Source organism: Pantherophis guttatus, chromosome 1 (genome assembly GCF_059756535.1).
Source record: "Pantherophis guttatus breed Tessera chromosome 1, ASM5975653v1, whole genome shotgun sequence".
Lineage (NCBI taxonomy): Eukaryota > Metazoa > Chordata > Lepidosauria > Squamata > Colubridae > Pantherophis > Pantherophis guttatus.
In genome coordinates, this window is record NC_142063.1 from 203,931,064 (window position 1) to 205,084,496 (window position 1,153,433).

At 38.5% G+C, this 1,153,433-nt stretch overlaps 14 protein-coding genes and 3 long non-coding RNA genes across 28 annotated transcripts; 9 read left to right on the plus strand and 8 right to left on the minus strand.

Moving 5' to 3' along the window:
* The first annotated feature begins 16,768 nt into the window (after positions 1 to 16,768).
* Positions 16,769 to 53,532, plus strand: ATP7B (ATPase copper transporting beta). The gene is made up of 21 exons (XM_034432208.3): positions 16,769 to 17,160; positions 19,666 to 20,887; positions 22,118 to 22,360; positions 22,776 to 22,939; positions 24,583 to 24,744; positions 27,872 to 27,948; positions 28,966 to 29,140; positions 29,293 to 29,526; positions 32,877 to 32,968; positions 35,806 to 35,933; positions 36,941 to 37,095; positions 38,629 to 38,763; positions 39,939 to 40,133; positions 40,947 to 41,132; positions 43,318 to 43,510; positions 45,452 to 45,598; positions 47,873 to 48,015; positions 49,220 to 49,423; positions 49,518 to 49,635; positions 50,726 to 50,828; positions 52,558 to 53,532. Exons 1-21 carry the CDS (start codon positions 16,933 to 16,935, stop codon positions 52,811 to 52,813), a joined length of 4,560 nt encoding a protein of 1,519 aa, XP_034288099.2. The 5' UTR covers positions 16,769 to 16,932; the 3' UTR covers positions 52,814 to 53,532.
* Positions 53,533 to 60,239: 6,707 nt separating this feature from the next.
* WDFY2 (WD repeat and FYVE domain containing 2) lies at positions 60,240 to 109,019 on the minus strand. The gene is made up of 12 exons (XM_034432207.3): positions 108,427 to 109,019; positions 85,603 to 85,670; positions 78,007 to 78,080; positions 71,883 to 71,937; positions 68,911 to 69,061; positions 67,446 to 67,558; positions 65,992 to 66,118; positions 64,769 to 64,874; positions 62,920 to 63,021; positions 61,722 to 61,852; positions 61,307 to 61,415; positions 60,240 to 61,222 (listed from the first exon to the last, which is right to left on the minus strand). The coding sequence occupies exons 1-12, from the start codon at positions 108,762 to 108,764 to the stop codon at positions 61,193 to 61,195; spliced, it is 1,404 nt and encodes a 467-aa protein (XP_034288098.2). The 5' UTR covers positions 108,765 to 109,019; the 3' UTR covers positions 60,240 to 61,192.
* LOC148116736 (uncharacterized) lies at positions 108,726 to 118,190 on the plus strand. Its single transcript, XR_015732438.1, has 2 exons — positions 108,726 to 108,960; positions 117,883 to 118,190. It is a non-coding gene; the product is annotated as an uncharacterized LOC148116736 (long non-coding RNA).
* SERPINE3 (serpin family E member 3) lies at positions 110,430 to 125,490 on the minus strand. The gene is made up of 8 exons (XM_034432550.2): positions 125,220 to 125,490; positions 123,349 to 123,582; positions 122,055 to 122,246; positions 120,136 to 120,334; positions 119,218 to 119,318; positions 117,911 to 117,997; positions 115,933 to 116,016; positions 110,430 to 112,512 (listed from the first exon to the last, which is right to left on the minus strand). The coding sequence occupies exons 1-8, from the start codon at positions 125,476 to 125,478 to the stop codon at positions 112,469 to 112,471; spliced, it is 1,200 nt and encodes a 399-aa protein (XP_034288441.2). The 5' UTR covers positions 125,479 to 125,490; the 3' UTR covers positions 110,430 to 112,468.
* An 8,864-nt stretch (positions 125,491 to 134,354) lies between these two features.
* Positions 134,355 to 140,122, plus strand: C1H13orf42 (chromosome 1 C13orf42 homolog). The gene is made up of 3 exons (XM_034431993.2): positions 134,355 to 135,067; positions 136,865 to 137,009; positions 139,191 to 140,122. Exons 1-3 carry the CDS (start codon positions 134,654 to 134,656, stop codon positions 139,433 to 139,435), a joined length of 804 nt encoding a protein of 267 aa, XP_034287884.2. The 5' UTR covers positions 134,355 to 134,653; the 3' UTR covers positions 139,436 to 140,122.
* A 3,449-nt stretch (positions 140,123 to 143,571) lies between these two features.
* Positions 143,572 to 163,375, plus strand: LOC117674506 (guanylate cyclase soluble subunit beta-2-like). Its single transcript, XM_060689066.2, has 15 exons — positions 143,572 to 143,640; positions 145,562 to 145,635; positions 146,441 to 146,535; positions 148,178 to 148,338; positions 149,292 to 149,388; positions 151,075 to 151,274; positions 151,411 to 151,504; positions 153,479 to 153,582; positions 154,211 to 154,427; positions 155,900 to 156,220; positions 157,350 to 157,498; positions 159,111 to 159,257; positions 160,157 to 160,311; positions 160,515 to 160,675; positions 163,161 to 163,375. The coding sequence occupies exons 1-15, from the start codon at positions 143,572 to 143,574 to the stop codon at positions 163,277 to 163,279; spliced, it is 2,163 nt and encodes a 720-aa protein (XP_060545049.1). The 3' UTR covers positions 163,280 to 163,375.
* A 2,606-nt stretch (positions 163,376 to 165,981) lies between these two features.
* Positions 165,982 to 182,220, minus strand: RNASEH2B (ribonuclease H2 subunit B). Its single transcript, XM_034432206.2, has 11 exons — positions 181,990 to 182,220; positions 179,938 to 180,009; positions 179,274 to 179,381; positions 177,650 to 177,726; positions 177,242 to 177,359; positions 175,565 to 175,629; positions 174,410 to 174,515; positions 174,042 to 174,123; positions 172,792 to 172,834; positions 167,957 to 168,037; positions 165,982 to 166,392 (listed from the first exon to the last, which is right to left on the minus strand). The coding sequence occupies exons 1-11, from the start codon at positions 182,075 to 182,077 to the stop codon at positions 166,285 to 166,287; spliced, it is 948 nt and encodes a 315-aa protein (XP_034288097.2). The 5' UTR covers positions 182,078 to 182,220; the 3' UTR covers positions 165,982 to 166,284.
* A 3,798-nt stretch (positions 182,221 to 186,018) lies between these two features.
* On the plus strand, positions 186,019 to 191,798 carry SF3B6 (splicing factor 3b subunit 6). Its single transcript, XM_087886909.1, has 4 exons — positions 186,019 to 186,275; positions 188,175 to 188,293; positions 189,078 to 189,216; positions 190,638 to 191,798. Exons 1-4 carry the CDS (start codon positions 186,246 to 186,248, stop codon positions 190,725 to 190,727), a joined length of 378 nt encoding a protein of 125 aa, XP_087743035.1. The 5' UTR covers positions 186,019 to 186,245; the 3' UTR covers positions 190,728 to 191,798.
* A 1,696-nt stretch (positions 191,799 to 193,494) lies between these two features.
* FKBP1B (FKBP prolyl isomerase 1B) lies at positions 193,495 to 221,824 on the minus strand. The gene is made up of 4 exons (XM_034432205.3): positions 221,666 to 221,824; positions 217,379 to 217,426; positions 196,558 to 196,670; positions 193,495 to 194,120 (listed from the first exon to the last, which is right to left on the minus strand). The coding sequence occupies exons 1-4, from the start codon at positions 221,700 to 221,702 to the stop codon at positions 193,992 to 193,994; spliced, it is 327 nt and encodes a 108-aa protein (XP_034288096.1). The 5' UTR covers positions 221,703 to 221,824; the 3' UTR covers positions 193,495 to 193,991.
* A 2,073-nt stretch (positions 221,825 to 223,897) lies between these two features.
* Positions 223,898 to 234,057, plus strand: LOC117674146 (WD repeat and coiled-coil-containing protein-like). Its single transcript, XM_034431992.2, has 3 exons — positions 223,898 to 226,887; positions 231,482 to 231,602; positions 233,789 to 234,057. The coding sequence occupies exons 1-3, from the start codon at positions 224,968 to 224,970 to the stop codon at positions 233,932 to 233,934; spliced, it is 2,187 nt and encodes a 728-aa protein (XP_034287883.2). The 5' UTR covers positions 223,898 to 224,967; the 3' UTR covers positions 233,935 to 234,057.
* A 4,505-nt stretch (positions 234,058 to 238,562) lies between these two features.
* On the minus strand, positions 238,563 to 242,737 carry LOC148116737 (uncharacterized). Its single transcript, XR_015732442.1, has 2 exons — positions 242,302 to 242,737; positions 238,563 to 241,742 (listed from the first exon to the last, which is right to left on the minus strand). It is a non-coding gene; the product is annotated as an uncharacterized LOC148116737 (long non-coding RNA).
* On the plus strand, positions 242,668 to 251,138 carry LOC117674287 (WD repeat and coiled-coil-containing protein-like). 2 transcript variants are annotated; one of them, XM_034432203.3, is made up of 4 exons: positions 242,668 to 243,077; positions 245,026 to 246,941; positions 247,875 to 247,992; positions 250,778 to 251,138. In XM_034432203.3, the coding sequence occupies exons 2-4, from the start codon at positions 245,049 to 245,051 to the stop codon at positions 251,059 to 251,061; spliced, it is 2,295 nt and encodes a 764-aa protein (XP_034288094.2). In that variant the 5' UTR covers positions 242,668 to 243,077; positions 245,026 to 245,048; the 3' UTR covers positions 251,062 to 251,138. The 2 variants fall into 2 exon arrangements, with proteins under 2 accessions (XP_034288094.2, XP_034288095.2); XM_034432204.3 differs by having other exon boundaries at positions 243,068 to 243,219.
* Positions 251,139 to 255,206: 4,068 nt separating this feature from the next.
* Positions 255,207 to 290,468, minus strand: MFSD2B (MFSD2 lysolipid transporter B, sphingolipid). Its single transcript, XM_034432202.3, has 14 exons — positions 289,938 to 290,468; positions 282,319 to 282,444; positions 280,351 to 280,475; positions 272,919 to 273,042; positions 271,525 to 271,603; positions 269,904 to 270,052; positions 266,932 to 267,022; positions 266,709 to 266,830; positions 265,892 to 265,975; positions 265,456 to 265,536; positions 263,884 to 263,993; positions 262,873 to 263,016; positions 260,997 to 261,173; positions 255,207 to 259,439 (listed from the first exon to the last, which is right to left on the minus strand). Exons 1-14 carry the CDS (start codon positions 290,070 to 290,072, stop codon positions 259,385 to 259,387), a joined length of 1,602 nt encoding a protein of 533 aa, XP_034288093.2. The 5' UTR covers positions 290,073 to 290,468; the 3' UTR covers positions 255,207 to 259,384.
* A 5,722-nt stretch (positions 290,469 to 296,190) lies between these two features.
* UBXN2A (UBX domain protein 2A) lies at positions 296,191 to 324,517 on the minus strand. Of its 2 annotated transcripts, XM_087882338.1 has the most exons (8): positions 324,333 to 324,517; positions 323,098 to 323,317; positions 308,410 to 308,460; positions 304,906 to 305,023; positions 303,970 to 304,079; positions 302,764 to 302,901; positions 299,571 to 299,729; positions 296,191 to 297,218 (listed from the first exon to the last, which is right to left on the minus strand). In XM_087882338.1, the coding sequence occupies exons 3-8, from the start codon at positions 308,448 to 308,450 to the stop codon at positions 297,023 to 297,025; spliced, it is 762 nt and encodes a 253-aa protein (XP_087738464.1). In that variant the 5' UTR covers positions 308,451 to 308,460; positions 323,098 to 323,317; positions 324,333 to 324,517; the 3' UTR covers positions 296,191 to 297,022. The 2 variants fall into 2 exon arrangements, with proteins under 2 accessions (XP_087738464.1, XP_087738463.1); XM_087882337.1 differs by lacking the exons at positions 323,098 to 323,317; positions 324,333 to 324,517 and adding an exon at positions 314,147 to 314,477.
* A 46-nt stretch (positions 324,518 to 324,563) lies between these two features.
* On the plus strand, positions 324,564 to 398,445 carry ATAD2B (ATPase family AAA domain containing 2B). 4 transcript variants are annotated; one of them, XM_034432198.3, is made up of 28 exons: positions 324,564 to 325,238; positions 335,965 to 336,119; positions 339,222 to 339,268; positions 339,815 to 339,968; positions 340,887 to 340,989; positions 342,117 to 342,225; positions 342,796 to 342,912; positions 345,090 to 345,165; positions 345,998 to 346,096; positions 347,283 to 347,394; positions 347,650 to 347,765; positions 349,392 to 349,566; positions 351,179 to 351,267; positions 353,189 to 353,348; positions 354,056 to 354,146; positions 362,211 to 362,522; positions 365,767 to 365,899; positions 369,436 to 369,622; positions 371,208 to 371,393; positions 372,933 to 373,068; positions 375,319 to 375,515; positions 380,404 to 380,563; positions 381,267 to 381,389; positions 386,067 to 386,204; positions 389,684 to 390,367; positions 391,277 to 391,377; positions 393,636 to 393,764; positions 395,171 to 398,445. In XM_034432198.3, the coding sequence occupies exons 1-28, from the start codon at positions 325,044 to 325,046 to the stop codon at positions 395,210 to 395,212; spliced, it is 4,326 nt and encodes a 1,441-aa protein (XP_034288089.1). In that variant the 5' UTR covers positions 324,564 to 325,043; the 3' UTR covers positions 395,213 to 398,445. The 4 variants fall into 4 exon arrangements, with proteins under 4 accessions (XP_034288089.1, XP_034288090.1, XP_034288091.1 ...); XM_034432199.3 differs by having other exon boundaries at positions 375,319 to 375,500; XM_034432200.3 differs by lacking the exons at positions 324,564 to 325,238; positions 335,965 to 336,119; positions 339,222 to 339,268; positions 339,815 to 339,968; positions 340,887 to 340,989 and adding an exon at positions 341,600 to 341,737.
* A 6,466-nt stretch (positions 398,446 to 404,911) lies between these two features.
* On the plus strand, positions 404,912 to 410,194 carry LOC117674145 (uncharacterized). Its single transcript, XR_004593710.3, has 5 exons — positions 404,912 to 405,012; positions 405,101 to 405,358; positions 405,474 to 405,558; positions 406,150 to 406,225; positions 406,976 to 410,194. It is a non-coding gene; the product is annotated as an uncharacterized LOC117674145 (long non-coding RNA).
* An 8,083-nt stretch (positions 410,195 to 418,277) lies between these two features.
* Positions 418,278 to 844,314, minus strand: KLHL29 (kelch like family member 29). 7 transcript variants are annotated; one of them, XM_060689303.2, is made up of 16 exons: positions 843,824 to 844,299; positions 768,505 to 768,610; positions 758,477 to 758,648; positions 757,620 to 757,743; positions 697,612 to 697,925; positions 576,272 to 576,413; positions 574,956 to 575,498; positions 512,156 to 512,294; positions 494,959 to 495,158; positions 490,444 to 490,703; positions 463,193 to 463,391; positions 458,778 to 458,960; positions 457,154 to 457,334; positions 449,410 to 449,603; positions 434,873 to 435,017; positions 418,278 to 421,014 (listed from the first exon to the last, which is right to left on the minus strand). In XM_060689303.2, the coding sequence occupies exons 5-16, from the start codon at positions 697,873 to 697,875 to the stop codon at positions 420,831 to 420,833; spliced, it is 2,634 nt and encodes an 877-aa protein (XP_060545286.1). In that variant the 5' UTR covers positions 697,876 to 697,925; positions 757,620 to 757,743; positions 758,477 to 758,648; positions 768,505 to 768,610; positions 843,824 to 844,299; the 3' UTR covers positions 418,278 to 420,830. The 7 variants fall into 7 exon arrangements, with proteins under 7 accessions (XP_060545286.1, XP_087738466.1, XP_060545287.1 ...); XM_087882340.1 differs by lacking the exon at positions 843,824 to 844,299 and adding an exon at positions 770,681 to 770,784; XM_060689304.2 differs by lacking the exon at positions 757,620 to 757,743 and having other exon boundaries at positions 843,824 to 844,274.
* Positions 844,315 to 1,153,433: the final 309,119 nt, after the last annotated feature.

Consider the following 1,153,433-nt stretch of genomic DNA (forward strand, 5'->3'; position numbering starts at 1 on the left):
TGCAGCCTACGAAGCTTATGTCTTTGAACAAGACGTGTTAGTCAGGAAAGCTGTTATCAGATCCCTAAATTTTGACTACCGTAAACTGCCCCGTCTCTCTCCTCCTACAAAATACCCTATGGGAGTCCCAAAAAGTAGCCAGAGATAAACCAAGCTAAAATTTGGAGGTGGGAAGCGGCTCCTGAAGAAATTTTCAGTGAGGCATGAAAAAAGAGCAGCTAATGTCTGGGTAAATCATATTAATCTGTAAAACAATCTTAAATTCTTACAGCCGCTTGGAGGGGGGAAAAAACCCCTAACAATTTAAAAAGGAAATCTGTTTAATACGAATGAATTCAAATTTCCACTTGCAGATAGTTTTCTTAAAATGTTATTAGCAAATATAGTTTTATTGATCGATTATAATCATGCAGCTAAACTATAGTTAAAACTGGAGTATTATTTTATAAACACCCCACTGGTTTTATATAGGCTTATAGGAGCTACAAAATGAATTCATGTCTATTGAAGTCCACAAGGTGTTGCTCTTTGATGCTTTTCTAAAGTATACTCTCTTAAAACTTGCAATGCATTAAACTTACATTGGTGAGTTTTCTGTAATGTTATTTTAATTAATTATTTGTAGTTATGATATAGTTAGTAATTATTTCAGTTGATTTTTTTTCCCACACACTAAGGAACTTGACGTGACTTTAGATGAGAATATGGTGAAAATATAATTTGTGGTACTATTAACATTGCTAAAGAGTATTTCATTATTGCAGAGAAGAATCGCACTAATTTTGTCTAAAGTCTCCACAGGCTGATTTTGAAATAATTATTTTTTAAAATATTGTTTAAAGGAAATTATGTTTTCTGTTTCTTCAAAATCCAGGCATATTATGGAAAAATTGATATGAAAAGTGTATCATAATTCTCAATATGATTATTTCCACCATGTGCAATTTTGATTTTTAAAATTTTATGCCATTTGTAATTTATGCTCTGGTTATTACAAAAACACTTCTTCAGGTGTGCCAATGATTATGAATATCAATAAGTATGAAAATATGCTTGCCGGAAAATTGGGTGACTAGGACAGACAAAGAGGGGGGAAAAACATTCACATTTTATGGAATATATTAGGTTTTGCTGTTAAAAAGGGAAGTCAAGATAAAATGTTTTTTAAAATCACAAGTGAAAGAAACACAATATTCAAAGATGCTGTTTGCTGATTTAATATGTAACCTTAGTGTGCAAAAAAAGAATACGCTACTCAGTAATTTCGGAATATGATTTTGCCTATCCAATTTTCATTTTCAGTCATAGCTTTGCCATCAGAGGAATTTTCTTCCACCATTTTGTTTACCTATAGAATAATACATAAATTAAAAATAGACCAAAAATATTTATTTATAGGATTGTCCAATGCATGGCTTTTTCAACAGGTTTGAGAAATGCCTGCTTCAAGGATCTCAGAAGTGTTTTTTTCCAAAAGGTAATGACTATATTTTTTCTTGAGGAAGAATCTTTTTCTTTTAAGATGTTTCACTTCTCATCCAGAATAGATGAGGCTTCTTGGATGAAAAGCAAAATGTTGTCTTCTTCAAGGAAAAAAACATTTCTTCCTCAAGAAAAGACATAGTCTAGTTGCCTTTTGGGAAACACCCCCACCTCACACACACACCTTTGAGACAGCCATGACCTGGATGACTGAGCATCTCCATAGACAACTCTTTCAAGCACTTTGAAATCTCAAAGTAGACAGCAAGATTTAACAAAGACAAAGACTTTCTGGGAATCTATAGTCATGCAAACATAGGGGTAAGAATAACCTGGGTTTTTTTTTTCCCTAAGAGGAAAAACCGAGTGCAACAATTCCTTTTGGACTCTCCTAATTTTAATCGTTTTCTTGGCTAGAATTTTAACCTCTACTTGTCTTTCATTTTATATTTTATATAAAACAAAGGACTTCCAATTATTTTTCAATGCATGAACATTTTTAAAAATTGTATTGTTATGAAAAAGAGATGCTTCCATTTATTAGGATACTTTTTTCCAGCTACAGTTATCTTAGCTTCAGTTTGTTGAATGATTTAGAATACAGTATAAGGCATTTCTTTGCAATTTGTTCTTCCTCCTATAACAGTGGGTCTCAACCATCCTAATGCCGCGACCCTTTAATACAGTTCCTCATGTTGTGGTGACCCCCAACCATAAAATTATTCCATTGACCATTGAAAATATGTGTTTTCGGATGGTCTTAGGCGACCCCTGTGAAAGGGTCATTCGACCCCCAAAGGGGTCCCGACCCACAGGTTGAGAACCACTGTCCTATAATGTAAAGGTAGGCCTAAACTAAATGCTTACAGATTAGCTTCAGAGTAATACTAGATTTTCAAAATGGCCAATCAAGATGACAGCATTTGTAATTCATTTCTTCTAGAGTCAGAATGGATTTTCCAGATAGAGCAGTTAGATTATTCTTGTAGGAAAGTTAAAAATTTCTTTCCTTTAAGATATGTAGTAATTTATGTTTACCTTTTTGCTCAGTGAGCATTCAGGATTATTGAAAATAATTTGGGTGTTTAAATACAACTAATATTAAAGCCAGTCAACAATTAAGAGCCTGGAAAAAGAGACCCATTTTTATAGTTGTTTCGATGCTGAACAAAAAAGTAATTCAGTAATGCAGAATTGGAGAGATTGTGCCCAATAGCTTGGGAGCAGTGCAGAAGGCCTTCCTTGCTTGCTTTTGAGAGCAATATTTTTACCTGCAAATCTAGGATCATTTGTCTATGATCATAAAAGGAAGACACAGTTCCTTCCATCAAACGGCCCTAAGTCATTCAGGCTGTATAAGTTATTACTGCAGACTTCAGTACAGGCTATGGTAAAAATGAGATTATTTGGGCAAAAGTGGCATTTTTTAAAAAAATATTGGGAGAGGGTAAATAAATGGAGGGTGAACTGTTGTTGCCATTACTTCAAAATAATCAAGACAGAGTTCTTATACTGAAGGTTATTTCTCTTAGTTATTAGTGTTTCTCCAGGAAGGGAGAAACATACATCTCATTTACTCAAAGGACTAGTTTGTTGTAAAGAGTTAAATCTTATAACAAACACTGTGTGAGCAAATAATATGGACAGAAATTGTGTCCATCCAGAGGTCTAGAAAACTATCCTTATTTACAGAACAATGGTTTAATTTTTCACAGAGGTCACCAGTGTTTTTTTTTTAGTATATATTTTCCTATGTCAGCTTCTTGTCTCCAATCTCTTAAATTGATTTTAATGCACTTAAACGCTTTACTTTTGCAAGCAGTCTTGCTAAATTTTACCCGCACTAACAGGTAATAGTCAAACTCTGCCATATTCAGTTTCACGGTAATAGGGCAAACATAAAATTCTGAGAGGCTGTGAGAAATAATACCTGACATTTCATAGAAAGATTGAATGACTAGCTTTACACATCCATGATTTGCTCTATGCGTACTGTTCAAAAGGTCACTGTGGCTAGGTTCATAAGTGATGCTAAGCTATGGATGAGGTTTATAAACCACAGTTGAATTTACAGAAAGTACTCAGACAAAACTGAACAAACCATGTTATAAATTATAATGCTGCAGGCACACCAATCATCAGCTAGTGACATTGTAATGGAGCAGAACTTCACAAAGCAGTTGCTGCAATGTAATTGAAGAGAAAAGGTTGCTAAAGAGGACACTTCAAAGAGAAGGTCACTTGTGCTCTTTCTTAAAAGTTTCCTTCATATAGCCATCAGATGAATTGCAATCTTATATATCCTAAGCTAGGATCAATTTTTAATGAGGTTTTATTTAATAGGTCTCATGTCAAGATTAGTTTCTCTCATTTGCCAAGCATTAAAGGACATTACTGAGTGAAGCACAGAAGGATAAACTACTGTAGTCTGTTTGCTTCAGATTTGCACCTCCTCTCAAATATGTTCTCCTCTATATATATGGAGTGCATTTTTATAGTGTAATATAGTGAATAGATGTATAAATCAATCCAAACAAGCAGTTTTGGTTTATTGCCTCTGTTACAAGCTAACTCTTGTTACCAAGAAGTAATTTTGGTTTTATCACTTGGCTGATAAGAGAAGGAACAAGTCAACATCCTTTTATTTGAGTGACTTAACTAAACAAATATTTTTTGCTTTGTTGGGCAGTTTTGGTAATTGGGAGCAACTAAGAAACTAGGGAATAGACTAGTGATGTTCATAATAAAGAAAAAATTATAACACGTTTATCATTCCATTTATTTATAGTGCTCTTCTTGATATAAGAAAGACAAGTTTTAAAGTTGCAATTGTGAGTTCCTATAAAGTGAATTCATTATAATTTGTTACACTTTCAGTCATCTCTTTGATTTCCATCTGAAGGCATAAAAACTGGACTTTAACATGAAAATCCTCCCTGTTTATTAGTATACAGTATATGTTTGTGCTGATTCTTGGCTACTGCAGAGCTTTTAGTAGCAGTAGTAATTATCCCAGAATTCAACAAATCATAATTCACTATATTTTTCCCTTGAATGAATTGTAGTCCCAAGGAAAATGATCGATCTTTCATTTAAATTCAGGAAATGCTGTTGCTTTAAATGTACAACATGTGGCTGCCTCTCTGCACAAGAAGCCTTTGATTTTAAAAAATGAAAGGGCCATAGACAAAGGACAACTTATGAAACCAAAAGCTGGCACAAACAGGTGTAAAAGTTCAAAGAGGTTCCCCCCCCCCATTTCTCTATGGTGATATACGCCATCATCAGCCAGCATTGCTCCTCTGGATTCTATGTCGAACAAATGGGTCAATCTTTGTGCAAAAGAATTAATGGACACATCAAAACACAAAACAAGGACAAAGTAACATCAGTGTGTTTCAGTTTCTGTGATCACCCCATAACAGACCTCAAGATCAAAGTTTTGGAAAAGTGGGCGTTCAACAGCACTGTTGGGTGAGAAACCCTGTACAGCAAAGATTTTGAGGAAATCCCAGAAAGCCTCATCAAACACAATGGGTTTTTAACGAATTGCAATTGGTAATTAATAATTACTTGTAACCTGTAATTACAAGTACAGGTAGCCCTTGATTTATAACCACAATTAAACCCAAAATTTCTGTTGGTAAGTGAGACAGTTAAGTGAATGTTGTCCCATTTTATGACTTTTCTTGCCAGTTGTTAAATGAATCACTGCAGTTAAATTAGTAACACGGTTGTTAAATGAATCTGGCTTCCCCATTGACTTGTCAGTAGTTCACACAAGGTGATCGCATGACCCCGGGACACTGCAACCATCATAAATATGAGCTAGTTGCCAAGCATCTGAATTTTGATCATGTGACCATGGGGATGCCACAGCAGTCATAAGTGTCACTTCTTTCAGTGCTGTTGTAACCTTGAACAGTCACTAAATGAACTGTTTTAAGTCAAGGACTACCTGTAGTCTGCATCCGTGTAACCAACCTGCCTTTCCTTTTGATACTCAGAAAAGATGCTACTAATCTCCTAATTTTAGCCATCACAGACTTAACAAAGCTGTCATAGACTGAGGCTCAGAATTCATGTTTTGACACCTGTAATGTTTACTTTTTTATTTTCTGAATCTGAATAGGATCACTATCAGTTTCAGTTTATTTTCCTGGACTTCTGAAAACTGAAGGGTCGTTTGTATTTGTGATAAGTTTCTCTATCCTTTCATCCATTAGTTTATATCTTGATTTAGCATTTTATGTAACATTGTGTAGTTTATCTTTTAGCTGAATTATTTTATGTTATAATTTAAAAAGAAATAATTATCATTTGAGGGATATGGACAGTTAAGTGTGAAAAATAAATAAGGTTTATTCAAGTTTTCAGGAAAAGGGACATCTGCAAATAATAATTAAAAATCCCTTTTCCAATCTTTCAGATATTTCAAAACAATTACTGGATAAAACATATGCAGGCAATTTCCTGCAATAAACTTGTTAAATTCCAAATTAGATTAATAAAGCACAAGTCCCTTCATATGATCAGCATGTGGCTTTTAATTCCTGACTGCTTTTGCTTTTCTCATGGTATGCATTGTAGCAGTACTAACAATGGTGGAATGCTTAGCTTCCAGAATGCATTCAAATATTTTGAACAGAAGACATTTTAAATTAGAGACATACACAGTAAGTAGCAATATTGATAGTCAGATTTCTTGTACCACACATTGAATGTGTGTGTTTCACTGAATAAGCTGTGTCATCTATAATTGGTTGATGACGTAATTCTGTATAGGTTTTTGGCAATACATATCATTGAGTTTAGCCAGAATAAACCTGTTCAGGATCAAATTGCAATACTTGGTTAAAAGAAATAGGGACATTTCAGGATTGTTGCAAAGTAGAAAATTATTTGAAGACTAAATCTGTTCTTGTACTTCTAAAGAAAGAGTAATATGAAGCCACAGAAATTGATATTTTATGATTTTAGTAATTTCCATTTATATTTTATAAGTGCATTGTACTATTTCCTTTAAAAAAACAAACTTTTTTGTTTTAATATCCATGGTTTCTTGTAATTCTAGAAAAAAAAAGGAGTGAAGAAAAGTTTCTTGAACAGTTGTCCTTTCCTCTAGAAGATTAGAATAAAAGAATATAATTGTATGAGAATAAGTTAACAGTGGTTTAATAATGATTAATTAATAAAGTACTGTTGCTTAATAAAATATAATAATCCATGTACTATGATTTACAATCAAAATAGATATGTCCCTCAAAAGCTACTAAGGCAGAAATATTTATATTGGTAATTAATATAAAATATGAACCTAATATTGTTCTTCAATGATGCTAGAATTTTGTGAACTATACTCATTCTGTTGTATTGGCCAATCCTCAATTCGCTCCCTGTTTTAAAATCACAGGCACATCAACATTTTGTGATAGCTATCAAGTATCAATTTGGATTCATGTGTATGTACTGTAGAATGTTTCATTCCTCTGAAGGAGTATATAAATCCTTTATGTAGGCCTGTTGGATTCAGCATTCTTTGATGTGCATTGTCCTAAATTTGTAGACATAATCTTAGATTTATATGATTTTAATTCTTGCCCATTGCTTTGTCCTCATTCTCCAGACAATTATGTTATATTTTAGTTCTTTTCCTGGACAAGTTAGAATATAAAACAGTGAACTTTTGAATATGCATCTGGGCTAAAAATACAGTTTACAATATATACAATATACAATACAATCAAGGGTGAAATGCTCCCGGTTCGGACCAGCTCGGGCGAGTAGGTAGCGATGGCGGCGGGCAGTTCGGAGAACCGGTAGCAAAAATCCCTGCCCCCGCCCCCCATGCCCAGCTGAGCCGCGCGATCATCAGAGCCTTTTTTTTCTTTTAAATGGCTCTGACCAGCCAAGCTCTGAGGATCCCAGCTGAGTTGCCTGCTAATCAGGCAACTCAGCTTGGATCGCTAGAGCCATGTAAAAGAAAAAAAAACTTTTTTTCTTTTAAATGGCTCTGCCTGCTAATCGGTAGCAAAAATCCCTCCCCTTCCCCCCCTCATCTTGCTTTCTTTAGCTGCTGGTCGCAACGCCTTGATGTAATCCCTGTAATCGATTGCATCAGCAAGCAACTGAATCTCCCGGCCTGCAATCAAGCAGGCAGGGAGTTGTGGACTTCAACTCCCAGAATTCCTCAGCCAGCAAAGCAAAGCTGGCTGAGGAATTCTGGGAGTTGAAGTCTACAAGTCTTAAAGTTGCCAAAGTTGGAGACCCCTGTTCAATTGGGTAAGTTTTTTTCCCCTTTGGGAGCTTTAAAAAAATAGTTAATTGGTTTTTTTTTTAGTTGTTCTTTTTTTAGACCTAGCCATTTAAAGTTTAGGAAGTTTTAAATTTAGCTGCTTTTATATAAAAATAAAAATAAATAAAAATAAAATAATATTTGTGCAGCTTTCTGAGATTTAGTGTGTTTCTGTAGTGTTTCACTCTAACTATACAATCACACAAGATCTCACAAAGCTGTATGTGGAATTTTGTGTGTGTAAAGTGTGAAAGTTGGTTTTTTGGGCTTTTTGTGGCTGTGTGAGATTCCTGCTTATTGCAGGGGCCATTTTGGGTCTAGCACAGCTGCTTTTACATTGTGGGTGAGCCAGTTGTGTTGTGTTGTGTTTTGTGTGTGTGTGTAAAGTGTGAAAGTTGGTTTTTTGGGCTTTTTGTGGCTGTGTGAGGTTCCTGCTTGTTGCAGGGGCCATTTTGGGTCTAGCACAGCTGCTTTTATATTGTGGGTGAGCCAGTTGTGTTGTGTTGTGTTTTGTAGATTAAAAAAGGGCAAAGAAGTGACATTGACTTGGCCACGCCCACCTGACCAACAAGCCACGCCCTCCCAGTCACCTTATCACCAAGCCACGCCCACTAATTAAGCCATGCCCACAGAACCGGTAGCAAAAAATTTTAGATTTCACCCCCGAATACAATACAATAGTATACAAAAGGCATGTGTTCTCTATATGTTGCTAAACTGTAATTTTTTTCTTGGTTTTTGATCATGTGATGGGGACTGATAGAGGTTGTAATCCAACATTATCAAGTCCAAACGGTGGTAAGAAAACAGATGATCTAAGTGTTTTGGATTACAGTATTCATTCTCAATGCTTTTACCAGGTGGGAGTTATGAGTACAAGACACAAAATATGAAGGGTTACATATTTTACAATCTTGTCTTAAAACTGAGAGAATCATAGTGAAATCCATGATTTATGCATTAATGTATGAAGCTTAGCTTAGAGTGACATGTAAACACCGGTTACTGTGTTCTAACAAGCATTGTGGTTCTTTCCAGAAGAATGGACAACTCCAAGGGATGCATCTGTTGAAATTATTTTCTCACTGCTTAGGCAATAAGAACCATCATTTCTCTAAACCAACAAATAAGTAATACTTTAATCTAAAATAAGATGATTCCTTCTCCTATTGAAATAAGATTAGCAGCCAGTTTGATCTAAGGCACTAGGCTAGAAATCAAGAGAGCATGAGTTCTACTCCTACCTTAGGCATGGTTGACTTGGGCCAGTCACTCTCTCTCAGCCTAACCCATTTCACTCGTAGGGAAGAGGCATCCTGTTTTTAGAGAATAAGCTGCTTTAATACATAAGCACATCTGATCTACATCTTTTCCCTTTCTTCAGTTTTATTTTAGAGACTGAAGTTCGAATTACATTCCTTTTGTTTAGTGCCTTTTAAGAAGCTTTTGTTGTGAGAGGATTCAAAAGATTCTGAAAAGGGGGCGTATTTGCTCCTCCAAGATCAGGCTACCTGTTTTCATGCTACAGTTTGTAAGAACATTTTCTGTGATTATGTGGAAAAACCCTTCCTTTAAACTGAGATATGAATTAGAGGGGAGACATCAAAACCAGGGGAAGGTCTTCTTCATTCGACCTGAGGATGATCTCATGCAAATCCTTTTCTGAGAAGAAACTAAGATTTATTTTTTTTATTATTTTTTTTATTTATTTGTCAAACATGTATAAGATAATGGATATAAGAATAAACATGATTATGAATACAGGAAATGGATATGAATAAATGGACACAGTAGGACAGGGACGGTAGGTACGTTGTTGCGCTTATATATGCCCCTTACAGAACTCTTAGGAATGGGGTGAGGTCAACAGTAGACAGTATAAGGTTAAAGTTTTGGGGGTTTGGGGAGTTAGGGACACTAGGAAGGATGGGCTGAAGAAGCTTCTTGGATGAGAAGCGAAACATCTTCAAAGAAAAACCAGAAAGTTCAGTTGCCTCTTGAAAAAGCACCTTTGGGACTAGGGAAGGATGTTATCACAAAACTGTTAGATAAGTATGCTGGGGGTGAGGATAGAGATATTTGACAACCTTGGATTGAGCTATGTAGCATTTGAGGTGAGTTTGTTGATGTTTAATGAAGTAGGAGTTCAGCATCCACAACCAATATGGCAAATGATGAAGCATGCTGGGAAATATAGTGCAGTGACATTGGCAGGTCCACAGGTTCCCTGGTTCTACGTTGTGTGCCTGCATTGACCTTTACTTTATGAATATGCAAATAACTGCAAACATAACAGTGCATCATGCCAATATGCTGTAGTTTTATTTCAAAAGAAATCAAAGCTGCTCCAAGAAGCTGCTTACTGATTGGAGAATTGGGAACAATACTTTAAATAGTTAAGAATCTCCTGAAAAGTTATCTCACGGCTCTCCTAAGAAAGTATAATGAAACCTCGCTGAAGTTGTGGCATGGAGAAAGGAAGCTTGTTTTGGTAAAATTTTAGGGAGCTTGATGCCTGGCAGTAGTGTTTTAGTTGGCATATGCAAATTCATAAGAATTTACTGAAAGCAAACTGTCAGATGTAAATGCCTTATTCCCTAATGTGTAAATAATGTATATATGGGATATCAGGGGTTAACTTATTCTTTGACTCTTAATGTATTCATAATTCACCACTCCCACTCTTGGCTCCACCCTTTGTATATATAAGGAGCCACCTTCACCATTTTCTTTGCTTCTATCTGTGAATATTCAGTGAATATAGAATGCCTATTATAATTAAAGAGAAATATATTTAAACCTCTAACTCTCATTATTATTATTGAGTCTGATCCTAAAAATATTGCAACAAACTGGTAGCAGAGGATGGTTAATTGACTCAATAAATACCTAAAAATGTCTAAGAAAGATAGGCCCAACACCAGGGCCTACAGCAAAGAAATAGAAACTGAACAAGAAATAATCAACGAATCCACAAACGCGATTTCGAGAGAATCCGAAGAATACACCACTGAAGAAGAAGAATTAATAAATGAAAATGATGGCCAGGAGGAAATCGAAATAGAAAATAACGAACTCAGGTCAGAGATACTGAAGTTATTAAAAAGCCAGAAGAATGATGAAAGCCTCATCGCGAACCTCCAAGAAATGCTGAAGAACAGCGGAGCAGCGAGAGAGAAAAACATCGCTAAAGAGAAACCCAAAGACCAAAAAACTGTGAGTGATATGACTACAGAGAAAGTCGTTATGAAAAAGAAAAAATGTGATCCCGCGCGAAATTTTGAATGGCAGCCATCTTGGTTTCAACAAGCCTCCAAAGTGAGCGAAGCAGAGCCAATCAAAATGCTCAGTTCAAAATTTCTGGCGCGGAAAACGTTATCAGACAACGAAAGTGAAAAGGAGGATTCAAACTCTTCGGAAGAGCCAGAATCAGAAAATGAAGACGACTTAACGAAATCCCAAGTAAAGTCAGCAATGAAGACGCTTTTTGCTGCATTTGGGCCAAAATTAAAAATTTCCAAAGCGCCAACGAAGAAGCAAGCGAACAAGCCGATACTTCAAGACCTGCACGCTCCCATCCTGACTTCGAGAACGACGACGCCCGAGCCCAGAGAGCCATGTCGATTCCGCCCTACACCGCAGACCGAAGCAAGTGCCAACGCACCCAAAAGAAAGAGAAGAACAGTCGCCGCCATCAGAACTCCTAAGACCGAGCCAGAGACCGACTCGTCTGAAGAGGAGCGGAGCGAGCGAGCTACAATGGAGAGAACCTTCCACGACGACGTCAAAGAAGAAATGAACAACGCGCATGTGCGAAACTACGTAGACGGTCCGGAAAGACTTGAACTGGCCAGAGAACCGCGCAGACTCGTTGCGAGCATCCCCATGCCGTTTTGCAATTTCCTACACTTGCGAGACCACGGACTACCTCAGGTTGTAAGTAATGGACAAAATAATGTGGGTAACTTACCCAGTGACTTCCCAAAACTTAGGGTTGATGGCATTAATTTACAAAAATGGTATCAACAGCTCCAGGTTGTCTTTATGAAAGAAAATTTACTATTTTTTATCACTAGTCCCCCAAGAAGACCTTGGACTTTAAAAATAGATTGTTTACACCATAAGGCATTTTTCTTAATAATATCTAGCGTGTCTCCTGCAATGTATCATAGCATCAAACCAAATCTAACTGTTTCAGAAATAATTCAATGCATGTTTAATTTGTTTCACAGCGATAGTGTAGCTACCACCACAAGAATGTCTAAGGACTTCTTTTCTTCCAGAGTAAAACCAGGGGTTTCCATAAGTGAGCATTTAATATCTTTAAACAAAATAAGAGCTGAGCTGCATTTGAGGGGGGAAGTGATTTCAGATCAAACAATGAAAAGTGTTATTATCAACTCACTTGATTCATCATGGGATAGTTTTATGTCACACTTAGACACCATCAATCTAGGATATTTATCAATAGAAAGTCTGTCTAACAAATTGATAGCAGAAGACAATTCAAGAAAAAATCGTTATAGCAATCACACAGAACACAAATCTTTTAGGAAGGTAGCTTTCCAAGAAAAATATAATGAAACTTTTAAATGCCACAATTGTGGGTCCAGGGAACACAATAGAAGAGATTGTCCCAAAATTTCAAAGGAAAGACATAGGTCAGAATATAGGAATAAATACAATTATAGACAGTCTTCCACAGATAGACATAAATATAGAAGCCCACCAAATTACAGAGAAAGTAGAGGGGGCAGAGAAAATTCAAAAGAGAGAAAATCTGGTTCACTGAATGGACTAAATAAACAAGACAGCACTAAAACGCAACAAAATGAGAACAATAATTGGCTTATTGATTCTGGGGCAACTAATCACACCACTAATAACAAAAATATATTGTCTTCATTTACAGAAGATAAGTTTGTAATAAAGGTAGCTAATCAAGAAAAAGTTCAAGTATTAGGCAGAGGGAATGTGACCTTGCCTGGTCTAGGAAAAATAGAGGGGGTATTGTTAATACCAGAAATACCTCATAACATACTAAGTGCCATAAAACTAAGCAGAGATTCTGACATCAATATAGTTTTCTCAAAGGGAAAAGCAACTTTAGAGAAGAATAAAACAAATGTAGGCACTGTGATGATTAAAGGAGGCCTACCCTATCTGATAACAAAAGAAAGATGGTTACATAACATTGATTCAAATATGGAAGATTGTATTGAGGCAGATGATGAAAATATTAGTAACAGTGACAATGATGAATGTAAAATATCTCATGATCACACAGATACACACAATGAGAAGAAACCAAAAATAGGTAAACCAATTCATGACGAGTGTGCTCATATCTTACATAGGAAGTTAGGACATGCAAGTTTTCCTGTAGTACAAAAAATGACTGAACACGCAGAAGGTGTCAAAATAAAAAATTGTGAAAATTATTTGGAATGCTCAGTATGTAAATCTACTAAATTAAAAACTAGTCCCAGGCCAAAAAAATCCACCAGATCAACTAACAAAATTTTTGACTTAGTACACATGGACTTAGTTGGCCCATTAACTCCATCAATCACTTATAGAAAACGTTACTTCCTAACAATAGTAGACGATTACAGTCGCTATGGTTTTGTTTACACATTAAAACACAAGGATGAAACCTTTCAAAAATTTAAGGAATTTTACAAACGCATAGAAACACAACATAATATCAGAATAAAACAAATTATGACAGATAGGGGATGTGAATTCATGTCTAAAGAATTCTCCCAATGGTTAAAGGATAGAGGAATGCTACATTACACGTCTAGTCCATTTTCTGCGTTCCAGAACGGGATTGCAGAGAGAAAGAATTCCACATTACAAACCATGATTAGATGCACATTAGAGGATGCTGGTTTAGGCAAACAATTTTGGTCAGAAGCCCTACATTATTCAAATTACACTCAAAATAGAACCTGGTCCAGTATTGTGAATAAGACACCATATGAGGTGATGTATAATAGGAAACCAAAATTAGCACACATGCACATATTTGGGGTCACTGCAGACGTACACATACCCAAACAGTTGAGAAGAAAGGGAGAAAACGTATCCAGAAGACTAAGATTTATGGGATATGAAACTGGCACCAAAGGGTACAGATTCATTGATAATAATAATAAATTTATAGTTTCCAGAACAGCTGTGTTCCATGAACAGGCCAACTGGTCTAAATTACATCTTAATGAAATATTTCCAAATAAATGCAAAGATACCAAATCTCGTGAGGAAGGGACAATAGAAAATCAAAATGTCAACAAAAATAAAAACAAAACCAAAACATGGACAAATAGTCAACACAAAATAAAGACAGACACATTAACAAAAAAGGAAGCAAGATATTTGCATGACTACCATAGCAAACCAGAAAGAGCTATTAGGAACAACAGAAATCAAATACCAAATAAATACAGAGATTACATAATGCATATGGATGGTGAACAAATAACACCTAATACATATGAGGAAGTATTAAAACTACCTCGTGAAGAAAAGGAAAAATGGGAACTAGCTATGAAAAAAGAGATGGAAAGTTTGCAAGGATTAAATGTATTCACACCTGCGATTGCACCTAAAGATAAAACAATTATTGGTACCAGGTGGATTTATAAAATTAAGAACCTAGAAGGAGGCAATACCTTATACAAAGCTAGATTGGTTGCACAAGGTTATGCACAAAAATATCCGGAGGACTATACTGACACATACTCTCCCACAGTAAGAACAGAGAGTGTTAAAACAGCTCTAGTAGTAGCATCCGCACTCAATCTTGATGTATTTCAATATGACATACAGACTGCGTACCTACACGCAAAACTAGATAAGGAAATATATGTAAGAGCACCTCACAGTCAATACACTAATAAAAATGAAATTTGGCTATTGAACAAGAGTTTATACGGATTAAAGCAATCTGGCAAAAGATGGTACGATTGCTTGGTAAAAGTACTTAAGACCATGGATTTCAACGCTACCACTGCTGATAACTGTTTCTTTGTCAAAAAGAGTGATGATCACATTGAATTTGTATTGATTTATGTAGATGATATTTTATATATAGGAAAACACAAAGAGAGAAGAGAAATCTTTGTAAACAAGTTAAATGAACATTTCTCGTTGAAATCTCTAGGTAAAGTAAACAAATACCTTGGTGTACAAATTAACAAAACTAGAAGGGGATTCAAACTTACTCAGAAAGATAAGATTATTGAACTTCTAAACAAATGCAATTTAAACAGTGCCAAACCCTGTGACACTCCTATGCAAACTGATTTCCTTAGAAATACTGATGAATCTTCCCCTGAATTCAGGGATAATACATTTTATAGATCAGTCATAGGTTCACTTCTTTATATATCTAATTGGACCAGGCCAGATATTGCATTACCACTCAATTTATTATCAAGGCACGTTAGCAAACCAACAATGTATCACTGGGAAGCTGTCAAAAGAATTTTAAGATATCTGAAAAGTACATTAGACTTTTGCCTAGTATTAGAACCTAGTGATAATAAAGAACCAAGACTTACATGTTACGCAGATGCGGATTGGGCTGGAGATATATCATGCAGAAAAAGTACTTCTGGTTATATTTTTCTGTTAAATGACTGTCCAGTTTACTGGTACACTGGTAAACAAGAACTGGTAGCCACTTCAACCACAGAAGCGGAATATGTTTGTTTATCCAAAGCTGCAAATAACCTTGTATGGTTTAATGATTTAATTTCAGATGTTTGGAAAAAACCTGCTTTGCCTTTTGTTATGCATGAAGACAATAAAGCGGCCATTGAAATATCTAGATCCGATGCCATTGGACAAAGATCCAGGCATATAGATATAAAATTTAAGCATGTGAGACAATTGTCTCAAGATGGATTTATCAAAGCAGTGCATTGTGATACCTCTGAACAATTAGCTGACATATTGATGAAGCCTTTACCTTCTAAACAGCACAAATACTTAACTTCCAAATTGTATGTCTTATATTGTCCTGAATCTGAATGTAATTGGTGTTGTATAGCGAACCGGCATTTAGAGGGGGATTTGTCAGATGTAAATGCCTTATTCCCTAATGTGTAAATAATGTATATATGGGATATCAGGGGTTAACTTATTCTTTGACTCTTAATGTATTCATAATTCACCACTCCCACTCTTGGCTCCACCCTTTGTATATATAAGGAGCCACCTTCACCATTTTCTTTGCTTCTATCTGTGAATATTCAGTGAATATAGAATGCCTATTATAATTAAAGAGAAATATATTTAAACCTCTAACTCTCATTATTATTATTGAGTCTGATCCTAAAAATATTGCAACACAAACAACAATTGAATTTTGAAAAAATAGCAAACTTGATTTGCTTCATTTAGTAAACAATGGTGAAAAGGAATTTTATATGGAGAATAAACTGCCACCGATTCATGATCTGAGACTCACAGACTTCAGAAGTCATATCAGTGAGATAGGAGTAACTTGCAGCAGCAAAGAAAAGTTAGATAAAATTTACTCAGACCCTTTTTATTAGGTAAATATAATTCAAAAAATACCTTTGCTTGATATTTTCATTCCTCCTGCATTTGTTAGTAGGAATGATCATTTTTCATCACACAGCTCGCATTTTCTGTCTGTCGCACAGCAAAACTTTGATAAATATTGTACCCTTTTCATGTTTAAAAACTGATCTCTTTCAATCTGGGTTCCCAGTGTTTTGAACATGCTTTTGATTGAAGATGAAAGAAAGTTTGGCTGGAAGAGTTAATTATACATGGGATTGCCTCACCCAGGCCATATTTGACAAGCTTGTGAAAGGCAGTCTTGGCTGAGGACACTGGAGAGCTGTGTACAAAGATTAATCGTATTAAATGCCATTTTTCAATGAGTATGAGGCAGACAATGGGTGGGAAAAAATTAAACCCTATTTGTAACCATGCGCAGTGGAGTCATAATCTATGGATAGGGGAGAAGGCTAAAGGTTCATGCAGTGATCTGACCATCCAGAGAGTAGGGAGGGCAGGGGAGGAGGAATTCTTGCAATACTAAATGAAGCAACCAAAACTTTTTCATTTGGTGGTCAGTACCATGAGGAGGTAGAAAAGCAAAGGAAAAAAGAAGAATGTCTCTGAGAGCAAGCCAGTCCTCAGTGGCAACTCTGAACCACAAAAACATTAATCTGGTTAATTTTGACAAAAGGCAGTCTTCTAAAAATATGTGTATGTTACAAGATAAGGAATGTTGCAGGCAAGGAGCTCTTGTGAGAACTACCGGTAATGATGCATTTCCAAAAGAGAAAAACGCTTCCTCCAGGGACTTTCCAGGAACACTGGACAGCAGTGACAGACAGGTCAGTGTACAAGAGGCTGGAGGGATTCAGATTAACCTATCTGGACCTATGCTGTGGTTTGAGCTGTGTGTTTGGAGTGGGGTTTTTTTGTGGGAAATTCAGGCTGAAGTACAATGTCTGTGCCCTTGAGGGAAGCCACATGGAGTAACTTGGTGGAGTTACGAGTTGTGGTATGAATGTAAACTGTGTTCATACAGAGAGAATGCAGCGGCTTCTCTTGAAACATTCAGTTTAGTAGCAGTTTCTGTAATCTTATGGTTGTGTAACATTATAATGTGTGCCAGTAGCATCTCTTTTTCTCTCCAGAATTAAAAAAAAAACACATTCCTTTTTTATTGGCAGAGAAAACATTTCCGCAACTGCATCAGCCAGTGGTTTGGCTATTACAGGGTATCAAATCTTAGGCTGCATGTAAGGTTTTCATAATAGTAATTGATTGGAAAGAAAGACAAACTGTAATTACAGATAAGCTCATTATTGGATATTGAAACTAGCAATAATTCTCAGTTCAATAAACCGCAGCAGTGTAAGCAGCTGTAGATATGTAGGTTAATGTTAGAGTTTTCTTAAAAGCCTTGGATCATACACAATACTCAACTGTACCTAGTTTTATCACTTTACACTTAGGTTTAGTTCTTTCCTATCACTTGTTTTAAACAAAATAATTTGAAACATCCTGATAATAAAAAAAAAGTCAGTTGACAAAATAAATTGGTGTTTTGCTTGTTGGTCTTGTTAGAAAACTTTTTTGTTGTGACAGATTTCAAGAGGTCTAAGGCAGAATACAAGTAGTCCTTCATTTATGACCATTGCTAAGTGAGGCATTTGTTAAGTGAGTTTTGTCCTTTCTTGTCATAGTTGTTAAGTGAAACATTGCAGTGGTTAAATTAATAATATGGTTGTTAACTGAATCTGGCTTTCCCGTTGACTTTGCTTGTAAGAAGGTTGCAAAAGGTGATCGCATGGCCCTGGGACACTGCAACTTTCACAAATATGAGTCAGTTGCCAAACTTCTGAATTTTGCTCGCGTGATCATAGAGATACTGCAGTGGTCGTAAGAACATGAAAAACAGTCATAAGTCACTTTTTCTGTGGCATTGTAACTTAAATGGTCACTAAATGAACTGTTGTAAGTTGAGGTCTATCCGTAGTTATTGGATCTCTCCACTTCACCCCATTTTACTCATAGTATCCTGGGTCAATGTGGCTTTTTTTTTTTTAATTCTTAAGTTTGGGTTTTTTCCTTAAATGGTTGGCTCACTAAACAGGAAAATATGGGTAAGCCTAATATAATGAAACTGTGCTGAAGACTGAAGATTTTGAGTAGCAGTTTTTCAGCTAGTAGAAGCTCAGGATTTTGTACTGTGTTTAGATTAGAGGCAGGGGTCATTCCGTTTTGGGCAAACTGGTAGTGATAAAAACTACCAGTTCGGTCGAACTGGTACTTAAAAAAAGCTACCTGTTCCTCTGAACTGGTATTTCTGACAATCAGCTGTGCCGCGCGGTTTAGCTTTGCTAGAAAGCAGGAAATCCTGCTTTCTAGTGAAGCTAAATAGCATGGCACAGCTGATCCCCCCCCCGCTGTTTTACTTACCTTCCCAAGCCTCCTTTTGGCGTGTAGTGTGCATGCGCACATGCACGCAGTGCATGTTTGCACTGCACATGCATGCCGTGTGGATTTGGCACGCTCAGTGCATGAGCTCATGCAGCGCGCATGCACAGCCAGCGAACCGGTAGCAAACCGGTTCAGATTTCACCACTGATTAGAAGTATAGAGCATACTTTGAAGTATGGTGGCTGTCTAATTTAATGTGGCACTCCAATTTTATAAGAGTTGAGTCCTGGTCATTGAAGGGTTGAGTGTATTTTAGCATGTTTGGTAAATTTATGTTTTATTAATCATGGTTTATGCTTTAGCACAATTTATAAACCAGGCAAGTGAGGCTTAGGTAAGAAACAAAACTGTAGCTCAGTGCAAGACATGAACCCGGTATCAAGTTTGGACTGCAGCTTTAACGCTGAAATACTTCACTAAAGACATGCATTCAACATATAAATATGAATTTTAAGCACAGCTATATTTAAATATAGTGTATATATATTTTTACAAAACACAGATTGAAGCGTCTTGTTACTGCCTGCTAAAAGTTAGTTCCAAAAGTCCTTCCTCCCGCTCCCAAGTATTATTGGGACATGTGTAAATAAAACAATCAGAAAATTGTATTTTGATCTCAGTGTCCCCTGCTCTTGCTAAGGGACACTTCTCTTGCTTGACTTTTGGAAGAAAATACGTGATCTCTCAATTAAACAATTCTTTGTGAGCACAGAAGTATTTTGTTTTTAAAGACTACGCATAGCACATTCATAACTGTTTGCTTTAGAAATGTCTAAAGATAGTATTCCTAACAAATAAGTAGCAAGCTTACACAAAAAGGCTGTTATTACCTCATCTCATATATTAAAACAGCAGAATTAATGTTTGGTTTAAATTTTCTTTCACTTCAGGCTGTGCCTCAGCATCTTTCACCTGGCCACATATCAGCCTTGGCAATGAAACAGAAGCTTGCTTTTACCAACCTCAGCTTTGAGGAAGATTCGGGTAATTCACCTTGTCTTCATTCTCAAATAAACACAACTACCATTGATCTTTCGGGTATCACATGCCAAGAATGCATCCAATCCATAGAGGACAACATTTCCAAGTTATCAGGAATTGTGAATGTCAAGGGATCTCTTGAACAAAGCCAAGTAACCGTAAAATATTTGGGACTGGAAATAAGCTCTCAGCAAATCTGCCAGGAAATTAAAAAACTGGGATTTGACAACAACGTTGTAGAGGCAACCCAGGCTTCAGGCCAATGGTCCAGTGAAGCTGTTATTAAGGTGAAAATAGAAGGCATGACCTGTCAGTCTTGTGCCCATACTATTGAAGAAAATATTGGGAAATTACATGGGGTGAAGAAAATCAAGGTGGCCCTCAACAACCAAGAAGCTATCGTTGTTTACCATCCCCTTATTATTAAGCCCGAAGAACTAAAGAATAGCATAGACGGCCTGGGATATGAATGCACCATAAAGCATAAGCAAGCCCCATTGGAACTAGGTTTCATTGATGTTGAACGCTTACAGCAGATAAATGTAAAAATGTCCAGTGAACATAATGGTGATGGAAATACTGGGGACAACATTGGATCCGGTACATGCGTAGCAGTACTAGAAATCGAAGGAATGCATGACAGATCTTGTGCCAACAATATGGAAGGCTTGATTTCAGAGATGACTGGAGTACAGGGTACTAAGGTATCCCTGGAAGAAAAAAAGATTACTGTGTGGTTCAACCAAAAGCTCATCACTCCACCTTCATTGCAGCAAGCCATCCAAGCCATTACCCCTGGTAGCTTTAATCTAGTTTTTTCCTGTGGAAAGGAAGGCCAAAATGGACTAAGGATCTCAAATGCTGCCTCTTCTGTACCTTCTTTCGGTCACCTTTCCCAAGTACAGGGGGCAAATGGATGCAGTACAGCTCTCCTTAGAATTGATGGAATGACCTGCAATTCTTGTGCAAATTCTATTGAAGGCTCCATATCCCAAAAGAAAGGGGTAATGCACATCTCTGTATCTTTAACTGAAGGTACTGCAGCTGTGTCTTACAATTCTGTTACGACCAACTCTGAAGAGATACGAGCTGCTGTAGAAGACATGGGATTTGATGCTTTTGTCCTAACAGGTATTTATGATACAGCTTTTTCTGCTATTGAATCAAGATGCATGAAAACTCTTGTGCTAACTGATGAATTTTAAATTCCCAAACATGCTTCTGATTGGGTTAAAATTCAGAACACAAATTTATAAGCCCCGGCCTAGGGTTAGAGGCTAAGTATTTAATACTAAAATACCAGGTGTCTTGAACCCCATATATTTATTTAGAAACTGTGGCTATAGCTTTCCATTAATATGGAAACACATGAGTTCTATCCATTAAATTTGTCTCTCTTTTAGTTGCAGGGTTAGATCTGTACTTGAAAGTCAAAAAGGATGCTTGGATAAACTGTAAATAAATAGAAACTAATTCTCAGTTCCTTCAGACATAGTTAGAAGCTAATTTTTATGCTTACTGTTTTTAAGCCCATCAGACTTAGATGTCCTGTGTAGGAAGCCAAAAACTATGTCCAGCACAGACTTCCTTTGATATATCCATAAACTCAATAGAGTTATTTCAGAATAATAATATTCTGGGCTGCTGATGGAATATCCATCATGTGCAGGATAAGATCATTGTAACTTGTTTGTCTTTTAACATAACAAAATGTTTGGGGGAAAAAAATTTAGATCAGACTTTACTCCTGGTGACTTCATGGACTCTAACTCTAACCCTGAGTTTTCCTTTTCCCTAGCATTGGGTTAGCCATTATCTTTTTAAGAACAATTTTCTAGTTTACCCTACAATCCTAATATTCTCAGATAGTCTTCCATCAAAATATTAAGTAGGTCTGACTGGCATAAGCATTTCACAATTTGTTTTGCCAGAGATCACAGGTCTTTTAAGAATCTTATGTTTTGGAAAAGGAAGGAAGAAGCTTTCAAGAAAAGGAAAAAGGAGGGTGTCAGAGACAATGGATGTTCTTCTTCTCAGCTGGCTTGCTCTGTCCTAAAAGCCCCCAATCAATTATCATTGACAGAATGTGGTCTTCAGCACAAAAAGAATGCCAGTCCATGCTTTAAATAGTTCAAATCTCTCAGATGTGTTTCCATATTGTTCATGTTTTGAAAATTAAAATCCATCTGGGATTGGCATTCCAATACATATTTGTTTATAATTTTTCACTTAACTTCAGAAATATAGTACTGCTAGGAAGGAAGGCAATGCTTCCAAAAGCAAACTAAAATACTTTTGGGATAATGATTAACTAATGTTTCTTCTGCTCCACGTATTCATGCAATATTGATCTTATTTTAGATACAGTAATTGGAAAACCTACTGACGGAGGTATAGAGCTGAGTGAGATGACCTCTGTTACCTTCAAAAACAAAGTCCCAGAACTGTCATCTGAAGATGTATTTTTGCCAAAAAAGAAGTTGTGCACTAATTTTCCAGAATTGTCCAGCAAAAGAGACACTAAAAAATGTTTCCTGCTTGTAACAGGCATGACTTGTGCATCGTGTGTTTCAAGCATCGAGAAGAATTTACAAAAAGAAAATGGTAAAATAGTATGGCACATTTTTCTTTATCTTATTTGGGTTCTCCTTTGAAACAGTGGCTTTCACCCATTGCTGATTATTTAGCTTGCTAAATAACTATAGGGGCGACCTTAGCATCTTATTGTTATGTGAATAACTCTATTGGAATGAACCTAACCTCAAGTGTTAAGTACTTAACAATGACATGAATACAACTTTGATTTGGTGTTAGACATGCCTTGTAAATATATCTGCTTAGAAGGGAATACAATAGATTTGAGAAAGATCTACTTTCTCATCAGGCTACCTAAAATGGTAACTGGATCAGGTAATAAAGATTACACTTTAAGGCTGGACTGAGTGCTACCACTGTGTTTAAGCTGTTGGGTATGACATGGGAAAGAATTTATTTGTCTGATGCAGCTTTGTATTTACAGGAATAGTCTCTGTGCTTGTTGCCTTGATGGCAGGGAAAGTGGAGGTAATATATAAGCCAGATAAAATTCAACCTCTTGAAATAATCCAGTTGATTGAGAAATTGGGTTTTGAAGCTTCAGTTTTACAAGATTATACTGACACAGACGGGACCATAGATCTTAAGGTGAGCATCATGACACAAAGTCTTAGAAGCTTCATATTGATCCCAAACATAAGCATAAGAGCCTTGGTAGTACAGGGGTTTAAGGCACCCTGTTATTAAGCTGGTTATTAAGACCAGCTGCCTGCAATTACTGCAGGGTTCGAATCTCACCAAGGCTCAAGGTTGACTCAGCCTTCCATCCTTTCTAAGGTAGGTAAATTGAGGACCCAGTTGTGGGGGCAATAAGCTGACTTTGTATAAATATACAAAAGGATGAAGGCTATTGCTGAACACATTGTAAGCCGCCCTGAGTCTTCGGAGAAGGGCGGCATATAAATCAAATTAAAAAAAAAACAGAAAAATACAGATATGAATATTAAACAAGGAATAGATTGTCCTTCTTTTAGGTTCATGCGTATGATTTTTGAAACATTTTAGATTCCAGCAGCAAATTTTAAATGCAATTAGCTTTGCAATTAAAGTCATATTTTTATACACCAGGAGTGAAATGCTCCCGGTTTGGACCAGATCGCCCGATCCAGTAGCGATGGCAGTGGGTGGTTCGGAAAACCAGTAGCAGATATCCCTGCGCCCTCGTCCATGCCCAGCTGAGCCTCCCTATCATCAAAGGCTGTTTTTTTTAACTTTTAAAAGCATTTTTTCTATAATCTCTTCGGCCGAAAAAATGCTTTTAAAAGTAAAAAAAAAAGCCTCTGATGATCGCGCGGCTCAGCTGGGCTCGTCAGAGGCTTTTAAAAGCATTTTTTCTACCTCTTCAGCCGAAGAGGTTGTAGAAAAAAATGCCTTTAAAAGCCTCTGACGAGCCCAGCTGAGTTGCCTGATCGTCAGAGGCTTTTAAAAGCATTTTTTTCTGCAACCTCTTCAGCCAAAGAGGTTGTAGAAAAAAAAATGCTTTTAAGAGCCTCTGACGATCCCAGCTGACTAGCTTGATTGTCAGAGGCTTTTAAAAGCATTTTTTTTTACATTTTCGGCCAAAGAGGTTGTAGAAAATGCTTTTAAAAGTTTTTTAAAAAAAGTTAGCCATGCCCACCCAGTCACATTACCCCCCCCCACCAGGCCACGCCCACAGAAGGTAGTAACAAATTTTACATTTCACCACTGTTATACACCCATGGTATAACAGTGTTTGTACTTTTAATTTTGTTTGAATCTAAAGTTCTAAAACATAATGCCAATTGGATAGATTTGTATACATACATACAATTCTACATTTATTCCAGCTACTTCTGACAAATGTGAGCATCTGAGATGTTCCCAGGAAAAATGATTGACCAATGTACTTACTTTGCAATGTAAGAATTGTTGCAAAGTTGCTTATGAAAGGCAAATATATATAGTTGAGAATCCCCAATATATTGCCAGCCCATCTCCCAGCTAGCATGTGATGAGATTTAGCATATAACGCTAGATTAGGGAAAGCTGGTTTATCCTTGGGATTCTCATTGGCTGTATTTCCCTTTCATTTTCTGTCTTCTATAGATGCCCTTTTGATTTGGAACTTCAGGAGGTTGTGTAAAGTACCATACTGATGAAACTTAGTGTATTTTTTAAAAACATGGGCAATATAAATACAATGGAGCAATGGTTGATCTAACAGCCCAAAGCAAATTCTTGTGCCGACAACTAACTGAAATTTTGCTTAGATCCTAGGGATGACTTGTAGTTCATGTGTTCATAGCATTGAATCCAAGCTTACTGAAACCCATGGAATTCTCTATGCATCTGTAGTCCTAGCCACTTCAAAAGCCCGTGTTCGTTATGATCCAGAAGTGATTGGTCCCCGAGAGATTATAAAAATTGTTCAGGTAAGCTATTAAAGTGAACATTTCTAAGAGCCATGATGGTAATTAATTAATATTAATTAATTAATATTAACATTATATTTAATCTTCCCCAGTTCAGGCACACTCCAAATTTTTATGCTCAGAGTACGCAATCCAGTATAGCCATTGTTGAGAATTCTGGAAGTTGCCGTCTTTAAACATTTTATTATCTTATAGAATAAAATACAAAAGCAAATAGGAAAATAACAGTGAGGAGGAGAAGGGAAAAGAAAAGTGAGGGTGGTGGGAGAAAAGAAAAAAAAACGTTGACTCCCTCTGTATGCAGTAGAATAAAGCATTAACATCAAAACTCAACTTTTTACTTTTCCATAATAATATAAACTAGCCATTTCTATAACGAGAATTCAGGAAGTTGAAGTCCACGCTTCTGGAATGTTCAGAGGAGACTGCTGCAATAGCTACGCAGTTCCCAGGCCTGGGAAGAGGTGATAAATCTCAACTGGATTGCATAGATCAGGGGTGTCAAACTTGATTTCATTGAGGACTGCATCAGGGTTGTGTTTGACCTCGGGGGGCCAGGATGGGTGGGCCAGGGTGGGCGTGGGCAGCTCGATGTCACTGGTATTGGGGGCACCTGTGGTAGCCTGAGGACTCTGCCAGTGAAAACGGGCTCCTGAGCTCCATTTCCTCCTACAACCCTCTGCCAGCAAAAATGGAGCTCGGCATGTGACCCCCCCCAACTCCATTTTCCCTGGCAGAGGCTCCGTGGGCCAGTCCTTCACTGTTTCCAGGGCAGCCCCCGGGCCAGATCTAAGCACCCGCTGGCCACACCGGCCCCCGGGCCTTGAGTTTGACACCCCTGGCCTAGATGAATGATTGATATTAGAAGACCACTGGCAACTTTTCTGCTATTTTGCCCTTTTTAGTAAGTTGCAAATCAATAAGATAGTTTTTGCTAACCTGACATCTCCCAGATATACAGATGCTCGTCACCTAAGGAGCTGTGACTGGTCTCCAGAGGCCTGGAAAGGTAGTAAATCTCAACTGGATTGCCTAAATCAGGGGTGAGGAATGATGGTCCCTTTATGACTTGTGGACTTCAACTCCAAGAATTCCTGAGCCAGCCATGCTGGTTCAGGAATTCTGAGAGTTGAAGTCCACAAGTCATAAAGGGGCCATATTTGCCCACCCCTGGCCTAGATGAATGATTGATATCAGAAGACCATTGGCAACTTTTCTGCTGTTTTGCATTTTTTAGAAAGTTACAAATCAGTATGGTAATCTTCCCTAACCCAGCATCTACCAGATACACAGATAGTCATCACCCAAGAGCCACTCATTAGCAACTGTTCAATATTATGATGGTGCTGAATGAAGGACTTTACAACCTGCAGCCTACACTTACAGCTGTTGCAGGGCCCCCACAGTCACACAATTGCGATCTGGACATTTGGCCACCCATTTGCACTTACAGCAGGTTGCCAGACTCCCCACAGTCATGTGAACACCATGTGGTATCTTCCCTTCTGGCTTTTCCAGATAATCACCGTTGGAAAGACTCCTTCATCTGGTCTCCTTGAGAGCACAAAAACGCTGTCTGATGGGCTGATTTTGCCTGAGCAGGCTGGAGTTTCTTTGGCAAGCAGCATTTTTGCTCTCAGGGAGGCTGGGTGAAAAAGTCCCTTCACAAATGGACTTTTTCACCTAGCCCAGGGGTGTCAAACTCGTTTTCATTGAGGGCTGCATGTGTTTGACCTTGGGGCAAGTGGGTGTGGCCAGGGTGGGCATGGCCAACTCAACATCACCCGTGTCGGGGATGCCTGTGGAGGCCTGAGCACTCTGCCAGTGAAAAATGGAGCTCAAGAGGGCAGCTTCCCTGAGCACCGTTTTCACTGGCAGAGGCACCACGGGTTGGTCCTTCACTGTTTCCAGGGCGCCCTGCGGGCCAGAGTTAATTACCCCGTGGGACAGATCCAGCCCATGGACCTTGAGTTTGACACCCCTGACCTAGCCTCATGGAGAGCAAAAGTGCTCTCAAATTACAGTGCTGGGCTAGAGCAAAGAAGGTCAAATCTTGGTGATCTGAGCTCCAATCCAGTACTGCAGTTTCTCTCCTGCCTAATGGAGAAACTCCACCCTGAGCGGGATAAAATTAGTCCGTCAGGCAGTCTTTTACTCTCAAAGAGATCGACTGAGGAAGTCCATTGGTAGAGCAAGGAAGGTCAGATCTTCGTCATCTGAGCTTCTTTTCTCCAGCCCAGTGCTGCAATTCCTTTCTACACATGGAGCGGGGAGCTGTCTGCCCTCCTTTGACAGGCGGTTCTTTCACTCTGTCTGCTTAACAACCTGCATGGTCATTTAATGTTGCAACAGGGAGAGGCAGGATTGTTGTCATTGAGCAAGGCAGTCACATGGGCACTGACTTACAACCTATATTCAGGGCTCAATTGTGGTCATAAATTGAGAACTACCTTATTGGGCTACAGTTTCCAAATTCCTAATCAGCAAACCTGTAATATTTGGACATTGAGTGGTATTCACCATGAGCAAACATTAAGGCTTACCCCTAAATATAGAAGAGTCTTCTCCCTTACTCATTTCAACGTCTTGCCCTCAGCATTGCTGGACGGACGATTTAAGAGGCTCCCGATAAGTGAACGGTTATGCCCCTGTGGTAGAGCTGAGGTTGAAACTATGAAGCATATTCTTTTATACTGCCCTATGTATAACGCAGGCAGGACTAAATTACTGTCTCTTTTAGAAACAGATCTCTCTGGACCCAATGCTAGTAATTTGACCTTATATTGTTTAGGGGATGGCTCCTCACACATTACTTTTCAGGTTTCAATTTTTTTTTTAAGAGTTGTAACTATTAGAGGAGAATGATATAATTCCTCTCAGCCAAGGCTTCTGGTAGCCAACTGTTTATGATGTTACTTTCCCCATGTTCTTTTGTAATTATATTTGTATTTTGGTCTGTGACCGCAAATAAAAGTTTTATTATTAAGGCTTACCTTTTTTTTTAAACCTCTCATTACAAAATCAGCTCTGGTAATTGATAAAGTACCGTTTATTAGCATAACATAATAATCTAATAATGGTTTGTATTTGTTTTTGTAATGGTATTTCTTTGCTTTTTGTTATAAAGGGAATTGGTTTCCAAGCATCTTTGGCTAAAAGAGATCCAAAAGATCATAACTTGGATCATAAACAGGAGATCCAACAGTGAGTATATCTGCCAACCAAAGAATATTTAATAAACAAATGTTCCAGGGATATTCCTCTCCAATTAGATATCCGTACATTGAAAAAACAGCTTTTCTTCTCCCTGAAGTCTTTGAAATGTTACAGATTGAGGAATTCTTTGTTGCCAACTCTCTGATGGAATTGTGGGGAGGAGAAATGGGGACATATTTCTCATTTTTCATGAATAACTTCTAAACTAATTGTTTCTGATCTGATTGGCCAACTACACACTATGCCTTTTACTAGAGTCTTAATTTCCTTTGTTTCATACTTCTCTGCATGTATGGGCTATCATAGCTGAGTTGCAAAAACCCCAGGTGACATTTTGCTAATGGTCATCCAGATTGCTGCAAGCCAAATGTTGTAGTTCTGCACACATACGTAGGTGCCGCAATAAAATATAGGAGCACACAAATCTATGTTCAGGGCTGATTTCAGTGGTGGGTTCCTCCCGGTTTGGCCTGGTTCTCCTGAGCTGGTAGCGGTGACAATATGACGTCACCGAACCAGTTCTGCCCCCCCACCCCCTCTCCCAGCATTATTCTTATCTTTTATTTCACCCCACCCCAAATCTATTGCTGCCTCCTGAGTCCCAGCTGATGGCTAGAGAGAAAAAAACTGTTTAAACTCTTGCCATGGGGCTTCAAAGGACCGCCCTACAGCTGATTAGTGTTAAAAGAAAACAAATGAGTAGATCAGTGCCTGCAAAAATAAATGGGTAGACCAGTACAGCTCTGCAAGCAGTTAAAAGCCTGGTAGACCAGTACCTCTGCTAAATCCTAAATAATTGTCACATGACCATCAAGCCACACCCACAAAATAAGCCACGCCCACAGAACCGGTAGGAAAAAAATTTAGAACCCACCCCTGGCTGATTTGTATCAAATCTGATGATAATGAGATCTGTAGGAGGTAAACGTGGTATAAGTTGCTTTTGTCAATCAAGTTGTGAGGGAAGCTTCACCTCCTAACAGTGTGGATTCTCTGCCATTGCAGATGGAAGAAATCATTCTTATGCAGCCTGGTGTTTGGTATTCCGGTTTTGGTCTTAATGGTTTATATGTTATTACCCATTGAGGAACATCATGGATCAATGGTGTTGGAGCAAAACCTGATTCCTGGACTGTCTATTCTAAACCTTCTCTTCTTTGTACTTTGTACTTTGGTTCAGGTATGGAGGTTCTTTAAATACTCTGTTATTAATATCTCCCTTTATGTAGTTATCTATACATCTTTAAAAAGTTCTGTTGACACACGTAAACAGGACATGATGGAAAGCTAATTGCTCCTCTCTCTCTCGCTTTCTCACTTATTTCCTTCCAGTTCCTGGGTGGATGGAACTTCTATGTCCAAGCCTACAAGTCATTAAAGCATAAAATGGCCAACATGGATGTCCTGATAGTATTAGCTACATCAACTGCTTATGTATATTCATGTACCATTTTGATAGTTGCAGTTACTGAAAAGGCTGAACAGAGTCCGATCACATTTTTTGACACCCCACCAATGCTGTTTGTATTCATAGCTCTCGGAAGATGGCTGGAACACATAGCAAAGGTTGGTATTTCTCGAGGGCTAAAGGCCAGATTTACTTAGCAACCACATGATTTCCTTAATGACAGCAGTGATCTCCTTAACAATATTGGTTAAAATGGTGGTAAAATCAGGTCTGATCATGTGATGACTTGCTAAATGACCACATTGTCAATGTTCATATATCTTTAGATATGAGACATATTTGCTAGTGGATAATGTATTGTATACCATACAGAATAGAATATAGAATTTTTTATTGGCCAAGTGTGATTGGACACACAAGGAATTTGTCTTTGGTGCATATGCTCTCAGCGTACATAAAAGAAAAGATACATTCATTAAGAATCATAAGGTATAACACTTAATGATAGTCATAGGGTACAAATAAGCAATCAGGAAACAATATCAATATAAATCGTAAGGATACAAGCAACAAAGTTACAGTCATACAGTCATAAGTGGAAGGAGATGGGTGGTGGGAATGATGAGAAGATTAATAGTAGTGCAGACGTAGTAAATAGTTTGATGGTGTTGAGGGAATTATTTGTTTAACAGAGTATATATATATATATACATATATAGGTCTTTGGTTATTCGGGTTTTCTCCCGCGTAAAATTGGAGACTTCCAATTTTATGCGGGAGAAAACCCGAATAACCAAAGACCTACATACAAACCCGCGAAAACCTCAGAAAACAAATATACATATATATATAGACTGCTTAAAAAAATAAAAGGAACACAAGCAGAAGACATCCGAGATCTGAATGAATGAAATAGCCTTATTAAATACTTTGTTCTTTACATACAGTAGTTTATACACTGCTCAAACAACTAAAGGGAACACAAAACTACTGTATATAACGAACAAAGTATTTAATAAGGCTATTTCATTCATTCAGATCTCGGATGTCTTCTGCTTGTGTTCCCTTTATTTTTTTGAGCAGTATATATATACATATACATATACATATACATATACATATACATATACATATACATATACATATACATATACATATACATATACACATACTCATATACATATATATACATACAAGGTTGCAAACATGCCACAATTTCCATCTCTGAAAGTAATGCCTGCTCAGTGTTGAATATGGCTGGACAATGATTTAATGCTTTAACTTTAATTCTTTTAATTTCTACCATACTTTTTATTTTATTCTTTAAGGATTGAACGTAATCTTTTTAGTGCTGGCCTTTTGACTGCAACAAATGAAATAAATGAATAAAACAAATTAATAAAATGGACCCCGTCCATTTCTGCCATTAGCGTATCCCCTACAACTTCCCCTATAAATCTCAAACAAACGTGGCTGCCCATCATTTTATACAGGTTCTTAGAAACTTACACCATGTCCTTAAAATATTCAGCTTAGCGTACAATTTTTAAAATGACAGTAGAACAAAAATATTCAGAAGATTTATGCAAAAGCAATCAGAGGTGGAAATATGCAAGCCAGTATAATTGACAAAGATAAACAGGATAGATCAGTGGTTCTCTACCTTTTCTTTATCACAAATCCTTTTTAAATACCTTTTGTGGCCACGGACCATGGCCATGGACCCCCAAAACGTAACTCAAGATTTAAATCATAACATTTTTTCAAGCCTTCCCGGACCCCCTGTGACGACATCGCAGCCTCCCAGTGGTCCACAGATCACAGGCTGAGAACCATTGGGATAGATCACTCTTTGCAGTTTATTCAAATTATATCATTTAATATAAAGGACAAGTGAGCTTCTCTAGGACAAACTTTCTACCAGCAACCTCCACTAGCAAGAATTTCCTTGCCTTAGTAGCCTCCTGCTGCATCTTAGTTTTGAAAAGAAAGTGGCATTCAGAGCATCAGATTTTGTTCGCCTAATCTTTCAGTTACTCAGAGTAGTATTGATCTGTGTCAGTATGTTGAGCAACTGAATTGGATTTAATCTTCCACTGTTCCATGAAGTTCATTTATTATCTTGACTGGCTGGACCATTTCAGTTCAAGATACTTCTTGTGATGCAAGGATAAGATGATATAATATGTGAATTCCATATGAAGATCTCTGGAATAGTAGTAAAAAAAAATATAGTTGTTTCAGTGTATTTATCAAGTGCATTAGCATAGTATGGTGAAAAGATTCAATTGTTCTCTTTTCTTAATTTTTTCCCAAGGCATATTTTGATTGTATACAAAAATGTAAACTTGGTGAAGTGATTTAATTCCTTTGGGACTGCATAGAAATAAATAATTCTCACGTACTCCATTATACTATAGAAGAAAAGTAGCAGTAGTTATAAAGGGTGAGAGAGATGGGCGGTTACCATATGAGAGAAGGGGAAAAAAGAGCAAACAAATCAAATTCTGAATCAGGCATCTAGTCAAGAAATAGCAGTGAAAGATTTGCCAGAAAAAGGAGTTTCCCAGAGATGCTGATTGTTTAATTATTTCAAAACACAATGGTCTTTTGGCTTGCATTCTCTAAAATGGCAATGCTTCCGCACAGTGCATAACTAGTGGAATGGAATTCTAGCATCTAGGCCAGTGATGGCAAACCTTTTCAGCACCGAGGGCACGCCCCTGAAGAGGAGCTGCCCAGAACGCATGTGTGCACCTGAAAATCAACTTCTTGTTGATTTTCATGCGTGCCGGCCAACTAGTCTTCCGGATTTCTAGCATGCATGCGCATGCAACGCTCAGCTGGCCAGTGCGCATGATCACACACAGGAAAACGGCCCATTCCTCTTCCAGTTTCCGGCACTGCTGCACTCACGAAGGCCAGCTGATCATCGTGCGCGCATCCTCGGAAGAGGAACGGGCAATGCCGCACTTGCCAGGTGATATGGCTCCACGTGCCAGTTCGGGCATGTGTGCTATAGGTTTGCCATCACAGATCTAGGCCAGTGGTGGTATTCAGCGGTTTTATCCGGTTCGGGCAAACCGGGAGCAGTGGCTGCAGGAGGCTCTGCCCACCCGCCAGGACATCATCACGTCCCGTTTTTGATGCTCTGTGCATGTGCGGAAGGCTCTGCGCATGCGCAGAGGTGGCACGTGCGCTCACATTTGTGAACCGGTAGCGAAAATACCACCCCTGATCTAGGCCCTCTCTTTAGGATAGCTATCATTCCTCTCTGCTCTTGTGTTAATAACAGTGGAGTGTATATCAATACTTAGAATACAGCATTACTCTGCTCTTCAATTAGTAACAGTGGAGTGTATATCAATATTTAGAATACAGCATTACTCTGCTCTTCAATTAGTAGGTGGAGTGTATATCAATATTTAGAATACATCATGTAAAATTAAACTGGAAGCAGCACAAGTATATTGTGAAGGCTACCTACATATATCTGCCTCTATTTCAGAGTAAAACATCAGAAGCGCTTGCTAAATTAATTTCTCTTCAAGCTACAGAAGCTGTTGTAGTGACACTTGGACCTGACAGTTGCATAATCAGGTACGCTGTTGGTACAAATGTTTCGCTTTTTTATGCAGCAATATTTTCAGTTCTTTTGGTAACTTTGAAAAGTATTATGGAAGTATTATGGAAGCCATTATGGATGGCTGTAAATGCATTGTAGTGGATGAAACATAGTTCTTCTGACCCATCTGTTAGAAACTGCTATATGTAGGTTAAATAGCTAAGTGGAATTGTTCCTGAAAAACTCTCCTTTGAAATTAATGATCCCTTCACCATCCAATAACAAGAACAAGTCTAAAACAAGTTTTTTCCGCCTTGGGATTCTCTCAGTGGTGTGGCTTGGTGGGCGTGGTTTGGTGGGCGTGACAGGGGAAGGATACTGCAAAATCTCCATTCCCTCTCCACTCCTGGGGGAAGGATATTGCAAAATCTCCATTCCCACCACACTCATGGGGGAAGGATATTGCAAAATCTCCATTCCCACCCCACTCTGGGACCAGCCAGAAGTGGTATTTGCCGGTTCTCCGAACTACTCAAAATTTCCGCTACCGGTTCTCCAGAATCTGTCAGAACTTCCTGGATTCCACCCTTGGATTCTCTCCCTAACCACTACAATTAGCATGGAAACAGGTAGTCCTCAAGTCACTATCACAACTGAGCCCACAATATGGGTTGTGAGTTATTGCAGTCATTAAGCACCCACTGGTGTGTGGGCCTTCAATTCTTCCCACCACTCCTGGAAGGCTTGTTCTGGCTGAGGGATGGTCTTGCGACGTTTCTGAGGCTCTTTTTAACCTTTGCTAGCTTTCTACAATAGCTACACCCTGCATTCAGCTATACAGAAGGGTTAGGGTTAGGGTCAGCAGCTATATAGAAAGGGAAGGTAAGCAGAGTGTGCAGTTGAGTAGCGAGAAGCCCCAACCTCCTGAGACAGTGGCCTAGCTGGCAGTGGCCTCTTGCTCACAGTGGGTTTCTACGTGCCAGTGGTCCTAGCTAGCTGAGGCTTCCTGGCCTAATGGGCACACTGTGAAGAGTCTGAATTTTTGTGTGCTAGGGGGCGCTGCAATAATTTGTTACCCACCCCAAAGTTAGAATTTTTGGAGAGGATCATATGTCCCTTTGCCCAGCGCCATAGTATTTTTCAATGGTCACTGAACGAATGGTCATAAATCGAAAACTGCTTGTATAGTAAGGCAGTCTTTTTCAAAGCTGGCATCTTTAACATGCGTGAACTGGGGATAACTGGCTGGAGAATTCTGAAAGTTGAAGTCTACACATCTTAAAACTGCCAGGTTTGAAAAACACTGCAACTTGAAAACAACAGTTACTGGATTTTGACAAGCAACAAAATCTGACTTGGGGTAAAAAATCTTATTTAATGGGCCAAATATTAATACTTTTATTTTCTAATGTGATATATGAAAATTTTAGATGCTTAGAAGGATTTTTTCATTGGTCATATTTAATATCTTTCCTACAAACATTCAGCATTACCATGTAAATCTGAATAGCTCGGCCTTTGTATAGCTGGACATATAAAATAAGTGAAGTACATTCTTTATTTACTCTTTGTTTTTTCCAAGAAGGCCATCTTGTTTTTATTTAACTGTTATTACAAGGAATATGTTTACTATAATAAATATGTTAATCTTAGCACTCAAAAGATCTAACAAAGTCTGCATTGTATATATCAGACTGAAAACATTTAAATTCAATTTTGAATAATTTCCCCTTACATTTTTGAAGTAGATATATATATGACTGAATTTTTAAGAAGTATATGTCTGGTGTTATGCTTGTTTTTTCTTTTATATTTCTTCTAACTCATTGCTGAGAGTTAATTTTGATGGAAGTGGAATGTAGATGTAGTTATTCTACATAAAATTTAAATAAATGATTGTTTTTAATTTTATTCTGTCTTTTTTTTTATTGAAAAGTTTTATAGGAAATGCAAACATTTTCTCCTCCCCACCCTTCCCTCACCCATCCCCCTTCAGCCTTCCCCCCACCCCCCTCCCTTGACTTCCCAGAACAAGCACAGGGTATAGAATCCACAAACATAAAACCAAAATATGCTAACAAATTGTTGACTTCAGATTCTTTCTAGGTCTTTAACTCCTTATAACTTAAAACACTATAAACATAAACTAAAAGTTAAAAATGTTTCACTCATAAACTATATGAATCTTCTTAGTCTGATACTTGTTTTGAATATAGTCAATCCATCTTCTCCATTCTGTTATGTATCTTTCGTTTGAATGGTCTTTAAGATATGCTGAAATTTTAGCCATCTCTGCCAAATGCACGACTTTTAGTGTCCATTAATTTTATTCTGTCTTGAAAAGTCAGTTGACCGAAGATAAGTAAATACCTGCTTTGCAATGCCGCACATTACTTGAGTAAGATGTAGATTAAATATCTTTGGACAATAAATGCGGTACATGGACAGAAAGAGTTCAGATTTCACAGAATATTGAAATCTATTGATTTATTAGATTAGCTACCTTCCCTCCAAGAGCTCAAGTGAATATATAGCATTTCTTCTCTAGGTTTCCCTCCAATAGCTCAATGAGGTAGGTTGGGCTGAAAGAGTGACTAGCCCAAAGTCACCCAGTGAGTTTCTGAAGTAGAAAGTAGAGATGAAGCTGATATCCTTGGCCTTAGTTCAATAATACAATCTTCTGGCATATGCAATCATATACATAAAAATAGTTTTAGAATATTAAAACAACTTATGTATCATATGTGGCTTTTTTATATTTATCTTTGTATATTTAACTTTATTAAGATAGCATAATTTATTTTGTCTGAAAAAAGCAAGATCTGGAAAAAAGAAGTTGCATTGAATTTTAACCGTGAGCTTTATCTTACAGAGAAGAGCAAATTCCTGCAGAATTAGTTCAGCGAGGAGATATTGTAAAGGTGGTCCCTGGTGGGAAATTTCCAGTTGATGGAAAAGTGATCGAAGGCAGCTCTATGGCTGATGAGTCTCTTATAACAGGTAATTCCTTACTTTAAAAAAATAAATAATTTACCTTTCCAAAGAGTTGCTGTTACGCAAGAAGCTCAGGGGGTGGGGAGAGATGAAATATATCAGGGCTAGGTAGCATTTAAATCGGTAACATCTAGCTGACATTGATTGATTAGAAGGCTAAACTGGGTAAGTTCACTTTAGTTAGTACTACAATGGGGGAAGCATGTTGGAAGTTGAAGGGTTTAGGATAGAGTCGGAAATAAAAAAAAGGTCTCAGAAGACAAAAAGGTGAACTACTTCTGTTCTACTCTGTTCCAAAAAAACCTATATGGATGTGCTAAAGGACTTACCACAATTTGAAGGCAGTTTTACCTCTGAACCTCAAGCTGGACTTCTATCTGTGTTGCCTCAGCCCACATATGGTGGCCCAAATCTTATTTGGAATCCCAGTAGTAGTGGTGCCTGAAGAGAACCAAAATAAGGAAGGTGATCCCTTTAGCCCCAGATAGATAATTTTGGATCTTAATAATTGGATGAAATCACAAAGTGATCTCCATTAGCAAACATTTCCCCCTCCTCTCCTGCTCTGTCCCCATACCTTTTGGTCCAGTAATCTTGACTCTATGTCCATTCCTTGGAATTCAAATTTTTTCTCCTAATAAATTGCAGAAACACTTCAATAAAATGGTTTCGGAAAGAAAACAAGAACTAATCAGTTTCTGAATAAAGGGTTTTGCTGCTTGAGTGACTTAAGTTTTGAGAATGAGATGCAAGGTTGCCATGGGGAAGGAAATAGCGCAGAAAGAGAACAAAGAGTTATTGTTGGCTGACTAGGATTCAGTTTCACCAAAGAGCAGTCGCAGTTCATCAGCCCCTTGATCTTGTTACTTTGCACTGAGGTGTGGCTTTCTTCAAAATTGAGGGTATATCTTAATGCACCTCTATTTTTTTTTTTTTTTTTTTTTTGGTAACTGCCGCTATGTATGTGAAATGCTATTAAAACATATTGGTGGATTAACTTATTATATTTATAGGAGAAGCCATGCCAGTCACTAAAAAACCTGGCAGCGTGGTTATTGCGGGTTCTCTCAATGCACATGGCTCTGTGCTTGTAAATGCAACTCATGTTGGCTCTGATACCACCCTGGCACAAATTGTGAAACTAGTTGAGGAAGCTCAGATGTCAAAGGTAAAACAAACAGTGTTGGGAGGTGGGGGGCATTGGGATCAGTGGTGAAATCTAAAATTTGTTACTACCGGTTCTGTGGGCGTGGCTTGGTGGGGGGGTAATGTGACTGGGTGGGCGTGGCCAATTTTTTTTTTCTTTTAAAACCATTTTTTCTACAACCTCTTCGGCAAAGAGGTTGTAAAAAAATGCTTTCAAAAGGCTCTGATGATCCCAGCTGAGTTGCCTGATCGGCAGAGGCTTTTTTTCTTTTAAAAGCCTCTGCCGATCAGGCAATTCAGCTGGGATCATCAGCTGACGATCTCTTTGACGATCCCAGCTGAGCCGCACGATCATCAGAGGCTTTTTTTTTTTACTTTTAAAAGCATTTTTTTGGCCGAAGAGGTTGTAGAAAAAATGCTTTTAAAAATTAAAAGAAAAAGCCTCTGATGATTGTGCGGCTCATCTGGGTATGGGGGGGGCAGGGATTTTTGCTACCGGTTCTCCGAACCACCTGCCTCCATCACTACCAGATCGGGCGATCCGGTCCGAACCGGGAGCATTTCACCCCTGATTGGGATTCATATGTTCACCTGGGTGTTCAAATGACTGAAAATACTCCAGAACTGTAGTGTATAAAACTAAAACCCACTCTCCTAAAATATTTCTCAAAGGTCTTTCCCCATCTTTCCCCATCTGAGGTCTTCTGAATCCCAGCTTTGGCCAGCCTTTGGAGGTCACCTGATTCAGGAAGATAGTTCTAAATCTAATCCACTGAGTTGGCCTACTTGGTTTATTTTCTGTGCTCCGTTTCACAATACATCCTTAAACTAGCTGTGTTCAATTGCATTAGATCAAATGGCTGCTTACATGGTTTTCTCCAATCTAATTCAATGGATTAGTTGGTCCTGTTGGATGAAGGAACCAGTAAGGAAAGCATGGGCCAAGAGGTGGGAAACTTTTATGAACTGTAGTGGTGCAGTGATTAGAATGCAGTACTGCAGGTTATTTCTGCTGATTGTTGGCTGCCAGAAGTTCAGCGGTTCGATCCTGACCGGCTCAAGATTGACTCAGCCTTCCATCCTTCTGAGGTCGGTAAAATGAGAACCCAGATTACTGGGGGCAATATGCTGACTCTAAACTGCTTAGAGGGAGCTGTAAAGCACTGAAGCAGTATATAAGTCTAAGTGCTATTGCTATTGCTATTACTGCAGAAAGATCACGTGTAATTGCAGCGGTTAGGCCAGGGACCTTGTCATCGCAGAACTATTGGTTGAAACACCTTCTGTAGATTCCTTTTGTCCTTAGAGTCCTGAATATGCTTTGTTAGAAGTAAATCCTCTTGTTTCAATAGCAAGCTAAAACCATTTCATAATACTTTCAAGAGACAAATTAATTTACTAATGGCATTTTAATCAGAAGTGAGGGATATGGAGGGAAATCTGTATTTCTCTCAATCAGATGTATTTGTAAAATACTTAATTTGATAAGTTTATGTATGTATTTTTTTTAATATTGTGCATTCATAAGGACTTTTTTTTTCTTCCTGATTTGCAGGCACCCATCCAGCAACTAGCTGACAGATTTAGTGGTTATTTTGTTCCATTTATCATAATAATTTCAACAGCAACCCTGATAACATGGATTGTAATTGGATTTATACAGTTTGATGTTGTACTGAAATATTTTACTGTAAGTATTGTTTATTTAATTATTGTAATTACTTATATCCTGCTATTCCAGACAGTTTTTAAAGTGAGTTCAACGTACATTAATAAGAATTGCAAGTGAACAATAGCAACTCATAACTTTTCAGGGAGACCTCCTACAGGTAGGAGACTATAAAAGATATAAATAAATTGAGAATACCCAAGAAGAATTAGGTAGCAAGGAAGTACTCAGAGATTTGTACACTTGTGTGTGTATATGTAGATACCTGTATCTTTTTTTTTTTTTTTGCAATTATTTAAAAGTATTTTTGTAAACATTGACACATACATTTAAGATTCTGGGAAGCCCAATTCAGTGATTCTAGATTCAGTATGACATTCAGGATCCAGACATCTGTCACATTTATCTATTAAATCTGAAAAGACTATTTTTATATGCTGGTTTCCAGTACAGTTTCTTTAGGTCTCTGGGAATCAAAAAGAGAAGAAAGACAAATGGGTTTCTCAAGATATTAGCTATCTCATTTGAGAATGAAATGCAGAACAATTCACTTGAACTTTTTTTTTACTTCTACCCATTTGTCATAGCATCTCAGTGTCAGGACACACATTTGTTCTTTTTCTCTTACATTAATATAGCGAGCAAATATTACTATGTGAATTAATCTGATCAATAGACAAATATCATTTGGGCAAAAGCTGAAGTTTTTATTCTACTGTTACTTTATACAGTTACAGAGCCTTGTTTAATTTGGGTTGCCAACGAGAACAGCAGTCATGACATTAAACAGGATGAGGAAATCTTTGGAACTTTGTCATCTTACAGTGTTTTAGGTTTTTAATATTTTTAATCTTCAAATACCCCAAATGCTGCTTAAAAGAACAACTGATAAATAGGATAATTAAAGACTGGAGCAAAGTGGAAATGATCAGATTTAACTACTGGAGAAGAAAATGTATTCTGACTAGGCAATTAAATACAATTGATAGATAGAATATTTTAATATGGAGGAGCTGCTTTGAAAGCAGCTTCAACTTAAATTGGTAGAGGGACTAAATTTTCGCACATAGTGATTTCTCTCCAAAAATACAGCACAAAGATATATGAGAGCATATTTGTGCGTAATGATGCTAATATAAAAGATCGCCAATAACTAGATATCTCTTGCAAATAAATATTTCTTTCTTTCTTTCTAGCATCACAGCAAACACAACTCAAAAGCCGAAATTATCCTACGGTTTGCCTTTCAGACTTCCATCACAGTGCTGTGCATTGCATGTCCTTGTTCTTTGGGCCTGGCTACTCCAACTGCTGTGATGGTGGGCACTGGAGTTGCTGCTCAGAATGGTATTCTAATCAAAGGTGGGAAGCCCCTGGAAATGGCACACAAGGTTAATATTATTATTGCTAATTTATGACTATTAGTCCTAAACTGGAAGCAATTTATTATAACTTGTGCCACTATCTTTTTTTTTAAAATAAACCAGAAAGCAGGCTTACTGTGTGTTCCTTTGCATACCTACTGATTAGCCACTAAAATGGTTTCATTTTGCTATCTTAATATGCAGCTTAATTGAAATGTTCAGAATTCAAGTCTTACATAGGGAATAGTTCCAGTTTTTGGTCTTCAGAGAGAGAAATATTTATTCTGCTCCTGTCCTCGACATTTGGTTTAGCGCTCAAGGACCAAAACATGAAATTTTGTCAGACTTAAATGCAAAGATTGATTTGCATTTAAGACATTAGCAGATCTGTCAGATAATATTACTAATGGCCCTAACAAAGTCGGATACTTCTTCGAGGAAGGTTGGGACAAACCGTTCCTGTCTGTGGCCAAGAAAACCCCATGGATATGTCCATGAGTCAAGTTTGACTTGAAAGAGACTTTACCTAACAAAACATGACAAATTGAGAATTTGCTTAATAAATTGCTCAGCATTGAAGGAGGGACAGTAACTTAAGATTTTGGAACTAGGTCAATTTGTGTGCTTCAAAAAAATTAGATTAATTATAATTAATTAAGATGGCACGTTTGCCATCCATAAAAACAGGCACCTTTCCCAAGAAAAAAACAGGGCACTATCCTGCCAAAGCCTCGGACTATTTTTCTTATAATATGCCCTATCCTATGAGCAAGCCTATCCTCTCTGTTACAAAGGAACTATACTCTGGATGCTTCAAATTAGCAGTATGATTTCTTCCAGGTGAAGACAGTGATGTTTGATAAAACCGGTACCCTGACTTACGGTGTTCCCAGAGTCATGCGCGTTCTCTTGCTAGGAGACACAGAAGCTACCCTGCCTCTGAAGAAGTTCCTTGCTCTTGTTGGTACTGCCGAAGCCAGCAGTGAGCATCCTTTAGGAATGGCGGTCACTCAGTATTGCAAAGAGGTGTGTTCTTTTCGCTGACGTTCAGTCCTGCTTCGGGTAGAAATTTCTGTCTTGGCATAGAACAAGCTCTAAAATGGTTTAATTGTTAAATCTTATTTATTTATTTATTTTATTCAATTTGTATACCGCCCTTCTCCTAGTGGACTCAGGGCGGTGCACAGCCAGAACTAAAACACATGCCAATACAAAATTTAAAATTATTAAAAGAATTACATAACTAGCCCAATTTAAAACAATTCGAATTAAAACCCAATGACAATTTAAAAGCTAAAAAACTAAAAAAGACTAAAAAAGGGGGGGGGGATTCACGCCAGCCCTGCTTGATGGGAAAAAAAACTTTTCAGGGCACGGCGAAAGACCCGGAGATCCAATATCCTTCGTATCTCCGGGGGCAAATCGTTCCAGAGGGCAGGAGCTGCCACAGAGAAGGCCCTCCCCCTGGGGGTCGCCAGCCGACATTGCCTGGCTGACGGCACCCTAAGGAGTCCCTCTCTGTGGGAGCGTACTGGTCGGTGGGAGGCTATCGGCGGCAGAAGGCGGTCCCGCAAATCTTATATAAATCTTATATAAAACATCCTAAGTAGCCTTAAGTGTCTTCAATGAGGCAAAAGAAACCACACTGAGGTCTTAATAGTGACAATTAAGCCTTGGTGGCACAGTGGTTAGAGTGCAGTACTGCAGGCTACTTCTGCTGATCACTAGCTGCCAGCAGTTTGGCAGATCGAATCTCACCAGGCTCAAGGTTGACTCAGCCTTCCATCCTTCCGAGGTTAGTAAAATGAGGAGCCAGATTGTTGGGGGCAATACAGGGGTGAAATGCTCCCAGTTCGGACCAGATCGCCTGATCCGGTAGCGATGGCGGCGAGTGGTTTGGAGAACCAGTAGCAAAAATCCTTGCCCCCCCCCATGCCCAGATGAGCCGCGCGATCATCAGGGGCTTTTTTTTTTTACTTTTAAAAGCATTTTTTCTACAACCTCTTCGGCCGAAGAGGTTGTAGAAAAAATGCTTTTAAAAATTAAAAAAAAATGTTGGCCATGCCTACCCACTCACATTACCTCCCACCAAGCCACGCCCACAGAACCCGTAGTAACAAATTTTACATTTCACCACTGGGGCAATAGGTTGACTCTGTAAACTGCTTAGAGAGGACTGGAAAGCACTGTGAAGTGGTATATAAATCTAAGTGCTACAGTGCTAAGTGTTATAATATCAGAAAATTGAACCCTCTCAGTTTAAAGAACAGGGAGTTAGGATGTGAGATGGTTCTCCCCAGCTCTTTTGGGAAAATGGTAGTTTTTTCCCTAGGATCGGTTTCTTCAGAGTCAGTACCACTTCTTGAGGAAACTCCCTTCTTATTGCCAGATTATCGTGGCCTCCACCTTTTTCAGATTTGTTCTTAAGCATCACTCCTGAGCTGAGCAGAGCCAGGAACATGTGCTGCACGGGGAACTCCTTGGATATGAACTCCCTCCCAATTCTTGTTTGGTTGGCTCAAGATAGTAGTCTGAAACAATAGGGGCTTCAGTATTTGAAGGGACAAAGCTGCCAAACTTGATCTAAAATGAAGAGATGAAAGCTCTCTAAAAAAGACAGAACCAGAGTTCCCAGTATCCCTTGCTATTAGCTATTCTGGCTGGATTACCAGGTGTTGCAATTCAGTAACCTCGTAAGGGCCATAATTTCCTAGTACTGTCAAACAGACCTAAGCAACTCAAATATCCCCCAAAGCTATAGCTACTTTTCTTTTTTAAAAAAGAGAAGGGCTACTTTGCTTTGAGGGAATTCATGACATTTAAGCCAAGTTCAAAATACCTGTGAGAAACTTTTCATTTTGAATTGTAAAATATTCTTCAAGCCAGTTGATAGTACTGATTTGATTTAAAATAGAGATAGTATAGTGAGATGCATAATTTGAATTTAATTTTGTACACGGTTTTTCAAGTTTAAATTTGAGGAATTTCACTATGAAACAAATTAAATCAACATAGTATTCAGTCTACACAACCCTACATTAATATAGAAGACAATGTGAAGCAAATTAACTTGAGGCACTTTATACATTCACATCATCACCATTTCAGAAAAGCTTTTGAAAACTGCTTATAGTTTTAAGTGTTTCTATTTATGCATGAAAATGAAGCATTTTGCTGCTTCAAAGTGAGGTTTAAAATACATATTTTGCAGGAACTTGGCACAGAGATCCTTGGATGCTGTAAAGATTTTCAGACAGTTCCTGGATGTGGAATAAGCTGTAATGTTAGCAGCACTGAAACCTTATTGGGTGATGAGATTGAGCAGGATATGACCAGTCTCAGCGCTCATATTGATGGCTTTGATAAAGCTGTTCAAGATCAGACTCCACTCCCCAAAGCAAGAGGTAAGCAAGGTGCTATTTATAAATGGAGAAGGTTTGCTTAAGGAATTACCTAAGTTACAGTAGGTCCAACCAGCTCATTGAAGATGTTAAAAAGGGGCCTGGATAGCTCTGCAGACAAGGCACTGTAATTTAACACCAGCTGTCTGCAATTAAAGTAAGTTCGAATCTTGCCAGGCTCAAGGTTGACTCAGCCTTCTATCCTTTCTAAGGTAGGTAAATTGAGGACCCAGTTTGTGGGGACAATAAGCTGACTTTGTATAAAATATACAAAAGTATGAAGGCTATTGCTTAACACACTGTAAGCCGCCCTGAGTCTCCGGAGAAGGGCGGCATATAAATCAAATTAAAAAAAACAACAACAAACCTTTCAAATGCTCTACCAGTCAAAGGGTATTGTGCCATCTTTCCTTCCCGATTTCATCTTTTCTGGTAAGGAGAAATATGGAAGGGGTGGGAAAACAGGTCAAGATTAGATATTATTTCTTAGGGTTTTTTTAAAAAATGAAGACGACTTCATAAAAGCCTCCAAAGGATTTTTTTTTAAAAAAAAACATGGACAGTAGAGTGTTCTGATTAGTTTAGAAGCTTCAAATTTAGCAAGCAACAGGCCACTGGCAAAAAGAAGACCAAAAGGAACACTAATTTAGATTTAGTAAATCACCTACTGTATTTTTCGGAGTATAAGACACACCGGAGTATAAGATGCACCTTAGTTTTTGGGGAGGAAAATAAGAAAAAAGCTGGCTTGGCCTCCCGGAATACCCCCAATCAACTCTTTCCAGAGGTGAATTTTAGCAACAGGTTCCTTGGTTGTGAGCTCTGTGCCTTGCTTTTTTTGCTTTTTTTCCTGCCTCTGAAAGCCTCCGAAACAGAGCTTCAGAAAAAAAGCCTCTGAAACTCTGTTCGGGGGCTTCTTTTCTGAAGCTCTGTTTGGGGGCTTCTTTTCTGAAGCTTCGTTTCTGATGCTTTTTTCAGCCGCTGAAACCTCCGTTTGAGAAGCTGGGCGGGGCTACATTCAGAGTATAAGACGCACCCAGATTTTCACCCTCTTTTTTGGGGTAAAAAGTGCGTCTTATACTCCGAAAAATACGGTAATTGATAATAGATGGCGTTTAGAAATTTTTTTTTTTTAAAAAAACTTAGGGTTCATTGTATTCATCCTAAACCTTTCTAAGGTCTATAGGAAACAGCTTTTTCAAAAAGGTTGGAGTAATTTAAACAACCCATAAAACAGAAGGAGAAATAAATGGATGAATATTCCTAAATGAAATATCTCCAACTTCTTCAAATTGAGACCTGGGCAATATAACCAAGTCTGAAGAGTGGTTGCAATTTCACGTTCTTGCCCCAAGTACAGAAAAATATCAAACTGTCCTGTTTGAAGAAAGCAAAACTCCATCAAATCGCCCATTTGTTTGTTAGGCAAGGTAGACGCCCAGGATTGTACAATGATTATCTTAATGCCAGTGTATTTGTAATGTTCAAAGTGAAAGAAGTTTGTCTTAGCCTGGCCTGAATTGTCTGATTATATGTACTCCATTCTGCAGCACAGTTCCCTTTTGACTTGCAGTCAAAAGTCCTTTCTTCCCTCTGGAATTCAGTTTTTCTTAGTTCCTAGTTCCTCATAGTGCCTTTTAAAAAGATATTTGTTTTCTGGTCTCTTTCCTATCTAATTTTAATCATTGCCAAGCAGTAAAGGGATCTTATACAAATCTAGTTCCAGAACATTGTACTTCTCATAACATCCTGAAAGTTTTGAAGAATGTTCTGAATTGGCTTACCAAGATGTAAATTGATATATTTTATCATACTTATCAAGTTATATAGATTGATACCTATTAAGCAAACAGGTTGGAATATAAGTTATTAAGAAAGTGTTCCCTGTAACTTATAAAAGTCTTCCTTTAAATTCTCACAATTCTGCATTTTTATATCTGACAGATACTGCTGTCTCTCATACGTATTCAGTGTTGATTGGGAATCGGGAATGGATGAGACGGAATGGTTTGCATATCTCCAGTGATGTTCATGAGGCCATGAGAGACCATGAAATGAAAGGACAGACAGCAATTCTGATGGCCATAAATGGTAAGCTAACCAATCTGGATTAGAGGAAGATATGTCTTGACTTCTGAAAAATGTGAAAAGCCATGCTACTGAAATATTGTTCAGTTCTGTAGCTACAAATTCAAATTAAAAAGCCATTGTATTTTAACCCCTTTCCTTGTGCTAGTGCCCTCCAGATACATTGAATGTTAGCTTTCCCAATTCCTTCTGCTAACATCACCACTGGGTATGCCTGATGGAGAATTACAGGACATAAAAAACCAGCACCTCCGGAGGACACTAGGATAGGGAAGGTTACAGTATGGAGTACCGCATACCGGCAGTCCACACTAAATGACCATTTGTTCAGTGATGATATGAAATTACAATAGTGCTGAACAAAGGGACTTATGACCTGTGCTCAAAGTTATGGCTATTGCAACACCCCCGCGATCACATGACTGCAATCTATGCACTTCGCACTTATGATGGTTTGTCAAGCATCCCGCAATATGATGGATTGTCAAGCACCCCGCAATCATTGCCATGTGGAATCTTCCATGCCAGCTTCCCCAGAAAGTCAACTGGGGAAGCTGGCAAAGGAAAGTCACAAGGTGCTGCTGCCTGGCTGGTTCCTGGGGAATGATTGAAAAAGGTCCGTTCTGAAGACCTTTTTCAGCCAGCCTCTTTAAGAGTGAAAGACCTGCTTAACAAAAGGACTCTGCCCTGCATGGAGCCGAATCAATCGGTCAGGCAACTTTTTTGCTCTCAAAGGGGCTGGCTGAGGAATCGTTCTGCACACAGAATGGGAAAAACACCTATGCTGGGCCAGCTAAACAAAGCTTGAATCCCAAAGACCCAAGCTGTTTCTTGGGTCCTTCCCCTACCCAGGGAAGGAACAGTGAAAGAACTACCTGCCTTTCTTTGACAGGCAGTTCTTTCAGTCTCTGTGTGGAACAGAACTCCTTCCCTGTCTATGGAGATTCTCAATCTTCCAGGTCATGGTTGTCCCAAAGATGCTTTTTCCAAAAGGCAACTGGACTTGCTTGTTGTTGTTTTTTCCTTTGAAAATGTTTCGCTTGTCATTCAAGAAGCTTCTTCAGTTGTAACTGAAGAAGCTTCTTGGATGAGAAGTGAAACATTTTCAAAGGAAAAAAACAGCAAATAAGTCCAGTTGCCTTTTGGAAAAAAAACACCTTTGGATCAGTGGTGGGATTCAAACTTTTTTTACTACCGGTTCTGTGGGTGTGGCTTGGTGGGTGTGGCATGGCTTGGTGGGTGTGGCATGGCTTGGTGGGTAAAATCTCCATTCCCACCCCACTCCAGGGGAAGGATACTATAAAATCTCCATTCCCTCCCCACTCCAGGGGAAGGTTACTGCAAAATCCCCATTTCTTCCCGATCAGCTGGGTCTCGGGAAGCAGAGAATAGATGGGGGTGGGGCCAGTCAGAAGTTGTATTTACCGGTTTTCCGATCTAGTCAAAATTTCCACTACTGGCTCTCCAGAACTGGTCAGAACCTGCTGAATACCACCTCTGCTTTGGATGACTCCTTCCCTTGGATCTTTCCAAGCTCTGTTCAGCCTGCCCACAGAAATTGTTTTTTTCTGCACACAGAATGAGAGAGCTACCTGGAAACATTGATTCTCAGAGCCTTTAGAGTTTTCTCCTCCGGAATCCTCTTTCATTAGCATCCTTCTCTTCTCCAGAGGAGAAAACACTACAGACTCTGAGCCTCAGTGTTCTGAAGGTCTGAGGCTCGGAGTCTTTCAGAATACCAGCTTCGCTAACAACTTCCTCTCCAAAGGAGAAAATGCTAACAATTGACATTGTTCTCATGATGGTTCAGAAGCCCCTTTTCCAAATTGCACAATTTGCAGGAGTCTTCCAAACCATTGCGAGAATGGGGCCCATCTGCAGGATGGAGCATGGCAACAGAAACATAAGTGCACCCTGGTGTAGTGGGGCAGGAGAGGGTCCTTGCACTGGTGGTCCTAGCCAGCTGACACTGCCCAGCCATGGCAGGTTTCCATATACCAATGGATATTGGGCCTTCCCGGGCCTCTCCATCCTGAGATATCCTTGTGTAGTTGCTTAACGACCTATGTGGTCACTTAGCAACTGCAACAAGAAGAGCTTAGATTGCAGTCGTTGAGCAAGGCCATCATTTGGGCACCTTGCTTAATAATAATAAAAAATTACAACCAAAATTCCAAGCTTGATGGTGATTTCAAGTCAAGGACTATTTATAGCTTCCCAGAGAAGCCATAGCACACAGATCTCATAAATGTAAGTAAAGATATGGGTTTTTTGTAGGTGCACTTTGTGGCATGATGGCAATAGCAGATACAGTCAAGCCAGAGGCAGCCTTAGCAATGCACATATTGCAGAATATGGGAGTGGATGTGGTGCTTATTACAGGAGACAATAGGAAAACAGCCAAAGCAATTGCAACTCAGGTACGGTTCCTTGTCGAAAAGGTATGCAAGAGAATTATTAACCTTTCTTGGGCTCATTGAATGGGTGCTGAATTGGAAGGTAACCATTCCTTTCATATTTCTTGGAGGTTCTTACAACATACAAAACTGAATTACATTCTACAAAATTGATAGAGTGTGACATCAAAATTGGATTCTACCAATTTTAACAGGCTGAACGGTTCATTGAAAAGAAACAAGTAATACTGGCTTGAGTTAGAATAAAATTGAGAGGGCATACAATGCCATCATTAAAAATACACAATAATTCTTTATCCTACTGTTCCTCAAGATAAGTCAGGAATATAACATGACATGTTCCCTCCCAATCTTTTGCCAAAAGGTTCCGTGAGACATGGTAGAAACTGACTCTTTAAGGTTTGTTACTTCATGATTTAAATCCAACAATCCTTATTCTAGCCTATCAATCTAAGCTAAGGACATGCAACCTGGTATTCTCAAGAAGTTTTAGAGTTTGCTTCCCATCATTTCTAGATAGCACCGCAATGGTAAGTTTATCAGGATTCTAATTCAAAAAATTTGTGAGGGCCCAGATTGAGAATTCCAAGTTCAAATAAAAGGTTCTATCAGTAATCTTCCAAGCAAACAGACAGAGAAGCCTAGAAGCTAAGTATAAACTCTTTGTGTAAATGGCAGCTCTGGGATGGGGCATTTCCTTCATACCTAAAGTTACCAGATTTCTAAAAAGAACACAACAATCCAGTACTGTACAGTATCTAAATCTTAATACTGAATTGTGCTTAGCATCTTCGTTTTAAGATGTGAATGATTCTTTATGGAACTTTCTGTGCATGTGATAATATTTTTTATAGCAAAGTATAAAAATTGCCTCTTACAGATCTATATCTTTTATAGTGCTTTATTTCTGCCTTTCCTCATCCACCAAAGCCTTTGAGAAACTAATATTAATGTCTTTCCTATTTCTGAAAAAGAGATTGAATATTTGGAAGTAGTCATATTGGCTTTATGCCAGCAGTGGGTTTAGGGATGGTACACTGCTGAATGTCAATTCTTGCCTTCACATTTCTCTATTTTTGAAAACAGATGCCAGACTAGATGGTTTAGAAGAGCACTAGACCTGTTTTAATGTATTTTTCTTCCAAGAGATTCTCTATTTTATAAAAGTACATAGATTCAAACAACTTATGTGTATTTCTGTATCTAGGTTGGGATCAGAAAAGTATTTGCTGAGGTTCTTCCATCTCACAAAGTAGCCAAAGTCCAGGAGCTCCAAACCTCTGGAAGAAAAGTTGCCATGGTTGGAGATGGGGTCAATGACTCACCAGCGCTGGCCCAGGCTGATGTCGGCATTGCCATTGGGACGGGCACAGATGTCGCCATTGAAGCAGCAGATGTTGTGCTGATTCATGTGAGCTTTCAAAATGTAAAGTGATGATGGGGGGGAGATTCTTAGGATTTTTTGAGACGTTAGAACAACCCCCCCCCTTTTTTTTTTGGTACAGAGTAATTTGCTCGATGTAGTTGCAAGTATCCATCTATCCAGGAAGACAATGAAGAGAATCCGAGTAAACCTAATCCTGGCTTTAATATACAATCTCATTGGCATACCTATAGCAGCAGGTAAATTATTCATACTATGATTCTCAATGGGTTGGTGGAAGGTGGAAAACTTCACAATGGGATTGTTTTTCCTGTTCTTTTAAGAGCTGCCTTGTAACGTTATGTCTATAATCAATTATTTGAAAGCAGAGGAAGGAGACAGAAAAATGTAAGTGAGGGAAACCTGCGTCACAAGAGACTTTTGATTTTGCTGAGTGCTTAAAAAGGAAAATGCACTGTGGTGAAAAAGCTTTTGGCTTACCAGTAATTAATAATATACCCTTCAGCAGCCTCACTGTGGTGCTGCCTAAGCAGTTGGATTTTAATGTCAAAAATATTCTAATTTACTTAGCTTTTGCTGATCCTGTTTGATGATGATGACTAGGACTTTGTGGAAGTGGAAGTCCAATGCCTCAGGAAGACAACAAATTGGCTGATGTGAAGTCCTTCTACTAATGGAATGCCAGTTGTGAGCTCCAGTTGTACTGAACTGACGTTATTCTGAGCATGAAAAATAGAAAGCAAACAATAAACTTGTGGGAGAAGAAATACACATATACCAAAAGTAATTTGGTTTTGTAGTAAACTCCTCAGCTTTGAGCAGGCAGGTGATAAGAAAATGATTTAAGACTAAATTCTGCATTCTTAAGAGTTGCTTGCATATAACTTTACAAGGTAGTCCTCGACTTATATCCACAATTGAGCCCAATATTTCTGTTGTTAAGTGAAACATTTCTGAAATGAATTTTGCCCCGTTTTATGACCTTCCTTGCCACGGTTGTTACGTGAATCACTGCAGTGGATAAGTTGGTAACAGGGTTGTTAAGTGAATCTGGCTTCCCCATTGACTTTGCTTATCAGAAAGTCGCCAAAGGTGATCACATGACCTTGGGACGGTGCAACAGTCATAAGTATGAACCAGTTGCCAAGCATCTGAATTTTGATCACATGACCATGGGGATGCTGCAAAGGTTGTAAGTGTGAAAAACGGTCATAAGTCACTTTTTTCAATGCCGTTGAAACTTTGAACAGTCATTAAATGAACCGTTGTAAGTCGAGGGCTACATGTATTTAGCCAATATTCTAAACCTTACCTATTTTTTTGTGTCAGGAGTATTTATGCCTTTAGGACTTGTGCTACAGCCATGGATGGGGTCAGCTGCAATGGCTGCATCTTCGGTATCAGTATTGCTCTCTTCCCTGCAGCTAAAATGGTAGGTCATCTCCCAGTCCCATATTAATATGCTCTGCCCAGAGTCACCATATAGAATGGTAGTATCCTTTTCCTAAAACTTTAAATCTAGGCTATTGGTAGTAAACAAGGCGGGTGATATCCAGTGGTGGGTTTCAAAATTTTTTACTACTGGTTCTGTGGATGTGGCTTGGTGGCCATGGCATGGCTTGGTGGGCATGGCTTGGTGGGCATGGCAGGGGAAGGATACTGTAAAATCTCCATTCCCACCCCACTCCAGGGGAAGGTTACTGCAAAATCCCCATTTCCTCCTTATCAGCTGGAACTCGGGAGACAGAGAATAAATGGGGGCAGGGCCAGTCAGAAGTGGTATTTACCGGTTCTTTGAACTACTCAAAATTTCCGCTACTGGTTCTCCAGAACTGGTCAGAACCTGCTGAAACCCACCTCTGGTGATACCTTCCTTCTAGCTCTGCCCAGCATCATGCTGGAACTTTCTAAATAAGTTTGCTTGAAGAGGACTGACAACTTCTAAACATGGTCCACAGCTGTAGTGGCTAGTCTGGTTCTAAGAAGCAAAATACTGAGCAAATGCCTTCAACTACAGGTAGTTTTCAACTTATAACTACAATCAGAGCCAGAATTTCGATCATGTCATGTTGGCCGTAAGTCGAGGTATCCACTTGACCAGACTACATTTTGCAACTGTTTTTTTTTATGCAGTTGTTAAGTGAATCATGCAGTCGTACGTCTAAATTCATTCTCTGGAATGGGCACTTTTGGCCACAAACCAGCAAAAAAATCCCAGAAACTGATAAAAAAAACTTGCGGTCACACACGATTGCGGGACATGATTGCAATCAGTTTTAAATTTGAACCGGTTGCCAAGTGCCTGAAATGTGCTTATGTGATCATGGGGTGGGGGTGGGGGCAACATTTTATGATAAAGAAGTGCTTTGTGAACTGTAATGCACCCTTCCAAGGCCATCTTAATTCCAAATGCTCATTAAACGACTGGTCGTAAGTTGAGAACTAATTTTTCCACTTGACATGTTGGTACAAAATAGGATGATATTGTTGATAATGCGGATGGCGGCTACTGCATCCACTTTACTTCATGTTTTTCACAAATTAAGTGGTCAGCAATCCAAAATCAAGACATGGATTAATTAACACATCAAGAGCTCTTCTGGCTAGACAAACTTGGTCCTTATATTTTCTTCAATTCAACACTCCCATTTCTTAATAGATTCATGATTCACAGATTACAGGAAGTCCTTGACATACAACTACAATTGACCCCAAAATTTATGTTGTTAAGTGAGATCTTTATTAGGTGAGTTTTGGCCCATTTTACAACCTATCTTGCCACAGTTATTGAGTGAATCACTGCAGTTGTTAAGTTAGTAACCCGGTTGTTAAGTGAATCTGGCTTCCCCATTGACCTTGCTGGTCAGAAAGTCACAAAAGGTGATCACATGACCTTGGGACACAGCAATGGTCATAAACATGAACCAGTTGCCAAGCATCTAAATTTTGATCATGTGATCATGGGGATGCTGCAACAGTCGTTGAGTGTGGGAAACAGTCATAAGTTACTTTTTTCAGTGCCATTGTAACTTTGCACGGTCACGAAATGAACTATTGTAAGTCGAGGACTCCCTGTTCTAATATTTGCTAGACAGATGTCATATTCAACTCTGTGCTTCTATTGGATACATATTTGTTTTTTATTTGTTCTATTTCCATAGTTACAAGAAAACAGTCCTGGAAAAATATGAAGCTGAGGCCCAAGGCTGTATGAAGCCACTGACTCCTTCTCAAATTAGTGTCCATATTGGGATGGATGATCGAAGACAGAAACCTCCCAAATTAGCCACCTGGGACAATATCAGTCAAGTATCTCTTTGTTCCCTGACTTCAGACATAGAATCAGGAGACTTGGAAGATGGAGCAGACAAATGGTCACTACTCACCAACAGTCAGGATGAAGACCAATATATTTAAAGGATATAAAATATGATACTGAGCAGCAGGGTTCAAGGATGGGACTAAGAGAGGCTTAAGGTTCTGTTTCTGGAGCATCTAGAGAAGTGTATTTGGGGTGCACTGTGGTGCATGTTCCCATCTGAATGGAGGAGTGTACCTTCATTTGATCCCAGTGGCTCCTGGATTAGGATATGGGCTAATTATAATATGTGTATCAAAGAACAGAGCAATGCTTGCATTTCACTACCAAATGCTGCCATGTTTAGATCAAGTAATACAGGGAATCCGGCCTGTGGGGTGCTTAGATCTGGCCCATGGGGATGTTGTGGAAACAGTGAAGGACCGGCCTGTGGTGCTTCTGCCAGCCGAGCTCCATTTTCAGCTGTGATGGCCTCCTGCAACCCTCTGCTAGTGAAAACGTAGTTTAGGAGGGCCAAGCTCCATTTTCATTGGCAAAGCACTTGGGCCGCCACAGGCACCCCCCACACGAGTGATGTCGAGTTGGCCACGCCCACCCTGGCCACCACCACCCTGCCACCCCAAGGTCAAACACAACCCTGATGCAGCCCTCAACGAAATTGAGTTTGACAGCCCTGAAGTAATATCAGAAAAACCATATTCTCATAAGATTGTTGAAATGAATGACCAGGCTGGTTGTACTTCAGAGTAGGGCGTGGAGGAGAAGTAAGCATACTTTTTAGGGTATGCTGTATTTTCATTTTTTGCAGTCTGTTTTACTGCTTCATCTTAAAGAAGGCAAAGTAAAAGAGAAACCTTCAGGCTTGTTCATATCACGTGCATTTTATAATATTGGATCAAGCAGCGTATGGAAAGCTGTTCTATGTATTTTGTTTCCTCTTAATGATGCTGAATCTCAAGTTCTATAAAAAGGCAAATGTTTCTTAAGCTTCAGAAGGCAATAAAAGTAGAGTACTGTTAGGCATGGCAGTTCCCTAAACATTCTAATAAGAATTTATATTTATCTTTTTTTAATATTGGAATTAGAGCAGTGCCTCAAATGTTGAAAAATAGACTTGGAAGTGTTTTTTTTAAAAAAATCATAATTAACCAAATTGCAGTAAATAAATCCATTCTTTTTCCTATGTGAAATTTTTAAAAAACCATCTTTATATACATTGTTCGAAAATAATTATTTACAATCTCTAATTTCTTTTATAATTTCGTCCAATATTTATTGCATTTCATGCAGTATAGTTATTGTGGATATATATAACTGCAGCAACTTACCTTAAAAAATAAATCCACATTTGCCATTTATTTATGAAATCTACACACTTTAATTCCAATTACCATCAGAAGTAAGAGAGGGAAGGGAAAAATATGTGTAATGAACCTGGCACTCAGTCAAGATGCATCAAAAATCTTCATAAAATCATGAAAGCTTTTGTATATGCTGGGAATGTTGAAACTTGGAATGCAGGTGTGAAATGCTACCGGTTCAGGGCGGTTCGCTAGAACCAGTAGTAAAAAATGCTACTGGTTCGCCAAACTTGTTGGCTTGGCCTAATTTCTTCCCCTTTTAAATATGTAAATTTTAATCTGTTTTTAAATTATTGGGGTGTTTTAATCTGTCTGGGCCAAAATGATTTAATTTGATTTTATCTGGTTTTTAAATTTTTTGTATTTATGTATTTTATTGTTGGCTGTTCACCGCCCTGAGTCCTTCGGGAGTAGGGCAGTATACAAATCAAATAAACCTAAACCTAAACCTAAACCTAAACTGGTAGCAAAAAATGTAAAAAAAAAAAAGTTCCGATGATCACGCGTTGCTCAGCTGATTGTCGGAACTTTATTTTTTACTTTTTAGGCATTTTTTTACTACCGGTTCGGGTGAATAGGTAGTAAAAAATGCTTTAAAAATGTAAAAAAAAAAAAAGGCTCCAATGATCACAGCTGTGCCACGCAATTGTCGGAACCTTTTTTTTACTTTTTTAAAGCATTTTTTACTACCTATTCACCAGAGCCGGTAGTAAAAAATGCTTTAAAAATTTTTTTTAAAAGGTTCCCACAATCGCGCACCACAGCTGATCACCCTCCCGCACTGTTCTACTTGCCTTCCCAAGCCTCCTTTTGGCATGTGTGCACTGGGCATGCGCGCCTGCAGCGTGCATTTGGTGCACGGTGCGCATGTGCAGCCAGCGAACCGGTAGTAAACCAGTTCAGATTTCATCACTGTTGGAATGTACAAAGGGGCAAGCAGTTGAAATCATTGCTTCACCATGAAAATCTGTGCTGTATTTAATCAGTTGGAATTTATCTCAAAATTGCCAAATAAAGTTGCCCGGTGTGTAAGACTCGGTGATGGCGAATTGTGGAATTTTATATTCCTGAAATGGAATATTTAATTCCAGTGATTCCATCATCAAGGAATCTCCATAAACAAGGAATAGAGATCTATGCTTCCATGGATGATTCTTTCCCAGCAGCATAAGGGGATCATTGCAAAAAAGAATGAGAGCCCCCTGAAATTGCAGCTCTTTGTACTATTGTAGTTCATCAGTTGCTTCATTTCGTCTATTGCATTGTAGCTTACCGAAGAAATTTCAAAATTAGCCTGAAAATAACATTTGCATTCCTCTGTGAAATTCTCATTCAAATTTTGTTTGAGAATGGCTACTCCAGACAAAGCTACTTGTAGCTGCAATCCTGCACTTGTGGACAGCTCAAATTCATTATCCATGAAGAAATAGTCATGAGAACATTCTCAGCCCCCTATGAAGTGGCCTGGATAATATGCAGGCGAATACTAGAAAAAGAAATGTGTTACATTTGCATCTTCCCTAAGGAGTTTCTCTAGCTTTGAAAAACTGAATAAATATTCAAGGAAGCCTCTGAGAAGTATCTGATGTAACTTTTCCTAGTAGAAACAAAGAAAATAACGAAAATAAACGTTGGGTTAGTTAATTGCTAAAGCCGTGTTCAAACATCTCTCAGGATTGTGACATATCTTCAAACCAAAGCAAATAGGTGCTTTTAGAAGAAGTTTGTTTCCCCCTGCTGGTTTGTTTCTTTAAATATGTTATAATTTAATGTTGGCTGGGACTTGTTTACTGGAGGCAGGGATAACATCGGTTTCTATATTCAACAAGAAGTGTAACTTGGAAGCAGGCAAACTGCAGCTTTCCAGATATTGTCTGTTAACACTCTCTATAGTACAGCTCAAGAGTCTGGGAAGCGGGAAGTGAAGTTCTCTATCATCTGGCAACTGCTATAGACTTTGTGGACATTACCCTTTGCAGAATTACAATCTCCTGGTATGAGTGCTTTGTGTGACTACTTCCATAAAAATTCTACCACAAAAAAGTACCCCATAACAATAACTATTCCACAAGAATTGAGACACATCGATGAAAACATTATGAAAGCAATGTACAGAGCATATTTTTTTTAAAAGCACCTTTTTTGTCTGCCATTGGGCCTCACAAGGCCTTCCCCCCCCAAGGCACCCCATGCTCCACTTCCTACGCCTTGGGGTCCCTCCCCCACTTAGCCACAAAAGGGAGCTAAAGCCAGGCAGCACATGCTACCAGCGTGTGGGAGAGCTATGAGAACATGTAGGCTGAGGCCTTCACATCCAGTCACCCATGCACCTGCAGGACTCCACCTGCTCCTCAGTCAGCTCGAGGGCCCAGCAGCACCTAACTGTTTTTTTGTTTTTCAGAGAGGTGCCAGATGCTGTGATGAAATGTGGTGCAAGGCTCAGCTTTCCTACAGAGGCTGCCTCATGGCAAACTTATTCTGCAAGGAAGCACTATTATTGCAAACCTGTTGAGGGGTGCTCTCTTTTTTTAAAGAGGCTGGATGGGAAGATAGTCTCAGACTACAGACTGCTCCCCCTCCTACAAAATATATTGGCTTTAGTATAGTCCACTTTTTAGAAAGAGTAGTAGGTTCTTGAAATGTAGATATAAAATGTAGATATATGATTATTTGTGATCTAGCCTGCAACTCCTATATTTAGTTTAATTAGATCATAGCCACACATGTAAACCTTGGCCAAAAGGCACAGAAGCTACTAACAGAAATGTATTATAAAGCAGCCAATACTTTGACGAACTGCTTTTATCTGCACTTCAGTGAATTTTTTTTCTTCTGTATTGCTTTTTTTTTTTTATTAAACTGCTAGCTTTTTGGATTCCACTAGTATGAGGCAATCATTTTCCAGATCACTCCTGCCTGAGGATGACAATGACAGTGACAAAACTTCCACGGTGGCAGAATAGTCACAAAGTTTACCTTCATTTCATGCTTTTTCCATCTTTCCCTTTCTTTGGTTCATCCCAGGCAGGATGTTTTCATTCCACCTGCAGAATTTCATCCTATCTTTCCATTAACCTCAATATGACTGTGATGAACTCTGGGGGATTTCTCCCCCACATTTTTCAAATGTTTCTGACTAGTCATACAGTGATGGCTTTTCTTTTCTTTTACCCTTCATGTTTCTGTTGCAATTCCAAGTAACAATACGCTGCAGAGGAAGATTTTTTTTCTTCTGCTGCTCAATTGTGTCCAAATCTCAGAGACTTCCTGGACAAGTCCCTATATTTTTCTAGGCAAGGTTTTTCTAAATTGGTTTGCCATTGCCTCCTTCCTAGAGCTGAAAGAAAGTGACTGGCATAAGGTCACCCAGTTAGCTTTGGGTCTACGGCAGGACTAGAATTCAAGATTGCTCAGTTTCTAGCCTGAAAACTTAACCACTAGAGTAAATTGGTTCTCTCAGATGAAGATTAAGTATAAAATCAGAGGTATGAAACTATTGGAACAGTTGTATAGAATACATAGGCTCTATAGCAAAGTTCTACTATTACATTCAATGTGCTCTGATTTACACATTTGACTGATCAATAATGCGGTTTATAGGTAATCTTCAAGTTACAACCATAATGGAGTCTGCCTCTTAACAGTTGAGCCACCAAAAAACAACAACCCTTAAGCAAGATTGCAGCTAAGGAAAAGTAGTGTATAATGCATATAATTGATTTTAATATTATTTTTTTCATTATTATATATGTGCAGGGATATCTCTAAATTGACTTTTTATTGTAAACTATAGTACTTTTTATTGTAAATTATACTACATATTGTTCTGCCCCAGCTCCGGATTTCCGAGGATATTTGCACACACCAACGGTCCTTATCAAATTTATTAAGTAGCAAGAATAAACAAGACCGGCAAAGGTTGGCAACCAGCCCAGAAAGCAAGATATGATAAACCAAAATACTGATTATAAATACGAGTTGTTTCCAGCAAAAAAGCACTAGCTGCGTGCGATTTAAATAGGCTAAGGGAGTGGCCAATTATCCTCAAGCCCTACTCTCGAGTAGACCTCCTCCTCCTAAGTAGCCACTCCTGCCTTTTGGCAGCCCTGCGTGCTTGAGCATTGAGGAGAGGCTCCTCCACTTCGCTCTCTCCACTTGAAGGAGCCTCTGGAGGTTCTGAAGGCCCTGACTGAGTCTCTGCCTCTGGCACCACATCCTCTTCAGCCTCCTCGCTGTCTGACGCGAGCACTGGCTGCGCAGGCTGCTGGCGTGACACCACACCGGCCTCCTCTTTGTCGGGATCAGCCACAATCCGTGCAGGCCGCTGGCGGGCCACAACACATATAGACTACATATGTACGGTATATATGTAGTCTATAATACTTCTATTCATCTCCATGGCTGCTTCTATTTCGTCATCAGCATGTTCTTTATACAGGTGTTGGCTATTTAAAAGTCCTGGGCACATTATAATTTTCTGAGGATGAGGTAGTCTTATTAATCTGCCAGTAGTATCTATCACCTGAGAAATCTCACGGTACTATTTGCAGCAATAAACTCAACATACTCATGAATTGATCAATCACTTCCCAAATACGAGACACACTATATGATTAAACTGACAGCACCCCTTTCATGAGAAAAAGGCATTTTGACATCTCTTGACACTTCCCAAAATTCCATTAAAAGTCAAGAGTTTTTAAAAAGTATGTTGAGATTTTTAAACAGCCTGGCCATCTGTCAGGGATGTGCTTAGCAGATTCTTGGACAGTGGGTTGAACTAGATGATCTCCACAATCTGTTGCTGCCCTCATATCCTAGTACTATAATCCATTGCTTGAACTATGCACTTTAGAAGCAGAAGGCAAAGCAGTACAACATAAATTATTCAGACTTCTGAGTGGAACAATGTCCTGCCTGAGTGGAACAATATCGTTTTCCTGCCCCTCTATATCAGAGGCTTCAGTGTTTTGGTTTCAGTTGCACAATTGTGAGTCAGCCACTTACATTGGCATAGTCATATTTGGTTTTGTATTCAGAGTGCAGTCTCGAAATGTAAGTCATAACATGGATATTCTCCGTTGGAAATACATATGGCTTACAATGTAAAGCAGCAGTCCCTATTTTTTCCAGCTTGGCAGACCAGTGAGGGGGAGAGAAGGGATGGTTCTGTGTGACTTTGCACTTGCCACTCACACAAATGAACCTTCACACGTATTCTGAATGGGTCGCGACCTGGTAGTGGGCCATGGCCTAGGGGGTTGGTCACCGCTGATGTAAAAAGACTACTATCTTCTTAAGCAGAAGCCCCGGGGCTCCAAAATCCTCTCCCTATCCGGCTTCCCATAGTTATTATTTATATCTGACAGTATAAAATGTAAGTGCTTGATGGGCTGTCTGCTAAAAGAAAGCAAGGTTATGGCATACACTTGGAAGAAAACCAGGAAGCCTGCAATTGTGAAGTCCGTCTGGAAATAACAAAGAATGCTTATTCACAGGGAATAAGCACGTGTAAAGCTTGTAATAATTCTGGGGGGTTAGAAAGCTGATAAGTAACAAAGTAACAAAGAGTTAGATATCTTGCAAACTTCCTAGAAGTTAGGAATAGAGATGGCCTGGACCAAAAGGATGTGTATAACTCCTGAAGCATTTATTAGGCAAAGCTTAGGAATAGGAATGGCTAGAGACCAATAAAATAATTGTTAGAGCATTACTAAAATGTTTATTAGATGATATTTCTTATATATCCTGCCTTATGCTTTAGTGAAAATGTATAAAGCTTTCTTAATTCTATTGTTCAAGGTCCCTGGGCATTTTGTTCAGGACCCCTTTTTTTGGAGCGCTTCAATAAAAAGAAATGAAACCTGCACCTCTTGTCTGGTTTTCTTCATCGGCCTTGGCACGAGGCTCAGACTCAAATTGCGGACAACAGCTAGGCACCATAGGTGCTGAAAAGTGAATGAAAAAGAGTGTTGTCTCTGATGTATGAGAGGACATCTTCTTAATGTTTGCAAGTGTAGCACCTGCATGTAAATAGAAATGCCTGTTTTCTTTAGCAAAGGAAAAGCAACAAATGTCAGGCATCAGTCTTTACATTAGCTGAATATAGGACTGTCTATTCGCTTAGTTGAGAGACATTTAAAGCATAATAAAAAGTAAAATGTTTTTAATTCATGTTTTTTATTTTTTTTGAAAAATTTGCCCAAGAATGCAAAATGTGAAGTTTCACTATATTAATTTGAGAGTTACACTGAAAATTAAAAATTACAATTATCAGCATTTTTAAAAAATATACATCCTTCCAGAGAAGTGACAAGAAAGGGACAATTCGTTTCAAACCATACTTAGTAAAGCACAATTTCAGCAGACTCCCCAGAGGAAATTTCAGAAGTGATCCAACTCACACGGAGGGCCCTTTTAATTACTGCCAACTATAAAACCACTTGAGGTTGGTGTTTTTGGTTTTTTTTAGTCAAAACTGGATTGTGTACTTACTGGCTATGTCCAGGACTAGAAAGTTTTGGTTGGCTATTTTGATGATGCAATAAACTAAACATTCCAGTTGGTTTTGGAAGAAGACTGACTTCGCCTATTTTCTCTGCACGCCCACTCCCAAATTCATAGTACCATTTTCTAGAATATAAATGCAAAAGAGCTGGTTGACCTGAACTTTTGTATTTCATAATGAAAGTGAAAATGAAACAAAAAATAGGAATACTTGGTTTTCCCTTTTGTCTCTTAAGAACAATTTTACCAATCTAATATTGCAGGCAACTGGTCACATTTGCAAAGATCCACCACCTCAGCAGCATATCAACACAAAACACAAATAATGTTACACACAGAAACTTCCAGATGAGTTCCAAATGGCTCAATGAAGCCAGACAAGAGAAGTCTTTTAAGGTTTGTTTATAAAAAAAAAAAAATCTGCATTTTGTGAAGTAGATCATTTGGTGCAAAGTCTTCACCTTGAATTTGGTAGGTTACTTGAAAAAATGCATCCAGAAATATTAGTTCTCTCGTTTATCAGTCAATACATAACTTGCTTCATTTTCTGTAACAGAATTAAGAATCTCTTCTTCATTAATACTGTGTTGCTCCCATTTCAGCACCGCATCAGGATACTACTGGTGTCATATCCCACAACTGTTCAAAAGGAGAAAAAAGAATAAAATTATTAAAACAATCCAGAATCAATGTAGATTCGGTTGGGATAAGTTGCATTCTCACCTTCATAACTTTATCTGTTCCAGAAGTCAGCAACCAACCCCGTGTTGCATCAAAGTGTACATGGGCAATGTTGTGTTTGCTGTCATGGAAAGTAGCTGTAGGAGCACGTCTAAAGGAAGCACATAACAGGACAAAATGAAAATATAGGAATTGGAAGATCACAATATCATATCTAGATGCTAAAAACAAGTAAATTAAATCTTAATTCAGACCCTGCGGCCTCCAGCAGTTGCTAAACTATGATTTCTTCTAGCCACCATAACCATGATGAATTATTTGGGGAAATATCATTCAGCAACATAAAAATTTATCATCTCTGATTTAGATCTAGAAAAAACTTCAAAACTGACATTTCGTTTATCTCCAGAAACTTGCATAAATTTCCCAAGCAACTGGAAGGGGGTAAGTTACTTACTCCTCATCTGTTATTGATTCATAACAAGTATCACAGATTCTCACTTCAAATTCAAATCCCATCACAGGTATGGAAGAGCGCTTCGAACTGCATTTACCACACACTGCTTTTCCACACTTTCGACAATGATGCTGAAATTTAAAAGCACATAAGATTCATTGTGAAAGAACTGAACTGAAAGAACTATCTCATCAAAACATATCCCTCCCTGTCCCCAAAGCTCTGCTATGCCACGTTAAAAAAAATTAGAAACTATATTAGTATATAATAAAATAATAATAATAATAATAATAATAATATTTTATTATTGCATATTATTGCAATAACATTGCAGCGGAACTGCATAAAACTGTGCTACTCAGAACATCGTACATCATAAGAAGGTACTTGGTTGATATCTAGGATGCAACCAATATCAACCATTAGCACCAGTCAATGGTATTTGTGATGCATTTTTGAATGTTCAGTTGTTGAGTTTCATGTTTAATGAATAAAGTATATAATAATATGGTAATCACACTAATGTGAAATGATTTTTTTTAAATGTTCCATTGTTTCCATGAAATGTTGCTGTGAATCTTCAATAATTTTTTGCTGAGTCACACAAATTAATTTCCTTTGATACCCACTAACTTTTGGAATTTTAACAAAAAGATATAAATGAGTTTCAGAAATGAGAATCAAGGTTAGGAAGGACCTGCAATAAAATATAGCATTGATTACTTGGGAAAATCTCACTTTTATTTTTCCCCTACTCACTAAACATGTTGAACCAGTCAGTATCTCAGCTGTAGCCTCCAACTCCTATAAACTCTTCAGTTTAACCACCAACCCTATTTCCTGTTTTTTTTCCCCTCTCTAAGACACCCAATATCTTATGGTTACTAAGGCATAAAATATGTTATCTTTGAACATGTAACTGTATAAAATATTTTTGAACTACATTTCAGCAAAGTGAAACATCAGAATACTTCCAATGAAATTTGAATACTTGAAACATGTCAAATTCAAATGTTTTGTTGACTTCTAGAATGCAGGGTTTTTCCAAATTGACAAGCTCCTTCTTTTGCACCAGTAGTGTAGTTTTGGTTCCATAAACACCCACCTTCCTGAAATGTTTACTGTTGGCACACAGGACTTTGTATGAAAAAGAACAGGAGATAATCTTCAACCTCTCAAAAGGCAGCATGACACATACCTGTCTAAGGCCTATTTTCTTGCTATCCCACATTTGTTTGAAGTTCCAGAAGAAAGGCTGGTCACATTTCTGGCAAGAGTCACTATCCAACCATTCTGGTGTCTAAAAAAAGAAGAAGGGAGGAGGGAATCCTTAAACTCAGTTGTGTACTGACTATAAATAGATACCAAGTCTATACACTTAAGGAAATATGCTGCTCCTCTTTTCGCTGGGATTGGCATAGTGAATTATTTTGAAATTCTACCTGAGGCTGACAATCTTCCTTTGTTGCATATGAATATATGTTCCTTGAGCAATTTAATTCTTCCTTAATAAAATCTTAAGTATAAATTGCAGTAATTTCCTCTGTAGGAATACAGCAAAATCTCTATCATTTAGAAGAGGGGATATGTGCTACTCTTAAATATCTGTTAGATATAAATATATATCATTCATGTCAATTTACAGCATTTATTTTAGCATGTAATCATGAAAATATGCCTAACTTTGTAAACTGCATCATTTGTATGCTTACAAATGTATGCATTTGAGGTAAATACACAGAAATACCAAATTAAGTGAATCATCCAGATGACTTTGAGTATAGTGGAATTAGTATATCATTATTTTGAGGGGATACACAAACATGAATTTTGTCTATTGCATTTGAAGTTTGGCAAACGAGGCTTGTTAAATTAAGGTTTTACTGTATGGATTTTCTCAAATATCAAACTAAAGATATCAAAATATCAAACTGCCTGCATTAAAAACTTTAAACCAGCTTCTAAGAGAAACAAATATGTGTATCCAGCACCATACTGAATTATATTCAATATATGTAGAGAAATAGTTCCAATGATATGTGTACTTATGTGTGAGAGAGAATGCATTGGATATATGTTACTCCTAACAGCAATGGCCCTACAAAGCACCAAAGGTTGGGATGGAGAATCATTCATTCATTGGATAGCAATAGTATTTAGGCTTATATACCCCTTCACAATGCTTTAACATCCCTTTCTAAGCAGTTTACAGAGTCAGCATATTGCCCCCAACAATCCGGGTCCTCATTTTACTGACCTCGGAAAGATGGACGCAGTGATGGGTTGCTCACGATTTGGTTCAGTTCTATAGAACCGGTAGTAAAACTGGCGGGAGGCTCTGCCTACCCGCCACATCATCATCATAGGTGATCTACGCATGTGCAGAAACTTCTGTGCATGCGCAGAAGTGTGCGCGCATGAGCAAAATGAGTGTGTGTGCCCTCTCCCACTGTGAACCGGTAAAGGTAAGTAGAACCCATCCCTGGATGGAAGGCTGAGTCAACCTTGAGCCTGGTGAGATTTGAGCTGCCAAATTGCAGGCAGCCGGTAGGCAGCAGAAATAGCCTGCAGTACTGCATTCTAACCACTGTGCCACCGTGGCTCCAATACATGGACTCCCAAGCATTCCACCTGTAACCCTCACAAATCTGAGATTGTACCCCCAACATTTGCTGGTAGAACTGCCCAATACAGGAGATATTCTCCTTTCTCTCAAATTAAGAGTGGAAATCTTTTCCATTATTACCCTTAAACTCCCCAGCCTTGTAAAACAGCCTCCCAAATTTTGGTCCCATTTAATAAAGTTTTCCAAACAGGAATGGAAGCAGATGTCTTCCAGCAGCATTTTTAGTTTGACCTTCCAAATTAAGTCCCTGACCTAGGCTGAGGGGACAGTAGTGAAGCAGCCCCCAACAGAAAACACAATGTTATTATATTGAGTTTTCAGGCAGTCACCTCTGGCTTAAATGGCTTTTTGATGCATCTTTTGAAGATTATATAAGCGATAACTTCCCTGATCAGAGAAAGAGGAAGAACTGACTGGATACCTCTTGCCTCTCAACATCCATATTCCAGACAACGATCCTGCCATCTGCCCCACAAGAGATGAGCTGCCGAGTGTGATGGGAATAAGAGAGGGACTGAACTTTATCACTACAGGGCACATAGAGTAAAATAAAAACAATATTAGGAATCATTTATGAATAGGATCAGTAAATGGAACATGCCAACTTTCCTCCATCTCTCTTGTCTGTTACACATATAAAATCTGAAATCTCCCTCCATGTCCTGCCTTTATGCACAGCAAAATTGAGAGCAATATCATATGGTGTGCCATTTATTTGGGAGAGTGTTACAATTTCAGCACACTGCTCCATAATCTGATTATTTCTGTAACAAATAATGATCTCTACGTTTCTTTGAGACAGGAAAGACAGATGTCAGGATCTTTTTTTTTTTTTTTTGGTGGTTTAATAGAACCCCGAGATTCAACAATTAGAACCGGGTGTTTGAGAGAGATTCCAATTGTGTAATTTAGACTTTAAAAACTAAACTGGTCAAACAATAAGGAACTGTTCCACTCCAGACATTTGTACGTAAATCCCGCTATACTTCAATTTATACTTTATTATTATTATACTTTAATAATCTTATGTAACTGAACTATCAACTGTTATACATCCATTTTAAAAATTAGCCATAATCTGAAGATAGTATGACCTCAAGTGGTGTCTGCCTCTAAATTCTATTTCACTAATAAAAGATAATGGAATTATTTCAGTGAAATGCCTGGCTTAACTTTCAAAATAAATGTATGTGTCATATTTGCATATTAGCTTTCTTATGAATCCCTGAAGATATTATTGTATTTTCATGATTAATATATTTTTTCAGATAACAGGCCCTATTGAGAGACTTCAGTGTTTTTCGATGTCAACAATAATTAAATGTCCAAAATGTCATGAAATCTCTCATAGAAAGCTGATACTTTGAGGCATCCTAGGCATTGTAGTAGTTCAGAGTTTGAGACAAGCCCAAATGGCCTTCAGTTTATTTTGGCTCGTTTGTGTTAATATGAAACAAGATTATTTCATTTTCATTTGCTAGAAACGTATTGGGGAATGAATCTCATTCATTCTGAAAAATTTCAGCTTAATCGCAGTTCTGAATGAAATACTTCTCCTTGAGTGTAAGCGACCAAAAGCACATTTTGGGACTGGGATAATAAGAGCAAGACTATAGAAAGAAGCACCTGGTGCTCATTTTGTACCTGTGTCCTTGGAGTTCGATGGCTGTTCCTTTTCTTCCTCCAATGTCCCACATAATGATGGAATGATCAGAACTGCCTGAAAATAAAACACGCTGCACAGGGTCCCAACACAGGGCACTGATTCCACCTGAAAAGATGAGGATGGGGGGAAAAAAGAAAAGAAAAGAAGCATGAAGGTTTGTATTACCCTAACTACATATAATAGCACTATTATTGAGGACCGTAACTAAAGATCTGCTATTTTCTATAAGGCATTAGAACCTGGGCAGACAATACAGACAACCACACTAGTTGGACTAAGGCAGAAAAAGCCCACGGAACCTCAGTGACTTGAGATGGTTACTCCTCCTGGCTCAGCCTACCTCAAAGGGTTGCTGTTGAGCATTAGGCCCATTAATTGACTGTCAATGAATGGAGTGGGTTTCACTCTACCTTCTGGGCAGCTACCATTAGCATGAGGAAAAATATTCATAGTTCTGGCTGCTGGATGTTGATATCTGCCATTCCCTAGCCTGCTAGGGAATACCTGAAGAGAAACATATCTTCTGTCAAACAAAATGGCCCAGCTACTGCTACATTCCAATGCTTCTCCCTGAAATTTCAATCTCGTTTCCCTCTGAGTAGCCACTACCTTTGAGACCACACACTCCAGGTAGCATCTGTTCACCTAACAGCTAGCAGAGAGGGTATGCTAGGAGATCTCATTGGCTAGCAGGCGGGTGGAAGCCCTCCCTCCCCCCCCCCCCAAGAAATGAGCCTTTTCTGTAATGGATCCTTCTGGGATATGTATATTGCATATGTTGTTGCTATGGGTTATGTTGTTCACTGTCCTTTTTTCCTTTGATACACTATTTCTGTCCCATAAAAAGAAGACTGGAGAGACAGATAGCTTTTAGAAGTCTGGTTCAATCAATTCTAGAGATCATTGGAAATCTGGCTCTGTGGCTGCAGATTAACCCATTCTACATTAATTCTCAGCCATTGTCTTTCCTAGCCACTGCTCCTTCTCTCCCACTACTCATGCTTACAGGCACTCAGCTTCCCCTAACCTTCCTAAAATTTGTTTCATATTCGAAATATCTGGTTGTGAGGCAAATTCTGTAGAAAGCCCTCCAGCAGTATGAGAAAAACTATCTCAAGTAATGCAACAAAAAATACTCCTGGGGCTGAAAGTGCTAAGATATTTTAAGTAACCACAAAATGTAGACAACTCAGATTAAAATTTAAATTTTTTCCACAGAACTTTGAACCTCAGGATTACAACCATACATCCGTCCGTCCGTCTGTTCACCCATCCATGTCTGTCTGTCTGCCTGCCTGCCTGTCTGTCTGTCTCTATCTCTCTATCTAATTTAGGTACTGCCCTTCTCATTCTCAGAGTGACTCTTCCTTGTAGAGTATTTAATCTGTGTTTATGCTGATCACAGAAAAGTCAGAGTGGTTTAACATCATACCTGTATGTCCTCTGAAAGTTGTTATGAGGCTGCTATTTTCTTGTTCTAGTTTAAGGATGGTCACTTGCCCAGAATGATCACCAATAAAAACATTCCGGGTCTCCACATCAAATCTGGAATGGAGGGGTTCAGGAAACCGACAACACTACAAGAGTCTCTCCCCACTTTTCAATGCTTGTATGAACCAAACGTTTTTCTCCCACAGCCATCCTCAAACAAACTGTTTACTCTCAGGGCTGCTAACAAGAAGCAGCACCTTAACCTAATGTCTCCCCTCTCAATATAGTAGAAGATAACAACACAAAAACATTGCTTTTATCATTGAAACTAAATGTTTTGTCCTGTATCTTTACAAGGTAAGAACTGCTCCTCAAGGGGACCAGCGAAGGTCTCTCAGCTCAGAGGAGGAGAACTGTGCTCTAGATTTACATTTATTCCGATATTACGGTATTCATGTTCTGTGGAACAAACAAGTTCCTACTCTAACTATAATACAGGTAGTTCTCGACTTACAGTCATTCATTTAGTGAAGTTAAAACGGAACTGAAAAAATGATGTGTAAGTCCATTTTTCACATTTACAACCGTTGCAGCATCACTATGGTCAAAATTGGGACACTGGACAACTGGCTCATATTTATGATGGTCGCAATGCCTCAGGATCATGTGATCACCTTTTGCAACCTTCTGACAAGCAAGGTTGATGGGGGAGCCAGCTTCACTTACAAAGGTGTTACTAACTTAACAACTGCAGTGATTCATTTAACAACTCCGACAAGAAAGGTTGTAAAATGAGGCATAACTCACTTAACAACTGTCTTACTTAGCAATGGAAATTTTGGCCTCAGTTGTGATTGTAAGTTGAGGACTACCAGTTTGTTAAGCAAATCAGATTCAAATCCATTTCCTTGTGAAATCCAAGAGCAACAATGATTCATCTCACTCTCCTCAGCAAACAATTCTTTGACATGGATGGTGCTCTCTCTGCAGATGTCAGTTTGGTAGAACTCATCTGCTACAGATATAGGAGTTATTCTCCCGCTGCTCTTACTTTCCTTTCATTCCGGTTGAATAATGAGAAAAGCCACCTTGATTTCATATGTACTGGTGTATAGATAAAATTCAACCACACCTTCCAAGGCATGACCTAAATACACGAGTACATCAAACTTGGAAATATTTAGGTATTGTTTCATTTATTCAAATCCACCCTTGTCTGTTCTGCAAACAGATGACACATTTCCAATCAGCAACTGTTGCATTTTTAGTTCCTAAAACATTCAGTATTTCCAAATACCGCAGAGGAACCAATACAAGATATTTATGAGCTGTTAGGTCAGCATAAATAAGCAGTGTATCAGAAGGAATAAAAAGCATATTTACACATTCAATGCTTTTTGTTATGAAATGGCAGGTTGAAAACACCTTAAAATCATATGTAATGCCGCTATTCCTGGAAAGGATACTGTAATCCGCAAGCGCCTGCACTAATCCGGTAACTGCCAAGCCGTTGGCCACTTTCAGAGCAATGCCAAGTAAAGTATTTATCCTGCCCAATGCTCAGGAGCCACTCCATTTCCAAAACAAAAAGGACCATCATCACTCTGCTCTGATGAGCTGGAAGAGGAAGAATAAGATGGTTAATATCATACACGAGAGCTTTGCTATCCAAGAAATATATTACTTCCAAATCATATTTGTGTTAAAGTTTATTGTGATCCTGAAGTAGCCTTCTTCCATTTCTGCTATTGTCCCGTATTCCTTCAAGTTGCCCAAATGACCTCAAAGGAATGCAAATATTATGGAGCTGCAGCATCAAGGTGTGTTATATGCCTAGAACAGCAGGAAAGAAGTGATATGAATGAAGAAATGGTGTCGAAAAGCAACATGATGGGCCCTGAAAACCAGCCACCGCTAAATGGAGCTGCTTTGACAACAGCAAACTGAGATTTAATTTAAAGAGCAGTGAGGGACAACAGGAGTTAATCTTGCTCTCAGATATCAACATTAATAGTGTAACTATCATTCTGAATATTAGCTTTCTTCAAAATGTATTGAGCTATAACTTCCAAATTCCTTACCAGCATAGCAAAAAGAGTGACCAAAAATTCTGGGAATTTTAAACACATAACGCAGTTGGTTAACACTGATCTATACTAATGATAGAATAGATGCATATGCTGTCATACCTATGTTTTTTAATTTTTTTTTTCTTCTGTTCAATCATGTCTTAATTCTTGGAAACTGTCTGAACAAGTCCCTGCAATTTTCTTGGCAAGGTTTTTCTAAAGTGGTTTGCCATTGCCTCCTTCCTAGCGCTGAGAGAAACTGACTAGCTAAAGGTCACACAACTGGTTTTGTGCCTAAGGTGGGACTAGAACTCACCCTCCCCCAGTTTCTAGCCTGATGCCTTAATCCAGGGGTGTCAAACTTACGTCGTCATGTTGTCGTCACGTGATGTATCAGAACTTTCCCCCTTTTGCTAAACCAGGCATGGGCGTGGCCAGCAAGTGATGCATCTGGCCCGCAGGCCGCGAGTTTGACACCCCTGCCTTAATCACAACAAATTGGCTCTCATGTCTTTAATAAAGAACTCTAAATTATATAAGTTTCTTGATGTAAGTGCTCAGTTGCCTGAACCGCAAGGTGGGTGGTAAATAAATTTGATAGATCAAATAGATAGCAGGTAGATAAAAATAAGTAACTTCAAATGTGGAAGTGCGTCATTTTATTCTGGCTCAATCACATGGAGGTAAATTTTCATTTACACTTTCCAAACCGAGAAGCAAATTTACAGTTTTAATTTAAAGTCATTTATTTGTTTGTTTGTTTGTTTGTTTGTTTGTTTGTTTGCTTATAACATTTATAGGCTACCCATCTTACCTCAAGGTAGCTCTGGGCAATTTTCATGTTATCTGATTATTACAAGCAGCATCCAATTAATGAATCCAAACAATGAATTATCCTTGTATCTCATCCCCTTGGCATAACAAGCAAATGTTGGGTTTTCTATGAATTGCTCCATTTAAAAAGGCCATCTATTTGCATTTCCTAATCTCATGTCTAATTAAAGTGATGAAATCACTACAAGATAAATAGAATTTACAGAGCAGACCAGAGCCCAGCTTCAATCTTCCCAACTGGATGCTTCCTATGTATAGATTACACTTCCCATAGGCACAATTCAGCCATACTGAAGATTATGGGATCTGTAATCCAACACCAAAGAACAGCAGCACCAGACTGAAGAAATCTGTTCTATCAGTGAACCAACGAAAGCTATTTTAAAAAGGGGAAATTATTATCCTGTATGGGTAGGTGTTTTTTGACAGAAAAAAATTACCTTCAGCAGGTTCTACTGTTATACAGTATTACTGACAGCTCTTTGATCAGACTGCAGTATTAGTTCCAGCAGAAGCCTTCATGGTGAACTGCCTTTATTGGATTTGAGCAATAAAATCCTAATAAAACAAAGACCACAAACCATGCTGCCTAAGGAGTTGTAGTCCAAATATCTAGAGGGCTGCACAAAATCCCTTGCTTTCTTTTCATATGACATTTAAAACGAATGCTTTTGAAGGCCCAGACCTAAAAGAAGTATTCATTAAGAGAAAATCCGGTCATTATTAAATAATCACCACTTACAGATTTAGCAAACTACTTTTTTAATTATTCACTCTTTGAATTCTTAAACCACACATTTTCTTCGCATTGATAAACTTCTCAGAATATCTCTGCTCCCTCTCTTTGTTCCATTATTTCCAGACACAAAGACTTGAAAAACATCTTTAGACCAGGAAATGTAGAAGGTATGGTATTCTGGAATCAGTGTAAGTAGTATAAGTGGCTACACTTGGAACCATGCACTGTACATTAAATTGATTTCTTCTAATAGCAATTTATTCATGTTATTGACTGAGACTAAAGGCTGAAATGTATATGAGATGTGAAAAAACACCCAATCATTCAAAGGTGTTGAGCTGCAAAGAAGAAAAAATGAAGACACGCCAACCCTCCCCTCTTCAATTGACCACAACTTGTTTTAAAGTCATAAAGAGGTTTCGCTTGCCATTCCAAACAAATGCAAGAAGTTGAAGATCTGGTAGTCCTGTCATGAATTTAACATAGATTCTTGAAAAAAAATAATTTGGAAAGGTGATATTGTTTCAAACTTTTCTCACAATAGTAGCAAAAGTATGGTATAATTCATAGCCTTGGAACTTAATAATGGAGATAATGCAAACAATTATGTTTGCAGGTAGCAACTTTAATTAAAAAATCAAAAACCACCCTAAAATATGCATTATGCCAGAAAACAGCCAGAACTATTTAAAAAAACCAGTCTACAATATTGATTGCTTTTGTAGGCTGTGAAATAAGGACAAATAAATCTGGAGGGGTTTTTTTTTCCTCTTAAAATACCAACTGCATCTCTTACCCTGGTAACTTTTAACTGCTGTCATCTTGTTGTAATCTTCTGATAAAATAAATTCCTGGAAAATAACAGAGTAGCCACTTTAGAATGTATTAAATATCTAGTTTGCAATGTAACATTTCTTGTTAAAATCCAAGAATTTATCATTTTGTGCCAATCGTTTTGGATCTTATTCCCTTTAAATTCCGGTGAAAGAGACATGTTCTTCACCTCTGATTCATTTGGCTTGTCTGAAAATTCTGAAGGCATCTCAGGTCAGAATGAGACAAATATGACCTTTTCAACCGTAACCTTCCCACCCCACAAAATCAGGTATCTGTGAAAAATGTAAACACAGCTTGGAAATCCCGGTTTTCCTGTATAACATCTACATAGCAAAGTTGTTCTTCTCAGAAAAGAAACAAAATCTAGAGATATTTTTAAGGTGTGTGTGGCAAACATAAGATTCGGCCTAGGATTCTCGAAATGTGTTTGAACTACGATTCCCAAAATGCTGATAGCAAATGCTAGGATTTCTAATATGCCCAGAGAGCACCAGATTGGGGATGATTGACTCATAGAGGGGCTTCACATTTATTTATTTATTTATTTATATCCCACCTTTAATACTAAGTCCCAATTTTGGCAGGACTAGAACTCACACTCTCCTGGTGAGTGCCTAGTTTTAACCACTAGACCAAATTGTCATTAAGGTGGAATGTGATTTGCTAGTTTTGTCTTAGGATGTTATGGAAACCCACCTGCTTGTGATATATTTGATAAACTATTAATTAAAGAAACTGAAGCTTCCTGCAACTTCAAGGAAATGATGCTGCTCTTTCTGCCTAGTATATGCTTAGACAAGAGTACTGGCAGATGGTAGTGATCTGTTTATACCCAATTATCTCTACCAGTAGTGGATAATCAGCAATTGCTAATCTACTATCTTATCCACTCAGACTGGAGAAGGCTTTCCTGTGTCATACTGAGAGAAGCATTTCATAGGCACAATTGATAATGATTCATTTAAATCAGATTCTCCATAGTTACTTAATTATAGGACTTTTGCTAAAAAAAGAAGCAGATGGAAAGTTGTACGATGAAAAGTTGAAACTAGTCAAGACAAACCTTAGAGAAAATAAAAACAAGAGCTAGTAGGCAATGACAGGATAGTGATTAAGCTGCTACCATTGCTAGAAATTGTTCCAATTTTTTAGAAGTACAGTGGCACCGCGGTATTCGACCGCTTCAAAACTTGTCGAATTAGGTACTCGATGCATTTTGATGCAAAAATGTTGTCCTGTTACTTGTAGCTTCTTTAGTCTTTGGCAGCTGCAAAAGGAAGAGGGGGATGGTTGCAGAGGGCGACAGGAAGACAGCCATGCTGGGAAGGTCACTGACATAGGAAAAAGGGCAGACAGAAAGTTTTTCCCAGCCAAAACAAAGGATAATGTCGTTTGTTTGGCACTCATAGTTTTTAGTACCCGTCATGCTTCCCGGATCACTTAATGTCAAGTACCGAGATACCACTGTATACAGAGAAAGGGATGATGTTTACAGTTATGTAGAGTTTATTCATCATCATAGGGTGACAAGAAAGAAGTCAAATGTAAAGGAAGATAACATGGAGCAATAGAAGAAATTTAGCAAAATTAAAAACCAGCGACTTTTACTTAAAAGAATGTTAATGAGGCAATATAATGCCATGCTCAGAGAGCACCAAGGACCCCACAGTTCAACTCAAAGCTACAAATATACTTTTCTATTAGGACAATTATTATTGCTGCATTTTGACAGTGCTAATGAACTCATCATCAAAACCGTTTTACTGGAGTGGAAAAAAAAATGGAAGTCAAGACCACAGATGGCCAATTTTGTTATTTGGATACTATTATTAGCTCGTGCATTGCTTTGTATTGTATATATTCTTATTGTATTTTAATGACATGTACTGTATATATGGATTGTATGTTTTTTGTTGTCTGTATTTATTGTATGTATACAGGTGTATTCCTGCCCCACCTAGCAGTTTGAAAACATGCAAATGTGAGTAGACAAAATAGGTACCACTTTAGTGGGAAGGTAACAGCATTCTGTGTTTTGGCACATAGCCAGGCTGGCCATATAACCACAGAAAATGTCTTCAGACAATGCTGGCTTCCTCGGCCAAAAAACGGAGATGAACACCTCCACTTGGAATTGAACATGACTGACAGGGAAATCTTTAGTTTTTGTATTGCTTTTTGAAACTCAGTTAATACCCCCACTCAGCTTAACTTACAGCAGTCTAAAATACACATTATTCTGCTACATATGAGGAATGAAGCTTCTTCAAGAGGGGAGATATATATCCAGCTTGGATAAGTAGAATACAGGTAGTCCTCAAATTATGACTACAATTGAGCCCAAAATTTCTGTTGCTAAGTGAGACAGTTGTTAAGTGAATTTTGCCCCATTTTACCATCCCTCTTGCCACACTAGTTAAGTGAATCACAATAGTTGTTAAGTTAGTAATAGTAACACTTAACAACTACAGATTCTCAAGAACAATGGCTTCTCCATTGACTTTGCTTGTCAGAAGGTTACAAGGGATGATCACCTAACCCCAGGACACTGCAACCGTCATAAATATGAGTCAGTTGTCAAGCATCTGAACTTTGTTTTCATGACCATGGGGATGCTGCAATGGTCATAAATGTGAAAAATGGTCATAAGTCACTTTTTCCTGTACCATTGTAACTTCAAACAGGCACTAAATTAACTGTTGTAAGTCGAGGACTATCTGTAATTAATAAGAATATTGTTTAAAAATGTTTACATGTGTGGTACTTCTCTTCAAGGAAAAAAAAGAACAAAAATTAATCTATCAGACAAGTCCCTTGCTTTAAAGGACAGGGGAAGAGGCAACGTGATCAGGATTTTCCAGAGTTCAAAGCTTTACACAGAAATGCCTCTTACAAAGCAGCCAGATTGAACCTCAAGATGACAAATTGATGTTATTCTTTCAAGAAATGCTGGTACAAGCATCTGCTAAGACAAACTGACAAATGTGGTACAGGAATCAATTGTTTCAAACATTCTGAGGATGCATAAATGGTTCCCTGAAAAATAAGTTGCAGCAAGCTCAGGGAGGAGAAAAAGGGACTCTGAAAATGTCCCTGTTGCTTCCCACCCTGCCAAACCTTCTAAAAATATTAGCATATTTGAGTTGCCTCTCCTGAGGGGACAGGAAACAGAAAAGAAACTCAGCACATTGCAGCACATTTGCAAGTGGAAAGCAGGCAGCCTTCCACAGATTTGCTTAATAAAAGGGGGAATAGGGAACAAAAAGAAAATTGCACAATGTTGCTGTCACAGAATTTAAGTTTACACAAGAGCCTGGAAAAAACAGCACAGGCATGAAACGAACTTAGCTGTTGCCTAAGGATCCAGTCAACATTCCTTTGTAGTCTTATGTGCTGCCCATTTCTCCACATGTGCAAATAAACTACTAATATCCTACCGATTTGATCTTCTTTCTGTTTTGGAGAAATTACTACATACATACATATTATACATACATACATACTTATACACACATAAAATTTTCATCAAAGCTTTGTCATCAAGGCCTCCTTAAAAATAGAACTACCTCTTTTTCTCCTAGCTTCTTTAATCTTGTACTGTTATACTTTAAAAGGTAAATGGTTATTTTAGAATGGTTTCTTCTAATTATTATTCAACTTTTTCTATTTTGAATTCTTGTGTTGACATCCTGTAATATTGTTTTCTTCTGATTCAATCTGCCAATGACTTTACCCAAAATATTTGGTCACTGAAGCACGGTTTATAGGTAGTACTCAACTTACAACCATTTGTTTAGCAACCATTCTAACTTACAATGGCATTCAAAAAAAAATGACTTTATTCGTACTTACAACAGTCACAGCAGCCCCAGGTCAAGGGGTCAAAATTTGGGCTCCTGGCAACCAGCATGCATTTACCATAGTTGCCATGTCATGGGGTCATGTGGTCACCATTTGTGACTTTCCCAGGCAGCTTCTAACAAGCAAAGTCAATGGGGGAATCCAGATTTACTTCACAACTACATGATTCATTTAATGACTGCAGTAATGTGCTTAACAAAAATGTCAAGAAAAGGTTGTAAAATTGGGTGTGATTCACTTAACAACCATCTTGCTCAGCAATAGAAATTCTGGTCCCAATTGTGGTCGCAAATCAAAGATTATCTATATAGTCTTCATATGCCATTTTGTCAAAATCTAGGGAACTGGTTTGGACAAAACTCAGCAGCACTTTTTCATGCAGCTGTTGATAAAAATAGGATCGCTAACATGATCGCCACCTTCCGATTGCCAACATCGCCAACATCTTGTGCCATCCGACGGATATGGCACAAAAAGAAGAAGAAGAATGCCATTTTGGCTATGGTGTTAATAATAACTTTGTTTACTTTGTAATTGCTTAGTCATCAATTGTGCAACACTTGGTGATTCTAATTGCCTGGGTCTTTAGTCATTTTCCTGTACTGTTTTCTGTCCCAGTTGTACTTAAAAGCCTCAAAGCAGCTGACTCAACTGCAACTCCCAACAAGCATGGCCAAAGTGAGGGATCTGAGGAGTGATTCTTGGGTTCTAGTTCCTCCAACCTAATTCACTAGCCAACTATTCCACTCCAAGAAAGGAGGAAATAACATGAAGTGAGAACATGGAATCGTTCCAGCTCAGCTGAAGAATTAGCTGACTTTTGGACTTGTTTTTTGTTATGCTATTTATACTGTAAGGAAAAAGCATAAGAACTTGTAACTTTAAGAAAAGCCAATAATCTGATAGTTGATTTTGCTTGGTTTTTTCCCCTCACCCTAAGCCCTATGTTTTGCAACCTGATAAATTTTCTTTAAAAAAAACATACTTCCAACATAGCAATCAGCCTGAAATTCTTCACATAATTGTGTAAATCTAATTGGACATAAAGAGGTTTACTTCTAACATACATAGAATTGCACCTTTAATACAATTTTACCACTAGTTTACCATTAGTTGAGGGAAGAATGTTTCAGAAACATGAATTGAAAGGATCAAGCATAGAGATGTTTGGCTGCCAACCGAGTGTAATCTATGAAAGTTAATCTTTTGTATTATTTTTAAACTGTTTTTACAGGATGCTGCTTTTACATTTTGCAGCAGTTTTGTTGCCTACTTAATGGCCCTTTTAACAGCATTTTTAATTATGCGTTGTTCTGTCTGATTGCTCTAAAAATTCTGTGTATGAAAAGGAGAAGCAGAAACCCTAGTGTTTCCCCGAAAATAAGATCATCTTATATTTTTTTGAACCCTGAAATAAGTGCTTGGCATTATTTTGGGGGAGGTCTTATTATTTTGGGGTGCATGGAGCAAGACGGGGCTCCTCTTGCCATCTTACCTGATTTCTAGCTCTGTCTCCCTATCCCTAACCAAAGGAAATGGCGGGGACCGGCTGCGCATGTGTTTTAATATTTTGGGGGAGGGCTTATTTTTTGGGGGGGGCTTATTTTAGCGCATGCACTCAAAAGCCCGATTGGGCTTATTATCAGGGGATGTCTAAAAGACGGTATTAATAATTTCGTTAATGGCTGCATTCCTTCCACAATGACAGATATACAGTATCTCACCAAGACCTTACATTTAAATCACCAATATAGCATTATACAAGTGTGCAGTAATATTCCAGAGTTTGAGAACATGATCATAATTGCCAAAGATGCAGAAGGGTGAAATCCAAGCACCCTTGTTTATCCTGTCTCAAGAGAAATGAATTCAGGTAATAATCTACATAGTAATCTATACAACATATGTCTGCCTCAGCTCAGTACTACCTACATTTAAGAGACGGGAATCTATGGCCTTCAAATGCACTACAATTCCCAGTATCCCTTACCATTACCTGGTTAGGACAGCTGGGAACTGAAATCCAGCCATTTCTCAAAACCTGAAGGTCTTTTACAAGCTTATTTGTGTATAACAAAAGGGTAAACCAGAAACCTTTGCATGCAACCCATGTGGTCTAGTGTGGGGTTATAATCCCTATCCAAAACCATAATTCAATTGAGTTTTGCAACTCCAGGAATTCAAATCTTAATCAGAATTATATCTTAATTATAAGTACTTACTGAGATTGTACCATTGTCAAGACCAACAGATAATCTTCTTGTTTCGGGGTTAACAAACATGCAGGAACATGGAGCTGGAAAATAAAAGCAATGTTGTGACACTGAACTCCCTTATTTCATTGCTTATGAACAGATAAGGTTCCTCTTGCCCATTTTATTCCAGTTCAAAATGGGTGGAAGGGAAGAAGCAGGGCAAGCAATCTAGTATGCACTACATGTTGCTTTTAAATAGATTTAAAACATTCACCAACAAAGATTTTATATGCTTTTTATTCCATCCCTGAGATCCATACCAAAAAAAACTAAACATGTGGCACAGGAATAAGCTGTGTGAGATGAGCAATAGTTGGGTTTTGTGGACTGGCTGAGAAGGAGTGCTTTCCTCATAAAATACGTTAATCTAGTTACTTGCCCATATGATTCCTGAAGGACTCGCTAGGTGGACAAAATGCCAAGTTTAAAATCTGGCTGACTGTGTGAGCAACCATAATGATTTATTAAAGTTGTAAACCACCTGACTCTCAGAGACTCTAGGGAGCTCACGACAATCCAATAAAATGCAATACAATCAATAAAACATAAAATGTAATGATGATTGGCTAGCCTTTTTAGTGCTGTTGCTAGGACACCTTTCCATGTAGTCTCCAGAAGTCAAGTTTGACTCAAAGGAGACTTTTAAATGTTTTAAATTATAATTAAATGTTGACATTTTATCATACACAAAAAGGCCCTAAAGGGAGCAGGGTAATCAATGCTTTGCAGAATATGCTGAGCCCACCTCAAACATAGATATGCCAGGAAATGTTTTGGGAGAGGGCTCAGAGCTTAAAAGGATAAAATGGGTTTCATATGCTAGGTTTAGGCTACTTGTTTCCTCCCCAAAAGAAAACAAAAAGTTTTCAAATTCCCCCGCCGTACACACTCACTCTGAGATAGGATGTAGAGGTAGTTCCAGTGGTGGGTTCCTCTTGGTTCCGCCGAGCCGATAGCGGTGACGATATGACATCACTGAACTGGTTCTGCCCCACCCCCACCCCGTGTTATTCTTACCTTTTATTTGGCCCCACCCCCAATCTATTGCTGCCTCCTGAGTCCCAGCTGATCAGCTAGAAGGAAAAAAAACTTTTAAACTCTTGCCGCAGGGCTTCAAAGGGCCGCCCTACAGCTGATCAGTGTTAAAAGGCAGTGTGGTGGTAGACCGGTGCCTCCAAAAACAAATGAGTAGACCGGTGCCTGCAAAAATAAATGGGTAGACCAGTGCCTCCAAAAACAAATGAGTAGACCGGTGCCTCCAAAAACAAATGAGTAGACCGGTGCCTCCAAAAACAAATGAGTAGACCGGTGCCTCCAAAAACAAATGAGTAGACCGGTGCCTGCAAAAATAAATGGGTAGACCAGTGCCTCCAAAAACAAATGAGTAGACTGGTATAGTTCTCCAAGCAGTTAAAAGCTTGGTAGACCAGTACCTCTGTTAAATCCTAAATAATTGTCACATGACCATCAAGCCATGCCCACAAAATAAGCCACGCCCACAGAACCGGTAAAAATTTTTAGAACCCACCCCTGGGTAGTTCTCACTTAACAACCACAAATGGAGCAACTCTGTTGCTAAGCAATGCAATCAATAAGCAAAACATTACGTGACAGTGCCTGACTTCCACAACTCCCACTATGGTCATTAAAGTCGCTTTACGTGATCACAATTCACAATTTTATTGCCAGCTTCTTCACTGACGGCTTGTTAGAAGTTGGCAGCAAAGTACACACAAATGGTAATATCATGACTGCAGGACATTTTCACGGTTGTAAATACCGGGCAATTGTGAAGTGCCTGAATTTCGATTACGACCACAAGTTCAACAACTGGTGATAAAAATTACTTGTTAACACCATTATAATTTCAAATGGTCATTAAACAGGCAATCATTAAGTAAGGACTACCTGAATTGCTAGGCTGCATTTTCCATACTAATGCTTAGATATATTTCATGCCACATAAACTCACTGGAAACCAGGAAATCTCCACTTCACATTTGTATTACAGATAGTCCTCGACTTACAACAGTTCATTTAGTGACCATTCAAAGTTACAACGTTGCCGAAAAAATGTGAGTTCTGACCATTTTTCACAGTTACGACTGCTGCAGGATCCCCATAATCATGTGATCAAAATTCAGATGCATGGCATAATTTCTGACAAAATTTTACAACAATTATACACTATAATGTGGGGAAATGGATTCTTCAGAAACAGGTTCATTTAACTAGAACAACAAAAATCACTTCCAGCTCACATACAATATAAAGATAAATTAACTTTGAATATAATATAACTTGCTGTAGATTTCCTGCATTCATCCTCAGAGAGAGTGGACTGCCATGTCATGCAATGTGTGGGTGATTTTTTTTCTTGGATGTTGACCTAGGACAGCTGTCTTCTTTTTCTAAACAATTTTCTGTCATTAAATTGTGTAGGAGCATTAAGATATATCTGGAGATGGTGGACTGGCACTGCTTAATTTAGACATTTCCAAGAATTAAGAACACAGTTTTAGTTCTGTAAGAATCCATAGGGAGAAAATGGTGTAATTTTTTTTCATTAAGTTCTTAGAGATTCTTAATTTTTCATATGGTGGGTAATATTTTATAAACCTTCTCTAGCCAGAAACATGAAATTATAAAACTAATATGGCATTTTCTGTACCAGATTATTTCTTATGAGGTTTGCCATACAACACAACCTCTTTGACAGCATAATACTGAGTCTTGCTAGGTAAGCTGGTAGGTTCTTGAAAATACACCGTTTATTTTACTGGCATAATACAGGTGGTCCTCAACCTATGACTACAACTGAGCCCAAAATTTCTGTTGCTAAGTGAAACATTTGTTAATGAGTTTTGCCCCATTTTTCGATCTTTCTTGCCACAGTTGTTAAGTGAATCACTGCAGTTGATAAGTTAGTAACCTGGTTGTTAAGTGAATCTGGCTTCCCCATTGACTTTACTTGTCAGAAAAGGGGATCACATGCCCTTGAGACCCAGCAACGGTCATAAATATGAACCAACTGCCAAGCATCTGAATTTTGATCACATGATTATGGGGATCCTGCAGCAGTCGTAACTGTGAAAAATGGTCAGAACTCACATTTTTTCCCTTGCACACTTTCCCCAACCCATGCTCCACTCCCAAACACCTTCTCTGACCCTTATTGAAGCCATTTTTTTTCTTCCTACGGTAGTGTTTCCCACAAGTGCATGGTCTACTTTTTTGGGAGTTTTAATCCATTGGTCACAACATAAATGATCCTACTGGCTTGTTACCAGTAAGGAAGGTAAGTAGATTTCACTCCTGCTTTAAAGTGATGTTATGGCAGAGATTTCCTTCTTAACCACTGCTTATAATTAACAACACTACTAAGCTGTGCTGAGAAACAGAAGGCAGCTTAGTTTAAGTTCTAAAAGAAACATAATTCAGAAACAAAGATTGCCTCAAAATTCATCCGCACCCACAGAGGTGATGTAGCCCTCTGCACCTTGAAAAACGTTTAGTGGCCCTTAGTTACCAAACAGTTGTCCATACTGGGACTTAAGTAATAAAACCCTTCATTCAGTCTGGATGAAAAGAGACAACAAAGCAGCTGTCATGGTTCATAAAAGAGTTAGAAATTTCATACTGTCTAAACAGCACTCAACTAACTTATTACTTTGCTGCCAGTTTAGCATTCATGGAAATTGTTTACCCCATGTTAGCCTAGCAGCATCCAAATGTTTTATGCATCCTGAGTTGCTCACAATAGTTGACAAGGGTAAAGAAGTGAGCAATATTTTAGTTGTTCAGACTATATTTCTGTAATAATTTTTGGAGTCATAAAAAGTTGTAAATAAGATACCACGAATTACCAGTATGAATACGTTATATGAATGTAGACAAAATAAGCAAATAGTGAAGTTAGTGAAAAACAATTTTTTTTAAATTTAATCAACAGTCTTTGCATTAGCAACATTATGTGGAAAAAAGCTGTTTCTCTTTTCCACACAAAACAAAATCTGTTTTCTCTCATAGGATGGAAACGTTTTTAATTTAAAAACTGGAATTTGTATTTTTTTTTTTTAAAAAAAAGAGGGAATTCACAACTTTTTTTCCTCTGTCCATCCAAACAAGTACAGGTAGTCCTCAACTTACAACAATTCATTTAGTTATTGTTCAAAGTTACAACGGTATTGAAAAAAGTGACTGATGACCGTTTTTCACACTTAAGACCAATCCAGTACCGTCTCCCCCAAGGATCATGTAATCGAATTTTGGATGCTTGGCAACTGATTCATATTGCAGTGTCCTGGAGTCATATGATCACTTTTTGGGAACTTCTGACAATCAAAGTCAATGGGGAAGCCAGATTCACTTAACAACCATGTTCCTAACTTAAAAACTGCAGTGATTCACTTAACAAATGTGGTAAAAAAGATCGTAAAATGGGGCAAAATTTACTTAACAGCATTTATGATTATATTTTGCTACTAGTATCTGCCTTAGCAATGGAAATTTTGGACTCAATTGTGGTCATAAGTTGAGGACCACCTGTGCTAAACGAGAAAAGAACTAGTACAATCTAACCCTGCTTAGATACTGACTCAAACAAGATCCTATGTCTTCAAGCTCTTACTATTCTATGTAGCACTGCAATTTGGGACAGGCGGAGTTCAGAGATCAGCCACGTTTTTTATTTCTCTCTCCTCCCATTTTATTCCTTCCAACATAAGGAAAGTTTGGAAAGAAATTATGTAAAGGGGGCCAGGAATCTGACTGCCTGTGTGTCAGCAAAATAACATTCCAGAAACCGAATAACATGGGACCAAATTTGCTGTGGGAGGAGGAGCTGGCAAAAGAAAACTGAAGTTTGAAAATGGACCAGAACTGGTTGAGAGCTGCAGAGAAAAAATTCCAGAAAGTAATTCTCCCCATGCCTCAGCAATCCAAAAAGATGCTCCATGCTGTGCTCTCTTCCTGGTTACATGACCCAGAACACAGGATATGCAGCCTGCTCTATGCTTCCCAAGGCACACAAAAACAAACAATGCAACCTAAGAGGAGAGTTGAAGCACACACCTGCAGAAGACAATTCCCATGCCCCCTTGAGCTCCACCTGATGAAGAGTCTGGAAATTCGTCTGAACCCATGCCTTTTACTTTTGCCCACCTGATGATATGTTCTTGAAACTCAAGGCCTTGCAATATTTTGGAAATTTGCCATTAATCTAATAGAGCTCTTGCCTTTATGAATGTTGATTTTTTTCCCTCGAGTCCAACGTGCCTATTCTTTTTGTGACAATGTTTTAAGAAAAACCCACATTTCTTCCAACAAGACCAAACGTCAGCAACAATACTTGGGTTATTAACCATCAAATATTTTGCTGGATAGATAGGGCAGGTGGGTGGTTTAAATGTTGAAGACATTTAATGGGCAATTTCAGAAAATAAATACACACAGTGAGGCCTATAATGTCAGATTCTCCAGAGGTTCCTAGCACAACAGTGTGAGAAAGTGAGAAATGCAGATATAGAGAACAAAGATTAGATTGTACAAAGACATGTGATATTGCCATGCTGTCAGCTTTTCAGAATTAAATCTATTAACTGTCCATCGACTGTTATCCTGGGGAGAAACTCTGTCTTCACGAAAAAGACTTGAGAGTTATACCGTATATGTTTTATTATTGTTAACAGATTTAAAAAGAAACATACACAGTTTAGGCCACCTTACAACTATATTTTTAGCAGTGTCAAAAGCATTTTATGCTTTGCGCAGGATGGTACTCACTTGACCTTGTTACAAATCCTGTTAGATTTGTATTGGGATGACTCCTCCAGACTCGTCCCCTCCTTACCCAAAAAAGAATTTGTATGCCAACTAGTAACCTAGAATGAAACGGTTTGATGTAATGGTTAAAACACCAAGCTAGAAACTGGAAGACTATGAGTTCTTAGCCACAAAACCAGCTTGGTAAAATTGGGCCAGTCACTTTTTCTCAGCCCTAGGAAGAAGGCTATTGGCCAACCACTTCTGAAAAACCTTGCCAAGAAAATTGCAGAGATGTGGAATGAAATACACAAACTATCTTTTAGCTGGACAAAAAGGATATCGGATAAAATTCAGATAGAGCTTGTATATCAGAGGTGAGAGTAAGAGGGAAGGAATGTTGTGGCTTCCAAGCACCACCTACTCATAACCACAAGAACATGCAGGGACTGATTGTGAAGCTGGTATACTTTAACTCTTAGGCCCGAAAGTTGTCAACCGTAAGTGCAACAGAAAACAAACCTTTTCAGATTCTTCAATCCAAATCAAAACAGCCCGAGGGGAAACAAAACAGACCTATACTAAACCTCAAAGCATAACAGAGGAACAAGAGCCATAGAACAAACCACACAAAGCCAGGAAAGGAAACATGGTGTCCAGAAAACCTCACCACTAAGCTCAGAGCTTGAAATGGTTCCCAGAGTTATTTGTGACTACTGGGCTCTATCATAGGGTTACCTGAAGGTGGCATAGTTATCGTTTTATAATGGAAGATTAGGTCCAAGTCAAGCAAATGAATATGCTCGTGTCTGTCAACAAGTGAATTGTAACAAAGGTTTCTAAGGCCAGGAATTCTCACAATCTGTTCTAATGCTTTGTATCTTTTTCTGACAGCTGCTGAGATACAATACAAACTCAGAAGTGAATATAGGCAAAACATAAATCCAACAAATATATAAAAACATTTCAGGTAATTTCATAACAACAAGTAACAGCTATGGATGTTTTAGAATTTAGATCAATTTGACTGGGGTTTTTTTGGTCACCAGAAATTAAAATTATCAAAGATATCTAGCAATACATATATTTTGACATAATTTTTAGCTATGCACTGTTTGATTATTTCCATGCCAGATTAATTAAACTGAAAGCCATCTCCAGATCAGAAATATTCCACCTGTTTTTGGATTTCTAATAGTTTCAAGGTATCGGATTCTATGTAGGCTGTTCTTATTTCCAATTTTAAACAAGAAAAAGAACAGCAATCAAATTTTCAGCTAAATCTAAATATATTCAGAGCTATTTATGCAACCTTTTCCACATGCTATATTCCTCATTTATGTAAATCAATATTGCCTGTAAAGCCACATGACTGAATTTACAAACTGCTTTCATTCAGTCTCTTGGCTTCGTGCATTACCTACCTATAAAATCAATTATGCTCCTTTTCCAGAAAGCTCTAATAAGAAATGCCAGTTTAAACTGGTTTCATCTTTTGCAGAAGCCTGTTAGTATCCGCATCTGCACCATTATGTTTGAGAGATACGTTTCACGCTTTTGAGGTACAGTTAAGGCCTGCCATACAATTTAACAGAACCCACCACTTATTAATTTATTCTCCTATTAATATTTTATTTCAATGTTTTTAGAATATCGGAAAGGAGCAAACTGAAAATTTGTGTCACTGAAAATCCAAATGTTAAGCACTATTTAACTGTAAATTCCTAACATTTAAATGCAGAACAAGGCAGAGAGAAAAAATAAAGGGGAAAATAATATATTATATCACAAAATACTTACATGGCATTGTATGGTAGATGCTTGGCCAGTATTGACCATTATCTCTCTTCATCCAGACCCGAACCGATCTACAAAGGAAAAGAATAGGACATTTTCAAATATTTCCCTATAATGGAAAGCATCTCAGAAAGAAAATGTTCTAACTTTGAGAAGTTAATTATCAAGGCTTCTGAAGGAATGAAATGAGAATTGATCCCCTTGTACCTTCTACAGGTAGTCCTCGACTTATGGTCACAATTAAGCCTAAAATGTATGTTGCTAAGTGAGAAATTTGTTAAGTTAGTTTTGCCCCATTTTGCAACTTTTCTTGCCACATTTATTACCTGAACCACTGCAGTTGTTAAATGAATAACATGGATGTTACTGACTTTGCTTGTCAAAAGGTTGTTAAAAGGTGATCACATGATCCCAGGGCACGGCAACCATCATAAATGTGAATCAGTTATCAAGCATTCAAATATAAATCACATGACATGGGGATGTTGCAATGGTCATAAGTGTGAAAAATAATATGTCATTTTTTTCGATGCAGTCGTAACTTCAAACGGACACTAAGCTAACTGTTTGTAAATCAAGGACTACCTGTACTAAAGCAGAAACTGCAGCTATGACTTAGACCTAGCACTCAGTTGAAGCATCAGATTGATCCTATATTTTTTCCCTCATTTTGTTTTTTGAACTAATGACGTTTTTCCTGATCATTCTTGTTATCATATAGTCAGTTATTTTCAGTCAGCCAATAAAAACAAACACACCCTAATTTTAATGTTGCATAAATATGGAAGGCTTTTTTTTTATCCCTATGCGCGATAAGAGTTGAAAGAAAATATTTTATTAGAATACGAAGAACAGAGGAAGCATTAAAAAAAAGACACTTGGCAAGCACAGGGAATACTTCTGCCCTTAATACTACTGATATGCTGTTTGTGTCAATATTACGTACTTTCAAACTAAAGCTTGTGCATTGTCAATGCTTCAAAATGATGTAATATAACCTATTTTACAAAGGTTCTATTTGCCCACCCCAGATATACCTACATACCTGACTCTTCCATCACAAAAACTCATAAAAAATGTTTTGCAGATCCAAATGACTAAATTTCAGAAAGCAGACATGGCTTACCTGGCTTTGGCTTGGCATACCTAATTGTATTCTAATTGTAATGTAATTGTAATGTTCATCCCTGCAGCATTCATGATTATATTTTCCCACTAGTGACTTGTGGCATCTTTTAAGGCGCGTAAAAATAATTATGAGGACAGGCACTTCAGAGATGGTTGTATGGTACAATGAAAGCACAATAAACCACTAGTAGTGAAATGGCCTAAACAAACCATTACAGGAAGAAATGTTATTAAATTTTAGATCCTAGCAACCTAAGGGCTATTATGTGAATATTCGCAATAGTTCTTGGCATAATTATTAATCAATTTTCTTGACAAAGGACAGAGGGAAAGATCTAATATTTCATTAAAATTTAGCAAACGCTAATAATAAAAAACCATTAATTCTTCCAAAGCCATTTACATGAAGGATTCTGGGCTACAAATATCAGGTCATCTCCAGAATAGTCAGTATTAGTAGCCACAGTCACTTCCAGTGACATGGGTAGGCATATACATTTGATAGATGCAGAGATGGGCTTCACATAATTTAACAACTGGTTCGCCCAGAATCGAAAATGTGAGCGTGCACGCACCTGCACACTGTGTCAAAAACCCGGCAATTGCATAAGACAGGATAGTACCAGGGTGGGTTGGCGGCAGTGGTGGGTTGCCCCCGGTTCGGACCAGTTCGCAAGAACTGGTAGTAAAACCGGCGGAAGGCCACACCCACCGCCCCGGATGTCATCATCGGCGATCCCGTTACGAACCAGTAGTAAAGGTAAGTAGAACCCACCCCTGGTTAGCAGACCCAGCCGCTGGTCATAACTATCAGTTCACCCGAATTGGTCCGAACCAACTGAATCCCACCCCTGGAAAATGGGGGGAAGAGATGCAACATAAAAAAAAGAAGAAAGAATGGTGACAAACTATTGTTTGTCTACCACTCTCCAAGATCTTTCTTTGCAGGCCTTCTATTCTTATCTTCCTTTGTTTTCCTGCTCCTTTACCTTTTTTCTTTTGCATATCTATCAACGGCAAGCCATTGGGAAAAGATATATCCTAAGAATTATATTTAGTGTTCAGTATTAGCTTCTTTGCCTACGGTTGAATAAAACAAACAAGCAGCTACTGGCTTCAGGGGGAGAAAAACAAAATAGGGGATTACAAACCAGAAAAACCAGTTTGGGGAAAATGCATATTATGCTCAGGGAGAAACTTTACTTAATGCTTGAGTACACACATCTCCAAAAACACATCCCTGTAAAATTGTTCTGAAGGAACGAGCTAGGGTCAAAAAATGATGCAGAAAGACAGCAGCCTGTGCATATTTCTTACCTGCATGCTGACTTTTGAATGTTAATCAGCATATTTTGCAATAATTGCCATCTCTAATTTGTTGATGTCAAGACTGACTCGCACTTTCACCTATATTCCACTTTGCTCACAGCTTGACAAAGAAAAGGGAAGGGGTTGGAATGGAACGCAAGGAGGGGGGGAATGGCATCCAAACATCATCGGTTCCCGTGAGACATTGCTCCCATCTCAAGGACACCCAGAGCAAATGTCACAGCGTGGCTAGCTGGTTCCCATAACAAAATGAACAGAAGAGATTGGTGGACATAATGGACTGTGGGATAAGGGGGAATGAACTATGCTTGCTTTTGCGCGGGAAGCCCAGAGCTGCTTTCGCTTCTTCTGTGCCAATGTGGTTTATTCAGTAAAGTTTTATACTCTTGGTAAAATAATGTACCAGGAGTTTTGTGGATTCGCCAACTAGACAGTTGACATTTAGGTTTATTGCAGTTTTCTTCAAATTGATGCCCCCTAGATGTGTGGGAAAGTAACTCCCAGATTCCCAGCCTGCTGAAAGCAATAGGTCAGCAGCCCCCAACCTTTGCGGCCTGGCGGCCTGGCTGGGTGAGGTGAAGGGGGAGCCAGTCTGTGTGAGTGGCAAGCTGGTACATGAGTTGAGCTGTGTGCATGGCCCGATTCCAAATTCCCACGGTGCAGGAGTGGGCCTCGGCCCAGGGGTTGAGAAGTCCTGCAATAGGTTGTCCCTTGCAGTATCACGATATGCCAGTCTGTCAATTTTACTTATGTACTTATTACAGTTATTTATATATTACTTTCAGGATTACATATCTGTTAAGCAATATCATCAATAATATTTCAATAAATAATATTTTTAAAAATAAAACAACTTCTGGAATCCTTCAGCTCGGAAAACAAGTAGATGTATGAAACAAAAGATGGTCTAAGATTGTAGAATATGTTAGCCTTATATACCTTTCAGATACTGTATATGGGGACCACAAAACCCAGAATTCTTAGCCAACTTCACTAGGAATTCTAGGAACAAAACATAACAGAGAAGTCTGTTTGGAGAAGCCTTATAATTCATATTAAGGAAAGAATCAATTACTTATAGATACAAAATAACACCCCAGCTGAAATTATGAACCAGAAATTTAATAAATTAAAAAAATAACCTTTGTAGCATCATCCCTCAGATGTGACTTCATTAAATGTAACTGAGTACAACACATATAGGATATTTGATATTATTTCTCTCCTTTTCAAGTTGGCATATCTTTTCCTTTCCACTCTCATGGCCCAGTTTTCCTATTTCGGTACATGCTACAACTTTTCACTATCAGATTAAGTCTTCACTTCAGGAAAATGATATATTTGTCTTCTATCTGATCTTTTGGTCTTATGTTTGCGTTTCCTCTTGAAAATACCCTGTTGTTGCTTAGGCTACTGGACTGGTATGTCTTTTTAACCCCATGATTTTTGCATTCTTTCAAAAATTATGTTGAAAGCACTGTAATAAAATACAAAATTAAAAATCTGTAATTAGTACTTAATTTAAACTTAATCAACAAATTAACCATTCCATTTTGTTAAGTTTGTGGTTCACAATATATAAGCCATAGTGCAAACACAAAAAAATTGGAAAACTGATAACTGCGAAACTGTATCAACACTTTCAAACAACCATCTAAGTAAAGAAAGGTAGCGAAAAAAAGTTTCTGGGGTTTTTCATCCAAAAAGAATGGCCAGATTGTTAATTGATGAACTAACAAGCTATTGTGGGATTTTTTTTCTAGCAACAATTACTGGTCTACACAATTATTTCTTAAATGTTTTATATTTTATTGCTCTGCATATTTATTTATTTATTTGCCAAGGACTATGTCGATTGACACATGCCTTCTTCTACAAGCAAATAATTGTGGGTGGGCCTTGCCTCTTCCCTTTTCACATATCTGCTCAAATGAAGGATGGAAAGAGTATATGAATCCTGACAAGCTGGAAAAAACAGACACTGAGTAAATGAGGGTATTGCCCCTTCCTGAAAGGAAGCAAGGAACTGCCACAAAGAAAGCAAGTATTGTATACAAAATCGAATTGCCTGACAAATGCTCCTTTTTTTAATGGAAAAGATGTTGCCATTGTCAGAAAAGGCTTTGGTTATTATTCTTTTATGTTTTGAAAAGCCACATTTTTCTCTTCTTTTCTACATTTGCTTCAACTAAAGGCATCTCAAGTGATAAAGACAGAAGCAGTACAACTTTTTAAAGTCTAAGTTGGTAGGCGCTAACACACTTCACACAGATTTCCCTAATGTGTCCAGATCTATATAGTAACTATTCAGAGAAACTAAGAAAGGCAGAACACCAATTCTTTAATGAAGCAGCCACAATGAAGCTCACACAGGGCACAATACAGCATTCTTTCTCTGACACTCCCATGGCCTGATTCCCAGAACTAGTAGACTAAAAAGGACGTGAAGACTGAAAGAAGGTGGTAATGCTCCATAGAGGGTAGGTCTTTGGAATATTGAACTTTATGTATTTCCCCAAAACCAAATGATATAAAAGAATTGGCGACTTCTAGGGAGGTCTGAAAGATGGATTTATGGATGAAAAATTTCTGATGTATTGACACCGCCCAAAATCAAGAGGGGACTGTAAGTACTTCAAAAGTCTAGCAAATCTGGATAATTAGAGAATTTGAGAGGAATTTCCTGGCCTTAGATTTCATAGGATGAAAACATTAGGAAATCCCCCCAAAAGATGGGGAGATCCTAAGGAACAGCAAATAATCTTTTTCTTTTTAATCCAGAACATAAGCATTTATTGTTTTCTTAGATTTATATCCACAGTTTTTGTCAAGGAGATCAAGGTAAACTACATAGAGCTTCCTCCTCCTATTTTCATCACCCAGCAACAATGCAAAATAGGTTGGACTGAAAAAGTGGTTGATCCAGTAAGTTTCCATGAGGATGGACTCTAATACACTTATCTTCATTAAAAAAAAAAACATTTTAAGTAGACCTGTCATGGAATCATGAACCACTTATCCTTCCCTCTACCACAACCAACAAACTCCTCAATTAAAACTATTTCATGTAACTTAGCAATAGAAGAAATCAAAGAGATCAATATGTTTTACTTCTGCAGCCCAATCTAGAACTGCTGCAGAAGCAAATTATCTTCTACAAGATCAGGCCTAATGGATTCCTGAGAAACACAAATTAAGCGGCTTATTTTAACTTTATGTACAATAGGCAGCATTTCAACCATGCAATTTAGAACCTTCCATCATTGACTATTTTCTAATGAGTATCCAAGCAGCAGCAGGACTTAGCAAGCCCAAACTTGCATAAATCCAAACAAGGAAAGAATGAACAATGAGAGATATAAACAAGGAACAGGTGACAGCACAGAAACGCATTCAAATTTAGCAGGCTAAGAACAAGACAAGGTGCCAATAAGCACGCAGCCTGTAGGTTTGTTTCAAAAGTTCCCTACAAAAATACAATTCATTTGAACTAGAGAAATGGCAAAACGTATGGGACAGGAACTATAAATAAACAACGGCAACTTCTTATAAAGAAAACTTATATAAAATGTTTTATAGATGGCATTTACCACCTGCTGAGTTAGCTAAAATGTTTAAAAATATGTCTAGCAAATGTTGGAAATCTAACCAAAAGATGGGCACATTCTATCTATCCATTCTATGGACTTGTAATAAAGCAAAAAAAAAAAATTTGGGCAAAGATATATAGGTGGCTAGAAAAGATGATAGGGAAACATGTAGATTTTAAACTGAACTGTTTTTATTAGGTATAATATCAGAAAAAAATTGATAAGAAAAAGTATGTATTTAATATTACATACATTTTAACAGCAGCAAGGATTATATTCGCACAATACTGGAAAATGAAGATACACTGCGAGATGAACAGATAGTGAAGAAGATATTAGATTGTGCAGAAATGGACAGATTGACATTGAAAATCAAACAGAAAGAAGATACAGATTATTATCAAACATGGAATCTATTTTACCAGTGGCTGGAAAAAAGAGGTGGAGATTAAGTGTAAATTTATAATGTTAAGCAATAATTATCCAGATAACATGATGTTTATTAAGCACTAAGAAATGTATTTAATAGAAAACCAATTAAAAAAAAATTAAAAAAGAATACAATTCGTTTTACCACAAAAGCTATCTGTCCCTTCCCTGCTAGTTGGCAGTGTGAGTGGGAAGCAGTGCAGAAGAGAGATGGAGACCATTCCATCACCTTGTGTCCCTAAATATCTATCCTGCTTACTTCATCTTTACCCTTCAATATGTCTCCAATAGATTATGTCTGAAGAAATGCAGCCCTTGAGCAAGCAGATGCCTATTTTTATGGCTGAAAGGTACAAAGTCTGTACAGGCAGTCCTCACTTAATGACACAATTTAAGGACACTTAAGGATCACAATTTTTGTTGCTGAGCAAAGCAGCTGTTTGGAAAAGCATCAGGTGACCCTGCTTAGCAACACAGTTTTGGGATACCTGGTTGCGATTGTTAGTTGTGGACTGTGCCATCGTTAGGCGAGTCCTCATGTTTCTCCTGCTCCTCTACCTTGGCTGGGCCCAGCAAGCTTCCTTCCTCAGACAAGGCTGCCCTGCCGTCTTGCCTTCACTTCAACCCACCCATTTCCCCACCATCTCCAGCCTTTCGGCCACCCTGCCCTTTGCCTCCAACATCTAGCCCTTGCTGCCCCCAGTCGACCTTTGCCATTTTCTTCTACCACTGCTGGCCAGGAATCCAGGTGTGGGCAAGGGGGCAGCCCTGGGATATGCGAGGTGAGCATGGCAAGGAGATTGTTGGGCCCAGCTGAGGAGAAGACCGCAAGATGGAGCCAGCAGTTCATATAGGATAGAGGAATTGTGTGGTCCTTGCCTAATGACCACTTTGCTTAGAGATGGAAATTAATCCCAATTACCATAATTAAGCACTGCGGCCACCACTTTCATCCAAGGAGATGCCACCTACACCACTACTTTGCCTCCAACGCAGACTCCATCCCACTGCCTCCTCCCTGGCTGGGCTAAGCGAGCTCCCTTCAGCAGACAAGGCTACACTGCCCTGCCACGAGGGCTATGCTCTCACCCAGTGGTGGGATTCAAAATTCTTTACTACTGGTTCTGTGGCTTGTGGGAGTGGCAGGGGAAGGATACTGTAAAACCTCCATTCCCTCCCCACTCCAGGGGAAGGTTACTGCAAAATCCCCATTTCCTCCCAATCAGCTGGGACTTGGGAGACAGGGAATAGATGGGGGCGGGGCCAGTCAGAGGTAGTATTTACCGGTTCTCTGAACTACTCAAAATTTCCGCTACCGGTTCTCCAGAACTGGTCAAACCTGCTGAATGCCACCTCTGCCCTTACTTGATCCTGGGCCAGCAGGAAGAAGAAGAGGGTGAAGGCCAGATGGGGATGGCAGGGGGGTTGAAGGCAGCAGTGGCAGAGTGCAAGGCAGCCAAAAAAGCAGAGGCCAGGGCAGGAGGGGAGAGACAGATGGATGGCAGGAATTGAAGCTCATGCTAGGGCTGTAAATATGGGCAGCTTGCTAAGCACCCAAATTTTGATCATGTGCCTGTGGGGACACTGCAGTAGTTATAACTTTGAGGACCCGGCCTAACTACCATTTGTTCAGCATTGTCATATCTTCAAAGAAGCACTGCACAAATGATCAGTGAGGTACAGCTAAGTGAGGACTACCTATAAATATTATTGGATCTTTGTTTTGAAGCAAAACGTATTGCTACCTTCAGTGAAGAAAGTAACCCTATAATAGTTACAGGTAAAGCATGCCAAATAATTTCCTTGGTAATATTTTGCATCAGCAAAGTGACAGCTTTTGATTTAAGCTTCAGCTAATTAGCTTTAGGGATCACATTCCTTAAATTGTGGATTCTACAACAATATTTTGAATATTCATATGACAGAGCACGCAGGTATGGATTTTCTTTTGTTTATGCCTTCTTCTCTCAATCAGATCAATAAAGAGGCTGTAAAAGCTGAAATAAGTCTCATGAACACAATTCTTTCCTGGGGAATAATAGTCTGACAACCTGGCTAGACAGGCTGATTACAAAAAAGAAATGTAAGGGGCTAAATTGATTTTCATGGCCACTCAGTGCCATCTTCCAACAGCATGTTGAACCTTTTGTCCATATCTAGAATTCAACACAAGCTAAGTATCTTAGCATTAAATTGGGAAGGTCTGTGAATATGTAACTTCTTGGTATAAAAGAAACTTATTTTATATTTCTGTTTGTCAGTCATCCACACATGGGGGGGGATGCTACACCACCTCTGAATATATAAGGAAAGCAACTGACATTCAGCAAACAAAAGAAATGTGGCCATGACAGAAGCATTTCTCAAACTAATGCAGTCAACATTTGTACTTTTCTAATTTTACAATGCAGTTTTGTAATTAATGAAAACTAAACAAAAGTGAACAGAAGCCCTTCTATTTGAAGAAAAAAAAAACCATAGGCAGAAAATGCAAACATTAGAAGAAACACAAATGTAGGCACCAATAGGCACAACATTTCAGAAAGAGGAAGGAAGGGATCAGTTAGGAGATATCAAATTTGACCAATTTGAGCCTGCTAGATAACAATCTTTGGGTTTTTTTTTTTACATTATCAGCAGATTCTGTAGCTTTACACTTTATATGTAGCTATCAATATACTGTAGCCAGGTTTCAATCTTCAAAATGGAATTGCAAGGTCAAAGAAGCAACATTAAATCCTGTAACTGTCATTTCTTTCTCGCTGCCCAGGATATAATAAAAGCCTTCTTCCATAACCACTGACTACTAATGAGGGAGATCTCTCTCTTACATTGAGGGAGAAAAATCAGCTTCACTTCATGCAGACAGTTGGAAGTAACAAGAATTGGTACAGTATGCTATTTCCAAACTTGACAAAGAGACCAACCCTTCCAAAGTCCGAGATCAGTCATGAACCTTTGAATGCCTCACCTGGACAACAATGCTTCATACAGTCACAATGAATGCTCTCATTCTAAGGAGGAGAAAATGGTTACAGCAACTTCATGGCTCTAACAGTTGCGGGCATCATGCACGATTTAGAGCAGGGATGGCAAATCTCTGACATACACATCAAAGGTGACACACCACAATGGTTTGGGTGACACACTTGCACTCACCAACATCCAACATCAACTATTCTAGAAAGCATGACCTGTTCTCACACAATTTGGGGAACGGAGAGAGGCAGTCTTTTTGAGTGGCAGCAGTGGTACAAGGAGCAAAGGCCTGGAACTCCATTTCAGGCCCAGCCTCAGTGCTGCCACCAAATGCCACAGTTCTGGGTGGCCTAGATGTGGGGAGAGATAAGGAATTGTTTCTCTTTTGTTTGTGTGTGTGAGAGTGAGAGAGAGAGAGAGAGAGAGACACACACACAGAGAGAGAGACAGAGAAGCAGACTCAAGTTAGGCATTTTCTGAATATTTGACACACTGAGCCCAAAAGCTTCGCCATCACTGATTTAGAGTAAAAAATCAGGGTATAGATGAAAGAACAGAACCTACCCGTCATATATTTTTCCCATTGTCTTTTACACATGCTAATATTTTCCTCTTTTCATTTCTGCTGTTAGGGTCAGTGGATTCACAGTTGTACAGCAACTAATAAACTACAAGGATAAACTACATAGCTAGACAGATGTTACAGCTATTTTAAAAACTATTTAATAAAACAGCAGCACCGCCATTTCCCGCAAATATTAGTTAATTCCTATTCAAGAAGTACCTTGAAGTTCTCTCCGCGTATGAACATAAATAACCATATACCTCCAATATGATTTACAATGTATGTCACTTCTTTCTTTTTTACATTATAGATTTCTGTGGACATCATTTTTAGCATCTAATTTACTTGTTTAGATGACCAACAAACCCTTCAAAACTTGCTGGTGCCATTAATCTTCTCCTAAAAGACACAACATTCATTGTTATTTGCAATCCTAAGCATTCAGGAAACGAATGACATAATCTGGCATGTGGCTCAGCTGCAAAAATTCAAAAGGAAGCAAATTATAGTTTCGTTGCTGTTTTCTAATGATGAGGAATGGTATATTGACAGATCAGAAGTGAGCAAACATATCTTTGATCAGGAACAACTAGACATACATAAAACTCCTGGAATCCAGTGGCGTTATCACATCTTAGAATGCGGAATTTTCCTAGTAATCAGTGAATTAGCAAAGGCACCTTATTTATAGATCTTTCCATAAAGTAAACGTAAAGGTTCCCCTTGCACATATGTGCTAGTTGTTCCCGACTCTAGGGAACGGTGTTCATCTCCGTTTCAAAGCCGAAGAGTCAGCGCTGTCCGAAGATGTCTCCGAGGTCATATGGCCGGCATGACTAAACGCCAAAGGTGCACGGAACGCTGTTACCTTCCCACCAAAGGTGGTCCCTATTTTTCTACTTGCATTTTTTACGTGCTTTCGAACTGCTAAGTTGGCAGAAGGTGGGACAAGTAACAGGAGCTCACCCCGTTACATGGCACTAGGGATTCGAACCGCTGAACTGCTGACCTTTCGATCAACAAGCTCAGCGCATTAGCCACTGCATCCCTCCTAGACCTTTTCATAGAAGGTGCAAAAGAAGGACATGTATTATCTCTGCTATCTTTGACTTGGGAAAGTCAAAGAAATTGTTAGTAATCAACCTGACAGTATACGGTACCTTTTTTATTTTTTTCAGCATTTTTCAGAGAATAAAATGCCAAATATTAAACAATCCAAATTACAATTCAAGTATGCTTTATATTTCAACATTAAGCTTCTCTCTGAAATCCAAGCAACATAAACCCAGGGAAGGTTAAATCAAGCAATGGTTTCCAAATGACTGAATATGAAAAAAGGGGGATTTAGTGGAATTTCATAAAAGATTTTGAGGGCAAAAATAGCTTTCCATCAATAATATGCCCCAGTTTTTAAATCAAGGATCACACTTTGCTTTTGAGAGAATGCCAGGTTCCTGATTTCAAAATGATAAAATAAAAATCTGGGAAGAACTGTTTAAAGAATTAGATATAAATTAATTATTTCCCAGATTTAATGTAATACAATTCTTTCTCAAACAAGTTAACAGAATGAATTACTCCTCTTTTTTCCTATAAAAATTGCAATTTGGTTTTCTACAGGTATAATCTTCCCCTGCCAATCACAATTGGAACTCCATCACTAAACAATATAGTCATAAAAGGAAAAATCACCTTACCGCATCCGATTTACAACAGCAAATTCATGAATTCTTGCTGCAGTCATTAAGTGAATCACCGTGGGTCATTAAGTGCCAGGTCATGGGATTTGTGACTTCCTGCCAGTTTCCCCATTGATATTGCTCATTAAAGGTGATCATGTGACCATAGAAAGCTGTAACCATTGTAAATGCAGGTTCACGGCAAAAGTGTCTGAATCACAATCACAGGACTGTGGGGATGCTGAAATGGGTGCAACTTTGAGGACCAGTCATAAGTCTCTTTATTCAGTACCATTATAACTTTGAACGGTGCTGAATGAGTGGTCAAAAGTGAAGACTACCTATAGTGGCACTTTCTGATTGGTGTTAAAGAAGCGTGAGAATTGCTGTGGTGCTCAGCTTTATTCTGTGCAAAATATCTTCACCCTAGGACCCTTCCCACAAGCCTCTGAAGTGCATCAAATATTCAACACGCAACCCTCCCTTCCCAAGAAACGATTCAAGTAATACAAACAAACGTTAGCACTTATTTTAGCCTTGACAAAGTGGAAGTAGAAAACTAACTTGAACACTGATGCAACAGATACGTTTTGACAAACTGAGGTACAGTATGTAACCTATTTTGGCATTTTGAGATAACTCATTTGATGGCTGAATAGTCTGAGAGAGTTACCTTGCCAGCAGTTATTTACCTGATATATTGTTATGTGAGACTAGTCAAATAAAATTCTCACCAGCCTGTCAGTAGATCAGGACAACTATCAGAGCGGCGTGAGTAGGAAAGGAAAGTTTCAGACAGTGATAGAGATTAATTTTGCATGATGCAAGATTGGGGAGGGAACAGGTCTCACTAACTTTAAACATGACCAGGTCAAAAGGAACAAAAGAAAAACTTCATGTGCAGTTCTAGGATTAATGTTTCTACAAATATACACTCACATTGTTATTCTATGGCTCCTACCCAATTGTTCAGAATAGAATTCAAACACTGTTCCTAGAAAAGATAATCATTCAGAAAAACAAGCAACATGGTCCTGGTCATTCCAGAAAGTCCTGTGTAACCTGAAACAAACGGAGCCTAAACTCAGGGTGCACACCAAAGCACTGAGGGAAGCAGTGGAGCCTAATCTTGCCCAGGGACAAGATTAAAAAAAAAAAAAAGCATCCCAGAGTTGCGACGAAGGAAAGAATTAGGAGCAGGAAGGGAAAAGTCTAGCTCAGGGCTGCCAAACTCCTGGCCCATGGGCCAGATGCGTCATGCGCTGGCCATGCCCATGCCTGATTTTGTTGTGGTCCGCCAGCAGCCTGTGGAGCTGGCAGCAGAGTCGGATAGTGAGGAGGCTGAGGAAGAACATGGGCCAGTCCTGGAGGCTGGGGAAGGCCTGGATGAAGGCTCTGCATTGGAGACAGAGAGGGCGCTGGCCATCCCCCAGCCTCTGGAGGACTCCGGAGCCTCCAGAGGCTGACAGCAGAGAGGCAGAGGAACAGGAGGAGCCTGTTCCTAGTGCATGCATGAGAAGAGCTGGCAAGAGCAGCTAAAGCAAAAAGGACGACTCGGGAGTAAGGCCAAGAGATGATGGGCCCCTTCCATAAGGCTTAAAAAACCAGCAATGGCTCTTGGGCTCTTTGTCAGAAAACAACGTTGATAGATTTGTTTCTTGTCTTGCTGCATTTATTTCTTGTCGGTGTCTTCTGCTCCTGAACTTTTGCCAAGAAAAGCCTTTGGCAGGTTGCCTAATTAGACCAAGGTTGGTGATAAGGCTTAAGAATTGTGTTATGAAGAATTTGTTTTGAATTAGTTTGGACTACGCTGAGAATGAGTTAATTCTCAGCTGTTGTAATAAAGTCTGTTTCGAACTGATCGTGTCTCATAATACCTACTTGGGCCTGGGTCACAACAGGTTTAGCGAAGGGGGAAAAGTCCCAATATGTCACGTGACACTGCCATGATGACGTGAGTTTGACACGCCTGGTCTAGCTCAATTACTCTGATTTTATTTAACCTTCTCAAAGAGATTTTTTCGTTTTCTGCTCACTTAGCCCAATAAAGAGACTTTTAGCAACTGAAGGAATGTTTTTACATCATTTATTTTTAGTTCTGTGGTGTATTTCAAAACAATGGTTCCTACCCTAATCTGTACAGGTAGTTCTCAATTTACAACAGCAATTGTGGCTGGAATTTTTATTACTAAGTGATGCAATCATAAAGCACAACTGCAATGTTTAGTGATGGCAATCCATGAAGTCCTGGTTGCTGTTGTTAACTGAATCCCACAGTTGTTAGGTGAGACAACGTGTTGCTGACTTCCCACAACCAAAGTCAATTGGGGTAGCCTCAGAAAATTGTAAATGGAAGAAGGAAGGAGCAAGAGGGAAAGTGAAGGTGTGAGGGAGGATTAGGGAGGGTGCAAGGGATGGACTAAGAAGTGCCATGGAGGTCAGGGACCATGCACAAAGGATTGTGCAAAGGGTTGTGCGAAAGGTGCCACACAGGCTGGGAAAGGTGCATGAGGGTGATTTGGGGAGACGGTGAGAATGCACGGGAGGCATGTTGAAAGTCAGGGAAGGTAAGGGTACAATGGGTTGTGTGTCAGATACCGCATGGACTGGGGAGGGTGCAAAGTGGTGTGCGAGCGGCCAGTGACAGCATAGAGGGGCTGGGCAAGGGTGCACTGGTAGGGGAGACTAACCATAACTTGCAACCTTCCCTGCCTGCTTCCCCATTGACTTTCTAATGAAGCTGCAGAGAAGGTTGCAAATGGCAATCATGTGGGTCTTATTAGGGTGCTTGGTAATCAGTCATAAATGCAAATGGGTTGTCATATACCCAGATCACGATCATGTGACTAAAGGAACCCTGAGATGGTCGGAACTCTGAGGACAGTTGTAAACACTATTGGTTCAGCAGCATCATTCATAACTTCAAATGTTTCCTGAATGAATGGTCATCAGTCTACTTGCAGTCTGGGGATGATAACCATAATCCACCTCTCTCTCTGTCTCTTTCTGTCTCTTTCTCTCTCCCTCCCTCCCTCCTTCCCTCCCCCCCATTTCTCTCAGGCACCCATCTAAGGAAGGTTGCTGTAGGACAGAACTACCATTAATAAAACCAAAGTTATTGTTCTGCCCCAGCTCCAGATTTCCGAGGATATTGACACACACCAACGGTCCTTATCAAATTTATTAAGTAGCAAGAATAAACAAGACCGGCAAAAGTTGGCAACCAGCCCAGAAAACAAGATACGATAAACCAAAATACTCTGATAATAAATACGAGTTGTTTCCAGCAAGAAAGCACTAGCTGCGTGTGACTTACATAGGCTAAGGGAGTGGCCAATTATCCTCAAGCCCTACTCTCGAGTAGACCTCCTCCTCCTGAGTAGCCACTCCTGCCTTTTATTTATTTATTTATTTATTAATTTAATTTGTATACCGCCCTTCTCCCAGAAGGGACTCAGGGCGGTGAACAGCCAAAATTAAAAAACATACAAATGCAAAAGTTAAGATAATTAAAAGAATTAAATCATTGGCTACCCAAATTTAAAACCCCAAATCCATAAAATTTAAAATCCCAATTAAAAACCATTTAGGCTAGGCCGGCTTGATGAAATAAAAACGTCTTCAGGGCTTTACGGAAGGTCCGGAGGTCCGGGATCAATCGTATTCCAGGAGGCAGCTCATTCCACAGGGCGGGTGCCCCCACAGAGAAGGCTCGCCCCCTGGGGGCCGCCAGCCGACATTGCCTGACCGACGGCACCCCGAGGAGGCCCTCTCTGTGAGAGCGTATTGGCCGGTGGGAGGTTATCGGTAGCAGCAGGCGGTCTCGCAAATACCCTGGCCCTAAGCCATGGAGCGCTTTAAAGATGAGAACCAACACCTTAAAGCGCACCCGGAAGACCACCGGGAGCCAATGCAGCTCGCGCAGGAGAGGTGTTACGTGGGAGCGCCACGTCGCTCCCATAATCACCCGCGCAGCCGCATTCTGCACCAGCTGGAGCCTCCGGGTGCTCCTCAGGGGGAGCCCCATGTAGAGAGCGTTACAGTAGTCCAGGCGTGACGTAACCAAGGCATGAGTGACTGTGCACAAGGAGTCCCGATCCAGAAAGGGGCGCAACTGGCGTATCAGGCGAACCTGATAAAAAGCCCCCCTGGCCACGGCCGTCATATGCTCTTCTAAAGACAGCCGTGTGTCCAGGAGGACGCCCAAGTTGCGAGCCCCCTCTGTGGGGGTCAGTGACTCGCCCCCAATAGCCAGCGATGGCACCAGCTGGCTATACCGGGACGCCGGCATCCACAGCCACTCGGTCTTGGAAGGGTTGAGCCGAAGCCTGTTCCTCCCCATCCAGACCCGCACGGCCTCCAGACACTGGGACATCACTTCGAGGGCATCATTGGGGTGGTCTGGGGTGGAAATGTACAGCTGAGTGTCATCAGCGTACAGATGGCATCGCACCCCAAAACCACGGATGATCTCACCCAGCGGCTTCACATAAATGTTGAACAGGAGCGGCGAGAGGACCGACCCTTGCGGCACCCCGCAAGCAAGGCGCCTCGAAGTCGACCTCTGCCCCCCTGCCAACACAGACTGCGACCGGTCAGAGAGATAGGAGGAGAACCACCGCAACACGGTGCCTCCCACCCCCAATCCCTCCAGCCGGCGCAGCATGATACCATGGTCGATGGTATCAAAAGCCGCTGAGAGGTCTAACAGGACCAGAACAGAGGAACAACCCCTGTCCCGAGCCCTCCAGAGATCATCCACCATTTTGGCAGCCCTGCGTGCTTGAGCATTGAGGAGAGGCTCCTCCACTTCGCTCTCTCCACTTGAAGGAACCTCTGGAGGTTCTGAAGGCCCTGGCTGAGTCTCTGCCTCTGGCACCACATCCTCTTCAGCCTCCTCGCTGTCCGACGTGAGGGCTGGCTGCGCAGGCTGCAGGCGTGACACCACACCAGCCTCCCCTTCGTTGGGATCAGCCACGATCCGCGCAGGCCGCTGGCAGGCCATAACAGTTATTGAAATAATGTGACTGAAATCAAAGTGCTTCTCATTCTACATATTACTCAGGATAGAAGTCCCGTTTTTTTCAATGTAGCTATTCTGAGTGACCCAAAACCTGTCCAAGGGAGAATAATTGGCTGGGAGAAAAATTGTCATTTGCAGTAACTCATTCGTAGAAATGCACTCAAGAACATTCACTGCAGCATCAAACTCCAGGCAACTGAGCATTCTTTTTAAATTCCAGCTCAGATTCATGCCTAACCTATTCACTTGTCACATGAAAGTCAAAATAAATGAGAGCCATAATGCAGCAAAGAAAAAGCATGCCATCTCATCCATCTGTACTGTGAATCCAGAGGGCAGGGAAAAAAATCTTAACAGAAGATGTTATATCTGGAGATTAAGCTCAAGGCAGAATTGGACTGCCTTTTTTCATTATTGAAAGAAATGAAGGTATTCACCAACTATAATTATGGATGATGCCTGGTTCAATAAGCAATAAACGTTATTTGTATTATACTTCAAGATAATTACTTGGGAAGTGCTATAAATGGAATTAAATACATAACTAAATGTTAATTGCTCTCTGCTCCCAGTCACCAAAGCCTGCTCATACTCAATACCCTCCTGATGTTTTAATTACTTCTCCCCAAAGTGGAAGATCTAGAACCCTTCCTGCATTTTCCGTACTTTTTAAAATTCTATTTTAGACTCAAAAATCGACCTTTAGTTGTTCACTAAGCACAAAAACATCAAGCATTGTATACTATGTAACTCTGGAGAAAATGTGGGAACAATCAACTCTTGTTATTGAAAATACCAAATATTTTATGCATTTATTTTGACTCATAATAGCAATATTGTCAACGCATGCACTCTGTTCAAAATATTTTCAGAATGGAAGAAGCAGCCTCTAAGAATAGGTCTGATCTCTATTGTTCCAGGAGGTAGTGGGGAACATTAAGAAGCAGATTTTGACTAAACAGAGAAAGAATAAAGGTAGACAGAATATTCTATTGTCAAACTTGGTTTACAAGTGGCAACATTACTAAAATAAAAGAATTGGCAGTGAGGAGGGAAGAGGGATTCCAGCAAATTAGAATTCAGGCTAAGAAGGTGTGTGTATATATATATATATACACACACACATTTGCTATATATATATGTTTGCTTGTTTACTTCCACAATGACTGCAAAATCCAAAATGTGGCATAGGAAAGATGATCATTCTGGAGAAGAAAAGGAGCGCCAGCAGACTGGTGCTTGCAGTGGAATAGGGCAGGTTATTTTGAGATCCTTGATTCAATAAATTATGAGTGCCTTTATTTCAGTGCAATGACTGCTTTCTTTCTGTCAGGTTGATTTGGGACACGCTTGCCCAACAGCCCAGTCACAGGTGCATTTGACTAAACTATACCTAACAATTTATTTAAAAAAATTAAATCCGTGTACATTTCTCAATCAAAATGATAGGAAATCTTCTTTGCAAGGAAAGAAAATACAAGTATGAGTGCTTCACACCAGGGCTCATCCTGCATAATTAGCTTTTTATATTATCAGTTTTATTAAAAGTTCTAAAAAGAAGTTAAAACTAATACAGACCAAAGAAAGAAAAGAAAGGAAAAAAGAAGACAGAAACGCAAAAAGATATAAATAGAAGCTTCTGATTTCCTTTGCAGCAAATACAAGTATGATTAAAAAATTATATATAGTTACAACCCACCCTTTTTTCTATTATCTAACGTTTTTTTAATTATCAAAACCTCAAATCAAAAGCATTTTTTCTGTTTTGTGCAAAAAAAAAAAATCTATAAGGGACTTCATGTCAGCAATAAACATAGATGCTGTCTTTTCTCTAATCAAACAAGTCAGTTTAGCCTTCTCTGCTAGTTCCATCATCTTTACCAACCATTCTTCCATTGTGGGTTGTGCCAAACCCTTCCACTATTAAGCTTATAATAATCTTGCTGCGGTTGTCATGTATAAAAACTAGCTTCTATGACTTTTTTCCAACTGTCTATCCATTAATCACAAAAGGAAACACTTTGGTTTCAATTGTACATTGGTCTTTAAAATATTCTGAATAGCATACGTACTGTATGTGCATCCAACATTTTCTGACTTTATTATGCATCCTCCAAACATGATAAAATGTCCTTTCTTCCAGCATAAATTCATACGTACTTTTATACATTTTAGACCTCCATAATTATTTTCTTAGTGGTTCAGAACATCAGGTCAAACAGAAAACAAAATCCTCAGCTAAGAACAGCTAAGAAAAGCAACTTCCCATTTACATCCTGCATACGTTTGACTTTCAAGCTCTAATTAGCTGAGCAAGAAATATTTTTCCAAGGAAGATGCTTCAAAATCACATGACTCTTACATGGCCAAGGCTCCTCATGTTCCACCGCTTGGTTATTAAACAGATAGGCACACCCAGTGGCAAATTCAGACTTGATTTTCACAGGGTAGAAGGAGGAGACCTCAGGAGTTGGCACCACATTGTTACTTAGCCAACGGAGAACAAAACTTTGGATTAACTGGACGAATGCTGTAGCAAAAGAGAGACAGGAGACAGCATATTCTCCATGATGGGATTTCCTGCAATCATAAAAATTCTGGCTAGAAAATGAAGCCTTAAGCTTCTGAGCTTGGTTGTTTTCCCGTAGATGTTTTCATTTCACCAACCAGCGCGCTCACATAGGGCAGCCCTCCTCGGGGTGCCGTCGACCAAGCAATGTCGGCTGATGGCGCCCAGGACGAGGGCGTTCTCGGTGAGCGCGCCGACCCTCTGGAATACCCTACCCACCGAGCTCCAAACAGCTCCCAACCTCCGCTCCTTCCGCAAGGACCTAAAGACGTGGCTTTTTAAACAACTCATCTGATCTGTGGGGTGTTTTTAATTGGTTTTAATATGGGTTTTAAATTGTGGGATTTTAATTATGCTAAATTAATTATATTTTTAGTTCTTTGGTTTTTAACCTTTTGTGAACTGCCCCGAGTCCTTCAGGAGAAGGGCAGCATATAAATTTAACTAAATAACTAAATAAATAAATAAATTAGTGCATTGATGACATTACCTAGTTTGGTAATGAAACATCTGCTAAAAGCAACAAGCACTACACTCAGAAAGCACCAAGGACTCCACAGTTCAACCCTGAGCTACACATTTTCTCTTCTAAAATGAATCCTGGAAACTATTGCAACAGCTGAACGCATGAGGAGGATGGAGCTTCAGAAAAAAAGAACAAAAAGAGAGACCACAGCTGGTTACACAATCAGAATTCAAAGACTATACTTTCAGGCCCTAGCAGTGATCAAGTATTATGTGTAACCCTAAACAATATAATAATTCTCAGGGGAATCACATTGATTGTGATGATTAACTTTTTTTTTAACTTGATTGAGTTGTTTTGTTGTTTCCTGGTTTAAATACTTCTTCCCCAAGACCCTAGCAAGAAGGACAGCCATAAAAATTGTTTAAATAAACAAGTGAACTCACCTACTACAAAATCTGCATTGACTACAGGCAACAGGAAAGAATATAGATAGTCCTCAATTTACAACCATTCATTTAGTGACCATTTTGAAGTTACAATGACTTATGTTGAAGTTACGATGAAAAGTGACTTATGCCCATTTTCACACTTACAACCACTGTAGCATTCCCATGGTCATGTAATCAAAATCCAGATGCTTGGCAACTGGTTCAAATTTATGACAATTGCAGTGTCCCAAAGTCATGTGAACTTCTTTTGAGACCTTCTTAGAAGCAAAGTCAATAGGGAAGCCAGATTCACTTAACAACTATGTTACTAATTTAACTGCAGTGATTCACTTAACAACTGTCACACTTAGCAACATAAATTTTGGGCTTAATTGTGGTAGTAAGATAAGCACTAACTATAGATGTGTATATATGTGTATGTGAGTATATATATATATATATTAAAAATCCCATTTTCGGCCTCCATGCATCCCCTTTTTGGCCTGTTTCAGGTGGCAGGGACCGCTGCCACTGCCACCTATCCCTGCAGCCTAGAACGGGCCAAAAATTGGACATGCGGAGGCCGAAAATGGGGTGCACGAAGGCGGCGAGAGGTGGCAGCAGCGATGGGCAGCGATGGGCGGTGGCAATCCCTGCAGCCTGGAACAACTGATAGGCGGTATTCCAGGAGGTTGATCCAACCGCCAATCAGCTGCTTGTGCTAAATCAGGCTGTGCTGAAGCTGACCAGGCTATTTGCTGTAAGGAGGTAAATTGCTGGGAGGCAGAGGCCGAAGGGTGGGGGCCGGTGGGTGGGCGGGGCTTCAGCAACATTCGCTGTATAAGACACATAGACATTTCCACCCACTTTTTTGGGGGGGGGGTGTCTTATACACCAAAAAATACGGTAATATATATATATGCATACATAGGAAAAAAATTAGGAGGTTGAAATAACAATCAGCAGGCCCTTTATGGTGAGTCCCCTCCAAATCTGGCATTCTACCTTCTCTGATGGGGCTGGGAAACCTGTGATCCTCTTGCTATTACTTAGTACAGCCCTCATCTTTGGCCATACAGACCAGAGCAGCCAAGAGTTTAATTCAGGGGCATCTGTAAAAACCCCTCCTTAATTTGCCCACACACATTCTGACCTCACATTGGGAAAAAACAATGGGGTGAAACAATGACAAGCAAATCGTGTTGGTTCTCTCCCTTAAATCCCTCCTTTTCCCCCCAAACTGCTTTTTTCCTTTTTTCCAGTAGCAGCACCAAGCTTTCCTTACTGTTTTCTGCCACTGCTCTCTAAAAGAGTCGCATACTGTAGGAGAATCCTGCCAATTATGCACTGCAGCATTGCCAGCTGACAATCCTAAAGAGGCAATGCAGGTGAAACCAAGAAAGCCTCAGAGCAATTGTCAGCTGTAAAGTATACTAACTGGAGGCAACAAGTTTCCAACAACTCTTTGAGGGAGATGGATGCTTCAAAAATGTGATAGAAAGATAGGTAGGTAGGTAGGTAGACAGACAAGGTAGATAGGTAGCTGGCAGGCAGACACAGATAAGGTAGGTAGATAGATAAGATAGGTAGGTAGGTAGACAGAGACAGATTAGGTAGGTGGCTGGCAGGCAGGCAGACAAGATAGGTAGGTAAGACAGGTAGGTGGCAGACAGACAGGTAAGATAGGTAGGTGGCAGACAGACAGGTAAGATAGGTAGGTGGCAGACAGACAGACAGACAAGGTGGGTAGGTAGACAGACAGACAGAGAAGGTAGATCGGTGACAGACAGACAAGGTAGACAAACAGATAAGATAGGTAGGTAAGTGGGTAGACAGAGACAGATTAGGTAGGTGGCTGGCAGGCAGGCAGACAAGGTAGGTAGGTTAGATAGGTAGGTGGCTGGCAGGCAGGCAGGCAGACAAGGTAGGTAGACAGACAGACAAAGTAGATCGGTGGCAAGCAGACAGACAGACAAGGTAGACGAACAGATAAGGTAGGTGGGTAGGTAATTTCAGGTATAGAAATGCTTTGGAGAACAAGATAGTTGCCAGGTTAACACAACACAGCCGCTTGGCTTAGAGTTACAGCCTAGTACAGTACTTCCAGCCCCCTAAGCTTTGCTTTGGGATCCGAAGACCTAGGAAAGAAAGGGATCCCGCTCATTTGGGATCTCACCAGCCTCTTGATACCGCGATCTGCCGCTCACTCCATTTCCCCACCAAGTCAATCCCTCCTTCCCAACCTTCCTTTAACAGCCGAGTTGCCAGACTCGGGCAGACGGATCCAGACGGCTTCGCCTCTTCAGCCAGCGACGGCGATGCAGCTGGCACAGGCTGCCTCGTCCCCAAGCTCCTTTCGCGCAGAGCTCCGGAGCCCTCGCCCGCACTGCCGGGATGCGGAGCGCTGTTTCGTCCAGGAGCCGCGCCAGCTCGGTACTCGGTCTTTTTGCACAGAGAGACCGGCGGCTCCAGGTAGCCGAGGGTGGACTGCTTTCTCCCGATTAAAGCGCCCACCTTGCAGAGGCTGATGGAGCCGCAAACGTCGGAGAGGCACAGCCCGTCCCGGGCAAGAGGTGCGGCTCAGCCTTCCCTTCCCTTTTTTATTGCCGGGACCACGCAACGCGCCCGACCCTCCTCACCTGTCCTCCGAGACGCTGATGAGCCCCTCTTCCTTGGGCACGATGGCCGCCATGGTCACCGCGTCTTGCGAGCCCTCCACTTGGCCGAGCAACAGGGGCCGCCGAGTGAGCGGCACGGACGGCGAAGGCTGAGCAGCCATGAAGAGCGCGCGGACGGAGCCACTCCACCGCCACCAGGAGCTCCGCACGCCCTGTCTGCACGCCCTACCCTCTTTTTTTTTTTTTTCTTTTCTGCCCGCGCTTGCGCATTGGGAGGAGAGTGGCAACCCCCAAAAGGCTACGGTCGCAACGGCTTTCTCGGACGACTTCCGGCTCTCCAAAGGAGCCACTTGACTCATCTTGTGCGCCCGATCGGAAAGCGGGACGGTGGAGTGGGATGTAAAAGACTCAAGCGGGAAGGGAAAAAAGCCCCGCCTTAGCTTAGCTACGAGCTGACTTTCATTGCGGTTATTAGAAAAATATCCGTCTCGAGTGCGAAGAATTTTCTTCTCGCGGATTTTCTCTCGCGGGTTCGACCAGCAGAAAATGCGACAGGTAGAAGAGAGATCAAGGACGAGACAGATTTCACCGAATGGTATAGAATAGATAACAATAGAATGAATGAGCTGGAAGGAAGGGACCTTGGAGGTCTTCTAGTCCAGCCCTCTGCTCAAGCAGGAGAACCTATGATATTTCAGATAAGTGACTGTCCAGTCTCTTCTTAAAAACCTCCAGTGATGAAGCACCCACAACTTCTAATGGCAAATTGTTCCACTGATTAATTGTCCTTAGTGTTAGGAAGTTCCTCCTTAATTCCAGGTTGCTTCTCTCCTTGATTAGTTTCCAACCATTGTTTCTTGTCCTGCCCTCTGGTGCTTTGGAGAATAATTTGACCCCCTCTTCTTTGTGGCAGCCCCTGAGATACTGGAATACTGCTTTCATGTCACTCCTAATTCTTCTTTTCTTTAGACTAGCCAAACCCAAATCCTGCAGCTGTTCTTCATATGTTTTAGTCTCCCAGGCCTTTGATCATCTTAGTTGCTCTTCTATGAACTTTTTCCAGAGTCTCAGCTCTGCATGCAAGTTGGGAGAGCAGGGCAGGCTGTAATGGGGTGGAAAAAGGAATAGCCTAGTATGCCCAGGTGTTGCACACAATGGACTTGGCCCAACTATCTCAAATCCACTAGAGTGCAAGGAGTTGAAATTTATTTTGAATAAAACATAAAGATGACAAATGTTCCTATATCTAAAATAATGCTTCCTTCTGGCCCAGTTACATACATGCATAATCATCATATGGAGTAAAAGGTGGATATTTTGATAGGAAGGAAGGAAGGCTGATGTTCTGTTAATGACAGTGGTGAAGATTATTAACTAATGGCTCAGATCAGTCTCCTTGGAATACAGCATTATCTCCATCCAATCCAGTATTCAGAGTTTGACTGGGAACATCACAGACATTGATATTTGGGAAAAAGCTATTTTTTTGTCTGCTATATGTCAGCAAATATCATTACAATATCAGGTACTATTGTAATATATAATACCATTATAATATTATAGTCCTATTACAATATCAATGTCTGGACAGACATTTTATCGTATAAAGTAAATTGAGGTACTGTACATCATGAACCTTGTTGTTAATATGAATCTATAATAGTTTGCAGGATTAATAATGTTAATTTAAATGATGTTCTTGTATTCTTCCCACCTTTGGAGCAGTCCAGTCAAAACCAGAAGTAAGAGCTTCTGGATAAGCTGCTAAAGATGCCGCTTGTGAAGATATGATCTGGGCTTCTTCATTCAGTTGTTCAGTTGTGTTTTACTGGTTCACCTACTGGTGATCCAAAAGGAAGGTCAGAAACCCCTTTTGGCTGATGGCTTGGCTGGATTCCTTCAACCATCAGCAAAACCATTAAGAGGGCATATAGTTATTTTTAAAAAGCCGCTGCAATTTAGCAAGCAAGCATGCCAATTCTGAGCAATGAAGACATCACCAAAAGAACACTGATATCAGACAAGTTCTTAAATATTTTATTCAGAAGTTGTTCTATTGAGTTCAATGGATCCTCCCCCCCAAATAATAAACAGCATCAAAATTATTACAAACTCACATTGGCTCAATCAAGGTAACTCAAAAATAAGTCTATAATGCACTATCATCAAAATCTGTTTTAATAGTAGATTTTATCTGGAAATATCAGCAATGACAACCCAAATGATATAAATATTGGAGAGTAACCTTTAGTTAGGAGTATGAAACTTTTTTTTCAAATAGACATCAGCATTGCCCTTTCAGCAAATACTGGCAGCCCCACTCCACAAGGCCCACACAGGCCCACAAAAGAGTTCTGAATGAAAAGCGATCAAGATGGCTTTCTTTAGAAAACCTCTACAAATCTATCCATAGCATTAGTTTTCAGCCATAATTCCAAGTAGACCAAATCCTAACCCTAACTCTAGATTCATTTTCATTGTCAATGAGATTTTTCCAATATGTTTTAAAGAGCTCAACAAATAACTCTGAAAGAAAAACTGTCACCAACTCTTTCCTAAGAAAATTACTAAGAATATATCCCTACCAATAGTTTTGGCCATGACTCCAAGTAGAACTAACCCTAGCCCCAGATTCATTTTCATTGTCAATGGGATTTTTCCCATATGTTTTACTATGGTCCAGAAACAACTCCGAATGAAAAGCTGCCACCATTTCTTTCTTTAGAAAACTGCTAAGAATATATCCCTACCAATAGTTTTGGCCATGACTCCAAGTAGACCTAACCTTAACTCTAACCCTAACCCTAACCCTAACCCTAACCCTATCTTTCATTTTCATGGGCAACAGGATTTCCAAATGTGTTTTACTGTGGTCCACAAAGAAGTCCGAATGAAAAGCTAACGATGTCACTTTCCTTACAAAACCACTAAGAATCTATCCCTAGCATTAGTTTTTGGCCACGAGTCTAAGTAGACCTAAGCCTAACCTAACCCTAGATTAATTTCATTGGCAATGGGAGTTTCCCATTTGTTTTACTGGGGTTGAGAAATAACTCTGGAGGAAAAACTGTCAGCATGGTTTTCCTTAGAAAAATCTCTCAGCCTCTATTCTTAGCATTCATTTTTGGCTATGAAAATGGGTAGATTCAGACCAAACCAAATTTTTCCTGAATATACACATTTAGTTTAAAATAATCAAATGTAACACTTACTTCAAATGCTTTGTCCTACTAGCACAATAGAATTACAATGTGTTAGTGACTTGGAAAATTCTGTGTACTATATCCACATTTTAGGGATGCAGACTTTAGAGATATCATATACCCAGCATTGGTTTCTTCAACTCTATGCCTTCTGGATCTGTTGAATTTTTCCTGCTTTGAAATACAATCTTAAAATAGTAAAAGCTGTTTTTTCCCCAGTGGTTCTTCCCCAGTATTGTGTCCCCAAATGCAGAGTAGCTGGAATGATATGTATGTGTCACATGAAGAAGACACCTGGCTGAGAAGTAGTGGCTTAGTGAAAGAAGGAAAGGCCGAGCCATTACTATATCTGGTGCCTATGCTTTCTAGTTCTTTCCCACTGTTACCATTCTTTTTAATATGCTTGAATTAAAGTTGGTAGCATCATAGGTCATCATTTCCTTATTTTCATGGTTACTGAAGCTACGCACCCCCTCCCCTCAAAAAACAATTATGATTTATTGTTCCCATAATTTCCTTTGGATATTCCAAGATGAAATGTGAATGATGTGGTGGCCTAGAGGTGGAGCTGTCGCCTCAAAATTAGGAGGTTGTGCGTTGGATTCTAGGTAGCGGTAGAAAATTTCTCTCTGTGTGCGCAATCGGTCATTGTCTGCTGCAAACTCTGCATAGGTGTCAGGAAGGGCATCCAGTCAGTAAATGCTTGAGCTCTGTTCAGTCACCCTGACTCCACTCGGATGCAAGGGATTACAGGTTCATTAAAAGAAAAAAAATCCAAGATCAAACGTGCTTCTTAGATATGTATAGTATTGCCTCAGTGGCTTTGGAAAAGTAGACAGGTAGATGGATTAATTTTAAGTTTACAGTGTAGGATTTGTAAGTCTTCCTATGAACAGAATTGAACCTGTAAAAGAAAAAAGATTCAGTTCAGCCTCAGTTACACATATTGCTTATAGCAGTGGTCCCCAACTTTTCTGGCTCTGCGGACTGGCAACGACAGTGGCAGCAGGAGGGGAGAGGGGATGGTCTTGCACACATGCAGGCCACTTGTGCAAATGGAGCTTCGCTGCCAGTTCCCAATGGGCTGTGGACAAGTACTGGGCTGTGGACTGGGGGTTGGGGACCCCTGGTTTATAGCAAAGTAAGAACTTCAATGGATTTTTTTCTTTTATAGTCTTTGCTAACTGGCTGACTTGGTTAGGTAACATAGCCCCAACATCTGTGGAAGACAGCAAGTTGAGAAAGGCTTATTTGATTAAACAGAATGATTTTATGTAAGCCGTTAGGACAGAGTTTCTCAATCTTAGCAATTGCCTGGAGAATTCCAGGAGTCCATGCATCTTAAAAGTTGCCATGGTTGAGAAACAGGAAATAAGGGAGCCACATTCACCACAGTTGGAAGTTAGTAATATTGGAAGTAGAAAAATAAGATGTCTACAACTTTAATGAGAGAATGCTATTATTTTTTTTATAACACGGCTAATAGAAAGGAACCACGAAGCCAGGAAAGAAAGAAAGAAAGAAAGAAAGAGAGAGAGAGGGAGAGGGAGAGAGAGAGGAAGGAAGGAAGGAAGGAAGGAAGGAAGGAAGGAATAGAACAGGGCACTTCAAAAATGAAATGAAATCTAAAAATATCTCAGGTGTGTTACCCCAAGCACTAAGATACTTTATCTGGCTTTGAATACAGTAACCATTTGTTCTGGAGCATAAGATATACAGCTTTGGATAATTGTGGCTAAAAGCAATGTTCTGAATGTGAACATTTTTTATGAGAAACTTGTTATGTAACAGAAAGCAACCTGCAGATTCTATTTGTGGCCTACCACTCTATTGATTTTAAAAGAGTCAATTGAACTTTCTGGAGATAAACATTAATGCTTAGCAGTGTAATACTGTTATATTTATAATACAATGTCACAGATCAAAGCTGTGGGTTTTATTACACGTATATTATTTGTATATGCTAAGTGTATATGCAATTCGCTAACATGCCATTTCAACTGTGGAAGGAGAGAAAGATAATATGGCCATTTGAAGTTACTTTTACTTGAGGGCTGTTTGGACTTTGTTTTTAAAGCAGGGATGTACTTGCGAGGATGTAAATAACTTCTACAATCACCTTGCTCACAGTTACAGTACCTCAAAAAGCCAAGTGCTAGGAGGGAGGAGCAGCCAGTTGCCCTGCATAGCAACCGCCACGTTCCCTGCCTCCCAGCGCTACCTGCTCCACACGGCGCCCTCTCTGCCCACCAGGTCCATGGGAAGGCAGAGGCCCACCCCTCGGCAGGTGAATTGACTGCCAGGATGCGTGGCTAACTGTCCTACATGGCGAATCAGCCATGGAAATTTGTCTCATGGCGAATCACCTGGGGTGAGGTGGTGCGGGAGGAATAGAGGGGGAGGAGTGGCAAGGGAGGGATGCCCACGGTGGATTGGCTAGGATGGGTTAGGCCAATTGTCTCTTTCCACCTCACACACTCCTGCTTAAACTTAAGTCTTAAGCTGATCAGAGATGAAAGTTTTCACAACCACACAGTTACAAAGAGTGGTAAAAATCAGCAGTATATTTCCTTCTTGCAGATCGCTTCCCTCTGCTTGTGGTCAATGGGGAAAATGGGAGTCATGTTGCAAAGCGAGTTCTGATATTTTTAAACACAAGTGTTAGAATGGAACAGTCAGAATTCACAATTACTAAAATAAAAAAGAGGTCATAAAAATACCCTGAAGAAAAAAATGCAATGTGAAGGAAGAAATGTCAGAAAAATATGTGCCATATAAATGAGCCAGATATCATAATAACAAAGACAAACTCATTTTGTTTGGCTTTAGTCTTTGGTGTAGTGGTACTTTCAACACTTTGATGCAGTGGTACTTTTAAGACTGGTCCTTTCGTTCATTCCTGAGTAGTAAAGCTTCACTGAGAAGACAATGACAGATACCTTTCTGATGGTATCAAACAATTCTAATTAAGCACTTTACTTAATTAGAAGGCAATGCAGGAGAGACTATTGTAGCAGAAAGTGTAGCCCTTGATATATATTTCCTTTCTTAACTGAATCATGTCAGTGCCATTTTAAGAAAATAACATCTATGAATTCATTCTCAGCAGAATGAATGAGGCGAAAATGTTTGGATGCCCATAGGTTAAATTTGAAAAAAATGGAATTCAGATAAGCATGCTAAAAAAACCCGAAGGACCACTAAATAAGCTGTAAAGAAAACAACAGAAAACTGTGTCATTGTCATCCCTTAGTGGTCATTTGGATTTTTGCCACCCAGATTGGTTAGCGTAATGTATCAATTGCTTTGAAATTGTATTACTGTATTTTTCGGACTATAAGACGCACTGGAGTATAAGATGCAGCTTAGTTTTTGGGGAGAAAAATAGGGAAAAAAATCTGCCTACCAGGTATTCATCTGGCTAGTGTCCTTAGTCTGGTCACCTTCAGCACATTAGTTTGCTAGTTTTGAGCGCATGCACGCACTTTTTATCCCCTGCTTGGGGATAAAAAAAACAGCTTCTAAAGCACAGCTGATCTTTGGAGAGAGAAGCACTGAGAAAAGCAGGCAAAACACGGTGATGCTTCATTTGCTAGCGCCTTGTTAGGGCTGAAAAAAAAGCTTCGAAAAAGCTACATTCGGAGTATAAGATGCACCCCAATTTTCAGCCTCTTTGGGGGCGGGGGGAAGTGTGTGTCTTATACTCCAAAAAATACGGTAGTCTAAATCAGAGGTGTCCAACCTTGGCAACTTTAAGACCTGTGGACTTCAACACTCATGCTGGAGTTGACGTCACAGGTCTTAAAGTTGCTAAGGTTGGATACCCCTGGTTTAGATGCTGCTTTTCTAAAGTTTTGGGACCCATCAGATCCCCAGTGGGATCCAGGAAGAGAGCTGTTTCTCACAAATGAAGGCAGATTTGTGAGACAGGGCTGTTTCTGTCATGGGACCCGTTCTCTGCAATATCATCTCTCTGCAGCTCAAACTCACTCTGACCCTACTAACTTTTTCAAAGGCCTTCACCATTAAGCCTGAACCCTGGAAGTGCATTTGATGGTTGTATTGATTGGAGGTAAGGTGACTGTTGGTGTTGATGCTCAGCTGCTATTTTATTTATAATTTTGCTGACTGTTTTTGTTTTTGTTTTAATTGTTAGTTGCCAGAGCCAAATATTTAAGACGAGCCCATATAAAGTTAACAAATACATTTAAAAAATAGAGAACTTTGCTTAACGAAATGTCAAACTACTAGCATATAAAAAAAAAGCAGCAATATTTTGCTATCATAATAATGTTTTCTTATGGCTAAAATAATCCATGTTTACCTGTTCTGGCTTGCCTTAGAATGAAATTAAAAGGTCTGTCCGCTTTGAAGACAGGAGCTCTGGATCTTTTTAACAACACCATAGCTGTGATGTAAAACAATTGGTGAATATCGGGCTTTATTTACATTTGTTCAATTTCAAATATCTCACAGAAAGTAAAACTAAATACAGGTAGTCCTCAACTTACGACCACAATTGAGCCCAAAATTTATGTTGCTAATTGAGACATTTGTTAAGTGAGTTTTACCCTATTTTACAACCTTCCTTGCCACAGTGAAGTGAATCATTGCAATTGTTAAGTTAGTAACACGATTATTAAGTGAGTTTGGTTTACCGATTAACTTTGCTTGTCAGAGGTTGCAAAAGATGATCACGTGATCCCAAGACACTGAATTTTGATCACGTGACCATGGGGATGCTACAACAGTCATAAGTGTGAAAAACAGTCGTAAGTCACTTTTTTCAGTGCCATTGTAACAATGAACAGTCACTAAATGAACTGTTGTAAGTCAAGGACTACCAGTACTAGAGAATTAAAATATCTAAGTCCTAATGACAGTAAGAAGTTAGATCAGTAACAGAATTTTGCAATCCAAGACATTCTTATTTGTTTTTCTAGGCCAGTCCTACATCACCTTGCCTCCGATTCCATCCATCACTTCTTACAGCATATGCTAAATGGTTGGATTAGTTTGAGAGATTCCCCCCCCATCACCGATTTTGTCTTATCTGGTCTTCCGACAAACTCTATTTTCCCATACCCTTCTGATGGGGGTTGAGAAACTCATGTGTGTGAATGGCCATATCCTAGATATATATATTATGAGGAATAATTCTGAAACACAAATAGTGTTTAGAACTATAAGATACAATATAGCACTACACCTTGTAAAGTCTGTCCATATCCATTTGTTAAATTAGTTTTAATTGAAGTCTGTCCACCTGCATTGTTCCTTTTTATAATCATAATGATACAAAGTCACACCAGTCAATGTGAATTGCCCCCTCCGTAATCTTTAGAAGATCACACTGTAGGATGGAATAATAGTAGTTTGTACAATCTTTTTCTCTTCTCCCTGTAGCCTTCTGACTTTCCTGCTTTTTGGCTTCAAAGCATTGTTGCAACCCTATCAACAAAGGAGTTGAACTGGAAGCAAGAGTAGATGCTAGAAAGTGCATTGCACAACTAGCCAAGAACTGTTTTGCTAGCATTTAAATCTCTGTTAGAGACCCAATAAATATTATTGCTGGTCCTTTTTGGTTCAAATGCCAATAGTATATAATATATAATGAGGCCAGAATAAGTGCTACCTGTGAGCTCCCAATCTATTTGATTGGAATTTACTGCAGCCCATTTCTGAACGATTTGAAATTATTAGGCGCTGCTGCCTGGTTTCCCCCATCTTGCTTCCCTCCAGAGTATAACTTTTTGAAATCCACAAGTTTGACCCTGCTGACTAGGAATTCTTTTCTTGTTACTCTTGGAATTGTTATAATTATGTGTATATTGTTTCTCACTGTAGAAAGTTTGAAGTGTACATCATAGCACTTATTCAAACAGCATTATAAAATTTAAGCAGATAAAACAAAAACAGTTAATGCCTAGGGAAAGTCAATATGAAAAATATGTTAAGAGGTCCCAAACTTGTCAATGATAAACTTTGATGTAGCACAGTGGAATTTTATAGATATGAAAGTTTGCTTCCTGTTTGCTGCCAAGCAGCAAACTGCAAGCCATGATATAACATGGAAAACAAGATCTGTTTCCAATTTCATAGGTACATGCATGGTTGATAATAACATTGGATGGGGCACCAGGTTGGGTTAAGCCGTTTTAAAACTTCCCGTGGGCAAATGGATTACCCCAAGGAGCTGTATTTGTTGGATTATAAAATAATTATTTATGTTAAAAGTACTGTTTAATTAATAAACCATTTGCTTGTTTTCTAGATTCATGCATTAATTCTCTCTGGCTTACCTGTAATGCCAGAGGCTTTTGTGCCATCTTCTGTCACTTCAATCTTTGCTTTGTGGACAACTTCCGAGATATAAAGACCTCCTTGTTCTAACAAACCAAAGCAGTTATTATTTGCCAGCGCAAAACCAAAACAACTTATTTAAGGAAGAAACTGCTCAAGAAAGATTTCTGTCACAGAGACACTAGAAGACAACTATCAGAGAGCTCAGTCAAAATGTACAAAGACAGATGGGTGTTGTTTGACAGATTGACAAAATGAAATAAAGGCCTGCGGAAAAGAGAGAGTTTCTTCCAGAAATTATAAAGTTAATGCCATCTATAAATTTAGTAAGTATCCCCCGTGAAGTGGAACCCATCCATTAATGAATACATGAATTGCAATGAGAACTGAGTCAACAGTTTTGGGAGTATCCTTACAAAAAAAAAAATCCTTATCCAAAATAACTTTATTTATTTTACTTATTCTTTCTCCCTATATTAAAGTTCTACATAGGCTTTTCAACTGAGGGTTTTTCATTTTTACACCAATATTGTGGCTTTTGAATGAGCTGCGTGGTGGCCTAGAGGTGAAGACACTTGCCTCACACTTGGCAGACTTAAATTCAATCCTAGGCAGTGACAGATGTTTCTCTATTAGGGCGTTTCTCTATTAGGGCGCAAAGAGAACATATCTGCTGTGAACTTTGTGTAGGCATTAGGAAGGGCATCTGGCCAGTAAATGCTCAGCTCCATCCCAAATCCCAATTAAAAGGGATTACAGGGTTGTAAAGACATACAAGTAAAGACACACACAAAATGTAGCTTTTCAATGCACTTCTAGGATAAGTTAGCCGTGATAAATGAAGTGATTTGTAAGCTTCATGGCAAAACATTTTAGGTGACAGAGGCTCAAATAAAGCATTGTGCGAAATAGAGTACAAGGTACATTCTTGTTCCAGAAATAATCCATGCCCACCTGTGATTAGAAAAATTGTTTTGTAGACCCAAAACTCCAATTAGAAGATCTTTTGTGATGAATCACTGCCACAGAACAGAATCTATAATTTGAGTCCTTAGTTTAACATAATGCATATAGCTCCTAAGATCTTCCAAAAGTTTCCAATGAATTGTAATTTTCAACATCACAGAAGAGGGAAAACTTTAAATATATAGGAGATTGTTGTATTATTTTATTTTATTTTTAATTAAAATTAGTTGCCTTTTCCTTTCTTTATTCTGATCCTGCACATTTTTTTTACACTGTGGCTCCTAAGCCCTCAAAGTTGCATATGGCATTTGACCTGAAAAAGTTGTATAGGCAAGCTTACCTGAAATACCCTTAAAATTGGCTTCAGTCTGCTCAAACATGTCTGTAATTCCTAATGCAGGTAAAATCATCTTTAAATCCAAGTGGTTTTGAATTTTGAACCTGGAAAGGTGATAGAGGAACACTATAAATATACTATGTTGTTTTCAGTGCAATTCCTCTATGGGCAAGGTGACATACGGCCTCTCCCGGGCTTAGTGAACTTCACCTCCCAGCAGCCTACTTAGCATGTCTAAGAATGAGATATGATGGGAATTGCAATGGAGCAACGTTTCAAGAGCACATAGTCCATCCTGAATATTGCATCACTGGTGGGATTCAATTTTTTTTTACTACTGGTTCTGTGGGTGTGGCTTGGTGGGCGTGGCTTGGCTTGGTGGGTGTGGCAGGGGAAGGATACTGTAAAATCTCCATTCCCACCCCACCCCAGGGGAAGGTTACTGCAAAATCCCCATTTCCTCCCGATCAGCTGGGACTCGGGAGGCAGAGAATAGATGGGGGTGGGGCCAATCAGAGGTGGTATTTACCAGTTCTCCGAACTACTCAAAATTTCCGCTACCGGTTCTCCAGAACTGGTCAGAACCTGCTGAATACCATCTCTGTATTGCATATTTACAAGAATATGTAGTGTTATTCTGGATATGTTATTCTGTTTCTAGGGCTTAAAGCATGCCTTTGTTTTTGTAATTATTTCTGTGTAGTTTTTCCAAGGTCTTATCCCTGGATTTCCACACTTAAGATTTTAGGCAGCACAGATCCAGATGATATGGCTTTGTCCTCTCCTCTTTCCTACCATGTTTCATATCCATAGCCATGGCATTTTGTCTACAGTCATGTTTGTGCCTGTTACACATACACACACAGCAAACACGAGCAGAGATCCAAATGTTGAAGCAACTGGATGTACGTTGTTGTTTACCTAGGGAGAAAGATATCCATTGCTGTTCTTCTCAATGTGCTGGACCACAGAGAGAAGGTTTGAGCCGAGAGGTAAGTCTCAATCCTGGCTAGAGAGGCTCTCCTGTTGGATGGAAGCACCATAAACACGCTAACCTTCTCCTCCAGATAAGGTATTTCAACCACAGTGATCTGATCCAGAGAGCCCACTAGGAATTCACCTGCAAGTCAAAAAACAAACAAACAGTGGTATACTATTAACAAACATACCAGGATTTTCAGTAATTTCAGAAAGACCTTCTAAAGAGTGATATTTCAACAGTAGAACACTATTCAACAAGGGTTTATGAGCTATATGTGTTTAGTTCTGAGCATTCTGAAAAAAGCCATTTTTATTCAGATTTTTGATTAATAATTACGGTACAGCAAGATAACTAAACAGACTGAAAGCCTTCCCCCCCCAAATATTTCTTGTCACTGACCATTATTTGCATATTTATTGGATTTTAAAATAATGCTTCATACATTGGAAGTATTCAGAAATAATCTGAAAAAATATTTCACATTTTGTATTTATGGACATATGCCAAACAGAAATGCACTGGGTGGTATTCTTAAAAAGCATCGAGTACATTTAATCAGATGGCACTTTTTACGCTAGCAGTAAAATACTGCTGTATTGTACCAGTAAAAATCCTCAGAGTCCTATACATTTAGTAGAAATATTTCCTCTATTGCATATATGGAAACTGAATTGAAAGAGAGTTGTATCAAAGGTGGCCAATTGAATTCACAATAGAAATAAAGCTGGAATCAAGAACTTTCTACTTTGCAGCACAATTTCTTAGTCACTATATTACACTAATTTAGGTTTAGTGTAATAAATGTCACATTTACAGTATGAATGTATTAAGTAAGACCACCATTCAAAAGCAAATCTGGGCTAAGCAGGATTTTGGATATATTTCCACCACTACACAAAATTTAAGGTCAGGATGAAAATCAGAACACACATCAAACTTATAATTTCCACCATAAACTATTTGTTCTCCTGCATTGTTCTACAAGTCTGTGGAACATTCTGTCTTGGAAACTATAATGGGAGCTCATTGTATCATTATTTAGATCAATTTTTTTCAAACTCAGAAACTTTAAGCTGTGTGGACTTCATCTTCCAGAGTTCCCCAGCCAACATGCTGAAGTCCACACATCTTAAAGTTGTTATAGTTGAGAAACATTGGTTTCAGTAATCTGTAAAAATATAACTGTTTCACCAAGATTTTAATAGTTAACTGGATTTATCACCTATTTAATATTTTTGCATTGTGTTTTAAAATGTCATTAGTCAAACCTGAGTGCCTGGATGAGCAGAATGTGGGAAGCAATTATCAGCTTTTAACAAAAAAGATGTTAAATGGCAACTGGCAAGAGAAAACTGGAAGTGACACAAAAAGGGCTGACGAGAAGGCTGTGGGCTTCTTTGAAAAGGGAAAACACTGTGCTACTCTCCATTTTTTCTTACATGACATTTTAACAGTTTAGGACTGTTTGACTAGCTGCACTTGACATGGGATAGTTGCTATGCGCCCCTCCACAAGTGCAGAAAATTCAGACATTAGAGTGATTTCTTTTACTGCATATTCTCTGAAGCTTCTTGTTTACTTGTCTTTATGTTAGTTTGATTTTTTTTTAACTTGCATTCTTTCAGGAGTTTGAAGCAGTGAACACAATGCTCCCTCTCCCATTATTCCATGCAACAACATGGACTGAGAGAGAGTGACTCAAAATCACCCAGTTAGCTTGTTGGGCTGTGGGTGGACTTGAACCTGATTCTTCCTGATTCCTTAATACCATGCTGGTTCTCTTTTTCTTCCAGCTTCTTTCTCTCTGTCATGAGGGAAACTCGTCTGTATAGAAAAAGCCCATCCCTGTTATCCTTACCATAATTGACTTCCGCTCTGAGATACATGGTAGGCACTTTCAAGGTGATGCCATCTGGAGTGGTAAAGAACAAAGCTTGAGTGTGTGTGAAAGTGAACTTCCTTTGCCACGTGCTTCTGAAGTTCATGGTGCTTACCACGGCTATCTGGTTAAGGGGAGACGCAATTGTGTCCAAGGACAGGGAGCTTGCTTCTGTAATGGGCAGAGAACAAAAGAGTGAAATCTTGCCAACAGAGATGAATGTAACACATTTATTCTCTGTTTGAAATGTTAACTCAGAAACAACAACAACTTTGTGTGCTTTTAGGACTTAACAAAGAAGGATTTGATGGCAAATTAATGACCTCTTAATTGCAATTTGGGGGGAAAAAACCCTTACTAGGATGCACTGGACTGCTAGTACTGTAAGTGTAAACTGCCTTTGGAAAATCTAGCCGAACCAAGCAAAGCCACAAACATGTCAGGTAGCAAAAAAAGAATCTAATCTTTATCTTGATGTTTGGAGAGCTGTCATACTCCTGATTCTTCTATGTTCAATTCTCCAAACAGAAGGTTAGGCAAAAAAATAGGTTTATATAGGATGCTCTGTCTCATAATTTTCTCCAGGTGTTTTTAGCTGAAAATTTAGCAGGGACCAAACCTGGAGTGCTGTGTATATATACTCTTATCACTGATTTAGTTTTTGGAAGCAATCTCTGTGATCAGGTCCAGGACATAAGTGATATTGACCCTGAAGAAATTTACAACAAATAGGGGACAATTTTCTTGTTCTTCAATCATAAATGGAGTACTTTACTGGAAATTAGGGCTGATCAGTGTCATTTGTACTCCTGCATGCCGGTCTGAGGCTGAAACAATTCTATGATAATCTACCTTCTGTGCCATATACTTTACTTTAGGCTGCACTGTTCTCATCGAAACCTTGTTTGCCTTCAAACACTGCCTTGCCTGTGAACTTCAGTTACCAGGAGAATTATATGAACCCAGGCTGCAGAGAAGATTACACTTTTGCTTGCAAGATTTATGGCTCTCAAATTTTGAGTTTCTTGGTTCAGGTCGGAGACAGCCAGAGTGTACCAATAAAATATTTCAATGCCTTTCTGTCCTAAGGTTCGTGCCAGTCTTTCCTAGCCTCAGCAGGTTGCAGCCCAGAGAGGTCATGGGAGAAAGTTGGCGAGTACACTCAAATGTCACTTGCCTACACATTTGCTACTCTGTGCTTGAGTGTCTCAAAAAAGCTGGTGCAAACCATGTGCATTGCAAAGGGACAACAAAGAGGTTACTAAATGCTTACCTCCTGTATTCTGGGTAATCCATTCCCTAATTCGTGCTTCGGTCCTGTTAGGATCGCTGAAGTTTGTTTGCTGCACTGTGTTATTTCCCCACCATGCAGTCTGCTGAATGAATTGAGGTGAAAGCTGCATCCCAGCTTGAACAAAGAGGGTACATGCCAAGTGCACCATAGTACTTTGGTTGGAATTAATTCCTCCTTTGTAGGCTGTGTGCAAGAAATTCTGGATGTTCTCATCTAAGAACAAGAAATGTCCTTGTATTATGGTAGTCAAGGGGGAGAAATAATAATGATACAAAATCACACCACTCAATGAGAATTGCCCCCTCTATGATCTCCGGAAGGTCATACTGTAGGAGGGAATAATAGTGGCTTATACAGTGTTCCTCATCTCCCTGTAGCTTCTAACATCCCTGCTTTTTTGCCCCAAAGCATTGTAGCAATCCTGCCAATGAAGGAGTTGAACTGGAACCAAGAGTAGATGCTAGAAACGTTCACTGCACAACTAGCCAAAAACGGTTTTGCTAGCATTTAGATGACTCTGTTAGAGAGCCAATAAATACTATTTCTGGTCTTGTCTTCTGCCCCCAGTTTTGTACCCAATGGTTACATGGGATATCTGCTCCTTCAACAATCTTCTTCTGGTTCTTCTCTCTAAAGTGCACTCCCAAAATTTGCCCCAGAACAAATGGGGAAGAGGTGGGGAACATAAGTGGAGGTGAAGAAGAGAGGATTAAATCTATTCCCCTACCATTCTTCATCCCCTTTGCGCTTGGACACACTTGATCGATCAGTTGTCAACCAGTCCATCTCTGAATATTTGTCTGAGTCTTTGAAGCTTCCATGACTAAGAAGTTATAAAGAATAAGAAGATGCAGATTTGCTTGTTATTTTCTATATTTGCTTTGAGGAGGAAATATTTAAGGGGGAAATGCTTGTATTTGCTTTGAGAAAACCAGCATTTATTGTCAGTCACATTGAATTGACTTTGAAACCAAATTCATATCGGAAATCATAAGCTTTTGGAAACACTCTCAAAGCTGCTAATTAACCATCAACTTTGTCATTTCTTTCCTCTTTAACAGTAGGTTGAGGTAAACCATTAGAACAACAGTTAAGAGCTTAGTGTTTTTGTGGCTCAAAGCAAACATTTGTGCTGTCTGCATTTCAAAAGGAGCTATATCTTTAAAACTACCCTGACTTTCTATTTATTTCTCAACCTCATTAGTTGTAAAGCAATTGCATTTAAAAGTACATCGGTGCACATGCCAAGTCTCTTTTTATTTGTGATCCTATGTAATAATTCCATGTCCACATAGCTAGTGCTATTCTGGGTGCAAGAGACCAGTGACTTTCTGCAGTCTACTAGCTTTAAATGATCCTCTCCAGTTGTTGGAAGTTCTTGGGTAAGTTTCTGAAGTGGTGTAAGGTTTCCTGCCTAAGCAGGGGGTTGGACTAGAAGACCTCCAAGGTCCCTTCCAACTCTGTTATTCTATTCTATTCTATTCTATTCTATTCTATTCTATTCTATTCTATTCTATTCTATTCTATTCTATTCTATTCTTTCCCATCAAACCTTTAAATGGCACATTTCTACACGGAAAACTCTTTTTCATGATTTAATGAAGGGGGGGGAATCTGTAGCATGACAAAAGCAGAATGTTTAAAAAGTAATACTTTGGTACTGGCTGATTTTGAATGGACAAGATGTTACAAAAAACAAAGTCATAAAAACTACCATAGTCATAAGTTCAAAGGCCACTCAGTTTTGGTTTACATGATTTTGGCAGTGGAGAAAAATGAAAATTCTCGGATGGACTTTATAATGACATGCAGTGTTCCTTAAATACTTAATGTCTCAGAAGATTCCTCACCACGAAAGCTGTATCCCAAAGCATGTTCCAGTTGTCCAAAGGTTTTTCCACGAGCACCAAATTGCAGAAGTCCCAAAGAAAAAGAAATGCTTGCTGGTGAGATGACAAGATTTGTTCTGTTATTACGCTCTGCTAGCTTTTGGTAAAGAGTGAAGGCAAACTCTGTTTCCAACTTTTTCAGATCATTATAGTTCTCACAGCTTCCAATATTCAGAACACAAAATAACAGAAGAAAGGAGGTGATGGAAAGAGACAGCATGAAGGCAGAAGTCTGGACTACCAAGGTAGCCTTTCCTGCAACAAGCAACAGGAATAACCCATTTTAGAGATAATGACAACTGGACTTTATTCTTATATAATGTTTAGAATACTGGACTACATTCTAATGTTTTAAATTCCTCATGACCCTGTTAGGGGAACTACCTGTATGAGAGGTGTGTTGCAGACCAGGTGGACACTTTCACCATATACATTGGCAAGATAATAACTGTGGATTTATTTGGAGATTTGTGTCCAAATTTTGCATGGGCTGCATTTTTCCTTTTCCCTCCTCATCCCCTCTTCCTTTATCATCATTTTTTTTTAAACTTGCAAGCCTGAGACCAGGGACTGTCTCATTTATACTACTCTATAAATCTGTCTGAAAGACTTTAAATAAAATAATTGATTATAGACATTTATTAATAATAACAATTTAGAAAATAAATGAAAAGTGATATTGATGACTAGTCCTTGGTAAGCACGTGATAAAATAGACCGGTCTTTACAATGTATAAAAAATTTTTAGCAAAAGAAAACCCAGATAAGTTTTTTTAAGCTATGTTTGCTATATGTACCTCAAATATTAATGTGTATTATTAAATATTTTAGGTCAAAAGCAAAGCATACTATCAAAGCATAGTATCCAAAAGTAATACATTTACATTTGTTTCAGCATTTTCCACTAGTGCCTACCACTATCTATGCATTTCCTCCAGAAAAAAATCATGGAATTCTATGATTTTATGACACAAAACTCCTACGGTTTACTTACTGTCAGATAGAGTTGAGTGCATTGCTGGGTCCTTCTGTTGTACTTAAGTTAAACCTATGTCTGTTGTAGGTGTAACCTCTTCTCCACAATATATAACCAGATGGGGTCTTAGTCATAAGACCCCTGCTGCAAAAGACACCCAATGACTGTGGACTCTGTTGGCGATGTCTGTACCACCCCAACCAAATTCCTGTAGGCTCTGTAGGGAGCCAGGCAAAGAGGTACAGCAAATCCCAGCGAGGTACTGAGGGAGCCAACAAGCACCATTCAAGTCTCAGGAGGCGTGTGACCTGCTTCAGCTCAGAAAGGTATCACCTGCCAGCATCCCTTCCATCCCTCCCCCAAATTTTATACATTCCACAGATTTGCTAATGGAAGCGGAAAGGGTGGCAGGTGTGTGTACCAGGCACAGTGTTGATCTTAACCCAGACAGTGTGAGGGATTAAGGAGGAGAAGAAGGCCTGACCATGCTGGACAAAATTAATTCCATGAGTCCTTACTCCAACCAAACCTTTTGTCATACTAATTAAGGAACGCCGAAAAGAGACCAATTTGATCGGATGATTCTCCTGCTGTTCTTTAATTACAACTCTCTTTAAGAAGAGGAAAGAAAGAAAGGACTTGAAAAAATATGTATGAAATTGTAACTAAGTTGTATTTTTTAAAAAATGAAACAATTGTGGATGGCTGACAAGGTATTCCAGTACACTGACAATCTTGGAGATTAACAATACAGAGAAGAACTGGAAGAATGAAGGAACCCAGGTTTTTTTTTTTCCCTCTACCCAACTTTTAAGAAATGTCCCATGGCTTTGTCTGAAGTCAAATAATGTAGTAATATTGTTCTAACTACCCCATTTTAGAATTTGGTCACTTTTTGGCAAAAGAGCACTGTGGTAACATTCAAGTTCAGCAGAACATTCAGATGGCACCTGAAGAGAATATCGTAAATAAATAAGTTGCATGAAGAAGCTTGTTGTCTGACACCTAGGACCTAGTATTTGTTTATTTGTTTGTTTATGAAACCTGGCTTAAAACCTTAGACTTTTAAAAGTGGGAAGCTGGATAATTAAAATAAGAAGCACTACAAATAGCAGTTAATAGCACAAAAATGCTGTTGCTGTTCAGATGGAAATCAAATACCCAAATCTATGCATTAGCTATAAGGTTGGAAAAAAAAGAAAGTCTAATGAACTGAACCAGCCTCTCCCAACTAATACCCAGTATTCTTGTGATTTTAAAGCACAAGAATCATAAAATCAGCTCTTTGGTTTTCTTGGAGGTCAGTGGCAAAGGAAATGAACACAAATTTGGACCAGAAAAACTAAAACAAAAAACACCCCTGTCTTCTTGTGAGTAAGGAATGATACATCACAGGCCTACTCTCTTACATTTTTCTAAGCATCATGTAATCTTGTGAAAGTTTTGTTTTCATTGTTGTTAGTTGTTGGGGTTTCTTCCCCTTTTGTTGTAGTTTGTAAAAAAAAAGTGCAAATGACACATAATTGAACACTTCTTTTACAAAAAAAATCATAAAATGAAATCAATCCATCAATAAAATTTAGATGGTCAGGTTTTGGATTTCTGTCTGAAATATACAGTATTTGTGTGGATTGATGTAAATTACAAGGGGGAAATGGTCAAATGTTAGTAAAAGAATGTTTAACTAAATACTTTTTCAAGATTTTTTTCATCTGATGCTATTTTCCACAATTTCCATTGACCAACAAGAAGCATTTTTGTTCACTTCCAAAGAAGAAATTGTGAATTCAGGATAGCATAGCTTAAAGGGGAGTTGATGATTCCTGGGAATGAAGACCACTTCATTGTAATTCCTCTCCAAACAAGGAAGGTTTAGTGACTTGATTTAAGGGTGCCTTGATATCAAGCGGGCAGTGGATTTAGAGCTCTGGGAAACAAGGAAATAGCCATCATCATGCTCAAACCATGGTCACTGCCTTTAAGGACACCAAGTTCACATGCTTCCTTTTCTAGTTACCTTTGGAAATTGCTTTTTAACTGATTTTAGGTATTAAAAGACTTTAAATCAACAAGTCTGAAAACATTGGGGGAGTTTAGTTCAATTCTTAGCAAAAGTTTTAAATACAAGGTTTTTTTTTTAAAAAAAATAATAAACAGCAAAAGGGTAATTTGAATTTTGATCTTGGAAAGTTAAAAATGGACTAAGAGTCCAGATGATTGAAAATAAGAGTTTGGAATTAATTGTAAGAATCCTTCCTATGGGGAAAGTTTTGAATTGAAAAAAATGTGATAGGATGAGACTTTGAAAGTTGAGACTTTGACACTAGAGGGAACAGAAAAAACTAAAAAGTATAATTAAAACAGAACCTTTTAACCCTTACTAATATAGAATGAAGCAAAATATTTTAAAAGTGGACATATAGAAGGATTTTTGAATGGTGGACTCAGAAATTAAGAGTGTCTGCTTCTATAATTAGACTGTACATTGAAAGATGTTATGGGACAGAAACAAATAGTCAAAGCTGACACGCTTGAGATTGATCTGAAAGTGGATTTTAAAATGACAGGCTACAAGAATGATATCTTAAAAAAGATGCTACCCTGAACATACAAAAGAAACCAGCTGATATTTAACAATTAAAAATTTATATAGAAATAATCCAAGAGAGTGACCTAGATAATTTCCCCATATTGGATTTCAAAAGAGGATTGTTAAAACTTTGAAGAATTTTACAAGATAAGACAAAGAAAAAATGAAAAGAAATAAAGTTCCAGAACATTATTTGAAGGGACTAATGATCAAGATAGGTAAAAGTAAGAGTAAAAGTAATACAATTTGTTGTATTTTAAGAGAAGGGATAAATTACTAAAATTGTTTATACATGTGACGAAGAGGGAAGTCATTGCCTTATAAATTTCCTTTCTTTAGTATATTTTTTCTTTTCTATTTTTCTTTCTATTTTTTATTATGTGCACCAATTTTTATCCCTTTTTATAGTTTTGATTGATTTTTATCTTTGCACTTGTAATTTTCAATGAAATTAATATTTTAAAACTCTACAATTTCCTTTTTGGTTGTTGTAGTTCTTAATAATCTTATAGACATGATATAATCTTAAATAGTTACCCAACACTGGTCTCATTGTATGCCTTCCAAAACAATAGAAATATAAGCTGGACTACCGTAGTTGGTATTGGTAACAATATTAAAAAACTCATTGATCTGAAAGGGATCTTAGAAGTAATCTACTCCAATTTTCTGCTTTGCAGGAGCCATAGAGCATCTCTGGCAGATGGATCATCTAGCTTTTGTCTGAAGTAGTTCAGTGAAAGAGAAATCACCATGTCACATGGCAGCCTACACTACAGGCTGACAGTCAGGAAGTTGCTTCTGATATCTAACTTGTTTCTCTATAGTCTGCTCTTTGTACTATGTGAAAACTAGGCTACAGAATGGATTGTGCCAGGTGACTCCAGATCAGAAAGCGGAAGTGACCAGTGAGAGAAAACCAATGCATGCACTGAAGGTGAGCAGCAGTTTGGGGGCACAGTTGCTTCCTATTTAAAATGAAAGCATTTTTCCCTCAAATGTGAGAACAATATTCTATTAAAAGTTATAATTATAATTCTAGTTTCACTGGAATGGAATGGAATGGAATGGAATGGGACTGAATTGAGCTTCTGTCCTAGCTCCTTAATTTTTGGAGTAGGGTATAGCTTGCATCAAAAACTAGACGTTCCTTTCAATCCCTGAAAAGTTGTATACCCAAAGGATTCCATGCAACGGAGACTACATTTTACAACTGTCCTGTAGTTTCTTAGATTTATATGCCACTTTCTTCCAGGAGCCTCAACTTTCTTGATAAATAGGTTTGTCTGAGACATTACGATTGGTCTGAAGTCACCCATTGAGCATTAAGGACTGAATAAGCCTTGTATTAGGTTTTTCCCCCTAATCCCTTGTTAATACATTACACCCAGAGACTAGTCATCCTTCAGTCTAATTCTGAGCTCACCAAACAGAAAATTCTTCAGGAGCAGCCTGGCTCTGGGACAGCTATAGCACCAAGTTATAATTAGCAATGGTTGCTCTACATAACTAGAGTGATTAAGTTCAGTGGTACCAAATGACTTCACAATTTCCCCTTAATTCTTTTGCTTACACAAAGGTCATCCATTTTCTGGTAGCTTTTAACATTATGCAAGGAGACATTTAAAAGTACTTAGTACTTTCTGACCCCTAACGCCCTATTTACACACAGAGAGGCAGTCAGCTTGAATTAATCCTGTTCTAATTAAAGCACAGGCTTCTGATGTCTGCTCACTGTAGCACAGAGAACCACCAGGTACACAGAGGTAAATTGAGCTGGATTAATTGTGGATGTGTGTGATTCCCAGAGAGAAGTCAGCTTTCGTGAATTTCTGGGGCACTTGGTCCAACATGGAATTTGTATGCAACCTAACTATGGAATGCCTGTCTACAGGCTTTTGCATGTGTCTGCTCTCCAGTATCTACTTTTGACAAGAGAAAACTCAGAAGGAACGGAGAATACAATCCTATTGCGTTTCATCACATCTGAGAAATCCCTATATCACTTACTCCAGGAGTGTCAAACTCAAGGCCTACAGGCCAGATCTGGCCTGTGGAGTGCTTAGATCTGGCCCTAACTATGGGGCCACCCTTGAAACAGCAGGTGGCTGTTTCCCACAGTGCCTCTGCCAGCAAAAATGGAGCTCAGGAGGGCTGTGTGTGGCCCTCCCGTGCTCTGTTTTCGCTGGCAGAGGATTGGAGGAGGCCGTCGCAGCCAAAAACAGAGCTCAGGAGCCCATTTTCACTGGCAGAGTGCTCGGTCCACCACAAGCGCCCCTGACATGAGTGATGTCAAACTGGGCATGCCCACCCCAGCCACACCCACCCCAGGCCCCAAGGTCAAACACAACCCTGATGTGGCCCTCAATGAAATCGAGTTTGACACCCATGGCTTAGACCAATACATGTATAGACACTTGGATTTGTTTTTCTTTTTTCAAACACATTGCCCATCTACTAATATGCAAATATGCACTTACATATGAGCTATAATCATCTGGGATTTATTTATACAAAGCGAACAACAACAGTACTCAGAATCTATGAGTTGCTAATCTAATAGCTTTACAATAAAACTGCAGTTGAAGTAATGCCAGGGAGCCTGGTGGCGCCGCAAACTAATAGCCTGTTATTAACATCCAGCTGCCTGCAATTACTGCAGGTTCGAATCTCCCCAGGCTCAAGGTTGACTCAGCCTTCCATCCTTTCTAAGGTAGGTAAATTGAGGACCAGTTTGTGGGGGCAATAAGCTGACTTTGTATAAATATACAAAAGTATGAAGGCTATTGCTTAACGCATTGTAAGCCGCCCTGAGTCTCCGGAGAAGGGCGGCATATAAATCAAATTTAAAATAAATAAATAAATGTCAGTTCCTGAACTTTCAACACTGAAAGTGGAAAAAAGTAAAATATTCAAACTAATAATTTGGAATTTTTTAAAAAAACCACTAAACCACACAACCAAGATCTTACATCTCTTTCTAAGCCTGTGTATTAATAATGGATGCGTCATGTAAATCTACCCTTTGCTAAAATGTCTTTAAAACACCACGAGATGGCGCCAGCTGTGCTTTCAGAACAGTCAGAACTCAAAGCAAAGGGAATCAGAATTTTCCCAGATACAGTGTGCACCAATTTTATTCTGGCTTTTGTATGGATGTCTCAAAACTCCAAGCAACACATGGAGAGGACAAGTTGAAATGATGTGGCTTTTGATCTTCCTGCAACAGCCTCAACAGTAAAGCAGATTATGATACTGTATTGTGGTGATGGTGTTTTCTGGATAGATCAGCGTTTCTCAAATTTGATAACTTTAAGATATATGGACTTAACACCTAAGATTTCCCAGGCAGCATTCTGGCTAGAGAACTCTGGGAGCTGAAGTCCACACATCTTAAAATGGTTATGTTTGAGGAACAGTAGGATAGATTCTTGGTAAGCAATCTTGCAGGTTGTTACCTCTTTCCCACTGCTCTTCTCTTCTTTGCCCTCATCCTCTAGGCTGCAGTTCAGATGGGTTTTGAAGGCAGATGATGGAAGGATCAGTACCACATCTTTCCAGGTTGGACATAAGAACTGTATCATTCAACCACTCACCAGGGTATTTGCAGGTGGACAATAGCGTAGAGTAGCAAGACTGAGTGATGGGGAGATGGATAAGATAATGCAACCAACCAGTTTTAAGTGTTAGATTCAAAGACTACTACCGCCTACTACCATCAACAGCCTCCCACCAACCAGTACGCTCCCACAGAGAGGGGCTCCTCCAGGTGCCGTCGGCCAAACAATGTCGGCTGTCGGCCCCTAGGGGGAGAGCCTTCTCTGTGGGGGCACCGACGATCTGGAATGAGCTCCCCCCAGAGATACGGAGGATTCCGGATCTGCGCACCTTCCGCCGCGAGTTGAAGACGCTTTTATTTCATCAAGCTGGCCTCGCCTAAACCTTCTCCCTTTTAAGTGTAAATTTTAAATTTTTAATGTATTTTAAAATATGGGTATCTTAAATTATGGGTACTAATTCAGCCAAATTTATTTAATTCATTTTATTCGATTTTAAATTTTGTATATCTATGTGTTTTATTCCATGGCTGTGCACCGCCCTGAGTCCTTCGGGAGTAGGGCGGTATAGAAATTCAATAAAATAAAATAAAAATAAATAAAATAAAGACAGCAAGTATTCTAATTATATTTCAGGGTTTTTTTAAATATTAAAAGAAGTCTTCTGAAAATTGAATCAGAATCCTAGGGCCTTCACATAGTTTTCTTGATAATTGAACCTAGTGGTTTGCTGCTGCCTTCCTCTGGGAGGCATTTTATTATTCCGACTTCCTAATCTACACTGCTGTCCTGTTGGTCTCCCATCCTTACCCATTTGCAATTTTCTCTGACGGCTTCACCAGAAAGACAATGTGGAAGCTGGCAGGCAAGGCTGCAAGCTGCTGCTACCTGCCAAGAGGATCTCTTGTCACTGGGGGCTGGCTGAGAGAGGTGCCTACTGAGAAGAGCTGAACTCCATAGGTGGGGTCGAGAAATGGAGCTCTAATCACAAAGATCCAAGCTCCATTCCTGCAGCATGCTGGAGCAGCTCCTTTCTGTGCATGAAGGAGAGCTGAGCTAAGCAGGCAGCTCTTTCCCTCTGTCTGCTTAGTGGCCTGGGAGATTGCTTCATAACCACAGCCGGAAATGCCTGGATTGTGGCTGTTGAGCAAAGCAGTTACGTGGGGATCTTCACTCAATGATCAAGATTCTGGTGCCAGCTGTAGCAGTGGTGGAATTCAATTTTTTTTACTACCGGTTCTGTGGCTTGGTGGGCGTGGTGTGGCTTGGTGGGCGTGGCTTGGTGGGCATGGCAGGGGAAGGATACTGCAAAATCTCCATTCCCACCCCACTGTGGGGCCAGTCAGAGGTGTTATTTACCGGTTCTCCAAACTACTCAAAATTTCTGCTACCAGTTCTCCAGAACCTGTCAGAACCTGCTGAATTTCACCCCTGAGCTGTAGTCATAAATTGAGGATTACTTGTGGAAGGGGAGAAAGACTTAGCAACTTCTGTTGTTTCATTAGCCCTCCCCAAACAATGCAGCTCCATATGTGCTTAACCAAAGCTCCCAGGGAACTCCCAGGAGTGAGTTCTTGGACCTTGGGTTTAGGGTGGGCATCTGAATATTCAGCCCCCCCCAAGAAAACAAAATACATTAAATCTATCACGTACAGCACTAAATTAACTGTACCTATAGTCATCAACAATAACCATCTTAGATTATTAGATGTGTTTTATTTGAAGGCCAGTCTTCCATGCTCAGTGTAATGGATCTTAGCCTGCTTTATTCTCAACACTCGTGTGTTATCAGATAGCGGTAACCATGCTTCGGTTGCCATAGCAGAGAAAACAAAATCCCTTCTAGCTGCCAGCTTCTGCAGGATATTATCTAATATTGATTAGAAATGCACCGGATGCTGATGTGTTAAGTATCTTTTATGTAGCCTTTTGACATACTCAGAAGTGCTAAATATTTTTCATTATAAATGTAGACTATTTCAGCACCATGGTCAGCACAAAGAAACAAATAAGAGCTGCTGCAACCTTTCGGTGAACCGAAGTTGCAGGCTGCATAAAGATAAGACTGATGACATTGCATTCCTTCATCTTTGGCAAAGTTTGGAAAAGAAATGAAGAGATGGGCCAAAAGAAGTCTGAAGCAGAAGAAACCCTGATCCAATTCATAATCAACACACACAACCTTTTTCTGTGTTGGCAAGAAATGTCCATTAGAAGACACACTGGAGTGAGACTGAATGTTAGATGGAATAGTTGAAGAAGGAACTACGCTATGTTCAGGAAAATACACTCCATATTTCATCCCAACTCCAGTAGGAGTAGTTTATCTGATGGGATCCCAGTTTATGATGGCTCTGCGGTTCGTTTGATCCGTAGCACCTCTATGTATGCTCTCAGAGATGAGGATCATACACTCATCGAACCTCTGAAAAAAAGCAAAAGTACCACCAGCCTTAATTCAGTTGCCTGCCTTCAGCTGAAAGAAGAAAAGGCATGGATGTACTCAAAGACACAAGACTGTTTGCAATATTTACAAGATTTGTTAGCTCTGAGGAAAAAATACCTTGCGGGGGTCAAGGATTTGAAAGCCTTGGGCAGAGTGCCTGAAATTTCCCCTTTGCCTGCAAAATCTTCAGCAACAACCACAAAAACCCAAGCTCCTCCTCCACCCAAACTGACTTCTAAGGTAGGATATGTTATTCCCTTGTTTACATAGAATATGTTACAACCACTCCCTTTGGAGAAGTGAAATAAGAACGAAATAAACTTGCATGGGAAGATGTGAGGAGATGAGCTATGTGTTTGGGAATGTGGTGAGCTTATGTTTTGTAATAACCTTTAGTGTCAGACTCCATATAGTCTGCCAGATGAACACAGCCTGTTCACATATAATATTCAGAGTAAGGATATTTACTTTTCAGGTTTTGTGCATTCTCACCAATCATAAACAAGTTTAAAAGCTACCACTGATTGGGATAGAATTGCTTCTCTCGCCAGAAAAATAAAGCAATTAAAAAAAACACATACACACAAACTAAAGTATTAGCAGTTTGAAAATGAAGATCTCCTGGGGGCTAAATCCATGACTGGAGGGGTTCTAATTTCAAGAAACTGAAGCTCAAGTTTCAGCTTTTGGGAAGGAACAACAAGAGAGGTTTGTTTCCTTTTGACAAATGTTTATGTCATTCTCTTGTAATAAACAATGGGTTGACACTTTTTCTGCACACATTTGTCTTCTATCCCAAAGGTGCTTTTTCAAGAGGCAACTGGACTTTCTGGTTTTTCTTTGAAGACGTTTCGCTTCTCATCCGAGAAGCTTCTTCAGCTCTGACTGGATGGTGGGGAATGGAAGTCAGAGCTGAAGAAGCTTCTTGGATGGGAAGCGAAACGTCTTCAAAGGAAAACAAGAAACTCCAGTTGCCTCTTGAAAAAGCACCTTTGGGACAACCATATCCTGGATGACTGAGAATCTCCATAGACATTTGTCTTCTACCCATAAAACATGTCTGTTTATGGCCATGCTAACTGCTCACAGAAATCACTCAGTTTTCACTTCCAAAAAAATAAATACTATAAATTAATGTATTGTTTACTGTGTTGGATAGCCCACCACTTTTGTTACGTTAATACAAATGACAATTTAAACTGCTAGCAAAAGTGGGGGGGTGTATCACTCTGAAGATGTTACTGGTCATTCAGCAATTCTCTCCGTATCTGTATTACAACTTTACTAGCATCCTTTCCCCGTAACAAAGATGCTAAGATTTTAATTTCTGTCAATAAGAGAGATACCTTGATATCAAGTGACATTAGAATTCTTTAAAGGTTCAGATGAGAGAGCTAATGAATAGACTTTTTGTGACACAGTATAAAAAAAATTTAGGGATAGGCAACCTTTTATTTTTTTGCAGATATTCTGAAGATTAGTTTTCCTCAATCCTTGCTTTGCTAAATGTGGCTCATGGAATAGAATTTCAAAATACCAAAAGGCCTACAGTACTTCAGTAAAAAGAAAATCAAGATTCAACATTACTTTGATAAAATTTGGCTTCCTGGAGTTTCTTCTGAATATTTTTTAGCTAACTGCTTTTTTTCATTTGCTTGCTTTTTCCTGCTAATTATAAGTTGAGATCAGCCTTGATCCAAAAGACTCATAAGGCCAATAATGATTGCATCAAGAATAATTCTATATTATTATTTGGAATACACACACACACACCTGGAAAATGATATTTTTTTGAATATCTACTTATATATGCACACATCCAGAGACATATAACATTAAAGATAATCCACATATATTACAAAAAGCAACATAATAGATAATTTAAATGGACCTTAAGATAAATTAACCAAAACAAAAAATTAGCATCTTATTGGTTTGTTTTCTGAAAGGTCGACATTTTGTATCCTTGAAAGTTGGAGGGAGGGTTCCAATTATAATGCTTGTTTATTCTAATTAAACCATTGTCACACCATCCAGATCCCAGCGGACAGAAATGGCTCACAACTCAGTTCAGATGTGACTGAAGCAATCGCTTATTTTGACTCAATTATTGCAAAACTGGAGGCAGAAAGATTTCACAAAGTTGTGAGGGATCATCCACATGTTGATGTAGATTTTGATAGTAAGTACATATTTATGTATCTATATATATATAAATTGTATTAATAACATTTCTAATAAATAAATAAATTATTTATTTAAATTATTTAATAAATAAATTTATTAAATAATTTATTTATTTAATAAATAAATAATTATTAATAAATAAACTAATAAAATCTCACCAGGCTCAAGGTTGACTCAGCCTTCCATCCTTCCGAGGTGGGTAAAATGAGGACCCAGATTGTTGGGGGCAATAGGCTGACTCTGTAAACCACTTAGAGAGGGCTGTAAAGCACTATGAAGTGGTATATGCTATTGCTATTGCTATTTGAATAAATGCGGAATAGCATCCATCAGATTTGAATTTTCAAAATGTTAAATAACCATAGTAGCTCTCATCCACTAATATCTTGCCTGCTAGTAATAGTTTGGGAGTTGTCTTCAGGGGCAGCCTCATATAAATCTTGTTAAAAGGTAAAGGTAAAGGTTCCCTTGCACATATGTGCTAGTCATTCCTGACTCTAGGGGGCGGTGCTCATTTCCGTTTCAAAGCCGAAAAGCCAGCATTCTCCAAAGACGTCTCCGTGCTCATGTGGCCAGCATGACTAAATGCCAAAGGTGCACGGAATGCTTTTACCTTCCCACCAAAGGTGGTCCCTATTTTTCTACTTCCATTTTTATGTGCTTTTGAACTGCTAGGTTGGCAGAAGCTGGGACAAGTAATGGGAGCTCACCCCATTACACGGCACTAGGGATTCGAACTGCTGAACTGCAGACCTTTTGATCAACAAGCTCAGCGTCTTAGCCACTGAGCTTAAATGCATAGTGATGAGAATGCTTCCAGGCCTACTCAGACCAAAAAAGGCCTCAACTGGTGCATCAACCTAGATTCATATAAAACACAACACATAGTTGTAAGAGTAAATAATAGATACATTAAAGTTTCCCCCAAATGTAGTATACTTATATTTCAGCTGGGAACTGAACAAAGTTCCATCTCTGCTGTTCTTCCAAACAAAAACATCCAAGGATGGGTTTTCCATTCCTTTGCTTGGAAGATTGAGGGATAATATACTGATTGAGTTAATAAATAATTAGTATCACTTGTCTGTTACCTATTGATTTTGCAGTACTTGGCTATTTTTGGAATACTGTATCTTTTCCTCTTCTTCTTCCCTGCAACCCTGTTCCAGATTTGTGGTTTTTGAATGCCTAAGGAATTTTAGGATAACTTTCTGTATCCAGTCAGGTGCATAGAGGAGAATAATTAAATGGGTGCTGTCCCATTCCAGCACTTTAATGCTGAGCAAAAGCAGACTACTCCATTTGAAATAACCCATTAAAAAATTAGAATATGGTCTATCCAAGGTCTAGGCCTGCCTGTGTGGTCCTTTGTTTCTTTCAGTCCACAGGGCTTCAGATTTATTTATCTGTGGCTTCTTGTCTCTTCATCCCTCATAAAACCACTTCATGAGTTATTCCCCATCTAATTTCCCCATATTCCATAATATCAAATACAGTATTGGTACTGTATACTGTATGTTTGTCACATACCAATTTAAATAATCAGTTAAAATGTTTGATACCAATCATTATTAGTATCAAAAATTATATCTCTTTGGGTGAATTCAGCTAGAAATTCAGCTAGAAATTAATAGTGAAAATAGAGTTATATCAGGTGACTAGATTATATAACTATCCCAGAAAATAGTTTCATAAAGTATCTATAATACTATGGATTTGGGAGCTGCAAATGTTTTAAAGATGGAAATGGGTTGTTGTTGTTGTGGTGGGTTTTTTTTTTTTTTTGCCTCACTGCGGTTTGGCATATTCATTTCTACTCTTACTTTGACATCTTTACAAACAGCTGTTCAATCCTATTAAAGCTACATTTCAGTGACCCAATCTTCTAGTGCTTTGGGGGACTTAAAAGTTAGAGCATAGTGAAGGAGTTGGATCCTGTGACCTAGTTAGCCTATCCCTAGTTCAGAAATATGGAAAGCAGTTTTCTCTTGAGCCAGATGATTGGTCCATCTAGCCTTGTTTTATTAGCAGCAGCTTTCTTAAAACTCTTGCCAAGAAATACTGGAGGCTGAACTTGGAGCCTTCTGTGTGCAGAACCTAAGCGGTCTCTACATATTTTGTACCCTCACCCTTGTTGTAAAGTTACATTTATATTAAGTTTGGTTCCATATTTCAGTTGTTTCTAGTTCAAGAGAACACAGCTTACATTCCAACTGGATCCTTCGTGCCCCTCGGAGATATTCCCAAGATACCAGCCAAGTAGAAGCGATTTCAAGCCAATCCAAAGGAAAAGGCCAAGGAGGAACATTCAGCTCCAGAAAGAAACTGCAGAGATATCCAATGTATCTACCTAAAGCTGTAGAGGGAGCATTTAATACAATGAAATTTAAACCCAAAATGTGCCTCAAAGAACAGCACTGATCTGAAAATCCTTACTGTGCATACGCAGACCCGGGAGTCTTGCTTCAGAAGCAGGTGGTTAGGATATTTTTATGCAATAAATTAGCAGTAGCAATTATTTGATGTGTACAGCTGACAAGACTTGACTTTATATTCTGCCTACTCTGAGGCCCCTTTGTAGTTGTGTGGACGGAACACACTTATGTAAAGGCCTTACAAATGTATTCAAACAAGTTAGTAAACTTAGCTAGGTTAAACCTGATGGAATAGCAGGTTATTCAGTCTGTTTGATTAATTTATAATTCAGTGTATTGTGTGAACAGGCAGAAAATATGTTCATTCGGTAACTAGGTAAGCTGCAACGTTATGCACACTGAAAATTATCTCATCCAATTCTTCTTCCCTCTCCATAGTATATCTAATATTGATTATCCATACCATATAGAAAATGTTAGCATGAATGCCATGATCACCCAGGGACATTTTGTGTTACTCTGTGACAGGTTAGATTATAAAACAAATCCATGTCATGCAACTTTGGTGAATATTGTTTCTACATTAATTTTTAAAATTGTTCTTTGTTTGCTATGCTGGACTCAGGTTAACACTGCAATCTAGGAATGTGCATCCAGAATTTATGTTTCTAATGAAAAAGAAACAATTGTGGTTCTTCTAAATAATATAAAGCCTGAATATTTTAATTTTCAACAATTGCCCTCATTTATAATCTCAAGGAGAATACCTAAAAGCCACAGCATTCATTATTTATACAACAGGTGGAGGTCAAGAAACAGAAAGCAAAGAACATGACTCTTGTACCCAACGACCACGTTTAAAATACTTAGAGGCCACATTTTTCATCTCCCTCAGAAGGCAATATGTGGAGTGAAAAACACACAGTGAGCTTGGCTATTGCCAAAACTGTTGAGTTTCAGGGTGGGGGAGTATTTAGCAGATTTCTAAAACTGCTCACTTACCAAATGATTATCTTAATTTACAGGGTAAATTAAACCAGGGGTGAAATCCAGCAGGTTCTGATAGGTTCTGGAGAACTGGTAGCGGAAATTTTGAGTAGTTCTGAGAACCAGCAAATACCACCTCTGGCTGGCCCCAGAGTGGGGTGGGAATGGATATTTTGCAATATCCTTTCCCTTCAGTGGGGAGGGAATGGGGATTTTGCAGTATCCTTCCCCTGGAGTGGGTTGGAAATGGAGATTTTGCAGTATCCTTCCCCTGCTACACCCACCTAGCCACACCATGCCCACCAAGCCACGCCCATAGAACCGGTAGTAAAAAAATTTGGATTTCACCACTGGTAAAAAGCAATAAAAACATGCATTGCAATAAAAAGCTGACCAGGCTGAGGGGGAACATCAGTCCTAAACACTACACATACCCAATGATTACTTGGTAATCCCACCGTAGTCCAGAGTTGTGGGAAGAACCAGGTCTTAAGCATGTTCCTAAAAGGCAGCAGGATTGGTGATGAAGGATATTGGAAGACTTTCTCTACCTTTGTGCTCGATGCCTGCTGCCACTCTGAACCTTTAGTTCTCTACTCTTCTTCTTTTTTCTTTCCTCCTATTATTAAAATAGCACTGGCATTTTATTATAGGATTTTCTTTAACTATGAAAAGAGCTTAAATGTATTACAGTCAAGGTTCTACCCAAAAAAAAAAAAAAAAACCACCCCGCCAATATGCTGGATTTGGAGGCCCATATTCCTGCGTTCTACGCAGACTTCATTTGCTCCTGGGAATCTGATGTCCCCACTACATTAAGATATAAAAAAACAATAAACAGGCCAGTATCCAATCAAAGGGCTGTAGAATTTTTTTCCTTGCCTACCTGCTGCTCTTTTTAAAATGGAAGTAGATTTAAAAATTAATTGATGATGTGAGTAACTACTGATGCCCAGTAGTTAGAAATTTCTAATCTACTGGTAAGTGGATTATGGCTGTAGCCAAGTAGAATTGTACTTGATTCAGAGGTGGGTTTCAGCAGGTTCTGACCAGGTCTGGAGAACCGGTAGTAAAAATTCTGACTGACCCCGCCCCCATCTATTCTCTGCCTCCAGAGTCCCAGCTGATCGGGAGGGAATGGGGATTTTGCAGTATCCTTCCCCTGGAATGGGAGGGAATGGAGATTTTACAGTATCCTTCCCCTGCCATGCCCACCAAGCCACGCCCACCAAGCCATGCCACACCCACCAAGTCACACCCACAGAACTGGTAGTAAAAATTTTTGAATCCCACCACTTGGTTTGTTAGTTTGTTTTTTATTTTGAAAAAATTGTGCTAAGGTTAAATTTCATGCTCTTATAAATGATCAGGTCAGGAAAACTGCAGTTGTTGAGTGATACAATCACACGTGCACACACACGCCAACAACACTATTAATATTAAGATCCGCATTGTTCCCCAGTGTTTTGGAGAAGCTATACCCAGATGTCCCATTTGCTGTAGGAACAAAGCTTTATATAGATTTCCCCAAAGGTGATCGATAATTTGATTTCAAAGGGGGAAAAAGATGACCTGAGAGAGATTTAAAGGGCCATAATTTTCACCTCCTCGAAAGAAAACAAACTAGAAATAAACAATTAGGTATAGCAAAGGATGGAGAGCTCTCCATTTATTATTTTCTCTCCTTCAAATTCTCGATCCTGCAAATTAACACTCATGAACCTTGCAACAATTTGCTTTGTGCCATCAAGTTCAAGATGCCAAGCTGCTGAACAATTCTGGAAATTTCCAAAGCTATTGCAAGTACTCTTACAAAATGTTTGGGGATTTTATATCCACATAATCTCTCCAAAGACAGACAGAATCAGCATCGGCACCAAGATACCAAAATGTTCCCTATCACCTCTCTGACTTGCTCCCCATTCCTGCAAGAGGTCCCCTACTGCTTCTGCTTAACTTTTCCCTTTCTCTGAACTGGTGAGTATCATTCTAAAACACCAGCCTGCAACCATCCAGCTGATCTGTTCCATGTAGGGTCCAGATGTAGGGCTAAGTCTATCTATTGGAAATGATGATTATACTGGAAACTGATGTTTTGCTTTGCATAGCATACCAGCTTATTGGGGAGAGGGGAGGAGGTTTGTAGCTTGGCAGGTAGTAAGGAGGACCATAACTTCAAGTCTTCAACTTATCTCAAAGCCTGGGGCAGGGAATGTCTGAAGAGATAGGAAATCTGATGGTAGTTATGAAGGTGCACCCTAGAATTTGCTGAGATCTCTAGAATAGAATAGAGTTGGAAGGGACCTTGGAGGTCTTCTAGTCCAGCCCTCTGTTCAACCAGGAGATCCTATAGTACCATTTCAGACAAGTGGCTGTCCAGTCTCTTCCAAATAATAATATAGAACCTCCAGTGATGAGGCACCCACAACTTCTGAAAGCAAAGCTGTTCTACTGGTTAATTGTTCTCACTGTTAGGAAGTTTCTCCTTAATTCCAGGTTGCTTCACTCCTTGATTAGTTTAGTTAGTTCAGTTTAGTTTATTATATTTGTATACCGCCCTTCTCCCGAGGGACTCAGGGCGGTGAACAGCCATGGTAAAAACAATGTACAACAAAAATTAAAAGCTTATTAAAATAATTCAATCATTTGGCCAAATTTAAAACATCCAACTAAGATCATTTTAAAACCCCTATCAAAACCCAATTTAAAAAACCTTTATCCTGTCAGTCCAGCTTGCTGGAATAATAGGGTCTTCAGAGCGCGACGGAAGGCACGGAGGTCAGGGATCCTTTGTATGTCTGGGGGCAGTTCATTCCATAGGGCCGGGGCCCCCACAGAGAAGGCTCTCCCCCGGGGGTCGCCAGCCTACACTGTTTGGCTGACGGCACCCTGAGGAGGCCCTCTCTGTGGGAGCGTATTGGTCAGTGGGAGGCAATTAGTTTCCATCCATTGTTTCGATATGGAAAAAAAGCACTAAAAAAATTGTTCTTTCGGCCTGCCATTTCATGAAAGAGAACATGCAAGGGAAAGTAGGAAATGACAAAGGAAAAAGGTTAATGGAAGGGAAAAAATAGGATTGGCAGATCATCATCAGAGACCCAGAGGTCAGAACTATGATTGCGCTATGTCCTCAGATATGATGAAGAATGCCACATCACCAAAATACCAGTCCAGTTGGCTTCAGTGTGAAAAACTATGGTGTTCTTTGCTGCAGCAGACTCTCTGAGACTGAACTATAGGGAGCCCGAGAGGAAGACCGCGAGGGTGAATGAGCAGAAAGGAAAGCTTAAGTTGACTCTGAAAAAAGTTAAAATGTGCATGCTGATTCTACAACAACAGACACAACCTTTTATCGATTAGTATTTCTTGCACAATTCCACTCTGTTATTAATGTTAATGTTAATGTTAATTTTATTTATATACCGCCCTTCTCCCGAAGGACTCGGGGCGGTGTACAGCCAATTTAAAAACATAAATATACAGACATCATCATTAAAAGTAATTAAAATCAATTAAACAGTTTCGGCCAAAATTTAAAACCCCAAGTTAAAACTCCAATTTAAAAACCACTTAAATAGACAGCCCCACCTGTCGGAACAGTAGAGTCTTGAGGGCACAGCGAAAAACCCGGAGGTCAGAGATTGTACGTATTTCCGGGGGCAGTTCATTCCAAAGGGCAGGAGCTCCCACTGAGAAGGCTCTCCTCCTGGGTGTCGCCAGCCGGCATAATTTGGCCGACAGCCAAAGAGTCCCTCTCTGTGGGAGCGAACTGGTCGGTGGGAGGCTATTGGTGGCAGAAGGCAGTCCCGTAAATACCCTGGTCCTATACCATGGAGTGCTTTAAAGGTGGTGACCAACGCCTTGAATTGTACCCGGAAGACCACTGGGAGCCAGTGCAGCTTGTGCAGGAGGGGTGTTACATGGGCGCAACGAGTTGCGCCCATAACCACCTGTGCGGCCGCATTCTGGACCAGTTGGAGCCTCTGAGTGCTCTTCAAGGGGAGCCCCATGTAGAGAACATTACAGTAGTCCAGCCGGGAGGTGACAAGGGTGTGAGTGACCGTGCGTAGGGCGTCCCGGTCTAGAAAGGGACGCAACTGGCGGATCAGGCGAACCTGATAAAAAGCCCCCCTGGCCACGGCCGTCATGTGCTCTTCTAAAGATAGCTGTGCATCCAGGAGGACACCCAGATTGCGAGCCCTCTCTGTGGGGGGCAAAGATTCACCCCCAATAGTCAGCGATGGCACCAGCTGACTATACCGGGATGCCGGAAGCCACAGCCACTCGGTCTTGGAAGGGTTGAGTCTGAGCCTGTTTCTCCCCATCCAGACCCACACGGCCTCCAGGCAGCGGGACATCACATCAAGGGCATCATTGGGGTGGTCTGGGGTGCAGATGTACAACTGAGTGTCATCAGTGTAATGGAACATTAGGAACTGTTCTGTGATTTCTGTGCTGAATTACCGTAACAAGAACAGCAAAGTAAACATATTTTGTTTTCAAAATATGCTTCAATACTCCAGGGGATTCAATTAGTTCAGTTTCCCCAACCATGGCCATTCAGAGTCTCTACTGAAATTTAACAGGTAGACGTCAACACAGCCTTCCCTATGGACCCTCCTATCTACATTCACCCAGTATTTAAATGCTGGGTCTCCAAGCTTTTAGAAAGAGTAAGTCACCTGCACCAAGAAGACCAGTCCTGCCTACTATGACATAAAGGTGCCATGGTAAGTTTTCTTAATTTATAAAATAAGCAATTGGGGGGGAGGATGGGATGGCCAGAAAGAAGCTCTTTCTCACATAATATTAATACTCACCATAAAATAACACAACTTAGTGGAAAGTATGCATATGCAATGCAGGGGTGAAATCCAGCAGGTTCTGACAGTTTCTGGAGAACCGGTAGCGGAAATTTTGAGTAGTTCAGAGAACCAGCAAATACCACCTCTGGATGGCCCCAGAATGGGGGTGGAAATGGAAGTTTTGCAATATCCTTCCCCCAGGAGTGGGGAGGGAATGGGGATTTTGCAGTATCCTTTCCCTGCCACTCCCACCAAGCAACGCCCACAGAACCGGTAGTAAAAAAATTTGGATTTTACCACTGATGCAATGTTATATTTACATAGGACATTCACGAGAATTTCTCTGCCCCTTCCTTTTCGTTCTCTCTCTCTTTCTCTAGTATGGATTTATCAACTCCTGCCTGAAGTCCCTTCTGGTAGAGAAATTTGGTGAAGAAACATGGGAAAAGCTCAAGTAAATATTCATAACCTCACAGCATTACCACTGATAAAGCAAGACCATGGAACCAAGGAGAGACTTGTATTCCAGAGGATGGGTTGGGTACATTCAGGACAAGAGTCTGTGCTTCAGGTTAAGAGCAGGATATAATCTACGAACATTTCTGCCACAATCCATTTATTATTTATTGCTACAAGTCTCTTTGATATCTAAGCTGATTTTGTGATTGCCCCACTAGATTCCGAAACCTAGCAGGGCATAGCAATGCTTTTGGTTAAAGGATTTAACTTTAAAAAAGATTTTCAGACATCTCCACCCAGTTAACTGAGTACAAGTAGTCCCTGACTTACAACCATGATTGAGCCCAAAATGTTGGTTAAGTGAGTTTTCCCCATTTTACAACCTTTCTTACCACAGTTGTTGAATCACTACAGTTGTTAAGTTAGTAACACGGTTGTTAAGTGAATCTGGCTTCCCCATTGACTTTGCTTGTCAGAAGGTCGCAAAAGGGGATCACATGACCTTGGGACACAGCAACGGTCGTAAGTATGAACCAGTTGTCAAGCATCTGAATTTTGAACACATGATCATGGGGCTGCTGCAAAGGTTGTAAGTGTGAAAAATGGTCATAAGTCACTTTTTTCAGTGCCGTAAGGTTCAGTAAATGAACTGTTGTAAGTTGAGGACTGCCTGTAAACTATTTTGAGCCAGTTGAGTCTTGCACTCTAAATGTTTGTAAAATGTGTTGTTTCACCCAAATATGGTAAATTGTGTTCTGTAATTCATTTCATATTAGAATTTTTCTTTGGTATTGTCGCAGAACTCGGGTTGGAACTGAGGACACCTTTATGACATATACAGTGTATGACGATTCTCTGACTGTGAAATTGCTCAAAGAAGCCTGCAACATGCTAAGTACTGAGATAATTACATTTTTTAATTTGCTGTTTGCCAAGAGGTAGTATTATTCCCACTTACGAATGTGATAAGAAGAATTCTGAAACGATCATCATTTTAAGGCTGTATTAAGCAATACTCTAGTCAATCATCCCAAATAAATGTATACTTATCTACTCTTTCACACCTTCCTACAATTATCTCTTAAAAACTGTAATAACGATTGAACTAGAATTAAAGTATTTTAACCCTGCTTTATTTTGTACATTAGCACATTTGTAATCATTTGTCTAACAGCTCTAGTAACATAGCAAATTAGTTTTGTGTCTTTTAGATTTCATGTAATGCTTTATTTTATTTCTACAGTTTAATTCATTTTATTCTAATTGCCTGATATAGTTCCGGTGATTGACCATAACAAAGATATTTATTTCCTTTCTTAACAGATTTTAGTAATTATTTTCATTTTTTAAAACATCCTTTTTCATTTTGTATTGTAGCTACATTTTAAAATATTTTCTCTTCTAAGTTATTCATTTTGAGTTGATTTCTTTTCCTCCAGCATATTTCTATTCCGTCGTGGCATGGTTTTAAACCTCAAGAGTCCTGCAGTCCAATCCTTTGTTTCCACAAAATTAATTGACTGAGTTCAATGCTATTAAACAAATTAATTTAAAGGAATTTAAATGACTGCAGTCTGTGCTGCTCTCATATCACGCTAAACTGTAATGTGGTTTCGTCCTTTTCATATTAGTAACATATGAGAAAAGGGCTAGTGAATAAATTATGATTTTTTTTCAAGTACTATATTACAATTTGAAACTATGGGTTGTTCTTGGTTTACTGATTGCAGCATTTGTTTGTCATGTGGATTAACATGATATGATTTCTGAATTATTATTTTTTTTGTGCCCAGCTGACGGGCACAATTGTCTTAATAGAGCTGTCTATCAATTGACAGCTAATTGTCTATCAATTGTCTTAACAGAACTGTCTCCTAGACTACATAAAATTTCAATGCAACTATTAAATTCAAAGATGATTTGATCAAACTGAATTTCTGAAATCATTCCAAGACTCAGTGGACATTGTGCATGGATGCACATATATTTTGCTTAACAGATACTTTTTACCAGCGGAGAGGGTAAAAAACATGTTACTCCCTGGTTAAAACCAGGAAGTAACAATGACCGGGTGGGTGGGTGGAGTCTAGCACCGCCATCACTACTGGTTCTCCGAACCACCGCCGCCCTCCCTACCAGTTCAGCCGAACCGCTCTGAAGCGGGACCATTTCACCCCTGCTTTTTGCATTATGTGACTTCTCTCTTTGAATCAAATTAACAGTTGCTGAAGATTTTAACTTCTTTTTAGATCCATTATCTGACAGGAATAAGGCTTCAAAAAACTCTAGTCTCTAGTCAATTCTTATGAGCCCTTGAATCAAATTGCAGATGTGAATCACTTCTTAAACTAGTCAGCACCTATGTTGCAGATTATTTTCATGGATGGAGAAACGAAGTCTTGCAGTTGTGGCAGCATCAAGGAAGGTATCATGGAAAGAGAAGGCAAATCATGTTCATGAGAAAAGGCACATACTTTCTGCTGTGCCCAGGTATACATGCCATTATCCCCGAATCTGCTTTTTTTTTCCCCATGCAGAAATGCCAGAGGAGGCAGTGTTAAAGCTTTTTGGGCAACACTTTTTTAATTTCTGCAAAGCATCAGGATATGATAAAATGCTACGGACACTAGGAGGAAATTTGATGGAGTTTATTGAGAATCTTGACTCCTTACATAGCTACCTTGCTTTGTCCTACCAGGTACATTTTCTTCTGGGGAGACACAACTGAAACAGCTTAATGTTTGTGTGTGTGTGTGTGTGTGTGAGTGAGAGAGAGAGAGAGAGAGAGAGAGAGAGAGAGAGAGAGAGAGAGAGAGAGAGAGAGAGTGCATATACATATTTTTGTATTTTGTTATTACAGAATAGTTTCAAACTGTTGCAGAACGAGTATAGATAGACAGTTTTGTGATAACAAACAAGTGACTAACATCTTCCCCATTAAACCAAAACTCAGGTAGAAGCTCAAAGGTGGGCCATGCATGTTTTCCAGGAATTTGGAGAGTTATAATCAGAGGAAGGCTGAGCTATTGCTTTTCATTATAATTGTAATGTATGGAACCATACTGAAATGAAGCAATTGTAGCCAAGGGATAGAAGAGTCATTTACATGAAAAATGTTTTTTTCCTGCCTTTGAATGATTTTAAAGTAAAAATTAATTACCTCTCAATATATGCCATGGCCATTTTTCACTCTGACAAATATTTTACATCACTAATGTGCTTCAGCAGTGGGCGTGTTTAAGAAAAAGGATGAGAGAATGAACACAAGGAGAGAGTTCTTGCATCCAACTCATTGTGAAAGAAAAATTGGAATAAAATTGCATATAATCTGAACAGGTGCAAAGAGTTATGAATCAGAGTTTGATTCTGTTATTCAAACATGAGACCTTCTCCAATGTTTCCAATACTATGAACAAGTCTCAGAATACAAATTGGCAAGCTCTGATTGACCAACACAATAAGGAAGAAATGCAAATTTTGCAATTTGCATTCCTTCCTTATCTATTGCTCTATGCCGGCCTTTTGATTATATATTGAATGGAAGGCCAATTGTGCAACAAAGATAAAAATTGCATTTATAATGCTGGTGGGTATTAGAATAGAGTCTTGGCAGTTTTGCAAGAAAATAAAACAGGTTTTTGTCTTGCCTAGGAAATGAATGCACCATCATTTCGAGTGGAAAGGAAAGATGGCATAATGCTCCTCCACTATTATTCAGACAGGAAAGGCTTGTGTCACATTGTCCCAGGTACAAAGGCACCAGTTTCACAATGGAATGTATATTATACAATACTCAAACTGAGTGGCAACTTTTCCATATCAAGCATTGGAATTGACTACTTGGGCCAGGGTGGGTGAGTTGGATGAAGTGGTGGTATTCAAAATTTTTTATTCACGGTTCTGTGTGGATGGCTTGGTGGGCGTGGCTAGGTGGGCGTGGCAGGGGAAGGATACTGTAAAATCTCCATTTCCTCCCTACTCCAAGGGAAGGTTACTGCAAAATCCCCATTTCCTCCCGATCAGCTGGGACTTGGGAGGCAGAGAATAAATGAGGGAAGAGCCAGTCAGAGGTGGTATTTACCAGTTCTCTGAACTACTCAAAATTTCTGCTACCGGTTCTCTAGAACTGGTCAGAACCTGCTGAAACCCACCTCTGGTTGCATGAGATTTCTTTACTTAGCTCAATAACCACTGTGACTTTGACATAACTGTTCCACTCCTCCTCCTCTATTCCAAGTTTGTATTAAAAGCCCCCCAATTTGTGCCATCGATTTTAAAAACAGTTTAGAATATAATTTGGTGCAAATAATATCATTAATAATTATTCATTCCAATAGATACTTTTTAGAGGCTGATGCCGTCTTAGGTAGTACAATTAAAATGAAGTAACAAAAGCAAAATATCTGCCCAGCTGGTGCTTAGACCAGAGAAAGGAGCACTTTAGAAAGTTTGAGATGACCTTGACTTGCATAGAAGAAAGCTTCTGAGATACTTAAGAAGGGGGAGGTCTTGGAATCAGTTGGACCACAAAGCCATCATCAAAGACCAGAACAGATTGGGATGGAAGTTATAACTTCCACCAGATTGGAGAAAGATAATTATTAAACAATAGTCTGGCCCAGGAATCTCCAAATCTTTGGACCAATGTACACATATGGAAGAAGTAGGGAGAATTTCAGCCAGCTTCTGCTTCACTTCTTTTTTTATCCTTTCTTTTTATTAAACAGGAAGGCATGCTTCCTAACAAAGCACTTGAGTCAAGTCATCTAGTATTTTTATTTTCCAATAAGGTCTTTGGATAAGGCAAAGGGCTGTATGTATTCTAGTTTACAGTTTGTTAGCTTCTCATTTATAATTATAATAATTGGGAGGGGAGTCAAATGCAAGTACCAAAGAAAGTGTTCAGATGCAGACTGGGATGTATAGATATTTACAGAGCAAAACTGAAATCAGATTAAGTCACCTCAGCCAGTTGTCTGATCAGCAACCTTGGTGCTGGGTCTAAGAAAAAAGCTCTCAAATGTTTAGTCTGGCTTTTTAAAAATATGTGTTATAATTAAAACTATTATTATGGTATATGCTGAGTTTCCAGTTTTGTGGAAATCTATCTTATCCTGCTAGAAATTCTCCCTGTATCCTAAGAAAAAATTATATAAAGAAGAAAGTTTTCCCATTTCTTTCTTCTGTTTTGCACTTAACTGCAAAGCTTGTTAAGAGGTTGGAATAATGTTCTTGAGCAATGAAGAACTTTGGAAGAACAGTGATGGGGGAGAAAATTGCTCCGAACTTGAAAAGTTTTTAAAAGCTATGTGTGGCTGTTATTGAAAGAAGGGGATAAGAATCTTGCTTTTCATTCAGTTCCTCATGAGCTGAGGCACTTTGGATGGGATCTACATATTGCCCTAAAATAGGTTGTTCCTTTTTTCTTATGTAGGAATTATTGAAGCTGTAGCCAGAGATTTCTTTGACTGTGAAGTGTCCCTGGAAATCCTTGAACAAAATATAGAAGAGGAGCGCACTGGGAAGAAGGAGCATGTGGTGTTTTTTATTTTACAAACAAATGAAATAGTGAAGCACAACATCAAGGAACAAGCAATTTCTGTGTGTGAAGATGGGTCTCAGGAGGACAAAGAGGTGATGTTTCTGTAGAAAGAGCAGCGGAGTTGATACAGAGCGGAGGAAATAGGACATCTCTAAATTATGGGCTGTGTGCTCACATATCATACGAAGCTTCTTTTAGAGATGACTTAATGTATCGTTTTCTTTTCAGCAACAAGATGCGGTTTTTCAAAAAGGAAGGGGGAAAATTGCTGAACGGGAGGTCTCCTGTGATGTTTTGAGACATACAGCCAATTCTAGAGCGGGTAAGTTAGTAAATAAGTGATGGGAAAATCTGGATCTCAAGAATACAAGCAAAAGTCTTTAAGCTTACTGAATATATGGAGCATTATAGAAAGAGATCTGATGAGATCATGTGGCTGATTAACAGGACAAGAGTAGTAGGCATACTTTTCGGTAGAACATGTCCTCAGTTTTTATTGTACTATATATAATTACTTGATTTGCTCTATGTAACCACAAATGTCTCCATAAAATTGACACTGGTAAAAGGTTGAGTTTTTAACATCATACAAAGGGCTACCCTGTCTGGGATCCTTGTCAGGTCTGCCACATGATTTTAAATACTTGGGAATCTGAATATACAGGAATATCACCATTCATTTTTTTTAAAAAAACGTTATTCTATTTCTGAAGATGTCCAAAATAATATAGTGCATTTCTGTAGAAAACTCAGCTGTTTTCTAGCAGGTCTAGCTCCAGTTCATGTATGCTTGCTTTTATCTTCCTCCATGTAACTAAAATAATAATGATCCAAGTAAAGGGAGGTTAGGAATCATAGGAACTACTGGTCTCAGTCTACTTCAAGTGAAAATTATCAAATTTGGAGTAATAATTAAGGAATTTCTGTTTAAATGGTTGAGAAAAATACCAATTCAAAGAATTAACCTTCCATGTGAGAGAGAGCACCAGTGGTGGGTTGCTCCCGGTTCAGTCCGGTTCTATAAAACCGGTAGTAAAACCTGTGGGAGGCTCCGCCCACCCACCATGATGTCATCATGGGTGATCTGCCCATTGTGAACCGGTAGTAAAAGTAAGTAGAACCCAGTGCCCTGGGGAGCACCATTGGTGCTCCATTTTGTAAAATAGAGATCTTGCACTGCACCAACTGTTCTGTCCCTGTCCCACACACGCACCCCCACAAACGGCCCGGAGTTAATAAGCCACACAACAAAATCTTTGAAGATAAAGCTGGCAGCAACCCAGTGGCTAGCTGCCAATTCAGACTTTACTCACACAAAACAAAGATTAGACTGCAAGCATTCCGATAAAGCAGGCAAAGTTTCCGCAATACAAGGATTAGTCCAAATGCAGTCCGACAAGGCAGGCAGAAGTCCAGTAACACAGAGATCATGGATTATTTCTAGTTTTTGCTTGTCACAAACTGAACCGGCCACCACACCCACATTTATACCCTGTGGGGTGTGGTCCAGTGACTCAACTAATCTCTGGCACGCCTTCCCCTCTGCTGTGCACGCTTCTCCCTGTGCCTCTGCCGAGGGTCCAGCCAGCACTTATCTCCTTCGTCGCTGTCCACCTGTGACTGCGGGGATGTGCTTGGCTCTGGGCCTATCTTTTGGCCTTCGGTATCCTCCGGAGGCATTGCCAGAGAGGAGGGTCCTGGAGAGGGAGGCCTTGCCAACTCCTCTCCCTCACTCTCAGAGTCTGCATCTGCCGATAGCCCAGGCTCAGGCAACAGAGCCACAACACCAACCTCAGTGCAGTTCTTCGACAAAATGATGGTATTATTTCACTTCATCACTGAAGAGAAAGATAAATGAATATAAAGTGGAAATTAATCCAGAAATTGTCCACCAGACCATCCCAAACTGATGTCTTCTGTTAGTCATGCTGGCCCGGGGGGGGGGGGGGGGGGAATTCAAATTTTTTTACTACCGGTTCTGTGGGTGTGGCTTGGTGGGTGTGGCATGGCTAGTGGGCGTGGCTTGGTGGGCGTGGCAGGGGAAGGATACTGTAAAATCTCCATTCCCTCTCCACTCCAGGGGAAGGTTACTGCCAAATCCCCATTTCCTCCCGATCATCTGGGACTTCGGAGGCAGAGAATAGATGGGGGCGGGGGCAGTCAGAATTTTTACTACCGGTTCTCCGAACTACTCAAAATTTCCGCTACCGGTTCTCCAGAACTGGTCAGTACCTGCTGAATACCACCTCTGGGTCATGTGGAAGAAGCCATTAAAAAATCTGTTTCTTTTCTACAGGAAACCTTTTACATACCTTTGAACCATTGTTCCCTGAGTGGCTTTGGCTGGATGAGAGAACCTTCTGCCATGCATTTCCTTTCCACCTCGTGTTCGATGAAACAGTAAGGAAACTTTGGGATGGATTCTTTGGACTTAACCATTCAGCTAGAGGTGGGGCTGGTATGGGCATGCTAAGTCATTTCTATTAGATCAACACTTGCTGCAACAATACATAAATAATTAAAGTTAGTAAAAATATGTAAAGTCAAAGCAGGGCAGTCATGCAGGCGAGGATTAGATTAGAAAAAAATCACTAACATGGCCTGCAGGGTGAGACAGTGATATGGAGATGTTACTAGAGGCACTGTTTGGGAGCAAGGCTTTTTTTTTTAAAGATAAAATAGATATCGTAAGAGTCAAAGGCTTTATGTATCGCTTTATTTACTATTTCCTTTTATCAGAAAAGTGATAACGCATATAGTTATTTTCACTGCTTTGCTAATCCAGCATTATAGAAGATGCCTACAACCATTAAAAAGAAAGCTGGGATTGTGTGCAAATGGAAAGTTAGTAAGTGCTGTGTGGGTCCCCCCTCAGTCCAGTCTTAAACCCGGTTTTACTGTGATATGAAAAACATATTTCAAGTGGCTCCACTTTAATTCTGAAGTAATGTTTTGTTACCTGTTTTTCTGAAGAGGGTTTAAAAAGTCATTTTTAATTATTGAAATTACCTTTGGGTTCTCTCCTCAGCTGAAAATCAAACAGGCCGGTGTAAACATTCAGAAATTTGTACCCGGATTGCAAATAAATGGAACCAGATTAGATGAATATTTTTCTATTATTCATCCCCAAGTCACGTTTGCTATTTCCAGCATGAAAAAGTTTATCAACAGTCAGTTTGTTCTCAAGATAAGGAGAGAAATTATGCCCAATTCATTGAAGAAACGGCCTGCGCTGAAGCTCAGAGGTACAAACTTTCTGTGAACTTCTGAAATTTAAGAAAAATTAAGCATTTAAGAAAAATAGAAGGAGGAATAACATTACCATAATGCATTTTCTAATAGAGTCAGGTAGCACAGTAATGGATTAAGTTAACTTTTCAGTGATACATATATCACTGAAAGGTTAACTTAATATATAACAAAGGCCTACCTATATTTCCTTTTGGGACAAGCAATGTTATGCTGAATGCACAAAAAAAAGTAAGAAATAATAAAGAAGTGAAAGCCGTTGGATTAGCAAAGAAAAGAAAACATGGCTGAAAGTAATTAATATTACTCACATTCATTGTAACCCCCATATCTTTCTATGTTTACAAAGCAAACTGGCTTCCATCATGTCCATACCCAACATAGCAGACTTTTGTTCTTGACACATGTAAATTTTGAGGATCCCATCCTATCATGACCTTTCTCAGATTTTCCTTTACTCTTGATCTAGTCACGCTTCCCTCATAATTTATTTTATAGTTTGATTCAATTATTTTATATGAACAAACCACCTTAGTGTACTTAACAGAATAATAGAGTTGGAAGGGACCTTGGGGGTCATGTATGTTCCAACCCCCTGCTCAGGCAGAAAACCCTATACCGTTTCAGACAAATGGTTGTCCAACTTCATCTTAAAAACTTCCAGTGTTGGAGCATTCACAATTTCTGGAGGCAAGTTGTTCCACTGGTTAATTGTTCTGTCAGGAAATTTCTCCTTAGTTCTAGGTTGCTTCTCTCCTTGATTAGTTTCCATCCATTGCTTCTTGCCCTGCCTTCGGGTGCTTTGGAGAATAGCTTGACTCCCTCTTCTTTGTGGCAACCCATGAGATATTGGAATACTGCTATCAGGACGCTTAGTCCTTCTTTTCATTAAACTAATTCCTTCATGTTGATCATTCACTTCAGTATCCAATCCACATTCATTTACCATCTTCTTATTCTTGATCTTGTCCCTACTTTTTCTTTTACATATAAAATTCTTAACAGTCCCTGTAACAGAACTTGCAAAAAAAGTCAGCTGAGTCCCTTTCATTTTCTACCTAAATTGGGAAGGAATAATGCTGTCCTAATCCAGATGTTTACCACCAAATTCTGATAGCACAATTTTAGGGGAATTTTGGAGATACCAAATATGAAAAGACTTAAAGATTACAATAACTTGCAAGAAATTGCCCATCTTTATGTTACTGTACTATGTGATCTTGATCAGTCAGTTGCCTTTAACTCTTTCAAGACCTTACAAAGGAATGAAAGATTCTAGATCCTAAATTCTAAACCCAAAATAAAAGAGGGTATTGAAGCATTTGCAAAACCTGTGAAATCTAGACATTAGGCCCACAGAATCTATAATCTTCACATTCAGTTTACTGACAGTTATCTAGAGAAGATTCCAATAATTCATAGATTAAGCCTAATGGAAAGCATTGTATAATGTATTTATTGGGAAAAGGACAAATGATCTGGATGGATTGCAACCGTAGCATGATCTACTTGTGCTCACCAAAGCTCCGCAGTTTAGATGAGTTAGAAGAACAAGAGATGCATCTTTCTGACATCGCCCAACATGACCCAACAAGAGACCTCATCCTTTTCAACCAGCAGCGGCTGGCAGAGATAGAGCTATCGAACCAACTAGAGAGAAAAAAGGAAGAGCTCAGGATTCTCTCTAAGAACCTAGAAATAGAGAAGAAGAAATCAGAAACTTTACTCTATGCCATGTTACCAAAACATGTTGCTAATCAGCTGAAGGAAGGCAAAAAGGTCGAAGCAGGTATGGCAATTTTATTACATTTGATTATCAAGTAGAAAATGGCATGTCGTAAAACAGGAAGGGTAAGGAATTCAATTGAATATCTGGAAACACTCCCTTCAAAGCTAAGATTCTGTGTGTTTGGACTTGGTTTGCATAGAGGTCTGGTTTCCTGGGAACCAAATGAAATCAGGACATATATTTAGCACACAGGTATTTCCTATAATGTTTCCTTTTCTGATAAGTACAAAAGTAAATTATGTGCAGTCTCATAATTTTAATAAAAATGATAAAGACCACTGGTTTGACATGCACCTTTTGCTGCTTCAAAAGGGTGGACATGTAAGCCACTACTTTTTCAAAATCACTCATCTGTTCTCTAGGGTTTTGCATGCTATTACTTACATTTTTAGGTGAATTGTGAGTGTTTCTAAACTTTCTTGTAACCTTGATTTTAGAAGATATAAAATTCAGCCTCATGTATGTTCTGAAATGATACAAGAATTTGTTTCTTTGTCCATCCACTTATTTCAATAAAACCTAACATCTAATCCAATGGAGTTTATCAATATACATACCTTAATAATATATTAATGAAGTGAGAGGTCACATATGCTGCGATTTGTTTTCCAGCTTTTAGTAGGATTCAGACAAGTGGCAATAATAGTTAAAGGCAGTGGTGAAATCCATTTTTTTTTACTACCAGTTCTGTGGTCGTGCCTTGGTGGGCATGGTGTAGCTTGGTGGGTGTGGCTTGTGAGTGTGGCTTGGTGGGTGTGGCAGGAGAAAGATACTGCAAAATCTCCATTCCCACCCCACTCCAGGCGAAGGGTACTGCAAAATCACTATTCCTTCCCCACTCCTGGGGGAAGAATATTGCAAAATCTCATTCCCACCCATTCTGGAGCCAGCCAGAGGTGGTATTTGCCAGTTCTCCGAACTACTCAAAATTTCCCCTAACGGTTCTCCAAACTGCTCAAAATATCTGCTACCGGTTCTCCAGAACCTGCTGGATTTCACCCCTGGTTAAAGGTCATTTTCCATTAAGCATTTTGGCTTGAGTATTTTATCCTTGCCATATTAAAAACCAAAAACAGAGAAACTGTTGCTTCTGAAAACTATTCTTTTTTATTATTATTTGTTTCCCCAGGAGATTTTAGCTGCTGCACAATACTTTTCAGTGATGTAGTGACTTTCACAAACATCTGTTCTGTCTGTGAACCTATTCAGATCGTGAACATGCTTAATTTAATGTATTCCAAGTTTGATCGACTGACTAACATCCATGGAGTTTATAAAGTAAGTGTGGCTGATGTTTATAACATTTGCTGCTGTCTTTTGTAGCCCAAGGGCATATGGTGTCTAGGTGGATAATTTTAGAATGGCAGCAATAAGAGAGAATGAATCCTGAAAACCATCAGCTTCCTAGACCAACTTCTAGACTAGATATTGCTTAGTATAATTTAGCAATTTTCTGGCTTGCAACCATTCTCCTCCTTTTTTCCTTCCTGCAAAGAGATTGATCTGCTCTCACAGCCATCCCCAACTTGGTACCCCGAAATACATTTGGATTGGAACTCCCAAAATTTCCAGCAATTGTCCATACCAGCTGTTTAATGAGATATTTTTTAGTTTGAATTGAACTAGTTGATTTCAACAAATGTTGGCAACAGTTTTTTAATTGGCTATTAAAACAGTCTTGGTGGCTCAGTGGTTAGAATGCAGAATAGCAGACTAACTCTGCCCACAGCCTGGAATTCGATCTTAACTGGCTCAAGGTTGACTCAGCCTTTCATTCTTCTGACGTTGGTAAAATGAGGATCCAGATTGTTGGGAGCAATATGCTGACACTGTTAACCGCTTAGGGCTGTGAAGCACTGTGAAGTGATATATAAGTCTAAGTGCTCTTGCTCTTGCTATTAATGTAATTGCAATTGCACGTCTCTGGAGAGTAACAGATTGGGAAAGACATGGATAACTACAGTATATAATGTATTTTTATTAATTAGCCAGGGCAATCCAATGTCTTTACCACTGTTTGCTTAGCGGTAAATGAGATACGCTTTTGTAGCTGCATCAGTCAGCATTTTGGCACTTGGTTCAGAAACTCAAATCCTTTGTCATATTTTTAATGTACTTGAGTTTTTATAGTTAATTTCTCATCAACAATCTATTTAGCACTAACTGTACAATCTCAGTAATCCACTTACTGAATATTATATTTTTGTATCAATTTTCCCCGTGTTTTCCATTCTTTCACTTGTTCATTTGTCCTTTTTTCTTTTAGAAATTATTATTAATAAATGAAAGATTTATTTTTTTTTAAAAAAAGAAAGCATTGCAGTAAGTGATTCCAAGGAAAATGAAAGAAATAAGAGTAAACTGCCTAGATTAGCCCCACGGTGAGATAGGCAGCAAAGAAATTTGACAAATAAAATAAATAAATAAGGAGATATGCTTGCTATGTTCATTTACAGAACTTTTGGAAGTTTAGTTCCCATTAGCTCCAGTGGTGGGCTTCAAAATTTTTACTACCGGTTCTGTGGGTGTGGCTTGGTGGGCATGGCTTGGTGGGCGTGGCAGGGTAAGGATACTGTAAAATCCCCATTTCTTCCCAAATCCAGGGGAAGGATACTGCAAAATCCCTATTTCTTCCTGATCAGCTGGGACTTCGGAGGCAGAGAATAGATGGGGGTGGGGCCAGTCAGAATTTTTACTACCGGTTCTTCGAACTACTCAAAATTTCCGCTACCAGTTCTCCAGAACTAGTCAGAACCTGCTGAAACCCACCTCTGATTAGTTCCAACTAGCAGTGGAATGTAAGAGTTGCAGACATCAGCATCAGCATGCAAGGCTATACAAATGGTTGGTGGGTTTCCATGCGTACATTACTATGCATCTTGCTTTATAGGTGGAAACCATTGGTGATGCCTACATGGTTGTAGGAGGAGTTCCAGTCCCAATTGCCAGTCATGGTGAAAGGGTGGCTAATTTTGCCCTTGGCATGAGAATTGCTGCAAGAGAAGTTATGAACCCTATTACCACTAGACCTATACAGGTAATTCACAGTTTAAAAACTTAAACATAAGAAAGAAATCAAGCCATCTCACTTGCAGCAGAGAGAGAGAATTAAAACAGTATGATTAGCAGGGGCCAATTATTGTTTTCTTCCTCCTTTCCCCTAATGGTCTCCCTTCATCTGCTAAATGTTGATGTATATCATATAAGGAATAACATATACGGAATAAACCTCTGGATTTGTTTCTTTCATTCCTCAGTTCCTCTTTTCTTCTACAGGCATTTTTTAAATCAGGAGCCTGCTGAGTGGGGATTTTATTTTTATTTTTTCTAAATTTGAACAGAAACTACTCCCAATAAATAAATAAATAACTGCCAAACTAACGTCTGTTAAACCAACTAAAATCACTAAATATGAGCAAGTCAAGCTTTTCATTTCCTCAAAAATATTTAAAATATTTATTTGAAATATTTCTGTGGTGTTTTTAATGATAAACTCCTTCTAAGATGGCTAAGATACATAAAAAAAGAAAAGAAAACATTAATAAAGCCCCAAATTATAAACAATTTGTAACAAAACTTAAAACACAAAATGAATCCCAGTTCCAAATGAGGGCCCAGGTGGAACAATTACAAAGGAAAGATTGTTTATATAAATGGGTCTCAGGCATGTACTTCATGATAAATGATAAGAAACACCCCAAAAAATAATTAAAAGTTATCATTTGCGGTTTTTCCAGAACCCAAACTGGCGGCCTGCGGGCCGGATGCATCACACACAGGCCACACCTACCCCAGTTTCGTGAAGGGGAAAAACATCACGATACATCACATGATAGCAATGTGACACCGCGAGTTTGACATCCATGTACTAAGAGAATATATTTCCACAAGAACCTCTTCCACTATGTGGTTTTCATATTGTGTTTCTCTCAACAGATTAGAATTGGGATACACACCGGACCAGTGCTAGCTGGTGTAGTTGGGGAAAAAATGCCCAGATACTGTTTATTCGGTGATACCGTCAATACGGCTTCCAGGATGGAAAGCCATGGATTGCCAGACAAAATCCATATCAGCTCCACAACATTCAAGTAAGTAAGGGCTTGCAATGAAATACCAAATCTATCAGACGGGAACTTGACTGTGCCAGGATTAAATCTCATAATCTGCTTTGCATATTGTGCTAAGCCATAATATGGTTTGTTTGCATATAATTTTGTTCGGTGCTAGCCAGCTATGGCCAGTTAGCAATAAGTCATGAACTCTACATGTTGTTGTTTCTTGGATTGCACAGAGCACTTCCTCCTCAAGTGTTTGAGACAGCAGAAAGGGGAACCATAGAGGTGAAAGGCAAAGGGAAAATGACAACCTATTTTCTGAAACAAAATCTCAGTGCTACTGAGGATGAAATAATGGGACGGGTTGAAGAGACTTTTAGGAATGTTCATAGCAATGGTATGTAATATACTCTCTCTGTGTGTGTGTGCGCATGCGTGCGTGCGTGCGTGCATGGGTGTGTGGGTGTGAGTCAGGGATGGGTTCTACTTACCTCTGCTACCGGTTCGCAACGGGAGCGTGTGTGCAGAAGCTTTTGCGCATGTGCAGATCATTCATGATGACGTCCGGGCGGATGGGCGGAGCCTCCCACCGCCATTACTACCGGTTTGCAAGAACTGGACTGAACCAGGAGCAACCCACCACTGGTGTGAGTACAGGTAGTCTTCAACTTACAACAGTTCACTTAGTGATTGTTCAAAGTTACAATGGCACTGAAAAGAATGACTTATGACCATTTTTCATACTTATGACCGTTGCAGCATCCCCATGGTCAACTGATCTACATTTGGATGCTAGGCGACCGACTCCTATTTATGACGGTTGCATTGTCCTGGAGTCATGTGATCACCTTTTGCGACCTTTTTTGACAAGGAAAGTCAACAGAGAAGGCAGATTCACTTAACAACCATGATACTAACTTAACAACTGCAGTGATTCATTTAGCAAATGTGGCAAAAAAAAAAGGCATAAAATGGGGCACAAGTCACCTAACAAATGTCTCACTGAGCAACATAAATTTTGGGCTCAATAGCGGTTGTAAGTTGAGGACTATCTGTAACATACATCAGAGATGTTCTTACTATGAGTGTCTGCCTCAACCTGTTTTAATGTTATTTTAAATTTCAACTGCCAGACTTCTTAGTCAGTATGATTGATAGGAATACTACAGCGGTAGTCCCAAGATAGTTGGAGGATACCAATTTAAGAAAAGTAATTCTTTCACTGTAATTCCAAGGCTCAAGTACCACTGATTTTCTGAAAAGCCAGTCCTGTCTCATAATTCTACAATTGCATGTTAGAAAATTGGAGGCTCATTTACAGTGCACTGTTCTATTTCTTGCCCTGGTAGCCGTTCTGTTTGCTTCTGATGCCAGGCAGTGTCATTACAAATATGTAGCACAGAGATATGAATTAATCCATGGTGGCCCAGTGGTTAGGATGCAATATGGCAGGCTGACTCTGCTGACTGCCAAGAGTTCGATTCTGAATGGCTCAAGGTTGACTCAGCCTTCCATCCTTCTGAGGTCGGTAAAATGAGGACCCAGATGGTTGGGGGCAATAGGCTGACTCTGTAAACCACTTAGAGAGGGCTGTAAAACACTGTGAAGCGGTATACAAGTGCTATTGCTATTCCTAATCCGCATGGCAAACAATTTCCGTAATATTGAAAGTGGGATGAGATTGGCCTTGCTGGAAGGCCTCCATTTATTATATATATTATGTATAATTATTACATCTTTAAAAACTTTATTTCTGGGATCAACTAGATAAAGTAATCCCTCAGACTTGATGGCAGAATTCCCAGCAGCGTTCTTCACTGTTATCTCCGGAAAATGTGTATAGTATGTTCCAGGGGTGAAATCCAGCAAGTTCTGACAGGTTCTGGAGAACTGGTAGCAGAAATTTTGAGTAGTTCAGAGAACTGGCAAATGCCACCTCTGGCTGGCCCCAGAGTGGGGTGGGAATGGAGATTTTGCAGTATCCTTGCTCTAGAGTGGGGTGGGAATGGAGATTTTGCAGTATCCTTCCCCTGCCATGCCTACCATACCACGCCCATCAAGCCACACCACGCCCACCAAGTCACGCCCACAGAACCGGTAGTAAAAAAATTTGGGTTTCACCACTGGTATGCTCAATAGATGCAGATGGGAGGAGCTAGGCAGAGGTCATCTTTGATGATCATATGGTGGTACACTTTGATCATATTCCCTATGATTTTTACATTGTGCAGCTGTCTGGTTTACTCGGGAGCCATTTTAGGCTTGCTGCTGCTTATCATAGTTCCATAGTTTGGAGAAGGAATCACAAAGTTGACTGCATCTAAATGAACCTCCCCTCTCTCAATCTAATTCATCTCATTGGGAGAATGTCAAAATATTGGTGGGAAAGTAGAAACAAGCCATCCAGCAGCACTTAAATCATGGTTATAATAAGCAAATTGAAGATTATTTCTAAGAATTTCTAAGAGCCTATGGAAGTTACAACCATTTCAATTTCAGGAGACTTCCTACTTCTTAAGATCCTATATTCTACAATTAATTATTAAAAAGCAGAGAGAAGCATTCTTTTCTATTAGTATAAAGAATAACATGGATATAACCATTGGGTTGTTTGCATATTTGAGTTTTGTAACTTGATTTTTTTGCTTAGGTGCACACACCTGCAAGTTTGAGAAGAAAGATCTGAACTTGGTCAAGCAGTTACATGAACTTTACTATTATTGTTTATCAAAATAGCAATTATCACCTATGAAAACTGTTAAGGGATTAGCAGGGGGTAATCCATAGAATGGCTAACAAACTGGTTCTGGCCACAGCTCAAATTTTAATGGGAATATTCCAAATTGTTTTTCTCACACCTTTGTTCTCCTTCTGCCCCCCAGGTAACCTATTAGAAGCTGAAAGTTGTCATGGAGAACAATCACAAGAGGAAAAAGAATCATTATTTTCAAAACATCTTGGTGACAATCACACACCTTCAGCATTTTGCATTCTCTTTTAGAAAAGTTCAGCCATTACACTGTGGGCATTCTGTGGGCTCTTATAATTTTCTCATCTTACTCAGAATCCAAACTGATACTTTGGTACTTGACCCCAGATAGACTAGCAAAAATCTAATAAATATTCTAATAAATGCTGGAAATGTAGTCAAAATCCAGGTTTATTTTATCATATGTGGTGGTCTTTGCAAATATGTGAAAACATACTGGATAAACATAACGATGACAATGCAGAAATATTTAAGATACAAATATTAATGAAATCTGAAGCTTTTCTTTTAGGTATGGACAAGCCAATTGAAAAATTTGGGGTGCTATTCCTTCACATGGCAAGGGCTATGAGGATTATACTTGCCAAACACTGGAAAGAAAAAGGGATGCCGACTGTTGAAGAATGGATTTTGAAATTGACTGAATTATCGGAGATGGTGGAATTAACTGCTTTGCTTAGAGATAATGGCTAGACAGCTTTATAAGAGACTGGAAACCATTTGTGGACTTTCTACGCGCTAAATACAATAACAGATGGTTAATAGGAGTTTAAGATTTAGAGTAATGTTTAACTTAATCTGTTGACTTTTTTTCCCTCTTTTTTTACATATATATATTTGTAAAAGGAGCGAATTTACTGCTTTTCTTTTCAGCACCCAGCCAAGGTGGATCCTACATGTTAAATTTATTTGATCAATTTTTCCTTCTTTTTTTGGTACACTATTTTTTCTTTTTTCGTTGTTGCTAGTGTTGGATGTATGCTTTGTTTTGTTTGTTTTGTTTTCTAGTTTACTTTTTAAGATAAACAATACATATTTTTAAAAAGTGGTTTATATAAAGGGAAGCTTCATTTTTCCTGCCTTTGAGCATACATGCAGCTGCAAAAGATGGGAGAAACCAAGAGTCTGCTAATATTACCTTATTCTGTTGCTGGGAGGACTTAACAATGTAGTGGCTGTTGGGAGAGGGAGGTTATACTCTATTGTAAGTAATACAATGAGGAAGGACATCTGGTCTTACTGTTTATCTACTTCAGGGAACAGAAAAGTCTTTCTCTTTGGTGCTCCTCAGAAATTGCAAACTGAATTTCCAATTCTGGGGACAGAATGGAAATTTTGGAAATATATGTAAACGGATTTTGGAAACCCCCTCCTATTTTTGCTCTTCATAAATTAACCAGGGTTGTCATAGAAGACTTCAGAAAACAACACACTATCTGTTTGGTCATAATATAAAGGCCAAAGATAACATTTAAATCATTTCCCATTGTGTTAAAGGACATAGAAACTGGGTTCACGTACCATAGTAAACTATGATTTAACAATGATTTATTGAATCAGCCATAATTAGTTGATTCTATTTAACATTAAGCAAAAGATAAATTCCAATGACATAAATGGCCACATTGAGTGGGTGATCCATAACTTCATGACATCATTGTACATACAAATCATTTTGGTTTGTACCAGTTAACTATCAATAGTTGTGGCTTTAGGAGTCATTTAACTTAGAGGACTTACAGTCACTCCAGTCAAAACTGACCTAGAATACAATTCTTTCTCTTTAGGTTGAAATAAACATAACAAAAGAAAGTATATAAAAAGGCCAGGCAGAAAGTTGCATAACATTAGCTGTTGAGATGTTTGCACTTGGGAGACCGCTTCTGAACTTTGTGCTTGAAGTGGAAAAGAATGAAACTTTGATTTTGGGTTTTACGGAATAGACTGCTAGATCTTTGCAGAAATTGCTGGTTCATATTATTATGAAAAAGCAAAACGTTGTGATTTGATGTTAATGCCTTATTTTACTGCAACAGAGGGAGGTCAGAAGTCAATGTTTTTCTTTTTTCTTTTTTCTTATCCTTCTTCACTTCTTTTCCCCCTTTTCCTCCCCACTGCTTTGATGATAAAGATGAATTTCCATTCTGGAAATGGATACACCAGGTGCTGTCCCGCCAACAGTAATCCTGACCCGCCTGAAGAAAACATAGAACCCTTTTCCCCAGGGAAAAAAACCCAAACCTTCTTTGAATAAGGCAACACTACGCTTTGGGGGTCATTCCACAAAGTACAAGGGAATGCACTCCCTGCCACTCCACAAATCCTTGATTTTACCATCATTGTTAAGCTAGTAATGTGGTCATTAAGCGAATCACCCGGTCGAAAGTCCATATCCAGCTTATCCAATGGGCATTTTGTTGAACAATGTCAAAACATCCCAAAATTTGATCACATGTTCACTTGGGACTGTGAAGACAAAACTGTCAGAAACCAAGTGGATTTGTGTTGTGACTGTGGGACACTGCAACCCATTGTAAATGCAAGCCGGTTGCCAACATCCAAAATGTGAACACATGACCACAGGGGTGATACAGCGGTCATCACTTCAAGGATGGGTGGTAAATATTTTTTTTGTGAGTCCATTGTAACTTTGAATGGTCCTTTACCAACTGGTCATAAGTCAAGGACTGCCTGTACTGAAGACCTTTATATTAACAATTCAGCTTCTCCTTAAAACACTATCTTTAAAACTCTCTTCAGTTTAGAAAAAAATACCTCAAATCATTCATCATTCAAGACGTATGTAAGCAAAGACTCTGATCATCCTGGTCACCAGTGTGGAAAAATAAACAGCCAACAATAATGCCCAGCCAGTTTTTAAAATACAAAGAAGACGCATGTAAGATTTCCCTCAGCCAAAAACCATCAACAACTTAAAAAACAAGAAGTGCAAATAATTTATTCGGAAATTAATGTATGCTTTGCATTATACTGTGACTTTTCAGTAATTATGATATAAAGACAGATTCCTATCTGTAGCAGATGACTGAGCTTAGTTTTCCTAACACAAACACAAAATTAACTTTGATTACATTCATATCAGTATCGTAGATTTCTACTTGTGACAAGTCTTAATAGGGGAAAATAGGAGAAGAAAGAAAGCTATAAGGAGCTTGAGTTTCATAAAAAAAAAAAAATCCAAGATAATTACTAAACTAAATAGCACCCTCTTCCCTTCATTTTGGTGTGGTAGTTTTTGGTCTGAAGAAAGAAGACATTGTTTTCATGCCGCTCTTGTCAACTTTCGCTAAAGCTTTTTGTGCAGCTGACATTTTACTGCTTGCCTGGAAGTAAGAACAAAACATTAGCACAAAGTTTAGGATTCAATTCTTTTCACGTACAGGACTCATAAATGGTAATTGCACAGAATCACTCACACATTTTATTCAGAGGGTCATTATAAAAATCACGCCAATCCCAAAGAATCAACTAAGATTAAAAAAAATTAGTAAATGAGCTGAGAAGCAAATTCATGTAAAAACATCCTTTTTCAGATTACATCGTGAAAAAAATCCAATGCAGGCATGTTCTTCCTAAACCACGTGACCTCCTGAAAAAATTGATATATACATCTTTATCATTGTTGGTATGATTTTGATAATCATGAAACAAAGCCTGACATAAACACCAGAATAAAATTTCTACTTCAATCTTGATTTATCAATTTGTTAGTCAGCACTTAGGGTGACTAAACTGAGTTAAAATACTTATCAGAGGAAATACCTCACCAAGGCAATAGTAAAGATAGACTTGGATAGTTATGAGACCTGAGCAAGATAGCAAGAAGTTTTATATTTAAATTTTATAGCTAAAATTTGAAATTGTATTTCTCTAGCATTCCTAAGAATGAATCTATTTTTGGCCCTCCCAACAAAATATTATTCTAATCCACACAATTTTTAAAAACAGATTTACACTGATACTTCGCGTAAAGCAGACAATATGAATGAGAGGCTACTAACACCAACTATTATGCATATCAAAGCAGCCACATGCATAGGAAACCTGGCTTGTGAGGAATCAATCATTTCTTTGCAACTCTCAGTTCATTGGCTTGGTAAGAGACCAGATTAAGTGGGCAGTCTAACCAGCGCTTTCAGTTTCTGTGCTACTTTTCATGTCCTCTACTGGTACTTTTATGTGACAGCCTGGTTTTATACTAAATCGGTATCACAAGAATATTCCAAGCCCCACTGATCTCTGTGGGAAACATTGTACTGAGCTGCACTTTCCAAAAATAACACTTTTAAGATGCTTGCAGAGCTAAAACCTGGCACAATTAGGAAAAACACTAAATATATTAATGCTATTATTGCAATGTACTGTGCACATCGCACTAAGGTAACATTTACCCTCTGGCAGTGTTCAAATACCACACTGAGTCAAAATCAAGCAAACTACATTATGGCTTTGTGTGATTAGTGAATCCTGTAGAAAAGTAATTCGAACCTCTAGAAACCATTTAAAAATCAGCTCTTTAAAAAGGGTAGTACTTTTAATTCTCTCTTCCTTCTCTCCCCACTCTTCCTAATATTTTATCTAGCTGTTTTGACAGTTAATCTGTTTACACTATTCTGAAATGCAGAATTCTAGTGATGTCTTATAGATTGCACTTGCTTAAATAGCTGCCCTGTCCCCCCCTTTTTAATAGACCATCTTACTATTAGACAAAAGAATAGAATAGAATAGAATAGAATAGAATAGAATAGAATAGAATAGAATAGAATAGAATAGAATAGAATAGAATAAACAGAGTTGGAAGGCACCTTGGAGGTCTTCTAGTCCAACCCCCTACTTAGGCAGGAAACCCTACCTAAATATGAGGCAAGAAAACACAAAAATACATACCTTTTTGTTTTTCAGATCACCAGTATTGAATTTAGTATAATCCTCCTCAGCTTCCACAGGACCATCTGATAGTTTTCTTTTCTGTAATGTTAAAGAGTGATTTGTATCATAAATCATATGTTGGGCTTGTGGATCTCACAGTTATAAATGTCCAGACTTTATGGAATAAACTTAGACATATACCACAGAGAAATAGAAATTATCACTGTATGATTTAATCTTTGATGATTAATTAGTAAATCTAAAGCTGAGGTGTGAATTTTGAAAGTGCTGCTATGCTTCTCACATTTGTCAAAACCCCCAAAATGAGACAGTCATGAAATGACACAATTGGAATTTGGACCGCGTACCACTTTGCCACCTAAAAATACGTATCAGTGTAGCCTAAGGTGACCAGATTTTAACATTGGTAAAGAGGGACATTGTGGGCGTGGCTTATTTTGTGGGCGTGGCTAGCTGGTCACATGACCGGGTGGGCGTGGCTAGCTGGTCACGTGACTGGGTGGGTGTGGCTAGCTGGTCATGTGACCGGGTGGCCATGGCTATGTGTATAGGGTAAGGTGAACAGATTTTAACATTGGTAAGAAGGACACCATTGTGGGCGTGACTTATTGTGTGGGCGTGGCTTGGAGGCCATGTGACTGGGTAGGCGTGGCTAGCTGGTCATGTGACCGGGTGGCCATGGCTATGTGTATAGGGACTACTCAGAGGGCTGAAAAGTCATTTCTGACAGGTCCTCACACTTTTGACTGGTCCTCACACTTATGACCATCCTCACATTTATGCCCATGCAGCATTCTTAACAACCATGTCACTCATTTCACAACTGCTTCTCTTCACCATGATGACAAGATAGGGCAAAAATGTAAAATGTGAGGACAGTCGTAAGTTCGAGGACTGGTCAAAAGTGTGAGGACCAGTCAAAAATAACTTTTTCAGCCCTCTAAGTAGTCCATATGCACAAAAGGACTAACCAGAGGGCTGAAAAAATCATTTCTGACAGGTCCTCGCACTTTTGACTGGTCCTCACACTTATGACCATCCTCACATTTATGCCCATGCAGCATTCTTAACAACCATGTCTATTTATTCATATTTATTCTCTTTTATTCTTTAAAGTTTAACCATTCATTCTTTATCTTAATATCTTTATATTTGTTTGGGATTGGCTTTCTTCCCTTTCATCTTTTTTATTGTACAGCAATCTTTCTCCTCAAACCTACCACCTCTCTCTTTTCTTTCCTTCTTACTTTCTCTTCCCCCCCTCTTCTTCTCCTCCCTACTTCCTCTTCCTTTCTCCTTCTCCTCCTCTCTTCCTCCCCCTCTTACCTTCACTCCTACTCTAATTTCCCTTCCCTTCCTTCATCCCTCTCTATTGCTGTATCCTTTTATGCATATGGACTACTCAGAGGGCTGAAAAAGTTATTTTTGACTGGTCCTCGCACTTTTGACCAGTCCTCGAACTTACGACTGTCCTCACATTTTACATTTTTGCCCTATCTTGTCATCATGGTGAAGAGAAGCAGTTGTGAAATGAGTGACATGGTTGTTAAGAATGCTGCATGGGCATAAATGTGAGGATGGTCATAAGTGTGAGAACCAGTCAAAAGTGTGAGGACCAGTCAAAAATAACTTTTTCAGCCCTCTAAGTAGTCCATATGCACAAAAGGACTAACCAGAGGGCTGAAAAAATCATTTCTGACAGGTCCTCGCACTTTTGACTGGTCCTCACACTTATGACCATCCTCACATTTATGCCCATGCAGCATCCTTAACAACCATGTCACTCATTTCACAACTGCTTCTCTTCACCATGATGACAAGATAGGGCAAAAATGTAAAATGTGAGGACAGTCGTAAGTTCGAGGACTGGTCAAAAGTGCGAGGACCAATCAAAAATAACTTTTTCAGCCTTCTGAGTAGTCCATATGCACAAAAGGACTAACCAGAGGGCTGAAAAAAGTCATTTCTGACAGGTCCTCGCACTTTTGACTGGTCCTCACACTTATGACCATCCTCACATTTATGCCCATGCAGCATCCTTAACAACCATGTCACTCATTTCACAACTGCTTCTCTTCACCATGATGACAAGATAGGGCAAAAATGTAAAATGTGAAGACAGTCGTAAGTTCGAGGACTGGTCAAATGTGCGAGGACCAGTCAAAAATAACTTTTTCAGCCCTCTGAGTAGTCCATATGCATAAAAGGATACAGCAATAGAGAGGGATGAAGGAAGGGAAGGGAAATTAGAGTAGGAGTGAAGGTAAGAGGGGGAGGAAGAGAGGAGCAGAAGGAGAAAGGAAGAGGAAGTAGGGAGGAGAAGAAGAGGGGGGGAAGAGAAAGTAAGAAGGAAAGAAAAGAGAGAGGTGGTAGGTTTGAGGAGAAAGATTGCTGTACAATAAAAAAGATGAAAGGGAAGAAAGCCAATCCCAAACAAATATAAAGATATTAAGATAAAGAATGAATGGTTAAACTTTAAAGAATAAAAGAGAACAAATATGAATAAATAGCAGTAATTAGAAACACACATACAAACATACAATTTATTTTCTTTGAACAGAGTATTTGGCCGGTTCACAAATTTAAACAGTGTTTAGTCACTTCAATTAAATTTACAATTTCTATATTTCCTTTTTGCCATATTTATTCCTCATCTATTTTTTAAAAAAAACCAATATTACCCTTCATCCTCATCTCTAATCTTAATCAAATTCAATTTTTCCCTTCTATTCTATATTATACCCCTTCCCATTGTCATCTATTTTTATATCCATCCTCACATTGTTTAATTATGTAATTATGTAATACAGTTGTTTAATACAAATTCAACATTTTAATATAAATCAATTAGTTATAAAACTATCTTTTTTGTATATTAATCAATATGAACATGAATATTCCTATTATTTCCATGCAATCCAATTTCTTACAAATCAATTAATTATATTTACCAATAATAATAAACCAAATAATTTCCCCCATATATTCCTCTGAACCACAACTTAACCATTTCTGCTTTCAACACAATATACAATTAATAGTATCTCAATTATTACAATTCCCTAGTTAAATACAGCTTTTTTTTCTTTTGTGTTTTAAAATCTTGAACTCTCCTCCTAAATTTCCCATTGTTTGCAGTTTTTCACCTACCTTTTTTGGGGAGGAAAAATAAAAATAAAAATAAATCTCTCTCTGCCTCATTTTGTCACGTTGCACCAAAGATCCTGGTTTCGGTTTCGTTTCTGCAGCTTAGCTAGGGGAAAAAAAAACTCTTTACACTGATTGCCTGTAGGGCGGCCCTTTGAAGCCCCGGGCAAGAGTTTAAACAGTTTTTTTTTCTTCTAGCCATCAGCTGGGGCTCAAGAGGCAGCGGGACTGAGGAGGCAGAATGAAAAATCGGGACTTTTTTGAAACGCCGCGGGATGCGGGACAAATTGCTAAAAAGCGGGACTGTCCCGCCAAAAGCGGGACGTCTGGTCACCTTAGTGTAGCCAGAAAATATACAAAACAGTTTGTCCATGAACCATTTCATGGTTTTCCGTTGCTTTGTTCATGAATTCTATGTTTTAGATCTTCTGTTCCTGGTATGGACAGAAACACCATTGTTCCAGGTGTTCCATTACATTTTAATTTAATGTAATTGAAAATTATCTCTTTAATGCCATCTGATGTTTGTTCAGATTTCTGCATGTTCTGAATTTTATTGTTTCCAATAGCCAAATTATCTAATACGGTTTTGTTTCCACACAATCACAGAATATTTAAATTACTTCAGATTTTTGCTTCTTCTAATCCTTAGCCAATCTAAATAGATTGCCAGAACTTCTGAGTGCAATTTTGGCTTGAGTTCAAAACAAAACACATTCTTCATTTTTTGAACACTCATATTAGTTTAGGGGTCAGCTTGAGTTCTGTGAGATACAATTCTCCTAATTAAGTAATTACTCCTTCCTCAGAAAAAGTTTTTAAAATGACTCAGGTTTTATTTTTGCTTAATTCTCCTAAGGCTTTAGCATTTTCATAATGAGCTCATATGAGATGTCAGGATAAGACTGAACCTACTGTTTAAAGTGTATTTTTACACAACGATGTCCAGCATCTGAAAAGCTCACTGGCCCCTGATGAAGCAGCATAACTAAGTTGATGTTTCCCATTTGCTTGAAAAAGCAAAGTCTTTTTATAACAAAGATAATAAATATTTCAAGAATTATCTTCCACTTCAGTAATGAATTCAAAGTAGTTCTTTTATAGCCAGGATTTTTTTTCAGTTCTGCTGTATGATTAGTGAGCAACATCTAAACCAAGGGTGGAGAAACTATAGGGTTTTCTCAAATATTAAAGGTAAAGGTTCCCCTCGCACATATGTGCTAGTTGTTCCCGACTCTAGGGGGTGGTGTTCATCTCCGTTTCAAAGCCGAAGAGCCTGTGCTGTCCGAAGACATCTCCGTGGTCATGTGGCTGGCATGACTAAACGCCAAAGGTGCATGGAATGCTGTTACCTTCCCACCAAAGGTGGTCCCTATTTTTCTACTTGCATTTTTTACGTGCTTTCGAACTGCTAGGTTGGCAGAAGCTGGGACAAGTAACGGGAGATCACCCCGTTATGCGGCACTAGGGATTTGAACCCCTGAACTGCCGACCTTTCGATCGACAAGCTCAGCGTCTTAGCCACTGAGCCACTGTGCCCCGTTCTCAAATATTACTGGATTATAATTACCGCTGTTTCTGACCAATGGCTATAGAAATGGAGCACAAGGATTTGGAATTCAAGCACCTCTGAATGGCTCAGAGTTGTAAGTTTTGAGACGCGGCCTTTTGTAAGAAGTCCTTACCTTTGATGCTGGCTCTGTGGGAAGATCTGTACCTTGTGGGAGTCTGGAAGCCAGAAAGATCAAGTTAAACTCTAGAGCTATCTGATTACATCAGCAAATTTACTTCACCTAATTATGTGATTATGAAGCCTATTGTGAGTTTTCCACAGAAATTAATTTACAGAATTATAACGCATTCATCAACAATTAAACAAAATGTTAAAGACTGTGAAGTTTCCTTTGAGTCAAGTTCAACTCCTGGTGACTTTATGGACACGTCCTAATGGTCTTTTAACAGTACAGCAATACAGAAATGATTTGTCATTGCCTACTTCCAAGATGTTTTTTCCCCACTATTCCAATCCTGATATTTCCTGACCGTCTTCCATCTTCCAAGTATTAACTAGATTTGACTGAACTAAAGTTTTTTCAAGATCAGCTATGGTCAGCTACCTAACTGGGCAAATATGTTTTTATACACTTACTAACTCATCTTAATGAAAACAAATGTTAAGAGCGTTATTTGAGAACTATTTTTCAGCTATATGGCTATATTTTTCAAAGTCTTCACTGTGTATTTACTGCATCAGTCCTGCACTGAACACTTTAAGCATGTGAACCTTCTCCCAAAGATTAAAATGTAGCAAAGACAAAAAAACATGGATTTACACACAAAAACAAAACTGGGGTGCCCCTTCTTTCCTCTACAACTCCCCTCTGGAATTCTGATAGAATATAGAATTTCCAGGAGGGAGGGGATGCATTCCAGAGGAAAAAGAGGCAGCTCAGTTCAGATATGTTGTGTGAGAGAAAGAGGATGATGACAGCTCCTCCTTAATAGTTCTTAGAGCATATGCTTGATGTAGTTAGTAGAGTGCTTCAGTTCAGCAAGATTCTGTCTACAGGTGTGGAACAATAAATAACTTTGCTTGGAAGAATCACCATGTGTCTTTCCTGGTTTTGGGGCCTGACAGGGATCCTCAGAAATCAGACAAACAAACCCTATGCAAAGCATGGTCTAGTCACAGAAAGATCTCTGCTGCTTTGGGGAATATCCTCACCATTCTATAGAGTCCTGTTTAACCCAGTTGGCTTCACTGAACAGTTGGAAAAGGGGACAAGAAAGGCTGCTGTATGGAGGACGGGCAGGGAAATAGGGCGGGCTCCACTACGCTACTTAAGCACGTTTTTCAAACCAGTATTAGTCATGGAAGCATGTTAGGGAAATGCTTCTTTGAAGCAGTTAGTTTTTTAAAAAATTAAATTCTCACCTTAAATAATTAGCTAATGTTGCACTTAGCTCTTCAGGAATATACTCTGATATTAAGCCATGAGCATAACGAATATAATCTTCTGAAAAATAAATGAAATAGATATTGCATGTTAATTCATCTATCTTATTTAGCAGCCTTGTGTCCCAAATGTGCCAATTCTATTCATTTGTTTTTCTCTTAATCAGCTCCTCCCAGTTGTTGAAAAAACAAACCAAGACACAAATGATTTTGCTAGGGTCCCTTTTTGGCAATGATTAAAAAGGAAAGTAAAACCCAAAAGTACGTTTTATAAATCAAAATCCACGAAGGCAAAAATGGTATATTTTACTTCAAATAGCTTTCTTCAACAAATGTAGTAACCTTACCTTCTGTGCCACTGTTGGCCTGATTGTTGCTGATAAATGTAGCAGCTTGTACTTTTCCACCAACAGGTATGTTATTTTCTTTTAATACTTTCACCAGTTGGTTAACCTAGCAAAAGCCACGAAATAGAACCACCATAATCAAAGTTTGAAGCCAAACGCTGAAATCCATTATATATTTTTCATAGCAAATGCCTCTTTGTCATAGAGATAGGAAGCATAGACACTTATCAAAATGGTATCTGTTCAGGCAATGAGATTTTTTTAAAAGAGTAAGATATTCCTATTTAAGTTGTTCAGCAGAAGACTATGAAGAATTATACTCATAGTACACATTACTGTTAGAATCATTGCATTAAAAAGGCAACCGTAGAACTCAAATAAATAAACACATTTTAGTAAGTGATTAATGCACATTGTTAAGTTGCAATATCGAAATCATTTTCCCCTAATGTAACAAAAATTGTTGCACAGTAATCATACCATGATAGGAAGAATAAAGCTAGCACAATTATGCTAGTATCAGCCATTTCTCTGAAATTACTCTCCTGAAATTGTACAAAAAACTTTTTTTTAAAAAAGTAACAGTTCTGTTACAGGACCCATGCCTGTTTCTTTTTAGACTATTACTAAATTTATTATACTATATTATAGATTAAAAAGTGGATGAATTTATAAATATCTACTGAAACCACCATGGGACATTCTGTCCAATTTAATTCAATCATTGTGTTCTAAAAAGCTTTACTTTTTTTTTTCAGATTTCCTAGAACAGCTAATATTGAAACAACTATAAAACTATGAAACTGATGACATGTGGATCTGAGTCCTTGATATGGCATTTTATAAATATACAATTTAATGCTAAATTAGAATGGTGTGTACTTTTTGAAAAATAAAAATTATGTCCCAAGAAGCAAGATCAGCCCTCAGTCAAGAACTGCAGTCAAATAAAAACCATATAGGAAATGGTTAGCATTTTCTCTACACAATGAGAGAAAATGTCTTAAAATCAATTTTTTTACATCATTGTGTTTTCCAGTCATAACTATTACCTATTTGCTTTACAGTTCAATACAATGTATTACACAATCGATCTATCATTGAAAAAAGAAATGCTATACTTAATATTAAAATGGGTGATAGAGAAAAATATACCTTTTTATTTAGCCATGTCAGTGTTTTCTTCTCACTGTATCTAAAAAATTTCTTACCACCTATTTCTGAGAATAAAGAGAAAGAGAAATAATCAAAATATATTTAGTCTACGCATTAATGGAATTGAGACAAAATACAAATTTATTTCATTATCTGGAGAAAGTTTATCAACATCACTGAATATTATGGAGGTGAATACACACCTTGAATACATACACCTAACTAATACTAAATCCAAACCACAGTCTAGTCAATTTATCTGAGTGTTATCTAAAGCACTTTTCTTTTGTAACTAGTGCCTTTCCACTGTGTTGCATTATAATTCCCAGTATCCTCAGAATAGCTGTGTTAATAAGGGGCAGGAATGAGGAGAGCTGAGGGAACCAGGTTCAGAACATTTCACTACAACTGGTAGCAGCCCTGTAGAGCAGTATTTCTCAACCTTGGCAAAATTAAGATGTGTGGACTTCAACTCCCAGAATTCCTCAACAAGACGTTCTAGCTAGAGAATTCTGGGAGTTGAAGTCTACACACCTCAATGTTGCCAAGTTTGAAAAACACTGCTTTAGAGATTGAGAATCACGCTTTCACAATCTTGCAGGGGCTCTGGCACTGAGTTTGATACCTCTTTTTATTAGATACAGTTGGAGCAAATGCTTAAATATTTGTAGAGGGCATTTCTAGAAATATGAATTTCATGGGCTGGATCTTGCATTTGCCTCCTAAAAATAGATGAGCTCCTTTCATCCATAGAAAGCTTCTCATTTAGTAGAGCACTGGACAGGCAGCAATTTTTGCAGACTGCCTACAAAAGCTACCAGATGCCCAGTGATGAAATCCAAATTTTTTTTATTACCGGTTCTGTGGGTGTGGTGTGGCTTGGTGGGCGTGGCTTGGTGGGCATGGCAAGGGAAGGATACTGCAAAATCCCCACTCCTGGGGGAGGGATATTGCAAAATCTCCATTCCCACCCCACTCTAGGGCCAGCCAAAGGTGGTATTTGCCGGTTCTCTGAATTACTCAAATTTTCGCTGCTGGTTCTCCGAACTATTCAAAATTTCTGCTGCCAGTCCTCCAGAACCTGTCAGAACCTGCTGGATTTCACCCCTGCAGATGCCCTGCCCTATTCCCTAATTCCTATACAGGTAGTCCTCATTTCGCAATAGTTCGCAATTATGACAGTGATGAAAAAGTAACTTTGCAACCTATTTTTGCATTCACATTCGCAAAGCAAAGAAAAGCTGAAGTAAGATTAGTCAGTTTTACTTATTGATCACTTTGCTTAATGACTGAGTTGCTGATCCCAATTGTAGATGCTAAACAAGGACTAAGCCCCCCCCCCCCCCACAGCATAGGAGATGGAGTTATGAATTAGGGTTAGGGGAATTAAGAGAGTATTGGCTCTACCTGACCAGGAAAACTATCCTAAGCAGAACTCTCTCTAGTAGAACTTCAAGTGATAGAAGCCTGGATATAAACTCTAGGTAGGCAACCTCAGCAGTTTCTCTTAGACAGGATCTTTTTGGATTCAGACAGGACACCAGATTTATTCTATCTCATTTCTGTGCTCGTGCATGGATGGTTTGTGGGGGGCCCTAAGAAAGTTGGCTATGTCTACTGGCCTAACCTAAGTTTGCAGGTCTACATTAATTATTAATATGTTTGCTTGTTTTGTACCTTTTTGCTCAGCTATGTGGTGAATTGATTGTGAAGTACTTGTGCACTGTAGCAATTGCATGCTGGAAGAAAACCCTTCATCCACCAAAACCTGATCCAGTGGCTGAAACTTTCCCTGCTGAGGGTGAATCAGAGGAACAATCAGTTTTTAAAAAAATAATAAAACAATTAATTCAAACAATTTTTAACCAAAACATGGTTCCCAGAGTTTAATAGAAGTTTTTTTCCCCCCAAATACGACTATCTTACTACTGAGCCAAATATTCTAATACATAAGAAAGCAGCAGAGCATTAAATATAATTTCACAAATGGTTCTTGAGACATTTAGAAATGATGGATATTTTGGGGGGAGGGGGGCAGAGATACATAATGTAATGTCATTTTTCTGAAACATTTTAGTTGCTTACTTCTTTCTCTGCTTTCATGAGGTAAAAAAGCACAAGAAACAAAGGATCCATTGGTGTAGCAAAAAATAGACGTCCATCTGAAGGTGGAAAAATAAATATTATTCTAAAAGGAACTCTATACACAATCCAGACTGCTTCCATATAAGTTAGGGGCAGGGCCGGATTTTCCTATAGGCTAACTAGGCTTCAGCCTAGGGCCTCAAGATCAAGAGGGCCTACATTCAAATTGTTAGCAAAATTAAAATTACACTTTCACTATAGGTGAAAGGGCCTCATAAGTGGAATAGCCTAGGGCCTCTTTTCATCTAAATCTGGCCCTGGTTAAGGGCAAAAGCTACACTGATTCAGCAGCAAAGTCAAAGACCTACAATCTATTCTTGATAATTTAAATTTAGACTTTAAAGTTTTTAAAAGGCTAAGTACACTATAAATAGGAAAGATGTTGTACATTCAAATTCCAAACATCTGTTGTTTTCCACACATATACAATACAAGATACATAAAGGAGAATAAAAATAAACAGGACTATATGCTATGCTACATCAAATACAGTATTACCTTTCTAAGAACATCATGCAAACCAGGAAAAGATGCAGCTGGTTTAAAGAGTTGTAGGCAAGTTTTATGCCCGTGGCTCAATCAGCTCTGAGCCATTTTTGAAATCAGATTTGAAGTGTCCATAGCACCCTCTCCAAATTTCATAAAAACCTCTACATTTTTGTTAAAATAACTGCTGTATTAGTATTTTCCTTATGGTTCTAAAATTTTTACCTTGCAGGGCAAAACGGGATCTTATGAGAATCAAAGTGAGAAGAAATAAATTGGATATTGTGATTCAGGTAAGTATGGTCTGCTAAAAATTTCTCCAGAATTGCCCTATTTGGGCATAGTAATTTTCCACTTGGTGTTTTAAAAAATTGAGATCATGGATGAATAAGTTGATTTATTCACCCATCCCCCCCAAGACCTGAGTCTAAGTAGAATAGCTTGCCCAATACAGAGTAACAAATAAAGCCTTAATTCTATCTTCTGTCTATCTAACCTCAAGAGAAATGACATTTCAGGAAAAAACCAATATCTCTCTCCCAGGTGCTACCAGAGAAAGTGGATCACTGAAAAATGTCAAGTGTAATCCCATCTCTGACCTCAACATTTTCTCAAAACATGACTGCAATGAAGACATGGAGGAAAAGGGACATCAAAAAAACCCTGGGTTTTTCCTCCCCTACCAGACATAAAGATACACCAGATCCAGAGGTGGATGGTGATACCTTCAAATCACTGCGAAGAGACCATCATAACACTTGATACAAGTCATGATGATTCAATGAAATAAATGCAAATTTATTGAAACATCCCAATTTCTACTTCTGTGAGGGGTGGAAGAAACAAGAAGTTGTAATATGAATAACTTCAAGGTAGAGAAAATATTTTAAGAAGTGCAATTGAGGCTCAAGGACTTGCAAGAGAAGTGGAGAGTCTACGGAACTCCAAGAATGTTACATTAAACTACAACTCCCAGCCTCTCTCATCATTGACAATGCATCCAGAAAGCCAGATTCCCCAGCCTTGCCTTCAAGCATTACGTCAGATAGATCTTTGTCCTGTTCAGCTTTCGACTTACCATATTGAACTTCTTGACTAATAAACCATGACCGGTATTCTTCATGAAAAGCTCTTATTTCAAATATCTGGCATGCATCACTACCAAATAAATAAAGGGCAGCTTGTCCTGTTAAGAAAGAAACCACTATCACATCATGGTTTTGCTGTGCAATATTTTTCCGAGGCTCATCTAACTAAAAAAAAAAAAAACCAATAGTAATTTTACAGAAAAATATTTCAGTATGTATGAGTTGTAAGCAAAAGGAAAGTTAGCAAATGTACAAAAGGCAAAAAAGGAATAGGAGGAAATCAATGATACTATTCCACTGTTAAATAATCAAACAATAATTGAGTATAGTTACCTTAGCATGTCAGTTTTTAAAGTTTCATCTGACAAAGGGAGAATAGTAACCAGTGGTGCGTTGCTCCTAGTTGGGTCTGGTTCTTGTGAACCGGAAGTAATGGTGGTGGGAGGCTCCGCCCACTCACCTCGACATCATCACTGATGATCTGCGCATCCGCAGAAGCGCACACACTCCCGTTACGAACCGGAAGTAAAGGTAAGTAGAAACAACCCCCCCCCAACGATAGTAACAATTATGAGGACAAGATTATTACTACACAGTGGAATAAAACAGATCAGACGGCGTTAAGCAAGTAATATTTTACAGTGTGAGCCTTGCCTGTACTTGGATGTGGCAGCCTTGTAAACAAAGGTCCAGCACTCGGCTTCTTTGGGAGATCTGTTGCAGTTTCTGAAAAAGAGAGAATACTAGAATGTGACACCCATATATAAATTATAACAGCACCTTTAAAACCATGACTGTAAATATAGGTCTGGTCAGTTCTGAGGGAAAGAAATTTTTCTCCCAAGAACCAAAGAAGTCTTCCTTTTGTCTTCTTCAAACTTGAAAAGAGTTTACTGGCTGAACCCTACCTCTTGAAGGCAGCCTTCTTATAAATGAGGCTGGAAGGAAAAGCCCAGACATTGCTTTTCCCAAACCATCAATGTTCATGGGCATGGAAGTAAGATGGCCAAGCCACTTCACTTTATCCTGATGTCATAGTCTGATTCAGAAGACACCTGGATGCCACCAATGCATAAGAGTCTGTTGTGATCTCTCTAAGCTTGGTTGTTTGCAGATATTTTATTACTCAATTAGGTGACATCAGTGCCACCATTTCAGATTAAAAATAAAAGAAATGCAATATTTGGAGCAGGACTGTCTTCAAACATGCTACCCTGTTCCTTCTCTCTTTGTTTCTAAACCAGTGTTATTTTAACTTGGCAACTTTATGATATGTGAACTTCAACTTTCAGAACTACGCAGCCCAGCATGTTCTGGAAATTAAAGTCCACTTGTCTTAAAATTACCAAATTTGGTCTAGACTGATGCTGAAATGAGACCACATGGATTCAGAGCCTGGTTTACTTGGCTAGAACATAAACTTGGGGGGGGAAATTGTGTGAAGCTGGGCGGTCAAGCTTCTTTGATCTACGTATGCTTGTCTAAAAAGCATGGAAGAGATGAATCAAGGGAAGAGGGCACCAATCACTGCTACTTTACGCTTAGAAACCACTTAGTCAGTAGGTAAAATCCCACCAAACAATTGGATGAAACAACTCCCCACCAGCTAAGGAATTCTGGGATTTGAAGCCCAAACCCCTTAGAAGTTAGCAAGTTTGAGAAATACTGTTCTAAACTAAGCAATATCAGGCCTGGATGGGAGACCACAGCATCAACTGGGCAATCAAAACAAAAACATACCATGAGCAAATCTCCCCAGCATTTTAACCAAAATGCCCTATACAAATGCTCCCATCAAGACAGAATCAGAATAGAGCTGGAAGGAACCTTGGAGGTCTTCTAGTCCAGTCTCCTGCTCAGGCAGGAAATCCTGGTTGGCCTATACCAGGGGTCTGCAGCCTTAAACACTCAAAGAGCCATTTGGATCCCTTTCTCACAGAAAAGAAAACACCGGGAGCCACAAAACCCTTCCCGTGCCTGACTATTTCTTGAGCGGCCACAGAACTAGCATATGTAGTTGAATTAAACATTCTGTTTTCTTCTGAAACTTTTCTTGTCTTGGATTTATCCATGGTTGGCCTACCAGGGGTTGAAAAGCTCAATAAATTGTGTGCCGGCGGGTGTCACACATTGGTTGCTGTGACACATATTTTGAGTGACAGGGAGCCACAGCAGAGGGGTGAAAGAGCCACATGCGGCTCCAGAGCCACAAGTTGCTGACCCCTGGCCTATACCATTTCAGACAAGTGACTATCCAGCCTCTTCTTAAAAAGCTCCAGTGAAGATGAAACACCCACAACGTCTGAAGGCAAAGCTGTTCCACTGGTTAATTGTCCTCACTGTTAGGAAGTTTCTCCTCAATTCCAGGTTGCTTCTCTCCTTGATTAGTTTCCATCCATTGCTTCTTGCCCTGCTCTCCTGGGAAGTCCCAGAAATTGAATTAAACTCTGCAGACGGGTTCATTTTACACTGGGCCAGCCAACCTCTTCGGGAGGGCAGGTTCGGTATCTCTAACATCGTTGTGGGGCCGTAGGGAGAGATCGCAAACGAGGAAGGCTAACACCAAAGCCCAGCACCATTCACACAACCACCGACCGGGCAGAAGCTCAATCGCTTGAATGCAGGCTGCAATTAGCCCTCCCCGTGCATGGAAGAAAGCCGCTTCTTTTAACGCTCCAGGATCGGCTGGCTCTGGGGCAACGTTACCTGGGAGAACCACCACCCATTGGCGACTGCTGCCACCGCCGGGCTTTGCTGCTAGAGCCGCTGCCGATTTCCCCTTCCCGCTCGGCATCCCGCTTTCTGCTAGTTGTCGCAGCCTCGCTCCGGTCTTGGCTTAACTAACCACAGACGTATTAAAGTGTAGAGGGGCGAGTGCCGCTTGGCTTGTGAGTCAAGTTTGAAAAATAACCTCACCGCTGCTCGCAAACCAGCCACAGGCAGAGCTGCCTCCCAGCGTGGGAAGCCGAGAGTAGAAGCGGATGCTCTGCGGAGGCGGTGCAACTACCCTGGAACTCTTGTTAGTATCGCAAATATAGTAACAGTAACGCAGTTGGATCGTAATGTTTTCGGCGTGGCTTGGATTCAAAACGAAGGAAAAGAAAGCGAAAAAGAATTTTTATTTTATATTTTATTTTATTGAATTTCTATACCGCCTACTCCCGAAGGACTCAGGGCGGTGAACAGCCATAGAATAAAACATATAGATACAAAATTTAAAATAAACTAAAACGAATTAAATAATTTGGCTGAACAAATTTAAAACCCCAATAATTTAAAACCAAATTTAAAATTTCCATTTAAAAAGGGGAAAGACTTAGGTCAGGCCAGACATGATTTGAAAGCATCTGTAAATACAGGTAGTCCTCGATTTATAACAGTTCATTTAGTGACCATTCGATTTACAATGGCACTGAAAAAAGTGACTGATAACCGTTTTTCAGTTACAACCTTTGCAGCATCCCCATGATCCTCTGATCAAAATTCAGATGCTTGGAACTGTTTCATACTTATGACTGTTGCAGCGTTCCAGGGTCATGTGATCCCTTTTGCAACCTTCCGACAAGCAAAGTCAGTGGGGAAGCCAGATTCACTTAGCAACCGGGTGACTAATTTAACAACCGCAGTGATTCACTTAACAACTATGGCAAGTAAAGACGTAAAATGGGGCAAAACTCGCTTAACCAATTTCTCACTTAGCAACATAAATTTTGGGCTCAATTGTGATCGTAAATCCAGGATTAACTGTACTTAAAAGTGTTGTGTATGAGTATGTGTGCATGTGTGTGCACCACTGCTGCTGTAGCCAATTCTCCAGACCTTTCCTCTTCAGCATTGAAACTTTCTAACATCAGAAAGCGCTGGCCTGCAGGCTGCTGTTTTGCTCACTCTTACCTTTTTGAAATATGATCTCAGAATTATGCCAAGTCAGCCTATCGTAATACAAGGCTTTATTGGGATTCATATTAGCTGGAAAAAGAAACAACTGAAATCAAAAGAACTTGAACATTTTTAAAATCATTTTTTTTATTTGCGAGAAAAGCTGTCCTAGATTTTGCCTATTTTTGCATTTTTATCCTATCTTTGCTCTATGAGTTCAAGGTGGCCCATGTGAAGGGACTTCCTCTTTCTATCTTTAGACCAACAATGTTATGATAGAGACAGTCTGAGCAAAAGTGACTGTCCCAAAGTTATCCATTGAGAACCAGAGACTTGCCATGCAGACACTTTCAGCAAGATGTTATACCTGCAAGACTGAAGAGTATGATATGGAAACATTGAAAGCAGTATTGCTCAAACTTGGCAACTTTTGATATGTGTGGACTTCAGCCTCCCCACTCCCCCAAGTTCTCAAGGCACCATGAGGCATTTTGAAAGCTGGTCCACACATTTTTAAATTGTTGAGTTTGAAAAGCACTGTGACATCCAGATTGTTCTCTATTGTTTTGGCCGCTTTTAGGGAACGAAGGGAAAAAAATAGTAAAGGTTTATCTTATAGTTCTTTGCTGCCATTTTTTGCTAGGAAAAGTAACAGTGGACAGAGAGTTCTGGGAATTGGATTAAGTGAAAGCAGATCATTGGGCAATGTTTTACAATGCATGACCAAAAACAAAACAAAACCCTTTTAAAATTGAGGTACTGGTATCACTGTGCTTTAAGAGCCATAATGCACAATGTCTTTGGATCATAAAAATGATGGACTGTAAGATTTAAAAGTATATTTCTTCAGACCATACACAGGTTATTTATATGAAACATTTTATTCTCATTTTCAGCCATGAATCTTACAGATCAGTAAAAATAAATGAAGAATATATCTACAGTAGCTCTCTTAGATGTTGGCAGACCAGCCACAAGTAGGCATCCCTGCATGATGATTATTTTAGATGAAGGGGTGTACCATACACAAAAGCTGTAACAAAAGCTTCAGTTCTGAACGGAATAAACTTCTTTGATGAGAAGCTAAATGTTTTCAAGGAAAAAAACAAAGTCCAGTTGCTTTTTGAAAACACCTTATGGACAATTCTGTTGCTGCCATCTCATGGCTAAATTATAAGATTTCAGCTCCCAACTATTGCCACTTTAAGGAAGAAATCATGTGAATGTGCAAATTTCCCCCCTCCTTATTGTTGTATGCTGCTATCAAAAGCAAGGATTTGGATGGACCAACTTTGAAACTTATCATGTACAGGATGCATATACATACATGATTCACATACATACCTACATACATAGAACTGCTATTACTGTTACTGTAAGAAGCCTCTTCCAATATCTAGTAAAACACCAGGACTAAATAGGTTCCTTATTAAGTAGAATAAAACATTTATAAAACATTTGGGGCAAAGAATTTGTGAAGTACTATATATGAAGAGATGTTTGATAAGGGAATTTTATCACCGGTATTTAACCAGGCCTATATTACAGTTATACTAAAAGCAGGTAAAGATCATATTTAATGTGCTAATTATAATGTTTCTTTAAAACGGTTGGTTTTGCAATGTCTTATTATTTACCAAGTTTTGGGAGAAATTATTAATTATATAAACATACTTATGCACAAAAGGCAAAATTTTCAAATGATATTTTTTGAACTACATACCTAGTACATGGAAATTGACAACTGAACAAAGTAAATGGATTATCTATGCCTTTACTATAGCCAAAAAAATGATATTGCGCTATTAGAAAAAGGTATGGCTCCTTTCATTCAATGGATTGAAGATCTGATTGTACTTGCTACCTATGAGCAGATTGCCAGTAGTCCTAGACTTCACATGGACAAATATAATGAAATATGGGACTGTATTTATACAAAATACAGTAGGTTAATAAAATATAATTATATAAATTATATACACATATACACGTAGATTGTATATTGAATTTTAATTATTTACAGTTAAAATGATACATTATACCTTTTTCTTTTGATGCATTTTTTCACTTTTTAAAAAAAAGTGTTTTCCCCTCTTTACTTTCACAATGCATGTATCTTTGAGGGGTATCCTCCCCCCCCCCGTTTCTGTCATTATTATAAAAGCAACAAAATAATAAGTAATAATTTAAAAAAGAAGCCACTCCCAATATCAATCAGAATCCACTTTTCCACAAAATAAACCTATTATTCTTGGCCTTGCACTCTGGAACAATGGAACAGGCCTTGACTTTCTTCTTTGAGACAACTTTTCAGGTTATTTAAAGAGCTTCCATATACATTTCTTCAAAGGACTTTATTTCTAATCTATTGATCAACCCTGTAGCCTTTCTTTGAACCCGTTCCCAGTTGTTTCTTTGTACTCTGGTACATTTGATTGAGGTAAGCGAAGAAACGGCTTTTTATTTTTGAGCAGCAATGGATCACATACTGTACTTCTTTTTTATGTATCACAAATCCAGGTAAATAATAAACAAATTCTGCTCCAACTTGGAGAATGAATGCTGGTGGCAAAAAAAGCAGGAATCTTTCCAAGTCATGTAAAAAAAAAAAAACAAATCTCTTCGCACATCCCAGTTTAAGAATATAATTACATCGATTTTGGCCTTCGGTCGCAGGAATCCCTCCCCCCTTCTGACACTGTACTCTAGTGCAGGGGTCTCCAACCTTGGCAATTTTAAGACTTGTCGACTTCAACTCCCAGAATTCCTCAATTTGCTGGCTGAGGAATTCTGGGAGTTGAAGTCCACAGGTCTTAATGTTGCCAAGGTTGGAGACCCCTGCTGTAGTGTCTGTTTAATAGGAACCGGAAATCGTGGTAGCGTGAACGCATATTAGCCATTTGAGGTGGGCGGACGAAGAAAGTGCGACGCACGGAAGTCCGATCTCCTTCCGGTTGAAGTGTAGGACGCGCAGCACAGGGGCTTCGGCGTACCTTCTCTGCGTTCGGCGGTTTCGGCGTCTACCGAGGTCTTTTTTTTTTTTTTTTTTGCGGGTGAGCCCGAAGTATCCGAGGACCGTTGCCATGGCGATGCAAGCGGCGAAACGCGCGAATGTGAGTCGGGCAGGGTGACCATTTTGAACGCCTCCCCCCCACACCTTTCTCCCTTAACTTGCCGTCCCTCTGTTTGCCTTTTGTCGTTTGGGAGAACAAGCCATCTGGGCTAAAATCCCCGTCATCCACAACTGCCTTATGTATGATGGGAATTGTAGTCCCGGCCTTCTCGAGAGCTTCCCCTTTTGAGAAAAGCTTTTTTTTTCTTTTTCTTTTGACGGGATGTGGTCTGAATGGCCCGAATGTCTGACCTGCGCCCCATAACTCCTGCCGTTGTGGCCGGTATTGACTACTAGGGAAATATGGGAACTGAAGTCTGGTCCCTCAGGATTGCTGCATAAGGCAGCAACCAGTAACATCGTAAACACAAAATTAAAATTAGGCGTGCTTTTTAGAATAAGAATAGGAATAGATTAGAATTTTTTATTGGCCAAGTGTGATTGGACACACAAGGAATTTGTCTTTGGTGAATACACTCTCGGTATACATAAAAGAAAAGATACGTTCGTTAAGAATCATAAGGAAAAACACTTAATGATAGTCATAGGGAACAAATAAGCAATCAAATCATATTTGGAAACAGATAGGTTGGGAATAGAGAAACTTGTGGGTCTCCTCAGCTTTAGTTGTACAGCTTGCCATCAACTGGACTCAGGTGAATGTAATACTGTGTTATAAGTTAACCCCGAGTTCAATGTAACACGTAGTTGGCAGCCACAGTTGTAGTTCAGGTATTGACACTTAGAACCAGTTGTTGTGGGTAGAAGAATATAAAGGATTAACTTGCATTGGTATATATTATGTGTATTGAGGTAAACTTTAGGGGCAGTTCCATTGCCATATCATCATCCTATTCACTATCACAAAGTAGAGTGCCCCCGCTTCCAGTTATTCCAGCAGTTTAATTAATTTAAGTGTATATGCTGTTCAGCTCTTGAGTTTTGACAGCTCACAAGGTAATAAACTGTAAAAACATAGTACAAAACAAAGCAGGATCTGGTTGCTCTATTAAAAAAAAAAAAGCGTAGATGTAAACATATCCAATAAAGAACTCTGTCCATTGTAGCCCAAGGCCTAGAAGAACAGCCATATTTCTAAGACTTTCAGGGGGTGGGGGAAAAAGAGAAGACACCATAATAAAGCAGCACACTTCCTGGGTACCAATAGATGCTCTGTTTTAATTGAAGGGACCCAGAGTGCGTCAACTCAGCTGGGCAAAAACCATAGGAGATAGGTGGTCCCTGAAATAATCTGGCCCTGTGCCCTGCAGGGTAATATAGATGATAAGCAGCACCTGGAATAGCACCTAGTATCAGTGATAAACAGTGCAGTTCGCACAACAGAGGTGTCACACGTTTCCACAGAGGCTTGTCCAACACTGCCAGCATCATTGCATCCTGGGCCAGTTGATTCTTTTGAAGGGCAGACTCAGATATATAGCATTGTAGTAATTTTTCTATGAAGTAACTTGGACATGAGTGTCAGAGGAATAGGTGCAGCTCTTCAAACAGCAGTTGTGACTCTTTAAGAGGACTCCCAGCTTGTGCGCTACACACAGTCTCCAGGCACCAGTAAAAGATTTCAATAGTATCACTATTTGACATTTACAGCTCTGGGTTATATCATCTCATGTTTAGGGTTGAGAAGTATAATGGGCATCATAACCTATTTGTAATACTGAACTCCAAACCTGCAGAAAATCTCATCAGATGCTTTATGTATATATTAAACCGGAGGGGAGAGAACAGCAAAGCTTTTAAATCAGTAATATCTTATCAAAGTTGCCTGTTTTTATCTTCTAAAAGACAAATTCTGAGAACTCTGAAAGTAATATAGTGAAAACAAGCAAATGTTTATACGTATGTTTATGTTGCTAAAAGTTATGCTTGTTGTATCTAGATCCGTCTACCACCTGAAGTCAACCGAATTTTGTATATCAGAAATTTACCGTATAAAATCACAGCTGAAGAAATGTATGACATTTTTGGAAAATATGGACCTATTCGACAAATCAGAGTGTAAGTCTGTTGTGTATTTTAATAAATTAAACTTCAAATTAGACTTTATGTAGTTATACAAAACAAGTTTTTTAGTTGGTAAACAAATCATTATCACAGTTTAATAAAATGGTTTCTATAATAGTGTCAGTGTGCAAGAAACCTCTTAAACCTGGTTTAGCTACTTAGAACTCTTTTGATATGTTAGATACTTTCCCTGGCTCTGTAATTAATCTCAATCACCCTAAGCCAAAGCGAACAAATTACATTACAGCTAGTGTGACAAAATATGATGGAAATTATGTGTCTGTGATTTATTGTGTAGCACAGTTGAATGAGTAATAAAATGTATTTAAATCAGAGATGAGCAATCTGCTCAGTTTTAGGATTAAATGTTAGCTTGTGTGTTGCCTAGGGCTGCAGATTGTGAAGTGACCAGAATGGATAATTTCAGTTTATTCTATTGTATACTGCCTCAATCTAGGAATTTTTCCCCGTTAAGGGAGTGGTTTACTAGGACAGAGGGATGCTAGAATATTAAGCTATTTATTTCATCCCTTAATATCTTTAGGCCAATATAAAAAGTTCTGAAAATGTTAGTTCTGTTAATTTGGGAGGAGGGGGGGAACAGAATTTGAGGTTTGCAGATAGGATGCTGTATGAAGCCTAGTGCCTGCCTATTCTTGGCTTATACACATGTAAATTCATATATCAGCTGAAGTGTCAGGAGAATTGTATTGATGACAAATGTCATCCCAAAGATTCAAAATACTGGTTTGCTGACATTAAACTTGTTATTCTACAGAGGAAATACTCCTGAGACGAGAGGAACAGCCTATGTAGTCTATGAAGATATCTTTGATGCCAAAAATGCTTGTGATCATCTGTCAGGATTCAACGTGTGCAACAGATACCTTGTTGTTTTGTACTACAATGCAAACAGGGCAAGTATATTCTTAAAGCATATCAATTTTTTAATTCTGCTGTCTTTTTCCCTTTTGATGAGAATATTATGGGGACCCTTAATTTCCTTTTCAGATATTCTAACCAGGGAGATTTTAGCTGTAGCAAACTGAAGGATCTGGTTAGAGAAGTGAGATGGTGTTTTGTTCATTTTTATATATTCTGTATAAAGAAAAACAGCTCTAGACATAGTTTTCCAATACTAACCACAGATATATTAAAGTGTAGAGCGGCAAGTGCCGCTTGGCTTGTGAGTCAAGTTTGAAAAATTATGTGTATGTGTATGTGTGCACTGCTGCTGCAGTCAATTCTACAGATCTTTCCTCTTCAGCATTGAAACTTTAACATCAAATAGCATTGACCTGCAGGTCGCTCTTTTGCTTACTCTTACCTTTTTGAAATATGATCTCAGAATTATGCCGTCAATCTATCGTAATACAAGGCTTTATTGGGATTCATGTTAGCTGGAAAAAGAAACAACTGAAATCTCTTTAAAAAATGAAAAATCAACCTCCTGTATAAAGGTCCATTTACAGTATATATGCATTATTGCTTTCTTACTATATTTTGATTATTTTTAATTATGGATTATAAATCCTGGATATGGAAGTAGCATTGGGAATAAAAGCCAATGTATGTAGTAATTAGCCTTCTCAGTTTCATATTTCTTTCAGCTTTTGATACTTCATTGCTAAAAGCTGCAGTGAGCTTGTAGCATGGTGTAATAGTCTCAATCAATCTTAAAAACTTTTTAATATTTTGGTGAATGTTAAGGATATTTTTGTAAAACATGACATGTTGCTGACTTGCCGAATGGGGTGGCTGATAATTAAGAGATTTCTATGTCAGGTAGAGAAGGATTTCCTACTCTAAAAACTTAGTTTTATACTAAAGAGAGAAAAGGAACAAATACTTTCTCCTCCTTTCACTAGATCATTCATGCAGTTTTGACTATAGCCCTCCAGAGAGGTTTATAAAAATTAAACGCCTTAAAGAAAACAACTACCAACTTGTTTACTCTATCTAGCTTAACTGTTTGTGGTGTATGAGTGGTCTCAAACTTCCATGTATCGCAAGCATTTCACAAACCTACAAATAGTCATACAAGAGGACTCATAAGGTCTCTCTCTCTTGGAGTACTGGCATAATGGGGGGCTGGGGGGGGCAACTTGAGCAAGATATAACTTAAGGCCAGCATATTATTGTAGCATACCATATCCTACCCTCAATTTCACTTGTTTTCAAGAAGTTCATGTATGAATTGTGTAGTTAAATCACAAACCATTTTGATGGTAAGTAATCTGAATTGCACAAGATTATCTATTCCCAAAGTGAAATTGGTTTAAATGTTTTTTGCATTCATAATATGTTGCTTTTAATATATATCTTTGTCCTGTGACAGGCATTCCAAAAAATGGATACAAAGAAGAAAGAAGAACAGCTCAAGCTTCTGAAGGAGAAATATGGAATAAACACAGATCCACCAAAATAAAACTTTCCCTAAAGAACTGGTTGTTTTGGATTTTTAAAAAACATCAGTGTTTCTGGGCCAAATGTCACCCCCAAATATGGACACCTGGTATATGAAGCAATGATAATTTTAGTTCCTCATTTGATTACATAACCATCTTGCTTATTCTCACCTTTGGAAGGATTACTCACTGGTATATGATGATGATTGGCACTTGGATATTGAAATTAGCTAAGGCATTGGAATAATATTTTTCCACAAGAGACCGTACTAATATAACTTTTTTAGCCATTACAGTCAGTGAGATGTGTAACATATTCTGAGGGCTCAGTCTCATATTTCTTTGTAAAGGAGAAGCATGCATATTTTAAAATATATTTTGGTAATTTACTTCCTAAGTATAGTCCATAATTTGTCTGCTTTGCATAATGTGTTGAAAAAAAACTGATGTACTTTAAACATTGTAACATTTTTCGGGGCTGTAGGAAGAGAAGTGAGGAAGTGAAAAATCCTTGGAAGTTTATCTTGTATGTACTCCTACACAATAATGTCAGTTTAAGGTTGTCATGTCCCAAGTGGTTCAGAACTGTTGTTTGAGAGTTCCATAGCTGACCTGCAGAGACCCACTTCTGTGTCTCTTCTGTTGCAATGTGCTGGACCAAGAATCTGGCAGCATTGAAAAAAATAAACCTTGATGACATTAACTGCTTATATAACAAAGAGAGTTTTGGGTTGTGCAGACATGCAATCTGAATTTTCTTTGCTAAAATGTACAGAAATGTTCAGTTTTGCTATTGGATAGCTTTTGTTTTATAAGTGGGGGATAACACTTGCAATCAGATACAGTAGAGGTTAAATATTTGGTTAAATCTTGTATAATGTCTTTATTTTTTAGAAATAATTTTTTTTTTTAATAAAGTGAGCTTATTGGGTCTTTAAGAGAACAGTTATGTGATTTTCTGACTAAATGATACTACATTTGTTTAAGGTAATATGATTTGCTACATACCCAATTTTGTGCTATTTTGATTTTTGGTTTTTGTAGTGCTCTTTGAATAAATACCCAGGCCCATTTTACTTATGCTCTAAAAAGGCTTTTGTGGCTGTGTGCTGTTTTTTCAGATTTTTTCAAAGTCAAAACTGAAAAGCTTTAGGTTTGAACTTTCTCAAGCTAGAAATCCTCAATGCTGGGTAAGCTGAAATTTTACTTGTCCCACCCTTGAATTATCCTGTGATGAATTGTCCTGTGGTAAGTTGGCCGTGAGGAGTAGTCCCATTCCAGCATTTTGATATCACTGAGAAGTTTGGAAATTCATAGATATGATTCAAATATCTAAATAGTGGTTGTACCTTAGATTGGGTTGTTTGCAATAACACAACATACATCTTGCTCCATACCATGCACTGGTCATAGACATGCTGGATCCAAAATTCTTACAACTTATGAAACCAGACCAGAGGCTTGACCTTTCATTAGTCTGCTTTAAGGATCCTATTTCTGGTCTAGTTTTCTGGGTGAGGTGAAATAATTAGAACGAAATGGGAAGCAACTGTCTGGAGGTATACTGTATAAGATTACTCAAGATTGTTGCAGCTTAGTATCACTGTACAAATAGCTAAAAGATATGGAAGAGTTAACATAGTATAAATGCAGTACATTTCTCACTTGCTTTTGTAGCAACACTTTGTCATCCTTTAATATAAATAATGGAAAAAAATACAGTTCCCTTTAATCTATATAATAGATATAATACAACATATAATACAAAGGTCTATGGCAGGGGTGTCAAACTCGCAGCATCACAATGTCACGTCACGTATCGGAACTTTCCCCCTTTGCTAAACTGGGCGTGACTGTGGCCAGCGCGTGACGCGTCAGGCCCACGGGCCGAGAGTTTGACAGTCCTGGTCTAGGGAGTTAAAACATGTGAATTTTAATATTTGGGTTGTCTTAAAAAGAGTAATGTCCAGATTCTCAGCTTATGTCTAATTTTGACAGCATATGCACAGGTTTATGTTGATATAAATTCTAGGAACCTAAGCTTGAGAAATAAGTCTAAGATTAAAAGTTGAAAGTGGTTTCTACTCCTCATACTTAGGGAGTGGGTAGGTTTGAATACTCAAACTGGGTGGGTTTGAGCTTACATGTATATCAAGACTGAGCAATGACCTATTTTGAATATAGTTGATTAAGTTTTTATGTTCACAACTGTGATTGACCCTTCCACTCTCCCATTTCTACTAGAACTAATACATTACTTGTACTAAGAAGTGCCATGAGGAATCGGTCACCAGACATATATTACACAATTTTGTGCCCACCTCCCTCCTTCACATTCATTTTAAGCTAAACCAAACCATATGTCTCAGTATAATGAATACATCCCAACTTCTATTCAAGAGAAAAGAACCAGTTTATGGGGAAGATTCCAGAAGCAAAAGGTACTATTCTTTCTTCAGGATGCCATCTTTTTTTCTTTGAGGTGTAAATTCCCACTTCAGCAAGTGCTACCTTTAGATTAAGTTCCTTAATCTAAAGAAGAGGACAACTAAACTGGAACTTGGAGCAGATTGCTCTGTAAACCCTTAGATGATCTGGAAATTCTTACCTTTGATATGCAGACTTTGAAGTGTATTGATAGGGAATTTGCATAATTCAAATTAACCTTTTGTATTTATGGACTGCATGATTTTGGTTGGTTAAGATTGATCCATTCAACAACAGAAACAACAGAATAGATCCTTGTATTGGCTCAACGGTAGTTTAAAACGAGAAAGGCAACAGAGATAAAATATCAATATTTTATTTTTCTGGAAAGTTTTCACATGATGTGTTAATTAAACAGCTGCAAGTGGAACAGCTTGAGAAAAAAGTGGCAGCGCAGGTAACTTGGTTTGGCTAATGCCCACTTGTGTACATGGTGTACACTTGTTTTCTGAGCACCGATGTTCCTTTATGGATTATAAGGCAGTAATTGTTCAATAAGTAAAATCTGTATACAGTATAACTTTCAATTATATATATAATTCTAATCACAATTTTGAAGCTTCACGTGCAAAATAAAATGTACAACTTCCATAGCAAAGAAGCAACTAACTGAACAAATACCAATAATCAGTTTTTTTTTTTTAAAAAAGGGAAAGGAAGTAGGGAAAACAACTTCATAAGCATTATTGGCATGACAACTTGAGTGAAGATAGAAATTTCAGTGAGATTTCTTCCATTAAAGAGAATGGGGAAAGAACACTGATTAACAGATTTTTTTCTAATTACTAGTCCAAATTTCATTCTATCCTGAGCAGCTCCACATCAAAAATCAATGTAGCATTTGGTGGGATAACTCCAGGATGGCCTGTTGTTCCATATGCCATATCAGGTGTACAGGTTAGCTTTGCCCTTTGTCCGAGGCTCATCTGGCATTAGATGGTATGAAAAAGAGAGAAGAAAGAGTTTTTAAAAAAGGTTGAGAGCCCAATGTCCCAGGATGTAACAAGTTTTAAAACTGACAATAACAAAGTTCTATACCTCAAATCATGAGATCAAAATGCAATTCATATCACCAAATTTATTTCCTACCATTTTGAACCAAAAAATACTTCAAACTTGTAAGCCAAAAAAATATGTAGGATTCTTAAAGCCTTATTTCCACTGTCCCTAGACCAGAATCTCATGCCTATTCATCCATCAGCCCAACGTTCAGGTTCAAATAATACAGGAATAATATAGCAATTGACAGAATGATAAGAAAGGCTACTCGAGCCCAATAAAAGTATTTTCAAATTCTCAGATGAATGTTCTGCTGGAAGAGGGTAATTGATGCAATAATATACTGCAATAAACACTTGGTAGTCCATCTGAGTCAGTCTGCTCTAGTGGTTAAGGCACCCAGCTAGAAATTGGAAGATAAGTGAGTTCTAGTCCCACTTTAGGCATGAAAGCTGGCTGGGTGATTTTGGGCCAGTTCCACTCTCTGAGCCCAATTCACTTCACAGGGCTGCTGTTGTTGGGAAAATAAAAGGAGGAAGGTATGTTGGATATTTGTTTGTCCCTTGAGTATTTTGTAAAAATAATGCTGGGATACAAAGAAAAATAAACCTGAAGTTTAGGATTAAGCAACAAAGGAAGCAGTCAAAATGAATAGGTTTACGACAGCAGCCTAAGTTAGTTGCAATGTTCCCTTCATCATTTTGATAAAAGTAGTAAGTTTCAGTGGATGCTCCTGTTTGGCTAGGAATTTGAAAAAAAAAAGCCTCACTAAGCAGACAATGGAAAAGCACTGCCATACAGATAGTCCTTGACTTTCAGCCATTTGTTTAGTGACAATTCAAAGTTACAACGACACTGAAGTAGCCAGTTTTCACACTTACAACCACTGCAGCATCCCCATGGTCACCTGATCAATTGGCATGTTTTTGTGACGGTTGCACTGTCCCGAGTCATGTGATCACCATTTGCAATCTTCCCAGACGGCTTCTGAGAAGCAAAGTCAATGGGGGAAACCAGATTCGCTTAACCACTAAAGTGATTCGCTTAACAACGGTGCCAAAAAAGGTGGTAAAATGGAGCAAAACTTAATTAAAAACTGCCTTGTTTAGCAACAGAAATTTTGGGCTCAGTTGTGGTCATAACTCGAGGACTACCTGTATTATGGCCAAAAAAAATTGACCACTTGACAGAAAGGAGATTTTATCTTTGTGAGGCATATTCATTTAAATTTAATTTTGCATACAACAAACCACTAGGTGGAGACAACAGGTAGGTGTTAGAAGCAAACACCTACAGAAGTGACTAAGCAGCTTGCTCTTATATAAATCCTAACAAGATTAAATAGGCCCCTTACTTCCTTGTAGAAGAAGGTATTCTAAGTTTCCTACATAAAGAAAGTGGGAAGCAGGGCAGCCCATATTAGGCCAGAGGTGTCAAAACTCGCGTTGTCACAGTGTCATCATGTGATGTATTGGGACTTTTTCCCCCTTCGCTAAACTGGGCTGGGCTGGGGCCAGCATGTGACACATCCGGCCCATGGACCGTGAGTTTGACAACCCTGTATTAGGTAGAGTAAATACTCAGCTGCTGTCAACTTAGTTAACTTCTCTCAATTAGTACAGAATGCCCTAAATTCATAAGGCGCTTGTAAAACTTTAGGGATGGAAAACTTTAGGGATGCAGAAATGGTGCTGGATGATTCAGTTTCTAAGCTTACGTTTTATTCTCTTCAGAAGTGTTTCATATGAAATTGTGATCCCAAAAGTAGAATCAGGGGTGAAATCAAACAATCATAGGAACAAAAGGACCTGGTGGCTCAACAGACAAAAAGCATTGTGATTAACACCAGCTGTCTGCAATTACTGTAAGTTTGAATCTCACCAGGCTCAAGGTTGACTCAGCCTTCCATCTTTTCTAAGGTAGGTTAAATGAGGACCCAGTTTGTGGGGGCAATAAGCTGACTTTGTATAAATATACAAAAGTATGAAGGCTATTGCTTAATGCATTGTAAGCCGCCCTGAGTCTCCGGAGAAGGGCGGCATATAAATCAAATAAAAAAAAAAAGGAGGAAATTATATAAGAGGAGAACCTGAGCAGAAAACCCAAGGAAAAAAGCAAAAAAATAAAAAATAAAAAAAATGTTAGGGTTATCTAATGCTTATCTGAAGCGTCCTGTTGAGTGCACTGGATTTACTTAAAAGTAAATATGCCTTAGAGCTGTTTGCCTGCCTATACTAATTTTAACATACCAACACACACATTGCAGAGATTCTAAATTCATACCTTTTTTTTCCTCTTTCATTTATGACACTGTTAGCATGATTACTCTGGCTTTTTCTATTCGGAAAACATAAATTCTCTTACCTGTGCAGCTCCTTCTTCAAATCCTTTAATGACCTCTTGTCTACCAACCTTGAACCTGAAAGGCTTGTTTCGATCTCGGGAGGAATCAAATTTCTTTCCATTCTGCAGCATTCCTGTCAAAGCAACATAAACATTTCCTATTCTTGACAGGCTCGAGTTAACAATAGGAAGAGGCAAACCTCAGTCTAAACCAGGGGTCAGCAACCTGCGGCTCTGGAGCCGCATATGGCTCTTTTACTCCTCTGCTGCGGCTCCCTGTCACTCAAAATATGCATCACAACCACCAATGTGTGACACCCGCCGGCACACAATTTATTGAGCTTTTCAACCCCTGGTAGGCCAATCATAGATAAATCCAAGAAAAGAAAAGTTTCAGAAGAAAGTAGAATGTTTAATTCAACTACATATGCTAGTTTTGTGGCCACTCAAGAAATAGTCAGCACAGGAAGAGTTTTGTGGCTCCCAGTGTTTGTTTGTTTTTTTCCTGTGGGAAACGGGTCCAAATGGCTCTTTGAGTGTTTAATGTTGCAGATCCCTGGTCTAAACAAAATGGACAAGTTTATTACAAGGGAGACTGGGTACAGGATACGCTGAAGCCTCAAAGAGAGGGCCAAGCTAAGATTAATAAGGAATTGAGATCCGAAGGCAGTGTTTCTCATCCTTGGAAACTTAAAATTGTATGGACTTCATCTTCCAGAATTCCCCAGTCAGCATTCTGAGAGTTAAGAGTCCATACTACTTCAACTTGCCCAAGAAAACTGGCCCAAGGAATCTTGAAGACTGTAGGTAGGAAAGGCTGGTGGCATCTAAAGTAGAAGCAGCCAGGCCTGCCTACAGATGTAGCCAAAAGTATTGGTATCCCTCCATCTTTCCCCTTATTTACAAGAATATGTCACCTCTATATCAGAATCAAAGTATCTGCTCCATGGATTATGGAAGAAAGAATGGAATGGTGGATGCCATTTATTTGTGTCAGTTGAAAGTTATCTCAGGGCAAATTAGGATTCTTTGGGGAAAAGTGGAAGGGTACCCATTCTTTGGGGCACTGCATCAATGAATATACATCCCAGGTCAGTTAATGCTAGACCACATGTCATGTGCTTTTTGTTTCTTGTTTGATTTAATTTACCCTCCAGTTCTATTCTGTTGCAAGGTATTTCCTTGCAGAATTCTAAATAGGATTGTCATTATACTTCAAGTGCCAGACTGGGAAGGAGCAGCAAATTTCTCACTTTTATGTAACCACCCTCTGCCAGTACTGCTCCCTGATAAGATCCCAGCGTCATCCAGACCGATTGGCAAGCAAAGCAGCTTTAGCAAGGTATCCAGTTACAGATGAACAAGATGATCTTTAACTGTTCAAGGGAAAAGATGACATAAACACAAGCTTAAAAAAAAAAAAGTCTACAACCCCAAGGAAACTCTTCCAAATGGGAACTTGTATATATGTATGTATGTATGTATGTATGTATGTATGTATGTATGTATGTATGTGTGTGTGTGTGTGTGTACATACATACACAACAACTTGTGAAGTAGATTAGGCTCAGGGATGCTGACTGGACACAATCATTGTACAAAAATTGTACAAAAATAAGACTGTGCTGATCAGTTGGCTGGAGTCTTTACCAGGATCTTCAATCGGTCTTTATCCCAGTCCACTATTCCATCTTGTTTGAAGGCTTCCACCACTGTTCTGCTGCCAAAGAAGTTCCCTATCAATAACCTCAACGATTACAGACCAGTGGCACTCACTCCTATCATCGTGAAGTGCTTTGAGAAATTGGCCTGCTGGCACATCATTTCTGGTCTTTCGCATACATTTGATAAACACCAGTTTGCATACAGAAGAAGTAGATCTACAGAGGATGCTATAGCCATCGCTCTTCACATTGCTCTGACTCATTTGGAACAGTGGGGGGGGGGGCTATGCGAGGATGCTTTTTGTAGATTTTAGCTCTGCATTTAACACAACACTTCCACATAGACCAGTATTGAAATTTATGGATCTTGGACTTTCTTATTCAATCTGCCTTTGGATTATGGATTTCCTGTCTGGCCGCTCTCAGAGGGTCAGATTAGGTAATCATCTCTCTTCAGCCCTTATTTTTAACACTGATACACCACAGGGTTGCGTGTTGAGTCCCTTATTCTATACTCTTTATGTGCATGACTGCATTCCCACTCACGCTAGTAATACTATTACTAAATTTGCAGATGTTACAACAGTGGTGGGACTCATCTCCAGGGGCATGAGTCTGCCGATTAAGATGATGTTGCTTTTGTGGTGTGGAGACAATAATTTGGTCCTTAACACCAATAAGACCGAGGAGTTTATAGTGGACTATAGAAGGAATAGATCAGATATCTAGCCCTTGCTTATCAATGGAGACCGAGTGGAGCAGGTGGCCAGTTTTAAGTTTCTGGGTGTTATCATAAAAGAGGACCTGACCTGGGACACTCACATTGCAGCACTGGTCAAAAGGGCCCAGCAGAGATTATACTACCTGAGACTTCTCAGGAAACAATAACTGAATGAAAAACTGCTGGTGACCTTCTACCATGACACCACAGAAAGTATTTTAACTTACTGCACCTGTGTATGGTTTGGCAATTGCACAGTGGCAAATAGGACAGCATTCCAGAGGGTTAACGTCATTGCCCAGAGGATCATTGGTTGCCCTCTCCCTTCTTTGGAAGAGCTTTATAGCTCCCAAAACATTCTTAAAGATCCATCTCATCCTGGGAACTCTTTTTTTGAACTATTACCATCTGGCAGACAGTACAGGATAATAAAAACAAGGACAAATAGGCTGAAAAACAGCTTCTATCCCAAGGCAGTAACTATATTGAATTCTATTATATAGTGCAATATTAATGCAATTTCGGGTTTTCAATTCAATTGTATAGAATGTGAAGGATGTGTGTCTCTGTTTTATTTTTATAGTTATAATGTACACTGAAGATGGCATTTAATTTCATTGTACGAGGTGCAATGACAATAAAGTAAACTAAAAAAAACCCCTCTAAATTTGATTTGTTTGGTTTTGGGTTAGAGTGTATTATGAATAATAGTGCAATAATTAGTTATGGGTCCAAGGCCATCCTGTGAACCAAGTTTATGTGCCTAATGGTTATCCAACATCTTCTTGGAAATTTCCAGTGCTGGAGCATTCACAACTTTTGGAGGCAGGTTTTTCCTCTGGTTAATTGTCTCAACATCTTTTTTACATTGTGGTGACCAAAACTGAATGCAGTATTCCAAGAGTGTCCTTACCAAGACATTATAAAGTGGTATTAACACTCCACGTGATCTTGATTCTATCCCTCTGTTTATGCAACCCAGAACTGTGTTGGCTTTTTTGGCAGCTGCTGCACACATTTGTCTGAAGTGGTATAGGGTTTCCTGCCTAAGCAGGAGGTTGGGCTAGAAGACCTCCAAGGTCCCTTCCAACTCTGTTATTCTATTCTATTCTATTTTCTATTCTATTCTGTTGCAACTTCTTTACTATATCTTCAAATATGTATTTTCCTGAGCCTGCATCGCTACTGTGTCAGTCCAGGAAAAGACACAGTTCCTTTAAAGAGCTACCAGCAGTTACAACAAATATCACCATTCTGGTCCAAAGAACCTGATGGTACCCATTTAGATTTGAACACTTCACATTATAATTCCTGTCCTTCTGTAATATTCTCTAATACAAGTACACTTTATGATTCTTTCATGATGGCAAATCGCTCATGTCCTAACACAGCAAAGTTTCCCAAACCACGCTCCAGTTGGTTTGAGATTATTATTGTGAAATGCAAGGTTTAGTTCTGCAGACATAACAATACTTCTGTAGCGTCAAAAGTTCACCTTCAAATTCATTTGTACATAAACATTCCTCCAGAAGTCTGGAAGATTATCTAAGTGCTTTTTGGCAAAGCTTCAATGAGCCTCAACGTTCTCCTTAGTGAGATATTATTTCCATTCTATTACTCTCCCATAAATCCCGTTTTACCCATGTCTTTCTGGTGGTGAAGTCATAAACATTGGCTTTAGCCAAAACAAGAGGCCTGCAGGTTCTTGGATCTTTTGGAGATATGTATCTATATATGGCTTTTTCATGAAGGATCTCTTTGAAAGGCATCCGTTTCTTTTGAGCAGGGCCTGATGTATCTCTAGAACCCATACAGTGAGACTGTCACTCTCATAAGTCAAAGTCAAAGTTTATAAAATGTATATGCATTTAAACCCGCCCTCATTGTCTAATGAAATAGTCAAAGCCACTGGCCAAGTATCCCTTTAATTCAGTTGACTGACTTTGGGGCCAATTATTTTTTCACACTCGCAAACTGAATGTTGGATGATTTTTCATGCCACATATAAACTGACACCACTATGGTGTTATAATTAATAATAGATGAATGAGTAATGTGATGGCAGAAAACTTATGCAAAATTTGGGGGACTGGGCAGGAGTTGTATATATTTTCCAATATATGTTACTTACTTTTCTTTGTTTTGTTTTCTTGCCTAATGCTATCACAGGGCTCAGCCTTTAAAGGATTATTACAAATAAGAAAACTTTAAAAAAACATCAAAGAGCGGAAATTGCAGGCAGATAAGGAAGAAAGTTAGATTATTTATCACAGAAATATAAAAACGGTTCAGAGAATTGGACACAATGCTACTTTGCATAATACTGCTTCTATGCATGCGCAGATCATCCATTATGACATCCAGGTGGGTGGCGGAGCCTCCCTCCGCTTTTACTACTGGTTCGCAAGAACCGGACAGAACCGGGAGCAACCCACCACTGGTATAGGGCCTTACAAGAAGGTTAAAATGGTTTTTCTCAAGTAAGGGATATGGATACTTATTTTTTCTGAGTCCTTCAGCATAGCCACAGCCCTCTGCTAGGATAAATTCTAATGGATCTTCTAATTCTCACAAAGGATTGAGGGGTAGATGAAGGACTGCAGAGAAAAAGAGACTTCATCCCCTGAAACCTCTGGCTTGTATTTTTATGTTTGATACTTTAGCGTTTATATGTAGCATATCAAAGAATCAAGAGTATATTTAAGCACACTTTAAAGTGCCATGAATAGGCATTGTATGTATGTTCCTTCATTTGCTGGTTCTCTAAAAAGAATATTTAATCTCTTGCCTTCTCTTAAAATGTTTAACTTTTATAGATACCGTTTTATATTTTATCATTTTGGTGTACATTGCCCAGAGTCCGTCTCTGAGGGACATGAGTGGTTCAGAAATGTGAAAAATAAATAAATACATACATACATACATACATAGTTTTTGTAGTCTGAATGTTGATTGCAATATAATCCCATTCATAGCAAAAATACTTCATTGTGGTAGTTAGTCCAACTCATTAGGAAGACACCAAAATATTATAGGCTAACTACAATGTTTTCATTCTACTATTCATATTTTTTTTTTCCAAACTAAACCCAGAACTAGAAGAAATCAACTCTCCAAGGCCATTTTCAGTTAAACAGAAAATAATCATGTTAGAGAGAAGAAAATACTCCAGCTTGGTTGGCAAATACGATAAGAGGCAGGTTGGTCTACATTTTTTAAGAGAGTTGTGAGAGCAGGAACAGCTGAATGCATTCGCTCCTTAGCTCCCCGCAAAATATGATTTAAACAAATTTTCTTTCCAACTGTGTTGGTTAGTGCAGAAAGTGAGTTAGCCTAGGAGAAAATAATCTAAACTGATAGAATGTAGAATGCAAGGCACAAAAATAACACTCTCCTTATTCTTTGTTATACCAAAAATTGACACCCTGTGGGTGAGCAGCACCTCATCCATGATCAAGGAAGCCTTACCGTATTGTTCCTTTCATGCCTTGCAGCCCATCTGAGTTAATTAGGGTTTTCTAATCATGAGAACACAATTTAGATCATTCAACTACATTATGAGGTATTGCTGTACCAAAGATGTGCTGATGCCTCAGGCACCCTCAGGACTTACGGCTTAGTTGAAAAATTAAACGGCCAGCAGATAGTATGAACATCTGCCAAACCCTAATATAGCTGCAGCTGTTTTGAACTATAATCTAAAACGTCATAAAGGCATGCGATATGGACAGTTTTGCCTTTATTCGAAATTTCGAATACATGTTTTATGGATCCAGGGAACTTATTTTCCAACAAGATTTTCATTTCCTTCTAAATCTTGATCAGGCCCCATAAGTGCTGTAAAATATTTTGCAGCTTGTTATTTGGGGAATGTCTAACTCTGCCACTGCTATTAATAGCTCTTGCTACGAGCCTGTCACGATTTTGAAAACCCAATACAGCTTTGGCATCAGAATTGCTCATCATCTCCAACACAGACAGTCACTGAGTGCAATTTTTTTTTTTTGCAAGGCTTGCAAGTTAATTGCCGTTTCCTATGTCCTCCTTAAACCAATGCAGCACGTAGGATCTCAGACGGTGGCAGAGGCATTGACTGCCTGGATACCATTCATTTCAGAGCTGCGAGTCAGCAATCTGGCAGGCTTGGACTGAGTACTGTATCTGCAATGAATATTACTGAGACTCTGACATTTTGATATTGAGATTTAATGGGTTGCTTTCAGATCCGTTTAGCTTTTTCAAACCAAGGAATATTCGGAGCATTTTGTATTCAGAAGTTACTTGTGCTTCATTTGTAGGCTGGTATGTATGGTTCTGTATAGCATAAATTTTTACCACCCCCAGCTTACTTTATTATGATTGTGTATAAATGGATATGCATAAAAGAGAAGCAAAGAAAGAGAAAAAAAATTAAAGGGTGATGTCGGGTGGAAAAGTAATAAGGAAAAATTGAGAGCACTTATTTTATGCAGTATTCCAACCACCAAAGCATTCGTCACAAGAAAAACCAGGAAAGATACATAACCTGTAACATTCTCATTTTTAGTCTAGGTAAACTTGGTCGCTTTCATTAACATTGCTATTAGTCTTTATCTCCTTCTTTGCTTACCAAAGCTTTGGATCAGACCAAAGCTAAAAAACTGCAACCAGAAAGGGGATTGCTAAATAGTCCTTCTAAAACTTTCGCATCAAAATAAAACCTGACAGCAGATTCCTTACTAATCCATTCATTTTTGCTCCAACTTGTATAGATCACTGTCTATGGCATAGAGCATGGATGCAGAACCCTTTTGGCTTGCCTGAGCTACATTGAATGAAAAGGAATTGTCTTGGGCTACATAAAATTTGTTAAACGAGTGTTGTTCCATTTTATGACTTTTCTTGCCATGTTTGTTAAATCAGTAACACGATTGTTAAGTGAATCTGGTTCCCCCAGTGACTTTGCTTGTCAGAAAGTCACAAAAGGGAACACCCTGGGACATTGCAACCGTCATAAATGTGAGTCAGTTGTCAAGCATCCAAATGTAAATCAAGTGACCATGGTGATGCTACAATGGTCGTAAGTGTGAAAAATGGTCATAAGTCACTTTTTTCAGTACCGTTGTAATGTTGGACGGTCACTATTTGAAATGTTGTAGGCTGAGGACTACTTGCAGTTAACACATATAAATCACATAATAATGTTAAAAGTTTGCAATCTTGTGGGGCTGCATGATTAGCTGTTCAGGGCTGCAGGTGGCCTGTGGGCTGGACATGCCTGGCATGGAGTAGGGTCCTCCTTAGGAATGAAGTGAAGATGTTTGTCATGCTGAACTTATTAGATAGTTTTAGCCGAGCCACCATCTCTTAGCTTAACACTCTTCCCTTTCTGCAGTAAACATACTGAAATCCAAGATATTATTCTAAAGCTGTTTTAACTTGTTTCCAACTTTATAATATGTCTATATTTATTATATGTATGTACGGTAATTTGTGGTCATAACTTTTACCTGGTCAAGTGCCCAGAGATCTCTGGTTACTGAATGGCACAGTAAAGAAGTTATTGCATTATATGCAAATGACATATAATTGTTATGTTTGGTTTATTATTGAATTCTACTGGTACTCTTCAGAAATGCCATGCAGGCTTTGTGAAAATGCAACCTTTATTTTTATTCCTGTGGTAATGAGCAGCTGCTACTCAGTTCTTTATCGATCGAATAGATTCCAGGTATGGGGCCAAGTGAGCCACAGGGATTATTTTGAGATTTACTACCCAAGTTAATGTTCTGTATGATATTGCAAAAAACCGAATGACCTGTTGCATATAATAAACTTTGTGCATTAGCCTTTAATTTTTCATAGGCAGGAAATATACTAGTTATTTTTTCCATTTCTCTATAATACTAAAATGTGTATTTACTGACCACATGTTAGACTTTTCTGCCTAATTTTTCTATCTCCAATGAAGTTTCAGATATGTTAATCTATTCCATACTCTACAACTGGCTTTCCCAACATGTTATGTTTCATATCATATATGTTAAACTTAAGGCCCGAAGGCCAGATTCAGCCCATAGGCTGCTTACATCTGGCCTGCGGGGTCGTCCTGGAAACAGCGAAGGACCGGCCCGTGGTGCCTCTGCCGGCAAAAACAGAGCTTGGGAAAGCTGCACGCAGCCCTCAGGGAAGTGGGGGATTGCCCCCGGTTCGGATTGGTTCTTTATAACCAGTAGTAAAACTGGTGGGAGGCTTTGCCCACTGACCCTGATGTCATCAGGAAGCTTCTGCATATGTGCAGAAGTGCACGTGCGTGAGCCCCATTGCAACCGGTTGTAAAGGTAAGTAGAACCCACCCCTGCCTCAGAGGCTGTTTTTGGCTGCGACGGCCTCCTGCAGCCCTCTGCCAGCAAAAACAGAGCTCGTGGGGACTGCACACGGGGCCTCTGAGCTCCTTTTTCACTGGCAAAGGGCTGCAGGAGGCCGTCGTGGCCAAAAACAAAGCCTGGACGGGCCGAGTGATGTTGAGTTGGCCATGCCTACCCTGGCCACACCTATCCTGCCCCCCCTCGAGATCAAACACAACCCTGATGTGGCCCTCAATGAAAGTGAGTTTGCTACCCCTGTTCTATATGTGTTGAAAAGGCTTATTGTACCACTGTTTGCAAACATCTGCCATGGGCCTAAGATTTACTTATTACTTTTCAGGATAACATAAATTATTATCCTATAAATACCTGCTGCTCAGAGTCACCTCGAACTGTGAGATGGTCACCATATAAATTTCATAATAAATAATAGTCAAGTATGCTGCAAGTAGTGAGCTCATGTAGGGATTGATCACCTATGGATGCATCAAAACATTGCTAAAGGAAATATTGAGACCACATATAGAAAATTGCCCTCAAATGGAACTGTCAATGGCAGGAGAAGATTGAAAGCCAGGTTCAAGCATTGGGTAAAAGCCCATATTAACCTTTGATTAGTTACCCATTACTAAATTGGAAGAGGCCATTTAGATTGTCAAAAACTCCCACCCCCCCACTTAGTAGTGCTGGATTCCAAATTCAAGCATTCTTAACAGATGACTGACCAGCATCTGCTTGAACACATGTTCCAATCACAAATTGCTCTTACTATTCAGAAGGCTTTGGATTTTTTTTCTTGAATTTGCCTCACTAACTTAAGTATTTTATGCCTTGTCCTACTTCAGAAACAAAAAAGACTTGATCTTGGCATTCTACATCAGAGGGCCTCAACCTTTTGGTCACCAGGAACTGGTTTCATAGATGCAGGGATCTCCAACCTTGGCAACTTTACAACTTGTGGACTTCAGCTCCCAGAATTCATCAGCCATCGCATGACCCCTGCCATAGAGGAAGGTTTTTCCATGGACATGGTTTCGCATGCTGCCTGCATCCCACGAATAGGGCTTCACTTGTTTGTGCAGACCGTTTGCTGCCATGCTGCAGACAAGTGCCAGTCCACAGACTGGGGGTTGGGGACCCCTGTTCTACATGGCTTCCCATCAGATATTTTAAAAGATTTTCCTATCCTACTTCAGATTTTTTTCTTCTATCATCTACTTAGCTTTTTTCAAAACCCATTCCAGTTTCCCTGAATTGTTACATTTTAATGACAAAAATAAAGTATGACTGATGCCAAATACAATGGAATTATATAGATTGTTGCTGCCTAATATTGTAAATGTTTTTTTAACAAACTTTTGTATCCCTTTTTCACTAGTGACTCATTCCAACATGCTTTTCACAAGTTCCTTGGCTAGGCATCAAATGACATTAGCAGAGTGTCTGAACTTAAGTTTGGCAAACAGGAACTTTCTCTGAAGCTATTTGATTTTCAAAGCCCATTTAAGAGAAGAAATGTGGAGACAAAAAAGAAAAACCCAATTTACATACATGACTTTACCACAGGGAACCTTCTCTAACTTAAACAAGGGAGTTGCCAGTTAAACGTTTGCATATCTGTTACCTGTAGAGATATGCAAATGTTTTGATGCAGAAATGTTCCAAATTCTGAATGTCCTATTAGGTCTTTTCCAAAGATGGAACATTTTGTCTTGAATATTTCTATTGGTCTTGGATACTTGCATACTTCTATTGGTATTGGAGAAAACTCCTGAAAATGCCATGGATAAGCAAGAAAACAAAGAAATGAATCATTAAACAAATCAATCCAGAGTTCTCACTGAGGCACAAATAACAATACTTAATTTATCCTACTTTGTACATGAAGACGTATCTAAAATTGCTCTTACTATTCAGAAGGATTTGGTTGTTTTCTTGAATTTGCCCCACTAAGTTAAGTAGTAGAGAGAAGTTCCGTATTCTATATTCCTGTAGAGAGAAATTCCCTGAGGATGGACTCCAGCATGAGTCCGAAAGCTCGGAAGAGTAAACTTCTGGTCCCAGTGACTGACCCAGATTGGAACTTGCAACATTATCCTGGGACAGTATATTTGCCTTCATTTGTGAAGACCTATCTTTCCGGAGTAGACTCTAATGCTGGGAAAGGTGGAAGGAAACAGAAGATGATGACCAGCAGCAAGGTGGATGGATTCAGTTACAGTGGCAATGGGTATAATGTTGGAAAACCAGGTTAAGGAGAAAATCTATTTATATGGTCACTAAGAGTCAACAACAACTTGATGGCACTTAATTAGTCACTTAATGTATCAGAAAACAAGTAAGTATTGCAAATTGCAAGCATAAGAGCTGTATTTATTGAGTAAGTGTTGAAAACTTATCACCCCATCTCTCAGTAGACTTATAAATATAGAATATTCTCTAATGAACTTTAACACAAAAATACAGACAGAGTCTGATAAGTTCTCACACCACTTATAAAGTCTGGAACAGCTCAGGGAAATAAAGTTGTCAGGACTATCCAAGCCAAATCTTCTCTTTTCCTCCTCTTTCCCAAACCAATCCCCCCCACTTTTTCTAACTGCCCTTTTTCCAGCTCGCTCCTTTATTTTCTCCTGTATAATCAGCACTATCACTTTTGCTTTTGTCCCCTCCCGTTTCTTTTCAAATTCATGCATACGCCCCTTCAACCACCTGTTTTTGCAAGGAAATAAAAGAAAATACCCTTTATTTTTATATCACCTGCAAGAAAAGAGTTATTAGTCACATTCTTAGACAGAAAGCAGAGTTTTAGAAAACAAACTTGTGAGATAGTAACCTCTTAACATACAAACAGCCAACAGTTAAAAGCTGAAGTCCATATCCAACTTTCCCTGCTTTTTTGACAATTATATATTCTCAGAATATGAATATATATATATATATACATACACACACACACAAGAGAGAGAGAGAGAGAGAGAGAGAGAGAGAGAGAGAGAGAGAGAGAGAGAGAGAGAAAGCGCCCCAAAGCAGAGAACTATAGATGTTTCATTCTATCATGTTCCTAAATGGAATTTTACATGACTTATGTACACTTCACAAACTTGCATAAATAAAGTTTCACTGAGGTCAGTATGGCTTATTTTTGAGCTTACATGAGGTTGATGTCTTTACTACAGGTAGTCCTCGGCTTACAACAGTTTGTTTACTGACCATTCAAAATGACAACGGTAATGAAAAAAGTGACTTATGACCGTGCTTCACACTTACAACCTTTGCAGCGTCCCCATGAACACACAATCAAAATTCAGATGCTTGGCAACTAGTTCACATTTATGACTGTTGTTGTTTTCCCATGTGATCACCTTTTGCAACCTTCTGATAAGCAAAGTCAATGGGGAAGCCGGATTCACTTAACAACCATGTGACTAACTTATTGACTGCAGTGATTCGCTCCACAGCTGTGGCAAGAAAGGTGTAAAAATGGGGGCAAAACTCACTTAACAAATGTCTCATTTAATAACAGAAATGTTGGCCTCAATTGTGTTTGTGAGGACTACCTGTATAGGGTATTCTTCCCTTAATAAGAAGAAAACACAACTAAATTAAAACCTTCAAGCCCACTGGAAAATTTGCATTCTGTACAGTAGCATCCCCAATATTTTTTTACAGCGGGAATATTTGGAATGGGGAGAAACTGTTGTGGGTGCTTTTGCAAATGTCTGTCAGCCAGGCCACAATGTAAAAATAAGTAGAAGGTCCCTGCATATACCCTCTGCTCTCCCTTTCACAAGATGTTCCATTATCTCTCTTTATCCTTTTCCTCTTTCTGGGTGGATGAGCAGACTTCTCCATCACCACTAAAAGCCCCGCTGTGCTATCACACCCTCCCTGAGCTGCAGGCAATCATTATTATTATTTTTTGCCTATTGGATCCTGCTGGGTACTGGTGAAAGCAGCTATATAAACCTCTCTGTGTTTAAAATATAGGATTACAAGACTTGTTCTCCACACAGGAAGCATTTGGTGGACGTTACTGCTTATCTTAATTTTGCTCACCCTTGCATTCCCCAGTCTAAGCAAGAGAGTCTAGTTTCCATTGGCAGAGAGCCACACATTAAGGAAAGGTTTAAGAGAACTCTCAGCTGGTGTTCTCTGTCAACAATAGATACCAGCATCGAAAATATTTACAGAAGTAGAGTGAGGCTGAAGGTGGGAAGTCAGTCAAATGCTTAATATAAACCTAAGAATACAATCAGAGGAACTAGTGACCTATGTCGGCTTACCTTGACCTGTGGAGAATGTCTGCACAGGATGCCCTGACACACAGAGAAAACTGTGACTCAGTCCCAGATGCAGACTGCTCTTCTCAGCCTAAGATCTCTTTCTCACATGCCATTCTGCCCAATTCCTCCCCTCACGACAAATAAATTTATAGCAACTTTCTCATGTTGTACATACATTTTTATAAGACTGAGCTTAAAGCTTAAAACATCAAGGTGCAAAATGTGCACCAATGTTGTGTTTCAACAAGAAGCAGCACTAAAGGGAGCCTGTGGCTTGCTAATATCTTATACAGAAACATTTTAATAGCATTAATTGTGATATCTGCCAATTTTCAGTTGTGATGGGGAAAAGATCTGGGCATGCTGCATAAACGCAAAACTGATTGGCTCCAAACTAGAATCGTATTCAAAGATTATCAATGTCATCTTTGGTGCTTCTATGATGGGACAGGCAAACATTTTTTCTAGCGGAGGCAACTCCCCCCCCCCAGTGGTGGGATTCAAAATCTTTTACTACCGGTTCTGTGGGTGTGGCTTGGTGGGCATGGCAGGGGAAGGATACTGTAAAATCTCCATTCCCACCCCACTCCAGGGAAGATTACTGTAAAATCCCCATTTCCCCCCGATCAGCTGGGACTCGGGAGGCAGAGAATAGATGGGGGCAGGGCTAGTCAGAGGTGGTATTTACCGGTTCTCCGAACTACTCAAAATTTCCGCTACCAGTTCTCCAGAACTGGCCAGAACCTACTGAATACCACCTCTGCCCCTCCCTCTATTGTTCAGCCTCTGTAAGAGCCACTGACAGAGCTGGACAACAAAAGAAAATGAAAAAATGAAGCCTAAGCTGAGAATTTTCTTTACATTTTTATTGCCATATTTTTATGAATATGAATTTCACAGAAAATTGGGCTAGAAGCTAAAAGGTTTCCATTATTAGCCATGTCCATATCCCATATTCACAAATCAGAAAAATCTGTCCCTTAAAAAAAAAACAACCTCTGTTCGTAAAAATGAACTTGAGACAGAAAAAAGATAGAATTGATTCTTACTTGTTTTTCTTTTTCTACTTGACACAGTACTAGCAGCTGTTCATATCCAACTGAGAGACCAAACTGATGCATCAAGAGGTCCTTAATCGCAGCAGCAATTATTCACATATTATCACCTCTATGACTTATTTCCAATCACTCATAGATACTTTTCACACTAGACTGTATTTTCACACATTGTCTGATCTCATGGAGAGGAAATAAACATGTGAAGGGACAGGTGCCAGCAATACAGCTACAGTGCTAGTCTCTCTTTCAGAAGTGGTGTTTACCCTATAAACAGCTGCATGGCAAGACCACCGTCAAAAGATGTAAGCTTTCGTCAACGCAGAGATGGGTTGTACATAGTCACTTGACTGCCAATTATTGTGGCCAGCTTATAATTAAAACTCCTTTTAAGTTACAAAGACAAAAAGAAATCCAGACTGGCCTCAAAACAACATACTACCAAAATACAGGTAGTCTTCAACTTACAATCATAATTGAGCCCAAAACGTATGTTGCTAAGTGAGAAATTTGTTAAACAAGTGTTGCCCCATTTTATGACTTTTCTTGCCATGTTTGTTAAATCAGTAACACGATTGTTAAATGAATCTGGTTCCCCCAGTGACTTTGCTTGTCAGAAAGTCACAAAAGGGAACACCCTGGGACATTGCAACCGTCATAAATGTGAGTCAGTTGTCAAGCATCCAAATGTAAATCAAGTGACCATGGTGATGCTACAATGGTCGTAAGTGTGAAAAATGGTCACAAGTCACTTTTTTCAGTACCGTTGTTATGTTGAACGGTCACTATTTGAAATGTTGTAAGTTGAGGACTACCTGCAGTTAACGCATATAAATCACATAATAATGTTAAAAGTTTGCAGTCTTGTGGGGCTGCATGATTAGCTGTTCAGGGCTGCATGTGGCCTGTGGGCTGGACATGCCTGGCATGGAGTAGGGTCCTCCTTAGGAATGAAGTGAAGATGTTTGTCATGCTGAACTTATTAGATAGTTTTAGCCGAGCCACCATCTCTTAGCTTAACACTCTTCCCTTTCTGCAGTAAACATACTGAAATCCAAGATATTATTCTAAAGCTGTTTTAACTTGTTTCCAACTTTATAATATGTCTATATTTATTATATGTATATACAGTAATTTGTGGTCATAACTTTTACCTGGTCAAGTGCCCAGAGATCTCTGGTTACTTTTGTCCCATTTTACGACCTTTTTTGCCATGTTTGTCAGGTGAATCACTGCAGTTTTTGAGTTAGTGACAAGGTTGCTAAGTGAATCTGTCCCCCCCATTGACGTTGCTTGTCAGAACGTTGCAAAAGATGATCACCTGACCCCGGGACACTGCAACCATCATAAACATAAACCATTGTCAAGCATCTGAACGTAAATCACATGACCAAAAGGATTCTGCAACAGTCATAAGTCCCTTGTTCAATGCTGTTCTAACTTTGTACTGTCACTAAGTTAATTGTTGTAAGTTGAAGAGTATCTATACCCCATTTTTGCAGCATTCAAACTTTCCCCTGCCCCAAAGCTTGGGATAATAGACAAATCTCTTCTTGAACGTTATCAGGATGAAAATCATCCAAACATCTGGATGTAAAGATACCAAACAGGGTGGTATTATTTGATATTTGAGACTACATCTCCCACAAACAGTGATCCTATTTTCCTTGTTGGGAATGGAGTGGAATTTATAGTAGATGTTCAAAGTATTTGGGAAAGCACCTAGATATTCAGTCCTTTGATTAAGAATCAGCAGGATTGAACTGCTGTTTCTTGTAGTGATATTAAAGGTATAAGAACACTGGCATGAAAAGCAAAGTAGCTGTTTAATCCACATCCCAGTCTTCATAACACCATTGGGATGCATCCAGTGGTGGGATTCAGCCAGTTCGCACCACTTCGGGAGAACCGGTTGTTAACTTTCTGAGCAGTTTGCCAAACTGGTTGTTGGAAGAAATCATTAGGGCAGAGAACCGATTGTTAAATTACTTGAATCCCACCACTGGATGCATCGCTCAAGTCTCTTTCATTTACAGTGTCTGACATAGGATCCAGGCAAAAAATAGAACTTGGAGATGGTTAAATAACCACAGTTAATAAGAAAAAGCCACAATATTTATAAGCCTTCGCTCAATTTGGTGCTTTCCACCCATGGGTGGGAATTTTTCAGTTAATGATGTCTTCCATTTTCAATCCCCCGTTTTCTATTTTGACCTTTCCTTGGAAAACCAAATTAAGGAAATGTAAATAAAGTTTCCTTAGAGCCAAGCTTGATTCATTCATACAGTTCTCTTGGCAACAATACAGAAGTGGTCTGCCAATGTACTCTTCTCAAATGTTCCCCCAAGTACTAACTAATACCAATCCATCTTAGCTTGTGAGATCGTTTCAGGTTGGTTAAGTGCAGCTATGTATCTGCACTAGAATGAACTAGCTCTACAATGTCCCAACGTGCAGTATTACAAATCCTCCATTTGGAAGCAACCTTATCTGGGCCAAAGACATTCCTTTTTTGGTGATTGGTTCAGATGTATGTATAAAGTCACAGAGCCTCAGGTTCCACCGTTGTTCATTTAAATTGATATATTCTATTATTTGATGTGCATAAAGAGTTCTTGTTCAGAGAATTTTCAGCTAGTTTCATGCAGAAGCAGAAGCAGTTCTTACATCTTGAACACTGCAGATTTTCATGATGGCAAGTCAGAGCAACTGAGGTGTTTTGGAATTCAGCTCTAATTAGTAGAGTGGATCACACTCACTGGCCTTGCCTTTTTTGTTGTTGTTGTATTCTTATCCCACATTTTTACACTTCATAGGCTGAAGGACTAATATCTGCCACAGGAAATAAACTTTTCTTGTGTCTTCTCTATTGCAGAGTGTAGAATTTGGATTATGCTTTAAATGGTATGGGAAGCCAAAACATAGAGAATATGAATTTAACCTGCTTTGTTTTCTAATTTTTGGAAGATGTTGTAATTGAGCAGCAGGAACATAATGGTGGGTATGGAGGTCACAGCATAATCTCATTCCTGCAGGTCTATTACATGGGTTCTAAGCAGGCCTAAAGTTATAAGAATAACGATGCTGTTAGAAATAGTACCTGTGTATTATGTGCTCTTATTATAGTCCATAATCTGTATAAAACTGGTTGTCCGTTTAATTGGGTGAAGCGGTGCATCACACAGAAACAATTTCTGAACCAAGATACCTCAAATGGGCTAAATTACAGAATGCATCAAAAATCTGGGATCCACAACTCCTATGGGATTAAAATTTGGCAAAATTGTGGCCACTACACTACATCATCTATATCAGTGGTGGGTTTCAAATTTTTTTACTACCGGTTCTGTGGGTGTAGTTTGGTGGGAGTGGCATGGTTTGGTGGGCGTGGCCTGGTGGGTGTGGCAGGGGAAGGATACTGTAAAATCTCCATTCCCACCCCACTCCAGGAGGATACTATAAAAACTCCACTCCCTCCCCAATCCAGGGGAAAGATACTGCAAAATCCGTTTCCCCCCGATCAGCTGGGACTTGGGAGGCAGAGAATAGATGGTTCCAAACTGGTTACTACCAGTTCTCCAAACTACTCAAAATTTCCGCTACTGGTTCTCCAGAACTGGTCAGAACCTGCTGAAACCCACCTCTGATCCATATATTTTGTCCATAGTTTCCTTGGACAAAACTTGTCTTTTGGAGGAAAGCTTACATCAGGGGTGTCAAATTGGCGGCCCATGAGCTGGATGCGTCACGCGCAGGCCAGGCCCACCCCAGCTCTGCGAAGGGAAAAAAATGTCACATGACAGCAATGTGATGCCACAAGTTTGACCCCCGTGGTTTACATTAATTTCACAAACTGCCAACCCATAGTAAACTTAAATATACAACAACTCGTTCAGTTCTTATAAAATGCTAGCCATAAATCACAAGTGAATAAATGACAATGACTATGTTTATAGCACTGTTAAAAACAGATATGGAAATCAAACCACTGTTTATATTATAGTCAGTTACTTGTATTACTTGACTTACTATCAAAACTTGTTCACTTTTACAGCTATTTGCAGCATCCCCCAGCACATAACCATGATTTGCAATGTTTTATGCTGGTTTAGAGCAGTGGTGAAATCCAATTTTTTTTTGCTACCGGTTCTGTGGGCGTGGTGTGGCTTGGTGGGCGTGGCAGGGGAAGGATACTGCAAAATCTCCATTCTCACCCCACTCCAGGGGAAGAATACTGCAAAATCTCCATTCCCGTCCCACTCTGGAGCCAGCTGGAGGTGGTATTTGCCGGTTCTCTGAACTACTCAAAATTTCCGCTACCGGTTCTCCAGAACCTGTCAGAACCTGTTGGATTTCATCCCTGGTTTAGAGCATTTACTTCTGGTTTCCAGCATAAAATGCCCATTGGGAAAAATGGATTCATGTAATGATTGCTACATTTGTTTAATGATGTCATTAGTTAGAAGTTGTAACTTCTAATTCAGTCACATGGTGCCTTGACTTACAACTGCAATGACTTATGATTGTAATTCTAGGCTACCTGTATATACTTCTGCTTACTTTGCTTCTGTAGTGTAAGTATCCAATAAAGTGCAGATGGTACTAAAGTTTTGGTCCATTTCATTTTAAATTAAAGCAACAAACACTAATAATTTATCATTCCTGTTATGAAGGAAAATGAAAAATGAAAACAAGAACTACCACCTTAATTATTTACATAGTATGATTACCAATATAAATTATTAGTAATTCAGTTCACAATACTGTAGTCCTCTTTAAGTTTCTCTCATTCTAAAAAACAGAACACTAAAGAAGCAAAATGGCAATTTTATTGACTACATCTGGGACTTTTTCAAAACAACTATTTCTGCAGTCTCAGAAGACGTGTTTTACATAAAACATACAAACTTTCTGCTATTATGAATCACTAAATACCCCCACAACTCTTGGCAATGCATTTTATCCATGATCAGATGCCATTACAATTTTCTGAGAAAAGAAAAATCTCCATCTTTTGAGACATGGTAATGGTGTAGAGAAAAATGAATTATGAACCTTTGTCATATAAATGAACATCCCATCTCAGGTTGCAACAGTTTTAAAAGATGAAGCTTTGCAAAAACAATAAAATTGCAGGGGGGGGGGTGATTTGTAGCTAATCCAGTTTTGGCTGGCTTATCTTTCCTAGGGCACAATTACAATATGTGTGGTGATGCAATTTTCAGTAATGTTACTTCCAGTGCAATTGGCATTACACTGTAATAGATGTCTTCCATCTAGCTAGGAGGACACATATATTTTATTAGATTATATTCCTTTATCAGGCACCTGGTTTCCTTCTGGTATCAAAACGCATACTTACTACAGCCCCCAAGCTTGCTCTGCCTTGAATCAAATGGATTCATGAGCTTCAGTGCACAATGGAAAAATTCAAACATGAGTAAAAAGTGTAGAAAGAATCACAGAAAAACCAAACTACATTTCTGGTACAGAAGGAGGGGGGAGAATATATGAAAAGTATTTTTACTTCCAGAGTGCACAAATATTTGACAATTAGATTACTGTCAGACTTGGAGAAGGATTGCTCACTCTAATTCTGTACCAATTTTTACTTATTGTGTTGATATTCTACGTTTCCCCACATTGATTTTATTTCTATCACATACACAACTGTCTTCCCTAATTTTATCTCCAAAGCAGACCTTCAAGGGAGAGTAACTGGACAAAATTCAGCCACTGAGATTCATGATCAAGTGTAGACTTCTTGATATTTCTAATTCAAGTTTAATAGCCATCACTTTTAGATCCAATTCTACCATGGTTTTAAAGTCACTGTATTTACACCAAAATTACAGCAGCAAGATACCAGATCCAATTTACTTCTGATATGATCACTGTTTGCAAGAACTGATATTATAACAGTCTACTCCCACATATTCATTTCCAGTTGTACACTTAGCTTTGCTACATAAATAAATACTACATATGGCAATTCTTATCAGAAGAGGATAAACAGGACCTGAGCAGTCATATTATGAACCAAGTCACTCTTCCCTCAAGTCACTCAAATTTTCTTCTAGAATTTAGAGTTAGAACATTTCATCATTTTGGAAACACCTGCCTCAAATATTGGGAGTAAATATTTGGTACTATTAGTACAATCTGCTCTGAGATTTTGATGGAGTCTTTACTGGAATAATACTGACTATATTGGAAGGAATTCTTTTGTACTATAACTTCTTAAATCAGTTGTCACATCTGTAAAGGTAAAGAAATCCTTGGATTCTAATGCTCCTTGCTTGATAGTTTTTTAAAGCTTCCATAATTCATTCTGGAATCAAGAGACATTCTACCTCTTCATATCTCAAAGACATTGCCTGGAACACTATTATCCTGCCATCAATGACTGGGGAAGGGCATTAAACTCAAGGATGGGAAAAGTAGCACACTAGCAATAGAACTATTTCTGCTCTTCAAAATATACTAAATTGCTGTTTTCCAATTTACAGCCTCAACCTCTATCTCCATCAAGGTCACTCTTTACAAAGTGGAATGGGTAGGTGACCATACAGCTGAAATCAATATCAATGATCAAGTTCACATAAATTAATAGAATTTATGTTAATCCAAAAATAGGTATTGAATGGATTAGGATGCCACTGATTCATAAGTATAAATGTGGGGTGGGGGGTGGGAGAGGAAGACTATAAAATTTTTTAAAAAGCAGCAATAATAATAAACAAATCACTGTATTCATAATGGATCTTACCCGTGTAATGGACTACACATGTTTGGCCTTTCTTTGGAAAAGTCCTTCCTGTTAAAAATATAAAACATGCTTTAAAAGAAGTTATTAGATATCTCTTTGATAAAAATATACTCTTTTAAAAAGATAAAACAGAATAAACCAATACATAAAACTACATAAGAAAAATATAAAGCAGTTTAATAATTCAGTTTAGTTTTTAACACTAATAGTAAAAGCCAAACAGTCTGTACATGTAATGGAAAGTCACACACTGCAAAATTACACACATAATCAGTGTAATGTCTCTATATTACTCCCTTCATTCAGGTTTTCAAAATTCTATCCCCCTGGGTAAAACCTTCCATATCAACCTGTTGTCATATCTTTTATGGTCTCTAGCAAAATGCATCCCAGGAGGCACCTACATTGTATTAACCACTACAAGGTTTTCTTAAGTCCAACAAACTGAGAACATGCCATGACAATATCCAGTAGTCTCTTCTTGCTGTACTTTGAAAAAGAAAAAAAAATGTAAGTCTTAACCAGTTGTTATAGTCAGATAGACTGGGTTTCTGGGGAACTAAGTTTTCAAGGAAGTCCAGACTACATGGAAATTCAGCCTGATTTTCAGAAACAAAATGCTAATAATTAACATTACCAAAAAAACAAAAAGTGACTACTGAAAAGGAATAGAAGGAATAAATCATTATTACTTGTACCTTTTATTAAAAGTTCAAGGTTTTTTTTGAAGCATGATTTCAGATATAAACCAGTTTGGTTTAGTGCATGGGTGTCAAACTCGCAGTGTTGTCATGTGATGTACCGTGAAGTTTTTCCCCTTTGCGGAACTGGGGTGGGCGCGGCCTGCACGTGACGCATCTGGCCCATAGGCCGCCAGTTTGACACCCCTGGTCTAGTGGATGCATCTGGCCCACGGACCGCCAGTTTGACACCCCTGGTCTAGTGGTTAAGGCACTAGGCTAGAAAGCAGGAGACCCTGAGCTCAATTCCACCCTAGCCAGGAGAGCCAGCTGGGTGACTTTGGGCCATTCACTCTTTCTCAGCCCAGCTTATCTCATAGGGCTGTCATTGTAGGAAACTAGGAGGCGGACGGTCCGGTGGATATGTTTCACCATCTTGAATTATTTGTAAAAATAATAAAGGCAGGATACAAATAAATAAAATGATACTTTTAACACATCCACATCTCCTTATCCCAGGTCTTTAGGAAAGATTCAATAGATGGATAAAAATAATAAATCCAGTCTGAACATCTGGCTGAATGTGCAATGAACCAGAATAATAAACTAGCTTGTATACAGAAATCAACAGTCTTTTTACTAAATGACATTCATTCACAACTAACGTTTCCAGATTAGCAGTTTGATGAAAGGTTTGCAATATAGATCATCATAGACATAGACCAATGTTTTTGACAGATCAACCAGCCACATACGGGGGTAGTCTTATTCTAAGATCCCTGCTACACACCTCAGCAATTATTAAAGAAAGGTTCTTGATTTTATCTGATCAGGATAACAAAAAATCTCAGTTCACATTAATAGCCTATTTCTCACAGTACCAAACTTAATGCCTCTGAAAAGCTAATAATCTTAATTGGAAAACAATAGCTCCCTTTTTTAATTTTCCTAGCAACTAACCATCAGAAATATTCCTCTTCTGAATCAGGAAGTACTAAATATTCATCATGACTAATAGAAATCGAAGAGTCTTGTGAACGCATTATTCCTCCAAATCTAGCCATCATTTCATCTAAATATTAAAGACTGAAAGCTTTGCAAAAACTTTATAGCTAAGGACAAGCATACTGTGGCTATTTTAGGCGCTCACAGGAGTCATTTTTGTGTCATGAGATATGCTAAACAAAAATTTCACATGTAAATTCTGCAAAGATACCACAAGACCACATTTTGCCTATGTGCTATCGACATCAATGTCAAGTCTGCCATCTGGGAAACATATTCTCCTCAACACTGGACTCCAGATGCCATAGGAGAAAATCTGTGCTAGTTTATGATGGCAAAAAATCAGAAGTGAACATTTTCCAAATTAAGAAGGATGGAGGATATTAACAAACACTACCGGTTTTTAACCAATTACAATTGTTAATTGATAAAGAACTTGTAATTTGTTTCACATGTAAGCAACACCTGCTTAACCCAATCCCAATTTAAGATCTGCATCAGTCTAGCCTCTATGCTAGGTTGCTGGCATTGGGTATGTCTAGTTTAATGAAAAGAGCCTTGGTAGTACAGTGGTCTAAAGCACCGTTATTAACACAGCTGCCTGCAATTACTGCAGGTTCGAATCTTACCAGGCTCAAGGTTGACTCAGCCTTCCATCCTTTCTAAGGTAGGTTAAATGAAGACCCAGTTTGTGGGGGCAATAAGCTGACTTTGTATAAATATACAAAAGTATGAAGGCTATTGCTTAATGCATTGTAAGCAGCCCTGAGTCTCCGGAGAAGGGCGGCATATAAATCAAATTAAAAAAAAAAAGAAGGACTAGGGGTGACATGATAGCAGTGTTCCAATATCTCAGGGGTTAAGCCCCAAAAAGATGGGGTCAACCTATTCTCCAAAGCACCTGAAGGCAGGACAAGAAGCAATGGATGGAAACCAATCAAGGAGAGAACCAACCTAGAACTAAGGAGAAATTTCCTGAAAGTTAGAACAATTAATCTGTGGAACAACTTGCCTCCAGAAGTTATGAATGCTCCAACGCTGGAGGTTTTTAAGAAGAGATTGGCAACCATTTGTCAGAAATGGTATTGGGTTTCCTGTCTGAACAGGGGGTTGGACTACAAAACCTCCAGGTCCCTTTCAACTCTCTTATTCTGTTATGCATCTGATGAAATGAGCTTCAGGTCACCACAAGTTTATACTTTTTAATTAAATGGGTTGATTGGAAAAGATGCTATCAGAAATGGCCCCTAATAGCAAGAACTTTGCAAACTAACTTGGGTTTGAATCCCCACTCTTTAATATCCATTAATAATAATTAATAATCTCCTGCTAATTATTGACCACTTCTCCTGATTCTCCCAAAACTGTGCTGCTAAGTGCTGCAGTTGTAATCTTGGCTGCTCTAAGAATAAAAGTCTTCTCCAGGTTGGCACCAAGAAACAGATCTCCTCTGTCTGCTAAATGGTGATAGTCACTATAATTTGCTCTTGTTCCTAAATTACTTCACCATGCTTGGATTTATGCAGCTGTCAGTAAATGCCATTTAAATAAACCCTAATCGCTAGGGGTGTCTGCTCTTGCCAAAAACTGCAAATGACTGACCCCCATAGAGCCCTCTGGATATTTTTCCTTCTTTATGCCGTTCTGGAAAGACACCAGCCTCCGTTTTTCTAAATCAGGAAGTCTCAAGTTTTCCTTGCTTGACAGCATTGTTGCTACTCCTTTTCTCCTGGCAGTTTTTTCCTCACAGATTTTTGCTTCTAGGTTTTCCAATTCTCTTTGGGTTACAGTTCCTAATATCTGGAGGAAAGTCATCCAACTCCTCACCGTTTTTTTTTTTGATCTGAAACTTCCATCAAACACTACCGGAGACATTTTAGGAAACCAGCAACTGATCTGGCAGCACAGATTATGGCAAAGGAAACACAGGTGAGGGACAGAGTCAGTTGGTGGGATTCAGCCAGTTCGCACCATTTCGGGAGAACCGGTTAACTTTCTGAACAGTTTGATGAACTGGTTGTTGGAAGAAATCATTAGGGCAGAGAACCGGTTGTTAAATTACTTGAATGTCACCAACTGGACAGAGTATATAAAAATTCATGAATACACGGGGAGGTGCTACACCATTCAGACAGCTATCCTTAATTGAACATTTTGTTTAGTTTAGTGTCCATCGGAGAAGTCTATTCGCTCTTCCCTTACACTGACTCACCAGGACTGATGTTGGTCCATCCCATCGCCTTTGCCTTGTAGCAAGCACACCCTTCTCGCGGGATAAAAAAAAAAATCTCCAATTCGGCTTCCTGTCCCAAATACTGGATTCCAGTTCTCCTCCGATGTCTTCATTTTTCTTTTTTTTAAACATTCTCTCTCACACACACATACGACATACACACACTTCCCCTACAGATACCACCTTGGTCCCTGCAGCAGTTGCAGAGAAGTGGCGGCGGCTGGAGCGCTAGCGCGCCTCCTCTGCGGCTCCCTCGGGCTACAATTCCACCCCCAACACCACCACCACCACCATTCCTACCTCCGCAGTCTCTTTTCCAACCCCCGAAAGTCACAAAGGGAGGTTAAAAAAAAAAAAAAAGAACCGTACCGTCTCCCGGAGAAATGGTCTCGACTTCCACTCCCATGGCTACAACGCCTTCGAATCCAACAGCAGCTTTCCCGCCCCCCCACACCAGTCCAAGCTCGCTTCTTAAATCAACGCTGTCGTTTTCAGCCCCGGCTCCGCAAGACTCTTCGGCAAACGCATACCCCTCTCACCTGCCCTCTGAGCTGTCCATCAGGATGTCCAGCCAATGAAAAAGATGGGAGGGGGGGGGTGTTCTCGGCTCTCTTAGCCAATCCCCCTACTCCATGGCAGAAGAAAGGCAGGGCTCTCGGAGAGGGAGGGGAGGGAAGCCCCCGGCTTTGCTTCATTGGGCTTGCTCGGCGGCAGCTTGGAGTAAGGGGGTGGGTGCGAGCGGCTAAAAGCACAGCTGAATGGGCAATCTGCTTCCTGCTGGATAGCGGCGATTGCTCCTTTGACGGCGGGATGCTTGCGGGCAGAGCTATTCTCGGGGCCAGCTTTGGTGTGTGTGTGTGTGTGTGTTTTTAACGCACGGCGATTGCATCAATGCGCTGTGCTGAATTCATCCTTGATGGGTGTTGAATGCATCCAGCGGTCAGCGTCAGTGGTATCTAACCACCTACGCAGACAGGCCTAGCCACTTGATAAGTATCTATAGCGGCCTCCGCTCCCCAAGGCTGCAACTGCTGCTCTTGACCTTATGATAAGACTAAAAGTATTCTGATTTCCCCCCCCCTCGCAGCACAACTGCGTCCATGTTCACTGGAATCACACAAACGGGCATCGTCAGAAAAACCAATGGTTCCTTTCAATTTTGGAAATAGCTGAGGTGGAGCTGTGATGTGCTTTGTCCTACCTGAGAAACTGGGGTAACCTAGTTTAAGGACTTTGAAAAAAACTGACTGCTTCGTGGTTAGTTCAGGTAGAGAAGGTTGTGCGCTTTCTTCATTTAGCTTAGATTCTTTCCCCAAGTGCACTTTTTCTACATTTTATTGAAATGGATTCGTTTAATGTCTCCAATGTTCACTTAACAATTGCCATATTCTCTAAATGATCATGATGCAGGGGTGAAATCCAGCAGGTTCTGACAGCTTCTGGAGAACCAGTAACGGAAATTTTGAGTAGTTCGGAGAACCGGCAAATACCACCTCTGGCTGGCCCCAGAGTGGGGTGGGAATGGAGATTTTGCAATATCCTTCCTCCAGGAGTGGGGTGGGAATGGAAATTTTGCAGTATCCTTCCCCTGGAGTGGGGTGGGAATGGAGATTTTGCAGTATTCTTCCTCTGCCACGCCCACCAAGCCACTCCCACAGAACCGGTAGTAAAAAAATTTGGATTTCACCACTGCCATGATGTTCACTTAATGACTGTCACAAAAAATATTTAAAAATCAGGTCCAGTCATGTAAGACTCAACTTATGACCATAACGACTTATAATTCCGGGCTCAGTTATTATTGTAATTGTACGACTATCTGTGTTGTTGGGTGTGTCCATCCAATGATTGCTTGGCATATTTTTAAGGTGATGATTGAGGTATGGCTTTTGTGTTTTGTACAAATTCTCTGCCATTTATAGCTAAAAGTCAAAAGGATTCTGGTAGCATCTTTTTTGGCTAACAGAGTTTAAGGCAATGGCCCTCAACCGTTTGGGCACCAGGGACCGGTTTGGTGGAAAGAGTTTTTTTCCGCAGACCAGAGGGGGCATCATTTCACATGTTGCCTGCATCCCGTGGATGGGGCTTCACTTGTTTGCATGGTCCAGTTTCTGGCATGCTGCAGACTTGTGCCAGTCCACGAACCGGGGGTTGGGGACCCCTGCTTTAAGCCATAAACTTTTGTGAGTTATATCTCATTTCATCAGCTTCATCGAATGGCTTAATTCAGGGGTGGGCTTCAAAAATTTTAGCAAGGGGTTCTCTGCCCGGTTGCTGGGTGGGCGTGGCCATGGTGGACGTGGCCTAGTCGGCCTCCTGCACCATGGCAGGGGGCGTTTTTGTCCTCCCCAGGCTCTGGAGGCTTTCTTTGAACCTCCAGGAGGGCGAAAATGACCTCCCCAGGCTCCGGAGGCCCTCTGGAGGCTGGAAATGGGCCCATTTCTGGCCTTCCCGAACTTCCGATAGGCATGTTTTTCACCCTCATCAAGCCTCCATGCATGCCCTGCACTTAAATGCATCCAAAACAGGCCGCATGGGGACTCCGGGGAGGGGAGGGGTGGGTGGGGCCAGCAAGGAATGGGATTTGGGGGTTCTCTGAACTGCACAGAGTCTTAGCTAGAGGTTCTCCCAAACCCCTGCGAACCCCCAGCAGCCCACCCCTGGCTTAATTGATGTAGGATTCAAATAGATTGGAATGAGACTATAGAGGGGAGGGCAAGACAGGTTGATTATGCAGATGCAGGTTACTAATGAGACAGATTATAAGTACCTTATCAAATAACATCTACAATATAGTATGTTAAAAATTCAGTTTGTGAAAAATGTACCAAGATACCATTTATCCATTTACTTTAATATTACTGTAAACATCTGCTTTTTGTCATATCCAGGATTTCTTACAAAAGCTGTGATTCAGCTTTCAAATGTATTAAACACTGTAAAACCTATTTTCCTGAGCATAGTTGCAGACATCTTTGATCAGAGGTCTATTCCAAAAATAATATGACAGGATTAAGACCTAGATTTTCTTTCTGCAAATGTGAAATAAATATTTTTATATTCTTCTTGTCCAAATTAAAAGGAGCAAAATGAAAAGAGGTTAGATGCAGCAGAAGGAAATGGCAGTATCAGTCAGAATACAGTAATATTTTATTTTGATTTTTGTTTATCATTAATATTACTTGCTTAGAAGTGAACTATTTACAAATGTCACTCTTTGAAGAAATGGTTCCTTTCACTTAGTTTTCCCTTCAAAGAGCAGAAGAATTTGGTTGTTCAGTTCATGCTACAACTAAAATTATTCTCCAACACTCAAAGCTTTCTTCTATTGAGTATAGGAGATATACTTCAGGTATTAAAGTGCTATTTTTAAAGCCCAGTATTTAAAAGTTAAAAATAGTCTTTTAAGGAAATGCAATAGATGAGATCAGTAATTAGTTAAAGCTCATTAGCTTCTCCCAGGAAAAGAACATAGAAAAAGCAGTCTGGAAGTAGATTTATTCTTAGAGTAATAGCAGTAGAATTTCACAGTGAAGTGACCTACAAGCCTAAAAGAAAGGCCATCACTTATCAACATGGAATTGGTCTATAACTAGAAGACTTTGATACATCAAGCTGTTCTGATGAATCTGATGGAACCTCTACTTCACACCAAGCAATAGTAATAGAAGATGTCAAGCATGGAGCTAGGAAAAGCTAAACTTCCTAGAACTGGCCTTAATGCTTTATACCAGGCTATTCATCCAGTATATGGGATTGCATGGACAGATGGCAAGCAGGTTACACTGATACCATTGCGTTTTCATAGCAAAGAATGGAGGTTTGGTGATTCAATTCTTATCGGTCAGTTTGAACATGTCCAGGCACTTTATTGGAATGCATGTTATTCTGCCGACTTGCCAGCTCTGCTTGCTGTTCAGCATAAGAAGCGCGTTAGCATTTGGCAGCTAATCCATAACGTTTTAGAAAAGAATAAGCTGATGGTTTTCCGGACTTGTGAAATTGCTGAGCCGTTCCAGTTGCTTCCTCAAGGCTGTGCGTGGCACCCAAAGAGAGATATTTTGTCAGTATTTACCAAAAGGGATGCTTCTGTTTTATATGCAGTTCGTTTAGACAATTCCAAGGTTAAAGCAGACATTAAAAGCAGGGGACTCATCCACTGTGCTTGTTGGACCAAGGAGGGCAATCGTCTAGTTATTGCTATAAGCAGTTCTCTTCATTCCTATATTTGGGATGAGGCCAAGAAAACACTGAATGCTTGCACTTTTTGCCCAATATTTGATGTTGGAGGCTATATCTGTGCTATTGAAGCTACTTTGGATTTTCAAATTGCTGTGGCTACTGAACTCCCTCCTGATAAGGTGCCTGGTTTAAATGCTGGTATTACATTTGAATTACCGGTAAGTTCTGAAATGGATTTTATGTCTACAGATTCTTCGCAGTCTACTCTGGTGCTTGGGGATGAAGAATACTCAATGGATTCGAGAAGGAAGTCTTTTGATTCGGATAAATCAGTAGCAGTGCATTCTCTTGCTTCATCTTCTTCAGGCCCAGTTGATCTAACCAGTATCCTGGCAAACCACAGGAAACTGGATCGCAGTCGTATACCTTTGAGGAGGAAGGTCAGCCCTTTAGGAAGTGGTCAGTGTTCTTCACAATTGATCTTGGTCACTTATGAAGGAAAGATAACCAGAACTAGAAAAGTCAGCATTCCAGGCATTTTGGTCCCTGATGTAATTGCCTTTGACTTTAGTGCTCAAATGGTCGCAGTAGCTTCTAATACTTGCAATATTGTTTTGGTCTCTTCAGTTACATCATCCTGTGTGCCCAACTTGCAACGGATCCAGCTAGATAGAAATGAACGACCTAAAGGTCTATCCTTTTTGACAGATAAACTTTTACTAGTTTTGGTTGGCAAGCAAAAATTCACCGATCCCACATTTATTCCTCCCTCTAATTCAGACAGATACGTCATCAGATTTCTGATGAAAGAATTAGTACCTGGCAAAGACTCTTCATCAAAATCTGGGACTAGCCAAACTTTGTCATTCACTTTTGAGCCTTCTGTTAGCCTTCCTGAGAAAAGAAAACATTTTAAGAACTTTGCTTCAGAGGATTGTATTGTGGAGCAGGAGCTCTCAAGACCAGTTAATACTTTTATTCAGTCACCCAGTAGAAGGAAACACATGCTGAAAGTGAAAAGTTCTAATTATGAACAAACATCCCCATCCAATGTGTGCATTTTTTATGAAAAAGGAGCCTTGAGAAACTCATCCATTCTAGAAACTTTGGAAGCTGAACCAATTAATCGGTCAATGGCCTTGTTTGGTGCTGAAACACCTACTGGATTTTCCAATACATCGAATTCATCTAAAGTAGCACACAAATCTTTAAATTCTCCTAAAAATAGCATATTGGATAACGATAAAAGAGCAACTGAAATATCCATAAATCTGGAAAGATGCTATAGCAGCTTCAATGACGTACATTTGAGACTCCTTGAATTAATAGAATACACTAAAAATGGAAGGAGATTGTCTCTTGTCTACCCTTCTTCTCAAGAACCACCTTTCATACACATCAAATACCAGGTAATTGTAAAACATTTTCCCTGTAAATTGTTTTTGGCAACTTGCTACCAATTGACAAAGTCTTTAAATTTTTTAGCAGGCTGCACCATTCTGTGCTTGGTTGAAGTATTGTAGAAGGAATAATGGCTATTGTGTTTCATATTTGGCTTTAGATAAGTGAGATTTGCATATTCTTTTCTGCTCGGGTGATTGTCATTAATATATTATATGTCCATTTGATTTTCAATTTGAAGGCATTACCTATTGTAATAAATACGCAAGTATGTGGTTTTTAAAATAATTTTTGGAGAAACAAGTTACTGGATCAATATATGTCAGTAATAGCATACATGCTTCAAAGATTCATTTAAAGATTCAAAGCATTGAGAAATATATTTGCTCATGTAATGAAGAAATTTTAAAAATAAATCCAATGTCAGGTTTTCTTGTCTTCAGAAGAGCATAGGAATTCCTTTCTTTTTACTCACATCTTCATGCAGTAGAAAAATTCCCTATGTATAAAAACATTTTTTCCACTGTAAAGTTTTAATTTTGATTCCTGCTGTTTTAATGTTTCCTAAAACATAAGAGAGTACTGAAGACAAAGCACTACTACCTCCTGTCTGATGTGTTGTTTATTTCAAAATGTAAGAATGCAACATTAACCTTGAGTGTAAAAAAATAAATTCAAGGTTTTAGTATTCCTGCTAGATTCAAAAACACACATTCATATCCCCTACCATCCCCCTTGCTGTTTTCCTTGCAGGAGGAGAAGCTGGAAAAAAAAATCTGAATAATTAACTTTTTCTTTAAAAGGATTTGTGTTGATGCAGGATTATTAACATATTGCATTTCACAGAACATGAAAAGAATGGAAGGAGAGGGTCAGGGGGGTGCACGTTTATGTTGATTAGACTGATTAGAAATATTTATTTATCAAATTGATAGGGCTGCCTACGTCAAATTCCAGTAGGTGTAAAGGAAAAATGGAAATTCAAGATCATTCTTGGTTGTTCCCATGTTCATTCACCATAGAAGTGAAGAACAAATGATGGGGAGGATAGATGATGTCCATAAGCCATCCTACTAGGGAAGAGTTTCTGTGACTGTACACATGATTCCCTACAAATACAGCCATAGGCAATTCATTCCCCCTCCTTCCCCTTTTTCTTTTCCTTTGTACTTAGCTGCCTAAAAGCAGATGTCCTCAAATGCAACCCACAAGACTCCCAAAAGTTGTATCAAAATGTTAATTTTATGTAATAGAAAGTCTTTAAATGCATGCCTGACAGCAATCATGTTGTTAGGCTATGTTGAATTTTGATGCAATATAAATGTAAATTAAATATTTTTTTCTCCAGTTCCCCCAACTCCAACTTTTTGTTTAGTTTTCCTAGCACAGTACTAAAAGACCATACGTGGCCTTTGCATCTGAAAATGTTGCACACTTCTTTGGTTAAAAACAAAATCATTTATATCACAAAGTTGCAAGGAAAAAGCGGTATCATAAACCACTTTGATGACATTCTGTTTTAAGGAGATTTTAGAAGATGAAAATATTTCGGTGATCATAAAATGACACCCCCCCCCCAAAATATCAACAGTGTATTAAAGGAACAGAAAGTGATCTTAATAAACCAAGTTAAACATATACAAGTAGTGGAAGGTAGATGACAGGAAAATAAGTCTGAAGAAGTCAATTGACTAAATCAGGAGACTAGAATGACTAGTTTGTCAAAGTCATATTTAATAACTGCAATCAGGAAAGCAGTTGGGAAGTAGACTAAAAACACGCAAGGTTATGAAAGCCAATGAAGATGAATGTAAAATTGATGTTTTATAGCATATAGCATTTGAAAAACAATATTTGAACAGTTTGAAAAGGTGGAAGGGCAATAATTAAAATAGGAGATAGTGGGTGCATAATTTGAAGCAAAGAGAAAAGGATAACGTTCAGAATAAACAAAAATTTTGAATATATAAAATACAGAATACTGTATTTGTTATCCAAGATGAGAATTGTGTTACTTATTCTACATTCTCTGCTGCTAACAGTTCTGTGGTTTGAAGTCTGATTAATTCTTGATTGTGATTCTATTTAGGGGATGGTAGTATGAAACAGATGGCATTCTGTTTGGTAATGATCTTTTCACTATGATTTATAGCAGTTTGCATCAAAGCAAACAAACCAAGAAGAAAAAAGTCCAGAGGTAAAGTACAACTCCCATTTTTTTTCCAGATGTTGCTGAACTACAACTCCCAAATATTAGCCACCATGAATATATTGGGACATGTTGGGAGTTGTAGTTCCCCAATGGAAACAGATTCTCTTCTCTTAAATGTTCAGTATTTAAATCTGAAGCAAGCAAGGATGCTTTAGATCTGGTGTGGGCATCCTCTGAGTTCTGCCACAACTGCCTTGTGATAGTCTGGATGTCACGCCAGGCCTTTTAATCTGTCTCTCCGTGTCTAGCATTAATTGATTTACATTAATGAATGTAATCACTCACCTTCTATCCTAAAATCCTCTAGTGCTTAGCTAACCCTGAGTGCACATGGTCAGAGATCCAATAATTCCTTGCAGGGGCCAGGCATCCAGTGAATCTTCCATTAGAATTAGAAGGTGTGATTGCTGAGTATCAGCTAGCTCTGAGCAGCTGAAAATCACCAGACTGTTTTTATATTGGAATTAAGCTGTCTGTAAATGGGAAGACTTCACCTTAAAGTCTTAAAGAAGCTACCCACCCACCCCGAGTTATGTGCGATTTGTGGTTCAGGAAAATACACATTTGGGTTAAGGAGCTAGTGACAGCATAGCAAAATAAAGAAAAAGGAAAAATTGGAGATGAATGGTAACTGTTGTGGTTCAAGGAGGACTACATCGCCTCTTTCAATAGAGCTGTTTTTACTTTCTCCCTCAAGGAAGTATTCACTGCTTCCTGAATACTGTGCATCGTCTCCTTTTGGCAGTTTAGACAATCGGAGCAGTGAGGATTGAGCCCCCAAATGGTGAAGCCCTTTCCACAGAAAATTCTGTCACTTTTTAGGAGTTCACAAATTCAAAGGAATGCCAGATGACTTCACAAGTTCCTCTCTCATGAAGCTGTCGAGCAAACAATCATGAGATGTTTTCTTCAGAACATGCCTAGTAAAAAATCTATTGCCCATCACTTTCCAATAGAGAATACCTAATCTTAAAAAACAAATTGGAGAGCACACTGCACGCTCAATCAAGGCAGAGAAATATTGGTGCTTAATGTTTCCTAAAGCACAAGATAGTACTGGAGCCAAAGTACCACCAACTCCAGTCTGATGTGTTGCTTATTTCAAAATGTAAGAATGTAACATCAATCTTGAGTCTAGAAATAAATTCAAGGTTCTAGTATTCGTTAGATTCAAATACACACATGCATATCCCCCACCATCCCTATTGCTGTTTTCCTTGCAGAAGTTGAGTTGAGAAATGTTGCAAATTCCAATTGACATAGTGAATATGATTAAATGTGTGGTATTAAAGAAAATGAAACCCTAGTAAGTACAAAATGGTTTTACTACCTTATAATCTAGGACTGCATTCAGAATGATAGAGTAATAAGAAATAGAATATGTTATAATTATTGCAGTAAAAACAAACCATTGAAAACAATGTAATACTGTGTGATGACTAATCTTAAGGATATGAATATTTATCTATTAGTAATGTCACAACATACCCTCTATACTCACAAGTTATCCCAAATGTAGACTTCACTCTCATTATTCAGAAAAAAAATGATATGGTAATCTAATATGGTAAACATTGAAATAAGAATTGGCTCACATATTGTGCTAAGCCACAAATTGGTTTCACTGGTTCTGACTTAGCATATTGTTTAAACCATGCTCTTCTACAATCACACAAATGAAATTAACTACTGCTGTTTCATTAATCTAACATGAAGAGCAAGTGAATTTTATCCATGATTGGATATAGCTGGCTACATTATATTTGGCTTACTATGTATATATCTCAAGTGGTTTGTTTTCCCTAAAACCCATTTCTTATCCTGCTTCTTGATTTACCTCTTTTTGTGCATGTTTTCTTGCATTCTATCTCCCCTCATTTCAGTTTTATTTCATACCCAGATGTACATTTCATTATAAGTAGTTTCTAGGGGTTGAAGGAAGTGATTATGTACTTTCCCACTATTTCTGTTATAATGCTATAATATTTATGACTAAACTCAGCCAATTATGTTTTGATTGGGTTCAAATATTATGCAGTACTATAATGTAGCTTGGCCCATTTTCGCATGTGAGTTTTCTGAGCCCAGCCATTGTGGTTTGTAAACCATGATTGTGGAGTTTGTGCTATGCCTGAATCCAATTGAGGTTGATTCGAACATTATTATTTATTATTTTTATTCCCTGCCTTCTCAAGACTTTACAAGATATTGGTTCATATTGATTTCATGGGGTTATTTTAAAAATAGACATGTTTGGTTGCTTCCTACATGAAGCAGACTACCTCTTTTGTGTTTCTGAGAATAAGATGAGCAAATTGAATGACTGATTTCAAATATCACCAATATTTTAATAATAGGTTTATTTTTTTTTAATGTATATGTGCCTGAAGAAGCGTTCTTCAAATGGAGCAATAGCTGAAGAAACTCGCAATGTTCTACTATATAATGGCAAAATCCATCTGAATTTAGTCCAGCAACTTTTTGATCTGCATATTGTTGAAATGAAACATGGCAAGTCCTCTTTATTATTTAATTTACCTAATTGTTTTAGTGAAAACCAACTTTTGGGAACCTGACTTACACGGGTTCCCCCCCCCCCATAACTCAGCAGTACAGTGTTAAATTGATCTTCATTCCTGAGCCTAGGCAGGACTGTGAATACTCTATTTATGGATATATTAATGTAAAAAATGGATTGGAAATACGGGCAATTCTCATATATTTGTAGTTCTGTGAAAATGCTGCATATATTAGCAAATTAACAGTTGGGAGCCTGCATGTTGGGCAATTCTGATTGTTTTGCAGCCCCACATGCCAGCAAATAAGCACAACAGTCTGTGAATACAGATTTGGGTGTACAAAAACATTTTTGTCAGTAATCAAATTCACAAATATAGAACCGATGAAAAACAAGGATTGCCTATAAATTGATAGCAAGGTAACACTTTCTCTAATCTACTTAAGCAACTTTACCCCTACTCAAACCATATGATAATTTAGTGTATTTAGACACTGAACCCAATGGTTCATGTATACAATTGCATAACATTGTTATTTTAGTAAATGATTAAATAAATGATGGATTATTGCAATTTGCAAAATCAGTCTCTCTATCTCTCTGATCTCAGACATCTATGCACTGATTAATGATGCCTGATAAAGCTGCCCTCTTATATCACAGCAATTTTATCAAGCTACTAATGTTTAGTCAAATCTAGTCCCATGTTCGTAGTAAAGAGAAAATCTTTGTTATTAAATTACTGGCTGAACACAGATGCTAAGCCATATGTTACTTGCTTTGTTTTGGGTTAGCGTGTAGCCTAAACTCAGCCAAACTATGGTCAAAACAATGATTCACTACAATACATAAATGCAGTTTTAATCTTTAACAAAGTTGATAACAATTGTGCAATAAGCTTTCTTCTTGTTGCTTTTCCTTAAATGTTTTAAAATCATAAGAAATAGTTTTTACTAGGTTTGCGTAAACTTCCCAATTTATCAAAAATGCATACATGAGCAAGAATAGCTCCCTTATGTACAACATAGCACATTAACAAGATAAGAATTTAGAAAATGGTATTAAAAGAAACTTTAAAAATAATTAAAAGAATTATTTTCAGTAATCAAGAAATTCACGTTATGAGTTTACTGTGCCCTCCAACAATTTACTTTTCCCTGAAAACTAAAACAAAGGGGATACACTATAAATATTTAATATTATTTTCAGATATAACCCTCAAATGTTAAAGCTTTCCATTATTCTTTAAAAAAAGTTGTATAGTACAGTAATTAAAATATATTTATAAACTTTTACTTAGTTTGCTATTTTATCTCTGCAACAAGCGATAACTTCATTTTTCTTCATAGAAAAATATATCAATATTATATATGTATGTATGTATGTATCGAGTGAAATGCTCCCGGTTCGGACCGGATCGCCCAATCCGGTAGTGATGGCGGCGAGTGGTTCGGAGAATCGGTAGCAAAAATCCCTGTGCCCCCCACCATGCCCAGCTGAGCCACGTGATCATCAGAGGCTGTTTTTTTAAACTTTTAAAAGCATTTTTTCTACAACCTCTTCGCCCGAAAAAATGCTTTTAAAAATAATTTTAAAAAGCCTCTGATGATCGTGTGGCTCAGCTGGGATCGTCAGAGACTTCTAAAAGCATTTTTTCTGCAACCTCTTTAGCTGAAGAGGTTGTAGAAAAAAAAATGCTTTTAAAAGCTGCTGGCGATCCCAGCTGAGTTGCTTGATCGTCAGAGGCTTCTAAAAGCATTTTTTTCTGCAACCTCTTAAGGTTGTAGGAAAAATGCTTTTAAACGTTAAAAAAAGTTGGCCACGCCCACCCAGTTACATTACCCCCCCACACACACACACCAAGCCATGCCCACAGAACTGGTAGTAACAAATTTTAGATTTCACCCCTGGTATGTATGTATGTATGTATGTATGTATAATATGCAAATATCATATCAGAGCCAGATTATCTTTTTGTAAGTAACAAAGGTGAAAAAATAATTAGCTGTGTTATCTATCTACTTTGGCTTAAAACTGAAACCAGACATGTAATTTTTGTAACAGTATTAGAAAAAACCTATTAAAAGAAGCACAAAGGATTATATACTTAACATTTAGACAAGTGCTTATACATCTAACTCATGCATACATCTTCTGACATTTTTTTCCTCTTCCCTAGGTCCTTCCTGGATAGTTCTTACTGCGGATGGTGAAGGTTTTATTCCAGTAGCTTTTAAATCAAAGCAGGAGATCATCATAAGGGATGGCAAGGATAATTTTGATCCCCAAGAAAGTTACGCGTTCAAAGCAAATTTTTCGTCATAATCACCAAGCATGGTGAGATAGGAAACTAAAAAACATTCTGGAACATAAAAGAACTGAAATGTTAGAATATGATTACCAGGACTTTCAAGTGTATTTTAACTGTAATTTACAAGAGTTGCCTAGCAGTGTGTTTTCCCTTCAGTGGTTTATTGTACTTTAAGTAATCAGGATGGTTCTCAACACTAAGAAGGGAATATTGAATTTAAAATAAAGAATAAAATAAAGAATAACCTTTGAAGCCAATCAGATATTCTGCGCAAAAAATCTGTCAGATGTGTTTATTTAAAGTTAGTACTACCATTAGGGAACTCTGCAGATGAACAAACCATATATAATTGGACTTTAAGTGACTGAGTGGAATACTGTTCCTAAAGTACTTCCACAGATCAAAAAATGGAGGCATTTTTCATACCCCTCTTTTAGTCCCTTTGAAAATCTTTGGGAGGGACATTAAAGGATTTTACAGAATAAGTAAGATAAACTGGGAAGGGATCATATCATTCATAGAGATTTTAAAAAATAAATAAATAAATAAATTGCAGGTGCTAAGAGGCTATTCTTAATTGGACCCTGAGACTTTTTAACTGGATTTTCCTTATTATAGTTCTAACATGATTCAGAGTCCTATCTCTGCTGGGAAAAAGCTTGTATTGGAGGGAATGTCAAGAGCATGTACAGGTCCTGCTATAATATATATTGTATATAAATATCTCAAATGTTTACAATACCCATACATGGGTGCATTAGTACCTATTAATACCTGCACAAATAGTTAACTCAGTTACTCCATCTTTTCCAGATCTTTTCCCATATATCTAAACTCTACTTTTAGGGAAACCATTTGTCCAAATGCTATTTGTATAAACAGTGGCTTAAAAGTTTGTGAAGCCTTTTGAATTTTCAGTGTTTCTGCATAAACATAAACATAACCTAAAATATGATCTGTTCTCCAGATGTTGTAAAATTAGATAAGGAGAATCCAGTTAAATAAATGAGTTCAAAACTTGTTATACTTGTTCATTTGTTTATTGAGGAAAATTATCCCAAATTATTTGTGTATGGCCAATGTATGCAAACCTCTAGGAGTATCAGTTCATCTAAAGAAGCAAAGGCATCTCTTGCATTGGCAAATATCAGTGTTCATGAGGCCACCTTCATGAGAACACTTGAATAGCAATAGTACGCATGGCAGGTATTAGGAGAAAGCCATTACTCTCTAAAACAGGGGTGTCACTCAATTTCATTGTGGGCCACATCAGGGCTAAGTGGGGGTGCATGGCCAGGGTAGGCATAGCCAGCTCGATGTCGTGCAGCCCTGCCGAGTCTGTTTTTGGCTGCGATGGCCTCCTGCCAGCCCTCTGCCAGTGAAAATGGAGTTTGCTCAGTTTTTGCTGGCAGAGGCACCATGGGCCGGTCCTTTGCTGTTTCAAGGGCCGCCCCGCGGGCCTCAAGTTTGACACCCCTGTTCTAAAAGGAACATTGCTATTCCATCTACAGATTGCAAAAAAATCACATGGCTAAGCCAGAATGCTGTTGGAAGAATGTTCTGTAGATGGATGAGACTAAAATAGAACTCTGTGGCTTGAATGAAAAGCATTCTCTTTGTTGAAAGGTAAATACTGCATTCCAATGCAAGAACCATACAGTTGCAAGAAAAAGTATGTGAACCCCTTGGGATTACGTGGAGTTTTGCATGAATTGGTCATAAAATGTGCTCTGAACATCTAAGTCACAACAATAGAAAAACACAGTCTGCTTAAAATAATACTACACAAACATTAGATGTTGCCATGGTTTAATTGAACATAACATGTAAACATGCACAATGCAGGGAGGAAAAAGTATGTGAAACTTTGGACTTAATAACTGGTTGACCCTCCTTTGGCAGCAATAACCTCAACCAAATGTTTCCTGTAGTTGCAGATCAGACCTGCACAACGATCTGGAGTAATTTTGGACCACTCCTCTTCACAAAACTGTTTCAGTGTAGCAATATTTTTGGGATGTCTGGTGTGAATCGCTCTCTTAAGGTCATGCCACAGCATTTCAATCGGGTTGAGGTCAGGACTCTGACTGGGCCACTCCAGAAGGTGTATTCTGTGCTGTTGAAGCCATTTTTTTGTTGAATTACTTGTATGCTTTGGATCATTGTCCTGTTGCGTCACCCATCCTCTGCGGAGCTTCAGTTGGCGGACAGATGGTCGTACGTTTTCCTGCAAAATGTCTTGATAAACTCTGGAATTCATTTTCCCATCAATGACAACAATCCGTCCAGGCCCTGAGGCAGCAAAGCAGCCCCAAACCATGATGCTCCCTCCGCCATGTTTTACAGTGGGGATGAGGTTTTGATGTTGGTGTGTTGTGCCCTTTTTTCTCCACACATAGTGTTGTGTGTTCTTCCCAAACAACTCAATTTTGGTTTCATCTGTCCACAGTATATTTTGCCAGTAGTGCTGTGGAACATCCAGGTGCTCTTTTGCAAACTTAAAACGTGCTGCAATATTTTTTTTGGACAGCAATGGCTTCCTCCGTGGTGTCCTCCCATGTACTCCATTCTTGTTTAATGTTTTCCTTATTATAGATGTGTCAACAAAAATGTTAGCATGTGCCAGAGATTTCTGTAGGTCTTTAGCTGACACTCTAGGATTCTTCTTTACATCATGAAGCATTCTGCGCTGTGCTCTTGCAGTCATTTTTACAGGACGACCACGCCTAGGGAGAGTAGCAACAGTGCTAAACTTTCTCCATTTGTAGACAGTCTGTCTTACCGTGGACACATGAACACCAAGGCTTTTGGAGATACTTTTGTAACCCTTTCCAGCTTCATGCAAGTCAACAATTCTTGATTGTAGGTCTTCTGAGAGCTCTTTTCTGTGAGGCATGGTTCACATCAGACAGTGCTTCTTGAAACCAGTAAACCCAAAAAAGGTGTGTGTTTTTAAAGGGCAGGACAGCTGTCAGCAACACATCCAAATATCATGACACTGATTGGAGTCAAGGTTGGCTCACTCCTGGCTCCAATTAGCTCTTGGAGAAGTCATTAGGCTAGGGGCTCACATACTTTTTCCTCCCTGCACTGTGAATGTTTACATGTTATGTTCAATTAAACCATGGCAACATCTAATGTTTGTGTAGTATTATTTTAAGCAGACTGTGTTTTTCTATTGTTGTGACTTAAATGAAGTTCAGAGCACATTTTATGACCAATTCATGCAAAACTCCACGTAATCCCAAGGGGTTCACATACTTTTTCTTGCAACTGTATAGTGGAGGCAGTATCATGGTTTGAACTTGCTTTGCCCCCTATGGACCAGGACAGCTTGTCATCAATGAAACTATGAATTCTGAATTTTACCAATAAATTTTAAAGGAAAATGTCATTGTATTTGCCTATGAACTGAAGCTCAAGAGAAGGTAGGTCATGCAGCAGGACAATGACCCCAAGCATCATCTAATTCAAAAATGATTAAAAGAAATATTAGTATTTTGGATTGGCCAAAGTTCTGACTTTCCTAAAGAAAATGTTGTGGAAGGACCTGGAGTAGGCAGTTCATGTGAAGAAGTCCACCTAAATCCCCAGTTCACGCTTTCTATAAGGAGGAACGAGCAAAAATTTTTCCAAGTGCATGTGTAGGACTGATCAAATATTATTGGAAAAGTTCAGTTGCAGTTATTGCTTCCCAAAGGGGTGGGGGCACACCAGTTACTTTGAAAGCAAAGACTGATATATTTTTTGCCACAGACAAATATATAGCTTTGGATCATTTTCTCAATACAGTAAATCAATGCAAGTAATGTTTCTGATTCATTTAATTAGATTCTTGTTAATTTTGGACTTGGGTGGAGAACACATCATTTTATTTCATATTTCTTATGAAATATTGAACATTCAAGAGTTCACAAACTTTAAACATCACTGTAGCAAGCTGAGGGATCAATAGCATTAAATTGGTTTTTTGTGGGGGGGAATACAGCTGTCTTCAAATCATAACAGCTTAGTTAACTGAATAAGCATTTATAACACAACAGTTGTTGAGTGACTACACACACAAAGGTTGAGGATAAATGTGGTATCTTTATTGTCTTACATAGTGACATTATATAGCTTGTTACTTTCAAGTTACAGCGTACTTGGCAGCATATCATTGGCTCACAGAATCTTCCAGGTAACTTAAATCATAGGTTAATCATTACTGCTTTGCTTAAGCACTTATAATGTTTGGCTATAATTAAAATCTAACACACATCCCACTTCCTCTCCTCCTGTTCCTCTTATTTACAGAGTTAGGGTCTTATTTTCTAATGCCATTTCCTGGCACCTACGTGCAAGTAACCTTCCTTATCTGAGGTTTGCCATCCAAGATAGGAAAATTCCTGCACATATGCAGACTGCAGACTCCTACAAACAGTTGCCTCTGTTGTACCTTATCACAAAAATAAAGTGTTTCCTGAATCTTGGAGTCTCTGCAATAATAATTTTACTACAAAGCATAATTGTAAAAAATGTCAAACTCTTGACACACCGACAATCTCTAAATATTATGAAATATACATTAATAAAACATTCTATCTTTCCCTATTTTTAAAATTTGCCATTACACAGAACAGTACAAGAAGAAAAAATAGAATAGAATAGAATAGATTTTTTTATTGGCCAAGTGTGATTGGACACACAAGGAATTTGTCTTGGTGCATACGCTCTCGGAGTACAGAAAATAAAAGATACGTTCATCAAGAATCATAAGGTACAACACTTAATGATAGTCATAGGGTACAAATAATCAGGAAACTATCAATATAAATCATAAAGATACAAGCAACAAAATTACAGTCATACAGTCATGTGGAAGGAGTTGGGTGGTAGGAACTATGAGAAGATTAATTAAATAAATAAAAATTAAAAAACATATTATTATTGGTTCAATTTATATGCCGCCCTTTTCCGGAGACTCAGGGTGGCTTACAATGTGTTAAGCAATAGCTTTCATACTTTTGTATATACCTGCTTAGTAGGGCTTTCGCCCCCCCCCCCCCAGCGGTGTTCTTTTTTATACAAAGTCAGCTTATTGCCCCACAAACTGGGTCCTCATTTTACCTACCTCGAAAGGATGGAAGGCTGAGTCAACCTTGAGCCTGGTAAGATTTGAACTTGCAGTAAGTGCAGGCAGCTGGTGTTACTTAACAGTGCTTTAGTCTGCTGCGCCACCAAGGCTCTTAGTATTGCTTGTAGTATTAAAGAAAAGAAACAAGATCAATGACTGCAATAAATAAAATAAAAGGGAGCGATTTGCCCTTTTGAACCACAACCCAATGGCGGTGCTTAAAGACATTTAAGCTTTTATTACTGTTGGAAGATATGATTCACTCTTCTAGAAAAAGGAAAAGAAACTCAAAAAATATTAAAAGAGCAGGAAAATTCCCCTAAAAGAAATAAGGCCCTGCACCCTAGGAAGGTTGACAATCCTTATGCCGTCCTTGCAGAAGCGACACAGAAGAGCTTTCCATACTTTAGAATCAAGACTGTGATTCAAAAGTCTCCTTGCTCACAACAGCTGAATGTGTTGCATTGGCAGTATCACTAGTGGGAGTGCCAGGGCTAGCAGTAAGGAATTCCAGAAATCTGAATAGCCTGGCATGTACCCTAGCCAAAAGTTTAAATTCGACTTCCCATGCCCTGGATGCCCTCAACAGAGAACTGAGACAAGTCAGAGAGGCTACCCTGGAGAACAGAGCAGCCATAGATTTCTTATTACTGAAACATAATTATGGTTGTGAGGAGTTTAGGCAGTGGTGGGATTCTACCGGTTCGGTAGAACCGGTTGTTAAGTAGTTAAGTAGTTAGGAGAACCGGTTGTTAAAAGAAATCTCCTTTTGTTTTTTTCCACTTTACAGGGTTAATCCTGTAAGGATTAATTACAACATTTGGTATTGTTTCCTAGCTTAATCTTTATTACAGAAACTGCCTCTCCACAGTATGCCTAGACTTACTGTCACTTCCGGTTCCGGAGGTTTTCGGAGGCAATTTTTTTGCTTGATTTTCTTAAAGGGGAAGGATTGTTTTAAGCTTTTTACACCGCTGTTGAGAGGAAATACTCCCCTGTTGGAGTTCTTCCAGCCAGGGTGCAATGATCAGCACTTTGAAGAAATAATTGAATAAAGAAGCAGAAGCTTTTAATGACAAGGAACCAAGATGAGTGACATTCAGCAAGGCTTCTTGGCTAGCTAGAAAGATTGACATTCAAATGTGAGTTTACATACGCTTTCTGACTTTTGGTCTAAAACTGGTTTTTGGTGAAGTTTAATTCTGTGCTTGGTGATGTTTAATTCTGTGGTTAGTGATGGATAATTTTCCCTATTCAGCTTTGTTTGGAAGGAAAAATGTTAATCTCTGTTCCTGAAAAGCAGCAGCTTCGGAAATCTGACTAGTTCTGTGTCTATTTGTTCTGGTAATTGGTTTAACAAGCAACAGATATTCTGTTTGCTCCTTTGCTTCATTCTGGAGAGCTTAAATGACTTCTCTGCTAAAGGGTTTCACTTTATGAGCAAGAGTTGGCTGCTGATAGTTATCACTGCATTTTAACTATTTTAATTCCTCAAGGTGCTCTGGCACCCCCCCTGATTTGTAACTCCAGTTTGCAGGTATTTCTAATCTAATGATTGGTATTTAGGGCACCTTTTTGCAAGCAAAGAAGCTTTTTGTATTTTTGTACAGATAATCCTTGATTTACAACAGTTACAATGGCACTCGAAAAAGTGACTTATGACCATTTTTCACACTTATGACCATTGCAGCAAACTGTCATTAGGGCAAAGAAGCGATGCCACATGACCACCTGGCCACGCCCACCCAGTCACATGAAGCACCACAGTTGTGAAATGAGCGACATGGTTGTTAAGAATGCTGCAACGGGTATAAATGATGACCAGTCATAAGTGCGAGGACCAGTCAAAAGTGTGAGGACCTGTCAGAAATCACTTTTTTCAGCCTTCTGGGTAGTCCTTTTGTGCATATGGACTACTCAGAGGGCTGAAAAAGTTATTTTTGACTGGTCCTCGCACTTTTGACCATCCTCGAACTTACGACTGTCCTCTCATTTTACGTTTTTCGCCCTATCTTGTCACCATGGTGAAGAGAAGCAGTTGTGAAATGAGTGACACGGTTGTTAAGAATGCTACAATGGGCATAAATGATGACCAGTCATAAGTGCGAGGACCGGTCAAAAGTGCAAGGACCTGTCAGAAATCACTTTTTTCAGCCCTCTGAGAAGTCCCTATACAAATAGCCATGACCACCCGGTCACATGACCAGCTAGCCAGGCCCACCCAGTCACATGACCTCCAAGCCACACCCATCCAAATAAGCCACACCCGCAGAACCGGTTGTTAAAAAAACTGAATCCCACCGAGTTTAGGGGTATGTCCTGCATAAAAAAATTAATGAAACTTCTGGACTTGTGGAGAAGGACATCCATCAATTGAAGGAGCTGGCCCAAAATATTGGCTATGATCAGTCATTCTTAGATTTTTCTTGGCTTTTCTCATGGTTACCAGACTTCCGTTGGCTAAAAATCCTCATTTCTACTATTGTCACTGTCTGTGTTTTGGGAGCCCTTATGTGTTGTTTCTGTCAATGCATTCCCCCTTGTCTCAGTTGTTTAACAGCTTGTAGTCCTGCCCTGATCCAAATTGACCAGGAATACCAGGTATATCCGGATACCACTCTAGATGATAGGGATAACGGGGAAAACCTCACAGAAAAATAAAAAATAAAAATGAGAGATTGTTGGAAGGTATGATTCACTCTTCTCCTAGAAAAAGGAAAAGAAATTCAAAAAATATTAAAAGAGCAGGAAAATTCCCCTAAAAGAAAATAAGCAGAAACTCAGGCAGAACTTTCAGCCCCCACCTTTGTCAATGGGCCATTAAGAAGCTGAAGCCACCCTAATTTCCACAACAAAGGAAGGACAAAATTACAGGGGCCTGCAACATCCAGACAGGTATGGGACACAGAAAAAAGCAAACACCCCAAAAGGAAAAGAAATCAAGCCAAAGTAATTAGAATTTTAAACACATGAGAAAAGGAGATATTCACTAAAACACAGTAATAACAAACTGATTGATTATAGGGAACGAATAAGGGCTAGGAAAAACAGAAATAGGACTATAAAACAATTACTTATTTGCCAGATCCAGGATGGAAAGAACCCAATCACAAAAAAGCAGGATTTAAACACCATAAAACAATCTCACACACACAAATCAAAGGATTCCCATGCCAAATCAAAAGAATTCCAAAAGACTTTAAAGGGTCACATAGAAAAAAAAAATCAAAAGACCTTTTAGGATATAAAAAGGGGTTTTTCTTACAAGCTCAAACAGGCTAGCCTCGGAAGGCTGTGCTTGTATTTGTTTCTTGCCTGCCTTCCTATAAACAATAAACTAATTAATTCTGCTCTCAAACAGCTGACCTCCAATCATTTCGAAGTAATCTCCCAGCCGGGAGTTTTGAATTCAAGAAGGGAAAGCTCTGCCTTCCAACAACCTAAAAAGGGAAAGGCTTCTTTTGCCTTCCAACATTACTTTCTGACTTTTTGGCCTCAGCCGCAGGAACGCAAAACTGTGGAAAGGCGGCATAGGAATCTCGAGTCCTTCCTCCCAAAAAAAAACAAGGCTCGCATTGTAGCAGCCGCGTAAGCACCAAATCAACCCAACGTTCCAGCCATTTTTTTCCCTGGGGGGGGGGAGGAGGGAGGGAGGAGGCGGCTCCACCACCAAACAGCCTGACCGGAAGCTTGAAGTTTCCTGAGTTGCGTTTCTGTCGCTAGGGGGCGTTTGTTAGCTCACATACGGACCAATAGAGAAATAGAACTCCGGTGACGTCACATCATAGGCAGGCAGGGGATGCGTGCCTATACTATACTATATAGGCTTTAGAACCTCCCTCCCTTTTTAACCTTTTCGGAAAGCCTCCGCCAGCAGCGTCCCTTGTGGCAAGACGGGGTAAGTCCATGTGGTCCTGCCCGGCAATTCCTCCTCCCCAGATCGAGTGGCTGGGATTCCGGCAATAAACGGAGCACCGAGTGGGCGTGAAAAGAGGGTGATGTCCTTACACAGACGGGCAGCCGGATCGCGTGTTTAGAGAGGTAAATTGACGTGGGGATGGAACCACAGGGGCACGAGCGGAGGCGCGGCGTTGGATCCAAAGGAGTGGCGGTCAGAACCGGGAGGCGGCTCAGCAAATGAAGCCGAGGCGCTGCCTGTGGGGAGAATAAAAAAGGCTCAAGGGTGGGAAATGCATTGAGAAATTGCTCTCTAAAACCCCGAATCAGGCTTGTCCGGTCTTTTTTCTTTCGACTTAGCCGGTCTTTAGGTTTCTGATTGGACTACAGTTCCCATCTGCCCCCGCCACTAGTTACGCCGGTTTCCTAACGTGAAGGTTTTTTTTTTTTTATCTCGACAAGCTCTGGGGACCCGGGGTTTTAAAAGGCTGAAATAGGGAGGGACGGATGACCTCCCCATCGTCATCTTGACCACGTAATGGTTCAAAGAGAGCCAATTCCAAATTGCAATCTTTTGTGGGGAAAAATAAGCTGGCCACATCTTGAAAGAGCCAAGCCTGCAAATGATAGACTATATTCAGCTTGATGTCTGTATATTTCCACTGCTTTTTTCCCCCCCATTATAAGTCACTGTTAGTCTGAGGTCTGCTCCGGAATTTTATCCCATTCTCGAAATATGGAGGGGGAGATGTAAGCAGGATTTTTTTTTCTTCCCCATCGAAAATACTTGATTCAATTGGATACAAATAGTCCTCGATTTACAACAATTCATTTAGTCAGTTCAAAGTTACAGCAACATGGAAAAAAGTGACATATGACCATTTTTCAAACTTACCACCGTTGTGGCATCCCCAAGGTCAAGCGATCAAAATTCAGACGCTTGACAACTGATTCATATTTATGAAGTTGCAGTGTCCTGGGGTCATGTGATCAGCTTTTGCTACCTTCTGACAAGCAAAGTCAACGGGGAAGCCAAATTCAGTTAACAGCTGTGATATTAATTTAGCAACTGCAGTGATTCACTTAACAACTGTGGCAAGAAAGGTCGTATAATGGGGCAAAACTCACTTAACAAATGTCTCAGTTAGCAAGAGAAATTTGTGGCTCAATTGTGGTCGTAAGTCAAGGACTACTTGTAGTCACAATTTGATACAAAATAGCCACATGGGTGTCATGGACACCCAGTTCATTTTTAAACAAGGAGAGGGAACATTTGGCTGTCCAGATGCTAAACTGTAAAAATCTCTCAGCATTACCCAAACTGACTGCAGCTGCTGGAAGTTGTACTTCACTAATATCTGAAGGATCACATTTTCCTGTTCCTGAATGAACAAACTCTTTGGGTTAAATTAAAAATTGAAATATTCCTCATAATTGATTAGAACAGAAATATTGTGGGCCAGATAGGGGATCTCCTATATGCTTTCAGTATCCAGAAAATGCTCCTCTGCAATTCAGTAACAAAATAGATTTCTGCAGTTTGATTGTGGCCCAACTGGTTTTATTATGTGGTGATTTCAGGTGACAGTGGGATTAGATTGCTTTTGCTAGGCCTCTTGTTCTCACATCACCCTTACAGTGTTCCATAAGTCAAATGATCATTTTCAGCCATTCTTTTTCCAATATACCAAAATGTCACACCATACAAATCCAGAAGATTGGGAAGCTGAATTCAGATACCCATTGTTGCTTTTTCCTGAATTATAGTCTTTTCCAAATTTATGGGAAGGAAAATGTGTATTTCTTATAAGGTATAGCTTTATATGTGCTGGAGAACTGCTGATCTGCTTTCTTTTCCTATAGTAAAATGTGACTGTCAAATTCACTTGAGACAATTCATTTTCTTAGAACATTGAAAACCTAAGTCAGGTTGAGTACCAATGTATCAATTAAAAGAAGCTCAATAAAAGCTACAATAGAATAATGAAACCGTACTGGACAATTATAAAACTTTCATAGTTTGCCTTCACTTACATGTATGGCAAATTAGCTAGTAATGATAGAATTAAAACAGTATTTGTTTTCTTTACAGATGTATTCCATGAAAACTTAAACATGGAGTTGGGGAAAGGAAAGCTCTTGAGAACTGGCCTTAATGCCTTACACCAGGCCATCCATCCTGTGCATGGGATTGCTTGGACAGATGGAAAGCAAGTGATACTGACTTCTTTATACCAGCGTAATGGAGAACCTAACTTTGGCAACTCAAATGTTGTGGGTCAATTTGAACACGTTCATGGACTCTACTGGGGCCCGTTTTGTGCACCAGATGCTCCTGCACTTCTTGCTATTCAGCATAAAAGACACATTACAATGTGGCAACTCTGTTACAGTGTTTCAGAACAAAACAAGCTGATGGTTTATCAAATCAGTGAAATCAGCGAGCTGTTTCCTATACTTCCTCAGGGTTGTGTGTGGCATCCCCAAAAAGAAATCTTGGCGGTGCTCACTACACGAGAAACTTCGGTGCTCCATTCGGTGCGACTCAATAACTCCAGAATAAAAGCTGATATCAAAGGTACCGGTATCATTCATTGTGCTTGTTGGACTGAGGAAGGCAAACGTCTGGTGATTGGGATAGGTAGCACACTCCATTCCTACATGTGGGATGATGATCAGAAAACTTTAAATGCTTGCTCCTTTTGTCCAATATTTGATGTAGGGGGCTATGTTTGTGCAATTGAACCAACTGTGAGCACACAAGTGGCAGTTGCTACTGAACTGCCACTAGATAAGATCTGCAGCTTAAATGCTGGTGTTTCCTTTGAAATTCCAAGTGAAATTATTGGAAATTCAATACCTTCTCAAAATAACCCATTAGAATCTGATGGTGATACCTCTGTAGGTGATGGAAAAAAGTTAACTGACCAGGAAATGTTTGCATCATCCCCAGTGGATTTGACTCATCTGCCTTCGAGCAAACAGCTATCTGAAAAAAGCCCCCTCATTAATCTAAGATCCAAGGATTACCTAACTGGAAGTGGTCACGATGCGTCACATTTGATTTTGGTGACGTTTGAAAGAAAAGCGACAACCAGCAAAAAAGTCAGCATCCCAGGTATCCTGGTCCCAGATATCCTGGCTTTTGACTCTAAAACACAGACTGTGGTAGTTGCCTCCAATACTTGTAATATAATTTTGACTTATTCCTTATCTTCATCACTCCTGCCTAACACTCAACAAATTCAATTGGAAAAGAATGAGAGGCCAAAGGGATTGTGTTTCTTAACAGAGAAACTGTTACTGATCCTGGTTGGAAAACAAAAATTAATGGATCCTGCTTTTCTTCCATCTTCACGCTCTGATAAGTACATTCTCCGCTTAATAGTCAAAAGGATCACCTCTAGAGAAAGCCATTCTGCACTTTTGGGGCCTACTCAAGTTTGTTTTAGGAACATACCAGTGAAAAGAGAATGTGTTGAAAAGCATTCTTCTGATGCTCATTTTCTGAGAGAAGGATTGCTGCTCCCAGACTGCATGAGCATGCCATCCTCTGGGAAGAAAAAACTGATAGAAGAAATTGCTGATGAGCAATGTCTGCCAACAAGCATTGTGGATTCTGCTGAGAAAAAGATGTCCAAGGATTTGCCTCAAGATTTGACAACTTTGGACGTTGAGCCAATAACTCATTCCTTTGTTCTTCAAGAGCTTGAAAACTCTTCAGGATCGCTAAATATACCAATTTCAAGTACACCAGAAGTTGGATCTCATGAAACCTCTAATTCATATGACAAACAAATGCAGAGTTCTCATGAAGTAAAAAGGAACTTACTGCAAAGTGAAAAAGAAGCTAATTGTATTTCTAAAAATCTAGAAGAACTGTGCTACAGCTTTGCAGAACTTCAGCATCAACTTTTTGAGATAACTGAGCTTCTAAGATCCGGAAAAAAAATTGTTCCGCAGTATCCACCATCTTGTGAACCTTCTTTTGTTAACGTAATTTGCCAGGTAACTTTCAAAAAAATCCAAAAAGAATATGCTGTCACAATTTTAATATAGCCAACTTACTTAAAAACTAGTAATATTAATTCCTTCCTTGTGAGTTTTGCTATAAAATTTCTGAAGAGGAGCGAGCCGTTTACCAAAGTCTAGTTATGTAAAGCTATTTTTAAAGATAGGAGAAGGAAGATTTGGACTCCTTTGGAGGCATCAATATGATTGGGGCCTTTGTAGACTAGAATTGACACTGCAGTGAAATCTAAAAAGTAATTTTCAAGAGGTTAGAAATATTCCAGAAATGCCACTTGAGAGTCAGTAGATTTGGCTAGAGGCACACTTAATTAAGACAAAAAAAAAAAAAAAATCTCCATTAAGTCTCAAGAATCTCCATTAAATTCAAATCTCCATTAAGTCTCAAGAATTGCTGGATGACCATAAGGCAGCTGTCTTCTCTTAGCCTAATTTTCCTTTCATGGGAATTGTGAACATATCTCCTTGAGTGGGCTGGAGAAAGGACCATGAATAAGTGTGTGTGTGTGTTTATGTGTTGTATGAATAAGTATTGTCTTGACATATCAAAATTACATGCATCTATTTCATAGATAATAGTGACTATCAGACATGATTATCAGTACTTTTTACCTATAGAGACAGAGAAAACAAGCATTGAACTGGATTCATTTGTGATATCCTTTGCTCTAGCCATTGATCTGAATATGCCCAAAGTACTACAATATTCAAGGTGAAAATTGTGCAAGTTCAATCTTAGTACCTAGTATCTCTGTGTATGCAGCTCTTACCAGTGGGCATAAAATATGGCACTGAGTAACAAGATGGCATCTGAATGGCATCTATTTCCACACTTTGAAACCTGGGTTCATGAGCATGGGATGAGCTGTTATGAATCATTATGCCTAAAACTCTTAATTCTTAAATTAACAGAAGGAGTCTTCAGGATCTGTTATTTCTGAACAGCATGCTGTTATCCTCTGTGATGGGAAACTCCGGCTGAGCATAATTCAGAAGATTTTCAATGTGGGTGTAGTTGAAATGCAGCACAGTAAGTATGAAAGGTAACCGTGGGAACACTAATAACAAGCCCATGTGCCAGTGCCAAAATATTTGTTCATTTTTATATATAAATGGCATTTCCAAATAGTTACATTTTTTTTACAGTGATTTTTTTTTTTACTGATTGTACTCAGTTCTCTTCAGAAATCACCAGTTCTCTTCAAATCACAACTATAAAAAATGGCTGCATTTATAACATCTCTTTATTATTGAAAGAGGAATGTGATCATGTTTGACTATAACTGAATGGAGAAACAGTTTCACAACGGTTGTTCCATAAAAAAGTGGGGAGGGCTAAAATAGAAGGGGTAGGGCTGGAGTACATAACCATGTCTCTGTTAGAAACTAATAATATCTCGGTATACTTCAAGTCACAAGGAGTAGTAGTTCCACTCTCTGCTAGTAAGCTATATTTGAATACTATAACCATCCATAGGTCCCATATTTTAAGGACATGGACAAAATTAGCAAATCTAGAAGAGGCTAGCCAGAATCGTGAAGAGTCTGGAAATATATAGAATAGCTTCATATTCAGAATAGTCAAAAGAATTGGGAATGTTTAACCTGAGGAAAAAACAAACCTTCAATTGAGTTTGGGTGCTTGGGACAAGATGGAACAAACTCATTTTGGTTTGTCTACAGAGAAGGACTTGAATGAATGACTGGAGATGGCTGGAAAATGATTTAGAGTATAATTAGGAGAAACTTAAATAGGGCTGGATGTGTTATTTATCATGGCTGTGGGAATAAGTGCTTGTGTCCTGCTGAAGGTTTAGTTTGGTCTTATGGTAAAACATACTTGTCATACTATACACATTTTATAATCCTGCTGGTGAAAACTTGATATACTATTCAAAGTGAAAACTGTTTAAGCAAGTCCAATAGAATGCCCACAAATTGCTGTTATTTGTCCAAATCTTTGGATTGTAATGATAAAGTCTCTATTCAATTGAGTTCTGCTGGTGACTTTATGGACTTGTCCAAGGAATTTTTTTTGACAGTAGGACAATAGTAGTTTGCCACTGCCTCTTTCTGGTATGTTTTTTCAACTTTTCTGTCTAGTTTATAGCCCAGGGACTCCTTGGTGGTTCCTATCCAAGTACTACCCACATCTAACTTATTTAATTTTTTTAGATTACAGTAGCCACATTTGCTTAGATGCTATTACATACCTGAGCAAATCCTTTATTTGGTGCTCTAAATTATTTTCACAAACCTTTACTATTACTTCATACTTAGTGATTGAGACATGTATTCTTTTCACATCTCTTAAATTATGGCTGTCTGCCATTTTTTGCGAACACATAAGTCTGTACATCTAAATAAAGGAAATAAACTGGATCTAATTCAGCAACAGCTAATCAGTTCTCAGTAATCTGATGCTTTGTTAATTACAAACAGCTTATAATTAATAGTTATAATTTCATCCATGACCTGGACTTATCTTTGCAATTTTCAGTCTGATACATCGACTTAAATATTATGTTACATATGCAGGCTTGTTTGCTTGTGCCTATAGAGATATTTTGAAAATCTTTCTTAGTGTTGGCCTTATCTGACTAGTTCAAATAAGACACTAAGCAGAAAGATTAAAGGTTCACATGATTGCAATCTTCTCATGATGTCACTCGCAACACAGCTTTACATAACCAATGAAAGAAACTCATAGAAACTGGAACTCTGGCAGCTCTAGGGTTTAGCACCTCTTCCTATCCAGTCGTGTATGTTAGCCTTTGGTGGACATTTGATTAGCAAACCAGAATGTTCATGAACATTTGAGGCATAATTTTAAGCAGGAGAATCTATGTGTCAGCCATGGCAGAAAAACTAGGTTCTTTCCATATATGTTACAGCAGGATTGTTCAGAGCAGATTGTTCAATAGTGATTTCTTCAGTTGTTGAGCAGACTTTCTCTTATGCTGTTTCCCACCTTGAGTGAATTTAGACCTTTATGCCTGCCTGCCATCTTATACACAACTCCAATAATTTTAAGAGTGCAGTTTAAGCCCTATAATAGCACCTCTTGGTTTCTGTGAACTTGATTGACTGTGAATACAGAAATTTAGCTTGACTTGATTATTTCCAGCCAGATAAAAAATCCTGAATAGATAGAATCTAATTTAAAAATAGACAGGTAGTCCTCGACTTCAGGCCACAATTAAGCCCAACATTTTTCTTTATAAGTGAGACGTTAGTTAAGTGAGTTTTGCCTCATTTTATGACCTTTCTTGCCACAATTGTTAAGTGAATCACTGCTGTTAATAACACCATTATTAAGTGAAACTGGCTTCTCCATTGACTTTGCTTGTCAGAAGGCTGCAAAAGGTAAAACACATGACCCCAGGACACTGCAGCCATCATAAATATGAGTCAGTTGCTAAGAGTCTAAATTTTGATCACGACTATGGGGATGCTGCAATGGTTGTGTGAAAAATGTCATAAGTCATTTTTCAGTGGCTATTGTAACTTTGGTCACTAAACAAACGGTTGTAAGTCAAGGACCATCTGTATTCAAAGTTTTTTTTTTCTCAAGACGCATTGTTAACAATTTTCTCTGTAAGCAAAAATGAATCTAAAAATAAGAGAAACCAAACTTGTAGCCAGTATATGTTGTTCCCTAGCTGCTTGGTCTAACATTATTAAACTGGCCTTTGTATAGAGGTAAGCAAGGAAGGCCCATTAACTGCTTAGGTATCTTGCAAATGCAAATGCCAACAGTCACTGCTTCTCTTTGGAATTCTTTAAAATATTGTTTGTGTCTTTGTCTTTTACAGATTTGTCCTGGATTGTTCTTACGGCAGACAGCGAGGGCTTTATTCCATTAACATTTGAATCCCAGCAGGAGATCATTGTAAGGGATGTGAATGGTATATCTAATGACAGCAGTAATGCTTCCTACAAAGCATTAGTTGCGGTCAATTCCACTGAGGCATATAGGAAGCTTTCCTCCCAAAGTCTGGATTTTACAGCCAGCTCCATGGAAGTCTTGAGAGAACAGTCTTCTCCGTGTCTGGTGGATGCCATCCGTTCTTATGAGCAAAACAACAGCTCTTCTTAATCGTGACTGTTTGCAAGTTGATCAACCTAGAAGTGAAATCTTTCATGAAGCATAATTAAAGTTGGGACTCCATTATATATCGTGCTTTCACAAAAGGGTGATATTTTACTGAACTATTGCTCTTGCCTTTGATTCTTTTTTTTACTATTACTTCATGGCTTACTTGCCATTTTGATACATAATTTTAAATTATTCTTGCCTGGTAATGGTGGTAGACCAGCTGTGCAAGGCACCTTAGTCTCTACAAAGCCTATTTGCTAGGCTGACTGAACATATTTCCATTTTTAGATTATTAGCATTTTTTTTTTTTTGCTCTGCTAAACATAAAGTTAAATGTTTGCCAAAGCTGAAAGGGGCTTTTTCTTGAGGAAAGAGGCCTATTTGCCCTTAGCATTTTCTTGGAAGAAGCCTCAGTGGCATGAACAAACTGGGAAAAATGTGTGGATTTCTAGTGATTCTAGAAGTAGAAAGCAAAAACTGAGTTATGTTTATTATTGTATTATAAGACGAACTGTTATAGCTGTAGTTTCTGCATCATTACACTACTTTTAACTTTGTTATTGTACCAGTGCCTGTTACAAATGTATTTGAAAGTTATGAGACCATTTACAAAACTACTAGTGAGTACCAAAGTTCTTTGGATATTTGAAGTCCTACAGTACCTGCAACTAAACTTGTTTAATTTTTACTTAGTTGTGCCCAAGAAACTTTTCCAATATGCATGTAAATTAAATAGCTCTAATTAAAAAAAAAATTAAAAATAACTTAATTCACAATAGTTGAAGGCTGTCAATTAGCAAGTCTGAAATATTGCTCTAAATGCTGAATTATAGTGGATGAGGAAGGGCTGAACTGATCTTCAAAATAAGTCTCACAAATCCAATTTTACACTGGAAATCCTTAGGCATATTGAACAAGGTTATAGCGCTGTTTAGAAAGGAGTGATTTTTTTCATCTTTATCAGTCTGGAAAACAGAGACTGAGCTGTTAGTTATTTTAGGCACAAAAGCTGACCTTGGGCCAGTCACTCACTCAGCCCAATCCACTTCAGAGTGGTGATTGTGGGGAAAGTAGGAAGAAGAAATATTAGCTGTGTTGCTCACATTGAACTTATATGAAAATAATAAATTCAGGTTAAAAAATTATTAAAAAGGATGGGTGGTGCCATATGCCCCTAAACTTTGTATTTTACACCTTTGAAGCAAAAGGGGGCAGTCACACCTATGGCCAGTAGGAATGGTATCTCCCACCCCACCTTGTTCCGAAAAAGACTTTCATGATGACGTTGATGTGGATTTAATTCTGGTTGTACATAATCTGAACCCTAATTTCTATCATTTCATCACTAATATTTGCGTCTATCGTCCTCATTTAATTATAAAAAGGATAACCAAAGCTATTACAACAATTTTCTTTCCTTTTTCGGTCCTCTTCCCTTTTTCGGTCCTTTAAGCCGCTCCATTCAAAGGTCCCTTTCTTAGTATTCCTGCCTAAAGTAAGATTTCATAAATACCTTCAGTGTTTTCTGTCTCAGATAAAATATGTAAAAAACAGCCACTTTCAAATTACTAAACCCAACTCTGCAGTGAGAATTTATTGATTGTTTCTAGTTGAATCTTCAATATACCAAAGCTTTCATTTCAAGGAAAAATACAGAAAACAATAAAGGGAGGAACGATAACTAAAAAGCTACTTCCAGTTTTCTTTACAGCAGTTTTCAAAATCATCCCCTTTCCTGCCTTCAGCATCTTATTCAATTCTTTTTCAACAATCAAATCCAGAAATCACAATTTTACTCTTTTCCATTTTCAGCAGTCTACAAAAAGTTTCCAGACATTTATAAAAGTACTTATTGTTTTTTCCCTGTTTTTTCCCATCTCTGCTAACCCTAGGACAATTTCAACATTAAAAATCTTAAATTCATGAATCACATCATGCTACATTAGTGGCCAAAATTGTGGAAATCTTTTGGGGAAAGTGTATTTTTGAGGTTTGATGGCTAATAAACATCACTTTTTTTTGGGAGTTTCAAGATAATCATATTCCACTGCTGGAATTGCCTGGGAATAGCCCAGAGCTTAACTCAATTGAAAATCTATGGAGCCGACTAAAGAAACTTGTTAATTAGAAGCGACCCATCAATAAAGTCCAGTTAATAGAAGCAATAATTCAATCTTGGTTTCACATTGTAACAGCTGCAGAACTAAAAGACCTCATTCACTCCATGGGAAGACGACGTAAAGCCATAATTCATGCTAAAGGTTACCCAACTAAGTATTAACTGACGTGATAATTTTTGCATATCTCTTTTTTCTACGTTTCACTTTTCTTCTTTATACCGTAACTGCTATTCTAATAGCAAATCCTTCATAAAAGTTATTGAGTTATATTCTTGATTAAATTATCTTTCCATTGATATATAATTTTATGGTAGTACTAAAAAACAGTTGTGTTATTAGCTACTTTTAGAAAATACACTTTTCCCAAAAGGTTTCCACAATTTTGGCCACTACTGTAGTTTTTACGTGTTAATATTGGACCATGCAACGTACAGGTAGTCTTTTACTTAAGACCACCATTGAACCCAAAATTTATGTTGCTAAGCTAGACAGTTGAATTAGTTTTGCCCCATTTTATGACCTTTGTCATCACAGTTGTTAAGGGAATCTTCTGCAGTTGTTAACTTAGTAATGTGACTTTTAAGTAAATCTGGCTTTCTCGTTGTATTTGTTAGAAGGTCGCAAAAGATGATCACATGACCCCAAGACACTGCAACTGTCATAAATATGAATCAGTTGCCAAGTGCCTGAATTTTGATCACATCACTATGGGATGTTGCAACAGTTGTAAGTGTGAAAAAATGGTTGTCACTTTTTTCAATGCCGTTGCAACTTTGAAAGGTCACTAAATGCACTGTTGTAAGTCGAGGACTAGAACTGTTTGAAAAAGGAATTCTTGTAATTGTTTCTCAACCATCTAGCTAGGCATAACCCAAAAATGAAGCACAATGGCAATTTATTTTACAGCAATCATTATTACAATTTACTTATTGTAATAACTCCTGATTTTAAAACACTGGAAGATTGATATGAATGAATGATTCCATCCCTATTAAATTATGACATGTTTAAATGTAAGAAGTAGCACTTCGAATGTTCACACTATTTTGAACAATAGGGAAATCAGCAGTGCTGAGGTGAAAAGTTTGATCACAGTAAATGAGGAACATGAAAGATAGCTCAATGACTGTTCTTTTTTTTTTTTTTTTTAAATTTGATTTATATGCTGCCCTTCTCCGGAGACTCAGGGTGGCTTACAATGCGTTAAGCAATAGCCTTCATACTTTTATATATTTATACAAAGTCAGCTTATTGCCCCCACAAACTGGGTCCTCAATTTACCTACCTTAGAAAGGATGGAAGGCTGAGTCAACCTTGAGCCTGGCGAGATTCGAACTTGCAGTAATTGCAGGCAGCTGAATGTTAATAACAGGCTATTAGTCTGCTGCGCCACCAGGCTCTTGAGTGCAGTGCTGGTTACATTCCAGCAATGGTCCCTTTCCAAAGTCTCTGCAGAGCTGGCTGCCACCAAGGGAAAACATGGAATTTCACACCTTCCCCATAAAATCTCTCACACTGAAGTCGTAAGTACTTTTAAGTTATTATTAGAATGTCATCTTTTTTCTATTCAATCATATCCAATTTTTGGAGACTGGACAAGTCCCTGTTGTTTTCTTGGCAAGATTTTTTCAGAAATGGTTTGCCATTGCCTCCTTCCTAGGGCTGAGAAAAAGGGACTGGTTCAAGGTCATCCAGCTGTCACTTTCTCTCAGCCATAGGAAGAAGGCAACGGCAAAGCACTTCCAAAGAACCTTGCCAAGGAAACTTCAGGGACTTGTCCAGGAAGTGCGGAAGAATTGGATATGATTGAAGGGAAAAATAAATATTAGAATGTCATCTTTGAGGCTGCTTAAATGGATCTACTATTCAAATTCAAGTCTACCTGTGACTCCAACAAGCTTTATGAAAAACATTTAACTTCCCCATAGATATACAGCACGTATTTCACCCATTCCATTCATTTTACAAACCTTCATGATAAAACACACAAATGCGAGAAGCAGATTTTTACAAAGACAAAGGAAATGGGGAAAAGGTAACTTTTTATTTCTCTCAAATGCAATTTCTCAAGTCCCCCAAAAGGACAAATTGGTTCTCCTGACTGTGGAACAAATAAATCAATAAATAGTTTAACTTTTTGTTATTCCGTTCAACATAGGTAAAGCCATTATAAAATGTTCAATTCCATTTTTTATTTAAAATATTGTAAGGATAACAAAATGTCATCACTTCAGGTTTTCCAGTAGTTTGTACATCATTGCAAATTTTGCTGATTGCTGTTAGAATAGTTTCCTACTACATTCTTGGAAGAATTAATAATTTTCTTGGCACTGTCTGTATAGTATAGTATATCTCTTTGTGCATGTGCTTGAATGCATGTATACTTAAAGACACAAACACCCAAAGTATACTGCTTGCTTTGTATCTGTCCTAAGTCCTAGATAAAAGCACCACACAATGTTCCACAGATAAATTGCATAGCAAAACACATAGAAGTCTTAGCAGATTTATTCAATAAGCATTGAGGCAACTATATAACAAACGCTACTTGCAGTCAAACTATTTGTCATACTGTATATTTTGGGGTCGGGGGACTTAACACCACCCATCCAATTATTCAGTGTACTGAAGACCTGCAGTGATTTGGAACTTAGAAATATGCTGCTTATAGATGTAAGCAGTGGTGGGATTCAAATAATTTAACAACCGGTTCTCTGCCCTAATGATTTCTTCCAACAACCAGTTCACCAAACTGCTCAGAAAGTTACACCGGTTCTCCCAAAGTGGTGCGAACTGGCTGAATTCCACCACTGGATGTAAGGTATGACTGGATGGCTACCATGAAATATGATTAGAGATAGTCCTCAGCTTAACCATGCATTAGTGACCTTTGAAGTTACAACAGCTGTGAAAAAAGTTACTTGTGGCCAGTTTTCACACAATGGTTGCAGCATCTTCAGGGTCACATGACCAAAATTTGGGCTGATAGCTGGCATGTATTTCTGACAGTTGCACTGTTCTAGGATCATATGATCACCATTTGTAACCTTCCCAGCTGGCTTCCGACAAGCAAAGTCAATGGGGGAAGCCAAATTCGCTTAATAACCCATGATTCGCTTAACAAGTGCAGTAATTCGCTTAACAATTGTGACAAAAAAAGGTCATAAAATGGGGCAAAACTCACTTAATTGTTTGCTTAGAAACAGAGATTTTGAGCCCATTTGTGGTCATAAGTCAAGGACTATCTTTTTTTGGGGGGGGGGGACTTTCCTTAAAATTTCATACATAGGAGAAATTATTTGCTATTGTTGAATTGCTTTTTTCTCTCTTTTTCCTAATTATTTTTTCTATTTTATTAAATAAAAGGGGAAAAAAAGGGAAAGTAATTCCGAACAACTGTAAAGGACAACATTGCAACAATTATTTAAAAACCCCAAGTATCAAACAAAATTACCCTGGGCCAAGATGCAAAAACTTAGATGACCTCTAGACAATAGCGAAGTGAGAGTTTTCTGAATATCTTTGCTGCCCTCCAGAGGTTACTGAAGATTTGCTGCCAATATATGAAATTTGATCCCATTCACAAAGATTGTGCTTGCCTCCCAGCCAAATAAGACATTAGCTCAGTGTGAGGCTTAGGTACATTAAATCGAAAGGGTCACTGGAATTTGAACCTAAATTTCCGGAATACAACCTTCATGTTGTTCTGTTTTCTTAGCAAGCTTAAGAAAGAAAAAGAGATGGCTGAGGGTTTTGTGAGATCAATTGAACAGAGGGTGGCACAATTGCTATATCATTTATTGTGTTGTTCTTATTCTATCGATTATGCTTAATTCAGCAACTAGGAATAATACTTTACCCATTACTATGATCCTTGCATGTGAATAAATAATAATTTAATTGATTTTAGATCATATTCTACTGAGCTGCATCTCAGCGCCTGTTTATGTGTATTTTAAAAGCAAGTAGACACACAATTTACCAGATATACTTTTTTCCCAAAAGTCTTACTGAAAATTAACGTTAAATCACAATATTGCCCAGCTCTTGCCCAACTTCCAACTCTTTCATAATGTCTACTTAGAAAGCTGAACTACTTTCAAAATAATTAAGCATTAATACATTTCTTCAATCTAGGGGTGATTTTAATCTATGAATTCATGAACAGAAATAAAGATCCGTTTTCAAATATATTTGACTATAGTTTGGGCTATTAGGTGTCAGACTTAGAAAGTTTGCATCAAATTAAAAAAAAAGTCTAACTTTTCCTGCTGGCAGCATTAAAAATATGTCACCATATTTCCCTGTCGCTAGGCACCCAGTGAGGAACCTGTGTTCTGTGAATGAGCTGATTCCAAGCTGAAAGTTCCAAGAACCTAAATTCTATTGGCTGTACTTGTGCAAAACGGCAGTGAATGAAAAGTAATCTTACAATCAGCATGTTCAGACAGCATGGATGATCTGCAATTTGTGTAAACCATGAAATAATGACTTCTGCCTTGTCCATTTGCAACAGAGAGGATTACTGTATAGACCTTTTTAAAAAAATATTCAATAGCATTCCCCTGGAGCACACAAAACTGCCATTGAGCCTCTCAGTGAAAATGCTGTGTAGAAGTACTAACAGTGCAAACTAGTGCCTCCATCAAGGGAACCCATAGCTACTACAATGTTAATTATAATGTCTCTCAAAATGTTCAGTTGATGGAGCACCTCCATATATATGCTTCCACAATTAGTGATGACACTACATGCTCCTATAATATTTATGTAAGCCCCATTTAATGTAATAAAAAGCCCGAAAATCAGACTTTTAGTATTCATGTGTTCTGTTCCTCCAGATTAATCCAAAAGTGGGCTATCTTGAATAATAATATGTTTGAGTTCATCATTTAGTGAACTGCCTCTCATTCTCTGATATGTATTATTGCACTACAGACAAAAGTCCAATGCTGTCATTTTCTTTCTTCTTTTCCCCTCCATTACTGTGAAAGCAATTTCCATTGTGGAAACCTTTTTCCATGGATGCCAACTGTTCACATGATGCAGAATGCTGGGTTTTTTTTTCACAAATGGGAAAAAAAGGCAACAAAATTCTGTACCATTTGTATTCCACAAATGGTTTTGAACTGAAGAAATAATCAACCGAACCTCTGAATCTTGGAATTACTGAATATTCCAGGAATGGTACTGCATTCCATTAATCAAGGAAAGATTTATTCCAAGTTGCATATCTATGCTATTTTATAAGAACATTTTGGGTTATTCAAAACTTGTTGAGTTTAAAGAAGTATCAAAGTCAAGTACTACTGGATTTTATAACTTCTTGATTCACAATCTCACAATAGAAACTTAAGCCAGTTTGATCTACTGCACGTGTGTCAAAGTCGCTGTGTCACGTTGCCGTCACGTGACGTTTCATGATGTTTACCCCATTCGTGGAACTGGGGTGGGTGTGGCCTATGCGTGACGCGTCCAGCCTGCAGGCCGCCAGTTTGATACCCCTGATGTAGTGATTAAAGCACCAGGCTAGAAACTAGGAGAAAGAGTTCTAGTCCTGCCTTGGGCATGAAAGCTGGCTTGGTGACTTTGGGCCAGTCACTTTCTTTCTCTCTCTCTCTCTCTCAGCCCAACCCACTTTACAGGGTTGTTGTGGGGAAAATAAGAGGAGGAAGGAGTATTAGGTATCTTCTCTACCCTGAGTTATTCATAAAATAAGAAAGGTGGGATTTAAAAAATCTGTACAAAAAACAGCAGCAGCAGTAGATTAAATGGCATTGCATTAACAATAAATAGAATTCTGTGATCAACAGAAATTATGGGATTTCCTTTGGTAGGAACCATAAGTTATAATTAGTTGAAATTGCCTCTAACCATTATCTTGGTTAATAGCTTATGGATAGCACTTACAAGACCATGGTTTTTATCTCGTCAGGCAGCTGTTCTCAGTATATAACATGTACTGTACTGTAAATGAAAGGCGACAGCACCACCTATTGCATCTTATAAATTAGCTCGTGCAAGGCTTCATAGCAACCCAGCGTTATAGATGTACAGACTCTCCAAGCCATGCTCCAAAGTGTCATCTTTTTGATCACAGCAGCCTTGGTATATTGGTAGTTAAACACTGGTGGAATAAGACAAATGCCTTCAAGGATGCTGAAGTCGTCCCCTCTGGTTGCATTTTCATTACTATTGGATTTCTATTTTAATTCAATGTTTCCTTCAACAAAGTTTTCAGTGTTCAGATGATTCCTCCTGTTTTATAAGATATGAAAAAAAGAGTTTACATGGTAATTGAAATATGGCATCTGCTGGGCCTGGAACCCATCTTTTAACCATGAGTTTTCCTTTCACAGATGTATATAATGTGAAACATTTGCAGAAAAAGCTTAAAATCTGGCAGGTTAATTGCCACGCGTTTCACTTAATGTACTTCTCTGTGTAAGATGCGAATTGCTGATTGGTACACAATGTGGCTGCTCACTTGATAAAAAGAAACAAAAATTGCCACGTTAAGATACTTTTTCATTAGCCCATTAGCTTCAGAATCCAAGTCAATAAAATGGCCTTTAATTTTAACACCTTGTAAACTCTGGTCAAGTGTATCAGAATTTATTCTCTGTCGTTTGTACATCATCTCTGTGGAAAAGCCATTTTCAGGACAATGTAAAATAGGTGCACTATAAGACCCACCAAAACCAAACTCTATAAGTCTGTAGGAGAGAATACAGGAAATCCTTGACTTACAACAGTTTGTTTAGTGACCGTTCAAAGTTACAACGGCACTGAAAAAAGTGACTTATGACTATTTTTCACTTACGAGCTTTGTAGGATGTAGACCCCATGATCATGTGATCAAAATTCAGATGCTTGGTAAATGGTTCATACTCATGACCCAAGGTCATGTGATCATCTTTTGCAACCTTCTGACAAGCCAAATCAATGGGGAAGCCAGATTCACTTAACAACCAAGCTACAAACTTATCAACTGCAGTGGTTCACTTAACAACTGTGGCAAGAAAGGCTGCATAATGGAGCAAAAAAATGAAGAGTCGCGGTGGTGCAGTGGTTAGAGTGCAGTACTGCAGGCGACTTCTGCTAATCACCAGCTGCTTAGCAGTTTGGCAGTTTGAATCTCACCAGGCTCAAGGTTGACTCAGCCTTCCATCCTTCCGAGGTGGGTAAAATGAGGAGCCAGATTGTTGGGGGCAATATGCTGACTCTATAAACTGCTTAGAGAGGGCTGTGAAGCACTGTGAAGTGGTATATAAGTCTAAGTGCTATTGCCAAGGGCTAAAACTCACTTAACAACTGAAATTTTGGTCTCAATTGTGGTTGTAAGTCGAGGACTACTTGGAATTTCTAGTAAAGGCTAGTGTTTTATTTATTCCAATGATGGAGTAGAAATTTTGCACACACATAATTCCAATTTTAACTTCTGGCTTTTCTGAATGTGAAAATCAGTATTGGATTTAAGAAAGCCTCCAAAATTCAAGAGTTTCAACTTTCAAAGAATTAGCTTTACAATGTGCTTTAATTATCCAATGCAGCAATTTATTTTTGGGTGGATATTTCATTTGCTTTATAAACTTTCTGAATGTATTAGGAATCAGAAGCATACATTTTTGTGTATGAATGCACATGGGTAAATAAATGGGGATATTCTCGACATGGGAAATGTGATGTTCAAATAAAAATATCTTGCATTCTGTAAATGTCAAATATTTTTTTTACTGTAATACAGTTGACTTTTGACAGCTTTCACTGAAGAAAGTTGTAAACCAGGAGAGGCTGATATTAGTACAAACCTACCTTGAATTTTCAAAGGCATATTTCATTTTCTTTTGGCTTTTCTCATTGATTGGGTACAACAGGAGTATGGATAAGCCTAAGAGGATGAGGATGGATGGAATTCCACCAACCAAGATTTTCAGCGTGATGACAACATGGGTGGACTGTGTGCACATCCCTGATTTGTAGCCTACAAATCTATTAAAAAGTCATGTAACTGTTACTATAATTCATTCAAATAATAATAAACAGCTACCCCTCATTCTGTGCCCCCCCCCTTCAATTTGAATGTTTTTCCTGTTTTTTTTCTAAGCTTTGCTGGCTTTCTCCTATCAGCTTCTTTTATGTAAAAAGACCAATTTTTTTAACACTGGTGGCTGACCTTAAAACAATGCCCCTTATACAGTGGTGAAATCCAAATTTGTTTATTACTGGTTCTGTGCACGTGGCTTGGTGGGCGTGGTGTGTGTGGTGTGGCTTGGTGGGCGTGGTAGGGGAAGGATACTGCAAAATCTCTATTCCCACCGCACTTTGGGACCAGGCAGAGGTGGTATCTGCCGGTTCTCCAAATTACTCAAAATTTCTGCTACCGGTTCTCCAGAACCTGTCAGAACCTGCTGGATTTCTCCCCTGCCCTTATATTTATAAAGCAATGTGAGCAATTCATTCATTATGATCAGAACACTATCTTGAGCTCCATTAACACTGGTCAGTTCCTTTAAACCAGATCATTATATATAGTGCCTGCCTGCCATATATAGCTGGCAAACTTGGCAGCTTGGCAAACTTGTTTCACTTAATGGATTACCTGGTTCCACCCTGTGTGCCAGGATAGCTTGCTTATTTATTTTCTACATTTCTCTACCACCTGAAACTTAAATGGATTCTAGGGAGTTTGCAGAGCTTATATATGAAATACAATATAAAACCAATATAATAAATAAAATAATTTGAAACTAGTTGGTGATTAAATTAAACACTAAAATTAAATTAAACACTAATAGAGTTAAATCCATTCAATGGAATACAGCACCAGTGGTTTTAATTAATCCCTGAAAAGTTTCAGTATAGTTAGATTTTCTTCTGCTTCACACTCACCATGAAATTATTCTCAGTTCTGCAGGATAGCTATTTCAGAGAAAACAAACTGCATACTCTACTGTCACCATACTCTGAATGAATGGAGTCTTATAGACTGCTGGTAAACTAAAAACCTGGAAGCTAAAGTAGCTAGTAACACAATTACCTGGATCTAGGAAAGAAATAGGAGTGGAAATAACAATAAATTCTGGACTCCCCCTTTTCTGTTATAGCCAGCACAGTATTTCCCATCGTATCACCCAATGTCAACCAAAACAAGATTTGGTTTGAAAACAGCACAATTAATTTTACCTCGAGTTCAAGCTGGCCCCCAGATTTGATAAAACTTGTAGAATATTCTTTTTAAAAAAAAAAAAAATCTTCCATGAATTGAAAGAAACATAAAAGCGGAATAAAATCTGAGGGACTGGGTATGGGGTGATACGAATCCTTTATTAAACCGAGTTCACATTGAAAATGTATTTATTATATGGCAGCATGTATGGATAACAGAGCAACTGAGATAGCTATAAATTGATTTCATTTTTAAAATAAATAAATAATGTAGTATCTTTATCACACCAAACTGAGAATTTAAGAGATTACCTGCAAGCATAATGACAAGAGCAGGTGTAGGCAGTGCACAACCATCTAGTTGCTAAATTCCTAACATTCCTAGGATACCAGGACAATGGCAAAGAATGCCGGAGTTGTAATTTAAAAATATATGGAGTGCCATAGATTGCCTATCCCTGTGCCTTTTTATTGAATTGAACCAATGCAAGATCCCAAACAAAACAAAACTTAAAACACTCACTGTAAACTGAAGGAAGAAATTCCCATTCCAATACCAGTTGATATCTTTGTGAAAAAGATGAAGGACGAATAGAAGATAGTTTCATGCCCTGGTAAGTGAATGTTCTGCATTCGAAAATGGTCAACTACATCAGGCAGCATGGACCTATAATCAACATTAAAAAGGTGCACATCACAGTTAGGTGTATAGGAATACCACAGGAAGAGTGGCAACTATCTGTGTAACTGCCATTCAAACTTCTGCTAGTTTTTGTTCTAATAATAAATCCCAGTTGTGCAGACCTTTCTTATTTTTGTATCATTCCAGTCCTTGCATATAAAAATAATGTGCAAAAACCAAAACCAGTGATCACGTGACCCCCCCTTAAGAATATGCAAATTGTGCACAATTACTAAACGACATCTTAAAATAAGAACCAACTTTTTTTTTTTTAAATGACTTTAAAAATCATGTGATTCAGAATTTAGTGAGTGGAAGGTAATTGATCTAAAATTACATGCATGTTTTCATAATAGAGCTTTTATATTTTCATATTGCTTTAAAATAATACTTTTATTAAAATACTTTTAATACTTTAAATAATACTTTATACATAGCTAATAAGGAGAGTTTCATATGCTTTGTTGCCTAATCTTATAATTTCCCCCCACTTTAGATATTTGAAGCTGCTATTAAAAAGTCACCAGGATTTTAATAATTTATCCTTCAACTTCTCTTCCACTTGTTTGTCTTAAGATTCTCGACAAGATGTTTGAAAGATCTGATCTCTGATGATACAATCTGAGGCCTCAAGATTTGGATTTTCCATAATCCCAAGAGCTCCCAGCCCTAAAGATGCCGCTATGTATCATTGCACTGAATCAATTCCATCAGTATTAATTTTTAATTAAACTAAATGAAGCATCTTCTGGAGGCAGACCGCAGGGTATCACCCAAAGGTTAAAGTGCTGCTTTTAGCCAAATGCAGCAGATATTCCCTGCATACCCTACCCCTTACGAAGAGACTCTTACCATGGCAGGAGGAAAGACGCTGCAATACTAAGTCCAGATACAATAGCCACAAAGTAGGCGAGAAAGATATTAGGGATAGTCACCAACATGATTACAGAAGGAATCATCAACTAGAATGAATGAATATAAGGAGAAAAATAAATCGTTTCATCCTTAATTGAATGTCTAAGAAAGGGTAATGTCTCAACTGGACAATGATATAAACAGGATTAAGATTACTGTACATATATGACAATGACAATCATTATAGATTGGCAGTGTAGTAAGGCACCACCAACTTGTCTAGATTAATATCATTGGCAATGATTGGTGTCAGTTTGCTAGAATTTCAGACCTGGGACAAAACCAGGGGTGAAATCCAGCAGGTTCTGACAGATTCTAGAGAACCGGTAGCGGAAATTTTGAGTAGTTTGGAGAACTGGCAAATACCACCTCTGGCTGGCCCCAGAGTGGGGTGGGAATGGAGATTTTGCAATATCCTTCCCCCAGGAGTGGAAAGGGAATGGGGATTTTGCAGTATCCTTCCCCTGGAGTGGGGTGGGAATGGAGATTTTGCAGTATCCTTCCCTCTGCCACGCCCACCAAGCCATGCCCACCAAGCCACGGCCACAGAACCAGTAGTACAAAAATTTGGACTTCACCACTGGACAAAACCCTGGATCTTCCTTATGCAAAGCATGTGCTTCAAAGTGCTACAGTAGTGAGTGGTCTTTTTTGCTGCAGAAACCACCCTTTTAATTTTAAGTCTGGTTTTCCTTCTGCTCTGAAGATCATAGAACACTATGTTTCAAAAATGTACATCGAGAGTACGTGTTACTGGCCACGTGCTCTGCAACAGTGCCTTTCAAACTTGGTAACTTTAAGAATGTATGGACTTCAACTCCCAGCATTCCCCAGGCAACTGATTGGAGAATTCTGGGAATTGAACTTCACACATCTTAAAGTTGCCAAGTTTGAAAAATACTGTTAGGGAGCATTTGGCTGTACTGTTTATCCATCTATTTCAGATCCACCATAAATAGAAAATCTGTAGGACAAGAGGTGTCATTCCTAGAGACAGTGTCCCTTTAACTTTCAGCTACATAATCTGGAGTCTGTTGGTCTGAACAGAATATAAACCATAACAGGAAGATATTCTTAATCTACAGAACAAGGACCAGGAGACTTAGCTACAATTAAGTCATCAAGTCATCTCAAAGGGAGGTCAGATTTCAAAAAAGGGTTTACAAATAGCTAAAAAGGCAAGGCCTAGATAGAAAAGGCTATTGATCAAATAATTATATTTCAAGTTCTTTGATTATTAGGACTATGCACTGCCGTAAATTCATTTTTAAAAGGGTGTTTCAAAGTGCTTAGGAGCACAAGCTCAACACTTCTAGAAGTCTTTAAAGCTGTCACATCTTTACCTGGCATATCTTAGCTGCCCTCTGCTGTTGCCACATGATCATGGAAAAAGGCATGGCTGCCTTAAAGAGTTACAGACAGGTGCTCCATTCATGCCTCTGTATGCTCTGAAGCACCTTTCTGGAATCTGAAATGCTGTGCAGCCATAACTATTACCAGCCTACTTACCGATATTCCACATGCTGCTTTTTTTTTGCCAAAATGCTTCAGAAATCTTTGCCAGAACGGAACGCTCACTGTAGCTGACACCTATACATTACAACAGGAAAAAATGCCAGAAAAGAGAAAAAATATGTTTATGGCTTCCAAGAGAATTAAGTGTACAATTTGAAGATTGCAGTACCATATAAATATCAATAGCTACACATCACAACAAGGGAGCGGAAGCTTGGACTCTGATGGACTCAGAAGAGATAACCATGAGTTTAAAAAAGTGACCAGAGAGACAGAAACCAATATGTTTCCTTTTATTATATTGTGCCAAGGTTAGGCATAAATGGAGAAAGGCCTTCAGTCATGAAAACTTGATTTTCATATAGGTATGGACCACAGAAATATGATAAGAAGAGACACACAAAAAGCTTAGCTTTGTCTGCACACTTACCAAGATAATCAGCACTAAATTCTGAAAGTGACTGCGAAGATCAGCTGCGTAAGTACAAAAGAGAACGAAATTTCCTTGTTCAATCTAGAACAAGAGAAAAGAAAAGAGTGTTAGTAGTTGGGTGGCATATACATTTAATAAATTATCATTAAAAGAAAAGAGAACTATATTATGAAGGTAGACATGATTCAAATGTGGAGGATGGATAAATATAGTGATACAATTCATACATCCGAGGTGGGTAAAATGAGGATCCAGATTGTTACGGGCAATATGCTGACTCTATGAACCACTTACAGAGGGCTGTAAAGCACTGTGAAGCAGTATATAAGTCTAAGTGCTATTGCTATTGCTATTTCATAGTTCATATGATTACATAGTTATTGGCTTTTTCATCATTTAAAAATGACTATATTCCATTCTTATAAACGATAAATATGATATGCTTTTATATAAAAGCATATTAAAAACCTCTGGGCATGCATGCTTTTTGTGCCATAAGTTGTATCTTTTCTTTTCATATGAAGGAGGTTAGTAACTGTGACACCACTGGATCACGCCCACTGACTTTCAACTTAAAAATCTATACATTTTTGATAAACAATAAAAATGCCACGATAGCCAAAATCAGTAAAATCTCTGAATGCCCCCCAAGAAGACATTAGGCTGATTTTTAGGGAAAATAGGATTGCTCTTTAGGGAAAATAAGATCACATACAGTACATATGATTAAGTTCTTACGATGCAGCAGCATAGATTCTTCAATGCAATTTATGACAAACCAAGTTGACGCAAACGCTAGGTAGATAAGAATTACCTGAACTGCTGTTAAAATCAGTAGAAATGCTGCTGTAAATATCAAATATGGTTGATGCTTCATGGCATGCTTTTGTCCTTTAAAGAAAGGAACTTTTTTGTCTGGCATTAAGGTGTATGGATCTATAATGGGTGGAATATATACAATGTTGTTTATATGAGATTGTAGATTAAATGAAGAAAATAGACACCCAGAAATATTAATAAGCTTTAGATATGCTCACCAACTTTTTCTTCCACTCCAAAGAATAGGGAAAAGATGCCAACAAGGTAAATGCCTCCTATTAGCCCAGCTGCAATCATGTAGACTTTTTTCTTTAGAAGACAGAAAATTTCAATCAAATGATACAAGCAAGAAATAAACAATAAAAAAACAAATAATGGCCTAAACAAAATAGAGCTCTAATGACAAGCAACTCTCTAAGTAAAGTGATTAGTTTGTTGGTAGATGGGAGAAATGAAGAATTATCAGTCTTGTCTGTGTTCAGGGGAATCCCTCTTTAGTTGTCTGCATGATCTTATTCTTAGGGCAGTACCTCCCTCTGTCTTCTGTAAATCTGTTGGACTAGATGCAATCCCTGCTGAACTAAAGCTGTCAGAGATAAAGTTTTAATATCTAAATTAACATCTACAATGTAACCAAGGGTGAAATTTACTTATCTTCCCTACTGGTTCGCTAATGTGCTCGCATACACCATCTGTGCATGCACAAAGCCTTCTGCGCATGTGCAGAGGCTTAAAACATTGTAAAAAAGCGACATCATGATGTCCATGCGGATGGGTAGAACCTCCTGCAGCCGCCGGAGGGGTGAAATCTGAACCAGTTTGCTGTGCGTCAAACGTGCGCTGCGTGCGCATGTATAGTGCGTGCCATGTATAGTGCGTGCCAAACACACGCTGTGTGCACATGCGCAGCATGCGCCAAAAGGAGGCTTGGGAAGGTAAGTAGGACAGCAAGGGGGAGGATCAGCTGTGTCGCGCGATTTAGCTTCGCTAGAAAGCAGGATTCCCTGTTTTCTAGCAAAACTAAACCGTGCGGCACAGCTGATTGTTGGAAATACTGGTTCGCAGGAACCCGTAGCTTTTTTAAACTACCGGTTCGACTAAACTAGTAGCTAACTACCGGTTCAACTGAACCGGTAGCTTTTTTTAATTACCGGTTTGCCCGAACCGGTAGTTTTTATGACTACCGGTTTTCCCAAACCGGAGCAAACCGGTAGCATTTCACACCTGAATGTAACTATATATTAGAATGTGAGTAGAAGAGCCAAAATAGTTGCATTAGAAATAGCAATAGCACTTAGGCTTATATATCGCTTCACAGTGCTTTACAGCCCTCTCTAAGCGGTTTACAGTGTCAGCATATTGCCCTCAACAATTTGGGTCCTCATTTTACCAACCTTGGGAGGATGGAAGGCTGAGTCAACTTTGAGCTGGTGAGAATTGAACTGCTGACAGTCAGCAGAATTAGCCTGCAATACTGTATTCTAACCACTGCGCCACCACGGCTTTTGGACACTACAAAATACAAAACATGCATTCACTGAAAGAACACTGAAAAATGTGGGTATACTTGTTTTTCTTTGGAAAATTGCAAACTAAATGCTCCAAGAGCTGACTTGTATCATACAAACATGTCTTGTCAAAATCCTTTCATTGCTGTGTTCCCATGACATTGCCTTTATCTTATCCACAGCCTGTGAGTGACACAGGCTTAAGTTATTCTTGGTGCACTAGAGTTGTAATAGCATTTTCCTTCTTATTCCAATAGAGAACTAGAAGTGAAACGGTTTTTTTTCTTCCATTCAATTGTTTCCAATTCTTGGAGACAAGACTGCAATTTTCTTGGCAAAGTTTTTCAAATGTAGTTGTCACTGTCTCCTTTCTAGGGCTAAGAGAAAGTGACTGGGCCAAGGTCATCCATCTGGCTTTTTGCCTAAAGCAGGACTAGAACTCACAATCCCCTGATTTCTAGCTTTGATATATTGCACCAAAGCGGCTCTTGGAAGATTGAGGGAAGTGATTAAACAGATTACTGAATATCCTTGGAGAAATAAGAGATATTACTGAAGGTAGGCCAAGAAAGAAGCATTTGTCCATTTAATCACCAGGAACCTAGCTAACAATTATTAATGTTTTTGTTTCATTCAGCCTTAGCTCTGCCTGAAATAAGAAGCAAATATATTCTATCCTTGACTAATAGACAGAGTGCGGATTCCTTAATTGCACTGAAAGCCAGGGTAGTTTATTTTCAGCAAGTGAGAATCAAATGCTTGTATTTGGAAGCTAAATGAAAAATTACTCATAAAATTACTAGAAATTAGTACTGGTGGCACAGTGGTTAGAAAGCAGTACTGCATGATAACTGCCAACAGCAGGAATTTAATCCTGACCAGCTCAAGGTTGACTCAGCCTTCCATCCTTCTGGGGTTGGTAAAATGAGGACCCAGATTGTTGGGGGCAATATGCTAACTCTGTAAACTGCTTAGAGACGGCTGTAAAGCATTATGAAGTGGTATGTAAGTAAATGCTATTGCTAATTACTGAAATTACTAGAATTAACTTTGGTTAGAAATTAACTGAAGGATTTACAGAACTAAATGATAACTGATTTTGGTGACATTGCCGCGCTCACTGAGGTGAACTGCCCATAGCCAAATGGGGGGTGGGGGAGGGGGGGAGACCAGTGGCAGGGTAGGAGTGCTGGTGGAGGGCTAGCTGAGAATGAACGCCCACGATAGGTTGACTACAATGGGGGGCCAGAGTGAAATCGGCACGGCAATGTCCCTGTGATTCCTTGTCCCATTCCTCATACAATTAATTCACATGTATAACTTTGCAATGTTACCCAATGTTACCCATAATGTTACCCATTTATGCTTTTCCATTATGTGAATTAAGTGATATCAGGCATACATCTGGATTTTGCACATATAGGATCATCTCTCATCTCTACACTAAGCCTTGTGTCTTGCCACCTTTTGACAAGTCCTCATGATCTCCAAATCACAGTGAAGACATAAAGTTATTAGACATAAACTGAAATAAGAAACATTTCTTGGTAAGTTCCCCTAAATTCAAATGAGATTTGCTTTGCAAAAATATTATTAAGAGGCGGGTCTATTATATTAAATTTGACGTCCTCATTCTAGTGTAATGTAGCACTATAAAAACATTACAAAATTTTTTGACTTACTCCATAAGACACATCTAGGACTTCAGAGCTGTTTTGTTGCAGCCCTATAGTTTCATTCTGGATACAGTGACTAGAAGTGTGAGCACCAGCAACTATTTGACCGTGTAGCGTAGCTCCAATCAGCGTTCCAAGAACTTCAAATACCATTCCTAGGGAAGAAAACAAGCCACTTCTACAAATCTGGGTTGTTTAATGAATGCTGAACCACAGGCACAGATAGAGTTCTCCACAGGGCATTCAAAATCTGCAAAATGGTGGGTGCAGCTTCAGGAGCAAAAAACCCCATAACTTTTGTAAATGCAGCACATCTTGCAGATTTTGACATACACATCCCTCTAGCCAGCTTTCAACAGTAAAACAGTGATTTATATGTATACTGCAGTGAATATCAAATTGTACTATAATAAGAGGGGGGAGCCATTGTAACATGCAGTCAGAGATTCAAGAAATAATATGTGCAAGGAAATTTTTAAAAAGTGGGATTACTTAAAGACCAATGGTTTATTACAAAGCTATCTCTTCCAGCATAACGCACAGACCCCAGAGAACAAATGGAAATCTACATATCATAAAGTGTCCCTATCTGACTGAGCCTCATGCCCACACATTTCCTTTTCTCTGCTCCATTTCTTTCTAGGTTTCTCTAGTTGAACAGAAACCGCAGTTTGTCTCTGTGTTTGAATTGTTCAGCTATTGCCTGCATTTGCCCTTCAAATCAGAGCTGGAACGACTCATATAGTGCTTTCCATTTACTCCATTCATATGGTGGAGAATAAATTCAGAATTTGCAAAGGAAGTAAGGAGAATGAAAAGTTGTCCAAGTGTTTAGCTTGGCATTATATGTTTATTAACACCTGAATTGTTTTGCTTTTTCAAAAACTTGCTCAAGAACATGCTAATATATGAAGCAGCATGAGGGACTGTGGTGAATGTGGAAAGATGATTTTCTCTCTAAGAACGTGAAAAAGCAGAATTTAGACCAGTGGTGAAATCTGAACCGGTTTGCTACCCGTTCGCTGGCCGCACTTGCGTGCTACACGCCAAATGCGCGCAGCGTGTGCATGTGCAAGTGCGCACCAAATTTTATCACTACCGGTTCGCCCAAACTGGAGTGAACCGGTAGCATTTCACCCCTGCTTTAGACCTACAACACAGTACGGTTTGCAGTGAGTTCAAAAGATATTTCCTCTCTTGCCGTTTTTATCTATGTTAAACTGAATTGTAAAAAAAACCTTAATGTCAAATTAGTCACCTTCTCTCTCTCACTTTCTCATTTTACTAACAGTATTGCCTTAATATCATCAAAGGTATTTAACATCAAAGGTAATTTGACCAGCCATTAGGTCTATATAGATAAAATGATGGGGTGGCGCTAATGGCTTCTTTCTACATCCCACAGAATGACCTGCTTTGAGGCAGAAAGCACAATGAGCAAATTGCTTAATCTTTAGAATGAATTGAACACAGTTGAAAAGAAAAAATAAACAAAGAGTCCCCATCCTTTAAAAACTCTCCAAGAAAGTTGTAGCCCCGTCCTAAAATGGAGACCACAACTGTATCCCCACCCTACCCAATGTCTCCCCCACCGTCCCAAAATCAAAAGCTGGCTTTGGAAACTCACGGTAGGCAGTTGCTGAATCGCGATCTGCTTGATCTGTGCTCAGAAACATGGTGAGAGCAGAATATGGCACCTGGTACAGCTATAGCAAAAATACTTAGCAGCTCTATCACAAATAGTTTAAAAAAATAAATAATTACGGCATTTTTATTTTCAACCTGCATAGTGATGATTTGCATTAACTTTTGCTACTCATAACATGGAGGTATTGGAAAATTATTAATAAGGTATTATTTATTAGCATAAAATACTGTTATTATTAATTTTAAAAATCCCAACCTTTTTTTTGATCAGTATTATAGCCAACACACTAATCTAATACATAACATAAATAAAAAATTAACATGATGGTATTATGGTGTTATGATACAATTTTTCCAGTGAACTATGATATAACAATAGTGCCATGTAATCTTTACTTTTACAGGATAGCAGTATTATAGTACAATAATGTACACCAACGGTATCAGCACAGACCCCAACAAATGACCATCTGGAATGATCAATTTGGAAAAACAAAAATTTTACAGTATTACTGAGATGGTTGAACGTGCATACTTCAAAAGGCTTCAGTCTCTCTCTGAAGGTCTCAACAAATACAAGGGATTTTTAAAACACATGTTAATTGTTAATTCATAAGGTATTTGTAATCTATCTCACATGTAACGTATCTGCATAACCAACCTGCCTCCCCTTCCATTCACAGCTCCATCCCATCTATTTAAATCCTACATCAGTTAAGCTACTCTACCCATTGATGAAATGAGTTGCAGTTCAGAAAGCTTATGCCCTTTAATAAAGTGTGTTATTAGGAAAAGATGCTACAAGACTCCTTCTGACTTTTTCTTATGAATGGCAGATAATTTCTACAAGACACAGAAACCATACTTCAATCATAATCTTAAAAAATATGCCAACCAACAGGATCAAGCAATCATTGAATGGAAGTTCCAAACAACACCAAACATTTTTTCAACTTTGTAATAAAGCATTGGCATTCTGGGAGCATGGCTATTTTTATGTTGATCCAGGTGGTCAACGCAGACAAAAAGCCTGACGTCCTATAGTAATAAATAGTTTAACAGAGTTAGAAGAAACCTTGGAGGTCTTCCAGTACAATCCCCTGCTAGAGTAAGAGATCTTAATCCAGACAAATGGAATTATGGTAATTAAAAATATAATGAGCAGTATCATGTGTTAGCTCTTTTCGTTAAGTCTCTTTTAATTACTCAGTTTGTATAATTATCCCAAAGATATATAGTATTTCCCTTTTGGAACTGTATGACTGAACAGGTACACCATTTTATCTGAGAAAAATGTGTAATTCACTGATATGATAGCCAGAAATACATGTTTTCTATATCTAAAAAAATCATTTTCAGTACCAGTCAACTTACTGTACTCAGGGCTTGGAAAAGGCAATAAAATGTCAGATACCACAGAATTCGGTTGGATATGAAGGGAGGTAAGTACCACATCAAGATATAGGACACAATCGTGAATGGTGTGCAACCCAACAACCTGGAGTGAAAGCAAACGAGTATTCATGAAGTAAAATGGAAAGAATAGCCCTATTTTGATAATCCACCCCATGCAGGAGTTGAGAGTATATGGAATAAAATAATAAATACTTGATAAATATTGAAATAAAACAAATCAAAAACAGAAAATATTGCTTTTCAAATTACTTTTCTTCTCTCCTAAAAAACAGAATACAGCCATTTAACATTTGAATGTACATCTTAGATTCTATATTTCAGCATTTGCTGAGACCGAAAATGTAAATGCTAATTTAAATTTCAGTTATGAAAATATTCTTACAAATGGTTCAATACAGAATTTCATAAACTCAATGGTGTTTACAAACAAAGAAAGGAAAGATGACTGGCAAACTACAGATAACCGCAATCTGCTGTACAGTCTACTGTAACGCCCATGGATAATCACTAGCCACAATTAGTTTTAAACACGGTTATCGTATTGTGCACACATGCCCAATGTAAAGATCTACCAGTCATTGACATCCAAATGCAGTTTTTATGAATGTGGGCCTGATGCGGCCTCCATTTATTTTCATGGCAACAAGACCAAATAAACACATCAATCAGTAAAACAGATTAAACAACCTTTAAATGAACTCATGCCTGATAAACAGTTTTGTGTATCAGTCAAGTTGGTGTAACATGAAGGGACAAAAGGCAGTATATTCTAGCTTTGCTGTTTGTGAGGGGTGAGCAGAGGCAGTTATTTCCCAGAGCATGACCTCTAGTTATAACAGAACTCTCCAGAGCTGTTACTACACAATGTAATCAGATGACCATGGATGTTATTAACAAAAACTGGGAAGAATAGATAACACACAGATTAATCCCATCAGAATAGTATTATCTGAAGAGCATTTTTAACCATCCCATTCATGCAACATAGACAAGAATACATTATCACAAATAATGAAGAACAAAAGAAAAAGATAGAATTCATGAAAAACTTAGTTCAGCATATTTGATGCTTCTACCTTGTTCTTAAGGTGGAACATTTTAGAATCTGCTTATGAAGGCTTGTAGTGAAATAGCCAAAATTTATACTGTAAATTAACACAACTCATATAATTCAGAGTAAAAAAAAAAACACATGATGATGAAAGTCCCTCAAAAGTGAATAAACTTTACAGGTAGACCTCATTTGGCAATTGTCTTGTTTAGAGACAGTTCACAGTTATGATGGTGATAAAAACTAATTTTGTAACCAATCCTCGCATTTACAACCTTCACAGGTCTGCAAAGCAAAGGAAGGCTGAAGTAAGTACCGTGTTTCCCTGAAAATAAGACCCTGTCTTATATTTTTTTGAACCCTTAAATAAGCGCTTGGCCTTATTGCCATGCACTCAAAAGCCCATTTGGGCTTATTATCAGGAGATGTCTTATTTTGGGGGAAACAGGGTACATAAGTACATTCACAATTTCACTTAGCGATTGTGTTGCTTAACAACTGAGTTGACAGTTCCAACTGCAGTTGCTGAATGAGGACTAGCTGTACTTCAAAAGGACAACTGTGTGTAGAAATTATGTAGGGGAATACCAGAATGGTTATGGGGTTCCTCCTACTTTTATGTTTTTCCAATTTGAGACCCAAAGTGATAAAATGATTTGGTTCAGGAAGTTCATCTTCTTCAGAATGGATGTGCAAATCAGCCTTCTAAGTAGTATACTTCTAGGATATATCTAGACAAGTTTGTATTATCTCCACGTTTGGATTCTATATTAAACAAAATGCATCAATTAACCTTTTGACGCTTATATAAAGAGTTCATCTGCCACAATAGCACTTGCCATGGCCAAAGATAGTGTAAAGGGGGAAAGAACTGATATTCCATGCACATTAGCATTCTGCTTTCCATACATTCCCAAGCTTTTGGATGGATGGAAAGAGTGTCTGCCAAATGAAATGAAATACACATATAAAGTCCCATCACATAAGAAGACATTTTCATGAAATCAACTATGTATTACTAAAACTCTCCTGTCGGCCTATTTGTAACCTTCAATTGGTCAAAAGGGTACACTATAGGGAACAATTTTTGATTCAAGGTACTTCAAATAATTTAAAGAATGCATCCAAGATTCAGGACCCATTACTTTTCTGTGATTGAAATTTCAAGGATTTTCACACCAAGTTGTATTTGCAAAGCTGTGGCCAGTGCAGGGTCGCTACAGTTGGACACAGTCACAGGATCATAGTTTCAGGCTATGCTTCCCAGAAACCCATAGGTTGTGTGGCAGGAAGTGGGAGGGCCTTATCTCCACTCTTTTTCTGACTTCCCTCTGGCCACTGTATCCAATCAGCTGGCGGCAAGGCCCAACAGCTGACCGTGATTGACTGCTTTGGTACCAATGCTGAAAACTGAAATCTCTTAATAGCTGTGGGTGGCGAGGGAAAGACAAGGGAACAACTTGGATAACTTAATGTGGTAGCGTGGGCAGAGATGTGCCAACAGTTAATGGATAAGCTCTCTTCCTTACTGGAGAGACAGGGGCAGGGGTAAAATCCAGCAGGTTCTGACAGGTTCTGGAGAACCGGTAGCGGAAATTGTGAGCAGTTTGGAGAGCTGGCAAATACCACCTCTGGCTGGCCCCAGAGTGGGGTAGGAATGGAGATTTTGCAATATCCTTCCCTTGGAGTGGGGTGGAAATGGAGATTTTGCAGTATCCTTCCCCCGCCATGCCCACCAAGCCACACCATGACCACCAAGCCATGCCATGCCACGCCCACCAAGCCACGCCACACCACATTCACAGAACTGGTAGGAAAAATAATTGAATTTCACCACTGGACAGGGGGCTTTGGAGACTCCCCAGAGTGGGGAGGTACAGTGAGTTGTGGTCTGTAACTCACTATTTCCCAGTCTCCCAACAAAGTGGCAGGTACTTCCATGGGTCAGTGAGGAGGTGGAGGAGAAGGCCAACATAACCAGGGTTCTGCTGAGGGTTGTGAGGACAGAATCTATAAGGATGACTCTAAAGGTTGGTAAGTATAGATAGTCCTCCACTTACGACCACAATTGAGCCCAAAATTTCTGTTGTTAAGTGAGACATTGGTTAAGTGAGTCTTGTCCCATTTTATGACTTTTCTTGCCACAGTTGTTAAGTGAATCACTGCAGTTGATAAGATAGAAACCTGATTGTTAGGTAAACTTATGAAACCGCCTTCTGCCTCCGATTGCCTCCCATCGACCAGTACGCTCCCACAGAGAGAGTCTCCTTAGGGTGCCGTCGGTTAGACAGTGTCGACTGGTGATCCCCGGGGGAGAGCCTTCTCTGTGTGGGCACCTGCCCTCTGGAACCAGCTGCCCCCGGAGATTTGTCAGATTCCCAACCTTTGTACCTTTCGCCGCGCCCTTAAAACACTATTATTCCATCAAGCAGGGGTGGCCTAAAATATTATTTTAATGGCTTATTTTATTTTAGATTATTGGCCAAACTATTTAATAATTTTAAATTGTTTTTAACTTTTATATTGTTGGTTTTTTAATCTTGGCTGTACACCGCACTGAGTTCTTCGGGAGAAGGGCGATATAAAAATTAAATAAATAAATAAATAAATAAATAAATAAATAAATAAATAAATAAATAAATAAATAAATAAATAAATAAATAAATAAATAAATAAATAAAATAAAATAAATTTGGCTTCCCCATTGACTTCTGATTGTCAGAAGGTCACAAAAAATGTTCACACATGACCTTGGGACACAGCAAAGGTCATCAATATGAACCAGTTGCCAAGCATCTGAATTTTGACAACACGATCATGGGGATGCTACAATTTAATTTAATTTGATTTATATTTATATTTACAAAGGCCGTAACTATGAAAAATGGTCATAAGTCACATTTTTCAGTGCTGTGGTAACTTTGAACGGTCACTAAATGAACTGTTGTAGGTCGAGGACTACTTGTACAGATTAAAGAGACCATTTAGAGTCAATCTAGGTGCATTCTTCCATTATTATGTTCAGCAGCCCACCCTATTATTTTCTAAAACAGCTCCGTTGTATCTAAAATTCTGAAAATCAACTAAAGACATATAAGGAGGGACATCCCTGGGAGATGGGTGATTAAGAAGTGCAAAATTAATTAATTAATTAATTATAGAATAATGCTCTGTCCACCTGATAAAATGGATAATAGCTTAAGGAATCTTGTACTGGAATAAATATAAATGTACTAATCTTATGGTACAATAAGATTCTGTTGGCTTTTGTGTGTGTGTGGAAATAAGACATTGGGCTTTGGCTGATAGGTCTACTAAAAAAATACAGATGCCCTCAAGTATAACTCAATTCTTAGTGACTTAGGGAAGGTGTCTTGCAATTGCTTTCTTTTGCAATGTTTTTAACTATTCAGATTAGCAGGCAGATTTTACATCTATCGGGCTGTTTTCCATCTAGGTATTAACCTGGATCAAATCTTTAAGATCAGGCAAGGTCAGCTATGTAATGCCGCCCGCTAAGGCTATTACAAAATAAATTTATTTTTAAATTCTAATTGTCTTGAGGACAACAATCTATTTGAAAGAAAAAAATTGTAAAGTCATCATTTAATATAGTTTCTTCTGAGAAAAAAAGGAATTGTACAATAATCTACTGTACACTGCAGAAGGCTGATAAGACAACAGTCAACCACAATAATGCTAATATCTAGCTGTGTAGCACTTTCCCTCTTCCTAGTGTAGATTATCATTTGTAGAATAGAGTCTTAGTGGAACAGAACAACAAACATCGTGGGTTGGCTTCTTTTTGTAACAAGAAGAATGTTTACCATTAGTTCGTTTGTTATAAGATCCTTGTATTTTAGCCTAAACTACAAACATATAGAGGTTATTTGAAGAGGAAAGGAGTCTAATTTCATCCATACTAGGAGATTGGAATATGAATAGAAATATAAATTAATCAATGAACAGAAAATGAAAGTGCTATTTATCTGAAAATAACCAAACGAGGCAAATTCCCTGTGTTCTGTTCTGTTTTGCTCTGTTCTACTCTACTCTAGGTAAAGATAAAGGTTCCCCTCGCACATATGTGCTAGTCGTTCCCGAATCTAGGGGGCAATGCTCATCTCTGTTTCAAAGCTGAAGAGCCAGCGCTGAAGACATTTCCGTGATCATGTGGCCAGCATGACTAAACGCCAAAGGCGCATGGAATGCTGTTACCTTCCCACCAAAGGTGGTCCCTATTTTTCTACTTGCATTTTTTTTTACGTACTTTCGAACTTCTAGGTTGGCAGAAGCTGGAACAAGTAACAGGAGCTCACCCTGTTACATGGCACTAGGGATTTGAACCACTGAACTGTCGACCTTTCGATCGACAAGCTCAGAGTCTTAGCCACTGAGCCACCGCGTCCCCTGAGCCACCGCGTCCACTACTCTACTCTACTCTACTCTACTCTACTCTAATTCCATTCCAAATTCCATTCCAAATTCTATTCTATTCTATTCTATTCTATTCTATTCTATTCTATTCTATTCTATTCTATTCTATTCTATTCTATTCTATAGAAATATGGCATGCAACAGAAGAAGCAATAGTAATGTTTCTAAGCAAACTACTCCACATGACACTGTGATTAACTGATTGGAAGAATCATGTATTGGAATCTACATTCCAATACAAAAACAAAAAGAAGAGACTTAGGAGACCATAAAAACTATCATGCTATGTCTTTAATTTCACATGATAATAAAATAATGCTTAGTTTGACACTGACTTTATTACAAAGAGATGTCAGATGCTCAGGCTGGCTTTAAGAAAGGCTGAAGAAAACATTATCTCTGATGCATGCCAGATAGCTTAAGAAAGCCAAAAAAGCCAATATGTGCTCCATTGATTATAGAAAGGCCTTGGACTGAATCAATAGCATTCAATGATAGAATATGCTTAGGAAAATGGGAATCCCAGAACATTTGTTAATGGTGAGAGCTACAAAAAACAGTCTTAGAAATTATAGTGAAGGTACTGAAAGGTTGGACAGTTTCTGCATTTGAGGAGCAACCATCTAGAGCAGGGATATCAAACTCAATCCCGTCACGGGCTGCATCAGGAGTTTGTTTGCCCTTGGGGTGCAGGGGTGGGTGTGGACTTCTCCCTTGCCATCTCCAGGATGGCCTCGCAGGCCAACTCTGCAGCCTGTCGCAGGCCAATCCGGTCTGCGGGCAGCGTGTTAAACACATCTGATCTAGAGTAAAAGAAGGAGCTGTCCTGAAATACATCAAACACTTGGTACAGCTGTCATAAAGGCCTTCAAAAGATATTCAGACACTCTTATATGACTACACCTACAAAGAGCAGAAGAGTGCAGGCAGTAGTGTTCCCTATGACACCTGAGGAAATGAAAGCTAGACTTTAAAGAAGCCTGTTAAAGAAAATATTGATGTTTTTGAAACTTCCTATTGGAGAAAACTTCAGAGAATATTCTGGACAATCTAGAAAATAAACAAATAGGTTTATCCAAATCCAAAATTCTCACCAGATTCAAATTACCCTACTTTGGATGATCTAGCTCTATAGAGAAGGCTGTAATGCTGGGACAGATAGAAGGAAAGAGAAGATGATGAGCAGCAATGTGAATTGATTTAGCTATAGTAGTGATGGATGCATCATTGAAAAACCTGGAAGATCAAGTAAGGAACTTATTTTCAGGCAGAATATCAATCTATGTGATTACTTGGAGTTGAGATCAACTTGACAGCACATGATCAATCAATCAATCAATCACATAATCTCATAATCTAAGAAATGTTCAGTTTCTTGAGAAATAAGGTCTGGAAAGATTTGTCATCTATTTTGCCTTTTCTAAATGATTAAAGAAAATTTTGGATTAGATTTCTAATTTATATTTTTGAATTGGAATTTAAGGGGGAAAAAACCCTATTCCTCTATCTATCATAGGTTCAGATTTCCCGATCTGATTCCTTTATAAACATTTTGCATATAACTTAACATATTTTTAATACTAACAAATCTCTTATGATTAAAAAATCGGAACTTTAAAAATCAGCAAATTAATTTATACACCTTACCTGCAGACTAAAATCTGAATACATTTGATTTTAGCTTACATGTTAGTCAAAAGTTATAGTCATTTCTAAATCATGATTTATTCTTAGTGTTTTAGATGAAGCAGCCAATGTAGTTTTAGTGTGGTCTATGAACCAGGCCAAATAGATTCAAAAACATGTACCTGGATTGGAGACTATGCAAGTGAATGAATGCATTAAAAAAAACTTTCTAAGGCTAAGCTTTCAATAAAGAAGAAAATATATCAGTTTGCTTACCAAGGCATGAGTTGCCCAAATCTGGTTGTTTTGCTCTGATTAATAAAAAAGCCTGCAAGAGGATCTGCAGCTGCTCCGCATGCTCTGCCAAGGACCTGCACCAAGGAGGCCTGGAATGGTGGGATCTGAAAAAACAAGCGGCAGTTATCTGAAGTCCAACATACTTATCAAAAGAAGCTGACAGTGCTAAATAACTTGCTCAAATCACAATATTTTGTATAAAGCATGGTCATTTTTGACTACGATGTTCTATGAGAAACTTTGTTGATCTGAAATACCGGTAATTTTATTCATCTGGAATTTGCTCCACATTTTAAAATAAATACCGTACCATGCCCCATTCTAACTATCAAAAATAGTTATCGTTTTTATTGTCTGTGAAATAGGACAGCAAACCTTGAATTGTGCTCCATAAACAACTTTCATTTGATTTTTGTGTGTGTGTGTGTGGTGTCATATAATCCACACCCCACAGATTTTGGAGGTAGTTTTTCAAAATATTGGACGAACGTTACAGAAAAATACAACAGAAATCACTTCAATATTGTTGGCATGAAAATTACATGATTGCTCCATGAAGTCACTGACAGTGAAAGATGATTCAAAGGAGACTTTCCTTTATTATATCAAGAGAGTAAACCTCCCTCTGCTCTCTAAATGATGGGGAAAGATAAATGGAGAGAACATTCAGAGGATAATTTGGTCTAGGTCAGTGTTTCTCAACCTTGGTAGCTTGAAGATGGGTGAACTTCAATTCCCAGAATCCCCCAGCCAGTAGCTCTGGCTGGGGGATTCTGGGAGTTGAAGTCCACCCATCTTCAAGCTTCCAAGGTTGAGAAACACTGGCCTAGGTGTTAAGATGCTGGCCTAGAAAATATCTACAGACCCCTCACATCCTGGACATAAATTGCTTCAACTTCTACCCTCAAAACGACACTATAGGGCACTGCACACCAGAACAACTAGACACAAGGGCAGTTTTTTCCCGAATGCCATCACTCTGCTTAACAACTAATTCCCTCAACACTGTCAAATAATTTACTAAGACCGTATTACTATTATTCTTCTCTTCCTTACTAGTATCTGTCTCTTTCCACTTATTACTATAACCATGTTGCTTGTATCTTTCAATTTATATTGTTTTAATTTGTTTCCTAGTACGATTTGATAGCTTATTAGTAACCTTGACTATCACTTAGTGTTGTATCTTTTTATTCTTGATAAATGTATTTTATTCTCCTTATGTACACTGAGAGCATATACACCTAAGACAAATTCCTTGTGTGTCCAATCACACTTGGCCAATAAAGAATTCAATTCAATTCAATTCAATTCAATTCAATTCAATTCTACTCTACTCTACTCTACTCTACTCTACTCTACTCTACTCTACTCTACTCTATTCTATAATCCAGAAGACAGTGAGTTCTAGTTCCACATTAGGTATGAAAACTGGCTGGGTGACTTTGGGCCAGTCACTCTCTCTCAGCTAAAGTTATATCACAGGGTTGTTGTTGTTGTGCAGAAAATAGGAGGAAAAAGGAGTATTAGCTATGTTTGCCATTTTGAGTTATTTATAAAATAAGAAACGTGGGATATAAATAAATAAAATAGTTTATATGAATCAAAAGTTCACCTTTATAATAATCAATCAGCTCGTTATGGGAAGCAGGGCGAAACAAATTCTGGAAAAAAATTTGGTTAATAATATAAACTAACCATTCATATCTTAATTGCTTTCCATGGCTTTTCTTCTCTGAGTATGGAATCCAGAGAAAAACTGAATAAACTGAATTAAATGTTAAGTAATCACACATGACATGACCTACCATGGCAATATCTTTGTAAGTCACCAGGAGCCACTGAGAGTGAGTTGGGCAGCCATATACTGTAATTTTTTTCTTAAATAACTAAATCTCAAGCTTAAACTTGGAATCTGAGGTTGTTTAGGCTTCCGAAAATGCTTACCTGAGCAATATCCAAGAGGTAGATTTGCAGAAAGAATGAGGTGGCACTGCTCGCAACCTGATTTGGAGCCCCTCCAATGCCATAGCATAATTTGCTGCACACAGAGAGTTTGTCTTCATGAGCAACCTGAAAAGGTGTGGGAAAAAGCCAAATAATTTCTTGAAAGTTCAGGATATGATTCAATATAAAGTTGATGCCTCTTCCTACGTAATGCACGAATCTGGCAATATAAAGACTTTATGACCGCTGTCAAATCTTTCCTCACTTCTCTTCTTCCCTTTGGCTATACCTTGCTTAACTTTAGATTGACGAAGAGACCTGAATATCTTAAAAAACTGGCTCAGGAATTCTGGAATGGATCTTATCAATACTGTAATATATTTCGAGAATTTAATATTTTCTGTTGCTATGAACATCCAACTGGCTCTCCCCACAGTAAAATCTCTTGTACTTACTTAAATGGGTATTAAGTAATTTTAATTTTCACTGGAGTGCTATTTATGTATGGAAGAACGTACAGAGAAATAAACAAAACAGTTATAAAAGTAAAGTTACTCTGAATATTATTTTAAATATGCTAGATTATCCTGATATTGCTCCTATAGCTTTATAATAGTCCAGACAAAACATACGGGTCCTAGAATAATGTTGGAATTAGGATCCACTCTGAGTTGGATGCAGATGTGGTCTGGTCCCAGTAACCAATTCAGATTGGATCCTGCAGAAAAAAAAAATCTCTATCCTCTTCTTTTTCATTTCGTTTTTGTGAGGCTGTACCTAATGTGCTTAACCAAAGACAGGAAAACTCATCTAGATTGTCTTTTATTATTGAAGTTTTCATTTTATGCTGTGTACCGAGAGAAGTTCAGGTACGGCCACATGCAATGGCGCCTGCTCAGGCACAACATATGTTGTTCTGCTCTAGGAAAAGAAACCTAATTGCACGGCACTGCCTTGCTGACTGGGTATAGGCAACTGGAGTAATGAGGCAACTTTAGAAAAGAAAATGCTGTGGGCCATAAAATAATACCTAAAAAGCCAATCTGAAGAAATTTAGTGACACGCAAGAATTATACCTGAAGTTTACAGTGCAGAATATTATTTTTAATTAAAATACAGGATGTAAACTTAATAAATTGAAAACGGAAAGGGCATTGGTCTATAGGTAGTCCTCCACTTACAACTGTTCATTTCGTGACTGTTTAAAATTACGACGACAAAAAACTGAAAAAAGTGCCTTCTGACCGTTTTTCACACTTATGAACATTTCACCATTCCCATAGTCAAGTAATCAAAGTTCAGATGCTTGGCTACTGACTCATATTTATGACGCTTGCAATGTCCCAGGGTCATGTGATCACCTTTTACAACTTTCTGACAAAGTCAATGGGGAAGCCAGATTCCCTTAACAATCATGTTAAAGGTAAAGGTAAAGGTTCCCCTCGCACATATGTGCTAGTTGTTCCTGACTCTAGGGGGCGGTGCTCAGCTCTGTTTCAAAGGCAAAGAGCCAGCACTGTCCGAAGACGTCTCTGTGGTCATGTGGCCGGCATGACTAAATGCCAAAAGCGCACTGAACGCTGTTACCTTCCCACCAAAAGTGGTCCCTATTTTTCTACTTGCATTTTTTACGTGCTTTTGAACTGCTAGGTTGGCAGAAGCTGGAACAACTAACAGGAGCTCACCCCTTTATGCGGCAGTAGAGATTCGAACTGCTGAACTGCCGACCTTTCGATCGACAAGCTCAGCGTCTTAGCCACTGAGCCAATCATGTTACTAACTTAATAACTGCAGTGATTCACTTGTGGCATGAAAGGTCGTAAAGTGAGGCAAAATCCACTTAACCAATGTTTCATTTAGCAACAGAAATTTTGAGCTCAATTGTGGTCAATTGTGGTCATAAGTCAAGGATTACCTCTAAAGGGTATGAGCAGGGATAGGGAACAACACGTCACAGATATTTTGGGAGTTTCCATCAGCTGCATATTAACCAAGGAAGCCTCAGAATTCCAAATATTAAATCTTATTATGATGTTAATCATAAAAATAGAGTGCCGGTTTGGTCTGGTAATTAAAGCACAGGCTAGAAATCAGGATACCGTTGAGTCTAGCTTTGCCATGGGAACAAAGCCATCTGGATAGGACCTTGAACCAGTCCCTCTCTCTGAATTCTAGGAAGGAGACAATGGCAAATCACTTTTGAAATATTGCCAAGAAAACTGCATGGACAGAACACCTCTAGGTTATTGATTCTTTGGTTCCTAGAGAAATATCACCTTTGGTCATGGATGGGGTTGCATTACCTCAGACTGACCTGGTGTGGCAATCAGGAGGTTCTCCTAGACTTGCAATTCCTGCTAAAGGAACAGGGGGTAGTGGCAGCCAGTTTGTAAACTTCAGGTTGTGTGCAGTTACACCCATTCCTGCACCAACGTGCCCTTCTCAGAGTCACCCATGCCCTGTCACCTCCCTTCTGGACTATTCTGATGCACTCGACATGAGGCTGCCCTTCAGTATTCAGAAACTTTAGCTAGTTCAGAATGCAGTGGCCTGAACAGTTTTGTGCAAGTCTAGATTTGTGCATATCATCTCTTCTGTGGGAGCTACAGTGGCTGCCAATCTGATTTGGGGTACAATTGAAGGTACTGGTTATTACCTTTAAAGCCCTACATGGCTTGGGGCTGGGTTATTTAAAGGACCACCTGTCCCCTATTGCATCTAACTGGCCCGCCAGAGTGAAAAGGCAGGACGTGTTGTGGATCGATTAGGGACTGTCATCTGTTGGGACATGATGGAGAGGGACATGAAAGGAGTTTCCCCCAAAGAATTTTCAGGCAGCCCCTGGACAACAGATTATAGCTGGCTAATCATTTCAATTCAGAAGCATCCAAAACAAATATCTGGTGGGACCATGAAAAAGGACCTTCTTGGTGGTGGTCCCTCTTCTTTATGGAATATCATTCCCCCTGAGGTGTGGTTAATCCCCACCCTTTTGCTTTTCCAAAATGATCTAAAAATGTAGCTTTGTCAGCGGGCCTGGGGATTACAAATGGAAATAAAGCTGATCACAAGAAGGGGGAGTAAAGCTTTTTTAAACAGTTTTATTATAGGATGGATTTTTAAATTTTTAAAAATGCTGTAAGCTGCTCGGAGTCACCAATGTGTGAGTTGAGCAGTTATATAAATTTGCTAAATAAATAAATAATTCTATTGGAAGAGAGGACAAACTTTTTGAATCAGTTAAAAGCAACATGGGAATCAAATATAGAAGTCCCTTTACTTTTAATTTTATGACTGACATAAAGAGCATTGGAATCAATGTTGGCCAAAATTAGAGAAAACTCATTTAAGTACTATTTTTTCCCATAAAAGTGGGTGGAAATGTCTGTGCGTCTTATGGAGCAAATATGGTGAATAGCAGCCAGGTCACAGTGGCGGGGTCCTTTTACAGTGCTGAACCCCGCCTCTTCTGTCTCTTTTCCGCAGTGCAGGAGTCAATAGGCAGAGCTGGCACATGCGAGGACAATTATCTGTGGTTCTTTCAGGCTCCGTCTCCTGCCCTCACTACACTGCTGCTCCATATTTGGCTCTCCATATTCACAATGAGATGGTGCTCCATATTCATAATTTTTTTTTTGTATTTTCCTCCTCGAAACCTAGGTGTGTCTTATGGTCAGGTGCGTCTTATGGAACGAAAAATATGGTGCTTAATACCAAGGAAACTTAACATGATGAATTCTAATATAAGATCAATGTACTAGAGAAAAATGTAAAAAAATAGGTATATATTTTGGTGTCTTTTAAAGTGGTTCAGTCTTCTTTGATGGAAATTTTATTAAAATGGACCAGGTCACAATCCAGGCCTTTGTATAAGATCTTAAATTGATCTATTTTTTAAAATAATCTAAACAACACCTAGAAACATTAATCTTTATCTGATAGTATTGTCAGGGTTGCAAATAACACCCCCAACAAAAGAAAACTGAGGCTTGAGTTTCCTCAAAGTTGCATTTTGTTAGAGATGTCATATTGGCAAATCTGGGAAAACCTGAATCTGAAAGGTTTTTCCCACCCAAAGGAAAGTTCAAGTCCCTGCCCAACACCCACATGTCCATCAAATGGTCCAATCAAAGCACCGTCCCAACTGGAGATGCCTCCCAGTTCCAGCCGTCCTGGTGTAGAGCAAGATGTCCTTGACTTTCTGAGAAAGGAATGTTATTATGACTATGTATCACCCTGGCTCCATACAATCCCGCCTCCCAGTTTCCCACAGTAGTAAATGTGGCAGGCCTGAAGATTCAACAAAAAAGATGACTTCCAGGCCTGACAAGTATTCTTACTTGCTGCAGTCAGATAACCCTAACTTAATGGAAAAGTTGGCTGAAAAAAGGGTAATATCACAATAATACAGAAGATTATTTTTACTTTGATATTAAGATATTTTGTTTGCACAGCAAAGAAATAATGATGATCTACTCCCCAGTTCCAGGTTCCAACTTCCAAGGTAGTCTAATTAAAATTATGTGGATTTTGTTTCTCCATATATACTCTGTTGTATTGTTAATTGCTGATAAACTCAAGTAAAGAAAAAAAAGGAGACTTCAATTTTTTTTTAAAAAAAATCAGTCCCACTGAAAGTAATGGATTGCCAAGGTTAAAAAATGAAACATCTGCTTGCACCAGGTGTCTGTTCTTATTCCTTGGTAAGAATATGAAAAATATTATATGCACTAATACAACTAATACAACTAATAAAAACTCTGGAATTTATCATAGCACTTAAATCCCACTGGATAAAGTTATTTCTCAATCTCAAACAACATTCTGTCTTATCAATAATTATCTGCCTTCCCTACCCTTACCCTGATGACAGAAAAACAATGCTGTAGCAGGCCTGAAATGGGCTGACTAAGTCAAGAAGGCTCAGGCATTCAATTCAGAGCTTTTTTTAAAGGACAGAAAATAGTCATTTATTTTACTTTGAATGGTAGATGTCATGAACTTTCCTATTGTAACTACAGGTAGGGAAACTAGATTGTTTTCCCTTCTAAAAACATATTAATTGGTTCACATATCATGATAAGGAATCATGGTGTGTGAATAAACCACTATTGGATAGGTTTACACGCTGTTTGCAAACTGCAGGGTTTAGGTATATGCCACATGTTAAGCCAACACTAACCAACCATTTGAAGCCTTAGCATAATAGTTTGGCATAATTTATTTGAAGTACTGTACTAAGCTAAAACACCATTCAGGGTAGCATTATGACCCAAATATCGTAGGTGTGACTTCATATGTTGCATTAATCCAAACCACCATCATTTGATAACTTCAGCATGAGCCAGTCATTATCCTAGTTTGCATTAAGCCAAAGTCTGTTTCACCACACTTTTCAAATTAACACCATATGTTTCATCATATTCATATTTATTTTGAGTCCATAAAATGATAAATCCAAATCAACCACTTTACATTTTTGTGGAATGTGAGAATCTGTTATAAGGCAGCCAGAAGTTTCAAAGAAATTATAATTTGAAAAGGCATCCCTCATTCAAACCAATAAAAGGAAGGAGCAAGTTTGGGTCAGAATAAATCCCCATTACTGAGAATATTGAAAAGAGCACTGTGGGCTAACAGAAATGTGGTGAATAACAAAAGATGTTTTAAAGTACAACTTCAAGTACAACTATGATTATCATTAGTGTTGTACCTTATGATTCTTGATGAACGTATCTTTTCTTTTATGTACACTGAGAGCATATGCACCAAGACAAATTCCTTTCGTGTCCAATCACACTTGGCCAATAAAAAATTCTATTCTATTCTATTCTATTCTATTCTATTCTATTCTATTCTATTCTATTCTATTCTATTCTATTCTATTCTATTCATTGGTCTAAATGTGTGTGTTTGTATATGTGTGTGTGTGTGTGTGTGTGTGTGTATTTGAATTTTATAGCTGAATAACAATAACAAACTCCATTTAATATATAAAATGAAGAACAATTCATCAATTATAAGTTGTTAATGCAGTTACTCCTGTTCTTCATTATTATCAGACTGGTCCAGTCAAGGCTGGAAGGAACAACAGAATATGGAGCTGTCAGATAAAATTCCAAATTGGCCTTATCACCAATGCCTGTAGGCACTTTCTTTGAGCATTCATCTTTAAGAAAGTATTTCATGAACTCACAATGCAAAGACAACTTTCTAAAAAGAAAGTTGCAAACAAGTTTTAAACATATAATCTATAGTTAGCCTATTTGAAATGGGGAGTTGGTAATTTTAATAGAACTTATTGAAAATAGTTTTAGAAGAACATTTTAAATTCCCATACAGTACCACTATAATTTTCTTTGTAGCCCTCTTACTGAGATCAAAATAACACCATCTTCCTCATAATTATTAACATAATTCGCTGAAATTCCCACTGTTCAAACTGGTTTGTCCCTGGATTGTAGACTGATGTGGTTCATGCTTATGTAACCATAGTTTGTTGAATGCATTATAATGATTGTGCTTAGCCAAAAAGAAACTTCTTTACCTGACTACCCCAATACCTCTACCTATTCAAGGACCTGGTTTAACTTAAATCATGTTTCTATTCTTTAACTTCCTGAAAAAGACAATGATTTTTCCCTTTTATAGTTCTGAAGTTTTAAGATACGCTTGCTTTTGTATCATTTTGAGAATGAACATCGTCCCAATGTCTATTGCCATCATGGAAAAAAAAAAGCAGAGACTGAAAATTTCTATTCCGCCCCCACCCACAAAAAACCCACATCCCTTATGGTCTACATTATTCAATTGGAATAACCCCACCATCATAATGCACTCTTTGGAAGGACGATACCTAGAGTTACATTTTGCACTAAGCCGTAATATGCTCATTTCACCTTGGTTTAATATGTTGGGTGACTATAGACACTGTAAACTTTATAGTTTTGGCCCCCTTGGAAATGATGCCACCAAAATGAAGGGGGCCTAATGCCCTGCTCTTGAGAAGGCATCTCCACAACAGATGGGACAGCCAGATCTCTGGTCAAGGAAGACCATCAGTTTGAACTACTTCCATTGTCAGTACTTTGATCACTTTTAAAGTTTATCTAAAATTTACCCTCTTACAGCTAAAGCTACTTCAATCTAGTTCTGCATCCTGCAAGAACAAAGATCAAACTTTTGCTTCCCTTACAGAACAAGGGTTTTGATACTGTACTTGAATCCCATCATTCCACCAACCTCTTTTCTTCCCATATACCGGTATATTATCTCCTATTACCAGATGCCCAGCTGATAGTCTACTGTACCCCCCCAAAAGACTAAGCACGGTTTAGCCCACGAACGGGAAACCACCAGGAACCAGGATCAATAAGTCTAAGAAATATTGTGGAGAAAGTCAATAGTGAATCTCACGCAGTTGCCAAGAGATCAACATTAGGAAGGCACTTATACTCCCAAAGGATTCCTGGACTACGGAATTTGCACCTCCTCCTTTGCCGCCTTGAAGGGATTCGGAGAAGCATCACCGCAACCTTTAAGCTTCTCCCCTGTCCCAATAGAGCTGGAACACGCCTGAAGAAGCCGGACGGCGCAAACCGAAGGAACTCGAGACTCACCCCTTCGACCGCCCGCCCCAGCGACTGCTCCGGCTCTTGAAAGTGGCGGGATTGGCCAGTCTCTTGCAATGGTGGGTTCGGAGGCAGCTTGCCTTGTTGCCCCGGCGGCGGATCTTTGGCTCCAACACCTGCCATCCCAGGTTACACAGTAGCCTCTCCAGCTTTCTGCCACCGGCTTTTCGGCGCTTGATAATCCGGGGCGGGACCGATCGCAGGAGGGAGCCTTGTGTGGAGAGCACTGAAAAGCGCGCCGTTTTGCCCACAGGTTCGCCCAGAGCCTTCCCGACCCGTTCAGTAGAACAGGGAATGTTCCTGTACCGCGGAGAAAGACCCACGTCTTCTGGACGGGATACAGCCTGCAACCCCGTTCAGGAGCCGTTTGCTTCCAGTTTAAGCGCAGAGAAGCATGCAGTTTAAGTGCGAAAGCATGCATTGCACCCGAGTCTCAAATCATCATTACCTCCCCTCCCACCCCTTTCTCCCTTAGAGCGCAGCCTGCCCGTCTGGCACTGTTTTATTTCACTGTAGCCGAATGTTGCTGCACCGGGACGTGCGGGGTGGGTTCGCGCAACGGGGAATCCCGTGGGCGGCTTTGCAAACCTGTCGTTGCGCGGAGCCACTTTTTAGTCGCGGTCTGAGGTGCGCGGGTACGCAGCCCACTGCACTTCGTCTTGGAACTAAAGTTGCAGGAAGAGGGTGGTTGCAACGAGTGGAATGCAAGCCACGGGGGCTGGCTTCACTGTAAAATACAGTACACCATAAATTGACTACTTTGTTTAAAAAAAATAAATTCTCCCGCCTTTATTTTATAAGTAAGGCGAGGAACATCCTTGGTTCTGGGGGGGGGGGGAGGAAATTGTCCCCCTCAGAATGGTTTCGCAATTTGGGTGTCGTCCTAGACTCACAGCTAAGATTAGAGCAACATCTGACAGCTGTGGCGAGGGGGACCTTTGCACAGGTTTGCCTGGTACACCAACTGCGACCCTACTTGGATCGGGAGCTCTCCTCACGGTCACTCATGCCCTTGTCACCTCATGGTTAGATTATTGCAACGTGCGCTACATGGAACTACCCTTGAAAAGTGTTCGGAGACTACAGTTGATCCAGAATGCAGCTGCACAAGGTGTTGTGGGTGCACCTAGGTACACCCACATTACACCAATTCTCCACGAGCTGCACTGGCTCCCTATTGGTCTCCGGTCACAATTCAAGGTGTTGGTTATTATCTTTAAAGCCCTACATGGCTCAGGGCCAGGGTATCTTCGAGACCGCCTTCTACCGCATAACTCCCAACGACCGGTAAGATCCCACAGAGTTGGTCTCCTCCGGGTCCCGTCAGCTAAACTGCTGGCTGGCAGGCCCGCGGGGGAGGGCCTTCTCTATGGCTGCCCCAGCTCTCTGGAACCAGTTACCTCCTGAGGTCCGGACCATCCCCAGCCTATTGGCCTTCCGAAAAGCAGTGAAGACCTGGCTTTTCCGGCAGGCCTGGAGCCGTTGATCTCGCTCTTGCGATCCGGCGAGATCCAGCCATGAATGGTGTGAATGAGTTTTAATGTTTTTAATTCTTAAATGTTTTTTATGATGATTTTAAATGCATTGTGAGCCGCCCTGAGTCTTCAGAGAGGGGCGGCATACAAATTGAATTAATAAATTAATAATAAATAAATAAACATATCCAACACACCTTCCTCTTCCTATTTTCTTCCAGAGAGAGAGAGGGAGGGAGAGAGGGAGAGCGAGAGTGAGGAGCGAGAACGAGGGACCAGCCGGCTTTCGAGCCTGAAGCGGGATTCACAGTGTAAATGGTACCTTAATCACTACCATACGTGCTTTCCCTGCACTTAAAGGAAAGGCTTGGCGACCGTCTCTATATGTTATAGTACTGTGTTGCGTTACAAATGCAAATTACGCTGCATCTCAGGCATATTACATACACATATTCACCAAAAATTAAGACTACGGAGGTGTATTTTCTCCTCTAATTTACTTTGCCAAAATTGGAAAGGCGCTCTAGATTTTCTGAGAATATATTACAACGGGGTGGATGTAGTTTTTCTTTTCTTTTGAGGGGAAAGTGACTTAAGTTCAAAATTACATTCCATATTTCCATCAGGTAAATACAGTATTCCACATTTTATGAACTTGCAAATGTAAAGTTGTATTATCGCAGAAATAACCCAATTTTTCAAAAAGTTAATATTTCTCTTCAAAAGTCCAGTCAACTTTTAACTACCAAGAATTTATTTATTTTGGGAATTTATATTGCCGTCTATTCGCACATGGTGACTCAAGGCGGCTTACAGAATATAAAATCTCATATAAAAGATTCCACTACGAATACAAATAGCCTGTTTTACATCCATGCTTCAGCTTCCCAGTTCAGTTTTGTATGGAAAGTGTAAAATGGAACTTTGAGAATATTATGAAATAGGAACAATTCTCAGTTTAACCTGTATCTAATTTCCAACCAAGTTATGATTACTTCAAAGGGTTTGGGGGTAAAGTTAGCAAATCTGAATTCCACATTTGTCAAAGGTGGTAATCCATTCCTGTTGGTGGAAATACCAAATCTGAAACAGGTTTTTATTCTTTGCCCCCTTTTAATTGCCTGAGTCTTGAATGGGGATGAACACAGAGATTGTCGGATTTTCAACAGCAAATTTAACAACTATTGACACCTCCCAAAAATTGCAAGATCTGGATGCAGCTATGGCTATGACTGGTAATTGTCTGACCTCAGTGAAACATTCTGCAGATCATTTTCTAAACAGCGTTATTCAAATATTATTTCTTAAGGAAATTTGAGTTGCCTTTTTCTCATTGTTTCTTTTCAATGCAATCTTCATTTTAATCTAAAGAGGATGTCTTGAAAGAACAGGATAAATCTTTTTCAGTGAAATACTTGTGTCTTTAATTATTCCACCATATAACCAAAGAAGCAATGTACAGGTAGTTCTCCATTTACAACAGTTCATTTAATGACATTTCGAAGTTACAACTGCACTGGAAAAAGTGACTTATGACAATTTTTCGCACTTACAACCATTATAGTATCCCCGTGGTTACATGATCAAAATTCAGACTTTTGTCAACTGACTCATATTGGTGATGGCTGCAGTGTCCCAGGTCACCTTTTGTGACCTGACCAGCAAAGTCAATGGGGAAGCCAGGTTCACTTAACAATCAGGTTACTAATTTAACCATTGCAGAGATTAATTTAGCAATTGTGGCAAGAAAGGTCGTAATTTGGGGCAAAACTCACTTAACAAATGTCTCACTCAGCAACATAAATTTTGGGCTCAATGGTGGTCGTAAGTAGTAGTAGCACGCTATGAAATAATATCTCAAACATGTTTTTTAACTTAAATGAAGTGGATGTTTTTGATGAGATGTCCTGGTTAAAATTAATAGATACGTTGCATTCCAGTTAACAGATTCAGTTCTATGTGTGTCTATACCGATGTACAAATGTGTAGATAAAATCAAACAAGATGTAAAGATCAATTAATTTGAGAAACATCATATAGAACTAGAAGACTAGAAGTCATCAACATTTCTATTCTGATTTTATACTCCACATTGTTCTGTGCTTTGTTAAGAGATATACAACCTGCAGTTTTTAAAATAATGAACAGAAGATACAGCACATCCTATGAGATGACCTTTTAGTTTCCTGAGACACTAGGACATACACATACTGAATTGTATGCATGCATGTTTTTATATGTGCTGACATGCAAGTTAGCATATTGCTGTTGAGATTTCAAGCATATTTCATTTTTGAGTGGTTATCTACATGTGTAACAGTTCACAAAAACAATATTTCACACAGAAGTAGGGAAGTCTGTAAACCTTGCAAAGTTTTAATGATTTTGAAGAATGTTTAGATTTATTACATTGCAGGAATTTACAAATAAAAATCCCCATTAGTCTGCATCAGTAAAATCAATTCTTACACAAAAGAAGATACAATGGTAATAGAAATGACATTATATTCTGTTTCAAATTGTGAGACTATATTCCATATTGGTTTTTGCAAAATAAGGGACTTGGAGGATCATAATATCATTTATTATCAGCTAGTTTAGTGTTAAAGCATTTAACCAATTAAAAAATACATGCACACATCCATACATAAAAATATTTTTTTAAAGAATGCTTAAAATTCATTTTGGTCTAGGGATGATATTAGTCAGCTTTGACTCTTAGCTCCTCCTCTTGGTCGCTAGCTAGAGGTAATTTGCAGATGGAGGAGATCCACGTCATATACCACGCAAAGCCTTATTTTGCTTTACTTTGGTTTATTAATTGGCTCAATCCATAAAAATTAAATAAAACCAAGCATTATACTTAGTTTGAATCTAGCAGGATCTCTTACGTTTAGCCTTGGGATGTAGGAAAGCCCCATGGCTATCCACTGCACCATTATGATGCATCAGCATTTTAGTGTAGGTTATGATGCATAACCTACACTAAAATGAAAGGTGTAGAAAAAAGGTAAAAAAAGTAACTCCACAGGATTTGGGTGACCTAAATCACCCAGGTGTGGTGGCATAGTGGTTAGAATGCAGTATTGCAGGCTAATTCTGCCGACTGCCAGCAGTTTGATCCTGACTCAGCCTTCCATCCTTCCAAGATTGGTAAAATGAGGATCCAGATTGTTGAGGGCAATATGCTGACTCTGTAAACAGCTTAGAGAGGGCTGTAAAGCACTGTGAAGCGGTATACAAGTTTATGTGCTTTTGCTAAAACATAGTTATCTAGAGACAAAAAATACTGGATGTATACTTTCCTAGGCCAAGATTTATTCAATGATGAGTTAATAAGTTAGACATTACTGGCTGGGTTCACACATCATTCTTAAGTTACAAGCCAAAGTTCATAACCTAAAAAGCCTTGGCTCACATACCACAATAACGGGAAAAAAATTAAATTGGATGCATATCCAGCCATGCCAAAAAAAAAAAGCAACCAATGAACAATGGAATTCACAAATAAGGCCAAGTAATATATCCTGATGGTAAAATCCCATTTCTGATGTATTAAAAAAAAACACACAACAGGTATTCTGGGATAATTTGTCTGATGCCTTCGTTGCAGCACAGATGGAGAAAGGCGGCCTTATTTTCTGAGATGGATTATCAAGGAAAAAAAATGTCCCAGCTGCAAAACTCACTTATACTTCTTAATTTAATAAAAAAAAAATGAATATGATAGCAGGGGCGGACTTAATTATTCAATTCTAGTTCCTGCTAATGTGGCAGGAGCCATGTTCAAGTCCCATGCAGCTGTTCTTGTTCCTGAAAGTGACCTTGTCAAGTGATCAAGAGCAGGACGTTTTGGAAAATACATGTTTGAATTATCCACAGAAGGCAAGGTGGATTCTCCTCTGCAAGTTGGCCCAATTGTGACTTGCCTCCTCGTCCTCCAGGCCATTTCTCCTGATCAACAGCTTTGAAGAATTAGGATTCTGCCCAATTTCCTTCTTATCCCCTTTTCCTTTGGATATCAGGCCAGATTATAATTTTTCAAATGATTATTATTGTTTCTTTCATATCCAGCATTTTTAAAATGTCAGTTGTAATAAATGAATAATGAGAATAATTTTGCAGGTAGGAGGACTCAATAATATGATTCCACTTGATAAACCCCATCCCATCAAACCAACATGATAAAAGGTATTTCTAATGATTTCAGACTTCCTAAATGACAAACTACTCTTTGAGTTGGTAATTTCATTGAAATGTTTTTGCAAAATTTTGGCAACAGTACAGAATTGGTTTTCCTCTTCCTTATGGGATTTTGTTTCTTAAATTTATTGCCTACTCTACACCTTTGGAATTCCCTGGCAGCTTCCCCATTCAAGTTGCAACCAAGGCTGATCTTGCTTAGCTTCCAAGTCCAGATGAGACTATCCAGAACTGCCATCTGCCAAGACATTTTCAATGATGAAAGCTGTATTTTATATCCTAAACCATCTGCCTTTGAATCAATTCAAACATGTAGTTCTAATACTGCACTTAAATCTGCTTCATTTCTTAATGGTTGCTTGAAACGTGTTCTCAAAGCTTGCTTCTATTTAGAAAACCAAAGGCAGAAGGCTTGCCTTTTAAAGCCGAAAGTTATTTCTCATATACTGTAGTAGGCAGACTCCTTATTCAGTGCTTCAATCTGAAAACTAACAACCGAAATATTCCTTAGGAGTAAAGCAGTAGAGCTGAGTTCTAAATAAATAATTCAGGACTACAGATAATGTATTTCTCTGTTTTTAATGGCATAAAATGCAATTGAAATTTAGGTCTATCCAGAGGTATGCCCATATAATTAAAGTGGAATTATTACATGTGGAATTATTCCGACATGTACAGTCATATGTCCCTAGGGAATACACTTGTCAAAATAGTAAAACCAGAATCACATCATAATTATTTCGTGTGTGTATTATATATATACATATGAAAGAGGTTGTGACATGATGCCGTTTTAGTCATTTGCTCCTCTGATATCCTAAAGCATACATTGGGAGACACATTTTCAAAAGAAACAACCACTACACTTAAAAACTGTACCTGCGGTATTTTTCTGTACAAATGAAATGTACATATTAAATTATGTCAATATCATACTGTAGCATTGATAGAATAAAATATATCAAACTATAACAGATAAAAAGTAAACAAGAATGAAGTCAAGTTGTGCTTTCAAATTTTTTTCAACTTCAAACTTACAGAAATATTCAAGATTTTCCCTACACGTTCCTTTACTGGTGACAGAATGCCCAGTTCAGTAGGGTTGGCTCTATTACTTTCTGCCAGGCTATTTAAAACAAACGAACAAAATATATATTAAAAAAACCTTTGGGGTTCAGCATACATTGCATACCTTTTCAAAGCAGCATTGTAGATGTCATATAAAGGCAGGAATTATTGCTATTCCTAAGTGGAGGTGATTCAGCTAAAATCACTCAACTAACAGTTGAATGTTCTACATTAAAATAATCACAACTGGGGACCTACTGTATGCATATTGTCTTCCACATTTCCAAGACCTTTCCTGCAACTGTTCTTTCTTTTAGGTAGAGAATACTAAGAAGAGAAACTCCGGAAAGGCTCAATATTATTTTTAAGTCTTTGCACAACAACAGCATTTTTTAAGTTAGCTTCCTCTAGTGTGAGAGATTCATTCAATAATTCTCGAAAAGGAAGTGAAGTAGTCAGTGTGAAAGGTCTTCTTCCTTGATATCTCTGGTAGTCAATTATGAAGTCTCTGATGTGGCTTATTCTAAAAGGGAAAGGAACAAAAATTAATGCCTGACATTTTAAATCACATTTTAAAAGAACAAATTTCATGGTGTCATGACAATTAGAAGAAACTGATTTTGAGCAAATCAGGACCTTCACTAACACCACACAAGCATATTCTAAGTTCTCCTATGGAACTTATTTTTATCATTACACATTTTAAGTTCTCCTATAGAACTTATATTTTCATTACACATTTTATCATTACACATTTAGAAAACCAGTTCTTCCCAAATTAACATCTTCTATGTTATGTTATGTTATGTTATGTTATGTTATGTTATGTTATGTTATGTTATGTTATATGTTATGTATGAAAACATTATGCTCATATAAGAATAAATCTGTTCAGGTTTTTCTGACTGTTTGCGATACAATGAAAGGAGGTGTTCTAACCTCAATCAGAACAGTTATAAGCATTATAGCCACTGCATATCCAAATGAATTGTTAATCCTCCATCCCAAATTAATTTTCCCTAGAAAACTGCTAATATTGCTCTTTCTGAATTTGAACCACGTGGTCAGTCATTGATAAGAACAGTTTTTCTGTATATACTAAAGGGGGTAGGATAGCTTTCCCCAGCCTGTTGTTCTGTATCAGTTGTTGTTCTATGCAGAAGTTTTAGTATCCTGTATATGGAGAGGACAACAACTTTGGAAAAACCAAAGGATAGATTGTTCTTTAGCCAGTTTACTCACTGGTTTCCCAATTATGGCAATTTTGAGATATGTGGACTTCAATTTCCAGAATTCTACAGCCAGCATATCCATTGATGATAATTTTAGCAATTGAAGTCAACAGGCCTCAAAACTGCTGTTATTGAGAAGCAATGCACTAACATCTTAGAGAAAAATAAACAGTCTGGAGTAATGCAACTCCCCTCCACATGCCATGTATTTCTATACTAGCTGGATACCTGTGCTCCGCTATGAAACTATGTGATCAGGCTTGATAAATCGACACTTATAGCTTGAAAATTAATGAGTAGTTATGGATCGGCCTCTCCTCTTCCCTTCTCTTCCTCAGGTTTGCTCCGCAGAAGCCTCTCCTCTCCTATCCTACTTCTCTCCCTCAGGCTGGGCCCATTGATCCTCTACTATCCCCTTCTTTCCCTCAGGCTTGTCCTACAGAGGCCTCTCCTGTGTTATCCCCTTCGCTTCCTCAGGCTGGCCCCATTGATCCTCTCCTATCCCCTTCTCTCCCTCAGGCTTGCCCCACAGAGGCCTCTCCTATCTTATCCCCTTCTCTCCCTCAGGCTGGCCCCTTTGATCCTCTCCTATTGCCTTCCCTTCCTCAGGCTTGCCCCACAGAGGCCTCTCCTATCTTATCTCCTTCTCTCCCTTTCAGGTGGGGAGTAGAATGTCTAAACTCCCAGCCGGCCAGATGAGTCATGTGCTGGCCACGCTCACATGACAGTTGGAACAGAGTTCTTTTCACGTGGGGAGGAGGACTAGAACATCTAACTCCTTAGCATCAGAGCGTGTTAATAATAATATAAGAAATACTAATGATCTGATGGTCATTTCGAAAAAACCTTTTTCAGCGAGCACCTAGAAGCCAAAAGGAACATACGTGCCAAATTTCAAGTCTGTAGGCTTTACAGTTCTGGAGATTTCGTGAGATGTGTGAGTGGTATTTCGCTTTTATATATATAGATATCACACAATCCATAGAGAAACAGTTTAAAAAAATACAATGTTTTGCAATACTGGATCAAATCCAATCAGACTCAAGTATGAAAAAGCAGAAACACAACTTTATTAGCAAATCAAAAGAGTTTTATCTTACAGTAATTTGGACTGCAGCTGTGGCTTATTCAACAAATTAGGGCTAAGCAAACTAAACCTAGCATAAAAACCTTGCCAAGGCTATCATACTGACATAAGATTTCCCGAAATTTCTGATGCCTTGATTCAGTGTGAAGCCAGTGGAAAATGAATGCAGCATGCACTGCGGCTCATTTATGTCACAATGGCTGTACCACTTTGCTTAACAGTGTGTTTCCTTTTTTGAATTTTTAAAAAATTTACACTATTATTTTCACATATACTTTAAAATACTTATCTAGGTTTAATCCATAGCTAATGTTGAAAAACTAATATATTTCATGGCTCAGTATTCAAAACAAATTAATCTTTTAAAGGCACTTTGGCTGATATCTAATACTTTCTTGGAAGTATGCCCCAATGGTTGCAATAGAATTTCATTTCTAAGTAAACATTTTTAGGAATAGCTTGGTGGGCTGTAATTTGTCTTGAAAGGAAGTAAATATCCTGTAAACTGCACAGTATATTGTACAAAATGAATTCTGTTAATGTGATCTATTCTTACCGATGAGAAATATTGAAGTTTTGTACTATCCTTGCTCCATCTGCTAACCAAATCTGGATTCTAGTGATAGGTTCTGAATTATTTAGCACTACTGTCGGTTTTCTCTTTTCAGTTTCTTCACCTTTTTTTTTTACTTTGGAAATTATTCTAGGTGTAGCACTGAAAAATAAAGTTTTAATCATATGAGATTATAATTTCACTTCATTCTAGATAATTTATTTATGAGCTATGTAGCTAAATACCGTTATTTCCCTGAAAATAAGACTCAGTCTTATTTTCTTTTGGGCTCCGAAATAAGCACTAGGGCTTCTTTTCGGTTGGTCTTATTTTATTTTTTTTTAGCTGCCCCATGTGCCCCACACCGGCTTACCTCAGGGCCCTTGCAGCCAGGCCATCCATGTCCCAACACCTGCCTCATCTTGTGGCTGCAGCACTGGCACGTTGCTCGGCCTTCTGCTCTCTGTTGCGTCGGTAAGCAAGCAGAAGTCGGTTGGCGGCCAGATGGGCTCTTGCTGCACATGGCTGCTGGTGCTGCCGTCGTAAGGAAGTTGTTGGGGCATGGATGGCCTGGCTGCAGGGACCCCTGAGGTAAGCCAGTGTATGCATGGGGAAGCTCAACCCTCCTCACCTCGTGTTGGCACCACCAGGCACTAAAGTAGGTCTTATTTTGGGGGTAGGACTTATGTTGGGCGCACATGCTAGGGTGCACATCATTGTATTTTAATGGCCCGTAAGCCCTTGCGGGGTGGAGTCTGGGCAACTGAATGGAGCTGAATGTTTACTGGCCGGATGCCCTTCCTGTCGCCAATGCAGAACTATATTCAGCAGATATATTCTCTTCGTGCCCAGAGAGAGAAATATCTGCCTCTACCTATGATCGAACTCACAGCCTCCTGATTATGAGGCAAGAATTCCACCTCTAGGCCACTGCACCACTCATGCTAGGGCGCACATATTAGGACTTATATTCAGGATAGGTCTTATAGCAAAAAAAATTTTTTTGATATATAGCAAAAAAAAAACAAAAAACCACCCCAAAACCCAACAACAGCAGAGATTTCCACAATGACTCAATATAAATAGAATTCAACATCTCCTGAAACATAATGGCCAAGACATCAAATTATGTCAGTTTTCTCCAACCTGATGTCTTCTAGATTGGTTGACACTCTTAGACTTCCCAAGCCAGCCTTGGATTAGGGAAAGGTAAGTAAGATTATCAATAAGGTAAAGACAATTAATATAAAGGAACGATACTAAGATATAATGTACAGTGATGCTGTACAATTTGAAGGGAATTTATCCAGAGGTAACTTAATGAGAGGGAGAACTGGACTATTGTTATGATTCTTGTTAGTCTTCCAGCATCTCTTTCATTTACAAATATTATTAGACTGGTTATTTGGTACTAAAATAGGATATTCAGTAGAAAGGCAGCAATATTTTCAGCTCCAAGTTTGAAGCAAATGTTTTGCATAGGTAGTCCCTGACTTACAACCATCCATTTAGTGACTATTCAAACATCCAATGACACTGAAAAATTGTTTACGACTTGCACTTATGATCATTTTAGCATCCCCATGGTCACGTGATCAAAATCCAGGTTCTTGGCAACCAGGATGTATTTACAATGATTTTAGAATCTGAAGGTCATATGAACCCCATTTGTGATCTTCTCAGATGGTTTCTACAAGCAAAATCAATGGGAGAAGCTGGATTTGCTTAATCATCCTGTGATTTTCTTAATACCTGCAGTGATTCATTTAACAGGTTTGGCAAAAGTTGGAAAATCACTTAACAAGTTGACAACAGAAATTCTGGTGAGGGGTCCTTTGTGCTCTCTGAGCTTGTTTTCTTACAGGCGTTTCATTACCCTAACTAGGTAACAAACACCGAGTGCTGTTTGCTGTCAGTTTAATATTCTAGTGGCTTGCCTGTCAGTGTTGGTGGGGGCGGCCTTAGAGATTCTTTGGTTGGGCTGTTTACTGATGACTCTTTGGCAGTTTCTTGATTGGGGTGTTGCTTACTTGATCGTTGGTCTGAAGTTAACCTTGGAATTAATATATGCTGATCTGGGTGCCGATTACTGGTGGAGAGGTGCTGGAATCTTTTTGTTCTCTTTTCGGCTGGTTGACTGTCTCTTTTGCACAGTCCATAGATCAGTGGTGAAATCTAAATTTTTTTCCTACCAGTTCTGTGGGCGTGGCTTGGCGGGCGTAGGGTCATGTGACTGAGCGGGATGGCTATGTAGACATGTGACTGGGGTGTGTGTCAAAAGACAGAAACTCACTTTAACAATGTCCTGCTGGAGCAGGGGATTGGACTAGATGACCTCCAGGTCCCTTCCAGCCCTGGATTGCTGTGCTCTTTCAAGGTATCCTCTGAAGTTGCGTCTAGTGTCAGGTTTGTGGTCCTTCCTTCTTCTCCTTTTTCCGTCCCTCCCTCCCTTTCTTTTTCTTTCTTTCTCCCCTCCCTCCTTCTCTTTCTTTCTCTTTTTCTTTCTTTCTCTCTCCCTCTCTCTTTTTCTTTCCTAGCATCTCTTTCTTTCCTAGCATCCACGTTTTTGGCCTAGCAGGCCTCAGGGAAGCCTCCTGGGAGCAAAAATGGACCCCCCCCAAAAGGTAGTTTAAAAAAATGCTTTAAAAATTAAAAAAATAGTTCAGAGGATCCCACGGCACAGCTGATTGGCACCGCTGATTGTTGGAACCTTTTTAAAACTTTTTTTTACTACCTATTGCCCGAACGGGTAGTAAAAAAATGCTAAAAAAAAAGTTTAAAAAAAGTTCAGTGTCAATTGTGCGGTGCGATCATGGGAACTTTTTTTTTTTCTTTTTTTCTTTTTAAAGCATTTTTTTTTACTACCGGTTCGGGCGAACCAGTAGCATTTTCACTACTGATTCAGGAGAACCGCCCCGAACCAGTAGCATTTCACACCCTGCTATAGATTATGTTAATGTCTACGAGTCTATTCTGGTTCCTGTTGTGGTTGTAAGGTGAGAACTACCTATAGAAGTCTTCTTCAAAATCCAGAAATGTAGGCGCCATCTTATTCACATTATACATTTTTTGAGATTTACTCAAAAGTAAATATAGGCAGAGGATTGAAGCATAAGAAGAATGAAAGAAAACTATCACCTCCATTCATTTCATAAGCTAGTTTCAGTTACTACCATAAAAGCATGAAGCTGCTCACCTTCCCAATCGATACCCTGCTCCAGAGAAAGGATGAAATACTGCCTTCAGTGACATATATAACTCATCCTTCTTATCATCCACCTTCACATCGACCTCTTCTTTGTCACAGATCTTCTGTAACTCAAGAGGCAGCTCCCTAAGAGAAATATTTGAAACATATGGAAATTTCAGGGCTCAATTGCAATCATAGATCAAGGACTACGTGTATGTCATAGTCCAACATTTCCCGACTGGACTACTGCAATGGGGCTCCCCTTGAAGAGCATCCGGAGGCTCCAGCTGGTCCAAAATGTGGCCATGCGGGTGATTATGGGAGCGACGGGGCGCTCCCATGTAACACCTCTCCTGTGCGAGCTGCATTGCTCCCAGTGGTCTTCCGGGTGCGATTCAAGGTGTTGATTAACATCTTTAAAGCGCTCCATGGCTTAGGACCTGGGTACTTACGGGATCGCCTTCTGCTACCGACAGCCTCCCACCGGCCAGTACGCTCCCACAGGGCGGAGCTCCTCGGGGTGCCGTTGGTCAGACAATGTCGACTGGCGACCCCTGGGGGAGAGCCTTCTCAGTGGGGGCTCCTGCCCTCTGGAATGAGCTGCCCCCGGAGGTATGGAGGATCCTGGACTTGCGTACCTTCTGCCGTGCCCTGAAGACTTTGTTATTCCAGCAACCCAGGCTAGCCTAATTTTAACGGTTTTAAATTTTAAATTGGATTTTAATGGGATGTTTTAATTGTGGGCCAAAGTATTTAATCTGGTTTTAAATTGTTTTTAACTTTTATATTTATGTATTTGATTCTGGCTGTTCACCACCCTGAGTCCTTCGGGAGAAGGGCGGTATATAAATATAATAAACAAACAAACAAACAAACAAACATTTTGTTTTCAGCTTTTTCTTCTCATTTTTTTTCCATATACTGTATAATAATGAAGCATCTCCATATATAAGACCAGTTTTGAATTTAAATGTCAACATATCATACTTTGTCCATTGAAACAGCTCACCAGCCAGCAAATATATTACCAAACAAACATGGAATGCCAATTGATTAGTTTGTCTTTCACATATCTCAAAGAAGGGTATCATTAAAAAAAAAAGTTTGAATTGATGCACATTTTGAGTAGACAGTATATCCAAAATTTTGCCCAAACTGGGCAGTCACTACAGAGTGTAATGTGCAAACCCCATTAATACAAATCTGACTTGCCCCTTTTTAATGGAATCCAAGAAGCGCTGGTTTGCAACATCTGTGTAACTTCGGAGTTCACTATCATTTATTGTAAACCCATTTTTCCATAATGTAATAATTGTATCAGCCTGTAAAATGAAAACACAAATTATCATTATATCAAGAGCTAAGCCACACCATTTATGCAAGAATAAATGTATAAACATATGAGCAGTACCTCACAAAGATCAGTCCAAAATGCCTATATACACCAACATCTTTCACTGTGCCTTTTGATGCTTGTAAATTTCCTTTCTTTCTAACCATGTCCTTTACTTCACTCACTGCCTTCTGTTTATTTATTTATTTATTAAATTTATAGGCTGCTCCTCTCACCAATAAGGTGACTCTGGCCGCTAGCCTGCCAACTTCATCCAACTGTGATTTATGGCCTCTGCTTCCCCTTGATCCATTCACCCTTTCTTCATGTACTTATTTTTTCATGTACAAACGCTTTTGTATTTAATGCACTTTTATTCCTCACTTATTTGTTCTTGAGTCATTCTCCTGTTTTACCACCGATGTTTTAGAAAACCGATGCTTATCAAATGAAATGGTAGTTTTTGCATTAATTCTTGCTACTTTCCTCTTTAGTAGAGCAATAAGAGAATTCCTCATTGTCATCCATAGATGCACTTCTTCACAAATATACTGAACATCAGTTATTTAATCATAATCTGACCTAAGACAGAATCCAAATAGCACACAAGTCCAAGCTGATATGTTTTAGCCTGTTGCCTGGCATATCTCTGCTTAATTTTTTCCTCCTTATCTTCTTTTTCCTACTTCATTTTCCTTTCTTTTTTGACTGTTAGTTGATTTCAGGGGAAAACACTACTGCTTAAATAAAAACTGCTTTAATTTTTAAATAACTACCATGTCTTGCAACCCCGCATCCATTTACTTTAAACTTACCTTAGCCTGCTCTGAGCATACGGCCCCAACTTTCTGAGCTTCTTCAAAAAGGTTATCAACACAATTATTCTGCTTTGTACCATTCTGAATTTGGCCATCAGTTTTGGGTTGGCAAATCCTGCAAAGTAAGATGGAAAACTCACATAAAACGCATTGTTTGAATTAAACATAGCCTATAGGTTATGTTTGGTAAATTTGCTTTTCACAGAACTGTTAAAACATTTCAGAATATATCTATGTGTACTATATCTTTAATAGTCCTTAGTTTAATAAGACCATTCCAGTTCAACCCAACCCAACCCAACCATAAAGGGGTAATTTCTCAATGCCAAATACAGTTATAGTAATCATGAGGGCATCATGTTGGAAAAGGGTAATCTAGCATCATGAAAGCACGTCACTGTCTTTCTCTCTGCCCAACCCACCTCACAGAGTTGTTGTGAGGAAAATAAAAGGCAGGAGTATTAGATATACTAATTTCCCCAAGTTATATATAAAAAGGAGAAGATAAAAATCTCCTCCTCCAGTAAGACAAACAGGACCTTCTACATCACACACAATAACTGTTCCCCCCCCCCCCCCCGGTCTACTTTAGTGTGTCATTTGTTAGACCAGAATCTCTTTATATATTAATGGAACTGAAATTAAGCTAAGAAAACATGTGGATTATAGTACTGCAGGACTACAAATATTTCTACTTGGGTTAAAATGTTTTTTGCCACTGTAGATACATCTGGAATGAAGTGCCTTCATCTTCGTCCATGTTTTGTGTGGTGCCTCTAAAAAAACAGCTGTTAAAAAAGTTCAAACATTTGTCTGAAAGACATCTGTGGATTCACAGTACTGGAGTCAGCCACCACCACTGCCACTCAGCCCTTTGCCAGGAAAGGAATGACAAAGGCTAGGGAGCATGGAACCCCAGAAGTCCCTTAGTAAAGTGATTTGTGGCCCATGCTGTGCGTAGCGCTACCTGTTGAGCACCCCCTCTTTCTTCTCTGACTCTTGAAGCACAGCTCTGGCTGCTGTTACCAGCTAATAATACAGTGAATGCCCTGCATTTTCTACTCCAATGACTGCAATGGATGCTGGCTGTATCAGTTGGACATTTCTACTGGAAGTTTCCTGCAAGATATCATGCTTATTTGTGGATTATAGACTGTGGCTGGAAGTTAACATGAGATCTCTGTCTCCATATTACTTAATAGGACATAATAGTATAATTGCTGGAACTGCTTATTTACTGTAGTGGTGTTTCGAAGGATGTTGAGAAGATCTTTCATTTCATGTTAATTTTTAATTTTTCTCCAAGACATTGCATATGGCAGCCTCTGGTCTCCTGATGTATGGTGTAGGGTGCCTGATAATCATTCAAGCTGTCAGCCTATCTACCACAGCTTTCTTAACAGTTTATTGTTTCACTATAGCACCATATAATGAAGCAATTATCTTGATTGAAAGAGACAGAAGTTGTACTCGTGCCATATATATATAAAAAATCTTTCATTTATTAAAACAGTGTGACAGAATAATCCTTTTAAATTTGCTTGCTAGCATATGTGCAATCAAAGAAATACTAAGAAAATATTTCCTTCTCCTAGAAAATATAGTTACAGTTATCAAGGGAATGGAAACACAATCTGTCTTTTCTTATATGGAGAGTTGTGTTTTTTTAAAAAATGAAACCTTTTCTACCCAAATCTTCAGCCAAGAGCAGCTCCATTCTTTAATGGCAAGTATAACTCAATAATTTATTATGAAGGAGAAGAGTTAATAATTACTCCAATACAAATTATATCACTTGCCCAAGTCTGCAGCTGCAGCAACCTGTTCATTCAGGACTGTAGAAAGCATTGAAAAGGAAATCTACTGCTATGAAAAAACATTTAAAAGTCAGCTGAACAATAAATAAAAGAAACAGAAACCTTAACTAATAATTAATATCTAAGGAAAGCTTTCTCATTCTGCTCCAATACAGTCTACCAGAGGTCAATTTACACAGTCCTCAGCATTATGAGATTGTGAGCACTGAAGACCCAGAAATTTATAGGACACTAAATGGGGGAATGCTGGACAAGTCATTTTTTTTAACACACAAAAGCCTAACAAAGAATAACAGTTAGAATATTATCTCCGTAATCTAAATTTTAAAAGAAATGTTAGAGCATAATGAGAAATTATACTTTTGATTGGAATCATTATGCCATCAATGCAATCACTGCATTTACTAATCCTCAAACATTTCAATTCGTACCTATTTCAAAATCTTACCTCTTTCCAGATTTAGGTACTTAATCCTTGCCTAATTGTAAAAATAATCGCACAACTGGTCTTGCACTTGTGACCGTTGCAGTGTCCCTTTGGTCATGTGATTACCATTTGCAAGCTTCACAACTGGCTTTTGACAAGTATAATTAATAAAGCTGGCAATAAAATCGTGACTTGTGGTTACATGACTCACTTAATGACCTACAGCGACTCATTTAACAACCAAATGGGAAGTGATGGTCCATTGCAGTCACATGATGTCTCTCTTAGTGACAAGACTTACTGATCCCAAATGTGGTGGTTAAGCGGATATTACTGTATCTACAGAAAACCGATTGCTTCTGACACAGTGAGACACAAATACCTCTGTATGCTTCATCTCTTCTGTGCACATAAAAGAAATACACAGAGAGTTCTACCCTCCTCTCTCTCCCATCTGTATTTTAAACATGTACTGACACTTCAGCAGTTTTTTCAGGGATTCACACAGTGCTGAACTCTGCTGCTTGGAAGTACTCGTCATAAAATACCACTAGAGGGAAAAGATAAAAGACTTGGACTAAATGCAGCATGGCATCAAGTTCACAGACTAAAGTGTCTTGAATTTGAAATGTCTTAAGTTTGAAATGAATAGTTCCAACTCCCCAGAAGCCTTCTGAGCTTCAAATGGCACCATTTAGAACTGATACTGCATTCTAAGCCCAAAGCAGGATCTTTTCAAGCTCAGAATACTTCTGGAGTATTTCGGGAAGACTGCCACCAAGGTTGGAACAACCCTACTTAGAACTTGAAACAGCTGTTTTAGAATCAAAGATTTTTCACACCTCTTATCATAATTTTTTTGGAGTATAACTATTTGATTTGGACTGTACAATAGAAGAGAGGCTTCAGTCTGTATTCACAAGTTTACAATAATCTTTGCATCTGGGCAACTTCCAATGAGCATTGCTATTGATTTTAGATATCTTGATTTCCTTATTAAGCTATAGAGTAATTCTTCCATCAAAGCATCTTCCTCCTCTAAAACTGAAAGCAGTTGACACTGACTCTCCAGAACAGCCAACTTTAGTGGCAAACTAAAAGCTTCAGAAGACTGAAGCATCTGCTTAAACTTTCATTCCACTCTAAACAATACTAATACTAGCCCCATACGTTACACAGAAAACTAGCTGAAACATATGCTTCAGTTCATATTAGGTTTATTAATAAGCAAGAATCAAAGTAATAAAATCTACCTACCATTCTGGATTCAAGATTTCAATCTTGTCAAGTTCTTGCATTTTCTTCCACCTAATGTTAAAACAAAGTATTACCATCATGAAAGAAAACAACTTTTTAAATTCACAAACATAAGCCAGTTAGTTACCGGTACATGCCTAAGTATTCCAAGACAGGAGGTGGGCAAGTTTCTTCCCAATTCACAGAGTGTAGGTAGTCCTCGACTTACAACAGTTCGTTTACTGACTATTTGAAGTTACAATAGCGCTGGAAAAAAAGTGAATTATGACCATTTATAGTGATTGTACAATCATGGACCTGTGATCAAAATTCAGGCGTTTGGCAACTGACTCATATTTATGACGGTTGCAGTGTCCTGGCATCATGTGATCACCTTTTCTGACCTTCCTATAAGCAAAGTCAATGGGGAAGCCAGATTCACTTAACAACCGTGTAACTAACTTAACAACTGCAGTGATTCACTTAACAATTGTGGCAAGAAAGGTTGTAAAATGGGGCAAAATTCACTTAATTTTTCAAATGTTTCACTTAGCAACAGAAATTTTGGTGTCAATTGTGGTCGTAAGTCGAGGACTACCTGTATTTGTTATGGAGTAAAAGGGCAGCTCAATAGGTCCCTGATGGTTGCTAACTATACAAAGGACCAGAATTCCTAGTTTAAATTGTCAACAAAATCAAATTGCCCAAACAGTGCCAGTGGCGCTTCAAAGTGCACCTTCAATGCAGCTAAAATTCCAGTTCATAAAAATATATTAAAGGAAGGGATTAAAATAGAATACTAAAAGAAACTAGCATGGTGGTAGATGATATTCATGTAAATTATTATCCCAAATAATAATACTGTTCTGTTTGTCTTTCACAAATGTAAACTTCCTTTCCTTTCTTTTTTAAAGATTGAAATATCTTACATTTGCACATATATTTTCTTTTTTTTTAATAAAAGAGAAACAATGATTTCTTTTTCCCCCTCATTCTATGTTGCCTTCACCTATGCAAGTGTAACTATATTCATGGTTAATTTTGTTTCAAAGATTCCAGACATGCCATAACTATAAGACAGGCCAATTTCTCTTATTAGTACACCAGTAGTTCATTCTGAAAAAAAAAATATACATGCTGGCTTACTAAAAGTACATATTTAAGTTATTGCAGTAAAAAATGTTCTTTATATAATGCATATACATAGTCCTCATTTAGCAGCACAATTGGGGCTGGCAACTTGATTGTTAAGTGATTGCTAAGTGAAACAACAATTGTGTTTATGATTGAACTTCACTGTTCTTTTGCCTTACATGTGAAGATCATAAATGTGGTGACTGATCACAAATTGACTTTTTCATTACTGTCGTAAATGAGGACTACTTGTTTTTGCTATTAAAACTAATAAACTCTGATGGCTTCACATAATGTACATACCACAAGGCTGTGGTTGACTGCCAGTCACGATAGTTAATGTGCTGTGAAAAAGTATTTGCCCTCTTTTAGATTTGCTGATCTCTTTACATATATTGCCAAATATTTTCTGCCTGTCCTAATGATAGGAATCTGAGTAAATAAATAACATCAAAGTTGTGCAACAGTATTTTATTTCATAAACAAATATTGTATACTAGGTAATGTGCTCCTTAGGCAATTACAAGCAGTAAGTGCTTGTAAAGTCCTTTAGCTGAAATAACTGCAATCAAGCTTTTTTTCTGTAACTGATGGTCTAATGCTTGCACCACAGTGGGAAATGTTGCCCTATTCCTTCACTGCAGTTACTTCAACTCTGTAGCATTTAAGGTTTTGCAACCATGAACTGCTTGATTCAGGTCTTGCTGCAACATTTCTATAAATGGAGTTTGGAGTTTAACTTGGCTATTCTAAAACACTGAAGTTGTTTTTCTTCATTTGTTCTCTTCCATGTCCAGGATTATTGTCCTGTTGCATGATCAACTTTTTTGTTTGCTGACCGACAGTTGGATTGGTATTTTCCTGTAAAATTCTGATAGAAAGCCAAATTCAAGATTCCTTCAGTGATGGTGTGTCATTCATTTCCAGAGGCAGCAAAGCATCTCCCATATATATTATCTTCTCCATGTTTGATAAACAGGTCGGTATATAGTTCTTATTTTGAAACATAGTGTTTGCTTTCTAACTGAACAACATCTATGTAATCCCCAAAGGTTCATTTTTTACTATTTGTCATGTCCCTCCAGAAATCCAAATGCTTTTCAACAGTAACCTGTAAACTTACAGATCCCTATAGGAATCTACAAGCTGTTGTTGGATTCTTTGTGACTTCAAGGATTATTTTATGTTACACTTTGTTTTGTGTTTTGTCTGGCAGAACAGACAAAAATCTGAAAGGAGCAAATATTTCTTCACATAATTACTGTATTTTTCGCACTATAAGACACACCAGACCATAAGACACACATTAGCTTTAAAGGAGGAAAACAAGAAAAAAAAATGCCTCTGCCTCCCAGCATGCATCCAGTATTTATCTGGCTAGAGTCCTTGCAGCAAATAGCAAACAGCCTGGTCAGGTCCAGCATGTTATCGCAGACCCAGCACAGGGTTGGGCACAGCCCCAGAGTGTCAGGGTTCCGCTCTGTTGTGGCCACCACCAGTCAACTGAGCTGAGCTGCCACCACCACCAGGAAACGCTGGAGCCTTCCCTGCCGAGCAGCTGATTGGCAGTTTGATCGGCCTCCCGGAATACCGCCAATCAACTGTTATAGGCAGTGGGGATTGCCACCGCTGCCTATCACTGCTGCTGCCATTTGGTGATTGGCAGCGATAGCAATCGGCAGTGATTCCCACTGCCTAGAACAGCTGATCGTCAGTATTCCGGGAGGTCGATCCAGCCGCCAATCAGCTGCTTGGCAGCGAAGGCTCCAGTGTTCCCCAGTGGCGAACGGCAGCAGCGGTGACAGGCAGTGGTAGTGGTAAGGACAGGCCAATCCCTTCTTCCCCGCCTCAATATTCGCTCTATAAGATGCACAGACATTTCTACCCACTTTTTCTAAGGGAACAATATAGCTTTCAATGGGCCTTTCCTATGTTTACATGTGCATTACCAGCCCTATAGGCAGAACTGAAAGAGAATAACTGGCGTAAAGTCACATTACATAGAAACAAATTACACTGGCACCATAATTCCTAAAATTCCAAGCCAATATTATCTGTAAATTGTTCAGGTTCTCATAACATGCAAAGCCATAATGAAGTTTCTTGGTTTTAAATTAGAATATGTGAATTAAGCCACCGTATTTTATAAATAATGGTTTATAACTGAACATATTTTGTGAACCGTCCAACTATATGTATTTAATAATTCATTGTTAAATCATAGCTAAGGACTCAGATGTAACCCAATGATGTGGCTCATGTCATACTAAGTCATGATTTGAGTAAATATATTACATGATATTCAGTAAATATGGTAAGCCAAACTGTCTAAGTATCTGCTATAAATTTGCCAAAACCAATCTATCACATTAACTAAATTCTATGCATGGAACTACTTTTAAGATATTTTATTCATTCATTCATTCACTCACTCACTCTGCCCTTCTCACTCTACCCGCAGCAGCGCGGGTAGTGACGGGAGCAGCATGGCGCTCCCATGTAACACCGCTCCTGCGCGAGCTGCACTGGCTCCCAGTGGTCTTCCGGGTGCGCTTCAAGGTGTTGGTTATCACCTTTAAAGCGCTCCATGGCATAGGGCCTAGCTATCTCCAAGACCGCCTGCTGCCACCGACGACCTCCCATCGACCCGTGCGCTCCCACAGAGAGGGCCTCCTCGGGGTGCCATCAGCCAAACAATGCAGGCTGGTGACCCCCAGGGGGAGGGCCTTCTCTGTGGGGGCTCCCACCCTCTGGAATCAGTTGCCCCCTGAGATAAGGAGAATCCATGACCTCAGTGCCTTCCGCCGTGCCCTTAAAACCTTCCTTTTCCAACAAGCCGGGCTGGCCTAATTCTTTTTAAGTGTTTTTAATTGTTTGGTTTATTGTTTTAATTAATGGGGCCAAATTTATATACATTTTTTTAAAACTGTATTTTAATATTTGTATTTGATGTTTTTATTTGGCTGTTCACCGCCCTGAGTCCTCAGGGAGAAGGGTGGTATACAAATTCAAAAATAAATAAATAAATAAACAAATAAATAAATAATCTGGTTAGGATTAGTGTTATCAGAAGCTGCTGAGAAGCCCAGGAATGTGACCAGATCCCCATAAAATTTTCTAGTACAGGACATCATGACAATCATGTCAGTACTGTATCTCAACTAAAGTCCAGAAAACCTATTGCTTCTAAAAACGTCACTGCATGCAGGGGTTAAACAAATTCTGACAGATTTGCAACAGAAATATCCAAAGCCCTATTTTTCTAATAAGATTATTGGATTTTTCTGGGCATCAAGAAAGACAGAAGGCACTACTGCACTCCATTAACAAGAAACAAATGCACAATGTTTTTTTGGTACAAAAAAACTTAGCTTCACATAGTATAAATACTGTAGAGGGAGATAAAGAGCAGGAGGCTGATGATATTTTAATCTATTTATAACACAGCACAAAATAAGCATTCCTTCTATATCTCAACAATCCAAATATACTGATAGTAACATTTGATTAGCAAAAATGAAGGGACTTCTGCTGTAATGTAAGCTATTGTTTTTAAATCTTATCTGAATCTTAAAGCTGCAGTTCCAGCTTTAAAACAAGGATCTTCCTATCCCTGTGTCACACTGTTATCCTTTCCCAAATGTTACCATCTTATTTTCCTAATCCCTCACTGCCAATGTCTAACACAACACACAATTAACTTAACCATGGTTTCCTGAAGAAATCCAGCTTCTTGGGTATGCAGATCCACCTAATCATAAATTATCCTGGCCAGTCACATTTTCCAGTAGCATAATGTGGAATTCACATCGAAACCAATGATTTTTAAATCTTTAATTCGCGTACTGAAGGTATTTCTCAATATGGATTTTCTTTTTCCTCAGGAGAGCAACTTTCGCTTTACTTCGGAAGAACAGAAATCAGAAAGGACTTGGACGCTTTGATCTAAAAATACCCTACAGTATGAACTCTTCAGAGGTTGCTTCGAAGCGATGCTTCCGAATGGACGGCAAACTGAATCAATACACGGCAAAGGAACGACGCGAGGAGATTGAGACGCGCGTACTTTATTGGACTGCACTATCTTCCATTTACGCGTAGGTCGTCCAATAAACCACAATTGGCTCCCGGCCAAAGCCACACGTACATTGTGGTTTATCACGGTCTGGCCCTCAGCCAAACTATATTTTGCAGAATCAGCACCCTTTTAAAGAACTTGTGTCGACCATGAAAAACCACAGGCGGCGCTAGTAAAAACGTCAGCGCCACTGGGGCGCCTTCTCGTTGAAACCGCTTAAGTTTGGGCTGGGCGCCCAAACGCCCGACTTCCCTTCCCCACCCATCTCCGAAATCAAATAAACTGCTGCTTGTCCTGCCTCCCCGCAAAAGCACCCACTCCCGGCCTTCCCCCGGGGATGGGGATGGGGGAGCGGAGAGAAAGAAAGAAGGCTCTTCCCACCTTCACGCAACTTGATCAAACCCGCCAACTCCCGCGGCCGGTCCCTTAAGGTGCCGAGTCACGCTTCCCGCTCGATGAGAGGCCACTCTCTGCTACCGGCGCTAACTTTCGCACTCCTGGGCTTTCTTTGCCCAACGGCTTGAAATCCCTGTCAATTCCGCCTACCTGCTTTTCCAGGGCCGGTGCGTCGCTCCCTCCGACAGTAGTCACCTACTTCCCCTCCCCAAAGGGGAGAAACCGGCGGCCGCCACGCTGCGCTATTTGGAACCGATTGCGTAAAGCCCCGGCGACCAGCGCGTCTGGCTGGGGCAGCATCGGGCTCTTTTTCCGCCCATAGAGGGGAGGACCTTGCTGGCTCTTATTGATCCGGAGGGAGGAGCGGATTGGAAGATCTTGGCGGCTTCTGGACGCCTTATATCCCTACTGTATTTTGCCTTTGGCACAGCAGCAGCAGCAGCAGCGCGAGTTGACTGCTCCGGCGGCGGAGTTTGATCACGCTTGCGGAGAGACGCGACAGCAGCAGCTCAGCTGTTGGAAATCGTCTGTCTGCTCTCCTAAATACAAATAGGCTGAGAGGAAGCCCCGTGGCGTTGTCTTTTGAGAAATGGGTTCAGACTGTACAAGAGGTCAGATAGTGTAAAAAAAAAAATTTTTTTTTTAAAATCATTTTTAATGTGTGCCGGTGTGTTCACTGAAAAAAGTGACAATAAAGGTCATCTTAAAACGTGCTCAAACGTGCAGAATCGCAATCCCATACCGCAAGGACTTGCAGAATGAAGATAGAAACCGCCGACTTTTGTACAAGTTGAGTAAAGCGCGTGTTTAGGCGATACCGTTGTTAAGGGGTTGTTGGACGGGGCAACTTTACTATTTCAGGCTAGCGTTATCCCATCTGCAAAAGGAGTGGTTCGCATTTCAAGCTAAGTCGTGGTTTCGTTTAACCATGGTTTCTTTAATAAATCAGTTGATCGGGTTCATGGTTCAGGCCAAGTCAAAATCAGACCACATTATGATTTAACCTGTGAATGCTACGGTATAGGACTGGTAAAGGATCCTATCTGAAACTTGATGAGGCAGAGAGATAGGCAGTGCAAACTATACAGCAGCAACTTAATACAGTACACAGCTTGACATCACATGGCTGGCTCCTCTATTTCTAATAGGTTTGCTTAAACTTAAGTTTTAGATCAATTTTTTTTCCCAAAAAGAAAGCTTATCAATACTCAGGCCATTTCTCAAAATTTTTATGAACAGAAAAAATGCACTGAAATATAAGGAAAACATATCTAATTCTGATTCATTTGCTTTCAGGAATATCCGTCTGCCTCTTGGGTGTATCCAGTGATTCCATCTGCTCAATGCTGTTTCGGAAACAACTGGACATACCATCAATTTTTTAAAAAGGCATGGCTGCCTGTGGTGCATGCTTGGGATGGTATATCATTGTCAACTACATCTTACCTTTGTGTATGGCATTGAGTTTTCCCCGTGACTGGTTATCACAATAATCCATAGAAACAAGAGACTAAAAGATTAATTTTAAATTGTTTGACTTAACGTGTTAGAATGTCTGCCACTTATACGATTAATGTGCCTTATGTTGCCATAACAAAGGAAGAATTATTTATTTAATCTAGGGATGAACAAACGTTGGCTGCCTGAGGACTACCCCAATGTTTATGTAACTTTTAATGAGCCACATTATACTGGGGTGGGGGTGGGGGGGCTATGGGCATTTGGGAAAGAATTTTCAAAAGTTTTAAAGGATAAAATTAGCACTGCAAGCACCTGCAAACTTTAATGCACTGATATTATTCTTTAAATCCTCCAACACTTCCCAAAATGGGCCTAAAATTTTGACTCATCTCATTTGGGGAGATTCTTGGGAATTAGAAAAGAATGGACTGCTTGCAATCTCTAAGCAACAAGTATTGTGTACTATGTTCTGGTTTGAGTCACTCCAAATGTTTTGGACCATGATTTCTATAAAAGTTGCATTGGTCAGACTAGCAAGAGTTAATGAGAATTCAGATTTTTGCATGGTTACAGATTCACGCCCCTAACTTCAGAAAAGTAGTTGATGAAAAATGGGGTTCAAGGAAGAACAGCAAGGTGGAAATCACTAAGAAAAACACTGAAACTTGTCACTTTGTCAGAAAGCATTTGAAAGAAGCCAAGGGAGGTCAGGAGGTTTCATAAATGAGAAATCTATGGAATATGAATATCAGATTTTACAGGAGAATATTGGTCATCTGTCATATGAAATGCAAGTGGGTCAAGACAGTGACCCCAGACATATAAGACATGTCTACAAGATAGTAAATAATGAAGAACAAATTCAGTGTTTTAGAATGGCAAAGTCATTAAGTCCAGATCAAAGTTCCACAGCAACACTTTGGCAGGACTCAAAATGAGCAGTTTATGCCAATAAAGCCTCTAATGTTACTTGGCTATTAGAGAAATGGGACTAAATCCCCATAGATGATATATGATCACCAATTCAGGAGGTGCTTGCATGCAATTCTTGCAGCAAAACATGATGCAATCACTTACTGAAACTAAGGGACGATTGTTTTTCACATTGATTTACTGCAAGCATGTATTTTGTCATGAAATAAATGAAAAATCACCAAAGTTACTTGTTCCTTGTTCATTCAGACTTAGTTTTTATATCATTAGGACCCAATAATGCTTTGATAAGTGCCAAAATATATAAAAGCTTAAAAATTCCAAAAGGAGGATGCTTTTTCATACAGATGCAGATCTTAAATTAATGCAGAGCCATCCCTTATTACCAAATATCTATTTAAGAATAGTCGGTAAAAAGCAGATATAGTTTATTTGTTCTCTAATGCAAATATTTGCAATGATAGGAAGTTGCTTGTGTTAAGTATATTTTTTGTCAACATGCAGTATTTGATCAATATGTCAATATCAGTATGGATCCTTTTTACAAATTCATTAGTCAGCATATAAAACACCCTGTGCAGATGTAGAGAAAAAAAATCCATAATTCTGACTTCATTTTCATTTGGAACATTTGTATCCCTCTAGGGGACTTGGGAAGCTGTAGCTCTCTAGATATTCCTTAATTACAACTCCTAGGCCCGTGATGGCGAACCTATGGCACGCATGCCAGAGGTGGCACACAGCGCCCTCTAATGGCACGTGAGCCGTTGCCCCAGTTTAGTTCCGCCACACATGTGTGTGCGCCTTCCGCTGGCTAGCTGGTCTTCGGGTCTCTACCTTGCATGCGCGGGGGGCAGGTTGCATGCAGGGAGGTCGCATGCATGGGCTGGGGCACGTGCGGGGGGCTTGTGCACATGCGCTGGAGTGGGGCGCATGTGCATTTTGGGGGTTCGGGAGCGCTTTGGGCACTCGGTCAGGAAAAGGTTAAGAATCACTGTCCTAGGCAACGGTGAGGAATACTGGCAGTTGCAATTCTGCCATGGACTTGTAATGCATCCATTTTGTGATTCCAAATTCACAGTCTCATGAAATCAATATATCCATTAGCCACAGAGAAACATCTTATTACAATATTTTCTTTGAAGATGAAAAATCCTGAAGATAGCGCATGGTCATTGGAAGTTTGTAACGTTTGAGTTTTGTAACATTTGAGTTTATTTACAAACATAAATAATAAATGTAACTGCAGAGCCTAGCTGCAAACATCTGTTGATCAGCAGCCCCAAATTCTCCTGGAGACCAAGATTTATTTTTCTAGCCAGTAACTTTGTTGTATTCCATAACTCAGCTAGACCTTCTGTTGTTTCTTTTCACCCAGGACTAAGTTACATCATCCATGATTAACTGGGTAGGGAAACTAGGATATCCCTTGAGGTATGTGAAGGAAGTCTCAGGTTTTTCAAAATAATTAGTCTTATTAAAAGAGGTATTCAGCAAATGAAGGGAAATATCAATAAGCAGAAAGCTTGATTCCTTAATCCTCATTTACAAAATCTTTCCCCAACATCTGTTTCAGTCCCCTATGCTGGTCAAATAGCAACTTTGCAGAATTACTACCACAAATGGTAGAATGAATATTTTCTAAGAAAAGGATTCTAACAAAGGAGCCAACTGCTCAAGGTTTACTCTATAGTTACAGAAAATAATGAAAATATGACATAAGGAGAAGTCATTTTCCAAGTTGAAATTTAAAGATATATCTGTTTTGAAACAAAATGCAAATTGGATGCAAGCAGGACAAATATTAACCAATGGTTAACAGTTTTAAAGCTGCTTAGAAAAATGATACCTCCCTTCCCCATATGTTCATAATGCTCTTTTAGGGATTCCAATCCCTTTGGGCATTTTTTCAGTACATACTATTAGTTTTTGCAGAACATATTTCATGTGAATTTCATATGAATAAAGTTCAAAAAACAAAGAGAATGACAGAGGGAGAGTAATGTAAACAAAGACTGAAATCCTATCTCTCTGCAAAAGAAAATTAACATTAAGTAAATGGCTTCACTGATGTGCAGTGACTTGTCTGATCTTTACTGTCTTGCATCCACAGAGCTAAGCGATACTGCACTAGTGACGCCAATGTCTTAAAACCGATTTTTACTCTCAAAAATGTTTATTAATGACATTCTTAGGTTGATAACAGTATGGATGAAAAAGGGACCTAATATAAAATGAAAAAGGGACAGAAAAGTGATGGTAATGTCAAGAAACCAACAAAAGCTTTCAATGGGCAAAGAAAGGTCTTCCCATTATTGGTGGGGGATTGATTCAGCAAAGACTGGCTTAACAGGAAAGAAATTTCCTCTTTTTTACAATCTCCTGTTTTTCTTTCCCTATGTCCCTTTTTGCGAAAACTTCCATAATACAGATAGTCCTCAATTTACGGCCACAATTGAGCCCAAAATTAATATTGTTAAGTGAGAAATTCATTGAATTTTTCCCCATTTCATGACACTCACGTTTGTTAAGTGAACCATTGCAGTTGTTAAGTTAGTATTTATTTATTATTTATTAATTTAATTTATATACCGCCCTTCTCCTTAGTAAAGTGGTTGTTAAGTGAATCTGCCTTCCCCATTGACTTTGCTTGTCAGAATGTTGCAAAAGGTAATCCACATGACCCCAGGACACTGCAACCGTCATAAATATGAACCAGTTGTTAAGCATTTGAATGTAAATCGCACGGCCATGGGGATGCTGCAACGGTCATAAGTGTGAAAAATGGTCATGAGTAACTTTTTTCAGTGCTGTTGTAACTTTGAACAGTCACTAAATGAACTGTTATAAGTCGAGGACCACCTGTATTAAGGAAGATGGTAATCGGGGCTATAGTGGGAGAAAGAAAATTAAAATATGCAGATGTCTTCAAAGAGGCTAGATAGTGGGAGACAGTGAGCTGAAGTCCTGCCTTAGCCATGAAAGCCAACTGGGTGATTTTGGGTCAGTCACTCTCAGCTCAAGTCACCTCACAGGGTGGTTGTTGTGGGGAAAATAAGAGGAGAAATGTGTTTTGGATATGTTTTCTGCCTCATTTATAAATAATAAAGGTAGGATACAGTAATAAAAATAAATATTCCTATTTATAAACATACCCACCACAGAAAAATAAGTCTCTATATATTCCTTTATGATGTTTTGCTGTCTTAATTTTGAATTAAGACAGCAAATTTTAAATTTTGAAATTTAAAAATAAATAAGACTAGACCCATATTCTTCAGCCTACAGATTTATTTGGATATTACATTTCACTTGGTAATTCTGCAACCCTTAATAAGTTTCTGTGCAGTACTATTGTTTTCAGGGAAGCAAGTGAGATGGATGATTCATATATACGTGAAGAGCAATGAGGGAAGGAATTGCCTCCAGAGGTTCTTTCAAGAAATAGCTGAAGGTATATTCAGCACACTAAATGCGGTGGTATCTATAGGAGTTCTCAAACAACAAAACCAAGGAGTTTCTGCATAGCAAAAGCATCAGAGTACTTTATTAAATTCTCTATTTTCTCTCATAAGATACTTTTCAATGACATTATGCAATAACGTACAGTACCGTATATGTTAAATTGGTTGTACTTGCTTATTGTTGAAATCTTTCTGAATAGAAAAATAGACATGTATTCTCTTGAAGATAACTTATGAACTTTTCATATTGCAATATTGCTGATGCAGTACTGTATTACAAATTGCCTTGGGAAGACTGCAGTGACCAGGGAAAGCATGCATAAATAAATAATAGAGCCCCCATAAAAAGGGAGGAGGCAAACAGCTTAGAAAAAATAATTTAGGGAAAAATAAAACTTCCAGCAAAAGAAAGAAGGAAATGTTGCTGCTCCTTTGCAAAAGAGCTGGTCCTGCAATCTATAGTCCCAAATGTTGACCTATTTGCCATATTATTCTTGGAAAAAATATTTCAATCGTAGAAACAGAATTGGCAATGTTTACCTTTTTCGGTTTGATTTAGAATAAATTTACTGGATGTGACTGATGTTCAAAAATATGTACAGGTAGTCCTCAACTTACAACAGTTCATTTAGTGACTGTTTAAAGTTACAATGTCACTGAAGAAAGTGATTTATGACCATTTTTCATACTTATGACTGTTGCAGCATCCCAATGGTCATGTGATTTACATTTGGATGCTTGACAACTGATTCACATTTATGACGGTCGCAGTGTCCTGGCGTCATGTGATCACCTTTTGACAAGCAAAGTCAATGGGGAAACCGGATTCAGTTAACAACAGTGTTACTAATTTAACAACTGCAGTGATTCACTTAACAAATGTGGCAAGAAAAGTTGTAAAATGGGACAAATACACTTAACAAATGTTTCACTTAGCAACATAAATTTTGGGCTCAATTGTGGTTGTAAATCGAGGACTAATTGTGCGTGTGATGAGTTATATGTGTGTGTGTGTGTGTATAAAATGAGAATGGGAAGTTTTAAGAGATTCTGACAGAGGTACCAAAGTTCATTGTAGGTACAAAGAGTTTTCTAGGATTCTTCCAGGAACAACTCTGCAACTGCAGTATGCCCTGCAGGAAATGGATTATCTGCGTATACACACAGAATGATGCTTATACAGATAGTTCTCAATTTGCAACCATTTATTTAGTGACCATTTGAAGTTAAAACAGCACTGAATGATTTATGACCGTTTTTCACATTTACAACTGTTGCAGCACCCCCATGGTCACATGATTGAAATTCGTCCCCTTGGCAACTGGATTGTATTTATGATGGTTGCAGTATTCTGAGTTCATTTGATCACCTTTCGTGACCTTCTGACAAGCCAAGTCAATAGGGAAGCCACATTCAATTAACAATGATCAACTTGTTATTAACTTAACAATTTTAGTGATTTATTGAACAACTGTGGCAAGAAAGGTCATAAAATGGGGGCAATATGCTGACTCTGTAAACTGCTTAGGGGGCTGGAAGCACTTTGAAGCGGTATATAAGTCTAAGTGCTATTGCTATTAACCGTCTTGTTTAACAACATACACTTTGGGCTAAATTTTGATAATAGGTTAAGGGCTACCTATATGTATTGCTTTGGACAACCTCTAAAAGTTGGAACTACTGTTCACTAATTCTGCCTCTAAATAAACAGGCAGTTCCAATCAGTGGTAGAGATCAGACCCAATGTTCTTAAGCTGTATAATGCTGCAGAGCCAAATGCTCTCCCCACTCTATTTTACTCAGATTTGAAGCCACAGAGTGAGGTTGTTATCTAGCACAACTGATGATACGTAATAATACATCTTTGGCATTACAGCAAATAGTTGTTGACATTGAGGGGTCAACAGAGGTCTAATGACTATTATTTATTTATTTATTTATTTGTTTGTTTAAATTTCTATACCGCCCTTCTCCAATGTAGGACTCAGGGCGGTGAACAGCCAAAGTAAAAACAAGACATACATACAAAACATACAAAATCTAAAAACTGTTTAAAATAATTAAATAATTTTGGCCATAATTAAAACATTCCAATTTAAAATCCATTTAAAATTTGACTCAAGCCAGCCCAGCTAGTTGAAATAAATGGGTTTTCAGGGCCCGGCGAAAAATCCGGAGGTCTGTTATTGTACGTAGCTCTGGGGGGAGGTTGTTCCAGAGGGCGGGCGCCGCCACAGAGAAGGCTCTCCCCCTGGGGGTCGCCAGCCGACATTGTCTGGCGGACGGCACCCTGAGGAGGCCCACTCTGTGGGAGCGTACTGGCCGGTGGGAGGCTATTGGTGGCAGAAGGCGGTCTCGTAAGTACCCCGGCCCTAAGCCATGGAGCGCTTTAAAGGTGGTCACCAACACCTTGAAGCGCACCCGGAAGACCACCGGGAGCCAGTGCAGCTCGCGCAGGAGAGGTGTCATGTGGGAGCGTCTCGTCGCCCCCAAAATCCCCCGCGCGGCCGCGTTCTGGACCAGCTGGAGCCTCCGGGTGCACCCCAGGGGGAGCCCCATGTAGAGAGCGTTGCAGTAGTCCAGGCGGGAAGTGACGAGTGCCTGAGTGACTGTGCGTAGGGAGTCCCGATCTAGAAAGGGGCGCAACTGGTGTATCAGGCGGACCTGATAAAAAGCCCCCCTGGCCACGGCCGCCAAATGATCTTCTAACGACAGCCGTGCGTCCAGGAGGACGCCCAAGTTACGAGCCCTCTCCGTGGGGGCGAGTGATTCGCCCCCAATAGCCAGCGATGGCGTCAGCTGGCTATATCGGGACGCCGGAAGCCACAGCCACTCGGTCTTGGAGGGGTTGAGTTGGAGCCTGTTAGGGTTGGGTTGGGTAAGAAAGATTCAGTTATAATCCAAGCAAGATGGGAGTGGTTTTGGTTTCAGAAACCATCCCATTCCAGAATTCAAGATGGGCTTGTGGTCTTTGGTGGAATTGGCTAGTAACATTGTGATCCTCCTAGATTCACAGCTCTTGTTCAATGAGCAGGTGGTAGCTGTGATTAGGAAGACTTTTGCATATCTCCATCAGGTCTGTCATTTACAACTGTTCCTGGAATGGGAAGGTATCCGAACTGCTTCAATGTGTTCTATGTGGGGCTTTCATTGAAGGCAATTTAGAAACTACAGGTCCAAAATGTGGGTGACTTCAGATTTTCCAGCTGTCTTATGTATGCAATTCAAGGTGTTAGTTATTACCTCCATGATTCAGCACATGAATATATGTAGGATTATATATTCTCAGTAGTATTTGCCTCTCCAACCAGATCTGGTAAATCGACAGTCTTCAAGTCCCTTTGTTCAGGGAATGCCATATCCAAAGACCATGGAAGTGAAGCTTGTCAATTTCTGCCCTCCTTCTGCAGAACATTAATTCCTCCAGATAACTGGATGGCTCCTTCCCTCCAGTTTAGGAAAGCTATAAAAATATAAATATTCCATCAGGTCTTGGGGCTGGAATGCTGTAATATTATACTGTAGTAGCGAAAGGTCTTTTGTTTGTATTATATTCTTTTGTTTTTATTATATTCTTGGTGTAATATAGATGGTGTATTATTGATTTATTCTCTTTAATGTACTGTTTTCTACCCAATTTACAGAAGTTGGAATGTACTTCACTGTCATTAGAAGTATCGGAAAATAATAGCTCCATTCTCCCCCTTTTCTCAGTCTGCTCTCCAAATAATTTCTTTGCACATAGTGTGATGACCCCATTCCCAATGAAAATGGGGAAAGTAAACCTTCCCATGAACAGATATTCGTCATTCAAAGCCTGCTTTTGAGAACAATCGGCTAATCCTAGAGAAGGAAGTAGGCCATTCACCAATCCTGTGAACAAACCCAATACTCTCACGACACATGCCTCAAACAACTTAGAGCAGTTTCTCCTAGCAGGCTAACTACAAAATTACGGTTGCCTTAGTTGGCTATATTCACCCAAAGCATTAAGCAACGTATGGTTTTTGAATAAACCACAATCCGATGGATTAATGCAATGTGCTAAATGACAAAAAACGAGCACACCATATCTTGGCTTAGTGTATTGCATGAACAAGCAGAAAGGTTTCACATAATTTTAAGATTCAAGAAACTAGCTTAATACAAATGCATATTTTGTATAAGGTATCCATTTAAGTTGGAAAACAAAATATATTCAACTGGCGTTTTACAGGCAGACTTTTGTGAGTACGTTTCGGGGAGCGCCACGCATTACTTCAGGTTAATTAGCAAGAAACACAAACACCGAGCAATAAACTTCGCCACGCTCCAGGTGACAATCTTTCCTTTGGAAGAATCAATGGAATGAAACGTGTTGAACAGGTTTCCATGACTTAACGGAGTAAAACATGCTTTTCTAAGAAGAAATCCTTTTTAATCAGATCCTGCACTTTCTCCATTCCGAGAAAAGCAAATACTGAATCACAGTTAGTTACCGTTTCTGAAAACCGGTTTCAGCAGTTTCGTTCAGCTCCCGAGAGGCTCCCACCTAAACATGCAAACATCCTCCCCGCCTCCCTCACCTTCATTAACCTCGCCCCGTTTAAAACAACCATAGAGCACACCATTGAAGAGCGCCGCATGTATTGCATCACGCATAGAAAACAGCAGAGCGATCCCTACAGGCACTTCCGGCCTAAAACTTGACTGGTTTCCCACCTCCCCCCCCTTTAGCCTCCGATGTAAAAAGTACAGTACAGTATACAGAGAACGTCCATCATAGAGATGAAAGAAGATAGAGCGGCACCACCGGGGCTCATAGACACTCGCGGCCTATGACGGCTTTCACTCTTCACCGGAAGTTCAGGCTGCATGTCACGCTCTCATCATTTTCCAGCTCTATGTTGCCAGGTGTAGGGAGGAGGTGGAAGAAGAGGCGGCCCTATGAGAGGCGGCGGCGGAGCAGCGCCTCGCAGTGGAAGCGGGAGGCTTCGCCGTGACCGAGGAGAGAAAGGGACGAGAGAACGAGTAATGGCGGCCAGTTAGTGGTGGGTGACTGAGCTGAGAACGAGGAGGAGGAGGAGGAGCAGAAGCGCTCCGCGCCTTCGGGCCCTTGTTCTTTGGCTCAGCGGCGGCCTCGCTCCTCAGAACAGAGGCGGTGGAGTCAGCGGCAGCGCCGCCCTTCCCGGGGTGGCTGCAGTGAGGCCATGGTGAACACCCGAAAGAGCTCCCAATCTCAGCGTCTCTCCGGGAAAGCGGCGGCGGCGGTGGTCCCGGGGTCCGGCAGCCATTTCATCTCATCCAGGACCCGCTTGTCTAGGACTAGTGCCAAAGCAGCAGCGGCAGCCGCGGCGGCGGCAGCAGCAGCAGCAGCGGCCGGTCAGGATGAGGACTCGGTCCGGGTAAGCCGAGGAAGGGGGCGACGAGGAGCAAGAAAAAGAGGGGAGCCGAAGCCGGGACAAGCGCGGGGCATTTTGGAAAAAGAGTCCGAAGAACCCCGGCGGCTCGAGTCATATTTGACGGGCGGCTGGTGGTGGTGTGGTGGTGGGGGGGAAGGGGTCGCCGCCAACGCCGCCGCAAGGGGAGCGGAGCGGCGTCTCATTGTCTCGGTGCGGCCGTCAAGGTTGGAGTGTCAGCGGCTGGCTGGGAAGAGAGAGAGAGAGAGAGAGAGAGAGGGATTGGGGGGGTGGAGTGGGGGGGGGTCCTGCTTGAACTCTTGGCATGAGCGGGGAAAAGGCTCCCCCGCTGTGGTTGAGGGGCTTGCGAAGCCCCGTGGGAGGAGGTTGAGAGGAGTCGGGTCGGAGGAGGACAACGGGCGGGTGTGTGTGTGTTGTGTGTGGGGGGGGGGGTTGTCTTGATTTGGGGAAGGAGGACGCCCTCGGGAAAGAGCGCTGGTGGTTGTGGTGGAGAAGCGCCGTTTGGCGGCTGGGGAATGTTTGCGAGAGGGAGACGTGAGCGGCGAGAGAGCGCTGCGCTCAGGGAGAGAGGAGGAGGAGGGAGGGGGGAGGAAAGAAGAAGAGGAGGGAGAGGCGGGCTGCGATTGCGAGGGAGGTCATTTGAGGTAGGGCGACTTAAAGAGAGCCTGAGTGTAGCCGAACAAGAAGCCTGGAGGTCGTTGCAAGTGGGGAGGAGGAGGAGAAGCAAAAGGGACGGCCTGGCGCGGGCGAAAGAGCCGGAGAGAGGTTTGCGCAAAAGAGGGGATTTGTCTGGCTTTGAACAATTGACAAGACAGCCGCTACAAGAATATGTGTGGGGTTTTTTTTTTTTCCCCCCTCTCTCTCTCTTTCACCCACATTTCTGTGTCTGTTGTGCCAGGCAGCAATGGGTTTGGAGCGGGGCTCCCTCTCTGGTTGAAAGTGGAAGTGCCGTTTAAAAGAAAAACACAAGTGACTTAAAACTGCACCAACTTTAATTTTTTGAAGAGCTGTTGTTTTCCCCCCCCAAAACGCTTTGAAATCATTTTCAGGTGTCAATATCGACTCACGGCCACAATGAGTCAACATTTCTGTTGCAAAGTGAGACAGTTGTTAAGTGTTGAGTTTTGGCTCGTTTTACGACTTTTTCTTGCCACGGTTGTTAAGTGAATTACTGCTGTTAAGTTAGTAACGTGGTAAATGAATCTGGCTTCCCCACAGACTTTGCTTGTCAGAAGGTCACAAAAAGTGATCACATGACCCTGGGAACCGGCAACTGTCATAAATATCAGTTGACAAGCGTCTGAATTTTGATCATGTGACCATGGGGATGCTGCAGTCGTCCTAAGTGTGAAAAAGGGTCAGTCCTGTTGTAACTTTGAACGGTCACTAAATGAACTGTTAAGTCGAGGACTACTTGTATGCTTTTCAGTCTGTGTTTGAAATAAATAAATAGACTTACAAGTGAATGATAATCTAATGTTTCAGATTATTTTATACATTTTAATTGAACGTTTTACATTTTTGGATGTAGGTCTCGTTTCTTTACCTTGATGAAAAACAGGATAAGTGATTACTTCATGGACTTTTAAAAATAGCTGCTTTTAATATTTTTCATGTGTATTTTAACACTGTGAATCATAGAGTTCCGTGTCATTCACATTCGGAATTCATATGCTATTTCAATCTTGCAGAACATTGAGAGAATTTAAAAGCTCTCCTGTGTGTTATAATGAGGGGCCAGTGTGTCTGCAACTTCCACGCAGACACAGGCAACAGTGAGGATCTGTTTTTGTTGTTGAGTTCCTGGAAAATCTTAAGGTTACTTTGGCAATGGTTTTGAAAATGTAGTACCCCAAAGTAACTCACTTGTCTGATACATTTTGCTAAAACCTGTTATACACTGAAAGTACTTTCAATTATTTCTAAACTAAGTACATATCACAGTGCATGTGATATTTCATAATGCAGCTATGAATATTCTGATATTGCACCATAGAAATACGTGTTTGGAGCTTAAAAGGTAATGGGATAGATGCATTGCATACTAATTGATCAATTGATTTTTTTGGGTGAAATTTTTAGACCACCATTGCTTAATAGTCCAGGAGTTGACTTGTATAATGAGTATCATCAATGTAGTGATAATATCTGACCTCAGATCTTTCTTGATGCCCTTCTGTAGTTAAAACAGTAGGGGTGAGAGCATTGATCTCTGAGGTACCTCACAAATTGGGGGCTCCAGTCTCCCTATTTACTAGCACTTACTAGAACTGGCCACAGTGGAGAACTATGGTAATATTGTGCTCCAACTCTCACTTTTTTCATGGTCTGAGGATGATAGCCACAGAGAGATCTAAGAAGCCCATTATTGTTGCACCACTCCTACCTCACCTCTACCACAGGTCATCAACAGTCAATGGACACAGACTTGGAAAGGATCCAGATAATTTGTTAAAACCAAGATCCTCTTGTAGCTGCAGTTCTACCACTATTCAGTGATCTTCCCCAAAAGATGAAGATTGAAAACTGAATCAATATTATCCAGGATGATTGAGTTCAGTGATCAATTCTTGAAGGAAGAGTGCATGACTACTTAAAAGGCTGATGGAACCACTTAATCTTTCAGAGAAGCCAATACCACAGCATACCAGGGTAGGCAAAGAGTAACAAACAGGTGACTAGCTGAATAGTTCCAAGCGTGCTGTACATTTTCTCTGGAGTTATAGGCTTGAGCTCTCCCATTTAACCAAGAAAAACCATGCTTCTCTTACCTTAACTGGATCTGCCCATTCAGTCTAAATCTGAGCAAGTTTGTACCTTAGATGCCTAGAATATTATTTACTCTGGCCTGATAGAGAGTCTTTAGTTTCATTCCTTGTTTTCCCTTCTGTTTAGTCCTGTCTGATTCTCAGAAACTGCCTAGACAAGTCCGTGTGTTTTCTTGGTAAGGTTTTTTGGAAGTGGTTTGCCATTGTCTCCTCTGTAGGCTAAGAGAAAATGACTGGCCCAAGGTCACCCATCTGGCTTTATGCCTAAGGCAGGAATTGGAGATGATTGAAGAGAAGAAGAAAAAAATAAATAAAGTTATGCATCTTTCAACATAAAAAAGGTATATACCTATGCTGTAAAGTGTCAGATAAAATTTGAAGCATTCTCACAGTAACTTTCTTTGGCTTAAATAGTCATTCTGTTTATAAATGAGAAAGCATATATTTCATTATGATGTAGACACAAAAGTTGTCATTGTAATAAATGATGCTTTGTAAATTATTGCTCCCTGGACAATTAGAGATTCTTACTTAGTACCACTGAAAAAATTGTACGTGCAGTCTTACTTATGCATATTTTTTGCAAGACTTCCAGAAAATCTTGATTTAAAAGTATAAAAGCACTTTCCAGTGTAAATTTTAAATGAGGTTATAGATTTACTTCTAGGCATCTCTTGGAAGGCTTAGAAAGTTCATGGATTTTGAAAATGGAGCTGGTTATATCAACATAAATTAACCACATCTCTTCAGCGGCTAATCTAATAACATTGTAAGCATTTGGTTTGTATATGTGTTCCTCCTCACCCCTCCCTTTCTCCTCCCTCATCCTACTAGCTTTAGACTCCTTGTTGTCTTCAATAGATTACTGTATTTCCAGTCTCTCCAGGTTACTCTCCACCCTCCCTAGTTTAAACCTACCTGCTCTGCAATTATCCACTATCTTCTCTTGAAAAATGCTTTGGAACCAAAACTGAGCGAGTGAGGCATTCTTTGCGAAGGAAAAGAGGACAGGTGGCTGCAGGGTGGAACTCTCCAACTTTCTAACTGCAAGTTTTTTCCTCCTCATGTTTGTAATTAAAGTACCGGTATGTTTAGAGTAGAAGGCTTTATGGTTAAGAATCCATTATTGGGTTATTATTGAATGTCTGCTTCATACTGTCTTCTATATTAATGTAGGGTTGTATAGAATAAATATTGAGTTGATTTAATTTGTTTCATAGTGATTTTATTTAGGCATGCTGCAGACTTAATTAGTTATACTTTGCGCAATACCTTGATAAAATTTATATTCTGTATTCAGTTAATGAAAATATTGTTCCATATTTTCTCAGTTGTACCTTATTTAAACTCATTGTAAACTGGACTTTCATAAATTTGATTAGAGAACATCTGAATAAAAATTGTAGTTAAAGGCACTCACATACTGTAGCTAAAATTTTGAGAATATGCTTTTAGGAGAAACCACATAAGTTGTAATAATAATAATGATAATGATGTAAATTTATTTTATTAGATTTAGGTGTCTCTCCAAAACAGTTCTAATCTGCTCACAATATTAATCAACAATAACAAAAACATTAAACATAGTGATAAGCAAGATAAACATCTGTCCCATCAATGCACTACTTGTAGGTACAAGTAGTCATTGGCATGCGACTGTAATGGAGCCTGTCCATTATGGTTGTATATTGTACCTGTCATAAAACAAGTCAAGGATTTTTTTGGGGTGGTGGTCAGTTGTAAAGTGGTTGCAGTATTTATTAAGTAAACCAAGTGGTGTGGTTTTGCTGAAAACCAGAAGTGCCAGTTTTTGGCAAAACTCTTGTAAAATAAGTTCATGTGACTGTGGTACGCCATTTACCCTATCCTACCCTACCCTGGGAAACAGCCAGGTTTCAAGGCCTTTTGAAATGCCATTACAATGAGAGTCACATGGATTTCTGAAGGGATCTTGTTCCAAAGATCAAGCAGAAGGTATGCTTCTTGGATAATGATAGATGGCATTGTTTAAATCAAGGGAACTTGAAATATATCATCTATGACATCTCTTACTGTATAAGCAGAAACTATGGGAGAAAAATGGTCCCTCAAACAATCTAATTCTGTGCGTTGGAGCCTCTAATTCCTAGGCCAGGAGGCTAAGTTTTGTTTTATTGGTTGCTTCATTTAGCAACAGTTACATCAATGATGAAAAAGGTCTGTAAAGATCTTCCCAGATCTGTAAAGCAAAGCAAAGCAAAATCACAATTGCGTTTTCACTTAGTGATTGCTTTGCTTTATGACTGGATTGCTGGCTCCAGTTCTGGTTGTTAAACAAAGACTACCTGTATTGTGATTGATGGTTTCAAAAGATGTTGAGTAATCAAGGAGCACAAGGATGGATGTGCCACCATCCCCAACCTGGCATTGCCATAGGCCATCAACAAGTACAGCAGTGGTGGGTTCTACTTACCTTTACTACCAGTTCACAGTGGGTTTCACTTGCATGCGCTCTTCTGCGCAAGCGCAGAAGTTTCTGCACATGCACAGAAGCATTTTGATGATGTCGGGCTCGGTGGGCGGAGCCTCCTGCCGATTTTACTACCAGTTATATAGAACCAGTATGAACCGGGGACAACCCACCACTGAAGTACAGTATGGCCACATTGTATTCCGTTCTGGAATATTTAAGATATGTAAAACAAGTATAACCTGTTTAAAAGTAACATTCAGAACTGAGCAATCAAGACAGATGGTAATTGTGAGATACCTGGTTGGTGTTAAATTGGCAGTGTTTGATATAGCTAATTCAATCCAAATCAGGGATTAACCTAATGATATCATTTCACTGTACAGAGATGTGGTGAGAAGACAGTATTCCTCAAGGAGACATATTTTGTCCTGCCAAAGTTGCTTTAGGAGATTTATAAATTTTCTGAAGTAAATTTGGGAATCATGCAGGGTTTTGGAGTGAGGGTGAAAAATACACTCTGGTGGCAAATAAGCCTATTTTGTTGGATATTGCCCAAGGTTTTATATTTCTGGTATGAAAATGTATAGAGAACTCCAAAATACTTATCAGTATTCTTTTCCTTCTAGTGTTTTATTTTAACTGCCAGATATAGTTGTATTTAATTTTATTCTCAGATAGTAATACGTTTGGAGAAAAAAAACAGGCAGTCATATAGTTTTGCTTCATATTTATGGCCAGTGTTTTTTCATTAAAAATTGACTTTTTCCCCTTCTTAAAATATTCCTCTAAAATTGTACAGTTTGACTGTTGTAATCCACTTTGTTCCTAAGCTAACTAACACATCTAATTAATATATATGGAGAACATGATTGTTTGGACTATTAAGAATATTTTCTTACTTTGCTTTATTAGTATTGGAGAAAAGGACCTGTAAGAAAACATACTTTTCCATTTATTGTTTTAATTACAGTAGTAACATCTATTTTCCTTGACATCCAAAGTGGTCTCTCAATACCTCAAGTGGTAAAAGAGGAAGTAAAGAAGAAGAACATCTATTAGTTGGAAAAGTACATTGTTGTTTCAGCTGGATAATATTCTACTTGAATTATATTAAAAAAAACTAAAAGAAAAAAAAAGCAACTGCTTTATGTAAATATGTAATTTTTATAACCTATCCTTCAGCCTAATTATTTTTATACATTAAATATTAGTCACATAGAGAGTACTGCTAGCTTAATTTGCTTTGGAAGATACTTGTTTTTCTTGGTAAAGGACATGTGTAAAATCCTTAGAATTTCAGCTCCGTTCCTGAAGCCTGCCAAAAGATTTCCCCTCCCCTCTGTACAAAAAGGGGAAATCCTTTGTGGATCAGCTCTCTTCCATCCCCTCCACCTGCAACCTTCCCTGCAACTTTCCTAATGATTTTGTGGGAAAACCAGTAAAGAAGATTCCAAATGATGCTCATGGTAGGGCACTTGGCAACCAGTTGTGAATGCAAACTAGTGGCCAAGTGCCCAAATGCAGTCATGTGATGTGTGTGTGTTGGGGGGGAATGGGACAATAGTGTGAAGTTTTATGATGGCTAAAAGTGCTTTATGGGTCATAAAGCACCCTTTCTGAGGCTTAAAATAACTTTGTCACTTTGAATGTACGCTAATCAGCATACATTAAAATGAAATTTCAGTGCATACAGCTCTCAAAGGGTCACCACCTCCAATATACACTACATAAACATGTCCAAACAAACAAACAAACACAAAATTATCCATATACCCACATATATTATACGACACAGAGAAACAACACAGTCTAGTTCGGATGTACATGTACAATGACGAGAAAACGAATTTTGTGAGTTTACTAGACGGATGGCATAGGGAACAAAGCTGTTACAGAATCTGGTAGTCCTGCTAGAAATATTCCAAAACCACTTTGAAAGATATGCTCTCCTCATCTGACGCAGGAAATGCAGACACTGATTTGCACGCTTCACTAAGGATGACGTGTGGAGAGACCAGTTCAGATTGTTAGTTATCTGCACTTCCAGATACTTAATACTGTTGTCCACCTATACAGCTGCATCCTTAATACTGAATGGAATATGACTGTGCCAGCTCTTTCTAAAACCTACTATGATCTCCTTTGTTTTATTAACATTTAGAACCAGCTTACTTTTATTGCACCTGTTGTGACCCAGGCCCAAGTAAGTAGTAGAAAAATCAGTCAGCGAAAAAACAAACTTTATTTGAACAGCTGAGAATTACTTCATTCCCAGCATCTTTCAACTAAATTAAAGCAAATTCCTCCCAACACAAATTCCTCAGTCCTATCGCAAACCTTGATCCAATTAGGCAAACTGCCAAAGGCCTTTCTTGGCAAACATTCAGAAGTCACAGATACAAAAATCAACGCAAGACGTAGATGAAGAAGACGAAGCTACCAACGTTGTTTTCCGGCAAAGCCCAAACGCCGTTGCTGGTCTGTTTTAAGCCTTATGGGAGGGGCCAATCATCTCCTGGCCCTACTCCCGAGTTGTCCTCTTTGCTTGAGCTGCTCTTGCCTTCTGGCAGCTCTTCTCATGCGTGCATTAGGAATAGGCTCCTCCTGTTCCTCTGCCTCACTCCTATCAGTCTCTGGAGGCTCTGGAGTCCGCACCTCATTCCCCAATGGCCCTGGCCCCATCTCTGCCTCCGATGCAGAACCCTCATCTGGGCCTTCCGCAGCCTCCAGGGCTGGCCCATGTTCTTCCTCAGCCTCATCGCTGTCCGACTCCGCTGCCAACTCCTCAGGCTGCTGGCGGACCACAACAGCACCAGTCCACCAGAGCTTTCACCGCTTCCCTATAAGCATTTTCATTGTCGTCCTGGATAAGACCCACCACTGCCGTATCATCTGCATACTTCCACAATATGATTCGTAGCAAATTTGCTACAGCAGTCGTGGGTCATCAAAGTGAATAGTAGTGGGCTCAAGACACAGCCCTGTGGGGATCTTGTGGGAGGTTGTGGTAATTTTGAATGGTAAAAAGCAGTGGTTTACTAGTAAACCTTGATAAAGAATTGAAGATGCAGACTTTCCATCCCCACTGCAATCCACCCCCTAAAAAAAATCAGAAATAGAACTATACAGCCCTTGTGAATGTTATAGAGTTATGATGGGAAAAGAAAAGGGAAGGGGAAATTTTCACAATAATCTACCGTACTTGAAAAAAGGGTATTTCTTCATACCTCTATAACGATTTCCAGTCTTTCTGTAACACATTTTGAGAGCACCTGAGAAATCATTGTAGAGGAAGAACATACATTTCTTCCTATACAAGTGCCTATTAAGCAGTCTTAAAATAGTTATTGAAATAAAGAAGAAATATCTCTTGAAGCTATTGGAAGGGGGGGGGGTTCACGTCCTTTGGATCTCACTATTATTGGTATTAATTACACTACATTGAAAATTGCTTGCTTAATGACTTCAGACAATGATGCTGTAATGTTTTTGCCTTGTCTGCTTTATCTAGTTAAACTCTCCCACACCACTGAAACAGGTTTCAAACCAGTTGTGTAGCTTCAGTTTCTACATAGAATAGAATTACTCAGAACCCTTACAAGATTGAATCCCAGTATTTTGTATGTTATTAACAGTATAGACACACCTTTGTGTACAAAGTAGGGTGTAACTTGGCCATTGACTATTTAATATTTAATAAAGTATATACAGTAGGTATTTTTCCTCCAGAACTCTGTTTCTTATTGTATGGAATATATCTGAAGTTTCTGAATCTAGTAACTAGGTTTGTATGGAATGGTACAAACATCCTGCATAATTGTTGAAAAAAATGCAGGGATTTATTTTATGTATGTTTTGACCTGTCACATACAATTTTATTTCCTGTGTTACATTCAGAAACACCATTCTGTATACTTCAGAGGCCCTGTGACAGCGTGTCTGTAAATGGAGTGGAGAAATGGTGTTGATCAGCTCCTCTACTTGTTTTGTGAGCTGGTGATATCAAGGGTATGGAGCATAACCGAGAGAAGCCTTGCTCCCTGATATACAGATAGTCCTTGATTTACAACCACAATTGGGAACAACAATTCCCAATTTGCTAAGCAGGATGGTTATTAAGTGAGTCACAGCTGATTTTACACCCTTTTTTGCTTTTAAGCAAATCACTGCATTTGTTAAGTGAATGTCATTAAACAAATCCAGCTCTCGCCTCCCCACATTGATTTTATTAGAAGCCAGCTGGGAAGGTTGCAAATTTTGATCGTGGGATCATAGTGACATTGTGATGGTCATAAATGCAAGGACCAGTTGAAAGTCAGTTTTTTCAGTGCTGTTGTGACTTGGAACAGCTGCTCAATAGATGGTTGTAAGTTGTGGACTACCTGTAATTATTTGTGGGGAGCCATAGTTTCTTGTTACTGAAATATGGGGGGGGGGATGTTCTGACCAAAACAGGGCAAGGACACCTGACTTTCTGCTTGTGTTTGCCTGGAACAGTTTTTTTAGTGTGAGCCTTTCCCAAAAGGGCAAGACTTCCACCAGCCAAACTGTTCAAAGTTGTCCTGTGCATTCGTATTGAGGGAAATAAGAAAGCAATCCTCCTGGAGCGTTTGTTTATCACCTGCGTTCAAACCCTAAATTGGATATTAGATATTTTTGAGGAGAACTCCTTCTCTATACATAAGTATGAAACTTAAAAAAGTGTAAAGTAAAAGTCAAATATATAGTGAGTTAACACCATAAAACTCAATATAGGAAACGTCCTAAAATCAATTGCAGTAATTTAAATTCTGTTAGCTTAGTGTGATCATTCTGAATTTTGATATTCATTATATCATTCTTTAATTCATGTTTCAAGTCATTTTAATTGTTTATTTGAGCTACTTGTTTAAACTAGTTTTCATTTTCATTTTTAGGCTGTATGAGTGGCTTTGATTGTCTTAGGGCTGAATAAATTGTATAAATTGAAGTAATAATAATAATAAAATATTTGTTAATATAAATGTTGGCATTTGGAAACACTTCCAGTGGAAATCAGATTGGCTCCCTCCCTGATTGCATTAAGAAAATTCTGTAGTGCATTTAAAATGCAGAATTAGCTATTAATGCCTATATTGATTCAACATATGAGTCCATTATGTTTTATTGATAGTAGACATTTTAAAATTAGGCTACTGTTGATGTTTCAGTAATTTTCTATATATCTTGTAAATCATTAAGAGATGCATTTGATCGTTGTGAGATGTAAATACAAAACAGACAAATAAGCTCAAATTTGATTTAATCCCCAGAAAAAGATATAGCAAATTCCTCAATATCTCTCATACCTTCTTCCTAGAATTAGATTTACAGTTTTCAGGTGAGGATGATTGCTATTATCTGAATAAGAATCAGTTCCTCCCCCCTCCTCCTGAATTGGAGAATATTTATCTTGAACAATGTCATGAATTAGACTACTACTAACTGTTTGCTTTTTTTTTTTCTTCTCTAGAGAGATGATGGTAGTGATGGTAGTTTGAGTGATAGTCACATATCTCCTCCAGCCAAACGTACCTTGAAACATGCTGATTCTGTATGCAAAGACAAATCAAAATCTCGCAGTACTGGACAGCGAGAGGAATGGAGTGTCTCAACTGGTCAGTCCCGGTAAGCATATTAAATATTTTAAAAACCTGTGTGTGTATGCACATGTCTGTGTGTACTTACATGTATACAATTTTGATCATTTTCTTAAACAGCTTAAATTATTGATTAAGGCAAAATCTTTACTCCCTTTAAAGAAATGTTTCTGCTACTTAAAATAGCCTCCTTATATCGGGTTCTGTTCCAGACTATGTACTAAAATCTATTGTATGCTGCACAGAAAGGGAAAACTAAATTTGGGATGCTACACTCCCATCCCATCTTTCTCATCATGTGTAATTTCATCATTAGTAACTGATTTTAGCCAGAGATTCTGACTTCATGCATAAGTGCATGAGGTACAGCTTGTTCCCGCTTCCTCCCTTCCCCCCCCCCAACTTTATTTCAGATGACAAATTTTGTTTATGGGAAAGAAAAAGAGCAACTCCATCTGTTGCTTACATTAAGACATCTGGAATTCCTTGTGATCACAGTACAGTTTTGTCTGTTCCATGCATATAGTATTATGTTAATAAGTTTAACTAGTTCCATGTTTTCTTCAGCAATAGAAAGTATTAGCCATGTTTGTTTCTGCTACAAATTAATAGCTTTTTTTTGCTGTTAACTCCAAATTTGACCTGTGAGATTGCTCCCTAGCAATTACATAGTTTAACCCATTTAACACACACAAATTAGGCTTTGGAGTTGAATTGACCACATATTATTTATGGTTCTTTTCAGCATGTGTTACTTGTTCTGCAGGAAAGAGAACAAATGTTACTTTAAACAAAAATAAAACAAAGTATAGAGTTGATAAATTGTTAAAATTATTGTATTAGGTATCTGGAACTGCACAAATGAATGCTAATATTTCTGATTCCCCACTTTAAAAGCTGAAATGAGACAATGTCCATTTCAAGAGGACCATCATGCCTAATGGACTTTCCATTATCTATGAACATTTAAACATGAATTGTGTGAAATCAGAAGTAAAAGGCTCATAGATGTTTTTAAAAATGGCACTGGTAAATATTATTAATCTTGATAAATAATTTCCATATTATTTATGCTAATTAGAGCCAATATCTAAATATCCTTCTATTTTGTTGTTCTATTGCTGAGAGAACCAGTTTGGAATAATGATGGTGGTGGTGATGTATACACTCCCCCCAAGAGAGAAACATGAGAAAATCTAACTCCCCCCCTCCTTTTTTTAAAAGCCAGCATTCATATGTTTTAGGCAAGAATTCTACAAGTATACATTTAGAAATACAATTAATACCTGGTCTCTGGAAAGCAAAAATTAAGAACTCTTATTTCTATGGTGAGCTCTAAATCCTGAATTTTTCAAAATTTGTTTATATACTGTATATTTTTGAAGAGGCACATTTTGTGTGTGTGTGTGTGTGTGTGTGCGCGCTTCCTGATTTCTGTGGCAAGAATACTCAAAGATGACACATTCACTTCTCTTTCTCTTCTGTTTTGATTGCAGTAATACTTATAATGGCAACATCAGTTTAAAACTAGCATTCATCTGTAGTATTGGCATGGAGGATAAACTGGGAAGAGGGTACAGGAAGTCCACAAATTATGTTGAGTTGCTTAATGACCAAAATTATGGCAGACTCATGAAAAGCTGCTTATCACCTGTTTTTTAAGTTCTGACATCATGTGCACACACACACACACAGAGTCACATGACCACATTTTGGGCGCTTGGCAACTGGCCTTGATTTACAACTCTTTGCAGCACTCCACAGTCATGTATCTGTGATTACAACTTTTTTCCGGAAGCCAACATTTACTTCTGTTTCTGGGGAAAAACACTCCGTAGCAAACAGTGGGTTCACTTAACGACCCCAGTGTTTGCTTAACAACCTTTATATTCGCCTTCCAACTGCTTCTTTCATCTCACAACTGTTGTGTTTGCTTAATTTGAAAGTTTGAAAATTTGAAAGATGTTGAACATTCCACAATAGGAAACAGTACAAAATCAAAATAAATCTCTTTACTCTATTTTTTTGTCTTAGAACCATTATAGTAGGTTATTAGATTGAATCGTAGGTAAATTCACAATAGGTTGTCTATTTGCACAGGCTTAGGACAAAATTCTAGCATAAGAATGGTTTCATTAACCTGGGAATACTCAAACTACAGTTTGGAACTCTAAATGTTTTTTGATCCCTATCATTTTATGTAACCTTTGCTATAATTACCGTTCAAACTAAGGAAAATAAATTGAGCTGCTTTTGATGATGCTAAGAATTAAACACGTTACTTTCTATTTTGTATTGTGACTATGAGGTAGGACCCTATTTCAGCTTGAAAGTATTTTGCTTTCTTTTCAAAGAAAAAATATAGACTACATTATAGCACTGGAACATATAAACTGATCAATGTAAACTAATTAAAGTTTTCTTTTACAACAGATATTTTCTTTTCAAATGTTTGCATTTGAAAGCATTTATCACATTAGCATACAAATTAAAAATGTTGTATTGAGTAGCTTGACATTGTTTGAAGCATGATCATAGATCAATACAAATCATTATTTCAAGGGAATGCACTGAATAGCCTATATCTTATTTGAATGCTTTCCAGAATGGTAAAAAAATTAGGAATGCTAAACTTCATTAAATGAATACCAGATTTAAAGACTGATACCAGGCTTTCTCATTGATGACTTTAGACCAGAGGTAGAGAACTTGAGTTCTCCAAGCTGTGCAAAGTTTCTGGAAGCAGATATGGTTCTAGAGATATTCTAAAAATTATCACTAAATTGACTGCATAATTCAACTCAAAAGTAAAATAAATTACATTTTTTGTCTTGGTTTTGTCAATCATTTGAAAGTAGTCTCCTGTGTGGACATCTGTAATGAAAAAAATCACTTTCCTGCTTTCAATGAATTATTAACTTTGCTCCTCATTTGTAGAAGCAGCATAAAAATTATTTAACTGTTTTAAAATATACAGATGGGATATAAATAGTTTTCATATCACTTGTAGAGTTGAAATTATAGCAGTTTATGTCCAATATGTAACACTTGAGAATAGAAATAATATCAATATTATGTGAATTGTAATTTTAATACAACAAACTAATTTTCCAAATTAAATTGTTCTTAGGTTAACTTCTCAATCTGGTGCTACTCTACCAAATGGTCGTAGTTTATGTAAGTACTTCATAGTTAAATTGCTTATTCTGATCCTTAACATTTTTATATTTTTAATGTTCTGTCTCCCTAACTTTTCAATATGCTATATTACTCTTTTCAGTGCAAAAAGTAAAAAAAGAAAAAGCTACATTCTTTGTTCCATGACCAAGTACCCACTTGTTAAACTGGCCTCATTTATTTCCCATTTTCTTACTCCTGGCTCCATTCTACTTAGTCTAATTCTACTTAGACTGCACCCCAAATCCCTCAAAGCAAATTTGGCATGAAGGCTGCAGAGTAATATACAGTTATCATTAAAATTGAAATATTTATTGTGGATAAAATAATATGACTATGTATGTCTCTGTGTGTAAATATTTTACACAATTATTTTACCTTTCAAATCATAAGACTCTGGGTAGCTCACTCATGTAAATACCATTAAAACAACAAGAACTATATAAACCCAACTGTTCCACATTTGCAACAGTCCATGCACCTTGTTATACACATCCTAAATACTTATTATTTCTCAATATTAATATTATAACTTGAAATTTGCAGCTCTCAAAAGCTGTTCTCTTCGAGGAGAAAAAAAGGGAGATGGTGACCATGCCTGTATAAATGGAGGCAGAGAAATTAGAAAAAGTTGTCGATCTAGAAAAAACAGATTTGAAAGTCTCAATCAGAGTTTACTGTTTGACCAATTGGTAAACAGGTATGTTGGAATAGTGCAATAATAATAGTGTAAAATTTCATGATATTGTTAAAATTATGTTTGTGTTATATTTCAGTCCATGAGAAACATTTTATTTATACATTTAAAAAGATGTCCCCTAGGTTGAATATTCAGCTTCCAAACAATGTAGAGTAAATATTTAATTTACTCAGCTAGCCGATTTCAATCTCTGAGAACTTTATTGTACTTATTTTATGTAATCTGTATCCTAGGAAATAGAAAAGAAATGGATCAGACATTTTTCAGCCTATCCACTTTATGGTCACACCATCTTAGAGGCAAAACTTTACATTAACAAAATGAGGCTCAGCAAGAAAGGGAAACCCCTATCCCTGCAATAAACGATGTGAACCAGAATTTTAATAGTTGAGTTTGTTCAGGAATTATAGAGAATATTGGAATAAACTTTGGACTCATATTTTTCTAATTTGATTTTTGCCTCTGAACTATATCTGTAAATCATGGATAAAATATGAATTTGCTCACACTGGAAGAGAGTAATAATGTTCATTTCCTTAAATGTAGCCCCTTGTATTCAGTAAAAACTTTCATGGGCACTGAGGATTCCTTCTAAAAAGGGTGTAGGAATGTTGTAACGCAAAAATCACTTTTTTGTGTTTCTACTAGCAGATTTATTTTTACTGGACCAAAATCATATAAGGATCTTATTTAATTTTAACCATATTTAATTATGATCCAGCTTATTGTATTTACTTAACAATATCACAAGGCAGTTGTTACATATTTGATTTTGGGCCAGTCACTCTCTCTCAGAACAAGTTATCTCATAGAGTTATTGTTATGGGAAAAATAGGGGGAGGTGGGAGTATTGCATGTGTTGAGTTATTTATAAAAATATAAAGAATATAAATAAATTACTACAATTTTTCTTGTTAGTACTGCTGAAGCTGTTCTTCAGGAAATGGACAATATTAACATCCGACGGAACAGGAGATCAGGTGAAGTGGAACGGTTGCGTATGTGGACAGATACTGAATTTGTAAGTTTAATTCTCTGCTCATCTTTTTTTCCTTACATTTTGTTTAAGCCTCGAGTACGTTATAGCCTAGCATCGAGAGCACTTGTTAATAAAAATGGATCAAATGAATTTTGAATATTCTGTATACAGTTTTCAATCCTTATAACAGGAACAGAAGGGAAAGAAAAAACAATGCAGCTGGCTATGGAAAAAAGAGGTGTCAACACTGTACTATCTCATAAAAAATACAATAACTCACAAGAAGTGACATGGTTTGTGGTGGATTATAGGGTAGTCAACCATCTGTAAGACAGTATGATTAATGTGAAACAGTCCCATCTACATATATATGTTTTACTGGTTGGCATTCAGGGCTTTTGACTCCCTAGGTTCCTTTAAATAGTAGCAACTGATATCCAAAATCAAGTCACAGGAACAGGAAAAACAATTCCTCTGTCCTCTCTGTTGCAACTTTGGAGGCTTGCACAACTATTAACAGGCTGTGGTGAATGAGTGGATAAATGGAAGCTAGCTGATGAGGCAACAAGGCTTTCCCTTCTATGAGCTGGCCAGCTTGCAACAGCCCCGCCCTTCCCAGCTACCTTATTGGCTGCTGGGAAGCTGTGGCTCTGAGTGGTAGAATTCTTGAGTCTCTGGCTCATTTCTGTAGATTCCAGCTCTTGGGGCAGCAACAACCTGTGCCTCACATTGCCACATAGTGGCAAGGCCAGAGAATTGTAACCAGCTAGTCAGAGAGTGCCTTGCTGCTGTGAGTTCTACAGTGCTGATTGTGCCTCCCTTGTCTCCAGATGTGGGAGCTTATTCAAGAACAGATGCTCCATTCTTATAAAATCAAATATTTCTATGTGCCGAATAGATACAATAACTGAATTATTTTCTGAACTCTCCCATGAATTCTTTTATAGTTCCTAAGATAGAACACTCAGTACTCTGATCGGAATTTCCAATAAAGATACTTACATTTGTTTAGCCTGTGATTTTAGCATCTCTCTGTCTTGCATACATGCAGATTCTCTCTTATTAAAATACTTGTTATGACTGTCAGAGTTTGATTAACTATATAGTTGGAAGCTACATGTATATTTAGCTGTTAGCGATGCAGATCATTCTTGAGGTTTTTATTTTAGGAAAACATGGATATGTACTCAAGAGTGAAAAGGAGGAGGAAATCATTAAGGAGAAATAGCTATGGAATCCAGAACCACCACGAGGTTTCTACAGAAGGTGAAGAAGAAGGTAATGGTGATAGTAATTTGACAGCTACTTCGATAAATACAAGTGAAATACTATTACGTTGAAAAACAACACAAGTTATTTGAGTTCTTAATAGTCTAGAAAAACTTATTAATCAAACTATACACTTAAATGTTGGATACCAACGGACAGGTCTTCTTCAGTTATGGATTCAGGCCTTGGTAATTCCTTCATGGCTTGATAAATGCTAATCAGTGCTGTTTTTTTCCTCAGACATTCATGGTGCTTTTGAATGAATTGTTCAGGACTCTGATTTGAAAATATCTTTGCTGTTTGGCCTTTCTTGTCAATTTATAGTTTTGATCTTGAAATTATAACAGCTTTCTCATGTGTTCAAAGTTCATAGATACCTTATAATATTTCAAGAAGTGTTTTTAAAAATATTAAAATTATCTATATATTATAAAGTTCATTCTGGAATATTGTAAACTATCAAATCAGTGTTGCATTTTATAAAATATATTTCACCTGTAAAGTAACAGGTGCTCTTTAATAGATATTATCAAGTTACTTTAGTGCACTTTTATAAATATTTAATGGGGATTTTTCTAGAATCTCAAGAAGAAGATGGGGATATTGAAGCAGAGGAGGCAGAAGGAGAAGAAAATGATCGTCCATATAATCTCAGACAAAGAAAAACAGTAGATAGATATCAAGCGCCTCCTATAGGTAAGATTTTTAAAAATTATGTAACGGAAATAACTTGGTTCAGCAATATCTTACCCTTGTTACAGCATTAAATTAGAACTAAATGGATCATGGATCAACTTCATAATAAAGTTCAGCAAAATATCGTTCCTCTAAATTTAATTTATTTACTGTTAAAATTAAATAGGATAAAATGGCTGAAGAATCATTATCTGCTACTCTCTGTAATTTTTTTTAATTTTATTTTTATTTTGATTTATATGCCGCCCTTCTCTGGAGACTCAGGGCGGCTTACAAGGCGTTAAGCAATAGCCTTCATACTTTTGTATATTTTATACGAAGTCAGCTTATTGCCCCCACAAACCGGGTCCTCATTTTACCTACCTTAGAAAGGATGGAAGGCTGAGTCAACCTTGAGCCTGGTGAGAATTGAACTCGCAGTAATTGCAGGCAGCTGGAAGCTAAATACTACCTTTAACAGTAGCATTAGTCTGCTGCGCCACTCAGGCTCCTAAAGCGTGTAGGAAAAAAATAAACAACATTTATTACTTCTCTAAGTGTTTTTTTTTTTTTTTTTTTTGCAGTTGAACATATAGTATTTGGGCTGTTACTGTTTTGAAGAGATACTTATGGTATCATCTTATTTGTCCTGTATTTTTCTTTCTTTGATTTACTTAGTGAAAAAAGTAGGTACAGTCCTGTTTGTGGTTGTGTTTATGTGACCACCAAGAGTTGTTTGGTAGCAATAGCTCTTAGACTTATATACCGCTTCATAGTGCTTTTACAACCCTCTGTAAGCGGTTTACAGAGTCAGCATATTGCCCCCAACAATCTGGGTCCTCATTTTACCCACCTCAGAAGAATGAAAGGCTGAGTCAACCTTGAGCTAGTGAGATTTGAACTGCTGAACTGCAGCTAGCAGTCAGCTGAAGTAGCCTTCAGTATTGCAGGCTAACCACTGCACCACTTCAGTTCTGATTGTGGCAGGATATAAATGTAGTAAATAAATGAATAATTCTCCCCTCTACTTGTTAGACTTGATAAAATTAGAAATGCCTCTAAGATCTCTGTCACCTCACTAGGCAACTCACTCAGAACATGTTTTGGGGAATTGCATGCAAAGTGTTTAGTATAAATTCATGCAAGACACAATGCTTACCCATTCCCCCATTTCCCTATGTTTTTCATAAACAATAAATAGTTTCTATTTAACAGATTTCTGCTTTGCTATTTTGTGCTTTCCTAGAATTATTTCTGATAAATTAAGCTCTGTGATTATTTTGGTACTTTGTTTAACAGTACAGAATTCGTTTAATATAGCTGATTATTACATGCAAACTCTTAAACTAGCCAAATTTTGGTTTGTATTTCTTTTGTTGATCGTGTTGGAGAGGAGAGTTGGGAAGTATTTGAACCTGGCTTTTTTTACCTTTCTGTTTATGTGGGTAATGTTAAATCATTGTACTAGGCCATAGTGAAAGACAGAATTGCACATGACTGTATTTCAATGAGAATTCTTTTATAAGTCAGCAATACAGAGTTTGCTGTCTTAAAGCTTTTATCTTTATTATGCTACAATGTTTAGTCAAAAGTGTTCTAAAACAAGAATTTAATATGCTTCATTAAAATACAACTGTGAGTAGGAGTATTTAATGTAAGGAGTATCTTACATAAAAACAGAATTAAAAAAGAAATTTGGAGAAGAGAGGATGAAGAAATATATGTTATTTGCAAACATTTCTGATTGCTGTAAGATGCCTTACAGCAGGGGTGTCAAACTCTATTTCATTGAGGGCCGCATCAGGGTTCTGTTTGACCTCGGGGGGCCGGAGTGGGCATGGCCAGCTCAATGTCACTCATGTTGGGGGCACCTGTGGTGGCCCGAGCACTCTGCCAGAGAAAACGGGCTCCCGAGCTCCATTTTCAGCTGTGATGACCTCCTACAACCCGCTGCCAGTAAAAACGGAATTCAGGAGGACCACATGTAGCCCTTCCAAGCTCTGTTTTCATTGGCAGAGGCACCACGGGCCAGACCTTCGCTGTTTACAGAGCGGTCCTACGGGCCAGATCTCGGGACCCTGTGGACTGGTTCCGTCCCCCAGGCCTTGAGTTTGACCCCTCTACCTTACAGCAAGGAACTAGATTTTTATACAGTTCTGTAAAAACATTTAAATGTCAAAGTTGATTATCTTATCTAGTTCCAGCTCACCAAAAGAAAAGGGAAAACACATTATTTGACATTCATAGATCTCCTGCAAGAAGAAGCCATATCAGGTAAATAATATATTAGGATATTTTCTACTACCTTTATGCTATCATGTTGGAATTTCAGGAATAATTTCTGGAAGAATTGGCTGGGTAAAAAATACAAAAGCTAAGCCAATGCATTCTTCCTCTGTTACAGCTATAAAATAAAAGAGAAAGACAGCATAACACAATGCAGAGGAATACTTTGCAAATTACCTCTCTAAACCATTATCATAGTTTGGTATGCTGGAAGCCATTCCTGCCAGAAATTTTACTGAACTATCTTTGAATAGTTTTGTCATTTTGTTTTTGTTTTTGTCAGTTTCTTACATTTTGTGTATGTATAAAATTGTTTTCAGCTTTTTTGAAAACAGACTTAGTTCAGAGGTAATGATGGGCTGGTAAATTAAATTTTGCAGTAAAGTTTGATGAGGAATGAATGGGGTGATTCTTGTTCTGTGCCTAATAGAGAATGACCTACTGTATTACCTCTGTGTTAATTTCAGGGTTTCTTTCTTCCATTATATTTCAATTTAGAAATTGTGGCTTAATCTCTGTCTTAAAAAAAAACTTGAAATGTTGATCCTCTTTTGTAGTCAAAATTAAACCACAATTTCTCCTCTTACATTGGAACAACAGTGTTTGTGTGTATATGGGAAGACCAGGGATTGCTGTGTCTTGTTGCTTCTCTGACATATCAGTGTATTGTGGCATCTGAACCAACTCAAGTGATGAAAACAAGAGAAGCATTAAAAGACATTGCAACTTTAAATCTGTTTTAATTATTTATTTGTTAGCATTCACTAAGCACAATTCAGTGCACGCCGATCTTCAGTTAAATGTTCCATTGCTTCCACAGGAGAAAGAAACATGCCATTCATAGTAGTGATACAACCTCTTCAGATGAAGAACGTTTTGAAAGAAGAAAATCTAAAAGCATGGCAAGAGCGAGAAACCGGTAACAATTTCTTTGTTGTCATTCAGCTAAGGGAAAAAATGGCTTGGTTTCATGTGCTTGGCCTGATGAAATTTGCCAGCCATGTGGAAATTGTTTTATTCTAATTAAGGGTGCTGTTATGAGGCATGGTCATACATGTTATGTATGGCCCTTGGTGTTCTCTGAGCTTGGTTGTTTTCTTGTAGATGTTTCATTACCAAATTAGGAAACATCATCAGTGCTCATTGATAATGTTATCCAGCTTGTTAATGAAATGTCTGCAATAAAACAACTACACTCAGAGAACACCAAGGACCCCACAGTTCAATTCTAAGCTACAAATATTCTCTTCTAGTCATAGAAATTATACATGTAAAACATGGTTTTATATCATGGGATTTCTTCAGACCTGCCCATCTGTGAAAACAAATTCGCATTTCTATTGGAGGTTAGGAGTGAGGCATTGTTTTTCTTGATTATTGTTCTTCTTTAGTTTTAATTGGTACCTTCTATGCCAGAACAGAGTAGAACATCTTTCTTATCATCATGGCTCAGAATGTCTCCAATGTTATTCTACAGAATCATGCACCCATTTGACAACTTTTCAGGGCAAATGGAGTCGTAAAGAAAAGAATGGCAACATTTTTAGACTGGGGGCTGAATATTGTCTTTGTAGTCTTCTGAAAGTAAGACGGGGCAGAGCCACTGGTGTACTGATGTTATCAGAATGTGTGGACTAAAATTTTTACCTTTGGGTTTGTTTTTTTTCTTTGTGCGAGATTGCTAACAAGCGCCTGAAGTCTTAATGAAGAAGAATACGAAGAATAAGAAATCTGAACAAGGGCAGCCAGGGACTTTACATGAGCTATAGACTGGGCCCATCCCTACTGTTTCTAAAATGTAGTGCCTCCTTCCTTCCTCCATTGTTAGCAAAATTCCACCGAAAGTAATTTCAGATGCAGCCCAATTTTATTTCGATGTATTATTAGAATTTTTTTTACTTTTGGGGTTGGGGTGGGGTGGCAGTGGGATTATTTATCCATTATGTCTTCATGAAAAATATATTTTTTTTCTCTAATGATTAACATTCTCATTCTATTTTTGGGACAAGATGAAATATTGTACCTGAAAAGTCACAGTTCCATTCTATGCATGCATGCATCTTTTTTCAGCATGTAATTTATGGATTTTTTTTAATATGCCATAGGTGTCTGCCAATGAATTTCATAGCAGAAGATTTGGCTAGTGGAATCTTACGTGAACGAGTGAAAGTTGGAGCAAGCTTGGCTGACGTGGATCCAATGACTCTTGACAAATCGGTGTGCTTTTTTTCTTTGTTTAGAATTGACTGTGCTAAAAGGAAAATCTTTAAGCTGCTTTGTAAAATTCAATCTTAAAGAATTAAATGTTTATAGCTACTTTACTTACACCAGATTAAAAGTAGACCATTTTGGATAATGTTTTTATTACTGACATTTTGAAATACACTGATGGCTTTTCCACGTAAACGGGGCAAATGATAAGTTAAATTTCCAAATGTTAATTTCTTTTATTGCTTTTTATCTTCCTTTTAGGTCCGTTTTGATAGTATAGGTGGGTTGAGCAATCATATTCATGCACTTAAAGAAATGGTTATATTTCCTCTTCTGTATCCTGAAATATTTGAAAAATTCAAAATTCAGCCACCAAGGTAGGCTTTGTTCATATTTACATTTGAATTAATTTACCAGAATACACAAACTTTGTTGGATTTAGGGTTATTTTAAAGAATAGCTTAATAAAGAAGTGGACACAAGTGAATTAATTTAATTTAATTAAAATAAACCACATGGGCCAACATGATTATTTCCTATATTTCATTATTTTAAAATCCTATTATTTGTCAGATTAAAAGATACAATATGGGACAAATTATTTGAAGGGGGGACCCTCCAGGTTTTGCTGGCTACACTTGGGTTCAGCCATTTGACTTAAGCAGGAAAAAAGCCATTCCTAGATCAGATTCTCTCCCCCATTAATATGCCTCCAAATCTCTGGAAAAATGGAATAGTTGTGAGAAAGTTGCTGGAATTGAAGTTTGCTGAGAGACGATAATAGGCTAGGTCAAATACATTTGTGTGACATTTGATGAAATAACTTGCTTTAAAAAAAATTCTTGCAGAAAAGTTATTTTACATTTTTAACAATTTTGTGTTGTATAATTTCTCTTAAAGTTGTCAATCTAGAAGTGTGAGAAAGCTAAAGAAAATAGAGCTGTCAGACAGACCATTCTCCACTAACAAAGTGAAATAGTTCAGTAATATTGTAAAATGTGGAATCAATCAATATTGATCCATCCTGTACAAAAAATATGCAATTGAGTTTGTTTATTCAGAATTATCTTTTAAAATGAAACTTTTGATTTCAATAATGGTTGGAAAACTAGAATTTTTAAAAGGCTTCCTAAGTATGTCAAGTCTTCAGATATGTGTAAGATCTCACTGACTTATGTTCATATCTATGTAATTTAGGAATGCAGAATTTAGATTTGATTTCTTGATATGTTTCACAAGACCATAAAAAAAGCAGCTTGATTTTTAAATGTAACACAGAAGCAGAATAGCATTGTGGGTTCTTCGACTTATGAAAGGAGCTATTGAATTTTTAAAGATGAATGGATGCCAATAAAAATGGAAATAGTCATGGAGATCCTCCAGAGAAACTAAGACTTGGCAAAATTCCTTACTGTAAAAGTTTGATGCTGTATACGTGCTATATGAGACAGCTAAGCATAGGATTTTCCTAATAAAGACTAATTTTTGTCCCAAGGCTCATCACTGTTTTCATTCCACCTGACCCTATTTACCAGAACTAATGGTTGCATGAGACACAGGAAGCTTGGGAAATTGTTATTTAGTTATAACAAAGTTAGTGTTATAACTTTATTCATTTGCATTTGTTTAGAATATTTGTTTGATTTATATAGCTGCCCGCTTGACACCCAACATCAGAGATCTTACATGTATGCCCTATCTCTGATGTTCATGTTAATTTATTATGCTTATACGCAACAATAAATTGGCCCAGCGTATTAGAAAAAAGTGAATGACATTTTTATTAAAATAGAAAAAAATAGCATAGATTAAAAATAATAACCACTCTTTGTAAATATTTTCTACTTTTCTCTTTCATTGTTTTTAATTAGCAATAACTTTTATTTCACTGAGTATCCAAAACAGATCACTGAGCTCTTGTGTCCCTTATGTGGGTAGCAAATACTGGGCTGCTTATGAAGAAAAAGAAATAGTGATTTCTGTATCTGTCCATTTGTCTTCAGGGGCTGTTTGTTTTATGGTCCTCCTGGAACAGGTAAAACCTTGGTGGCTAGAGCTCTGGCCAATGAATGCGCTCATGGGGACAGAAAAGTTGCCTTTTTTATGAGGAAGGGAGCAGACTGTCTCAGTAAATGGGTTGGTGAATCTGAACGGCAGCTTCGACTCCTCTTTGATCAAGTTAGTACACAATTTTATGTATTCAGTCCTTCAGATGAAGCAGGGGATCCGTTTGAACATTCTTGCTAATTGCTAATATATCCTTCTAAGTTTGCAAAGGTTATACCATAATGAGCAAAAGTATTTCCCATTCAGAATAGCTGGATGAAAACTGATTTTGTTTCCAGTCCCTGTTGTTGTATTGTCAGACTGAGTTCATTACCTTGGATCATGGTAGTTCCTGTATTAATATTTGCTGGAGTCATTATAGGAAGAAGAAAAAGGTCATTAAATATGAAATAACAGCAAAGAATAGAAACAATTGCTGGGAGTAACCGTGAACCATAAGAAGACATGAAGGAACTATTTTGTTTCCTCCGGTTATGATTTTCATTCTGAAAATTAAGCAAATATAATTTGCCGTATCTCTAATCCAAAGGACAAATAGTATCTGTTACCCTTTTTTAAAAGGCTAATTGTATTAATGAGTGAGACAATTTCCTCTCCACAGAATGGAGTCCTTTGACACTGAATATCTTGGGTGGAGGAAGACCCATTGCTTTGCTTCATCTTCCATCATTAGATGATTAATGTTCCAGAAAGGGAAAGAGTCTCCACTTGGAATTCTATAGACTTAATAGATCTTGCAGGCCGATTTTGGCCAATGTATTTTTTCATTTGTTAGGAAATGCCCATAAAAACATTTATGTTTCAGAAAGATGAATAAATGAAGTTGCTAGTAAAAAAGAAACCGGAATAAGTCGTCAAATCAGTAGAAAATGCAGTGGCTCCTTTTGCTTCAAGAGATAAAAAAGTGATATTGATTACTCAACTCTTCTGGCTTCTTGTATTTTTGCTTGTACTTCCTCAAAGACACTCTTGATATTTTTGTACTGATTGAAGAATAAAAATAGTTTCCTCAAAGCATGTAAGTTCTTGGAAATGAAAATGTCAGAAAAAAAAAGTATCTGTGTAACTGGTATTGGATGAGATGGTATTTACATAGTTTACACCCTAGCCACTAATAGATAATCTTGTGGAGCTGACTAGGGATGGGCCTGGTTAGTACATGTATGAGAGACCACTATGAAAGATTAGAGCTGTAGGATAGTCTGTCGAAATATATCCTGGAAGTAGGAAGAGGCAAGTCACTTCAGTAAGGTTGCCAAGAAAGCTCTGTGAGTTTTAGATCATTAGTAAAAGTCATTGGGAGCTGAGCTTAGCTCAAAGGAAATTTTCAGAAAACTCAAAAAATCAACTGCTTTTAAACACAGAAATATTTTTCAATAAGCTTCTACAAAGATGGCCCAATTTCTTTTTTTCAGAGCTTTTAAAGTTTATTTTCACATTTGGCATGGGGCTACTCCCAATCTTAATCCACCCTATCACTACTTGTGTGGAGGCTACCAGGTTTTTGCATTGTGAAGCCTACCTATTAGCTGTCAAAGGTAATCTGCAGTATGTACACAGGGCAGAGTTAATGCATTTTCTTGGCTTTATAATTATGAGTGAACTCAAGGGCCTTACTGTTTCTGATTCAATACAGCAATTAAAGATAAATTTTCTCGTAGGTTTTAAAAGTATAAAAATTATTTTCATATCTACAATTAATTTTGTTTGTTGCTTACCCCAGGCATACCTGATGAGGCCATCCATAATCTTTTTTGATGAAATAGATGGCTTGGCCCCAGTCCGTTCCAGTAGACAAGACCAAATTCACAGGTGAGGTTAGCATATTACTTCTAGTATATGTAGCATTGGATGCATAAATAGTGGAGGTTTTCTTCCATTCCCCACCAGTCAGAACTGAAGAAGCTTCTTGGATGATAAGAGAAATGTTTTCAAAGAAATAAAACCTAAGAAAGCCCAGTTGCCATTTTGAAAAGCTTTGGGACAATTAGAGATCTAGTGTATCAAATGCTTGTGCTACTCCGCCTAACTCAGTTCCTTTTGCCTTCCATATTCCATTGATCCAGTGACTGTAGCATTTGGCCTTTCTTAGATGCTGAATATAACTTAGTGTGTTCTTGGTATACAAAAAGGAATCATTTGAATGTGCAATGAAAACAGGGCTACTTTACTCAGAGAGACAAAAAGGACATAGATGAGAATAAACATTAATTGTTTTAAATGGATAGCCAAAATTATTTAATGTTTTTTAAATTGCTTTTAAATTTTATGTTATGTTTTACCGTAGCTGTTCACTGCCCTGAGTCCTGTTGGAGAAGGGCGGTATACAAATTAAATAAATAAATAAATAAATAAATAAATAAATAAATAAATTACCTACTTGGAGATAGATTGAGAGACTGACTAATTCAAGAAAAGGATAGGCCTTTTTCAAACTTCCTCCTTTCCTTTCAGATTATTATCTAACAAAGAAAACCTTCATGATAATTAGATGGTATTCTAGCTTTTTAATAGCATCACAATTAAAATATTTATGTTATCCGGGTTAATTCTAAATGAAAACATTGAAGAAACAATTGAGGGGAAGAGAAGCTTTTCTTTCTTACCTCTGTCTTAGACTTACTGTTCTGTAAGTCTAACATTAACATTCAGACTAAGGTTATTGAATGGATCAGAACAGTAACTATGATTCTCAGCTAGAATCTTAAACTCTACACCACAATTGAGTTGGCATCTGAGAGTGAAGTTGGCATCAGATGGCATCTGATGATGAAAGACTTCTTTGTCTTACACAATTAGTGCAACATTTAGTAGCTACTGTATGACACTAAGTGCGTGAAATTTGCAGACTATTTTCAGTTTTAATTTAAAATACAGATTTTAACCTTTAAATCTTAATTAAGACCACCTATCTGAGTGTGCCCAAACACTAAAATTGAAAATAGAAGATCTCCTAAAAATGTAGCCTGATTTCAAAATTCCATTTATCTAGCCCATAGAAGTGATCTATCACTTGCATCACGCCCAGACTAAAAAAATACTTCCTTAAGAGTTGTGTTTAGCTCCCATAGTTTTCGTGTTTAAGAAAGAAGGTAAGACTTCATTTTAGTCAGGATTTTCAAGTTGATTAATGATTTTAGATATTTAAGATTTTTTTAAAATTTTGGTTTTAATTCACGCAAACACACTAACTTAAGTGTCTTGGAAATTGAAAAGTGGGCCACAAACTGGAACCAATTCATGAAATCATGAACGTCTAAATAGGATTAATTATTTTTCGGCAAAAGGAGCTGTGGTGGCTCAGTGGTTAAAGATGATGAGCTTGTCAGCTGGAGTCGGAGTTTGAGACCTGAGTGCCATACAATGGGGTGAGCTATCATTACTTGCCCCAGCTCCTGCCCACCTAGCAGTTCAAAAGCATGCAAATGCGAGTAGATTAATAGGTGCCACTTTGATGGGAAAATAACATCATTCTGTGTTTCTCGGCATATAGTCATGCTGACCACATGACCACAGAAGTGTCTTTGGACAATGCAAGCTTTCTTGGTTAAGAAATAGATGAGCACTCCCCCTTGGGTTGGACATGACTGGACGGGAAACCTTTACCTTTACCTTACGTTTTGGCAATATGTACTTGTCACTTCAGTATTGTTTGTTTAAAGTTAAGTTTGAAATGCTGCATGTATCTATTAATGCTTTGCCCTAAACAAAATTATGTTAAAATATGTTTTAGCTCTATTGTGTCTACATTACTTGCACTCATGGATGGATTGGACAACAGAGGTGAAATAGTTGTCATTGGTGCTACAAACAGACTTGATTCTATAGATCCAGCACTCAGGAGACCAGGTCGCTTTGACAGGGAATTTCTTTTTAGCTTGCCTGATCAAAAGGTAAGGCATATAAAAGGCCATCTTTGTGTGTCTTATATTTTCTTGTGCTTTTATGTTCCAAGCCAATTTTTGAAATGATAACTTCATAGTCTCAGATAATGCTATTACATGTAGAAAATTGTGGCAGTTAAATCATATCAGTCCCAATGTAAGATATTAGACCCTTCCACATTCCCAGTGGAATTGTCAGCTTTTGCCTGAAACCAGGTAAAATGCACTTCATTCCAATATGAGTGTGGAACTTATTCAAAACAGTCATGTCCAACAAGCTCATTGATTATGAGCATGTTGTTTACCAACCAAAGTATTTCTGCATAGTTCACAACATCAATTTTTATATTAGCATATGTTTATTGAAATTCCTTTGAATCATTACAGTTATATTTATTAGATTGGCAATGCTATATTTATAATATTTATTTACTTCTCTATATAAATATTATAAATATAGCATTAAAAGAGAATAATGCATATTTCTTTAGCTGCTTTTAGAATAAAATATATTAGGGTCAATTTTGTTATCTAGTGATACTATAAACATTCCAATAGCAATCTTTATTATGATACTTCTTTAGTTCAGTAAATTTTCTATATTAAATGATTTGAGGGGAAATATATTAAAAGAGAAGTTGATGAACTATTTGTATGTGATGTATTTGATATAGTTTTGTGATGAAATTCTTAAAATCTCTTTATTTCTCTGTTAGGCAAGAAAGCACATTTTACAAATTCATACCAGGGACTGGAATCCAAAATTGTCCAATCATTTTTTAGGAGAACTAGCTGAAAAATGTGTTGGTGAGTGGTATCATCTTATTACTTTTGCTTTGTAAATTTTCATTCCTGAAAGAACATTCAAGAATGTTTGAAGCTTTCTGATTAAATTTCTAATTGTGATCAATTTTTCCATTTTATATTTGAAGTTTCATGTTAATTCATGTCAGAAAATGTAAATATTTATTTTCATGCCACTTGCCAAAGTTTCCTGTCATTACCTCAAATCTTAACATATTTTGAAAAATCTTGGCATGATCCATGTTCTTTTATGTGACTAAGCAAAATAACTCCAAAACTAATATGATAAAGTTTTGTAAGGAAAAATTAATATCAGCCATAATTATTCCACAAATAAAATTGGGATAAATGCTTGCTTTTCTATATTTTTAATGATATGGTTTGCACTAAGAAAATATCTACATTAATAATCCTCCAAATTCTAAAGTATAATTAGCATAAGTGAATGACTGGCACAGGATACGATTTTCTGTCTCTTGAGTTGGGCACTTTTACATACCTAAAACATATTATGGAACACCAGACATGAAATTCTGCATAGTAGATTTGTTGAACAAAATAAATCTTACTACACTAGCAACTGTTGTAGTTGTTTCTTACTAAAGACAGAGCATCAGAGTAAGATTGCTAAGAGACATACTTTAGCATTGCAAATACATCACTAAAAAACACAGTCTCTTCAAAACAATGCTCATCTTCTGTCAATCTTGTGTTAGTCTTCAATTTTGAAAAACAACGGCATCAGATCATTCAACTCTCCAAACAGAACAGTAACATTTTAAACTGAACACCGTCCATTCAGACAGCTACTGTACACATCCGAATTATCCTCTTCATCCACAGGAACATCTATCTCCGAAGCAGCATTCTTCCACTTTTGATCTGCAAAGACCCCAACATCTCCTGGTGAGAAGAAAACAATTATCCAACAAATGACAAATTAAGCTTTGTCTGGTGTAAGAAAGCATGTGCCAAATCCATTTCATGTAGATTCTTTTAGTGACTCTACAGCAACCATTTAGCAGATAGAAAATACAAGTTGGGTCCTTCATTGGCCAATATTCCAGTTTGAAAAGTGATATTTTATGAATGTGAAGACTCTCTTATAAATCTTATAAAAATGTGCCATATAATGAGCTGTGATTGCTTAGATTTATAGGAAAATCTGCTAAATCTAAAATAGAGAAAATCCCAGAGTTTTTGTTCTGAATTTTCCACTGAAAATAGATTTATATTTTTAAATCTCACAAACATTGTGCAAGTCTAATAAAAGAATAACATTTTTCATCATTTACAAAGATGAGCCACCTTTTGTTTTAAAAGCTTGTAATACATAATCTGTTTGGCATTTTAAAAATTTATGTGCATCTTTTAGACTCACATGTTTACTTAGTATTTTATTTGATCCCATTGATAAACACTTTGTATTATTCACCTCTTGTGTGGAATTCTAGGGAGAAAAGTTTGCTTGCTTTTGATATTGCCACTAAGATAGATTTAGAAGAAATAAAGAAAAAAAGGCTGCATAGATTTCACTCAATGATTTGTGCTTAGTTTAAACGTTTTAATGTTTTATTTTGATCTTAGAATCTGCACACAAATCCTAGTTATTACTGTATGGCTTCTTAAGCCTGAAATTATTTTGGAAGGAAAATTAAAGTTTTAATAGACTTTATAGTTGTGTGGGGCTTTAAGAAATCCTGCATACAAACCTGCATTAAATACCTATATAATGCAACTTTTATTATTTATTTATTTATTTATTTATTTGTTTATTTGTTTGTTTGTTTGTTTGTTTGTTTGTCACATTTTTATGCCACCAACTCCCAAGGGGCTCTGGGCGGCTAACAACAAAGAATAAAACAATGCGAACAATATCCCATACAAAAGTTTAAAAAAACATTAAAACCTATACATTCCAATTCGTGGCCGGGTCTCACAAGATCACTGTAGCGAGATCAACGGCCCCATGGCTAGGAAAGGCATAAAAAAAATAGAAGCATACTTCGTTGGGTCATCTTTTGAAAAAGGGACCCAGAATGCATTATCAAAGTACTGGTAGGTGGTGATCTACCTGTGTCTTATGCCATTCGGGTCTTAGGAAAACCCAATTTGAAGCCCTGCAGAAATTTTTCTGCAGTTTGAAATGCAGGTTTAAATGGAAATGTAACATTTTCTAAACAATTTGAAAAAAATATGGATATAGAAGTAATTGGTAAGATCAGGATGATAATGATAGAAGGTTATAAAATAAAAGTCACATGTTTCTGGCTCTTGAAAATTTGAGAATTTTTAACCCACACAAGTAATTTACATGCTAACAGACCACCCTGATTGCATCAAATTGTACTTAATAGATAATTTATAAACATTTCCTTGCATACGCATGAGGACTCTTCAGTCAAAATTCTCTTCTAGTCTGTGGTTATTTTATAGTATCTATCAGATATATTTGATATGTGCTGATATCCCATATACTTTTTTTCTGATAAACCAGTTAAGGCAATATTAAAATCTGCTCTTAAAAAAGGGGGTGTCCATTCTTTAGGCAATTTAGTTGTTCCAGTTTGCAATTGCTTCTGTAATGTATGGTTTGTGACATGAACTAAAATTCAAGACTTTTCCTTCCCTTCCATTTCCATATGGAAACAAATCTCATTGTTTTTGTCACTTAAATTTACTTTATTTATTCCACTTTCCAAGAACACTTGCTTCATCTATAACTTCTTTATATTTCTTTATATTAATTCCACATCTTAGCATGATATATCTTAGTTTATGTAATCTAAGCCTTCAGTCTATGGACAACTTGATTTTCTTAGTGCACTCTTCCGCTCTAAATATATATTATGAATGAAAATAATATATTAAATAGGAACAAGGCTGAATTATAGAAGGTTTTTGACAACTGAACTTTATTTACTTGGGAATTTATAACTTTCCATGTAGCTTATTTCCCTCTATCTTTTAACTACATCCTCTTTTGTTTAACTCATTACTTGCTGTTACACATTCTGTACTCTGTGATTAAAATACTTAATTTTTGAGAGACTGTCTCATTGGAGACATTATTAAAATTCAAAAACCTCTCTTGAATTTCAGCTCCCTGGCAAGTTCTTTACCTAGCAGAGGTCATCAGATGAACCTGAAGTTAGATTATGTTACTTCACATTAGTATCCCTTTTCTATATTTTATGTGTATATTCTAAGGCATCTTCTGCCTGTGAGGACTTACTAACTGATCCTGTTGTGGCCCGCCAGCGGCCTGCGCGGATTGTGGCTGATCCCGACGACGAGGAGGCTGGTGTGGGGTTGCGCCAGCAGCCTGCGCAGCCAGCGCTCGCGTCGGACAGCGAGGCGGCTGAAGAGGATGTGGTGCCAGAGGCAGAGACTCAGCCAGGGCCTTCAGAACCTCCAGAGGCTCCTTCAAGTGGAGAGAGCGAAGTGGAGGAGCCTCTCCTCAATGCTCGAGCATGCGGGGCTGCCAAAAGGCAGGAGTGGCTACTCAGGAGGAGGAAGTCTACTTGAGAGTAGGGCTTGAGGATAATTGGCCACTCTCTTAGCCTATTTAAGTCGCATACAGCTAGTGCGTTCTTGCTGGAAACAACTCATATTATTATCAGAGTATTTTGGTTTATCATATCTTGTTTTCTGGGCTGGTTGCCAACCTTTGCCGGTCTTGTTTATTCTTGCTACTTAATAAATTTGATAAGGACCGTTGGTGTGTGTCAATATCCTCGGAAATCCGGAGCTGGGGCAGAACAGATCCAATGCTATTTAGGATGCTTGTAGTTCTCCCATAAAGCTTGGATAATTCTTATTTTACTCCCACTTTAAGACTAACTTTTCTGAATTGTAGTTTCTTATTTTGATCTGAGTGCATCAAGCTATATTAGTTTTGGCTTCCATTTCTGCACAGTTTTACTTCAGACAAATTTTTCAAGCTGTATTCTTTTTAAATATGGAAGCAAAATAACTGTAAAGATCATCTTCCAAAATACAGTTTGGTAAATGCAAAACATATTATGTCTCATGTCAATCTCTTGCATGCTAGTTCTTTCTTGAAATCATACTTCATTTAATACTCTTTAACATTACATATCTTTTTATATGTGGAATTCTTTTCTATTTATTATTCCATCTTTTTTCAAAATATTACGAATTTCCACATTGCAAAAATGCATTATTATTTATTTGCCATTTTAATGCAGACAAAACATACAAGATATTTTACTGTTGAACAATGTACACAGATGAAAAAAATAAAATTAAATACAGTATAAAAATATAAAAATTAATTAAAACTTAAAATGTGAATATTGTGTGTGTGTGTCTGTGTATTACGTTGTGTATTAAGTATAATGTGTATTAGCACATTGCAGGAAAGCAATTCTCCTTTAATCTATAATCAGACTATTGAGAATATTATCCTGAAGTTTCTTCTTTCTGTTTGTTACAAGACAGAAAGAGTAAATCAAAGAATATCACACTATACTGGCTTTATTTGTACTTTAAAATCAACTATGCTATGAGCAAGCTTGAGTTTTATTTTTTATCATTTGTATATTAATTCATTAAAAAGCTCACAGCTCCTACTTGAGGAACAGATGGCAGCTGCAGCCCAGAGACCTTTGTATAAATCCTTCTTGTGCTACAATTGCACTTACACCTAAATCCAGAGTATGTGGCAGGGTGGATAAAAATCAATGATTTTTTTTAAAAAATAAAAAAAAAATCAGATTTTTTTAATTTAAATTGGATTTTTTTATTTAAATCGGATTTTTTTTATTTTTATCGAATTTATTTTAATAAAAAACTTTGGGGGTAAAAATCTATCGTAAGATAGTTTTCTATTTAAGATACATAAATAATTTAGTTTATTCAGCATGAAATGGAGCTTAGTTATGTAGCATGAGGCTGTATATTCTGCAACACTGGGACTATTGGTGAGTGAACAGTGGGTCAAAGGAGTAGCAGAGATGATAGTTGCTCTTTAAAAATTATGATTTAAATCGAGTTGATTTAAATCAAGCCTTTTTACTAGTGATTTAAATCATGATTTAAATTGTGATTTAAATCAACTCGATTTAAATCAAATCCACCCTGATATGTGGTGTGTGTGGGTGTGTGTGTTGCGCTTATTCACATGGTCTCATTTCTTAGTTATTTCTTGATTGGATTATTGCAATGCAGTGAACAGAGGACTGCTCTTAAAGACTATCTGGAAACTTCAGGTAGTCTAGAACATGGTGGCACAAGGAGTTATGGCCATGGCATGCTATGCCCATGTAACACTGTTACCTGATCTGGTTATCAGTAGGTTTACAAGTGCAATTCAAGATGTTGGTGGTTGCCTACATCTGCCTATTTTGTAAGAACTGACTGTCCGCATGCGTGTTTCCATTTATTAAGTGATGTAATCTGAAGAAATGTAGGAGACATGCCTTCTCTGTCATGATACCTGCCCAGTAAAGCAGCTTCCTGTCAGAGATCCAAACAGTCCTGACCCTCTTCTGTTTGACTGTTTGGCTGCCTTTTCCTTTTTTTTATGGTTTTGATTGTTGTATTGATTCCATATGTCACCCAGAATCATTCTGAGTGGATAGCCTTCAAAGATAGATAGATAGATAAATAGACAGACAGACACATTTTGCAAGAATTATGTTCTCAGAAATATGTCACATATTCTGCACTTTCACATGATTGAGTTGCAATTTTAATTATATAACTTTTGTAGTTTTGTAAAGATTCATTAATTCATTTTAATATTCTTTTCTCAAAAATTATAGCAATATTTTACAATATTAATTAAGTACCCTTGTGTACTGTTTCTGACACTTTGGCAGTTTATTGATCTGTTTTATATAATGAGGGTAGCAACTATGTTGCATAAAATTTTAGTTGGTAATGTTTCTAGGATGATATTGCTCTGGAATTTTGACATTCCAGAAGTTCCTCAAAACTTAGTTGTGTCATCAGGCCTGGGGTTCCCAGGGAATTGGAGACACACTTAGATGGTTCCATTGCTGAGCTGGCTATTCTTATTCTCTCTTTATCTAGAGTTTGTATATTTGTTTTTATAATATTTATCTTTTAATGTTGATGCTTATATTTTTGTATTGATTGTTTCTTACATATATTTTTTTTATCATATTGTTGTATGTCTCCCAGAGTCATTTTTGTGAGATGGAGAGTTACATACATTTAATTAATGAATAAATAAATAAATAACCAGGAGCCCCTCACAGGAGTTTTGAAATAAACCATTTATCAAACTCCACTAGCTAACCAATGACAATGAATCATTAGAATGATAGGTCAACATTCTGGAAGGGGAAGGGTGCCTATTTCTGCTTTCCACTATAGAGTCAGGTAAATAACTTTATTGTTTTTCCTGATAAACTAGTGTATTATGCCTAGTAATCTGTAGTTCCAGGCCAGAGTTTGAACATTGCGTCATTTGAATTTTAATTAGAGAGCTTATTCATCCAGAAACTTCCTATTTTAGCAGCCTCCAGGGTCACTACACAGACACAGAATATTGCCAATGGATGGTCAGATAAGTGAGTGATATGACAGTGGCTGCTAATAGCTACCTTTTATTTGTCTCAATGTCTTACTATGTTTCAAAGGGGAGTTTTATTATTTAGATAGTTTTTACTAACACCTAGTACTAAAAAGTACTTATATCCACTAAGATACCAATTGTCAGTGAAGAGGAATGGTAAAATAATGCACTGAGACATAAAATGATTACAGCCAAGTTGTATAAATTTTAAGTGTTGCATATTTCACTGTACAAATATCTAATTTTTGTTTGAAAGATTGCACTTACTTTGTTGAGCAGTATAATTACTTAACAGAGTTGCCTAAAAGAAGGAAACATGTTGGAACGCAATTTGTTCCAAAAGGAAAGTGATTAGGACTTAATTTTAGATTGGATCTCCTGATAATTAAATTGAGAAAATGAGCCATAAGATAATTAAAAAATCCATGGAGAGCTAAAATTGAGGCTAATAAGGCACAGAAATTAGATTTTTGTGGTATTTATTGATAGCAAATACTATGAAAGAACATGGATTTTGAAAAGGGGATTTTTCTCTGTTTACACTGGAATATCGCTCAGAAAAATCCCAGTTCTTGGCTCAGATAGTGGAAATAAAATTGAATTAATTTTACAAACCACTTAATTTTGTTCAAATCTCCTTAGAAAATGGGAAATAATCTTGCAAGGTCCTCCAGCCCAAACTTTATAGCAATCTAAACATTTTGTGCTTTTGTGAAGGTTTGCAGGATCACATTAACTGTAGCTCTTCAGAGAATGATCTATGAAACTTGCACTTTAGCAGTGAGGATGCTTCTTGATCTTTGGAGAGGATGATCATTAAATAGTTACCATGGAAGCAGAGGGACAGAACTCACCACCTTGTTTAGTTACTGAGCTTTCAGTGTAGAAAATAGATGTTCTTCCCTGTGAACCCAAAGCAAAGATTCTTTTTTTTAATTAAATCAGGGTAGATGTCATTTGCCAAATACTTTCTTGAAATTGATTTCTCTTTCTCCCCCCATCCCTCCCTCCCTCCCCCCCCGTGTGTGTGTGTGTGTGTGTGTGTGTGTGTGTGTGTGTTTATAAATTATATGTGAAATGACAAAATTTTCAAATCCTTTCGTGCCTGATCTACTCTGGTTCTCATTTCCCAAAAGACATTTTGGTGTAGGAAGAGAATCCATTTTGTCATGGTTATTGCTTTATTACCTAGCTAGCTTGGGTGCAATTCCACTCATGTATCTATAGACCACCATTAACATTAATTTGTATGTGTATATTTTCACCTTTTTTTATAGGTTCCTAGATTTTCTCTCACAGGTTTCTTCATGTGGATTCTTGAGTATTCTTTGTTTAAAAGATAATTTCAATATTTATTTTCTTAGATCATCTAAATTACACACACTGCTCAGTGCAGTAGAATATTGCTGCTCACATTCAGCTTTGTGGACGTGCTTGACATGCACAAAATATTGATACTGCTTAATAGAACCACTGTATGTTTTATTTTCATGCCTTAGGATACTGTGGCGCTGACATAAAAGCACTTTGTACTGAAGCTGCCTTGATTGCCCTGCGACGGCGCTATCCTCAGATCTATGTGAGCAGTCAAAAATTGCAGCTTGATGTTTCTTCAATAGTTCTCAGTGCACAAGACTTCTATCATGCAATGCAGAATATCGTGCCTGCTTCTCAACGTGCTGTAACATCATCAGGGCATGCTTTGTCTCCCATCATAAGACCATTGTTGGAAAGAACCTTCAACGAAATGCTGGCTGTTTTACACAAAGTATTTCCTCATGCTGAATTCAGTCAGGGTGACAAAAGAGAAGGTATTTTCTATGTTTTTAATCCATTTTATGGCAACCCCTTAGTTCCTGTAGAAATCTAAGATTGCTTTTTTGAAATGATAGAGCGGTAGAAGTGAATGGCAATAAAGTATAAAATAAAAACAACAAAAAAGGGGAACAAGGAATAATCAATAATGACCAAATAGAATTGAATATTACTATTTGTACTATCTCTTAAACTATAACCAATGCAAAGATGCAACATTTTTGTAAATAATATGTAATAACATGTAAATAATGCATATATATGTGTTAACACCACGAAACCAAAAAATGTTGAATTGTACTGTTATAATAAAAAACCAATTAAAACAAGTTGATGGTAGAAAAAAAATTGGGCGTATATGAAATAATTTAAGAGAGTTCTTTGCTCTCTGAATTTAGGGAGCCAAGGGGATGACTTCAGGAAAACATTCAGAAACCATTATGAAAACAAAAAGTTCAGAAACTTGCCTTGAGTTTTGAGAAAAAAAAAGTACAGATAATCCTCAGTTAATGACCACTCATTCAGAAACCATTTGAAGTTACAATGACATTGAACAAGTGGTCGTTACGATTGTCCTTCAAATTCCCGCTAGGTGGCGCTGCTTCTCTGTTGTAGCACTGTTGTCTTAGAATACCCATTGAAAATCAGTCTTGCTCACTTTTGTAAGACTTTTTTTAAAAAATCATTTAATAACCAAATTGACCCAGACTCAATAGACACAAAACACTGGAAATTGTTTGGGTTTTTGTATTTTCCTTCAATGGATGGAAAGAGATTTTTATTTTACAACAGGAAAGCTTACAAATAGAGGAACATTGTAGATTATAAATGCCTTTGATTAGTGCAGAAATGAATCTTAATAATAAAACAATTTTCTGTTTTAACTGTTTTTTATAAGCTGTTTACACTATTTTCTTCAAAGTCCAATCTTACTATATTTTCATAGCTTTCTATTCTATATTCCCTATATATTTGTTCGTGACTGACTTCCATATTTCTGTTGTCTTATTCCCAGTGTATCTCTGCAGAATTGTTCAAGACCACTCTTAGACACTTAGACATTTATTTTTATAGAATTCAATCCGTCTTTTCTTTTTAGTTCATTTTTGCTATTTCTGTTCTGTCAAAGTCTTTACTTTTTTTAAAAAAATCTTTGCTTACTATTACTTTTTTTTAATCTTTGTTTTCCTTGTTTCTGACTGGCCTTCTTGATTTTTTTCCTCTTCGGAGTCTTTATTCCATTCGAAGGAAAAGGCTTGAAGACCTTTTGCCTCATAACAGTTCTGAGGGAAGGAATCATCTCTTTCTGTCTCCCCACTCTAGTTTTCTCAGTCGCTGCCTCCTTTTTGTAGCCTCTTCTGATCTTGTAGTTTGTCTCTTTACTTTGACTCCTGGGTTTGGGTTCCTAACCTCTTCCTAATGAGGCCTGTGTTAGCAGAACTTCCTTGCAGCCATCTTGCCTGCCCTCCTGCCCAGTGCTGCAATTTGATTGGCAGTTGTAGTTTGATTGGCAAATAAATCATCCTGACAATGAGGAAAGGCCAAGAAGAGGAGAACACAACCTCAGGCAGTCGGTCAATCCATATTCCCTCCATTCTAGCCTTTTGGAAATGATTAAAGAGTGAATTATTCCAGAAAGCATTTTCATGAGTTTGCTAACAATGTATTGTACAATATTTATTTCTCTTATTCTCATATATGTCAGAATTTAGATGTTTAAATTGTCATTTTATTATAAGCCACCAAGAGGTGATTGACTGCAGCAGGGCATAAACCCAATAAATAAATAATCAAATGCAGATAGTCCCCAGTTTATGACCATAATTGAGCCTGGAAATCATACTGGACATTAAGTGGGTCCTCGTGTGATTGCACCCAATTTTATGATTTGCTTTGCATCAGTCATTAAGTGAACCATGATAATTGTGATCATTGTGGTCATTGTCCACAATTGGTCATTGAGCAAATCCATTGTCCACAATGGGCCTTTTTTGCCAGAAGTAAATGCAGGTATCCAGCAAAAAAACTTAAATTGCAATCACATGACTGTAGGACATTGCAAATGGCCACAACTGTGAGCTGATTCCTAAGCACCAATTGTGTGACTGTGGGGAGAGAGTGGCCATTGTAACTTCAAATCCTGGTCATAAGTAGCCCTATGGAGGCTCATTGTAATTTTGAACAGTTGCTAAGCGACCAGTCGTAAGTCAAAGACTACCTGTACAGTAATTTAATTAGTTATATATTTCTTGATTTGACAGATGATAGTTATTGATTTTTAGACATTGCTGTGATCAGTCCCCAACAGTTAGGTGAATAAAGTGAGATAATGGGCAATGAGTATCACTTCTGTATAAGTGCAACTCTTACTTTTATTGGAAAATATTGCGGGAAGAATATCATTCAGAGCTTCTTCTACATTAATGTGATGCAGTGAAAAGTCTTGCAAATGCAAAGTTATAATTCTTTCCTGGCTCAGTAAATCACTGGACTGTGTTTAGCCAGACAATTGGGTGGGAAAAATATTGTGTTATCTATTCTTAATTATTCTAAATAATGACAGATAAGGCATTGAAATAAAGCAGCTTCATGTATGAACTTGAGTGAAGTGCTAAATATTAGGAAAAAATATTTATTTTGGGTTTTTTTATATATGAATATTCTGACATAACGTGTTCTATGTTTATTATTGCTCTCTTCAAAGTACAGATTTACTCCAAGCTCATTTTGTTTAGCAATATTTAGACTGGACTTGGCAATTTGACATTCTCAGAAACCCAAAAGATGCCTTAGTTTTCCCCTTGTATAAGAATGCAGAAATTGCATGACTGACCTTTAAATCTCATTGGGTTGGATTTTGTTTGTTATTTTGTCCTCAAAGTCAGAAAATGTTGAGACTACTTGGAACTTGTGTTCTGATAATTTTTTGATGAAGACTCTTAGGAGGTTTTTAAGTAGTTGATACAAAATACTTTTATTTCCTTTACTTTTTATCACTGTTTCTAACCAGAATGATAGCTCCTGAAGGAACTGTGTTGATAGCTGAGAACATCAATCCTATAACAGGGTTGAAAGAACTTCAAACAGATTAAATATTTGAATATGTTGGGGTTGACGTTTTAAATTTTTCTATGTGAAAGGATTGCATATATTAATCTGTGTTAGAAAATGATTGTACTTTTAATACTTTTAAGGGGATCAATATTATATATTAATAAAATTTTTATTTTAATTAAACAGGTGCACCAAATTTAATTTTGGATGATAGTGAAGATGAAAATGTTTCATCAATATTTGAAACAAGTTGCCAGCCAGGATCACCAAAGAAACAATTACCAGCTGCTGTACATAAACCTTACCTTCATTATACAATGTAAGTTAATAACTCTGGTACTGTATTCATCAAGAATTAAACAACATATCTCTTGCAATGCCAAGTAAGCATATTAGTATATTATGTACAACATTATTTTAATATAAAAATTGAGATGTCTAACAATTTTTTCATATATCAGATCTTGACATTAGGCTTTTAAGAACCAAACAGTACAAATAATGATTCTTGAGAGCTATTTAATGACTCTGTGGAAAAGTATATTTTTAAATGTAGTAATCCAATGCATTTATAATAGAGTTTGTGTGGTGGAGTAATATGGCCTCACAGTTCGAAGTTAAATATTATTTTACAAATAACATTGCTGTGGTAAATATTTAAGTGAAATTAAGTAAACTAGGCCTTGCATCATATTTTGTTTATTTTAATATATAGGCTGCACAACTCCATAATGACTCTGGGTAGTGTACAATGTACTGTACAAACAATACAAAAAGCAAATGTTTAGAGAAAAATAACCCGAATTGCTATATGCCAATCATTTCATAAGGGGTCTGCCATCCATTCCAGCCCAAGGCATCGAGGGAATAGCCAGGTTTTAAGGGCTTGTTTAAATAAGGTCATTGTGATGGACACACAAACCTCTGGGAGAATATTCTTCCAGAATCAGGTGCTATGGCAAATAAGATGCACTTCCCCCTCAGGTGATATAGTTTAATTGATGGAACCCTGACTATGCCAACTGTGTCAAATAATTTAGGGTGGACAGGAGCTATGGATAATGGACAATTCCCTAGGCCCTACATCATGAAGGATTTTATAGATAATAGCTAGCACCTTGACTTGCACCCAAAAGTCTGCTTATAACTATTGTTACTCACAAAGCAAAGATGTCATATGGACATGCCTTTAATGGCCTGTACTTCTGCCTTCTGGACCAGCTACACGTTCTGAATTGCCTTCAAGGACAGCCCCATGTAGAATGTATTGTTACAGTCCAAACGCAAATATGAAAGATTGTACCTCCTGCTTCTGATAGGATAATTGATGCGCTTGATGAATTTGCATAAAGGTTTTCCTAGCCACTGCTGCCATCTAACCATTGAATAACAACTGTGAATTCAGGAAGACCTGTTCTGTCCCCGTCTCACACACGCACACAAACAGACAGCCGGGGGTTAAATAAACTGGCAGAAAACCAATTCTTCCGATAAGAGGCTTGGCAGCCACCCAGTAACTGCTTGCCAAGAACTTTACTCATAAACAAAATATACACAGTTCAAGCATTGTCCAGTTCGTAAAATAAATCCAAGGCAGATAATGTTGTTTCCAAAGATGCAATGTGACTTGATAGTAGTTAGTTTTGTCCATCACAGAGTCTGAATGGCCACCTCACCTCCTTTTATACCCTGTGGGGTGTGGTCCAGTGACTCAGCTTAATCTCTGGCACGCCTTTTCTTCTGTTGCGCGCGCTTATCTCTGTGACGCTGCCGAGGATCCAGCCAAGACTCATTTCCCTGATCACTGTCCACCTGTGCCTGCGTGGACGTGCTTGGCCCCGGCCCTATCTCTTGACCTTCGGCGGACACCGAAGGCATTGCCAGAGAGGAGGGTCCTGGAGAGGGAGGCCTTGCCAACTCCTCTCCTTCACTCTCGGAGTCCTCTCCTGCCGATGACACAGGCTCAGGTAACGGAGCCACAACAAGACCCACCAAATTGGGTACCAGTCCCCCGCACCTTTTGGTGGGGTCCATTGTAACTTTGAACATCACTAAGTGACATGTGGTGATGAAATGTGGATGATCTGGAAACAGGTGGGTGTGTTAATATATCTGAAAACCTGACCTGAGAAGAGACCTCAGAAGTTATAGACTCAAACTAGGTCTAGGGAGCCACAGAAGATCTTGCTATTGTCATCTTGAGAGGATTTGATCAGTCAGAATCCAATACTAAATCAATCTAAGCAAATTCAAGTGACTATTTGCCGATGCCTGGAGCATTTTTCACTGCAAACCTCTAGATAATCTTGTGGCTTGTCCCTCTGCAGCAAGAAACATATCTTTTTAAAAAGGATAGACAGCTCTCTGTAGACACAGTAAGAGGCCTATATGATTTTTGCCCAGTGAAAGGATTTGTGAGGCTGATCACAAATTTATTGTGAAACATAAACCAAATCAGATAGGTTCATTTTAAAAAGTGTTTACTTCCTACACTTAATTTCTTTCTTGTGCTTTTTATATAACATTCTAAAAAACTGGGTGTCTCTCCCCCCCTCCCCCCCCCATGAATAGGAGGCATTGTGGCACCGAGACTTGTTGAGACTCCCAATTCTCTGACAGAAAAAAATTCTGCAGAGGTTTTCTTGAGAACAGATGGAAACAATTATATTCTTCCCTTCCAGTGGAAAAAAGACTAGTTTTTTTATCCATAGATGGATCATGGCTCTGGTCCAGGCTTCTTTTCAGAATACAAACAACAAACAAAACAGTGCTGCAGGTTTTTGGGAATCAATGGAAGCAATTTAGGGGGTAGGAAGGCACTCCAACCTGTGTAGGCCATCTAGAAAGTTTCATGCAGGTCAAGAGCTGCATTTTCTTATTTTGCTATATACATATTTACTCAGAATAGTTTTATTGCAATCATAATAAAACCAATAAAATATAGGGAGATTTATATTAAGGATATTTATATTTATATTAAGGATATATTTTGTAGTTGTTTTAAAAATCAGCAGCACACTTAAAGTCTTTGATATCACTTCTCTAGTAAATATGCTGGTTTTCATCTGTAATATGAAAGTTTCATTCGAGTTTTGATTCCGTAAAAATTTTGTAGTGTTTTAAGGAAATCTTTTAGGGTAATTTTTCTAGGGGAACAACATGATTGTCAATTTCACTAGGCAGAAAGCAAAGTGAAGTGGGCATAGCAGAGCATCTTCCAGAACACCCGGAAGAGCTTTGCAAGAGACATGGTTGCTTTAATGATTCAAAGAAGTTTAATTTTTTGTGTTGGGTTGTGTGTCGTGAAACTCTTAGTATTTAATACATCCCTATAATATAAGCAAAAAGACTATTCAAATAAACTTCATACTTAAAATTTTACAACAGAAAATATATAGGTTATTTAAATTGTTGTGTATGTGTGTTAGAACTGAATTAGTTTGTTTTTGTTCATTATGATCATTACAGTTTGTCATTGCCTAAATGAATTTCCAGTTTAAAACAGAGTAAAAAGTGAAATAGTTTAAAATAATTCAGGGTTATTCCTCAATAGTTTTTATTGTGATAGTTGTATTGCCCGGAGCAGGGAGGATATAGCACAGCTGGAACAAGTCTTTTATGTGGAATTAGTCATTTTGCTTTATTGCTTATATAGCACAATTCACATTAATCTCTTTGTGTGTAAATTGTAAATACAATATTTTGACTATCAAAGTATTGATAAATAGTTAGACAATGTTGAAAATATACTACAATGAAATATTTCAGGCTATTCACATTCTGCTAATGTAGTAAAAATATAGAAGTTATGATAAGTGCTTTGTGGATCTGAACAAAATATTATTTTTGTTGCAGGTCAGCTTATCACCAGCCCACATCTTACAGGCCAAGATTACTGCTTTCCGGAGAAAGGGATTCAGGTCAGACTTCACACCTTGCTCCAGCTTTATTACATTCTCTTGAAAAAATTGCTGTACACAGATTAGATCTGCCAGCACTTTATTCGGTCAGTGCCAAAACACCTGAAGAATCATGCGCACAGGTTAGTTTGCATTTATATCGCTTTTGATTAATATAGCACCTATTGAATTTTCAATGTGTATAGAGGCCTTCATTAAATTATAAATGCTGAATATATCAGTGTTCCTCTGAGGTATAGTGTTGCTAAAAATACTTAAGGATCCTTCTGTGATAGATTCCATATATAAAACAAAGTTTTGAAAAAGAGGTGGGCAGAGGTAAAGAAAGAACCTTCTTTCTGGTTATTTTTACTCTGATTTGTTAGTCAGATAGCTTTTTATGCTTATATTGTTTTTGAATGACACAGATTAAGCACACAGTCATAGAAGAAATACAGCTACTGGTTATATATGAAAAACAGCAAGTGGAGGAGAGGAATCTGTTTAAATTAGATTAAGATTAATCCTTACAGAATGAACTACTTGCTCTCCCTAGTGAAGCTTGAATTAAGCAAATATGCTTAAGACATGCCACTGAGCAGGATAACAATGCTGCAGCAACCATTTCAGAAACCAACTTTTTTAAAAAAAAAATAGATTTAGCAAAATTATTCATCACCAAATTGTGTTTCAGGACAGCATAGAAAATCAGTTCACGGGTGTTTTCATATTTTAAAATAGTTTTTCCTCTCTTCTGGACTTCAGTTTATGCCCAAGACAGATATTGGACTAGTGAACATTTTTTCCCCAGTTTTTTTGTATTGTAGTTCATTTTATTTCATATCCCACCCCAATTATAAGAGACAAAAAAGCTCCAGAAATGAAATATGAAAAACACATTTAAACAGAGTAGTAGAATTTAACTTAATTTGTTGGAGCCATACTTCTGAGATAAGAGTTTTCCAAAGGATGGGGGTTACCACTGGAATGATCTGTCATCTTGCCTATGTTCTATTTGCCTTGTGAGGAGGTGAAACTCTCAGGCAAATAGAATATATTGTGTCCCTTTTTATAATAGAGGAGCAAGGACAGTATGGGAGAGAGAAATAGTTTGTTGTTTGTTAATTTTGTAGGGATTTCGTAGATCCCATTTGGTGTATAGAAAAATAGTTTTTCAATAAGCAATTATGCTTCAAAATTAATACCGATAGCAATTTTAAATATTAATTTTTATGTATGCAATGAATGTAATATTTAATGTTTAGGTGCAAAGCCATTGTTTATAGTAAAAGATTGATGTTTTATTATATAGCATTTATTTAACAATTTAATGGAAAAGTTCAAGGAAAAGTTCTACTAAAGTGAAATATTTGATAAAATTAAATTTGCAAAATTTATGTAATTTATTTCAGTGTACATACTTTAGGTAATTTAAATAGTCTAGATTGGTTTGCAAAACAATATAGATTGGTTTGCAAAATAAGCTGTTTGCAAGTAAAATCAAAGTTTGCTAAATTGGAGCCTATAAAATCAAGGTTATCCAAAGAAAATTTGAAACCATAAATATACTTTATGTGACAAATGCTCCTATACGCATGTAAACGCTTAGGGATATTCTACTAAAAACATCTGTTTGAAATGTTCCATAACACTATTTCTGCCCTCAGTTGTAAGTATTGGTTAAATATTTAGTTAATGATAATTGTTAATGTTAATATTCTCAACTAGATCTTTCGTGAAGCAAGGAGAACCCTACCAAGTATTGTTTACATGCCTCATATTGGTGATTGGTGGGAAGCTGTCAGTGAAACTGTGAGAGCAACTTTTCTAACTTTGCTGCAAGACATACCATCGTTCTCACCAATATTTCTACTTTCTACCTCTGAAACAATGTATAGTGAGTTGCCTGAAGAGGTGAGCATGGAGTAATTTCTTGGGAAATAAACAAGCACCACTTAGGTAATAGCAAACCAGATCTGAAGCATCCTAATTTGTTGATGCAAAACTTTGTCAGTTTTTGTATAGGGGAGGGAAACCTCCACTCCACTGCTTTATGTAAGAATCTTTTTATATCCTAAGGAATTTAACAATTCTGTTGCTATGTGTTAAAAATAGAGGTTGCAATTTGCTAACATAAATTATTAGACAGAGAATTTTTTTTTAAAAAAATTGAATTAATAAGAGGCTGAAAATTTTATTTTTTGGGGGGGGGGGTGCCTCTGAGACAGTGTTGACTGCAGTTTTACTGATGAAATTTCAGAAGTGGTTTGCCATTGACTCTTTCCTAGATCTAAGAGAGTGTGACTGGCCCAAGGTCACCCAATTGAGTTTGTGTCCAAAGTGGAACTACAACTCTTAGTCTCCCAGTTTCTAGCCTGGTATCTTAACCGCTACGCCAAACTGGCTTTCCACATTTTTGTCTAGATGGTAATTATATTTACAAATGATCTAAAATGGAAGAAATATCTGATCTATATGCTTATGTTTTTACATCATGATTGCTGAAATAACTGGCTTTGTATTAATTGGAAAACATTGTGAACTGTTGATTTTCTTTTATATTACCTTGTTTTGACAATAATTATTGCCAATGAACTCAGTATAACTAGTTAATAATAAATTATTACTTGCCAAGATGACCTATCTAATTCTGCTATACCATATATAATAGAAAAGTTTGAATGGTCATTCTGAGGGAGGGAAGGGATTATCTTTTAATTTTTTTTTTAATGTTGTAAGATTTACAAATGAAAAGTTAGACAAAAAGAAGTTATAAAACTTATTATCATAGATACAAAAGAGCAGCCCAGTTTTAAACATAGCATGGACCACAAGGTGTAATGTTGATCAGTCTTTCCATTATGTTCATAGCAAATTTATAAGCAGAGAGTAAATACATGGTCATAGGTCTGCAGTTTGGAGGGGAGACAGAGAAAATGTTCTATGATGATTTAGATTTGCCTAAAGTGTTCTTTGGATACCAGTCTCTTCAATATTCACCTATTGTAGCCATATTCAAATGGTACATGGCTCTGGCCATCTGCTCTGTTTTTTCAGTGTTTTGTGGGACTCAATATTCTGGTCAACAGATGTTTTAAGTCAGTTTATTTTGAGAAAGTAATTTGAGACCAGATACTACTTTATAGACACCATGGAAAAATCCTTCCATAGCATTTAATCAGTAGTGTTGGGTTACAATTTTCATTCTTTGGACCACTGGAATAACTGATGTGGGCCACTGGGAATTGTAATCCATCATTCATAGAGAAAAGGCAACAGGTATACCTACAGGGACTTGAAATATTCCTGACAACATAAATTATGAAATGGCAGAATATTTCAATTCTCTACATACAGATTGATATTCTTCCTCACTGCTGAACCATTAACCATTGGTTATGAAATAGCCAGAATGTATTTTCAATATTTCTAATTGCCGCTATTTTCATGTAGGTGAAGTGCATCTTTAAAATTCAGTATGAGGAGGTTTTTTATATTCAAAGACCTAGCAAAGAAGACAGGCACAAATTTTTCCAAGAGCTCGTTCTCAATCAGGCATCAATGCCACCTCCAAGGAAAAAACACACAGGTAAATTAATGATTTGGAAAATCTGGAATGTATGTCTTTTCCATATGAAAATAATATTGTTTGCATATTTGAACATTAAAAATAACATCAATAGACCATTATACCTCATGGGATTTATGTTCAAATATAATTTCCTAACTCTTCAGTTTTAGCTTTAAGGTGGAATCAAAGTTCATGTCCCAGATCTGCTCACAATTAGCAGCTAATACACATTGCAGACTTGAGCATAAAAAATTAAGTGACAAAGATTGCAGGTCATGCCAAATTGAATGGTTAACAATTTCAGGATTATATTTCCAAGCTGGGTAAATGCAGGTCTGGGATGAAATAGTTAATATAGGTCACTATAAATGAAGGTGGAATGCTGCCTGTTCAGGCAAAATTCTTACTGAATTATATTGTGATAAAATATTGTGGCAATAATTAACCAGAAGATTTTTTTTTTTTTTTTTTGGTAATTCAGTTAAAAACATGACCTGCATGAACATTTTATGTAATAGCTCTGAAGAGTGGGGAATTCATTGGTGAGGATAATTAGAAATCGAACTAGACAATCTGACTTGTTGGGTCATTGTTGAATTTCCTTACGAAAAACTGATAGTGAGAGTTGGAAACCCTCCCTCCCTCCCCTTCCCAGAATACAAGTAAGTTGCTGCTGCTGGTTGGGGAAGAGAGTGAGGGAACACACGAGGGAGCAGGAAGCTGTCAGCGAATATTGAAAATGAAGATCACGTGACTGTAGCAGCATGGTGATGGCACTGAAGCAACAGCAGCACAGTGGATCGAAGCAGCCACAACTTCCCCAAATTTCATTCCCTTGAGAGTAATGGGTTGTAGCATTCTTTAAGTTAGTCCATTTGAGGTACTTTGGTTGAAATATGATGCACTATTTTGCCCAGTTAAAAAATTACAGACACAAGAATTTTAGTAGTATATAGATCAGGTGTGTCAAACTCAATTTCATTGAGGGCCGCATCAGGATTATATTAGACCTTGGGAGGCCAGGATGGGTGTGGCCAGGGTGGGCATGGCCAACTCGACATCACTAGTGCCTGTGGTGGCCCGAGCACTCTGCCAGCGAAAACAGGCTCCCGAGCTCTGTTTTCGGCTGCGACAGCTTCCTGCAATTCTCTGCCAGTGAAAATAGAGTCACCCACAAAGGCACTGCGAGCCGGTCCTTTGCTGTTTCCAGGATGGCTCCATGGGCCAGATCTAACCACCCCACGGGCTGCATCCGGCCCCCTGGCCTTGAGTTTGACACCTCTGATATAGATAGTTGGATAGTAGCCTTTGCCATTTTTTCCCTATGGAGCTACTTGGCATACCACTTTAAAAAACTAAATGCAACCATTGGCCTGAAAAAGTCCTATTCTCTTGGAAAATGCTTGAAGGGAATTTATAATCTCACAGCATATGGCTCTTAAGGCTGGTCCCAACTCCTTTCGGAATTAAGTGTCACAAATGTGTCTACTGCAGTGATGGCAAACCTTTTAGACACCAAGTGCCCAAACTGCACATGCACATGCTCAAACTAAAAGGTACGAGTGTGTGGACATGCATATGCACAGACATATGTGGACATGCACGTGGACATATGAACGGACATGTACGCATGCACAGCAGAGACCCAAAGACCAGCTGGCTGGCAGGAGGCGGGGCATCCCAGCACCGGCACCGTGGCAAGAGGTAAGATCTTTTTCTTTTGTGAGCTTCTGTTTCGTCGTTTGCAGGGAAACAAAAGTTCACAAAAGAAACGCCATGGAGATCTGACCTGGGGCAATGGCACTTGTGCCAGCAGAGCGGGCTCTGTGTGCCACAGGTTTGCCATCACGGGTTTACTGCATAATCTTTTACAGCAGCCTGGGGAAACTCTGGTCCTCCAATTCTGAATTCTTGAATTTCTCAATCCAATTAGCCCAATCGACATGGGCAGTAGTGAAGGAATGCTGGAAACTTGTAGAATATCTGGAGGAGCACATATTCTCTGTGGTCTATACTTTGCACAATTATCCTGGTATTCATTAATATAAATAATCACGTAGGAGCTTGAAATGCCTGCCATCGTGTTTGGTGTCAATACCTCCTTGATTGAAAGAAGGATGGGTACAATTGCTTATTGTAAAGTTCTACACTTCAGTGGTTCTTCTATGATTTATAAAACTGAGATGAGGAGCATAATGGTTTGGGGCTTTAGTATGTGGAGGTTATAATCAAAAAGCCTACTTTGCCTGACTTCAAGTTTTGTTTTAGCTGTTTCCGATATGGAGGTGCTTCCTCTTGCATTGCCACCTCCTACCCGCCAGTTATCAGAGGCAGAAAAGCAGAGAATGGAAGACCAGGAAGAAAACACATTGAGAGAGCTGCGGTTGTTTCTCAGAGATGTTACCAAGAGGCTGGCTACAGACAAGCGCTTTAACATCTTCAGCAAACCGGTGGATATTGAAGAGGTCTTGTTTCAGTAATGTGCAAACAATGAAGTTGACCTACTAGCAATTAATCCAAAATTTACCTCTTACTTATTTTCATAGACAATATCTACATCTAACCTATTTTGCGCATTTTCAGGGATGGTGGCATAATCTTAACTTTTAAAGCCACAGCTATCTTGCCGTAAACATCTGGCTAACACTGCCTTGTTCAGGCTGTAACTTCTATAATGTGGCAATAATTTTAATTGGTCACAGAAATAAATGCCTGAAGAAACAACATTGAGCTATTGGAAGTGTAAGAAAAAAATTAGTGAATTATATTGCCTAATCCAGAAAATTCTGCAAATTGGACATTAATCTCTCCTCTTACCTTTTTCTAGCTGAAGAGAGAATTGAAAAATTAAAGGCTTTAACTGCGCTATTTGATCTTACTATTTCTGTAATTATTGTATAACAAATTAACAAAAGGATTGGAATTGCCTAGTCAAGTTTGAGCCACTTAAAAAAAATGTGGGCTTTGCGCAGAAAAAGAAAAAAAAATAATTGTTATGAGGCAAAGCTTTTATAGTGTCATTTCTATAGATAGGATGTCATTTTTTAGATTAATCTTGTGACATCTACTCATTTTGGTCAACTTCAGAGCTCAATTTTGCACAAATAATTCAAGAAATAAAAATTGTGATGTGCTTAGGAAAAAAATGTAATTTCCATTATGCTAGCATGTACGGGGTTTGATTATTCACAGATAGAGCTATAAGATATGAGCTGCAAAAATGCAGATCACCACTAGGTGACAGCAAAGAGATACAGAAACTGAAAGGGAATTTTGCAACCCAAATCCCCTAATCACATTTAAAGGGGGTATCATTTATGTGCTCTTATATGATTTAAACCAGCCTTTCTTATCCTAACATTTTCAGGTTGTTCAATTATATTTTAATATTTCTATCAGCATGGGAATAATCCAAGATATGAGGGTGCTAATTGAGAAAGGCTGATCTAAAGAAACTGCACTTTACAAGTGTATAACTGGGCTGGATTTTAATTTCAGAGAAATAGCAGAAGGTGACACACCTTGGAGCCTAAAGAAAAGATATAAAAAGTCTACATACCCTTATTAAAAAGCCAGGTTTTTGAGATGGTAAAAAAAAATCAGGCCAAGATAAATCAGTTCAGATTTTTTTCCCCATCTACTGTAATCTATAAATTGTACAATTCAATTGAAGAATAAACTGAAATGTTTTAGGGGAAAATAACAATACAGAATAATGTGACTGCATATGTCAGATGTGTCATTCGTAGGCCACGTCCACCCCAGCTACGTGAAAGCAAAAAACATGATACATCATGTGACATCAATGTGATGCAGCGAGTTTGACACCTGTGGCATAAGTATTCATACCTTCTTATCCATAGGTGTGTGGCTGTGTTCATAATTAACATTCAAACTCATGGTAAATAGTCATTTCACACCTGCCATCAGTTAAAGTGACTCCGTTCAAGCCCATATAAAGTTCAGCTGTTCTAGTAGGACTTCTTTGACTTTTACTCGGTTGCCTCTGACAACAAAAACCATGGTCTGCAAAGAGCTTACAAAGCATCAAAGGATTTCATTGTTGAAAGGTATCAGTCAGGAGAAGAGTATAAAAAAATTGCAGGCATTAGATATACCATGGAACACAGTGAAGACAGTCATTAACAAATGGAGAAAATATGGCACAACAGTGATATTATCAGGAACTCAATGTCCTTCTAAAATTTATGAAAACTGGTCCAAGAGGCTGCCAAAAGGCCTACAGCAACATTAAAGTTGCTGCAGGAGTTTCTGGCAAATACTGGTTATGTACTACACGTGACAACAATTGCTTGTATTCTTCATATGTCTGGGCTGTGGAGTAGGGTGACCAGATGAAAGCCTTGTCTTACAAAGAAAAACATCCATGCCTGGCTACATTTACAAAAATGTACATCAAGTCTGTCAAAAGCATGTGGGAAAATGTGTTATGGTGTGATGAAACCAAAGTTGAACTTTTTGGCCATAATTTCAAAAAGTATGTTTGATACAAAAGCAACACTGCATATCATCAAAAGTACACCATACCCACAGTGAAGCATTGTAGTGGCAGCATTATGCTTGGAGCTGCTTTTCTTCAGCTGGAATTGGGGCTTTTATCAAGCTGGAGGGAATGATGGACAGTTCCAAATATCAGTCAATTTTGGCACAAAGCCTCCAGGCCTCTGCTAAAATACTGAAGATGAAGAGGAATTTCACCTTTCAACAAAACAAAAACCTAAGCATTCTTTCAAATCAACAAAAGAATGGCTTCACCAGAAGATCAACGTTTTGGAATGGCCCAGTGAGAACCCAGACCTGAATCTAATTGAAAATCTGTGGGTTGACCGGAAGAGTCTGTGCACAGGAGATGTCCTGGCAATCTGACAAATTTGGAGCACTTTTGCAAGGAGAAGAGGGAGCAAAGATTCCCAAGGCAAGATATGCCATGCTGATTGGCTCTTAACCCAAAAGACCGAATGCTGTCATAAAATAAAAAAATGCTCTAGTTTAAGGGTGTGCATACTCATGAAACCATCTTATTATACATTTTTATTATTTTTCCTGCTTAAAAGTTTTGAGTTTGTTTTTCAATTGAATTGTACAGCTTATGTTACATTAAAAGTAGAAAAAAAATAGGGGCCCTGGTCAGTAGCGGGTTTCAATTTTGTTCGCTATGCATACGTGTGACACTTCTGCGCATGCACAGAGATGTCCGGGTGGGTGGGCGGAGCCTCCCACTGTCACCACTACCGGTTCGCCCAATCCGGGGCAAACCGGTAGCAACCCACTACTGGCCCTGGTGATACAGTGGTTAGAATACAACATTGCAGACTAATTTAGTCCAGAGTCTGGAGTTTGATCCTGATGGGTCAAGATTGACTCAGCCTTCCATCCTTCCAAGGTTGGTAAAATGACCCAGATTGTTGGTGGCAATATGTTGATATTGTAAACCGCCCAGGGAGTGCTGTAAAGCAGGGGTCCCCAACCATTTTATGGCTGCCAAGCCATAAAGGTTGGGGACGGGAAACTATAAAGCACTATGGGGTGGTATATTAGTCTTAAGTGCTATTGCTATGCTGGTCTGATTTTTTTTTTTTTTACATCTCAGAATCCTGGCATTTTAACAGAGGTATATACATTTACTAATTTATTTGAATTTATAATTTATAATTGCAATTGGGAGAATATCAGTGCTGAAATCAGGATGAGCAAGAAGCAGTATTGTAGTCTACACTAAAAAGCAGACTTTTAGGCTAAAAAGGAATGGGTGGTAGAGTTCGTTAGAGTTCTTTTTTAAAAAAAAATCCAGAATTCTGCTACTATATTTCCCAGCACTCTACTTTAAAATGCATGTCTTTTAGTTTGGTGGGTGAGGTTAGAATGACTCATTCTAGAGTGTCTTGTATTTGAACCCATCTGGTTCTTGAGAGTCATCTTGAGAGTTCTTGAGAGGCACTGACCATCAGAGGTATTTTTAAGCACTGAGCCTTCTTGCTTGAATGTCTGATGTCATAAAAAGAAATGGTAGAATTTTAAAGAATGGTGTGTGTTTAAAGGGTTACATTATTTTGATTAGTAATCATAAAGAGGTTGATAACAGATGTGGAATGGTCATAAATCATAACGGGAATGAATCATTAAAGTGTTCCGTTATATACTGCTGTGTATATTGAGCCTGACCCAGTTTAGAAATTTTTTTCTTTTGAATATTATATAACCAAGAGAAAAACATTTAAAGAGTTCAGCATAATAAACTTTACATTAAAATCCTGGCATGTTACTGACATTTTAAGATTAACTATTGCAAATTTGTCCTCCATTACACAAAGACATTTAATTTTTGTTCTCCTTTTCAAAACAATGAATAAGATTTGGCCCAGATTTGTTAGTATATAATTTTCTTTTGAGAGGATGGAATAAATGGATTAGATTAAGAAGGCATTTTCCCAAGTCAGATTTCTTGTTTTGTTTGTGCTATAGGTTTGTATTTTGCTTGAGTTTCTTGCATGTTGTGTGCATTAGATTCTACATCCTTTTAATACTTCTCCACATTATAATTTTTAATTATGAATATTTCTTTTTGTAATTTCTACACGGCCTCAAATATAGAATCTGCATAGCCCTGTAATAATTGATTTTTACAGCTTTTAAAATAAGAGAAATTATCTCCTTTCCTTTCTTTTCTTTTCTTTTCCTTTCCTTTTCTTCACTAATATTTTAGAGTTATTTAAGTTATGTATTGGATTAATACTTTGGACACCTTACCTCTAAGTAGGCATTGTATTTTAAGAATGTTTATACTGAGCACTGCTGTTTGTGCAGAGATCCACAAATGTTGACCTAATTCTCCTGCCCCCAAATCAGAGTATATAGTAATGTGGATCTGTCACGAGTAATATGGATGAAATTTCACTTTTTTCCTGATTTTATATCATAGCTTTGCCCCATAATATGTAATGTCTCTTGTAGACTCTTCAACTCTCGTGATTCTGTTTTCAACTGGTAATGTAAAATGTATTTGCTAAGTCTTCTAAATACCATAGAAATATATGTGAATGGGCTTCTTTAATATTTGTTTGAAGTCTTTTATTCGTATGCTATACTTTTGATTTTTTTAAAAAATACTTGTTTTATACAAAACAAGATGACTTCGGTATAAGCAAATATTTAAATTGTGCCAGAGTAAATGAATTTCAGAGTGAACACAGCAGTATAATATATTGATTATATCAATGCTAGTTGTAACCTTGAGGGTTCATGTGTTTTGAATTGAACATTCTGCAGATGTAAATAAGCTGTTGAATATAAGAGTTATGATAAATCTGTGTCACTCTTGCATTTTTATTATAGGTTTCAGATTATCTTGAAGTGATCAAAGAACCAATGGATCTTTCTACAATAATAAGTAAAATTGATAAACACAACTATTTAAGTGCAAAGGATTTTCTAATAGATATAGACCTTATCTGCAGCAATGCTTTGGAATATAATCCTGATAAAGATCCTGGAGGTAAGAAAATATTATTTCATCTTTTGCTTAAATATGAAAGAATATTCTAAAGGCAGTGGTGGGATTCAGCCAGTTCGCTCCACTTCGGGAGAACCGGTTGTTAACCTTCTGAGCAGTTTGGTGAACTGGTTGTTGCAAGAAATCATTAGGGCAGAGAACTGGTTGTTAAATTATTTGAATCCCACCACTGGGGGTAGGTGCTGTGGGAAGAAATAGAAAAAAGATGGGAGAAGACTAGAATAGACAGGAGAAGTAGGAGAAGGTAGGAGAAGGCATGAAATGACAGACGAGTAGTAACAAGGTTAAATTCACCAGGCCAACCGTTAGTTGCAAGCAACAACTGATTGTTAGGCTAATCTTCAGAGGCATTCCTCATTTTCAGCTTTGGTTTTGCAGCCAGTGACGCATCTCACTCATTTTCTGCTTTCTTCTGTTATTTTTTTTTTTTTGTGGGGGGAGGATATAAATTGTCTTTCTATTTACATTATATTTGCTACTTGATTCATGCTGGAAATATGATTTCTTTAATCTCTGTTAATTGCAGTTTGATGTACATGTATCATTTTTTTCTATATACCAGTACTTCTATATACCTATATACCTTCTAGGGCAAAAATTATTAAAAATATAAAAATCAATAAAAAGGTATTTGTGGTTGTGGTGTGTTATGATACTATAAAGTTATATTATACTCATTTTATAGATAAAATTATTAGACACAGAGCCTGCACTCTGAAGGATACGGCACATGCTATCATTGCTGCTGAGCTGGACCCAGAATTCAACAAAATGTGTGAAGAAATTAAGGAAGCAAGAAAAAAACGAGGTATTGTAATCCTGTTTTTATTCTATATTATTGCTATGGCACTGAAAATATATAAATGTCATTGAATTCTTGATAGACTGTCTCTAATTAACCTATTGTCAGAAGAAAGAATTTTTGAACTGCATTGTTTTTTAATTTACATTATTTTGATTTGGAGAGTGGACCCTTTAAGTCCAGTTTGTAAATTTAATACTGTTTGTATAGTCCCAGATTCTCAGTTGTTAGTGAAATATTCATTGGACACCCATTATAAGAAAAGTTTATATGCACAACAATGTGTTTTATTCATCCTTCTCTCCAGTTCCTTCCTTTGAAAAAGGATATATGGATTCTAGTTACCTGAAGTCATCAGACAGAATATTTTTAATACTAATTATTTGTAATAAAAGTTGATGAGGTTTGTTCAAGTCGCTGCTGGAAGACTAAGCAAATTAATAATCATGCTTATTTCAGATGCTACCTTAAATAATGGTTTTAGAATACATGAATCAACTTGTTAGTTGAATATTTAAATTCAAATAACTCCAACATGCAGGAAAAAAAATCAATTTGTCTCAGGAAATGCTATTTATAAAACACAAAAATGAGATGTATCTCTTTGGAGTAAGAAATCTGAAGACTGCTGCTGCATTGTACCCAACTCAAGCATTTCAGTAGAGTGTTCCTTTTTATATGTTTGTAGGCATTTTTATATGTTTGTAGGCATTTTTGCAGTTTTATATTTTTGTTCCACAAATACTTTTAACTATAGATCCAATTTAAGAATAGATTTTTAACTACTTCCTAAGTGGCTTTTGCAAGACCAATTATAATTATATCTGTTTAACTGATAATATATTTGAATAGATTGTGGTAACGTCTAGCTTTTTCTACAGTCCTAGGCATTGATAGCTATGAATGTATTTATCTGATAAGGGCAGCTGGCTACTGCCCTCTACTCCACGGACCTTCCCAATATCTGTTCCTTTTTGAAGAGTAGTATGTTCTCTGCCCTTGCTGCCTTCACTAATCAGGGAGACAAACACAAAATAATCCAAAGCTTTGTTGTAGTTTTGTTCCTTTGGTTCACAGCAGGTAGCAGCTACAGGCAAACAGCATAATAATTGTTACACAAGCTAGGCTCCAGGAAGAGGCTCAAAGAATTTTAAAATGAACTAGCAATGGCCATTGAGGGGTTATAGAGAAGAGGAGAGTGGTAAGGTCGGTCTCATTCATTATTGAACATAAGCCATGTTTGTTGTATCAACTGAACAACATTTTAACCTTAGGCCATTTAACATACCATGGGGTAATATCCAAGATCCTTCAGCAGAATATGGTGGGTGGAATATATTTTTGCTACCTCTTTCCCCCTGTGTCCTCAGATACCTCTCCAAGGAAAAGCCAAACATTCAAAATGAAAAGAGAGTATACTGTAATGGATAATTGCATGGAAAGTGTTCTTTGAAGGAATCACTTACAAAATCACTTACACTTGCTTCTTATTTTTTTTACCACACAATCTTTTACTCTCAGTTCACTGAGCTGTATGCTCCGTTCTCTTCATCATAGATCCCTGCCACTGGAATCACGGCAAGAAGCATGGGACAAAAGAATACACTTCTGTTCCTCTTCTGCTCGTAGATATTGAATCCTATCAAATGTGTAATCATAGCAGCCTATTAATAATTTGCCATATTTCATTATTAATTACAAATAGTATGCATTTGTAAACATTCTAGCTGTTTTCTATGATATGGGCATTGTGAAACCTCTTATTTTTGCAGGAGAACAGAGATCACTTTATTAATTTTAAAAAGAACACTGGGAGCATTTTTAAAACTTTACAATCATCCATATAAAAGTGTTAGAATTTTATCAGGAATACTGAACAATAGTATAATTAATGCAGTATGCCATCATTGAAACAGGCCTTTGCTCTAAAATTATCAGAACATTTTAGGATTATATGTATGACAAAATCCTGCTTCTAGCGATGCCAATGTATGTGAAGTGAAGAAGATGCAGGTAGTCCTTGACTTACGACAATTTGTTCAGCAACTGTTCAGAGTTACAGCAGTCCTGAAAGAAGGGATTTATGACCGGTCCCATTACAGTTATTACAGCAGTCCAACTGCCATGTGATCAAAATTCAGATATTGGCAGCCTGCCTACACTTTCGATTACAGGACCACTTTAAATCCTCTACCTGCCTATCTTCTTCCCCATCTATGCCCTTTTGCCCCTCCTCTTCCCCCAGCACTCTGCGGTCCCTGATGCCCTACTGACAGTTGCCATATTCTTGCTTCCACTGTTAAATTTTTAATCTCTTCAAAAAGGGTCTGAGGGCTAGTTTTCTGTTCATCTTTTTTAAGCTAACTTTTTTCAGAACTTAAACAAATTTCTTTTGTATATGCAATAAGTAAAGTTTGTTCTTTTGTTTGCCGCTTCTTATAAAGTTCAACACCTTAACAGAGCCCTTTTGTATATCCAGTTAGAAAAAGTTATCCAAGTCATTTTCCTGAGTCAATGATTATTCAGTACATCTCCTTTATGAAATAAGTAATCAGTTCCATTTGTATGCCCATACCTTTCTTCATATCCTCCTCATTGCTTATCGTATTTAAGTCCCTTTCCAAAATAATTTCAAAATTACCCATTACATTGTTCTATCACTTCATTACAACATGCTCTGACTGTTTTATCAAAACGTTTGGCAGGCCAGTATTCAAAAACTTACATTATGCTCCATTCTTTTCTTGATTCTCTAGCTCCCTCTAGGGTCAAAACATGAAGATACCCTTTTCATAGAACAACCCAAAACGATAGTCATTTCCCATGGGAAAATTTCTTCTAATTAATTCAAAGCTATAATTCCAAATCCATTTGGAACCCTTAATCCTCTATTAGCTTTCTAAAATCTATATATACAAAATTTTTAAAATCAAACTTACATCATTTTTCTCTAAGGAGAAGGACATTTATCCAATTAGTATAGTAAAACCTTGCTGATCTGAAGAGTCTTACTCTTTCCAGTACAATTTAAAAAATCCAAAAAATGATTAAGGAATAAGGTTTAGTCAAGTTTAACATCCAATAAAAGATTGCATTACAAGTGTGAGTTTGGTGGAATCCGAATTCTCAGCCCTGACTCTTATAAGCCAACTGCAAAATGGCAGTTTCTGTGATCTGTTCACAAGGACCTGCTGCCTGGAGGGACATCTCTCCTTCCTCCTGAGAGATTTTGCCAGCCTGGATCCAGTCTCCCATTGCAATTCTTCTCATAAATGTTGTCCAATTATCAGCTTGCTACGGCAATTACAGGAAGTCTTCTTCTAGAAATCTTCCTCTTCCTGTCCTGAGTGCATGGTTTCAGATTTTTGCTCAGCCATAATTTCTTATCAATAACCTGAGCATGTTTCTCATCACTCTTGATTGACATTCCCTAAAATTGTAGAAGCAATCCTCCTGAGATGGGGTTGATGGTGAGAAAAGAGCTATAAAACACTTTGCAAGCCATTGATGCTACAGGAGTCATAATTAAAATAAATCTATACTGTCCTTTACTGGAGGCTGTAATGGTGTTTTATAGACAAATAATCCACAAAAAAGCACTTGTGTACATCCTTTGCTTAAATATTAAATAACAGTATATATGGTGTAAGAAAAAAAACATTGAATTGAATGTACGTTAAATTAAGGTCTATTGAAATCAGGGGAATTTAAATTAGTCATGATTTACTTGTCCTATTGATTTCCAAGGATTAAAGCATAATTAATTCACTTCCTGGAGAAGCTAAACAACTTTGAGCACAATTTATTGTCAAAGTGCAATAGTATTTGAACATTGATGGTGCCTTAACAAATAGCATAGTTCTGTCCACTTTTCTCTGTAAGCCAGTATTAACACCTTGCGTAGAACTTACTCATAAGACTTTAGAATTATAGCACAGAAATTAAGCTATAAATCATATAGCCTTGTGCTAGAACCAAACATTTACTCTGAAATGATTGGATTATTTTATACAAACCATCCCATTCTCAGTTTAATTGTCGTGTCCAATATGAGGTTAATATTTTATCCTTGGCATTGTAGAGCGGATTACAGCACAGTTATAGAATGAAGAGAGGTATGTTGTGGGTCCTATTGACCATGGAATGTTGTTGGGCAGGACCCTGGAGCATAGCTTTTCTATTGTTGCCTCCACCCTCTGGAACATCATTCCCATTGAAGTGCAGTTGATTCCAAGCTTTCTCGCCTCCAGAAGGCCCTTAAAAATGGTTTTTGTCAGCTAGTTTGCGGATTCCTGATAGGATGGAGCCTGCTAGGTGGCTATAGGACAATTAATGCAATATACACTCTGTATGTTTTGCTGCCATGTTTTTGCATGGCAGCCAACCAACCAACCAATCACCCACCCACCCTTTGGATATTAAACTTTGTGTATAAGACAAATGAGTGTTCCTTAAAACAGTTTTTGGATAGGTTTGAAGCTATATGTCTGATACTTGCGTTTGTTGGAGAAAACTAAAGTTTCTTGATATAAATATTTTGTGTAAGTCTGTGTTAAGATAAACATAGTTAACTGTTGTGCAGTTTTTAATATAGTATTCCAGCAGATTTCCAAAACTTGGCTGGTTAATGCTGCTTGGATTATTGAAATGTGTTTACCTTCTGTGTTTACCTTCTGTGCACAGGCTTATCAGTTGTAGCAGAGCAAACAAATGCTCATGGTTCCACTGTGCAGAAAACAGAAAACAGAGCTGAAGAGGCGTTCCTGAACCGGCAAAAAAATGCAATGACAGTTTGGCACAATTCTGCAAACAAATGTGCATGTGAGTATTTCAGATTATTTTGTGTGACCAGAAGACCATCTGAGCATATCATGTGAAAGACCCTTTGTTCTTTCGTCCTCCTCCTTTTTCACCACCATTTCTGTCTCTACCTCTTAGATTGTTTTGGCAATAAAAGCAGTTTTATTAGCCTTTTAAAACCTTAATTGGATATATTATTCTCATGTAAGTGGAAGCGAATGGAAAGGCTTTTCAACATTGTTAGCTTTAGACATCTAAGTTTCTTTTGATACTATAGGAAACTAAATTGCTATATTTTACCTATTCATGCAAGTTTGATATCATGTATTGGCTTCTTGTCTGTAATTAACAGTTTTTAAAAAGTCTGGCTCAGGTTCTAGAAAGCTAGGAAAATAAACTGTGTGTTGGGGGGGGGGAGGTTGGCCTTGTAAAAGCCCCAAGGCGCATTAGAATGTCATCATGGGGAGTAGATGATGGTTTTTCCATTGTTAGAGCTTATGGGTAGAATTGCTCAAACTAAATGTGTTAAACCCAAAAGAAACTTTTGGATTTTTAATCTGAATTTTATAAAAAAAAAAAAAAAAGTAAAAAAACAAAACCCCACCATTTTGCCACCACATTTTAGCAGTATGAGGTAAATGGAAGTTGCTTGGGGAGCATAGGCTTTGAGGAAGAAACACTGTGTAAGTTATTTGCATGTCTTCATTTTTAAATAAAGAAATTCAAGTTCTACTTATTTTCTCATTTAAATATGGAAATTGGGAGGAAGCTAATACAGGATCCAATCTGAGTTGGTCACCAAGACCAAAGCTTTATTATTCCGAGCTTTCAGGTTCAAGCTGTAGCACATCATCAGGGAACTTCTCTCCCTCCAGAATATGTGCACTGGACTTTTTCTATACGTTGTATTTGTTTGGTTCCTGATTGTGTGTGGCTTTTAGCTGTTAATTGGAAAGTGGATGTCTGGCTATTAAGTCATTAATTGTTGTTTCCTTGTGCCACACCACAAGTTCACACACACACACATACAAACACACACATGTTGTTAATTTCCTTGCTTATATTTAATAAAAATTATTTGTATTTTCACTCAGCACTGGATGAAATGCACATTGTATATTTTGGGAACTAAAGCATCAAATAACAACTATACTAAATATAAATTTTGCTTAGTTATAGAACCTACCGTAGATTGTTGCTTAATATTACCAGTAGATGGTGTCAAAAGCACATTTACATTTTTGATGTTGTTATTTAATTATTTAGCTCACTTGCCTGACTTTAGGTTATATCTGATGTTGAATTATGACTTGAGCATGTAAAATTGGTGAAACCTCATGGACAGATATTTTGCCTTAAGGCTTGAGATTTATCCTTGCCCAAAGAAAATATTGTAATTTCAGAAATATCCTTTGTAAACAGTGTCCAGTAGCCCATAGGACTTTCAGCCTGGCCCACTTGTTCTAAAAATGTGCTCCCAAAATATTAGAAATACATGCCAACTTTTGTTTCTTTTTTTTTCTTAACATTGCCAACCCATTTTCACATCAGAAATATAGTTCTTTCTTTTGTAGATGACAACTAATATTCTCAAGATACAGAATTATTTTGTCTTTCTTGTTGGCCTGACAGAATACACTTCATGTCTTCTCTTTTGTTGCGTTGCTTAAATTGCTAGTGCTGATTTTAATGAGATACTCTGGTTTATTGAAGAATATATAATTTACATATAGAAAGGTTTGGGTTCAGCTTCTCATAACTCATGATAGAATGGGAGTTTCTTGAAATTCTGAAGAGGTAAGATGAAGATCATTGGTTTTAGAGAATTTCCTAATTGGACTTCCATGTGATAGTAGTCACAATTATACTTTTAGGAGATTCATTCTAATTTAAACTCTCAAATTCTATAATATCTTTGAATCTTACTTTATAAATTAGAAATTGGTTTGGTTATTTGATCCCTGTTAATGGCTTCTTTTTCTCTGAAGAAAAGCTCTTTTAAGTTTCAAATTGCTTCTCCACCCACATCTCAAGATGGAATTCTTAAATAGAATCATACAGACAGGATAATGATCGTTCGTAACATATCAGAGGTTGAAAACCTATCCTGTTTTGCTACACATAAAACATTATTTTTCTGTTAAATTTATAAAAATCTATAGTTGCTTTAAAATAGACACCAAGGCTCTGAAGGTACTGAACTTTGACAGGAATTAATCCATTTTGTTTTATTAAAGAGTTTTACAGAAAGAAAAAAAAACAAATTTTTTTTTTACAAGTATTTCCCCATCCCTCCCTCCCTCCCTTCCTCCCCCCCCCCCCCCGAACTTCCCAGAACAAAATACAGGGTATACAATTGACAATCATATGCTAAACTAAGCTAATAAACTAAGGATTCCTATCCCCCTCTTCACACTTGAACTCCCCTTTTACTAACTAAGCATCAATACTCTTAATTTTTCTATTCATTCATAAGCTATTTGATACTTTTTAGTCCGATATTTGTTTTGAATATAAACAATCCATCTTCTCCATTCCGATATATATCTTTCTTGTGAGTGTTCTTTCAAATATGCCGAAATCTTCCCCATTTCTGCCAAATTCGCTACTTTTAATGTCCATTCTTCAATAGTAGGCAAATCTTCCTACTTCCAATATTGCGCCACCAAAAGTCTAGCTACAGTTATTAAATTTAAAATCAATTTAGTCTGTATAACCATACAATCTGTGATTACACCCAGCAAAAACAATTGTAGAGTAAACTTTATCTTCTTTTTAAGAATATTTTGGATAATCCACCATATTTTAATCCAAAATGCTTTAACCTTTTTACAAGTCCACCATATATGATAGTAAGTGGCATCATCATAATCATATCTCCAACACTTAGATTGTAAATTTGGAAACATACAAGCCAACTTTTTAGGATCTAAATGCCATCTATAAAACATTTTATAAAAATTTTCTCTTAAATTTTGTGCTTGCGTAAATTTTACGTTTCTAACCCATATTTTTTCCCAAGTTTCCATCATTATTGGTTCCTGAATATTTTGTGCCCATTTTATCATACAATCAGGAATTAATCCATTTTTAATTACACTATTACATTTTTAATAATATTCTTTGATTTCTGCTTCATGGATTGGTTTTCAACACATAATTACTACAATTCTATTTTTTTAAAATATTAAAAACTGCCTCCATTTTGTTAATCCACCCTGCAGTAATGATCATTCCGTTTGGGGTAGCAGAATAAAATATTTCTATTCAGAAGTTTGCTGCAATATTTTGCTTGGACTAATGCATGTACAGAGGGGTTTAAAAAAATTTTTTTTAGAATCAAAGGTACCTTGGATGATCTTAATATCACCATGGTAGGTGATATTTTAATATTACAATATTGACTTTATTAATATCTTACTCATAGATTAAAAAGCACTATTATTTAAATATCTAATAATGAAGTCGATTAAATGATACTTTGTCTTTTCATGATACAGTTCGATTGAGAAGGAAATCAAGACGACGTTCACAGTGGGGGAAAGGGATTATTAAAAAGAGAAAAGTGAATAATTTGAAAAAAGATGAAGATGATGCCAAGTTTGCAGATGATGAAAATCAAGGAGACGATAACAAACTCCTGGAAAATGGGGAGCTTGAAGGAAGCATTGACTGCACTGAGGAGAACGGAGAGGAAACTGGAGATCTTTCTCTAACAAACGATGAGTCATCATGTGATGTCATGGATATTCATGGAGAACAGAGACTTGATAATGGGACAGTCGGGAAAGAAAATAGCATTCCGTCTACAGAAGAGAGCTCCAATGAATCCTTGGTAGTAAATAACAAGGTTATGATCAATGTAGAAGAGGGTTCTAAGGAGGAGTCGGGTTCCCAGAGGGACCATCTAAATGGTGAGGCCTCTGAAGGCACACCTCTTCCACCATGTCAGTATGACAAATGTGAACCGTCGAATGTCAGTCTTATTGTTGATATGGGTACACCCAAACAAGGGGTAACAAGTGATGACCACTCTCCCAAAAAATCAGAGGCTTCAAATTATAGTCCGGAAGGAGAACATGTACTACAACAATCTGGTAGTGAGATTTCACAGTGCAGCAATAACGAAAAGAAATCACCAAGCACAGATATGGAAACTAAAGAAACCGAATCAGATAAAGAAGGTACATGAAATACTTTTTGTTCTTTTCCTCATCTCATAATTGAGGTAAATGCAGAATAGGATTTCAGAAATGATTTGGAAGAAATGTTTTTGCACAGAAGCCCCAAAAAAGATGAGCACTTGAATTCTGCACAGCGCTAGGGCAAAATATTTTGCTTGGAATATGTTTATGTTTTGAAGCTGATTTCAAAATGATTTGAATCAAGATTGATTATATATATGTATGTATGTATGTATGTATGTATGTATGTATGTATGCATGCATGCATGCATGCATGCATGCATGTGTCTCTATCTATCTATCTATCTATCTATCTATCTATCTATCTACCTATCTATCTACCTATCTATCTATTTGTTTTCTATCTGTCTGTCTGTCTGTCTGTCTGTCTGTCTGTCTGTCTTGATTCAAATCATTTTTGACCAAGTTTATCTTGGCTTCAAGATACAACGAAATTTCATATCAACCTAGATTAACCCTTTCCTTCCCAACTTCTTTGTTCATGCGTCTCTCCAGTTGACCAGACATTCTGAGGTTTTCAATAAATTATATTAATTTATAATATTATTAATATTTATATATTTGGAAAAACCTCAGAACATCTGGTCAACTGGATAGATACATGAATTCAGAAGAAGTTGGGAAGGAAAGGCTTAACCTAGGTTGATTTGAAATTTCATTGTGACTTCCCCCATTTCTATGGAGGAATATTAGCCTTGATGATGGGTGGAGAAGGAAAATGATGAAAAATAACTAAATAGCCATGTTGTCATTGCCTCCACTTTCTATAAAACAAGTTTAACGAGAACTATTTAAGTCCAAATATTTCCATTTAATAAATTTAATTGCTTGGAATGCAGTTGAATAACATCTTAGAATTATTGTAATCTCATCCATATTTATTTGCAGGTACATTGAAAAATAAGAAACTTCGGAAAACTTTGACACAAGTTCCAGAGGAACAGTTAGACCCTATACCTCCTGTAGTTGTTGACCGTGTCAGGCTAATGGTAAGGTTAACTGGATATACATTCTTAAAGAGAAAGAATTTTGTTCTTTCTCTTTTCTTTTTCCCAAGTATCTGTTACAAAATTAAAAATATGTCCCCTTCTGTTTCACTATATATTAAATGTATTTCATAAAGTCAAGTTGTATCAAATTACTATAATTTAGTATTGTTGCTCAACCAAAAAATAGAGACTCCCTTAATATATAGAATTTTGAAATAATTTTTAATTGTAAATTCGAGTTTAAAAATACAAAGATAAAAACTAATACAAAGGAAAATACAAAAAAGATGAAAGTGCAGAGAGGAGAAGTATGGGTGAGAGAAGAAAAATATATAAAAGAAAAAAGGAAGAAGTATATAAAGAAATTACTTTCCCCTTCATCAAGAGAAGTACAAAAAATTTCAGTAACTTCTCTAACATCTCTTAACAATCTCTTCATTCCATATTTATGTATTCACAATCAATAAAGCCTTACCATTTACTGTATTTTTCGGTCTATAAGATGAACCTCCTCCCCCAAAAGTGGGTGGAAATGTCTGTGCATCTTATAGAGCGAATGTTGCCAAAGCCCCACCCACCTGCCAGCCCCCACCCGCCAGCTGTTTTTGGTCTCTGCGTGCCCCGTTTTCAGCCTCCATACGTCCTGTTTTCGGCTCATTTCAGATAGCAGGGATCGCCACTGTTGCTATGCTGGTGGCATCAATCCCGCCGCCTGGAAAGGGCCAAAAATGGGACATGCGGAGGCCAAAACGGGTGTGTGGAGGCCGAAAAGGGGACACACTGTGGTGGTGATAGGCGGTGGCGATCCCCGCGGTCTTGAACAGCTGATCAGCTGTATTCCGGGAGGTGGGATCTCACCACCAATCAGCTGCTCGTGCTAAATCAGGCTGCGATAACATGCTGAAGCTGACCAGGCTGTTTGCTGCTTGCTGCAACAACGCTAGCCAGATGAATACCGATGGATGGGAGGCAGGGGCAGATTTTTTTTTCTTGTTTTCCTCCCCAAAAGCTTATGGTCCGGAGAGTTGTATAATGCAAAAAATACGGTAATCTTAATCAGCAAAAATCCACTAAAAAATGACAATAACTATTTTAACTTTAATCTAGTAAGTAAATTTTATATTTCTTTCACTTATTTACACAATAACTTACCATTTTCTCTAAAAATACAAAGAAAATATTTTCTTCCCAAGTCTTATATCTATAAACAAATCTTTAAAGCATCATCATTCAATGTTAATCAGAAGAGATTCCATTAAGGATTACCTGAGACAATTGTCAAACTGTAATTTAACCCCATCAAATAATGTCCCACAAATTATTTTTTTATCACCTTCTTTTCATTTCCTTCCAGAAAGTCCTGTGCAAATGTAACTTCAATTTTGATACCATAGTTCCGTGATGGCGAACCTATGGCATGCGTGCCACAGATGGCACGCATAGCCATATCAGTGGGCATGCCAGCTCAGCTCTGGCGCGCATGCGCATGCCGGCCAGCTGATTTTCGGGCCTTCTGGGCCCACCAGAAGTAGGGAAACAGGCTGTTTCCTGCCTTGGGGGGGGGAGGCCTGTTTTTTTTTCTCACCTGGCTCCAGATCCCCTCTGTGCATCTGGGGAGGGCAAAAACAGCCTTCCCCACCCCCTCGGATGCCCAAAACGGCCCGTTTTCCAAATCCAGGTTGGACAGGAAGTGACTTTTTTGCTATCCCCAGCCTCCAGAGACTCTTAGAGAGGCTGTCGAACTGGGAGTTGGGGAATGGGCCGTTTCAGGCTTCCGGAGGACCTCCGAGGGGGTGGGGAAGGCTGTTTTCACCCTCCCCAGATGCATAGAGAGGATTTGGAGCCAGGTGAGAAAGAAAAACGGGTCTACCGGGCCATCGCGTGCCAGGAGCAGGGAGGGAGGGTTGCGCACGCATGTGCAGGCTGGGTCGCATAGAATTATGGGTGTGGGCACACGCGCACGCGAACCTCTCCCGCCCCCCCTCCTGGCACGCGATGACAAAGAGGTTAGCCATCACTGCTATAGTTTATCACTTTTTCTAAAAATGCAACAACAAAAATATCTTCTTCCCATGTCTTATCTATAAACAAATCTTTAAAGCCTCATCGTTCAACCCTGCACATAGTTGACAGTTGACAATCAATACAAATTTTCTAGTAATTTAGATCACATAATTACCACATAAAACAGTTACTAAGCAAAATGTTACACTGCCTCCAAACTTAATGTTGAGCTTTTTCCAAACTTCTCTTCATAGAATTTACTCGATTTATTGGTTAAAAAAAGTGACAACTTGACAGTTGACCAGCTGGAGAGGCTCTACTCTCTACTTAATCAGTGCATCTATCGGCATCGTAAAGATTATGACAAATCGCAACTTGTACAAGTAAGTTTGCAACCTGTTTTTAGAACATGCTGTAAGTGATTCATCTGATCTTCTTTAAGTCAAGGCAAGCCCAGCTAGTTGTGTATCAGAGAGCTTTCTGCTAGCAGGAAAACAAATGTTATTTTAAAAGTGTTTAGACTACTTTACTTTGTTTAAAAAAATGTTTTGACTTGTTTTGTTTCATATTCAATATTATTTATATTTATTTAGCGTAAGATGAGAACATGACAGAAGAGAAGTAGACATATGCACATTGTCCAAATAATTATATGCAAAACATAACTGGATATCCAATTCAGCTCTCCAGGCGATTGCATCTGGTGTTGCTTCGTGCAGTTCTTCTAGGGAACACATATTGTGGGCAATCTTGCATAATATGTTTAATTGTTTGCATATCAGCACCACAATCACAACAAGAGCAGTCTTTCCATCCCCACTGATAAAGGGCAGAGGCACTTCTTCTAGTATTGCACCTAATTCTGTTCAATTTTGTCCAGAATTTGCTTATATTGCATTAAGTGTTGTTTAAACACTTTGAGCTCTCCTCTTTCTTCCCTTCCCTTGTGACTGCTCCGGCTTTGTAACAGCTCTCAATGGCTATCTTCTCAGCTGTAGAGTTGAAGGCTCTTCGCTGGTGCTACAGGGAATTTGCGGATTCCCTGTCCACACCAGCTTGTGCCCCCTTTCTTCACTGACCCTACGGCTATGGTCCTCTTTGGACCCCAAAACAGCTGAGATGTCGGCACTCACTCTGGAGCTCCAGAGTTTGTGTCCTTCCGCCAGTCGCAAGCCATGCCTCCCTCAGTGGTTGTCAATTTTTTAATTTGGTAGTGAAAATGTTATAATGGTAATTGATTTTTGGAATGTTGTTCTATAGTAAAATTAATTTAGTTTTTAATTCCATTGTGATTATTGAAAGATGGATCCATGATTGATTGATTGATAACTGTCTACTTTTCTTAAGGTGAAATGGCATTGGTGTGATTTCTCAAGGTTAAACATATATCTGTGAAGTGATTTTCTGGAATAGAGTATTAAACAAATTAAACAAAACATCCAATTACATCCTTTGTGAAATATATTAATGAGAAAGTTTATCTCGGTTTTCCAAGAGAAAATGTAAAGATTGTCACTTACTTTCCTATTTAATTTATCATTCAAGGTCCACTAGACAAAGCAGACAAAACGTCATTTTTATTAATGTTGGATGCTCTTGTCTAAGTAAAGTTTATCCAAATTATAGTGCAAATTGTCTCTTAGTTTTTGGCACTACTATGAAGAGCATGGAAGTTCTTAGAACCCTAAAGAGATTGAAGTCTCTTTCTTAAGACTTCTGTAGAGAAATGTTATTGTTTAACATTACTCTGAGTGGTGATGAATAATCAAATAATCTTGTTTCCTTCCAGGAAATGGAAAGAACAGTTGATATGTTTGAAACATTCCTGTGAACACATCTCTCCAAGGTGTGCGGGTTTGTCTTTTCATTGGCTGCTCATGGGAGAGCAGTCATTCTGAGCCATTCGCTTTCCACTTGCACCAAGTATATGCAGAGCCTTGGTCTTAACATGCTCGCTCTTGGTCTCACGTTCTGTTATGAATTTGGTGCTATCGTCTCAGGTAACTGAAACCAGCCAGCCTACAAGAACCAAACAGAACTTCAAAATATTTGTATCTTGATATAAATAAAGAATATAATGCCACAACACAGAGATTTTTGGTGCTACAGAAACTGCTTTCATTTCTGCTGTCTACATGTGTTATCTTATGAGAAGTTTCAGGCAAAACTGGAGCAGGCTGACAAAACACCCACAAACTGGATAGAGCAGATCTGATTATTTAAGTGGGCAATTTCCAAGATTTTTTTTTTTTTGCTTTTCTTTTTTTTATTCTCTGAGGTAAAGGACAGAAGCCTGTTTTTAAAGCTGGCAGTGAAGAATTGTGGTACAAAGGAATTGACTTTGGTATACAATAATATGAAGATGAGGCTCTTTAGAGCTGCCTTCAATGTGCCTTTTTAGTCAGTGGTGATGGTGGAGAAAGAGAAGGAAGAGGAAGAGGAGGAGGAGGAGGAAGTTATTAAAAAGTTGAGATTGTAGCCAATGACAGAGTTAGTTATTTTTAAAAGCCTGTGTTCCCAAAGAACAGTTTCAGGTTCCTGCACTGTCATATGTCAGCCAGTATTATGTTTTAACATTTCTCTGTTGCTCTCCAGATAATCCAAATTATGAAAATGAGTTTAATCTCATTTTATCTTTAAATGATAAGATGTATTCATTTCTAAAATAACTTTATACTCCTTAAAAAAAAAAAGCCTCACTGTGGATATTTAAGTGGCTATAGTTGTGTGGGTTTTGTTTTTTTTTTTGATGTTGCTCCATTTTATTTGTTCAAAGTCCTTAAAAACAGGTTTCTTTCTAAACTTCCATTAATGTGGAAGCGAAGATTTGCTGGGTGGTCATAGACAGGAAAGGCAAGTAGGTCCTGCAGTCCTTCATCTTCATATGAATTAGACCAAACTGATTCACCCCAATTCATTTTGGGGACAGTATTAAAGAGAAAATGACCAAGTAGCCTTAAATGGTTAGTTCTTGAACTTCTGAATTAGCCCCTGAAATATTGCCGTTCTCCAGAGCTGAGTGATAGTTGAATGTTTTCAGACACTTTTCCTGTTTTAGGAATTAAAGGAAGAGGACATTCCAGGCAGCCAACAATCTGCTTCACCCAGATTTGTTTCAGATCAACATGTAAAGGTCAGCATGGTCCCATGGCTCTTGGTCTTAGTGTCATCTATAAACTAATATCCCTTTATAATATAAACTGTAGTTGAGGGAGTACAGTGCCCCCCCCCCAATATGCAACTCATTGTGTTTTGCTTCCAAGAAGCAAAAATGAAATCGCCCAATGTTGGACTACAGCAGAGATGCTTAGCTACCTCAGCTTTTTTGTATTTCAGTTACCAACAGTGTTTACGGGAGGTTGTAATCTGTCCTGCTGCCGTTTACATGCTGAAGCTTAAGGTACTTGTCACCCCGTGTGCCGGCCGCAACTGAGAATCAGGCTCTGGCTATCGGCTACACCAGTAATTCCTTCCCATTTTTTTATTTGCAAGTTGACATCCGGGCCTGGTCCTTCTAGCTGAGCCTCCCCAGGCCAACCTCACTCGCTCGCTGGCTCTTGGGTTCCTGAGAGGCATTGAGGGATGCTATTCTGAACGTGACTTCTGTAGAAATGCTGTATTTTTAGGTGGGAAAGTGCGATTAAAATCAAAACCTTTTAAATTAGTACTTCATTTTAGAAACTTGATTGGGGGGACTTTCTCATTTTTCTGTTAATATTTATTGCCATTATATCTGCTTAGGCCATTTCGCTGTCAGTCCATTAGCATTTTTGTATTATGATGAGGATTGTTATAAAACTTTCAGAAATAAAATGTAGCAGATTTTTTGTAGCAAGTTTCTGGTAAAATGATTTTTTGCAAGTCTCAGGTTCTTGCAGCATTTTTTAAGATATTGTAGTTCAATGATTCTTTAGTTCAAGTAGCAGCAGCACTTGTGAGAAGAAAAACTGCATACATTTTTAACAAATTGTTAAATTTGTACAAGTTTAAATCCTTTAAAATAGTTGTCAAATAATTTTCAAAAGAGCATCTTAAATTCAAGTCTGGCATTAAAAATGCTTCCAGTTTATCAGTTGAGGGGAAAAAATATTTGTAGTTTTGAATGTTGATAAAAAAAAGTGAGGAACTTCCTCTAATTGTTATAGATTTTTGAGAAGAATTAGCTTCTATAAATGTGTTAGTGGGCAACATGAATAAAATTATATATCCATCCTTCTGGCTCCAAAACCACACTAACCATGTATTGCTTTTCTTTATTAATAGCTTAGCAATTGTAGAGTTAAATCTGTTATTCTATTCATGTTGTCAGGTTGCCACTCTTTGTATTTTTGTTCTTGTTTTGCCACAGAGAATTGGCAATAAATTCAATTCCTGTATCTTGTTATGAATCACCAATGAACTCCTGTGCAAGGCCACATCCTAGGCCAGGCGGAGGTTAAATTTCTGTGGGGATAATGATGAAACTGCTCTAAGATAACCATGGCTGTGGAGTTAATTGTGTTTGCAAGCTTGAATTTCAGCTGTGATTAATTTATGTTTTGTGTTTTCAGTCTTATTTGAGTTTTCTCATATGCCAATGTATTTATTATAGGATAACTGGGTGATTGGTTTTGTTTTGTTTTCATTTTGCTAACAATTTACATTCCCGTGTTTTCTTTACGTTTTTTTCTTTTAGTTTTTGTTAAGTTGGAGGTCATATTTGGATATGTGCAGCAACTCATAATTCTCTCCCTTTTATATAAATTCAACATTAAGCTTGAATTGGAGCTTGTACCTGCTTTTTTCTGTATTGTACATTGGTTTACTTCAGAAGTGGGGATGTCTTTTGGGTTATTCATGTGTGTCTGTTTTTTGATAAAATAAGATTTACTTCATCAGCTATAATAAATCTTGGATTCTATAAGTTGCATTCAGAGAATTGTGTTATGCTTTTTTGCATCTTGACTTTATTTGCATTAGTTAAGTAAATTATTTAATTTTTTAAAATTCTGGATATTTTGAACATATTACTGTAATTTGTAATATAACTGCTGTGAAATACTTGAATAAAGAGAACAAGTAAAACTCCTGAGTCTCTTGATCGTTTTGATAATGGTTATGTTTTAATTTTAGGTACATTGATTGGTAGGTTCGCTCAGGTTGGCTTTTGCTCTGGCAAAAGCAAACCCTCTTGTTAATGGGGAGCCATAGATCCAGCTTTAGGGTCTATGGTTCACAAAGGTGGATTTAGATGTATCATTCTTTCCTATTCCCTTCCCAAACTAGCTTGGGAAAAAGTAAAAATACCTCCTACTGAGGCACATATCTTCTGAGCACCCCTTAGTTTGTGTAATTAAAGTTGCTCTGGTTTTATATTCTGATTTACTCCATTAGGAACAATTTTCATGCAGAGATTTCATTCATTCATTCATTCATTCATTCATTCATTCATTCATTCATAAAATGTATTCACTGCCCATCTTGTATCCAACAACTCTGGGTGCCTTACAACATAAACACATTGAAAAACATTAAAATCATCCATTATAAAAACATAGCAAATAAAAACATTAAACAATAAAAACCAAGGAGACAAGATGGCAAAGAAGGAAGCTGGACACAGAGGGAGGGGGGCAGGTGGCATTGAATTTTAAGTAGTCACCACCTCGAGTCTTGAGGCTCTTTCGAAACATCAGGAGGGTAGTAGCCAATCTCACCTCAGGGTGTAAGAGGTTCCAATGGGCAGGAACCATGACAGAGAAGGTTCTTCTGGATCCTGCCAGTCGAAATTCCTTGGCTGACAAGATCCACAGTTTGCTCCCTCTGCCAAGGCAGATGGTCCCATCAGGATGAGACAGTTCCTCAAGCAGACTGGACTCATGCCATGTAGATGATGACAAACACCTTGAATTGCACCTGGAAACAGACCAGCACCCAGTGCAGTTCATGAAGCAGTAACATGAGCCACTTCAGGGGCCCTAAGAACTGCCCGCGCTGCTGCCTTCTGTGCCAGCTGTAGCTTCTGAATCTTCACTTCTTAAAGCAGTAGAAAGCAGAGTCCCTTAGTGTGCAGGCAGCCCTGTTCTGTTAAATTTAGCTGTCTGCTCTATGGTGCTGCTGCCTCTTCCCTTCAGGGGGCATTCTGAACCACGGGGCTCTGGTGAACCTAACAATTGGAGTCAGCATATGCTGAATTAGCTGCTTACAAGTAGAGGAGGACACTTTTAGGAGGGTTTATGGAGTTCAGTTAAGGAGGATCTTGCTGTAGAAGCTGAAGAAGCTTCTTGGATGAGAAGCGAAACATCTTCAAAGAAAAACCAGAAAGTCCAGTTGCCTGTTGAAAAAAAGGATCTTTGGGACAACCATGATCTGGATGACTGAGGATCTCCGTAGACGTCTTACTATTGATTACTTAGTTATGCAAATGCAATACGTAAGCTTATTTTTCTGGTAGGGAGCTGAATCAGTAAACTGTCAACTTGCAGGGCTAAATTCAGTCAGTACAGGAGCAATGACAGGATCAGCTTGTCATTGCTCTAGGACAGTGGTTCTCAACCTGTGGGTCAGGACCCCTTTGGGGGTCGAATGACCCTTTCACAGGGGTCGCCTAAGACCATCGGAAAACATATTTTCAATGGTTTTAGGAATAATTTTATTGCTGGGGGTCACCACAACATGAGGAACTGTATTAAAGGGTTGCAGCATTAGGAAGGTTGAGAGCCACTGCTCTAGGGCAAGGCTGTCAAACTGGTGGCCTGCGAGCCAGATGCATCGCACGCTGGCCACGCCCACACCCAGTTTAGCAAAGGGAATAAAAATCCTGATATGTCACGTGACGCCACTGTGACGCGAGTTTGACACCCTTCCTCAAAGCAGTGGTAGTTCTTTAGCTCGATTCTGGTTAAGAAAATAGGTAAATATAGGTTTTTATGGCAAATCCTGTACTGCTTTCTATATTGAATGGCCCTTTTGTAGCTGCCAACAACCAAGAAAGCAGGAATTTTTGCTTTGTTGGCTGCTAACAGCCACCGTTTTCCTTTTCTTTCACAAGAGGAATGATAACTCTAATATCTCTTCATCTTGTAAACTGGCTCAGAGTAACCCTATTTGTTGCTAATAGTGGGAAAAGGAGCTGTGAAAAGGTTTGGCCCAATGGTTTCACTCAAAGAAGAGTGAGGGGAAAGCAAGTTCAATATGCCTGAATAAAGTTCATTCCACCCAGGGATCGAAAGTGAAGAACACAATCACTCAGATCATTATTTAACCTTTACTATTAAATCTCTTGTTCAATCAGTCCAAGGCGTTTCCCTGGGTGACATCAATCATTAAGGCAGGGTGGGGGAATTATGGCCCTTTTATGACATGTGGAGTTCAACTCCCAGAATTCCTGAGCCAGCCATGAGTTCAATTTTGGGAGTTGAAGTCCACAAGTCATAAAGTTCCCCACCTCTGATACACAAATATACATTTTTCATATAACATGTATGCTATATGTTTATGAATGTCTGTTTTAAGCAGGGGGAAATAATCACTTGGTTCAACTTGAGCACCAGCCGATGACAATGACATATTTCAAAGTACTGAATTCCATATCTGCCACAATCTCGCTGCAACAACTCCCTGATGACTAGCAGTACCACAAGGCTGCACCAGCCATGACTGAAGGGCAACTTTCTGAGTGTAGGCCGGGTGTTAACAACCTGTGGCTCTGGAGCCACATGCGGCTCTTTGGGCCCTCTGCTGTGGCTCCCTGTCAGGTGATCCCACCATTGGCTGGCCCCGCCCCTAGCCCTCCCCTCCCAGTCACTCCTTGCCTGGCCTGAGAAGGTAAGGGCGACGGCGGTGGATGGAGAAGCAGCCAAGACAGAGACAGAGACAGATAGAGAGGGGGAGAGAGAGAGACAGAGAGAGATACAGTGAGAGGGGGGAGGGGGGAGGAAGGGAGAAAGAGATGTAAGAAGGATTTTGTGGTTCCTGGTGTTTTTTTAACAACTGGTTCTCTGCCCTAATGACCGGCTGGGTATGCGTGGCTAGGGGGGGGTCATGTGACTGGTGGAAGTGAGTGATGTGGAGTTGGCCACACCCACCCAGGTTTTGTGGCTCCCAGTGTTTTCTTTTCTGTGGGAAACTGGTCCAAATGGCTCTTTGAGTGTTTAAGGTTGCAGACCCCTGGTGTAGGCAAAGGTTAGGGAAATCACTGAGGCCAAAATTAGCTCAGAAAAGAATGGAGTGGAAAGGAAAAAGGGAAGCAAATATTCCTAACTCATATGGGCTATTCTGGGCTTACTTCTTTGTCTTTCATCCCTTTTTATTGACTTGAACCACAAAACATGGCAGAATAGCACAGCCAATCCAATCTTCCCATTGTATTGTATATAGAAAAACAATGGACAATGCAGACCTAAACTAACCTTGTTAAAGGTAGAAGAGAGCAGAGGCCTCACTTTTCCCCTCAAAGCAATAGAGGACCTGGAAACAATTAGCTACTATCCCTTTTTGGCTTTGCTTCCGCAAATTTGAGTAAAAGCAGACCAATACTTTGTACTCTGGAAAACAGAGAATGATGGGAGATGACTTTTTGGAAGTAAAAAAGCAAACCAAAACCAAGAAGTCCCACTGATGTTATTGGTGACAATATGCTGTGAACTTAATTGCTTTGTTACGTTTGACATTGTCATAACATTTTTTGTAGCCCTGAACTGATCTGGAAGTGAGTGAGAGAAAGGAAAGTTGCTGCTATTTTAAGCTATAATGGCATAAATTGGGGAAAATGTTCTTTATTCTCAGATTTAAGTTATGATTCTGTATGAATGGGAAAGTGCACAGGGGAACTTGTTTCATTAGTAATAATGATTAATGTGATCCAAACAGATAGGAGTTAATAATGTCCAAAGTAGGATTAAAATATACAAGTAGCAATTAGCAGCTGGGGAAAAAGGGGTTTGAAGAAAGGGAAAGTTGCTTCTAGAATGCTCTTTTTATTTATCTTAAAATAACCTTTTGTTTTGATTTTTAATTTTTTAGGTTGTTTAGATATATACATATAATTCTTTTTTTGGTTTTGCTTTGCTTGCATGCCTTAACCAATAATATTTTTTTTTAAAAAAATTCAACCGTTTGAATTTTTTTGATTGCAGCCTTTTTCAATAACAAATGATGTTTTGAAATGATCTTAACTATTATTGGAGATGCAGTGAAATTAACACTTTATTTTTTACTTTTTGACAAAGAAAATAGACTTAGAATCAGAAGACTTACTGTTCAGCACCAGAAATGCAAACATGATCTCAAAAAATTGATTATTATAGATCAGCTATGGATGTCTGCAATGAACTATGGCATCAATTTATTGTCTGTAAATATACATCTTGTGTGTTTGTTTCTTCTCTTTTACCTTTTTAAATTTTTAAATTTGTGTATTTTCTTTTGTTTTTTGCATTTAGTTAATAATAATTTTAAAAAAAACCACTTCAGGCTATTGGTCATCCAGCCTTCTCTAATTTGGTGTGGGTTGGGCACAATGAATAGGTATCACATTTGTCCCACAAACTAGCTAATAAACACAAGTTTTGAATTGTTGCATAAACCCACCCTCTGTCATTAAGATTCAGTGTGTTGTATGGATTAAATAATGACATCATCATGACTCACTTTATAGGAATACTTTCTATTTTAATGCTCAATACACAGATGCTCCCTAAACGTAATAGATTTTCTGTTACTTATTCTGATCATCCAAAAGGCTCTGCTGTGGACAGAAAAACAGGGAGAAAAGTGCACCATTTCACAGTAAATAACAGTCATGCAACATATTGCAGTATGTATATCAACAGCTCAGGTAGAAAATAAAGGGCTGTTGCTGAATTAAGTTTGAATATTGTGTTTGTCTTGAAGTTTTATTTTTCCCAAGAGTAAAAGGCAAGTACAGTATGGTGGAGCAAGAGCCCTACTGTAGTTTACAGAAATCTCTCCAATTCTCTCCTCTGCACCATTTTCCTTTCTAAATTGTGCATATTTCTCCAGAGATCTCCCTGCTTTCTTCACTGGTACTAATTTTTCTATGACATTTTTCTTGTTAGCTAATCCTCTGATTCCACCAAATACAACAACAGGATTTTGTACTGACATTTTTACCAATATTGAAATATTGAAAAACAAATAAACTCTGAATAGCCTTCATTCAGCCCATCAGTTTGCTTTGCTTTTCCTTTGTGAGGTCACGCTTCATAAAGGTGCTGAGAGGTAGATGAGCTCACAAAGGGGAAGTAAATAAAGTATTTGGGTGGGCTGGATGAAAGTTGCTCACTTTTTCTTTGTGTGTACGTTGAGTAGTGGTAGCTTAGATCAGGTTTTGGCTTTTTTTAACTTTTCAGTATTACCTTATTTAATCTACTTGTTTACTTAGAATACACATAATATTTATTTATTCATTCATTCATTTATTTATTTATTTTAGTTTAGGATTAGTTTAGTTTAGGGCATTAGGGATGGAGACATTCCTCTATTATGCGGGGAAACTCCTCTTTGAGGTAAGCGATTCTCAGTTTTCTTTATTTACTTGCCAACTTGCATGTGTAACTCAAGGATTAGTTCAGGATTCAAAATTCTGCTTCTTTGGCAATTTCTTTAGGGAAATTGTTGAAAAAGTGGTAGGGCTCAAGACTTGAGCAGAAACAGCATTGTTTGCTTGTGGATGACAGGTTCAGGACCTTTCTTGGGTCTTTTACATTTCTAGGGACTTCAGTATTATTCACCAAAACATCCTGGACTGCTTACAAGGGTAGGAAGTTGAGAGCAACTTGTAATTCTGCTATGTCCAGAGTGGGTTGTACCAGTTCTTGGAAATAAGGGAGGAGAGAAGAAGTCACCCAGTGGCTGCTCACTTGAATACATGAAGCGGCTGAGGGGAGATCATCCCTCAGTTTTGGATCACTGATATCCTGAGGAAAACCAATGCGTAGTCTTGGGATGTGCCAGGGATTTGGTGAAAGTCCTGACCAAGTGTTTGGGGCTGTTAGGCTCTAAATGAAGAAGCTGAGATTGAATCTTATGTTGTTTGTCAATTTAACTTCACTATACACAACAGTGGAACCAGAACAGTAGATGTAGCAATGTCTTCTCTTATAACTGAATCAGATGAAAGATGGATAGAAGCTGGCTCAGGCTGACTGATTTAATAGCATTTTTATACTGCTGACTCCATAAGAAGTCTTGACGATTTACAAACAGCTGCATAAAATTCATTCAACTAGTAGTCACAAGGCCCAGGATCACCTTACACTAAACTAGAGATGGGAGGATCCTAGCTTCAGACCATGTTGTCATCAACACTATCTTGGAGGCCCTGTCAATTGTTTGTACAGCAAGGTTTATCTTGGAAGAAGAGTGCCATTAAAACATCACTTTAACAGCAGAGCAACTAAAGCGAGCTTCAGCTATCCCTGCAGCTGGCTAGAGGTGAAACTTAACAACATTTTAATTGTTTTCATTCTAAAAAGAAAAGTGATTTATTTCATCTTAAATTCTAGTTCTTTTGGGGTTTTTTTGCCAGGAGATGCCAACAGAGAGGAAATGTAGTACAAGGTGCTGAAGGACAAATATGAAAAGTACCAGAAAGCCATCAGCAGAGTGAAGACTGTATCATACATGATAGTAAGAAATTAGAACAATCTCTTTAAGCGAGATTTTATAATGCATTAAAAGTTAAGTTGGATTGTACTTCATCAATTTCTTTTTACAGGAGGTCTCAAAAGAAACTGAGAAGACAAAAGAACCGGTAAGTGCTCAGGAGCAGACAATTGATGACGTCTGCTCCCATCTCGTATCTCTACCCATCTGGGGAAGAAGACCAAGATGGTAAGATTTGTCCTTCTGTTTCTTGGAGACAAATAGAGGTATTTCAATTGATGGCTTTCTACTTCGTTCTAAAATATTTGTTTAACGTTTTTCAGGCTCTGCAAGAAAACAGTCCAAAGAAACACCTGATTGCATACAAAAGGTAAATGATACAGTTTTTAAGACATTACGTATTTTTATTCTGTTGAAATGTTATCATGCAACATTTGGTAGTAAAAATAAAATCAATTTTGCAACACAATGGTTATTCTTTTCAGTATCTAGGTGTCAAGGTAACAAGGTTACTTTGTATTCCAATCAAGAAGATGATGATTCCCAATCACAGGTCGTAGTGGGGACGGAGTAAGTATTTTGATATATGTCTTTGCATCATTCTGAATATGGTCAATATTTCTGATTCTGAATGCTAAAGTAATATTTATACTTTTTAAGCTTAAATTGATAAAACAAACAATAATGCAGAAAATAATACTATACCATTGCCCTTTTAAAATAAACTCATCAGGACTTGCAGTTATCTTAGCACCAAGATTTTCATATGCCAAGTGTTTAATATTTGCTGCTGTTAAAAAAAAGTGGACTAAAGTACATTTCTTTGCCACTTTAAAATAGGGATTGATTTCAGCATGAGTAGGCCTCAGCAGTCATGAAATTAGATTTGCACTACACACTAAGAGTTTTCCTTGCAGTTTGAGGGACTGTGGGAAAATCCATTCGACTGACAACTATATTGTAAGTGAATGGACCCTACTTTCAGAAAGCTTTAAAAATAAAATCAAAGAGCACCACTGAAATTCATATTTAAAGTCCAAGAGGAAATCTAGTGAATTAAATGGAAAAATGTCTAGAAATGTTGCTAAATTAAGCCTTCATATTGGAGTATTTCATGGTTAACTTACATTTTTGTTGCTATCTGCATTTCTGCTACAACAGCGAAATTTTCCACGTTCATGAAGAGAGAGAAAGACGAGAGCAATTAGAGTCTAAGAATATTCTCAGGATTTCTCAGGTATACCTATCCAAAAATGTTTACCAAATACAACATAGACAAAGATGAAATGCCATGTTCATTGAACATACCTGAAATAATCATATTGGGAAGCTGTTTCATAGGAGAGTTACATAGGAGTCATGCAAAAAAAGTGAAGACAAAATTTCTCTCTTAATTTTTCCATGAATTTTTCTGAGATTTTCAAATTCTTCAGTATTCTATACCAGGGATGTGGAAGAGCCAAGGATGACTCATAATTAAGCTATAAAATTCAGCCGTGAAATAAGAGATTTTAGATATAATGCACTCTCTTGTGGCATTAGAAATAGAATTTAGTGTGTCTTGATATGCTTGGCTGAATTGTTCCAAAGGCCAATGTGATGAAAAATCTTGCTAATATTCTGCCTGCTAAATTTTGTTGAGATATTATTCATCAACTTAAATTATTGTATCTTTCAACTTGGCTAGTTTTCATTGGATAAAATTGCTGTGATAGCAATAGCACTTAGACTTATATACCGCTTCATAATGCTTTACAGCCCTTTCTAAGCGGTTTACAGAGTCAGCCTATTGCCCCCAACAATCTAGGTCCTCATTTTACGCACCGCGGAAGGATGGAAGGCTGAGTCAACCTAATTTAATGTGTGTGTTGTTTTTTTCATTGAAATACTTATATATTTTCAAAATAGGAAGATCTTGTTTCTCCTCAAATGCAGGATTGTACTAACGTGATTCTGTACTAACCTACTTCTTCTTAATCTATTTCAGTGAATTCAAAGACACCTGTACTCCATTTTGGGACTCCCTCTGTTTATGGCTTAATCCAACCTGGGACAACCAGGACTGGCTGGATTGCTGTGGCTAAGAGATGCAGTCATGTGGCATCAGATTTTACACCTCTTCATTTAACAACAACAGCGGCAATTGGTCCAAATTTGATACAATTTGAAATTGTAACATGATGACTATCTTTATTAGGAAAATTCTCTTTCACCACCAATGATGCTCCTGAAGAAATTGCTTTTGGAATCCACTTCTTGTCTGGAGATCACAGTCAGGAAAAGGCTTCCAGCAATTTGAATGTGATACAGGTGGTCGTGCCTTGCAAGTTTCTGTCCTGAGTACCTGGGATGTTAAGAGAAGAAGAACTCAAGAACACCCAGATGGAAGACATCAAGCATCCTTTGGGCAACATCCATTCCAGCCAAGTTAATATGTTCCATCTGGGCAAATGTTCAACCTCCTCCTCACTAGAGGAGACAGACGAACAGAGTCTCTGCCATAAAAATATTGTGAGACGTAATTAAAAGAGACGCATACCAGCTTGGTCATTGCCCAGGTTACAGGAACTGTGTTAGGTTTTGGAGTTCCTGGACATTTGGTGGAAAATGTCCAGGACTCATGGCTTCTGACTGAGTAACCAGGGCCAGCAGCCTTAGAAGAAGTAACTCAAATTGTAAAGGCAAACCAGGGGGAATTGGCAGTAGAAGAAGCCAGCACAGCTATTGAATTGTTTATATTTGGAAACCAGGACTCTATTCTTTGCCTCAGAAACCACAAAGCTCTCTAATGAAAGTAGTAGAAGAATTGAAACAAAGAATCACTGAGCATTCACAAAAACACAGAATAAGGTTGCCTGCACTGAAGCCTCCAAAGAAGTTCCAAAGTAACAGCTAGCACAAGCATTGAAAGATGCCAATACTGTAATAGCAAATATAAACACCAGCTCACTGCAAGAAACATCCAACTCATATAAAGCATAGCTGCAGTTATAACTGAATACCTGGGATGCAACATCAATAAAGAGGAAAAACAGCTAAATGGTACACTACCAAAATGGAAGATCGGGCTGGAAAATAAGATCGGCAAGCTGTGATCAGATGCAAGCACGAACAGATGAAAAAACAGAACCTGAAGAACAAGACCAAATAATACTGGGTCAAGAAATATCACCTAAAAACAAGGAAGATCAAGGAATAATTGGAAATAATAAAGCAGCAAATAACAGCTACAGCCAAGAAGATCAGCAGAATGAAGTTACAATCCCAAATTACAGGCAAAGTGTCCAATTTCAATCCAATCAGAAACATTTCTACCAATCCATCAATTGAGATAATGCATTGAAACAATCAACACTTGACAAGGAAGACACAGTGCAATTTTGGATGCAGACATGAGATAAGCCAAAGAAATATGATAAGACAACAGCTTGGCTAAAGGGGGTGGATAATAATTTTTTTAAAAAGACTGAAATGAAAGAATTTGTAATAGCAACAGAAATGGTGGAAAAAAGCAAAGAAGATCAATAATTGATCAACACCAGATTGATTGATTGATTGATTGATTGATTGATTGATTGATTTGTCATATTTCTATGCCGCCCACTCTCCGAGGACTCTGGGCAGCTTACACCAAAGACAGTATACTAAATAGCATATTGCCCCCAACAATCTGGGTCCTCATTTTACCCACCTCGGAAGGATGGAAGGCTCAACCTTGAGCTGGTGAGATTTGATCTGCTGATCTGCTGAACTAGCAGTCAGCTGAAGTAGCTCCAGTACTGCACTCTAACCACTACACCACCTCGGCTCTTGATGAAGATGAACTACATGGTTTTTGGTTGAAAAACCTGACTGGAAAAATCCAGCAAAAGGGGAGCACCTGGCAACTGCAGGCCAATTACCTGTTTACTAACAACTTTCAAATTGCTAACATTTGGTAACTAATACAGTCCAACATGTCTAGCTGAGAAAAAGTTATTTCCACCTGAGCAGAAAGAAAACTGCCCCAACAATAGAGGAACAAAAATTCAGCTCCTGGTTGACAAAAGGATTCTGGGAAACTGGAAGAAAAGCAAGACCAAGTTGAATGTAGTACGGATTAATTACAAGAAGGCACTTGATTCCATGCCACATGATTGGATAATCAAGTGCCTAGAAATAACACAAGTCAATAGAAACAGCAGAAGCTTTGCCCAAGATCTGTGGCACAATGGAAAATATTACAAATCAATGGTGAGAGAATGAGAGAGATTAGTATCAAAAGCGGAATATTTCAGGGAGATATGTATCACCATTACTATTTGTTATTGCACTGATTTCTCTGTCAAAAATATTGAATAACTCAGGCCATGTCTCTCAAACATCAAAACATCTGCCAGACTACCCTATATCCTTTAGAGGGACAATCTGAAGCTGCATGGAAAAAGCCCATCTGAAATAGAATAACAGCTGGACACTGTCGCCACCCTCACCATCAAATGGGGAAAAATAGTGAAAAGTGAAGGAATCAACATGCCCTACGGAAATCACATCAAGAGTCTGGATGAAGATGATCACTACAAAATATCTGAGCATCCTTCAAGCTGACAACATCAAGCACACTGAAGTCAAGAAAAACATTAGAAGTGAATACATGAGGAGAGTGAAGAAGATCCTAAAGTCCAAATTCAGTGGAGGAAATATACCACCAAGGCAATCAATGCCAGGGCAATTCCAGTCATTAGATACAAAGCTGGAACAGTGGGCTGGACTCTAGAAGAACTAAAGGCCCTGGATAGGAACACCAGATGGATAATGAAAATGATTCATGCCCTTCATCCATACAGCAATGTTGACAGACTCTATTTACCAAGAAAATGAGTGGGTGAGGAAAGTTGCAAGTAGCTCAGATGATAGAAGAAGAAAAAGAGCATTGGAAGAATATCTGAAGGGTATTGAAGAAAATACACTGAAGTTAGAACACCGGGAAGGCTTACTGAATACTAGAGAGACCAAAGTGGCGTACAAGAATGACCAAATAAAGAACAGAAAAGAGCTATGGAAAGACAATGCATTACATGGCCATTATATTAAACAAAACAGCAGGCAAAGCAGATAGTAACAAGATCGGGCAATGCCTGAGAGCAGGAAAGTTGAATAAAGAGACAAAGCTGCATAAGACCAAGCCTTAAGAGCAAATGCATAGAAAGATAGAATTAAGAAGAAAGGGAGAAAAATCACAAAATACAAAGATCCTGCAAATAGAATTTGAATAATTGTAGTAAAAGAAAGCAGAAGTTCCTGTCCTTCAGGGACAGATTTTGCTGAAGAACAGGAACTTTAGATCATGAATTCATTTTACAAGAAAAAGGCTAGCAGAAAATGGACATGGGTACACAAGCGAAATTGACTGTATCATGTCAAGCGATAAAACCATATTCTGCAATTTGTATTGTCATCAATTGCTCTAATGTTGGAAGTGACCATAAAGTGGTACAAGTTAAAGTGAAGATAGACTGTTAAATGAGAGTGCATGAACATGATAAAGATGTCAGGAAGAACTAAAATAAAGAGTGAGAAATGATTAGAAAAGCACAGTGATTTTGAGATTAATTTATCAAACCGCTTCGCTGTATTGCAAGATTTGGAAAAGATGAACATTACAGATTGAAATGAACAAATAGTCAAAAATATCCTCAAATCTGCTATATCTATAGCACCGCCGGAAAAACACTTGTACAGTCAGAAATCTGTAATTAAACTATTGATTTAATGAAAAAACAACGGACAATGAAGAATACTGGAAGTTTCACTAATAAATTGGATTACATTGAACTTTACAAGACCATCAGAAAACATGTCCAAGAAGAAACACGTCAGTTTAACATGAAGCTTGTGAAAAAGGCAATTGAACAAAAGAAAGGGATTAATGAGCATAAAATACAACAAAAGTTTTTCTTATAAATACAAGAAAGGTTTTTGCATTAAAATGTGAAGATGTGCATAGAACAAGATAGGAAATGTTAGAAATAATTGGAAAATTCCATTCAGAGCTATACAAATATCAAGATCACTCAAAAGTAACCACACCCATGAAAGAGGAAATGCCAGAATCTTATCAGAAGAAGTATCAAGTGCCATAAAATCAATGAAAAATGGCAAAGCTTCAGGAAACAACCTTGGTACAGTTGAAATACTGAAAGCTGGTGGTCAGTTTACACAAGATACTAGCAAAACTATACTCGAGATGCCTCAGAGAAGAAAAAATATCCAATGCATGGAAAAATGCTGAAGTGATTCTTATACACAAGAAAAGGGCCCAAGATGATTTAAAGAACTGTCACTCAATAAGCCTTCTTTCAGTCATCTACAAGGCTTTCACCAAGATAATAGCAAAAAGAATATTGAGAACATTAAATTATGCACAGCCAAAGGAGGAGGCAGGGTTCAGAAGTGGCTACAGCACAATGGGTCACATCCAGGTTGTTCAATGAGTGATTGAAAGGCACAATGGGTACACCATGCCTCTGTGCATGGCTTTCATTAACTAGCAAAAGGTGTTTGACTCAGTATTCCAGCAAGCAATAATTAATGCGTTGCTCAACCAAAGCGTAGAAATTGCTTACATAAACTTACTACAATCAATATATGAAAAATAAATGGTGACACAATATCCCCTATCGTTTTCTCAGCCTGCCTTGAAGAAGTATTTTGCAAACTAGACTGGGCAAAAGCTGGAATGAAAATCAATAGCAACTATTTAAATCATTTAAGATTTGCCGATGACATTGTTCTCTTCTCACAAGACCCAGAAGAGTTACAAAGACACATACAAGAGCTGCACAAAGTAGAAGAACCATTTGGATTAAAAATACATCTAAAAAAGAGAATAACCCTATCTGGAGAAGAACTAGATGTAGTAGACCACTTACTTTGGCCAATGGATCTCAACTGAAGGTGATACAATAAAGGAAATTGAATGGCATATTAAATATGGCTGGCAAGCATTTGGCAAGTTAAGGGCAATTTTCAAGAACAACTTGCCCCTATGCCTGAAAGTCTTTGATCAGTGTGTGCTACCTGTTCTAACATATGGCAGTGACACATGGACACTAACCTCACAATTGAAACAAAAGCTATGAATGGCAAAAGAGCCGTGGAATGATACAAGCTCAGCATCACAAGACATGATAGAAAGACCTGCACATGGATTAGAGAACAAATGAAAATATACAATATCATCAAGAGAGTAAAAAAAAAAATGGAAATGGAAATGGGCTAGTTACACAGTAGGTGGATAAGGCAGTCATAGAATGGATTCCACTTGATAAAAAGCATCCACAAAAGAGACCTAAAAAAAATGGAACAATGACATTAGCAAGTATTGCGGGCCCAACTGGCAAAAGAAAGCTCAGGATCAGGGGTGAAATCCAGCAGGTTCTGGAGAACCAGTAACAGAAATTTTGAGCAGTTTGGAGAACCAGTAGTGGAAATTTTGAGTAGTTCAGAGACTGGCAACTACCACCTCTGGCTGGCCCCAGAGTGGGATGGGAATGGAGATATTGCAGTATCCTTCCCCTGGAGTGGGGTGGGAATGGAGATTTTGCAGTATCCTTCCCCTGGAGTGGAGTGGGAATGGAGATTTTGCAGTATCCTTCCCCTGGAGTGGAGTGGGAATGGAGATTTTGCAGTATCCTTCCCCTGCCACACCCACCAAGCCATGCCCACCAAGCCACACCCACAGAACCGGTAATAAAAAAAATTGGATGTCACCACTGCTCAGGATCATTTTGTTTGGAAACATGCGGAAGAGGCTGTGATGACTCTCTGACGCTTCCCCAGATACCGCTCTACATGTCAGCTTGGGGGAAGTTGAACCAGTTCCTGGCATGTCAGAAGCTAAGTTGATTGATGCCTCTGAGCAGTCATCTGTGAGGGATTTGGCTGAGGCTCTAGATGGGGAAAGCATGCTGTCAACTCACATCGGTCGGAACCCTGACACATGCAGCTGCAGCCGGTCAGTGAGGAGGAGGAGGAACTGCTTTCTGCACCTGATCCAAGAACATGTAGGGCAGAGAAAGGGCAGGAGCAGAGAAGGTCAGCCAGTTTACTCATGAGGACAAAGCCTCACCCTTCTTGATGGGCTGCACCAGAAGCCTGCTATTTAGCACAGCAGACTGATGGAGGCGATGATGGGAACAACATGTTTGTTTCCTAGCTGTGTGTTTTCTGGTTGTGAGTCCTGCCTTGCTTTGGATTAACACTGGGCCTTGACTTGGATTGTGCCCTACTTTTCTTGCCTCATGAACTCTCTTGTGTTGTGGATTTAGGTTTGCCTGGTGAATTTGATTGAGAAACTTTCAAGTGCCTTGTGGACTCTTTGGTTATTGTTCCCTTGGACTAGTATTGGTCTGCACATGGCTGGACTTAATTGGAACAGTTCTGGTTTTTTTTTGGTGAAGGTAGTTACTTGGAAATATTAAACTCACTAAACCTCAGTTATGTGTGTGTGTTTGTGAATGATTGGGACAGCACAGAGGCCTTCATCCTCAGTGGATAGACGATGGCTAGGATGATGATGATGATGAAAACAAAGCAGAGAGAGTACCAATAGTAATAGACATCTTGGGTGCAGTTCAAACATCTGGAGCAGTGGTGAAATCTAAAATTTGTTACTACCGGTTCTGTGTACGTGGCTTGGTGGGGGGTAATGTGACTGGGTGGGTGTGGCCAATTTTTTTTTTTAACTTTTAAAACCATTTTTTTCTACAACTTATTCAGTGAAGAGGTTGTAAAAAAATGCTTTCAAAAGGCTCTGACGATCAGGCAACTCAGCTTGGATCGTCAGAGGCATTTAAAAGAAAAAAAAGGGTTTTTTTCTTTTAAAAGCCTTTGACGATCCCAACTGAGCTGCGTGATCATCAGAGACTTTTTTTTTTTAACTTTTAAAAGCATTTTTTGGGCTGAAGAGGTTGTAGAAAAAATGCTTTTAAAAGTAAAAAAAAAGCCTCTGATGATTGTGCGACTCAGCTGGGCATTGGGGGGGGGGGTCAGGAATTTTTGCTACTGGTTCTCCGAACCACCCGCCTCCATCACTACCGGATCGGGCGATCTGGTCTGAACCGGGAGCATTTCACCCCTGATCTGGAGCACCACTTGAACACCATTAGCATTGATAAAATCACCATCAGTCAACTGCAAAAGGCAGCTTTAGTTTACTTGGAACAGCTTACATCCTGCAATGATACTTTGGACACTATCAAACCTTAACATCTGCCTATCACAGGTCCCTGGGAAGAACTCAGTAGGTGAGTCCACATCCAATCCGAACATCTGACTGACTGCCATGAACCAAATAACAAACTTTTAAAGTAAAAAATGGAGGAGGTACAAATAGGTTATCTGAAATTCAGATAATTCCAAATTCACAGAAAGTTTTGTCTGGTCTTTGTTTAGTTTCAGTGAATGTATGTAATAAAAAAAACAGTATCACCAAAGACCATATGATGTTTTAAGGGTATTATTGCCTTCCCACATCTCTCTCTCCTGAAATCACAGTCTTATACTGATGTTTCTAGGGACTTTGGAAAGGAATTCAAAAGGACCACATGATGGAGGAGGACCAGGCAAAGGAAGTTCTTGAATTTAAGGAAGGATCAAAACTGAAGAAGAAACTAAAGAAAACGTAGAATAGTTGAAGATATAAATTAGAAAAAGTTGCTGAGCAACAAAGTAGGAAAATTGTTGATCTGTTTTCTAATTCATTTCATGCACCAAGGCCAACTTAATTCCAGATGCCATTCTATTTCTGACTTCAGCATTCCTATAATTAGTGCAACATCTTTTTTGGTATTTAGTCAACAAGTGTTGCAAATCCATTTCCTCCATTGGTCCATTTCCTCTTTGTCTGTAATTGTAACATAGACTTGGATCACTGTAATATTCATTAGCTTGTGTTTGTCTTAAATTGAGATCCTTGTGTTAGTGTGTGGAGAGGTACGTGAATATAGACTTTGATACCTTTTGATACTCTGCTTTTTTATTGCAATTTACACACCCACAAGGTTGAGACTTGGTACTATTCAGATTTAAAGGGACTCATCCCATTTTTAAAAAAATTTCCTAATTCCTAGAATATCAGTGTCCAATTTTGCCATTTCTATTCCTTGAAATCAGTGAAGTTTGATTTAGCTCTCATTAAACTTAAATGCTATTGATTTTAATGGATCAGTATACCTATGTTTGGATCCAACCCTATTAGGTCACTAGAATTAAAAATGCATAACGTTTCTCTGCAATTGGCTTGCAAAGAGCTGAATTCAAAATTTTCAGGTGTTACTGACACTCTGATAACCTGATTCTTTTTTTTTATCTTTTAGAACCCACACATACATACACACACATACAAAATAATATAATAAAAGCACATTAAGAAGATATGTTAAGTATCATAAAAGTAACTTATATGTTCTTTTATAAAAGTAAAAAGCTATATAAACTGCTTTGAAGCTAGATTTAAATTTAACAATCGTGGCTATGTACCACAGGACCAAAGCATAAACTTTTATGCCCAATATCTCCCTGTATGTCACCTTTTGTTCAATCCCATTGACATTATACCTGATTTTAAAGCTAAGAGATAAAATGTATATACTGTATTTCGTCTGTATCAGGAGATATGTGAAAAGTTTATTTATTTATTTAATTATTGGTTCGATTTATATGCTGCCCTTTTCCGGAGACTCAGGGTGGCTTACAATGCGTTAAGCAAGACTTCATACTTTTGTATATACCTGCTTAGTAGGGCTTTCGCCCCCCCCCAAGTGGTGTTCTTTTTTATACAAAGTCAGCTTATTGCCCCCACAATCCGGGTCCTCATTTTACCTACCTCGAAAGGATGGAAGGCTGAGTCAACCTTGAGCCTGGTGAGATTTGAACTTGCAATAATTGCAGGCATCTGGTGTTACTTAACAATGCTTTAGTCTGCTGCGCCACCAAGGCTCTTTATTATAAGTTGTGTTAAATTTATACCTATCTATTGAATTGATATATATTCTCTCATTGTCCTCCTTCTCCTTCTCCCTCACTCTATATGTCTGTCTTCTGCTTTAAAATGAAAACCAAGATAAATTCGCTTCCAAAACCACAGGCCAGTTTATGCCCTCAGAAGATTTAGATATTGGTCTCTGGAGCACCCGAGACCAAATGAGCCTTAGCTCTGCTGGCCATTTGGAAAGTGCTGAAGACCTGAAGCTGGTGACATCCATGTGGTATAATTATTATAGATCAACTATGGATGTCTGCTATGAATTATGGCATCAATTTATTGAAATATGTATGCCTGTAAATATGCATCTTACATTTTTGTTTCTTCTCATTTTTCTCCCTTTTATATTATTATTGTTGTTGTTGTTATTATTTTGCATTCAGTTAGTTTTGAAAAAGCTGTTTAGGCTATTACTGGTCATCCAGATTTTCTAATTTGGTGTTGGGCGGGCAGCATTTTTATTGGGAGGTCTCGCCACAATGAACGTGTATTATATGCTGTTCCACAAACCAGCTAATAAACACAAGTCTTGATTGTTGCATTAACCCACCCTGTGTAATCAAGATTCAGTGTATTATATGAATTAAATAATGGCATCATTGTGACTCAGTTTATCAGATGAATACAGCTAGTAATAGCTAGCAATATGGACACCAAAGTGTTTTCATGAAATACATATTTGGTATAAAATGTATGCGATATATTTATGAAGCAGGGTAGAATAATCTGTTGGTTCAACTTGAGCCACCACTGATGATAATGACATAATATTTCAAAATGCAAAATTTCATATCCGCCTGTTCCTCACACGCTGCAACTATGCCCCGATGACTATACCCCGGTACCACAAGGCAGTACCAGCCATGACTGAAGGGCAACATCCGAGTATAGGCGAAGGATAGGGAAATTGCTGAGGCGATTTTTCTGGGAGTGGAAGTCCACAAGTCATTAAAGGGCCATAGTTCCCCACCTCTGACGTATATCATGAAAGCACTTTGTGGATTGTTCAAGAACTAAGTTGTAACAAAACTGATTTCCTTTGTCCAGAATGAGCTACTGTGGAGAAACAAAAACATTTCATTGATTGCTGATTGAGATCTCAAAGCATGTAGTGTTGTGCAGACATCTGTTAAAATGGATGAATCAGTTAGTCTTTGTGAGAATCAATGGCTGGGATATAGTAAACTGACTAAAAACTAGCTAAGGCCAATTTAATGTGTTTTATTCCTTACTAATGCTCTTGGTCCACTCTTGGTGTGCTCTCATTTGTGCGGGTCTTCTCTGAGATTGAAATATTTTACTAAAAGTCACAAATGGTTTCAAAGTGATTGCACAAATAAATATAATATGTTGACATGAAAGGATGGTTAAACATACCTTAAATATTTGATGAAATATTAATTATTCGGATTAATCTCCCCAAAGTACAAACATTTGGCTTCCGCAGCTAGAAGCTAACCTGACTTAAAACATAATGCCACTTACCGTATTTTTCAGACTATAAGAGGCTCCAAAGTACAATCCGCACCTAGCTTTTGGGGAGGAAAACAAGGGGAAAAAAATCTGCCTCTGCCTCCCAGCAATTTATTTCCTTGCAGCAAACAACAAAAAGCCTGGTCAGCTGCAGCACAGCAGCTAATTGGTGGTTGGACTGGCCTCCCGAAATACTGCCTATTAGCTATTCCAAGCTGCAGGGATCTCCACTGCCTGCTGCCACCGCCCATCGCTACTGCCACCTATTACCGCCTCCACATGCCCCATTTTCAGCCTCCGTGCGTCCTGTTTTTGGCCTCTGCACGCCCAATTGTCGGCCTCTATGCATCCCATTTTTGGCCTATTCCAGGTGGTGGGGATCACCACCACCGCTGCCTATCCCTGCCACCTGGAACACCACCAAAAATGGGACACACTGAGGCTGAAAATGGGGCGCGTGGAGGTGGCAATAGGACAGCAGCAGTGATGGGTGGCGACGATCCCCGCAGCCTGGAACAGCTGATAGGCGGTATTCTGGGAGGCTGATCCAACCACCAATCAGCTGCTTGTGCTAAATCAGGCTGTGCTGAAGCTGACGAGGCTGTTTGCTGCAAGGAGGTAAATTGCTGGGAGGCAGAGGCCGGTGGGTGGGGGTCGGTGGGTGGGCAGGGCTTCAGCAACATTCACTGTATAAGATGCACAGACATTTCCACCCACTTTTTTGGGGGGCGAAAGTGCATCTTATACACCAAAAAATACGGTACTTCAAAAAAATCCACTTAATGCTCAATCTAGATCTAGAAATAGATTTATTTTAACAAGAATTGAACAGTAAACATATATACAATATAATTACAGACAACCCTGTTTTTAGTATGCACGGAAATAGCCAGTTTTGCTCCAGTGTGAGGAAAAGAAAGAAAGAAAAAGGTAAATTCGGAGATGTTAAATGCTTAGCAAGGCTTACACGCTAGCACCTCCTTTGGAGGTAGAAAGACACCAATATCATAAAACTCAGCCTGCCCCAGGCAGTGAGGAATTTTTGTGCCAATTTTTTCAAATTTACACTTTCATCATGGTTGACAAAAAGAAAAAAAAAGCTTTGCGTGACTTAGTTCCTTTAAAGAATTAGTTACAACTGCATAATAAGTTTGAATGCTATCCTCTATGCCATGGGAGAGATGTCATTTTGCTGCCTATGTGAGCAATTATTTTGAGATACGGTAAGGTACAAATTTAATAGTAATAACTGCATTCTAAAAATTGATATTTACCAAAATAATTTCAGTGTGATTGGCCAGCCATCTCTAATATAGTTATCCAAAATGTCCCAATTTAAAAAGAAAACGTATTTGGTATCAAAATCATGAAGGCATTGGCTGCAGTTCTCTGACTTTCTACAAGTCAAGAGTAAGGCTATGATGCTAAGCCCACTTGGAAGAGGCAGACTGAAATCGGTGGGATTTGCTTCCAAGCAGATGTGCTCAGGTACAAAGGTGACAGTCCGTGTTACCCCTGCTCTAGGGATGCTTCTGGAAACCATTTATCACCCTAATAGTGTTTTGATGCCATCGTAATGTCCCTATCATGGTGACCAATTACCTGGAACAGGGTTAAAAAAAAGAAAGGAAGGAAGATGGAGTGTCACCATGGGAACATCTGAAAAGTTGAAAAAATAGGCTGTTCATGGCCAGTAGCCCCCCCGCCCCCCCGCTCCATTCAGTTTGTAGTGACTTAACAAATCACATCCCCTTATGGACAAAATTGATGTCTGCTATGGAAAAAGAAAAAGAGCTCCAGGTTCCCCTTTCACCCGACAGTATCTGGCATTCTGTACTTCAGTTGGGGAAAAAAAATGGTCTTAATAATGGCCGTGATGAAGTTCAGCAAACAAACAGTGACCGCTGTTCCCTCCCCAGCTGCTGCAAAGAAAATCAACCATAATCTCCCCTTGCACAGGATTAATCATAATATATATGTTTGTTGTTACGATTGCAACCCTGTTGTCCCAGCTGTCAGCCGTCCGATCTGCTCCATTTACAATTTTTATAAAGAATTTTTCACATCACAACGCTTCTCTGAATGTACAATATTTTAATATACGTATAAAAATATAGCCCTGCTGTGTATTATACTTACAACTCTACAGAGGAACCATTTTCCCCATACCGTCTTGCTAAAAGGAGGATCGAACAAGACTGCATTCTCAATTATTATTGTTAAACCCTCGCGAGAAGCTGCAAAACCATCTCTTCTTTCAAATGCAGCCGCCGAAGCCTCTTGAGCAGAAGAGGACTTTTCTTAAGACTCTTAACGTACATTTGGCAAAGGAAAGGGGCAGGAGAGAATTTGAAAAAATAGGACTTTTTTTTTCTTCTTCTTTAAGATTCATTTGACAAAAATATAGACCGTGACCTATATGTTCTGGCTACTGGATTAGCACTCAGTGACAATCACAACCTCCCCATCCCCACCCAAGGCCTTGCCTCAAATCACTGGCTCAAAATAGGAAACCCAATGGAGAACTCTTCGGTCTAATCTCTGAACAGAGAAATGCAAGTTTAATAAAAAGCTCCTAGATGTCCCTTGTTTTACAGATAGGTAGCTGCGATTTTTGTTCATACAGTAGGAAAAAAAAAACAAAACCCCCAGCCATAGGGCAGAAGCAGGCCCCTCCCGCGACCAGACCTTTCACACTGGGGTACAGTTTCAGAAAACCTTTTCATTCAAAGGATGTGGAATGCTAGGAGATGGACAGGCACACCTCTATGCCTTGTTAGCTTTGCTCTCGGGCTGTAATAAACATTGGCTTTGATGGAAGACTGACCTCAGTTGGTGTGTTCGGCGAGGGACGTTTGCTCTTGATCACTGTTTGAAAAGCGCATGTTGGTTTAAAAACAAAAAGGTAGCCATCAAAGTGATAAGGACACTTTGCCCTTCATTTCATGTAGCCCCCAATGCTTAATATGTAGCAGCAAAGCCAAACCGGCACAGTAACTTCAACAACTGAATTTGCTCTCAGCAAAGTAGAACGCACACTGTTCATTTCATTCCCCTCTTTGAAACAACAATGTTATTGCACCTGCGTAGACCAAAAGCCCATGTCTGTAGCAAACACCACGGTGACACCTAGTGGCACACGGGTGTTAAATCCTGTTCTTGTCCACAGTATGCAGTCTCTGCTCATTGTTTATCAAAAAGTGAGGATGATTTTCTACATTCAGCGTAGAGATTAGTCATGACTTTAGACAAGATGTTCTTTTGTTGTATTCTCCCGATTTCTCTCTGCAGGAACGCTCGCTCGGCTTGCTTTCAGCAGGCAAAAGCCAAGTTTCTGATGGCGTCAACCGCTCTGAATGTACTTTTTAATGACTACGCAGCCGTGCCGGAACACCGGACATGGCATATTGGGAAGCAGCGTCCATGTGTTGGTGTTGGGGTCATAAGCTTCCATATTTCCTAGGGCGGGGCCTTCGCTGCTGACAATTCCACCAGTGGCATAAATTTTTCCATCAAGAACCACAGCACTGTGCAGAGAGAGAGAGAGAGAAAGGAGAGGAATGCAGTTAGTAACAGTCCGCTAAGCACTCGCTCTATTTAGTAATTGATCCTGCTGTTTGAAAGAACAGCTTCCGCATTAGAGTCATAACTGCCACAAACCAATGACTATAATAACCAGCACATCAAGCCTTTGCCCACCTTAATTAATTTTCAGATTTCTTCCGTGGGTGGAAAGGCTACCACAAATGTCAATGGAGGGGGACAGGAATTGGCCCGGATGAACCCCACAGCAGGGAGGGCACCATAGCCAATCTTTCCCTTGCTGGGATCGTTTAGGTCCCCATATACACAAACGGAAAGAGAAAATTCAGGACAGTTTTCTACAGTCTATGTAAAGACAATCATAAAGACAGTATGGAGGAATGAAAGAACAGCTTGTGTTGCCTTGGTCTGCTCCAGAGGCTGCAAAGAATGCAATGAGAATCTAACTGGGGGGGAGGGGGGAAAGGGGGGTTCACGTGGCAGAAAGTTGAGCTACACTCCTAACTGGAGAGTAGGTCTCCAGGCTGCTCGGAGGGGCCAACCAACAGGGAGATGCAGTGAGCAGAGGAACTGAAGATAATTCGAAATGCCTTCTCCTCCTTCTACTGACACGCAGCTGTCAACAAAAGAGCAGCAGCATTTCGGTCCCGATTTAGGGGGTGGGGGTGGAGTGGGGCTCAAAAGGAAGAAGTGAAGAGATCTGCTCCATGCAATCGACCCAATATGGTTCCTTCCCCTTCACTTTTATCATTAAGAGGGAACAACCACATTCCCAACCAGGGGGGGAAAAATAATATTTTTTATTTGATTTGATTTTTATCCCACCTCTATTAGTAACTCAAAGCAGCGAACTGCAAATGTTCTGTGTTGTGTGGCTTCTAGAAGAGAAAGTCTGAGACCTCCCCTCTTCCATCCTATGGTCAGGGGTGAAGTCCAGCAGGTTCTGACAGGGTCTGGAGAACCGGTAGCAGAAATTTTGAGTAGTTCGGAGAACCGGCAAATACCACCTCTGGCTGGCCCCAGAGTGGGGTGGGAATGGAGATTTTGCAATATCCTTCCCCCAGGACTGGGGAGGGAATGGGGATTTTGCAGTATCCTTCCTCTGCCATGCCCACCAAGCCACGCCCACAGAACTGGTAGTAAAAAAAATTCGGATTTCACCACTGGTTTAGGTGCTGCAATAGGATTTGGGCGGTTTTTGCATTTTGCATGCATGAAAGTAGCCTTCAAAACCAGAAGGCAGAACTGAAAACATCTTGGTTTAGGAATGTTATTATTTAATAGTAAGTTCTTGAGGACAGAGCTTGGTACTTATGCCACCGGCAATGTAAATAGAAAATGCCATTTTGTTCCTTCTCCCCAAAGAGTATGTTGCGCGTGCTGATTATAATGTGCATGAAAAATGGGTGCTTCTTTGCATGGATTCTTTTTTTTTTTAAATTCACCATTTTAACATCCTTTACAACAGGGGTGTCAAACTCAAGGTCCGGGGGCAGGATCCAGCCTGTGAGGTACTTCGATCTGGCCTGTGAAACCAGCCTGGAAATAGTGAAGGACTGGCCCACGGTGCTTCTGCCAGCGAAAACGGAGCTCGGGAGCCTCGGCAGAGCGCTTGAGCTGCCACAGGTGCCCCCAACAGGAATGATGTCGAGCTGGCCACACCCACCCTGGCCACGCCCCCCTCCACAATTAAACACAACCCTGATGCAGTCGTCAATGAAATCGAGTTTGACATCCCTGCTTTACAACAATGCTGAATAATCGTTCTGAATGCATGATGAGAATGGTATCAAAGGAATTTCTCAGTTAAAAGCATTTACACTTAAGCTAAGTATTGTGTTACCGTGCCCCTTTTATTGGAGAAATATTTGGCATATTTGGCGTTTTCATACTTGAAAACCACATTTCTTTTGACTCTCAAGCGGTATGAAAGCTTGCTCTGTGCCAGTGCCGTTTGAATCTCAGTCCAACCTATGGACCTGGTTTCCCAATGAGGAAATTTCAGCATCTGGTCTGAACAATGGATAACTCAAATGGCAGTGGCAGAGGAAGCAAAATATGAAAATTTCATTAGGCAGGTAATAAATTACTAGATGACAGCTGTGCTTGGGCACTCAGTTTTCAGGGCGTTTTCTCCAGCTCTTCCATCATCGATCCCTGAAAGCGATTGTTTTCAGGCCAGATGTGATTAAGTGAGCATTTTTGACGGCAGAAGAATTCCTCATTAACATCTGGAGGTATTTTGCCTGATGCTGAATCATCAATATCAATTTCTTCCAGAGCTGTTGCTGAGAGTTTTTGTGATCCAAACATGTTTACCCTCCATTCTTTTTATCCAGGGCTTGTCAAGGGGAGGCATTTCACAATCTCGGTTTGACTGGGTTGTGAACATTAATCCCTGTCCAGAAATAACAGTGAAATGAAGAAATATCTTCTCTAGTAGTCCTCGAGGTTATAAAAGAACATTTAAATGACTGAATTAGCATGATCATATGCGTCACATTCTTTCTAATTCTTGCTGCCAATTTTAGTAACTGAAAAACAGGAATAGAGCCACACTTAATTTAGCTGGAACTGCTCCAAATAGTCTTTGTTTTTTAATTCCCTTTTATGGTATTTAGGAAATACTTTTTTTTCTTTTTTCTTAATAAAAACAAAAGCCAATCAAAAAAATATCATTCCAGTGAAATCTGGTTGTATAAGAAGAAGCTATTCTAGCTTCAAATCCTTGAATCGACTCTCCCTTTTCATTTTGGGAACAGAAACACCCCTATTTTTTTTTTTTAACTGAAGATTATATTCAGTAAACATCCCAAATGAAGATCCCAAAACAGCATTGCTATGAAAACACCAGTGTATCAAGCCTAGCCATCTTTAACACATGAACACCAGAGGTGGGTTTCTGGAGAACCAGTACCAGAAATTTTGATTAGTTCGGAGAACCGGTAAATACCACTTCTGACTGGCCCCGCCCCCATCTATTCTCTTTCTCCCGAGTCCCAGCTGATTGGGAGGAAATGGGGATTTTGCAGTAACCTTCCCCTAGAGTGGGGTGGGAATGGAGATTTGACAGTATCCTTCCCCTGCCACGCCCACCAAGCCACACCCTCAGAACTGATAGTAAAAATTTTTGAAACCCACCACTGATGAACACTACTGGAAAAAACCCACCGCAAGCTATTACTCAGCCAACGTCATCCAATCGCATTTAGTGGTAGTGAACAGATGAGCTAAGTGAGAGGTTCTGTGCTAATACACTTGCTAATAAGAGGAGAAAGCAACAATCTCCCATTAAGTGATTGGCAAGTTTAGGCTGAGCCAGCCCTTCTCATCCACAGTGGCACAGCCCATTCCCTGGGTACATCAACCTCTGACTCCTGTGGCGACTAAGGCATCTGAAAGGGGAACAAGATTAGAGCAGGTGGGGATAAGGAAAAGGTGCAGGATAGCATCAGGAACAGAGGGAGGGTCAGGATTGCTTCCTACTTTCATTTTGGAAAACGACTTAGGAAGTTTTGTTTTCCAAAATGCTTTGATGCTTATTAGGATTTGCCCTGTGATCTCATGCATCGTATCTCAAGATAATGCAATCCATTTCATTTCAGTCAGTTTTTGACAAATGCACCTTGTGAAAATTGTCAGAGTAGGAAGACAGGATCTTGAGTCAGCATTTCTCTTAAAGAAACCGAGAAAGGGTAAATGTATGCAGTTTTATAGTCCTCAGTTCTGTTTTATACTTTCAGCAAAATATTTAGCGTAACAAATGGGAAAATTCTATCCAGCAAACCAATAATGCTTGTTTACTTTGGACACAATTCAGTATCCGTCTTGATCACTCTGTTCAGTGAGACACAAAATCAATGTTTAACTTTCATCCTTTTGATGGACTGGCAAGGAAAGACCTGTGATTCAGCAAAACTAGGGGATCCAAGCCAATGATCCACTTGGGTAAGGCAAGTGTTCTGTCACTCAGCTATAACTTGTATGGTTCCTGGCATTTCTCATAAGCTTTGGTGCTGCTTTTCCTTCTTCCAGATGCTCCAATCTGTTCAGTAACCGAAGCTTTTCTTTCTCTTACTCTGTTGTGAACATAGTAAATCATTATGCCTCTATACAGGCTCCTCTGTTCTTTTCTTATCCTCCTATACTCCATTCATCAGCTGACCAAGCCACCCACCAAATCCAATCCAGCTCCTCACAAGGAAGACTAAACCAAATGGGGAGCTTCTACTGATAGGACTGCAATCCCTCTTGGCATATTGCAAGATTCTGAGGAGACACCAGCAAGGCCGTTTGGAGTGGCCTGACCTGGCCTCTGTCGGAGTCATACAAGTTCAGAAGATGTGGAGAGACCTGGCCCATAGAATTGCCAAGGGTTGGACACAATTGAATGGAAAACATCATCTTCATCATCATCATTGTTGTCAATCTGACTATTTGCGGGCTATGGGCTGGCCACACAACAGCTTTTGCTTGGTTTTTTTTATTTGTTATGGCAATGGCTTCACTTTACCAAAAACAAAAGGGAGAATCTTATAATGTGTAACAGTGGCAATCCAGAACATAACAATTGTTATCTCAACTTCCTGCCTGGTGGGATGGAGAAAGTCTAAGGACTTCAGTGGGTGAATAGCAATAATTGTTTGAAGTTCAGGCTCACTAATTTTGGCTGGGTCACATCCCTAGATTTCACCTCAGCATGGCAGATAACAATGACCTTTAATAGAGCCTGTCCATACCAGTGTGTCTCAACCTTGATAACTTTAAGTTTATGTAGACTTCAATTTCCAGATTCCCAAATTTTCCGAGTAGAAGTCTACACATCTTAAGAGTTGGTGAAGTTGAGAAACATTGGTTCATGCCATCAGGCATATCATGTCTGGGCATCAAAACCATGGATGACTACTAAATACAAAGGTCCTAACTCTCAGCAACCATCTAACGATTGTCCAGGTGCTTGTAGCTCTGACCTTGTTTGCCTAATATTATTTTACCATCTTGGCCAAGCATAGTCCCTCTGTTGGGCAGCAGTGGCTAAATGCTTATATTATGGCCCAGAATCGCATGATCTAACCTGTTAAATTGATCATTAAAAACAATGGAAACCCTAATTAAATTGAAATTCAAGTGGGTGGAACTCTGTCAGTTTTTTAAATACTAAATTCATATTATAGCGCTTTTACATTCCCACTCCACCTCCATTTGGATATGCCATTGTGTAATTTTGAGTGGTGTTAACTGTTGAGTGATTTGAGGATTTTGGAAAAGAAGGATTAAAATAGTAGAAAATAAACCATATGCTGGTTTATCAATCTTAAATTCCTTTGGCTTTATGTTGATCAGGAATACCAAGCCTCTCCTTTCTCTGATTACTCCTTTAGGGCCAAAGAGAGACAAAGGTACATAGGTCTCACCTATGGACATTATTGTTATTTATAAAATGGTACTTCTAGTCAGGGGTGAAATTCAGCAGGTTCTGGAGAACCGGTAGCGGAAATTTTGAGTAGTTTGGAGAACCAGCAAATACCACCTCTGGCTGGCCGCAGAGTCAGGTGGGAATAGAAATTTTGCAATATCCTTCCCCCAGGAGTGGGAAGGGAATGGGGATTTTGCAGTATCCTTCCCATGGAGTAGGGTGGGAATGGAGATTTTGCAGTATCCTTCCCCTGCCAGGCCCACCAAGCCATACCTACCAAGCCACACCACGCCCACCAAGCCACGCCCACAGAACCGGTAGTAAAAAAAATTGAATTCCACCACTGTTTCTCGTGCATGGGGAAAAAAGGGCAAATCCTTACTCAGAAGCACAAAGCAAGGAGGAGTGTACATTTCTTGCTTGCTGGGAGGCACAGAAAAAAAAGCAGAAACAATTAAAATGAATTATTTGATCATACACCATTAAAGGAGGAAGAAAAGCATGAAAAATTAAAATCCAACTTAAAAAGTAGGAATATTAGATTATGCAGTATGCTTTCCTTCCCACTATACATACATACTTGAAATCACAATGTGTTTTTCTTTCTGTTCACAGGTAGTTCCTCAATGTACAACCAATCATTTACTTCCTGTTCAAAGTTACAAAGGGGCTGAAAAAAGTAACCTACAACAGGTCCTCACACTTACAATTGTTACTACACCCCACGCAACTGGCATGTATTCATGATGGTTGCGGTCTCCCCTCCCTGCACATGATCATCATTTGCAACTTTTGTTGTGGCCTGCCAGCTGCCAGCAGAGCTGGTGGCAGACTTGGACGATGAAGAGGTTGGGGAGGAACTTGGGCCAGTTCTGGAGTCTGGGGAAGGCTCTGATGGATGCTCAGTGTCAGATGCAGAGAGAGAGCCAGGGCTGTCTGACATTTCTCAGCCACCGGAGAGGTAGCTGCCTTTGGAGGCTGAGTTAAGTGGGGCGGAAGAACAACTGGGGCTTGTTCCAGATGCGCGTATGTGCAGAGCTGTTAGGAGAGGAGAACAGCTGAGGACAAGGAGTCGACTCGGGAAGCAAAGCACACATGGATGCTGAATGGCCCCTCCCTGGCTGGGGAATAAATAGAAGGAAAGGGGAGTGGTGGTTGTAGGAGACAACAGTTCGGATTTCTGAAGATCTGGCTCATCAGGTTTTGTGCCTCAGAGACTGCTTGCCAGAACTTAATTTGCAGCTTTGTGGCTGCGAACTCCCAGCCTGGCAATTATCGCAAGAAACCGATAAGGTCTGTTACTACAGTTAACTCTTTGAAGGGCTGGACTTTTCAATGTGTGAATGCCATTAATTCACAGGAGATAAATAAAGAGGAGTTTTTCGTGACAAGGAATCTGTTTCTTGTTTCTGTTAAGGCTGGGTCAGAACAACTTTCCTAGCCAGCTTCCAACAAGCAAAGTTAATGAGGGGTGGGGTGGGGTGGGAAGCCAGATTTGCTTAACAACCGAGTGATTCACTTAATGACCACAACGAAAAAAGGTCATAAAAATTGGACATGATTAACTTCACAATCACCTCACTTAGGAACAGACGTTCTAGTTCCATTTGAGATTGTAAATTGAGGACTACCTTTATTTTCTCTCTCTTCTCCAAAGGATCAAGATTACAGTTGTATAAAGACAGCTTTCAGGTTTGAAAGCTTTTGAGCAAGAAGCAGCCAAGAAATAGCAGTGCTTCCTTTGTGCCATTCATCTAAAGAATCTTTTTCATCCCTAACGAGCCATCTCTTTTAATCTGTGAAAGTACCTCAAAGTCCTCCTCACCTAGTAATAACGGAGCGGTCACCATGCTTTGCTGCTTAAGAACAAAAGATGATTTAAAAAAGAAGAAAGGAAGCAAACATCCAACCTTACTCTGGGGTTGCTCAGTACAGCCTGAATCTTGGCTCTCCTAAAGGTTTTCATGTGGACAACAAATCTTATTTGCCTAAAAGTCACAGGAAAAAGACTGATGATATTTCTACAGGCTGGTTCACTGAACATTCTGGGAAAGTGAAGTTAAATGGGCCATAAAAATATTGCTTAAAAGAAAGCGGCGGGAGTTGATGAAATGCAGCAGAATTATTTGAAATCGTACCAGATGAGGCAGTTAAAGCAATACATGTGGTTTGTCAGCAGGTACAAAAAACACGGCCGTAGCCATGGGCCTGGAACAGATCAATTTCATCCCGCTATCCAAAAAGGAGGCACTAAAAATCTGAACAATACCACTTTATTTCATGTGATGCTAAGATAACCATCAAGATTTTGCACTCCGGACATCTACAACACACACTGCCAGTTGGATTCCAAAGAGATAATCCTGCAAGCCTGAGATAACTTTGCTAATGTCAGATGGATAACAGAAAAGGCAAGGAAATTCCAAAAAAGATTACAGCTTGTTACTAGGTAGACTATTACAAGTTGTGGACAGACTTTCAAAACCTTCTTATCTGTCTGCTGAGGACTTTGTATGATCACCAGGTTCAGACCTGGGAAAGGAATGTAAAAAAAGCTCTAGGTGGCTTCAGGCTATCAGTGATGACACAGCATGAGCTCAAACAAGCGATTATTGGCAGACGGTCTTAGGGAGATGATCTCCAATGTTTCACAAAACAGTGACAAAAGACTGAACAACAAGCCTTGTCCTGGATCTTTACAGTCCAGATTTGGTAGTCTTATCAGAGTGGCAGACCGAAAGGCAAAATAGGGGCAAGGAATATTATTATGCCTGTACAATGAAGCTGATATGAAGCCAATTTTTTTTAAAAAAATTCAGGAGTATCCGAAGAGAAAAAGAGAAAATTGCGAGTTAAGGATTAAGAAAGAAAGAAAGAAAGAAAGAGAAAAAGAAAAGAAAAGAAAAGAAAAAGAAAAAGGAAAGACATCCCCATTACAACTGTAATCCCTGTTATAATCCTTAGGAATTTAACATGAGCCAGCTTTTTGGCTATCAATGCCTTAAACTTTGTCTCAGGCATAAATCACTTCAGTCTGTGATTCACCTGTAGCATAAAGCGACCCTCTGTTCAGTTCCATCGATTTTCAGTAATTCACTATTTTTTTTAAAAAAAGGAAGACCTATAAATAGGTATTTTAGAATAATCAAAGCATTCAATTTTAAAATTAAAATTTATTTTAATTTATAAAGTATTTGTTAAAACAGGTAAAACCTGAATACCTCTACAGTGTTTCTCCAAAAAGAAGGCCGGGTCTTTATTTTCTTTTGACGGCTAAGCCTTCTTTTTGGAGGGTTCTAATTATTGACTCACCTCGCGGCGGTGGCACTGACAGCCCCGCCCAGCAGGAGCCCGGTGCTGGCCCACTTCTTCTGCAGCCGCTGGCCGCCACTTGCATGCATCGCCCCGGCCTCCGTTTCTCCTTCAGTTGCCTGCTGGAAGGCATCTGTAGCTGATAATAGAGCTCCAGATCGATCCGAGTTCTATTATTGGCTGCAGATGCCTTCTGGCAGGCTTCTGAAGGCTAAACAGAGGCCAGGACGATACGTGCGAGTGGCGGCAAGCAGCCGCAGAAGAAAGCGAGGCAGGTGTCGGGGTGTGCGAGGCCTGGTAAGTAGGGCAGCTCCACCACCCCCACTCCCACCCCCACCCTAGCTTATTTTTTACCTGTGTGTCTTGCCCCACCCCCTGCACCCTGGGGTGGGCAGGGTCTTAATTAGGGCTAATTTTGTAGGTGGGGCTTAATTTGATTGCATGCGCTTAAAAACGTGATAGGACTTCTTTTCAAGGTGGATTGTCTTTTTGGAGAAACACAGTATGTACAATTTTTACTCCATCACTAGGAAGAATTCGTCTCCTCCATCTTGGATGTAAAAAAAAAAAAAGAATTATTCTGAACAGCAGAATGCCTTAAGTAACTGTTCTACTTTTGTGGGTTTTCAAAGGGATGTAAATGTAAAATTATCTCCTATCTTGGATAAACTCTCAAGTCTTCAGATTATTATAGAAGTCCTAGTCTGTCAAGACATCTTGGTGAAAGCATGACTGCATTAAATTCATTCACATCCAAGTAATTTTAATATCACTGAAGAACATCCCTCATTTAAAAAAAAAGCTTCACATAATTAATGGAATGAATTACCAAGGGAAGCTATGTCAGTTGTACCACACTGTTTGCTTCTGGTTTACAATCTTGAGAGAAAAAATATAATTAACTACTGCACGGACACAGTGGGGTTCTCCTACATTCAATTTCACTCTTGTTAACTCAGAGGAACAATGAAAATCCGTAATTAGCACAGAAGCAGCAGGAACACAGTGGCTTTGGCTGGGATTTGGACTGTAATATTTTCTGCATATAATGTAATGTTAGTTTCAGGACAGCATTCTTTTTACAACCAAGAGAGGGCACTCTTTTAATAAAAACAGGAGAAACAGTACAAAAATCAGAAAATATGTTTCTGTTGTAAGGGATATGGTACTTTCCTCTCTTCATGTCCCAATATTGAGAATCAAAACAATAATATGTCATTTTAAAAGCCAAAATCTAAATATAATCTGTATATACTGGATTTTATTTAAGAGCAATAATTAGAACCTATACAAGCTAAATTAGAACAAAAAGAGAGAAATAACAGGGAAAGCAAAAATTGCAACAAGAAGAGAAAGTAGAAAAAAAGAGAAAGACATAAAGAAGGATTTATAAATACACAGAAGTAGCTTCTGATATTCTTCACAGCAGTTATAATTATACTTTAACATCTCTCTAAAGTAGCATTGTGACTCTCTTCTTTCTACAATCTATTCTGTCTAATCATCAAAGCCATAAATTACAAATTCATTTTTTTTTATTTTTATGCAAAAAGTCCCTTAAGAGGTTTTCAGTCACCAATAAATGTAGCTATTGACCAATCTCAAATCAAAGAAACCAGTTTGTCTGTATGTACAAGACTTAGGAAAGGGTGCTATATAATAAAAAGCCAAAACCTTTTAATAATAAGAGTAGGCTACTGCAGGGGTATCAAACTTGTATTGTCATGTGACATATCACAACTTCCCCCCCTTCGCTAAAATGGGGGTGGACGTGGCCAGTGCGTGACGCATCCGGCCCACGGGCCGTGTGTTTGACACCCCTGGGCTACTGGGATCCGCTAACGGTTCACCTGAACTGGTCCGAACTGGTCGAAACCCCCCACTGATGCAGATGGTTCTCATTTAACAATCCTAATTTGGACTGTTGCTACTGAAATAGTCACCAAGTGGAGAATTGCATAAGCACAAACGTCCTTTCCTTCTGGAAAGATAGCAGACTATTCGGTTTCACACTTTCTGCTTTTGTTTGTCTCCTAACCTCTCTCTCACCCTCTGGAATACTTGAATGCCCACTTATTGCCTTCTGCACACCGAGAGCAATGCGACGGCACCAGCAGATGGGTTGGGAACTGCAGGTGTGCTTACAGTACTTTCTTGAAATCTCTTCTCTAATCTCTCTGCTCTCTGGGGAGGGAAGTTGGTGGGAGAACAAAAGTGATATCTGTAGGTAATCTCTCCTTTCTCTGGTCCTTTCCCGTTGCCAGTGCTGTTGCGTTGCTTTCAATGAGTAGAGGAGCCAACGGCTTAGTCTCTTGAAATCCCTGTCCAGTCCCACCGCTCTGCATTAAAGGTTTGCTATACAATGTTGAACTTTTTCTTAATTCATAGCAAAGGATATTTGACTATTTCCAGATCTCATTCCAACACAACATCTATTTATTTATTTGTATCCTGCCTTTATTATTTTTTATAAATAACTCAAGGTGGCAAACATACCTAATGCCCCTTCTTCTTCTTTTTCCCCCCCCAACCACCACCCTGTGACACGAGTTTATTTATTTATTTTTATTTATTTAAAAAAAATTTATACCGCCCCCTCTCCCAAAGGACTCGGGGCGGTGAACAGCCAAAATTAAAAACACACAATACAAATATTAAAATACATTAAAACGAAATTAAATTTGTCTTTGGCTACCCCAATTTAAAACCCCTTACCCATAAAATTCCCCAATTAAAAGATTTTTAACCCAGCCCGGCTTGCTGAAATAAAAAAGTCTTCAGGGCCCAGCAGAAGGTCCGGAGGTCCGAGATCAGTCGTATCCCTGGGGGTAGCTCATTCCAGAGGGCGGGTGCCCCCACAGAGAAGGCTCTTCCCCGGGGGGTCGCCAGCTGACATTGCCTGACAGACGGCACCCCGAAGAGGCCCTCTCTGTGGGAGCGTGTTGGCCGGTGGGAGTTGGACTGAGAGTGAGTGACTTATGCCACAGCTGAATTTTCTGTACTCCTCCATTCCTCCTTTGGACATTTGGGGAGGAACTTTGAAGCTTCTTGGAACAGTTTGAAAGAGAGCAAGCTATTAAATAGAAATTGTGTTTTACACAAGCCATAATGAATTAACAAGCCTATCTATTTGATGATATTGCTACCAGGGTTATCACGATTTGCGAGCTATGCAAATATTAATGTAATTAACTTGTTATTATATGCAATCCAAACTGGGAACTGCAGATTTACTGCAAAACAAACTTTTCAGCCCACCCCACCCCACATTGCTGTTGTGGGAAAAACAGGAGGAGAGGAAGGAGCATTAGGTATTTTTGCTGCCTTGAGTTATTTATAAAAATAATAAAGATAGGAAATAAATAAATGAATAAATAAATGAATAAATAAATAAATAAATAAATAAATAAATAAATAAATAAATCTGTGTTTCTTTTCATTCAAAATTGGCAAAGAGAGATCAGCCTGAGGCCACGATAGCAGCGCATTTGACTAGTTACATATAGAGAATGCCAGATTGGAGATGGGAGGTTAAATATTGTTTTGGCATCTGGCTTCAGAGATGTTTATTTTCTCTCTCTAATAATTGAGTCAATACTTGGGATTCAGTACCCATTAGCTTTCGCTTACAATTCCACACCACGATTCTAAAATTAACACCATTAGTTTTGGACTATGATCTGTTTTAATAATCAATTAGTGATGAACTTTAAACTGGTGTGTACACATACATGTTTGTGTCTTAGGCACAAAGATATATTTCAATCAGATAGATAGAGTTTATAGGTGGAGCTGAAAAGTAAAGACAGTGGACATAGTGAAAACCCTGCTTGGGCCAAACTCCAACCTCTGCACATTTAATACAATGAAGCTTTTGTAATAACATTGCACCTGGGGCTTTAAGTCATACATTGAAGCATAGACAAAGCCTGGGTACCATTTTGTTCTTTCTGACTTTCAAGATGACACTGTAACACTGCCATGAGATGTCAATTAAATCCCAATCAGTTCCCTGCCCTCCTCCTCCAATACTTTTAAAATAGCCCTTTCTTCCCTGGGCCAAACGTTCAAATTACACCACAAATTCTAAACTGCAGGTAGTATCGCTTTGCTTATCCAAATTTAATAGTTGTTTCTATTTTTAATCATGCAACCAAAATGCATCGATTAAAAACTGTATTGTTGATTCTATTAAGTGGGACATTCCTGATGCAGTGGATTTATTGCACCGGTTTGCATATATGAATATATTATAAATATAAATATAATATGGAAAGGCAACTGAATTAAAAAGCGGGATGAGGCTTTTGCATTGCCTTTATTCTGCTTGCCGCAGGTCTCTCCCCTGGTTATTCAGGGCAAAATTCAGGAGTGTTAAGAGATAAGCCATGAAACTTTCAATGACGGCTTTACCTGTGGCCACGGCACTTCTCTGTTGCACATTCCCAATGCAGTGCTTTTAATGCTAAACATCTCTTCAGTAGCTTTTGAGAAAATTCATCCTACCTGAATCTTTATGAAATGAGTGGCATACATTTTATCTGCGATCAGGACAAACCTGAGACATGCTCCATTTTAGCCACTCAATCTGCCCAATTCTCCAAGAGAATAGCAATAGCACTTAGACTTAGATTCCACTTCACAGTGCTTTTACAGCCCTCTCTAAGCGGTTTTACAGAGTCAGCATATTGCCCCCAACAATTTGAGTCCTCATTTTACCCACCTGGGAAGGATGGAAGGCTGAGTTAACCTTGAGCCTGGTGAGATTTGAACTCCCAAATTGCAGTCAGCTGGCAGTCAGCAGAAGTAGCCTGCAGTACTGCCCTCTAACCATTGCACCACCATTAGCAAAATGCTGAAGACAGGGCCCACTCAGATAGACCTTGATGTGTAGCTACCGAAAGTAAAACTGGTGGTGAGGATGCATAACCTCAGTTTTCCTGGCTATAGTATGGAAAACACTTGGTCCTTAAAAGAACGACCAAGAAGCAATCTGACTGCAACTTCATTCCTGCTGTATTGCTCATTCCCACACCATCACTTTCTTGAAGAAGGGGAAAAAAATGTACCGGAACATGGTAGCAATTCAGTCATCCTCTGGTTGTTTGGCTCACCTGCAAAACTGCCTGGAGTGGTTCATGTTGGGGCCTGCTTTAATATTGCCTTTTTCTGGATCGTAGATGGTGGTTGCTCGTGCGTAAGCTCCTCCAAGGATAAAGATGAAACCATTGAGAGTGACTGCAGGAGCGTATTTGTTATCTGTCGATGGAAAAAAAAAAAAAGCAACATTGAGATTGGTTACCAGGGTTGGTACTAGATTCAAGCTTCTCATTTATGCATCCCCCTTATTTATAGACCAGTCACGTTTCTTGAAATCTCCAAGGCCAGCAAAAGAAAAATGAGGAAATATTTTTGCTGCTGTTCTTACTGCTGATTGTGTTCTTCACCCCTAAACTTCTGAAAGGCACTTTTAAAAGTTCGTGGGTCTTCCCCATTCTTAGTACACAGTAGCTGTAATCCAACAGCACTGTCATTTCCCCTATTGGCATGCATTCTTGTGCCTGCAAAAAAAAAGTATGGCCCTCGTGAAACTGAAATGATCTGCCAAATTATTTCAGACATGGAACCGCAGCCCATTTTTTTGAGACAACAAGATTAGTTTCTAAGCAGCATAATCAGATGGTGGCTCTGATGTTAGATATTCCATACTTAGCTTTGAGGTGAATCGATATTCTAGTCTAACCTCTTTTGATCCATCTCTTTTCTTTTTAGCCGAATATACACAGCAGGGAACCAGAAACTGCAGGCCAGCTTTTCTCAGCCTTTCTGACCCTGGATATAATGGGTTACAATTCTGATCATCTGTACTAGCCTCCTTATGGGATTTAAGGAAATATGGAAAATATTGCAATGGGGCAAATGACGAAGATATATTAAGTAATGCCACAGAGAGCGTTCCCCAATCCTTTGTCCCCTGGTAGTATCCAAGTACAGCTTCTGCTGTTTGTAGCTGACATGCAGGACTAGCTGCCAATTTTTAAGACCTAACCTGGTCCTCCATGATCATTGGAGCCTTAACACAAGATTTCTGCAAATCCAACAGATACTGTACAATCTACTTGTTTTCACACTTCACCTGGCATGTTATGTTACATAATGTACGCATTTTTTTTAGATCTCACTTCTAAGTGAGGTTCAGGTTAGTAAAATAGACACAGCTCTGTTTATTATGCACATTAGCATCCATTCTTTTCCATGTTGTTCGCATACTTCTTCATGAGAACAACTGAACTAGCTTAAGAAAACATTTTCCCCTGACTGCTGTTCACCTTAAACTTTTGTTTGTTTGTGTAAAGTATGAATAATGGGACTGACTTGGGGCCAACTAGGACTCAGTTGACCTCTTACAGTCAGTTTTCATGTTAGAATTTTGTATAAACTATATACGCCTGTGCTTTAATAATAACCATATGTTTTGGGGAAGACAGATGTAAGCACATCGCCTTGTCATATTTAGTTCCCAGATCACAGTAAATGTATATGTGGGCATGAAAGGATTTGCCCTCCGCCCATCCACAAAAATCTCTGCCTAAAATTCATTTTAAAAATATCCCCCCCTCTCCTGCTCACCTATGTATCATTAACTTTAGGTGTTAATTCTCTCAAAGCAGAGAAAGTTACCTGAAAAGAAAAAGTTAAAATGATAACACCCAAACAAGATCATGTACCCTGCATCAATAATACCATTTAATCAGTATTCTTTAATACAGTCTTTTGAAATCTGGTATTCTTTGACAATGTTTATCTTCTTCTCCTATCACTCCTAGCCAGGACTGGAGTCTAACACCTCTGTAGAAGTACTAGGTGGAGAAATCCTATTTTTAACTACCCTTTTAGGTATGGGGAAGCCAATTGTCCAAACAGATAAAAAGCAAGTCATTTGCCAGCCTTTCTTGAAGACAACATTACTTCCGGTAGATACCACCAAGTTTTGTGACTTCTGATACTTGGAAAATTAAAATGTGGTTATTGTTACTGCTGCAACATATTATTTGGATGTGTCCTTCCCATACATGCTGATCACATTTCCTTGGCTCCTTTCATGGGACTATTACTTTGCAAAATATGTATTAATCTAATAAAGAAACATTAACTCAAAAGCCCAGAGGGATATTCTTTTGGGTTGTATCAAGGCAGAAATATAAGCTCCCCAGCAGGAGGCTAATGCCCTGCAGTGGGTATCACCTTGTGAATGTCCCACTTTGAGGTTTTAATAGCAGAGTTCTGCTTTTGTCTCTTCTGAAGAGTCAGCAGTTTCTCAGATCTCCTGCAGAAGAATCAGCATTATATTCTTGTGTGCTTTCTCCACCCACCTCCACAGTATAAGTTTATTGTGTTTTTAATGACCCATCAAATATAGTTACAATTCTTTTTTTTCTTTTTTTTTTTGAACCAAGCTCTATTTTGAAATTTCGGAATGAGTGAGAAGGAATCAAGCCTCACTTACTGGTTTTAGGGAGAGGAATATTGTGTACGTGGTCATTGATCTAGGTTTTCAAATTGTCCTATTGAGCTGTGGGTGCCTGTCAATACTTCAGTGATCATTTTATCTTAAAAAAGGGAAGGGACAAACATTTTAAATCAGTAGATCGCTCACCTGGCCCTCTCAATGGATAGTTTTCAGGGACCATTACATTAATTATCCCCTCCAGCTATCCTAAGCAAACTGTCAGTGTATAAGAAATTATGAGCTGGGATAGCCATAACAAGAAGTCAGCCAATGGGAACTGTTTGGTGATTAAAAACAGGATCTGTTGTGAGCCATGGGAGACAGCTCGGAGCCTGGGCGTGGCTTAGCTTAACTGATCTGTATATGTATATGTATATGTATATGTATATGTATATGTATATGTATATGTATATGTATGTATGTATGTGTATATATATGTATGTATATGTATATGTATATATGTATAAATTCGTTTTGTCCTTGCATTATAGCTTCTACTTCTGCTTCTTGTCTTTATACTTGCTACCATGTTGCAAGAGCTGCATGGGTATTGTATATATGCATCATGTTATATATCATTGTATATAAACAAGTTTCTTCTATAAATGAATCCTGCTGAATTATTTACTGGTGTGCTGGTTGGATTGCTGCAAACTGACACAAACACCCTCAGTTTTGAGTGGCAACAATTCTGTCCTATTTTTTGTCCGTAGTAATAGATAATATTGCAGCATAAATATGTTTTATTTGATCCATAAAGGACTAGAATTTTACAATAAAATCAGAATCAGAACATAGATCACATCTCCAAACTTCAAACATTTATCAACCAGGAGGTTGATGGATCAAGGGGCAGTGTTCAAGATTAAACCATTAATAATAAAAACTAATATTTTAAAAATATTGAAAAAATAGTACGTGAAAAAGGGTAGTGACTATAAATTGAATTAGAAGATACATCTCTGCATAAAGGCTGAATGACACTGGATAATCAATACTGTCTTTCACAAGGTAATACCTGTCAATCATCTTGCTGCAGTTCTTCAGGTTGATTATTTGTGAATCTGAACATATGGGGTCTGTCTTGCACAACAGCTTTGAAGTCCACTCTATTAAGTATATTGACTACACTGAATACCGAATAAAGCAAGCAGAGTTTCATCATGTCCCTAAATTGCACCTACCTCCATACACCAAGTTACCTCTAATTATCTTTGCAGTACAAGTGGGAGGAAGGCTAGGTTGTATAAATTAACAGATGACCATTTGGAGAACTATAATCACAGGCAAATAATTAATTCTTCTTCTTTGGGGTATTTGTGGTTCACGTATGTGGATCATGATAGACAGAAGATAGTGCTGCCAAAAGCTGAGCCCATCTTGGATCAAAGATCTAGACTAGACTGATCCCTGAAGGCCAGTCTTTGGGACCAAACCGTAGTTCAACATAAGCAAAGAGATTATACTGTATTTCTCATTAAAAAGTTGCCACAGAAGTCGCTGCTGGGCAAAATTCAGGTCTGACATCTGAGGATATTTGCTAGAACTTGATAGTGAACTAACACTGAAGAATTCAGATATTCTGTATCTATAGCTATACCCATATATCTGTCTATCCATCTACCCACAAATGCACACACATACTATAAACCCACACACAAATCTCCACATTATTTCAAGGTACATGGAGAAGCATTGGCAAAACCAATTCTTGACAGAGGCACAACTTGGAAATGTCCCTTGGTAAAAAGAAAACATCCAAATGTGCACTTATTCTAATGAAAGATAAGGTAAGAATGGTAGGGAGCAAAGATAATTGTTCAGTTACACTTGTCTAAGAAATTGACAAGAAAAGCTACCTTAGAGAAACCTACTTAAGGGACTCAAAGGGCTAAGACATCATGGAAAGAACAACAAACTCCCCAAAGTGGAAAGAGGATGTAGCAGTAAAAAAATAGGAGTCTTTGAAATGGAAATGCAGGTCCATATTCCAAACAGAAAGTTTGTACACTATTATGTCCTGATGATTACCAATGCCATGATATATACTGAATAGAGTTAGTTGCTTTAGGAGCTGGATGCATTCCTCCTTACCCCCATCAGAGGAGGGAACCAAAGTTAGTCCCCTGTGGCTTTCCAGGTGCAACAAGAATGCAATTCAGACTGACTTGTGGAATCCTAGGATTGGAAGCAGCAGAAAAGCGTAAAGGACTATCCTGCAGTTCTGCAACTAAAAGGCATCATTAGAAAGTTGCAACTTATAATGGGATAAGGAGCAAATGTAATAACTATTCGTTTAAACATTTACTACATTCTTTAGATGCCTTTATCAAGATGCCCCTAAGCCAGGGGTATCAAACTCGATTTCATTGAGGGCCGCATCAGGGTTGTGTTTGACTTTGTGGGGGCTGGTGGCCAGGTACAGCATGGCCATCTTGATGTCAATTGTTTTGGGGGCGCCTGTGGTGGCCCGAGTACTCTGCCAGAGAAAATGAGCTCCCAAGCTGTTTTCGGCTGGGACGGCCTCCTGCAACCCTCTGCCAGTGAAAATGTAGCTCCGTTGTTGGTGGCAGAAGCACTACGGGCTGGTCCTTTACTGTTTCCAGGGCGGCCCCATAGGACAGATCTAAGCACCCCACGGGCCTTGAGTTTGACACCCCTGCCCTAAACTGATCACAGGGGCAAGGAATCAAGGAATCCAACAGCGGGCAGTCACCATATGAAAATAAGCTTCTGTCAAATCTATGAAAGGAAATTTATGTTCCTAAGTAAGAAAGTTAAGGATTATAGTGAGGAAAATCATACAAAATCTCAATATCTGAAGGTAAGCAGTGATATTCCTTGGGCTTAATTTAGAATCAAAGAAAGTCACTAATTAACATGGATCCTTATGTAGCATGGGCATTATTTCCCACAACAGAACCCAGCTGGGAGAACTAAGAGGGGCTGCCTAAGGGATGAGGGGAAAATAGAAGTAATAAAGCATTCCTGAGAGACAACAGAGAGATCACACATATCCATTGACAAAGAGTCCCAGGCATGAAAAAAATAGGAAAGACTTACAAATCTATAGCAAAGAAGAATCTTATGACTGAGTATTCGTATCCCTGATAATCTGCACGGAAAAGAGAGAACTGAGCAGTGAATCAAATCATCAGTGACTGCCTTCTAGATTTTAGACAATTGTCAAGAGCTCCTGCTGTTCCTTGAAGCCATCAGTCTATGATCCAGGCACACTGGGTGCCTACAGTGACTGAATTAGTGACATGTTCTAGCAAAGCTAACATGCACAATCCCTAAAACAATGCAAGCAAGAGGTGAGGAGGAAGAGGAAGGAAAAATTAACAACTAACAAAACCCCAAAGGAATAGGGCAGCTTTGCACTTATGAAATGGAGCTTCTTTAAACTAGCACTTGTATATTTCTTTCATTCTTCCCTATTGAAAGGGAGAGAGACTACCCAATTTGCTATCCTACAATTTCAGGTAATAGGAAGTTACCCATATGTCTCTACTGCATGCTTTCCAATTTATTATCAATCCAACCTATCCTGTGTCAGTGTAAGTTTCATCGCTTGGGAGTTTGCTTTTGTTACTGTAAATTCTACCAGGAATATTTTGCTCACTGAACCACACTGACTATCCCCTCCTTCTCCCCCAAATTATATAGAAAACAGGCCAAAAAAAAGAAAAAAAGAGAAAGCAAGAGAGAGAGAACATTCACTAGGGAGCAACAAATAAAAATAAGGAAACTGTAGAAAAGAACATTTTGTAAAGATATTGAACTTTTATGAGTAGCAGTGTTTGTAATGAAAGTCAGGTACAATTCATGGAATCGTTTTTTAAAAAAACATATAGCATAAAATAGAAAACAACAACAATATTTTTCTGAAAACTCTGCTTGCTTAGATAAAGGATATTCTACTGCTAAGACAGATTCAGCAACTTGCTTGCTGTATTTCTGTTTAGATGTATCCCCTCTTCAACAGAAGTGCAAATAAAACCTGACAGAATCTGGAATTCCCTATCTCTCTTTTTTTTTTTTTGAATCTTGAATTTTTGAGAAAAATACAAGAAGAACATGCTTCTGCCTACAAAATATATCCAGCTTTTAACATATTTGAAGAAAGCAGGTGGGAATTTTGTATTATTCAAAGTGCACATCTATTCAAAAAAGAGGAACAATCTCTCTGTGTATTTTGTAGTAATGAATCTCGGGTTGGGAGTTTACCCCAGAGTTGGAAAGGCTAAACAGGTTACAGAAATAGTAATTATTGCTCATGGGTAATTCCAGTGAGATCAAACCTTTATAATGAAAAAAGTGCAAGATCTATTAGAAGAACTAATAGCTAAATTTGGAGTTTAATTCAGAACTCATTTTTGCCTATGAGGTATGGACGATCTCTCAAAGCTGAACTAAAGCAGTGTTATTATTTCAAAGCCTGATAATCCCACATTAAAATACTAGTTTGGGACAAGTTATGTTATTAGTGCCCCCCCTCCCCCCCCAAATACTACAGAACAGAAGAATAAAGATTTAGGGTGTTCATAGGTTGAAGTATAAAATGAAAAAGTATTAGGTGAAATTAAAAATAAAACATAAAGTGCAAGAACTTTAATTTAATTTAATTTTAATTTGCATTCCAACTGCAGATTAGGAGACTATCCAGGCAAACTTGCAACACATTTTGATGTAATTTTCCTATGTCTGCATGCTGAGATAGTAATTCTTTGAATTAACATTTTAATTTTATTCACAATGTTAAAATACAAACTCCAAAAAAGGGGAAAAAACACAAAAACAAAGCAAAACTAAACAAGACCTTAAAAGAGTGCATTAAAAACACACATAGATAGATTTTTCCCCTTAGTTGAATATTGATAAATGTATTTCAAGAATAATAGTTCCCCACCTCTTGAAACAGGCCCACAAATTACGAACTTCTATAAATCTGTTTACGCAACCAATTTGATCTGGCATTTATCTAGTTTATAAAAATGTTACATGATAATTGGTAAAACCAACAATAAACTTGTATTTAACCAAGTCCACAACAGCCTCTGATCTGCTGCACTACAATCGTTACCTTTAGTCTCTCCAGGATCAATTATCCTTGATTGATTCTTAATGATAAAACTTTAACTTAAAATCTAACTGGGATCTTCCCCAACAATTGTATCTCATTCCCCAAGATCATAAATCTCTGTTGTAAATATCTCTGCAGCATTGCCTGGAATGCACTACCTGACTCTGTGGTTTCTTCCCCAAACCCCCAAAACTTTAACCTTAGACTGTCTACTGTTGACCTTACCCCATTTCTAAGAGGTCTGTAAGGGGTGTGCATAAGCGCACCAACGTGCCTACCGTTCCTGTCCTAATGTCCCCTTTTATTCATATCCATTTCATGTATTCATAATCATGTTTATACTTATATATCTAATAATACACGCTTGACAAATAAATAAATAAAAATAAATTTTAAAAATTGTTGTTCAAAGAATTCTCCTTGAGTTGTAATGCAGTGCCTCTTGACAATTGTTTTGTGATTATATATATACCCATTTCCCAATCTCCATCAATCTTCTTGAGAAAGTCCAGTCCATCACTCATCAATTCTGTCATTTCTAAGTCTTTAAATTTCTTGCCCCTTTCAGCCTTCTCCGGCAAGCCTGCAGTTTTCAAATCAGGCTTCTTTTCCTTTAAATCTGCCAGCAACAAACTAGACTCCAATCCATCTGGTTGCAAATCTGGTTTAACTGCTGGTGCTTGTACCTGAGTGTCATCTTTGGGTTGATTTAAAACTGTAGTTGTTTTATCAAACTTTTAATCTAAGTTTTCAATTTCAGTATGTTTTTCAAAGGCTTCCCAAAGGGCTTTATCATTAAGTTGATGCATTATTTACAATTTTAATACTCTCCAAATTTTTCCTGTAGCTGAGCTTTCCCATTCAGACATAAATAGTTCCTCTCAATGACAGGAGAAGTAAATATACCATAACAAAATAACCACAGAAAAAATTCAGCTAATATTTCCCACAATGAAAAGTAAATAGAAAAAAAGGCAGATTCCCACCAGAAGTTAAAAGAAAGAAGACCAGAGCTTTTAAAAATTAATAGCATACAAAATCCTTGTAGTGAAAATCTGATGTAAATCAAATTCGATTGCTTTCACGACCTAAAAAAGTCACCGTCTACTTGTATATGGGGAAAGCAAAAATAGTTCACAACTCTGAAATAAAGCAATAAAAAAATGCAAAGAAATCACATTAAAATTCAGCAAGGAATTAGAGTAAATCAGCATTCAACCAGTTGATTAACCGTTAAAAATAAGAATGAAACTGAAAAAAGAAATTACTTTTTGCAATTAAAACCTGAGGTAAACTTAAAAAGAACAAACAATTGAAAGGAAAAGATGGAGACATGATCCTCCAGCCACTCCTACTGAAAACTGCAACCATTGACATTCCTCTTCCCAGGTATGCCCATAGTCATCTGATGGTGTTCTTGAATCATTCCTGTTTCTCCTATTTGAATCTGGGGAGCATGCCACCAAAGAACCAGCTTTGGCAGCAAAATAAGCTTTTGCTGGCAGAAGGAAATATCGCTCTGCCGCACAGCATGCCATTTTTTAGACTTTTACCAAGATACTATCTCTTGTCCACCGTGAACAAGGATGTTAATGATGGCCCCAACTTTTCAAAAGAAAACAATCATTTATTTATTAGGTGATTTAGGGATATAAATTAAACCTGGGAAATCTGCATCTTAGTACATTAGGTCCTTGCTTAGTGACCACAGCTGGGACTGGCAACTTGGTCAATAAGCAAAGTAGTTTTCTCAGTGCAATCACGACTGTGCTTATGATCTTACTTCAGCTTTCCTTTTCTTTACAGATCAGCAAAAGTGTAATTGTTGCAAGGTTACTTTTTCAGCACTGTTGTAACTGTGAATGGCTGCCTAACGAGACAGTCATTAAGGACTACCTGTAGTATGTTTATATTGCTAGGATGAACTGCACAATGTAAGTATGCAGAATAAAGAGATATATAAGACGCCACCAATTCTGAAGGAAGGAAAGATGAAATCCAAAGTTGGTATCACAGTTTCCCTCTAGAAGTCTACACTGTTATTTACAGGGCACTTGTACATTTTTACATGCAACAATCTCCACGATGTGAGTAAAAAATGCCACATGTATGCAACCATGCTTGGACTTGTTGCTTTTCTGCCCTTTTCAAGCCGGGAGTAACATTCCAAGCCCTCCATCCACCAGAGGCCTCAGAAGGCAGAAAGAATTACAGTAGAAAATGCCATCTATCTGATAATGCTTCCTCAGGTACTGATAATGACTAAATACATTGGGCAATAGGCTTATGATATGTACATGATGCTGCAGTGGGAATGGATAACTGTGAATTCTGATTAATCTCAATTTCTATTTTCCCCCCTTCTCCTCCATTCTTAGTCTTATTTTGTCTTTTCTTCCACATTAGGTTTGAGATATTAAAAAAGTGTGCATGAAAGTTTTTGTGACTTTTCTCTCACCTTTTCTGAACAGGGCCTTCGAAATATTTAACAGTTTAACACAACTGTTAAAACATCTCCACTTTAATAAATGTGCAATTTGGAAATTCTGAAGAGAACCAAATCTGTCCCTTTCTTTAGCAGACTCGTGGTGGAATGGCTTTTGATCCCACCAATCATCTTATAGACCTCCACTCCATTTTATGAGTGTCTGCTTCAGACACTCTGTTCAAGGGCTATTTAATATCTAAGCCCAACAAAGAATGTTGCTTGGCCTTTTTTTTGCATGTTAGACTGTGTATAGGTAATAGGCACATTTATAGCTTACTTGTCCAGTGATTAAATACTTAGGGGAATTATATCCACAATAATATACATTAAAACCACTTTCCTACATCCCCTTTTCCTTCATTATTTATTAGGGATGTCTTTTTTAAAATCAATCTTTAATTGTGCCCCAATTACCTGTAGCTCATCTGGAGAGTGAAGTCTTTTGCTATTCAGGCTCAAATTTGTCATGACAGAAATAGCTGGGGAGAGTTTGGATTTATTAGAAAGACTAATCCTAAATATTAGACATGTAAACTTTATTTACAAATGATGGCAGTCCATTAATTTTTTTCTAAATGGTTGGTTTGAGGCTAGCTCAGCTGTCATTATGGAAATTAGTATTTTAGAGGGGTTCACGTAAGCACAGCCAATGATTCTAAGTTAAGGCAAGACATCTAGAGATTACCAGGTCAGGGAAAGTTGTCCATGAGAGAATATATTGCGTGAAATGGAACAGCTTAGTAGTCAAATCTATTTCAATCCTATGCCTTATCTGCTCTATTCTATATTTGTGCTTGCAACTACTGTTTGCAGATTCAGCTATTTATTTATTTATTCATGTTTGCATTTTGCAATTCTAATTATTTGCATTTTGTCTTACAGTGATATATTTGTTTTATATGTATGGTGCACTACAAATATATGTAAAAGACAGGTAAAATATTTTGAAATACATACGACTACTTAATATGGCTAATCTTTCTGCCAAAATAGGTTATGACCTTCATCATGTTAATACCTCACACTATTTATTCTTACACAGATGCGCAATCACACTTATGTTCCTGTAATTCATTCTAAATAATAACTTTATCTGTATCTGTGATGTTTCATATATAGATGTTTAAGTTCTCTGCTGGTTCAATGGATCTATGCTTCAGGAATTGCGTTCAAGAATCATAGAGTTGAAAGTGGTCTAAGAGGTCATCGGGTTCAATCTTGGTGCAAGATTGTTAAAGCATTTCAAGTTTTGTTTAAAGAGCTCTCAAGGGGAACATATCACTTCACAAGAGAATCTATTCCACAGGAGACTGATTATTCATTAGACTGCTAAAGAGAATTAAGTACACATTTTCTTCAAGCAACAACTAAGCGACAATAGTGGCTTACTACTGATTCATTTGCTGGCCTGTATGATATAGACCAGTTCAGTACAGGAAGCCCTTGTTCAGTGACCACAGTTAGGACCAGTAATTTGGTTGTTAAATGAAGCAGTTTGTCAACCCTGAAGCTGACCTGGTCGAAGCCATCTTGGAACTTCAGTATTGCCACACTGGAGCAAGGGATAGGGAGGGGGGATTAGAGATAGCTGGAGCTGTGTAGTCAAAATAAAATACTTTCCCTTGGGAACTGAGGACATTCTCACTCCTGGTCGGAGGAAGGAGGAGTGATGTCACCAGACCTGTGGATGCTGCTATGATTGGGCCATCTGACTGATTGTTTGGGTAATAAAATTACTTTTTCATCATTGTTTAACTGCAAACACTAAATCAGGCAGTTGCTAAACAAGGACTATCTGTATAGTAAAAAAGCTTTCCTATCCCATGCATCGGTCTAAGTTAGTCCCAAAATTTCTCATCATTATTATACTACCATGAGTAGCAACCAGAAAGATGCACTTCAACTTTGCATTTGTGAAATATTTTAGCCCTTCCAAACACAAAGTAATGCATACTAATCAATAATTATCTGAACTATGATTTCACAAACTTATTGTTTTCTTAAAATCTTTAAAAGACTTGATCAGCTCTTAGAAAGAACAGTTTGCAGGGGGAAAAAGGGATTCCTCTTGATATTCTATGGACTGTCATTGAGATAAGACTTAAACATTGCTTCCTTCTTGCTCTCAAATAAAAATCTAAAGCTTAATAGGATATAAGAACTACTTTGAATAATGGAGTTCTCGCTTGTGTTTTAGCAACAGTAACTGGCTGCATTGTCAAAAGGATTCTAAAAATAAACTAAGAAAGAACACTCCAGTTGTCTTATTACCAGATTGCCATTTAGTGAAGTCAACTTGGGCTGACCTCATATTACATTAGGACAATGATCCAGAAGAAATCTCAAGACCAAAACAGAGCAGACAACCAGGTTTACTTTACTATCTGTTTCAGCTGCAGAATAGGAATCGCTAAAACAAAAAGGGGAAACTGAAGCCTATTAACAATATAAACTCTTGAAGATGCAAAAACCAAAAACAAAATAAACCTGTATGTATTTCAAATGATAAAAGAATGTAAAATGTTTTTCATGCACAATAACTTTAGGAAAGAGGTAGCAAGGCAGATGGATAATCTCTAAAGCACATTTGAAAGCACTATGGAAAATTTGTGAGTGAACCCCTCATTTCAAAAGATTTTCCTTTTATTTATTATATATTATTCTCCCTCAAATACTGTCATGGTTTTAGACTCAACTGAAAATGGTACCAAATGTAGAGTAAGGGAATTTGTCTTACCTGTACAAGTATCTGCTCAATTATCTGTACAAGTATCTGCTCAATTTTTTTTAACATCATAATGAAATCTATGCATTCCATTTCTTTAAAAACTGTCACTTAAGCATTCTATTTTTAGACCAAATAAAAATAACAACAGCTTCAATTAATATTTCTCCTTGATGATTATGTAGACATTTGACAATTAGCTACTTTTATTTGAGGAAGTATACAAGTCCTTTCTTAACAGTTTTGATACTTTTCTTAGGGCAATATTTGCAAATGCACATAGTACGAGTGTGTCTTTTTTTTTTTCTAGACTGCATGGGTTGGCACTGTAATAGATGTAGGGCAGGGGTGTTAAACTGGTGGCCTACGGGTCAAATGTGTCACGCGCAGGCCACGCCCACCCCAGCTCAGCGAATGGAAAAAAAATCATGAAACGTCACGTGACAGCAACATGACGCCATGAGATTGACACCCGTGGTCTAGGGTATTAATTGCTTTTGCAATTGTTTTAGAGAGCAGGGGTGGGGTTTTCTTTGCATAATGTATTAAGTTTCGCCATTTTGTTAAAGAGTACAGGAAAACTTCATAACATCTTTCAGCAGATTCTAGGAACAGAAAGAGTTAGGGAATGAGATGGCTTGCCCTGCTCTAATGCACCAACTTGATTACCAGTGGTTAATGTCTTCCTGCTGGGTATTTCATGGCACATCATATGCATGTCATGTCATGTTTAGTTGAACACTAACAGCAGCGAAGGAACAGCGGCAATGTTACACCCATAAATCAATGCTACAAGCAAGTCCTGAATTGCTTCTTCTACAATGGCCAAGGGAAATTTAACAATATGTTTATTGTAGTCTAGAAGTCAGAGGACACTTCTTCATGATAAGAAAGAATACTTCTGATTTGAGGGTGGAGAGCACAACATAAAATGTCCACATTGAAACCGTCAAGCATAGAAAAATCACAATTATACTATATGAAAATCACAATTATAATGCATAGTGTATATACTATACACAAATATGGTACAGTACAGTACAATTAGTATAGTATAGTATAGTATAGTATAGTATAGTATAGTATAGTATAGTATAGTATAGTTAGTACTAACAAACCAAAGTATGAAAACATATGTGCTCAAATAAGGATCTCTATATTTCTGTACCATCTTACATTTATGGTGAGAGGAAAAACATGTGAGCTCTTGTTTGGATTACTGTAAAGCTAGGACAATGTGGTAAAACTACATCTAAACTGGCCCATCAAGATTTCTGATGTAGGAATCATAGGCTAATGGCATCCATTGTCTCTTTGTTCTGCCTTTTCACTAAAACACTCCAATTTTAAAAGATAAGCATAATACCATAATAATATATAGCACACATTCCCTTGACTTTCTTTGCATTCATATCTTCAATTTCTTTCTTTCTTTCTTTCTTTCTTTCTTTCTTTCTTTCTTTCTTTCTTTCTTTCTTTCTTTCTTTCTTTCTCTTTCTCCCTCCCTCCCTCCATCTATATTTAGTAAACCCCATCTCCCATGCAAAGAGGGTTTATGATGTACAAATAAAATATTAAAAGCATAAGAACAGTATATAAAATTTAAAATTAAAAGAGACAAGCAATATTTAAAATTAATTAAAAGGTGGAGTGAGGGCTTTCAGCATGCTAACCAGCTCCATTAGCCTAACTAATGAGAAGATTCATAAACGTAGAAAATTATACTTTCTTAATTATTTTCTGTAAATACATTAAAATTTGAATTCATTGTCAATAAATCAACAGCATACGCATTACTCCTTCCCCATCTTCAAGTTAAAACTGGAAGCATGTTACTTTTACCTATCATTGGTGACTCTATAAAACTCCATGCATTAGTCTGTGGAATATATGACTGCAGGACTCCAGCAGCTCGGCCAGCTTCATTCACACCTCCAAAAACATAGATCTTTCCACCACAAACAGTTGCAGCTGCAGAATGCACCGCCTTTGGCAAAGGAGCAACTGTCTCCCACTGATTGGTGATGGTGTCATACCTAGAACGAAGACAGATGAATAAACCTAGATGCTAAAGAGATGAATCTTCACCTGTCAAGAAAACAACTTCATAAATATATTTTCTAGTCTCATTAATAATGCATCCAGTTGACAATTATTGTATTTTTCCAAAACAAAGCTGACTCTGAAAGAACATCTGAACAAAAAAGGGAAATATATGTAGCTGTAATAAAGATAGATAGATAGATAGATAGATAGATAGATAGATAGAATTCTTCTATGTTGCCCAACTATCTGATTCTTCAACTTAACATTTTTAATGTCAGCTGAATCTAATTCTTGAGATTAGATTCTCCCAATCCAAAAATAAATGTCCGCACTTCATACCAATAAATAAACATATAAAAGGATATAACAACTCACAACTGAATTAAGAAGTACAAATTGCCTATAAATAAAGTAACCATTTTGTAAAATTAATTATTCCCAATTGCATATACCAATAATTTTCTTCCTGATGCACAATTCTCTCACATATAATAGCAATCCTTTCCCTCTTTCTAGCAGAAACTAAAAAATAAAATAAAATAAAATCCTGGAATCCTTTGCCATTGGAAAGAAAAGAAGTTAAATAAAGAGAGATAAACTCTGTTTAGATGTATTAAAAAGGGTTAAATTCACTAGGCAGACCCAAACAACAGCCACTCATCCAATGGATCCAGGCTATGAGACAGGCAGGCCCATATTCATTTCCATCTCATATAAATTCCTTTCTCTTCAAAAGCTTCTTCTGTTCTTATCAAGAAGCCCTTCTACCATTTTAAGGCAGGCAGTGATAGCGTCAGCTAGTGAATGAGCAGAAGAGAAAACGAAAGTTATTCTCTACATATGCCTCTCAAATCTAATTATATCTTTGACTAAAATAATCCAGGATTCCTTTGTCAAGATGCCTCCTATTAATTAACTTCAGTTAATTAGAACAGAAGAGATAATCCTTGCAAATCAGTGCAGTGATATCTAACAGCAACTAGAGGAAAGCAAATGCCACACTTCAATTGTTTAACTTGAAGATCATCTGCTTTTCAGACAGAACATAGTATGCTAGCTCTTGGCCTCCGTTATTAAATATTAAATTTATTAAATATTTTGGGGACATGGAAGTTGTCTCGGTTTAATGTTCACTGTGTAAACAAAGCTGCCCCATTTTATCGTAACAGGCTGAAAATCTAGGATGTTACCATGCCAGCCTTCTTCCCTTATCTCATAGCAGATTAAGTATATGCATCAGAGTGCTAAATTAGTTCTAAGGTCATTGGTGTAAAATTTAATCAAGCTACTGACCATAAAGATGTACAGTTAATAAACCATAGATGAAGATTCATTTTCAACAGTATCACCAGTTCAGACACCTATTTTTAAAGCTAAAATGGTAGCAATCAAAATAAACTGGCAGATAGAAAAAAAAAAAGAGATATCGTTGCTATACACTGCCATGGAATGCAGCATAGCCAGTTCAGTATTAAATTTTTGAATCTAATAGTGGGAGACACAAACTACTGTATAAGCATTATTATTTTTTTCTGGCTCTCAACACACATACACACCCAGAGCCTAATGCTACTGGCAACTTTGCAGTTAATAAACATGAACATTATTGGAATTCATGATTCTTCACTCATTTTTTTCTTTTGTGAAATGTACATTCATATTGCTAATGACCTTTTAGTGATGTCTCCGAATCTACTAGTTAAAAACTGCAGGAGTAGGTTGAGGGACCAATAATATTTTGTCAATAAAATACAAGTTAAAAACTGCAGGAATAGGTTGAGGGGCAAAATATTTTATCAACAAAATACAAGAAAGGAACTGAGGAAAAATTAAAGGCAAAGTAAACTTAATCTGTTGTCAAAACACACACATGATCTTAATTTCAAAAGCTGTGGATAATACGAATGGCTATCTTTTGCAGCAATGTAAAAGATACTTTCAATATTCTAATAAGTACTTTGTAGGGAAAAAAAAGTTGAAGTGAAAAAAGCAAAATGTTTAACTCGCATATTCCTAGGGTAGATTTCATTTTACAATGTTTATTTCCAAAAACATGGCTTTGGGATTTACATTTGGATATTTCAATCACACACATGCCAATTTATGCCTACACATAGGCCAGATTATACAAGATAAGAAGATGGCCAAAATGTTCTGAGATGTTTGCTCTGTCCCCAAATACAAATCTGTGTTTCCTTTGGTGGAAGGAGAATTACATTTTCCTGTCAGTCTCCTACCCTTATTCTGTCAGAGTGAAAGAGATTATTTAAAAAAAAAAAACTATTGGATATAGCTCTGGAGGGTCCCGACATTCTACCATTATATATTTGAGATAGCGAGCTTTGTATTTTTCAAATCAGAACAGAAACTATGTTATGGAACACAATACATTTTCCATGTATGCTACCTTTGCTTCGCAAAAAATCTGTAAATAGATTAATTCTGCTTGCTTCTTTATAAATTCTGCTTGTTTTAGACATATATACTGTCTAATACTTTTTCTGTTTACTCAGCAATTTCATTCAACTGCTGTGACAAAAGCAGGATACTTGTACATCAAAGAGGATAGAACTTCCTTAAAAGTTTTGCTGAAGATCTCCTGCTATGCTACAGTGCGAGATGGGGGAAAAATCAATTGCTAAATGATGGTCTACTGTATAACTCTCAATCAGAAAGAGCTTGTTCAGAGGGTACGGCTAACTGGAACTAAATCTTCTACATAAAGAAAGATGCACTTTCCCCCCTAAGTGATGCCTTCAGGAATAAGAAGAATTTTCTTTTAAATTTCTCCCAGTAAATACTGTATCTTTCGGAGTATAAGACGCACCTTCCCCCCCGCCTCCCAAAGTGGGTGAAATTTAGGTGCATCTTATAGACCAAATACGGGCGTTTTTGGGCTCCCAAGCCTTCTGCATGTCATGTTTTCATCCTTCCTGGCCCCCAGAAGCACTCTGCAGGCCAAAAATGGGCTGTGTGGAGCACTGCAGTGCTTCTGGGGGCCTGGGAGGGTAAAACGCAACGCACAGAGGGCTTGGGAGCCCAAACATGGGTCCTTTTGGTGAAAAAGGCCAATTTTGGCAAAAATGGGCCATGTGGAGCACTACAGAGTGCTTCTGGGGGCCTGGGAGGGCAAAAATCTGACGCGCGGAGGCCAAAACCTATTTTTTTCTTGTTTTCCTCCTGTAAATATAGGTGCGTCTTATAGTCTGGTGCATTTTATATCCAAAAATATGGTAATACTAATAAGATGGCACACTGGTATAATAGGCACAGTTCACCTTGTTGTAACCATGTTGCGTCCATTAGTCATGCTTCAAACTACATTTTAATTTTTATGTTTGCTACTATTCTGATTCCATTACTTTGGAGGCTTTTCTGGAAGCAGATTCATATTACTTGTTTATTGATCCTTCTCCAAAGCAGAGGATTAAGTTTTAAATGGACATTAAGCTGCCAGAAATAATTCCTTTCTAGGCCAACGTGTTCCTGACCTCCACTTTCTTTGTTTTGTCCAAGTGATTCTTTCAGAGTCTGGACACAAAAATAGCAGTTGCAGATCAAAAGGTTAACTACTATTCCAGGAGAGAGGAAATGAATAACCTGAGCACTTGGAATCAAGTGCCAGAACTTAAATCTGATATTTTTGGGGGATGGAGGAACTTTCTTCCATGACTTCACATAATGATACACCAGCTGCTAATGTGACAGGATTCACAACTTCAACTCCCATAGAGGAGTTGAACAGCAAGTCAATTCCAATGTTATCATGGGAAAGAGCTATCATATGACTTGTATTATTGCTCTCATTGTTTGGACACTAGGTTTTAATGCTCTTGGGCAGAAAAACAAAATTAAAGGATAAATAGATAGATAATATATGTATGTATGTATGTATGTATGTATGTATGTATGTATGTATGTATATATGCTATGCTATAATATGGTATGATATATCCAGAATATACTGTGAAACGACAATTATTATTTAAACTTACAAAGCATTGAAGTCTGTAAAACATGTAAAAATAAAAATAAATAATAGTTATGACAAGTTGGACATATTTCCCCAATTTCAGCTATGTCATGTTTTTCTCATTCCATGTTTTCAGTTGTTACAGATTTTAATATTTGTTACTCTGTACTTATATTGAATGGAAAAAGCTCTTTAGATTATACTGTAAATTATTCTTTTTCTGAATTATGTCTGAATACACATAAGCATTGTCCTCTTAATTCTTTTCTGTCTTGGTTAGCAACTTTATCAATGAATGCTTTAATTTATTTCTCTTATAAAGCTTCTGTACCATCATTACTTGAAATTTATGTACCATACCTTCACTATCTTATACATTATTCAGAGGATACTTTGCAGAAAAATAGTTACGGAAAAACAACATTGTACTGTATTATAAAAGTCTGTTTTCTATGCCTCCCATAAATATGTCCTTCCTGTATATCGCCTTTTCTTCTTCCAGCTGAAATATGACTGGCCAAAGCTGCAGGCATTTTTTTTTTCTGTAGTCACATTATGGATTCCAAACTGCTATCTACTTGAATCTTACAAGCATATGAACATCATGGATCTCTTTAAAATTCTTTTGTCTCATTGCATATAGCAAAGGGAAAAAATCCATTTGAAAAGGAATGTGATAGAATAGATGGCCCAGCTTCAATGCATATTCTTATTTCTCAGAAGGGAATTTATAGAAAAGCAATACAAAAAACTATTGCAGAGCATTAAAAAAAAAAAAACACAACTCCATTAGAATAATGTTCCTGCCTCTACAGCGGAGAAGCAGGGTTGGAGAAATTATATGATGAAAATTTGGAAAAACCTTATTTTCATGATGGATAAGCACATGCAGGTAATTTTCACTGAACTAATATCTGCATATTGTTTGATACTGAAATATTTGTATATTAAATCAGGCAAGAAGTATCTTCATCAATGAGAGCTGATGATGTACCTTGGCAGCTAAGAGAATAGCTACAAATTATAATTACCAATATTATTTATTATATTTATATCCCATCTTTCTTTGAATAACTGAGTTAAACTTAGCTAACGAAAATTTAACCCTAAACCTACTGTTAGTCTGAAATCTAACTATTACCATTCCTTGTATAAAATGACTAGTTCAAATTGCAGTTCTGGCAATAAATTCAGTAGATTGTTGGCAACAAAATGAGGTCTTCTTTTAGATATTATAGTACATCTTAATTTTAAAGAATTCTGGCTTATTGGTCACCAAAAATGTCCTCCTCAGCTTCATATAGGGCTGTGAGTCTACTGATATCTTTGACCTTTCTCAGCATGACATTCATAAGCTATGATCTTCATACCAATGCTGTACAAGCCAGAGAACAAACTGTATGGGTTAGCAAGAAAACCTGATAAGTAGCCATCATGCTGATTTACGAGTAGACTAGAAGTATCTAATGAAATTTTGGCTTACTGTGATGTCCAAATATGGCTGATGCATAACAGCTTTGAATAGTTTACAGCAGCTTCCCCAACACAAAGTGCCCAGTGTAAGTTTGGATTTGAATTGAAAACTCAGGGAGTTAAAAATCCACACATTCTGATTGTAGAAGGCTGTTCTACAGGTCTGTCTGTCTGTCTGTCTGTCTGTCTGTCTGTCTCTGTCTCTGTCTCTGTCTAGTGCTAGTTATCACTCTGACTGAACTAATTTTGCTGGAGGAAATGTATATTTGAGTAGGTTTTATTGTAAAATTTATTTTGATGACATTGTGTATATACTCGATTCCCATGTACCTATGAATCAGTGAGTGAATGTCCACAGATCTTTGTGGGACTCAAGTATCTTCTTCTGTGAGATTTATGCTCTATGCGAAATAAGAGTTTTTAAAATGGAAATAGCTAAAACAATCATTCAAGTTCAAAAATGAAAACTTCTGGGAAGACACTTTACAAAACAGATGAATGCTTTAGTTATTTGCCTAGAATCTGAAATATAGTATTTGTAACACTCTTTATAGAAATAGTAAAAAAAAAATCAAAAAAATAATAATCCAGAGATTGGAAAACATAGCTTGTTCTAAAAAAAATGAGTAACAGGAGGTGCCAAGGTTTTGTTTTCTGTATGCCAGCAGAAAATTCAAGGGCTTAAAAACCAGTAGATGGCATAGTAGAATCAAAAGGAATAGATTTAGTGAGAGAAACGAAGAAGAGAATAAAGTGCCAATTATTATAAACATTAATCTCATAATAAGAGAAATACAAGTAACCATTTTAATCTGGCTATAGGTAGCTACAAAAAGTACTGTGGGCACAGTCTACCTTTACTCCTTCCAGCTCCTGATAATGGTTTTAGAATGAGACAAAATCATCATGCCAGTTTAGCAACCTCATGAACAATGCTGCACTTTGATGAAACTGTACATTGAGAAACAATTTGGACAACAAATTCTTTTAGTATTGATAAGGATCCACAGAAACTTAAGTAACTTAGGTTCCCCATTGTTTTGTATAAAAGATATGAACAGTTGCTTTGGGTCTTAAGAGATTCAGTTGACGTTTCATGAAAAAACTAAATTTCTTACTCCGTAATCCATACAAATCACTGTCCTCAAAATTTACAACACAGACGTAGGATGGGTCTCTCCCCTAACTATTGGAAAAGCTGATAGAATTTTGCTAATTCTACAAATGAATTAGGTTTTTTTTTTAAACTATTAGTTTTTCATAGTTAAAAAAAAAAACTAATTCATTTGTTGAATCAAGATTTAGGCTGAAAGGGCATTTGGATAATACATCTCTCTCCAAGCAGTTTGAGAAACAATACAGGGTTGTGGCCTTGTACACAAAGATTAGTTACCAGAATAAAATATTATTGGGAAAGAACCATGAAGAATGGTCTTTGTGATCACTTCAATATGCTGTGCAGCAAGGCAGAAACAACAGGATCACAACACATGCCCACATGATACAGTCCCAAAACAGTTAACCTCCACTAGGAATGGAGATACTTCAGAAATGCCTCAGATGTGCTGAGTTGGCCAATTTCGGGACACCTTTATGTGTTGGTTGGTGGGCCACTGAGTTGGTACTGAGGTGGGTCTGTTTGGGCACAGATCTCTGGAAGCAGTTCCCTTTAATATAATCAGTCGCAGAAGCATGTTTCTCTAAATTTATAAAAGCTAAAGCCACAGGAATAAAAAAAGTGCTAACCTCCCTGCTGGTTTTAGGGATATTATTCTTGCCCTGCATGTCTATTAAACTGATTTGTTGGGTTTCCTAGAATAATAGTAAAGCAGGATAACTCTAATGGGAAAGTAAACAGAGATCTGGTACATCTAAGCTCCTTTGTTACTTACCGAGACTCCTTATTCTCAGTCACACTTTTACTAAGATCTGGTTCAGGAGGAACTAAAATAACAAAAATAGAACAAAACTCAAACCCAACTTTATCTGATTTTTAAGAAATCCAATCTACTAAATAATCTAAAAAAATGTTATTTTCATCATCAAATCTCTGAGTAGTTTCAGAACTATTTTCTGTACACAAAATAAATTTACCTCTCCACATGATCGACATTGCCCGCTACACCAAGGCCTCCTATGGTATATATTTTGCCATCATAAACCAAACTGTTGTGTCGACATCGTGGGACTGTCATTCGGGAAACGAGATTCCAGTTATCAAGGAGCGACATGTAGCACCAGACATCAGCTAGCGTGACTCCAGCTTCCATACCACCTGTCCTCAGTAAGGAGAAGGGGGAAAAAACCCCACAGTGACTTGATATATATTGCAAGGCAAGTCAACTGCAATACAAGATCTTCCAAATGACACATGACTAATTAAAATAAATCATCGTCGATTGCAAGCATCTGTTCCGATGATGCAGATTGCTGTCACTTATTTATGCATCCCAACGGTTTATTTTTTAAAAAAGGCTGTCATGATGTCAGGCTAGGCAGGACATTTGCATATGTGAGCATAATTAGGCAGCATTCATAAATATCCTACAGGCTATTCAGTTGTATGAAGCAACTAAGCATTTTACTCAACGTTTTCAGATTAGAAATTATCCCTAACACATGGCCTAGGCAATGGATGCTACAACCAGGGGGGCTGTTCTCAGAATCTCTGTTCCGTCCATGGATGCAGAACGTAATACAGTAATTAAGGATTTTGAAGAGTCACTACACATTATACTCTATGGGTATCACGAAAATAGTAATAATGAAAAAAAGTATCAAGATACTCCCAGTGGCATGTGACAAACAGCTTTTGCAATTGATTCTTCTCTCACCTTTTCTCCACCTGCAATCTCTCATACCTTGTACTTCCTTCCTAATTCCATGCAGTCCCCAAGGTTGACTATGTAAATTTCCTTCCACAAGTGAAATGTTGGCTATAGTATGTTGTGGTTATAGCAATAGCAATAGCACTTAGACTTATATACCACTTTCCAGTGCTTTTAAACTCTAAGCGGTTTACAGAGTCAGCCTATTGCCCCCAACAATCTGGGTCCTCGTGTTACCCACCTTGGAAGGATGGAACACTGAGTCAATCTTGAGCCTGGTGAGATTTGAATTGCCAAATTGCAGGCAGCCAGCAGAAGTAGCCTGCAGTACTGCACTCTAACCACTGCGCCACTATGAATAATGAAGTAGCTACGGTGGCATTTTAAAAATTGTACTATGTGTATTTACCTAAATCATTATGTGATATTGTGAATTTACATGTCAGTAATGTTGTAGCATTTCTGTTCCTCCAGTTACACATGCGAGAGAAGAGTTTGTTCCCTTTCACTAAAAGTAGGAAGAGGTTTCAAGGACAGATTTTTTTTAAAAAATGAGCAGGGATTACATGTCTTTTAAGTAAACATGGTCATACAGATCAACGACTTGAACAAACCGGCTTCAGATACAGAAACATGATCATTTTGATTCAGATCCAGATGCTTCATACTGTGTCACAATTGCAAGGAAAAGCTCTTCACAGTTTAATCAAGATCCCGAATGTATCTTTTTGCACATTACACGGGGAAAATGTCCTAGGGAGAAAATCTGAGCTGAAATGAAATGGAAAATGCTCGAAGGAACTCTCTTCTTCCCAGCCAAACAATCATCCATCCATTCTGATTAGTTTGCCATATAAGTTTGCAAAGAATCCATCGTATTTGTTGCTCACCTGAGAGGTAGACATTGTCTCCAGCGCTCACCACACTAAAAAACTCCCGATCATAGAAGGGCAGGGTGGCCAGTGGGTACCATTTGTTGTTCTGAGGATTGAAGCATGTCACTGCTGTCAAAGCCCGTTGATTCATTCCAATCATCTGACGGCCTCCTACTAGGACTATGACTTCTGCTACACCTAGAATGGTAAATATATATTATCAGATCATAATCTCTGAAGGATCATAATCTCCAATTTCCTTTACCTTGTTATTCTTTGCATAAGCTTAATTCTTTTCTGCTGTTTCATTAGATTTGATTACATGCTTAGTGCACTCTGAACAGGATAAGCAGAATTTGTACATGGCCTAAAATATTCCTCTTGCTGCTTAAATAGCACACAATGCATGGCCTTTTTTTCAAGTTCTGGCAAGATAATATATGTAGACTAAATTTGGAGTATGTTTCTATCGAGTGGAAAGACACTTCTTTTTCAATATACCTTTCCTGCTAATTTTTATGTTTATCCTTATTTTCAAAACAACATTAATATTGATCCAATATCAAAGGAGGTCAAGCCCTTCGACTCAAATGAATTAATATTAATCCAGGGGGAAACATTACACTTCACCTGCTAATATGGATTTGAATAATTATTCCTTAAAAGATCTTTGTGCAAGGAACTTATTTGAAGAACTCAAAAATATTTTTCAAAAACTGGAGTTTTCTTTAAATGATGGATGTGTATTCTAAAATAATCTATTGAGCATTGCCAGCATGACATCAGATAGGGTGTTTATGTTTCCTTCCTTATGTTTGCTTTGGAAATTTTAACTTAAGTGTTTCTTTTCCCCTCGGAGAGAGGGAGAGGAAAATAAACACAACTACTGTACATTTTTAGTTGTCTCATGATAACATAAAAGAGAATAGGAACATTTTCAAATGTTTAGCTACCATGAGAGTCGGTTTGGTTTAAGGTACTGTCCTAGAAATAAGGATATTGGGGAGTTCTAGTTTAGGCATGAAAGCTAGCTAGGTGACTTTAGGCCAGTCACTCTCTCTCAGTCCAGCAACCCTCACAAGGCTGTTGCTGTGGAGAAATATGAAACGGAAGTATTACATGTGTTGCCATCTTGAATTGACCCTCTCTTTCTCTCTCTCTCTCAAAAAAAAAAAAAAAGTTGGGGGGGAGGGACAGAATAAAAATCTAATAATAATCTCTGCTTTGGAATGAACTATTTATTGCTATACAGATATACAGAGATAGTATCAACAAGTGACAGATTATAAAACTTGGGCGTAAATTCAGCTGGCACTAAGATGATTGTTTCCAGAACAATGGCAAGAAAACTCATCACCTGTTTAGAACTAATGTGATTATAATAAATAGTCTCAAGAGGATATTGTAGATATTGTGATTTTCACAAAGGATTGAAAAACTCTTAATGAATAGTTACACTAATTGGACTTTGACTTACAGAAATAATCACTCTTCTTATTCTTGGGAAATTACTTTTTCTTAATTAATAATTTTCTGAAAATAGTTTGTATTACCCCCTACAATTTTTTTTGTAAACAGATACTTTCCAGAAATTGTAAAATTATCAGACATTTTGATGATTTGTTGGTCACCTCCAATTTACAAGAGTAAGAGAAGGACTGTTCCTGAAAGTATTTCATCTTTCTGATAAATTCTCTAATCAGATAACATTTCTGCAAGAAATGTAGCCTGACATACAGTTTTATATACTAATAACTTTTCGGCTTTTTGAATTTTCTTTCTGTCTTGAAGCACCTTTGAAAGGCAATTAGAATGCCCTCCACATGTAAATATGCCTAAATTTTACCTGAGATGTCATGCTATCTTTCAACAGAATGGGTTTGTTCAAATGTTTTTAACATTACTATAATAAAAGCCGATCAGGATCTCTTTATATTTCCTAGATAATAAATAAAATCTGGGAATTTAATCTGTTCACTGATTTAGTTACTCATTTACAATATTGCTCATCTTTCTTTTCATATGTGCTCATGTATATACAAGAATATAAAAGGAAATTTATTTTAAAAAAAACACTCTCATATTATGTTTTTTAAAGTATCATTATAACCAAGAATGTCAAATAAAATATAAGACTTAAGTTGTTTACCAAACAGAGGCACTTTAGTTATGACTTTCCACAGTCCGAAGAGGTCAATTTACATAAACTATTACATTCAGGACAAAAAAGGACATTGCTCAAAATTGAAGACGAAGTAATTATCTATAAAATGGCATCCCATTTTAAAAATGTATAGATCCTCCAACTATACATCCATGCCAAACAATGTTTGCTTAAAAACCCTTACAAATACAGGTAGTCCTTGATTTCTAACCATCCGTTTAGTGACTTTGCAGTTGGAACGGTACTGAAAAAAGTGACATGAACGGTTTTCACACTTATGACCATTGCAGCATCCCCATGGTCATGTGATCAAAATTCAGACACGTGGCAACTGACATATATTTATGGCAGTCGTACTGTCCCAGAGTCATGTGATCACCACATGTGACCTTTCAAGCTGGCTTCTGACAAGTAAGGTCAATGGGGGAAGTCAGATTTGCTTAATGATCGAATGATTCCCTTACCAACTGCAGTTAACAACTATGATAAGAAAAGTTGTGAAATAGGGCAAAGCTCACTCAATAAATGTCTTATTTAGCAACAGAAATTTTGGTCTCAATTGTGGTGGTAAGTTGAGGGCTACCTGTACTCCTTTCTCTCTCTTCAATGCAAATACAGTAGTGGCCAAATTTGTGGAAACCTTTTGGGAAAAGTATATTTTTGAGGTTTGATGGCTAATAACACCCCCCCCCTTTTTTTGGAGTTTCAAGATAATCATATTCCACTGCTGGAATGGCCTGGGAATAGCCCAGACCTTAACCCAATTGAAAATTTATAGAGCCAACTAAAGAAACTTGTTAGTGAGAAGTGACCCAGCAATAAAACCCAGTTAATAGAAGCAATCATTCAATCTTAGTTTCACATTGTAACAGCTGCAGAACTAAAAGACTTGGTTGACTCCATGGGAAGACGTTGTAAGGCTGTAATTCATGCTAAAGGTTACCCAACTACTGTAAGTATTAACTGACGTGATAGTTTTTGTATATCTTGTTTTTTCTACGTGTTTCACTTTTTTTCTTTATGCTGTAACTGCTATTCTAATAGCAAATCCTTCATAAAAGTTATTGCATTACCTTCTTGATTAAATTATCTTTCCATTGATATATAATTTTATGGCACTACTCCAAAAAGAGAGTGGTGTTATTAGCTAATTTTTGAAAATACACTTTTCCCAAAAGGTTTCCACAATTTTGGCCACTACTGTAGCAAAAAAAGGAAGAAAATCATCAGGAAAGAGAGTGAAAGAACAGGTTTGCTGGACTGGAAAGGGAAGGAGTTGATAAAGTAAGAGGAAAAGATAAACTGAACTGGTCAGAAGAACTGTCAAGGCTATAGGTTTAAAAAAAGAACTGTCAAAGTTATAGGTTTACAACGGGGCAGGAGAGAGGCCACTGTAATCCCTTCTGTCTCACAATGTGAGGACTATGGGTGGAGGAGCCCTCTCCTTTCATGGATTGCAATGTACATTTTCTTTTTTTGGGGAGTCTTCACTTTTACCAAGGCAGAAATAGCTTCTCTCCTTCAGTAGTCTGCCCCTTATTTTATGAAAATGAGTCCTCGTTTCCAAGGGGCGAGTGAGATCCTCTGTAGACTTATCCAGAAGTCACATTATGTTTAATGGCTTTTCTGCTTAATAAATCTGCTTGCAGCTAGCCAGGCATTTCATAAATGATACAAAAGGTGTGTGTGGCTGTGATACCTCAGGGTCATGCATAGATTTAGATATGTTATTGTCAAAATTTTTTAAAAAATATTATTGTCATCATTAAATGGCAAAAAAAAAAAAAAAGAAAAGAAAAGATTATACTATTTTCTGGAAGGCAACTAACATATTCAAGGATGTCTGTAATTTTAAAGGTGTTTGGGGAAAAAAGTCAGGTTGGATTAAAGAAATATAAACTACCTACATGCTCAGAATTCTATCTCCTGTCTGTGCTAAGCTGTTAAATAAATATGGCCAAACCATGACAGAAAACCATCTGCTAGAGAATTAGCACCTGGTCTGGGATGATGAATGCTCTCTCTCCGGTCCCACGCTCTCAATAACTTTTGCCACAAGGAGAATCAGTGGGAAAAACCTGAAGGACTGCAGGATGCTCAATTGCCCAGTTTGCAATGCCCAATTGCCCAGTTTGATATCAGATTGTATCTTGGACGCTTTACAGGAAAAGTGAGAGGAAGCCTTTTAATCTTGGTTCCTTACTTGCAGCCTGCAAATACCATTAGACATCTCAGAAATACGATATATTCAAGGCTCCACCATTACCTGCTGATAACCTGGGCCGGGTTCTTGGAGTTTGCATCTCTTGCCTGGCATGTGGCAACATGTGATAACGTTTTGCTTCGTTCACCAGATCCCGACAGGCCTCTGAAGATTTTATCAATTCCTCATTGTCAACAACGTTTAGCAGATAACTGGGATGGATGAAGGGCAGACGGACCACTGCCAACAGCTCAGCAGAATACTGTTAAAAAAAAAAAAGATACTGTGACTTCTTCATGCAACTGGTTTCTCAACAGCCCTGCCCTCTTTTTTGGGGTGCGGGGATCTATTTGGGACAGTGGAACATTTGTACTTGGCCTATTTTCATGATAATAATTCTGTCTAGGCCAGTGATGGCGAACCTTTTTGGCACCAAGTGCCGAAAAGGGAGCGTGCGTGCATATGGGCTGCAACCCGGAACAGGAGCTGCCCAGGGCGCATTCACGCACCTGAAAATGAACTTCTGGTTTCAGCTACTGAATGTCTAGTTTCAGCCAGCTACTCTTCCGGGTTTCTGGTGCGCATGACATTCATCTGGCCGGTACGCATGCTCACGCAGGAAAACAGAAGACCAGCTCTTCGAGTTTCCGGCACTGCTGCATGCAAAAAGGCCAGCTGATCATCGCACGTGCATGCGTGTCAGAAACCCAGAAGAGGAACGGGCGATGCCGCACATGCCAGGTGACATAGCTCCACATGCCACTTTGGGCACGTGTGCCATAGGTTTGCCATCACGGGTCTAGGCTTTTCTCTTCTTGTGTTTCCTCTTCTCAAAAAATAGTTACCACCCTGATGAAGATAAAACATTCTTCTGGGGAAAAAAAGTAAGCCTTCTTACTCACAGAAAAGAAGAAATAATGTCAAAAGATATCAGCTTTTGTTTTATAGCATGTAAACCAACATTTCAAACTTAAAATTGATGATGGAACCCATGCCAAATTAATATATCTTGAACAGAGGAGGCCTGTTGTGATTTTTGCAAGTTCTTCAGTTAACTTTGAAATAAAGAGGCTGGCTGCTTTATTTCAAACAAACAGTTATTCTGGTAGCATTTCAAATGTCAAAAAAGTTCTATGTTTATAGAACATCTAAAGTGAATGTAGTGAATAATAGCAGGAGTTGTGATAAAGCCATGGGCTTTTCTTCACTGACAAAACAAATACATTCTTTCAGGTTCTGCTAGAAGTCAAGCTCAAGGAGCTAATAATCGAATGCATGTGGCATATCTCCATCCTTCTGCATCAATAAAATAAACTTTACTGTGCAACGGATATTTAAATAGCTGAAAACATCTATCATCAGTCAAGGCGTAACAGAAACCAAAAGTGCAAGTGAGAGAAAAAGGAATATTATAAAACAGAGAATTCATGCAATGATTTATTTTTTGCAACTGTTCATTTCTCCTAAATATCACAAACTGCCTCAGACCATAAAAGCACAACAGGTGGAAAATAGGCAAAAAGAGCAGATTTGTAAAATATGGGAAAAGGTAATTAAGAACAGTCAAAGATATTGCTAGGGCAATGCTGTGAAACACTGGAAAGGGAGATGGAAACGTTCTTTAAGAACTTCAAAGCACCTGAGATCTTCAGGCAACTGGGAGTACCGTTATCATTCCGAAAACCTTTCTTAGCTAACTTTTCAATCTTGGAGACACTGTGTATTATGGAGAATGAAGACAGCCAACTAAGAATAGAAGAAAATGAGGATTTGGAAGGAGTGCAAATTATTTATTTATTTATTATTTATTTATTTATTTATTAATTTAATTTGTATACCGCCCTTCTCCCAGAAGGGACTCAGGGCGGTGAACAGCCAAAATTAAAAAACATACAAATGCAAAAGTTAAGATAATTAAAAGAATTAAATCATTGGCTACCCAAATTTAAAACCCCAATTCCATAAAATTTAAAATCCCAATTAAAGACCATTTAGGCTAGGCTGGCTTGATGAAATAAAAACGTCTTCAGGGCTTTACGGAAGGTCCGGAGGTCCGGGATCAATCGTATTCCAGGAGGCAGCTCATTCCACAGGGCGGGTGCCCCCACAGAGAAGGCCGACATTGCCTGACCGACGGCACCCCGAGGAGGCCCTCTCTGTGAGAGCGTATTGGCCGGTGGGAGGTTATTGGTAGCAGCAGGCGGTCTCGCAAATACCCTGGCCCTAAGCCATGGAGCGCTTTAAAGATGAGAACCAACACCTTAAAGCGCACCCGGAAGACCACCGGGAGCCAATGCAGCTCGTGCAGGAGAGGTGTTACGTGGGAGCGCCACGTCGCTCCCATAATCACCCGCGCGGCCGCATTCTGCACCAGCTGGAGCCTCCGGGTGCTCCTCAGGGGGAGCCCCATGTAGAGAGCGTTACAGTAGTCCAGGTGTGACGTAACCAAGGCATGAGTGACTGTGCACAACGAGTCCCGATCCAGAAAGGGGCGCAACTGGCGTATCAGGCGAACCTGATAAAATTATACTCTACTTATTCCAATTTTATTTTAAATTGTATTTTATCCAATTCCATTTTAAATTGTTTTTATCAGATTTTTAGTAATAATTTGTGTCTGGAACTCTGCACTTTGATATGGCCCAAGGGCTAATCAGTAAAGTAAAGTACTCTACTTAATGTTCTAAACACACCTAATTCTAACTTTCTAGAAAGTGGTTATCAATTCAGACCTAATAGAGACTAATGTTTGGTAACTATGTTAGTTATGAGCTGGACATCTCACCAGGACATCAATCACATATATTGAAAATGTTTTATTTGAAACATTTTCTAGGACACTAAAGTCTCTGGAGCTCCCACAATTTGATCAAAAGTGAAGTTTAAAAAAACCTACTCGTATAATGGACAGAGGGAAGATAGCTGTTGCCTTTATTAAAAAAAAAGACTAGCAGAGATGAAATATTAGGGGACTCATAAGAGACCACTTTTCAATCTTTGGGAGAAAACTACCATCTGTCAGTTCTACATTATTAAAATCCCTAAAAATTACATTTATTTAGGCCCTTGTTTGTTTAACCAACAATGGAACTATAAGAACAAAAAAACAGAGCTATAAGAAAAGCAAACTTTTATTTGCTGTTTTACCATATCAGCTGCAGTAACCGTCTAAACGTAAAATTAATAAAAACGTTCATCTCTTCAGAGTAGGAAATATCACAGCAAAAAGATAAAATTAATGTTCTGTATGTGTGCATTAGATTATCCTGAATAATCAATAAAGGCTGTGTTTGAATAATATCACATCTTTAGACAGTACTTATCGTTCAAAGCTTTGACAATTGCAGTATTATTGCAAACATATCCAATTCATTTTGACTGGTTATCTAATTGAGAACATAGTACAAAATAATTAAAACATCAAATTTCTGCCTACGACAGCTTATGCCAGTGATGGCTAACCTTTTTGCCATCGCGTGCCAAAGGCAGGGGGAGCGTGGGGTATGTCGCGTGCATGTGTGCCCACACCCATAATTATATGTGCCCCGCCCCCTGCGCATGCGTGCATGACCCCCCCGCACTCCTCCCACTTTTGGCACAAGATGGTATGGTGGGCCTGGTAGGCCCATTTTCTGCTCTCCCCATGCTCCAGAGCTTCTCTAGGAGCCTGAGAAGGGCAAAAACGGCTTTCCCCATCCCCCGGAGGCCCTCTGGGGGCCGGAAACAGCCTGTTTCCCTACTTCTGATGGGCCCAGAAGACCCAAAAATCAGTTAGCTGGTGCGCTGGAGCTGAGCTCGTGTGCCCACCGATATGGCTCCGTGTGCCACCTGTGGCACGCATGCCATAGGTTTGCCATCACGGGCTTATGCCCTTGGCCAGTAGTGGGTTTCAAAACCCGGCGCTACCGGTTCACTATCGGTAGTGTGCAGGTGCACTCGCTCGCTTTGCAAATATGCGGCACTTCTGCGCATACGCAGTTCATTTTTGATGATGTCTGGGTGGGTGGGTGGAGCTTCCCGCCACTGCCACTACCGGTTCGCCCGAACTGGGGCAAACTGGGAGCAACCCACCACTGCCCTTGGCCCAGTTGTTAATGTTAATAACACTAATGTATATTCTTAAAAAACACTACTGTTGTTACTGGCTTTATTTCCATGCTGTCTTTATTTGTTTCATATTTGTGTTGAATAATATAAAGGTGATATCAAAATGCTAAAGCTAATGGATATTGTTGAAGAAATCCTCCTGAATGTGGTATGACTGGCACATCTCTGATTTCCAAGCTGGCAATTTCTTTAGGAGAGAAAACTTGATGAAATGTTAGCCAGGAAATTGTCAGTATCTTAAAAAGCAACAAGGATAACACAAGCATTCAGACCAAACTCCAAAAGACAAAGCTGATAAATTGGGAGCCAGCAGTTTCTGGACTAGAGATCTGTTATGACAACATAGTTTAGGTGCCTTCAATCTTATCAGGAGATCAGCCAAGTATCTGTTAACAAGGGAGGGAAGGAGAAAAAAAAACCTTAGAATCTAAGTCCTGAAGCCCAAACCTATTTAAGGGTTTTGATTTCAATGTGCTCAGTGGTAGGATTCAGATTTTTTTTACTACCGGTTCTGTGGGCATGGCTTGGTGGGCGTGGCAGGATACTGCAAAATCCCCATTTCCTCCAGGGGAAGGTTACTGAAAAATCCCCATTTCCTCAGCTGGGACTCAGGGGGCAGAGAATAGATGGGGGCGGGGCCAGTCAGAGGTGGTATTTACCGGTTCTCCGAACTACTCAAAATTTCTGCTACCAGTTCTCCAGAACCTGCTGAATACCACCTCTGAACAGGCTGCGTAGAAGAAATATTTGGGGTGGATATGGCTTTATTCTCGGCTACAATAGAGAGTGAAATCAAGCCAAATCACAAGCCTTCTGGCAAGGATACCTGTAAAAAGGGTGTTCAGTGTTAGGAAAAGCGAGACTGACAGCCAGGTGTACTCTGAAGCCTGACAAAACCTGTCAAAAATAGACTGACTAGTTATAAAAAAAAAATAATAAAAGGAAAAGTCAGGACAGTGTACAACCTCTCCAAAATGCTGCAATGTAATTAAAAAACAAAACAAAAACTCAACAGTTTAATGGAAGATGAGTGAAAATGTATATCAGTGACCAGGAAAGAAAAAAATCCAAAGAATTACCGGCTAACAAGTAGAGCAAGGAAAATAACTGTCAGAATAACTCTGTCTTTCTAGCCATAAAACATAAGTAAACAAATCCATAAAATGTAAGTAGTCTTCATTCCATCATGGGTATACTATCCCTGACTATAAAGCTGTTGGGACAGTTCAGTTCTGAATAATTTCTGAAAGTTAACAATGCTATGAGCCTCACTACCGCGTACAGTTCTCTTGGGACATATGCAGTGACTGATGGTTGGAGGAAGCAATTCAGGAAGCACATTTGTGCCAAAATATATGGGGTTTTACAAGTAATGACCAGAACTATGAACTCCAAGACAAATTCCCAGTGCAGAACTGCTCCTTAGAGGCAGTGCCATGGTATCCACAGATGTCACTGGAGTTACTAGAGTACTGACATCTGGTTGAACATTTTGGATTAGATAAACTAGATATGCTGGACTAGGTAAACTTTGGTGTCATCTAGCAGGCTGTATTAATTTTGAGATATTTTTTAAAAAGGATGGTTCACAGATGACAGAGTTCACAATTTGTCCTTGGGGAGACCCTATAGACCAGGGGTCTCCAACCTTGGCAACTTTTAAGATTTGTGGACTTTAACTTCCAGAATTCCTCATCCAGCAAAGCTGGCTGAGGAACTCTGGGAGTTGAAGTCCACAAGTCTTAAAGCTGCCAAGGTTGGAGAACCCTGCTATAGACCACTTCTTTGGAACTGCCTGCAGGATAGATAAATGGTACTGAGTGGGATGTATATGAGGTGGCAGTTGACTAATAAAAATGCAGGTAGCCTTGACTGTCATCCCTCTCAGGTGAACCAGAGAGGAAATGATTAGATCAACTAATTCCAACTTACTCTAGGGCTGTATTAACTAAACCTTGCAAGTCTGAAAATACAAACTTCCCCCTGCCACTTTTAACTGCTTGAACCATTAGGGTAAACCCTTCCTCCTTTTCTGACCATTAAGCTACTGAGGACTCCCACCTTTCTTGTCTGATTGTTTTTAGTCAGCATCAATTCTCTTCAATCCCCAAGGTCGTCTATACATTTCATTACGTTAACTGACAACTGCTTGTTTAATGACAGTTCAAAATTATAATGGCCTCGAAAAAAATGATTTATGATCCATCCTTAAAATTAGAACTATTATACTACCTCCATGGCTACCTGATTGCAATTTGGGTGCTTGGCAGCCTGCTTGCATTTATGACAACTCTAATGTCTTGCGGTCACATCATCACAATTTCCCAGCTGGAGTCCGACAAGGAAGATCAATTTGAGAAGCCAGATTCACTTAATGGCTGCATGTTTTGGTAAAAATATTATTTTTTTTTATAATTTATAAAAATGGGTCTGATCACATGATGACTCACTGTACAACTGTACTGACTTATGATGGAAATTCCAATCCCAATTGCGGTCGTAAGTCGAAGAACACTTGGTAGGATACATGTACCCTTATTGAAACCTATTAGATGTGAGACAATGGCTTGAATAATTACCAGTTTCTACTTAATTTATTTTGTAATTCAAGATTTGGAACGTATTCAGTGTTTAAATCTTATCCCCAAAAAGTGAGCTATACACCAACTGTGGTAATCACAACCAAGTGAGGCATTCTGAACAGTTTTCAGTTATGGTTTTGGAACAACTCAATTTGTATGAATTTAGCTTCCATTTATTACTTAACCCACACTATTGCCAATTTCAGAGAGTTATTTAAAGTGACAACCCAGATTTTTCATATGGGAAAGAGAACAGGGGTAGAATTTTTCTTAAAAAAAGGGGGTCGGGTACTGTTAGTAATTTGCTCCAAAGCCTTTAGCACTTTCCCTCAATAGTTTTTTTTTTTTTTAAAGATATTAAAAAATCACAGGGAATAGAGCAGACATTTACAAGATTACTTAAGAGCGTTTCTTTAGAGAAGAAGGAAAAGTTCTCTATAAACTTTTTGGATTTATCCTTTGAGACCACAAACCTGCTACTAGATACCATAGTCCTTCAAATTAGAAGAAGATGAGAGATCAAAGAAAATCAATGGGGTCAAAACTCTATGCATCTTCCAGCAAAGGTAGGTTTAGTCACAAACTCTATCTTATAATAGACTAATATTGAGCTAGATAATAGGTCAATCGAAAATGATTTGGGAAAGGTACTTCGGAACGGGCAAGACTGCTGGCATAGCACATCTTTAAAACTGTAGTTTTTTTCAGGTTTCCATACAAGAAGATGTGACTGTTTTATCAGGGGACTCTTTAAAATAACTACATCTATTATAACCTGATTCCTTTAATCAGCCACATCTACTTTTTCATGCCACTGTTTTGGAGAAGGATTGCACTTCTTCTCCCACCCATCTGGAAGCACTTCTTATGAATTATTATTTTTGAAGCATTTTCAAATCTGTTTCCTCAAGGAACACTGGTGCTACTCAACCACAGCTTACTTGACCATCTTGGCTATAAGAGATGAGATACACACTGTGTTTCTTTAAATTTCCTAGTTTTAGCAATTTTTTTAAAAAAAGCAATACCCTTCCTCCAACTTCTAGACTAGATTGAACAGTATCTAGTCAATAGTCAACCCATGTTGTACAAAACTCACAAAGAAGGTCCCCTTCTCTTTTGATATCTATCAATGATGGTGTTGCTAGGGAAAACCTAGTAACCTACCAACATCTAATGCAGAAATGAAGTAAATGTTTAATTAAATCATATTCTTTTTAAAAAAAACATTGTCTTCTCATTTTAACAACTGCTCATTGTGAAAAGGAATAAAAACAAGTTGCCCTGCCTCAACAACAAAAAGCTGATCTTCTTTTAACCGTTCTCTCAGATGCTGTTCATAATGCCAATTAATCATTACTAGCATTGAGTGATGTAGAATCTCATTAAAACTGCACCAAGATCTTTGAGAATATGTGTTTATTGCACACATACATGAAAACAAGCATACAGAACTAATCTTCCTGTCCCTGGAAAATGAGAGGAACTTTGTTTAAAACAATGTATGTAGTATACTGTAACTCTTTTAAATTTTCGTATGAGTTCATTAATTTTGATACACATTCTAGTAATCAAGGTACTCTATAAGATAATTATGTTCAATTGTGACATCTTTTTACTTTTGTCAACTGAGATTGTGATAATTACCTTATTATCCATTTTCTTTTTACGGACATTAGGAATACATATTATTTAATGCAGCATTTAATACATATTATTTAATCCAGCATTCCTGCTATTTACTACTATTCCTTCCTTTTCTTTTAAGCTCTCCTATTACAATTTACTTTAACGTGTATCCTATTTCTTTATTTTAGAACAACTCATTCAGTTTTGCAGGATTCCAGTAGCATAATTTCCAAAATGTCTCAGTATATATAATGTGCGTATACCCCTCCAGAAGCCATAGTTTATATTTGATTAGTTACTTATATGCAAGCAAATATGGCAATTTTGGTATATACAAACTTTAATATTCGTGCTTCCTGTTCACCCTGAGTTTCAAAAGAACTAGCCCTCAGCTCCTGAAAAAGACTGCGTAATTGTTCAGACATTATCTTGTCTCAGAAAATTTAACTGTTCACTTGAAAGAAATGAATACCAGTTCAGAAGTTCTACAGATAAAGCTTTGACAAATCAATCAGTATAGCTCCATTTTAATCAATGTGGAATAATCTTTGTTTTAATTTTTTTTACTTAGCCAAAGATCTTTCTCTACGGAGGCAGTTTAGCCAATAGCAATGACTCTTCAGAATTTTTGACATCTTTCACAAGAACCCTAACTCTAACCCCTGCTCAATGCAGGATCTTCAATCTAGGAAGTAGATACATTATTCCTTAAAAATGGCAGCCCAACTCCTTCCTGCTCTACTCTAAAACAACATTATCATTATTAACATTCTTAACTGAAGTTCCATCAATGGTTCTAGTGCTCCTTTTCATTTTACATGACAGGGCAATAACATATTTGATGACCATTCTCATAGTGCAAATGTGGGGAAATGTGAGATACTGTATAACATGGGTTCAAAAATGCAGTGGAGTTCTTCTTTATTATAGGAGGCAATTCAATTCAGATATGACACACAATACTATGGGTAAATGCACAGGGACAAGCACCAAGCACCTCCCACAATATAGACATTATGCTACTGTTTTCACCTGTGTTGAGTGTATTACTTAGCCTCATGTTCATCTGAAACCAATAACTATTTTTATATGTACTGCTGTCCAAGCTCGTCACTCCTTTCTTAATTTTCTATCTTTGATTTATTTTTAACTAAACGCAGAACTATACTTTTATCACTGTTGAATTTCACCTTATAGGTTTTAGTCAAAAATGCCAGTCTGTCAGGATATTTTTGAACTTGATTCTATTTTCATATCACATCTGTGGACTGGAGAAACATCCTCTGTGATTTCATTCAAGTCAATTATAAAAACCATTTCTCACAACTGTCTAGAATGAAGCAAAGCCATTAATGAAGACTTGTTGGGGACAATTCTTTAATCAACTATGAGTTCATAAGGTATTCCCACTTTTGTGAAGAAAAGAAAAATGAGTCAATTTTCTCAGGGTGCCCGAGGAGTGGGATCTGGATCTAGTTCTCCTAAATTGTATGCACTTTCCATTATACCAGGGGCCGGTTTCAAAACCCATTGCTACCGGTTCGCTCGTGGACATGCATGCGCTCATGTGCAACGCTTCTGCGCATGCGCAGAAGGGTCTGGGTGGGTGGGCGGAGCCTCCAGCCGCCACCGCTACTAGTTTGCCCGATCCGGTGCGAACTGGTAGCAACCCACCACTGCATTATAAGTATAGTTCTCATTTTCAAATCCTTAATGTGTAGTCAAAACAGAAAGCATGCAGTTAATTCTACCATTGTTTTGTTTTTCTTTAAACTAAGCTCATAAGCACCCATATAACTGTGCAATATAAACCAAACCTCATTTGTAATAGGAAGACTACAACTCATTTTTTTTGGGTAAAAAGGTTGATGTTTTATAGTCTGTCTGTCAACTTCGAAACGACTTTGGCCGAAGCCATGTTTACTTTCATTTTGTTTCTTAGTTGCCACTCGTTGGGGGGGGGGAAAGTGGGGAGTTAGGATGGACTGGAATGTGGTGCCTTAATCCGCTAAACCAGGCGTCAGCAACCGGTGGCTCTGGAGCCACATGTGGCTCTTTCACCCCTCTGCTGCGGCTCCCTGTCACTCAAACTATGCGTCACAACCGCCAATGTGAGACACCGCCGGCATGCGATTTATTGAGCTTTTCAACCCCCGGTAGGCCAACCATGGATAAATCCAAGAAAAGAAACATTTCAGAAGAAAACAGAACATTTAATTCAACTACATATGCTAGTTTTGTGGCCGCTCAAGAAATAGTCAGGCACAGGAAGGGTCTTGTGGCTCCCGGTGTTTTTTTTCCTCTGGGAAACTGGTCCAAATGGCTCTTTGAGTGTTTAAGGTTGCAGCCCCTGTGCTAGACAAAACATCGACCAGAAGCAGCGTGAGAACCAAGGTCATGGCAACGAACATCTGCTGAGAAGGGAGAAGCTACTACTGGATTGATTGGTTAACATGACCCGGGACACCTGAGGGGGTGGGAAATTTCTATTCTTTTTATTACTCTTAAGTGGGGAAAATACTCAGAGCTAGCTTCACCTTTCTAAGTGCTGATATGGTGTACTCAATAAAAGGTCTTTCAAAGCCTAAATGGAGCTTCCGAGTTGTGATTGAATTGGGTTCATTGCTCGGTACTATGACACTGTCTTGCTAATTAATCAACTTGGAGACCTATTACTAACTTTTTTCTAGTTCTGAAGCAGCTTCCTTATACTTATGCTTCCCTTTTTTCAAATAAATCTACATACCCCTTTTCTCTTCCAATCCTTATTTTGTAAATAAAAGGCCTGAAATCAGAATATTATAATATGGCTATTAATAGTGACCTCTGAGCTATGGCTCAGTTTCTTAATATTCTGTTCAAATCATATAGGCAGCATGAAGTTCGACCATCTAAAACTTGCCAAGACTGAAAAATGCTGATCTACAGATATGGATTTTTTTAAATTGGTTCTTATTTACTTATGAGCAATCATAATGCAAAATCCTCACTTCCACCCCATTCCAGAGCAACCACAATTCCCTCACTGACCTGCTTTCCAGCTCTGTTCTCCTGTGTGCAGGGCAACAAAAGATCATGTGACTACCAGTTTAAAAAAAGTTCAGTGAGACCTTCCAACTTCTCGGGGAAAAAAAGATCTTGCGAAGTTGGAAGGTCTGACTGTACTTTTTTTAAAGTGGTAGTCACACGGTCTTCTTTTGTTGCCCTGCACAAAGGAGAACGGAGCTGGAAAGCAGGTTAGTGAGGGAATTGTGGTTGCTGCAAGATTTTGCAGGAGGCTGTCCAGGCCAAAAATGGGCCGCGGGTGGGTGGGGGGGCAGCCTCCCAGATGATCGGCATGGCATGGCATTGCCGCCACCCAGCTGAATAGTTTACCATTTTAGTTAAGACAAGATATTGTTCTACATAGTCCTGGAAGTTATTTTTTAATGTTACTGAATAATAACTACAGCTCTACTTTTTTCATATTTATGGGTTATTACTTTGCCTCAAGCAAGTTTAAGCAGTTTGAAGAAATATAGAACTATGATTTCTAGAACTGTTTATAAAACCTACTCTGAAATCTATCCTGACCTTGCATTTTGCCATTCTTCAATTCTGCAATAACTTTTGTAATTTGTCCCTCGAGTCCTTTTGTGATGATGTTTGTGACCATAATTTTACTTTGGTATCAGAGGAAAGATGAATCATGGTGACTTATAATGCTCCAGGAAGATAAACCATACAACAACCTCTTCTCTTTAACTGTGCAACTTTAAATTGTTGTGAATCCTTCTAGTCTGTCACATTATGTCATCTTATTCTGATGAGCTGTCAGTGCAAGTAGCAATTTTATCTCTGCTTGACTTCCTTTGTCTACTATACTATTTTGACCTGCTGGGGGATCCAATTCATCTTTTTGACGCAAAGAATCTTTGCAGTTGGCAATCCCTCAGAACTCCAGGTGAAGTTTCTTCAGGATCTCTGATGCTCCCATGTAATCTGATGCAAAGACGAGTCTGCCTTTCATATTGATTAGGACTTTGAATGGAAAAACCTCATTAATACATTTGTTTTGCATAATTAGTGAAAGCCCTCACCTTCTGTTGAAGTAACCAAATTTAAATTTTGATTTGTTCCTTGAATTTAAGATGCGTATGGTTTATGAGACTCTGTTAAAATAAATTCCTTAAATTGAAATGGTGAATGTGCATGAGATTATCTGAACAGATTCCTATTTGGAAGCTATTTACTTGACACTTGGTATCCTCCTTGAGCATCATTTTCTGAGACAGTATTATGCATTTTTGATACAAAAGAACAAAGGTACATGTGGCATCCTCTTATCTTTCTAGTTTTCAATTCTGATTTGGGATAAGGCCAATGCATGATTTGCATTTGCCAAATTTAACATTTCTGCAACTTTTGAAGAAAGATATGTGATTCTTTCTCTATGGGTAGATCTGGATCTTTGGTTAGGCCAAGGGTCTTAAGTCTTGGGCCAAGATGGTGGCTTGATTTCGTATCAGCATCTTCTTTCTTCACTTTTTAGTACTTCTTTTTTACCATCACATATATTTATTTAAAGCACACAAGCTCAGGATTTAGATTTGGGAATGTATGTATTTGGCTAATAAATATTTTGCTGAAGAACAGTTATTTCAAATGCACCAGTCTTTTTTGGCTGTTCACGCTTGTCATCCCCCCCCTCTCCTTTTCTGTGTTTTCTAACTGATATAAAGAAGCAGCAGCCATTGTGTAATTTTCCTTCTTCTCCTCCTGGCTTATTGGACTGGGACTTCTTTCTAGTCTACTAATCCATTTTGAGCTCACACTTTCTCTTCATTTTTCTTTCTCTTCACTTTTAGATTTCAAAATTGAAATTTTCTAAACTTTAGCTCTTTAGTTCAGTTCAAGCCTTCCTTCCCCTCCTCCCAATCCTCTATCAAGGTACATTTTGGTCCCAGTTTTATTTAAAAAGGAAATCTTTGTTTCATGAAATTACCTATGGGTTAAATATTACAAGGGAAAGTTATTACTTTTTTTGACAATTCCAGCTGCAGTGCCTACAAAGGTCAAACATTTCCCAGTCGTCTTAAATATCATCTCTTTTTCTATAGTTACCATTATTTCATATAAAATTACATTTGCATGGTATTGAAATAAGTAAATGTTATCCAAAAGGTAAAGATAGCCTCAAGTTGAGCTTGGCTCCAGGAGATTACATGAACACATCTAAGTAAATTTCTTTGCAATAATACAAAAGTGGCATTGCCTTCTTCAGGGATGTTTTTCAATTTCTCAGTCCAGCTACAGTTGGGAATTCTCTGATGGTTTCTCTTTCAAGTATTAACCAAACTCACTCTTGCTTAGCTTCCATGTTTGGCCAAATACAGTCCCTGATAAATTTTAACTTATGGAGAAAAGTAATATTATAAAAATGAATATTACTTCAAGACTCATCTCTATTTATTTAGAGCCACTCAATGCTTTTACTTTGAAATTAGCATTAAAGGAGACTGATAAGATATTAAGAATTTTTTAATAGAAAAAACAAACCCCTAGATTATCTTTATCTAAGTGATGGTTATTATATGGTGAAAGGGGCTTTAAAGTTTCTGATTTTAAGTTTCTTGCTGGTCATATATTTTGACTTTAATTTCTCTAAGGAGAACATAAATGAACGAAACTACTATGGGTTTCATTGGAAAATGATTATTTGATATTGTGGCAGAAACTTAACTATTTCTAGGAAGAAATTGACTGTATTTTCTATATAAAAATGTGCAAAGCCTATTCAGAAAATGTTGGAAGAGAAGCATAATTTTGATCTTTTCCTCATTATACTTTTTAAAATAATCCCTGAAAATTTCAGGTATTTAAAAATATTATGCTGGAAATGTAAAATTGTTGTAAAGCTGCACTTTGATTGTAGCCTTGCTTTCTTGCCTTTTATTTTAACTGCAGGCACATAGATATTGAAAACCAGTTTGGTATAGTAGTTAAGGCATCAGACTGGAAACTGTGAGACCATGAGTTCGACCCCACCTTAGGCACAAAGCCAACGGAGTGACCAGCGGTCAGATATTTTCTGTCAGCCCTAGGAAGGAGGTAATAGCAAACCACTTCTGAAAAACCTTGCCAGGAAAACTATAAGGCAGGCTCCAGGAATTGGACATGACTGAATGGGGAAACCACCACACACCCATAGAGTTTGGGCTTCTCATGGACTCACTGGAGACAATCCATAACAATAAATCTGGCCATGGAAAATACAAAGTTGGTCTAGGCCAGGGGTGTCAAACTCAATTTCATTGAGGGCCGCATTAGGACTGTGGTTGATGTTGGGGGGGGGCTGGCCGACCGAGTGGGTGTGGCCAACTGGGTGGGCATGGCCAGCTTGACACCACTCCCCAAACTGCTGGGATGTTTCCTCTTTGCATTGGGTAGACCGGGCTGAAGCCACGCTGGCCCAATGTTTCCTCTTCGCATTGGGGAGACCAGGCTGAAGTGACGTTGGTGGCCCCTTACATTTTCCAGGATGGCCCTGCGGGTCGGATCGACTACATCGTGGGCCGGATTGGCTGCAGGCCTTGAGTTTGACACCCCTGGTCTAGGCTATTTTCCCTGATGTGAGAATTCTCCAGATTTGTTGGAATTACAATTTCAGAGTTTCCAGCCAGTAGTAAACTAGCTTTAACTGCAGTTCTCCAAAATCTGCAGAACATCAGATTAAGGGTGATCTTTCTTGGGCTCTTCTTTTCAATCAGCTTGTTGGGGCCACAGTTTAGAAGCTTCTTATTATGATTTTTAATCAGGTACTAAATGTTGACTGGGGTCCTAATTTCAGTGAATCCAATCATTGCTATATATTTATTAGGATAGGCCAAATTGAATACCTATTTTCATTTATCTAGGCATCCTCACATTTATACATATTTATAAGTAGTCCTCATTTAGCAACTGCATTGTTAAGCAATTCTTCACATTTTGACAGCTATGAAAAAGTAACATCTTTACATTTATGAGCCGTGGTGGCACAGTGGTTAGAATGCAGTATCACAGGCTTATTCTGTTGACTACCAGCAGTTCAATTCTTACCAGCTCAAGGTTGACTCAACCTTCCATCCTTCCGAGGTTGGTAAAATGAGGACCCAGATTGTTGGGGGCAATAGGCTGACTCTGTAAACTACTTAAAAGAGGGCTGTAAAGCACTGTGAAGCGGTATATAATATAGGTCTATACCAGTGGTGAAATCCAATTTTTTTTTTACTACTGGTTCTGTGGGAGTGGCTTGGTGGGCATGGTGTGGCTTGGTGGGCGTGGCAGGGGAAGGATACTGCAAAATCTCCATTCCCACCCCACTCCAGGGGAAGGATACTGCAAAATCCCCATTCCCTCCCCACTCCTGGGAAAGGATATTGCAAAATCTCCATTCCCACCCCACTCTGGGGCTAGCCAGAGGTGGCATTTGCCGGTTCTCCAAACTACTCAAAATTTCCACTACCAATTCTCCAGAACCTGTCAGAACCTGCTGGATTTCACCCCTGGTCTATACCTTATGCTATAAGTGCTATGACCTTCAAATGTTTGTAAGGCAAAGGAAAGATGAGGATAGTAAGCACAATTGCAGTTTCACTTAGTGTCCACTTTGTTTAATGATTAAGTTTCTGGTGCCAATTGTGGTTGCTAAATGAGGACTACCTGTGCTGGCTTTCAGAGAAACTTGTCAAAATACAGGAATTGCCTCATATGAATAATAGTATGAAACTCTATGATTTAAACAGTTGGCATCAAATTTATTAGTGTGCTATTTTAGGTACAGCTACCATATTTTGCTATAATAAAGTTTTAGTTTGACATCTTCAAAGCTACTCAGCAGATTCAAAGTGTTAACTTATATAAGAATTACTCTCCTGCAATTCAATCCTCCAGATTCTGGAGGATATATTTCTGGAGCTAACCCGATGAGCAAAAAATTATATTCATATTGTATCATTATACAAAAATGAAGCGTTAAATTAACTGCACTGAGGTTTCTCAAGTTGGAAGAGCTTTAAAAAAAAAGAACCTTGGTTTACCTTTCTTATGCACCCATCCTAAGATTAAGTTCTGCTGTGTTGCTGTATTAAAAGGAGAGAACTGACACACAAGGGAAAACTACTTGTACAGGTTAGTCCTGAGTAATCGATCAATTTAACTGAAACTCAGCAACTTTGCCTTCCTGCTGGGAGGCTATGATTTCACATTTTATACAAGCGTGTGCACACACATGTAATACATACATACATACACACATATACAGAACATATACTGTATAACTATATAACATATAACATCTATATCTCTATATCTATATCAGTGGTGGAATTCAATTTTTTTTACTACTGGTTCTGTGGGTGTGGCTTGGTGGGCGTGGCAGGGGAAGGATACTGCAAAATCCTCATTCCCTCCCCACTCTGGGGCCAGCCAGAGGTGGTATTTGCCAGTCCTCCGAACTATTCAAAATTTCCGCTACCGGTTCTCCAGAACCTGTCAGAACCTGCTGAATAGCTCCCCTGATGTATATCATGTATGTGTGTTTGTGCGTAGAGCTTTTTTAAGTTAAAACACATCTTTTTTACCTAACGATTGACTGAAGAAAGCTAAAATGCTATGACATCAGAACATAACACAGGCAATATTCAAGGCCTGTTTAAAATTATTAAAACATATCTGTAACACTGTTTTTGCTTCATTCCTGTAGTACTTCTTTCCTTTCCAACACAATCAAGTTCAAATCCTTTTCATTTATGTGTTGTACTGCTAAGTCACAGTATGTTCAGCTCTTGGAATCCTTTTCAAATTAGCTCCTCGCACCTTTAATCAACTACTGTGCTATTCTGTAAATTCTTCCAATTTCTCTGCAAACCTTTGTCTCTCAGGTACCATTAAGTTACTGTTGATATAGTATTTTCAGGGACGTAGGAAGTTTTACAGGTAGTTCGTTAAGATTTTTATTTTAAATAGGCAAACCATTCTGTTTTAAAACTGGATTTTTGATCATTCGCAGTATTTTTAAAAGGTCATCATAGGTGCGCCAGTCAATGAAACTGTCAAGAGAATCTTTTTTTTTTAAAAAAACCCTCCATCTTATAACTATCTTACAAGCATGTAAGATAATAGATAAAATAGCTTAAAAAAACAAGTACTTGAAAAGAATTCAAGTCAAGAAGAGGTTATATTATTCCAGAGGAAATACAAATTTTTTTACTTGCCACCTAAATTGGGGGTCCCCAACCCGAGTTGCGATCCAGTACTGGGCCATGGCCTGTTCGGAACTGGGTCTCAGAAGTGGTGGGTGTGCATGCATGCCGCTCCATTTGTGCAAGTGGAGTGTGTGCGTGCTCACTACTTGCGCAAATGGACCTGCGCACACTCGCCCACCACTTGCACGGAACCATCACCTCTGCCCCCCCCCGCCGGTCCAAAAAGCCGAAAAGGTTGTGGAACGCTGACCTAAATGACACAGGCAAGTGACAGATAAGGCCATTCTATAACCAAACCTTTCTCCTGTAGCCTCCCATTGGTGGACACAGCAATTGAAAGATCTTAAAGTCCAGATTAGCAGCCATCTCTTTCAACTGGAGCTACAAACAGACTATAAACCAAAGAGTCAAAGCTCAGGAAGATCAGCCTGGAGGGGGGAGGGGGCTTGTTCTGTGATCTTGTAGCTGTATTCTCAGGGGTGGGTTCTACTTACCTTTACTACCGGTTCGTAGCGGGGCCGCAGAAAATGAAAATGCGCAGAAGCATTTTGATGATGTCGGGGTCAGTGGGCGGAGCCTCCCACCGGTTTTACTACCAGTTCTATAGAACCAGTGTGAACCGGGGGCAACCCACCACTGTGTATTCTGATTAAGAGATGATCCTGGGCCAGTTTCAGGTATGACGCATTATGATCAGGGGTGGGTTCTACTTACCTTTACTACCAGTTTGCAATGGGGCTGTGCACGCTTGCGCGCTTCTGCGCATGTGCAGATCATCATTGATGATGTCCGGGCAGGTGGCCGGAGCCTTCCGCTGATTTTACTACCGGTTCTATAGAACCGGACAGAACCAGGAGCAACCTACCTACTACTGATTACGATAGTCCAGAGAAGAGATCTAGTCACCTCCGAGGCCAGGCTACTGTATTTTTGAAAATCCACAGTGAAAGAGCTTCTGAGCAAGTTATTATCTATGCTGACCCCTCCCAGGAGACAAATTATGATGGATCCCCAAACCAGACTATTAGTAGCCATAGTTTTGGAGTCCTGGGATAGTATAAGGCTGACTGAAGACAGCATTAATTCTTGCTTTAAAATTCCACAGTGATTTTCCATTTTTCTAGCTCAAGCTACAGAAGAGAAGAGAGTGGTGTGCGACAGATGGATTTTCTGAGCTCTTCTCACTCCTTTTCTCTCACCTACACCACATTGCACATGGACTTAAGATGGTAACTCCTGACAACCACACAGGCCATTCTATAGCATAAGCAGAGAGAGTGTGTGCGTGTGTAGAGAGTGTGTGTGATTTTTGAGGGGTAGCACTGAGAAGTCTTACACTTTCCTACTACAGCACTGACCTCTCTGCAAAGCTCCCTTCGTGCAGCAATGAGGCTTTTATAATAGGCTGCTCTGATCTCAGCAGAGGCTAATTTAAAGCCTCATTGCACCCAGGGAGATGAGGTTGTTTTAAATGAGCTTTTTTATTATACTTTTTAAAAACTCACTCAAGAAAATTCCAGTGTGGCTATACTACTTATGTATAGGATATAACCTATGACCAAAATTTATCTCCATAGGAAATGCTATTTCAAGGAACAAGATTTTATTCCTGGGAAGGAATTTCTTACATAGCAGAAATGGAAAACTCTGCTTAAGACACAAATTGTAGATAGGCCAAGAAGGGCTGTTCCTTACTTTGGGCTTTAAGTCCATCTGCTTTGTAATTTGAAGATTCCATCTGATGAAAAGTATTTGGTGTCTTAGTTTTTCATTTTGTGATCTTAAAAATGTAGTATAACAGCTGAGGGATTTTTGGGGATACTTCATTCAGGTCCAGGCTTTCCATTGCTGTCAAGTAATTAAAAGGAGAGTCTCCAGCCAACAATCTGTTCTCACTGCCACATGATATAGCCTAATTATTCAAGAAGAGAGCATCTAAGCTGGTTGCTTTCTCAAATTTTTTATTTTATTTTTAAACATAAAATCAGATGATTAGAGGCGCTCCGATAATTCCAGAAATGTTATTGCCTGCAGTTGGCATTCAATTCCAAAGCACTGGGATATAGTTATTTACAAAGCATTAGCTTAATAAATATTGAGTTCTTCTTTCTTCTTCTGCAAGAATATTGAATGACCTTTGGAAAAAATAAGCATTTGCTCTTCCAACATGTCTCAGCTGCTTAGAGCTCTCTTAAAATAGTCCGATGCAATCCATGTAAACAGGATTCTTAAGACATTTTAAAGTAGAGATATGAAATGTACAAACTGTGGATCAGAACAGGTCATAAGGGAGCCCACGATGGCTGCAACATACATTCTGCCTGACATATGATAGATACCTCGGTGTGGGAACCACTCATCTTCATGTCTCCCTTCTGCAAACACTTCCCACACTGATTTTTCCTCTGAGAATTTTCCGTAAATGTTTTGGGAAAAATTCTAGAACATGTAAAGCTATAGCAGATCTGTTCAGCTTCGTTATTTCCCAAAGGCATTCAAAATGGCCTAAAACACTTTCTAGTGACTGCAGAGAAAGATGGCTAATGGCGGATAAATTGCCATTCCAGACAGCTTGCCACCTCGTACTGATTTCATTGAACAATCCCCAGGCGTCTCCCATTTGAACACAGAGCTGTCTCAAAGACATCGGTATAGGGCTGTTGGGAAACCTGACCTCACACTGAGGCAAATGTTCAAATAACTCAGCAGGAGGATTCTTCAGGATTTGAGAATGATTCAGAAGAAGTCGATCTGGCCTCACATGACCATAACATCTCTCCTGGATTCTTTGGGCTTCTATGTGAAGGTGCTACAGCTTTAAGGCTTGTGTTCCTTTAACAAACAGATTTCTAATAGCAGCAGTCAGTTGGAAAATACTGACCTAAAGCATCCCTAAGGATTCCAGGTTATCCCCACTGCTACTTAATATATACATAAACTGCTGGAAGAGGGTGACTGATATTTTGAAGAGCAGCATCACCAACTATAGCAATAGCACTTAGACTTATATACTGCTTCACAGTGCTTTACAGCTCTCTCTAAGTGGTTTACAGCAGTGGTGAAATTCAATTTTTTTTACTACCGGTTCTGTGGGCGTGGCCTGGTGGGTGTGGTGTGGCTTGGTGGGCATGGTTTGGTGGGCATGGCAGGGGAAGGATACTGAAAAATCTCCATTCCCATCCCACTCTGGGGCCAGTCAGAGGTGGTATTTGCCGGTTCTCTGAACTACTCAAAATTTCCGCTACCGGTTCTCCAGAACCTGTCAGAACCTGCTGGATTTTACCCCTGGTTTACAGAGTCAGCATATTGCCCCGAACAATCTGGGTCCTCATTTTACTGACCTCGGAAGGACGGAAGGCTGAGTCAACCTTGAGCCTGTTGAGATTCGAACTGCCAAATTGCTGGCAGACGGCAGTCAGCAGAAGTAGTATTGCATTCTAACCGCTATACCACCATGGCTCTTATACTGCTGAACACAACTCTACTTCTCTTTCCCCATTTAAATCCAAACAAATGATTCAAGTTCTAAATCACCACTTTATACTGTCAATAGGCTAATGAGGGTAAATAAATTAAAGCTTAATCCAAACAAAACTCAGGTTCTTAAAGGCAAGCTGAGACTAGAAATTAAAACCTCAGCTCGATAGAAAGACATCCTTTAAACTCTGTGGGTATTCCTTGGCCATAATGACCTCTGGTTGGTTGGATCTGGCACAATGCAAATGCTGAAATGAGTAAATGAATATTTGCACAGCTAAGGTTCGTGGGCCAACTGTGTACAATTCTAGAGATGCCAGGTTTGATGCATGCATTAGTTATAATTTGTTTGGACTATTTTAATGTGTTCTATATCAGGTTGCCTTTGAAAAATATTGAGAAACTTCATTTGCTACAGAATGTTGCATCCAAAAAATAAGCCAGGACCAGTTAAATGAGGCATGTTACAAACCCAGCTACAATGGTCGGTTTCAAATTTTTTTACTACCGGTTCTGTGGGCAGGGCTTGGTGGGTGTGGCAGGGGAAGGTTACTGCAAAATCCCCATTTCCTCCCGATCAGCTGGGACTCTGGAGGCAGAGAATAGATGGGGGCCAGTCAGAATAATTACTACCGGTTCTCCGAACTACTCAAAATTTCTGCTACCGGTTTTCCAGAACTGGTCAGAACCTGCTGAAACCCACCTCTGCCCAGCTACCACAGAGTTTTTGAACACAACACAAAGTACTGCTTCGGACACACAAGTTCATGTATGATTAAGAGACAGGCAATTGCTTCATTTGAATCTGCTCAGGTTTTAGGATCCTATGGGTAAAGTATCTTAATCTGCAAGAGATCATTAGGGGTGATAGAAAATGACAGTAAGGCAACATCTCCTCATAGGTTGCTTACAGCCTCTGAAACTCCCTGTAAAAGGAGCTCAAATGAACATTGTTTCCATTGTTCTTTTATCAGCAGGCAAATAAATAGTTGATCAGACAAACTTTGGGAATCTGAGGTGACTTTCTGTTGAAATCATTTGAGCGTACAAATGCTGGTACTACTGATATATTTGTGATTATTCTTACATGATGGCTTTTAATATTTTAATTAAAATGTGCTACTTTACTTGTGGCTTATTCTTAGCCATTTTCAGGATTAATTCTGATGTCAATCCCATCTGAAAGAGCTGTTCTGACCACTGAGTCTAATCCCTTGCTGAATGCCAAAATCCAAATTAATGGATTTTGACAGGTGGTTGTCTTAGCTTCTGCTTACACCTTTCTAGTGAAAATGAGCCCATCACCTCCCTGGGAAATTGGTCCCACTGTCAACTGCTCCTACAGTTAGAAAGGTCATTTCCCCCCAAAAAACCACTGAACTGGAATCTGCCCTCCTATAACGTAATCTGTTAGTCTGTGTCCTGCACTCTGAGATAAATAAAGAAGTTTTAATCTTCTGTTTGACATCCTTCAGGTATTTCAAGAAGATTGTCATATCATCATCCCACTATCCTTTAGCCTACCAAAACTAAATATAGCCAGCTCCGTCCATCTCTCTTTATACAACTTAATGTCTAGTCAGTGTAAAATCTTGCATTATCTTTCCTGACCATGGGAAGTGCCATTTATATATCTACAGCTATTTTTAAACACACATTTTCAAGGCTATTGAACTTGACTTTCCAAAGCGCCCCCAGTGTAATCTCTTCCTGAGTTCCAGAACCTAAAGATGCCATTATGAAATTTTAAAACAGGATTTTTATGAAAGCATCCGAAGAAAGAACATCTTTGATGTTAGAAGATAGCATCTATGTGACTATCTTCAGATACAGGTAAACCTTGACTTACAACTAAAATTGGGACTGGAATTTTGGTTATCAGTCAAATGACTGATTTGTTCAATGATTCAATCCCATTTGCAGTTGTTAAACAAATTTATTTATTTATTTATTTAGATTTATATGCTGCCCTTCTCCGGAGACTCAGGGCAGCTTACAAGGCGTTAAGCAATAGCCTTCATACTTTTGTATATTTTATACAAAGTCAGCTTATTGCCCCCACAAACCGGGTCCTCATTTTACTTATCTTAGAAAGGATGGAAGGCTGAGTCAACCTTGAGTCTGGTGAGAATTGAACTCACAGTAATTGCAGGCAGCTGGAAGCTAAATACTACCTTTAACAGTAGCATTAGTCTGCTGCGCCACCCAGGCTCCGAGGCTAAACAATCTCCGAGGCCGTTAAATGAATGGAGTAAAAGAGCTACATGCTGAAGGATTTTTGCTCCCCTCTATGCACAGAAGGGAACTCCTCCAAAACACTGTGTGGAGCTCTGGTTCTGAAGTCCTTGGGTGGAGTTCCCCGCTCCTCTCTGTATGGAGGAGAATTCCTTTAAAGGGCTGGACAAATGGATTAGACTTCCAGATCAGACCTTCTGGATCTGAGCTCCATTTCTATGTATGAAGGGGTGGGAAACCCCTCCCAAGGGCTGCAGAAATGAAGCTCAGATCTTTGTGATCTGCAGTCTGGAGAAGAGAATGCTTCGGCTAGGCTACAGAAATGGAGTTCGGATCTCTATGATCCAAGCTCCATTTCCACAGCCTGGCGGAAATGTTCAGCTCCATTTGGCAGGCCGCTCTTTCATCCAGCCCCATTGACTTTCTGGGAAGCCAGCAGATAAGATGGCAAATGGCAATCACATGTTCATGGGGCTCTTGGCAACAAGTTGTTAAGTACGAACAGATTGCCATGCATCCAAAATGTAGTTGTGTGATCGCAAGGGGAGGGGGAGGCACAATGTTTTACAACAGACAGAAGTGCTTTGCAGGCCTAAATCACTCTTTCTGAGACCATGGTAACTTTGATCAGCCATTAAATGACCAGTCATAAGTCAAGGACTACCTGTAATATAGGATACAGCAACTGAGGGAGAAAACAGGTCATGGCAATCATCTTGAAAACTGATTTATCCATACCATATGACAGGAACTAGTCATAAATATCTGAGCAATAATTTAACTGCAAACATATTGATAGAAATGTACATAAACATTTAAAATAAGAAATGAGAAACTCTCAGGCAAAACAAATAAGAATAGCACAATAAACCAAAAAGGCACGTCGCAAGAGAAGTATGATGAGAAGAAAACGCAGGCCAGTGTCGAAAAAAATGTCTGGACAGCATGAATGGGAGAGCAGGAAAAGTAACAGTAGCAATGGCAAAAGGGGGAGAAAATGAAACCGCCTCTTACAACTTAAATGTGTGAATTTTAACTAGCAGATAAGAGAAAGAAAGAAAGCAGCAGTACAAAACAAATAACATTTTCTGTGCAATATCTTTTGGCCTCAGCGTACTGCTATTCCAAGTATTTGAGTCAGAAGAAGCTACTGATGCTGAATGGTCCACGGAGCAAAATGAATGAACTAATCAGAATGATAAACTGTGATTTCTTGACGACAAGCAGTAGTGAGCTCCATCGCCAATGGAGCCCAAGGATGAACAAAAGCTTCATCCCAGATTATGAACTTCTGCTTTCATCTTTCCAGAAATATATCTTTGATAGGATTTTCATTCAATTTACCATCTTATCACAGCATGTAAAGTAAGATTCATAGATTATAGTCAAGTCTTGCTTATTTTTTTATGCAGGTCAGCTTCAAAATATGAGGTGCTAATATAAGTTAATAAAGCTGAGATTTAGTTATTAGTGGAAACAAAAGCAAGAATTAGTCTCCTTTAGGCCATTCAGAAGGAGAGAGTAGCACTCGGCTACTTTGAATATTCTTTGAATTTCTTTCTTTGAATATTGTTAACCACAAAATTAACCATGTGCTGAAGTCTTGCCTCATGCAGGGCACTCTTCATTCTAGAATCATCCTGTTTCCATTCTTTACCCAGGTTTCTGACCTGCTGCCCTTTGCATTGAGCGTAATTTAATGTCTTTCAGTGTTCCTTTGGCAGTACAACAGCTTCTGAAATGTATCGGACTATTTTAGATTGCCAGTGATTTCAAATGTACTTCCCGTATACTTTCCATATTATACTAATGCCCAGAACATTTTGAATGATGGGATGACCTTGTTAGTCTTCTGGGTATTTTAATTAGCCTACATCTCATAATATTTTTCTGATCTCCACTCTAAGAAAGTTTGGGAGGCTATAAAACCAGTTTTGGTTGCAATGGATATGGTAGTATTTATGGGGATTATTTCAGAGGTGGGTTTCAGCAGGTTCTGACCAGTTCTGAAGAACCGATAGCGAAAATTTTGAGTAGTTTGGAGAACTGGTAGTAAAAATTCTGACTGGCCCTGCCCCCATCTATTCTCTGCCTCCCAATTCCCAGCTGATCAGGAGGAAATGGGGATTTTGCAGTAACCTTCCCCTGCCACACCCACACAGCCATGCCACACCCACCAAGCCACACCCACAGAACCGGTAGTAAAAATTTTTGAAACCCACCACTGGATTATTTGATTAAAATCCTGGAGTAAAAAAAAAGGTTAAGAGATATTGGACAAAACATATAAGTTTGTTCAGCAAAAATAGATAATTACTTCCCACCCTGTTCAGAGTTAAATCTTATTTAAAAACACTGGCATATATCCAAACATATAAATACCCCGCAATATCTTTGGAATAATTTCATAGTTATTCCAGATTCTCCACTGTTCTGGACTCTATTAAATTATTGCACAAAATGAATCAACTTCCCTTCCTTCTGACCGGAGAGTTTAATTTAACAATATTTGTACTGTTGAACTCCTGAAACCCATAAGCAGAAACTAAGCCCCATTGAGAGGGGTGACTTATTGTAAACTCTTTTTGTAAGAAGTGTGCTTCTGATATTCTATCTTTGTGCATATTAAATAGACAATCAATTTTGAAACTGTCTTATAAAATATATTTGTTTATGTGAGTTAAATAAGAATGGTTGAGCACTGTAACCTATAGGGCCGTGATGGCGGACCTATGACATGGGTGCCACAGGTGGCACGCGGAGCCATATCGGTGGGCACACAAGCTCAGCTCCGGCACGCATGCGTGCACCAGCCAGCTGATTTTCGGGCCTTCTGGACCCACCAGAAATCAGGAAACACACTGTTTCTGGGGTGGGGAAGGCCGTTTTTGCCCTCCCCAGGCTCCTAGAAAGGCTCTGGAGCCTGGGGAGAGCAAAAAACGGGCCTACCGGCCGCACCGTACCATCGTGTGCCAAAAGCGGTGGGAGCACGGGAGGGGCAGGGCGCATAGAATTATGGGTGTGGGCACGCATGCATGTGACCCCACCACGCTCCCCCCGCTTTTGGCACGCAATGGCAAAAAGGTTAGCCATCACTGCTATAGGGTGAAGCTATGGAATAAGGTATTTTCTTAGTTTGATTGTAATTCCAAAATACTATGATTCTACTTCATCATAGTTCTTCTAAGTGTTAACATTTGCTAAATTCTGAAAAGCGTAATTTTGCCCTAATGAAATGTTATGAGACAACAAGGAATGCAAACTGGTTATGTACATGGAACGTGCCATAGATGCATCTTATAAATGTCAGACACAATAACAATATTACCTTGACCACAACTTCATTGAGCTGAACTTATAGGAGAAGCAAATGAAGAGACTACTTGATCACTGAGTCAATTCTTATACCTTAGATCGATAATGTGTGAAGTTAGCTCAGTATAAATCTTAATCAGCTAAGACAACTGGTAAATTTACGTGCTGCTCTTGTAATTCTTCCAGCCCAATGACAACATTTTACTATTAGGGTTCTCAGAACCAGGGCAGAATTTAAAACCTTTTATCTGAATTTTTATCTCAATTAAGATCAATTGCTAGCGAAGTAACTATCCGGAGAAAGTTGCCCCAATAAATATTTACTGACATTTGCACAGCCAGCACTGATCTAGCAGAGCTTCTCTCATTATACCATGTTCATAAGCCAATTATGTGATCAGCATGCAATGCTCAGTACTTTCTTGGTTTTTTTGCTGAAGAGGCTTCATTTGTTTCCTTTTTTAAAAAAATCCGGCCTTCCATTTTGGGAAGCATACCTCTCTCTATATTAATCCTTCTATTTTTTGTGTTATTCTGACAACAAATATGAATCTTTTAATTTTAATCAGATACAGCAATCAGATGACGAAACAAAATATTTTTACACCCATTTGCATTTTTCTTTGCTCTCATCTAGCAAACTTTAGATTTGAAAAGGAAGCAAGTAGCATTTGATGTAAAAGTGCTTTACTGAAAAACAAAAGGAAGAGCAGGAATCTCATAAACTCTGCTATATCCTTACCTGTGCTCTGACTGCGGGATCTTTTTTAATCCACTTTATCACTGTTTCGTAAACCAGTTCTTCTGTTTTTGTGTTTAGGCTGTCATTTGACATATAGGAAATGACGTCATCCTTTGAGATATTAAGAATCTCCTCTTGATTTGCCACTTCTGGGAAAATCTGTAGGGCATAGGCCTTCGCCATATTGTATAGTTCGCTGCACTGCATTGCTTCAGCCATGGCTAATATTCCTAAGCAATTGCTAGCAGTCAACTGTTTTTCTAAAAAGAATGTAAAAAACAAAAGGTATAGGATAGGTCTTCCATTTTCTTGATCAATATTATTACATGCCACATTATTACATGTCACAAATGTATACCATGAGGATGGCTTTTACTCATTGTACATGTAGCCTGTCTGCTATTGTCTTAAATAGCAATAACACTTAGACTTATATACCGCTTCACAGCATTCTTTAAGCAGTTTACAGAGTCAGCATATTGGCCCCAACAATCTGGGTTCTCATTTTACCGACCTCAAAAGGATGGAAGGCTGAGTCAACCTTGAGCCAGTGAGGATTGAATTCCTAGCAGTGAGCTGTATTAACCTGCAATACTGCATTCTAACCACTGGGCCACCATGGCTCATGCCATTTGAATGTCATCTGGAATCTCAAAGGGTGATTGGAGATGAAGGATAAGCACCAGTCTCTAACAAATGTGCATAATAAGAGTAATAATATAAATACAAAATGAGCCTAGCATATCTTAAATATTAACCTTATTAAGAGGGAACATGAACAGCCAAGAGTAGGGGTGATGTTAAGGGCTGCGTAAATGTGGCAGTTCCATGAGAGCATTAAAGGATACAGAAGCTAGCAATAAGATACAGGGTTCAAAATTCTGAGAATCTTAGATTTCATTTTTTTAAAAAAACAATTTTTAAACTATTATTATTATTATGGTCCCAGAAATCAGAGAAGTTGGGGCCGTTAAGGATACTACTTCCTCCACCTACCCACCCTGCACTGCAGCAGTGACTTTGCAATTGTTTCCCAATTAAAACTCAAGGATTTGGGATTAAACAATTCTTGAAATTAATTGCATAAATAATTGCAAATCCTAAGAAAAAGATTAAAATAAGTAAATCCTCAAGAAAGAAACCTCAAAAAAGATTAAAATAAATAAACTCCTAGTAAAAGATCCTCCAGGAACCTTAAGTGTGTCACCCCAGAAGAAAAAAATTGAAAGTAAAGACATTTCAAAGGGAAGGAAAACTAATCTGAAACCCATATTGATCAAGGTAAAGATCTACTTTTACTTGGAAAAAAATATCCTATTTGGTGGCAGCGTGGGGGGAGGATCTCTTATGAGAAAGGCATTTTTCAGTGGAAAGGCATTTTTGGTGGAAAAATAAAAAATATCTATTTTTACACCAAGGATCTATCTTTATTTATATAGTTCCTTGGGTCAATTAGATATCACAGCAGTTTCCTGTAATTTAAGGTAAAATGTGCCCTCGACACTACTTGGTCGGAGACTAACCAAATGTATTTGAGGGGATTAAGTGAGAGACAGCTGTAACTATCTTCTCCAGAAAGCTTGGCCCTTTCTAAAATGGAAACCAATCGGACAAAGTTGTCTAAGGATATCACAGCCACAAAATCTGAATAAATGAATCACTGTGTTTTTGTACAACGTATCAGGACATTAATGACTTTGAAGATTTGAAAGTGGTCTTGCTCGACATGTGTACTACTAAAATTCTCCTGTCGGTTGTAACCTTCAACTAATTCAAATGGTGCATCACAGCGCCAACATTTCTGAATAAAGGTACTTCATATTTGCTAACTTAAAGAACATGTTCATCTGTGACCCTTTTCTCCTGTGTAAATGAAATTTAAAGGATCTTCACACCAGCTGTATTACCAAATTTGGATTGCCACATTGCCACAGCCAGCACATGATTATGATTTCTGATACTCCCTGCAAGCTTCTCACAAGCAAAGTCAACAGAGAAGGAAGTCAGAAACCATTTCCACTATTTGTTTGTTTTTTGGCCTGGCTGTGGTCATTCTGTTGATCTGTTTAGGTAAGTAAATATCTCTGAAACTGTGACTCAACAGGTCATGGGGTTGTCTAGTTTGTCTCTAATACTTATGCTGTCATATTAGCAAAATAAGTTTCATTTGGAAAGTGCTTTTTGTGCACCCAGCACTGGAAAAGATTTTTTTGGACGGTAATTCAGGCATAATGTTTAAAAAGTAACTTACTAGTCTTCAAGTTTGTTAATGATTTTTAAGGGTTAAAATTATTTTGAAATCTTTATCACTCTTATAATAACAAGACTCAGTTCTCTTGAATAATTCTTATTATCAAAGGATCAAGGGGAGATATAATGCTTCCAATTTCTGAAGCATTGGCTTTAGAACAATATAAAAACTTACTCTTAAGTTTCTTTTGTTTTACGGCTTCTTTAACCTGCTGCTTACTAATGATTAAGCTTTATATCAGCATGGTTCATTCTGATTAATGATAGTCCAGGTATAGATTTTAAAAGCATCCCATCACGTAGGATTTAAAATTAAGTGGTTGTTTAAACTGAATTGTTTTATTCTTTATGGCAGCCAATGTTAGTGCCAATATAATGCTTCATCATGTTCAGACAGGTGGAAGGAATACATATAGACAGATTGAGACTTCATCACTCACTAACAATCTGTTAATCATGATTAAGATATCTCAAAAACCACATCTTCACTAATCCCAAGATATGCAAATGAAAGGGAGGTTCATGAACGGTGCCAAGTCAGGATTTGGGCATGGCTTAACATCATGAGCTAATCCAGCTATAAAGATCTGTTAAGCATGGCTTATAACATATGGCACCCCGCAAATCCATCCAACTATGCTTTTATTCAGAACATTTTGCTAAAAAATGTGGCTTAATATATGAAAAAAACTCAATATTCTCCAATCTGAATGGCTGACAAGCAGAGGTATAATTGCAGTTCTGATAGTCCACAAGCAGCAATATAATTTCATCATTCTTTTTCCTTCTTCACCAATGAAGACAGTAGATAGAATTATAAATTCTGCTGCATTCATTGATTCCTATTCAGATCATGTTCTTTCTTACCCGGTCAAAACCTTGAGATGCTGTATTCAGCTGTACTAATATTGCAAGTTTTCATGGGAAAGCACTGTATTTAGAAATCATATTACATTTCCCCCTGTGTATCTGTTTATTTTATTTCCAAAATAATAATAATAAAAACACATTAAAAATCACCCAAAGACAGCAAGGAAAATAGAGAACTGCTCTAAATATTCTCTTCAATCTTTAGGTTACTTAAAGCCATCTAAAAGAAAATGGAAGAGGAGAGGAAGAGGAATACAAATTCAAATAGAAAATTAATCCCTAAGCCAATTTGCCTCTGTAACATAGTGAAGAGACCTAACTAGTTTTTCCATTAGTGTCTCTCAGAAGAACACTGGAAATAGTGCTTTAAAGTGATGCAATGCTTATGATAAAATGAAAAATGAGTCCAGCTAAAATGCTTTTCTCTAAACTTTTCATAGAGCAAATATTCTACGACCTGTTTCCGCAACTCAATCCAGCAAGGGCTATAAATCAAAACAAGCAATTATATTTTATGAATTCTCCAAATGAGAATGCAAGCCTCTAAGTTCCTTATATATAATGAAACTTGCAGCCAAGTCTCCCAATTGCATAACTATAACACAGTTCACTGAATTCAAATATTAAATATTGGGAAAGGAAAGTTTCACATTGATTTAGTGGAAATAAATATATTGTGTTATAATAGCCGAATCTTTAGAGATAATGTATACAGATATATTTGTGGGCTATTATAAAATCTATACAATCTATTAAAACATGCTGGAGCACAGTTGTTAAATCTGCACTAGGGCGGCAAATACCATGAGATATCCATCTTTAAACTCTATGAATAAAATCTGGACCAAACAAATGCAGTGAAATCAGAAAGCACAAATACCTTCAGCCCCATTTGGGCATTAGTGAACCCAAGAATGCTCTCCTCATGAGCCCTCCAGATGAGTCTTTCGGCAACTAGAGTGGCTGTAATGATGCTGGTGGGGCAGAATTGGGAAATGATTCAAGCCCCCTAAAAGAAGAGCAAGCTTTCTTGCCTTTACCATAACCTTGGAGTTGCGACCATAAATAGCAAGTAAATAGGGAAAGGATGTGACAGGAGTGTCCATTTTGCTTGTACTTTTTTTTTTTTTTTTTTACTTTTTGTCCCCAAAAGTTCAAGTGGGTGGGGTGAGGAATCCCAGTTTTAAAGCACTTTTTAATTCCAGAGTTATTCTGAATTAAGATAAAAACTTTGCCGGAATATATGGATGATTCCTTCTCTGTTCCATTTGAAAGCATTTCTAAGGGCAATTCTACGGCTCTATATTTCTTGGATAGTTACAGAATGTAAAATGCTATAGTTCATATATAGAGGAGCTGAAAGGCAAAACAGAAGGAAATAGCATCAATACTTACCTAGAAAAGAGACACAGACTTTGCAGAATGTATGAAACTGGAATTTGCTGGCAGCCTCGAGAAGAGTTTTGGCGTTGGCAGAATCTATTACTAAGGAACCTGTATAAACAAATTCCAACAGCAGTTCCAGAACATCCGCCGTGAGATTTGATAATTCCAGCTCCAGCTTCTCGCTGCTTCGGCTACTGTCCCGGGGTGACCTAGCAACAGCAGACAACGAAATTCTTACAGGACATTAACTTTCCCCCAACGGTTGTCACTTACTGATGCCCAGAAAATCATATTATAAATTCACTGACATAGACTCTTCTTGTTTTTGTTTAAGAATAAAAAAAAATACTGTATCTTAAAGAACAGATGAACTTAAAAGGGTTTTTATTACTGGATCTGAAAGAGAAAAATCTGCACACTCAAAAAAAAAAATCAGTTTATTGCTACTCTGCATATTCATGCAAAAAAATCGCAAACCAACGAAATGAACAAAAATTAAGAACAAAATCAGCCAACATTAATGAAAATATGGAATAGGATTAAATTTCAAAGGGAAGCAATACATTTTTATGTTTACAGTTCGCATCTCTCCATCATTGAATAACAAAACCAAGCAGGAGAAAAATAAACCCTGCTTTGTAAATGAACACCTTATCTCTTTTTTTGTTCCCAGGAGCTGCATCCTTCATAAAATACATGGAATTATATCTCCAAATAGAAAGTAAATGGCAAAATAGAGCTTAAAAATTCTTCGTATTCTCAAGGCTGCAGGCAATTTGAAAATAATCTGCACATTTGGTATCGATACATTGGTTGACCCTAAAAATATATTGTTCCCTTTAAGGCGCTTAAAAAAAAAAAATAGAGGAAGGAAGGAGACCCCTCATGGTATTGCTTTGAAAACTAAATACAAGACGAGATAGACAGACAAAATGGTTAGAGCAAAGGAGGGACGGGGGTGGAACAACGACCAGCTCTGCCACAGCCAGCCAGCAGCCATCCTCTCGAAGTCTCATGACTGTGGCCTACCGCTTTTTCCTGCGTAAAGTGCTGAACAATTGGGTGATCAAAATAGCGCCTGCATTTCAAGTGTGCATTAGTGCTTGTGAACTTATCAGACAAAAAATAGATACACGGGGAGGGTGGTGGGGTGTTGGGGGGAAGGGACCAGTTCCTAACGGCTGGCACATGGATATAGCTGCTGCAAAATGCTAAAGTTGGGTTATACCTGAAAGACAAAACAAAACAAAAAGCATTTGGTAATATCGAGAAAAGGGGAGGAAAGTCTGTTAGCATAGGAAAGCAAATGCCTTTTAAATGGTTAGCGCCATCAGCACCTTTTCACAGAAAGCTTAATTGGTTTTAATGTGGGTTCAAGTCCGGGTACTCTGCCATTGAAACCTGTGTCGGAATTAACCCCAACATTTGTATCAGCTTTCAGCAGCTCTCAAGTCTCCCAATGATTACAACATTATTTATTTTATTATCCCACCTTTTTTATTTTTATAAATAACTCAAGACGGCAAACATACCTAATATTCCTTCCTCCTCCTATTTTCTTCCACAACAACCACCCTGTGAGGCGAATTGGTGTGAGAGAGAGAATGGCTGGCCCAAAGTCACCCAGCTGGCTTCCATGCTTAAAGCAGGACTAGAACTCGAAGTCAGTTGGTGTTTAGCCTAGTGCCTTAACCACTAGATCTAGCACATTACTATGATTCCTATTTAAGACAACTCTGCTCTGATGTTTTAATACTTTAATAAAGTTTTAATTCAACTTGAGAATACAGTGTATGCCTCAGTAATTTTGGTATCATTACAATATGGTTGCATTTTACCTGGGTAAAAGCTTAACCAACTTTCCTATGAAATACTGTAAGTTTTATACAGAAAACAAAATAGAGAATGGTGCACTTGGGCACTGCACGTAGTTCACAACTGGCTTAAATTACTCAATTATTTTGTTGTTTCAGTTTGTATGAAAGTCTCTTTCATCTCTCTATGTGCCTTTTTCTCACTGGTACCACATTGTTACTGATGAGGATGTGCTTACTCATTCCATCATCCATTGCATCTACGCTGATGAAAACAGCAACAAGTACAATAGCTAGTAGTTAAATCTGTTAAGGTAAGGCAGCATTTTTTCCTACTTGCTTATTGGAAAAATCATAGATGGGAAAAAGCTCACTTTTTGCAAAAGCCAGAGAAAGTGCAAGGTAGAACGTGAATCTGGGCGAGAGTATTTCTGTCCATGCTTTTGTTACAAGTTGCTAACATTTATATATGTTAATTGTATCAATAGTTCTGCAAGTGATTAATCATACTCCGTTTTCCCTGGAGACAAAGGAAGGTAAATGCATCCAGAAACTTGTGAATAGCTTTAACCACTATTAGAATTTAAAAACAAAAACAAAAAACCAATATTTGAGACAACTCCAAATTGTTATTTCTCTCTGGAATAATTTTGTGATGATGTCTTCTCTTCATAATATACCATGCAATAAATGGCTGTTCCAATTGATTAAGCACCAAAACAAAGCTAAGGTGTTTAATCAATCACAAAAGCTGCTCATGGAGAGCATAATACCCAGCAGAGATTTATTGATCTAACATGACTTGCCAGAAATGGTAAAGAAAATTATATCCTTTTCTTCTTCTGGTGACAGCTTAATATTGGCAAGATGAGGTAACAGAGCTGCTGTGTGGCACACAGATCAGGGTATGTTGCATGACAAGAAAGTTCTTGACCCAATCAACAAAACAAATTACATTAAAACAAATACATTCAAAAAGCAATCAAACACACAGAGAACAAATATGGCTTCCATAAAGATGGACAGCCTTGAACAAAATTAAACAAGAGGATAGATGGATTTCGATCATGGTTTCTATGAGATAAGCAAAAGGATATATAAACCCACCCAAACAATGGACTTAGTAGATTAACTTCTATAACTAGACAAACACATCACCTAATCCCACTAAAACGTATCAATAAAGGGAGGTATTTGTAGAAATGAGGGGTCATTGGTACTCTCTGAGCTTGGCTGTTTTCTTAAAGATGTTTCAGTACCCAAACTACGTAACACCATCAGTGTTCACTCAACAACTTTAGCACTGATGATGTTACCTAATTTGAGTAATGAAACAAGTGTGACAAAACAACCAAGCTCAGAAATCACCAAGGACCCCCACTAAAACTTATCTGGTAAATTGCAACAAGCAAGGACTGATTAATTAGGATCAACGGCTGTTCCCTCTCTCATGCCAAGGCAAGAGATCTGTTCTTCCAAGGCTGCTCATATTATTTTGGGAACAAAGGCAAAAAAGCAAAAACAAAACCCTCACAAGGGTTTCCCTTTTCTATCCACTGCACAAGAAGCTGCTTCACTCTGCTTAATGGAAGGATCTATCCTGAAAGTAAAAAAAAGAGAACAAAATAAACATTGGATACAATAGGGGCATTGAAATGGCCTCCGATTACCTCAGATAGGTGTGAGATCTTGCTGGACAACTCAAGAAGCTCTGAATCCCTTCTTTGGGTGAATTGAGGCAAATATACAAATTTTCATGATCTGTATTGCATTTAATTGTTGTAGGATTTTCCAACAATTCCCCAATTCACTTTAGTGCATATAATGGGTAGCAATCTATGGAATTGTTTTTCACTAAATAACACATTGGGTGCAAGGAGAATATATATATATTTCCCTAACGTTGAAAACAACACTTTCTGGCTACAATTTTTGGATCAATTTAGCCAGCTTTTGTATAAATACTTTCTCACTCACATATATATAACCCAACAGCCTTTGATAGGAACAAACAAAGATGACATTTCTTATTGCTTAAGAGGGCATCTGTCCCTATAAAAACAGGGATCTCTAAACTTGGCAACTTTAAGACTTGTGGACTTCAACACCCAGAATTCCCCAGCCAGCTGGCTGGGGAATTCTGGGAATTGAAGTCCACAAGTCTTAAAGTTGCCAAGTTTGGAGACCCCTGTTATAAAACAAGAATGTGCAAAGTATTTCGGACTGAAGTCTGCACCTGAATAGCATACCAAGACCCATGTTGCTTACAGTAGGAACTGACCAAGGCAGGACACCTTTATGAAGCTAGGGAAGAAAATAAGCATATATCATTGTTTCATTTTATTCAAATTAAATACAATAGAAGAGAAGTTATGTAGTTCAGGGTGGAATTGTGGAGTACCCTCAGAGAGCACCGCTGATCCCACAATTAAATGCAGTTAATATAATTGTTCTCCATGTTCTTTAATGATGCTCTCCTTCTGCCAAATTAAAATTACAGTTTGGCGACAAATTCTGGTGGGAAAGGGACTAGGATTAGGGTTATAGCTGTCTTTCCTTGACTCTCTGTGATTGCCTGAGACTGCAGCAGGAAAACACTGCTGAAACAACTGAAGGCTGCAGTTGCTGAGAATACAGGTAGTCCTCGACTTACAACAGTTCATTTAGTGACCATTCAAAGTTACAACATCACTGAAAAAGGTGATTTATGTCAATGGGGAAACCAGATTCACTTAACAACCTTGGTTACTACAGTGGTTTAAAGCACCCTGTTATTAACACAGCTGCCTGCAATTTACTGCTGGTTCGAATCTCTCCAAGGCTCAAGGTTGACTCAGCCTTCCATCCTTTCTAAGGTAGGTTAAATGAGGACCCAGTTTGTGGGGGCAATAAGCTGACTTTGTATAAATATACAAAAGTATGAAGGCTATTGCTTAACGCACTGTAAGCCGCCCTGAGTCTCCGGAGAAGGGCGGCATATAAATCAAATAATAATAAAAAAATAATAATAAAAAAAACAACAACCGTGTCACCAACTTAATCACAGCTTTAGTGATTCACTTAACAAATGTTTCATTTAGCAACAGAAATTATGGGCTCAATTGTGGTTATAAATTGAGGATTACCTGTAATTATATTTAAAGAGGGGAAAGTTGCATTAGCAATTAAGTATTTCTATGGAAAAGACTAGATTGGGTTATGCACTGTGAAAATTCAGGGGTGTATAAAGTAAATTGGAAAACCAAAAAAGAGAGAAGAAAATTAAAACTTTCAGGTAGTGCATATGATACTACACCTGAAATGCTATATGTAGTACAAAGTGTCAAAATGTGCATTTGTACAATTTTATGTATTACTGGAGGTTGGCTGGAATACATTTTAGAAATCAGTAAATACTTAAATTGTATGGTGTATTAGTTTTTTTCCCTTCTCCCTGAAAGTTTAAATAGAATGATGTCATTTATTGGCCCAGTAATCATTGCTCACATTATAAAGGTCAAACATTTCACACTGTGGCAGGAAATCAATAACTTCCCCCAACAATTCAAGGGGGGATTATTTTTTTGGCTTCCAAAGAATAATGTCTAATAATTAATGATTTTTGTCCTTTTTTTATCAGCCTGGCATTGGAGAATGGATGCACTGAATAGTTGTTCAGGCCTTATAAAGATATTAGGAAGTCCAACAGAACTGCACTCAAGGTATATCAGGGGCCAACCAATTTGCTCAAGTTAGTATTCAAGGAGGAAGTGAGCTTTTTAGCACCTAACTTTTATGAGGTTGAATTATTCTGTGAACTATTCCAGAATTAGGACATATGGAGCCTATAAGTACTACACCAGCAATAATCAAGCTCTTCTGTATTCCTGCTATAGAACATTGTATAAAAATAATAGGGAGATATATCATCGCCCCACCCCCATATGTATATATGTATCATACGCCTTACCTATTAGACTTCTATTACTTAAAGACCTATCTATCCCTAGGATTATGAAGCAAGTATTTGACCTTGGGAGAACGTACAGGTGCTATCAAGGGTTGCACACAGAACTACCGGTATATCCATGTCTCCACACTCTGTCAAGTACTGTTTTGCCTCTGAATTCAAATGTTGCATTCAAATATTACCCACTTATTTTGTAGTGTAAACATGGGGTGATTAATGAACCTAATTTATGAAATTAAGATTTTTTTTAAAAAAATATTTTTTTTACATGATTTGAAGATGAAAGGATTATAATCTAAGAAAGTATGTTTCCAAATAATCTTAATTTTTAAACTGCTTTTGTTATTCAGTCATACATTCTTCCTCATCCTTTATAACCACCACAAATGGTCTATTTCTACACACAGTGTGCACATGCGCACACCTTCTCATCAAAACATTTCACTGAAATTGCTTAGTTAAGGCGTTATTTTATGGTACTATGGCGTAAACTTCCTTCAAACTCAACGCTGCTTTCAGAAATTTTAAGTTTATAGACAGGATTTGTACACAGCCTCCATCTATCCCCACAGGGCTAAGCTTCATAGATTTCATTACACCTGCTAACCATATTTATTTTGGCTGATTAACCATCTGATTGTATTTTGAAGGCTGGCAATATTCTTTTTTCAAATTCACATTACATATGGAAAGCTATCTATACATATTATAGACAGCTGCCTGCTCTCTAGTTACTTGCCTGAGTTACATTAACAAGTCAAAACAAACTCAGGTTGTTCAAAAATGAAGCCATATGCCAGAAGAAGTGGTGTGACTACAGTAATGTGAGATACATAATTCAGAACAATTGTTTCAGCTTTGTTCTATCTGAGGAACGTAGCAGCATTCCCTACAGAGACTGTTTCAAAATTGTTGTTAAAATTATTGTTTTGCGCCTAACAAATTCTTTTGACTGACAGTTCCATGAAGTTTTGTCTGTCTTGGAAATTATTAACTGCAGTCCTGTTATCTATTAAAATCTGTTTTCAGTGGGTGAGAACACTATTTTAAATACCCCAAACCTGTTTTATTTCAAGTTGATCAACTAGCCACTCTGACTAGAATTAAGCACTGAACTGTATCAATTTTAATAGGACTGAAATAGTAAAAATTCTGAAATTGGTGTGATTGGTCTGGCATTTACATCATACATGCTATATTCATAAAAAGCTGAGGATAATTAAAAGAATTTGGGTTGGGTTATTTACTATTACTTTTTAAAGATAATAGTTCCAATTCTATGCCTCAGTAGTTGGCTTCAAATACTGTCAGAAGCCATTGTTTGTTTAACTACAGTAAATGATTGTGGCTCACTGGAGACTTTTAAAAAGAGACTGGACAGCCACTTGTCTGGAATGGTATAGGATCTCCTGCTTGAGCAGGGGGTTGGACTACATGACCTCCAAGGTCCCTTCCAACTCTGTTATTCTGGGTAGGTTCGTATAACATGCTAAGTCAGAATTAAGTAAGCACATAATGGTTCAGTGCACTGTGAAAGCTCAATCCATCTCTTTTTAGTATCAAAGGACTCTACATTGTTTACTGTTGTGGAAAAATCAAAGTTCTATCATTAAAAAAATTACCTTACACAAAAGTTAGTATCCACACAGCAATTTCACTTATGTTTTCTATTTTTGGGCTGCCAAAGAACCCATTTTTCACAACTACCAAAAATGTCTCTGCTCAACTGCTGGTGGAAATAAATCCCATAATTTAGGATTATAGCAAGTCAGCTAATCAGAAATGTTTTTGGATTTCTACCAGGTATTAAGATATTTTGATTTTATCACAAAAATCACCCATCCAAGTTTTGATGGTATTCGCTATTACTTCCGAGTCAAAGGCCTCTGCATTAGACTCTTGCTAATTCCATTGCTTTCTCTGCGAGTGCCATTAACAGGCTCCATTTTGTTCCCGAAATATGCCTGATGGTGGTTGTGATATACCTACTATAATTTTCTGTTATATTTATTCAATTACATGTTATAGAAGAATATCTGTTCTTTCAGTATTTATGACTGTTTTATAATAGTTTCAGAAACTTATCTTGTAAACTTTACACATCTTTTTAGTTCTTTTCAATTCTGCAGATGGATGCATTTACTGCCTCAGGATATGAGGATTTACCAGATCTATTTCAGCTTACTGGAAGGATGAATCTTTTGACCTATGTTTACATTTGCTCCGTTTTGAGAAAATATTTTTCATTGGTGCAAATCCATGGATCTAACATTCTGCGTCAGTAAATTACTCACCATAGTCACTGTCACTCAGTGAAGCCAAATCTGGCTTGATGAGAAATGCTGTGAGATAAACTTAAGCAAATTTAATGCTATAGTTGCTGAGCAAGTATGCTGAACTACAGATCTGCTATTCGGCTACAATGTTTGGGTTGTGTGTGTGTGGCGGGGAGGGGGGGAATACAATCTTAAAAGCACAGCTTAAAATAAGAGGCAAAAAATGAGCCAGTTATCCTTGGAACAAAATGTTCCTTAACAAGCTTGTGTTTCTTGGAAAACTTACTGAGTAGGCTTCCTTAGAATCTGTTTCTAGAGGAACAAAGACAATGGGCCGAAGAATAATTGTTGGCCCAAATACATATGAAAGCATCACCAGAAGCCAGCTTGTCTACTATACTACATAATAGCTCAGTTGGTTACTGAATTAAACAAAAAAAATGTACAACCAAAATGCTCCCGAAGCCTCAAGGACAGCCAGGGACAGAATACAAAACATAACAGGAAAGAACAGAGTTGTCATTCTAGACATAAAGCATTTTCTCTGGCCTCTTTTAATCATATTTACTGCACAATACTAAAAGAAGGTAAGGAACACAGTTGTTGTTCTAACAATTCATTTTCACTCAAGTATCAAAGTATTTCCTGCTCTAAATTATGCAAAATTCCACATACTGCAGTATAGTTAAATATTTGTTCAGTTCAGGCTGAATTTTATGAACATTTAATCGTTCTTATATGTTGAGTAAGTTCCATGTGAAAAGAATTTATCAAGTGTCTAATTTACTGAGATCAAACAACTCTCTAATATTTTTATCTGGTTCCTCCAACGAGACAGATTGGTTGAGTAAACTAGGAAATCTGCATCTTGTTTAAGGATTTAGGATTCGTTCAATTAAAATTTTATGTGAGAGTTTAATTCATGTATTGTTGTTGTTAATTCACAGATCATTGTTGCTGCTCTTCATGATCTGATAGATATTATTTCATAGGAGCAGTCAGAAACTGTGTTTATGTCTTCATTGAATTAGGTGCCTCTGTTGCTTTTGCCATTATCTAATAGATGTTAGACCTTAAATGCCTCTGCCTCCTATGAATCTGTAGAAAAACAGTAGCATTTTTTACAGAGTTCTGATTCCATGCATTATTGAAATCAAGATTGCAAAATCTTAACCATTACCTTACTAACATGAGTTAACTGCAACTATTCAGTACTTTGAGTATTGTTCAGCACTGCCTTTTTAATTTTAATAATACCAATTGATCTTTTTTTCCATAATTACTTACAAACAGCGTAATGTTTAACTGCAACATCTTGCAATCTTTTAAACTGTGGTACTGTATATTCACATAAACCACTAATTAAACATAGCTGTCTAAAGATCCCATTCTTGGAACGTAGAAAAACCTGTTATGAATCATTAATGTCTCCAGGTGGGGCTAGACAGACCACAGGTGAGATTTAATGGATTCATAGATCTGACTGCATCTTAATATGATTTGTTTTTTCATCAGTGAAATAAGTAAATGTAGCTATTTTGCTGTAGTTTCTGATTTTGTATGTATACTTTCTTTCCTTGAAATACTGAGCTAACCACATCCTCCAGAGATGTTGAAAGAGTTGTTTCAAAGTCTTTCCCAAGACATCTCCATATCATTACCTCTTCTGCACTTAGGGTTTGTTATAACTGATAAATAATCAGGGGGCTTTAGGGAACAATTTATTATATCCAGACTAAAATAACTTGAAACCAGTGACACATCCATTTGGTGATCCGTATCAGTTGTGTTTTAATACTCAAGCTGGTGTTCTCTGACAGTACCAGAGAAAAATTATATTTGGAGCTTGGACTCCAAAAAGCAACTATACAAATCTTAATTGAATTCTGTTACTATTTTAAGGGTACAAAATTTAAGGAGTTAAGTTCAGTGTTAAAAAATATTAAAACACAATCTGGATTCTCATTTTGCCACAAAAGTCCAGTTTTGATTTTAAAAAGTGTTGGGAATAGCGTTAACAACTGAAAGACTACGCTTAAGAGTTTGAGATTGGGCTTTCAATCTCAATTTGGGGTATGATCCAAATTGAAAAATATGTAGGAATTGCTGAGGACTTTTGCCTCAAAAAGCTTTAAAAAATGAGCACAGCTTGAACAAAACAAAACAAAACAAAAAGCTTCAGTAAGTCCACTAACACTATGTTGAATGCTTTGGGCTATGAATTTCTCATGTTCTTTGCAGGAACCAGTAAAGTGGAAAATAACTTTGTTCTGTGTAGTCTTGACTATTAATGGTTCAACAGTGTTTTAAAGCTGTTTTTGCAAAAATCTCAATCTCAGATTGTTGCATCATCCACAAAAAGTAACCCATTAGATGTCTGTCTGTTATTGTCTGCTCTTTCAGGTATATGAAACTCCTGGCAGTTAATTGACTATGTTGTTCAAAACTTGGGATGTAAATATTCCCTATAGAGATCATGATTTCCCTTTGACTTTTATCTAAGTCCCCAAACAGCCAGGACCAGAAGGGTATGAGACTCAAGTAAATATATGGTTATTGGTTAGGTCATGAAATCACTTTGTGCACCACTGTAACGCTGCAGCATGCCTCACTGCCTATTTATCCATAGCAAAAGCAAGCATAGTGATTAGTTTGACATTGCTTGGACAAGATTTGCAGTTCTGTTATGACTGAAAGGGAAACCTTAGGAGTAAGCAATAAACTTTCAAAGGAAGCTGAGTGATCCACAGCTTTAATATTAATGAAATAGGTGTCTAATTAAGTTGGGATGAAAATAAATTTCAAGAATTTGATTTTGAGATGGCAGATTCTGTTTATTCAACAGGTTAATATGATCCCCTCTGAGTCTTCAGAGTAAATATCTTGTATAACTCTTACAAATCTAGTAATTGTTGTCAGGAAGGTCAACCAATGAAAAAACTCTATTTCATTGACTTTTTAAAGGGTCTGAATGTTTAATAAATTAAAATGATACAATATCATCTGAGTGCAATGCACTGTTGCAAAGATACTATTAAGCTTTTAGGAGAGCAATTTTGCTGCTGGTGGTAAAAGGAGCAAAACAACAATAAATAAATATTTGAATGCACTGTTTGATTCGTGACATTTACATTCTGCGTGCAGGTTCCTGATCTCTAAAGGACCACAGCACATCTAATAAGTGAGAAATTCACTATTCATTAAAAAAACAAAACCTAAAGGATACATGCACTGTAGCACATTCAACCCTTTAAACTGGAATCATGTTTTTTAATCATTACTGGTTCCAGATAAATTTTGTGGCTATTCAGTTCTGACTGCAGTTATGTTTAAAGTCTTATTACAATTGATACTTTCAGTCCTGCAGGCTCAATGCAAGACCAATCACCTTCTGTCAGCGGTGAAATGCCCTTACCTTTGCTACCGGTTTGGGAGTGTGAGCGTGCGTGCTACGCTCACACCTCTTCTGCGCATGCTGAGAGGGTAAAAAATGGGACATACTAACATCCCGGCGAGTGGGCCGAGCCCGCCACCATCGCTACCGGTTCTCATGAGCCGGATAGATCCCGCCAGATTTCACTGCTGCCTTCCGTAGAAGGAACTGACGTATTTAGAACTCTCAATAAATTTCTGCATAGAAATTCATGAATGTGTAGTCTGAGTTTTCCAGAGGTTTGGCAGCTGTAAAGCATCAAATCTAAAAGCCACCTGAAATGTTAAGGAAGAATATGTTCTACGGCTGAACAAATAGAGCATAAAGCAGAACTCTTATCCCAAACTATCTAAAAGGACATGGAACTATTTTTTCCATAATACTATTTAAATGAGCTATCTTAAAAAAAAAAGAAAGACATTGCTAGCATTCTCCGGGTACCCATCCAGCTGTAAAAGGAAGAGTACACTTTGTTCTTTCCACCAAGCCATTGGACCATCTCTCAGATTTTATAACTGGATTAACAGAAGTTGCTGACATTCCTTTGGCTTTAATTCATAACACAATACCATTTAAGCTAATGGCTCTTTTCTTTTTAAATAAGGTAGTGCAACCCTCTTTCATATTCTGTCTTCTGGAAGTGCTGGACTAATCTCCACGCTGGCTGGGAAACCACAGGAATATGCACCTAAGGCATGGACAGTGGAAGTTAGAATAAGTCAGCCATCTAAGCTAGCAAATGTTTAGCATCATGAAAAGGAGTACAGTGTTAATTTGTCATTCATATGCTTTTATTGCCAGGTAAGGGGAGAAGCGTTTGTGGGTTTTTCTGATTTGCTTCCAAAATAACTAGGATGACTTTGGATACTCTCCAAAGTTTTGACAGCATTTGCTACTCCTTGCCTCAGATGGCAAGAGTGTCTTGGTTAATTGTGTTGTGCTCAATGGCTGTTAATTTCGCTGCTAATTTTGTTGTGTTCCAACAGGCATTTAGCAGATTTAGTATTTACTCAGTTTTAGATACTTTCACTAAAAGTGCAAATTGAAAACAAAAACTAGGACTTGGCTAAACAAGTGCATAATTATTTCTAGCTTTGTTTTCCCAAGTGCACTGAATCTTAATAAAGGAGGCCTAAAGTATAGCTTCATGTGGTTTTATAAAGAAAATCATTACAGGATGCAGCGACCTTCTGCAGAAATTAATAGGATTTATACATGTTCAGTTTTGGAAGTCATCAGGAGTCAGGTGGCATATAAATGTAATACATAAAGTACTAATCTACTTGAATACACAGAATAAACTTAATCAAAAATCTGGGATAAAATTAAAGAATTATCGTTAACAGGGCAGACCAAACACAAACAAACAGCTGCTTTTGTGTTGGAAGCATTGAGGCGCTTCCGGGTTGGGAGGATTAGATGGTGAGAATCTATGGAGATTGTCAGTCAACGAGGTCATGGTTGTCCCAAAGGTGCTTTTTCAAGAGGCAACTGGACTTTCTTGTTTTTTCCTTGAAGATGTTTTGCTTCTCATCCAAGAAGCTTCTTCAACTTCTTGGATGAGAAGTGAAACGTCTTCAAAGAAAAAACAAGAAAGTCCAGTTGCCTCTTGAAAAAGCACCTCTAGGCCAATTAGATGGTGACATCACTGTTGCCCAGGGGATGCCCAGTTTGGGGTTCCTTTCATGTCCCCATTAAAACACAATGTTACTATTTTACTTAGTTGTTGATTCATTTCAGCAAATTCTCTTGACCTACCTCTACCATACTTGAACCAATATTAGTTCAGGCATGGTAGAGGTTTTGCTAGTATTTTTTGGCTTGTGACCTAAAAAGTGTGAACATTTTCACAGGATGTTGACACCAATATAACAAGAAAGTTAGATTTGAAACTTTTTTTTTTTTATTTGATTTATATGCCGCCCTTCTCCGGAGACTCAGGGCGGCTTATAAGGCGTTAAGCAATAGCCTTCATACTTTTGTATACTTATACAAAGTCATCTTATTGCCCCCACAAACTGGGTCCTCAATTTACCCACCTTAGAAAGGATGGAAGGCTGAGTCGACCTTGAGCCTGGGGAGAACTGAACTCGCAGTAATTGCAGGCAGCTGGATGTTAAATGCTGCCTTAGGAGGCATTAGCCTCCTATGCCATTCAGGCTCTTTTTCAACAAACTTCAACAAACTTTCCATGCAGATGAGTGGGAAGTTCTTGTAAGTTTCAAAAACAGCAAATAAAAAAAAAAATACACCATAAATATTTGGAACCTGAAATTAATTTCAAGTTATTTTCTACCAGTGTCTATAAAAGGAAATATTTCAACCCGAAGCTACAATTTCTAGGGACTACAATAGCTAATAGCTAAATACAGAAAGACATACACGTGTGTGCTGTATCTGTGTGTGCAGAGTTGTCTTATTGACCTACCTACAGATAGATAAGTTAATCATCTTTCTTATGATATAAATACCTCTTATGATATAAAACCATAGTTAAAATGTAACCCTCCAAAATCGGAAGAACTGCAGTCATGAATGGTGATGTCTGGCATCTCTGTTCATACACAATGCAACCCCCAAAATAATTGAAGGAGAAATGGATACAGGAATATTCGAGTTATATATGCCTGAAAAGGACGCAAAAAACTCTGCCTGAAAGGAAGTGGAATGGAATCTCAGCCGATTTCCAAATCTGTTCACATAAATTTAAAATACACATCTGAGAAGACTATACTGTTGAAAATTGGCTAAGAAATTTATTAAATATATGCTGTATAGCAAACATAAGTTCACAAAACTATACACATAGTTTCAAAGGAGTCTTTCCCAACATTCTTCTCCAGAATTGTATTTCCTACATGTTGGTATTCAGCTGACATTTATTTGGGGCACTGTGTTTGCTGATGTAACATAGAGTTCTAGCTCAAAATCAATGGTTGAAGCAGTGCTAATGCCTGCCCTTCTCATCCACCATAAGAATGGTTTCCACCCATAATGCTCCAACATATAATATTCCAGATTTGGAACCCTGTGATAGAGGCCCTTTGCTAAAGACTGCAATTTGGAGCATATCTAAAGGGAGCAAGAGATCCCTCCTTCATCCATTCACTGCTTCTGCATTCTAAAATACACATCTTTGTGTATTTGCTCTACAAAGTAAAAAACAAAACGAAAACTATTTGGGTGTAATTACACACAACTGTAATACTTAGTTCTTCCTAACTAGAAGCCCCATTTTAACAGATAATTCATGCTTATCCTTGTTAAGCTATTTTGGTTTTCCATCTTTAAGTTTTATTCTGTTTGCATCTCTTGCTATTTGTATTTATATGTTTATATATGAGAGAATGCAGGAGTCAGAAAAGTCTTATGAAAATTTGAGTGTGGACGTTTTAGTTCTAACTAGAGTAATGGAAAGTACTATCTCTAACCAGTGGTGGGCTGCTGCCGGTTGTAACAACCGGTTTGCCCGGAATGGAAAATATGAGCCCGTGTGCTCTCTCGCTTAGCTCGCGCGCCTTACGCGTATGCTCACAGCATCAAAAAAACAGCATTTATATAGGATGTGATAGCGCCAGAATGGGTGGGCGGGGCCAGCCGCTGGTTGGAACTACCAGTTCGCCCAAACCAATCTGAACTGGCAGCAGCCCATCACTGACTCTAGCCATATGTATTCAGTTTCACTTATATATACATCTGTCAGAAGATATTATATAGTGCTAGTAGTTCTCCTTGAGTTACCAAGTTCCATGTTCATCCATTTTTAGTTATAAAGAACAGTAAGAGCCTCTTCTTGTTAACTTTAATTTCACTTTCATATGATACATATGAAAATGTTACTGTCCTGGAAGGAAAATTTCTGGAAGGTTAGTATGAAACAAAGGGAGGTTTTAGGTACAAAGTGGATGCAGCTATGTTACATACAAAGTCAGGACTGTCCTAACATATTTGTGTTCAAGGGAGTTGGGGTTTTCTTAATAGGCTAAATGTGATTGATAGCAAATAATGTTAACATTTACCAATGCAAAGTGGTAGACATTATATTATCAGGTCCTGGCAATAATAGGAAAGAATTTTGCAAGTTACAAAAAGAAGTCCCAGAAGTATCATCCAGATACATTCATTGAATTGCTTAATTAAAGCATTTCATCTCATCTTCTGTTAAATTGTTTAAAGGAGGCTCACAAAAGTTGAAGATGCTAAAATTGCAAGAAAAACCATTAGGAGGGTATCAGTGATTTGTCTTAAAGTATTCTACAATTATTACTGAATTCAGATCTGATTTTCTCCAGAAACAGATGGTATCTGACAACCTGACTAGAAAGGAAGAGACTTTGCAATTAAATCAGTGGTACTGCAAGGCTAGTCAATTACAGGATTTTTATCAATCGAGCCAAAGACTTTCCCTGCAGAATATATATCTCATCTTGGCAAGAGGCATATAATGTAACCTTCACTAGTAAGTGATAATGAGCAGGCAGGAATATAGAATCCAAGAGCAACTAAAGCTAGCTATAATTTGGTTTATGGAAGGGGGAAAAGTATGATACTAGCTCAACTCTTTGTGAATAATTGATAAGGCAGTTAGTTCAGCTATACAACGATAGTATAGTGTCACCACAATTATTTAAAAACAAACAAATAAAAAAATCCCAAGCTTTAATGAAAGGACATTTTACTGTTTCTCAGACAAGAAGACACAGCAAAAATGCAACCCTGAAATAAAATATAGCCACTAGTGTGTTAGTGACAACGTTTAAAAGCTCAATTTGAAAGCCAACACAATGTTTTGCAATTCCCATTTTTTTCTCTTTTTGTACAGTCCAGGTTCAGAGTCTGTTCTGAAAAATACAGTGAGGTGGAAATAAGGATCCAGATTAATTTGTTGATGACTGTAGAAATATGAACATTATTGCACTCTTCTGGGTTCCCCCAATCTTGCTATGTTGATTTGCTAATACTGTAAAAATACCATGAATTTATGAAGGAAACACATTTTAAAATAATCCATGTAATGGTAAATAAACCGTTACATGCAATGTTACAATCAGATGGAGGGGGAAAATTGCAAAGATGGAAATTTACACAAAGACACTATGGCAGGCCTAACACACTACATGGTCAAGTTACTCTATCAAGTAGAAAGAATTCAGGATTTTTTTAAAAGTTAAATTTCTCTCTTTGTTAAATAAAGTCATGTTAAAAAGGTATAACTTCAATATTTGATTTATCATGTATTCACCCTTTTCAATTCCACAAGCATCAGATGTCCCAAATGTCAACGTCCAAAGGATTAAATGTCTATTATACAACACAATCCTTGTTAGTATGAAAACTTTGGCAATTTTTAAATAATATTGGTTATTGCAGCCTGGAGGAAGAGTTAGTAGTATCCCTTTTTAATTATTAACCTAATAAGTTGTGTTTTGTGATCAACGCTGTTTTTCAGTTGTTTGAGTTTGATTTTAAAATGCTCCATGACAGAGCATTTCTCTTCAGCCAAAATGTGCAAATAATGAGATCTGGAATTGTGCAGATCAGCTTATGTGTAAGAAATGAATCTGAGTCTTTTGTTTGAAAAAAATACATTCAGAGTAAGTGGAAAGAATGGCTACTGGCTCTGTGACAGGAGAGTCAAATCTTCATAAACCTGAAAGAGAGGGGAGGAAAAAAAAGCGACACAAATGCGTCCTACAAAAGAACAGACCAGATCACAGCTGGAAGGAAGGCAAACCTTTTAATCAGGTCCTTGAAATACAAGCTGCAGGAAGCTAGAACATTTTGGTGGACTTCAAACTCTTTGCCTTCAACAATAATTTTCAGGTCTGTAAACTCTTTCGCTCTGCGTTGCTGGTTCAACTCCTTCAACATTTCTGCAGAACAGAGAAGACAGACAGTGCCAGGTTTCCCATTAAGAGATTTTTTTTCAAAAATGTATTATTTAAAAAGTAAAAATTAAAAACAAGAAGAGTAGAGAAATAGGAAATGTTTGATGGTTTTGTTGGCAAGACTGGTTCAACGTTGGATAGTCAAAGAAATCACAAACATCATACTATATAAATAAATATATGCATATAAAAGTCAGAAACAATATGTTTAGGCAACAAATCCTACATTTCAAAGAGAAAAATAAGTTTTCCTGCATCAGTCAAAATTGGAAATGCAACAACCCATCATCACAGAACAGTTAACAATACATTTTGAAACAGAATGCAAGAAGAACTTGCTTGACTTCTAAATATACTGGAATTAATACTGAATAAACTAACATTTATGAAGCAGTATGAAAAAAGTGCAACATTTGCGAAAATCCTTAACTTAGTAATGTTGTAAGTTCTTTTAAACCAGGAAGTTTTTGCTAACAGCAGGCCTATCAATGACAATTTGAAAATTATAAAAGCACCAGGAAAACTTTCTGACATATTTCATATTTAATTAAAAAAAAAAGAGAGAGAATTAAAGGCAGTCTTACTATTTCTTCCATTTCTTCCAATCTGAATTTTCATTGTATTCAGTTTTAAGAGGAGTTTTTACAATTGAGTTTCTGGTACCAATTAATTTCAACCCAAGGCAATACAGGATGACTTTGGAGAACATTTCCCTCCTGCAATAATTCACTTACCATGCATAAAGTGGGGAGAGCAAATAAGCAACATGCCTTAATCCACTTAAAGCAGATTGGGAAACAAGAGATTATTTTCTAAACTAAAGTACCAGAATGGCTATAAAGCAGATGGAACACACACATTTTGGTAAACAGGCAAAGTTTGAAATTACTAATTAAGCTGTGCTGATATTCCATCTGTGGCATTACATTTGCAATAGGTCAAGAACTTCATTTTCTTCAGCCTCACAGCTACAATACTGTACTTCTTGAAGCTTAAATCCATTTGCACTAATAGGAATAAAAGATGACCTTTAAGTGTGTCTGGCCCTCACATACTAAACATGCTTCCTAATAATGGTCACTCCCTAAACGTACCTTGCCAAACTAATTCATTGTGTAAAAAATAGCAGCAATTAGAAACAGTATCAACCGTAGTTTGCAAATACTGACATTATATATTGATAATGTGCAATTATACTCAGAACTAAGCAACAAATGTCTAAAAACACCCTGCATACATTTTTCTTTAAAAAAAAAAATAGAGTCATAATGAAATCTCAAAAGCTAATTATTCTGCACAGAAGAGGGTCAGAATTCTCCAGACAGCCAGGTAATCATTAGAGGGGCACAGAAGTCAACAGCAGGCTGCACTACTGCACTACTGTCTGGGGTCCTTCAAGGAGTCACTTGAACAGAATCCATCTGAGCAAAAATGCAGTAGCATGGCTCAAAAACACCCATGCTGTAAAGTGGGTCAGACAGAATCCAATGTTTGCAAACTAGGAAAACCAAGGATGCCACCCTTAACAAAATGTACAAGTTTCATCTAAAACTTCCTAAAATAAGGCACGTGAACTGGTCCATGCAAAGAATCAGACTAGCTCATGAAGGACATCTTTTAAGAAGTAGAGTTTATTGACACACAGAGCAAATGAGACTTTGTAAAATCGATAAAGGGAGTCAGAATAATTTTTTAAAATGCAAAAGCAAACTAAGATTTTGAGTGTTTCAAAGGAATGTGTGTGGGTATGTGTAAGCAAGAGTGATTTGCAAACGTGGGGCTTTGAAGAACATGGCTCACCCCAAAACAGAATAGAGTAATAAGACAGGATATAGAACTACAGACATTTCTGATTCATTCTCTCTCTCTCTTCCCCCCCCTCCCTCCCCTCACTCACACACACATACACACAATCAAAATTCAGATGCATGGCAACTGGTTCATATTTATGATCTTTGCTGTGTCCCAGGATCATGTGATCATCTTTTGCAACCTTCTAACAAGCAAAGTCAATGGGGAAGCCAGTTTCAACTACTACTATGGATAAGCTAGTAACTTAACAACCAAGTTACTAGCTTATCCATAGTAGTGATTTACTTAACAACTATGGCAAGAAAAGTCATAAAATGGGGCAAAATTAACTTAACAAATGTCTCATTTAACAATAGAAATTTTGGGCTCAATTATGGTCGTAAATCGAGGACTACCTGCACTGACCAAAGAGAACACATCACAAAAAGCAGAAAAAAAGTTAATTAATTAATTAATTACTTAATTAAATGTATACTTTTAAAACAAAATATTTCATTTGTAAAACTGATGAATACTTACTTCCATTTTTATATAAACACCCATAGCTTCATCAACCTTTCTCTTCCACAAAGAACTCTTTCTGTCTCTTTTATGCACACATTCTGAGTAAATATTTCTGGAAAGGAAGATTCAAGAAGCAAAACCCTAGTATGTTTGTATTTGTGTATGTGAATGTGTGTGTATACATACACACATGCATCTGTGTATACATACATAATGTGAATGTGTCCTTAGACAGACAGACAGACAGACACACACACACACACACACACACACACACACACACACACAGCATTGCTATATTGGGGATGAAACTACTCAGCCAAAGTTCCAAATAGTCGGAAGCGATTATTGGAAATTTGACAAAACCCTTCCATTTCAAAGGTATTTGGGAGGAAAAAAAATGGTTGACAAAACCGAAAGGTGTATGAAAACTCCATTTATAACTGTTGTTTACCAAAGCCAGATGGCATTCACAGTATTGCAACCTCCCTGCCACTTCAATTGCTGGTTGTGTTTAGATGCACAACTTCTCTCAAGCATGAGCTGAAAGAAGGGGAAAGCTGACATCATTACCTTTGGCTCCAGATTATAGTTGGAAACTTCCAGAAAAAGAAAAAGGAAGTCCAAGTAACTTGAAATCAGAAGAAAAATCTGATTAACTTGGCACTTGGGTAGGCATACTTTAATTCTTAATTAATTCTTAATTAATACTTTAATTAAGAGCCTTGGTAGTACAGTGGTCTAAGGCACCCTGTTATTAAGCTGGTTATTAAGACCAGCTGCCTGCAATTACTGCAGGTTTGAATCTCGCCAAGGCTCAAGGTTGACTCAGCCTTCCATCCTTTCTAAGGTAGGTAAATTGAGGACCCAGTTGTGGGGGCAATAAGCTGACTTTGTATAAATATACAAAAGAATGAAGGCTATTGCTTAGCGCATTGTAAGCCGCCCTGAGTCTCTGGAGAAGGGCGGCATATAAATCAAATTTTAAAAAAAATTCCTGTTTTTAATCTTAATTTTCGGTGTGGTGTAGCACTTGTTCTTGTTTTCTCTGCATACTTTCAGGATTTTGTATTTTCTGTCAGTTTCAACCCATCCATTAAGGAATCTGTGATATTGGTTTCTTCCTTATTGGTGGTAGATCACTGTCATTTTTTGGTCTGCTGGAGTTATTAGGTTTACTTAAGGATATTGGAGCCTTTTTTTGCAGATGCTGGATCCCTGGTAATTTATGTCTTCTAGCAGCGATTACCTGAATTCTAATTTCTAAAGCTATAAAGGGTTTGTCTGCAATTTTAACTTTTATTTTTAACGGTGTTACGTTTTCTCCCCCCATACTTTAGGAAATTTATTATTTATTTAGAGGCTGATTCCTCTAGTCACAGGTTTTGATGCTCTACAACCAGGAGATGATATAAAATTCCTATACAGATTGTTTCAAGGTTTTTTATGTCACAAGCATGCTCAATCCACAACTCATTCCACTTTACTTGGCCTTCAAATAAATCAAAACACAAATTAAATATAACAATTATTGTATTGTATTTCTTTTACTTAGAAGTTAGCCAGAAAATGACACAGTGTGTATGTGTGTGTGTGTGGGGGGGGGTTATTTCTCTCCCACAATGGAGGGGACAGAGGAAGAATGCCTGAGGAGATCTTCCTAGGTAATGGCAATGACAACTACAATAGGGTAGGAGATGGAGCCATGATGTAAGTCCCAGTGGTTTTCAAGGAGAGGTGGATTGAACTTCTGTTGTTCTACACTATGGATTCTGTTGTGCCTCTATATTAAACCTTTTAAGTATAAAGAACAAAATTAGCTGTAGTAATCAAAAACAATAACACTAAGCTTTAGATCTTAAGCATACTAATGGTTTCAAAATTTAAATGTATGAATACTTATCAGAGTTACCAACTGCCATACTGTGAAGTGCTGAGCAGATTGTATTCAGCAAATGAACTAGAAATTAAATAGAATGTGTCGCTATCATTTTGACTAAGATAGAACCGCATACTGAGAAGCATATGTGGTATTCTCAACCTACATCTACTATAAATGGAGAAAACTTTTTTTTCTTTCTCCAGTTATGTTTTCACCCATCAAATATGAACATCAGAAAATAGAAGGAAGCAGATAGGTAGAAGAATAGCAATACCATGAAAATAATGTGTCTACTACATTCTCATCAGACTGAGGAAGCTGGGAATTAATATTTACTGTTGAATGTGTCATTCCGCTAGTAACCACAATGTTAATTCAGATGTCACAAATGCTCCAATTGAGATGGCCTTTTGGCTGCCTTCATAAAGACTAAGTAACGTCTAATGCAGCATATCCACAAATACAGGTGCCCCTTTGTGATGGCAAGTATTGTGGTTATGTTTCTAGGCACCTCTGACACCCAAATTATTGGAAGAAGCAGACCTGAACATAGGACATCAGATATTATGTACTGTATAGCATGCAAATCACTGTACATGACCACAACTGACTTCAAACTAAACACAAATCATACCAATATAGAAAGCTACTACCTGGAAACATCAATTCTATCAGCCTGCTCACAATCTCTGTCCTCTTTTGTAGGAATAGAAGTTAATGTTAACACTGAAAATAAATACTTGCTTAATAAAAATGTTGCAGGATCTTATAATTACTGGTAATATCTGCCAAAGAATCTTACTGTGTATAGCTACAAGAAGCAGTTGTGTAAAGTTACTGGAAAGATTCAAAAATATTATGCCAATATTACAAAAACTAAGCAGCAGTTCAGGTCTAGTCAAAGAAGCTGTTCCAGAATCTATTAACTAGAACTTTCACACTAGAACAGGATGAAACATTTCTTGAAAGATGTCAAATGGTACATGGGGGAAAGAGAGGTGGAAGATTTCCCTCTTCTCCACAGAGAAGATTGTCTCAGAGGCTTCATTGGTACTTTTTGTGGAAAGAGTGACTGTGCCTCCACAATTATATTAAGCACAAATTGTTCAAGGTTTTATATTGCATGCCCAATCCATGTCCATTCTCCAAACCTTCACTTGGCCTTCAAACAGATCAAGACACAAATTAAATTTGGCTTAATACAATAAACCCAGTTAACTCTTTCATATTAAAAATGGCAAAGTAGTGGCAACTTAAACTATATCCAAACCATATACTTTACAAAAAAGTTATTTTGCTTGCCACTTACCAGCAAGAGATAATAAAATAAATGTTAAGGTAGTTTTTTAGGACAAACCCAGGTAGATCATATCCTAGCAACATCGGAGATTGTTTGTTCAGATTTCTTTTTAACATTAATTTCCAAATCTTCATGGCTCATATTATATATCTTTAGCCTAAGAGGCTGTGAAATATCACAAGGACCATAAAGAAAACCCTCTTAACAAAAGCAAGTGTTAGTTTGCCCAGCACTCAGCTCCCATTTTAGCCATTCAACTCTCTCTGTGAACCTCACAAGCAGAATATACGTACAGATTAGGGTCTCTAGTTCAATAAGAATTTCAAATCCTTATAGATTTCAATATTGAAATTTATGTAGAGTCATCATGATTAGTACTCATAGTTAGAAGTGTCCTCTTTGATGATCAAGGAGCAGTATCATGGCTATTTTTCATGGCAAATTTTAATAGACATGGAATTAAGTATCAAATTCACTTCAATCAACCAAATGTGTTGATTTGGCTCTGGAACTCAGTCAAGCCTTCAAAGATATATGAAAATATATTCTGCTTTAGTATCAAATCAATTGATTTTGCTAATTAACTCATAAAGATGCTGCTCTTATGTCTTGAGTTGCGAAAAAGTGCCACCCTCCCTACATTTAAATAAAATCTGGCAAAACAGTTTGAAACTACAGTATATTACAAGGCTGTAATTCACAGTGACTGAGGAAAATCTTAAGTGAGATACAATTTAAAAGCAGAAACAAAGGGCCACCTGGTTGTGAAAAAATAATAAGCCTTAATGTCAGATGAACCTCTTTGTGGAAATTATTCCACTAAAGGGTGGCACGGCTGAGAAGGCTCTTTCTAAACCTGATACATACTGTTTTGCATTCCAAAGGTAAAGCTATTCAGAAAAGAATTATTGGACATTGGATGAAGTTCACAGGGAGAAATCAGCCTTCAAGAAGTTTATGTAACGACTCATATAAAGCCTTATGGGTAGAAGGATACTCTGAATTGAGTGTAGAAACAGAATACTAAGATAGTTAAACAACCACAAAGAACTGGCATATATCTAATGAAATTAGTTCTAGTCAATAACCTACCCACCACAAATGGACAAGTTTGGTCATGCATAAGACACTATTTTATTGTAAATAGGATGCTGCCCTTTCATGGAAAACTTTGGCCATTTGCTAAAGAAGAAGGAGAATTAAGTGCATTAGATGGCAGAAGGAGATTCCTTCAATAAATGTCACATTCAAAATCAAGGCCAAATTCTAATCAAACAAACTTGATTCTTTAAGGAGTGAAATTCTGTCTAAAACAGATTAAACTGACTACTAGAAACAACCTTTTTACCAGCAATGCTTCTATATTGTGTGAATAAATTAATGTTCATTAGGTTTCATCCGATTTCTTAGTAATATTCAGGACCTTACCAGATTTTACGAAAATAAAATAAAACCACTTTGGATTATTGCCAAAATACCAATGCCATCTTGACTTCAGATCTTCACATGATCTCAAATTATCTGCATAGATCTGCTTTATTGTAAAGATACAAGTTTAAAAAAAATAAGAAAAGTAGAACGACACCATCAAGGTATTGCTAAATAGGGCAATAAATGAATTGCCATCGGCTTGTTTATTTATATTTCCTTTCCTGCAGCAAGGAAACGTGTTCTACGGACAACTAAACACGAGATGGCATAATTCCAACAGAAGCTCAAAAACAGAGGCCTGGTTTTATTCAGACTTAGGAGAAATTCATAAGCTTTAAAGCCAATAACAAGCCATGTAAATTTCAGAAGTAGAGATGCAAGAGAATCATTGCAATATTGCAAATATGCTACCTTTACTACCTTTTATTACCTATGCTTTACATAATTAAAACTAAGAAAACACTGGTATCCATATACACATTTTTGGTAATAATTTAGTTTAAATTAAATGAATGGAGGCCTGTCCCTAATCATAGCTGCTTGATTCAGAGTAAGAAGGAGCTCTCCCTAAAAAACTGTTTTCACAGCTTAGTTGGCTGTGAAGCTCAAAGAAATTTCATGTATTCTTGGAATGGAACAAAGAGATAATCCATACATGCAGGGTCTCTAGGAAATAAATTCTCTAACTGCTTTTCAAATAGTCACAAAAAATCCCTTCCATTCTTTTTATAGTAATTTTATTAAAAATTACAGTTAAAAAGACTAAAACTAATATGAATTAAAAAAAGAAAAAAATAGGAAGTACAGAAAAGAACTAGAATGAAAAATAGAAAAGAAAGTAAAAATAAGAATATAGCAAAATATATATATTTAAACAAATAACTTCCCCTTTCATCACAAGTTTAAGCAGTTTTACTAAAGTATCACCTTCTCTTTAAAAAATACAGTAAAAGAGTACTTCTTCCCATACCCCATCTCTTATCTATAAATAAATCCTCAATACTTCACTGTTCAGTCCTGATCAACAAAAGTGCATGAAAGGTTACCAAAGATGGCAATGTTATCTATTTTAACGTTGATCAAATAAACCAACTTTGTATTACTTTTACTTTTAACAATCTTGATCTATTCTCCCTTCAAATAGAACTTGATTTCTTTTCATTTTTTTCTTTGTCCCTTCTCACAAACTTCTTCAAAAGTCTAACAAGTCTCTTTTGTAAATCCAACATAGGAAAGTTATCCAGGTCACTCTTTTCATCTGTTATTTATATATCTTCTAATTATCAAGGCATCAGCCTTGATATATTCAGCATAGCATCTCCATCCATATCATTCTTGCAGCCTGTCACTTTCAAATCTACTTTCAGATTAGCCACAGTCCCATCCAGCAAAACTTGTTCCTCTTCCAGAACAACTTTTAAACACACTTTCTATCTACAGAAGCAGACACTCCTGAAATTAATATTCCTTTGTCTCCCAAAGCTCTAAACCCACTTGAGACTCACAAGGAGAAACTGTCTGGACAGCAATCTCAAGTCTGCTCCTTCTCTGAAGAAAAACTATAAAGAGCTGTTCTATTTGCTGGCTATTCAATCCACCATAGTGGTCAGCTCTGTTTTTAGTGGCAACGTCTTCAATTTGCTATGTCTTCCCTGCAAATCCTTGAAAAATCCTTTCCACTCTTCAATAAATTTTCTTTGTAACTCTTTGGGTGAGAGTTACAACCCTTTATGAAGGGTTGTTGAGGAGGAGGAAGAGGCAGAGAAAGAAACTAATCTCTTTGTTGAAAGAACGGGATGATAATCTTAGTCCAATGGGATGCGCCCCACAGAATGCAATGGAATAAAGAGGAATGGCAACTATGTACATTAAATGAAAGTAATATTAGTCAGGCACACTAGTAAGGAAGCATTTTCTCTTCCTTAACCAATGCCTGAACTGTTCGGTACAGATACATCTTAATTTCATTTTCCAAAGAGTTTCATTTTCCCAAAATATTCATGAAAACACCTACTAAGTATCACCTTGGGGGAAAAAAATTCTATGTATCCATAGAGTAAGACATGCCTTAAGAATCAACTACATTTAAAAAAAAACTTCACTAGAGCATATGCTAATAATGTATTTATGTAAAAATGCACAAAACAGGGACTCATTATGATGAATAGTGATGAAGTGAATGGCTCTATTTTATTTTGGATAGCATCCAGAATAATTTATTTCTTGGTTGCTTGAAAGTAATACAAATGCTATACAGGACTCAAAGCAAATCCTATTCCCCCGGCCTGGTATAAAGAATGTCCTCACTGCCAAAAGAAACCAGTGCCTAGGAACCTTATTCTCAACTTTGAGCAGTCACCAAAGAAGTAACCAATAGCCCTATTTTGTAAATTTTAACAAACAAAGGGGGAAAAAAAGATTACTTCACCAAATATTGTTGCAGAGACTGAAATCCTGGGGACTGCCATACATGCTTACCATATGGTCCAAGAATGCTTGGAAACATGAGGAATTACTTCATTGCTAAAAGAGAAAATGAATGCAGAAAGCAACATAGAGAGGCTGTAGGCTTTCATGACTGCTCTTTATTGATGGAATGATTTCTCAGGTAATGTTGTGTGAGAATAAATATGCGTCCAAATCAGTAGCATTCATTCATTGTCTTCTAGGACATTTCACCAGTTTCATTCTAATAATGACAGAATCATCTGTCATTTTAAAATAAATTTTAAGAAGTGTAAATATGCACAATATGCCTTCAAGGATACAGATGGCAACTCAGTTTCAAGAGAGAGAGAACCAGTTGATGATTTGGATAGTGTGTGGGCAGAAACTGTATAGACTCTACTGAGTTCCAAGATGGAACAAAAATGGGATAGTAGTGCATTACATAAAGAAAGATCCTATCTGGGCCACAGGGACATATCCATATTCTCTACCATAGGTATAAAAAGACCGCTAACAATATTTTATTTGAGCTTTGGCCTAGGACAGTGATGGATAACCTTTTTGCCGTCGTGTGCCAAAAGCAGGGGGAGTGGGGGGGGTCGTATGCGTGTGCATGCCCACACCCATAATTTAATACACCCTGCCCCATGCATGTGCGCGCAACCCCCTGCACTCCCCCCGCTTTTGGCATGCGATGGCACAGTGGGCGTGGTAGGCCTGTTTTTCGCTCTCCCCAGGCTCCAGAGGCTTTCTAGGAGCCTGGGGAGGGCAAAATGGCCTTCCCCACCCCCTGGAGGCCCTCCGGAGGGCCCGACCTCTGGGGGGCCCAGAAGGCCCGAAAATCAGCTATCCAGTGTGCGCATGCGTGCTGCAGCCTAACTAGGGCAATGCTCACGTGCCCACAGATATGGCTCCATGTGCCACCTGTGGCACGTGTGCCATAGGTTTGCATCACGGGCCTAGGAGATACATAACACTTTGTTAGATTAAAATGTGTTTGGTAGCAAGTAAAAATAAGATGCTTTTGTCAAATAAGATATTTCTGCTATGAGTTTAAATACGATTGTTCCATACGTTCCAAGAGATAATTTATGGAGTGAAGAAGCTGAGGTGAATCTACTTCTGGAATGTGGAAATGCAGTGATTAATGTCTTTGTCATATAAGAAAAAAGGTGTTTAGAAACAATATTGAGAAGACTTCTTAAATGACAGGTACATATAGGGATTTTTTTTTAAAGTTCCTTTGGAATTTCCTCAAAGAGACTAGTTATTCCCATTAAAAACAACAGGAAGATCGCAGAATAGTAAATATGCAACCATGGCAGATGTTATTGTATGAATATTTATATATTGGGAGGCCTGGAGGACATTGTGGGCTACCCCACTAGGCATGTTAATATTTGAACAGATCAATCAAAGCTCTGGGTTCATGAAGCAATGACAGGCATACCTCCCCCCTTCTCTTCTATTCCAAGCAGACTGTTAGCTTTAATGTGCTTGTATCTCCTAAGTCTTCCAAGATGAAGCATTGTGTGCATGGTAGAAAAACACAGCATAGATTTTTGTTTATAAAAACAACCCCAATTCCTCCCCCACCCACACACAAACATACACTCAATGGTATTGCCAATCTAAGTAGAGATTTTTATGTTTTTTTAGAAACAAGAAACATAGTCATATAATATACTATTCTTAATCATATTTAAATGAAGAATGAACAGACAACTATTGCCTCATATATGTTACATGAGGAGAGTAAGAATATATCTCAGAAGACCCTTAATCTGGGAGTTCAGTAATAATTTGGAGAATATGAATACTGTAAGATGACAAGGCAAGTAAGCAGTATTCACCATACATATAGGGACAATGAATTTTGGCAAAAATGAATAGAATAGAATAGAATTCTTTATTGGCCAAATGTGATTGGATACCCAAGGAATTTGTCTTGGTGCATACGCTCTCAGTGTACATAAAAGAAAAAATACATTTGTTAAGAATCATAAGGTACATCACTTAATGATAGTCATAGGGAACAAATAAGCAATCAAATCGTATTAGGAAACAGTCAATATAAATCTTAAGGATACCAGCAACAAGATTATAGTCATAAGTGGGAGGAGATAGGTGATAGGAACAATGAGAAGATTAATAGTAATACAGACTTAGTAACTAGTTTGACAGTGTTGAGGGAATTATTTGTTTAGCAGAGAGATGGCGTTCAGGAAAAAAACTGTTCTTGTGTCTAGTTGTTCTGGTGTGCAGTGCTCTACAGCATCGTTTTGAGGGTAGGAGTTGAAACAGTTTATGTCCAGGATGCGAGGGGTCTGTAAATATTTTCACAGCCCTCTTTTTGACTTGTGAAACTAAAAAAAGGAACTATGAAAATTAAGCAGTCAAATGTTAAAACTGATTGATTGTTCATATTATTCAGCAGATGATATATATATTGTTTCAACAATCTGCTCTTAAACTTAGCAGGCAGTTTTCAAGCAGGTCTCTGATGAGTAAAGTTTTTAGTATAATAACTAGGAAAGCTCTTACGAAAGAATACCAGTAACTGCCAAGTATAAAATGCAATCTAAATAAATAGTGAATTCAAGGTTTAATCTCTGAGCCTCTTTTGTCTAGCTCTGTGTGCAATAGGTGAAAAAAAAGAAGAAGCTTTCCCTTGTTAAGACAACAGAATAGTCTGGTTTAGGGTGCTCGCCTCTGACTTTGCCAGAAATAATTAATCTATAATTATTAATTAATATAATAATTAATCTATAGAAATAATCTATAAAATCCCTGTGAAAGTAATGAAATTTTAAAAAGGAAACTATGAAAATGAAGCAGTCAAATGTTCAAACTGATGATCATTCATACTATCACAGAAATGCACATATAAAAAATTATCAACCAACTCATGTTACCTATAAGAACTATAGTTGTGGAAAGATGCATTTACCAGCTAAGACAAGTATTTTAAATTTTAGTTCATTAAAGATAAGGTTAAACACACCTCTATTGGAATAATTATGTTTCTTGTCAATAACTTTTTAAAAAGGAGAGGGTAACACTGAGACTATACCCTGCATTGTATTACACAGAATAGTAGAAATTTGATCTAGCATCTGCATGATAGGAGAATTCTACACAATCTTTATTGATCATGGGTAGGTGTATCATCTTTCCCATGCAAAGAAAGAATTTAAATGTGAAAAACATAAGGGGACATTTTATCAAGCATGATGGACTTGTGACAAAATTAAGTTATTTTTTTTCTTTTCAAATAATTTTATTAAATATTACACTATACAAATAAACAACTACAAAAAATTATAAAGAAATAGAAAAAAATGCAGGAAAGAAAAAGCAAAGAAAGAAAGAATACAAAAGAAAAATACAAAAGTGTATAGAAGAAAAAAGTATGTATTTTGTTCCATTCTGTATTAACAAGTCAAACAGATGTTTTTCTCCTTTAACTGATACCTTACTTTTTTTTCTTTTTAGCTCCCTCTACTTCCAATCTTCAAAGTTCCCATTTTATCATGTTGTTTTTTTCTTAATTCAAAACACAGCTCGTTTTCCTACCAGGAGGATTCATTCAATTAATTTTAAAATCCCATTTCAAGTCCATCTAGATCCTTAATCCATTTATAGCTTTAAAAAGAACCCACACTCTAATCACCCTTCTTTCTGTTTATTTCCCCAAATGTCTAAGTCCTTAAAGTCACACTTGAAATTTCTTTTGTTTAGGATTGAAGGAAACTCACCCAGGGAATGCCATCAAATGTGCTGTTCAGAAAGTTTCCAACATTAAAAAAAAGCACAGTACAGGTAGTCCTCAACTAATGACTACAATTGAGCCCATAATTTCTGTTGCTAAGTGAAACATTTGTTAAGTGAATTTTGCCCCATTTTACAACTTTTCTTGCCACATTTGTTAAGTAAACCACTGAAGTTTTTTTTTTTTTTTAAATTTGATTTATATGCCGCCCTTCTCCGGAGACTCAGGGCGGCTTACAATGCGTTAAGCAATGCGTTAAGCAATAGCCTTCATACTTTTGTTTATTTATACAAAGTCAGCTTATTGCCCCCACAAACTGGGTCCTCATTTTACCTACCTTAGAAAGGATGGAAGGCTGAGTCAACCTTGAGCCTGGTGAGATTCGAACTTACAGTAATTGCAGACAGCTGGTGTTAATCACAATGCTTTTAGTCTGCTGAGCCACCAGGCCCCACAAGTTATTAAATTAGTAACACAGTTAAGTGAATCTGGTTTCCCCATTGACTTTGCTTGTCAGAAGGTCGCAAAAGGTGATCATATGACCCTGGGACACTGCATCCCTCATAAATGTGAATCAGTTACATTTGTGAATCCAAATGTAAACCAAGTGACCATGGGGATGTTGCAAAGGTCATAAGTGTGTAAAATGGTCATAAGTCACTTTTTTCAGTGCCGAATGGTTACTAAGTGAACTGTTGTAAGTCAAAGACCATCGGTAGTAGAACAATTCCAATGGCGATTAAGAAATAAGACTCGGCTGAGCTTTATGATCATATAGGCTGCATTACGGTTGTGAACTAGATAGGATCCTGTGACTCCTAGTCATTTGATTCACCAGCCAACTACAAAACCACTGGTTTTTGCAGTTTACCCATGAATAGTACCGCTCTAAAGTACACGGGAGTGGCCTCTGGCCACCAATTTCAACCATAATGTTGTCCCTGCTCCTTCAGGGATATCTAGCTCATCACCTTCATGTCTTCAATGGAAGTCAGTAAAAGGTAAGTCATTTTGGATACTAATTAATACAATGGTACAAAGGATTTTAAAGATAAATATTGTGAAAAAGAACAGAATCTTTTAAATTGGGATTTATGTACAATGAACTAGAAAAGACTCGGGTTTACTGAAAAATATATCGATTTTGTACATGGTAATTGCAACAAGACTATTGAATGCTTGACGAGGAAAGGTATTTGCGTAACATCTAAGAGGAAGGATTATAAGATTGTGACTATTTAAGGTTGGAAATCATTGTATTTCACAACTTTGGTTTTCTTTGTTTCTTTTTTCCTTGTACTTTTTCTTTTCTTTCTTTTTCTTTAGATTTGTCTTACTTTATTCAAAATTCTTAATAAATATAATATTTTTAAAAAGGGAGGAGGATCTGACACTACACATAAGAGTTAATATTGAGTCTTCGCAATTTTAGTGTGTTTCTCTGATTTCTAAAAATTAAATTGTTAAAAGATTGGCATCTGTATAATTTTTACACTATTGTAGTAATTGCTTAAAAATCAATACGTTTACCTTTTATTCAGATGTAGTTTCAAAACAAGGTATTAAGAGTATTTTAGATGTGAAATAAGTTTTACAAAATTGGAATCAGCTGCTGAAACATTCTTATGAATAGGCTGGATGTATATAGGCTTTCATACCTTTTGGCATTTATCATCTTACACATTAACAAGATGATCGGCATTCAGAGGTGTTAATTCAGAGAACTATCCTGTTACGTTTGGCAGTTAGTGACAAAAATGTTAGTCCTAATATAAGCTCTTGGTATATAAATAATCAGGCCTGTAGGCCTCATAACAGTATTGTTTTATATATATTTAATATATAAACATATCTATTGATTTATTACATCGATAGCCTGTTTTTCTTCTGAGGAATTCAAAGTAATGTGCCTTTTCCCCTCTATTTTAACTTTACAAGAACCCCATGAGGAAAAGGAGGTCAAGCAAAAATGTGTGCCTGAAGATTATTTCCTAACTGACTTCTGTCTGTAAAACTTTTACCCAGCTAAAAGATCTGTAGAAACCCCTCCCCAGCAAATATTCTTCTGTGATGTCTAATTAAGTCTTATTTAGTTTGCAACTACTAATGTTTTTAAAGAATTTTTATCCTGCCTTTACTATTTTTATAAATAACTCAAGGTGGCGAACATACCAAATCCTTCTTCCTCCTCATTTTTTTACCCATAGCAACAACCCTGTGAGGTGGGTTGAGCTGAGTGAGAGGGACTGATCCAAAGTCACTTAGCTGGCTTTTATTTCTGAGGCAGGACTAGAACTCACAGTATCCTGGTTTCTATCCTGGCGCCTTAATCACTGGAATCACTGGATAGTGGAAGTTGTTGGTCTAATTCTACATGCCAATGACTGAGCAGTGTGTGTATGTATTGGGGAGGGGGGAGATGGGAAGGGCAGCATATTGCCTTGAAAATGATTGTTATATAATCAGGAATTAATTTTATCGTCTCATCCACCCCATCTCCTTCCACTTATGACTGTACGACTGTAACTTTGTTGCTTGTATCCTTACGATTTATATTGATATTGTTCCTGATTGCTTATTTGTACCCTATGAATATCATTATGTGTGATACCTTATGATTCTTGACGAATGTATCTTTTATTTTATGTACTCTGAGAGCATATGCACCAAGACAAATTCCTTGTGTGTCCAATCACACATGACCAATAAAAAATTCTATTCTATTCTATTCTATTCTATTCTATTCTATTCTATTCTATTCTATTCTATTCTATTCTATTCTATTCTATTCTATTCTATCCTCCTGCAGCAACAATGGTAATTTTAATTCACTGGCATAAAGGCAATATAAAGCTTTTATATAAACATACGGTATATCAGTAGTTGCTTCTCAAGATCTTAAAGTGACCAGGTAGTATCTGTTCATCAGGAAGAGTGTGACTGCCCAAGGGAGAAACCTATAGCTTAAATTTTAGAGATAAGATACCTAAAATCTCTGACTTCTTGGCATGGCAGTGAGTGATCAACTCTTGTGCTAAAGGCTGCTTGCCTACAATAAAGATTCTAATCTATCGGACTCTTCTGCTAATTCTAGCCAAGGGCTGAATTGACTATGTGGAAATCAGTTATTTATCCCAGAACCTGGGCGTCAAAAAACAAAAATACAGACAGGAAGATATCCTGTGGAAGGAATATGCCAGGTGCCGTGAAACATCTGGATTGTCTGTATTTCACAGAGAAAGAATCAAGAAATATATAAAAAACCCAATTATATTAAATTATGAAATAAATTAAAAGAGATCTTGAAAGATGGAAAGATTTGTTGCTTAATAATTATGATTATTAAGATGAATTGTCTTACTCCAAATGCATTATTTATTTCAAATGATGCCAATTCCAATCCAAGAAAAAGAATGGCAACCCCCCCGCTCCCCCGTTCATAAATTTATATGGAGTGAGAAAAAGAAACCTAGAGTAAAATTTAACATTTTACAAGACTCAAAAGGCAGAAAAAGTCTTGCTCTTCAAAACTTCCAACTATATTATAGAGCAAGCTGTCTGACACAGCAAACATAATGAATAAAATCCCTAAACAGTAGTACATCAATATTGGAAGGAGTTGGCCTAGTTAGTGGGCTTTACAGATATTTCTGTTACAGGGACATGAAAGAGGATGAACATTTTAAAGGATGTATTATAAAACAAAGCTTGCTAAAAAATATGGAACGCTATAAAGAAAAGTCCAACAATTTCACTGCTAGACCCTTTGATAAACACAGGTAGTCCTCCACTTACAACAATCCATTAAGTGACTGTTCAAAGTTAAATGGCACTGAAAAATGTGACTTATGACCATTTTTCAGAGTTACGACCTCTGAAGCATCCCCATGATCATGTGATCAAAATTCAGATGCTTGGCAACTGGTTCATATTGATGAACATTGCTGTGTCCCAAGGTCATGTGATCACCTTTTGTGACCTTCTGACAAGCAAAGTCAATGGGGAAGCCACAAGCAAAGTCAACGGGGAAGCCAGATTCACCTAACAATTGCTGCAAGGTCGGTCGTAAAATGGGGCAAAACTCACTTAACAACCGTCTCACTTAGCAACAGAATTTTTGGGCTCAGTTGTGGTCATAAGTCAAGGATTACCTGTAGCAGGAAAGAACTTGAGAGATGCCTACTGCATAGCAGGGAAGTCCAGAATTATGGCAATGTCAGAACCTAGGCAATAGATCAAGGTCTGGGAACTGCACAAGGAATCCAACAGCCTTGGCAAGCACAGAGAATAGCCCTACCACTGGGGTCTTTAGCCTGGGAGAGCCACAGTGACAAACAGATCCCTGCTACTGAAGGTAATAACTGAAGAGAGGCTTGAAGATCCAGCACAAGATATAAAATAGAAATAAAATGATGAGGAGAAAGCTTTGTTTGATAGGCATAAGTATAGGCAAGAGCTAAATACCTGAACAAAATAGACTGGAATCTCAGTTTTGAGGTAAAATTTTTTTTTCTGATGAACCTTTTGTAATAAAAAGACCCCTGATTATAGGAATTGTCTCACTTCCTGCCTAGGTTTATTGCCATCCCCAAATCAAACAGAATTACAGTCACAAGGACATATTGAAAATATTTACATAACTTGTTCTCCATAACTAAATACATATGTGTCATTTTTGCACATATACTTATTGCAAACACATTTATTTTGTACTCCCAAAAATGGTGGAAGTAGAGTCAGCTATGTCAGCTTATTTAATATCACCATTCTTATGTCTGCAAAACGTGCATGTAGAAAAAACACTTATCTTTTTTTGAGGCGATGCTCTTCCGTATCACTTTTAAAATGCAGGATTGAGTTTCATGAAATGAGTTAAACATATGAAGTTAAATGTGGGATTATAGACTAATCCAATTGAGCATTACAACCAGGTATTCCTTTTCTTTTTAAATTCATATGTAGCATAATAAATATGATTAATGTCTGACTATTAAATGCTGGAGCTATCCATTTGTTCTTCAAAAAGTGGTTTCCTTTTTCAGGCCAGGTAATGTTTATGGATTCTTTCTGAGAAAGTTACTGTCTTTCTAGGCTATTGTAAGTTGTCAAATGCTTTGCTTTCTGGGTCCCATACCCTTTTATGTATATATGTAGCAGGGGTGGGTTCTACTTACCTTTACTATGGGTTCGAAACGGGAGCGCTCTCTCGCTTTGCTTACGCACGCTTCTGCACATGCACAGATCATACCTTATGACGTCTGGGCGGGTGGGCAGAGGCTCCCACTGCTTTTATTATTGGTTCTCAAGAACCGAACAGAACCAGGAGCTACCGACCACTGATATGTGATATTTGTTCCAGGACTAAATTTTTTGGACTATGTGGATTGTTTTGAGATTCTAATTAGAAAATATACCTTGTAGAATTTTTTTTAAAAAAAAATAGTGATGCTTCCTAACATCACAATTGGAAAGAAGAAGCTTGGAAAACCCTTATAGGAGTGTGTGGAAGAATTTGCTCACTATTTGTAATAATTGTTCATATTTATTTGCAGTTGGATGCTGGCCTTGTTGCAGGTCTGGGGGAGATAACTGGGAAAGAATCTTGCCCAGTTATCTGGGAACAGTTTGTACCTGTTGGGGCTGAGGAAATAGACAGGTCCTTCAGAGTGTGAGCTCAGTTACCTGCTTTTAAATCCACGCCCCTCCTCCCTTTAGTAAAGCAGCACAGGGGTTACTGTGTGAATGTGTTCTAATGGTGGTGAAATTTTTTGAGTGAGAGGATTGTTCTTTTACCTCTTAAGAAGGCCTGAGTTCACCCCCTATTCACGAAGCTATTGCTGGACTCCATTATAATGGACAATTTTCATCCATTTTTCTAACTTCCCCTTCTGAGTGAAGGTTGAGAAGGTAGTTGTGCAACAGTTTCAGAGGACATTGGATGAAGTGGATTATCTGAATCTCTTTCAGGCAGGATTCAGATCTAGGTATAGGATGGAAAAAATGACATTAGTCATGTTTTTCAATGATCTCTGGTGAGTGCAGGATGGTGATTGTGTATCCATCCTTGCCAGAGGTGGGTTTCAGCAGGTTCTGACCAGTTCTGGAGAACCGGTAATGGAAATTTTGAGTAGTTCGGAGAACTGGTAGTAAAAATTCTGACTGGCCCCGCCCCCATCTATTCTCTGCCTCCTAAATCCCAGCTGGTGGGGAGGAAATGGGGATTTAGCAATAACCTTCCCCTGGATTGGGGAGGGAATGGAGATTTTACAGTATCCTTCCCCTGCCACGCCCACCAAGCCATGCCACGCCCACCAAGCCAGACCCACAGAACCGGTAGCAAAAAAAATTGAAACCCACCACTGATGCTTGACTTGATACTTGACTTCTTTCTGGCTTTCAATACCAGCAACCACGGTTTCCCTTTAAATCGGCTCATAGTATTGAAGGTGTGTGGCACCATATTGTGCTGTTTCACCTTTCTCTGGGGTCGATTCCAGTTGGTGATTAAAGGGGAGAGATCTCTTCTGAGGCCCTACTTTGTGGGGTCCTGCAGGGTTTGGTGCTCCCTCTGTTCCTATTTAACATCTACATCTCTGCCTGGTGAATTATGTGGAGGTAGAGGCTGTGAGGGTCTGGATGGGGAGCAAAAGGCTTCAGCTGAACCCTGGAAAGATTGAATGGCTTTGGACTTTGGGGTCTGCCTGTTCTAGGACTATGCCTCTTTAGTGCCGAATGGGTTTCACTGCCCCAAAAGGACCCATGTGCAACCTGAGGGTCCTCCTGGATTCATGACACCTGCTTGAAAAGCAATGGCAGTCATGGCTAGGAGGCTTCTGCACAGCTTCAAATTGTGCTCTAGAAACAAGGTTGGGGGTTCTGCTCACTCTAGGTGTCCTAGTCATTTCTAGACTGGACTACTATAATGTGCTTTACATTGGGCTCCCCTTGAGTATCTGGAAGCTTTAGCTGGTGCAAAATACAGTGGCATGGGCAGTTATGTGCACTCCTAGAACGGCATGTTGCACCTTTGCTCCGTGAGTTGCATCTCTGCTCCATGAATTACATTGATTGCCAGCCTGCTTCTGGGTCCAAGTCAAAGCCCTCTATGGTATGAGGCCAGGTTATTTGAGGGACGGCCTCTCCCCAGTTGTATCTGACCACCCCATCAGATCAACAGAAGAGGCTAAGGTCCTTTCTGCTAGGGAACTACACTAGGTAGGTTCCAGGAGGTGGATGTTCTCTGCCGTGGTGCCTCCTCAAAGGAAAGCTGGCTCCATCCCTATTGACTTTCCAGAAGTCCTTCAAAACCTTTCATCAGTCCTGAAACCCTAGGGAATTGGTGAGATGCTGATGCATCTCCATTTTTTAAACATTTGCTATCCTTGCTTATTTTTTAAAATAATAATTATTTTTTAGATGTTAACTCTTTTATAGTCTTATTGTATGCTACCCAGAGTCACGTTTTGGTGAGATAGGCAGCTGTATAGATTTGATGGATAAACCAACAGAAAAGCCAGTCTATTCATTTATAGAGATGCTCCTTTACTGATGATATCGTTTTCTTGGTTGCTTCTTAATAATCTATTCTAGAACACTCATGCTTTCATAGGTAAATACAATATAGTGAAATTATGCTCCAATCTGGTCTTTCCTTGCCAAGTACCCTCCATATACAGATGCCTGGCACTCTCATTCTAACAACACTCAAGTTGTTGCTGTATCTCAACAACTGCAAAAGCTTTTGAGCCATATAAAAACATGCAACCTATTATGCTAGCAGGACAACAATCCTTAAAAGTGCCACTTCATACTAACTAGAGTTTGGAAGACTGGAGGCACAAGGGAAAGGATGTGGTTGATCCTCTGACTTGAAATATTATCCAGAGGGTGAGGAGAAGACTTTCAGAGACCACAATTCTTTCCGTCTCTTTCAACTGTGTTTCTTGGCTATGAGCAGTACCAGGAGGAATGGTGACATTAAGTATGCCTTCCAAATCCATGGGCCCAACACACCTGTCATAACAAAGGGATTGCTGCTTGTCATGCTCTTCTATTTATCATAATTGAAGTGGCATGAAAATTAGAAAAGTGGATGGAAGGAAGACAGCAGCAGGGTAAAGCAGATGGCAGACCCCTAGGATGTGAACCTAGCTACTCTTTTCCACGGAGAAAAGACAGCTGGGCCTCTCTTTCCCTTCCATTCCAACTAAATGAAAGTTAGTTTTAGTTAAGTGAAAATTATCCTAGATACATCTCTGCACTGATGTCTCCTGTTCTCCCCATTCTACACAAAGCAGAAATATCAGGAAAAAGGGAAATGATATTTGTTTATATAGAGGAATGAAATCCATTTCTTTCTTCATCCTAAAAAGAAAGAGATACTGTACTCCAAGCACTTTTTTATTTTTATTTTTAAAAAAGTTATTTCCCACCTTTATTATTTTTTATAAATGTCAGGCAAAGGAAACCAAAAATGACACATGTAAATGCTCACAATAGTTTCTTTACTTCTGTTTGCTAAACAGGCAGAATCTTGCCAGACTAAAGCACATTCTGCATAACTATCTGAAAAATGCTTTGAAGAATCAGGGAGGATCCTTTTTGCCCCACTTCCTGCACAGCAACCATTCAAGGCTGCTGTTTCTCCTACTCCTCCCTCCTGTAACTCAGTGGCAGATTCCACCACAATAAATAACTCAAGGCAGCTAACGTGCTTAATGCTCCTTTCTCCTCCTATTTTCCCAACAACAACCCTGTGAGATAGGTTGGGCTGAGACAGAGTGATTGGTCCCAAGTCACCCAGTCGGCTTTTATGCCTAAGGTGGGACTAGAACTCAGGGTCTCCTGGTTTCTAGCCTGGTGCCTTAATCGCTACAACTGGCTTCTTCATACATTATTAAAACCAACAACAGCCATTATAAACCAATTATCAAACCAAAAATCAAATTAAAGACAGCTTTAGACATTTATTCCTTGGATCTGGAAATAGCCAGGAAATATAGGCACGACAGTATGGGTCCCAGTGCTGGAGGATACTCAGAGTGCAACTCATTTTTACTAATTTAAGATCCATACTGGTGCTGAAAATCCATGTGTGATAAACCTCCACCCAGATGGAGTGGTGTGATAAATCCATGTGTGATAAACCTCCACCCAGCAATGGTGTGTCCCTTTGGCTTGGATGACAGAACAGGAAGGAGCTTGAGAGGAAAAGAGCAACAAAGCACACTCCCTCTTTCTCCACTGTCTTGGCTGGTGTCCCTCCCTCTTTCGTCCCTCCCTCATTGTGTCCCTCCTGCTACACATTGCCTTTCCTGCAATCCAGGCCAAACGCACGCATGCTGTTCCTTGAGAGTTGGGAGGAAAAGCTGGCACTCTGCAGCAGCGGTGACCAGACCAGAGGTGGGTTTCAGCAGGTTCTGACCAGTTCCGGAGAACCAGTAGCGGAAATTTTGAGTAGTTTGGAGAACCGGTAGTAAAAATTCTGACTGGCCCCGCCCCCATCTATTCTCTGCCTCTGAAGTCCCAGCTGATTGGAGGAAATGGAGATTTTACAATATCAATCCATTGGAGTGGGGTGGAAATGGAGATTTTACAGTATCCTTCCCCTGCCCCGCCCACCAAGCCATGCCACACCCACCAAGCCACACCCATAGAACTGGTAGTAAAAAAATTTGAAACCCACCACTGGGCCAGACCTTTGAACAAAGCAACCGGTTCCACTGTTTCTTTGCTGGGAGATGAGGTTCTTTTGCAAATTTATTGCACTGAATTCCTGTTGTTCCTAAGCAATCACACACAGGGAGCTTTAGCATGCTTGGATTTTGGGAAGGAGGATTTTCAGTGCCAAAGTAGAGAGGGAATGGTACATAAGGAGTGCAGGTTGCCTCAGGGTTCTGGGCGTGTTTCGATGACGGCCAGAGGAGGCTGAATGTTTTCCCATTTAGGGGCTGGAAACCCTGCTTGGATTTTGGCAGGGAGGATTTTCAGTGCCAGAGTGGAGAGACACCCAAACATGGCCTGTGCTGGGCCACCGGAGTCTTCCCCACCCTTGAGGCATCCCCACACTCCTTACCTGGCACTCCATCTGGTTAACAACCTGTGAGAATACTTAGTGACCACAAATGGGAATGCTGAGATGGTGGTCATTAAGCAAATCAGTCACATAATGTCTCACTTAATGATTGTTTCATTCAATGCCCAAGATTCCAATTCCAACTGTGGTCAGAATTTGAGAACTAATAGATATTGCTGCATCCTTTGATTAATAGAAAATATTTCCTTTTCCAAAACCGACAGATCATCTATTTCCAACAACCATTCTTTAAGATCTGGAATAATATCACATTTCCAATTTCTCAATATGATTCTTTCCCCCCACCCCTGCTCGATACAATAATTGATAAACACTTGGATACCAAAGCTTTGCTATATAGTTCAACCTCACGTTAGCATTTTTAATCTTAAAATATTTTCCCATAAATCTATTCATATAAATTAATACACTATTCCAAAAATATATCAAATGACCAACTATATCATAGCATTCACAATATCCATTTACTCAAGATACATTCTAGAGCTCTGTCCCAATTTGATTTGCAAATATATAACTATAAATATATAACTATAAATAGCTATAGAGTATTTTATGTATTATACAAGGATTATTATTTTCTTTTATTTACAGTATTTACTAATCTTTTCACAACATCAACTGTAATTGAACCACAAGGAAGAAAATGTTACAGAGTTACAAATTAGTCGTTCTTGATAATATTTTCACTTATGGGAATACAATCCCCATAATATTCTAGCCATAAATTCAAACATTTTAAAAATGCAAATAATATTTTATTCCTTTCTCCCTTTCTCTCTCTCTCTCTTCTGTTATAGTTTAGTATTCTCTGCTTTATTATTCTCACAAAGACAGCACAACTCAGGCTGGATATTTTCCAGTATGATTTATTAACTATTAGATGATTTTCTCTAGTGCCATAAGTAGCAGCCAGGGACAAAGCCTTCTCTATAGAGTCCCTCTGCCTGCAAAATACTATTCGACCCAGAAGGACTCACCTGATGATCTCATTATTATTCTTTAATACTGAGAAAGAACCTTGTGGGATTCCCAGGTTTTCAAAAGAAAAAAAATCTCTTATTCCTCTTCTCTCTTTCTAAGTTTCAATGTATCTTTCAGATTTTTATCATTTAATTTTGTTAAATGATTGCATTGAAATCATGTAGTATTGCATTCCAAATACAGGTAGTCCTCATTTAGCAACTGCTTTTTTTTTTTGCAACTGTTTGCAGTTATGATGGTCATTAAAAAGTAACTTTGCAGCCAGTCCTCACACTTATGACCTTCTCAAATTTTAAAACAAAGGAGAGTTGAAGTAAGATCATTAGCACGGTTGCAATTTCACTTAGTCAATGCCTTGCTTAATGACTGAGCTGCTGGAACCAACAGTGGCTGCACAAACACTTCTTCTATGGGTTTGGAAAACAATTCAATTTTTCAACGGACATCTGAAATCAGTGTCAATATCTATCTTCAACTTGATTTTTTCACATTGCTAATTTATTGGCTCTAGAGAATTGTTATAAGTTGGAATGTTCCTCATATGATGTATGGAAAAACGCAAATTAATCCAAGGATGAACAAGAAGTTTTGATCTCCATTCTGGAGATAAATTTTGCCTTTTTTTTTTTTTTTTGGGTGGAATAGAGAACTCAGTTAAAATATGTGCAATTTTATCCCGTATTGCCCAGTAAGAATGGATCCAGCAATAAAGCCATAGCAGTCTTATAGAGAGTACCTACTGCTACTAGCATACAAGGTACTGTAAAACAAGGTGCTAGTACAGGTAGTCCTCAATTTACAACCACAATTGAGCCCAAAATGTATGCTAAGTGAAACGTTTGTTAAGTGGGTTTTGCCCAATTTTGTGATCTTTCTTGCCACAGTTGTTAAATGAACCACTGCATTTGTTTAGTTAGCAACATGGTTATTAAGTAAATTTAGCTTTCCCATTGACCTTGCTTGTCAGAAGTTTGGAAAAGGTGATCACATGAACACCTGGGACACTGCAACCGTCATAAATATGAACCAGTTCCCAAGTATCAGAATGTTGATCACATAATTATAGGGATGCTGCAACAGTGTAAAAAATGGTCCTAAGACACTTTTTTCCAGTGCCATTGTAACTTGTTGTAACAGGGCACTAAGCGAACAGTTGTAAATCGAGGACTACCTGTGCTACTATGGGATTTTTATTCCTCATCTAAGAGGCAAGGAGTCTGTGTAGCATTTATTCAAAGAGCACAGTTGTGGGATTCAGTACACACTGAAGCATCTATGTGCACTAGTATAAATGAGTTTTTGTGCATACATGCAGATTTTTACATCATTAGATGTATAAGCCATATAACCGTGTCATTTGGATGGGTTTCTTTATGAAGTACAGTATATTCAAATAATATACCCCTTGATTGCAATTATTTATTTGGGTTTCTCATTTAGAATAATAAAGCATTTTAAGTGATCTACAATGCTGTTTAATTTAAATGTCATGTTGAATTAATGATGAATAGCTCAAGAAATACAACTGTTAAATTTTTGGTCTATTTAGCTGTTGTACAGTAAGTGCTTTATTACATGCATAATGATGCCTTATGTGCAATACTAAGTATATGTTGATGTTTCATTTCCTCTCTGATATATGCACTACATTCCCTGGCCACTGTGAGAAGAAAGCTATAGATCTTAATAATTTATAAGTTTTTAGCCAGAATTGTCAATGGCAGGCTTTGAGCTTTTTCTTTTAGTAATATATCATGGTAAAAATGCACAGACAAGCGATGTGTCAGTCTGATTTTTTCCACCTGATTCAGCAACCCAAAATTCAAACGCAGCAATTTAAGCCAAGTTGCACATTGAAGAATTTAAGTCTAAGCATTTAATCTGTTCTTTCCATAAATTTTTGCTACTTGTGCTATTGTAAGAATGGTTCCAGTAGAAGTTTATTTATATATCACGGAATTCCAGCATCAGCACATTGGAGACACAACACCAATCATTCAACCAATAGTTAAGAACAATGTAATAGTATAAATGACACTAAAAAAAACCCATATTTAGACAAAGGGTAACTAAAATAAGCCTGTTAACAACAGAAGAAATATAGTTGCTGCAAACCTACATATAAGCTTCATGGTATCAATTTAAGAAGAGATTTTAAGCCAACCACAGGTAAATAAAGTGAAGTATTAACTTTGATTATGCTCTGACATGAGCATTTTACAATCTGCAGATCATATCTGGCCATTTGATTGTCCCTGTCCATTGGGGGTGGGGAGGCAAGTGGGGCAGGGGCAGGAGTAGCAGGGGAGAAGCAGGCAGTGGCCCTCCATAATAGTGGAGGTTCTCTTGTGGCCTCTGGTGAAAATTAATTGCCCAACCCTATTGTAGATGATTCTTCTATTGCACAATGTCCTTGTCCTGTTTATCAAATTATATATGGGGTCCAGATCTCGCCACCCCTTTGCCACATTCCCATGTTTTCCCATCACATGTCCCATTTTCGTTCTTCTTGCATATGCAAAATTGTTAGGGGACCTAATACATTCTATTGAAACCATTCACAATGACACAACAGCAGCACTCATTTAGAACCTGCTTCCCTCACAAGAGAAATCAGTTGCAGTTTACTAAATATCGTATAAGCAAGCTGACATTATTAATTAATTAAGCAGTATAATTATTTAGGAATTCATATCTCTTGGAAACTTTCAAATGGTTTACTCAAGCTGAGCATTTCCTGTTTTTTCTTCTTCTGGGGACTGGGAAAAGTGTACCATGCCCTAAAGATGCATTTGAAACTGTTCAATGTTACCAAAAGCATTGACTCTTAGATGGCATCATTATTTTTTAAGCCTAATGAATTAACAGGGCAGGTTTATTTATAATTTTGTTTGCAGCAAATGTTTACTGTTACAGAGTCTGCACTGAATTCATGATGGAAGGAGGAAGCCAAAGATAGCAATGAGAGCAACAGAGGTAGCTTGAACCAAGTAAATAACTTTTAATGAATGTGCCTATTTCCAGTACTACCAGGATTAAATAATTTTGTGGCTGCCATTTGTGAACATCTATAAAAAGAGCACCTGTTCTAGCCTGATGGGTAGCACAGGGACTCCCATTATCTCCTAAACCCAGGAAATTTGCTTCCTTTGTTTAAAATATTATTTGGGGGAGCAAACTGATTCCATTCTTTAGGAAGGTCTCTTTTGTCTTCAAGATGCTAAAGGAATAATAAAAACACAAACATCCGAGAAAGTTAAATATTTCTAAGCCTGATTATTTCCAAAGGAACAACAGTAAGTATTATTGGAATTAATGGAACTTGCAATGACAACCTTTTGTGCATTTACTTGTGAGTAAAGTGAACAAATCAAGTTCTGACCAGTTATATATTGGAGTTCATAGAAGGACTTATTTTTGGCTTCACAGCACCCAGAATGTTTGCATTAAGCAAATAATAGATTAGATGAGCTATGAAAATGTAGTCCGCTTATAAAAACTTGCTTGGAAGCTGAATTACCTTTCCATAAAGTCCAGTGCTTGTTAACCAAACAGAAATATCTTGCGATAAACGAATTATAAACAAATTATAATGCTTTTAGCTGACATTTACATATATGTATTTGAATCATGCAACATTTCAGAACTAGATAAACCCCAACTGGAGATGGGGGTTGCGGGGAGAAAATCAGATTGTGGATTGCATACCTGTTTTCACAACCATGATTTTATTTTTATTAATATATTAACCCTAGTAGCACACATACAACTAAACTCCCAATTTCACAGGGTGTCTATTCTACATAGATACTGCAATATGGTGATTCAAGGAAGTAGGTTCAGAGATGCTAGGCTCTGAGTATTTTAAAATGCCCCTTTGAGAATAACCATAAATTACAACAATAAATTATAACTGATTGAAGCATCCTTTCCATATCTCATTCACTCATAGACTTTTCAAGATTTGATTGAAAGATTCAATCTACTCAAAGCCTTGCTCCCTCTTGCTCCAAAAAATAAAAACATCTTTTTATGCATCTTTTCAACCAGAAAATCTGGTGCTTTCTTGTTTAGTTAGGAATACATACATAGAATACTATCTTCACAATTGTGTTGATGCTGTTGTTACATCATGTACAGTCCACATGATTCGGTGTGCTCGCTTCAACCAAATGCATCAGATGCTGCAAATAATTTAATTATCTCAGACTGTGTAGTTTCATGTAAATGCATGTCAGACTCTTAAAATGGATTTAATAGCATTTAGAAAGTACCTATTTAAATAAATAAAGATCACAGGCAGAGCTAGACTTACAGAAGGCACTACTGGGCCAATGGAACTTAAAGAAAGGAATATAGTATTGACTGGAAACGCTGAAAAGGTATGGGAGAAAAAAAAAAGGGGAGGGGAGGCAGTAATTTCCCCGGCACCTCTAAACAGTAGCTCAATCTGAAAGCAAATATATCATTTAAGGTGGAAAATCCTAAAGAAAAGTTCAAATGGAATACTGTAGGAAGGAAAATTGAAAACTCTGGACAGATAGCTAGCCACGTATTATGTATTTTCCTCTGGCACTTTTTAATCAGGAATGCAGGACTTACAAGTTAGAAGTAATATTACAAAAAAAATTTGGATTATATGATGCAAGTATTAATTTTGCATTGGGAATAAATTATTTAAAATGCAGACAGTTGTGCTGAAGGGTATACTGTAGTTGGATATTTCCATAGGAAGACACATGTCTAATATAAAATGAGCAGCAAGCCCTCAGAGCAGCACTAGCTGAAGACAAAACCTATCTAATAAACCAGATGTAAATATTAAATAAGAATAGACAATATACAGAGCCAGTATAAAATTAGCTTTAAAAAACCAAATGAAGGCTAGGTGGATTCCAGTTTGAAAATTGTCTTGGGAAGTGGGAAAAAAGTACAGTCTATATGTATTGTTGAATTATGGTTTTGTATTAACAGTAAAACTCAAAATAATAACAGAAAACTGCATTACATTTAATTTCAAGACCAGATATTGTACAAGTATAATAGAACAGCCAAATGCATAGAGTTCTATGATAAGAGCAGGGAAGGCTGCAAGTATAATAAAATTACTAAAACCCAAGATTGTATTTTATCTCAACCATATTAGCTAAAACAAGTCATGTTCATAAGCTATAGTTTATCGATAACAGAAGTTAACTGAAATAAGACTTTTTTTTATGACAGATGACACAACAAGCTGCTGTTTTCTTCAATGGATGCTTATGCTAATTCATTCATTTTCAAAATACCAACATTTTAAATTAAGTGCAAAACCTTTGTTCTGATCCCAAAAATTGTCTGAAAACAGTAAGGACTGTACATCTACAGTTGCCATGTGATTCTGAAAAGAGATGTCACCACTTTAAAGAGATATAGATAGGTATTATCTTTGTGCTCCTGAATGCTCTGAAGTGCTCTTATAAATCTGATTCCAAAATGCTGCATAAGGAAGTCAAGTCAGAATTTGTTCAGGTGAGATAAAAGGAAACATCTTTTCATGCAAGGAGTAGGTTTGATTAAACTGGTAAGAACTCAATGGAAATGAAAGATTGAATCATACAAATCTTATCCTCTCCTCCCTTTGCTAACCATTCCAAGCTTGTAGTTAGTACAACAAATTATTACTATTACCAAAATTAAGGTTATTATATCTGAGTTGCAAAAATCAGACAGATAGGAGTACAGGCTTAGAGCTTTCTATTTGTGTGCTGTCATCTAGTGACCATCTGAATTTTGGACAGTGTTGTTCAGTCATTCAATTCTGCTGTTGCTGTTGTTCAATTGTTAAATAGCTTTTGACATTTTGTGACCTGATAGACAACATTAGTTCAGCAGGATTGTCTTTCAGTAGCTGCTTCTTCAAGTGTTTGTAAAATCATGTGCGTGTCATCAGTGAATGAATCTAGTCCATTGTCGGCTTTTTTTTTTTTTTTGATTGCCTTCGATTTTTCCAAGCATCAGGGTCTTCTCCAATGACTCTTGTCTTCACAATATTTGTCCAAAATATCTAAGCTTTAGCTTCATTATTGACATTTCCAGTGAGCAGTCTATTTTTACTTCATCCAGTATAGAATGATTGGTTCTTCTTGCAGTCAAAGATAGTTTCATCAATTTTCTCCAGCAACCCAATTCAAAAGCCTCAATTTCTTTTCATTCAGTCTGATGTGGCAGCCCTACTAAAACTCTAAAAAAACAAGTCATATGAAAAAGGAGAGAAAGCACAACTTATTTCCAGTTCTAAAACTGGAAATGGAATTAATACCTGGATTTTGATGCATTAACAAAGTAACATCAACTATCTCAACTACCGGTAGTCCCCGCTTCCAAGATCTAATTGTCATCCCCATAGACAGGACTGGGAAATCAGCTCTATTGGACAACTAAAACTACTTTTTTTTGGCTATAAAAACAAAATCAAGTCTGATTGTGCTGTATCTTCTCCCAGTTTTTATACTTCAGTGAATTAGAAAGACATCTTCCTGATCTACAGTATTTCCTATGAGTCTAGGATCAACACGCTGCACCAACTCACTGCTGCCAGCTCACCATCGTCAAATCACCTCTGCCAACTCACAGCCAGCAAGTCACCACAGGACAAGTTGCCACCACGGCCAACTTGCCATGAGGACAATTTGCCATGGGTGGTTGGAGGGAGAGCTGGGCAGGCGAGTGAGCAAGTGGGTTGGTGGGCAGAACGCTTGGAGCTCAGTGTGGCGGTGTCAGCATGGGGTGTGAAAATGGGAAGCCCCTATCCTCCACCGCTGATGCCGTCGCCTGCTCCGACGTTCTGCCCACTTGCTTGCTTGCATGTCCAGCTCTCCCTCCAGCCAATATGGGGAGTTGTCCCTGCGGTGAGTTGGTCGTCTGGAGTTGTCCTGTGGCAACTTGGCGGCTGTGAGTTGGCAGAGGTGACTTGGTGGTGGTGAGCTGGCCATGCTGAACTATCCTTGGTGAGTTGTCCCATTCCACTTTCTATTGCTCTTTGTTCTGAGCTTCAAAAAAATGTTCCATTCCTGTTTGTTTGGTAACAATTCATGAATATTTCCAGCAAAATATTATTTTCTTTATTCTATCCACTAATGAAAGGCATTCTCCATACAGGAGACTTCTATATTCAGCTAGAATTTCTAAGTGCCTCATAATTCATCTCCCAGGTTAATAGTAATAATAATAATAATAATAATAATAATAATAATAATAATAATAATAATAATAATAATAATCATAATCATAATCATAATAATAGACAGCTGTGATGATGAAAAGAAAATCCCTAAAGATTTTCTAATGGCCATTGTGATCTACTTTGTTTTATTTATTTTTTAAAAATTAATTTTTATTGAAGAACTTTTTAACAAAATAAAAACCATAAGAGAAAATGAAGGTATTAAAGAAAAGAAAAAAGAACATCTGAAAAAGAAGAAAGAAAGAAAATAAATAAATAAATAAATAAATAGCTTCAAATTTTCTTGACAGCAGTTATAGGTTCTCTTATATTTTATCCTTTCTTTCTAAAGTTACATCATAATTTTCTTATTTCCATAAACTACCTTTTTAATCCCCAACCCAGAAATAAAGAAGTTCATTTTTCTCTTTTTTTGAGCAAAAAAAGTCCAAAAGGGCTTCCAGTCGCTAATAAATGTAATTTATCTTTCTCTGACCAAAACAGCTAATTTTGCCATCTCTGCTTGTTCTGTCATTTTCACCAATCAACCCTCCATGTGGGTATTCAGAGTCTTTCAATTTTTGTGCATATGTCTTGCAGTAGTAATCATATATAAAAATAATCTTCTTTTCTAATTTGACTATCCATTAATCCCAGCAAGAAAATTTCTGGTTTTAGTTGAATGTTAATCTTTAAATTTCTTTGCGCCATTATATATATTTTAACTCAAAAATTTCTGGCTTTTTTACAAGTCCATTAGGCATTGTAAAATGAACCTTTGTGTTGTCCATATTTCCAATTTGAAGTACCCTTATATTTTCTAGACATTTTTTCTAGAGCCCTACATCTGTGGTACATCCTTTTATAAAAAATCTTTTAAATTATAACATAATGTAACTTTCAATACTTTTAACCACAGTTTTCTACTGCTCCCTCAATATGTTATGTCCAAAGTTCCTAGGTCACTTTATTATAGTTTTTCACGTATTCTTCAGTTTCAAAATTCAATAAAAGTTTATATATTTTAGCAATTGCATGTTCATCATTTGTACATATCGGTAGTTCAATTTCTGACTTCCGCTGCTCAATTCCAAATGTCCTATTACCTACTTTAACTGTGCACATGAAAACTACTGACAACTAAATCCCTCTGCAGCCAGTAGCTCTCTTGATTTCATTTTATATTCTCCATGTTCGTCTTTTAACAACTCTCAGTAAGTTTCTTTATTTACTCTTTCTTTCCTGTAAAATGCTTCTTGTACTAAGACCCATAAAGGCATTTTGGGGCACAGTCTGGGTTTATACATAACAGTACATAAACAGTATATTTCATTTTTTTTCAAATGGGGCTTCTAATATAATGATTCTTAAAATCTACATTACCTTTAACTTTATCATACCATAAAAAACCATGCCATCTGAACCTCAGATCATGCCCTTCTAATTCTGTGGACTGCTTTGTTTCACAATTGTTCTGTCGTGAGAAAATACTGGTTCTCTTTATATTTCTAAGGTAATATTAGTGTACAAGTTAAACCAAATTTTATTTATGTTTATTTCAAAAGAAGATAGAAAATTAGACCGTGAGCAAACATAAGACATAATAATATGCTTGAAACCTTGTAATGGAGAAGGCTTTCCAAGGATGAAAATAAATCAAGTGGTTTGTTGTAGCAATTACATTAATATATGAGTCTATCAACAATGGCAGTAGCTACATACAACATCACTAACTCTACGTAAAAGGATAAACTTATTGTGCAATAACACAGAGATCTTGTTTTAAAAAACAGTACAGGATTTTCAATCATAACTAAAGCATTTATAGTCAAGTTGGAAATGTATAAAGCAACTTTCTCTAAGGTTCAGTGTGTAATGTTCACTGGCTGTTATATATCAACTTTGAAAATGAAAAGCATACACAAATGAGCAATATGCATGCTAATCAATAAGAGCACCAGGTTTGTTTGTCTAGGGTTGAGGCAAAGAAAAGCATTCACATGACACCCACTATAATTCTTCAATTTATAATTTTTTAACCTTTAGTTCTTCCAAAGGACAGATGACATACCATCTTGGAATGTATTTGTCCTTCTAAAACAGGTGGTGTTGAACCAGTAAATCATGAACAGCAGGGGTGGGTTCTAAATTTTTTTTACTACCGGTTCTGTGGGCGTGGCTTATTTTGTGGGTGTGGCTTGAGGGTCATATGACAATTATTTAGGATTTAGCAGAGGTACTGGTCTACCAGGCTTTTAACTGCTTGCAGAGCTGTACTGATCTACCCATTTATTTTTCCAGGCACCGGTCTACTTATTTGTTTTCTTTTAACACTGATCAGCTGTACGGTGGCCCTTTGAAGCCCCGCGGCAAGAGTTTAAACAGTTTTTTTCCTTCTAGCCATCAGCTGGGACTCAGGAGGCAGCAATAAATTGGGGGTGGGGCCAAATAAGAATAATGTGGGGGTGGGTGGGGGTGGGGGGAAGAACCAGTTCGGTGACATCATATCGTCACTGCTACCGGCTCGGCGGAACCGGGTGGAACCGGGAGGAATCCACCACTGATGTACAGGTAGTCCTCGACTTATGATCACCATTGACCCCAAAACTTCTGTTGCTAAGCGAGACATTTGTTAAGTGAATTTTGTCCCATTTTACGACTTTTCTTGCCACAGTTGTTAAGTGAATCATTGCAGTTCTTAAGCTAGTTAACACGTGAATCTGGCTTCCCCATTGACTTTGCTTGTCAGAAGGTGACAAAAGGGGATCATTTGACCCCAGGACACTGCAACCGTCATAAATATGAATCAGTTGCCAAGCATCTGAATTTTGATCGTGGCGCAGCGGGGATGCTGCAACAATCGTGTGAAAAATGATCATAAGTCACTTATTTCAGTGCCGTTGTAACTTTGAACGGTCACTAAATGAATTGTTGTAAGTGGAGGACTACCTGTAATTGTATATTATTCCTACTATCTCTAGTCTTCTTTATGCAACTGCCCTGTTTAGTGACTGTTCACAGTTACAGTGGTAATGAAAAAAGAATTGTTATGATCAGTCCTTGAAATTATGACCTTTGCAGGTCTGAAAAATAGAAGGAAACATTAAATGACTGATATTTCTTTCACTGAATCAGTACTCAATTATTTCTTAGTAAAAAGCGAAAGATTTATACTTATACATTTATTTCTTAGGAAGTGGAGATGTTGTGTGTAATTGTTATCACTATATGCAATAACTAATAAAAAATTATTTATCTTTCTAAACAATGAGAGTTGTATTTCTCATTGATTCTTTCATTTCCACCGCTTCCTTAGTTCAATAGAAGTAGATAGTATGAGCATATAGCATAATCACATTTGGATTTAAACCTGAACATTTTAAATACCTAACACTTAGGTACGTGGATTTATAGTGTGCCTTGATTTGTGTACTTTGTGTAACAATTTGCTTTCAGATAAATTATCTTTCAGTTCAAACATTAGGTTTTAAAGGTTGCACCAATGATACAAATCTTTTGGGTACCTATATTTTATTTCAGTATAAAAATCATAGAGCAATCACTATGCTAAAACAGAAAAATGAACATAGATGGCACATACATCTGCCAAGGAGAGAGGTTTTCTCTTTCTCTTTCTCTCTCTCTCTCCCTCTCCCTTCAGTTAATAGCTCCACTAAACAGTTGCACGCTGAATCAAGTCAATAAACAACAGAAACTGACAAGATCAGGGCAGGGAAACCCATCAATCACCCATCTAGGAATGGGATTAACTTCTTCCCTTCAGGAAGAAAAACAAGATTACCAACATTTTCATTATAAAGAGTATTAAGTAACACTTCTGTGATCAGCTGATACTCCCTGGAGTTTCCTTTTATAGCTGCTGCAGTGTTGGCTATTTCTTGTTTTTTCCTGGGGGAAAAGATACAGGAGGGAACAATGATGAAGCTTGATCATACAGGCCGTGATTTTAATGCATGTGTGGTCCAACCAGTTGTATTGCTTCTGCTGTGAAGCACCCAATTTAGAACATAGATAACATATAATAATAGATTTGGAAGGGTTAATGACTTTTGGCAGCACGCCCAGGCTTTCAGTTAGCCTGAGCAGCTGCTCTTAGTTTCCCTCTCAGCTGCTGCATTTGCTTTGGTGTTGACTTTTTTAAAAAAGGGAATGGCTGTTTTAAGTTTTCTGCATTGTTTTAGTGGTTCCTGGCACTATCCTTTTGGGGTGTACTTCCCTCACTCTTTTTGAAAGCCTCTAGTGATGGCAAGCTATTCCATTGGTTGATTGGTCTCACCCTTAGGAAATTTCTCCTTAGTCCTAGGTTGCTTCTCTCTTTGGTTAATTTCCACCCATTGTTTCTTGTTGTGCCTTTTGGTGCTTTGGAAAATAGACTGACTCCCTCATTTTTGTAGGAGCCCCTCAAATTTCCTGACAGAACAATTAATCAGTGGAACAACTTGCCTCCAGAAGTTGTAAATGCTCCAACACTGGAAGTTTTAAAGAAGAGATTGGATAATCATGTGTCTGAAGTGGTGTAGGGTTTCCTGCCTAAGCAGGGGGGTTGGACTAGAAGACCTCCAAGGTCCTTTCCAACTCTGTTATTCTATTCTGTTCTGTTCTGTTCTATTCTAAATATTGCCTCTGTGCTATTTTATTGTGAGTTGGACTAAGGAGAAAGGATGAGACCAATCAAGTTGGTCATGTCCACCCAGTCACATGACCCATTTCCCACAGAAAACACCGGGAGCCATAAAACTTGGGTAGGTGTGGCTGGGAGGGGGGGGGTCATGTGACTGGGTGGGAGTGACATTGAGTTGGCCATGCCCAGCCACTCACATGACCACCAAGCCACACCCACAGAACCAGTAGGGAAAATTTTTGAATTTTACCACTGCCTAGAAATAGTTAATAATATGTATCTCAAACACAAATAGATACAAAATGATTCTCTTTTAGTAGAACCTAAGCAGTGTTTTTAATCAACAAAACACTAGTCCAGATTACACTTTAATACATTTGAATTCTTTCCTCTTAAATAGCAAAAGGAAATTTAATCTCTTAAAGATATTTTCCTATAGAATTCATAACTGTGAAGTCAACCATCAATATCACTTAAGTTGATCATATCACAAACAAGAAGCATGAAATATGTTCAAACATTCAGAGACCATTGTTTCACTCTGTTTTAAGTTTACCAAATTTTTAATCAGACTTGACAATGTCTAATGTATTTCTAGATAAAATTAGCCACTTTCTTTGTAGCCAATCGATGCTGTATTCAATCCAGTTTCATTCATCATCTATTGATTCTTGTCCCGATCTCTTATATTATCAAACAGACTTCTTAAATATCCTACTCTCACTGCACTCAACTTAATCAAATGTTCATCCAGATCTCAATTCTATGTAACAAAGTGCATACCAACTACACATTACTCACAAAGACGTAAAAACCTCTAATACATACTGTCAATCTTTGAGAGATATCTTGACAAACAGATTTTTACTACAGTATATCTTAAAAAAAAGAAGATACTTAAAAGTTCCAGCAGTAACAAATACTGACACACAGCTTGACAGAAATCTCTATAAAAACACTAACAAGAACCTCAGACTGACCCATATATTATAAAATTTCCCATAAACCCTCATTTTTCAGAATCTTTTCAGAGGATTCTGAAGAAAAACCATGGCCTTACACCTAAATTAGAGGAACTTGGTAACACTGTGGAAAACATATTGGAATTCCTGTTTATTGAATATATATATATATATTAGAGCAAAATATTTTAAGAGGAAGCACAAATAAAATCTAGCCTAGCCTATCTTATTGTTTGCAGAGAAAGGTGAGAAAGAAGAGTTCTCAATCCTTGCTGATTCTAATTCTTATCTGAGGAACATTACATAAATTTGATAAATAAAAGGTAAAGCAATCAACTCATTGAAGACTAAAGCTTCCCTTGAAACCAATGTTAAGAATCAACCATGTCGAGATTTAAAACCTTAATTAGGGATAGGGAGTAAACAAACTGCCAGTTTCCTTTATAAGAAGATAAGCCAAGCATGATGAAATAATGTCTACCTCTAAAATGCTTGCAACAACATATGTAAATGCTCAGATTTTGGTGACCTGGCCAGTTATGGGAACACTGAAATTAAACAATTTGGTAAAGTCTGCAAATGAAAACATTCTGAAATCTACAACATGACATTTGTGTAAGTGATCATCTATAAAGAACATATAACTGGACTTTAACATCCTTCTTCACATTACTGTAGCATTCTCAGTTTAAGAGAGGAATTTCTGATGGTAGTAAAGCAGGCAATACATTTAAATATGTCTGGGTCTAGCTGTGAGCTTTGCTTTATCCTTCACCTGTCCCTTAGTTCTGTTTCTTGCCTATATTTCCCCTTTCTGTCTAATTGAGCTCAGCTCAGACAGCTTTGGAATTAATTAAAATTGCAGGATATCATCAATATAACTAGCTTGACTGGTTAAGACATCAAGAATGACCATGATTCTACCTGAAATAGAATTGAAGGAATGAGAGCAGAACACAGCAGCCAGACCTTTGCAGTTGGATTGGAAATTAAAGCACATCTGTCCAGGTGTATATGAGTTATTGTAGTGTGCCACTCTCCAGAAGAGCACAAGAATGAAGAATGCAAGCACTAAGACTGCTTCTCATCTTTTCCTATGAGTGTTTATCTGATCATTTCTCTATTATGTCTCTGTACAATAATATTTCAATATTTCTATATTGTATCATTCAAGAGTATCAGACCAGAGAATAATTCTGGAAAGGCAAAAATAACGAAGGATAATATGTATAAGGCTTAAGCTAAGATGGATGTATGAAGGTTTAGGATACATAGGATAGTCTTCTTCGCTTAATGCTGTCAGATGTCTTGGGACCATAAGTTCCAGAATTCCTACCATGTTTCCCCAAAAATAAGACAGGGTCTTATTTTCTTTTGACCCCCAAAATAAGCACTTGGCCTTATTTTGGGGGAGATTGTATTATTTTTGAGGTGCAGGAGGCAGAGAGCATGGTCACCTCATGGCTGCTGACACAGCTGCTCGTCAGCTGTTTGCCCGAGGCCGTGCACACACTTCCAGCCATGCTTCCCAGGAGTCTGCACCATTCCATCAGCCCAGCCACGCCACTGCAACCGGATGTCCCATCGCTGCCGTCGCCTCCCTGTTCTTCGCTAATGGTGGCCATTAGCATGACAGAAGGGGCACAGTGGCTAGGGTTGCAGGAATGGTCATTAGGTAAGGGCGGGTGGGGTGCGTGGGGCATGTTCCCCCTCCCTTCCCCCCCTCCGCACCTTGTGTTGCTTGCGTAGCCAGAGGAAATGGTGGGGACCGGCTGTGCATGCGGTTAAATATTTTCAAGGGAGGGCTTATTTTAGCACATGCGCTCAAATGCCTGATTGGGCTTATTATCCGGGGCAGTCTTATTTTCGGGGAAACAGGGTAGCTGTCTTAAGTCAAAGTGAAGGTTGGGCGTATCAGGAGAGACATAAAAGTAAGCTGAATAGAGTGGGAATGGGTTAGAAGAATTAGAGTCAAAAATCATGAAAGTAGATTGACTGGAAAACTAATCAATATGGAAGAAGTATGCTGAGATGATTTGGTCATATGGAGAGAATGAACAAGGATCAAATAGAAAAACACATATGTGAATGGATTGAGAGGAAGAGAAGGAGCAGGAAAAAACTGGATACAGTTAAAGGAATTCTCAGGAAAAAACAGGAAACTACAAGTTTAATAATAAAAAGAAAATGCATGAATTGATATACAGATATGATGGAAACCAAGATGGTTTGTAAGAAGATAAAGGTATCAGAAGGTATAATAAATGGTGTTGTTTGAAACTGGATTTAGTTAAGATGTTTTTTGTTCTCTTGTCTCCTGCTGTTAAAATTTCTTTTGCCTATTACTTCTTACTCTTCACTTTGTATTACAATGCTTACTCCAGAAAAAGAATAACCATCTAAGTATCTATATAATGAAAGTTTTCTAAGTTCTCAAATCTCTTTGTACATATAACCACACGTGGAGTCTAAGTCAAGGAAGTAATTGTACAGTTTTTCACAGCTTTCCACAATTCAGTTTTTTTTAAAAGAAGGCAATGAAGTTGCATTTCTCAGCTGTTTATTTGAGAGGCACCTTCCACTGTGTCTCAGATTTCCTTTGATACTATTAAATGGTAATGTGAGAATGTATGATAAAGATGTCACTGAAATGCTATGCCATTCTGCATCTGCCAAGGACAGTTTCAACCCATGAGTTATTGGACAACATAATGGCTTCATTAGTCTGCACTTCAGAGCACTTATACACCCATTAGTGACAAGTTCTGGAGTAGACACTATTATATGTCATTTCTTACTGAATAATGTTTAAACCAATGGCCTCCAAAATATACAAAACTGTCAGTTAAAGCCCCTCATGACCCCATGATGGGATAAAATAAAACAATTGGGAGAACACAAAAATACTTCAGAAGTTCTTAACTCTAGAAATTTTAAGTCCACCCTTCTCTGCTGCCTTATTATAGAATATGACAAGCTTTCAGCTAAACAAAATAATTACTACCCTTGACCTTCCCTTCTATAGGAAATCATGGAGATGCTCTCACATACCCTATTACCATGTCTAAATTCCTAATATTTTTTTCGAACTGGTCGTTTATTTACATATTTCCATACCATCCCTTCTTGCTTCTTTGTTACTTGTTTTCCAGCAGAACTCACCAAACGGAGTATATTTGTCTTTAGTTAAAGGTTTCTATTGTTTAGAATTCAGAAGGCTACATTTGTTCATTCACAGGAATTTCTTGTTGTTTCCTTCCCATCCTCTACTGCTGCCCGCTACATGTCATGGTTCAGAGTTCCCCAATTAAATGGCGAAGCTCGGGGAATGTACATTGGGGAGGAAAAGCTCATTTTGCCGCTAGAAAACATCTTGTAAAGGCACAATCACTACAATCCGGTAATACTTAAATAAATGTTATTAATTGATAAGTGGCTATCAGGGTGATATTAAAAGACACATGCAAACTCCTTGGAGACAGCGTGTGTTACATGTGTTTCTGAAGACTAGGAGGAATGTTGGTTTAAAAAAATTACATTCTTTTCCAGTCTCCCACCCCCACAAATTCTATTTGAAAATATGACAACCCTATCTGGTAAATATATAGGCCTTGGATCAACTCCACCCAGTATTACTGAGATATTCAAGCAGACTTATCACAAAGCAGCGAAATGTAGCTATTTTGCTGCTCTTATTGCGTCATCAGATAATCGCCCGGCCGCCCTGTTTAGGGTGACCCGCTCCCTGCTCCACCAGGAAGCGCGGGAGGACCCCTTGGAGGGTAGAGCCGAGGATTTTGTCCAATATCTGTATGACAAAATCGCTCAGATTCGGGAAGATCTGGACTCCGACTGGATAGTCTCAGGGGGAGGGACTGGGGCAGGTCTTGAGAATGTTATCTGGGATGAGTTTGATCCTGTGACCCCTGAGGACGTGGACAGGATTCTGGGTAGACTGAACGCGACCACTTGTTTATTGGACCCGTGTCCCTCCTGGTTAGTGCTGGCTTCTCGGGAGGTGACACGAGGCTGGTTCCAGGGGATTATAAATGCTTCGCTGGGTGAGGGTGTCTTTCCTGCCGCCTTGAAAGAGGCGGTGGTGAGGCCTCTCCTCAAGAAGCCTTCCCTGGACCCGGCAATGTTGGTAAATTATCGTCCGGTCTCCAACCTTCGTTTTGTGGCTAAGGTTGTTGAGAGTGTGGTTGCGCAACAGCTTCCCCAGCACCTGGATGAAACGACGTATCTGGATCCGTTCCAGTCAGGGTTCAGGCCCGGGTACAGCACGGAAACGGCATTGGTCGCGTTGGTTGATGATCTCTGGAGGGCTCGGGACAGGGGGTGCTCCTCTGTCCTGGTCCTGTTAGATCTCTCAGCGGCTTTTGATACCATCGACCATGGTATCATGCTGCACCGGTTGGAAGAGTTAGGGGTGGGAGGCACCGTGTTGCGGTGGTTCCCTCCTTTCTCTCTGACCGGTCGCAGTCCGTGTTGACAGGGGGACAGAGGTCGACCCCGAGGCCCCTCATATGTGGGGTGCCGCAAGGGTCGGTCCTCTCACCTCTCCTGTTCAACATTTATGTGAAGCCGCTGGGCGAGATCATCCATGGTTTCGGGGTGGAGTACCATCAGTACACTGATGACACCCAGCTGTACATCTCCACCCCGGATCACCCCAACGATGCCCTTGAAGTGATGTCCCGGTGCCTGGAGGCCGTACGGATCTGGATGGGGAGGAACAGGCTCAGGCTCAACCCATCCAAGACCGAGTGGCTGTGGTTTCCGACGTCCCGATATAGCCAGTTGACGCCATCACTGACTATTGGGGGCGAATCATTGGCCCCCACGGAGAGGGCTCGCAACTTGGGCGTCCTCCTGGATTCACGGCTGTCTTTAGAAGAGCACTTGACGGCCGTGACCGGGAGGATTTTTTATCAGGTCCGCCTGATTCGCCAGTTGCGTCCCTTTCTGGATCGGGACTCGTTACGCACGGTCACTCATGCCCTCGTCACCTCCCGCCTGGACTATTGTAATGCTCTCTACATGGGGCTCCCCTTGAGGAGCACCCGGAGGCTCCAACTGGCGCAGAGTGCAGCCGCGCGGGTGGTAATGGGAGCGACATGGCGCTCCCATGTAACACCTCTCCTGCGCGAGCTGCACTGGCTCCCGGTGGTCTTCCGGGTGCACTTCAAGGTTTTGGTTACCACCTTTAAAGCGCTCCATGGCTTAGGGCCTGGTTATTTACGGGACCGCCTACTACCACCAATAGCCTCCCACCGGCCAGTACGCTCTCATAGAGAGGGACTCCTCCGGGTGCCGTCAGCCAAACAGTGTCGACTGGCGGCCCCTAGGGGGAGAGCCTTCTCTGTGGGGGCACCTACCATCTGGAATGAGCTCCCCCCGGAGATACGGAGGATCCCGGATCTGCGTTCCTTCCGCCGTGCTGTGAAGACCTTTTTATTCCATCAAGCGGGCTTGGCCTGATCTCTTCCCTTTTTAAAATATGTAAATTTTAATCTGTTTTTAAATTATTGGGGTATTTTAATCTGTCTGGGCCAAAAAGTTTAATTTGATTTTATCGGGTTTTTAAATTTTGTGTATTTATGTATTTTATTGTTGGCTGTTCACCGCCCTGAGTCCTTCGGGAGTAGGGCGGTATACAAATCAAATAAAACCTAAAAACCTAAACCTAAACTAAAGATGCAGCCAAAGTGGGAGAAGTTGCCAAGGAGGGCTCATTTCAGTCAGAGAATTTCTTTCTACTTCTACGATGGCTTGCATTGTCTTGTACCCCATAGCTGCCAAAATCTCCAAAATTATATATATATATATATATATTTTCGTAGATTTTCACGTGTAGAGGTATGCAAGTCTTGGCGTATTTGGGTCTTTTCCCGTGTAAGATTGAGAGTATCTTGGCGATGTTTCAATGAGGTCCCACTCATCATCTTCAGGCTGGTGCCTTCGGCTTCGTGTCTGTGCTTTTTTTTTTTTTTTAATTTGATTTATATGCCGCCCTTCTCCGGAGACTCAGGGCGGCTTACAATGCGCTAAGCAATAGCCTTCATCCTTTTGTATATTTATACAAAGTCAGCTTATTGCCCCCACAACTGGGTCCTCAATTTACCTACCTTAGAAAGGATGGAAGGCTGAGTCAACCTTGAGCCTGGCGAGATTCGAACCTGCAATAATTGCAGGCAGCTGGTCTTAATAACAGGGTGCTTTAGACCACTGTACTACCAAGGCAGACACGAAGCCGAAGGGACCAGCCTGAAGATGACGAGTGGGACCTCGTCAAAACGTTGTCAAGGGCTTAGCTGAAGCTTCACGCCACCAGCCTGCAAACATTAAGATTGGGAATTTAATTTACAGTTCCATAAAGTTACAGTCTTCACCTTTTTTGAAGCCAAGCAGCAAAATAATTTCCCCCTGGATTTGAGAAACTCAGATATGACTGGTGCTATGAGATATTCATGAGTTTTCTACAGCTAAACATGTTTGCCAAAGCATGCAACATTTTTATTAATACATAAGAATAAATACCAGCAGTACTTTATAATATATAATTTATTTCCTCAATTATCCTAATTTTCCTGCAAGAAGAACTCCATTAGCTTTATTATATTTGTTAACTGTTAATGTATAAACATATCAAATTATTGTAGCAATTGAGAGAATGATGGCTGGTCTGAGCTTGTATAATAATCATATTTCCCCCAAAATTTTATTTAGTCATTTAAACTAAAGCAAGTGGCAACAACCTCAAATCTTGTATTTTGTTAAAGAAACAGCCAAGTAGAACTGTTTTTTAAAATCAAAATGACTAGGTGCAAAAGAAAAGAAAATTATATGAGGAATAGCAGACTTGTAAAATCTCTCAGAAATACAGGGCCTTTTTTTGCTGATGCACCAGTTTAGTTGCCCTCTCCAGTTATTATTTTTTTTTGAATGCATTATCTCTGTTTAAAATTTAAGATGCACATCTTTTTTCTGTTCTTACTTTTATTGTATTTTAATAGCTCCAAATGCATTTAATTGTTTTTATTACATATTTCTTTGGAAGGCCTTTTCATATGGAAAAAAGGCATATAAATCTCTGCAAAGAAGGCAAGCAGTAAGTAGCTCCACGAAGTCTCTCAGCTGCAGCAAAAGTTTTTTTCCCTGCACTTCTTAGTATATTTTCTTCCATATAACATCTGACATTATAACCATAGATTCCAGGGCGGGCATATGCAGAGAGGGCACAAAACGACTTGAGTAGGTCAAGCCATGATCTGTTTAGCTGTGATTTATTGAATAACCAAGAACTGCCTGGATTCATGCAACATGCTAGGTGTAGCTCATATCATCCACACTCTAGCTCCGTGATGGTGAACCTATGGCACGCGTGCCACAGGTGGCACATGGAGCCATATTAGTGGGCACGCCAGCTCAGCTCTGGGGCGCATGCGCGCGCCAGCCAGCTGATTTTCGGGCCTTCTGGGCCCACCAGAAGTAGGGAAACAGGCTGTTTCTTGCCTCTGGAGGGGTTGGGGGAGGTGGGGAAGGCCCGTTTTTCTTTCTTACCTGGCTCCAGATCCTCTCTGTGTATCTGGGAACGGCGAAAACAGCCTTTCCCACTCCCTTGGAGGCCCTACGGAGGCTGAAAGGGCCCATTTCCCCACTCCTGGTGGGACAGGAAGTGACTTTTTTCCTGTCCCCAGCCTCCAGAGACTCCTAGAGAGGCTCCTAGAGACTCCTAGAGAGGTTCTGGAGGCTGGGGACAGCAAAAAACGTCACTTCCTGTCCCACCGGGAGTTGGGAAATGGGCCCTTTCAGCCTCCGTAGGGCCTCCAAGGGAATGGGAAAGGCTGTTTTCGCCGTTCCCAGATACACAGAGAGGATCTGGAACCAGGTAAGAAAGAAAAACGGGCCTACCAGGCCATCCTGTGCCAGGAGCGGGGGGGGGGAGGGGGTTGCGCACACATGCGCGTGGGCACGTGCGCACGCGACCCTCCCCCGCCCCCCCTCTTCTGGCACGCGATGGCAAAAAGGTTAGCCATCACTGCTCTAGCTTGTTGCAAAGTGTGAGTAACTATTGAAAGTTAGTTTACAATAGCTGGGAGAATGATAATGGGTTCCCAAACTTTCTGCCCTACAGATGTTTCTCAATATGCAGGCCAATATGAAGAATGAATGGAAGTTCTTAAGTGCTAAAGAAAACTATTGCTATAATGAAAAAAGAAAAAAAGAAGGAACACATTACTATTTTCAGACTACATCAATGTACTGAACACATTAAAATAAAACATGTTCTCATGTCAATAGGAAGTTATTTCTGATACCATGTAGGCTGAAAGTTGCACCTCACAGATACAACACTTTCGTTATTTCTAAATCAGAAATGATACTAATTATATCATCTGTCTTCATTATAAAAGCCAAACAAAACTTCACAGAGAACTGCCATTTAGTCAATTAACAGGTAATGATCCATAATACAAAGAAGATTGAAATTTGGAATTACATTCATGTTCATCTGCTTCCCTGGCTCCCCTCAATTTTGTTCCTTCAGTGAGTGGGAAGAACAGTCTCGTCACTAATTCTTTTCCATTAATGGCTTCTCACAACCCTCGGGAGCTGATCCAAAAATCAGGATAACTCAAATGAGAACAAAATTGACTTTTAAAAAGATCATTCAGTCCAGTGATGTAAACAGCTTCCTAAATCAATCTGCCACACTGGCAGGAATTAACTTGGCAGCAGAACAAAAATTGCACATGGAAAAGATTGGCATTTTGAGCCGCATACCGTATTTGATGCCCACGCGTACAGCGCCATGCTTATTTACATGCTTAGAGTCTGCATACTCAATTTAGGTTTATCCCCCTATGACAGTGAAACTAACAGCAAATATCTTGTACTGAAATCTGACTTTTGTGCAAGCTGTTTTCTCACTAATCCTGGAGCAATTAAAATAAATTACTTCAATGAACAGAACCAGAGCCAAGGACATATTTAAAGTAACTTCAAATCTCCATGGAAAAATTGCTAGACATCCTTCATTCCTGCTCCTTCCTCAGTCACAGACTCAAAAGAGAACTAATTCCTAGGGAGACAAGCACTTGGGCATGCACATGTGAACCAGCGGTGGGTTTCCAATATTCTTCCTACTGATTCACCGCGCGTGCGCAAGCTTGCTTCGCATGCACCTTCCACGCGTGCACTTGGCCTTCCATGCACGCGCTTTGCTCGCGTGCACACCTTCTGCGCATGCACCCAGCCTTGAAAATGTGCCTAAATAGGACGTCATAGAGCAGTCGCCGCTACCGGTTCGCCCAAACTGGTCCGAACCGGAAGAATACCACCTCTGATGTGAACACAAAGCACACACACAATCTTTCAGTGAAGATCTAGAGTAATTTGGAAAGCATTAACTGCAAACCTGATACTTTTTAGGCCAAAACAGCCTGATCTTGGACATACTTCCTTCAGTCTTCATTAAATCAACATATTTCTTTGTGTCCTTTTATTTTAGAGTGCATTTAATAGAAATCCTATGGATTTAAATGTGATTTCCTTCAAATGATATCTTGGCCATGTTGTGATGTTAAACCCATTTCAATGCAATAGCTCCACTGACTCCTCATTAAAGATGACACATTTAAAACGAAGAGTAGCAGAGATGAAAGTTGTAGCAAGAACGTTTCTCCCAAGTACACGGCTAAATAGGCAGTCTAAATATGCTTACAGTTGCGGCTTTTTAAAAAAAAATATTTCCAAGATTCCGTCTGTCTGTTTTATCATGATTGTAATGGTAACTCAAACTCATAATATAAAAATAACTGTGATGTATTATTGACCTACTTTTTATTAATGTTTGAAGAATTATAATTTCGTTAAAATAAGTAAGATTAAGAAACAAGTCAACCTCATTTGAGACACAAAGTACCAGATTCAAATTATTCTACTTTGAACTCATCATGTGAATATTTAATTCTCTGGAGAAGACCCTAATGCTGGGAAAGGTAGAAGAAAATAGAAGAAGACAGCCAGCAACAAGGTGGTTGGGCTCAGAGTGGGAATTAGTACACTGCTGAAAGACCTGAAAAATCAGGTTAAAAACAGATTGTCATGGAAAAAATCTATATGGTCACTATGAGTTGACATAGACTTGATGGCACATAATCAACCAATCATCAATCAAATAAATAAATACTTCCCCAAAGCTATTAAAAACTGTCACGTATACCAAAACTGAAGGTCAAGCATGATGAAATATCTGCTCTTTGCTCTGATGGTCAGTTGCAGCTACATAGCTATTTTCTTTTTATTTTCACCAGTAAATTATAGTGCTTGCTATGACCTTTATGTCAGTGGCCCTGAGTTCCACAGTTTAATACACCTATCAGTAAAACATAATATACTGATAATGCATGCTACCAATTTCACCTCCTTACTATCCACTGAACAAAAAATTCTGTTTCTGTTCTTTTCTTGAAATTTTTGTTTCAAGGCATAAAACATGTGCCTCTAGGAATAATTATTTTGTTTTGCACAATAACCCTTCTATTGCAGATGCACCTGTGGAATATTAAAAGAAATTGTTTTTCTGAAGTAATATAGCTAAAATGCTATTTATATATATGTTTATATATATGGATTTCTGTGCTTATTTCAAATACTTGGACTAAAGAAAAAATGAGGTAAATGATTTTTTTTTCATTTTCATAAAACTTTGAAATGTCTTTAACTCTCAAAAGGCATTTTCTTTACCACTTCACCACTATAAAAGTGAATTAAAGAAACCCTTAATGGAGAAGGGCAAGAGTTCACTTCCTGCTCTACACAGTATAATAAAAAAAGAAAATAATGATTTTGTACTGAGGACTAAAATGCTTTTCTGTGAAGTGTCTCAGGATTGCCTCTATATAATCATATATTGGTTGTTTGAGGGAAAATGCTATAAGCGTCAGCAATACACAAATGCAAATAGTATTATATTGTTACTAGATCAACTGTGAGAAGATATGTGCGATATATATCTATATCTTTTGTATCAGTGTGGCACTCTCAGAAGTGGCTGAACTACTGTTCCCAGCATTCTTCAGCATGTTGACTTCGGGCTGCTGGTAATTGTAGTTCAGCAATACCTGAAAAACGAGAGGTTCCTAATCTCTATTTTATATTGAACCTCTCAACTTCAGCTTTGGAAATACTTGCTGCTAAACTTTTCACCTGTTATTGCGCTTTCCTCATATCACCATTTTAAAAGACACGTAGTGTATTTAAATTGTTGCTTCCAATAATAAAAGCCACTGTTAAAAGTTTCAATGTACCTCTCAGTAGTGTGATGCCCTCAAATATGGTATCCTTCTGGGATGCTGGCAGAAAAAGGATTAGAATATTTTAAGATACTTCCTCAATTCTTCCTCAGAGATTGGTTACAAAAGATAAAGCTGGCAGAATCTTGTTCAGCCCAGGGGTGAAATCTAGCAGGTTGTGACAGGTTCTGGAGAGCTGGTAGCGGAAATTTTGAGCAGTTCGGAGAACCGGTAGTGGAAATTTTGAGTAGTTAGGAGAACTGGCAAATACCACCTCTGGCTGGCCCCAGAGTGGGGAGGGAATGTGGATTTTGCAGTATCCTTCCCCTGGAGTGGGGAGGGAATGGGGATTTTGCAGTATCCTTCCCCTGGAGTGGGGTGGGAATGGAGATTTTGCAGTATCCTTCCCCTGCTATGCCCACCAAGCCACACCACGCTCACCAAGCCACACCCACAGAACCGGTAGTAAAAAAACCTGGATTTTACCACTGGTTCAGCCCCATGATATTAGACTATAGCATTCCGCAGAGTTTGTCCCTCATGTTATTTAAAGTTTACCTGAAACAACTGGGCAAGCTCATCAGGAGATACAGAATACATTGCCATACACATATGGATATGCCCTTGCTTATCTTTTTCAGCTGCTACTATTAGGGAAGACATGGGCAGCAACGGGCCCAATGCGAACTAATAAAATAAGGCTTAAATATGGATAAACTATGAATGTTCCCCATTAGTACACTAACTTTGGAAGTAATTTCCAACATTTGTATGTGTGGGGGAGGAGGGATAATGCCCCCCCAAAAAGGGGTCTTTGGAGGTTACAGTATATGGCAGCTATAGCCAAGAAGTGCCTTTCCCAGCTTAACCTTTATGCATTAATTCCAAGTCAGACCTAGCTATGGTGATGCTTAGCTTTGTTGTCTTTTTCTTGAATTTATGTCAGATGCTCTACTTTTAGGGCCATCTTAGAAGGGACGCAGAAATTGTAGCAGTAAAAATAGTAATAGCAGTTTTTATGCATTGTTGTATTCTGCTTGTTTTGAGCAAAATTCAAAAAGTATTAATCTGTTTTGCATCAACTGCAAATTTCTGAGTGTTTTTGCTTTCTGGGAGGCAGCCTCACATAGAACCTCTCATCCAGTTGTGTGGTGATAAGGGTTTATTTACCATGGCAAATTCCTTCTCCTCCTGGCAGCGTCCTAACTGTCACACTAGTCCAGGGGTCTGCAATCTTAAACACTCAAAGAGCCATTTGGACCCATTTCATATAGAAAGGAAAACACCGGGAGCCACAAAACCCTTCCTGTGCCTGACTATTTATTGAGCGGCCACAAAACTAGCATATGTAGTTGAATTGAACATTCTGTTTTCTTCTGAAACTTTTCTTTTCTTGGATTTATCCATGGTTGGCCTACCGGGGGTTGAAAAGCTCAAAAAATTGCATGCTGGTGGGTGTCGCACATTGGTGGTTGTGACGCATATTTTGAGTGACAGGGAGCCACAGCAGAGGGGTGAAAGAGCCACATGCAGCTTCAGAGCCCCAGGTTGCTGACCCCTGCCCTAGTCAAACCCAGGCAAAGATAGCACTGGCCATGGCATGGCCTCTACTTGCCTATCCAGTAGCAGCTGTGAATCAAAGCCCCCAAGTCCCAGACTTCTTCCTTAAAAGTGGTACATCTTCATTCAGAGTTAACGTTGGAATTGGCAGTAAACTTCAGTGAAAAAACAGTACCAATTCTACATAGGAAAAAAATACATTATAAGTAGAAATTACTTTTGTTACTTTTGTTACCAAATTAAATTTGTTAATTTCAGAGACATGAAGGCAACAGATTATATTTCTGTTGACACTAATATAGGTTATGTAAGTGCAGTATTTTTCTAACAAGATGTGTCAGTGTACTTAAATCAAGGCTCAACAAATAAACTAGATTAGATCTGGGATAGCAAGATAGCATAAATTGCTTGATGATAGATGGAAGAAATTAGCTTCATGGCTACCGTTAATCTCATATGTGCTGTGTTTTTTATAATTACTTATTTAGAAAAGCAACAGCAGTTGGAGTATATTTCTTTTCCTTCCCCAAAAAGAATAAAAGGCTACCATTTAATTACTGAAGAGGAACAATACTATTTCTCTTCCTTTTAAAAAATGAATCCTCCCAAGGCTAATTATAAATCACAAGAGGATGATCTATGTAAACAACTATTTTTTTAAAAAAATTCTTAATGTTGCCTTTGATGTATCAAATTATTTTCTTTTTCCACATAAAGATATCTCTGAGATATGACCTGAAATATAATTCTGCTTGCATGAGTGAGTGGCATGATATGAAGCAAAGAACGAGCAAAAATACTAAGCAAGAGGCACTGTTGGACAATCTGAAAGACCAGATTGGGACATCTCCTGGAGAAAATTTATCTCCTTGGTTGCTAAGAAGCAGCACTGACTTCATGGCACATAATCAATCACTAAGCAATAGGAAACAAAGGATGTTGCAAGAGGAAATCATGGCAAAACCAGAACTAAGTACAGGTAAGGTAAAAGTTCCCCTCGCACATATGTGCTAGTCATTCCCAACTCTAGGGGATGGTGCTCATCTCTGTTTCAAAGCTGAAGAGCTAGCGCTGTCCAAAGATGTCTCCGTGGTCATGTGGCTGGCATGACTAAATGCCAAAGGCGCACGGAATGCTGTTCCTTCCCACCAAAGTTGGCCCCTATTTTTCTACTTGCATTCTGCTAGGTTGGCAGAAGCTGGGACAAGTAATGGAAGCTCACCCCGTTACGTGGCACTAGGGATTTGAACTGCTGAAGTGCTGACCTTTCGATTGACAAGCTCAGCGCCTTAGACACTGAGCCCCCCGTGTCGTCCTGTAAGTACAGGATAAGTAGCTAAAAATGCGCAAGTAACAATGCTCACAAGAATGCTTATGATGCAAAAAGCAACACAAAGCATACATATACATTTTTGATACCCTTCTCAGGACACCGAAGAGTTACAGAAATAAAACCTTGGCGTGTGATCTTTTACACTAATCTGAGTCAATTCATTTAGATATAAACCAATTACTCCACAGCCTATACTTAATATGTGCCATCAAGTTGTTTTCGATTCCTACCCACCACATAGATATTCTCCAAAATGATCTATCCCTAACCTATTATTTCAAGTCTCCTTTGCCACAATGAATCCATTCAACTTGCTGTTGGTTATCACCTTTTTCTCTTTGAGAATAAGATAGACACCCTTTGAGAGCTCCATGTAATGAAATTAAATTTTAATATATGCCGATTAATGTACATTCAAAGTGACAATAAAGTTATTCTAAATTCTTGCCTTCTAGCTTTCCCAGTGTTAGAGCCTCTTCCAGGAACTCTTTGGCTAATGTATCTGAAATCGGATATAATCTGAGCCTGGTCATTTGTGCCTCAAGTGAGATTCATTTAATATCCTATTGATATGTTTTCCTGGTTGTCCAGAATATTTTCAACAGTCTTCTCCAACACAAAAGTCCACCATTGTCAACAGTTTTTCTATCCTGCTCCTTTAAAGTCCAACTTTGTTTGCATAGAATGTCATAGAATAGGGTCGTGATGGCGAATCTATGGCACGCGCTTTGGGCACTCTGTCCGGAAAAGGTTAGCCATCACTGGAATAGGGAATAACATGGCCCACATGATTCTGGTCTTTGTAGGTATACAAAGGCCATGGCTGTGCGCTAGTCTATGATATATTTCCTCTCCACAGCTATATAGTAATTTTAATTTTAAACTGCGTGCGTGTGCATGCCCAAACTAAAAGGCGTGCACATGCATGCATGTGCATGCATGGACATGTGCGCCCATACGTGGACATGTGCATGCAAGTGTGGACATGTGGACACATGTGTGGACATGCACACATGCACAGCAGAGACTCGAAGACCAGCTGGTCGGCAGGCATCCCAACACTGGCAGCGTGGCAAGAGGTAAGATCTTTTTCTTTCGTGAGCTTCTGTTTTGTGAGCTTCTGTTTTGTCGTTTGCAGGGAAACGTTTGCAGGGAAACAGAAGCTGACGAAAGAAACGCCATGGAGATCTGACCTGGGGCAACGGCGTGCATGCCAGCAGAGAGGGCCACCTCTGGCATGCGTGCCATAGGTTCGCCATCACAGCTATATATAGTATTTCTTGACTATGAAAGCAACAGGTTGTTTTTTCATGTACTGAAGTCAGATCTTCTGACTTCAAGTGCCTAATTCCAGTACATTTCAGTTTAAAGATGTCTAAGATGTCAACATGTATTTATTTCATTTCATCTTTCTATAAGCATCAGCCAATTGTTTGAGGATCACCGGTTTCCAGTGATTTATGCCTGACTGGTACAAACTGACAGGGCAGGCATGCTCTTTGCTCCCCTCGATTAAACAGTGACTTTCGGTACCTAGGAAATGCACTTTAGCAATAGCAATAGCATTTAGGCTTATATACCGCCCCATAGTGCTTTATAGCATTCTCTGGGCAGTTTACAATGTTAAGCATTATTTGCATATTACCCCCAACAATCTGGGTCCTCATTTTACTGACCTTGGAAGGATGGAAGGCTGAGTCAAACTTGAGGCCCACCAGGATTGAACTCTAGGCTGCGAGCAGAGTTTGCCTGCAATACTGCACCTTAACCACTGCGCCGCCAGGCTCCTCCTCCACCTTCTGTATAGTGTGGTATACCCTCTGGAATAAGCCCTCTCCGCTGAGACCCATATGGTTCTATTCTAATGGTAGAAGGCCTTGAAAACCTGGGGTAAGATATTGGGGTAAGATGGATGGAACTCCCTTGTTTGTGATGCTTTACATTTTGTGATGTTGTCTGGCCCTCTTGCAATTACTTTGTAGCTATTCATCTAATTTTTCTTTTAGTCTAATTTATTGTATTTTGTTGTTATATTGCTCTTTATTTTTATAATCTGCTCAAAGTTTGTTGGAGGTGGGTATCATTGAACCTGAATAAAATAACATTTATATTTATCTTATAGGAGAAATGTCTTGACATTTGGAACAATTAATCAGTGAAATGGCTTGCCTTCAGAAGTTATGGATGCGCCATCACTGGAGGTTTTTAAGACAGTCATTTCTCTGAAATCATGCAGGGTCTCCTGCTTGATCAGGGGGTTGCCCTAGAAGACTTCCTTGTCTGTTATTCTGTTAAATCTGTCACAGTGGTGAGCTTTCCCGTGTTTATGCTTCTTACATGCCATGTTCCATGTCTTTGAAGCTTCATATTTTCTTTTCCTACATGTCAACATCAGTATCTGTCTCCAGTATTTTCCTAGATTGCTTTTGTCCAATACAGATGCCTGCTTGCTTTAACTGGGCAACTGGAATGACCTTCACAGCTTGGGTGATCCTACCGAAGTTATATACTTCTGGTATGGATTCCCAGCATTGTCTGCTCATCCAGACTCTTTCCCCTGCCAAGATGAGGCAGCACAGCAGGGTGTTGGGTGGTAGAGAGTGTGGCGACAATAAAGTAGAATACAATAAAAACCCAACACATATCGTATTTTTCGGAGTATAAGGCACACCTTTCCCCCCCCCAAAGGGAGTGAAAATTTAGGTGTGTTTTATAAACCGACTGTAGCCCTACCCACCCACTGGGCCCCACTCTTTGGCCTCTGCCTCCCAGCAGTTACTTCCTTGCTGCAAGCAGCAAGAAGAAACAGCTGGTTTCAGCTTCAGCACAGCCTAATTAGCACATGTTGATTGGATCGGCCTCCCGACTCTCAGCTGTTTTGCTCTCAGCTATTTTGCCCGGGCCTCTGCTGCTTGCTGCAAGGAGATAAATTGCTGGAGCAGATTTTTTTTTTTCTTGTGCTAATCAAGCTATGCTGAAAACAAAAATGAAAGTAAAGCAGGCTGTTTGCTGTTTGCTGCAATGAGGCAAAATTGCTTAGAGGCAGAGGGAGATTTCTTTTTTTTGTTTTCCTCACCAAAAAAGGTAGATGCGTCTTATAGTCTGGTGCGTCTTATACTCCAAAAAATTATGGTAATAACAATCACATATTGCAGCACTCGGATTCCAAAGGCATTTAAGAAAAGCCAAGTTTTTGTAAGTTGCCAGAAGAGGAATGAAATTGGGAGCCACACTCATTTCAGGGAGCAAGCTTTTCCAAAGGAGAAAATATCCCAGACAGGGATGTCCACTTCTGATCTTTCCTTATCATATATATTGATAAATGAGTCTTCAACTAATATTCACTTTTTTGGGGTTGGGACAGCAGAATGTTTCTGAGATAGCCAGTCTTGTAAATTTTCAGGCTTTAAGACTTACAGAGCGTTATGGCCAATTGGCAATACTGTTCCCACAGCAGCAGCGTTGTATGGCATTAGAGATTGTCCAATAAATACAAGGACGTCTGTATTTTGCATCAGTTGAAGTCTGAAAGGCAAGCTTCTTGTAAAATGAATTATAGTACAGGGAGAGAGGGGTTTTAAGAGGGTCAACGACATCTCCATCTAACTTGAGTTCTCTGAGTAATTTTCTATCCATCCAGACAATGACAGCCTTCAAATCAATGGTCAGGATAATACTACATCTTTCATTAGATTCAAGTGAGAAATACAGGTAGCCCTCAGTTAAGGAAATGAGTTGAACTGAAGTTAGAATGACACTGAATGAGCAAATCTATGGCCAGTCCTCAAAGCTGGGGTCACCATAACATCCCCGAAGTCACATGATTTATGATTTGGCCGCTTGGCAACTGGTGCACAGATACGAAGGTTGCAGCATCCTGCAACTCACGTGATTGGCATTTGCAACCTTCCCTGTCAGTTTCCAAAAAACAAATGGGGAAGCTGCCAGAAAGTTGCAAGGCCCAGACATGTGATGTTGTGCATAATTACCATGTGTGATTTGCTTAATTACTGCAACCAGAACTACTGTTGTAAGTCAGAGTGATCATGGGATTTTTATTTTATTTTATGACTGTATTGCTTAATGACAGATTATGATTGTCAACCAAGGTCTACCTATACATACCCTTTCCCCCCAAATAAGACATCCCCTAATAATAGGTCCAATCAGGCTTTTGAGCGCATGGCAATAAGGCCAAGCGCTTCTTTCAAGGTTCAAAAAAATATAAGACAGGATGTTATTTTCGGGGAAACACGGTAATAGGATATCATCAGCAGAGCAGATGGGCTCTTTTAGACCTTTGTAAAGATGTTGAACAGGACATGGTAGAGGACTAAACCTTGGTTTCTCCTATACTGCACTGCCTTGATCTCTTGCCCCTATAATTACTGACTGGATTTGCCCATTCAGGAAGGAGTAGAACCATTATAATATCATGTCTCCCAACCTTCACAAACAGCCCCAGAAAGTAATATGGTCAAGAGCTGCCAAGAGATGGATGAGGATGGCTGTTTTCAGGGTTCCAAGTAATATAACCAAAGCAAACAAGTCTCTACCCGAATTCTGCCAGAGGGCATTCATGAGGATGACCAACAGAATTTCTATTCCATGCCCATGTATATTTCATTCCATACACACTGCCATGTGTGTATATAATCTTTTAGAGTTGTTTGTAAGTGATGCCCCACCACGTTTTCTTCAACCAACAGCAATGAATCTGATAAGAAGATAAATGGGCATCTCCTTCATGGTTTCTGATTGTTCCTACTCCCTCCACAGGTGCTGAGTGCTGACTGTAATTTGTATGCAACATCAGATTTCCTTTCTAACACTTTAACCAGCCAAGAGGACAAAAGTCAGGTCCACAAGTGGCAAAGCTAAAAACCTTGTCTACGTCTTCTGGATGCACAGGATCAAAAACATCACAGGATGATACCTCTGACACCTCAGTGGACCTTGTCTATCCAGCTGCCAAACTGACTGCAAAACAATTTGATCCATAAAAGGATCAGCCAGTTAATCACAACTTGCCATCCAGACTACCTCTTCCAAGTAGGGAGTGCACCTCTAAATGGCGCAGTTGGTTGGCATCCCTCAGCTGCAATAAAGCAAAGAAGTAATTTTGCTTTGCTGCCACAAAGTTGGCTTCAATTTGAGCTCATGTTCATATCTAATCATGCATGCTTCTTATCCTCTACCAACAATGCCCCAGGCATCTCTTTACCCTCTTGATCATCCAGAACTCCTCAGAGATTTGGCAGGAACAGAGAGGATGCTCAGGAGCAATCTTCTCTAGTGCTACCTTTGCTTCTTATTCCAGAAGCTAACAAAGCATTTAACTGAACCGCTCTTTTGTTGGCAGCTTGTCAACTACCTACCATCACAGTTTCAGTTATTTAAATTAATTCCCATCTCTGGAGATTTTATGTAACACGCACACACACACACACACACACACACTACCAAAAAGAAAATGCAGTGAGCTTATAATATAGCACGATCCTGCAATTCGTTGGGTCAGAAATGTGAATGTGAATGTGAATGTAGTCAGCTTGTTGTGCTTCAAGATATGAGGAATCAAATAAAATGTTTGTGACTGAAATGTTGGAATTTAAAATGGGAATATGCATATAGGACTGGTTTGCAGGTAACATGGATACTGGAGAGTCTGTTTAACAAGAGGTTTTTAATTTAAGAAGTACATTTAAATTATTTCAGTTGCTGAAATAGGTAAGAAGCAAAGAGGTTCTAATCTCTGACCCAGAGTCTGCCAAGCGCTGGAGAGCCATCTGTGTTTCTCTTTTTGTGCCCTCTCTATATACATTTATTATTATTTATAATAAACAGTTTACATGCATTAAATAATCATTGGGTCTTAGCTGTCTCCCATAGTGTTTTCCTTCCCATTTATGCAAAGATATGTGAATTTAGATAAAATACTTATTTTAAAAAAAGGCAAGTGAACTTTGCCATCTGCACTATTTATATTCAACAGATAAAGCTATTCCCATCATAGAGAAGATCCCATGTAGCTGAATACAGCTGAAACCTACTGGATGGAGCAATTGAAAACAAAAAGTACAAAGGAATACTTCTGCTCTACTTTATTTATACTGCTTTATTTGATAGATTCTCCATCTTTCCACATCAGTGAATATTCAGGGCAGCTAATAAAATTCGAAGAAATTACCCAAAGTGTTAAAAATTGATAAAATTGTACAATTACATGAGTAGCAAAAATATTTAGCAAAAGAGTTTCTAAGACACTCGTGTTGTAAATGTACACTGGTTGTGTATGGTGATAGTATAACTGTGGGACACCACAACAGTCGTGAAGGGAAGTATTGATCATGAAGCTGCTTTTTTTTTTACATTGATGTAACTTCGAATGGTTGCTAAACAAGGCAGTTGGTAAGCAAGGAGTACCTGTACATCCCTCAACTCAGAGGGTTCTTGAAGAAGATTGTATATGTATTCAAAAATTCTTCCATACAAACAACACATACACACAATATGCCCATTTTCCTTTCTAGCAATAGCAATAGCACTTAGACTTATATACTGCTTTACAGTGCTTTACAGTTCTCTCTAAGCAGTTTACAGAGTCAGCATATTGCCCCCAATAATTTTACCCATTTTACCCACCTTGGAAGGATGGAATGCTGAGTCAACCTTGAACTTGGTGATATTTGAACTGCCAAATTGCAGGCAGCTGGCAATCAGCAGAAGTAGCCTGTAGTATTACACTCTAACCACTGCGCCACCAAGAAATTTTCTTTTAGAAAACATCTAAAGGATATTTTCATGGTTGGTAAAATGAAATGTGAGTTTTCTGGGTCTTTTGGAGGAGATACTTACAGGGTTGCTGAGAATATACGGTGAATCAAATATTAACCAAATATTTCTGTTGGAAAAATGAGTTATTCTCATAACACAAATATAAACTTCATTTGGGACAGATATTTAATGTAATGAGAAAGATGTAAGGATGATGCTCATCAAGGCGAGATAGACAAACAGTCGAACATATCTGAAGGAACCACCAGATTGATTTTAGCATTTCATACAAGTGTTTGATTAATAATTTCTAAACATACTGTCTGTGAACTAATGCATTTCCTCATAGTTGTTATAAAATGCTTTAAGCAATGTCCTTAAAATTATTCAGCTGATTAAATAATTCCTTAGAGCAACCGATTAGTCTAATTTCAGTGGGAATTAAAACATAATTTTATCTAATGTTGTTATCTAATATTGGGATAAATTAAACTTAAAATAGAGACCCAAAATGATAGAAACTTAAAAATCTATCTCTACGACACCTGAAAGATTTTGTGACCCAATATTCTATAGGCCCCAATGACATTAAACCTGATGTTATTTCTCAGTCTCTCTAGATTTCAGGCAACTGCAGAAAACAAGGAACACTGGGCTTAATTTTCTATGTAGTTACCTACAGTAACAGTAAGAGAGTTGGAAGGGACCTTGGAGGTCATCTGGTCCAGCCCCCTGTTCACGCAGGAGACCTGTACTAGGGATTCGAACCGTCGAACTGCCGACCTTTCTGATCGACAATGAAGGCAGAATTTGTTTTTAGGAGCATAAATTTTATCTCAACTCACATGCAGCTGTTTTTACTTTACCTACGGCATTTTCTAATGTTGATGGTATAGAAATACTGAGCATGACTGAGAAATAACTTTTAAGCATTTCATAAAGGAGAGAAATATTCCAATAATTGCATCAATACAATTCTAATTTCTTAATATATGTAACAGGAAAATATTATTAAAATAATGTAGCAAGGTTAAACATTTAAATACTTAACATATCTAAAGGTACTCTGCACCATCACTATCAACTATATGAAACCAATTAAATTTTCAACTGACATATATTCTGATAATAATGAATATTTAAAGCAAATCAGAATAATATTTAAAGGAAATTAGATGAATCAAAAAAGTTTAATTTCCACTATTCCATGGAAAAACATTGACCTATTGCAAATGGGATATCCAGTTAATTCTTTTGTTTTGCGCTGAAAGAAATATTCTACTGTATTATAAAATAGAAATGGCTTATGACAAAAATATTTGAGTGCATTCTAGTGGAGATCCTACAAGAATACAACTCATCTGATCGAAACATAATTAGGAAAAACAAAATGTGCAATTTTAAACCAGTTCCCTAATAATGTATAAACATCAGTATCCTACATATTGACTGGCAAGACATATTCTTTTATTTGAGAAATTGCAAACCAGTTTTATTATCCTGAAGTAGACTGTCAAATGGTAAAATAGGGAAGCTTGCTTTTCTATATGAGATGGGGGAATAATAACTAAAAGACTATGAAAAACAATTAAAAAACATCTGTAGCCAAACTTCCTTATAATGCATACTGGGATTCACCCCAAGTAAGGGAGAAAAATTCTAAAAACTAGCGGAAACATTTTTGTTTGTATAATTAAACCATAACTGTCCCCTTTTGTTGAGTACATGCAGCCAGCCACATACAAATCTGAAATTAATCAGATCTGAAAAATGCAAAACATCTAGGTGGGATATTAAACTACTCTCTTTATGAATGCAAGATAATTAATATTAAGGTTTTCATTCTAAATGGCGTAACTCAAAAAGCCCAACAAAAACCTTCTAAACAAGGTTTTCATTAATCATTCATATTAAGGTTTTCATTCTAAACAGTTGTGAAATTGAAGATTTCTTCTTATTTAACTAGATTATAAATGTACTTGTTTGATGTTAGATCTGACAAGTGCAATTATAGCTTCAAAGTACATGCTTTTAAGGAGGAAAGGAAATGAATCCTCCAATAAATAGGGTTGCCAGGTCTGCTTCCAAAAAATAGCGGACAAGCGGGGGGGGTTGGGGTTAAGTAGTAAAAAAAAATAAAAAAAAATTACAATTAAATTATATATTTTCTTAAAAACATTTTAACACGTATTAAAATAATCACTTCAAAACTTTACTTAAAATTCAAAACATCAAATATATTATAATAATATGTAAAATATTAAATTACATTTTAATTTCATCATAAAGCTTTTGAATAAAAAAAAATGTCCACTATTTTGTGAAAAAAAATAGTGAACATAATGTGAAAAAAGCGGACTGTCCGCTCAAATAGTGGACACCTGGCAACATTACCAATAAATAAATAAATATATAAATTACTTTTGTTTTTCAGGCATTAGCAGTGGTGGGTTCGGCCGAGCTGGTAGCGGTGACGATATGACATCACCGAACCGGTTCTCCCCCCCCACCCTCCCCCCCCACCCCCCCCACGTTATTCTTACCTTTTATTTGGTCCCACCCCCAATCTATTGCTGCCTCCTGAGTCCCAGCTGATGACTAGAGGGAAAAAAACTGTTTAAACTCTTGCCACGGGGCTTCAAAGGACCATCCTACAGCTGATCAGTGTTAAAAGCAAACAAATGAGTCGGGTTGTAAGTGCGAGGACTGGTCATAAGTGCGAGGACCTTCCAGAAATGACTGACCAGCTAGCCACGCCCACCTAGTCACATGACCTCCAAGCCACACCCACAAAATAAGCCACGCCCACAGAACCAGTAGTAAAAAAATTTAGAACCCATCCCTGGGCATTAGTATATGAATTCTTCAATCTCTCCTTATTATTAAATGAGGGAGAATAAATCAGATGGGGATGACTATAAACTGGGAACCTAGTAAAATTTAATTCATGAGAAAACAGTTGCCTACCCTACAATTTATTACCATAGATAAAGCTAAGACTGTCATTGGTAAATGTGAATATTGGCTCCATTTCACTACATGGGATACACACCTTCTAGGAAAAGAGCTCCTCTTCGATTCTAGGTATGAATTGGAAGGATGAAAACATCTGTGTTAGACCTTCCTATCGAAAGGGCTCATCTTATTTTCGTAAGCTTAGCCCAGGACACACAGGAGAGGAACATTATCTTAAAATAGTTCCAGAACATGGATATTAAATACTAGTATTTCTGTCTATTTTTAAAGAACCATCTACAGAAAAAAAATGGAATTATTCTGATGCTCAGGAATAGTTTTCATGAATTATATATTAGCATTTGAATTTTATCAGCAAAGCATTTTAATATTTGAAAGATCCTCTCTTATTAACTGTTGAGATAGTTTTTCAACCTTATAATTTTCCTGCTTTTTTTTTTTTTACTTAGATAAAAATAATCTTTAAAACTTTTAGAAATACAAGGAAGAATTTGGCAGTAAATCCAATATTTTCATGTATCCATAAAAACCCTCAATATAAGGGTCTAAAATTTTAAAAACTAATTTAAATACCTGGCTCTTTATATTTTTAAAAGGAGAGATTACTTGTCTTTCACATTGTTAGACATAATTTTTAATGGTACTATACATACATACACACACACACACACACATTGTACACACACACATACACATAATGATCTCACATAGACATGAACACACACAACATGACCTCAGTTTCCTTATCCAAATATGTTGGCACCTATATATTTTCCCTCTTGACAGATTTAAAACTGGCGTATACCTAGAATGTTGATCCATCTGGGACAGAGCAAAGGGTGACACCCACCCACCCACCCACCCACCCACCCACACACACACACACACTGCAGAGAGCACAGATTTGATTTGGTTTTGCCCATTTGCTGATTCCTTGCCCTCTTGATTTCCCAGAGTCAATCCAAACAAGATTGGATGCACACCTAATTCTTTGCACCAGGGGACTTTCCTAACATCAACTCGGCGAGTCTGATAGTTTCACATAGGTTCATTTCAACTATGCTATGTAATATACCCTCTTTGAATGGCAAAACCCATGGGATGTCCATATTGTTTTTTCAGGCTGATTAATCTATCCACTACCTAGAGCTGACTGGAATATCAACCTAATTCTAGTAAATGTTAAATGAAGAAAAATTCTACACTTCATATGAAACGGCATAACTCAAAAAGCACAACAAAAACCAGAAAGATGGTGGTGTGACTTATAAGAAAGTGCTTCTCAAGAGAAATAAAAGAAAATCCATGACAAAGAGCAACAGCAGTCTCATGTGCCTTAATATAGGAATCTCTACTTATTTGAGATACTTTGGAAAGTGTCATTCAGTTCCAAAACAAGCACATTTCCCCCCTCTGTCTTCTTGGAAGAGCCAGTTTATCATCTTTAATTCATGAAAAGCTACCTCAGATACAAAGCAGGAAAACAGATGCCGGAGTGCTGGTGCAAGACTGTCAACATGATAGATGCTTTAATTGGCAGGTCTTCCTCTTGTTCCGGCTGCTGGCAGAACTTCAATATTACTATCTTATTACCCTCCACAAAGTGGACATATCCTTGAAGGTACCGATTACCAAAAAATATGAAGAGTTTGGGCTGACTTACCTTTTGGATGCCATGGATCTGTAAACTCGTATTTCCCCACACCAACAGTCCGTAGCATCTGCACCCCATTTGTGTTGTCCTGATTGCCCGTCGGGTTAGGAGGAAGCTGAGGAGCAGCCTGCCCATTGGTGGCTGGAACACTATTAGGTAGGGCAGCTGAAGGCAAAGCAGGTGGTGGTGGAGGCAGGATAGGACAAGTCATGTGACCATTCCCTATTGCCCCATGGCCTGGGTGAGTCACCTGACCAACCCCAGTCATAGAAGACATAGTAATGGGTTGACTGTTTGTGTACAAAGGCTGGCTTTGCAGATTCACAACCATGTTACTGAGAGGCCGTGAAGGCTGCTGCGGAAGCTGGTAATGAGCTGGCATTAATGGAAGCTGGGGGGTAACATGTGGAGGGAGTGAGGGTGTGACTCCAATGACAGGGGCTTGGACGTTGACTGCTGGGCTGAAGGTCGGTGGCTGATTCATCCCATAAGAATGAGTTATAAGAGTTGGTTGGCTACCTGCTGCAACTGTTGTAACCCATGGAGCTGTACCTGGAAAAAGGAAAGCTAGCAATAAGAACAATTTTTGCAAAAGGTCAGTCCCCAAAATAGCTCCCTCTGAAAATGCGATTCTGTTGAGTCTGTCCCCTTCTCTCTCATAATGAGAGGAATGGACTGACATCAGTCCAAAATGGTAAGTGCAAAGCAGTAAATGCTATAATATGTCAGGAAAGCATCAGCGTTAAAAATCCTGATCAACGTGCAAGACAGTATGTTTACAGTTTTCTGTAATTTTCTGCTTCCAAGAAAATTAACCTCTTTCTCCAATGTGTTTTTGTGGCTCCCTGACAAACACTCAGTGTGTGTAATAATCATGTTCCAGCCGCTACAAAGAGATTATAATTAGGCGCCTGGCGAAGCTGGATGTGTCAGGAAACTGGAAAATATTTCAGGTGGCTCTGGACACAAAAAGAGACTTTATGTATTAAACGCATCTAGATAACACCGCAACCAAAGGACCTAAACCTAAAAACCGGGGGGATTTTATTATTATTCTGGCACAGGAACAGGAATAAACAGGAACAGAAAGGGCAGAAGAAAGAACTTTAACAAATTTGCAGCATTTTAATACGTTCATTATTAGCCATGGCATAGGCCATAGGAGTAACCTGAAGAGGTCTTTGTAACTAGAAACCAAAGCCAGCTGTGATATTAAAAAAAGGACTCACAATAAAGCCTTATTTAGAGTGGAATTGGAAAGAGTGTATTGAATTTGCTTTGAACAATTTTCTCCAGCAGAATTGCAAATAAGGCTGAAAGTATACCTGGGTTTTCAGTCTCCCTCATTTGTTTAGATGGTGGCTCATCTGTATCCCAGGGAGTAGACTGATTGATGGGTGTCTGTCCCCACCTTACACTGGTTGCTAATCCTTGTGGTTGATTATCTGTCTTGGAAATGGAAAGCGTCTGTCAGAGAATGAAAGAAAACATATCAAAATTAGACATATATACACAGAATCCTTATAGTGCTTTGCATGTTTTTGTATAAAATTTTATATTGCATTTAACTAGGCCACGGGTGTCAAACTCAATCGCATCACGGGTCGGATAGTGACGCATCGTGATGTTTTTTGCCTTTGCAGAACTGGAGTGGGTGTGGCCTATGCATGACGCATCTGGCCCGCAGGCCGCCAGTTTGACACTCCTGAACTAAGCCAACATTAGACACAGCAAGCTAAATATAGTTTTTATTGTTTGGAAGGTATTATGATTAATCCAACAATTGTTACCTTAAGGCGGCTGTGAAAAGAACACTTCTATTCCCAATTTACTTACTTGCCAGGACAATCAATATGTACCACCATATAATTTCTACAATATTACTATCAATGTGCAAGGTATTAGATAATTTGTCCCCAATACCATTTATTACTCATCACAAATATCTGAGTTTGCCCAAATAAAATTTTTAGCTATCCGGGGGGCATAATTTCATGCTGGGATTTTTTTTCTGCATTGTCCCTATTCCAATAATGAATGAAAAAACAAATGCTATTTTTGAAGAAATGGACTTTCTCCAAAAGTCAGTTGAGATGTTAAAGAGGCTTTATTGCATAAGAATCTTTACAATTGAACTAATAATGCATGAAGACAATAGAAGTTGCACCAAGTCTGTACTGGCTATTTTTCTTAGTATTAAAAGAAATGAGCAGGAAAGAGTAGGGTTCTGTGATACAAGTAAATAAGACAGCTTTATATAAATATCCAAAGAAAAATAACTGTTTAATATGATAATCAGTTTCTCCTTATGTCTCTGCCAGAGAAGGGAATTAGGCTTTCAGTATTATATCCCTCCCTACACAAATATAACAACAATACAGACCTTCTTTATCACCATATGGATATCTAGATAGGTTCCAGCAGAAAAAGAAGTTGTCCAAAATTTGTGTGTTCTAATTTATATATATATTTGGGGAGGAAGTATCATGTTGGCTAGATTAAACAGAATATGATCTGTCAGTCAAAAAATTCTTTTATTCTGCCTCCCTGACACTCAGCTGTACATCTCCACCCCAGACCACCCCAATGATGCCCTCGAAGTGGTGTCCCAGTGTCTGGAGGCCATGCGGGTCTGCATGGGGAGGAACAGGCTTTGACTCAACCTTTCCAAGACCGAGTGGCTGTGGATGCCGGTGTCTCGATATAGCCAGCTGGTGCCATCGCTGGCTATTGGGGGCGAGTCATTGACCCCCACAGAGGGGGCTCGCAACTTGGGTGTCCTCCTGGACACACGGCTGTCTTTAGAAGAGCATATGACGGCTGTGGCCAGGGGGGCTTTTTATCAGGTTCGCCTGATATGCCAGTTACGCCCCTTTCTGGATCGGGACTCGGGACTCCTTATGCACAGTCACCCATGCCCTCGTCACGGACTACTGCAATGCTCTCTACTAGGGTCCCCCCTGAGGAGCACCCGGAGGCTCCAACTGGTCCAGAATGCGGCCGCGTGGGTGATTATGGGAGCAACGTGGCGCTCCCATGTAACACCTCTCCTGCGTGAGCTGCACTGGCTCCCGGTGGTCTTCCGGGTGCGCTTTAAGGTGTTGGTTCTCATCTCTAAAGCGCTCCATGGCTTAGGGCCAGGGTACTTACGAGACAGCCTGATGCTACCAATAACCTCCCACCGGCCAATACGCTCTCACAGAGAGGGCCTCCTCAGGGTGCCGTCGGTCAAGCAAAGTTGGCTGGTGGTCCCCAGGGGGAGAGCTTTCTCTGTGGGGACACCCACCCTGTGGAATGAGCTACCTCCTGGAATACGACTGATCCTGGACCTCCGTACCTTCCGTAAGGCCCTGAAGACTTATTTATTCCAGCAAGCCGGCCTAGCCTAAATGGTTTTTAATGGGATTTTTAAATTTTATAGACTTGGGGTTTTAAATTGGGAGGCTGATTGATTTAATCTCTTTTAATTATCTTAACTTTTGTATTGTATGTATTTTAATTTTGGCTGTTCACCGCCCTGAGTCCCTTTTGGGGGAAGGGCGGTATACAAATTAAATTAAATTAAATTAAAATAAAATAAATCAAAACATGGTTCACAATTCCTGGTTCATAATGAATAGGTTTACCTGTCAGAATGCAAACACACTCCCAAACTAGTATTGATTCAGTCAGAAAGAAGCTACAAATTTTAATTTACAGTGCCTAGTAATCTTGGGGTACAATGAAGGAAATCAAAAATAGAGAAGTAGCCCAATAAAATTCCTGATTAATTATTAAATGTTTAATGCTAAATGAAAAAACAAACAAACCCTAATAACAGACTTATTTTTCTGTTTTGGAATGCTAAATTTTGGTAATCTTGAAGATATAAATGATTGCTTTGGAAATTCAGAGCCATGGTAAAAGGAACTGTTGTGTCTTTAGTAGCACACAGGAACATTTATTTTAGCTTTAATTATCTGATATGTTCGTTGGCCACTGTAAAGAGATGGGCTTTCTAAAATGTTCTGTAGACATCACAGGAACTAATTGCATTATGGTGTACTTTGCTTTTTAGCTTTCATGTCACACACTTATTTGGATTAAATAAGGAACACATGAAAGAGGTAAATTGCTTGAAACACACTTTCAGGTGTGCGTTTCAAAAGGAAAGAAAAGAGAGGCCAAATGTCTACTTGTTTGAATAGACAACCTCTGAAAAGGCTTTGTGGCTGTGATACTTCAAAAGCATATAGTTTAGGAAGAAACAGAAAAGGAAGGTATTAAATATCAAGATGCCCAATGGCATTATTTTGTTTATTTACTTGTAATATTGCTAATCCTGCCTTTCAGTCAACAGATGCACACCTTTCAGTTAAAAAATGTTTTAACCATATACACATACACACTCCCTTGAATCAGTCATAAAAAACAGAGCAAAAACTACATAATTCTTCAGACAAAAGAACAGAAAGAAGATAAAAGAAGCTGGTCTATTCTGTCAGAGAAGAGAGTTTTACCACCTGAGAGTCATCACCAAGAAAGCCTCCAAACCTTGGCCCTTGAGAAAAAAGGACTTATAAACTAAGATAAGGTTCATTTTTGATAGTGGGACCTAGACAATTTCCTCATATGATGAACACAGCGGGTGCCCTGAGTTATATCATTATTTTTAAAATAATAGAAAGTCAGTAGATGGCCTTTGGAATAACCTGGCTCCAATTGGATTAGGCTTGAAAGATAAAAACCAGAATCTTAAATTGAGCCCAGATGCTAATTGATAAACGTATCATATCCCAACTGTCAGCGTTGCTGAAGCAAGCATTTTTCAAAGTTCTTCATACTAGAATAGGTAAACTGGCACATTTGGGAAAACCCGAATCTGAGAGGTCCGGGTTTTCCCTCAGTAAATCAAAAGCCCCCAAACCATCCCCTCACTCCTCAGTCGATCACATGCTCCAATCAACCGCCGTCCCATCTCGAAACCTCACTCCGACCACTCCTTCTCCAGATGCAGGATCGCCCTGACCTTGACACACAGGAAGAATGCTATTATGTCTACAGACCACCCCTCTACTAAATCCCCCCTCCTACTTTCCCACATATGAGAAGGTGGCAGCATGGAAGCTTCCAGCCTAATATGGCTTCCAAAGCTGACACCAACACTATTTGGGCTGATGTAATCAGTCAAATCTATCATTTCGAACTGCTTTCCAAAAGGAGCCCGATGTAGCCTATTTTAATCACTTAGTTCAGAGATTATGTAGGTATGATGGTCTTCTATTTGTTTACAAGCTGCTTTTCCATGGTAGCCACACTCAAAATATTTTACTAGATATCTTTTAACACACTTCACAATACTTCATTTGAAAACCTGTAATTGTCACACACTTATCAATGTATGGTAATCTTCTCAATACCAAGCACAAATTGAACACTAAAAACATGGGGAAACAAGAAAGAATAACCTGCTAAGAAAAATGTTCTAAAGGTTTGCGAGTTCAAATTGTGGAAGAATATGGATGGAATGTAAGTAATATTCACATGCAGCCAGTGTAAAAGATATGTAAGTAATGCTAAACTTGCCACTTTCAATAAACACAAGGGATCTCTACAGTTATACAATAGCAGATTATATTGATATGAAGAAAACATTTCTCTCAATAAACAATAAACATTCATTCCACATCAAATATATAGGATGGAGAATATCTCAACAATTAAATAACCATGACGAGTCTTTCTTATTATACAGGTAGTCCTCAACTTATGATCATAATTGAGCCCAAAATTTCCATTGCTAAGCAAGACAGTTGTTAAATGGGTTTTGTTCCCTTTTATAACCTTTCTTGCCACAGTTGTTAAATCACTGCAGTTAAGTTAATAATACAGTTGTTAAGTAAATCTGGCTTCCCCATTGATTCTGCTTGTCAGACGCTGCAACTGTCATATATAGATGCCAGTTGCCAAGCGTCTGAATTTTGATCATGTGACCATGGGTATGCTGCAATAGTCATGTGAAAAATGGTCAAAATGGTCACTTTTTTCAGGGTCATATATTTAAATGGTCATTAAATGGTTGTAGGTTGAGGACTACCAACCTTAAATAATTTTCTGTTTTGCTTGTAGCAAAATAAACGAAAATCTTCTCAATGAAATGATCAAATTCTAACACTTTTTCAGTTTTTCAAACTAAAGGCATATGTACAAATAAAAACCAAGCTCTACACAGATATATAAATTCAGGGAACAAATGCTGTTAAGTTTCTTGCATTCATCTGATGTTTTTACAGCTGTATTAAACTCATAATTCAAGAAATTTAATGAAAATGTTCTGTAACAGCAAAACAGCTGTTTCTTATGCAAAGTAAAAGTTTTACTTTACTTCAGTTTATTTTTAGATTTTTGTTTTGCCATTTTCTATCCTTGATTGCAAATAAACACAAATACATACTTATCTCTCAAAGTTGTTCTATCACTCTACTCCTACACTAACTCATGGGGAAAAAAAAATGTAAAGCATGCTGCCTCTGAAAGAGTCTAGAGCAGGAGTGTCAAACTCATGGCCCATGGGCGAGATGCGTCACGTGCTGGCCATGCCCGGTTTAGCGAGGGGGGGAAAAAAGTCACAATACATCATGTGACGCCACCATGATGACGCGAGTTTGACACTCCTGTTTCAGTATAATCCTGCCCATGAAAGCTAAATCACCAATCCTGTGTGAGCTTGAATACAGTGCTGTGGAGTCGGAGTCGAGGAGTCGGAGGAAATTTTGGGTACCTGGAGTCGGAGTCGGAAGTACAAAAAACTGAGGAGTCGGAGTCGGAACATTTATCTCCCGACTCCATAGCCCTGCTTAAATATGGTTTGTATGTAAGATCTTCTTGGAATAATTTTGTTAGTTCCTTTCTGTCTCTGTCCAATGTACAAATGTAACAATTCTTTACACGTACACTTCTTCATGCTTAATTATCAATTACACTGAAAGTTATATCATTAAATAATAGTCCCCTGAATAGAATATCTGTATTGAATAAAGAAGACACAAAATGATGATTCATATAGAGTTCTTTTTGGAAAGGTCAATATATAAATTTCAGATTCTTTTTTTTTTTTAACCTAGCCATCAATTTCTTACTTCCTTACCCTTCATTGGTGAGATGATATCTATCCATTTATGACTCCAACTGCTTAGCTATATGTAGATGATACTTTTAATTTCATTCTCCTTAAGAAATTTGCTTTTCACAAACATTATGTTGCCGGTATTGGGGGAAAAAAAGACTTTGATCAGTTATCTGATACAATTCTAATACTTTCTTAGGCCGTAGTTAACGCTTCTAATTCATACAATCTAAGCATCTAGAACAGGGGTGTCAAACTCCCGGCCCATGGGCTGGATGCGTCACACACTGGCCACGCCCATGCCCGGTTTAGAAAAGGGGAAAAAAGTCCCAATACATCACATGATGCTGCCATGACGATGTGAGTTTGACACTCCTGATCTAGAATATAGCAGTATAAAACCAGCCCAATTGAAATGCTTTGAGCAAAATGGAGAGGAAGGGAGGGAGAAAGAAAGGAAGGTGCACCATAAAGATAGATAGAATGAAAGAATCCACAGCCTGAAGGAGACAGGTGCTTTAGAGTTACAATATGCTAGTTGGTTTATTCTTAGCATGGATTGTGCAAAATATCTGCTAGGATAGAAGCAGCTACTGAACAAGACAACAAAAGTGAATGAAACCCAATTACCTCTGCTTCAGAATAAATACTTATCCAGACAAGGTGTTATCAGAACACTATTCTAAGGCTGTTCCAGCTCCATTATCTAGTGGCAAATAGAGTTCTGTGCTCATTTTGGGTTTATATATGGAAAATATTTCAAGTGAAAGTAGCTTTTTTTTCTCTGAAGAAGGATCATGGTATCACTAGAGATAAGTTAAAAAACAAAATAGGAGCAATGTATTAAGACTGCAACAATCTGCAGAATGAAGTTTTCACAACTATCAAGTAGCAATAGGGATATTTCTTCAGCTATGATTAATTTTTCAGGAAGCCTATATTTCTGAAAAGTTTAACAGTGCTCCAACAGTCAGGAGACCCTTCTCTGTGGGAGCACCTACTCTCTCATCCCGGATCTGCGTACCTTCCGTCGCGCGCTCAAGACGTTTTTATTTCACCAAGCTGGCCTGACCTAAGTTTCTCCCCTTTTTAAATGGGAATTTTAAATTCGGTCTTAAATTGTTGGGGTTTTAAATTTTCAGCCAAATTATTTAATTCATTTTATTTTATTTTAAATTTTGTATTCATATGTTTTATTCTATGGCTGTTCACCGCCCTGAGTCCTTCGGGAGTAGGGCGGTATACAAATTGAAATAATAAATAAATAAATAAATAAATGATGATGTGTGCCAAAGCCATAGTTCCCTTTCGAAAAAAGTTGGAATGACTGACAGTCATAACAATAATTATTTTCATTATAAAATGAAATGCATTTAACAATAGGGAGCCAAGTGATATAATCAACATGCAGGCCTTTTGGATACTTGAAATGCGGGAAGAGATTGTGAGAACTAGATAGTTTCATAAGGATGTACTAGAACCGTGATGGTGAACCTATGGCATGCGTGCCACAGGTGGCACACGGAGCCATATCTGTGGGCATGCAAGCGTTGCCCTAGATCAGCTCAAGTGCACATGTGCGCGCTGGCCAACTGGCCCACCAGAAGTCAGGAAACGGGCTGTTTCCGGCCTCCAGAGGGCCTTCAGGGAGATAGGGAAGGCCATTTTGCCCTCCCCAGGCTCCTAGAAAGCTTCTGGAGCCTGGGGAGGGCGAAAAAACGGGCCTTCCAGTCCTACTGGAAGCTGGGAAATGGGCCATTTCCGGCCTCCATAGGGCGTCTGGGGGTGGGTAGGGAAGGCCGTTTTTGCTTTCCCCAGGTTCCAAGAAAGCCTCTGGAGCCTGGGGAGGGTGAAAAACGGGCCCACCGGGCCATCACGTGCCAAAAGCAGGGGGAGCACAGGGGGGTGTCGCACATGCATGCGCAGGGGGGGTGCATTGAATTACGGGTGTGGGCATGCACGTGCGTGACCCCCCCGTGCTACCCCCACTTTTGGCACACGATGGCAAAAAGGTTAGCCATGACTGTACTAGAAAATGATGATCGGTGGATAGAGCATCAAAGATTATGGTCCTCGTCATCTGACAAGCTCCTATCTTAATTCCTGCTCCTGAACGTTTTTCTTTCTTTCTTTCTTTTTAATGTTGTGCAACAATCAATACATAATAAATGAAGCCTGTGTTCCTCAGTTACCATTTCCAGTACTTTCAGCAATGAATCGCAAAGATAACTGTAATCCAGACTTCCCTAATTTGGATTCTTCAGATATGTATCTACCCATCTGGGAGTTACCTATAATACATTCCATTTTTCTACCTTTCTGTCTTTCTGTCTCTCTTTCTCAAGAGAGAGAGAAAGAGAGAAACAACATATCTGGAAGGCTGCTCTCCCATGTGCATTACAGGCCAAGCCTAATGTATGTTTGTTCAGTTCAATAAATAATAAAAAAATTCAGAACAGTGTTTCTTCCCTACCTTTAAAATTGGGCTAATAGATTTGCCATGACACATAGTTACTCCCCACATCAGGTTTCAAGTTTTGCAGCATAGTTTCCCAAGATTATCTCTGTTGTTTTGATGTTTCAGTTCTACAGCAAACAATGTATTATGTTTCCACAATAAGATCAAATATACTAAATCAAACACATTCTTCTGTTTGCATTTGAGCACTTTCATGGAAAAGGCCTTTATAAATGTTTTCATCTGGCTTTGCAATCATATCAAACATCCTGTGATCGTATCTTTATGTCACAATGTCAAACATGAATCAGTCAGAAATTCAATCCATTTGCTCATAACGCCACAATTTTTAATATTTGGGAGATTCTACAGCCTTTCACATATTACTTTACCGCAGTAATTTCTACAATTTTTACAGCAGGACAGCTTTTCTTTCATAAAATCATTATGATTCTTTGATGAGTAGAAGTAATCTTTGCCGAGGGTAACATCACTGGTGGGATTCAGCCAGTTCGCACCACTTCGGGAGAACCGGTTGTTAACTTTCTGAGCATTTTGGCAAACCGGTTGTTGGAAGGAATAATTGGGGCAGAGAACCAGTTCTTAAATTACTTGAATCCCACCACTGGGTAACATACATGGCTACTTCTTGGAAGAAGGTAAAAGGACTGAGATCCAGTAGCTCTTATAGATTGTTAGATCTATTTCAGTCATACTCCTTCCTACTGATTAAGCCCTCAAAGGGTCAAGGATGCATAGCGATGAACAGCAGCCTATTTATTCTTGTACAGAGTGTACTATAAATTGTTTGCCATCCTTATTTAGAATGGCCAAAACACTTTTTATCTCTGTTTTCGATAGATAGACAATTCCAGACTATTTAAAAGAACACACACACACACACAATTTACAATGCAGTATAAACCCGAAATTACATTTAAAAGAAGAAAAACTGAAAGAAAAAGACCCCCCCCTTGGAAAATTATATAAACAAAGGAAACCCCGCAACTTTAACCAGGTTGCTCTAAAATCTTCTTCCCTGTCACATTGAGAGACAAAATAAATAAGATCTATCAAATGCTGTTAAATAATAAGCCACACATCAACAATTCTATATAAATTTATCAAATATCTAAAGAAAACAAGGCGCTGTATAATAATCTTTTAGGGCAGCGCCCCCTTGCCCAGTCTGCAAGTCTCAATGTGTTGATAAATTATTGAGGTTTTCACTGCCTGGGCCAGGTGAAGCAAGTTGGTTGTTTTCAAATACTGTTAGGCCACAGTGCATATTTTCATAACTGGAAGAGATGTCATGGGACTGTGTGATATTTGTGGAAAGAAAGAAACAGTTGATCTTGTCCTTCGGGACTGCTTGTGTTATGATAATGCCAGATGCCTACTGTTGTAGAAGTTCTCTGACTTGGATGTTCAAGTTTTTTATTTAAGAATAACTAGAAACATGCTCTTGTGGATATTTTTACAGGGCCTTTCAGTATATGGTGCTTAATAAGACCTGTGGAATCACTTGGGCCAGGAGGGAGGGTCCTGATGCCATCTCACCATTGTTGTCAAGGCTGTGAGTCTGTGTACAGCTCCTGATTGCCCAATCTTAATCTTCGTTTACAGCCGTGATGTGAAGCCCCATTAAAATACTGACAAACAGAATAACAAAGTTGGGAGGGACCTCGGAGGTCTTCTAGTCTAATCCCCTACTCAAGCAGAAACTCTTTTTCTTTTCAGATAAATGGTTGTCCAATCTCTTCTTAAAAAGCTTCAGTGTTGGAGCATCCACAGCTTCTAGAGGCAAGTTGTTCCACTCTGGCTTGTTCGTTTAGGAATCATAAATATTTGCTTTAATGAAATATATTTGAATATTAGTAACTCGGGTTGGCAGCTGGGCTGTTGGTCTGAGCTCTGAGCTTGGCAATTTGGTTGCAAACGTTTCGTCACCATCCGAGGCGACATCGTCAATGTGCTTTGAATTGTGCTTGTCTGTCAGAACACTAGCCTTTATATATCTTTTTATGTGATGCAAATTAGTGTGAATGTTGTTTGTTCAGCTGCTTCTGAGTCATGGGCTGATTTCGGCCTGTTTGATTGGCTTGGTATTGTTACCAAGATATGGTTTTTGATTTTTTAATACCGTCGGTGTGATATAAATTAATGCTGTTCGTTCGGATATTTCTGAGTCATGGTCTGGTTTCTGACTGTTTGATTGGCTGGTTGTTATTACTGAGACGTGGCCCAATATTTTGTGAGCTGATGGGTTATGATTTTGTTGTTGCATAGTGGGGTGCCTCTTTGTTCATTTTAAATGCTATCTTCGGGATCGCCATTGATGCAGTCCTTTTCTTCTCAGCAATTGGTAGACTGGATCAATGTCAATATGTCTGTTTATTGACTTATTGGTAGAAGCCAAACAAGTATGTATGTATTTTGTAATATGTATTTTGTATTTTTATTTGTTTATTGTAGGTTGCTTAGAGCCATGTAAAAGTGAGATGGGTAGCTATGTAATTTAGTAAATAAAAAACAAAGATACAAATATTCGAGAAACTGACACTAATCCATGTAAGACATGTTTTACTATTTCCCCAATTTGGGTTGAAATTCATACAATTGGTAACACGATTTTAAAAGAATTATTGCTACTTAACAATGCTCTGCTTAGCTCCGTCTCTAAAATTAGAATCTATCAAGACACCAATAAATATACATTTTTCATGCATTAGGAATAGCCAAAAGTTATACTCTACAAAGTTGGAAAGTTAAATATCTATCAGAATTGTAGAAAGGGATTTCTGATATGAGTGATCTAACAATATTTGAATTAGGATTTGAGGTTTTATAATAAGGGAAGAAAGTGGCCATCTTTGCTTTCTTTGAGACATACTCCTCTCAAAGAAATCACGTTACTCACCACTTTTTTACCAGCATTTGCACATCTTAAAATGCATTCATTCCAGTCCCATTCTTTAATAAACATTCTGCCATTGTAGATAAATTAATTTACATCTTCTGATTTGGGGGTATTTTTGTGTAACCTGTAGTTCTCCACATCATTTTCATTGTCAAGCACAGCCTCTGTAATCTTCAATCCATTAATTTTCAGATCCATATTTTGTTGCATAATGCATCAAAACGTCTACTACAGATCATTTAGATTCTCTGTACTGGTCTTTGACCGTAATTAACTGAAACAAACATTTAGGTTCTCAGCCCAAAATAGCATATTATCTAAAAATTAAATGACATGCAACATTTATGTTCCTGACCAACATATTTTTAGTGTTGCCAGAAGCATTCTTTATATTTTTTCCCATGAATATGTGGAAGTTAATTCATATGTTCATTTTTAACTTTAGAAGTTAGCTTAGATATCTAAGAGGCATGTAGCCCAGTGACCTTGGAATGGGTACAGAAACCAGAACAGCTGCCCGTCCTTCAGTGTGAATGGAATGGTGTGAAAAGATGCACATATATTAAACACCACTGTTTATTGAACATGACAATAATATCTAACAGGATAGAATCCTAGCAGTGTAAAAAGTAGTAGGCAGGTTAATTCTGGTAGTTTATCAAAAGCATTCCAGCTGTAAAGATCATATAGTGATAAAATAGTAATATTTTTCTTATTCCTATCCTATGCAACACACCAAAAGTATATGATCTGTACCTAGAGCTTTGCAGAAAACCAATATATAATATAAGTTTTCTTTCTTACAATCCTACATGCTTCACATTCCTGACATTACAGTCCTATGTACTGCTGAAGATAAAAAATCCCCCTGCCTGTTACCGAGCTGCACTGTACTTCCCAAATTTTGTTTATTGGCTTGTAATTTTTTCAATCAGAATTCTGGCTAACCCCTTTCTAGGCATACAGTACTTATTTATTAATCATATTATTATAGCTGCCCATCGCCGTACAAACTAGGTGGCTCACAAAGGATTAAAAGAACAATATTAAAAATAACAAACCAAGCAAGGACAGAATAAAATCAGAAAACAAAATCTACAGCTGAGGTAATTGTCTCCATACTTAACAACTAATATAGTCACTGCACCAGTTCTACCATAATCTAATGCCCATTGGCACAACCATGTTTTTAAGGCTTTGATAAAGACCAGCGGGGTCAGGGCCAATCTGATATCTGGGGGAATGCTGTAGGGTAGGAGCCATGTTAGAAAGGGCCCGCTTTCTGTGTCTCACCAGATAACAGCCCCGGGCATACAGAACATGCCCCTCTTACCTGATCTAATGGGATGGATAGGTGTGATTGGTGAGAGGCAGTCCCTCAATTAATCCATTCCCACATTATAAGGGGCTTTATAGGTCATCACCACTACCATGAATTGCACTGGGAAGCAGACTGGTAATCAATCCATCCCACAGAACAAGGAAGTAAGTGCGCCAAACAAGAGCCACACTTAACTGCCTACCCAGCTGCATACTGCACCAGCTGAAGCTTCTGAATATTGTTCAAGAAGGTACCGAATCTTGATATCCTTGATTGATTGAATATCGTTGATAATAAATAATCAAATAAATTAATTCCTTTGTCGTATATGCACACAAATAAATGTATATTAAACCACATAAACAAAATCTTAATTTAATGGAAATCCCAGAGAATTCACATGCATTGGAAAAACGTTCCAACCTGATTAATATAATTTGTGTGGTGATGTCATTATGCAAATAATGCTTATTATTATTCTTTCTGGTTTAACCACTATTTATAAATAATGACATCTCTGTTTTTAATTACTTCATTGGTTGAAGGAGGCTTTTAGATAATGTTTTTAGTAAGACAGGAGTAAATAGGTTTTGTGCCCTAGGAGCTGGAATATTGAATTTTGCCAAAGCCGCCATTCAGAGCCTTCAAAGAAACACTGGGTTCACTCACTTCCTTTCTTAATCACTTTCATTGGAAATAGGTTATAAATTAGATATCCAGAACCATTAGAAGGAATATTAGACATTAGGTAGCTTTATTTTACTGGGTGATTTTCCTTCAATCCTCAGCAATAGGGGATTTATGTAAATTTAAGACCTAATTTTTATTTAGAAATTAGAAGCAAAGGAGTGATTAGAATGTTGATTTTGGAATGTTTACATGGACTAAAGGATCAGATTGACTGGAAATAAAATTTTGTAATAATTATAAGTATACTTCCTATGATTTGTTTAAAACCCTATTAAAGATACAAGAAGATAATTGTAAAAAATCTTTCCCTAGGAAAATGTTGTGGATTAGAGAAAAAAATAATAATAAGAAACCTTGAAGGCTGGTTACTAGAGGCAATCAGAAAGAACTAAAGATTATAATTAAAGGAGATCTAGTAAAATACAGAATGCAGGAAAGTATTTTAACTCTGGAAGAATTTCAAGGATATTGGTAACAATACAAACTTTTTTTTCCAGATTATTCATTACTATAAAAATGGGAGCAAGAGGAGATAGAAGATACAACTGAGAATCAGGCTCCTTTGGATATGGGTTTAAAATTGACAGCATACAAGAATGATATTGACAAAGATGTTACATGGGATTTACAAATAAAACTGCCCTTAATAGCTAAAAGGGACACACAAATAACGAGTCAAAAGAATGACTTGGATTTCTACTCAGAAAAGTGACTTGGACAGTTTTCTTTTTTGCACGTACAAAAAAGATATGCTATACCTATGAAGGGAATTCATGAGAAAAGATAGAGAGAATGAAAAGAAATAATCTTCTGGGACATTACTTAAAAGGAATAAACATCAACACTTTTAAAAGGAAAAAGATTTGTAATGTTCTCTTACTCAACCAAAATTAAAGTGGCTATGTTTTTTTTCCTTAGCAGCTTTTAGTGGGTTGTTTTTTTTTAACCAGAAGTGAATGATGAGGCTTTAGAGATTTGTTTATAGATAACATATGGGAAGAAGAGATTTGTTTTTGTTGTATTTTAGAGAAAGTGATAAACTATGGTATTAAAATTGAAGGAAAGTGCAAAGAAGTTTCTGAGAGGAGATGAAGAGAAAATGATAAAAAATTAATTTCTGAGGGAATATATTTTGATGATTAAGATTGAATGATATGGTTTATTATTTGCTAATACATAAACAATAAGATACGGTATGAACAGATTTAGGCTGAAATTAGAAAAGCTGATAAGTTACTGAAATTGTTGTTTCTTGTCTTGATGAAGGTGGAAGCGATTTCTATATATTTTCCTTTTTTTTAACATTCTGAATCCTTTTTTCTTCCTTCCACCCTTTTTTCCTTTTTGTACTTTTTTATATTTTTCTTAATTTGTATTAGATTTTTATCTTTATATTTTTAAACTTCAACAAATATTAAAAAAAATAAAATGTATTGAAAGTAAATAGCTTTACATATTTCACCATCAAGATTTACCATTCAGAAAAAGAGTAAAAGGCAAGAATTGTCTTTTACTCTTTTGCATAATTGCATAAAATACTGTAAGTGCTAACTTATAAAAATAAATGTATATTTAGTAACAATTAGAATAACCTAAATAGAAGCTGCAATACATGTCATTATTTTAGAGAAATCAGGTATGTTTTCTGTTCAGATTTGAAACTTTTTAGAAAATGTTATATTTTTTACAGGCTTGAAAATCTTTTGGAAAGAGTATACTTTCAACAATCTAACTGAAAACCTGGGGGGAAATCCAATTTTCTGCAAATGTAATTCTAAGTTGAAATTGGCACCTATGGGAAATTATTGTGAGTTGAATTATATACCTAAAAGATTAAAGAAATCCAAAAATTACCTGAGACACACTACTTGGCAATAATATGGAGGCATTACTGATCAAAAAGATGAAGTGTTTTTTGCTATTCAAGCATGTTAACCCATAGCAATTGCACTTAGACTTATACCACTTCGCAGTGCTTTACAGCCCTCTCCAAGTGGTTTACAGAGTCAGCCTATTGCCCCCAACAATCTGGGTCCTCATTTTACCGACTTTGGAAGGATGGAATGCTGAGTCAACCTTGAGCCGGTCAGAATCAAACTGCTGGCATTGGGCAGAGTTAGCCTGCAATACTGCATTCTAACCACTGTGCCACTATGGCTCATGCTTGGTGTGCAAATGATATTTACCTCAAATCTATTATAGCAGTAATGGCTAACCTTTTCCAGACCAAGTGCCCAAAGCACGTGCCTGAACCCCAAAAATGCAAACCGTGCACGGCCCCCCATGCGTGCATGCACGTGCCCCTTGCACATCCCCCCACACTTGCGCACGCCCCCCACGCATGTGCATGCCCCCCACAAGCTGCGTGGCAGAGACCCGAAGACCAGCTGGCCAGTGGGAGGCACGCATACATGAGCGGCGGAGCTGAACTGGGGTGATGGCTCATGTGCCCACAGAGAGGGCACTGCGTGCCACCTCTGGCATGTATGCCATGGGTTTGCACCTCTGGCACGGTGCTATAGGATGACCAACACCCCTTAATTTGACCTGTTTACATTATATCACTATATGCTTCAGACATGGTAAATCCAAAGTTACGTGATCTCCAAAATCCTTCAGTGTCACTCAAAAGCTCCTTCAAAAATGACACTGAATTGTAATATTTAGTGATTAATATCCCATACAGGTGAAACAACAATAATAATATTAAAAAAAAATTAATTGTATTAAAAACAAATTAGAATTATTTTTCATGTTAGAGCCATCTATTCTTATTTATTCTTGGTAGTGCTCTTATTTGATTTATATGCCGCCCTTCTCCGGAGACTCAGGGCGGCTTACAATGTGCTCAGCCTTCATCCTTTTGTATATTTATACAAAGTCAGCTTATTGCCCCCACAACTGGGTCCTCAATTTACCTACCTTAGAAAGGATGGAAGGCTGAGTCAACCTTGAGCCTTGGCGAGATTCGAACCTGCAGTAATTGCAGGCAGCTGGTCTTAATAACCAGCTTAATAACAGGGTGCCTTAGACCACTGTACTACAAGGCTCTTTTGCGAGACCACAATCTGTCTTGCCATAAGTAAACCTTTTCTACTAGCCCAAGGATACCTTTCAAAAGTCACTTTTTTCAAAAAGTAAAAAGTGTTTGCTGTAACAGCACTACACCATGATTGACCAAAACTGTAATAAAAGAAAATCCACAAAGTGACTGAGGGGATCTGATAAACTGTAAAGGGGCAAATTTAATTTTCTGTCAAAATTCAGCCGACTCCAAGCTGGTGATGGAAACAATCTGCGAGATACAAGAAGGCAAAAGGACAAAACGGTCTTTTTTTTTTTTTTGTAATGATGTAAGTGGGACCCTCTACATTAAAATCAACCTAAATGACATGTTAAGAATTGCTTCCAGGGTAGATGTCTAGCACAGGTCTTTTCCTTGACAGGCTAACAGCAACTGAATTACTGAAGAACGAATCAACCCATCTGGTTACACTATTATTGCTAAGACTTTGTCTGCCTAAGTGCAAAGGTCCAAGGCAATGGTGTTCAGAATGAGCAATTCAGTTTCATTAAATTGCTATTTCAACTACTGAACAGCTGTTTCTAGAATTAAGAGTGACATTATTGGTCCAAATATTGAAAAGTTTTTACAGAGTAATCTTACTTGTATAGATATGAGCCTCCGATTAGTAAAAGTAGGTGGTTTACCTAACTAAATGCATACGGCATCATTTAGATTTGTCTTAATGCTTGAAGAATACATTTTTCTATTATTTGTTTTATTTATTTATTTATTTTCTGTTATTTTTTTTATTACAGGTAGTCCTCGACTTACAACTGCACTTGAGCCCAACATTTCTGTTGCTAAGCAAGTCAGCTATTAAGTGAATTTTGCCTCATTTTATGATTTAATTAATTTAATTTAATTAATTCAATTTATATGCCGCCCCTCTCCGAAGACTCAGGGCGGCTATGATCTCTTTTGCCTTTGTTGTTAAGTGAATCATGTGGTTGTTAAGTGAATCTGGTTAAGCGTCTCCCCATTGACTTTTCTTGTCGGAAGCCGGCTAGGAAGGTTACATATGGTGATCACATTACCCTGAGACAGTGTGACTGTCATAAATACATCCCAGTTGCCAAGCATACAAATTTCACAAATTTTGATCACGTGACCATGAGGATGGTGCAATGGTTGTGTGAAAACTGGTCATGTCCCCCTTTTTTTAGTGTTGTTGTAACGTCGAACGTTTGTAAGTTGAGGACTTCCTATATATTATTTTTCCCTATTCTTCCCCAGCTCATGATATTTCCTAATTGAGAATCATCATTTAATGGTATGAATAGGCTCAAATACATAATGTTAATCTAGCCACATGCATTAATCTGTAGCTGGTAGCGAACAATCCATTGAAGTTAAAGTAATCCATTATATTTGGACCAGTCAGTATTATTACATTACATATAAAGGTGTGAGGATAGTTGTTTTATTGTAACACCTTTTCTATTTCCACCCCACTACAACCCTGTTAAATGGCTGGGGGAAAAAGTGATTGTCCCAAAGTTACCCATTAATTTTCATGGATGAAAGTAGATTAGAACTTGGTTCTTCCTAGTCCTAATCCAATATTTTAATCTTTACACCACACTGGCAATACACTTGTCAGGCCATGGCATGCAATTGACATAAGAATAAAATTCTATAATTAATTGTCAGATTGAAGATGAAGGGAATATGAGTTTTATTCTGATTTGTTACTATCTGGAGTTATTAGTCATATATTAATTATAAAAGTTTAAGATTGTTAGCAATTAATAAAAACACAATTGCCAATAAAGCAGTTTATGTATTGAAAGAATACATAAAGAGAAAATACATAAAGAGAAAAAAATTGAATACCTTCTTTTGGATTATATTTGATTTGGTTAAAATATGGACTGCATGTAGCAACTGCTAAAGCTGTTCAATTCTGAGTGTAATACTAATTTATAATTATTTGCACAATCTAGGAACAATAGATTTTTTTTAAAAAAAATACATTTTATTTACATTTGTTATATATAATACACATGAAGAGAATATAATAATGGTAATGGAGAAATTATATTGCAAACTATTCAGGTTTGTATGTCAATACGGGTTTGCTTTATACATACACACACACACAAATGAAAAAGATGTGTACTTTGAAGATAAAATGAGAATTTTATTTACATGAAAATGAAATATTCTGTAAAAGATTTACAACTTCCTAAGATCCCCCATTCATTTTTTCCCTGATGTGGTTATTTCTTAAGCATGCTTCCCCAATAATTGTGAAACTTGTAATCTTGTGATCACTCATTTCATAGCAAAAGTCAATTGCTAGAAGAGAAAATCTCTGGAGATACAGATAATTTAAGTTGGTATATGGTGTATTTCAGCTTGATGTACTCAGGATAGCTATCAAATGCAAACAGTTCAGATGAAAACAGGAAAAATAGAAGCCAACTATATACTCATTTAAAAATTGCAATACAAAAGTTGAACCCCAGGGAAGTATAACTCAGCATACAAGCCGACAACCAACTCCCTTCCCCACATCAGATCTTCAAATAAAAGCAGCTCCTATCATTTTTAGAACTTGTTCTCTCCCTGCCTCTCTGAATTTATTCCTAAAACTGAAGCATCGCTCCCAATTTCTTTCTTCTCTTCTTTTTTTTAAAATTCAGGCTGAGCTTGCTATTTTCTTTTTTTTGGTTGAAATGAGAATGGGAAGAAAATAAGTTCTCCAACTATCTCCTAGATCTTTGACTGGAAACATAGTGTTACTTAGGAAACTTTACCATCGTACTAACCCTATTAACTTTTCCAGCTCCTGCTCTCAAACTCACAATATCTAAGTGTAGCGTAGTGACTAATGAATAAGATTTGGCAGATCTGATTCAAGTTCCCAAATCTCAGCGTCACTAAATTACGAAGTTGGCAAACAGAGTCAAATGGATTTTTGAAGAGAAGACTATAATCAGGAACTATCAGGAATAAAATGAAATGACTAGGGCGATTCAGGATATTTTTAAAAAGTGGTCGTTGGAAAAACAGGGAAAAGGGTCCTCCTGCAATGCTGACAGCACAAATATAAGGCCAAGGTAAGTTTCAGTGCACATTTCAAATATGAACTACTGCAAAATACAAATAGATATTTTCCTCCTCATCAACCATTCCCCCCACCCCCCCCAAAAAAGTAAGAGCCTCTGGGAGAAAACCAAAAAGAGAAATTCTTAATTTACACATAGACACCAATAGTGGGTTTCAATTTTGGTCGCTACTCGTTTGCTCCAGTGGTAGGTTGCCCCCGGTTCAGACCAGTTCTATAGAACTGGTAGTAAAACCGGAAATTCATCCTTGGCTGACCTGTGGAACTGCCTGCCACTTTGCTGAGTGAGTAGGGGAACAAAGGGAGCCATGGACTGTGAGGAAAATTGCATTCTCATTCTCTCATCCTCGGGTGTCTCCAACAGCCCCTTCCATCTAGGGAGGAAGAGGCTCATCCATTGACTTTTGCGCCCCTCAGGCAGCCCTATCTTGCAAGCAGGCATCCAAGAGAATGTGAATGCATACCCTCCCATCTTCCTTTGTGTCACACAACCTACAGGTTTCTAAGTAGCATAATTGGAAGGCTCAGTGATGCTGAAGCGGCCCACAACTTTGCCAAATTTCAATTCCATGGGAATAATGAGTCCCAGATTTTGGATACATTCTGCCCATTCGAGGTACCTTGGTTGAAAAATTGTTGTCCTATAATACACTGTTTTGCCCAACGGAGGGTTACAAATAAACAGACATGAAACTTTTAGTAGTCTATAGTTAATAATAATACAATTATTAAACAATCCAGCTATATTTTCTAGACCTTCATTGTAAATGCTTTTTTTTTTCTTGTGAGATAGACTATTGGTACATGTCACAAACTCATGTGCAAATTTTCTTGGACTACAAGTAGTCCTTGACTTATGACCACAATTGAGCCCAATATTTATGTTGCTCAGTGAAACATTTGTTAAATGAGATTTGCCCCATTTTATGACTTTCCTTACCGCAGCTGTTAAGTGAATAACCCAATTGTTAAGTGAATCTGGCCTCCTCATTGACTTTGCTTGTCAGAAGATCGCCAAAGGTGTTAACATGATCTGGGGATACTGCAACCGTCATAAATATGAGTCAGTTGCCAAGCATCCAAATCTTGGTCACATGACTAGGAGGATGCTGCAATAGTTGTAAGTATGGAAAATGGTCATAAGTCACTTTTTTCAGTGACATTGTAACTTTGAAAGGTCACTAAATGAATTGTTGTAAGTTGAGGGCTACCTGTATAACCTCTCTGGCAAATGAGACTATATGTTTCCTCCTTGAAAAAAATCCCCGAACATGAGGATATGTTGCGATAGACATGTTCTAAACTGCTTTTCTTCCTAACACACCAAGCTATTACCTGCAGGGATTGGTTTCCATTCTGTCAATTTCCCTAATGATTCATGGTATTCATGTATATCATAGAGATTTATATCTACATTTTTTATTGATAACTAATGCAGCTGATTTTTATATGGTAATACATTCTTAAGGTTGAGCCATTGAAAGCATGCATATGAATGTAGGGTTACAAATTTTGTATTTTTTTACATTTACAAGATTTACAAACACATAATTTAAATCTATAGCACTGTCTATATGAATTTCAAAACACAATACAACATGCTTAACATAGGATTTATTATGGTAACCTTTTATCAAATAAAGGCGTTCATTATTTGCTTTTGATTTCTGTTTCTTTGCTGATACGCTATTGTAAAGTAACAGTATGAATGCATTTTGAATGCACAATAGAAGCAGTTCACGAAGTAACACAAACTAGGAATTGAATAGGTGCCAAATAAGGTAACTCAATTATTTTACGATACTGTAGTATTTTTTTTCATGATGCATTTTGTTTAGATAGGCAACTCAACTTTGTTTTGCACAAAAACTATTTCCCTTTAGAATCTATTAATGGTTACTGTTATTGTCCTCACAGTCACCTCCTCAATTTCTTTAATGAAATTTATTAACATTTATATGCAAACTTTTATTCATGCTTTCATTTTATTATTACAACTTCTCTGAGGCTTACGTAAATTATACTTTATACGTTAATTTAGAAATCAAAGCTATTTTAAGAATTTGTTACGTGCACTTCTGTATGGAAGTTACAGATACTCTTTGGCTGGCTATGGTAATTGGAAACAGAGTTTTCATCGCTAAGCAATGCAGCTGTAAAATGGTGTTATGTGACCCCATTGAATAGTGATGGAAATCCCAGCAGACCTTGTTGCCATAGAAAATCGAATCTGACTGGTCATTAGGTAAGGACCCACCCTGGGCCGATCCAAGTTATTCCCAGCTTGGCCTCTCCCTGCTTTGAGCTTTGGTAATTTAAGATGACTGCCTCCTCTTGAACTCAACTTAAGTTGCCTATCTCCCCATCACCACTTCTGTCGTTTGGCCGCTCTGCACAGAGGAAGGTCGTGGCAATGCTAAGGCTGAAGTAGAAGTAGAAGGCCAGGGCCTTCAGCAGTCTCTACTGCTAGTTTCGCACACCACCTTCTCATGATGCTTCTAGAAGGTTATTGAGGCCTTCCATAATTCCACCATAAGATGGTGTACAGTTTGGAGACAGATGAGCAAAATTTGGAGAGGGGTAGGCATGGCTTTCTGGAAAGCTTTAAGAAGGCCTCAGAAGTCTCCCAAAGCAGTGTGAGAAGGCAGAGCACTATCTGAAGAGGGATGAATGCAGTGGTGGGTTTCAATTTTTTTTACTATCAGTTCTGTGGGTGTGGCATGGCTTGGTGGGTGTGGCTTCGTAGGTGTGGCATTCCCACCCCACTCCAGGTACTTTAGACAAACAATAATAGAATATCAGAGTTGGAAGGGACTTTGGAGGTCTTCCAGTCCAACCCCCTGCTCAAACATAAATTCCTATATCTTTTCAGACAAAGACTTAAGGCTTCTAGGGCCAGCTGTGATTTTGTGCTGTGGTTCAGGGGCTTCTTACAGCTCCAGAGTTGTCACACATCAAGAATTTTTTGCCCGGATGTGTATGTGTTTGTGTATGTATGTATATATGTAGGATTGTGGAAAAAGAACAGAGTGTTAAACAGTTTAGAAGGAATTTAAATCTTTTCTTTAAAACAAAAAAAAATTGGATGAAAGTTTGACATCAATACCCACTTAATTTTCGTAAGATTGATGACTGTAATGGAGTACCAGTAATCATTCAAATGTTCAAGAGGCGCTTGTGCCTCTGGTTTATTTCATACTTCACAGAGAACTTCTAAATCTTTAAGTCACGCTTTAATTGTACTAATTGGCACTGTAATATAGGAAAATAAATTTAATGGCATGAGTCTCATTTCCCCTTTGAATGATTTTTAAAACTGCTATTCTGTACGAATTTTATCTAAATATACTGAAAATAATCTAGCTGAAGAAATATCAAAGCTCCATTTTCAGGTTTATCAAAGGAACCAGATACAAAACCATCATCTGCTCCTTTCTTCACACTTCAACCTCTAAAATAATAATAATAAAAGAAATTACTGTTCTACAGTATTTCTATGATACAGAAATTTATGTCTTTTCCCTCCCTTTTATTTCTTGAATAATACTTTGAACAATTTCTTAATATATTAACTTTCCCTCCAGAATAGCTTGTTTTTAATCTATTAGCAGATAACTTTTAACTCACTTTCTCACTGTCAATTGAAGCTATTGTGGAAAATCAGAAAGAATGCATGGCTCTTGAAGATGCTGAAGGACTATATTTAAAAGTGACTGGTTACTTATCTGTACCGTATTTTCCGGCGTATAAGACAACTGGGCATATAAGACGACCCCCAACTTTTCCTGTTAAAATATAGGGTTTGGGCTATACTTGCCATATAAGACTGCCCCTCTTCCAATGCACACCAAATAAAAATTAAAAAAACATCAACTGGCTCACCTACAATGTAAAAGCAGCTGTGCTAGACCCAAAATGGCCCCTGTAACAAGCAGGAACCTCACACAGCCACAAAAAGCCCCCCCAAAAAACTTTCACACTCTAAACACACACAACACAACACAACTGGCTCACCCACAATGTAAAAGCAGCTGTGCTAGACCCAAAATGGCCCCTGCAACAAGCAGGAACCTCACACAGCAACAAAAAGTCCAAAAAACCAACTTTCACACTTTACACACACAAAATTCCACATACAGCTTTGTGAGATTTTGTGTGTTTGTGTAGTTGGAGTGAAACACTACAGAAACACACTAAATCTCAGAAAGCTGCACAAATATTATTTTATTTTATTTTATTTTTATTTTTATATGAAAGCTAAATTTAAAACTTCCTAAACGGCTTCCTAAATGGCTAGGTCTAAAAAAGAACAACTAAAAAAACCCCAATTGACTATTTTTTTTAAAGCTCCCAAAGGGGAAAAATCTTACCCAATAGAACAGGGGTCTCCAACCTTGGCAACTTTAAGACTTGTAGACTTCAACTCCCAGAATTCCTCAGCCAGCTTTGCTTTGCTGGCTGAGGAATTCTGGGAGTTGAAGTCCACAACTAACTCCTTGCTTGATTGCAGGCAGGGAGTTGCTTGCTTGCCTGAATAGATTCAAGCAAGCAAAGCAAGGCAAGCGTTGCGATTAGCAGCTGAGGTAAGCAAGCTGGAGGGGGAAAACTTTTTCCCTTTTACATGGCTCTGGCCATCCCAGCTGAGTTGCAGGGAACTCAGCTGGGATCGTCAGAGCTGGGATCGCCAGAGCTGGGATCGCCAGAGCCATTTAAGGCTCGTCAGAGCCTTTCGGGCTGGTCTGCCTGGTTACAGGAGAGCTACACCCGGCGTATAAGACGACCCCCGACTTTTGAGAAGATTTTCATGTGTTAAAAAGTCGTCTTATACGCCGGAAAATACGGTAATTGTATTTCTTTAAGTTCAATGTAAATTTTAAACCTATAAATTCAGTGTAAATGTTGCTCCTGCATTGATTCACATCAGAATGTTCCAGAGTTCAAGATTTTTAAATGAAGTAGAAATATGCTGCATGAGAAAATAAGAGTCCCACCAATTCCCTTCCTTTAACAGACCAGGCCTGTTATTCTTCCTGATTCGGAGCAGGAAGCATGCATAAATTCTGACACAATCAGTCAACAAATCACAATAATTAGTTAATTAGCTCTCCTTTTCTTTAAGACTCAGATACTTGGATCATTATCATCAATCTTATCTGAAATTGGGAATTACAAAAAAACACAGAGGACAATACCTCTGAAATAATGAGTAATAAAAGCAGTCATTGTAACCAGGTTGCATCTTGGCAAGTACAGCAATGAGGTATATCTTATAGGAATGTTTTAATGGAATGTCTCAATACTGGTAGTCCTTACTTCATGATCCTAATTGGGACTAGAGTTTCCATCACTAAATGAAGCAATCATTAGGCAAAACATCATGTGACTGTACTGCTTAGCAATGGTGGTTCTGTAGTCTAGGAGGTAATAGTTAGGTGAGGACTATATCATCATAAGGCCAGGATCTCATCTTTCCCCCATCGGGTGAAAACAGATGGGTCTGTCCTGCTGCCTCTTCCTGGACTCCCCAATGAACTCCCTTTGGCAGATGAGACTCTACCATCTCACCTCCATTTCAACATCCAACACCCACTCCATCTCTGCCTTTTGACCACCCTATATTCTGCTGTCTCCGTTTAGTTTACTACCCATCTCCAATGTCCCCAGCTGACCTTCACTACCTTCTTCCTCCTGCTGCTTGCAAGGCGCACAGGTGGTCCTTTTGGCTAGATTTTTGTAATGCTTCTGTGATGCGGTTGAGCTGCTAAGTATCTGAATTTTTATTGCCTGATGCAGAGGAGCTATAATGACCATAACTTCGTGGACCAGTTGTCATGGCCTCAGAGCCAGGCTCCAAGATGTGGCCAGCACTGATCCTTCTTTGGGGAATATGGGTCCCAAGGAGCTGCCATGCACACACAGGCACTTTCTCTTACTTCTCCTCCTGCCTGTTGGTGCCATCTCTGCAGACAAACCTTCCTGACATTTTAAATGACTTTCTGCAAACAAATTGCTCCTAAATACTCCAATCCTTCTGGCAGGGGTGTGTACTCCCACCCAGGGGTGAAATCCAGCAGGTTCTAAAAGGTTCTGGAGAACCGGTAGCAGAAATTTTGAGTAGTTCAGAGAACCGGCAAATACCACCTCTGGCTGGTCTCAGAGTGGGGTGGGAATGGAAATTTTGCAATATCCTTCCCTGAGGAGGGGAGGGAATGGAGATTTTGCAATATTCTTCCCCTGCCACGCCAACCAAGCCATGCCCACAGAACCGGTAGGGAAAAATTTTGGATTTCACCCCTGCTCCCACCTAGCACTTCTGCAAGCCTTCTTGCCTTCAAGCATTCGCATGTGCCTGCACTTTACCTGTCATTTGCATGGGAGTTTTCTCCCTTGGCTGAAGCCAGGCCACAAAATGGTCATAACTACCATTTGTTCAGCACCGTTGTAACTTTGAACAGTAGTTGAGAAAATAGTTGTTAAGTGAGGATTACCTGTATTACAGTGCAAGGATGCTTTGCTACATTGTAGTAAAATGTGATCAAGTACCTATTGTGCTAAACAGTCCACACAGAAGAGGTTTTGATGATTCCGAGAAGAAAGGAGGAACAATCTAATCCTGGCAGACACAAAAGCCTGAGACAATCTTGAATAGGAATGAGAATTTACGGAGAATGCAAGCTGCTTTCCAAATGAGTGAATGATATGAATGAGTAGTCAATGGCTCAACAGCAAAGAATTAATATATTAAAATCCAATTTCGAGCAAAACAACTATAGTTAAGTAAGTGCTTCTTTTTTAACAGAAGATCTTGATTTTAGAGTAAGGTCAGTGGATTGGAACTGCATATGTGTCATCTTATGGTAATAAAGTCCACCAGTGACTGGGCAGTGCAGACTTCAGAATGACTAGTAAATTTCTTATTTTACAATACATACCTTCCAGGTGTGGAAAAATGTCTTTCTATTGGTGTCCAGAAAGAAAGCGATAAGGATTCTCAAAGGGAAGTTGCAGAAGATTTTGGCAAACAAGCATTATCAAACACAACTTGCAGGAAAAAGCTTGCAACCAATGATTGCATCCACCTTTATCTACCGCAGCAAAATGCTACTGACACTGGGATGTCGCTAGGATAATGGAATGTATAGTAAAATTTGAAAGTTTTGGTGATTTACTCTAAACCAAGACCTTCTGCATATTGTTAAATAATTCTCTTTTAGTAAGCTATAGCCTCTCTCATACAAAAATGTCCTCAAGTATATATAAAAAGGAGCACAAAAAAAGGTTGGGACAGAATCAGATCACTTATTTTTGAGACCGCCTTCTACCGCATCGCTCCCAGCGACCGGTAAGATCCCACAGAGTTGGTCTCCTCCGGGTCCCGTTAGTTAAACAATGCTGGCCGGCGGGCTGGGGGGGGAGGGCCTTCTCTGTGGCTGCCCCAGCTCTCTGGAACCAGTTACCTCCTGAGATCCGGACTACCCCCACCCTATTGGCCTTCCGGAAAGCGGTGAAGACCTGGCTTTTCCAGCAGGCCTGGCGCTGTTGATCTCACTGTTGCAATCTTGCGAGATCTGGCCATGAATGGTGTGCATGGGCTTTTAATGTTTTTAAAATGTTTTAAAAATGTTTTTTATTTTATTTTATTTTATTTCAAATTTATATACCGCCCTTCTCCCTGAGGACTCAGGGCGGTGTACAGCCAGATAAAAACATATAATACAAACATTAAAAACAATTAAAAGAAATATCTCTGTTTGGCCCCAAATTTAAAAAGACAAAACCAATTAAAATTATTAAAAGAATTTGTTAAGCCATAATAATTTTCCTATGTTCTTTGTTGTATTATTTTTTGTTATAAGCTGCCCAGAGTCTCTTGGGAGTTGGGTGGCATAGAAATTCGATAAATTAAATTAAATTAAATTATTTAGTAACACTTAAAAAAAAAACTCTGAACTTTTTTTTAAATCAGGAAATTATACATATTTAATATGCATAGTTCTCAATATTCTGCAGATATTGCCCCCAAATTTACAGCTTCTTATAAGTGCTAGAACTGTGTTTATGAATGAAAACTTCGGAATCTTCAGATGTCAGACTCATTGCATAGTAGGAGTATAAACAAATAAGAATACAAATACCATGAATAATTAAAAAATATTATTCAATGGATACCTTTCAACCATCTATAAAAATAAACTTACTGAATAATTTATTTGATGGATGACAGCATTATTACATTCATCAACATTATTATTCAGCAAAAAGTGTTCAGCCAGCACTGATTAAAGAACATTAAAAGTAAATATAGATAATTCAGACGGTGGTTTCTGCTCCTGGAAAAATAGAGAATACCTAAGGTCACTCTGATATTAGAAAATATATTTCTGAATTCTAGTATAACTTTTACCTTTATTTACTAAATTGATATTCTGCCTTTCATTCAGCAACTTCTTCCTCCTATTTTTTTTTTCCACAACATAAACTTTGCCAAGAAGAATGGCCTGACACTCAATGGTTCAAAATCATCCCGTCAGTTTCCAAGGTTCTGGGCCTCCCTGGTGTTAGTTCAACAACTTAACTCCTACAAAGGCAGCCTATATTGTTTCTTAGGTATTACACCCTTAGTAACATAATATATAAATTTGGTCCATATATGTGTCCGATTCTGGCCAACACATTACAAAAAGGATGCAGAGCAACTGGAAAAGAAAGCAGAGAAGAGCAACAAAAATGATTAGAGATTTGGAGGCTAAATCTTATGAAGAATAGTTAAAAAAACTTGATATGTTGATTTATAAATTTATTATTTTTTATTAAAATTTTATGCCGCCATCTTGTCCTGTAAGGCAATTCTAGGCAGTTTACAGATGATAAAGCAAATAGAAAAACCATTAAAATATTAAAACATTAAAACTACAGATTAAGATTTTAAAAACAATACGGGACTTCCGGTTTCCCTGTCTTCGGTGACGGCGGCGCCCTTTGAAGCTCCGCCAGCCCCGCCGCCCGTAGAGCCGCTCCGAGACGAGGAAGCGGCTCGAAAACTTCTAGATCTGTAGGATTGAAGAAGGAGAGATCGCAGGGCACAGGTCGAGCCCCTGTAACCCCCCAGGGAAGCTTCTGGGGAGAGAACAGGCGTGGCTCCCTCCCAACCTGCTGAAACTCCGGGCGACGTGGGACGATTCTGCCTTTGCAGAACAAGCCGGCTGCAGGAAACTTAAAGCGAAAGAACCAGCTTTAATCAACAGTGAAACTATCTGAATCCTGAATCTTGGAAACGCAAGTATCAGCGCTTTGTTGACTTTTCAATCTGAGAAAATGCGAATGAGTGAAAGTGCTTAGAAAAAACATGGCGTTTAGCCTCAGAGTTAACGAGCCAGCGAGTGTGGATTGGTGAAGTTATTTTGCTTTGTTACAAAGTTTCCAAGTTGCTACAAAGTTGCTTTGCTTGTTATAAGAGAAACAATTGGAAAATTTCTCCCTTTCAAAATTTGACTTTGCTTTACTTCAACCTTTATTTGATCAAATCTGGGGGACTTTTTTAGAAGTCTTTGTGCAGGAGGGAAAGGAAAAGGAACTTCCCTCTTTAGAAAAACTAGATCACGTGGCAGGATGGCTTCAAAGAAGCAGGAAGGGAAGGCAACAGGGGGGGGATCCCCCACACATAAACATGAAACGCAACTTCCCCCTGCTCAGCAGTTACAGACCCAGAAAAAAGAATTTGATGTGGGAGATTTAAAAGAATTTATTTCTAAAACTTTGGATGATAAATTTCAAAAATCTCAACAGGAGATAGATGATAAACTTCAAAAATCACATCAGGGGATAGATGACAAACTTCAAAAATCACACCAGGAATTTATGCAGGAAATTAATGAAGTTAAAGATATGGTGAAACAGAATCAAAACAAGGTGACCAAAAAAATATCAGAAGTGGCATCTGGCCTGGCAGAATTTATTGGGAAAGTTGTTTTTAAAGTTGAAGAATTTAAATCAGAAGTTAATGTTAAGATGAAAGACAATGATTATAAAATTGCTGATGTTGACAATAAAATGCAGAGAGTTGAAGACGAGATTGTCATGATACAATTCAGGGCAATGGAGTTTGCTATACGGATTCGAGGAATTCGAGAGGAGGAAAGACAGGATTTGAGACAAGTCTGTTCTGAGGCCCTGGCTAAGATTTTACAAGTTAATCCAGATGTGGTTTTTCACAAAATAGACAAAATTTACAGAGTGAACTCTTGGGTGGCCAGACAAAGACAATTACTTAGAGATGTAGTCATATATTTTACAGACAGAGAAATAAGAAATGATATCCTGCAAAAATCCTTTTACACTTCAGTACAAGTGGGGGGCTCACGAATTGGAATTTATAAAGAATTACCTCCTAAAATGCTGAAAGCTAGAAAAGAATTTGGTTTTCTCGTTAAGGAATTGCAAAATTTACAGATACCTTTCCGGTGGGACGCACCAGTTGGCATAATTTTCAGATACAAGGGACAAAGATACCGTTTGAATACCGTGGAGAAGGCACAGCACTTCTACACTACTATTCTCAAGGAAAGAACACCATCCCCACGTACATCTACAGTTTTGGAGATTAAAGAGAGTGAAGAGAAGCAACCTCAACGAGAACTGCAAGAACAGTCTAAGCAGGAATTAGAAGAAGTGCAAGGTGCAGAAGGAGGTTTTCTGGATGAGCCCTTGCTGGAATCTTCTCCAATCTTGGACCCGGCTCGGATGATTGAAGTTAAGGATCAACGTATAACTCGAGCTCAAGCTAAGTTACTTAAACAAAAGCAACAACAACAACAGGAAAGACAAGACAAGGAGGCAGATAAGAGTACTGCACAAGAGATTGGAGCTATGGGAGGAGCGAGATCGAAGCTTTCGGATGACCTTCAATTATTTTGCTCTTTGCTCCAGAAAGAGGCTGATGATGCTTAAGTGTTTATCCTGGAATGTTAATGGGTTGAATTCAGCACAGAAAAGGAAGAAATTATTTACATATTTGAAACAATTTAATAATGATATAATTTGTTTACAAGAAACGCATATCACAACTCAAGATCAAAAATATTTGATAAACTCCAAACTAGGAACACATTTTATATCTTCAACTTCGCAAAAAAAGAATGGTGTGGTTATTTATGTAAATAAAAAGTTAACAGCTAAAGTTATAGAAACAGATGAAGATGGTAGGTTTGTAGCAATTGAATTGTCTATATCGAATGGCCAAATTCTTCTGATTGGGATTTATGCTCCCAATCAGCAACAGGACTATTTTTATAAGATGTTACATACTAAAATATTGCAATGGGATTACAGATCTATTTTAATTATGGGAGACTGGAATGGAGTAATTGATTCTAAATTAGATAAAAAGAGTTTTGCAAAGTCTAGAATCAGATTACCACAGACCTTTTTCGACATGAAAGAAGATATGGAACTAAAAGATGTTTGGAGAATACATAATCCAAAAGAATTGGACTATACTTTTTTTTCTGACAGACACAGATCCTTCTCTAGGATTGACTTTATTTTGTTGACAGATGATTTACTTGTTAAGACAAAAAGAACAAAGATTTTTCCAAGAACTTTGACTGACCATAGCCCAGTATGGATAGAAATTGAGATGGACAAGGTTGAGAGACGTTCTTGGAGATTAAATGAGAATTTGTTTAGATATGAAAAAAATATAACAGAACTTAAAAAGCATTTGAAAGAATTTTTTGAAATAAACTTGAATAAAGGTACCCCAATTGAAATTGTGTGGGATGCAAGTAAAGCTTATATGAGAGGGGTACTTATCTACATGAACTCTAAACATAGACTGTTCCGACAAAAGAAAAGATCTGAACTGGAAATAGAAATAAAGAATAAAGAACAGTTACTTATTAAAAATCCAACAGATGAAAGAATACGTAGTGCTATAAAACTTTTGAAAGACCAATTTCAAATGCTTATGGCGGAACAAGTTGCAACAAACTTACAATATGCGAAGCATAACACATTTTGTAACGCTAATAAACCGGGCAGATGGTTGGCTTACACATTGAGGAAAAAACAAAGTATACGGACTATTGATAGTATTGATATTGGAGGGAAAGAAATCTTTCAACAAAAATTAATTAAAGAAGCTTTTGTGGACTATTATACTAAATTATATGCTAAAGAGGAGGTGCAGAATGGACTTATAGAAAAATATTTAAACGATAAAAGAGTTATAAAAATTACTGATCAACAAAAGGAAAGAATGAATTATCCTATAACAGAGGAGGAGATAATAGTAGCAATTAAACAGTTAAAAACAGCCAAAGCTCCTGGCACGGATGGTTTGACTGCAGTGTATTACAAAACTTTGCAAGCTGAAATGGTGGAACAACTTAGAGACTTATTTTGCAACATTCAGCAAGGGGGTAAAATACCCCCATCATGGACAACAGCTTACATATCTTTGATACCAAAAGAACAAATCGGTCCTAAAAAACCAGAGAACTATAGACCAATATCTCTTTTGAATACAGATTATAAAATTTTTGCGAAAGTACTAGCCAACAGGCTGATGCCAGTAATTCAGAAGGTGATTCATGATGATCAAGCGGGATTTATTGAGGGCAGATATATGAAGGACAATGTAAGGCAAGTAATAGATTTATTGGAATATCTTGAGAAGAATAAACAGATCCCTGCAGTGCTGGTTTTCTTGGATGCAGAGAAGGCCTTTGACAGAGTGGATTGGAATTTTCTATTAAAGACTTTGAAAAAGATGGACTTTGGGGATCAATTTATACAGGCGATTTCGGCAATTTATCAAGAGCAAAAGGCACAAATCATTATTAATGGAAGTCTGACAACAGAGTTTAAAATTGAAAAAGGAACAAGACAGGGATGTCCGTTGTCCCCACTTTTATTTATTTTAACACTAGAAGTCTTGTTAAATACAATACGGGACTCTAATATCTTGAAAGGTATAAAGATTAGGCAAGAGGATTACAGAATAAAGGCATTTGCAGATGATCTAGTTGTTACCCTATCACAACCAATGGAATCAATAATCTTGATGAAGGACATTATACAAGACTATGGTAAAGTTTCAGGTTTTAGATTGAATCCAAAAAAGACTAAAATGATAGCTAAAAACATGACACAAGATCGTAAACATGAGCTTGAAAGGAGGGCAGGTTTTGAGACTGTACCTAAGGTAAAATATCTAGGAGTTCAGATTGCAGAATCAAATATGAAATTGTTTCAAAATAACTATGAGGTGTTGTGGCGAGAGGTGCAGAAAGATATGGAGACTTGGAAAAAACTGCAGCTGTCTCTACTTGGAAGAATAGCAGCAGTTAAGATGAATATTTTGCCAAGATTTCTTTTTTTGTTTCAAATGATTCCGGTGCTTAAAAGTGATAAACAATTGAAAGTTTGGCAATCTGGAGTGAATAAGTTTGTCTGGAACGAGAAGAAGCCGAGAGTGAAATTGAAAATTATGCAAGATGTTCCAGAAAGAGGAGGTCTTAAACTTCCAAACCTACAGCTATATTATGATGCAGCAGCTTTAACTTTAACAAGTGATTGGTTTGGAAGGAAAAAGACTGGAATATTGAATGCAGAAAGTTTTGATCTTGAATTTGGATGGCATGCTTACTTATTTTACGACGACAAAGTAGATAAAGTATTTAAAAGTCATATACTTAGAGATTCTTTGATGAGAGTTTGGAAGAAGCACCGACTCAAATGGGATTATAAAATACCGCTATGGCTGGATCTTGGTCATACTTTGTGGAATACAAATATAATGTCACTCGGGGGGTTTTTATATAAAGAGGTTCTTTTTACAGATGCGGGCAGATGGCAGCTGAAGACATTGCAGACACTGTTGGACGAAGGGATTAATTTAACTTGGTTACAATATAATCAATTACAATTGAGATGGAAAGAGGACCAAAAAACTGGTATTATGTTGCATGAGGAAGAATTGGTTAGACATATAAGAGAGAAAGGTCCAATGCATATCAAAAGGCTTTATAATGTTTTGCTAGAAAGGGACTCAGAAACTGAATTAGTTAAAGACTGTATGATTAAGTGGGCACAAAATTTCGAAGAACCAGTGATGTTGGAAACATGGGAAAAAATTTAGGTTCAGAATGTTAAATTTACACAGTTGCAGAACCTGAGGGAAAATTTCTATAAAATGTTTTATAGATGGCATTTAGATCCCAAAAAGTTGTCATGTATGTACCCTAATGTTCAGCCAAAATGTTGGAGATGTGAATGTTTGGATGCTACGTATTATCATGTTTGGTGGACCTGTAGGAAAGTTAAGGCTTTTTGGATAAAAATTTGGTGGGTCATGCAGAATGTTTTGAAGAAAAAAATTCAATTTTCTCCACAACTGTTTTTATTGGGTATAGTTAAGGGTTTTACATTGGGTGAAACAAAATTGATATTGTATATGACAACAGCAGCAAGATTGTTGATAGGTAAATACTGGAAGAATGAAGCTTTGCCCACTATCGAGGAATGGACTTTGAAGATGGCCAGTTTTGCAGAGATGGCGAAGATTTCAGCATATTTAAAAGATTGTTCACAAGAGACTTATGAATGGGAATGGAAAAGGTGGATAGAATATGTTCAGAACAAATATCAAATTAGAAAGTATCAAATAGCTTTTATTTGAAAATAATGTAGTAGAATTTTTTTAATGTAATGAGGTAAAGAGAAAAATTATATAGGGGAGGGAGGGGTTTAAGTTTATATATAAGTGTGATATTAGGGTTCTTTATGAGTATGAGTATATTATAGGGAAGTCTGGGGGGAGGGTAGGGTTAGGGAGGGTTAGGGAGGTTGGGAAGTTTGGGGGGGGTGGGGGAGAAAAGGGGTGAAAATGTAATTGTAAAACTTTTGCAATAAAAAAAAAAGATTTTAAAAACAATACTGAAACCAGAACTAAAAGGCAAACAGGACGGGGATGAAGCCCTCTTACTCTATCAATCACCTCCAGTAGAGAGTGCCCTCCTCAAGGCCCAGGTCAACTGCCAAAGCCATGTTTTAATACCTTTCCAGAAGGCCAAAAAGGTAGGAGCAGTTTCCCACCTCCAGTGGTAGAGTGTCCTACAGGAATGGAGCCACAGCAGAAAAGGCTCTTCTCCTTGAAACTACTTGTTGGAATTCCTTAGCAGATGGAATCCATAGGCCTCTTCTGCTGGTGCAAGTGAGGCGGGCTAGTCCCACTGGAGAGAGATGGCTTCTCAGATATCCTGGACTCAAGCCATATATGGCTTTCAAGGTAACAACCAATATCTTTAATTGGATCCAGAAGCAAACTGGTAAACAAAGTAAAATTAACTCAGTTGTATTTCCTGTTTGGTTTACCTGGGAGGGCTGATAGGATAAGATAAGAACCAGTGGGTTAACAGAGAGAGATCTAAGCCTGAAATAAGGAGGAATTTCTTGCTTGTGAACGTCATTAAGCAGTGGAACATCTTGCTTCCTGGAGTTGTTGGTGCCCCATCAGTGGATGTTTTTAAGAAAAGATTGGGCAGTCATGTGTCTGGGATAGTATGAGGATTCCTTCATTGGACAGGAGATTGGACTAGAATGATGATCACCTTCCAGTCCTATGATTCTAAATTATGAATGACTCTGGTGGTTAATTAAACATTATTTTATTATTACTATATGAAGTGCTTTGTATTGTTTATGAATAGGGACCTTTCTGAATGGGGTGTAGCTAACTGGCATCCATGATGTGTCTGAAAAACCTGGCTAAGTCTGGAACACCATGGTATTAGAGGGGAAATACAGAACAGCAAGATGACAAGGAGCTGAACATCTCCTTTTCCATCACCCTTCACCAGACTTTTGGAGCTGCTTTTGTCAGGGTATGTAGATTTAATAGCTGTAAGCTGATGAGAGGTTGTAAGCGGAGGCAACCGGAAGCTGATGCAATGGGAATGAGGCAGCAGGGTTACTGCCACTTTAAGAAGCTGTGTAAGAAGCTGCCTTTATAAGGGAAGCCAGTAGAGGGCATTTCCTTCTCATGTTCTCTCTTGTCTTGTATCTCTTTGCTCTCTGTGTGACAGTAGCTGTCTGTAAATATTTAGCTGTATATAAACCACTGTTATTTACTTAAAGGCTCTGTGTGCTTTTTTTTTTTTTTTTTGCTCCTGGATTTATCTCATAATGCTAGTCACGCTGCCTAAACTCTGACAGCTTTCCATCACCAAACTACCTGTTTCCAGTACAAATTTTATCGAGCTTTGCAGGGCAAACAAAATTGTTAAATAATCATATTCAATCATAGTATAATTTTTTTTCTTTTGATTTATATGCCGCCCTTCTCCGGAGACTCAGGGCGGCTTACAATGCGTTAAGCAATAGCCTTCATCCTTTTGTATATTTATACAAAGTCAGCTTATTGCCCCCACAAACTGGGTCCTCAATTTACCTACCTTAGAAAGGATGGAAGGTTGAGTCAACCTTGAGCCTTGGCGAGATTCGAACCTGCAGTAATTGCAGGCAGCTGGTCTTAATAACCAGCTTAATAACAGAGTGCCTTAGACCACTGTACTACCAAGGCTCTTGATTAAATTAACTCAAAGCCTAGTTGAAAGATAATAGTTCCTTTTGAACCAAGGGGAATCAGTTGATAAATTATGGAGATAAAATCTATCATATTAACTACAACAGTAATGTTATACACTGAGTTGTGCTTTTCTGTTCCTGCCTAGGACAGATCTATATGAAAGGTAAGCATGACATAGTTGGTGCCTCCTGTTATCCATCTACATTATGTTCTTCTCTAGAAGATATGTGTAAACATTAGATGTAACAAACTGCAGCATGGAGTATAACTGTACACTCCATCAGTAATAGAGTAACATGCCTTTGAAATTGTGGTGCTCTCCTTCATTGACATGTAAGTCAACTGTAATGTATTCTTGAAGTGTGTTCAAGTGACATGGCTCTTTTTCTATTTGCAGTAGCAGTTGCTTTGAGGCAGGGCAATGACAGGAGAAACAATGAGAAAGGACTGCAGCAAGCCATGCAGAGCTGGGTGGAGCTAAAGATCTGTATCATTTCTCTCTTTTTTTATATTTTCTGAAATAAAAATACCTACTTCCAATAAATGGACCGTAGCCACATCTAAATTGCATTTAAAAAAAAAAAAATCTTCATTTTACACATTCTACAGCTGCAATTTACCCCAAAGTCAGTAACAAACTTTTCTTATTTTTTACGTTTTGCAGCTTTCAGGATGCACCCTGTCTGATACGGAGGATTTCATTATGATGATTTAATTTTATTGAATATGTAATGCAAAAGAAAGAGAGGGAGAGAATTAATGCTCTTCTACCAAAGAATATGAAACTTACTGGAGAAGCTGATAAGGACAATCAAATTTAAAAATCTGCAGAACTATTCTTTACAAGGTTTACTTAAGAATCTGGGCTTCATATATTATATTACTGGTATATGCTGGATTTCCAATTGTTTCTAGGATTAACTAGAATGACTATCTCATAAATAATTTAACTGCATGGCATGACATGAATATATAGGTAGTCCTCGCCTTATAACAGTTCGTTTAGTGACCATTCAAAGTTGCAACGCCACTGAAAAAAGTGACATGACATTTTTCACACTTACGACCATTGCAGCATTCCCATGGTCACATGATCAAAATTCAGAGGCTTGGCAAATGACTCATATTTATTACAGTTGCAGTATCCTGCAGTTGACATTATTCTGGGGATGATGTGGTCACCTTTTATGACCTTCCGACAAGCAAAGTCAATGGGGAAGCCAGATTCATTTAACTATCCTGTTACTAAATTAGCAACTGAAGTGATTCCCTTAACAGATGAGGGAAGAAAGGTTGTAAAATGGGCCAAAATTCACAAGTCTCACAAATGTCTCAGTTAGAAACAGAAATGTTGGGCTCAATTGTAGTTGTAAGTCAAGGACTATCTGTATATGCAAGACTAATTTTGTTTAGTACATATATTTTCTTTCGTTTCCTCATTCTCCCATCTTCCTTCATATAGTTTTAAATTAAACGCTATCAAATTTACATTTTTTCCCTCACTATGCTTCCCTTTCTTCAGCAAAACACTATTTTTGGCACCTCCTGGGGAAGAGAAGTAAATATTTCCAGACTATATAGGTCATTTGAAGAAAATGCAGAGGTCAGTGCATCTTGAGTGCACTAAATACTAATTAGAGTTTCTCTGACTGAATTTATTTTATTAAGCTCAGCACGCACCATGGAATTATTCAACTCCTTCTAAACTTCCATCCATGTGGACTGATGTGATAAAAACACATTTCAGAACATTTATATTACTAGAAAAGTAGCAGGGTGATATTTCCTAGTGACTAACTTCCCCCAGGGTCCACCAGCTTCACAAGAGTCTTGCCTGCTGCTGTAGTCTTCCTGAGTTGCTAGATTTCCATTTTGGCAAAAGGAGTACACTTCAGAATCCAGCAAAACGTCTGATGATACTAACTAAGGAAGATTCACTATGACTTAAAATTATCGTAAGATACTTTTCTATGTTGCTGTTTCTGTTACCTATATATTTTTATCTGGTTTTTTGTTTAAATCTCTAATAGCACCCATAGACATTCAAACTATATTTCATTATCAAAAATATTTGGAGTGGTCAAAAACCTGAATGAATAGAGGAGACACAAAGTTAAATGAGGTTATAAAAACATAAGTACAAGAAAAGAGGATAACAGTAGGATAAGATGTTTGAGGAATGGAAGGTTCTTAGGGGTATCTATGAAAAGCAACTGAAAGAGCCTATTGTGAGTGGGCAAAATGCCCTCCAAATAAAGCCAGATTTCGCATCAGAGTCTGACAGTAAGTCTTGGCTTTTCAGACACTCAACTCCTTATTTAGGAAGAGGCTTACCCTGGCAGAAGACTCTCAGAAATGACTTGGCTAGATAAGATCCATTACTGCAGACAAGAAGGAAGCCACAGTCACCCACAATATTTGTTCCCTGCAATGCGAAAAAGGCAAAGCTTCCAAGAGTTTAAACCCGGTGCATTTTCCTTCTGTCTTTTGAAGCCTTCCTTCCTTCCTTCCTTCCTTCCTTCCTTCCTTCCTTCCTTCCTTCCTTCCTTCCTTCCTTCCTTCCTTCCTCCCTCCCTCCCTCCCTCCTCCTCCTTCCAGCAGCCCTTCCTTCCTTCCAGCAGCCTATCTCAGTCAATGACTCTCAGTGGCTTACAATTCAAAAAAATATATTACAATTAAGTTGCTAAAAACATTTTAAAACAATAAAAACATCTAGAATAAATATACATAGCAGCCAAGATATTGGTCTGTTAGCAATATAGCCAGGAAGTGAGGCCCTTAACACATTCAGTACGGAGACCTGGGAACAAATCCAAGTTTTTAGGGCCTTACAAAACGCTAACATGGTTGCGGCCATTCTAATCTCCAAAGGGAGGATGTTCCATAGAGCAGGGGCCACTGAAGAAAAAGTCTGTTTTCTAATCCCCACACTCTTTGGTTGATGAGATCTGTAGTATGCCCATCCTATTAGATTGGGTTGGATAGAGAGAGACTCTTGGAAAAAAGTGATCTCTCAGGTAACAGTGAGTTAATAAACATTCAGTGATTCACTTGGGGAATGAATGGGAAAAACAGTGGGATGAATGCTAAAATAAACACAATAAAGGGCCAATAATTATGTGCTTGTCTGAAAGTGCATCTCAGAATATTCTTCATTGTTTTCCTCTTCCCATCTCACCAACTTTCCTTTTTTTATAGAAAGTAACAAGAGAAAAAAAAAACCAGTATAATTCTGTGGGTTTCAGCAGTATTTGCAAAATAGCTGGTTCTATCAAAGCGGTGCACTTTTGAACAGATATCCAAGTTGCAAGAAATATCAGTTTTCGCCTCTGCACAATATAGGAATTTTAACTTTAATGTCATATTGAATGCAAACTATTTAAGATTATTTAATCGAATGTGCTCCAAAGGATTCCAACCTTAATTTGTGTATTACCGTATTTATCGGCGTATAACATGCACTTTTTCATCTTGAAAATAATGTGGAAATCGCATGTGCGCGTTATACCCCAGCAAAAATCCCTGCCCCCGCCCCCCATGCCCAGCTGAGCCCCGCGATCATCAGAGGCTTTTTCCCCTTTTAAATGGCTCTGAGCAGCCAAGCTCTGACATCCCAGCTGAATTGCCTGCTAATCAGGCAACTCAGGATCAGGATCGCCAGAGCCATGTAAAAGGAAAAAAGTTCCCCCCCCCCAGCCTCCGGCTTCCTTACCTTAGTTGCTGATTGCATGACGATTGCAATCCATGTATCAGCAATCAACTGAATATCCCTGCCTGCAATCAAGCTCATCGGTGAGCAGCTCTTTCTGCCTGCCTGCCTTGACTTAGGAATTCTGGGAGTTGAAGTCCACAAGTCTTAAAGTTGCCAAGATTGGAGACCCCTGTTCTGTTGGGTAAGTTTTTTTCCCCTTTGGGAGCTTTAAAAAAAATAGTTAATTGGGGTTTTTTTTACTTGTTCTTTTTTTAGACTTAGACATTTAAAGTTATGTTATGCTTCAAAGTTCTTTATTTAAAATTTACTTTTTTTCCTGAAACTTCCCTCTTAAAATTAAGGTGCGCGTTATACGCCGATAAATACGGTAAGTGACTTATAAAAGTTATTATTAAATGTTCTGATCCCATTGTTTTTACCTTATCAGTTTTCACCAAGCTTCCACTGTGAAGCCTAGCTATTGTTTTCAAACTCTATTTGGTTGGGTATGTGTTAAGACTGCACTCATAACTTCTCTGCTGAGCCAACCCCAAATTAAAAATGTTATGGTAAGATAGGGAAAGAATATAAATTCAGAAATACAAACGCAAAGTGGCATTCTGCTGTTAAAGTGCTAAACAGCATTTCAAATGTTTTATCTCTCCTTCCCCATGGCTATTTTGTTGATGAGCACCGTTAGTCTCCATTGGTTTGACATCCCTGATTGCTCAAGTCTGGAAGCACAAGAGATTTCTGTGCTAACCTGTTCCATGCTTCTGCAGAAGGAAGACTGTAAATATCAACACGGTCTTCCAACACAGGAATAAGATGAGCAATGCAAATGCAAGGGCTTAAAAATAAAGAGATTTTAAAATTGGTCCTGTGATTACTCTTCTGTTTAAGCTTAAGAGTTTTCAGCCGATCAAAATGCACAAAGCTCATTAATTCTATTTTTGTAATATTTGTGGTTTAGAAGCCATAGACCCTAAATAATTTGAGTCCTGTTGCAACCAAGCAAGCAAACAAACAAACAAACCAAAAACCTGAGCAGCTGAAGATAAATTAATCCCTACTGGGCATGCACTGAAGTCACAAACTGCTACACATCTTGATGGCTCTCCAAGATTTAATATTGGTGTGTGAGCGGTGTTGAAAGGCTAAAAGGGTTATAAAGAAGGTATTTCTAGGGGTAAAAGCAACCATAACCACATTATGCATGAGTGGCATAAATCCTATACATTCAGTCTGTTTTCTGCACAAAGAAATATGAATATATAAATTTAAGTTTAAAAATTCCTCTACTTTATAATTTAACTAAAAGGCAATCGTATTAACGCATAGGACTCTGACCAGGAAGACTGAGGTTTAATGATACACAGATATTAAACTTCCTACATAATTTGAGATCAGTATCTCTCGGCTTTACTAAATCTCATTTTATATGCGGTCTTACTTTCCATGGAGAAAAGCTACTGCTATAAGAGATATAAAGAGATAGACAGTGGCGGCTGGCAGCCCCCAGGGGTAGAGCCTTCTCGGTCGGTGCGCCCACCCTCTGGAATCAACTCCCCTTGGAGCTCCGATTAGCTCCTGACCTTCGCACCTTCCGCCAGGAATTAAAAACCTGGCTTTTCAAATCCCTTGACCTGGACTGATGATGGGGTTTTAATTGGTTTTAAGGGTTAATTTTACATTTTTTTAGATTTTGGTCTTTATTTTATATTGTGGCTTGTGTTTTATTGTTGTGAGCCGCCCTGAGTCCATTGTGAGATAGGGCGGCATATAAGCCAAATAAATAAATAAATAAATAAATAAATAAATAAATAAATAAATAAATAAATAAATAAATAAATAAATAAATAAATAAATAAATAAATAAATAAATAAATAAATAAATAAATAAATAAACAAACAAACAAACAAACAAACAAACAAACCTAAGAATTATAATATCTGAATCTCTAACTCTGCAAAAACTGTGAAGCACATGTTTAGGTCATGTGCTTAGCCATTGTGTCAGCACAATGTCATTAGAGTGTTTCTTACAACTTATAAGGTTAACCAAGGATTTTGTGATGTGCAGGTATTGCAGATAGGATGTATTACGCAGCTATTTTCCTCCGCACATACACTTAATAACATTGTATAAAGCATCATGAGGCAGAAGGCTCATTTTAGATGAGAAGGCACAGATAATAAGTTTTGCACAACTTTTTCAAAGAAGGAAACTTACACAGTACAATAAGCACTGCAGATGATATTGCACTAATGATCTTCCCAAACATTTCTAATTTGGATCTCTATAACACATTGCACAACATAGCTCTAGCATGTAAGTCAACAACACATCAGGATTTATCCAGAGAAATAGGTTGAACAAACAATTTTTCTTTTTCTGCAACCTTAAAATTTTTAGGCTAAAACTTACAAGCTACTGGCTATAATCCAATAAATTAGAATTTCAGTGACGTCCAGCTTGCTGTGAACAAACCAGTGTAGTGTGTGTACTATAATTGCTCCTGCATGGCTTCTCCTGTCAGGAGGAGCAAATAAACAGATAATGAGAGTGCTCTTTGCAGTTTGTTTATCATGTCATCTTGACAAGTTTTGATAGCCTGTCTCATAGAACAAAAACCAAAAAGAAACCATGATTTCTGACTCATTAGTGAATAACTAGTCCAGGATCCTGGTTAGAGTGTTCTGAAACACAAAGTGTACAAGATGTTCTTATAATCTATTGCAATTGAACAGTTATTGTAATGTTTATATCTATATTGTATCAGTATTAGCATCCAAGTTTCTTTTTCTGACTGGAATTCAGGCTAGGGTGTTTCAGGGTTATTGTGATAAAAATCACAGTGGTAATCAGAACTGCTACAACTGCCATCACGTATCAGCACAGTCATGATGTCATATTGTACAACTGCATCCTTTAGTAACAGAATTTGTGGTTGCAATTAACATTATTAAGCAAGTACTACCTGTACCAAGCACCTTACTTCTTATTCTGAGGATGAACCGCAGGCTAGAGTGTGACATCAATTTGCATATATAGTTTAGGAGCTGCAGTTTGGTCTAATGCAGGTCTATCAAACTCCCAGCCAGTGGGCTGGATGCATCATGCGCTGGCCACACCCATGCCTGGTTTAGCAAAGGGGAAAAAAAGTCCCAATACGTCACGTGACACTGCCGCAAGTTTGACACCCCTGGTCTAGTGGATCATACTACTATAAGAAATGATCAAGCAACTATTTTAAAATATACCTGAAACTGTATATAACCTTTCCCTTAAACAGTTTTAATCTATTTAAATGTGTCTCATTGATTTCAACCTGCTACCAGTAGTTCCAATATACATTTTTGCTAATTGTACAATATTTACTATTTTACTAATCTCTTCAGAAGTGCAGTATAGAAAACAGGAATAATTAGAATTCAAAAGAAAGCATTTGTTAGCTTTGGTTAATACTTTAAAAAACCCCTCAATTTTATTTCCAATGAAGTTTTCTTATATCACAAAATATTAAAATTTCAAAGTGGCTTTGAAACCATGCCTATTCAATAGTAAAATAAAACCTGAGCATTCTTTGAAATTTAAAAAAAGGTGTCCATTTTTATAGGTTCTTTTCACACATCCTTTCTTCTGAAGTTGGCTCATGAACACAATGGCTTCCGTTTGCGGTGATACCTTGATGTAGAAAGACAGATGGACTTTCAGTCTTAAACAAAGGAAACTTGTGAAATTCCTTTGAAGGCCCATCATATCACTTCTTTCAAAAGCAATCCCCTCTTGCAAATCTGACAAATAATCTTTCAGCACTTCTTGAAAGTGATAAAGAAACCAATGGTCAATCGGAAATCTATCTCTAATCCTTATACTTAAAGAAGTCTATCAAGATTGGTTGCTATGTTTAAATTAATGGAAGGGTACATGGAAGGAAAGGCATTTCTTTTTATTCCTTTCTTTAAACATTCCTATAAAAGGAATGATCACTGTTCCTTTGAACTGACAATTTTGAGCAGGACTAAATATAAATTCTGCTGCCTTGTAGGCCCCCTCTTGTCAAAACTGTTCGCAGTCATATCACTAAACAGAGCCTAAAAGCAAGATTCTATCAATCAGCTGAAACAACTCCAAGTCATATTGGGTTTGGTTGTGTTTTTTTTATCCTCCTCAGTCGTAAGGCTATCCTTGGGGCCATTTTGTATTACCTTCATGACCAGAGGTCATTGAAAATAGTTCTAAATAGCAAGCATTATTGTGAGATGAACTGTTCATCAGAGTTGCCGTCATAGCATCACATGATGTGGCATATAAGGAAGAAACATTTTCCCTAATATAAAACAGGGGCATGAAACATTATCTCTCCACTGTCACAACTGTTTTAGCCTGGATGCCACTGACTTAAAGTGAGAGTTAGTCACTTTACACTTTATTCCTAATTTAAATAGGCCAACTAGAGCTGAAAGGTTTTAGATTTTGTTTCAAATTAGCCAGCCAATTGCTTCAGATAAAACATTGTTGTTTCCAGTATCATTTGGATGTCAAAACACGGAACGCTGATTAGAAACAATTAAGTAATAACAGAATGGGGGAAAAAAACCCTTAGGCAGCATTGGCTTCAATAAATACATTTTGACTACTGCGTTCGCCATTAAATGTTAAAATACAAGAAATGAGACAGTAACTTTTGATTCTGCAATTCTGCTATTAGAACCTAGTGACTGTTACACACATACACACACAGATACACAGACACAAACTGACAAACGCACAAATAGCCCCAGAGCATGAATAGCTGGCTTTTCTGTGATATAATGAAACTCAAACATACTTCAAAGAACAATTCCAAATGCTTTTTTATGTTAATCATAAATAGAAAACTGATTTTATTTCTGCATCAGAGAGAATTATTTAATCATAAAACAAAAGCTAGCTTGATAAAAATTAAGTAAAATTACTTGTTCCACCAATTCAAGCATAAGCTTTTACTATAATGCTCTTAGTCTCTTCTTTGAGAAGTGATGATGATATAACTGAATTGGAGAAAACATTACTGTGCCAGAAAATACAAGCAGATGAAGGAAAAATAAGTTTACTGTAAGAATCCAATGCTATTAAAATGCAACCCAAAAACTTCATTCCAAAATATATTTTTAATGATTCTATGACATGTAATATACAAAGAAAAAAAAATGAAAATAAATTTCTCTAAGGTGCCTTTCCAATTATTCCAAGAGGACAATATGGTCAAATACATTATGAGAATATTTTAGTTTAATAAATCAGTTACCTTGCTGGGATTAATTCAGACAGATGTTTCAGTAATTATGAATCACTTAACTAATTATACCAAATACCTTTCTAGCTATCACTGACTGGTATGATAAACACCTGAAGCCAAATTATGCTAAGCAAGGAACACTGAAATTGTACAAATTCTTGGCTTTGGGAAAAGATAGGCTAGTATTTAGGGTCTAACAATTACTTTAATCAGCATTATAATGGTTCTGCTGGAGTATATATAATTTTTGTTGCTGACGTTACATTATTAGATAATTAAAGTAATTTAAGTAATTACTTGCTAAAAAGACTAATTTTGCTCATCATCATAAAAGGTCTTGGAGCAGAGTAATAGAAAGAAATTAAGACTTCAATATGGCAATTTTGGGAGAATTAAAATCTCTGAAATGGAAGCTGAAAGAGCTTATTTAAAAAAAACCAGAAAGCGATTCCTTGGTTAAACTGGAATAAATCCCACACTCATGGTACATGCTTTGCATTCTTTCTTATTATTTAAAATACTTCTTTTTATAAAGAAAACTCATATTCATTCAATTAAAAATAATATCCTCTGAAGCGATATCACTGAATAATTCCATATGACTATAGAAATACATTAAAACATTTTAAATACATATATCTATTATCTATGAATTATCAATATTTTTTCTTATATTATTCATTACAATTTTGCAAAACTGCTCATAACTGAATAAACAAGTGTTCTAGCTCTAAACCACAACAAAGAACACCACACTCTACTTACCAAGAAAGCCCTTTTCCTACACCAGACAGACAGACCATCCATGAGTAAGTATCATTTTTCTACTCACTTGGGATGCAAGGCTAAGAAATGCTTTGAAAATGCAACTGGTGGGAAGAAATGCAACTAAAGAGTAGGCTCAAAGTACAGGAACTATAGGTAGAAAAGGAGACAAATTAGAATATATGCTTGCAAACCTCGTTCGTATATTCCCCTTTCTCTGTCTCTTTAATACATGGGTGTGCTAGATGCTCTGTCTCTTTCCTTAAAAAAGGACCTCCACAGTAAAAAATAATGTCAGGGAATTGCACATCAGCTGTCCACATGAAGTCCGAGACACTGACACAAACTTATAGTTTTATATAAATAAATATATTTTACATTTATATTTACAGCAGGCAAGATAGTCAGGAACACAGGAACTATCAGGAGGTAAATTCAACAGTATACAGTGCACATAGAAGAACAAAGGCAGGAAAAAGGAAAAATCCCCCTTTACACCCATAGCAAACCATAGCGTACATTGCCTCGTGCATCAGCTGGCATTCTCCAACCCATCATCTATAACTGTGTGTTCTGGTCTATTCTGCACTTTACTGTTCCAGCTATTAAATTTAAAATCCTAACAAACAATATGCAGTTTTTGTTCTGTCCCTCCCACAAGTGGCCTTGCAGAGGCTCAAATAGCCCGGCAGTAACAAATGCAGGCTAGAGAGACTGAAGCTGGCCCTTTAATAAATAGTTCTCTTCCAAAGCATATATCAGTCCAATAATTATCAGGCAATGTTCCTGCAGACGGCCAGCAGGCTAATGCAGGAATGCAGACTCTTGTCAAAAACTCCAAACTAACAGTTGTAACTCCACTGCATCCAAAACGTCAACAAATTGTTCACTATGCCTTTCTAGCCCAGTTTGTAGGGTGTGGCCCTACGTCTCCTGACCACACCTCTTAGGACATGGCAATAGCCGTTCTCTACGACGTCTCCTATGTCTCTCTCTTGCATCCAATAGGGGCTCACCCTCATCGTTACCGGCCTGTTTCCTCAATTTGCCTGGGGTCCATAGGCATGTCAGCAACTGTCAGTTCTTACTGACTCACCAGTGAAGACAGCCCCTCCGGCACATAGCTCGTGACAGCTTCCGCCTCCTCCATATCATCCTCCGAATCAGCATGTGGAGATAAATCAGCCTCCAGGGCCAGAGTCACAACAGTTTTCCTATGACAGAGCCAGAGAATTGTGTCTATGCCCTCTATCATCCAGGTCATGGTTGCCCCAAGGGTGCTTTTCAAAAGACAACTGGACTGTCAGACTGGAAAAATAAACCTCAGCACGCAAAAGCAGTAACCAAGTTTGTTTATCCTGATATTGGTACTAACTGACCATCTTAAAGTGTTACAGGAAGGAATCTTTGTTGGAGCTGACGCTTCGTGCTCCCCATCACCTTTTTAAGCAGCATTCGGCTCCACCCTAGTGCAATCACTCAATTATCCTGTTAACCCGTATCCTCCCTTCCCCTCCCCAATCCATCACAAGTCACTTCTGTTGTTCCATGCTGCTCCGTCTTTCCATAAAGTGATAAAGGTTGATAAACTGCTTCAGTGCATGACCCTGACGTCATCTAGCATGCGGCTGTGATGTTGGAGTGAGAGGCTGACGACCCAGGAGAGCAGGCACACAGTGTGCAGCAGCAGAATGGCAATCCCCACATGAATGGCAGCCCCAAGTATCCTCGCAGGGCTGGGGCCGACATGGACTTTCTTGGTTTTTTTTCCCTTGGAAACGTTTCGCTTCTCATCCAAGAAGCTTTTCAGTTCTTGGATGAGAACGTTTTCAAGGAAAAAAATCAAGAAAGTCCAGTTGCCTTTTGAAAAGCACCTTGGGAGAGCCAGAGCATCCTATCCTCTCAGAGCTATCTTTAGGGACAGGTGATTAAACGCTCTAGTCCCTATTGGAAATTATATTTTGTAGCAACCTGCTGAAGGAGATTTCATCCTAGAAATAAGAATCAAATTTGTAATGCTTTATAAAGGAAGACCATGTGCAGCCCTACAGATATGTCCTGGGTGCTTTGATGTGAACAGTAGCTAAACCTATTCTAGGAAATGGGATCACAATTCTCCATGTGGCAGGCTTATTTTGAGCCTTGTAGGGTACTTTGATGAAAGCTTTGATCCACCTGGAGCTGTCCTGTAAAGCTCTGGGGCCCAGGTGAGTCTGTCAGAAGGAGATTAAGAGGTTGTCTGAAATTCTTAATTCCTCTGTTCTGCTCAGGTAGTTCTTTATTGCTTACCTGATATCCAACTTGTGCCAATTATCCTCTAAAGATGAAATGAAATACTCAACCTTGCAGGTATGTTTATAGAAGAAAATGGAACTGGATTCTTAAAGGTTAATTTCACTTGTTCAAATACTATGAGGCTGAGATGGACACTTTGTCCCTCCGTCCCGCCCTCTAATTTATGAACCGCCCATCTCCCTCCATCTCATGGCCTCACTCAAGAGACCATGAAATATGGCCAAACTAACAAATTGGAGCAGGGGTGAAATCCATTTTTTTTCCTTACCGGTTCTGTGGGCGTGGCTTGGTGGGCGTGGCAGGGGAAGGATACTGCAAAATCTCCATTCCCACCCCACTCCAGGGGAAGGATACTGCAAAATCTCCATTCCTTCCCCTCCTGGGGGAAGGATACTGCAAAATCTCCATTCCCACTCCACTCTGGGGCCAGCCAGTGGTGGTATTTGCCGGTTCTCTGAACTACTTAAAATTTCTGCTACCGGTTCTCAGAACCTGTTAGAATCTGCTGGATTTCACCCCTGAATTGGAGATACCAGTGGTGGCTTTATTATCTATAGCTATATCTCATGAGCTTTGTGTTAAAGGATTTCCCCCTTTCTATCTTCTGGGTGCATGTTTTTTTTAAAATTTTTGCTCCTGATTTAATATGGCTCCCATACCAATGCTGCCATGTATGCATCTTTTGGGAGGAAGGTGAGCACCTTCAGGAAGCTATGGAGGAAGCTATAACCCGCAGGAAGCTATAACCTTTGGCTGTTGTTCTAGGGATTCTTATTCTGCCTTCTGGATTTTGTTGTTTGACTCCAGAAAGGGGAGGCATGACATTCCTGGACAAAGAGAACATCTTTGCTGCCTGTGGATCCATCAGTGAATACATTGGGATGGGTTGTTCTAGCCACTTTGGAATGTCCTGCTCAACAGACATTGGCCTTGTGTGTCTCTGAACATGCTTCTACCAGTAGTGTTTCAGTCAGAGGACACATCTCCTTTCACAACTGTAATTAACTGTAATACTCTGAATTCCTGGGGATTCAGGATCTCTCTGGAGCAAATTTTCAGGGATTGTAATTGGCTATAGAAAGAAAAAAGGATCTGAAAAAGCTAAATTTCCCTGCTGTTACCAAGGCCTTTTACTGGCAAAATCTGTATTTAAGCTGTTGTATTTAGGAATCCATATAAGGAATCCATCTAAAGTTTTGAAATGATAAGTTATTTTTAATTAACTTTAAATTGTTATTAGAAAATAACAGAAGAAGAAGGATACCTTTAAAAATCAGAAAATAGAACAGTTCACTCACTGAAGGACAATATATATACATACTTACATTCAGTTACACACTTCCCAGAAAATAAAGCAGAGCCCAAATTATATTCTGAGAAATACATGGACTCTCAAGGAATGAATAAATTACATATCTTATTACATTTATTTTTAGAAAGAAGAACAAATCTAAAAATATCCAAGAAAGGCAGAACTGCACACCTTGATAAACCATCTGTCTGTGACTGCAAACACAAGGTGGTTGTCATACTCTTAGCAAAATACAATAGAAAACCCGTACTGTATTCTCAGTTTGGTGTGCCACATATTATGCAGGCTTGGGAGCTTAAAAGAAATTTTATATAATTGCAAAATTATTTCCAGCTAAACATTACTGTCACAGTGATGCGATAAAGAGCTTCTATTCTTTTTATACATATTATCTTTTACTCTTTCAAAATGAATAAAATATTCTACATAGTACTGTTTCCATGGTATGTAAGGACTGTAAAGACATCTTTATCCTGTCGGTGCTATTTCCCACTCTCTGGCAAACCCCATATGGTTTTAGATAGCCAGTCAAGTCCCTGTCTTGACTGGCTTTAGATCAGCAAAAATGTTGCCTTTCCTTAGTTCCATCCACCCCAGGTTTCCATCTCAATGAGTGTAGGGCAGAGATGGGATTCCCTTCCCTTCCCTACCGGTTCGCAAATGTGAGCGTACGCACCAGCTCTGCATATGCGCATGGCCTTTTGCGCATGCGCAGTAGTCGCGCATTACATCTGGGCGGGCAGGTGGGTAGAGCCTCCTGCAGTCATCGATACTGGTTCGAGCGATCCAGAGAGAACCGGCTGAATCCCACCACTGGCATGGGGCCAAGCTTGAGATATGCTTACAAAATTTCCCAGGCACAATTAGCTGCCTCCAAAATCTCTCTGTGTCCTTGTGGGTGAAATATCCATTTGTTTCTTTTAATGAAGCTGGAATTCTGAACTTGGCTGAAGTGTGGGAAACATTTTCCGCCTCCTCCCAGATCTTGTGTAAGTAATGATCCTTCTCTTACACTTCTTTGAACTTCTTTGCTTCATTTTGGAGTACTGCCCCTGACATTTCTATCAGTTCTCTTTCCTCCAGAAAGTTTACTTCTTCAGACTTCTGTAAAGAGTTCAGGTCAGTTTAGATGGCTGCCTACTCTATTGATATCTGCTTTTCCACTTCACTATATATCACTAAGTGTCCTCAAACTGCAGTGGATAATAAATCCAATAAGTAAAGTAGCAGGATATTTAGGTTACAGCAAACTTGCTGCAGCCTTTGGTATTTTATTCTCTCACCTCTTAATTGGACAACCTCTTTGTATTCAGTGACTAATAAGGTGCCACCTTTAGCATGTTTCTTAGATGTTTTATAACAAATACATAGGTATCTTACACGGATCTATCACTAGCTGAAATGAATGACTAATGGCCCGCACTCATTTCAGAACTAAGATTTTTTTTTACCTTGCTCGCTATGGTGCCCTGTCTATCCAATTTACAGCTGAAAAGTAAAAGGTTATATGCTGAGCTTTTTCCTCTGCAAACTTATCACCGCTATTTCAACCAGATTTATGTTTTCTGCATCAAAAGAAAGAAACAATGCTACAAATAATTAGCTTCAATCCTTCCCTGCTACTTCTGCAGTACAAACAAGGAGTGCCTTGTTTGCAGAGTGCCACCACTCTGAACTGGAAGGAATCCTGAGAAGGATTTTGTCTGCTTTATTTTTATCTTGTTAGCCAAATTCACGTAACCCTGTTTCATTTTTTTCCAACTATAAAGTTTAGGTTATTAGCCTCCCTTATGATAAATATCTTGCACTGATATGATTGCATTTGTGCAATTATTAGCGAAGATTTTTTAAATTAATACTTTACCATCAGTTAAAAATTAGTAAGATTTTTTTAAGTTGAACATATTGTCCTACAAGTTTGTGCATAGAATACTAATGCTTTGAATTGTTAACTGCAATTTTTATTAGCCTGACTGCTTGCCTTTGTAAGGCAATAAGACTTCGTCCCTGTCCATAGCCATCCTATATATCCTTTTGTTCATTCCATGTGGAATACATTATACGATTCCTTCAGAATTTTGTTGCTGTTAAGGCCTTATTTGCTCTCTTCACAATTCTTCCTTGTTAAGGAGATCAAGCGATATAAGTATCACTTGAATTATTCGCCTTGATATAAAACAGTTGATGAAAGTTAAGTATTTTCTTTTCAAAGTTGATGGCATCTAGTGATTGGATATCAATTTGAAGTGCCGTATTTCAAGAAGTGGCATCTTCAGGTTGTAGATTAGAGATGGCAGTAGGTTATGTTTGGAGCTTTACCCTGAAACCAAGAAGCCTATTTCAAGGAGAAATAAAGTATCCCATTCACATACAAGGAGACCTTTGGTAAAAGCATCTCTGCTAACCAGGAGAAATATTCTTACTGTTCACTTGATCATTTATTGAGATAAAAATCAGAACTCTCTTTTTCTCCATGTTCCTTTCAACTTCTGTGTGTAACCAGTGAATGCATAACAAATGGGAGATCTAAGAGAATTAAGCAGCCGTTGCCCTTGTATTAACCCTCAAGGTTTTGATTCTAATAATTAAATTATCATTCTATGTAATGTTTTACAGCTAAAATTTGTATTGATCTTCAAACCAATGGACTTGCTTAGACATCAGAGTGGACAGAAGCTATGCCTAATATTCAGATAAAATTTTGATTTATCTTTTCTGTATTGTACTTAATAAAAATTATTAGTAAACTACCAGCATCCTAATAAAATTAGTTCATAAACTAATATTAAGCTAAGAGTAATAGCTTATTTTACTGACATAGTGATACTGTATGTAGCATTCGGTATAATGACTAGTATTCAATTTTTGGCATTCTTTGTTTTTTTCTTTCTTAAATTGAAACTCAGGGTGTATCAAGTATTTTTCTTCACTAGTTCTTTTCTCACATTTCTGAAATGTTCAGCAATTTGGGACTGTTTTGTCACTCTGCTGTTCTGTTTGATTGCTATATTTTTGGTTTTACCCAATGAATGTTTATGTGATTTACACAATGATTTAACTATTTTACAGGAAGATGATTGATTGATTGATTGAATTTATATTGCTGCCTATTCGCCCATGGCAACTCAAGGTGGCTTACAGAATATAAAACCACATTTAAAACAATAAAACTAATAAAAAGAATCAAATAAAATTAATATAGTATAATATAATAAAATAATATGGGAATGGGCTCCATCCCGCTCTGGGTTCTAATTACTAAGTTTTCTGACAGCCTCACTTCCTTTTTCAGCTGACCATTCCAAGCATAACTGGTTGTCACCTTTAAAGCCCTTCATGGCTTGGGACCAGATTATCAGAGGGACCGTCTCTTGCCGGCCACATCTACCCAACCCACAGACAAGGAATGTTGTGGGTCCCGACCCCTAAAGAGGTACATCTGACGAGACCCAGAAGAAGGGCCTTCTCTGTGATGGCTCCCTCCCTTTGAAACATCATCCCTACAAAAATTAGGCTGGCCCCCACTTTGACAATATTTTGGAAGGCCTTGAAGATGTGGCTGTGTAAGTGGATCTGGGGAAGCCAGAGTGCAATGGAGCCCGTCAAATGGCTTATTTAATCATGTGCTGTTACCAGGGAAGTGGGTGATGGGTTATTATTTTTTATTTGTATGTTTTTTTCTATTTTGTGTTTTTATTGTTTGTAAGCCACCTAGAGTCACTGTAAGTTGAGTAGGCAGCTATATAATTTTTCATAAATAAATAAATAAACGAACAAACAAATAAATCTGGAATGAGTTTGATGGTGTGACATGGCTGAAATAAATAAGAACAAACTTTATGATTTTGCCTTCCAGTGATATGTCTGTCTTTATATCCTCCAGTACCTGCTTGTTTGTCACCTTTGCTGTCCAAAGAATAAGCAGGAGCCTTCTCCTACACGACAGCTCAAATGAATAAATTGTTCTGTCTACTTCTTTCATAGTCCAACTTTATCACTGTAGGTAGCTATAGGAAACACAACAGTATGAACTAATGTGCATTTAGTTGCGAGGCTGATGTTGTGGCCTTTTCATACTTGATTCATGCAGGGGTCATAAGCTTACTCTTTTTGACATTCAGCGAGAGGCCAGCTTTCTTCTTTAATTCTTCTGATCAGATGTTTTAGGCCTTCTTTGGTTTCTAAGAGGGGAGTTGTGTTGTCAGCATTTTGAAGATTGTTGACGGTCATCCCTCCAAACTTTATTCTGATTTTTGATTCTTCAAGTTCCAGTTTCTTCATGATACAAGTTGAATTTTAAAAAATGAAAGAATGCAACTTTACAATGCTCCTTTCTCTATCTTAAACCCATCTGTTCTCCATATGGTGGTCCTGATCTGTGGCTTCCTGATTTGTGTTCACCTGTGTTGGCACCCCAAGGTCTTCTAGGACATTCCACAGCTTGACATGATCAACACAATTGAACGCTTACTTGTTGTTAATAAAGCAGATGTAGATATTCTTTTATGGACGCGGTGGCTCAGTGGGTAAGATGCTGAGCTTGTCGATCAAAAGGTCAGCAGTCCAACAGTTCGAATCCCTAGTGCCGCATAACGGGGTGAGCTCCCGTTACTTGTCCCAGCTTCTGCCAACCTAGCAGTTTGAAAGCACGTAAAAAATGCACGTAGAAAAATAGGGACCACCTTTGGTGGGAAGGTAACAGTGTTCCGTGCGCCTTTGGCATTTAGTCATGCCGGCCACATGACCACGGAGACGTCTTCAGACAGCGCTGGCTCTTTGGCTTTGAAACAGAGATGAGCACCGCTCCCTAGAATCGGGAATGACTAGCACATATGTGCGAGGGGAACCTTTATCTTTTTAGATATTCTTTTGATATTTTTCCATGATATAAGAAAGTAAGATAATAAGATAAAAAATAATACACTGCTTGGAAAAGTGTTTCTCATTCTGTTTATTGAAGATATATTTGTATGAGGAACTATTCCTCTAAATAAGGAATGGATAGCAAACAGGCTTCTATCTGACCATCCTGTCTCTCTAGAAGCATTCTACTTGTAATGGCAACTGCACATGAACTGAATGTTCTTTTATGGCTGCAGCTTCCTTCCCAAATCACAAGGCCAGATTGCAAAGTTTGCCCCCACTGTTCCTGTCACTTCAAAAGAACTAAACTGTAGTGCTGTCAGCTACAGATAAGATGAGGTCCATTCCAATCAGCACCTGCCAGTAGCAGAGAAATCTGTTTTTATCTTTGTCCATCACCGTGACCTATCTCAGTGCCAGTTTCAGACCTCCCAATATGGTTCCATCTAAACCAATAGATTCAACCTTTGGCCCTGTGGAATCATGTATGACAGCATTCCATTGCAGTAAAAACAACTATCAACTCTCTTCTCACATCGTAAAAAAAAAAAAATTGTAAAAATCTTTATCAAGAAGTCCACTAGAAGAAAACAGCCACAAGTAGGCATGAGCTTAAAAAACAACAACTTTGTCGTAAGTGTAATATAATCATTATGGGGATGTATTTCATAGGCCAAAAATATTTATAAAATGCACAATATATGTGGTGTGCTGCCATAATTATTTGTGACCTTGTAAAAAGGAATTCTGTAGCATTCTGCTTAAATAATCAACAAACAAAATTTGATTGAAAAAATTTAAAAGACAAAAATTTGACAAGGTAAGACAAAGACAAAAATATATAACAATTTTTATATGTATCTAGGGCTAATTCAAACATAAAGACCAGCACACTCTAGATATACCAACATCACTTGGGTTATACTAGACATGTACTATAAATACTCATGTTTGAGATCAGCAGCTGTGTAATTTTTGTATTTGCTACAAAGGTTTTTCCACCTCATCACTTGAACAAACTAATACATGAGATTAAGATCATGTCAGCCATTCATTGTACTATGACAAAATAAATAGGTATATCAACTTTTGAAGGATCCCATGTTATTTATTTGTCAGGAAAATCTGGCAATGAAAAGCTTGGTATCTTTCAGTTTATCTGCAATGTCTGGATGAGACTTCTAAACAGTTTGGAAAGAAGAAGATAGCAAAAGATGTGTTGAAGAGATCTAGCTACTTCATTTTACTAAGTGGTAAAGAAATGCATAGATAGGAAAGAAAATGAGAAAATATAGAAACAATGAATAAGAGAGGTGAACCAACAAACATTTATCACTTAGCTGCAAATAGCTAGGAGCTGCTTTTTCAACTAGGACTCGGTGATGAATCCTTCTGATACCAAAGATTAAGACATTTTCCATTTTCTACGTTTCAAACTTTGTAAATGGTGAAAGGACTATTGCAAAAGAATTTGGGGTTTTTTTTTTTCCACAGCAAACCAATGGTGAATATAAAGAAAAGTAATTTTTTGTTGGGTGTAGAAAATACTTCAGAAAAGCAAAACTTTTCTGAAATGTCTACCAAGACTAAATTTCTCTTGCTGTGTGTTCTTTATTCCAGTTATCTTTTTCTATCTCCATAGCAGTTCAGCTTTGGAGATAGCACACAACAGATCACATACTGTAGTTAAAAAAAAAAAAAAAAAGGTTTTTGTACCATTTCGGATTACAAATTGGGGATATGTGTTTCTCAATATATGGGGAAAAAAAATCCTCTACCCCAACATTTCAGAGATAAAATTTAAACTCTTCTACTTAACAAATACTTTATATAACATCTTCCTTCACCTTCTCCCAGAGTGAACTAAGGTTTCTCTGTTTTATCTTACTATTTATTTGCATAGTCTAGACCCTAGCTTGTTTTTGTGACCTATTTTGTTGTATTTTCAACTTTATTTCTAGATGCTTTAAAGAAATTGTTTAAGAAGAGCATGACATGAAATCTTGACACGGAAAAAAAAAAATCAAAGAAACAACATTTTCTAAAGGAATATCCCTAGAGAATCAGGTCAAAGCTCTCCCCTTGTGTTTTAACATGTGAAAAACTTGAAAGCTGCTTTGTTTTAGAAAATTTAGAGGTTGTACACAATATTGATAATTATTTTCTTCTGTTGTAGCTTTTGCATTGATTTTAATCCAAGATCTGTTAAGCATCAAAGAGAGGTTTGTACAAGTTCCTTTAAAGGAAAGGTTTGGACTTTTTTTAAGCCTCAAAAACTGCCTGGAGGAACAGCATCCCAAAAGAAAGCCAACAACTGTTGAGTATAAAACAGCAGGACACAGAATGGCAGGAGAAAACTAAAGAACTTTCTTCTCAGGTACATTTAGTTTAGGAACTTGGTAAATAGGAATTAGTAGAACAAAGTATTTTGCTGGCAGATTAATTTATTTATGTATAATCTTTGTAAATTGTGCAAATAATTAAGACTCCGGAAGGCAAAGGAAAACAAAGCAAGAATAAAATAAAGCAGGGGTGTCAAACTGGCAGCCCGCGGGCCGGATGCATCATCCACAGGCCACGCCCACCCTAGCTCCGTGAATGGAAAAAACATTGTGAAACGTCACTTGACAGCAACACGACGCTGCGAGTTTGACACCTGTGAAATAAAGCAACAATATCCATTTTTGAGAGAGAGAGGGTGGGGGGAGAGAGAGAGAGAGAAAGAGAAGAAAAGACTAATCAATAATGTTTACATCATGCATACATAGATGAACCCAATTTGATATAGAGACTAGAAACTGGAAGAAACTATGAACTCTAGTCCCAACTGAGGCACAAAGCCAGCTGGGTAACCTTGAGCCAGTCACTTTCTCTCAGTCCTGGGAAGGGACAAAGGCAAACTGCTTCCAAAAATCTTGCCAAGAAAACTACCAGGATACATTCAGGCAGTCGCCAAGAGTCAAGACTGACTTGAAAGAATCATAAATAAATAAATAAACAAACACAGAAAACAAAGCAATGACGTCACAAATAACCCTAGTGTATGGGTTAGGTAACGCTTTCCACCACAGATGACGTTTTTTGCATAATCAATGTTGAACAAGCCTGCTGGCTCCTCTCATAAGTAGTGTGGCTGTTACACTTTAAACTAAACATCCCCCCCCCTTCAAATACAACAAAGAGGCTATTTCTAATGGTGCTACTTAGAAAATGTAGCTTTCACTTCTCTTAGTTTATATCCTTAGATGTATATACTGTACATTAGCCCTTCAAGGTAGCCCTTCAAGGTAGACTTGACTAGGAAATCAAGGTCATGCATTTTTTTTATCAGTTATGGTAACAGAGTCTTGCAAGTCTGAACGTACTTCCCCTCTCCCTCCCTTTATCTTCATGACAACTAGGGACATTGTGTAAATGTTTTATCAGTTTACATCTCTGCCCTGGACTCAGATTTCTTTTATCTGACTATTGTTTTGGTAGAGGCTCTTCTTCCTGTCTTTCAAGATTATTCCTTCTGCCCATTACTATGTGTCCATGAAGTTTCCAAGACTTGAGATTAGTTTCAAGAAGATTTTATAGGGAAACAAATGTATAAAATTCAAGGGTATCAATACCTGGAAACCATGGTGATAATATATTGGACCTGTGTTAGAAAAATATATTCCTCAGTACTGCTGCTGGCAATAATTATGTCCGTTCTGCAATGAAATTAGTTAAGATCTTATTTTTGCTGCTAACGGTATACATCTCTGTGTACAAGGACACATTTACTCTGGTAATAATTCAATTCAACTGTTCAAAGGCCACTCTCTGTACCTTGATGAACCATGAATGCACTTCCTTGTGACTGGAACTTGTCTCTGTCTTTTGAGGCCCATCTAAGAGTTTGCTGAGTTAAATTATGGTTAAAACAAATTTTGTGTGGTGAGTCTTTGGCCTTCCTTATACTTTGGGATAGTTAAAACTTTTTTTTCAAAAGCAAATAGATTTGGACTTTATTCATTGTGTCCTATCCTTTCTAGTTATACACTTTTATGAATCCAGGTAAAGCAAATGGAGAATCTTTAGTCTGTCTGTCCGTCAATCTAATCTAATCTAATCTAATCTAATCTAATCTAATCTAATCTAATCTAATCTAATCTAATCTAATCTAACTTCTTTGTTACTTTGAGTTTGCCAGCTTTCAATAGTGACTATAGGCATACATAACAACATTCCATGTCAGGATTGCCTCTGTATGTGCCCCTGATACCAAGGTGCACATATAATCAGACTGCTTCATATAACGCATCTGCATATTGAACTCATTGAATCACTTAGTAAATCTTCCCATCTACCACAATTAGTTATTATAGATCAACTGTTGCAAGACCTTCATAGTCAGCCCCAGCCTCAAATAGTGAAATCCAACTGACTCCAATCCTTTGTTTGCTTACACCTAACGGACAGAATCTTGCTAAACTAAAGCTATATCTCTCTACCCTAATAAATATGTCCTGAAAAATTCTAAAATGTCTCTTCCCCTGTCTCCCTCCAGCTTGGGACTGCACACTATGTTAATAGAGACTTGTTTCTTTTTTTTAATTGAGTTATAAAGTATTATAAGACACAAAATACAAAAGTAAATAGAAAAGCAGTGGGGAGGAAGAGGGGGAAGAGAAGTGAGGAAGGAAAAGAAAAGAAAAACAAGCATTGACTTCCGACTCTCTCTGTTGCAGTAAAATAAGGCATTATGATCAATCACAACTTTTTGCTTTTTCATAATAATATGAACAAGCCATTTCTACAAAGATCTATCAATTTACTCAGTAAAACAATGTAGACTTCTCTTTGGTGAAATGTACTGCCTCCTCTTGGGAAAGATCTCTGCTGCCAAGATTCCCCTCCACTGCTTCTCCAGGTGCACATTCCATCACAATGCTCACAAAAAGGGATAGGTTTGCTCTACAATTCTTTGCTCTATGAATAGCCATATCTGGGTTTAGTTTTATATTCCACTCACTTTTATATCTGTTGACTGCTCTGCTCCAATATCTTCCATTTATCTGTGGATAGAGGTTTGCTACCTATATTTTCAGTCTCTCTTGACTTTAATTTATATAATGTGGGGCCAATATGATGTGAATTTATATAATTCACATCATATTGGCCCTTGCTGTATACTAAACACTGTTAACTTCCTTGTTTTTACCTTCCTTCAATTATTGTACAAGTTCAGTGAAGTTGATTCTTTTGGTCTACGGCCATTCAGCAAGGGACATTGCTAATGAGGAACATCATTATTACATTCTGCTGGTAGGCTTCAAAATGACAATGTGAAAGACAAGATACTGGACTATAGAAGACTTTGGTCTGATGAAGTGGACTTCAAAGAATAAAGAATAATTTGCAAGAGGACAATTTTCATTTTCATCATCCATGCACATCTGTGCCATGTCTCTTTGACAGAATAAACAACCAATTAAAAAGACTCTTAAAAACAAATGTAATTAATTTAAATGTATGTAAATGTTATGTTTTTTTCCTGCATGTTGACAAAGTAATAGAAAATGAAGACGCTAAGGGGCTCTGAGATTTTTGAATTCAAACAGAAAAGTACCTCCCACAACACACCCCACACTTAACAATTGGTGATAAGAAAAATAAAAAAGTCTAGATGTTGGACATTGTCATACCTGGAGACAATATAGGAGAAGAGAAAGAATTGGAGAAAATCACAAAATAAAAGACCTGCAAATGCAACCCCAAAAGATCTGGAGTACCATTTGAACACCATTGGCATTGGTGCAATCCCTTCAGTCAATTGCAAAATGCAGCTTTAGTTGGAATAGTTTATATCCTGCAACAATACCTTTAACACCATCAAACACAACATCTGCCTATCTTTGTTCTTTGGGAAGTACTTGGTAGGTATCTAAAAATGCCAAATCTAGTCTAAACATCTGGCTAATTATGTGATTAACCATAATCATCATCATCATCACAGCCATCATACCATTGATAAAGAAAAAAACAATTAAATGTGATCTTTGGATTACAAATACTCCTGAAGTTTCAGCAAAGCAATAATTTGAAAGGACTTAGAAAAAAAAAATAGAATATTTCTAATGAAACAAATATGCATAAATAGAACTACAAACTCATTTCCCAGAACTAATCCTAATGTTGTCCATATCAAATTTATTATTCAATTTGGTTAATTTGAAATCAGGATTTGGAATTAAAAATTAATAGTAGTACTTAGACCTATCATCATTTTTGCTATACTTTTAAATAACTGTCATTCTAATTCTGTCAAGGATAAGAACCTTGAAAGAAAAATAAATAATCAGTGGAGGAAGTCTGAGCTACTTAAAACACTTGACTTGCTAAAAGAAGAATCTTGCTTTTCAAGACAAAACTGCAATTACTGTCATTCCTGAAGTTCAAAGAGAACTGGTACTATATGTTTATGCTTTCTGATGATCATCGGCATCTTATATAAAGCAAAGCTTGAAAGTTACTCTGCCACCACTGAGAAATGTGCCAAGAGGAATAGTATCCATACACCTTTTCTGTAAGTGATGTAAGACAGTTTAATGAGAATTAAAGACTCAGCACCCTCCAAAATACAAGTTAGAGTAATCTAACAATTTAATTTAGCAGTACCCAGTGATTTCTACTCTATGTATCTGTTCTATGATATTCTTGAGTGTAACTAATAATCTACCTTGTGCATATGGTAGAAATTCCTAATTTTCCAACTTGGCTACTCCTTTCCTATCCAGCATCCAAATTCAGCCCTCCTTTCCTAACCATAATGATGATATTCATATCAAATTTAGTACTGGTCTTCGTTAGTTTGAAACCGGGATTTGATTTCATACTCTGCTCAAAGTTAACTACATTTAGCATTACCCATAAGGAAAGTGTTGATGTTGCTATACAATGTTAAGAAGGTTGAGATGAAGAAAAGGGCTGCTTCCAATGGAACCTGGTAAATGTCACATTACCACTCACCAAAGATAAGTGTGAGGAATATATAGTTCTGGACTTTATGTGACTCTTAGGAGCACATTTGCAACTCCCTCATCCCACCCTCATTGCTGAATCCTAACATTCTTCCTGCCAAAATATTCCACTTCTGGATTTTGAATATTGATACTCTAATTCTAATCCATGTAAATGACCAAGGAATCAATTGTATTCTTAAAAAACATCAAGACATCCCCTAAATTGATTGCTATTTCCCAAGTGGGAGGGGAAGAAGCTAAGGGGCAAAATGTCCACTGAGACTCTGCAAAATTTCCTCAAGCATTCTAGGCCAAGATTTTAGTCCTAGCCACTCGCATAATACAATGAATACAAAGACCCCCATGCCCAAAAACCCATTCTTTAAAACACCCCTCCCCCAATAAAGAATTAATGGTCAATGTTATTTATGCCCTTACTCAGGTCTCTGCTTATAACCTTCTTCCAGAAAACCTCAGGCCCCTAGGTTCTTGTTTAAATTAGCCTTGTACCAATTCCTTGAATCAGAAGTTCCCTCCAGATTCGATTCTACTTGGCCTTGTCTTTTGTTTATTGGGAAATGCTGAGCTTTACTCTGGGACTAGGGAAGCTCACTCTTTCCAGCCTCATTTCCAGAAACAACTGCAACTTCCTTTTAAAACAGGCGGCAATAAGAATGATTTTCTAGAATGAGGCCCCATTACCTATTAATATGAATCAGATATATTTTGCATTGGGGCTTTGCAAGCTGTAGGCATGCAAAGAAAATGGGAGAGAGCTAGTTCTTCCACAAAATGCCTGCTACGCTCACAAAACATCACTGTGGTGGAATCTCCAGCTAGACTGGAGGGAGATGTTAAGAGGCGACCAAGCTTAGAGTCCTTGCACTGCAAAAAGTAGCACAGGCCTGATCTCCCCCAGAATTTCTGAAGCCTTATCTGACCGTTTCCCAAGCAATTTCAGTCAGGCTGGCAAGATTCCTGTAACCCAGATGACTAACAATAAAGCTTCTGCTTGAGATTATTCATGAGTGGTTCTGGTTGCTTACATCTAACATCAGTTCACCAGAAGCACCATCTTGCGTGCCCTCTAAAGGCCCATCTCCACCTGGATATGTCAACCTTAAGCATGCCTTTGCTTGTTGTTCTTGTCAGATCTATCAACCAAACAGGGGTCTGTAGTCAACATCTTATTTTGTACAAATAGGGCCTGTGTGAAATACAAGGGCATTCTTGAAAATACACATAATATTTTAAACATTGAAAAAGTGGAACAGGGAAGGGTGTAGTTGATGCAAAGGAAGGGGGTTGTGGGCACAATGATACCCACTGACTTCAGGTTGGGCATCCCAGATCTAGAACTGCTTAATGATGTGATACAATGCTGCACTTATTTTCCTTTAAAATTTATTTCTTTGTACAGGACAGGAATCAAGCCCTATCTCATCCTCTCTTGTCTGTAAGGGAACTACAAAATCATATAATATTAAATCGATGGAGTGTGTATCGAGTGATGCAAAAAGGAGAGGATAACGTAAGTAGAATTTCTAAAGTGGTAAAAAGCACTTTCTGCACTTGAGATAAAATAATAAAGAAATGACCCAAAAAGCTAACTGTAAGGGAATCCTAACATAAAACATTCCCACTGAAGAAGGGGAAAGATGGTGGTGATGGGGCGGAATAAGTTTCTCTTTCCATTTTCCTCTTCCATATAGATATGAGGAGTTAATGAATGCAATATATTGGCTGACTAACATGTATTTTGAATGCAGCTTCTGTAGAGAGAGCTGAGATGCATATTTCATATACCATCCCACTATCAGAAGAGATACTGCTTTTTTCTGTATATGTGTTTTGAAAAGAAGATATCACTAATCTACTGATTTTTGCCTCTAGGCCAGTTTAAACTGTAGAAATTAGAATGCTAATTTCTACAAATTACTAAATTAAAGGTTTTATACAGAAACACCCTTGTTTGGAATTTTCAAACCTGACTTGCTTTTAAACAATCTAGACTAGAACAATTAAACCCACTGTACCCAATGGCAACCACCATCACCTAATATCTTTCTATAAATGTATTCAACACGAAACTTTATTTCTGCAGCACACATCCTTGATTATTTTGCCTCTCTGGTTGATGCTCTACAGCACGGGTTTCAAACTTGCCACGTTACGTTGCCATCACGGGATGTATTGAGACGTTTTTCCCTTCGTGGAGCTGGAGTGGGTGTAGCCTGCACATGACACATCTGGCCTGTGGACCGCCAGTTTGACACCCCTGGCTCTACAGCAATGTTGCTTAAACTTTTTTTTAAAGTTGGGACCCTTTTTCATTTTTAAAAATTATGAAGGACCCTGAAAGAACTTTTGTTGCATATGTTATATTTTCAATAATTACTGTATTCAAACTTAAAATTGATGTATTTGTAGAATATTTATTTATTGAATAGTGTAAAAATAATATTAAACCCAGTAGATATATAACATTTTTATGAAAAGTACCTTATGTTTTTTTAAAAAATTAAAGATAATCAAAAGAGTGACATTGTTTTACATTTTTGCAAATATATCCAGTATCTGGCAAATAATTTTGATTTCATGGCCCCTGAGAAGGTCTCGGAGGACCCCCTCTCTCAATGGGTCTAAAAGCAACATTTTAGGAAATACTGGTCTACACAATATAATTTAAAAAGCTGAAGGGAATGTGGTTAGGACAGTGCATTTATTCAACTAGGTAAACTGCATTCTAATCTCAAATATTACAACAGCCTTTTTTGGTGAAATAAATATTTACTAATCAGATTATCTACTCATAACAGTCATCTTTTGTTGTTCTGTTGCCATTTACTGGATGTTTGAGTAAACCCCTCCGGCATCTAAATTCCTATTTAATATAGCACTGTTGTTTTCAATGGAGCACAAAGCCCTTTTGTAGAAATATAAATGCTGAACAGTACAGAGAAGCCTGCCTGCCAGCCAGCCATGCCACAGAGCCAGTTACAATTTTTATACTAACTCCCTTTTGTAAGGAGGATGAGCAAATGTATGACGGCACCACCCCTGGCCCATCTTTGGACTAAAACTGAACAGAGGATTTCTGTTCAAAGGTCAAGTCATCCTACTAAGAACATTTTCAGCAAAATCTGTCATGTTAAAGACGAAGGTGACAGAAAAAACAGCAGATATGAACTATATTCTTCATATTAAACAGCAGGATGTACTGACAGAACATTTTAAAAATAAGTATCCCAAAATGTTATGGTGAAATGTTTTCACTTAATTTTTTTTAATGCTTAAATGGATGCTTAAACCTTATACTGGGTGATCCAAAAATGTCACAGGAGGACAAAGACCATCTGTAACATCATATGTCTTGCAAAATATTTCTGTCCTTCAAACTCTATATTTGTAAAGGACAATCCAATTGTCTGGAAACATGAATGAAGTTTTTGGCTGAACTATCCCAACAAGAATGCATTAATAGCTATAATACCTTTTTTGTAGAAAATGTCTATTAGTTTGAAATAAATGATTTTGCATTAAACTTGCAGTTCACAACAGAATGGGAGAATAATTTTATGAATGTTTATGCTGTTTTTTGAGTTCAATTATGGTAAATATTAGTTCAATTTGTTTTTTAATTCAACAACTTCCAAAAACAAATTGAACTAATATTTACCATAACTAAACCGAGAAAACAACATAAACTTCCATAAAATTATTCTTTTAACTCTAAATTAATTAAACTAGAATATTAATACAAGCTTTAATTTCACATATCGTTAACATGGACTAGAATACCAGGGAAATTTATCCTACAGCTCTGAAAGATTTAAAAAGTTTTCTATTAACCATTGCTTTCCCCCCTCACAGACTATTAATAGTTAATAATAGTAGACTGTAGAGTTAATAATAGATTATCAGAATTATGATGCTGTGAACTTATCTAAAGATAATTTCATATTAAAAAGAATCTTCAGCAAATGACAAGTATGTATAATTACTTGAATAACCCAAAAGTTCCTGTTCCTTAATGCTAAGTAAATTATTTTATTTTTCCATTTATTCATTTATTCTAATTAGGAATTTTGGGCAATACTTGTAACTCCATGAATAATGTTTACTGTCTGCCCTCTCATATAGTGGCTGGAATTTGAGAAAAACATTTCACTATCTTGTATGCCCAGATAAAGACCCACTTTCTAGATTTGGAGATAAATGTGACCTCTTTAACTACATGACCTCCAGTTTAATGTTCTTAAATCAAATAAGCAGTGCAATCAGATTATATTATTTATGAAATTATGAAAAAATAATATGAACTGGTGCAACTAGCTTCCTTAATCATGTTCAGAGATAATTCCACCAACATTGTGAAGGATTGAGACTTGACTATCACAATTCTATCTATAGGGAGGCAAAAGGGATGACCTTGCCAATTTCCACCCTGTTAGATCAGTCATACGCATATTAAACATCTGCAGATTAAATTCCTAGATTGATTAAATCTGAATTCTTCCTAAGAGACAAACAGGTAGGGTTCTGGACAGGTAGATTTCCTTTAGACTAGACCATACTGCTTCAGATGTGGTTCATATCTATTTATGTCTTTCACTAATTTAAAAATAGGCGCAGTGGCTCAACAGGGAGATGGTCTCTGCTCCAGCGGTTCAAGTTCTAGCACTGTGTAGCGGGGTGAGCTCCTGTCACTTGCCTCAGCTTCTGTCCACCTAGCAGTTCAAAAGCAAGTTCTATGCAAATAGATAAATAGGTACCACTTCAGTGGGGAGATGAGCTAGCGCTTTGTACAACAGTTAGAATCCTGCCAGCACAGAACCTTCCTGTTTGCGATGCCCATTTGTGAGGCAACTTTGGAGGGTGAGAGGGAGGGAGGAGAGGACCTTGGATGATGCTGTAAGAAAAAGCAACTCATCTTTCTTTCTGGTGTGAAGCTAGCGCGCCCTATTATGGTATACCCTGGGAAACTACTACTCTGCATTAGGATTGTAGTCTCCTGGCTAATGTAATGTCATATGCTAAATAAATAAACTGATTTAAAGTTTCCATTTGATTGATCTCCAGCACTGAATTGTGGCACAAATTTAATGATTCCATAAATGACAAAAGTTTGTTCCTACTAATATTTAAAGTGTATAGGGACATTCTAGTAAAAGTCAGATGTAATGCTTAAGTACATCTAACCAAAGTAATACCAATGAATAAAGGGGTAAATCACGCTACTGGTACTATTTAACTTTTATATAAATTCATTGATGGCCAATTTAAGCAGGCTACAATTTTTACCCTCTTAAAATACCCTATAACATATAAATTCACTCATTTGCTGAGGATATGGTAGTAGTGTCTTTGACTTCTATTGGTCTTAAAAGAGCTTTGCATATTTTTTATTTCTTTGAAATAATGAGGACTTAAAGCTATTAAAATCCCAAGTAACAGAACTGGCAAAGCAAATTTAAACCTTTAAATGTTTAGTGATCGTTTCTATGGCCTGAATTGGCTACCAAAATGCTGCTGTTAAGCTATTTACATCCAATATGTTCTAGCTGTCTTGTTGTATTACAAATATAATGCTTCAGTAATGAAGCAGGAATCACTAGGAATCACTAGATTCTAATCTTTAATGTTGGGGTTGAAATTATTACATAGTTTAATTGGATTGGCCTTTTATCTATAAAAGATAATTTTCACTCCTCCCTAGGAAAAAGGCTATTTTTAGGAAACTGCATTTCAATGGCTTTTTCTGGGACATTCACTGGGGTTAGAGCAGGCCAACTTAATTTTGAAGCAAAGGATTCTAGATGTAGATGGCCAATTGGCTTATGCAGCATGTCAGTTTGCAAATTTTAAATCATTTACTTACCTGAACAAGATCACTGTTACAAACCTCAGAAGAGGCTTATCCCTGGTCTATTTTAATACGGAAGAAAATCCCCATTGCTAAATGACAGTGTCCTTTTGATGTAGGTATGATAGAAAATACATTCCATGTTTTATTATGCTGCCAGTTCCATGGGGACCCTTGTTTGCAGTTGATCTCCTTTCTAAATTTCCAGAGCATTTTCTATAGACTGCAAGCAAACAACCAAGCTTAGAGAGCACCAAGGATTCTAGGTGGCATTTTTATTTATTTCACTTACATTACTTAGTGGACAATAAAGACAAACAAAGTTCTTTTGCTATACTTTGTGTAAGCTCTGCTCTACTATAGCAATCTAAATGTTTTATTTTATTTATTTTTTTCTTTTGGTCTATGACTATAGACCAAGAGGGACCTGGTGGCTCAGTGGCTAAGACGCTGAGGTTGTCGATCGAAAGGTCAGCAGTTCAGCGGTTCGAATCCGTAGTGCTGCATAACAGGGTGAGCTCCCGTTACTTGTCCCAGCTTCTGCCAACCTAGCAGTTCGAAAGCACGTAAAAAATGCATGTAGAAAAACAGGGACCACCTTTGGTGGGAAGGTAACAGTGTTCCGTGTGCCTTTGGCATTTAGTCATGCTGGCCACATGACCATGGAGACATCTTCAGACAGCGCTGGCTTTTTGGCTTTGAAACGGAAATGAGCACCGCCGCCTAGTGTCAGTAACGACTAGCACATATGTGTGAGGGGAACCTTTACCTTTACCTAAATATAAGCATATCATAGCAGGAACTTCAAGTGAAGATGGCTGACTGACCAGTCTGAAAAGCTCTCCTTCGGACTGAAGCTTTTTCAATGTACAAACAGGGTACTGGGTTCCATGAGTTCTCCTGGTTTAGGAAGAGCCCCAGATTCAACCCACAATATTTCTTGCAGTGGTGATCTGCAAGAAAACTCTTGAGCAATGCTCCTAAGTAGCCAGGTGAGTCACCCATAAAATGGGAAACAGGTGACTTCATTGTTGAAAAAGCAGCCATTTTGGAATTTATTTTTCAAACTGACAATAAGTCTTGCCTTTCACGTCTTAAATACTTTGATTCTTATCTTTATTAAGCTAAAAGTCACTTTTCAGTGATAGTCTGTTAATCCTTTTTGAAAATCTGCACCATTTCACGGATATTGATATTGATAAGAGGTTTGTTGGAGGTAAGCTAAGATAAGGACGTGTTCTTTTCTTTTTCTTTTTGATGAAGAAACATAAGGAGTTTTATTTTGTCATTTCCATTAATTTGTCACTTTTATTTGACGTTGGGAGTTATAATTTGCAATTTTGGATTGTATGTTGTGGGAGGCTGAAATCTTCCAATTTTAATGGATTCTGGTTGACCAGCTGATCTACAAAAAAATGTTTTTTTTCCAAAAAAGATTTATTCTTTGATCATTAGAGGGAGCTAAAGAATAGAAGAAGATGAAGCAACATTGAAGGAATCTAAACCAGATTCATTCTATAGATTAACTATGTTCCAAAGATGTCATGAAAGAGGAACAAGAGGAACAAATTAGTTAAATAATTGGAAGAAGGATGTGTAGCCCTGTGATGCAACCAAGTGCAGAAAGTTACCAAACCACTATGGCTACTGTACAAATATTTGACAATGCAAAGGACTTAATTATAATTTTGGAATATAAATCCGACACAAACAGGTCCTACTATGAAGATGGTTAAATTACAAGCCCCCTAGCGCAACTGAAAGAAAAGGAGTTACAAGTAAATCTACAATTCCCAAGAAACAAGTTTGGAAACTCCACTTCAAAATCAACATGAAAATGGACAATTTTAGCATACTTGTTTTAAAAGTCATTTCATATTTCTATTGAGAAAAAGAGAAAATGAGCGTTGGTACCTACCTGATACGCTCCTTCTCTGGCTGGTGGGCACGGCAGTCAGGATGGGAGGCGACACGGGTGTGAGCTGTTTAGGACCGAGTCTGCAGAGGAAACGAAGCCCCGCCTCCCTGCTCCAGGAGTCAGTTTTGAGACGAGGAATCCAATGCAGACTGGTGTGTCTAGAGGAAACAAAGGAAGAAATAGAGGTAAGTGCATCCCACCCCCCCCTGAGGATTTCCACGGACCGGGGACAGCCCGAAAGGGAGGGGCTGACTGCCGTGCCCACCAGCCAGAGAAGGAGCGTATCAGGTAGGTACCAACGCTCATTCTCCTGTCAGGGTGGTCATGGCAGTCAGGATGGGACATACCCAAGCTCTGTGTCCTGTCGGGAGGGAAGGCCGGCCCCGGACTTAAGAAGCCTGATGGACCTGTTGGAGGACCCTCCTGCCAAATGCTGCATCCGCCGAGGCATAAGCGTCCAGGCGATAGTGTCTGATGAAGGCAGTAGGAGAGGCCCACGTGGCCGCCCGACAGATCTCCTCTACTGGGGCTCTAGTCGACCAGGCCGCCGAAGTCGCGGCGCTCCTCGTGGAGTGGGCAGTGATGCCCCGAGGTACCGGCAGTGATAGAGAAACGTAAGCCGCTGAAATGCAGGCTCTAAGCCAACGACCCAAGGTCACTGAAGAGATCTTGGCTCCCAACGAAGAGGGAAGGAAGGACACAAAGAAGGCATCCGTTCGTCTGATGGAAGAAGTACGAGCCAGATAAATCTTGACGGCACGCCGCACGTCCAAAGTGTGCCAATCCTGTTCCAAACGATGTCGAGGGCGAGGACAGAAGTTTGGTAAAATCAACTCTTGGGATCTGTGGAATAAGGAGTTCACCTTCGGGACGAACGAAGGGTCCAGCCTGAGGACAACCCTGTCCGGGTAAAAGGTGCAGAGCTCCTTGCGAACCGACAGTGAGTTCAACTCTGAGATCCTTCGAGCGGACGTTACAGCCACTAAAAGGGCCACTTTCAGAGAGAGAAAACGGAGGGATACCTCCCTCAATGGCTCGAAGGGAGGTTTTGTAAGAGCAGAAAGGACCCTTGGAAGGTCCCACGTCGGGAAACGACGAACCGGAGGAGGGCGGACGTTAGAGGCGCCCCTTAAGAACTGGCGAACTAGGGGATGACGAGAAACAGAATCTCTCGAACCACAGGAAAGAACAGAAGAGAGCGCTGCCACCTGGCGACGCAGTGTATTAGGGGAGAGGCCCGACACAAATCCAAGACATGTTCCAAGGAAGCAGAGGTTGGTAACTGGTGACGCTTCCGACACCAGGCCGAGAAAGAACGCCAGGTGGCCTCATAAATCCTGGTAGTAGAGTCCCGCCTGGATGCCTGGATGAGGTTGATGACACCTTGTGAAAGGGGAATGTTCCTCAAAATGTGCCGCTCAGCCTCCACGTGGTTAAGTTGAGCCATTGCGGATCCGGGTGAGTCAAGGATCCTTGCAGAAGTACAATCCGATCTTCCGGTATCCGCCAGGGTGGTTGAATCGAGAGGGCCCGTAGATCCGCGAACCAAGGGCGGCGGCTCCAAAAGGGATCTAGAAGGATGAGCTCCGCCCGCTCCAGTAGAAGCTTCCTGATGACAAGAGGAATCAGCGGTATCAGGGGAAATGCGTATAAGAGAAGGTCCGAAGGCCAACTGCTGCGTAGGGCGTCCACCGCCTCTGACCCTGGGGTCGGAAACCTTGAGAAGAACCGAGGCGTTTGATGGTTGGACCCCGAGGCGAACAGGTCTATGGCCGGAAGACCGAATCTCCTCACCAGCTCCTGGAAGAGATCCAGATGAAGACTCCACTCCGCTGGGTCGATCGTGGACCGGCTGAGGGCGTCCGCTGTCTGATTCTCGATCCCCGAAATATGCGCTGCTTTGATGGAGGCCAGATTGGCTTCCGCCCAGGCGCCTAGTCTGTTTGTCTCTCGCATGAGAGATCGGGATCGTGTTCCACCCCACCTGTTGATATGGGCTTTGGCCGAGACATTGTCCGTTAGGACGAGGACGTCCCGGCCTTGTAACAGGGTCTGAAACCGTTGAAGGGCGAGGAAAATGGCCCGAAGCTCCAAGAAATTGATGCTCAGCCTCGATTCCTGGGTTGACCAAAGGCCCTGCGCCAGCTGGGTTCCCAGATGTGCGCCCCAACCTGATAGGCTGGCATCCGTTGTCAAGATTAGACGATGGGGCTCGCGGAAAGGACTGCCCTTGGATATCCTGTCGGAAGTCCACCAAGTCAGAGACTGCAATACTTGCGAGGGAAGAATCACCCTCAAGGCAAATGAACTCCGGCGGGAACGCTGAAATGGGAGGAGGTACCACTGGAGGTCCCTGCTGTGTAGTCTTGACCAAGGGACGATCCCAAACGAAGACACCATTTTGCCGAGTAGACAAGATAAGGTGAGGAGAGAAGTTGAGCATTGTCTCTGTACCCGGGATGCCAGAGATCTTAAACTTAAGATACGATCCGGGGAGAGGGAAACCTCCGAGGAGACCGTATCTATGATAGCACCCAAGTGTTGAAGTCTCGTGGAAGGGGAAAGGTGGCTTTTCCGCCAATTAATAGAAAAGCCGTGTTCCTGCAAAATTCTAAGGGTCAAATCTAGATCCCGGTGGGCTTGAGCCGATGAACGGGACAAAATCAAAATATCGTCAAGGTAAAACAGAACCCGTATGGGAAGATTACTGACATAGGCCATAAGGGCTGCCATAATCTTGGCGAAGACCCTGGGTGCTGAGGAAAGGCCAAAGGGAAGGGCACGGTATTGATAATGTTTCCCATTATAACAAAAACAAAGGTATCTACGGTGTTCCGGAAGGATAGGGACATGAAGGTAGGCCTCAGTCAAGTCAATAGATGACATGAAATCTCCCACCTGAAGGGAGAGCAAAATAGTTTGAAGGGATTGCATCTTGAACCGGCGATAAGTTATGTGCCGGTTCAAGGATTTAAGGTTGAGGATGGGGTGCCAATCCCCCAAGGACTTTTGGACAAGAAATAAACGGGAATAGAAGCCCTTTCCAAACTCCGAGGTCGGCACTGGTTGAATAGATCTAGAGGTCAAAAGGTGCCTAATGGAAGCCTCCACCCGGGCCCTCTTAGCCCTGTTAAGGGAAACCGGGCAACGTAAAAACAACTGAGGGGGAGAGGATTTGAACTCAAGGGGAAGACCAAATCTAACCACATTCTTAACCCAATTATCTGATACAGTGGCCTCCCATTTGGAGGCAAAAAGGGCTAAACGCCCTCCAATCGCAGGAGACTGGGGAGAGTTAACGAGACCTGCGGAAGGGCCTGCCCCGTCCCCCATGCTGATTTCTCCTGGAGGGAAATCGGGAACCCTGTCTGACCTGATTATCCGGGAAGGGAGGTCCCCTGTTCTGGAAAGAACGGTGGTAGCGCTGGTGGAAGGATGTTGAATCTGAGGAACGAAAGGAGGAAGGACGAAAGGAACTTGTCTGACGGTAGTCTGACCTACGAGAAAGGGATGGCAAAATCTTGCGATGGTCGCGGGTTTCCACCAGAAGTGGATCCAGAGGGGCTCCAAACAGATTAACTCCTGCATAAGGGGAAGATGCCAGGCGCCACTTGTGGCGGATGTCTGCTTGCCAGTTCTTCAACCAGAGCAACCTTCGTGAAGTAACAGTGGACCCAATGGCTTTGGCCGAAAAACGTGCAGCATTCAAGGTGGCGTCGGCCGAAAATTCCACTGCTGCCAGGATCTTGGTTATATCCTGGTGTGAACGGACATTCGAGGCAGGAATGCGTTTTTGCAACTGTTTAAGCCAGAGGATCGAAGCTCTATTAAAAAAGGAGGCCGCAGAGGATGCTTGGGTAGACCATGCTGAAGATTGATGAGCTTTAATCAGAGATCTCTCTGCTTTACGATCCTCCGGTCGAAGCGATTCCTCTGAGGGACCTGACAAAGGGTTAGGAGAAGCTAGAGCCACTATCGGAGCGTCTACTTTAGGCACTTGTAAGAGATCGGAAAATTCCGTTGCTAGGTGATAAAACCGTCGATCCAAGGAATTGGGCACCGGACCCGAGCTTGGAAATTTCCATTGTCTTTGTAAGACATCCGAGAACAACTTGGGCGCGGGAATGGTCTCAGTCATAATCGAAGGTTCCTCAAATAAGGCCGAAGTTGGATCAGATGTGGAAGCCTGATTTGCAGGTTTAGCCCCGGGAATGCCCAAGCGAGTGGTAGTCTGGGCTTTAAACAAAAGAGACCTGAACATCTGTGGTCGAAATAGACCAACGAAGGAGGGCTGGTCAGGTAGCAACCCTTCATCGTCTGACAGGTCCTGGTCCACCAGAATTTCACCCTCTTCTTCAGCAGAAATGGAACCTTGACTGACCCCGGAAGGAGACACAGCTCGATCCTGATGGGCATGGATAGGTTCAATGGGGTCAGAACGAAGAGAAAGGGCCTGGGCGTCCAGATAATCAGAGACCCGAGAAGAGGCCCTCTCTTGTAGGCCTTGGGCGATGCCCTGTCTTATAGATTGCGCAATTAACTTGGCCAAGTCCGGGGAAATAGCCTGTCCCTGGCTAGCAACTGCTGAGGCCAAAGGAATCGCCTGCCCCTGTGGAAGGGGGTCTACCACCTGAGGGGCCTGTCTTGGTTCAGGTGCCCCCAGAGCCCCGCTATGGTCACCTTGGAAGACCGCTGCAGCGTCAGAAAAGGAGACAATATCCTCCTGAGTGGATCGGTCAGGAGAGAGAGAGGGTGCCTCAGGGGGAATAGGCAATTGGGCGGCTGGGCGACTCTCCTCTAAGGCAACTGTTGTGGTCTGGGCCCTGGCTTGAGCTGAGGAGGAAGAAGAGGCCTTATTGAAGGCCCTCTCCATTGCCTTGTGACGACGCTCTTCGTCCTTCGAGTGCTTAGTGGCTGAAGAGGAGCGGGTCCCTGATGGTCTAGGGGCGTCCTGCTTCTTTGTCCTCTTAGAAGTTTGGGTCCCAGAGCAACCTTCCTCAGGATCGGGCTCCCGGGCTCGTTTCTCTTCGCTCTTTTTAGAGCGGGAAACGGCGCTTAAAGTGGCGTCCGCCATTTTGAAATTCCCCCGAAACTGACTGTGAACTTTAAAACGGAGGGGAATAAGGCAACTCACTGCGCTGATCGGCTAGTACTCCCCGATGCCGATCTGGAGCTCCGCAGTGGAAGGAAAACGCCCGTAGAGCCTCCTAATCAAGGGGGCGGCTGTCTCTCAGCGGCGGCAATAGGGAGCGCTGGGAAGCGCGCGGAATGGCCTTCGCGCGTTCCGGCTGCAGGGCAGAGCCCGAGTCGCAGCCCAAGCAACACACGCCGCAAGCTGTTTAAGGCAGAAGAACGGGCCCGTTCTTGCCGAGGGGCTTGCCAGCCGACAGCCCCTCCTCAGCGGAATCCGAAACAACGTTCACGCTGGAAATAGCCGTTAGAGTGCTGAGTCTGAAGAGGAACGAATGATAGACACGCCTGTTCTACTCCACCGAGTCGAAAAAACTGACTCCTGGAGCAGGGAGGCGGGGCTTCGTTTCCTCTGCAGACTCGGTCCTAAACAGCTCACACCCGTGTCGCCTCCCATCCTGACTGCCGTGACCACCCTGACAGGAGAATTATATTTATTTAATAGAATTTCAAAAGAAGAAAAATATTTTATTTTATGAGGACAAGCTGTAATGTGTGACTTAATTTTAATAAGTTAATTGGAACTAGGATGGATTTAATTACCATATTTTTCGGAGTATAAGACGCACCTTTTTACCCCCAAAAAGAGGGTAAAAATCTGGGTGCGTTTTATAATCTGACTGTAGCCCTGCCCATCCGCTGGCCCCCACCCTTCAGACATTTTTGGGCAGTTCCAGGAGGAGGGGATCTGGGTCGGGGCACAGCCTGAGGAACAAACCTCTTTGGGACAGTCGAGAGGGGGGGGGAATCTGCCCAGAACAAGGCGGGCTCTGGACATAAACTGCTTCAACTCCTACCCTCAAAACTCCTACCCTCAAAACGACTGCACTGCACACCAGAACAACTAGACACAAGAACAGTTTTTTCCCGAACGCCATCACTCTGCTAAATAAATAATTCCCTCAACACTGTCAAACTATCTACGTCTGCACTACTATTAACTTCTCATTGTTCCCATCACCCATCTCCTTCCACTTATGACTGTAACTTTGCTGCTTGTATCCTTATGATTTATATTGATATTGTTTCCTGATTGCTTATTTGTTCCTTATGACTATCATTAAGTGTTGTACCTTATGATTCTTGATGAACTTATCTTTTCTTTTATGTACACCGAGAGCATATGCACCAAGACAAATTCCTTGTGTGTCCAATCACACTTGCCCAATAAAAAATTCTATTCTGTTCTATTCTGTTCTATTCTGTTCTATTCTGTTCTATTCTGTTCTATTCTATTCTATTCTATTCTATTCTATTCTATTCTATTCTATTCTATTCTATTCTATTCTATTCTATTCTATTCTATCCTATCCTATCCTATCCTATCCTATCCTATCCTATCCTATCCTATCCTATCCTATCCTATCCTATCCTATGTTATAATAAACATTACTGAAACTTTAAAAAGAAAAATGCCATGGTAATAAACCTGTACATTTTCCTGTTTGAAAAAAACTTGCGCTTTTAAATCATAATAGAGCTTAGGAAAATGCCTGGGGATGGAGATTTGTTTCTCTCTCTCTCCCTCTCCCTCTCTCTCTCCCTCCTCCTCCCTCTCTCCCTGTTGTAGTTTTCTATATTTCATTACTAAATACATAAATATCTCTGTCTAGTTCATTTTTAATATTCTTTCTTTGATCTAAAGCAGTGGTTCCCAACGTGGGGCCCACGCCCCACAGGGGGGCAATTTGACTTTTAATGGGGGCAATTGGAACCTTGTTTAAACCAAGTTTTTTTTTTTTTAATTTAATTTATATGCCGCCCTTCTCTGGAGACTCAGGGCGGCTTACAATGCGTTAAGTAATAGCCTTCATACAAGTTAATGGCCTTTTATGCTTCCTCCGCGTTAGTATGAGTCACTTTTCGAATAGTAAGAATTATATGTTGGGGGGTGGGGCATCAGGATTTTAGAGATGCTTAGGTGGGACATGGCCAAAAAAAGGTTGGGAACCACTGATCTAAAGTATTAATCATTCTGCCCAGTGTTATGTCATCTGCAGATATGATAAATGTCCCCTTATCATTGATGAAGCTCATGGTGCATTTTGTTTCAATGAGATTGCTGCTTAGTTTGTTTGCTGCTGCTTACCACTATCCCTTTAGAATTTCAAAAGCTTAAAAATAAGATTTTATTTTTTTTTGCTAAGCACAGGGAATGTGCATGCCATATTGTAATTAGGATGTAAATACGAGCAGATTTTCTTTTTTCCAAGTGGAATGGGGTACCAATACTCTCCTGCTGCTTTTGCTAATATACTCATTTCATAAATATTTCATGGGAAGCAAGTTGCTTTCATAGTTTCTTTGGATGTTTTCTTTATAGTATGTGTACATTTTTTAGAATCCTGTTCATGATTCTGAATATCATAAAACAGGATCCTAAAAACACCCCACTCTGTCTTAGACATTAATAAAAAATGTTCCCTAACCTGCTTAAAAACCAAGTTTTTGAAAACAGTCTTATGAGGTTAAGACAAGGCACAATCTTAGAATGTAGCAACAAGTGAAATACTGATGAAGTCTTTCCCATCAGAAATTTAAAAGAAACAGCAATGGAACATTTTTATTTAAGAACAAAACAAAGGCAAATATAAACAGGGCAAATAAGAAGCATTCCTGGGGGGGTGGGGAATCATTTAGACGATGGAAGAATAATGATTAATGAAAATATATATTGACCTTAAAGAATTTAGAGTTTGCTTATAAGTTTATTTTTATCAGTGTCCCAGCACTGAGATAATAATATATGATCACAATAATAAAATTAGCTTTTTTATAATATAGTAGTGTATCTGAATTAATTTTTTAAAGAATAGTATGAATATGCTTGAGGTAAACATTTGTAGCATATTGAGCAAAATGTGGCAAAACTGATCTGTTCTGTCCTTAGGAGGGACAATAAGTATTATAAGTGCTGCAGGTATTAACAATGAAATGGAATTTTCTGAAAAACATGTATATCTATGGAAAGGAAGGATAGAACAGTTCCGAATGAAAATGATTTGATTTTCTGGAATGGAATTGATAATGCATCCAGGAAATTGAAGGGGTAGGTCTAGTTGTAAATGAAAGGGCTAAAATGTGGGCTAGAAAATATGAATTTGTATTATTTAGGTTGTGGTGGGTGCAAATGGAAATAAATCTATAGGTGGGTGAAAGATGAATGTTATGCTCCAGTGAACACAGAAGAGGGAAATATGGGAAAAACTGTACAACCTTCTGAACGAATGTCATTGCGGGTAGGAGAGGAAGACAATCTGCCAGGTGACATGAATAGATGGATAGGAACAAGATGATAGAATATACAAAACATCATTGGGCATTTAGAGAACAGAGACTGCTGATATCCATTTAAAAAAAGATTCCTTCTGCATATGTGGTAAAGAAAACACATGTTTGTAGGGCAATGGAACAGTGGTGCATACTATATTTTTCTCAGGAAAACCATTAATAGCTCAAAACAGTTGACTTCAAAATAACAAATAGCGTTGATGGACATCACCACCAGGGGTGAAATGCTCCTGGTTCTGACCAGATCGCCCAATCCAGTAGCGATGGAGGCGGGTGGTTCAGAGAACCGGTAGCAAAAAAACCCTGCCCCCCCCATGCCCAGCTGAGCCACACAATAATCAGAGGCTTTTTTTAATTTTTAAAAGCATTTTTTCTACAACCTCTTTGGCCGAAAAAATGCTTTTAAAAGTAAAAAAAAAAGCCTCTGATGATCGCGCGGCTCAGCTGGGATCATCAGAGGTTTTAAAAGGATTGTTTCTTCAACCTCTTTGGCCGAAGAGGCTGTAAAAAAAAAAAAGCTTTTAAAAGCCTCTGCCGATCAGGCAACTCAGCTGGGATCGTCAGAGGCTTTTAAAAGAAAAAAAGCCTCTGCCGATCAGGCAACTCAGCTGGGATCGTCAGAGGCTTTTAAAATGAAAAAAAAATTACATGAAAAAATGGTTTTAAAAGTTAAAAAAAAAGTTGGCCACGCCCACCCAGTCACATTACCCCCCCCACCAAGCCACGCCCACAGAACTGGTAGTAACAAATTTTACATTTCACCACTGATCACCACCCATCTGATAGGAGGCAACACTAAAATAAGGAGTATGATAAAGCAAATAGGCTTGAATGTTTTTGTGCAAATATGAAGTTAAAGGTTGATTTCCGGATGTATTATGAGCAGTACATATAGGAATAAAGCATGAATCAGAATACATGAAATGCTTAGTTCAACCACTGGATGTGATGAAAACAGGGATGATTATCAAAGATAAAAAAAAGGTATAGACAAATGTAGCAAATAGTAATTTAATCGAGTTCAGTTGTTCTTCCTTTTCTTTTTCTTATCCTATGCCTTTAGTTTACTTCTCCTTATTCCTTTTCTGTTGTCAGTGTAACATTGCTTTCCCCCCAAGGCAATAGGTATGTATCAGGGGTGGGTTCTACTTACCTTTACTACTGGGGCATGCGCAGAAGCTTCCTGATGACGTCGGGGTCGGTGGGCAGAGCCTCCTGTTGGTTTACTACCGGTTCTATAGAACCGGTCCAAACCGGGGGCAACCCACCACTGGTATGTATGTATGAATTCTTACTATGCTACTGTAATGTGAATTAAATTTCTTAAAAAATATAGCAGGTCTAAAACAAGTGGAGCTAAATCGTAATTCAATAGCACAAAGCAAGTGCTAACATTTTAAAGAGCATTGCCAGAAAGAGCTTGTTTGATATAATATACATAATAATCTACCTAATAGCATAATTAATATGGGTTATATTTTATCCAGTGCATCTGATGAGAAATAAATGTTCTTCTGGAAGTACCAATACTGTCCTTTTTCATTAGATAGACTGAATTGACTATGGAGGAAAAACTGAGCAAATGATATTTTTGAGACCATGTGGACTTTTGATAGTCCTTACTGGGAGACTACTATTTTCAGCAGAATAAAGTATAATCCTGCCTTATTCCATTCTTCAGCCAATCAATCTAATCTTAAAACATCAATCCACAAATGCTGTGAATCCAGCAATCCCCTTCCAGTTTGTTTAGGGACTGATACTGGCATCATTCGAAGTGTGTACGATTTTAAAGGGTTATACCCCAAGCGATTTGACTTATAGGATTCTTTCAAAGCAATGCTCCTTAGCTAAACACATCTTCAGAGTGTTCAAATCATAAGCGCAAGTTTCCTGCAATCTTTACCCAGTTGCCTTACTCCCACAGGGTGTTGTTAGACTATTGCTGCAGGCAACAAAAAGCTATCTTTAAGCTATCTTTTAAAAAGTAAATTAATGCTTCAAAGTCTCATAGGTTTTCTCAGTACTTCACAGACACAGACATGAGATTCTTTCATATGGTGTAATGCACAAAGAAGTCTATTCCATGACTGCCAATATATCAAATGGCACTATAGAAAGGGGAGGGGGGAATACAAAGATAAGATGAAGAATAAACAGTGACTTTACACTTCATTTAATGATAGGTAAGTTAAAGCAATTGTTATCTACAGTTAATTCTACTAAAAAGGAATATAAATGGCAGCACTTGAAATGATTTTGGGGCTACAAAACCCAAACTCTGTGCATTCTAAATTTAGGAAAGGGGACTCAGAAAACAATCACATTTTAGGAAGGAAAAAAGTTTTCCTAAAATGCTTGATTGTGTTCAGTGGCAATATATACTGCTTGGTACTTTGATTTGATACAAGAGTGAGGCTTGCATATATTTACCCGTTTATTTTGCAGAACATTACAAAGCATACACACATATTTCTTTATTTCACCTGATACCTTATGTATTCTTGTAATAATCACATACTTGATCCACTTGGAATAACAAATAATAGTTAACAAAGGAAAAATATCAGAGTAAGTTATATTTGGAACAATAAAAGCTTACTACTGGGAAGAAGCTTTTTAGATAATGCTGTAAAACAAATGTCAACTTGCCTGTCTCCCGTTGAAATAAAATACCAACCTCAAAGTGATCAGATGATTGTCATCAATAATGTCACCCCTTAAACTTGCTTCAAAATGCAAGTTTGCCATTGCCATGTACTGTTTAAAAAGATGCATTTCATTACCAGCATAATTGTGTCTTGAGTATAGCTGTGTTTATGTTCTCCAGTAATTGGAGTCCTCCATTGCAAATATTGCCATATTTGGCATTCCTGCTAGCAACCGTATTAGCTGAGAATTATTCATAATTGCCCTATAGTCTAAATCACGGATGTCAAACTCGCAACATCACGTTGCCGTCACGTGACGTTTTCCCCATTTGTGGAGCTGGGGTGGTCGTGGCCTGTGCGTGATGCATCTGGCCCGTGGGCCTCCAGTGTGACACTCCTGGTCTAGTCCCTTCCACCTCTAATAAATAATAAATAAATGTATGAGATCATCTTGGCTAAATCTCTAAACAGGAAAAGCTTTCTTCCTGAGGTTAAACTTAAATGGAGGAGTTTGCTGCTGGAGGATTAAGTTCTTTTGAAACCCCCTGAGAGAAACCACACAGGAGTAAACCCAACACCCTATCCAGTTGTCCATTTCAAGCATAGACTAAGGACTTGCCTGAACTGTTCACCCAATTCTCAGGGAAAATCTCAAGCTTTCTCTGGAGCCCTTGGAATCCATCAATTGCTTGGGGTGGGCAGATCAAATGGGCCCAGTGGTGGGATTCAGCTAGTTCGCACCACTTCGGGAGAACCGGTTGTTAACTTTCTAAGCAGTTTGGTGAACTGGTTGTTGGAAGAAATCATTAGGGCAGAGAACCGGTTGTTAAATTACTTGAATCCCACCACTGGCCCTGCCTCCCTGCAGGGAGGAATGACCTTATGAGTCAAAGGGGGAGCAGGGAGTGATCTGTCCACGGCAATGGGCTGGTGTGCATGTCCCCAACTGGCAGATCAGATCTCAACTGATAACAATTATCAGGATAAAGATTATGTTTTATGCAAAATAATGATAGTTCTAGGTTTGTGGATATTTGTAGATGTCCAGTAAGGAATACCAGAAAGCTTATTCCTTTGATCACCACATTGTGTTGTCAGGAGAAACTCATGGGCTGATGTCTGTCACACTGCAATACTACCTCTATATACAACTAAACAGTGTACAAGAGTTTACAGTTTCCTAAAAATTAACTGGCCATGGAGGAGCAATTGAAGTTCACATTTACTTCAAATTGTCAGTCAAAGCTACTCACTCCAGTCCCTATTACCCTATTGAACTACATGCTTTTGAGGCATCAGCTCTGACAACGAGAACAGTGAGAAGTCAAAAAGATGTCAAAAACACTAGCAAAGTGTAGGAACTTTCTGTATCAAGCCTTTATCAATAACAATAGCAATTACATTGCACCTTCTGGAGATACCCTTTTACTTCCTAGGTGATTTAAAACAACAGGTGCTGCATGTCAAAAAAAAACTATCAGGCCACAAGAGGACAGCTTGAAAGTATAACTTTGGAAAGTTCAGAAAAAGTTCTACATTTATAAATTAATGTTTTAATTTTCTCAGTTTAACTAGTGTGAATCTTTATAGATTTTAAACAATACTCATTAATAATAAACAAAGGCATAATAGCTGAAGGTACATGGAATTCACAAGTAGTACAAATGTAATTAAAGCCATCTGTTTTGAGATAAATTTCTATTACAACTCATAGGTTAAAATTGTTTTAAAATTGTAAATTAGCACAAATAATACCAACAAGTTACTAAAACAAAGCATGAAATACAGATGTAGAAAGTACCAGCTACAAAATAAATAACAGGGGGAAAAAAATCAAATAATTAGTTTCTTGCCTCATCTACTACAATCAATTCCCAATGAAGAGTTTCAAGAAATAAAAATTTAAAAAAATAATATTTTTGAGCCATGGTGTAAGCGAAACCAAAGGAACCAAAAAGAACAAAAATTGAAACTGGAATATATCCCCAAAGGCTTTTTATTCAAAATTTGCTAGTGTTATAAACACAATTTCAGTTGATTTCAAGAACTAATTTCAAGAAGCAATGCAGAAATACTCTAGAGAAATTTAGAAATTAAAAAATCTCTAGGACCAGTTGAATGTTATTACAGGGTATTATAGCTAAAATATTCTTGGCTCATAACAGAAATTCTGATAAAATTCAGTTGAAATAAATACCTTACTATAAAATTAGCAACAGTTTTGTTTTATGTGCAAGATGATACAAATATATTTTTGAATATTTATTTATTTATTTATTTATTTCAATTTGTATACCGCCCTTCTCCTAGTGGACTCAGGGCGGTACACAGCCAGAACTAAAACACATACCAATACAAAATTTAAAATTATTAAAAGAATTACATACTCTGGCCCAAATTTAAAACAATTTGAATTAAAACCCATTGACAAATTAAAAGCTAAAAAACTAAAAAAAAAAAAAAAAAAAGGGGGGGGGGTTTCATGCCAGCCCTGCTTGATGGAAAAGAAAAGTTTTCAGGGCACGGCGAAAGTCCCGGAGATCTGATATCCGATATCCTTCGTATCTCCGGGGGCAAATATGTTGAATATCTATCAAATATGAACCATTTAATATTTTTCACATTCATTTCAAAGATTCAATTCAATGTGAGTTAAATTCAGAAGTAAGCTTCACTGAGTTCTACAGGACTTTAGCTTAAATAAAAGGATAAATGCTGACTCAAATGTAAATAATTCAGTAACAACCGTTTCATGTTATTATCATTATTAACGCCTGTAGAACTAGACTGCCCACAATTTATCCTGCATATTTCTGAATCAGTGTTATATGAAAGAAGAATCATTGTTTAAGAATCAAAAGAAATCAGATAAATTGAGACACATAATTCCTAATAAGTAACAATCCCCATTAAATATACCTACCTATCATCTATCCATTCAATCAACCACATATTTTATTACATGTCTGACTTTTATGCAAGATTCATAAAGTCTTCCTTTGCACAAATCATTATTTCGGTCTTTTCATTAATGAAGCTTTCTCTCTAAATTTCATTCAAGAGTATATTTGTTTTTCCTAACAAATGAATTATTTTACATATATGAGAGTTTGCACTGGCAAAAAAGTAAATTTATACAGTATACACTCAGCACAGTATGGTTTTTTGACTTAGCTGCAATACCCTTCCTCTGGCTGGGACAGTATTAGAGAAAGAAGCAACATTTTCACCTAATGCTTTGAAGCAAAGAGGCTCTGAATGAACATGCATGCAGAGCAGAGGTGGGTTTCAGCAGGTTCTGACCAGTTCTGGAGAACTGGTAGCGGAAATTTTAAATAGTTCAGAGAACCGGTAGTAAGAATTCTGACTGGCCCTGCCCGCATCTATTCTCTGCCTCCCAAGTCCCAGCTGATCGGGAGGAAATGGGGATTTTGCAGTAACCTTCTCCTGGATTGAGGAGGGAATGGAGATTTGACAGTATCCTTCCCCTGGAGTGGGGTGTAAATGGAGATTTTACAGTATCCTTCCCCTGCCACACCCACCAAGCCACGCCCCACAGAACCGGTAGTAAATTTTTTTGAAACCCACCACTGATGCAGAGAAAGTCCAGAGTATCTTCTGAAACTTGAACCAAAAAAAGAGAGACAAGGCTGCTTTAATGAATTATAGAGATATCTGTATATCATGTGATGCATTTTAAAACATCATTGTTAAAAAGATTTTCAGAACTTTAGACTTCATGATTCTATGTGGGACTGTTACAAAAGCTGACTGAGTCAGCGGTTTAAGGAAATTGATATGTATGGGACTGCAATAACCAAACTGACCACATCAATTCACTAAATGGCAAGGCTATACAGGTAGTCCTTGGCTTATGACCACAAATGAGCCCAAAATTTCTGTTGTTAAGTGAAACATTTGTTAAGTGAATTTTGCCCCATTTTACGACTTTTCTTGCCACAGTTGTTAAGTGAATCACTGCAATTGATAAGTTAGTAACCCGGTTGTTAACTGAATCTGGCTTCCCCATTAACTTTGCCTGTCCAAATGTTGCAAAATGTGATCACATGATCTTGTGACACTGCGACTGTCATAAGTATGAACCAGTGGCCAAGCATATGAATTTTGATCACATGATCATGGGGATGCTACAAGGGTTGTAACGGTGAAAAATGGTCATAAGTCACTTTTTTCAGTGCCGATGTAACTTTGAACAGTCATTAAATGAATTGTTGTAAATCAAGGACTATCTGTAGTCTCAAAAACTACATACAGAATTAATGCTATTTCAGAGGGCATGTGTATACAAGTTACTTGCGGGAGTGCCTGTTTTTTTTTCAATTGTCAGTTTTATGGGACTCAGTGTAACATTCAGCATTCTTAATGGAAATCTTAAATCTGGTCCCATCCTTAGAGGTATGTAAAGATAAACAGTTTCCTTGGCAAGGTTTTTCAGAAGTGGTTTGCCGCTGCCTCTTTCCTAGGACTGAGAGAAAGTGACCAGCCCAAGGTCACCCAACCTGCTTTGTGCCTATGGTGGGACCAGAACTCACCGTCTCTTGGTTTCCAGTCTGATGCCTTAACTACTACAGTACATCAAACTGGATCTCAATGTAGGTATACCTGAAGCCAAAATCAACCTGTGGACTGAAGGATTCAACATTCAATAACAAAATGAGCAGGAAATGTGAAAGTACCAGAAATAAATACAGTAAAGGTGAAAAAAGGTTCGCCAAATCTAACTGACTTCTTGTGGATACAGAGTATTCAAATGACATGTGTAAATATAGAAAGTAAGCATACGAACAATGTTCTTAAGTCTCCTCAGAGAGCCTGGAATTTATTTTAAGATACTTAAACCTACGGGCTGAGTTTCATCATGTCAGATTTCACTGCAATGGATATCTAAAAAAATCCTAACAAGAATGTAGGAGATAAAGCTTTTAAATAGGTAAAAGCTTAATAGAATACAATGTGATGCTAAATAGTATTAATATGAACAATTGATTAGTTTCTTTAAGAAAGACGTTCTATAATTACCAAGAAAGTCCCTCTTTTTTACCAGTAAATTTTATACCTGTGACTGAATTACCGTATTTTTCAGAGTATAAAACGCACAGGAGGATAAGACGCAGCTTAGTTTTTTGGGAGGAAAATAGGAAAAAAAAATCTGCCTACCATCTGGCTAGCGTCCTTAGTCTGGTCAGCTTCAGCAGATTAGTTTCTTGTTTTTTATGCCCTGCTTGAGGATAAAAAACAGCTTCTAAAGCACAACCAATCTTTGGAGAGAGAAGCAATGAGAAAAGCAGGCAAACCACAGAGATTGCTTCACTTGCTAGCGCCTCATTAGGGCTGGAAAAAAAACTTCACAGCTGAGAGTCAGAGGGAGCAGGCAAAGCGCTTCACTCGCTAGCGCCTTGTTAGGGCTGAAAAAAAGCTTTGAAAAAGCTAAATTCAGAGTATAAGCACCCAAATTTTCAGGATTTCCCTCTTTTAGGAGGGAAAAAAGTGTGTCTTATAGTCCAAAAAATACGGTACATAGAAAGTCACCTTGGCACACAGGAGAATACAAGCTGATAGTCCTTTTGATATTTGGGTCCCAAACATTTGAAATTTTCAGGGATGAACCAACTAGTTACAGCTTGATTTAAGAGACAGCCATGATCTCTGTTCCCTTTGGTGACTGACCTCTGGCTCTTGTGTGAATCCTGTTTGCATAAGAAACTTTGAAAATCTGACCTTCTGACTGGCTGACAACTCAGACATGGCTTTCGGAGCCTTGGACTGTTTTTGGACTATTCTTCTGCAGGGCTCTTTTAAAAGCAAATCATTCAGGCCAGCCGGTCAGAGATTCTGTTTTGATTTGCATGCTTTGACTGTGATTATCTCTTTGACCTTGAGTAAACTATGAGCCACCATGGCAACTATGTGTGACTACTTCGGGTTTCAGTACTTGAAACCCGAAGCAGGACATGATGAAGCTGGCAAACTTAAAAAACAAGTACTACTTGGAATTCTGGAAAGATCTTTATTGCTTTTGTACAAATCTCAAAAGCCTGTCAAAGCAATTCTTCTGTTCTAGTTATACTTTCAGTTATTAAGGTAGGGCACTCTGGGTCTCTTTCTCATAATTCTAACCTCCCCTGGGCTGAGAAATCTCTTTAGCAACAGTTCTTTTTCTTCTTCTGCTTTCCAGAGTCTCACACTAGAGACTCTTAGAATTCTATCACACTAAGAAACTCCAGAAAGTTGAGAAATTAGTTTCTCAGAAGGACAAGAGGTCCCACTGGTTCAACTAATGCATTCAACAATGGCTTTGAAGATTTTGTTAGGCATATTTTGTTTATTCCTCAGATGTTTAAGCCAACTTCCTCCCTGGCTGACCTACATCTGTTTGGCTCAGTAAAAATGTTTAAAGTTCTGCCTAGCTTACATACATCTTTGGCTGACAGCTCTGTTGTATACAGTAGCTCTAACTGTCAGTTCTGAAGCATCCATCTTTTCCATTCTACAGAAAAGATGAAAAACTTAATACTAATATTGTGGTTCTTTTTTAGCTTTCTTGTTAAAATGTGTAACTTCTCTCTTATTTACTCCAGGAATCATATTGACACTCAAAACAATTCTCTGTAACTGATCTAGACTATATAGTATTTTAGGAATTAATTAGATTGCTACATATAATCTGATAAATATACTCCAAACAAATATCTAGCATGTTTTAAATGAAAGCACTTATTGCTACTTATATATTCAAATCCATAAAAATATAAATGCTTTTATATTAAAAATGTGAAAAAGGCCATTTTATTTTATATTTAAATAAAATGAAATTTAGATAGGTAAGTTTGATTTTTTTAAAGGGTAAACTGAACTCAGAAACAACCTTGAAGCATTCAAACTGCAGTGTCGAGGGCCTAATGGCTGAAACAGGCTCTGCGTTGTAACAGAACCTAGAGAAACCCATACAACTGAAGACTGAAACTCCCAAACGTTCTTGTTTGGATTAGAGATTTGATAGCGGTGATGGGTTTCACTTACCTTTGCTACTGATTCGCTTGTGCATGCACAGAGCGTATTTGATGACATCTGGGTGGGTGGGCAGAGCCTCCTGCTGCGGCTGCTACTGGTTCGCCTGAACTGGGGTGAACCGGTAGCAACCCACCACTGCTTAATAGTTCACTCTATCAACAACTACCTTTCAGGAGGTTCTTCCGTTAATGTTCTCCCCATGTCCTCCATGGCTACTAGAGAGTTGGAGCTCTCACAAATCCAATCATTTCTACAGGACCTTCTCTTGGCCATGAGGAATACAGGAGTAGAATCAACATCTCTCCTCCTATATTGGGAGAGACCAATCTCACAAGAGATAAGTAAAATATAGCTGTTACAATGTCCATTTAACTTGAAATATTACAATATGAAACATTTAAGAGTGAAAAAGAATTTCTTAAAAGAATAAAATTCAGAAGATAACGTGATACTCCAAATATAGACCAGATACTGGTCTACTATAAAAAGGATTTCCTCACTTCGCAGTTGTTGTGACTCCGACCCCTGAGCCTGTCTTATCGAAGGGAGAAGACTCCGAAGGTGAAGGAGAGAAGTTGGCCAAACCTCCCTCTCCAGGACCCTCCCCTCTGGCAATGCCTCAGGTGTATCCCGAAGGAGAAGAGATGGGCCAGGAGCCAGGTATTTCCGAACAGTCGCAGTCGGACAGTGATGGAGATAAGTCTTGGCTGGATCCACGCCAGCGCTGAAGAGACAAGCGCATGCAGCAGAAAAGGAGGGTGCCAGAAATTAAGCTGAGTCACTGGACCACACCCCACAGGGGATAAAAGGGGGTGTGGTGGCCATTCAAAGCTCTGTGACGGACAAAACTAAACAACTAGCGAGTTGCATTGTATCTCTGAAACTACGTTATCTGCCTGCCTTGGATTTAATACGGACTGGACTTGACAATTCTGTGGCTTTGTGTATTTGTTTTGGTTCTCTGTGAGTAAAGTTCTTGGCAAGCAGCTACTGGGTTGCTGCCAATCCTGTTATCGAAGGAATTTATTGTCTGCAAGTTTTATTTAACTCCTGGCTGACTGTTTGTGTGCGTGTGTGAGACAGGGACAGAACAGCAGTCCCAGTAAAGGGACAAGGGATTTTTAAGAATCATTATTATTACAAGAAGATTCTGAGTAAGAAAATAAATTGCTCGGTATTCTGGAATATGCTATGAAACTATGAAAAAAAGGCTGACATAAAATACATTTACCGAGCTTGTAAACAGAAAGAAAGACAACGGGACTTCAGCATAACACACAGAAACAAAAAAGATCAACCAAACCTATCAGTTCATGGCTCAAATGTATTTGCCTAATTCTGCAGATATAGGATTTTGTTTCTTGAAATAGAGACACTCCCTTCCTTTGTCCCTAGAAATGCCAACATACAATCTGAAGGTTAATCTTCTCTTTTATCAGCCTCTATTCAGCAACCACTTTCCCCCTTTCCATTCCTGCTTTGTTTTAGAAACAAAGTTTTTATATCTAGGCAAGGGGGAAAAAATGGTGTGTGCCTACATAACAGAGAGAGCATTTTTCTCTTAATGAGATGTTCATTTTATGTACTGACAATAGTGACAAAGAAGGTAGACAAATTACAGGATGTGAGTTCTCTTGCACAATAAACAGCACAGGATACCGCTCAAGGCAGGGGTGAAATCTACTTATCTTCCTTGCCGGTTCAGAAGTGCATGAATCACATGCGCGTGCGGACCCTCTGTGCATGCGCAAACCCTTCTGTGCATGCACAAAGCCTTCTGCGCATGCGCAGAGGGTAAAAAGCAGATTACTTCCTGGTTAAAACCAGGAAGTAATGACAACCGGGTGGGTGGGCTGAGCCTCGTGCTGCCATCGCTACCGGTTCTCCGAACCACCTGCTGCCATCATTACTGGTTCAGCCGATCCAGTAGCATTTCACCCCTGCCTCAAGGACAAAGGAGATGCACTGAATTAACACTAACACAATCTGAAGCATCCTGTTGCATTCTCCTTAAATGAAACATGCATTTTTGTAGGATTTATATGACTGCTGTGCAACCCTAGCAAAAGAAGCAACTTTTTAAAGGAGGCATGTATATCCATGCTTGCTCTGAAGAACCCTTCTTGCTCTGGATCCAAAGAACTAATCCCTAAATTGAATTCTGCAAAATGCTGAGTTACATAAAAGTCACTTCAATATTACAAATAGTTCCTGAACATGTGCTTTATTAGACCTATCAGCCCTCTCTGCCTGCCAGAGAGAAGGATCAGGGATGTGAGAGTACAAATTCTAAGACTTATCAAGTGAGACAAATTATACTACTACAAATAGTGACAACTACTAACAATATAAGAAGAAAAGTCAAAACTCCGGGAACTATAGGTTGCTCTCACCTATCCTTCTGGTGCAAGAAAAGGATCAGGAAGGTAGTGTCAGCTTTGGAAGCCATATTAACCTCGGAAGCTTCCACGCTACCATCTTCTTAGGCTTGGGGAAGTAGGAGGGGGGATTTGATCAGTGATGGGTTGGCCCTGGTTTGGACCGGTTCGCAAGAACCGGTAGGTAAAACTGGTGGAAGCCTTCGCCCACTGACCCAGACATCATCAGGAAGTTTCTGCTCATGTGCAGAAGCTTCTGCGCATGTGCAGAAGCACGCGCATGCAGTCCCATTGTGAACTGGTAGTAAAGGTAAGTAGAACCCACCCCTGGATTTGATAGAGTGATTTTTGTTAGACATAATAGCATTCTTCTTTTCAGTCAAGGTCATGGTGTTCCTGCATCTGGCGAAGGAGTGGTTGCAGAGGTGTTGGGACGGATGGTGATTGGGCCATGTGATGGACTGATGGGTGCAGGGGCTGGATATGGGGTTTTGATTTATTAAGGGAAAACCTGGAACTTTCAGATTCGGGTTTTCCCAGATGTGCCAGTGTACCTATTCCAATAAATGAAGATTTTGAGATGAAGCTTGTCTCAGAGTTTTTAATTGGAGTTGGGTCATTCTGGAATGCTGACAGGTAGAAGAAGAAGCAGTTATGACTCTTTAAACAAAAAGTGCTGATAGAAGGTATTACTTTCTGGGATTTGGTGTGAACGATCTGGATGATGCACTGGAAACATGAGATAGGTTGCACTGCAAGGATTGATAAAAAATGCATTTGGCTGAGATGGCTTTAAAAGTGAAGGATGCTGAAGTCACAGAAAAAAATCTTGAATAGGGTCTTAGATGCAGACTTTTGCTTCAGAGAGGTCTCTGAAACCTCTCAGAAAATAGGAAGAATAATACTTTTTGATTGTTATGGCTTTTGTAATCTCTATGTTAGTACTTTAAGCAATGGAGTTTGTTTTTAAAACTTTCCTTCAGTTCTGAATGCAGGACAGCAAATTTATTTAGGCAACTATAGGATACAGTTTGCTTAAAGTTCAAGTAAAGGAACTTGGTGATGCTTTGCAGAGGGTATTTAGATTACAATGAAATAAATAAATATAATAGTATTTCTAGCAAGGGAAAGAGTGGGATGATGCTTCCCAAAAGCAAAGTGCAGGTTTTTTTTTCCCCAAAGAGGCATAAAGTAGGAGTGATAAATATCTGCTGGAAGAGAAACTCTGCCAAACTTCATCCATTCTAGGAAATTCCTCATTCGTCTTTCTGATAACTTCTTTCCTTAGATGGAAAAGCTTCTTGGCCGAGCTGAAGAAGCTTCTTGGATGAGAAGCGAAACATCTTTAAAGAAAAACCAGAAAGTCCAATTGCCTCTAGAAAAAAGCACCATGGACAACCATGACCTGGATGACTGAGAATCTTTATAGATGTTAAAAGCTTACTGTAACTAAATATGGATTTATAGAAAATGGATTTTAATAACCATAGAGCAATGATAAGTAGGATTCTATAGCAAGAGAAAGTAATGAGAATAGGAGTTCAAAATGTCTAGAGTTCCTTAAAATTTACTAGAGTGCTTTTGCAAGCCCTATCTTAAATAGGGGAATATTTTTAAAAATGTTGACGTCTAAGTCCTTATTTCTTTGTCCTTTTATTGAAGATAAATTATAAAAGCCCATAGTGATTGTTCTGTCCTCACTACATGTTAGTCTGTTTGCAGCTTGACGTGCAGCTAAACCCACCTATTCTCCAATAAAACAGACTGCGTGCGTAGATCTGAATGCTTTATTGAAAGAACAGGATATGGTGAAACTGGGGAAAATAGAGATACATATAATGAGAACCAAATACAAGATAGACAGTATTAAATTGCTGCTGAACATAACAATTAATAAATACAAACGATTTAAATCTCACTGGTGATGCTCTGTGTGTGGGATGTGGGTTTGTCCTTGGATGACCATGTGCCACAGATTAAGATGGATTCATCTTTGTGCTTCTGCCTTCTGACTTCCCCGCATGCACTTGTTTTGAGAGTGCAGGCTGATGGGTAATGGGGTGGGGTCCAGCTTCAAACAATATACTTGGTATTTGTCTCTCCGGCCACTAGATGGGGCTAAAGAGCAACAACAGTATATAAAGTTATATGCTGGGGCATGACAGTGATTCAAGGATTTGTCTCCCATTTCACTGTCAAGAGTTCCAGTGATTCATCAGTGATGACTGAGAAAACTTTAAAACTCTGAATCTTGATTTTGGAAAGTATTAAGGATCCCACTATAAATTTCAGATTATAACCTACAAAGCAAAACCTAACTCAGAATAAAAGGAAGTGATACTAACATAGTGCAGGGCATGAATAAAGGATTAATAATCTCAAAGGATTATTTGAATCTAAGGCTAAGTACACACTGTAATTTCATTAGAGATGGTAATATATATAATCCATTGTTATAAAATGGAGAATGAATATATTCCAGTAGTTTTATTGGCCACAATACAGAAGTGCCTTCTTCTGCAATGTTTTTCGGTTCCCCAATTTGGCTTTTTATTATTGATCTTCCATCCAAATGGAACAATCGTATTTCGTTTTCCTAAGACCAGCTAACTCAATATTCATATTTTTTTCAAATAAATATAGCAATAGAAATAGCACTTAGACTTATATACCACTTCACAGTGCTTTATAGCCCTCTCTAAGCGGTTTACAGAGTCAGCCTATTGCCCCCAATAATCTGGATCCTCATTTTACCCACCTCAGAAGGATGGAAGGCTGAGTCAACCTTGAGCCTGGTGAGATTCGATCTGCCAGACTGCTGGCAGTCGGTGATCAGCAGAAATAGCCTGCAGTACTGCATTCTATTCACTGTGCCACCACGGCTCTTTATGTACACATCTAAGCACTCTTTATGTGAACCCATGTTTAGGGTTATATCCATTACACATTTCAAATATTTCAATCTAGAATCATAATATGAACCTCTGAGGGGAAAAAAAGCACATATATCATGCAGATAACAAAATTCTGGTATAGTTCCGTGATTAGCATATATTCAATAATAATGGTGTAGTTTATACCATGCCCCCAAATTCAGTAAAATTAGCCTGTTCTTGCAAATAATTTTCTGAAGCCTACAAAGGGTAGGCTTAAGGGGGAAAAAGGTTATTATTTTGACAACAAGGCCATTAGAAACCAAACAAGAGGAATTCAAGTGTTTATTTCTTTCTGCAGCGTGAAAAAAAAATCAATCACACAACACTACAAATCATGTGGGTACATTAATTATGAAATTTCACCTCTTGGATTTTTTTTTCCTCAAGCATTTTGAAAACAGTTTGATGAAATAACCTATTGTGAGTAATCAACAATAATAACATTACTCTTGACAAGCCATAAATAATAATGAAATGAACATCTCAAGAATAATATTTGCAACTGTACAGAGAAAAATAAAATGAGCAGAAAACCAGCCCATATTCTAAGCATATGGAGAGTAGAATCAAATCTCTTTCAAGCTGAGATAAATTCCTGGTGGTTTCAATGATACATTTGTATAATGGTTTCTTTTTTAGAAATTTACCATTGCTTCTTCCAGATTTTTTTAAAACTTCCCAGTCTAGCCTTTATCCTTGGAAGTCTCCCATCCAAATATAATAATAATAATAATAATAATAATAATAATAATAATAATAATAATAATAATAATAATAATAATAATAATAATAATAATTTTATTTCTATACCGCCCTTCTCCCGAAGGACTCAGGGCGGTGTACAGCCAATTTAAAAACACAAGACACAACAATGATTAAAAATTAAAATAATTAAATAGATTTGGCCGGTTTAAAACCCCAAAAATTTAAAATACCCCAATTTAAAATCATTATGTTGACAGCCCGGCCTGGCGGAACATTATCCCTGCCCAGCCCTGCTTAGCCTCCAAGTAAGTTAGGCACACAGATTTTGTGTGTAGTGCTTTATTAGTTTAAAAGAAGACAAATTAAAGCTCTGCTTCCTCCTCTTGCTTTTAATGGTAATAAGCTGTAATTCACGTTTAAATGGAATTAAGAGACAGAAGATTATACAAAGAGGAGTTTACCAACTCCAATATATTAAAATATACTATCATTCATAAGCTTTTTTCTCTTCCCAAGTATCTCTTGACTTCTTGCTGATATTTGAAGACTTTTATCAGTACATACAGAAGGAAAAGAAAAACAGAAAACAATTTAAAACAACAAAATTGTCTCATTATTAAAGATAACATATTTATTATGGAATAAGACTTTATGATTCTGGATTACAAAAGTTTAGCCTACAATTGATCTGTTTGTCTTTAAAGATCCATAAGAGATTATATTTCGTATACTTCATAACAAGAAGTTGATTCCCTGTTAAACTGTTAAAGAAGAGAACATATCACAGGAGAATAATAGCAAGTATAGATTTTTGTTCCAAAGTAAATTTCTACAGATGACACACTTCAGAAATTGTATTTCAAATTCCTGCCTCTGGCTGTCCTGGCAAGATGGTGCTGAGCAATTGCTGATACAGAAATGTCATTTTGCAGTTTCAATTATAATATAAGGTTCATATGTGGGAATGCAATATAGGGAATCTGCACACATTCTGCCAATCAGTAATTCAAACGATATATGAAACACAGGAATAGCATTGGAAACAGGGTTAAGCAATGAACACTAGTGGAGTGATAAGCACCAAATTCAGTGAAAACCAAAAATGCAAATCTATTCATTTAAAATATTTTCTGTGCTCCTGCAACCAACATCAGCTAACCAAATAACATATACCCAGGGCATGATCTGAGGGATATCATATAATGCAGCGAAACAGGTATAGATTTGGCAGTGTCTGAATAGGAGACATCTGGGAACTGAACATATGGCACTTCACATCTTTCGATGGAAGAAAGAAAAGATATAAAATATGCTAAATAAAAGTATGCAGAAAATAATACTTCCACATTGGATAAGAAAGTCAGTTTGGTATAGTGGTTAAGGCGCCAGGCTAGAAACCAGGAGACTGTGAGTTCTAGGCAAGAAGCCAACTGGCTAATCTTGGACCAGTCCCTCTCTTTCAGCCCTAGGAAGGAGGCAATGACAAACCACTTCTGAAAATTGTGCCAGAAAAACTGCAGGAACTTGCCCAGGTAGTTCCCAGGAGTCAAAAACAGACTTGAAGGCACTCAAACAAAACAAAACAAGATAAAATGGGAACCCAACCATTGGTTGAACATTAGCTAAAGGATGGCTTTAAATAAGGATATCATAAGAAGAAAGTCACTTTTTTATACCCATCTGTTTTCATATAGAAACATACAGTACTTTTAACCTCAAATGTAGGGTTAAAAAGAAAGATGTGGGTAAGGACAGCATGGCACATAAATCCTTTCTTAAGAAAGGGAAATAAATAGGACTTAACATTATCAAATAATAATGCCTATTTTTTCAGAGTTAACTCTTCCTCACAAGTACTCAACGATCTCTAGTGATCAACCAAATGAATGGCAGTGATGAACATCTAGGTAACAATAAAGGAGAATATTTGTAGATCAGGGTTGAATGTTACCTAGTTTGGGTAATTACCATGTTTCCCCAAAAATAAGCCCTCCCCCGAAAATAAGCCCTCCTCTGAAAATATTTAACCGCATGCACAGCCGGTCCACACCATTTCCTCTGGTTAGGGTTAGGGAGACAGAGCTGGAAATCAGGTAAGATGGCAAAATGATCCTCGCTCCATGTTCCCCATAATAATAAGACTTCCCTGAAAATAAGGCCAAGCGCTTATTTCGGGGTTCAAAAAAATATAAGACAGGGTCTTATTTTCAGGAAAACATGGTAATGTCTGCAAGAAAACAACCAACCTCAAAGAGCACCAAATACTCTTTATCTAGGTAACATAACTGAGGAATACTTGTAGAAATTAAATACACTTCTAGCTGTGTGAAAAGACAATTAGGAGGGACAGGGAATTCATGTATGTTTGTAACTTCATATCCTAGTAAGATACAATCAAGTAAGATGTTTACTAAATCTTTATTCTCAAGCTTTTCCATTTTTTTTTCTGGACAAATTCTTTCAAACTAAAATTTATTTACACTGATGCTTAATAAGTGGTTCTTAAGAGATGAAGAAATACTTTTGTTGGGATGAATGCTATACAGCAATGAAGCAATTCAATGTAAAGCCAGAATAACATTTAATTGGGGAGGGAGAAAGTTAGTATTTTTAAAAAAGGATCATGTGGACAAAATATAAGTGACTATAGTCCGTTGCTCTTTCTTTCTCTCAGGGGCCTAAAGAAAAACTGGCATCTCATGGAAATTAACTTGTTGCTACCTATGAATCTGAGATTAAATCAAAACCAGAGGCGGTAAATAAACTGACAAGGTTTATTTACTCCTACCTGACTAGATGGCTCAGTGGCTAAGACACTGAGCTTGTTGATGAGAAAGGTCGGCAGTTCGAATCCCTAGTAGAGGTGTCCTGGTTGAGCAGGGGGTTGGACTGGATGACCTCCAAGGTCCCTTCCAACTCTGTTACTGTAAACCAACTGAACAATGCATGATTTGAGAATTTGGCATGTTTAAATGTGACTAGTTTCTTTTAAATGTATTCTTAGTTTCTCTGTAAGTTTCTCTTAGTTTCTCTATATCCCTTGGAAAGAGCATCAAACTTTTTTTTTCAAAATTGTTTTCTCAGCTATGTATGAAAGCAACAGGAAAGAACGAGAAATTTATTAATTTAAGACTCTGGTCAGTCTTATTCCAACTTGTGCATGAAGTACTAAAATAGGTTAGCACTGCATGAAAATCAATTCAGTAAAAGGCAACTATTTTTTAAAAAAACCTTTCAAAATATTTCAAAAACCAAGTGGGATAACCAACTGAACTGTTCTCAGTGATGACAAACTAATTTAAAATTTAAATGATAATTCCTGGTCTGAATCTGATTACACATATTGTGCTTCAGATGTTATTTTATTAAATCTACTCCCAGCAAATTGCTATTATTCACAAATCTGATTTCACTTCCATGCTGAGTTGAAGCATCCTTATTTTTTTTTAAAAAAGTTAAGATTCAATTAATTTAAAAGATAAGTAGAGGATGAGTAGGAAAGTGGGAATCCCAGGGTGGAAAGAAATATTCAACTGTATAGGCAGAAGCTTAGATCCGAAAAATTGAAGTTTCACAGTATGAGAATATCACTTGCCTGTGAAGCATTTTTATTTTTAGAGAATGAAAATCCTTGACAACTTTCAATCTATATAAATCTGTACCTAAAATATGCACTGTGGCTAGCTCCTTTCTAATAAAATAATTGTTTAAGAAAGTCTTAATAGCATCATGATATTAAATAATAGGTAGCAACTAACTCATAAAAAGGTAAAGGTAAAGGTTCCCCCTCGCACATATGTGCTAGTCGTTTCCAACTCTAGGGAGCGGTGCTCATCTCTGTTTCAAAGCTGAAGAGCCAGCACTGTCCGAAGACGTCTCTGTGGTCATGTGGCCGGTATGACTAAATGCCAAAGGTGCACGGAACGCTGTTACCTTCCCATCAAAGGTGGTCCCTATTTTTTCTACTTGCATTTTTTTACGTGCTTTCAAACTGCTAGTTGGCAGAAGCTGGGACAAATAACGGGAGCTCACCTGTTATGCGGCACTAGGGACTCGAACCGCTGAACTGCCGACCTTTTGATCAAGAAGCTCAGCGTCTTAGCCTCTGAGCCATCGTGTCCCTAACTCATAATTTCTAACAATACAAAACAATATGAATATAAGTGGGCATTACCATTTTAAGATTATTATAGTTATTTTAATCATCCCTTGAGGTTCTTCCATCTTCCAGCAAATTCTAGTTCTTTAAAGAAAACAAACAAATGGATCATAAAATAAATCAATTCAAAGTTCTCATGTGAGACATAAATGACCAAGTTGAAAGTATCATAGTTAGACATATTGTGCCCAGCCCAGACCCAGTTCCCTTGGGTAGTCCATAATGAAAGATGAAAAAAAAGGTACATTAATTCAAAAGATTTTAAAAGTTAAAGTATAACTGAAACCAGAGACATTTCTTTTGGGACTAATGGATAGAAAAAAGCCACAAGACTTTGTTTTTACATATGATAATTGCAACAGGACTATTATATGCTCAAAAGTGGGACGGTATGAATTTCTAAGAAAAATGAAAGGTTGGTGGAGAAGATGGAACTTGCAGAGGTGACTGAATTAACTTCTGTGATTAGATTAAAAAACCACATTTAAGTTCGACTGGAAAGCCTTTGTAGACTTGTTGCATAAAATAGAAAAATGAATTTATGATTTGTGGTTTTGGTGATAATAGAAAAGGATGAACTTTTCTGTAACCATTGAGTAAGAGATAATTTTGTAATTGCACTTGTATTTCCTTTAGAGGAAATCGAAAGCTTTTTCTTTCTTTTTATTCTTTCTGCATTTTTTCCCTTTTTTTCTTTCTTTTTCCCCTTTCTTTACTGCTTTTACTCTTTATTAGTTTATGATTTATGCTCTTTGTAAAACTTTTAATAAAAAGATATAAAGAAAAAGAAAGATGAAAAGAAAGAGAAGAAGAGAACGATTAGGATTCTTAGGGAAAGGATTTGATTATATAGTGGCACCAGGTGCACTGCTAGAAGGCTTGAAAGGCCTGCTGGGGATAGTTCATCCTGGAGATCATCCTTAAGATCTGTCAATCCTGGCCTGGCAAATAATAGTAAATAATGAATCAAAACTCATATCACTCCAGTTAGTCAAAAGGAAGAACTTTCTTTTATGATTATTTCATGTTCAAGTGTTTTTACTCATTAAAGAGTAGATAGTTAGGATCCTCCTCCTCCTCTTCCTTGCATGTGTACTTATTACCGTGTTTCCCCGAAAATAAGACCCTGTCTTATATTTTTTTGAACCCTGAAATAAGCGCTTGGCCTTATTGCCATGCGCTCAAAAGCCCGATTGGGCTTATTATCAGGGGATGTCTTATTTTGGGGGAAACAGGGTAATCATAACAGACGTATATTTCTCATCTGCAAATATCTATTTTATCTAGAAATAAAGAGGTCCAAGAACATTTTATCCATTCTATTTAAAATTGCCCATTATTGCAATACAGTATTGTCTTTCCCAGTTTCTTATGGCGGTGCGGAGCTTTGGAATTGAAGGCAAAAAGATGCTTCAGGGGACACGAGGATGCAAATGTGGCACCTGTCTGCAATTCCTTAAGGCAGCTGCATCTTTTCCTACACAGTGGCCATGTGATCCTGGGAAAATATTTCCCTGGTTTAAGAAACTGGAGAAAGGAGCCACGTTCGCGCCTATAAGTAATGTGAAGTATCTTTTTTTTCCCTCTGAATCTAGTGTCCCTATTTTTCACTTTCTCAAATTCATCCACAGAATTTGGGTGTTTAATATATTCATGTTTCTGAATCTGGGCAGGGAGGTGTAGGGATGAAAGGGAGAAACCGTATACTTAGTAAATTCAATTATTAAATTTTATTGGGAATAAAATAGTTGGGAAACTATTTGTGTACTATTGCCAAGAAATCAACAAGGTTGTGTCTATGTTGCCACCAAAAGTCAAACTTAACTTGCGGGGTTCTTACCTATTTCTGTCTGTGATTCTGCAAAATAATGTATTCCTCTTATTTAGATTTCTAGTTCAACATCGACGCAGCATAGCATGTGTCAAGGATGATAAGAGAAGTAAAAAACACAAACCAGACAAATGCATTTATGCATTTACTAGGCTTTCACTCAACTGCAATTCCAGCTTTTAAGAGGTGTCGTGCCCCAATTCTTTTACACAAGCAAATTTATAGCCAACTTCAACAATTATTTCTTTAGATTAAACTGAATTAAAACTGTCACTTGACCAATGTTCACGCAATTACATTTAAGGGCTAACTCACAGAACCTCACTGTGTGAAAGAGAGAAATCCATAGAAAGTACGTATTTTAGGTCAAACCTTTGCCTTTGGATGCTCTGACAAGCGCAAACTAACCAGAAGGGTTCTTTTTTTCCCTTTTTTTCCCCTAGCCCCTAGGTAGGAAACATCATCTGTTCTCCACAGACTGCTAGATAAAATTAAAGCAGAGTGTGAACTACACTACAGGTGCTTATTGCCCGCCAATTACAAGTTGGGAACACTGTGATTTAAATAGTAGGAGAGACCTATTATTGGACTGAAACAGTGTGTTATAGCAAATCCTGTCAAACAAGCTAATGACAGGGCAGGAATGAAACAATGATGCTCTGAAAGGCTTGTCATCTAGAGAGACAACAGACAATTCCTCTGCAGAGTGATGTCTCTCCTGCTCATTCGGCTTCTTACAGCCTTGCTGGCTGCTGTAGCCAAGGCTACTCCTGACCAAAAGGCCCTGACCATTGGAGCTCCTAGGGCTATTTCTGACAGTTTCGTACTTTTTGCACAATATTCATGCCTTTGTAATTTCAAGGCTAGATTGTGGTAAGGCACTATGTGGCCAGCTGCTCTTGGGGAATATTTAGACTGCTGGCTAATGCAGAATATAACAGCCCATTTATTTGGTGGGTTGCGAGAATAACGTATTGTTTCATTGCTCCAGTATTTGCACTGATTCTTTGGATCGTTTAAAGAGAAAGGATGGATTTTTGAAAACCCTACATGATAGCATATAGTCTCAATTTCTTCAAAAAAAAAAGTAATACTCCCCCTCCCATCCCCACCCCCATTGTCAAGAAGTCAGAATCAAAATCACCCCCATTCTTGTTACTTATACCACAACGGACATTTCATCATTCAAATGTAAAACACTTATTTAATTGTTACCTATATTTATATCTATATAAAAGTGTTGTAAAACTCAGGTGATTTCTATGTTTTTAGTTATTCTGCTTAAGTGTTTACTCAAGGAACATATCTGATATATATGTATATGTATGTATACATATGTGTGTGTATGTATGTATATGTTTGTATGTACACAAACTGTGTGTACACAGAGTGGCTTTTAAATATTAGAACGATGAAAGATAGATAGATAGACAGACAGACAGACAGACAGACAGACAGACATATAGACAGATAGATAGATGATAGATAGAAGCAGTTTATAGGTTTAAACTGTTTTCATATGGAACCTTAGAATTAGGAAGAAAATATAATAGATGACATAAAATAAACTTTCAGAACTTATATGATATTCGGTAAATCAAAATATCCAAAAACAAAATATAAGTATCCACTCTAAACTGACATAAAAGCATTTACCCTTGCTCTGAAAAATATATTTCCATTAAAGAATGAAAGAAAATATTATAATATAATTATTAAACATCACAAGACTTCATTTTACTTTGAAGGAAATGCTTTTTCAAAATACTTCAGTGTTTCAAAACACAGACTTAAATATGTTGATTAAATTAGGAAACCATGGCATTTATAAAATCTATAAATTAGATCACCACGGCACAATAAGCTCCAATGGATAATTTGCTGGATATTTTCAAATGGATTTTTCCAAACATATCAAGGCCCAGCCTTGCTATAAATTACATAAAAAGAAAAGGACTGTAAGAATTGAATTTGTAATGCTTCCAAAGGCTTTTAGCACTCCCTTCTAATTTTCATAAATATAACATATTACTGTACTTAATCTTTTGTTAATACAAATTATAGGTACATTTTCAAACTAAAATCACACTAAGTTAAAAATTAATTCTCAATATGTATTAGGACCATATTATTCAGTTTATGAGTACTACTGATAGTTGACCTTAACCTCATGTATGATTTTGTTAAATAATAGATTGTAAGCTACAGCTATGCCCAGTATCATTGTACATTAGTATTTACTAGCCTTTCCATAGAATGACATTTGAAGTATTGTGGTAAGTTTCTATTAAATAAAGCAATGAAATGCCTATTTTAACAAACCTGGTATTTTGTTAGCCCTGCTGGAAATATATATGCTTTTAAAAATATCAACCTGAAAATGTAGGCACGTGTTTGGAAGAAACATTATAATTCAGTCTCAACAGAGGTCTTCTATCAAGCCATTAAAAAATTAAAATTCTGAAAATGATTACAGGAATGGTAAAACATTGAACTTTAAAATAGTGCTTTCACTTGGTCATTGTGAAATACAATATTTTTTTCCCTCACACTTCAATGTCAGTATGCATGTGATAGAATATTTTGTATTTCAGTGGGAACAATTTCCTTCAGTTTGTAAATAAAAAAAAAAAATCCACTTCCTTCCCCGGAAATTAGAAGAGTTCTTTTAGCCAAGACATCAAATCAGAATCTTCACATAGTATTCAGGGAGCTTTCAAGTCCCATCCACGTATGTTTAATCTTGAAACTGCCACAAAATCACAAGAAATGGTATTATAAGCATATCATATAAAGAGTAAAATGTATAGATGCTTTACAGCAAACATGATGTCCTGGCAAGTTGGGAGTCTGGAGATAACTGACCAAAGAAACATATTTGGTTTTAAAAAGCAGATTATGTAAAGAAAATACTCTTATTTGCATATTTTTTTCCCAACAAGGACAAGTAGGTCACTGTGCTGCAGTAATTTAAGACTTTGTGAATTAAGCTATACGTAGCACCAGCAAAAGATATCTTGTGGTGCCACTAAAGCCAATATTTTAAAAGCCTTCCTGCATTATTGAGGCCTTGATCTCTGCCTTCTTCACCAAGATGCAGAGCTAAGCTGGCTCTAGTTATGTACTTCTATGCTGCACTAAAATATCCAGGCGGGCCTTTCTTTTTGTTCACTTTATGAATGGTCGGGAAATATAGTTCAAGCCACACTTTCAGTATTTAAATATCCACATTTTGCTCCACAATTGTATTAACTCTGATGTAGTTTCATATTGAATTACAGTTCCAAGAGAACTTCAGACTTCGAAATGCTACTTTTGTCGACTGATGACAGCTTTGTTCAGGCATACAAATACTTAAAAAAAAAACTGGGCTAATGTTATAAATCTATGTGTAAAGCTTAGATTGTTTGTTTGTTCATTATATGAACACAAATTCCTCTTCTTAATACTTTCATTAAAGAGACCACTGCACTTTATTCCCTCTTTACTAAATTCACTTTTAACATCTGCTGCTTCTCTTGAGAAAGAGAGGTAAACGGAACACATACATGTTTTGCACTCAAAGCAGTTTGGAGGCAGGCAAGCAACAATGATATAAAGGCTATAAGCCTTTCAACGAAAGACTGAATGCACCACCTTACAGCAAACCAACTCGCCAGAATGCATCCCTCAATTTCCAAGTGTGAATTCAAATTACCTAATTACAGAGCTATTCAATATGCTTGTTTGAATGCTTACCAAGCAGAAACTTTAAATAAAATGAAGAAAACTGTACTTTTAAGTCCAACTCCCCTGACCCCAATCCTTTGGAACACCTACACCTGCTTCATTGAAGAAAGTTAATCTTTCCACTGAACCAAAATGTAATGTAAGACTTTCCGTAAATTTATTACCGCAAACTAAATACAACAAATTGTATGACAAACTTCTTAAGGAAGATAGGACTAAACTAGCTCTACATAAGAAATTCTTTTGGGCAATTTTAAAAATGAAATGTGCTCTGAATATACTTCTTTTGGCACAATAGCTCCCAACCCCAAGTAAAACATACAGCCAAAATAAAATTCATACCAGGTTAGTTATTACAGAACAGGAGCCATGTGTTTTATCTTTTTTTATTATTAAAATGAGCAGCAGAAGTAGAGTTATCATGTAGGAATATTTCATCAAGAACATGACATTAAATGACATACCGTATTTTTCGGAGTATAAGACGCACCTTTTCCCCCCCTAAAAGGGGGAGAAAATTTAAGTGCATCTTATACACTGAATGTAGCCCCGCCCACCCACTGGCCCCCACCCTTTGGCCTCTGCCTCACAGCAGTTACCTCCTTGCAAGCAAACAGCAAGAAAAAACAGCTCCTTTCAGCTTCAGCACAGCCTAATTAGCATAAGTTGATTGGATCAGCCTCCCGACTCTCAGCTGATTTGCTCTCAGCTGTTTTGCGCAGGGCTCTGCTGCTAGCTGCAAAGAGGTAAATTGCTGGAGCAGATTTTTTTTTTTTTTGTGCTAATCAAACTATGCTGAAAACGAAAATGAAAGTAAAGCAGGCTGTTTGCTGTTTGCTGCAACGAGGCAAAATTGCTCAGAGGCAGAGGGAGATTTCTTTTTCTTCTTTTCCTCGCCAAAAAAGGTAGGTGCTTCTTATACTCTGGTGCGTCTTATACACTGAAAAATACGGTATGTAAGAAAAATCCTCATATTTTGTAAAGTATTTCAAAGTAAGAGATTTGCAGGTAGATGATTTTGAACTATATTAAAGTAATGCAGTGTCCAAATGTTCAAATGGGAACCAAGGAACCGTAATAAACTATGCTGTACGTCTGTGATGTAATGATCCTCAAGTTCAAAATACAATGGAATACACAACGATACATGGGAATCCACAAGCTACCTGGCTACTTCATGAAGACCAAAAAAGCTAGACACTCCAAAACACAGCCACAACTGTGTCCAAATCAGATTAGTACTTATAGATATTCAGCCCTAGCATAAGTAAGATATATTGTTTTTACATGGACCATAAGCAGATACAAACAGAAATCTTAGCTTAATAGGTACTGATCTTTGAATCACTTGGCAGAATTCCCCACTCTTCTAGGGACAACCTAATGTTAATATAGTGACAGGAGCTTCTTATGAATATTTTCATCTGGATATATATTTAAGAAGCAAATGTATCCTTCACATCTTATAGCACAGACATGAAAAGCATCTGGAATCAAAGAAGGCCTTAAAATCTCTCTTAATTCTATCAACAGACTCTTTCAAATCGTATTTATTCTGTGGCATAACTTGAGAAAATCTGTAGAACACGGTATGGCCCAAACCAAAATAATAATAATAATAGTAATAATTCACCATCCGTCAATTGCAAAAGGCAGCTTTTCTGCAACAACACCTCTGACATCATCAAACATCAACATTTGCCTAATGCAGGTCCTTGGGAAGAACTTGATAAATGGATAAAAATGCCAAATTCAGTCTAAACATCCGACTGACTGTGCAATGAACTATAGTAATATGATTGCATAGACTGATTACAAACAACAGCATGACAACAATAGCAACAATAGTGCATTGGAAGATCAGCGAGATAAACATTTGCTTGCAAACAAAAACTGGTGGATCAATAAAATAGAGATCGTAATCAAAAATGAAGAATTTAAAGTGCTCTGGGATTTTTGAATGCAGATAGGACCTGTCATATAACACACTAGTGTTAACAACTGTCAATAAGAAAGACAAAAAAGTCTGGATAGTGAATTGGCAATATCTGGAGACAGCAGAAGAGAAGAGAAAGAATTGGAGAAGGTAACAAAATACAAAGACTTGCAAATAGAAATGGAATGAATGTGGCAAAAGACAGCGAAGGTGGTACTAGTAGTAATAAGCACCTTGGGTGCAATCCTAAAACAACTGGACCACTGCTTGAACTATTGACAAATTCCCTATCAGTCAACAGCAAGAGACAGCTTTACTCAGAACAGCTTACATCCTGTGATGATACCTCTAACACCATCAAACTTCAACATCTTGTCTATCTCAGGTCCCTAGGAAGGACTTAATAAGTGGAGTCTGAATCCAGTCTGAACATCTGACTGTGTGATGAACCATAATAAAAAATAACTATTAATTTCCCTTAAAGGCAGTATACTGAAATGGGGGCTATGTTAAAAGCCTAACTACTACACAAATGAATTTAGGAAGAAGGTTACTACAGGAAAGAAAGAATGTCTTCAGGCCTGGCCTGGCCTGATAGGAACAAAAGGAGCCAGGACACGCACTCAAGAGCGGCAAAACTCAGCTTTAATTCCTACAAACAGGCCCAAGCCTCAGAATGCGATGAGTAGGTAATAAGTTCCTTGTACGGTCACCGCTGGGAGCAGCACCTTGTACGGTCACCGCTGGGAGCAGCACCAGCACCTTTTCAAGTCTTTGGGCCCCACCCCGTCTATCCGGCTGCCCATACCCACCAATAGCCACCATCCGGTGCCTGTCTGGCCACTGTGGTAACCACCAGGGCCGACATCCATCTGGCGGCAACAGGCCTCCTTACCGTCCAGAATAGCCCAGCTGGTGGTGCGTGGCCACTGCCAGAACTGGCAGGATGCCAGAACTGACCAACTGGGCAGCACAGGTTCGGTGGGGAACGCCGGAGCTGTTTGACATCATCAGATGTGGGTCCACTGTCAGCGACCTGCCGCCATTGCTCCCGCTGCATCCCCCCCAGGTATGGTGAGCCCCAGGCTGGGGCTCAACAGGAAGCCCAATAGATGTATTTACAAAATTACAGCAAGTACTGTATGTCAATATTTGCAAATGCGAATATTGTGAATCATGTCCAAAACAGGAAAAATAAGGAATTTCAGAAGGAATACAGTGTGGCTAAGGAAAGATTTATAGGAAGGAAGCACTTTTTCCCCCCACGTCACTACAGCAGAAGACAGAGAATAGACAATCTGCTAAGTGAAAAATCAATTGTGCAGGTAGTGAGAGACAGTTCCTTTTCAACACTTAGCGGATAACATGTTAGGGAAGTGTCACCATTTATTTAATAGCTGACTTTCTCCTTCATTTCCAGTGCCACAGATTTCATTTCCCGGACAAGAAAAATCTATAATGACCCATGCGCTACTTTAACTCTAAATTGAGAAAGGTGAAACCAGCTAGAATGTGCATTTCCATAAAATTTACTGGCCAAGTGCCATGGCAGAGGGCTTTTCTCAAGTAGTTTCTGCAATATGGCGTATTAGAGTATACATTTAAGAAGGAAATTATTTGTTTGCAATCAACAGTATAAAAACACTGTAAGCAGAGAATTCTTTATATCAAGGATAGGAAGAGTTCGTATTTGTAAGCTCTGCCACCCTACCCTTTATTAAATCATGTTGCCAGTGAAATTATGGTTGTGTTGGGTCTGAAGTTCATGAACTGCCCGGTGAAGATACACAAGCAGCAAAAAGCTGATTTTAAAACGGAACAACAAAATTAGCCACTAGAGCTATGGGTAATCTCACTAAATGATCATTTGTTCAGTGATCCTTCAAAATTACAGTGGCACGGAGCAAAGAGGTTATGACCCGTGCTTGAAGTTATGAACATTGCAATGCCCCTGCAGTCACATGATAAACAAAACTGGGCACTTGGCTAGCATACCCATCCTTACTACTACAGGGGTGCTACAAGTCTCCTCTGCACCTAGGCTGCCTTGCACAGTGGCACTCAGCCAGAGCACCAGGTCTGGGCCTGAAGTAATGGCCTACAGCAGTCTCAGTCAGCTGCCATCGGCCCAAACTTCAATGTCAGTCCTAGCACTATCACTGCCTCTCAGAAATGCTATTTTGCATTATTCTTCAAGGTCCATAAGCCTTGGAGAATGGCATGATTGCCCTCCACAATCCAGCACTCCCCAAGATCTGCTACACACCACTTACCTTCAGACATTTTTCTCCTGTTACTGAGGGGCTTCTGAGACGTCTGAAGACTTCTGAAGTCGCTAGAACTGGACTTAAGGCAGCTTCAGGAAAGAAGACCTGGTGTGACTGGGAATGGTGCCTCTACTTTAGGCCTAAGCCCGAGGGCCAAACGCCACTGTGCAGGGCAGCCTAGATTGGGGGAATGATAGGTGAGTGTGTGGAGTTGGGGGTCATTTCTCAGTGGCATTGGCAGTGCTATGGATGAAGCCAAGACCTGGTGCTATGGTTTCCACTTCAAGCCTAGGCCCAGCACTTTACACTGTACTGCAGTATGCCTCCCAGTTCTCACATAGCCTGTACTCCTAAGGCCCCCCTCTTACTCCCTGAGGCACCGCTATGCTCTCCTTAATAATCAAAGCTGTGGGTTCCTTGATGAAGTGAAGCAGTTACGTGGGTATCTCGCTTAATGACCATAACAGCTTATGCTTGAAGTTCCGGTCTCAAATGTCATAATAAATTTAGGACTATTTGTACTGAAACAGGGATACGATCTCACACCCCTGCAGGCCTGCCTCCCTCCCTTTCCCTCAAGGCTTGTGGCGCGGAAAACTGAGGCCTGCAGGGGAGCAATCACACACCCCTGTAGGCCTCCGTTCTCCGCACCAAAAGCCTTTTGCAAAGAAGACAGAAGGGTCTGCAGATCTTCGAAAGGTAAGTGAGCAATCAGTGATAGGATGGGTGGTGGGTGATAGAGAAGGGAAATAGGCAGGGGGAATGTTGCAGCATCTCTACGTTCAGTCGTAAGGGTGAATGACTGTCGTGGGTGCTGCAACATTCGTAACTTCGAGACTGTGTCGTAAGTACTTTTGGGGGGTGCCTGCAACATCTTTTTTTGACTGTTCCTTGTCTTTATCTGGTTCACAGCTTATGAATGACATACTTAACTATTCTTAGCTACATAGTATTATTATTCTGCCACCATCCATTAGCAGCCTTTTGCTAACATTACTATGACAGAAAGGCAGAGGTAATGGAGACAGGATAGGGGTCAACAAGAGAGGAAGCAAATCTCATGTTTGTATGGTTTTCTGCTGATTTAAGGATGGATCGAACACATTTCAACAGCAGTGGAGAAAAGTCCACATTCATAACAGGCAAACTAACACGCACTCCATGCTTCTGTGAGGGAAGTTAATAGTATAAACAAAGCCACACACCTATGAAAAAAAAAACATTCTTTTTGAGTTGACCACATATTGCAAAAGAGGATCCATAGAATTTCAGGGGTTGGGATGGGGATTAAACCTTTTAACAAATGCTGTTTGCCTTTGCAGGATCCAATCTGGGTCAGTCACCAGGACTAGAGTTTTAGTCTTCCGAGCTTTCAGAGCCCGTCCTCAGGGAATTTCTCTCTAGCAGAAGAGAGACTGCTTTTTATGTATGGAGGAAAATAACGGTTTCCAATTTCTCTGAAATCAGACAAATGCGGGCGATATCTAAAGAATTCCTTGTTTCATTTGAATCTACAAATAGATTCATTTGAATCTACAAATAGATTCAAGTAAAGTTAAAAGAAAGAAAGAGAAGATACACACAGAGAAGAAAATGAACAAGATGATTAAAAAAAGGAAAGAACTCCCAGCAAATACATTGACTAGACTACGATTACTGGAAAGTCTTTCTCCCATTTTTAAAATAAATTTCCAACTATAAGGTCTAGGAACACTGTCTTGGAAACATCTTACATGTGGTGCAGATGTAATTTTGTAAGTGCTTTGTGATGTAGATTATAGTTCTTACACTACAAAACTTTCATACTCAAGACACTTAGGACTAGAATTTGGCCAGAGCTCTTAGGTTTCTTGACATACACTAAACACTCAGGAAATCAATAAAATAAACATTGTAACAACTTATTATATTGATGGAGATTTTGATTTTTTGAAATAATTATCAGCTGTGATGGAAATTTAATTTATTAAACACAGAAATACACTTTTGGATATAGTTAATCTGCTGTTAAAAGAGACAGTGTAAGCTTTCTGTCTTTAAAGTAAAACACATCTACTACAAATTATGCAACTGAAATGAAGTCCAAATGTCCCTAAGGGACATGTAAGGGTCATGGAATTTGCATACCATTCAAGGAAGATAAGTGGCTAATAACTGACCTAAGAAAAAGGGAGTAAAGTGAGGCTTTTTTCCCCCTGAATGTGAAAAACATCACATCAAGCTCAACTAAAAATGTAAAAGAGGATCATAAAGCCTTTTGTGTGTTTGCCTCTTGGAAATAGTTTCATTTTATAGCAATCCCAAATTGGAGAGGGGAAACGCTCTTCTAGAGCAATTAAGCATAATTGTGCAGTCTTTGCTGTCTTCCTGATGCCAAGCAAAGACATTTTATTCTCCCAAGTCTTTTAATAATGTGTTAATGCTGCCATAATTTTTAGTTTTTTAATAGCTGCTTTTATGTTCTGTTAATCTGAATGTTTATCCTGTTTGGTGTAATTTTGTATTGTCTTTTATAAAACATCTTAATGCATATTGTTATTAACATATTGTTTTTAACTGTACTTTTTTAAATATTATAGTCTTTTGAGATTTCCTTTAATACAAAACATATTGAAACGTTAAATTTTGATTTGGGAACAATTTTACATGGTTCAGAATGAATGAGCATGTAAGAAACAACAATGATTGCAGTTGCAAAGATAATAACATCCTACAGCAAAACAAACAAACAAAATATTTATGATTCCTCAACAATTAAATTCCATTTGTATTTATTTTAACTACTCTAAACAATCAATTTCCAGATGTAGGGAATTTTCAGGAATGGTCATATTGCCTGGAGAATTCAGAGAACTGAACCTATATCATGAAACACTGTTATATCCCTATTTATGGGAAAGCTGAAATACACCAAGATCCATTCAATAGAATGGATGGGAAATAATTACCGGTAAGTTTTCAGGTTGCATTATTTCTTTAGGGCTATAGTATCTGGTCTGTAAATATTTAGAAGACCATTAGATGTCAAGAAAAAATTATTAGCCTGGTATCTCTTCTCTGCCATCTAGATTTTTTTCAGCCTAGGTATGGCAACTCTAATTAATGCATTGTGATTTTATTAACACCTATTACTACAATGACTTTGCCAGATAAGCATTTATTCTCCTGTTTATATCTTTACCTTTCCTCAGGAAGCTCAAAACACCGTGGATGAGTGGGGATTGAACTTGGGTCTCCTTAGTCTCAATTCAGCATTTTTAATTTGTTTTTTTTAAAAATTTTAATTTGATTTATATGCCGCCCTTCTCCGGAGACTCAGGGCGGCTTGCAATGTGCTCAGCAATAGCCTTCATCCTTTTGTATATTTATACAAAGTCAGCTTATTGCCCCCACAACTGGGTCCTCAATTTACCTACCTTAGAAAGGATGGAAGGCTGAGTCAACCTTGAGCCTTGGCGAGATTCGAACCTGCAGTAATTGCAGGCAGCTGGTCTTAATAACCAGCTTAATAACAGGGTGCCTTAGACCACTGTCGTACCAAGGCTCTTTGCAATACTACATCATGCTGCCTCTTCAGTTTGGAGAATGACTATATAGGGATGGTCCCTACAGTGCCCTTCTGAGCAAACTTAAATAGTTTAATGTCACAAAAAGATTTCCAACTCCGTGTGTTTGTCTTTCAAAGCAGGAGGATTTTATGCAAGCTCTGTTTTTATTCTGCAGAAGGAGATACAACAGAGGAGAAAGGAGGAAAGAAGGATGAGGAGGAAATTGAAAGTGTGGGAGAGAAATTTACAAGCACTGAGCTGGAAGGGAAAGAGCAGGTGGGCTATAATGGTTATCTCAATCCATTTTAGTTTCTGCCCAAAAGCAACTGACAACCTATCAGTGTTTTACAAGCTGAAGCATTGGAAGAGCGGTATAAGAAAAGCAGATTTAAGGCAAGGAAGCACTCTTTTCTCTTTCTCCTTCATTTTAATGAGTGCGATTAGGAGTCGTGAGAATAAAACTTGTATTTCAGGAAATATGCAAAAGCAAGCAAGCTCATCCTTCCATTAAAAATGTGCATTTATTTATGATTTCCAATGAAACAATTGCATTTCATACATTTATAAGTTTCACCATTATTTTATTTGATATAATAACTTAAACTGAATTATTACAATGGTATATCCATTACTGTCTTGTTTGAATTACAAAAAAAAAAAAAATGGTTGTGTAAAATATTATTGTTTCTATAAATGGCTATTTTTAAGTAAGAATCCTTTCTGAGGGCTTCTACTATCAAAGCTCCATGCTGTCTAGCACAACAAAGAGCTTCTTGATGGAATTCCTCAAATGACTAGTATTATTTTCGACTAAATTCTTATGACATTTTCTTTTGTTTCATGCTCATCTTCCAGCCTGCTCTTGTTTTTGTCTTTCTGTTTTGTTGATTTTTCTTTTATAGCCTAAGGATTTGATTTAAAATATGGTTCGGGAACAAATAAAAACCAAAGTCCATAAAATACTTTCCCAAATCAAGGTATGTGCCACTTTCTACCGTGTTTCCCTGAAAATAAGACCCTGTAAAAAAGCCCGATTGGGCTAATTATCAGGGGATGTCTTATTTTGGGGGAAACAGGGTACCTAGACTGAATACAATGAAAGGATGCACTTTTTCCCACCTGGGTGACATACATGTCTTTAGAAACATAATGTTCAGCAATACATCCTACAGAAGAACCAAACGAAAATCCTACTTGTAACCAGAGTAAGGGGTAAATTTATACTTACAACTGCTGTCAAGAAAATCAGAAGTTACTTCTTTAGATTTTCCCCCCTTTCCTACACTTTTGGCTTTCTTTTTTCTTCTTATATTCCTTCTTTCCTTTATTCTAAATATCAGTTTTTATTAGTTTTTATCTTTATTAAACTATTACTAAAGAGATAACAGAACAAAAGGGTTTCAAGAGGTTGAACAGATGCTATAGCCAAAGAATGCACCTCTTATTGTTTTATCAATGTATAGAAGATGGCGATGAAAATATGGCCAATTTTTTTATAGAACAGCTATGCTCCAAAGATGTTAAAAAGACTACTCAACTACTTCAGAGATGCAATTATGTGTAGAAAGGCACCAAACTACTGAAGCAATTTCACCAAACTACTGAGTCAACTGTAATTTTGGAATATAAACCTGACACCAATTTTATTATGATGGTTTAAATAGAAGCCTCCTAATATAATTTAAAGAAGAACTGCAAGAAAATTTGCAATTTAAAAAAAAACAAGTTTGGGGCTTTTTCCTCAGGGGTATTAACAAGGTTGAGAAATCCTTAAGAAAAAGAGAAGCTTATAACTACTTGACAAACATTCCAGAGAAGAAAAAGATTTTATTCCATGAAGACAAGCTGGAAGGAGTGACTTAAATTTAATGAGTCAATTGGAATTAGGATGGATTTTCATCGGTTTGATATTTGTAATTGAAAGAAAGTCTTAATCTAAAGTCTGAAAATGTATTTTTGCTTAGGTAATTCCTAAAGTTTGTAAAATATTATTGAAAATGTATTTGAAAATACCTATGTTAAGTGAAAGTTAAAGAAAAAGATATATTAGCTTAAATCTAGAGCTTTAAAAAGGATGCATACAACAAGAAAAAAATTATTCTATAACGGTAACTTGGAGGGAGTGATCTAAATTTAGCAATAGTAATAGTATTTAGACTTACAGTATATACCGCTTCATAGTGCTTTACAGCCCTCTCTAAGCGGTTTACAGTGTCAGCATATTGCCCCCAACAATCTGGGTCCTCATTTTACCAACCTCGGAAGGATGGAAGGTTGAGTCAACCTTGAGCCAGTGAAACTCAAACTGCCTAACTTCTGGCAGCCAGCAGTCAGCAGAAGTAGCCTGCAGTTCTGCATTCTAACCATGATTCTAAATTTAATGAGTTAATTGGAGTTAGTTGGAATTTTATTGATCTGAAAGTAAACTAACATATGTATGCTAAGAGGAAGTTAAAAAGATGTATTAGAATGTTTTAATTTTAGAAATATTTTTAAATAAAAGCTTAGTATTTTAAAATGGATGAAAAAATATATTTCCCTTTAAGGTTAAAGAATCTGAAAGAATACAGTGAACTTTGTTAATATAAATGGTGGTAGTTTATAAAGATTATCAAGTGCAAATAGAAAGATATACTATTTCAACAGCAAGGAAGATAAAGCAGTAATGATTAAACTGATTGTTCTATTCAAAGAGGAGAATATGTTTATGTTTTTTATTTGGATATGATTTCTGGATTTTGTGCTTGTGATGAAAAAAATGAAAGTCTGACTTTGGTTTTGCTGTTTAGATAGATTTGTTGTTATAGAAATGGCTAGTTATATATGAATGTGTAAAAGCAAAAAGTTGAGGTTATAATGTTGGTATCTTGTACTGTGCTAAAAAGAATTGGAAGTCAACACCTTTTTCTTTTCTCCCTTGTATCTCATATTTTCTTTTCCCCCTTTTCCCCCCTTAATTTTTAAAAATATTTTATACAGGATGTATTTTACAGTATATAAATAACATAAGAACCAAACAGTATCTTAACTGCCGTAACTTGAACATATTCTGATTTTGGCCAATTGATGCTGCAGTGTTTGGAAAACACAGTAAATGATACCATAAATAACAATCTATGACTGCTTTGGACAGTATGATGTAATATCATCTTGGAGATGGAAGGAGTCATTTAAACCTCTGCAAAAAAATTAAAATATCCATGGCACAAGTTTTCCAAGATGGAAAGAAGGAACAACCAAGGCCCAGGTAGATAGCCTCTGACTGGGAACAAGGCCTTTTCATTTTTAACAAACTCCATCCTGTACTTGTGTTCTTTGGAACTTTAAACATTTCTCAGTCAATCATTATTGAAGTCCTTCTTTCACGCCATGGAGTTTTAAATAATACATTGGGGTTTGAGGCTTATTGTAGCCTACAGAGAGAAAGGACAGGAAACCTCTGGCTAATAACTACAGGTAGCTAGCGAGCTAATTTATTTATTTGATTTATAACCTACCTTTGCTTCAGGAACTCAATCTGAAGTTGTTTTTTTTTTTTTTATCTTATCTGCTAGAACACAGCTATGTTTGTCTTGCTATGTTTTGAAGATGGGAGGGTGAGAATTGTGGGTGAAAGGTGAAGAGAAGACAAAGAGAGAAATACCCTGGAAACTTTTGCCTCCTAAATTGTCTAGACAATCCAATAGCTTTGGCTGAAATCAGAGTCCAAATCATCTTGAAGGAGGTATAGGGTGAGTTTTCCAAAACAGACTACATCACAAAAGGATAGTCAAGTTTTGTAGGATATGAAAAACAGGAGACCTAAATGTAACGCACACACACATATATACTAACAATGCATTAGTTAGTATATATAATTTTTATTTATATATAAATTTTAAATAAAAAGCTAAAGGCTAACATAGACTAATATAAAGTAAGAAATAAAAAAGTTCAAGAAAAGAAAAAAAAGGGAAGAAAAATAGAAAAGAAAGAAAAACCTGGGGCTTTCAAAAATGCTCAGGTCGAAATCTGTCCTGATTCTGTTCAATATTTAATTCCTCCTCTTCCATTTTGAGCCATAGAAATGTACCCACCAGCCATGCAGAGGCAGGAGTTCTATGAGGAGAGATAATTTTATCTGCATTTTTTTGCGGTGATACAGTAGCTTTTTCATTCTAAGTCACATGAGTGAAAGTGAGAGAAATAACATGCACAAAAGACGCTGCATTCTTTAAAAAGAGGACTAGGTAGGCCAAAGGTGGATATTTCCTCTCAAAATACTTATTTTGTGCTTGGTGGAGTTAAAGCAGCAGCCCTCGCCTTTATGTGTGGAGAAGGCCAATCAGACAACTCAACTCTGCTGGGATCCTGCTGGCCAATTTAATCTCCATTGACATGGACAACATGAATATCCCCGAGCAGCAAAAAAAAAAAAAAAGGAAAATCCTAACAACAATTGATTCAAGTGACAACTTCTATTGGTTGCCTTCCTTCCCCCCCCCCCTTTTCTTGGTGCTACTTGAAAACCCTGACTCTCTCTCAAAGGAAGGAATGTAATGTTAAAATATGTTAATTTTGTTAACAAAAGAAGCCTTGGTTTTAAAATTTAATTACATAAAATTATATCACAAAATCCCTTTGTTAAAGTAATGCCAAGAAAAAAAACACCCTATCTTCTCTCAAACTTGAATAACTTTAATTAAATATTATTAGAAATATAAAACTTGAAAAATATATCCTGAAGTTTAAATGTTCCAGATAAAGGATTTTTCCAATGATAAGTGTGAAACCAAAGAAAGGATTGTATAGATCCTTATATCAGAAAAAAACAACATATCAAGAAGACTCCCAAGATCAGTAATATTAAAATTTCCTTGTTATAATATCATGCACACAAACATTGCCCTGAGCTGTTTGTCCTTTCATACAAGCAATGTAATCATGAGGTTTGATCAACGTATCTAGAATTGATTTGTGTAACTATTGGGCTGAAATACATGATCAGCTATCCCTTTTAAAACATTTTCATTTCATTTTTTATATGAACATTTAATCACAATATAGTGATGACTTAATCTTCTGTGGAAAGCTGTTTTAAAAATTAGTTACAGTAAAACTTCAATTTAACTGACCCTCAGGATGAAAGGGTTTTCATTAAAGCCAAAAATCCGCTAAATCAGAATCATATAACTCATATAATTTATATCATCTGCACAACTGACATTTGCCATGTCATCTGCACTAATTTGCATCATTTAAATAATTATCTAAAGGACATAAATATCAATTGATGAAATGATGTAAATATATCAAATAAAATAAAAATAAATAAAAAGTGTATTGTCTGGGTAGATTCAGAAATAGCCTTGTTTCTGCTGCTTGGATGTTAAGCCCAAAGGAAAATGTCCCGAAGAATCTAGGTGTTATTATATTACCCACAGAAATATTGTTTTCAGAATAATTATTTGATCAATATTTTCCTTTTGAAAACAAAGGCTGCTCAGTAGTTTCAAACATCTGGAGCAATGATAGATTAACAGCAGCCAACAAGTGGACTCCATAATATCCAGGAGTTGAGGTCAAGACAAATGAATCCATTGTGCTGGCTTCAGAAGCTTGCCTTCTAGTCTTCTCCAATCAAAACATAGTTAAACAGCAATTTCAAAAAAAATTGCAGCTTAGTTGAAATGTTATTTCAGTTTCTCTGTTAGCAAATGAAAATTGTTGCATTATACTGAAGCATTTTTTAAAGGACAGTACCCTTATAAATCATTGTTGAAGTGTTTTCCTCTCATCAATTTATTTGTTTAATATGTGTGGTAGAAACAGTGTGGAAGGAAACATAGTTAAAAGAATCAAGCTTGGCTTCCTTTAAATAAATTTATTGTTGCCACCCCCTTACACATCTGTTTCATTTGGCACTTACAAATCATTAAAAGGCTCTAGGAAAGCTTTTTGTTTATATTATAAAGTGAAAACCAGAAGTGCATGTATTCCCATTCAACTATAACAAACATTTCCACAAAATCTGCTGGTCTGCCTTTTACTCTCAAAATATATTTTTAAACATCTTAGCTATTCTGTAAACTTGACATAAAGAAAAAAAGAACCTTAAATGTATTTGTTTGTCCTGCACATCCTGTCAGTGTTGGAGTTTGGTATTTTCCACAAAAGGGGATTGAATTGCACAGCTGCTCCCAAATAGTTTATTACTTACTTATCAGTATCCTAACTAAAGAGGACTCGGATGATAGAAACAGGGAAAAGAGTAAAGATTAGAGAACAATTATTCCCAATAAAATAATAGTATAAATATTTATATCATCTGCCTATCCTAGATCCTTGAGAAGAACTTGATAGGCTGAAAAAAAAAGCCAAATCCAGTCTGAAGATCTGACTGACTGTGTGACGAATTTTTATATCAAAAGGGCCTAGTATTTAGGTTGATGTTGATTGATGGAAGTATCTGTGTGTGGTTTTTTTTGGGGGGGGGGGAAACTTCCCCAAAATATAGTCATGTCTTGAGACTCGTTTCTTTATACTGTTGCTTAGCTAGCTGGTAGCACTGAATTATGTCTGGTATTCCAGGAGAACTTCTGTGAAGCAACATCTTTGCTCTCATTGGGCGCATTGACTTCAGAGTATTCTTTAATCCCATCCAGATAGATAGAAAGACCACAGCTGCAATATAAGGATATCTGCAAGAGGGACCTAAAGGCCCTGGGAATGGACATTAACAACTGGGAAACCTTGACCTCCGATCGCTCAGCTTGGAGGCTAAAGACACAGCATGGCCTTCTCCAATTCGAAGAGACACTTGTTTGGCAGGCTGAGGCAAAGAGGCAGTCCCGGAACCAGTGAAATCTGGGGGCTGGGCAGGGGACAGAATATATCTGTCCTCAGGTGGAAGGGATTGCCGCTCTCGAATTGGCCTTTTTAGTCACACTAGATGCTGTTTTAGGACCTCTTTCCAGAGCACAATACCATAGTCTCTTGAGACTGAAGGATGCCAATGAGATAGAAAGAAAGAATTCCACAACATGTACAATGTTATAGGCACGAGGGCTTTGGTGAGAAAACTGGAATGTTTATCCTAGAGCAGGGGTGTCAAACTCAAGGGTGGGTCTGGGCTGGAAATAGCAAAGGACTGGCCCGTGATGCCTCTGCCAATGAAAACGGAGCTGGGGGGGGGGGCTGAGCTCTCTTTTCACTGGCAGAGGGCTAGCAAAACAAACTAAAAACAAAACAAAAGGAGAAATATTTCCCCCTTTGCATTTGAGCATGCAAGAAGGGACAGGAAAGAAGAAAGGGAAAGAGGAAAAACAAAGAAAAGGAAGGGAAGATGGGAAGAGAGAAAGGAAGGAAAAATAAGGAAAAAGGGGAAGGAAGAAGAAAGAGAATGAAGAGGAAAGGAAAAAGAAGAAAAGGAAGGAAGGAAGGAAGGAAGGAAGGAAGGAAGGAAGGAAGGAAGGAAGGAAGGAAGGAAGGAAGGAAGGAAGGAAGGAAGGAAGGAAGGATATTATAATGAGAGTGAGGGAGGGTCTCAGGAAAGTCCTGCCTTAGCACTTGGCCACCACAGGTGCCCCTGATATGAGTCACATCAAGCTGGCCACGCCCACCATGGCCATGCCCACACCCCCATCTCTCCCGGCCCTCTGAGGTCAAACACAACCCTGATGTGGTCCTCAATGAAAATGACTTTGACATCCCTGTCCTAGAGGAATTAATGGGGAGGACCTCTTTTGACATTTAACATATAAAAATGCCTATAGAGGAGTTTTTTGCTGAAAAGTGAGCACGATGGTCCACTAGCGAGGAGAACAATTTCTTCGAGGTTATAGCCAACTTCATATTCTATCAGTCAGGAGAAGTCCGATATCAACCGAATGAATTTCAAATAATACTTTTCATATGTTAATAGGCTAAATAACACAGAAACTCATTTTTTGAAGGAGCAGCCCTCCCTTTATTCTGCTCCCTTTATTACCTGAAATTATTTTAACCCTCTTAGGGATGCTGGAACTAATTATCCAATAAGGAGGTCCATAACTGTGAAATATCTATCATCACGCAACGATTATAGGTTAGTGTTTGGTACCTGCTAAAACCTGTGGATTTTTTTTTTATTAATCCAGTTAAAATCCAATTCTACTAAGTGATTGATTTAATGGACTGCGCTTTACTTTCTATAACAAAAAAGACATTATATTGTTCCAGTTTAACAGGTCTCTTGTCAGCTTTTCCTTCCTGTGATATTAACCTATTTTGTATTCTAATTGATATATTGCCCTGGTATTATTTTGTGATGAAATATGGATTGATAAAGACAGGGATATTCATGCACACATGATCAAACAACTCTACAGTGTCTACTGAAAGACTGAATTATGAAGTAGAAACAGGAGGAATTTTGAAATCTCAAGTGGGAAAATTGTGGGAAATATTATCCTAAAAAGGCTAGTGAAAAATAAAAGCAATCTCCAACTGCCAAATAATCTGAAAAACAGATATCTCATAACAAATAGTTTTTAGAGTCAAATACATCATAGACAAAATTATTTTGACAAGTAATCCTCAGTTTATGAACATTTGTTCAGTAACTGTACAAAGTTAATACAGCACTGAAAAAATGGAATTTACAACTGGTCCTTGGAGTTCCAGTTATCACAGTGTCTCCAAGATCACATGACCATGATCTGGGTGTTGAGTGCCCAGCTTGCAATTACATCCAAGCAAGCCATAATAACATGATCATGATTTCTATGGTCAAAGGGTAAACCAGTAGGAAATCAGAATTTATGATGACACAGGGTTCTCATTTAGCAACTCGTACAATCCTTAGGTTATTGAGGAAAACCAAGATTGCTAGAATTGCTAAAAGATGTAGTCACATGATGTCATGCTTCATGAACACATTGCTTAGAGATGGAAATTCAGATCCCAACTGCTGTTGTAAACCGAGGACTATCTTAATCAATAGGGGAGGGGGGGTCATTATAATTAGTTTGATGCAATTAAACTTAATAAATATGCCTAGACTAAGATGTTAAAAAGGGCTGGAAGAACTCAATAGAAAATAATTTCAATACCGTTGTTAATAAACAACATGAATTTGTCTCCATAGACATTACAAGCCAAGATCATCTTTTATTCCTTCATTTTTTTTTATTCTTCACCAGACAAAGCATTTTTATTATTACTATACAGTAGAGATATCTGTAAGAAGCTACAATGACATTGAATTATGTGTACTGTACATAAAAACCTTATCCCACAAATTATGCAATAATGTACTTGAGTCCTGATGCTCCGACGAAGTAGCGCTCTGCCGAAGCGCTAACAGCCGAGGTGGGAAATTTGAAACGGGAGCCTGCAACCAGCCTGGCTGGGAGGCTCAGGGCTGAATTCGGCTGTAGGCACCAGGACCGGGCATGAACTCTTCGTGCTGCCGGGGAGGCACGTCCAAGGGGAGGCCTGCTCCCCGCCGCCAAGCGGCCCTCAGCGGCCTTGGGCCGAAGCCCAACTCGCTGGAAGCTCCGTTAGGGAGTTAAGTTTAAGGAGCTGAAGCCAAAAGAGGCTAACGAGGTAAAGGAAGGCAGAATATACGTAATTAAGGTTTAAGCAGCTCAATCAGTGTCCGTACGAAATCGGATCGAGTCTAAAAGCTGGGGAGCCAGAAAGAGAGGAGGAGCTTCTCAGCTTTAGACCCGATCCGTCAGCATCGGAGGAGATTAACCCGTTGGTGACCGGCGGACCCACCGGCAATGAGAAGCTCTTATTTACAAGCCACAAACAGTGGCGATTTGAACTGAATGAAGGTATGCAGTACATTGTTTAAGTAAAAAGAGAAGTCAAGAATGGAATGCTTGGAACAGATGACAGAATCTTACTAAAGTGAGAAAAAAAGATAAAAGTGGGGCAGAGTAATATGCTGGGTAAATAAAGGTATTGAAAAGTTGGAATTTTTTAAAGACTGAGAGATAACAGCATCTCTGACAGCAACTGAATACTAAAAATGTTCTGGATGTTAATTTCCAAGAGAAGCTGCGTTGCTTCTGGAAAAGAAGTAACTTGTACTCATGAGAAATATACTGGGCTTCTGTAAGAATATTTAGTACATCTAAATTATAAACTACTAAAATAGATAATTGTCTGACTCACGTTACTTCATAGTTTATTCAACAAACCGAGTGGGTCATACAAAACAGCAAGCCATAAACCACGATTCACAAAACACGAAGGTTGAGCCAAGCAACTGCAGTGTTGCTTAGTGTTATGAGAGACCCCAGCTAATAATTACAATGTGCTACATATATAACAGAACGAAGATCACCATTACCAGTACTTTAAATAATTCTGTAGTACAATAGTGTATGTGTGTGTGTGTGTATATATATATATATATATATATATATATATATATATATATATATATATATATATATATATATATATATATATATATATATATATATGTAGTAAACAACTAAACATACAGATACCAATGGCAATGGTAAGCATCTTCTAATGCCGCTCCAGAAAACTGCAATGAAAAATTATCAACATTGCAGTAATATGCTCAGAATTTCATAGTAGGGTTAATTTGGGCTGGTTTTGAGTATCTTCACAATACCACACCATCACAATGTAAGAGTTGTCTATGGACATCTAGGCAATTGAGCACCATAAACTAATATGAGAGCAGAATCCCAGTGCAGACTGCCATCAACAGGCAAGTCAACTGAAAGCAAAAATTCGTACCCTCTAAAAAGTTTTAACTCGTTATCGATTTTTAAAAAAGAGCACAAAGAAGCTGCTTCTTACTTTGGTTGTTGAGGCTGCAGAATTACTGGCTGCAAGGGTAGTTATCACATCGCTGTTCACAGTAGTGCAAGCCCCTGTGGCCGGCGCATGCAATCTGGATGGGACAATTGGTACAGGCAGAAGACCTGGCCTATTGTTGCTATTGCTGTTTACTGTGCTGTTACAGTTACTGTTGCTGTTTACATGATTCCCGTTGGCATTCCACTCCCGGCGATCCCATCCTGTGCGATAATCTCTTTCAAACCGGCTGTGGTGCCGTGACATCTCGGCAAAACCAGCAATTGCCGTTTCTCACCAGGGTTTTATCAGATTGCCTATCAAGAACCAAAGCAAAAAACAAAGAAAATTAATAATTTGAACCTCAGGAGAAACACAAACACACATCACAAACATGCCACTAGAGGTAATTTCCTTGTTTTAATTCTTTGACTTGGCAAAGGAAATCTATCATTCCACTGTGAACAGCTTTAAATTGAACTTCTGAAAGCCTTTAGGCAAAAGGCAGGATAGAAACATCAGAATTTATCTCTGGAGGAGAATGGCCTCTAACACATAGAGGAGGTACCACAGTGGCCCAGGGAGACAAACCAGAGACAGACTACAATGAAATACCAGACCACATAAATTGCCATTTCAGGTCTCAGTGACAGATTAGTTTCTGAAAGCAGGATTATGTTTCACTTTCCCTCCCCAAAAACCCTTTTTTGGGTCCTGTATCACAAAAAAAACCAAACAAACATGTTCTATGGTTCTTTGAAAATACTGCATAGGAAAGATGAGTAGAAAATGGATTTGCTACAGAAAATTATTTAGTTTTAAGATGCATAATGAATAGTGCCATACAGTTTTAGAGTATGACTGGATTTCTAAGGGCAGATAAATACTTTTGATTTAATTACTATTTTTCTATATAAATTGCTTCCAATTAAAATATAATTTATTTTGGATTTAAATAAATTTAAATCCAAATTTAAATTTAGGTATTATGAAGGCAAGGTACTCTTTATGTTAAATGTCAATGTCCTTGAGAAAAGCATCTAAGCCTTTTTTTTAAAAATAGAGCCTCCTAGAATGCCCAACAAACGTAATTTGATACAGAATCCCAAGTTGGAAATACATCCAGTATAATGGTTTTCCCTTCAAAATTCCTAAAGGTCAACTTCTTTTCTTGGAGAATCAATTTCTTATCTGCCAAACTCTTAAACTCCCCCTATTAATTTCTCTTTCTATTTTGTAAAGTAATAATATTGTTTTTACAGTCTGCTAATTCAAATTCGTAGGAGGTTTTTTTTTTAAATGTAGTTCATGCCTATGGATTAAACAGAACACTCAAAGTCAACAACAAAACAATCTTATTTTTAATGCATTTTTTAGAAACAAAAATTATACTACAATAATTCCCTCCTCTTTAATACGAAGAATATCAGTCAGAAAATGGGGAAACTTATTTATAAATTTGTAGGCCATCTGATTCCATTGTGAATCTGGGTAGCATGTAACATCAATTTAAAACAATGCAATACAGAACAATATAAAAAACAAACTTGAGAGAAAAATGTCATAACTTCTAAACATGAACATAAAAACAAACTTGAGAGAAAAATGTCATAACCTCTAAACATCACACACTCCATTCTAGCCCAAGGACTGGGGAAAGAGTCAAGTTTTAAGGGGTTATTTCAATAAAGCCAGAGTGAGGGCTGACTGGATCTAGGGGGAAGCTGTTCCAGAAGGGAAATGCTACAATATACAAGGTCTAGTTATTGGATCCTATGAAGTGATACTGCTTAATCAACAGAACCTGGGTGCCATATAGGACATATATGCCCTACAATACAGGTAGATACAGAGGGTTCCTTAAGACAGAAAGACTCTCATATAACCAAGCCCTACGCCAGAGGTCTTCAAACTTGGGAGCTTTAAGACTTGTGGACTTCAACTTGTGGAGTTGAAGTCCACAAGTCTTAAAGCTCCCAAGTTTGGGGACCCCCTGCCTAATGCCATGAAGGGCTTTATAGGGGAAAACAATACCTTGAATTGTACCCAGAAGCTTATTGTGAACCAGAGCAACTGATGAAGCAATGTTGTTACACATTGTTGTTGCTGTCTTCAAAATCTAATGAGAACTCTTTAATTTGAAATTTTCTATAATACAGCACATTTAGTCCGTGGTTTCTACGTACAGATAAAATATTATACCAAAATATACATTCAACAGTTCCTATAAAAATATCTACCATAGCTTGTTATTAGAGGGGAAAAGAAAAATAAAAACCATGGAGAGATATCTGTGCATTTACAGATAAGCATCTACACTGCAGTAAAAGTTGCCTAACTAGATAATTTGACAGGCCCTACTTTGTTTCACATTCCCCGTACAATGGCTGCAGAAAGATTGAAAGCTTTTCTGTAATCAGATCTTATGACAAGGATTGCATCTGCTAAGTGTGAAATACTTTACATCTTCATAGCAAAGCCAGAACCATTTCAGAGAGACATTCAAAAGCAGAAGCATTTTATCTGAAAACATAAAATAAATAACACAGAAGACCATGATACTAAATTCAAACAAAATGTGCTAATGTTAACAGATTTATGGGAATACTTTCATTCTTGGACCACAACAACATATTAAAAACAAAGCACCGTGTTTTTCTCTTGTCAAAAACATGAAAAGGATGCACTACGTGCCAAATGCCTCTCTACGTGCTAAATTATTGATTTTATCTGGATTAACAGAATATCACTTTTAACAAGAAGCCTTTTAAGCTACATACTGCCAAATGCAGAAGTAAAGAAAATATTATAAAGGTGGTATAGGGTTTTTTTCCTCTTTCTTTCTAGGCCTGGGTAGTTGCTTTTTCCTCTCTTTGTTTCTGCTCTTAGTCCAGAATTGTACCACTGAAGCCATTCAGGAGCTTCTACACTATTTCAAATGTTTCATACATTGCTGGGTTATTCATTGATTTCCTCTTCAAACCAGAGTCAGTTCAAAGCTTGGGTTCTGAGCCCTCTGATCTTCTCCCCTCCTCCAAAAAACATATTGATTTGCCCTTATTTCACCATATGCTCTTTTAGTTTTTTATGCTCCTCCGACTTTTCTTTCTGTTTCTAATTATAAGATCCTAGGGTTCTGTCTCCATAAATCTGAAATCAGTTCCCACTTACCCTTCCCTCTGTGAAAGTTTAAATACTTTTTTATTTGACTAACAGGCTAATGTGTGTGGGCTGCACATATCACACTACTCACAGTAAGATCTGTAGTTTTCAGGTTAGAATAGAATAGAATAGAATAGAATAGAATAGAATAGAATAGAATAGAATTCTTTATTGGCCAAGTGTGATTGGACAGACAAGGAATTTGTCTTGGTGCATATGCTCTCGGAGTACATAAAAGAAAAAATGCATTTGTCAAGAATCATAAGGTACAACACTTAACGATAGTCATAGGGAAACAGTCAATATAAATCTTAAGGATACTAGCAACAAGGTTACAGTCATACAGTCATAAGTGGGAAGAGATGGGTGATAGGAACGATGAGAAGATTAATAGTAATGCAGATTTAGTAATTAGTTTGACAGTGTTGAGGGAATTATTTGTTTAGCAGAGTGATGGCGTTCGGGAAAAAACTGTTCTTGTGTCTAGTTGTTCTGGTGTGCAGTACTCTATAGCGTCATTTTGAGGGTAGGAGTTGAAGAAGTTTATGTCCAGGATGCGAGGGGTCTGTAAATATTTTCACAGCCCTCTTTTTGACTCATGCAGTATACAGATCCTCAATGGAATGGGCGTTGGCCCTACCTGACACACCCCTTCTCTGAATAGTCCCAGGAGTGGCCAAGGATAGGTTGATTTGTCTGTTTCCTGTTGAGACCAAGCTATTTCTTTTGAGCCACACCCCCGTCCTCCTCCTCTCTGCCCCAGTTTCGGCTTGGTTTTAACTGAGACTCAGTTATGCAGGAAGAACATTCTTTATTGTGCCTTTTTAATGATAGTTCTAATGTTAGGTGTTCATTTCAAGTCCTTGGAGATAATAGAACCTAGAAACTTGAAGGTCTCTACCATTGATACTATGTTGCCTAATATTGTAAGAGGCGGTAGAATAAGAGAGCTTCCTCTAAAATCTGTTATCATCTCTATGGTTTTTAAGAATGTTCATCTCCAGATTGTTCTGGCTGCACCACAGGACCAGTTGATCTACCACCTGTCTATATGCAGACTCATCAACTTCTCAAATGAGACCAATGACTGTGGTATCATCTGCAGTCTTCAGTACTTTAACAGAAGGATCCTTCGAGAAGTAGTCATTAGTATAGAGAGAGAAGAGCAATGGAGAGAGCACACAGTCCTGGGGGGCTCCTGTACTAACTGAACGGGCATTCAATGTGATTTTTCCCTAGCTTCACCTGCTGCTTCCTAGTCTTTAGAAAGCTTATGATCCATCTACAAGTGTGGCCAGGCACAGCTAGCTGAGTCAGTTTAGAGAGGAGGATTTCAGGAAGGATGGTGGTGAATGCAGAGCTGAAATCTACAAAAAGGACCCTTACATAGTTCATTTGGGGATTTGAGATGTTGTAAGATGTCTTGAATGCCCAAAGGACTATGCAAGGGTCCTTTTGATTTTGGTTAATAAGTTCAATATTAGGAAGGATGCCTATAGAACATAATACAGAGATATTCAGACCTGCAGGCGCATCATTTGATTATCTATAGTTAATATATAATATATAGTTGCTGATTCACATGTGAATTTTGAAAAAAAAAACAAAACCCACTGCATTAGGGAAGATGTCAGGAGATAAGAACATTCACCCAACACTTATGTATGATAGTTCACCTATTGGCTCACCATTTATCAGGAAATGAAAATGGGTATGTTAACTAGAAAAAAACATGTGACAATTCTCTCTCTCTCTCTCTCTCTCTCTCTCTCTCCCTCCTTTCTCCCTCCTTTCTCCCTCCTTTCTCCCTCTCTCACACACACACCCCTAGTCTCCATTTCTGCAGCCTAGAAAGTTTCCACAAAATATTTCGTGTGGCTGTTTTTCCTAATACTGTTTTATGACAGTATTTAGCAGTTAATTTAGCAACCAATTATGTAACAATGCATTTTACGAACAATACATTTTATGAATATAATTTTTCATAATGTACATACATAATGTACTACAGAGTACATTCTTATACACATTAGGGATCAAGTGATTCCTGACCATTCCTAGGAATTTCAGACAGCAAGATCGTGAGTGGGAACCTTTTAAAAGGGCGGCTTGCTTTTAGCAGCTACTTGTCGGCCCGTGGGAGCTCAGATTTCATCAGCGGGAGCGATCTAGGGCTCCTCAAATTAAGCAGCAGAGCCAAGGAAAGTGTGCACGGCCCCACCTTACATCAGATGCCAGCCTCTTTGGTTGGAGGGCCCATCTTCAAGGCCACATGGCTCGGGGCCATTGGACTTCCCCCTCCCTTCACTAAACTGGGCGTGGGTGTGGCCAGTGTGTGATGCATCTGGCCTGTGGGACATGAGTTTGACAGCCCTGGTTTAGCACATGTAGGAATCCAGCAGGAATTCTGTTTTTTTCAAGAAATCATGATTAAAACAAGCCATAACTTTCTGAAAAGAGTTTAAACTATAGAAGACTAGATAATGGGCACAGGACCATCCAGGAAACAGCACTGCATGGATTTTTCTTCTGCTAAGTATTTCAGGAATACAATTTTAAGAGGATTTGGGGAAGATGAGTGAAATACAAGGCATAGGTGAAACAGGTAATATCTACTCAAAAGCAGATGGCATTTTTTTAGCAGTCAACATCCTGTCTTCTGAGAGTTTCCTCTGGAAGCATTTGAAAGCTCTGGCTATCTATTACCAAGGCCTTGAGAGAGAAGGGGATCTACAGAAGACCCTGGTATTTCTCTGGTGGGCTCAACACTATCCTGTACTTAAGATGAAAGGAACTGCTCATGGCATCAGTAAATCTATTCAGACAGCATTTTGTTAAACCACATTAACCAGTAGGTTGTAACCGCCAGCCCAAAAGCATGGTCAGGAAATATTTCCTTAGTATTTCTGCACATCCATAAATATTTGTTATATTGATTGATAAATTAAGCCCTACCTGCCCATGGCAATTTGGCCTAGATTTCAGCTGCACTGAGGATACTTCTGAGTGCTCAGCCAATACCACAAGCACACAGGCAGATTGGCTCTTGTTTGCTTTCACTTTGTAGTCTTTTAGTGGATTACAACTATTTTTATCAAACACTGTTTTTTTCTGATTTTTTTTAAAGAACCAAAATCTCTCTTGTTTCAACTTCTGCCTTGATCTCCATCCTCCGTATGTTCCTCAAAAAGGCAACAAATGCACTCATTTTCTTCTAAAGATTTGTCAAACCATAAATGTATCCTTGCTGGATCAGATCTAAAGTTTATCTGGTCAGCCAGAAGTTTTCAGGAAGCTCACAAGCCAGACATGAAGAAAATGCCTACAGCCTTTTGTTCTGCCCAAACAATAGGAGGTACGCTTTTGTTTTCAGAGATATGCTGCTTTTGAACACAGGCGCTCAGTAGGCTAACAAAAAAACAGAGAAAAATCTCCCCAAAGCAGAACACAGTTTAGGCTGTATATTATTTTTAATAATTAAATTTCAGTTGCAGAAAAACATTATTTTTTTCTTATGGGCTGTAAACATGTACAGGTGTTATTTTAGGACAATTTTGACAAAGGATACTGTATTATTTTTCCTCTGCAAAGAAAATTCTATAAAACCAAGGAAAAATGTATGACCATTTTTTTCTCAATGTTTAACATTTTAAAGCAGTTCAATTCTCTGGATAGTATACAAAATTCTGAAACACAATAGTCGGGAAAATAAAGGAAAGCTGCCTAGTCACCATTTTAAAAATGTATTTTGTGATACAAGTTAAGCCAATGACAATCCAAGTACAAAAGCAAGGTAACATCTGCAATAATGTATCATTGAACCAAAGTAAAGCAAGATGCTTTAGGAAAACACACAATCCTCAAGAGATCCCACCACTTCCTTGAGAACTGTACAAGATTGTGCAGTTGTCATTTCATGGTGAATCTGTGGTCAAAAAATAAAACAAAATTAAGAAGCAAGGAGGGGAAAAATTAAAAAGTAACATTTCCTCTTTGAGCTTGACTCTTGGTGACTTCATGGACCCATTCCTGTAGTTCTTTTGGCATCCCTACAGAAGAGTTTTACCATTGCTAGTCCCGGAATGTTTTCCTCTAGTCTCGTCTCCTACCAATTCCCAACCAAGCCTGACTCTGCTTAGCTTCAGAGACTACCCCCGGCCAGGCAGATGCTAACACCTGAGGAGATATAAGGGAGACAGATGGGATAATGTTCCCTGGACTTGACCTTTTATTTAAACCCCTCCAAATCCCCAAAGAGTGTGTGTGTGGGGGGGGAGGGGACAAACTGACATTCCTGTCTGCAAGTTCTCCATATCTTTGCTATGTAATTTCTCCATCAGTTATAAATGCATACAAATTGAAACAGTTTTCCATAAACATTTTTTTCCTAATGTACCTGATTTCCTAATATGAAATTGTCAGCTCAGTTTTGACAAATGCAGGTAGTTTTGAAAGCACTTTAACCTATTTTAATGCGTTTGTGGCATACAATTTTCCCCAATATATAAAAACATGGTTTTGCCTTTTCATAACGTGTATATTTTAACACCTTCTTATCGATTAATTATATTGCAACATTAAGAAAACTACAAGTATTGGAATATAACTATTTTCCCTCCATATTTTAGCCGTGAAGTGCAAGTTGAATATTTTCCCACTAAAATGAAACAAAACTCCCCCAATCAAATGGAGCAGTTCAGTGGCACTTTAGTGGTACCTCATCCAATTCACTGTCATGCCCAAGCATTATTTTCTCAAGTGTCTTATCCATATTAAATGGACATGTTAATTCTATTTGGGTTTAATTCTATTTGGGTTCTATTTGTGTTTTGAATCAGACTTCACATTGAATGTATATCACTGTACAGCTAGTCCTTGAATTATGATCACAATTGAGCCCAGCATTTCTGTTGCTAAGCAAGGCATGATGAGCATACATGTTAAACTGACAAGCTTCGATCAATTAAAAAAAAAAAATTCTGCATGTACATCCAGTTGCTATATATAACTGAATCATGCCTCATTTTCTGTCACAGTTAAACAAATCATTGTAGTTGTTAAGTGAATCATGTGGTCGTTACGTGAACCTGGCTTCCTCCATTGACTTTCCTTGCTAGAAATCACCTGGGAAGGCTACAAATGGTGATTACATGATCTCAGGACAGTGCAACTGTCATAAATAGAATATAAATATATAATATAGGAAATACTAATGCTCTGATGGTCATTTCGAAAAATCCTTTCTTAGTGAGCACTTAGAAGCCAAGAGGAACATACATGGCAAATTTCAAGTTTGTAGGCTTTACGGTTCTGGAGATTTTGTGATTAATGCGTGAGTGGTTTTCGTTTTTTATATATATATATATATATATATATATATATATATATATATATATATATATATATATAATGGAATATATAGATATAGAGATAGATAGATAGATGAATGGAATGGGAATGGGAATGGGAATGGGAATAGAATAGAATAGAATAGAATAGAATAGAATAGAATAGAATAGAATAGAATAGAATAGAATAGAATAGGAATAGGAATAGGAATAGGAATAGGAATAGATTACAATAACAGAGTTGGAAGGGACCTAGGAGGTCCTTTAGTCCAACTCCTTGCTCAGGCAGGAGACCCTATACAGTTTTAGATAAATGGTGTCTATTCTCTTCTTAAAAAGTTCCAGTGTTGGAGCATCCACAACTTCTGGAGGCAAGTCATTCCACTGATTAATTGTTCTAACTGTTAGGAAATTTCTTCTTAGTTCTAGGTTGCTTCTCTCCTTGATTGGTTTCCAAGTTGCCAAGCATCTGAATTTGCATGATCATGGGGATGTTGCAGCAGTCATAAGTTCCTTTTTTCAGTGCCGTTGTAATTTAGAACAGGTTGTAAGTCGAGAACTACCTTTGTACAATGAGTGTGGGATACCTGTCATACATTGGTGAAAGGGAGCAAAAGCAAAACATGTGTGAAGCTGTTATCCAACAACGCCTTATGTCCCTGATTCAAATGTCAGAACACAAATAGGTAATGGAGGCGTTCGCATGACAACATGCATTGTTATATTAGCCTCCCTGGAGTTTGCTGCCCTAGGAGCTGTTGTAATATGGGTCCCCTTAAGCAGAGATATCTGCAGGAACCATTGTTTCCCTCAAAATGATGAAAGCAGCTGTCTACTGTTATGATGCAAGCTCCACCTCTTGCTTGTGTTGCCATGGTGTGACACTGTGTTTGTCATTTTCCCTCCTTTATCTCCCGCCATTAGGTAAACCCTTCAGAAACTTAGCCACCAAATTCTGTACTAATAGGAACTTCCACATCATTTTAAAGGCCTTTACGGTATTTCAGCCAGGAGGTTAGGAGAGACAAATCTTTTAATGAGTCTGCTTTCCCCAAATACTATGCTCTGCAGTTTCTCAGCCCTGTGGTATTCTGTTTGCTTTATTAATAAGAGACCAACTTTCTTTGAGAATATGTGCATCTACGACAAAGGCGGGGGAAATAAATGAAGCATTTAAAAATAAAGATGATTTTTGGCTTGAGGGGATATTCTAATAACAGCAGCGAAGGAAGTTCAGTTTTACATATTAGTTATATACAACAACTGGATATACAAGTAGAATTGTTTTTTATTTATTGAAGCTTGTCAGTTTAACATGTATGCTCATCATGTTTATTCCCGGAGTATATCAATGTGCCTTTTGCTGTTAACTGTACAGATCCAACCGCAGATCATTACCTTTTTATTGATCTTGTTATCCTCTTATTTTTAGTAAAATATGGAAGGAAAAATGGTATTGATTTCATCTGCTAGTTATTTCTGTTTTGACATTAAAGACAATGCCTGAAGAGCATTGTCAACGCCAGCTACCCTAACCAAAAAAAAAAAAAAAAATAGCAGTAACTTAATTGCAAAATTAAGCATTTCTCATCCAACTCCAAAGCACTCCTCCTCTTCTCTTTGCTGAAAGCTCACATGCCTGCTATGCAATTTTTTTAACGCTATTAGGTCAATACGGTTTTAGTTAAGCACAGAGATCAGCATGGCTAATAATCAAGACCTTTTGTTATATCTCTGACACTTTTCCCTGGATGCTGCAATATGGGCACAAATTATATACAAACCAAACTGATATTCTGCTTTATCTCAACTGAGTTATTCTGGGGGCTGTATTCCCTTGTTCCCCAGGCTGCTTTTCAGGGCGGATTAGAGTTCCTGATTCCGGAGGCATAACCTTTTTTACTTTCCAACACCACTCTACCCTTTCTGTTTGCATATATGTACATCAAGACAGAGTGTAATATAGTATGAATTTACAGAGTCCTTCCTATGAAGAAAGAATTCTTTTTATCTGAGCTTCATTACAGCACTGCAACTATAACTGGGGCTGGTACTTTTCTCCCTCCCCCTTTCTCCTTTTGAAACCTCAAACAACACCTCAACTGTCCGCACATTTCCTCTGATCTTGGGAGGCAGCGGCTCTGATGTTCCCCCTCCCTTTCTCCCCCTGCACATGTGTCTAAGTATTTTGGGTGGGGGGCTTATTTTAGCGCATGCGCTCAAAAGCCAAATTGGGCTTATTATCTGGACAGGTTTTAGTTTTGGGGAAACACAGTAGCTAAATCTTAATGGGTAAATTGCATCCAATCCATGATCACTCAAGGCACTGTGTCCACTCAGTACCCCTTTTAAAGATTGACTGCACAATGTCATATAATTTTAAATAATAGCAAAACTTTATTGGTTACATTATATATGCTTGTTCTTTTAACACACATCACACTCATCCACTCTTACCCACAGACTTCTCAACTAGGATGGCAGGCACTAGCCAGAGGGATGTAGCTTCTGGATCCAAAAATCACCCAAAGAGTGGGCAGTCTATAGGACCCCTTTTATGTCCCGTCCTTGCTTTGTCGCTTCTCAAGTCTGATAGTTCTTGATGGGACTTTTCATGTGCTCTGGACTAATTTCTTTTGTCTGGATTCAGGCGTTCCTGTTTTTTTAATGACTTGATTCTTTCTTAACTACCTCCCCTAAGGCAGGGGTGTCAAATTCAAGGCTGCTTAGATCTGGCCAGTGGGGCCGGCCTGGGAATATCAAAGGACTGGCCCGCAATGCCTCTGCCGGCCAAAATGGGCCATGAGGGGGCTACACACAACCCATTTTTGGTCTCCACAGCCTCCTGCAGCACTCTGCCGGCCAAAAATGGGCCATGGGTGGAGCTACGCAAGCCCCCCCTGCTTTCAGCCGGCGGAGTGCCCCCGCAGCCCATTTTGCCTGGCAGAGTGCTACAGGAGGCAGCACCTTCTTCACCTTCTCTTTAGCAGCATCTACCAACCAGAACTAGATATCCTCCAAGATCTGGATGGCTGTTGTTCAGAAGAGCCAAAAACATCTGGCTCTTCACCCAGGTCTTTGATGAGAGAGAGTGAGCCCCCTCATATCACTGAGTGTCATCTTTTATCTTAAATTTTTTACCTGTGATTGATTTAATTGTAATTTTTTTTATTGCTGTGAGTCATCCAGGGTCATTGAGAATTGGGTTGTATATCAATTTTGTAAATTATTACTATTATTAAGTCCTCCTCTAGGGCTTTGTCAGATGTAGTAACAAAGATTGATAGACTGTTGGACAGACAGTTTTTAGAGACATCTGGAGAAATTGTCAGTTCATTTATGCTCTGCTCCTATACAAAAGAGTCAAGCCTCATAACAGCTGGGGTCTCTACATGTCTTTAATCTCTACATTATGGAATTAAGACTATTTGTGCCAGAAAGTAAATCTCCCTTTGTTTGGAATAGCTGTTTTGAATGCAAAGGGAAAAATGCATCTTGAGCCTGTGTCAAACGCCCACCATGGCCATGCCACCCCGGCTGTGCCCCCCTCCCCCAGGTCCTCCGAGGTCAAACACAACCCTGATGCAGCCCTCAATGGAATCAAGTTTGACACCCCTGTCCTAAGGGATCTTTTAGACAAAATTCCTGATTTTGGTCCACCCTGCATCATCTTTAGGCACAGCAGTTTCTGCCTAGTCTCACAGATTAACAGTCTTCATGTGTAATCTTCAAAGGAATATTTCTTGTAATTTAAGAAACTATTAATTTTTCCAAGTATGAATCGGTATTATAAAGACAAGTTTAGAAATGAAAATAATACCAATTTACTAAATAACAGTAATTATATACTTTATAGTATAGAAATGATATTACTTTGTGGATGCAATTTCAGTGAAGAAGCAATTTACCAAGCCTTGCTTCTGTGCCTCATGCCATTCAATAAACATATATTAAGTGGATATGAAGTACCAGTTTAACACATAAAAGCTTTGTATAATTTTCTTTTGTATATATACATATTCTTTCTAATTTTCTTGTTTACATTTTTTATTTTTTCTCCATAAAGCAGAAGGCATAATATAACTATAAATATATTATAATATCAGCCCAAACAACCATTACATTTGTGGAGTATCTATTAATTTGGAAAAAAATCTTCAGAAACTTTTTTCATTCTTTTTTAAAAATGTGAATCATTTAATAATGATGTATTGAAGTACAATCCTGAAAAATAGGACTTTTTTTTTGTAGTAATTGATAGTGTTACTGGAGGATGTTTCAGCGGGATCTTCAGCGGGATTATAGTTATGTATTCAATCAAGGATCAAAATGGTAAGAATCACTGAATCAGAGTAAGTCTGAAGTGTGTGTGTGTATAATCCTATTAAGAATTTAAAAATTGCCATATACCCTGAAAATTAAACACCTACATGGAATCTTATGGCACTTTTCCTGTATAAGAATTAAATACCATTGGAACAGAATTACAGGCAGGCCTTGACTTACCATGACATTTTAGGACTGGATTTCCAGTGTAAGTTGTTATACTCATAGGTAAAGCACCCAGGTGACCAGAACCAATTTTCACGGTGGTCACTAAGCAAATCTGTGATCATTAAGCAAACACTACAAACTTATTTTTTCAAATGGATGATTTTTGCTAGAAACTAGTAAAAAACTTAAAAATCATGGTCATATAACCACAGGATGCTGCAACAAGTGATAAAGATTTGCTGTTTGCCAAGCACCCAAAATGAAGTCACATGACTGTGTGTGTGTGTGTGTGTGTGTGTGTGTGTGTGTGTGTGATGGTGGGGGGTGGGGGGAGGAAGGGAGAGGGAGAGAGAAAACATTCACCGTGGCCAGAAGTGCTTTATAGGCTGTAAAATCAGTTTTAGGCGGTCGTAATTTCAAATAGTCATTAAGTTGAGGACTACCTGTATGATCTAACACAGGACCTAGATTAAATTCTCCATCTGTAATTATTTGATCCAAGGTTAAACCAAAAAGTTAATTTAAAATTCTAATATAAAACATCTGAATATTTCCTTTGAATAAGTGCAATAACATTTATTAAAATATTTAATCAACAATATTTTTTAAAATCCTTCTGGGTCATTTATTTCTTTTTTCTCTACACAGTCTGAAGATGTGATAATGAAGAAATATATACAGTGATAGAACTTGAGGTAAAAGGATAGATATAAAACAGAGTAAAAGTACGTCAGATACATTTAAATACAAAATACCAAATTTCATGTTACCCGATTTTAATATAGGGGGAAAAAATCTACATTAGAATGTCACAATAATTTCTACGGGCCAAATGTAATATGGAGAGATATGTGTAGCACAGCTCTACCTCCATTTACAGCCTTCTCAATCTACAAACTCCCTTAAGGGTACAAAGTAATTTAAAGCTAACTTCATGGGTTTTGCTCCTGATCGGTCAATTATTCCAAATCATGGAGAATTAAATGTGGCATTTTGGGGATGTGGAATGATATTAGTCAGTGACCAAAGTGAAACCAATAAACCCAATTTCTTTTACAGCCTTTGGCAGTTTTCAAAAATTGAAGTCTCTGAGAAAGCTGTTTTATTCGTTTGTTGCCCAAACACTTTTGCAATTTATCATTTTAATGCAATTTTTTTCAAACTTCTGTGAATAATTCTGGTTATGGCTCCAATGAGAATAAAAATGATGCCAGAGTACAAAGCATTCTGTATTGTTGGAAGCTACAGGAAAAAAAAAATCCTGAGAGGAAAAGAGGAGCTAGTTTTTTTCACTATTAACTGTACAACCTTTGTCTTGCTGGCTGCAAAATTTATCTATGTCAATGTCAGTAAAAAAATAATCAACCTTAAATATCAACAGAAGCCACTTCAATTTAAAAGGGTATCAATAATTTAAAACCCACAATTATATTTCAGTCACTTTGTTCTTCCTACCGTGTTTCCCCAAAAATAAGACCCTGTCTTATATTTTTTTGAACCCTGAAATAAATGCTTGGCCTTATTTTTGGGGAGGTCTTATTATTTTGGGGCACGTGGAGCAAGATGGGCTCCTCTTGCCGTCTTACCTGATTTCCAGCTCTGTGTTTAAATATTTTCGGGGAGAACATTATTTTAGCACATGCTCTCAAAAGCCCGATTGGGCTTATTATCAGGGGATGTCTTATTTTCAGGAAAACAGGGTAAAGGAAGGTCCCTTTAATTTACTATGTACATTATTTAGGATATAGGAAGGAACAATATCATTTGAAGTTATCTAGTTGAAAAAAACTACACAGCAGATCTAATGATCTTAAACTGAAGCCACTGGTATTTTTTTTTAAACTTTTCAAAGGATCAGGACTATGATTCATTCTACCGAAGCCTCTTCATATCAGCTCAGAATATATTACCTGGGATTCTTGGGTCAAGAGATATTTGTCCATATGTGGGGAGGAGGCCTTTCCCGTTGCCCTGCTGATTAGAAACCTTTTGATTCAGTTTGAAACCTTTTCTGTTATTATCCTTCTCACAGCACTAATTCCGCTGCCAAGCTTTAAACATGCAAAACAAGGGCATTCCAGTTGATACAGTCTGCGTTCTAGCATTGTGCCTAGCTGTTTGAACAGCTTGTGTGTGGAAAATTAAGCTTAGATTTCTGTTTCCTTTTTGTTTATTTTTAGCTAAGCCATGTATTTCTATTCATTAGTGTTTGTATTTCCTTTGAGAATGCAGGTGTCACATCCTTTATACAAATTGTTCTGAGGATTTGCATCATTATTACCTTCTAGACTTACCTCTCCCCACGGAAAAGCTATTAAGCATCTTCCTGTTTAATTTGTTCCTGCTCCTATCCCTTATTATGCTTTACCAACTACTTCTGCACAAGGCAATGGGACCCACTGACAAAATGGCAATCAGTATTTTTCCCCCGACTGAAAACGTCTTTTGTTTCATTTTGAAGTTGTCGACTCGGAACAAAGAAAGAAGGAAGACACTTTCCTTTATGAAGTGTGACCTCTGATAGACTGACCCAGATCAGCTGAAGGTAAAATAAACAGAACTCCTAGTTGGCTCAGTGACAAGCTCTTCTCATTCTCTAACTCAGAAAAACAGCATCTGTTAAAGCTTAGGTTCCCTCACAGATATGCTCTCAACCTGTTAGTGCTTTAGAAATGGCAAAATCTAAGAATCGATCAATCAATTTATATGCTACCCATCTCACTATTGAAGCAACTCTGGGCACTTATACAATGAGAAAAAAAATAATACAGAAAAAAATAACAAGAATTAAATAGAAACTAAAAACCAAATAGGACTGATGGCACAAGGGTAGGAACTTCTCTCTATCCTGTCAGCCACCCAGCATAAAGCACCACCTTCAGGGGGCCCAGGCCAGCTGGCAGAGCAAGGTTCTAAGTTCCTTCTAGAAGATCTATAACAGGAGTATCAAACTCAAGACCTGCGGGCCAGATCCAGTCCGTGGGTTGCTTAAATCTGGCCCACGGGGCCAGCCTGGAAATAGCAAAGGACCAGCCCGTGGGTCCCCCCACGCCTCGTTTTCAGCCTGGACAGTTCCTGCAGCACTCTGCTGGCCAAAATGGGGCGCAGGGAGAGGCTGCACACAGCCCCCCGTGCTGTATTTTGGCCAGCAAAGTGCTGCAGGAGGCATCCATCCGGTCTCCTCCCCCCTCCCCCGGTTGGCCTGCAGAGAACTACAGTGCTGATTCAGCCCTCGAAGAAATCCAGTTTGACATCCCTGGTCCATAGGGATGGGGTGTATCTTATGTCTGGTGTCAGAGTATTCCAAATGGAGGGGACCATAGGCTCTTCTGGACCCTGCCAGCTGAATTTCCTTGATATATATGGTCCATAGCTATCAGATTCTGCTGGAGTGGAACGTAACAATCCCAATGGGGTGTCACATCTTCTCAGATACCCTTTATACCATGCCATAAAGGGCTTTAAAGTAATAAACGATGTAATGGATTGGACCCAGAACCAAAATGGAAACCAATGTATCTTGTGCAATAGGGGCACTTATTGCTCCCAATGCATAACATATTCTGGCTTAATTTCTACAGAGTTTAATAGTATACTACATATTTTGTAAACAAACACTTCATGATCAATCCATAGCTTCTCCAAGTAGAGGTGGATTTTTATCCTAACACAACATTTTGGAGAACCTTACAGTCAGTTGATCTGAGTTGACACAATAGCAGCATTCCATTATTTGAGGGGCTACCACAAAGAAGAGGGGGTCAATTTATTTTCCAAAACACCAGAAGGCAAGACAAGAAACAATGGATGGAAACTAATCAAGGAGAGAAGCAACCTGGGGTTAAGGAGAAACTTCCCAACAGTGAGAACAATTAACCAATGGAACAGCTTGCCTTCAGAAGTTGTGTGTGCTTCATCATTGGAGGCTTTTAACAGTCACTTGTCTGGAATGGTATAGGTCGGGTCTCCTGATACAGCAGGATGCTGGACTAGAAGACCTCCAAGGTCCCTTCCAGCTCTATTCTGATTGAGTTAGCTGGATATAAAGACAGCTTCATTAATTCCTATATTCAGTGGCCTTCCATTCCTGTTCAAGAGCTCTTGTATAAAGTTAACACCAAAGCTATGCTAAAGCTATGCTCTACTTACAAACATGGGAACAAGAAAATCTACTTGCAGATACATAATTATATCCCAGAAGAGCCAGAAATGTTCAAAACAAACTGAGTAATGCTTTGTAGAAACAAAAAGGAGCAGCATAACAAACAAAAAGAAGCAGAACAAACTCTGCTCGTTATATGGACAAAAACATGGTTTCTTTTGCCCAAGTGTAAATACACTAAGAAATCTGGTGTATTCAGATTCTTAAAGCAAGAATCTGAATACACCAGGACTTTAAACCTTCTTGCTTATCAAAGCATTCACATTTGGGGCTTCTGCACAGGGGTTTTGAGTGCAAAATTTAAGATTTTTTTTTTTAAAAAAAATACATGAATTTGCATTTCAAATAGTAACCTGCATCACATCGTTCATATGTGGGGTTTCACTTCAGCTCAATTTTTAATTGAAGTAAAAATTGTATTTGCAATTTTTCTACCAGAGACTGCTAATGTTGCTTCAAGCCTCTATTGTATTTTTCAACAGGATCACAGTATTATCTACAGCATGTTGCAGTTATTAAAAAAACAGTGGTGTTGATACCACATAACCTTATGAATATCTTACAAAGATGTGAAGGAATTAAAAACTGCTATTTAGTAATACACAGGCTCCTTAATTAGTTACCTCATTCTATTTAACTTTAAATAAATGTTAAGAGAGCCAGTTTGGTATAACGGTTAAAGTCCTGGCCTAGAAACTGATATAGTGTGTTGAGTTCTAGTCCCATCTTAAACAGGAAAACCGTCTGGGTGATCTTGGGCTAGTCACCTCCTCTTTGCCCAGTCCACCTCTCAGAGCTGTTGTTGTGGGGAAAATAGGACATGGAAGGAATATTATGTATGTTCATCGCCTTGATTTAATTACAGAAATAAAAAAGGCAGGAAATAAATAAGCATGCGTAAACAAAAAGAGTTTGAGAATTCCTTTCCTTTGTAATAAACATTAAATATATCTTGCTGCTTCTTTTATATTAATTTTTTTCATGATACTATAGTATTAAGCTAAGAACTATAGCAATAAACAGAAAAGGGTAAGACCCACTTGATAAGTATAAAAGTCATGATTTATTATGGGTGGCACATCAGATTGATGGTATGTTCTACTATTGCTTTAATCATATGGTTTTGCTCCTTGTAAGTTAGCTGCTTAGAGGCTGTGAGAATTGAATGGAAAAATAAATAAAAATCATCAAACAATTTTTTATTTTTAAAGGCCACGCATCTCTATCATGTAATTTTCAAAGACAATTGATTAAACTTCATTTTACATAATCAGACCAAAAATAAATAAATAAATGGTGCAAGCAACTCACCATTTAAAGAGATTTAAAAGAGGAAAAACTTCAGCAGCTTTTCCAGCAATACAGCCAAGCTGTAATGTAACAGCTCTAACTATAGCTTTATTAAAATGCAAAAAGTAAAAAAATGGTGGGAAGGAAGAAAGAAAAGAAGGCAGCTCATCAAGAAATATTAACAGCTGGTAGAACCAGTCATTTTGAAGCACAAAATGTAGCTCTTGAAAGTTTTGGAAACCTATATATTTTTATTGTTAGAAGATTCTTTCTTATAAGCAACCGAAAACAAGAGTCATGTACAACTAACTGCCTAGTACAGAAAATGTACAATTTAAAAACAATCCATAATAACATGTACTGTAGATCGGTCATGTTCAACTAATAAATATTTCATGGGCTGTATTATGTATTTATTATAAGTAGACTTTTCTTGTATTAAAAATTAAAAGTAAGCCTATAAAACAACTGAACCTTCTGCTTCGCCCCAATAGCATCCTTATCATCAACTCCAACTCTGCCCCCAAACTCTAGAGGATCGGTTTACTTTAAATGCCATTTAAGTTATAAACCCTGTGATCACAGTACTTGCATGATGGTACTTGAATTATGGATGATCTAACAGCTTTGAACTCTGAATGATCTCTGCAAACACTTTGGGGTCAGTTTCACGTTGCCATTTCACAAGGTTTAAAGCAACCATTTTCAAACCTGTAAAACTCTCCGGCAACAAGTATCTCAATTTGCGATACACAAAGGGAATAGAAAAATGCTAAGTCACAGCTTTTCAAAATGTGGGTCATGACCTTCCAGGGAGTTCTGAGTTTCTTGGGGGGAGAGGGGGGTCATTTTTTTAAAGCTGATCAGGTATGCACAGACCACTTGGGAGTGCTATCAACCTTGTTCTTGCTTTGCCTTAGCAAGACTGTGGATGGCTTTTGCCGTTACAGCAAGGAGAAAGCCTAGAGAAAAAATGGAAAGATATCTGGCTCAAATCATCCTCCAATCACAGTGCTGTGGGGCCTGTAAAAATGTCTAGTCTTTCAAAATGGAGAAATTTTGTTGGTGGCAAGAGGAAAGCTAATCTACCAGTGCTACTGATAAAAGTCTAAATCAAGAAAATGTGATGAACCTTAATATCTTCAATAACTGATATGTTTATTTTTTTGGCTAACCCTAAACTCAATGAATTTTATTCATGAGTAAGTCATGCCCATTCACTTATTGTGTACAGCCTGGTAAGTAATAGATTATCTATGTTATGACTCAGCATTCTATACAAACAGTATAAAGTGGGATATTATCACTTAATCAGCAAACTACAGAAAAACTACCAACTGTCTCAAAGAATGCAGTACATAGGGCAAAGCAGTGTGACTTTTGCAACTCAAAAATGCAACTCTGAGTCAATACTCTACAGGAGTAATTGGAGTCCGTAAAACTGATGCTGCAGAACAAAAATTGTTTGTATTCTTTTCAGTTTAATTATTCTAGGTTTCTATAGAGGAGGAAATATTGGGCTGCAAAATTAGAAAACTGTGAGAGATTAGCACAGAATTTCCTAGCACTCATGGGAACAAAAAACCCCTCAAACTGTAAAATATTTGTTTCCATTAATGTCTTCAGAATATGGAGAGAAACAAATGTAGAGACTGTCCACAATTCCTTACAGCAACTGTGTCTTTTGCTGGGATGACAGAGCAGGTATAATGGGCACTCACAAAGTCCTGGGAAAATACAGAATTGCTTTAAGGAGTTAGAGAGAGAGATAATCGCACACCTGCACATTGCAAAGCACCTCTCTCAAAAAAACGAAGCACTGTGTAGTCAGCCCTAATATACATAGCAATTACTTATACTCCTAAATGCAAATTGCTACAGAAATGGATTATATAACCACAACATTCTAACGTACAGAAGTCCATTTAAAAAATGCTAAAATGGTTTGTATTCAATACTGAAACCACTTGATTGGATTAAATTTATTTGCAGAGAACAGGATTTTTTTTAAAAAAATCGTTCTAATTTTGTGCCACACAAATAGGTAGCCTTGAGGATTAAGAGATTGTAGGCATGGAATGTGTCAGGGGGACTGCAAATGATGATAAGAGTGGGCAGACGTTAAGTGCCTTTCATACACACTGGTTTCCTTTGGTGTCAAACAAACTTGGATTGAGGATTCAGGACACAGTGATTTAATAAAAGCATGCACTGTAGCCAATCACTCTTAACTTTATACAGTAGTTATATGTGACAGAATGAAAAATAGAAGGTTCATAATTAACATTTTTTAAAAATAGATGTGGGTATAGATAATTATGTGTCAAGGAATTAGCAGGTATATTTAAAAATGTCAGCTATGAAAATATGCAGAAAGTAAAGAGGCAAATTAGACATCTGTCATAAAGTAACATAAAAACCTGATTTGAGGAAGGAAAAAAAGGGGGTGACGAACCTGCATTTCCTATCAGCAGCTTCCTTCCTTTAGTCTGTCTGTCTTGAAAGAATACCACAGCCAGGTTCTGCTCTTGGGAGGGAATCAAAGGAGGAGAAAAGCTGCCTGGTTTGGGCAAAGACAACAGTGGATAAGCCAGAGGTACATGGTGGTTTCATTAGCTCACACACTCTTGTACATTATATATGACCAGGTCAGGCTCATATTTAAAACAAAGGATCTTCTTTCAACATATCCAAAGGACTCACAGTACACACAAAAAAAATCTGAGGTGCTATGAAAAGTGCCTCATACTTCTTACAAGGAAACAAAAGCAAGATAGATTGTCTTTAGAAGAAAACTGTCGCTTAATATTTTTTTAAAAAAGTAAAAAGATTATTATATCCAATTATTACCGCAGATCTAAATGTGTGTCTTTTTTTCCCAGTAAATTATTGAATAATTCAGTTAATTATTCAGTAAAATAATTTACTGAACAAAAACTAGACATAAGCTTTTTTTAAAGAAAGCAATATTAACGATAAGCTTTACTTGGAAAAGCTTACATCTTGCAACAATATATCACCAAACCACATCATTGAACTTTCCCAGGTCCTTAAGAAAGACTTGATAAAAATGCCCAATCCAATCTAAATATCTGACTGACTGCGGAATGAACCATTGTCACTCTTTCTCAGCACAACCCACCTCAGAAAGTTGTGGTTGTGAGGAAAACAAGATGAGGAAGATATGTTGGATAGGTTTGTCACCTTGTTTTATTTGTAAAAATAATAAAAGCAAAATACAAACATCTTGCGATGCAAGATCTTGCGATGCTCTGATGGGGTCCAGAGAAGGGGTGAAATCCAGCAGGTTCTGACAGGTTCTGGCGAACTGATAGTGGAAATTTTGAGCAGTTCGGAGATCTGGCAAATACCACCTCTGGCTGGTCCCAGAATGGGGAGGGAATGGAGATTTTGCAGTATCCTTCCCCTGCCACGCCCACCAAGCTATACCCACCAAGCCACACCACACCACGCCCACAGAACCGGTAGTAAAAAAATTTGGATTTCACCACTGGTCCAGAGCTATGTGACAGTTATTTGTTATACTGGAAGAATCACTCATGCAGACAGGTCTTAAAAGAAGTGCCAGATTAAGGGTAACCACCAACCCATTTAATATGGTGAGAAAACAGAAAAGGAATCCTATAACCAGATCAGTTGTTGCCCAGGTCAACAAGGAACATGTCAGATGTGAAAATATCTGAACATCTTTTGACACATGGGCAACGGGACTCAGGAACTAGGTCTGGGCAACCGGGGCCTAATCCTGTAGGCAGGGGTAAAATGCTCCCGGTTTGGACTGGATTGCCCAATCCGGTAGCGATGGAGGCGGGTGGTTCAGAGAACCGGTAGCAAAAATCCCTGCCCCCCCCCATGCCCAGCTGAGCCACACAATCATGAGAGGCTTTTCTTTTTTTTACTTTTAAAAGCATTTTTCTACAACCTCTTCGGCTGAAAAAATGCTTTTAAAAGTTAAAAAAAAAGCCTCTGATGATCGCGCGGCTCAGCTGGGATCGTCAAAGGCTTTTAAAAGCATTTTTTCTACAACCGCTGAATGCTTTCAAAAGGCTCTGACGATCCCAGCTGAGTTGCCTGATCGTCAGAGGCTTTTTTTTCTTTTAAATGCCTCTGACGATCCAAGCTGAGTTGCCTGATCGTCAGAGGCATTTTTTCTTTTAAAAGCCTCTGACGATCCAAGCTGAGTTGCCTGATCGTCAGAGGCATTTAAAAGAAAAAAAAGCCTCTGACGATCAGGCAACTCAGCTGGGATCGTCAGAGCCTTTTGAAAGCATTTTTTCTACAACCTCTTCACCAAAGAGGTTGTAGAAAAAATGGCTTTAAAAGTAAAAAAAAAAAAAAAAAAGGCCACGTCCACCCAGTCACATTACCCACCACCACCAAGCCACGCCCACAGAACTGGTAGTAACAAATTTTAGATTTCATCACTGCCTGTAGGGTTAGTGGAAGAACAACCACTGCAGGCAAGACAAAACTATACTGTGTTTGAAAACTGCACCTGCTATTATGCCCTACTATTATAAATCATAATCAACAAAATGTGGATACTCAAAATAAATGTCTGAACATTGGAAAAGAATTTATGCAGACTCAAATTCACTGAACAACAATTAACAAATCGAAAGATGAACCATTACCAGAAATTAAATATTCAGGGAAATATTTAAATATCCAATCTTCTCCTGGCACTTGGAGGAAAGGCCAGGCCTTCAAAGCTTTTCTGAAGGCTAAGTGGATGAACTTCAGGAGGAAGAGAGTTCCATAGGGCAGTGGCTGCCATGGAAAAGGCACATCTTATAGCTCCCATAAGGTGGCAATATTTAGGGGACTAGGAGCATGCCCACTCTATCTGACTTGGTAGGTAAATAGCCTTAGAGAAAGGCGCTGAAATAACAGGAGAAATGTTCTAAAATCAAATGAAAAGGTTTAAAAACTGGACAACTCCTAACAGAAGACAAGGTAACAGAATAACAGAGTTGGAAGGGACCTTGGAGGTCTTCTAGTCCACCCCTTCCTCAAGCTGGAGACCCTATATCCATGATGGCGAACCTTTGGCATGTGTGTCTGAAGTGGCATGCCGAGCCATGTCGCCTGGCACGCACGTTGCCCGTTCTTCTTACAGGTTTCTGGTGCGTATGCGTGCTCAACGATCAGCTGGCTTTTTTGCGTGCGGCAGTGCTGGTAACTGGAAGAGCTGGTCTTCCATTTTCCTGCGTGATCAGCTGACAGTCGCACGTGCATGCATGCCAGAAACCCAGAAGGGTAGCTGGCCGGCCTGCATGTGCGTGCCAGAAACCGGAAGTTCACTTTCGGGGGGAAGGACATGCGCCCTGGGCAACTCCTATTCCGGGTTGGTTCGAAAAGGTTTGCCATCACTGTCCTATATCATTCCAGACAAGTGGCTGTTCAGTCTCTTAAAAGCCTCCAGGGATGTGGCACACCCACAACTTTTGAAGGCAAGCCGTTCCACTGGTAATTTTTCTTGTACTCTGTAAACTGCTTAGAGAGAGCTGTAAAGCATTGTGAAGCGGTATATAAGTCTTATTGCTATTGTTACTGTTAGGAAATTTCTCCTTAGTGCTAGGTTGCTTCTCTCCTTGATTAGTTTCCATCCATTGCTTCTTGTCTTGCCTTCTGGTACTTTGAAAAATATGTTGAAACCTTCTTCTTTGTGGCAGCCCTTCAAATATTGGAACACTTCTATCATGTCATCCCTAGTCCTTCTTTTTCACTCAACAAACCCAATTCCTGCAACCATTCTTCATATGTTTTAGCCTCCAGTCCCTAATCATCTTTGAAATGATCAATTGCATGGCTTTTGGCTCAGATATCTAAGTAGCTTACATCCAATTATAGCTAAATAGCTTCATGAAATATTGCATAAAGGAGACATCTGTGACTGGTTAATAACTGGCAAAACGTATCTGATTCAAAAAGAGTGAGGAAAAGGGGCAACATCAGGAAACTATACGCTGATAACATGCTTGCCTGGAATATTTATATTACTCGCAGGTATAACAACAATTCTGGATGGCTCACAACAGCCAAACAAAGAAATTATAGTAAAATCGATAAAAGATAAGATAAAAGAATTGAAGCTTGGGGTTTCACTCTCAGGAGAAGTAATAATAATGATAGCTTTTTAAAAATGGAAATATGTAGGTGATCCATTTGATTAAGATACTTTTGACATCAAATTCCAGTGATAAGAAAAGTGTTGATATAATTCTACTGATATAAAATTCCTGGCAGTTTGTGGGTTGAATACACAGATTTTGTAGAGCTTTTTTTTTTTTTAAAGAGATTTATAATATAATACAGAGATCTGCACTTGATAAGTGCCTTTACATTGAATTATTTGCTTCTTTAGCCATAGATAAAATAGCCTTTTATATTCTCCTACTATAAATACAATTCTAGCATATGTGAAAGTGACAAGCTGGTTTTTCTGCATGCTATCAAAAATGAATCACACTCTGCATCTCACACAGCAGGCAAGAAGCTTTTCAAATTTTGCCTGATGTTTTCACATTTGGGGTATATTTGAATTTTCCACATACTACACTGATTTAAGATCCCAAACATATGTCAATCCAACAGCACAACCCAAATGTCTTCATGTATAAATCAGACAGCTAATGTTTGAATTTCAGATAGTATTCTGTTTCAGGTCCAGAAGCGCATTCTGAAATGCGTGGTGGTCAAGAATGAAGAAAAAAAACTGAAAAATTTTGAAGTTTACATCTATTTCTTTCAACATGCATTTTTTTAAAATTTAGCCATCACAAACCAGGATTAAATGTGCATGAGGGGAGTCACCCAATTCATAATATTCCAACATATATCTTTGATATATTTCCTAGATGTTGGGATCTCTCTCTCTCTCCCCCCTCCCTCTCACCCCCTCCAAACCAGTTGGAGCGGAAGCAATTTCCGTTTTCTTTATTTGTTCAATTTAGATGGCGTCTGTCTTGCCTGGAGGCGACTCTAGACAGCACACAATCATTAAAACAATAAAACATTAAAACCATAAATAGTAACATTAAAATAGTATAAATTGACAATGATGGGAAGGAAGGGAGCAAATGCACACAGAGCAGGTGGAGTCTTATTTTAGTTCACTAGCCACCTCCAAAATGATGCACCCCTTCTTGCTGTTTTCCCTACCCACTGATTTTCCTTGGAGAAAGATGGCGAACTTTTTCAGCACCGAGTGCCCAAACCAGAATGCATGTGTATGTGTGCGTGCCGGAGCGCCAGAAACCTGAAGACCTGGTCTTTGTGTGCACTGGAGCACCGGAAACCCAAAGATCAGCTAGCTGATTGGTGCGCGCATGCCTGTTTTTTGGCCATTTTTCGGGCCAAAAACTGTATATTGTATATAACAATATACACTGTATATTGCTAAGAGAACTTCATTGCCTTGACTTCCCCCCCCCCCCCACATCCCATTCTCTCACACAAAAAGAAATAAAATGGTAAAAGGGTTTTCTGATTTTTAAATCTAGATTATATAGTTTTATAAAAATTAAAATTACAGTTACTGATGAAGGAATGCATGATTGAATCATTAAAAGAAATATCCCGTTTGAATGTACTCCTGTAATTCTCTCTTAAAGAACACGTTTTAAAAATTGTGATAAAACCTTGCACTTTCCAAAATTATCCCACATTTTTTTCCCCTACAGAATGGTGGGGTGCAGGGTCTAATTAAGTAATTCCTGGTTGGTTAAGCATCATTTCTCCATCCAAGTTTTCTTAAGCTTTTTTTTGCTTAAGGCCAAAAAAAAGGTCAATATCCTAGAAATTCAGATTTAGACACAGTGAATAATTAGGGCTGTAATCCAAACTCTAACCTTTACTAGGATTATTAAAAAAAACCCCTGCACAATAGCACCTAGTGTTACGTTTCAGTGACTTCCTTTAACATCCCTTCCTACCAAGGGAAACTGTATTATGAAAACGTAAGAAGAGGCATGCTTAATCAGAATAAATTTCCCATTTAGTCCAGTATCCTTGTGTCCACGCTGCTCAATCACTGCCACGGACAGACCACATGCAGAACATGTCATCATTAGGACATGTTCGTGTTTCTTTATCCTTGATTTTGTATCACTTACGGTATACGCTATGAATATAAGGGAGACGGGGGCGGGGAGGGGGCTTACTTCAGATACAGTGTACATTACTCAGAAAATTTACCCTGCAAGTCCCAATCAAGAACTCAAAGCTTTCATCCTGGCTATCTCAATGTTCAGAGAGCTGCAATCATAAGCGCAGGTGTTTTGTCCATCCAATCTGTCTCCCTTCGCACCCAGTAATATCCCCGCACAGATGAAACAACTCCCAAAGTTAATTGCAAATTGCATAGCAATTAATACCTGGCTGCCTGCAATCCCATTAGCCTTTTACTCCTAGCCAAAATTCATTTTTGACTATTAGCATGCTCTGTCTAGATTCCCTCTATTTCCGAGCGCCCGTGGCATTTAAATAAGGCCATTCAGCTGTTGTTGCGTAGTGCTGAGAATGCTTGCTTTGCACTTCTTCCATTTGTGCAGTGGTTCAAGGCTGGGGAAATTTCTCTCAAGTGCTTTATATGAAATACTAAGACGCAGAAACCAGAGTTTGTAATTTAAATGGATTTCCTAAGGAGCCTCTTCAGAATGCATTTCCTCTTAATTTTGAAGACAGGCTACAGCTCTGCAGATCTCCAAGACATATGAGCAGAGACTGGGCATTGGACAGAAATAAGGCTCAGCATGGAATTATGTATACACTGATAACATAAACAACAACCTGAATGGCATAATGTCTCCATAACACAGAACTGATGTTTGGAGGGAATTACATGCCACAGATTTCTCGAATGGAATGCCTAGGCTGAAAATTCATCTCTGTTTACTGTTAAATATAGCAGAGATTGGTTCTTATTTTCCAAATAAATACTCATATTCCACCGAATAATGCTTAACGAATGAGAAGCAGCAACATTTATTACTATGTTGTTTTACAACAGTGACAGAGAAGAATTAAACTCTAGGCAATTCATATGGGCAGCTATTACCCATCAGGTCTTAAATAATCTGGTTTCTTAGAGGCTGCTTTAGTAGGCAGCATGGCAACTACTAAAGGGATGACTATGTCTGGGGTCTGAAGCTAAGCAGGGGTAGATCTGGTTGGTAATAGTAATAGGGGACAACAAGGAAAGCCCAGCACTGTAGAGTAATCCACAAAAGTCAGGGAACACTTCAACATTTCTGCCAAGAAAACTATAGGTAGTCCTCACTTAATGACCCTAACTGGGACCAGAATGTCCATCATTAAACAATATGGTCATAAAGGGAAACATGACCGCACTGTTTAGCAATGGCAGTTTCGGTAGTACTGGTTGCTTAGTCTAACAACTAAGTTTGGTAGTACTTAGTTGTTAGACTAAGACTATGCCATTGTTAGGTAAAGACCTAATGCTTCTCCTGTCCTGCTTTGCTGCAACTCGTCTTCAGTTCAACTCTCCTGCCTATCTCTTCCCATCTCTGCCCTTTTGGCCAGCCTACACTCTGTAGAGTGGTAGCCTACACTCATCCCATTGTTCCTGCCAACTCTGCCACCTTGCATTCTGCCAGCAGGTGTACCTTGTCAGCAGCAGGGGGAAGAGAGATGGTGAAGGTCAGCTGGTGGGAACGGAGGGCAGCAGAGGCCAAGGCAACAGCTCTGGCCAAAAGGACAGAGATGGGAGGGAGCTAGATGGTGTTGGGGAGCTGTGCAGATGGGGCTGCCAAGTGCTTGAATTTTTAACATGTGGCCACAGAAGAATTGCAACAGCCGTAATTTCAAGGACCAATTGTAAAAACCATTCATTCAGCGTCATCACACAAATAATCATAAAACAAGGACTACCTATATATGGATGCATCCATGAAGTCAGCAGAGCTAAGCTTAATCTGAAGACCGCTACATTAATGACTTGCCTCCTGTATTAAAAGCTCACCAAAAATAGGGCTGTTTTAGCTATTACTAAATTATTGCATCCCTCAAAGCTCCATGGCCAATTATTGTTGACTCCACAGCTTCCTCACCCTGCTTTTATAAGAATCACTGGTTTATGAAACTGCAGGGGTGAATAAGAAAAATACAATCAAAAATTACAAAGCATACTTACCAATAAACATTGAGAATTACAAATAAGGCAATTAGGAATTGGATACAATATAAATAGGGGGAAAAAAACCTTATCTAACTGAAACCAGAATGCTGCCATCAACATCTTCATCATCTAAGCTGATGCTCTGCTTTTCTACTCTAGCAAATAAACCAGAGTGACTAAAACTAATAATCCTTCCTGTCACTTTCTAGAAAAGCAAAATAAATGTACAGTAACATTTCAAAATACACTACTAAAATCAGATTCAGATACTACCTATCAGAAATGAATGCTTATTAGTATATTTATGAGACGGGATGATCATGTTCCTACAACAAGCTTAATTTGGTGATATCTTCTAACCAGTGACAGGAAGTATGTGATTACACAGAGTATTTTAGGGACATTGAGTCTCCTCCCACTTATGACTGCATGATTGTAACTTTGTTGTTTGTATCCTTACGATTTATATTGATTGTTTCCTAGTATGATTTGATTGCTTATTTGTACCCTATCATTAAGTGTTGTACCTTATGATTCTTGACAAATGTATCTTGTCTTTTTATGCACACTGAGAGCATATGCACCAAAGACAAATTCCTTGTCTGTCCAATCATACTTGGCCAATAAAAAAGAATTCTATTCATCTGGGTACACAACAGTCTTTACAGTAAGATCAGTAACACTGTGGAAGAGTTAAATAATACAAGTAGCCTTCAACTTACAACCATTTGTTTAGTGACCACCCAAAATTGCAATGTCACTGAAAAAAGTGGCATATGGTTGTTTTTCACACCTACAGCCACTGCAACGTCCCCATTGTCACATGATCAAAATTTGGAGGCTTGGTAACTGGCATGTATTTATGGTGGTTGCAGTGTCCTAGGGTCATACAATCACCTTTTGTAATCTTCTGACAAAGTCAATGGGGAAGTCAGAATCATAATCAACACAGAATCTGTGTTACTAAACAACTACAGTGATTCACTTAGCAACTGTGGTAAGAAAATGGGGCAAAATGGGGCAAAACTCACTTAAAAATTGTCTCACTTAGGAACAGAAATGTTAGGTTCAATTGAGAACTACCTGTAGTGCTTTATATGTTTTCAGGACCTACTTCCTAAATCATATAAAACCGTGATGGCAAACCTATGGCACGCATGCCACAGCTGGCATGTGGAGCCCTTTCTGTGGGCACGCAAGCCGTCGCCCAGCTCAGCTCCACCATGCATGTGTGTGCACCTCCCGCTGGCTAGCTGATTTTCGGGATGCGGAGGGGGGCGCATGTGGGAGATGCGCGTGCATACATATGCAGGGAGAGCAGGGGGTGCGGTCCACCCCTCCCGTAGCCTATTTTTGGGCCCAGGAGGCTGCAGGGAGGCCTACTAGGCCCAAAATGGGGGGCAGGGAGGTTGTGCGCACATGCGCAGGGGGGCACATTGCATTATGGGTGCTTGCATGCGTGCACACTATCACGCGTGGTGCACGCACGCGTTCGGCACACGACGAGTAAAAGGTTAGCCATCTTGATATACAACTATACTAAGAAATTAGTGAAGGAAGCTTTCAGAAAATTCATGGAAGATATTCTCACAACAGGGCTGTGACCACCATTAAAGCAGGAGAAATTATGCCACATATATGTAGACTAGAGTTGGACTTTTTTGTTTTTCTTTTGTTTTGGGGGAAGAGAGTCAAGGTTTTCTTAAGATTTTCCACTCTAAATGCATGGGATTGTGATGAATGAAAAAGTGTTTCGGTCTCTTTGTAAGTGTGTGTTTTGCTCAACCAGACACAAAATCACATGGGATGACAGCTATTTAATACTCATGGTAGCCATAGTAGAGAATTGGATTATTTAATATTTTCCAAGGAAGCACTCAAGTTGTGGTTTCTATTTGTGATGCACTTGTAAATGCACCTGTAATAACTAAGTTCCTTAAAGCCATAGGCCAGAACAAACTTTAATGTTGAAAGCCATGCTCCTTAGTTTAAGAGTAAAAGGCTAAAAGAAGAATTGTGATTACTGTAAAAGAAGATGAAGTTTTCTCTTAGCATAGAATCAAGTATGACTTTACCCAAACCTTCTGACCCAAGGTACATCTGTGTTGCACTGTAGACTAAGATGCTAAGCAATTATAATCCTTGCTTAAATTTTCTTAAGGTTGTTGCAAACAAAAATGGTGGGAATCAAAGCTACCTATAGTCATATCTTAGCCTATCTTGCCCTGAACTGCCTGTTTTGCAAACTGCAAGGCACCCCAGTCTCTGTTGGCACACAAACAGAAGATATAGGAAAAGATTGTTTGTTTTGATACTTCAGCCACCATCTGAAGACTATCCTATCTTGGTTTGTATAAAATTATCCTAATAGATATATAGGCAATTGCAATTGCTCTATTTCAATGTCAGTACTGGTATATGCATTTGAAATACTTGTATAGACTCCCTTTATTTATTTGCCCACTACAGTCCAATAGTGCATCTCATATTTTTCAGGTTAATTAAGAAATTTCTGGAATTCCTAAGAATTTCTTTGACTATATATGTAATGGAGTAGCACTAGCATAATCTTCAATGCACAGTAGTAACTCACAGAAATGGATACACCTCGATCACGTTTGAAACAGCAACACAAATCACAGGGTACCTACTGCCTTTCTCTCTACTGTCAGGGTAGTGTTTTCTTAGGAATTGGTACTTGGGCAGATGTAATTAGCTTGGGGAAAGAAAGAGAAGCCAATGAGATAGCACTATCAATAGCACTTAGACTTATCTACTGTTTTACAGCCATCTCTAAGCAGTTTACAGAGTCAGCTTATTGCCCTCAACAATTTGGGTTCTCATTTTACCGACCTCAGAAGGATAGAAGGCTGAGTCAACCTTGAGCCTGCTGAGAATTGAACTGCCAAATTGCAGGCAACCGGCAGTCAGCAGAAGTAGCCTGCAGTACTGCATTCTAACCACTACGCCACCACAGCTCTTGTAGCAGATAGGCTACATTTCCACCCATTTTCCATGCTTTAGAGAACAAAGTAAGAATCATCATAGAGGAGTCAGATCCTGCTCCACTGGCCCAGCCCTGCCATGTCAACTGTTGTTTCTCTGATTCACCAGCCAGAAGAACAGCACTTGCCAAGTGGTTAATTGCAGAATTATATATTTAGCCATATAACATGCTCAGGGTATTGCAGAAGACCTCAGCTGGAAGCCAGCTAGCTGTTGTCACTTGAGGACAGCCTGTAGCTTGAGTCACACAGTCTCGTGTGTTTAGTATCACTGACTCAACTCCCTGGAGTGATGAGCAAGATGGCAGCTGTCTCAACCGTGTAAGCAAATGCACATGAAAGAAAGCTGCTATTAACTCAAATCATCTGAAAACCTGGGCATGCTTGTGGCAAACGTGAGCAACATTTCTAATTACATCCTTCCTTATTTATTGTTTCAGTGCTGCCAATATATGCACAAAGTGACAGCACTATTAAAAAGAGGAGTGCTATCATAAAGGCCTCTGGAAGCAATTGCGAGCAAGCGAGAGAAAGGCTTCCCGCCTTACCACTCTCCCCCCTCCCTATTCCCTGGAGACTTTTCCATTTATATCCTGTCACTTTTAAACACTTTCACCATTTTAAAAATACTCAACACTTTGGTGAAAAAAAATATTTCCCAGAACAAAAATGTTAACATTCATTAGAGAAGTTTGCAGTGTGAACAATTCAATCTTGTTAAGTACCATATGGCTGCCCGTAGGAAAACGCCAACAAGTTTCAACTCTACAGCTGGGCCATAGTTCCTTCTATTCATTGTGCAGATGGCTGTAATTGACACCACTGCTAAAACAGGTCTCCAGGATGTCTATAGGATCATTAGAGTAATTAGTTATTAAATACAGCTCCTAGTTTTAGGAAGCAGGTTGCAATTCTTATAATGCTTGGCAAGTGAAATACAAATTTTGGCTACAGAGGAAAACAATAGCTAAAGCTAAAAATCCCACTGAATGCATTAGGAGGTGTCGTGCAAGCTGACTCACTTGAAAATCAATCATACTGGCAGTGATCAGCAAAAAAGGAGAAGGGGCCACCTTAGTACCTGTTGGCTGGACACTAAAAAGGATGACACTAGGATGACCATGGCAGATTTGAAGGAGGCAGTATGAGAAAGAAGGGCATGGGCAGCGCTGATCTATAGAATGGCCAAGGGTCGGGCATGACTGAATGGCTGACGATGCCCCTAGAGCAGGGGTGTCAAATTTGTGGTGTCACGTTGTCATCCCGTGACATATTGTGATTTTTCCCCTTCGCTAAAATGGGGGTCAGCGTGGCCAGCGTGTGACGCATCCGTCCCATAAACCTCAAGTTTGACACCCCTGACCTAGAGGCTTATCCAAAGAAGAAGGGAGGGGAAGAGATGGAGGTATCACCTTGGAGCAAGATTGTCATTGCTAGCTCATTCCTGTACTCAGATGCTGCCTTATGAGGTCAAGAGCCATGATGGCACAGTGGTTAAAATGCAGTATTGCAGACCCACTGCTAGGAGTTTGATCCTGAATAGCTCAAGGTTGACTCAGCCTTCCATCTTTCTGTGGTTGGTAAAATGAGGACCCAGATTGTTGGGGGACAATATGCTGACTCTGTAAACCGCTTATAGAGGGCTGTAAAGCACTATGAAGCGGTACATAAGTCTAAGTGCTATGCTTTATGAAGACCATCAAAGCATGCTGCCAAGCTTTCAGGCCTTTCCCCAGTCCAGAAGCTTTGCTTTTTCTTTTTAGGAATCAACCACAACCACCCTATTGATTGTCATCAACAGGACAACCCACATCGGCCTTTTTATTAGATTTCCTTCCTCCCCATCTATGAAACTACATGCCTTGTTTAGTGGACCATTTTCCAAACTTGCATGGATTAATCCTATAGCCTTTCATAGGCAACTTCCATCCAAACTCATGCATACTTTCATTGTTTCCTCCTGGTCATGGAATATCCTAGCACACTTCTCCACTACCATCCACTCAGTGCGCTGGGAAGGGGGAAAAATGAGGTAGAATAGGAAAAAATGATACTGCCTTAAGGAATCTGTTCATTAAAATTAAATTCCTAAAACAGCCATAGCTTTTTCCTCAGGCTCAGTGGAAGAAGAAAAGGTCCTTAAATGAATAGCATAGAAGTGCTCTACTGATATAACGACTAAAGCATTTTTTTCCCCAAATGATTTTTGAAATATCCACAATCAGACTAAATACGTTTATTCAGAAACGGGGTCAGACTGCATTCAATGGTTCCTTCACTTTTGTAGCTTCAATCTTTCACACTTGCCACAATGACAACGGAAAGCTTTTCAGTCAAGAGCCAGGTCTATTTTCTTTTCTCTTTAGAATGTATGCTCTTCTTATTATGCACATATTAAACCAGTAAATTATTATTTACTTGGTTTATACATGTAAGAAGTCTACTGTGAAAATTAAATGCATCACACAAATACGTGCCCACAAGCAAGTATCTAATGATATCTAATACACTGCAGTGGGGATCATGGAACAATGGCCGATCAGCAAAATCCTGTAAGGACAGTCCCCAAGCTTATTAATACTGGCGTTCCTGCCACAATGCATAATGAAATCATTTCCTTTCATCTGACTGTTACCGATTATGCTTTACACTGAGAATATACTCTTCAGGTAAGTATAAAGGTTTAAAGCTCCCACTTAACTACTATTCATACTTAAAAGTGTAACATCATGGGTAGTTGTCAAGTGAGGTACCCACTATGTGGAATTCATAATACCCTCTTCTTCGATATTATGTTCTTATTTAGACAGGGTTTTTTTTTTTATTCAGATTTTTTTTCTTTCCTGCTAATGTTATTCCTTGTGATAATCTGAATCACTTACTGCTATGCTGACTTTAAATACATTTTCACTCTGCTTGAATGCTTCTATCTTCCACTAAGAGAAGTTTAATTGTTCTTAGTAAAAGTAAGTCATCATACATTTTCTTTTTCTCAAAAGTTTTATTAATTTATAATATAGCATAAAAAGAAAATACAAAAGTAAATAGTAAGGAAAATAGGGAAGGAAAAGGGGAAAGGAAAAGTGAGGGAAAGGGGAAAAGGAAAAGAAAAGGCATTGACTTCTGACTCCCTTTGGTGCAGTAGAATAAGATAATAAAAATAAAACCTCAACTTTTTACTTTTACATAATAGTATAAACTAGCCATTTCTATAACAACAAATCTATCTAATCGGAAAAAAAGCAAAAGCAAGAGTTTCATTTTTTTGTCATCATTTTTTGTTTCATTTTTTTTGTCATCATACATTTTCAATTAAATATTCATAATATATTGTATTCTATAATTGTTTTTCAACAGATTATATTCTCTTAAAAGTTTTTATAGAATACTTAGATAGCATCTTTCTGCATACTATTCAGAAGTAGTGACTTATTTGGGGTACTTTATTGTATTGGATCGGGGTGTCAAACTGACGACAACATGTTGTCGTCACATGACGCATTGCAACTTTTCCCCCCTTCGTTAAACAGGGGGTTAGCGTGGTCAGAGCATGACACATCCAGGCCGTGAGTTTGATACCCCTGTTTGGGAACCTTACACTTAAAAAAAAACAAGTTCTGAATTATTTGAATACTTCACATACTGCTATTTTCTTAAACACAAATTAAATCTCTAGATATCATCCCTAACATTAAAAAAAAAAATCCATGTTAAACTTCTAAAGTACATGATGGAGGTCTTTGGGAATAAGCAAGTGGAAAATTGAATGCTCAGATATGTATGGAGTTCCCAGCAAATAAATATTCAGATAAATGCTCAGATATGTATACACAGCAAATAAATATTCAGGCAGCATTTCACATTACCACATTTACACACCTGCATACACACACAAATACAGAACAACATTCCAAACTCCAGTCCTTATGGTAGAACAGTCCAAAATTAATCACATGTCTACTCTGAAATTCTGTTAGATAAATTGACAGGCTAAAGTCTCACCATTTCATCTGCAAAAATCAGGAAATAAAATTAGGGCTCCAATCTTAAGAACACTTATCAAAAAAGCAAATGCGACTAAATTGTGGAAAATATGCTTAAGATTGCTTGATAGATGCAGTCTGAGAAAGTTTAAGTTTGACTAGGATATCTTTACTAAAGTAGTAGTGAAGGTGCAGGCCTAGAAACCAGGAGACGGTGAGTTCTAGTCCCACCTTAGATTCTCTCTCAGCCCAACATACCTTGCAAGGAAAAAAGGAGAAAGGATTATTATGTATTTTTGCTGCCCTGAGTTAATTAGAAAGTAATAAAATGGGATAAAAATCTAATAAATAATTGTACATTAATTATAGTATGAGATCTAGCCTATTAGTATGAAGAGATGCAGACAAATATTGTCTGTCTGTCCATCTATCTGGTCTGAATCATAAATTTACAGCTAGTTTTTGAAACACTAAAGAAAAGATATTAAACGTGAGAATGTATACAAAAATATACATAACATATACAATATGTTGCTTTCAAAACTATTCAGGATGAATTAAAAGTTTGTAATGCTGAAACATGAGTAGAATAAATAAGCTTTTATGCAGGAGAGAAGTTTCTAGATGAAAAGATCATGGATATGAATTCCCTTTATGATTTTGGGCATGTGAAAATGGGCATAATCAAACTGACAAGGTTGTTTTAAGAACTTCTGCGAAGTTGCCTATAAAATATATGGAATACAAGAGTTACAAGAACAAAAATGTTTCCATCATTTTCTTATGCAGGGTATATACAGTAAACAAAAAGATATTTTTAAATGCACACAAAAGTATATCTATTCTTTTTCCTTTGGCAATATAGATATTGCACTCCATTATAGAAAATTCAAGATCCTTGTCTTATTACAAATGTAATGTAACATTTGTAACCTGAGGATTTGTAAGAGTGAATCATGTCAAAGGTGATCAATCCGTGCTTTCGCCCACACATTTGCTAATCGAATGCGCAGGTTATTAAGTGCACATGAGGTATCTCGGGGGGGGGGGGAGGCCTTGTTGGACCTAGCGATGGAACAGGCCACCTGCTTCAGACCACCCAAAGCATCTCCCAACTGAGATAACTCATGCTCCATCCCCTGGGGTCCCCACAATTGCTTCCCCCCTCGTCCTGCCACACTGGATCATTTACCTTGTGAAGATCTAGGGAGCTGCCTTCTCTCCAGCCTCTTTGCCGCGGTTTCTTTGCCTGCTTGCAGTTTCAGCGCGAAAAGCGTTTGCAAGCCAACGAGACTTTGGGGCAGCAAAACCGCATTGCTTCAAGCGTCCCATCAACTTGCAAACGTTTTTCGTGCCATTCCAGTCTTGCCACGAAAAGCATTTGCAAGCTGATAGGAGACTTGAAGCAACGCGATTTTGCTGTGCCAAAGTCTCGTCATCTTGCAAGCGCTCTTCGGCTGGATCTGGTGCAGACCTCGGTTCGCTGAGAACAGATGCCTAAAGTACTGTAGTGCGAGATCTCACACGACTTTAGGCCTCTGTTCTCTGAGAATGCACTGAAGCAGGCAAAGGAACCAACAACTGGCTAGATTGTCACACAGTAAGTGAGTCTCTGGAGACCCCGCAGGGGGAATAGGCAGGGTAAATATCATTCATAAGAGTGAACGATTGCCATGGTACTGCAACATTCATAACTTCAGGACTGTGTTGGAAGTACTTGGGGGGGGGGGGCTTATGTCATAACTTTGAACAATTGCTAAGTGAACTGTCATAACCTGAGGATTACCTGTACATAAGAAAAGGAAGAAAACAAAGAAGAAATTAGAAAAAAAGTGAGACAGGGTTTGTTTGTTTTTTTTAAAAAAGCCATAATCAAGTTTGCAGAGAAATAGCAATATATATACATACATGCATGTACAGTTCTACTTCAGGTCATGATATCTGGCTCCAGTCAACCAAGGTTTAAAATTTGTAATTTTAAAATTCAATTCCCCTGTGGCTTTTGCAACATTTTGTTAGCTAAACTAGCTGAAAATCTGTACATAAACTAAAAAATATCCTTGCATGTTATTACAGCATTTTTTAAAAAATACCAGTAGGAGGTTGCCAGGTTGTCATTCCCAAGATGTTCAAATGCATACACAGAAGAGTGTAAGCAAATCCCACAGGAAACTTAACTTCATGCGTGGCATACAAAAAGATATGGGCGGAAAGCGCACTGGGGCTTTTATATATTATACTTACACTTACATATATACACGTGCAAAGAAAATAAATTTGCCAAGAAAATGCACAGTAGCTTATCAAAAGCATTGTGCTGCAGAAAGTATATGAAGAGAACTACACTGAAATTATAGGAACACAGCACCTTAAATTTTGGGCAGTAATTCTTTCTAAACATTACAGGTCTGCCAAATCTCTTTTGTTCCCTAGGTTTTTCTTTGTCTTTATAAAGGGAGCAGAAGCAATTTTGTACTATAATTTTTTTTCGTTTCACCAATAGCCAAATGTTCTTAATTTAAATGCAAAGACAAAACTCCAAATTTAGACCATCTATCTGGTGTCCTTCAGGTGTGCTGGGACCGCAAGTTGTGGGAATTGCAATTCCAACCTATCTTGAGAATGCAAGATTAGAACATCTGGGACAATCAGCAGCATATCTCAGTCATATTAAAGACAACACAAAAGTTCATCTCCTAGAAAGCCTAAAGCAAAACATAACTAATTCATCCCATTTTCACACATGGGGGGTGGGGTGGGGGGGAGAAAGAGTCCCACAGGTTGCATTCTGGTTTCCTTCCTTTAGGACAGTTAAGTTCTGATTAATAAAATGTAATTGCTTTTTTTTTATTTAAAAAAGAGCTCTCTCAATGGGGGCCTTTTAATTAAAAAGCAACTATACAAAGATAAGATTCCCAAATGTTTCTCATACAAAATACCAATTCCTTGATGAGTGAAGTTGAAACGGAAAAAATTATAAAATTGCTGAAGTCTGTTCTACCAGCACCCCAAATCACTGAACACTGTAAGAGATTTGTTGAGACAGACGTACAATAAAACCAGAGAGAACTGTCAGAGCAAAGCCATTCAATACATATTGCAGGGACTCTTCACTTCCATGTTGCATTTTGTAGTTTCAGAAGCATATAACTCACTCAAAATTTTTGCAGTTACAGACTTATTGGAGTGGGACAAACAACAACTGTCATTGTTGGATAGAATTTCAGTGATGAAGATGAATGTTCTACCTAGGATGTTATTTCTGTTTCAGACACTGCCAATATTGACGACTGACGTACCATTTAAACAATGGCAAAAATATGTTTTTTTAGTTTGTATGGCAAAGTAAAAAAAAAAACAACAAACAAGAATTAAATATAAATGGTTGCAAGATGCCAAAGAAAGAGGCAGGTTAGTAGGATTACCTAATTTAAAATTGTACTTTGCTTCTTGTGGTCTGGCATGGATGAAAGATTAAGTGTCTCTGAGGAATAGGTGGTTACTGGGGCTGGAAGGACATGATTGGGTGACCTGCCTATTTATGATATGTCTAAGTTAAGGTGATTATGGATCTTCAAAAACATTTTGTTAGATGTGTCATAATGAGGGCTTAGAATAGAAACAAAACAAGACTGACCTCTAAAATTCCTTTGTAATTGTCGTCCCAATGAGGTTTCTTTAGAAGAAAAATGATAGTTAAATAAACTTGGTTAAACTATGTTCCGCCTTAGCCATGAAAGCCAGCTGGGTGACCTTGGACCAGTCTCTCTCTCTCTCTCAGTCCAACTCATCTCACAGGATTGTTGTTGTAGGAAAAACACGAGGAGGGACGCGTATTGGATATGTTCATCTGTTTGGATTGTTTGTAAAAATAATGAAGGCGGAATACAAATAAATAAACAACAATATAAAGAGGGGAGCTTCGGGGAGGATTTTGGATAATGAAGATTAGAGAGACACATTTTGGTTAAAAGTCAATCAAAACTCTTCATTCTATTTTGAATTTAGAACTGCACTATCAGAGTGGACATTCCTATTGATTAAAAGTAAAAATATATACCCTCCCTTAACATGAAATCAGCTTTTGGTGAGTTAGAGTGACAGATTCATGATTACTTTTTTCAACTTCCCAGTCTAGCTTATAGTCTTGGCATTTCCTGGTGGATTCCCATCCAAACATTCACTAAGTAATAATAATAATAAAAAAAAACCCTCAACATTGAGGACAACAAACCAACCTTCTTGAGATTTTTTTGAGTGTCAACAGGCAATCACCCTGTCAACATTGTATACTTACATTCCTTTGGCAACATTTCTGATCAAGGCTAATGGTTAAACTTAGTTGTCATGACACAAAAGGGAGTGCCTTCTTATGAATAGCCAGAAAGGAAAGAGTATTATAGGAATAAATGGACAATTTTATCAATGGAAGGAAGTAAAAGAGAAATCCCTTAACAATCATGGTGACAGGGTTTTGGAGAGGCCTGGCAAGAGGCTCCTAAAATACTTTTTAAAGTATTTAAATTGTGCGATATCCCCAAAATGCAATAATTGAGCTATAGCCTACTAAAAATAGCCTATGTCATACAAATATACTGGGCTTGCTGATTGCCAGACTAAAGGAAGCAAACCAGCAAACTCTTTACCCTTGATAATCTATGACAGCCAAAAATGAGAAAGAGTATGATTTCATCAAAAGCTATAAGACAATCACCTTCCTCTTCCCAATTTAACTTCCATGTCTGCTTAGCTACTCCATGAAAAATTAGACTGAATAAATCAAGAACATAGATTATGAAAAAAAATAATCCCTACAGTTGTTCGTAATTATAATTCAATACAATATCCTAATTCTGTTCCAAATACATTTTAATTTAATTAATTCCAAACACCGAAGATTTTTCTGTTCAAGTTTTATAATTAAAGATACATGTTCTTAACTACACAAACAAAAATAGTTGTTTTGCAATAAAGACCAAGATGCTATAGTCTCAATTCTTCCCCTTTTTTTATTGGAAAATTATGGGATAGATGTTTACCATTCCTGTAAATGTTGAAGCGTGGGCTGCTTATAAATATTAGAATTACTATGAATGACAGCTTCAGAAAATACCCCTTTGTGTATTTTCACTAACAATTTGATAGGCATATTATCATATTAGAAAATTCCTCAGTGAAAAACTCTTGATCTTTGATTAAGGTAAACTAGCATTTGTTTAGGGCTTGTAAAGAGAAGAATTCTTATGTACTGTTTTGTGTACAGAAAGCTGTTGTGCTACCCTCAGGCACTAAAACATAGGAGACAGGGATAGCAATTTAACACTATTATCTCATTACAGTACTCAATCTTCTTTTCTTTTTACAAGGTGTCATTGTTTTTTAAGTGGCTATCATCAATTGTATTACTAGTCCTAGTAATATGAGAGTGAGTGAGAGAGAGAGAGAGAGAGAGAGAGAGAGCAGTTTACAAATTTAACATCAACAATGTAATGTCAGTCTAACACAGATAGTCCTCGACTTATGACCACTATTGGAACCGGAATTGTTGTCAGGTCATTGAGTGAAGCAGTTGTTAAGTAAAATCCAAGCAGCTCCTTAGTGGAGAGATATTCTCTAGGCCTCCCCATACTTCCCACACCCGAGGCATCCTGCGCACCTTAATTTACCACACTGCCTCTTCCCTCTGGTGCTGAAAATGTTCTCTCATGAATTCTAAGCAGGATTTTCAGTTCCTGAGTGGAGAGACATGCCATGTGCAGCCTTTAAGGGACCTCCGCAACTCGCAAGGCACCTTGCACCCATTACCTAACTGCAGTGTCTCTCTGCTGTGGCACTGAAAATTTCCCCTAGTGAAATTCAAGGAGGATTTTCAGCACCAGAGTGGAGTGGCTGCAGGATAAGGATCATGGTGCTGTGTCTCAAGGGAGTGAGGGAGATCCTAGGAGGCCAAGCCCAGGCTGTGTACAAGTATTGTAACCTGAGGATTGTATTATCTCCATGCCCTGTACTAATGTGTGGCAGAATCCTAAGGCTGAAGGATTTTTTTCTAACACCACCAATACTTATTGAATGTGTGGCTTGCTTTCTTAGCTTTCATACTACTACTAACAATCTATTTTTTATATAGATATTTGGATCCAAATTTGCACCTTTATGAACTGGAGGATTCTTGTCAGCAATATAGTTATAAACAATTGCACTAGCACAGGGGTCAGCAACCTGCGGCTCTGGAGCTGCATGTGGCTCTTTCACCCCTCTGCTGCGGCTCCCTGTCGCTCAAAATATGCGTCGCCAATTGCCAATGTGCGACACCCGCCAGCATGCGATTTATTGAGCTTTTCAACCCCCGGTAGGCCAACCATGGATAAATCCAAGAAAAGAAAAGTTTCAGAAGAAAACAAAACATTAAATTCAACTACATATGCTAGTTTTGTGGCCGCTCAAGAAATAGTCAGGCATGGGAAGGGTTTTGTGGCTCCCGGTGTTTTCTTTTCTGTGGGAAATGGGTCCAAATGGCTCTTTGAATGTTTAAGGTTGCAGACCCCTGCACTAGCAGAATCTGTCAAAGATGACCTGTAAAATAAATCTATGGAATATGGGCAGAAAGCATGGCTTGTTGTTGGGTTTTTTGGGGGGGAGGGGGGGAAGAAATGCAACAGCATGGCTTTGTATAAACAAGTACAATGGGAACAAGGTTGCATGCACACATGCATGGACACACACAAATTGGTTAGTAGCTTCACAATGCCTCACAGAACCAGCCAAAAGTATTTCTGTGCAACAGCAGTAGGAAACATAGGACTGGCAGACAGACAGACATGGTTTATTCAAATAATACTATAATTAACTGCAAGGGAAATGTTTCTTAACAATAAAAATACAGGTAGTCCTTGACTTATGACCACAACTGAAACCAGAACTTCCCATCACTGAGCAATGCAATCATTAAGGGAGGCATGCCCAATTTTACAATCTTTTTGCCACAGTCATGAAGTGAATTGCCATAAATGTATCTGGAGTTCTTCACTGACTTTGCTTCTTGGAAGTCCCCTGAGAAAATCATAAATGGTAGTCGTGACTCGAATGCTAAAACCATCATGAATACATGCCAGTTGCCAAGCACCCAAATTTTGATGATGTGACTGTGTGGATGCTGTGACAATTGTAAATGCGAGGATCAGTCTTAAGTCAATGTTTTCAGGGCCATCGTAACTTCAAACAGTTGTTAAATGAATGATCCGAAGTCCAGGACTTCCTATATAGTAGCATAAAAAAAGAATACGAATACTGCCACTCCACTACCACCATCACCCCCGGTTAGGAAATGCAACCCTCCAATGACAAAACAATAATGAAAAATTGTGATAGAAAACTGGGTAATAAAAGCTAAGGTTCCTGATCGAATGGTTGGCTCTTGCTATTGTGTTTTCTCATCACACTCAATGGTCTACGAGAGGTGAGGATGATATAATCTCTAAAGCACTCCCTACTGCGCTCTAGAGATCAGGCTCTTAGTCAGCTTCACTTGAATTATATTACTGCACAGCACAAGCAGGGTGAAAAGCCTATATATATCATGTTTGAGAAAAACAAGACATACTGTATACTTTCTAGCAAGTCAGAAAGCAGGCTAAAGGAACCAATGAAGATGAAAGGTAATTTTACAAGAAAACAGCTTTCATTTTCTTAGTACCACAATGCCATAATAGCCTAAAGAGAGCCACATATTCTTTTTTAATTTTAATAATTTTTATTAAAGTTTATACAAAGATAAAAAAAAATCTAGTACAAACTAAGAAGGGTTTAAAAAGGAGAAAGTAAAATAAAAAGATATATAAAAAAACAACTCTTCCCTCCAGACATGTTACAAATAACTTCAGTAGCTTATCCCCTTCTCTGGTATTTCAATAAAAGATCTGTTCTTCCCATATCTCCATGATAGCGAACCTATGGCACGCATGGCACAGGTGGCATGCAGCACCCTCTCTGTGGGCATGTGAGCCATCGCCCTAGTTCAGCTCCGCTGTGCATGCACATGCGCCTCCCGCCGGCCAGCTTGTCGTTGGGTCTCTACCGCGCATGCGCGGGGCATGTGGGAGGGGCACACACGTATGCACGGGGGCGGGGCGCTGCGGGGGCATGTGCAGGGGCCGTGCACGCGTGCACAGGGTGGTGGGGTTAGGGTTAGAGTTAATGGCGTGCTCATTCCATTTTGGGGATTTGGGCACATGCGTGTGTATTCACATGCGCACACATGCACGCTTTGGGCACTCGGTCCGGAAAAGGTTAGCCATCACTACCATATCTCATCTGTGATCAGATGGAATGTGTGGATGACCTTGGAGAAAGAAGGAGAGAGATGCTGCCTAAGAAAAAATTAGACAAGAGAGGCAGGAGCCCCCAGAGAAAGAAAATCAGGAAGAACTAGTGGCCTAATTGTTCAAGCAGTTAAATCTAGTGGTGGGAAGTTTGTATTTTTAGGCTCGCAAGATTCTGTTAATATAGCCTTATAACAAAGTAGAATTACTTCTTCTGTCTGCGTGTCCTGTCTTGTTTACTTGGGAGGCCTGACATCAATAGACAAATTATAAAATATCATCATTCAGTCCTAATCAGCAAAAGTCCATTAAGGGCTACCAGGAATGATAACATATATTTTTTAACTTTAATCAAATAAATCAGTTTTAAGCTCTTTTACTTTTAATGCAGTAACTTACCACTTTCTCTAAAAATTCAGCAAAAGAAATCTCTTCCCATAACATACCTATTATCTAGAAACATATTTAAGTTTTATCATTCGATCCTTGTAAAAAAACGTCTATTAAATGCTATCCAAAACAACAACATATAATTTTTGATCTTGATCAAATCAATCTACTTTATATTTATTCCCATTTACAACTTTTAAAGATTAAAAGCTTGATCTTTTAAATAATGTTCAACAAGCTGATTTCTTAGCAACTTTTCTCTGTGTCTTTTCTTTTGGTCTCTGCTAGGAAACTTCTTCACGTCTCTTGTAAATCCAATTTTTTTTAAAAAAATATCTAAATCATTCTTCTGATTTATTACTTGAATGTCCCCTTTAATTATTAAGGCATCTGCTGATTTTCATTTGTAAATCCAGTGTGACATCTTTTTCCATATCATTCTTGTACTCTGGGCATTTTTAAATCCACTTTTAGATCCACATTCAAAGTCTCAATCTCTCTTTTGTCTAGAAAAATCTATTCCTTTTCTGTAGCCTCTTTTAAATCCATTCTCATAGTACCAGACAATCTTAAGAGTAATTTCTGAGTGAGTTCATTGTTCCCAAATATTGCTGAATTCTTCTACAAGTAATATTGTTCTATTATATTAATGGGTCTCTTCTACAATTGTAATCTTCAGTTCTCTCTAGTTTCCCCTATTCAATTTTCAAAGTCCTCTCTTATCTTGTTTTGTTTTTTAATTAGCAATACTTTCACATCGTAGGATTTCTTACAGTTAGTTTCAAAATTTTCATATATAATTTTTTGTAATTGTCAGGTTAGCACCACACCGCTAACAGCTCCCCTTTCACCTGCTGTGTCCTGGTGGTATCTTCAAACCGTTCCTGAAGGGTGGCCAAAAAGAGGCCTAGGTCCCCTAATTCCTCAGCATGCTCTCCGTATAGGTCCACTACCCAGTCCGCAGCTTCTTCCTTCATCACTGCCATTACAGCCATTACCCAATCCCATTGTGAGGTATACAGGTGGCCATATCTGTACATATAATTTAATACCTGGCTGATGAACAGGCTACCTTCTCTGGGCTTCCATTGAATGCGGCCCTCTCAGCGGGAGGGTCCCAACGGCCTAATACTGGAGGGAACTGTCCAGTCCCAAACGCCACGTGGGGAAGAGGGCTGTGGTCTTCTTAACCCCGAGCCTTCTCATCTTTCTCCCTCGGGCCATAAGGGACCTGGGCAGGCCGTGCTATGCCTGGCTGCGACCTGTGGGCCTGCACTCCCAGGGGCCCCTGGGCCACATACTGTTGGGCCTCACTGGGTACCCTGAGACATCCAGGCCCAGGGCCCATATGGTGGGACTCATGCAGAGAGTGAGTTGCAGCCTTGGGGTCCTGCCAACTCCTATTCTGACCTGGGGCCCTGAACCCAACAGCCCCAAACATTTCTTGCAATACTTTGATTGTCTGACTGCCAACAGCTATAGAATAGCTCCAGTCATCATCCAATATTCTTCTCTCCCTCCACTGGGAGAAATGGGCCCCAGCAGGGGTGAGCCCAGGGCCTGTGGGTGAAGGGGCTCTGTAGCCTGCAGTCCCAGAAGGCCCCAGCCACCATTCCTTTGCTCCACCCTAGCCTGCCTCCAAACCCTCCTGGCTTGTCATAGGGCCCAGCCCCACAATCGGGCGTTCCTTCAGCTTGACTGCCAGAGGAACGCCCTCAGCTGAATCCACAGCCTCCAATACAGTTACCTCCGTTGCAGCCACGGACTGTTCTAAGTCTGCAGCCTCCAACCCTGGCACTGGACCTTTGGCCATGAGAAGTAAAAAAGAAGAACTCTAACAAACTGTCAGGTTCCGATTGGGAATGAAGGACTCCAAACACAGACAATGGTTAGAATCTTGTTTATTCACATTGGCACATACTGACAATCACAATGAAATGAGAATATTGTTAGAGCTCCTACTCTGTGCTCCCCACCACCTTTTAAAGCCATAACCCCAGCACGTGATCCCGCATTTACCTAGCCCCACCCCCGCACAAACCCTGGGCTCCTTGATCTGGCAGCGCCAGCTCTCAGCTGGGTTCCATGCCATCAGGAAGCGCCTGTGTCCCATCCGGGTGCGCTGCAGTGAAAACGCCAGGGCCCGCTGCACAGCTGAGCTACAAAGTACGTGGCCACCTCTCAGCTGTCTTTCCATCCGGGCATGTGGCGGTGACTGCGCTGGCTCTCATGGCTGTCCCAACTGCTCTTCAGCTGATCGAGCCATGCTTCCTGCAAGCGGCTCCGACAGGCGGTGGAGGTATGTGGCCGCACCGTTCCCCTGGCCTGCCATCGCATCCACGCTGTAATGGCTGCCCCGGGCCACCGGACGCACCAGGGCTGACAGTAATATTTTAAATAATCAATTGGAAACACTCTTTCAAATCCATCTGTCTCTTTGATCCATTTATAATTTTCTAAAATCAATGTTCTAGTCACCCTTTTGCTGTTTATTCAAAAATATTTTTCTTTTTTTTTTTTAACTCCTTAAACTTGCATAAAATATCTTTCATCACGGGTAAAAAGGAACTCACCTAGTGTAATACATAACTGCATTAGCTGTTAACTGTATAACTATTAGCTGATACCTAACTGAGAAATTGAGAGTACATGGACAATTCTACCTTGTAAAGGTAATCTTCAATAAATACTAATATCATTTACACAGGGAGCCTGATTTTGAAACATATTATTACATACACAGATAATATTCATTTTAAAACAAGTAATATATTATAGAAATTGTAGCTACAATTAAATAGAAATAGACAGAATTGTGATATACCACAGTGTCAACATATGGCTCTCAACATAGAGATTCATCTGAGATTTGAATAAATAGACAAGACGTCCTACTGTGAAATTCAATATGATTCATGAGCATTTATACCAATAAATTGGTACAATAAAATTTTATCCCTATATTTGTAAGCTAAGTGAAACTGAATTGACAAATAAAAAATAAATTACATGAAAAAGTCAAGAAACTGAAAATTATAGTTTTTGTTGGCAAAATATTGCTGGTAAAACCAGCATTTCTACCGTATATCATATTTTGATATTAAATATGGCAATTTTTGGCATCCAATTAAGTCTCTCTCCTGGTAGAACTGCTTTTATCAGAAGAATGGATGAAGACAATTTCTATCTTATCCTCTAACCCTTATCCATTCTCAGAATTTGCTCCAAGAAGTTAACCTGGGAACTATCCAAGATACATTTTGGAAGACTTGGAGGAAGGGCTCCTGGAGGAGAAGGAAAAATCCTTTGACATGATCAGATGTCTCTCTCAATAAATCCCCAACATTTAGAGCTAATTTCTTCCTAGGATTTCAAGAATTTATTCTAAGTACATTCACAATGATGCTTCTTCATACAAAATAGATGATTTCAAATGCAACTATATTTCCCCAGAGAAAAACTCCAAATTGTGCATTTGGACAATACTTATTGAGTTAGCTTAATGTCTCTTCTAGAAAACTGATTCATTTGCATGCTACTGTGACCTTTCCGTTGACCTAATAAAGATCATATTTGGAAACTTTTTTATTTAAGAGGTAACATCAAGTGAATCAATCAGATTTGGAGAATGTATTTCCTATTCTGGCTAAAACAGAATATTGAAGAGAATACATGGTTGCCCTTGAACTCTCTAGCCCCGAGATCCTCTCTTCAATTATGATTTAGAACAAAAATGTTCACTGATATCATGCTCCAATTTGTCCCATCCTTAAAAGCAGAATTAGGGAAGGGAAAATTGAAACACTAGAGCACTGTATTCAAAATATGAAACTATTATTGGGAAGATGCAGAGTTACTATAATCAATCTACATTAAGATGTAGCATTAAAACCAAGGGTGGGCTTCAAAAATTTTAGCAAGGGGTTCTTTGCCCGGTTGCTGGGTGGGCGTGGCTATGGTGGGCGTGGCCATGGTGGGCGCAGCCTAGTCGGCCTCTTGCCCCATGGTGGGGAGGGGGTGTTTTTGCCATCCCTGGGCTCCGGAGGCTTTCCTTGAGCATCCGGGAGGGCGAAAACAGCCTCCCAAGGCTCCAGAGGCCCTCTGGAGGCCGGAAACAGGCCTGAATGTCCGGTAGGCCTATTTTTCACCTTCCCTGAGCCTCCGCACACCCCTTGCACTTACCTGCATCCAAAATGGGCCGCATGAGGACTACTGGGAGAGGCTAGGCAGGGCCAGCCAGGAGTGGGATTTGGGGATTCTCCGAACTGCACAGAATCTCAGCTAAAGGGTCTCTCAAACCTCTGTGAACCCCCAGCAGCCCATCCCTGATTAAAACTAGCCAGAAACTGACAATATGGAACTCACTAGATATTTCAGATGACAGTTCACAGGGTCCTCTGTTACTGGCTACATTTAGGAAACCGAAGTCCAAAATATTTGGAAAGTAATAGCCTAGCTCTGCATAACTTACTTTACCAAATAATTCCTCTGAAATTCTGGTATCTACAGATAAACTAAAATAAAGGATTTATACTATTTTAAAAGAAATTGTGTGAAACCTTCTTTCTAATTATTTTTTGCACTGCTTTCAGTTTCATTTCAAGAGAGAATTCAAAACAAATGTTGGATTGGAAATTGAAAATTGTTAAAAGTTATCAAGTGTAACAGAGAAAGTGACAAATTCCTCTTTGCTTTGTACATCTGTGTGTGAGGAAATGATACTAACTTTTCTGAGCCTTAAAAATGAATTATGAAGTACTTTTCATAATTTATTTGCCATAAGCATGTTAGTGTGTTGGTTTAATAGATTTACAGTCCAGTTTTCACAAACTGGTTTACAGCTTACTTTAAAATAAAAATAATAACCAAGTCATATTTTCAATAGTTATGTGAAAAAGGTGAGGCACCATGGGTTTATACACACACACATACATATACATACACACATTTATTTATTTATTATTTTTATTTATTTATTTATTTATTTATTTATTTATTTATTTATTTATTTATTTTTGATTGATTGATTGATTGGTTCGATTTATATGCCGCCCTTCTCCAGAGACTCAGGGCAGCTTACAATGCATTAAGCAATAGCCTTCATATTTTTGTATATACCTTCTTAGTAGGGCTTTTGGCCCCTCCTAAGCGGTGTTCTTTTTTATACAAAGTCAGCTTATTGCCCCCACAATCCGGGTCCTCATTTTACCTACCTCGAAAGGATGGAAGGCTGAGTCAACCTTGAGCCTGGTGAGATTTGAACTTGCAATAATTGCAGGCAGCTGGTGCTACTTAACAGCACTTTAGTCTGCTGCGTCACATATATATACTACAACATATATACTACACATATATACATACTACAACAGGGGTGTCAAACTCGCGTTGTCACGGTGTCATCACATGACGTATCATGACTTTTTCCCCCTTTGCTACACCAGGCATGGGTGTGGCCAGTGCGTGATGCATCTGGACTGCTGGCTGCGAGTTGGACACCCCTGTACTACAAAAGCTACTGGCTATAGAGTGAGACAGAAGTCTCTTTATACAATTCTACAGGCAATTTCAATATAGATTCACTTACAATGCCTATAAAATATCAAAATTCCATAAAGGCAAAATATGAGGCCAATTTAAATTTTACGGATTTATCCTGAGTTCTCATATTTCAAAAACACCTCTTCAGGCGAAAGGAATAAGAGAACATTTAGCTGACTGTAGAGACATGTGTGTACCAGACTGTGTGGTTGGAGTAATAATCTTCAGATATGCAAATTGGCTTTTTTTTTATATATACAAAGTATTATCCTTGCACTTGGAATTTCTCAGTACAATACGATGAGAAGCAACACCAAATGTTTGCAAGTTCCATTTCTTGCAAACATATATTCCAACTATTGAGAGTCATAATTGTTTCTCTCTCTGTGTGTGAGATCCACAGATCCTTTGGATGGTGAGAAAAAAAAGAGTGTGTGAAACAAATTCAGTAACGTTTGATTCAAAACAGCTTGTTTCCCAATACTAAAAAAATGTTTTGGGATAGCATTTCCTTCTCAAAACAAAAACAGGGTATTGTGAACTCAATATATTTTAACCTTTAAATTGAGTTCTTTGTTCCAAATTATTTAGAGTGAATAAAATGGTAACTATCAAGCCCTGGGGTGGCGCAGTGGCTCAGTGGTTAAGATTCCAGATTTGTCGACTGGAAAAGCCAGCAGCTCAGGTTCAAGACCCAAATGCCACGCGACGGGGTGAGCTCCCATCCTTGTCCCAGCTACTGCCAACCTAGCAGTTCGAAAGCATGCAAATGTGAGTAAATAAATAAGTACCACTTTGATGGGAAAAGAGGTGCACTCTGTGACATCATGCTGTCCACATGACCATGGAAATGTCTTTGGATAAAGGCTCAATGGCCTTGAAACAGAGATGAGCATTGCCTCCCATAGTTGGCAACGGCTAACAGAGTAAAATCTGCAGGCACTCCTTTACCTTTTTTTTTTGTAAATCAAGCCCTGTAAGGTTGGCAAGTTCAGTTGGTACCACTTAGATTTCCGGAAAGATCTTTATTACTAATATGTAGGGTAAAATATTCAAATCTGCAAAGCCTACCAAAGCTGTTCTGCACAACCATGTGTACCGTATTTTTCGGAGTATAAGATATACTTTTTTCCCTCCTAAAAGAGGCTGAAAATTTGGGTGCGTCTTATACTCCGAATGTGGCTTTTTTGAAGCTTTTTTTCAGCCCTAACCAGGCGCTAGTGAGTGAAGCGATCTCTGGGCTTTGCCTGCTCCCTCTGACTCTCAGCTGTGCTTCAGAAGATTTTTTTTAGTGAAGCGATCTTCCGTGCTTTGTCTGCTCCCTCCAACTGTCAGCTGTGAAGCTTTTTTTCAGCCCTAATTTGCCTGCTTTTCTCATTGCTTCTCTCTCCAAAGATCAGTTCTGCTTTAGAAGCTGTTTTTTATCCCCAAGCAGGGATAAAAACCAGCAAACTAATGTGCTGAAGCTGACCAGACTAAGGACACTAGCCAGATGAATACCTGGTAGGCAGATTTTTTTTCTTATTTTCCTCTCCAAAAACTAAGCTGTGTCTTATACTCTGGTGCGTCTTATAGTAATTATACAGTAAATAAGGCAAACTCTCCCTTCATCTGACTTCAGCATGGTTTAGGTCAAAAGCCTTGTTCCTGTCTTACTGCCTTCTCTCTCAGGGTCTGTTAGGCATTTCATCCCAGCAATATTACTCATTATTAGACTTGCATCTAATGCTCTGTACAAGCATGATTTATTGCATTCAATGCAATAGGGACAAGGGAAAGTATAGAATTAATGTTTTCAAAATTTAATTCTTCCTTATGAGCAAACGGTGCATTGAGTAATGATCTGGAAAATCTTTTGAGAGATTATATTGTAAACCTTAATTTGAAAGGAGAAAGAGGACTGGAGGCTGCTCGCTTTGCATCTGGGGGCAACCGTGTGGGTATATCCCGACCCTCTTGATCTGAATCTGGAGATAATCTAAAACCCTTTTGAAGACATCCCAGTGATTCTTTTCTTTCTGCCTACCCACCTTATCTGTTGTTTTTCCATTCTACTTCTCCAATGTTACAAAGCAGAGTTGTTGTTTTATTAGTTCCTTATCTGCTCATATCACATATCCAAACTATAAGAGTTTCTGGTTGTTAATCATTATCTCAAAGCAGAAGTTAGTCAATATTTGGTGCAGGATTGATCCTACTTTTAGACTATAATACTTTCCATACAGTAACTGTAGGCAAATCCATCATTCAAAGCCTGGTTCTCTTTTTCGTTCTCTCTTCTCTGCCCTGCTTTCTTTGGCATACTTTATTATACTAGGAAAAACACTGCTTCAACAATGCTGATCTTTACTGTCATAGAACTAACTTTATCCTCCTTAATTTTATCTTCCTCGCTAAGATTAATCCCGTTTACTTCTCTAGCACGCTTTATCTACTTATAGTCAACCTGAAAGCCATATTATATTCATTTTTCATCTTTACTTTCAGAAATAGCTGAAAATAACAAAGTCTTAAAAAAACTAACAAAATGATGTTATCTATCCATCTCAATTTGCTAGCGTTTCAATCTCCAGTTTTGAATCCAGATGTCATTTCTTGCCATTTTTATAATGTATTAGTTGCACAAGTTCAACAGATACTGTATGTAGTCATATCCAACTCTATCTTATTCCGTCCTCTATCCTGGTGACATGGATCAAGACTAGCAGGTTTAGAGATTGGAAATGATTATTACTAATCATTATATACTAATTCTGAAGAAGGGAGATGCAAAAGAATGCAGAATTTATTGGAACATTATATAAATTTCTCACAAGAGCTGTTTCTCCAATTAAGATAAGAGAAGAATGTAACCATAGATAAAGAAATGCTAGATGAACTGACAATTTCAAAACAGTGGGAGAGACAGTATATTAGATTGCTAACATTAGATAGATAATAGAATAAGAGAGTCTTTAAAAGTGGTTTATTCTTGCTTTATACAAAGCAAAGTTACAGCAAAGTTTTTGAGTGTGTAGACAGTGCCAAAGTTAGGAATATATTAACACTTAATCAGTGTGACACTTATTATATGCAGGAATAAAGTGTGTTAGCCTTTTAAAGGGTCACTGGAGTTTGCTACACATTTTAATTTAGATGCTTAATAGCTTGGCAATGAATATATAATATATAAAAAAGAGGCATGATGTTTTACTTCATTGGGTTTCACATCTGCTAGCAGAGCTGCTACTGAAAAGGTCTGTTGTTCAGCTTATCATATACATTGAATCCTTGAATATTAATCTGCTTGAATGTCTCTGAATTATAGTACTTAAACTCCTCCAATTAGTTGCCAGAATAATTTTATTTCTTGAAAATATGCAAAGAAATTTATTTCAGGTGACGAGAGCCTGCCTTTGTAAGCAATTTTTTGTGCTATAAATATCCCCACAAATTCAAATATGGAATGGAACGCAGCACACTGAGTTAGTAAATTCTCATGGCTGTAGTCAGAGACTCATTTCTTGTGTCATTCCAACTTGTGTAAAAATTTATATATAAAAGCAAAAACAAGCAACAGGACCACAAACGAGATGGGACGGTAAAGCACCAATGGTACTGGAAAATTAGAAAATATACATAAAGCACTATGACAGATGTTAAGAAAAATGAATTATAAATAGAAAAAAGATATATTAATGAACCACTGGTATAAAACAATAGCTTATACTGGGTGCAAAGCAATTATATAAAATGCACTCCCCAAAATGTAAACTTTTGGAAAATAACTTAAAATAAATGCAGATCTTATTAAATGTATACTTATCTCACATAACCTTCCCAGACTTGATTATAAGGTGGTTAAAATAGATTTAAAATAATAGACTATGCATCTTTGAGAAAGACACAATGGACAATAGCCCACAAAAGAAATTAAAATCCCAAATATTCTAATAAGGTCAATAAAGAAAGATGTATGCTATCGCCAGACAAGGCTCTTTATAAGATCTCAGATGGGTGATGCTGTACTTCCATTTTACTCAACTTAAACTCTAATTTCCTAATTTATACCAACTAAACCTCAAAGGTATCTTTTATCTCTTACAGAAAACCAGCATTCTTCCCAGATAGCACTTAGAAGCCCCTACTGACCAGTTAGGTGGACAGGCCAACAAAACAATATTTTTTCCAATATTCTGCAGAGGTTGGTAGGTTTCCCATTTCTTGGACGTATTTATTTTTTTAATTTTAATAAACATATTTATTTGCATACAAACATGTACATAATGTACCAAAAATCAGGCCCCAGTAACAATCTAGTATGTAGCTTACATTAAATGTTCAAATTGATTGCCATTTCTTTCTAAACGTTTCCTTACTCTTTTGACACATGGTCTTTCAACATGTTTACATTTTCTCTGGAAAGAAAAATAATTAATTAATAAAACATTGTTCTTGGCCTGTGGGGCCTGAGTTTCGGTACATCCTGTATATATTGCTGGGGTAGAGCTAGAGAATGATGGTAGGTTGGCATCACTAATACTTTATAGTTACAACGTACAGGATGTTGCAAAAGGAAGATTAAAATGTGTACAGTTGCTCCTCTCAATATTGCCTATGAGCAGTGGTGGGATTCTACTGGTTCGCACCTGTTCGGTAGAACCGGTTGTTATGTAGTTAAGCAGTTCGGAGAACCAGTTGTTAAAAGAAATCTCCTTTTGAATCCCACCACTGCCTATGAGTCTTCCCTAGTTAAAGCATCCTACAGAGGTTACTTTTGCTGAGAACTCTAAGAGTTGAAATTCATACATCTAGAATGTGTGTAGATTTCACATGCTGTTTTCCTGCTAACTTTTTTTGGGGCGGCGGGGGGAAGATCTCACATGTATCTGATGTGTGCAGTCTGTTCTGATGAGGTACGTCTGTTCTCCTTGATTTGTGTATCATTATGTTTACTTTTTGCTTTGTTTTTAGGTATTGCACTTGCTTTTAATGTGACTTATTGAGCAGGGTCAGAGCTGAATTGGGCAGTCTTATAATTCTGCAAGTTAAACTTATTCTTTATGACTGGTCAACCTAAGATATGATCTGGCTGAGTGTATGGAAGGGACAGAACATAGTGTAATGTGTATATGTTACCTTAATTTGCAAACATACATACATACATTACATATACCTTAATGTGTATTACAATGTGGCCATTCCAGGGCTGGAAAGAGTGGGGATAATTTTCAGTTAAAAAGAAGATGCTGCTCTCCTGTAACTTTGATTTTTTTTCCAAAGTGGATGAGCAAGGGGGGGGGGGGTCAGGAGAGGAGACAAGATATGGCAAATCCATATGACTTAATTGAGATAATTTAAAAGAAAGAGACAATATCTTTCTAAGTAAAACTAAAAATACTAAAATATGTGTTATTTTGTGTTAGATACTTAAAGTTTGAATAGAAGGAAATCCAGTCTTAATATCAATACTTTTTCTGTTACACACAAACATAATTGTTCCACAATTTTACAATTGGAACTGTATGCACATTAACTGAAGGGAAAATTAAGAATCATGAAAAATTATTTTAGAACAGAGATTAAAAAACTCAAGAGTTTTGATCTATACAATTATGTCATGCCGAATATCAAACTTAAAAATTATAAAAAGAAAACTGAAGCATAAATCTCTGGCTGACCATTTGTGTTGTTGCAAAAAAATAAGTAACCAAGAATAACAGTTGGAGAAGCTAAAGCAAATGCAAGACTCAGAAAGAGAACTGTGTCTTTAAAAAAATTACGAACAAAAGATTCCACTCTCATTACAACTCTATAGACATCAGCAGATAGAAAACAAAAATGAGGATTAGCTTATTACACTGTGAAACTTTTCCACTTCTATCAGAGCAACTACCTTAGTTATTACATTTTTAATGTTCCTACATTTATGACCTATAGTTTATTGTATTCACTAAATGAATTATTACTATTATTATACTGTCGAGCAGAACAGCTAATAACAGCAGTTTGGTAGTAATCAAGTGAATGCCATGCTCCATCTCCTCCTTGAAGCTGAAACACTCAATGGAGAAGGTAGTAAAAATTAATGTTGTACAACAATTGTTGTTGCAGACTGAAGATTTTTCTTCTTTTTCATACACAGTTATTGAATTGTATTTTGCTTTCATGTTTCAAAATGCTAGAGAAAGCAGCCCAACAGCATTCCAACAACATAACCCAAAGTAGTCAGTTAGAGAATTAGTATTTACTATCAAGATATTCAAAGACACAAAGTCTTCATTTATGTGCATTTTATCCCTAGGACAAGACAGGATTTCTTCCCTCTTATCAGTTTTAGAAAGTGGTTAGAAAGCTTGGAAATATTAAGATCTTCCTTCAGTGAGAAGCAAAATATTTTGTAGTTCCAAAGTCTTGTTCTCAATTTCAAGTGTTTAAGTATTTGGGGACCTGAATACACATAAGACTTCTCTTTTTGGCAATCTAAATCTAATTGGGCATTTCAGTCATCCCCCCAAAAAACCGATCTGTCAAATAAAAAATGCCCATGGGGAGGAAAAAAGACTCTTGCAATTTTCCAGACAGTTCAGGACTTAGGGTAAAAATAGAAGCAAAATTGTATTTTATATGGATTATAATATTAGTTATAAAGGTTTAAAAAGGATAGGGGGTAAGGAAAACCTATATTTTGAATGGGGACAGCAAATCACTTTTTAATAGATATTCTGTCAATAGTTATAAAAAGTGCATCCTAGGTTTCTGTTATCTACCGATGCCTTTCTGCATGGCATATTATTGGAGATAATTTAGAACTGCCATAAATCTCTTTTAATGATCTGCAACACAGTATTTTAAATTTAGACCAATATTGCAGTCTCAGTTTTATTATAATGCCCAAGTTAGACATTATTGCCAAACAAAACCTGTTTCCCCTATTTCTGATGTGTCCTGCAAGGAAAATAGAAACTTCCTCTTTTTAAAAAAAACAACAACAACAACAATCCTGTCTTCTTTAAAATTTAGTGAGGAAGATGCTCAAACCATATGCTTCACAGATCATGATATAAATAATCTGGAAACAGTTTGACAGATTTAATGTCTTCTTCCCAAGGTAGATGTAAGCATTAATGAACTTCACATGAGAGAGGAGAGGAGAGGAGAGGAGAGGAGAGGAGAGGAGAGGAGAGGAGAGGGAGAGGGAGAGGGAGAGGGAAGTTGCAACAAGTGAAGCTGCTGAATTTTCTTATCCAGATCTTAAATACTATTTTTCTGACGTGAAATTTATGACTGCCATCTACCAATCCGCTCCCACCCCTCCATTCTGTTCCCAAGCAGCAGATAAACCAGCCTTCTTAAGGTGTAAAATTAGCACCAGGATTATCATCTCTAGAGTTTCTCTAGATCAAATCTCGTTTCATCCGCCTCTCCCAAAGTAAAGATGTTTGAATTCAGAATAGCAAGACTCCCTGCTGGAGTTGCACAGACAGCTTAACAGGCATGCAAGCTTTTCTCAGCAGGCATCAAGCTATGCAGTCTGATCTGCTAGAATGCAAATCTCTCAATCTCTGAAGAAAAGACTGTGTAGGAAGAAGTGCAAAGGAGAAATGTGCAGTGAGAGACTATGGAAAACACAAGCTGCTACTATCTTTTTCTTTTGGAAAAAAAAGAGAAGCTAAACTCAGTCATCAACTCTGCTTTATATTTTTCTATAAAAAGTATTAGCAAGTTTCAGTCTCACTTTTGTTCCTTAGTATCATGTTCATAAATATTTGACTTCTTTAACCTACAAAATGCTCACCAAAAGGCTCATTTTACAAACTTCTGGATAAATATTTTTTCCCAATGTCAAGAGGGCAGCAATTGAGTAGTGGGGAGGTTTCTATTTTCTCCCCTGAAATGTTAATGTATTGATTTTATTTGCATTTATAGCAATAGCACTTAGACTTATATACCACTTCATAGTTCTTTACAGCCCTCTCTAAGTGGTTTACAGAGTCAGTATATTGCCCCCAACAATCTGGGTCCTCATTTTACCCATCTTGGAAGGATGGAAGGCTGAGTCAACCTTGAGCCTGGTGAGATTCGATCTGCCAAACTGCTGGCAGCCAGTGATCAGCAGAAGTAGCCTGCAGTACTGCATTCTAATCACTTTGCCACCGCGACTCATTTATAAACTACTCCAAAGCAACTGAAATAAAACTTTCAGAATGAAATTGCAAAGTACTGATTTTAGGGCAATTCTGTTTTCCCTCTGCAGTCCTATCTATGGGCATCTAAGAAAACTTGTTGCAAATGACAAAAGCAGAATACCATTATTGCACTGCAAGTTCTTGGTTACTAATACAGAAATAATTTGCCATTGTTTCTTCTGGAATGTTTTTTCAATTTCCCAGTCATTTCTGGAATCTGGTAGTTTCAGCTGCCACTCTCCTGTGCTTTGATTTAAGTTGCTGTTGACAACATAACTAATAAAGATGTCAATGCTGAGGATCAGGTATCTTCCAGTGCTATGAAAGAGATGTTTATGCTGAGTCTCTCCAAACTGTCCATCTATCAAGGCACATTTATTTAAATCAAGGAGATTTAAAGCCAATGATTAAAATCACCAAGAGAAAACTCATATTAAAGCCAGGATAATTCTTCACATGTTTATCAAAACAAAGCAACCTGGTGCTCCAATACATTAGCTTATAACTGAATGTTACACAGAGAGGAACACTTTCTGTAGTGTTTTGGTAACCTTGGAATTAATCACATCAAACTGCAGATGTTGCAATAATGCATACCAAAGGTCCATACCTTTGTTCATTTCTATTTTGCCTGTGAACTGCCTTTACTATTTTAACATCTTATTTGCCTTCATTGGCCAGATTTCTTTACAGATAAAAATATCAGTCCAGTCCAGCCTATGCCTTTGTCCTACTCTGCAGTCAAGGCAAAGTGCAAAACTTGGTGATTAAGTTGGACTGACCCACTTTTATTACATTAAAAACTGAAATGAGTGTCCATGTTTGCTAAACAGATAATTCAAAAATGTTGAATTATCTGTTAAGAGTATTCTTATGAATACTCTTTATTCATTTGTATTCATAAATTTCCAATTCTCCCAGATGATATTATTGGGTATGATTTTCCAATGTAAGTCACCCCAACTGTATGTCAATGATACATCCCATGCAGAGTCTTGTATAGCTATGGCACTTCCTCTACTTGATCTTCTTTCCCTGTCTACTACTGCCTCAATAGCTTATCTTTGGATGCTACCTTACTAATATACTCCTGGATGCTCTGAGTTTCATCCATGACAGTGGCTTTGATACTCATCGGATTAGTAACAACCCAAATGCTTGTACTCACATATTAGAGGTAACCCTAAATCCATTTTAATCCCACCTCTAATTTACAAGAAAGAAGGATACCCTCCACTATATAACAGAAAACTCAAAGTTCTCAAAGTCCTTTGCCTATTGTCTATTCTTTTTGAGGATGATTACTGAAATCCAAAATATATGAAAGGCACTAAATTGCCCATTCTCCTATATCCGTGATGGCGAACCTATGGCACGCGTGCCAGAGGTGGCACACATGCCAGAGGTGGCACGCAGAGCCCTCTCTGCTGGCACGCGCGCTGTCGCCCCAGGTCAGATCTCTGTGGCGTTTCTTTCGTGAGCTTCTGTATCCCTGCAAACGACGAAACAGAAGCTCACAAAAGAAAAATATCTTACCTCTTGCCGCGCTGCCAGTGTTGGGATGCCCTCCTGCCAGCCAGCTGGCCTTTAGGTCTCTGCTGCACATGTGTGAATGTCCACATATGCGCGCATTCATGTCTAAAATGCACTTGGTGTCTAAAAGGTTCGCCATCACTGTCCTACATAGTGATAAATTATTTTTTAAAAACATATTCATATACTTAATATATAAATACATACATTTAAGTGTAACACAAAACCTGAACCCTTGTGGTCCCCAACAGTGAAATCCACATTTAATAAATTACTGTGAGATTCTGGAATCTGATCCTCTGAGTTCAGTTTCTGTAACAGAATACCAATCTATGACCCCAACAGTTGTTTGTAGAGTAGAGTAAATCATAAGATTATATAAATTGGTTCTGCTTTATCTTCATTATGTTGATTTCATATAGGGAGATGTATATTGGTGTAGTGACAGGCATACTCACATTCATTTTGCACACTCAAACAAGGTTTGTCTCCTCCAAGCCTCTAAATCCAACAGCTCTTGGCATGCAGACAAATGTATTGGTTTTCTCACAGCCTGTCGAAGTCCTTCACCAGAGCAAGTCTCTACAAAGTCAACAAATCTTCTTGAAGTGTTCCGTAAGGACTACACTTTTAATATACTCAACTGAGCCTAAATAAATCAACCAACTTTTACATGGCTAGAATTCCAATGAGGAGGAGAGAAGCTAATCTACTCTTACTATACTTGATAATTAAGGAATTTGTGGCTTTGCACTTCCAAAACTGAGAGCAGACAACCTGAAAATATCACAGGCCTAGGAAGAACCTAACAAACTTCATTAATGTTCTCTCCATTTTTATTTTGAGATTATGCTTGTCAAACCAGAGGCTATATTATATTATTTATGCAACATGGAACTGATCTGTTCATTTAAATTAATCTAAGGGAATCACACTGGTATCTAATCTGGATTAGGACTGCACTGTAGCATCCTTCTCAGAGCAGGAGAATTAAGAAAAAAAGCTAACTTTTGGGGTACAGTTTTGGAGGTTTGATCTTTAACTCACATACCCTTAGCCTTCCTTGGTCTGTGAATAGCGTTTTCATTTCAGACTGGGTATGATACGCTCATACAATAATTGTAATGGTTATGATCATCATATATAAAATAAACCCCCAACCATGATTTCTTGATTTCACTATCCAGTTAATTGCCACATTTCTCATCTATCTTTTAAATATTTTGCTAATGCTCAAAAGCTTTTCACTAATATACCCTTTGAGTTATTCTGAACATCTGGATGTTCCTTATCTGCAGTTGTGAAATTCACTTACCTTCGCTACCGGGAGCGCGCCTCTTCTGGGCATGTGCAGAGCCTTCTGCGCATGACCAGAAGGTAAAAAATGGGACGTAATGACGTCCCGGTGGGTGGGTGGAGTCTCCCACCGCCGGTGCTACCGGTTCACGCGAGCCGGATAGATCCAGCCAGATTTCACCACTGCTTATCTGTAAAGAGAGAGGGAGGGAGGGAGGGAGGGCGGGAGAGAGAGATTGCAGTAGCCAATGTACAGTTATGAAATACTACAATAGTGGTTTCAGATAAAAAGTATTAGAATAAACTAAACTTCCTATCCTAAAGTTTATTGTGCTTGATTTGTTATTTAGCTACTAGTGAGCACAGATTAAAAAAACTGGCAGACTATAGTACTCTTGTAATTCTTTTTTTATATGAGTCTGTCCTCCCCATCCCCATGTTCTAATTTTTAAAGTAATATATATTAAAAAGTGACACAGTATTCATTAATAAACCAAATGTGCCCTAAGTAGAGAATGTCCAATTCAATTTAGATATTAACATACAGTATCAAGAATTCATTGCTCTAAAATTATGAAACTCTTAAGCCAAGACAGATATAAAAATGGCAAGTAGAAATTATGCTGCTACACAAGATTTTTTTTCTTCTACAAAATGCTTTCCCGCAAATGCAGATCTGCTGGGGTCGGTCCGTCCCCATCCCTCCCCCTCCCCCCGATCAATCAAGTGTTGATCTATTGGCTGCAATAGAAATTGACCAACTGGCTTGTCACTGGAGCCTGATGTCTGGACTAAGAGAGAGTAACTGCTCCAAAACCACCCAGCCATCTTTCTAGATAATGTATGAAAACCTGATATACCTTGGAGACTTACAAGGTTATTTTCAGCAAGCTGTCTCTGTATATTTATATTGAACCCGAAACCCATGCCATGTTTCCCACTCTCAGCAATTACTAATTATTGTGGGATCAACAGTCTCTATAGAAAAACTGTGCTATGCTTTACTTTCATTTGCGTGTCACCAGATTGTTCCACTTGGATCCCCTATGTCAATTAAGTAATATGCATGCTTTTATTAAACAGTGATGCTAAATTGGTCGACAAATGAATAAAATGCTTTAGAAACCAGAGTTTTCAATAACTAGCATTAAAAAGGAGCAAACCCACTTCTCACAGTTTTACCCTAGACCAGTTTCTCCAAAGTTTGCATACCCCACCCCCCCAATGTATGGACTTTAGTGCTGAGAATTTCCCAATCACTATGGACATTAAAATTCTGCAAATTAAAATTTACACAATGAAGAAGGCTGATCAAAAGTATGCCAGATTAAATAGATGATAGAAATCATTCCTTTCTCCAAACTTCTAATCCAAACTTCCCAGATTTAGTGTCTGAAATGTTATAATTCCCTCTTGCCCCAGAAAGTTTCAACTCCAATCAGCTAATAGAGGCTGTAATCCAAACTATTCAAATCAGGTTGAGGAAACCTCTTCTAGTTATTGCTCAGATCGTCAGCTTGACAAACGCGTTTGTGTGTACGTGTGTGTGTGTGTTTCTGATAGAATTCCTTTACATCTTTACTCAAAACAATTACAGCGTGCCAATTTTATTACCTATATCCATATATTTGTAATTTATTATAAAAATACTTGTTTAGATGGAATATAAGGCCAGAAAACATTTTAATTTAAAAATATTAATTTTATTGATTTTAAATACTATGTCTGATGTACATTAAGAACAGAACATCTAATTACAGCCAAGAAGAAAGATGCTATATATATATATATATATATATATATATATATATATATATATATATATATATATATATATATATATATATATATATATATATATTAAAAAGATAAACCAACAATAAAAAAACCAACCACAGGGTCAGTCTGTTTGTTCTGGAGAATAGTATCAGAGAGCTGATGGTAATTACCACTTGTTATAATTAATAGATAACTACTGCATACAAACACACACAGTAAAACAAATCAGGATATATAGCATTTCAATTAAATTTAAGACTTAAACTGGATGTCTCTTCCACCCTAGCCTTTTTCCTCTCCAACCATGCCCGAAAAAGATGAGTATTTAAACAAGCAGTTACAGTTTAACACACAACATCCCAGTTTAAACAATCAGAATTGTCCTGAATCCAGAGATCATCAGCTACAGCAGGGGTCCTCAAGCTATGGCCCGTGAGCCCGATACGGCCCGCCAAAGCCATTAATTCAGCCCGCGTGCAATGCGACTGACCCAGCCACATCACCCCACCTATCCGCCAGCCCCCACCTGTCTTCTGGAGGCCGAGGAGGGCAAAAATGGGACACGTGGAGGCCTCAGGAGGCCAAAAATAGGCCAATTTTTGGGAAGCAGAGTGGTTCTGGTGGCCAAGGAGACCAAAAATGGGATGAGTGGAGGCCTCCCATTTTCTCCCCAGCCTCGAGAGAGAAAGGGGGGGAGGGAGGGAGAGACACACGCACACAAACAGAAGTCCCTCACACACAGACCAAGGCAACCATATCCTTCCACTAACCTGCTTTCCACCACCCCCTGGAACATAACAAATTAAAGTTTAATTTGTGTGTATTGTTTAATGGACTGCTAAATTGGCCACACACACTCAATCACATGACCACCTAGCCACGCCCACCCAGTAACGTTACCATCTAGCCACGCCACCCAGCCAGTCCGGCCCTCCAACAGTCTCAGGGACCGTGAATTGACCCCCTGTTTAAAAAGTTTGAGCTACAGTATCTGAGGAAAAATTACTGAGCTACAGTAATGGTGAGGAATTGTGAATTTTGCTGTTCAACAATAACTGGGAATGTCTACTCTAGTTGAAAAGGAAGAAGTGAGAGAAATGGAAGGAATGTTTGTTTATTTGTTCATCTTTGGTCCATTCAAGACCACCATTTGCAACTGTTTCTCCCTCCAAAATAAAATAAAAAAAGTTGTAGGCATGCGACATGATGGAAAAAAGCAGACAGGAAAAAGAGAAATAGACAGGATAGGAAAAGTAAAAATTAAACACATCTTTCTCTGCATTTCTTGGCAGCTTTTGGCTAAAACAAAGGCAGCACCATTAGAGAAGATAGAAAGAAAAAAGCTGAGATATTTGGTAGAAGAAAATAAAGGAATGTAAGCAAAAACAGGTGAGATATATAGATCTTTGGGAAAATACTAGGGGTGAAATCCAGCAGGTTCTGACAGGTTCTGGATAACCGGTAGCAGAAATTTTGAGCAGTTCGGAGAACCGGCAAATACCACCTCTGGCTGGTCCTAGAGTGGGGTGGGAATGGAAATTTTGCAGTATCCTTCCCCTGCCATGCCCACCAAGCCACGCCCACCAAGCCACACCCACCACGCCACGCCCGCCACATCCACAGAACCAGTAGTAAAAAAAATTGGATTTCACCACTGGAAAATATTCATTCAGTCACATGAGAGACCAGATGAAAATGGCAATTTATTTATTTTATTACGTCACTGCTTTGTTACCTTGTTAGTTACACGAAGCTTGAAAAAAAGTAGAACTTTGCAGGGGGAAAGTTAGGATGGTACACATTTTATATAACATACTGTCAGTTAAAGTTACAAAAATGACTGAGTCAATTATTTTTTTAAAAAAACAAATAGTGTTCCAAATTTTTATCTGAAAAAAAATAAAATAAGGACAGACGGCACATACAGCTTTCCATAAAATGTTTGGGTTGAAAATAAGAATTTTGGAAAGAAGTGTTTAGCATAAATAAGATGATGTCAAATATGCCTACCTCCCAACTGGGAAATCTGCCTTATGTTCAATAGTTCCCAATATTATGAGTCACTACTCAACATTACTGGATAATGTGATACATCATCTTTCTCCTTTGGATTCTTCTGCATTTATAGCCTGCTATCCAAGACTCAGGGAGATAAGATTTCCTGAGAGGCTGGGCACAAATTATTTCTATGCCAGAGACAGAAAATCAGCACCAAGACAAATACTTGTTTGAAACTGCGTTCGAGAACCTTCAAATGACTATTTCAGATCTTCAAATACAAATGAAAATACCCATTCCACAAAAGCAATTGTAACATTCAAAAGTTCAATTTAAAAACAGGAGTCACACGTATGGCATATGTTGCAGGTGCTGCACAAGAAATGTAAAAAAAATATTTCCTGGAAATGTAAGAAATTATTTTCTAGGAACATTAAGTGATAATCTAAGGCTTTAAAGTTTGGATTTGCTTCTCTTCCTTAGTAAGCCTCCTCTCGCATGCTTTTAAAAACACTGAGTATCAAGTATACAGCCTTAGCTTGGTTTCATTACCATGCTGTTAACATCTGATTTCAAGCACATATTGCAGTGCAAGCTTGGTTCATTTTGTTTATTTTTACCTGTGCAAGTACTTTATACGTGGGGTACTGTTTTTTAATTTCTTTTTTTTTATAGATTTCCTACTTGACAGAGCAGGAGAAGAACAAGGGAATCGGCAGTAAGGTGTCTAAGTGAGAATTAGCATAAAAATGCTTTCTTATATAACAAGTAGGTGTTTTAAGAAACGTTTAAAAATATTTTCAAGCCGCAACTGAAGTGACACTTTAGAATGGCTTTATTCAGAAAACAACCATATAAAATGCTTATATATTGATTTATCTAAACAGATACATTAGCCCCTCCCCAAATTCCAAAACAGAAAAACATCACAAGCAAAAATACCATGTGCCTTGCAATCTCACCTTCCAACCAAAATGCGCCCTCATCCTGGCTAAAGAGAGAAGATGTGATGCAGTGGTGGGTTTCTATTGGTTCGCCCTGATTCGGGCAAACCGGTAGTAGAGGCAGCGGTGGCGGGAGGCTCCGCCCACCCGCCCGGACATCATCACGGACACTCTGCCCATGCACAGAAGTGACACGCGCGAGCAAAGCACGCACTCGTTCACGCTCCCGATTCCGAACCAGTAGCGAAAGTAAGTGGAACCACTACTGATATGATTGAATGATTTTTGACAGGATGGGAATTCCAAAAAGTAAGGGCTGCCACCAGGAATGTGACAATTCTGGACGGATGAGACCTGGAGGACACTGAACCTATTTCATTTAAGCTGAATGGGGAGATGAATACAGGAGAAGACGTTCCCTAAGATCACCCGGTTCAAAGTCATATAGGCAACCAACAACTTGAGACACATTTAGAAGCCAACTGGCAACCAATGCACCTTCCAAAGCTCTGGGATCATCAATGCATATCCAGATATAGACACCTCTGTTCGGGATCAGTATATTGTGTACCGGTTGGTTTCCTAATGTTTTTCAAGGGTAGCCCCACAGAGAATATATTATGTAGTCCAAACATGTAATGAATAGGTCAGGAATGATTATGAGCAAAAACTCCTCATCCAGGACCAGTCACAGTTGGCCTACAAAAATGTAACAGTGAAACTGTCCTACTAGCTTACAGCTGCCACCTGTTCATATATAAGCAGCCTAGAATTTCCAAATTGCAAACCACCCTTAGAAGGGGAGGATAATCTCACTCAGACGTAAGGGCTTTCAATGGCTGCCTGTAGGCTTGAGTAGACTCTCAGGCACCCCATTCTACAAATAAATCACACCTACTTCTAAATACAGGTAGTCCTCGGCTTACAACCGTTCATGTAGTGACAGTTGGAAGTTACAACAGCTCTGAAAAAAGTAACATGGTCATTTTTCACACTTATAACCATTGTAAAATCCCCATGGTCACATGATTGAACTCCAGATGCTTGGCAACTGACTCATATTTACAACGGTTGCAATGTCCAGGGAACATGTGATCCCTTTTTGAGACCTTTTGACACACCACGTCAGTGGGGAAGCCAGATTCACTTAACAACCATGTTACTAACAACTGCACTTAACAACTGTGACAAGAAAGATCATAAAATGGAGCAAAATTCATTTAACAACTGTCTTGCTTAGCAACAGAAATTTGGGACTGAATTGTGGTCATAAGTCGAGGATTACCTGTTCTGCAGAAGACAATGAATTGACAAGGCACTGAGGCATATAATCATGCACTGAAAGAGGCGAGACTTTTGGCAACAATTTGAAAGTCTATACAATTCAGTCAAAATGATACTATATAAATAATAAAGAAGCTCCTTTACGCTTCAATCTTAGACCCAAGTTTGCATTGGTGCCAATCTAGTTTGCTGGCAATTTGTAGGGGTGTGTGTGTGTGTGTGTGTGTGTGTGGACCCAAACCAACTCTCTACCACCCACATATTGAAGATAGGATGATGAGGGGCTTTTCTGAACACCTACTCCTAAAATAATTTACTATATTAAATACGTTAACATTATGCATACCTCTTCACATATTTTCTTTAAAAAACATGATTCCAGACAGAGGTTCCACATAAATACCAGTATTAGTGGAGAGAGAACTATTTAACATGAATGCATGTTAAATTTGTGTAAATTAAGCCGAAACAAGAAAAAAAGAAAACCTAAAGACATTGAGGGGAATAATAGGGTATTCGATAATGTGTATAAAGTAAATATAATGTATAATATAATTTCTGAGTCCTATCTCTAGGCAGTTTTCTTAGATATGTCAAAGTGATTCATGCTTTGCTATTAATATCAGTTTGTATTATTTGTATTAAAAGTTATTCCGGTAATATGGGAAAAGCCTGCCACTATTTGAAATAAAGCATGCAGGCACTCTGTCTTTTAAAACTTTATTACAGTATCCATTATACTTTATCTCTGGTTGCCAGAAAATCAACTCTAAATTCCAGGCTAAGGAAAGAGGGAAATGTTTTCCCTTATAATAAAATTTAAAAAAGACACTGAGCAATAATGTTTCCTTTAATATATATTTAATTGAAATCATTTATCATTGGGAGTTTTTCAGCATAAATAAAAAATCTTTGCCAAATAAAATACATAAAGTATTTCTCTGATAGAATGATGCGTCTTTCTGAAATTGGTTTAATACACTTGCCATGTGTGTAGAGCAATCAGCTCACAGAAAAGAAGAAAAAAATAAAGTCATCAACATTTATTTGACATTTATCTGAAAAGTCTGTGAGACGTGAGGGATTACTTGGAGTCCTCTCCAACAAGGTAAGCCAAAAGAAAGCAACTATATAAATGCTCAGAACCTGGATCTTAACTTAAATTTATACAGGTTCAGTTTGTGTTGGAAGAAGTGTTCAATTAAAAACCTTTGGTATCCAAGTTTATGCAAAACCAAATTTTGGTTGTAGCTTGTACAAAAGTGCTATACATATAGTCAAACCGTACCTGGCTTAGAAACTTGGTTACCCACATGTTTGCCTTCTTTGGGAGTTTCTTCCCATCCAGTAAACTCTAGCAGAATTGGCTTACTCTTATTCTTCAATAAACTATTCTTCCTGGAAGGGCCACATAAATGAGCTTTTTCTGGGACTGTCCCTCCTCCCCTTTAGCAGCATTCCCCCAAAGGGTACACAATTGTAAATGTGCAGCTCCTTTGCAAAGTGTTGAAAACCTGTGATTCCTCTGAGAAACTCTCCGGGTACCTCAAATCCATGTACAGGTAGTCCTTGATTTACAGCCATTTGTTTACACCTGTTTCAAAGTTACAACAGTGCTCAACTTACAACTGTTGCATTATCCCCAAGATCAGATGATCAAAATCCTAGTGTTTGGCAACTACCCTGTTTCCCCCAAAATAAGACATCCCCTGATAATAAGCCCAATCGGGCTTTTGAGCGCATGGCAATAAGGCCAAGCACTTATTTCAGGATTCGAAAAAAAACATAAGACAGGGTCTTATTTTCGGGGAAACATGGTAGCATATACTTACGATGGTTGCAATGTCCTGCGATCATGTGATTACCTTTTGTGATCTTTCTTGCCAGCTTCTGATAAGCAAAGTCAAGGGGGAAAACCAGATTTGCTTAACAACCAAGCGATTCACTTAACAATTAAAGTGATGTACTTAAACAGGTCACAGCAAAACAGCTCATGAAATCAGGCGTGACTCAATTAGCAACCAACTTGATTAGCAACCAAAATTCTGGTCCTAATTGTGGTTTTAAGAAAAGGACTATCTATAATGGGTTTTATTGTTTCCCCGTTGTTGGTTTTTATAAATTATATTGTTTTGCTATTATTTCTGAGCTAAAAAAAGATAGTTTGGTCTCATAAGCAGCTCAATCCTAGTCCAACCTTATTTTTGGGATTCTTTTTCAAACATCAACAGTATAAAACAGAAAAAATGAAGGAAAAAAAAACCTCATACAAGCAGCTAACTGATCAGATATTTTTAGACTGACAACAGAGGTTAAATGAAAAAATGCAAACTCTGAAAGTAAGAAAATGAAACTCACTTATTTTCTACAAAACAATTATGTATCAGAATAAATGCCTATATAGGAAAAAAAGGAAAGAAGCTTTAAAAATCAATTCTTAAATATTTAAAATTATAGTGATTCTATGTTCTTGAAAGAATATGCTATATTCACTACAATTGTATGCAGTTTTTGTGAATGATGTTGGCTTGTAAACAGTACTGTGTTCCAACATCTCTTGAATTCCAGAACTAAACTCTATGAAATCAAGATATCCAAGGAACCTTAAGAATCTCATCTTTAATTTTAAAGTAACAATGTAGACTTTTAAAAATAAAGGAACTGATTTTGTTGCAAGAAACTAAGAGCTTTTTAAAAAATATATGAATGTGAATCACAATCAAGTAAGCACCCCATACAAATCCAGAAGTGGAAAAATAAATCCTGGCACTATTATTTTCAAAGTTAGGGGGTCTTGATATAACTTTTTTAAAAAAAATTCTGATGCATTTTGTTTGCTAAGCTGAGTAGCCAATGAAGGGATTCACTGCTGGGACTCTCCTGCAATAAGCTTTTAATAACCTCATTAATTCAATTTAACAGTGTGCAAGCCTCTAATACTGTAACTGAAGTTTCACGTCTAGCTTATTCTCTGCCCCACATAACCTTCCTGAGGTAATAGGCTAAAGTTATTAAAAACAACAGCATCATAGCTTAACTTCTAATACTTGTTCCTATTACAGTCTGTAGATATCAAAAAAGAAATGAGGGACAAATTTCTGCTCCCTATCAAAAGTTATTTTTGATCATCCTTTACATTTTATTAGACTGTTTCTCTGTGCTGCACTATCTATACGGTGTCTCTGAATGTAAAAAAAAAAATCCACCCCACTAGAGTGCAAAGAAATTCAGAAATAACCATCAAGAATAAAGTTCATAGCAAGCAAATTTTACAAATCCAAAGCAAGTCAACTGTTGAAAAAGTGGGCAGTACAATTTAAATTAGAGTTTTTATACAGTACAAGACATCAACATTAATGCAAGCGTGGGTTTTTCTCTCTTTTTTCTGAGCCTCAAAGGACATCGGAATCAGCTATCAGGAAAACAAAAATGCAATAGACAAAACAGGGGAGATTTGCCACATCAGCACAGGTTGTTCTTTATTACGATGCTGCGAGAACATGACTTTCAGAACAGCTAATCTGAACTCTGAGAAATCTCAAACTTGGTTCTAACTGCTGAAATATGACAAAATTTAAAACCCAGGACCAAAAACGAATAGGCTAGAGTTTAGCTTTGTATTTTTAAACATTACAGAAGCAGCATATTGCTATATACCAGGTTCCATGTCTATTAAATAGTTCCTAAAGACTACTCCACAGAAAAAGTACAATGAATAAAAAGTTTGGAATTGGAAATAGTCTCTGGGCATTGCTTTAAACTGTTTCGATAAAAAACTGACCTTGGTATCACCATGCAGTAACTCATTCAACTGCAGCAGCTTGACAAAAAAATTAGCAGTATATGTGCCTGTATGTTTCTCCATTCTACCAGATATTGCAGGTCATTCCCAAAATAGCTTCACATGTAATAACCTCGAGAGAGGCCAGTAAACTAATACAGATTATAAACAGTCACAAATTAGGAAACTGACACCAGTTCACAGGCTCACGTACCACAGCACATAGTACATGAGCATTTTTAAAGTGCACTAAAAGCTTACCTTATACTTTCCAGAATCTGTTTTTAATTCAGTATCTTGTAAATGAATGTAGTAGCTTCAAGATTCTTGTCATTTAAAGAAGATGCTATTTGTGAAACCAGATCACCTGAAAATAAAGAAAGAAATTAGCTAAATGGTTTTCTGAAGTTAAGAATTTTACTTAGAACTAAATTCATCCGAAGTATAAATGAATGCTGGCTTTTTACAAATCTATATAAATAAAAATGTAACTGTTCGTTTGTTCAAAATCGTAAATCTCCGAAAGTTCTTCACCGATTGCTTTGAAATTTTGGCACAACATTGCATTCGAATAGGGGCGTGTTTTTATATACCTAGCTTATATAGATGTCACACCTGTGACAGGTAAAAACATGCTTTTTAGCATGTTGGTGTCCAACTGCGCCATCTGTTGGATGTAAAAGCAACACACGCTATACTACATCGCAGCACCACAATGGCAGGCGCGAGCCAGGTCTTTTCCCCTCAGCACCGCCGCTGCCAAACCCACAAGCAAAATGGCGGGAAATGTCAAACGCCGCGAAGCGTCCTCCTGACTAACGGAGTATGCCGTACCTTTGGCAGGGACCCCGATGCCACCTGTGGTGCGGAGAGCTGCGAAGGTGAAGGCGGTTATACCGGCAAACCAGCTCTTACACCCGCAGCAAACTGGGACGGAGGCAAAATAGGCGTAACTTGAGCTACAGAGGGAAATTATTGGCACTCGGTCAAAAAATATTGTATACCCATAAGACTGGGCCACAGCAACGCGTGGCCGGGTACAGCTACTCATAAATAAAGGAACATAGGTTGCTTCCATTGCCATGTTGCCAGTCTATGGATAATTTATATATTTACCAGAATTATATGCAAAAAAATTTCCTGGGTGGTTTGAAGAATCCATCATATCAATATAAATCTATTGCATGAAGAAACTTAACACTAATAGCCCAGTGTAGTCAAGCCTTCTCATATAGCATTTGTTGCCATTTTTATATAATGATTACTTTAAACTTATATATTTGATATCATATAGGGCAAAATGTATTTAAATAATTGATTAATTACGTTAAATAGATAAATTAAGCCTTTCTCTATGCCTCCATAAGAAATATTTGAGGTAAACAACGGGGAGAATCTAGGCAATTACTGAGGATTGTATGATTTTGTGTTTTCTAAAATTAAAAAAAAAAAACCCACAAAATGTATGTGTGCTTGGGTTTGGATATCTATGTCTATCTAATTATCTAACAATTTATCAGGGTCGGTACTCACAGAAGAAAGTTTAAATGGACAGTTTCTATCCATGGCCTATCTTGGATGTAATAAATGTGAAAATAATCCTTATCGCAACTATGACATGTAATTCTACAAAATGAACTGCTGGTAGTGCCCAGGAATCCTTTTTTTTTAAAAAAAAAATCTTTTAAAGTGAATGTAATGCTATATATTGATTTTGCATTTTTACTACAACACAGAACTTTGTTCTGTATAACAAAGATTTTAGGGAAGCAAAGAATAGTGTCTAGGAAAACTAAATGAGTTACAGCTATTTAGTTCTAGAAACTTTGGGATGTGTCATAGTTTATCTTCTTCCTGTAAGAACAGATGAGAAAAACAAAATCCACGTGTGGTTTTGCACAAACTCCCCCCCCCCTTTATGCTGGGACACTGTTCCGTCTTGTTATGTGTTCAAGTAGCTTTTTCTACAAAACAGTACTGTATATGCCTAAAGTCACACATGAAACTGTTACATTTGACAATGTAGAAAGCCAGTCTTACTGTCTTTGTACTTTGCGTAGAAAGCAAATTTTCATAAACGTATTATAAAAATAGTGCTTTGTTCTTTGGTTCCATCAGACTCACACACATTATATTAATATTTCATAAAATACAGTACCATGCAACCATTTAAATAGCCATTAAAGACAACACTTACACAGTAAGAAAGTAATTCAAGCAGATTCTTGGTTAGAAGCAAATCAAAATTATTTAGAGCCATTAAGTCATTTTAGAGGTGTAAATGATAATGTTTCTAAGAGAGTCCTGTGACACTTTACTGTGCCTTTATAGTGACTTTATTGTAGAGATGCTTTTGTTAGCTGGAGTCTTCTTTGTCAGAAAGAGCAGCCAGAAAATAAAGCATCAGAAAAACACCTAACAATAAAAGTGGTTTTACCTCATAATCTGTTTATAGCACCATTTTTCCAAGCTCCAACTTGGAAAATAATTTACTGCAAGTCACTTTTCAGCATTTTATTACGATTTCCCCATGCAGCATCCTAAGGCTAAAATAAATAAATAAATAACAGTTATACTGGTAATTGCTCATTCTCGTGCAATGCATCTTCTATAGCATTTTTAAAATTATAACTTTGCTATGTTTCTTGTACATTATTTGACAAGTAATCAAAGGTCAATTTAAGAATAAGACATGCAGACATCTTAAATCCTTGTTCTTTTTAGGATTTAGTAAGAAAAAAAATATTCTTATGGGCAAAGGAACACCTGCACTATTTTGTGTATACAGGTAGTCCTTGATTTACAACTACAATTGGGACCAGAATTTCTGTTGCTAAGCAAGAGAGTTGTTAAAAAGTCACACCTGATTTTACAACTTTTTTTGCCATGGTTCAGGAAATCACTACAGTTTAGGTGACACATGGAATCATTAAGTGAATCCAACTTCCCAGTTGAGTTTGGTTGTCAGAACCCAGTTGGGAAGGTCATAAATAGAGATCACATAACCCAGGAACAATGCAACTGAGGTAAATACATGCTCATTTGCCAAGCGCCAGAAGTTCGATCACATGACTGTGGGGATGCTGCAATGGTTATAAGTGTGAGTAGCAGTTGTTAGTTCCTTTTTTCATTGCTCTTGTAATTTCAAACTGTCATTAAATGAATGGTTGTAAGTTGAGAACTACCTGTACTATCCTGAACAAGTAGAGACTGAAATTAAAAGGATCCGATACTGTTACTTCTATCACCCATCACAATATTCAATACTGAACTATTGTTCAAGTAATATGAAAATGTCACTGTAGTACTTTCTGCTCATATCGAGAGTTATTTTGCATCTCATAAAGGACTAGGGTAAAAAACCAAATTCATGTAATACATACACTTGTAAAAGATGAAGCATAACAAGAACCTCTAATACAGGGTCCCCAGCCTGTGGCCCACTACCAGGCCATGGCTTATTCGGAACTGGGCTGTACGAGAGGCAGGGCAGTGTGCAGTCGAACTGCATGGCATATGGGTGCACACCAGTGGTGAAATCTAAAATTTGTTACTACTGGTTCTGTGGGCGTGGCTTGGTGGGGGGATAATGTGACTGGGTGGGCGTGGCCTTTTTTTTTTTTACTTTTAAAACCATTTTTTCTACAACCTCTTCCGCGAAGAGGTTGTAAACAAATGCTTTCAAAAGGCTCTGACGATCCCAGCTGAGTTGCCTGATCGGCAGAGACTTTTTTTCTTTTAAATGCCTCTGACAATCAGGCAACTCAGCTTGGATCGTCAGAGGCATTTAAAAGAAAAAAAAGGTTTTTTTCCTTTTAAATGCCTCTGACGATCCAAGCTGAATTGCCTGATCGTCAGAGACTTTTTTTCTCTTAAATGCCTCTGACGATCCAAGCTGAGTTGCCTGATCGTCAGAGGCATTTAAAAGAAAAAAAGTCTCTGCCGATTAGGCAACTCAGCTTGGATTGTCAGAGGCATTTAAAAGGAAAAAAGGGTTTTTTTCTTTTAAAAGCCTTTGATGATCCCAGCTGAGCCGCGCGATCATCAGAGGCCTTTTTTTTTTTACCTTTAAAGGAATTTTTTCGGCGGAAGAGGTTGTAGAAAAAATGCTTTTAAAAGTAAAAAAAAAGCCTGTGATGATTGTGCTGCTCAGCTGGGCACGGGGCGAGGTGGGGGATGGGCAGGGATTTTTGCTACCGGTTCTCCAAACCATCCGCCTCCATCGCTACCAGATCGGGCGATCCAGTCCGAACCGGGAGCATTTCACCCCTGATGCACACTGGCCTGCCACTTGCCCAGTGTGGTTCCCCTCTCACCACCCAGTTGGGCCGCCGAGCCACAAAAATTGGAGACTGCTGCTCTAACACAATAACGCTTATTGTACTAACATGCTATTTTTTTTCACTAGCAGCTTTCTTTTTTCACTCAAAATGCTTCGGATCAAGCTCCTCTTGTTTGAAAAAACAAGTATACAGATCAATTTTATGTTTAGTTCGTGTAGGCCTGTTAAACTAATGTCAGAAAAGATCATTTAATATTTATGTATCAAAGGATTTTAAAGATAATTCTACTTACTTAAAGAAAATGGGTTTTATTTTTTTAAAAAAGTCTTTAGTTTTTAACAGAAGCCCACAAGAAATACTCTCTGTTTTAATTATAAATGATGCAGTGATCTCATTACACAATGAATTATGTCGGGCACCTTTTCAATAAAACAATATCATTTTTTAAAAATAATTTTGATTAAATATAAGAGTTCTGCTAGTATTTCACTTAATATAACCCAATGTATTTATTGATTGATCAAATTTGTATAGCTGCTCATCTCACCAAAAACTAGTGACAGGTAGCAACCAGAGAAAAAAAACATAGATATAAAAGATATAAAGATAAAGGAATTGCATTAAGAAATAAATAGTATATATATAAAAAAACAAATATACAAACCCCAGACAAAAAGAGAATAAAAATAGCCAGCTCAACAATGGAGTCATGAAAGCAAATCTCTGATTGCTTGGGAGCCCCAGGCCTGATAACATAAACCAAGTCTTAAGAGCTTTGCAAAATGACAAAAGGATGGAGCTAATCTAATTTTGGGAGAACAATGTTCTATAATAGTGATGGCTAATCTTTTTGCCAGGAGGGGGGGTTGCACACAAGCGTGCCCACACCAATTCTATGCGCCCCATGCCTGCACATGTGCGCGCGACCCCCCCACTACCCCCCCAGCTCCTGGCACGCAATGGCCCAGTAGGCCCGTTTTTCTCTTTCAACTGCTCCAGAGCCTCTCTATGAGTCTGGGAGGGGGAAAATGGCCTTCCCCAGCCCCCCCGGAGACCCTCCGGAGGCCAGAAATGGCCCATTTCCCAACTTCCGGTTGGACAGGAAGTGACTTTTTTGCTGTCCCCAGCCTCCAGAGATTCCTAAAGTCCTGTTTTCGCCCTCCCCAGACTCATAGAGAGGCTCTGGTGCCAGGTGAGAGAAAAAACAGGTCTCCCCCCCCCCAGACCCTCCGGAGGCAGGAAACAATCTGTTTCCCTACTTCTGGTGGGCCCAGATGGCCCGAAAATCAGCTGGCCAACACGCACATGCACGCCGGAGCTGAGCTCGCATGTCCACTGATATGGCTACGCGTGCCACCTGTGGTACGCATGCCATAGGTTCGCCATCACTGTTCTATAAGAAGGGCACCAGAGCAGAGAAAGCCTGTCTCTTAGGACTCACCAACTGTAGATCCCTAGCTGATGGTTTTTGCAACATGCCCTCTCTGCCAGCTTTAATGGAGTGGGCTGATATAGCTGGGGAGAGGCAATCTCTCAGGTAGACCCGTCTCATGCCATGAAGGGCTTTAAGTGTTAAAACCAGCACTTGGATCAAGAAGCAAACTGGCAACTAATACAACTCACAGAGCAGAGGTATAATACAGAGGCAGTCTGCAGCAGTTGAAGCTTCTAGATATTCTTCAAGGGCAGCCTTATGCAGAGTGTATTGCAGTAATCCAATTTGGTTTTATTCTGCTGCATCTATCTATTAATGATGCAAACCTAGGTAGCACAATAGCCACAGCTATTCTCAAAACCAAACAGATTATATTATGGGAGGCAAACATAGAGGCAGAGGAGAGAAAGGCAATTTGTACACCCTCAAACCTCATTCACATGATATTAAACACCACCCACTGAGCTCTTGTTTGTCAAATACTTTTACCTCCTACACAGGGTAAAGTCAGCTGAGAAATATTTTCAAGTGGAGAATTATAATTATTGTCCAAAAATGTTCTTGTCTCTAAAAGCAGTGTGTGATAAATCCCCTTCTATAGATCATTCAGAGAAAACAATGTATGGATTATGTGCATGACCATAAATTCTAATACATACTGAAAAATTGTAAGATAGCAGAGTTACTTTATCACCCAACACTCAGTTCATAATTCATTACCTGTTTCCTAAAACTGTGCTCAAGGTATTTTTAGATGACTGACTTAAAATTAGAGAAAACAATTAATTGCTTTTATTTATTTATTTTAAAAAATCCAAAACATACCACCAAGAAAAATTTACAGCAATAAATCAAAAGCATAGAAAAATAGCTCTAAATGAAATAGCTGGCTGAAAAATTAAATATTAGGAAATGTGGTTGTTTTCAGACACAGAGCCGCCAGCACTTTTCACATTATTGCATATTATCTATTTATGAGAGGCTTTACGTTTATTGAGCCTAGAGAAAACCCAGAATATATATTGCTGGTAGGAGGTGGAGGTATAGAGGTTTGCAAACCACTGAATACAGACATAGCCGCCAATATCTTTATTAATGTAGGAGCTTGTTTCAGGTTCAACAGGCAGAGATCTGGAAATGCTGTTTCATTCAAGCTGTTATGGTTTGGAAATATGGCTATGAACTGGCAAAGAAAAGCAAGGATTTCAAATGCTTAAGGTCTGGCATGAAGGGAAAAACCATCACCTGCACAACCTCACACTGTCCTAGTCGCCTATTTAATCAATCTGCGACATCAGACTATAAGTAAGTGTTCATCTGATTACATCTTTCTCCATATTAAACATTTCTTCTACACAAAGTGCAATCTTCCTGCGCAATTCTATCGGGTCAATGTCAATATTTTTAAGTCACGCAGATCAAAAGATATTTGCTTTCTAGCAAGAACCAGGCACGAGTCAATAGATACTACAGTTTATATCTTGCCCATCTCTAACTCTCCCAAATAATACTAAAGCATTTGTAGCACCTATGATTTCAGGCAGAATTTTCCTGAACAGTACAATTTAGATCAGGGGTGAAATTTACTTACCTTCCCTACTGGTTTGCCAATGTGCGTGCGCATGCGCAAAGGCTTAAAATGTCGCAAAAAAGGGACGTCATGATGTCCGCGCGGGTGGGCAGAGCCTTCCTCAGCCGCCACTACCAGTTTACCCGATCCGGATAGAACCGGCTGGATTTCACCCCTGATTTAGATGCACTGAACACCCAGTTTCAGCAACCAGACTGAATATTGCTGAAGACAAGCATGCAAGTCAAGGGCAGAATCTGGGGATCAAGTGGAAATACTGTGATAGGACAGAAATTGATTTATTAGGATATTTTCACTTCCCCGATGATCAGAATATCAGAGTTGAAAGCGACCTTGGAGGTCTTCTAATCCAACCCTCCTGCTCAAGCAGGAGACCCTATACCATTCCAGACAAATGGCTGTCCAGTCTCTTCTTAAAAGCCTCCAGTGATGAAACACCCACAACTTCTGAAGGCAAGCCATTTAATTGTTCTTACTGTTAGGAAGTTTCTCCTTAGTTCTGGGTTGCTTCTCTCCTTCCATCGATTGCTTCTTGTCTTGCGTTCTGATGCTCTGGAATTTGCATTTGGTGTTTTGCATTTCACTTAGTAGGAAATGCTGCCACAGGCCCAGGAGAAACAAGCCAACAGTAAATTATCTTTTCCAAATATTTGTACTGCCCTTATGCTTTGCATTCATAGTTTCCGATGATACAGCTCAGCATTTCTCATCTATGCGGGAGAGCAATATTGGTAGTCCTCGCTTACTGACTACTCATTCAGTGACCATACAAAGTTACGACAGCACTAAAGAGGAGACCAGTCTTTGAACTTGCAGCCATCACAATATGCCGATAGCCATGTGATTGCAATTGCATTTGACAACCAGTGTGCATTTACAATCAGCATCCCATAGTCATTTAATCATCATTTGTGGCTTTCAAATGCAAAGTCAATGGGGACACCAGAAGAAAGTTGTCACAATTACAGTATGTGACATTGCTCTTAACAATTGTGGGTGGTTTGCTAAACGATCTCAGTGGAACTAACACTGTTATCCAGCATGGTCACAACATTGCTTAGAGACAGAGTTGCTAGTTCCAACTGAATTCAGTAAGTGAGGACTATCTGAAGCTGTTTTTGAAGTTTGCACTTATTTCAGTGTTATTACAGAACCTAAAAATAGCTAAGAGAGTGTTTGCCATTTAGCAAATAACATAAATTAGACAAATGAGTTATTTTCTCCTTATTCTATTCTACTGCACAACTATATAAAAATAATTCTCCAGATTAATCTCTGGGAATTTCCCACTGTCAGCAGAAACCTGTCTATCTGTTTCCTGGGATACTGCAAGGAAGCTGCAAACTAGTGCAGCTGCAAACACCTTTTTCAGGTGATGAAAAAGATATGTGCGGCAAACCTAGTTATTTCACCCTCTCTCCAGATGCTTCTATGCCATTATAAAGGTTTTAGGATATTCTTTTTTTGTTGATTGTTGTTAGCTGCCCAAAGTTCATAAGTTAAAATGGCAGCCATTCACAGTGCATTTTCAAAAATAAATCAATAGGCAAAGAAAAGTTCAGGGTATTCCAGCTAGAAGGTCAGTTCAGAGGAAAGCAAGAAGTTTTTCTATCAGTCTATAGGAAAACATAGGTAATAAAAAGTGTACATTTTCTAGAACTTAGATCAGGGCTGGGCAATTAATTTTCCTAAGGGGCTACACACAAAACTGACTGTTTTGCAGGGCTGAGGGGGCGTTGGTTCTACCTAAACACCAATTCTCTTTAGCTGTGGAATGGTTCAGGAATGGGTTGATACAGTCTGATCTGCCTGGAGACTGAGTCATAATTTTTTGGCCACGCCTCCACATCTATCCGTCAGGCCCCAGTTTTCGACTCAGTCAGCGGTGGTGTTACTAGCCAAGGCTGATCTGGCCAGCACGCAAGCCTATCAATTGTCCAAAAAACCTGAATTCTGAATGGTCCAGGAATGGTTTGAGTGAAGAGCAACTGCTCAGTCAGACGACTGAGTTGAAAACTGGGGCCTGAAGGAGAGACATGGAGGCGTGGCCAAAAAATTATGACTTAGTCCCCAGGCAGATCAGACTGTATCAACCCATTCCTGAACCATCCCGCAGCTTATTAGGAGAATTAATAGTATCATAAAACACAAATGCTTCACTTAGCAATGTCAATCTCTGCAATCCCAATTGCCATTGTTAACCAAATCCAATGGTCATTTGGCAAGGAAACTTCCTGCTGGTTTCCCATAAATCAAGTCAGTGGGGAAACCAGCAAAAATGTGGTTTGCAAAACAAGCTGGAAGATAGATGATTGCCGACAGCTTGGGGACGGCATAAATGGATGTGCAAGGGAGCGAGGGAGGCACAACAAGGCTTGGGGAGGGTGCACAATGAGGCACATGGGTACAAGGGAGACATGGGAAGTTTTTGGAAAGCTGTTTGTGTAAGAGTTCAAGGGAGGCTGAGCAAGGATCAGACAGAGTGCGGAAAGGAGGCTTGATAAAGAGGATGCACAGGGGTGCATCCTCTTTATCTTTTTATAATAGGATCTTTTATCTAATAGGATTTATCTTTTTATAATAGGATCTACGACAGAATATACTAAGAAAACAAAATACTAGGAAACAGTTTGGCCACTTAAAAACAATTTACCGTATCTTTATAGCCTTAATGCCTCTCTTATTTACAAATGATTCCTTTCTGTAAAAATTGGAAAAGTCATGGTGTTTCAAGCTTAATTTAGATTTATACGACATTTCCTAAGGAATGGGCCATATCCACAACAGTGTACTTCAATTCACTTACAAACCTTGTGGTATATGTATAATTTGCCTTTTTGCAAAAAGAGAGAGAAAATACAGAAATACATAATTTAACCAAAACTGTTCCCCTTTGTAACTATGTAGGCAGTCAATTATCAAGAGCACAAAACAAATGAGATAGTTCATACTTCGTTAGCCTACACACTGAAATGGGGAGGGGGGGAGAGAAACTAAGGGCTAAAATAGTATAGGGAGAGGAGACATTTACTTTGGGCCTCACCAGAACAAAGGGCCCCAAACTCATTTTCATGACCCCATACCTTCAACCTTTAAAAAACAACCTTTCTCTGGAGGACTCTGGTAAGACCCATAGTGGAGGAGTGGAATGATAAAGGAAGGAGGAAAGGAGTATCACTACCAGCCCTGAGTCAGCCATCTTGGTCCGTGTCTGAACTCCCTCATATTACAGGGGCAAGTTGAAATGTTTGCCTTAATTCTCACAAATCACTACCACCTTTACTGCAAAGGACTATCTTCAAATTAATACCATAATTCAAAAAAATAAAAATAAAAATAAATAGATGAAACAAAGGGAAGGTAATATATGTTTTATGATGCCCAATGAAGTTACATTTCCAAAGACAGAGACATGTTATTGAATGTCACATCACAGGAAAAAATCATGCCACAAGAACACTTGATTAAGCACAAATTCAACCTAAGCTATCGTCAGATGGCTCTATATGGGCATGATGCAGTTTATTAACCCGAGTAACAGCCAGCCAGCGTTTTTAGAAATCTGGCTTGCTTTATTTCCACTGCTACTTCTTCCACCTCATTTAAGCAAGTGAGCACACATTTTAAATCATGATGAGAGACTTCAATTTTCACGTCTTCAGGGATGCAGTGTCAAATATATTTGTAATGGCTTCATCTATTATCTGTCACTGCTGAGCAAACTAGGTGAGAAAATAATGGTTAGTGGTACATTAGGTAGAATCCAAGCCTGATGAAAAGGAACTGTGCTAATGGAGTTGTTAACAAATTTTGTTTGTTTGTTCAATCCATGCAGGCCACAACAAGTTCATAACCGATTCCCATGCATGAACTTGAGTTTAATGAGCAACATAACTCTTTAAATCAAGAAAAAGGAATGTAATAAAGGAGTTCAAATGACTACACAGTAGTAGCTGCGCTAACAGAAAATATTAGTTTATAAAATCTGCCAAAGACATTACAACTGCAAAAAAGTTTCCATATAAAAGCAAAGAACAACCTTGATGCTAAACAAAGAGCTAAAACATAGATGGATGGATGGATGGATGATAGATTGATAGATTTTGGTATCTGAAAAGTGTTTCTTTCTAATTATATGTAAAGACCAGAGCAGAGCTTTGGAATTATATGTAGACCTAACACATAACTAAACTTGGCATTTTTCCTTTAGAGACTGGTAGTTACGAGTTTTAAAAATATTACGTAGGAGCAATGATTCCAGGCTGACATAGAATATTGCAGTTTCTATATGAAAACATGTATAAGATGAGACTGTGAAGTCTTCCGTTCTGCATTCAATGTGAAAGACATAACTGTTTACCCAATATTTGATCAAATGCATGCTAAATAAGATACAGCTAGACTTATTTTATTCTGTATAGAAAGAATGTCTTGGATCCAATGGAAACACAATGGATGGCAATTCTAGTTTTATACATGGCGGAGGAAGGAGAGTCCCTGCCAATTTAGCTTTTGCCACAATAGCTTTTGTTGGGTACACAGTATTTCAGCATAAAGGAGATATATATATAGGAAGCCCATTTCCATGGGGAGAAGAGGAAATCCTTGGTACACAATCTTCTTACCTTTAGCCAAAAAAGGGAGGGGGGAAGAGGGAGGGAGGATCTCCACAAAAGATCCTCCCTATTATGTGAAATTTTATTTAACATAATAAAATTTGACTTATGAATCAGCTGTACAGGATTCCAAGTCCTACAGTACTGTTTTTACTGAAGATGAGCAGGCTATCTAACTAAAAATGCTGAGGCTGCCTTCAGAATCATATTAAGCTTCCCTACTAATCATTGCCAATGTAACAGGATGAAATGCAACAAAAACAGGGATATATATTTAATGCATCTAATTGCTGATGGATGAAAAGAGGGCCTAAAGTTCTTTTTCAAATTAACATAAATGTTTAATATTCTGGAGAGCAGTGCTTTATGAAGATCTACATTATTCAGTAACTTTAGCAATTTTATAATTGCTAAGTATTTTGCACATTATCACTGTTGAAGGCTGTCCATTGTCTGATATAATATGCTGTTTAAGAAGCACTGCTTTGCAGCAGGCATAGAGAACCTTTGCAGCAGGCATAGAGCAGGCATAGAGAACCTATTACTAAACTGTAATCCCTGTCATTCCTCTTCCCGGATCATGGTGGGCTACAGCTACTGGGATGAAGTTCAATATCTGAAAAGGCATAGCTTATATATGGAAAAACAGAATGCTATCTAGATGGAGATATCCACCACCAGTCACAGTGATGTAAAAATGACATATGTATCATTAAGGCATTGTGCAAATAAAATAATTACACACTTGTGTCCTTTAACATTCATCAAAACATACCGTATTTTTTGGAGTATAAGACACACTTCCCTCTCCCCCCTAAAAATGGGTGAAATTTTCAGTGTGCCTTATGCAGTGAATGTTGCGGTGGGGGTGAGGGAGGTTGATGTGGTGCCGATTAACTGTTATAGAATGGGCCGTGGTGGCGGGGAACAGGCGGCGGTGGCAGCGAACAGGCGGCGGCAAATGGGCCGCAGCAAATGGGCCATGGCAAATGGGCCGCAGCTACGGTGAACAGGCCACACTGAATGGGCCGCGCCAGTGACGGACAGTGGCAAATGGGGCACAGCAGCAACGGTAAGTGGTGGTGAACCAGCTGCGGCAGTGACGAACGGGCCATGACGGTGGCAAACGGGGCGTGATGGCAAGCACGTGGCAGTGAACGGGCTGTGGCAGGAAACGGATGGTGGCAAATGGGCCACCGTGGCGGCTAACAGGTGATGGCAAGCAGACCATGGCAGTACCAAACAGGCCACGGTGGCGGCGGTGAATGGGTGGTGGCAAATGGGCCGCGGCAATGGCGAACAGTCCGTGGCAGCAGTAGTGAACAGGTAGCGGCAAATGGGCCAGATGAATACCTGATGGATGTGGGAGGAAAAGGCAGATTTTTTTTTCTTGTTTCCCTCTCCAAAAAAGGTAGGTGCATCTTATAGTCCGGAGCGTCTTATACTCCAAAAAATATGATACATGCGATATGTCCGTCCGTCCCCAAATTTCACACAGAATAAGAAAAGTGGCCATGATGGAAATATGCAGGAACTGTTGTCTAAGCAAAAGGGAGTGAAACATTTTGTAAATCCGAGGAAAATGACAAAACATTTGGAAGTGATTCAGGCAAGCATATCTCTAATTCAATGAGCTATAAGGAGGAGAAGGAAGAACCCCACAACCAGACTTGCATGATTTAGTTTTGATTATCAATCTCAATAAAAGTAGTTTTAGCTTTCCTATGGAATTTATTCCTACCTAGTGGGGCTTTCATACCTCTGAATTTAAATGTGTTGTTTATTCAACTTCCATGACCCACAAAACCATCACCTTTGTTAGAGGCATGAAATTCTTCTGAAAGCAAGCAAGCCCCCCCACCCCACCCCAAGAAAGTAGGCAATAATACACAAATTATCTGAGATGACCTCAGCTTAATTTATAGCACATCTGTGTCCTAAACCAATTATCAGCATTTGACATCATCAGCAGTTGCTAGTTTCCAAAAGCAATTAAACATTCCAAGTTGACTCCTGTAATAAAAACACAATCAGAAACAGAATGGCTAAAGAAGTTGCTATGCTCACCCTTCATTCCAATTCTGCCTCCATCAATCATGTCAGCTTCAGTGAAAAATACCAGAGGCAGATGAAAAGCAATACTGATCATCTGCAGCTGGTGGTACTTACCATTAACAGCCGAAAAATAGTCAATTGAATTAACATTCTTCATTCCTCTGCTACCATTTGTGGTTTGACAGACATATCTGGAGCCCATATATATATGACTTAAATCAAGAAACTTCACTAGCTCTGTGACATGAAATTACCAACCCTGTGGGATCCCTGTTGTAATTAAACTCTGGAAACAGAGAGGGTTATACTATTAGAAATATTCAGGCACTGTGACCTACTTTGAATGTTAATACTTATCAACACAAAAAGTGTGCTTCTCTTTTAGGCAGGCTAAAACTGCATAGTGTTGGGCCTATTTTTATCCATAATTTATCTTGATAGGTCAAGGATGTTTAGGTGGAATATCTTTCAAACACTCCAAAAATCTTGTATTTACCCAAACTTTGCTTCTTCATAGGTTTTATTTGGTGGTGAAATCAGAATAACAGAAATTGAAACAGCCAGCTCATTTTTTACAAATTGTTTTGCATTTTTAGGCTGATTTTAATATTTAGCTGGCCCAGAGTAATGAATTTGAGACATATAAATAAATAAAGCAAGCAAGCATCATTTACACTCTTGGATCAGCAGAAGTTAATTTAGTCAACCGAACCCTGCAACTGTTAAGACTCAACAAAGCATGAGGTTTCAGATATTGAAAGCATAAAAACAGCCATTTAGAACCAAACCCAGACACATAAAATTCAAGAGTGAAGGACAGAATTATTTCAGACTTCAAGCCAGATTCTGATCAGCATAACACTTTATGCACTAGAGACATCAAGGGAATGAAAATAACATGGAAAAAGATTGTTTCTATTGTGAACTGACATTCAAATGAAACAAACAATATGTTAAAAAGTTATGATATTTATGTAGTTACTTACCAAGCACATGTAAATTATATTAAAGCAGGGGTGTCAAACTTGCATCGTCACGGCGTTGTCACATGATGTATCACAACTTTTTTCCCCTTCATTAAACCAGGAGTGGTGGGCTGCAAGTTTGACACCCCCGTTTTAAAGTAACCAAAATATCTTTACAATCCCCAAGGCATGTCACAACTTTTGAGCACCCCTAATGTTTGGAAATTTAAAGTTGAAAAATTTGACGCATCCTAATATACAATTGCTCTCACACTGGAGTGAACTCAAACTTACTCCAGCTTTAAGACAGAAATAAGCAGACATTGAATTATGCCCATCTTTTTACAGCAGGTGGGAGTGGGTAGATACCATTAGACAAAAGAAGTCCCAAAATAACTGGATCCTGTACTATATAGGATATTAGTTACTGATATAAAAAAAGTCTGTTTGAAAAATAATCCAAATATCACCTCTGGACATATTCCCCTCAACACTCAAAACCTTCCAAAGAAAAGAAGTTGCCCTAGCTTTGTATGGTTGACAAGCTTGCATGTATGATGTTTCCCCTTTTAGAAAATATCCAGGGGAATTTTTTTTTCTATTTTTTTTAGATCGATCTTATGTACCCAATGCAGCCCTCCAGTTAGAGGCTGGTTTCATCTCCCTGATGTTGAAAGCCAAGTAAATCAATATCAACTATTGTCTGAAACTTGTTTGATTTTGAAGGATTTGGTTTCTCTTTCACTTGCAAGCAATTTTAAGACAAGCAGTATAAAATTGCTAGAAAGTAAACTCTTGATATTTGGTTCCTCTTCCCTAGTTTATTAGCTATCGGCTCACAAATAGCTTTGCAAGATGTTAACAAACACATCTACGATACAAAAAAATATTAGCAGGACATACAGAAGATATCTCTCCATCAAAAATTTTAGTCCAACAGATTAAATATTTTGAAAGTTCCAAAATGCAAAGCATTCATGGAAGATAAAGACGCCTTTGGCTGAGCATTTAGTGTGTACCATAGTTAATTGATCACGTTTCACTATATTGTTCACTACACAAGGGCATTCATCGCAGACATATCACATCGCATCACATCACATCGCAGATCATATAATATGTTATTTCCCCGAATAGACCGGGTTCTTTTTATACTTGGCAGACTTAAATGCAGTATGTATTTTTTTTTTTAAAGCTGGGTTTACTAGAGATTAATCTTCTGTCTGTCTGTCTACCTATTTTATACCCATACATTTGGGGCGGGGGGCACAATGGCTCAGTGCTTAAAGATACTGAGCTTGTTAGCTGGAAAGCTTGACAGCACAGATTCGAGCCCCGAGCACTGCGCAACACAGTGAGCTCCCGTTCCTCATCCCAGCTCCTGCCCACCTAGCAGTTCGAAAGCATTGCAAATGCAAGTAGATTAGTAGGTGGGAAGGTAACAGCATTCTGTGAGCCTTTGGCATATAGCCATGCTGGCTACATGATCATGGAGTATGTTTTCGGACAACACCTTAACTTTCTTGACCAAGAAACAGAGATGAGCACCATGCCCTAGAGTCGGACAAGACTGGTACAGGGAAACTTTTACCTTTATTCATATACTTTAGTTTATTCATATACATAGACCATTTGCTTGGTCTAGGACTAAAACTTTAAGGAGCTATACACCATACACAAAACTGACAGTAAAAATGGATAGAGGAAATGCAGAATGGTCAAGATGATATTCATTGTTCAGTCACTATTTTTCTCCACTCTACTTGAGAGTTTTTTATGATGTCAAATTTATGAAAGTGACCTAGAAAATATCCTATTTTCTTCCACTGACTGGTTAAGCAAAGGTCATTTTCTCTTAAGTTCTATTTAGCTCATACAAGGGAGCATATTCTCTGCTGCTTTTACCCCTTGCTGATTCTATACAGGATATTTTATTTCATACTTCCTCTTTTAGGAAGTCTTAGGAGAACACTGGCTCACTGAAGATAACCCAAGGAAAAAGCTCCAGGCAACTTCCACTTGCCAAGAAAACTAGAAAATCTCAGAGGAAGATGTCAAATGGAAGAAAGGATAAAAAGTGGCCACTGGAATTATTTCATATCATTCGCAAAACATCATTCAAAGAGCCTTTCCCATCCCCCCCAGATCTGCTCCAAACTACCCAGTAGGAGGAAGAATAAAAATAGCTCTTCACTTTAACCCCCGCACCAACCTGATACTTTCTTATAAATTAGAACCCTTCATTAATAGCTACATCCTGCCCCTCAGAGTCTATTAAAAAGTTTTCATATCAATAATCCAGAATTCAGCTGGACAGAAGCATACATCCTAGCTTGCAATTAACATTTAAACGCTTTGACTAAAGTGATAATCTTTTTTTAGTCTTTAGGGAAAGAGGAGGATTCCCTGACTGATGCTGAGCATAAATTCGTAATGGACTGAAATATACAGCTATCAATTGGGTCTAAAGACCGCAGTATCAGCTCTCAAGGCTCTGCACCAGGTTTGGAGAAATAAAGAGCAAAGAGGCTGGGGTTTTTTTTCCCCTCATTTTTTCCCCATATTTTGGTTTGGATGATTACTTTATATTCAAGTGTTTGATACCTAACAATTTTCATAACAGACAAGCTTTTTGCCATAGCTTTATTCCAAAATTCATTTAAAATATAGCAAGCAATAAAGGTATCAAGGAACAAACTATATTTTGCATCAGCCTTTTACACATATTCACTGGAATAAAGCAATTATGTTTGGAAGAGTTAGAGGTAAAGGAAAATAAAACCAGGCCATCAAAGAACAATGGCTGGGCATCATCAAAATTGACAGCAGCCAGAGCATAGAAAAACTCAGAGAAGTAGTCCAAGATCAGAAGATGTGGAGAAACCTGAATTGCCAAGAGTCAGACACGACTGAATGGATAACATCAGGTTTCACTGAGGGCTGCATCAGGGTTGTGTTTGAACTCGGGGGAGGGGAGGGCAGGGTGGATGTGGCCAGCTCGATGTCACTTGTGTCGGGGGCACCTGTGGTGGCCAAGTGCTAAGGCAGGACTTCCCTCAGACCTTCCCTCCCTCTCATTATAATCTATCTCCCTCCCTCCCTCCTCCTTCTTCCTTCCTTCCTTGCTCTGTTCCCATTTTCCCTTCTTTTTCTTTGTCTTTCCTCTTTTCCTTTCTCATTTCCTGTCCCTTCTTGGATGCTCAAATGCAAAAGGGGAAACATTTCTCCTTTGTTTTGTTTTGCTTTTAGTTTGTTTTGCTAACCCTCTGCCAGCGAAATCGGAGCTTATGGGGGCTGTGTGCAGCCCTCCCAGGCTCTGTTTTTGCTGGCAGAGGCACCTTGGGCTGGTCCTTACCTGTTTCCAGGGCAGTCCCGTGGGCCATATCTAAGCACCCCGTGGGCCGGATCCAGCCCGCAGGCCTTGAGTTTGACACCCCTGGATAACATCATTTACACATAACACAATTAACTTACTAGAGAGCTAGCTATGTAATGCAAACACAGAAGTATATTGATTATGTACCACCATAATCATTTATTCTAATGATAACAAAATATTTTATATATAATCATTTCTTCATGCTGTTGGATCAAAGTCTTAGAGCAGTCCCACAATATGGGGCTTTCTAAAGATTCAATCTCCCTTCCCGTCTTATCACTTCTATACTAAACCATACCACCAGAATAATAAGAACAATGTCTCAGCTAGCAACATATATCTATTTACAACCTCACCTTCCAGGTCTGATTCATTTGCTATGAAAAATGCTGTACTTTGATACCATTATGGCATTGCCTGCCAAACCGAGTCTATGAAATGCCCATAATTACAACATTAGACCGATTCCTCTCTTAAAAACTCTTCTGTCTAAACATCTCTGTTAGAAATGACATTCTAAAGAAGAGAAACAGAAGCCATGAAGCAAAGTTGGCTCAGTAGCAGTGCATAGAACCCTTTCCATTGGCCCTGGAAAAGGGGCATTGTAACTTCTATTATTTATATTAGCCACTAAAATTAAAACACATTGAACAAATGCAGTGATTCTTTTACTATTGATAGACATCTGCCTCCTGAAACCATTTCCAAATCAATTCTCCTTTATTCTATGATTCCAAGCCTTGTGCAATTTGTAAGGAATTGTGATCTTCAACAGGATCTGCTACAAGCTCTGAGGAAATCTGCTTTTTAAAGTGATGGAATGACAATGGGAAAAACCAGCTGAAGTTTTGCTAATTAGTACTTTTAAAAAATCATGCATAATTCATCTTACAGCAGGAATACTTTTGCTTCTTTATAACAAACTGGAGGTTCTAATATTATTGTAAGGGTACTGCTGGCTAGGTTTTTCAGTATACCCGTATCACACTCTTTAATGAATGGAGTTTGGAAATATGAAGAGATCACATTTTTTCATTACCATTACTTGGTTTTGTCACTATCTTCATTTCATGGAAGGTTTTAATGGTTATTTCAACTCAGAAAAAAGTATCAAAGTTATGTTTTACAGAATTTGTCAGAAATTTTCACTTTTTGTCCAAATATTTACTGACAAATTTGTCCTGTTAAATGTGTTAGCAAACACTGACCAAGCTACAACAATTTCTAGAGTGAATAATTAATTCATTCAGATTCCTAGAGCAAGTAGATGGAATGACAGGCTGATTCGGTTGTTAAATCAGTTTTACAAATTCCGTTATCTTTGACCACTTTTTAGCAATCTCCTGAAACAACTTCTAAAATAACTCAGTCAATAACTCAATTCAATCTCTTGATGTAGAAATGAAATTATTTAATTGCAGCCATTTATCACCCACTTGACATTAGTAATCAGTTTATGGAGGAATAAACTTCACTTTTGAGAATTTAATAGTGCAGATAAATCTTCTATTTTTGGCAGAAGAGCATGTTCAGTGTTATCATCTTAAGATATAGCACAGTTAGGAACCCCATCTGCCCCATTACCTAAGCTAAACTGTCAATTTAGTCTGGACTTGCTTTCTACATCTAGTAGTATCTTTAGGGAAGCTCAGCCTCATCAATATATTATCAATTTTGCTTTCTAATAAACCTCCTCTTTCTCCAGTTTTCCTAAGTTCAGACCTGGCCAATCTTATCAAGCTGCCAATTCCTCTCCTTCTACCAGTAATTTTCCAGATTTGAATTGAATGGAATCAAAATGTTTAATGAATTCATGACCCTCAATAATCTTGGTTATTTTAAAATGGTCTTCCACTATTGTAGAAGTTTGAATTACTCAGCTACCTGGTACCATTTTTTCTACACTAAGTATTATGCAGAAGAACTCGGCAGATGGAGCTATTTAGATAGTTCTATTGGTAACTAGGTTGAGAAAAAATATTGAAGTATAACTGAAGGAAAACTTTAGTGAAAATTGTAAACTAAATTGAAAGACACCACATTTCTTAGAATTCTTTTTGGACAAGATACCCAAAAATTAGAAAAGAGGGAAAGACATAACTAATATTTAAGTTGTGTCCTCTACTTAAGAGTCCTCTACAAAAGCTACCGTATATTCTATGTGATCATCAAGGTTCTGCAGCTACACCCCCAGTGTAGCTGGGAACAAATGCTGCAAGAACAGGTCTCAAATATTAACACTTGAACTGCAGGGCAATAAGAACCCTTGGTCAGTTTGCTTTCCATCTCCTCAGTTTCCTTATCCTTGCTGAAGCTAATGTACCATCACAGCTGGCAATATTTCACTGTCTTTTTAAATCAAGTGACATTCATGTTTTATTTGCTGTGAAAATAAAATACTGATGAAGATCAGGAACACTGAAGGACCACTCACCTGCAGTACTTTCTACCCGATTTATATCTAGCATGCTTCATGTCCCATCAATCAAACATTGTCACCTGGTACAACTCAGGAACTGGTTCTTCTCTGTCATGGTATCTGTCTCTGTGAGACTCATATGGTTCCGATCCTGACTTTAAACAACAACAACAACAACAACAACAACAACTTGGCTCTTTCCCCGGCCTTGGGCTGGAGTGGAAGAGAAACTCCTTGTGCTTAGATTTATTAGATGGTGTATTTTTCATAACTTTTTCTTTTGTCTATGCATGTCTTACTCTGTAAGGCACCCAGAGCAGTGATAGATTGGGGTAGTCTATAAGCTATCTAGCTATTCAACTAGCTATCTAGCTATCTAGATAAACTAGCTAACAACTAACTAACTAACTAATCAAGCAAGCAAGCTTAAAGCCAATTTGTGCAGATACTCACTGGGCAGCAAGAGGAAATGGTATAGGGTTTCCTGCCTGAGCAGGGTCTTGGACTAGAAGACCTCCAAGGTCCCTTCCAACTCTGTTATTCTGTTCTGTTATAAATTTATTTATTTTATTTATTGAATTTATATCCCACCCTTCTCCCCGAAGGGACGCAGGGTAGTGAACAGCCGAGAATTAAAATAACATACAATATAAAAGTTAAGATAATTAAAAAATAAATTAAATTAATCGGCCTCCCAATTTAAAACCTCTAGCTATACAATAAAAAAACTAACCCATAAAATCTATTCAGGCCAGGCCGGCTTGCTGAAATAAAAACGTCTTCAGGGCCTTATGGAAAGTGCGGAGATCCGGAATTAGCTGTATTCCGGGAGGTAGCTCGTTCCAGAGGGTGGGTGCTCCCACAGAGAAGGCTCTCCCCCTGGGGGCCGCCAGCCGACATTGCTTGACCGACGGCACCCTGAGGAGGCCCTCTTTGTGAGAGCGTATTGGCCAGTGGGAGGTTATCGGTAGCAGAAGGCGGTCTCGTAAATACCCTGGCCCTAAGCCATGGAGCACTTTAAAGGTGAGAACCAACCCCTTGAAGCGCACCCGGAAGACCAAATGTTGATCATTTTGGGATTACCCAGCACATTTATGAACACATCCATGGTGATGCCCTTGTAAAATGAAGAAAAGTATTTCTGAAGATTTGGAAATAGATACATGGGTAGAGTGATGGACAGCCTCCAGTTAGGCATCCTGAGCCTTATCAGATATTAGAAGGTATTGCATTGGAACGGGCTTGTTCAAAAGATTACTCAAAGGAAGAAACAAGTCAATGACTTTGTTCTCCGTATTTCAGATAGCTCAGTCTCAACTTCTTCATCAAAGTTGTCATTAGTCCTATCTGTGACAATTTCTGTAGTCTTTAGATCAGGATATCTTTTTGATCTTTCCATCTAATTCACACCAACAGCCTTTCACCATTAAAATGTTCTGTAGAGAGAGACAAAAGAGGTAAAAACAAAACAAAGTTTCAGTGCTGTTCTTTTGCCTGTGTTTGAAGGAAGATGCAGAAAGATTCCTTTAATGGACCATTTGTATCATTGTGAGTAGAAACTGCTAAACATGATACCATTCGCTGTACATATAAATGTTTACAGCAGACATTACTTAAGAATACCATGCCCATGGATGATTTCTAAATCTTCCATTATTTACAATAGGTTTTGTGCATCACATATAGAATACAGTGGAAAATACATGTAAACTGGACTATAAATATTCAATATTTATATTTTGATTTTGGTTAAGTTAGAATATTTTACAGACCTTAAATCAATTGACTTACCTATTTAAGTTTTTTTTGGTTTTATGGATTTAACGTTGTAAGTATTTTATAGTGCATTATAAATTTAATAAATAGTTTATAGGATTTAGATGTATATAGGCTATTTGCTTGAAGGATTTTTTGTTTATGGATCTTAATCTCATGGGTATTTTATAGTAAATGCATTTTATGTAACATGCTTGTAGTAATTGGTTTATAGATCTTAGTCTCATAGGTATTTTATGTTATTAACATTTAATATTATTCAGTGTCTTTATGTTATAAAATATTTCATAAAGTTGTGATTAATTTTGTTTTGTTCTATAATTTATGCTAGTGAAAGACCAAAATAAAATTGATTGATTGACTGATTGAAGTTTGGTCTATTTTTATCTACCAGTCTAAATATAAATGGTTTCCTATAGAGAAAACAATAGGCTGGCTAGAGGCACAATGAAGTCTGCAGTTATATACCAAGCTAATATTGAGCTAATTTTTACTAACAAAAAATATAGAATTGCTAATTCTGGGACTTCTAATTGATATTTAATTGAGCTTTCAAAGAATTTAAGAGATGTCTAATGGAAAAATTAATAAGAGCCAGTTTGGTGTAGTGGTTAAAACACCAAGCTAGAAACCAAGAAACTGAGTTCTAATCCAGCCTTAAGCATTAAACCAGAGGGCAATCTTGGGCCAGACATTCTCTCTTAGCCCTGAGTAGGTGGTAATAGCAAACCGCTTCTGAAAAACCCTTCTAAAAAAACCCTGCAGGGACTAGTCCAAGCAGTCAACAAGAATCAACACTGACATGAAGGTTCACCTACCAATACACACAAATTTACAAAATACATTTTGTCCTGTTTTCTTATGCAAAACATAAGAGGGGGGCAAGCCATAAGACAAGCCGGGAGGGGGTGGGACACACCCTCGGACGGGGTAAGGTACTAAACTTGTTGTTTGTCTCGGGCAGGCCTCACTGGGAGAGTAAAGGGAGAGGGGCCGGATGTCAGCATCTCAGCGATGACATAGAAGAGGGAGATAAGCCTGAACTTTTGCCTGCTAAACCCCTTTGAAGCTTGGTCTCCTTGGAAATGAAGCGGTGTGGGGGGGAAACATTCCTGTGAACTGACGAGAGGAGAAGTCAGGAGAGTGACTTGGAAGATAGCCAATGAGAAGCAGAGAATTGGGGATTGGAAAGGGAGGGATTGGGGGGCAAAGGTCAGTCTTGACCGCACGAGCCGTGATCCGGTTGCTGTACTCGAATAAAGAGAAAATTTCCTTAAAGATTGGCAGTTTGGAAATTCATTTATTTTGAGATAGCATCGAAGTTTGACAGAGCTGAAGTGAGCTATTGTATATAAAAAGGCTTTCTGTATAATACACAAATATCCATTGTTTGTTGTTACACGTACTTTACATTAAGATCCTCCACAGTACTGAGCTTTAGACTGATCCATATGGTTTCAAATGATAGAAGACTAATTGCACATGTTCAGAGAAATCCAGGAAATGCAGTAAAAAGGGACAACTTCAATAATGAGATGGTGTTAAAGACAGGCATTTGATGAAGTCCACGAATCAACGCTGATGTGCCCAGAAATATTTCCTTCAACAGGTACAAACTATGAAAAAAACAACAACAAAGGATCTTGTATGGATTTGATCAGCTCTTGGGAGCAATTAAAAATGACCTGGTATTGCTTGTTGCAAATGAATGACAGATGAAGAGGTTCAAAACAATTTGGAAGAACAGCACTGTAATTGAAGTCCTTCTGCACAAATTCAGTTCCGCCACCTTATATTATGATTTAAGCTAAATCTCTGAAGACTAAAAAAGAACCCTGAAGCATGCTGTAACAAATCGTGTAGAATTTGAACAAACAGTAAAGCAAGTACAAAACACCATACAACTCTCCTTGCGCTTGTTGACACCGCCAGGTTCACTGCTGACGAAGAAGCAATATGCAAATCTACTTTTGAATGCAGAAGGATAAATAGGATGTTGGAACAAGCAAATGAACTAGAGTTCCTTGAACAATTAACAAGAACTCAGATTGCAAGGCAGGAGAAATGCGAGAGAAGTTGATGAAGACATCTATAAAACCGGTTCCCAGTAATCTCACTGACAAATATAGATTTAAGTTCCTTATTTGAACTAGAGGGCGTGAAAATTTATCATAGCAATGTAAAACAAATGAACAAAGAATGTTAATTTAAAGTAAATGAAAACATGTTATCCTAGAGCAAATACTTTCTTAATATAGGACTTTCATCATACTGAGCCTGTATGCTAATAGTCAGGAATAAAGTGAATTGTAGCCCAAAACTTCTGGCATATATTAGACTAAGGCAAGGTATTTTATAAAATCTGTTACACAAAAAAGGAGTGAAATGACCCAAGATTAGAATTTACATTAAAACAGATCATTAATTTTTTTTCCAGCTCGGTCACTTATGTTCACATTACACCTCTTACTTAGCACTTCAACAGAATATTAAACAGAAGGAAATTCTATCACAAGACTACACTCATTAGTAACAATCTTATCATTTCTTACTATCAGTATTTTCAAAACTCTTACACCATAAATACGGTACATAGGTTTACACATACAAGTATTCAAATATTGCATAGGTTTTGAAGAGACAATGGAATTTTATTGAGGCTTGAACAGACACAAATCCTATTACTACAACATAAACACATTACTTTCTAATATACCACATTAGTTATAATTAAAGTAGAAGGGTACATTAAAGTTATTTCAAAATGAAATAATGAGAAGATATAGCATCAAATATATTATCTCCAATGAAAAGGTTAGAATTGGCTTTGCAGTAGCTATTTTCAAAAGGAGAAAAAAAATATGTTTTTATATTTTGCAATTACTTTTTTCAAAATTGTTTTATTTTATTATAAGATGCAAGTAATGCTTTATGTTATTTGGGTACAATGCAAAGGGAAATGAGGAATGTACATAAACAGACAAGAGTTTAGCTCCTATTTTGGAAACAAACATCCCTATGTGGAAAAGGAGTGAAAAAAAATCAGAAAATCAAATTAATAAATAAAAGGATATGGGGCCCTTCAAATGTTCTTAGTATACAATTTTAATTTTCAAGGACACTAATATAAACCTAGGGGCAGAAGGCAATGATTATGGATATGATTATATATTTGTTATTTGTAGACTAGATCAGCCCCCCAAATGAAAAGGAATTTGTGATAAGTCTAGTTTTAAAATCTAGTTACCTGCAACAGCTGGAAACTGGCCAAAGAAAAATAATATTGAGTGTTATATGGCCAAAATGAGAAGGGTCTCATGCCTAAAAATCTATGTAAAGGAGTACTTCTAGTATTTTACAGTAATTATTATTGTTAGCAAATGAACAGTAATAATCATTAATGTAAATAATTTGTATCAGACTTAATTAGACCACAAAGAAGGAGTTTCAACTACTCAGAAGGCAGAACAGAACATGCATGCAGCAATACAACAATTTTTCCAGACGTTCTTACCTTTCAAGCATTGTAGGAGAGACATGCTGTTGCAAAAGGAGCTTATTTCTGCACATACTATTTACTCCATTTCATCTCACATTTTGTGGACTATGCTTTTAAACCAGGAGTCCCCAACCCCCAGTCTGTGGATTGGCACCAGTCCGCAGCATGCCAGAGACTGGGCCGTGCAAACAAGTGAAGCGCCATCTATAGGATGTAGGCAGCATGCAAAACCACACATCCTTCCAGTCCCAGGAAAAACGTCTCTCCACGGAACCAGTCCCTGGTGCCCAAAAGGTTGGAGGGAGGGGGTTGTTTTAAACTACATTACAAAGTCAGACATAGGCATTCTAAGTAAGGCCTTTAAAACAAAGAAGAAATTCTACATACATCAAAACTCTACATACAGTAAACAGCAGAAAATGTCAAGTACAGGTAGTATCACTCATTCACTATTCACTCTCTCAATGTTACTGAATAAGTATGGTACTTACATATAACCAGTCCTTGAAGTTCCAGCCATCGCAGCACGTCACAGTCACGTGATCATGATTTGGTGACTGGGCAAACAGCTTACCCTTACAACTCTTGCAATGTCTCATTGTCAGCATTTGTGACCCTCCCCACTAGCTTTCCATAAACAAAATCAATGGGAAGGTCACAAGTCCCTCTGGCAATTTGCTCTCAGCCTTCCTGGGATTGTGGCAAACCACCTACTCACCAGCCTTCCTGGATTCATGCCCCACTGTGCCATCCACTCTCTGACTTTCCTCGGTCCCCAGGCAGGCTGCACCAAGCCCTTTTCTGCCCCCCACCCCCACCCCAAATTCACACACGGCCTGTTCTGACCCTCCCAAGCCCTCCAGTTTCTCCTTGTAGTACCCCCCTGCATTCCTTACTTGGGAAGTTATGTGGAATTATAAAAATTACACTCAGACATATATAACAGAAGTATTTAGAAAAGTGAGATGTTTTAATGCCAAGGTTTTAATTGTATCGCATTGAATTTTAATAAAATTCACTTTGGGCTGCAAGGGGAATAACAGGTTATATATTACATGAATTATTTTACAGCATAATGTCATAAACCATACTTAGTTTTGCGTAAAGTCTCCCTTAACATGTGCATGATTTTGCCATTATGGATAAGAACTAATTAACGAAGGAAACTAGGTGATGAATCAGAAAAGAGCATACAGCTGGTTTTGCCTTCCCTGTATAGAAAATGATCTAATTAGATAGTGTTATAGCTTTCATATGCTGTTCTAGTGGAGGTTTTTCACTGAAGATATGTGATGGAGTGGCAATTTGCTTTGATTATTGAAATATTCAGCATCAGTAACCATACCATTCTGGAAAATCTCCAGAACAACATTTTCAAAGAGGAGGGAGGGAGGGAGGAAGGAAGTATAAGTAAGTATAAGTATAATTTTATTTCTATACCACCCTTCTCCCAAAGGACTCAGGGCGGTGTACAATCTATTTAAAAACACAAGACAAACATCAATTAAAAATTTAAAATTATTAAATACATTCGGCTCAATTTAAAACCCCAGAAATTTAAAATACCCCAATTTAAAATTATTATGTTGATAGCCCGGCCTGGCGGAACAACAGGGTCTTCAGGAAGGAAGGAATCATCAGAATAACCGAATTGGAAGGGACCTTGGAGGTCTTCCAACTCCCTGCTTAAGCAGGAAATCCTATAACATTTCAGATAAATGGCTGTCCAATCTCTTCTTTAAAACCTCCAGTGTTGGAGCACCCCAACTTCTGGAGGCAAGTTGTTCCATTGATTAATTGTTCTAATTGTCAGGAAATTTATACTTAGTTCTGGGTTGGTTCTCTCCTTGATTAGTTTCCATCCATCGCTTCTTATCCTGCCTTCAAGTGCTTTGGAGAATAAGTTGATTCCCTCTTCTTTGTGACAGCCCCTTAGATATTGGAACACTGCTATCAACCTGACACTTTCCTCTAGGAAGGGTTTTTAAAACTTTTTCAATTGCAGAAGCTATTAGTTTTAAAACAAATGTGGTAGCCATGGCATTTTGTCACAGGCCTCACCTTTCCTGTCCATTAAGAATAAGAGTGAGCAGACTAACTGCTCACTGCCAGCAGTTCATTCCTGTAGAGGCTCAAGGTTGACTCAGTCTTCCATCCTTCCAAGGTTGGTAAAATGAGGAGCCAGATTTTTTTTTGGGGGGGGCAATATGCTGACTATGTAAACCACTTAGTTCTGTAAAGACTGTGAAGTGGTATATAAGTCTTAAGTTCTATTGCTATTGTTCTTTTAAAAATGATTGGCTGATTGAGCTAATTTCCCTTTTGGTTTCAGTCTCTCATGAATTCCATTAAGTTCTTGCAGAACATCAGAATTCTGCAGAAGACAGTCTGAAAAACCCTATACTAGCATAGGACTAGACCACACCTGAATTGGAGAGTACAACTCAGTCCAACCTTCTGATGGCTTGTAGGAAGCCATCTGGTTTTTTTAAAATGGGGGAAGGAATAAAAATGGGAATGAAAAGACGAGATCTCTGAGACAGCTTGCCTGTCTCTGCTCTAGCATCACAGATATTCTGTTGAATTTAGGTTCTTTCACACCAATATTTTAATGTCTATTATATGAGTCAAGTCAGTGGAATCATTGTGTGTGAGCCTTCAAGTCAACCTTGATTCTTGGTGGCTACATGGACAAGTCCAAATCATTGTGTGTGAGCCTTCAAGTCAACCTTGATTCTTGGTGGTTACATGAATCAAGTCAACCTTGATTCTTGGTGGCTACATGGACAAGTTCTTAGCGTTTTCTATAGGGGTTGACCCTTGCCTTCTTCCTAGGGTTGAGGGAGGATAACTGACTCAAAGTCATCCTGCCAGCTATCCACTTATTTCTATCCCTCTACCTTTAACCACCACACTAAACCTGTTCTGCACTGTAATCACAGTTCCTCTATAATCAGCCCCACAGCAGGATGGATAAAAATCAGTTTTTTAAAAAATAAAAATATCATATATTTTTTATTTAAATCGGATTTTTTTAAATCAAATTTATTTTAATAAAATGTTTTTGGAATAAAAATCTGTCTAAAGATAGTTTCCTATTTAAGATACATTAATAATTTAGTTTATTCAGCATGAAATGGAGCTTAGTTATGTAACATGAGGCTGTACACTCCGCCATATTTACATTTTTGGTAAACCATTCAATGAATCCAAGCTCTGCAAGCTGAGATAATATGCACTGCATTGATGCACTCACACAATTTCACAGTAACCATGAAATAAATCATAAAACAGAGTTCAGGAATATTCCTTTATCCCATTGTTTTGCAAATCTATGTACACTAGAAACTGTATGATTGTTTGAAGAAAAATGCATCTGTACCACCAGGCTCTAAGTGTGAGGAGGAAGGGCAAGCAGTAAAAAGGAAGGGAAAGCTTCTAAGCAGCTTATAAATATAATATTAAAGAGCACCTGTCATTTCAGATCCATCATGGCAGCACCTATTAGCGGGCATCCACTCACCTGCTGCCTGCCACATCCCTCACTTTGTTGTGTCACTGCCGCATCACCAGCCATCTCATTAAAGTGAATGGGACTGTTGGTGAGTTAACAGTGGGTCAGAAGAGGCGCCGCTGCTGGACAGAGATGACAGTTGCTCCTTAAAAATTGTGATTTAAATCAAGCCTTTTTACTAGGGATTTAAATCATGATTTAAATCAAGTTGATTTAAATCAAATCCACCCTGCCCCACAGTCTAAAATACTTCCCATGATGTTTTAATTTATATATTTTATTAATTATCTATTATCAACTTTACTTAATTTACCACTTAAATTGCATGCTAGCACAATGCTTCATTTATTTCATCTAACAATTTAGCTAAGCCGTTACCCTTTTACTCGTTTTAAAACTTGCTAAAAAATCCACAGCAAATAAATCAAGCCTACAACCACATTCTTTTGTGACCTATTCTCTTTTCTAAACAAAACAAAAAACAAAAAACCAAGCAACTGATTCACTAATAATAATTATAATTGTGAAGAAAAAAAATATTTTTCCAACTACGGTAAAAGACAAGAATACAATCCAAACATTAAATTAGAAAATTTGCTGGTAGCGTGCGGGAACCCCACTTCAAATTCCTAGATAAGAAATTAAACATGTTTCAAAATAGAGCAGTACTTTATTTTTAGTTATAAAATAAAAAAAGATATTGCCAATTATTACTAAATCCCTATATGGATTTTTTAGCATAGGTGACCCATCTTTTATAACGAAGATACTCCCTTATTTATTATGGTCAGAAAGAAGGCAAAATCTCTTCTAATTTGAATTTTGATGAGTTCATCTATGTGCATATCCACATAATTTTCTTGGCAGCACTACAGAACTGATTTGGCACTAACTTCTTAGAGAATATAGATTGATTGATTGATTGATTGATTAAATTTATATTCCAGTCACCTCAGTGTTAGTGACATTTTAAGACTTTCTCATTTACAGACAAGGAACTTCTCTAGAATCCTCCCATTCCAGCTTGACACTGCTTAATTTATGAATCCAGACAGGCAAGGCCAAGTGCTCAGATTTGTTTAGAAAAATAGGCTATGAACTGAATATATGGACACTGCAGTTTACAAAGGCTTAAAGGTGAATAATGCACTTATAATAAGAAATATTACAGGTAGGCCTTGCTTAGTAACTGCCTCCGGCAGCGACCATTTGAAATTACAATAGTGAAAAAATAACTGTGACCAAGACACACATTCACCACATTCACAGGGTGTTTTTCAGTACATATTCACAATTACAGTCAGTTAACATGTGCTTCTGTTCTTATAATTCCAGCAGTTTGAAGAGCGGGGAGGAAGGGAGAGAGAGAGAGAGATGCACCCACAATTTAAGCAGAATATTAGTGGACGTTGACAGAAAACTATTGAAAATACAAAGGAATGTTATAGAAAAGTTTTAGGTTCTATGTAATCAAAGGTTTTGAAGTGATGGACTCTATGGATATGTCCACATGATTTTCTGGGTAACAATACATAGTGAATTATTTGAGACTGTTTTCTGCTATTTTTTAAAAAAATTACAACCTAAACCTGAAATCCAAGTATTTTCTGGTGATCTCCCATTTAAGTACTAACCTTTCTTAGATAACTGTTATTAGAAACCACTTCATCAACATATTTGAAATGGTTGTTTTGCAACCTAAATCACGTAACAAGAAATCTATAAAGGAAATAAGTGAATACATGAACTGTGAAATGTAAACAATTTGTGCATAATAGAGGCAACAGTATTCTATTTTCTGATTAGAAAATTGCCTGTAATACTGTACATTATAAATTTTGTTCATGTATAGCGACTGACCATATGAAGGCTATATATTAGAAAAGGAAGTCAAAATACATCCCAGAAGGTACAGATAGTCCTCATTCAATGACTGCCCTGTTTAATAATCATTCAAAGTTTCATGGCACTGAAAAAGTAACTTTATGAACGATCCTTGTGCTTACAAGCATTACAGCATCCCAATGTAAGATCTGGGCATTTATGCCCACTGTCGTGTCAAACAGTCATGTGATCGCCATCTGTGTGCTTCAAAGCCAGATTCTGACAAGCAGTGTCAACTGGAGAGGCCAGCAATAAAATCACAAATCATGGTCATGTGATGTCTCGCTTAACAACTATGAGAGATTCACTTAATACCAATGCTGGAAGTGAAATTGTAAATACATCATGGTCATGTGATCTTGCTTAATGACTAGGTCACTCAGCAATGATCCCAATTGTGGACACTAAGGGAGAGCTACCTGCATTGGCACATACAACACTTTTGTATTGTTGTCAAGCAGCCTGCATGAGTGCATCCACAAACTTCCCAAGAGATAGGTTATATGACTTCATATTGTTATCTTATGACTTCATACTGATGATGACTTTATACTGTTGTTCTCTTATATATGTGGTCTTATATTACGAATATTATTTTGGAAAGCATTGTTTTTCCATTCCAGGAAAAGCTCACCTCTTGGAGAGGAACAATATTCTTTCTGTTATTATATGCTCATTAAACTCAACTGCAGTGCAATTCTTCATATGGTATACTTTGCAGCTTCCTAAAAGTTCCTTTTTGCCTATGCATTCATTCAGCCACAAAAAAGCCATAAGCAAAATGTTCTAAAACACATTAACATTCCCAGTAATCTTCAAATCCATATACTGTATTTTTCACACTTTAAGATGCACTTCCCCCCCCCCAAAAGTGGGTGGAAATGTGTGTCTTATAGAGCGAATATTGAGGTGGATGGTTGGTGTGGCAGCAGCATTTGCTGCCGCCGCCTGTCACTGCCACCGCCGTTCGCCAAGGAACGCTGAAGCCTTCGCTGCTGATTGGCAGTTGGATTGGCCTCCTGGAATACCACCGATCAGCTGTTCTAGGCAGCAAAGATCACCATGAATCACTGCCGCCGCCAATCGTTCGGCAGCGATCAGCGGTGGTGAACGGCGGCAAATGGTGAACGGCGGCAATAGGTGGCAACAGTGGCAATCCCCGCCATCTAGAACAGCTGATCGGCGGTGTTCCAGGAGGCTGATCCAATCACCAATCAGCTGCTCGGCAGCAAAGGCTCTAGTGTTCCCCGCCGCCAGCAGCAACCCAGCTCAGTTGACCAGTGGTGGGCGTAAAGGAGTGGAGCACTGACGAGCCCTGTGCTGGGGCTACAATAACATGCTGAACCTGACCAGGCTGTTTGCTGTCTGCTGCAAGGACGCTAGCCAGATGAATATTGGATGGATGCTGGGAGGCAGAGACAGATTTTTTTCCCCTTGTTTTCCTCCTCTAAAGCTAATGTGCATCTTATGGTCCAGTATGTCTTATAGTGCGAAAAATACAGTATGTAATAAATATATATATGTATTATATATTACAATATATTACAATATATTGTAATATACAATATCAAGTATTTGTTTAAAAAATTATTTCTAATTAGCATAAAATATAGATTTAACATCTAATTCAATATTAACATACCATTTATTGCTTAATGCTTCTACAAGGTGATTCTTACAGACTTACCAACAAAAATATAAATCATTCTTCTGATAATATGAATCCTGCCAGTTTATTAAAATCAGAAACTTTATCTTGTAATAATTTCAGTCATTGGTTCAGCCTTTCTAAGTTTTAAAAGCCATTTTTTACTAGTTGTCTCCAATGAAACCTCTTTAAAAGCCATTTTTTCTAGCTAATTTACTTTTAAATAATCAATCAACTTTATGAATTTGTTAGAATCCTTATCGTCCTGTGGCATATGGGAAGCCAAGAAATTTATTACAATTCAATTTGGAATGGGCTTTCGAATGAATATAATGTATTTATTCTGACAAGATTATGCTTAAGATTATAACCAGCCTGATACAAATGGAAAACATGCCTGGTAGTTTCTCTAAGGGAGAATTTGAAAATATAAAGTTTTGTCTTTATTGAACCATATTCTGTACATTATCATAACAGCCTTGATGGAATTATAGTGCCAAATCTCAGCATGTAGACTACTTCTTTTTGGAAAAACATTTAAAGAGAATCACTTACTATAAAAGGCTAGGAGGCACAAAATTAGCTTCTAACTAATAATCTGTGTATATGATCAAATAGCCTCATGTCTTTCAAATATATCAGAAAGAGAGATAAATATAAGTATCTAGAAGACCATTTCCAGTGAATCTGGCCAATGGCTGGCACCCAGAAAATTTTCAGATATGTCATCTGCCAATGCTAAGATGGCTTTCAAAAGGAAGGAGTCAAAACTTAGTTTATTCTATTGTGGTTGAGCCACGGAAACGCTTGCAAATTGTCTTTTATGAGAAGCTTCAATTTGGAACAAAATGAGCTAAAGATCCCAATGATACTCCATCCCCCCCACCGTAAAAATATTTTATTTCAAAATAAAAAGAAGTAGTGCTTTAACCATTATACCAAACTGGCCCTTTTCTTTTTATGCATAGCCATTATTACCTTTCTAAACTTCCGATCCACCTTCAAACATGTAAGGTTTTTGGATGATTTGGAGCCAGTGACTCCATCTCAACCAAGCTTGGGGAGGGGTAAAATTCATGAAGGAAAAGTTAGATAAAAAGCTAGCAAATATATACATATGACTGATGCTACTCTTGATTGATCCTAAAAGGCAGAATCTATCCACCACTTCGGTATCTTGATAGTCAATCCTAAACTTGCTTGTGGTACTTATTGTCATTAGTTTGGTCTTCTTTGCATTTCATTTTATTTCTATTTTTTCACTATGCTCCCTGACTTTCATTAACATTCCTTGCAGATACTTTGGATTTTTTTTTTATTTTTTTTTTGCTACTACAATGATCAGAATTAATGCAAATATTCTATGGAAATGAAAGTTGGGCTTTGAAGAAGCAGAGTTGAAAGTGTAGTGCAGGTGGTCATAAACTTACAACAGTTCAGTTAGTCACTGTTCAAAGTTAAAATGGCACTGGAAAAAAAGTGACTTATGACTATTTTTCACACTTATGACTGTTGCGGCCTCCCCATGGTCACCTGATCAAAGTCCAGATGCTTGGCAACTGAGTCATATTTATGACAGTTGCAGTATCCCAGGATCATGTTATCGCTTTTTGCGACCTTCTGATAAGCAAAACCCCAATGGGGAAGCCATGTTCACTTAACAATTGTAATACTAACTTAACAACTGCAGTGATTTGTTTAACAAGGTCGTAAAATGTGGCAAGACTCACTTAACAAATGTCTCCCTTAGAAAACAGAAATTTTGGGCTCCACTGTGGTCATAAGTCAAGGACTACCTATATCATAAGCACAGTGCAGAATATTGATTTTTTTTCTTCAGTTTTAAAATCACACTAATCTTCCAATCCAGCTCATTTTAATATATACTCAGATATAGCAGGTTTAATATATACTTTAACCCACCATGGTGGCGCAGTGGTTAAGAGTGCAGTACTGCAAGCTACTTCTGCTGACTGCCGACTGCCTGCAATTTGGCAGTTCAAATTTGGCAGGCTCAAGGTTGACTCAGCCTTCCATCCTTCCAAGGTCGGTAAAATGAGGACCCAAATTGTTCGGGGCAATATGCTGACTCTGTAGCAATAGCACTTAAGACTTATATACTGCTTTACAGTGCTTTTACAGCCCTCTCTAAGCAGTTTACAGAGTCAACGTATTGCCCCCAACAACTTGGGTCCTCATTTTACCCACCTCGGAAGGCTGGAAGGCTGAATCAACCTTGAGCCTGGTGATATTCGATCTGCCAAATTGCAGACAGTCAGCAATCAGCAGAAGTAGCCTGCAGTACTGCATTCCAACCACTGTGTCACCACAGCTCATGTAAACTACTGTAAACCACTTAGAGAGGGCTGTAAAGCATTGTGAATAAGTCTAAGTACTATTGCTATATACTAAGATATAGCCTGAACAAATAAGGAAAGAGTAGACAGCCTTGTCATATCCCTTTTGACCAACCTATTTTTACCATTTTGTGGCTTCCTGACCTGTATGTAGATTTTGCATGAGAACAAAGATGTTCTGGGATTCCTGTTTTTCTCAACATATTCCAAGCTTGAGCTAATACAATGAATTCTATAATCTTCATTCTACAATCCATGAAGCACGTAATTATTTCTTTTTGATATTCTTTGGCTTTCTCACTTATCTAGCATGTATCAAGAATAATGTTGCGTGTTCCTTAGCCTTTTCTAAAGTTAGCTTGAACATCTGGTATCCCATTTTCTATGTGGAGCTCTAATCTGCATTGAATGACCTTAACAAAAAAAAATTCTGCTAACATGCGAAATTAAGGGTATTGTACAATGGTTTGCACATTCTGTTAAATCTCCTTTTTTGCTGTCAAAATGTAAATCGATCTCTTCCAATTAGTTAGCCACTGTGTTGTTACTATCTGTTCATGGATGTCCTTTACCACACTACACAACACTAATTCAAGGTTGGAACCTCCATCTGAGTACAGAGAACTTTTAGAAGACTTTTGTTTTTCCATATCGGTTTCTGCACTACCTTTACAGATTTTTACATTACAGACAACATTGCTTCTGGTTTCTTCCAAAAACTCTCTGAAACTCTTTCAGTTAAATTTCTTTCTGGGATTTTTGTCTTCCTTGGCTTTGGCTTCTTTTCTCTTCTACACAATTTCCATGTTTGTTCAGACATTTGGTTTGCTTTCATGTGCTTCTTCATTTTTTGGCAGTCCCTTGTCATATTCTTTAAATTCATTCCACATTTCTTCTGGTTCTCTATCAATGAGATTGTCCTTGAAAATGCTGGGTATATATTCAAGAACATATTTTGGAAACCTTTTTATTCTTCTTTAGCTTAAGTTGGAACATGACTATGAGCAGTTCATGATCTCTTCTACAATCAGCACCTGGCCATGTCTTTCATGGTATAACTGAACTCCACCACCTCCTTTTAGCAATAATATAGTCAATGTGATTTCTATGTACTCCATCTGGTGATGTCCATGTATATAGATACCATTTTGTTTCTTTGAAGGCAGAGTTATCTATGAAGAAATTACTGATTCTATCTAAGAAGATATTATTGGACTGATAAAAATTGATAGGTGGGTCTCCCGATTCATTTCCCCCCCCTATATATACCCCCCTGGAATCCACATACATTTTCCTCCTTAATTTTTGAAACTTTGCCATTCTAATCTCCAATCAGAAGCACTGCATCTTGCTTGCATATTGTTGATTTCAAAATGTACTTGAAAAACTCATCAACCTCCAATTATGATTGGAAGAAAAACTTGGATGACCGTCACAAAGTTGTACACAAAGTCTAACTGATATTATTTGATACTGCATTGTAGCTAAGTATTATTAAACCTCCTAACCATACAGCTAGTCCTCAATTTAAGACCACAACTTAAGACCACTTGCAAAAGGAGACCACATGACCCCAGGACACTGTAACAGTCATAAATACATGCTAGTTGCCAAGCGTTCGAATTTTGATCACATGACCATGGGTATGCTGTAACAGTTGTAAGTGCGAAAACTGGTCATAAGTCACTTTTTTCAGTGCTACTGTAACACTGAACGCTCGCTAAACAAATGGCTATAAGTCAAGGACTACCTGTAAAAGCAATACCATTTCTTCTTGTTTTTCATGTCCTCAGTAATAAACAGTGTGATCGTCTGAATAAAAGTGACCAATCCCAGTCTATCTCAACTCTCTGATGCCTAAAATGTCAATCTGTAGTAACTTTCATCTTTCTCATGTTTTTGCTTCTTATGTTCCATGTTCCCATTGTAATTCTACCTTTCTCCAGTTCTTCTTTTTCTGAATGGCCATTATCAGTAACTAGACACCCAAAAGGCTTTGTTCTAGCCATGTGATAAGCACCATTAACATTCCAAAAGATCTTCAGTATTTACTTAGAAGAATGTTGAGTGTTGTCCAACTTGAGACACCCATCATCTGTACCACATTGTTAGTCGTTTTATATTTTCTATCCATGTGGTTTTCTTGGTAAAAATGCAAGACGGTTTACCATTGTATTCTGCCACACAGTATGAATTGATGCCTTCAGCACTTTCTTATGTTGCTGCTGCCAAATATAGGTTCCTGCTTACCTCAGCTGGACATTGGGATGATCTTCACATCTTGAGTGACCCTACTGGGAATATATACAGATAGTCCTCAACTTACAGTTTGTTTAGTGATGGTTCAAAGTTACAATGGCACTAAAAATGTGACTTATGTCTGTTTTTCATGGTTACGACCTTTGCAGCATCCCCATGATCATGTGATCAAGATTCAGATGCTTGGCAACTGGTTCATATCTATGGCCATTGCAGTGTCCCAGGGTCATATGATCACCTTTTGTGGCCTTCTGACAATTAAAGTCAATGGGAAAGCCAGACTGACTTAATAACTGGGTTACTAACTTATCAACTGCAGTGATTCACTTAACAACTATGGCAAGAAAAGTCATAAAATGGGGCAAAACTCACTGAAGTTGAGGTCTACCTGTATTCTTGGCATACTCTCCCATCGTTCTTCATTTATCTCTTCTAGGAACACCCTATCCACCCTATGATGAGACAGGGCAACATGGTAGACAAGGAGAAAAATTGTTAATCAAACTGAATAGAGTTCCTACTAAGAACTGTCTAAATTAAGAAATTTACTCAGTCAAAAGCAGCTACTGACATCACTTGATAAGAAAACAGAAATCAAAAACTCTTATTTCAAGTGCTACCCAAAAATTAAATAAGATAGCATATTGATATCCCCTTAATTTCATCTCCCACCCAACAATAGGTTTCATTAGTAATGACATGAACAAATCTAAGTTTAGACTCGATAATCACTACTACATTTTCAGAACAGAAGTATAATATTTCTTTTCAAAACCACAGGGGTAAGGAGGCTGTGGTAATAAGTAGGCCAAGGGCATCCTGCATTTATCTATTGTCTTAAATTTAGAGGTAGGTTGCAATGTTTTTCCACAATGCATATGAAATTAAACATTAAAGGAACAGAAAGACAGGTAGGTAAGGTAATAAATGTGATATACCCAAAACTGTTACTTTTATGAAGAACTAGTAATTGCAACATTCAGTTAAAAATATTGGGTTTTGTATACATTTTAAAATTCGTTTAGAGCCTATATATTTGGAGAAATGCTCAAGCAGAGGGAAAAAATCCCCGATTCTGCAAAACTGCAGAACTGTTTTTATAAGAGAACAAGAACACCAGAGTCAGTGGCTTGTCACCGATGTGCCCAAAAATTCCAGATGGCTTTTTCCTGATGCTCCATATATTTATTTTATTTTGTAGAGTACTTATTAGATAATATATATATAAGTATAAGCATGAATTGAATGCATAAAAGAATACAATTAAAGGAACATTAGAACAGGGACGGTAGGCACGCTGGTGTTCTTATGCATGCCCCTTACAGACCTCTTAGGAATGGGGTGAGGTCAACAGTAGACAGTGTAAGGTTAAAGTTTTGGGGGTTTGGGGATGAGACCACAGAGTCTGGCAGTGCATTCCAGGCATTAACAACTCTGTTACTGAAGTCATATTTTCTGCAATCTATTTTGGAGTGCTTCACTTTAAGTTTGCATCTATTGTGTGCTCCTGTATTGTTGTGGTTGAAGCTGAAGTAGCCATTGACAGGTAGGACATTGTAGCAGATTTTAGGAGCTATGCTTAGGTCATACCGAAGGCGGCGTAGTTCTAAATTTTCTAAACCCAGAATTTCAAGTCTGGTGGCATAGGGTATTTTGTTGTGAGCAGAGGAGTGGAGGACTCTTCTTGTGAAATATTTCTGGACGCACTCAATTGTATTAATGTCCGATACGCATAGTTCCCCAATGAATACATCTGATTTCCTCTTGAGTGTTGTCTGCCAGCAAATTCTGTCTACTGAAACAAGGAACAAAACCTAAAATAATCCCCAATTTGTTTTAGGTTTGTTTTTCTTTTAAATGAGGGTTGGAGTACCAAAAGGACATAAATCTTTAAACAAACCAGCAGCAACTTTTGGCAAGGCATGTAGCAAGCAAGGAATCAGATAGGGTTTTATGCATTCAAGAGACGCTGTATCCTATGGTTAGCAAATCATGTAAAGAGGATCAAGCCTGCTTTGTTAAATTGTGCCACAGTGGAAGGACCCACTGCTAATCTTATTGCCTTTGCATGGTCTATTCACTGTGGTATATGGCTTGCCCCAACACACAATAAACTCTCAATTCAAGTTTTTAGACATTATAAACATACTGTATAAATAATTATTTTAAATCCATTGTAGTCACCTTGTTTTTCTAGAATACCGTACCCTGATAAAATTCAGGTGTAATCCGGTATACTTCCAAGCGCTAATTTCAATAAGCATATAATAACAACATATATCCAGTGCTTTATAACTACTTGGAGAATCTAATACCTAATACTATTTATTTACCAGAATGATTTTAGACAGAGCTGCTTCCCAAGCCTCCTCTATTATTATAAATAATCCAAGAAGATTGTAGGTAGTTCTCACATACTGTTGTTGCACAAGCTAATTTTTTTCTAATGTGATCTACTTCTCGCACCCTTGACACTATTTCTTCTATTAAATTTACATTGTTACGGTATTTTATCCCAACCTTTTGGCAAGCATACCTAAAACTCCTCCCTTCTTTGTTTTGCATCACAGCAACCTTGTGCAGTAGATTGGGCTGAGAGTGTGTGACTGGCCCAAAGCCACCCAGTACAGTAGTTTTCATGCCTATGAGAAGCCTAGACCTTATTCTCTCCTGGTTTCTAGGCCAACATCTTAACTGCTACTCCAAATTGACTCTCTAAATACATCTAATTGCTAAGCATATATTCTGGATAATCAACCCTTTCACCATAAATCCAAACCCAGTATAAATTACTCAAGACCTGAACTGACAAACAAGCATCAAATAAACAAGCATCAAATCTGAACTAAAACTATATTTATCCTATTAAAAATGGCTACGAAGCAAAGGATTTCTTTCAGAATAGGTCTACAATGGAATAAGATACTCTGTACGTATTTGACATTTTAAAACCTCTTGTTGCACTGTACCGTTAGTTCATGGCCATGTGGTCAAAATTCAGACGCTTGGCAAATGGCTCATATTTATGACAGTTGCAGTGTCCTGGGGTCATGTGATCACCTTTTGCAACCTTCTGAAGAGCAAAGTCAATGGGGAAGCCAGATTCACTTAACAACCGTGTTATTAATTTAACAACTGCAATGATTCACTTACTAATTGTAGCAAGAATTGGGACAAAATTCACTTAACAATTGTCTCACTTAGCAATATAAATTTTGGGCTCAATTGTGGTTATAAGTCGAGGATTACCTGTATATAGCAATAATAACACAATTTCTTTGTGGCTTATTTATTGTTTTATTACAATAAAATTTATACTGCCTAAGATTCTGGCTGCTGCATAAACAATATAAATGAAGTATCCAACAACTACCTCAATAAAAACTCAATTAAAATCTTAAACAAAATAAAAACCCAAAACAGTGACACAACTAAGTCTCAAAAATCTGTTTAAAAAGAAAAGATTTTTAACATCTTCTTGAACGTCAGAAGTAGGGCGCACTGCACTGCATAATGTGCACCACTAAGGCAGCCTGTTTTCTGGGCATTTATACACCCTGGTGCTGTGCTCTGTATGGTTTTATAGATGATAACCATCACTTTGATTTGGGCCTGGAAACTTACTGATAACCAGAGCAGCGATCAAAAAATAGATGTTTAACAGTGGGTATTGCCCACTGCCTGGCTGTTACAATTGTAGCTTCTAAGACATCTTTAAAAGCAGACTTTCTTATGAAAGTCCTACTGAATTATGTTAAAGAATTACAGATTGTGGGGACGCAGCTTCCAAGAGCCAAGCAAAGCCTTCAGTGCTGGGCATATGAAAATCAATTTTTAAAGTAGCTTTTTCATATTTAATTTAAGTGAAATTTAAATCAGAATTTCAACATTCTTAAAATGTTTCATTTAAAAAATGAACACAGGTCAAATATACGTAATGATTAATATAACTTACTCTGTCCTAGTTGCTAATCCAAAGAGAGAAATTCAAAAACCTAAAAACATATAAAGACCAGACCAACAAACAAACATAACCAAAACGATTTAAAAATTGATGGTAACACCTTTCCTAGCACATCATAGCAAAAACTTTCTCTGAAGTCTCACAACAATCACTGGAGGTAATTTAGCACTGGAAGAAAAGGGACAGGAAGACCAATGTTAAGATGCCATGTGAGAACGGTGGCAATGACTGGAGGAAGGGAAGGCACTGGGAGATCCAGGGAGAGTAGAGTGCAATTTCAGGATCTTGACAGAAATAGGCAAAAGCCACTTCTGAGGCAAACAGAGCTGAAACATTTTTTAAGTCCTAAGAAAAAAGATAATGTTCAGAAGTGGAATAGCCAACACTTTAGAAGATAGGCTCAAGCTAGACCCTATCCAACAAAATGCAATTCAGTGGTGAGAAAAGTAAGGTTTTACACTTAGGCAAGAAAAACCAGGTATAGAACAGGTGAAACCTGGCTTAATAGTCATAACTTTGATCACCTCAATACAAAAAAAGATGTTGAGAGTCTAGAAAGAGTGCAGAGAAGAATAAGATGATTAGGGGCCTGGAGGCTAAAACATATGATCAATGGTTGTAGGAACAGAGTATGTCTAGTCTATCAAAGAGAAGGACCAGGGATGACATGATAGCAATATTTGAGGGGCTGTCAAAGGGAAGAGTGGCTCAACCTGTTCTACAAAACACCTGAAGGCAGGACAAGAAGTCATGGATGGAAACTGGAGTTCCAGCATAAAACTAAGGAGAAATTTCCTGACAGTGAGAACAATTAGTCAGTGGAACATCTTTATCTCCAGAAGCTGTGGGAACTCCATCACTGGAGATCTTAAGAAGAGATTGGACAGGATTTGTCCAGAATGTTATAGTCTCCTGCTTGAGCAGGGGTTGGACTAGAAGTCCTCCAAGGCCCCTTCCAACTCTGTTATTCTGTATTTGTACAAGTGAATACATCATGAGAGTGAAGATCTTAAAGTCTGAACTCAGTGGAGGAAATACCATCAAGGCAATTAAGACCTGGGCAACTCCAGTGATTAGATACCCTGTTTTCCCCAAAATAAGACATCCCCTGATAATAAGCCCAATTGGGCTTTTGAGCGCATGGCAGTAAGGCCAAGCACTTGTTTCAGGGTTCAAAAAAATATAAGACAGGGTCTTGTTTTCGGGGAAACACAGTACATATCTGGAACTCAAACAAAATTAAAAACCTTGGCTAGGAAGACCAGAAAAATAATGACATCCACACAGCATTGTTAACAAACATCCCCCTGATTTGCTGGAATATAAGACATCAAGAAGACACAAGACAACCAGATTTGCCAGATTCGGTTATTAATTCTCAATAAATTACTTTCTCAAGAAATTAGTTTTAGTCTTTCTGTGGAGTTGATTTCCTGGTCTCATCTACCTAGTGGGGCTGGCAGGGAATGGATGGTCTGGGGAAATACTGCAGGGAGCAAGCAAAAGAATCAAATCAGCTTATACACAATCATTTGAAAGAATGTTTGAAATTCTGTGCTTAGAACAAAACCGTTTCTGTACAGGTAATCATCGACTTATGACAATCGAGCCCAAAATTTATGTTGCTAAATGAAACGTTTGTTAAGTGAGTTTTGCCCCATTTTACAACTTTTCTTGCCACAGTTCTTAAGTGAATCATTGCATTTGTTCAGTTAGTAACATGGTTAAGCGAATCTGAATTTGCTTGTCAGAAGAGCTACAAAGCTGATCACATGACCTCAGGACACTGCAACCATCATAAATATGAACCAGTTTATTTATTTATTTATTTTATTGGTTCGATTTATATGCCGCCCTTCTCCGGAGACTCAGGGCGGCTTACAGTGCGTTAAGCAATAGCCTTCATACTTTTGTATATTTATACAAAGTCAGCTTATTGCCCCCACAAACTGGGTCCTCATTTTACCTACCTCGGAAGGATGGAAGGCTGAGTCAACCTTGAGCCTGGCGAGATTCGAACTCTCAGTAATTGCAGGCAGCTGGTGCTACTTAATAGCACTTTAGTTTGCTGCGCCACCAAGGCTCAAGTTGCCAAGCATCTGACTTTTGATCATTTGACCATGGGGATGCTGCAATGGTCATAAGTGTGAAAAAAATGTCATAAGTCACTTTCTCCAGTAACTTTGAACAGTCACTAAATGAACAGTTATAAGTCAAGGACTACCTGTATTTTGTACTTCTAGAAATCTGTATCTCCCTTGTAGTACTAAATGTGCATTCAGATTTTATGAAGTAAGCTGAATACATTTTTACTAGAAGTTATCTTAGAATCTTTCAGCTTTGTGAATAAATCATGATTAAAATAATTAACTGACCTTTCTGTATTGGTATCATTAAATATATGATGAGTAATCATTAGTTTAATTCCTCTTACACAAAAATGTACATTAAGTCAAAGCAGGATTTTACCCTAATGCTGCCCATTACTGGGTGGTCCTCACAGTAACAGATGAACATGTTGATCCAAAATGAACTGCATATCCCAGGATAGACCACAGAAGTCAACAAATGTGTCTGCAAAATTTTCAAATGTGCTCTGATGCTTGGAAAAACAGATTTTCTCCTTTCTGAAAAAAGGTTTAACCTTCATGTCAAGATCCAAAAATCTACTTTTACAATTTACTTAAAAGAAACTTTTATTTTCTTGTAATTGTTTATCTTGTAATTGTTTATCTATCTATTTTGCATTATTATGTTTTTGTTATTATAATCAAGGAACCTACCTCAAAAGATGATGAAATAGGAGACTTGAAACTGATAAAGTATAAGTCACTGGAATCAGCCACTAGAGGGGGCATGGTTACATAAACTAGACTCATTTAGTACCAGCTCATTCTGTCTACAATTAATTGGAGTTAGTTTTATAATGTCTTCAGCTATGAGACCTGTAGATATTTACACTGGAGAATCAAGAATCAGTATGCAGCGAAACTGGATTGTATTTCTATGAGACAGCAAAATTGAGAAATGAATGGCTTCTCTTATAAATAGGAATCTTGTCCTGTCGTCTCCAACACCCTGAAGTTGTGACAGCTTGCAGAAAGGGAAAGAAAAGTAGATACCAATTCAAAGAGAAAAATGCAACCGAACTACCTATCAATTCATATCTGCTGCTGCCATGAGAACAACAGACAGCTGAGTAAAAGGTGTACTGAGCATGACTCCTGGTGATTTAATAGTCCTGTCCATGCTGCCACCTACTTTGTTTAAACTTCCTAATCCAGCCTATAGTTCTTGTGTTTAGAAGAGTACTCATCTAAGCCCAGTTTCTTTTTCTTGTGTTTCAAAATCAACTAAGGTCAGCTATGTGCTACAACCTACCGTATTTTTCGGAGTATAAGACGCACCGGAGTATAAAACGCACCTTAGTTTTTGGGGAGGAAAATAAGAAAAAAGCTGATTGGCAGGTGGATCAGCCTCCGGGAATACCCCCAATCAGCTGTTCCCAGAGGTGAATTTTAGCAATAGGTTTGTTGGTTGTGAGCTCTGTGCCTTGCTTTTTTTTTTTTTTTGCTTTTTTTTCTGCTTCTGAAACGTCTGAAACTCTGTTTCAGAAAAAACGTTTTCCTGCCTCTGAAAGCCTCCAAAACAGAGCTTCAGAAAAAAAGCCTCTGAAGCTCTGTTTGGGGGCTTTTTTTCTGAAGCTTCGTTTCTGATGCTTTTTTCAGCCGCTGAAACCTCCGTTTGAGAAGCTGGGCGGGGCTACATTCAGAGTATAAAATGCACCCAGATTTTCACCCTCTTTTTTGGGGGGAAAAGGTGCATTTTAGGTACCGAAAAATACAGTACCTGAACAACATACAAATTATAATCTAAATACAAAGACTGATCAGTTATGATAATGAAATGCAAATATTACCCAAACAAATGAAACCCAGAGATTATTCTATTGCCATTAGAAAATGTAACCATTTAATCAGCAATAATTTAATCAGTGTAAATATATTGTTATCAATTTAGAGTGCTTTACAGTGTGATAAGTAAAACTTGCTTCTAAACTTCTAACAAATTACACATAGAAGACAAGCAAATACAGGTAGGCTCACAAGTCATTCAATTTTTTTTTCATGTACTCAAAACTTAATCATTATAACATTTTCTAAAAGACAGTCAATCAAGATGATGGTTGCAATGATGAGATTCCACTTGCACTGTTTTCTTTGTGCAATGCCTGTGCGGCACACATAAAAAACAGATGAAGCTTCAGTCATACTAACAAGGTTACCCTCTTCACTTTGTTATCATACCCTGCAACACTTCTGAAAACTGTGTTTCCCCAATAATTGATTCCAAGTAACCTTTTCTTAAATATCATAAGACCGGGGTGTGTGTGTGTGTGTGTGTGTGTGTGTGTGTGTGTGTGTGTGTGTGTGTTCCCCAACCCCCGGTCTATGGAACAGCACCAAGCCGCAGCATGCCAGAAACCAGGCTGCATGAACAAGCTAAACTCATTTGCGGGATGCAGGCAGCATGCAAAACCACACCCCCTCCGGTTCCGCAAGAAATCCTCTCTCCGCGGAACTGGACCCTGGTGCCCAAAAGGTTGGTGGCCACTTTAATAAGAAAATTGCCTCTTTTTGTCCTGCTTTTATGCATTGATCCATACTGATCTATGCTTTTTGCAATTAATGCTCTTCATTGGACATTCAGTGTATAGATAAACCTCGGCTTGTGACTGGCCACTAATGATTGTCAAAGTTTCGATGAACCTACCTGAGGGTATTTAAAACCTGGATTCAGAAATTCCAACAATTGGGAACCCTCCACAGTCATGTGACTAACTTTCAAGCACCCGGCATTGGTGTTTGCACTGTCCCACAATTGTGTGACTGCATTTAACAAAAACCAGCGAAACCATCCCATAATGAGCCACTGATTCGCTTAACAGCCATGGATTCACTTATTTTTAACTTTAAAAATAAGTAATAAAATCAGGTTGGTCATGTGACTGATCCGCTTTACAGCCATCATGAGTTACAACCACGATGGGCATTCTCTATTACGGTCATAACTCAAGGAGTACCTGTAGTTTGTCTTGCAGCTATAAACATTATCATACAAAAAAGATATATAATACTTTTTTCATATATATCAGCTATAGAAAATCAACTTATGTGTATATAAAAACTATGTGTTTCTGTGCATGTGTGCATACATATATTTATGGATGCATGTCTGTGTTTCTGTAAAAATATTGCACCAGTTCTGTAGTTATTTCTTAGCTAAATAGGTTTTATTTTGTTGCAAGAGTAAGATTTAATTCCATTGTATATTCAACTTAAATGAAGCCATTTATTGAAATAGGGCTGGGTACTGTTTCTCATAATGAAGCTACGTGGTTTCAAGTCTCTTCCCAATGGTTCTCTTAAATCTTTCATACGCTATTCCAGAAATATTTGAGTCAAAGCTTTTAAATAGTATGGTCTGAGGCAAGATTCTAGAGTTTAAGCTAGTAAATATTTATATAACAAAGCCGGCTTTGAAGTCGGTTTATGCTGACATTTCCAAGCTGTTCCTTTATCTGATTTTGTTTAGGTTGCAAATGGCTTGTAGATTGAGATACCTTAATCTAGAATTGCATTTTCTAGATGTGTTTGAACTGATTATTATGGGGACTGATCCAATATGATGGAGCATTCCGTTGGAAAAAGGATGCCTGAATGTATCTCCATTGCTTACTTGATTTTTTCTATTACCAGAATAACAAGGATAGCAAGAGAAGGAAAAACAGAGGAAGGAAGTACCTAATAGGGTTAGAGATAAAGAAAGATTAATCTATAAATACCTATCAATTAAAAATACTATTAGTTGTATGTTAAATTTGTCAATTTAATATTTTATTCTGTATCTTATACATATCTTTTTTTCTAAGCATTTTTACTATCTTCCTTTTTAACAACATTTGTTTTCATTAGTATGTTTCTCAGGCTTGACTGAATGATAGCTTTAGGGGATTCCCCAGGATGAGAAGCTTTCTGCTTGTCATAGTAACTCAACAACAGCTTGTTATCTTCAGGAAAGCAACTTCTAAATTACCGTATTTTTCGGTATATAAGACACACTCCCCCTCCAAAAGTGGGTGAAAATTTTGGTGTGTCTTATGGCCTGTTTTTGGGCTCCCGAACCCTCTGCACATTGCATTTTCGCCCTCCAGAAGCACTCTGCAGTGCTCCGCATGGGCCGTTTTCGCCAAAAACAGGTCCGCTTTTGGGCTCTCCATGCAATGCATTTTCACCCAGAAGTACTCTGCAGGCTAAAAATGGGCACATTTTTGGCAAAAACGGGACGCTTGGAGGATTCGGGAGGCCAAAAATGGGCCTGTTTTTAGCCTGCAAAATGCTTCTGGGGGCCAGGGAGGGCAAAAACTATTTTTTTTTCTTGTTTTCTTCCTCTAAATCTAGGTGCATCTTATAGTTTGGTGCATCTTATAGTCCAAAAAATACGGTAGATGTTTCTCAGTCTTCCTCCGATTTGAAGATATAGTATTGTGATTCTACTTTTAAAAGTTATTGGTATGTGGGAAGATTACGGACAGCAATTTAGCCTTCATTTTAATTAATCCAGTGATATTTTAGGAATTGAGTGTAACCCTTCCATGCTATAGATTCTGTAAAATTTAGAGTCTAAAACCAACTCTCTCCCTTTTAAGCCCTTTGGTGTAGGCCAACAAACTGGCATTTAACTCAACCAGAATTATTTATATTTGGTATTTGATTTCAAATGTGAGAGCCTTATGTACTATATTAGGAAGGCTGTCATATTTTTCCATTAGTTCCTAGAGTTGGGCTAACAATAATTTATATTTAACCATTCTGACTTCATTCTCTTTTAAATACCATTTGCCTCCAAATGTCTATCAAAAAATCTCACCTCTCCTTTACTAATATTTGGTATGTGCAGGGCAAATTTTCTCGTCTGTGAACAGGAACTTTTTTTCTTTTTGTTCACTATACGAACTGCCTTCTCCCACAACATTATTTGTCTTTCAGAAGAATAAGAAGATTATATTATTGGTAACAATAATTTAAGCACATCAGGAAAGGAGATTAAGAAAATTCAATTTAGCTTGTTCAAGGGTATGTATATTCTTCCTCTGAGGATACTTTGCAGCACAAACACTGTACATAAATGCATGTTTCAAGAGACAGACAGAATTTTTATTAAGTCAAAATGCCCAAAATTCTAAACAAAACCTAACCTGAAATTAAGGTTCAACGGATTCTTATGATCAAACTGCTCATTAGTACAGGAGGACAAATTTTAATATTTGTTGCAATTCAATCAACTGTACTGGAAACTGCATTCTTCAAGAGAATAGAATAGAATAGAATAGAATAGAATAGAATAGAATAGAATAGAATAGAATAGAATAGAATAGAATAGAATAGAATAGAATAGAATAGAATAGAATAGAATTCTTTATTGGCCAAGTGTGATTGGACAAACAAGGAATCTGTCTTGGTGCATATACTCTCAGTGTACATAAAAGAAAAGATACATTTGTCAAGAATCATAAGGTACAATACTTAATGATAGTCATAGGGAACAAATAATACTACCAAGGTGGATAATTGCAATATAAATAAGGAGAGCTTCCTAATGCAGGCAAAATGTCAGCACTACAAAATAACATAAATATACACAATATCCTGTAATGCATACTAGAAAGGGCCACCCCCTCCCTTAATAATCCCATAAATAAGACAACTAAACACAACCACTCAGGCAACAATTTATAATAGAAAGTTCACAAAAATTAGCTGTGCTACACAATTGTAAAAAAAATAAAAGATGAGGCATGAAAGCCATGTTGGGTCCATCACTCTCTCAGCCCAATCCACCTTACAGAGTTGTTTGGGGGAATTCTGAAGGAAGGAATATTAAGTATGCTTGCCACCCTGGGATAAAAATCAAATAAATACATAAATATTCCAGATGAATAAATGAACACTGATTATAGCACTACACAGATGTATAATTTTGGAATACTGAATGCTGTTGACATCACCCATTGCAAGAAATACATGGAAGCTGATAAATGGTGAATACTGATAAGTACATTATTTTCCAAAAAAAGTTATGATTGGATTAGGAGGTGAGGAACCCCTGTAATAATTCAGGGCAATTTTGCTTTTTTAAAACAGAGAAATAAATTATCTTCCTCCTGGTACCTCCAAACTGCAAAACAATGTTTTAAAATAATGCTATAATCCTGAAGGCATCCTCAATTACTGAAGTCATGTCACTACATACCAACTTTATTGTTTGATTCCTTTTGGAAATAAATTATAGCCTCTGAATTATTAAAAAGAAAATCTCAAGAGCACATAAATGATCCTGATTTTCACATATTAACAAGCTTTAAACTCGACACCTTCCAACAACGTACTGATAGTTCCCAAGAGGAAAAGATGGAATGAAGAGGCATAAAGATTTCTAGAAAATGTTTTTTTTAAAAAAGATAAGTGAACTTGGTTTGATTTGTTAAGAAACAATCAGATTTATTATTTTAATTTAGACTGAAATGAAGTACAGCACTTTACAAAAGCGATGAGCAGTTAATGGTATTAAAGGCTTTCACCAGAGCAACCTAGAGAAGACATTATTGTCTGCAATGAATCTTAGGCAGAGTGCTGGTGTTTCCAATGTAATTAAAGATTACTTTGAGGTTAATGTTTCGCAGTGTTAATTTCCCAAAACAAGGCTTTCAAATAAACACTCTTAAGAAGTTCATGCCATAACTCTACACTTCGATTTCTGAAACATTAGGGCATGCACATTTCAAATAGAAATTTAAAAAGAACACGCCCAAAGAAACTTTGAAAAATTATTTGCACAGTTCTTTGGATCCCAGCTTACAAATGCTGAAGACATGAAAATATAGAGGGTTTACATTACATTTATCTGGGAGATATATGCTCCTTGACTGCCAACTGTTTATTTAAACAGTAACTATCTTAGTTGGATGCTTTTTAATTTGCAGGTTCTAGAATCCTATAAACCAAGCCCCTAAATTGGTACTTTCTTTCCAAAATGCTGAAGAGTAAGACTGTGGAAAGTATTGAAAAGAGAGGAATTGCAAAATGTTGGAGTGAATACAAAGTACCTCTCTTTGAATTGCGAAAGCAACATATTTTGCAAGACTCACATAACTGCTTCAGAAGTTGCATCTGGCTGTCTCTGTGTACGGGTCAAAGTACCTCCTTTGGATGCTTTTCAGGTCTTACTAGAGTCCTATACTCACTTTTGCATTTATTTCACACAGCCACTCACAGAGTTTTTCTTGAAAAATGCCTCCATCATATTTAGGTTCATAATGGCTTACAACTGCATTGGCTTTAGAAAAATTTCTGCTTCTCTCCATTTAGCATAAATTTTCCATGAAAAGAAGGAGAAATGCATTTTAAAATGTTTGGTCTTTTCCACAGCAAAAACGAGAAGAAAATAAACTGATAGGAATGATTTAAAGCTTAATCTTCTCCACTGGGTTGAGCGTATTCTTTACATTTAATCTTCTTTACAAAATTATGAATTTTGTAAAGAATAGGAAATTTACATTTGCGATTCTAATTATGGAACTCTGAATTGGAATTAGAATTGCCCCTTCTTTTCCAATAGCTATCTTTAACATAATATGAAAGCAAAAAGGGGAAAACATTACTAGCTAGCTCGCTCATAGTATGCAAAACCCAACACCCCTAGATAGAAATTCTAGCAGTTTAATATTTTTAAGACCGGGTGGGTAAAGGGAAGTCACCAAGACAAGTTCCTAAAGGTGGGGAAAAAAAAACATTTTCCAGAACTGATGGAAGTATTACAAGGTTTAGAAAAATATCACAACTTAAGATAGGCTTTTCCTGTCTTGCTTGCAGGCTCTGCCATCACAGTCCATCAGATTGGCTGGCACTACAGACATAACCTTTTCAAGTGGTAACCTGAAGGAAGTAATTTATAGCTCCATCTTTGTCTAGTCTTAAATGTAGCTGAAAATTGGTTTCATTTAGTGATTTACTGAAGAAGTTTTAGTGGGCTTTTAGACCACTGCTTTCAGTTTTTCAACTAGATTGTTCTATATTAACTATCTCAATCACATTGTGGAGGCTTTATGGAGAAACAATATTCATAATTAAGATGCTATCATTATATTTTAGAAACAGATTAAAGAAAAAACAACACTCAACCTATTTTTTGTAAGAAGCCCTGAGTGCAAGTGAGAATAGTAAACCAACAATATCCAACAATAGTCACAAGTACTAAAAAACTGAATCAGAAGTATGTGTTTGTTTACTAACCAAGGAGAGAAATAACCTAGGACTAAGGAGAAATTTCCTACTGGTAAGAGCAATGGAATAACTTGCCTTTGTTGTGGGTGCTGCATCACGGGAGGCTTTCAGAAAGAGACTGGACAATAATTTATCTGAAATGGTATAGGGTCTCCTGCTCAAGCATGGGGTTAGACTAGAAGACCTCCAAAGTCCCTTTCAACTCTATTAGTTTATGTTCTATGCTACCTACCTACCTACCTATCGATCTACCCTACCTATCAGCTGAACACTGTTAGAAAAGATAATGCCCACCATCATTCATGGGAACAAAAATGGGCAAGTAAAGGTAGTCCTCCACGTATAGCAAAATTGGGATCAGAATTTCCATTGCTAAGCAAAGTGATTCACATGATCTTGGAGATGTTGCAATACTCATAAGTGCAAGAACTGGTTGTAAGTCTCTTTTTTCATTACCATTTTAACTATGAATGGTCACTAAACAAATGGTTGTTAAGTCAAGGACTACCTGTAACTCTCCACTTCCTGTTTATCAGACTCATGAAGGTATCTGTTGGCCCTTGTAAGAAACAAAATGTTGAACCAAAACAAGACATAGTCTGATCCAAGTGGTTGTTCTTATAGGCAAGCTAAAAGAGGTAAGAGACTATATTTATGGAACCTAGTATATCATAAAGAAGAGTCTACAGGCACCCAAACAAAGTGAAAAACTTTAAAAGGGGAAGACATCTCATTAGTTTCTGATGGTGAGTTAAGAACTATGATCTGTCCACTCCACCTGCCTGCTCAAGTCCTCTAGAAGAAATTGAGGGGAATATTAAAACAGGCTGATTTCTTAATGTTTGTTGCACTTCTTACTCAATAGAAAATGAGCTAGACACACTGTCCCAAAGGGACATACAGCAAACTCATAATGAAAAAGGATCAACAGTAACTATATATCATGGCCAAAATTATATGACACTGATAGCTAAAATGTGTGTGTGTTTGTGTATATGTGTGTGTGTTTGTATACATTTATCACTGATAATATATAGTTACATATTAATATATTTATTATGTCAATGAGAAATTAGTACAGATCTAGTCAAATGTGTATTCCAACAACACTGTAAGCTGCATTTTTAGACTTCATGAATTCCAGAAGACATTACTGGCAATAGGGTTGGGAAATACAATTCACACACTATAACGATATCCTAAAAAGGCCACATATCAACATTTAAGACATTTGGCATCAACCAATCCTTGCTATTGCTCCCAAATGAGGATACCTAATAAAAATTCAAATGCTGCAGTGTTGCCTTGTAGAAATCTTATTATGTGTACATGACAGTGTCATCTACAAATTGTTTGAAAAAGCTCTCTGGCACTTTCCTGGAGATTTTTCAGCAGAATCTACAGATTATTCTTGAAAACTTTATACTTTCCCATATCCTGAGTGTATGTGTGCATGGGTGTGCGCTGGTGCATGTATTCATTTGTTCGTTTGTTCAGGCTATTTTATATACTCTGTTGTGTTATCCATAGCCAGTATTAATCTGATACAAGAATTAATGTGTACATAAAAGTTCAAGATGATGATTTGAATCAATTCTATAGAAACGGGGTGCCCAACCTGTGGGCCGTGACTATTGGCCACATGACTGGCTGGCCAGTGTGTGTGCGTGCTTACGCACACACATCCCACTCGTGCTAGCCTCGCTGCAAGCACCATGCAGGCGCTAGCATCGTGATGCCATTAGCATCACCACGAGCACCACACAGATGCTACCGTCATTACAAATGGCACACACACGGCTCCGCTCACTCATGCGGGTGTAAAGACACCTGTCTCCATGTGGTGATCAGATGCCAAACTGGACCTAGGAGTACTTTTTAACACACATAGCATTAAAATAATGTCTCCTGCATTGTAGGGAAGAAAAATCAACCCTAGTAATATTCTGCTGTTTGGAAATGAAGTACAATATTTGTCCAGGTTAAACTGCTGAATCTTAAGAGATTCAGACTAAGGAATTATTGAATCAGCAAATAACTGTATTTCTTCCACTATAAAACTAAAACAAATACTGTAGATGCTTTAAACTTGCTCCCATTAAGTAATATTGTATACATTTATGAAATACCATACAGTTTAGGGATACAGTATGCTTGGTAGTTTCATTTGAACGTTTTGTTTATAGCTAGTTATCTTATTCAACTATGGATGTAATTGATTTAATTTCTAACATTTCCTTTTACATTTCCCTTGGTTGATTGGGAATCAAGGGATTAGTATCCATTGATATTAATCATTACTGAAAATAGCTGGATTGCAAGCAGGGATTCAACCTTAATAGAGTAAGATTTTTCTCTCATATCAAGGAATTACTATATAGGCAAATAAAAAGAGGTTATTTAAGCCTTCCCATTCAAATAAGACTCTGAGCCACTGGCTATCTAACTAAACACATTAGATATCACAAGTTTGCTGTGGCAAGTATAAAGCAACAAAAGATTGAGGCTTGCATATTACTTATTTCCTTGTTTTATTGGTTTGTTCCAAATATCACAATTTCTAGTTGTATCACATTTTATTTTTATAATCTGATTTGTTAGCTGTATTTTAAGCACACCACAATTTCAACATTCAAATAAATGGAACACTGCAACTTAAATAAGCAAACAATGGATATCGCATCAGATTAAAAGAGGAAAAAAGAAAACAATGTTGTAGAAAACCACTACAAATACCCTACAAACACACAACTTTCCAAAACACAATTTGAAGTTGGCAAGTAAATAAAGAAAAGCTGAAACTTAATGAAATTTAAATATATTGATTTGACAAAGGAAAATAAAATCTTCATTTTTATATTAGTTCCACATAATGTTCAGTAATTAAAGACAATGAGCTATTTGATTATATTTATTTTGAAATCTGTTATCTATAAGCATTAATCAAATCTTTAGAATAATATACATATTTTAATATTGGACTTACTTTATTACTGTTCTGTTATTCAATTATCACATTAAAATGTGTAAAATTGGCTAATTTATTATTATAAAAATCCCTCAGCTTCATGCAGCTCTATTTTTCTTGATACTTTTTTTGGGGGGGGCATTTTAAACTAGCTTTCTTAATAGCTCTTTTTAACTACAAGTATAAATCTTGTTGCTTCGTATAGAACTTTGAATCTCTTCTCCATATTTTATTCCATATTCACTTATATTGCATAGGGAATTTCATGATATTATAAGAATAGCAAGAACAGCTATTCTTGTAAACTATTAATTATCCAAACGTTAACTGTTCCCAAAGCTTCAAGACTTCCTTATCTTCCTCTTTCTTGTATAAAAATTATCTTTCACAGCACTTCCAATAGTTTCTCTTTTTTATTAAATACAGCAGTTTTTAAATCTAGGATGGATTAACTTTTTGACCCATTGAGATATATACTGCTTTAGTAGTGTCAAGCGTCAAGCAGCACTCGACATCATGACCACGAATGCCATGAACACAGCGTCCTCCCGGGGGGTGGTGCGGGTGCGGGAGGCACGGGGTGATGGTGATGGGGTTAGGGTCCACGGCTAGGAGTCTATGGAGCACGGGTGCTTATTGGGGATCACGGCGGAGACCTGGTAGTACCGGAGAGCGGTCGGCAGTGACACCAACGGAAAGGAGGCAGCCGGTGCTGATGACGTCAGTACTATGCGCCCGGAAGGTAGCAGCGGGAATTACGATCGCACCCAGCTGTCTGGGGTTTGAACTCTGCTCTATAAAAGGACGCTGCAGTTAGCTCCCGATAGCCGTGTCTTTGCATTGCTTTGCATTCCGGCTTCATGAACGAGCTGACATCACTAATAAACCAGGATACACCGCTGACCGTCTTGAGTGTATTTCTTGTGGCTTAGTGATCGCGGGCTACCGGAGGCCAAGAGAAAGGCCCAGCTCCTCTCTCTCGTCAACCAGACGTTAAAGCCGGAGCGGCGAGATGGCTGAGGGGGGTCTCTGCAGACACGCTGCCTGAGGAATTGCTAGAGAAGGAGGAGGCGGCAGAGGATACGGTTGTTGAAGTGCCCGATACAAGCGACCAGCCGGTGGTGCGGCCGAAGCAACAGGATCCACGGAAGGAGGTAACCACGGAGCCACGGAAGGAGACGGGGCTCAAGGACCAGGAATTGCATGGACTCGGGGTGGCAGCCACTGCTGGTGTCAGGAATTGGTGGCATAGTTCGGCCCTGGCTGGCACACGGGTGCAAACCCCTCCCTATACCGGTGCTCAATTCCAGGGGAAGACGGGGAGTAGAGCTACTCCACTAGCCCGGGAGCAACCACTATGGACGTACTGCGGGACAGGTTCAGGGAGGCCAGCATCCAGGACGCGCCTTCCTGGCAGCCCTGGGCACCCAGTATAGAACCATCTGGTACGTGGCAGGGGCCCATGGGAAGTGGTTCTGAAGGCAGACTACGTATCGCTAGCCCTAAGTTTAAACCCGAACGACGGCCGAGCCGAGCCAGCGGGGAGCACCTCCCAGTGAACACCGGTACCAGTCTGTCATACGGTGGGGACGGTGCCCGCGCACCAAGAGCGGCTGCTCGACCCAGTAGGGAAAGAGGAGCAGATCATGGGTCCGATGGGCAGCAACCCTGGGGGGGGGGGTTAGGCCACCGCAGCCCCGCCAATTAGACCCGTTACCACAGTGGGACCCCGGGGTAGGACCCCGCAGAACCATTGGGGCTTACCCCCGGTGCAGGCCACGTTTGATGGGACATCAGAGAAGGTGGCGTTATTCCTTAGTCAAGTAATCAGCCATATGGACCTGTATGGCAGATTATATCCTTCACAATGGTCCATGGTGGTTGCTGTGATGGCAGTGCTCACGGGCGAGGCTGCAGACTGGGTCGCTGACCTACACAGTGAGCACGCCCGTGAATTGACAGACCTCGGGTTATTCCTGGAGACATTACGAGCCCGGTTCGAAGATGAGACCCGAACCCAGGTGATCGAGGGGGAACTAAATAGGTCTGAGACAGCGTGGCTGCCCGGCTAAGGATTACATCAAGGAATTCTGCAGTTTGGCCGGGAAACTGCGGTCATGGCCGGAACGCCTCCTTATCCATCAGTTTCAATCAAGACTAGATAGGGAGATACGCCAGGCATGTGTGTATCGGGGTTTAGGACCCCGCCTGTCAGACTGGTACAAGGCGGCCGTTGCTTTAGATGTAGGTCTCCGAGAATTCAGGCCCCGGTGTGTGAGTCAAATACAACAGAGGCGGGGTCCCATTGGGCGGTCTAATGAGAGGAGCATGGCTAGACCGCCCCCGTTTGTAGGGACTGGGGGTGGTGATACAGGCAGATGTCCATTCCGTTGCTTCTGATGCAATCAGGAGGGGCATAGGGCGGCCAAATGTCCCTTGCCGCCATTGCGGATGTCCACCCCAAGACCGCAGGGACTGAGTACCGTGCCTAAGGAGCGGTCTTTACGAACACCGGAACAGTCCAGAGCAGCGGCCCATGCCTCCCTGTTAGAGACAACGATGCAATCCACCATTAGTGGTTCGCCTGGGATAGCTTGTGTTCCCGAGACCATTGGAACTAGCGAGGATGATGAAGACAACCAGGACCCCATGGTAAGTGAACCTATACGGCCTTTCCTGATACCAATAGTCTTACGCCACCCTACAACAAAACAGGAGTGCAAACAGGAAGCATTAATCGATTCTGGGTGTACTAGGTACCTTATCCGCCGATCTGTAGCGGAAGAGTTGAGGCTCCGGATATTCACTCTGCGCACCACTATTAAATTCAAACAGGTGGATGGAACGATTCTCGGCGGAAGGCCAACTGCCCATATAACTGAACCAGTCATTTTAGGGATAGGAGAGCACCTGGAGCTTATTTGTTTTATAGTCATCACACGAATGATCGAGACTGTAATCCTCAGGCTTGCGTGGTTGGATAAATGGGAGCCAACCATCTGGTGGGAGGGGGGCTTCCGCAAATTACGGCTTCTGATAACGGCGGAACCGTGCACTATGTTACAACATGGGGTGGGGACTGGTCAGGCATACCCCCAGATATATAACAACCTTGCCCAGGTGTTCAGCAAAGACAAATGCAACGTTCTACCACCGCATCAAGATGCGGACTGTGGGATCGAACTGGTCCCCGGAGCAAAACTACCGAAACCTCGGATGTACTCAATGACACCAAGGGAGCTAAAAGAACTGAGAGAATATATAGACAAAAACCTGGCGAGAGGCTTCATACGTCCTAGTCGGTCACACCTGGCAGCCCCAGTTCTTTTCCAGGAAAAGAAGAATGGAGGATTACGTTTATGTGTTGACTATCGGGGATTAAATGCTGTTTGTGTTGAGCCGTTATATCCACTACCTTTAATAACTGATCTGTTGACAACGTCAGCTACCGGAAAAATCTTTACCAAACTAGACCTCCGTGAGGCTTACTATCGGATATGTATACGCCCAGGAGACGACTGGAAAACCACCTTTAATAGCCCTTTTGGGAGTTACCACATCCTTGTGATGCCATTCGGGTTACAGGGTGCTCCGGCCGTCTTCATGCAACTCATCAATGGGATATTGCATGATTATTTATATCGTGGAATTTTGGTCTATTTAGACGATATACTCATTTATTCAAACACACTGGAGGAACATATCCTGTTAGTTAGACAAGTACTCACCAGGTTGTTGGAGGCATGCCTGTTTGTTAAGCTCTCGAAGTGTGAGTTCCACCGTAAGGAAATAGACTACCTCGGTTTCAGGATTAAGGACACAGGGATACAAATGGACCCCAAAAAGGTATAGGCAGTATTGGGCTGGCAGGCTCTGCGGACACGGAAGCAGCTGCAAAGTTTTTTAGGCTTCGCAAATTTCTATCGACGTTTCATCCCGTTTGCTAAAACGGCATTGCCATTGACGGATTTATTGCGCACAAAAGGAGCGTCACCACCCGGGGTTAAACCCAAACCAGGACACGTTTTGCCTTGGACCTCCAAGTGCCAGGAAGCGTTCGAGACTCTCAAAAGCCTGTTTGCCAAGGAGACTGTCCTAAAACATCCAGACACATCGCTACCTTTTGTTATACAGGTTGACGCTAGTGATGTAGCTGTTGGCGCTGTCCTCTTACAAAAAGACACATCCGGTAGGCTAAGGCCCTGTGCATATACCTCACAGAAATTCACGTCATCTGAAAGAAATTGGGCTGTTTGGGAGAAGGAGGCCTTTGCCGTAAAATGGGCGATGCAGACTTGGCGGCATTTATTGGAAGGTGGCATACACCCATTTGAGGTTTGGACAGTTCACAAGAACCTAGAGGCCCTCCAGACACCTCGAAAATTATCCCCTAAACAGATTAGATGGGCGCAATATTTCCGACATTTCTGTTTTTCTCTGAAATACAAACCTGCAGGAAAAATGTTTTTGGCTGACGCCCTATCCCGTATGCCGCAATACGGAAGCAAAAGAGATGATTCGTTACAGGCTTTGATACCACCTGTACAAACGGAAACATGTGCTGTTGGAACCCGACGAACTGACAATTGGCCACCTACATTAAAGAAAGCGTTATTATCCGATAGTTGGCTGTTAAGCAATCAGTCAGCGCTGACCCACCGAGACGGATTGGCATGGTGGAGAGATAGGTTGTATGTCCCTGTTGCACTGAGACAGCAGATCCTGAAACAATGCCATGATATTAAAACTGCAGGACATTTTGGGTTCCTAAAAACGTTACATTTGGCCAGGAGGCAATTTTGGTGGCCTAAGATGCGTAAGGAGATTGAAAGATACGTCCAGGGCTGTCATGTTTGTGCCGTCTCCAAACCAAGACCCGGAAAGCCGTTAGGGCTACTTCAAACAGTAGCAGAACCTAGCAGACCTTGGGATGAAATCTCAATGGACTTCATTGTAGACCTCCCTAGCAGTAAGGGTTGTACCGTAATATGGACAGTGCTCGATCTTTTCTCAAAGCAAGCACATTTCATTCCTTGTAAAGGACAACCATCAGCACGACAGTTAGTAAAAATGTTTCTGCAACATGTTTACCGCCTACATGGGGTACCCAGGCGAATCATATCGGATAGAGGAGTGCAATTTGCGGCCAGATTCTGGAAGGAGTTTCTCAGTGACATTGGTGCCACACAGGGCTTAAGCTCTGCCTACCATCTCAGTACGAACGGGGCTGCAGAACGAGCCAATGCCATGGTAGAGCGTTATTTACGCTCATATGTGTCATATCAACAAAAAGACTGGGTGGATTTGTTACCATTTGCTGAAACGGCTTATAACAACTCTGTACATCGTAGTACCGGATATACCCCATTCCAGGTTGTTATGGGAAGAGAGTTTACAGCTATCCCCGAGTTGGATTTCCACACCCCCGAGACTGCTACTCCCCACAACTGGTCCCATAACGTACGGAGACTATGGCCCCAGATAAAGGAAGCCCTAGACAAGACATCAAAAGAATATAAACACCAAGCGAATAAAAAACGATCCACCTGTCCATCTTTTAGAATTGGAGACCAGGTGTACCTATCAACCAAGTTTTTACGGCTACGAGTACCAAGTCGAAAGCTAGGTCCCAAATACATAGGCCCTTTCACCATAATAAGGATCATAAATCCAGTAACGGTCATGTTGAAATTACCACCCTTGCTCGGAAAAATCCATCCGGTATTCCATTCGAGTTTACTAAAACCAATTAGCAAACCTCGTGCTCCACAAAAAACCCCAGGGCCAGTAATGGGAGCACATTACGAAATCAGTGATATCATTGATTTTAGATATCATAGAGGCCGCTTGCAATATCTGGTTAGGTGGACAGGATATCCCGACACAGAAGCTTTCTGGGTTCCAATAGATGATATAAACGCTCCGCGTCTCCTAAAAAAATTCCGTAGAAACAACCCTCAAAAACCATAGCCGAAACGTAAACGTTAACGACTGTTTGTTTTTTGTCTCCTTTAGGCGGATACTTGGTAGTATCCTGTCGAGGACGCCTGTCGAGCGTCAAGCAGCACTCGACACCATGACCATGAACACCATGACCACGGCTTCATGAATGAGCTGACATCACTAATAAACCAGGATATACCGCTGACCGTCTTGAGTGTATTTCTTGTGACTTAGTGATCGCGGGCTACCGGAGGCTAAGAAATAGCTGAAATAACTCTACATTTTACATATTTCAAGAAACATTTTTCTTTTCTTCACATACCAATAATTCTGACCATAAAATAATTTTTCAGGTAATCATTCACACATTGTAGCTTCTGTTTCAGTTTGGGTCACTGAAAGATAAGATTCAAGATCTCTGACTATCTACAAATTATTTAATGGTACTCTTGCATTTTCAAAAGCAAGAAATATTAGGAAAAATAACAGCTTTTGAGATGTGGTAAATAATTTGGCTTTCTAAGATTATCAAATATACTACATAACATCTTAAGGAGAGTCTATTTATTTCAGTAGATTTCATATGAGAAGGTATTTAGACAAATGTAAAAACAAAAACATAGGATTAGTAAATTCTTACGTATTCAACCCCAGTAACCTCAGGGGTGTTATGAAAATTATCAGCAATTACTGAAAAAGGAAAGAAGATGTGAAAATCTATTAACCATAAAAAAGTGTTTCTATTATGTTAGGAAAAGAAGGGCATAGATATATTACAGGTATTCCTCGACTTACAATCCTTCGTTTACCAGTCCTTCAAAGTTACCATGGTGCTGAAAAATGTCACTTACAATCAGACATTGCATTTAAGATCATCACAGTCACATGATCAAAATTTGGGCAGTTGGCAACTGACATTTATTTACAATGATTGTTGAAAGGGGTTTGTGTGTGTCACATGAGCACCATTTGCAACCTTGTTAGTGGGCTTCCAACAAGCAAAATCAATGCAGAAAGCCAGATTCATTTAATGCCCACATGGTTAACTGCAGCAATTCACTTAATGGCCATAAGCAATAAAATTGAGTGTGACTGACTTAGTGATCATTTCAGTTCCATTTATGGATGTAAGTCGAGGACTACCTGCAGTTAAAATTACAATCATTTTGGTCTTCTATAAACACCAAGAGAGCTTTGAGCTCCAAATTTACTGATAAGGAGGAGGCACCGTAATTTAATACTTTTTTCTATTTCAGCTCCTGTGTGGCTAGTCTTTTGCAGACAAAAGGCTTCCCATATTAAAGGAATCCTATATACTCTGGTATGTCTACAGCAACCCTAACCTGTAACACATAAAACCACCTTTAAGCCACCCGTGGCTGATTTAAAATTCTTCAATGTCAAATACTACTCTCAGTAGTGTTAAAACACCTCAAGATGAGGTTATGGTTAAGAAAGAACAAAATTTCTCTGAAAGGTTACTTTTCATTTTTATTATTTTACAAAGAAGTAGTTCGGTTAGTACAGTATCAGGGCCCTGGGAAATTCTATCCTACCAATGCACAGCCTTATAGATTACATTCTGGGTGCCACTGTCTGATTAATTCCCTACCACATGGCATCAGCAACATTTGAAGACATCTAAAAGTCCAATCTACATAGTTATATTAAAGTTCATTAATTGAAAAGAGTGATGCTGCATGTGCCTATTTCTCTTTCTTGGGAATAACTCACTTGCTTAATGATAAATACATTTTTAAGATGGTCTGAATACCTATTTGGTGACCTTATATGATGTTTTAAGGCAGCTAGTGTGGGTTAAACAATCTTTCGTTACAAGTATAGTACAGTCCAATGGTTATTTGAAAGTCACATTAAATCAATCTGCATCAGATTGCAACCAAATCAACCTCTCAAAAATAATTGGTCTTTAGCTTCCATTATCCCCTGCTAATATAATTTTTGCCTGTGATTGCTATAATCCTACAGAGGCAGTCCCCAGATCAAGAACATCTGATTTATGGACTACTTGTACTTACAACAGGCTATTACTAAAAATGGCAGACAGTATTGTCGTTCCTTGAGCTGATGAAACTGTGCAATGTTTTTATAACCTGCTGAATTGTATATTTGTAACATGCAGCCTGTTGTAAGTACAGGTAGTCCATAAATGTTGTCAACAGTTCATGAAAATATTGCATAGTTTCTGAGGTTCACTGTTCAAGAAGGATCATCACCTGCCATTTTTTGTACAGGTAGTTCTCAATTTACGGCCATAACAGAGCCTGCCCAATATAGTCATAACTCATGATAGTCATCAATTGGGTCACTCACATGACCAATCCAATTTTATGACCATTTCTGTGGCGGTCATTAAGCAAACACTATCTTTATAATGTGATTATCGTGGCCATTAAGCAAATGCTGCAGTCATTAGGTCAACCAATGGTTCATTATGGGCCAGTTATGCTAAAGCACAGAATTAAAATGTCTTCTTGTGTGACCATGGGATATTGCAAATGGCTGTAAATACAGCCCAGCTGCCTAGTACCTGAAGTGTGATCACATGACTGCAGAGGAGCCAACTGTGGGAACATTGAATCCAGCTCATAAATATTCCCAGGGAAGTCCACTGTAACAACGTCTAAGTAACCAATCATATGAAGAGGACTATGTGTAAATAGACAATCCATTCGTAGGTGCAAGTACCGACTTACATACAAATTCAACTTAAGAAGCCAACTTGTTCTTCACCCGGGGACTGCTTCAGTGGTGGGTTGCCCCCGGTTCGGACCAGTTCGCAAGAACTGGTAGCAAAACCGGTGGGTGGTCTCGCCCACCACCCCTGATGTCATCATTGGCGATCTGCGCATGCACAGAAGTTCTGAGCATGCGCAGAAGCTAGGTGGCACGCGATCCCGTTGCGAAACGGTAGTAAAGGTAAGTAGAACCCACCCCTGGACTGCTTGTATAAAATTCTCTGGAGAATCTTAGTAAACATAGTTAAGTCTTACTCCTAAATAAAGATACCATCATAATGTGCTCAAGAATTTTGTGAAAATTTCTCCTCACAAATGAAGGTGAATATATGTGTCCCAGGATAATGATGCAGGATCCAATCTAGGTCAGTCACTGGGACCAGAGATTTTGTCTTCCAAACTTGTGGACTTGTGCTGGAGACCATCCTCAGGGAACTTCTCCCTAGTCAGCTTCTAGCTAGAGAGAAGTTCCCTGAAGATGGCCTCCAGCATGAGTCTGAAAGATCAGAAGACAAAACCTCTGGTCCAGGTGACTGAGCCAGATTAGATATTTCTCCTCATTTTGAAGCATCTTGTAGATAAAGAATGGATTTTATATATATACTTTTATAGTTTTTTTCTGGCTGATAAGCTTTTTTTGAATGCAGAGAAAGGAGGAGAAGAGAGTCAGAAACAGTGTTTAAGGACAAAGTGTAGTTCTCTGTAGGATAAGCAAGACTTGTGCCTATGCATATACCTCATCCTCTCCCTCCTTGCTGTGTAAATATATTCCTATGATATTTACACTGTAGTTTTGAAAACATATAAGGCCAGCAAATGCAGTAAACTGGGATTTAATATCACCTCCTTTGTCCTTTTATCATGTAAAAATGACATTAAGTAGAGTTGATAAGTCAAGGCTGTGTTCCCTAGGAGAGTAACCTAGTGAACATTGGGATTTTTTTTAACCCTCCACTTCTACAAGGACAGAAAAAGAGCTGAACTCATAGGGGGGAATCTAATTTCAGAAACCCTCTCTAGATCTCAAAGTGATTTCTTTGGGGTTTTCCTGTCTACATTATTTCCAGAACTGGTTGTTAACTGGAAAAAAAAAATAAGTCGTTTGGGTAGATTTAAGGCCACTTCCATAGGCAATTCTTCCATCACAAAAAATTAATATGGTAAACAAAGCACACATAATTCTTTATAACATCAGCATTTTTATTACATATAGCAAAGGGATACAGCAAAATGTTGTTGTTGTTGTTTTCTTATTTTGTACTGGACAGCAATGTTTTCTTCTACATAAAATATCAAAAAGGATATATGTCAAAGGAATCTGCAGTTACAAGACTCACAGTATATATTGCTATCCATTTTGATAAATGTAAATAATACCTATCATTCTATGCAACTTTACCTATGTGTCAGTTATTTCTGAAAACAGTGAAACCTGTGAATAATTCTATGTAAAAACAACCTTACTGGATCAGGCTAAGGCCTAATTTAGGTAGCATTTTGTTTCCCCAAATAGGCATTGAGATGCCCCTGGGATACATGGAAGCACAAAATGGAGAGATAATCCTTCTGCCATTGCAGCTACTCTGCAACTAGTATTGGAACCACACTGCCCATAATCTGAAGATGACAATGAGTCATCAAGAATCTGACCAACATTGCAATGGAGTTTTGGACTGGACAAATGGCTACCCCCACCATCAATAGGGGAAAAATAATGAAAAATAATGAAAACTGAAGGAATCGAGGTGCCCTACGTTATGGGAATAAAGTAGAGTCTGAATGAAGATGATAAGTACAAATACCTAGGCATCCTTCAAGCTGAAAGCATCGAGCACACTGAAGTCAAGACAAAAGTTGGAAGCAAATACATTAAGAGAGTGAAGATATCTTAATTCAGTGGAGAAAATGTCACAAATGCAATTAACACCTGGGCAATTCCAATCATTAGATACACAGCTGGAATAGTAGACTGGACTCAAGCAGAACTAAAAGCCCTGAATAGGAAGACCAAAAAAAATAATGACAATAAATCATGTCTTTATTCATGCAGTGATGTTGACAGACTTTACTTACTGGGAAAGCCCGTGAGTATGTAATGTTGCAACTACACCAAAAAGTTGAAGAAAAAAGGATTTTGGAAAAATATCGGAAGGACAGTAAAGATGATCCACTGAAGCTAGTATACCATATAGGCTTACTGAATATTGGAGAGACCAAACTGGCCTACAAGAAAGACTATATGAAGAATGGAAAAGAGACAAAGTATTGTATGGCCAATACATAAAAAAGTAGCAGGCAAAATAGATGACAATGGCAATGGTTAGGGGCAGAAAAATTAAAGAAGAAAACAGAGGGGCTAATCCTGATTTTACAAGACCAAGCCTTAAAGAACAAATGCATACAAAAACTGAATTGAGAAGACAACAACAAGACAGCAAACACTGCCTCTGCAAAGAAACTGAAGAAGATCGTTCAGACTGACTAGAAACAACGGCATGACAAAGTAGCAACCATGGTGCATTGAAAGATCTTCAAGAAATGCAATTTGCCTACAAGCAAAAGCTGGTGGGACCACAAAATAAAAAAGTAATAGAAAATGATGAAGTTAAAGCGCTCTGGGGTTTTAGAATTCAAACAGCCAAGCACCTACCACATAACACCCCAGACTGAATAACTGTTGATAAGAAAGACAAAAAAGTCTATTGGACTATTGGATGTGGCAGTATCTGGAGTCGGCAGAAGAGAAGAGAAAGAACTGGAGAAAAATCATAAAATACAAATACCTGCAAATAGAACTAGACCGACTATGGCGAAAGAAAGTCAAGATAAGATCAATAGCAAGAGGCATCTTGGGTGCAATCCCAAAACATCTGGAGCACCACTTGGACACCATCAGCATTCACAAAATTACCATCGGTCAATTTGCAAAAGTAGTGTTACTTGCAGCAGACTTAAGAAGTGGATAAAACTGCCAAATCTAGTCTAAACATCTGACTGTCAGATTAGTTATAACAATAATGAAACAAAAAAGCAACAAAGCAGAAAATAAAATACCTCAGCTTAGTAAAATGTATGTGGTCGCTAGGAATCAAAAATTACTTCATGGCATATAATCAATCGATTATGATATAGCACCCAGAATTCAAGGAAAAAGTATGTTTATATACTGCCACCAGAAAGAGGCAAATGTTAATTTGAAAGTCTTTCGGTATTTTAAGCAGCTCCATGCAACTTAGAGCAACAAATGTCTGGGGTGTGTGTGTGTGTTTTATAAGGAAATTCAAAGCCCTAAAGTAAAATGTTCAAGTATGAAGAACTTCAATATGGGATTTTAGCTATCAACTCTCCTCTGGCATATATTATAAATTCCTCACCCCAAATTTTCTGTCCCCCCCTCCCCCCAATACTTAGCATTCCAAGCTCACTCAGCCCACCGTGAGCCATTTGGGGTGAAGTAATTGGGCATTGGTATTTTTCTGTACTTTCTTTTTTAATATAATCTGTATTCAAAGTTTTAACAATAATAAGAATTAATATAAACTGAAATACAACAGAGAAAACAAAATGGAAAGAGAAATTAAAAAAAACTTACTTTCTGGAAGTCCCTTAAAAACTGGTTTTATTGTCAGGTTTCGGGTTCTTAGCGAACAGGCGAGATCTCCTCGCTGATCTAATCTCTACTGTGCCATATATTTTTCTAACTTTTTAATAATGATTGGGGGGGGGTTGTTTATTGTTTTATGTCTTTGTGTATGCCACCCAGATGCACTTCATTTGAGATGGGTAGCTATATAGATTAGATATATAAATAAAAAGAGAAACCTAAAAAATCAATAAGAACAAAAGCAGAAGGAAATAGAAAAAAAGAGATATAAAAATATATAAAGATGTGGCTTCCTATTCTTCACAGCAGTTAGAACTACAATTATATTTTAACCTCTCTCTCTCTAATGTACTTCAACAAGCTTTGAGATTCTCACAAACCTGTGGGTATATCTCCCTCTTGTGTACAGATAGGACTGTTTTGGTTACATAAAGATTTTATTTTGATTTTTTGGAAAATTACAATTAGGAGAAAAAGGGACCACATCAAAACATGTTGGTTTTACCTAGAGTTCATCATGTGCATTTCTATCCCAGTGTGACAGATCTGCAAAAAAAGTAGGACAGAGAACAACAGCTTAGTCTATTTAGTCAGATACTCAGACTAAGGCAGGAATATGTTCAACATTGATATTCTCTCCCAAGTGATTATTTTAAATTTGTGGATTTGAAAAACAAGTGTTATTTCTATTACACTGTTCAAAGCAGCCACGCTATGCTTCTAAGCAGCCTCCCTTCAAAACCAAGATCTGCTTAGCCTTCTTAATACTCTTCAACCACTACAGCTCAGAGGCTAAAGCTATCTTTCCCCAGTCCCTAATTAGACAACCATAATGAAATCTGTTTTCCAATTTAGCACTTTAATATATTCCAAAGCACAATGTTCTCGTAATGGATTTTAACACATTCTTACAGCTCAGAGAAAATAATAGATATGGATGACCATGAAACACAACTGAACAAGCTGATGTCTTCTCAGAAACATTTCAGTCCATGCTTCAAACCAACTCTTTATCAGGACAGTCTTAATATTTATATATCTCTTAATGCATGGGTGGAAGTCAGTCCCTATAATTTTAGCATTTTGAAAGCATTTCAAAGCAAATCACAGTATCTTTGGCAGGTTTTTTAAGGTACAAATCCAGGCAAAACCGGTAAGCTATTAAGTCATTTTTCAGCTGCCCTATTATCTAGAAAATGGATCATATATTTTTTAATAATCACTTTCAAACATGTACCATATTCAGCTTAATTTCTGTGATACACTGCAATCATGATAGGTATCAATTTTTCCTTATAGTTAACATTATATACTAAAATAAAATCTGTATAACAGGAAGTAAATAGAAGAAAAAATAGACAGAGCAATTTCAGAAAATTGAAGAATAGTTAACGCTACATACAGCAATACCATTGAGGAACTGGGTACTGTACTGTATACTGGGTACTGTAACTGGATACTGTATCTGCTTCCCCCAGTTACATACCCTGAAAGCTAAAAGTTGACTGTTGTCATAAGATAGAGACCAGATCCCATCAAAGATCTAAAAAAAATATATGAGAGTGGTAGCATAAGCTAACCAAGGAAACCAAAGGATAACAGCAAAATCAAGAAAAAATAGGAAGCCATGATAAGCTCTTGTTATATTATTTGATCACTTTTCCACGTGTTCTTACTCCAGCAATGTCAAACTGAATATCTGTATTATAAGTTAATTATGATCCCTATAACTTATTTGTTTTCCTATGCAAGCTATTATTATTAAAGGAAAAAAATAATGATGGGTGGTAACACAGGAGCTATTTCTTGTTGAATTTTACACTGGCTTTCTCACAAAAGAATAATTTGGGGATACTGATGTTTTCCCACACTGTGGATCACATTTTTGTCAACACAAATGATGTTAAATGTTGGAAGCTCCAAACGAGATTAAGAGAAAGAGAAATTGGGTAGATTGTAAGTGGTTGTGGAAATGGGCTGAAGTATACAGTACCAGCATTTCATAAAATATTGTGGTATAATACTGCAACAACAGTGGTCTTTATTTTCTATTGAGAAAGAAAGAAAGGAGGGAGGGAGGGAGGAAAGAAAAGGCAGAGGTTTTTTTGGATTCTATCTGGGCTACGGATTATAAAATAAATTGGGAATTCGGATTTTTTAATTTGAAATGCCTCTCCTCTGATAATATATAATCATATAAGAATTGGTACCAGCAAATTCAGTGTTATCTATCCTGATTTGTTAAAAGGTAAATGATGAAATTTAATGTTAAGTGAACTTGGTTAACTTAACCAAGATAAAATGTAGAACATCAATGCACCAGTAGTTATTCAGTCAGTCCTTGAACCAAAAAAACCCCAAAAAAACTCACCACTAGCCAAATTCCAAGATGAATTCCACAGGGAATACCTGCAATCTTCTGGTGACGGATCTTGAAGTTTTCTGGACCAGTGCCCACAAAATAGAATAAACTGCCGCAATGACTTGGGTTGGCTATTTTCCTAAAGACTAACATCTCCTACTTTCAACATTGTTGTGACCAGTAAAATAGATGCTATGGCAACAGCTGGGCTATTTTATAACACTGCTCACCTAGTTCTATTGTTCCTGAACTGGGAAAATATTCATCACTGGATTACACTCCATGAGCTCTCCAAATATCTACTGGAAATCCACTAGACAAGATGGATTTAAAGCAATAACTCCCAAAGTTACTGATCTTCTTTTTCATCTAAACTAGCCTATCCATATATAATGATCAAATGAATAAATAAATCCAGATTAAAGAGGCTACCATCAATCAAGCTTGTGGACACAGTTCTGCTTTTCCTATTCTTACCACTACCTTCTCCAGTCATTCCAAAGATATTTTTATTTTGAAGGGCTCTTTTGATCTAAGAGCCAGCTTATGACCAGATCAGTCATCAGGAATAGTTTTCACTATGTTGATCTTGCCAAGATGGCAACTTTTGAATCCAGACCAATTGACAAGCATATTATTTCTGCATTAGATATATATCACGTTGAACTCACAGCAAACTAGAAGGAAATTATTCAAACTAACATTGAGGAAGACTGTTTTACTATGGTTAGAAAACAGGGTTCAGAGCCATCCAAGCTGATTCCTTAAGCATCCTTGGAAAATTTAAAAAGACTATTACGCTTTGACATATTTATACCCATATTTCCCATATGTGTATATTAAACACTTTTTCACCATAAAGAATCAAATAAAAAGAAACTTTGGAAAGCGGTGGACTGAGTGATATAATTAAGCTACATTTAACTGATAGACCAATTTGCTTTGCTTTAGTGGTGAACATGCTAGCTTAGAAACCAGGAGACTGTGAGTTCTAGTACTCCCTTTGACATGAAAGCCGGCTGGGTGACTTTGGGTCAGAATTCTCTCTCGGCCCAACCCACCTCACAGGGTTGTTCTTATGAGGAAGAAAGGAGACAGAAATTTTAGGTATGTTTGATGCTTTGAATTACATATAAAAAAGATGGGATAAAAATTGTATTAGTCTAAGAACTAACTAGTTTAAAAAATAATTTACACTAACTCTGTATCATGCAAATTACCGATCTACTCTTCAGTTCTTCCAAAATGGCTACTTTCTTTTCAGCATCCTTTGAAACACTCATCTTAGTGCATAAACCTCCATATCTGGAAGGAAAAGGCAACCTTATTGTCATGTCATGCCTTCTGGGTGCACAGTAAAACAGCTAGTCATTTCTTATCCAATAATTTTAAATTTAAATGTAATGTGCGTTTCTTGATGGTACAAATCTGATCGATACATGTTAATTTATAACTCAACATTTTACAACATCAAGGAGGGCACATTTTTAGATAACACAATTTTCTTACTTTAGAAAAGATTTCATAATTCTCATTATTGATATTCTATTGCTGCCTCTGTAGATTGACAGTAGGAATGTCCATTACTCCTTTATATTCTGCCCCCAACTGGCCTTTGCTATATTATCTCCCTGACTTAATTAACTCTGCCTGGCTTGACTCATCTCCATCACTGCAAAAGGACAGAACAATCTTGCCTAAGCTATGTATTCAGTCAGGGAAACAGACTCTGAAAGCTCAAAGTTTCTAACAACATCAGTTGGCACTTAGCCTGGACAAAACTATTTTGATAAAATGAAAAATGTAAATTATGCTAATGTTGCAGAGGATGCTCATTGATAATACCAGAGCATTGTTTCCCCCAAAACTATTAATATTGGTTTAAATCTATGTTAATAAATTATAATTATTTTTAAACAGAAGTAACATTTTCTTTTTTTAAAATAGGAAAGAAAAAAACTCATTTTCTATGATGTTAACGTTTCTACACATTTGGCACCAACATTTGCAACTATTATAAAAAAAATTCTCACAGTTGTATTTTAATCCCTTCATTTTAAAAAAGTTTTAAAAGAAATATGTAATAAATTATTTCTTTCATGTTCAGATCAAGATATCATAATTCAAACTCAGAGTATTTTACATTATCACCCATTAATAAGTCAGAAATAGATCTTTATAGAGTTGCATTCTATTGCACTGTAAGTAGATCATGAAAGCAGGTTATTTCCAATCCTCTTGTTTCCTTTAAATAGTAAAGTTACAGCAGAATCCAACAGGCTGTTTTTCCTCCATAAAATATTGTCTAAGTAGAGAGATTATTTTGATATTTAGATTTTAAAGATCCTTTATGGAACTCCAATAAAACTGCAACCAAATTTTGGACATCTTAATAAAAGTGAAAATCAGTTCATGATAAATTATATAACCGGAACTATATTATATTTTAAAATATATGCAATCAGTGTATCTTTTAAAAAGTTTTGTGTATATATACATTAGCGTGGCAAAGAAAAAAATATGGCCTTTATTTCAAGAATATTTGTTCCTAAAATAGTTAAATATAAAGGGTATAGGGAAATGGAGAGAATACAGTAAATGAGGCTGAAATGAAAATGATCACACAGAAGCAAAAAGCAAAGATATGTGCCACAGATCAAGATGCAAAGAAATTATGGCTAACATTAATAATTACAATACATAATACAAAATTATGGAACTTCTGCCCCGTAAGCAGATGTCTGTGAATACATGGCAATAATGCTATTGAGCTGTACATAACAGGGAATTTTCTTTCCCTATGATTTCTTCAATACATACTTGAAAAAAACCGGGGTGAGATAGCACCATTAGCATTTTCATGTTGCTAAATACACAAAAACAATGTGATTCTTAATTTTTAAAAGGATAAAAAATGGCTCAATATCTATTTCCCTGTAGCGTATGACTAGAATCACTTTCAGTTTTTTCCATTAAAGTTACTTTTATGTGTGTATTATTTACTTGGAACATGCCATTGCTTGGATTATACAGGAAACCTTGGGGTATAGGGCTGGACTAGATGACCTTTTTTACTTCAATCCTTCTATACTACATTTAAGGAAGAATTCAGCAACACGAGAAAGCTTTTTATTCTAAGCAAGGTTTTTCCATAAAATCAATTTTGCATGCATTGAACATCTAAAGTTTGGATACCATTCATTAGAAACACAGTTCAAAGAAACAAAGAATTTGAATTCTACCCTCCTTACCACTATTTGTTCAGGTGAAAACCAGCTACCACTGCTCTAATTGTAGTCATGACAACCATAAAATATTCTTTTCCGGCAATAATTCCAATTGAACATTTGTTCATGGCTTCTATTGTCAAGAGAAAGCTTAAAAAACTATGAATGTAGCGCTTAAACTATTCTACGCTAGATGGTACTGGAAATTTTAGCTCATATAAAACTTTCAAATGCACTGGTTCTTCTGAAGTACATATTTTCAGAATCATCCAAGGAGCTATCATATAGAATGCCCAATTTATCTTAAATTTTATCAAATGATAATGCAGCTGACAAAACTTCAATTAAAAAAAAAGTTATAGTAAAATTGCCATATTCTAAATTTATTATGTCCATTTCAATACTTAACTAGTACATCTCTTAAAGATATTCATTCCAAAGAAACACACTGCCTATATTGGAAGGGGACCTTTTCACAAAACATTATTCTAACTACTGCACTGATTATTAATTTTCTTTTATAGAAGCCAATATATTAATGCCATACTTCATTGCAAGCTGGGAAAAACTCTCCCAGAGACAACCACGATGAGGGGGAGGACTCTTTATCGAAGAATAAAACCTTGCTTCTCATGCAAATAAGAGCAGGTAACCCACTGTGCATAACTAAAGTTTCAAACAGCAGAATATCAATAAAATATGATTATATATCACTTTATAAAGTAAATGCTATTGCTAGTTTAATCCTGTCATAATACTGAGCTACTGCTGATTTATTAAAAAGGATTCAAACAACACTGCATTTTTTTTATTTAAAAAAAATCATACTACTGAAGGGGACTTAAAACTTTCAGCTCTTTGCTTAATTTGAAGAGACAGCTAAGTGATACCTGCAGTCTTAAAGGCATACAGTAAGAGCCTGTTTTAGTAAACTCTCAAAAATAAACTCTGGCGAACGATAAGTCAAAGGAGGATAGAATAAATTAGCTTAAGAACCAAGTAGTAATAGAATAACATTTACAGTCTTAAATACTGGACAATTTCACAAGTTCATCTATACATTAAATATGTCAGTAAGGATTGTTTGCAATTGTTTAGATTACAATATATATTTTTAATCAGAGAAGAACAAGAGGTCATGCTTTCATAATACACTGGTGGGATGGGGAAACACAGAAAATAGATAAGAGCCATACCAGACCCTGATTTCTTTAAACAGTAAAATGTTAATGGCTCCCCATGAAGAGAACAAGAACACACATAGTCTTAACACTATTAACAAAGCTCCATAAAAAATGTGTGTATGTGAGGGAGAGAGATCTGATCCATAGATACAACTTCTGCCAACAGAGACACAGTACCTCTGAGCCCAGACCTATCTACTTTCAAGTGAGACTCCTCAAATTTGACAGAATTTATTGAAAAGCATATCAAAGACTCCACACTTTGGGATTCGTTTCCAACAGTAAAAAGTGGGTTTCAACTGTTACAAAAACGTAACAATTGCCTCAAGCAATTTCTGGACACACCTTCAACCTGACACTGTATACATATTGGCAGACACCAGGTACAACAAAAGGAATTCAGTCCCTGCCCTAAAGACACCTAAACCACTTTAAGGAAGTAGACTAGGATTGAGGAGGGGGCGCAGGAGGAAGGGATAGGATTGAGACCATGGGGGGGAAAGCCAGGTCAAAAAGGAGATAGGCAACTAAGGCTAATACCTGGAAGTTACCAGACGCTGGGGTTTTATTTATTTTTTTGAGTGCATTTAAACAAAATCATCTTTTAAAAGATCCATGAAAAGTGACCGATGGGCACGAAGAGAGACTTGCTCCAGAATCAATTCCGAGGTGGGAGCTTGTCATTTTTTCTTCCTTTCAAGATAGCTTTAATTAAAGATAGCCTCTGCCTTGTGGTGATGATGGATGATTTTGCAGTGGTTATGTGGTGTGCGTTCCCATCCCACCGACCCCCCCCCCACTCTTTTTTTTTTTTTTTTAATAAGCCATCTATATAAACGGAGCCTTTTAAAAACACACGTAGGGCCGACAAACAAGATGACAGCCCCTGGTGTCATTTACCTCCTCGATGCGGAGGAGAAAGTCAACCACCTTTTTTTTACATCGTGCGGGGTGAGACGGTGTCTCCAACCCGCACCGGGAGGGAAGTTAAAAAGGTCTGGTACAGAGAGAGAGAGAGAGCATGGCAAAGAAGGTGCCGGGAAGAGACGAGGGTGGCAGCCACGGGGAAGGAAAGCTTGATGTCGCCTCCCGAGCAGATCTCTTCTTCTCCTACATCCCCACCACCCCCCCTCCCAACCCCGCGTCCCCTTAGCCCGAAACCCTACCTCAGAGCACCCCCACGCTACCGCTCCTGGTCTTGCACATCACCCAAAAACACCCAAGCAGGAAGTTTTTTCCATGCAGGCAGCGAGCGCAGGCGCGAGGGGATTCACGAGCCAGGCGTTCAATCCACTGGAGGCGACTTACTCTTGGCAAAGCGGCCGAGGCTCGACTACAACAAGCGAGCCACCCCACGGGGCGCGCAAAGAAGTGTGGCAGCGAGAGAGACGCCTCGGCCAGCCAAGCCAAGCCGGCAGCCTCCTCGGGCTCTTTCTTCCGCGGGGCCGCCACAAGCCCTCCCGAGCCCCCGCTCCTCCCCAACACCTTTCGCGGCTGCTCTCTTCCCACCACCACCACCACCACCACACACACCTTCCGTCCTTACCTTTCGCCCACAGGGCGGGCGAGCAGCAGCGCGGGAAAGGGGCGACACACGCGCGCAAGTGTGCGTGTCCTTGTCGGGCGAAAAGCGGCTTCCTTCCCCCCCCCCCCACCTTCTTCAGGCTGGCGGAGAAGGAGGATGCACAGAAACAGCAGGGGGAGGAGGAGGAGGAGGCGAAGGAGGCGGCGGCTTAGGCATTGCAGCCTCTCTTCCCTCCACCACCGCCACCGCCACCCCGCCGCCGCCAAACCCCCCACACAGCTGGGGCTGCTTTCTCTCAACTCCGCGGCGCGACGAGGAAGAGGCCGAGGCGGCGAAGCTGCAGGGCGCGGAGCGAGAGGAGCCGCCGCCGCCGCCGCGGGGGCACTTGGGCAGACGGAGGCAGCTGGCGCAGAGTCGATTGCATGCTGCTCCCTTCTGGCTCCGTCCTATTCACATACTGGCCGCTTTAGCTGGGGAGGGAGGCGGCCTCCGAGCCCGGACGAGGGGCGGTCAAAACCAATCACGGGCGTGGGAGGGTGGGACGAAGAGGAGGAAGGCGGGACAGGCGGAGAGCTCGGCCCACCCGCCGCTGCCTCTTCTCCGCCGGGTACCCCACCCGCGCGAGGCCCACCCAACCCAGCCTCTTCCCCCCCCCCCCGCAGCACCCCCACCCAAGGGAGGGCTTGCAGTTTGCACCCGAGTGCGAGCAGCACCGGTGGTTTTCCCGGGGTTGCTGCAAGCAGCTTGCGCTCCTGTTTTCCTCTCTCTCTCCTTCTCGGCCTGACTGGCGGCTGAGCGGTGCCATCCTTCAGGCGGCATAGCGTGGGGTGCGAGGCGAGAGGGGAAAAGAGATCGGAGGCAGCGCTTCTGCTGATAAAGTTACCCCGGCGCAGAGACCCGAGCAGCTCCCGCAATTGGCGTGAGAAAAGGGAGCCGGCGGAAGAGCCTCCTCTCCCAGCCCGGCGCTTGCTCCATACGAGCAAGCGGTATTTCCCCGGTCTTTTATTTATTTTTTAATCATCCAACCGCGCGCACGCTCTCCTCCTTTACCCGACGTTTCGGGGAAGAGAGGAGCCGCTGTTGTTGGCGTTTCTTTATATTTCCGAGGATTCAGAAGAACCGAGGGTGGTCATATTTACCTCGGTTAACGCTTATCACCACAATCATCGCGCGTGCCGCCTGTAATCGTATATCGTACGCGGGCGGTGGAACAGAGGAGCCCTAAGCGAGGCTGTCTCGGATCCTCGCTACTTTGGGGTCGGTTTAAAACAACGACTGAAATAACCCCAGAATTCGACAGTACGGTAGTCGGGTTTCCCGAGGTAGGACTGGCAACCCGATCCTACGCGCCCTTACTTAACTCTCACTCTTCCCACTGGGTTTATTAGTTACGTCTTCAGAAGGGGCAGCCTAAGTTACTCTCGACCGCTAAATAGCTATTTCCCAATGGACCTGACCAGACCGCCGCTGAAATTAGTGAGCGGTTTTCTCTTAATAAGCCAGTTATAAACAATTTTACCACATATCTAGCTACTGTAATACCAAAACATTCAATATGAAATATTAGACTTGAAACGTGTGTTCACTGGCAACAATCCCAAGCTGAAATTTAAACTCACTTAGAATCCTCTGCATTTTAGACGTTCCAAATCACTTGGGCTGGGAACTTCGGGCATCTCTCTCTTTTTTTTTTTTTCCTTTTAACGTGTGTCAATCCCCTGGACATAAGTAGCATTAAAAATATTTTCAAGTTGGAAGCTTGTACGTGAGGCAATTTGTTGGCAGCGACAGACCTTCCGAGTAAGTGATTTGTAGATTGTAGCTCTTGATTTATTAAATCATACGTTGGAGGCGGAGGACAGGAAGCAACCAGCACACTTGAATGCCTGTTAGAGACAGATGTGCTCTTCCATTCTGAAAATAAGAGTCATGCTAAATAACAGTCATAATAGCAATCAGAGCTGTGATGAGCAGGGGAAGGAAAGTATGGAAATCAGTGGCTTGTGGACCGATCGAAAGTGAAAAGTATGCTTTAATATAAAGGACCAATAATGGCTGAAAGAAAACAAATTGGCTTTGGAAAGGTGCCATCAATGTTTGCAAGCACAAAAACATTTTATTAAGTATTATTAATGAGATTATTTTAGTTATTATTTAGTTATATGTTATTCTGAAATGAAATGCGTGATAAATTGCTGGGTAGATTATCTGTCTTAACACTGAACTTCTAATACTTCAAGGTGAGGGGTGAGAATAAAAAATACAGATGTGAATTATTCAAAAAAATCAAACATGGTTCATTAGTCTGAATCTTATTTGCCCATGACAAATATTTGAACTGGAACCTGATGGGAAACCTCAATAGGTAGCTGATTTGATATATAACATGGGAATCTCTGAACAATATTCAGATCTTCAAACTTATAGAAGTGTGAATAAAAAACCTTCAGCAATATCAAAGCCTGGGTGGTCTTAGAAAACTAATTTGGTGTATTATGAGATTATTACACATGGTCTTTAAGATACAGCCTAAGGTTTTCAAACCGTTACCTGGTGACAAATTAAAGTTGACATATTACATAGACATGGAAGGAAAACCAGTTACTTTTGAAGTGAGAGAGTATCTTAGAGAATACAATAATGGTGACATGAATTTTCCCTCTTAAACTTTCTTGTGGGTATGGGAGAGCCATCTTAAAATCTAAGTTGTTTTCTTTTTCAGTAAATACTATATTTTTCAAAGAGATTAATATTAAACTTTTGCCTCTGTTGGGATAATGTTTCTATTCTGTGAAAGGGGATAGTGTTCCCTTCTGATTTGATGTTTCCAACACATACCTTGGAGTCGTCACAATTCTGAAATGCTGTGATGACACAAAATTTGTAGAGGGTTAATGGTCTATGACACGCAGATGAGAACCAATACAGTGCATTTGAAGCTGGAATGACTTTAAATAATTGTATAATGCATTCTATTGGAAAGAATCATAGCTTAGTAGAACATATTATGGCATGTACATTATTTCAGCGTCAGACTCAGGCAACTCCTGTTTAAAAAACAAACAAATGAACCTGGTTGCTAGTTGCAGAGACAGAAAATTTGTCCTCTTGAGACTCATGGAAGCTTTAGCCTATCACAGTGACCCCTGGGATAGAGGGATTAATTCAGCATTATGCAAGTGGATCTCTCTGTGCAGCAGAAGTTTCTTTCTTCATTCTTGCAACCCTTTGACATGGCCCTCTCACAGCTCTCTGCTTAGAGGTTAATTATTTTGTGGGGTAAGAACATTACTGGGGTAGCCTATGAAAGGATTGTGTCTTTTTCTTTTTCTTTCCTCCTGTATGTCTCCATGAGTCTCACTGAAGATATTTTTTTATGCAAAGGGCAGCCAAAGACACTCTTTAATTTCAAGAGCCTTCTATTTTAAGAGTTTATGAGAAATATAAGAAAGGAGGTCAAGAATGCTGAAGGTGTTGATCAACAGGTTGCATCTAATTGATAGAATTAGCAGCACACAGGTTGCCTACTTAGTCTGCTCCCACTATGATTACAGGTAACTCATTTGTATTTAAATTTTATTTTATATGTGTATCTACACAAACACATTAGCATAGCCATACATCAAATGTACCATCATCTTCCTTATAATACGTAAAATGCTACTACATAATCTTGGTCTACATAGTAATTACTTCAAATTTATACTAGGAAACCTGATTCTGTGGAATCAATGAAATTTACATATCACTATTTGTACAGCAAGTTGTTGGGTAACAAAGTGGTAGGCAGTTCAGTAGTTCAGTATTATTTGAAAAAGTTTTTATTGTGAGGCTGAAAAAGAAATGCCAGTTTTAATGTTTTGCTTTCTCTTAAGTTTTTACTATGTAAACCATCTTGAGATGTTCTTGAAAAGTGGTTAGAATGTTGAAATTGCCTTCAAAATAATATTAGGGTTACTGTTCTTGTTGCTAAAGAAGATTAAGAATTTTTAGTGTTAGCAACTTCTCAAAATTTAAATATTTTTCAGCTGCTTTTCATTCGTATGGGTGCCAAGGTAATTGCACCAATATAATGCAATGAAGTTTCTATAATAATTGAAGTAAACATGTGACAGATAACAAATTAAAAAGTACAAAACAAGCAGGGGCAACATTACCATTTAAAATTACTTTGCCAATAAACAAAGCACCAACAGGTTGTAAAGTACTGGGATGCTGGATGTTATGTAATATAAATTTACCTCGTTACTTAAATATAAATGCTGGGTATTAGATGACCAGTTAATGATCATGTTACTACCGTGTTTCCCCCAAAATAAGACCCTGTCTTATATTTTTTTGAACCCTGAAATAAGTGCTTGGCCTTATTGCCATGTGCTCAAAAGCCTGATTGGGCTTATTATCAGGGGATGTCTTATTTTGGGGGAAACAGAGTAGGAATCTTTGAAATTATAATCCAATATCATCCTAAAGCAATGTGAATTTTTTGATTGTATAAGAACACTGAGAATACAACTGTATTTTTATAAAATAGTAGGATGCAAAATGGCTAGGAATTATTTGTAGAAATATCATTATCTATCAGATTCTGGGAGAAAATATTTATTACTGAGATAAAGGAATCAAAAGTTTCCAGCAAAGTATTTTTTATTGTACTTCAAATAAGTACTTCAAATAATTTAGTCCAACATCAGGTTTCTTTAGTATTTTATGGTACCACAATAGGTAACAGCTGATATTTTTAGATAATCAGAACAGATTAAATATTTTGGATGAAGCTTTCGACCATCATCCTGCTTTTCTGTTGAAACAATTTTCAGGTATGAGGCATTCAATATTATGTAATCAAATGATACACATAATCATGATTCCTAGGGAATTTGTATGATAAAATATAGGAATTATTTTAAAAATGCAAATTAAGTACATTTTCAATAAAATCAATAAAATTAAAGAAGAAGCCAAAATCCACTACCAATGGCTGTTGCAAATTTTGATTTCAATAAATATATCCAGTATTTTTTAAGAGGAGAAAACATTTCAAGAACAATTAAATCTGACAGTTCTAAATATTATAACCTATATCCTAAACATATCAAAGGATCTGATTATTGTCTGTTATTTCAGTGATATAAAACTACAGATATTCTTCAATTTACAACCACAACTCAGCCCAAAAGTTCTGTTACTAAGCAAGACAGTTATTAAGTGAGTTTTCCCCTTTTATGATCTTTCTTGCCACAATTGTTAAGTGAATCACTGCAGTTGTTAAGTTAGTAACACAGTTATTAAACGAATCTGGCTTCCCCGTTGGCTTTGCTTGTCAGAAGAGCTAAAAATGTGATGATGATGATGATAATAATAATAATAATAATAATAATAATAATAATAATAATAATAATAATAATTTTATTTCTATACCGCCCTTCTCCCGAAGGACTCAGGGCGGAGTACAGCCAATTAAAAGCACAAAGACAAGCAAGAATTAAAATAATTGAAAATTATTAAATAATTTTGGCTCAATATTAAAACCCCAAAAAATTTAAAACATCCAATTTAAAATCATTACATTGATAGCCCGGCCTGGCGGTCTATCACCCAGGACATTGCAACTGTCATAAATACACGTCAGTAACCAAGCGGCCAAATTTTGATCATGTGACCATGTGGTAGAAAATGTGAAAACGGTCATAAATTACTTTTTTTCACGCTGCTGTAACTTTGAATGCTCACTAAACGAATGGCTGTAAGTTGAAGACTACCTGTACACTGTGTGTGCGTGCATGTGCCTCCGCGCTTTATACCTGTGTTCAACCTCCATCTAAATTTAGCAGAGTATTATAGCTTCATAATCACTGCCAGGAAAGTTCTAATTAGTGTGTTGGTCTGGTTTGGTCTAGTGGTTAAGGCACCAGGCTAGAAAGTAGAAGACTATGAGTTCAAATTCTGATTTAGCCATGAAAGCCAGCTGGGTGACTTTGGGCCTGTCGCTCTCTCTCAGTTTACCCCCACCTCACAAGAATATTGTTGTGAGCAAAATAGGAAAAGGAAAGTGAGTGGGATATGTTCACCTCCTTAACTTATTTGTAAAAATAAAGGCAGGATACAAATAAATTAAAAAAATATTATTGATAAGATCCTTTCTCCACATAAATCTTTGGTGATATCCCCCCTAGCCATTCTCTTTCAGTGCAACACCTTAGAAAGTCATTCGAAAGGCGAAGATATGATCTTTTCTGCCTTTGGTTGGAAACAGTAAAAAAAGAAATACACTGCAGATAATCTTGCTCATAGAAAATAATAAAACAAAATAAGTATGCTGCAGTCAGTTAAGGAATAGAACTATTGTCTCTGTCCGCAAAATCTGGATGGTCACTAGAAAATATCAGTTCTTGGCCATCACCTAGTTGTCACCTGGAATTTGCATTTCACATCTGGTATAACCCTATTATAGGCCAGTGCAGCATTAGACTTCTGTTTCATAAAATACCAGATGATCATGGTCGGTGCAACCTCCTTTTTTTGTGTATGTTTTATTCAAGCCTTCAAAACAGCTGATATCTCTGTAGGCAGATGCGCTATTGGCAGTGCAATGAAAATTTTAGTAGAGCAACAAACAATAGTATTTTAGAAAGGTTTTCTCAAATGGTTGCCATATGCCATGTGATAAAAAGCCCTTGGATTAAGTCTCAGCATGCAAGTGGAATTCCACGCCCCTTTCCTTCCCAGCATACATGTCCATGGAACTGACCCACTTTTGAATAAGATGGGTGCTATATTTCCACTATTTATATTTTGATGGACTGGGATGTTTTTGGATAAACAGCCCTCCTCCTATCTGTTTAGGATATCTCTTCAGAAAAAAAATATATTATTCAAATATGAACCTTGCTTAGACTTCGGAAATTATTTCTAAGAAATAGTGTAATCCTGTCTATATCTATACTCCCAAATCATAACTGAATGTAATTGATCTTATTCAAAGATAAGTAAATGTAGAATTGCCTATGGTTTGTTACACATGAACTGAACTATGCTTTATTTAGCAATGGTTTGGCCATATTTCAGTTGCCTGGGTCTGCAGGATATAGTAAGCATAAGCCAAGTTAAGACAAAACTAAAATCACAATATGGCTTAGTATAGTTGGTGAATCTGGACATTCAATCTTAATATCTTCTTACATTACAGCAAGCCCCACTGAAATCAGGACTTGGTTGAAGGAAGAGTGAATGACTTAGTGAATGAGAGTCGAAATACACAAACACACACAGACACACACACACTCCCCTAGGCAGCACATGGAGGCTAATAAATATACTAACTGTGTAGAATAAGGAAATACAGAGAAAAAAAAACACAAACTTTTATCAGATGAAGAAGGTGGAACTCCCCCAAAGAATCGGAAACAAACAGTTCAAGTCTATAAAGACTTACCTCACATGATCCATCTTATAATTATAATTACAGAATTAGCACTAGCAATAGCACTTCGACTTATATACTGCTTCCTAGTGCTTTACAGCCCTCTTAAGCAGTTTACAGAGTCAGCATATTGCCCCTAACAATCTGGGTCCTCATTTTACTGACCTCGGAAGGATGGAAAGCTGAGTCAACCTTGAACTGGTGAGAATCGAACTGCTGGCACTGGGAAGTCGGCAGAATTATCTTGCAATACTGCATTTTAACCCACTGTGCCACTACGGCTCTTATTGCCATAATTACTGTCATGGATGAATAAATGAGAGCTTAAGTCCTACTAATAAGTATTAGCCATCGTGAGTATAAAAATCCCATTTAGACCCACTTCTGGTCATAGCAGAATAGCAATAAAGAACACATAACTTGAAAACTGTCAGATGAAGCAAAAGAGGAGCAGCAGCACAGAATCAAAAGATTGAAAGGTTGGAGATCATCAGGGCCGTCTTAACAACATTATGGGCCCCGGGCAAAACAGTGTTCTGGAGCCCCTACGACAACTACTCACGGGAATAAAAATGTAAATGGTCAATAAAATTAAACATATATTTATTTTATTGGCACTTCCAACAAGTGTTGAAACATTAAAAACATGCTGGGCAGCAACAAATAATCAACATGATAAACAATTGAACAATACACAAGGCTTGAAAAACACAATAATACTCAGTAAGCCATACAATTGCTGTATATTTACGTATGATACAAGGTGCATTGAAGGGTTAACATACGCAAATTAGTATGGGGCCCCTATGCTTTTGGGGCCCACGGGCAAGTGTCCATCAGGCCCATGTGTTAAGACAGCCCTGAGATCATGTAGACCAACACCTGTCTGACATAAACCACACAAAAAAGGGGGGGAAACCCTCGCTAAAACTAAATTAAAGGTGACCATTCAATCCTTTTGCAAAAATAATTTCCTGTTAATTCAGTTTGAGATTTAAGATATGAAGCTTGTACATAAAATGTAGATTTCTCTGCTCTTCCTCTAAGGTTCTGTTCCTGAAAATCTGGTCACCAGGTCTTTTTTTTTAAAATTAAATTTGTATGCCAGCCTTCAAAATAGAGTTTTGCAGGGGCAGCTTATTACACAGTTCAGGACTGGCCCACAATATCTTCCAGCTATTCCTCTACCAATCAGGATTCCAGCTCACATAGGAACACTATGTAAAAGCTCTTTCAATACAGATGCCCATCCTCAGTGTGCAGACATTGCGAGTAGGGTAAAGAGATAAACATTTCTCTTTGTGTGAAATCTTTAATTTTCATCTACAAAGTGGGTTTATGAGGTGGAGCTAGGGTGGGGAACTCACCAGGAGCTCTGGTGGCTCAGCAGACTAATTAACATCCACTTACATCTGCTGCCTGCAATTACTGCAAGTTCAAATCTCATCAGGCTCAAGGTTGACTCAACCTTCCATTCTTTCTAAGGTAGGTAAAATGAGGAGCCAGATTATGGGGGTAATAAGATGACTTTGTATAAATATACAAAAGTATGAAGGCCATTGCCTAACGCATTGTAAGCCGCCCTGAGTCTCCGGAGAAGGGCGGCATATAAATCAGAAAAAATGAAAAAAAATGAAAAAACTCTGCCCTCCCAGAAGAAAGCTTGCTTCCTATAGATGCAGTCCTTAAAAAGAGGACTACTTACAACCAATAGGTGCCCACCAGTGGTGGGTTTCAAATTTTTTTACTACCGGTTCTGTGGGTGTGGCTTGGTGGGCATGCATGGCTTGGTGGGCGTGGCTTGGTGGGTGTGGCCGGAGAAGGATAGTGTAAAATCTCCATTCCCACCCCACTCCAGGGGAAGGATACTGTAAAATCTCCGTGCCCACCCCACTTCAGGGGAAGGTTACTGCAAAATCCCCATTTCCTCCTGATCAGCTGGGACTCGGGAGGCAGAGAATAGATGGGGGCGGGACCAGTCAGAGGTGGTATTTACTAGTTCTCTGAACTACTCAAAATTTCTGCTACCGGTTCTCCAGAACTGGTCAGAACCTGCTGAAACCCACTTCTGGTGCCCACAATATCCTTTTGTTTTTCAGACTTAGTAAGGGTAAATTCAGGGCTACCCAAATGATGCTGGCCTATAGCACCAAGATCTACAGACCACGTCAGGAAGGCCAGAGAAAGTTGACAGCTGTAATACTGCAGAATCAAGCCACAGTTCTCCAACCCTCTGTTCGAGATTCCAACAAATAAATTATCCAATTCTTTTTGGGTTTTTTTGCAGGCAGTATCATAATTATACACTGCCATGTGTTGGTTACAAATATGAGCCAGGATGAAAGTGTTGGTTAGGAATATGAGCTAGGATGACAACCAGTAACATGTGGAATTGAAGCAAATCCTTTCTCTAGATGATTTCAGGTTAAATTATCACCCTTGTCCCTTCTGAGGTACAGAAAGAAAGCAGCTCATCTGAACATAGCCTATAATATAATAATGCAGGTTGTTACCCTCCAATTATTTATACAAATTGTTTCTCTCACAAAGCCGATTTGAACGACACTTCATTTGAGGATTACAGCCTAAACTACAATAGAAAGCATATTGTTTGTGGTGTGTCATTTGAAGTCCTCCTTCTCGCTCTAGGCATGTCATATTTATAACCTTTTCATTCTTTTAATGAAAAAAGAAACCAGAAACAAAATTCCAGTAATATTGTCTATGGGAAGCTAGCAGTTTAAACATGGCTGAATGAAACTGAATACAGTAGAAAAATAATGTTTCCAGGTTGCTCTTCTGCTATGCACACAGATAGCACACTAGCACAGGGTTGGTTCTGCATCCAGGATGTAAGCTCAAGTGTCTGTGTGGAACACTTTGGCTGCATTCAACTAGCACTTCCCACATTCCCTAGCCATCCCTGCCAATGTGAAACTTGTCTAACCAGGAATAGATCTGTGGCAGGGGTGGATTCTACTTACCTTTACTACCGGTTTGCATCGCACTGGCGCGTGCTCTTCTGCACATGTGCAGAAGCTTCTGCGCATGCGCAGATCATCTGTGATGACATCTGGGTCAGTGGGCGGAGCCTCCTGCCAGTTTTACTACCGGTTCTTGCAAACCGGTCCAAACCGGGGGCAACTCACCACTGATCTGTGGGTCAAGGCTAAGGGAGTTCAGATTACAAGAACTAGAACACAGCAAAAGACACATTAATTCAGGAACAGCTAAAATTCAACTGAGCAGTTTTATATTATATCGCTATTGTTGCCCGTTTCACTCTTTGATGTCTTCATCCAGGGAAACAATTCACAAATTCTATGGTACATTGCTGGATAGGTTATAACGGTATGTGGGAATAACTTTGGGACAGGTAGAAAAGCTTTCAGTACTTTCAAACCTGTAAGATTTGGTTAATGTAACCTTACAGTAAGTTAGAGCTATTCCTTCTACATATTGATAGAACAGAATATTTGTAACTCGGTTCAACTATGGGGTCCTTGGTGCTCTCTGAACTTGGTGGGGTTTTTTGCAGATATTTCATTAGCAAACTAAGTGGCTAATGCATTGATGATGTTACCTAGTTTGGTAATGAAATGTCTGCAAGAAAACCACTCAGCTCAGAAGTACCAAGGGCCACACTTCTAGTTATGCCCCTTGTCTGGTCTATCTTGCAAGTCTTACATCAATCTTGCAAATCATGAAAGTACATTCCCCCCCCCTCCTTGCATATACAGTCCCAAAAACTAGGGAGGGTCCCTTCTGACAAGCTTGTCATGCTATGCGCACTCCCAGTTTTGGCTTATGGTCACTAATTAACACACTCACAGATCTGGAAAACAGCTACTCTCCAAGCATGAACACTGAGGCACCACTGGTCCTTCAGAATACACAGTGAATTTAAAATACCGGCAAGACTTTACTGGTTGAGGCACCAGCCAGAAGGATGGAAGCCACCAAGTCTGGATCCAAAGATAACTCAAAGAATAGGCAGGTTTCAGGACCCCTCAAAATCCTTGCTTTGTTGATTCTCAGATCTAATAGCTGTTGATGGGGCTTGGAGAGTGGGGATTCCATATGCTCAGCCCAATTTCTTTTGTCTGGTTCAGGTGACACTTTTTTTTCCTGTTTCCTTAATGATTTGATTCTTTCTTAACTACTTCCTTTGAGGGATATTTCAGACAATATTCCTTGTTTCTGTCATGCCATACTTTAGGTATGGCAACCTCAGCCTAGTCTCACAGCCACAGCCACATCCCTTCTGCAGACTCAGCTGCCATTTGACCATTGTGCTGTCTGCGGCTAATTCTACATGTCCCCCAAAGTCCTACCCACATTACAATACTGCTTACTCTGAACTTTCAAAGCCCTATAAGCTTTGTATCTTTTGTAATTCTGGTGGATCTGGAGCAAGGCTATGAGGCTACAAGGGCACTTTGGTCTTGGGGTTGGGTAGTTCCTAGAAGGCCATCTTATGAGGCTTATGGTCATGTCCCAACTTCTCTTGAAATCTGAAAACAATAGAGATGAGTAATAAAACACTTGTTTTCCTTGTCCAGTTCCAGGGTGGTCTTACTAGAACTATGGTAACACATAACATGCATATCTACTGCATTGATACTCAGCCTGATTTATCTAACTAATGCAATTAAGGCCTGTAAGATTTTGTGTTCCCCAACAAGCATCCCAAAATTCTTCTGCTGAAATGAGATGGCAAAGTTACTAAATCTTAGCAGTGTTTTTTTTCCTGCTTAAGCAAAAAAGATAGATAAGTTTCATAGGGGCATTTAGAAATAGCTTCTTGGTATGAACAAGGTTTGATGAAAGAATGACTTGGTTCTCATATTTTTTATATCTTTCTATCTCTTTCTTCATATAATTTTGCTCAGTTGCCTCAATTGTCCATTAAGTTCCCCTGAGCTACAAAAAGAATTGGCAGCTATTCCTAAGCTTGGGAAACAAATAACAAGCAGAACTTGCACCAAGAGATTACAGCATGAAAAGCTGGGCACTGTTATTTATTTCAAGATAACTTTATTTTATTTGCTCTCCTACCAGGTTTTTCATTCCATTATGGGGCATGAGGGTGTGGGGATAATTTTCTCTGTTAAGCTCATTTTTCTGTTCTGTTCTGTTGTGTTCTGTTCCGTTCCGTTCCATTCCGCTCTATTCCAAGCTGGTCTACTCTACTCTACTCTACTCTGCTCTGCTCTGTTCTGTTCCGTTCCGCTCTAAGCTACTCTACTCTACTCTACTCCATTCCATTCCACTCCAGTCCAGTCTATGCTATGCTATGCTACGCTATGCTACTCTACTCCACTCCACCCCATTCTATTCTATTTTTTCTCCTATATATAGTATATTCCTATAATGTGTTCCTGAGCAGGCTGGTGCCATTCCTCCTGTTTCTTGTAATTCAAGTACATGGGTACAGTATATCATGTTCACAGTGTATATAGAAACCTATAAAGAGCACGGGCTACATACATAAAATAAAAATCAGAATCTGTTCATAAATCTGGAAAGATCACTCTTACTATTTCAAAAATAATCTATTAACTCGGACAGTAGGAACTTGACAGTTCCAGGACACTGTCAAAATGATAAAGATTCTTTTGTACCACTGAAAATAAATTAGTTTCTCTTCTGCCAAAAATAATTTTGATCTTAGGTTTAGCTACACAACCCCCTGATATAGTGAAGGAGAGAGCAGAGCTTTACATGATGAATTTTAAGTCTTGATTACACAATTATGTTGCACCAGAAACAAGCAAACTATGAAGATGGCAACAGAGAAAATGTTCAGAAATCAGCCTTTCAGTCTGGATTCCATCAGTTCTCAAGTTTATGAAAAATCTTGCCTAATGGCTGAATGTAGTTTCTTTGCTGGAAAAATTAGTTTCCCATTCTCTAGCCTAAAAACTTTCACTAAAGTTGTTTTTGGATTTCATGATCTACTCAAGTCAGGTTTCAGGAACTGAAACTGGTCTCGGCAGAACTATACAGGCAAGAAGAAAATGGCAGCAGTTAAGGGAAATCATTTTTTCTAATTCAGAGTTTATTGAACATGCTGTGCATTAAATTCAAAACAAACCATAACAGGCCTGAAGCAACGCATGAATTTATCTTGTTCCTACAGAGGAAACATTGTGCTTGACAGACAGACAGAACTTTTCGAGGAACAACCAGCCAGAAGAGAAGTAAAAAGATCTCTCCTCTGAGAATTGTTGGATTCCAGACGGAGCTTGGAGTTTTTCCCTATCAGATACTTTGGCCAAGGCTTTGCCTAAGTCTGGAATAGGCATGTGATACAGGCCCTGGACTGTATTGCTCATATGCGGTTGCTTTCTGTGTGCTGATTCTGAGGTGCATCTTTATTTTCTGAAGAGCTCTGGGAGCTGGAAACAATTTATGGAGCATCATTGAAGAAAGACAAAGAATGAATCTGACTGAATGTCAACGAGAGCCCAGATCTGGTCCTGCATCATGGCAATAAAAGTAGAGCTACATTGCTATTTCTCCATCTTGATTTTGTCTGTCATCAGCCCTGTTTAGAGTGACCTGTGGAGGTTTGGATCACAGAATTATCTCCACAGATGTGGTGAGGTACATTCATGCTATCTGGCAGACAAAGTCACTCAGATTCAATTGGAGTTAGATCCCATGTCTTGTGCTTGAAAGGGGGTAGAATGGTAGAATCTCCAATAAAACTAAAGTTCTGTTGGTGAGAAAGAATTGATAAATGTAATCTCCAAAACTACCCCAGATCCATCAAAACTGAAAGAGAGAGGGAGGGAGGGAGAGAAGGAGGGGAGAGGGAGGGAGGGAGGGAAGGAGAGAGAGGGAGAGGGAGAGAACTGTAAAATAGTTACTTTGTGAAGAAAGATGCTCTCAGATCAAATCTTCTAAGATCAAATCAAATTTTCTACTTCGGGAGGGAGAGAACATCCCTAATACCATAGAATTATAACTGCTTTCCCCATCTTGTGCTTTCCAGATGTGCTTAGCTACTTCCATAGTTTATTTAAATTGCAGATGTAGATTAAGTGATTTATGGTGAAGCACATGGCTAGCTACCATATTGGGGAGGCTGTATTACAGCTGAAGTATCTTTAGGACAGCACAGCAGCTAAATGAATATATTGATTAAAATTTATCTTGGGTCTCTCTCTCTCAGGAAAAGCCTGTAAAAAGAAAGTGGGGCCGTTAATAGTTATCCTTCTTCTCTTTTATATGCCAGATAAAAGTTAACAGACTGGAAACAGTCTTAGGTATATTGAAGATTAGACTTCTCTACTTCCTTAGAAATTGAGTTTGCTTGTTTTAGATGCATAGTTTCCTAATAGGAGAGATTTATAATCTGGGAATGTCAAGTCAACCCTTGGAGAGTGGTTCTGTCAGGTAGTTTTAGTGCCCAGAATTTATTTTGCATGTTATTAGTTTTCCAATGTTAATAGCCCTTTGCAGGAACTGTAATCCTGCCCAATAGGACAGCATTGGTATCAGATTTAGGACTGTGGGTGACAGGAAACACCTTCCGAGCAGGATGTCTTATATAGTGTGAATATCAGTTGCCAGCATTATCATCCGTGACTATCCAAGCCAGGGAATTCTGGGAATTGAAGTCCATATTTTAGAGTATGACCACAGACCAGAGTGGGAAAACTTGAGGCATGAACTGATAACTTCTCAATTCCATCCTGAGCTTTAATATCCCTTATCTTCTACTCAGTACAAGTTTTATCACTAGCATGTAATTTATTGGTTGCTAGAGACTAAGAATCTGGTTACTGTCAAGAGTACTTTAATAATGTCTTGGCTTGATTGTTATAGAGTGCTTAACATGAGCTGTCCTTGGGCTTCAAAAGAAAAATATATTTACTATCCCTGTTCACAGAGCATAAAATCAAAAATTCAGGAATACACCCGTTTTAAACAATACATTCAGATCCAAAAGTACTTGGCCTCAATATTTGTGACCTATCAGCAGCAAGAGCAGAAAAAAGACCACAAAAGCCTGACACTATTAAAATAAAACAAAACATAATCAACAAAATGTCCTAGAATGTAGACAAAGGAAATAAGCAATCCTCTTAAATCCGCATAGAAAACTAAAACGTAGAAGTTTGTAGGATAATTATTCAATCACATGTGTTGCAGAATCTTCAGTGACAAAATGGGGCTTTAAATCTACCCTCCCATGACTGTCAATGATTTTTATAAAGCCCTAAAGGTATTTTAATTTGTTATAATTTCTTATGGGTTGTATATGGATGGGCATTTAACTTTAATCTGGACTTGCTATCAACTTTAGGGATTACAAAAATTAGATTTGACTTTTGCCATCCCTAGACACACACATCCCCATCTAAAACTGTTTGTAATTGTAGGACAGGTGTGGTTTTTTTCCCAATTTTGAGGCATGGAAACAATACTGTATTGCAAGTCCTACTGATTTGGTTAGCCGTGATGTAGTTAGCTGACTCTCATTTGAAGTTGCATAGCAAAAGCAAACTCATACTGTGAATTTTATATTGACACTATGTGCTATATTTTCATTGAAAATAATACGGAACCAAAAATGGAAAAGTATCCCACTTTTAAAATTCCTACTCAGATTTAATGCTTTATGCCCTCCAATTTTCAATATTTTAAAAGATTTCATTTATTTATTTGTTGGGAAGGAAAATTCCGGTTTGCTTGTTTGTTTTCCAGTGATCTGCAGCTACTTTGGCTTCCCATATGTCAGTTAAATCTCCAGGGAATTTTTCTCATTGGGCTTTTTCAGGTCAGAAACCATGAAATGACAGAATACAGGTAGTCCTAAACTTACAACAGTTCATTTAATAACCATTCAAAGTTACAGCACTGAAAAATGTGACTTATGATCATTTTTCACAGTTACAATCTTTGCGGCCTCCATATGATCATGTGATCAAAATTTCAGATGCTTGACAACTGGTTCATATTTATGACCCTTGCTGTGTCCCAAGGTCATGTGATCACCTTTTGCAACCTTCCAGCAAGTAAAGCCAATGGGGAAGTCAGATTCACTTAACAGCCGGATTACTAACTCAGCAACTTCAGTGATTCTCTTAACAACTGTGGCAAGAAAGGTCATAAAACGGGACAAACCTCACTTAACAAATGTCTCACTTAGCAACAGAAAATTTGGGTCAGTTGTGATTATAAGTCAAGGACTACATGTACTGGGGAGATCTGTAACCAACAGGGCAACAGTACATTCAAAATCTCATAGTAACAAGGTTCAAAAATTCCACCAGTAGAGAGTCTACAGAAATTCAAAAGTGCTGTAGAGAATAAGAAAGAAAACCAGAAGATTCTTCCACAAGAGTAAAAAAAATAATTTTATTAAGGAAATAAAATGATATTTTTGGTATAGAAACAAACAATTCTCACTTTGCTTCCCCAGTCATTGTGTTTCCTGGCTGAATTTAACTTATCACTTCTTTGTAGATACTTGTTGCAGTAGGTTAACAATTGAAGAGAGCGTTGATCCATTTTATAAACAAAAGATAAATGGAGTGATAAAAATATGAGCCCTGCTGCTCTAGCCACCCAGGAATGGAGAAAGGATGCAAAATAAAAATCAGAGAACATATATGTGTGCAGCCTTTTGGCTCCACACTGCAGTTTAGTGTCTTTGCTTATATTTAAATAGTCAGTTTGGTTGACTGCAGCAGCACAATGGTTTGGATTCATTTATACACTGTATTTTATTCCAGAAGAGGTTAGGCTTGATGCTGCATGAAGAGCAAATGTATAGCAAAAAGAAATAGTTTTATGTAAAAGCTAAGCAGGACCAGCTTAGTATTTGGAAGGGCAGATTCAAGGAATTTGATGACTGTAGGTTGAAAAGACGTTTTATCCATTTCCTGGTATTTTATTCCAGAAAAGATTAGGCTTGATGCTGTATGAAGAGCAAATGTACGGTAAAAGAAATAGTTTTATGTAATACAAGCAACTAAGCTATTGAGGCATGGTGAATGTTTATCCAGTGAACATAGAACTTGAAAGAAACATAGCATCCTTGTGTGTGAGCCATAATATTCTATGCATTAAATTCAGTTATTCTTCTAGAGAATATTTAAGTACTCCATTGCTGCTTGTAATTTTTGGAGGTTCAGTGGTATTTTATGCCTACAACGATTTCCTCTAGAAAATGGTTTTCTGTCACTTGATCTTTTTCAGAGACAGTGTATAGAACCAACAGAAAGGAATATGTGCAGCTCAGGCTTGAACTGTGGAGTCCTTGGTGCTCTCTGAACTTGGTTGTTTTCTTGCAGATCAGTGGTGGGTTTCAAATTTTTTTACTACCGGTTCTGTGGGTGTGGCTTGGTGGGCGTGGCTTGGTGGGCATGGTAGGGGAAGGATACTGTAAAATCTCCATTCCCACCCCAATCCAGGTTGAGTTACTGCAAAATCCCCATTTCCTCCTGATCAGCTGGGACTCGGGAGGCAGAGAATAGATGGGGGCGGGGCCAGTCAGAGGTGATAGTTATTGGTTCTCCAAACTACTCAAAAATTCCGCTACTGGTTCTCCAGAACTGGTCAGAACTTGCTGAAGCCCACCTCTGTTGCAGATGTTTCATTACTTTACAGTGTAACATCTTCAGTGCTAGAAGTGTGTGTGGTTTTCTTTCTGTTTATACACACAGCATTTTGGTGTATGTGTTTGTGGCAGTGGTGATGATGGGTATTTTCTCCTTGGTAGTTCCTTGATTAGGCTGTTATTTACTGCTTGATTGTTTGTCTAGGGGTAATCTTGGTATTAATCCCTGGTTGTCTAGGAATTGATTGCGGGCTTATGTATGGATCTAGATCACACCTTTGTCATAATAAAAAAAGAACAATTAAGAAGACACATGAAGAAATCAGTATCATCATCAAAGGAATAAGATTCACTTTGGGAAGGAGAAAAAGCAGCACACTACCCTTCCTAGATATCCCTATCAGCAGAGAAAATGGTAGCAAATTAGAAACACAAATGTATTGAAAAACTACCCACACTAAAAAAAAGTGCTCCTCTACCAAAGTAATAACCCAAACTCCCATAAGAAGAACATTACACAGCTATGAAAAAGATAACACTGCCATACATCAAAAATATCTCAGAAACAACTAACAACTATTACAAGCACATGGTATCATCATAGCACATAAACCAACTAAAGCCTTCTGAAACATTTTAAGTAAACCTAAAGACCAATAGCCCAAGAAGAAAAAACAGGAGTTATCTATGATATACAGTGTAAGGTCTGTAACAGCCACTATGTAAGACAATAGGCAGAAGACTAGCAGAGCACATCCATGAACACCAACTAGCAGTCAGAAGACACAATAAAAATGCCTTAATTCCACAACACAAGGACCGAATTAACCGTAGTTTCAACTGGGAAACTGTGAGCGTCCTAGAGCAAGCTAAATTCAAATATGTTAGGGAGTTCCTAGAAGCTTGGCACTCAGACAAATCAGCTATCAACAGGCACATAGTGGTTAACTAAGGTGACCAGATTTTAACATTGGTAAAGAGGGACATTGTGGGCGTGGCTTATTTTGTGGGCGTGGCTAGCTGGTCACATGATTGGGTGGGCGTGGCTAGCTGGTCACGTGACTGGGTGGGTGTGGCTAGCTGGTCATGTGACCGGGTGGCCATGGCTATGTGTATAGGGTAAGGTGAACAGATTTTAACATTGGTAAGAAGGACACCATTGTGGGCGTGACTTATTGTGTGGGCGTGGCTTGGAGGCCATGTGACTGGGTAGGCGTGGCTAGCTGGTCATGTGACCGGGTGGCCATGGCTATGTATATAGGGACTACTCAGAGGGCTGAAAAGTCATTTCTGACAGGTCCTCACACTTTTGACTGGTCCTCACACTTATGACCATCCTCACATTTATGCCCGTGCAGTATTCTTAACAACCATGTCACTCATTTCACAACTGCTTCTCTTCACCATGATGATAAGATAGGGCAAAAATGTAAAATGTGAGGACAGTCGTAAGTTCGAGGACTGGTCAAAAGTGTGAGGACCAGTCAAAAATAACTTTTTCAGCCCTCTAAGTAGTCCATATGCACAAAAGGACTAACCAGAGGGCTGAAAAAATCATTTTTGACTGGTCCTCACACTTTTGACCAGTCCTCGAACTTACGACTGTCCTCACATTTTACATTTTTGCCCTATCTTGTCATCATGGTGAAGAGAAGCAGTTGTGAAATGAGTGACATGGTTGTTAAGAATACTGCACGGGCATAAATGTGAGGATGGTCATAAGTGTGAGGACCAGTCAAAAGTGCGAGGACCTGTCAGAAATGACTTTTTTCAGCCCTCTGGTTAGTCCTTTTGTGCATATGGACTACTCAGAGGGCTGAAAAAGTTATTTTTGATTGGTCCTCGCACTTTTGACCAGTCCTCGAACTTACGACTGTCCTCACATTTTACATTTTTGCCCTATCTTGTCATCATGGTGAAGAGAAGCAGTTGTGAAATGAGTGACATGGTTGTTAAGAATGCTGCATGGGCATAAATGTGAGGATGGTCATAAGTGTGAGAACCAGTCAAAAGTGTGAGGACCAGTCAAAAATAACTTTTTCAGCCCTCTAAGTAGTCCATATGCACAAAAGGACTAACCAGAGGGCTGAAAAAATCATTTCTGACAGGTCCTCGCACTTTTGACTGGTCCTCACACTTATGACCATCCTCACATTTATGCCCATGCAGCATCCTTAACAACCATGTCACTCATTTCACAACTGCTTCTCTTCACCATGGTGATAAGATAGAGCAAAAAACGTAAAATGTGAAGACAGTCGAGGCAGATTAAAAATAATTTGAGAACGATCATAGATATACTGGAATACTACGATAAGAAAATAGATAAGGAAATAGCTTTAATATCTCTCGACGCCCAGAAGGCCTTTGATAATTTAAATTGGTCCTTTCTTACATCACAACTTGAATTAATGAATTGCGGAGAGAAATTCCTTAAATTGATAAGAAAGATTTACTCCTGTCAAACAGCCAAAATTGCAATAAATGGTGACATGACACAAACTTTTGACATTCAGAAAGGCGTACGACAAGGTTGCCCCATGTCACCTCTATTATTTATAATCGCACTGGAAGTTTTACTAACGGAAATCAGGAAGGAAGAAGACGTAGAAGGCCTTAAGATTCGGGGAGAGGAGTATAAATTACTTGCCTTTGCAGACGATGTGATCTTCATATTGGAAAACCCAATACGATCTGGAACCAGGTTGATGACAATGATAGAGGAATACGGGGAAGTTGCGGGCCTCAAAATAAATAAGCAGAAGACAAAAGTATTGACGAAGAATATGACCCAAACACAACAGTTGAAATTAGAACAAGAATTAGGACTTCAAATAGTAAAGAAAATAAAATACCTAGGTATTTGGCTGACAGCAAAAGCAACTACAATTAAAGAAGATAATTATACCAAATTGTTAAAACAAATCAAAAAAGACTTAGAAATTTGGAGTAGATTACAACTCTCATTGATGGGCAGAATTGCCTCAATAAAAATGAATATATTACCAAGAGTACTATATTTATATCAAGTGATACCAATACACCCCGGAAGAGATTTCTTTAAGAACCTCAACAAAACAACAATGAACTACATATGGCAGGGAAAGAAGGCCAGAATTAAAATCAAAGCCCTACAGGATTCACGGGACAAAGGAGGTCTAGCAACACCAGATTGGGAACTCTACTATAAGGCATCAGGATTGACCTGGATTAAAGAATGGATGGAACTCGACAACAAAAGAACTTTATATTTAGAAGGCTTTGACTTAATAAGAGGATGGCACGCTTTCTTATGGGACGGATCGGATAAAAGACACATGTACTTCCAATGTCATGTAATTCGAGCTTCATTATTCAAGATCTGGCAGGATATTAAGAGAACTCACTATACTAAAATACCAAAATGGTGGTCCCCGATGGAAGCATTGATATACCTGAACACTCTCGAAATAGGAAAAATGATGAGGTACCAAGACTTACTGAATCATGAAGGCGAACTCATTTCAAGACAGCAACTCCAAAACTCTGGCATAAATATCGATTGGTGGCCCTATACTCAAATACACTCAAGACACATAGCAGACAAAAAGCAATATGGAATCTCGAATAATTTGAATGAATTGGATAAGATTTTACAAGGCCCAGAACAAAAAATGATAACCAAATTATATAACTACTTACTTAGATATAAATTACTGGAAGAAACAGTAAAAGAAAATATGATAAGATGGGCCAGGGACATAGGGCACAACATTCAACTGGCAAACTGGGAGAAATTGTGGAAACAGAACATCAAAATGACAAGAGCCATACCCTACAAAGAAAACCTCATAAAAATGTTTTACAGATGGCACCTAACACCAGCCAGACTAGCCAAAATATATCCAAACACCTCCCCACGCTGTTGGAAGTGCAAAACAAAAAAGGGGACATACTACCATGCCTGGTGGAAATGTACAAAGGCCCAACAATACTGGAAGGACACAAAGGAAATTATTGAAGAAATAATAAACCAACAAGTAGAAAACACTCCAGAATTTTTTTTATTTGGAATGATAACAACACAACACAACAAAGAGACAAAATACCTCATCATACACATCTTGACAGCAGCACGGTTACTGTTTGCGCAAAATTGGAAATCAGATCAACTCCCAACCAAAGACAAACTAATCTCGAAGATAACAGAATGTGCTGAAATGGATAGACTGACACTAGAACTCCAAGATAAAGAAGAAAGTGAATTCTATCTTGTATGGCACCAGTGGTATCAATGGCTAGAAAAGAAAATCAGTACAATATAGATGAAAGAAAATAGGGTAGAAAAAATAAAACCGGAAATAAATAAATAAAGAGGAGATGCAAGATTATTTCTAATCTAAAACATCCAAATTGACAATGTATTACTTATATATTAACTTATAAAGCAATATATATTCTGATGATGATCAAAACATATATGTAAAGTTTGGTGTGGGTAGGTTGGTGGTGGGAACTTGTTTGTCTTTGTAATGTCTTTGTATTTTTTGTATTGTCTTTATATCTCTGTTTAAAACTCAATAAAAAAAATGTGAAGACAGTCGTAAGTTCGAGGACTGGTCAAAAGTGCGAGGACCAGTCAAAAATAATTTTTTCAGCCCTCTGAGTAGTCCATATGCATAAAAGGATACAGAATAGAGAGGGATGAAGGAAGGGAAGGGAAATTAGAGTAGGAGTGAAGGTAAGAGGGGGAGGAAGAGAGGAGGAGAAGGAGAAAGGAAGAGGAAGTAGGGAGGAGAAGAAGAGGGGGGGAAGAGAAAGTAAGAAGGAAAGAAAAGAGAGAGGTGGTAGGTTTGAGGAGAAAGATTGCTGTACAATAAAAAAGATGAAAGGGAAGAAAGCCAATCCCAAACAAATATAAAGATATTAAGATAAAGAATGAATGGTTAAACTTTAAAGAATAAAAGAGAACAAATATGAATAAATAGCAGTAATTAGAAACACACATACAAACATACAATTTATTTTCTTTGAACAGAGTATTTGGCCGGTTCACAAATTTAAACAGTGTTTAGTCACTTCAATTAAATTTACAATTTCTATATTTCCTTTTTGCCATATTTATTCCTCATCTATTTTTTTTAAAAAAACCAATATTACCCTTCATCCTCATCTCTAATCTTAATCAAATTCAATTTTTCCCTTCTATATTATACCCCTTCCCATTGTCATCTATTTTTATATCCATCCTCACATTGTTTAATTATGTAATTATGTAATACAGTTGTTTAATACAAATTCAACATTTTAATATAAATCAATTAGTTATAAAACTATCTTTTTTGTATATTAATCAATATGAACATGAATATTCCTATTATTTCCATGCAATCCAATTTCTTACAAATCAATTAATTATATTTACCAATAATAATAAACCAAATAATTTCCCCCATATATTCCTCTGAACCACAACTTAACCATTTCTGCTTTCAACACAATATACAATTAATAGTATCTCAATTATTACAATTCCCTAGTTAAATACAGCTTTTTTTTCTTTTGTGTTTTAAAATCTTGAACTCTCCTCCTAAATTTCCCATTGTTTGCAGTTTTTCACCTACCTTTTTTGGGGAGGAAAAATAAAAATAAAAATAAATCTCTCTCTGCCTCATTTTGTCACGTTGCACCAAAGATCCTGGTTTCGGTTTCGTTTCTGCAGTTTAGCTAGGGGAAAAAAAAACTGCTTCAGGAACTCTTTACACTGATTGCCTGTAGGGCGGCCCTTTGAAGCCCCGGGCAAGAGTTTAAACAGTTTTTTTTTCTTCTAGCCATCAGCTGGGGCTCAAGAGGCAGCGGGACTGAGGAGGCAGAATGAAAAATCGGGACTTTTTTGAAACGCCGCAGGACGCGGGACAAATTGCTAAAAATCGGGACTGTCCCGCCAAAAGCGGGACGTCTGGTCACCTTATGGTAAACAACATTTATATGCCTTTCAAAAGAGATAATAAAAAAGCTGAAAAAGAAACCAAAACACCAGAATACCTCCTCACCAGACAACACCCAGACAAGCAGAGATTAACACCAGGATTAGTACTAGAGAAACGATCAAGCAGTAAACCACACCATAGTCAAGGAACTACTAACTCAGACAAACAATCAAGCAGTAAACAACAGCTTAATCAAGAACACTCCCACCAACTCTGACAGGATAAGCTACTACATATAAACAGTAAGTAAACCCACTCCAATCAAGCATTGAAACTGTTACCTAGTCTGAGAAGAAACTGTCTGCAAGCAAACAACCAAACTCAGAGACCACCAAGGGCTCTACATGATGTTTAGTGTCATAATATTTTTTTCATATCATTAATATGACATTTTCTACCAGGATATTTAAAACAAACAAACCCAGAACTTGTATGTTTGTGTGTTTGTGTGTATGTTTGTGTGTATGTTTATAAACCCCCATCTTTATTTCATGTACCAAACTCAGATTTGATCTTCAAACGATGTCAGCCAAGTAATGTTTGGAATGGAGTATGCTTATAAGGCACAAGTTTCCAAAGCTTGTGCCTTTTTGTGCGGAATAAATATAAGTATATTTTAAATATTGAATATACAAACAGGAAAATAAATTTCATATTGGGCCAGCAGCTGGGCTCAAGACTACTTAGACTCAAGTTCCACCATCAGGTAAACATGAGCTAAGCCATGTCCTTCTTCTGAGAAGAAGTGTATATTCATACACACTGGAAAAGTAAAGAAATAGGGCAGCATTTCAGTTTGCCTTGCATTTTTCCTCCACATTGTAGTAGAGATCCAGAGAAGGAAAGGCTAAGCAAAAGAGAGGTGATTATTGTTAAGTTTTCTGAAAAATGGTTCAAAAAAACTTCCAGAAACTTGATGCTAATTTTAATTTTATACTTTGTTTTTAAACAGACACACACATGCACATCAGCATTCTAAACGTGGACACTATTGTTCCCTATAATTGAAATGTCTTGCAGCTTCTGCTTCATTTTACTGGGGAAAAAAAACTCAGTAGAAGATTAAAAAGACATGGTAAATTTAACAGATGTCTCATCTTATGGGGTGAGGATTTGATATTTCCATTTAAAGAAAATGATAAATTATATTGAAGATATAATCCTTGCTCTTCTGACAATGTGGATCATCCCTGTAGGCTTCACATCTTAAGCTTGGTTTAAACTTGTCAACAACTGTGTGTAAGTGTCAATGCACACCTATGCTGCAAAGGGGTTGATGGGTAAATGTATGTTGCAGACAGGCCAATGGGCACACCTCCCCAATCTCGACTACGGTATGCGTTGTGTGGCGTTGTGTATCCTGCATGCTAATTGGTTGGCTAATCCAGCTTCCTATTGGGAAGCAGGTAGAATGCCAGACATATTCAAATGACTTTATCATTTGCAAAAGTATAAATGAAACAGCTGTGCAACCATCTCCAAATGATAGGCACAGACGTTCTCTGACATGCAGTGATGCAGAAATGTACCCCAAGCCTTAGACTGAAGGATCTTTTAGGAAGCATGGAAATCAAGAACTCCTTGTGAGTAGCAGGCAAAATCCTAGTTGACTCCGAAGAAGAGATACAAATCAACTAGGGAAGATTTTGAAAAAAAGAGAAAAAAACCTGAACATAGAAGAAGGCTTTTTTTAAAAAAAAAAGAAGAAGAAAGAAATGACAATTTGAGGGAGGACAGGTGGTTCATATGCATATACACACATATCCTCAAAAATGACTAGTGTCTGCCAGAGAGGGTAAGTTATGAACATATTGTATACAAAGAACAGATTGCTGGGATTGGTGAGGGCAGGAAAGAGAGCAAAACCTCTGATACCATCTGGTACTCTGAAAAACTTACACGCCTCTCTATAAATTGAAATGCTGTAGAGGACAAAAGCCAAAATGCTCTTTTTGGTCAATCTGACATGAAGCAACTCACACCTTGTATGCGCACGGTACTTCTGAGGTTTTTAACATATTAGCAGATACTAGCCTGCAATCCATAGCACAGCCACATAAAGTCAATGTGTATTATTTTCCCCAGATTGTATATTGGCTGAGGCTGAGAACTAAAATCTAGCCTAAGGTTTCCTAGTGAACTGATGACAGAACCAGAGGCAAAATTTGGGGAGAAGATGAATCTGAGCTCTTAGCCGCTGTACTATACAGCCAGCAGTATAACAACTGTACTCTATATGTGATCTTTTTTCCCATTCTTCCATAACACTGAAGTGGGCTTACATGTCAGTCACCTTTCTGATTTGATTTTGTGGTTAGTGACACAGACAACATTATTCTTCCCATCAAAGGCTCATAGACAAGAAAAGATGGAGCTTCATTTTATAAGATGAACTGTAGGGCTGCTTCTTCTCTCTCTTTCTTTGTGAAGGGGACCAGTCTTGCCCTGATCACTGGTGCATTAGCAATGTCTGAAAAAGCTTATTGTGTGATTTACTAGACCTCTGATTGCAAATCCCTTGCATTCAGGGTCTTTTGTTTCAAATTATATCGGGAAGGGGTTGTTCGTTTTCTTTCTGTAAAAAAGGAAAACCTACTTTCATATGCATACCGATATATTACCATTTCAATTTGGCAGTAGTATTCTCTGCAATATAGCTTAAAAAGAGCTGTGGTGGCGAGTGATCAGAATGCAGTATTGCAGGCTAATTCTGCCGGCTGCCAAGAGTTCGATCCTGACCAGCTCAAGGCCTGACTCAGCCTTCTATCCTTCCGAGGTCGGTCAAATAAGAACCCTGTTTCTTGGGGGCAATATGCTGACTCTTTAAATTAGAGAGGGCTGCAAATCACTGTGAAGTGGTATATAAGTCTAAATGCTATTGTTATTGATGGCCGCCACATGATACTATGTCCAGCTCAAAGGGCATAGTAAGGGCAGCCACCCCCCAAAAAGGAACAAAAATGCTAATATGCCAATTGTATCCTGTGTAGAATTTTCATCTGTATTTGTATCTTTTTCACACTACCACCAGATCATGGCATACATTAGACCTTAAATGCTTTAAAGGTGGACATTAGCAGAGATACAATGGTGGCTCAAAACTCATAATGCAAGATTTATTTATTTATTTATTTATTTATTTATTTATTTATTTATTTATTTATTTATTTATTTATTTATTTATTGGTTCGATTTATATGCCGCCCTTCTCCAGAGACTCAGGGCTGCTTACAATGCGTTAAGCAATAGCCTTCATACTTTTGTATATACCTGCTTAGAAGGGCTTTCGCACCCCCCCAAGTGGTGTTCTTTTTTATACAAAGTCAGCTTATTACCCTCACAAACTGGGTCCTCATTTTACCTACCTCAAAAGGATAGAAGGCTGAGTCAACCTTGAGCCTGATGAGATTTGAACTTGCAGTAATTGCAGGCAGTTGGTGTTACTTAACAGCCCTTTAGTCTGCTGCGCCACCAAGGCTCTTTTTGATTGTCCTACTGAAGTTCTGGATTTATTGAGCTCAGACTATCTTAACTTGGCATCGTTCAGATGAGACAAGTTACAACTCCAGCCAGCCCAATCATTTTATCCCCGGTGGGTCTTGCAACATAATGGTTTTGTGTCTTGTGTCACAGAATGTTGCCTATGAGAATTCTTTCATAGGTTTCCTATCACCCATCGTCCCAAAGTTGATGATAGTTGGCCTTGGGGACAGGGGGAGGGAGACAGCTCAGCTGATTGTTCATTGTCTGTTAATGAAGAACATAGGCATCCAGGAGGCATCCTGTACTCTGTCTTTGCATTATAGCATGTTCTTCTGCCAACAACATCTTGTTGTTGTATCCATTTCCAGAGGTGGGTTTCAGCAGGTTCTGACCAGTTCTGGAGAACCGGTAGTGGAAATTTTGAGTAGTTCAGAGAACCGGTAAATATCACCTGTGACTGGCCCCACCCCCACCTATTCTCTGCCTCCCAAGTCCCAGCCAATTGGGAGGAAATGGGAATATTGCAGTATCCTTCCCCTGGAGTGGGGTAGGAATTGAGATTTTACAGTATCCTTCCCCTGCCACGCCCACCAAGCCATACCACACCCACCAAGCCACGCCAACAGAACCGGTAGTATTTTTTTAATCCCACCACTGATTTCAATGTTAGATACCAATCAGCACAGCTGGATATTTTGCCCAAAGTAATAATGACATGGATATTCTAACACAAACTTACAAAATTCTCAATCATTATCCTGCGTCTTTGCTTTTTTAAAATATATAAATAACATGATGAAAGGCAGAAGTGGGATCAGTTGTGCAGTTAATTGTGGCTCCTACTGATGGTTACCAAACTCCACCTGTTTCAGAATACCTTTGCCTTATCCTTATGATTTATTTACTTCTTAAACAATTATAAACACAGTGATTTCAACTATTTGAACATCATGCTTGGCTGAAAAAAAAAAACTTGAGGACAGTCAACAACATTTGGGAATTTCAGAATACTGCCTTCCTAGAATAATCTCGGCCAATCTCCTGTCCAACGTGCCAGAGATAACCTGTATCAAACAATCAGATGGTTACCACCAGCAATCTTGAAAAGCCTTTTCGGCTTCATAAGATGATTACCTACTGTATTGACAGAACTTTCTTCCCCAAATGAGTGCAATTGTTTATTTTTAACTCACTAAATTTAGTTGTCATTATTTAGTCTGATTGGGATTAATCAGACCAACTAATTGGGACTGGTTGGAATTTATGGGTCCTTAACCCATTGCTAACTTTCAATTTCTTCCCTATTTATTTGTTGACCATGCTGGCCAGAACTTAAACCAATTGGACGACTACCAATTCTTCTGACCCAATCTAAGATTTCAGGTAGAAGGATGAAGTATCCACAGATATTAGTGTATTTAAGCATCTAGTGGGTGTATCTCTTATATCTGCTCTTACATTTACTCCCTCTCATGCTTTAGTTCAGGAAACGTTCCAGGTACATATGCATTAGCTCACTTTTCTCAAATCTAATCTCCTGCAGCTTTCACTCTGCTATTATATTTTGACCATGGAATATTCTATTTCTTGGGATGTCTAACTACAATGAAAAATTTCCAGTTAAATGTAGGAAAAATGAAGAATTTTCATTCAAATATGGGAAAAATAGATCAACTTCACATCTGTATGATCCCATGTTTGGCAGCTGAGCCTATTTATTTTGAGATTTATCATGGTTTAATGAGACATCCATAGCAGCCAATTTTCCAGTACATACATTGAACCCTCTATTGGGTTGTTTTTGCATTCAACAGAATGCAAAATGTTGCTTAATTCTGCCTCTTCCCAATTTCCATAGATGTTAAGCTGCTGTTGCTTTATTTTATCATTTCTCTACTGAGCAGAAGAACACAACCTCAGCGGCATGGTGTCTTCACAGTTTTGCAGTTTTCCTTACTGTGAATGTTCAGATGTTTTAAAAGCTAAATGGGACTGTTCACAGATGGGAGGAAACTGTATGGATGTCATTTTTTTGTATGTCCTATTGCTCAACTGCATGTGGTGTTGCTTGCCTCTTGGCAGTAAGGAAAGGAATGGATTGGATTGAAACAGGATATGGTACAGGTATACAACCATTTCAGGTATAAGACACGACAGTCATTAAGCAGGGCACCATATGAGCATGCCTGATTTTATAACCCTTTCTTTTATCAGTCGTTAAGCAAATTCCACAGTCATTAAGCAAACATTGTCATTGTTAAGCGAACCCACTGTTCACTGTGGGATTTATTTATTTTTTTGCCAGAAAACAGAAATAAACACTGGTTTTTTTGTAAATTGTGGTCATCTAACTGTGGGGTATTGCAATTGTGGGCCAGTTGCTGAGTGTCCAAAATGTGGTCATGTGACCATGAGTGGAAGCGGTAAATGCCAGAACTTCAAATCTAAATTGTAAATAACTTTTTGGGAGTCTGCTGCAATTTCAAACAGTTGCTAAGTGGTCGTAAGTCAAGGACTAGCTGTAGTTTGGAAGAGACCTATCATGTATGTCAAATAGGTTGGGTTCTAATACTGAAAAGAAGGAATCGGATGAATCTACAGAACCCTTCTGTACTTCTGATGGCAAAGAGCTCATAATTAGCCCTTTTGTTTAAAAAAAAAGAACAAAGCAAACTACTAATTAAGAACGCAAGAAGCAACTTAGAGGCAACTCAAAAAAGGGTTGATCTGTCTGTTCTTAACACTTGGCTGACATCATGACTCTGCCATCTACATGACTTGAAGGGTACACATAATAATAATAGTTGTTTCAATGATGGCCACATACTAAGATAATTCAATTGCAAATTTACATTCTATTTTCTATATAATTTACTGTAAGCTTCATTTTATAGGATCTGCCTAAGTTGAAAAGCAGCTAGAGAGCTTTCCTCCAAGTTTCCTCTCCTCTCTAGATCAAGATCCGTATATAGAGATCCACTATTGCAAAAATAAGTGAGCCTTTTTAATGGTCATTCCCATTTTGCAAAAGTTGTGCAAAAGCATGGTCATGTGACATCATCCTAATTTGAAGTCTTTTCTCCTTTGACAGTGAAGGAAGTCTTCCTTTCACATTCCATTGTAATACAGCATTCTTGTTAGAAAGTAATCATTGTTGATCTGGTTATAATTTTAGTACTAACCATAAACATAACCATAAGTTTACGTGTGGAGCCATTTTTGCCCCATTACATCAGCCCTCCCACTCGGTCAGTCAGGGAAGGTATGCTGTGGACTCTGTCATTTAAAGACATTTGACTGATGGGGTCTAGGAAGAGAACCTTCTCTGCTGTTGCCCCCACCTGTTGAAATTCTCCCCAGAGAGGTGAGAGAGACCCCCACTCTCTTGGCCTTTTGTAAGTGTTTGAAGACCTGGCTCTGATGACTCACTTGGGGCTTTTAGAAAATCATGCAGAGATGGGGTTGCTTAGCACCCTGGAGCCCCTTCCCTGCCTTTTTAAAACTTTAATTAATGTATTCTTGTTTTTTATTATAATATTTATAAACAAGTTTTATATCTTCATCAGGGGTGGGTTCTACTTACCTTTACTACCAGTTCACAACAGGATTGCGCGCATGCGCTCGCTTCACCCATACACGCGCCTTGCTTCTGCGCATGCACAGATCGCTTCTGATGACGTCAGGGTCAGTGGGCGGAGCCTCCCGCCAGTTTTACTACCGGTTCTATAGAACTGGTCCGAACAAGGGGCAACCCACCATTGATCTTCATGTCTATTTGATGACCACCAGAGTTGCTGTATGGGGAAGATGGGTGGTTTCCAAATAGATAGATAGATAGATAGATAGATAGATAGATAGATAGATAGATAGATAGATAGACAGACGATGACGATGGTGATGATGATGATATGATGATGACGATGGAATTTTAGGAACTCAGCTAGATAGAAAGAAAGATATATTTTTTTTGAGGAGGCTAGATCCCAAAATGATATCTGGTTATGGTAATCTGGTTATGGTAGTTTAGAGATATCCAAGATCTATTGACTTTGTGACAAACATGGCGGCCCCTGTCAGAATTGCTGATCTTTATCTCAGGCCGCCATATAAGATTCTGTGTTCTTTTAACTTATTGCTGAAGAACTTGCCTGACTTGCCTGATCAGGTGGGCAATTCTTTTGGCCCAGACAAAGAGGAATATATGTTGACTTCTTATCTCAGTCAAAAAAAAAAAAAGTTGTGATAGACAATTTTTATTTGAGCTCTTGAATGTTGTATGTTTCAAGGTCCACTTTTCAGTAGCGATTCCCTTTGGGTTTCATTTGTCCAAATACAGGTAGTCCTCAACTTACAACACTTCATTTAGTGACCAAAGTTACAACGGCTGTGAAAAAAGTGACTTTTGACCATTTTTCACACTTATATGTTGCAGCATCCCAAGGTCACGTGATCAAAATTCAGATGCTTGGCAACTGGTTCATATTTATGATGGGTTGCAGTGCCCCGGGATCATGTGATCCAGAGGTGGTATTCACTTACCTTCCCTACCGGTTTGCAAATGTGAGTGCATGCGCCACCTCTGCGCATGCACACGGCCTGCACATGTGCAGTAGTCGTTCATTACATCAGGGCGGATGAGCGGAGCCTTCTGCAGTTGCCAGTACCAGTTTGCGCGACCCGGAGAGAACCGGCTGAATCCCACCACTGATGTGATCCCCTTTTGTGAACTTTTGACAAGCAAAGTCAATGGGGAAGCCAGATTGACTTAACAACCGTATTACTAATTTAGCAACTGCAGTGATTCACTTGACACAACTGTGTCAAGAAAAGTCATAAAATGGGGGCAAAACTCAGGTAACAAATGTCTCACTTAGCAACAGAAATGTTGGGCTCAATTGTGTAGTAAGCCAAGGGTTACCTTTACGGTAGGTATCGATTATCTGTTTCTGGTAGTTACTCAAATTATTCCCCATAGACACAAAAGGAGGACAGAATATCACAAATGCATTTATGAGAATAGAAGCAAATGTAGTTGTTATGGAATTAATATTTGATTAGTTGGCCCAACCAAAAAAAAAAAAAAAAAAAAGTAGAGGAAAGAAACAATTCTGATTCGTAACAACAGTGGGATGAGGAATAGTGGATATGAATTATGTCCCTCAACTTACAAAAGACACCTTTCACTTTCCTCTTTATCCAAAAATATTTGATAAATTTTAATTTGAACTGAAATGGGACACAAACTTGTTAATGAGGATCCATAGAATAAACCCAGAGCAACAATATACAGATTTTATATATCATGCAATTAAGTAAATATAATTGATTTCCAAAGGAAAAGAATGTTCCCTTACTTCCCTTCCCTTCATTTTTAATAGGAACAGCTTAAATTTTCATAAAAGCTGCAATAAAATCTTTTCTTTTTATTAATAAATTCATATATCATTTTTAGAAGCCACTCTGTTTCACTGCCATACGATTCCTATTCACGCTTATCAGGTTACAGTTATGCAAAGTTAAAATATTATTATTAGTATTATCAGCATTCAATCTAAATGGGAAAGTAATTGAATTTAAATAGGAAATGCCCTCAATTTAAAGCCACAGGGGGAAATGATTAAATTTAATAAAAGGCAAAGTTGCTAAACACAGGCAGGCAGGAGTTTGTGGCAAGGTCTAAAATGAAAACTAACATTATGCTTATCCATGCTGTGGCTTAGTAATGCTGTGTGGAAAGTTTATCCTATTAGGCAGTCTTCTCTGTCCTCGTAGCTTCTGTGTCAGCTGGAAATTGTATGAGTGGAAGCCCAGCACATCTTGAGAATTCCCCAGGCCATAAGAGTAAAATGCAAAAACTCTGATCTACATCTCTTTCCCTCTTTCTTACTCTTTGTCACAATAATCTCAAGTCAATTTCCATCCCTGTAGTCTCCATTATCCTCCTCCTCCTGACAAATAATTACATCTATTTGTACTTCTGAATTCAGAAGTTTGCTGAATCAAGGCATTGTTACTTGCAGTCTCTTAGATCTTCCGTTTTGTGTGTTTTTTTCATAGCTGTTTATTGAATGCTGTATTAATTAACTTCTTTTTTTCCCTTCGTTTTCTTTGATACTGCAATTGCCATTCCCCCCGCCCCCGCCACCTCTCTTTTGATTGCTGAGACTTCTATATGCAAAAGGACTAAATCATGAAATGTGCAAAAAATAATAAATTTAATTCCAGTCACAAGGAAGGAAGGAAGGAAGGAAGGAAGGAAGGAAGGAAGGAAGGAAGGAAGGAAGGAAGGAAGGAAGGAAGGATGGATATTGGAGTATATTCATATTAGCCGGATGTTTTACTATAGAAACAGGAAAACTGATTTTATATTTTGAATGTCTGCAGGAATATATTAAGAGACTTATTATTGTAATGTCTACAACATACTGGTTACATGATTTGCAAGCAGTAGCTTTTGCAGTTGGAAAAAATAGAAGCTATTTCATAATAATTCACAATAAATAAGAAATCATAACTAACTTCCAGCTAAAGCCAAAGAAGCAATCCAGAGATAGATTCTGACTATTCAAGGCCAATCAATTAGAGAAATAGAACAACAGCAAAAGATAAAAATAAAGTTAATGTGGACAAGAGCAGCAAAGGAAAAAAATACAATGCAACAGCTCAATACTAGAAGCACTTTTCTGTTTTAAAAGGAAGGGGAAAAATTGCCTTTCACTGAACCAAATGAGAATCACGTAATTAAAAGTGATGTATTAGGCTGGAAGGGTAGAGATGTTATTTGGAATCTGACTTTTTTTTCTGTAAATTGGAATTTATCAGTAGGTCAAAAGGTCACCTCTTCTGTTTATAAAGTTGGCCACCAGAGGGAGACGTATTTTACTATTGCCTGACACAAAACAGATTCTATAAAACACTTTCAACGAACTCCAGGATTTTAGACAGTGAGAAGCCATTCGGTATTGATGATCTATCTTAAATGTCCACCCTAAACAAAAAAATGAGACTGCATCTAAAACAAGTATTTTCTTCCTTCCCCTACTTCTTGTGCAATGAGATCTTGCCAGAAAAGCTAATCCTTTTCATTCCATGTAATTGGCTGTCTGGGGGCTTGAGTGCCAACCTGGTAGGGGGAAAAATGAGCACCCCGCTCCCTCAAAGAAAGAAAGCCATTTTAGATTTAAGAAGAGGGGGTGGTTGACAATGTCATACAATGTCACACTGAGCCAATGTTGGAGTCCCCTCCTTGTATGGGTCCCGAGACAACTGCTCCAAATTGATCTGTTCATTCCGTAGGCAGAAAAAGGCTAAACTTTTAGCGAAGAAAAAAAATCATCTTAATGGAGTGAACAGTTAATCTGCCACATATTTGCTGTAGTATTGTGATGGATTCTGCATGGACCTTTTTGTTGTTGTCAAACTTTAACCTTTAATATATAAAAAAAAAATCAAAGTAGCATACTCGTTTAGTGCATGGTATAATACAATACACAGTGAGAACTGAGCAATAATGGTTTTGAATGATAGCTTAACCTCTTACAAGGTTGAGTTACAACTCTGATTTGTCCCTTTTGATCCCTTCATGATAGCCAGAAAGAAGAAATCTTTTTTTATTTTTTTTATTTTTTTTATTACTTTTTTTAAAATTTGATTTATATGCCGCCCTTCTTCAGAGACTCAGGGCGGCTTACAATGTGCTCAGCAATAGCCTTCATCCTTTTGTATATTTATACAAAGTCAGTTTATTGCCCCCACAACTGGATCTTCAATTTACCTACCTTAGAAAGGATGGAAGGCTGAGTCAACCTTGAGCCTTGGCGAGATTCGAACCTGCAGTAATTGCAGGCAGCTGGTCTTAATAACCAGCTTAATAACAGGGTGCCTAGACCACTGTACTACCAAGGCTCTTTTGTAGCTTTTATTGTTTTTGATCTGTCCCCGTCCACACACACACACAAACACAGCCAGCCGAGGGTTAAGGAAACACTTTGGCACACACCCAGGTCTTTATCTCCAACTTGGCAGCGATTTACACACCGTCTGCCAAGTGCATTTATTTCCACAAAACAGAAAGATAAGATACTTAGCGTACAAAAGTTCAATCAGAATAATATTCCTCTCAGCAGTTTCCGGACGAGGCTTTAGTGACTATCCAAGGTTTACTTTTGTTCGTCACAAGGATCACTGGCCACCACCCTCTATTATATAGTCCCTGGGGTGTGGTCCAGTGACTCAGTTCTAATCCCTAGCACGCCTCCTGAGCTGCTGCAATCGTTTATCACGCCTTCGGAGGCGTGCGTCCAGGAATGATGTCTCTCCCTCGCTCTCATCCGAGCCACCTGTCTCCCTGCTAATCTCCTCTCCCTCGGCCGGCACCTGAAACAGTGCCAGAGGGGAGGGGCCTGGAGAGGGAGGCCTGGCTGACTCCTCTTCCTCATGCTCGGAGCTTTCTTCCTCCGATGGGACAGGCTCAGAGGGCGGGGCCACAACAGTTTTGAAGGATGTTGTAGATACTCTGCTAATGGGAAGATATACTCTTATAAAATGGATGCTAATGGGAAGAAGGCAAGGTTCTTTTAATAAGAACCAGTCTGGTGAGGTAATTTCTTACCACTTCCTATGGCTTACCAAGAGGTTCTCTGTTGCTTAGCTTAGCCTTTTTTTAAACAACAACAACAACAACCCCACCTTTATTATTTTTATAAATATCTCAAGAGAGAGAGTATCTAATACTACTTCCTCCTCCTATTTTTTTTTTGCTCTCAACAGCAATCCTGTCATGTGAGTTGGACTGAGAGAGAGAGTGATTGGCCCAAAGTCAACCACCTGCCTTTCATCTCTAAGGCAAGGCTAGAACTCACTGTCTCCTGGTTTGTGGTTGATGCCTTAACCACACACCAAACTGGCTCTATTAGCTTAGTGATTCTTCTGGGCAAGTTTTTCCAAACAAAATTTTGAGCTCCAGTCACCTACCATTTTTATTTTTTAATTGTCTGCAGGCAGTAGCAAAAATCAGAGCGAGCAGATGGAGCCTGATGAATGCAAAGGGAAGTTCAGTAGATACAGTGATGCTTATGAGTACCAACTTACTTATCCCTATATCTCTCCCAGTTTCATACCCACTTACCGTAGGCATGTAGAACGCACATTTATTGCACAGGATTTTAATTTTTTTTCTCTATCTGTTCTGTTCTGTTTTTCTCTATCTGTTCTTAATCATGGAGAGGGTATTAATTCAAATTCAGGGTCATCTAACTTTTGGATAGCTATAGTATAGATAATCTTTCTTCAGTTAGGGAAGTGGAGCCAGTGGTGAAATCCGCTTACCTTTGCTACTGGTTTGGGAACAGGAGTGGGTGGGAGTGTGCATGCACTATGCGGGACGGAATGACGTCCCGGTGGGTGGGCAGAGCTTACCACCACCAGCATTACCAGTTCGGTGAGCCAGATAGAACCGGGGGGATTTCACCGCTGAGTGGAGCCTATTTGTAAAGTAGGGGAAGGTAATGTTTAGCCAGTTGGTCTAGTGGTTAAGGCACCAGACGGTGAGTTCAAGTCCCACCTTAACCAAGAAAGGCCGTTTGGGGACTGTGGGCCAGTCTCTGCCCACTTGGGTGACTATGGGACAATCTCAGCCCAATACACCTCACAGGGTTGCTGTTGGGGGAGGGGAAATAGGAGAAGGAAGGAATATTATGTACTGTATATTCACAGCCTTGAGTTATTTGTAAAAATAATTGAGGCAGGATACAAACAAACAAATAAATGTTAACCTACTCCTTTTTTTCCTTTCAATTCTCTTCTACAGGATCTGCAAACATCTGGAACAGGCCTCTGGAGAATGTAAGGGAAAGGAGATGTTGGTAAAATTATCCCTTATCAAAGGAAGCACTCTGTAATAAAATTGTACTCAAGGCCATTCGGACCATCAAGAAGATCTTCAGTATCCAATATCCATGAGTTTTATTAGCCTAAGGAGTTTTTCTTTATGACAGATTGACTTTAGGCCTGTATATTTGCCTTGCTACATTCAAGAAATTATTAGACTTGACACTTCACCAAAAGTTAAAAGAGGCCATGAGATCTAAGTGGAGAATGAAGTACGTATTTCCACATATCATGCAAGCTTGAGATTATGTCATTACAGAATTCTAATTGGGATCCTGCAAAGTCTTGAACTCTCTGCTCCATAAAATTATGTAGTAGAGTTGTAGCTTGCACATTGGAACATGGACATCTTGTACCCTGTGAAATTCTATTGACATTTTCTATATAATTCAGATTTAATATGGACTTCACTCACCAAAACATTGACTTGGAGCAGGGCTGATTTCTTACCCCTAAGATCATTCTATCTATTCTATGATTGCAAGTTCTAGTTGCAATGCACCTGGAAGCCAAGTTGGGGAAGAAGGAGTTAGAACATATTGTTCTGCCAAATCTTTTGACTACAGAGAGAGAGAGAGATGGAGAGAGGGAGGGAGGGAGGGAGGTAGAAAGAGAGAGAGAGAGGGAGAGGAGAGAGAGAGAGGGAGAGGGGAGAGAGAGAGAGAGAGAGAGAGAGAGAGAGATCCAATGCCAGGGGTGGGTTCTACTTACCTTTACTACCGGTTCACAGCAGGGCCATTCTGCGCATGCGCAGAAGCGTTTTGATGATGTTGGGGTTGGTGGGCAGAGCCTCCCGCCGGTTTTACTGCCGGTTCTATAGAACCGGTGTGAACTGGAGGCAACCCACCACTGTCCAATGCCATATCCATTCTTAAGGCAAAACAAAGAGTGCTTTAAGATAAAAGTAGAAAAAGGAAGTTAGGTAGCCTTGAATTTTTAGATTTTTTTTTCATAGCCAGGCCACTTAATTCCAAATGAAAGCCACTGAAGCCTCCCTGAGTGTGTCTTAACAGTGTATCCCAAAAAATATGTATGTGGCATCAACTTCTATTACTTCAATAGGACTTGCCTCCAAGAACTAGGTCTACAATTAGGCAGAAAAGGAAAAATCGTCAAGGCTTATTCAAGGGTTTGTCTTCTTTTGTGAAGTCCTGGCAGATATACTGTCATTTAAAAGTGTTAATACAGCTGATTGCCATGGTTACCACACAGATGTATTATTCACCTTGTTTGTAACTTTAACTGTACACTTAGGAAGGGAAAAGAAGAAAAGTCAGAAAGCACACTTCAGAACGGCAGGTTGTACTTACTTACTGACCTTTTAGGAGACTGCTGGGGTTAAAATAGCGGATACTTTTGTAATGCTTTAGAGATTCCAAGCATCATTTAAGTGACACGTATTAACATTCTTATAGCTACTGGGAGGAAGAAACGCACTATTTTGAAACTGTCTGATTTCTCAAAAATATTACATTTGTTAACCTTGACCAGAAATGTTTTGTGGCTTCTTATTCATAGAGAATTAGGTTAAAACTATAAACCTGCATGCGTGTCAGGGAGTCAGCTCTACTGAACTTAGTCTGACTTACTTCTGGGCAGACTGATATAGTTGCCCTATGCTGATGCCCTTGCAGCAAATTCAATACAGTAATGAGTCCAATTCTGTCTCTTGCAAGGCTATTTTCCCTTCAGTCATTTGCAAATGACTTCCTGTTCCTGAATATCAGAGACAAAGGATGTGCTTGCTGCAAACAGCAAGGTCACTGTTTCATCTCCTTTTAGGTAAACCATTTTAATGAATAATGTTTTTGTTTGTTTGTTCCCTGTCTGAATTTGCTTTGATAGATGGGTAGCCATATAAATTGGATGGATGGATGGATGGATGGATGGATGGGAAGGAAGGAAGGAAGGAAGGAAGGAAGGAAGGAAGGAAGGAAGGAAGGAAGGAAGGAAGGAAGGAAGGAAGGAAGGAAGGAAAACAGTCTTACCTGAGATACTGGAGAACTTCTGGCAGTTGGGATACAGTATATAGTATTCTACTAAAGTGGATTGATATGATCTTGGTTTCTCCTTCCATTTTAACCCTTGTCCCAGATACGTACAACTTTTGCTAGTTGGTAACCCATATTTTTGTAATGTACCACCTAAAAGCAAGCCATTTCTTTTTGCTTGCTGGCTTTGCTGAAATTTCATATACCCAACAGTAGGAGCTTATTTTTTGCATGTCCCTTTGTTGGGGCTGAATTCTATAAGTCACATCTATTTATATTATAGTACAAGTGAATATTATATAAATATAATAAACAAACAGTCTCCATAATTAGATCTTGAATGCAATACCTACAAAGTTGTAAACTGAGTACTATGTGCTGCTTTTCTTTTGCCCTTTAGAGTGGAGGAAGTGTGAACTAAGCATTAGATACTGGAATTCGGGGTTGATGCTTAGCATGGTATTTGCTGAAATGGCTGCCTGCATGCTAGGTTGTTAAATAGAGATTGCTATTCATGGTATATGCATTCATCTCACTTTCTCCTTTTATAAACACATTTGACAGGTGTTGGTTCAGTTTCAAAACTTTATTTGAAGAGAGTCAGCAGTGTCAGAAGATAAAACAATCTATGTCTAGCATGTGAAGCAATTCGTCTTCCCACCTGTTTCCAAGGCTCCTAAAAACTGTGCCTTCCTACACCTAGTGAAGGCAGGCAAGCACAGGGTTCGTCAGCTGAGTGTGTTTTCACTGGCCCTTAACCTTCAAGCTTTTCAGAGTAGGATGGACAGGTTGAGTGCAGGCCTTTGTCAACTTTTTACACATCAGTACATACTGTAAATATATTATGCCTTGTTATCAGCTGAATCTTCAAGCATGTTTTAAGAAACAGCATGCAAAGTTTCATGTTTAAAATTTCATGCATTTTAAGGGTCCTTCTTGTAAATCACACAGTTCTTAATATATTTATTTCAAACACATGAGTTTTCTCCTAAAACACATGTTTTTTTCTAGAAGTGTTGCTGCACTTTTTGTTTTCTTTATGACTGTTAGTTGGAATTTCATTGTTGGTGGTTGGTTTATGCAAAATCTGTCTTGCAAAAATCAAGGAGCCGTGGTGATACAGTAGTTAGAATGCAGTATTTATTGCAAGCTAATTCAGCTCACTTCCAGCAGTTCGTTTCTCACCGGCTCAAGCTTGACTCAGCCTTCCATCCTTCTGAGATCGATAAAATGAGGACCCAGATTGTTGGGGGCAATAGGCTGACTGCTTAGAGAGGGCTGTAAAGCACTGTGAAGCGACATACAGTATAAGTCTAACTGCTATTGCTACAGCTATCAAAGTGGGAAAACCAAAGAACAATAATGGCCCATTATGAATTTCTGTAAGTTCACCGTTCCATCTAGGTAGTGAGACAACAAGCATAACAAAATGCAATTAACTTTCTGTCAGGGAATTGTTCATCAGGTGTCCAAATGAAGTCAGAGACGCTGACACAAACTTGTAGTTTTATAAAAATGAATATATTTTACATCTATATATACACCAAACAAGATAGTCAGGCAAACAGGTGCATCATGAGGTAAATCACAGAGCAGACAGGAAACACAGAAGAAAAAGATGGGAAAAAAAGGAAAACTCCCCCTCCGCACCCACAGCAACCAATCACAGAGCAGATTGCCTCACGCAGGCACCAGCACTCTTCAACCAATCAACTCTAACCATGTGTTCTGACTCATTGCACAATTCCACTGCTCCAGCTACTAAATTTAAATATCTTAACACTTCCCAAGTTTGAACCCAGTTCTTTCTATCACTTTTTGTTATACAGGTAGTCAAAGTTACAACGGACCCTCCCTCCCCCAAAGTTATGACGGACTACTCAAAAGATACTTATGACTCAGTTCCAAAGTTCTGATGCCTGGGATCCTCAATATGGTCATGTGACCACATTTTGGGCACTGGGGAATCAGCCCACACGTATGGCTGTTTGTAGTGTCCCATGGTTACCTGACCACAATTTACAATATTTTTGTCAAAACCCAGTGTTTACTTCTGGTTTTCGGCAAAAGTGCCCGATAGTAAATGGGAGGGTTGATATGATGAGTGCAGATTCACTTAATGGCCATGGTGATTCATTTAACAACCAATGCAAAAAAGGTCATACAATTGTATTGGTCACATGATGACTTGCTTTACGACTATCAAGATATACAGCCATTTTGATTGAGGAATTCTGAGAATTAAAATCTGTACATCTCAAAATTGCCAAGGTTAAGAAACATGTACTGCATATTTATAACAATGATTAAGAACAATAAGAAAATTAACGTTTACCCTTCATGTTTTTTAATTGTTCCATTGCAAACAACAACTCTTTTTTTCAGTCAGAGGAGCTAAAAAAAAGGCAGAAATCAAAACATTTTTCTTGAAAGAAGGGAAGGTGTGTGGGTTAAGCCATTGCAGGATTCTGAAAAAAATAGCATGAATGATAAAAAATGTTTTAAATAAGCAAAATAAATATTCAGGAGTGGGTTTCACTGAATTTGATGGGATTTATGGAAAAGAGTTTCAGGTTTACTAGATTATAGAGTCGGTGTTTGTAAGAATAGCTTGTATGAATTCTTGCAATTTATTTATGCTATTCATGATTTAAACTTTTAAGTATAATGAACATAGTTTTCAAATATGTTACCAATATTATGCCTCAAATCCTACATTCCATTCTGCAAAAGTAATATATTTTTCTTCATTGAACTGGGTATTATATAGGCTTCTAATATTTTATATATCACTCAGAATTCTTGATGTTTTCCCAAGGCTTAGTGAGGATGGTGCCTTGATATCACCATCCATGTTACATCAGACCCAGCAATAAATACCTTTAAGATGGATTCCAACAGTAAACAGTTATAAAAGTCCCAAGCAAAGTCAGGAGAATATGCCTCAGAGAAAAGGATGAATTAGCTTTAGAAAGAACAAAACAGCAGAGATATTGGTCTCTCCTACTGCTCCACCAAAACAATTATGAGATAAGAGATAAGGCAAAAATGGGAGTAAATTCATTCATTTTTCATACTGGAAGCTAGAAAGAGCCAACATCCGGCTTATAAAGAACAATAAAGATGATGCATGCATTTGTTCAATGGCTTGTTTATGAATATATGAGCTATTCTGAAAGACCAAGGATTGGGAATCAGGACAGATCAATGGGTTTCTTTTGTTGGTGGAACTGTGCCAGCTGCATATTTGAGGATTATTTCCTCCCCACTCCCCAGCCCAAGTTCCATTGGCAGAAAGAGTGATTTTTATGTGCATTTTCAAAACACAATCAAAATGAAGCAGATGGGAGCCTGAATTAAATGGAGCTTAAATAAGGTAGAAGAATATCAGTTACCTTTTAAACAAAACAGTCTCCATCGAGCAAACAATCTGAATCTCCACCTCCTGGTTAATTTGAAGCTATAGAAAGGGGTGGCTGAAGTGTAATCAGGGAAGAATATGGCTACAAGTAAAGGCTGCCATTTTTGTATTCTGCTCGGTATTATTAAATATAACGGAGACTACTGATTTTAACTTTATATTCAATTCAGTGCTATTTAATTGCATGTTAATTGCTAGCTAGAATGAGGAAAAAATATAAAATTAGATATGTTATGTTGGCTATTGTCAAGCATGCAAAAAGAGTCATGCCAGTTTTACATGATTCTATTGATACAACTTCAAGATCTTTTATCTAGGAGAGAATATTTTTCGGTATATTCTAAAATGGGAGAGAAAGGGAGAGAGGGAGGGAGAGAGAAGAGCCTGGCATAGATTTCTGGTTTATGAACAACATTCACCTTATGGCATGTAGTACAACCTTTTTCCTGGATAGAATTTAGAAATCAGGAATGATTATTATAAGAATGTAGAATGAAGTATGAATGAAGCAATGAATAAAGTAATCTCCATTTTTTAATTAGTGAATTATAAATAGGGGGAGAATCCGTTGGCAAGGGAAGATCTTTCTTTACAGGTAAGAAGAGAATCTGAGCTGATGGGATCATGGCCCAGAACAGAGGCAATCACATCCCCTTTCCATTGGCTCTAGCACCTCCTGATTTTCTCAAAATATTCAGCAATCTCAGAGATCTAGATTAGATAATTTGCTGTGATTGGTTTAGCATATATGATGCCAGCAAATCCCTCAGACCTTATTTTAATTCAGCAGCATACCGGTTTTCTTTTCCACTTAGTAATCCAGTTTTTCGACATACTGAGTGTTATATTAATGTTGGCTACTTTATGTTTATCATTGCATTGCAACCTAATAAGAGAATCTACTGGGAAAACAAAACCATTTCCCTCACTCCCTGCCCTGTGTGCCTTCCATATAGTTCCAGAGTGTCTCCCAATTCTCCAGAAAAATAATTTTAGGCAAATGCAGAGACAAGAATCAGTGAAAATTGCTAGCTTTTCTCCAAAGAATATGTCCCTTGAGCTGACTTCTATGGATTTCAGGGCAAAGGTTTCTTTAAATTATTTAGTTATTATTATTTCTATTTATGATTTACTTATGAGTACTTTGAATATCTCCATATGATATTATTCTTGGAATCCATCCCCATGTGATTCTTGGAATCTGTAGTCATTTCTTCTTAGTCTGCCATGAATTTTTGATGGCTTCCACATTTACAGAGGTTCCATCTACTGTAAGATGTATCAACTGTAGCATGGAATTGGGCTTAGAATTTTTGCTCAAAATTATGTCTCTTTTGAATAGAAGTTCTAGAAAAGATAAAATATGGTATGTGTACAAGCTATCTAAATTTCTGTCTTCTACTCCAGAATTTGAATTATTCCACACATTCCTTGTATTTTTTGGATCTCCTGTTCTTGACTCTTATTAGCCAATGTAAAAAAACTAGAGAGCAGAAGAAGGTTGCTCTTTTAAAAAAAATGATTACAGAAAAAGAAGATATCTAAGGGACATCTTTCTTGAAAGAGGGTTTATTCTTCCAGAATCTTCTCTGTGGATGAACAAGACTTGTTAAAAAAAAAAAAAAAGAGAAGCCTTCTCTTTCCTTTTTTTCAAGATGATCTTTCCAAAAATTCTTCTTGTGAAAGGTATGAGAACTCAGTTAACTTGGAGCACAAATGTAGGGAGATGCATTTTTATTAATGAATTTAAACATAATTTGTATGGCTGTTTAACTCTGAGCAAATACAAGAATATAGAACAGAAACATAGGGTAGGAACATAGTTCCTATCTTTTGAGTTACTCCATAAGAAAGGCAGAAAGCAATAGATATTCTCTTCCTCAAAAGTCAGTATAAAATAGGGTGTGATCCAGGCAGAGTACACATTTTTGTACTTCTTCAGACTGTTTCCAAAACATGCCATTGGGGAAATCCTTTGTTAGCATTACAGAAGAAGGAACAAAGTTTTGAGTTTCCCTAAGCACTTCATCCATCTGGAGCAATGGGTTTTGTATGTTTGTGTTTGTGTCTGTGTGTGGTAGGAGGGGGAGAACCTGGTGGAATTTGCAGTACAGAGATCTCAGTCTTAGAGAGTCACAAATCTTCTTTAACTCATACCAGCCCTTCTTGGTACTGATAGCCAGTTTTCCCGAAAATAAGACCCAACCGGAAAATAAGTCCTAGCATGATTTTTCAGGATGCTTGTAATATAAGCCCTCCCTCCAAAATAAGTCCCAGTTAAGATTGTTAGCCAGATGGATGCATTTAGTACCGTATTTCCCCCCAAATAAGACCTACCCAGAAAAATAAGACCTAATGCGTCTTTTGGAGCAAAAATTAATATAAGACCCGGTCTTATTTTTGGGGAAACATGGTAGTCCTCGACTTACGACCACAATTGAGCCCCAAATTTTTCTTGCTACGTGAGACATTTGTTAAGTGAGTTTTGCCCTCATTTTACGACGTGGTTTTCTTGCCACTTTTGTTAAAATGAATCACTGCAGTTATTAAGCTAGTAACACGGTTGTTAAGTGAATCTGGCTTCTGCATTGACTTTATTTATTTATTTATTTGTCAACAAGTACAAGGAAACAAGTAACAGTATAGACATAGACATGGACACATGAAAAAAATTGGCATAAATAAATGGATATAAATAGGCAAAACATAGCCATAAACACATAGAATGGTTACATATAAATGGGGACAGTGGGACAGGGACGGTAGGCATGCTGGTGTGCTTATGCACGCCCCCTTAGGGACCTCTTAAGAAACATGAAAGGTCCACGGTAGACAGTTTAAGGTAAAAGGTATGGGGATTAGCGAGACTAACAACAGGATCAAGTAGTGTTCCAGACATTTACTACTCTATTGCAGAAGTCATATTTCCTACAATCAAGATTAGAGCGAATTACATTGAGTTTGAATCTATTGATAGCCCTTCTGTTATTACGGTTGAAATTAAAGTACTTATTTACAGGTAGGATGTTTTGGTAAATAATCTTATGAACTAAGCTTAGGTTGGAACGTAGATGGTGTAATTTGAGGCTATCCAGACCTAAAATTTCAAGCCTGGTGGTATAGGGAATTTTATTTTGAGCAGAAGATTTGAGTACCCTTCTAGTAAAATATCTCTGGACCCTCCCTAATGTATTGATGTCTGAAATACAGTGAGGGTTCCAGGCAGGTGAGCAGTATTCAAGTATTGGTCTGGCAAAGGTTTTATATGCCCTAGTTTGAAGTATAACGTTACCAGAGAGAAAACTTTGTAAAATAAGATTGACATGATGCCTTTTTTGCAATGATGTTACAGTGAGCTCTGCGACTTAGATCTTTTGAAGTGAGTACTCCTAGGTCCTTGACAGAATGTGGCTCAACTTTTAGATCGTTTCCAGTCAGCAGATATTTGATGTTCTTATTTCTATTGCCAATTGGCAGGACTGAGCATTTGTTAGCAGAGGTTTGAAGTTGCCAATTGTTTGACCATTCAGATACATAGTTTAGGTCATGTTGAAGGGTAGTAGAGTTGACTTTGCTTGTCAGAAGGTTTCAAAAGGTGATCACATGACCCCAGGGCACTGCAACCTTCATAAATATGAATCGGTTGCCAAGTATCTGAATTTTTATCATGTGACCATGGGGATTCTGCTATGGTCATAAGTGTGAAAAATGGCCATCAGTCACTTTTTTCCATGCCATTGTAACTTCAGATGGTCACTAAATGAACTGTTGTAAATCAAGGGCTACTTGTATCTAGTAGGCCGGTACAGTGCATCAGGTTTGTAGACAATCAGATAGTTCTGAGTGTGTGGCGTAGATCTTTCTGCCACTCCTTAAACCAAATGCATGGTTGGTTCTTCAAGGCAGAGGAAAACAAACCACAAAGAATACTACATCTCTACTTTATTGATGGAAGCTATAATAGTACAATGTTGAAAGCCTGATTGCATTTCCCCTTATTGTAAATAGAGAGAAGGTGGGATAACGTTCCTTTTCTTTCTCGTGCTTTCTGGTTTTCCCAGACCAAATTCATACTTTATGAATGAATCTCTTGAGGAGGGAAGCTGCCCTTCCCAAGAAAGGGCAATTATGCAGACTTTCCAGCTTTCTCAGTGTTGTGCTTATGCTTGGACACACACAGAGAAGCACATGCATGCACACATATACAAACATCCAGACATCCTACAAATAAGGTGGATGCAAATAATAGGTTTTATGTCACCTTTCTCCAAAGCCTGAGATTGTACTAATGTAATGTAATGTACTAAGCTACATGTTGGTCATGCTAAGGTAACATCACTAGATGTGTTACATTTGCACTGCAGAAGGAACACTTTGTGAAAATATAATGCTGTGTAAAGAGGATACCGAATGACAGTAGAGGAGTGACTGCTCCCTCTAGGGCCCTTTTTCTCTCACAGTGAATGACAAAATAATTTTCGTCTTGTTTTTAATAAAAATGTATACATTACATAACTGAGCCAATTATGCATCACACAGCTTATCTTGTCACAGTTCTCACTATCCAAACAGTACATTAAAAGCCATCCTGATTGGCGTATGAGGGTGGATTTTCCCCCCCTCAGTTTCTTAACTAGATCGCTTTTGAACAAGGAACATTTGATGATATAATTTCAAAGCTTTTAAGGACTGCTGACATTAAATCTGGGTAGGTAAAGCAGAACATTTTGTCTCTTTTGACCTTCCAGCATGAACTTACATGTTTGCGCTTGTGCGCACACACACACACACACACACACACACACACACACACACACACACACACAGATACAGGTACACAGCTACCTACCGACTCACCCATTGGATCTATGCAGCTGATGGATGTGCTTACAATTCCCTGTTAATATACCAGGGGTGAAATCTACTTATCTTCCTTACCGGTTCGAAAATGCACGCGCTGCGCATGTCACATGCATGCACGCGCATGCGCAGAAGGTAAAAAATACATTACTTCCTGGTTAAAACCAGGAAGTAATGACACCCAGGCAGGTGGGCAGAGCTTTGCTCCGCCATCGCTACAGGATCGCCGAACCGACCGCAACAATCGCTATCGGATCGCCTGATCCGGTCCAAACCAGGAGCATTTCACCCCTGTCATATACCTACTAAACAAAACAGCAACAGAACAAAACAGAATTGAACAGTACTGTAGTAACTTTAGAGGCATCTCCATCCAATCTTTTACAATGCTGCTGTTGTACAGAGCTCATTCCCCTATAGATGAACATTTTTGGCTCACATTACCTTCTAGACATGTGCTATTATTTCAAAAGTCCTTTAAGAAGAGTGAAAGGTTTGTGGCTTTGCAGCATGGTGTCTTCACAATTTTTTTTTGCATGCAACCAGACAGATGCACACAATATGATTTAAGAATGGGAATGAGAGTGGAGAGTAAATAGATCTCTTGTCCTTTTGCATGGAGTGGGAGGGGTGAAGCTGTTTTTTTTTATCATAGGTTCAGCAGTAGCTTGGGGCAGAACTATGGTCAAATAATTCTTCTCGGATCTCCTTGTTAAGATCTCAGTTTCAATGGAAGTAAAGACACTTGTGACTCGGCTTCAAGGAAATTTTGAGGGATTGGAAAATGGAAGTGATGGTGATATTTTGAACTGCCTGCTGTGGAATTTGTGGACAAATCAGAGCAGATGACGTATTTCTGAACCAATCATATGTCTCACTCGTGTATTTAATCTCTGGGAAATTGAAAATGTTTGGAACTGGCCAGAGTATGGAACTAATGTGGTAAAAAAACCACATATAGTCCTCAACTTACAACAGTTTATTTAGTGACCGTTCAAAGTTACACACAACACTGAAAAAAGTACAACAGTTGCAGCATCCTCATGGCCACATGATCAAAATTCAGCCGCTTGGCAACTGGTTCATATTTATGAACGTTGCAGTGTCCAAGGGTCATATGATCACTTTTGCAACCTTCTGACAAGCAAAGTCAATGGGGAAGCTAGATTCACTTAACAACCGTGTCACTAACCTAACAACTGCAGTGATTCATTTAACAACTATGGCAAGGAAGGTCGTAAAATGGGGCAAAATTCACTTAACAACTGTTTCACTTTGCAATAGAAATTTTGGGCTCGGTTGTGGTCGTAAGTCGAAGACTACCTGCATATAACTTCTGTATTGATTTCTGTGAAATCTTCATGCTTAATTTCATAATAGTTTAAACTTCATATAAATTTTGTCCTGATTGTAGATATATGAGAGGGGAGAGAAATAAAAATCAGAGAAAGTATGTAGATGAACTAAAGAAACATACCTAACATTTGATTGTCTATGTCTATTCTGGGGGAAAAATACATTTTTCTTATATACATCTGCATAAAAGAAATAGATAATGGTTATTTGAAAGTGATAAGGGTCGATAAATTCTGATGAATTCTGAATCTGTTGTGATAAATTCTAGAATTCTTAAAACACAAACATTGCAAGATGCGTGTACAGCATACAACCCTTATGCCTGGCAAAAATAATGTATCACTGTACATCATATAAGCCCTGAAAGATTTATGCTTATTGGCCATTGATTTTCTTACTTTTAAGCACTTGACTTTGTAAAATGATAATATAATGGAAAGCTATACTGCACACCACTTAGCAACTTCAGTGCATTTTTATAGTACAATCTTGGGTATTTTTGCAGAAATGGTAGTGGCTACCATGCAGTTACATATGGTGATGGTGACTGAAAACAGAAATCAAGTTCATATTTCCCTAGGAGCTTCAGAACTAATATTGGAAAAGCTATTAAAATAAATGCTGTGCTTGATTACAAGCAATGAATCATCTCGGTATATTTACAATGACTGTGATCAATGAGGGAACAATTGGAACAGGTAAATATATCACCCAACAACTTTATTCAGGTCGATTTGGTATTTTACACAATTCCTACACGATAATCACTTTCGAATAGCAATTAACACAAAATCAAATGCTTTTTGTAACATGTGGCCATCTTCCATTCTGGAAAGGCCTGGGGAATCACTATGGCATATTGTAATATTGGGTTGTTTCCATCTGCCTGTCAAAACCTGGACTGTTAAGAGATGCTCTGGAGAATATCTGGGGGTACTGGAACTGTTGAGAGGAGCATACTAATTGGACCTAAACATGTATAACAATGTATTGCTGCTATAATAATGAAATTCCATTTTTCCAAGCCCAAAGCATATATGCAGCTTTTATGCCAGAAGACTTGCTCATTAATTTCAATGAATGTAATATCTCCTTGTTTTTACCTTTGTGCATGGATAAATGCAACTGAAAAATGAGGATCTCTCTGTGGGTATATATTGGAGTCCCAACTAGGCAAAAATTCATAACTCATCCAGATATCTATGGTTTATAAGGCCATATACTCATATTCCAGTTGGTGTGGCTTATCTCGAACATTTGTACTTTAGTGTTTAGAAGTCAGATAAAATTACTGTTATTTAATTAATTTTCCAAGCTGGGTATAAAATAAATTTTAAAATTCACCTTATGGTTAATGATTGCTGGTTAAACAAAAATAACATATCTTTTCATATTCTGCATTTGACATTTATGACCATACATCTTTAACATTTTTAATTTCTTCAGTCAAGGAAAACAAAACGCCAAGTTGAGGTAGATTGTAATTATTCATGGTTCATATAGTTCATTTAAGAAAAATGTTCAAGAGGGAAAGTATAGTACACTTACGCTATCTGTTAAACAGGAAGGAGGTGCATGAAATAATCCACTTTACGAACAATTAATTATTACATAAATTTCCCTTTCCATTGAAGCTACTGTATAGCAAGATAAGAAAAATAAATGCTTCAGGTTAACTAGAGGATTTCTAGATGGACCCAATGAACATTTGATTTTGAATGTGTGTAGAGAATCTATATGAAGTGACACTATAATACAGAGGAATCTAACAGATCCAGAGAAGTCCTATTCTTTGCTAGTGATGCAGCAATTTCACCTCAGTCTCAGTCAGGTTGATCTTTTAAAAAAATGCACATCAGTGATAACTTTCCTAAGTGACAATTTACTATTCAAAAGGTGAAGAAGTTGTTCCTTCTGTCACGAATTTGTTTTGCAGTCAAGACATTAGTGCAACTTCATCATGCAGTTCAGCTAAAGCCTTATTCCAATCACACTAGTAAAAATAGCACAACCCCAATTTTTTTAGGACAATGGTGCTGAAAACATCTGGTAGTACAGCCTTGTTTGTGGTGTCTGGCCCACCTAGGGTGGTCAACCAGGCTTGCATTTTCGTAGCTTCTGATTAAAACTGAACTTTTGCCCATTAGGCTTAGTACACTCAACAGTCCTGGATAAGCACTGGCCAGCTTTATCAGACAAATTGCAAATCTATGGCTTTCCAATAGTACTCTTGCTATCAATAGCATATGAAAAGGCAAGACAGACTCAGGTCTGCAGACTGAGCTAACACTAGTTTCAGAGAGAAATTGGATTTTAATATGATTAGTTAACCATCTAACTAGTTTGGAATTGCCTAGATAACCAGAGGGGTTTTTTTTTTTTCTCGAGCCCACTTTAACATCTAATCATTTGGCATGTTGGAGGACTGGCTTAATAAAGAATGGATGTTATCTTTCTGGTTATGCACAATCAAAATACTTATCCATGTATTATAATACAAGCAAGTTTGATAAGGGCATGTAATTTTTTCAAGGTTTTCAGGTGAATTCTAGGTTTCCCTTATAATATCAGATACACATTTAAACTTTAATGTTTTTCTTTAGCATTTAACCCATTTGGTTGTAGGACCATTGGTTTTCTATCAGAATTACCTCGTTCCCGCATTGAAGCTCTCAGTTTTGAGAGTGACTGGCCCAAGATCACCCAGCCAGCTGCAGTACCTAAAGGAGGACTACAAGCTACCTCTCCCCATTCCTAGTCTAGCATCTTAAGCAATATACTGCAGTGGCTCTCACTCAGTGGTGGAATTCAAATTTTTTTACTACTGGTTCGGTGGGTGTGGCATGGCTGAGTGGGTGTGGTTTGGTGGGTGTGGCTTGGTGTGGCAGGGGAAGGATACTGCAAAATCTCCATTCCCACCCCACTCTGGGGCCAGCCAGAGGTGATATTTGCCGGTTCTCCGAACTACTCAAAATCTCCAGAACCTGTCAGAACCTCCTGAATGTCACCCCTGCTCTCGCTTATCCGTTACTCATAATGTGGTCCATATCTGAAATCTGCCATGAAATAATAGCAATCTCTTTGTAAGACCATTAATATATCATATTGTTTTGTTTTGTTTTGTTTTGTGATGAATGTCATTGCACTTTGCCTATAATAGTTTTTTGCTCAGTGTGTGACACTCAAACTCAGATCTAGAATAGATTTAACTTGGATAGACTTCAGTAGGTTAACTATAAACCTGGCTCCAGGCTAATCTGGTCTTATCTGTTATCCAGTTTCACCAGATGTAATTTAGAAGGAGACCTTACCAGTTCTCTAAATAAATCTAACTTTTGACAAACCCAGTTAAAGTAATGCATTTGGCTGGTTAACGTGTTTGACTACTTGTACAGATACGTTTTAAACTTTCCCCCTGTTCAGCTGAAGTTTTAAATTAACAGAAGACTTCATTTTCCCCCCATTTATTGCCATAGGCTCTACAGCCCTGTTGGGGTCATTTTAAAAGATATTATCTAGATACCAAAGGTCAGAAATTAATGTCACTAAGGTCTCTATGAGAGTAAAACCTTTGCTATTTGCATAAAAATAATCATATTAAGCAGGAGATTAAAAAACAAAGTGCAGAAGCTGGGATTCTCATTTCAGAAAAATTATACATGTGCACAGAAGAAAAAAAAAAGAATAGGTAATTGAGCAGCCTGCACAAAGTCATTCAAAGGAAACACATTTTGAAAAAGTCTGCATGTCAATGACAGTAGTTCTCACTTGTTAGGCCTTCATGAAGAGAAGTGTATGACCCATGCTGAGATGAGTGCCCTTGTTCCCTGATCACTTTTAATCAATATCCTTCAAGTTACCTGTTTTGAAACCATTTAGACATTGATTAAATAAAGCTTAAACTTTGATTGAATAGAAGATAAACCAATCCAGGCAAAGCTAAGTTCTCAGTCAACTCAAAATGTAATGGGAAATTTCATCAACACTCTGCTTATGCAAAACTGCAGTTGCCCTGTGGCCAAATTAAGATGGTTAATGAAGGCAATTAGCATGCCTTTATCCAGCTGAGGTTGTCTCCAGGCGGAGTGGACAGCTGTGGATTTCAAACATCATGTGATATGTGTTGCTTTATTTTCCCTGTTGAATTTGCTGATGATACCAAGGCCCATATTATGTGTCACGAGAAGACACATGGGTGCTGTCCATCTGCAATTTGTCTGGTAACCCTTGGATGAAATGAGCCATGTTCAGACATAGCCAACATAATAATTGAAACTAAAAACAAACAAATGAGCAGTCAATAGTAGTGCCAATATGATAGCAGAAACAGATTTTGGATGGCAACTAGTGTTTATATATAAAACATCATTCAGATTATGGCTGACAGATTTCCTTTTAGAGAAAGCTACTTAGGGTTGTACTCTGAATGCCTCAGCAAAGATATCAACAAGGTTAAGAGCCTTAGGTGGCAAAAACATACTATATTAAAAATCTATAGGTCCTATATTTTTTTGAATGTAAATGCAGTTGAACCATATTTAATACATGAGTAAAGCATATTTTAGGACGTTTACTGTAGGAATAGATTTAGGGTTGTAACAATCAATATATGAAGGGTTGCAAAGTATTCCATTAAGATAATTACAGTTGATCTGATTAATAATGATGGTACCCATTCTGAGGTTGCTGTGCTAATTTCAAAATAGCTGTCAATGGAGTGTTTGGCCAGATTTTTTTTTAATTCTGGTGTGTGTATCTTCTTCTTGTGCCATATCCGTTATCAGACATTGGCGATCATGTTGGCAATCTTATTTTTGTCAATAGGTGCATGAAAAAGTGTTGCTGAGTTTTGTCCAAACCAATCCTTTAGGTTTTGAAGCCATGATGTTCTTCTTCTGCCTGGACCTCGTTTGCCTTCAATCTTTTCCTGGAGGATTAAGTGAAGGATGCCGTATTTTTCTGGGTGTTGCGTCACATGTCCAAAATATTCTAACTTTTGCTTTTTAATGGCTTTGATGATTTCCCTTTGCTTTCCCAGGTGGCTTATCACCTCCTCATTTGTGATTTTGTTAGCCCAGCTTATACATAACCGCCGTCTGTAAATCCATATTTCAAATGGTTCAAATAGTTTCTTCAAGTGGTTTTCTGTCAGAGACCAACTCTCTATTCCCTGGAGAGTTATGCGTATGTATTTTCTTAAATAAGTGCTTTGGAAAACCATACTACTTTGTTCTAGATCAGGGATGTCAAACTCACGGCGTCACGTGACATATCAGGGCTTTCCCCCCTTCGCTAAACTGGGTGTGAGCATGGCCTGTGCGTGACACATCCAGCCTAGGGTCGGGAATTTGACAGCCATGTTTTAGATGAAGCAAATATAAAGTCTTTAACAGCTTTGAAACTTCCAATCCATTCTTGACAATTTTTAACTCCTCCCCCCCCCCTTTGGCAATGCAAAAATTCAGGGAATAAATATTTTCTCTCTCTGCTCTTTCTGACTCTTGCATGGAGAGCATGAAACAGATATAACAAGATTCCCACTGCTAGCTAGTGAAAAATGTCATATTTCATACCTTTCACATAATAGCCATCTGTTCTGAAAATGAAACACAATGTCCAAATGTCAGCCTACTGCAGGTATCTTCAAATCTCTTTCCTGTTTTGTGTATATATACGTTTGCCTGTGCCTGTCTGGTTGTTGAAGGTCTTTTTCTTTGTTTCCACGTGCTGTGATATTGTGGCATATGATTTTTGTTCTTGCCAAGAGGCCAAGAATCTCAATTCACTGCTACAGGTCTATAGCTATGCTGTTAAGACCCTGTTGATGATTAATGTAGCCTAGCATTGGACCCTGCATGAATAAGAAGACATCACCTCCATTAGGAATTCATGTTCTGGCTGGCTTGGGGCCAGAAGCAGAAATCTGTTCTCATGCTGATGTCGTGGGCCTGTTTGGCCCTCAGGCTTTAGTAGACCATTTTATTAACTTCATTCTCTCCTAGTTTAATACCATTAATGTGCCCTTCCATTCTACCAATTTTCATATATTCTTCTCATGATTCCGCTAAATTAAATATGTATTCATTTGTGCAATACCAAGGGTAGGGTCCCTCCCCACCATTCTGCAAATCTTGCCTGGATGCTGCCCTGATAGAGAACAGCATTTATCTATCAAGCTATCTTGTCTTCCTGTCTCTTTTTCTAATGGAAAAGTAAATGCTTATTCTCCCTTTTAGCTGATATATGATTCCAGTGCATTATAAAGATGTGAACCTGATGGAATCCCTAAATTATAAAGCAGGAGCTCTTTTTTCCCCCTCTCTATTACTGTGAATAACAATTGGATAGCTGTTTCTTAACAGTAAGTTATTTATTCTCCATTTTGAGGTTTTCTCCTCACCCCAGGTGGTGGCCATGTATATTTCAACAGGTGCCGCCACAGAAGCAGCTGGGCTGTTCTCTTACTGTATTAGATTGTATCCAGTGGAAAGAAATGGAATTGAAAGCAAGACATACAGAATGATGGGGAAGGTATTTTTGTGTATGTGAAGTCTTTCTTGTTGAGATTCCCTCTTTGCTTCATATCTGATATCAGCATTGTCATCATGTAAATGCATATTTATGATTTAGTACACAGCATGCAGACAATATGTCACAAAGAGAGTGGGACTAAGAAAGAAATCTGAATAATAGTGAGTATAAAATACATTGTGTCTGGACATTATTTTTTAAAAAAAGCTTTCCCAGTATCTTTTGAAAATAATAAAAAAGAGGATAAAGTCAGTGCTTGTAATCAAGCTTAAACTTTTTAAGGATGCTATAAAAATATACTTTAGCTGGCCAGCGCTCACCAGATGTTTGGATGAGAATGCTCACCAACCCCAGTAATTGTGCTGGCTAGGATGAATAGATATTTAGGGTACCCAAGTGAGGGAAATCTGACCCACATCAATCTAACAGTGTTTTCTATTCATTCCCTTTAGGAACCAGGGAAAGATGAGGAAAGAAAATAGAAAGGAAAGCCACCTGAAAGGTCTTCGTTGAAAACATTCTAGCAAATGTTTTCAATGAAGCTCCGATTAAATTAGAAAAAAAAACTTCAAAATTTCCTCCCAATTCTCTTTATATTAATGTCAATGATACTATTACAAGTGGCATTTGAGTCTAAAGTAGAGGTTACCTAAAAAGCTTATTTAGTCCAATCCTTCCCAGTGCAGCTAATCTAATAAAGCAGATTTCCAGGTGTATATTCAGTTTCCACACAAAAATATCTAAAACAGAAGAGTCTTCTATCTTCTAAGGCAAACTGTATGTGTCATATTTTTATGATTTGTCATTGCCAAATCATAAAAGATGTTGCTGTTCCCACTTAAAGTTTTGACATTTGCCAAAATTTGAAATAAGAACACTCATATAAGACTTGGTGGGTTTCTTAAGATTTTAGACACAGAACTTTAATGTTCGCAGTCAAGATTATCTGTGTCTCTGCAGATGATAAATGGCCCATAGATACCAGGTTGGGAGCTAATGATATGAGTGATACAGCTGCTAAGATGCCTTTCTTCTTCATTTTTCTATGGAGCCATGAAATCATTATATACCCAAAGAATTAGGCTTTTTTATGCTGCTTCCATCTATTGCATTTCTTTGAGAAAAATGGGCACAAAAATTACTATCCTTATAGAATATTTGATCAGGGCGACTAACTGTAAGCCAGAAGTCCCAAGTAGGAGTGTATTAGACTGTACTGTTCCTATAGAACAGAGGTGTCAAACTCACATCGTCACGTTATCATCATGTGATGTCTCGGGAATTTTTCCCCCTTCGCTAAACCGGGTGTGGGCGTGGCCAGCATGTGACACATCCGGCCCATAGGCCAGGAGTTTGACAGCCCTGCCATAGAGAAATAATAAAGAGGAGCCAATGGCTGCACTCACAGATAGCATTAAACTGTGATTTGTTAGAGAACAAGCTAAAGAACAATAATTCTTGATGATTTCATTCATGCAACACAGTAAACCAAAATCAAACAAACCATATTCAACACCATGTGTGAATTTGCCAGTGCTCAGACATGTTGCCTTATCAGTTCCAAGAGACTGACTCTTGATATGCTGCATCTTAACATTTATTTGTATATTTGAAGAGATGGGTTGTAGTCTCCAAGATGGAATAGCCTGGAATATGAACTTTCTCACTTCAGAAGCTTAATCTCAAACCTTGGGCTCTTTCACCCACATTTCCTAGGTATGGAAAGGGAAAGATAGCTACAGAGCTGCCATGATAGCACTCCCTTCAACATGGTACCTAAGAGTGTCCCAAGGATAAGAAAAATTAGAAAACATGGTTTTCAAGACTTTGGAGTTCATTCTGTTTCACTCATTTCCTGAGATCTTCATTTCTGTCAGTGAAATGAATGGAATGGTTTTATTTTGGAATGGTGTCCTTCAAATACTCCATCCACTTTTGTGCAGGATTGAATGAAAAATGAAGACACAGGCAACCAGGCAACCATGAACTCTCAGGCCTGTATGTACCTTTTGAATACTTTCCCCAAATCTAGAAATGAACAAAAAGATGCAGCTCAAGAAAGTCCTCTTTCAATGAGGCCCTCATTCCATCTCCCAACTTTAAAAAGTTAGTGCGGCCCCTAGCTAGAGAAAAGATCCAGAGAAGGGAAAGGGGGATGAGTAATTCTTTTGATGTTGTTATTGCCTGCCCCACTGCTAAGTGAGAAAGGAAGGCTATGTTGTGGCCCATCAGAGGCCAGCAGAGCTGACAACAGAGACAGACAGTAAGGAGGTTGGGGAGGAACTTGGGTCAGTCCTGGCGGCTGGGGAAAACTTGGACAAGGGCTCTGCATCAGAGGCAGAGAGGGAGTTAGACAGCAGCGAGGCAGAGGAACAGCTGGAGCCCGTTCCCAGTGTGCGCATGCGCAGAACTGCCAGAAGACAACAATTAAGAAAGCAGGGTAGACTCGGGAGTAAGGCCACACTTTGGAGATGATTGGCCTCCTATAGGACATAAAAGAGGAGCGAACGGGATGTGGGCTTTTGCAGGAAGCAATTAGTTCATCTCGTTTCAAGACTGGAAAGTTCTGTTTGTGACTCTAATAGATTCGGTGCCAAGTTTGGCCTTGCTCTGCATTTGGAAATTAGTTCTCTGGCAGCGTTCCAAGTGAGATAATGTGTGGGTTGATAAACATTCCTCTGAAAGATTGTTTGTCAAAGCTTTGTTGACTGTGAATGAACGGAATTCACAGTTGTGTTAATAAAAGAGGGTTTACCAGGGTTAAGATTTTGCTTCATGCTTTCTAAGGAAGCCTAGGTCAGAACAGGCTAGTAGTATTTGCCTAAGGCAGACCTAGGCAATCTGGAAGCCATTAGATATTTTGAACTTCATCTCCTATTAAGACCAGTACCAAAAGATAGTAGGAACTGTATCCCAAGTCATCAAGAAGGCAGTATGATGCCTATTTATCATCTAAGGATGGGTAAAGAAAAAGAGTGCATAAAAATAGGATGGAAACTTGGGCATGTCAAACACCATTTGCACATATTAACAGTGCATTCACATGTGCATACACATATACACATTACTACATAGGTATTAGAACCAGTTTGGTGTTATGGTTGAGACCATGAGCTCTAGTTTCACCTTAGGCACAGAGCCAGCTGGGTGAGCTTGGGCCAGTCATTTTCCCTCAGCCCTCGAAAGGAAGCAATGGCAAACCACTTCTGAAAAGCCTTGCCAAGAAAACTGCAGGGATGAGTCCAGGAAGTTTCTGAGCATCAACCACAATTGAATGGAGGGGGGGAAAGGGTCAAGGAGCAAACCTATCTTCTAATGCAGAAAAGTTAACAATGTAGAAAAAAATATCATTTAGACTGCAGGTAATTTAAAATGTTGGCTTCCAGATGCTCTATTGTAAAGCTGAAGGGGAAAAAAAATACTAACAAAGAATGTAGCAAAGAAATACTGTACTGCATGGAAATAAGAAAGCCAGGTATAACTGTGGCAAACATACAATTATGAAAATAATTGTCTCATAAATTCTATAGTGGAGACCCTGGTGCCCTTTGAGCTTGTGGATGTTTCGTTTCCACACTAAGTATACAGTATATCCTCTCCCAGAGGAAGCCATTGTCCTTGACTGCAATATGCTTGTCTGAGGGAAATACTAAACTCTTTTAATTTGCTGCCATAGGCCAGAAACCTGCTTTGCCTATCACTAATTGTTCAGCAACGTGAACTGGTCACATAGATACAGATGAATTCAAATCTTGATTAAAATAGCCTTCAGAAATGCTTTCTTGTCATGTTTCATCATTCTCAACCAGCATAAAGCTGTGAATTATGGGAGAGAGAAATCTAACACACCTGGAGAATTGGAAAAAAGTGGCATTAAGATATATACTATTCTTGGGCAGGTGATTCAAGATGTAATCCTATCCCCATTTTCCCACCTAATACAATGAGACTACATGGAATTAGATCCCTTGGCTACCACCATTTGGAAAAAGGGTCTCGTACCACTTTCTGTTCAGAAGGAAAAGGATATTTTGTGTCTATACTATACAGAGCAAAGTCAGCATAGAAATTTGTTTTTCTGTGTAGAAGGGAAAGGGAAAGCTATAGTCCTGCAATGCTAGAATAACTTTACTATTTATAAGGCCCTAAAATGGTTCTTATTTGCTTCATAGTCTGATGTATGAGAGACAATAGTTCTATTTACTATATTCACAATTAATGTAGTTTCTACCTCATTTTACCAAAGAATGTCTTTGGACAGCTTCTTAATGACTTTAAGCCAACACTATAAAGATCAGTCCCTTATTTATTTACTGACTGAGTTCCTGTTTTGCTTGCTAGTTTCAGTCCCAGCTTCCTTCAGCTGAATTGCTTAGACAGTGGATAACACACAAAACTTCAGCCAGGAGAGTACTTTGGATAGACTAGGGCAGGGGCGGGTTTCAAAACCCGTCGCTACCAGTTCACTTGTGGGCATGCCCGCAACACTTCTATGCATGCACAGAAGCATCCAGGTGGGTGGGTGGAACTTCCCACCAACGCCGCTACCGGTTCGCCCGATCCGGGCCGAACCGGTAGCAACCCATTACTGGACTAGGGGCAGGCAATCAACCTGCTGTGAAATGATGCAAATTATCATCCCACAATACCTCACAATCTACACATGATGTGGATCCCAAAATCCCTGCCCCACAATAATTTTATTAAGAATTATATTGAACAAAGAAGAATATAAAAATCTAATATATATATGTTTGTGTGTATATACACTGCAACTGTTAAATTAGTAACATGGTTAAGTGAATCTGGTTTACCCATTGACTTTGCTTGTCAGTAGGTTGTAAAAGGGGATCACACTGTAACTTGGGACATTGCAACCATCATATATGTGAGTCAATTGTCAAGCATCCAAATCACATGACCATGGGGATGCTGCAACAGTCATAAGTGTCAAAAAGGGTCATAAGTCACTTTTTTCAGTGCCATTGTAATTTTCAATGGTAACTAAGCAAATTGTTGTAAGTCGAGGATTACATGTATATGTATATGTATATGTATATGTATATGTATATGTATATGTATATGTATATGTATATGTATATGTATATGTATATGTATATGTATATGTATATGTCAGTGGTGGATTCCTCCCAGTTTGGCCCGGTTCGGCTGAGCCGGTAGCGGTGACGATATGACATTACCGAACTGGTTCTCTTTATTCGGGAGCTGGGCCCTCCCATCCCCCATGCCCCCCTGTTATTCTTACCTTTTATTTGGCCCCACCCCCAATATATTGCTGCCTCCCGAGTCCCAGCTGATGGGCTAGAAGGAAAAAAACTGTTTAAACTCTTGCCACGGGGCTTCAAAGGGCCGCCCTACAGCTGATCAGTGTTAAAAGACAGTGTGGTGGTAGACCGGTGCCTCCAAAAACGAATGAGTAGACCGGTGCCTCCAAAAATGAATGAGTAGACCGGTGCCTCCAAAAATGAATGAGTAGACCGGTGCCTCCAAAAACAAATGGGTAGACCAGTGCCTCCAAAAACAAATGAGTAGACTGGTGCCTCCAAAAACAAATGAGTAGACCGGTACAGCTCTGCAAGCAGTTAAAAGCCTGGTAGACCAGTACCTCTGCTAAATCCTAAAGAATTGTCACATGACCACCAAGCCATGCCCATAAAATAAGCCATGCCCACAGAACCGGTAGTAAACATTTTTAGAACCCACCCCTGGTATATGTGTATGTGTATGTGTATGTGTATGTGTATGTGTATGTGTATGTGTATGTGTATGTGTATGTGTATGTGTATGTGTATGTGTATGTGTATGTGTATGTGTATGTGTATATGTATGAGAGATATACAGAGAGAGAGAGAAAGAGAAAGTAATTGCAGAACCCCCCGCAAACACACACATACAAACACACACAAAAAGAAAAAAAATTAAAAGAAACTTCTCCCTTCATCCCCAGCAAGTATTCAACATTAACATTTTATCACTGTCTCTTAAAACACAATTAAATACCTCTTCATTCCAATTTCTAAAAAACCACTTACTTAACTGTGCTAAAAAGAATAATGTAGAAAACACAATTGAGCAAAACCTTAATGGGTGACGTTAGGTTAATATCTATGGACTCATCTGTGACTTGGAAAAGAACAGAGGTATACATTAAGAAATAGTTTAATGAATAATATGAAAACAAGAAAAGACAATGTGAGTCTAGGATAAAGGAAAAGTAAAGAACTATCTGAATGGAGTAGAGTTGATTAACATATGCAGAGGAGTGATTGGAAGATGAGGCTATTATTTGCCAATAGAAAAAAAGAGGAACTATGGGTTGAAGAGATTTTGGTTGAAATATTGGAGAAGTTGTTAGTGAAAATGCTTGTACTTGTCTTGTTGAAGGAGAAAGTTGTTTATTTCTATTTCTTTTCTTTCATTTTATATATATTTCCCCCTTTTTCCCTCCTCTTTTTTCTTTTTCTCTTTCCACTAATTTTTCTTTTTTAGTTTGCATTAGTTTTTTTATCTTTGTATTTGTTTACACTTTAATTAAAAGTTATTATAGTGCATCGAAAGAAGTAAACGTTTGGGTTTAATTATGAGTAAAAAGGTTAAAATTTACTCCAGAATGTATAAAGTTATGTCCTTTGGCTGCTCAAGTGAAATATAAAAATAGGAATTCATAGATAGGTGTTAGTTACATGTTTCACTCAAGTGAATGGTGATAATGGAAGAACCTGGGATGAGTTTTGGGGAAAATTGTGCAAGACTTTAAATGAGATGCAGAGTGGAAAAAAATTCTATTAGATGACATGAATGGATGGGTGAGGAAAAGATGATAGAGTGCAGAAAAAGTGATCGGGCCATTAGGAGACAAGAATGAATAAGAATGGTGATTATTTGCTTAGAAGAAGAGTTGTTTATTTTGAATATGTAAGCATAAGTCTATTCATACATACACTAGCAAAGGTCTTGTCTCTAAAAGCATGATTGATTTGAATGCTTATGATGAAAGACTGAGAAAATTAATGAAGGCTCTTTAGGTGGCACAGACCATTATTCGATTGTGTCAAGAGTGGCTCTTGGGAAAATAGATATTGAAGAAAAGGGAAGGAAGAAAAGAAATCTGAGTGAACATAGAATGATTGCAGGAAGAGGAAGTTTGCCTTCTATATGAAAAAATATTAGATGACAGATCAATCTCTTCGCTGAAGGAATGGAATGTTGAGGCATACAAAGAAAGAGAAGTGAAGCTTCTTAGAATAGAGTGAAAAAGAATTATGTTACAAAGTGCCATAAAAGTGAATCATGCTAATGAGAAGTATGCAAGAGGATACTTGAAAGATGAAGATAAAGATGGAAAGATGAAGTGGAAGAGAAAAAAAAGAAAACAGGTAAGAGAATGATTGCTTAAGAATGAGAAGGGAAAAGGTTATTTATATAGTTGCAAAGAATGTGGTTGAATAGAATAAGGAGACAGTAAGATTTTAAAAGACAGAGAAAGGGAAGAACAATTGTTATAGAAATACAAACTAATTTGGAAGTAGATAAAAAAGGCTAAACAAGGAGCCTCCAACTGAGTGAATGAATATGGAAGTGATGAAAACATTTGGTATGAAAGCAAGGTGAAGAAATGCTGGGAGGATATTTTAGAGATCTATTTGAGAACGTGAATTATATGTTGAAATAAATGTTATCAATGTTAGCATCTACCCCTTCAAAAAATCTAAGATGATAGGATTCATAAATGCCATGAGAACGTTGAAAAAAATTGCACGGCTACAGCTGTAAACAAGTTAATTGCAGAAAGGTTGATGTCTATGGAGATTCTCAGTCATCCATGTCCCAAAGGTGTTTTTTCAAAAGGCAACTGGAAGCAACTGGAGAAAGGTTGAAATATTGATTTGATCTGCCAATGGAGTGGGTGGGCAATTTGCTTAAGTTATTTGTGAAATTGCATTTATACCTGACAATTTATACCTTTATATTGACAATTTATACCTGGCAATTTGAATTGCATTTATACCTGACAATTTGAAGAGTGCCAGATTTGCTTCTTATATAGAGGGAATGGTAGCAAGATAGAATGCAAAATCCACAGGAGAATTGGTTTATTAAATGTTCCAGGGAACATTTTTGGTGGGATTGTGATTGAAAGATTATGAGATGACAATGAGCAAAATTTGGAAACTACAGTGTGATTTTAATTTCCATTTTGAAGTGTGCAGACTAGATTTACTAGTATATTCTTCAGCAGACCACTGGAAATGTAAACAAGTGATGAAGAAAGTGCATTGTATGTTGATTTAGGTGAGTATGATCAAGTGAACTCCCTAATGACTTAATATGTTTATGGAAAAAAACTTTAAGGGTGCGTATGGTGATATTAGGGTTGTGTTGATTGGGGGGGATAGGATTATGCATGTAGAACATGAGTGAATTGTAGCAAATATTCAGATGGTGCAATGCAATAATTAATACGACTCTGAAAATTAATATATCAGAGACAGTAGTTATAATTACCAGTGAATGGTTACAAATTATACTCAGATACTTTGGCTACCTAATGAGAGGAGGGGATGCATTGGAAAAGACCCTGATGTTGGGAAAGTTTGAAAGCAAAAGGAGAAGAAGATGACAGAGGATGAGACAGATAGTGTCATTGACCCAGTGGACTTGAGTTTGGGCAAATTCCAGGAGACAATGGAAGATGAGGGGGGAAGGCATTCTTTGGTCCATGGGGTTGCAGAGTCAAACATGACATAGTGACTAAACAACAACAGATGAAAACTAGACTAGGCAAATGAATGCATGTACCTTGGAAGAATATTAAATATGGAAAAATTGATGGGTAAATATTAAGGCATGCAAAAGCTGGTAGACAAGCAGTGGGTAATATATGGTCTGTTGTCAGGAATTTAGTACGTATTTCAAGAAATAAAAATGGCTGTTTATAACAGTGTATGTCCACCCACTTTGTTATGTAAAATCGAAAACTTATGTCAGCGGAAACATAAAATAAATTGAATATGGGGCAATTGATAAAAGAATAGTATATGGCAAATCAAGCAGAGAAGAATGGATGGCTACTGAATTAAGGTGGATTGAATAAAAAACGAGTATCCAATATTAGTATGTTGAGGTGATTTGGTCTTTTGGAGATAATAAGAATCAAACTGCAAAAATACAGTTATTTATCCTATTTATGGAAACAATTGGATGGCATATATCAAAATAGAAAGTAAGGGAACAACAACAAAAGAATCTCTATGATAGAAAAATAAATTATATAAACAAACATATAAATAGTACACATTAGAATAGCCCAAAACATGCATTCTGTTAGAGAGAACTTCCTTGAGGATGGGCTCCAGCACGAGTCTGAAAGCTCGGAAGACTGCACTTCTGGGACACATGTCTATTTGCCTTCGTTTGTTATATAAACAAATGCCTAAGTACATAACGGCACAAATGTCCAGATGAGCACCCACAGCTAATCAAGTAGAGTGGAATGCTAGAGCAAATAAGTTTATAGTTTTAATATCCCATTACTGCAAAAAATACATCAGGATTTAGAAAGATGGAAAAAGCTAAAATTGTCTCTGATTGGTAAAATAGCAGCAATCAAAATGAACATCCTACTTAAAATTTTATTCCTGTTTCAAAATATTCCGATGACTTTAGATAAAAAATTCTTTCTAGATTTGAACAAGTATATTAGAATTTTTTTATGGGAGGGAAAGAAATTGAGGATCTCATTTAAGATACTACAAGGAAAAAGAAATATGGGGGGATTTGGACTCCCCGATTGGGAAGCATACCAAAAGGCAGCGAAATTAATGTGGATTAAGGAGTGGGTCACACTACGAAATAGGAGAATCCTGACTTTAGAAGGACACGATCTACAAGAAGGGTGGCATGCTCACCTGTGGGACCCAAGGAGCAAGAAAAAATCCTACTTCCACAAACATAAAATTAGGGAGACACTTATACAAACGTGGGAGGAAATTAGGCAGAGGATTTATGTTAAAGTACCTAACTGGCTTTCCATTATGGAAGCTTTGGCCGCCCCAAATAGAAGAGACAACTATAAATTTGGCACATATAAAGATATTTTAGATGAAAAGGGAAAGCTCAAATCTCTGGATATATTGAGAGACCACGGTTTCAACATAGATTGGTGGAATTACCTGCAGATTAATTCAAGATATCAGAAAGATAGAGACCAATATGGCATAGAAGTAAAGTATGGAAACTTTGATAAAATTATATGGGGAGTGGATAAGAAAATGCTAGCAAAAATATATAACCTTTTATTAGATGAGGATAGGGCAGAGGGCATAGCAAAAAACCAGCTAAATATTTGGGAAATTTTTTTTGGATACAGATTAAATTTTAATTATTGGGAGGTGGCCTGGAATAGGAACTATAAAATGACGAAATCAGCAACATTCAGGGAAAATCACTATAAAATGCTACACAGGTGGCACCTAGCGCCAGCCAGATTAGCAAAAATGTTTCCCAATCTCTCAGCTATGTGTTGGAAGTGCGGTAAAGAGGTTGGCACCTTCTATCATATGTGGTGGACCTGCCCAGAGACAAAAAGATTTTGGTCCAAAATTCGATACTGGCTATGTGAAATAATGGGACAGGAAGTAGTCTTATCTCCAGAAATATTTCTTTTGGGTATAATTGGGGATGGCTTCAACAACAATAAGATCCAATTTATAATTCAGATAACAACAGTGGCTAGACTAGTCTTCGCAAAATACTGGAAAAATAAAACCATACCACCAGAAGGAATGTTAATAAATAAAATCTTAGACTGTGCAGAAATGGCAAAACTGACGAGTGAATTAAATAATGATGAGAAATCTAAATATTATGAAGTATGGGGAAATTGGTATAATTGGTTAAAGAACAGGATAAAAGCATGATTTTAGGATATGATTAGTTTACGTATCTAAAAAGTGAAACATATCGGACGCAAAACTTGTAAATATAATCTTGAATAGCTATGGATGAAGTATATTCGATGTATGATTTCTTAATATGTATAAACACTGTGCCTCTGAAGGTCGTAGAGATTTTATAATTTATTTTTGTAATGAAAAAATTTAATAAAGTATATTAAAAAAAAAGTTTATAGTTTTAATAGTTTTCCAAACAAAGGAGAAGAGAAGGTGCCATTTGTGCTCCTGAGGAAACAGTCTCTATAAAACAGTGGCCTAATTCCTTGTTCAATTCTATGAAACTTACAGAGTGAAGGACATGCTAGTAGGCTTACTCAATATCAGGGCTGTCAAACTCGTGGCCCATGGGTCGGATGCGTCATGTGCTGGCACCGCCACCACCTGGTTTAGCGAAGGGGGGAAAAGTCCTGATATGTCATGTGATGATGCTGTTGTGACTTCGGCTCCCAAGCCTGTCCTCACGGAGGAAGATGACTCTGAAAGTGATGGGGAGGAACTGACAAGGCCTCCCTCTCCAGGACCCTCCTTTCTGGCAACGCCTCAGGTTCCAGCTGAAGGCCAGGAGGAAGGCATGTTGGAGCACCCACTAATAGGGAGTGATGAAGATCAATCTTGGATTGATCCCAGGCAGCGTTGGAGGGAGAGGCATGCGCAGCAAAGGAAAAGGTGTGGAAGGGCCAGAGATTGCTGTGTCACTGAGCCATGCCCCCCAGGGGATAAAAGTGGGTGGGGTTGCTCTGCAGGCTCTGTGATGGACAAAAACTGCATATCGTGAGCTTCAGATGGGATATTTTCAGAATTAAGGCTTGGACTTTGTGAATGACTTCTGAATACTCTTTTGTGCCTTGTGAACTCTTGGTTGCCCCAGCAACGGACTACAGATATGCTGACTCCTGTTTCTAGAGGTGATAAGAAACTTGGCAGGCATTCAGAAAGTAGCTGCCAGAACTTTTATCTGCCAAAGGATTCAGGTCAGCTGGTAAAAATAAATTACTGGTAGACGTCTTTTGCTCGTGTGTCTGCCTATGTGAGGTGGGGGGACAGAACAGATGCGAATTTGACACCCCTGCTCAAGATGTTCCAATGAGTGAATAGGTTGAGAAGAAAGAAAAGACTACGATGTCATAGTGGGATGGACCTGATAAATTCTTCCAGAGAAAAGAGACAAGCAGTTTAAAGAATAAATCTCAGCATTTGAAACTTCATAGGGTCACAGTGGAATCAAAGGCAGTGTGAAAAGATGTAGGGAATATTAGATTCAGCTATAGAAATAGTACTAGCTGAGAAATCACCATTGGGACTGGGAACTCCATCACTAAGCACCACGATTGCGAAGTGGAAAATCACATGACCATGCTGGGCTAACAACAACAACAACAACAACAACAACAACAACAACAACAACAACAACAACAATTCTATTTCTATACCGCCCTTCTCACGAAGGACTCAGGGCAGTGTACAGCCTATTAAAAACACAAAAATATACAGACATCAATTAAAAAATAAATTAAAATTATTAAATAATTTCGGCCCAAATTAAAACCCACAAGTTTAAAACACTCAATTTAAAATCATTTACATTGATAGCCCAGCCTGGCGGAACAGCAGGGTCTTGAGGGCACAGCGAAATACACGGAGGTCGGAGATCTTGCGCAATTCCGGGGACAGTTCATTCCAGAGGGCAGGAACTCCCACAGAGAAGGTCCTCCCCCTGGGTGTCGCCAGCTGACATATCTTGGTCGATGGTACCCTGAGGAGCCCCTCTCTGTGGGAGCATCACTTCTCATTTGGTTGTTAAGTGATTCACTACAGTCGTTAAGCAAGACATCCTGTGTTTGTGGTTTGCAATTTTATTTCTGTGTTCTCCATTAACTCTGCTTGTTGAAAGCTGGTTGTAAAGCACTTACTGTAACTGGCAAGCCTATGAAAGCAGGATGCTGTGACAACCATAAATGTAAGGATTGGTCACAAAGCTGTTCATGTTTTACATGTCATAACTTTGATCAGTTGCTAAATGAGGCACTCAATAAGCAAGAGCTATCTGTATTACCTTTTCTTTTTCAATCCCATGTCTTTAATTACCATTATTTATATCTTCTCCGCACTTTGCATAATGTGGCTTGCCCTGAAAAGAATAGCATGATGGGTATGTATGTAGGCATACATGTATGTACCATTTGCAATTTGGTTGAAGTATTAGACTTTATCCTATATAAGAGATTCAATTAAGGATCTAATCTGCCACACAGCCAGAGATAATCCTGCTCTGGCTGAAGTTTGGTGCTAATTTCAAAAGGACACTTAATGGAATGGTTGAGGGGAAATGATGACACTCCTGGGATATCAAAGGCAAGGATAAAGTATATTTCCGTGGCTATTAAAAGCCCTGCTCATCTTTTTCATATCTTTTTTTCTGATCAGTTTCTTTGAAATGTGCTTTCCTGTATCAAATTGAGCTTCTCAGGTACGGTTGCATGGGAGGCTGTGCTAAAAGCCAGATTCATCTACTTGCAGTGTGATTGCAGGTTAATCACCTGTCAAGAAAAAGATCCAGCTGTGGCATCCAGAGGTTGTAGAGGCTTAAAATAAGGGCTAATAGATTACAGAGCTGCAGTATTGAAGCACATTAGGATGGCTAATGGCACACTTGGGGGAAAGGCAAATAAGTTACAATTGCCTGCATGTCTTAATGTGCAAATAGAAAAGTACAGGTGAAACCAAGGGACAGCTTATTTGGGAGTGAGAAGCAGGCTACAGCCTGTTAAAGGGCAAATGTTGGAGATAGGAGGACAAAGGACTTCTGACTAATTTCAGCCAGGCAAACAATTGCATTAGAAACAATTCCTATTAAAGCAGCCCTCACTGGGCATTTTAGCCTATAGCCTTCCAATTTCTTCCTGATCTCTTCCCATCCTGGGGCCTAGCAAGTTTAGGAGAACTGAAGCTCCTAGGATTCTCATGCATTATGGCTTTGAATTGCAGGTTGGTGGCATCTAGGAGCTCTGGTGGCACAGTGGTTAGAGTGGAGTATTGCAGGCAAACTCTGCCCACTGCCAGGAGTTCGATCCTGACAGATTCAGACTGCCATCCTTCTGAGGACCTAGATGAGGGGTGTAAAACTTGAGTTGTCACGGCATCGTCACGTGACATATTGTGACTTTTCCCCCTCCTTCGCTAAACTGGGCGTGGGCATGGCCAGCGCATGATGCATCTGGCCTGTGGGCCGCGAGTTTGATAGCCCGACTTAGATAGTTGGAAGCAATATGCTGACTTTGTAAACTTCTTAGAGAGGGCTGTAAAGCACTATGAAGTGCTATATAACTCTAAGAGTGCTATTGCTATCTAAAGAAGGTTTAGTGGGAAAGGCACGTCCTACACAGATGCAAATGAAGGAAAGAAGCTTTTTCTTAATGTTTTTCCTTCTGATTGCAGAGTCCACATTTTTTATTCCCTGTGATTGCCTAGTTCCTATAGCAAAAGTAGCAGCAGATGATGCAGTTTATTTTTTTTTTTTAGTGGGATTGATGAGGTTTGAGAGTGTATGACTAGCTCGGGGTCATTCAGCCAGCTTCCTTGCCTAAGAGACGATTAGTACCTGGATGGCCCTGCACCTAATCCAGCACCCTCACTACTATGTCACATTGGCTCCCCAGGAGGAAAGAGATTAACAGAAGAATGTGCATCTTTCCAACAATGTATCAATCTCCTGTTTTAAATCCTACCCCTTGACATATTATGATCCTCAGCATCCACTATTGGCTTACTGCACCTCTGGCCATCAGCAAGTCCAAGTGGGGTCCTGTCCAGACACTTCTCTGGTTGCCTACCAGAAGCTTTCCCCAAACAGGGACAGGTCTGTGCCTAAAATCCTGCTTCCTTGCCTTGCTTGCGCAAGCTGCTTGTATAAATCACTTCTTCACTTTTCAGCCCTGCTTTCTCCATGCGGTTCTGTTTCTCCCCAAAATGCAGGCATGTGCTTGATTTATTCTGCCAGCAAAGGCTTTTACTGCTGTAACTGTGCTTGCCGTCTCTTGTGTCCCAATCAAAGGCTAATAGCTTGTTCCCTTCTGCTGGATGAGGTCCTCGCTAATCCCCCATAGATGCCTGGAATACACACACACACACACACACACACACACACACACACACACACACATACACACATATATACTATATGTAGGCAAACCCACACTGATAATGAGCCATGACCAAGGACCAGAAGCCAGACCGCAGCTGCATCATTAGCCACTTTAAACCTCTCCAATCCATACATGAAGCAGACTGACACCCACCATGAAGAGCTCGCACGGCCACAAACACGAAGCCAAACAACAACGCAGCTCACCAGCTCAAATCCCCCTGCAACTCAGACTAAGCTGAGCACAACCAAGCCCCCACCCAAACAGAACACCCTCCCAGCCAATCAGAGCACAACCAACCCCCCATCCAATCAGAGCACAGCCAAGCCCCTAACCAATCAGAACACACCTCCACCCAATCAGAACACAGCCAAGTTCCCACCCAATCAGCTCACACCCCCACTAGCAGTTAAAAGGAAGAGACAGCTGCGATCTCACATTGCTCCTGGAAGCACGAAGCCGAGAACACCAGCCTGAAGATGACGAATGAGACTTCGTCGAAACGTCACCAAGACACTTCCAATTTTACGTGGGAGAAGACCCGAATAACCAAAGACCTACATACAAACACCCACGAAAACCTGAGAAAACAAATATATATATATATATATATATATATATATATATATATATATATATATATATATATATATATATATATATATATATATATATATATATATATATATGTGTGTGTGTGTGTGTGTGTGTGTGTGTGTGTGTGTGTGTGTGTGTGTGTATGTGTGTGTGTGTGTGTATAGTTAATATTTCGGGTTTCTTCCCGTGTAATTGTGGATATATCCCTAAAAGGACAGAGGACAGAGATATAAACAAGTAGAAGGTGCACCAATGGGATCACCATTATCACCAGTCATCGCTAATCTTTTCATGGAAGAATTCGAATCCAATGCCTTAGAAAAAACTGTTAACAAACCAAAATTATGGCTCAGATATGTTGATGACACCTTTGTGATCTGGCCACATGGAAGAGATAAATTGGAAAACTTCTTAGTACATTTGAACAGCCTCCATCCCAAAATAAAGTTCACCATGGAGATAGAATCAGAAAACCAGTTACCTTTCCTCGATGTATTAATTTATAAAAAATCTGATGGCACCTTAGGACATACCATCTATCAAAAGAAGACACATACGAACCGCTATCTCAACGCCAAATCACACCACCATCCAGCACAAATAAACTCTGTTGCCAAAACATTAACCACAAGAACTAAACGTCTGGCTGATGAAGCACATTTACAAACTGAATTATATACACTAACTAATGTACTGACATCAAATGGGTTCTGTAGAAATAAAGTCATCAATATGATCAAACATACAACACCAAGACAGAATAAAAAACAACAAGAGGAACAAAACAATGGGAAAGCCATCTTGCCCTATATAAGGGGAACAACAGATAAAATTAGCAAAGTACTACAAAAACACAACATCAAAACCATATTTTGCACAGATAGAAAGATATCGTCCATTCTGAGAAACCCCAAAGACAAAATAGAATTAGAAGATCAAGGCATATATGAAATCCCATGTGCTTCCTGCCCATCAACATACATTGGACAGACCAACAGAAGAATGAGTGTGCGCATCGAGGAACACAAAAACTCAATACAAAAGCAAGAACACACATCATCATTAGTTCAACATATAAATACAACAGGACACAACATTAATTTTAATAAAACAAAAACAGTTGCAAAAATAGAACATCTCAATGGCAGGATAATCAGAGAAGCAATAGAAATGGAAAAAAGACCATATTGCATGAATAAACGGGATGACACTTCACGTCTGCCTACTATTTGGAAACCTGCTCTCATAGATAGACGAATCTTGACACCATATGTGGATCATGGACCAAACATTGCACAAAAAAATCCCAACCAAATCATATTCAAACCAGCCACAAAGATAAAGCCCTGCCACCTAGTGGAGAAAAACCGACCATACACCCGAAGCCAAGCCAATAAACACATACTGGGACTCCCAACCAATCAGAATGAAAAGGTGGAGCCATCCCAGAATACCAGCACCAGATTTGAAATTCCAACGTCAGTTAGTGCAAAATGACTACTGGCATAAGCCTGATGATGGCAGATGGGATTCTGCCGAAACGTCGCTTCTACCCTTTTAGGGATATATCCACAATTACATGGGAAGAAACCCGAAATATTAACTATACACACATACATACCCGTGAAAACTTACATAAACATATATATATATATATATATATATATATATATATATATATATATATATATATATATATATATATATATATATATATATATATATATATATTTATATATATATATATATAAAAAGTCAAAATCTTTTGTCTTTTTCAACATGCTGTCTGTCTCCTGCTCTTCCCGTGGTTTAAATTGTTTGGGTCTCTCAATGTCATGGCACAACCTGAGGTGCTTACAGAGCTTTCAGCGGTGCCATTAAGTGCTTTAAACCCTTTTTCCCTGTCTGGACTTAGTTTATCTCATTAGACAATTCTTGCTCTGAGCTCCAGGAGAGAAACAGTAGAAAACTCACAGAGCTTTGTAATGGCTTTCAGATTTTGGATTTATGCATTGCAACCCAGGGCTCACAGAGCTGAATATATAAAACTCAACCACTACCACCGCCTCCTCTTCTCCTTTACAATCAGACACCATATACTATGCCATATCTTCACGGTTGTTTGGATATATTATATACATGACATCTGAGGTTTGCTATTTGAGGAGCTGAATATAGCTCTGAGCACACAAAGGATGCAAATCTGGCTAATTGACAAAAAGAAAAAAAATCCAGTCTGTCAGCTATTTCTTTAATTTTAATGGTACCTTAGTCAGTCACTTTAATCATAAGGTAGACCTTGCCTCACCCTGCTCCCAACTTGATAGCACTTTACTCTCTATAAAGAAATCAAAGCACTTCACAAAAGCACTCTAGCATAATATAATCCACCTTCCTTCTCACCATGGAATGGCAATATAACTGGTGATGAAAGGGAAATAGCGATTTAGTCTGCACCACAGTTTCAACCAGAGAAAGGAGAATAATAAATTACACTATTTGCATCCATTATTGATTGAGTTGTGTGACAAAATTATTCCCAGATTAAGCAATCTGCTGATCCTGTCAGTCTGATTCAGCAACAAATAATTCTGTATTTTAACTTTTAGGCAGGTTCAGCAAAATAACTGGCTCTCTGATATCATAATATTACTTCATGGGTCACAGATTGTTGCATTTTATCAAGGCGTGGGAATAGGCAAGGAACACCCCTGTTAGCTGAGACCCAATGGGATGGATCAGTTAAGTTGTTCTGATTGACATAAAGCTTTTCTTTAGGCAGTCAATCAATTTATGTAAGTGTAAAACTAGACATAGATATGCTTTTTTACATTTATGTTGCACATTGAAAAATGGAAAAAGCAGTTATAGAGGTGTAATTAATAGTCACATGATTTCAAAGACAGGAAAAAGAGAAATTTAATCCTTTTAGCATTAGTGTAAATGTGGTGAAAAATCATTCCTTAGAAGTTGCATTTGCAGAAATAGACACAGAAGAGGTATTCATTTCAGGGGAAGAGCAGGGAAGGAAATGGTTACTATTATCCAGGCCCACTTAGTTCTTCCTATTCAGAAAATCTCTCAAAGAATAAAGGAAAGGTCTCATTAACCTATCTATGTGTGGCAATTAAGGTAACCTTGGATCAGCTCTGCATCCATGTGATCATGTATTGTCTGCATCAGTGCAACTCTATGTTGCTTGCACTGAATGTAGACCCCATGATTTCACTTGAAAAAACATTGCAAAGATGTGCAAAGTTGTGTAACCTGCACGCAAGAGTTTTGGAGTGGATGATTTCCTGTTGAAATCAAGAACTCTTGAAATATCCTATCTCCTTCTTCTTAGACCACCATATAGAAGTGTGGTGGCTCAGTGGCTTAATGTGGCTCTACTATGGTTAGAGCACCATAGTAGAGGCACAGTGGCTCAGTAGCTTAATGATTCTTCATATAGCCTCTGCTCCTACAGTTCGAGTCCTAAGATTATGTGGCAGGGTAGTTCCTGTCACTCACCTCAGCTTCTGTTCACCTAGCAATTCAAAAACATGTTCTATGCAGGTAGATAAATAGGTATCACTTTGATGGGGAGATGAGTTGGTGCTCTGTGCAGGCAGTTAGATTTCTGATGGCTCTGAACCTTTCCAGTTGCTGTGGCCATTTATGAGGTGGCTCTGGGGAAGGATGCTGCCGGAAGACCTGCTATTCTTTCTTTCTGGTGCGAAACCAGCTCGCCCTCCTGTGGCACACCTTGGGAGTGTGTGAGTGTGTCCTACAACAGAGCTGGTAAATTGGCAGCCCTACTACTTCTCTGCAATAGCATTGTGGTCTCCTGGCTAATGTAACAACACCATATGCTAGTAATAATAATAAGCACCATAGTATCTACTCTTCCTTTAAAAAGGAGTAGAGGGACGGATCTGAAGCCTCCCATCACAGTGAACTGCTGTACAGGTAGTCCTTGACTTACAACCATCTGTTTAACATTCAGAGTTACAATGGCATTGATCTAAGACTGGTCCTCGTGCTTATGACCATTTTATCAATGCGTGGGAAGTATCCTCATAGTCACCTGCTATGTTGGTGCTTGGCAACCAGCATGTATTTATGACAGCTGCAGAGTCCCTGGGTCATGTGATCACCATTTGCAAACTTCTCAACTGGCTTCAGACAAGCAAAGTCAATGAGGGAAGCCAAATTCACTTAATAACCATGATGAAAAAGGTTGTAAAATTTTGTTGTAAGACTCCCTGAACATTACCTTGTTAGCAATGGAAATTCTGGTCCCTATTGTGGTCATAAGTGGAGGACTACTTATATTCTGAAATTGCTGAGGAAACCAATGCAAAAAAGAATTGAGGATGAGGGCAGTGCTGGTTGACTGGTGATTTGTATGCTTCATCACTGGGGAGCTGAAGGGAGGTTTGGTCAGCTTATTTGTGAATGTCATCTGGAGATCTCATCTGATGCTGAGCAGAGAAGATACTTTTTTTTTAATTGAAAAATTTTAAAGAATTTTACAAATGTTTTCCCATCCCCCCTCCCCCTCCCTCCCCAACCCTCCCCTCCCGACTTCCCAGAGCAAAATACAGGGTATAGCATTCAACAAACATATACTAACATAAGCTAACCATCTATAGACTCCCATCTTCCCTTTGTGCTTTAACTCCCCTTTTACTTGACTAAATAGAAGTACTTTTCTAAAATCTCTATTTTCATTCATAAACTATTTGAAACTTTTTAGTCTGATGTTTGTTTTGAATATAATCAATCCATCTTCTCCATTCCAAAATATATCTTTCATTTGAATAGTCCTTCAAATATGCTGAAATTTTGGCCATCTCTGCTAAATTTGCTACTTTTAGTGTCCATTCTTCAATCGTAGGCAAATCTTCCTTCTTCCAATACTGTGCCACCAAAAGTCTTGCTGCAGTTATTAAATTTAAAATCAAATTAGTCTCTATAACCGTACAATCTGTAATTATACCCAGCAAAAACAGCTGTGGGGTAAACTTTATCTTCTTTTTAAGAATGTTTTGCATAATCCACCATATTTTTATCCAAAATGCTTTGATTTTTTTACATGTCCACCATATATGATAATACGTGGCATCATCACACTCACATCTCCAACACTTAGATTGTAAACTTGGGTACATACGAGCTAACTTTTTAGGATCTAGATGCCATCTATAAAACATTTTATAAAAATTTTCTCTCAGATTTCGAGCTTGCATAAAGTTTACATTTCTAACCCATATTTTTTCCCACGTTTCCATCATTATTGGTTCCTCAATATTTTCTGCCCAAAAAATATCATACAATCTTTAACTAATTCCATTTCTGAATCTATTTCTATCAGTGTATAACAGTATATAACCTTTTTATATGCATTTGACTCTGGTCTCTGATTTGTTTTACCAAGTTTTCATCCGTTTGCATGATACCAATTTTCTGATCCTCTTTCCAGACACTTTTGAAAATATTTTATTATGTTGGTTAGCAAAAATAGTGACTGAAAGCACCCACTGTTTTTTCTCATTTGATTGATCACACTTATATTCCGTTTTTCCTTAAGAAGCAAAAAGAAGTGGGGATGATTCTTTATATCCACTTGACTCAGAGAAAGATGAGTTAGCCAAACCTACATCAAATATATTGTGGTCAATATTTCTGCTTATAAAGCTGAAGTAAGTAAAGACAGGGAAGCTATTTGAGGGTAGTAAATAGAAGTTTTGATTGTTTGATTGATTATGCACCATCAAGTCACTGTTGACTCTTAGTAACCATATATATATAGATTTTCTCCAGCATGATCTCTTTGTAATCGAGTCTTTCAACAGTGTCCTCATCATCACAGTATCTGAGTCCATTCACCTTGCTGCTGGTTGTCCTCTTCTTCTTCTCATTCAAACTTTCCTAATATTACAACCTTCTCCAGAGAGTAGATACTATGGTGTTTATTACAAACACATTGCATAATGTGCCCCAAGTAGGGTAATTTGACTTTGGTCACTTGTGCTTCAAATGAAAACTCTGGATTGAACCCACTTTTTGCTTCCTTGCTATGCAGCCGCCATCGCTCTCAATCTGCCTTAAAGACAGATTTTTTTCCTGCTGGATTTAAGGGGTCTGGCTTTTATTCTCCTGGATGCTAGCGTCTCTTCCGGAGCTTAAAGCCTTCCCCTTTAGTATTCCGAACCCTCCAGTTTCAGAAATGCCCTTAAAGGGCTCCTTTTCAGGAATTAATTGGGCTTTCGGGAGCTATAAATCACACCCTCACCCACTCCGCTCTGATGTCACCGCCGGAAGTCAATGGTACTCTCAGGAGTCTTCACCAACATCAAAGTTCAAAAGCATCATTATTCTTTCTATCCTAGTTTTTCAAGGTCCAGCTTTCGCTTCTACAGAGTGTCATAGGGAATGTCATGGCTGGTACAATTCTGATCTTCAGCTATGTTAATAATGAAATTCACCTAGAGACACTGGAGATCATAAGTTTTATATTCAGAATGTTGATTACGTCTTTGGTGACTGATTCTAAATAATCTGATGCTTTAACAACCGTTATTATGAAATGAAGTTCAAACAGCCTTTTGAAGGTATTATTTGCAACTATAAAAAAAAACTAAGGTAGGGTATATATATCATGCTAAGCTAAAATATGGTTTACTTGTTTGTGGCCTATTAAAGTGGTGAATTTAATGGACAGGTGGCTTAATAAATGAATCCATTCATAATTTATGGATTATGTGGCTCACTGTATCGATGAAACCAGACAATTAGACTTCATTCATTAAATCAAGCAGTCCATATGGGCAAAGAAGTAGGCACTTTTTTGCAGTGATGCAATAAAGATATCAGCACAGTAGGATTAACTCTTTTAGTAGTTTTTTCAGAGGAGGCTTTTAATTTTTATTTATTTACTTAAGAAAATTTATATAGCCGCACAATTCACTCTCGGTGACTCCAGAAAGCTTATAACGATACAAACCCAATATATAAACAATAAAAAACAATATCTTCCCTCACCCTCCCCGGTGACAATAATCAAATAAGCCATTTGGTGAGCTCCATCTCACTCTGAAGTGCCCAGGCATGTTGGAAAACCAGGTTTCTGGGCCTTGCAAAAGAATGTCAAAGTGGGGGGCCAATCTTCTATTTATGGGGATGATGTTGCACAGGGAGGGAGCCACTACAGAGAAGGCCCTTCTTCCTGGTCTTGCTAGATGGACTTTCTTAGGAAAGGGGACATGTAGCCTTCCCTGCCTCCCCTCTTTGGTGGGTTGGTTAAATGTGACTGGGGAAAATGGTCCTTTAGATAACTTGGCTCCAAGTCATGTAGGCTAAGTCACCTAGCATGTCTTCGGATAGTGAGACCAATGGCCTATAAACGTAATAATAAATAAAATATGGATTTAGATCTTAAATTTCATCAGTGATATGGTTATGTACAGGGAGGGCTCAAAAAATAGTTGTTTGGAAGAAATCTTTCTAAATAATTTCATCATGATTTTTCGTTGACATTATGAAAGAAACTACTATACTTTCATGTGATTTAAATATGTGTTTCTCAAAAGCTCTTGCACCTCATTTTGGAGACTTAACGTTTTAATTAGTTTTAGATTAAAATTCTTTTTGTGGTATTCATAAAATCTGCTTATTAAATGCAGCCTGTTTAGTGGGAGAATGGTAAGCGAATTTGTCATGGTGGTAGTGGTAATGATGATATTTTACAATTTTTTTTAAAAAAAAATTCCTTACAATGCTATAAAAAAGGCTATAAAGATTTACCATAAGGTAAAGAAAGCAATAAGAAAGCAGCATAAAAAAGAAAAAAAAGCAAGAAGGGTTCAAAATGAACAAAGGAGGTATTAATATCAGCAACAAGTTACCTGCATACATGTTTAGCTTGTCACTTAATAAGGCTATAATTAGCCTATCTGAAAAATGTTAACAACATGACAGGTAATGACTATGAATCTTAATTGCAAGAATAATGCATTTAATAAAGAAGACAATTTTGCCTTACTCTGTGCTCATTTTACTGACAGTGACAGACACGGTTAAAGCTGCCGAAGTTGGTGAACATCTGTATTGTCAGTTGTAGTAGATATCTGGAAAGACTTCCTACTGCTTCTTTGATCTGTGTTTATTATCTCTAATATTATGTATATACTCACAGAAAGATCAACAGATGAATAGAAATAGACACACACACACACAAAACACACGCATATATGCAATTTGGGAAAAATCTGAAGCTTCTGAGCAAATGCTAGAAGGTATATATTATTTTTTTAAAAAAATATCAGTGAATGTATTTTCAGATATACCAATCCATATTAAAAGTGGAAACTGTGTGCTTCAGATCTGGTCCTAAGATACCAGAAAACTGTTACCTTCCGTTTCTTTAAAGAAAGTATGAATAAGAAGTTGAAACTGAACATTATCTTTAACTTGATCAAGGACATAAATGTAAATTTTTGCTGAAGGTGAGAATTCATATCAACAAACACTCACAGTGAGAAAAGCATTGAAGAGATAAATAGAATTTATCTGACAGTGCAAGTTCCAACTGAAATCTAAAATGATGCAGTGAACAATGTTAAACAAGATTTTCGTGACTCCTGTTGCCTTTATAATCTGTCTAGTCTTTTGAAAAGGTCCCCCATATAAATGTTTAGCCCAGCTGTCTAGCGAGATTAAGAGCTTTCTGCCATGTTCCCGTGACAGACCAGAGAGGCTTTTCATAGAGCAAACTTCATGGGTTGCCATGAAATTGTAAGAGCAACTAAGCCACTTCCCAACAGCCACTGAGTACATTTTTTTTTACCATCACTTTAAAGAGTGCAAAGAAGAGGTAGAAATCAGATATTTTCCATTGAATTCCATGAAGGTTATGGAATAGCAGTCTTGCCCAACCTAATTTTTTATTTTTGTCTTTTAATGACTCCCGTAATCCTTTACATTGGGTGAAGTCAGGGCAACTGAATGGAGCTGAGTGTTTACTGATCTGATGTCCTTCCTGTCAACCAATGCAGAGTTCTCAGCAGATAATTACTCATTGTGCCTAGTGAGAGAAATATCTGCCACTACTTAGAATAGAACTCACAGCCTCCTGATTGTGAGGCGAGAGCTCCACCTCTAGGCCACTGCACCATTCATCTTGCCCAACCTAATACCCTTCCATAATTCACAGTTAGCATGGCCTTGAAATCTAATCCTTCTGGAGTCTACTAGGATGGGGAAAAGCAGACCCAGAATGGCACAATTCTGTGGCCCTGTTGTCAAACCACCGTGTTACAAATTTCCATTTATATTTTGAAAGTTTACATTTTAATCTTCAGAAGAGTGAGATCTTAAAATATTGGTTTTTGTCATACATTGAGCTAGTTTTCATACCCAGCAAAACTGAATGTTGAGCAAACTGTGTTAGAACAGAATTAAATGGCAAATGATATATATATGAATTTTAAGGTAATTTAATTAAACCATTCAAATGGTAGCTGGTATAAAATTGTAGACAGAAGTTTAGAATAAGTCTGGGTTCAAATCTACCCAGTAATTAAGCTCTTTGAAGGACCTTAGCCTTTAATTTGGTTTTTAACTTGTTGCTGTGAAGGTAAAATAGGATGATGGGATGTATGATACTAGGAATCCCTTAGAAGAGGGATGTTAAACTCACGGCCCATGGACCAGATGCGTCACCTCCATTTTAGAGAAGTGGAAAAAGTTGTGATACATCATGTGATGACAATGTGAGGATGCGAGTTTGACACCCCTGCCTTAGAAGGATGGTATAGAAATGTCATAGATAAATAAATAACAAAAAAAAAAATCATATACAAGATTTACTACAAAGCACCTAGTTATTTCATTTATTTATGGGATGTCTTCAGTAGATTGTGTCAAGTCTGAGTTCAGAGTTGAGTAACAGTACAGAGATAACTTTGAAAATCTCCTAATCCGTGGTTTGCAAGAGCAGAATTTTCTAACAATCAACATTTTCCAGTGCTATATATATATATATATATATATATATATATATATATATATATATATATATATGTATATGTATATGTATATGTATATGTATATGTATATGTATATGTATATGTATATGTATATGTATATGTATATGTATATATATATATATAAAGCTTCTTCTTTTTTCTTAACAATTGCTTTGCTGCAGTTGAAGTTAATTTCTTTCTGTCTTGCTTCTAACGCTATCAGTTAAACTGACTAAACAGTCTCTTCTCTCCTCATAAGGACATTAATTGGAAAGGCTATCTTGATTTCCTGTAATCTCTCACTCCCGATCTTAAAGTAATTATATAGGTGTCAGACATTGCCAGATTCTTATTTGGCCATTCATTGCAAAGCACTTAATTCTTAGAACATCTTTCTTATTTTTGAAAATTGAGTGAGTGTAAAGTATGTATATAAAATATGGATATGTGTGAGTGTGTATATATATATATGTGTGTATATATATGTATGTACACTACACACACACACATATATAAAAGAGAGAGGGAGGGAGGGAGGGGAGAGAGAGAGAGAGAGAGGGAGAGAGAGGGAGAGGGAGAGGGAGAGGGAGGAGTATAGTATGAGGTTGGGGCTGATATTTTCTTCTCCCCTTTTTGGGGACCCTGTGCGTGTGGTTTTCTTTTAATAAGTGGTAGAAAGTCTATGCAAAGCTACATGTCTGAACTGTGGCCATGAAAACGGCAAATGTTCAGACACCATCAAGCTTGACTGAAGAGTGTCTTTGCCTTTAGAACCTGATCAGACTTCTCATTTCACAGTCCGTAACAAGGAAATCTGGTTAGTATATTGTACCGCTGTTTCATCGATATGTTCTGTGAATTGGAAAATGTGGTATACTGTAACTCTCTGTCCATAGAAGGAATTGATGTCTGTTTTCTTTGGCTCAATGCATATTTTCAAACATCAAGAACATGTCTATTTTCCAGTTGCTTCCATGCTTATTGTCCGTATGTAATATTGCTGAAAGTGTTACTCACCTTGCACTACAGGAAAAAAGGCTTACACTGAATGCTAAAACGATACAAAAATTGTAAGAAAAATCTGCTCTAATTTACCTTATTAGATCCAATTATTATGGTTTCATTGCATAGTGTGTTTTGCATCTGGAAGCAGATAACAAACTACAAAATATCAAGGTACCCTGTCAAATATGAGTGGTATAGTTGTATTTCAAACACATTACCCCCCGTCCAAAATTGAAATTGGAGTAGCTAATCAAATCATAGTTGTAATCAATAATTATAACCTCCAATTTGCATTTATTTCATGCCTGATTGTAATTTACCTTGAGGTAAGAAGGGCAGTATATAAATTTTATAATAAATAAATACATACATGCATGCATGCATGCATACATACATACATACATACATACATACATACATAAAATAAATCTGATTTATAAAATTTCTGGGAGGTAATCTTCAGTTTTGTATGCAGTAACGTTATTCACATATAATGCTAATCCATAATATAGTATGCTTGATTTTGGCATCCGATATTATGTGAGCCCAGTCATTGTAAGCAATTGTTTATAGTTAGGTGTAATGCATAAACACAGGGATTATGGATTATTTAACAAATCATGACTAAAACAAGCTATGGACTTAATGCAATATGTTTGAACAAAGCCAACCTGTTTTTAAAATTAGTTTTCCAGCTTTGAATTTGAAGTGGGAGCTGCAGAAGGGGTAAAAAGCCAATAAGAACATCAACCGTAGCCTAGTGAAGACCCTGTAGAAGATGATGGAACATCTGTTTGTGCAAATCTTTTATGGCATCTGCACAGTAGTGGGTTTCAATTTTCTTCACTACCAGTTTGCTATTGGGAGCGCATGAGTGCGCTCGCTCACTCTGCGAGCGCACGGTGTTGTGACCCAGGCCCAAGTAAGTAGTAGGAAAATCAGTCAGTGAAAAAATAAACAAACTTTATTCAAACATCTGAGAATTACTTCATTCCCAGTGTCATTCAACTAAATTAAAGCAAATTCCCCCCAACACAAATTCCTCAGTCCTATCGCAAATCTTGGTCCAATTAGGCAGACTGCCAAAGGCCTTTCTTGGCAAACGTTCAGAAGTCACAGATACAAAAATAAATAAAAGATGTAGATGAAGAAGAAGACAAAGCTACCAAAGTTGTTTTCCAGCAAACCCAAAATGCCGTTGCTGGTCTGTTTTAAGCCTTATGGGAGGGGCCAATCATCTCTTGGCCCTACTCTCGAGTTGTCCTCTTTGCTTGAGCTGCTTTTGCCTTCTGGCAGCTCTTCTCATGCGTGCATTAGGAACAGGCTCCTCCTGTTCCTCTGCCTCTCTACTGTCATTCTCTGAAGGCTCTGGAGTTCGCACCTCACTCCCTGATGGCCCTGGCCCCATCTCTGCCTCTGACACAGAGCCCTCATCCAGGCCTTCCCCAGCCTCCAGGACTGGCCCATGTTCTTCCTCAGCCTCATCGCTGTCCGACTCCACTGCCAACTCCGCAGGCTGCTGGCGGACTACAACACACGGTGCTTCTCCACATGTGCAGAGCATTTTTTATGACATCTGAGCGGGTAGGCGGAGCTTCCCATTGCCACTGCCACTGCCACTGCCGCTGCCAATTTGAACTGGGGCAAATTGGTAGCAACCCACCACTGAATCTCTGAATACATATGAACCAATCATTCTTAATTTCATCCTGTGAAACTCCGCAAAAATACAGAGATGTGTTTGAAAACTTGTGAGTCAAGGAAATTTGTGAAAGAACACCGGCCCAATGTCAGTGGCATTTCTGGGGTTAATGTCTCTCGAATACTACTTCCAATAAATTACTGTTCCTGTATACTATTCACACTCAATTTCATTCTTTCAAGGTTTCAGTAATAGAATCAGCCAGGCAATTGCTGCACTGAAGTTTCCTTTGAATCTGAAATTGTATAATTGAACTATTGAACTGATGTCCACTTCTTGGTTTCTTGCTGGTCAGAATCCAGGAGAGTTGTTTTGATGACTTTTATTTTGTAAAGCTTTCCCTGCTACCTCTTTAATTTTATGTGCTGATCTGTATTATTTGTCTTCTCTTCCTGCCCAGAAATGCTTTAGAACCACAAAGGAACTGCTTTCCTTTTGAGGGTAGCATTTCTCATTTACAGAGCTACTTTCATTGAAACTTTTCTAAAGGCTTGATATAACCAGCAAATCTCGCATTATCACCTCTTTGTAGCTACAGTTTCTTCGGAGGTGATGGCAAGAAGGAGCTTTAATTTTCCTCTGTGTCTTTATTATTGTGCCTTCACTAAGCAAAGAGAAGCCCGTGAGATGGATTAAAAATATGAATTGTAATAGTTGTGATTTTTCAGATGGGATATATATATATATATATATATATATATATATATATATATATATATATATATATATATATATATATTTGTCTATGTAAGTTTTATGTATTAACTATGTATTAACTGTACACACACACACACACACACACACACACACACACACACACACACACATATATTCATAGATTTTCACAGGTACAGGTATGCAAGTCTTGGTGTATTCGGGTCTTCTCCCATGAAGATTGAGAGCACTTAGGCAACATTTCGGCAGAATCTCATCTGCCATCATCAGGCTTATGCAAGGGGTCTTTGCAGCAACTGCGTTACTATTTCAAATCTGGTGCTGGTAGTCTGCTTTGCTGGGATGGGCCAGATGAGATTCTGCCGAAACATTGTCTAAGTGCTCTCAATCTTACACGGGAGAAGACTCAAATACACCAAGACTTGCATATATAAACATAATCTTACATTATCAAGTTAACTACTGAAGGATGAGTAGAAGTCACAGCTCAAATGGCATTGTGTTGTTGGTAAATTCAGTCAAGAACTTATTCAAGCCATCCGCTTCTATCATGTCAACATTTGAGAACAATAGATCTCAGATTCATGTACATATATTGTGTATCTGAATTTCCATATCTACAGTAGTATTTACATAGGTCCATTAGAACTTCCATTTCAGTGAAGGTAGAATTGTAAGCATCTTTATTCTTTTTCTGCCTTTACTTTTAGTAACTTAGTTGGTCATAGCTTTTATGTGGGAAACCTCCAGAAAATACAGTACTATCAGCTAGACTGGGAAGTCAAGAAAAGTTACTAGAGTTGAACTTGGTTCAAGAAAGAATTTATCTATACTATACTATACTACGATACTATAGAGACACAATTTCATTTCTATGCCTGCCTCAGAATGTGAGCTATAAACAGTTGAAGTTTAGATTTTTAGGCTTCAAAAAGTGGAAACCACATATCTTTCTTTTACTGGAACTCTTGAACTCTGGCAAACCGATAGGAAAATCTTTGGTTGGATTTGAACAACCCATAAGGCTTAAATTTAGTTGCCTAGTTTAAGGCTCATTTTGTGAACTCAACCTCTGTAGCTATTTTATGCTTCAGTGGGTTGTACAAAACTTGACAATTAAGTTAATTCTATAAATCATGATTCAGGTCATGGTGTTACATGGGGCAAACATAGCCTCCAAGTGACAGATTGCTCTTTTCTAATCTGGATTATGAAGGCTCTAAAACAGAGGTGTCACTCATCTCATTGATGCAGACAGCTGTAGGGGTCATTCGTTCTGTCCTTCCTAATTTCCAGCCTCTTGTAAAGGTTACAGATCTCACTGACTGATGTTCTAGTAAGGCCTAGTTTTTCATTTAGTGCAAAACCAGAATGCTGGAGTCTCTGTTTCTTCATGACAAGTTACTGAGACCTTCAGAGAACAGCTAGGGAGCTTAGAAATCAATAAATCAGGAAGAAAAAAAAAACAGCTGAGATTGCTGAAGGGAAAATACAGGAGAACAGGTCTTCATGTATGGCCAATATGTATGTATGTGTTTCGGTGTATGAGTGTGAACATGTAAATGTGAGTGTGCCAATTAGACAAAAAGTATATAGGTGGTCCTCGACTTGCGTCCACAATTGACCCCCAATTTATGTTGCTAAATGAGACAGTTGTTAAGTAAATTTCCCCCCATTTTATGACCTTTCTTGCCATTTTTATTAAGTGAATTATTGCAGTTGTTAAATTAGTAACAATTAACTGGTTGTTAAGTGAATCTGGCTTCTCCATTGACTTTGCTTGTCAGAAGGTTGCAAAAAGAAGGTCACATGACCTTGGGACACGGAAACCATCATAAATATGAGCCAGTTGCCAAGCATCCAAATTTTGATCATGTGATCATGGGGATTCTGCCATGGTCATAAGTGTGAAAAACTGTCATACATCATTTTCTCAGTGTCGTTACATTGAATAGTCACTAAATGAAATGTTGTAAATTGAGAACTACTTGTACTTGTTCACTTGGGTTAGGACTGAAGACTCAGGCTCACTTCAGACTCACTTCATTTACTGCCTGTTTTTCGTGGAAGCGAATGCTCAAGTACCTGGTAATTATAACCATAATGTTTGACTCTTTTCTTAGTCTCACGACACACACATTTTTAATAGGGGAAGTTTTTAATAGGGAAAGTTTTTCTGGAATGTAAATAATAAAATAAAGTTTCATGTCCTAAAACAGCAAGCCAAGTTGCTATTTCAGTCCCAGAAAAGAACCAAGAGAAAAAGATGAATCATTGGAGAAGTACTTGTTCTAAGCTTTTATTTTTTAAAGGGGGGGGGGGTAACAATTGATTGAATAATATACTCATTTGATTTTCCAGTCTATTTTTGTTTGTTTGTTTCTTCATTTCTCTGCATGCCAATTTTTTGCTACAGGGAGTTTGCTGCAGGCAAGAGCAAACAACATTTTAAAAATGTTTAAAAACATGTAATTTATTCATTTTATTACATTTTTAAAAGCATAGCCAAAGGCCACAGAAGGTGCATAATCCCTAACCAGAAAACTGTGCTGCTGTCATTCCACTACTTGCTCTGGAATTGCAGGATCCGTGTAGTTCATGAGTTGTTCACACTTGCTTTACAGGACTGGTACTGCTATTATACCTTGAAATATTTCTTTATTTATTAGATGTAAATCCTGCTTTCCTTGGGAACTCAATGCAATGTCAGTCTGATTTAGTGGTTAAGGGACTAGGCTAGAAAGTGGGAGACCATGAGTTCTAGTTCCACCTTAGGCATGAAAACCAATTGGGTGACCTTGGGTCAGGCCCTCTTTCTCTTTCTTGGAGCAACCCAATTCACTTCACAGCAGGGGTGAAATGCTCCTGGTTTGGACCGGCTCGGGTGAGTAGGTAGCGATGGTGGTGGGCAGTTTGGAGAACTGGTAGCAAAAGTCCCTTCCCCCCCTCCCCCAGCCTCCAGCTTGCTTACCTTCGCACGCCTGCCTTACTTCGCTTGCTGTAATCCCTGTAATCCATTGCATCAGCAAGCAACTGAATCCCCCTGCCTGCAATCAAGCTCATCGGTGAGCAGCTCTTTCTGCCTGCCTGCCTGTCTGTAAGTTTTTTTCCCCTTTGGGAGCTTTAAAAAAAAAAGTTAATTAGGTTTTTTTTTAGTTTTTTTTTTTTTTAGACCTAGCCATTTAAAGTTTAGGAAGTTTTAAATTTAACTGCTTTTATATAAAAATAAAATAAAATAATATTTGTGCAGCTTTCTGAGATTTTGTGTGTTTCTGTAGTGTTTCACTCTAACTACACAAACACACAAAATCTCACAAAGCTGTATGTGGAATTTTGTGTGTGTAAAGTGTAAAAGTTGGTTTTTTTGGGTTTTGTGGCTGTGTGAGGTTCCTGCTTGTTGCAGGGGCCATTTTGGGTCTAGCACAGCTGCTTTTACATTGTGGGTGAGCCAGTTGTGTTGTGTTGTGTTTTGTAGGTTAAAAAAGGGCAAAGAAGTGACGTCGACTTGACCATGCCCACTTGACCAACAAGCCACGCCCACCCAGTCACCTGACCAAGCCACACCCACTAATTAAGCCCCGCCCACAGAACCGGTAGTGAAAATTTTTAGATTTCACCCTTGCTTCACAGGGTTGCTGTGAGGAAAATAGGAGGAGGAAGGTGTGTTGGATATTCCTTTATTTTATCCTCCATACCAACAGCAATATCTATGTTAGGACTATTTGGCCAAATAGTTTTATAGGGTAGATTTGAACCTGTGTTTTCTTGATCCCAAACCGTTACCTTAATCATTACACCATAGAACCTTGTTTAATGTGTTGCCCTAGGCATTTTGAAGGCTGAGACTGAAAAGGTAACCAAGGCTGATTTTATCCCATAGCCTTTTATGAAGATAACCCTGCTTTCTTAGAGATCTGAATTCGCTGTTTCAAATGGCAAGTTCTGAAAACAAGTTCTAGATGCACTAATTAGAATAGAATAGAATAGAATAGAATAGAATAGAATAGAATAGAATAGAATAGAATTCTTTATTGGCCAAGTGTGATTGGACACACAAGGAATTTGTCTTTGGTGCATATGCTCTCAGTGTACATAAAAAGGCAAGATACATTCGTCAAGAATCATAAGGTACAACACTTAATGGTAGTCATAGGGTACAAATAAGCAATCAGGAAACAATATCAATATAAATCATAAGGATACAAGCAACAAAGTTACAGTCATGCAGTCATAGTGGGAGGAGATGGGTGATAGGAACGATGAGAAGACTAATAGTAATAGTAATGCAGCCTTAGTGAATAGTTTGATAGTATTGAGGGAATTATTCGTTTAGCAGAGTGATGGCGTTCAGGAAAAAACTGTTCTTGTGCTTTATTAATTAAAGTTACTTCATGAGAGTAGAGCCCAGAGACTTAAGAGAACCTTAGCGGTGTCAAGGATCTGAGAAAGCTTATAGGCCCAGAGCTATAAGGGGCAAGTTCAGTACATGCAACCCTATCTTTAGCTTGAGCACTCATGCATTCATTAAAGCTACAATAGTGGAGTGATCCGAGTTCTGGCTTCTGGATAGGTTCAGAGTCCTTTCGAAATGCAGACGTTTTACAGGCTTTCTCTCTGCTTTCTGCTCTACCATGACTGAAGCAAGCAAGGCTGAAGTACTCTGCCCTCCTAGTGGGAATACTTTAAATTGGAGCATGTTGTTCCATCAAGGATTGAAGCTCTTGGCTTTCCTCCACCTCCTGGGGCACTTGGGTACACATACATTATTGACTTAAGTATGAGAATGTCCAGATAAGTTTCAACTATTGCTGGCCTTTTCTTTGACGCCTTAAGGCTACTGCTCTGTGCATGGTCATTCCACACATAGAAGTAGAACAAGAATGTCAACAACATGTCTCCAAAGCAACAGCACAGAGCGCTCTTTGCAGAGCTATTAAACCTAACACCAAATGGCCAGGGGCTGGTTCAAAATGTTAAATTCCTTCCTGCAGTTGTGGGTGGCCCAGAGACGTGACATGAACAGCAGCAAAGCTGTACATCAGGACACCAATCCCTGAAATGGGTTCCATTTATAGAACTGCATGGATTATCTGAGAAGGTGAAGTGACCCTAAAACTAAGAAGAGTAAAAAATGCAAGGTCTTCCGGTGTCCAGTTTCAATTCTAACTAGCTTATACAATTAATTTCAATTATTTTTAAGTTGTCAAAGAAAAACATCATGATTATTAAAATATCCTAGAATGGTTTGAGGGAATAGTCCTCTACATCAAACTCATCACCTTTCTCGCATTCTATCTATCAAAGGGCAAAGTGACAAGTTAACTATCTGGACTGGGAATTTCCATTGGAAGCCCTTGTCTCCATATTTCTGCACTTGTATGAATAAATGCTTGAGAAAAATCTGGGTCAGTAGTGTTTGAAGTGCTTTTCACTTGAATCTTTAATTGACTAAACTTTAAACAAGCTCCTTTGTGAACCTGAGTAGGCTGTGTTAACAGTAATTTCATTTGAAGAAAATGTCAGATATCCAGCTTTCAAAGGGAAAGCCATAACACATCTTGAACTTTATCAGTATCCTATTTTTTTTCCCAAATTCACATTTGTTTTCTGATCTCCAAAATGTCAAAGTTTAAAGCTATTGGAGCTACTACTTCTTTTTTGTACTGTGGATAGTTTAGAAGTTATTTATATAATGATTATCTTTCCATCTACCTCGTCCCTCATTTTAGAGATGGTTCATGTTTGAAAATAACATATATCACTAATATCCAATTCCTGTACCCACATTTTATGAAAATGGTGCCTCGGTAATTATCAGTAGAAAAAAGCCCAAAGTTTACAAAGATCTGAAATGTAAATCTTAAAATATAATGACTAGCTGAAAAGAATCACCTGTATTTATTCTTTTTCTCAGTTGGTTCTGGAAATAAAAATAATAGAAGCTTCACTGGAAAATAAATGTATTCAGAGATACAAATTTTCACACTTATTCTTCTTGAGAAAATCCAGATTTTTGTTTTTAAAAAGAGAAAGTCTTCTGAATATATTTTTGGATACATTATAGGTTTGGGGGAGTAGCTTTTGAATCAGTCCAATGTTTAATGCATTGATTTAGATGCCTAATTTGTTTTAAAAACAATCCATTGCATTACTGAATTTTAACATTCCAATCTTGTTGGGTGTGAAAAATGAGTCTGGGGATTGTTTTACACTCTAGGCTACATCTGCTCATTTCTGTTTAGTGTATTTCTGTTAAGTGAAAGTTGGAGGCATGGTGTTACAGGAGTCTTGTTCATGCCTTAACAGGCATTTCCACACTGCCAGGTTGCCCCAACCCAAGTACCATCTTACTTGTGAAAGGCAGAGATGAACATCATGTCTGTTACCCCCAACAAATGCAACTTCTACCTATCTTTTTCTGTTCTGCATCTACAGGTCCCCGAGTGACGCACTTCATTAGAGCCACATTATACATCTAACTGATGCTTTCCTTTCGCTATTTCTTCCCTTCAATGCTTTACACCCAACCTGTCCATTGTGTTCATTGAAGGGGAACAAGCTCTGGTTCAATGTAAGGCTCCAAAAAATCCAAGAAAGACATGTGATTCTTTCAATTAGATTTCTTTATTGTTCCTTACCTGCAGACAGAATCTTGCCAAAGTAAAACAAACTACCAGTCACATAAAGTATATAATCTGGGAAGTATTAAGAAGGAGCTGTCTTCACCCTCTTTCTCTCATGCAAACTATCTGAACTGAGTTGGCCCTTGCTCCTCTGGAATGCATCTTCTCCCTCCTGAGAATCCAGAGTACATCCCAGCATCTCCAATGAGCAATGCTTGGATACTATGGCACCTTTTCTGCAGCATCACCAGTGGTAAAATTCTCTAAATTACTGAGTTTATCCAGTCATTGGGTTTACTTTAGTCCTATAAGCGCCTTGGTGACGCAGCAGACTAAAGTGCTGTTAAGTAGCACCAGCTGCCTGCAATTACTGCAAGTTCAAATCTCACCAGGCTCAAGGTTGACTCAGCCTTCCATCCTTTCAAGGTAGGTAAAATGAGGACCCGGATTGTGGGGGCAATAAGCTGACTTTGTATAAAAAAGAACACCGCTTGGGCCCCCCGAAAGCCCTACTAAGCAGGTATATACAAAAGTATGAAGGCTATTGCTTAACACATTGTAAGCCACCCTGAGTCTCCGGAGAAGGGTAGCATATAAATCGAACCAATAAATAAATAAATAAATAAATAGCTTTTGCAAAAGGTTTTCTTGCATTTCCTGCTGTATCTTTGTTGCTGTATACTGTTCCCTGATCACCAGATGAACTGTGCTGTACAGATTAATTAATTTAACAAATCTATATAGCTGCCCATCTACCAAAAGAAACATTGGTCAGTGAACAAAATAAAAAAGTACAATACAATCAAATGAACACTTAAAGCGATGAACAATATTGATGCTCCAATCTATACGTGCTGTTATGCAGACTTGAAGGAAGGAAGACAGCCATATTTGTAAACACCATTAGTGTAAGGTGACCAGATTTTAACATTGGTAAAGAGGGACATTGTGGGCGTGGCTTATTTTGTGGGCGTGGCTAGCTGGTCATGTGACCGGGTGGCCATGGCTTTGTGTATAGGGTAAGGTGAACAGATTTTAACATTGGTAAGAAGGACACCATTGTGGGCGTGACTTATTGTGTGGGCGTGGCTTGGAGGCCATGTGACTGGGTGGGCGTGGCTAGCTGGTCATGTGACTGGGTGGCCATGGCTATGTGTATAGGGACTACTCAGAGGGCTGAAAAGTCATTTCTGACAGGTCCTCACACTTTTGACTGGTCCTCACACTTATGACCATCCTCACATTTATGTCCGTGCAGTATTCTTAACAACCATGTCACTCATTTCACAACTGCTTCTCTTCACCATGGTGACAAGATAGGGCAAAAATGTAAAATGTGAGGACAGTCGTAAGTTCGAGGACTGGTCAAAAGTGTGAGGACCAGTTAAAATAACTTTTTCAGCCCTCTGAGTAGTCCATATGCACAAAAGGATTAACCAGAGGGCTGAAAAAAGTCATTTCTGACAGGTCCTCGCACTTTTGACTGGTCCTCACACTTATGACCATCCTCACATTTATGCCCATGCAGCATTCTTAACAACCATGTCACTCATTTCACAACTGCTTCTCTTCAACATGGTGACAAGATAGGGCAAAAATGTAAAATGTGAGGACAGTCATAAGTTCAAGGACTGGTCAAAAGTGTGAGGACCAGTCAAAAATAACTTTTTCAGCCCTCTGAGTAGTCCATATGCATTAAAGGATACAGCAATAGAGAGGGATGAAGGAATGGAAATTAGAGTAGGAGTGAGGGTAAGAGAGGGAGGAAGAGAGGAGGAGAAGGAGAAAGGAAGAGGAAGTAGGGAGGAGAAAAAGAGGGTGGGGGGAAGAGAAAATAAGAAGGAAAGAAAAGAGAGTGGTGGTAGGTTTGAGGAGAAAGATTGCTGTACAATAAAAAAGATGAAAGGGAAGAAAGCCAACCCCAAGCAAATATAAAGATATTAAGATTAAGAATGAATTGTTAAACTTTAAAGAATAAAAGAGAACAAATATGAATAAATAGCAATAATTAGAAACACACATACAAACATACAATGTATTTTCTTTGAACAGAATATTTGGCTAGTTCACAAATTTAAACAGCGTTTAGTCATTTCAATTAAATTTACAATTTCTATATTTCCTTTTTGCCATATTTATTCCTCATCTATTTTTTAAAAAAAACAATATTACCCTTCATCCTCATCTCTAATCTTAATCAAATTCAATTTTTCCCTTCTATTCTATATTATACCCCTTCCCATTGTCATCTATTTTTATATCCATCCTCACATTGGTTAATTATGTAATTATGTAATACAGTTGTTTAATACAAATTCAACATTTTAATATAAATCAATTAGTTATATAACTATCTTTTTTGTATATTAATCAATATGAACATGAATATTCCAATTATTTCCATGCAATCCAATTTCTTACAAATCAATTAATTATATTTACCAATAATAATAAACCAAATAATTTCCCCCATATATTCCTCCAAACCACAACTTAACCATTTCTGCTTTCAACACAATATACAATTATTAATAGTATCTCAATTATTACAATTCCCTAGTTAAATAGAGCTTTTTTTCTTTTGTGTTTTAAAATCTTGAACTCTCCTCTTTTGCCCAAAATTTCCCATTGTTTGCAGTTTTGTACCTACCTTTTTTGGTGAGGAAAAAGAAAAAGAAAGAAATCTCTCTCTGCCTCATTTTGTCACCTTGCAGGTTTAGTTTTGCTTTCGCCTTTGTTTTCAGTATAGCTAGGGGGGGAAAAATCTGCTCCAGGAACTTTTTGCAGCTTTTTGCAACTAATTAACCTAGCGGAAGCTGTTAACAGGGGCTGTTTTTTCTATTTTTGCAGACATGGGTCTATTCATTTTTTTTTTAACACTGATCAGCTGTAGGTCGGCCCTTTGAAGCCCCGCGGCAAGAGTTTAAAGACTTTTTTTTCCCTCTAGCCATCAGCGGGGATTCAGGAGGCAGCCGGGAGTCAGGAGCAGAATGAAAAATCGGGACTTTTTTAAAATGCCGCGGGACGCGGGACAAATTGCTCAAAAGCGGGACTGTCCCGCCAAAAGCGGGACGTCTGGTCACCTTACATTAGTGAAGCAGGGTAGTTGCAGTGTAACAGCCTCATCTGGAAGAATTATTTTGATTTTAAGTATTCAGAAAATAGTGATGCAGCTTGAGTGGATGTTTTGACAGAGGGCATTCTTGATAAGCAACGACTAATGATTGCAACCTGTATAGCATCAGCCATTAAGGGCTGAAAATGTTTTCATTCTGTTTTGTGCTTCTGTGCTTCTTTGGACCTCAGAAGGCCAGTCTTTCCTCCAAGCAAAATATTTTGTAGCATTAATTCCCTCTGAAGGGTTGAGGTCTGAAAGGATACAGGTAATCCTCGACTTACAACAGTTCATTTAGTGGCCATTCAAAGTTACAACGGTACTGAAAAAAGTTGCTTATGACCATTTTTTCACACTTGTAACTGTGAAGCATCCCCATGGCCATGTGCTCAAAATTCAGAAGCTTGGCAACTGGTTCACATTTATGAGGGTAGCAGTGTCCTGGTGTCATGTGATCACCTTTTTTGATCTTCTGAAAAGCAAAGTCAATGGGGAAGCCAGATTCACTTAACAATCAGGTTACTAACTTAACAACGGCAGTGATTCCTTTAACAACCGTGGCAAGAAAGGTCGTAAAATGGGGCAAAATTCACTTAACAAATGTCTCACTTAAATGAAAGAAATTTTGGCTTCAATTCTGGTCATAAGTCGAGGACTACCTGACATATAGAGGTCACCAAAAGCTGCTTCTGCATAGCAGAGTTTGTCCAAAGTCTGTCCAGAGTTTGTCCATACCTCTGGATGGAAGATTTCCTTCATGCCAGGCCACGTTGTTTGTTAAGAAGCTTTACAAATATTATAACCTGCTCTGGAGATGCCAGCTGATGGCTATAACATTTTGAATAGGCTTTTAAATTCCTTGTCTTAACAACATTTTTATAAGCTCCTTGATTTAGCATATGCATTATAAACCTGGAAGGAACACTCTGGACAATGCCTCATTGATAGAATTCCTGTCATTTCTACTTCATTGTGTTTGTTAAGCCTGGATGTCTGTCAGTATATTACTTTGGCATAATATAGATCTGTATCTACTCTGCTTAAAAAAAATAAATCTGAAACCATCCCACGGACATCACAACTCTCCAGGTTTATCAGTTTTCTGACTGAAATAATTGTTTCATGCTCTTCTTCTTCAGATCTGGCAAGTATAATAAAGCAGTTCTTCAAATTTATATGCTGGACAGGCAGAGAGTTGCTTTATCTACTGCTTCAGTTAAATTCTTCTGGTTTCTATCAGATGGTATATTAAAAACTGGGTTTATTAAATACCATTGGCTTAAAAGGTGACAGGCTGAAATGTTTTTAAAAGTAAAGAATTGATACCCAGCATTTTGGAACAATCCTCATTTTAGCAACTGCTATAGCAAGAGCAACAGCAATAGCTTTTAGACTTAAATATTGTTCCACATGCTTTACAACACTTTCTAATGGTTTACAGTATCAACATATTGCTCTCAACAATCTGGGCCCTCATTTTACTGATCTTGGAAGAATGGAAGGCTGAGTCAACCTAGAGCTGGTCAGAATCGAACTCTAGGCTGTGAGCAGAGTTAGCCTGCAATACTGTATTCTAACCAGTGGTGGGTTATTCCTGGTTTGGTCCGGTTCTTGCGAACAGGTAGTAATGGTGGAGGGAGGCTCCGCCCACCCGCCCCAATATTATCACTGACGATCTGCACATGTGCAGAAGCGCACGCGGACGCAAGCAAAGTGATTGTGCGTGTGCCGTCCTGTTGAGAACCTGTAGTAATGGAGCCACCCCTGATTCTAACCACTGTGGCAACATGGCTCCAAGACCACTGGCAGGTAAATCTTGGAATAATAACTAACAGCTAATATTTTGACTATTTTTAGATAAACCAAAGCATAATCCAGCCAAAGTTAGGAGTTTCAGGACATAAATGCATGATCATATTCTTCTGGTTGATCTCAAGAGCACTTATAAGATTGACTAACTTTGCTCAGATTAAGTAAGGACTAAAGCCAGGCTGGAAATGAAACAGCACTGGAAAAAGTGACTTATGACCGATTTTCACATCTTCGACTGTTGAAGCATCCCCATGGTCATGTGATCGAAATTCGGATGCTTGGCAACTGGCATGTACTTATGACATTTGCAATGTCCTGATCACATTTTGTGACCTTCCGACGAGCAAAGTCAATGGGGAAGCCAGATTCACTTAACAACGGTGTTACTATCTTAACAACTGCAAATGTCGTAAAATGGGGCAAAACTCACTTAACAACTATCTTGCTCAGCAACAGAAATTTTGGGCTCAATTATGGTCGTAAATCGAGGACTACCTGTATTGAATGCCTACCAAAAGAGATTCTTCCAGGTTATTAAGCAGTCTATCAAACCCTCTTTCTCACACTATGAAAGCAGGACATTGTTTCTGCAGTTGAATTGCCAGGCTTTTAATGCCTGATACCTATGGGATAAATGTAGATACCTTTTTCTTTTTGGGCTGAAATAAGAAGTGGGATTCTCTCCTTCCCCAAGCCTCCTTGGAGCTTTAAAAAAAAATATTCTAAGATGGTAATCTCTGCATTGTGTGTTAGTCTGGAAAAACCAGGGCATTTGTCACACACTTGGCATGGTACACCTTGCATGGCTGGTGTATGTTTAGGACACAGGTTGGTGAAATTTTGTAGGCAGTGTTTGGTTGTATGCCCTTCTGTGATGCAGAGGTGTAGTTCAGGGGTGAAATCCAGCAGGTTCTGATAGGTTCTGGAGAACCAGTAGCAGAAATTTTGAGTAGTTTGGAGAACCAGCAAATACCACCTCTGGCTGGCCTCAGAGTGGTGTGGGAATGGAGATTTTGCAGTATCCTTCCCCCAGGAGTGGGGAGGGAATGGAGATTTTGCAGTATCCTTCCCCTGGAGTGGGGTGGGAATTGAGACTTTGTAGTATCCTTCCCCTGCCAGCCCACCAAGCCACGCCCACCAAGCCACGCCCACAGAACCGGTAGTAAAAAAAAATTGGATTTCACCACTGGTATAGTCTGCATTATGGGTTACCTGTGAAATAGTCCTGTTCTACCCCAAAGTTGTGATATAATGAGCAGTATTTAAATAGGCAGTCCCTTCTAAACTTCCTTGAGAATGAGTTCCAATGAACGACATGGAGCCTATTTTTGAATTGACACATGTATAGCATTGCTTTGTTAGTACTTGTTCGTCTGACTATTGTGTGATTTTTCTGCAGGGTAAAAAAAAATAATCCGTCCTCATTCTGTTTATATAGTTCTTGACACAATGAGGTTCTGATCTTTGGCCCTTTTGTTGCTGAAATACTAATAATAATCATGATATGTCTTTTTTAAAACCTGTATTTATGGTAGGAGGGAAGCTATTCAGTCTGGTAGACTAACAAAGGAAACAACCTTTTCAAAATCTTAGGAAATTAATTATTGCCTTCACTTTTATTGAACTAGAGGGCTGTTTTACAGCATGCAGTTATAAACAGCTGCACGTACTTTTTTTGCATATATGAAGTTTTCCTACTACTAACTAATTTTTCTTACTACTTATAAGCAAAGTCACTGCGGCACATTGTAAAAGCTTAATTTAAACTTTTTGCATATATTCTTTTTAAAATAATGGCATTCGTGAAAGAGGTCACTATGAAAAAAAATATTTGTGAAATGTTTGTACAGTTCTAGACGTGTCTCCTTAAGAGCAAATGTATTAAATGTAAGAGATCTTCTTCCTAACCTCTTTGCACTGAAGGGCAGGGATCTTATGACCCTCCAGATGTTGCTGATCCAAAACTCTCAACAGCCTTAGCTTTAATTGTCTTTGTTGAGGCTTCTGGGAATTGTAGTCCAGAGCAATCTTGGTAGGATGAGTGCAGGAAAGTGGCAGATCTTGTATCATTCTCAAAGCTGTCCAATTTTTAGATAGGTTTGAGATATTCAGTCCTGCATGGTTCTCTCTTCTATTCCTTATGGGAATCAGGCTAGTGTAAATAAATTTCAAATCTTGTGGTCTCTCAGCTGAAGACAGGAGGTTTTTATATAAAACTTTTTCTCTCCTCATCCCTGGCCACATTTCCCAACAGCCTTATTTGGGGAGTTGTACCATGTTGATGCATTGCTGATATTTTGTTCTACAAGTTCCACAGACATATTGGAGAAATTTATATAATGTTCCTTTCCCACCCTACCCATAGATCTACACTGGATCTACCAAGGAAGCTAGGATTGGGCAGCCTATGACGTCTCTGTCTCCTCCTCCTCCTCCTCCTCCTCCTCCTCCTCCTCCTCCTCCTCCTCCTCCTCCTCCTCCTCCCACCCTTGGGAGTTGAAAGCCACAAGTCTTAAAATTGCCAGGTTTGGAGACTCCTGTTTTAACTAAAGGATCTCATAAAGAAAACAGAATCCTACCATCTACCCACCCACCCACCCACCCACACATAACTTACGAATCCGAGGATGCACAATCAGAACACTGAAGACCCTATTAGCCTTTGAAATGACACATTATCAATAGTTGTTGAGATTGTGCATTGCCTTTATTAGAATTAAATCTTTAGAATTTGACATACTCATTCAGCTTATAATTCTAGCTGACTGTGACCTGTGATATTTCAAAGCATGCTGAAGTTTAGTTCTCACCTAATTGCATGCAAAGCAGCCTGTTCAATGACTTTCTTAACCCAGAATGAAATGGGTCTGTCTCACTAGTTCACCATGCCTCAGTGGGAAAGAAAACCCAAATAGAGGAGGAAATAGAAAGACCATCAGTCTTCAATTTATTCAATTTTGTTTGTGTCACTCGCAAAACATTAGTTAATTGCAGCTTTCTATTTTTGCAAGTGCGGCTTTTTAGCTTTGGGCAACAACTCTAGCAGGATGCTTTTCATCCCTTCAGAGATGGAAACAGAAGTTGATAGATGTACTTGAGCATGATGGTGTACATCCTATGGGCACCTCCCTCCCTTACTGTTTGCCAGGCTGCCTGCCACCAGTAATATATTTTAATAAAAATTATAACAAATGGGAAGCTGTTCTGCCTTCAAAGCAAAGCATCAGCTTCTAATATTATCCTTATTTCTCAAATGCCTTTTGGACCACATAAAAGCCTTGCTTTATAGGCACTTTTAGAAAATAAAAAATGGGTGACTGCAACCCTTGCTTGGAGCTCAGCCAAACTTGTCTTCAAAAGGCAAAGACAACTTGGAAGGAAAGAGAGCAGCCCAAGAGGTTTGTGGGGTGGACGGGCAACAACCTTGCCTTTTTACCTTGTTAACAAATTGTTTCTAGTTTGCTAACAGTCCTGCAAAATTGACTTAAACCCATGCATGACCCCCATAAAACAGTGTTTCTTTAAGTGCAGGACCTCTGGGAGTCCCTCAAGACACTTTTAGAGGTCTGTGGAATCAAAATGATTTGGCCCACCTAGGTTATTTGAACGTAGAATATCCAAATCATGTTGAACATGACCTACTGACATCATACAACTCTTAAGTTGGAATCCTGTAGCAGAGGACAGGTGAGCTAAGGTGGCAGATAGCCATTTGATTTTTTAGAGGACCTGAACTGCTGGTCAATGTGAATAGTCTCCAGAATTGCAGTAAATGCTTCCTTCCTTCCTTCCTTCCTTCCTTCCTTCCTTCCTCCCTTCCCCCCTCCCTCCCTCCCTTCTTCATCTTATATTGATTTATGTAGTCACCTATTCATAATTACAACTGTGAGAAGGGAACATAGGATTTAAAACAACAACCATATGAGATAGAATAAATGATAATAGTAATACATATACAATTATAGCATAGTGCTATATGTAGACAATCAAATGTAATCCATGTGACCATATGACCATAACAAAGTTGGCTCACCCAATCTCTAGACTCCAGATGAATGAACATTTAGGTCTTTAAGGAGGTTTGAAATGGCCATGAAATGTAGGCCAAACAAATCGCAGGGTTATAGTGTTCCAGAGAAATCACATTTCCTAGGTCTCATTACAGGTTGAATGGATGGAACCTGGACCAGGTTGGTCTCCTGAATCTAATGGGATGGACAGAAAGAAGCAAGAAGGATGGTCTGACATAGCCTGGTTCCATGCCATAAAGGGCTTTATAGGTATTGACCAGTATCTAGAGTTCTACTTGGAAGTTACTGGGAATCTCTGCAGGTCTCGGAGCAGATTCTGTACTGAGGTGGGTCTATAACTGCCTTTATTACTACATTCTGGACCAGATGCAGCTTTTAAGTGGTCTTGAAGAGCAGCCTGATGTAGAATGTAATAATCCATTGGCAGGTCACCAAGGTGTGAATGTCTGTAAAAAATGCTTCCCAGTCCAGGAAGGGATGCAGTTGGTGGCAAGATGAATTGGTGCCAAGATCCTTCAGCCACAACTGCCACTCATTCATTAAACAGCAACCATGATTCCAAGAGAATCCCCACTAAATTATATACTACTTGTAATGGAGAAAGTGCAATTCCAACAAGAATCCTCAGATCCTGGGCCCTTAAAACCCAGAGCTACTCTTGGTCTTGTTGGGGTTGACACAAAGCATGTTTTGTCTCACAGTCTCCATTTGTCATGGTCTCACAGAAATAATCACACACAAATAGCCTTAGCCAGCCAAGGGCTTGTCATAATCTTATACCCAGCCAATTAGAATGTGCAAAGTAGTTTGATCCTTTATGTGACAGGTTAGTCTGAATGACACAGTACTTAAAACTATATTACACTTTCCAGTTAAGTGAAAATTATTTCTCAATTTTTTTTGCAATGTTCTCAGCAGTATCATAATTTATTTACTTTGGTAGTTCTTCATTGAGGAGAAGGTCAAATGGTTCTGTCTATCAATAGTTCTTAATAAGCTTAGAAAAAGTGCATTCTCCAGATCCAAGCCAGTATGCATTCTGAAGCAAATACGCCTCTCAGGGAAATATGCTTTGAATATTAATTGACTGCAATATCTTATGCAACACTTGTGAGAAAGATGAATTCGGAGCATTGCGGTCACTTAGTGGGACCTGGTTTCTATTTTTTCTTGGGTTTGAAAAGAATACCTAGCACCTCTTTATCATCCTTCTCAAGGGGCAAATGCCATCAATTCTACAGTTTTATGATCTAATTGTTGAAATAGAACAGAGAGAGACGTTTGCAATTTCTTAAATCCCCCAACTTCTGTCCATTCTCCCAATTGGTTTTTTTTTTACTTCAGGACTTTTCCCCATGGTATGCATACCAAATATTGATTCAGAGAATCTGCTGTGCACATTTTTGGCTCCTGCCTTTTTATTTACTTTCCCAAATCCTCTCTGCATTCCTGTTTCCTTTGCTTTTGTTGCAATCCACCATTTTCAGGAAGTGTTCCTGACAATATCCCATCTTTCTTATGTAGATAAATAGTACACATTCTAATTCACAGGATGTAGGCACCTACAAATTGGTTTGAAAGATAGGACCTAAATTAGAGATCCTAACTTGCATAGAATAGTATTAGCATGTCTAGGTTTTATTTGTGCTTGTGGCATGCTGGCCAAAATTCAGTTCATGGAATCACAAAGTGAAAGTGGCTGGGAAAAACACATATAAGATAATAATTGTTGGAATACATGAGGGGAAGATAATGCATAAGGAGTATAATAAAGAGAATGAAAGCTAGCAAGCAATGGTTAAAAGAGGCAGAGACAGGCAATCTGGATAGCATGACAACTATTTCGGAAGGAAGTGAAAAGGGCTAAACAAGGAGCCTCCAGCATAGTAAATACAATTAAAAGAATAGGAATTGAAGTAAGGAAAAAATGAAAAGAATATTGAAGAAACCTACATGGGCAAGAAAATCATGTACCTGCACCTCACTTATGTCATGCCATGCGGGTGAATTCATTGTGGAAAGCAATTATGTTTGGAAGAGTTAGCAGTCAATGAAAACCAGGCCATCAAAAAACATGTTGGCTGGATACCATCAAAGCTGGCACCAGCCAGAGCATAGAAAAAAAATCAAAATAGTAGTGCAAGATCAGAAGATGTGGAGAGACTGGCCCATAGAACTGCCAAAAGTTGGACATGACTGAATGGATAACTTTGTCATCATATCAACATGATTGTGATCATGTTGAAAAGTCAAACTGAAAAAAAATATGCCATAAATGTTAATATCCAAGACAGAACTTGAAAGATTGGCAGAACGATAGATTGTATGATGCCCCAAGGAATATAGATCTGAACAAATATTATAAACCAAGGTGGCTATTTTGACAAGGAAAAGAGAGAAATGGATGCAAGTTATAAATAAATTACAGTAAATGATCAAATTTTGAACCTTGACTCTTTAGAATACCAAAGGATGGAAAACGGAAAAATTATAAGATGCCCGTAGAAAGGGGTGGGGAATACACAGTCTATCATTTTAAAAAAAGTGGAGGCTTATCAAGAGAACTCAAAAATGGCTATGTTCAAGGGCATGCTTCTGCCCACCTCTGTTACACAGAGATACTTATTATAGGAAAAAAAAAACATATATATGTATGCTGAATACAGTGGAATGGGTAATGGAAATGTGCGGGCAGTAAAACAAACAAGTGTAAGATCAAGAATGTATGAGTGCTGAATGAATATGAAGTGAAGTGAAACAGGAATTACTGGTATGGAAACCTGGGACAAGTGGCTCTGACACCCCCACCCCACCCCACCCCAGTTGATTCCATGAATAGTCAAACAATAGTCATGACAATAGTCAAACATTTTTGCTCTGCTTTTTGTTCATAGTAATTTTTTAAAACAACAGCTCTTGATTTCACAACCTTAAAAAAAAAAAAAGAATTTGTTACCAGGTGGCTTCCTATTTGTTCTGACTTGGTTCCAAACTGATTTGTGCTTTTATGTGTTACATGCCTATCCAATATAGGATTACTGAATGGAACTGATGCTTAGATAAAGTGGCTCTGAGAAATGAATGTATGGTTATTTATTACCTTGCTCAAGGTGAGAGCTTTTAATACTTGATATTGAGGGTAAATATAAATGCCTATTTGCCTAGTGGCAATGTATCTTAACAAGCTTAAAGCCACAGGGAGCGTTAATAATTTGTAGCATCCTGCTGTATGGTCAGGGGAATCGGCCGCACATCTGTACAAGCAGAGATTTGCAAGTCCTTTTTAAAATTCCATCTCCTCCTACTCCTGTTTGATTGTTTTAAAGATTACAATTTTATATACTAACCGCAAACTCATTATCCGAGTGTCATTCTGTACGCACCAAAAACGATACCATCCAAACCTATCATAGAGATATTAGCATGCTGGTGGGAATCCCGAGCTTTACAGATAGAGAAAATAAATAAATAACATAAAAATAAAAGGAAAAGCAGAAACATGGGGGTGGGGTGGGGGAAGGAGAGCAATTGAGCATACTCAATGGCCAGAGAACGTTGCATCTATGATGAGAGAGAGAGAGAATAAAAATAGGGAAAGCAAGAAAAGAACATTGTAATTTTCGAAGACGTATGGTAGACTGGTGGGATTTCTAAATAGGAGCATCCAATTCTGCAATATTTTGTTGCAAATCATATCTGTGGGTCACTGCTTGCCATTTGTGATATAGTCTCCCTTCTTGCATGAAGCCTGAATAAAAAGATGAGGAAAATACCCAGACATCTTCCTTCCAAGCAACTAAGTGAGGACCTGTGTATTTATCTCATGCAGATGAGACAGGTGTCTAAAGATCATCTAAAAGTGACAGACCTCATTGTGGGGCCTGTAGGCTAATCCTGTAAAATGGAGAGGTGCAAACAACTTTTAGGTATTTTAAGCTATCTTTAGCTAAAGCATGGCAAACCATCCAGATAAAATTGAAACATTAGTGGCAGTGTCTCTCTCACACACAGAATCTTAGACATTATATTTTGCTGTCTAGTCGATTTTCTGTTTTTCAGTTTCCCCTTCTGCTTACTTTATACATTCCAGCTTCAGCCTTGATCTCTTTTTCAGCTGTGAATTCATTGTACTTCAAAACATATCAGCTGTTATTATTTTCCTTGTTTCCTTGTTTGGTGTGCTCATACTTTTAAAATCTGCTTTGCTTATACACAACGGTATAAGCCATTACTTAGGAAACAATGGCAATGTAATACATAAATAAAATCATTTGTGGTTGTTAAGGGGGTTAGGTTGCTCCCGTTTTGGACTCTAACAGTGTGATAGCAATTACCCTATAAAAATGTTCTGCATAAAAGAAAACCTTCCCTAGCTTCTCGAGGAATGATCCCTGTTAGATCCTTTGTAGAAGTCTTGCCTGAATATTTTGATATCATATCTGCAATCCTTGCCACACAGCCAGTCACAGCGTATGAAGTGACAGCAACATTTAAGTGGTGTTTACATATCCCAAAGGCGCTTTTTCAGGAGGCAACCGGACTTTCTTGTTTTTTCTTTGAAGATGTTTCGCATTCATCTAAGAAGCTTCTTCAGCTCTGACTGGATGGTGGGGAATGGAAGGATTTATATTCCTTGCAGACAGCTGGTCATTTGTATCCTTTTAGAGAGTCATTGAGGCCACTTGGAGGTTTATCTGTGTCCTCAGGGTCACCTGAGTAGTACAAATGGGTGTGGAGCCTTCTTGGCTGCAGAATGTTTTCTGTCCTGTGTCCCTTCACTGTTGAAGATAGGAGCAGGCTGTGTTCTGTCCCCGTCCCCCCCCCACACAAACAGACAGCCAGGGGTTAAATAAACTGGCAGACAACCAATTCTTCCGATAAGAAGCTTGGCAGCAACCCAGTAGCTGCTTGCCAAGAACTTTACTCAAAAACAAAATACACCCAGTCAAGAATTGTCCAGTTCATAAAATAAATCCAAGGCCGATAATGTTATTTCCAAAGATGCAATGTGACTCGATAGTAGTTAGTTTTGTCCGTCACAGAGTCTGAATGGCCACCTCACCCCCTTTTATACCCTGTGGGGTGTGGTCCAGTGACTCAGCTTAATCTCTGGCACACCTTTTCTTCTGTTGCGCGCACTTATCTCTGCGACGCTGCCGAGGATCCAGCCAAGACTCATTTCCCTGATCACTGTCCACCTGTGCCTGCGTGGACGTGCTTGGCCCTGGCCCTATCTCTTGCCCTTTGGCAGACACTGAAGGCATTGCCAGAGAGGAGGGTCCTGGAGAGGGAGGCCTTGCCAACTCCTCTCTTTCACTCTTGGAGTCCTCTCCTGCCGATGACACAGGCTCAGATAATGGAGCCACAACAGGCTGTTGGGGATGAGTCTGTGTGTCTGCATCTCAAACTGAAATGCAGATGGGTCCTGTAGTCTGCAATTTTTCTGGAAATCCGTTCATGCTCCCACACCATTCAAAGGGTGTTATCCAGGGGTGGGTTCTACTTACCTTTACTAATGGTTTGCAATGGGGCCGTGCACATGCAATCATTTCACTTGCAGACGCTCTTCTGCACATGCGCAGAAGCGTTCTGATGACATTGGGGTCGGTGGGCGGAGCCTCCCTCTGGTTTTACTACCGGTTCTATAGAACCGGTCCGAACTGGGGGCAACCCACCACTGGTATTATCCCAAAGTGCATAGCTAAAAGTCTATGGAGATTTTCAATCATTCCGTCATGGTTGTCCCAAAGATGCTTTTTAAGAAGGCAACTGGACTTTATTTCTTCTTTGAAGAAGTTTTGCTTCTCAACCAAGAAACTTCTTCAGCTCTGAAGAAGGGAGCATGAACAGATGAAAGAATTGGAGCCTCTTCCATATCAGGAGTAGTCAAAGAATTTGACTTCAAAGATGGCCTTATTATTGTTATTGTTATTGTCATTACTGATCATCACACAGTCAGCCAGATATTCATACTGGGTTTGGCATTTTTTTTTACCTATCCAGACCTTACCAAGGACCTGGGATAGGCAGATGTGGATGTTTGATGGTGTTACAGATATCATCACAGGATGGAAGCTGTTCCCAGTAAAGCTGCCTTTTGCAATTGACTGATGGTTAATTTGTCAATGCCGATGGTATTCAAGTGGTGCTCCAATTGTTTTGAGATTGCACCTAAGGCATTTCTTATTATTGTTACTACCCTTGCTTGCCTTTGCCACAGTTGTTCTATTTCTATTTGTAGGTATTTGTATTTTGTTATCTTCTCCAGTTCTTTCTCTCCTATTCTGCTGTCTCCAGGCACTGCCAAGTCCATTGTCCAGACTTTTTTGTCTTTCTTATTGACAATTGTTAAGTCCTAGTTGTTATGTGACAGGTGCCTGTCTGTTTGAATTCTAAAGTCCCAGAGCAATTTAACTTCTTCATTCTCTATGACACCAGTTCTTGCTTGCAGGCAAGGGATATTTCTTGCAGATCTTCCAATGCACCATTGTTGCTACTTTGTTGCTACTTTGTCATACACTGCTTGTAGTAGTAGTAGTAGTAGTAGTAGTAGTAGTAGTAGTAGTAGTAGTTGTTGTTGTTATTATTATTATTATTATTATTATTATTATTATTATTATTATTAATTGTTAACAGTCACCAAGAGACCCGAATGCTATTGCAGAGTAGTAGTTTGGCTGCTAATGTACCAGCTTTGTTGTAGGACACACTTGGCTTCACACTAGAAAGCTCTTCCTGCAGTGTCATCCTAGATTCCCTCCCTTCTTCTGGAAATGCCTCGCAAATGGATGCCACAACTGGGAAAATTCAGAACTGGCAGGAAGCTGACTGCTTACACGGAGCACCAACTTTCCCCCCCACCGAAGTAGTATCTATTTATTTACTTGTATAAAACATGCTTTCAAAATGTTAGGGACAGAAGCTGAGGTGAGTGATGGGGGCTCACCCCACCACACAGTGCTAAGGATTCAAACCACTGGAAAAGAGACCATCTCCAGAGTCATTAAGCCACTGATCCACAATGCTTCTAAAGGTGGCATGACAAAGACTTACAGAACCATATGTGGATAGAAAAAGTATATAACATAGATGTTCTACACAGAGATGTTTTTCTTCTTCATTCATAATACTACGACTCTGGGCAGATTAGTCATGTGACCACAATAATGCATAATATATGAGGCCTGCTGGTCATATGTAATCCAAATCTTCATTTTGTAGAAATTGGCTAAAAAACTTTTCCCCACTGTTTCTGCCTAATAAGGTATTAATAAAAAATAATAATTTTGTTTTAAAAAATTAAAACAATGTCATCTAATATGATCCAGGTAGCCTGTGTTCTCTGTTGTGGCACCTACTCTCTAGAACAATATCCCCCCCACCACCGAGACATGAGCATCCCTGATTCTGCTATCCTTTAAATGGGCTTGATGACCTGGCCCTTAGAAAATATATGCCTTTTTGTAAGAATTTTATCAGGCTAATACCTGTTTTAGTTCCTTGGATGTCTTCCTTTTCTGTTTTTCTTTTAATTCATTGGATTCTTTCTTAAATCTATATGCACTCAATGTTGTTTATGAATGGCCTATAAATTTGGTTTCGAGATAAATACCTTTATGCAGTAGGAACATAGTCATAGCATCCTCTAACCTTTTTCAGATGGTAAATTCCATCATTCTGAGCCAGAACGACTGAAGGTTGTTGTAGCAACAAAGTTGAGATGTTGGAGATCTACACAACCTAGCTTCACTTTAATATCTTGATGTAGTGGTTTGGTGGTTACCATTGCTACTAATATTCCTGGGTGATGTTGTTATCTGGTATCTTCATCACTAGTCTTGGTTTATGAAACAGGCTATTCTCACAACCTGTATGCCTTAGTGACAAGTAAAAGACAAAAACATTCATTATAACCTTAAATCAAGGCTTAGGAGAACAGTGATACTTTTCACCTTTCCCTGGTACTCTGCTTTAGTTTTTCTTACAATAGGAGAAAACATTTTCTCTCTCTCTAACAGGAGAGAAGGATGGGGATCATGCCTCAAAAGATATATTGACTGAGAATGCTTTCCATCTGCCTGTTGTCCAGCTGATTGTCTGGACTGTATTACAGCATCTTGGAATCTTTGTCAGTCTTGTTAATAGTTTCAGAGCTCCTGACACATGTGCCATCTTATGTTGTCTTGCCCTAAGAAGCCCATCTCATTGTCACAGACACTGCCAGTTAAAGTTCAAAGGAAGGAACAGAGATCCAGTGATAGAAAACAGTGTTCCCCAGGTTGATATGTTAGCTCTGAGCATGAATTGATACTGACAAGACAATACCTTGGTACTAGATTCTAAAATATGTTAGTAAACCCCACGGATGCAACTTACTTCCAAGTCAATGTGCTTCATGATTCTGTCCACTATTTGTATACAGATGGTAGTTATAGCAATGACATTACTAAGCAGGCTATTTTGCACACTACACTAATAATTAATATAGATGTCAAGATCAGGAACCTCTTCCCACAGCCCTGACCTGAAGATGAGAAGGTATTCCATTATTAATAAGTTTTCTGCCAAGGCAAATATTATGATCACAATAAATATAGTTGATGAAATAGCTAAACAGTTTAATCAGGACTTCTTGACTTCTTTGTTTTAACTGCTCAGCTACTTAAGAACTATGAATTATGAGACATTTAATGTTAAACTTATGTTGTTGTAACAAATTTATAACTCAGTATACTTAGGTTACAGTCTATTTGTTTCATATATGTGTTGTGGCAAACAATGGTAAGTTTGCTTTGTACAGAGATGAAGTAAGGCCCTAATACATTAACATTTAACACCAGATACTTGTAAAGGTGAGCTGGATGTTTTAGGTTTGCAAATCCATGTTAGCAATGATTTATTCTTAGCTTTGGGCATATTTCCTAGACTGTTTCCATTTGAATTGTATTTTCATACACAAGTTGTGTATAAAATATGATCCAACTTGGCAATATGGGGGGAAAAAAACAATTCAGTGGTTCCTTTTAAAAAAAAGTTGAAATAAATTAATGACAATTTTATTGGAAAGAAAAAGGGCTAACTGTTCAAATATTTCCATCCCTGCTACATTTCACAGTTCAAAGCAATTGCTTATAAAGTACACAGACTGAACTTGCAACTAACTTCATACAACAAGACAAATATTTGTTTCTGCATCCACATATTAAGAAACTGAGAAGCAAACACCTTAGAGGGAAGATGAACCGGCTTCTTTATAAGATTTAGAGATGAAAGTCAGAAGATAAAATCTTTCTACCACTTATTTATGTCTTTATTTTCAGCATTCTCTTTAAATTGATGTTGGGGAACCATACAATGAAGGGGGTAGAACAAAGCATGAAAATTGTTAAATATTTCAGAAAAAAATATAGGCAAGCTTTTTGTTAAAAAAAATAAAAGTTCCTAACAAAGGAACAAGCTACCCTCCCTTCCTTTTCTATTAATGTAGGTTGATTAAGAATACAAATGTGATGGGCAGTATATCTGCACATAGACATGTAAAATACCTTGTCTTAGGTTTAAAAGAATAATTCATTTTGTTTCATTTGCAGATTTTGTGTGTGTGTGTGTGTGTACACACACATACACACAATCTGCAAATGAAACAAGATGAATTATTCTTTTAAACCTAAGACAAGGTATTATTAGACAGAGAATTATATAAACAATAACATATCTGAACAGTTTCCACAATGGATCAAATTGAGGATTGGGCTAATTTAATAAACTGTTTCCATCAAATCCACATGCTTGCTGATAGGTGGAAGATAGCCTGACTTCTAGGAAGAACAGCAAGAGCAGTTGGTGGCAGCAATGGTAAATCATCGGTTAATCTCTTTTTGCTTTCCTCATCTGAGTAGTTAATTGTAGCAGTGTGGAAAAGCACTGAGGTAGTTACTAACAGTTGGATATTTGAAGCTAAAGTAATACAATATCCAAAGCTTGTTTAGAAATACAAACAGTCCTCATTTAGCAACTCGTTGTTTAGTGACCCCTTGCACTTATGAAGGTGATGGAAAACTAATTTTGAGATCAATCCTCATATATACAACCTTCACAGATCTCCAAAGCAAAGGAAAGCTGAAATAAGATGGTTAAGTAGAGTTATTTAGCAACCGTTTTGCTTTGTTCCCAATTCCACATTGCCAGTCCCAATTGTGGTTGCTAAACAAAGACTTTCTATAGCTTAAGGAGTGTCTGGGACACGGACACTTATTTTAGCTGTTTGTACATCTGATGGATCACTTATACTGATGGATAAAGCTGGTTGTGGCTTTAAAGGCAAGGTGTTCTTTTGTTTGTTTGTTTTAGCAAGCCCAGTCTTTATTCTGAGCATAATGCTGGAGAGTTTTAACCACCCATTTAATCTTTTACTATAATTCAAAACAACAATGATTATTAGTGCTGTAGGGAGCTAAAGAATGTGTACACCATATGAAATATCAGGCCAGAACAATAAAATATGGGTATCCCAATGAGAACTAGATCCCACTCAGATGCTTGAACTTGGTAGGTGCCCCAAACAAGCAGGGTAGTTACCAGTGGTGGGATTCAGCTGATTCTCTTTGGATCGGGTGACCAGTAGCGGTGACTGCAGAAGGCTCCGCCTAGCCGCCCAGACATAATGCGCGAGTACTGCGCAAGCACAGAAGGTTGTACGCATGCGCAGATGTGGCACATGTGAGTGTAGCATGAGTGTGCTCACATTTGTGAACCAGTAGGGAAGGTAAGTGAATCCCACCTCTGGTAGTTACCCTGATTTTCTGGCAGCCATGGATCATGAACCAGATAATCAGCCACCCAAACTAGCGGTTCAGTGTGAAATATTAAGCAAGGAAGTGAGGGCTGTAGCTCTGTACAATATCTGCTGTATGTACAACATCTGCTGTACTTTAGCATCCTTGGCATTTCCAATCAAATGGGTTTTGGAATAGACACTGAAAGACTTCTGCCTCAGACTTGGGAGAGTAATTCTGCAGACAGTTCTGAGCTGGACGGATAAAGAGTGTGACCTGTATAAAGCAAACTGTGCTTTTCCTGGAAAGTGTGATAAAAAGAGGCACAATGCTTCCCACAGAAAGTGCTGCTGCTTCAGCTTCAAATGCAGCCTCAGAGGCCAAAAGGTCGGCTGCTTTTGACAAGCTGCTTCTACGCTTGTGCTTCTTCTAAGGATAAACTGTCTTTGCATCTGCCATCCATTTTGTATCGGTGACCGTAGCGAACAACTTCTGATGGTGTGCATTTCCCATGAACAGATTGCTCTGAGTTTATTTATGGTGTTTATTCCAACAATGTGATCCCCCCCCCAATTGATAAGACAACATAAAAAGAAAAAGAAAACCAACACCCTGTGCCTCGATGGGCTACATGTATATATTTAACATGAACTCATTCACCCCTCCCTTAAAAAAATGCTAGACAGTCCATATCCATAGCGGTTCAAGCAATAATCTAAATATCAGTTTCATATGTGCTTGCTGGGGTTATGAATGATTCCTTTGTGGTATTTCCTCTCTGTGTTGCACAGATACGACAGAAAATTGATCTAGGCAAGTATTTATCGATTTACTTTCAGGCAAGCAAAAATGTACATTAACCTGAGCTCACTCGGATTTTCTTCTTCTGTCTCTTTATTTTGTTCCCCTTCTGATATTACTGTTCCAATAAAGGTGGCATTAATTCCATTCCTATAGATTCACAAACAGGAAAAACTGCAACTGGTGCTAGATAGTTGGGTGTCTCTCCATTCATACAGTCCTTCTCCCCACACTTTCCTCTAATTTTAGTTCTCTCCCTCTTTTCTTCCTCCCTCTTCTTCTCTCTCCCTCACTTCTACCTCTTCTCCTTTCCTTCTCTCAAGAAAATGGTATTTGGTCTTTTTATTTTTCAATACTTTAGGTTTTTTAAAAAAATATAATAGAAAACTAATAATTTTTAATCATATTAACATTACTATGTTGAACTCTGCATTGAAATAATACAACGCATCAAGATTTATAATGTTACAATAAAAGGAGAAAAAGAAATGTTAATGACAAAAGCTAATATACAATTTTTAATGTGGGTTGATTTTAAACTACCAGTAGGTTAAAGAGCTAGGAGAGTGTATGGATTAGCGCTTTAAAATTATGATCAAATAGTTCTAGACGATAAAATTAAACTCTCTAATCCTAATAGTACAGTTTACATACTGTATCCCAGTTTGAATTAAGTACTTAAGTACCTGGAAATAAATCATTTAGACAAATACAAAAAGAAAAAAAAAAGAGAAAATGGTAATTGAAAGGAACACTTATATTTTAGAGAATCCTGGATGCTAGAGTGTAAGTTCGTAATGAGGCAGGGATGAAAGTCTCAAAGCTCTCCAGAGGTCACTAAACTTTTGTGTTCAAATATTCCTCTCCATCCTAGTTGAAGTTGCACTTCAGTGACATCTGGAAGAAGACAGGCTCTTTAGTCCTATTCTATGGTTTCTAGACCATGAAGTTTAAGGCCAGTCCAAGGCATTTGACTGATTGAAGTAGGACAGTAGATTTTATGCCTTCAACTCAGCCAGTGCAAAAATATACGCAAAGCCAGCCAAATGAGTTAGGCATATGAAGTATAGCTCTTCCATCACTGCAGAAATGGAGATTAAATTAAAAAGTCAACAGTTTTCGGCCCTCTATGGCCCTCAGATTGGCTGCCTAAAGTGGCCTATATTAGTTCCGTATATGATATGGGTGGTAATGGCTTACGTTAAGCAACAAAACAAAAAACTAAAACATTACGGGAGGCATAGTGTGTACCCCAGGGCTACTTCAAATAATTTTGATGTGTCTCCATGTTGATCACACAAAAGGACCATTTTATAGAGTTTTGTGACAGATTGTTGACAAGATGGAAGTCCTCAATTTATCCCCACTTAATGTATGTTCCCCTTGGTCTTTTCTCTCAATCATGAGAAGTGCTGCCCAAATAGAAATAATTGATTCAGATCCTGAACCAGGAAGAGGAAGTAAATGTAGGCTGTTTCCTAGTTAAAGGCTAGTGTCTTCTCCCAAAGTGAATTACAGGCAACTGATTAAAAAAAAAAGTTATGATGGCTAATGGATCAACATATAAAAGCACAACTTGAAAGCACAGCATTTTATTCTGGAGCAGTTGAAGGCACAATCTTTAAGAACCTCACAGTTTTTCAGGAGATGATTAAGTTAAGTGATTGCCAAGTGTATTGTAAGTTTAACAAAGCTCACATCATATTTCCTCCTTTACATGCCATGCAGTAATTGTGCAAAATGCATGATTTACTTTGGCAGCATTATTCAAACTTAATTACAGTGCTAAGAAGCAACCACAACTGAAAGAGAAAAAAGCTACATTACTCCAGATATCAGCATGACACTTCTGGTTATATACATATAACTCCCCCACTCCCCTAAACAAGTCCTTTGTCTGTGAAATAAACTGTGAAAAAACTTTTTGGTGTATAAAAGCATGTTTGAAACAAACTACACTGATGTCTGAATAGCTTTAAACAGCTATTTGGTCCATGACTGTTGAGATAACCTTTTGTTCTTTTATTTGTATTTCCTGTATACACAATAAACTAACATTTTAAAGAGGTAGATTTACTTTGCAATAAAGCAGATGTTAAAATTCAAAAGGCAATACATTCGCACTGAGATGACTCACAAGACAGAGCAATAATAGTGTGGGGAAGAAATTTGGCTTAGATTTCATCTGCATGCATACCCCTGATCACAATAGAAAAGTTTTCCACATGTGTGGCAAGAGCATTGTAGATTATACACTCTACTTGTAATAAAACAGTACGGTTAATGTACCCATTAATTGTTCAGATTAATGCTTGCATATTATATTGTATTATAAATATTTAGAGAAAGGATTGACTAGAATGCAGTCCTTAATATTTACTGTGGAGAGTAGATATATTGTAGTAACTGTAGGTAGAAGTTGGGCAATACAATTTATTGAATAAGGAAAAAATATTTTGTTGCTAAATTCAAGGGAATCTAATGGGGCTCAAATTACAGTAGAAAAGAATCACTTGATTGAAAAATATGATTGGAAAGTCAAATTTATTCTATATATTAAAAATATTAAAATTATGTTTGATCTTACTGCTTTAAAGAAAGTTTGGAACAAGCTCAAGCTTTCTCGGTTGGCTGCTGTCTATTTACTGCTATTTTTCAGTAGTGCAGTCAGACTGGTTTGACAAAAACATTATGATAGGCCATTTAACTATGGCAATTTCCACTTGGATGGAGGTTAAACAAAAGATGTACCTCGTTCCACTTCTCAATTTTTATGGAAACCCTCTAGTGGCACATTTAAAAGATTTGGAACACCGTGTCTTCCACACTTGCAAAGAAACAAGGGAATGACATGGTACTCTTATTGCTTTCAACAATTGGATTAAGGAGAGTTTGAAGACAATTGCTTTTTTGTAGAGCGAGGTGTCTGCAAATAAATTAGAATAAAACCAAGATGATGGTCTTTGCAAAAAAAAAAAAAAAAGCCCAGGAAACATAAGTGGAATATCAGTAGATGCAAGGTCACACAAGTGTTGTTTTTTTAAATATTTGGGAGTTTTTTCAAGCTGTGATAGGCAAACCACACATCATGATATAACTCAGAATCCCCTGAGAGATATAGCAGTGATTATGCCTGGTTCTATAAAAGGGAAGCAGACTATAAATATGAGTCATAAAGCTTTTCAAATCTGAAGAGAAATCCCAGCTTTTATATGGGATTCATCTTAAATCCGACTTCAGTTTTTATGTAGTGGGAATAATTCCAGTGACATAGTACAGTTGTTCATTTGGAAGCACGGGAAACTAGATTATTACTTTTAATTCCTAGTTTACTTCCTGAACTCCTACTGTAGGAATTGGCTTGTCTTATTCCTTATAATTTCTCATTCATTTGTTAGAGGTCTATACATATAGAGAGTTATATCTTGCTATCTTTGGATGTTATCCAGTTCAGATTCTCTTACACAAAGAATTCCCCTTGATGTGGAAAGCCAGAAAGAAGAAATCCACATGCCTAGCAGAGTGATTTTTTGTAATCCACTCTTCGTCACCAAACTGGTCAAATATCGTAACCAGATTATTGTTCTGAAATATTGCAGAAGGTTTTAATATTATATCTTCTCTGAGCTCAGAAGAAAGATTCCTTATAAAGAATGAATATGTCTCTGTGGTTCTTTAGAAGTAGAAACACTGGCGCGCCTAATATTTTACTGCTTTTCGTGTAGAGATCCATGAAATGAAATTTTAGCCACATTATAAAGAATGTATTAGGATGATCTGATAAAGATGGTGTTTGCTTCTTTCTCTCTGATCAGAATTAGAATGCATTGTGCAGTTTAACAAGACTTTGTGTGACTGCCAGCAGGATCTGCCAACAGATAATGTCTCATTTAGCTTAGCTTCACATGCTTTTATCTAATAAGCTATGAAGTCTGATTGCATGGTAATAAAATGGTATATATAAGCCTGTGGTTTAAATACTCAATTTTCAAAGATTTTGCTATATTTTGTTATTTGTTTTCAGCAGAACTGCATGTTGCTATAATTTGTGGTGCCCCTGGCCAAACTTCATCGTGTCCCAGCAATTAGCCAAGGAGTGGGCTGTCCTTACAAATTTAACATGGGACAATTTTAAGCCAGCAAACATGAAATCCCTAGCTTCCTTTCCTCTGCCCCCAGTATCAACTACAAGTACCAGGAACCATTACCAATAATTATAGAGAATGCATAATAGGGCAGGCTTGGGGGACTCCAGGAGCATCGCAGCTTCATTGATATAATTATTTTCCACTTTTTAATTCTCCCTCTAGCAGAAGAGCAGGCACACCAGGGGGGCACAGTTAAGCATGTCATCACCCTAGACTCCAACTCTCTTGAATTCTGTTGGCCCTTTTCTGCACCAATTTACTACTGAATTGTACTTGATATAGGGTTGAGCAATAAATCTGAACTCTAACTTAATGTATGGTCCTGATTCTTGGCACCTGACACTTCCTTCTTTTGCTCTACAAACTAGTCAGCCAGGAAAAATAGTGTGTAACTTGTCTATATGACACAGGACTATTGATCTCGTGAGGCACAGAATCTCAGCTGATAGGTGTAGGCCTACTCTGAACAAGCCAAGTGTCCAGATTTTGTTTCAGCCTAGACCAAAATGGATGTACAGTTTATTTAATCATCTAATTTATATAGGTGCCATCTCACAAACAAATGACTTTTGATGGTATACAACAAAACTAAAATAATAAATATCTAAAACCATTATCATTAAATTTTCAAAGAAATGTTAAAAAGCAATAAGAATGAAAATAAAGCAAGAATAATAAACAAAGAGATGTTAATAACAACGGAGCCACCTCACTAGTTCATCTGTCACTTGGGATCCCCAGGCATAACCAGGTGTAGAGGGATCTTTGGAAACTCAGAAGAAATGAGGTCATCCTTACTTCAGGGGATAGAAGATTCCATAATGTGACACAGCAGAGAAGGCCCACCACTTGTGGCTTGACCGATGTCACTCTCTCATTGACAGAATCCATAACATGCCTACTCTGTTGGATCTGGTGGGATGAGCAGATGAAATCTGGGAGAATTGGTACCTCAAATAACTTAGTCCCATGACACATAGGGCTTTAAAAGTCAACACCAGCACCTTGAACTGGACGCAGAAACTAACTGGTAGCCAATGCAGTTCATGCAGCAGAGATTTAACATGTTTTAATAAAAAACAGAAATAACTGTGCTGCTGCATTTTGCACCAACAGAAGTTTCAAAATACTCTTCAAGGGCAGTCTCATGCAGACCATACTGCAATAGTCCTCACCAGGAAGTGACTAGGGCATGATTGGCCGTGAATAGGGTATCTTGATCTAGGACTGGGTACACTAATTCACAGTACAATTTGAGCAGGAATTATGAATACAAGTGGACCCCCAGATTATGCACATGATCTGTTTGGGCAGTGCAAGCCCATCCAGCACAATAAATGGTATAGCCTTAGAACCAGATGGTCCCTCAAAGCCACTCATTCATGCCAGGGTTCACCTGAAGCCTGTTCCCCATCCAGATCATCATAGCATCCAAACACTGGAACAGGATGCCCACAAATTTTCCAGAGACAAAGCTGTACCATTGGGTATCATCAGCATATTAATAATATCTCACCCCATGGTGATGGATGAACTCACCCAGTGTTCTCATGTAGATGATACAAAGGAGGGGAGAGGACGCTGACCCCTGTGGCATTCCAAAAAGTAGGGGCCAAGGGAGTATTCTCTCCTTTACAATCACCACTGACTGGAATGGACCCCAGAGAAAGGAGGTGAACCAGCACAACACCATGCCACTCACTCCCAATCCTCTGAGTCGATCCAGAAGGATACTATAGTCAATGGTTTCAAAAGCCACTGAGAGGTTAAGTAAGGCAAGGATGGATGCACCACGACTATCCTGCCCCCACCAGAGACCATCTAAAAGTGTGTCCAATGCTATGTGATAAACTAAGACATGAACCAGCACAAGACCATGCTGCTCTATGGTCCTATGCAGCCTTCTTTCCTATGTAGGAGGTTGAAACAGATGAAGATGGGGCAGAGCTCTATAAGTTTCTGTATCCTGCACAATATAGAATGCAGTTTAAAATTTGAATCTAGAATGGAGAACAGTGAACCATCATTTCTAAGTCACTAATGAATAAGAGGACTATAATAAATACAGATAAAGAAAAGAGAACTTACTAGAAAAGGCAGGGAAAGAAACTAGCTAAGAGTAGTTGAATCAAGTTACTGGGATGCCTTTGCAAGAAATCACTGACTTTTTGTTTAGCTTCCAAAGGTTCCATTGAAACAAAATATTTTGATTTTATTATTTTAGTCTATTTCTATGACCACTCTTGATTCAAACAAATATTCAACTATATTTTTCAAAATTTATATGAGCTAGAGTGAGATCTAGACTATCATGAACTCAGATTTATTCTCTGTTTGTATTTTTATCCAACTATGTGCAGCATTAAGTATATAAAGTGCAGTGTAGTATTGCAGTTTAATGTGCCTTATGGTTTGCCAAGAATGGTGGGAAAAGAAATTACTGTTTCCTTCAAGCAACTGCTAAGACTGTTCAGGGTAGATTATCTGTTGAGATAAAACTAGATCAGAAGAAAAGAGAGACACTTGGGAACAGAAACATATTAAGACAAAATGCTTTGGGGACATGAGATGAAATGCGATTTATGTGGTCATTTAAGATATACAGATTTGATTTCAATGAATTCTGAAAAAGTTGTTAGGCTTAGCAGCTGTTCTAAAAGAGTGCTTTGTGTTCCCTACAGGCCAATCAAACCAATAAAGACAAAATGTACACTGACCCCCCTCACAGACATAAAAATGTTAGCAAACCACAGAAGAATACATAGTAACAATAAAATGCAATGAGTCTGAGCAAGAGTAGAGGGAATTAAGATAGTAATAATTATGAGACTGTTATTCCACATTTCTTCAAGTGCTTAAGGTAGTTTACATGGGGATTTCTATTCATTTTATACCTACAGCAACTGCCCCATGATGTAAGCTTGACAAGACAGATTGCTTAGTTCAGAATATGAATGAGAGTGGACATGAAACTTTGGGTCACCCTAGTTCAGCATCTGAATCAGTAAACCACACTGGTTACTATTTGACATATTCCTACCTGTAAACCTATATCATTTATATCTACCTGCTAATCTACTTATACAAGAGAACTTCTAGTAAAGGCCCCAAAGCATCCACTACAATGACTAAATTTGCAGGTGAATTTGGCAAAAGCTATGGCCCAACAGCTATTCGACATGAGCCGAGGTGGCGCAGTGGTTAGGGTGCAGTACTGCAGCTACTTCAGCTGACTGCTAGTTCAGCAGATTAGCGGATCAAATATCACCGGCTCAAGGTTGATTTAGCCTACCATCCTTCCGAGATGGGTAAAATGAGGACCAATTTGAGGACCATATTGGGGGCAATATGCTATTTAGTATACTGTCTTTGGTGTAAGCTGCCCAGAGTCCTCGGAGAGTGGGCGGCATAGAAATAATAATAATAATAATAATAATAATAATAATAATAATAATAATAATAATAATAATAAAATTCAACTATTTAAAGCTAAAGTTTTGTGTCTGATGCTATAAAGCACCATTGTGTACACAATTGAGCCCCAAATTTCTGTTGTTAAGTGAGACATTTGTTGAGTTTTGCCTCATTTTATGACCTTTCTTGCCACAGTTGTACAGTGAATCACCGCAGTTGATAAATTAGTAATCCGGTTATTAAGTGAATCTGGCTTCCCTGTTGACTTTGCTTGTCAGAAGATCGCAAAAGGTGATGATCAAGATTAATCTCCCAATTGTTAATAATTCTAACTAATACTGTGATCAGGATGCTGTTACTTTTCACCTTGGTGACCACTCTTGGTACCCAAGGTATTTTGTGTGTAAATTTTCTAAATTTCCTCTACATCCCAGTTAAGGTACATCATTAGTAAATTTTCTCTTTCTCTTTCTACATCTTCCTTAGCAAAATTCTTTGGTATCCCTCTGAATTATAACTGGTTTTTAAGTAATTCTGTTTCAACCAGTTTTAATTTAGTCTCCAACTTATATAGTTCTGTCTGCTGAATAGCTTGTCTGGATTTTTTTTATTTCTTTGTTCTGATATTCAACTTTGGTTATTAATTTATCATATGTATCTTTAATATCTTCCTTAACAGAGTTGAATTTTGCTTCCATATCTTGTGTTCACTGAATTAATTTGGAAATATTATCTTCCATTGTATGCAACTCTTCATTAAATTCAAAGAAAATATTAAGAATAGAAGAGTTAAAAAACTGGAAAACTCAATGCTCAAACCATGATAAGTATTCAAAGTCTATAGTTCAGAGAAAGGAACACAAATAAAGCTCTCAATATTAGTTTTTAGCACACATTAATCCAACAGTAAAGTTCTCAACGGTACGGTTGCATTATAAACTATGTTATATCAAAGCAACATTCTCTTCGGATTTCCAAGGGAAGAATGTCTTTACTATCTTGTGTCTTCAGTAACTCTTCCTGTAAATAAGATTTACAATTTTGTATCTTATTAAAATGAATCCATTAAACAATCAGAGGAAAAAGAAAAAAATATGAAGAGTGGTGTAGAGAATGCAGTTCTCTGGTTCAATTGGGGTTGTCATCCATCCTTCCAGTTCAAGGAAGAGAACTGAACAGGGAAAGTTGAATACTGCAAATGAATGGCTTTTTATGCAAATGGTATTGGTGGGAGAGATTTTGTTTTTAGAGCCATGGCCTGATTTATTTGGTGGGGAAGAGCAGGCGGCTGGAAATGATGGATGGCAGGCATGGATGGTAACAGTGTGTTTGTGTGAAGCATATTTCATCTTGCACCTTTCACTCTCAGTTCAGAAAACCAAATATGATGCAGTTAGTATAATAAGAGACTTCACACAATATGTGGTATGATTGGAATATAGCAATTGAAGAATATAATTTGTACAGAAGCAATAAAGAAAGATGAGTTGCTTTGAATGCAAAAAGAATTGCCACTGGTCAAATATCTAAGTGACAGGAGTTTAGCAGTATTTGGGTTAAATAATTTAACAGAATAACAGAGTTGGAAAGGACCTTGGAGGTCTTCTAGTCTAACTCCCTGCTCAGGCAGGAAAACCTATAGCATTTCAGACAAATTGTTGCCCAGTCTCTTCTTAAAAGCACCCCACCCCTCAACTTCTGGAGGCAAATCGTTCCACTGATTAATAGTTCTAACTATCATGAAATTCCTTCTTAGTTCTAGGTTAGATATTTCCTTGATTAGTTTCCAGCCATTGCTTCTTCTTGTCCTGCCTTCAGGTGCTTTGGAAAATAGGTTGACCCCTCTTCTTTGTGGCAGCCCTTTAGATATTGGAACACTGCTATCATGTCACCCCTTGTCCTTATTTTGATTAAACTAGACATACCCAATTCTAGCAACCTTCTTTATATGTTTTAATCTCAAGTCCCCTAATCATCTTTGTAGCTCTTCTCTGCACTCTTTCTAGAGTCTTAACATCTTTTTTACATTGTGGCATTCAAAGCTGGATGCAGTCTTCCAAGTGTGGTCTTACCAAGGGTTAGGATTATAATGCCATTATAAAGTGGCATTAACATTTCACATGATTTTGATTCTGTGCCTCTGTTAACTTGAGGCATGAATGAAAACAATACTGTACTTGGGGCCTACTCTCATCCACCAACAAAGAAAATGGAGACGAAACATGAAACGGTTGTGATGGGGGATTTTAATTGGCTTGCTCTTCATTGAGGAAAAAAAATCTTAAATCTGTTTTTTTCCTTCCTATTCCTGATTTTTCCTTGAGATGATGAAAGTCAAGGGTTCTTGACTTAGTAGTGATCAATGCTGAAGGGAAGTTCTATCAAGGTAATGAAAGTAACAAAACATTGGGAGAAAATATATTGGAATTCTTGATTTTAAGGAGTTTTATTTAGGATTTTAATGAAGGGTTTTAATTAGAGTAGTTGCATAAAAAATTAGTGAACTTCTGAAAAATAGTAAAAAGGAGTGGCACAAGAAGTGGAAAGAGGGGCAGGAATTACTAAAATATATAAGGATTACTTCAAGCTGTAGAAATGTTATTAGAAAAGTTAAAGCTCAGAAAAGGCTGAGTTGGTAAAGGATGTAAAAAAAAGCAAAAAAATCAGAATCTTTCTGTTTACACAATGAATGCAAACATCTGCAGCCAGATGAATTACATCCAAAGTACTGAAGGAACTTACTGATGGTCTGACAGATTTTTTTAGGTCACCTTTGGGAAATACTGGAGAATTTATGGAGTGCCAGATGGCCTGAGGAGGTAAATATTGTTCTTATCTTGGAAAAGTAGAAAATAGGATAAGGATTAAGATTAGATTCTTGAGAAGATTTTAGAATAGATCATAAAAAGATAAAACTGTGTATATTTTGAAAACAATAATTATCACATGTCAGCGTGGCTCTAATACAGGCAAATCTGCTAGATTAAATTTACCTCAGTTTTTAGATTGGGTAGTTTCCTTAGGAGGTTGTAAGAATATCGTGGATATAGCTCATCTATTTTACAGGAAAGCCTTTCATAAAATATCCATGATAGGCTGATTAAGAAGCTAGTTAAGTGTAAGCTGGATGACACAACAATTAAGAGGATACATAGCTGGCTTAAAAGTCATATTCAAAGAATTATTATCAGTAGTTCCTTGCCCAACTGCAAGGAGCCATTGAAAGGGAAGCTATATAAGCCTGGGCCCTGGTTTCTTCAATGTTTTTATTTATTTTTAAAAAAAATTTTTTTAAAGGATTTTACAAAAATGAAAGATCAGCATGAAATGATATAAAATAAGTTTTAAAAAAGAAAAAAAATGTGAAAAAAAGATATATAGCCTCCCTCTTTTAAAATTCCATCATATTTTATTTATTTATTAGATTTGTATCCTGCCCACCTTGTCTAAAGGTGACTCTGGGTGGCTTACAAACATTAAAAACCAGTTAACTTTAAAACAAATAATAATAATTTACAATTAAAAGATGGGGAGAAAGGGAGCACGAAGTATATGGGGAGAGGTGGAGGGGTGTCTTTTCTTAATCCAATAGCACCTCAATTGGGGCTCCAACTAACAGAGCCAGGTCTTCAGGAAGTGAGTGCGGATTTCACCAGTGTTTCAAAGGGCAGGAGCCATGGTAGAAAAGGCTCTTCCTTTTTTTTAGTTCCCCCTTTTAAATTACCAGTTTAAATTACCTAATCACCAGTTCCTCCCCACCCCAACTTTCAGCAAAAGGTCCATAAAAGGCTTTTAGTCTTTAATAAAAGACTTACCTGATCAGTCTTCCCAGTGGTGAAATCCAATTTTTTTACAACCGGTTCTGTGGCCGTGCCTTGATGGGTGTGGCTTGGTGGGCGTGGCAGGGGAAGGATACTGCAAAATCTCCATTCCCACCCCAATTCAAAGGAAGGATACTGCAAAATCCCCATTCCCTCCCCACTCCTGGGGGAAGGATATTGCAAAATCTCCATTCCCACCCCACTATGGGGCCAGCCAGAGGTGGTATTTGCCAGTTCCCTGAACTACTCAAAATTTCCGCTACCGGTTTTCCAGAACCTGTCAGAACTTGCTGGTTTCATCCCTGAGTCTTCCACAAGAAAAGTGGGAGCCCTGTCAAAACTCACTGTGTTCTCTTATCTTATTTTCTTTGTGCCAGCCACAGTTAGGCTAGCTAGCACAAAATTTGAGAACGCATGCGATACATGGATTAAATTAAGTATCTAACGGTTGTTTGCTCAGCTGTAATAACTAATAGGAAGAACAGTTTGACAATTAAACCAATTACTCAGAAAAGTGGTAGGCTTTGGTTTCTTGTCATATGTTCAAGCAACTGATGCTTTCAGAAATTGGATGTTAATAGTTGTCCCCCCTTGAATCGTAATTCTAGATGTATGTGTAATTGATATTTTCTTTATTCTGTCAGAATTAATATTTGTACTTGTTTGAATTATTTTTCTTTTAGATATACTTTAATTTACTATTTATAAGTAACAGTGTGTGTGTGTGTATAGTATATATAAATACTAATATACTGTAGTGTAGGTGCATATATTTAGTTACATCATAGACCATATACAATAACTGCTAGGCTCTGCCTTGTTCTTTTGGCTTTTAAATCACTCTACCCCTCAGGATTTGCTGCTCAGACAAATGTTTTTTCTCCTCAGCTCTATCATAAAGCAATCTGTGTGAAGCTAGAACCTATGATACATCAATTTCCTGATATTTGAGGCTTTACTTGCCAATGTATTTTAAAAAATATATTTTTTCCTTGCTATGCATTTACCAATCTAAATCCAGATATTTTTTCCCTATAATTGAGCCTTTCTATCTTTACAGGATTTTTGACTGCCATGCTGTTAGGCTGGCAACTTAGGAGCAGGTCAGGTAATTATTCCAATTACCGGCACACAATCATCTGATTGGAAATCTTCACAAATTGTATGGCTGTATCGTAAATCTAGAACATAGTTATAGACTGCTGTGAGTTGCTTATGCAAGTGAAGTAGGTAAATGTATTCAGAATTAAATCAATACGATAACATATTGCTAAACAGCTTGCCCCATTCCTGGATTCCGACTGCTATGAAGTTCATGGAACACGAAGTAGTAATATAAGTAGTCCTCGAGTTACAACAGTTCATTTAGTGATTGTTTGAAGTTACAATGGCACTAAAAAAAGTGGCTTATGACTGTTTGTCACACTTTTAACCATTGCAGCATCCCCATGGTCACGTGATCAAAATTCAGGAAAGTGACTCATATTTATGACAATTGCAGTGTCCCTGGGTCACGTGATCATCTATTGTAACCTTCTGACAAGCAAAGTCAATGAAGAAGTCAGATTCACTTAACAGCCATATTACTAACTTGACAACTGCGATGAGTCACTTAACAACTGTAGCAAGGGAGGTCGTAAAATGGGGAAAAACTCACTTAACAAATGTTTCACTTAGCAACACAAATTTTGTGTTTGATTGTGATCGTAGTCAAGGACTACCTGTACAATGACCCGTTCATCATATTAAGGATTAAGGATCATCAAAACAAATGTATTTTCAGTGCCAGCCTTATGACATTCAGAGTGTTTGCTCCGTTGCTTTGCACATCATATCCAATTAAACATTCTGAGCTTGTCTGGCCCCAGCTGTCATTGTTTTCTAGTTGTCTGCTTCTGCACGTAGACAAAAATCTATTGAAGTGCATATAGTCTATATTACATCTTCTTGCTTGATGTAATTAGTTGAGTCTCTTTTGGTTTGAGAGAACTTTTTCCCTGGAACAAAATGGATTTTTAAGTTATCTGATTTGTATTGAATAGAGTATCCAAATCTCCTTTCCCAGAATTCACAGACCATCTTTTTCCAAACTGCATTAAAAGAAAACACCTCAGACTAGTTTTAAACCAATTGCAATTCTCTTTCCAAGGAAAAGGTAATGCTGTTTGCTTGAGCTAGGTCCCCCCCCCTTCTTTTTCTTTTTCACTCTCCAAATTCATTCTTTAAAGCCAAGTTCTCATTTTCTGAAATCTCTTCTCTCCAGGGTTGAGTATGGTAGGAAGAGACATAGCTGAGCATATAAATTAATGCATGTCAGCATTATTGTACATTTATAGCACAATGCATAGTTATGCTTTTGGTGAAGATATTATGCTTCAATATGACATGTCATTTTTATTCTGATTAAGAAAATATCTCCCATTTTTTAAAAAGAGAAAGACAAGAGATGATGCTCTTGAAATTCAGCAATTACAACAGCTTTCCACAGCCCCACACTCTTCAGTTAAAGGAAAAACTGTGTTCCTTTCCTAAGAATAATCCTTTCTTTAGCAAGTATATGTGTAAACTGTTTGTTTCTGAATTTTCTAGTGATATACTTTAGTTTAAAAATGGCTAATAGAACAATAATAATTTAAACATATCTGGATATAATTAAAGGTGAGAATGACATGTGCAAAACTGCTTAAGCAGCAGTTAAGTTTGGAACATAGAACATAGAATAATAGAGTTGGAAAGGATCTTGGAAGTCTTCTAGTCCAACCCCTTGCTCGAGTAGGAGACCCTATACCAGGGGTGGGTTCTACTTACTTTTACTACCGGTTCGCAGCGGGGCCGCACACGCACGCTTGCTTCGCGTGCATGCGCACTCTTCTGCGCAAGCGCAGAAGCATTTTGATGATGTTGGGGTTGGTGGGTGGAGCCTCCCACCAGTTTTACTCCTGGTTCTATAGAACCGGTGCGAACCGGGGGCAACCCACCACGGCCCTATACCCTTTCAGGCAAATGGTTGTCCAATCTCTTTTTGAAAACCACCAGTGATGGAGCATCCACAACTTCTGAAGGCAGGCTCTTCCATTGATTGCTCTCACCATTAGGAGATTTCTCCTTAGTTCTGGGTTGCTTCCCTCCTTGCATAGTTTCCAACCATTGTTTCTTGTCTTACCTTTTGGTGCTTTGGAAAATAGTTTGATATCCTCATCTTTGTAGGAATCCCTAAAATATTGAAACAGTCAAATCTAGTCTTTCTTTTCATTAGACCAGACCATCCCAATTCCTGTAACAAGTCTTCTTATGCTTTAGCCTCCAGCCCTCCCCCCAATCATTTTTGTTGCTCTTCTCTGCACTCTTTCCAGAGTCACAGCATCTTTTTAATATTGTGGTGACCAGAACTGCATGCAGTATTCCAAGTGTGGTCTTACTAAGGCTTTGTAAAGTTGTACTAGAACCCAGGGGTGAAATCCAGCAGGTTCTATCTGACTCGGGCGAACTGGTAGCAGGTGGCTCCGCCCACCCATGCGGATGTCATGATGTCGCTTTTTTGTGACATTTTAAGCCTCTGCACATGCACAGAAGGCTTTGCGCATGTGCAGACAATGGCATGCGCACATTGGCGGACCAGTAGGGAAGGTAAGTGAATTTCACCCCTGCTAGAACCTCATGTAATCTTGATTCTATCCCTCTATTAATGCAGCCTAGTATTGGCTTTTTTTGGCTGCTGCCAGAACTGTTGGCTCATATTTAAGAGATTGTCCACTAGGACTTCAAGATCCTTCACACAGTTACTTGGCAATAAGCCAAGTTTCATTTAGTCTATATCTATACAGTTGGCTTTTCTTGCCTAAGTGTAAAACCTTACTTTTGTTTATGTTGAATTTCATTTTTTGAACTTTTTTTTTTTAAACATATGTTGAGTTTTCTCATAGGGCTTGATGTGCTTGAACTAAAACAGCTTGTGAGCTAGGTGTTATGTTTGGGTCATCTATCAGAGAAAGGAACTTTACATAATTCAGACTGGAACACTAGCAAAATAGCCTAGAAACCTCCTAGGCTTGAAATCAAAGGGATACTTGAGAATTAGACCTATGCTATTGATTGTTATAAAGCTGTCACATCTAATTGCTTCAGACTATGCTGCTACAGTACTTCCTGAGACTGCCTTCCTGACTCAAGAACTTTCCTGTTTTGAATTATTTATTTATTACATGTATTTATATGCCGCCATTCTCCTGAAGGACTCAGGTCGGCGAACACAAGTTAAGAAACAAGTACAATAAAATCATAATTTAATCTAAATAATTAATTAGTAGTAAATAATAAAGCCCGGAATCAGTCTCAACCTATTTGTTTGAAAAGCCAAGTCTTCAAGTCCCGACGGAAGAATTATGAAGTGCCTGACAGTTTTGTACCAAGTTCTGATCTCAAATGCTTCTAGCTTTTAATCAGCAGATTCCCTGAACCCACTAAATAAGTTTTCTTATACCTCAGTTCTAGCACCTTTATACTTTCCATCTGCTTCCACACAAAAAGCTTTACACTATTGATTTGATTTAACCATGCTTAACCATATTAGGCTGTGCTGGTGTTTATAGAGAGAATTTAAACTCAGGCTTAAACTCCCATTGATATCAATGTGAGCGGAAAGTAAACAATAGCTGACTTTTGTCTTTCTGTCTATGGATCTGTGCTCCCTAACTGATCCTTTCATTCTTAGCATCCTTCCACTTTCATTTTGTCATTTTGTCCAACCGTTTGAGTCTGCTTAATTTCATTAACATTAGACTCAAACTATACACTCCCTAAGTTATGGGAAGAATTGGAGCACAGAGGATTTGATGATAAGCAAGATATTAATTTCTATTCTTGCAAACTCAAATATGGACTGGATTCGGTGAAAGAGAGGCCTAAGAAGTGAGAATGGAATAAGAAGGACAAATAATACCCTCTCATGGTAATATAACTGAGTTTCTATGTAACCATGAGCTATGCAGAGAAATTCTATGCATTTACTTATTGGACTCTTTGGAGAGAGTAGGCAGAGTAAATTTAGAAAATCTGTCCCCAAACATATTCTCCTAATTTATGAAACATTTGAGGAAAGAGGAAGATCATAGCTTCAGGTTTTGAGCATGATGTGGACCAGAAGTATTACTATTTTGTATATGTTTTTTGACCTTGGATAAAAATCTCAGGAAGCCACATGACTGTTCAAGTCAAGTTATTTGAGACGACCTCGAAACTTCACAACCACTTGACACAATACATGAATTAAAAGATATAGAATCTTTTTTAAAAAGATAATTTGATTGACTATAATTTGAGGGTTTATTTAAGTCAGTGTTGATTCCTGGTGCCTGCTTGGATAAGTTTTTGTGGCACAATGTTGCCTTCTTCCTAATATTAAGAGAGAAGGACTGGCTCAAAGTCAGCCTGCTGGTTTCATGCCTAAGGCAGAACTAGAATTTATAATCTCCCAGTTTCTAGCCTAGTGATTTAACCACTACACCAAATAGTCTCATAATATTATGTTTCACCGTACCATGAACACTGAACATATTTATTATGTACTGGATTTTAAAATAGCAAAGAGGCAGAAAGAAAAAGAGTGTGAATTCATTTAATATCAACATAATAAAAATAATAAAATTAATGGGTATTTTCTTAAAGAAATAAATTCCCAAATTTGTTCCCAAATTTTACTGTATAAAACTGAAAATACTGAAAATAACAGAGGCAAGGTTGGAAAACGGAAGCAGGGGGCAATAGAAAAGCAATATGTGGTAGTTTCAGTTACATGTACTTACACTTGGTTAAAGGCTTAGCAAAAGCTGGTTTAAAAAACCCCAAGGAATGAAGTAAAAACTATTGAGAAAGGTGGGATATGGAAAAAAAAAAAGAATTTTGAAGCGCATAGATGAAGAATTATCTTGCAGATTTTCTAGGAGGCAATTTGAAGTAAGGGAGACAGGGTAGATTATTTTGAGGTGGCAGCAGACTCTAAGCAGTGAAGATTTTTTTGCAAATAAATAGAGAAGGATCTTTTTGCTGCTTACTTGTCTGACTGCCATCCGTCTCATCATCAGGTTCCTTTCTCTTTGGCTGAACTCATACAAAGATTGAATTGTGCATTGACCAAAATAAAAAGACACAGACAAAAAAAGAGAAATATGTCACTACAAAAAGTGGACAAAAGTCAGTATACATATATATAAAATGTAGAATGTTGTTACACTTTGAATAGAAATATAATTTTCTCATCCTTGTAAAAGAGAATGTTATTGAATGACTTAGGTTGTGGTCCTTATGCTTTTTTTTGTTAGGTAATTTCCAGGGTCTTGTTTCTCTTTGCTTTCATCTTAAACTAGAGAACTTTTCCACAGGAGAACACCTTCAAATGTAAAGTCTTTTGATGTAGGGTTGTCTTCCATAAAACAAGATTCACAGTCTTTTTAACTGTGAGGAAAAGTGTAGTATGCTGTCTTAATTTTAAGATTTAAGCAGAGGTTTGTCCTCCAAGCTTGCTGTTTGGCTCCCGGAAGTTTCGTTACCAAACTGGGGTTGTTTGGGTGAAGTGTCTTGTTCATTTACACAGATCCTGGGTGGATCTTTTGTGGCTGGTTGAATCACAAGACTGATCCTGTGACTTCTGATGGGTTGCTGTGAGGCAATGAGGCATGGAATTCAAGTGGTGAGGTGGCAGAGGTGGGCTGCTGCCAGTTCAGACTGGTTCAGGCGAACCAGTTGTTATGATTCTGCACAGTTCAGCGAACCGGGAAATCACACTACTGGCTGAGATGTCCGGGATTCAAGAAGTAACCTTGGAGAACAACCTCTGCCTAAATTTACAACATGAGCTATGAATATTCTCTACAATTTCCAGTTTAAGATTTCTTTGGTTCTTAAAATTAGACTCCTAAAGTGATGTTACCTTTTTTTGGAGAGCAGATATGAGTCTCTCACTATCAGCTCTCATTTAGCCCTTTTGAAAAGATAGAATTCATGAAAGAAAATGAAAGAAAACATTTCATATCATGCTACTTGCCTTTTTTATATTGCAAGGTGTGCTTTGTATAATGCTGCTTCATTGGCTAGTTTCATAAGCGATTTCTCCTAGTGAGTTGGGAGCATACTTCAAAATATTTGGCTCTGAATAACACTGATGTAAAACTCTACCATCCAGAAATTAGTTGAGGAAATATTTTATTACATTTAAAAGCCCTTGGTGGAATAAAAGTAAATCTTAGAAGCCTTCTGTAGTTACTCATTTTGCTAGCATTTACATTCCAAATCCAAAGTAATTGGATTCCATTTGTCAGCAGAGACTGCCACTCATAGGATTGCAAATGAAGAAATAGAATCATTACAAAATTGGTTTCCTCAATACTTTTTTTTTTTAAAGTTCTCCTGTTTTGGAAACATTTCTGTTGAATTTTTGTTATCAAACTCTTATCACCAAAGAGCAAGTTCTGAAAAATACAATGGTAAATATGCAAGTTCAAAATATTCACTAATTTTATTTTCAAAATTTATATCTTGCCCTTTGAGACCCAGCCAGAATTCCTATCTGCATTCCTGTTTATACTTAAACATGCATTTTGCATGCCACAACCAGATCAAAATTTTAGCTGTACTTTTAACTATGGAGAACAACACAATCAAGATGTAATTAGTTGCAGTGTCAAATACATTTTTCTGTTAAAAATAACATTCTTTAACAAGTTATTAATCTTTTAGGAAATATTTAGGTATATTCCTCTAGCCTTGTTTTCCACCTGTGTCTTCTGAAAGCACCTGGCTGGCTAGTTCTGGAAACAAAATGCTGGAGAAACCATGCCATTAGTTCAGGGGTAGTATTCACTTACCTTCGCTACTGGTTCGCAAATGTGAGTGTGCATGCATGCGCAGAGGGTCAAAAATGGGACGTGATGATGTCCGGGAGGGTGGGCGGAGCCTCCCTCCACCGGTGCTACACTGGCGGATTGCATGATCCAGATAGAGCCGGCTTAATTTCACCACTGCATTAGTTTCTTAGCAACAGCCACAGATTACTGACTGGTTTTGAGTCATCAGAACCTACAGACCAGGAGGCATCACTACGAAGTGCAGTGTTTTCATGATTAGCATCAATGTCTGTTTGAAGATAGTTGTGAATGAAAAGAATATAAATAATATGAAAAGAATCATATCAGGCAAAGTATTCAAAAACAAAGTTCTAAAATAATTAATCTACTGCCTAACTGGAAAGAAAATGAAGGCATTTTGTAATTGAATGGGGTGTCAAGCAAAAAAAAAAAAAATCCTAATCCAAATACTTTATATACAATATTCACAAATAATCCAAGAATTTTAGGTGCCCAAATTCCCCAATTGGGTTTGCTTATCCATGAGAACGTATGGCAATACTTTTAAAAAGCACTTGTGTATCCTGTATTTATTTGTGTCTAAACTCATATGTGGATAAACTCACCCTCAAATTATTACAATACTATGAAAAAATTAGATAATTTATGCATTACATTACCCATTGATAGACCAATTGTGAAAATTAAAACATTCAAAATTTTTGAGAGCTGACTTATTTGCAGGAGACAAATGATCTCACCTGTCTCACCTTATTATTAGCCACATTAAATTACAAATGCTGTAATTGGATCAAACGATCAAAAGAAATTTACATTGTAATTTGCATAAATGTATGACGAGGGACTGTAACTCCTCCTCTCTTTAGGCTTCTCTTCACTTATCATCCTGATCAATAAACCAATTTGTGCTTCCGTGAAAGTGTCAAGGTCTCTGGTATAAATGAACTCAAACATTCTACTAGTTAACCAACATGCTTACTTGTTTATTTTCATCATCTGTATCATGTGGTTCTCAGCCTATACTAAAAAAAAATTCAGGACTGAATTTAGGAAAACCACAATAAAAAAGAAAATATTACAGAAGTAAAATTACATTAAGATACCACTTAGCAATGGACATGAAAATAAAACCCCAAACTGAGAAAATTAATTTCAGTGTTTGAAGTGGCATATCGGAAATGATATTTTGGCTGTAGTCTGTGAAAATGTTATGGGATAATACCAAGAGTTTGAACTTGGACTAGAAACAAATAGGAAGTTAATGAAGATTGCATAATGTACCATAATACTGGTATAATATGAGTGTGTAATTTAAAGTATTTAAGATAGTGGAATGAACCTTACTTTCAGATACTGACTTTTGGACAATCATTATCTCTTAGGCCCAACCAATACAATTAGGTGTTATTAGGAGGCTGAAACAAGGAGAGATTCCATATTCACCTTTTACTGTTTTTGAGAAAGGCTGAATGTAAACAGTATTCCTGTCTTTTCCTCATATCTTCTTCTCAGAAATTCAAGACAGTGCACATATGGAGTCTCTTCTCATTTTATCCTTACAAGAAACAAACAAACAAACAAACAAACAAACAAACAAACAAAATTTCCTAATTCCAATTAGCACTTTATCCTATTTGGCACTCTGGAATGTGCTACATTAATGAAGCCTAAGATTTGACATGTCCTAATAATTCATCAAAGCTAGCCTTAAAATGCACATTCACAATAAATTTCCCAACCTAAAAAATGTAATTCAAACATAAATTTATAGAATTTTGCACTGGCTTCTATCGTTGCTCTAATTAGAAATGCTTGACTCAGGGATTAATGATGTTCTTTATGTAAAACTGTTCAGCCACATATAGAGTGTCCCTGTCAGCCTTACTGCTCCCACAGAGGTGCCATGTAAGGACAGCAGCTTTTAAGGTGTTCTGAATTTAAAATTGAGCCACTGCAGAGGCATTGGTTTTTACAAATGGCACCTGGCATGAGCATAATTAATTGTGTATCTAGCAGTAATCTCTTATATGCTCAGTGTGTTGCTTAGAGTTTGGGAATGAGGTTTCAAAAAGCCTTAAATGTTTTTTTCCCCATTAGAATTAGCATTGTTGTATCCAACTGCCCTTTGAATCCCACAAGCCTTTAGTTGGTCATTTTCAGATTTAAAACAGAAGTATTCACAATGGCGCAGTGGTTAAGATGGTAGGTTTGTCAGCTGGAAAGCTAACAGCCTAGGTTGGAGACCCGAGTACTGTGCGATGGGGTGAGCTCCCAGTACTTGCTACAGGTCCTGCCCACCTAGCAGTTTGAAAGCATGCAAATGTGAGTAGATACTACTTCAGTGAGAAGGTGTTCCATGCACCTTGGTTACATGACCATTCTTTGGACAATGCTGGCTCGGTCATCAAGAAACAGGGATGAGCACTGCCCCCTAGAGTTGGACATGACTGGAAAGGGGAAACCTTTATCTTTTTATTGTTAATGTACAGTCATCATAATAAGAAACCCTATTATCCAAGTCTTCAGGTCTTGTATTAGGATTGCTATAATGAACTGATATCTATCTATATCTAGTATATCTATTATCTGTACACACACACACACACACACACACACACACACACAGCAAGTAGGGGAACAAATATGAATGTGGCTTATTATTTATTCTCATGAAGATGTAGGGAAGCTTCTTTTTGTTCACTCCACAAAGAGAATTTTGTTTTCCTTGGGAGAGGTTGCTTCATAATCCTGATACATTTTTAAAGGCAGGACCCTCATCATTATGCATTTCAAAAAGTCACTAGTACTCAGCATACGTTTTCCTCTATTTAGATTCAGGCACTTTGGTCATTGGTTGAGATGTAGGTGACTGGAAAGCATGGAAACTTATTAAAGTTGAATTTGCAGTAAATAATTGTTTTTAATGGTTTTTCACTTAATCTGGAAATACATTACATTATTTGCCATATATGCAAGAAAAACACCTAATACTTCCATAAGGATTGGGCTCCAGCTGTGCTAAATAATCCTCAGAGGTGCTTAGATACCCAACAATTCAGGGAAAGAAAGTAGATAAAAATTGCTTGGCTTCATTTTGGGCTCAGTGTTGTTTTTTATACGCACGTTGAAACATTTATGGCTCAGATAAGATATTGGAAAATTATCAGATATGCAAATGACAACACAAAAGCGTGATAACAAATTCATTAGAGGATACGATCAAGAAATATATTTTTTGAAGATCTTGACATGGCTGAACCAAAGATAGACAAAGATGAATATCATACTGACAAATCAAATCAAATCTTTATTGTCAGTGCATAACATATGTGCAATGAGATTGGTTGAGCTCCCTCAGTGCACCCCCTCCAACACAATACAACTCACAGTGAAGACAGAAAATCCCTAACCCAATAAATCATATTAACAAAACACCCAGTCCTATTGCACCAGTGTGAACATGTTACACATTTCGCCGGCCCTGCAGTCCATCATACTACATAGTTATGATGTTATTTCTCATTCAGAACAAAGCAAATTCCCGTAATTTGAGAAAGAAAAGGAAAAGCACAGGTTAGGATAAGGAGACTATAGTAATAGCAGCTCATGCAAAAATATGGTAGCTCACAGGCTCAATATGAACCAACTATGAGATGCAGCTACAAAAACAAAACAAAAGAAAGCCACAAATGGAATCCTAGGTCCCAACATAATAATTCAGAAGTTGTTCCTCTCCATTGTGCATTGATTAGCCTGCAGTTATGATATGGTATCTAATTCTGGGAATCAGAGTTTAGATAGAACAATAATAGACTGGAGACCGACCATGATAATATAGGGTCTGGAAAAAAATGAGGAATGGTTGGAGATGGTGAGTGTATTTTCTCTGTCATTGAAAAATTATGGTAGTTATTCACAGAAGGGCTGTGATATACAAGGTGAATAGAAATGTTTTGGCTGTTCCAAAAGATGAGATAAGAAACAATGGGTTCAAATTACAAGGAAGTAGATTTTGATTGGAGATCGTAAATTTTAAGAGCTGCGGTGGACTGGATTTGACTAGTATCATGTAAACAAAGCCTGGACGTCTATTTGTCAGCAATGCTATGTTATTGGATTCCTGTACTGAGTAGGCGATTTGGTTAGATGATCTCTAAAATTACTTCCAACTTTACATTTTGGGATTCTATGAATTACCAAAAGACGATCAAGGAGATACATGGCATATGATGTCAATATCATGTGCTTCTGTTGTTTGTATTTAATTAGCCAAAAAGCAGATGGTCATATTTACACATTTGGTGGTTGCCTGAAATTATTCTATGAATATTTTGCTCAAATATATTTTAATAGATGCTCTTTTGCCATGATATATACCATTAGAATGCCTGTTTAGTTTTGTTTGTTGCTGTTGAGCAAGGGAAGCTTTCTTTTATTTAGCTTCAGAATTCCAGAAATTGAAACCTCAATTACCTGAAATGCTTAACTATACAAATGACACTGATGTTCTTGATAGAGGGTGTATAACTTTGTGTTCAACATTCAATTGTTTCTCTAGGGGTAAAAAGATTAATGATCCTAACTAGTTGAAAAATCTACATTGAATTGTATGTGAGATTAAGTATAGGAAATATTCAGTTCCATGTTTTATTATTTTCATTTAATTTCAAACATGTATACTTCTGTTTCCTAAGGGAGTTCATAGTAACTACTTCTTGAATTCCTTTTGAATTTGTAGAAGGGAAATCCACCACTAATAGAGTAGAGCAAAGTTGTTCAACCTGAAGCCCCAGGGGAAAGAAGAGGCAGGAGGAGATGAAACTTCATGCTAGATTAAAAGAGTAAAATATTGACAAGTAGTGAGAGCAAAAGGAATGAGGTTTTAGAGTTATTTTCCCAGACATAAGCACAGTTTCTGTAACTTGATACACACACACATGCACACACACTGTTAAATAATTGCTGGGAAATACCTTTGCTACATTTTGAATGCATGCAATGAAACATGTATGTAAAATGTTTCAGGAACTGAGAAGTGATCCTGTACTATGTAATGGTTGGACTACAGTAGATGTTCAATTGGATTTCATAGCTTTTAAACATTCTGCATTTCACCCTAGAAATCATGACTGTGGGATTCATATCCATGGAGGTTTTCAGTATTCTCAAAAGGATTTTCTGAGAATGTGTGCTGATAATCTATCTTAAAGGAAAACTGAAATTTCAAGTAAAAGATTTTGAGAATCGCTAGGCACTCCTTCACTTGCTTTACAAGACTTATGAATGATTCAACATCTGGTAAATTTTATTTTAATTTATAATAATAGTAATTTAGAAACATGAAGCAAGTTTTTAAAGCACATTTAAACATCACAAACATTTACCAATAAATGACACTAAACTCATTTGGAAAACATCATTTCCCCTTCATATAAACTGCCAAGGACACAGTTAGGGCATCAGACTTAAACTCAGTATTTTTTGACACTAGAAGACTTAAAGCAGCCTCTATTGTCCCCAAAAATAGCTTCACACCACTATTCATATGTATATCTCACTCTTGTTCCTCATTGTGTTGCGACATGGAAAGTTCAGCCTGAGTTCATTTAATCATCAATTCTGGGGTGTACCAAAGTGACAAATTTATGACATACTTTCCTGACAAACCGGCTGACAGATAAGGGTCATTTTGTTGTAGTAGTCTTTCATCTTTAGTAGGGTTGGCTTGGAATTAGATAATTATGTCAATAATACAGCCTCCAAAGAATACACTGAAAGTAAGTAGCTGGTTGAGGGTCATATATTATAACTTCATAGCTAAATAAGGACTTGCACCAAGGTCTATTTGATCCAAGTTCATCAGCTGCAGTTTTCTGGTTCATTTTTCTTAAACCTTTTGACCAGTTCATCTGGCACTATTAAGCAGAGAGCATTGCACTTTCTATTGATTGTAACAATACTTTGCAGTGCTTTCTTCTTCTGATATAATTGACTTTGATCTGATGATTTCCCTAATGAACATTTATGCAGATAATTTTAACAGAATAATAGAGTTGGAAGGGATCTTGGAGGTGTTCTAGTCCGACCTCCAAACCCTACACCATTTCTGACAAATGATTGTCCAGTCTAGTGGTGAAATCTGTACCGGTTTACTACCGGTTCGCTGTGCGCGCCATGTGCCAAACACATGCTGTGTGCATGTGCAGTGCACACCAAATGCAAGTTGTGCACGTGCACACACAGTATGTCCAAAAGGAGGCTTGGGAAGGTAAGTAGAACAGTGTGTGGGGAGGTGATCAGCTGTGGCGCACGATCGTGGGAACCTTTTAAAAAACTTTTTAAAAGCATTTTTTACTACCGGCTTGGACAAATTGGTAGTAAAAAGTGCTTTAAAAAAGTTTTTAAAAAGGTTCTGACGATCACGCGTCACTCAGCTGATTGTCGGAACTTTTTTAAAAACATTTTTTACTACCAGTTTGGTGAATCGGTAGCATTTTTTACTACAGGTTCGGGCGAACCAGCCTGAACCAGTAGCATTTCACCCCTGGTCTAGTCCCTTCTTAAAAACCTCCAGTGTTAGAGCACCCACAACCTCTGAAGGCAAGCTGTTCCACTGGTTGATTGTTCTTACTGCCAGGAAATTTCTCCTTAGTTCTAGGTTGCTTCTCTCTTTGTTCAGGTTCCATTCATTGCTTCTTGTCTTGCCTTCTGGTGCTTTGAAAAATAGGTTGACCCCTTCTTCTTTGTGGCAGCTCCTCAAATATTGGAACACTGCTATCATGTCACCTCTGGTCCCTCTCTTCACTAGACTAACCATGCCCAATTCCTGCAACTGTTCTTCATATGCTTTAGCCTCCAGTCCCTTAATCATCTTTGTTGCTCTTCTCTGTACTCTTTCTAGAATCTCAATATCTTTTTATATTTTTTTGGTCACATGGTGGACAAAAATTGGATGCAGTATTCCAAGTGTGGCCTTACCAGGGCATTATAAAGTGGTAATATTTCTCGTGATCTTGATTCTAGCCCTGTTAATACAGCCTAGGATTCTATTGGGTTTTTTGGCAGCTGCAGCACATATGTGATTGTCCATTAGGACTCCAAGATCCCTCCCTCAATTACTGCTGTTGAGTCAAGTTTCACCTAGTCTGTACCTGTATATTTGTTTTTTCTTGCCTAAGAATAAAACCTTACTTTTTGCTACATTTAATTTCATTTTGTTAGATAAGGTCCAGTGTTCAAGTCTATTGAGATCCATCTGGATTTTAAGCCTACCTTCTGGGGTGTTGGCTATTTCTGCTAGTTTCGTGTCATCTGCAATTTTTTCCTGGGACAATGTGAATTTGCAGTATATGAACTCATGTGGAATGACTGCAAGTTTGTCATTCAAAAAATGAACCTTTACTGAGTCATAGAGTGTTAATGAGGAATGTCTCAGATTCAGGGTCCAGCATCCTCAAAGAAGATTGGACAAATCTACTTTGCCGCCCAGAGTCCCTAGGGAGTTGGACGGCATAGAAATGTGACAAATAAATAAATAAATACTTGAAAACTGAGAACAAAACCATTAAAATGTAACATATTTAATACTGAACTCAATGAGTTAATGGATTTATTCCTTTACACTAGAGAAGAAGAAGAATAAAAATACTTCACTGGGCTATTAACTCACTTACCTCAGTATTAAGTCTCCTGCTCATTTTAATACTACTTCAGATTCAAGGCATCAATATGCTTCAGAAACTAGCATCTAAAATTCAGAAAAGAGTTGCAGTTAAACGATAACACTCTTGAGAAGACAAATCCTTATAGCCAAATTAAATGTTGCTCCTGAGTCTCATTCTATAATATTTTGCACTTCACTGCTCTGTCAGTTATTCCTCATTTAAAAATGGATTTTAAAATGCTGTCACCTTTATAAATCAGTGAAGAATTTCAATTCAGTGGAGTCTTCTAATTTGGACATATGCTACAGAGGGAAGTCCAAGCAAAGGAATAAGTGACAATAGAAACTTCTATATGCAGTAGGCAAAATGCTGGTAGCTCAGTTGGTAAAATTTTCCTTTGTCCTTTTATGCTATAACTGCACAGGATATCTTGGTTGGTTTGATTCAGTGCATTTCATACCCATAAGCCAATTTATGTCTTTGTATTTTCTAAGCTAAATCCCAAGAATTTACATTAGTTGAAGGCACTTATAAAGTATCAAGAACTAATAGTGAAAGCTTAGATAATCTCTCCAGAATTTATTTTGTATTTTGGCTGCTGGCTATTGAAAGGGATAAACTCAGTATAAACTGATACTTAAGAATGGCTTTCTATAATCCAGAAGAGAAATAGTAACATCAAGTCAGATCTTCCTGAAAGAAACTGGGCAGTTTCTAATTCTGAGTGTTCCTAGTGTATCAACCCATGAACTTCTGGAACCAAGGTAACAGATTGAAATATGAGAGAACAAGGTGGAAGAGTGCTTGGGTGATACATGGCCCAAAGTGCCTTCTCTACAGGATTATTTTTATTATGAAAAAAGAGAAGAACTATCTCTAGTCTTTGTCTAATTAGAGCTAGAGTGGGCCCTCGCTTGCAGCTGTGTCTCTTCCTTCCCCAGGATCAGCCCACAACTTTCCACTGTTTTCTTCTTTGCCTTCTGTGCAGCTGCGCATCAGACACTGGATCCAGCTGTTCCTCCTCTTCTTCATGAACCACCTCCAGGCCTGGGGGCTGTTGACTCTCCATCTGAGGGCTGATGGATGGCCCAGGCTCCGCCTCTCTCTTTCTCTCTCTCTCTGCCAGCTCCATTCTCTCTCCCCCCTCAGAGCTCCCAGGTTGCCCTGATCTGACCCTGACTCCCACAGCCCCTCCTCCTCTGATTCGGCTGCTGGAGGGGCCGACAGCTGACAGACCAGAACAATCATTCCAGGTGTGAAATCCAGCAGGCTCTGACAGGTTCTGAAGAACCAGTAGCAGAAATTTTGAGTAGTTTGGAGAACCATCAAATACCACCTCTGGCTGGTCCTAGAGTGGGTGGGAATGGAGATTTTGCAATATTCTTCCCCCTGGAGTGGGGTGGAAATGGAGATTTTGCAGTATCCTTCCCCTGCCATGCCCACCAAGCCACACCCACCAAGCCACACCATGCCCACCAAGCCACACCCACAGAACCAGTAGTAAAAAAAAAAAGAATTTTACCACTGAATAATTCCCATAATTGAGCCATGCTGGCTGGAGACAACGGGAGTTGTAATTCAACCCATCTTGAGTAGATTGCTTTGTTCTCTACTTCAGACAGTTCTTCATATGGTTTAATCAATAGGAAGAAGCTTCTCGATATACATTTTCTCATACAAATCTGACATGTACTCTTTATTTGTTCCAGCATTATCTTCTTGAAAATTGCTACCAGAAAGCTTGACTTTGGTCCCCTGTTTTCTTTTTCTTGTTTCTTACACAACTCCCTGAATTCCCTTTTCTGTTAGGTTAATTTCTAGTTTCCAGTTTGGACTCAAGAGAAGCTACTCAAACCATCAACACAGGGCAGCTTTAATATGAAACTTTATTGTGTTCTAGGATGTACATTTATTGATCTTTCTCAGCATGAAGAAAAGAGTTATATCTTTGGTGAGTTAATTTCAATGCTGCTTTTTTCTGCATTTACAATTTTTTAATGGGTATATTAGTTTTCCCCCCAGATATTTATTTAAGCAATTGTTGGTTGTTTACATAACCAATATTTTTGCCCTTAGAATTTTTAGCTCCCCATATAACTCCCACAGTTGATTTCATGTTACACATTCTCTTATTTATATAAAAAAATGTATTTTACATTCTCCTTCTACCTCAGTATCTAAAAGCTTCTGCTGTAATAGTTTAAATTTTGGACATTGATTTTCTTAAGGCTAAATATTAAGGGCTGATTGTGCAGAAGAAAAAGTAGATCATATACTCAACTCATGCAAAAAATATTTCATAAAGTAATTATAAATAAGGACAAAACACAGTCACCAAAATAATTCACTGGAACGTGTAAAAATTGTCATGAAAAATTGGTGGAAGCATATATTTGAAAATGAAATGGTTAAAATATTGTGGGATTTCCAAACACAAACTGGTAAAGTTTTGGCACATAACGCACCAGATTTAACTGTGATTGAAAAGAAGAAAGTGTGGATTATTAATCTGTCAATTACCAGGGGATAGTAGAGCAGAAGAGAAAGAACTGGAGAAAATCACAAAATATTAAGATCTGAAAATTCAAACTGAAAGATTATGGCATAAAGTAGCTGTGGTGGACACAGTGGTTATCTGTACACTGGGTGCCATACCAAAAGCCTTTGACAATACTTAAAACCCCCGGCATATTGGCAAATTTTCCAACTGTAAATTATAAAAGGCTACATTGCTTGGATCCACACATATAATACACTAATATGTTATGACATCGTAGGTTTTTGGGACGAACGTGATGCAATGATTCCATGTTGTTTTATATACAATAATGATAAAAACAACTGCCACCAAATCAAGGGACATCTCTGTAACTTCAAATATAGCTCTGTCAAATGATATTAAAAATGGAGCAGAAATGCCATGAAAGATATTTGGCAATATTTTCCCCCCTCCAAGCTGAAATAAACTTATCCAAAGTCACATGATCCAATGACTCATCCCAAAAGCATTATCTCAAGCAATATGGTGACAGATTCTCATGCTAAAGAGGGACATACTAATTCTGTCAAAAGAATTAGACGTAGACTGAAGGATTCACAATAGAATTCTAATAATTTTTGATTGAATAGTTTTAAAATGCAACTGGTTAGAATAAGCACATCTCTGTGTATTGAACAATAGCAAACTAAAACTTTTGCATTAAATAGTTTGATTGCAGCAGGAACTGAAATATTTCCCATTGCAGCTGGCAAATTAATAATTATGATTGCAGCATTTTTGAGCCAAGGCTCAGATGTTAAGAATCAAGTGCATCCAGAAAGCAGAGGCGTGGAAGAAAACGCTTCAGTATTTGAACACCTTTATCTGCTAAAGTTGAAAACTATTGATTTCCCATATAACTGCAATATCTCTTAGTGAAAAGGAGTTCCTCCAGTTTGGAATAATTTGTTTCCAAACGTTTGTCCTGGTAATGTTTGGCTAATGCCATGAGAAATAGCATGTCGATGTAGGCCAGTGGAAAAATTGCCATGTCTTCAGCACAAAGAAACATGGAAACTATTCTGTGGTAAAATGGAGTAAAGTTCCAATGTAGAAAAGGGTTATACATACAGTACAAGCTAGATAGGAGGAGAGCAAAGGTACAATCTTGCATAATCTCCTTTTGCATAGGGATTGGGAGATTTCTCAACTTTCATTTTTACTTGGAGTTCTATTTCTCAAACAGTGGATTAGTTAAGAATTCTGTCCTAGATCAGGGTCTGATCCAAAGAATTAGATCATCCCTGAGCTTGGGTTCATTATTTTCAAAACATGTATAGTATATAAACTAAAGCAGCAGTCTTCAACCTTTCTGGCTCCATGGAGCAATGGTGGTGGGAGATGGTTTTGTGCATGTGCTCGCCACTTATGCAAATGGAGCTTCATGTGCTCACCTACTGCTTGTGTGTCCTGATTTCTAAGGGGCCATGGACTGGGTCCGGGCCATGGATCAGAGGTTGGGGACCCCTGGCCTAAAGATCAGGATCCCTGTCCTTTTTCTGATTCCCTACCTCACCCCCACTTTCTACCTCTGAGTTTTCTAGGCCTCTCTCCCAGTTAAAAAGAGACAAAACTACTGGCAGTGATCTGATTGCAACAGATCAGATAATCAGATAAATTATTGATCAGATAATCTGATCAATAATACTCAGGAGGATGATTCCTTCTATAGGACTCATGTGAAATGTGATTTCACTGGTAACCTCATATCCAAATCTCCACCAAAGACAGGGAAAGATGGGGTTAAAGGAATAGTTCCCCAAGTTAGTGAACATTCCAGACTGTTGCAAGTTGGTTACCCAAAACAAATCTACCAATTGGATTTTTGTTGGATATTTTTATTATAAGAAACAAGCAAAAACAGGTTTAGAAGTGTTCATTTGCTTTCAAAATACTATTAAATAAAGAACTAACTAGGAATCGGACTCTTAAGAAGAATACATGAAAGGGGTGAGATAGTATGGCAACTGACCCAGTCTCACCTCTTTCCAAATGTACAAAGGTGAAGAAAGTTCTTTCACAAGCAGTAGTATTTATTTGGCTGTTGGACTTCTCCAAAAAATAGGGTGGAATTCAAATCAGTTAGTAACTTCAAAGGACATGATTTTATTTCCTGCAGATGATTCCTGCATATGCTATGCAAAAAAAGAGAGGCCTTTTTACGGCTGAGGACCACGCCTACTTCAAGGGCTGCATTTCAAAAAGCAAGTAGAGCAAGGCAAAGACTAAATTGGATGTAATTTAATTTTTATTAATTAAATGCATTTACTTTAATTGTTCTGTATGCATTTAATAATGTTTCATTTTGTATTGAAAATTGAAATTGATAGCCTCTTTTGCAAGGATTCTAGAAACCAAAGTTAAATTTTAGGGATCACACTTTGTGCTATGTGATAAAGATGGCTCTGAACATATAGCAATTGTTATCTGGTTTTGTTTGATTATGTTTTCAGGTTGTGTGATATTGTATTATGTTGCTGGACTAGGAATAGAGATATTCAGGCTTAAATCTACGTTTAGAAATTCCTGGATGAATTTGGGCTGGTTACTCTCCCTCACCCAAATCTACCTCCCAAGGTTCTTATGGAAAAAATTGGAGGAGGGAGTGCTGTGTATTCCACTTTATGCTCCTGATGGAAACATAGGATACAAGTCTAAATTGGATTTGGGAATGTGTTTGGTATAAAGTTTGGATTTTGCTACAAAATAAAGACATATGATAACAAAGCAAATCACTTTTACATGATTCGTTCTATTCATTATGTGATAAAAACGTCCTGCTTTTTAGAACTTGGAACAAATTTAAAAAGGGGTTGGGTAAGAAGATGTTTGACAAATGTTGAATGTGCCTTCTTCACAAAAGGAGATCTACTTTTTTTTTACATTGCTTCACAAGGTATTGATAATTTAGCAAGCTGACATGACTTAGCTCTAGCCTAAATTGCAGTGTGAAATACAAGAACTAGTTATTTGTAAAAATAATAAAGGCAGGATACAAATAAATAAAGTAAAATAAATAATGGAAGAAACTAGCCATAGGACAAGTTGCCAGGGAGAACTCAACACGAGATAACTCTACTGTTCCATTCTTAATATTATTAGTAATATTATTATTGTTCTTAATAACCTTAATAAAATCCCAGTGATTTTAATAAAACTAAGAAATGAGGAAGAGATAGACGGTTGCTCTAATAATATTAAGAGAGGAATGGGTCTAGAGCAGGGGTGGGTTCTAAATTTTTTTACTACCGGTTCTGTGGGCGTGGCTTATTTTGTGGGCGTGGCTTGATGGTCATATGACAATTATTTAGGATTTAGCAGAGGTACTGGTCTACCAGGCTTTTAACTGCTTGCATAGCTGTACTGATCTACCCATTTATTTTTGCGGGCACTGGTCTACCCATTTATTTTTGCAGGCACCGGTCTACTCATTTGTTTTCTTTTAACACTGATCAGCTGTAGGGCGGCCCTTTGAAGCCCCACGGCAAGAGTTTAAACAGTTTTTTTCCCTCTAGCCATCAGCTGGGACTCAGGAGGCAGCAATAGATTGGGGGTGGGGCCAAATAAAAGGTAAGAATAATGTGGGGGGGGGGCCGGGGAGGCGGAGGGGGGGCAGAACCAGTTCAGTGACTTCATATTGTCACCGCTACCGGGCTGAACCGGGAGGAACTGGTCTAGAGTACAGTTATCTTGTGTTGATTTGTCCTGCAGTAAATTGTCCTGAGGCGAATTGGTAATAGCAATAGCACTTAGACTTATATACTGCTTCACAGTGCTTTACAGCCCTCTCTAAGTGGTTTACAGAGTCAACATATTGCCCCCAACAATCTGGGTCCTCATTTTACTGACCTCAGAAGATTGGAAGGCTGAGTTGACTTTGAGCCTGGTGAGATTCGAACTGCCAAATTGTAGGCAGCCGGCAGTCAGCAGAAGTAGCCTGCAGTACTGCATTCTAACCACTGCACCACCACAGGGTGAATTGGCTGTGGTGAGTTGGCCCATTCTGGAAAGAAATAAAAGCTGACACCATTAGCCTCAATAGTGAAAATAACACTTCAGTTTTATAAATTTATATTGGCATTGTCTGTGTGTGGACTAGAGTTTGATCATCAGATATCATTATCTAATATCTGCATGATTCTCCTTTAATAAGATCTTTGGAATTATGGTATATACTTATTAGCATAAACTCATTTCTTATGATATAAACGTTACAGCATGGCTGTCTTGTATGTAGAGTACATAGGCTGTCACTTTTGCTCAATCGCAGTACAAACATTTAATAAATGCAAAGTTGCTTCATAACCATGCTTCTATTTTATGTCAGTTTTTAAAAAGTTATTATTTTATCCAAGTGTTTTACTGAAAATTGTTCTATTGATTTCTTGTGCCGTGCTCAGAATCTTCTGGGACTGAGAATGTTATATGATTGATTTAGAAACATTCATTTGCTTGGGATGTTTAACCACTTTTTTTTGTTGGAAATCAGTAAATTGTTTATATAGCCTAAGGTCAAGACGAGGCTACTTAAATAAAGGAGAACCTAGTAAAGATAAAGCTATATTTAAATATATCTCCGCTTATTGAATTTAAGAATACATTTTGCAGAAGAAAAATCACTAACAATTTATCGACAGTAATGATTTACAGTACTTAAGACAGTCACAGATGAATATATACAAATTTGTTTTCAATTTCTATTATACAAGACATTTTATTGTGAAATTTTGTTCTGGGAATGCAAATTTGATACAACAATCCTACCCCTCCCCTCCCAAAAAATATTGGGGGCAGATATATCTAAACTATAATGCTAAGCATTTGATGAAATGGGCTCCAAACCTCCCAAATAAATGCTGAAATACCTGATACTTTTAGTACAGTAAGTTTCTTTTTTGTGTTTATTGAATTTCATTATCATGAATTTTAAAAGGAGGGCTGATTAGTCCTTTTGGCAATGATTTATTTTTTCATAAATTGGAAAGGACTCACTTGTATCTTGTTCCATCCTAAATAATAGAAATCATGATTCTAAATTAAAAAAAGGAGCCAGAAAACTAGCAGCAGTTACAAAAGATAATATAGTCAAAGTAATCAATTTATGCTTTATTGTCTCTTTCTAGTTCACTAATGAATAAAGGTAGCTTTATACATGTTCTGTTTAAAGCTCATTAATTATCTTGACAAAATTTGCTTTATTCATGGAGCGGTCACCTAAGGTTAAACTAATCCCTGAGCATTTTATTTTTCTTGTAATAATGGAAAAAAAATTACAGCATCTATATACTGCTAAAGCTCTTGTGTCTGTTTCTTTGCATCGTTCAGTTAGGTGAAAAGGTGCATCATAGGGCATCAATGGAACAGCTTGCCTCCCGGACTTGTGGGTGCTCCAAAAGGTTGGACAACCAGTTGTCCAGGATGGTATAAGGACCCCTGCCTTGGGCAGGTGGTTGGACTAGAAGACCTTCCAGCCTTATGATTCTATGAATTTTGGAACCAAGGTACCTCAAACGAACTAACTTACAGAACATCATGACCCATTACTCCTGTGATAATGAAATTTTTGAAAGTTGTGGCTACTTCAGTGGTACTGTGCTGTTGTGGTCAGCTGCAATTACATGATCCTCATTTCCAATGCCCCTGACAGCTATCCACAAGTCAATGGAGAAGCCAGTAGGAAAGGCACATGTTGCTCAAATAAGTCTCCCCCACTCGTGTAACCTCTCTAGCCTCTCTCTGTGCTTGTGCTGCTCTGGCCACTCATACCCCCAGGCACCCTTCCTAACCTGCACACCCATATGGTCTCCGCCAACCTGTGTCGCTTTCACTCCATGAACCCCCTTGTGTCCTCCAGGGGTTCCACTTACCTTTACTACCGGTTCGCAGCAGGAGTGCATGCACAGATCACCCATGATGACGTTGTGGCGGGTGGGCGGAGCTTCCTACCAGTTTTACTACCAGTTCTATAGAACCGGACAGAACTGGGAGCAACCCACCACTGGTGTCCTCCCAACCTGGCCACAGCCACTTATCTGCCTACTTACTTTAGATTTGTAACCTCCTGCCAATTTCTCCAATGACTTTCTTACTTCAAGTTTCCTACAAGGAAAGTTAATAGGAAAGCCATCAGAAGTTATAGGAAGCAAGGAAGGAAGGAAGGAAGGAAGGAAGGAAGAAAGGAAGGAAGGAAGGAAAGAAGGAAGGAAGGAAGGAAGGAAGGAAGGAAGGAAGGAAGGAAGGAAGGAAGGAAGGAAGGAAGATTTCTGATGTTTCCTGCCAGCTTCCCACAAGGAAAGTCAATGGGGAAACCAGCAGGATATTTGGAGTTGCTCCTGCTCCCACTGCTATTTTGCCTACAGGTAGTCATTATCTTTTTCTCTTTAGATAAGGAAATGTCTCTGAAACTATGACTCAATGGATCATGGGTTGTCTAGTTGATTTATATTTTTAGGAGCACATTATTTATACTGTCAGTCAGTACTTTAAAGATTCTCTCTCTATAAGAATTCGGTCTACTTCTCTCTTTCTCTCTCACTCAAAAACAAGCAGGCACTGCACTTCAAGGTCTACGTGTTTAAATTTCAGCATTCAGAAAAGCTCCATGTCTGCATACTGCATTACTTTACTACTGCCACACTGATGCTTTTAATTAGTTCTCATTGGCTCACAACTTTGTTGAATGTTTTTACAGCTAATCTGAAAAAAGGGTAGAAAAAGGAAACCCCTTGTCTGATGCAGCAATACAATTAAAAAGGAAAAACATGGCTGGGTCTTAAATTTTTTTTAAAAACCATCCTTAAATTATGGTAGTTTTCAAACAACATAATATTACCTAAATATATACTGTATTCTTAAAAAGTCAAATTGTAGACCATCATCTTAATTTTCCTCACTACTATTAAACATATCTCATAGAATTAGTAGCCATCTTTGTACGTGTAGCAAATAAATTGTAAAAGCGGGGGGGGGGAGCTGAAAGACTAGAAGTCTCTTGGAGCTGTTAGTGAGCCGCCCGCCTGAAATGATTTCAAAAATGCTGTGGCCAACTATATATTCTTTAGTAACTGCATTTCAGGAGGAGGGAGACTTGTTTGGATGGTTGCATCAGAAATGTTACAATTGTTTATTATTTATTTGTATCTCATCTTTATTATTTTTAAAAATGACTCAAGGCGGTGAACATTTCCAACACACCTTCCTCCTGATATTTTCCCCACAACAACAACCCTGTGAGAAGGGTTGGGGTGAGAGATAGTGACTGGCTCAAGTTCACTCAGCTGGTGTTCATAACTAAAACGGGACTAGGACTCCCAGTCTCTTGCTTTCTAGCCTGGTGGTTTGAGAGCCAGTTCAAACTGGCTCTCAAACTGAAACTGGCTCTCAAACTGTTAAATTTAAGTTTAAACTTAAACTTTTAAACTGTTCTGCCCAAGCTTTTATGAGAATGTCAAATAAGTTAATATGGTTTTAGATTGGCACGTACAAACTGCTTTCATTTTCATTGCGGAAAAACCAACGTTTAGCATGAACGCCTCCAAACAAAGGAAGTATTAGAAATGTTGGTTTCATGAAGCAAGAAATAAATTCCTGCTTGTGTGCAATAGCATTTAGACATAGTGATCGGTGATCGGGAACTAAGGGTTGCTTCAATATGCAGCAGAGGCAAGTGGTAAAAACTTTTACCGGACTTCAGATTGCTGGTGAAGTGATGAATATCAGCATGCTTCTCACACTGAATTCCTGAAGATAAGGGAAATAGTTCCACAGGTAAAGGCTGGGTTAAATAACCATCAAGATAGCGCTGCCTTACAAGTCAGCTGATGTTGTCATTTCTCAAGATTTCAATCTGAAGAAATGCTGCTCAGAATCACAAGGAAAGCTGAAGTGCCTGATTCCAGGCAAGATATCTAAGGGTGAATATTTGAATGGCTTCCTCTAATTCAGAACACAATAAATTTGAACCAGAACCAACTTCATTAAAATGTGCAGATAATAACTATGTTTTTAAAAATTGGCCCTAATATTTTCTGAGAGAACTGGTTGATTGACTAATGAATACAACGATATCAAAACTTGATTTTATTCTGTGAAATACCAGTCAACATGCAGAATTGGTTTAGAACAAGACAGCAGTGCTGGATTTTAGCTTTGGGCTGGGATCTGCCATTACTGCTGTCAAATACAATTTCAGCTTGGGAAGAGCAAAAGCATTGACTTTTCCAGATTTTTTTTTGGTATTATTCCCCCCAAACTATTATAATTAGATTTCCCATTTGCAACCTCTATTTCACTTGGTAAATTATGAAGAGATAATTTTTACCCATTAGCTTCCTCTTCACCAACAATTTCACTGAGATCAACTATCCCTTTCCTTTTATTTAATTGTGAGCAACTTTTATGATTTTACAGAGCATTTTCTTTGTCAAGACAAAGTCACTGGTTATTCTTATTTAAAGTTCAAAGTGAAATAATTTTGCTTTAAATTTATGCAACCCTTAACTAATATAAATTGCCCCAAATTTGCTCAGCGCAGTGCATCCAGGAAACGTTAAATAGGCTGATTGAGACTATTGAAAAAGGGATCTTCGTTTCTGACATTTTGCTGTCATACTGCCCCAGGAATGACCTGCATCTACTTATAACAAATGACTAGGGCTCTAATTGCATGTGGCATGAATGTATTTACAGTATTTGCTAGGCCAAACTACAGGAGAATAGAATTTTGCAAAAACCTTTCTCTCAAACGTTTGCCAGATCTCTGTTTTTTCAGAGGGAATTGCTTCTGCTTTGATTCAGAATGGCATCGGATAAACAGGGATAGCATAGAGGGATTCAAGCATTATAACCTGGAGTTTTATGAGCCTCTGTAAATAGAATAAGGCAACAGGGACCAGCAAAAAGAGAACACCGAAGAGAGTGAGAGAGGGAGCAAGTTGTTGTATAGCGAACAGCATAGTGGGACAAATATAAATACTACTAACATCTCTTAATTAAAAAACAAATCTTAACACTGGAATCTAACATAGTGAAAACAAGGACTGGACTAGATGGATGCAGCATATCCAGTGGCTCTTGGCTAGATCCCAACTGTATATTGTTATAGGCCCCCAAAACTTTCTGAAGAAATTAAAATAGAACAGCAATAGCACTTAGACTTATATATCACTTCATAGTGCTTTACAGCCCTCTCTAAGCAGTTTACAGAGTTAGCACATTGCCCTTGACAATCTGAGTTCTCATTTTACTGACCTAGGAAGGACGGAAGGCTGAGCCAACCATGAGCCAGTGAGAATAGAACTGCTGGAAATCAGCAGAATTAGCCTGCAATACTGCATTCTAACCACTGCGCCATCATGGCACAGTTAGTAATACTTGTTGCCAGTTCATTTGGTACTTTGATCCTTAACTACAGAAGTATTTCTGTTTAGATTCTAGTTAACCAGCCATGCCTTCTTTCACAATGTATACGTTGTAAGGCATTCCAATGCTTCCCTTTTACTTCTCATGCATTGCTCTGTAGGGCCAAGAGTCCTTTCACTGACAGGGTCCATTTAGGTACCATACCAATATCTTTTCCTCTTTCTCAGAGCCAAATTAGATGTGAACTGAATACAAAATAGGTTTGGCTTTGCCTGCATTCTATATTTAAAAGGGAAGAAACCTGGATCAGGACGATAGCTTGAGGGGAAATGGAGGAGTTTAAAGCATTTGCCCTTGCTGTATTTCCAGTTGGAGCCTGTCATTAAATGAAAAGCACTATATGTGTCCCATGAAATTGTTAAAACAATCTTGTTGCATCTCAATTGATTCTGAATGGTCTTTTTTGGACTCCATTTCTGTCAGCATACGTTCATGTACAGTGGGAAGAGACTTAAGATAATGATTCTGAATAAGAATAGAAAGTTAGAATCATGAATACTGCACAGACTCTTATGAACAGATGCTAGATGGAAAATAGGGTGCTTAGCTCTGTAACTTAAAACAGACAGCCTTTGTCCTTGCAGAATTCAGACCTAGGCTTTGATTATATCCATTCGTTAGGGAAGACATTTAAAAGAAGTCATATATTTGTATCTATATATCACATGTTCGGCAGCAGCAGTCAAAAGTCTATCTGCACACACTCGATCTAATATATTCACTTATATTCTTATAAATGTCCGGGCTTCCAAATAGGCTGATCTATTTTCAAAAATAGCTTTTTGTGTTCCAGTGGGATAATGGCTGCTCTTGCTGGTATTTCTACAAAGCTGAAAATTTGCAGCTCCCGAATCGGTTTGCTGCCACCAACATGAAAGAGGAAAAGTGGGGGATTTTATAGGTAAGAAAGCCTACCTCCTAGGTACCAGGTGGATTTTACCTTATATTCAACTTGCTAATTTGGATGCTGACAGAGTTAACAACTGTAATTATAGTGTTCACATATTCCCGGTAAAGGGTAAGAGTCAAAATAACTTTGCTGGTGAAAAATATATTGGAATGCCAGTGAGAAACTAGCATATTTTAGAATAGCAGTAAATGAACATCCATGTCTCTTGGCTATTTGCATCTTATTTTTTTCTCCAAGGCACTTTTAGCTGTTTAAAGGTGGATTTCCCCACATTTTATCCTTATAAAGAATTGTTGAGCCAGATTAGACTGAGAAATACTGATGGATTCTAAGAGTTCGAGGGAGCATTTTGGATATGGGCACAAAATATCCCTAGAAGGAATTTACCACCTGAGTTTTCTTCAACTTGCAGTTCTTCACAGGTGTTTAGATAATTCTTACAATTCGAATTTGGCCAGGAATTCTGGAAGCCCAAAACCTTATATCATTTGAGATTTGAACTTGGGGAAACTGTTCTACATAAAAAATAATCAAGGGCCTTTTCTTGTGTTTCCCCTGAAAGAATAGGTTACTCTATAAACACATGTTTATGGCATATTTAGTCTAAGAAGTGGTTTTAAATTACAAATAGGCTGATTGCAAAGGATTGCTGGGGACTGCTGAGCTGGTTACTGTTAATAGCCATATTATTCACAAAGAGGTGATTGTTTCTGGAAAATAGGATGCAGATTGTCTTTCTGCCAGCCATTTGTGTCTCTACAAACCCCATTATTTTCAAAAGTTCTAAGATGGACTGTAGACACTGATACAGAAATCTGATTAACTGGAAACAAGCTCATTGTATTAAAATCTAGAGCTACTGGATTCTTGCAAAATGCTGCAGAATATGGTGACCAGTGGTGGGGTGCCCCCGGTTCAGACCGGTTCTATAGAACTGGTAGTAAAACCGGAGAGAGGCTCTGCCCACCAACTCCGATGTAATCAGAAAGCTTCTGCGCATGTGCAGAAGAGCGTGTGAGTGAAGCGTGCACATGTGCCCCCCGTTGCAAACCGGTAGTAAAGGTAAGTAGAACCCACCCCTGATAGTGACCTACCCCTGATTGGGCTTGTTTTCAGGTGCAGTACTGGAGACTGGAACATAGGCAAAACACATAAAACTTGTACAGTTCTGGTTAGACTTCTAGATTCAGAGTGCTTCCAGGCTTTAATAAACTTCATTCCTTCCACCCAACCCTTCAAAATTGATTCATGGCTGAATTCCTTAGAAATTGCTTGTTGCTGCCAACAATGAGGAAGTACTGAAATTGGCAGCCTGCTATAGCATTACTGCCCTCGTGGTTGCCTTACTGTGTTTGCTTTTGCCACAGGAAAAACAAACAAACAATCTGGTTTTTCTGCGAAAAGCCTCAACATAGACACGATGGTTTTCTGGATTCATAATTATACTACTGTATGTAGGGAGGAGCCACTGAAAAGTTCTCACCGATGGGAAACTGAACCACTCCCAAGCTTCACTAACTCTAGTGCAAAGTTTCTCAACTTGGTAACTTTAGGAGGTGTGGACTTCCACTCCCAGAATTCTATTCTTTCCCCAGAAAGCTATGCTCTCTGGCGAATTCTGGGAGTGGAAGTCCACATCTCTTAAAGTTGCCAAGGTTGAGAAAGATTGCTCTAGTGCAGGGGTGTCAAACTCACATCATCACGGCGATGTCACATGATGTATTGAGACTTCCCCCCCCTTCACTAAACCAGGCATGGGTGTGGCCAGCGCATGATGCATCCAACCTGTGGGCTGGGAGTTTGACAGCTCTCCTCTAGTGCATTTGTAGCTTGGTCTCTCATTTATATGAGACTGTCCTGCTCTACAATTAAGCTGCTTGGGCAGGTATGGATACCATTCAGTTTACCCATGTAACTTCACTGCTTCGAGAGCTGCACTGATTACCAACCTACTGCCAAGTGCATTTCAAGGCTCTAGTTGTCACCCGTAAAGCCCTTCATGACTCAGTTCCTGGCTGTCTTTAGGACACTGCCTACTTCCAATGGCTTCTACCCATCCGTTAAATTCTGGAATAAAAGGCTCTCTTTGAGTCCTCTTCTTTAGGGAGTGCCCTCTTTCTTTAAGTAGTTGTTAATCCCCTTCTTTCAAATTGTATTCTCCTGAAGATCAGATTGGTCCTGCCCTTCTGAGTTTTCAAAAAGCTATGGCTTTTCTGTCATGCCTTGGGAGTCTGTGATGCTGACATTGAACCCTCCTGCAGAGGGAAATGTTGAATCAGATTGATTGTTAGTGATGGCTGGTGTGTATGTGTGTGTGTATGTCTAGTACTTTATCAGTCCTGTTAATATATTGAAAACCCTGTTTATGTATTGAATAGATGCAACAATGATGGTAGGAGAAACATAAAACCAGAAGAGAAACAAAAACAAAAATAAAAATAAAATCTCAAAACAAAAGTTCTGGCTTCAAAGCTGTGTCATTAACCAAGTTGGAAAAAAGTCATCCTAGCTAACTGAGGAGGTCATAGGGGCATGGTGTTGAACTAACAACAGGGCCAAAGTTCCATGTTTTCTGCTGAATCATTTTCTCTCTTCTGCATGCAATTTGTCTGTGATCAGGGCTCCTTCTATTGTTAAATGAATAATGTAACTTGGTTGAAAGTAGAAGAAGTAGGATTTATTCTTCCTGCAGTGTAATAAGGAGGCAGAGAACCAGCACTACTGCTTCTGGGAATAAACATGATAACCCTGTGTTTCAGCAAAGGGAACAAGTACAGGACTCCAGGACATCAGCAATACTACTAGTCACATATATTTACTGTTCAAAGTAACATTAACTTTGAAAACATTAACTTTGAAAAATCTTAAATATATTCCCTCGACAAAATGACACATAAATAACAAACAGTTGAGCTGCTTTAAAGTGACTGTGAAGTGTGTATCTTCTCTCTTTATCTTATTATGAACTACAGAAGGCAGAATGTGAAGAGTTTCAGCATATTTTCTATTGCACCAGCTTCCATGGTAGTGTCTATTCCCCAAATTAAGGAAAAATGCAGATGTCCTCTTTCAGCCAATATATCATCAGGGATGTTCTTCAGAGAGTAAAGAAGATGAGAAAGTTATCTTCTACAAATCTTTCAAATAATGGTTGACTGGAGTCAAGATGGACAGATGTTTGCTGTTAAATGCTGCAGAAGAACTGCCAGAAGAAATGGAAATGATCAAGAGAGGAAAAAAATAATCCATTGCTTCTCAAACTGCTGTTTCAGTTAATGCTGGATAAAAACTGAATGTGATAGCGTTCACTTATTTATTTGTATTACTTATTAACAATTATGTTCAAGGGCTAGTTTCACCCGAGTACTAGCTGGTATTTTACTATTAGCGACCATGAGTTAGCAATCTAAATCCTATATTGAAAAAAAGGATTAGAGACTGAGACCAAAGATGTAGAAATGAGCTGTTAGAGAGAAAAGAGGATTGCGACTTAATGAACAAGGCTACTAACAGATGGACAAAATAGAAGTGGCCCTTATGATTCAGTTGAAAAAAAATATTTGTCAAATGAGTGTGGAATACCAATAATTGCTCACAAATTACCATTCAGGAAATGCTGTGTAGGCTAAATCTGGCCGGCTGCCTGATTATATACAATTTGTTGTTTAAAATGAGGAAATGTATTAGAGCTGTTCTAAACTTTTATTACCATAGCTAATCATTCTGCTGCAGTTGTGGTGTTTGCACTAACATGGACATTTGGACTTCTCTAAATTTTTATTAGAATAAACTACCAACATAATTTGGAGGGGGAGGTAGAAAAAATAATTTTTAGAATTTGAACTTCTTCCTAGTACTCTTGATGTTTCTGTTAAATGCGCTAAAATAATATAAGGTCTAGATTAGCAATGGTTGTGCAATTTAAGAATAAACAAAGACAAAAAATTCAGGGACTGAAGAAGGGAAATCAAAGGGGAGCTTTCCATTCAGGGCTACTTTTCCACCCCACTCCTACCCCCAATATTAGCAATTGGAAAAGTCTAACTTCAGATAAATACATTCTGGAGGAAGTAGCAGAGTCCCAGTTGTTATGTGGCCTCAGTATGCAGCATTATTGTAAAACAATATGTTTTGTGTTGTGCTGTGCTGTGCTGTTTTGATCACATGGAGTGCTTCCAGAGGTGTAGGTACCTTACGAAGGTCATGCAGCAGGATTGATGAGAACTAAAATATCCACTGCATTATAAAAGTAGCTCACTTCCATTTAAATAAAGATGACTGTGCATAAAATTATGCTTTCCATATCCTTTTAGTCCACACCTTTAAAAAAAATCAAACAGAAGCCTGCAAGCAGAATGGAAGAACAATTGCAGGCTCCTGCTTGGGTTTTCTTGCAATTATTTATTTTTATTTATCTATTTATTGGGAAATTTATATTGCCGCCTATTCGCACATGTTGACTCAAGGCGGCTTACAAGAATATAAAACCTAATATAAAAACAATAAAACTAATAAAAAAGAGAATCATATAATACATTAATAAAATAATACCCCCCCCCGCCCCAGCAACAACCCATCACACAAGTCATTTAATGGGCTCCATCCTGCTCTGCGTTCCCCAGGCCCGCTGGCAGAACCAGGTCTTCAGCACCTTCCGGAAGAGTGTTAGAGTGGAGGCCATTCTAATCTCTGGGGGAATGATGTTCCAGAGAGAGAGCCACCACAGAGACAGCCCTTCTTCTGAGTCCCACTAGATGTATCTCCGTCGGGGATGGGACCCGCAACATTCCTTGCCTCCCCACTCTAGTGGGTTGGGTTACTACAGGTAGTCCTCAATTTATGACTGCAATTGAGCCCAAAATTTCTGTTGTTAAGTGAGACATTTGTTAAGTGAGTTTTGCCCCATTTTACCATCTTTCTTGTCACAGTTGTTAAGTGAATCACTGCAGTTGTTAAGTTAGTAACATGGTTGTTAAGTGAATCTGATTTCCCCATTGACTTTGTCAGGCTGATCAAGGCACTACAACCGTCATAAATATGAGTCAGTTTCCAAACTTCTGAATTTTGATCACATGACCATGGAGATGTTGCAATGGTCGTAAGTGTGAAAAATGTTCATAAGTCAATTTTTTCAGTGCCGTTGTAATTTTGAACAATCACTAAATGAACTGTTATAAGTTGAGGACTACCTGTATTGAAAGGTGTACAATATCTGATATGGGACATAATCAATAATCAAATGAAGACTTGAGGTGATCAGAGGGTATAGATGGCTGTCTGATTGTTGGAGGAAAATAGAAAACAGGACAAATGTATTATCTGGCATCCCAACAACAGTTATTTTTGTATTATTTATTTATTAAATTTATATGCTGCCCATCTCACTGTCGAGCAACTCTTTATTCTTTACACTTCAACATTAGGTTGAGGATACCTCTAGTCCAGGGGTATCAAACTCAAGGCCTGGGTTGCGAATACGGCCCGTGGGATGCTTAGATCTGGCCTGTAGGGCCGCCCTGGAAACAGCAAAGGACCAGTTCACAGTGCCTCTGCCAGCGAAAACAGAGCTTGGGAGGACTGCCCTCCCAAGCTCCATTTTCACTGGCAGAGGATTGCAGGAGGCTGTTGTAGCCGAAAATGGAGCTCGGGAACCCGTTTTCACTGGCAGAGAGCTCGGGCCACCACAGGCACCTCTGACACGAGTGACGTTGAGCTGGCCATGCCCACCCTAGTCCCCCAAGATCAAACACAACCCTGATGCAGCCCTCAATGAAATTGAGTTTGACACCCCTGCTCTAGTCAATAGTAAGTAAATAGGCAATAAAATACTAAAAAGAGTTCCATATGTTAAGTTCCTATTTCTGAACTTAAAACTCATGTAAAAAACACCCTAAATATTCTCATGTGTATGCACACATGTCTCCTCAAACATGATAATTGCCACAAGGAACACTGCATATTTAAGGCAATTGAAATACCATATTTGGTGCTATGTCACAAAAAGATAGTGAGAATTTCAGTATTTTGCTTTTTATTCTCTGTTTTGAAATGAAAGCAATTGTAGGTTTTAAAAATGTTTTTACACTGAACAGGTAATATACGATTATTTGCAAGACATATTTTAATGTAATTTCTGAAAGCATATAGTGTTAGGATAAAATACAAAATTCCTTGTCTATAAAGTTAGAACAAGCAGGGTATCTGATGTCTCTTATTAATCACGCATGTTGCTTGGATAATCTGCAAAAACCTGCACAGAGAATCTTGCTGTGAAGTAATAGAGCCAATTTGGTCTAGACTAAAGGTTAAGGCACCAGGTTAGAAAGCAGGAGGCCGTGAGTTCAAGTCCCACCTTGAACTCCATGAAAACCAGCTGGATGGCTTTGGCCAATCACTCACTCTCAGTCCAACCAACCTCCTAGGGCTATTGTTGTGGAGAAAATAGGAGGAGGAAGGAGTTATTAGGTCGATTTGCCACCTTGAATTATTTATGAAAATAATAAAGATGCGATACAAATCAGATTAGCCAAATTCTTATGAGAAGCATATTTGCCACTATTTCATACGTACTATGAATAACACTCAGGCAATGTTGATGTTGATTTGGTAACAGACAAGGTTAAACTGTGGGGTCCTTGGTGCTCTCTGAGCTTGGTAGTTTTCTTATTTATTTATTTATTTATTTATTTTTATTTTATTAGTCATATTTCTATGCCGCCCACTCTCTGAGGACTCTGGGCGGCTTACACCAAAGACAGTACACTAAATAGCATATTGCCCCCTAACAATCTGGGTCTTCATTTTACCCACCTCGGAAGGATGGAAGGCTGAGTCAATCTTGAGCCAGTGAGATTTGATCCGCTGATCTGCTGAACTAGCAGTCAGCTGAAGTAGCTGCAGTACTGCACCCTAACCACTGTGCCATCTCGGCTCTTATTCTTGCACTTTTCATTAACAAACCGGGTAACATCATCAGTGCATGATTTTTATGATCAAGACTCAATGGTTATTGAAGTCCAATATATACAGAAAGACAACAGATTATAATACCAATTTGCCTGTTGTAACTGTAGCTCTGGTGGCTTGTTATACAGAATAGGACTAAATAAAGTTTAAATTAGATAGACCTAGATCCAGAATTTCCAACAGTAACACACACATATGGGTAGAAAAAAGATATGTGGAAGAATTTAATAAGAGATGTTCTAAATTGGTAAGCTTTATTGAAACAGGTTAGGAAATGCCACATCTTATTTGGTTACTGGAAAGACTTAGACATTTAATTTAGGATCAGAGTTGGGAAAGAATTTGGAGCTAAAATGCTGAATGTGAAATATGGCATCTGAATGTCTTGAGTTGATTTTGAGGAGTTGGAACAAAAGTAATGAACAAAAGCTAATTTTACTCACATTTGAATGATAATTTTAAATGAGAAATTTGATATATTAGGAATGAAAAATATTTTACACACAGGCATGCATTGAGAATATCACAGAGAAAGATACACAATAATATTTATAAGCAGATTGGATATTTAAAGCCAAATGTAAACACACACACACACCTGTTTTTATTTCTGTCCTGTTAATAATAGGAAGAGTTGCTAAAGAACAGAAACAACATATTGGCATTGATAAAATTAGAAATACCTATTTGTTAGAGGAATATGTCAGAATTGTCTAACAGAGGCTGGAATATTACTGCAATTACTAAGTAAGCCAGTTTTATAGAAAATAAAGACATCACAATTGTTTTTATTATTAGTCTTGGAAACTCAAAAGAGTTACTTTTTTTAGCATTTGAATAGGAAAACCCTTGGGAATTCCAGGTCTGGAGGAAGACAGTGGTGAATCACTTACCAAGAAAATGACATGGATATTAGAAGAGTCAAGTTCCATTTTATTTTTTAAAAAAATTCTCAGCCTACCCTGAAAGAAGTCCATGCTCATAATCAGCAAAGTATTAATAGCATGGGAATCAATACTCTTTTCTTCTACAATTGAAATTAAATTTAACTATTTTATTTTCTGCTGAACTTTCAGAGAAAAGATTTGGATATTTTTTACACTTGATCAATGCATAAGTAGCTAAATCTAACATCAACCAACAAAACAATCTTTTCACCCTTTGATTATATGTCATCAAGTCGGTGTTGATTCTTAGCTACTCCATGCTTAGATTTTCTCTGTGATGATGTATCTCTGTAAGCCTTCCAACAATGCACCCATTGCTCCTTGAGTTCATCCACTTCGCTACTGGCTGTCACTTCTGCTCCTTTCTTCCTTCTTTCCTGACATTACAGATTTTTTCAGAGAGCTAGGTCTTTGCATAATGTGTTTGAAGTAGAATAATTTGAACCTGGTCATTTGTGCCTTGAGTGAGAACTCTACAATAATTTTTTGGTGAACCATTTGTTGGTTTTCTTGGTTCTCCACAGTGTTCTTAGGTGTTTTCTCCAATGCCAAATTTCAAAAGTGCCCATTATTCTGTTTCTTCAAAGTCCAATATCCAACTTCCACAGATTGTGGTGTAATACTTGCACGATTCTGATTGTTGTCCTCATTGTTTCTAGTCTTTTTTATATTTAATTTTTTGCACCATGCTCCTTGACTTATCCTACTCCTCCTCTTCTGTATCACTGATTGGAACATAAAAGTTGGATGATTGCCATATTAAAGGACTGTCCCCAAAGTCTAATTAACATTTGCTTATTAATTGCCAAGCACTGTTCTTGCTGTATCCTCTCTAACTCTAATTCCTTCTTTTTTGTTTTTCCATCTCCCAAGTAATAAACAGTGTGATTTTCTTATGAAAAGTGTCCACTCCTAACCTACCTCAATTTGCTGATGTATAAGATGTCAATTTGAATAATTTCTTGTCATCTTTTACTGGGTTGAGCATTCCCAGCTCAGACTTCTTGCATGTTCCCACTGACTTTACAATTTCAGATTTTCTTTTCCTGAATAGCAATTTAGCAGGTAGACATCTCAAAAGTTTTAATCTAGCTATGTCACCAACACCATTAGTACTTGAAAGGTTCCTCTAGTAGCATGCTGAGTGCCATCTGAACTTGAGGAGTCATCATCCAGCACTTTATCACCAGTCATTTCATATTTTCTAGCATGTGTTTTTCTTGATAAAAATACAGGAGTAGTTTACCATTGTCTTTCCCCATTCTGTATGAATTGATATATTGCCACTGTCACTGAGTGGTCATCTGCCTCCAGCATTTACCAATATCTCTCTAGCTAAATATACAGTCGGTGACTCCTTGCTTTACCTGATCAACTGGGACAATCATTATGCTTTGAATGACCCTGCTGGGAACATATATTCTTATCTCTCCTTGCTTATCTCTCTCAGGAATCAGCCCCCCCCCCGAATGAGCCAACACAACAGGATGGAGTGCGTTAGGTTTATCTTAGGTTTAATTTGAAGTTTACTATATTTTATCCAGATTGTGCTTTCATGGTTAAGTGAAATTTATTTGCAACATGTATCTGGTAATTTCCCTCAAATTATGAGTTTATCCACAGGACTGTGCTGAAGACAGCTTACTTCAGAATTAAGAATTTATTCAGGGATGAGAAATTAAACCACTATTAGTTTAATAATTGGCAGTAACTGGAGGGAATTCTTACGGCATCTATTTCAGGAAACCTATCATTGAGATCAAGTCAAATTGTTATCATTGGGAACATGTTACTAGTCTATTGGGCAAGTTGATGTGACGGACAAGGGAGAGTCTGGATTTTGAAGAGTTGTGAATCACTTCATCATCGCCCCTGAAACAACTTCCTCTTCCTCTTCAGGAGAGATGTCTTTTGCAAAGCTTTAATTTTAGCACTTATTCTCTGGCACTATTATCCTATAATTTTGAAAAGTTGTATTGCACTTGACTACAATAAGTCACTGAGCCGAGCTTTTGATAATGGATTAAGGAGTGGGTGGGTGGACGGAGATTACATTTGTCTAGCTGAGGTGGATCTGTTTTACATTAAAAGATGGTGAGCCTTCTGCACTGGGATTTATATATCCGTTTGTGTGAAATGATGGATTAATGATCCCAAGGAAGGCTTGACTAAAGTGCTACTTAGTGCAGTTATTTGGTCCATTATTGGATCACAAGCAGAGCCTTGTCATCCCATTTGGCAGGGCTCCCCATTGTCTTGTTTGTCGTGCTGTGCATTAGCTTTAAGTGCCTTTCCCCAGTCAGTTTATATTTTTGGTTAAGATGGCCCTTTAAGCTCAGTGTGACTTGAGGTATTCTTAGTTTTGAGAGGAGGGAAAAGGAAAATAAAGAAAAACAGAACTTCAATATGAAATGTTGGGTTGCTCAAAAGCTCCCTTTCTTTTTTTCCAGAAAGTTTTGAGGAGTTCCTTAAAGGACCTGAGTTTGGGTACTGTTTATACTGGTGCAGACAAGTATTTATAAGGATCTGCCAAATCACACGAATTATGTGGCTGGAGTTTCTTCTATCCACTTCTTAAAACATCACAGCATTTTTTGAAGGTTCCACTATTATGATAAACTAAAAATGTGGTCCAAACATAGGTGTAATGTGAAGGCAAATCCGACTTTAGATATTTTTGTGGTTGAAACAAAATGTGAAAAAAGATGTTTTATGACTTTTTTTAAAAAAGAAAAGAAATATAAAGGTGGAAATTGGAGGAAGGAAAATCCTCCTCCTCCTCCTCCTCCTCCTCCTCCTCCTCCTCCTCCTCCTCCTCCTCCTCCTCCTCCTCCTCGAAGTGATTTCTTCACCACAAGAACAAGGATGCTATCAAGCAGCATTGCAATTAACAGTGGGTGTGAATAGCACCCTGTATATTTTTAAACTGCTGATATTTTAAAACTGAGGATTCAGTGTTTGCAGATGTGCAATTTCTTATTCTGCTTTGACAAAGGATGATGACGGGCAGTATTTTTTTACCCCCTCCCCAGTGGGTGGATATGTGAGGTATCAAGCTATTTAAAGCTATGTAAGCTTTAAATTATAACCTGGGGCACAGCATTTTTAAATATTATTTGGCATGGCAATACAGTGAAGCAATTTTGGATATTAATTTTAATGTCTTTACTGTGAACTATTTCTGATTAATGTCTAGTTTAGATGATAATACATATTACACACTTATTTCAAAATAGCATGTTTCACCTTGTTGCATTAGGACAGCGGTTCTCAACCTGGGGGTCGTGACCCCTTTGGGGGTTGAACGGCCATTTCACAGGGGTCGCTAAAGCCCTCTCTCGCCCCCCCTCATGCCTTCACTCACTGTCACCCTCTGCCTCTGTTGGATCGCCGGTCGCCGTTGTTTACCCTGCCCAGTCCCAATCTATTGCTGCCTCCTGGGTCCCAGCTGATGGCTAGAGGGAAAAAAACTGTTTAAATTCTTGCCGCGGGGCTTCAAAGGGCCGCCCTACAGCTGATCAGTGTTAAAAGAAAACAAATGAGTAGACCGGTGCCTGCAAAAATAGAAAAAACAGCCCCTTTCAGCTTCAGCATAGGTTAATTACCATAAATTGATTTGATCAGCCTCCCGACTCTCAGCTGATTTGCTCTCAGCTGTTTTGCGGAGGGTTCTGTTGCTAGATAGCTGCAAAGAGGTAAATTGCTGGAGCAGATTTTTTTCCCCTAGCTATGCTGAAAAAGCAAAACTGAAAGTAAAGCAGGGTGTTTGCTGCAACGTGACAAAATGAGGCAGAGAGAGATTTCTTTTTCTTTTTCCTCACCAAAAAAGGTGCAAACTGCAAACAATGGGAAATTTAGGGCAAAAGAGGAGGTTCAAGATTTTAAAACACAAAAGAAAAAAAGCTCTATTTAACTAGGGAATTGTAATAATTGAGATACTATTAATTGTATATTGTGTTGAAAGCAGAAATGGTTAAGTTGTGGTTTGGAGGAATATATGGGGGAAATTATTTGGTTTATTATTATTGGTAAATATAATTAATTGATTTGTAAGAAATTGGATTGCATGGAAATAATTGGAATATTCATGTTCATATTGATTAATATACAAAAAAGATAGTTATATAACTAATTGATTTATATTAAAATGTTGAATTTGTATTAAACAACTGTATTACATAATTACATAATTAACCAATGTGAGGATGGATATAAAAATAGATGACAATGCGAAGGAGTATAATATAGAATAGAAGGGAAAATTGAATTTGATTAAGATTAGAGATGAGGATGAAGGGTAATATTGGTTTTTTTAAAAAATAGATGAGGAATAAATATGGCAAAAAGGAAATATAGAAATTGTAAATTTAATTGAAATGAATAAACACTGTTTAAATTTGTGAACCGGCCAAATACTCTGTTCAAAGAAAATACATTGTATGTTTGTATGTGTGCTTCTAATTATTGCTATTTATTCATATTTGTTCTCTTTTATTCTTTAAAGTTTAACAATTCATTCTTTATATTTGTTTGGGGTTGGTTTTCTTCCCTTTCATCTTTTTTATTGTACAGCAATCTTTCTCCTCAAACCTACCACCTCTCTCTTTTCTTTCCTTCTTACTTTCTCTTCCCCCCCTCTTCTTCTCCTCCCTAGTTCCTCTTCCTTTCTCCTTCTCCTCCTCTCTTCCTCCCTCTCTTACCCTCACTCCTACTCTAATTTCCCTTCCCTTCCTTCATCCCTCTCTATTGCTGTATTCTTTTATGCATATGGACTACTCAGAGGGCTGAAAAAATTATTTTTGATTCGTCCTCGCACTTTTGACCAGTCCTCGAACTTACGACTGTCCTCACATTTTACGTTTTCGCCTTATCTTGTCACCATGGTGAAGAGAAACAGTTGTGAAATGAGTGACATGGTTGTTAAAAATGCTACAATGGACATAAATGATGACCAGTCATAGGTGCGAAGACCGGTCAAAAGTGCGAGGACCTGTCAGAAATCACTTTTTTCAGCCCTCTGGGTAGTTCTTTTGTGCACATGGACTACTCAGAGGGCTGAAAAAGTTATTTTGACTGGTCCTCGCACTTTTGACCAGTCCTCGAATTTACGACTGTCCTCACATTTTACGTTTTTTGTCCTATCTTATCACCATGGTGAAGAGAAGCAGTTGTGAAATGAGTGACATGGTTGTTAAGAATGCTGCACGGGCATAAATGTGAAGATGGTCATAAGTGTGAGGACCAGTCAAAAGTGCGAGGACCTGTCAGAAATGACTTTTTTCAGCCCTCTGAGTAGTCCCTATACACATAGCCATGGCCACCCAGTCACATGACCAGCTAGCCACGCCCACCCAGTCACATGATCTCCAAGCCACACCCACAAAATAAGCCACGCCCACAGAACCGGTAGTAAAAAATGTTAGAACCCACCCCTGGTTGGGGGTCACCACAACATGAGGAACTGTATTAAAGGGTCGCGGCATTAGGAAAGTTGAGAACCACTGCATTAGGAGATCTCCTGGCTATTCTAGCTTCACCTCAGGCATGAAAGCCAGCTGGGTGACTTTGGGCTAGTCACTCTCTCAGCTCAACCCATCTCACAGGGTTGTTGTTGAGAGAAATAGGAGTATTAGATATGTTTGCCACCTTGAATCACTTATAAAAATAATAAAGATGGAATTAAAAAAAAAAAACCCTGAACTCTTATATACCTGCCTCTCCATTCAGTCAAGAGAGTACAAATGAGCAATGTGATATGATCTGAAAAAAAAAAAAAGTATTTTCAACCGTTTATAAGTCTCAGATATTATTGCATGCTGCAAAAAACCCCAAAAAACAGACTGGCAAAAAAAAGTCTATTCTTCCAGAAAGTATAAAAAGAATCACAAATTCATGCCATTTTACATTCTTTTAAACCTTTTTCCTGGTTTCCACTTTAGCTGTGACTCAACTTCTGAGGTAATAATTTGTGTGGAGGGGGGAGGGAGAGGGAGGGAGCGAATGACGCACTTGGTTTTTTAATTATGACTTTTCTGTTCCATATCAGGGGAAACCAAACATCTTGTTTAATTTTTGCAACACCACTTGAAACAAAGTTCATCCTCACTGAATTCAGACAAATATCCTGTTTTCAAAAAGACATAGACATCATACTTAGGACCAATTTCTTAGTCTGATTAGGTTTTATAGATTTCAGATTCTGGCACTACCTTCCAGTTTCTGTCCTGTGGCTTGGATATTCACGTTTCTCCATGTCTACCTGCTATCTTTAGCCAAAAGTCAGAATGTAGCCAGCACCTGATCTTTTGCAATGTAAATAAGAATCAAACGAATAAAACCCTTAAGAATTAATTAGTAGGATTTATGAGGCCATCTGTGGAACCATAAAATACTGGGAAATTGCAAAAAATGGTTTTGTCTTTGCTTAAACTGTGCCTCATTAAGGGCAAAGTTGTAAATTACTTACCACTGTGTGGGGAAAATGAGGCAGTAGCAACCAGTCAGGCTAGGAAATCAATGTTACATAATAAGTCATAGGTGTCTTATATTGCCTTATTGGGCAGAAACGATAGGATTTAGTGAGTATCAAGAGATTTCAAAGTGAGCTGTTAACTGGAATAGCTAGCATTGGGCTATTTTTCCATTATGATCTTTGCATGATATCTCAGCAGGTAAATTACCTGGCCACCCTTTGTCAGGGCATGGAAGTTAAGTAGGGTTGAGATTGGTTAGTAGTTGGATGGGAGACCAGGTTGTAATTCAATAGTTTTAGATTATACTCAGAATTTAAAAAAAAAAAAAGTCCCAGAAAAGGAAGTGGCATATGACTTCTCTCCTGTTGCCTACAACACTGTGGGACATTACCTGAGGTAATGGTAATTACCAAAAGTTGAGGTATACCTGAAAGAAGTTTTGTGTGAGCGACAGAGAAAGGAGTGAACTTTAGGGACAGAAACTTCAAAACTGGTTAACTGGCACAATTAATGTAAAGTATTCAAGTAGGTCCACTCTGTCATTTTACAATCTAAGAACACATCTGCTCAAATTTCCTTTGGGCTGTTATAGTGCCCCTAGATGATACAACCTGGAGATTAGAAACAGAAGTGTCAGGTGTTGAGTCTCAAGTCTAGTACAGAATTCTGCTAACTTGGGTTAGAGTCTTATTAAACCCCAGTGGCTTACCACTATTATTAGTGACAAGTACAAAGACACTTAGCAATTCACTTGTGAGAAAAAATTAATACAGACGATTTCTCACTTGAATTTATAAAATTGCATGGCAATGTTGTGAGTATGAGCCTCGATGGTGCAGTGGTTAGAGTGCAGTACTGCAGGCTACTTCTGCTGACTCCCGGCTGCCTGCAATTTGGCAGTTCAAATCCCACCAGGCTCAAGTTTGACGCAGCCTTCCATTCTTCCGAGGTGGGTAAAATGAGGACCCAAATTGTTAGGGGCAATATCCTGACTCTGTAAACCGCTTAGAGAGGGCTGTAAAGCACTGTAAAGTGCTTTACATAAAATAAGTAATTATAATTAAACCAAGGATAACTGATATGAAAGATTTGTTAAAAGTCTCAGATTCTTAACATGTGAGAAAAGAAGTGCCCACCCCACCCAAAGCTCCTGCTAAACACCTATATAAATTAACCTTCTACAAATACAGATGGACTTTTTCTAAGACATACCCCAATTACTTTCTTCTGCAGAAGCATAAACCACCAGACCTCTTATTCCGAAAGAGTCTGCCCATGCAGAGAAGGAGAAACACAGAATCTATGGGATCTTTGGCATGCATTCCTCTAAGCTGCCCACTTTATGAGCAAGAAAAGAGCCAGAGGACTGTTCCACTCATGAACACACTGGACAGGACAACTACAATATCCTATCTCCATTTTATACCAAAGGTTCTCCTGATGTTACAGCTGAAGTGGCAAGTTTTTGCTTCAGGGTTATCCAAAAACCTAAAAAGCTATATAGACAATAGTAGCATTAGGTCCAAATAGCCAAATCTTTATACATGTACTATAATTAATTAGCTAATTGGCTCATCTCAATCCTCTGAATTCTTTTCAATTAAATAAAATCTAGTTTTATAGATTTTAGATGAACTTCATAACTTTATTATGTTACATGCTATATATTGGTTCTAGAGTTTTTAAATGTTCAATGATATTTATATATTGTATTGGTCAATGATTGAAATTACTACTACTACTATTGTTGCTGTTGTTAATTATCTTCACTGTTGTTGTTGTTCAGTCTCTAAGTCATATAAAACTCTTTGTGATCCCATGGACTACAGCACACCAGGCCCCCATCCTCCATTGTTTCCTGTAGTTTGCCCAAATAACTTTGTTGCATCCATGACACTATCTAACCATCTCACCCTTTGCTGTCCCCTTCTCCTTTTGCCTCCAGTCTTTCTCAACATCAGGATCTAATTATCTTTACACTTAAAATACTTAATGTGAAACAACATTTTTTTTAAAAAAGCCAACAAATCTCCTGCAGATAAGATGATTGCTTTTCTTGAAATATGATGGCATTTAGCAGGGACAGAGGCACATCACCCATGGTGATGAACCCTGGGGGAAAGATCTGGGGCGACATTTCCTTGCCTCAAATCATATCCTCCATACCAGTTTATAGCTAATAGTTTAACTGTGCCTGGACAGTACAATGGGAGTAGCCAAGAATCATGTGGAAGACAAAGTTATCCTAAAAGGGAATTCAGTTACATCTACAGTATCTTCAAGAAAACTGTTTTCTCTACCATCTGCTGGATTCTCTTTCAGGTACAGTACAAAAATGACAATGTCATTCTTATCTCATATTGGTTAAAGAGAAGCTTCTTCTTTAATTGCTGACATATAAAGCTGTCCCTCAACTTAGATGATAGCCTGAATGAATCCAGCAAAATCTATTTCTCAGTAAATATAGAATGGATTGTTTGCAAAGAAGATAAAGAACTGTTACTTTAGGCATTACATTATTTGCATTAGGCAAAGTCGTAGAAATTATAATGTCATAGAAATTACAATGACATCACACATAATGACACCATTAATTTCTCTTGTGATTCATGACAAGCAAATGATGCAAATATCATATTTTAATGTTACAAACATTGCTGTTTCTCCTCTAATAATTAATGCAAATCAATTACATTAATATTAACCAATTTTGTTGTATACATGATGTACAATGACAATAAATATTATTATTATTATTAGTTTAATATGCTATACTGTACTTTTTACTCTAATTTTAACCACAGAAATGCTAGATTGAAAATTGAGTTTGGGGAGTTAGAAAAGGGCAAGGAACCAATAGCCATGAATTATTTAAAAGTCTTTTAATAATAACTTCTAAAACCGAGTAGCTTCTGTTTTGGTATTTCATACTTGTGTTCAATAGATGAAAATATGCTTGATATTTGATATATCAAAGCACCTAACCATGATCTTAGAAAATGCAAGTTAATAATTTTTTGTACTTAACTAAACTGAGGTTAAAAGTACTACAAACCTGATGTGCTTCTTTCAAAACAATGTTATTATATTTATTTATTCCATCCATCCACCCACCCACCCACCCACCCACCCACCCACCCACCCATCCATTGTGTTATTAGGTTGGCAATGACAATTATGGACATAACTTAAAAATGAGCTGGGTTCATATACAGAGAGGATAAAGATGCCTTTGAATTAGATAAAAACAAACCTAATTATTAAGTGCCAAAAGCATACAAAAGAAGTGCTATCTGAAGGTGAACAAAGAGAAGTGTGTGCAAAGCATAGAGACAGCTTAATCCCATTGAAAACTGCTGAATTTACACATAAATGAAATAAGGACTTTAGGGATTAAAAGGGGGCTTGGGGCACACTGGTTGTTTGACTCGTTCTGGGTCTGGACTTGGAGGCTCCCATTCCTCTAGCTGCCGTAATGCCTAGTGAGCATAGTTGAGTAGAATTTGGGTGAGTGAGGCATGAGTGAGATTGTGTGAACAGAGGAACAATTGTACACTTTAAACCAATAGAGCTTCGTTGTGGCTTTAAATTCAACAGGTGTCCATGTATTTCAGTGATGTTGCAGTGCTTGAATGAGAGGGGTTTGTGAATATTGCCACTTCTTCCTCCTGCTGTTGACTGGGACTGTGGGATCTATCTGCCTCAACTGATTGTGAGATTGGAGTAAGTGATACTAAAATGAGCCTGACTGTTCTCTTACAACACCATGTGCCTATTCATCTATCTGTCTTAGCTAAAATAAGAATCCCATTGCTATTTTCTCCCATATAGCTAACAATTAGGTATTTAAAATGTTGCCTATTTTTGTGACATTAAAAAAAAAACTTAATTTCTATTGATTTCAGTGTGGTATTTATATCTACAGAGGAAGAAGTACACAGGAATGCATTAAAATAGTGTAATCACACAGATTCATTTTTATTTAAAACAGTTATATGGCTGCCCAAGTTGAACACCGTGACTCTGGGTGACTTACAATTAACAAAAAGACAAAACAAAATTGTTTTTTTAAAAAAATTCCATATAGAACTCTTAAGAGGTGGTCAGGAACTCACTACTAAATACCCTCTGGCAGACAAGATTCCAATCATTCTGGTCCTTGTATCTGAGGAAAAAGCCAGATATTGAATTCCTCCCTAAAGAACAAAAGAGTTGGGGCCAACCCTATGTTGGCGGGAGATCATTCTAGAGGGCAGAACCACAATGCTCAAGGCACACTTCTGGGTCCCATCACATGGCATTGTTTTAACAAAGACCTCCATTCAAGAGAAATCCTGTTATATTTTACACCCCAATTTATATTGGAAGATGCACTTAGGGTTATCAAATTTTGGTTGATGTAAGGGAAACAGGATCAAAATTAAAAGTTTAAGAGTTACGGGTATTTTTGAAAAAAAAAAGAGTACACATTTATACAATGATGCAGAAGACAGTATGGACCAACTTTATGGTGAAACCAGAATGATTCTTACTGTCTATTCTTTATGGGCAAGGAATTAGAAAAGAAATATGGGAAATTAATATTGTATATAATAAGTGTGTATGCATAAAAGTTGGAAAAGCAATAAAATGCCTAAAGTGGTAGATTGGATAATAAAATTAACTGACCTTGCAGAAATAGTGGAGCTGACTAGTTTGGTCAAAGAAAAAAGAATAAAGACATATGGATTTTTTGCAGAAAGAAGAAAAAAAAATTAATTGATATTTTAAGATTCAGGGATTAAGTTGGGTGGAAATCATAATTGTAAGTTTTTTCTTTTTAATTATTTTCCTTCTTTTCTCTATTTCATTTTCTCTCTTTGTTCCTGTTTGTTTTGCATGTGAGTGTATAAAGCAAAGGAAAGCCGAAGTAAGATCATAAGAATAGTTGCAGTTTCACTAAGTGACTGTTTCACTCAACAGCAGAGTTATTAGTCCCAATTGTGGTAACTAAAAAGAAATATTTGTAATCTCCTCTTGGCCTTGTGATTAACATCAAATGTAGAATTACAAATAGCAACCAAATACTGTAATATTAAGTACAAATATTAAGGAAAAATCTATTTTTGTTAAATATCAATTTTTAGGTGGCATTCCATATCCTGAACAAATGAAATTGTGCAAATAATTTCAGATGGGAGAATACTTCATTCTGCATCTCTGGATACACGCCAGTTACTATTAGTTCAAATTTTGAACCAGAAGCTATTTATCTTTTTCCTGCTGCCAAGTAGATGACATTTATAAATTCTGTTATGTTATAATCACTAGAATGCATAGATTCACATGGATTTATATGGTCCGTTAGTGACACTGAAGTCCTGTGCAAGAAGTGATAACAAGCTATCCTGACATTTTACTATATCTAGCAAAATATTCTCATCACTTCATTATGTTTCCGGCTGCATTCTTGCAGAAAGTGACACAATGAATATTTGTAAGTGGTTTGTAGATCATGTGAAAACTTGGCACAGAAGAATGGTTTCAAGGAGAAATGAAAAGGCAGTATTATGAGGACTTGGTAATTCCATTGTATAATAAACTACCACATTTCTAATCATCTAATCATCCACTGGATTTATGGACATCCAAGAGAAAGGGATACTTCAAGAAAAGTGGCTTTTCTACTCTGAAGTTCAGTAAAGCAATTAGAGATCAGGAAAAAAGAAATAGATGAAATGAAGAGCTAAAGTCAAATAATTGTGAATATAGTAAGTAATAAAAGGTCAATAAAGTAAAGTGCTAGAAATTGCAAAATTGGATAGATTTAGATTTCAGGTTCCATGAATGAGAAAAAGACAAATTGGTCATTTGGAAAATGAATTTCTATACTGTGAAATGGATGCAGCTAACACACATGCATTTTTAAAGAATGAAACATTAGCAAAAAGTAGAAAATAAATAATTTGATTTATATTATGGCCTATAAAATGAGATTATCAGTTAATTTAGCCCTGCCTAGAAATTCCAAGTATAACTTTCAGTTTAAAAATGAATGGATAAATAAATAACTTAAACCGAAGATCTTCTCCTTCCCTTTTTCCTAAGATTAACTTATCACATGTCCAAGTCACTTGACTGAGTGAAAAAGAAGGAAGAAAGGAAGGATGAACATTTGATTTGTCAGCCAACATTTGTTTTAGGACATAACCATTAAAAAATGAAATTTGTTTCTCTTATACCTTTGCCTCCTTTCCTTTGAGCTCATCCCTTATCAGTGGAATCATCCCTTGTGCTTTTAAAATAAACATTAGAATTGTAACAAAATAAGCTTAACAAATCACTAAATTTTTAATTGATACAATTGCTCTTTTTCTATTCATAGACAAACTTTTTGTTAAAAATATTAAAACAGAACTGAGGGAGTAGCTAAGTGCCCTGACGTTCATTTGTTCATCTTAGAAACGGAAGAAAATTTGCTCATCTTAGAAACTATTTATGTGCCAACATTTACTTATAGGCAACCTGCTACATAGATCTGAGAGCAGTGCGGGGGCGTAGAGATCAAGATGCTTGCCTCCCACTTGGAAAGTTGAGAGTTCACTCCTAGGCAGCAATAGATGTTTATCTATCAGGGTGCAAAGAGAATATATCTGCTGTGAACTCCGCATAGGCATCAGGAAGGACAATAAACATTCAGCTCCATTCAATCACCCTGACCCCACCCCAAAGCAAGGTATTACAGAATCATAAAAAGAAAAAAAAACCCTGCTATATAGATCTGTACATTTCAGCAGTGCTGATATGCTTCTTCTGCCTTACAAGAATGATGTGAATTTGCTTTCTGTTCTAGCCACTTGTGTTATATCTTTAAACACAACATGTATTTTGTGAAATGTCTCTGAGTCCCCCTTGTTTTCCTTTCCAATGTTTTTTTAAGCATTCAATTTAGAACTTTTCAGTTTAGTTCACTTTGTATTTTACTCCCATCTTGGGTTTGCTTTAATGCTGTATCCATGCTTTTATCTTTATTTTTATACCAAATACCCTGTTTTCCTGAAAATAATACCTCCTCAGATAATAAGCCCAGTCGGGCTTTTGAACGCATGTGCTAAAATAAGCCCTCCCCAAAAATATTTAAATGCATGGGCAGCCGGTCCCTGCCATTTCCTCTGGTTAGGGTTAGGGAGACAGAGCTGGAAATCAGGTAAGATGGCAAGAGGAGCCCTGTCTTGCTTCACATGCCCCAAAATAATAAGACCTCCTCGAAAATAAGGCCAAGCGCTTATTTTGGGGTTCAAAAAAATATAAGACAGGGTCTTATTTGGGGGGAAACACGGTATTGTTTTCATATGCATAAGCTACTTGTGGGGAGAGTATGTAACAACCTGAAAAGTAGAATGCAAATATGTGCATATTTTAAAAATAATATAATAAGCATTGCTTTAGAATAGCTCATGTTGGCTTTAATGCGAACAAAGTAGGAACTAGTACAGTACAGATGACTGGATTTCATCCAATTATTTGTACCTGATTGTACAATGTTCTGTAAATCCTTTCTAGTTTGTATGGCACTTCCATTAACTCCTGTGCCTTCCGAAAGCTGATTGGGGCATTCAAACCATAAGAACTTCCACTTCTCCGAACAGAAGAACTTTAGAACAGAACATATCCAACCTACAGAAAAATTTCTAACTGTACTGTTAAAATACTTCTCGTAAAAGTATACATTTCTGTTGTATAGATATTCAGAGCTAATACCATTTAATTTCTTCTCACCTTTTCTCCTCAAGTTTATGTTTATGAATGAACTACGTGAGAGAGCACGAGGTTCAGCAGTTAAAGATGCTAAGCTTGTCAGCAAGCTGAAAGCCCGGATTTGAGACTTGAACGTTTGCTCCAGCTCCTGCCCACCTAGCAGTTCGAAAGCATGCAAATGTGAGTAGATAAATAGGTACCACATTGGTGGGAAGGTAACAGCGTTTTGTGTTCCCTAGCACGTAGTCATGCTGGCTGTGTGACCACAGAAGCATCTTCAGTCAAGGCTTGCTTCCTCAGCTAAGAAACAGAGATGAGTATCGCGGCTGCCCCCTAGAGTCAGACATGGCTGGACAAGAGAAATCTTTACCTTTACCTTTATGAACTACACTGAAGCCCATTAAAAGTCTTAGAGTTAGGTTATTAAAATCTTTTGCAGCTCAGACTTACTTACACATTTTTAAAAAGTCAGTCTGTTGTTCCAGGGATCAGAATCAGTAAACAGCCCATATACCTAATACAATGCTGATTACAGTAGATTTCAGTTGCCTTGTAACTGAGGCTGCTTTTCTGTTTGTGCCATTATCATTCATGATATTAACTCACATGTTTTTTCCTGACGTTTATTTACAACAGATGCCCAAGAGATATTTACAAAAACTAAAATAAATTAAATTATCACTGCCAGATGTTTTACAATATTATTATTTTATCTCTTTGTTTCAGATTAGTATGAAACTGGAGCACATTGTACAGAAACAAGCATGTATTATTTTAACACATCATGCAAAAAAAAACCCTACTTACAACAAGAAGTGACATTTAAATAGAGTTTTTCATCCATTGATCCCAGGACATTTGATAAATTTTTCATACTAATTCCATTTGTCCCTAATCTTTTGTAGAGAATTTAATTTGACAGCAGTGGGAAATCTCCATATGTTATGAAATCCAAATTAAAATGTAAATACCTAATTTTGTTTACAAATTTGAAATTGTTGCATATATTCTAACCTTCTACTGAGATCATACATTTTCTGCTAACTTTACTATATCACTGTCCTCATTTTTCCTCTTTTTCCCTTTATCTTGTAGAGATTTTGCTAATATGAATTATTCAAGCTGCATTTCTTCAGCACTGATCTATTCTCCAAAGTTCTCTAGAAGTTCATACAATAGAATATATAGAATGGTTACACCTCAGCTTCTGTCCAAACTGCCCAATGGATTTAGCTCCCCAAAGCATACTGTCAAAGATTCTTCCGTTATGCCATCCCCTCCTAATGTCTTATATAGAAATTAGCCAAATAGCAAATAAACCTAGTGAGATCTGATTCTTCGCTGTGACCAAAGGCAGGAGGCCAATTTAAAAGGCAAACATGTGCATGACATTCATAGGCCCAGTCTGCTTCTCAGTCTTCTTGCCTAAAACAGCTGCTTCAGCCAATAGTTGACTATCAACTGTTGGCTGAAGCAGCTGTCTTGGGCAAGAAGACTGCCCTCTTTCTTCTTCCCTCCCTCATTTACTCACTAGAATAATTGTTTTAATTTCACCTGCAGACTGAGTGGTAGGTAAGAAAATGGTATGTATGATTTCTTCATGTAAATGCTTCATGTATAGCAGGATGTCAAACTTGCGGCCCAGATGCATCACACGCTGGCAATGCCCCCAGTTGAGTGAAGGGGAAAAAAGTCACGATATATCACATGATGATAATGTGACACCACGAGTTTGACACTCCTGATGTACAGCATATTTAATGTTCAAGTACTGCAAATACTTTTGCCTTTGTTGAACTCTTTTTTTTTAAAAAAAATCAGGTTACATTTACCTTCCTCTAAAGCATGGCTATCTAATTTTTTGACTTGCCTAGGCTGCGTTGAGTAAAAGAGGAATTGTTTTGAGCTGCATATAAATATATATATATAATATAGTTAATATATAGAAGTCACACCATTATGTTAAAAATGTATGATCTTGTGAGGCTGCATTACTAGCTGTCCAGGATCGCATGCAGCCCGTTGGTCAAGGATTGGTCATGCCTGATCTAAAGTGTACCTCCTGATGTAATCTCTAATTCTGGGGAGGCCACAAGCAAATGGCCTGAATCTTTCCTCTTGCCCAAAAGTGTGACAAAAATAAAAATCTTGAATTCATGATAAATAAAGTGTCATTATATACTTGGTAACCATGTATACTTGGTAATGAACTTCTTTCCTTAACGCTTTCCTAGTTATTGCATGAACACATTTAGCATAGTTCTGTATGTTTGAAATATTATATCTTTCAATTATTTAGTGTAACTTCCATTTTGACTAGCAGCCAAAAGACTCCTGATGCCTGCTTCATCACTCAAAGGGTCTGTAGGTCAACTCGCCACAGCCAATTTGTAGCAGCCAACTCGTTCCAGAACAACTTGCTGCAGGTATCCAGAGCTACATTAATATTAAAAAAATGGTGGAATAGAATCATTAAATAAAAGATGCAAAAAGAGGGACAAAATGAAAGGTAAGTGACAAAAATTAAAATATTGTTAGAATTATTTTAAATAATTAAATTAAATTAAATTAAAATAATTAAATTGTTGAATTGTCCCATGGCAAGTTGACTGTGGCAAGCTGTCTATGGCGAGTTTGCCATGGTGAGTTGTCTGCAGTGAGTTGTCCCACTCAAAACCTGACTATGGTTCTCAGTCTAAAATAATTACCCTGGTCTATAGTGCATACTGTAGCTGGGTCATGATGTCATACATCCTCTACTGCAGGGGTGTAAAACACAAGGCCTGTGGGCCGCATCCGACCCGCTATGTGGTCGGATCTGGCCTACGGGGACATCCTGGAAAAACTAAGGGGCTGGCCTGTGTGGCTTCAGCTCAGTTTACCCAATGCAAAGAGAAAACATCAGGCCAGCGTGGCTTTGGCCCAGTCTACCCAGTGCGGAGAGGAAACATGCCAGCAGTTTGGGGAGTGGTGTCAAGCTGGCCACACCCACCCAGTCGGCCATGCCCACCTGGCCCCCCGAAGACAACCACAGCCCTGATGCAGCCCTCAATGAAATTGAGTTTGACACCTCTGCTCTACTGTATTATACATTACCATTCATAAGTAATATATCAAACTTCAGGAACTGATGAAACTCAGATCAGACTAGAGTGATAATTTCCTATCTACTAGGCAGAGATCTCAAAAAGCAGAGTTAAAAACACACGGTACTAAGGAATATAATTCAAAAGGTATCTTACATGATGAAGACTTTAGACTTGTAGAAAATGTCCTAAGCAATGCATGTCCTTTGATAAAGTATACTATTATACCAAAACCTGACCAATGAGAATTATCATTGTCTTTTCTTGTGCAAGGAAGGATTCAGACAACTAGCCATAACACATCCCTTTCTCTCTCTGTATAACCACATGCTGAGAACAAACAAAAGAATCCAGATACACTTCCTGTTAGATAGAGGTTTGCCAAAATAGTACTTTACGTTGACCAGAAGGGAAATCCTCAGCACAGCATTCCAATACCTAAGGGGCTGCCACAAAGAAGAGGGGGTCAACCTATTCTCCAAAGCACCTGAGGGTAGGACAAGAAGCAATGGATGAAAACTAATCAAGAAGAGAAGCAACCTAGGACTAAGGAAAAATTTCCTGATAGTGAGAACAATTAGTGGAATGACTTGCCTTCAGAAATTGTGGGTGCTCCAACACTGGAGGTTTTTAAGAAGAGATTGGACAACCATTTGTCTGAAATGGTGTAAAGTTTCCTCCCTAAGCAGGAGGTTGGACTAGAAGACCTCCAAGGTCCCTTCCAACTCTGTTCTGTTTTTCTGATTGATCACATTGTTACAGATCTGGTATAGTAAGATAATTGTTACAGACAATAAAGCAAGGTAGCAAAAATCCCTGCCCCATCCCCATACCCCGCTGAGCCGCACGATCATCAGAGGCTTTTTTTTTACTTTTAAAAGCATTTTTTCTACAACCTCTTTCACCGAAAAAATGCTTTTAAAAGTAAAAAAAAAAGCTTCTGATGATTGCGCGGCTCAGCTGGGATCGTCAGAGGCTTTTAAAAGCACTTTTTCTACAACCTCTTCAGCCGAAGAGGTTGTAGGAAAAAAAATGCCTTTAAAAGCCTCTGGTGATCCCAGCTGTGTTGCCTGATTGTCAGAGGCTTCTAAAAGCATTTTTTTCTGCAACCTCTTAAGGTTGTAGAAAAAATGCTTTTAAAAGTAAAAAAAAAAAAAAGTTGGCCACGCCCACCCAATCACATTACCCCCCCACCAAGCCATGCCCACAAAACAAGCCATGCCCACAGAACCGGCAGTAAAAAATTTTAGAACCCATCCCTGATGTGACTATGGGGATACTGCAATGGTCATATGCGTGAAAAATGGTCATAAGTCACTTTTTTTGAGCGCCGTTGTAACTTTGAACGGTCACTGAATGAACTAGGTCTAGGACTAATGAGGATTACCTGTGTTTTTTTTACACTGTCACTCACATTCTATGCCAAATGAATTTGCTTATATAAATATGTATGAAACAAGCAATATATATTGGTAGCATTTATTCACAGACTTTTTTCTATATCACCATTGGAAACACATTGGAAGCCCAGACAACATTCAGAGGCAAAGATATGTAATAATTTTGAACATTCAGCAAGGATGAATTCTCTCTCAGTGAACTGCTAATGGAAAGTTCTGTACAAATATGAATCTTGGAGCAGAATTGAAGCAAAATATTGACTGTCATAGTACTCCATTTCCTGGGCTTCTCATGTAAAGCTGGAAAGAATCCAGGATGCATCACAAATAGAATTCACACAGGACATCAGAGTTCACTTCGATGGCCTTTTCCATGACATCTAGGATCTAGAACTCTTTAGAATCTTTTACACGTAGTCCTCGACTTACAATAGTTCATTTAGTGACTGTTTGCAGTTACAACGGCACTGAAAAAACTGACCTATGACCATTTTTCACACTTCCAACCATGGCAGCATCCCCACTTAGTAACATAAATTTTGGAGTGCATTGTGGTGGTAAATCAAGTACTACCTGTATTTTGTATCGTACTAGGAATGAAATGGCAGGGATGTTCATTTCAGGCAATACTTTGAGAAGCCTTCTAATTATCAAAACTTTTCAACAGTGGTCAGAAGGCTCTGTGTGTGTGTGTGTGTGTGTGTGTGTGTGTGTGTGTGTGTGTGCAATCTTTTGGTGAAAGTGTTTAAATAGAAACTTTGCAGCAGTTTTGTAGGGTGCCAAAATTGCATTCCGAGCAGAGGGAGGACTTCCAAGGCTCCTTCCAGCTGTAAAGTTTTCTGTAAATTTTAACTGTGAGTGGTTTTACACATTGTGCTAACTAAATAATTAAAGAAATATGACTATTTGTTTGGTTGGGACTTGGAATTTTGTGTAAATCTAGGCGCTGTGATATGTAAATCTTGGTTTATAGTTTATCTGTTTATTTAATTTATTTATTTTGTCAAGTATGTATTTGATAATATATATAAATATAAGCATGAATTGAATACATAAAATGAATACAATTAAAGAGAACATTAGGATAGGGATGGTAGGCACCCTGGTGCTCTTATGCACGCCCCTTACAGACCTCTTAGAATGTAAAGTTCACTTTGAGATAGGTTAGGTTTAGGTTTGACTCCTAGTGAGTATCTAGACACTTTTGTAGTGATTAGTTTTGGGCCTTTTGGCTAAGATGCAGTGCAGTATCTGTTTTTATCAGTATCATGTATATAATTTTCTTGCCAGTAGTATGGGAGTGATTTGCTTTTGCCAGTTTAATCACCGCCCTGTTATTTCTAGTAGTCTCCAATCCTAGTACTAATTAGGTTTGATCCTGCTTATCTTTTCGAGATAAGCCAAGACTGATTAGATTCTGAACATGGCTTCATTAGGGTTAAGGTTTGAACTCTCAGTTACAATGGTTTATTAATAATCCATGTTTAAAAGCTTTTGGGGCATACATAATATGAAGATAGCCTTAAGGAACCCTTTCAGGATTGGAAATTTATATAGAGAGCTTCAGGTGTAAATTACCTGGGGATTATGGGAGTTGACGTCTATCACATCTGAAAGGCACTAGGAAGGCTATCTTAAAATCACACACTAGTTTAGAACTCGACATTAAACTTTTTAAGATATAAGTGCTGACTTAGCTGAATGGTTAGTTCATGACTTAAACCTGCGGCTCGCACTTGATTTACATATTTGCATAATGTTTGACTGTTTTACCACCAAAGAGGGTCAAAGGCATTATAGCTGTATTCACAAATGGGAAGATTGAACATGCTGATTGATTGCATTAATTATATTTAGCTAGAATCCATAACAGAACTGTAATGAGATTTAATTGGAAGACTGGGTTAGAGCAGCAGTGGCACAAATTGTAAACAGATACACTAAAATGACACTGAAATAGGGAAAAAAAGCCTGTTATATAAGAAAACAGAACCTGTTTGGTCTAGTGTAGGAGTGTCAAACTCAAGGCCCACGGGCTGGATCCCACCTTGGGGTGCTTAGATCTGGCACTCACGAGCTCCGTTTTTGCTGGCAGAGGGTTGCAGGAGGCCATCCCAGCCAGTAGTGGGTTCCACTTACTTCCACTTCACTACCGGTTCAGATCTGTGAGCATGCATGTGTGCGTGCGCGTTATCTTCACTCACGTGCAGTGCTTCTGTGCATGCACAGAGCGTCCATGATGATATCCGTTTGTGTGGGCGGAGCCTCTCACCGCCGCCACTACCAGTTTGCCTGAACCGGGGCGAACTGGTAGAAACCCACCTCTGATCCCAGCCAAAAACAGATCAGGAGCCCGTTTTTGCTGGCAGAGCACTTGGGCCACCACAAGCGCCCCTGACACGAGTGGTGTCAAGCTGGCCATGCCTACCCTGGGCCCCCAAGATGAAATATAACCCTGATGCAGTCCTCAAAGAAATCGAGTTTGACACCCCTGGTCTAGTGGTTAAGGCACTATATAGAAACTAGGAGACTATGAGTTCTAGGCCTACATTAGGCATGGAAATTGGCTGGATAATTTTGGGCCAGTCAATCTTTCTTAACCCATGATATCAGGATCTAGCCTGTCAGTCAGTTCCAGTGGCAACCAATAGACACTCAGTTGATCTGGAAAAAAAAAAGCAGATCCTGAACGTGCCGGAAAACACTGGGTAGAAAGAAGTAGTTAAGTAAAATCTTAATAAAAAGAAGACTGAATTCTTGAAACTCTTTCTTTTTGGGGGGGCAGGTAATTTGGAATTTGGGCAAGAAAGGGAGAGAGGCCTGTTCTTTTCACAAGACCCTTTACTATCAGAAAGTAAGTCCCTCTAGGCTTCAAAAAACTTTGTGGAAAACTATAGGATGGCCTCTGGAAATCTACATAGTCACATTTAAACTGTGGCGATTCTTAGGGCTTCTAAAAGAATTTAGAAAGCATATTTATAGATTTATTTTAATTCATCATCCAAGCAACTGTTTCCTATTCCACATTGTTCTGTGAATACATTTTACTGCTATATATAGTATCAAAGTGAAACCTACAAAATGAATGTATATGTTTCAAATACTCCAACCCACATCAGCTTTAATGCTAACAATACCTTCATCTTCAAATTTATTTCTTTCAGTTTGAGAGCAGCATGATAGATAGATGATAGATCAAACATAGATGAAAATGTTTATTGAACTTAATTACATACTGTTAACAGTATGTTAACAAGGATCAGAAATAGGGATGATTTGATCAATGCATGAAAAACAGTGAGAATAGGGTTTTGCTTATCTGTAGAGCCTGATTATCTTTTCTATTCTATGTAGGGTTCCTTCTATGTCTGAGGACATGTTTTGTTTTTTAACCTCTAAAGAAATGGATCTAAACAAGGCAGCAGTAATAGGTGCTGAAACACCTGCCTGGCAATGTGAGAACAATCTTTTACCATAATCCCACACTTTACCCCACACTTTGAATGTTTAGATAAGTAGGAACTGAAGCTATGAGAAACATCTTCCCCTAATCTCAAACCAAGAAATGTAGCCAAGTAATGAGAATGAAGAAAATTTGATCTGTGAATATTTGGCTACCCTTCCATTTAAGGAATATCAATTCTGTATTTGTGCTGAATCCATTAAATAGCTAGGTAAATGCATAGCAAAATATATAACTCAGTTAGTAACATGCAACATAAATAATGTAGACAGAGCTTCTCTGGGGAAAGGTGAATACTCTCAAAATGAATTTTATTCCCAGATTAATTTATATTTCAAGAGGAATCCAGTTCATAAATTTGGAAAATATTTTCAGAAAATAAATTCTTTGTTTGGAAAATTTCTATCGGGTTCTTTGATTCCAAGGCTATCATTACAGAAAATTAATGAGGGAAGGGTCAGTTTTTCAAATTTGGAGCTATATTATCATGTTTATCTAATGTCAAGTTTGAAATGCTGGAAAAAATTTTAATGTTAATTTTAATGTTTATTTTAATGTTAATTTTCCAATTTGGGCAACTGTAGAATATACATATATAGCACTTTTGGCTGGATGGAAATACTAGGAAATACTAGGACTCTAGCATCTCTGGAAACAAATAAATCAATTAGAAAGTTATAGAATGTAATCTCTAATAAAACTTTACTTTACTTTACTTTACTTTTATTATATTTATATACCGCCCTTCTCCCGAAGGACTCAGGGCGGTGAACAGCCATGGTAAAAATAGTATACAAGACAAAAATTTAAAAACTTATTAAAATAATTCAATCACTGGCCAAATTTAAAACACCCAGCTAAAATCGTTATTTAAAACCCCTATCAAAACCCAATTAAAATCCTTTATCCCGTCAGACCGGCTTGCTGGAATAATAGGGTCTTCAGAACACGACGTAAGGCGTGGAGGTCGGGGATCCTTCATATGTCTGGGGGCAATTCATTCCATAGGGGCGGGGCCCCCACAGAGAAGGCTCTCCACCTGGGGGTCGCCAGCCTACATTGTTTGGCCAACGGCACCCTGAGGAGGCCCTCTCTGTGGGAGCGTACTGGTCGGTGGGAGGCAATCGGTGGCAGAATGCGGTCCTGTAGATAACCAGGTCCTAAGCCATGGAGCGATTTAAAGGTAATAACCAACACCTTGAAATGGACCAGGAAGACCACCGGAAGCCAGTGCAGCTCGCGCAAGAGGGGTGTTACATGGGAATGACGAGTCGCCCCCATTATTACTCAGGCAGCTGCATTCTGGACCAGTTGGAGCCTCCAGGTGCTCTTCAAGGGGAGCCCCATGTAGAGAGCATTACAATAGTCCAGATGGGAAGTGACGAGGGCGTGGGTGACTGTGCGCATGGTGTCCTGATCCAGAAATGGACGCAACTGGGAGATCAGGCGAACCTGATAAAAAGCCCCCCTGGCCATGGCCGTCATATGATCATCCAAAGACAGCCGTGAATCCAGGAGGACGCCCAAGTTGCGAGCCCTCTCTGAGGGGGGTAAGATCTCATCCCCACTAGCCAGCTAGCTGACTATATCGGGCCGTCAGAAGCCACAGCCTCTCAGTCTTGGAGGGGTTGAGTCTGAGCCTGTTCCTCCCCATCCAGATCCACACAGCCTCCAGGCAATGGGACATCACATCAAGGGCATCATTGGGGTGGCTTGGGGTTGAAATGTACAACTGCGTGTCATCAGGATACAGTTGACACTTCACCCCAAAGCCACGGATGATCTCACTCAGCAGCTTCACATAAATGTTAAACAGGAGGGGCGAGAGGACTGACCCTTGTGGCACCCCACAAGTGAGGAACCTCAAGGTCGACCTCTGCCCCCCATCAACACAGACTGCGTGCGGTCAGAGAGGAAGGAGGAGAACCACCATAGCATGGTGCCCCCCACTCCCACCCCCTCTAGCCAACGCAACATGATACCATGATCGATGGTATCAAAAGCCACTGAGAGATCTAGGAGGACCAGGACAGAGGAGCAACCCCTGTCCCGAGCCCTCCAGAGATCATCAACCAATGCGATCAATGCTGTTTCCATGCTGTAATCTGTCCTGAAGCCCGACTGACACAGATCTAGATAGATTTGACCCCTTTTGCCATGCTAAATTGACTTTATGAGAAAGCCATGTTTAAGAATTGGGAAAAAGATGGTGACATGGAATAATTGGATGAAAGGCAAGATCTTGATTTTGGACCAACTAATAGATGATGAAGTTGAATTTTTAACATATGTTGTATTAAGAATAAATAACATCTATCAGATGTAACCCAATGGCAATATCTACAGCTGCAGCATTTTTTAACAACTTTCTTTGGACCAGCAGCATACCAGCCAATGAATACTTCAGCTTCAACCAAAACAATACAAGAGCACACAATAGATATAAACTCATGATAAACTGATCCAAACTAGACTGCAGAAAATACGACTTCAGTAACAGAGTTGTCAACACCTGAATGCACCACCTGACTCTGTGGTTTCTTCCCCAAATCCCCAAAACTTTAACCTTACACTGACTACTGTAGATCTCACCCCATTCCTAAGAGGCCTGTAAGGGGTGTGCATAAGCGCACCAGCATGCCTACTATCCCTGTCCTAATGTTTTCTTCTATTTGTATCCTTTTCATGTATTTATAATTATGTTTACACTTGTATCTGTCATAAAATACATGCTTGATGAAATAAATAAAAAATAAAAAAAAAAAATAGAAATACTAGAACATCTTGTTAAATCTTGTAAAACTAAAACCCCTGCTATTCATTTTTATAGATATTTATTATCAATAAATCAATTTGATATGCAGATGCTAAGAAATGGGCGGAATAAAGAATTAGAGGTTCCTATATTGCTTAGACAATGAGAAAGTGTCCTAACTTCTATACAAGAATGTTAATGGATATTAATCTACAATTTATATAACAACCACAAAAGTAATATTTGGGATTTATTGGATTCCATTATGTTTGAACAGAAAAGGTCTGCTTAAAACAGCATTTTGTTGGAAATGTAATAATGTTTCTTTAAAGCTTTTATATATTTTTATAATGTCCAATACTGACTAAATTTTGGGTAAAAAGAAGTGAATTATATAAATATAACTGCAACAAACATTAAAATTTTCAGAGGGTAATATTCTTTTGAACTATATACTTAGTACATGGAATTTGACAACTGGATGACATAAATGGATGCGTGGTGCCCTTACTATGGCTAAAAGACTGATATTACAGCATTGGAAAGATAAATGTATGGCTCCTTTCAGCCAATGGATTGAATACCTGATTGCATTTGACACCTATGAGTGGATTGCCTATAGAGCTAGACTTTGTGTGGACAAGTATAATGAAATATGGGACTCATACAAAATACGGTACATTAAAAAAGCAAGATAGTTATATAAGTGTATTAGAAATGAATATATAAGAAATGAATAATATTTGCATTAGATAAGTATATCGGGGGGTTCCAAATCCCATCGCTACCGGTTCGCTCACGCTGGGCACTTCTGCACATACGCAGAAACGTCCAGGTGGGTGGGCAGAGCTGCCTGCAGCCGCCGCTACTAGTTCGCCCAATCCGATGCGAACTGGTAGCGACCCGCCACTGAAGTATATATAGGTTTGTAAATGTTGTAACAGTATATACTTCATTTTTTTCTGTTTTACTTTTCACTTTTTAAAAGCACTTTTTAATACATTGTTTCTTTTTTTGAGAACGTATCTGCATTATAATTACCTTTTTCCCCCTTTTCCTTCTCTTGGTATTATTACTTACTTTATTTATTGATTAGCCCTTGGGCCATATCAAAGTGCAGAGTTCCAGACATAAATTATTACTAAAATATGGGGAAAAAATTTAAAATGGAATTGGATAAAATACAATTTAAAATGAAATTGGAATAAAACGCAGTTTAAAATGATAGCTTTAATTAGCTATGGGCCATATCAAAGCACAAAGTGCAAACACATATCGCCAATAAAATCTTATACAAACAATTTAAAATAAGAGTAGGGTAAAATACAATAGTTATAGGATAAGATGCAATATAATTTAATACATAAATATATAAAATAGAATAAAATGACATAAAATTATATTTCGGTGTCACCCTTACAAACTACCCAAATCAGTCCCATGTATGCAGATCTCAACCGAACCATTTGGTTTAAGTACTGTGCTGTGTTAACTGTTATTTTCAGGTTCTGGCCGCACATAAGGTAAGTTGTTTTGATATGGGGATCCCAATGGGTCATTTGTTTGGTTATTATTTTAAAAGCAATAAACATTGCGTTCGTTCTCATATAAAGGAGAGTGACGGAATACATGCACTAAAGATCTTGGGTTCATTCTGACTATAAGGAAAATTTCTCTGATTAAAAACCTCCCATCCAATACTGCTCATCAGTGAAAACATTAGAGTGGGACAAAGTAAGAAAAAAGAAAGGGCTGAATAAATCAGATTGATAAAGGAGAATATTTGTAGCTCAGGGCTGAAATCAGATTGAACAATTCGTTGGCAATTCTGAAAAGTTTCCAGGAAGGAATGGAAACAGCTCAGCTGATTTCCCCCCCCCTTTCCATCTTGATGCATCAAAATCATCAAGGATGAGTAATTATAAAAACTTCAATTAAACAGCATCCAAGGCTTTTAAGATATTGTAGGTGTATTTCTGAGTCGCTTTAGAAAGTGAGATAAGCATCTAAATTTAATAAATAAATAGTACATTTGGGATATAGATTTAACTTTAAACAGCTTCAATAGTAAAATATAGGCATCTATCACTCTTAGTTCAGTTTTTTTTTAAAAAGCCCAGGAGTATCTTGGCATTATTATTGGCTTTGGCAGAAACGACTTTTAGATTGTTCCTGCCAAATTCCAGAAGCTTGAGAAATGGATCCAAGATATTTAAAAGCTGGAACTGGTTCTATTTTGTTAATTCCGGTTTGCCATTGATGTTTATGGTGGCTAATTCCTCACAAGAAATCCATAATTTCAGTCTTGGGGTGATCACTTATATGACTTTCCTCCTTGTAGAATTCCACTAAGGCCTGCCAACTTCCCTGAACTCCCACCTGTGAAACTGAGACAATTGCTGTGTCGTCATCATATAGCACCATTGCCAAATGCCTGTCCCTGAGCTTGGGGAGGAGGTGATTTTTCTTTCTATTTTTGTAAAAGTAGCAATCCCTGAGTATATAAAGATATTAAACAGCAGAAGAGCCAAAATGTGACCCTGTTTCATTCCTTGACAGATTGGAATGTTTGCAGTAAAAGAGCCAGCTTCATTGTGCCCAGTGGGGCACTGTGTTTTCATGCAGCATCCTATGGCAGTTGGTTGATATAAGAGATCAAATATTAGGTATCTTCCTAAGATGTACAGGAGATCTTCCACCGGAGCCTATATCAGTGATGGCTAACCTTTTCCAGACCTAGTGCATGTGTGCGCATGGCCGAACCTCCAAAATGTATGCACCCCGCTCCCTGCGCATACGAGCACACCCCATGCATGTATACCTGCCCCATGCATGCATGCATGCCCTGCACATATGTGCATGCCCCACACATGCATGCAAACCCCTGCACATGTGCCCTGCCCATGCACGCAGGGCCCCCCATGTGCCCCGCCCCCACGCATGTTCAGAAGAGACCCAAAGACCAGCTGGCTGGTGGGAGGCGCATGCACGGCAGACCTGGACTAGGGCAATGGCTTACGTTCCCACAGAGAGGGCTCTGTGTGGCATGCCATAGGTTTGCCATCACGGGCCTATATCTTGGGATGGAATTGATTTTAGACTAATAAAAGCAGCACGTAAAAGGTATTGCTGTCCATGTGTGTATTTTTTTCTTTTTACTAAGAATTGCAAGATGACACACTGATCCATTGTAAATCTGCCCTCGCTAAATCCCAGTGTCTTGTCTGCCATGAATTTCTTCTGTGTCAGCCAGTCCAGTACGGTAGCTTGTTGTACAAAGAGCAGATTTATACTGTAGCTTGCTGGATATGTTCAAATGTATTGGTAATGTCTGTATTGTTGCCTGTCTTAGGGATAGGAATAATTAGAGGCCTATTTGAGTCACCTGGAACTTGGAATGTGTTGTTGATGTGGGAAGGAAGGAAGGGAAGGAAGGGAAGAAAGGGAGGAGGGAGGGAGGAGGACAGGGAGGCAGGCAGGAAAGAGAGAGGGCAGTCAGTCAGTCAAGAAGGAAGGGAGGGAGGGAGGGAGAGAGGGAGGGCATGGCAGAAGTCCATTATTCAGCATTTCCCTTCTGCACTTCAGGTAGTATTTGATTACTGCTAGGGAATATCTCACTTTTCCATTTTCTGTTTCATTACTTTCAGAATCTCCAAGTGGGAGACTGGAGGCTAAAGAAGGATGCTATGTATTGTCTCATTTGGAGGACAATCAAGAGGGAAAGAACAAGTCTAAAGTATAATATAAAATTCTTTGCATTTAGCAACTAGAATCCTAACCTTTGATTGCTGGGTTCTCTTTTGTGATGAACGGGTAATTAGCCTTCAGAATTGAGAGGCATTTATATTATTGTAATTTGAAAAAGTTGCTTCTAGTGTTTGGGAAAAGGGATTTTTTTTCATTTTAATTAGATTTTGTAATTCTTTTTTTTTTTCTTGTGAACAAGTTGGATTTTTGTGTGTGGATAGTTGCTCAATCTATCTGCCAGGGTTAGGGTTAGGGTTAGGGTTAGGGATAGGGTTAGGGTTAGGGACATGCCATGTTTTCTGTGGGATCCATGCAAGTCTAAGGGGAGATTTTAGGAGTGGCTGGATGGTGCTTATAAGATCTGGATATATGGCTAAGATTGCTGGACTTGAAGTTGATCATGGAATGGATGCTCCTAGAGATTGGAGAATTCTTTCATTAAGTAGCAAAAGTTGCAGCCAAAGTGCCCATTTTGTGATCAATTTAACCCAATGACTGATTTGAACTCCACAGATATCCTTGACTCCCATCATTAACTGCATGGGATAAATGGCCGTTATAGTCCAGGAGTAATATAATCCAGGGGTAATATCTCCAGATAGAGGCTAAGTTGAATATCAGCACCACACTAAAAAATTGCATGAGGTCAGCGTGTAATAAATTGTACTTAACTCCTGGTCTCCCCAATATGTGAGATCTTCCTCTGCACTACCCTTTTCTACACTATTTAAAATACAGAACTGAAACCCACCTACCAGGTTAATTCCAAAGTCCCTGGAGTGTCAACATCTTATCATCATCATCATCATCATCATCATCGCCGTTGTCCATCCACTGCAGGGTGAAGGCATGTTTCAATCCAATATGGTCCTGAGCTTTCTTTTGCCAATTGGACCTGCGATACTTGCCGATATTGTCATCCATCTTGTTTTAGTTCTCTTTTCTGGACACTTTTTATCAAGTGGGATCTATTCTATGACTGCCTTGGTCCACCTGCCATCAGTTCTTCCTGCTATGTGACCAGCCCATTTCCATTTCAATTCTTTTTTTAAAAAAAGTTTTTTATTATTTTTTAAAACAAAAACAAAAAAGACATATTTTCAAAATGAAACTTTTGATCCGGTAACAAATTAATACAAATCTCTAACAAATCTTAATTTTCAATTAACACAACTTAATATTTTACACATATGTTTTCCTCAAATCTATCTATTAAACTATGCCATTATCCACAAAAACCCATTACTTAAATCTTAAATCTCCAATTATCATTCCATTTTCTCTTTCCTTTGCTTAGATGGATCTATTTTAACAATATAAATCATACAATTATTATAAACATTCATGAAATATTTAACTCCAACATACTCATTTTATTTTTACTATTAAACTCAAATTTTTTAATCTTTATTTCTATTATTAAACCTAACTTATTCATTTTATTTTAACTATCTCTCTCAGCATACTCCTCCTCATTTTAACTATCCCACCTCATTTTATTTTTGCTATAAAACCCAGCATTGTTATCTTTATCTTTGTTGTTAAACCAATCATTTTTATTTCTTGGCTGTTAAACTCAGCATGACCATTTTATTTTTGGCTGTTGAACACAACATATCAATTTTTATTTTTTGGCCGTTACCCAGCATACCCATTTTGTTTGGCTGTTCAACACAGCATATTCATTTTTGTTTTCTGGTTGTTATACAGCATATCTACTTTAACTTTTTGGCTGTTAAACACAGCATATTCATAGTTGGTTTAACTATTGATTCCTGCTTAATCCTTCCTTTGTTGTTTCCATCCATCTATACATTACTTATTTTCACTTAGTCATATTTATCTTTGTCCTTTTTCATGTCATTCATGACATTTTAACATTGAGATATGGTTCTTGCTTAAAACATATCTTTAGATGTATTTATAAATTCATTTTAACATTTTCTTTTACTTTTTTTTTTTTTTTTTATTGAAAAGGTTTTCAAATACAAATTTTTCCCCCTTTTCCCCCCCCTCCCCCCCCTCCCTAACCCCCCCTCCCCACCCTTCCCCCCCTGTGACTTCTTCGTAACAAAAAAAAACCCTAATTCATAACAGATTACTTACTCCCTCCTCAAAATACTGACCTTTACTTACTAAAAGTATTATAAATCCCCCTTTATCCATACATTTCAGAAAAGAAGAAGAGAAAAAAAAAAACAAAAAAAAACAAACACATTATACTATAACTATTATAAAATAACTTCTAATTTAGCATAATAGTGTTTTATATCTATGCATTATTGCAACAATTCAAAACCACCTTCCACTTTAAAACTATACAATAAGTCCTACTTTAATAACATTTCAAAGCGGGCTCCCCATAAAATCTAATTTAACATTTATTCCACTCTATCCGTTTCCTCCACTCCCCTAAATGTATCACTTAAAAATCCCTTTTCTTAAACTAATCAGTCTGTAGCTAGCTTATTCACCCACTGTCTTACAAATTTACCATACACAACAATTCTTGATATCTTTAATTCACTGCCCACACTACTTAAAAATATATATATATATATATTCCATTATATCTAAATAAAAAAAGAAAAGACAATAACTTTAAATTTATAGTCCATATAATATCTTCTTGAAGTCTTTCCACTGGATTGTTAAAACCAACATCCATAATAGGGTGACATAGCTTGCAGATGCAACAGTTTATTCAAGATCTCCAATCATATCTGCCCCCATCAGTAGTAAACATCTTCTTATATATATAAAAGTAAAAACAACCACCCGAGTGACATTATAATTGTATTCCATATAATAATAATTGTGGGTTTCATCAGGATTATTAATTTCCATCATCGTATTGGGTAACAACCCGATCTTCTGCATGTCCCAATGTGATTCTCTTGCCTTATAATTCAAGATAATTATAATATATTTATCAACACAAAAAGAAGTTTCAAAGTAGATAATTCAAAACCATCAATTTGAGGCTCTTTCCATGTCCCAAAATTACGGCAATGCAGAGATCTGCCACTATCCTCAGGATGATATTGACCAATATGTCGCCTCCTCTATGTTTTCACATAATCATTCATATTTTAAAATCACTGGCTTCACTGTTGCTTGGGTTAGAAATTTCTATTTTTGTACAACCTATTTCTTTTTTTGTTTTCTTTTTGTGGGTTTGACCTCCATCCTAATTTTTTGTGTCTCGCATTTCTTTTTTATCCCTTGTATATCCTCTAATTGGTTTCCATGCTTGTCCTTGCCTTGATAAGTCATCACATTAAAATCAGATGGCACTTCTCTCAAATTTGTAGATAATCCAGCTGGGGTATCCGATAAATCCAAAGGCAATTTATCTGGTACAGTCTCTGTCTTTAGTTCCAGCTCCTTCTGCTTATCCTGTATTATATCTGAAGACGTTAAATTCATTTTCAACCTATTTTGATAAAATTCTTCCGCTCTTTCAACAGTATTTAACTGGTATCTTTCTCCTTGATATCTCAATATAATACCAACTGGGACGTCCCACCGGAATTGAATATTTCTCCTTTTTAACTCAGACACCAGAAAGCCAAATTTCTTCCTTTCCATTAATATCTTAGGTGGGAGTTCCTTGTAAATCCAAATCTTTCTTCCATACAATTGCAAATTAGAATTGAAGGAATTTTGCACAATTTTATTCCTAATTTCTTTATCTGAAAAATAGATTACCACATCTCTAGGCAATTGCCTTTGCTTGGCAGTCCAGGAGTTTATTCGATAAGCTCTGTCAATCCTACAAAACACTTCCTCAGGTTGAATCTTTAAAATCCCAGCTAGAAATTCAGAAGATATTTTCCTTAAGTCATCTCTGTTATTTTCCTGCAAACCTCTAAGTCTTATTGCATATTCTGTGAAATTATATTGTATCTTTAGAACCTCTTTTTGAATCCTCTGTTGCAGATATTCTACATTACCAGACTTTTGGTCAGCATCCATTTTAAATTTTTCTTCTGAACTATAATCCTGAATATTTAACAAATCATTTTCAATTTTTTGAATTCTATTGTCCAATTTATCTTGAATTTCATCCATTTTTGACTCTAGTAAATTAGTATTTGTATCCAACCGAATCATGAATTCTGACAATTTTAAAATTTTTTGCTGCAAAAAGTCAAACTTGGATTTCACCAATTCCTTAGTTTCCTGCTTAAATTTTTCAAGTTGCTGATTCACAATCTCATCCCTTCTTTCAATCTCCTCTAAGAGAAATTCTATTATATTAAAATCAGGTTTCTGGGACTGAAGAGTTAAAACTTGTTCCTTTAAATTCTTGGTGGGGGAATCCCCCCCACCTATTTGTTTGTCTGACTTCACAAGCCTCAGTGCCATGTTTCCGCCTAAGCAGGCTTTGTTAGAAGAAGAAAAAAAAAAAAAAAACAAGACAAAAGACTTCCAGCCAGCAACACTCAAGCCTCCAGGGAAAAAAGAGAAAAACAAAAACAGGAGCGGAGTTTTGTCTACAAATGTAGCCAGTGGTATTTATTCCGCTACATTGTAATAATAAAAAACGGAAGAACTTTCCCTCTCAAACTCTTCTCCAGCCGCGGCAGACGCCATTTTAAAAAGAAACTTTTTTCCTCTTTCTCTTCCTCTATTCTCTTAAGTAATTTTTAAAAGATAAGTAAAATACTTGCGCTTCAGTATTACAGGTCCAGCTCACATTTTCTTTGAGTAATCTGTCAAATTCGCAGGCTTGCTTTTGACGCCTGGCTCTGCATTAGCAGAGGTCTCCCAAAGCCCGGAGCAGCGGCTGGGGATATGGGGCATCTCATCCGCTCCATCCCAAAAGTAAAAGAAAAACTTTTGGGACTCTGCAGAGAGTTCTACCCACCCCTGCCGGCTCTATCTCCGTTTCCTCATGGGAACGGAGTTTTTTCGAGCCGCCGTTCCGTTGTGAAGGCGGCTCTGACAGGCAGTGGAAGCTGACGATCCCAAAGGAACGTCTGGCGGCGGCCAGCAGCAAACAGGAAGTCCCATTTTAACATTTTCAATTAATCATATTTATCCTTGTTCTTTTTCCTAACATTTTAGCATTAAGACAAAATTCTTGTTTCAAACATACCTTAACATATATTTATTAATTCCTTTTAACATTCTTAATTTCTATAAAAACCTCCCTTTAATTATTACAATCCACCTTTACATTATTTTATTTTTAATCACATTATCTTCATTTCATCGCCTGCAGACATATATTTCCTTCCATTTTCCAAGTTTTTAATTTTGTTCTCCTTAATTCAGGTTAATTCTCTTTCTTATTTTTATTCTGGATATAATGTATCAAGTCTCTTTCTTTTGAGCATGTGCTTGATCCTTCTTCTGTTCCTGCGCCAGTATTTAAATTATTATTGTTTCATCTATCGGAGTTCCATTGTAAATTCCTTTTCTTTTCACCAAAGTCAAGCTGCTTGCAGACAGGAAAAAAAAAAAAACCTCCTCCATGAAGTCCAGTAACTTTTATCTGTAAGGCTCAGAGTTTCCCATAACAAAGAGAAGTTACAAAGTTCCTCTTCAAGCCAGATGGTGTCTCTCTATAATCCACATTTTCCATTAGTCATGCAAGACTCCATTTTCAAATTATATAACCATCCATTTTATTTCTTCTTCTTTTAATTTATAAAGTACCAAATCATCTTCCCGTCCCCCCCTTTTAAAATCCAATTCAAATTTTAAAGTATTTAGTCTTTTTACCATATCTCCATGACTAGTTCCCTTAGTTCTGTTCCAAAATTAGTTGTTTCTCAGGTCTTTGTCTCTTTAAGGTTACAGTTTAAAAATTTTTCCAAAGCCCCAATGTTGCACAGCCACTGTTTTAGGCTAGGGGTCTTCTAAATATTAATATTGCTCCAAACGTTGTTGCAAGCCTGGGTTGTTGTCACTCACCTGGCTTCAGAGAGCTCCATTTTACTCTGCTTTCCTCCAGCACTTTTCTTAGTCCGGTTGTCCCAGCTTCGTGACAGCCTCCATGGCTGCCTCTCCCCGCCACTGACTCACAGAGGGTTCCCTCTGACCTCTGAGGAACTTGCCTGTTCCTCTTGGTCGTCTGAGATGCCCCTCCTTTTCCCCCATCCCTGCAGGACAGTTCTGGTCCGAAGACCCATCAGCGGCGGTTCGGCAGCCAGGATTTTCATGGGGCTCATCAGAGCCCGCTATTTCCCTGACTGTCTCGCCACGATGCCAAACCGGAAGTCTGCCATTTCAATTCTTTTACTCTTTTAATGATATCATATACTTTCATGTGTTCTCTAATCCATGTGCAGGTCTTTCTATCTTGTCTTGTGATGCTGAGCATGTATCTTTCCATGGTTCTGTTGCGTCACTTATAGCTTTTGTATACCTTATTATAGAAACATCGAAAACTGATGGCAGAAAAATACCTAGTGGTTTGAGGTTTTTTTCTTTTCCTTTCAATTTATGTATTATTTTTGATTACTATTTTTAATTTTTATTTATTTTTATTTTATTTTTTAATTATCTGGATATCCCTCAGAAAAGGAGAGACAACTGCTGAAACAAGAGATGAGCACCATCTTCTGGTCTCCTCAGAAACCAGGAGACTGTGAGTTCTAGTCCCACCTTAGTCACAAAGTCAGCTGGGTGATCTTGAGCTAGTCACTTTCTCTCCGCTACGAGAAGGAAGCAGTGGCAAACCACTTCTGAAAAACCTTAACAAGAAAACTGCAGGGACTTGTCAGGCAATCTCTGAGAATCAGACATGATTGAAAGGAAGGGGGGAAAAATGAGTTTAGAGATGTAATATTGATTGGGTAAGTTAATTATGGAGTCTACAGCCGGGTTTTCACAGGATTCAAGTTGCATGGTTATAACATCCAAGTTGTTTCTGGCTAGTGTCTGAGAACGACTGCCATGGTCTGGAGTATAAGCAGTTTGTAGCGCTTGATTTTAGACATGACAACCCACCTATCACTGTAGTTTGCATTGCTCCTTCTGATATACATCATGGCTAGTGTATCTGAGAGAGATGTTCAGGGGGCTGGAATGATGATATACACATAAGGGAGAGAGATTGCATAGTGATGTTTGTTTTGTCATTGTGACAAAACTGACCAATTTGGCAGACATATCTGATATGTATTTGAACCTTCCCTTTCCTACCCCGTAAATCTAGTGCTGGAACAAGAGCTTTGAGAAGCCATGCCTTCAATCAGGAGGTGGGAATTGGAAGAGATGAGCTGGCTGAGCTGGAGGGCAGGGTTATAGGTGTAATCAGTTTGGAGTCATTGCACAGTTTGGAGTCATTGTGCAGTAACAACATACCCAAGTCCTTATCTAGTGCCAATTTAGTTGGGACCTATTAAATGTTTAAATTCCTGTGTAAAGATGACAAGAATAAACTCTTAGTATTTTGAACTCAACTCTTGTTCCTGATTATTTGTGCCTGATGGGGATAGGACAATACTGCAGCTTGTTTCCTTCTTCTGCCACCACTGCCTGCCAGCTGGGATCAGGGCATCGGATTTTACCAGGACACTTTTTCCAACAGGGGGACTCACTTAAACTATGATTGGTCTTGGTTTCATCAAAATATCAGCTCGTCTGAATTTTTCACCAAGTTTCTGCCAGCAGAATCTGAACCATTTAAAGCAGAATTCCTCAACTTTTCTGACTTTGCAAATTGGAGGCGGGGGGGTGGGGGGTGGGAGAGGGGATGGTTCCATGTCAGCGGCCAGCAAGTGCATGTGTGCAGCTCCATTTGCATGAGCGATGGCCACAGATGCCCACCGCTCGCACAAATGGAGTTCACGCACATGGTCTCGCGTGCTGCTTGTGCCATTGGGGATGCAGAGTTTGAAACAGCTCATGGCCCAGGAGTAAGGCCACGGCCTGGGGACTGGGAACCCCTGATTTAGAGTATACAACTGAATAACTTAAATTTTAACGTTTTATTTTGGTATTTGCCATACCAGTTTTTTATGGCTAATAGATTATGGCTGTCGATTATCTAGATTTGAGTTTGCATTATAAAACCCACTACTAATTTTTTTTATTTGAATTACAGGCCCCAAATACATATTGTATATGTTGCTTATATAACATAACGTTGCCTTCTTGATATAGTTATTATATTGTTATTTGTTGTAAAAAAAAAAAAGTGGAGGGTAGAGACCCAACATTTTATTCTTAATTTTGAGGTGAATTTGATGGCTTAACTTTGTTAGCAATGTTAGACTACACTTTATGGTCTCTATAATTTGATATGAAAGCATTTGGAATTAGCCTAATGGCTTTGGTTCAATTATCTGTTTGAAATAAGCTTATAAAAGGAGATTATAGCCATGAGTGTGTGTGTGTGTGTGTGTGTGTGTGTACATAGTAATTGTCCTTCAGTGCCAAAAAAATGTCTTCCTTTGCTGACAGAACTTCTACAAGTGAGATTGAGACTTGCTAATAAAAAGAGCAGATTGCAATGTTCAGTCTTTGTGACTTAGGTTGAATGCAAATGTCTTAAACTTCCAAGCTGTTAATTTCTATTTTTTATCAGAGTGCTTATTCAAACAAAGGAGAGCTCTATGGTTCTACCACCTCAACTTGAAAGAAATCATGATTACATTTATCACAAGCATATTACGTAAATGCAGTCTTCTTTTGTGGCTACTTTTTTTTCTAAGAGAAATTCAGATTTGGCAAAATAGTTTATCAGTAGTGTCTTGGCAATGTAACGACAGTCAGCTTGGCCTCAGGCCTTGAATTACTTCTAAGTAATGAGGTTAATGTAATAAAAAAGAGTATTAACAGCCATTTAGAACATACTTTTGCATATAGTCAGATATATTATTCTTGCTTAAACCAGTGTACATAGCAATTATTCAAGTACTTAGCATCTTGTCTGTTGTTTCTGAATAATAGAATGCAATATATATAATTGTTCCACATTAAAAATAAAATTCTGTTGCCTGTTCTCAAAAGAAAGTATATATCAACCCTTACCCATACATACACACATTATAATATATATTATTAGCCATCATCAGTAAGCCACACCCACATCTCATGTATCCTCCCTGTAAAGGTACAATATCTATTTTCTTACTTCTTCGTAGGATTTATGTATGTTTTTCCTCTAGCCAGGTTTTTCCTATGTAACCAAGGTTTTTCTGCAGCCCTAGCTCAGTGGAATCACATCCACTCGATTCTGGGCTTTTTTCTTTCTGGCAGCCAGCAAGTTCTTGCTGCCAGGTGAGAGACTTATATAGATCCATTTCTGGCTCGTTAGCCATCATCAGTAAGCCACACCCACATCTCATGTATCCTCCCTGTAAAGGTACAATATCTATTTTGGAACAACATATGTTCCAACATACAATATGAGATTGGAACAACATCTGACAGCTGTAGCTAGGGGGACCTTTGCACAGGTTTGTCTGGTGCACCAATTGCGACCCTACTTGGATCAGGAGGCTCTCCTCACAGTCACTCATGCCCTTGTCACCTTACGGTTGGATTATTGCAACACGCTCTACATGGGGCTACCCTTGAAAAGTGTTCGGAGACTACAGTTGGTCCAGAATACAGCCGCGCGAGTTATAGTGGGTGCGCCTAGATACACCCACCTTACACCAATTCTCCGCGAGCTGCACTGGCTCCCTATTGGTCTCTGGGTGCAATTCAAGGTGTTGGTCATTACATTTAAAGCCCCTACCTGGCTCAGGGCCAGGCTATCTTCGAGACCGCCTTCTATTACATAGCTTCCAGCGACCGGTAAGATCCCACAGAGTCGGTCTCCTCCGGGTCCCATCAGCTAAACAATGTCTGCTGGCAGGCCCGTGGGGGAGGGCCTTCTCTGTGGCTGCCCCGGCTCTCTGGAACCAATTACCTCCTGAGGTCCAGACCGCCCCCACCCTATTGGCCTTCCACAAAGTGGTGAAGACCTGGCTCTTCCAGCAGGCCTGGGGCCGTTGATCTTGTTATAATGATTTTGCGAGACCCGGCCACGAATTGGAGTGCATGTGTTTTAACGTTTTTAAAGTTTTGAATGTTTTAATGTTTTTCTTTTAACATTTTTTTATGGGATTGTTCGCATTGTTTTATTCTTTGTTGTAAGCCGCCCAGAGTCCCTTGGGAATTGGGCAGCATAGAAATGCGACAAAATAAATAAATAAATAATAAATAAGTGAACTGCCAATGAACTTTACTGCCATCCTCAACACTCTCTGCACCACCTTCCTGTCTGAAGCATCTAAATACCTACATCTGCATATACATATTTTTCCCTCTGTTCAATCATGTCCCATTCTCAGATACTGACCTGAAAGACCCTGCAGTTGTCTTGGCAAGGCTTTTCAGAAGTGGTTTGCCATTGGTTCTTTCCTTGGGCTGAAAGTGACTGGCCTAAGGTCACCCTGCTATCTTTGTGCCTAAGGTGGGCCTAGCAGTGGTGGGTTGCCCCCAGTTCAGACCGGTTCGCAAGAACTGGTAGTAAGACCGGTGGGAGGCTCCACCCATCATCCTGGATGTCATCATCAGTAATCTGTGCATGCGTAGAAGCAAGGTGCGCACGCGCGAGAAGCAAGCATGGGCGCGCGATCCCGTTGCGAACCGGTAGTAAAGGTAAGTAGAACCCACCCCTGGGGCCTAGAACTCACAATCTTCTGCTTTCTAGCCTGAAGCCTTAAAGCACTACAACTGACCAGCTTTCCCATATTATTTAGGGTTTATCTGACTCTAAACAAACCTCGGAAACCTACACTTAAAAAAGTGAGAAGAATAAGTAAAGAATCAATATCAGATGCATTCTGAAGGCAAATTCTCCATAACAATAAAAACATCTTACAGCGACTCAAACCTCATTGTTCCCTAAGGCCTAAGAGGACAACCAGGTTTTCAGTGACTTGAAAATGGGTAAAGACATACCAATCTTTGAGAGGGATGTTGTTCCAAAGCAGTCACACATTTGTCTTCGAAAGGAGCCTGAAGTATTGATATGCAAAGAAATTATCATTCCACAAAAATATAGATGTTAAAATATTTTTTTTAAATGCCCAGATAGCCTGGTAAATTAAAGTTGCAACCATCATAAGACAAACTGAACTTATCCATAGAAAATCCAGGGATCCTGCTTTTCCATAAACATTTTCTCAGTAATTTATCCACCTGCATAAAAGAGAAATTAACACTGGAATTCCTAATAAAATACACATCAATCTTGATTCATTCTAATTACATTAATCTTTCTCATAGGATTCAAAGGTAATTTGAACCATAAATTTATATCTACTAATATTATTTCTATACACACAGACATATTGAATTCAACACATTGTGATATACCATCTGTATGAATTATAAAACCCATTTTTGTACAGAAATGTATTAATATTTTTAATTTTAAATGAAGCCGATTGGCTTTTTCCCCAGTCAATGGTAAAGCCAAAATTTAAACTATATTATTGCACAGCTTCCACAAGCTAGTATTACATAATATAAAGTATTGCGTAGTAGTAGTCAAAATATCATTAGTTTATAAGAACCTTGTATTCACTATCCACTATCCACTGATACAACAGCCATAACATCTTGTGACTATCTAATGAAAAGAGCCAGAAGTTCAAGGACCAAGTTAAAAATTAAAGGAGGCTGTGAACATCCCTGTCAGGTACCACAATATAACTTAGCAAGTGCAAAAACACAGGAATTCATTATAACTCTGGCAATAAGGTGGAAATACCAAATTGTAACCTCATATATGAAAGATTGTGGGAAACCATATCTTTTAAAACCCAAGAAACTTACTCTGAACTATTAGAAGCCTTTTTAACATCTAACAAGATGCAAATAGCTGTACAATGTAATATTTATTGTTTGTCATTTACTATTTGAACCAGAGGTGGGTTTCAGCAGGTTCTGAAGTTCTGGAGAACCGGTAGCATAAATTTTGAGTAGTTTGGAGAACTGGTAGTAAAAATTCTGACTGGCCCTGCCCCCATCTATTCTCTGCCTTCCAAGTCCCAGCTGATCAGGAGGAAATGGGGATTTTGCAGTAACCTTCCCCTGGAGTGGAGTGGGAATGGAGATCTTACAGTATCCTTCTCCTGTCATGCCCACCAAGCCATGCCCACCAAGCCATGCCACACCCACCAAGCCACACCCACAGAACCGGTAGTAAAAAAATTTGAAACCCACCACTGATTTGAACCTATAAATCAGTATTGACTCCTGGTGACTGCCTAGATTAATCACTGCAGGGTTTTTTTGGTAAGGTTTTTTGGAAGTGGTTTATGATTGCCTTCTTTCCAGGACTTTCCAGAGAAAGTGATTAGCTCAAGATCACCCAGCTGGCTTCATACCTACAGCAGAACTAAAACTCAGGCTCTCCCAGTTTCTAGTCTGATATCTTAATCACTACAACAAACTCGCTCTCAATTCCAATACACCTGATTCTATATCTAAAATATCAGTCACTAGACAAATAGCTCCATGCCTTTCTAAAGTAAGTCCAGACTGTGTTGGATAAATTATTCTCAATTTCTTAGCTTGCTTAATTCCTCGTTCCTTCTTTTTTCTTCAGTATGCGAGCAGACAGCCATTTCATCTCCTGTGTTCATTTCATCTTTAATAACATACTATATTTCAGTCCAAAGTTCTTAAATCTCAGTAAGTTAAATCATATCCCTATATTATATCTCTTCAGTTACACCACCAACACCTGTAGCACTATCATTTTTCAACAATTCTCATTGTGCATATGGGTAGTCCTTGACTTAACAACAGTTCATTTAGTGAACGTTCAAAGTTACATCACTAAAAAAAAATGACTTACAACCATTTTTCACACTTATGACCACTGCAGCATCCCTGTGGTCACGTGATCAAAATTCAGACACTTGGCAACTGACTCATATTTATGACAGTTGCAATATCCACAGGTCATGTGATCACCTTTTGAGACTTTCTGAGAAGCAAAGAAAATAAGGGAACCAGATTCACTTAGCAACTGCTTTTCCTAATTTAGCCAGTGGTGGGTTGTCCCCGGTTTGGACCGGTTTGCAAGAACTGGTAGTAAAACTGGCGGGAGGCTCCGCCCACTGACCTGGACATCATCATAAGTTATCTGCGCATGCACATGCGCGTACGCGGGCACGATGTGAACCGGTAGTAAAGGTAAGTAGAACCCACCTCTGAACTTAGCAATAGCAGTGATTCACTTAACAACTGTGGTAAGAAAGGTCGTAAAATGGAGCAAGTTCACTTAACAAATGTTTAGCTTAATAACAGAAATTTGGGGCTGAATTGTAGTTGTAAATTGAGGACTACCTGTATAACTTTATTTTCATCATTTTTATTGGACAATATATTTATAGCATTTCAATTCCCTCCTTCTGATGTATCTTTATCTATATACAAATCTTTAAAATATTCCTTCCAGAGTTCTCTTAGTTCATTTCCATCCTTAATTATAACCTTTATTTTTAATTTCATTTAATCTGCTCCTTGTTTAGCCCTTTATACCCACTCCGATTTTTAAAATTTTAATCAGAATCACATAATCATTACCTGCCCCTCTTTTAACCTCAACTATTCCCTGTTCTGTTTGACTACACCATTTGTAATTATCTTTTTCTCGGCATACAATTATATAACATCTTTCCCTCATGCTCACTTTGCAGCAGTTATTTTCTTATGTCACCCCCTCCCCCAAATCTACAGACTTGGTGACTGCAGCCATGAAATAAAAAATATATCCGCTGCTTGGAAGAATATGCCTTAGAAATGACCTACAATGAATATGTTGAAATATTGGTATGAATACGACTCAGAGTTTTGCTTAAACTATTCATCAATTTGTTATTTCAATATAAAAATGTATGAAAAAATGTGATTGGCAGTATATCTGCTAAAGTGCTGTCTGGATGGAGGTCTTTTTCTTTATTTATTTATCATTTTTCTCTGAGAGATACATTTTTGCCAAGGTCTGAAAGACTAATAGACTGCTGGGCATGCTACCTAGGCTAAACTCAAAACTTAACACCTCTATAATCTGCCACATTACTAATTCAGAAGGAGACAAATCCCTCATATCCTCAACATATCATCCCTGGGAGTAAGAAAACATGTGATATGACAGCAGTCTGCTAGAGCTTCTATCCTTCAGTGTGGCAGAGCTGGATAAGAACATTTAATACATTCATCATAAGTGAACCAGTGAAAGGTTCTCCAGGCTGAATAACCAACAAGCAATGTTTCTGGCTTCTAGCCAGAAGCTCTGTGCTGGAAAGAGTTTGATTAAAAAAAAAAAGATACTTAAGGAAGTAACTTTGCTTATATCCTTCCTTTCAAGAATCTTAGAAGTTTGGTTAAGAATATAAAGCAGAATATAATTTTATTTTAATTATGTGATGTGAAAAGAAAATGTGTATTTGTGTTTCACACAGATATGCCCACAGTCATTTTGTTGAATCACTCTACAAAGTCCGGTTTCCTTTCTTTGGTAATAGCCTGTGACTTTTACCTTGCTTGAGCAAATCATGAGGCCAGTAATATCCCTAGATCAGGGATGTCAAACTTGCAGCCCCCAGGCCGGATGTGTCACACGCTGGCCATGCCCACCCCCAGTTTAGCGAAGGGGAGAAAAGTCATGATATATTATGTGACAACATGACACCGCAACTTTGACACACCTGCCCTAGATGAATGAGGACAATGTAGTCTTGGTATGACCTTCTAGTGTTCCATTTTGATTTGAAATTCACTCAGTTGTTCCTATGATTTTGCATTAATAGTTAAAAGATGTGGATGCTCTTTTAGATTATATGCTTAGAACATGGAAGTGGGCTTCATATACAGGCAGACATTTCAATCATAAATCCTAGCTAAGGAAATTATCATACAGCACTGAATGGAGAATTAATTACAGCTGATGCATATCCTCTTTCAGCATTAGAATTAGCTCTTTTTGACAGAGTTAAGGAAGGAAACTTTCACCTGACTGACTCTTTAGTAAGCTATTTCCTTTATGAAGATATATTTCCAAAATATTTTTCTTCTTTCCTCTACCTTCCCAAATGGCTACTCTAATAAAGACAACTGTACTATACAGTTGAGATTGAATGGAAATTTCTCAGCCCTACATTGCAGACCTGACCAAGAAATAAACTCCACCAAGACAAATACTACTTTTATTTAAATCAGCTATACCAAGAATGTCCAATAGCAAGTAATACAGTCCCATGAAATAATAAAAATAAAAAATAAGGAAGTTTATTATCTATCTATATAGATATCTCACGCATCATCCCGAAATCTCCAGAACCAAAAAGCCTACAAACTTGAAATTTAGCACGTATGTTCCTCTTGGCTTCTAGGTGCTTGCTAAGAAAGGATTTTTCGAAATGACCATCAGATCATTATTATTTCATATACAGTATTATATTCACATACTCTGATGCTAAGGAGTTAGATGTTCTACTCCCACTCCCCATCTGAAAGGAACTCTGTCCCAACTGCCAGTTGCCTTATATTAACACGCTCTGATGCTACCCCTTCGCTAAAGTGGGCATAGGCATGGCCAGTACGTGACTCATCAGGCCTGTGGGCTGGGACATTCTACTCCCCCTCCACCTCTGTTCCAACTGCCAGTTGCCTTATATTAACATGCTCTGATGCTACGGAGTTACACATTCTACATTAAGTTTCAGGTTTTAAATGTCAATTTATCACACCTGATTACATAGTTTCGTAGCGAAGCATGGGCGTCCAGCTAGTTTATACATATTAACTATATTATATACTTACAGAGAAATTTCCTGACAGTCAGAACAATTAGGTAGAGGAACACTTTGCTCCCAGAAGTTGTGGGTGTTCCCATACTGGAGGTTTTTAACAAGAGATTGGACAACCACTTGTCTGAAATGGTATAGGGCAGTAATGGCTAACCTTTTTGCCATCGTGTGCCAGGAGAGGGGGTGGGTGGGGGAGGTTCGCGTGCATGCATGCCCACATCCATAATTCTATGCGCCCTGCCCTGCGCATGCGTGCACAACCCTCCTCTCCCCCATTCCTGGCACGTGATGGCTCAGTAGGCCCGTTTTTCTTTCTCACCTGGCTCCAGATCCTCTCTATGCATCTGGGGAGGGCGAAAACAGCCTTTCCCACTCCCTGGGAGGCCCTCCGGAGGCTTGAAACGGCCCATTTCCCAACTCTCGGTGGGACAGGAAGTGACATTTTTTGCTGTCTCCAGCCTCCAGAGACTCCTAGAGAGGAGGAGTCACTTCCTGTTCTACCGGGAGTTGGGAAATGGGCCATTTCAGGCCTCCGGAGGGCCTCCGAGGGAGTGGGAAAGGCTGTTTTCGCCCTCCCCAGATGAACAGAGAGGATCTGGAGCCAGGTGAGAAAGAAAAATGGGCCTTCTCCACCCCCCACCCCCAGGCCCTCTGGAGGCAGGAAATAACCTGTTTCCGTACTTCTGGTGGGCCCAGAAGGCCCGAAAATCAGCTGGCCGGCATGCGCCAGAGCTGAGCTGGCATGCCCACTGATATGGCTATGTGTGCCACCTGTGTCACTCGTGCCATAGGTTCACCATCACGCGTGTAGAATCTCCTGCTTGAGCAGGGGGTTGGACTAGAAGACCTCTAAGCTCCCTTCCACCTCTGTTATTTTGTTATATTTTAATATGTGGCCCAAGATAATTCCTCTTTGTTCAATGTGGCTGAGACAATCCAAAAGACTAGACAACCATGAACTATAGTAACATAATCCTCTTAATTGTGCTCCCCTCTTCTCTCTTTTATAACCTGTGATTTAGGAAGGTCTCTGTGTGAGACATTTTTGCACATTTTCTACATGCCCCAGACTTAATTTATGTTTTTTCTTTTAGTCTCTTTAGTAACAATTCTCCCCTCTCTCCCACAAGGCCATCCTCTTTACTCTCTGTAAAATATATATATATATTTCAAAAGCAAAAGAACCAGTGAATGGTTTTTGAGACACAAGTCCAGGCACCATGTGCCTCATAATATGAAAGGTACAAATTCAAGGACCATTGAATTATTGACTCGGGTGAATTCATCAAGGTGCTCTTCAGTCAAATTCTGTGTCATAGGCAGAAATGGCCACAAAATATACAATGTTGCTCTGAACAAGAAACACTGACTGGATTCTTTCTCAAATGAATTATACATGAGATATTCCCATGTCAGACACATGCCTTGTGCACTGATGAGCACATTTCCTAGTTTAACATAATTTATTCTTTGGAAGAAAATGTTTTTTTTTTAAACATAAATTTCAGAAAGTTGAATTTTGCAAAGCAGAGCAAAGTAGGCAGAAAATGAAATGTTTATTGCCACATACTAAAATAAATATGAAAGGGAGATTAACAGGGTACAATTTTTTTTCAGGTAATACCCGTAGTCCAGGAGGAAATGACATTACTTCTTGATTAGTTCATTTCAAATATGCTTCGACAATCAATGAGCCCTTGGACAATTATTTTAATTTATTTTCAAACTTACTAAAATAACAATATTAAACAGATTAGAGAATGTTCATTTTATGTTTCTTTATTTTAGGTCTCCGATTGAACAAATTAGAGAAATGAGAGTACAAATTACTAAAATGAAATATTGTCACATGATTGGAAATCTTGGAGAGGGACTTCAGAAAAGGGTTCCCATGATGATTTTTTCATCTATTGCGTACTTGACAAGCTATGCCTGACCTTCAGTGCTATTGATTAATCGCTTACTTGTGATTAATTTTCAGAATCTCCCTCTCACAAATTGAAGGGGCTGGAATCTAGTAGATACTCTTTCTAGGAGAGTAACATTACAGAGGAGTAAAAGATAACTCTTATGCAGTGGCTCAGTGGCTAAGATGCTGAGCTTGTCGATCGAAAGGTCATCAGTTCAGCAGTTCAAATCCTTGTCCCAGCTTCTGCCAATCTAGCAGTTCAAAACCACATAGAAAACGCAGGTAGAAAAATAGGGACCACCTTTGGTGGGAAGGTAAGAGTGTTCCCTGCACCTTTGGCATTTAGTCATGCCGGCCACATGACCATGGAGATGTCTTTGGACAGCAGTGGCTCTTCGTCTTTGAAATGGAGATGAGCATCACCCCCTAGAGTCGGGAATGACTAGCACATATGTGCGAGGGAAACCTTTACCTTTTACCTTTTAAGAGACAACTAAGTCCAGATATGTGTGAGAGAAAGAGGGTAAAGACAAACCCTTCTTCATACACTTCCCAGAGTATATTTAGATGCAGATACTAATAGCAGTTAGACAAGTGATGAAATGTAAAATTTGTTACTACCGTTCTGTGGGCGTGGCTTGATGGTAGTGGGGTAATATGACTGAGTGGGCGTGGCCAACTTTTTTTTTCTTTTTACTTTTAAAACCATTTTTTCTACAACCTCTTTGGCTGAAGAGGTTGTAAAAAAAAATGTTTTTAAAGCCTCTGACGATCCCAACTGACTTGCCTGATCAGCAGAGGCTTTCTTTTTTTAAAAAAAACCTCGGATGATCCCAACTGACTTGCCTGATTAGCAGAGGCTTTCTTTTTTTTTTTTAAAGCCTCTGACAATCCCAGCTGATTTGCCTGATCGAGGCTTTTTTTTTTTTTTTAAAGGTAGAGGCTTTCTTTTTTAAAAAAAGCCTCTGATGATCCAAGCTGAGCCACACGATCATCAGAGGCTTTTTTTTTTTTTTACTTTTAAAAGCATTTTTTCGGCCAAAGTGGTTGTAGAAAAAATGCTTTTAAAAATATAAAAAAAGCCTCTGATGATTGCGCGGCTCAGCTGGGCAATGGGGGGGGGGCAGGGATTTTTGCTATCGGTTCTCCAAACCACCTGCCTCCATCACTACCGGATCGGGCGATCCGTTCTGAACCGGGAGCATTTCACCCCTGAGTTAGACTTATATATTGCTTCACAGCCTTCTCTAAGCAGTTTATATATATGCTTTACAGCCCTCTCTAAGCGGTTTACAAAATCAGTATATTTCCCCCGACAATCTCATTTTACTGATCTCGGAAGGATGAAAGGCTGAGTCAACCATGAACCTGATCAAGATTGAACTCCAGACTGTAACCAGAGTTTGCCGGCAATACTTCACTCTAACCACTGCACCACCAGGGCTCAGTGTGAAACAGTAGAGTTCTCATTTTGGCAGGCTTTTGTCCATAGGTGTGAAACAGTAAGGAACTCAGATTGGAAGTATTGTCATTTTTGGGTTTGGGGCATGACAAATATATATGAGAAAATCCTTTCCTTTAAAGGCAGCATTGTGAGGAGAGGATTTCTCCTTTCTGTGCTTCCTGAAAAGCTGCTCTGCAGGATGGGTGATGGCTTCTGGAACATAGTTAGAGGAGATTATCAGGTTGCAGCAAAAAGGAAGAATTTATCAAAATCAGTGTCTTCCATTCTCTTGGCAGAACCTCATTGACCTGAGGTGTGCCAAAGCACATGCATTTTAAAGGTCACAGCTTCAATTTCTGGTGTCTTCAGTTACAGCTCAATGCTGAAGATCTACCTGCTTAGACAATACTCAGCTTAGTATAAGGCAGTTTTGTTATGTGATTTAGTGATACACATTGACATTGATTTTATATATCATTTGATGAAGTAAAGAAATAAGACAAGAAGTGCACAAATAAATGAGGAAAAGACCTCAGAGGACCAGGGGAAGTAATTCTTCTCTCATGAGCTTCAACTACTGTATCATAATTCATCCTCAAGTTCAACTATTATCAAATTACTGCATTTCAATGATAAATCAAATTGTAATGTGGAAGGTGATTTTGGTTTCTATGTGAAAGAACCAAATCAAGAGTCATCTTTGGGGAAAAGTGATCATATGCAAGAAATGGCAGGCATGAAATGACCTTCTGAGCTCTTCTGCCATTTCCTCCCCTTTCTTTCTATTACTTGACAGATGTTGCTGAGATGTTGATTCACCTTTCATCTTTGTGCCTTCAGTGTTTTTTGCTGCACACCACCCAAATTAGTATGCCATGGATATGACAATATGTTATTTGACTTTTCAAAATAAGAACTATTCTTACAATGTGTCTGAACAATGTTGGAAGGAGGAACTTTATCCATAACAGACGCAGGGAGTTCTCTTAATTTTATCCTCTGTGCTGTAGGTTCAGCTGTGAAATATTAAGTGGCCCAAAGTTAGTCTGTGAACTTCCGTGGCTGAAGGCAAGTACAGTCTGAATGTTCCAGAGTTGAACGATTATACAACACTGAGACTTTAAAGTAAGAGAAACATTAAAGTGGGATGCAACTTTAAAGCAAGGGGGGGAGAGGGGGGGAGAGGGAGAGGAGAGGGAGGGAGAGGGAACATGGCAGACAAGTTTAGGGAGAGGTTTTTAATTACATTTTAAATTCTAAAGCAGTGGTGAAATTCATTTTTTTTTACTACCGGTTCTGTGGATGTGGTTTGGTGGGTGTGGCAGGGGAAGGATACTGCAAAATCCCCATTCTCTCCCCACTCCCGGGGGAAAGATATTACAAAATCTCCATTCCCACCCTACTCTGGGGCCAGCCAGAGGTGGTATTTGCCAGTTCTCCGAACTACTCAAAATTTCCGCTACCCGTTCTCCAGAACCTGTCAGAACCTGCTGGATTTCACCCCTGGACTAAAGTGATGTTAGAGGTGATATTTTGTATGATATAAACTCACAAGGGCAGAAACCTGAATAGTTTTGTACAGGAATATAGAACAAGAATGTTTTTTTTTTAAAATTAGATTTATATGCTGCCCTTCTCCGGAGACTCAGGGCGGCTTACAATGCGTTAAGCAATAGCCTTCATACTTTTGTATATTTTATACAAAGTCATCTTATTGCCCCCACAAACTGGGTTTTATAGGTTTCAATACCATAATGAGCATCTACTTATTCTTAATATAGGGAAGAGCTTTTTCTTCCTCTTTTATAGAAGAATTCTCAACTTTCAGGGTGATGGGTGGGAAATTATGTAGCAATTTTATAATGACTGTAAGGAAAATTCAAATTAGGTTCATTAATCTACAAGCAAATCCTTACCTAATGCAATAAAGATGAAATTATATAGAAAGGAATAAGGACATTCTTTTCACACTGGACTCTGGCCACATTGCAGCTGCAAGGAAAGAATAAATCAAGAAGAAATCACTCTTTCTGTTAGGCTTCATGAAACCCTGCAATTTGAAAATGCTTGCATTTTTTCAAAGCAGACTTGAAGATAGAAAAGTAGTATTGAACCCAACTCCATGGTTTTCAGTATTGATTATCTGTCTTTCATCACTATCTCTCATATTACATACATACATACATACATACATACATACATACATACATACATACATACCTGTGTTTCCCTGAAAAGAAGTCCAGGTCTTATTTTCTTTTGGGACCCAAAATAAGCACTAGGGCTTATTTTTTGGGGCTGTCTTTCTTTTTTCCATGTATGGGAAGCCAACTTCTTGTGCTTGCTCATGGTGGGGCAGGAGGCCATGCAGCATGCCAGTGCAGCCACTGTGAGGCAAGAGGGATGTAGCTGCCCCATGCACCCTACCTACTATGGCTTACCTTATGGCCCCACAGCCAAGCCATCCATGCCCTGACCTGCCTCGCCTCGCGGTGGTGGCTCTGGCAGTCCTGTCCAGCAGAACCCTGCATGGCTGCTGGCCCACTTTTTCTGCTTGCTTGAGGCCACGATGGAGCAGAAGGCTGAGCAATGCGCTGGTGCCATGGCCACAAGGCAAGGCAGGGTGGAGCTGTCCCATGCATCCTGCACTGGCTTACCTCAGGGCCCCCACAGCCAGGCCATCCATACACTGACAGCTGCCTCGCCTCTAGCAAGAGCCCACTTGGATGCTGGCCCACTTCTTCTACATGGCTGTTGGTGCTGCTGCTGTAAGGCAGGTGTCAGGGCATGGATGGCCTGGGTGTGGGGGCCCTGAGGTAAACTGCTGTGGGGCATGTGGGGCAACTCCACCCCACTGCCTTGCCTCGTGTCCACGGCATCAAAAGCAACCAGATGGAATGGGCGGCCAGCCGGCTGTGCAGATACTTAAGTATTTTGAGGGTAGGCCTTGTAGTAGGCACATGGGTAAAAAAACATGCTAGGGCTTATTTTTTGGGATAGGTCTTACTTTCAGGGAAACAGGGTACATACATACATATATTCCCCAACATACCACCACAATTGAGCTCCAAATTTCTGTTGCTAAGAGAGACAGTATTAAGTGAGTTTTCCCCCATTTTTTTTTTGCTGCAGTTGTTAAGTGAATCACTGCAGTTGTTAAATTAATAACATGGTTGTTAAGGAAATCTGGCTTCCCCCATTGGCTTTGCTTGTCAGAAGGTTGCAAAAGTTGATCACATGACTCCAGAACACTGCAACCGTCATAAATATGAGTCTGTTGCCAAGCATCTGAACTGAACTGTTGTAAGTCAAGGATTCCTCTCTCTCTATATATACACACCCATACCCAGCCACCTTATATTGGATGCCTTATAATTCATTACATTTTTAAATATGAAGTCTTTTGCTTAAATCATACATCAGCCCTCTACCTTTCAGCCTCTGCACAAATGAATTTCACAAATAGTAAACAATGGCTTACCTTATGCGCATGAGATAACAAAACAACACATCAGCAGTACCTTGAAGATAAAAAAATACATGTTCATTAATAAACATAAATAAGACATACAGTATATAAATAGAAAAATAGATTAAAAACATATTTAACACTCCTGTTACCAGTATAATAACAGAATATATAGAGGAAGGGTGCTTTATTGTGAAAAAGATGTTTATGGAACAATTAAGGAGGGATTATGATGGCATTACATAAACAACTCAATTGGAATTGATAGTTTTGTGATGAAAGTACTTTTTTTTTAACCGAAGAGTATAAATGACAGGTTCTAAATTCTTTGTGTATTTTTTAAAGTCTGCCTTGAAATGTTTTTAATAAACTTTGCATGATTTTCATCTTGATTGCAGCTTTGTTTTTTATAGTTAGTAGACTGACTAAAAATATTTTGCTATAATGCTTTAATTCCTAGGAGGACTTCCTAGGAAAATAGTTTTTTCTGGAAAATCAGGAGGGTGGGGAGAGTGGGTATGCTTTAGGTGATGGAGAGAGAGAGAGAGAGAGAGAGAGAGAACAGAATAAATATGGCCAGCTTTTGGAAGAAAGGATTATACCCATCTAAGTCCCAGTGGAAAACTTGGCATTAATTTCCTGATATCAAAACTGCCACACTGGAAAGACTAAGTTGGATAGATACTTTTTATTTACTTTTTACAAATATCTTTATTAAGTTTCAAAAGCAAACATTAAAATACAAATTAACCTAAAGGGGAAAAAAGGGAGGGAACCCCAGGACAGGTTAAAAAGTGACAAAAGTAAATCAAACAAAGTCACCTCCGACTTTTTTCAGTACAGAAATAATAATACAATACCACGACCTCTTCTAATTTAAATGAGTAATTGGTATTTAAATCTTAAAATGTTAATAAACATTCTACATGATCAATATTTATATTAATCTAACACATAATAAATTGTCAATTGTCATATATTTAAAAATCCACATTTTTTCTATAGCTAAATTAGATCCAATCCTTAAATCTCATAATCAAGAGTTAATTTTTCTCCAGATCTTGTAAGAAATCTAACAGTTCACATATTCCCGGAATACCCATAAGAAACCAAAAGAGGGTTATAACCAGACCTGTAGCCATCCCAGATCATTTTACTGTCTGTGGGAGGCACAAGATGAACCCAGAAAGTGTCGTGATGGCAGAATTTGAAATTCCACAGAGTCTCTGAAACTGTAGCTCTGGTAAATAAAAATAAAAATATGTACATGAACCCATAAACTCAGAAATCAAGGCAGATTATTCTACCTAAATTTCAAAAGTCTCCTTGACATCAGCAAAGATGTTAATGTACTTTAGGAGTACCCCTGTTTTCCCGAAAATAAGACCTATCTGAAAAAATAAGCCTTAGAATGTTTTATGTGTCTGCCTAATATAAGCCCTACCCCCACAAATAAGGCCTACTTAAGCCTGTGCAGCCAGCCGCATGCCCATTCTATCTGGTTGCTCGTGGTGCCCTGGCCTGAGGTGAGACGGGGGGGTGATGCAGCTGCCTCATGTACCGCACACCGACTTACCTCAGGGCCCCCACAGCCAGGCCATCCATGCCTGGACACCTGCCTTGCGGCAGTAGCACCAACATCCATTTATTTTATTTTATTTTATTTTATTTTTGAATTTGTATACCGCCCTTCTCCCTGAGGACTCAGAGCGGTGAACAGCCAAATAAAAACATCAAATACAAATATTAAAACACATTTAAAATATATATATAGATTTGGCCCCATTAATTAAAACAATAAACAAAACAAAACCATTAAAAAACCCTTAAAAAGAAATTAAGCCAGCCCGGCTTGTTGAAAAAAGAAAGTTTTAAGGGCACGGCGGAAGGCACTGAGGTCATGGATTCTCCTTATCTCAGGGGGCAACTGATTCCAGAGGGTGGGTGCCCCCACAGAGAAGGCCCTCCCCCTGGGGGTCACCAGCCTGCATTGTTTGGCTGATGGCACCCCGAGGAGGCCCTCTCTGTGGGAGCGCACGGGTCGGTGGGAGGTCGTCGGTGGCAGTAGGCGGTCTCGAAGATAGCTAGGCCCTATGCCATGGAGCGCTTTAAAGGTGATAACCAACACCTTGAAGTGCACCCGGAAGACCACCGGGAGCCAGTGCAGTTCACGCAGGAGCAGTGTTACATGGGAGCGCCACGCTGCTCCCGTCACTACCCACGCTGCTGCGTTCTGGACCAGTTGGAGCCTCCGGGTGCTCTTCAAGGGGAGCCCCATGTAGAGAGCATTGCAGTAATCAAGGCGAGAGGTTACGAGGGCATGAGTGACTGTGCACAAGGAATCCCGATCAAGAAAGGGCCGCAACTGGCGGATCAGGCGAACCTGATAAAAGGTCCCCCTGGTTACAGCCGTCAGATGTTCCTCCAAGGACAGCTGCGTATCCAGGAGGACTCCCAGATTGCGAGCCCTCTCTGTGGGGGCCAAAGACTCGCCCCCAATAGTCAGTGATGGAGTCAACTGACCATATCGGGATGCCGGGAACCACAGCCACTCAGTCTTGGTAGGGTTGAGCTTGAGCCTGTTCCTCCCCATCCAGACCCGTACAGCCTCCAGGCACTGGGACATCACTTCAAGGGCATCGTTGGGGTGGCCTGGGGTGGAGATGTACAGCTGAGTATCATCAGCATACTGATGGTATCTCACCCCAAAGCCACGGATGATCTCGCCCAGTGGCTTCACATAAATGTTGAACAGGAGGGGCGAGAGGACCGACCCCTGAGGCACTCCAGAGGTCGACCTCTGCCCCCCTGCCAACACAAACTGCGACCGGTCGGAGAGAAAGGAGGAGACCCACCGTAACACGGTGCCCCCCATCCCCAACTCTTCCAACCGGTGCAGCATGATACCATGGTCGATGGTATCAAAAGCCGCTGAGAGGTCTAACAGGACCAGAACAGAGGAGCAACCCCTGTCCCGAGCCCTCCAGAGATCATCAACCAACGCGACCAATGCCGTTTCCGTGCTGTGCCCAGGCCTGAAACCAGACTGGAACGGATCCAGATAGGATGTTTCCTCCAGGAATTGCGGGAACTGTCGCGCGACCACACTCTCAACAACCTTCGCCAGAAAGCGAAGGTTGGAGACAGGACGGTAGTTGGCCAATATTGCCGGATCCAGGGACGGCTTCTTGAGGAGAGGCCTCACCACCGCCTCTTTCAAGGCCGCGGGGAAGTAACCCTCACTCAAGGAAGCGTTGATAACACCCTGGAGCCAGCCTCGTGTAACCTCCCAGGAGGCCAGTACCAACCAGGAGGGACACGGGTCCAGTAAACATGTGGCCGCACTAAGTCTCCCCAAAATCCTGTCCACATCATCGGGAATCACAGCATCAAACTCCTCCCAGATAACATTCTCAAGACTATTCCTTGTCACCCTGCCCTGATCTACCCAGTCAGAGTCCAAGTCCCCCCAGATCTGAGCGATTTTGTCATGCAGGTATTGTCCGAAATCCTCCGCCCTGCCTTCCAAGGGATCCTCCCGCGCTCCCAGGTGGAGCAGGGAGCGGGTTACCCTGAACAGGGCAGCCGGACGATTCCCTGATGACGCAATAGAGGCGGAAAAGTAATTAAACTTTGCCGTCTTTATCGCCTCTAGGTAGGTCTTAATATGCGATCTTACCAGTGTTCGATCAGATTCAGCGCGACTGGCCCTCCAACCGCTCTCTAGGCGTCTTTTCCGGCGTTTCATCTCCCTCAGCTCCTCGGTGAACCAAGGAGCCGTGAGGGATCGACACCGGGTCAGAGGCCGCAAAGGCACAACTCGATCCAAGACCCCACCAGCCGCCCGGTCCCAGGCAGCTACTAGGTCCTCGGCCGAGTCATGTGCCAGATCATCAGGAATTGGCCCAAGCTCCGTCTGGAACCTATCAGGATCCATCAGGCGCCTGGGGTGGACCCATCTAATTGGGTCCGCCTCCCTGCGGTGGGGTGTAGCGGTACGAAGGTCCAGACGAAGGAGTGAGTGATCTGACCATGACAAGGGTTCCATATCTATATCCCCTAAAACAAGATCACTCAACCACTGGCCAGAGACAAAAATCAAGTCTAGAGTGTGTCCCCCCCCGTGAGTGGGGCCATGAATCCATGTTGCAGCAGGAGCCCAAATGGCCTCTGGCCCACTTCTGCTTGCTAATGGCCACAATGGAGCAGAAGGCCAAGCAGTGTTTTGGTGCTGCAGCCATGAGGCAAGGTAGTTGTCAGGGCATGGGTGGCCTGGCTGTGGGGGCACTTAGAGAAGTCGGTGTGGGGCGCGTGGGGCAGCTCCACCCACCCTGCCTTGTGGCAGTGGCACTAGCAAGCCATGTGGCCTCCTGCTCCTCTGCGAGCAAGCAGAAGATGTGGGTCTCCCATACATGGAAAAAAAATAAGACCCCCTCAAAAATAAGTCTAGTGCTTATTTTGGAGTCCAAAAGAAAATAAGACCCAGTCTTATTTTTGGGAAAACATGGATACTACAAGTTACCTTTGAAAGTCCATTTTCGCTGTTTTAAATGGGCAGATAATGAAAGTCCTTATGATTTGAAGAGTGCTGTATACATTGTATTTTGCCCCACCCCCGCACTGTTGTACTGAACTATGAAGTTATGTTTCATTCTGATTACTTCTATTTATGTACTATTTAAAGAAAGGGTTGTACAACGACCTAAGGGGAAATGGCTATGATACAGAAATTGTACAAAGCACAGTTTGTGGTAAATTTTTGCATTCTTTTAATAGCAGATAATCATAGGGGAGAGGATGATGGTGCTGATTTGGAAATGGTTATACGGGTACCTGCTCCGCATACAAAAAAATTCAGGTTTGGCTTTTTTCATCAAAACAATGTGATCTAGATGTTAATTTAGGACTGAGACGACCTAGGTTCAGCTTGCCTAGCTAAATGCAGGGCCTACCGTTTAAAAATCCCCCAAAAAACTGAGATTGTTAAACAGAAAGGCAGTTAGAAGACTATTTGGGACTAAGAACTTGTTTCAAAAAAGACTTTCATTGCAACCAGTCACTCCAGCAACTCAGTGTTCTGATTTGGGATTCTGAGCCATTTCTACTCTTGGCAAAAGTTTCTGAATCCAGCCTGGACAGGTGGGAATAAGAGCATTGAAGAGAATCGCTGTGACAAAGCTTTCTCTCATGGTCCTAGGTTCATGAGGTCTTAAGAAGGCTGCTATACTGTACAGGTAGTCCTCAACTTACAGCAGTTTTTTTAGTGACCGTCCGAAGTTACAATGGCACTGAAAAAAGTGATTTATGAAAAAGTGATTTTTCACACTTATGACCGTTGCAGTATCCCCCAGGGCCATGTGATTTACATTTGGATGCTTGACAACTGGTTCATTTTTATGATGGTTGCCGTGTCCTAGGGTCATGTTATTCCCTTTTGTGATCTTCTGACAAGCAAAGTCAATGGAGAAGCCAGATTCACTTAACAATGGTGTTACTAATTTAACCACTGCAGTGATTCACTTAACACAGGGTCTCCAACCTTAAACACTCAAAGAGCCATTTGGACCCATTTCCCATAGAAAAGAAAACACTGGGAGCCACAAAACCCATCCCGTGCCTGACTATTTCTTGAGCGGCCACAAAACTAGCATATGTAGTTGAATTGAACATTCTGTTTTCTTCTGAAACTTTTCTTTTCTTGGATTTATCCATGGTTGGCCTACCGGGGGTTGAAAAGCTCAATAAATTGCGTGGCGGTTGTGACACATATTTTGAGTGACAGGGAGCTGCAGAAGAGGGGTGAAAGAGCCACATGCGGCTCCAGAGCCTCAGGTTGCTGACCCCTGGCTTAACATATGTGGCAAGAAAGGTAGTAAAATAGGGCAAAACTCACTTGACCAATTTCTTATTTAGCAACATCGATTTGGGGCTCTGTTGTGGTCGTAAGTTGAGGACTACCTGTATTTTCAAACGAAGATTACTTTGTAGGGAAAAAAAAATCACATAGCCTGAGATTTGATCAGAACTACCTTGGTGTTACTTCAGGCATTGCTGTTAGAATAAAATATGTAAAGAGAAAGAATATCTTGGGACCTGTGCACCTTGGAGGAAAAGTTGGATAAATAGGGAATATTTTTTTAGGAATCTGCAGTGAACAAAAGTTTAATAGTTGAGGCTACCTTGTTTGTTAGAATCAACAATACTGGTATAAATGGAACAATGACCTAATTTGGAATTGGCAACTTTATTTGCCTGCTTCGGAATATTTTGTTCCTCAAAGACTTTTTGCTAAACCGAACGAAAGAGCAACTTTAAAAAACAGTTAGTGTCTATGAAGAAGGTCAGATGATGTCCTTTAAACTTTTATTGTTTAATATATATAATTTTTACAGCATTGGCAGGGTGAGATTTTCAGAGCAACTGCCAGCATGAAGAAATTGTGTCCCTAAACAGATTTGAATGTATATTGCTGGTGTGTATCAGCACACAATTTGTTATAAATAATTCAGACATGCTGCATATGAATCTGCTGCCCTCAGTCAGCTCATTTTGCTTGTGCTATGCTCAGTCACGTCGTCACAGATGCATCAAATGTAAACATCCAGCAATATAAAATCCAGTTAAGGTAAGAAACCCAGCAAGGTGTTTATCCAGCATTACTTGTTTTAATGCAAGCCTTTTATAAGTTCATTCCTATCTCTAGGTCAGACTTCTTGGATTATGGTGAACTCGTGAGAGGGCAGAAAATGAGTTTGTTCTTTTTGTCTTTAAAAAACAACAACAGCAATTGGCTTTGCTTAGAGGAAGGCAGCTTTTAACAAGGAGACAAATCTTTGCAGATTTCAGAGATAGCAATAGTTGCTCCAAAATACTTCAAGGACAGAACGATACAATTTTTTTTTAAATGTTTGGAACTGAACCAAGTCTCCCTTTCAAGGGAACATGTGGATGGAGAGCCGAAGATAAATAAAAGTGAAGAGAAGTTGAAATTAAAAGCTCAGGCATTGGGGGTCTAATTGGTTCTGTCTGCATATTGGATATTAATTATTAATCAACACCAGGACCCCTTGCTGATTTCAGAGTGACTGGTAGTCTGATTGTGTAGAGCAAATTGTTCACTCCTAACATTCTTTTCCAGGTGTAAATTGGTTGCTGCTGACACCAGTTGGCATATGGGGCTCACTAGGTTAAAACGTAATTTCCAATGAATAGAATACTAATATTAGAAATGAGACCTTTGTCTCTTGAAATTAAAGTGCTTGTAAAGATGAAGCTGGCAGCTTCATTTATTAGATCCCAAAGAGATATTATACTGAATCATTCATTCCACCCCTCCTTTTTAAAAAAAAAAAAAAAAACTTTTCCCAGAAGCACTGGCTATTTCAGTCATTTTCATTCTATAATGAATTTAGCACTGTCAGATTTGCTGTCAGGCAAGATCAGTATTTAGATATTTTTCATGTTTCCATAAATGCAGAGAATGTGATTTTTTTCTTCATTAATTTTAGGAAGATTTTAGCATATGAACTTCTGTTAGATTTCATCACTTATCCAGGTCGTGCTAAAGAATGGAGGGACTCATCTATTTCATTTTCTCCCACATCTGATTTTTCAGATTCATATTCATACATACACAAGCAGGGACACACGCACCTGAACTTTTCATTCATTTGCCTCAGTCAATTTATATAGCTATTCCTTGCTTGAAAAGGATTGTGTTGTGCCTGTTATGGAGCTGTTAAACAGCCTGCCAAAGAGCAGTAAATCTAAGGCACTATCATAAACATGATTGAATAGCTCAGGATTCAATTCTGGATTTTTTAAGAGCGAGGCACCCAAAGCCTTCCTTTGAATTAACCAATTTATTAGTTTTATCTTCTCTCACATTCAAATCAGTGAAGGTATTTGGAATAATACTCTAACCCAGGGGTCTCCAAACTTGGCAACTTTAAGACTTGTGGACTTCAACTCCCAGAATTCCTTAGCCAGCCATGGGGAATTCTAGGAGCTGAAGTCCACAAATCTTAAAGTTGCTAAGTTTGCTCTGACCCATTGAACTCTAGACAGAATATGAAAGGTAGCATGTTAGGATATACTTTATGTAATTTGGAGACCCGAAGACCATGGTCATCATGGTGTTAATGCAAAGAGGCAGCAACTCATCACGTATGCACTATAGGAGTTTTCATCCTTCCCCACTTTTTTTTTGGATCTTAGTGTGATTCGTGTTTCAAAATGGCAAAAAACTACTTAAGTAATTTTCAGCAATTGCAGCTTAATGGTTTTGAAGAAGCAGATTTCCATTTTATCTTCTAGAGGGCTTAAGACCGGGGTGAAATGCTCCTGGTTTGGACCGGATTGCCCGATCCGGTAGCGATGGCAGAGGGTGGTTCAGAGAACCGGTAGCAAAAATCCCTGCCCCATCCCCATACCCCGCTGAGCCGCACGATCATCAGAGGCTTTTTTTTTTTAATTGTTAAAAGCATTTTTTCTACAACCTCTTCGGCAGAAAAAATGCTTTTAAAAGTAAAAAAAAAAAGCCTCTGATGATCATGCGGCTCAGCTGGGATTGTCAGAGGCTTTTAAAAGCAATCTCTTAAGCCAAAGAGGTTGTAGAAAAAAATGCTTTTAAAAGCCTCTGACGATCCCAGCTGAATTGCCTGATCATCAGAGGCTTTTAAAAGCATTTTTTTCTGCAACCTCTTAAGGTTGTAGAAAAAATGCTTTTAAAAGTAAAAAAAAAGAAAAGAAAAGTTGGCCATGCCAACCCAGTCACATTATACCCCCCCCCACCAAGCCACGCCCACAGAACCGGTAGTAACAAATTTTACATTTCACCACTGCTTAAGGCTGCAATATGTGTCTATAAGAACATCTGAAAGAATTGTTGGTACAGGTAGGCCTCAATTTATGAGCACAACTGAACCCAAAATTTCTGTTGCTAAGTGAGACGGTTAAGTGAGTTTTGCCCTATTTTATGACAGTTTTTTGCCACAGATTTTTTGTTGTTGCCACAGTTGTTAAGTGAATCACTGCAATTGTTAAGTTAGTAAAACAGTTGTAAAGTCAGGGGCTTTCCCCCATTGACCTTGCTGGTCAGAAGATGGTAAAAGGTGATCACAGGACCCTGGGACACAATAACCATCATAAATATGAACCAGATGCCAAGCATCCAAATTTTGATAATGTGGCCATGGAGGTGCTACAACGGTCATAAGTGTGAAAAATGACCACTTTTTTCAATGCTGTTGTAACTTTGAACGGTTATTAAATGAATGGTTGTAACTCAAGGACTACCTGTACTGCAGAGTAGTAGCCTTCCACCCTATTAAAGGTAGCAGGCTCAATATCCCAATCTCTCAAAATGTTCCTTTCTTTACCACAGACACAATCAAGAAATGTTACTTTGCAGGTCATCTCTTGAAAAAATATTTCTCTGGGAAGCTATGGAAACATTTCAATAAACTTTGGCCAAGAGCCTAACCCTAATCCATAATGCTTAAAAATAGAACATGATGTCTTAATGTAGCAAGCTACCATTAGCACAGAAGTAGATCAATGATGCGAACCTATTTCAGTTAAGAAGTAATTGCTAATAAGTTCCATGGAATTTGTCGTCAGGTGACTTTAGAACATATTCCAGAAATACCAGAGAATACTTGAGCTGTTTCATCACAATCTTGTGACTCTAAAAAGATTTTATATTATTGATTAAATTATTCAGATGTTTTTATGTTCATGATGGTGATGGAAAGGATTTACAGGATCCAAACTGAATTAATACCTCAATTAGCATGATACTATGAAATAAAAGTTTGTTCTAGTTAGTATTAGTATTATTTGGGGGAAAATACAGTAGGTGCTGAAAAGGGAACCGAAAGAAAGCAAAATACTTGGTCACAAATGTAACCTTCCTCCATCTTGTATTTTCTAGCATTGCTGGACTATAGTTCCTATATCCCTCACAGTCAGTCTTGCCTTGATGTAATGTTTGATAACATCTCCCACCATACAGAAAGCACAATCTTTGTGAGTCTGGAAATCTTTTTGGTCTGGATTTGTCTTTAACAGTAGCAACAAGAATAACAGCAGGGGTAGTAATAATAGCAGCTACTTCTAGCTACTGCTTGGGGAAATAAATATCATAGTTTATAACCAGTCCTGGATAGGCTTAAGATACAGAAGGATCCTGACAGACTTGAACATTGGGTGCTATCTAACAAAATGAAATTCAATGGTGAAAAAAGTAAGGTTCTACATTTAGGCAAAAAAAACCCAAAATGCACATGTACAGAATATGTGGTACCTGGCTCAATAGTAGTAACTGTGAGAGGAATCTTGGAGTCCTAGTGGACAATATGAGCCAGCAGTGTGCTGCAGCTGCCAAAAAAGACAACACAGTTCTAGGGTACATTAACAGAAGGGTAGAATCAAGATCATGTGGCGTGTTAATAGCACTTTATAATTCCTTGGTAAGACCACACGTGGATTACTTTATCCGGTTTTGGTCAACACGATGTAAAAAAGATCTTGAGACTCTAGAAAGTTTGCAGAGAAGAGCAGCAAAGATGATTGGGGACTGGAGGCTAAAACATATAAAGAACGATTTGTGGAATTGGGTATGTCTAATTTAATGAAAAGAAGGACTAGGGGAGACATGATAGCAGTGTTCCAATATCTCAGGGGTTGCCACACAGAAGACGGGGGCCAACCTATTCTCCAAAGCACCTGAGGGCAGTATAAGAAGCAATGGATGGAAACTAGTCAAGGAGAGAAGCAACTTAGAACTAAGGAGAAATTTCCTGACAGAACAATTAATCCATGGAACAATTCGCTTCCGGAGGTTGGGAATACTCCAACACTGGAACTTTTAAAGAAAAGATTGGACAATCATTTGTCCAATAGCAATAGGATTTAGACTTATATGCCACTTCACAGTGCTTTACAGCCCTTTTTAAGCAGTTTACAGAGTCAGCATATTACCCCCAACAATCTGGGTCCTCATTTTACCAACCTTGAAAGGATGGAAGGCTGAGTCAATCTTGAGCCGGTGAGACTTGAACTGCCAAAATGCAGTCAGCTGGCAGTCAGGAGAAGTAGCCTGCACTACTGCATTCTAACCACTGTGCCAACACGGTATAGGGTTTCCTCCCTGAGCAGGGGGTTGGACTAGAAGACCTCCAAGGACCTTTCCAACTCTGTTTTTCTGTTCTGGAGTTTCACACAGCCTCCTCTGCCCTTGAAAGACTGTAGAATAGACTGTGGTCTGAGTTTTTGCCTTTTCTGAGTTGAGATCAAGGGGAATTTGGAGTGGCATCTGCCTGGTAACAAGCTTTAGTAGTCCATGTTCAGAGAAGCCTATTTTACATTCCCACAGCTGTTTTATTCTTTTTCTGTCTTTTGGGGTAAAAAAGTTGATTGAGAGGGGGTTCCCTTGGGTTCCTTAAATGGATTTCTCACTGTTGTTCCTATTGCTATTGTCACTGCCCAGTGGTGAAATCCAAACTTTTTTACTACCGGTTCTGTGGGTGTGGCTTGATGGGCGTGGCAGGGGAAGGATACTGCAAAATCCCCATTCCCTCCCCACTCCTGGGGGAAGGATACTGCAAAATCTCATTCCCTCCCCATTCTGCAGCCAGCCAGAGGTGGTATTTGCTGGTTTTCCGAACTACTCAAAATTTCCGCTACGGTTCTCCAGAACCTGTCAGAACCTGCTGGATTTCATCCCTGTCACTGCCTTTCTTCTATAGTGCTTAGATTAATTTTTATTTTTAAAGCTACACCTCATTATAATTTAATGTTTTTGTCTACCTCTGCATATTTTTAAGACTAGTTCAGATGAATGCATAAATAAATAAATAAATAAATAAATAAATAAATAAATAAATGTAGGGTAACATTTTCAAGAAGAAACTTTGGTTGGGTATTTATTAGCCAGTTCATTCTTTTCCCAGAGCTGGATTGCTCTGTAAAAAGTTTGAGGAAAATTGCTTCAGCTATTTTCTACTTAGCCAAGTGTTTTTCAGCTGTTAAGAAAATTGGTTCAGCTATTTTGCGCGTGACTAGCTCAGTCTTGTTTAAAATGTCAAAGTCGGTATATCTAAGTCCTGAAGCATGGATGGGTGTTACATCCGTCCTTGGAAACTGAAAAGATACTACTGAGTTAATGAAGATCCATCCCATTGTTTATTTACACACATTACTACAAATAGTTGCAAAATTGAGCTTGATAAAGTCTAAATATGATTAAAATGTCTAATTGAGGGTGGCAAAAGAAGATTCAGCTGCAGTTTGGCTTTGGGTCTTTTCATCATTGTTGTCTCCATCCAACCTCAAGGGCAGAAAACAACACCAGCATGAAATTTACTATCCCCTTTACAGATCCCTATGACTGTATGGGTGACCAAGCCTCACTCATTTTTTCCATCTTGAGACTGCCCTTGAACAGTAAATGGGAAGATCTTATTTAACACTGGTGCTACAAACAATGGATTATGTTTGACTCATAGCTGGGCTGGGGATGAGATGAGATGAAACCAAGCAACATGATGGGGACATGCTAGAAAAAAGATTTCTACAAGCCGTGTTTATGCTGTGGTTATGTGAAAGTGGGGGAAGGGTCTTGAAATCATGCTGAATTGGCTGTTCTAGATGTTGGTGGATGGATGGAAACGAATCAAGGAGATAACCAACCTAGAATTAAGATGAAATTTCCTGACAATTAGAACATTCAGTGGGACGACTTGCCTTCAGAAGTTGTGGGTGCTCCAACACTGGGGGTTTTTAAGAACAGATTGGACAACCATTTGTCTGAAATGCTATAGAGCCATGATGGCGAATCTATGGCACCCGTGCCACAGGTGGCACGCAGAGCCCTCTCTGTGGGCATGCCATCTGTCGCTTCAGCCCAGCTGCACTGCGCATGCGCGCACACCTCCCACCGGCCAGCTTGTCTTCAAGTCTCTGCCGTGCATGCACAGGGGGAGGGGCGCATGTGGGGGATGCACACGCAAATGAGCGGGAGGTGGGGCACATGCGTGGGGCATTCTCATTGCATTTTGGGGGTGCACATTTTGGGCTTGGAAGGCCTCCTGCACCAACCTGGAAGCCAAATTGGGGTGAGGGGGGGGCGGGGTGCATGCACAGGGGTGCTTTCATTACATTTTGGGGTTTCGTGCATGCATTTGCACCCTGTTTTGGACCTGGAAAGACTCCTGCACCAACCTGGAAGCCAAAAATGGATGGGGGGTGGGGCGCATGCGCACATTGCATTTTGGGGTTTCGTGTGTGCATTCGCACATGCACGCTTTTGGCACTCGGCACCAAAAAGGTCAGCCATCACTGCTATAGAGTGTCCTGCCTGAGCAAAGGGTTGGACTAGAAGACCTCCAACATCCCTTCCAACTCTGTTATTCTGCTTGTGCCCCTAAATATATTGGCAGTAAGATGAAAATAACTGAGCAAATGCATGAGATCCTCACTGAGTAGAGAGAAAATTAGGCAATTCTAATGTAATAGAGCGGAAACAAATATTTTGCAATATTTTAAATCTTTGACAGCAGATTAGTAGATGCTGTATGATTGCATTGACAGCCATGTCAGGTCATATAATCCCTAAGTGCATCGAGTTCTATTCAAATTAAGGGAACGCAAATGCAGCTCTGCTTCAGCCCTCCTGATTCAAGATAATAAGGCTTAGAATATCTGCCGGAGGGCAGAATAGGTATGGAGGCCAGAATAAGTGGCTTTAGCTCTCATTCTGAAGAAATCCAACACCTGGTTAATGCTCACAACTCTAGATATTAACAATCACTAGAATAATTGTGAAGAGAGGGGATTCTTCTGAACAGCTGTCTGTCCACATTCATAAGTTCTGGCAGTGCTTTTACACTTCCTTACAGTGCAGTCTTAAGTGTTGTCTTTTTAGTCAGGCTTGGAGTTATTACCACATAAATTCTATTCTTTTTCCCCTCTTCTATTGTAAGCTGCAGAGACCCCTGAAGGATTTAGTAGAATATAAATCCAATAAATAAGTAAATGAAATTCAGTTCAGCTACTACCCTTAGATATATGTATCTATAATTGCAGGCCAGTCTTTTTATTTTAATAATTACTTTTAAATACCAATTTATAAAAAGACATGTGCACTATTCAATCTAAATCAAAATGAAACTAAGAAAGAGATTCAATTGTCTAATTCAAATTTATATAAGCAACCCATTTTTTGTTTTGAAGAATAAAACAGTACTCTTACCTCAGAGAACTGGGTGCCACTTCAGTCTGATAAATTAACTGAGAGTTCACATAAATTAAAATAATTCAGTCTGTAAAACTATTACTTTCTTTTCAATTCAGAAACTCATCAATAGCACATGTGAGCCAAGTCTTTTTTTAAAAAAGTGTTATAATACCAGAAGTTAAATTACTTTTTAACACAGAGATTTGTATTTATAGGTGGCTTCAGTTTCATTGTCCAAATAATTTGTGTTGGCCATAATAGTTTAAAAGCAGGCCTTGATAGTGCTGAAGCAGCAGACTTTTCAAATCTCCACAAATTAGGCAGAAAAGCTGCTGAAGCAAATAATATATTTAACTATGTGAGAAATAAAATATAACAAGTGAATGGAGAGAGGTTTTTTTTAATCCAATTATAAATTTCAGTGTTCCTATTATGATGGCTGCTTTGCAAATTCTTTCTGGGGCAGATTGCTTTAGTAGAGTCAGGAGTTAACACTTCCAGTTGACATAATGGTATGAGGTTTTACATACACAAGTTTTTAATGCCAATTAATAAGTGGAAAGTCTGTCATTCATATAATGAAGCTCTGATGGCAGGTGGGTGCTTGTACAAGAGCTCTTGAGCCCAGCTCATGCTAATTAGCAACCCCCCAATAATGCATATACTCTTTTGGGTGGCACTAAAAACACCAATTAAATACACTTGAGAAGTACATTACACTTGTAGGTGAATAGGTAGTTCTTGTTTCCATATGCTGAAGTACATTTCTGAAGCCATCAAGGAGCTGCTTTATTTTTCAGGTGAGAGTCTGCTGGAAAAAAGGTGCATTTTTGGTATTTTCCAGGCTGCCATTTGTTAGATCCATTATAAAATGCTCTCAGCTTTAAATCAGATTGTTGCTGCAAGCACATCTGCTGAAGTCTGAGACATTGGCCTGATAGAAATGAAGCATTCCATGTAATTAGTTTCCAGATGAAAAGGAAGAAAAGGGTTAGAGGTGAGGACTCAGATGGATGCTTTATTTAAGGGCTACACTTGATGTCAGTGCTTGGCATGGTGGAGCAAATACAGAAGGGTGTATCATAGCTTAAACTCAAATTATATATATATATATATAATTTGAAGAGAAAAAAAGTCCTGATACATTGTGTGATGCCAATGTGAATTTGACACCCCTGTTCTAGGGGCTTGATATCTTAAAAAGCAACTGACCAGGAGATCAGAACCATTTAAGAGCTAACGACATTAAGGGAAATGAAGTTGATAATTGTGCTTAATGAATCTACTACCACTGGGCTGAAGGACGCTATCCATTCCTACCTACTCTGATGTCATGTTTCATAATTTGGCAAGTCCTCACCTCTAACTTGGGTGAACGATAGTGATGGTTATCTCCCTCAGCCATCTCTCAAACCTGGTGCCAATCCTTGGATGACAACTATCCTTTGATTACTTGTTGCCATGGTTTTCTGAGCAGATTGAGCCTTGAAATCTTTCTTGAACCAATTATCCTTCTCTTGAATCCTGTTTGCCCAAGTCTGTTGCCACTATCCAGAATGCACTTCAACTCTCAAAGCTATGTGGTTGTGAACTATAAGAAAGGATAATACATTTCTATCTTATTCCTGATTGGTAGTAATAGATTTAGGTTCAGTGGTGGAATTCAATTTTTTTTTACTACCGGTTCTGTGGACGTGGCTTGGTGGGCGTGGTTTGGCTTGGTGGATGTGGCTCGGTGGGTGTGGCAGGGGAAGGATACTGCAAAATCCCCATTCCCTCCCCACCCTTGTGGGAAGTATATTGCAAAATCTCCATTCCCATCCCACTCTGGGGCCAGCCACAGGTGGTATTTGCTGGTTCTCCAAACTGCTCAAAATTTCCGCTACCGGTTCTCCAGAACCTGTCAGAACCTGCTGGATTTCACCCCTGTTTAGGTTATGGAATACCTGTTAAGGATATTGTTGTTGTGCTACCAACCAGCAGAGTGTAGAGCACAGAGAAACGTTGCTGAGAGCAATGAATAAGAGATGTGCAAACTGGTTTATCAAAAGTTTACTTTATAGTGAAAAAACAATCTCATAGTCTTTAAATCAATCCAAAACTTTGCCAGTTAAATCAATCAACCTACATTTCTTTACTGGTTGCTAATCCTGTTTTCAGGTGCAATTCAAAATGCTCTCATCATATTCAGGCCTCTCCATGGCTTTTGATTTCCAGCTATCTTTTTTATTTAAGCCTGCCTCATGTGGGGAGCGTTTATGGAGGGTCGTCACTCCACATGAAGTGATAGGAATGGGACTTTGCTTCTCAAGATACAAAACACTCTGAAACTCCCGACTGTTCAGAAATTGCTTGAAATTTGACTCTTCCAGTAGGTCTTTGGGGAATCTTTTGGTGAGTTTGACTACCCGTTGGGTAGTTATTTGGTACCCAACCGAGCATATTTCTCCTGCTTTTTGTCAATTGCTTTGTGTTCAGTGGAACTGGAGGATATATAAAATGTGTACAGCAGGAGTGAAATCCAGCAGGTTTGACAGGTTCTAGAGAACCAGTAGCTGAAATTTTGAGTAGTTCGGAGAACCGGTAAATACCACCTCTGGCTGGCCCCAGAAAGGGGTGGGAATGAAGATTTTACAATATCCTTCCCCCAGGAGTGAGGTGGGAATGGGGATTTTGCAATATCCTTCCCCCAGGAGTGGGGAGGGAATGGGGATTTTGCAGTATCCTTCCTGTGGAGTGGGGTGGGAATGGAGATTTTGCAGTATCTTCCCCCTGCCATGCCCACCAAGCCCCGCCCACCAAGCCACATCACCCCCACCAAGCCACGCCCACAGAAACGGTAGGAAAAAAAATGGATTCCACCACTGGTGTACAGTGTACATATACACACATATATACATTGATACTCATTTTTCTAAATGCATTGGCACGATGCTGGAGCTGTCTACCTGGTGACAGCTTCCAGACATTAGTTCACCATTGCAATAGCTATTTTCATTTTTTTAATTAAAGAAAAGAATGAGCTAGAGCTAATCAGAAAGTCAACATGAGATATCCCAGTCCCAGCTTTGATTAGTTTCTCCCATCAGCTTTATAAATATATTAATACAAGTGATACAACTTGTCTGATTGCAAACATTTAATAGTGGGAAGAAGTGGGAAATGTTAATAGCTTCAGAAAAGGGAAAAAAACCGGTTCTCTATATCCCTAGCAAATGTTTGCATATAAGAATTGTTGAATAAAGCAGGACTGATTCTTGCAAAGGTCCACAGGTTAAGATTGTGGCGCTTCAGTTAGTAGGGCTGAAATCAATTTCAGTGGTAAGACTGTTGTAGAATTGTAGTTGCTAAAGAAACTGAGCTGTAGAGCAAATTAGGCCAAGTTTCTTACAGGATAAAAATGTTACTCTAGATCCTGTGAGTTCCTTTTTTCCCCTATAAACAAGAAAACCAGATAAAGAAACTTCTTTGGCTTCATCTAGTTACTAAGTAACATACTTCCACTGCTTTTAATTAGCTGTGTACGCTGGGTGACCTCTTTATTTCCGAAAAACTCTAAGGGTAATTGGTATCTGTCAGGTATAATTCCTTGTCATCATTATTCCAACGGTATCCATAGTGGGATAATGAAAATGCCTCAGACTGATGACAACGTAAGTGTCATTAGCAGATTGAAAAGAAGGGTGTTTCTCTGGTCTCCTGACTACAAGTAACAAAGGTATTTCATTTCCCTGATCACAAAGTTCAGTCTGGTGACAAAGTTCAGTTTGAGGCAGCATAAAGACGGTCCCGGATATTTATTTTTATTTTTACTTTTAGTTATTTTATTTATTTATATCCCACCTTTATTTTTACAAATAGCTCAGGGCGGCAAACATATCCAACACACCTTCTTCCTCCTATTTTCCCCACAACAGCTCTGTGAAGTAAGTTGGGCTGAGAGAGAGTGACTGGCTCAGTCACCAAGGTGACTTTCATGCTTAAAGCAGGGCTAGAACTCACGGTCTCCCGCTTTCTAGCCTGGTGTCTTAACCACCAGGCCAAACTATCTCTTTTTTGTGCACCTAAAAAAACCTGCTGCAATACTTTCAGTTAATATTGTCTCAGAGAAACCCTGATGAACATCTCCTGGATGTTGTACCTAAACCCTCATGTATGTACCTGCTATAAAGTATCTATCAAGATCCAGACTAATCTTAAGCATGTTCCTTTTTTTTTAAAATTAAATTTTATTAACATAAACAAACGTAAAACACAAATACATGTAAACACTTATACATTAACAAAAAGTCAATCGACTAACTTCTAGAAAACCTTCGCATCGGTGATTAATGTCCATTTAACCAATTTTCCTTAATCATACTATTTACAAATTTACTTGCTTATACCTTAATACATTCATTGAAGTTCAGCAGTATCTTTCTACAATCATATTAACCATTTATTTATACAATCCTACAGCTCATCTCATGTATCTATTTCTACAATTCTTGAGTTATCTTCTCCTAATGTCCTATGTTGTTGGCCCTATCCTTCTTTCTAACCATGTGTACCATTTTTGCCAAACTAAATAAAAGTCAGTGTTCTCTTTATCTTGGAGCTCTTTTGTGAGCCTATCCATCTTTGCGCATTCATTTATTTTTGTTATTATTAATCTTAAGCATGTTCCAATGTCATTTGGTTCCCAACACGAGGCTTTAAGCTCCAGAAACTAATAACAAAGTTGGAAGGGACCTTGGAGGTCTTTTAGTCCAACCCCCTGCTTGAGCAGGAGAGTGCATACCATTCAGGTCAAAAGGCTGCTCATTCTCCTTTCCTTTCCTTTCCTTTCCTTTCCTTTCCTTTCCTTTCCTTTCCTTTCCTTTCCTTTCCTTTCCTTTCCTTTCCTTTCCTTTCCTTTCCTTTCCTTCCCTCTTCCCAGGCAAGATTATGCAATGTACAGCCTGCCAAGCAGTCTTGTGTGACCTGCTGGTGTTTCTTAAAAAATCAATGAACTGATTGGTATGTCAGATATGACTCATGATTATTTTTAATTTATTAAAATAGTCCTTTCTTCTTTGACAAAGTATGCAGGCCTGGTCTAGACCACATTTGAATCTCAGGACTTATTTAGTGGTATGTCCTGCAAATATTGGTCTGGGGCTGCATGAGTCTTGTGAACTGCATGCTCTACTGTAGGGAAGTAATATCACTGATTCTGTTGAAGGAGGAGTAAGGCAGATGGTTCACCACTCCAATGAGCAGAATGAGCAAAAGAGTTTCCGAACCAAGGAGAGAGAGCTTGCTGTATTTTGAAATAAGTTGTAAAATGGCAGTTATATCTGGCTGCAGGTTTAAAACAAACTTAGAGTTTAAAGCTTACTCATCTTGATCAGGGTTGGGTTCTACTCACCTTTACTACCGGTTCACAATGGGGCCGTGCGCGTACGCTCGTGCTCGTGCACGCTCTTCTGCACATGCGCAGAAGCATTCTGATGATGTTGGGGTTGGTGGGCGGAGCCTCCCTCCAGTTTTACTACCGGTTCTATAGAACCGGTCCAACCTGGGGGCAACCCACCACTGATCTTGATCCTTTTTAATGTCTCCAAAGAGGCGAGAACACTGGTAGGTAAATCATCATTGGATATGAGATGGGCAGCAAATACATTTCATAAATGATAACTAAATAATTTGGTAGATTGATAAGTTAATTTTTTTTTCAATGTTTAGTACTGACCATGTAATTTTTTAAAAAATTTAAATGCTTGAAATCTTGGCATAACTTTATTGTAATGTTTTCCATGCAGAGAATGTCCTGTGGAAAGAAAGGACTAAAGATACTAAGATAATTGTACCTTAATTATAGTGTGTGCCAAAATATGATTGGGTCAATTAATAATTAATTTCTGATTGATAAACTATAAGGGAGGTTTATATATATAATAGCAAATTTTACTTCAGCGTTACTCCTGTTTCCTGTGTCCAAACATGCTGTTTTCTGTAGGTTCAAGAGTAGTGTGTCAAGGGTGGGTTCTACTTACCTTTACTACTGGTTCACAACAGGGCTGCGCTCGTGCGTGAGCGAAGTAAGCACGCACGTTCTTCTGTGCATGCACAGAAGTGTTCTAATTACATCGGGGTTGGTGAGCGGAGCCTCCCTCCGGTTTTACTACTGGTTCTATAGAACCGGTCCAACCGGGTGCAACCCACCACTGTAGTGTGTGTAAAAAGGAGGAGTAATCTGTTGATCTTCAGACTTACAAAAATATTTAGCAATTTTTGAAGAGCGGAGAGGGAGAATAAATTACCTTGAACAACAGCACTTCAGTCTCTTGTCATGGAACCCACTTTCGAAATGCGATTATAGAGGACAGCAGTGGGAAAAAAATATCTTAAAAACCCTGGCAAATAATTGAACAGCAAGCAATAAAAGAGTGGTATGTTGAATAGAGTCCTTTCTTAAGAACATAGGAAGAGTCATGTTGAATCAGATTAGTCCAGTAGTCTGTCCATACAGCAGCCATCCTGGTGCCTCTGAAAAGCTCCAACAGGGTTGAAGGCAATAATCAGCTCTCATCATGCTCCAGAACTACCATAGTTAGGATAGGGAAGCAGAGGTGGTATTCAGCCAGTTCGGACCAGTTCGCGTGAACTGATAGTGGCGACCTGCGGGTGGCCGCCTACTCGCCTGGGCGCAATCCCATCCTATAGCGTTGTGTTTTTGACACCACACGCATGCGCAGAGGGTGCATGTGAGCAAATTGCCGTGTTGTTTGATGTCACACACATGTGTGGATGGCACGCTAGAGCTCATATTTCCAGTGCTGGGCGAACCGGTTGCTACAGTTTGTGAATCCCACCTCTGCTAGGAAGACACTGTGCAGTTTTGACTTTTCAATACAGTACAGGTAGTCCTCGACTTACCACAGTTCCTTTAGTGACCGTTCAAAGTCACAATGGTAACTCCGAGCTGCCATTTGGAGGGGAGGCAGCCACTGCTCTCCCTGGCCATTCTGAAACATCCTGGATGACTGGCCAGGAAGGGTCCTCCTGTAAAGGGTGACTGACAGTAAAGGCTGACTGATGGCCAAGGAAGAGGACCAGTCCTCCTTAAAAACTTACTGGCAGCAGAGGAGGAAGAAAAGAAAGGCTGGACTTAAGGCGGATGCTGGCTTCTTCACATGGGTTATCCCCTGCTCATTTCAGGGTCACGTGGGAGGGAGCTGCACACATGAGTGGGTGGGTGGTTCTTATAGTTTAAAAGGTGGTGGGGAGCATGGGTGGTTAGGCCCTATAAGAAGTTCCTTTTGCGATTGTCAGTGCGTGCCAAAAAAGAAGTAAAGCAGGCAGCAACAAACCAGGTTTGTGTTTGGCTGTGTTTCTTTCTTTTTCTTTTTGTTTGGAACCTGACAGGTACTGAAAAAAATGACATGTCCATTTCTCATATTTCCAACCTTTATAGCATCCCCATGATCATGTGATCAAAATCCAGATGCTTGGCAACTGTTTACATACTTACATGTGATCCCCTTTTGCAACTTTTGGACAAGCAAAGTCAACAGGGAAGCCAGATTCACTTAACAACTGAGTTACTAACTTATCAACTGCAGTGATTCACTTAACAAGTGTGGCAAGACTAGAAACATCGTAAAATGGGGCAAAGTTCACTTAACAAGTGTCTCACGTAACAACAGAAATTTTGGGCTCAGTCATGGTCGTAAGTCAAGGACTACCTGCATATAAACAGCCTGTGACATTTATATTTATTTTATTTATATTTGAATTTATATACCGCCCTTCTCCCCCTAGGGACTCAGGGCGGCGAACAGCCAAAATTAAAATACATACAATATAAAAGTTAAGATAGCTAAAATAAATTAAATCAATCAGCCCCCAATTTTAAACCCCAAAGCTATACAATTAAAAACTAACCCATAAAAAACCTAATTAGGCTAGGCTGGCTTGCTGAAATAAAAACGTCTTTAGGGCCTTACGGAAAGTGCGGAGATCCGGGATCAGTCGTATTCCGGGAGGAAGCTCATTCCAGAGGGCGGGTGCCCCCACAGAGAAGGCTCTCCCCCTGGGGGCTACCAGCCGACATTGCTTGACTGACGGCACCCTGAGGAGGCCCTCTCTGTGAGAGCGTATCGGCTGGTGGGAGGTTATCGGTAGCAGAAGGTAGTCTCGTAAATACCCTGGCCCTAAGCCATGGAACGCTTTAAAGGTGAGAACCAACACCTTGAAGTGCACCCGGAAGACCACCGGGAGCCAGTGCAGCTCGCGCAGGAGAGGTGTTATATGGGAGCACCATGTCGCTCCTGTAATCACCCGCGCTGCCGCATTCTGGACCAGTTGGAGCCTCCGGGTGCTCCTCAAGGGGAGCCCCATGTAGAGAGCATTACAGTAGTCCAGGCGGGACATAAAAGAGGGAGGGAGTTTATTCAGTTTTTAAATACATGGGGTAAAATGCTAGGATAACAGCCGTGATCAGTACTGTAAATCAAATCACTGCAAAACCTCTCTGGATTACTTGAGAAGCAAGCTATATCAAAATGATGGTAGATAAGTTGAAAATTAACATTCCAAGAAATAAATAAGCTATACCTCATATAGCCCTTGGAACAAATAATTACGTATGGTCTTATCAATTTTTTTCATTAAATTAATTATTTTTCTTTTTAAAATCTACTTTTAATGCTGTGCAATTTGACAGTCATCCCTGCACCTTGGAATTGAATTCCACAGTTCCAATGTATGCAGTGTGAAAAAACACTTTCTTTAATGTCTTCTGAATTAATTTAATTGCACCAGATAGCACCAACTCTACGTGTTACTCACTTTCTCCACATCATTTTATGCATCTTTGTTATGTCCCCCTTTACCAAACTTGCTTTGAACTGGGTTTTTTTTACCCATCTATATTGAATAAATCATATTGGTTAAGCCATGAGCTATGGCATGCAAACTACAACATGTAGATTCACAGATCTTCATTAGAGTAGGAAAACCCTAAGAAATGAGTAAGATGGGTAAGTTAAACACCCAGCCCATATAACCTTTTGGGTCCTAAGGATATAGTTCTAGCCCTCTGATCATTTGAGCTGACCTTTTCAAGAGAAACCAGCTAATTGAAAAGGAACCTGGATTTCAACAAGCTTTATTTGACTAATTAGCCTTAGTCTACATAAACTGTGATTGTTCAAAGCTTTTGCTATTTTTCTTCTGCTCTTGCTGCCATTGGTAGCCTTGAGGCAAATCACTGGCTTATCACTTTTCTTTCCTTGAAATCCATATAAATGAAAGTTATAAACAGAGTTGTTTATTATGGAGCGTGTAAGGGAACATGCCAGGATAAATGGATCAAGGCTTGCAACCTTGTTGATTAATCTGGTCTTGCTAAAAATCATGGTGCCCTTAGTTGCAAGAAAGCATGTAGATACTCATCTGCACATACAAAAACAAACAAACAAATAAACAAATAAACAAAGAAGCCCCTGAAGATGGACTCCAGCAAGAGTCCGAAAGTTCAGAAGACAAAACCTCTGGTCCCTGTGACCGACCCAGATTAGATCCTGAAAGAAAGAAACAATCTGTGGAGTTTATGAAAAGTCATATTTTATGGGCCAGTTGGCAAATAGCAATTGCAAAAACCACCTAGTTTTTGCAAATGTATGAGCCTCCTTCTTAAATCAGAAATGAAACTATGATTTCACATCCTTGTAGGTTATTCTTCAAAGATATCTAAGATGCTACCCTTGAACATTGAGATACAAACTAACCTGAGGACTATTCAGTGTGTTTTTTAAAAAAACTTGTTTATATACAGGTAAAGAGTTATTCTTAGAGATATTCTTAGCTTTTCATTGAGTTCTTAGATATATTAACTTAAATAATTCATTTGTCTTTCTTGTATAGTTATTTAACACTGCTTGACAGCTGAGCTAATTACTCACCTATATCTGATTATTTAATATGGTTTGCTGGCATAAATATTCTGAATGCGAATATTTAATTGTCTAGGTTGACAGTTGTAATGTTATTTTTAATTTCAATAATATGTTATGAAATATTTTTGGGATTTCAAAAAAGATATAACCCCTCCCATCCCACCCTTTCTACCTGCAATTGTCTAGTGTTTTTTTTTGTGTGTGTGTGTGCCTGATCAAACTTTTTTGTCAAAGTAATAGCTCACAATTGCTGCCATCCAATCTCTACTCTCATTATTGGTTGATTTAGGTCTAAGCACTAATGTATTCAAAATCCTAAGGAACTGACTTTCCATTCCATTGATCTTGTAATAGCACAATGTATGTGGGGATTAATGATTTAGTTCAGGGGTGTCAAACTTGTCAAACTGGATGCGTCAGCTGCTGGCCACACCTACCCCCGGTTTAGCAAAGGGGAAAAAAGTCACAATACATCATGTGATGACAACGTGACACCACAAGTTTGACACCCCTGATTTAGTTAATCTTATCTGGATTTAGGAGTTTAGGAAGGTTGGAGTCTACTCACTACTGCTATGGGGAATCAGCAGGTAATACCAGGGCTGTAGGCTGGACTGAGGAATTGGAAAAAAAAAAATCTTGGAGAACAATGGCAAATGACTTTTATGAATAGCTAGGGAAACTATGACAATGTTTCTCTAAAGCCATAGAATTAAGCCCAGCTCAAAGGAGATTTTGTCCAAAATTATGTGCACTATATATTTTTTTCTTTCTGAACTAAATTAGAAATGCAGTCAGTAAGAATGAACACATGTATGAATGCAATGTGAACACAATTTAAAAGAAATTTCATTCATTCTAGACCTTCAAATATGTTTGTGAGACAAAGTAAAAGAGTAAGGGGACGCTCATTGACTGAGCTGAGTTGTAATCTTACTTGAGACAATGTGTCAATTATAAGCGGTACTTGAGATAATGTGAGGTAAAGGTAAAGGTTACCCCGCACATGTATGCTAGTCATTTCCAGCTCAAGGGGCAGTGCTCATCTCTGTTCTAAGCCGAAGAGCCAGCGCTGTCCGAAGACGCCTCTGTGGTCATGTGGCCGGTATGACTAAATGCCAAAGACGCACAGAGCGCTGTTACCTTCCCACCAAAGTGGTCCCTAATTTTCTACTTGCATTTTTTACGAGCTTTTGAACTGCTAGGTTGGCAGAAGCTGGGACAAGTAACGGGAGCTCACTCCATTATGCGACGCTATAGGGATTCGAACTGCCGACCTTCTTATCAACAAGCTCAGCATCTTAGCCACTGAGCCACTGCATCCCTAATGTGAGGTAAGACAATTACATTGAAAGTCTTAGGTCTCACAACAAGGAAGTTGTGAGCATGCTTTCATGAATAGAACAAATTGCCCTCCCAATCCCAAGGAATTTCCCATTTTTGAACAGGAATAATGAATATATAAAATATTCTGACGGATTCAAATTTTGCCCTGAGAGGAAACATTAAGCCTCAAATCATTCTTTTGACTTTGTTTATTTATATATTCAATGTTTATGAGTACCCAATTCACAAATGCAATTCCAGCAATTATCTTCAGATTAAAACAACAAGCAAAATATCAGATGTACACTAAAAATCTACTACATTACCCCCTTAATATGGGCTCACCTGGTGCCCTGGCCTCAATGCTCAAGAGACTATCCAAATTTTCAATATCTTATGAAAAGCCAGCAGAGTCAAGATTGTTCAATGAGGCAGGTGCCCTTACGGCCCGAAGGTATGTCTCCTGGGTCCCATCCAATGGCATTTAATAAAGAAGCCCTTGACTTTGTGGGATGGGCAGAAATAATTGGAGTCCCATAAATAACCTGGCTTTGTGCCATGAAGGAACTTATAGGTGGTAACCGTCATGTTGATTTGCATCCACAAGCCTACTGGAAGCTTATACAACTAAGTAGTGGTGTTACTTAGGTGTCCATTCTGGACCAGTTGCAGCTTCTTAATTTTTAATTTTTTAATTTTTTAAAAAGATGGTAGGGTTTCTTTGATTAGGCTTCAGGCTAGGAGGCTGTATAGTTTGCCATGGCTGGAGAGTGTGTGGAGAATAATAATTTGAACATCTTCAGATGAAGCAGCATTTTTGTTAGCCTGAATGCTCTGAACAACCTGACCCTATGATGACTTTCAATATTAATTAACAAAGATGAAATGATACCTCAGAATTAGCCTCAAAGAACATTGAAAAAAAAAACCCCTTATGTATCAGAGAAAATTATCAGAGTAATAATCATTTATATGTCAAAAATGTTATGCAGGTGGCTGCTTTAGTTAAACAATTGGAAATGATTGCCAGGGAGGTAAAATAATAGTGCTTCTTGGAGGCCAGACAGAGCAGAGACTCTTTCAACATTGAAATTAGCTAAATAGCATGATGGGAAGATGCTTGATTTCACACATAAAGCCTCTTCCATGGAATGCATTGAGGCATTCATTTTCACAGAGAAAATGGCAAAACCCATCCCATCCATGGAAATCGAGGACTGCTTTTGTTCAGGATGGCAGACAAACTAGCTGCTGATAGAGAAGGGGTTCCTGGCACTATGACTCATAAGGTATGGCGCCACCATTTTACTTTTGTCCTTTAATGCATTTCTGCTTGGTAAGAAAAATGTGGGAAGCAAGTAGTGGGAAAGCATAAAAGAACTACATGTGGAAAATGACTGTCTGGACTTTATCTCCAGTAAAATTCCATAAATGAGGAAGTGTGATTTCACAGTAATAACCTCATCTGAAAGCACTTCGAGCTTTTACTGTGGCAGAATGTAGGAAAACCTGGAAATGTACTTATTTACTATAAAAAGTAACATTATTTATGTTACTTATTTACTATTATAGATACTGTACTATAATTATCTATATCTATCTATCTATCTATCTATCTATCTATCTATCTATCTATCTATCTATCTATCTATCTATCTATCATCTATCTATTATCTATCATCTATCTATTATCTATCTATCTATCTATCTATCTATCTATCTATCTATCTATCTATCTATCTATCTATCTATCTATCTCATAACACTTTCTCTCCCTCTCTCTCTCTCTCTCTCTCTCTCTCTCTCTCTCTCTCTCTCTCTCTCTCTCTCACACACACACACACACACACACACACACACACACATCTCTTTCCTGCCTTTATTAATGTTTATAAATTATTCAAGGTTCCAAACCTATCTAATCCTTCTTTCTCCTCCTATTTTTGCTCCCAACAACAACCCTGTGAAGTGAGTTGGGTTGAGAGTGACTGGCCAAAAGTCACCCAGCCATCTTTCATGCCTGAGGTGGGACTAATATTCAGTCTCCACCTTCACTGCTACTCCAAAGTGGCTCATAATACTTACTATTCAGCAGAAGCAGGTGGAATCTGTCAGAAATTTGGTTTTTGTCTATCTTTGGTATCTATGGCGGAATGTCTAGCTAGATTGGGAGGTGTGAAGAGGAGGCTAAGCTTTAGAGTACTTGCACAACAGGAAACAGCAGAAATTTTACCTCCCCAGAATCCCTGAAGCTTTATTTGACTGTTCCCAAGAGAATAGAGTCTGACTGATGAGATTCTTGTAAATAGGCATGCAACAATAAAAAAGTAACTTTGATCAGCTCATGGTGTCATTCTAATTCCTTGTGCCTGACAGTATCTGTATTGATTTTTGGATGCATCATGCATTTGCTTTGCGTGTAGAGAGATGGGTATTGTATGGAGCTGACAATTACACTTGGATCACCTTAGTTTCTTCTATCATAATTGCTGATATCTTATTATTACAGCACCAGAATCAAAGTCACCAACTTCCTATTGAACTCCTGTGATTTTCAGGAAGTAACCAGAGTAGGTTGTGAAGGTTTCAGTCATGCACCTTTATGGTATTTCGTAGGTTATTAGGGGTTTTGCTTTTCAGCAGGCGTTTTTCATTAACTGAGGGGTAATGACATGCCAAATATCAAGAATAGAGCAACAAAGAAAAACAAGCATCCAAAACATAGCAGTAGATGACTCATGCTCCCAAGAGGTAGCATTCACATTAGAAACATTTTTGATTTTGAGACTAGTATGTTGAGAAGATCATCAGTTTCCTTCCTTCCTTTCTTTTTTTTTTCTATTTTAGTAATGCATTAGCTTTTCATTTGTAGTAGTGGCACACCATGAATAGGAAATGGAAAATGAGAAAGACAGTTCTCAATTTTTACATAAAGAGCATTTCATTGAACCAAATAATACAATTTTACAAATATAGCTGTTTGCTGACTGATACTTAGTTTCAGCCTAGAGTTTACCTCATCACTGTTGAAATATCATAGAGCTAAGGACTTCTACCAGAGACATCATAGAGTTGCACTACTAGAAGGGAAAGATGTATATCATCTAATCCAATTCTCCAACTGATGCTAGAAATCCAGAACTAGGACATCTCCTCCCCCAATGTGTTGCCAAGAGTGTTGGTAGTGAAGAATAGTGGGTGACAGTCCTGGAAGCCATCTTTTACTTTGGATCTTCAGGGCTGCCACATTTAATGACGTGGGAAACTGGGAGGGGGATTGTATGGGGTTGGAGAGATATCTAGCCATAATAATATTCTTTTCTCTGAGAGTCAAGGACATCCTGCCCTGCACCTGGGGTGGTGTGGACATGTGGATGCGGGGGCAGGGTCTTGGACTTTCTTTTGGGTGGGGAAAACCTGGAAACTTTCAGATCCGGGTTTTCCCAGATGTGCCAATATGACAACTCTAATAAAATGGAACTTTGAGGAACTTCTAGCTTCGGAGTCTTCTTTTGTTGGGGGTATTACTTGGAACCCGGACAGTGGAAGTTGCAATCCTAATGTGTTTTGGAGGGGACCAGTTTGGGGAAGGCTGAGTTGCAACATCACCAAGAGATGTCTGTCCAGTGTATGCTTGAAGACATTGGAGTCTTGTTTCCAATAATTTGTTCCATGATTAAAGTGCCAAACAAATCTTCCACTTTTCTGTATGAAACTTCTTAAATGTTTTAAAAAAATCTTAGAATTGTCATCTACTCTCAGTTTTCTCAGGGAAAGCACAAATCACTCCCATCAAATGTTCCACACAGGGCTGGTGTTCCATAACTATTTTTGTGTTCATTTTCTTGCCCTTCTCTGAACCTTTTCTGGTACATCCTCTTTCAAACACGGCACTCAGAAGTGACTCATGCAAAATGCAATAAAGGTAAAGGTTCCCCTCACACATACGTGCAGCGCTCATCTCCGTTTCAAAGCCGAAGAGCCAGCACTGTCCGAAAACGTCTCTGTGGTCATGTGGCTGGCATGACTAAATGCCAAAGGTGCATGGAATGCTGTTATCTTCCCACCAAAGGTGGTCCCTATTTTTCTATTTGCATTTTTTTTGTGCTTTTGAACTGCTAGGTTGGCAGAAGCTGGGACAAGTAACAGGGGCTCACCCCATTATGTGGCACTAGGGATTCAAACCACTGAACTGCCAATCTTTCGATCAACAAGCTCAGGTCTTAGCCACTGAACCACCGCGTCCCTTTTTATCGTACTCCAAAATCAAGTTTGTTTTTTTTTTGTAGTTACATTACACTTTTTGTATGCTTCTTGGTTTCCCTTTAATAGGAGTAGTAATCAGTGAAAGGATGCTTGCAAAGTTTAGATGCTACACGTAATTGAGCTGGAATGCTGGCAATGTCAATTAACTGTGTCATACTGAGCTAAAAAAGGGGCACTTCACCACATTAGTTGAATGTAATGATTCCCGGGCATGAATCACTCAAAATTTATAAATTATTTCAGAGATGTAATAATATCATACATGAGTCAGAGAGAAATATGAAGGAGTATGGAACGTATTCGTAACTTTAATATTGGAGTGGAGACTTAGAAACTGGGAAACGGTTCAGAAAACTTTGTGATAACAGACAGGCATAATATCACATCTTGGTCACATCATGAGATCAACTCAATATTAGTCTTGTGCTTAAATGTAAATACCTATAATTTTACTGGGCAAATAATGCCTCTCTCTCTGTTTCTATGTATACACACAAACACACACTCCCTCCTTAATGGTGAAATAATCATATGCAAGAAAAACAATTAAAGCTAAAAGACTGAAGGATTTTAGCATCTAAAAACTCTAAATGAATTGGGTAAAAATAATTATTATTATTCTCCCCTACACTGTAGCAAGAAGAGAGCTAGCTTCAAGGGGTAAACTGCCCCATAATCTAGGTGCTGCAATGGAAAAAGCAAAATTCACAGTTGATGGGGAGTGTACCTACAGTGCAATGTATGAAAATGGCCCCATTTAAAATTTAAACGTGGGGTATTGCCAATTATAGCGTCAAGGACATGGCCAGGTACTGATTGTGGAACAGATTGTAAAGCGCTCAAGTTCAAACTCCAATTTAAGCCAAGGAAGAAGGCCAGTCAGCATCCACATCATGGTCTTAAGACATACCAACCATTTTCAGGGAGAACATCAGGAATTGCTTTGAAGTCCTAAAACTCATTGATAGAGAATGGGAGCAACTAGGAAAAAGTTTTGAATTTGTGAATAAATCAGGAAAATCATTAGCATGTTAATTATGAAGAGAAAAAAAATGATATTGAAATTACAAGAGGGAGATACTGTATTAATGGATAATGTTGCTGTACAAAAAACATTTTATCAATACAGGTAGTTCTCAACTTACAACAGTTCATTTAGTGACCGTTCAAAGTTACAACAGCACTAAAAAAAAGTGACTTATGACCATTTTTCACAGTTATGACCTTTCCTGCATCCCCATGATCATGTGATCAAAATTCAGATGCTTGGCAACTGGTTCATATTTATGACCGTTGCTGTGTTCCAAGATCATGGGATCCCCTTTTGCAACCTTTTGACAAGCAAAGGCAAAACCAGATTCACAGGTTACTTAATTTATCAACTGTAGAGATTCATTTAACCACTGAGGTAATCAAGGTCATAAAACGGACCAAAATTCACTTAACAAATATCTCTCTCTAACAACAAAAATTTTGGGGTTAATTATGGTTGTAGGTTGAGGACTACCTGTATTTTTCTTTGAATAGAAGACGAAATATTTCAGTGGAGAAAATAAATGATTATCTCAGAAAACAAAATTTACAGGGGATTACAGAAGAACACAAGAAAATTATGAATGAATTATGAATGACACCAAGAGAAGCTTGTGAAACAGTGAATCAGGAAAGGTGTCTGGACCAGGCTGTTTATTGGATTTGCATTGTAAGTGTTTCGAAGATGAACTTTTACAAACTCTGCAAAGCATGAATAATTCTATTTTACAGGGCTAAACACTTAGAAAGATACTAATATAGCATCTATATTAGCAAACCAAAATTAGATTAAAATTAAAGTAGCAACCAAAGATGGACAAGATATGACTTTAGCTAGAAGCTACAGACTAGTATCATTATCAAATAGTGATTACTAGTGCACAATGTTTTCTCCCCTGTTCTGTTTATTTTAGTTCTTGAAATGTTGAGTAGAGACATAAGACAAGATGAGAGGATTGTGGGTTCAAAGATTAAAAAAAGAGACAGATGAGTTAAAAGCTTTTGCAGGTGACTTGGTTTTAGTTTTCATAGACTCTTTAAAGGGAATCAAACTTTTAATGAGTAAATAAAAATAATTCAGAGAATTTGGGTCACTATCAGGTTTCAAGACTATAAGACAAAGATGTTAACAAAAATAATATACCAGATAATGATATAAAGATACCAGATCAAACAGATCTGATGAAAAAAAAAAGGATTTTAAGATTGAGAAGAAGGTAAAATACTTGGGCATGACTATGACAAATATTAATTGTATGTTATTTCAAAATAACTCTGTTAAGACATGGAATGAAGTTAAAAATGATATGTTAAGAAAGGATAAAATACAATTGTCATTGTTAAAGAGAATTTCTGTGATTAAAATGAATGTTTTACCTAGAATGTTATTTTTGTTTCAGACAATACCTGTTTTGACAACTGATGCACCATTTAAACAATGGCAGAAAGATATATCTAAATTTGTATGGCAGTGGATAAAATCTGAGATAAATATAGAGTATTACAAGAAGCAGAGGAAAAAGGAGGATTGGGTCTACTATATTTGAAATTCTACTTTGCAGCCTGCTGGATAAAAACGGGTGTTGTTAAATTTATTGGAGTTAGAAGGACATGATCTGAGATTTGGATGGCATGAATATCCATGGTATGACAAAGTTAAGATTAATGTAGATTTCAAAAATCATTATGTAAGGCAGGCCATTCTTACAATAAATATAAATCTAGATTGTACCAAAAAACCTCCATCTTTGTGGCTGTCCAGCACAGGAAGCATTTTATAGATGAGAAATGATAAGTAAACATAAATGGTTAATTCATTGTGATGTATTAGAATTTTCTAATGAGGGTTGTAAAATTAAAATCAAGAGAAGATTTGACAACAGAAGGATATTCTTGTCAATGGTTTCTTCTGAATAATTATCATAAACATTTAAAGTGGACAAAAGGTTTTATGGTGTTGAACAATGCAAGATTGAATTTGAAATGGAATTATGTAAAAATGATGAACATGTTATAGCTAAAGTATAAACCTTGTTGAAATATAAGACAGAAGAAGAACAAGTGAATGTATGAGCAAATGGGCTAAAAATCTGGTTACAATATACAAATGGATCAATATGTGGTTGAAAAGATTTACACTATATTCTAGCCTTAAAGAGAATTTTTATAAAATAATATATTGGTATTTGTCACTATAGAAATTGTCTAGACCAGGGGTGTCAAACTCACATCATTATGTGGCGTCATGTGATGTATCGGGACTTCCCCCCCCTTCACTAAACCGGGCGTGGGCGTGGCAGCACATGGCACATCTGGCCCACGGGCTGGGAGTTTGACAGCCCTGGTCTAGACTGAATAAAGGTATTTTGACCTTTTACTGGAAATGTGAAAAATATGTATGGTGGTTATCAGCTGTCAAAACTCATGATGGTCTTTTATCTAAGAACTAACTAGGATAGATCCTACTTAACTTTAAAAAAAAAGATTAGTCAACATCAGCTTAGTGCTGTCACCTGAACAAAATAATGTATTTCCATCATTGAATCTTTCAGTCTGGTTCCCTCTACTGTTTTAAGTATTACTATAGAAACTAATGTATGGTTTATGGGCCTGCCCTTGAAGAACATGTAGAAAGTTCAGGATGCAGAATGTGGTTGGTTTGGATAGTTATGGGTGCATTGAAATTTGCTCATGTAACATCTCCATTGCGAGAGCATTGTGGGCAACCAAGTAGTTTATGGATGCAATTTAAGGTGCTGGTTGTCACCTTTGAACCATATATCGGTTAAAGTCTAGCTGTCTTAAAGCAGTATTTGTGTGTGTGATAACATGAGGGGGAGAGATCATGGTCCCTCAGTTAAGGAATCACTTTCTTGTGTCTTCTTGATGATACTTGATGTTCTTTAGAATCTTATTCCTTATTCCACATATTAAGCGTATGAAAAGCTTTGACGTCTCTGGCTTTTCAGGTGGCCGGCTGGAGAAAAGATGGAATGAAGAATGACTCCCAAAAGTATAGGTACTGTATCTTTTACTGTTATTGGAGGAGTATATCTCGGGTCTTTGCTACTGCCTGATGTTTGTTTTTTATATGGTTTTTATAAGCAGAATGTAAATTGCCCAAAATTTCTTGACTGGAGCATTATATGTAAATATGAATAAATAAATAAAAGTGCTCCAAGGAAAAGAAGGTTTCATTTGATCTAAAAAGTATGCCTAAAATGTTTACAGCTCTTTTCAGAATGTCTAATAATTGGATGGTTCTGGATAAGAACCTTGAAGAACTTTATCAATTCTGCCTGTCTGTTTATTTATTGGTATATTGATCTAACAACTAGAATTCCACACACTAATTTCTAATCTGCTTTAATTGGATAGTTCAACATAGTATCAACATGTTTCTGAATCAGGGTACTTTTCCTGACATTTTAGAAACATAGAAAGTTGCCTAATACTAAATCAGACTAGTGGTTCTTTAAGCTGCACCAACTGGAATGGCTGTTCAAGATTTCAAACCTAGAAATGGCAGGGACTGAATGTGGACTTTTCTTCATGTGTACTATCTCTTCCCTATTAATTCCCTAAAAATTCCAGTTTATCATTCATCACTTTTTACAGGGATGTTTACATTAAAGAATACATTGACATGTCTTATGGTCGCTGCTGGATATGTGTGGAGATATAAAACTTTTGGGGCTAGTAGACACCATGGGAACTGTCACAAAATTGTTGGTGAGGAGAGGCATGTGCAGAGTCCTTCCAGTTAGACAAGAGAAGTTGCTCCTTATCACATCTACTTCTCCAGGATGCTCTCTACCATTTCACAATACAGGTAGTCCTCAGTTTAAAGCAATTCACTTAGTGACCATTTGAAGTTAGAACTACGCCGAAACAAGTGATTTATGATGATTTTTCACTTACAAACATTGCAACATCCCCATGGTCACATAAATAAAAATTCTAGATGCTGGAAACTGGTTCATATTTATGATGGTTGCAGTGTCCCAAGGTCACGTGATCACCTTTTGTGACCCTGGGGAAGTCAGTGGGAAAATCAGATTCATTTAACAACGGTGTTACTAACTTAACAACTGCAATGCTTTGCTTAAAATATGATGGCAAGAAAGGTTGTAAAATGGGTCAACATTCATTTGATGACTATCTCGCTTAGCACAAGAAATTTGGGGCTCTATTGTCATACATTGAGGACTACCTTTACTTTCTCTCTCTCTCTCTCTCTCTCTCTCCCTCCCTCCCTCTCTCTCTCTCTCTCCCCCCCCTCTCTCTCTGACTCTCTGTCTCTGTCTCTGACTCTCTGTCTCTGTCTCTGTCTCTCTGTCTCTCTCTGTCTTTCTCTCCCTCTCTCTCTCTCTCTGTCTCTGTCTGTCTCTCAGTCTCTGTCTCTCTTTCCTGGGCAGGTGGAAAGATTCCTAACAAAGTACTGAGTCTCTTTTTTTAAAATTTTATTTTGCACAAATACAATACTAGAGAAGAGTGCCTTATTTTGTGGCGTCAGTTTCCTATTTATTATTTTAAATTCAAAGAATAAAAGATATATAAAATTATACGGTTTGAAATGAAAATGGGGTGCCCATGAGTACCAAATTATCATTTTGAGAGTCCAAAAGCAGTTGGGGAAAGCGCAGTGAAACTCCTCCCATCCACTTTGCTCCTTCCTTGTTTTGACATCATTTCACTCCCCCTCACTTTTTGTGCTCTACACCTGGAGCTCCGTTTGCGACAGCAGATGAAAGGAAGTGAAGTGGGCAACAGGGTCAGAAAGGCAACCCGATAGGAGGAACTCCGCTTGTCATCTGTCCTCCATTGCAAAGTTTGAAGCACGTAGACACAAAAAGTGGTGCGTAACTGAAAAGCAAAGAACCGTGGCTGTTTTAAGCACTGCTGCTCAAAGACGGTCCCTGCAAGATGATGCTTCTACAGATTTGGAGCACTGAATGAAGAAGCTGTTATTTGCTGCAGCTGTTAAGGCTTATGGCCAATCTTTATAGCCAAGTGCTGGCAGATTGAGTCTGGTTCTTAGGGAAAGCTTTCTGTCCTGCTTGTTGAATTCATTTTTTGCTTATTTCTCTGTCAGTGTGCGTGTGTCAGATAATCAAACCAAGCAGCCCTGAGACTTTGAACTTAATTTGCGCGAATATATGGCGGCATTTCCACCAAAAAGAAAATATAGTGAACAAGGACAGGTAAGAATAAGGCTGAGGCTGCACACAGTTTGACGCTAGCTAATCCTGGACTTGGGGCTGGTAGTCTAGATAATTATGCTTTTGGTGTTGGCTTTGAGCTCTACTTAACAGTACAACCCAGGTGCTCCATTGTATTCAGTGGTACTTAATAACAAGTGCATGTTTTAGCTGGCAAACTGTACAATGCTGTTATTTGCATTGGTTTCTAAAGCTGCACCAAAATCAGAGGATGTACTTCTGAAGATACATAGATGGGGTGGTTCTCGAATGTGTCGCGTTCCAATTAGACTAATCTTTCATCAGTGAGCAAAGTAATGATTCATTGTTTGGACCCGTATGAGTTTCTAGAGCCACCAAGCTTTAGAGAACCACCAAGAACCACCAACAAGCATTGTCAGTGAGCTTCCTGCATGATACCTGCTATTATGAGGAGAAGTGCAGGATCCTGGTGTATAAGACAAAGGCTTATGAATTTTCTGCACAAAGGCAATCTCGTCAAGATACACACTCCTTTTGTGCCAGAAGTTTTGCCAGTAGCAGGAGAGAAGGGTCTTCAGTGAGATTCTCTGGGCTCTCTGATTATATATGTTGGGAAATCTTCAGGACCCTGACACAGAGTTTTTGCCATTTCTCACTTCTCCTGCCTGTTGCATGTTCACATTAAGTTAAAAAGAAAAAAGGACTTGTTCCTTTCTTTTGGAAACATAAGGAAGGATTTTGCATTTCAACTTGGTAACAAGGCAATTCTTATCCCTGTTTCTCTCTCTCCCGCTCCCCCCAATTAAAAAAATTATCAGGAATTTCAAAGTCAAGGGAGAATAGGAGAAATACAGTAAGGCCTCTAAAAAGACCTTTTCTCTTGTTCTCGTCCTGAATGTTTTAAATACTATTTTTTATACGCGATCTACAGAATTATAAGGAGCTTCCCAGATCACAAATAAACACAGATATGTCAGAGTGTGCACAGTGTGACTGTGTGAGACAACCCAGGAGCAAATACAGTAAACAGAGGTTTATAATAATCAATAGTGGTTTATCTCTACAAAAGAATATACATACACGTACTAGGCAAAGGTCAAACAATCAATCAGCAGCTACAGCACGGAAGCACACAGGGAGAGAGAGATACACCCCAACAGGGCCTCTCTTATAATACAGACTCCTAAAGTGGTAGCAGTCAAATAACCCTGCTGACTCATTACTACCATTACTACCATCATCATTACAGCATTACAATATTACATCATTACAGCAGCTGGGCAGCTATTAAATTGTTATAGGAAAAGAAACGGAACTAGGCCAAGCTCTTCAATGCAGAAAAAAGTTTATTGTGCACGGTTCAAACAGTCCAAAGACCAGCAAAAAGTCTGAACACTGATGGCTGCTTTTGGCCATGTATTTATACAGTTTAAAGGCAAAATTATTACAGAGAGTGATGCATTTCACACGTAGAAGCTGTTCTTTCATCTATCTCTAGGAAAAGAAGTAACAATCCCATTCTCACAGATTCAGGTTCTCTGCTCTGGAGCTCAAGACATAACAAAAGGAGATAAGAGGCTAGGAGACACCTCAAGGGCAATAAGGAAGCAATATCCCTTATCCAGGGATATGCATGACATTTGGGATGCAATAAACATTAAACAACAGAATGTATCTGTTTAGGGTCAGTTTGCCCTTTTACAATTCTGTACGTACGTCAAATACCTTTTGCCAGCTTAGCACCTCGGCACGGAAGAGGCACTTCTGTCTTGACCAAAGATTTAGAATTATAATATTTGAATTTTGTCCCAATATTGGATCTTAGCCTGGCTCAAAATCATCATTACCCTGACAAGATATCTCTCCATATCTACAAATAATCAGCACTCAAATACTTATCTTACAAGTAGAAAGAACATTAGGTAAATCTGTAGTTTCCAAGTATTCCAAGTATTCCAAGAAAGCCTGCCTTGTCCATTCTATTTTCCATCAGCTTAAGTAGCTAGTGGCTGCCTACAAATGAAACAAACAAAATGTTAAAAAGTTATGATATTTATGTAGTTACTTACCAAGCACATCTAAATTATATTAAAGTAACCAAAATATCTTTACAATCTTCAAGGCATGTCACAATTTTTGAGTGTGCCTAATGTTTGGAAGATGAAGCTCAAATACTTTGGCTACCTAATGAGAAGGAAATACTCACTGGAGAAGAACCTAATGCTGGGAAAGACTGAGGGCAGAAGAAGAAGGGGATGACAGAGAATGAGGTGGCTTGATGGAGTCACTGAAGCAGGCGTGAACTTAAATGGACTCCGGGGGATGGTAGAGGACAGGAAGGCCTGGAGGAATGTTGTCCATGAGGTTGCGATGGGTCGGACATGACTTCGCAACTAACAGCAACAAGTGTTTGGAAATTGAAAGTTGAAAAATTTGACATGCCCTACTATTCAGTGGATCAAAAGAGAATTGCAGACACATACTCCAAGGAACATCTAGGGATGTTTATCATTTGGAAGGTTTCTGCTTTCCTACCTACTTGATCTCTTGTATTCCTTGTATTCTAATGACAAACTATAGCTTGTAGGGAATACCCAGTGATTGCTGTTAAATTAAACTTTCTAACAGATTTTACTGGTCAGAGTTTAGGATGTTGACTTCTCAAATGAGACTGGAGGACAAGCAAAGCCCTTTAGATGTCAAAGCAAATTAAGATGTTTCCCTAGACAAGTTAGGCCAATGTGAGGTAAGAAATTCATTTGGATGGGTTTTTTGGTCCTCGTACGAGAGTCCCTATGGGGCTAGCTGTAGCCACCTAGATTTGTAGCCACATCCACAACTCTTGCCCTTCTCTCTTCCCAAAGAAGTCTAGGGCAGCAGTGGGAATTCAGATTATAACTTTAGGCAGGATGAAAATGTCATATAGCTTCTGAGTGTGCTTGGCATGGTCATTGGCATACGGTACATAGTTATCATGGTGTACATCAGAACAAGGCTTCCCTTTGAGATACTCCATCCTGCCTCCTTGCTTTATCAATGGCATCCATTGTGATGGGATGACAGAGATAGAAATGATGAACCACTTAGAGCACATTTAGCATATCTTAGATGATCAGCCATGGCTGCCTCTCTCTTACTCCATATCTAGCCTGGGCCCTGATCATCTTGCATGCTGACTAGCGGTGCTGCAGTCTAACACCACTATGTGGTGTCAAACCCCTAGTTCCTTTTATATAAAACCTCAAAGGCTCAATAGCATGACAGCAGAGGCAAAGAAAGCCACCTGAACAGCAGATAGACCTGAAAGTAAGCCAAAGACTATATACAAGCAAACAGGTTGATGCCACACCAGACTGGATGAGAGTCACTGACCTTGAAGAAGACAAGATTCTTCTTGTGAATCTTCTGAAGTGAAATGAAGAAACTGAGATTACCGGTAATTGCCAGGTGATGAATTCCACTCAGTGTTTATAACATCCAGTGTGTAAACAGCTGAGACAGAGAATGAGGGAGAACTGCAGATGCTGGATAAAAAAAAGAAGGGATCTGCACAGGAAGACGCCTGGAGAGTAGTTGGAGGACCAGCCGCTCCGAATCCGACCGAACACTGGTGAGGTCTCATATTAAGACCTACCTAGTGGCAATAAAAGCGGCAAAATCTAGCTATTTTGCCGCTCTTATCGCGTCATCAGATAATCGCCCGGCCGCCCTGTTTAGGGTGACCCGCTCCCTCCTCCATCTGGAAGCGCGGGATGACCCCTTGCAGGGCCGAGCTGAGGACTTTGTGCAGTATCTGTATGACAAAATCGCTCAGATTCGGGAAGGGCTGGCCTCTGACTGGGTATGTCTGGACGGGATGACTGAGGCAGGTCTTGAGAGTGTTATCTGGGGGGAGTTCGATCCTGTGGCTCCCGAGGACATGGACAGGGTCCTGGGACGGCTGAACGCGACCACATGTTTATTGGACCCGTGTCCCTCCTGGTTGGTACTGGCTTGACATGAGGCTGGCTCCAGAAGATTGTTAACGCTTCTTTGAGTGAGGGGGTCCTGCCGGCCGCTTTGAAAGAAGCGGTTGTGAGGCCCCTCCTCAAGAAGCCCTCTCTGGATCTGGCTGTTTTGGCTAACTATCGTCCAGTCTCCAACCTTCGCTTCGTTGCGAAGGTTGTTGAGTGTGGTAGCGCAACAGCTTCCCCAGTACCTGGATGAAACTGTCTATCTAGACCCGCTCCAGTCCGGCTTCCGGCCTGGGCACAGCACGGAAACGGCATTGGTCGCGTTGGTGGATGATCTCTGGAGGGCTCGGGATAGGGGTTGCTCCTCTATCCTGGTCCTGTTAGACCTCTCAGCAGCTTCTGATACCATCGACCATGGTATCATGTTGCACCGGTTGGCGGGGTTGGGGGTGGGGGGCACCGTTCTGCGGTGGTTCTCCTCCTACCTCTCTGACCGGTCGCAATCTGTGTTGACGGGGGGGCAGCGGTCGACCCCGAGGCACCTTGCTTGTGGGGTGCCACAAGGGTCGGTCCTCTCGCCCCTTCTGTTCAACATTTATGTAAAGCCGCTGGGTGAGATCATCCGTGGCTTCGGGGTGGAGTTCCATCAGTACGCTGATGACACCCAGCTGTACATCTCCACCCCAGGCCACCCCAACGATGCCCTTGAAGTGATGTCCCAGTGCCTGGAGGCCGTGCGGGCCTGGATGGGGAGAAACAGGCTCCGACTCAACCCCTCCAAGACCGAGTGGCTGTGGCTTCCAGCGTCCCGATATAGCCAGCTGATGCCATCGCTGGCTATTGGGGGCGAATCACTCACCCCCACGGAGAGGGCTCGCAACTTGGGCGTCCTCCTGGACGCACGGCTGTCTCTAGAAGACCATCTGACGGCCGTGGCCAGGGGGGCTTTTTATCAGGTTCGCCTGATACACCAGTTGCGCCCCTTTCTAGATCGGGACTCTCTACGCACAGTCACTCAGGCACTAGTCACTTCCCGCCTGGACTACTGCAACGCTCTCTACATGGGGCTCCCCCTGGGGTGCACCCGGAGGCTCCAGCTGGTCCAGAACGCGGCCGCACGGGGGATTATGGGGGCGACGAGGCGCTCCCATGTGACACCTCTCCTGCGCGAGCTGCACTGGCTCCCGGTGGTCTTCCGGGTGCGCTTCAAGGTGTTGGTGACCACCTTTAAAGCGCTCCATGGCTTAGGGCTGGGGTACTTACGAGACCGCCTTCTGCCACCAATAGCCTCCCACCGGCCAGTACGCTCGCACAGAGTGGGCCTCCTCAGGGTGCCGTCCGCCAGACAATGTCGGCTGGTGACCCCCAGGGGGAGAGCCTTCTCTGTGACGGCGCCCACCCTCTGGAATAACCTTCCCCCAGAGTTACGTATAATAACAGACCTCCGGATTTTTCGTCGGGCCCTGAAAACCTATTTATTTCAACTAGCTGGGCTGGCTTGAGCTAAATTTTAAATTGATTTTAAATTGGGTTGTTTTAATTTACGGCCAGAATATGTAATTATTTTAATACTGTTTTTTAAATTTTGTATGCTTTGTTTTTACTTAGGCTGTGCACCGCCCTGAGTCCTATTTGGAGAAGGGCGGTATAGAAATTTAAACAAATAAATAAATAAATAAATCTGGTAGGAAGACCTCACCTCTATGTACTACCATCAGAACTGTGTAATACCGTCTCCTGTTCTACTCACATTACCTGGCAGGTATCTGTGCTGGGGTTAAGTGAATATGCATGCATATGCATTATACTATATTCAGTAAGACTCAAAAGTTAGATATGTGCCATATCTCACTTTCTCTGTGTTGTCAAGCAATCCTAGTAGCGACATGTTGTCCCCGTTGAAAGGGCTGAATGAATTATTTTATATAAACTTGACCGTTCCACAAGATTGTACATTCTGAAGCCTCGGCTACATCTCCCTAATCTCTAGGTAGAAGAGCAATGGGAACAGAGATTGGTGTGGGGATTTTCATTTTTCTAGTCTCATTAGTGAGGTTTGTTGTTATGCATATTTCAGAAATTTAAAAACTTTATGTGTATTTCATCAAAAATATACATTAAAAAGTATATTAAGGAGGAAAAAAAAACAATTTAGTATAGTGGTTAAAGGCAACTTGTAGAAACCAGAAGAATTGTGACTTCTATCTTGGACATAAATCCAGATGGGAGGTTTTGGGTGAGACCCATTCCCTCAATCCTAAGGAAAAAACAATGGCAAACCACTTCTGAAAATCTTGCTAAGAAAATGGCAGGGACTTGTCCAGGGATTGCCAGATGTCAAAACTTCCATAAAGGGATAAAAAAACCTGAAAGAATAAGAGAGTGAGAGTGAGTGACTGTGTGTGTCTGTGTGTGTGTGAAAGAGGGAGAGGGAGAGAGGAAGAGAGAGGGGGAGAGAGATCGCACTTTTAAAAATACTTTCTATTTGATCCTCTTTCTAATTGTCTCTAGATTAAAAGGAAGATAAGGTGTGTTGCTTCCCTTTTGGCCAGTGATGGGATTCAGCTAGTTCGCACCACTTCGGGAGAACTGGTTGTTAACTTTCTGAACAGTTTGGTGAATTGGTTGTTGGAAGAAATCATTAAGGCAGAGAACCAGTTGTTAAATTATTTAAATTCCACCACTGCTTTTGGCTCATGTGAAAGTCTACTTATTTGGGAATATTTTGGGAAAATCCATTCCTAGTCCCATCCTCAGACGAGTCTATTGTATCACAATTCTGTCTCTCCCTTATTAGGACAAAAGGTAGAGACTAGTTGCTTCCCTGAACTTTGTTAAGAAGACAAAGCAGGCAGAGGACACACACCATTCCATACCAGTTTGCAGACATAAAATGGTACAATTACGAGTTCTTCACTGCAGCACAAAGCATCCTCCTTGGACACAACTTACTTATGTCGTTGCTTTCTTACAAGGCACAATACCCCCTTCCTGGTCTTCTTTAATCATACCTCTTCTTGGAGAAGTTTCATTTCCAGTCTGTGTTGTCTAATTCACTCCAACATTCACCATATTTAGCTCATATCCAAGCATTACAGCATCTGGAATTATGGAACAAAATATGATGAATGGGACAGTTAAAGTACTTGCATGTAGATTGGGGGTGAAATTCAGCCGGTTCCTACCGATCGCGCAATATGGTAGGGCCGACTATGCAAAGCCCCACCCACCCGCATGGACATCATGATGTCCCTTTTTTGTGATGATTTTCAGCCTTTGCGCATGTGCAGAAGGCTTTGCACGGACGATGGCACATGCAAGTAAAGCAAGCACGTGCATGGTGCGTGCACATTTGTGAACAGGTAGGGAAGGTAAGTGAATTTCACCCCAATGTAGATGTTCTCTCCCAAGAGCTGAAGCAGTATTTACTTGTACAGTCATCAACTCAATGACCAGAGGCTGTTTGATTTGAAGATGCTGTGTCTCCAGTCATAGCCCTCCAGTCTTCCACCAAGATTTCCATCAAGATTTCTTGGTGCAGGTAGATGAAAAAGGCAAGCAATACTGATAGGTTTCCATCTCGGTATTGCTTTGTGTCTGCAAATGTAATGAGTGGTATCTCCACTCACTTTCTAGGCTTCTTTCATCTTTCTAGTTGAACATGGCACAGTAGTTAGACTGCAGTATTGCAGGCTAACTCTGCTGATTGCCTGGAGTTCAATCCTCACCAGCTCAAGGTTGACTCAGCCTTCTATCTTTCTAAGGTCAGTAAAATGAGGATTCAGATTGTTGGGGTCAATATGCTGACTCTGTAAACTGTTTAGAGAGGGCTTTAAAGCACTGTGAAGTGGTATATAAGTCTTATTATTTATTATTTATTTTATTAATCATATTTCTATGCTGCCAACTCTCCGAGGACTCTGGGCGGCTTACAACAATCGACAGTATACTGAATAGCATATTGCCCCCAACAATCTGGGTCCTCATTTTACCCACCTCGGAAGGATGGAAGGCTGAGTCAACCTACATGCTACGTGCTAAGTGCTAAGTGGTTAGCACTTAGACAAAGTCTAAATGTGACTCACCCGAATATGCAGCAGTGCCTTTCAACCTGTTTTCTTTTTTACAAGATAAGTTCTTTTGTTCCCTGTGAAGACAGAACACTCAGAGATGCAGGTATTCTTTCATAGCGTGACTTTCCTCAATAAACATTGACTTTCTGGACCTTAGACTGCCATTTCTACATATGCTTAATGGGCTTCATTCACTCCTGAATGAGTGAGTAGGCTCACTCTCCTCCAGCAAATGGATTCAAGGATTCCATCCATAGTTATTTCAACATTTCTCCTCCATGTAATTACAGGCAAATTCAGGTAACATTTCCTAGTACCCACATTATCTGCCAGCCTCACCGACTGCTGCAAGGAAAAGTGCTTGAATGAATGGCTGGCAGGGTGCTTCCAAAATTGGCTGAGGTCTGCCTGAAATTGGGCCAAGAGCTTAGGTTGCCACCCTGATATAAAGAAAATGAAGACCACGCGGTGAAAAATGCAGGAATTCCTCTATGTTCAGATTGCCTAACACAGATTAGTTATCTCTTTGGTTACCTTTTCTTGTAACCAAAGGTTGCAAAAAAGTATAAATGGATTAATTCTTTTCTCCTCGCTCCCCCCCCCCCGCAGAGCATTTCTACAGTGTAGTGGAAGCTGCTACTTTCCCTTAGCAAATTTAAGGATAGAATTGAAAGGTGTAATTATTCCATGTTAAATTAATCCAGAGTTTTAAAATATAATCCTAACGCACATTTACCTTGGAGTGAGTCTTATTGGCCAGTATCACAAATCTTATTATACACTATCTTATTTATATTCCATCTTTCATTTTTCAATTCCTTAGCATAGCAGTATAATAAAACCGAAAGATAAAACAGTAATTTAAACAGCAGCAGCAGAAATGAAAAACGTCACTAGCAGTCTTTTAAATTCCTGGGTAAATAAAAAAGCAGATTGTGCTTCAAGAGTATGATTTTGTTGAAGATGTTAAACCTGTCGTTGTGCAGAGAAGAGGGGCTTGTGAAGACTAAACATTAGCGTAAGGTAGCAAAGGGAATCTGGTAGCAAGTTCACTTTCTTTTCACTTGCAACAAGCAAGGCTTTTCAGATGCCGGTTATTATAATGTGTGCAAAGGAGGAGAAAAAAAATGGAAGTAAGGTTCTTTGTGTAGAGTAACTTTGTTCTGTCATCCCATCATGGCAGTAGGTAACTTCTGTACTTGCTCATGCAGACAGTATAATCTTTAGAGTATGCTCTAAAGCGCTATTTGCTGGAGGAAATAACACGGTTTCAATAAAATCCACAGTAACCAGAAACTTCTACTTTTAAAAAATATTTTACACCATTCCCTGGGATGTTAATAAAGGCCTGTGGAGTTTTTGTATTCTGAGATAATCTAATTACTTGTTCATAAACAAGGTCGGACCTGCTCATCTCTACTTTTTTTCATTGGTGATGAAAGAAGTAACTTATTTAGCAAGCCACTCTTCTCTAGTTTTGCCTACAAAACTTGGAACAAGTTTGAAGGACAAAGCTTGCTCGCTCTGTCTGTCTGTCTGTCTATCATCTACCTATCTACCTATCATCCATCCATCCATCCAGTGGTGGGCTGCTGCCGGTTTGGACCAGTTCTAGTGAACCGGTAGTTCCGACCATCAACTGGCCCCACCCACCCACCCACCCGCCCCCACCCTATCCTGTCCTATATTTCCTTCTTTCTGGCTCAGCTGATTCGCACGGCACAGAGGATATCAGTGCCTCCGCTGTTCTACTGACCTGAGCTGTCTTAGAAGCTGAGCTTCAAATTGCTGTATTTTGAATGCTGTGTGCAAGTGCGTTAGGCTCGCATGTGCAAAGCACACACTCACAGAACCGGTTTTCAAACTGGTTGCAGCCCACCACTCTCTCTCTCTCTCTCCCCCGCTCTCTCTATTGTCTCTGTCTCTCCCTTCCTCCTTCTCTAATTAATATGTTATGTCAACACACTTGAAAGGACAAAGTGTAAACTGAGTTTGACCGAATTTATAAATTGGTATAAGAATAACCAGAGCTTAAATTAGTGCTGAAATGAAGTCAGCACTATGTCAGTTAAATCGCTAGGGGAGTGTTTTCCAGCCTGAGCAACTCAAAGTTGTGTTGTGGCCCGTACGTGGCCTGTGCGGTTGGTGGCTGATTCGGACAGTGAGGAGGCTGGTGTGGTGCTGCGCCAGCAGCCTGTGCAGCTGGCACTCAAGTCAGACAATGAGGCTGGAGAAGATGTGGTGCCAGGGCCTTCAGAACCTCCAGAAGCTCCCTTAAGTGAAGAGGACGAAGAGGAGGAGCCTCTTCTCAATGCACGGGCGCGCAGAGCTGCTAAAAGGCAGGAGTGGCTCCTCAGGAGGAAGTCTCCTTGAGAGTAAGGCTTGGGGCTAATTGGCCACTCCTTTAGCCTATTTAAGGAGGAACGCCAACTGAAGCAATTTGCAGGAACAACTTCGTATACTCTCCTTCGTGCCTTGATCTTAGTTCTCTGCAAATTGCTTCTGGGCTTTCTGCCAACCATAGTAAGATTAAGATTATTTATTTTTTGGATTCTTTTTTTTTTTTTTTTTTATTGAAAAGGTTTTCAAATACAAATTTTCCCCCCTTTTTCCCCCCCTCCCCCCCCTCCCTAACCCCCCCTCCCCACCCTTCCCCCCCTGTGACTTCTTCGTAACAAAAAAAAACCCTAATTCATAACAGATTACTTACTCCCTCCTCAAAATACTGACCTTTACTTACTAAAAGTATTATAAATCCCCCTTTATCCATACATTTCAGAAAAGAAGAAGAGAAAAAAAACAAAAAAAAACAAACACATTATACTATAACTATTATAAAATAACTTCTAATTTAGCATAATAGTGTTTTATATCTATACATTATTGCAACAATTCAAAACCACCTTCCACTTTAAAACTATACGATAAGTCCTACTTTAATAACATTTCAAAGCGGGCTCCCCATAAAATCTAATTTAACATTTATTCCACTCTATCCATTTCCTCCACTCCCCTAAATGTATCACTTAAAAATCCCTTTTCTTAAACTAATCAGTCTGTAGCTAGCTTATTCACCCACTGTCTTACAAATTTACCATACACAACAATTCTTGATATCTTTAATTCACTGCCCACACTACTTAAAAATATATATATATATATATTCCATTATATCTAAATAAAAAAAGAAAAGACAATAACTTTAAATTTATAGTCCATATAATATCTTCTTGAAGTCTTTCCACTGGATTGTTAAAACCAACATCCATAATAGGGTAACATAGCTTGCTGATGCAACAGTTTATTCAAGATCTCCAATCATATCTGCCCCCATCAGTAGTAAACATCTTCTTATATATATAAAAGTAAAAACAACCACCCGAGTGACATTATAATTATATTCCATATAATAATAATTGTGGGTTTCATCAGGATTATTAATTTCCATCATCGTATTGGGTAACAACCCGATCTTCTGCATGTCCCAATGTGATTCTCTTGCCTTATAATTCAAGATAATTATAATATATTTATCAACACAAAAAGAAGTTTCAAAGTAGATAATTCAAAACCATCAATTTGAGGCTCTTTCCATGTCCCAAAATTACGGCAATGCAGAGATCTGCCACTATCCTCAGGATGATATTGACCAATATGTCGCCTCCTCTATGTTTTCACATAATCATTCATATTTTAAAATCACTGGCTTCACTGTTGCTTGGGTTAGAAATTTCTATTTTTGTACAACCTATTTCTTTTTTTGTTTTCTTTTTGTGGGTTTGACTTCCATCCTAATTTTTTGTGTCTCGCGTTTCTTTTTTATCCCTTGTATATCCTCTAATTGGTTTCCATGCTTGTCCTTGCCTTGATAAGTCATCACATTAAAATCAGATGGCACTTCTCTCAAATTTGTAGATAATCCAGCTGGGGTATCCGATAAATCCAATGGCAATTTATCTGGTACAGTCTCTGTCTTTAGTTCCAGCTCCTTCTGCTTATCCTGTATTATATCTGAAGACGTTAAATTCATTTTCAACCTATTTTGATAAAATTCTTCCGCTCTTTCAACAGTATTTAACTGGTATCTTTCTCCTTGATATCTCAATATAATACCAACTGGGACGTCCCACCGGAATTGAATATTTCTCCTTTTTAACTCAGACACCAGAAAGCCAAATTTCTTCCTTTCCATTAATATCTTAGGTGGGAGTTCCTTGTAAATCCAAATCTTTCTTCCATACAATTGCAAATTAGAATTGAAGGAATTTTGCACAATTTTATTCCTAATTTCTTTATCTGAAAAATAGATTACCACACTAGGCAATTGCCTTTGCTTGGCAGTCCAGGAGTTTATTCGATAAGCTCTGTCAATCCTACAAAACACTTCCTCAGGTTGAATCTTTAAAATCCCAGCTAGAAATTCAGAAGATATTTTCCTTAAGTCATCTCTGTTATTTTCCTGCAAACCTCTAAGTCTTATTGCATATTCTGTGAAATTATATTGTATCTTTAGAACCTCTTTTTCAATCCTCTGTTGCAGATTTTCTACATTACCAGACTTTTGGTCAGCATCCATTTTAAATTTTTCTTCTGAACTATAATCCTGAATATTTAACAAATCATTTTCAATTTTTTGAATTCTATTGTCCAATTTATCTTGAATTTCATCCATTTTTGACTCTAGTAAATTAGTATTTGTATCCAACCGAATCATGAATTCTGACACTTTTAAAATTTTTTGCTGCAAAAAGTCAAACTTGGATTTCACCAATTCCTTAGTTTCCTGCTTAAATTTTTCAAGTTGCTGATTCACAATCTCATCCCTTCTTTCAATCTCCTCTAAGAGAAATTCTATTATATTAAAATCAGGTTTCTGGGACTGAAGAGTTAAAACTTGTTCCTTTAAATTCTTAGTGGGGGAATCCCCCCCACCTATTTGCTTGTCTGACTTCACAAGCCTCAGTGCCATGTTTCCGCCTAAGCAGGCTTTGTTAGAAGAAAAAAAAAAAAAAAAAAACAAGACAAAAGACTTCCAGCCAGCAACAATCCTCCAGGGGAAAAAGAGAAAAACAAAAACAGGAGCGGAGTTTTGTCTACAAATGTAGCCAGTGGTATTTATTCCGCTACATTGTAATAATAAAAAACGGAAGAACTTTCCCTCTCAAACTCTTCTCCAGCCGCGGCAGACGCCATTTTAAAAAGAAACTTTTTTCCTCTTTCTCTTCCTCTATTCTCCTAAGTAATTTTTAAAAGATAAGTAAAATACTTGCGCTTCAGTATTACAGGTCCAGCTCACATTTTCTTTGAGTAATCTGTCAAATTCGCAGGCTTGCTTTTGACGCCTGGCTCTGCATTAGCAGAGGTCTCCCAAAGCCCGGAGCAGCGGCTGGGGATATGGGGCATCTCATCCGCTCCATCCCAAAAGTAAAAGAAAAACTTTTGGGACTCTGCAGAGAGTTCTACCCACCCCTGCCGGCTCTATCTCCGTTTCCTCATGGGAACGGAGTTTTTTCGAGCCGCCGTTCCGTTGTGAAGGCGGCTCTGACAGGCAGTGGAAGCTGACGATCCCAAAGGAACGTCTGGCGGCGGCCAGCAGCAAACAGGAAGTCCTATTTTTTGGATTCTTGTAGGCTGTTAAGAAAGTTAATTAACAGCCTTTGTTTGAAAAAAAACTGATTTAATTTGGTAAACTAAGGTTTGTACAGACTTTGTGTGTGCTGCGTTCTTTGGGGTCCGTAGCTGGGACAGAACAAGTTATATGGATTCCAACTCCAAACATGGTGGTTGAAAAACACAGCTCTAGGGAGAAGATAATCTCTCATCTGCGTACAATATTCAACAAGGCACTTCTCGCTACTTCTTAGAATGGACAGTTCCCAATGGTGGATTACAGAGAGCCCTCCTGGAGAAATCCTACTTAAGGTATGTACAAGAAAAGTTGTTCCTTCAAATATCAAGGCCACAAACTTCTTTTATATAGGCTCCAGCTTTTATGTCCATGCTAATTACAAGTATTAAAATATTCCTATTTTAACTATACTCATGGAGGTAGCAGCATCACTTTTCATTTAATCCTCATAAAAAGAAAGAGAACAAAAACAAAGGCAGGGATGCCCTGGGGAAAAAGAAGAAGAAAATGTGAGTGTCCTAGCAGTACTTACAAATGGGGCCTAAATTATACCAGACTTTAAAGTTAAAGATTTTTCTAAATCCTTATCCCCATTCCCAGCAGTACATGAACCCTTATGTGCCCATAAACTGTGAATTTCTTATTGTTTGTTTTGAAAATCAACCCAATTTATGCTTTCTACACTTACTGTATTTTTCGGAGTATAAGACACATTCCCCCACCCCTAAAAGAGACTGAAAATTTGGGTGCGTCTTATACTCCGAATGTAGTTTTTTTGAAGATTTTTTTCCAGCCCTAACAAGGTGCTAGCCCTAACCCACCACTGAGCGATGTCCGTGCTTTGCCTGCTCCCTCTGACTCTCAGATGTGCTTTAGAAGCCTTTTTTCAGCCCTAACGAGGCACTAGCGAGTGAAATGATCTTCCGAGCTTCGCCTGCTTTTCTCATTGCTTCTCTCTCCAAAGATCAACTGTGCTTTAGAAGCTGTTTTTTATCCCCCAAGAAGGGGATAAAAAGCACGCAAGCGTGCTCAAAACCAGCAAACTAATGTGCTGAAGCTGATCAGACTAAGGACACTAGCCAGATGAATACCTGGTAGGCAGATTTCTCCCCCACCCCATTTTCCTCCCCCAAAACTAAGCTGCGTTTTATATTCCAGTGCGTCTTATACTCTGAAAAATACGGTAACTAAAAGGTACCATATGATGTGTTTAATTGCTTTTCTTTTTATAATTAATGCATTTTCCCTCTTCATGATGAAAAGAAAAAAGGAACTGAACAGTGATGCTAAGGAAGAGGAAGAACAAGTACTTAATAAGGACTACCCAAGTGGGAAGGTATGTTTTGCCAAAATCAAGGACATGTATACATTCATAAGACATGCTTAGTGTTAAGGAGCGAGGCTGACATTTTAATCAGATTTTGAATTCCACTGGGACTTCTTAGTAAATATATTGAAGTGATCCAAATGCTAGAGAAGCGTTTCACAAGACTGCTTACTGTTTATGTCAATATATTGTAACTTCTACCTCCTACTTGCTGTTTTGCCCTCAAAATAATGAACATAGATTAGAATTAACATGGCACAAATAAATGGGATTGAAGAATTGGGGGGAGGAATGCTATTTTACTATGCTGATACAATAGGAGCAGAAGCAACTTAACAGTAAACTATATATATATATATATATATATATATATATATATATATATATAGAGAGAGAGAGAGAGAGAGAGAGAGAGAGAGAGAGAGAGAGAGGGAGGGAGGGGGGGAGAGGGAGGGAGGGAGGGAGGGAGGGGGGGAGGGAGGGAGGGAGAGGGGGGGTGTTCAAGTTTGCAGACCAAGAAGATCCAGGCTGACCTTGGATTAATGAATTAGTTATCACTGAGTTTGAGAGAATGAAACTGGTAGTTTCTACATGTAAAGGGGAGGATTACCTGTAGGCCATAGATCTATTCGTGGGTTGTATGTACACTAAAGCATAACCAGGGGTGGGTTCTACTTACCTTTACTACTGGTTCGCAATGGGACCGCACACACTTGCATGCTTCTGCACATGCACATGTGCAGAAGCTTCTACGCATGCACAGATCGTACCTTATGATGTCCGGGCAGGTGGGCGGAGCCTCCCACTGCTTTTATTACTGGTTCTCAAGAGCCGGACAGAACCAGGAGCAACCCACCACTGAGCATAGCCAACTTTATGTGTTGTGTTTAGCTTTATCCCACTTTGACTTGAATCACTAAAACAGATTGGTTTTACTGAACGCCATAGCAATTGTGAAATCTTGTCCTACTTATCTATATTCATTGAACTGGGCAAGAAAGAAAATAATCTCCTGTTCCTTGTAAAAAGCAGGGATATGTTCATAAAACATTGAACAAAAGCTAGCAATTGTATACTTTACCCTCTCTCCCAAGAATTGCCCTTTCCAATTGTTGGCCAAACTTTGGATATTTTGTGTTACTCCCTGGGTTGCATCCATCAAGTGTCACCAAATCGGTTATCCTGAAGCTAATGATCCACCACACACCCCTCTTTTTAGGTGTTTCTCCCCTGGAGATTTTTTTTAATATTCAGTGGGTTAGTTCACATTTGCCGAGAGTGTGATGTGGACACTGTTTAGCCACTTAACCTCTCTCCCAGGGGTTTCATGGGGCATTATGATAATCCTTCTGCTGCCAACGGTGATAAGTTAGCTCCTGATAGTTCTGTCTCTTGGAATTGTTTCTGAATGATTTGTGGCTAAAACAACAACAAAGAGAGTTATTACACATCGTTTAAATATTGTTTCTGACCTCAAAAATGTTAGAAAGAATATTATGTTTTTTTCCCCCCCCGTCTGCCCTGAATTTGAGCAAGAAAGTTATCTTTTATTTAGGCATACCTAATAACTGAAGAAATAAGTGTATTTCCTTCACACCTGAATAAGATTTATATGTTCCATTACTGTGGGAGAATTCTATGTCCAAATGCCACTGTCAAATGAGTGCCTACTTTATAATAGAGGTTCAGCTTTCCCTGAGATACAGTTGAATCCATTTAAGGGTCACTTGGCTTGGTAGGGAGGAATTCAAAACATGTTGTTCCCCACCCCCACCCACATTTCTCATTAATGGCATATGCACTTCACTAGAAATAATCCAGTCAAGCATAACAAAGGAAAACAGAACAAAAAAGCACAATGTAAACCTCCAAACATGTAAGAGGGTGGATCAAGCAGATGCAAATTCAAATCCTCATGTGCTCATGGAGCTCTTTGGAAGGCATTTTTGATCATTCAAAGGATTGCTGAAATGAATCGACCTTAAAAGCCTGTGATGGAGCTAACACCGGAATTCAGGAGAAATATATATATATATATGCAAAAAATTAAAATCTCGGGTGTTTTCCCACGTCATTATAAATAAGTTGGTTAAAATATTTAAAATCCTAGTTAAAATCCCAGCTTAAAATCTTCTAAAATTCCCTACAGAGCACTCTGCAAGGTCCTCTAAAACCTCAGCTAAAATCCTACCAGTGACTTTAAAAGTTTTTCTTAAAGCAATGTTTCGACAGGCTCACAACTCTGTCATCTTCAGGCTCTGTTTCATGTAGAAGCTATGGGTTCTCTGTTGTGGGGCCGGAGCTGTCGCTTATCTATATTTGCTGCTGCTGACATATGCTGGCTAGCCTGCAACTCTGTGTTCTGATTGGAGGACAACAGTTTTTCTTCCTGCTTCCTCCTCCTAGCTACTTGGCTTCGTGTTACAGGCCCAGCTTTCTCAGGTTCTCTATTATTATCTGTCTGCTGTAGAGGGGAAAGGATTCTGGTAGGCATCACAGCACCCTTGATTGTTAGTTGAGATCTCAGCCTATCTTCTGGCTCGATCCTCTCTCTCTCCCTATTGCTAGCCACCCTCTGCAAAGAAGGAAGAATTCTGGCAGGCCTTACAACACCACTGGTTGCTTGTTGTAATCTCTGCCTCTCTTCTGATGTTAACACTCGAGTTTCTCTCAGTGCAGGTCCCCAAATACTTGATAACCTAGAGGCGTCGTCTCGTCTGTTCATATTCTGCGGCCTCTTTTCAATTTCGATGGCCTCCCTGATTATTCTTTTGTTGAGATGTTCCTCTTTCGCCACTGTTCTGGTTTTATTAAAATCAATATTGTGTCCCGTGGCTTTCATGTGTTGTACCAAAGAAGAAGTTTGCTCTTCTTTCCTCACTGCATTTTTATGTTCTTCTAAATGCACACTTATTCGTCTAGTTGTCTGTCCAATATAAGATGACTGACAGGAGGCACATGGCACTTCGTATATCCCCTGGTTTTCCAACTCAATTTTATCCTTAGGGTTTCTCACCATCATCGATATTTTTCTATCTGTACGGAACACTGTTTTTATTTTTTGTTTCCATAATATCTTACTAATTTTATCGGTGGTCCCTTTTATATAGGGCAGGATGGCAGTTCCCATATTCTGTTCTTCTTCTTGGGTTTTGCTCTGTCCTACTGTCTCTACTGTCCCAGCAGCAGCAAATATAGATAAGCGACAGCTCCGGCCCCGCAACAGAGAACCCATAGCTTCTACATGAAACAGAGCCTGAAGATGACAGGGTGTGAGCCTGTCGAAATGTTGCTTTAAGAAAAACTTTTAAAGTCACTGGTAGGATTTTAGCTGAGGTTTTAGAGGACCTTGCAGAGTGCTCTGTAGGGAATTTTAGAAGATTTTAAGCTGGGATTTTAACTAGGATTTTAAATATTTTAACCAACTTATTTATAATGACGCGGGAAAACACCCGAGATTTTATATATGTATGTATGTATGTATGTATGTATGTATGTATGTATGTATGTATGGTTCTTTGAGTGTCTGGTTAAAGAAAAACATGCTTGGATTGTGCACAACTATATTTTCCTTCTTTTAATGGAAGGACAAAGGGAAATGGCCTCAACTGTGAAATCCAGATCCTGAGAAGAGAGCTGTCAGGGTTCCAGGTAGCACCCCCAATGAAAGAAGACTCCAAGGCTTGAGTTTCCTCAAAGTTACATTTTATTAGTGATGTCATATTGGCACATCTGGGAAAACCTAAATCTGAAAGTTTCCAGATTTTCCCCACCCAAAGGAATGTCCAAGTCCCTTCCCCTGCACCCACATGTCCATCACATGGTCCAATCAAAGCACAGTCCCAACTAGAGATGCCTCCCAGTTCCAGCTGTCCAGGTGCAGGGCAAGTTGTCCTTGACTTTCTGAGAAAGGAATGTTATTATGGCTATATATCACCCTGGCTCCATACAATCCCCCCTCCCAGTTTCCCACAGCAGTAAATGTGGCAGGCCTGAAGGCCTAAAACAAAAGATGAATTTTGCCAGAATAATGGTCTCCAGCAGTCACCCTAGACTGGTGCTTCCCTTGTGCTGAAAGAATTATACTTTTTTCAGTAAAAGTCAGAAAAGAGGAGGAGGAGCTATCGTCCCAAATTATTTTAATGAATTTTAGTGTGCCAATTGCACTTCTAGTTTTAATGATTGAGCATGAAGTTCTGGGGAAATGAAGACTTGAGTTGAATGTGTGCATAAAGGCCGATAATGAATATATGCAGAATCTAGAGTCTTTCCTTTGAGGAATGAGGTCAAAACATTCGGACTGACTTGCATGTGTTAAAATATAATGAAGCCAATGCAGGGTCTCCTGGGGAGCAAGTCTTCTGTCCACTTTTCAATGAGTTGCTGCTTGTATGACAGCTCATTCCCTTCTCTTTTTTAAAATAGGATAATTATTTAGGGCATATTTCCAATCTCATACAGGTCTCTCCCTTGATCTTCCTCATTTCTAAAAAGTCAATCCAATATGAACTGATTCTTAAAGTAATCGTTCTTAACTGCTTTTAGTTGCTTAGATTCTTTCTTTTTTTCAATTGAGGCAGCATAAAAGCATCTGTCATCAATAAATAAAATATGTAGGATATGATTCTTGATTAGTCAGTCAAGGGGCTGCCACAAAGAAGAGGGGGTCAAGTTATTCGCCAAAGCACCTGAAGGCAGAACAAGAAGCAATGGATGGAAACTAATTAAGGAGAGAACCAATCTAGAAATAAGGAGAAATTTCTTGACAGAACAATTAACCAGTGAAATGGCTGGCCTTCAAAAGTTGTAGGTGTACCATCACTGTACAATTTTTAAGAAGAGAATTGGGCAGCCACTTGTCTGAAATGGTACAGGGGCTCCTACTTGAGCACCAGAATCTGGAAGAGAGCAGCTGGCCAGTGCGCATGAGCGTGGCGGCCAGCTGCTCTTCTGGATTCCGTCGCGCGCATGCCCACCGGCCTGCTATCTTCCGAGTTCCGTCATGCACAAACGCGCTGAACAGCTGGTCTGAGGTGCATGTGCGATGGAACCCGGACGAGCAGTTGGTGATGGCACACGTGCCCACAGAGAGGGCTCTGCATGCCACCTCTGGCATGCGTGCCATAGGTTCGCTATCACAGCTCTAGCCTCTTCTTCCCAACTCATTATATCCAGAGTGATGTCCTATTACTGACTCCTATGAGGGGGCCTATATTTTGTAGAAATTTCTGACCACTCCTGAAAAGTATTTTGCCTTTGTTGAGAATTAAAGCAAATTCGTTGACTCCAGAATTAAGGAAGCTGCTATATTTGGCCGCTCTGTTCTAGCGCTGTTCTAAAGCTCTTTCTTATAATGGGAAGAATTAGGCAAATAAATAGAGAAAAATAATTAGTGGATATGACTGAAGATGCTGTTGAAAGGAATGAGGATGCCAGTGAAAGTAAAATTATTTTTTCAGTTTCCATGTTATTCAAATTGAAAGAACAAGTTATATGTCTGACAGTATTAATTTGTTTACTATATTTATTTCCTGCTTATTTTTATGCAGTCCACATTTATCCATGTTTATGCAATCCAAGTTAAATTGATTTGGTTTGGATCATCTCTGTTTTCACGAAATAAATCCTAATGACATAACCTGAACAAAACTGGGAAGCATTATGAGGCTATTGATACTTTTGAGCACTCTAAAATGGTAGATACCTGCTTCCCAAATCCATACAATGTAAATTGATTCTGTACCCCCAAATAACTGTATTTTGAATAGAGTTCACTATGAAACTAGGAGATTAATACATCCTTTTTTCCTCTACCCAAATTTATAAAGACTTCTTGTACAAAAAAAAGCTGTCTTCCTATCAGTCTGAAATTGAACAAACCTAATTCCTTCAGGAGCAGACAACCGTGTCTGTACATGTCATCTAATTCTATCTCAAGGAAAAGAAGTTATGGGTGTTCCTTTAAAAAAAAATGAATACAACAATAAAACTCCAGAATCTCTACACTTTGGCTTTGGAGATTTCCCTCAGAACGGTCTACCATCCATAAAATTTACATTCTATTCTGTTAAAGAATAAAGTGCTGTAAACATTTATTGGTTTTCTGCAGCAGTTAGGGGGAAATGGATAGCTTTATTTTTTATTATTTATTTATTAGATTTTACTACTTTATTGGTAACTAAATTGGTAAGGTAGCAAGCATACTTAATACTCCAGTGGTGGATTTCAAATTTTTTTACTACCGGTTCTGTGGGTGTGGCTTGGTGGGCGTGACTTGGTGGGCGTGGCAGGGGAAGGATACTGTAAAATTTCCCTCCCCACTCCAGGGGAAGGTTGCTGCAAAATCCTCATTTCCTCCCGATCAGCTGGGACTTGGGAGGCAGAGAATAGATGGGGGTGGGGCTAGTCAGAATTTTTACTACCGGTTCTCCAAACTACTCAAAATTTCCGCTACCGTTTTTTTCCTCACAACAGCAATCCTTTAAGATGAGCTGGGCTGAGGGAGAGTGACCAGCCCAAAGTCACTCAGCCAGCTTTTATGCCTAAGATATGACTAGAAGATCCTGGTTTCTAGGCCAGCACCTTAACCACTACTCTAAATTGGCTCTCTAGCTTAGATTTCTGAAATTCCCATTTTGATTTTGACACTCTTTATTCAGATTCTTATCTGTGAAGAAGTATGTTAGGTATTGCTTTGGTAAGGCCACATTTTGAATGCCTCGGTAAGACCACACTTGGAATACTGCATCCAGTTTTGGTCACCACAATGTAAAAAAGATGTTGAGACTCTACAATGGGAGTGTCAAACTGGCGGCCCATGGTCGGATGCGTCACACACAGGCCACACCCACCCCAGCTCCGCAAAGGGAAAAAACATCATGAAATGTCATGTGACGGCAACGTGACACCACAAGTTTGACACCCGTACTCTAGAAGGAATACAGAGAAGAACAATAAAGATGATTAGGGGACTGGAGGCTAAAACTTATAAAGAACAGTTTCTGGAATTGGGTATGTTTAATTTAATGAAAAGGACCAGGGTGACATGATAGCGGTGTTCCAATATGTAAGGTGTTGTCAACCTATTCTCCAATGCACCTGAAGGCAGGACAAGAAACAATGAATGGAAGTTAATCAAGGAGAGTAACAACCTAGAACGAAAGAAGAAATTTCCTGATAGTTAGAACAAATAATCAGTGGGACCACTTGCCTCCAGAAGTTGTGGATGCTCCAATACTGGAATTTTTAAAGAAGAGATTAGAATGGACAGCCATTTGTCTGAAAAGGTATAGGGTTTCCTCCATGAGCAGGATAGAAGTAGAAGACCTCCACAGTTCTTTCCAACTCTGTTATTCTGTATTAGCTTAATTTGCTTAGAACATTGAGCCATTGTTCAGTGTTTTATGAAGGAACCTCATGAAGTCTCAGATCAGTCATGCTCTTTTGTGCAACTGTGAGGAGCCTAGAAGTATCCAGTCTTGGCCTAAATTAACTACCCTTTATTGTTATGCCTAAAGTGGAAACCAGTAAACTTCTGGTCAACTTCAGTACTAGAGAATTGACTTAATGGAATCTTGGACCATCATTTCAAATAGACATAATGGATTTTCCATGCAGGAAGCAATACATGCCAACTGGTTTTATGGCTATATTGCAGACAGGTGACCAAGTGTAAACATCACTAACTTAACTTAACTTTAACTTAAAATGTATTTTGAATGTGGGGATATCGTTCTCTGATATCTTCCATATTTTCCAGATCAAGAGATTGATATTTTTATGGCTTGAACTTTTTAAAACAAACCTCCTCCATCTTCATACATAATTACTGCAGTTTAGAAAATCTTTGTGCACTAAAAAGCCCAAATAGGCTATTCTGTTATAGTTATAGTTTGCTATGGTTACCTCTTTTCAAAAATTTAAATTGCAAACCCTGCTTAAAAACCTCAGGAAAATGATACAGCAGTATAATACCCGAACTGATAAAAGACAGGGTGTGGAAATACTTCTTAATAAATCACCCTGCTTAGACACAAAGTAAAATAAATAAATAAATGCAATCCCTCTCCTTGGCACTAATAAATAAAGATTTGATTATAAAAAGAAATGCTCGGTTACCATTCTGAAAGAATGAAGAAGCAAGAGACAGGGTCAGTAACTAGGTTATCAATACTGTACAGAAAGCAATAATAGAAATGCATTGAAAATGTGCATATGACCTTCCCAACAGATTAGTAGCCAGTGTAACATGTTAGCAAAATGCAGTGTATTGTGCTTCTGCATATAAGATATTTTTGCTATTGTAATGACAAAGACACTGATGTAATACAAATTTTCATTCCAGATTGCATTATCAGTATTCCCTTGCTGTATTGATAAATAATGCCTTGCATAATGCTCCAGCAGAATAACTCCTGATTCTTCTATCTTATCCCCAGATTCTATTTGTTTGTTGTGTCTGATGGCTTTTTCATTGGGAAAGATGGGCAGCCTTCTATCTCTTCTCTTATGAATTCTTGGGAGGGTATTTTTTTAAAAAAGAATTAATTATCTACCAATTCACTGGATGGCTGAAAAATTAATCTTCCTATTCCATTTAAGAGTAGCTTTAAGTGTAGCCATGCAAACATTTATTCCTGGGAAGATTATTTTATTCTTGTAACTGGGTTTTTTTAAATAGTAATTTTTTTTAGAATTGCAATTAAAGCAGGAAAAACTAATAGATTCTGAAAAAAAATACAATGAATAAAAAGTAAATGTTGCAGAAAAAAGGAAAAAAGAGGAAAGGAAAAAAAAGAATATAGTAAAGAAAAAAAATAAATATATACTTAATCACAAGTATAAACAATTTTAGTAACGCATCACTTTCCCTGTATAGCAAATGATCTCTTCTTCCCATAGCCCATCTTTTATCTATAAACAAATCTCTAAAACTAGCATTTCAGTCAGCAAAAGTCCATTATGGGTTACAAAAAACACATATATTTTAGTCCGGATCAAATAAACCACCTTTATATTCCTTCCTTTTATTTCTTGCAACCTTATCTTTAATCCCTTTAAATAATATTTTAGAATATGATTTCTTTTCATTGTTTCTTTGTCCCATCTCACAAAATTCTTAAAAAACTTTAAGAAGCCTCTTTTGCCAATCCAATATAGTTAAATTATCCAGGTCGCTCTCTTGGGTTATTTCAATATTATTTTTAATTATTAAAATATCAACTGATTTCTTTGTATGTCCAATATAATAATTTTTCCATATCATTCTTGTAGCCTCTCATTTTTAAATCTACTTTCAAATCAGTCTCAGTCTTGTCTGCTAAAACTGGTTCCTCTTCCATAACATCTTTTAAACAAAATTTGTTGACAGAGACTGACACTCTTAAAATTATTTTGTGGGTCCATTGTTCAAAAATACCCTTCAATATGTCCAATGTTAAAATATTTCACTCTGTTCTGTATTAGCAAGTCAAAGATAAGTATTCTTCTCCTTTGATTGTAATATTTAGTTCCCTTTTAATTCTCTCTAGTATCCAGCCTTAAAAGTCTCATCCTATCATTTTCTTTAAAGAATTCAAAATCCTTAGTCCATTTGTAATTTTTCAAAGTCAAAGTTCTAATAATCTTTTTGCTACTTATTAATTTTGCTGCTTAAACTTGTATTTAAAAATTCTTTCCCCAAGGACTGATGGAACCTCACCCTGGATTTTCACACTTGTTGGACTTGTCAATCCAAAGATTCCTATAAGCACTTAAGAAGTGATTTCCAACAGTGATGAGAAAAGGTAGAACAGTGATGGCTAACCTTTTTGCAGTCGTGTACCAAAAGCGGGGGGAACACAGGGGGTTGCATGTGAGTGTGCCCACACCCATAATTGAATGCCCCCTTGCACCCCGCTCCCCTGTGCATGCGTGCACGACCCTTCTGCACTCCCCCCGCTTTTGGCACGCAATGGCAAAAAGGTTACCGGTGGGCCTGGTAGACCCATTTTTCGCCCTCTCCAGGCTCCAGAGGCTTTCTTGGAGCATGGGGAGGGCAAAAATGGCCTTTCCTACCCCCGGAGGCCAGAAACAGTCAGTTTCCCGACTTCTGGTGGGCCCAAAAATCAGCTGGCCGGTGTGTGCGTGCACACTGCAGCTGAGCTAGGGTAACGCTCGCGTGCCCACAGATATGGCTCCACATGCCACCTGTGGCACACATGCCATAGGTTCGCCATCACGGAGGTAGAATGTGAATCCAGTGTTCTTTCCAAGGTGCTGACCATGGTTTGAACAAAATGGCTATTTCCTTGCCTTCCAGAATTATAAAGTTTCTTGAGACCACCATCTTGTAGTTTCCTTTCACTGATTAATTGTCTGGAGCACTTGTGGGTAATCTTAGGCCCTCTCCTCTGGGGAGGAATTATTATTAAAGAGCTATTCTAACTCACCATTTTTATTCTGTCATAGTCATTGGTACTAGGCCTTCAACCTATCATTTCTTTCCTAAAAGTCCTTGTTCTTGAAACTTTGGAAGTCTTATTCAAATCCAACTTGTTCTCCTGACATGACCCAAAAAGGCAGAAAATGGGGTAAACTAATCAGTATTGAAAAAAATCCAGACAGTCCCATAGATGGCAGCAGAAGGGTACACAAATTTATGCTGCCATCAAAGTCTCTTTGGATTCTGCCCATCCAGATATGGTAGCCCTAAAACAACAAACCAACAAATAACAGGTAAGAACACCTCTAAACAGATGTGTGAAAAATCAATTTCCCTGTTCTTCAGCCTGCAGAAAAGGATGTTGGTGTGGAATTGGCTGCTATTTTTGCTAGACTCTATTCTGCTTTAATAAGGCCAGTAAATGGATTCTCCTAACTTCTAAATATTTATTAATGAAATGCATACACTGTCTCAAATTGGACTCTACTCGGATTCAATGCTCAGTATTACTAAATATTATATTGATGGTTCTAAAATCAAATGTGAAAATTCTCACAAGGCTAGGGTTTTACAACTTTTCATAAGAAAAAAAAAATCTACAGAGGATTCCCAATCTTCACAGACTGTCCAATCCTTCCAAATAACATTATAAGGCATGACCTATTCAGGCCCTCCTTCCCTGGCATATTCTAAATAGCGCAGCTGGCTGACATTCTGCGGATGTAGTGATATTAGAGAAGCACTTCAGCTTTGCAGTCCTGCAAACTGGACTTGAACTTGAATTGGTCTGGTTGTATTGCCTTCTTTTTTTTTAAAAAAAAAATCAGCATCATTTCAGGAGTCTTTTTACCCACTTGATTTTACAGAACTGCTCAGCAAACCAAAATAACTGATCAGGCTTTATCGGTGGAGATGGACTGTTCAGGAGAAATCTTGTCTAATGCCCTGAACAGGGCATTAGGACAATTGAATTCAAAGGGCTGTTAAACAGGATTCTCTTCCAGCTTGCTTGGTAAATCTCCAGGTGCCATTTGGATGCATTCTAAATTTCAATGAATGTCTACATTGGAGCATTTTAATTGAATCCTCCATCTGAAGAAGCTAGCTTCTCCAATGGACTTCATGGTCACAGGAATTGATTAGTTGATTACAGGAACTAAGGGAAATGAACATAAGGACCTGATCAGAGGTGGGTTGCAGCAGGTTCTGACCAGTTCTATAGAACCGGTAGCAAAAATTTTGAGTAGTTTGGAGAACTGGTAGTAAAAATTCTGACTGTCCCCGCCCCCATCTATTCTCTGCCTCCCAAGTCCCAGCTGATTGGAAGGAAATGGGGATTTTGCAGTAACCTACCCTTGGAGTGGGGTGGGAATGGAGATTTTACAGTATCCTTCCCCTGCCATGCCCACCAAGCCATGCCCACCAAGCCATGCCACACCCACCAAGCCACACCTACAGAACTGGTAGTAAACATTTTTGAAACCCACCACTGGACCTGATTATATCTTGTCTACTCCAGGTAGAGTCCTGATCTAAGGTGTGGTAGCTGTATGGATCAGGGAAGTATTGACCTGGCAGAAGTCTATGGTTGTTGGGCAGCCATGATTCCCTGAGCCATCTCTGATCCAGAGAAAGGGAGTTAAAAATCACCCATTACTAAGAGTTGGGATGGATCCACAACCATCCTTGCAATGAGACTGAGCAGCTCATGAAGAGATGTGGATATGTAGCTGGGAAGACAGTATAATAGCAGCATTTTAGATTTATCCCTGTGATCTAATCTCAGTAGCATCTCATATTTGGCCACACATGGAACTCTGCTCCCTACAAAAGACAGGTCTGCTGGGCGCAATTGCCACCTTACCTCTCTTTCCTTGAGGTCCAGTGGAAGACAGGAAAGCAAGCTGGACAGAACTTAAAGTTTGTTTAGGTTACTGAACAATAAGTTCCAATAATCATTTTTAAAACAATAAAGAATGATGGTGACTTTTTAAACAACTGCTATGACACTTAGAAACATTTTTCTCTTTGTGAACTTGTTCCCTGATTTCTGTCTTCCAAAGATACACTATGCAGTCAGCTAGCTTGTTAAGAAGTTTAACAAGGTGAAAAATATTCAATTACTTCCCATGTGTTTATCATGCTGTTGCAATGTTGGGAAGTAACAACATACTGACTGTCATAGTTGCTTCTGCTGATCAGATTTAACTGTCTTAACTTGAGAAAAATTGGGCTTAATATAAAGACATTAATATAGCTCTGAAGTCTGGTCTCATTTTTTTTTTTCAGGCCACAGATCTCTCTTAAACAGCATATTATATGATATGATATGATATTAATAACTATAATTATAAAGTACATTATATTATTATATATTTTCCACATTTTTGAACTGCCCATCTCCCTCAAAGAGGGACTCTGGGTGGCGTACAATAAAACATCAAAATGTAAAACAGTATATTAAAAATTAAAGTATTGGAATATTTTTTTTTAAAAAAAAATCAAAATATTTAAAGAAAGCAAGAATAATTAAATCTTGTTAAAATTAATTGACAAATGCAAAAAGGAAGTTCTCATGGCATCAGCCAACCTCACAACTGCATGCTCCTTTGGGATCCGCACGCAAGGTCACAGCGCCATGTTTCAATCCCTTACGCTGAAATCTTGGTTTCATCCATTTGGGATTACATTACATTATAGGCTACTACTAGCTGTTGGGAAGGTATAACAGTCTGTGCATAAAGCAACAAGTAAGATAGCTCTGCTTTTACACCTAATTTTACCAGGAAAATCTGTGGCTGACCTCTATCTTCAGTATCCTCTTCTTTTCTTGAGAGAAGTGGCATCTCACACTTGGTCTATCTCAAGGGTCGGCAACCTTAAACACTCAAAGAGCTGCAAAGGTCCTAACTGAAAGCCCCCTCATTCGATTCTGGAGCCGACCAGAAGTCTGGTTTCCCCCACCATAGAGTCTCCTCCTAGAGTGGCATCCTTTTTCCTCTCCCTGTCCTAACAGAAAGCCCTAACAATTGTGGAGCTGACCGGCGACAGGGAGCCGCAGCAGAGGGATAAAAGAGCCACATGCGGCTCCAGAGCCACAGGTTGCTGACCCCTGGTCTATCTGAAAGGCTGAGATTGGGCAACCTTTCTAAAACTGAGAAGCTGCATGTCTCTTTCTAATGAGCGACCCTAGTATAATGGGAAAGCATCCCAAGAGGGGGTAGCTGAGTTGTATGAACCAAAATCTCAGTACAAAGACATGATTACATGGAGGCTCTCTTTGGCTAATATGTGTGTGTGTGTGTGTGGGGGGGAGAATATACCAACGAGCCTTCTTATGAATTGAGTGTTCATGACCAAGCTTTGGCCAAGGCAGCAGGTTTTACCTGTGTGTATTAATTTTCCTTTCTAGCAGGCTATTTAAGTGCAGCAGATAAAGTTGAGTGAAAGTATTTTTATTACAAGCTACTATTGGTTTTCAATTTGAGTCTTCCAACTTGTTCCCAAGACACATATGTTCAGCAAGAGACATTCCTTTCTTGTTCTTGTTTAAAAAGAACACAAAATAAAAAGGAGAAAAATCTAAACCTGTTTCTTTTTCCTTGAAAGTGCTTTCTGAAACAGATAGCTTATGTTTTGTTTCTGGGCTTTTGCCATCAATTTTTCCAAAATATCTCTAAGCATTGTCTACTTATACTTAATGAACAAATGCTTTCCATCAACACCTGAAAAAGACTCAAAAGTAAATCATCCGCGAGCTAGATAAATGTAAGTGATGTTTTTTTGGGGAAAGATCCTATTAAAAAGAAATCTACTCTATCATCATCATCATCATCATCATCATCATCATCATCATCATCATCACCACCATCATCACCACCACCCTGAATCAATCCATTACAAGATGAAAACCTCTTCACTGATGGTTGTGAGCCATAATCTACCATCCTGGTCCAGTGTGAGTTGGTAGATAGATGTTTTGCAACTTTGTGTATGCATTCCTAAGACAGCTAATAATATGAGAACAAGTGGATGGTTCGTGAACAACTTGCCTCTCTCATGGCTGTTGAACAGAAGAAAAGTAAGGTTGGACAGTTATATTGAAAGTTATGCTGAAACTGGAATGTGCTAGATCATTCATTCATTCATTCATTCATTCATTCATTCATTCATTTATTTATTTATTTATTTATTTATTTATTTATTTATTTATTTATTTATTTATTAGTTCGATTTATATGCCACCCTTCTCCAGAGACTCAGGGCAGCTTATAATGCATTAAGCAATAGCCTTTATACTTTTGTATATACCTGCTTAGTAGGGCTTTTTGGCCCTCCCTGAGTGGTGTTCTATTTTATACAAAGTCAGCTTATTGCCCCCACAAACTGGGTCCTCATTTTACCTACCTTGAAAGGATGGAAGGCTGAGACAACCTTGAGTCTGGTGAGAATTCTTGTGACCTAGGCTTCCTTAGTCATTAAAACACACAAGTAGTCCCAAAAACCTCTTTTATTCCAACAGCTGTGAATTACGTTCATTCACAACTGAGTCCCAATTAGTTGCAAAAAGTCCTTTGGGAGAAGTCCTTCGGGATAATCACCAATCTTTATCTCCCTTGACATGCTGCCAGAGACCTACTTGGCAAAGCCACACGGAGTCCAGAATCAAACAGAGATGCTGACTGGGAACAGAATTAACAACATTGCTTTCCTGCAAAGGGCCCATGTGCCTTTGCTCCTCTTTTAAGCTTTATGGGAGGGGCCAATCATCTCCAGGCCTTGCTCCTGAGTCATCCCTTTTGTTTTAATTGTTCTTGCCTTCTGGTAGCTCTGCGCATGTGCGCACTAGGAACAGGCTTCTCCTGTTCCTCTGCCTCTCTGATGTCCGACTCTGGAGGCTCCAGAGTCCGCGCGTAACTCCCTGGCCCATCTCTGCCTCCAATGCAGAGCCTTCGTCCGAGCCTTCCCCAGACTCTAGGATTGGCCCATGTTCCTCCCCAGCCTCCTCACTGTCCGACTCCACTGCCAGCTCCGCAGGCTGCTGGCGGACCACAACATTATGCTTGTTTTGAAGACTGAGGAAGCTGCAGTGGAACTTGATAGGATAACTTCCTTCAGTTTATCAGCCTGTCCTTTCATTCTTTTTGGGTGGAAACAGCTATCACTAAGTTTAATCGAGGGTTATACCATTTGGGGTTGCCTAAGCTAAAAGTGCCTTCACTGAGGAAAAAGATGCCTACAGGATAGATGTGTGTTTGTATGTGTGTGTATGAACCCCAGATTGTGAGAGGGATCTATTGTGAAAAAAAACAAAACAAAACAGATTAAAGTACCAATCTGCTCATGGCCTCCTCTTGGGATCCTAGTAGTGCTTCTTGGATATGAGAGAGAGAGTGAACTGAAGAAATGTGGTAATTAAATGGATAAAGCACAAATTAGAATAGTCTGCTGCATACCATCCATAGCAGGTGACGTAGTCAAGACCTTCCTTCGTCATCATTTCCCTTCTCTTACCACATTTACAACATGGGAGGGGTGTCAGCTTCCTCTTACCTTATAGAGTGGCTATAAGTATTACAATGAAATAATGAATGTGAAAGAAGTTGAAAAACTTGAAACTATGTTTATTAAACCACGAATAGAGCTTGGGGAAAGAGTGGCTGTAGGGAAACAAGTGAGGTTTCCCATGCAAAAGTTTAACTTGTGGAAACAAATATCTATGTTTTGCAATGTTCATTAACTTTTTCCCAAGTTTCCTTTCTATTTGGCTGGATTCAACCACACCCAACCATTACAAATACCCATTTATCTCTCCTAGCGGATCCCTGCTTTGGGAATAGAAGAATAGCTTGCAGAGGTTCCCTTCTCATACAAGGTGTCAATATGGTATTTACTGGTGCCAGGACATCTGAGTTACCCTAAACAGCTCCCCTAAAATGTTCAATTCACAAAACTGTAAAATGCTCTCAATCGTACCAGATATCCTAATCATATAAAGGTGTGGTATATTTGCATATTATCTCGCATAAGGACAATAAAATATCAGGAGACTTTGCTCAGAGTACCAACATCTTATGAAATTTTACCTGCAATCATTTAAGATCTCAGAGGTTAATTTGGCCCATTCTACACATTCCAATGCAAGTTCTCATAAGATTTCCTCTCAAGTCCTGCTATGCTGCCTGATTGTATTCCTGGGAGGGATGTGCACGGAACATCAGGAGTTTCATGCCAAGAGTATATAATCCCACCAGGGTCACCCAGGAGGTCAATCTATACTCCAGTATATAAGAGAGAGAGGCACAGAGAGAGAGAGAGACACACACACACAGAGAGACAAAGAGATAGAGACAGAGAGACAGAGTGAGAGACAAAGAGAGACAGAGAGAGACACTTAAGAAAATGTACAAACAAATAATAGCCTTAATTTCTCATGCTAACCAAAATAATGTTTATGATCAACCAACACAGATTAGAGCCCTGCATCAAAAAAAGAGATGCCAAATATTTAAGCTGGTTTTAGAAAAAGCTGAGGAACATGAGATATTATTGCTGATGCATGCTGGATAATTGAGAAAGCTAAAGAATGCAAAAAAAGTCAGTACATGCTTCATTCAATAAAGAAATATCTTCAGTTGTGTTGATTATGTCAAGCTGCGGAATGTGGTTCAAAAAATAAGAATCCCAGAACATTTCATTGTTCTCACATGAAACAGGAAGTCACAGTACGGACAGAACAGGCTGGCTCCAGATTGGCAAAGGAATAAGGCAAGGCTGTGTACTTTCCCCTTATTTATATGATCTATATGCTAAATAAATATTAAAGAAAGCTGGATTGGAAAAAGGTGAGAGTATTTTTAAAATTGGAGGAATAAACATTAATAACTGCTATGCCAATGATACAATTCTGATAGCCGAAAGTGCAAAAGATCTATAAGCTCTGGTAATCAAAGTTTAGGAATGTAGTGAAAAAAGGGACTAAAATTAAATATGAAGAAAACCAAATTAAAGACAACAGATATAGCAACCTGGTTTAGAATTGATAATGAAGATATAGATAAATAAATTGATAGCTTCTGCATTTTAGGATCAAATATCAACAGTCACGGACATCTTGGTAAAGATATTGAGATGCTGTGGTGTGCCTAGACCAACGTACAAAAATCAGAATCATGCAAGCAGTGTTATTCCCTGTGACACTTGATAGAAGTTAGAAAGGAAAATGAAACAGGATAGAAAGAGTGTCGATATTTGAACTTTGGTGTTGAAGAAGACTTTTGGGAATACGATGGAGAGCAAAGATAACAAACAAATGGATCATTGAATGAATCAACTTGAGACAAAATAATCAGGCTCATATTATCCTACTTCAGACACATTGCATTAAGACCTAGCTCTCTGGAGAAGACCGTAATCCTGGCAAAAGGAAAGAAAGAGAGAAAAAAAGGACAACGATCAGCAAGATGAATGGACTCCATTTGAGTACCAGCGAGTGCACCATTGGATGACTTGAAAGCAGAGGTTGTCATGGGGAAAATTTATATATGTGGTCACTAAGAATCACCAATGACCTGGTAACATGTAATGAATGAATGAATGAATGAATGAATGAATCAATCAATCAATCAATCAATCAATCAATCAATCAATCAATTTGTATTTTTTAAAATGAGAAGGATAGTATGCCAACTTACTTCATGCTTTCTGCTTGACAAATTGTCAACCTCTACCATATTGTTATTATTAGATAAGGATGGGAGTTTTTTTTACGTGAGATGTTCCCTCAAATAGTGTCACTCATCATTTAAGAGTCCTCTCCCTTCTCTACCCCTCTCTTCCATTAAAAAGAAACAAAGACTTTGGACTCATTTGGTGTGCTATGAAATAAATTTTCTACCAGTTTCTTCTGATGATATATTGCTGAGCAAAAATCATTAACTTATTACCCACCACCCACCACCAATTTCATGAAGTGATGAACGTTGCTTAGTACTGTAGCACCAAAAGAGGCTGGTAGAAAATTCATTTTCTAGCAAACCCAAGTAGAGCTGTTCCTCTTCAGGTTTCCATTGTTCCAACCAAACAGATGCTAGGGGGTGGGAAGCCGGGAGGGGGGAATACAATTTTGCTATGCAACATTAGCTTACATGCCAAAAGAATAAACCCCAACTGCTTGGATTTTCAAAGCTATTCTTTAGTTTAAGTACTTGGCTGTAGCTTATTTACAATATCATAATGAAATGAAAATCTCCCCTGTCTTTCAGCTGCAGTATTTCCTGTTAAAGGGCAGAGATTGTGGTTTGTCAAGCATTTGAAGTGAAGGTTGTTAAGCAAAGGATACAGATTAGTAGCAGATAGTCAGTGAATTGCCATCACTGAGGATCTTTGGCAGAAGAAGGGGAGAGGGTGAGAAGACCTTCAAAATACATTCTTAACATTTTTAAAGGAATTATTCTAATAGGAAATAAAGTAGAGATGAGAAAATGCCTGAAATAAATGATATTTGCAGATGACTGCCTATTGAAATGTCAAACTGCATATGCAAGTTTAGTATCTGGAACTAATGCCCCCAAATAAACCTTCTGGTGAATGAAAGACAACGAGAACATTAAGGCAGGCTCAAACCGACAAAGGCTAATTCGTAAAGGACTTTTATATTGTTTGTGGTGCTAAATATGTATATAACCCCACTACATAATGTCAAGATGATACATTGGCTAAGATTCTGTATTGCCATGAGTAGGGATTGTGACATCGAGTTCATGCTTCAGGGTAGAAGGAAGGCAGAATGTTTGTGATGAGAAAAAAAATCAACATCATCATCATCATCATCATCATCATCATCATCATCATCATCATCACCGAGAAGTGGCAATTCTTCATTCATTCATTCATTCATTCATTTTCTACAGCCATCCAATTCAACCAAGTGATTCTGGGCAGCTTACAATTCCGAAATTCTAAAACAATTTAAAAGATATTAAAACAATAAAAACATCCACAAAATAAATAAGTATAAACAGAAGCCATGTTGATTAATCAACTAATAGTAAAGACAAGTAATGAGGCCCTTCACATATTCTGAGACCCAGGTCTGGGTACAGTTGTGGCCCAACCTGGAATAGGACAATGCTGCCACATCATGTCTCAACTAAATTTTGGCAATGCACTTGACATGGAGATTAACTTTGAAGAGCAGGGTCTTGGAGTTTTAGTGGACAATCAGCTAAATATAAGCTTGCAGTGTGCAGCGGCAGCTAAAAAAGCCAACGCAATCCTAAATTGCATTAACAGAGGGATACAATCAAAATCAAGTGAGGTACTAATACCACTTTATAAAGCCCTAGTAAGACCACACCTGGAGTACTGCATCCAGTTTTGGTCACCACACTATAAAAAAGATGTTGAGACTCCAGAAAAAGTGCAGAGGAGAGCAACCAGGATGATTAGGGGACTGGAGACTAAAACATATGAAGAATGGTTACAGGAACTGGGCATGGCTAGTCTAGTGAAGAGAAGGACCAGGGGAGACATGATAGCCGTCTTCCAATACTTGAGGGACTGCCACAAAGAGGAGGGGGTCAAGCTGTTTTCCAAAGCACCTGAAGGCCAGACAAGGAATAATGGATAGAAACTGACCAAGGAGAGATTCAACCTAGAAATGAGGAGGAACTTTCTGACAGTGAGAATAATCAACCAATCAACCAAGGTTGATTGCCTTCGGAAGTTGTGGGAGCTTCATCACTTGAGGCTTTCAAGAAAAGATTGGACTGCCATTTGTCAGAAACGGTATAGGGTCTCCTGCATGAGTGGGGGGTTGGATTAGATGACCTATAAGGTCCCTTCCAACTCTGTTAATCTGTTATATCTGTTATCACTTGGAAATTGTGGTTAGTGCAAATTGCAATTCAAAATGTTATATAAAAAGACCTATATGGCTTTGAATCTAGGTTCCTATAGGACCATTTCTTTAAGCAAAATTGTCCTGTCCAATTCTTTCCAGGAAAAAGTGCTAATAATTTCCAATTGTCATGGAAAGTTTTAATTTAAATGTAGTTCAATGTTTATTTTGTTTCTATGACCATTGTAATCTTTAAGATGGATTTTATCTTGCTATTGTTCTAAACTGGCTGTCCTTGCAGACTAAAGTAGCATACAACTTTAAAGAGCAAATAAATAAATAACACGCCCTTTACTCAAGCATTACAGAGCAAGTTACAAAATAAATCATATGGATACATAAGAATAAATGAATATGAATGTCAGCCAGTTTAGTGTAGCAGTTAAGATGATGGTCTAGGAACAGGAGATTGTGAGTTTTAGTCCTGCCTTAGACATGAAGATGATTTTGGACCAGTTTCTCTCTCAGTCCAGACCACTTCACAGGGTTGTTGTTGGGAAAATAGAGAAAGGAAGGAGTATTATGTTTATTTGGCCCCTTGAGGTTTTTTTTAATAAAAATAATAAAGGCGCGATAAACAATCTAATAAATAAAATGAAATCAATACAGTATTATAAAAGCATTTGTACTATTAAAAGCTATGCTGGAAAAGCTGCACATTCAAAACAGACATTGACAATCACATCAAAAGGCACCAAAAGCCTGCACTGGGTGAGCCAATGTTTCTTAAAAGGCACTGGGATTTTCATCTGATGCCTAGTAAACTGTTCCTAATTTTTCAGCATCACAATGATGAGTCCTGGTGACAAGGTAGCATAAAAGACTACTGTGATTTGAATTTCAGGTAAGTCAAGCAGAAAAATGGCCTGTTGATAAACTGGGTACCAAATCTGGATTTAGAGAAGCTCTGTAAAAGGACACCGCTGATTTAAAAATAATTTGGTGTTTTTTTAAAAAAACTTTTGGGCAACTGGTTGAAATATCCCTGTAAATTCAGCCAATAGTTGGGGATTATGGGAGCCGCAGTTAGCCTAAAGGAGCCAGACAGAACTTAGTTGAACAAATATATGCCTGATGAATGAGTACCCCATTTACCAAACGTCCAAATAAGAAATTTAATCCTTGTTCATTGCCCTATTATTTTCACTTGCCTCATTATGCCAACTTCTCTTTTGCTTGTAACACAGCCTCATTTGAACAGCTTGTGAGTCTTTTTTTTTTTAAGTATCATTGGCAAAGTCATTTCCTTGCTGTTCCTAGGGTATTGCAGTAATCTTCCTTATTCCACCTTTTTCTTCTTACCCGTAAAGGAGACTGACTCCGTTCCTCCTGCTAAATATAAGATGGTTCCCTGAAGCATATTGCTTTGTCCAGTGTAGTTTTCTAATGTTGAAACTAATGGAGCATTTCTAATTCCTGTTGGGAAAAAAGCTATGCCACACTTTAATAGCTTTCACTATGGAGGATAGTTTCCCTGATATTTAATGTCCTTCCTCTGCACTTTTGAAATTTGTATGCTAGTTATATGCAGTCCTAGGGCTCAAACATGGATGAAAGTCAGGTCTCAGGCATGGCAACAGGCTCTGAGAACAGAAGAAGCCTATATTAAATTAATTTTAGATTAATAATTGTGTTTTGATAATTATCTTTTAAACATAGTATTTTTTTTCCTTTTCCTTAACACCAGGGATACTAAGCAGGACTCCTTAATTTTGCTGAGATACAGCAATAAATTACTCATCAGTGCCATTAAAAGGTGACTGTAGCTTTCAGCAGGAACCACACTGTTACTACTTACTGCAATTGCTATTAATACTGCATTTTGATTAAGTACAGATCCTTTCTACAGCTAGTTTTGCAAAACTTCTGTTAAAATCATTTTTATTATGGCATGTTAAAACTAGCAATCTTTCAAGCCTGAAGCCAGGATCCCTTTTGGAGGTGGAGGGTGGATTCTGATTTTGTCAAGGATAAAGTTATATGGATTATTTGTCAATGGAGAGATACTTGGATTTCTGACCTGAGGCCGAATGGGCCAGGTCCAAACATTCAAAAGCAAAGCAATTATTTCTGAAGTGCAAAATGACATCTGAAGTACAAGTTGCTTGGTGCTTCCCCGTTTTGCAATCTCTTTATTATTTATTTTGGGGAGGCAAGATCAGGATAGCAATAGCAATAGCATTTAGATTTATATACCACTGCATAGTGCTTTACAGCACTCTTTGAGCAGTTTACAATGTCAGCATATTGTCCCCAACAATCTGGCTCCTCATTTTAATGACCTCGGAAGGAAGGAAGGCTGAGTCAGCTTTGAGCCAGTCAGGATCAAATTCCTGGCAGTGAGCAAAGTCAGCCTGCAATGCTGCATTCTAACCACTGTGTCACCACGGCTCATCTACAGCAAACTATGTTGTGCCAAAATGGTGGTGCCAATGGGGACATCATCACAAAATGCTGTTGACAAGAAATATTAACTTGTGAAGCATTCCTGATCTGCTCTCGAGTTGCCATAGGCAGGGGGATGGGGAACCGAGCCTCACAGCTGCATCAAGGAACTTGCATTTCAGTCAAAACAAAGCACGTTCCAGCCAGCAATGTCAAAGTCATCTCTAGGGGGACCCACAATGGCCAGAGGGAGCGACTTCTACAACCCGCAAAATTGCTTTGTTGGGGAATGTGACTGATGACACATCTTGGAGGGAGGGGGAAACAGGGTCAGAGCCAAGGAGCCAATTAAGTGAGATCAGAGTTGCTTCACTTGGTTCATGCCGACATGAAGCTCCTAATAAATAACTGGATATCTTTTGAAGCTTGGCTTGAGGCTCATGATTTATTTAGGGCATTAGTTGGAACTCTGACACCACCCTTTTGTACCTCATATGTATGTTTTAACATATAATGCAAATAGTAGTCATGTTGTAGTTTGCTTCTCTTGTTCTCCATAGACAACAATGAGCAAAGATAAAAATACTGTTATGATAATGATTATGCCAATTATAATGATTGAGTCATGATAATCTACATAGACTGAGGTCATTACCAAACTAAGATTACCAAATCTTATACTGTATTGGTTTTCTTTTCCAACTGTTCTGAAAAATCAACCACTTTTCCTAGGATGGAATATAATTACATTGATATTTTCTTAGAGTCTTCCTTAAGAATTAAGGATATAAAAGAATGTAGCTGGGGCATCATTGGTTTTGCTGAACAAACCATAATGGTCTGGTTTGCAAAAGGTGCTAAACCATAATGGATTGGTGCATTCATTATGCTAACTTGAATGCAAACTAATTACGCTGTAACTTATAGGGTGTAGTGTAACTCACTGAGAATGTAGGACTAGGGTTAGCTAATAGAAACCTGGCCCCTTGTAGTCCTCAAAACTTTTTTTCCTGCTTGCAGAACCTCCTCCAAAGCTGAAATTGGTAATGGATTTTTACCACCATTTGGAGTAAGAAAACACCTGAAAACTTACATTTAGCTTACTTTGATTTTTTTTTTCAAGGTACAAAGATTCTTCATCAAAAGTGAACTCTCACATTCTGGTTCTCACTCTGAGATGTGTGATGCAGCACTCTTGCCTTTGCCTCCTTATGTGACTTCTGGGTATAAAAAGTTACTCACTTCTGCTCAGTGTGACGGTATGTCTAGACCTTGTGGCAGAGGGGAAGAAAGCCTAGCTGTTGTGACCGAGGCCCACGTAGTGATTACCAAACACAATTCAGTCCTGAACAAACTTATTTTATTAAAACAGCTGAGAATTAGTTCATTTAGTCCAAAACAAATTCTTCGGCCTTATCACCAACCTTTGATGTCTTTGGCAACCTGCCAAAGGCTTTTCTTGGCAAAACTCCCAAGAAAAGTTCAAGAGACGCTGATAAGAAGCACTGGAATCAACGTTGCTTTTCTACAAAGAACCCAACAGCTCGTTGCTGCTCTTTTAAGCCTTATGGGAGTGGCCAATCATCTTCTTGCCTTACTCCCAAGTTGTCCTTTTTGCTTCAGCTGCTCTTGCCTTCTGGCAGCTCTTCGCATATGTGCACTAGGAACAGGTTCCTCCTGTTCCTCTGCCTCTCTGCTGTTCACCTCTGGAGGCTCCGGAGTCCGTGCCCTGGCCTCATCTCTGCCTCTGATGCAGAGCCCTCGTCTGGGCCTTCCCCTGACTCCAGGACTGGCCCATTGTCCTCCCCAGCCTCTTCACTGTCTGACTCCAGTGCCAGGTCCGCAGGCTGCTGGAGGATCACAACACTAGCTTAAGTAAGGTGACCAGACGTCCCGCTTTTGGCGGGACAGTCCCGCTTTTGAGCAATTTGTTCCGCGTCCCGCGGCGTTTCAAAAAAGTCCCGATTTTTCTTGAGCCCCAGCTGATGGCTAGAAGAAAAAAAAACTGTTTAAACTCTTGCCCGGGGCTTCAAAGGGCCGCCCTACAGGCAATCAGTGTAAAGCAGTTTTTTTTCCCCCTAGCTAAGCTTCAGAAACGAAACCGAAACCAGGGTCTTTGGTGCAGCGTGACAAAATGAGGCAGAGAGAGATTTATTTTTATTTTTATTTTTCCTCCCCAAAAAAGGTAGGTGAAAAACTGCAAACAATGGGAAATTTAGGAGGAGAGTTCAAGATTTTAAAACACAAAGGAAAAAAAGCTGTATTTAACTAGGGAATTGTAATAATTGAGATACTATTAATTGTATATTGTGTTGAAAGCAGAAATGGTTAAGTTGTGGTTCAGAGGAATATATGGGAGAAATTATTTGGTTTATTATTATTGGTAAATATAATTAATTGATTTGTAAGAAATTGGATTGCATGGAAATAATTGGAATATTCATGTTCATATTGATTAATATACAAAAAAGATAGTTTTATAACTAATTGATTTATATTAAAATGTTGAATTTGTATTAAACAACTGTATTACATAATTACATAATTAAACAATGTGAGGATGGATATAAAAATAGATGACAATGGGAAGGGGTATAATATAGAATAGAAGGGAAAAATTGAATTTGATTAAGATTAGAGATGAGGATGAAGGGTAATATTGGTTTTTTTAAAAAATAGATGAGGAATAAATATGGCAAAAAGGAAATATAGAAATTGTAAATTTAATTGAAATGACTAAACGCTGTTTAAATTTGTGAACCAGCCAAATATTCTGTTCAAAGAAAATACATTGTATGTTTGTATGTGTGTTTCTAATTATTGCTATTTATTCATATTTGTTCTCTTTTATTCTTTAAAGTTTAACAATTCATTCTTTATCTTAATATCTTTATATTTGCTTGGGGTTGGCTTTCTTCCCTTTCATCTTTTTTATTGTACAGCAATCTTTCTCCTCAAACCTACCACCTCTCTCTTTTCTTTCCTTCTTACTTTCTCTTCCCCCCACCCTCTTTTTCTCCTCCCTACTTCCTCTTTCTTTCTCCTTCTCCTCCTCTCTTCCTCCCTCTCTTACCCTCACTCCTACTCTAATTTCCATTCCTTCATCCCTCTCTATTGCTGTAATCCTTTAATGCATATGGACTACTCAGAGGGCTGAAAAAGTTATTTTTGACTGGTCCTCACACTTTTGACCAGTCCTCGAACTTATGACTGTCCTCACATTTTACATTTTTGCCCTATCTTGTCATCATGGTGAAGAGAAGCAGTTGTGAAATGAGTGACATGGTTGTTAAGAATGCTGCATGGGCATAAATGTGAGGATGGTCATAAGTGTGAGGACCAGTCAAAAGTGCGAGGACCTGTCAGAAATGACTTTTTTCAGCTCTCTGGTTAGTCCTTTTGTGCATATGGACTACTCAGAGGGCTGAAAAAGTTATTTTTGACTGGTCCTCACACTTTTGACCAGTCCTCGAACTTACGACTGTCCTCACATTTTACATTTTTGCCCTATCTTGTCACCATGTTGAAGAGAAGCAGTTGTGAAATGAGTGACATGGTTGTTAAGAATGCTGCACGGGCATAAATGTGAGGATGGTCATAAGTGTGAGGACCAGTCAAAAGTGCGAGGACCTGTCAGAAATGACTTTTTTCAGCTCTCTGGTTAGTCCTTTTGTGCATATGGACTACTCAGAGGGCTGAAAAAGTTATTTTTGACTGGTCCTCACACTTTTGACCAGTCCTCGAACTTACGACTGTCCTCACATTTTACATTTTTGCCCTATCTTGTCACCATGTTGAAGAGAAGCAGTTGTGAAATGAGTGACATGGTTGTTAAGAATGCTGCACGGGCATAAATGTGAGGATGGTCATAAGTGTGAGGACCAGTCAAAAGTGCGAGGACCTGTCAGAAATGACTTTTTTCAGCCCTCTGGTTAGTCCTTTTGTGCATATGGACTACTCAGAGGGCTGAAAAAGTTATTTTTGACTGGTCCTCACACTTTTGACCAGTCCTCGAACTTACGACTGTCCTCACATTTTACATTTTTGCCCTATCTTGTCACCATGTTGAAGAGAAGCAGTTGTGAAATGAGTGACATGGTTGTTAAGAATGCTGCACGGGCATAAATGTGAGGATGGTCATAAGTGTGAGGACCAGTCAAAAGTGCGAGGACCTGTCAGAAATGACTTTTTTCAGCCCTCTGGTTAGTCCTTTTGTGCATATGGACTACTCAGAGGGCTGAAAAAGTTATTTTTGACTGGTCCTCACACTTTTGACCAGTCCTCGAACTTACGACTGTCCTCACATTTTACATTTTTGCCCTATCTTGTCATCATGGTGAAGAGAAGCAGTTGTGAAATGAGTGACATGGTTGTTAAGAATGCTGCACGGGCATAAATGTGAGGATGGTCATAAGTGTGAGGACCAGTCAAAAGTGTGAGGACCTGTCAGAAATGACTTTTCAGCCCTCTGAGTAGTCCCTATACACATAGCCATGGCCACCCGGTCACATGACCAGGTAGCCACGCCCACCCAGTCACATGGCCTCCAAGCCACGTCCACACAATAAGCCACGCCCACAATGGTGTCCTTTTTACCAATGTTAAAATCTGTTCACCTTACCCTATAGACATAGCCATGGCCACCCGGTCACATGACCAGCTAGCCACGCCCACCCAGTCACATGACCAGCTAGCCACGCCCACAAAATAAGCCACGCCCACAATGTCCCTCTTTACCAATGTTAAAATCTGGTCACCTTAAGCTTAAGGCAAGTGTATACACACACACACACACACACACACACACACACACACACACACACACACACATATATATATTTGCAATGTCATTTCTAGACCTGTGCATTTCAAGCTTTTGAAAAAAATATATGTTCTGTGATTCTGAAGGGTCACTAGAACAAGTCCATTTAATGTATAGAATTAAAGAATTGAGCTCTGTTTAAGTGTGTGTGCAAGTACAAATGCAATTGTCTCCTCCTTCTCTTCCATCAGTGAATTATTTCATCAATGTTGCAGCCATTTCCCCCTCTTCTCTGCACTGCTGCGTAGGTCTCCTCACTATTCTTTTGGTGGGACCAGCTAGTGGCTCCCAGCTGGGTTTTAGAATGAGAAAAAAAAAAGAGAGAGAATGGATTTTCAAGGGCTCTTAGAATCACACACACACACCCGCCCCTCAACAATCTCTTCAGGGCACTGCTGTGCTTATTTTCCTATCAATTCATTTTTCCGTTTGTTGCTGCATTTACTCTATATTTAGCACATTTTAAGAAAGGCCAAATAGATTGTGCGGATACAATAATACTCGGCAGGGGCTTCAGTGCTGTTCTGTAACAATTATGTGGCTTAAATCTAACTTTTCCTTATTACCTCCTCTTAATATTCCTCCACCCCTTTCTTTCCCCTTTTTATTATCTCCCTCTCGCAGTGGGTGTTACATATACCGAATCCCCCAGGAAAAAAAAAACCCTCCACCACAGAACACTTTTAGATACATTCGGATGATAGAAATTAGTGCTAAACACTAAGGTATGAACACTCAGTTTAATTGTTTTATAATTGAAATGTAGTGTTACCGCTATCCTAGGAAGAGTCAGAACAATGCTTAAGTTGCCTAATGCTTTAACTAGAAAAGATACCCGTGGCCTCTTTTTAAAGCTTTTTGACAATGGAAGCCTTTAAAATTCTGTTCAAATAAGGCTTTCACCCCGCTTCTTTCTCTTAGATTCCAGCATTTTGGCATGAGAAAAACTGAAAAACTCTATTTTTATTCAGCATAATGATAGAATGAGAAGATATTACAAAATTAGAACCTTATAATTAGCTGTGGGCCTAATGTCAGGGGAGCTATATAAATTGATAAAATTAAAATAGGGGATTTCTTGTTAATTTTTGTCCATATGGGTTGATCTTGTTCTTTCATGGGATTATGCTCCATGTCAGAGGTGGGGAACTATGGTCCCTTTATAACTTGTGGACTTCAACTCCCAGAATTCCTGAGCCAGTCATGGGAGTTGAAGTCCACAGCTCTTAAAGGGGCCATAGTTGCCCACTGCTGCTCCATGTGGATAACGGTGGATAATGGAACTGCAAGTAATGAGAACTTGAGTTTGAAGAAATTGAGATGATTAGTTTGGAAATCTCGGATATTTTTGTAACCTGGATTTTTTAAAAAAGGTTCCCCCTGTCCAATCGTGTCCACCTCTGGAGGGCAGTGCTTATATCCATTTCCTAGCCAAGGGAGCCAGCATTGTCTGAAGATGGTTCTCTGGTCATGTGATCAGCATGATTACATGCTGAGTTGCACAGAACAGTTACCTTCCCAACAAAGTGTTTGTTCTGTCCCCAACCCCATGCACACACACCAACAGATGTTCAAGAGTTAAAGACCAAACCAGCCGGCAAAATCCTTTTCCTTATGATAACGGAACTTGGCAGCAACCTAGTGGCTGCCTGTCAAGAGTTTATTATTTACAAAGAGGAGAGATAACTTCTCCCCACTTCTGATACATCAAAAGTGATACATCAAAAGAAACAGCTCAATAATTACGGAGTCAAATCAAGTCCAGAGATAATCCAGTAAAGTCTATAGCCAAAAGTCCGGCAATGCAGAATGGTGTGGAAGCTTTCAGCTTTGTTCATCACCACAGCATGGCCACCATGCTCCCATATCCTGTGGGGTGTGGTCCAGTGACTCAGCCTAATCTCGGGCACGCCTTTTCTTCTGTTGCGCACGCTTATCTCTGCGACGCTGGTGTGGATCCAGCCAAGACTCATTACTCTCATCACTGTCCACCTGTGGCTGCGTGGACGTGCTTGGCCCCGGCCCTATCTCTTGCCCTTCGGCGGACACCGAAGGCATTGCCAGAGAGGAGGGTCCTGGAGAGGGAGGCCTTGCCAACTCCTCTCCTTCACTCTCGGAGTCCTCTCCTGCCGATGACACAGGCTCAGATAACGGAGCCACAACAGTGTTAGCTATTTATCTAGTCGCATTTGCTTCAGTGGTGAAATTCAGCCAGTTCTATCCGGATCTTGTGTTGGTGGCGGGAGGCTCCACTCACCCACCCAGACGTCATCACATCCCGTTTTTGACCCTCTGTGCATGCGCAGAAGGCTCTGCGCAGAGGAGGCACACATGCTCACATTTGTGAACTGGTAGCGAAGGTAAGTTGAATATCACCCCTGATTTGCATGCTTTCAAGGTGGACAGGAGCTGGGGCAAGAACAGGAGCTCACCCTGTCACATGGTAGGGTGACTAGGAGCCGCCTGACTAGGTGGCTCAGTGGCTAAGACACTGAGCTTGTCAATCAGAAAGGTTGGCAGTTCGAATCCCTAGTACAGGTCTCCTGCGTGAGCAGGGGGTTGGACTAGATGACCTCCAAGCAGGGGTGAAATGCTCCTGGTTCAGACCGGATCACCCGATCTGGTAGCAATGGAGGCGGGTGGTTCGGAGAACTGGTAGCAAAAATCCCTGCCCCCCTCACATGCCTAGATGAGCCGCACAATCATCAGAGGCTTTTTTTTTTTTTTACTTTTAAAAGCATTTTTTCTACAACCTCTTCGGCCAAAAATGCTCTTAAAAGTAAAAAAAAAAAAAAGCCTCTGATGATCACGTGGCTCAGCTGGGATCGTCAAAGGTTTTTAAAAGAAAAAAACCCTTTTTTTCTTTTAAATGCCTCTGGCGATCTAAGCTGAGTTGCCTGATCGGCAGAGGTTTTTTAAAACCTCTGCCTCAGCTTGGATCATCAGAGGCATTTAAAAGAAAAAAAGGGTTTTTTTCTTTTAAAAGCCTCTGACGATCCCAGCTGAGTTGTCTGATTGGCAGAGGCTTTTTAAAGCCTCGGCAGAGGCTTTTTTAAAAAAGCCTCTTTGCTGAAGAGGTTGTAGAAAAAATGCTTTTAAAAGTAAAAAAAAAAAAAAATTGCCCACGCCCACCCAGTCACATTATCTCCCCCCCCACAAAGCCATGCCCACAGAACCGGTAGTAACAAATTTTAGATTTCACCACTCCAAGGTCCCTTCCAACTCTGTTACTGGTACTGGTACTGGTACTAAGACATGATACCCCAAATACAGAAGAAGACTTGTTGAAAGAAAACCAGCCTCACTTCTGCAAAATTAAACCTTGCTTCCCCAATCTTTTATTGTTTCCTGAAAGTATCAATAAGCATTGGATGCAAGTGACCCTGTCAGCACTCTATGTTTGCATTTCAAAAGGCCTTTGACTCCCTCAAAAGCTGAGTAAATTTAGCAGTCATAGGGCAAGATGCTTTCCTTTTATGGATTGCTGACTTTTGTATATAGTTGCATATAAAGTCCATTTGTGAATAAACCAGCCCTGGTTTTTAATTAAAATACCATGAAAAATGTATCACATACAGATAAACCATTCAATATGGTGTTTTGGTTAAAAATTCAAAGGTTGGCTTACCCACAAGTATATATAGGAAATACTCTAAAAATATATACTACTCTATATACTCATGGATAAGCTCATCTGCAGGTAAGCTTAACCTGATTTGGGGGATGCATTTTGGCACCTAAAACTCTCAGTTTATCTGTGAGTATTTACACTACAAATGTAAAATAATAGGAGATGTTCCTTAGCATTCATATTTTATTTTTGTTTGGCTCTTCAAAAATAAGTCTAGGCACATCTTCTCCTTCTTCTGGTTTCTCATCCTCTTGGTAGCCCAAGGTTGTCCTGTCAAGAAGCACCAACTAAGAGTACTAACACTACCTTTATTGTCAAGTTACAATAGCAAAATCTTGCCAGTCTGAAAGCACCTCTTGCCTCTCTTGTAGTTATCTCCCAGAAAACTAGGGAGGGTCCCTTCTGAGGTACGTTTGACTGCCTGGTTTATCCTTGATGGATTATGCCATCCAACTTTATGGTTGACATAATGTTTGCCAGCTCCTCTGTTAACTGTGTAATTGTAGGAGAAGTAGAAGTAGAAACAGGGTGAGTCAAGAGAGGAATCAGCCTAGAATCTGTACATTCCCACAAATGCGCTAAATCCAATCCCTCTTGAACTCCATTAACTCTTTACCTAGCTCCAATTCAGCGCTGATCATTGGTTGACTCAACTCTTGTGTATAAGAGTAACTAGGATGATTAGGGGACTGAAGACTAAAACATATGAAGAATGATTGCAGGAACTGGGCATGGTTAGTCTTGTGAAGAGAAGGACCAGGGGTGACATGATAGCAGTGTTCCAATATTTGAGGGGCTGTCAGAGAGAGGAGGGGTCAAGCTATTTTCCAAAGCACCCGAAGGCCAGACAAGGAACAATGAATGGAAACTGAACAAGGAGAGATTCAATAAGGAGGAATTTTATGATGATGAACACAATCAACCGACAGAACAGCTTGCCTTCAGAAGTTGTGGGAGCTTCATCCATGGAAACTTTCAAGAAGAGATTGGGCTGCCATCTGTCAAAAATGGTGCAGGGTCTCCTGCTTGGGCAGGGGGTTGGACTAGATGACCTACAAGGTCCCTTCCAACTCTGTTAATCTGTTATCTGAGGTGCTTCCCACATCCCTTTTTCTTCTGTGAGCTAAGATATCTTTTGCATGATGATTATGCAGCCTATGACTCTTCATCTTATCCCCCAAGGCCATTCTCATAGACCACACACTTCTCCACACATGTACTCTTGGTTTAAAGTTGGATGAGATGTAGAAAACAATATAATAAATAATCAAGAAACTGGATAACTTTCATAAAAGAATGACATCTCTTGTTGCTTTTTAACACAGCAAGATGAAAAAGGCACAGAGAGTCAGGCATTTATAGCAGTAGATAGAACTGTTCATGGCAGCCATAGAAAAGACGAGGAAATGCTTTTATTTCAAATCTACTATATGTTGGAATTTTGAACAACCAGAAGGGACATTTCATCATGGTCAATGGATGTTCAAAAAAGCTGGAAGATTTTGGGTTCAAGTGGATATACTGATTCAGAGGATTTTAAAGATTAATATACAGCTGAAAGCAGAACTGGTTCTCTTGGGGCTGCTGGATGAACAGTTTTTAAAAAGACATGGAACTTTGTTTTTATACATGATACCGCAACAAGATTATTGTATGCACCAAGATAGAATGATTTGACAATACTTACAATGGAGAAATAGTTGGTATGGAAGATAGAATTCACTGGGGTGACCAAGTCACCCTGTTTGATCAGAGAAAAGATAATATCTACATTGATTTTTTTTTTATTTGATTTATATGCCGCCCTTCTCTGGAGACTCAGGGTGGCTTACAATGCGTTAAGCAATAGTCTTCATACTTTTGTATATTTATACAAAGTCAGCTTATTGCCCCCACAAACTGGGTCCTCAATTTACCTACCTTAGAAAGGATGGAAGGCTGAGTCAACCTTGAGCCTGGGGAGATTCGAACTAGCAGTAATTGCAGGCAGCTGGATGATAATAACAGGCTATTAGTCCACTGCGCCACCAGGCCCCAATTGCTGATTGGAAGCCCTTTATGGACTTTTTGTGCAAAACAGAAAACAATTAACTTATGATCTATGGTTCTGATGATTAGCTAGATAGATTATAGAAAGAAGAAAGTCTCAATGTAATTTTTAAAAATGAGATGTAGGAGAGACCAGGTTAAGCCCAAGGGAGGGGTGAAATGTGTCACCAGTCATGAGTCTCTGTGCACCCACAAAGATCTAAGTCCAGCCCACCTTGAATGCCTTCTTAATCAGATTAATGTCAAAGGGTGGGGAAATCAGGAGATTCAGGGAGTTAAAATGAGTATAAAACTTAAGCTCTCTACAAGAATCTGACCAACTAAAGGTCAAGGGAAATTAGCTAGAGGTAAGAGAGGCGTTCAGGTGGCTTGGACTTAGATCTCTTGTGGGTGCACTGGACTCATGACTGATGATGCGTTTGACCCCTCCCTCAGTTTCAGCTATAGGAGGTAATCTACAATTGTCCTTGTACCTGCTACACAGAAAATCAGAAGCCACTTCTTTATATCATTTTTCTTTCTTTTCTATTTTTCTTCTTACTTTTTTCTTTTCTTTTTTCTTTTTGTACTTTAGCTTTCTCTTTTATTTCTACCATTTTCTTTTTTCTTTCTTACACCATTTCAGTTTGTATCTTGTTTTTAAAACTTTCAATAACACTATATATATATATATATATATATATATATATATATATATATATATATAATGATTTAATAATGAAATATTTAATATTTAAAAATGAAATATTTTTGATTCTTTGTAGTGCAATCTAGGACCACCCCAGATTCAGATTCAGAAGAAACAAAAAGAAGAAGTAGCTCTTTACATGGTGCAAAATCTGTTTTTTAAAAAGGGGATTTACTGATGGCCAGCCATGGACTTGAAAAACTGGTAAAGGCAATTATGCAGATTCATTGAGAACAGGACTGTCAAAAGCTCCAAGACACAATGATTGTCAGAAACAGAGGCAGCATGCTTCTTTCCTAACTGCTGGGAAACCCATTCACCCTCATATCCTGCTTATGGAACTCCTATAGACCACCGGTTGGGCTATTACTCACCCTGGGAACAAATTGCTGCTGTTATGTGATCCTGTCGAGTTCCTTTGATTTTACATCTGAAGGTCAAGTACAAACTTGCTGGTGCAGATGAAATGAAATGACACCCAGTGGTTTGTTCAGCCTTGGAACTAATTAATTAATCGGAGTGTAGGAGGAGATGTAAAGGGAGCGGAGATGAGACAGAACCGTCTCCCCAATCTAATCCACATAGCAGGAAACTTGTCAAATCAGTTGAACTGACCTGCAGATTCTTCTTAGGAAGTTCCTGGTAGCAAATAATCTAAAAGGGTGCGTGAGGATCCCCCAAAGCTTGGTTGCTGCTCTAACAGCCCATCTAAAAAGCTGCCACCAGACCAATTGTGAAAGTGATGAAATTTATGAGAGTAACAAAAATTAATATTCATCTAAATTATATTTTCATTGTTTCCATCTGCCCATAGCTGTTTTCTGGAGCAGGGACCTTGGCTTGAGAAATAGATTTTCACTCTCCTAATGAAAATATCCTGTCTCCCTGAAAATAAGACCCAACCGGAAAATAAGCCCTAGCATGATTTTTCAGGATGCTCATAATATAAGCCCTGCCCCAAAAATAAGCCCCAGCAGAAGGAGGTATTTAGTACTGTATTTCCTCCCAAATAAGATCTAACCAGAAAATAAGCCATAATGCATCTTGTGGAGCAAAAATTAATACAAGACTCGGTCTTATTTTGGGGGAAAACACGGTACACAATTATACAATGAAACATTGTTGCACTAAATAGGTGACCTTCCTCCCTTTTACCCAGAACTGGTGACTGGTATTAGATAGGAAAGCATAAGGTACAGTGGTTAATGATGGATAATTTTAATCATTGCTAGGAAGAGTAGGAAAAAAGATGGTTCCGATAAGGTCTTTTCCTCATGTTTCCTGCACAATTTTCTTAACAGTCAGGGTTGCAAATAAGAGATAGAAAATTCCCAATCAAGTGTGGCCAGGCACACAGTAATTTTTAATGATAGGATTTTCATAATCTGAACATTCTGCCTTACTAATCAGTTCAAGATGCCAAGTGGAAGAAAAAGACTAAGAATGGCCAGACTGAAAGTGTTTGGCTCATCTTCAAATATAACGATGGTTTTCCAAGTCCTAAATAATTTAATGTGGCTTCAGGATGTTTTAATTGGCAGAGGCAAAGAAAGGAGGCGGATCTGAGTTGCTTAATGCCACATAATGCTCATTTAAACAGAGGCAAGCTTAGATCATATCTCAGGTGTCCTGACACTTCATTCTCCCTTCCACATCCCACTGATTTTTTATTAATTTATTTATCAGCACTGGATGATAGATCATCACTGATTTCATTTGGATGCTGTATAACTTCCCTGTTCTTTAACTGTCAGTTTGACAAGCGTGCAGTGATTAATTAGCGAATCTTTGCAATGTTCTCTTATTATTCCTGCTTAGTCCATGCTAGAATTGCCTGTATTTTTTTTAAAAAAAGAAAGATGAAAGAGTTCATTATTATTAATTATGGAACTGGTGAAATAATGCAGCCAGGAGTCATGTTAAATTCACATCTTAGAGAATCAAGATATTTGCTGACTATTTTGAGTTTTATTCAAAAGGTTAAACATGATGGATCTGATTGCTTTTGCTGACATTAACCTTTTGACTCTGAAAATTAGCAAGGGAAGGAAGATCCTAATCAACCAAGAATACAGTCATACCTATGCATCTTTATAAGTCACTCCACATTACTTTCAAGAATTGTAGTCCAAATCTCCTATCCATTTCTGAAGCAATCTATTGCCCTAGGCAGGATTCTCTCCCCCCCCCCAACACAAATGCATTTCCTGCTCTTGACTTCAGACTAGATATAGTTTACATCGGGTGTCAGCAACCTGCGGCTCTTTGGGCCCTCTGCTGTGGTTCCCTATTGGGTGATCCCACCACTGGCTGGCCCCACCCTTTGCCCTCCCCTCCCAGTCACTCCTCGCCTGGCCTGAGAAGGTAAGGGTGAAGGCGGGGGATGGAGAAGCAGCCGGGGCAGAGTCAGAGAGATACAGAGAGAGGGGGAGAGAGGGGGGGAGGGAGGGAGGGAGAGAGAGATGTCAAAGGGTTTTGTGGTTCCTGGTGTTTTTTAACAACTGGTTCTCTGCCCTAATGACCAGCTGGATAAGCGTGGCTGGGGGGGGGGGTGTCATGTGACTGATGGAAATGAATGATGTCGAGTTGGCCATGCCCACCCAGTTTTTGTGGCTCACCATGTTTTCTTTTCTGTGGGAAACAGGTCCAAATGGCTCTTTGAATGTTTAAGGTTGCAGACCCCTGATCTACATTGTCTTATCTGGTCTTCTTCATCTAGCTCTTCTCTTCTTATCTTCTAACAGTCAGCCAGGTAAGATTCCTGTCTTCTGGAGCTACAAGAAACTTCTCAAGAGGGAAGTTGTACAAGGTGAATCTTAAGACCCCAAAATTTACACCGTTTTCTTCAAACTGTCCCTTTTTAAAGTGGTGTCAACCAGGTGGGATGTTGCAAAGATAGTTTACATCTAGAGGTAGTCTTCAACTAATGATCACAATTGATCCCAAAGTTTTTGTTGTTAAGCAAGATGGTTGTTAAGTGAATTTTGCCCCAGTGTACGACCTTTCTTGCCACTGTTGTTAAGTGAATCACTACAATTGTTCAGTTAGTAACATGATTGTGAAGTGAATCTGGCTTCCCCACTGACTTGTCAGAAGGTTGCAAAAGGTGATCACATGGCCCCGGGAGGAAATACCTCACAGGAGCAGCTGAAGGCAACTCCTAGAGAGACAGGAAATGCATCTCAGAATAAACCTGCCAACACAGCTGACATAATCACTGTAACACCAACTGCCAAGCATCTGAATTTTGATCACATTGTTTTAGGGATGCTACAACAGTTGTAAGCGTGAAAAACAGTGATAAGTCACTTTTTTCAGTGCCATTGTAACCTCAAATGGTCACTAAACAAATGGTTGTAAGTTGAGGACTACCTGTATAGGATCTCCTGCAACCCTCTCCCCAAAGATTGACTTCTTTTACTTTAGCAATCGAGCAAAGATGTTTAGTAAGTCTCAGTTAAGCCCCAAGGTGTTCATTAATGCAAATACCTTCGCATGAAAAAGATGTCATGTTTAATTCAATAGTTGTCTGAACTTTATTCTTGGAGTCAGTTGATACTAACATTTGTGTACTGTTTTTCACTTGCCTTGGAATGCACTGAATGGAAAATTACCAGTGGACTGGTGATTTAAAAAATGAAGCACGGGTGGATCCTAGAAATTATAGACTGATTAGCGTTAAATCTGTTCTGGATAAATGAGTGGGAAAACATTGGGTAACATAAAAATATCTGCCTTAATTTAGGAAAAATCTTGCTGAAGGAAAGTCAACACAATATTTACAAAGAAAACCAAGGATCACATGGTGGCAGTCATGGTCTCTTTACACCTTCAATAGTCTTTTTGTAAAGTTCTTCAAAAGAGATCGAAGAGCAAATGTAGTAACTGTAGGAAAAGAAGTAGCACCTTTAATGGACTGATGTTGAAAAGATTCAGTATGTCATTCCCCCTTTGGAGCCTGAATCTTCAGAGGAGGATGAGCCGGAGCTGGAGCTGAAGCTGATGGAGATTGAGTGGGTGGCTTCATTGGCTTTGAAGGAATATGGGGAATAGCAGGCTGAGGCAGCCCAGGGCTCCTCAGGATTGGACGGCTTGTTAACAGGGAGGAATGGGGGCAGGATGACTGAGAGAGGGCAAGCAGTGGAAATGAGGAGTGACGGAGCTCAGGCGATGAGCAAGGACCACCACCTCCTGATCCTGAGCACAGAGAGTGGAGAGAAGACGGGAACAGTGCAGACCGACCCAACAACTCGGGAGGAGAGCACTCCGCCCCTTTTCACAAGGCACACCTGGAGACTGAGATTTAAGGAGATGCTGTGGGGAGGGGCATTTGTTGGGAACAAATGCTGAATTTGTAGAGTTTTGTGTGCCGTTGAAGACATTTGGAGTTTGCAGGACTGCTTGCTTCTTCCTTGCTTCATGGACTCATTTCCCTGTTCCTTTGCTTTGTTGGATTGTGCACAGCCAGAGGCTGCCATGTGTGTGCGCATGCACACTTTGCTCTGGGACTTGCCAAGAATGTGGGAGCGTTTGGGTAAATTTGGAGCATTAAAGGGGAGTTTGAACTCTCAGCTAGCTGTGTGGCCTTCGTGCCTTGTCCAAGGTCATCACACAGTACTAACCATGACTGATCAGGAGTAGTGACTAGCAGCATGATGAAAATATCCACAGAGCTAATTAGTTCCCATTCTCTGGATTTTTCCATCCTTAATATCCTAACAATTTCCACTTGATCTTTGGGAAAGTACCATAAATTATAAGGCAACTATATCATGTAATGTTAGACCCAAATTATCTGTGAGATGATCTCCTCCTGCACAAGACTTTTGTGGCAGTCTTAGATATTCAATGGGGTATTTTTTCCAAGTGCAACCTTGGTAAATCTAATCCCAACAGCTAATTCTATGCAGGACCCGTACTCTCTGGAATGAATTGCTGTTGAAATTGACTTAGGTACCTGGTCTGATTAAAATTTAGGAGGGAAGTTAAAACCTACAATTTTATCTTCTAAATTTATTGAAGTTTTTAGAATTTGGCTATAATGTTAGTTTTCAAGTTTTAAGTGATATTGGTATTTTATCTACTATATGTATTATAACCTCCCAGAGCTATTGTTTGTGCTTGACAAATATTTTGATTCATAACTCCTACATAACTCCTCCTTGCCATTGGGTGGAACTACTGGGAATGTAATGTCAAGGAATTTGGAAGGGTCCATATTATCTTTGTATGCAGTAACCTAAGACTGTGAGCACATATAATTCCAAAGTTTCTTTTGCAGGTTTCCTACAGTTCACCAAGATGATGAGGTTAAATTTGATGATCATCCACTGAAGAACAAAAGACTGACTTTTCCACTGACTTCGGAGGAGAAGGACTGGCGCAGAATCATGAATGGGACTAGAACTCACAGTCTCCCAGTTTCTAGCCTGATGCCTTAACCAAACTCTCTGCTGTCTCTTTCTCTTTAATACTTACACACAGAGAAATAATATCCAGAACTGAAGAGTAAGGAAAGCAATCCCTATCTCTTTCACAATGTCATTATTCCATTTATAGCTATGTATGGAAGACAACACCAATTAAGAACAGAATGGTAATCTGCCCCCAAAAGTTACCAATTCCTGCTTTAGAATAAAGAAGATTAAAACTCAGAAGACCATAATCATGGTTTGTAAAATTATACATAAATTGAGAGAAGTGGTTTGGGAGAGGAGGTTTTTTTCTCTCATAATAATACATAATCTAACTTCATGTATGAAAATGGAACGACACAAGATTTTAGGCACAGAAATAGAAACACTGCTTGTAATTAACATACAGTAAGACTGTGTCAATTCTTATCAACTTGAAATATTTTGAAAAGCTATTAGGTGTAAAGAATAAACTTGTCAGTTTGTACAGAACATAGTGTTTAGATATTACTTTTAGGAACTTAAACACATATAAAAATAAGAAATAACACCCCCCCCAAAAAAACAGAATAAATAAAAACAAGATAGGGATTTCTGTTTTTCTCAAAAACAAGAGAATTATATTTTTAAAGTTTATTTACTTATTTAATTTGAACCGCTGCCCACCTTTCCCAAATGAGTCTAGGCAGCATACAACTGTTAAAAACAACAATTCCATAAAAAAATTAAAAACCAATAAAGAAACATCTAAAACATCAGAAGCCATTTAGAAAATAAAAATAACTATAGTCGGCAGGCAAACTCTATTGTTGTGTCAAACTCAAGACAACCACTGTAAAAATTGCCCATCATTGTTGGAACCACAAGCACATAGTAGACCCGTGTTTTCAGGACCTTCCTAAAGACCGCCAAGGTCCAGGCCAATCTAAGTTATGGGGTGGGGGGTGGGATGATGTTCTAAAGCAGTATTTCTCAACATTGATAACTTTTAGAAGCGTGGACCTCAACTCCCTGCCTTTGTGAAAAATGTGCTATAAGCTCCAAATTAAGATCTTGTAACTCTGGAGGCAAACCTGGAACCTTATGCCACCTTATGCCATCAGGCTTGAAATTTTGGGCTTGGACAACCTAGAACTACGCCACCTATGGTCTGACCTAAGCGTAGTACACAAAATTGTCTGCTACAACGTCCTACCTGTCAATGACTACTTCAGCTTCAACTGCAATAATACATGGGGAAACAATAGATACAAACTCAAGGTAAACCACTCCAAACTCGATTGCAGAAAATACGACGTCAGCAACAGAGTGGTCAATGCCTGGAATGCACTACCTGACTCTGTTGTTACATCCTCAACCCCCCCCAAAACCTTAACCTTAAACTGTCTACCGTGGACCTCACCCCATTCCTAAGAGGTCTGTAAGGAGGCGTGCATAAGCGCACCAGCATGCCTACCATCCCTGTCCTACTGTCCCCATTTATTTGTACTCATTTTATGTGTTCATGTCCATGTTTATACTTATACCTGTTTTCTCATATATGTTTGACAAACTAAATAAATAAATAAAATAAATAAATCTGTACCCTTGTTCCTTAACCTGATGTCCTTTGGATATGTTGGAACTGGCAGGAATTCTGAGAGCTTTGATCCCAATTTATTTGGAGAACATCAAATAGTATAGAATATAATAGAATTCTTTATTGGCCAAGTGTGATTGGACACACAAGGAATTTGTCTTGGTGCATACACTCTCAGTGTACATAAAAGAAAAGATACATTCATCAAGAATCATAAGGTACAACATTTAATGATAGTCATAGGGTACAAATAAGCAATAAACAATTGAGAAAGCCTGTCCTAGACTAAGGAATCACCTTAAGCAAACGGATTACAAAAGCTCGAGTATCAGTTTTGTAACAGATGTGTTTTATGTATCTGCAATATATATCCTTCCTTCACAACCTGCTAAGTATCCAAAGTGATAAGTACCTGCATATGCCTCCTTCTTCCTCTTTATTACCAACACTAACATCAACGTCTGGACGTTTTATCATTAAGTGCGGCAGCTTATTGTATTGTTATGTGTAGATAAAATATAGTTGCTAAGAAACACCAGGATTAACATGCTGACAGAGCAACCTTCCTTTGATAATTTAGGCATCAGTTGTCTGCATCTCTAATTGGCAAGGAAATAATTTCCGGAGAAAAGCTGTCAGCCTGGGGAAAAAAGAAAAAGGAAAAAAAAAAAAAACCCAAACACTGGATGTTATGAATGAATGAGAATAGTCTTTTTCCATGCCCATTCCTGAAATGGAGGGGATGTTATCTATTTTGCTGATTTCACAATGCACGTTGAGTTCACCTGAACCACCTGAAAAAGTTGTCTAAAAATCCAATTGTTGCTAGATGCTATCAGCCTTCATCACACTCATCAAGAACATGAGGCCTTTGGCGGATGTTAAATATTTATTTATTGTTTATTTATTGGTTTGATTTATATGCCGCCCTTCTCCGGAGACTCAGGGCAGCTTACAATGCATTAAACAATAGCCTTCATACTTTTGTATATACCTGCTTAGTAGGGCTTTCGCTCCACCTCCTAAGCGGTGTTCTTTTTATACAAAATCAGCTTATTGCCCCCACAATCCGGGTCCTCATTTTACCTATCTTGGAAGGATGGAAGGCTGAGTCAACCTTGAGTCTGGTGAGATTTGAACTTGCAGTAATTGCAGGCAGCTGGCAGCTAAGTGCTACTTAACAGCACTTTAGTCTGCTGTGCCACCAAGGCTCCTAGCAAATAGGGTTGCAAGAATGGGAATTCTGTTCATATGTGTCTTCAGAATGCACCCACAGCTGTGAAGCAGGTGGACTAACTTTTGGAAATAGGTTTTAATCCTTTAAACTGAGAGGTGTATAAAAATATCAAACAAATTAAATCATGTTAGCATTTAAAAGAGCAAAGCAAAGAAGATGAGCTCTGGTGGTGCAGTGATTACAGTGCAGTATCACAGGCAAACTCTGCCTACAGCCTGGAGTTCGATTCTGATGAGGCTCAAGGTTGACTCAGCTTTCCATCCTTCCGAGATCATTAAAATGAGGACCCAGATTGTTGGGGGTAATATGCTGACATTGTAAACTCCTCAGAGAGTGCTTAAAGCACTGTGGGGTGGAATATAAATCTAAATGTTATATTATTGCATGTAAGGCATGAGACAATCGTGGCTAAACTTATAGTCAAACAATGCTTTTTAAGCCAAAATATTACAAAATAGTTATCAAATTTTCAAGTTCTTTGGAACTCTTCAATAGGTTGAATAAAAGAAAAATGGAAAAGGGGGCACTGATGTCATACCACCACTAGTGGCTTGTAATATCTTTATTGCACAATCTATCAATTGCTGAAGTGAAATAAAGCAAATTATGTTATTTAGACATAATGGTACCTTGTTTTCCCCAAAATAAGACATCCCCTGATAATAAGCCCAATTGGGCTTTTGAGCGCATGGCAATAAGGCCAAGTGCTTATTTCAGGGTTCAAAAAAAATATAAGACAGGGTCTTATTTTTGGTAGTTAGATAACTCTAGCAGATGCTCTAAGTCAGTACAGGTAGTCTTCGATTTACAACCACAATTGAGCCCATAATTTCTGTTGCTAAGTCAAGATATTTGTTAAGTGAGTTTCGCCTCATTTAACGACCTTCCTTGCCACAGTTGTTCAACAAATCACTGCAGTTGTTAAGTTAATGGCACAGTTGTTAAGTGAACCTGGCTTCCCCATTGATTTTGCTCGTCAGAAGGTTACAAAATGTGACCACAGGACCCTGGGACATCACAACTGTCATAAATATGAGTCAACAGCCAACCATCGGAATTTTGATCATCTGACCATGACTCATAAGAAATATGGTTGTATGTCATTTTTTTTCAGTGCCATTGTAACTTTGAAGTGGTCACTAAATGAACTGTTGTAAGTTGAGGACTACATGTAGTGGGGAAATTGTCATAATATCTGCACTTAGTCAAAATATAGCGTGGAGGCAAAATATAGGGCAGAGAGGGGCTAAATTCAGCACGACGTGGGCTATTACTTTTTTAAAAACCCTTTTCTTTCTTAAGCATCAAGCTGTTGGTGGAGATGACTCAGTGTTTTTGCTCATAGTCCGAACTGAGTTATTAAAAAGAGCATTTGAAACAAGGGTGAGAATTGTGCACCACGCTAGGTTAACCAGCTCCCACTCTTGAATTAAACTGCATTATGCAAGTAGCACCTCCGATTTCTAGTTCAGGGAATCACCCTTTTTTAAAGAAGGTAAAACCTAGAGTCAGTTCAATGTCTATGGAGATTCTCAGTCATCCAGATCATGGTTGTCCCTTGTCCCAAAGGTGCTTTTGCAAGAGGCAACTGGACTTCCTTTGAAGATGTTTTGCTTCTCGTCCAAGAAGCTTCTTCAGCTCTTGTGTAGCGCTAAAATGTCTATGGAGAAATGTCTATAGAGTCAGTTGACTCCATCTACTGCTTATGCATATAACTGGTTGTTTTTCTATACAGTTCTTCTTCTGTGATCTTCCAAAGTCACACAATAAAGGATAGGGCAAAAGTGCACCATTAGGGGGGGGTGTGCTTTGAAAATGATTGAAAAGAAGTGCTTTGGATTTCACACAGGTGTGGATCAAAGCAATTGTTAATCTTAAAATAGCCTGACTTCCTGAAAAAGGGATGCTATTGATTTAAGAGTCATATTACCGTTAGAGAGTCAACTCCTTAAAGCAGCGGCACCTTCATTTTTTTTGTCTTGTACCAGAGGTGGGTTTCAGCAGGTTCTGACCAGTTCTGGAGAACCAGCAGCGGAAATTTTGAGTAGTTCGGAGAATTGGTAGTAAAAATTCTGACTGGCCCTGCCCCCATTTATTCTCTGCCTCCTGAGTCCCAGCTGATCGGGAGGAAATGGGGATTTTGCAGTAACCTTCCCCTGGAGTGGGGTGGGAATGGAGATTTTACAGTATCCTTCCCCTGCCACGCCCACCAAGCGACGCCCACCAAGCCACACCCACAGAACCGGTAGTAAAAATTTTTGAAAACCACCACTGTCTTGTACAGAACTCCTGGAGAATATCAGGCAATTTTTATGAACAGCAGCACTCCTATAGGGTTCAAAGGATTTCTTTCAAATTATTTTCAAGCATAAATAGCTGCAGTAAACAGAATTACAGGTAGTCCTCGACTTATAACAGTTCACTTAGTGACCGTTTGAAGTGACAACAGCACTGAAAAAAGTGACTTATGACCATTTTTCACTTATGACCATTGCAGCATCCCCATGGTCACATGTTTGACATTTGGATGCTTGACAACTGACTCACAGTTATGACGGTTGCAGTGTCCTAGAGTCATATGATCAGCTTTTGCAACCTTCTGATAAGCACAGTCAATGGGGAAACAAGATTCACTTAACAGCCATTTTACGGATTTAACAACTGCGGTGATTCACTTAACAACTATGGCAAGAAAAGTAGTAAAACGGGGCAAAACTCACTTAACAAATTTCTCACTTAGCAACATAAATTTTGGGCTCAATTGTGGTCATAAATTGAGGAATCCTGTACACGTTTCATTTTACACTTGATCTCTGGATTGTTGCCTTCCAAACTTTTCACATTTTTAAAAAATAATTTTAAAAAATCCCATTCTTTCCTTATTTTCACCTATGGGATGAACCAGTGGTGGGTTCCTCCCGGTTCGGTCCGGCCGAGCCGGTAGAGGTGACAATATGACGTCACCGAACCGGTTCTCCCCCCGCCCCGCCCCGCCCCCCCCACCCCCCCATGTTATTCTTACCTTTTATTTGGTCCCACCCCCAATCTATTGCTGCCTCCTGAGTCCCAGCTGATGACTAGAGGGAAAAAAACTGTTTAAACTCTTGCCGCGGGGCTTCAAAGGGCCGTCCTACAGCTGATCAGTGTTAAAAGCAAACAAATGAGTCGGGTCGTAAGTGCGAGGATTTATTGTTTGATGATATTTATGAACTTTTCATAGAAACTGCCTGGCTTTTGTAGTCTCAGATGGGATTATATATTAGATGGAAGATAGATAGATAGATAGATAGATAGATAGATAGATAGATAGATAGATAGATAGATGGATGGATGGATGGATGGATGGATGGATGGATGGATGGATGGATGGATTTAATTAATTAATTAATTAATTAATTAATTAATTAATTAATTAATTAATTAATTAATTTTTATACCGCCCTTCTCCCGAAGGACTCGGGGCAGTGAACAGTCAGAATAACATACATATAATGTGAAATAAAAATAATTTAAAATAATTAAACCGATTTGGCTCATCAATTGAGATCCTCAGCATAGAATTTAGATAAACTGAAAATTTATGCCAGTCTGGCTTGGTGAAATAGAAAGGTCTTCAAGGCATGACGGAAAGTACGGAGATCTGGGATCATTCGTATCCCTGGGGGTATCCTGTTCCATAGAGCCTTCCCCACAGAGAAGGCTCTCCTCCTGGGAACCACCAGCCGACATTGCTTTACTGACGGCATCCTGAGGAGGCCCACTCTGTGGGAGGGTACTGGTTGGTGGGAGGTTATCGGTTGCAGAAGGTGGTCTCGTAGGTACCAAGGTCCTAAGCCATGGAGCACTTTAAAGGTAAGAACCAACACCTTGAAGCACACTTGGAAGACCACCAGTGCAGCTCGCGTAGGAGAGGTGTTACATGTGAGCGCCATGTCGCTCCCATAATCACCTGCGTGGCTGCATTCTGGACCAGTTGGAGCCTCCGGGTGCACCTCAAAGGTAGCCCCACATAGAGAGCATTACAGTAGTCCAGTCGGGAAGTGATGAGGGCATGAGTGACTGTGCGTAAGGATGGATGGATGGTTGGATGGATGATAGATAGTTGATGGATAGATGATGGATAGATAGACAGACAGACAGACAGACAGATTAACCTTTTCCACCCAATAGGTTCAGCTTTCTAGGTTACCTTTTCGATATCATACCCAACTATGAGAATCTCAGCCATTGGTTGAGGGAAGCCATGCGGTTTGGGGAAGCTCATTGTTTTCCTGACCTATGTTTTTCCTGATTTCCCAATTTCCCAGGAATGTCATTAGCATGGAGGGATTTAGTTAAACTGTGACTTGTGTTTAGCCAGGCAGTATTCTCTCTCTCTCTCTCTCTCTCTCTCTCTCTCTCTCTCTCTCTCTCTCTCTCTCTCTCTCTCTCTCTCTCTCTCTCCCTCCCTCCCTCCCTCCCTCCCTCTCTCTCTCTCCCTCTCTCTCTCCCCCTCTCTCCCTCCCTCCCTCTCTCTCACTTTCTCTCTCTCACTTTCTCTCTCTCTCCTTGAAACCCCTCCCTCAATCCCTACAAATGTGCCTACAGCAAAGTAATTAGGAAAAGCAACTATGTAAATCCCCTATGATAAGCATGCCCTATTTAGGGTACAACTACCGGCTGAACTTCAATAACACCTTTGACATAATCAAATATCCTGGAGCCCTTTACAAAGCCATAAATTACTCACCTGTAAAATAATGAGTGCAGGGAATTAGGATAGCTTCCCCGAGCCCATTGATCAATGTTGGACTAAATGAGGCAGCAGAAAGGCTGCAGAGTGCCTTAGTTTCTTTCCCCCCTCCTTCTTTCTCTCCTCCCCAGCCAGCTCTCTGCTGCCCTTAGAAAATTTCCCTCTGTCTGGAGAAGAAAACAAATGAGACCTGTAACAAAATGTTGCAGCTACAAAGTCAGGTTGTTTCTCACTGCGACTAGATGATTGGGTTCAGACAATATCTTTTACCTGATTTCTGAAGGATGTCATTTTCTTGCTTTGCAGAATACTTTGAATCAGAAGCAAGCCAAGTTCTCACAAAGTGCTTTACCACAAAATATTGAGGGTTACACTCCATAAGCTTAGCATCTTGTAAACATACATCTCCTCAACTTTTTCCTGAATTGGTGAAGCAGGTTACATAGACCCAGTAATTTGCCAGAAGTGGAAACTGGTACATAACAATCTGGTCTATACCTTATTTATAGGAAGATTGCATTTATTTATTTATAGGAAGATTTCATTTAAAGCAGAGATTCAAATCTTGATAAATGGCAGATTGTGGACTGCAAAACCCTAGATGATCACCAGAGGGCAACATAGAGTGTTCTGTAGCTTATTGTTGCCACCTAATGGTCCCTTGATTGTTTTTTTGAGACTAGAATTGATAGCCTGAAATGTTTAAATATATTTTCGTCCTGTCTCCAACCTTCGCTTTGTTGCGAAGGTTGTTGAGAGTGTGGTTGCATGACAGCTGCCTCAGTACCTGGATGAATCGACCTATCTAGATCCGTTCCAATCGGGCTTCAGGCCCAGGTACAGCATGGAGACGGCATTGGTCGCATTGGTTGATGATCTCTGGAGGGCTCGGAACAGGGGCTGCTCCTCTGTCCTGGTCCTCTTAGACCTCTCAGCGGCTTTTGATACCATCGACCATGATATCATGCTGCACCGGTTGGAAGGGTTGGGAGTGGGGGGCACTGTTTTACGATGGTTCTCCTCCTTTCTCTCCGACTGGTCGCAGTCTGTGTTGACAGGGGGGCAGAGGTCGATCCCGAGGCCCCTTGTATGTGGGGTGCC

Coding starts and splice junctions, on each gene's coding strand:
- RNASEH2B (XM_034432206.2), bottom strand. CDS start 182,077: ATGCCGAGCGGGAAGGGGAAATCGGCAGCGGCTCTAGCAGCAAAGCCC. Junction 175,630..177,241: donor CCACATAGCTGAGCAAAAAG/GTACAAAACAAG, acceptor CTTTATTCTCAG/AAATAGGTGGTAAGAAATTT. Junction 174,124..174,409: donor GGCCAACAGTGGCACAGAAG/GTAAGGTTACTA, acceptor TTTATTTTTCAG/AAGATTATATTCGTTATGCT.
- LOC117674287 (XM_034432203.3), top strand. CDS start 245,049: ATGGAGTTGGGGAAAGGAAAGCTCTTGAGAACTGGCCTTAATGCCTTA. Junction 246,942..247,874: donor TTGTTAACGTAATTTGCCAG/GTAACTTTCAAA, acceptor TTAAATTAACAG/AAGGAGTCTTCAGGATCTGT. Junction 247,993..250,777: donor TGTAGTTGAAATGCAGCACA/GTAAGTATGAAA, acceptor TGTCTTTTACAG/ATTTGTCCTGGATTGTTCTT.
- KLHL29 (XM_034432194.3), bottom strand. CDS start 697,875: ATGTCACGGCACCACAGCCGGTTTGAAAGAGATTATCGCACAGGATGG. Junction 576,414..697,611: donor CTGCAGCCTCAACAACCAAA/GTAAGAAGCAGC, acceptor ATTCTCTGACAG/ACGCTTTCCATTTCCAAGAC. Junction 490,704..494,958: donor AGTCTGTGTCTCTTTTCTAG/GTAAGTATTGAT, acceptor CATTCTTTTTAG/AAAAACAGTTGACTGCTAGC.
- LOC117674506 (XM_060689066.2), top strand. CDS start 143,572: ATGGTGTTCTTTGCTGCAGCAGACTCTCTGAGACTGAACTATAGGGAG. Junction 151,505..153,478: donor TACAGCCAATTCTAGAGCGG/GTAAGTTAGTAA, acceptor TCTTTTCTACAG/GAAACCTTTTACATACCTTT. Junction 159,258..160,156: donor TTACCACTAGACCTATACAG/GTAATTCACAGT, acceptor TTCTCTCAACAG/ATTAGAATTGGGATACACAC.
- UBXN2A (XM_087882338.1), bottom strand. CDS start 308,450: ATGCAAGAACTTGACAAGATTGAAATCTTGAATCCAGAATG. Junction 305,024..308,409: donor GAAATCTTGAATCCAGAATG/GTAGGTAGATTT, acceptor CTTACTTTGCAG/GATTTGCCAACCCAAAACTG. Junction 304,080..304,905: donor TATGCTCAGAGCAGGCTAAG/GTAAGTTTAAAG, acceptor TTCATTTTACAG/GCTGATACAATTATTACATT.
- SF3B6 (XM_087886909.1), top strand. CDS start 186,246: ATGGCGATGCAAGCGGCGAAACGCGCGAAT. Junction 188,294..189,077: donor CCTATTCGACAAATCAGAGT/GTAAGTCTGTTG, acceptor GTTATTCTACAG/AGGAAATACTCCTGAGACGA. Junction 189,217..190,637: donor TGTACTACAATGCAAACAGG/GCAAGTATATTC, acceptor GTCCTGTGACAG/GCATTCCAAAAAATGGATAC.
- ATP7B (XM_034432208.3), top strand. CDS start 16,933: ATGTCTCTGAGAGCAAGCCAGTCCTCAGTGGCAACTCTGAACCACAAA. Junction 22,940..24,582: donor ACGGGACCATAGATCTTAAG/GTGAGCATCATG, acceptor AATTTTGCTTAG/ATCCTAGGGATGACTTGTAG. Junction 27,949..28,965: donor CATAAACAGGAGATCCAACA/GTGAGTATATCT, acceptor CTGCCATTGCAG/ATGGAAGAAATCATTCTTAT.
- MFSD2B (XM_034432202.3), bottom strand. CDS start 290,072: ATGGCAGGTGTTGGAGCCAAAGATCCGCCGCCGGGGCAACAAGGCAAG. Junction 270,053..271,524: donor CGATTCAGCAACTGCCTACC/GTGAGTTTCCAA, acceptor TTTCTTCCCTAG/GAATGGTATTTGAAGTTCTT. Junction 265,976..266,708: donor TGATTTTAACAGCAGTTCAG/GTAATTCTTATC, acceptor CTCTTGTTCTAG/ATTGAACAAGGAAATTTCGT.
- SERPINE3 (XM_034432550.2), bottom strand. CDS start 125,478: ATGCTGTCTCTTTCCATCACCTCCTTTCTTCTGTTATTTTGTGTTCTG. Junction 120,335..122,054: donor CAGAGCGGAAGTCAATTATG/GTAAGGATAACA, acceptor TTTGACTTGCAG/GTGAATTCCTAGTGGGCTCT. Junction 117,998..119,217: donor CAATTTTAAGGGTATTTCAG/GTAAGCTTGCCT, acceptor TTGGTTTGTTAG/AACAAGGAGGTCTTTATATC.
- WDFY2 (XM_034432207.3), bottom strand. CDS start 108,764: ATGAGTCAAGTGGCTCCTTTGGAGAGCCGGAAGTCGTCCGAGAAAGCC. Junction 67,559..68,910: donor GCAGGCGCTTGCGGATTACA/GTATCCTTTCCA, acceptor CCTCCATTCCAG/ATTTGATGTGGAGACCCGGA. Junction 64,875..65,991: donor ATCGAACTCCAAGGACACAG/GTACAAAATGAG, acceptor TGTGCCCTGTAG/TGATAAAGTTCAGTCCCTCT.
- LOC117674146 (XM_034431992.2), top strand. CDS start 224,968: ATGTCAAGCATGGAGCTAGGAAAAGCTAAACTTCCTAGAACTGGCCTT. Junction 226,888..231,481: donor TCATACACATCAAATACCAG/GTAATTGTAAAA, acceptor ATGTGCCTGAAG/AAGCGTTCTTCAAATGGAGC. Junction 231,603..233,788: donor TATTGTTGAAATGAAACATG/GCAAGTCCTCTT, acceptor CCTCTTCCCTAG/GTCCTTCCTGGATAGTTCTT.
- FKBP1B (XM_034432205.3), bottom strand. CDS start 221,702: ATGGGAGTGGAAGTCGAGACCATTTCTCCGGGAGACG. Junction 217,427..221,665: donor GACCATTTCTCCGGGAGACG/GTACGGTTCTTT, acceptor TATTTTTAACAG/GAAGGACTTTTCCAAAGAAA. Junction 196,671..217,378: donor ATGTGTAGTCCATTACACGG/GTAAGATCCATT, acceptor TTGCTTTGACAG/GAATGCTGCAGAATGGAAAG.
- ATAD2B (XM_034432198.3), top strand. CDS start 325,044: ATGGTGAACACCCGAAAGAGCTCCCAATCTCAGCGTCTCTCCGGGAAA. Junction 339,269..339,814: donor ACCAAATGGTCGTAGTTTAT/GTAAGTACTTCA, acceptor TGAAATTTGCAG/CTCTCAAAAGCTGTTCTCTT. Junction 386,205..389,683: donor TTCTGCAAACAAATGTGCAT/GTGAGTATTTCA, acceptor TTCATGATACAG/TTCGATTGAGAAGGAAATCA.
- C1H13orf42 (XM_034431993.2), top strand. CDS start 134,654: ATGTTCAGGAAAATACACTCCATATTTCATCCCAACTCCAGTAGGAGT. Junction 135,068..136,864: donor CACCCAAACTGACTTCTAAG/GTAGGATATGTT, acceptor CACACCATCCAG/ATCCCAGCGGACAGAAATGG. Junction 137,010..139,190: donor TGTTGATGTAGATTTTGATA/GTAAGTACATAT, acceptor TCCATATTTCAG/TTGTTTCTAGTTCAAGAGAA.